This window comes from Bos grunniens, chromosome 24 (assembly GCF_055505025.1).
Source record: "Bos grunniens cultivar Pamir isolate PY7600 chromosome 24, Bosgru_T2T1.0, whole genome shotgun sequence".
Classification (NCBI taxonomy): domain Eukaryota; kingdom Metazoa; phylum Chordata; class Mammalia; order Artiodactyla; family Bovidae; genus Bos; species Bos grunniens.
Genome location: NC_141188.1, coordinates 14,334,354 through 15,487,786, shown reverse-complemented (window position 1 = coordinate 15,487,786; position 1,153,433 = coordinate 14,334,354). Strand labels below are relative to the sequence as shown.

The 1,153,433-nt window shown below is 38.5% G+C and overlaps 1 protein-coding gene, 1 non-coding gene and 2 pseudogenes across 10 annotated transcripts in view; all 4 read left to right on the top strand.

Annotated features, from left to right (window-relative positions):
- Positions 1-12,096, top strand: part of PIK3C3 (phosphatidylinositol 3-kinase catalytic subunit type 3) — a 165,724-nt gene extending 153,628 nt beyond the window's left edge. For 6 of the 8 annotated variants that reach the window (XR_015153421.1, XR_015153419.1, XM_086372256.1 and 3 more), the window contains 3 exons: positions 1,174-1,264; positions 5,558-5,683; positions 11,305-12,096. Coding sequence is in view for 4 of the 8 variants with exons in the window: in XM_086372256.1 (XP_086228382.1) it covers positions 1,174-1,264; positions 5,558-5,683; positions 11,305-11,319 (232 nt within the window). In the remaining 4 variants the exon portion in view is untranslated. Of the gene's footprint in view, positions 1-1,173; positions 1,265-2,806; positions 2,878-5,557; positions 5,684-11,304 lie in introns of all 8 variants that reach the window. The other 2 variants (XR_015153420.1, XR_015153422.1) reach the window with 2 other exon arrangements.
- A 2,534-nt stretch (positions 12,097-14,630) lies between these two features.
- LOC147345904 (small ribosomal subunit protein eS27 pseudogene) lies at positions 14,631-15,135 on the top strand (annotated as a pseudogene).
- A 558,256-nt stretch (positions 15,136-573,391) lies between these two features.
- On the top strand, positions 573,392-574,475 carry LOC147345903 (RWD domain-containing protein 1 pseudogene; annotated as a pseudogene). Its single transcript, XR_015153418.1, has one exon. The product of XR_015153418.1 is annotated as an RWD domain-containing protein 1 pseudogene (transcript).
- Positions 574,476-678,767: 104,292 nt separating this feature from the next.
- Positions 678,768-678,875, top strand: LOC147345902 (U6 spliceosomal RNA). The gene has a single exon (XR_015154212.1). It is a non-coding gene; the product is annotated as a U6 spliceosomal RNA (small nuclear RNA).
- Positions 678,876-1,153,433: the final 474,558 nt, after the last annotated feature.

The window sequence follows — 1,153,433 nt, the reverse complement described above, 5'->3', positions numbered from 1 at the left end:
CCCACTCCAGTAATCTTGCCTGGAGAATCCCATGGACAGAGGAACCTGGTGGACAATGTGGTCGCAAAGAGTTGGACATGACTGAGTGACTAAGCAAAGCACAGCATATGTATAGTTTAGTCGCTAAGTAGTGTTCAACTCTTTGTGACTCCATGGTTTCAGTTTAGGGGGAACAGATCCAAAACTTTTTACCAAGACGAGCTAAAAACCTTTGTTGTTTAAAACCAAATTTTTTACTCACATCCATTCCCAAAGTCAGATCTGGGCCTCCTTCTATCACTACAGTACTGCATTACCACTCAGGGCGTAACTGTCCTAGAGGAGAATGTTCTGAGCAGGAGGTGGCCTGTGCCCAGTGGACACTTACTGACACCTTTCCCCACACAGCTCCACCTCTAGTAATGAACATTTGGAAAAGGAACATACTTTGTCTTTGTTTAGAGGAAAATGAAAAGTTTGAGCACTGATGAGGATAAAACTTCCTACAGGGGTCCACATACTCCAAAGGTGAAATGATTTAGATATCTTGTATATTTTTAGTGTAGAAGAGTATGAGCTATTTTCTCCTCCATTTAGGATGCTTATAACCACATCAGTCACTGTATTTTCTAAGATGGTGGGATTAGTGTCTCTGGAGGATACTTATGATTCATGAATGGAGTCACACTATTTCACTCATTACCCATGACACACCAAGGTAGTCTTAAGATAGCAGATGGAGTCACGTTGCCACTTCACTCATTACCCATGACACACTGAGGTAGTCTTAAGGTAGCAGGTTCTTGTCTTCATTGAGCAAAGACAGATCTTCATTCCTTAGTAAAACGCAGTTAATGGTATAAAGCGGATTCCCCCTTAGATCCCTTCTGAAAAGAATATACTTACTAAAAAATGAAAAAAATGTCATTATTAGATGGTTACTCCAAAGGTGTGTTCCCTATTGGGAAACCTAGAAGTGGTATTATATCAAGGCCCTAGAATAAGATATATTTTCAAGTCTTGCTTTTCATTGAGACAACTGGTGAATAAGCGTACATTGTATTTTCCATAGGAGTAATAGTAATCATTATAAAAATCTAAGTATTACTACTTGTAGGAGTGCTCTTAATATGAGAAAAGAATGGCAAAATTCTAACATATTGTTGTTTATTTTTATTTCCCATTCTCCTTTAGGTATTCTAATCTTATTTTGAATTTGTTTTCCTTGATGGTGGATGCAAACATTCCAGATATTGCTCTTGAACCAGATAAAACTGTGAAAAAGGTAATTTTCATATACCCTCAGATATCATAGTCTACTTTTCATACTTAAGAAGTATCAGGGTTTTAACAACCCATTTCCCCTTGTCCCGACCCCTGGACTCTTAAGTAATGTAAATTAAGAAAGAGACCTTGTGTATATTTCTTTTTCACATTTTAGAATACAAGAGCCTCTCAAGCCCTCTGCAACTAGTTTTATCCCCTTCCCTGTTTATGCCCACAGTCACATGAGTAGCTCACTATATCAAGACAGGAAGCTTACTATCACCACCCTTACTCTTTGTCCTAAAAAGTTTAGCTTCTCTTTAATATTCCTACTAAGATACCTGCTTCCTGGTACTCCAAGACCAAGCATGCCAAGAATCAGAAACAAAATATTATAATAGTATATAGAAGAAAACAGTTGTTCTTTATCTTTCCCATTCATACCCTTGGTTACAGGGGTTTCTTACTGTGTCAGGAGAGTAGAGACCTGCTTTTAACTTAACCTGCAAAGAGAAGCATGAAAGAAAGCTTTCATATAGATGAGCAGTTATTCAGAACTATCTTACCCTGAGATGCAGTGAGAGATGGGAGAAAGGAGTAATAAATTTGAAGATTTTTTTTTATTCAAATTAATTTCTGTCTCTGATTCACTGAAAGTGAAAGTCACTCAGTCATGTCCAACTCTTTGTGACCCCATGGACTATAGAGTCCTTGGAATTCTCCAGGCCAGAATACTGGGGTGGGTAGCCTTTCCCTTCTCCAGGGGATCTTCCCAACCCAGGGAATGAACCCAGGTCTATTACATAGCAGGCAGATTCTTTACCAGAGCCATTGAGGGGGGTGTATATAACACATTTTATTTACCCAAAGATAACATTAAGTGATCTTAAATAGCAGAGGGCTTATTAATAATGAGCTTCAAAGATAGTATAGCTTTTTAACTTACAGAAGTATAAAACTACTAAAATTGTAAGATGGAATTTTTCTGGTGGTTGTAAATAATATTTCTCACCAAAAGCCCTAAGTTCTGATGTAATTGACTCAGCATTATTAGAAACATACCGCTGTGGGTTGAACATTGTCTTGGTCCATTTGGGCTGCTGCATATATCAGTATAACAAAATACCAGACACTAGGTAGCTTGTAAACAACAGAAATTTATTTCTTAAGCTTCTGGAAGCTCTAAATACTAGTCCAGAGTGCCAGAATGGTCAAGTTAAAGCCCCTTTGGGATCAAAGGGTACTTCTTAGGGTGGAAGGTGCCGGGAAGCTCTTTGGTGTCTCTTTATAAGAGCACTAATCATTCATGAGGGCTCCACCCTCATAATCTTAAGTACCTTTCAAAAGGTCCACTTACTGATGCCATCACATTGGGCATTAGTATTTCAATATGGATTCGGAAGGTACAAGAATATTTACATAATTTCAAACATGAATGAACCTATTCTCTTTTACTTAATTTTATGAGTCTTTGGCAGTGAGAGGGATTTTAATGTAAATCTTATTGTTTAACATTTAAGAAAATTATGCTCTTTTTAGGATTTCATTTATTATTTTCTAGGAAGCACTGTTTCAAAACTCCCCACCCTGGCCAAACTAGGAAATGGACTACTTATCACACTAGGTTTTGATGTGGGTAATTTTTTTCAACTTAAGCTCATTCATCAAGAAACATAAGTAGTTGATGAAAATTTCAAAATGGATGACTGCACCAGATTTCAAATGTTATTGCTTTTGTGTGTCTATGCGTGTGTGGCTATTTTTAGGATCTGTTGTTGCTGTTTATTTTAAACCCATTTAGCTCTGTCATATGCTCACTCTTGCCTGACTTCACTTATGTTCAGAACTCATTTATGAAAGTCCTAATGGTAGTTGTCAAATGGAGTCTTTTTGTTTCTTCTTCCAGTATGTAGTTTTTGTTCTTATTAGATCTTTTATTTCAACTTTTCCTTTTAGAAAATCTTGATTATATTGTTTAAACTTTTGTTACCAGCTATCTTTATGGCATTTCTTCAAAGTATTTAATCATAGCAAAGTTCAACAATATTTTCCTTTTTTCCATAGCATATTTTAGTACATATATATCATTTCTTTTTAATTTTTTGCAATTGACTACTCATTTTATTGTGCTTCATAGATAACTGCGTTCCTTACAGATTTTGAAGGTTGTAGTAACTCTGTGTTGAGCAAGTCTGTTGGTGCCATTTTTCCAACATTCACTCACTTCGTGTCGCATTTTGGTAATACTCAACGATATTTCAAACAAAGGGTATTTTATCTACTTTTGAAAGACAGTGCAGAGGCTAAGATTTACAAGTTTGCATCCTTTTGCTTGATAAGTAATATGTCTTATCTGGGTTTCCAGTTTGCCAGGAGTTCAAGGGTGCTGCTCTGTGAAGTGTTGATAAATGTTCAACTATCTAAAAAATACTGTCTCTAAGTTTATTTTAATTTGCATTAATATAAGAGATGTGTAGCACAAAATTTACAAAAATATAATAAAGTGTTCTATAGTCTTTCTCTTTTAAAAAAAAAGAACACTGCAGATTGATTCGAGTGCAGCCTTAGCTAATGAGGTGTAAAAGGACAGAGTTTGGAGCTGATAGAGATAACCAGGAGTCAGAGGAGAAATTGTAGAAGGGTGGAAGGCACAGAGGTAAAAGGACAGGGGTAGAATAACAAGTAGCCTAACACAACTCAATATGTATGATAACAAATCAACCATTTTTATGCAGTTAGTCTTTCTTATAAAAAAAGAATGTCTTCATATTCGGTGAATAACATTTTCTTTATATACTAAATACATATCTTCTGTTTGTAATTTAAGCACTTATGTAAGTATGCAGGCTTTGGCAAATTGGGTTAAAGGTTTATTTTGATTCTTCTGCCCTATAGTGTTTTTGACGTCCTTAAAAAAATAGTTTTTAAAATTCTCAGACATGACCTCCCTAGGTAGAAATCAAGGAATACAATGGAATAAATTCTTTAACTGGGATCCAGAAATGAGAGAGTTGATTGAAAGTATACTTTTAGATCTCCCTCCACCAAATTGTGTTTCACTTGTTCCACCTACCTGTCTTTTACCTCCTCTCCCCTGAGCCTGCAGGGCTGTCGGATCACCCGGTATACTTGCAGTGCAGTGAAGGGAAGAGAGCACTGAGCAGGCCACGGGTGGTGGTGGTGGTTGTTCTGTCTCCCAGTCGTGTCCGACTCTGTGACCCCATGGACTGCAGCACACGAGGCCTCCCTGTCTCTCACCATCTCCCGAAGTTTGCCCAAGTTCATGTTCATTGCATCCGTGATGGGTTGTAGTACTGTCTGCCTTTTCTTCTTCCTGATTTTGTAGTAGTTCAACTCCATACTTAAAAGGAAATACTAAACATGGACCACTTTTTATCCACTTGGAAATCCCATTTTCTTCTAGCCTGTCTTTTCAGAAGTTTATATGGATCATTTATAAGAGGAGAAAGGAGTAAGTACAGTGGTTACTGAGATCGTCTGGAAGCGTAAGCCACTTATCATCAGTTAAAGGTCCCTGGGTTGGCTTCCTAAATTCTCTGTCTCAGTTTCTGTGTCTTAGAGATTGAGATATTATCTACCTCAGAGCCATCAGAGAGTAGAATGAAATACTGCATGTAAGGTGCTTTGCACAGTGTTAGCATGAAGTAGTCAAGCATGGCAACCTGCTCCAGTATTCTTGCCTAGAGAATTCCATGGACAGAAGAGCCTGGTGGGCTATAGTCCATGGGGTTGCAGAGTCAGGCACAACTGAGCTCTAACACACAATCATTTGGTAACATTTGCTTGTGTGTTTTAGGGAACTATTCTGATATATATCTCTACTAATCTTTCTAGTTCTTATTGCTATTCAGAATCAACTGTATGTTTTAATATGAAATAATGAAAAAGTCCTCAGTCTTTAGAAATTATAGGTCATATTGAAGTAGTTCTTTGCAGAAGTATAAGGAACTCCTATAGGAAAGGGGACATCTTAGAAGATCTAGTTTATAGTTTACTTTTTGTCTGTTTTTAAATTTGCAGGGCTGAACAGAATTATTTTCTATTCACTTTGTTAATATTTTTCTGAAAAAAAAAAATTACAACCAACCAAGATGGGGTGATATAAAGAGCATATAGCAAAAAGTAAAGTTACACATTCAGGAGAATAGTATTCAGAACTCCTTATAGGTTATGAACCATTTCTTTGCTGTAAAAATAGGTCATTGTAATAATATCTGTATCTGTCTGTTCTTGTCTCTTCAAAATGTTATGTTTTTCTTTATTCAAAAATTAATAGACTGTGACCTTGTAGGTTCAGGATAAATTTCGTTTAGACCTGTCTGACGAAGAGGCAGTACATTACATGCAAAGTCTGATTGATGAAAGTGTCCATGCTCTCTTTGCTGCAGTGGTGGAGCAGATTCACAAGTTTGCCCAGGTAAGTTCTCTGATGGCAGTGCGTTCATCTCAGCATCTCCATGTTCTCCCATAGAATTCTCTCAGAACTGTGCCTTTCTCTGCAAATGACACATCTTCTCTGATTTTTTTTTGTCAAGCCTTCTTGACATCTCACCAGCCTTCCAACGTGAATGTGTTTGATGCACTAATAACTCTAAAACATTCCACTGAAATATTCTTAGTAACTAAATTGTGGAGCATCAGCATAGGTATATCTGTATATTGTAGTCAGTGGTACCTGTAAATTTTTCTTGAGAATGATCTTGGGCCTGGTGGAGGCCTTGACAAGTGAGACTTGGACACTTGTTGGGTTTGGTAAATGGTGAAGTGCTAGGAAAAGAAGTTAGAAGCTGAGAAAAGTGATGGTGTATGTAGCACACACAGAAGGGTCTATCTGTAGACTTACTGGTTAGCAGACTCTTCTACAGTTGTTTGAGGGAAGACTTTTTTACACTAGCCTTGATGATAAACCTCAGATTTAAAACCTATTTCAATTTTGAATTTCATCATGAGGATGATGATGTAAGTGGTTAGGGAAAAGAAAAATGAGGGCACTTTCCTCTCCCACATCCTCCTGTGAACTCCTTCCTGACTTTACACATTCAGTTAATGATAATTTTACTAATACTGCAAGCTCAAAGCTTGTCTGTTTTAACTTCTCCCTCACCCAGCATACAGGATGTCACTAAGCCTTGTGAGTTTCCTTAACTGTTTTTTAATTATCATTTTCTGTCATTTTCCCACTATTGACATTTTGACCTAGTTTTTCATTTTATGATACTTTGGGTAACTAAAATCCTTCAAAACTGCTTTTAGTATTTTTTTTCTCTCAGCATTCTTATCTTTATTCTGCTAAATAGTCCAATCAGATATATCTTCACAAAATACAGCTGTATCCTTTTTTTTTATAATTTAAATATGAAAAGTGTTTCCCCGTTGCCTACAAGTGATGTCCAGTCTCTAGCAATTCAGGGCCTTCCATATTGTTGTGTTCTAAGCTTCTTTCTAAGCTATTCCCCGAATACTCTCTTTTTCTCAATATTTTTGTTCTCTTCCATTTCTCTGGCTACTTAGCTCTTTTCTTTAGCCCAGAATGTCTGTCTCCTTAATAATGAATCTCCTGTAAATGCCTGCTTGCTAAAATCCAACCTGTCCTTCCAAGATCTATTAACGCCACTCTGATTCATCTTCCTCTGAATATTAATAGTACTTTGTACTTTTAATATGAGTTGCACTTATATTTTGTTTTCTATTATAAATATTTGAATCACCTTATAACTCCTAAAATGCAAGCTTCTTGAAGACTGGGATATGTATCAATGACCCAGAAGCACAGTGCCTTTAAACACTTAAGAAATATCTAATGAATATAAGGGAATTCTTTTTCCTATAAATGTTAGCTGATATTCTTTCTCTCTTGTGACAAAAAATGTTTCTTGTCTCTAAACACCAGTCTGAGTCGTATTTTATTATAAGTGCCAACTCAAGGTTTGCTGTACCCACCATTAATCGTCATCACTTCTCAAGAGAGTAAACTGTGACTCAGAGGGTAAGTTAAGTGACTTGTCAAAGTCACCAAGCTAGTTAGTGGCAGAGCTGGATCAACATACAACACAGCAGAATATTTTAGAACTGTAAGGGGAAAAAGTCCAGAAAGGTATAATGACTTAGCCAACTTCATGTATCTAATGAGGGGCAGAATCAAGGCTTGAACCCAGATCTTCTGACCCCCATATCCAACCAGTGACAAGCTAGATTAATTTCTAGCTTATCAAGCTTAAGTCTTCTTTATCAGAATCTGATATACTTTTTTTATTTTTATTTAGGTATAGTTGATTTATAGTGTTATAAATGTTTCAGGTGTACAACATAGTGATTCACAAGAATCCCAAGTTCTTTGCCTCAGGAAGTTAACTTGAAAATGCTCATGCTTGTCTTTCAAGTTTCTTTAAATATGTCGTCTGTGAGGGCTTCCCTGGTGGCTCCGTGGTAAAGAATCTGCCTCCCGGTGCAAGAGACATGGGTGGATCCCTGATCTGAGGTGATCCCACATCATGCGGAGCAACTAAGCCCATGCACCATAACTATTGAGTCTGTGCTCTAGAGCCTGGGAGCCGTCTAACTACTGAAGCCCCCGTGACCGAGAGCCCGTGCTGCACAAGGGGAACCACCACAGTGAGAAACCCGAACAATGCAACTAGAAGGTAGCCCCCCAGCCCCCACAGCTGGAGAAAAGTCCGTGCAGCGACGAAGACCCACACAGCCAAAAAATAAATTAATAATAAAGATTTTTTTTAACTGTCACCTGTGTTCATACTATTATACAACAAACAATATCAATATGAGTAACATTAAGACATTAATTTTAATTGGAATTTGCTTAGGTATTGAAAGGTACCAGAGACACTAAACAAGGTCTTAGTGAAAGTGAAGTCGCTCAGTCGTGTCCGACTCTTTGCGACCCCGTGGACTGTAGCCCACCAGGCTCCTCTGACCATGGGATTCTCCAGGCAAGAATACTGGAGTGGGTTGCCATTTCCTTCTCCAGGGGATCTTCCAGACCCAGGGATCGAACCCGGGTCTCCTGCATTGGAGGCAGACGCTTTAACCTCTGAGCCACCAGGGAAGTCCAAACAAGGTCTTAACTTCACCTAAGTCTTTTCAGATTATAAAAGTATATACATGCATAGTTGTTTCTTAACTAATCTCTGAGGGAATATGTTTTTCTTCGAAATTCACATTCTTACATATGCATTTGCTAAGTATTGATCCTAGTAAATCACATGCACACTCAAGTTTTGATGATCAACATGTGTTTCTTCCTCACTCAGCATTTATTATAAGGATGCATTTTGCTAATTGATTTTATGCTAATTTTACTGCTTTCCTAGTAATCATTATGGATTATAGAACCAATTTTTTACAAAATGGAGGTAGACATGTTAACAGAAGTTCTTCCTGCATTAAAGAAATATTCTTAAAAACGACTGAAAAATTGCCAGATACAGGTGCTATGTTGACATGCCGAAAGGCTTATTTTATTCCATCATGCCATTTGCTAGGAAGGGTTGAGATTAAACACTGTAATATTTGTTGCCTAGCAACACCCACCTACTAGTGGTGGAAATTTTCCACTGAAAACCACTTTTATTTGGGTCATTGTCTTTGAAATTGCATCATCAGAGGTCTTTTTCCCTTCAAAATCATCTTATAGGGCTTTCTAGTCTTGTCTGTGCAAAAAGGTGGAGACCACTTAGTTTGGGTCACTTCATGCTCTAAAACTATGCCTTTCAATGGAAATCTCTCATATTGCAGCCCATTTCTTTCTAGTTTCTGCTTTTTCCTGTCTGTCTTTCTTCATTGATTGATGGTAAAAGTCTGGAGAAGGGGATGGGGGTGATTTCCATTAATCTTAATACATATTTAATTGGATGAATATAGATTCAGGTTAGAGATATATTTTTGGCACACTAAATGTAAAAATTTATGAACAGATTGGAAATTTTAGGTGAGTTCCAGCTCAGCATACTAAGAGCACATCCCACTGCCATCCATCTGGCAAGAACCCTTCCTTAGCCCCTTTGGTATTTGAGGAGGAAGAGTACAGGGCCCAGCAGAAGGTCACAGGAATGTGCAGCCCCAGTGCACCTTTGATGAAGAGAAGCCAGCTGTACACACACACTCTCACACTTGAGATTAAAACATACATCATGAAAGGAGGAAAGAGTATGTTTATTATGCCAGCATTTCCCCCGTATCTAACAGATGTGTCAGGGACTCTCTCCGAAGTAATTCAGGTCCTACATTCCTCCCATAAACATGACATCTTACCATGCTGAATGTGATTCCAGTATTGAAGGTTCTTTGGGGTTTTTTGTGGTACAACATGGCCTCTAAATACAAGCCATCTGCTCCATCTGCTATTCAAACAAAGAATTAGTTTTTTTGCCTCAGTCCTGAGGGGAAAGCTTCCTATTTTGCTTTTATTCATTTTATTTATATTCCGTTTTACCTTTATGTACGGACCTTAGTACTTAAACCGTGTGTAGAATGTTTCCACTGTAACTGCTGTACTCTCTCATCTAGTTTGAGAAGGCACAGATGCAAAAGATGCCCAGAGGAGAAGAGATCAGAACATTATTTCTGATTTTACATTATATGGACCTTATTTTACCATTAGGAATAAAGAACAGAAATATAGAATATTCCACTGATCAAAACATAAAGTTTCCAAGGAGCAAGTGTCTTTTAATTTTGTGGCTACAGTCACCGTCCGCATTGATTTTGAAGCCCAGGAAAATGAAATCAGCCACCATTTTCAACATTTTCCACATCTATTTGCCACGAAGTGATCAATGGTCTTCATTTTTTGAATGTTAGGTTTTAAGCCAGTTTTTTCACTCTTTCACCTTCATCAAGAGGCTCTTTAGTTATCTGCATATCTGAGGTTATTGATATTTCTCCTGGCAGTCTTAATTCCAGCTTGTGCTTCATCCAGCCCGGCATTCCACATGATGTGCTCTGCACAGAAGTTAAATAAGCAGGGTGACAATATACAGACTTGATGTACTCCTTTCCCACTTTGGAATCAGTCTGTTGTTCCATGTCCAGTTCTAATTGTTGCTTCTTGACCTCCACACAGGTTTCTCAGGAGGCAAGTCAGGTGGTCTGGTGTTCCCATCTCTTTAAGAATTTTCCACAGTTTGTTGTGATCCACACAGTCAAAGACTTTAGTGCAGTCAATGAAGCAGAAGTAGATGTTTTCCTGGAATTCTCTTGTTTTTTCTATGAATCAGTGGATGTTGACAATTTGATCTCTAGTTCCTCTGTCTTTTCTAAATCCAGTTTGTACATTTGGAAATTCTTGGTTCATGTACTATTGAAGCCTAGCTGGAAGGATTTTGAGGATTACCTTGTTAGCATGTCAAATGAGCATGATTGTACAGTAGTTTGAACATTCTTTGGCATTGTCCTTCTTGGGGATTGAAATGAAAACTGACCTTTTCCAGTCCTGTGACCATTGCTGAGTTTTCCAAGTTTGCTAGCATATTGAGTGCAGCACTTTAATAGCATCATCTTTGTTAATGAATTAATGTTACATTAATGGCCCCACACATCTTTGTTAATGTCTCCAAAAAAATTCTTTACTGGATCTCTGTTATTCTTTCAGCGCTGCTTCCTTTTATTTTTTTCCAAACCATTTCTGTACTCTGTATTGTACATTGGCTTCACAATGTGTGGAATAAATTAATAATTTTCACAGTCTCTAAAAATGTTGCACCGAGAACTAAGCTTATTACTCAGAATATTAATCATCTGTCACTGCAGAATTCAGTGGAATTTTTGCCTTCCTAGTTCTAGATTTGTCTGCTATTTAATAATGAAGTCATCTTGAGCTTACAGTTAGCAAACATTCCTTCCCCAAAATATTTGCTCATATAAACTAGAATTACCTGAAGTTTATGTTGTTGTTCTTTGTCTTTTTCTATTAAGGATTACATGTTTGTCTTATTCTAATTTTTTTGACTATAAACTGTTGTTTCTCTTCTTTGTGAACAGAGAAGCTAATTTTCTTTTTGTTGTTGTTTTTAATTTTTGCAGTACTGGAGAAAATGAAACTGGGTTTGGCCCATCAAGATGATTGTCACTGTAAGAAAACAACTTTAAAAGCAACATGTGTGTAATGAAGACTTAAGACTGTCAACAAGGAAGAGAACATTTAGTCCTGAAGATACCATATGCCCTAAGTGTTTCACAGTGCCTGAGTTCTGTTTCCTTGGATGTCATTGCTTAAATGCAATCTTGAATGGTTTGTTTGAAGTATTGTATATAATTATTTTCAAATGTACACATTGTTAATAAGCTAAGAAGTAAGAATCTTGTTCCAGAACCATGTACATATTATGAGAGTTCTCAAGGAATTTTATGTTGAAATAGTAAAACATTTTAGTCTTCAACTTTGAAAGCCCATTGTTTTCTCGTCTCTTCACATCGGCAGAGCATTGTATGAGTTTGGGCTTCTCGGTTGTGCTTGTTTGCTTTGCCTCTCAGTCCCTTGTTCCCTGTCTCTGTTGTTCCTCTTCCGCCCTAGATTTTTTTTTTTTTTTGGCCCAATCTATAATACTTCAAGTTTTACATGTTATGCCTATTCTTAAGAATTATATATATTTCAAATAAGACAACCATTTTTTCTTACTTACAAATACTGGAAATTTTGTTCTGTAGTTCACATTTTACCTAGGTTGTACATATATAAATCAAGTTATAAAAATGTAACTATCTCAATACTTGGCCAAAAGGTAATATGGCAGCAGTTTTTCATATTGAACCTAAGATATTTTTACATGTAAGCATAAATTGTCTTTGTGCAATAAATTTTTTTATGAAAACTTAGTTTTCAAGAGCTTTTAAAAGTAACTCTCCCAGACCTGTTAATATAATCTACCCTTTCTGATTAAAGCAAAATAATTTGTAGTGTTTGAAGACTGGAAGTCCTACTAGTCCATCTAGCTTTTTTACCTAATGGAACTTTAGCAAAAAGGAACAAACACAAATGAGAAGAGCAGAGCAGTGATAATCTTGGCAAATTGTTGTAAAGTCATATAATTTTGTTTTGGAAGGTAAACAGTATCTCTTTCAATGCTGAATAAATATTTAATATCAAATGATAGAAAAAGATTTAAGAAGGTTATATTAAGGCACAGTTTCAGAAAATGTCATTATAATGTTACCAAATTCATATCTGTGAGTTTGCTGCATTAGAGTGGGGTTACCAGCTGGAAAGCAAGTGTATAATTAAGAGAGAATCTTAGCGGCATATGGAATTTGACTTGTATAAAACATACATGCACATTAGAAAAATGGTAAGGATGAAAATGCCTCTGAATATTATAATAAGAGAATAATGCCTAATCTAATGGGTAAGCTCCATCCTCTCGCTTACTTTTTCTTCGCTTCATATATTTTCATCATGTTTAGTTACCCAGAAGTTTGTAACCAATCTGCATTCTTATTCTTCTAGTCCTGTTTCTATTGGTACCTCCTTCAAAAGTTTCCTCAAAATGACACTGCTAAAAGTGACCGCTCCAACTTTCTGAACTCTTTTAATTCTTTATTTGTAGCTTTTTAATTGGCACTCAGTGCAGTAAGGCATTTTTATTGTAGTTGCATCTCCTGTTACAGAGGTTGGGAAACGTTTTCTGTAAACGGCCAAAACAATAAATATCTTCAGCTTTGAAAAGCATGATCTTGGTCATAACTGATACTCTGTTGTACGAGTAAAACAGTCACAGACAACGTGTAACCAAATGTTATGGCCAGATTTGACCCTCAGGCCATAATTTGCTGACCTCTGTTTGAATTAACTGTAGGTCAAACTGTATCATCTTAATCATCTTTATAAACTCCATAACATTTTGCATAGATAGTAATATGGATATTTATGTTACATGCTCTATAAATGTTTTTGAACTACTATGATATTGTATAGTGGCAAACAATAATAAGGTGGGTTGATTATGAGTGAGCTTGTATTCTGTGCAAAGTTTATAGGGATTATGAGAGAGAGAGCTTTATAGGAAGGAAGACAGGTATTGACTAAGGAAGGATAGTGGCTTTGGTTTTGTAGAATGTATTTTGGCTGTGGGTGGTGAGCCTGTATCACAAAGAAAAATGCTTCATCAGTTTCCATTTCTACTGCTCAAGCAACCTCTGTGCTCTTACTATTTCCCCCAAATACCATTTTTTTAAATCATGTAGTCTGTATTTTCCTTTATTATCATTGCCATTCAGATTTTTGGCAGGTTTACAGTGTTTCAAGCACATTGCTTTCTTTGAGTTTGAAGAAAGTGTTTGTGGGGACACGTGCCTTAATTTAGAAGTAGGAGTATACTCTTGTATTCAGAATGAGATTTCTGAATTGGGGAGAGAAAATGTGGATGGCAGCCACTGTGAGTAGGGCTATCAGAAAGAAGTAAACTGTGGTTCACGTCCCTAAATAAGGGGTTCATATAATCTGATTTTCTTTACTCTCCATAGGGTTAGGTATTCCCTACCTCATTTGTGTATTATAAAGTTTTCAAGTGAGTATTTATTATAATCACAGTCAACATAACTTATGAGAACTTACTATTACATATCAGGATTATACTAATTGCTTCATATGCCTTATATATCACTCTTCTGTATAACAGTCCTGAGGTAGAATTCCTTCCCCATTTTATAGAACTTTAAGACAAGTGAATCACCTGCCCAAGGTAAGGCTGCAAAGTGAGAACAGAGTTAGGGTCTGAAGTTGAGTTACTCGTGATCACAGTCTTAACCGTCAGAATCTCCAGGCCTTCATTTCTCACAGAGACAGTGGTGATGGTACTGACCTCTGTGATTCTCATGCACATACTCTGCATATGAGTGCATGTGGTCCATTAGACTTGAATCCCCACAAACAAAGCCTATTCTTTATTTTTCTTTTTTTGAACAGAATTACCAAAGATACAGGGACTAGTCAATTAATTAAATTTTTAAGAAACTGAGTCATGTCATCATGCCACAGATTCATACTTGCCTTGAAATAGGAAATCTGTCAATTGTAAAGGAAATCAGTCCTGAATATTCTATGGAAGGACTGATACTGAAGCTGAAGCTCCAATACTTTGGCCACTTGATAGGAAGAACTGACTCATTGGAAAAGACCTTGATGCTGGGAAAGATTGAAGGCAGGAGGAGAAGGCGACAACAGAGGATGAGATGGCTGGATGACATCACCGACTCAATGGACATGAGTTTGAGCAAGCTCTGGGAGTTGGTGATGGACAAGGAAGCCTGGTGTGCTGCAGTCCACAGGGTCGCAGAGTCGGACATGACTGAGCGACTGAACTGAAATAAGAAATAAGTCAGTCAGTAAAAATATGCAGACAAAATAAATCTTAACCTGCAATTGTTAACCTACAATCACAATATCCTTTCTATTTTTGCACATAGACCTAACATTACAGTTTATTTTTTTGTAAAGAATTGCCTTTCTGGCAATGATGAGCTCCCCATGAGAACATGCCTCTGGCAAAGGACCTCCATCTCTGTCCAGAAAAGAAGAAGAAACAAGAAAAAGTGCCTGGTGCAGAATCCTAATTGCTATTTCATGGATGTGAAATGTCCAGGATGCTGTAAAATCACCGCAGGCTTTAGCCATGTACAGACACAGTAGTTCTGTGTGCTGGCTGCTCTACTGTCCTCTGCCAGCCTACAAGAGGAGAAGCAAGGCTTACAGGAGGATGCTCCTTGAGGCAGAAGCAGCACTAAAAGTATCCTGTATCAAGATGAATGGGAAGCCATCCCAATAAACACATTTTGGATACAAAAAAGAAGAATTGAGACTCTTGGGGTTTTTTGTGTGTGAGGGGAAGGCAGGTAAATTTCAAAAACAACATGAATTTTCTATAATTAAATATGGAAAATATACCAGATTTCTGAAATGAATAATTTGATATGTTAACACTTCACCATAAAGAATGCATACCACCTGGATGGGATCCTGGCACAGCTAAAAATGAAAGAAATTCATATAAAGTGTGAACTAGTTAAAATAGTTTCAAAAGTATAAGGCAGTTACTTTATAGAAAATCCCATAGTTTGAGTTTGTTTAATTTTCCTCAAGTTGTGTTATTTTTGGTTGGAACACTTCAAAAAAATAAATACTGTGTACTTTTCATGACCTTATCAGAAAACACATGATATGAATTTGTTCTATGCCTGGTCATGGTAGCTTTCATCATTTGGTAAAAATACATTTTCCAGCTTTTTTCAAACTCTCCAGTTCAATCGCTCATTCCTGTCTGACTCTTTGTAACCCCATGGACTGTAGCACACCAGGCTTCCCTGTCCATCACCAACTCGCAGAGCTTGCTCAAACTCATGTCCATTGAGTTGGTGATGTATTCCAACCATCTCATCCTCTGGTCCCCTTCCTCCTCCTGTCATCAGTCTTTCCCTCCATCAGAGTCTTTTCCAATGAGTCAGTTCACATTAAGTGACCAAAGTATTGGAGTTTCAGTTTCAGCATCAGTCCTTCCAGTGAATGTTCAGGACTGATTTCCTTTAGGATTGACTGTTTGGATCTCATTGCTGTCCAAGGGACTCTCAAGAGTCTTCTCCAACAATCACAGTTCAAAAGCATCACTTCTTCAGCGCTCAGCTTTTTTTATGGTCTAACATTCACATCCATACATGACTACTAGAAAAACTACAAACTCTGAAGTTAATTTGTATTTGAAACTTATAAATTAGTGAGCAATTTATAAGTATTTTATAGGGAGACACCTTGAAACCATGTTAATATCTTGTTCTTTTACACACTTTTACCTATTGGTTTTAGCATATGTTGATTTTTCTTGCCTGAATCAAGTATTACTATGGTGAAAGGCAAATGATTTTTTTTATAATTCCATTATTCTTTTGGCAGTTGTTAGAGACCTACTGATACAGCTGTCCTTTCTCCATTAATTATTTATTCATTTATATTAGTATGGACACTATTTTATTTTATTGTACAGTGCATTCCTATCATCACTTACTATGATGGTAAAATTGCCCAAGACTGACCTGTCCACAGTCTGGTGCCTGTGTCCAACATGACTCTATAATGTTCTTGAGCCTTTCTTACTTCTGGCACAAGATGATCCAGGCTCATCTTATACTTGATGTGCCCCAGCCCTGCAATCAGCTGTTTCTCCAAGGAGCCCTGATTCTTTCCTGCTTCAGTTTTACCAGATACCTCCCCAAATAAGGTGTCTAACTTTTCTAAAACTCTGGAGTGTGAACAGAGTGGATGTAGATATAAATAAGCTCAACACAGGTCAAGTAACATCTGAATGAACCACAGAATTTAACTAGAATTTAGCTATTTCTTTAACTTTTCAGCTTTGATCATCATCACCACTGTCCTTGAGACATCAGGACCAATGTTACCATGATCTTTATCTGTTTTGTTAGCACAAACCCTCCCTAGGTCAGTGAGAATGGTCTCTCATTCCTATATAGCTTTGTACAACCCCCATCTCTAACCCCTGGAGTTCTTGACCCATCATCACCAAAAAAGAAGCATTTACACTGAAACAATAAAGATGAACCTCAAAAATATGCTAAGTGAAAGAAGCCAGACACAGAAGATCACATATAAGTTTCCATTTATCGGAGAAGATAAATCTTCAGCAGAAAGCAATTCAGAGGCTGCCAGGGGCTGGGTAAGAAAATGGGAATTGACAGGAAAGGGACACTGAAGGGATGTTATACAATGATGACAAATGTTCCAAAACTGGAACAGCGACTACGTTTACAATTCATGTACCAAAAAACATAGTATTGTGTTTTACGACATAGAAATTGCACCTCAGTAATGCTGATTTTAAGAGATCCTAAGCAGCTCACTGTCTAAAGCCAGGAAACATTGTTTTTCTACACCATGGGAGCCCCAAGCTGCTTTCACCGCAACATCCACCCACGCCGCCCCTTCCAGCCCGTGTTCACCTGACGCACCAAGGTCGCCAGCTTCACCTGCGCTGTTGTCGCCGCCCAGTGACGGGCCTCCGAGCCCCGAGCGCACACACCTCCACCAGCACTGCTGTCCGCAGTCAGGAGAAAATAACATGGTGCACATTTCCAGGGTTTGTGGCATGGCTGATGATAAGGACCGACCAGTCCAGGCCACTCCAGAGGAAGGAGAAGAGCCCAACAGGCGATGGAAGAGCCAAGCCAGGAGTGGGGCAGCACAGGCTCACAGACACCCAGTTCCTTAGTCCACCGGGCTCAGTGCAGGATACCAAGCCCAATTGTAAAAGGAAAGCCAAATTGGTGTTCTGGGATAATTGTAACTCTTCTTTTTGGGTCAGGTGAGAAGTTGCATTCCAAAATGTATGCTAGGAATGTCCAGAGTTCTGGCCCACTTGGCAGGGTTACTGCTATAAGCAGCTGCCATCACCTACCAGGTAGAGTTTGTCTTAAGGGAAAAACACATACACCTGCTACCACAGCACCAGTAGAAATAGTCCCAAATAGAGGCTACTGCTGCTGCTGCTGCTGCTAAGTCACTTCAGTCATGTCCAACTCTGTGCAACCCCATAGACAGCAGCCCACCAGGCTCCCCAGTCCCTGGGATTCTCCAGGCAAGAACACTGGAAACTCAAACTGAAGTCACTCAGTTGTGTCCGACTCTTTGTGATCCCATGGACTGTAGCCTACCAGGCTCCTCAGTCCATGGAATTTTCCAGGCAAGAGTACTGGAGTGGGTTGCCATTTCCTTCTCCAAGGGATTTTCCCAACCCAGGGATCAAACCCAGGTCTCCTGCACTGCAGGCAGACGCTTTACCGTCTGAGCCACCAGGGAAGCTGGGTCCCAAATAGAGGCACCTAACCAAAATTTCCTTGAGAGCATCTCTCTGAACCCGAAGTCTATTTAAAACTTGCTTTCAAATGCAAATCAAAGCCACAATGAGGTATTACCTCACACCTGTCAGGATCGCTAATCATCAAAATGTCTACAAATAAGTGCTGAAAAGGGTATGGAAAATGGGAGCCCTCCCACACTGGTGGAGAATGTAAATTGGTGCAGCCACTATGGAGGTTCCTTTAAAAACTAAAAATAGGGCTACTGTTTGAGCCAGAAATCACACTCCTGGGCATATATCTGGAAAAGATGAAAACTCTAATTTAAAAAGATATGTTCACTCCAATGCACACAGCAGCACTGCTTATAACAGCCAAGACATGGAAGCAGTCTGTCAATAGATGAACAGATAGAGAAGTACATATATACAATGGAATACTGGGCATAAAAAAGAATGAAGAGTTATCGTTTGCAGCAACATGGATGGGCCTAGAGGTTATCATACTAAATGAAGTAAGATAAATACTATATGATGTTACATGTAGAATCTAAAAAATAATACAAATGGATCTGTAAAACAGAAGATGTAGAAAACAAACTTATGGTTACCAAAGGGGAAAGGAGTGTGAGGGATAAATTAGGAGTATGAGATTAACAGATTACACTACTATACATAAAATAGATAAGCAAGTGTTTACTGGATAACACAGGGAGCAATATTTGAAATCTTTTAATAAACTATAATGAAAAATAAGCTGAAAGAAATATTAGTTAGTAGTTAAGTCACTCAGTCATGTCCGACTCTTTGTGACCCTATGGACTGTAGCCCACCAGGCTCCTCCATCCATGGGATTCTCCAGGCAAGAATACTGGAATGGATTGCCATTTCCTTCTCCAGGAGATCTTCCCGACCCAGGGATTGAACCCAAGTCTCCCACATTGCGGGCAGACACTTTAACCTCTGAGCCACCAGGGAAGCCCAAAATATATATATATATATGTATATAACATTGGAGAAGACTCTTGAGAGTTCCTTGGACTGCAAGGAGATCCAACCAGTCCATTCTGAAGATCAGCCCTGGGATTTTTTTGGAAGGAATGATGCTAAAGCTGAAACTCCAGTACTTGGGGCACCTCATGCGAAGAGTTGACTCATTGGAAAAGACTCTGATGCTGGGAGGGATTGGGGGCAGGAGGAGAAGGGGACGACAGAGGATGAGATGGCTGGATGGCATTACTGACTTGATGGACGTGAGTCTGAGTGAACTCCGGGAGTTGGTGATGGACAGGGAGGCCTGGCGTGCTGTGATTCATGGGGTCGCAAAGAGTCGGACACGACTGAGCGACTGATCTGATCTGATCTGATATATATGTATATATAAATTCAGTTATATATAATTGAATTATTTTGCATCACTTTGCTGTATACTTAAAACTAACACCATATTGTAAATCAACTGCACTTCAATTAAAAAACAACAGCAAAAAAGAAAGCTTGAATGTTTACTGTGCTTCTCCATGAGAGCACTAATATCCCAGTCCACCTCAATTAAATGACTCACCTCTGCCTACGCACCCCACAGTACTGGTAGTTATACCAGAATCTCAGTAGTGAGACCTTCACACATCAGTGTCATCCTGTTTATTCTGTCACTGAACGAGAGTCTCAGAACATACTGTAAGAGCATTATGGCCAGGTAGTTCTTCATATCGTGACCGCCGACCTTCCTGGCTGGTTTCTCAGCCTCTCCTTTATGGACTCTCTCCTCAGATCAATCTCAAAATGTTGAACCAACACAGTGCTTATGTCTGAGACCACTTGTTCTTTCTATTTCCTCATGGGTGGTCTCATCCAGGCCTGTGGAGTTAAGCGCCAGTGACTCGCTGATGACCAGGGCACAGCACTACTGCACACGGCTCCACGTTCACAAGTCCCTGAGCTCAGTTCGGTGGCCTGCCAGTGCTCTGTTAAGAGCCTTAGTAATTTTATCTTGGTATGTTTTAGTAACTCTAATAGGGCAGGAGAGATGCCTGTGACATGTGGTCTACCGCCATTCCTTGCCATTCTGTTAACATCTACAGGGCCCCAGGAGCACAGAATTCTGGTAGGCCCACTGCATGGGGCTTAGTGAGACTCGAAGAAAGAGCAAGCTGGTTGTCAAGAAGCCGCACTTAAACCAGAACATACTTTGAACATGGGAAAAACAGTGATGTTCTAAGAACGCAAACCGCCAAGATATTCTGAACACATCCTGATATGTCAAGGAACTGTGTGTATGTGTGTGTCTGTGTGTGTGTGTGCGTACGCACACTACAGAGCCAGATGATAATATGAAGGTTAAGGCCTATCCAGTGCACAGTAGGGCCCAGTGTGTGACTTCCCACTTCAATTATGTTTATATATATTTAAATTGAGATATAATTGACACATAACACTGTAAGTGTAAGGTGAACAATGTGTTGGTCTGGTAATTTGTGTGTTGCAATGGGATTACTATAGTAGTATTAGCTAACACTTCCTCCATCTTACATATTTATCACTTTTTGTGTGCGTTGAGAACAATTAAGATTTAGTTTCTTAGTAATGTTAAAACTTATAATACAACTTTGAGAACAGTGAAGATTTAATTTCTTAGTAATGTTGAAATTTATAATACAACATTGAGAACAGTTAAGACTTAGTTTCTTAGTAATGTTGAAATGTATACAATATTGTACAAATACATACAATAGGATGTATACAGTACATACAATATACAATACAATAGTGTTGACTATAATCACTATGTTGTGTATTAACTCTCTAGAACTTACCTACTGGTCATAAGTTTTTACCCTTAAAACAATTTCTCCCCAATTTCCCTATCTCCAGCTCCTTATAACTTCTATTCTCCCTTCTGTTTTTACAAGTTCAGAGTCAAAAGTGATATTATATAGTATTTGTCCCATGTCTGACTTATCTCACTTAGCAGAATGCCTTCAATGTCCATCCATGTCGTCACATATAGCAGGCATTCTTTCTTTCTCTTGGATGAAAATATTCAAATATATATCACAGCTTCTTTATCCATCCATCAAATGACAGACACTTCGGTTGTTTCCTTACCTTGGCTATTGTGAATAATGCTTCAGTGAACATGAGTATGCAGATAACCCTCTGAGATACTGATTTTAACTTATTCAAATATATATCCAGTAGCGGGATTCCTGGATGATATGGTAGTACAGTTTTTAACTTTTTGAGAAACTGTCATACGTTTCCCATGATGACTGTACATTCCCACCAACAGGGTTTCCTTTTCTCTACATCCATACCAGCAATTGTGAAAAGCCTTCCTAACAGGTATGAGACGATATCTCATTGTCATTCTGATCCATCTGCAACTCTTTTATTTTCACATGCTCCTGGGTTTAGTCATTTTCTCCTAGGACCAATAGCTGCACCTGCAAGACCTCACTGTTTCAACCACCCACCTTTGTTTTACTGATCCGAGGTCACCAGCCTAGACTCTAACTTCCTCAAGGGTATTTTACTTTGAGCTCCTGGCTATCCTCCTTGTCCTTGCAATTCTACTTTTAGGAGGCACAGGCTCCCATCCCATAATACTCCTTTATCTCTGAATCTCAGAAAGGAAAACATTCAACAAGGTGCCATTTTTTCACTCAGAATTGTTTGAGATCCTCATACTAATTGCTCCAGCTATTCTTGCCAAGTTTGCATGCAGAGACAAGAGTAGGAGAAGATATCAGCTCCCTAAATCAAGCCCAAAGTCCCCTCCCATGCCTTCTGGGTGTACATCAGTGTGGCACAGGGGTTACAGACATAGGTGAGAGAGCCGGAGGGCTGGCTTTCTAACTCTAAGCTTGCTCATGCCTTGTCTGGGTGACATCAAGGAAGTTGCTTACCTTCTATGTAACCCGATTTCCTTTAAAAATGGAATAGAATTCACCTCATAAGTTTCTTGTGAGTTTTAAATAAATTGCTCCACATACAGTGTATGTAACAGTGCCTGGTCTAGACTAAGAATTTGTAACTGTCCCATATTATTAGTTTTTAATGGGTAAAAATGAGAGATTCAAGTACCGATTTAATGAGCGCTTATTGTGTGTGCTTAGCACTGGGGATACAATGGTAAAAAAGAACAGACACGGTTGCTTCTTGCATAGATCTTACAACTTATTGAGAAAGACAGACAATAACCAAGCATATAAACAAATTAATACTTATAAAGTGTAATAAATGTGTTGAAAGCAACAGCTATGTGACAGTGAAAGAAGATAAAAGAATTTAGACATACAGTCACCAAAGAAAATTCTCTTAGGAGATGATACTTAAGCCAAGAACAGATGGGTCAAAGGAACTATCTATGGAATAGTAGAGAGTCACAGTGGTGGGAGGAACATTTTAATCAGAGGAGGCAGCATGTGCAAGGACTCAAACCACGAAGAAGGTCATCTTGTTTGAAAACCTAAGAGAAAGCTGATATGGCTGGGACCTGTGAGCAAGAGGAGACATCAGAAGATGAGGTGGGAAAGATAGGTGGGTTCAAATCCTGAGGGGTGATTTGAAACACCCCTCATACATCATGTTAAAGATTTGAGATTTCATTTCAGTGAAAACTCAAGAAAGAGACTAAAAAATTTGCTTTCTTATTAAATTATCACTGTGTAGAAAATGGACCTTCAGGGGAAAATCAGGGACACCAATTAGTAATCTAGGAGACAATGTTGCCTGGATTAAGGTTTTAAAAGTGAATATGGTGACAAGTAAGTATGATGTTTGGTTTGGAGGTTGCAATATGTCAAGGCTGTATATTGTCACCCTGCTTATTTAACTTATATGCGGGGTACATCATGCAAAATGCCAGGCTGGGTGAATCACAAGCCAAAATCAAGATTGCCAGGAGAAATATCAACAACCTCATATATGCAGATGACACCACTCTAATGGCAGAAAGAGAAGTGGGACTAAAGATCCTCCTGATGAAAGTGAAAGAGAAGAGTGAAAAAGCTGACTTAAAACTCAACATTCAGAAAACTAAGATCATGGCTTCTAGTCCCATCACTTCATGGCAAATAGATGGGGAAACAATGGTAACAATGGTCTTAGACTGATCCCTTTTGAATTAATTTTCATGTATATTGTGAGTTACAGTTATGACTTCACCCTTTTGCATATGACAGGCTTCCCTTGTGGCTCAGCTGGTGAAGAATCCGCCTCCAATGCGGGAGACCTGGGTTCGATCCCTGGATTGGGAAGGTCCCCTGAAGAAGGGAAAGGCTACCCACTCCAGTATTCTGGCCTGGAGAAGTCCATGGACTATAGAGTCCATGGAGTCACAGAGTTGAGGGACTTTCACTTTCGCTTTGATCCAATTGTCACATCATCATTTGTTGAAAAGACAAATTCACCTCACTGAATTTCCTTGGCACTCTTTTCAAATACCAATTGACTATAAATTAGTTATTTATTCCTGAATTCCCAATTATATTCCATTGATCTCTACCTTTATCCTTATGCCAGTGCCATGTTATCTTGATGACTGCTATTCTGTAGTAACTTTTGAAATCAGGAAGTTTGTGTCCTGTAAATTTGTTATTTTTCAAGAATGTTCTAGGCATTTTTGGTCACTGCACTTCATAGATATTTATCCTTTAAATACCATCTCATAAACAGAAAACTCTCAAGTTATGTTATCCAAATCAGTTTCTGAAGCTGTGACTCATATTGGAGAAGTCTTTAATTGGCAGTCCCAAAGGAATGCCTCACGGTTATCTCAAACTGTCCATATGAAACAGCAAATTCGTCACATAACTTCCTCAATCCCATTTCTTCTGTCACTTACACTTAATCACTATACCTGTCCCCGCACTTGACTGCATTGCTCATGCAGGAAACTGAGAGTCAGTCTTTCCTGCTCCCTCTTCTTCAGTCCCACAGTCAATACTTCAGCAGATTCCACCCATCCTCCAATGTTCAGTCATTAAGTGTATCTGACTCCTTCTGACCCCATGAACTGCAGCATGCCAGGATTCTCTGTCCTTCACTATTTTCTAGAATTTCCTGGCAATCTTGATTCCAGTTTCTGCTTCATTCAGCCTGGCATTTTGCGTGTACCCTGCACAGAAGTTAAATAAGTATAGTGACAATATACAACCTTGACTTACTCCTTTCCCAATTTTGAACCAGTCCGTTCTTTCATGTACGGAACTGTTGCTTCTTGATCTGCATACAGATTTCTCAGGAAGCAGGTAAGTTGGTCTGGTAGTCCCATCTATTGAAGGATTTTCTACAGTTTGTTGTGATCCACACAGTCAAGGGCTTTAGCACAGTCAATGAAGCAGAAGTAGATGCTTTTCTGGAATTCCCTTACTTTTTCTATGATCCAGTAGATGTTGGTAGTTTGATCTCTGGTTCCTCTGCCTTTTCTAAATTTAGCTTCTGTATCTGGAAGTTCTAGGTTCATGAACTGTTGAACCCTAGTTTGAAGGATTTTGAGCATTACCTTGTTAGCATGTGAAATGAGTGCAATTGTGAGGTAGTTTGAACATTCTTTGGCATTGCCCTTCTTTGGAATTGAAATAAAAACTACTTTTTCCAGTCCAGTGGGCAGTACTGAGTTTTCCAAATTGGCTAGAATATTGAGTGCAGCACTTTAACAGCATCATCTTTAGGGGTTTGAAATTTCTCAACTGGAATTCCATCACTTCCACTAGCTTTGTTCAAAGTCATGCTTCCTAAGGCCCACTTAACTTCACACTCCAGGATGTCTGGCTTTAGGTGAGTGATCACACCATCATGGTTATCCTGGTCATTAAGACTGTTTTTGTACAGTTCTGTGTATTCTTGTCACCTCTTCTTAATATCTTCTGCTTCTGTTAGGTCCATACCATTTCTGTCCTTTATTGTGCCCATCTTTGCATGAAATATTCCCTTGGTATCTCTAATTTTCCTGAAGAGACATCTAGTCTTTCCCATTCTATTGTTTTCCTCTGTTTCTTTGCATTTTTCACTTAAGAAGGCTTTCTTATCTCTCCTTGCTAGTCTTTGGAACTCTGCATTCGGATGGGTGCATCTTTCCTTTTCTCCTTTGCCTTTTGCTTCTCTTCTTTTCTCAGCTATTTGTATGACCTCCTCAAGCAACCATTTTGCCCCTTTGCACTTCTTTTTCTCAGGGATATATATATATTTTTTTTTTTTGGAAAAAAAAAAAACATTTTATTATTGTTCTCTAGCAACAAACCTGAAACAAGTCTCAATCCACTCAGGCAGCTCACTTAAATGCCTCTGTTCATGGCATTTATCTGAAGACCGGGTTTACATAATTCTACTCTTCAGAAGGCTGTTTGACCCTGTTACATAGCATACAGTTAAAGAACATTTTTGTGATAAACATGATTGTCTTTGATATGATACAGAACAAGTCTTTCACATTTCCCAGCAGTCACTCAAATATATTAAAAATGTTTCCGTCTTTAAAAGGCACACACATTTACAGGTTCAAATCTTTATTGTTTTAAAATTCTACATGTCTTTTACAACATTTTGTTATTTAAATGACCTCTAAATGGCTAATGTACAATGAATATGCTTTTTCTGAAACTGAACCATGAATTACGACCTCGTAGATATGATTCTTCTAAACAGAGTACGAAAGTGTTGGGAGGGGCTGTGTGCCACTTGGAGACCACCCCCACCCAGCACACACCTCCTTGGAGAACCCAGGCAACCATCTGCTCAAAGTGCTTCTCAAGACTGTGGATATGCCTGACCTTAAAGTCAGTCAATTGAATTAGAGTTCCTTTTTGTTTTGAAACATCAAAGGGCATTTAAAAAAATAAATGAAACAATTTGCTTTAGTAATCTACAGAGGCAAACAAAACCATGATTATCTGCATGCAGGAATACTCCTCTTTAAATAGTTTTGAAGAATGTATACATTTTATAAAGAACGTGTTAAAGACTGCAAGTCTTCTGATATTGGCTTCATAAAAAGACAAATGCTGGTACAGTAACTAACACGGACTATCTAAGTTCAAGCTCTCAGGGATTTTATTTATTTATTTATTTATTTATTTCTGGCTGTGCTGGGTCTTCATCCCTGCTCAGTCTTTTCTCCAGTTGTGGAGGAGGGGAGTGACTCTTTAGTTTTGGTGCTTGGGCTTCCCATTGTGGTGGCTTCTCTTGTGGAGCATGAGCTCCAGGGCACTCAAGCTTCAGTAGTTGTGGCTCACGGCCTTAGTTGCTGAGTGGTTTGTGGGATCTTCCCAGATTGGGGATTGAACCTGTTTCCCCTGCATTGGCAGGCAGATTCTTTACCACTGAGCCACCAGGGAAGCCCTTGGGGATGGTTTTGATGTCTTGTACAATGTTAGAAACCTCTGTCCATAGTTCTTCAAGCAGATTAGATCAATCAGATCTATCCCTTCAATCTATTGTCACTTCCATTGTATAATCATAAGGGATTTGATCCAGGTCATACCTGAATGGCCTAGTGGTTTTCCCTACTTTTTTCACTATAAGTCTGAACTTTGCAATAAGGAGTTCATGATCTGAACCATAATCAGTTCCAGGTCTTGTTTTTGCCAACTATATAGAGCATCTCCATCTTTGGCAGCAAAAAATACAATCAGTCTGATTTCAGTATTGGCCATCTGGTGATGTCCATGTGTAAAGGTCTCTTGTGTTGTTGGAAGAGGGTGTCTACTATGACCCACTAGGATAGCTCTAATAAGAAAGACAGACAATAACAATTGTTGATGAGGATGTAGGCAGTTTAGAAACCTCATAACCTCTGGTGTGATTGTGATTATAAAATATTTCAGCCTGCTTTAGAGAACAGTTCAGCAGTTTCTCAAAATGTTAAACAAGCAGTTACCATATAACTAGCATTCTATTCCTAGGTGTATCCAAGAGAAATAAAATCATATGTTCAACAAAAACTTGTATACAAGTGTTCATAGCATTTATGATAGCTGAAAGTAGAAACAGTTCAAATACCCACAAATTTATGACTGAATAAGCCATTGTGATGTATGGAAATTATTCATCAATAAAAAGGAATGAAGTTCTGATACATGTTACAATGGATTAACCTTGAAAACATGCTAAGTAAGAGAAATCAGTCACAAAAAATAAGCATCTATGATAGGTTACATTTATTTGAAATATTTAAATCTATAGAGACAAAATGGATTAGTGGTTGGCAAGGTGTGAGGGGAGAATGGATTGAAGGGGTGAGTGATTAGTGGGTATGGGATTTCTTTTGGGAATGATGAAAATATACCAAAATTAGTTAGTGGTTATGGTTGTACAACTCTGTGGGTATTATGGTATGTGAATTACATTTCAATAAAACTGTAAATTTAAAATTATTATCATCACCTAAGGAGAAAAACGTTAAAAAATTTTATAGAGAGTATGTTATACTGTGCTAAGTAACTTCAGTCATGTCCAACTCTTTGTGACCCTATGTAACCCACCAGGCTCCTCTGTCCATGGAATTATCCCTGAAAGAATACTAGAGTGGATTACCATTCCCTTCTCCAGGGGGTCGTCCCAACCCAGGGATTGAACCCACTGTTCTTACATCTCCTGCCTTGGCAGGCAAGTTCATTACCACTGGGGTCACCTGGGATTTCCTTATAGAGGGTGGATATCATGCATGAGACTGACACATGAGAGACTTCTGTGTTTAGAGGTTAGATGAGGCAGAGGAGCAGCAAAGGAAACTGACATGGTATGGCTAAGAAAGTAGGAAAAATACATGAGTGTGTGATGACACAAGCCAATTAAACAAAAACAAAAACAAAAACAATGGTTAACAGGAATGACGGAGGAAAGGTATAAGAGACTTGAAAGAAGAGATTATTTAGTGGAATGATTGCTCCAATAGGTTAGTTAAAATATCCATGATCTCACATCATTACAGTCGTGTGTGTGTGTGTGTGTGTGTTGAGAACTTTTAACGTCTACTCTTAGCAACTTTCAAAGGCACAGTACAGTACTGTTAACTATAGTCACCATGTACATTCCCAGAATTTATTCATCTTATAACTGTAGTTTGCATCCTTTGATCGCTTTCACCCACTCCCCTAACTGTGGCAACCACCAATTTACTCTGTATTTTCATGAGTTCATTTTTTGTAGATGTCATATATGTGAGGTCATACAGAATGGGGCTTTTTGTGACTTATTTCGCTTAGTGTAATGCCCTTAAAGTCCATCCATGTTATTGCAAAGGGCAACCTTCTCTTCTTTTTAGGGCTGAAGAAAACTCCATCCATCCATGAATACAATTTGTTTCCATTTTTTTGGCTATTGTAAATAATTCTGCAATGAACATGAGAGTGAAGGTATCTGTCAAGATAGTGATTTTGTTTGCTTTGGGCATATACCCAGAAGTGGAATTGCTGGATTATATGATCATTCTATTTTTAATTTTTAAAGGAACCTCCATAGTGTTTTCCATAGTGGCTGGATCAATTTACAATCCTACCAACAGGGTTTAAATGTTCCTTTTTTTCCCATATCCTCACCACTTTACTTGTCTCATTGATAATAGGCATTCTAATAGGTATAAAGTGAAGTAATATCTCATTGTGGTTTTGATTTGCATTTCCCTGATGATCAGTGATGTTCAACATCTTTTTACATGTACCTTTTGAACTGTGGTGTTGGAGAAGACTCTTGAGAGTCCCTTGGACTGCAAGGAGATCCAACCAGTCCATTCTAAAGGAAATCAGTCCTGGATGTTCATTGGAAGGACTGATGCTAAAGCTGAAACTCCAGTACTTTGGCCACCTCATGCGAAGAGTTGACTCATTGGAAAAGACTCTGATGCTGGGAGGGATTGAGGGCAGGAGGAGAAGGGGACGACAGAGGATGAGATGGCTGGATGGCATCACTGACTCGATGGACGTGAGTCTGAGTGAACTCCGGGAGTTGGTGATGGACAGGGAGGCCTGGCGTGCTGTGATTCACGGGGTTGCAAAGAGTCGGACACGACTGAGCGACTGAACTGAACTGAACTGAACTGATTGGCCATTTGAATATCTTATGTGAAAAAATAGAACTTTGGTTCTTTGCTGATTTTTAAATCACATCATTTTCTTTATCCTATTGAATTATGTGAGTTTATATATAGTTTTTGGATATTAATCCCTTATTAGATATTACAAATGTTTCCTCCCACTCCATAAGTTGACGTCTCATTTTATGATCATTTAAAGGTTGTACAGAAGCTTTTTAGTTTGATGTGGTCCCACTTATTTATTTTTGCTTTTGTTGCTTGCACTTTTGGTCATATCCAAAATATAATCACCAAGACCAATTTCAAGGAGATTTTTCTCTGTGTTCCTTAAGAAGTTTTATGGTTTCAGGTCTTATGTTTAAGTCTATAATCCATGTCAAGTTAATTTTGTGAGTGGTGTAAAATAGGGGGTTAGTTCCATCCTTTTGCATGTGAATATCCAGTTTTACCAACACCATTTATTGAAGAGACTATTTTTCACCCATGTAATGTTCCTGGCTCCCTTGTCAAATATTAGTTGACCATATATGCATGGGTTTTTTCTAGATCCTCAATTCTGTTCCATTATTCTGTATACTTATTTTTATGCTAGTACCTTACTGTTTTGGATTATAGCTTTGTAAATCATTTTGAAGTAAGGAAGTGTGATGACTCCATCTCTGTTCTTTATCAAGTTTACTTTCACTATTTGAGGTGTTTTGTGGTTCCACACAAATTTTGGCATTGTTGTTTTCTGGAAAAAATACCACTGGAAATTTGATAAGGATTACATTGAATCTGTAGATGGCTTTGGGTGGCACGGATATTTTTAATAATATTAACTCTTTGACCTATGAACAAGGGATATCTTTCTATTTATTTGTGTCTTTGGTTTTTCATTAATGTCCTATAGCTTTCAGAATAGAAATCTTTCACTTGGTTAAATTTTTTCTTTGGCATTTTATTGTTTTCGATGCTACTGTAAATGAGATTGTTTTCTTTATTTTTTTCTTTTTATATCTCCTTTTCATCCTTTATTCATACCTGTTTAAATTAATTTATTTTAATTGGAGGCTAATTACTTTACGATATTCTGGTGGTTTTTGCCATACATTGACATGAGTCAGCCACGGGTGTACATGTGTCCCCTTGTTCCAACCCCCCTCCCACCTCCCTCCCCATACCATCCCTCTGGGTCATCCCAGTGCACCAGCTTTGAGTGCCCTGTTTCATACATTGAACTTGGACTGGTCATCTATTTCACAAACATGGTAATATACATGTTTCAATGCTATTTTTCAGATATTCTGTTGTAAGTGTATAGAAAGACAACTGATTCCTGTATGTTGATTTTGTATCCTGTAACTTTATAGAATTTATTAGTTCCAAGTTTTTTTTTAATTTTTTGTTTTCTGATTTTGTTTTTGTGGAGTCTTCAGGATTTTCTCTACATATATGCAGAGTACATCATATGAAATGCTGGGCTGAATAAATCACAAGCCAGAATCAAGATTGCTAGGAGAAATATCAAAAACTTCAGATAGATAGATGATACCACTCTAATTGCAGAAAGTGAAGAGGAACCTAACAGCTTTTTTAAGAGGGTGAAAGAGGAGAGTGAAAAAGCTGGCTTGGAATTCAACATTCAAAAAACTAAGATCATGGCATCTGGTACCATCCCTTCATGGCAAATAGAAGGGAGAAAGTGGAAGCAGTGATAGATTTTATTTTCCGAGGCTCCTAAATCACTGTGGCCAGTGACTGCAGCTATGAAATTAAAAGACACTTGCTCCTTGGAAAGAAAGCTATGACAAACCTAGACAACGTATTCAAAAGCAGAGACATCACTTTGCCGACAAAGGTCCGTATAGTCAAGGCTATGGTTTTTCCAGTAGTCAAGTATGGATGTGAGAGTTGGACTGGAGAAGACTCTTGAGAGTCCCTTGAGAGCCTGGCACGCTGAGGTCACAACCATGAGGTCACAAAAAGTTGAGCATGACTTGGTGACTGAACAGCAATCATCTAAGCTCCTCAAAGAAGAATGTGAAGCTAGGAGAGCTGGTAGATTGTGAAAGAGGTGGGGTCAAAGCATTGGAGGTCTCCAAGAGGTTTAAAACGTTGTAATGGCAATGCGTCATCAGGTGAGCTAGAAGGGTAGGTGCTAACAGTTACGGAGTGGGATATTTGAAACCAGTATTTGAGAGACAGTGGAATTTTAGGTGTTGACAGGGTCTGTGTAGGATGGAGAAATGTGAATGTGTAGCTAGGAAAGAGTTGAGGGAAGAAAGATAAAAATTATTCAATCAAGAGCACTGTTATTCAGATGGACTATCTATGTGCATATGGAAGAGAGTGAGAATGACAGCCCCCTTAAGCTACTAGTGGTGGAAGTGGACAGTTGTCTCAAAATCTACTTAGTGGTGACATTCAATGTGGCCTGAACAAAGAGCAACTCACACCATCTTTATCTAAAGAAAACTGGTGTCACTGTTTGCACATTGGAAATGTTTTCTGGTGGTCATAAGTGAGTACCAAGGATTTCTGTGCAATCTCATTTAAAATTTAGAAAATATTGAAGATTTTCTTTGTGGAATAGTTTTAATAATACCTTTCTGTAAAAAAGAAAGGACCTTTATTATTCTGTTGTTCTCTTAGTTCTATATTTTTTCAATTCATTCATTCATTCATTTGACAAGTTTTTAGTCCTTGCATACTCTGTGGAAGGAATGTGCTAGCCCTGAAAATTCCGATGAAAAAGATATGCCCAGTGGTGGCTGTCACAGAGCTCCAGGTATGAAAAACTGTGCAGTGGTGTCCAGTGTGTGATCAATTATTACATAGCATGTGCATAATTCTCATCTATTGGTTAAGTTTGTGGTTTGTGTATCAAAGATACTTTATGACTCATCGTTAGGAACTGAAGGAGAACTTTTTTGTAGTGTTGACCTTACCATACCCCACAATATTCATGATACATACTACTTTTTTCTTATTGCTTGGTTTGATTTGTTTGAATTCTTTGCCTTTTTGTTGTTGTTGTTCAGTTGCTAAGTTGTGTCCAAATCTTTGTGACCCCATGAATTGCAGCACTCCAGGCTTCCCTGTCCTTCACTATCTCCCTGAGTTTGGTAAAACTCATGTCCATTGAGTCAGTGATACCATCCAGCCATCTCATCCTCTGTCACTCCCTTTTCCTCCTGCCCTCAATATTTCCCAGCATTAGGGTCTTTTCCAGTGAGTCAGTTCACATCAGAGGGACAAAGTATTGGAGCTTCAGCTTCAGCAGCGTCCTTCCAGTGACTATTCAAGGTTGATTTCCTTTAGGATTAACTGGTTTGATTCCCTTGCAGTCCAACAGACTCTCAAGAGTCTCCTCCAGCACCACAGTTCAAAGGTATCAACTATTTGGCACTCAGCCTTCTTTATGGTCCAACTCTCACATCCGTACATGACTACTGGAAAAACCATAGCTTTGAGTATACAAATCTTTGTTGGCAAAGTGATGGGTCTGCTTTTGAATACACTGTCTAGCTTTGTCATAGCTTTTCTTTCAGGCTCAAGCATCTTTTAATTTCTTGGCTGCAGTCATCATCTGCAGTGATTTTGGAGCCCAAGAATATAAAATCTGCCACTGTTTTCCACTTATTCCCCTTCTATTTGCCATGAAGTGATGGGAATGCATGGTATGATCTTAGTTTTTAGAATGTTGAGTTTTAAGCCAGCTTTTCCATTCTTCTCTTGCACCTTCATCAAGAGGCTCTTTAGTTCCTCTTTACTTTCTGCCATTAAAGTGGTATCATCTGCATATCTGAGGTTGTGGCTGTTTGTGTTTCTCCTGGCATCTTGATTCCTGCTTATGAGTCATCCAGCCCAGCATTTTATATGATGTACTCTGCATATACATATTTTCCCTTCTAGAATTTGATATTTTATTGGAAAACAGTGATCAAAGAATGTCTTGAAGTGACAAAACACATGATGTTCTAGTCCTAAGGTGTGTGTCACTGAAGTCTGAAGAACTGAGAGATTTCCCAAATCTGGTGTCAGGAACTTGTCTCTGGAGCTACTTTCTCTGATTTCGAATCAGGGTCATTGAGCATGTTTATACTCTCCTCAGGGTTGCACAAGTTGCTGAGGAAGTGAAAACACAGTCTCTTGCAGCTTAACACACAGGACAATCTGAAGCTGCCTTTGACGCTTAAAACTCCCTTCTTTTTTTCAGCCATTTAAAATGTTACTTCAGCCCACATTTCAAATGTAAACCATCTTCAGTATCAAATATCAGCTCTGTTCAAGGTCTCAAATCAGTCCAATTTCTTGACAAATACTATGCAGTCAACCTTAAGCAATGAAATGCAATTCATTCTTCATTCAACTTCATTTTGCAAACCCACTCCTTTCCACTCTAATAAAAAGGAAATGGGCTATAAATGTGTTTGTGTATGTATTATCCTTCCTGTATCTGAATTTTCCTTTGGACTTCAAAAAGTGTTTCTATTATGCTCTGTGGGGGAGTTTTTGATAAAGAAAACAAGTCTCTCACCCTCCCCATTCTCAACATTTTCCTAAGGTTAACTCCCACAAATCTCCCACTTCTATGTATTTCTGTTTTGTTGAGAATACTTGTGAAAGTGTTAGTCGTTCAGTGTGTCCAACCCTTTGTGACTCCATGGACTGTAGCCTTTTAGGCTCCTCTGTCCATGGAGTTTTCCAGCCAGGAATACTGGAGTGGGTAGTCATTCTGTTCTCCAGGGGATCTTCCTGACCCAAGGATTGCACCCAGGTCTTATACATTGTGGGAAGATTCTTTACCATCTGCGCCACCAAGGAAGCCCTGAGTATAGTTAATGGTGATTAAAAAATGAATGCTGACATTGAAATTTATCATGCTATTAAAACATTTCCACAGATCTTTATATAGAATTTATCTTCACCCTATCAGTGGGATTTTAAATTTTTCAAATCACAAGCCACTTGGATCTTGAGAATAAAGTACACTCCAGGGTAAATATATTTACTCATATTGCTTATAGCTATGAATTTTCAACTTCTTTCCACGTGAATTGAATTTTTCACCTTTTTCCATAGAAACGCAAGATAGAATGTTCATTGTTATGGAAAATATATTTAAAGTACTTTTTTTTTTATAATAAGTTATTTGAAAAAGCAGTCATAGGGGAATCTGTGCTGTGGCTGAGACCCAGTGTTGGTTTCCCAATTATCAAATTAACTCCTCCCCCCACGGTGAAGCAAGCCCTTCCCTATGCTAGTTGGTTTACTGATGATGAATAAGACTCCATTTCCTCATCTATAAAGTGGTAGAGGTGGGATAAAACTCTAAGATTCTAGCCTGAATAGAAAGCAAGTTGATTGTAGTCTCTGAATTTATTAAAAAAATTATGTAAGTGTGAAATGGGGCTACTTGACACCATCTCAAATTTTAGTCATATTTTTCTCTTCCAAATAATAATACATAAATATCTTTATATTTTTGTACCATTCTGTGAAAGTTTAGGGGACTTCTCAGTTATGGTGCACAGGTCCGCCAGCAACAGAGATGGTTACATGACTCATACCTGCCCTAATCATAGTGCCAGACTTGTTATATACATACAGGATTTTATGTGCAGTCACAGGAAGAGAAAGATAAGAAATCTTTCTCAAATGATGTAGGCCTGGAGCTATCTGTGGATTTGTAGTCCCAACCCTCCATGCCCAACCCCAGCCCACAATATCTTGGCATGAAGGAAATTTAGCTGGAGGAGGGGATATGAAGGGCAAATGAAAGAAAAAAAAAGGAGGGCAAGAGGGAAGGAGAAATAGAAAATGTGAGAAAGAAAGAGAGAGAAACATTTGAACCCCTGGATTTATCTATGCCTGAAGTGTCTTTCCAGTCTTTCCAATAACATGAAGCAATAAATTACACTTCTTCTGCTTAAGCTAATTTATTTGAATTGGTTTTCTGTCACCTTAATCTGAAAAATGCAGTTACCTATGCCCAATACAAGGGAATGCGAAGTCAAGTAAGAGTTAGGAAGCATCACTATAAACAAACTAGTGGAGGTGATGGAATTCCAGTTGAGCTATTTCAAATCCTAAGAGATGATGCTGTTAAAGTGCTGCACTCAATATGCCAGCGAATTTGGAAAACTAGCAGTGGCCACAGGACTGGAAAAGGTGAGTTTTCATTCTAATCCCAAAGAAGGGCAATTGCCAAAGAATGCTCAAACTATAGCACAATTGCACTCATATCACATACTAGAAAATAATGCTCAAAATTCCCTAAGCCAGGCTTTAACAGTAAGTGAACCATGAACTTCTAGATGTTCAAGCTGGATTCAGAAAAGGCAGAGGAACCAGAGATCAAACTGCCAACATCCACTGGATCATAGTAAAGGCAAGAAAATTCCAGAAAATCATCTACTTCTGCTTTATTGAATACGCCAAAGCCTTTGACTGTGTAGATCATAACAAACTGGAAATTTCTTAAAGAAATGGGAATACCAGACCACCTGACCTGCCTCCTGAGAAATCTGTGTGCAGGTCAAGAAGTAGCAGTTAGAACTGGACATGGAAAAACAGACTGGTTTCAAATTGGGAAAGAAGTATGTAAAGGCTGTATATTGTCACCTTGCTTATTTAACTTTTATGCAGAATACATCATGTGAAATGCTGGGCTGGGTGAAGCACACGCTGGAATCAAGATTGCCAGGAGAAATATCAATAACCTCAGATAGGCAGATGATACCACCCTTATGGCAGAAAGTGAAGAGAAGCTAAAGAGCCTCTTGATAAAGGTGAAACAAGAGAATGAAAAACCTGGCTTAAAATTCAACACTCAAGAAACGAAGATCATGGCATCTGGTCCCATCACTTCCAGGCAAATAGATGGGGAAACAAAAGAAACAGAGACAGACTTTATTTTCTTATGCTCCAAAATCACTGCAGATGGTGAGTGCAGCCATGAAATTAAAAGGCTCTTTCTCCTTGGAAGAAAAGTTATGACCAACATAGACAGCATATTAAAAAGCAGAGATGTTACTTTGCCAAAAAAGGTCCATATAGTCAAAGCTATGGTTTTTCCAGTAGTCATGTATGGATGTGAGAGTTGGACTATAAAGAAAGCTGAGCGCCAAAGAATTGATGCTTTTGAACTGTGTTGTTGGAGGAGACTCTTGAGAGTCTCTTGGACTGCAAGGAATTCCAACTAGTCAATCCTAAAGGAAATCAGTCCTGAATATTCATTAGAAGGACTGATGCTGAAGCTGAAGCTCCAATACTTTGGCCATCTGATGGGAGGAGCTGACTCATTGAAAAAACGTGATGCTGGGAAAGATTGAAGGCAGGAGGAGAAGGGGATGACAGAGGATGAGATGCTTGGATGGCATCATTGACTCAATGGACATGAGTTTGAGCAAGCTTCAGGAGTTGGTGATGGACAGGGAAGCCTGGTGTGCTGCAGTCCATGGGGTCACAAAGAGTTGGACAGAGCTGAGTGACTGAACTAAACTGCATATAAGGGAATTGAAACTGGGTCAGAAATAAAGCTTAAGGAAAAAAAGCCCCAGGACTTCCCTGGTGGTCCAGTGGCTAAGACTCCATGCTCCCAATACAGGGGACCTGGGTTCAGTCCCTAGTTAGGGAACTAGATCCCACACGTTGTAAGTAAGAGCAAAGATTCCATGCATGGCAACCAGGATCCAGTGCAGCCAAATAAATAAAAAATAATAAATATTTTAAAAAACCAATATTGAGTAATATTGGATGTGATCCTTATTTTTATTTAGTAATTTATTTACTGAGCACTTTCCAGATGCAAAATACCCTAACTTGGAGAAGTTAAACTGAGAATAGAAAAAAAAAAAAAAGCTACCAAGCAAGTCAGAATGTGATGAGACCAATACCCCAACCTCAAAACATACTCTATGGAAACAGAGGAAGCAGTATCAACTGGGAAATCTGGGGAAAGCCTCATCGAGAAGGTGAGGATCAACTGGGCCACTCCCAAGGTTGAAATGAAGACTGGTGAAAATGAAGCAAAACTCTGCCTAGGATTTTCTAGTATGGGTAACTGTGGTGCTTCATGGGATAGTCTGATAACTTCTAAAGTGACATTAATCATTTTTTTCTGTTCAGAATTTGTGTAGTGTTTTTCTTGAATTTTTTTCTTACTCATTGTTATTTATAATGGAGAAAAGTTGGTATAACATAGCTGTCCAACAATGGATGGATTTTTAAATAAAGTAGGTCATAAAACATACTGGATTACATAATTCCATTTTTGAAGAAAATAATGCACGTTCTTCCTGAAGGAAATAAAAGGAGATACACACAAGTGTATTATCAGCAGGTGATTCTGGATGGGTGGGTGAGTGGGCCTCTTGGCTATTCTTTATATTGTTTTGCCTGTTTGCATTTTCTGATTTTTGTAACGGTCATGCATGCTTATGTTTTTAATAAGAACACAATGAGAAACATGAACATTAAAAAATATAAAAATGTAAGAAAACCAAACACAGACAACAGAGCAAGTAAGAAGGGCTGGGATAACGAAGGGTAAAGGGACACCTTGACAGGACGTGGAAGTGGCACAGCAAAGCTCTGGGCACTGGGGTGGGAGTGGGAGAGTAGGGGTGGGGAGCAGTTTACGGTGGGTTTTCCAGAGAAAGGAGAAGCAATGAGCAGTACCTTTCCTGTTGTATCTGTTTAAGTCATTTTAAATAGAAAAATGACTTTTATTTTGAAAGAAAATTTTAGATGAAGAGACATCAGTAAGAGGGCCCTGTCTTGGGCTAAGAGGGGTTAGTACATGCCCAGTGTATGAGAAAGGGTCGTAAACAGATGTGGACATTATCCCTTGAATGGAGGTCATTTCCCTTGTCACCTTGCTCTTGACTTTGACAGAAACACAAAACACTGTGACACTGAGACAAATCATTTAGAATGAGAGACTGAAAATCAGAAGCCTCAACAAAAGAGGACGATCTGCAAGGAATTCGTTAGGACAACAGATACTGATTACTGTGTCTCCAGGAACTGAAAAAATCACTTGGGTTGCTGGAAAGGAGGTGTTTCTCTTCGAATGTGACCGATGGAAGAGATCGAAAGCAAGAGTTACCAGAGGTTTGTGAGTCTAAATAGGCTGCTTAATGTTGCTGAATACTGGAAAAAAACAAAACACAAAACCTATTTTAAGTTTGTTTCTTCAGTTCAGTCAGTTCAGTTGCTCAGTTGTGTCTGACTCTTTGAGACCCCATGAATTGCAGCACTCCAGGCCTCCCTGTCCATCACCAACTCCCGGAGTTCACGCAAAATCATGTCCATTGAGTCGGTGATGCCATCCAGCCATCTCATCCTCTGTCATCCCCTTCTCCTCCTGCCCCCAATCCTTCCAGAATCAGAGTCTTTTCCAATGAGTCAACTCTTCACATGTGGCCAAAGTACTGGAGTTTCAGCTTTAGCATCATTCCTTCCAATGAACACCCAGGACTGATTTCCTTTAGAATGGGCTGGTTGGATCTCCTTGCAGTCCAAGGGACTCTCAAGAGTCTTCTCCAACACCACAGTTCAAAAGCATCAATTCTTCAGCGCTCAGCTTGCTTCTTAGAAAGTTCAAATAGAGAAAAAAAGTTAAACTCTCTGTGGGCTGAATCAGAACAAGCTAATGGTGATGGGAAGAACTGAAGTCTTGGCAATAAAATTCTCTATGTAGGGTTAAAAAAACAAACAAAACAGGAAAATCAAGCTCTTTAAAACGTTGAAACAGCCTTTGAATGTATATCCCTTGGAACTGGTGATTATACAAACCGTGTTCTAAAATCTACACATTATTTGTCAACAGTGAAGTCTCATAAAGTGTTTGCTCTGGGTACATTTATCTAATTGTGAATTAGGAGAGCACAAGAGTGCTTAACTGAAAACAGAATTGAGATTCAAAAGTTTTAAGTGAAGAGTCTGTAGTGAAAGTAAAGTCTCTCAGTCATGTCCGAATCTTTGTAACCTCATGGACTGTAACCTACCAAGCTCCTCCATCCCTGGGATTTTCCAGGCAAGAGTACTGGAGTGGGTTGCCATTTCCTTCTCCAGAGGATCTTCCCAACCCAGGGATTGAACCCAAGTCTTCCACATTGTAGGCTGGACACTTTACCATCTAAGCCACCAGGGATGTCTTTAGCTCAGTTGGTAAAGAATCCACCTGCAATGCAGGAGACCCCGGTTCGATTCCTAGGTCAGAAAGATCCCCTGGAGAAGGGAAAGGCTACCCATTCCAGTATTCTGGCCTGGAGAATTACAAGGGTCTGTGGTATGAGACTATTAATGGAGAAGCTACTGTAACATTTCTTAGTACTACACAAAACCATAGTCAGGACAAAGCTGTGCTGAGTGAACAAGGTTGGAATTTATGAAACTCTCTGATAGGAATCAGAGCCCCCTTCCTCTGGCTGCCGCCCCATCATTTCCTGGTTGTGCGTGCTAAGTCACTTCAGTCACGTCCACTCTTTGCGACCCCATGGACTGTAGCCCACCAGGCCCCTCTGTCTGCGGGATTCTCCAGGCAAGAATACTGGAGTGGGTTGCCCTGTCCTCTTTCAGGGGATCTTCCCAGCTCAGGGATCAAACCAGGGTCTGCACTGCAGGCTGATTCTCTACCGCTGAGCTTCCATTCCAGGGAAGCCCCTCATTTTCTGTGACTCAGACTTAAATCCAGGCCCATGTGAGACTTGTGCCTACTGTTGGGAGACAGTGCCTGCTAAGTTCATTTGCTCCCTTCAGATGCTGCTAATCTAAGACAGCTTTTGTCAAGGGACAGCTGTGGCCATGCCCCTCTCAGTGCAGTTCAGCAGATCAAGTTTTCGACTGTTTGCCCAGAGACTCTCTTTGGCTACACAACAAAGGACCTCCACCTGCAGACAAGAACGCTCTTGTCGTATGCTGAGCACTTGTTCAGATCAAACTGCTGCTTGCTGGCCATCAGGGTACTGAAGACCCAGAGAGTATGGCTCCCTGTTTGTTTTTGCCCTAAAGCAAATCAGGAATGTGCCCTTTTTTCTTTCTCACATTCTCCTCTGCCCATCTTGTCTCAAAAGAAAGTTCTGAAGTCACAGCTTTCATCTCCGTCCTCTCCATGGCCCAAGATTCAAATTTCCCATCTCTTTGGTTGAATTAGTAGCCAGTGCAGTCTCCCTCAGGCAGAGAAACCCCACCATCTTGCTAAGAATTTTGCTTTTTCATGCCCATCAGAACTTTAGACCTCGTGGTTAAGTGTAGACCAAACAGCTTCGTCCTGGTATAACAACAACATTCTCTAATTCAGGAAAGAGTCACAGGGATTAACTGAATCTACACTCTGAGTACTGAACTACCTACACTTTATTGTGTATACTTGATATATGAGAAACTATAAAGGGCACATAGAGGAACAGACCCTAACCCTGAATAGGTGTGTCTGATGAGACAGTTTTTGATGTGTTTGGATTATTTTCCTTTGTAAATTCATGATGCTTTTGCATGTGTCTGTTGCATGCTTTTGCTAAGTCTCTTCAGTCATGTCTGACTCCTTGTGACCCCATGGACTATAGCTTCCTAGGCTCCTCTGTCCATGTGATTCTCCAGGCAAGAATACTGGAGTGGGTTGCCATGCCCTTCTCCAGGGGATCTTCCTAACCCAGGGATCAAACCCATGTCTCTTATGTCTCCTGCTTTGGCAGACAGATCTGTACCACTAGTGCCACCTGGGAAACCTCATGATGCTCTTATCATGCTATTTATTGTTTTAGGGACTTGTACTCTTGCTAAAAATATAGACCGTAAGCACTATTTCTCTCAGGTTATTTCTGGTGTCTTTCACTGTGCTTTGTAGAGTGCTGGCTGTAAAGGCAGGGTATACAGTGTTCTTCCCCCGCCTCCCTACTCCCTCCCTCTCTCCCCCCATGGTTCCTTCCTCTCTCTCTCTCCCTGAGACAAATGTTTTGCAATTGCATTATCTTTGCTATGATAATTACCCTCGGATAGTCTGATGTAGGTCAAGAGCCGGATAGCCAGAGGAGGTCATCTTTTTTCTTGCTAAAGTTTCTGAACCTTTCAAGATAGGTGAAGGAGGAGGAAGCAGAGTCGAAGGCCTGGGAGGTCATTATTTGAACAGTCCTACCCTGGGAGAAGGCAATGGCACCCCACTCCAGTACTCTTGCCTGGAAAATCCCATGGACGGAGGAGCCTGGTAGGCTGCGGTCCATGGGGTCGCTAAGAGTTGGACCTGACTGAATGACTTCACTTTCACTTTTCACTTTCATGCATTGGAGAAGGAAATGGCAACCCACTCCAGTGTTCTTGCCTGGAGAATCCCAGGGACGGGGGAGCCTGGTGGGCTGCTGTCTACGGGGTCGCACCGAGTTGGACACGACTGAAGCGACTTAGCAGCAGCAGCAGCACTGCAAGAGCTTTGTGACGAGTAGGCTGTAGGTGTTTAAGACTGTCTTTCTCAGGTGTGTCCCCCAGTGGCCTTCTCAGAGGTGCCCTCTAAGGGACCACACCAACACACCAACAGTGACTTCCTCCAGCTGCTGCCCGCCCTCTTTTTTTTTTTTTTTAAGCAGTTTGCCTGAAAGTCAGTCTGTCTGTGGGAAACCATAGTCTTTCCTGACTGTTTTCTTTTGTGCGATTTCACATGACTCCCTGCCAGCTCTCTCTCCTGTTTGGATTGCTGAGAGATCCTCATGCATTCTTTGTCCAACAAAGCAGTGACTCCCTTTCCCTCCAGAGCTGTGCACTGGCCGTCTCTTGTCCTCTGAGCTCCCTGGATGAGTCAAACACCGAGTACTCTCCTTACCGTAGGTGACTGCAAGGATTTTTACTTGCAGTTTCTTCTTAAAACTCAGATACAGGGCTGGACCACAGCAGAAGCTGGGTGAGACATATGATGGGCCCAGAATCTCTTCCTTTCAGTCTGGAATAAATGTCATTGAACTAAGAGTTTCTTCTCTTCTCTTTTCCTGAGACTGTACTTCCCCAAGCAGGGCACTCCTGAGACCCTCTACACATGTAAAATGAGGATAATAATAGTTCCTACCTCATAGGGCTGTGTGAAGTTTAAATGAGTTAATGTGTTTGAAGCACTTACAACAGACGCTGGCACATAGTAATTGCCATGTAAATATCTGTTATTATCACAATTGCAGTACCATGAGGATGAACCTCTAGTTCTGTGAGGCAGAGGCAGAAGCACAGAGGTGGAGGTGGGAAAAGCAAGGATTAGTTTTAAACAGGAAGGAGACTAGGGATTCAGACTAGGGGACCTAAGTACACTAGGTTTATTAATTGATAGGAAGTAGCTAATTAAAAACAATCTTGTTGAAATGTCTTTGATCTCAGCTTCATGAAGAGGAAATATTGAATAGCCAGACAGCAAAATATTAAAATTATGCATCTGGCTAGATTAGAAGAAACAACTGATGGTACTCAGCAAACTAGATGAACTTTTAAAATCCCAGTTTATGCCTCAACAGTATCCAAATGATTGGCTGAGATTTCAAAGGACTCTGGAGCCTAATAGAAATCAAGATGCGAACTCATTAGTCCACAGGCAGTCAGTATCTACCTGTCAGTAGTTGAGTTTTAGACCTTGAACAGCTTTCGCCTTCTGTCTTTAGGCTTCAAAGGTGCTGAGTATGCAGACCCAAGCCAAGCACAGTAATTGAACAAAAAATTCCTCTCCTGTTTTAGGAGTCCTATGTTTTCCAGATTTTGTAAGATGAGCCCATTATTTACAATCAGATAAAAAGACCCCCTCCCACCAGAACTAATCAGCGCCGTGATCGCTGTCATCACTTTGATCATTCTTTCTGCTTCCTTGACTGCCTGAGCTCTCTCCAGTTTCTGCCGGCCTCCCTGTCTGCCTGCTTCAGGGAGCTTGCTGATCAGACCAGCCTTCATCTGCATCGCAGCCCGCCAGCTGTATCTCCTTTCTCCCTCCCAACAGCTGCATGTAAAACAAGGGGTGTTCTGCAGGTTTTAATTTAGCCACATTGATTCTATTGATATCTTATCAGATACCCCGAAGCCCACAGCCTCATCGGCCACACAGGACAGATCAGAGATGGACCCTCTGGTCTTTTGACCCTGATTATTCTTCATTTCTATTCTGACTTTCTCTTGGCATTATAGAATTATGTTGTGAAGGAAAGCCTGAGGGAGGTGGAAGGAAGGCAACAAGGCCTAGGATGTCAGTGCTCACAAAGCACAAGATAGAAGAGCTGCTAATTGGGGCCTCTCAGCGCAGGCACCTTCCTTTCACAAAGTCAGTGTGGACTATCCATGTCTTCCAGGACTCCCAGCTGAGGGCTGGCGTGGACCAAGTGAGAGCTGCTTGGGCAGTTTCTCATCAGGGTCCCCTCTGCACAGTCATTGCACCTTCCTCAGGGGCACCTCCCACTGCTTTTAGGGGCTTCACATTCTGACTATTTATTAAGCAGAAAAAAGGGCAGCTGTTGGAGCCTAAGGTTGGAGAACAGAAGGTGGCCTAGGGGTGCAGCTGCAGGGCGGGCTCTTGCTTGGCAAATGCTTGACCAGGTTTATTTGGTCGATTTTATTTTGTTTGGGTGTTTGTTGACTTTACTGAAAATATCAGGAGATGATGTGTGTGTGTGTGCTCAGTTGCTCAGTCGTGTCTGACTCTTTGCGACCCCATGGACTGTAGCCCACCAGGCTCCTCTGTCCATGGGATTTCCCAGGCGAGAATACTGGAGTAGGTTGCCATGCCCTCCTCCAGGGGATCATCTCAACAGGGATCAAACCCTTTTCTCCTGAGTCTCCTGCATTACAGGCAGATTCTTAACCACTGAGCCCCTGGCCTCAGGAGATGATATGTGCCCTGATTGCACCTCTGGAGTACTTTTTGACAATTCTGATAATCTATTGGTTTTCAAAATTTGAGTCTTAGCATTGGAAATTCCTCTAATATTAGAGTCTGGTTTTTACATGAAGGTGGCTTGAGATTGAAAAGTCTATGAATAATATATGCAATTTGTAACCATCTGTGGAGCTGAAAATGAAATAGACTGTGTGTGTAAAATCTCTGTATTTGCATCCTCTATTTGGAATTTAGAGTTTTAAGTGAAAGCTGGTGCCTTTATCTGACTTGTCAACGTTATAGATGATACTGTATATTTATAAAGATATTTGCATATCTTTTATCAGACAGATGCTTTTAGATGATTTAGTGTTCCAGCTCATATTTGGAAAATAAATTAATACATGAAATGAAGATGAAAAGCTCAGGGAATTTGACTCACTCTTAGTCCTATGTTCCTCTAGCATTGGGAAGTGTGACCTTTTGAGGACAATGCTGGATGCAGGCAAATTAATGAAATAGGAGCCTTCCTAAACTCCTATTTTTTGTTAACAAAAGCTTTCTCTCTCTTTTGTTAACACCCACCTGCAGCCCACAGCGGATCCTAATCTTCAGAGGTTTATTTTGGGCTCTGTAGTTCATTGGTTATTTAAAATGGACTTCCTTTCTATTGAGCTTTAAATAGAGTCTATAAAACCTAAAGTATCCAAGATTTAAAAATTGGAGTTCCTTAAAAATAATAAGCCTTGGCCCGAAAGTATGAGCGTTCATTTCATCTCCCTTGAAGGGCTTTCCACTCCTATGATACTGCACTGCCTCTGTTCTCTAATGATGGAATTTTAGGCAGGAGTGCAGAAGAGGGAAGAGACTATGGGTTAGAGAAGCTTACTCACCTCCTGGAGGATGGCCCTCTTTGTGACCTCACTTGGAAGAATAATGTTGTAGAGCAAAGCCTACTTGGAACAGGCAAAACTCAGTTCTTAATCTGGCTCTGCAACTTGCTAAGCTGTGTGATCTTGGCAAAGCATTTAACATCTCTGAGTTACAATTGTGCATTTTGTGAAGTGGAAATATATGGAAGAATTTGAAATGTATGTATAACATTCCTGGTTTATAGTGGAAACCAAAGCGATATTTCTGAGTATTAATACCTCACACTCACCTTCTTGTTTTTGGGAATAAGGAAAACTCAAAGAAGTTTAAGTTACACATACAAGTGTTTATACAGAGGCTGGCTTCTGATTAAAAAAAAAAAAGAAAACTGGTCTAATTAAGATAAGTAATGATTTTTGCATTATCAAATAATTGTTTGCATTGAGTTTGGGTTTTCCAAATGACTTTTAAACTGAAAAACAGAGTCTTGTTTCATTGAAACACTTGGTTGCCTAACATCCCCATCTGGAGGGCTCATTTTGGGGGCTAGAACACAAATTTGAAGCAACCAATTCAACAATCGTGAGAGGTCTAGAATTTTTTCCCCACTTGCAAGATAACAGGTTGGTCAACCACCCTTTCAGGACATGAGACAAAGGGTCTCTGTACTTATGGTACAGCAAGCAGCTTGAGCTTCCTGTTTGTGTCCATTCCCCCTGGCATCAAGTTCTGAAAAGCCCTGGTAGGTGAAACACAGAAAGTGGTATGCATCATGGTGGAAAACCCGCCAATTTAAGAAACTGTCCATTTTATAATGAGCTGCAAGTAAATCTGTTCAACTTTAATCTCAGAGGCAATTATTATCTTTATTATACTGTTGTTCTTCAGTTGCTAAGTCATGTCCAACACTTTGCAACACCATGGAATGCAGCCTGCCAGGCTTCCCTATCCTTCGCTATCTCCTGGAGTTTGCTCAAACTCATGTCCATGGAGGCAGTCCATGGCAGTCCATCCAACCATCTTATCCTCTGTTGCCCCTTTCTCCTCCTGGCCTCAATCATTCCTAGCATCAAGGTCTTTTCCAATGAGTCAGCTTTTCAGATCAGATGGCCAAAGTATTGGAGTTTAGCTTCAGCTTCAGCATCAGTACTTCCAATGAATATTCAGGGTTGATTTCCTTTAGGATAGACTGGTTTGATCTTCTTGTAGTCCAAGGGACTCTTAAGAGTCTTCTCCAGCATTCTTTGGTTCTCAGCCTTCTTTTTGATTCAACTCTCACATCCATACATGATGGCTGGAAGAACCATTACTTTGACTAGACAGACTTTTGTCAGCAAAGTAATGTCTCTGCTTTTTAATACACTGTCTGGGTTTGTTATAGCTTTCCTTCCAAGGAGAAAGCATCTTTTAATTTCATGCCTGCAGTCACCATCTGCAGTGGTTTTGAAGCACAAGAAAATAAAGTCTGTCACTGTTTCCACTGTTTTCCCATCTATTTGCCATGAAATGATGGGACCAGATGTCATGATCTTCGTTTTTTGAATGTTGAGTTTTAAGCCAGCTTTTTCTTTCTCATGAAGTGGCTCTTTAGTTCCTCTTCACTTTCGGCCATTAGAGTGGTATCATCTACATACGTGAGGCTGTTGATATTTCTCTTGGTTATTTTGATTTCAGCTTGTGATTCATCTGGCCGGTATTTCACATGATGTACCTTGCATATAAGTTATATAAGCAGGGTGACGATATACAGTCTTGACATATTCCTTTCTCAATTTTGAACCAGTCCATTATTCCATGTCTGGTTCTAACTGTTACTTCTTCTAACCTGCATACAATTTTCTCAGAAAACCAGGTAAGGTAGTCTTATATTTTTAACTCTTTAAGAATTTTTCAGAGTTTGTTTTGATCCACACCAAGGCTTTAGAATAGTCAATGAAACAGAAGTAGATTTTTTTTGGTAATTTCCTTGCTTTTTGTATTATCCAACAGATGTTGTCAATTTGATTCCTGGTTCCTCTGCCTTTTCTAAATCCAACTTGAACATCTGGAAGTTCATGGTTCATGTACTGTTGAAGCCTAGCTTGAAAGATTTTGAGCATTACTTTGCTAGCGTGTGAAATGAGCACAATTGTGCAGTAGTTTGAACATTCTTTGGCATTGCCTTTCTTTGGGATTGGAATGACAACTGACCTTTTCCATTCCTGTGGCCACTGATGAGTTTTCCAAATTTGCTGGCATAGTAAGTGCAGCACTTTAACAACATCATCTTTTAGGATTTGAAATAGATCAGCTGGAATTCCATCACTTCCACTAGCTTTGTTCATAGTGATGCTTCCTAAGGCCCACTTGACTTCACACTTCAGGATGTCTGGCTCTAGGTGAGTGACTGCAGCATCATGATTATCTGGGTCATTAAGATTTTTTTTGTAAAGTTCTTCTGTGTATTCTTGCCACCTCTTCTTAATCTCTTCTGTTTCCGTTAAGGCTTTATTATACTGGTGGAAAACAAACCTGCCTTTACTTCTGGAGGAATAGAGCATCTAAGGCTATTTGCTACATAAATATCCTTAAAAAGATAGCCCAGGAATGAGGGTGGGAGGACACATTAGGAGTATGGAGTTGACAGACTTCTATGCATAAAATAGAAAAACAAGGGTTTACTGTATAGCACAGGGATTTATACCCAATATCTTGTACTTACTTATAATGGAATATTCTCTGCAAGAAAATGGAATCACTATAGCATACACGTGAAGTGACAAATAGATTCAAGGGATTAGATTTGATGGAGTGCCTGAAGAACTATGGACACAGGTTCTGACATTGTACAGGAGGTAGTGATCAAGACTATCCCCCAAAAAAAGAAATGGATAAAGACAAAATGGCTGTCTGAGGAGGCCTTACAAATAGCTGAGAAAAGAAGAGAAGCTAAAAGCAAAGGAGAAAAGAAAAGATATACCCATCTGAATGCAGAGTTCCAAAGAATAGCAAGCCTTCCTCAGTGACCAATACAAAGATAGCAGAAAACAATAGAATGGGAAAGACTAGAGATCTCTTCAAGAACAATAGAGACATTTCACATGTTTCAATGACTTGAAACGAGATGCCGGTCCAGGTTCGGTGCACGATGCTGGATGCTTGGGGCTGGTGCACTGGGAAGGCCCAGGGGGATGGTATGGGGAGGTTGGGAGGGAGGAGGGTTCAGGATGGGGAGCATGTGATTTTTTTTAAAAAAATTTTAAAGAAAAAAAAAAAAAAAGGAAAAAAAAAAAAAAAAAAGAACAATAGAGATACAAAGGGAATATTTCATGCAAAGATGGGCACAATAAAGGACAGAAATGTTATGGACCTAACAGAAGCAGAAGATATTAAGAATACACAGAACTAAAAATCACAAACTGGTGTGATCACTCATCTAGAGACAAACATCCTAGAATGCTAAGTGAACGGAGCCTTAGGAAGTATCTCTACGAACAAAGCTATTAGAGGTGATGGAGTTCCACCTGAGCTATTTCAAGTCCTAAAAGATGATGCTGTTAAAATGCTGCACTCAGTATGCCAGCAAATTTGGAAAACTCAGCAGTGGCCACAGGACTGGAAAAGGTCAATTTTCATTCCAATCCCAAAGAAAGGCAATGCCAAAGAATGTTCAAACTACTGCACAATTGCACTTATCTCATGCTAGCAAAGTAATACTCAAAATTCTCCATGCAAGGATTCAATAGTACATGAACTGGGAACTTCTAGATGTTCAAGCTGGATTTAGAAAAAGCAGAAAAACCAGAGATCAAATTGCCAACATCCGCTGGATTATAGAAAAAAACAAGAGAGTCCCAGAAAAACATCTATTTCCGCTTTATTGATTATGCCAAAGCCTTTGATGTGTGGATCACAACAAACTGGACAATTCTTAAAGAGATGGGAATACCAGACCACCTGACCTGCCTCTTGAGAAACCTGTATGCAGGTCAGGAAGCAACAGTTAGAACTGGACATGGAAAAACAGACTGGTTCCAAATAGGAAATGGAGTATGTCCAGGTTGTATATTTTCAGCCTGCTTATTTAACTTATATGCAGAGTACGTCACACAAAATGCTGGGCTTGATGAAACACGACCTGGAATCAAGATTGCAGGGAGAAATATCAATAACCTCAGATATGCAGATGCCACCACTCTTATGGCAGAAAGTGAAGAACTAAAGAGCCTCTTGATGAAAGTGAAAGAGGAGAGTGAAAATGCTGCATTAAATCTCAACATTCAAAAAACGAAGATCATGGCATCCTGTCCCATCACTTCATGGCAAATAGATGGGGAAACAATGGAAACAGTGACAGATTTTACTTTCTTGGGCTCCAAAATCACTGTAGATGGTGACTGCAGCCATGAAATTAAGACACTCCTTGGAAGAAAAGCTGTGACCCACCTAAACAGCATATTAAAGATCAGAGACATGACTTTGCTGACAAAGGCCCATCTAGTCAAAGCTATAGCTTTTCCAGTAGTCATGTATGGATATGTGAATGTGAAAGTCATTCAGTCGTGTCCGGATCTTTGCGACCCCATGAACTATACAGTCCATGGAATTCTCCAGGCCAGAATCCTGGAATGGGTAGCCGTTCCCTTCTCCAGGTGATATTCCCAACCCAGGGATCAAACCCAGGTCTCATGCATTGCAGGCAGATTCTTTACCATCTGAGTCACAAGGAAAGCCCAAGAAAACTGGAATGGGTAGCTTATCCCTTCTCCAGGGGATATTTCTGACCCACGAATTGAACCAGGGTCTCCTGCAATGCAGGTGGATTCTTTACCAACTGAGCTATGAGGGAAGTATATGGATATGAGAGTTAGACCATAAAGAAAGGTGTGTGCCAAAGAACTGATGCTTTTGCACTGTGGTATTGAGAAAAGTCTGAGAGTCCCTTGGACTGCAAAAAGATCAAGTCAGTTAATCCTAAAGGATATCAGTCTGGAATATCCATTGGAACGACTGAAGCTGAAGCTCCAATACTTTGGCTACCTGATGACTTATTGGGAAAGACCCTGATGCTGGGAAAGGCTGAATGCAGGAGAAGGGGGCGACAGAGGATGAGATGGTTGGACATCATCACTGACTCGATGGATGTGAGTTTGGAACAAGCTCCAGGAGTTGGTGATGGACAGGGAAGCCTAGAGTGCTGCAGTCCACAGGATCACAAAGAGCTGGACATGACTGAGTGACTGAGCTGAACTGAACTGAACTGAACACAACAGTGTACATTAGTTATATTTCAATTAAAAAAAAAGATAGTCTAGAACAAAGAGAGTCAATGCTTCTGCTTACAGGATATGCACAAACAAGAAAGACCCATAGAGAGTTGTTTCTCCAAAATGTCATAGATCCTCACTCCTGATTCCACATGTAATAGTGTCCGCTAAGAGCACTAAGCACTGCATAGTGTTTTGTGATGGGTCAAGGGATTGCTTGCAGTCAGAGGATCGTCCACAGCATCCTCCAGAGTTTCTCTCCTTTGAGAACACCGATATGTTTCTGCACTGAGCTCTTTCTCCTTTTTCAGTAAACTTACCACACTATATTTTGGTAATTCCTCAAATATTTAAAATATTTGTTATTGAGTACTTCCTATGTCCCAGCCCTTGCTGATGCTTCTCATAAGTTACTGAAGCTGTTTATCTCAGATTGGGACCCAAACCCAGAGAGAATCCACGGTTTTCCAGCTGAGATCACAGACCTGGTTTCAGAACCTAATGAAGCTCAGGTTCTTGTCTCAATGCAGAAAAAAATTCAATGTAGAAAGAATTCAATGCAGAAAGATCTCAGTGCAGAAACAGTTCAAAGAAAGAGACAAAGTGATAGGTAAGATGTGGATTTATTCAGAGAAACACACTCCACAGACAGAGTATGGTCCATTGCAGAGGGTGAATGTGGCCTTGAAATGTGGTGTGTTTAGCATTTATGGGCTGGGTGATATCATAGGCTAATGAGTGGGAGGATTATTCCAACTATCTTGGGGAAGGGGAAAGATTCCAGGAACTGGGCCACTGCCCACTTTTTGGTCTTTGATGGTTGGCCTTGGAACTGTCTTGGTGCCTCTGGGTGTGTCATTTTATAATGAGGATATACTGAGGATCAAGGTCTAGTTGAAGTTGACTTGTCTGCCATCTTGGACCCATTTGATTCTAATCAGTTTATGTTGTGTCCTCAGGCTATGTAATTCCTTTAAAGGTTGTGCCTTTTCCCCTTCCCTCCTGTTTTATTACTGCTGTTATCTCCATTCCACAGATGAGGAAGGCACTGGGGTTAGAGCAGTTTAGCCAGTCACTTGGGTGAATAGTGGCAGGGATTGGACTGAAAGATCTGTTTTTTTTTAATTTAAATTTATTTATTTTAATTGGAGGTTAATTACTTTACAAGGATCTGTTTTTTTGTAATCTCATTAAAAAAAAAAAAAAAAAAAGGACTTCCTTGGCAATCCAGTGGTTGAGACTTTGCCTTCCATTGTAGGCAATGTAAATTCTATCCCTGGTCAGGGAGCTATGATCCCATATGCCTCCTTGCCAAAAACCAAAGCATAAAACAGAAACAATATTATAACAAATTCAATAAAGACTTTAAAAATGGCCTGCATTAAAAAAAATATTATAAGAATTTTAAATTCTTAAAAATTATGAGAAAAGGAAACTGTGACATTCTTTCTTATTGAAAGATATTTGGAGAGAGGAGGAATAGGTGTAGATGGAGTAGAGAATTAGAAGCAGTAACAGAAAAAATGGGGGAAAAATTCTCTTCACATTTTAGTCGCCATTTAAGTCACAGTACATACAAACAGTGCTTGGAGAAAGCTATAAAATAATTAATAGTGCATGGGAGGAACATTTAAATTACAATTGTCTACATTTAAGAAACATTTGTATATTTGTTCAAGGCTTCCAGATATAGTTTTGTGTATGAATGTGAGAGGAAGAAACAAAGAAGACCCAGAGGCAAGAAAAGGCAATTAGTGGGCGTCAGCGCACGTCAAGGGAGACAGAGGTTCTGACCTGAGCTCATCACCAAGCTAGGTGAAGTCTAAGTCGGCTTCGGGCTGTTTTCTCACTGAGAATGGGGTCTCCCTTCATGCCCTCCTCTGAGACTTACCCATGCTTACACTGGAACCTGGGCCTTAATTTTCCTTCATAAAATGGCTTATGTGGCCCACATTCAGTATACAAGTTATTGGACTGTAACGGGTCAGTTCATTAGTTTTCAGATGCATTGATTAGGTTAATATGTGCCACAGTCCTAGACGGGGAGAAAACTAGTAGGCTTCAGCCAAACTTAGCTAAATGCATGGTACCTTGAGGATTCTGCTGCTAGAATTAGGACAAAAATTAACTTTCATCTTTCAAGTGAAGTTATGAACTTATGAAGTAATAAGGACCTCGAAGCTTTGCATTGCTTTGTATTTTTTAACCCTGTAGCTGAGAGGGTATATAGAGTAGCACTCTTCCCCAGTTTTATGCGTGAGATAGCTGTGTGTGTGTGTGTGTGTGTGTGCGCGCACTGTTGCTTCAGTTGTGTCCAACTCTTTGCCACACTATGGACCTGCCAGGCTCCTCTGTCCATGGGATTCTCCAGGCAAGAACACTGGAGTGGGTTGCTATGCCCTCCTCCGGGGGATCTTCCCGACCCAGGGATTGAACTGGCATCTCTTATGTCTCCTGCATCGGTAGGCTGGTCCTTTACTGTTAGTGCCACCTGGGAATGCAGAATTAAATGTCTACTGAAAGCATGCAGGCAGTTGCTGGTAAAACGGAACTGAGAAACAAAGTCTTTCCACTAGATGGCGCTGCCCACTAAACTAGAGGCTTGGGGTTACGCTGCCTGCTAGTCAGAGCTTGTTTTTCAGCAAGAGTTTCTTTCCTCATCCCTTAAAAACAGAAGGAAGAAAGCCTGATTAAAAGTTCTATTGTCTTCCTTAACTTCTCTCTGCTCAGCCATAATTTAGCATGGTTAGTATCAAGGTGCAGATCTGAACACAGTATTTCTGGAATATCTGTGCTTCATGTAGAGGACTGGCAGTTTGGAGGCCACATTTATAAAGCAAATTTTTGAAGATTATTTTTAAAAATGAATATTATTATTATTTTTTAAACACTTTGGTTTATATGATTAAAATTGAGATGATATAAAGAAATAAATCTGATATTCCAGACAAAACATGGACCTAGAGACGAGGATAAACAATTGAAAATAAAACTGCTGGAAGAAAAATCATTCCCTTTGGTTTAGGCTTTGGTATAAATCTGCTTCCCTGGTGGCTCAGTGGTGAAGAATCCTCCTGTCAAAGCAGGAGACTCCGGTTCAATCCCCGGGTTGGGAAGATCTCCTGGAGAAGAAAATGGCAACCCACTCCAGTATACTTGCTTGGGAAATCCCATAGACAGAGGATCCTGGCCAGCTACAGTCCATAGAGTTGCAAAAGAGTCAGAAAGGACTTAGTGACTAAGCAGCAACAATAATAACTCAGAATAAGTCACAAAGAGAAATACTATTTTAATACTTCATTGTCTCTCATTTATGAATATCCAAGAAAGAATATAATAGTATGTGGAAATCCATTTTCTTCTGTTCATTTAATATGATCTTTCTAGTCCATTTTTGTTTTTAAAGCTATTAAGGTTATGTGGTGGTTTAGTTGCTAAGTTGTATCCAACTCTTGAGACACCATGGACTGCAATGTGGCCTGCCAAGCTCCTCTGTCCATGGGATTCTCCAGGCAAGAACACTGGAGTGGGTTGCCATTTCCTTCTCCAGGGGATCTTCCCGACCCAGGGAGCGAACCTGGGTCTCCTGCATTGGAAGGGGATTCTTTACTAGCTAAGCCATCAGGGAAGCCTGCTAAGTTTATAAATATAAACCAAATATTGGTGTGTCCTTGGGTGTAGTCTTGGATACTGCATTGCTATCTCTTTGCTGATAGTTTGGATGATAAATGCTTTTGGCCTGGTTACTGTTGAGATTTTTTTTTAAAAAGAGTCTTACTTTTTACATTTAATAGGCAACTGTTTAAAGGAGTTTTAGTTTTACAGAAAATTTGCATAGAAAGTACAAGAAGGGTCCCTTGATTCCCACTTCCCCTCTTTCCCCTATTATTATAATCTTGTATTATTGTGGTATAATTGTTAACAATTGAAGAACAATATTGATACACATTATTCTTAATTGAAGTCCATAATCCAATTAGGGTTCTCTAGTTCTTTGTGTTGTATAATTCTATAGATTTTCACAAGTGTATAGTGCTATGCATCCACCGTTATAGCATCATACAGAATAATTTTACCACCCTTATTCCATGCCCTGGTGAAAAAGCACAATTTAAGAGAATGATCTGAGACCTAATTGGCTTCATTAGATGATCCATGAATCAGGCAGCCTTCCATCTAGCAACTAGAAACGTCTTCAGAAGTGTTGCAAAAAGTGCAAGGTTTTTATAGGAAGGGGGTGGGGCAGCGAAGCTATTAGCAAAAGAAAAGAAAGGATTGTCTTTAGGGTGGGGTGTCTTTTTTCCAGGAAGGGGATGGCACAGGCTTTCTCACTCCTCTTATTCCTCTGGGCAGGAGTGGGTGGAGGTGGTAGAGAGGGCCCATTTGACATCTTACCTCATTGGTGCTGACCAGATAATTCCAAACAGGCTGATTAAGATCACATTTCTGGGGAAGGTTGAAACTGCAATTAAGTTAGATGTTAAATCTGTGCTTGACATCCTGGGCATTAGACAATTGATGCAATTTTGGGCCAGTGGTTTTCTTTTTAACCGGTCCATCTATTCATTCCTCTCTTTCCCAGCCATCAGCCCGTGGCAATGACTCATTGTTTTTTCCTGTCCTTATGGGTTTTGCTTTTTTCCAGAATGTCATATAATCGGAACCATAGAGTACTTAGCCTTTATAGACTGACTTCTCTTCCTTAGTAATATACATTTAAAATTCCTCCATGTCTTTTTGTGGCTGGTAGCTCTTTTATTTTGTAATTACTGAATAATAAGGCATGGGTGTACCAGTTCGTTTATCCACTCACCAATTGAAATAACATTTTCATTGCTTCCAATTTTTGGCAACTATGAATAAAGCTATTGTAATCATTTGTGTGCAAGTCTGTGTTAGGACATAAATACCTAGTCATTTGGTAAATACCTAGGAGGACAATTACTGGATCGCATGGTTATGAATGATTAGCTCTGGGAGACATTGCCAGCCTGTTCTCCAAAGTGGCTGTGCCATTTTGCATTCCCACCAGCATTCCCACATCCTTGTAAGAAAGCCATTCTAATAGGGGTGTGGTGTTACTGTATCTTATTGTTTTTTAAGTTGTTTAAGCTGACTTTTATGATTGGATGCCAGATATTGTGAATTTTATTTTTCAGGGGAGGTGGGTATTTTTAATTTTATATTTTTTAAAACTCTGTTTTAGTACACAGTTGAATTTCTCAGAAATAGTTTGATCCCTTTGGGTATTATTTTTAAAGTTTGTTAAGAATAGGATTTTGTCTAGGTATGATTATTCCCCACTAATGAAGCAGGACCATTCCAAATATTCTACACATTGTGTCCTGAATTATGAGGATTTTCTGTCTGGAAACAGGTACTATTCCCAGTCACCTATGATTGCTGGCTTCTGTTCTCTCTTATCTCCTCAGGTGGTTCTTTCCTTGATGTTCCAATTTCTTTAAAATTACTTATAAGCTGCCCTTCTAAAAAGGCTTCCCTGGTGGCTCAGACAGTAAAGAATCTGCCTGCAATGCAGGAGACCTAGGTTTTATCCCTGGAGCGGGAAGATCCCCTGCAGAAGGGAATGGCAACCCACCCCAGTATTCTTGCCTGAGAAATCCATGGACAGAGAAGCCTGGTGGGCTACAGTATATAGGGTTGCAAAGAGTCAGACACCACGGAGAAACTAACACTTTCACTTTCTATAAATTGTTTCAGGAGGGGGAAAAATCTGGTTCCTGTTATTCCACCTAGATCAGAAGCAGAAGTCCCCCTTTAAAGGGGGAAAAAAAATCACACAAAAAAGTAAGAAAAGACTGTTAGGGGTAGAGGGGTGAGGAAATGATAAAACTAGCTTCAGATGAAGTCAGAAGTGTTCACGATAATCTTTGATAAGTACTTATTGCCAAACTATCAAAACACATATATTCCTTCTATACCTACTTTTATTCCAGAATTAATGCTTAATGTCAATAAAGCTAAAAGATATTCTTAGCTTTTCCCAAGGGTCAGTGGAAATAAATCAAGTTTTCTTTCATTTTCACTAAATCTAACTGCTTTTCCAAAGATAAATTCAATTGGTACTGGAATATTTTTAAAGCTAAACTTCTTTTCTCCTTCTTATAATAATGCTCATCATGCTTAACTTTATTTTCATAGATGCAGAGAACGCTATTATTAGAAGGATGTTTAGAGATCAGAAATCTCATTTTACATATGCAGAAAGGAAACTGAGGTGCAGAGAGAATTGACCAGTGCAGGCAAAAGTATCAAATACAATGCAGTCGAATAACCAAGGAAGATATTATTCTTCATATGTCATAGTTCAGGAAAGTCAAGCTCAAAGGGCTCAGATGACAGTGTTGTATGTGGTGACAGAGCTGGAGTCATTTATGGACAAAGAGTGTAGTGTTTTCATATTTCTAGTCCTTTTAAGAAAATGGAGCTCCTGTTTTCTCATCCTCAAACCAGGATTCCTTTTGCAGCAGTCCAGAGGAAACTTATAAGAAGTCAAAGAACCATGTAACTCATATAATTCTGAGAAATGTTGATATAGTGATAGTATGACATAGAAGCCAGGATGAGGTGTGGACATTTCCATCCTATCTCTGAAATATAATTTATCAACAAGGCTTATATAAGAAAGAGAAATACCTTTTTTTCCATTGCAGCATTTCACAATTCCTTTCCAGTTTCACAATTTCACCTCTTGAGTACTTTACACCTTGTACTATGTGATCCTAATCCATAAATAGTTGCATTTGATGGTTCCTCATTAGTACAGTGCGTGGATGAAGCTTTTCTAGACCTTTTGGTACAGTTATAGGCAGGTAGGTTCTCCCTCTCATGTGCCATATCTGTAGACTTGGCAGGTATTGAAATGCACTGATGCTTATAATTTACATCCGCTGTGTTAGGGGCAGGGACAAGGATCAAAGAAAGCATTCCAAAAGAAAATAACTGCTGGTTATAATTAGGTGTCTCTGTTTAATAGATTAAAAGAATATTGGTGGGATGTGAGAAAAACTACTAATTAAGTTGGCTTTGATTCCAGATCCCTGATATCTGAGCAGGGACTTCAGAACTGTCCTAATTCCCACTGTACCACCACACTCACATTTTAGCCTGGTTAGGTACAATGCTCTCAGAGTACATGGTTTGGGGAAAAAAAAAGTGGTCAAAAAAAAAAAAAATTGAACAAAGAAATGATACAATATTGTATCGGTTTTGCCATATATCAACATGAAGGAACCAATACAATACTGTAAAGTTAAAAAGTAAAATAAAATATTAAAAAAAAATTTCAGTTTTTTGGTAAAATATCCCAACAAACAACATCCCTAAGATAAATTTTTGGAGTTCTTATACCTGGACTTATCCTGGCCATAGGAGTTAATCATTGACTCCATATGTGCCTAATTCAGTGTTATTCACATACTAGGGGCTCAGGCCCCATTGGTGGTTGATACATATATTATTGGAGAAGGAAATGGCAATCCACTCCAGTATTCTTGCCTGGAGAATCCCAGGAATGAAGGAGCCTGGTGGGCTGCTGTCTATGGGGTCACAGAGTCAGACATAACTGAAGCGACTTAGCAGCAGCAGCTTACTTCTCTCTTACCTGCATAATTTATTTACTTTTAAAGATTTTTTTTTTGATGTGAACCATTTTTAAAGGTTTTATTGAGTTTGTTGCAATATTGCTGCTGTATATATCTTTTTATGTTTTGGGATTTTTGGCCACGAGACATGTGGAATCTTTGCTCCCCGACCAGAGATCAAACCCATACCCCCTGCATTGGAAGGTGAAGTCTTGGCCACTAGATCACCACAGAAGTCTGTACCTGTGTAATTTAGGTTCTGTTGGTTCTGTGCTGTTCTGGTTGGTTGCACACAGTTCCAATGGATGTGCTAATCTTTTTCACTGGGAGCCTTCAACTGAATGAAAATGACCAAACCTCAAACTCGTCCACCAGCATTTTATACTTTAGCATTTATTAGTCACTTCCTTCCACTAGGTTGATTTTAGAACTGTGCCAGAGAGTTGTATAATTCATCTTTGGTCAGACTTGGCTCTAGTTAACAAATAAATCAATAACTATGTGAGGTTTAGTACCTTAAACCTTCATTCACACTTTATCTTCTTATGAAAAATGTTTTATTTCACTATCTCTCCTTCCATTATATATCTACATACTGTAGTTTCCTCTAATTGAAACAGTGGGAAGGATTTCTTTAAGTTTCATATCTGTACTTTCTAAACCATTTAATTTTGAGACAACCAGGCTGTTTAGTTCTTATAATGAAAGAAAAAGGATTTATTTGATGCTTTGAAGCCAATATGTATTGGATTCTTAGTGAAAAATCATCAGTGAAAATACAGGGGGATTTAATAGATCTGTTCTGAGATGTCCAGTTTATGAGTACTATTTTCATAGAGCATTGCAATATTGGAAATGATTTGTGTAGATAGTATCCGGCTTATTCAATGAAGGTTAGGATAATTGACAGATAGACCTCTGACATGCTTTCATTTGCAACATGTTGATTTCAATGTAGGAATAGTGACTTCATCTCTGGAGTCACTGACTGAGATGGTTAATTTTATGTGTCAACCTGGCTAGGCTACAGGGCCCAGTTTGGCCAAACATTAGAGTAGATGTTGCTGTGAGGGTATTTTGCAGATATGATTAACATTTGCAGTCAGTTGACTTTAAATATCTCCTCCTATATTGAGGAGCTTACCCACGATAATCTAGAAGGTCTGATCTAATCATTGAAGGCTGTCAGAGTGAAAATTGAGGTTTCCCAGAGAAGGAATAATTTTGCTTCAAGGCTGTAACATACAAGTCTTGCTTGAGTTTCAGCCTGCTGGCCTTCCCTACAGTTTTGGACTTGCCAGCCTCCCCAACTGCAGCAGCTATTTTTCCTTAAAATAAACCTCTTTATATATATTTTGGAGCAGGAAATGGCAACTCACTCCAGTATTCTTGGCTGGGAAATCCCATGGACAGAGAGCGTGGTGGGCTACAGTCCAATGGGGTCACAAAAGAGTCAGATATGGCTTAGCAACTAAAACAACAATAAAGTACTAGAGAAATTAGTTGTTAGTGTTGCCATTGTTATTTTTTTAAAGCCAGAATTGTTTGTATTAACAGATTTGCCTCTGTTTATATATGGCTATCAAGGTGATTTATAGCAATATAAATAATAAATTATCTTCTGTTCATTATATACATATAATATAAACTATAATATACAACATATATACTATAACATTGAAACTTTATATTAATGTTTATAGTTTAAAACTCCAAGAAGCAATGACATTAAGTAAAAAGAGTTGATAAGACTTTCTATGTTGTAAACATGCTGGACTAGGAATCAGAATATTTATGACTTAGCCTAGGCCTGCCTGCCTGTCTGATAGGATTGTGACATAAATCAAGTGAAATAATTTATGCAAAGGATTTTAGAAATTCTATTGATGCACAAAAATTTGAAATTTTATTCAAATACAGAAGTAAGATTTACAATGTTTTGGTGAGCACTTTCTAGACCTTAATGTGTCATACAGTATTGATGTCTGTGAAATACACTTTTGTTGAATATAATAGGCAGATATATTCATAGGTTTTGATTTATATTTGGTCTTCTATTATTCTATTTTGGCTTTTTGCTTGGTTTAAGAAATATCTGATTATGAGACCTAATTAAACTCAAAAGCTTTTGTGCAACAAAGAAAACCATAGTGAAAACAGAAAGACAACCCAAAGGATGAGAGAAAATATTTGCAAACAATGTGACCAAAAAGACATTAATATCTAAAATTTACAAACAGCTCATGTGGCTCAATATCAAAATAACAAATGACCCAGTCAAAAAATGGGCAGAAGACCAAATAGACATTTCTCCACAGAAGACATAGAGATGGTGAAGAGGCACAGTAAAAGGTGCTCAACATCGCTAAGTATTAGAGAAATGCAAATCAAAGCTATAATGAGATATCATCTCACATCAATCAGAGTGACCATCATCAAAAAGTCTACAAGCAACAAATGCTGTGGAGGGTAGGGAACCCTCCTACACTGTTGATGGGAATGTAAATTGGTACAGCCACTATGGAGAACAGTAATGAAGTTTCCTTAAAAAACTAAAAATAGAACTACCATATGATCCTGCAATCTCAGTCCTGGTCATATATCAAGAGAAAAATATGGCTCAGAAGGATAGATACACCTCGATATTCATTGCAGTGCTATTTACAATAGCCAAGACATGGAAGTGACCTAAATGTCCATTGACAGATGAATGGATAAAGAAGATGTGGTGCATATACATGATGGAATAGTATTCAGCCATTAAAAAGGATGAAATAATGCTGTTTGCAGCAACATGGACCGACCTGGAGATTATTGTACTAAGTGAAGCAAATCAGACAGAGAAATACAAATGTCATATGATATTGCTTATATGCAGAAACTAATAAAAATTATACATATGAACTTGCCTACAAAGCAGAAATGCTCATAGACTTATGGAATAAACTCATAGTTACTAGGGAAAGGGGTTGGTGGGGAGGGATGGTCTGGGAGTTTTGCATTGAGATGTACACATTACTAAATTCAAAACAGATAACTAGAAAGGACTTACTGTATAGCACAGGGAAGTCTGCTCAATATTCTCTAATAACCTAAATGGGAAAACATTTGAAAAAGAATAGATGTTTCTATATGTATAACTGAATTACTTTGCTGTACAACTGAAACTAACACAAAATTGTAAAGCAACCATACTTTAATATAAAATAAAAAAGAAGCTTTATAGAAAAAATTTAAACATAAAATTATCATATGATTCGTCAGTTCCACTCCTAGGTATTTATACCAAAGAATTGAAAACAGTTGTTCAAATAAATACTTGTACACGTTCATAGTAACACTATTCATAATATTAAAAAAACAAACTGAAAACAACCTATGTCCATCAATGGATTAAAAAAAAACAAAACAGAACAAACTTTGGTATATCTGCATGATGGAATATTATTCTGCCATAAAAAGGATGAAGTACTGATACACACTTCAGTGTGGACGAAACTCATCAACACTGATCTAAGTAAAAGGAGTCAGACACAAAAAGGCACATGTTATGACTCCATTTACCTGACATATATAGAATCCGTAAATCTATAGAGAAAGAACACAGACTGGTGGCTACCAGTAGCTGGGGTAAGGAGAAACAGTTGCTTAATGGAATGGGGTTTTATTTTGGGGTGATGAGAATGTTTTGGAACTTGATAGAGATGGCGGTTGTGCAACACTGTTAATATGCTAAATGTTACTGGATTGTTCACTTTAAAATGGCTGATTTTCTGTTATGTGACTTTCATGAGCTCAGTTTGGGCAAAGGAAGTAGGATGAGGAGTGCCTCATCTTAAAAAATGAACCTGTAGGAAGGATTGTTATTTTCTGGATTGGGGCCTTAAGCAAGTACATTTGTGAGAATTGTGTATAAAATAAAGTGAATGTGTATGTACATGTGTAGATATATATATATATATATGTATATAGGACATCCATTTTGACTGTCTAGGAAACTATTTTGCTTCTTAATGCTTTTATATTGTGTTTTGCATATAAGAATATTCTAGAAAGATGAATTCTGGCTAGAAATTTGCTACTGAGCCATGTAAATATATTACGTGATAATAATCAAAAATTTACAACCAAATGAGACAGAATATATGAGAAAAAAGTGACATTTCCTTGTGCACCACAGAAACTGAAGTCCACACGCTTAGAGCCCATGTTCTGCGACAAGAAAGGTCTCGGCAACGCACCAAAACTAGAGCCCCAGCTCGCTGCAACTTAGAGAAAGTCCACACAGAGTAACAAAGACCCAGTGCAGTCAGTAATAAGCAAACACATCTTTTTAAAAAGTGGAAAAAAATATTAAGTCCAAAATAATATCCAGGAATCTCTACATTTAATATTCACAACATTATTTTAGAAGATTCTCATATTTAAAAATAAAACAAAAGGAAGTGAAACAAAGAACAAGGTGAATCAGAACCTCTTCTTAGAAGGCCTCCCTTTGGCCAGCTAGATGACTCCTGCCTCACGGAGTTCGTTTATGTGCAGGAGTGAGTGTTGCCCTTCTAGAAACACAGAATGAGTGAGTGCTTGCCAAGAAGCCCAGCCCAGCCATCAGCAGAGCTGTTATTAAGCTGTAGCCCTAAAGCCTCCCAGTTTTTATTGTTTCTGGGATGTGAGTGCTATGCAGTTCCTAGGCAACTTTCTTTCCAAGCAATTAAGTCCCCAATCTTCCCATCTCAGAAGCTACAAAAAGAAAATAAATAAGAACAGGGAGGCAGAGGCTTAGTGGGGGGCTTCCAGGTTATTTATTACTTTAATAAATCCGGGTTCCTCCCAGCCTTCCTCTGACTCCTGCTTCTGTCAAGTCTGCGAGGACAAATGATCACTTAATTGCAGGCTTTGTGGGCTGAGGTGGGTACCCAGCGCAGTTTACTGTCCACGAAAGGCTGTTAAGTAAGGCGATGTACTAGTGCCCTGGCCAATACATCATTAAACAGAAATTAAAAGCAGAAACCTTGCAAGGAGCTGCTCTCTAACTTGCATTAACCTGCTCGGTTGCATTTGGAGCCTGGGGGAAAGTGGGAGAAAGTTTAGACAGAGAGGCAGGAGACTAGTAGGGCTGACAGTGATCGAAGTGTCCTGCCGCTTCGAGGATGCGGCCATAACTGGCTCCACCCCTGCCTGGGGACCAGAGGCTGCCCATCACCTGGCAGCATGTTTTCTTCTGTCATTTTACGCGACAGAAAGTTATTTCCTCTTGACTATATGGGCACATGGGAGAAGATAGCCTGGGGCCTTGGGACTTACTTGTCACGTCACACTCCTGGGCAAAGGCCTGCTACTCCATGTCTGCTACGAGGCCGCCCCGTCTCAGCTGCTGTTTCACTGGGAGCAGAAACCTTAGGGAATCAGTCTGGGATTCCAACTAGATAGAGTTCATTCAAAGCAGTGTGGCATTCGCTTATGGATTAGAGTATAATTTCTCCCCTCTGGGTTAATAGAGTAATTGAAGGACTTTGAATGATGGTCAGATATTGACTACTGCTTCTAAGAGAGACAAAAAAATCCACCGAGCAAATGAATCCTCATGGAATGCTGATTGCAACTGGCTTTAATTCTCAACCCCCTGTCTTTGCCTATGCCTTCCCATTTTGCTCTTTTAACCTCATCTTTTTAAAAATCTCTTCTGTATGTTGGTCCTCCTTGTTTGGGACTTTTCCTAATTCCAATTCTCTCAACTGTTCCCTTCCCCCATTCCTCCTAGCCTTTGGTTTTGCTTCTTCAATTCCTGTCTGGTTATTTACTCATGTTTCTTCTATCCAGTCTCTTTTTTATTTCTCTATTTTTTTCCTACCTTTCTGTCCTTTTCTTCCATTCCAACTTGCATAAACATGGAATTGAAGTATCATATTATTTTCAGCACATATTTGGTTATATTAAACATATTAGCTAGCTCTTAATTAAAAATCAGCAAAAAAAAAAAAAAGGCAAAATGGTTGTCTGAAGAGGCCTTACAAATAGCTGAGAAAAGAAAAGAAGTGAAAGGCAAGGGAGAAAAGGAAAGATGTACCCATCTGAATGCAGCATTCCAAAGAATAGCAAGGAGAGATAAGAAAGACTTCCTCAGTGATCAGTGCAAAGAAATAGAGGAAAACAATAGATTGGGGAAGACTAGATATCTCTTCAAGAAAATCAGAGATACTAAGGGAATATTTCATGCAGAGGTGGGCACAATAAAGGACAGAAATGATACGGACCTAACGGCAGCAGAAGATACTAAGAAGAGGTGGCAAGAATACACAGAAGAGCTACACAAAAAAGACCTTAATGACCCAGAGAACCATGATGATGTGATCACTCACCTACAACCAGACATCCTGGAGTGTGAAGTCAAGTGGACCTTAGGAAGAATCACTATGAACAAAGCTATTGTAGGTGATGCAATTCCAGCTGAGCTATTTCAAATCCTAAAAGATGATGCTGTGAAAGTGCTGCACCCAATAGGCCAGCAAATTTGTAAAACTCAGCAGTGGCCACAGGGCTGTGAAATATCAGTTTTCATTCCAATCCCAAAGAAGGGCAATGCCAAAGAATGGTGAAAGTGAAAGTCTCTCAGTTGTGTCCGACTGTTTGCGACCTCATGGACTATACAGTCCATGGAATTCTCCACGCCAGAATACTGGAGGGGGTAGCCTTCTCTTCTCCAGGGGATCTTCCCAACCCAGGAATCAAATCCAGGTCTCCCACATTGCAGGCAGATTCTTTACCAGCTGAGACACAAGGCAAACCCAAGAATGTTCAAACTACTGCACAATTGCACTCATTTCACATGTTAGCAAAGTAATACTCAAAATTCTCCAGGTGAGGCTTCAGCAATATGTGAACTGAGAACTTCCAGATGTTCAAGCTGGATTTAGAAAAGGCAGAGGAACCAGAGATCAAATTGCCAGCATCCACTGGATCATAGAAAAGGCAAGAGAATTCCAGAAAAGCATCTACTTCTGCTTCATGGACTATGCTAAAGCCTTTGACTGTGTGGATCACAACAAACTGTGGAAAATTCTTCATGAGATGGAAATACCAGACCACCTTACCTGCCTCCTGAGAAATCTGTATACAGATCAAGAAGCAACCGTTAGAACCAGACATGGAACAATTGAGTGGTTGCAAATCGGGAAAGGAGTACTTCAAGGCTGTATATCGTCACTCTGCTTATTTAACTTATATGCAGAGTACTCATGTGAAATGCTGGGCTGGATGAAGCAAAAGCTGGAATCAAGATTGCCAGGAGAAATATCAATAACCTCAGATATGCAGATATCACCACCCTTATGGCAGAAAGCAAAGAGGAACTAAAGAGCGTCTTGATAAAGGTGAAAGTGGAGAATGAAAAAGCTGGCTTAAAAGTCAACATTCAGAAAACGAAGATCATGGCATCCAGTCTCATCACTTCCTGGCAAATAGATGAGGAAACAATGCAAACAGTGACAGATTTTATTTTCTTGGGCTTCAAAATCACTGCGGACAGTGACTGCAGCCATGAAATTAAAAGATGCTTGCTCCTAGAAGAAAAGCTATGACAAACCTAGACAGCATATTAAAAAGCAGAAACATTACTTTGCCAACAAAAGTCCATATAGTCAAATCTATGCTTTTTCCATAGTTATGTGTAGATGTGAGAGTTGAATCATAAAGAAGCCTGAGCGCCGAAGAACTGATGCTTTTGAACTGTGGTGCTGCAGAAGAAACGGCAAGTATTGAGCATTTTATATTTCTATAAGGAAAATGGCATCACATAAATAAAATTTCTTAAAAAAATTTTTTTTGGTAAAGGGTTAATAATTCCCCAAAGTGACTTTCTACCACATTGTAGTCTGTTTGTAACCCTACACACAAGGATTTTTAGCAAATAGGAAAAAAAATTGATTCTCAACATATTTCTAATGCTGTAAAGATCATCTGCCCAATCCTATACTTCTCAGATTGCAAATGAATCTTTATTTTCTCTTATTCAGTCCATAGATGAAAGTGCTCTTTTTCTCCTAATAGTGCACCTGAGCGGAAGACCCTGTCATCCCAACTCTTCCTTCAGTTTTAATGATGTTTCTTCCCACTGTTGCTGTCCACTTATATTCTACCTTTCTAAAGGAGAAGTATTCAAAGCTTGGAAGTAAGGCAGAAAGAATCCTGTCTGCTCTTTCAGTGTTACATAAAGTTTAAGCATTTTATAACAAATCTACCCAAGGGTTATCTCATACTCTGGAGAAAGACAACTTTAGCTTTTTATATTTATTTTTTTTTTAGAACTCAAATCTCTGAAGTTAAATGTTAAATCATGGACAATTTATATATTACAAATGATTTATATTGGATAAAAACAAGATATCTCCAACAGCTATGGTTTTATTTTCCTGTAGGACATTGACAAGATTTCAATCTAAGTTTGCACTTTTTATTATTTTTTTACACCAACATATATCAGAGTTTTTCTTTTTTGATGAAAACTAATAGCAGTTTTATTTTTGTTTTCATCTTAAACGTGTATGAAATAGCTATACATCTGAGGAGATGATTATATTATATATTAAATTTCATTTAGCCTTTAAGGGGCCCTTTATTCATACTTGAATATAATTTTATTTCATTTTACTGAAGTATAGTTGATTTATAATTTATAATAAGCATAGTTGATTTATAGTTGATTAACAACACAACATTATAGGTTTGTGTGCTAAGTCACTTCAGTTAAAGCTAAGTCACTTTAATTTTTGTGACCCTGTGGACTGTAGCCCAGCTCCTCCTCAGCTGGGCTGAAGAATACTGGAATGAGTTGCCATCCCCTTCTCCAGGGGATCTTCCTGACCCAGGGATCGAACTGCATCTCTTAAGTCTTCTGCATTGGCAAGTGAGTTCTTTACCCTAGCATTCCATGGGAAGCCCAGTTTCACGTGTATAGCAAAGTCATTTAATTTTACATGTGCGTATATTCATTCTTTTACTGATTCTTTTCTCAAAGATTATCACAAAATATTGAGTAGAGTTCCCTGTGCTATAAAGTAGATCCCTGTTGGTTGTTTATCTTACATGTATAATAACAGGGTGCATATTCATCCCAGGCTTATGATTTATCCCTCCTTGCCTCAGTTTCTCAACTCCTCTTTCAAATTAGCTTTGGCGTATTGTTGGTTCTTCATAAAAGTGTTAGATACATCTTTGATTCATCTCTCTATACTCATATGACAGTGAGTTTATTGAAAAATGTCCTGATATCTTCAAATTGAGCTCTAATGATACTTTATGTAGAGACCTTCCCTTATTACATCTGCTACATTTATCTTGCCTTTCACAGAGTTCTTGTAATGGATTTAAGTGAGTTAATATTTCTTATTTACAACAGACAGAACCTGTGTTGTATACTCTTCTATATCCAACTCTTATCTATCAATGAAAAGAGAAAACCTCCTTAAATGTTTATTGGATTGAATAGAATTGGTAAGAATCTGTTTCAATTGTCTTAAGCTTTTAGCTGCTAACAATAGCTGCCTGGAAAAAATGCTTTAGCTCTCATTGAATGTTATTTTTGGAGATATCCATTATTGTTTCTGGAGAATATTTACACTGGCTAGTGTTTGTTCTTGTAGCTGTTTATCTCTGGTCCAGTTTTGGAGCCCTTCCTGTAGTCTCTCGGTAAGCTGCAGAGCTTATTATATTAGAGTCATTTTGCTTAATGCCAGGAAAATGTCACCCGGTTCTGCCTCGGGGTATTGGGCTTAAACTAACTGCATCATTACTTCCTCATCTAGGCATTTTATTCACACTGAGCTGGTTGCCGCATGGAAATTATAGAAAATGTAACATTTATGCCCTTCTTTTTTTGTTTTCATATGTTGAAATTAATGTGTCACTGTGAAGATTCTAAACAGATGGGGAAAGGTGAAGATTTCTTTGCTGCTAAGTGTGTTTCCATGGCTACGGCAATATGTGTGCAGTATCGAAAAGCATCATTTGTTTTGCCGTGGTGGCTCATTAGAGGAGGGAGGAGCCCCACTTTGATGGTTCCGTTTTTTCTGTTTTGCTTTTCATCTTGCTCTGAGAACCATAGTGAGAAGACGAATAAGCCTGGTAGCTGTGGATGGAGAATACCCACAGGAGCTCAATACTTACATATAAATAACCCAAACAGAATAATTGAGATAGCTGAGCCCAGATTAAATAAACTCAAGGTAAAATGAAGCAGTGTCCAAATAGCCACATATCTGAGTTTTACTTGTCCAGAGCTGAGCACTTAGTAGAACACCTGCCCTTTCTGTTTTTCTTACTAGTACTTTCTTGCCAGTATCTGGGCTAGCCCCTTTTTGTTCTGGGTCTCCTGGGAAATAATGTCTTATATACCTGTTGCTTTTGTTCTCTCTCAAGTGGTTTTGCTGGAAGGCATTTCTGGGATTGCAGCACGGAGCATGGGAAGAGGAGTGCCTTGGATCAGACTGTTTTAGGACTAAGGGACCAAGTTAACCCCAAAGGAAGCCTCCTGTAGTGAAAATCTTGGATAAAAATGTATGGCAAATTGAGATTTAATTCAAGCTGAATGCATGACTCTGATTTGAGTAATCATAACAGTGAGGGCCTCTGAGCTTAAAGGATGCTGTAAGTCAGGCCCATGTCTGTCTGGCTGTAAGCACCATGCCAGTCCATAGCTAAAGAGTTCAGGAACATGGCCCAGCTGCCAGAGAGAAGCTGACAAGGCAGGCTCTGAGCTATCTCAGCCAAGGGAGACTAAAGTTCAAATAATGCTTCAACCTCAGAGAACACACGGAGTGGGCACTGCTGCCGTGGATAGCATTCCAGACTTAATAAGAGGCAAGTTTGTTCCAGACTTCGATAGCCAGCGGGTCCATGTCATTCACCTTACCAAAGTGCTGTCCTCCTTGATGAAAACTCATTTTAGACCTGTCACAGTCCTGGGATTTATTTGGCTCTGTCCTTTCAGCATCTAGCAGCAGGGCTGTTTCTTAGCAGGGTTCAGTGAGTGTTTGTCAGTGAACGTGTGAAGTGGGAGGCCCGAGCCTGAGGGGTGAAGGATTTGTGCCTCTCTCTTTGAGCGACCAGAGCAGCAAGAACTGACAGCTGCCGTCACCTCTGTCAGGAGCAAACCCTCATTCTGTGCCTCGGTCTCTCTGGACAATAATGGATGGTAGTTTCTCGGGCAAAGTGTGACAAAAAGTGCACTAGAGCCATAGCCATGGGGCTGTTCTTTATCTGCTACCAAGACTGGCTGATTCAGAACAGTCCTCACTATTTTCTGACCTTGGCCTCTTCAATGATCCAGTTCAAGGCTGGGCTTAATGACTTTGTTGTTTATCTTTTTAATGTATGCGGAAGAAAATTGTCTGGTATCAGTTTTCAAATGAAATAAATTCACCTTAGTCAATACCTTCAACTTATGCTGTGAAAGTAACTCCACCTATATATGATGGGTCAGAAAAATATTTCTGATCCTTTACCCTGCCCCTCTTTTAGACTGGCCTATCACCATTTCAGGCTTGGTTTATTTTTGCAGCCAACTAAGCAGTCTTCTCTGCTTCTGGTTCTTCTTCACCTTGAAATACGTCCATTTCACTGTTATCAAAATTATAATAGGAGTTGTAATAACAGACGATTATTTCTGTGCTCAGAAGAGTATTCTGTGCCCCACCATGCGTAGAACAAAGAATAAACTCATTAGCTGTCTATTGAAAGCCATGTGCAAACCATCTTTATTTTCTATCACTACTAACATAACACTGGAGAAGGAAATGGCAATCCACTCCAGTATCCTTGCCTGGAGAATCCCATGAACAGAGGGGCCTGGTGGGCTACAGTCCATGGGGTCACAAAGTGTTTGACATGACTGAGTCACTTCACTTCACTAATATAAAATAGCAAAGCTGAGCTCTTTGCTTTCCTTTAAACTGGTCATTTTTTTCTCCCTGCATGCTAAATGCTTTCACATGCCCTCCTGCATTCATTAAACCAGTTTTAAGCTGGCTTAAAATTCAACATTCAAAAAACTAAGATCATGGTAACCGGTCCCATCACTTCATGGCAAATAGACAGGGAAACAATGGAAACAGTGACAGACTTTATTTTCTTGGGCTCCAAAATCACTGCAGATGCTGACTGCAGTCATGGAATTAGAAGATAATTGCTCCTTGGAAGAAAAGCTATTGCAAACCTAGACAACTTATTAAAAAGCAGAAACATTACTTTGCTGACAAAGGTCCATATAGTCAAAGATGCGGTTTTTCTTGTAGTCATGTACGATGTCAGAGTTGGATCATAAAGAAGGCTGAGTGCTGAAGAATTGATGCTTTTGAACTGTGGTGTTGAAGAAGACTTTTGAGAGTCTCTTGGGCTGCAAGGAGATCAAACCAGTCAATCCTAACAGAAATCAGTCCTGAATATTCATTGGAAGGACTGATGCTGAAGCTGAAGCTCCATTACTTTGGCCACCTGATGTGAAGAGCTGACTCATTAGAAAAGACTCTGATGCTGGGAAAGTTTGAAGGCAGGAGGAGAAGGGGATGACAGAGGATGAGATGGTTGGATGGCATCACCGACTCAACGGACATGAATTTGAGTAAGTTTCGGGAGATGGTGAAGGACAGGGAAGCCTGGCGTGCTGCAGTCCATGGGGTCACAAAGAGACACGACTGAGCAACTGAACAACAACCTGCATTCATACAAGCTGGTTTACTAGTCTGACATGTGATGGACATCTCTTATGTCACCTGGCTAACTTCTTATGCATTGACTGGTTCCCCACCAGCACTTACTACCTTACACTGACTTTGTCTATCTAGAGGGACAGAGCCTATGTCACATTTATCTTGGTTCCCCAGTTCAAGGCATATACATTTCATCCAACTGAACCAACTATATGTCTCTGCTCATGTTCTCTCTCCTTTGGGAATCTTCTTTTCTCTCTTCTATCCTCTAGTCATGTTTCCCTCCACCCTGCTGCATTCTGTGACTGCTGACCTACTTTTTATCTTGTACTCACTGCTTATATATCACCTCTTCTGTCAAGCCTCACCTAGCTCTCTCTTACTACTTAACGTCACTTCAGGCAGTTGGAAGGAAGCAGCCAGGCTATTCAGGATCATGGTCCTAGACTCTAGCCCAGGATCTCAAGACACATTTGTGGAATGAGTATTATTAGTTTTTGTTTCTAAGATAATTTAAATTTTATAGAATTCTTTTACTTTAATTATCTATTTTTATAAAGCAAACAAGATTATATCAACTCTGTGCAATCCTATGGACTGTAGCCTGTCAGGTTCCTCCATCAATAGGATTCTCCAGGGAAGCATACTGGAGTGGATTGCCATACCTTCCTTGAGAAGATCTCCCCCCGCCTCCCCGCAAGGATAGAACCAGTATCTCTAATGTTTCCTGCACTGATAAGTGGGTTCTTTACCACTAGCGCCACCTGGGAAGCCCTAAGGTAGGGCAAGCAATGTTAACCATTTTTTAATACATAAAGAGACTGAGAATCATACAAAATGGAACCTGACCAAGATCAGAGTTAGAAAGTCAATGTGGAATTCAGGTTATTATGTTTTACTTAAAGTGAGTTTTTATCTTGGTTATTGTTCCTCTAATGAAATAGTCACCAGAGTTCCTCTCCCGTGGACTCTAGAAAGCCTGCTCTCCTACCTGGGATCACGTCAGACCTTCGATATGATGCTTTCACAGCCATCTCCCAGCGTCTGTGACCTCCGCCTTCTCTGTTATCTGGTAGGCCACCTGTGTGACATGTGTGACAGGGGGGACTTGGCATTTGTGGATTTCCTGGGTCGTAGAAATTTTACATTTACTATGCATTTTTTATAAACTCTTTGCTCTAACCATGATCTTTTAGTATTTCATGTTGCATATTTTGTAAAATCCTCTATAGGGAGTGAAGTTTTTGGTCATCATTTGTATCAACTGGTACATAAGAGAGGCTAGACCGAAATTCTTTTCTTCTGTCTCTGATTCCATGGTATTTTCATCAGACCACACTGTCTAATTAAGGAAAGGCAAGAGTTACACTCTCTTAGACTTGAACAGGCTGCATTCTTAATAACATATATTTGAAAATTTTCTTGCAATCTCTATCTTTAGAAATTTCCTTCTTTTCTTGGAAAATTGACAACCAACCAACCAACCACAGAAATGAAGAATCATTTTCAATCCAATTGCTCTTCATAAAACCAGAAAAAAAAAAATGATTTCTTGATCAGAAAGTGCATTTTTCTCATTCCAGTGCACAGATCTATTCCAAAAGTAACTTTCCTTTGCAAGAAGAGTACCTTTGGTACAAACACTGTGTTTTCAGATAAATCCAGCCTACCATGGGCAAAATAACAAGGGAAGAATGGTGTCTTCCTGGAAATACTTAAGAGGAGAGTGAAAAAGTTGGCTTAAAGCTCAACATTCAGAAAACTTAGATCATGGCATCTGGTCCCATCACTTCATGGCAAATAGATGGGAGAAACAGCGGAAACAGTGAGAGACTTTATTTTTTTGGTCTCCAAAACCACTGCAGATGGTGACCACAGCCATGAAATTAAAAGACGCTTACTCCTTGGAAGGAAAGTTATGACTAACTTAGACAGCATATTAAAAAACAGGGACATTACTTTTCCAACAAAGGTCCATCTAGTCAAAGCTATAGTTTTTCCAGTAGTCATGTATGGGTGTGAGAGCTGGACTGTAAAGAAAGCTGAGCACTGAAGAATTGATGCTTTTGAACTGTGGTGTTGGAAAAGACTCTTGAGAGTCCCCTGGACTGCAAGATCAAACCAGTCCATCCTAAAGAAAATCAGTCCTGAGTGTTCATTGGAAAGACTGATGTTAAAGCTGAAACTCCAATACTTTGACCACCTGATGCAAAGAACTGACTCATTTGGAAAGACCCTGATGCTGGGAAAGATTGAAGGTGGGAGGAGAAGGGGATGACAGAGGATGAGACAGTTCAATGGCATCACTGACTCAATGGACATGAGTTTGGGTAGACTCTGGGAGTTGGTGATGGACAGGGAGGCCTGGCGTGCTGCAGTCCACGGGGTCGCAAAGAGATGGACATGACTGAGCAACCCAACCAAACTGAACTGAATATCATTCTTGAATATACCTTCTATTATGGGCAGTAGTTTTTTCTGTGAAGTTGAGGTATTAGGGAAAGTGAAATTTGTCTAATGACATAAAAGAGCATAAAGCTTGGGGAAAAGGGCAAGGACATTTCAAAGCTATTCAACATCAGGAATTTCATGGAAGTTAGTAGACAGGATGTGTTAGAAATAATGTTTGTTCTGTGGCCAAAATTACTCCATATGTGGATTTTTCTAGATTTGGAAGTTTAGTTTGTTTGTCCACATTATTACAAAGGGCCAAACATTAAACATGGATTAAATAAATTATCACTTTCTTGGAGAAGCTTGAGAAATGAAAGAAATCTTAGAGTGATAGAATCATTGAATTAAAAGGCTGCAAAGAAGAAACTACTGGTCATGACTTTTTAGTTAGATATAAAATCAATTTAGTAGCATTAAAAAATTATAATAAAACAGAATCAAAATAGCTTAATGTGCTTCATATAACAAGATTAGATATTGCTTCATGAAAGAAATTTTTACTCATACACACATACACACATAGTGCTTTATTTATTTATATATTTCTTAGAGTGGGTCACATCAAAATATTTAAAAATCAATATCCTGGACCTAAGTTCCAGGAGAACAGGGAAGAATCTGTTTCTCTTTCTCATCAGTGAATGTACTATGTCTAGCACAGTGCCTGACTCAAGATATTCAGCAAATGTATGTTGACTGATCTAGACCACACTTGTTATCATATTACTGTAGCCTGGAAATGTGAAATATCTTGTCAAAAGTCACAAAACTTGTTAGTGAAAAAAATCAGAAGTTCTTGGTATTGAATCACATTTTACAATGTCTTCTGCGGCTGCTGCTAAGTTGCTTCAGTCATGTCTGACTCTGTGCAACCCCATAGACGGCAGCCCACCAGGCTCCCCCGTCCCTGGGATTCTCCAGGCAAGAACACTGGAGTGGGTTGCCATTTCCTTCTCCAATGCAGGAAAGTGAAAAGTGAAAGTGAAGTCCCTCAGTCGTGTCCGACCCTTAGCAACCCCATGGACTGCAGCCTACCAGGCTCCTCTGTCCGTGGGATTTTCCAGGCAAGAGTACTGGAGTGGGGTGCCATTGCCTTCTCTGACAATGTTTTCTACTCCATCCTTAAATTTTTTTTTTTCATAGAATTGTCATTGTACTGGTAACTTAAACTGCATTGCTTTATAACATGGGTCTCTTTTCTAGGAATTTAACCTTTTCCTGATCCTCTCAGTCCTTCAACGTTCTGCCTATTATACCTGTTCCCCTTTGCCTTGAACTAATTGGCCCGAGTTTAGCCTGTGTCCTCAGACCATTGTCCATCATTTCATCACTCATCTTGCCTAGACTTTTGGTTATAATCTCCTTCGCTTTGGCCCTGGCCATGTTGTCTTAGATCTCAAGCCCCATAGCCTAGACATGGTCATCGTTAAGTCATAGTTTTTTTCTATTAATTTTACTTAGTTGCAATGATATGAGTTGAATTCTGCTTTCTTCTACCAATATTTTAAAAGGTAAAAGATAAAGCCCACTTTAAAAGATAAATTGTTTAATGATGATGAAATGCCTGTGGAGAGAGGACTCAGTGTGGCTTTTCAGGAGATACAAACCTGAGTAATCTACGTATTAACTGTACGTTGAGTTGTAGAAATCATTACTTCCTGAGAGCAAAGAAGATGCATCTTTTATGTCAAGTTATAGGAAAATAATGGCCACTGTGTGTCAGAACAGCTTGCAGTGAAACTAACAATCTTCTTTTGCTATCTCAGTGATGGCATGACTCAGTCTGGAATCCCTCACTATTTCCTCTCCTGTGCTAAGCAGCTGACTGCTGTTAGGGGAGGACTGGATTCCCATTAGAAGGCACGATGGAGTAGTGACTTGTGCTGATGGAGTAATGCACTGTCTGTCGTGTACTTGGGTCTTGTTTCAGAGAGTGGTGACTCATTTTTGTTTTGATAAATAAGTCCAGGGCTAGGAGAGATAGAGTAACTTATGCTTCTTAAAGAACAAAGGATTTTTATTTAGGTATGAAAGCTGTGTTTGGTAAGATGACATATTATACTTTTAAAAATAGGCTTTGGATTACAAGTATGGCGATTTGGATTTGAGACCAGTCACTTCCTATGTTTGAATTTAAGTTCCCACACGTTCAAAATGAGAATTTGAAAAAGACCGGTGGTTCTTTTTAAAAAAATTTTAATTTATTTATTTTAATTGGAGGCTAATTACTTTACAGTATTGTATTGGTTTTGCCATACATTGACATGAATCCGCCACGGGTGTACATGTGTTCCCCATCCTGAACCCCCCTCCCATGTCCCTTCCCATCCCATCCGTTTGGGTCATCCCAGTGCACCAGCCCCGAGCATCCTGTTTCATGCATCGAACCTGGACTAGCAATTCGTTTCACAAACGATAATATACATGTTTCAATGCCATTCTCCCAAATGATCCCACCCTCGCCCTCTCCCACAGAGTCCAAAAGACTGATCTATGCAATTGTGTCTCTTTTGCTATCTCGCATACAGGGTTATCATTACCATCTTTCTAAATTTCATATATATGCGTTAGTATACTGTATTGGTGTTTTTCCTTCTGGCTTACTTCACTCTGTATAATAGGCTCCAAGTTCATCCACCTCATTAGAACTGATTAAAATGTATTCTTTTTAATGGCTGAGTAATATTTCATTGACAGCTTTCTTATCCATTTGTCTGCTGATGGACATCTAGGTTGCTTCCATGTCCTGGCTGTTATAAACAGTACTGCAATGAACATTGGGGTACATGTGGGGTACACATCTTTCACTTCTGGTTTCTTCAGTGTCTATGCCTAGCAGTGGGATTGCTGGGTCATATGGCAGTCCTATTTCCAGTTTTTTAAGGAATCTCCACACTGTTCTCCATAGGGCTGTACTAGTTTGCATTCCCACCAACAGTGTAAGAGGGTTCCGTTTTCTCCACACCCTCTCCAGCATTTATTGCTTATAGACTTTTGGATCGCAGCCATTCTGACTGGCGTGAAATGGTACCTCGTTGTGGTTTTGATTTGAATTTCTCTGATGAGTGATGTTGAGCATCTTTTCATGTGTTTGTTAGTCATCTGTATGTCTTCTTTGGAGAAATATCTGTTTAGTTCTTTGGCCCACTTTTTGATTGGGTCGTTTATTTTTCTGGAATTGAGCTGCAGGAGTTGCTTGTATATTTTTGAGATTAATTCTTTGACAGTTGCTTCGTTTGCTATTATTTTCTCCCATTCTGAAGGCTGTCTTTTCACCTTGTTTAGAGTTTCCCTTGTTGTGCAGAAGCTTTTAATTTTAATTAGGTCCCATTTGTTTATTTTTGCTTTTATTTTCAATATTCTGGGAGGTGGGTCATAGAGGATCCTGCTGTGATTTATGTCGGTGAGTGTTTTGCCTGTTTTCCTCTAGGAGTTTTATAGTTTCTGGTCTTACGTTTAGATCTTTAATCCATTTTGAGTTTATTTTTGTGTATGGTGTTAGGAAGTGTTATGGTTTAATTCTTTTACAAGTGGTTGACCAGTTTTCCCAGCACCACTTGTTAAAGAGATTGTCTTTAATCCATTGTATATTCTTGCCTCCTTTGTCAAAGTTAAGGGGTCCATAGGTGCTTGGATTTATCTCTGGGCTTTCTATTTTGCTCCATTTATCTATATTTCTGTCTTTGTGCCAGTACTGGCACAAAACACTCATCAGAATAGCCTGGGGAGTTAAAAATGAAAGCGGATGTATACATATAAAGATTCCGATTAAATTGGACAAGACTGAGGTGCAAACATAGGTACCAAAATTGAGTTCCTCACGTTATTATCATGTGCAGTGAGGGCTAGATGAACTCTAAAGGCTGTTTTGTTTGTTTGTTTGTTTTTGGCCGTGCTACATGGCTTGCAGGATCCTTGACCAGAGACTGCCCCATTGCAGTGGAAGTGTGGAGTCCTAATAACTAGACCACCAGAGAATTCCCTCTAAGGACCTTTTAAACTTTGATATATTTTAATAATTGCAGTGAAAACGTGCAGATATTAAGTAAAGCACTATTTTAATTGTATCAGAAATACAACTGAAACAAGAGTAAGGAAAAATAAAAGAAAGATATTTAAAGGCTCCAGGCTTTGGGGATCCCCAGTATGAACAAATCATTCAGAGTTGTTACATGTGTTACGCTGAGCCCCCTACAGACATCAGTCATAGAGCCACTTGTCTTAACTAAGATTTCACCACCCGTTTGACGTTTCCAGAGACCATTCTGCTTATTTTTTAATTAAAAAAAGACAATAACAGATAAGTACAACCTCTGTCTAGTCATCATTTGTAATTGAGAAAGCTAATGCTTTGTCATGTGCTTCATATTTGTTTTTTGGTTATTGTGTAATGATTCTGCTTTTTGAGGAGAACTTTATCAGGATCAAGAAATGCCATGTTTCTGATGGTGAGTAAATAGAATTCTTCCACTACTTAGCTTCAAGATATCCACCCTGTAATGCCATTGCTTTTTTTGGTGATAATCCATTTGGCATTCATTATTTTTTTTTTTTTTTTCGGTGGGGGGCATTATTTAATTCCCCAATACTTTGGCCACCTGGTGTGAAGAGCTGACTCATTTGAAAAGACTCTGACGTTGGGAAAGATTGAAGGCAGGAGGAGAAGGGGATGACAGAGGATGAGATGGTTGGATGGCATCACTGACTTGATGGACATGAGTTTGAGTAAACTCCGGGAATTGGTGATGGACAGGGAGGCCTGGCGTGCTGCAGTCCATGGGGTCGCAAAGAGTCATACACGACTGAGCAACTGAACTGAACTGAACTGAATTATTTAAAAGCCTATTATTAACATGCTAGTATTCTTGAGAGGGGTTGCTTTTAACTTTCGTCATCTTTTATAAGCTCTTCTGTGAGCTACTTATCTGCTCTGATTTCCAAGTGGCAACTTGCTGAGAGGAAGACAAGAAAGACATGGTTCACTTTCAGTGAATTTGGGGGTGAGGAGCAGAGATGTCTGGACCATGCAGGGTGCTGTCTCCACATACTGGCTTTGAGGGCTACAAGGGTCAGGAGTGTGAGCTGCTGGGGCCGCTGGAGTGGCACCTTGACTTGAGGGAAAGGGGAGAGTGAAGAAGTTGTGGAAACAGAAGTGTTTTGCTTTGTGATTCTGCCAAGGGCCTGGCTTGGCTCTGCTTTTGCAAGAAAATCTGCAAGAGGTTATTGACATCCTGAACAGAGCAGATGGTCGCAACCTCCGCTGCTTCTCTCTAACCAGAAGGAAGCTAATGTCCAGCCCCTGGTGAGGCCCACTTGATTCACCAGTCAGAGAATGATAATCTGAGGATCTGTGCCAACACTCCCGCCCAGCCAAGCTGTAAGACCAACTGTTCCTTATTTTCTAAGCATCGAGCTGCTTATGGACTTTGCTCCTTTGTGTCCAATCCCTTGTCTCTGAATTTGTTGGATCTCCAAGCCTGAAGTCAAGCCAGAACTGGCTATTATCTATTCTCCAAGCCACACATTTAATACGCATAAGAACCACACCACAGTTATAGCTTCACTTCTTATTTTTAATAGATGTCTATGTATTCCACTTTATTTGATACTAGAAAAGAAGCTCTACACTGGATTTGCACAGATACTGTCACCTGTTAGGCAGATGAGGCTTGAGGTCCAGATAAGTTCATATAAAGCCAGTTTCAGAGTCCACATTCAGCATATTTGTAGTTTAGGAATACCAATGTGTTACCTCTTGGGAAGAAAATGCACATTTCTCCTTCCTATTTGACAAAATTAAACTCTTATAGGACTTTTATTTTCAGTTCTTTGTTCTCATGTAGCCAAATGAAGAAAAAAGGAGTGGGAAACTTCCCTCTTTAATTCTCTTGAGTTCATGTGGCTAGACTAATAAAATCAACACAAGGCAGATTAACAGGAGAAAAAGAAAAAAAAATATTTCTTGCACACAATGGTTTCCTAGAAATTGGACCCGAGAAGTGGCCATCTATGTAGCTTCCATATCCTGGCTATTGTAAATAGGGCTGCAATGAGCATTGGAGTACATGCATCTTTTTGAATTATGGTTTTCTCAGGGTATATATCCAGTAGTGGGTGATTTGGTAGTTTTATTCCTAGTTTTTTAAGGAATTTCCATGTTGTTCTCCATAGTTGCTGTATGTGTTGACAGATGAATGGATAAAGAAGATATGGTACATATAAACAATGGAATATTACTCAGCCATAAAAGGAACAAATGTGAGTCAGTTGAACTGAGGTGGATGAAGCTAGAGCCTGTTACACAGAATGAAGTAAGTCAGAAAGAGAAAAACAAATATCATATATGAATGCATATATATAGAATGTAGAGAAGGCAATGGTACCCCACTCCAGTACTCTTGCCTGGAAAACCCCATGGACGGAGGAGCCTGGTAGGCTGCAGTCCATGGGGTCGCTAAGAGTCGGACACGACTGAGCGACTTCACTTTCAGTTTTCACTTTCATGCATTGGAGAAGGAAATGGCAACCCACTCCAGTGTTCTTGCCTGGAGAATCCCAGGGACGGCGCGGCCTGGTGGGCTGCCGTCTATGGGGTCGCACAGAGTCGGACACGACTGAAGCGACTTAGCAGCATGGAATGTGGAAAAATGGTACTGATGAACCTGCTTGTAGGACAGGAATAGAGATACAGACAGAGAACAGACTGTGGACACAGTGTGGGAAGGAGGGGTAGGGAGAATTGAGATAGCCGCATTGACATACATACACTTGTTGTTTGGTCGCTAAGCTGAGTCCAACTTTTTGTGACCTCATGGACTGTAGAACACCAGACTCCTCTGTTCTCCATTATTTCTCAGAGTTTGCTCAAATTCATATTCATTGAGTCAGTGATGCTATTTAACCATGTCATTCTGTGCCACCCCATTTTCCTTTTGCCTTCAATTTTTCCCAGCATCAGGGTCTTTTCCAATGACTCAGTTTTTGCATCAACTGGGCAAGGTATAGGAGCTATGGCTTTAGCATCAGTCCTTTCAATGAATATTTAGGGTTGATTTCCTTTAAGAGTGACTGGTTTGATCTCTTTGCTGTCCAAAGGACTCTCAAGAGTCTTCTCCAGCACTACAAAGGAATGAATTCCTCTGTGCTCAGTCTTCTTTATGGTACAAATGTCACATCCATACATGACTCCTGGAAAAACCATAACTTTGACTATACGCACCTTGGTTAGCAAAGTGAGGTCTCTGCTTTTCACTATGCTTTCTAGGTTTTTCATAGCTTTCCTTCCAAGGAGCAAATGTCTTTTAATTTCATGGTTACAATCATCATCTGCACTGGTTTTGGAGCCTAAGAAAATAAGATCAGTCCCTGCTTTCACTTTTTCCCCATCTACTTGCCATGAAGTGATGGCACTAGATGCCATGATCTCAGTTTCTTGAATGTTGAGTTTCAAGCCAGCTTTTTCATTCTCCTCTTTCACCCTCATCAAGAGGCTCTTTACTGCCTCTTCACTTGCTACCGTTAGAGTGGCATCATCTACATATCTGAGGTTGTGGATATTTTTCCTGACAATCTTGATTCCAATCTTGTGATTCATCCAACCTGATATTTCACATAATGTACTCTGCAAAGAAGTTAAATAAACAGGGTGAAGTATATAGTCTTCTTGTACTCCTTTCCCAGTTTTGAGCCTGTTGTTCCAAGTCCAGTTGACATATATACACTATGATGTGTAAAATAGATAACTAGTGGGAAGCTGCTGTATAATACAGGGAGCCCAATCCAGCCTTCTGTGATGACCTAGAGAGTGGGATGGGGGAGGGTAGGGGGAGGGAGACCCAAGAGGGACGGGACACATGTATATTTATGGCTGATCCATGTCGTTGTATGGCAGAAACCAACACAATATTGTAAAGCAATTATCCTTTATTTTTTAAAAAAGAGTCCAACACTGGCAGCTTTTATACTTTTTGGACAAATAAATATTAAATTTGTGAGGGAGTCACAGGAAAAAGAAACATATTTGAGGTATTCAATCAATGAAACATCTAAACAGAGTTTGGGCACGAGATCAGTTCAGTTCAGTTGTTCAGTCCTGTCCGACTCTTTATGGCCTCATGGACTGTAGCACGCCAGACCTCCCTGTCCATCATCAACTCCTGGAGTTTACTCAAACTCATGCCCATTGAGTCGGTGATGCCATCCAACCATCTCATCCTTTGTCATCCCTTTTTCCTCCTGCCTTCAATCTTTCCCAACATCAGGGTTTTATTTTTTTTTTTTTTTCATATGAGTCAGTTCTTTCTATCAGGTGGCCAAAGTATTGGAGTTTCAGGTTCAACATCAATCCTTCTAATGAACATTCAGAACTGGGTTCCTTTAGGATGGACTGGTTGGATCTCCTTGCAGTCCAAGGGACTCTCAAGAGTCTTCTCCAACACCACAGCTCAAAAGCATCAATCCTTTGGTGCTCAGCTTTCTTTATAGTTCAGCTCTCACATCCATACATGACCACTGGAAAAACCATAGCCTTTTCTAGATGGACCTTTGTTGGCAAAGTAATGTCTCTGCTTTTTTTTTTTTTTAATTTTATTTTATTTTTAAACTTTACATAATTGTATTAGTTTTGCCAAATATCAAAATGAATCCATCACAGGTATACATGTGCTCCCCATCCTGAACCCTCCTCCCACCTCCCTCCCCATACCATCCCTCTGGGTCGTCCCAGTGCACTAGCCCCAAGCATCCAGTATCGTGCATTGAACCTGTCTCTGCTTTTTAACAAGCTGTCTAGGTTGGTCATAACTTTTCTTCCAAGGAGTAAGCGTCTTTTAATTTCATGGCTGCAATCACTATCTGCAGTGATTTTGGAGCCCAGAAAAATAAAGTCAGCCACTGTTTCTACTGTTTCCCCATCTATTTGCCATAAAATGATGCACCAGATGACATGATCTTAGTTTTCTGAATGTTGAGCTTTAAACCAACTTTTTTACTCTCCTCTTTCACTTTCATCAAGAGGCTCTTTAGTTCTTCTTCACTTTCTGTCATAAGGGTGGTGTGATCTGCATATCTGAGGTTATTGATATTTCTCCCGGCAGTCTTGATTCCAGCTTGTGCTGATGAACTATGGATGGAGGTTTGTGACAGTGTACAGGAGACAGGGAGCAAGATCATCCCCAAGAAAAAGAAATGCAAAAAAGCAAAATGGTTGTCTGAGGAGGCCTTACAAATAGCTGTGAAAAGAAGAGAAACCAAGAGCAAAGGAGAAAAGGAAAGATATATCCATTTGAATGCAGAGTTCCAAGGAATAGCAAGGAGAGATAAGAAAGCCTCCCTCAGTGATCAATGCACAGAAGTAGAGGAAAACAATAGAATGGGAAAGACTAGAGATCTCTTCAAGAAAATTAGAGATACCAAGGGAACATTTCATGCAAAGATGGGCTCAATAAAGCCCATCTTTATGGACCTAATAGAATGGTATGGATCTAACAGAAGCAGAAGATGTTAAGAAGAGGTGGCAATAATACACAGAAGAACTGTACAAAAAAGATCTTCATGACCCAGATGATCACGATGGTGTGACCACTCACCTAGAGCTAGACATCCTGGAATGCAAAGTCAAGTGGGCCTTAGGAAGCATCACTATGAACAAAGCTAGTGGAGGGGATGGATTCCAGTTGAGCTATTTCAAATCCTGAAAGATGATGCTTTGAAAATGCTGCACTCAATATGCCAGCAAATTTGGAAAACTCAGCAGTGGCCACAGGACTGGAAAAGGTTGGTCTTCATTCCAATCCCTAAGAAAGGCAATGCCAAGGAATGCTCAAACTACTGCACAACTACACTCATCTCACACGTTAGCAGAGTAATGCTCAAAATTCTCCAAACCAGTCTTCAACAATATGTGACCTGAGAACTTCCAGCTCTTCAAGCTGAATTTAGAAAAGGCAGAGGAACCAGAGATCAAATTGCCAACATCTGCTGGATCATCGAAAAAGCAAGAGAGTTAAAGACAAACATCTGTTTCTGCTTTATTGACTGTACCAGAGCTTTTGACTGTGTGGATCACAATGAATTGTGAACAATTCTGAAAGATATGGGAATACCAGACCACCTGACCTGCTTCTTGAGAAATCTGTATGCAGGTCAGGAAGAAACAGTTAGAACTGGACATGGAACAACAGACTGGTTCCAAATAGGAAAAGGAGTACATCAAGGCTGTATATTGTCACCTTGCTTATTTAACTTATATGCAGAGTATATCACGAGAGATGCTGGGCAAGAGATGGTAAATCTAAAAAGTAATGTGTTTTGTTCATACGGGCGTCTCAACTTGAATTCCCTATTCTGCTATATAAAGGTTTCTTTTTAAATCCAGATTCAGGAAATACACCTTTTACAGTGGAGATTTATTTTCTGCTTTCAGGGAGACTGAGAGGAGGGTCAGAGTGTCTCTCTTGCATTGGCTGTTTCTTAAATAACTTAAACACAAAATAATCAATATGTCATTGAGAGATATTATGGGGGGGCCCATCCTCAGCCCCAAGAAGGGTATTGACATATTGGGCCCAAGACCATCCACTTATTAGGGCAAAGATAGGAAATTGCAGGAGTAGATGGTCATATTTGTGATGTAACAGGAGGAACATAAAAGCAGGAATGAGAGAACTTAAATTTGATTCTGATTTTTCAGTGAATTAGCTCTGTGATATTTGTTAAACTCGACCTCTCTGAGCTTTGCTGTTGTCTTAAGGAGGAATTTATATCCCATAGAGTTGATACTGGATGAAACTTGTAAAATAAAACTGTATTTTAAATTATAAAGCCAATTTAAAGAAACATTTTTTGCCTTGTTTTAAATTATTTTCACATGGAAAGACCAAATAAATACCTGTTGGAAGAACGAATGAAGAAATGAATAAATGACTTGGCTCTTTTGAATATTCTTCATTTCAGAAGGCTTGCAGTCTGTTAGCTTCTCCAGTCCCTCCTTCTTCCCAATGTCCCAGTGATTGTGGGTAGATTGTCTTCTCTCCTGTCCCTTTAATTGGATATCAGTCTGTTAGTCACCTCAATCCCAGAAGTGTGTATATAGTCACCAAACAATATTCATGATATCGATGACAGTCTCTCCCATGCCCTAAAATACTGACAGAGTACTTTCTGAACCAATTGGCCTCACCTCCCACTCCTGTTCTTCCCTTTACTGAGCAGTGGCTAAGAAGTTGTCACCAAGTTTACCTAGTAATAAAACTCTTAGACTCTTCAGGGGAATAGATTTACTGAGTCAAAGAACGTTAGAGCTAAAAGGGTACTGAGAGACAACTTTAACCACAGATTTTATTTTACAGATGCAACTGCTGAGGTTTACAAAAAAAAGAAAAAAAAATAAAGGCTGCATTGGGCCCACCCAGCTAGTTAATATGCAAGAACCACTAAATCCAAGATTTGGACTCCCCAGGACTGTGATCTTTCCAATTTATAATTCTGAAAGGAGGTTATAGAAATCAAAAGCCACATCTGCCTTGAGGCTGTCCTTAATTGGAAGAGTGAATTTCAAAGGTCTGTCTCTGTAGTCCTCACCTCCAAATTTTGATGACCTGTCTTTACAAATTTCTTCAGCCTATGCATGCCTTACAGTGCCGTATCCTGCTGAAACTAACTGTTCTAGGGACTATTGTTTTTCTGATTTATGCATTAGAGGGCTCGAGATATAGTGCCCACCTTCTTGTTGTTTGTTTACTTTTTAAGGTTTATTTCTTTAGAGTGTAAATTCAGTTGTTGACAACCTTGAGAGCTTATTGGAGAAAATCCTAAGGGTTGATTCTAACTTTGTTGAGTAATTTGGAAAGTAAGGGGATTGCATCACGTCTGAACAACCTGGAGCAGGCTGGAAAACATCTCAGTGGTCATCCTCTTTTTGGAGGGTGTCTTTTCTTAAAAAATTGAGGTATAATTGGCATACAACATTATGTTACTTTCAGGTGTACAATATAATGATTCAACATTTGTATACATTGCAAAATGATTAGCACAACAGATCTAGCATATATCCACCTCCGTATGCAGCCAGAGGATTTTTTTCTTGTGATGAGAATTTTTTTCTTAACTTTCAAATACGTAATACAGTATTATTAACTATAATCGCCATCCTGTACAATGTGTCCCCATGACATTTATTTTGTAACTGCAAGTTTGCATCTTTTGACTCCCTTCATCCATCTGGCCCACTCTCTACTCCTGTCAGTGGCAACTAACAGTCTGTTTTTTGTATCTATGAGCTTTGCTTCTTTATTTTGGGTTCCACATATACGTGAGATCATATGGACAAATGTCTTTCTCTGACTGATTTTTTTCACTCAGCATATTCCCTCAAGGTCCATCCACGTTGTCAAAAATGACAATTTCCACATTTATATGGCTTAATAATATTCCATTATATATATCTGAATCTATCTATACCAGATTTTCTTTATATACTCATCTGTTAATAGACATTTAAGTTGTTTCTATATTGTACTTATTGTAAATAATGCTGCAATGAACATGATTAAGCATATATCTTTTCAAGTTGGTGTTTTTGCTTTACTGAAATAAATGCTCAGAAGGGGAGCTGCTCGGTCAAATAATAGTTCTATTTTTAATTTTTTGAGGAGCCTTCATAATGGTTTCCATGATGGTTGAATTCTTATCAACAGTGCACAAGAGTTCATTTTTTCCCACATCCTCACCAACACTTGTCTCTTTTCTTTTGATAATAGCCATTCGAATAGGTATGAAGTGATGTCTCTTGTAGTTTTGGTTTATGTTTCCCTGATGATTAATGGTGTTGAACATCCTCTCAGGTACCAGTTGATTATCTGTGTGTCTTCTTTGGAAAAATTATTTATTCAGATCCTCTGCCTATTTTTTAATCAGATATTTTTACTATTGAGTTGTGTGAATTCTCTATGTATTTTGGATATTACCCACTTATCAGATATATGATTTGCAATTCCTATTCTGCTGGTTGCCTTTTTGTTTCATTGGTGGGTTTCTTTGTTGTGCAGAGCTTTATAGTTTTATGTCATCCTAGTTGTTTATTTTGCTTTTGTTTTCTTTCTTTTTGGTGTCAAGTCCAAAAAACTGTAACCAAGGCTAATGTCAAGGAGTTTATCAATGGTCATATTTCTAGTTTCCAAGGTTTTGAGTTTTTGAGTATGTAAGTTAGCCCAAGGAATATCTTAAATTATTCTTTAGAGGGTTTAGGCCTCTAATATCAGTTATACTTACAAAAAGTTTCTGAAAGTACAGGTGTCAAGTAGACTGTCCACCCAGAGTGACCAGGTGTTGATGAAAAGTCAAGGACAGTCTCTATCCCTTTGTGCTCAGGGTGACTTTAGGTGGCACCTTCAACTGTTGATGAAGTACTTTTGATTTCTCCTTTGCAACACAGTTCCTAGCTTGTTGCAATAAATAAATTGCAGTAAGAGGAACCTTTGAAGATAATGTGTTCACTTTGGAAATGGGATGATTTCAGGAGCCCTAAGGAAAACTCTAAATCATAACTAGATACTGTCTTAGTCATGGAAAAGTATAATTTTTCTAGAAGTCCTTATTTTACAGATTATAATAGAAATGACAGTATACTTTCATATTTACAATCTCTTTTAAACATTCTTTAAAAAAATTTTTTTTAGCAGGGTGCAAAAAAAGGAGGGGGGGTGGTTTCAGTGCTCTTTCTGCTACATCACGCTTGGATCTCCTAACTTGTACTATAGGCTCAATTCCTGCAAAGTTATATTATATACTCATAGTATGAGACAGTAAAATAGATAAAAAGATCAAACCTTGGGTTTTAATATCATGGAGTAGCACATAGCGGGTTGCTAAATTTTTTACTTTTAACTGTTTGTGTCCATTTTGATTATTCCATTTCTTGTGCCATATTGATTGGTATTTGTATATCACCTGGTTATGACTCCACCACCAGGTAATATTGTCTTTGTTGTTTAATTTTTAAAAGAACTTCTCTGGTAGCTCAGCTGATAAAGAATCTGCCTGCAATGCAGGAAACCCTGGTTTGATTCCTGGGTCAGAAAGATCCCCTGGAGAAGGGATAGGCTACCAACTCCAGTATTCTTGGGCTTCCTTGATGGCTCAGATGGTAAAGAATCTGCCTGAAATGTGGGAGACTTGGGTTCAATCCTTGAGTTGAGAAGATCCCCTGGAAGAGGGCACGGCAACCCACTCCTGTATTCTTGCCTGGGGAGTCCCACAAACAGAGGAGCCTGATGGGCTACAGTCCATAGGGTTGCAAAGAGTTGGCTACAACTGAGCAATTAAGCACAGCACAATTAAAAAAAACTTTCATTGTGATAAATTACAGATAACCTTACCATCTTAACTGTTTTAAAGTATACAGTTTGTTAACACTAAGTACATTCACATGTTGGGCAACCAATCTCCAGAACTCTCTTCATCTTGCAAAACTGAAACTCTGTACCCATTAAACAACAATTCCACATTCTTCTTCCCCCCACAGCTCCTGGAAATCACCTCCTACTTTCTATTCCTATGAATTTTACTATGAGTTACTCTATGTAGATCTTATAAATGGAACCATGTAGTATTTGCCTTTTTGTGATCGGCTTATTTCACTTAGCATAATGCCCTCACAATTTATTCATGTTGTAAAATGTGTCAGAATTTCTTTTCTTTTAAAGGGAATTCCCTGGTGGTTCAGTGATAAGACTCCATGCTTCTGTTCCAGAGGGCACCAGCAGGGTGCATGGGTTCAATCTCTCAGCAGGATAAAATCCTGCATGCCACATGGCCAAAGAAAATAGTTTCTTTTAAAGGTTGGATAATGTTTCAGTGTATGTATATGCAACATTTCGTGTATCCATTCATCCATCAATGGGTTCTTGAGGCTATTTCTATCATTTGGCTATTGTGTAAAGTAAAATGTACGTAAAGTTAAAAAGTCAATGCACTTCTAAAGGGCTTATCTCTCATCCTTATCTCTTTGCCCTTCAATCGTGATCCCCAAAGGCAGCCTTTTTCAACTCTTTCAGTTGTTCTTCTGGCCTTTATATACATAATCCTAAATCATATGCCAATACTGATATCTCTTGACTTACCTGTTTCAGTCATTACTATTTTGTAACCATAGCAAAGGTTTAGCATTCTTCCACAACTCTCTTCTGTTCCTCTCATTCTCCCAATATGTAATAGTTATGTAACTATATTTAGTTAACTCATTACCACTAAGTGCCCTTTACTTTTGAGCTATATATTATGAATAAGTTAGGTTTCCGTTCTTCTTTTTCCAGATTTAATAATTGCCTCAATTAAAAGTTTGGTCTATTTTTTACAGGTTTTCTATATATCTATTACTAATTCTTCATATACTTCTATGGCTTCTTAGTACAAGCTTTATTAGAATCAGATATGTCAGACAGCTCATAATTTCCCTATTTTCCTGGACATGCTCCTTTTGGAGCCCTCTGTTCTCACACTCTTCCGATCTACATGCATTGTTTTCTAACAGGCTCCATTGTCTTTGAACAGAACTAACTACTTTGCTTTGGTAACAGTGTTGGCCAGAACAACTTCAGCTCCTTGCTGGCCCAGGTCTGGTTTATTCATCTTTTGATTGCTTTTCCAAGTGTACTCTGGGACTCAACCCTCTCTCTAGGCCTGGAGATGAAAGATCAGATGGATGGTGTGGAGAGAACACTGCACAGACCTCAGTTTTCTCATCTCTAAAATTGTAATCGTAGTTTATTGCACAGAATCCTTCTAAAATTGATTGACATAGATTTATGAAGCAATTATTAAATCGGAGATGTAAAAGGTGACATTACTTTTACGCAAGAAAGAACAGAACAGTTCATGTGTGTGGCATCCTATAGTACATATTGGCAGGTACACGGTCTATAAGCTTGGGTGGAACTGGGAGGGTGCTAGTCAATGTTACGTTTTTGGTCCCTGGCATCATGTATGACACATGATGTATGTTTGAAGAAAATAAACTATTAATAGTTTAGTAAGAAAATAAGAACTTTTGGATGTACAAGTTGGGTTTTGAAGAGGCAGAGGAACCAGAGATCAAATTGCCAATATTCGTTGGATCACAGAGAAAGAAAGGGAGTTCCAGAAAAACATCAACTTCTGCTTCACTGACTACACTAAAGCCTTTGACTGTGTGGATCACAATAAACTGTGGAAAATTCTTAAAGAGCTTGGACTACCAGACCACTTCACCTATCTCTTGAGAAACCTGTATGTGGGTCAAGAAGCAATAATTGGAACCGGACATAGAAAAACTGACTGGTTCAAAATTGGGATAGGAGTATGGCAGGGTTGTATATTGTCACACTGCTTGTTTAACTTCATGCAAAATGCTGGACTGGATGAATCACAGGCTGAAATCAAGATCTCTGGGAGAAATATCAACAAACTCAGATATGCAGATGAACCACTTAATGGTAGAAAGCAAAGAGGAACTAAAGAGCCTCTTGAGGGTGAAAGAGGGGAGTGAAAAAGCTGGCTTGAAACTCAGCATTCAGAAAAATCAGATCATGGCATCTAGTCCCGTTACTTCCTGGCAAATAGAAGGGGAAAAAGTGGAAGAAGTGACTAATTTAATTTTCTTGGGCTCCAAAATCACTGCAGGCAGTGACCTCAGCCATGAAATTAAAAGACGCTTGCTCCACGGAAGGAAAGGGATGACAAACCTCAACAGCATATGAGGCATCACTTTGCCAATGACAAAGGTCCATATAGTCAAATCTATGGTTTTTCTAGTAGTCACACACAGATGTGAGAGTTGGACCATAAAGAAGGCTGAGCACTGAAAAATTAATGCTTTCAAATTGTGGTGCTGGAGAAGACTCTTGAGAGTCCCTTGGACTGTAGGGAGAGCAAACCAGTCAGCCCTAAAGGAAATCAACCCAGAATATTCACTGATGCTGAAGTTGAAGCACCTGATGTGAAAAGCTGGCTCATTGGGAAAAAACTCAGATGCTGAAAAAAACTGAAGACAAAAGTAGAAGGGGATGGCAAGGATGACATGGTTGGATAGCATCACTGATTCAGTGAACATGAATTTGAGAAAACTTCAGGAGATAGTGGAGAACAGAGGAGCCAGGCACGCCACAGCTTATGAAGTGGCAAAGCCTCGGACATGACTTAGCGACTGAACAACAATAAAAGAAAATAAGAAGTCAGTGCTGAAATCAAGGTACAGGAAATAAGCCCTACAGCAGTTCACAGGAGTGACAAAATTTAGTTATGTGGAGATATGTTATAGCAATTTTTGTGTAGGCTTAATTTAAGAAAGAACTGTCTAAAAATAAAATTATTATGAAATGAATTATAAGATTATTACAAATGGAGGTAAGTTTCTTATAGTGGATGTATTCTAGAGAATGCTAGAAAATCATCTATCAGAAGTCTTTTGTACTACACATAATAAAAATATAATAATCTAGTACTTGTGTATGATGCCTATACATTTTCAAAGTAATTTTACATTAATCTTTTCATCTGATTCTTACTATAATACTGTGCAAGTGATAATAATATGTCCTAAGTGCTGTTCTACATATATAATTATCATATTATATTAATTATGTATTCAGTTCAGTTCAGTTCAGTCGCTCAGTCATGTCCGACTCTTTGCGACCCCATGAATCACAGCACTCCAGGCCTCCCTGTCCATCACCAACTCCCGGAGTTCACCCAGACTCACGTCCATCGAGTCAGTGATGCCATCCAGCCATCTCATCCTCTGTCGTCCCCTTCTCCTCCTGCCCCCAATCCCTCCCAGCATCAGAGTCTTTTCCAATGAGTCAGCTCTTCACGTGTGGTGGCCAAAGTACTGGAGTTTCAGCTTTAGCATCATTCCTTCCGAAGAAATCCCAGGGCTGATCTCCTTCAGAATGGACTGGTTGGATCTCAATGCAGTCCAAGGGACTCTCAAGAGTCTTTTCCAACACCGCAGTTCAAACGCATCAATTCTTCGGCACTCAGCCTTCTTCACAGTCCAACTCTCACATCCATACATGACCACAGGAAAAACAATAGCCTTGACTAGACAGACCTTTGTTGGCAAAGTAATGTCTCTGCTTTTCAATATGCTATCTAGGTTGGTCATAACTTTTCTTCCAAGGAGTAAGCGTCTTTTAATTTCATGGCTGCAATCACCATCTGCAGTGATTTTGGAGCCCCCAAAAAACAAAGTCTGACACTGTTTCCACTGTTTCCCCATCTATTTCCCATGAAGTGATAGGACCAGATGCCATGATCTTCATTTTCTGAATGTTGAGCTTTAAGCCAACTTTTTCACTCTCCTCTTTCACTTTCATCAAGAGGCTTTTTAGTTCCTCTTCACCTTCTACCATAAGGGTGGTGTGATCTGCATATCTGAGGTTATTGATATTTCTCCTGGCAATCTTGATTCCAGCTTGTGCTTCTTCCAGCCCAGCGTTTCTCATGATGTACTCTGCATATAAGTTTTAATGTGTGTAAATTCACTTAATCCTCAGAAAGACTTGTTAGGAAGGTCACTATTTTTATTTTTATTAGGCAGATGATGAAACTAAGGCAAGAAAAAGTTAAATAATTTCCCTAAAGTCATGTAGCTTATAAATGCCAAAGCTAGGATTTGAATATACACCATCAAAGCCAGCATCTGTGTGCTTTTAACCATTATACCATGTGGTTAAGAAGCAAACTCTACTTTCTATCTAACCCTGGCCTGAGATATGCATGAGTGATGTAGGAACACAAGAGTGATGGCCCATGCCCCCCGCAAAGAGTGAAGGTGACCATCAATGCCAGGTAGTTTTTGCCATGCTAGAAAGCATATACAGTGTTGCTAGATTTTCTGAATTTTAAAAGACATCATTTAGTTTTTAAATGTTGCAATTAAGTAAATATTGCCTTCATATGTGTATATGTATATGTGAACATACGTAGCTATATGTGTCCCAAGTCATTTCAGTCGTGTCCAACTCTTTGTGACCCTATGGACTACAGCTTGCCAGGCTCCTCTGTCCATGGGGATTCTCTGGGTAAGAATATTGAAGTGGGTTGCCATATACCTATATGGCTGGGTATAAATGTATGTATATGTGTGTTAATAGTGTTCACACTGAGCGAACTTGTGGGCTGGGTTTGGCTTGCCTGCTCCACAAGCATGTGACCCATGACTTGACTGAAACCTGGGAAATCTCATCTTTCTGACGTGCAAAGAGAGGTTAATTGACTTGCTCAAGGTGTTAACAGTTAGTTGACTCTGGACATACAGAAGGCTGGCTTTTATCTCATTATCATGTCCATTCTGTACCATGTTTACATAAAGATGAAGTGAAGGAAGGACTAGCTGAAGCGAGGAGCGGGGTGTTCCTCCTTCATGTGTAATACTTCTCAACAGACTTCTCTGATGGTTCAGACAGCAAAGAATCTACCTGCAATGTGGGAGACCTGGCTTCTATCCCTGGGTTGGGAAGATCTCCTGGAGAAGGGAATGGCTACCCACTCCAGTGTCCTTGCTTGGAGAATTCCAGGGACAGAGGATCCTGGAGGGCTACAGTCCATGGGGTCACAAAAAGAGTCAGACGTGATTGAGCACCTAACACTTTCATTCTGTAGTAGATTAAAATGGCCATTCTTTGTTATTCTTGTCGTTGAGAGATGGAGTCTAATTCTGTTCACCTACTGACTTGCTTTGCTTGGCCCAAAGAATGAGGCAGAAATGACATACTGGGTCTTCTGAGATTAGTTATAAGAAGCCTTGCAGCATGTGCCTATGCCTTTTGGTACACTCACTGTTGAGACGCTTTCTCTGGAACCTGCTGGGAGAAGATCAAACAACACGGAGAGACCAAGTGTCAGCTCTCTGGCTGGCAGCCATAGCTAGGCTCCCAACCATCTGCAAGAACCAACTGCCAGCCATCCTGTCCAGGCCTCAGAGCAGTAAGCAAAGATATTGGATGTGAATCCTTCTTCCTCAGCTGCCCCAGTTGATGCTACTTGGTTCAGAGCTCAAGTCAACAGTCCAGCCTCTGCTAAACTCCTGACTCACAAAATATGAGCCAGATAAAGCTACTGCATTTGGAGTAACGTGCTGCATAGCAACAGATGACGTGAACAATACCTTTAATTAGTCTATTCCGGAAAATACTCCAAAGCAGCTTCCTCTTCTCTGCCCACTTTACCTTCAAGTTCTACTGTAGAAATTTCATTTGCTGCTGATATCACACAAGCCTATTTGTGCAGAGAAGTCATTTTTGTAAAAGAGGTCTTAGTAGTTTCCATTTTCATATTGAGCACATTTGTCATTTGGACATAACTGACGGGTGGAAATCCTTAGACAAAGGGAGTCAGTGACATATGAGTGTGTCCCTGGTCATAGGATTTATCATCTTATCTCTCGGTGGGCCTTTGGAAGACTAGTAGAGTTGAGAGGATGAAATGACTCCAGGCCTTCTTAGAATTCCACCTAGGTTCACAGTATTGATTGGAAGTGACCTGTGGAACAAGAGAACAAGGTGTGGTCCCAAGGTTTCTGTGTCTGACAGCGTGACACTTGTGGATGTACCAGGAAAAGTATGTTTGTATCCACCCAGGTTGCCCTTCACTGCATCTCACCATAAACAGTGTGCCAGAGGCTGAAGGTGTAAAAATAATAAATGAGTTTCTTTCCTCAAAAAGCTACAGACTAAAAAGATACATATGTTTACATTCATACGTATATCTCCTTTTTACATATATATATATACATACATACATATACATATATACACATGCATACCTTTTACACACATATATTTAACTAATAAAATAGTTTTTTTACTTGGGTGAACTTTGTAGAATATAAACAGGAAACAACTTTGTTATTATCTTACTGTTTCCTTCAGAATTTCTATTCTTTGCCTCTTGATGACATCTCTGGCAGTTTCCATAACTATTCAATTCCTTTTACTTTCTTTTGACAATATAAAGTCGTTTTTGAACATTTAAAAGCCTAATTTTGTCCTTTTCCAAACTCTAAGGTCTCTTTTAATTTAAAACTTCTCTTATTCACTCAAAGTGTGTTTAACTTGTGTCTTGGTGACCAGGATGGAAGGCAGTCTGATCCATTCTTTGTTCATCACCTTCCCTATTCTGCTTCATCTTCCTCCAGAGTTGGAGGCGGGGCCAGGAGAGGTAAGGTCAGGCATTAGACACCGCAAAGATGAGGCAACAACCACACGGCTGACAGTCTGTAAGGCTGGCATCCCTGCCCGTGGTGGCAGCAGGTGTCCAAATGCTATGGGAGGCACCTTGTAGGTTGTTCAAAGGGTTTGCTGCCCAGTGCCACCAGCCCAGGTCCAACATGGGGATTTCTGCAGGGCAGTTTCCTAGCACAATAGCCACAATCTCTGGATGACCCTTGGCAACTCCTTTCTAACCTTTATCTCTCTAAGAAGTCCTGCCCAAACAGGCATCCAGCCCTCTTGGGCAGGATCTCATCAAGTCTCACGTGCCTCTCACTTGGTCATCCTCTCAGCCTTGCACTTGGCAGGAGGAAACTCTCACGTACCTGTCAGGCCCAACACTTTTCTGATGCCGCCTGCTGCCCTCTCACTGTCATTCTGGGCTGCTCTGGTATCCCTACGCCAGAGTCCTCCAGGATTGCAAGCAGGTCTAATCTCTGTGTCCACATATGTTCCCGACTCAATCTCTTCCTAGAAGGCTCGTTCTGTGTCTCACTTGGGTCCCCAGCTGCTGGGAGGCCTGTGATTCTACAGTAAGGTAAACATCCTGCTGGGGAGTAGGCTTCCATCCTCTCCTTCTTGCAGCTATTCCCAGGATCTATAAATAATGCTCATCAAGCCCTTCCTTCTGCCTCTTGGTTGAGAAAAGCCAAGAACTTTCTATTCATTTACTGAAACTCCTTTCACATTCCTAGAATTCTTTCACAGCCTGGATGGCTTAGTGGTCTTCAGCTTCTCTCTAGAATGTGTCAGTACTTACCTGTTGTTCTTAGTGTTAGCCTGGATTCTGGGGCAACAGCACACAATACAAAATATTCTGAGCCACACTGATAACTGTTAATGGAGCTAGGCAATCAGCAAATTCAAGGGGAGGAATGACAGGGGGACCTCAGGTGGCCAGGCATTCAGGAGGAGTGGGCTCTGAAGGAAGTGAGGAGGACACTCTAGGCTGGGATGTGAGAACAAGTCTGAGGACAGACAGTGTGGTGAATTCAAAGCACAGCAAGTTTGCAAGTCAGGTCTGTGGGGGAGTGGAGGGGCGTCAAAACTGCAAAGGCCATTTGGAACCAGAGCGTAGGAATATGGTGGGGATGTGATGTGATATACTTGGCTAGACAGAAGGCACCTAGGATGGTGAGCAGGGAGCATAGCCAGAGATTTGTGCCAGGCCTAGATGAGCAGTAACAAAGGCCTACTTTAGGTAGAATAGACTTGGAGAGGAGGGCTGGTTGGAGAAAGATTCTCAGACAGGGCCTGGAAATTGGCTGGGTGGAGCTCAGTTCTGTGAGCAGAAATAAAACCTTGCCCAGGCCCCTCAGGTCACCCCATTTATTTAGAATTTTACTCTCTTGGATATCTTCACCTTTGTGTTCCCCTCCAGAGGGGTGACAGACAGTGGTAAATAGGTGGCAAAATATTTATTTGGTGTTGGTGGTACAGGTTGACACGGCCACATAAGAGTGAAGCAGGTATCTGAAAATGTGCTCTGAAGCTCTAACCTGAGGAAATACAGAGAGCTCTTATTTTTAAGCAGATATTGTTTGTAACTCATTTGGCAATTAATCATGAACTATCTGTGACATTTCATCTCTTGTTATCTGAAATTGTTATTTAAGTCTATGAATCCGCTTGCCTTATCCCTCAGGGCTCTGCTTCTCGGTTTCCAAGGTGATAGCTAGCTAGGAGGGAGATTAACTCATGCTCAGCCATTAGTTACTACCATATCAAGACAACTCTGAGTAATGCCATGCATTTTAAACCTAGAACTATTCAGGCTTCTTTTAGAAGGAGAAAAAAAAATTCAGGCCCAAAGTATTAACCTAGATAATTTTAAATTATAACATTAATTAAATAAGTATGTAGACCATTTGAGTGTGCCAGACATGTTCCTTTATTTTATGTACTTAATTCAGATTGAATAGTCCTGCCAGGTCAGCAGAAAATTGAATCTCAGTCTTATAAGGGCTCCTTGCAGCCCAGCTGACACATATTCTAAAGGCTGTATAAAGATATTGCAAGGGTCTTAGGAGGTGACAAAGCATGTACGCCATCAGCCATGTTAGTAACCAGTGAGATGGCCTCATCCAAGTTCTTAGGGGATCTTAGAGTCTACTGCTCTGCTCCCTCTAGACCATGTTTGGTGGACAAAAATTGGACTCCAGATCCATAGCATCTAATTGTCCAAGGTATGCCAAGCAGTCATTTACGCCATTTCCCAAGCCTCGTCCTGAGAGGGGATAAGATGTGAATCCCATTACTTGAGAGACTCTCAGAGCCTTATCACCCCCCAGACTTGGAAAAATTATTTACTCTATACTTTCCTCTAACTCTGATGAGAAGCTTTGCCCCTTCCTACCCTGCTGGTGTACTCAGCATAAATAGGTGAGGTCTTTACAAAAATCCCTTTGTGATGTGGTTTTCTAGTAGCTCCACTTGTGGCCCCACAAATGCTCCTGATGAGAATACAAAGCACCTGATTAACCGCTGGAACAGAAGAGTAGGTCACGCAGACTGCAAACATCTCGATAAATTCTCTACCTCTTGTATAGTTATAAAAGTAGACGTAAGGTTTTTAATGTCTCCAGTTCTTAGCACAATGAGAAGCATAATAAAGTTATTAATTAAATAGAAACAAATATGCAACCTAATAAAACTTAAATTAATGATACAACTCATATGTGATGATGATATTTGAAGAAAAATTGTTCTAGGCATTACTATGGCTCTGACTGCCAAGGCACAGCCCTTTTGAAGCCATCGTAAGTGTACTATTATGTGTTATATGATGATGACTCAATTTGCCTACGGTTCTTTTGTTTCAGCTATTGTGACCTTTTTTCATACAAATGAGTGTGATGCTATTCAGAATTTGCATTGTGCCAAAATTACTATTTACATCATAAATATGTTGTACTTTTTCCATTATCCTGGGACAATTAAAAATTAAAGTTGCATTAATTGCTACCAACTCCATCACCAATACAACACAAGCTTGGACACAGAAATCATGGAGTAATGTTTGGTTATTAGATGGTTATTAAGATAAGTCTAAGTATAATCATTATTTTAAAAAAATTAAAATGCAAATAGAAAATTAAGAATTTTTTGGATTGAATGCTTTGAATTTGGAGCATCTGTATGTGAATCCCAGGCTTGTGGAAGCCAGTTTGAAAATACTGCTATAGTTGTATGAGTCCTGAAGTCAGACGGAGCTGAATTTGAATTCTGCTTCAGTTTTTTTTTAATTGTTTTTATTTATTTTTAATTGATTGACGATTGTTTTACATTTGTTTGATCTGCTTCAGGTTTTACATCTGCAGCATATGAATGGTAATGCCTCTATATTTGCTAGTGCTTCATAACAAAATACTACAAGCTGGGTGGCTTAGAACAATAGACATGTATTATCTCGCAGTTCTGGAGATTGGAAGTTTGAAATCAGCATGTTTGTAGCCCATGCTGCCTTTAAAGACACTAGAGAAGGCTCTGCTCCCTGGCTCGCTCTCAGCTTCCTGTGGCCTCAGGCTTCCTTGACTTGCAGGTGCCTCACTGTGATCCGCCATCTTCACATGACATTCTCTCTGCATCTGCACATCATTTTCCTATGTCTATGTCTGTCTCTGTGTCCAAATTTCCCCTCTTTGTAAGGATACCAGCCGTGTTGGAATAGGGTTTGCCTCTAAAGACCTCATGTTCTCTTGATTTCTCTATAAAGACACACTTGCAGAATACGGTCACATTCTGAAGGACCTCAACAGAGATTTCAGGAGACACAGCTTAAAGCACAGACCCTTCCTTTGGTGGTCTAATTTTTCAAGGTAATGGATCAGAGCAGTCAGGCTCATCTAAATGTCAATAAGAAGCAGTTTTGTTCCTAACAGAATGGTTCCTTGCTCCTCCCACAGGCACACTTCCTGGCAAAATTTGCATTCAGCACACTGGCTGTAGTTTGGAATTTCTGAAGCTGCAGTGTGTCAGTGAGAGAAAGACTGTTTGCTATGGAATTTTGGTGGATCAAATTCCACCAAAATGTTTACATCTATTCAATACTCAGGCTGTCAGATTTCATTACCTACACGTTAGTTTTCATAAACCACATTAGGCCAGACTGTGAGTTTTATGATTGCAATTACTACCCCATCGCCACTGTCCAATAGCTACTTAGGGAATGCCGGTTCCTCTGCGCTTCCAAGTTTAAATTGTGAGATTCTTTTACTTTAAAGAAACAGGCAGCTATATATTTATTTTCTTTACTTTTTTTAGTTGGATTTTGGAACTGAGTCTGATTCTCCCACAAATGAAGAAAAGTAATGCCAATCTAGAGGCAGTGAAAAGAGGCACTCAGAAAGAAGACTTTGAAAGGAAAGGATTATGTGTGATTTGTTGTCATGGCTGTGGCCACCTGTGTCCAAAGATTTTGAAAGTCTCTGCATTTTAATACTGAATTTCATATTCTGTGCAGATTAGATTCTCAAAGAGAACTCTGAACGGTGGCCTTTGTCTCACGGACATACAGTTTTTCTTTGTGGTGTCTCATGCACATTGAAATAGGGGAAGGAACCTGGCTCTTCAGGCTGGCTGAGGGTTTTCATGCAGTGGAGGGAGAGTGGGGGCACCAGCTTTATCGAGTGCAGTATCAGGTAGATACACATTTGACACGGGAATGCTGAGTTATCAAGTTTTCTCCAAGGGCAATCGTATATCTTAGGAATCCAGAGCCAAATTATATTTGACATTTCATTTAAAACCTGAGACATCTTGATATTAAACCAGAGTCTAAAAGTGCTAAACCATGAGGCCATTCAACTTGACAGAAAGGATGTTTCTATTCCTTTCTTACCTGCATGGGTAATAGACCAGTTGGGACAGCTCTCCCTTATCTCATCCAGATGTAATCACGGAGTAAGCTCTCTGCTGAAATGACAGTAGTTCAAAGTTATTTTCTCTCTGGCAACATGAAGAGAGCACATCTGGAATCATTTAGAAGCTGCCTTGCGGCTGGCATTATTTATGCAGTGGGTAACAAGGCTATATTCACTTGGCTCACATTCCAGATTGAAGACGTATGGGTGTGTGTGAGTGGGGGATATGTGAGCACCCATCCAATGCCATTTCCTCCACATGCAGGGGGCTGGGAGGGAGGAGCCCGGGAAAATTGCCTTTAACTCCGGGGGTGATGATTCCCATATCTTCTTTCTTTTTATGAGAATTTTATACTTGTCTATGTGGATTTGGGAATGAGGGCAGAAAGGAAAAAGGGGTAAAAAAGATTCTAGTTTAGTCTAGTATTTTTCAGAGGCATGGACGTGAAATAATTTGTCACGTAAAAATAAGAAAAAAATAGATGTATTATATTGCATGGTGGTATGTAACATGTAAACAATTCATATATAAAGAAATGTATATGTTAAGAGATGATGCTGAAATATATATCCATATAGATATCTACATATATTGTATACTGCCTTTTCTTTTTTTTTTCTGAGGGGAGTATCAAGTCAAAAACCAGCCAATTTCCTACACTAGTTGGTATGTTTATTGCCTTAGGAAGTTACAATTACACAGTCAGTCCATCTTATAGTCAATAATTATTTTAGGAATACCTAGTATTTAAATGGTCCTGTGCTGAAGTTTGCAACAGAAAGTAAAAGAAATGAGTGATGGCCTTTGCCCTCAAAACTCTCCCATAATGCAGAAGAGGAAGAGGAATAAGCTGGATCCCAGTGAGTTGCTGAGGGTAGGGCACACACATCCATTTTCCCAAGTCCAGTGACTGTGTCAGCCTGCCAGGGAGCCGGGGATCAAGAACAGCGGACAGAGTAAAGAAGTGAGTGACTGAGTGAACAAACGAGTTAGAAAGTGCCCTGTCAGACTAGAGGTGAGGAAGAACTCACAGTGGACTGGGCTGCAGTGGTCATAGAGAGCTTGAAAGAGGGGCACACTTATGAGCCAGGAATTCCTATTTTATTTGTGACCTTCTACAAATGCAGCCTGTTTCCTCTTTAGGGGCCTCAGTCAGACCCATGCCCAAAAAGGGCTCCTCAAAGGATAAGAGAAGACATGTTGGCCCCTCCAACACCGTGCACGTGATACCTCCCTGCTCCAAGATGTTCTTTTTGCCTCATTTATCATCTCTCTTTTTAAAATATTTCTGTGACATTACAGCCAAATGTTAGAGGATCAGTAGAGATGTATTGCTAAATTTTAGAGAAAATATCCCCAAACCAGCATGTTCTCCTCACTCAGAAGTGACCATCGTTCACACCTTATTGCATATTTATCTATGCCTATCTAGGATATTTTACACAAAAATGAGATCATATTGTATATGCTATTCTGCAACCTGCTTCTTTTGCCAGTAATGGTGTCCAGATGTCCAACTTCTCATTTTATTAGATGGTAAACTCATCAAATATTCTCCCAAATGACATTTAAGTGACTTTTACTTATACAGTTTTTTTTTTTTTTTTCAGAATTAATCCGGGACCACAGGGAGCCAGGCAAAGTCCTCCAAGCAGTGGCATGCCACAGCTGGCTCCAGCTGTGTACGAAAGATTTTGTGAGCTGTTTGAGATCACAGAGGTACCCTGAAATTGCCTTGATGGGGCTGTTTACAGCATGAAAATCAACAAATACTGCAAATCCAACTTCTAGTATCTCTCTGAACTGAGTGCGAAGCATTCATTGGCACACTATAATCCATCATTGCATACCTGTGGCTTTTTTCTTATGACACTGACTTATTAAAGAGAACAGATCAGTTGCTCTGTAGAATGTGTTGCTTTCTACATGTGTCTGACTGTGATAGCCCACATATTTCCTATATACTGGAGGTTATATCAAAAGGCTAAATAGATTCAGGTTAAACATTCCTGGCTTTTAATTGTTTTAGATATATAATGTGATTTTCCAAAAGACACATAATATTTGGTTGACTCACCACTAATGATACTAACATTGGCCTCTAGATTAAATTTAGTAAGAGCAATTCAGTCCCTCCATTGTAGAATTACGTTTTTCTCTTGGGACTAGAAACTAATCTGTAGTATTACTTGGCACTATATGAATATATTGCTGTACAAACCATTCATCTTCTGGTTTTGATACCAATTGATCATCTTTGCCTGAAGCAGTTAATTTAATTAGAGTTTCTAAAATATTTTTATTTTTTTATTTTTGGGATGAAACTGGAGACTATTATACAGAGTGAAGTAAGTCAGAAAGAAAAACACCAATACAGTATGCTAATGCATATATATAGAATTTAGAAAGATGGTAACGATGACCCTATATGAGAGACAGCAAAAGAGTTACAGATGTATAGAACAGTCTTCTGGACTCTGTGAGAGAAGGCAAGGGTGGGATGATTTGAGAGAACAGCAATGAAACATGTATATTATCATATGTGAAACAGATCGCCAGTCCAGTTTTGATGCATGAGGCAGGGCGCTCAGGGCTGGTGCACTGGGATGACCCTGAGGGATGGGATGGGGAGGGAGGCGGGAGGGGGGTTCAGGATGGGGAGCACGTGTACACCCATGGCGGATTCATGTCAGTGTATGGCAAAAAACACTACAATGTTGTAAAATAATTAGCATCCAATTAAAATAAATTTTTAAAAAAGAAAAAAAAAAGAAAATATTAAAAAAATTCTACCACTCTTTCTTCATTAGTTAGCTGACATTCCTATGCAAAGAAGAGCTTTCTCTCACCAAATGGGCTTTTACTCGGAAACCCAGTACCTGCCAGAAAGGCAAGGTAAACGATCAATTCTTTTCCTTTATTTTCCAATTTTCAAAAAGAGGTGTTGTGTTGATTCTTACCTCAAATAGTGATAAATGAGTTTTCTATGACTTTCTTTTTTAAAGTATCATTATGCACACATTGATTTTTCATTGATTTGATCTGTTTCAATCCACTAAACTCATTATTCTTTTTGAGGTCTAAATTGTTTGACCAGTGGCAGGTTCTTCACATTGGTTCCTGGATGTTTGACACAATGCCATTAATCTTTGCAGGGACTTCTGCTTTCTGACAAAAGAGGTCCCAGATTCACCGGTTCCCTTTCTCTCTTAGACTCGAATCAGCCATTTCTCCAAGGAGCCTTGGTTTCTTTCCATGGAGAACAGTAATAAAGGCCACAGTCTGGGCACAAGGGATGTTAATTGTGGTTTAGATTACATTGCTTCTAGAAGTTTGCAAGGTCTTGGTGACAAAAATTTCAGAAAAGACAAAAATGGCAACAGGCTTCTAGATAAAGATATTGGCAGAGTTATGATTAAAATACTACATTCCTTTAATGTTCAATTAAAAATGAGACATAAAACAACAGAGCATACAAAGTACAGTGCTTCTAAGAGGATTCTTTATCCAATCTAAACTATTACAGTATTACTAAGGAGTTATGTTTCCACTGAATTACTTAACAATGCATTCCTATAGTACAGCCATGAGAAGTGCACACATCAATGGTTCTCATCAGAACATAAATATGAACACATCCACATTCATCCCTCCCCTTCCTTCTGCCCCTTTGCTGCCAACCTAAATGAACAAGAGCTGATGTCCTCAGAGACGGTGTAACAATTCCATGTCTAAGATGCTGAATTTTTTTTTTTAATGTAGAAGATAGTTTTAGGTTATAACTATAGTGCATTTTTGTAAGGTACCTATGTTTATTGTGGACAGTGTTCATTCTTTATCTCATAACATCTAGGCTTCTTAGGTGTCCTGAGGTGACAATGTGTGATAAAAAGTAGAGCTGGCGAATTAACCAATTTGTAAATATCTTTGTTATAATTGAAAAAAGCTTTCCTATAACACTTGATAAAGTTATGAGAAACAACAACAAAAAAAGAGAAATGGAGAAATTGGAACATAAACTAGGTAAAAAGAGCAAAGATGTCACTTTGCTGACAAAGGGCTGCATAATCAAAGCTATGGTTTTTCAAGTAGTCATGTATGGATATGAGAGTTGGACCATAAAGAAGGCTGAGCACCAGAGAACTGATGCTTTTGAACTGTGGTGTTGAAGAAGACTCTTGAGAGTCCCTTGGACTGCAAGGACATCAAACCAATCAATCTTAAAGGAAATCAACCCTGAATATTCATTTGAAGGACTGATGCTGAAGCTGAAACTCCAATACTTTGGTCACTGGATGTGAGGAGCCAACTCATTAGAAAAGACCGTGATGCTGGGAAAGACTGAGGGCAGAAGGAGAAGGGGATGACAGAGGATGAGATGGTTAGGTAGCATCACCAACTCAATGGTCATGAATTTGAGCAAATTCTGGGAAATACCGGAGTACAGAGGAACCTGACGTGTTTCAGTCCATGGGATCACAGAGTCAGACATGACTTAGTGATTGAAAAACAACATTGCTTGTAGGCATCACAACAAAACCAGAATGAATGAGAGTGAAAAAGACCAGATTTGTGTCTGAGAGGAAGAGGGACATGTCTTGGACTAGATAAATTTTCTCAATCTCTACAAGACAACTGCTTTGCTTCTCAGAGGCTAAACTTTCTCCAACTGATTCTTTCTTTCCCAGTAAACAAGGTTCTAGTCTGTCTGTGCGGTAGTGAGGCTGCAAATGAGAAAAGCCAGAATTCCTTAACAGGTATCAGAGCCTCTTCCAAAGGGATCTAGTAATGGATGAGAAGGTGATAAGGTCAGGCTTGTATCCTGTATGAAAGGAGCCTGAACACTTGACTCACTGAAGTTGTTCCTTATAATCAGGTCCTGAAGTTTTATGTTTAATATATAAAAATGGTCTAAAACAGAGTATGGGAATACAAAGTTCATAGCCCCATGTCCACTTATTACTCATTCATTTGTTTATTCAACAGACATTTATTAACAGTCTCCTATTTTCTTTTTAATTTCTGTTTTTAGTGCTTCTAGGAGAATTCATTATCCAGTCTATAGTATTAAAATATTAGCAAGGAAGTTGTTTCTACTGATCTACTGAACAGTGTATTCCTATGGTAGAGCCAAAGTAGATGCACAAATATCAATGGTTATCATTAAAGTGTAAATATGAGCACACTGCATACATGTGTCTCTCTATACTTTCTTCTGCCCCTCTGCTGCCAATGAACAAGACCCAACTCAGAGATGGCTTAACAATTCCATGTCTTAGATGCTGCTGTCTTATTAATTATTTTTAAAAAAGATATTTACAAATTGGTTAATTCACTAGCTCTACTTCTTATCATACATTGTCACCTCAGGATGTTTAAAAATCTTAGATGTTGCAAAATAGAGAATGAACTTTGTTCACAATAAACATGGGCGGTTTACAAAAATGCACATGTAGACCTCTGGCTGTAACCTAAACCTGTCTTCTTGATACAGAAATATTAGCCAAGAGCCTTTCCCTTCACCCTTTTTCTCCCTCCTGCATCATTTCGAGAACTTAGTTGGGCAAAGTAAGATATGATCCCTTTTTAAGGATCTTCTAGTATAGAGCAATGGCCCTCAGCTTTTCAAATCTCACATTCCAGTACTAAACATTTTTTAATATGCTTTCCAATTATCCTTACTTATTCATAACTCAACATAGTTTACTATTCTAGTATGAACATTATAAAATGTACAAAGAACATTTTAGAAATATAAACTTGTAGAAATATAAACAGAAATTATAACATTTTCTCCCTTAGAACAGTTTTGTGAAAAATATTGACTACCATATCAGTGTGCTACGGACTATTGAAAGTGGTTAGACATCCATGTAGAAGTTGAAGTGAAAGTGAAAATCTCTCCGTCGTGCCCAACTCTTTGCAACCCCAGGGACTATACAGTCCATGGAATTCTCCAGGTCAGAATACTGGAGTGGGTAGCCTTTCCTGTCTCCAGGGGATCTTCCCAACCCAGGGATTGAACCCAATCCTGCATTGTGGCCAGATTTGTTACCAGCTGAGCTGCAAGGGAAGCCCAAGAATACTGGAGTAGGTAGCCTATTCCCTCTCCAGCAGATCCTCCCAATCCAGGAATCCAACCAGGGTCTCCTGCTTTGCAGGCAGATTCTTTACCAACTGAGCTATCAGGGAAGCCCATGTAGAAGTTAGACCAATTAAAACAATTTCCTGAGAGTCTTCTTACCTGGGTATCCATATACCTGGATCTTGCCTCTAATGTTAATGTGGAATTGTCTAGTTCAACTAAATCAAAGGGATCTTTTATTTCATTAAACTAAGACTTAAAAGGCAATAAACCTTTTTTTAGGGGTGGGGATAAAATGAGTTTTTGCAATATTACCACCTGTGTGCTGTGCTTAGTCCCTCAGTTGTATCCAACTCTTTGCAACCCTATGGACTGTAGTCTGCCAGGCTCCTCTGTTCATGGGGATTCTCCAGGCAAGAATACTGAAGTGGGTTGCCATTCCCTCCTCCAGGGGATCTTCCCAACTCAGGAATTGAACCCAGGTCTCCTGCATTACAAGAGACTTCTTTACCATCTGGGCCACCAGGGAAGCCCAAGAATACTGGAGTGGGTAGCTTGTCCCTTCTCCAAGTGATCTTCCTGACCCAAGAATTGAACCGGGATCTCCTTCATTGCAGGCAGATTCTTTACCAATTACCACCTGGTTATAGGCAAACGTTCCTGAGAATTCATTTTCAGTTCATCTGTCAGAAGGCACTGGTAATGAGCCTAACTGGTGACGTGCTTAAGGGGCCAGTTTGGGTTCAAGATTTTTTTCTAGATGCACCATAGTATTCTGAGTAATACTGAGCAATATTATCGAGTAATATATAGCTCAGTTGTTACAGAATCCACCTGCAATGCAGGAGACCCCAGTTCAATTCCTGGGTCAGGAAGATTGCTACCCACTCTAGTATTCTTGGGCTTCCCTTGTGGCTCAGCTGGTAAAGAATCCACCTGCAATGCTGGAGACCTGGGTTCAATCCCTGGGTTGGGAAGAGCCCCTGGAGAAGGGAAAGAGTATCCACTCCAGCATTCTGGCCCGGAGAATTCCAGTCCATGGGGTCCCAAAGAGTCGAACACGACTGAGTGACTTCCACTTTCACTCACACTATTCCAGTGCATCTTGCTCTTGATTCAAAGGCACTACTGCTAAGGCATAGTCTATGCTTACACACTCACTCAAAAGAAAGCATTTAAATACTGAACTTCTATTAACTGAGTTTGGTGCAGGCTTTTTCCTCTCCAATGGTCTGTGATGCTGCAATTTTTGGGCCTTCTTGGTAGAGTAGATTTTTTATGAATTGTGGTGTTTTGGGATTGGGATGGTGTGGAAGACTCCATTTTGCAGAAAGGCTTATTTCCCTTTTGAAGTCCTGGTTGACAAATGAGTTTCCTCATTGTGCAAAAACATGAGTGCCATGACATTTCCTGCAGAGATCATTAAGCACCTCTGTGGCAACAGCAGATTAGGACACTATATTTATCACTCATATCCAACATTTTGTGAGTTTCAATAAGAGAAATATTAGTGCTAAATCAGAAATGTAAACTTTCATTTTTAACTTCAGGCTTACTACCACAAGTTTGAGAAGAAATTTAAACAAAGTATTTTTCTTTCTTCTTTTAAAATTTTATTTATTTTTATTTTTGGCTGTGCTGGATCCTCATGACTGTGTGCAGGCTTTCTCTAGTTGTGGTGAGTGGCGGTTACTCTCTAGCTGTGTCCACAGGCTTCTCACTGCAGTGGCCTCTCTGGTTGCACAGCACAGGCTCTAGGGCACATGGGCTTCAGTAGTTATGGTGAGTGGGCTTAGTTGCCTTGTGGCCTGTGGGATCTTCCTGGACTAGGGATTGAACCTGTGTCCCCTGCATTGGCAGGTGGATTCTTAACTACTGGACCACCAAGGAAACCCCAACATCATATTTTGTTAAGTTTCCACAGGAGATTTGTTTCAGAAGAAATAAAGCAGTGATTTCTAATTTCCACATTTTTTGTACATAAATGAGGGCTGCAGTACTCTTGCCTGGAAAATCCCATGGATGGAGAAGCTTGGAAGGCTGCAGTGCATGGGGTCGCTGAGGGTCGGACTCGACTGAGTGACTTCACTTTCACTTTTCACTTTCATGCATTGGAGAAGGAAATGGCAACCCACTCCAGTGTTCTTGCCTGGAGAATCCCAGGGACGGGGGAGCCTGGTGGGCTGCTGTCTATGGGGTCGCACAGAGTTGGACACAACTGAAGTGACTTAGCAGCAGCAGCAGCAGCAGCAATGTGTTTGGAAATCACTTAAAATATTATTGAACTATCTCGCAATCCAACCCCTAACAATCTACTTCACTATATTAACTTATTTGTCTCCCCACAGACAACTTAGAAGGAGATTTCAGCCAGAATCAGAATTATTTAGATTTTAAGTAGCACAATCTAAATTACGGATGCCTTAGTGAACTTTAAGGCTTGGTTTAGAGCGAACCTGACAAGAAGTAGGGAGCCAAGCCTGGTGAGGAAAGAAAAGGACTCTGAAAGGGTGTGCAGCAGGCTCTCTGTTCTCTCTTTTATGGAGTCTGTTTAGCTCTCTCTTGTGTCTCCCCATTTTCAATATTAATATAATAATATCCACATACATGGGCTTCCCTGGTAGCTTAGAAAGCAAAGAATATGCCTGCAATGTGGAAGACCTGGGGTCAATTCCTGTGTTGGGAAGATCCCCTGGAGGAAGGCATGGCAACCCGCCCCATTATTCTTGCCTGGAGAATACCCATGAGCAGAGGATCCTGGCAGGCTACAGTCCTTGGGGTTGCCAAGAGTTGGACACAACTGAGCGACTAAGCACACATCCACATACACGGGGCTTCCCTGGTGGCTCAGTAATAACAAATCTGTCTGCCAGTGAGGAGACGTGGGTTTGATCCCTGGATCAGGAAGATCCCCTGGAGAAGGAAATGGCAACCCACTCCAGTATTCTTGCCTGAGAAATCCCAAGAACAGGGGAGTCTGGTGGGTTACAGCCCATAGGGTTGCAAAAGGGTCAGACACAACTTAGTGATGAGGCAACAACATCCACATATGGTACCTCCTTTCCAAGGAAGAAAGACATTAAGATTGAGCCAAACTTTGTATCTCCTCAGCCACATTATGAACAAAACAGTTGGTTTCCTTGCCTCTGGGGTGTAAGCCTTGGTCGCCTATAAGTTACTCAAATATGCAGGAGATAAAAGTGACAGAATTTGCAGTATTCTTTTAAATTAAAGATCAAACCACAGAGTCTTGATACTCTTGGGATTAATGAAAATGTGTTTGAAAAGTGAAGTTTTCTTAGGGAACATTCAGTTGTTCATACGGCTTAAACAGCAGAGAGATGGTGCCTTCAATGGGATGACCATCATGGTTCATTATCTTCTGCAGCAGCCATCCTACCTTATTTAATGACTCTTAATTGAATACTATATGATGTATATGCACATCCTAAACACTATGCACCAGAACCTCATTTATAGCCTTTTCATAATTCAATTGTTTATCTGTGACTTTTTAATTAATGTTGGTATTCCCTCAGGTCACTTGAACCATGAATGCAGAGACCATTTCTGGTTTGTATTCAGTTTCTGCACAGGAACTAGTATCTAGTTATCCTAAATACAGGACAGAAGGAAGAAAGGAAGGATAGAAGAAGTGAGGGAGGGCAGAAAAGGGAAGGGTAAAAAGAAAAGAGTGGGCTCCAGAAGGAAAGAGAGAAAAGGGAAGGATAGAAGCATTGAATACAAAAATTACAATGCAGCTGTAATCCTTGCACTTTTGGTTAAAGAAAGTGAAAGCGTTAGTCACTCAGTCATGTCAGACCCCACGGACTGTAGTCTGCCAGGCTCCTCTGTCCATGGAATTCTCCAGGCAAGAATACAGGAGTGGGTTGCCATGCCCTTCTCCAGAGAATCTTCTCCACCCAGGGATCAGACCCTGGGTCTCCCACATTGCAGGTAGATTCTTTCATCTGAGCTACCAGGGAAGCCTTCTTGGTTGTGGCTCTTCTGATATTTTGGATAGGTCGGTGATTTCTAGTTACTCAGAACCTTCACATTATGGGGCCTGAGTAGAGTGACATAGTTCTGTTTGCCTAACTCCATTCTCATTTGCTTCTGTCTCCTTGGTATATTTATTACTAAAGTCCCCTTTTAGGTCTCAAAGTGTCCTGATTAGCAGACAAGTATATGGCAATCCTAGGCAAGGGGATATAGAAAATGGGATTTGCTAGAATTTAGCTACCCACTGACCACTCTTTGCTGACCCAGTACTTTTCTGTTTTTAAAAACAATGGAGCAGGTTGAATCCCATAAAGCTTTGTTCAGTTCAGTTGCTCAGTCATGGCTGGCTCTTTGCGACCTCATGGACTGCAGCACACCAGGCTTCCCTGTCCATCACCAGCTCCCGGAGTTTACTCAAACTCATGTCCATTAAGTCAGTGATGCCTTCCAATTATTTCATCCTCTGTCATCCCCTTCTCCTCCTGCCTTCAACCTATCCCAGAATCAAGGTCTTTTCCAATGAGTCAGTTCTTCATATCAGGTGGCCAAAGTATTGGAGGTTCAGCTTCAGCATCAGTCCTTCCAATGAATATTCAGGACTGATTTCCTTTAGGATGGACTGGTTGGATCTCCTTGCAGTCCAAGGGACTCTCAAAAGTCTTCTCCAACACCACAGTTCAAAAGCACCAATTCTTTGGTGCTCAGCTTTCTTTGTAGTCCAGCTCTCACATCCATACATGACTACTGAAAAAACATAGCTTTAACTAGATGGACCTTTGTTGGCAAAGTAATGTCTCTGCTTTTTAATATGGTGTCTAAGTTAATCATAGTTTTTCTTCCAAGGAGCAAGCATCTTTTAATTTCATGGCTGCAGTCACCATTTGCAGTGATTTGGGCCCCCCCAAAATAAAGTCTGTCACTGTTTCCATTGCTTCCCCATTTATTTGCCTTTAAGTGATGGGACCAGATGCCATGATCTTAGTTTTCTGAATGTGGAGTTTTAAAACCAACTTTTTGTAGGGGAGAAAAAGTAATTTCTCTCTACCCTCTGAGTTGCTGACCAAGATTCCTGTGCTAAAACATACATTAACAGGAGAAAAACAAGTAGAAATTTATTAGTATGTGAATCATGGGAGATAGCCAAGGAAAAATGAATAGTTCAAAGTGGTGGCATTAGAATTCAGGATTAAATACCATATTAAATAAGAAAGAAGGTGTAAGCCTCCTAAGGGAGAGTAAATGATTTTTAGGAAAATGAATGGGGCTTTAGAATAAACAAGGGGCAGTATGACATTTTGTGGAAAAGTATATCTGGGTGTGGTGTTGACCTCTCTCCCTGGTGGGTGAAAGTCCTGGGAAGAGAGTTTATGACAATTGAGTTCCCTTTTGGAGGGTCTGTCTTTAGGCAGATAAGGGGACTTCAGACAAATCACCACTCTGCATTTATTGCTTTTCAAGTGCTTATAGCTCAAACTAATCTATATTCCAAAGCTATATACTTTGGGTTGACACATTCTGCTACCTTTCACCTTGTACCTCCTTGAAGTGGCCCCAAGTGAATGGGTCTAAAAAGACCTGTGAATCAAAATGCTTCTATTATTTAACCAGTTTTTGATTCTTCCAAGGTACAGGATCTGGCTCCAGTTTCTTGGATGCTGAACAGAAATGAAATACTTGAAAGATGTGATCTGTTCCAAGTACCTTAGTTAATGTCTTGATCTTCACTAGTTTGTGAATTTTACAGCAACCAGAATGCTTATTTTCACTCCTAGATAAAAGCAATAGAGAGTGAAATGAGATATAGCAGTGTAATTTGGGTTGATTTGGTTTGTACAGTATCAAGACTTTAGGACAAAAAAGGAACCCCTCAGAGGATTATCTGAATGTTTTGTGTATGTGACATCAATCATATAGATGCAGGGTTTGGAAACAGCCAAAATGTTCTGATCTTCTACTATTTATCTGATTTTTCACCATCCCTAGCTAGTACTCATCTGACTTCATGCTTCCTTTGGAGGGACAGCAGGGTCAGAACTGTCAAATGTTCAACTGCAGTTCATAGTGAAGAGAATTAACTCTCCGGTGAAAACGAAAGTATCAGCAGGCTGCTCAGATCACTGTAGACTCTGAATTTAGATCTGAGGGGAGCTGGTGTGCTTATCACGTCCTCATTTTGGTGATGAGGATATTGAGGCTCAGAGGGGTTAGATGACGTGGCGAAGGTCACACAGCTGGTAGCAGAAGCTCTGTTTCATGCTGCTGCCTATGCGGAGTTCAGACAAATCACACTGCATGTTCTGATTTCTGTTGCTCTCCATACTGACCAGAAGCCAGAGTTCTTGCTTCAGAAGGAGTGTGCTGCAGCAGAATAATCTCGGAATAGCACAGAGCTCTGAGTGATTTGCAGCCAGTCTTGTGAAATTTGGATGTGTGGCTGAAACTGACCTTAGTCAATCACTGGCGCTTTCTCTGGTTTTTGGGGAGGAGGTAGTGTATTTGTTTTGCTTGTTTCTTTAGTTGTAGTTATGAACTGATATTTTGAACAGATACACTTTTTTCTTTCAAATCTTTGTTTCTGGTAAGGTTAATTAAATTGGGCACTTGAAGTGTCATATCTAGCACCAAGGGAAAATAGTCTCCTTCTTTCAAATCTACACGTTTCTCCGCCCCTACTATTTCATATATCCCAGGCCGTGTAGTTCTTTTGTCTTAATTCTGTAATTATTTGAAAAGATTCCAATACATCTACTCATCAAAGGTCTCTGGAATGCATGCCACATCCTTATAATTAGAATTGGTTAGGCATAATTAGAAAAATAACTGATATCAAACTCTTTTCACATTTCCTTCTGTATTGATTGTCCAAAAGGTGATTATTGTGGCTGCTTGGCTGGCTGTTCTCATTAGGAAACCATTGATTATGGGCTGCTTATGGTTCCACAGGCCAGGCGAGATGTGCTGCATTCAATCCACAGTATGAAGAGCCAGATAAGAAAAAGGAAAATTAGGGCCAGCATTTTATCATCCAAGTTCTGGTAAAACTGCTTTACTTTCTCACTACTCCCCCAGTTCCCTCCCCAAGAAACAACATTAATTAGTGTTTTCAGCTATGCAGCCTTTGGAAGCAATACTCTTGATCTATTGAAGGGCCCATTATTAATATTATCTGCTGTGTCTGCCCTTAATAAGGTCAAAGGTATCTATGAATGCTGATTCATCACAAAGGCCCTGGGGATGCACACTTCTGAGAAAGCCTATTTTATTTTCCTGTTGCAAGGTAAAACTGCATTGCAACCTCTCCCTTGTTTATCAGAAAGGGAAGAATCCACTATTAATTTGGAGAAAGGCCTAATCATTTCATCTGGCCTTCTTCGTGGAGGGTTCTTTGTGACCAGGCTACATTTAGGGGATACAGTGGTAAGGGAGGATTTGAATTCTCTAAGTGAACGATAATTCCTCTCAGGAGATTCTTGTCAGAATAGATTTCCCTCTGAGCTCTCAGCTTAAATTTCTTTAATAGTTATTAATGCCTCTGTATTGGCAGTGTTCCTCTCCTGCCATGATAAAATCTCTCCAAAGAGGATTTCTACTGAATGTATTCAACCAGATTTAGGAAGACAAGATACTGAGAAAAAGAATTGATTTTTCCTCTTTCCAAAGTGTATAATAATGGAGACAGACATTGGTCTGTCTTACACCACAAAATCTTCAAATTACTTCAAAATTGCACAAGATAGTCCCCATAATATCCTCAAAATGTAAAGGCTCCCAATTTAGTATTTACTTTGTGCTTTCTGAAAAAGAGCTGTTTCGTATTTCTACTGAAAATATTGTAGTTCTGGAATTTGGGGGATTATCAGTAGAGGAAAAATGTTGGCATTAGTCCCCCCCCCCACAGATACATAGCAAATATGAGTGAATATTTGCCGACTTGTGGGTAGTTGTCAAGATAGAAGCTAGAATTCCCTAGGAGTCATTTCAATACAGCTCCTATTTACAGCAAGTGATTAGAGTTTCATCTTTAACATAATATATTTCTTAAATAAGTGTGACTATATAACTGTGGAATCTAAGCACTGAAGTTTCAGAGAGCTCTCCCTTCATATTAAATGCAGGCACCAGCTGCGAAGTCATCATCTAGCATTCAGTTGTGGACTTGTGTTATTTTTTTCCATTTCCAGACTTGCAATGATATTTCTTAGAATATGTGAAAAGTTTTGGCATTACTCCTAACCAAATAACTTGAATATTAATAAAGTGAGTGGTGAAGTAGTTTCTTTTTCAAAGCTTTGAAAGTAGTATATTACTCCACTTGGCTGAAAATGTTATGGAAAATTTTGATTACTAGCTCATGTCAGGAAGCTTTCTATTAATCATACTAAAATATATATATCTAGCAATTTCTAGTGGGTTCTGGGCCCTTGCTTGAACTTAGAGGTATAAAGATACCTAAACCATGGCTTCTAGTCAATAAGTCTGATTATTAGTAAAATATGGAGCATAAAGGAAACAAAAAGATTTCCTAGTTGAATATGCCACAGAATCTGAAAAGATCATAGTCTGTTGTGGAAAAATTTGACCACTTGTAGATGAGTGGCTGGAGGAGAGTTTGAGAATTAAGGAGGGGCCACGCCATTCAGCACTTGATAAATCAAACTGGAAGATTGGATAATTTGTTGTATGGCCAACAAAAAATTAACCTTGGATGAAAGGATTGCCTGTGCCCTTTAGAAAGTTTGTGACTGTCCATAAATCCAAGGAAAAGAGGAAGAATTCAGGCTACAGTATACCCCACATGTAAAATATACTGAGATCTAATACTGGATGTTGCATTATTCTACTGAGGGCTTTTTATTTATTTATTTACATTTAACAATTTCAATAACAGACTTGGAGGATGCATCCTAGTTGGCAAATCACTAATTTTTCTTTTTCATTGCCAACATCATTGTGCCTCTAGGAAAGGTGACTGATCTTCAGGTGGGATAAAATATCTTGCATGTACTCTTCATTTGATTTCTGATTTACATAGTAACTCTGTTCAGCAAGGAACACCTTGCATAGTTTCTTGGTGCTGACTTGGATTTTATTTACAGCTGCCCTAAATTGTGTTATCATGACATACCGGTTGTTCAGTATTCAACGTTGTTCCTCTGTAACTTAATATGATTTATTTCTGACTTGGGTTTTCTTTATCAAATACTGACTTTCCCTAAGAGGATCATGTAGAAATGTTGTGCATGGGAAAGGTCAAAAACATGAATACTGACACAGGGACACAAATACAGGGCAGAAGAGATGGTGGCACACAAAATTAACTCGTTCCTTTGTCTGTCTCTCATTTACTCCTAAATGTTGTGGAGTAACTGCAAATTTTAGCATATAAAATAAAGTTAGGAAGTAGTTTTCTGCTGAAAATCTGTTATTTCAACCTTAAAGTTCAAAAATTCACTTGAAAGCTGTATTTTCATTTTGTCTGGACCCAATGCACACAATTTTAAGGTAAGCAGTGGCTCTGATACTATCCAGGGGTTGAACCTGGGTCTCCTGCATTGTAGGCAGATGCTTTGCCCTCTTAGCTACCAGGGAAGCCCCTGATACTACCTAAGAAGCAAATATTTCTTGCAATCTATTTCTGACTAATTTGAATGAGCTCAAAGTAAATGACACAGAGATGAATTAAATGTCCCTTGAAATACACCCAAACTTAATAATTAGGAGAAGAGCATTTGAATAAACACATTCAGAGTGTTATTGAGCATATACAAGCTTAGATCGTCCATATTTCGAAAAGGCTGTGAGTCTGTGGCATATTCTGGGGAGCTGAGCTGATTACACCATAAATAAAAATGGCAGTGGAAGCATTTGTTTTATCATTCAATTAAGCAGGAGAAATTATTTCATTCCTAGAGAGATTTAGGTAAGGCTAATAATCAGACAACCCTGACAATAAGAACAACAGAAAATAAGAAAGCATTATCATTTAAAAGTATGAAATCACTTCTCTCAGAGTCTTTTATGATTTAACAGTGTTTTTCTGTTGGTAATGTCAAATTAAAACTTTCCCTAAAGCATTGGAAAAGAAGATGAGTCTTCACAGGACACCCAGGGCTCATTGTCTCCTGTTACTCAACTAACATCCCTTTGTATGTTTCCAAACCATTTCTTTCAGTCTCCAGTATGCAAAATCCTTGCTCTGTCATTGGCTTGCTATCTTCATCTTGAGCAGGGTACTTAATATCTCTGAGTCCCAGTTTCCACATCTGTAAGTGAGAAGTGAAACATTAGACTCAGGTAAGGTTGCCTGGGATTGAATGAGGCTCAGTGGAGGATGTGCTTAGCTGGCTATGTATCTCCTTTTCTGATACTGAATCCTATTGGCACGTAGACTCAGATAAGGCCTTCCAGTGTCGTCCTTTGACTCTTTCTAACATGTCTCCTGCAGGCTCTGCTGATTGTTGTGTTTTCCAGTCCACCAATACTCCTGGCACTGTACCATATCTGTTCTTGTTCCACAGTATTTCCCCACACATGGAATCTCTAATGACAGTGCAATCTTTACAGAGAACCTCTGAAGTAGAGATATTATTAGTCCACAGTGAATATAAAAATAGGTTCATAACAAAAGAAAGACTGAATATGAATGAAGATGAAATTATGCATGTCCTTGTGACATACACATATATATATAGAAAGTACTCACTTTTTACTTAAAAAGGGGAAAAGTTCTGGGATATTTCTGTTACTATTCTGGCTGTCCTAACCATACAGACAGATCTGGTTTCCCACTGAGGCTAAAGCTTATTTGTGATGTGTTGATGCTGTTCATTATTGTGGTTTTCCCAGAGGTCCCTCTGGAACAGACAGAAGTCTTCACTCCCTGCAAGCTATGAGTCAGACATGGCATCTGCATGACTCATTACTAAATGATTCTTTACCAAAATTTTCCTCATCCTATCACTGGTCCTCTGCTCATGTCTGATGCTGTTCCTCAGGGTCACTTCAGAGAGCCTGATTGTGCACCATGACCCCTCTCTAATCTGTTTCCAGTGCTATCTTATTAGCCAGATGGTCTACAACGTAATTTGTGTTCAGAGAATCCTCAAGGCAAAGTGTCTTTTAGAAACTCACTCCCTTGAGTTATCTCAATCTCTCTCCTCTTCAAACACATATATTCTTGGGAAGAATACACATCAAGTCATCTCTCCATTGAAAACAGCACGAATCTCAGATGGCACTGGGACAAGTTTGCAATGGGCAACATAAAAGGGAGGGGGAAAATTGCAAGGGGCTGAGGTGGAAGATGTCCATGAAAAGACTAGGGAAGGCATTTGGGACTGGTCTGCACCCATGGAGGAGGACAGAGAAGATCCAAACCAGACCTGTTATGGTGCACAATTCTGTTATGAGCTGGCTCTGCTCTTTATAACACTGTAGGCATAATAGAACACCTGTCCTTCTCATTAGGAGCAAAACTCTTTATTGTTTATAGTATATTCCACTTATTTAGAAGATAAGATCCATTTCTAGAACTAACCTTTTCAGAATGGCATTCAGGTTTTCAGAAAAGACCAGCACCAGCATATTTCTTATCCAGTTGAAGGTTATAATAAATCTCTCTTTCCATTAATTCAGAAGTCCTTCAACCACATGCCATTTTTAGTCCATGTGCTTTCCTTCTTCTCTCTAATCTTGGGGAAAATCTTTCACACCCAATCTCCCTAGATATATCAGTATGAAATTGGGTATGGTTATCTTCTCCCCCTAATGAGAAGGTCAGCAATTACCTGGGGCTTTTCCATCTCCCTTCTAGCTGAACACTGGCATTTAGTAAATCAAAAATTGGTTACAAATTAGTGAAGCTGACTGGCTCCATGAGATATAGCCCAGAGTCTTTTCTGAAAGGGTGAAAGTTTAACTATGGTTTGAAGGGAGATTCTAGGTGAACTCTATTTGTCAAACAGTAGAGTTAGCAACATAAAAGATGAGAGATATTCTCCTGGGTAAAAGTGTCAAATTGCATGGGGAATGGAAATATTTCACAAGATAATTATTGAATTTTGAGCATCACTCTTAGTGGATTAGGAATAGTTTTTCTTTTTATTTCTTTCTTTTTAAACAGGTTTAAGGAAGTAGCTGTAAACAGTTTTCAGCCTGGAAAATTGTTTCAGCCTAGAAATCAGTAAGGAAACCTTTTACATGTCTGGCAGTCTTCCAGGTGCTAGAGTGATGTGGGATAAGTTTCAAAGGTTACAAATTCATGAAATAATTTGCAAACAATGAAGTGTTAACCTATGTGGTGTGGATGACAGATGTATTACGACACTTGAAGTGGAGGGAAAGAGAACACCAGATGAAGAAATTGCAGGAAAGCTTCGTGGATAAGCTAAGTCTTGTACTGAGCCATAAAAAATGAATACATATTTGTTTGTTTGTTTGTTTTAGCCAGAGGTAAGCAGAGTGGAAACTGGAGTGGGAGGAAAGATAACAGTAATAATGAAAGTGCTTGGGAAAAATGAGTAGGTCTGGAAATGGGATCGAGAGTAGGAAGATTCTCCTCCCATGTGCTATACTTAGTCGCTCAGTTGCGTCCGACTCTTTGTGATCCCATGGACTGTAGCCCGCCAGGCTCCTTTGTCCATGGGGCTTCTCCAGGCAATAATACTGGAGTGGGTTGCCATGTCCTCCTTCAAGGGATCTTCCCAAACGAGGGATCAAACCCAGGTCTCCCGCAAGACAAGCAGATTCTTTTACCATCTGAACCACCAGGGACACATCAAAACTGTAATTGCATATAGAACAGCTCTCTCTGAGAACAACCTGAAAATTAGCAGCACAGTTTTACTACAATTAAGGATCTAAAGAAAAACCATATTTGGACAAAAACCATGAAGGGAAGGGAAAGAATCTAATCAGAATCCACATGTCCAGTGAGTGATCCCAAAGAGAAAGGGGACATCACAAACTCAGAGATCCTTTCTAGGGAGTAGGGAAATTGAGCCCCACATTGGGCTTTCCAGCTCTGGGGACTGGCTCTGGAAAAATGAGCTGAAAGCAAGCAGGGCTTATGCACAAACTCACTTTCTCTGAGACCCAGCACAGAGGCAGCAAGTTGAAAAGCACCAAGCCACTAGAGTTGGCCTGGTTGGCCATCAAGGTCACCTCAACTTGACCCACAGTCAGCAAATGACTCTGGTTCCAGCACATTTCTAGAGAAGCCCTGGTCCATACTTAGTTCTAGCTCAAGCCCCATTCAGCCAGGGTGGCAGCTTCTGGTGTATCTTGGGAGAAGCCCTGGTCCAAGCTGGGCTCTAGTTCTAAATCCCTCCTCACCCAGACAGTGGGATTCAATGTGCCCTGGGAGAAGCCCTGGCCCACATCAGGCTCCAGCTACAGCCCACTCAGCCAAAATGGCAGCCATGTGTCCCAGAAAGATCTCCAGCCCACACTTGTTTTAGCTCCAATCCTCTGGTCAAACAACTGGGCACATTCAGTCTGCATAGGGATACTCCCACACAAGGAGTGGGAGCTGCTGCTGCTAAGTCGGTAACTCTTTTACCTAATTTATAGACCAACACAGAAAGTCACACAAAATGGGAAGAGAGAGGAATATTTTCCAAAATAAGAACAAGATACAACCCTAGAAAAAAGCTGTAATGAGACAGAAATAAGTAATTCAGCTGATAAAAAGTTTAAAGCAATAATCATAAAAATGCTCACTAAACTTAGAAGAATAGAGAATTAGAAAATACTTTTTAAAAAGTCAGAGCTGAAGAGTATACTAGCTTAAATGAAAAAAATACTCAGTCAGTTCAGTCACTCAGTCATGTCCAACTCTTTGAACTGCAAAGAGTCCAACCCTATGAACTGCAGCATGCCAGGCTTCCCTGTCCATCTCCAACTCCCGGGGCTTGCGCAAACTCATGTCCAACAAGTTGGTGATGCCATCCAACCATCTCATCCTCTGTTGTTCCCTTCTCCTCTTGCCTTCAATTTTTCCCATCATCAGGGTCTTTTCTAATGAGTCAGTTCCTCACATCAGGTGGCCAAAGTATTGACGCTTCAGCTTCAGTACCAGTCCTTCCAGTGAATATTCAGGACTGATTTCCTTTAAGGTTGACTGGTTTGATCTCCTTGCAGCCTAAAGGACTCTAAAGAGTCTTCTGCAACACCACAGTTCAAAAACATCAGTTCTTCTGCACTTAGCTTTCTTTATGGTCCAACTCTCACATCCATACAGGACTACTGGAAAAACCATAGCTTTGATTAGATGGACCTTTGTGGCAAAGTAACATCTCAAAGTAACGTCTCTGCTTTTTATTTTTTTATTATTTTTTAATATAAATTTATTTATTTTAATTGAAGGTTAATTACTTTACAATATTGTATTGGTTTTACCATACATCAACATGAATCCGCCACAGGTATACATGTGTTCCCCATCCCAAACCCCCCTCCCTCCTCCCTCCCTGTAAGCGAGACGTCTCTGCTTTTTAATATGCTGTCTAGGTTGTCATAGCTTTTCTTCCAAGGAGCAAGTCTCTTTTAATTTCATGGCTGCAGTCACCATCTGTAGTGACTTTGGAGCCCAAGACTAGAGGAAATCAATAGCAAAATAAATGGTATAGAAGAATACATAAATGACCAGGAAGATAGAATAGTGGAAATCACACAGTCAGAAAAGCAAAAAGAAAAATGAGTTTAAAACAATGAGGATAGCATAAGAAATCTCTGGGGCAACATCAAGCACAATAATGTTCCCGTTGTAGGAGTTCCAGAGGAGGGAAGAAAACAAATTTGATGAAATAACGGCTGAAAACTTTCTTAACCTACAGAAGGAAACAGATATTTAACTGCCGGAAGCATGGAGAGTCCAACCAAAAGATAAACCCAATATATGTACACCCAGACGTGTCATAATTAAAACGGTAAAACTTAAAGAGAATTTTAAAGGCAACAAAAGAAAAACAAGAATCACATATAAGTCCTCATAACACTATCAGCTAATTTTTCAGCAGTAACTGCAGGCTAGAAGGAAGTAGCATAATATATGTAAAGTGCTGAAAGGAAAAAATTGCAACCAAAGATAATCTACCCCACAAGCTTTTTATTCAAAATTGAAGAAGAGATAAATTTTCCCTGACAAGCAGAAACTGAAATAGTTCATCATTACTAAACTGCCTTACAAGAAATGTTAAAGGTATTCTTTAAGTAAAAAAGAAAATGCTCTAAGAAGAAAAAAAAATACATGAAGGAAAATATCTCAAGTGTAAAGGCAAATATATATTAAGGCAGTGGATGAACTACTTGAAAAGTTAGTATGAAAGTTAAAAAAAATTATCCTTCTATTAAAATAAATAAATTGAAAAAAATAAAGATGAGTGCAGAAGAATTAATGCTTTCAGAAAAAAAAACCCCATAAAATTGATTATAACTACAATAAATAGTTAAGGTAAATACAAAGATGTAAAATGTGATGTCAAAACCATAAAACATTGGGAGGGAAGGAAAAAATGTAGAGCTTTTAAAATGTGTTTGAATACATGGCTATCAGTTTAAAACAAATTATATATATATATTTATATACTATATACAGATCAATATAGATATTGATAAGAAAGTCTTCCTCAGTGATCAATGCAAAGAAATAGAGGAAAACAATGGAATAGAAAAGACTAGATCTCTTCAAGAAAATTAGAGATACCAAGGGGACATTTCATGCAAAGATGGGCACAATAAAGGGCAAAAACAGCATGAAACTAACAGGAGCAGGAGATATTAAGAAAAGGTGGCAAGAATACACAGAAGAACTATGCACAAAAGATCTTAGTGCCCAGATAAGTGTGCTGGTGAGATCACTCACCTAGAGCCTGACATCTCGGAGTCCAAAGTCAAGAGGGCCTTAGGAAGCATCACTATGAACAAAGCTAGAGGAGATGATGGATATCCAGCTGAGCTATTTCAAGTCCTAAAAGATGATGCTATTAAAGTGCTGCACTCAATGTGCATATTTGGAAAACTCAGCAGTGGTTGCAGGGCTGGTTTCATTCCAATCCCAAAGAAAGGCAATGCCAAAGAACGTTCAAAATACCACACAATTGCACTCATCTCACACACTAGCAAAGTGATGTTCAAAATTCTCCAAGCAAGGCTTCAACAGTATGTGAACCATGAACTTCCAGATGTTTAAGCTGGATTTAGAAAAGGCAGAGGAACCAGAGATCAAATTGCCAATATCCATTGCATCATCAAGAAAGCAAGAGAGTTCCAGAAAAACATCTACTTCTGCTTTATTGATGACACCAAAGCCTTTGACTGTGTGGCTCACAATAAACTGGAAAATTCTTCGAGAGGTGGAAAATTCTTCGAGAGATGGAAATACCAAGCCACCTGACCTGTCTCCTGAGAAACCCATATGCAAGTCAGGAAGCAACAGAACTGGACATGGAACAACAGACTGGTTTCAAATTGGGAAAGGAGTACGTCAAGGCTGTATATTGTCACCCTGCTTATTTAATTTCTATGCGGAGTACATTGTGTGAAATGCCAGGCTTGTAAGTTGGAATCAAGATTGCTGGGAGAAATATCAATAACCTCAGATATGCATATGATACCACTCTTATGGAAGAATGCAAAGAAGAACTAAAGAGCCTCTTGATGAAAGTGAAAGAGGAGAGTGAAAAAGTTGGCCTAAAGCTCAACATTCAGAAAACTAAGATCATGGCATCTGGTTCCATCACTTCATGGGAAATAGATGGGAAAACAGTGGAAAATGACAGACTTTATTTTTTTGCACTCCAAAGTCATTGCAGTTGATGACTGCAGCCATGAAATTAAAAGACGCTTGTTCCTTGGAAGAAAATCTATGAGCAACATAGACAACATATTAAAAAGCAGAGATGTTACTTTGCCGACAAAGGTCCGTCTAGTCAAAGGTATGGTTTTTCCAGTAGTTATGTATGGATGTGAGAGTTGGACTATAAAGGAAGCTGAGCACTGAAAAATTAATGCTTTTGAATTGTGTTTTTGGAGAAGACTCTTGAGAGTCCCTTGGACTGTAAGGAGATCCAACCAGTCCATCCTAAAGAAAATCAGTCCTAAATATTCATTGGAAGGACTGATGCTGAAGCTGGAGCTCCAATACTCTGGCCACCTGATGGGAAGAGCTAACTCATTGAAAAGACCCTGATGCTGGGAAAGAGTGAAGGCAGGAGGTGAAGGGGATGACAGAGGAAGAAATGGTTGCATGTCATTACCTACTCAATGGACATGAGTTTGAGCAAGCTCCAGGTGCTGGTGATAGACAGGGAGGCCTGGCATGCTGCAGTCCATGGAACTGCAAAGAGTCAGACACAACTGAGTGACTGACCTGAACTAATGGATATTGATACATATGAACCCTGTGGTAATTACAAATGAAAAAAAATATACAACACAAAGGAAGAGGAACCCTAACGTAAAACAAAGAAAATTTTCGTGCCACAAGGAAATAGCATTAAAAAACAAAATAACAGAGAAGAGCTACAAAAGCAACCAGAAAAGAAATAACAAAATGACAATAAATATAAACCTATCAATGATCACTTTAAATTAAATGGATCAAATGTTCCAATCAAAACATATAGGGTGACTGAATGGATTAGAAAATGTGACCCATCTACATGCTGCCTACAAGACTCACTTCAAAGCTAAGGATACGATACACACAGACTGGCCATAAAGGATTATATTGAGCACAGTTCCTTGGAAAATAATTTGAAATGGAGTAGATACATGTATTTGTATCACTGGGAAAGAAAAAGAAATAAAATAATAAATAAATACAATAAATAAGTAAACTATAATAAGGAAAGTAATGGATTGTATAGAGATATTCTATGCAAGCGGAAATGTAAAGAAACATAGAGTGACAATACTTACTTTGAAAATAGACTTTGAAATAAAGATTATAACAAAAATCATTATATAATGATATAAAGTTCATTCATAATAGAAATTCTTAACACATAAAGCAAATATTATCAGATAAAGTCAGAAATTGATAATACTACATAATTATAGAGGACTTTCAAATCTCACTGATATCAATGGATAGATCATCCAGATAGATAATCAATAAGGGAATATTGATCTTAAATGATACATTAAGCAGATGGATTTCAGTGGTAAAGCCTCTGCACTTCCAATGCAGGAGGAGTGAGTTCAACTCCTAATTGGGGAAGTAGGGTCCCACATGCCCCACGGCACAGCCAAAAAACAAACAAAAAATAAACAGATGGATTTAATAGATATCTACAGAACAGTCCATTCCCAACAGAATACACATTCTTTTCAAGTACACATGGAATATTATCCAGGAGTCCACAAAACCAGTCTTTATATATTTTAAAAGACTGAAATAACACCAAGCATCTTTTTTGATCACAATGATGTGAAGCTAGAAATCAACTATAGAAAGAACACTGGGGAAAAAAAAAGTACAAACACCCAGAGAATAAACAACACACCAGTAAAAAGCCAATTGATAAGTGAAGAAATCAGAGGAAATGAAACAATACATTGAAATGAATCAAAATAGAAACATTTTTCTAAAATGCATGGAATACAGCAAAAGAGATTCTAAGAAATTTGTAATGATATGGGCCTGTCTCATAAAACAAACAAACAAAAAACTCAAATAAACAATTTCACTTTATCCTTAAATGTATTAGAAAAAGCAGAATAGTAAAAGTCCAAATTTAGTAAAAGAAAGAAAATAATAAAGATTAGAGTGTAAATAAATGAGATAGAGACCAAAGAGAAAGAGAATGAGAGTCAGAGACAGAAAGGATAATGAAACTAAGAGCTGCTTTTTGAAAAGATAAAACTGATAACCCTTTAGCCAGACTCATCACTAAAAAGAGAAAGAATGCCCAAATAAATGAAATTATAAATAAAAAAGAAGTTATAACTAAAATCACAGATATACAATCTTAAGAGAATACTACATACCAGGTTCAATGCAGGATACTGGATGCTTGGGGCTAGTGCACTGGGACGACCCAGAGGGATGGTATGGGGAGGGAGGAGGGAGGAGGGTTCAGGATGGGGAGCGCATGTATACCTGTGATGGATTCATTTTGATATTTGGCAAAACTAATACAATTATGTAAAGTTTAAAAAAAAAAAAAGTACTACAAATGATTACATGCCAATTTGGACAACCTAGAAGAAATGGGTAAGTTCTTGTTGTTGTTCAGTCACTCAGTCGTGTTCAGCTCTTTGTGACCCCGTGGAATGCAGCACACCAGGCTTCCCTGTTCTTCACCATCTCCCAGAGCTTGCTCAAATTCATGTTCACTGAGTCGGTGGTGCCATCCAACCATCTTGTTCTCTGCTACAGTCACCATCTGCAGTGATTTTGGAGCACAAGAAAATAAAGTCTGTCGCTCTTTCTATTGTTTCCCCATCTACTTGCCATGAAGCGATGAGACCCTATGACATGATCGTAGTTTTCTGAATGTTGAATTTTTAAGAATTAATTATTTTACTTAATTTGAGGTTAATTAAAATATTGTGGTAGTTTGGCATACATCGACATGAATCAGCCACAGGTGTGTTGAATTTCAAGCCAGCTTTCTCACTCTCCTCTTTCACCTTTATCAAGGGGCCCTTTAGTTCCTCTTTGCTTTCTTAGAAACATATAATCTTCCAAGACTGAATCAGGAGGAAATGGAACAGACTGATGACAGTAATGAAATTGAATCAGTAATTTAGAAAAAAAAAAAAAAACTGCTAGCAAAGTCCAAGATCATATAGCTTCCCAGGGGAATTCTACCAAACTTTTAACAAAGAGCTAAGACCTATCCTTCTCAAACTGTTCCAAGAAATTGAAGAGGAGAGAACACTTCCAAACTTATTCTACGATGCCAGAATTAGCCCAATATCAAGATCAGACAAAAACACTACAAAAAAGAAAAAGAAAAATGCAAGCCAATATCATTGATGAATCCTAAGTACTATTTATTACCTCATAATAAATATAATTATTTACTACAAGTCCTCAATAAAATATAAAAGAAGATTAATTTTATGGCAGTGAAGGTTATAATTAGGAATAATCGTAGTAGAATTAGTATGGTAATAAATAGTACCTATTAATAGGTAATAAATAGTAATAAATAGTACAAATCCTCAATAAAATAAATGTACAAATCCTCAATAAAATATTAGCAAACTAAATTCAACAGTATGTTAAAAATATCATAGTGATTGGGGTTTATTTCAGGGATGCATTTATAATTCAATATTCTCAAATTAATCAATGTGATATATTACATTAACAAAAGAGAAAATTAAAACCATATTATCATTTGAACAGATGCAACAAAAATATTCAATGAAAGTCAACACCCATTCATGATGAAAACTCTCAACAAAGGGGGTATATAAGAAACATACCTCTACACAGTTTATGACACAGTTTATGACAACCCACAGTTTATGACAACCCACTGCTAATATCATATCCAACAGAGCAAAGCTAAAAGCTTTTCTTCTAAGATCAGAAACAAGACAAGGATGTATAGTCTCACCATTGTTATTCAACTTACTAGCTGTGGCTAGAAAAACAAGGGCATACAAATTGAAAGGGAAGAAGCAAAATTGTCACTATTTTCAGATGACATAATACTATACCTAGAAAACCCTAAACTATTAGAACTAACAAACGAATTCAGTAAAGTTGCAGAATACAAGATTAAAATACAGAAATCTGCTGTATTTTATAGGCTAATAAGTATCAGAAAGAGAAAGCAAGAAAACAATCCCATTTATAATCATATCACAAGAATAAAATACACTTGACCCTTGAACAGCACAGGTTTGAACTTCATAGGTCTACTTATACATAATTTTTTTCAATACATACATACTGCAGTGCTACACAATCCATGAGTGCTTGAACCTGTGACTGCAAAACTGCAGATACAGAAGGCCATCTATAAAGTTATACACAGATTTTTGATCGAATTGGGAAGTTGGTGCCCTTATCAAAATTATTGTTCAATGGTCAGTGTACCTAGGAATAAATTTAACCAAGGAGGTGAAAGACCTGTACTCTGAAAACTTAAAGACATTAATGAAAGAAATTGAAGACAAAACAAATAAATGGAAAGATATACCATGGTCCAAGATATAACAGCCATAGCCTTCTGTGTTTGTGAAGGATTCTGGAACTTCCTGGCCACTTGCACTTGGTTTAAGGCACAAAGTTGAATTGTACATGCTGAGAAAAGTGAAAGTGAAAGTGTTAATCTTTCAGTCTTGTCCAACTCTTTGCAACCTCATAGACTCCAGCTTGCCAGGCTCCTCTGTCTATGGGATTCTCTAGGCAAGACTACTGGAGTGGGTTGCCATTTCCTACTCCAGGGAATCCTCTTGACCCAGGGATCAAACCTGGGTCTCATGCATTGTGGGTGGATTCTTTATCGTCTGAGCCACCTGGAAAGTCCGCACACTGAGGAGCAAGTGCAAAAAGCCTCGTGATATGATTTAGTTCGTGTGTCCCACTGCCCACCCAGCATTTGCATCTCAGAATGGCTGTTTGTTTCCTTTCTCAACATTATCCTATATCTAGTAATTCTTGTGGGAAATCTTTATTGCGTTTATGGAAGAAATATATATTAAAGTACTATGTGTAAAACCTGGGCAACAGAGAGTTTATGAACGTATTTATGATTATCAAAACTGGGATTGAATCATGTTGGGCTTGCGCCTGCTCAGCCTTAATGTTGCCAAGATGTGGAGTGAGGTGGGAGGGAGCTTTCAGAAATGGGGAGTGACAGACGGGAGTCAGGAATTGTACTCAGCTGAGGAACAGATAGGCAAGGCTGGGCAGTTTAGCTGGATGCTGAGGCAAGAAGACACTTGCTTTTCCTGCAGCTGTTTGTCTAGAACCAACTTTTATGGTCGTGCTCACTCATAGTTGCTTTTGAACTGCGGTGTTGGAGAAGACTCTTGAGAGTCCCTTGGATTGCAAGTAGATCCAATCAGTCCATCCTAAAGGAGATCAGTCCTGGGTGTTCATTGGAAGGACTGATGTTGAAGCTGAAACTTCAATACTTTGGCCACCTGATGCGAAGAGCTGACTCATTGGAAAAGACCCTGATGCTGGGAAAGATTGAGGGCGGGAGGAGAAAGGGACAACAGAGGATGAGATGGTTGGATGACGTCACTGACTCAATGGACATGAGTTTGGGTGAACTCCGCGAATTGGTGAGGGACAGGGAGGCCTGGTGTGCTGCGGTTCATGGGGTCACAAAGAGAAGGACATGACTGAGCGACTGAACTGAACTGAACTCACGCATAGTTCTCTGAAGGGTCCAGCACGTGAAAGCTGAGTGAGAGACTGGTAATGCCTCCTTTGGAGTCAAGACTGGCTCTCTGCCTTTGATGGAGTTTCTGAGCTGGTGATAGTAGCAGTTCTTCCTGAATTTGGCCTAGGGATTGTGAGGATGTCACATAGAAACTGAATTCCTGAATCCCCAGGGTCATCACTCTCCTATTTGGTCACTGCAGCTGGGGCTGAAGGCTCTGAAATGGGACATGTAACTAGGTCTTTGCCTCCCTTTAGCAGTCATTTTCACATTTTCAAAAAATGATGTATTTTCCCAGGCAGGCGTGTGGCTGCCTATAGCAACCTTCAGCTAAATGAAAGCATTCTTTTGGTCTCTGGGGAACCAGCTGCTGACAGATGAGCTTCTAGAATTTAAAATTTCCTGGGTTTGTTACTTGCCTAATGAAATAGAAAAATCTATTCTGGATGCAATTAGACCATTTTTGGGGGGCGGGGGGGTCTTCTTCCCTTCCTTTACCTGAGAAATAGAAGAAGAAATGTGAAGGACAGGCATTTTCCACTGTCACTGACATTCTTAAGCCCATTGTGGGTGAGATAATATCTGATGACAAATAAAAGATTTGTATGTGTCCTTTTAGCTCTCTGAAAAGCTGTAATTCCAGGAGTACAGTTTGAATAAGAGAGACATTCTCAATATATTCAAATAAAGCAAAGGATTTTTATTTTATTATGATGCAATGCACTAAGGCTTCTGTGCAGAGCTAGAAGCTCCCAAAGGAAAGCAATTTCAAAGCAACTAGCACAGATTGGGAAGGGCATGTTGACCCTAAACGTTGTAGCAGGAATGATCACATATTCTTGTTATTCAACACCATAGACAGGGTGCTGTGCCCACCCATGTTTAGTAATCAATTGTAACATGTCATTCTGATTTTATTACTACTAATAAACACTGTTATAGTGATAACTCCATTTTAAAGTTATCTTTGTTTAGTTACACTTTATCTACAGTAAAATCAACCAATTTTAAAAGTACAATTCAATGAGTTTTAACAAGTGTATGTAGTCATTTACCAGCAAATGATCAAGCTCTAGAACATTTCCATCAGCCTAAAATATTCTCTGTGCCCTTTGCAGTCAATTCCCATAAACCCCCTCCATCCCAGCCCATGGTAACCACTTACCTCTTTTCTAACACTGTACTTTTGTCCTCTGCTGATTTTCTAAACTAATTTTTAGGTAAATACCATATTGTTTCTATGCATATATGAATATTACTAATCTAATTTTAACCAAGTTTTTATGGATGACCTTAGAGCCATTCTGTCTCTTTAGGGTAACTTTGTAGATTTCCACTTCAGTCTTTAACATGTGATCCACATGTGCTCACAGTTTAGCTCATTTCCTTTTTTTTTTTCCCCCTCCAAGTTCTTGATGGGGAGCAGTTACCTTTAAGAATTGTGGAGTTTCCTCGCTGTGGGTGGGGTTGTACAGGTGGCTTGTCAAGATTTCTTGGTTAGGGACGCTTGTGTCAGTGTTATGGCGGGTGGAGAGGATTTCTTCTCTGTATGCTGGGATTCAGGGAAAGATCAAGAGGAGAGGGTAATCAGCAAGAGCCTAAGGAGGAAGAAGGGTGAGCATTACTGACAATCTTGCAGAATGGGAAAATATGTGGTTGCCTTTGGAGAGGGTGGAGGATGGAGATACTTCTTCTGGGACAGCAAATTAAAATAGATATTGCTAACAGGTTAACCTAGAGGTGAAAAAATGCCACTAAGTCATGTGTTGAGAGTGACTAGAATAAATAAAATGAGGGACTCTGTAGATAGAATTAAAGAAGTGTGCTTGAAGTTTACAACCACTGGAGGAAATGCAATACAGCAACAACTAGGCATAAAGAAAGAAATTGCTAAGGAGCACTGAGAGACCAATTGCTCCTCTAGGTACCATTTGGGTACCATTCTCTATGAGTTCTTCTTTGATAAGACAGATCCTTAATTCCACTCAAAGTTTTTATTAAAAAATGCTTTCATTTCTACAGAAAAGTTTTAAGAACACTATATTGTATTCCCGTATATCCTTTATCTAAATTCAATCCACTGTTAACATTTTGCCACACTTGCTTTCTCTGTCACATAAAACATCTACAGTATTATAATTACTATAATAATTATTATCCTCTTGCTGAGCCATTTGAAAGTAACTTGCAGAGGTCATGACATCATTCCTTTAGCACATATTTCCTAAGAATGTAGACATTTTAAAAAGCATAACCATAGTTCAATTCTCAAAATCAAGAAATTTAATACTGATGCAGTCAGATCAGATCAGATCAGTCGCTCAGTCGTGTCCGACTCCTTGCGACCCCATGAATCTCAGCACGTCAGGCCTCCCTGTCCATCACCAACTCCCGGAGTTCACTGAGACTCACGTCCATCGATTTAGCGATGCCATCCAGGCATCTCATCCTCTGTCGTCCCCTTCTCCTCTTGCCCCCAATCCCTCCCAGCATCAGAGTCTTTTCCAATGAGTCAACTCTTCGCATGAGGTGGCCAAAATACTGATGCAATAGTACTATCTAATATGAAGTTCACATTCAAATTTCTCTTGTAGTAATGGCTACATGATGTTAAACCAAATCATTTCTTGACTCAAAGGAATGATACTGATGGGGAACTATAAGTCATGTGGTTACTATCTGAGACAAGAAGGAAACCAACTGACCAGCTGAATTTCTAGTATTATGGAGAAAGAAAGTGAAAGTGAAAGTGAAAGTGAAAGTGAAGTCGCTCAGTCATGTCTGACTCTTTGCAACCCCATGGAACCCTACCAGGCTCCTCTGTCCATGGGATTTTCCTGGCAAGAATACTGGAGTGAGTTGCCATTTCCTCTCCCAGGAGATCTTCCTGACCCAGGGATTGAACTCTGATCTCCCGCATTGTAGGCAGACGTGTTACCATCTGAGAGTGCCCAATAAATATTTGTTTAATTTACCTAAAGTATTTGGACACTGCTTAAAAAATCATTTGTTTAGTTTTCATATCTTATTTTTAGTTTTGGGTACCTTGCTGTTAATGGGTGAGCAAGCTAGCCCATTAGCTGTTTGAAACACTTCATCTCAGCTCCATTTCTCCTGTGCCTTGTAACAAGCAGGACTGTACAAAGGAAAACTCTTTTTATGGTCCCAATTCATATCAACCAAATACCAGGGAAAGGATCCTAATATCTTTCTAAAATGTTTTCATTTATCTTGGTGTTTAGTTGTCATAAAATTGTATGTTTAAAGTGTCCACTGGGTGTAAATGGTCCTATAAACTCTTGTAACTGAGTGACATGTGATAATGAAAGTACCTTCACAAAGAACAACAAAATAGATCTTTTTTTATTGTAATCATCAAATACTGTGCCCCAAGGTATTGATTGAATTATACATAAACCTGATATGGAGCTATAAAAAGGATGATGGCATACTCCTTCACAACAAAGAACACACAGATTAGGCTGCAAGAAATAACCTTGACCCAAACAACATCCAGACTCTGCTGGATGTATACTGAGACAAAAATATTTGCAGACAAAAATATTTCCTGAAGGTATGTAATTTTTTAGGATTATACTGTAAGAAATTTTATCAATCAAAAACTAGGGAGGATTTTTTCAGTCTTTGTCATACGAGACAGAATCATATTCCAAACAGCCTCTCTAAATTTTGTTCTAGTTCTTTCTTTACTACAACTGTTTATTTCATGTCACTGTGTTTACCTGGACTTGGTTTTATTCTGCTATGGAATCACCTTGAGTATTTTTAAAATAAAGGGTATGTTGATGGGTTAAAAAAGAAGAAGCTCAGTGTTTCTCTTTGAAGGCAGATATACATATATATGGTTAATTTACATTTGACAGAAGTGCCAAAGAAATTCAAGGGGGAAGGGGTAATCTTTTCAATGAATAGCACTGGAATGATTTTACAGCGGTGTGTGTACACAAACAAACAAGCAAAAGCAGAACAAAAAATAATCTCAGTTCAGTTCAGTCGCTCAGTCGTGTCCAACTATTTGGGACCCCATGAATCGCAGCACAACAGGCCTCCCTGTCCATCACCAACTCCCAGAGCTTACTCAAACTCATGTCCATTGAGGTGGTGATGCCATCCAGCCATCTCATCCTCTCTCGTCCCCTTCTCCTCTTACCTCCAATACCTCCCAGCATCAGGGTCTCTTCCAATGAATCAACTCTTCGCATGAGGTTGCCGAAGTATTGGAGTTTCAGCTTTAGCATCAGTTCTTCCAAAGAACACCCAGGACTGATCTCCTTTAGAATGGACTGGTTGGATCTCCTTGCAGTCCAAGGAACTCTCAAGAGTCTTCTCCAACACCACAGTTCAAAAGCATCAGTTCTTTGGCGCTCAGCTTTCTTCACAGTCCAACTCTCACATCCATACATGACCACTGGAAAAACAATAGCCTTGACCAAATGGACCTTTGTTGGCAAAGTAATGTCTCTGCTTTTTGAATGTACTATCTAAGCTGGTCATAACTTTCCTTCCAAAGAGTAAGTGTCTTTTAATTTCATGGCTGCAATCACCGTCTGCAGTGATTTTGGGGCCCCAAAAAAGAAAGTCTGACACTGTTTCCACTGTTTCCCCATCTATTTGCCATGAAGTGATGGGACCAGATGCCATGATCTTAGTTTTCTGAATGTTGAGCTTTAAGCCTCAGTTTTAACCTAATACCACATAGGAAAATTAACTTGGAATGAATTTTGTTCTTAAATGTAATAGCTAAAATTTTGTAACATCAAAATAAAAGCAAGAAAGAAATCTTAGTGACTTTCAGTTTGGCAAAGAATTCTAAAACACAAGAAAAGAGTCTTAAAATAAAAAACATTAAAGTAAAAAAATAATTACTTCATCCAAGTTAAAAACTTTTGCTCTTCAGAAGACAGTGTTATGAAAATAAAAAAAGCAAAGGTACATTCCAGTTAAAAGCACAGCAAAATATGTATTTATTAATGGATTTTGTAAGATGCTTGCTTCTTGGAAGGAAAGTTATGACAAATCTAGATAGTGTATTAAAAAACAAAAACATCACTTTGTTGACAGAAGTCCATATAGTCAAAGCTTTGGTTTTTCCAGTAGTCATGTATATATGTGAGAGTTGGACCATAAAAAGGCTGAACACTGAAAAATTAATGCTTTTGAATTGTGGTGCTGGAGAAGACTCTTGAGATCCCTTGGACTTCAAAGAGATCAAATCAGTCACTCCAAATAAAGAAAATCAACCCTGAATATTCATTGAAAGAACTGTTGCTGAAGCTTAAGCTCCAATACATTGGCCATCTGATGTGAAGAGCCAACTCATTGGAAAAGATGCTAATGCTGGGAAAGACTGAAGGAAAAGGATAAGAAGGCAATAGAGAATGAGATGGTTAGAGAGCACTGCTGACTCATGGACATGAGTTTGAGCAAACTCCAGGAGATAGTGGAGAACAGAAGAACCTGGTATGCTATATGTAGTCCATGGGATTGCAGAGTCAGGCACAACTTGGTGACTGAACAACAAATCTAGAATATATACTCTAACAACTCATACACTCAAATTTTGAAAGAGAACAAGAGTTTCTAGAGATATTTTATCAAAGAAAATGTACAGATGGCAAATAAGCACATTAAAAGTTGTTCAACATGATTAGTCATTAGGGAATTCAAATAAAAACCTTAGTGACATACCACTACACTCCCATTAAGATGCTTAAAATGAAAAAAGACTGACAATATCAAGTGTTAATAGGATGTGGAACAACTCAAACTCTCATATACTACTGCTAGAAATGTGATATGGTATCATTACATTGAAAAAAAGCTTGATAATATCTTCAAAAGCTAAAAATGTACCTTCCATATGATTCACCTATTCCACTCAGGTATTTACACAAGAGAAAAAAAGAAAGCATATATTCATTTAAAATTTACACAAATTTTCAGAGCAGATTTATATGTAGCAGCTAAAAACTAGAAACAACATATGAATGAACAATTTACAGTATATCCATACTATGAAATATTACTTGGCAATAAAATGGAAAAAAATATGATACATGTAACGACATGGATAAATCTCAAAATAATTATGCTGCATGAAAGAAGCCAAACAAAAACTACATACAATATCAGTTCAGTTCAGTTCAGTCCCTCCATCATGTCCGACTCATTGTGACCTCATGGACTGCAGCACACCAGGCTTCCCTGTCCATCACCAACTTCCAGAGCTTGCTCAAACTCATGTCCATTGAGTTGGTGATGCCATCCAACCATCTCATCCTCAGTTGTTCCATTCTCCTGCCTTCAATCTTTCCCAGCATCAGAGTCTTTTCCAGTGAGTCAGTTCTTTGCATCAGCTGGCCAAAGTATTGAAGTTTCAGCTTCAGCATCAGTCCTTCCAATGAAGATTCAGGACTGATTTCCTTCAGGATTGACTGCTTTGATCTGTTCTATTTATATGCAGTTTTAGAAAATGTAAACTAATCTATGATGAGAAAAATTCGATCAATATTCACTTGGACATGAAGAGAGGGACAGGAGAAAAGAATTCCAAATAGTCTTGAGAAAACTTTGGGGATGATGATTTTGGCATGTTCACTTATTGATTATGATGATGGCTTCATAGGTATGTGTTTGTTGCTGCTGCTGCTGCTGTCGCTTCAGTCGTGTCCGACTCTGTGCGACCCCACAGACAGCAGCCCACCAAGCTCTGCCGTCCCTGGGATTCTCCAGGCAAGAGCACTGGAGTGGGTTGCCATTTCCTTCTCCATTGCGTGAAAGTGAAAAGTGAAAGTGAAATCGCTCAGTCGTGACTGACTGGTAGCGACCCCATGGACTGTAGCCCACCAGGCTCCTCCATCCATGGGATTTTCCAGGCAAGAGTATTGGAGTGGCTTGCCATTGCCTTCTCCAATGTATTTGTTAAAATCTGTCAAATTGTACTCTTTAGATATGTATTTTATTGTATGTCAATATTACCTCAATAAAACTGTTTTAGAAAATTGTTCCCAAACTAACTGATATTTTTGTTTATTTGTAGCTTCAAAGTAATCTAGTTTCCCTTTGGAAGGCAGGTGTCATAATATAAAGAACCCAGGCTGCTGAATTATGAGATATAAATTTGTGCCATTGCTCTGCCACTTCCCAGATGAGTCACCTTGTAAAAGTTCATTTGTGTTTAAGAAACTTAGCTTTCTCTCCTGGAAATTAGACATAATAATAACTACCACACAGGATGATGGGAAGGTTGTATAATGTAGACAAAGCACCCCAAACAATGATTTCCATGTAGAATCATTTTTTTTTCTCATTTTCTTCTCTCCTCTCCACCAAATCAAGCACAGTTTGCATGTGTAACACATGCTCAGTAAATCCTTGTTTGAATCATTTACCATTTGTTTGTTTCAATTCAGTTGGTAAAGGCATCAAAAACAGGAAATCAAAAGTTATCCAATCTTATTTTTTAAGTCTTGGCATAAAACAAGAGCAAACTTGGAGTACTTGTGATTAGAGTGTATGGGACAATTTGACTTCTGACATAGCTTTATATTCACTAAGTTACTAACTTCTCCATACACATAATACAACTATAAAGATTTATTTATAGTTACACAGTGAGACATAGCTGAATGCTGAAGAATTCATGCTTTTGAACTGTGGTGTTGGAGAAGAGTCTTGAGAGTCCCTTGGACCACAAGGAGATCAAACAAGTCAATCTGACAGGAAATCAATCCTGAATGTTCATTGGAAAGACTGACGCTAAAGCTGAAGCTCCAATATTTTGGCCACCTGATGTGATGAGCCGACTCATTGGAAAAGACCCTCCCTGGTGCTAGGAAAGATTGAAGGCAGGTGAAGAAGGGGAAAAACAGAGGATGAGATGATTGGATGACATCACCAACTCGATGGACATGAGTTTTAGCAAGCTCCAGGAGATGGTGAAGGACGGAGAAGCCTGGCGTGCTGCAGTCCATGGGTTGCAAAGAGTTGGACACAACTGAGTGACTGAACAACAACAGCAATTAAAATGAGAATTTTGATCATAAAATTTTTTGATGGGAAAAATTACATAATTATTTTGAAATTTCAATGATATGAATTTGTCCAAACTGTACTTTTATTTTCTTAATTAATTAATTAATTTTTAATTTAACATTAAAGTAATTTTTAATTTTTGTTTGTTTGTTTTCTATCCTTTCTTTTTTTTAATTTTAATTTTATTTTATTTTTAAACTTTACAATATTGTATTGGTTTTGCCAAATATCGAAATGAATCCGCCACAGGTATACATGTGTTCCCCATCTTGAACCCTCCTCCCTCCTCCCTCCCCATACCATCCCTCTGGGTCGTCCCAGTGCACCAGCCCCAAGCATCCAGTATCGTGCATCGAACCTGGACTGGCGACTTGTTCCACATATGATATTATACGTATTTCAATGCCATTCTTAGAAGAGAGAAAAGTTTGACTTGTTTAACACAGTGGACACTCAAGAATTCAAGTAACAACTGTCTTCTTTAGGCTTTGAGAAACTTTCATATGAAATATACCATTGATGGTGTTTCATTCAAGCAGTTCCTTCTTGACTCCTCAAGTCTAAAGGAGATTTAGGAAGCTACTGGGAAAAGAATACAAGTATTCTATATTTAAATATCTCTGTCAGTAAGGCCATAGCAAAGTCCTCTGTAAGCCAGTTCCCTGTTACAAGGCCACTCTGAAGCCTTGGTTGATACTTAAAGACAACTTGCTTTTCAGGACTGAGTAGATAAGATAGAAAATCCTTTATAGCAATGGCAACACACTCCAGTACTCTTGCCTGGCAAATGCCATGGACGGAGGAGCCTGGTAGGCTGCAGTCCATGGGGTCGCTAGGAATCGGACACGACTGAGCGACTTCACTTTCGCTTTTCAGTTTCATGCATTGGAGAAGGAAATGGCAACCCACTCCAGTGTTCTTGCCTGGAGAATCCCAGGGACAGAGGAGCCTGGTGGGCTGCCGTCTCTGGGGTCGCACAGAGTCGGACACGACTGAAGCGACTTAGCAGCAGCAGCAGCAGGTAACCAGCAAGGAGATACAGAAAGCCAGTCTGGGTGGAGAACATTGATAAAAACTATGCTATCATGTGGAAAAATTTAAAGCAGCTGCATTTCTTCAAGCCATTGTTTAGTGATCACTTAAATGTTTGCTAGTATATCAAAAAACATCAAACCAACAAAATAAATTTCAAAACCATCACAAATTTACTCTTGATTAGTTTGGAATTTATGTTGTACCAATAGTGCTTGGAAATTTGCCTTTGTTTAGAAAATTCTTTTTTTCAAAGTTATTAACTGGATTCTGCTGTGGTTATTATGGAGTTCCTTAAAATATTCAAAGATAATATCTCTTCAAGGATCCATATATACTTAAAAATTTCTCACTTCTGGGCTTATAATAACAATGTCATTCAATTTCCTCAAAAAGTAAGTTTTTGAGATTTAAATTACTTTTTTTTTAATTTATTTTTTAATCGAAGGATAATTGCTTTACAGAATTTTGTTGTTTTCTGTCAAACCTCAACAAGAATCAGCCATAGGTAAATATATATCACCTCCCTTTTGAACCTCCATCCCATCTCCTGCCCCATCCCACCCCTCTAGATAAATACAGAGTCCCTGTTTAAGTTTCCTGAGCCATACAGAAAATTCCTGTTGGCTATCTATTTTACATATGGTGATGTAAGTTTCCATGTTATTCTTTCCATACATCTCACCCTTTCCTCTCCTCTTCTCATGTCCATAAGTCTATTCTCTATGTCTGTTTCTCCTTTGCTGCTCTGAAAATAAATTCTTCAGTACAATTTTACTAGATTCTGTATATATGCATTAGAATACGATATTTATCTTTCTTTTTCTGACTCTGTATAATAGGTTCTAGGTTCATCCACCTCATCAGAACTGACTCAAATGTGTTCCTTTTTATAGATGAGTAATATTCCATTGTGTATATGTACCATGACCTCTTTATCCATTCATCTGTTGATGGACATCTAGGTTGCTTCCATGTTCTAGCTATTGTAAATAGTGCTGCAATGAACATTGGGATTCATATGTCCATATGAATCATATGAATTCATATCTCCAGACCATCTTCCATAGTGGCTGTATCAATTTACATTCCCACCAACAGAGCAAGAGTATTCCCTTTTATCCACATCCTCTCCAGCATTTATTGTTTGTAGACTTTTTGATGATGGCCGTTCTGACCCATGTGAGGTGATATGTCATTGTACTTTTGATTTGCATTTCTCTAATAATGAGCAATGTTGAGCGTCTTTTCATGTGTTTGTTAGCCATCTGTATATCTTCTTTGGAGAAATGTCTGTTTAGGTCTTTCTCCCACTCTTTGATTGGGTTGTTTGTTTTTCTGGCATTGAGTTGTATAAACTGCTTGTATATTTTGGAAATTAATCCTTTGTCAGTTTTTTTCATTTTCTATTATTTTCACCCATTCAGAGGGTTGTCTTTTCACCTTGCTTATAGTTTTCTTTGTTGTGCAAAAGCTGTTAAGTTTAATGAGGTCCGACTTGTTTACTTTTGTTTTTATTTCCTTTACTCTAGGAGATGGGTCATAGAGGATCTTGCTTTGATTTATGTCATCGAGTGTTCTGCCTGTTTTCCTCTAAGAGTTTTATAGTTTCTGGTCTTACATTTAGGTTTTTAATCCATTTTGAGTTTGTCATTGTGTATGGTGTTAGGAACTGTTCTAATTTCATTCTTTTACATGTAGCTGTCCAGTTTTCCCAGCCCCATTTATTGAAGAGGCTGTCTTTGCCCCATTGCATATTCTTGCTTCCTTAGTCAAAAATAAGGTGCCCATAGGTGCGTGGGTTTATTTCTGGGTTTTCTATCTTGTTCCATTGGTCTCTAGTTCTGTTTTTGTGCCAGTACCATACTGTTTTGATGACTGTAACTTTGTACTACAATCTGAAGCCAGGAAGCTTGATTCCTCCAGCTCCTCAAGACTGCTTTGGCTATTCAGGGTCTTTTGTGTTTCTGTATGAATTGTAGAATTCATTTGAATAAATGAACAAATTCATCTGTTCTAGTTCTGTGAAAAATGCCATTGGTAATTTGGTAGGGATCTCATTGAATCTGTAGACTGCATTTGGTAATATAGTCATTTTTACAATATTGATTCCTCCTACTCAGGAACATGGAATATCTCTCCTCCAACTGTTCATGTTGTCTTTGATTTCTTTCATCAGTGTCTTATAATTTTCTGTGTACAGTTCTTTTATCTCCTTAGGTAAGTTTATTCCTATATTTTTAATTCTTTTTGGTTGCAATGGTGAATGGGGTTGATTCCTTAATTTCTTTTTCTGGTTTTTCATTATTAGTACATGGGATTCCCTAGTGGCTCAGGCAGTAAAGCTTCTGCCCACAATGAGGGAGACCTGGGTTCGATCCCTGGGTCAGGAAGATCCCCTGGAGAAGGAAATGGCAACCCACTCCAGTACTCTTGCCTAGAAAATTCCATGGATGGAGGAGCTTGGTGAGCTATAGTCCATGGGGTTGCAAAGAGTGGGACATGACTGAGCGACTTCACTTTCTTTATTGTTAGTATATAGAAATGCAAGTGATTTCTGTGTATTGATTTTGTATTCTGCAACTTTGCTGAATTCACTGATTAGCTCTAGTAATTTTCTGATACCATCTTTACGGTTTTCTATGTGCAGTATCATGTCATCTGCAAACAGTGAGATGTTCCTTTACTTTTTTCCGATCTGGATTCCTTTTATTTATTTTTCTTCTCTGATTGCTGTAGCTAGGACTTCCAGAACTAAGTTGAATAATAGTGGTGAAAATTGACACCCTTGCATTTTTCCTGATCTTAGGGGGAATGCTTTCAGTTTTTTACCATTGAGAATAAGGTTTGCTGTAGGCTTATCATATATGGTCTTTACTATGTTGAGATAGGGGGGAGGCAGTGGCACCCCACTCCAGTACTGTTGCCTGGAAAATCCCATGGATGGAGGAGCCTGGTAGGCTGCAGTCCATGGGGTCGCACAGAGTCGGACACGACTGAAGCGACTTAGCAGCAGCAGCAGCATGTTGAGATAGGTTCCTTCCATGCCCATTTTTTGAAGAGTTTTAATCATAAATGGGTGCTAAATTTTGCCAAAGGCTTTTTCTACATCTATTGAGATGATCATATGGTTTTAATCTTTCAATTTGTTAATATAGTGTAACACGTTGATTGATTTACGTGTATTGAAGAATCCTTGCAATTCCTGGAACAAACCCAATTTGATCATGGTGTATGAGTTTTTAGAGGTGTTGCTGAATTCTGTTTGCTAAAGTTTTGTGGAGGAGTTTTGCATCTATGTTCATCAGTGATATTGGCCGGTAGTTTTCTTTATTTGTGTTGTCTTCGTCTGGTTTTGTTATCAGAGTGATGGTGGACTCATAGAATGAATTTGGAAGTTTTCCTTCCTCTGCAATTTTTTTGAAAGACTCTTGGAAGGATAGACATTAGCTCGTCTATAAATTGTTTGATAGAATTTTACTGTGAAGTCGTCTGGTCCCTGGCTTTTGCTTTTTTTGGGAGATTTTTGATCACAGCTTCAACTTCAGTCCTTGTGATTGGGTTGTTCATAATTTCTATTTCTTCCTGGTTTAGTCTTGGAAGATTGAACTTTTCTAAGAATTTATCCATTTCTTCCAGGTTATCCATTTTACTGCCATATAGTTGTTCATAATAGTCTCTTATAATCCTTTGTATTTCTGCATTGTCTGGTGTAACTTTTTTTTTTTCATTTCCAATTTTGTTGATTTGATTCTTCTCTCTTTTTTTCTTGGTGAGTCTGGCTGAAGGCTTGTCGATTTTGTTTATCTTCTCAAAGAACCAGATTTTAGCTTTCTTAATCTTTACTATTGTTTCTTTCATTTATTTTTCATTTATTCCTGCTTGAATCTATATGATTTCTTTCCTTCTACTATTTTTTTTTTGTTCTTATTTTCCCAGTTATTTTAGGTGCAAAGTTATGTTGTCTATTCAATGTTTTTCTTCTTTCTTTAGGTAGGATTGTATTGCTATAAACTTCCCTCTTAGAACTGCTTTTGCTGATCCCATAGGTTTTGAGTTGTTCTGTTCTCATTGTCGTTTGTTTCTAGAAATTTTTTTATTTCCTTTTCATTTCTTCTGTTATTTAGAAATGTGTTGTTTAATCTCCATGTGTTTGTGTTTTTTACAGTTTTATTCTTGTAACTGATATCTAGTCTCATAGCATTGTGGTCAGAGAAGATACTTGAATGACTCTATCCTGGAGAATGTTCCATGTGCACTTGTGAAGAAGGTGTATTCTTCTGCATTTGGGTGGAATGTCCTGAAGATATCAATGAAGTCCATCTCATCTAATGTATCACTCAAGACTTGTGTTTTATTATTAATTTTCCATTTTGAGGATCTGGTTGTGAGTGGGGTGTTATTTCTCCTGCTATTATTGTGCTACTATCCATTTCTTCCTTTATGTCTGTTACTGTTTGTCTTATGTATTGCAGTGCTCCTATGTTGGGTGCATAGATATTTACAATTGTTATGTTTTCCTCTTGGATTGATCCTTTGATCTTTATGTGAGTCCTTCCTTATCTCTTGTAATCTTGTTTATTTTAAGGTCTATTTTGTCTGATGTGAGGATTGCTACTCCAGCTTTCTTTTGCTTCCCATTTGCATGGAATATATTTTTCCATCCCCTCACTTTCAGTTTATATATGTCTTTAGGTCTGAAGTGAGTTTTTGAGTAGGCAGCATACATATGGATCTTGTTTTTGTATCCACTCAGCCAGTCTGTGTCTTTTGGTTGGAGCATTTAATCCATTTACCTTTAAAGTAATTTTTGATATATATGTTCCTATTGCCATTTTCTTAATTGTCTGGGCTTGGTTTTGTATTTCTTCTCTTGTATTTCTTGACTATATAAGTTCTTTTAACATTTGTTTTAAAGTTTGTTTGATGGTACTGAGTTCTCTTAACTTTTATTTGTCTGAAAAGCTTTTTATTTTTCCATCAAATTAATGAAATTCTTGACAGGTACTGTAATCTTGGTTGTAGATATTTCCCTTTCAATACTTTAAATATATGCTGCCATTCCCTTCTGTCCTGCAGATTTTCTGCTAAAGATCAGCTGTTAAGTGTATGGGGTTTCTCTTGTATGTTACTTGTTGCTTCTCCCTTGCTGCTTTTAATATTCTTTCTTTGTGTTTAGTCTTTGTTCATTGGATTAGTATGTGTCTTGGTGTGTTTCTCCTTGGGTTTGTCCTGTATGGGACTCTTTGTGCCTCTTGGACTTTACTGAATATTTCCTTTTCCATGTTGGGGAAATTTTCCACTATAATCTCTTCAAAATTTTTCTCATACACTTTCTTTTTCTCTTCTACTTATGGGACCCCTATAATTCAAATGTTGGTGTGTTTGATATTGTTCCAGGGGTCTCTGAGACTATCCTCAGTTCTTTTCATTCTTTTTACTTTATTCTGCTCTTCAGAAGTTATTTCCACCATTTTATCTTCCAGCTCACTGATTCATTCTTCTGCTTCAGATATTCTGCTATTGATTCCTTCTAGAGTATTTTTAATTTCAGTAATTGTGTTGTTTGTCTCTCTATACATTTTTTAATTTAATTCTTCTATGTCTTTGTTAATTGATTCTTGCATTTTCTCCATTTTATTTTCAAGGTTTTTGATCATCTTTACTATCATTATTCTTAATTCTTTTTCAGGTAGTTTGCCTATTTCCTCTTCATTTATTTGGACTTCTGTGTTTCTAGTTTGTTCCTTCATTTGTGTAGTATTTCTCTGCTTTTCATTTTTTTTAAAATTGATTCTGTTTAAGGTCTCCTTTTCCCAGGCTTCAAGGTTGAATTCTTTCTTCCTTTTGTTTTCTGCCCTCCTAAGGTTGGTCCAGTGGTTTGTGTAAGCTTCATATAGGTTGAGATTTGTGCTGAGCTTTTGTTTATTTGTTTGGTTTTTCTCTGATGGCCAAGGCTGAGTGAGGTGGTAATCCTGTCTGCTGATGATTGGGTTTGTATTATTTTTTGTTTGTTTGTTGTTTAGATGAGGCGTCCTGCACAGGTTGCTACTGGTGGTTGGGTGATGTCGAGTCAAATGGTTTTTTTTGGTTTGAGTTCTTACTATTTGATACTCCCTAGGGTTAGTTCTCTGGTAGTCTAACCACAGGGCCAGATGTCCACAGTAGTAACTTGCTTGAGAATACACCCTTTATTGGTCATTTTCCTTACTGTCTCACTTCTCCATTCCTTCACCAGTGGATCACCTTCCAAGTAAACTATTGTACTTGAATATTCATTTCATGATCCTCTTTTGTTGGAATCTACACTAGGGCAGAACTGTGTATTTCAGGTTTAGGCACTGCTTTCTCTGGACCCTTATTTAGAATTCATATTTTCCTTGGAAAATATAAGTTAATCCTTATAAACTTGGTATAAGCTAGTTTCAAAGAATAAGATAATACACTATTAAATGACACTTCTGAAGACAGAGCAAACATCAAGAAGGAGGGTTATCTCCAAAAGCCAACATTCCTGTTTTTACTTCTGGGAAGGGAAAGTGACCATGAAAAACAACAAACTCCACTTCATTAAAGTGGTCTTGGAGAGTGTACCTCTACTTTCAGCTTTGTCATGTGTTGATTATAATATATTTAATGATATCACAATAGAGAATGGAGAAGGAGATGACAGATCACTCCAGCATTCTTGCCTGGTGAATCCCATGGGACAGAGGAGCCCAGCAGGCTGCAGTCCACAAGGTCACAAAGAGTTAGGAACGATTGAGCAGTAGATAATAGGGCTCTGTGTGAATCTGGAAAGTGGTCCGCAAACCACCAGCAATAATACAGCAAGCATATTTTGTGTTCAACAATCAAGAAAGTGCTACTTAATGCTAATCTTCAGTTATAATTTGTAAATGATGAAACATATTTCTCAGTTATTGCGGCAGGATTTAAAGACTTGCTCTGATGGCAGAAAGTGAAGAGGAACTAAAAGAACCTCCTGACGAGCATGACAGAGAAGAGTGAAAAAGCTGGCTTGAAACTCAACATTTTAAAAACTAAGATCATGACATCTGGTCCCATCACTTCATGGAAAATAGAAGGGGAAAAAGTGGAAACAGTGACAGATTTTATTTTATTTGGCTCCAAAATCACTGCAGACAGTGACTGCAGCCATGAAATTAAAAGAAGACTCTTGAGAATCCCTTGGACTGCAAGGAGATCAAATGAGTCAGTACTAAAGGAAATCAGTCCTGAATTTTCATTGAAAGGACTGTTAATGAAGCTGAAGCTCCAATACTTTGGCCACCTGATGGGAAGAGTTGACTCATTGGAAAATGCCCTGATGCTTGGGAAAGATTGAAGGCAAAAGGAGAAGGGGGCGGGGGAGGATGAAATGGTTAGATAGTATTACTGCCTCAATTTACATGAATTTGAGCAAACTCTGGGAGATAGTGGAGGACAGAGGAAACTGGCATGCCACAGTTTTGAAAGTCACAAAGAGTTGGACAGGACTTAGCAACTAGACAACAACAATTACTGCCTAAGACATGATATATTTGAAGGTAAAACACAGATGTATCACAATACGCCTGTCTTTGTTTAGTTACTGAATTTTCAGTGGGGTTAGCACCAGTAGGGTGGAGAAGGAGGCAGTGTAACTGTAAAGACATATGCAGTATATTGCATAACAAAGGCAAGGTTGCCAAAGTTCATCAATAGTAGAACAGGGTGCTGATGAAGCTATTAATACGACCAGGAGGCCATTTCCTACTTGGATAAGTGAATTTCATAACAAGAAATAAAAGATCTGAAATCCTAGACAGGAGCCATAATCCCAGACTCTCCTTGTCATACTATGTAAATAATCTCTCTTTCCATCTTCATGTGACAACATTAGTGTTGGAAAGACATTTTACTCTCCAATGATTATCATTGTTGGGGGTGCTTATCCACTTCATCCCTGACAGTAATAATGAGCTTGAACTCTTGTAGATGGCTGTATTTGTTACTCAGATTTCCATAACAATCTTCCACAGGCTGGGTGGCTTAAAAAATAGAAATTTATTTTCTCACAGTTCTGGAGGCCAAAATTCCATAATCAAGGTGCTGTCAGAGTTGATTTCTAGTGAGAGCTATATCTTCATATGGCCTTTTCTCTGTAGGCACAAGTAGGAGAGAGAGAGATCTCTGTGGTCTCTTTATCCCTTGTCACATGGTGAGGGGTTGAGGATTCAAATTATGAGTTTTGGGTAAATACAATTCAGTCCAAAGTAGTGGGAGTTAGGAGTTAGAAAGTGGCAGACCTGAAATAACTTCCGTTCTTCCTTCTTTCATCTTCCTTAGAGTACTGGGGTTGTGTAAATAAATTTTACACTCTGAAAAGAAGCCCAAATTCAAAGGCTAGAAGAAAGGAAGCTTCACTTAGTGAATAGCCAGGTGACACAGTTGGTAAAGAATCCAGCTGCTAATGCAGCAGTTGCAAGAGACACGGGTTCGATCCCTGGATTGGGAAGACCCCCTGGAGGAGGAAATGGCAACCCACTCCAGTATTCTTGCCTGGAAAATTCCATGGACAGAGGACCCTGGTGGGGGCTACAGTCCATGGGGTCACAGAGAATTGGACATGACTGGGCACACACTGGCTGGCTTCTTCCTTTAGTGACAGGTTCTTGGTATAATATTTTAATTTGATTCTCATGCCAGTCAAATTCCATGTTATAGGTACTTCTTATTTTCTAGACTAGCGAGCTTAAAACTCAACATTAAAAAGACTAAGACCATGACATCTGGTCCCATTAATTCATGGCAAATAGATGGGGAAAAAATGGAAACCATGATAGATTTTATTTTCTTGGGGTCCAAAATCACTGCAGATGGTGACTGAGCCATAATATTAAAAGATGCTTTCTTCTTGAAAGAAAATCTATGGCAAACCTAGACAGTATACTAAAAAGCAGAGACATCACTTTGTGGACAAAGGTCCATATAGTCAAAGCTATGGTTTTTCCAGTAGTCATATGTGGATGTGAGAATTGGACCATCAACAAAGCTGAGCACTGAAGAACTGATGCTTTTGAACTGTGGTGTTGAAGAAGACTCTTGAGGGTTCCTTGGACTGCAAGGAGATCCAACCTGCCAATCTTAAAGGAACTCAACCCTGAATATTCATTGGAAAGACTGATGCTGAAGCTGAAAGGCCAATACTTTGGCCACCTGATGAGAAGAACTGACTCATTTGAAAAGACCCTGAGGCTGGGGAAGATTGAAGGTAGGAGGAGAGGTGGGTAGCAGAGGATGAGATACTTGGATGGCATCATTGACTCAATGGACAGGAGTTTGAGCAAACTCCAGAAGATAGTAAAGGACAGAGAAGCATGGAATGCTGCAGTCCAAGGGGTTGCAAAGAGTTGGACATGACTGAGTGACTGAAAAACAACAACAAACAGAAACTCAGAGAAGGTAGATCAAGTTAGTACATGAGCCAGGGTCCAAATTAAAAAGTCATGTTTTTTTTTTTTTTTCCAGTTTATTACTGTAATTCTTCTTACTAAGGAATTGTTTTGATGATTGCAATTTCAACTTTCTGTGTTTTTCTCTGATATTCAGCTTTCATTAATAGTTAAAACTTAATGGTGAGGCTTCAAGACTGGATTATATAGAGAGTAATAGGTTATTAAATTTGTTTCTTCCTTTGGAGATTAATTTGCATAAATAAATGAAAATCTTTTGAAATTATCATATAAATCAATGAAAATAGCATTTACTCAATTAACATCATTTACAAGGAGAATTTTTATGGAGGGAAATTTATGAAGGAAATAAAGAATGGTAAATAAGAAAGGACTTCTATTTCCTTTCAAATATAGAAATCAAGCATAGTGTTATTTTGTCATTTTATTTACTTGCTTATTCTGTAAATACACATGGTACTCTTATTTTATGAAAATTTGTGTGCTAGGTCTTGCATCAGCTTCATAGGATGTATTTAAGGTACTTTTTACTCTAATAAAGACAATAAGGGTGCACACTCACATAGCTATTGAGATTAAAAACTGCAAACTTGGGGTGGAGGAAGGAATCCAAAAGAAAAAAATAGCTTAATTTCTCTATCTTTTCATGTTCATTCTTTACCAAATCTTTGTCCCAGCCTTTATGCACATTGAGACATCTTGGTGTAGCCTGGAATGACTGTGACTACAATGCATATCCCTTCAGATGAAAAGGTATAATTGAAAATACCCAATAAACAAGGTGAAAAGACAACCCTCAGAATGGGAGAAAATACTAGCAAATGAAACAACTGACAATGAATTAATTTCCAAATCATATAAGCAACTCATAGAAGCTAATAGCAGAGAAGCAAACAACCCAATCAAAAAGTGGGGAAAAAAAACTAAACAGACATTTCTCCAAAGAAGACATACAGATGGCTAACAAACACATGAAAAGATGCTCAATATCTCTCATTATTAAAGAAATGTAAGTCAAAACTGCAATGACATATTACCTCACACAAGTCAGACTGGGCATCATTAAAGTCTATAAATAATAGATGCTGAAGAGTGTGTGGAGAAAAGAGAACCCCCTTGCACTGCTGGTGGGAATATAAATTGATTTAGCCACTATGGAAGACAGTATGGAGATTCCTTAAAAAACTAGGAATAAACTACTATATGACCCAACAATACCACAATTGGGCATATACCCTAAGAAAGCCATAATGGGAAAAGACATGTACCCCAATGTTCATTACAGCACTATTTACAATAACTGAGACATGGAAGCAACCTAGATGTCCATTGACAGGTGAATGAATGAGGAAGTTGTGGTACATATATACAATGGAATATTACTCAGCCATAAAAAGGAATGCATTTGAGTCAGTTCTAATGAGGTGGCTGAAACTAGAGCCTATTATACAGAGTGAAGTAGGAAAGAGAAAAACAAATATCATATACTAAAGCATGCATATGGAATCTAGAAAGATGGTACTGGTAAAATTATTTGCAGGTCAACAAAGGTAACAGACATAGAGAACAGACTTATGCATATATTGGGGGAGGATGGAGAGGAGGATGTATGCAGAGAGTAAACTTGGAAACTTACGTTACCATATGCAAAATAGATAGCCAATGGGAATTTGCTGTATGACTCAGGGAACTCAGTTTATGAAGACACTCTCTTGCTTCCTTTCTACTTTGTGAAGTTATAGCAAAAAGATGGCCACCTAGGAAATGAGCCATCACAGATAGGGGCTCTGTATCAATCTAGAGGGGTAAGATGGGGAGGGAGATGGGAGGGAGGTTCAAGAGGGAGGGCACGTATGTATACCTATGGCTGATTCATGTTGATATTTGGCAGAAACCAACACAATTCTGTAAAGCAATTATTCTTCAGTTAAGAAATAATAAATTAAAAATTAAAAAAAGAAAATATCCAAATTGCTGAATTATTGAGTATTAAGGCTTTAAGTCTTATTTGGTGTCATGTGAGCTCATCTTTAGCATTTTGAAGGAATATTTTTTCTACCGTGGAAGGTACTTCATCTTCTGAGTAGACCTCTGATGATAGATTATTGATATTCTGATGATGCTAGTCCTAGGAATATGGAGGAAGTATTAATACAAGTAATTTCCCAAATGAAAGCTTCATGAATTTTTTATTCGCTTTTCCCTCTAAGGGATGTGCTAGTTTATTTTTTCTTTTATATATGCTGTCTTGCTCATCTGATCCTTAAGATGGCAGGACTACTACACCACTTTTCCATCATACTTCAAAGAAATTACATCTTTGGATGTAATTAAGTTCTAGGTTAGTGGCTGATATCTTGAATTTTCAGCATCTTCTGCTAACCATTCATATACAGACACAAATATGCACACATACAAGCACTACAGGAAGTCCTATATTCATCTAGTCTATGGTTCACTGTTTAAGCTAGGCTGTAATCAATTATGAGGATTTTTATTATAGTCTCACTGACTGAGGAGATAGCATCAATTCTGAGAAAAAAATTGATTTGATCTGCCATCCCAACCTTCAGTTTATGAAGACATTCTCTTGCTTCCTTTCTACTTTGTGAAGTTATAGCAAAAAGATGTCCACCTAGGAAATGAGCCATCACAGAGAGTGAATCTCCTGGCCCCCTACCTTAGACTTCTCAACTTTCAAAACCATGAGAAATAATTTTTTTTTTGCTTGCAAGTCACCTAGTTTATGTTATTTTGTTAAACAGCCTAATGGACCAAGAAATAGGATTAACAAGCACTTTCATACATGTCACTTCCTTTGGGCAGTGTAATGTCTGTGAGATAAGAGTGGCAGGACATTTCAAATCCATTTTGAAAATGAGGAAATAACCTTTCTGGGACTTTAAGTGACTTGATCATCATCATATAATTTCCAAGCATTTAAACAAAATATTTTGATTTCATTATCTTTTTAGTTTAGTGAAATAAAATGTACTTTGTTGTTCATAGAATTTGCAACAATGCCTAAGATATCTGTATAGTCTAATGTATTTTTATTATATAAGCATTAATGTCATTCAATGGATTTTGAAAAAGATATAAATTATCTCAATTCATAACTCTAACAGAGTAGCTGGTTTCATTTCATATTATTTTCTTTCAGTTTTAATTGGTATAATATATATTTTATATGACTATAATAGTGGGAACTATACATTTCTGGATCTGGATTTTTAGTTAACAATATGTTGTAAACATTTTTCTTTGTAGTTGAATGCAGTTCATTGTCATTATTTTTTAAATTATAATTTAATTGAGTTTAATATGTTATTCAATTATTTTAAATATATATAGTTTAGACAATGTGCAATGACTACTTTAAAACTATTGTTTCCTTAATGTAAATATTCAGAACGAACGTGAAGTCATTCAGTCATGTCCAACTCTTTGCGACTCCATGGACTGTAGCCTACCAGGCTCCTCTGTCCATGGGATTTTCCAGGCAATAGTACTGGAGTGGATTGCCATTTCCTTCTCCAAGGGATCTTCCCAACCCAGGGATCGAACCCGGGTCTCCCGTGTCATAGACAGACGCTTTACCGTCTGAGCCACTATTAGGTAATAAAGTAGGCATACTGAAAATGAGTCAAGCTGTATGTATCCATATTGCATTCCAAAGAAGCTGTCCTCATGCCAAGCTTATGCCAAGCTTACAGTAACGTTGTTGTTGTTGTTCAGTTGATAAGTCATGTCCAACTCTTTTGAGATCCCATAGACTGTAGCCCACCAGGCTCCTCTGTCCTTGGGATTTCCCAGGCAAGAATACTGGAGTGCATTGTCATTTCTTTCTCCAGGGGATCTGCCTGACCCAGGAATCGAACCCCAATCTCCTGCATTGCAAAAATATTCTTTACTGGTGACATAGTCTAACATTGGGTTCCTGGAGTTAAATTGGAGAAGGCAATGGCACCCCACTCCAGTACTCTTGCCTGGAAAACCCCATGGACGGAGGAGCCTGGTAGGCTGCAGTCCATGGGGTCGCTAAGAGTCTGACACGATTGAACAACTTCACTTTCACTTTTCACTTTCATGCATTGGAGAAGGAAATGGCAACCCACTCCAGTGTTTTTGCCTGGAGAATCCCAGGGACAAGGGAGCCTTGGTGGGCTGCTGTCTGTGGGGTCACACAGAGTCGGACATGACTGAAGTGACTTAGCAGCAGCAGCAGAGTTAAATTACTTATCTTGTAATTTTTTTGTTTAACTTTGCTTTAAAGTGTTATTTCCTCATACTTTCATTTTTAGTTTTCATTACTGGTAATGTGAAATGCTGTGTCATTAGCATCTCTCCATAAGCTTTTATATTCGCCCAATCTTTGACAATCTATCTATTTAAACTTTTTAAAATGAATTGCCTACCAAACATTTCTGAATCCCAATGATGGATGAAGCTTATGTTTCAGATTAAATTCTTGATGACACTGTAATTAGCCATAAGATTATCTCTAAAAAGGGATAATTCTCCATATCTGCTATATGTGGCTATTTTTTGAGAGGGTTATTGTACAAAGGGCTCAGGTAAATTTCAACAGTATCCCAGATGTCCTGGGTTCCTCGTTCTCTTGCCAGAGTAAGGTGATTCCAGCTGGCACACTTGGACTTCCCATGGAATTTTGCTCTGGGAGAGCCCTGTAGCTTTCCCTTTTAATAGGGGAGGTTATTAAAATGGCCTCTGCACCTGGAGTATAGCAGACTACTTCAGCCCCAAGCACTTTGACCTTAGATGTCAACTGTTAACACATGCTTACCTTATGGGAAATTGGATTTGTACAGACAGCCCCTCTTGGAAGAAGTCCCCAGTCCCAGCTTGATTTTTAGAGTGACCTTTATGAAAGGGAGAATTTTCCAGGGTTGAAGGATCTCTTATTGGATAACATGCTTATACATCCACAGGACTCAAATAAAATAAGTCACTTGGAACCATTATAAAATATAAGGTGATAGAGAAGGTCAAGGTCTGGGTGACTCCAGTATGAACATTTTTCTACTAATGAAGGTGAAAGAATGTGTCTTTTAAAGTCTTTACTAACCCTAATGTGTTGGAGAAGGCAATGGCACCCCACTCCAGTACTCTTGCCTGGAAAATCCCATGGACAGAGGAGCCTGGAAGGCTGTAGTCCATGGGGTCTCGAAGAGTCGGACACGACTGAGCAACTTCACTTTCAGTTTTCACTTTCACGCATTGGAGAAGGAAATGACAACCCACTCCAGTGTTCTTGCCTGGAGAATCCCAGGGACAGGGGAGCCTGGCGGGCTGCCGTCTATGGGGTCGCACAGAGTCGGACACGATTGAAGTGACTTAGCAGCAGCAGCAGCAACCCTAATGTGTGAGTGTTAAAAGGATTTTGATTTTCACATACACCCAAAGGAAGGTCAGAAGTCTGATAAATCACATTTTAATTAGAAAAGCAAGTATTATCTATTCCAAATGTATTTGCATGCTAGATAATTGCATGACTGTTTTTGAAGATTGAAATTTTGAGCTTTGCAATGATAATACTTCCTCTTCTGCCAATTTAATAACTTGCCTTTCATATATTACTCAATTGATCTTCAGTGATGCTTGGTCTTTTCTTAGTTTTCATACTTGTTATTACTTTTCTATGAACATAGTGAGGTTAACATCAGCTGACCAAAATGTTAACACTAAAACCTTTTTCTTCTAAGGTGTTTTACTTGAAAAGCACTTATTTTAAGTTTTAAAAGTAAACTTTTTATTGAAGTTTGATATATATGCTGAAAGAGGCATATGAGTGTATCTCCATTTATAAAGCAGACACACACATGCACCAGATGGAGGAAAAAAAAAAAAATCAAAGATATTGCATTCCAGAAGGCCCTTTTGGGTGTGCTCTCAATAGATATCCAGATCCCATTCCCACAAAGGTAACCGCCGTTCTCTAGCACCATGGATTATTAGTAGTTTTGCCTTTTTACTTAATGCTATATTACTGGCCTCATGAACTTACGCACTGGCTGGTTAAAACAAGTGTGAGAGGGAGGTGAACACATGACTATTTGGTAGCTCATAGGTCTTCCATTTGCTTATGCATGGATCGCATCATCTATCACAAAGGACAAAAGATCTTCCGTGGACCCTCCTGGTGGAGAGAGTGGAAGAAGAGATGGGAACAAGGAAGGGAGAGGTGCTAAGGAATTTTAGTGACAGATGACAGTTTCCTGCACCATGATAATGAGCAGAAGGTAATGTGCTGGGCTGGTGGCTGATACATGGATGAATAAGGACTTTGACACTTCAAAACCAGGGGCAAGCCAGGGGCTGGAAATGAGAGTAGCTCAGAAGTGGAAGTGAATTCAGTGAAAGCAATTAATCAATCTTAGGAGTAGACGCACGGAAGATTGAGTATTCCCATGATCAGAAAAAGGAAGCAACATAAAAAATGCATGTTAAGAAAAGTGAGCTGGACCTGGATCAAGGGCTTGGGTAGCTCTGTATACTGAAATCCCGTATCAGTGAAGGAGGAAACTTCAGCCTGGTGTATAAGTCATGAACTTCAGACACACCAAATCTAACCCACTTCGGCTGGTGAGGAAGGAAGGGAGATCTTGTGACTTCATCCTCTTAGAAGTGGAGAGGATTGGAAACTAATTGATAAATTCAGCTTGATTTTTAGGGTTAAGAGAGAGTCTGCTGCTTTGATAAGAAAATCTTCACTTTTATTTTCCTGTTACCTTTAGAAGATATGTTGAATATGAATAGGACTTTTGAAACTAGTTAGCCTCAAATAATACCTTTAACATTTTAGTTCAATAGCATTAATAATAGCAAACATAATGTTGGTTAAAATGTATTGAGGGCCTTATAGTCTTAATGAGGTTCATTATCCCATTATTTTTTTTTTTAATCATATGACACAGGTGTATCTATCCCAGTTTTACAGATGAGTAAACTGAGTTTCAATAAGATTAAGCACTTTGTCCAAATAGACTCAGGAAAACATGGCAGAGGGCATCTATAAGTCATCTGAATTTTCTACTAAGCATTATGTAAACAAATGAATAGAAACAAGCTTCTGCAAGCTCTCAATCCAGAAAACCTTGTCATCAGCAATCACCTCTGCCCAGACAGCGGAGGAATGTGAGACAGGAGCATTGAAGGAAGAAGGGAGACCCAAGGGCTCAATGGGAAGCCCAAGAACATATATTAATTTGTTTTGATACAGAAGGCATAAGGTCTGATGCTGCAGATGCAAGGAAGAACTGTAGGATGTCAGGGATATTAGAATCAGAATGAAAACAAATGCCTCTCCCCCAGCACAGGTGTCAGGTACTTGCACATGCATAGCAAGTATCTTCAAAAAGGAGTATTTTTTCAGGCTCTGGACAGCATTCCCTGTCAAATTCAAAACCTGATTCCTTATTCTCCGCTGAGTTTACTTTTTAATCTTGTGAGAATTTATTACTTAAAAGAATCTTCATGGGCATGATAAATATTTTAAAACATTTGGAAATTCAGGGGAACTTTAAAGCTCTTTTCTTCCTAGGATGACTTTGCTTGGGGTTGTTGTGAGCTTGATCCTGCTGTGCCTTCACTTCCAAGCACCTTCTGGAGCAGTGCTTCCTGACCTTTTCATGAGAATGTTTGTATGACATTCTGGGGTATGCTGAAGGGGATTTAGGGGAATTTGCTATAAAAATGATGAAAACAGCCATTACTTTTCCTGTATATTATATAGTTATGAGAACAATAAATATAAAAATAAAAGAATACAGTAAATATTATTTATAAAATTCCAGATGAATTCATTTATTTTTATTGAGAAATTTGAGTATTCTTCCATGAATATAACTTTTTATGCTTTGAAACGACTACACAGAAATTATAATAAAAATTTTTCAGTGTCTTCAAATTATTTATTGTCTTCATGAAGAAAATAATTTTATTCCACAGTTTCACCAAAAAACATAAAACAGTTTTTACAATTATTCTCCAATTTACAACAATTTAAATTTCATTTAAGGATCTAACATTTTTTTCCTTTTCTTCCTTGACTGATGTTGACATTTCTTGTGATAATGTGAAAAAATTAACATCTAATTGAATTTTTCATATTAAATATTTAAAAATAATGATGGCAGTCTAATGTACAGAATGTGCATGAATTGCTAGAGCTATTCCCCTGCAGATAGCTTGAATAAAAGGGCACATCAACTGCCAACTGACAGAAGTTTCAACACATATTAAGTCAGGGGTTCATGGCACTGGCTGGAGTTTGTACACCGGATGTTTGTACCTGGGCCCTCACCTTACCCCGAAGTGGCCACACTTTGTGCTACAGACAAAAGTGCTCCTTGTCTACTAGTAGCTCTGTTGGTTGTCATCTCCATTTCAACAGCAGTGCTGTGCTTTGCAACTGCTTTCTAAAAATATTTTCTGAGTACTACAGTGCCTCCCCATCTGCATTCAGCCTAGTGGGACACAGAGCAGCACATGACAGGTATCAGCATCTTGCCAGTGGCCTGCAGATAGGCAATAATTCTGACCCTGCAAATCTCCAGTGTGCTCCAAGGAGCCTGGAAGAGGCAGACTGTGGCTGCAGCTTGCCTACTGGTTTTGGCTATCCTAGAGCCCACCTGGCTGTCCCAGAGCTGAAGGGATCAGTATGTCCTGGTACCTTTGCAGCACACATTTTTTGTTTGTTTGTTTTTGATGAGCACTGATTTAAAAGGACAAATTCCTTGTTCTTCCTGAATCTTTAGGAAATTAAGCTTTCGTTTCACAAATTTCTAAGTTCTAGTTTTATTATTTGGTTCTATCATCTTACAGTTCTTGCAAACAGCCCACTTGGCAAGATTAAAGGCAGCTGAAGTGTAATTCCTCAAAGGGTGGATCCAGGTGTCAAACTGATAGTTTCCAAACCTTAGGTCAGCCAGTTTCTAGCTATGTGCCCTGTGTACAAATTCATTGTTAGTCACTCAGCGGTGTCCAGCTCTGTGATCCCAGGGACTGTAGCCCACCAGGCTCCTCTGTCCATGAAATTCCCCAGGCTAGGATATTGGAGTGAGTTGCCATTTCCTTCTTCAAGGGATCTTTCTGACCCAGGGATTGAACCCAGGTCTCCTACACTGAAGGAAGATTATTTACAGTCTGAGCCACCAGGGAAGCCCATAGGGATGATAAAAATAGTGTTATCTTCCTAAGGCTATTGAGAAGATTAAATTAGTTAATGCATGTTTATTTCTTATAACTGTCTATCATAGAGTAACAAATAGTATTAATTGATGTTATTATCACTGTTGTTGTTAATAAAAATAAGGTCATGTTATTAGTGTTCCTAAGAAGTTGATTACTAAGTTGTTATTAAGTAATCAAAGTTTGTTACTAAGTTGTTAGTTCAGTTCAGTTGCTCAGTCCTGTCTGCCTCTTTGTGACCCCAGGAATCACAGCACGTCAGGCCTCCCTGTCCATCACCAACTCCCAGAGTTCACTCAAACTCATGTCCATCGAGTTGGTGATGCCATCCAGCCATCTCATCCTCTGTCGTCCCCTTCTCCTTCTGCCCCCAATCCCTCCCAGCATCAGAGTCTTTTCCAATGAGTCAACTCTGCATGAAGTGGTCAAAGTACTGGAATTTCAGCTTTAGCATCATTCCTTCCAGAGAACACTCAGGGCTGATCTCCTTTAGAATGGACTGGTTGCATCTCCTTGCAGTCCAAGGGACTCTCAAGAGTCTTCTCCAACACCACAGTTCATAAACATCAATTTTTTGGCACTCAGCTTTCTTCACAGTCCAAATCTTGCATCCATACATGACCACTGGAAAAACCATAGCCTTGACTAAATGGACCTTTGTTGGCAAAGTAATGTCTCTGCTTTTGAATATGCTATCTAGGTTGGTCATAACTTTCCTTCCAAGGAGTAAGCATCTTTTAATTTCATGGCTGCAGTCACCATCTGCAGTGATTTTGGAGCCCAGAAAAATAAAGTCTGACACTGTTTCCACTGTTTCCCCATCTATTTTCCATGAAGTGGTTGGACCAGATGCCATGATCTTGGTTTTCTGAATGTTGATCTTTAAGCCAACTTTTTCACTGTCCTCTTTCACTTTCATCAAGAGGCTTTTTAGTTCCTCTTCACTTTCTGCCATAAGGGTGGTGTCATCTGCATATCTGAGATTATCGATATTTCTCCTGGCAATCTTGATTCAGCTTGTGCTTCTTCCAGCCCAGCGTTTCTCATGATGTACTCTGCATAGAAGTTAAATAAGCAGGGTGACAATATACAGCCTTGACATACTCCTTTTCCTATCTGGAACCAGTCTATTGTTTCATGTCCAGTTCTAATTGTTGCTTCCTGACCTGAACACAGGTTTCTCAAGAGGCAGGTCAGGTGGTCTGGTATTCCCATCTCTTTCAGCATTTTCCACAGTTTATTGTGATCCACAAAGTCGAAGGCTTTAGCATAGTCAGTAAAGCGGAAATAGATGTTTTCCCGGAACTCTCTTGCTTTTTCCATGTTCCAGTGGATGTTGGCAATTTGATCTCTGGTTCCTCTGCCTTTTCTAAAACCAGCTTGAACACCTGGAAGTTCACGGTTCACATATTGCTGAAGCCTGACTTGGAGAATTTTGAGCATTACTTTACTAGCGTGTGAGATGAGTGTAATTGTGCGCTGGTTTGAGCATTCTTTGGCATTGCCCTTCTTAGGGATTGGAATGAAAACTGACCTTTTCCAGTCCTGTGGCCACTGCTGAGTTTTCCAAATGTGCTGGCATATTGAGTGCAGCACTTTCACGGCATCATCTTTCAGGATTTAGAATAGCTCAACTGGAATTCCATCACCTCCACTAGCTTTGTTCATAGTGATGCTTCCTAAGGCCCATTTGACTTCACATTCCAGAATGTCTGGCTCTAGGTCAGTGATCATACCATTGTGATTATCTTGGTCATGAAGATCTTTTTGTACAGTTCTTCTGTGTGTTCTTGCCACCTCTTCTTAATATCTTCTGCTTCTGTTAGGTCCATACAGTTTCTGTCCTTTATCGAGTCCATCTTTACATGAAATGTTCCCTTAATATGTCTAATTTTCTTGAAGAGATCTCTAGTCTTTCCCATTCTGTTTTTTCCACTATTTCTTTACATTGATCAATGAGGAAGGATTTCTTATCTCTTCTTACTATTCTTTGGAACTCTGCATTCAGATGCTTATATCTTTCTTTTTCTCCTTTGTTTTTCACCTCTCTTCTATCCACAGCTATTTGTAAGGGCTCCCCAGACAGTCATTTTTCTTTTTTGCATTTCTGTTCCATGGGGATGGTCTTGATCCCTGTCTCCTGTACAATGTCACAAACCTCAGTCCATAGTTCAACAGGCACTCTATCTGTCAGATCTAGTCCCTTAAATCTATTTCTCATTTTCACTGCATAATCATAAGGGATTTGATTTAGGTCATACCTGAATGATCTAGTGGTTTTCCCTACTTTCTTCAATTTAAGTCTGAATTTGGCAATAAGGAGCTCATGATCTGAGCCACAGTCAGCTCCTGGCCTTGTTTTTGCTGACTGTATAGAGCTTCTCCATCTTTGGCTGCAAAAAATATAATCAATCTGATTTTGGTGTTGACCAACTGGTGATGTCCATGTGTAGAGTCTTCTCTTGTGTTGCTGGAAGAGAGTGTTTGCTATGACCAGTGCATTCTCTTGGCAAAATTCTTTTAGCCTTTGCCCTGCTTCACTCCATACTCCAAGGCCAAATTTTCCTGTTACTCCAGGCATTTCTTGTCTTCCTACTTTTGCATTCCAGTCCCCTATAATGAAAAGGACAGTTTTTTGGGTGTTAGTTCTAAAAGGTCTTGTAGGTGTTCATAGAACCGTTCAGCTTCAGCTTCTTCAGCATTACTGGTTGGGGCATAGTCTTGGATTACTGTGATATTGAATGGTTTGCCTTGGAAGTGAACAGAGATCATTCTGTCATTTTTGAGATTGCATCCAAATACTGCATTTCGGGCTGTTTTGTTGACCATCATGGCTACTCCATTTCTTCTGAGGGATTCCTGCCCGCAGTAGATATAATGGTCATCTGAGTTAAATTCACCCATTCCAGTCCATTTTAGTTTGCTGATTCCTAGAATGTTAACATTCACTCTTGCCATCTTCTGTTTGACCACTTCCAATTTGCCTTGATTCATGGACCTAACATTCCAGGTTCCTATGCAATATTGCTCTTTACAGCATTGGACCTTGCTTCTAGCACCAGTCACATCCACAGCTGGGTATTGTTTTTGCTTTGGCTCCATCCTTTCACTCTTTCTGGAGTTATTTCTCTACTGATCTCCAGTAGCCTATTGGGCACCTACTGACCTGGGGAGTTCCTCTTTCAGTATCCTATCATTTTGCCTTTTCATGCTGTTCATGGGGTTCTCAAGGCAAGAATACTGAAGTGGTTTGCCATTCCCTTCTCCAGTGGACCACATTCTTAGTTGTTACTAAGAAGATGCAAAAGGCAAATGAGAAAAGGAAGGATATACCCATGTGAAGGCAGAGTTCAAAGAATAGCAGGAGAGATAAGAAAGCCTTCCTCAGTGATCAATGCAAAGAAATAGAGGAAAACAATAGAATGGGAAAGACTAGAGATATCTTCAAGAAAATTAGAGATACCAAGGGAACATTTCATGCAAAGATGGGCATGATAAAGGACAGAAATGGTATTGACCTAACAGAAGAGAAGATATTAAGAAGAGGTGGCAAGAATACACAGAAGAACTGTACAAAAAGATCTTCATGACCAAGATAATCACAATGGTATGATCACTGACCTAGAGCCAGAAATCCTGGAATGTGAAGTCAAGTGCGCCTTAGAAAGCATCACTATGAACAATGCTAGTGGAGGTGATGGAATTCCAGTTGAGCTATTCCAAATCCTGAAAGATGATGCTGTGAAAGTGTTGCACTCAATATGCCAGCAAATTTGGAAAACTCAGCAGTGACCACAGGAGTGGAAAAGGTTAGTTTTCATTCCAATCCCAAAGAAAGGCAATGCCAAAGAATGTTCAAGCTATGGCACAACTATACTCATCTCAAACTTTAGGAAAGTAATGCTCAAAATTCTCCAGGGTAGGCTGTTGACAGTATGTAAACCATTAACTTCCAGGTGTTCAAGCTGGTTTTAGAAAAGGCAGAGGAACCAGAGATCAAATTGCTGACATCTGTTGGATCATCGAAAAAGCAAGAGAGTTCCAGAAAAACATGTACTTCTGCTTTGACTAGGCCAAAGCTTTTGACTGTGTGGATCACAACAAACTATGGAAAATTCCAAACCACCAGACCTGCTTGCTGAGAGATCTGTATGCAGGTGAGGAAGCAATGGTTAGAACTGGACATGGAAAAACAGACTGGTTCCAAATAGGAAAAGGATTATGTCAAGGCTGTATATTGTCACCCTGATTATTTAACTTGTATGCAGAGTACATCATGAGAAATGTTGGGCTGGATGAAGCACAAGCTGGAATCAAGATTTCTAGGAGAAATATCAATAACCTCAGATATGCAGATGATACTACCCTTCTGGAAGAACACAAAGAAGAACTAAAGATCCTCTTGATGAAAGTGAAAGAGGAGAGTGAAAAAGTTGGCTTAAAACTCAACATTCAGAAAACTAAGATCATGGAATCTGGTCCCTTCACTTCATGTTAAATAGATGAAGAAACAATGGAAACAGTGACAGACTTTGCTTTTTTGGGCTCCAAAATCACTGCAGATGGTGACTGCAACCATGAAATTAAAAGACGCTTGCTTCTTAGTAGGAAAGCTATGACCAACCTAGACAGCATATTAAAAAGCAGAGACATTACTTTGTCAACAAAGGTCCGTCTAGTCAAGGGTGTGATTCTTCCAGCCATCATGTATGGATGTGAGGGTTGGATTATAAAGAAAGCTGAGCCCTGAATAATTGATGCTCTTGAACTGTGTTGTTGGAGAAGACTCTTGAGAGTCCCTTGGACAGCAAGGAGATCATACCAGTCCATCCTAAAGGAAATCAGTCCTGATTATTTACTGGAAGGACTGATGCTGAAGCTGAAACTCCAATAATGTGGCCACCTGATGCAAAGAACTGACTCATTGGAAAAGATCCTGATACTGGGAAAGATTGAAGTCGGAGGAGAAGGGGACGACCGAGGATGAGATGGTTTGATGGCATCACTGACTCGATGGGCATGAGTTTGAGTAAGCTTCAGGAGTGGTGATGGACAGGGAAGCCTGGCATGCTGCAGTCCATGGGATCACCAGTCAGACACGACTGAGCGACTGAACTGAGCTGAACTCATCTGAACTGAATTGAGGAAACTGATTATTACTCTAACAGAGAGTTGTTTTTTTTTTTTTTTTTGCCTAAATAGAATTGTATTCAGGGGAAATAAACAGTGACTTGAAAGCTTAAGGATTTTTAGCTTTATCCAATTACCAGAGTGTAGTCATTACTTTTTTTCTCTCAATTTATTTAAACTAAGAACAATAACCACACACACAAAAAAGCAAAAAACTGTTCACCTATTTCTCTCACTCCTCAACTCTTGCACCACCAATCTGTTCTCTGTTTCTATGAACATTTTTTAGTTTTGTTTTATTTTGAAGATTTACATGTAAGTGACATCGTGCATTATTTGTATTTTTATGTCTGACTTAATTTCACTTAGCATAATTCCCCTAAAGTCCATTCATGCTGCCTCAAATGGAAGGATTCCATTATTTTTTATGGTTGAATAATACTGCAACATGCTTATCAATTTATCCATCAGTGGACGCTTAGGTTATTTCCACACCTTGGCAATTGTAAATAATACTGCAGTGAATGTGAAGCTTTTTTTGTTTTCTTCAGATAAATGCCCAGAAGTGGAATAATTGCTGGGTCATATAGTAATTTCATTTTTAATTTTTTGAGGAGCCTCCAATATTGTTTTCCATAGTGGCTGCACCAATTCACATTCCTACCAAGAGTGCAAGAGGACTCCCTTTTCTCCACATCCTCATGAAACTTGTTATTTCTTATCTTCTTAATACCATTCTAAGAGGTGATGGCTCATTGTGGTTTTGATCTGAATTTCCCTTGTGATTAATGATTTTCATGTACCTGTTAGACATCTATGACTTCTTAGGGAAAATGTCTATTAAGACCTTTTGCTTATTTTAAAATCAGATTGTTTGTTTTTTGCTATTGAGTTCTTAATATATTTTGGATTTTAACTCTCTTATCAGATATAATTTGCAAGTATTTTATCTCATTCAGTAGGTTGTCTTTCCATTTTGTTGATTGCTTCCTTTGCTATGTAGAAGTTTTTAGTTTGATGTGGTTCCACATATTTATTTCTGCTTCTGTCACTTACATTTTGCTATCCCGTTTAAAAAATCATTGCCAAGACCTATGTCAAGAAGATTACCACCTATGTTCTGCTCTAGGAGTTTTATAATTTCAGGTATTAGGCTCAAGCCTATAATTAATCTTGAGTTAATTTTTGGGTATGGTGTGAAATAGTAGTCCACTTTCATTCTTTTGTATGTGGGCATCCTGTTTGCCAACACCACTTATTGAGGAGACTCTCCTTTCCACATTGTATGCTCTTGGCTCCTTTGTCAAAAATTAGTTGACTGTGTGTGAGTTTATTTCTTGGCACTCTGTGCTGTTCTCCTGATCTATGTGTCTGTTTTTATGCCAGTACTGTGCTGTTTTCATTACTATAGCTTTGTAATATATTTTGAAATCAATGAACTTGATGCCTTCAGCTGTGTTCTTATTCCTCAAGATTGATTTGACCATTTGGGTTCTGTTGTAGTTTCACAAAATTTTTATACAAATTTTATGACTGTTCTTCTGTAGAAACCATAATTTGAAATTTTGATAGAGATTGCTTTGAATATGTACCTTGGATTTTTCATATTTTCCATTTATTCTTTGTAAAGAGAATGGATATTATCCTTACAATTTAGCTACTTGCAATGAGAAAATAAACCAGGATTAAGGTAAGGAACTGAAGCATGGACTGGCTACTTACCTCTAAGAAGACTGAATCCTACATTTAGTGTCATTGAGTTGGCTGGAGTAACAAGCAGCTAGTGCCAAAATTCATGCTATTTAAATTGTTTTTGTCACTTTATGTCATAAGGTTTTAATCACTGTTTAGTGACATAAATTTTTAAAAACATGCTTTACTCTCCTTGGTACCTAGAGTCACACTAAATTTTCACGTTCTTTGAACCTTAAACTCAAAGGGCCAACCATAATAATCAGGAGACCACTTACGATTTTAGTCTTTATGATAGACATATGTAGGCTTCATCAACATTATGGCAGAAAGCAAGAAGGAGCTAAAGCATCTCTTGATGAGAGTGAAAGAGGAGAGTGAAAAAGCTGGCTTAAAACTCAACATTCAGAACACCAAGATCATGGCATCTGGTCCCATCACTTCATGGCAAGTAGATGGGGAAACAGTGACAGACTTTATTTTTGGTGGCTCCAAAATCAATGCAGATGGTGACTTCAGCCATGAAATTAAAAGATGCTTGCTCCTTGGAAGAAAAGCTATGACAAATTTAGGCTGCATACTAAAAAGCAGAGACATTACTATGCCAACAAGGGTCCATCTAATCAAAGCTACGTTTTTTCTAGTAATCATGTATGGATGTGAGAGTTGGACCATAAAGAAAGCTGAACACCAAAGAATTGATGCTTTTGAACTGTGGTGTTGGAGAAGACTCTTGAGAGTTCCTTGGACTGCCGGGAGATCAAACCAGTCAATCCTGAAGGAATTCAGACCTGAATATTCATTGGAAGGACTGATGCTGAAGCTGAAGCTCCAATACTTTGGCCACCTGATGCAAAGAGCCACCTCATTGGAAAAGACCCTGATGTTGGGAACAATTGAAGACAGGAAAACAAGGAGGAGACAGAGAATGAGATGTTTGGATGGCATCACCAACTCGACAGACATGAGTTTGAGTACCCTCCAGGAATTGGTGATGGACAAGGAAGCCTGGAGTCCTCTAGTCCATGGGGTCACAAAGAATTGGACCCAACTGAGTGACTGAACTGGCCAGACAAAAGAAACAGACTTTATGTCTTTTGCCTATTACAGATTTTGTCACAGAAAAGTGGAATAATATAGTATCACTTCATTGTCAATGGACATTAATGAATGTTAAATTACCAGAAAATTTCTATGGAACGCACATAACAGCTACTTTCACATTCAAAGGGATTTTCATGATTAATGTTATTGTAATGAATACCAAAGAAATTAATAACCATTTGTCACTTTAAAGGGGGTTGCAGATTAATTTCATGCTACTTTTCTATTCTCATTTGTCATATGAGTGAGAACCTTGAATTTTAATGTTTAATATGCGGTGTGAATTAAAGAAGTAGCCATGCCCATCCTGACCTTTTCAATATTCTAATCTTTACTTCGTTGACCTCTTAGACCTCTTTCTGGCAACAGTTAGGATTTTGAGAGGAGGGAGAGCTAAGCCTGTTGGGTAAAGTGAGCAGAAAGAGGCAGCATTTTAAGACGCACTTTCATAATTCACTGACTGTACTAGAAATTCAAATTTTCAGACTATCTATTATCTTGACAAACATTATAATATGTGCAGAATATGGCACCACATAAATCCATTCTGGTGACAAAGAATGTAATGAGAATGGGAAATAGTAGAAATCCAAAGCAATCACTTTACAATGGAGACTGGATATAGCTAAGGTCACATCAGGTTTCTCAGCAGTTCTTACCTGGCACTCTTAACAATTGCTCTCTACAGAGAACAGAGCCTGAAACCATATCCAGGTACTTAGAATGGTAGTTTGGAAACATTCATTTGAAAAGTGGCCTCCAAGAAGAATGTCAGTTTAATGAATTCATGTTCTTTGCTCTGTGTGGGGCAATGATTTGATATTGTTGTTGATTTATATTGAAAATGAATCATTCTTATTTTGAAGGGACATAAATAATTTCATCTATTAGTGTATTCATTTATCTATTTCAGTATCTATTTGACTATTTGATAAATATTTATTAGATTATGGATGTGTGTACAGGATTCTGTTAGCTTAATGTAAGAACTGTACAATAAAAGAATTGGACATGGATGTATGGACACTAAAATCGCAAATGGCTGAGATTAGATTTCATCAAAATGAGAAACTATGATTATAATTTTCTGGAGAATGTGAGGGGGATCACTCTAGTCATGAGGACCCTGAGCCGTTGTGTGCTAATGAGAAAGGATTTGGTCCCTGGAGATATGAGGATGGCTGATCTGCATGAGAAAAGCATTTAAAGGATATGAGAAGAAATGGAGAAACATTTTCACTTTTAATTTTTTAAAGACAGAGTGCTTGATGAACTATGGACAGAGGTTCATGACATTGTACAGGAGACAGGAATCAAGACTATCCCCAAGAAAAAGAAATGCAAAAAAGCAAAATGGCTGTCTGAGGAGGCCTTACAAAAAGCTGTGTAAAGAAGGGAAGTGAAAAGCAAAGGAGAAAAGGAAAGCTATACCCATTTGAATGCAGAGTTCCAAAGAATAGCAAGGAGAGATAAAAAAGCCTTCCTCAGCGATCAATGCAAAGAAATAGAGGAAAACAATAGAATGGGAAAGACTAGAGATCTCTTCAAGAAAATAAGAGATACCAAGGGAACATTTCATGCAAAGATGGGCATGATAAAGGACAGAAATGGTAGGGACCTAACAGAAGCAGAAGATATTAAGAAGAGGTGGCAAGAATACACAGAAATATAGAAAGAAGATCTTCACAACCCAGAAAATCACTATGGTGTGATCACTGACCTAGAGCCAGACATCCTGGAATGTGAAGTCAAGTGGGCCTTAGAAAGCATCACTATAAACAAAGCTAGTGGAGGTGATGGAATTCCAGTTGAGCTATTTCAAATCCTGAAAGATGATGCTGTGAAAGTGCTGCACTTAATATGCCAGCAAATTTGGAAAACTCAACAGTGGCCACAGGACTAGAAAAGGTCAGTTTTCATTCCAATCCCAAAGAAAGGCAATGCCAAAGAATGCTCAAACTATCACACAATTGCACTCATCTCACATGCTAGTAAAGTAATGCTCAAAATTCTCCAAGCCAGGCTTCAGTAATATGTGAACCATGAACTTCCAGATGTTCAAGTTGGTTTCCAAAAAGGCAGAGGAACCAGACATCAAATTGCCAGCATTTACTGCATCATCAAAAAAGCAAGCGAGTTCCAGAAAAACATCTATTTCTGCTTTATTGACTATGCTAAAGCCTTTGATTGTGTGGATCACAATAAATTGTGGAAAATCCTGAAAGAGATGGGAATACCAGACCACCTGACCTGCCTCTTGAGAAACCTATATGTGGTTCAGGAAGTAACAGTTAGAACTGGACATGGAACAACAGACTGGTTCCAAATAGGAAAAGGAGTACGTCAAGGCTGTATATTGTCACCCTGCTTATTTAATTTCTATGCAGAGTACATCATAAATGCTGGGCTGGAGGAAGCACAAGTTGGAATCAAGATTGCTGAGAGAAATATCAATAACCTCAGATATGCAGATGACACCACCCTTATGGCAGAAAGTGAAGAACTAAAGAGCCTGTAGATGAAAGTGAAAGAGGAGAGTGAAAGAGTTGGCTTAAAATTTAACATTCAGAAAATGAAGATCATGGCATCTGGTCCCATCACTTCATGGCAAATAGATGGGGAAAGAGTGTCAGACTTTATTTTTTGGGGGGCTCCCAAATCACTGCAGATGGTGATTGCAGCCATGAAATTAAAAGACACTTACTCCTTGGAAGGAAAGTTATGACCAAAGTAGGTAGCATATTGAAAAGCAGAGACATTACTTTGCCAACAAAGGTCCATCTAGGCAAGGCTATGGTTTTTCCAGTGGTCATATATGGATGTGAGAGTTGAACTATAAAGAAAGCTGAGTGCAGAAGAATTGATGCTTTTGATCTGTGATGTTGGAGAAGACTCTTGAGAGTCCCTTGGACTGCAAGGAGATCCAACTAGTCCATCCTAAAGGAGATCAGTCCTGGGTGTTCATTGGAAGGATTGATGTTGAAATACTTTGGCTACCTGATGTGAAGAGCTGACTCATTTGAAAAGACCCCGATGCTGGGAATGTTTGAGGGCAGGAGGAGAAGGGGATGACAGACGATGAGTGGTTGTATGGCATCACTGACTCGATGGACATGGGTTTGGGTGGACTCAGGGAGTTGGTGATGGACAGGGAGGCCTGGCGTGCTGTGATTCATGGGGTCACAAAGAGTCGGACACGACTGAGCGACTGAACTGAACTGAGGCATATCATTGTAAGTTTTTATAATTGTTCCCAACAAAATCTTAGCTAGAAGTAGTACATACTCACACCCATAAATGTGCTTAGCATCTACTTTGGAAAGGACTCCTCCTAGAGCATTTAGCGAGGTAGAAGACTGAGCTATGGTTATTTGACACTATATTCCAGTCAAATGTACCAATATTTTCGTGTATTTGATGATTACAAAACCATGTGCCTAATCTATGTGACCAAAATTTGCAGTCTGAATAATTTGATAGTGGGCATCTGAAAGAATCTGGACAGTCTGAAATGAGAGTATATCCAGTTAATGAATTTCAAAGCCAGGCCATAGATGAATACTGAGTAGAGGCATTAGAATCAAGAATTAAAACTGAGGTTTGGACCATACTGGCCATAAGGCCGTGTGTTTAGAAGTCAGGAAACAGGAAATGAGGATCAAAAAGCAAAACAAGAACATATTGTTTAAGACAAGCAGCAAATGGAAGTAGCAGTTAAAACAAGGAAATCTGAAAACTCTGCAAGAGTGAGACAAAGTGATAAGAAAAAAATCAATCTTGCTTTTGAAGTAGAATCAAAACATGGCATTTTATGATGACAGCAGTTCAGACTGAGGCTTCCCTGGTGGCTCAGTGGTAAAGCATCTGGCTGCAATGCAGGAGATTGGGGTTCAATCCCTGGGTCAGAAAGATCCCCTGGAGAAGGGGATGGCAACCCACTCCACTGTTCTTGCCAGGAAAATCCCTTGGACAGAGGAGCCTAGTGGGCTATAATCCATAGGGTCACAAAGAGTCATATGACTGAAGAGACTTAGCATGCACGCAAGCACATAAAGTATTGTAGAAGTCTAATATCAATTAAATTTCTTGCTTCTCTGTACTATCAGTTTTTTTGTTTAGTTTCTATTGTGGAAGAATGTAAAACATATAGCCAACAGAAAGCATGGTATAATGAATGTCCAAGTACCTATCTGTCACCTAGCTTCAGCAATTATTAAATAATGGGCCATTCTTCTTTCATTTACATCCCTAGTCTCTTCTCTCCTTACTTTGATTATATTGAAGTAAATCCCAAATTTGAACTAATTTTATCCATAATATATCTGTACACTTCCTAAAACATAAGGAGTAATCATATTTTGAAATTGTTTTAAATTTATTTTTAATTGAAGAATAATTGTTTTATAATATTGTGTTGGTTTTGGTCATATGTCAACATCAATCAGTATGTATACATATGTCTCCTCCCTCTTGAATCTACCTCCCACCTCCTACCCCATTCCATCCATCTAGGTTGTCACAGAGCACCAGATTTGAGCTCTCTGAATCATACAGTGAATTCCCAGTGGCTAACTATTTTACATATTTTAGTGTATATGTTTCCATGCTACTATCTCCATTCATCCCATCCTCTTCTTTCCCTCCCTGAGTCACAAGTCTGTTCTCTATGTCTGAATCTTCATTGCTGCTTTGCAAATAGGTTCATCAGCACCATCTTCCTAGATTTTATGTATATAGTTTTAATATATGATATTTGTTTTCACTTTTTGCCTTACTTCTCTCAGTGCAATAGCCTCTAGGTTCATTCACCTCTTTGGAACTGACTCAAATGCATCCCATTTTATGGTTGAGAAGTATTCCATTGTATATATGTACCACAGCTTCTTTATATACTCATTTGTCAATGGACATCTAGGTTACTTACCTGTCCTAGCTATTGTAAATAGTGCTGCAATGAACACTGGGGTACATGTATCTTTTTCCATTATGGTTTTCTCAGATTCTATGTCCAGTAGTAGTATTGTTGGGTCATATGGTAGTTTTATTCTAGTTTGTTAAGGAATATACTGTCTTCCATAGTGGCTGTATGAATTTACATTCCTACCAGCAGTGCAACAGGGTTCCCTTTCTCCACATCGTCTCCAGCATTTACTGTTTGCAGATTGTTTGATGATGGCCATTCTGACTTGGGTGAGCTGATGATATTCATTGTAGTTTTGATTTTCATTTCTTTGATAATAAGCGATGTTGAGCATTTTCATGTGTTTATTAGCCATCTGTATGTCTTTGGAGAAATGTCTATTTAGATCTCCTTCTCACTTTTTGATTGGGTTGTTCGTTTTTCTGGTATTGAGTTGCATGAGCTGTTTGTATATTTTGGAAATTGATCCTTTGTCAGTTGTTTCATATGCTATTATTGATTTGAATTCTGGAGGTTGTCTTTTCACCTTGTTTATAGTTTCCTTTACTGTGCAAATGGTTTAGAGTTTAATTCAGTTCCACTTGTTTATTTTTATTTCCATTACTCTGGTGGGGCAGGGGGTGGGGGGGAGGTCATAGACTATCTTGCTGTAATATATGTCTTCAAGTGTTCTGCCTATTTTTCTCTAAGAGTTTTATAGTTTCTGGTCTTATATTTAGATATTTAACCCATTTTCAGATTGTCTTTGTATAAGGTATTAGAAAGTATTCTAATTTCACTCTTTTACACAGAGCTGTCCACTTTCCCAGAAGCATATATTGAAGAGATTATCTTTTCTCCATTGTATATATTCTTGCATCCTTTGTCAAAGATTAAGTCCATGGGTGTATGGATATATCTCTGGGCTTTCTATCTTTTCCATTAGTCTATCCTTCTATTTTTGTGCCAGTACCATACTGTTTTGATGACTGTAGCTTTGTAGGATAGTCTGAAGTCAGGAAGGTTGATTCCTCCAGCTCCATTCTTCTTTCTCAAGATTGCTTTGGTTATTCAGGGTCCTTTGTGTTTCTCTACAAATTGTGAAATACTTTGTTCTAGTTCTGTGAAAAATGTCTTTGGTAATTTGATAGGAATTGAATTGAATATGTAGACTGCATTTGGTAGTATAGTCATTTTCACAATATGATACTTCCAACCCAGGAACACGGAATATCTCTCTAACTGTTTATGTCATCTTAGATTTCCTATGTATAGTGTAATGTCCTCTGCAAACAGTGAGAGTTTTACTTCTTTTCCAATCTGAATTCCTTTTTATATCTTTTTCTTCTCTGATTACCATAGCTAGAACTTCCAAAACTATGTTGAACAATAGCAGCAAGAGTGGGCACCCTTGTCTTGTTCTTGATTGTATAAGAAATGTTTCCAGTTTTTCATCATTGAGAATAATGTTTGCTATGGTTTTATCATATATGGCCTTTATTATGTTGAAGTATGTTCCTTCTATGCCAATTTTTTAAATAGTTTTTATAAATATAAATGGATGCTGAATTTTGCAAAGGATTTTTCTGCATCTATTGAGATGGTCATATGGTTTTTATCTTTCAATTTTTAATGTGGTGTATCACAGTGACTGATTTGTGCATTTTAAATAATCCTGCATACCTGAGGTCAACCCAACTTGATCATGATGAATGATCTTTTTAATGCATTGTTGAATTCTGTTTGCTAGAATTTTGTTGAGGATTTTTTCATCTATTCTCATCAGTGATATTGGCCTGTGATTTTCTTTTTTTGTGTGTGATATCTTTATCTGATTTTGTGTTGGGGCAATCATGGGCTCATAGAATAAATATGATATGTTCCTTCTCTGGAATGTTTTCTGAGAATTTCAGAAGTGTAGGCATTAGCTCTTCTCTAAATATTGGATAGACTCACCTATGAAGCCATCTGGCTGTAGGCTTGTTTTATGGAGAGATTTTTGATCACAGTTTTGATTTCAGTACTTGTCATTGGGTTGGTTATAATTTCTATTTCTTACTGATTCAGTCTTACAAAGCTGAACTTTTCTAAGAATCTGTCCATTTCTTCCAGGTCATCTATTTTACTGGCATATAGTTGCTCATAATAGTCTCTTATGATCCTTTGCAGTTCTGCATTGTCTATTGTAATCTCTCCTTTTTCACTTCTAGTTTTGTTGATTTGATTATTCTTCCTTTATTTTTTTCTTGACAAGTCTGGCTAATGGTTTGTCAATTTTATCTTCTCAAAGAAGCAGCTTTTAGTTTTATTAATCTTTACTATTATTTCATTTCTTTTTTATTTCTTTTACTCAGATCTTTATGATTTCTTTCCTTTTACTAATTTTGGAGTTTTTTGTTCATCCTTTTTCCAGTTGTGTTAGGTGTAAAGCTAAGTCATCTATTTGATGTCTTTCTTGTATCTTGAGGTAGGATTTTATTGCTATAAACTTTCCTCTTAGAACTGCTTTTGCTTTATCACATAGGTTTTGAGTCATCATGTTTTCATTATGATTTGTTTCTAGGGTTTTTTGATTTCCTTTTTTATTTCTTCAGTAACCTCTTTGTTATTTAAAAATGTATTGTTTAATCTCTATGTGTTTGTTTGTTTTATTTTTTTGCATTATTTTTCCTTCAATTGATATCTAGTCTCATAGTGTTCACGTCAGAAAAGATGTCTGATACAATTTCAATTTTCTTAAATTTACTGAGGCTTGATTTGTGACCCAAGATGTCTATCCAGGAGAATGTTCCATATGCACCTGAGAAGAGATTTTATTCTTCTGCATTTGGATGGAATAGTCTGAAGATATCGATTAAGTCCATCTCGTGTAATGTGTCATTTAAGATTTGTGTTTCCTTATTAATTTTCTGGTTTGATGATCTGTCCATTGGTGTATGTGGGGTGTTAGAGTCCCCTGCTGGGGCTTCCCTTATAGCTCAGTTGGTAAAGAATCTGCCTGCAATGCACGAGACCCCGCTTTGATTCCTGAGTTGGGAAGATCTGCTGGAGAAGGGATAGGCTACCACTCCAGTATTCTTGGGCTTCCCTTGTGGTTCAGCTGGTAAAGCCCCCTAATATTATTGTGTTACTGTCAATTTCCCCTTTTATGTCTGTTAGCGCTTGCCTAATGTATTGAGGTGTTCCTATGTTGGATGCATAAATATATAAAATTGTTTTGTATTCTTCTTGAATTTATCCCTTGATCATTATATACTATCTCACCTATCTCTTGTAATATTCTTTAAGATCCTTATTGTGTGATATGAGAATTGCTCCTCCTGCTTTCTTTTGACTTTCATTTATATGGAATATCTTTTTCCATCCTCTTACTTTCAGTCTGTATGTGTCTCCAAATCTGAAATTGGTCTCTTACTGACAGCATATATATTCATCTTGCTTATATATCCATTCAGCCAGTCTGTCTTTTATGTGAAAGTCATTCAGTTGTGTCCAACTCTGTGACCCCAGGTTCCTCTGTCCATGGGATTTTATATTCAAGAATTCTGGAGTAGGTTGCCATTTCCTTCTCCAGGGGATCTTTCTAACCCAGGGATTGAACCCAGGTCACCCACATTGCAGGCAGACTCTTTACAGTCTGAGCTACCAGGGAAGCCCCTGGTGTCTTTAAGTTGCAGCATTTAATCCATTTACATTTAAAGTAATTATTGATATACATGTTCCTACTGGAATTTTCTTAATTGCTTTGGGTTTGTTTTTGTAGCTCTTTTCCTTCTCTTATATTGCCAGTATATAGAATTCTCTTTAACATTTGTTGTAAAGCTAGTTTCTTTGTGCTAATTTCTTTTAATTTTTGCTTGTCAGTAAAGCTTTTGATTCCTTCATCAGTTTTGAATGAGGTCCTTGCTATGTAATCTTGGTGGTAGATTTTTCCCTTTCAGTACTTTAAATATATCCTGCCATTCTCTTCTGGCCTACAGAATTTCTCCTCAAAGATCAGCTCTTAATCATATGGGGTTTCCCTTGTATGCTACTTGTTGCTTTTCCTTTGCTACTTTAATGTTCTTTCTTCATGTTTTGTTAGCTTGATTAGTTTGTGTCTTGGCTTGTTTCTCCTTGGCTTTATCCTATGTGGGACACTTTTTGATTCTTGGACTTGATTGACTATTTTCTTTCCCATGTTAAGGAAGTTTTCAGCTATAATCTCTTCAAAAAAATTCTCAGACCCTTTCTTTACCTCTTCTTCTTCTGGGACCCCTATACTTCAAATGTGCATTTTGTATTCTCCCAGAGGTCTCTGAGATTATCTTCAAATCCTTTCTTCTTTTCCCTTTATTCTGCTCTTCAACAGTTATTTCCACTCTTTTGTGTCCCAGCTCACTTGTCCATTCTTCTGTCTCAGTTATTCTGCTATTGATTCCTTCCAGAGTATTTTTAATTTCAGTAATTGTGCTGTTTGTCTCTGTTTGTTTATTCTTTACTTCTTCTAGGCTCTTGTTAAATGTGTTAATTAATTCTTCCATTTTCTCCATTCTACTTTTGAGGTTTTAGATCATCTTTACTATCATTACTCTAAATTTTTTTCTGGTAGTTTGCCTTATTTCCTCTTTGTTTATTTGGCCTTTTGAGTTTTTACCTTGTTCTGTCATTTGCTCAATATTTCTATGTCTTTTTGTTTTTTTTCTAACTTACTGCATGTAAGGTCTCCTTTATCCAGGCTTTAGGGTCATATTCCTTCTTCCTTTTGATTTCTGCCCTCAATGGGTTATGTTCATCCAGTGTTTCGATTCTTGTTGGCAGTGACTTTTGCCAATGTTCTGGTGAGAGGAGGTGATTTTTTTTCCCTTTGATGGACAGGGCTTTGTGAGGTGGTATGTTTTGGGGTGTCTGTGGGAAACCTATCTGCTGATGATTTGGTTTGTACTTTTGTCTTGTGTGTTGCTTGGGTGAGACATCCTGGACTGGACTGGTTGCTGGCAGCAGTTGGGTGATGCCAGGTCTTTGGATACAGGTGAAAATCTTTGTGGGGGTTCTCACTAATTAATACTCCCTCGGGTTAGGATTTGTCTGGCAGTCTAGGGTCCTGAACTCAGTGTTCGCACTCCAAAGGCTCAGACCTAATCTCTGGCCGGCATTTGTTTTGACCTTAAAGGGGATTAAAATAAACACACAAAAACAAAAACAAAACAAGAAATAAGAGAAAAACCCAGACAAATGGTAAATACAAAACCAGACCAATAAGAAATCGAAGGAAAACACACAGAGAGGCACAAAACCAAAGCAGTCCAAAGAAAATAAAGAGAGTGACTTGGCATGCAAGGGAAACCAAAATTGATATCAACCAATTAAAAACAAAACTACACACCAGATAACAAAACCAAAGTCAAGTGCCAATTCGGGAATACATTAAATAAAACAAAACAAATTAATAAGCATGTTAAATAAAGAAAGATAAGGAATGAAAGAAAAGTAGAAAAAAAATAGAAAAGCAAAGTTAAATGCAAGTATATAAAAAAGATTTATATAGATTAAAGAATAACTACAATAAGTACAATAAGAAAACAAACAATGAATTTTGAAAAAAAAAAAAAAAACCCTACACAACCACAAAAAGCCAATGTAGAGGTAGAAAGGAAATAAAAAGTGTGCTTTAAAAAAAATTCTCAGAAGCTTAAATAGAGTTGATAGTAATAATAAAGTCAGAAACCACAGCAACAGAGGGAGGGGGGGCAATTTAAAAAGAAGAAGAAGAAGAAGAAAATCCAGAACCAAGTACAGAAAACATCAAAATAAAAGAATAATAGTAAAGATTTTCTCAGCTGTCAGCTGTCAGTGTCCTTTCCCTTGCTGTGAGTCAAGGATATCCCCCAATTCTGGACTGGTCTCTGCACGGGCTAGGGACAGCTCAGACTTTAACCTGGCCCTACACCTATGTGTTGTTGCCATCAGTGTTCACAGCTGTCAGACCTAGTGCATTTTCTTTTACCCTTGTATATTCCATAGACACAGAGTCTGCCTAGTTGATCAAGTCAATTTAATCTGCAGCTTGTACAGCTGATAGGAAGGGTTTTGATCCTCTTCCTTAGCCACACTGCCCCTGGGGTTCAACTGTGGCTTCATCTCCACCTCTGCATGTGGGTCAGCCATAGGAATTTTCTCTTGAGGCTGTGCTGGAGGACTTGGGTCTGCCCCAGTGAGGACCATGTGTGGAGGTGGCATAGCTGCTGGGATCACAGGGACCCTGGCAGTGCCAGGTACACAGGGGAGTTGGTGACCATTGGCATAGAAGATATGGTGTTTTAGTTTTCTTTCTAGCCTCTAGCAGCCTGCCCCAGTGAAGACTGAGCTTGGAGGTGGTGGAGCTGCTAGGATCATGGGGACCCTGGTGGTGTCAAGTGTACAGGGAAGCCAGTGGCCTCAGGCACAGGAGCTATGGCACTATTAGAGTGTTTTCCTAGCTTCTGGCAGCTGGTGTTCAAAGGGCCTCCCTAGCCGGTCCTTTTCTGTTACTCAGTGCAGAAGGTGCTCAAAGGCCTCCTTGACTGGGGTCCTTTTCTATTGCTTGGTGCCTCGGGTACTTAAAGGACCTCCCTCTCTTAGGTCTTTCTCTATTGGTGACCTGCCGCTGCCAGCATGTGGCAAGAGAAAGTCTATAGTGATGGCTCCACCCTCTGTGTATGACTCAGCACTATTACTTTGCCTCTATGGATGCCCAGCTGTCCTCTAAAGGCATTTCCCACAATATTCTCCTTCCTTTCATCCCCCTGGGCTGTCTCCCCACAGTCAACAGAAGGCCTCTCCCTGAGATTTCTCTCCAATCCCTACTTTCCATCTCCCAGCCACTGTGCATTCCGGGGTGCTTGTGTCTCTGTCCCAGGTATATAGTACTGTGGCAAGGATTGTCTGTGTGGTTCTTACCACTTTCAGAACGTCACAGACCAGCTGCTGCACTCTCCAACAGCCTCAAATGCTTCTTCTCTATTGCAAACAATTGCCGTGGTGTGGCGATCTGACCCCTGCTTCAGTTTCCTCACCCACTGTGTGCGGGCCCATGCCTTCCCACTCTCCTCTTTTTCCATTCCTTCCTTCATTTTACCTAGTTTTGCCTGGATCTATATATTCCTTTCTGGTGGTCAGGGGCTCGTGCCTGCTCTCTCAGCTGGTGTTCTGCGAGATCTCCTGCATCTGAAGGTATATTCCTAGTGCATCTGCAGAGAGAGATGCATTCCCATCTCCACCTGTTCCTCTGCTATCATAAGGGCAAGGAATGATTCTCTTATAAGCAAAGCCATAACACAATATCACCTTAAAAACTTACAAATGATTTTTTGCATTATTTGAGGTTCAAAGTTCCCTGATTTTCTTATAGTATTTCTTTTCACAATTTGTTTCTATGACAGGATCCAATCAATCCATGGATTGCAATTAGCTGACATGAGACTTAGTCTTCTTTGGGAATTTCCTAGTCATGTGACCTGGCCAAAAGCAAAAAAAGAGAGAGACAGACCAACAGACTTAGGCTTTTTTAAGTGCTTGACTTGATGTATTATGTTAGCTTTGGAAAAATCTCAGCCATTGCCTCTTTAAATATGGCCTCTGTCAGATTCTGTTTCCCTCTTTCTTGGGCTTTCTATATCATAATTTCTTAGCAACAGCTTTTGACATTTTTGCACTAGATAATTCTTTTTATCTTATTTGTAGGAATCACTTGTGTTCATTATTTAGCAATATCTTTGGCATGCACCCACTAGATGCCAGTAGCAATTCTAGAAACTGTGATAGTTAAAAAAAATATTTCTAGATAGTGCCAAATATCACCTGAGAGAGGACAAAATAGTGTCTAGTTAGGAACCATTGGACTATGTGTATGTTAATCTCATAAACAGTTATATTCTGGATGTATCTTGTGCTTATCCTTCCTACTCTCCTTGTTTCAGTATGTATGCTTCTGTTTGACCTATGTTCCTATTATTTTTTTCTTTCATCAACTTTATTACTGTCCAATTTATTAAATTACCTCTTAATTTCAATTATATTTTAGTTATAGAATTTCCAATTCATTTTTTAAAAAATTAGTTATTTCCTGAAATTCTATATCTTTTTATTTATTTTCTTGACCAAAATAATTAAGTTATCTTAACTATGTCTGTTAACTTGACTATCTGGAGCATTTGTGGATCTCTGTCTCTTTTCTGTTTCATTTCTTTGCCTTATTTCTTTTTATGCCTGGTCATTTTTAATTGCACTGTTGTTTTTCAGTCGCTAAGTCATGTCCAACTCTTTGCAGCCCCATGGACTGCAGCACGCCAGGCTTCTCTGTCCTTCATTGTTTCCCAGAGTTTGCTCAAATTCATGTCCATTGAATCGGTGATGCCATCCAATCATCTCATCCTCTGTCACCCTCTTCTCCTCCGACTCTCAGTCTTTCCCAGCATCAAGGTCTTTTCCCGTGAGTTAGTTTAGCTCTTTGCATCACGTGGCCAAAGTATTGGAGCTTCAGCATCAGTTCTTCCAGTGAATATTCAGGATTGATTTCCTTAGGATTGACTGACTGGTTTGATCTTCTTGCTGTCCAAGGGACTCTCAGCAATATTCTCCAGCACCGCAGTTTGAAAGCATCAATTCTTCAGCACTCTCAAAGGTCCAACTCTCACATCCTTACATGACTAATGGGAAAACCATAGCTTTTACTAGACGGACCTTTGTTAGCAAAATGATGTCTCTGTTTTTTTAATATGCTGTCTTAGGTTTGTCATAGCCTTTCTTCCAAGGAGCAAGTGTTCCTTTAATATTTTACCACACTTTATTTATGAAAAACTGAAGAAACTCTTATCTCCCTACAGAGGAGATAATGACAGATCACTATTTCTGTGAACTATTGAGCTGATTAAAGTTAAGTGCATAGTTCTTCAGGTATCCTAAGTGAGAATCCGAAACATTTATCATGGTCCTTCTTCTGATTAGTGGGCCTTGAATACCATTTCTTTTTCTCCCCAACATTGTGGGATTACTAATATTTCTCCTTCATTTCTCAGTCTTTTGCAAACCACATTATGCTTGGTTTATGTCTTAGATTTGTTTTCTAGAAGCAAAGCTAGAGTTGGCAATTTCTGGGTCAGTAATTTATTGAGTGACTGATCTCAGGAGAATACTAAGGAAAACAAGATAAAGCAAGAAAAGAAAGCTAAGTAAAAAATGATCTTGGCTAAAGATTAGCTTTACCTTGCTCCCAAGGGAAGCTCTGTAGCACAAATCATACCATGTAGATGATCTCCTCTTATGGTCGGGAGACAAGCTTCCTGTATCTACCATTTCAGTTAATTACTGGTTCTTGACTGTCTAGGGGAGTCAAGACTTAGCCTCTTGAATGAGACAGCTCATGTTTCCCTTTAGCCAAGGAAAATTCTTTGGAAAAAGCAGCAGCTATGAGCTCTTACCAGCTGACACTAACAATGGTGGGACTCTGTGCACCATCTCAGTGAAAGGGATAGTCATCTCATCCTCTGATGCCCTCTTTTCCTTCTGCCATCAATCTTTCCCAGCATCAGGGAATTTTCCAATGAGTCATCTGTTCGCAGCAGATGACAAAAATGCTAGAATTTCAGCTTCATCATCAGTCCTTCCAGTGATTATTCAGGATTGATCTTCCTTAAGATTGACTGATTTGATCTCCTTGCTATCCAAGGGACTCTCAGGAGTCTTCTTCAGCACCACAGTTCAAAGGCATCAATTCTATGGCACTCTGCTTTCTTTACAGTCCAGCTCTCATAACCATAAGTGACCACTGGGAAGACCATTGCCTTGACTATTTGGATCTTTGTGGGCAGAGTAATGTCTCTGCTTTTCAACACACTGTCTAGTTTTGACATTGTTTTCTTGCTAAGAAGCAGTTGTCTTCTGATTTCATGGCTGCAGTCACCGTTCACAGTGATTTTGGAGCCCAAGAAGAGGAAATCTGTCACTACTTCCACCCTTTCCCCTTTTATTTACCATGAAGTACTGTGACTGGAGGGAGAAGGAATTGGTACCCCACTCCAGTACTCTTGCCTGGAGAATTCCATGGACAGAGGAGCCTGGTAGGCTGCAGTCCATGGGATCGCTAAGAGTTGGACATGACTGAGCATCTTCACTTTCACTTTTCACTTTCATGCATTGGAGAAGGAAATGGCAACCCACTCCAATGCTCTTGCCTGGAGAATCCCAGGGATGGGGGAGCCTGGTGGGCTGCCTGTTTATGGGGTTGCACAGAGTCGGACACTACCAAAGAGACTTAGCAGCAGCAGCAGAAGCAGCAGCAGCAATGTGACTGGATGCCATGATATCTTAGTTTTTTTTGTTTGTTTGTTTTTTTAGTCTTAAGCTGTCTCTTTCACTCTCCTCCTTCACCCTCATCAAGAGGCTTTTTAGTTCCTCCTTGCTTTCTGCCATTACAGTGGTATCATCCACATATCTGAGGTTGTTGATGTTTCTCCCAACTATCTTGATTCCAGCTTGTAACTCATCCAGCCCAGAATTTCTCATAATGTGCTCAGCATATAGGTTAAACAAACAGGGTACCATCAGATAGCTCTGTCATACCCCTTCCTCTATCTTGAACCAATCAGTTGCTCCATACAGGGTTCTAACTGTTGCTTCTTGTCCTGCATACAGGTTTCTCAGGAGACAGGTAATATGGTCTGGTATTCCCAACTCTCTTACAGCTTTCCACAGTTTGTCATGACCCACACAGTCAAAGGCTTTAGCTTAGTTGATGAAACAGAGATAGATGTTTTTCTGAAATTCCCTTGCCTTCTCTATAAACCAGTGAATGTTGGCAATTTGATCTCTAGCTGCTCTTCCTTTTCTAAACCTAGTCTGAACATCTGGAAGTTCTTGGTTTGCCTAATGCTGAAGCCTATCAAGCAAGATTTTAAGTATGACATTACTAGCATGGGAAGCCCTATACAGTCAGCATGCTATACATTATACATTATTATACATTACTAGCATGAGAAGCCCTATACAGTCAGCAAAAACAAGACTGGGAGCTACTGTGGCTCAGATCTGCTGCTGCTGCTGCTAAGTCGCTTCAGTCGTGTTCGACTCTGTGCGACCCCAGAGACAGCAGCCCACCAGCTCCGCTGTCCCTGGGATTCTCCAGGCAAGAACACTGGAGTGAGTTGCCATTTCCTTCTCCAATGCATGAAAGTGAAAAGTGAAAGTGAAGTCGCTCAGTCATGTCCATCTCCTCGAGACCCCGTGGACTTCAGCCTACCAGGCTTTTCCGTCCATGGGAAAAGTACTGGAGTGGGGTGCCATTGCCTTCTCCGGTGGCTCAGATTATGAAGTCCTTATTGCCGAATTCAGACTTAAATTGAAGAGAGTAGCGAAAACCACTAGACCATTCAGGTATGACCTAAATCAAATCCCTTATGATTATACAGCGGAAGTGAGAAATAGATTTAAGGGACTAGATCTGATAGATAGAGTGCCTGATGAACTACGGACTGAGGTTCATGACATTGTACAGGAGATGGATCAAGACCATCCCCATGGAACAGAAATGCAAAAAGCAAAATGGCTGTCTGGGGAGGCCTTGCAAATAGCTGTGAAAAGAAAAGTGAAAAGCAAAGGAGAAAAGGAAAGATATAAGCATCTGAATGCAGAGTTCCAAAGAATAGCAAGAAGAGATAAGAAAGCCTTCTTCAGCGATCAATGCAAAGAAATAGAGGAAAACAACAGAATGGGAAAGACTAGAGATCTCTTCAAGAAAATCAGAGATACTAGGGGACATTTCATGCAAAGATGGGCTTGATAAAGGACAGAAATGGTATGGACCTAACAGAAGCAGAAGTTATTAAGAATAGGTGGCAAGAATACACAGAAAAACTAAACAAAACAGATTTGCATGACCCAGATAACCACAATGGTTTGATCACTCACCTAGAGCCAAACATCCTGGAATGTGAAATCAAGTGGGCCTTAGAAAGCATCACTACGAACAAAGCTAGTGGAGGTGATAGAATTCCAGTTGAGCTATTTCAAATCCTGAAAGATGATGCTGTTAAATTGCTACACTCAATATGCCAGCAAAATTGGACAACTCAGCAGTGGCCACAGGACTGGAAAAGGTCAGTTTTCATTCCAATCCCAAAGAAAGGCAATGCCAAATAATGCTCAAACTGCCGCACAATTGCACTCATCTCACACGCTAGTAAAGTAATGCTCAAAATTCTCCAAGCCAGACTTCAGCAATATGTGAGCTATGAACTTCCAGATGTTCAAGCTGGTTTTAGAAAAGGCAGAGGAACCAGAGATCAAATTGCCAACATCCGCTGGATCATTGAAAAAGCAAGAGAGTTCCAGAAAAACATCTATTTCTGCTTTATTGACTATGCCAAAGCCTTTGACTGTGTGGATCACAATAAACTGTGGAAAATGCTGAAAGAGATGGGAATACCAGACCACCAGACCTGCCTCTTGAGAAACCTATATGCAGGTGAGGAAGTAACAGTTATAACTGGACATGGAACTACAGACTAGTTCTAAATAGGAAAAGGACTACTCAAGGCTGTATATTGTCACCCTGCTTATTTAACTTATATGCAGAGTACATCATGAGAAACGCTGGGCTGGAAGAAGCACAAGCTGGAATCAAGATTGCTGGGAGAAATATCAATAACCTCAGATATGCAGATGACACCACCCTTATGGCAGAAATTGAAGAGGAACTAAAAAGCCTCTTGATGAAAGGAAAGAGGAGAGTGAAAAGTTGGCTTAAAGCTCAACATTCAGAAAATGAAGATCATGGCACCTGGTCCCATCAGTTCATGGGAAATCGATGGGGAAACAGTGGAGACAGTGTCAGACCTTATTTTTTTGGGCTCCCAAATCACTGTAGATGGTGATTGCAGCCATGAAACTAAAAGATGCTTACTCCTTGGAAAGAAAGTTATGACCAACCTAGATAGCATATTAAAAAGCAGAGACATTACTTTGCCAACAAAGGTCCATTTGGTCAAGGCTATGGTTTTTCCAGTGGTCATGTATGGATGTGAGAGTTGGACTGTGAAGAAAGCTGAGCGCCGAAGAATTGATGCTTTTGAACTGTGGTGTTGGAGAAGACTCTTGAGAGTCCCTTGGACTGCAAGGAGGTCCAACCAGTCCATTCTAAAGGAGATCAGTCCTGGGTGTTCTTTGGAAGAAATGATGCTAAAGTTGAAACTCCAGTACTTTGGCCACTAGATGCAAAGAGTTAATTCATTGGAAAAGACTCTGATGCTGGGAGGGATTGGGGGCAGGAGGAGAAGGGGACAACAGGATGAGATGGCTGGATGGCATCACCGACTCGATGGACGTGAGTTTGAGTGAACTTTGGGAGGTGGTGATGAACAGGCAGGCCTGGCATCCTGCATTTCATGGCGTCGCAAAGAGTCGGACATGACTGAGCGACTGAACTGAGCTGAACTGAACTGAAAAAGCATGGGAGAATAGTGCAATTGTCCAATGATTAGTGCATTTTTCGGTACTACCTTTCTTGGGAATTGGGATGAGGATTGACCTTTTCCAGCCCTGTGGCCACTGCTGGGTCTTCCACATTTGCTGGCATAATTAGTGCAAAACCTTGAAGGCATCATCCTTTAGGGATCTGAATAATTCTGCTGAAATTTCATCACACCCACTAGCTTTATTAACAGCAGTGCTTCTTAAGGCCCACTTGACTTCACACTCCAGAATATCTGGCTCTAGGTGACTAACCTTTCAAGGTAGAAGGTATCTAATATAATCAACTTGCCACTGAAACACTGGTTGGTGTGCTTGAGAATTTGTGTCATACTGGGGGTCAGAATTAGCTTCTATTGTTGAGAGATTAGACATTTACCAGTGACTGTATCAGTCTTAGTGAGATCATGCTGTGGGCCACGCTCACATGCCCTATGTCTGTCAGTTTGGTTAGCCCACTCTTGATCCCATTGCACAAGCCCTTTGTCTGAAAGGAGATGTTAACTACCTGGTGAACCCGTCTGTCTGCTTAGTTGCTTGGACCTGTTCTGCAGTTGATAATTTCTCTTTGGCATTAGTGCTCAAAATAAAAATTTCCATATTTTGTGCTCACTCTCCTAAATCCAACATTTGCCTCTTTCTCAGACCTTCTTTCACTCAGTTTTCTAATATTGCAACTTCAAGACGTCCTACCAGATAGGCACATCATTTCTTGCTTCACATGCTGCTGCTGCTGCTAAGTCATTTCAGTTGTGTCCGACTCTGTGTGACCCCATAGATGGCAGCTACATAAGGACAAGCATATCCTTATTTTGGGCCAGTTCACTTTCTACAAAAAGGAATGGTGAGCTGCTTCACCTGAACCTCTGTCTTTGAGAGGATTTCTCTTTGCCATTTTCTTTCAAAGACATTCCTGAGTGTGGCTATAGTGAGAAAGCAATCTGTTTGGGGCTTGTAACCATATACCAAGCTGATTCATCCATGAAGCAAGATTGTATTTCTTCCCTCTCCATTAGCTATTCATAGAGAATGTTACCTGAGATTGTGAGCATGAGCCCTCTAGGCTTGCCCAAGGCAAGCCTAAGAATGAGGCTCAAGCTTAATTTCTGGTATATCATTGTTACTTTATGATGAATTATTGCTGGACCTGTGTGAACTTATGATTAGTACATCTAACAGTATGGAATATGTGATGGGAAGTTTTGGAGTCAGGAGCACTTGATAATCCATAGTTAGATATTCACTTTCTACCAGTACAGGTAGCATGTAAGACCTACTTTTTGAATGATGTCTAGTTTGCTGCTCAGGTTGGTATGGTGTTGCTCCAGAAACCATGAGGTTTTTGCTTCCTACTAGGACTAAAGCTAAAGTCTCACATGTTTTTTTTTTTATTTCTAGTCTAGATACCTCTTCTCTTGCTTTGGGCCTCCATAAAACTCTACAGTCTTCTGTGTTACCTAATGAATGGGACTGAACAGTATTCCTAAGTGTAGGATATGCTGTCTCTAAAACTCAAATGGACTTACCAAGTACTGTGCTTCTGTCTTAATGGTAGGAGTTGCAAGGTACAACTTGGCTTTTACTTTGTAGGGGATGTTCCAAGATTCTCTGGATCACTGGACCCCTGAAAACTTCACTAATATATCAAATCCCTGAATCTTTTGAGGTTTCTCTCACTCTCTAGAGAGCATGAATATTATCAAGGTGTTCTGAGTAATTGTCAGTTACTGATAATCACATTTGATAAGCATGATCACATCTATATAATGGGCAGTATGAGATTCCACAGAATGTCCAGATGGTTCAAGTTTCTTTAAACTCTATTTTGACAGAAATCAAGAGACTTAAGATGGTTCTGTGTTGGTTTGTAACCTTGAGATGTCTCTGGGTGTAATAAAAACTGAGTCCCATGCATACTGAGGGAAGGAAAGAGGCAGATCATTCCAGAAGGTCTCAATAACACTGTACTCTTTCAAGCCTATGTCCTTGAAACAGCTGGTAGTATGGGAAGAGTAGGAAGCCAAAAAGAAAAGGAGCCTCCAGCTACATCAGTCAACCAGCAGCCATGTCCTTTCAATGACCTCCTCCAACATTCTCAGGCAAGATCATGAATGTGTATTGTTGTATACAAGTGAAGATAAACTGCTTCTAATCCTCCCTCTTTATAAATACGAAAAAGCTGCATTTGCCAGGTATATAACTACTAGATTACCAGGGATGTGTAAATCTGCTCTACTAAAGATACCATATCTGATATAGCAGCTATACATGGGCCTACTATTTCCTTAGGTTTTCACTTGTCCACTATCAGTTGCTAAGATGCTTTGGGTTTTTTGTAAGAGCTATACTGGTGAATTAAATAGGGCAAGATAGCACATGTCATCACCGATTTCAGTCTTTGAAAGTGACACTAATCATATCTTTCCCCAGAATACAATATTGTTTTTTAATTTATTATCTTAACTGAAAGGAAGTTTCAGGTCTTTCCATTTGACCTTTCCTACTACACTAGCTCTTACTTAGAACACTAGCTCCAGGAGCTAATATGAGGTTTCTGAGCTGTTATTCGTGTCTTTTCTAATTATACATTTTGAAACTGAAAAGTAATTACTGGGTGGGCCCACAGACATATTGGGCACACTGGGAGGCAGAGCTGGGTCACTACATTTATTACTTAAGCCCCATACTGTGACTCTAACAGGAGAGCACAAGGACTCTAGATCCTTGGTTCTCAGCATTGTCATACACACTGTACATCTTTATTCTTTCTATAGTGTATGGTTATCTGAAAATAGAACCATAATCACTTTTCAGAAGGACTGTAGAGAACATTAATGTGTGCACTTTCTGTTGCATTACTGAATCCTTATTCATTAGGAACTGACCTCTCCCTCAGTTGATGGATTCTGATTCTGAGAATTGACTCAGGTGTGGAAACTGGCCAAGGATTGTGATGTTCCATCCAGTAAATGACCTCTACCTTCTGCTTTTCCATTTTTTATATACTTTTATTATGACTTGTTAAACAACAGTCTTAATGACTGCCCATCCTGTTCCTAAGTCAGTCCTACACTGAATACTTTTCAACTTTGCTGCCTATCATGGCAGTTTTGACTACCTTGCTTATGGTAGTGAAATGTTACCACCTGGCCTCTACTATTCCAGACTTCAATCATCTCCATTAACAACTGTTCAGATATTTTTGAATCATTGAATTATTGTGATCTCTTCTTTGACTCACTGTAGCACAGTTCTATAACAATATCTTCTGTTATTAATATCTGTTGAATTTTTTAAACTAGGTTTTTGGAATTATTTTGTTAATAGTTGCTAGAAATTAAGTTGCTTAATTTATTTAGGTAAATACTGACTTAATATCTACCAAATATGGTGACTTGGCTTTAAAATATCTCAATTTCTTCAGCTTTCCCAATTTGTACTATTATGATCACATGTATCATATCTTTATATGTTATAACCTCTAAAATACAGTGTTTTCATTATTTCTTTACATAATCTTATTTTTTTAATTATGAGAATTAGAAAATATATTCATAGAGTCTTTAATTTACCTATATATTTACCGTTTGGGGGTCTCTAATTCTTCCTGTGGATTTAAATTATTATCAGGCCTTATTTTCTTTCAGTGTGAAGGACTTCCTTTGGTATTTCTTATAAGGCATATCTGCTAGCCACAATTTCTTTCAAATTTTCTTTGTCTAGGTATGTTTCATTTTTGCATTTTTCAAAACAACAGATTGGCTGGATATAGACTTATTTCATAGCACTTCAAATATGTTCTTCTATAGCCTTCTGGTCTCTATTATTTATGAGTCAGAAATCAACTTTAAATTGTACCATTGATAAGCTATGCACGATGAGTCTTTTTTTCTCTCATGCAGCTTTCAAGATCTTCTCTTTGTCTTTGTCTTCTTGCACTTTGACTGTGATGAGTCTAGATATTGATATTTGTGTTTATCATATCTGGGTTTCATTGAACTTCTTGGATCTGTAGATTAATATTTTTTCATCAGATTAGAGAGGTTCAACAATTATTTATTGCTGTTTAAATTAACTTTATTTTCCAGAACTGTTTTAAATTTACAGAGAACTATTAATATAGAAAATTCATTTATTTTAATACCCTGTTTCTCCTTAAAATATCTTATATTATTAAGGTACATTTGTTAAAATTAATAAATCTAGAAGAAGACATCATTATTGATTAAAGTCCATATTGATTAAAGTCCATTAAAGTTTCAGGCTTCCTAACTGTCTACCCAATGTTCCCTTTCTGTTCCATGACTCCATCCAGGATATCACATGGCATTTAATCAGCATTTCTCCTTAGGTTCCTCAAAGCTGTGATAGTTTCTCAGACTTTCCTTATTTTTGATGACCTTGAAAGTTCTGAGCAGTACTTGTCAAGATTTGTTTTTCTTTTCTTTTTTTAGAATGTCCCTCTATTAGAATTTTCTGTTGTTTTTCTCATAATGAGACCTTAGTTATGCTTTCTGGGGAAGAAGTCTACAAAAGTAAAGTGCCATTTTCATCACGTATCAATGGCATATAATATTAACATAGCTTACCACTGTTGGTGTTGAATTTGATCACCTACCTAAAGAGCTTTGTCAGTCTTCCCCACTGCAGTAACTTTTTTTCTCTTTCCACACTATATTCTTTGGGAGGAAGTTATTATGCACAGCCCATACTTAGGAGTAAAGAGTTTTTGTCTCTATCCTTGAAGGAGGAATACCTATATAAATTATTTGGAATTCTCCTGCATAGAAGAATTGTTTGTTATCCACTAATCATTTAGGTAGTCATCTATTTATATCTGGCTGGCCTCATGAATATTTATTTTATATTTTGTATTATAATCTGATACTACTTTGCTTATTTTCTATCCCATATTGTTCCAGTTTTGGCCTTTGGAAACTCTTTCAGTTGGTTTCTATGTCCCCTTTGACATAACCCATCACAGGAGGATTTTTTTTAAAAAATATTTTCTTTATAGCACGACAATATATTCAAGGCTCATTTGTATATTTCCTGCTTCAGATCTAGAATGTGCCATTTCTTCAAGGAGGCCTGGTTCTTTTTTTGGAAAATGAGATTAGAAACTCAGAAAAGATCTGAGTGCTAGATATATTCTTTGTTACTTGAGTGTCACCTTTTTAGACCTCTCAGTTACCAGAGCAAGGATATACATGTGTATATTCTAGCCCATGTATATATACTTATCTAGAAATATTTCCATATGCAACCATCTATAACTATGTTGTTGTTGTTTAGTCATTTAAGTTGTGTCTGATTCTTTTGCAACCCCATGGACTATAGCCCGTCAGGCTCCTCTGTCCATGGGATTTCCCAAGCAAGAGTACTGCAATGGGTGACCATTTCCTTCTCCAAGGGATTTTCCTGACCCAGGAACTGAACCCACATTTCCTGCATTGGTAGGTGGATTCTTAACTACTGAGCCACCAGGGAAGCCATCTGTATCTCTGTTAAGCTAATTATAAGCTCATCCTATTATCTCCAACTTCAACCCATTACCTTATGGATCATGCGGGCCTCTTCTACATGCTTATTTGTAAACTGACTGCAATAACGAGAAATGTGATCCTACCATTGACCTTTCATTTGCTTACTTGGGGGAGCCTGGTGGGCTGCTGTCTATGGGGTTGCATAGAGTCAGACTGTGCAACTTCAGCAACTGCTGAAGTGACTTAGCAGCAGCCGCAGCAGCATATATCTATACCAATATCAGAGTTAATATCTACTCCAATAGGATATATCTTTATCAGTTGGAGTATAGTGCTTATGTACACTCTCTTTTGTGTTTAGTTTAATTACAGACTTTAGTTTAGTTACAGACTCCACTCATTTTCAAAGTTGCCTAGATCTTCATGCTTTTCCAAGACCCCATTCAGTGAGATTGTATCATATATTTGTAACGCAGTTAGATTGTTTCATCACATTTATATTCCATATGGGGTTTTCCTAACATCCCCAATTTTTTTAAAATTTGCATACATTAAGGTATGCTCTTTGTGCTTAAAGTTCAATGAAAGTGAAAGTGTCAGTCACTCAGTTGTGTCCAACTCTTGAATCGTGTCTGACTCTAACTCCAAAGTTCAGTAGATTTTGGCAAGAGCATAGTGTCATATAGCTACAATTCCAGTTTCATATAGAATAATTTTACCATCCTAACAATTCCCTGTGCTTGACCTACTCATCGCTCACACTCATCTCCCTGAATCCTGCAGCCACTGATCTTTTCACTGTTTCTATAATTTTATCTCTTCTAGAATGTCAAATAGTTGGAATTACATAGTATATAGTCTTTTCAAAGTCTTTTCAAGTTCTTTCACTTAGCAACATGCATTTATAATTCATCCATGCCTTTTTATGTCTTGATAGTTTATTTTTTTTTTTTTTATCACTGAATAGTATTCCACTGTGGGGCTTCCCTAGTGGCTCAGATGGTAAATAGTCTGCCTGCAATGCAGGAAACCCATAGCACTTTGACTTTTTTTCAGTATTCCATTGTATTGAGGAACCAGTTTTATTATCTATTCACCTATTACAGGATATTTTCTTTCTCTGTAGTATCTTTATCTGGTTTGGTATCAGGGTAGTGCTGGCCTTGTAGAATGAGTTTGGAAGTGTTCTTTCCTCTTCATTTTTTTGGAATTATTTGAGAAGGATAGGTATTAACTCTTCTTTAACTGTTTGGTAAAATTCACCAGTGAAGCTATTTGGTCCTTAACTTTTGTTTTTTTGGGAGATTTTTGGTTACTGATTCAATCTTCTTACTAGTAATTGTTCTTTTCAGATTTTCTATTTCATCATGACTCATAATTTCTGTTAATTCTTTGGAAATTTTTACAATAGCTGCCTGAACATCTTTGGCTGCTAAATCCTATGCTAGATCTAGTCTGGGTCAGTTTCATTTAGTGCTCTTTCTCACAAGTCTAGGTCACATATTGCTGTTTTTATTTTTTGCATGGTGGTGGTTGGTTTAATCGCTAAGTTGTGTCCAACTCTTGCAACATGGACTGTAGCCTGCCAGGCTCCTCTGTCCATGGGATTCTCCAGGCAAGAATACTGCAGTGGATTGCCATTTCCTTCTCCATGGGATCTTCCTGACCGAGGAATCGAACCCGGGTCTCCTGCCTTTCAGGCAGATTATATACTGACTGAGCTATGAAGGGAGATTTTTTGCATATCCTGTAATATTTTGTTGAAAACTAGACACTCAGTATCCCCAAATAGTTAATATTTACCTCATACACAAACCCTTTGAGATCCTTTACATAAAAATCATAATCACTTGTGTTGATAATACTTAAAAAAATGTTTATAATTGCTTTCTGTCCAAAGACTTCTGCATGCTTATTAAAAAAATATATAGATAAATATGGAGAAGACAGGAAATCATCTCTAATTAAATTTCCTGGAGAAAGCCATTATCTCAACAATTTCAAATGTATCTATTCTATTGCTTGGGGTTCTAAAGTCTACTAAACAGTAAACAATGATACTTGAGCTGCAGAATGAAATGCAAATTATGTTAAAAACACTTCAGTGATTTTTTTTTAATTTTAAAAATTTTAGTAAAACGCATAAAATTTGCTTTTGTAACCACTTTAAAGTGTACAATTCAGTAGATTAAGTACATTAATATATATTATATACCCACTGATATACCAAAACCCAGAACTTTCTCATCACCCCAAATAAAGATCACATGATAGGTCTGCAGCTCTATGACTTAAACTAAGGAAAATTGAACTGTATACTTTAAGTTGGTGAGTGTTATAGTATATCAGTTATGTTTCAATAAAGCTGTTTTTAAAATAGGAAATATTAATAGCAGGAAACAAAATATTAAAAATCTTTGACTTCATAAAGATTTTTATGTAGTAGTAATAATGTAGTAATAATCTAGTAACGATCATTACCAGTAAAATTCTCTAATAGTTTCAATAACAACAAGAAAATGGGACAGATTGTCCTTAAAAGGCAAAAGACATGACATGCTATTTTAATAGACTTCAGATTTCTTGAATGTAATATCAAGTTTATGTCATAAATGACCCCCAGTTCTCATAAACAGTCAACCAAGGCTGCAGTGGGGCAACCAATCTGTTTTTTTCCTGAAGATGAACAAACCCCTAAACTACAAAAAAACACTGCAAGATAAATTTTAAAATGTAAATCAACATTTCACAGATTGATGAAGCTTTAGCTCTGGAAGCCATCTTAGAGATGATAAAATTCAACCTAATTATTTTACAAATAGGCAACTGACACTCATAGTAGATTACGGATTTAGTCAACCGGGTACTATCTAAATCTATAAAGCAGTTAAGCCTGAGGGCAGTGATTGCTATATTTCATTTTTATTTTCCAAAAGCTGTCTTTCTGACAGCTCACTGATGACTCGAATGTTTTATTTATAAATATCCTTTATTTAGCTATTTTAGAAAATATGGAGGTTGAGTAATATTGAGTAATATTGAGTAATATCAAACAAAGCCTTTTGGTTTAGATATTTTTGGTGTCAATTCACAGTGGTCAACAACAAAATTGTAGAAGAATGAAATTCTGAATGAGGAAGATTTCTGAAATCTGACCTGGCTCATGGATGAAATCCCCATGGTACAGAAGGCCCTAACATACCCGTTAGGAAGAAACTCAGTATGAAAACATAAGATTTTGTCCAATACTTTGAGTAACTGCTAAGCTGCTAAGTCACTTCAGTCGTGTCCGACTCTGTGCGACCCCGTAGACGGCAGCCCACCAGGCTCCGCCCTCCCTGGGATTCTCCAGGCAAGAATACTGGAGTGGGTTGTCATTTCCTTCTCCAATGCATGAAAGTAAAAAGTGAAAGTGAAGCCGCTCAGTCGTGTCCGACTCTTAGCGACCCCATGGACTGCAGCCTACCAGGCTCCTCCATCCATGGGATTTTCCAGGCAAGAGTACTGGAGTGGGGTGCCGTTGCCTTCTCGGAGTAAAACCTGTACCTAAAGCGAGAGTGATGTTTCTAAGTGGTAATCTCTTCCCCTTGTTCTTTGAAGCTAGCTGGTCGCCAAATTGAAACAGATCTTTTAGAGCCCTGCTGTGCGTATTTTTCTCTTTGATGATTTGTTGTAAAAATCCTCCCCAACTAACTAACCCTCTCTTATACCTCGATTAATCTAAGGTAGTGGACATGAATGAAGCTTTCTTTGCAAAAACCCTTGCCAAGTCACAGTATCCTTTTTTTTTTTTTTTAAATATGAATTCTCATTTACTTTGTGAAGAGTAGATCATGGATGAAGAGAAAAGAACGGTAAAGAAATTAGATTGATTCTGTCAGTACTTAAAGTGAGATGTCTAAAAGTCCCAAGGAGACCGCCTGGAGGGCTTTCAAGGGCATTCCCTGTAATTGTAATTGTGAGTCACACTCAGGCTAAGGGCAGACTTACAGTGGATCAATTTGAACAGAGAGTCTGCCAAAATTTTTGCCTATAGGCTAGCACTTTAAGGCAGAGGAATTCAAAATAGAAAGTTGCATTTGTTCCCATTAAATGCGGAGCTGTTCAGCGTACAGTTTGATTTGAAATTATGCAAATTCAGGAATGGAAAGAAAGAGGGAAAATAGAAGTGGTAGTAAAGTGTGCGACTCTTTGAGACCCTATGGACTGTAGCCCACCAGTCTCTGTCCATGAGGATTCTCCAGGCAAGAATACTGGAGTGGGTTTCCATGCCCTCCTCCAGGGGATCTTCCTGATGCTGGGATCAAACTGTGTCTCTTATGTCTTTTGTGTTGGCAAATAGATTCTTTACCACTAACTCTACCTGAGGGGTCTACAAATATTACTGGAAACAATGGGGCACCGACTGGGTGGTACCTGAGTGGCTGGCATGATTTAAAGGGACAATTTTGTAATAATCATATGTATACATGTTTAATCATGTAAGCATCATAACAGCTATGAAAGATAGGTAAGGCATATATTATTATCCTCATTTTAGGTGAGGCTGTTCAGAGATGAAGTTGCTAGTTTTTGTGAGATCATCGATTTATTCATTCAGGAAGGTGAATTAAAGTGGAAGGAGAAGTCACATCTCCTGTCTGTGAGCCTGTTGGCTTTCCATCTATACCATGTCATCCCATTCATCATGCCCAATAGGGGTTATGTTTCTTCTAGGGGCTCTCATATCAGTAGGGCAGATCCTATAGTCAAACATATTGCTTTTGCCTATTGTCTTTGCAGCAGAAACATCAGTCTGAGAATTTTCTTGAGGGTATCCATTACTCTGGAATATAAACATGATTTGGGGGAAAAGATTTGAGCTGCTTTCAATAATTTGTGGTTAATGAATTGTCTTAGGGGTTTTATGTGTCCCTCTACCACTCACTGATTTGCATGTTAGTGGTCCCTTTTCCATTAAAAGGCTTCTTTCATTTGAACTGTTTTTATGAATAGAGGGCTCTTTCATTTTTCACAGCCTATTTCCTTTTATTGTCTTGATTGCAATTTAACAGAGAGACAAATGACACCAAAAACAGAGATGAAGGAGATGCCCCTGCCTTTCCTTTATTGCTTTTATTAACCTTCGTTCATCTCCTGGCTCAGGCTGTGGGATGTGGACCTTTAGTGCAGGCCATAAACAAACGGACATATCAGAAGCCCTGTGGAAAAGCTTTCTAGGGGGCAGAGTAGTCCTTGAAAGAATATTTGTTTCTAAAATTGTGTCTGAAGTTAAAATGACTAGGAATAGCAATTATAATAATAAAAGTTGTAACACTAAGAATTGAGGTGTATGGACAGAAGGAAACTTTTAATATCTACTAGTATCTGTGATGATAGACAGTATACGATTTTTCTATTTTAAAGATAATATATGAAAGTATTCTTATGATAAGTTTTTAAAGATAGGAGGATATATAGAAAAAAGGTATGATTATCTTTATTTCCCTATTTCCTCAAACACTACTAGTCTCATAAGAAGCTTCATAAAAACTGGATTTGTATATACATATTTATATTTTCATATTGCTTTGGTATGAATGGGTTCAAAACTTCTGCATATATTATTCAGTGGCATTCCTTTTTATTTACTTGACATTTTCAAAAGACTTATCATTGCCACTTTGTAGAAAATCTCTCTTTTTTAGCAGCATTTCCCACTTGATAGATATTTTTTTGGTCATTTTTACAGTTAAAGCTGCAGTGAACATCCTTGAACAAAAATTTGCTTATAGGATGCACTTCTAGAAGTGGACTTTCTAAGTTGAAGGATGTATGCAGTTTGGTAGACACTGACAAATTCCCTTCTGGCAGCTGGGCAGCTGTGGGCACCCTACTGTGAGTATAAGTATGACTCAGGGCTCTTTGCATGTTACTTATTTTAATCCTCAGAATACTCTGACAAAGAACTTTAATCCTCCTCTCCATCAACTGAGAATAACGAGTTTCAGAAATATTAAATAAACTTGCATAAGACCATACAGCTACACTGTGGAAGATGAGTTTTATTCATCACACAGGCCCAGTCATTCCCACACTCAGGCCTTTGTAGGCACAAAATGCATATCTAGCTTTGCCACTAGTTGATTTTATGTCTTGTAGAAGTTGTATCATCTCGTCGGTTCCATTTTCCTTTTGTATAAGATGAAGTCAGATGAAGTAATTGAATTAGGATATTTTAGGGACTCCTTTAGGGAAGGAACTGGCACCCCACTCCAGTACTCTTGCCTGGAAAATCCCATGGACAGAGGAGCCTGGTAGGCTACAGTCCATGGGGTCGCACACGACTGAAGTGACTTAGCAGCAGGGACTCCTTTAGCTTTAAATTTTAAGTGTATTGTGAGGTATATTTTTATTAATAGTAGTGACTCATTTTGGCTAGATTTGATCTTGTTTCTTCAACTTGGAATTTCACTTTCCTAAAGGGGACACAATTTGAACTAGGGTTAACCCAAATGATAATATTTGTCACAAGTAAACAAGCACTTCTTCTGGGCCTAGCACTATTCACCCTTCTGAGTGTTAACCTGCATTATTTTATACTGTCTTCTCTGCATTCCAGTGGGTGATATTTTGCTGTTGTTCTAATTTTGCATTCTAGAAAAATGGCAGGGTGAATGAGTAACCTGCCCAAGATCATATGGTGCATAGTGATTGTTTGAACTGAATCAGTCACACTTGACACAAGTTTGGAATTTTTTTTTTTTGGCGAGTGGTAGGGAGAGCATTTTTCTGGGGGAAAATGACACAATTCCTTTTTCTGGCAAGACTAAGAAAGGGTCAAAAATAATAAATTTTCTAGACAACTAAGATGCATTCTCTTTAAGCTCAAAAGTTAAAACTTTAAAAGTTTGGGATAAAAATTTCTTTAAAACTCCATTCTTCTGTTTAGTTTTAATTGAACTTAACTTTTGCTTGGGACAGCATCACTTTATAAGTATTCCTTCCTTTAATAGATTCTTGCTCTTGAAAGTAATTTAACTGAATAATCCATTTTTCCTTTTCTCTGAATGATTCAGAATTGTCATGCATTTAGAGCAGTTGAGGCTCTTTTTTGTAGTATATTTCCCTTGCTTTTATGCCAAAGATATGTACTGAAAGCCATTGTGATGTGGAGAAGGCATGGCCGAATGGAGAGGTTATGCCTTTGGGATAGAGGATAATATCACTGCATCCAAACCAGGACATTCTTGAGAGTGAAATGAGACACTATAATTAAGCAGGACAACAGGAATAAAATGCAACTTCCCCATTCAAACTGAGATGTATGGTTACTTTACTTTGGATCAGGTCTTACCCAGTTACTTGCTAGTTAAGAAATCATGGGGTGCAGTGGTAAAGAATACACCTGCCAGTGCAGAAGACGCAGAGATGTGGGCTTGATCCCTGGGTCGGGAGGACTCCCTGGAGTAGGAAATGGCAACCCACTCCAGTATTCTTGCCTGGAAAATTCCATGAACAGAGGAGCCTGGAGTGTTACGTATCCATGGTGTCGCACAAAGTTGGACATGACTGAACAATTATGCACACTCGCAGGCACAAGGAATCTTACCACAGAAAGTTACTCAGTTCCTTTGAACCACAGTTTTCTCAGTTGCAGATTGGGCACAAGAGGGCCAAATTGTTGGAAGGATTAGAGAACATTTATGTAAAATTCTCTGCATAGAATTCTTAGCTACCTAGGGTACCCAAGGTAGCTCAGACGGTAAAGCATCTGCCTGTAATGCAGGGGTCCTGGGTTTGATCCTTGGATCGGGAAGATCCCCTGGAGAAGGAAATGGCAACCCACTCCAGTACTCTTGCCTGAAAAATCCTATGGACGGAGGAGCCTGGTAGACTACAGTCCATGGGGTTGCAAAGAGCTGGACACGACTAAGCAACTTCACTTTAGGGTAGTAGGTAGCTTATGACAGTAGCTGCCTCACAGGCTTGTGAGAGGAACAGAAGTCAAGGGCTTAGTAAGGTGCTTGGCACATGATAACCACTCATTGCCTGATAATGTGATTATCCTTTAGGCTTTATTACCTTACTTCCTGTTTTTGCCTACTTCTGGCTGCTCCCTTCCTACACCTTCTTCTTCGTTAGTATTTCCAACCTGGAAAACAAGATAATTAACTTTTTAGTTTTCTGGGAAGCTCTCATTTTTGAGTAAGTTGTGCAAATTTTGTGTAAACTGTGTAAATTTTCGTCTTAACTCCCTAGGGTATCACTTTGGCTGTGTCTACGACCTGAACAATAAAAGCTGTGTGATAACTGACCACTGTAAAAGGAATGCTTTTTGGTGATTCTATGTGTTGGGATATCATAGATTGATAGGTGCTTTTTAGATGTTTAGGTAGTTTAGTTCGATAAAGTTTAATTTCCCATCAAGTCACAAAAAGAGAAAGGTCCTTTCCAAAGCAGTTAAATGGAGTATAATGGAACTTTTATAGCATTTGACAATTAGGTAAAAGCTTCCAGATTGCTAAGGACTGAATAACCTAATTTCTTTGCTTCCTAGGAAAACCAGATGTATTTATAATTGTTAAGATATATTTATGATTAATTTTTATATAAGGGCAACAAATTATAGGAATACACAATATGCTTGTAGTATCAAAGGGACATGTAGGATGAATTAAATGTTGTACTTTTTCTTTGTAGTAAACTCACATTATAATAAATTGCTATTTTCTGTCTTCTCCACTAAAATAGAAGCAGAGATCACTCTGTCTTATTACTGTATCCCTAGCAGCCTCCATGGGCTTTGGCACATAGTAGATTCTCAATATATAATTTTTAAAAATTGTTGAGTGAATGCAAAGTGATGACACAATTAAAGTATAAATAATTGCAATCTAGGTAATTAAGTATTTAGTCTCCTCAACAGTATATGAGAATGTGCATTGACTAAAATTTTGTTTGCTTTCTTCTGTATCTTTTTCAGATGAACTGGTGACCTGTCAGAAGAGATGATCATTTTGGGTAAATAGACATCACTTCAGCATAAATGTGTAAAGAATAATGCTATTTTTCCAGAACAAGGCAACAACTGCTCAAATAAGCTAATGTTATTATTTCTTCAACTCAGTCACATATTTATTAAACGCCTGCTATATGCCAGAAAATTTTTTTACATGCCAGGCATATATATTATGGATATCCATATATATATATGGATATATATCATGCAAAGATGGGCACTATAAGGGGCAGAAATGGTATGGACCTAACAGAAGCAGAAGATATTTTTAAAAAGTAGCAAGAATATACAGAAAAACTATACAAAAAAGATCTGCATGACCCAGATAATCACAATGGTATGATCACTCACCTAGAGCCAAACATCCTGGAATGTAAAGTCAAGTGGATCTTAGGAAGTATCACTATGAACAAAGCTAGTAGAGGTGATGGAATTCCAGTTGAGCTATTTCAAATCCTGAAAGATGATGCTATTATAGTGCTGCACTCAATATGCCAGCAGTGGCCACAAGACTGGAAACAGTTTTCACTCTAATCTCAAAGAAAGGCAATGCCAAAGGATGTTCAAACTGCCACACAATTACCCACATTCATACACATGCTAGCAAAGTAATGCTCAAAATTCTCCAAGCCAGGCTTCAACAGTACGTGAACCGTGAAACCCAGATATTCAAGCTGGATTTAGACTCAGAGATCAAGTTGCCAATATCCGTTGGATCATTGAAAAAGAAAAAGAATTCCAGGAAAACATCTACTTCTGCTTTATTGACTACACCAAAGCCTTTGACTGTGTGGATCACAACAAACTGGAAAATTCCTAAAGAGATGGGAATACCAGATCACCTTAACTGCCTCCTGAGAAACCTGTATGCAGGTCAAGAAGCAACAGTTAGAACTGGATATAGAATAGCAGACTAGTTCCAAACTGGGAAAGGAGTACATCAAGGCTGTATATTGTCACCCTGCTTATTTAACTTCTATGCAGAGTACATCGTGCAAAATGTCAGGCTGGATGAAGCACAAGCTGTAATCAAGATTGCTGGGAGAAATATCAATAACCTCAGATATGCAGATGACACCACCCTTATGGCAGAAAGCAAAGAAGAACTAAAGATCCTCCTGATGCAAGTGAAAGAGGAGAGTGAAAAAGTTGGTTTAAACTCAACAGTCAGAAAACTAAGATCATGGTATCTGGTCCCATCACTTCACGGCAGATAAATAGGGAAACAATGAAACAGTGACAAACTTTATTTTGGGGGGCTCCAAAATCACTGCAAATGTTGACTGCAGCCATGATATTAAAAGACACTTGCTCCTTGGAAGAAAAGCTATGACCAACCTAGACAGCATATTAAAAAGCAGAGATATTACTTTGCCTACAATGGTTCATCTAGTCAAAGCTATGGTTTTCCTGTAATCATGTATGAATGTGAGAGTTGGACTATAAAGAAAGCTGAGTGCTGAAGAATTGATACTTTTGAACTGTGGTGTTGGAGAAGACTCTTGAGAGTCCCTTGGACTGCAAGGAGATCAAACCAGTCAATCCTAAAGGAAATCAGTCCTGAATATTCATTGGAAGAACTGATGCTGAAGCTGAAGCTCCAATACTTTGGCCACCTGATGCAAAGAGCCACCTCATTGGAAAAGACCCTGATTCTGGGAACGATTGAAAGCAGCAGGAGAGGGGGATAACAGAGGATGAGATGGTTGGATAGCATCACCGACTCAATGGACATGAGTTTGAGTAAGCTCTGGGAGTTGATGATGGACAGGGAACCCTGGCGTGCTGCAGTCCATGGAGTCACAAAGAGTTGGACAGGACTCCATGACAGAACTGAGCTGAACTGATATTCCAGACACTGTATACATATATGAGCTATAGACAAAGATGAAGACAGAGGGTGAGGTTTTTTTTTTTCATAATTTTTTATGATGAGTATTTCAGTTTCCTCTTACAAAATCTACTACGTATATATGTATACTTAGCATATTATACTGAGTGTGTGTGTGTGTGTGTGTGTGTATATACACTACTGAATAACTCAATTTATTGCATGTATGTTTGTGTGTGTGAAGGATATCTTTGTCATCCTGTGTTCCCCACTTCTAATTAAATTGTTAAACTTATTTGTTCTACTACAGTAAATGAGAATATCATGTGCCTTGTCTCTGAAAAATATAATGCTCTGTGGACAGCCATGGTAAATGACTAACAGAAACGCTGGGACACCCTCTTCAGTTTTTCCAGTTTTTGTTGTGTTTGGGTGGAACTGTTTGCAAATACACCAACTCTCAACTGTTCTCATTAATGTGGTGAGCAGAATGTGGGTGGGCAAACGCAGAAGCTAAATATTTACAGTGTGTGTCTTGGCTTTGAGTGTGGTCAGAAACAGCTCCAGCCCGCTTCAATCTCTCCTTCTTTCTTCCTCTCCCAACCTTGTCTCTTTCCCCCACCCACATTTCTTTGTTTCTCCCTCTAGACTTCTGATAGCCCTTTTTTTGGTAATTTATTACACAACCATTTGCTGAGACCCAGTAAATGTTAACACTATGTCTAGGGCAATGCTAGAACTGTCGTTTCTGTAGCACTGGCTCAACAGTTGTGGCACGGGATCAGAGATCAAACCTGTGTCCCCTGCACCGGCAGACTAATTTTTGACCACTGAGCCACCAGGGAAGCCCTGAAAAGTAGACATTTTAAAAATGACAAGGATGGCATTACCTTACCCTGTGGAACTCAGAGCATTTCCAGGAATTTACACAGCCATGATCTCAAATGATATTTAGGTGGAAAAGTTTTTTTTTTTTTTTTTTACCATTTGTGCTTTGTAGACAAGTTCACACACACACACACACACACACACACACACACAAAACAAAGCAAAAGGGATTGTTTTGTGTTAAGGCCAGAGCACACTGTCAAGATTATAAAAGAAAGATCTTAAAAATAACAGAGTGCAACCACATATGAGGTAAATAAGGCTTCAAAAGATTAAGTATGCTATAGTCCCTCTTATCCACAGGGAATGTGAAGACCCTCACTGAATGCTTGAAACCATGAAGAGTATTGAACCCTATATCAACTATTTTTTCCCCTATACATGCATATCTATGATGAAGTTTCATTTATAAATTAGGCATAGAAATAGATTAACAACAATAAGCAGTAATAGAACAATTATAACAATATACTGTAAAAATTTATATGAATGTGATTTTTCTCTCAAAATTCCTGTCTATACAGACATACCTTGGAGATATTAGGATTCAGTTCCATACCACATAAAGCAAATGACTCAAATAAAGTGAGCCACATAAATATTTTTTGCTCTCCCAGTGCATGTACAAGCTATGTTTACACTAAATGTTTACAGTCTATTAAATATGCAACAGTTTTTTGTCTAAAAAATGTACATACCTTAATTTAAAATGACTTTATTAATAAATAATACCATCTGAGTCTTCAGTGAGTCACAGTAGCAACATCAAAGGCCACTGATCACATATCCCTATAAAATATATTGTTATAACTACCCACTTGGCAGATGATGGAACTGAGGCAGTAAGAAGCTAAGTAACTCCCAAGCAGTGAACAGGAGCGAAGATTTGAGCTCGAGTAGTCTTACTGTACATCTCATTGTACCCAGGATGTGATATTTGAAATAGAAGAATGTAGGGGAGAAACATTCTAGCTAGAGTTAAAGCAGAGTTCAAAGGCTTGGAGGCTGTAGAGTTCTTAATTCCTTTAGAGGTTTTAGGAAGTTCACTGTAGGGGGTTGAGGTAGAGGTGTACTTGCCCCTGATAGGTGCAAGCGGAGCTCAGCCATGAGGCCTGGGCCCTGACTGGCTACACTGAGTAGCATCCCACCTCAGCAGCTGGAAGCTATTGAAAGCTCAAGCAGGGAAGAAATATGATCAAACTTGCTTTTAGAATGATCACGTATTAATCAGTCAACAAAGTGACTGAGGTGAGTTCAGCTGGTTTTGAGATCCTTGACCCTATGGCCATGATTCAGCTATACATTTCTTGCAGTGAAAAGGAACGGCCCTCAAATGGAAACCATTGCTCATTGCTACAGGGAGTTAATAAAATCTCTTGAGGCCAAGAAAGGCGAGTCACACAATTTAAGAACGTTCATTCCCAGCTGGCAGCCACTGTGATTGACTTGTGAGTGTGGGTGTTTGCCAGCTCTGCCTTCATCGGCAGTATATTGCTTCACTGCCCCTTCATAAAACTTTCTGTTTATTTTGTGGGAAGGTAAAGTGCCTGACAGACCTTATCCAGCAGGAAAATAAAGAAACAGGAGGCTTTAAATTTTCATCATATTCAAGAAGCCTCCAAACAAACACAAACTCAGATTTGAATCTTGGAAAACTGGGGACCTACCTGGGCATGCCTTTAGCTGTCTTCTTCTCCCTTCCCATTTCCCTTTCCCACTTCTGTGACATCCTTTCCCTTCCAATTGTTTAATCTCTGAGTCCTACCCTCCAATGGATTAACAGTTCTCATATTGCCAAAATCTCACACTACATTTCCCCAGGGGAGGCCTGCCCTTTCCAGAACTGTCCACCTTTTAAAATTACATCCTTCCATTTCTAGTTATAGCCATGACACTCCTCTGGGGTTGAACTCAAACATGTGTTAGGAGGACAGCAATTTAATTAAATTGCATCCACTAAGATATGAATAATTTGTAACCCCCGATCTCATGTCTCCAATCATCCCAGGTATGTTAGAAATGTAATGAAAGAAATGTATTTATGCTATTGACTACAACAGTGTCAATAAACATTCTTAAAACATTCTTCCTTTGCAGACACCTTACTTCTGGTAAAGCCAACCTGTTTATTGTATTCCCTGGTCTCTATTCAGTAGTTTTGAAGCATTTGTTTTCACTTTCTATTTATCAGCACCAGTTCCTCTACATGGGGCTCCCTAGATTGATTTTCTACAAGCCTGAGGGCACATTTGTTTTTGCTCTGAGGATCACATTCAGTTTCAGAATGAGGAAGCAAGAAGATTGGAGAAGTGGTTAGTAGAAAAAAAAGAGAGAGAAATGCCAATGAGAATGAACTATCCAAAAGAGAAATACAGTTTGTTTTAAACAATTATCAGCAAAAAATGCAAAGAATTTGTGGCAGAGCTATTAATATGTGACAAGATATCCAGCAACTTCATGCTGTAGTACAGTCTAGACTATGAGATAGGAATGTTTTTTTTTTTTAATTCTGATTTTGTGTTAGTTACTAAACATCTCTAAATCTTTGTGTCTTCAATACATCATATGTAAAATGAGGAGTTGGATAGCTTCAATTCCTTTTAGATATGATTGGTACTCATCGAGTAATGAGCCTCATCAAAGACTTTGGATGTGTGTGTTGTGACACTGACCTGTTGTACATATTGTTTCATTGATCATCAATTTCTCTGCTCTAGTTTGGAAGAAAGACTATCCTGATAGTGAGATATGATAGAGAAAACACCAAACAAGAAGCTGAAATATTGGGGGTCTAGTCTTGACTTCTTCACTCAGAATATCTGAATTTTAGCCTACTAATATAACCAAGTTGCATCTCAGTTTCTTTGTTTTATAAGCAGAGTTAATATTTCCTCTTTCTTTCCTTAAAATACTGGAAACTACACATTACACAGCTACTCTTTTTAGTTTCAGAAATGGTTCTGGTCCTGAAAGTCATGCATAACCAGGACATGTGTTATTTGATGGGGGTTGAGGAAGGGGGGAACAGATGGGGGCAGGTAGGACAGGGTTTCCTAAACCTGGGTTTAACAAGACTTAGTGTCCCAAATACACATAAGTGACTTTCTTCAATGTGGGTCACACGATGGGAAATCTTATGTTACATGCTCTGGACTATCAACTGTGTCAACAAGAGGAGAACTGAGATGAAGTTAATGACATTTTTCTTAATTCCATCTATTCTTGGCATGGGTGATCTTTGATCTTTTTGAATTTTATCCATTGCTGAAAAGAGTCTCTCAAATTACATGGGTTTTAGTCTCTCCCCTGATAAGACACATTGTTGACAAGCATATATTTCCCATCATAAACCAAAGTGCTAATTATAGGTAGGAATGAAAGAAGCCTTGACCTCAGCCCTCATGGATGGCAGAACATGGTTGGGAATTGCTTAGTGGGGATCTGTTTCTTTCATGCTTCACATTACAAAGAATTCAGATGTCATCTTGATGTTAGGAAAGCCACTCAGGTCAAGCCTATCACTGCCCTCATTTTCACTGTTTGTTCTTCCTGTTTACTCATCTTGGCAGAAAATCATTTGTGATCCCATGTTGCTATCTTTTCATGTGAGTGTACTTAATGCACTGAAAGAAATTATAAGCTCTTTTGGATCATGAGCTCTGTTTTTATAACTCTTTTTTGGAATGTTGAGTTCTTGAATCAGAACACAAACTCCTTCTGGGTTTAAATTTTGTCTTTTTCTTTGCACTTCCTCAGCAATTGAGTATTGGACACAGACTAGACATTTCATGAACTCTTACTATAGAACTTAATGAATATTTCTTGGCTTAAACTGAAACTTTTATCTGTAAGATCATGGCTCACTAATAATTCAATCAGCAGTAAATTGGCAGTCTGATTTGAGAAGCATAAAGAGATTGGGGATGTACCAATTACTTCTCAAATATAAGCCTCCTATTAAGACAAGGTCACATCCTTGAGAAACCCCAGAAAGAGACACAAAGAGTAAGTAACTTAAAATTTAGCTTGGTAGTAGTTTTGGCTTGTGGCCAACAACTCATGGACTATAAGTCATGTTAATTTATAACAATCTCAAATTCATGCAGTTGATGCTTGGAAGATCTTTAGAAATTATCTAGTTCAATTTTCTTGGTTTTCACATAAGGGCATTGAGGTCAAGGAACTTAGAAGATCACCAATTTTGTAGAAATTGTTCTGGGCAGTAATTACATATTTTTTTAAAAATAACATAGCTCCACAGCTTAACAAAAGTAGTTTATGTGATTAAGTTCAGTGTTTAGGTGAAGCAATTGAAATCAAATAACAGCAGCAGAAACATAGCAATGTATCTGTGTGGCAGAGAGGGCCAACTGCATTTCAAAAGTTCTTTCTTCCCTTTCATAACATATATCTGTTTCTAGAAGGTGGATCCTCAGCTGGGAACAACAATGTCTAGCTCTTTTTACATTTCCATGGGAATTCTGACTGGATCCAGACCCTTAAATGTGGGTAAAAGTGATAGATACCATTTTCAGATCTGGATCCTCTCACACTGTGTTCCAGAATCTTTTTCCTCCATTCTCTTCTCTCCAGTCTTATTTCATCAAGGGTTACTGTCACTAATAAATTGGAAGTCAGGACAATAAAGAAACAAGGATCTACAGTCATTTGAAGTTTACGCATCAGATCAAATACCCTGTAAGACAATATTGCCTTGCCTGTATCTACATATCTCTGAGAAACACTTTTTTCTTCTAGCAGATTGACAAAAACTCAGAAGTGTGATAATATTCTTGTCAGTGAGACTACAGAAAAGTAAGCTTTCTCATACATTGCTGTTGTGAGTGAGAAAAGGTACAATCTTATTAAGAACATGAAATATTTATCAAAATTATTTACACAGTCACTTAACATTTGACTTGATAACCCTGCATCTGGAATTTACACTTTAGGCACACCTGTATATGTTTGAAATGACATGTGGACAAAGTTATCCTGTCAAGTCCAGCTCGACAGCAGTTTCCCAAAAGTGCAGTGTGGTGAAAGAATGAGAAACCCTCAGTGCAGTTACAGAGGGGATCAGGGGACCAATACCACCACGAGGTGAAGGTGCCCACACTGATCTCAAGTCTGCTTTATTATACTTTTTGAGACTTGCTTGTTCATGTTTGCAGGAGCATAGCAGGCCAGGTGGCCTTCAATGATAATCCTGTGCAATTAACATTGAACATTTTTGTACCCCTATTTTTCTGTGTCAGGGACAAAGACCCAGTTAATCTTTAGGTGCCTCTCAGGTGCCAAAGACAGGAACAATCTGTTGATGGCTTTCTATCTCCAGACATACATCCTGCTTTCAAGATATTTTTTGTTCTTTCTTGGATTCCTTCAGGAGTCACATACTGAGTCATGTCCTCTCAGCAAGATTGTTTAATTCTTTTGTCAGGCCTTTTATTAGGCCTGTCTCCTACATTATCCTTTTGGCATTCTTTGCAAAATTTTAACATGTGGGAAATATTGCAAGTATCTCTATACAATGATATACTCCATAGTTGAATAAAAGAACTAAGTAGGCTTCTTTTTATAGATACAGAAATGTTGCCAGCATATTTTGGCAAGTGAAGAAACTGAAGTTCAGGACAGTTTATAGTATGCCACCATTTGTATAAAAAAAGAGAGGTAATAAAGTGAACTTTTAAATGTTCTCTTATATACATGAGGAAACCATGTATATGAAAAGCATAGATAATAACAGGAATGAGATAAAGATTTCTTAATCATTGCCTTATTATATTTTTATTAATCTAAAAGAATTCATTTCCTATTAAAATAAAATTAAATTTAAAATAAAAGAGAAAATATTATGGAGGTCATCCCTTTTGGCTTCTACTCAGAAAAGAAACAAAAGTAGTGAATAATTAATGTTAAGGAACTGTTATTAAAGAAAACTCAAACTTCACTTCGGAGTAATAGATTTAGAATTATAGCTATGCCTCTGTCAGTTACAACTGGGTCAGTATATTGCATTCATTGACTTTTGCATTCAGCTCTAATTATTTACTTGATTGAGTGAAGCTCACCTGCTTTCTGTAGATCATCAGTGCTTTTCAAGAAATGATGAGTTTTGCTCCCATGAGCTTGTTTGTATAAACTTCCTTTCCTCTGTAGCTTTCATTTATTAGGAGTCTGCTATGTATCAGATGCTGTGTTAGGAGCTGGCGATATAGACTGTAAGACAAACTTCCTTTTTTAGGAAATCATAATTAGAGGAGAGGAAAAGAGAGAGAGGGGGATAAATATGTTGGTATGGGCTGAACTGTATTCCCCCATATTCATATGTTGAAGTCCTAACCTCCAGTACCTCAGATTGTAACTATATTTGAAAAGATAATTAAAGTTAAATGAGATTGTTGATGTGGGCTCTAATTCAATACAATACTATGAAGTAATTAGCCTCTAATTAAAATAAATAAATTTAAATAAAAAAATAAATTAAAAATATGACTGGTATCTTTATAAGAAGAGGAGGTTGGGACACAGACATGCAGGGAGGAAAGACCACGGGAAGGCTAAAGTGAAAGTTGCTCAATCAAGTCTGACTCTGCGACCCCATGGACTGCAGCCTGCCAGGTTGTTCTGTCCATGGAATTCTCCAGGCAAGAATATTGGAGTGGGTAGCTGTTCTCTTCTCCAGGGGATCTTCCAAACCCAGGGATTGAACCCAGGTCTTCCACACTGAAGGCAGATTCTTCACCATCTGAGCCACCAGGAAAACCTAAGAATACTGGAGTGGGTAATCTAGCCCTTCAACCCAGGGATTGAACCTAGGTCTCCTGCATTGCAGGCAAATTCTTTACCATCTGAGCCAACCAGGGAATCTCAAGGATACTGGAGTGGGTAGCCTATCCCTTCTCTAGGGGATCTTCCTGGCCCAGGAATTGAACCAGAGTCTCCTGCATTGCAGGTGGATTCTTTATCAGCTGAGCTACCAGGGAAGCTAATGTGAAGACTAAAGGAGAAGACAATTATCTGCAAACCAAGGATACCTGCCTCAGAGTGAAATCAACCCTGTGGGACTTTTTGAATTTGGACTTCTAGCCTCCAGAATTGTGAGGAAATTTCTGTTATTTAAACCACTCAGTCTGTGGTACTTTTATATAGTAGCCCTGCTGCTGCTGGTAAGTAGCTTCAGTAGTGTCCGACTCTGTGCGACCCCATAGATGGCAGCCCACTGGGCTTCTCTGTCCCTGGGATTCTTCAGGCAAGAATACTGGAGTGGGTTGCCATTTCCTTCTTCAGTGCATGAAAGTGAAAAGTGAAAGTGAAGTCGCTCAGTCGTGCCTGACTCTTAGCCACCCCATGGACTGCAGCCTACCAGGCTCCTCCATCCATGGGATTTTCCAGGCAAGAGTACTGGAGTGGGGTGCAATAGTAGTCCTAGTCAAGTCATATATGTCTCTAATACAGTTCAGTTAGAGCTGTGACAGGAAAATTAGCCCTTAGAGAAAGAAGCACAGAGGAGAGGCCCATAACTTAAGTGCTCAGATAAGACAGAGAGGTGGCATCTGGGCAGAATCTCTGTGACAACTGTATTATTATCCCAACTTTATAGATGAGGAAACTGAGGCATAAGACAGTCATGTAAGTTGCACAAGATTACAAAGCTAAGAAGTGGCAGAGCCTGAATTCAAACCCAGGCAAATTTTCCCAATCAGTGCTTTTATGACTATATAATGCTGCTTCGGATGAAAATTATTAGCCAACATCACCCTAATACCAAAACCTGACAAAGATGCCACAAAAAAAGAAAACTCTAGGTCAATATCACTGATGAACATCGATGCAAAAATCCTTAATAAAATTCTAGCAAACAGAATCCAATAACATATTAAAAAAATCATACATCATGACCACATGGGCTTTATTCCAGGGATTCAAGGATTCTTGCTACTGCTGCTACTAAATCACTTCAGTCGTGTCTGACTCTGTGCGACCCCATAGATGGCAGCCCACCAGGCTCCCCCATCCCTGGGATTCTCCAGGCAAGAACACTGGAGTGGGTTGCCATTTCCTTCTCCAATGCATGAAAGTGAAAAGTGAAAATGAAGTCGCTCAGTCATTTTCGACTCTTAGCGACCCCATGGACTGCAGCCCACCAGGCTCCTCTCTCCATGGGATTTTCCAGGCAAGAGTACTGGAGTGGGGTGCCCTCGCCTTCTCCACAAGGATTCTTCAATACCCACAAATCAATCAACATAATACACCACATTAACAAATTGAAAAATAAAAGCCATATGATTATCTCAATAGATGCAGAGAAAGCCTTTGACAATTCAACATCCGTTTATGATAAAATCCCTCCAGAAAGCAGGAATAGAAGGAACATACCTCAACATGATAAAAGCTATATATGACAAACCCACAGCAAACATTATCCTCAATGGTGAAAAGTTCAAAGCATTTCCCCTCTCACCACTACTATTCAACATAGTTTTGGAAGTTTTGGCCAAGGCAATCAGAGCAGAAAAAAAATAAAAGGAATGCAGATTGGAAAAAAAGAAGTGAAACACTCACTGTTTGCAGATGACATGATCCTCTACATAGAAAACCCTAAAGACTCCACCAGAAAATTACTAGACCTAATCAATGAATATAGTAAAATTACAGGATATAAAGTCAACACACATAAATCCCTTGCATTCTTATACACTAACAATAAGAAAACAGAAAGAGAAATTAAGGAAACAATTCCATTCACCATTGTAATGAAAATAATAAAATACTTAGGAATATATCTACCTAATGAAACAAAAGACCTATGTATAGAAAACTATAAAACACTGGTGAAAGAAATCAAAGAGGACACTAATAGACGGAGAAATATACTGTGTTCATGGATCCGAAGAATCAATATTCTGAAAATGAGTATACTACCCAAAGCAATCTATAGATTCAATGCAATCCCAATCAAGCTACCAACGGTATTTTTCACAGAGCTGGAACAAATAATTTCACAATTTGTATGGAAATACAAGAAACCTCAAATAGCCAAAGCAATCCTGAGAAAGAAAAATGGAACTGGAGGAATCAACCTGTCTGACTTCAGGCTCTACTACAAAGCCACATTCATCAAGAGAGTATGGTACTGGGACAAAGACAGACATATAGATCAATGGAACAAAATAGAAATCCCAGAGATAAATCCATACACCTATGGACACCTTCTCTTTGACAAAGGAGGCAAGAATATACAATGGAGAAAAGACAATCTCTTTAACAAGTGGTGCTGAGAAAACTGGTCAACCACTTGTAAAAGAATGAAACTAGAACACTTTCTAACACCATACACAAAAATAAACTCAAAATGGATTAAAGATCTAAACATAAGACCAGAAACTATAAAACTCCTAGAGGAGAACATAGGCAAAAAACTCTGTGACATAAATCACAGCAGGATCCTCTATGACTCACCTCCCAGAGTATTGGAAATAAAAGCAAAAATAAACAAATGGGACCTAATTAAACTTAAAAGCTTCTGCACAACAAAGGAAACTATAAGCAAGGTGAAAAGACAGCCTTCAGAATGGGAGAAAATAATAGCAAATGAAGCAACTGACAGTTAATCTCAAAAATATACAAGCAACTCCTGCAGCTCAATTCCAGAAAAATAAACAACCCAATCAAAAAATGGGCCAAAGAACTAAACAGACAGTTCTTCAAAGAAGACATACAGATGGCTAACAAACACATGAAAAGATGCTCAACATCACTCATTATCAGAGAAATGCAAATCAAAACCACAATGAGGGACCATTTCACGCCAGTCAGAATGGCTGTGATCCAAAAGTCTATAAGCAATAAATGCTGGAGAGGTGTGGAGAAAGGGGAACCCTCTTATACTGTTGGTGGGAATGCAAACTAGTACAGCCACTATGGAGAACAGTGTGGAGATACCTTAAAAAACTGGAAATAGACTGCCGTATGACCCAGCAATCCCACTGCTGGGCATTCACACCAAGGAAACCAGAATTGAAAGAGACACGTGTACCCCAATGTTCATCGCAGCACTGTTTATAATAGCCAGAACATGGAAGCAACCTCGATGTCCATCAGCAGATGAATGGATAAGAAAGCTGTGGTACATATACACAATGGAATGTTACTCAGCTATTAAAAAGAATACATTTGAATCAGTTCTAATGAAGTGGATGAAACTGGAGCCTATTATACAGAGTGAAGTAAGCCAGAAAGAAAAACACCAATACTGTATACTAATGCATATGTATGGAATTTGGAAAGATGGTAATGATAACTCTGTATGTGAGACAGCAAAAGAGACACCGATGTATAGAACAGTCTTTTGGACTCTGTGGGAGAGGGCAAGGGTGGGATGGTTTGGGAGAATTGCACTGAAACATTATATTATCATATGTGAAATGAATCTCCAGTCCAGGTTTGATGCATGATACAGGGTGCTTGGGACTGGTGCACTGGGATGACCCAGAGGGATGGTATGGGGAGGGAGGTGGGAGGGGGATTCAGGATGGAGAGCACATATACACCCATGGTGGATTCATGTCAATGTATGGCAAAACCAATACAATATTGTAAAGTAATTACCCTCCAATTAAAATAAATAAATTTACATTAAAAAAAAAGAAAATTATTAAGGGGAAATAATGGGAAAAGTACAGAGAGTACTTAGGGAGCTATACACATGTGGCTTAAACATTAAGCTTAAGACTGGGTGACAGTGAGTGGTGGGGGGAGGCTCAACGGGCCTAGTGGGCTGTATTAATTCTGTATTTCATCTGGAAATCAATGGAGGCTCATTTTGAATTTTAAATTAGGAATTTAAGGAACTTATGCCCAAACCATAAATGTTAGGCTCAATAAATTTTTCACAAACTGACACAAACTGACACACCTATGTAATTGGTACCCTGATTAAGGAACAACAAGACCCTGCCCAAGAAGTCTCCTTCTGTTATCTTTACTCACTACCTCCTGCACTGATAACTCCTCTACTGACTTCTAAGATCATAACTTAATTCTATCTCATTTTGATCTTTTATATAAATGGAATCATGCAGAGTGTAGTCTTTTGTATCCACCTTTTGTTCACTCTTACAAGATTGTACTTGATATATAGTTCTAGTGCAGAGTACATCATGAGAAATGCTGGACTGGAAGAAACACAAACTGGAATCAAGATTGCCGGGAGAAATATCAATAACCTCAGATATGCAGATGACACCACCCTTATGGCAGAAAGTGAAGAGGAATTAAAAAGCCTCTTGATGAAAGTGAAAGAGGAGAGTGAAAAAGTTGGCTTAAAGCTCAACATTCAAAAAACGAAAATCATGGCATCCAGTCCCACCACTTCATGGGAAATAGATAGGGAAACAGTGGAAACAGTGTCAGACTTTATTTTTCTGGGCTCCAAAATCACTACAGATGGTGACTGCAGCCATGAAATTAAAAGACGCTTAGTCCTTGGAAGGAAAGTTATGACCACCCTAGATAGCATATTGAAAAGCAGAGACATTACTTTGCCAACAAAGGTTCATCTATTCAAGGCTCTGGTTTTTCCTGTGGTCATGTACGGATGTGAGAGTTGGACTGTGAAGAAGGCTGAGCACCGAAGAATTGATGCTTTTGAACTGTGGTGTTGGAGAAGACTCTTGAGAGTCCCTTGGACTGCAAGGAGATCCAACCAGTCCATTCTGAAGGAGCTCAGCCCTGGGATTTCTTTGGAAGGAATGATGCTAAAGCTGAAACTCCAGTACTTTGGTCACCTCATGCGCAGAGTTGACTCATTGGAAAAGACTCTGATGCTGGGAGGGATTGGGGGCAAGAGAAGAAGGGGATGACAGAGGGTGAGATGGCTGGATGGCATCGCTGACTTGATGGACGTGAGTCTGAGTGAACTCCGGGAGTTGGTGATGGACAGGGAGGCCTGGCGTGCTGCAATTCATGGGGTCGCAAAGAGTCGGACACTACTGAGTGACTGATCTGATCTGATCTGATCTGAGTGTGGTCATTCTCTTTGTTATATAGTATTTCATGGTGTGTCTGCCTCTATCCATTCTATTGTTGACTAGCATATGAGTGGTCTAGTTTGAGGCTAATATAAATAATGCTGCTGTAATGATTCTCATAGATATTACATTTTGAATATATGTACCTAGGAGTCGGGTCACTGTATCATAAGATATGCATATGTTCACCACTAGTAAATATGGCTAAACAACACATGCACTTTTATTTAACAGAAAATATTGAAAGCTTTTCCCCAAAATGGGGATCACTTTTATTAAAAATTTCACTATAGGTCTCAGGCAGTGTAGGAAGGCAACATGACAACATAAAAGGCATGAGGTTTAGATAGAAAGAAATAAAATCATCATTTGTCACAGGAGCCATGATTAAGTATATGTGAAATTTAAATTACAAACTATTAGACTTAATAAGTGAATTTTTCATGTATTTATATAAGGCCAATATACACAATATTCTTGTATTTCTATTTACTGACAAAAATAGATGGAAGACAAGATTATTTTCTAGTACTGGAGGACTCAATACTGTAAGAAAGTCACTTCCCAATTCATCCATGGATTTAGTGTAATTAAAAAAAATCTTTAACAAGTTTTTGAGTAGAATTTGACAGGCTATAGGTGTATATGAACAAGTAAAGGACTAAGGTAAAAAAAAAAACAACACTTTGGTCATTATTTTTTTTAATCTGAAGTACTGATTGAGGCATAGTGTCTAACAATTTAGAAAAATGCTATTTACTTCTCCCTAATGTTAATACCAATTGCTAAATTCAGACTTAAATTGAAGAAAGTAGGGAAAACCACAAGACCATTCAGGTATGACCTAAATCAAATCCCTTATGATTATACAGTAGAAGTGAGAAATAGATTTAAGGGACTAGATCTGATTGACAGAGGGCCTGATGAACTATGGACAGAGGTTCGTGACATTGTACAGGAGACAGGGATCAAGATCATCCCCATGGAAAAGAAATGTAGAAAAGCAAAATGGTTGTCTGGGGAGGCCTTTCAAATAGCTGTGAAAAGAAGAGAAGTGAAAAGCAAAGGAGAAAAGGAAAGAAATTCCCATTTGAATGCAGAGTTCCAAAGAATAGCAAGAAGAGATAAGAAAGCCTTCCTCAGGGATCAGTGCAAAGAAATAGAGGAAAACGACAGAATGGGAAAGACTAGAGATCTCTTCAAGAAAATTAGAGATACCAAGGGAACATTTCATGCAAAGATGGGCTTGATAAAGGACAGAAATGGTATGGACCTAACAGAAGAAGATATTAAGAAGAGGTGGCAAGAATACACAGAAGAACTGTACAAAAAAATCTTCATGACCAAGATAATTACGATGGTATGATCACTCATCCAGAGCCAGACGTCCTAGAATGTGAAGTCAAGTGGGCCTTAGAAAGCATCACTATGAACAAAGCTAGTGGAAGTGATGGAATTCCAGTTGAGCTATTTCAAATCCTGAAAGATGATGCTGTGAAAGTGCTGCACTCAATATGTCAGCAAATTTGGAAAACTCAGCAATGGCCACAGGACTGGAAAAGGTCAGTTTTCATTCCAATCCCAAAGAAAGGCAATGCAAAGAATGCTCAAAGTACCGCACAATTACATTGATCTCACACCCTAGTAAAGTAATGCTCAAAATTCTCCAAGTCAGGCTTCAGCAATATGTGAACCGTGAACTTCCAGATATTCAAGCTGGTTTTAGAAAAGGCAGAGGAACCAGAGATCAAATTGCCAACATCCGCTGGATCATCAAAAAAGCAAGAGAGTTCCAGAAAAACATCTATTTCTGCTTTATTGACTATGCCAAAGCCTTTGACTGTGTGGATCACAATAAACTGTGGAAAATTCTGAAAGAGATGGGAATACCAGACCACCTGACTTGCCTCTTGAGAAACCTGTATGCAGGTCAGGAAGCAACAGTTAGAACTGGACATGGAACAACAGACTGGTTCCAAATAGGAAAAGGAGTACGTCAAGGCTGTATATTGTCATCCTGCTTATTTAACTTAAACGTAGAGTACATCATGAGAAACGCTGGGTTGGAAGAAGCACAAGCTGAATCAAGATTGCTGGGAGAAATATCAATAACCTCAGATATGCAGATGACACCACCCTTACGGCAAAAGTGAAGAGGAACTAAAAAGCCTCTTGATGAAAGTGAAAGAGGAGAGTGAAAAAGTTGGCTTAAAGCTCAACATTCAGAAAACCAAGATCATGGCATCTGGTCCCATCACTTCATGGCAAATAGATGGGGAAACAGTGGAAACAGTGTCAGACTTTGTTTTTTGGGCGCTCCCAAATCACTGCAGATGGTGATTGCAGCCATGAAATTAAAAGACGCTTAGTCCTTGGAAGGAAAGTTATGACCAACCTAGATAGCATATTCAAAAGCAGAGACATTACTTTGCCAACAAAGGTCCATCTAGTCAAGGCTATGGTTTTTCCAGTGGTCATGTATGGATGTGAGAGTTGAACTGTGAAGAAAGCTGTGCCGAAGAATTGATGCTTTTGAACTGTGGTGTTGGAGAAGACTCTTGAGAGTCCCTTGGACTGCAAGGAGGTCCAACCAGTCCATTCTAAAGGAGATCAGTCCTGGGTGTTCATTGGAAGGACTAATGCTGAAGCTGAAACTCCAATACTTTGGCCACCTCATGTGAAGAGTTGACTCATTGGAAAAGACCCTGATGCTGAGAGGATTGGGGGCAGGGGGATAAGGTGATGACAGAGGATGAGATGGCTGGATGGCATTACTGACTCGATGGACACGAGTTTGAGTGAATTCTGGGAGTTGGCAATGGACAGGGAGGCATGGCGTGCTTCGATTCATGGGGTTGTAAAGAGTCAAATACAACTGAGTGATTGAACTGAACTGATCGTTAATACATTAATCAATTTGGTGAATATAGTATTGATACTCTTTTCTAATATCTGCAGTGTTATGATCTTATTTAACACAATGACCATGAGAGACAAGCAGAGGAGAGAAAATTTTATATTATCCGATAGAAGAGAAATCCAACCCCCAGAGTGGCAAATGACTTTCTTCCAAGTATAAGTCCAAGACAAAATTAGGATAAGATCTGATTTTTTTTTACTTAAACCCACCTTTTCTTAAACTTAAACTGTATACACCCCTGATGATTCAATGCATTTTTTACTCTTTTGTGGAATGTTTCATGGTGACAGAAACTTACCAACTGTTTTGATAGGATGGAAAACGTGACAGCAAACCTAAGTCTGTCATGTGAATTTGAACAGTGTATTTCAGAGGGTATATGGGCAGGTCACCATATAACTGTTGGTGATGCCTGTTCTCTTGTTCTCTGTATGTCACCTGCCTGACCAGTGCTTGCTTCACCTGTAACTTATGTACATGACTGACCTTTCTAGGTAACTTGCCTCAGGCCCCAGTTAATGACTATTCCTACCAAAGTATGCCTCTCCTGGTTTCCCTGGTAACTAATGATCCCATCTGATGTGGGCAATCTCTCCCCTACTCCCTGCCAGCAAATACTGCCGCCCAGTCCTGCCCTCCATGCACCACACACAGTGAGGTGTCTCTCCAACACCTTGTTTTGGATGTATAAGGTCAAGGTCCTTGACATTGATGTTTCTGTTGCTGACTCCAGGCTTTTTCTTCAGTCTTAAAGCTGGGCAAGTGCAGGTACTGTAGGCCTCTGAGCTGCAGGCCTACAGAGGGGCTGCAGGAAGATGCCATATTGGACATAGACATATCATCTCCTGCTGAATGAAACACTGCCTGTTTTGTCATATTTTCCCTCCATCATTGAAACACATGGCTGTTTCTTTAATGGAGTATTGGGTGAAGTGGTCAGGTTGCATTAAAGTCATGCTGTAAAAGGTATATCTTTTCTCTAGACTTTCACCCAAGTTGTGAGAAGTTCACACTAAATCAGAACTTAAAGGAACTAAGACCAGAGTGGGGAGCAGCAGATTCATGGCTCTCACTTCTGGTGTCTGAGGCACATGTTCACAGAAGGGAATATCTGGGTGGATTACTCACTCTGCTTAAATCGTTAGTTCTTTTTCACACATTTTTATTTGCCAAACATATGTGGTTAAATTTGAGGCATCAAATGCCTATTTGTTGAGATTCTGCTCTGTCTGATTACATAGTCTTTCTTGAATCCTTTTTACATTATTGTGATTGCTAGCATCTCAGTATTCACTAACTACAGCAGATTAGTATTCCTTTTGATTCACTATTTTCCTGGGTAAGTATTCAATTTGGGGGTTATCATATAGTTATTTTCCCCAAATTGAAGGAAGCAAGCTGCTAGTAAGAAAAGGAAATAATGAATTATTTTTCTTTCATGAAAATAACAGGTTGCTTTCTTGTTAGTTAAACATTTTCAGTAACTTGTCAACAAAATTACAGTATTTTCCCCCCTCATCCAACAGATTTTTACACATTACAGTTACAAAGTCTCATTTTCACCACTAGAAGATCCTGCAGTTGCTGGCACATCCTTAAGTGTATCTACCATTTTAGTGCACAAATATTTGAAAGAGACTATCACATGTTCCATAAATCTTATCTTTCAAATTCCACTTCTATGAATTTTAACCTCACATGAGGTTAAAACATGAGACTTCTAGACTCCTCATGTTCTTGATGACATTCCCAAGCAGAAGAAAAGGATTAATGAGGAACCAGCTAATGAAACTGGAAAAACAGAAGGAAAAAAGGAGAGAGACTGTATGCAAGGGGAAGAGAGAGAGAAAGTGAGTGAGGAAAGAGGTTGGATACAGCTACTCCTCCAAGTTTAAGGATTAGAGAAATTATAGAATTTAATTATTGGATGAAGACTTAAATGTTATGTACAATGATAAAGAGTTTGCATAACAATAATTAAAACCAATTAAGTTTTGTGAGATCTGAAGTTTTTGAAATTTTCTAGGATAGAGAGTTGTATAAGGGTTTCCGTGATTTTTTTTTTTTTTTTTGCATTTTTGTCTGCATTTTTTTAAATCAACAAAAGACTTGATTCAAAGGACTAGAGTTTTATTATTGTCAAGAGAGTGTGTAATTTCCTCAGTTATGTCTTGCTACAACAAAAATTTGAAATGGCAGACCAGTGTTACAGCTCAGTTTTATTTGGCAAGCAAAGGAAAATACATCCTCGAGGCGTGAGGGTGGGTCAACTCGAAAGAGGCTTGCCACTCAACTTTGGCTCCTCTTTTTATATGTTTTTTTCTCCTTCCTCTGAGCCTGCCCTACATAAATTGGGCTAGCCAGGAGGGCTGTTTGTTTCACTTGAGGTTCTCACTCAGTCCTTGGACTGTCCCTTGTTCTATTTTTGCAGGCTTTTTGCTCTCTTTGTCTTTTAGTCATCACTATTTTGGATTTCTTTTTCCTATTCTAACTACCTAACATTCCCCCTTAAAGAGATGGAAGGCCCAGTTCTTTGGGAATAGGGGCATCGAGGTCTCTCTGGCTATTTCCTGCTTAGCTGGGATGACGAGGGGCTTTGGGCCTCCCCCTCTTGCTAATCTCAAGCTTCAGAGTCCTTATAGCAGTGTCCATCTAAGGTTGAGTGATATTTTCCATGGTTAGGTATAGTTTTATATATTCTTGTTGAACTGGCACTGCATATTGTAGCTTGTTGACCTGAGCAGAGACAAAATGGGTTAGATGATTGATAATACATGCAACAATCATAAGCAGCATCAGTATGGTGATAACAGGGATTAGTCAGGGCATTAGCTAACTTCAAATTGCCCCCTCGCCAGGAGAAGGATCCCCCAAAGAGAGATTGTAGCCACTCTGAGGACTCTCCAGCTCATTCTTTGAGGTCTTGTAGGATTTGAGTGTTTTCCTTGAGGACTGCCAGACTTTAACTTAGCTGGAGGTATTTACCCAGAAACCACACGTGTCATTCAAGATGGCTCAAGTCCCTCCTTGTTCAGGGATCAGGAGATCGACCTCCTGTCTATTTTGGAGTTCAACCCCTGCCAAGCTGTGTTGGCTCTTTAGAGCTATCCAGAGAAATCTTATCCCCAGAAGCTTAATTTTGTGGGTATTCATTAGAGTGGCACTCATTTGTAGTTCTGAATAGGTAGCCAAGATATCCCAGGGGCTCACAGGAGTATTGAGTGTCCTCTTCTGTTTTCTCCCACAGCTTGACTCATGAGTAGTGAATCCAGGAGTCATGTCCTGGTACCTTGATTGCTGTGGGGGTAGAAAGTATTACAGGGTAGGGGCCCTTCCATGTGAGCTGAGTCAAGCCTTTGGGAACCCATCTTTCCAGACTTTAATTAGGACTTGAGTCCCTGAAGCATATAGTGATGGGTCTTTAGAATCTTTTGGGTCCTGGCTGATAGCCTGTAAGCGTACATCTTGTTGGAATTGCCCAATGGCCAAGGTATAAGACCAAAGGGTTTGAGCCTCTGGATCTAAGAAGAGGTTATTGGCATAAACAGAAGGTCTCCCATACAGCATCTCATAAGGACTAAGACCAACCTGTTGCTTAGCAGCAATACAGATGCCGAGGAGAGCTATTGGTAAAGCCTCCTTCCATCCCAGGGAGGTCTCCTGGGTTATCTTTTTTACCACTGATTTTAAAAATTGGTTAGCTCTTTCTACTTTTCCTGAAGACTGAGGCCTCCAGGCACAATGGAGATAATAAGTAATGCCCAATGCTTTAGAGACCCCTTGGGTGACTTTAGAAGTAAATGATATCCCATTATCACTTTGTAATGACCTGGGCAGACCAAATCTCAGAATGATTTCATGGAGCAGTTTTTTTTTTTTTTTTTTTTTTTACCACCTCCTAGCCTTCTCAGCCCAGGTGGGAAAGTCTTCAACCCATCATGTGAATGTATCTGTCATGATTGGTAAGTATTTATACCCTTGAGAAACTGGCATCTGGGTGAAGTCCATCTGCCAGTCTTCTCCTGGGTGTGTCCCATGCCTTTGGATGGCCACGGTCAGCTGGGGTCTTTGAGCTCCTTGGGGGTTGTTTAACTGGCAAGTGGAACATGAGGAAAACACTTGCCTTATAGTCATTTGGAGGCCTGTTCCTCTGAAGGGCCTTTCTAATAATCTTTGGAGAGCCTTCTGCCCTAAATGGGTGGTGCCATGTAGGAGTTAACCAACTTCTATTGGAGGTTCTCAGGCAGAATAAGGAGTCTCTCCTTTTGGAACCACCCCATATGATCTTCTTGAAAGCCCTCACTCTTAGCTTTAAAGCTTGAGCTTTATATACCTTCAGTATATAAAGTAGTTTCTGGCAAATTAGTCTGTGGAACTAGGGTGGCAGCCCCTATTAGGTCATAGTTCTGTAATGTTGTTCCCTTAGCTGCCTGATCAGCTGCTTGGTTCCCTTGTGACACTTCCATGCTCCCCTTTTGATGTCCTTTACAGTGGGAGACTGAAACCTCAGCAGGCAGGTGGACTGCCTTCAAGAGCCTAAGGATCTGATCACCATATTTGATTTGGGATCCTCGGGTGGTCAGGCGGCCTCTTTCTTTCCAAATAACAGCATGTGCATGTAGCACCAGAAAGGCGTACTTGGAATCAATGCAAATGGCTACTTTTTTTCCTTTTCCCAGCTCTAAAGCTTGAGTCAGGGCTATGAGCTCAGTTCAGTTCAGTTCAGTCGCTCAGTTGTGTCTGATTCTTTGTGACTCTGTGGACTGCAGCACACCAGGCCTCCTTGTCCATCACCAACTCCTGGAGTTTACTCAAACTCATGTCCATTGAGTCAGTGATGCCATCCAATCATCTCATCCTCTGTCGTACCCTTCTCCTCCTGCCTTCTATCTTTCCCAGAATCAGGGTCTTTTCAAATGAGTCAGTTCTTCACATCAAGTGGCCAAAGTATTGGAGTTTCAGCTTCAGCATCAGTCATTCCAATGAATATTCAGGACTGATTTCCTTTAGAATTGACTGGTTGGATCTCCTTGATGTCCAAGGGACTCTCAAGAGTCTTCTCAAACACCACAGTTCAAAAGCACCAATTCTTCTGCACTCAGCTTTCTTTATAGTCCAACTCTCACATCCATACATGATTACTGGAAAAACCATAGCCTTCAATAGATGGACCTTTGTTGGCAAAGTAATGTTTCTGCTTTTTAATATGCTGTCTAGGTTGATGATAGCTTTTCTTCCAGGAGCAAATGTCTTTTAATTTCATGGCTGCAATCACCATCTACAGTGATTTTGGAGCCCCTCAAAATAAAACCTGTCACTGTTTCCTCATCTATTTGCCATGAAGTGATGGGACCAGATGCCATGATCTTAGTTTTCTGAATGTTAAGCTTTAAGCCAACTTTTTCCACCTTCCTCTTTCACTTTCATCAAGGGGCTCTTTAGTTCTTCTTCACTTTCTGCCATAAGGGTGGTGTCAACTGCGTATCTGAGATTATTGATATTTCTCTCAGCAATCTTGATTCCAGCTTGTACTTCACCCAGCCCAGCATTTCTCATGATGTACTCTGCATATAAGTTAAATAAGCAGGGTGACAATATATAGCCTTGACATACTCCTTTCCCTATTTGGAACCAGTCTGTTGTTCCATGTCCAGTTCTAACTGTTGCTTCCTGACCTGCATACAGATTTCTCAAGAGGCAGGTCAAGTGCTCTAGTGTTCCCATCTCTTTAAGAATTTTCCACAGTTTGTGGTAATCCACACAGTCTAAGACCTTGGCATAGTCAATAAAGCAGAAATAGATGTTTTTCTGGAACTCTCTTATTTTTTCAATAATCCAAAGGATGTTGGCAATTTGATCTCTGGTTCCTCTGCCTTTTCTAAAACCAGCTTGAACATCTGGAAGTTCATGGTTTACAAACTGCTGAAGCCTGGATTGGAGAATTTTGAGCATTACTTTACTAGCGTGTGAGATGAGTGCAATTGTGTGGTAGTTTGAGCATTCTTTGGCATTGCCTTTCTTTGGGATTAGAATGACCTTTTCCAGTCCTATGGCCACTGCTGAGTTTTCCAAATTTGTTGGCATATTGAGTGTAGCACTTTCACAGCATCATCTTTTAGGACTTGAAATAGCTCAACTGGAATTCCATCACTTCCACTAGCTTTGTTCATAGTAATGCTTCCCAAGGCCCACTTGACTTCACATTCTAAGATGTCTGGCTGTACGTGTGATCATACCATCATGATTTTATGGGTTGTGAAGATCTTTTTTATATAGTACCTGGTGGCAAAGATTTAGCCTCTATGATCTCTAATTGGAGACTACTTCATATCTGGCTCTTCTTTTTCCATCCAAGACAAAGCTTCTCCCTTCAGTGTACCAGATCTCCTCAGGGTTGGTCAGAGGATATTCTGACAGTCCTATTTGGGGTTTTGTCCAGTAGTCCAAGGTTTCTAGGCAAGAGTTAAAGTGGAAAGAGCCCTCAGGGGTAGGCATGAGGGTATCTGAGTTAAGCACCTCACAAGGGGATATAGTCAGTCCTGGATTTTCCATCAGCACTGCTTGATATCTGAGGATCCTTTGATCAACATCCATAAATGGCCTCTGCCATTCAGGGGTTGTTTCACTTGGTAGATGGTAAAAATAGCTTGCCCCCAAGGGAAAGTTATCAAGCATCTTGTATCCCTTTTATCTAAGCAGGGAAAGGTCTCCTCCCAATAAGGGAGTAGGACTCTCAGAGACCACCAGAAGTTGGTGGGAAAATATTTGTCTATCCCAGCAACAAAGAAGTGCTCAGTGAATCTTTTTTGTAATTGTTTTCTCTTTAGCACCCAAAATGGTACAGGTTTAGGAGAAGGCTCCAGAGTAGGAGGTCAGGACAGAGTAGGAAGCCCCTGTGTCAACCAAGAAACTCTTGGACCTACCTAGCACACCCAGTTGCACCCTTGGCTCCAGCCCTGTGATGGTTATCTGTGACAGGCGGACTGGCTGGAGTGGGCTGCTTCAGTCCTGTTGAACCATCATGAGGAAAGGCTTGGCACTTGACCTTGAGGCTCTTGGTCCTGAGAGCAGAGTGCTACCCAGTGTCCCAATTGATGGCATTTGTAGCAAGCTGTTTTAGGATACTTGTCACAGTTTGGACACTCTTTGGCCCATTGTCCTGCCTGTCTACAGATTAGGCATTTGCTTTGTGCCTTGTCCTTTAAGGACTTGGGGTTTGCCATAGGCCTTCCAGAGGACATAACTTATCTCTTTCCTTTTCTCTCTTTCCTGGGCCTTAGCCTCCCTCCCCTGTTCTGTTATAAAAGGTATTGGTGACTGTCTGGGCCATCTCATCTAAAGAAGCAGCAGAGTCCTGCTGTGTTGTAACTTTATCCTGATATATGATGCACACTGGGACAGGAATTTGTCCTTTAAAATCTCCTGTTCCTTGTAAGAGTTCAGATTGGTAAACTTTTGGAGGACCTCTTTTAGACTTTCCAGAAAGGCAATGGGGTTCTCATTGGGCTCCTAAGTTATTGCTGAGACCAGGCACAGTCCCACATCTAATAGGCTTCCTTCTATTTCCATGGGTGGACTTCCTTAGGAGTAAGCCTTTCTGAACCTTATCCTACCCAGTACTGTTGCAACCTCAGAGCTGGGTATCGCTGGGTCAGGGTGCAGATCCCCAGGCAGGCTGAGGCGTGACAGCCTTGTGGAGATCAAGTCCCTGGGCAGGTCAAGGCGTGTCGTCCTCCCGAGAATTAGGTTGCTGGGCAGGTCTAGGTATGTCGACCTCCTGGGACCTCTGGACTGGTGGATCCCTGAGCAGGTTGAGGCATGACAACCTCCCAAGGACCAGATCCTATGCAGGTCGAGGCAAGTCGACCTCCTGGGACCCCTGGACTGGCAGATTCCTAAGCAGGTTGAGGCATGACAACCTCCCAGAGGCAAGATCCCTAGGCAGGTCGAGGCAGGTCGATATCCTGGGACTCCAGGCTGGAGTTGTGTGTCCCCAAGCTCTCTAGTGTGACTAGTACTGGGTAGGATTAAGGGGGTGTAATCTTAACTTATAGATGGTTTGTTCACCATGCATGGGAATAGGTACCAAGATGTAAAGCAATCCAAGCCTGTGCCCTGAGACTGGGAACCTGGCAAAACAGCCATAAGCCTTGTCCTCTTATTGCTCAGAGGGAATATAAGTCACTGATTTCTTCCCCTAGTCCTCCTTAAGAGCAGTTTAGGGTGTTTCCAATGGTATGCATTTTATTGTCATAGACCCACTTAAGGTAATAACAGAAATAATGACAAAGGAGTGGGTTATCTGGTCCCATTAGGGGTGTTAAGAGTATTTTAGTAATGAGTGGAGTGGAGTAATGTTGCCTACAAGGGGGCAAGGTCCTGGTTGTAGGAGTTAGTAAGTGGCTTAAGAACAAAATAAGAGTCAACATACCAGATATTCCATAAAAGTGGAGTGGAGATTTGATCCAGGGAATATGTTTGTAGCCTTAGGAGAAGGGTGGTAAGTGGGCCCAAACAGCCTTCAGGGCTAATTCTCAAAGTGGCAAACATTATCCCTCGAAGCCCAGTTGCCTTGAAAGGATGCCATCAGCAGATGGACTTCTAGCAGGCTTGTGTGCCTGTCACCCCCCCTAGCAGGTTCACTGAGAGACGCTGTCTTTGTACATATTGTAGGAAACATGGAAGATGAAGGCCTGACTATCTAGAGGGATTGGATATTATACAGTATTTCCTTCCCAAGGGCCAACTATTTTCTAGTTGTGCCTCCAGAAGATTGTAGAGGGAACAATCTCAGAGCAACATTGCCTCTGTAGAGGCAACACTGTGGGCCTGGTTGGAGGGGGCAGGGCACAACTTTCGAAAGAATGACATAGCCCAAGGGCATAACATAAACCAATTAAAATCAAATGGGTCCAAGATGACAGACAAGTCAAATTCAACTAAACCTTGATTCTCAATCTGCAAGCTAAATGACACACCCAGAGGAGCCAGGACAGTTCCAAGCCACTATCAGAAGAGCAAAGAGTGGGTGGTTCCCCAATTTTTGGAATGATCCACCCACTCATTAGCATATGAAATCACCCAGATCATGAAAACTAACCACACCACATTTCATGGCCACCGCATACGCATACACCCTCTGTGATGGCACATGCTCTGTGGAGTGTGCTCCTCTCTGAATCCAAACAAATCTACCTCTTACCTATCACTGTGTCTCTCACTGAATTTTTGCAATGATACATCAAGAACCTGAGCTTCATTAGGTCCTGAAACCAGGCACCATGGGTTTTGTCCAGACTCAAATCCCAGTCGGATATGACTGAGTGACTAAGCATAGCACAGAGTCCCTGCCACGTGGGTTTGAGTCCCAGTCTTAGGTAAACAGCTTCAAACACAACTTTCAGGAATGGAAAGATGGTGACCTGACCAATCAAACAGTGGCATAGATGGAGAGAGGAGCTGAAGGACAGGAGGAAAAAGCAGTGGGAAAAAAAACATGCCAAGAATCCCCTTCATAACTTGCTGGAAAATCTGCTAAATACCTGACCTGTGCTCACAGTTTTCATTGGCCTGACTCTTGGCACAAAGAAGATTAAGGAAAGAAGAACCCTCACCCTCTTGGGCAACAGCTACTAAGACACAGCAGATAGTATAGCCTTTGGGACACATTGGGGAGTAGCTCCTGCTACAGTCTCTCAATTGCACCCACTGCTGCTCACTGTTTGCAGGGTGTTTGAGGAAACAAAAAATGAGAGATTGTAAAGAAATTAATATTTTGTTAGCCATATGTCCTTCCAGCCATAGAAGCGAGGACCTCCTACTTTAACCAGAGGTCTTCTGGAATCTGAGACAGAGCCACATGAGCTTTCTGCTGAGTTTGTTTTTGCTGTCGTGTTTTCTACCATGCTGAGCTTCTTGTCACTTCCACTGTGCTGGGTTTTTTTCTTTGCTTTCAGCTTCCACCACAAAAGCTTTTGCCAAATTGGGTTTTCGCTGTGCTTGGCCTCTGCCTTGCGGGGGCCAAACAAACTGAGGTTGTTTCAGCCAGGTTAAATCTGAGTCATGGTGCCAGGTATGTCAGGGGAGTGTGTAATTTCTTCAGTTCTCATAAAAGTGTGGTAAAATCATGTGTATCCAAATGTGTTGCAGTATTAAAAATAAATAATATCATCTATCAAGAAATGGAATCTCTTTTCTCAAAATTTACCTATAGATGTTAGGATATTTGAACTATATGATTCTTTATAAAGTATTTTTTATCTTGTTTTCTGAAAACTTTAATGTTTCTAAATGTTCAGTGGTCAGAGAAAGTGGTAACATTCAACATTTGTCCTCTTTGAAATCTGTCATTTCTGTGATGGAAGAGGTAGAAATAAAAAGGGTTACAGGAGGAGGAGGAAAAAAGGTCATCTACAATTTTCCTACTTTGACTGATATTTATAATTTTTCCAAATACTCACGCCTATGTTGTATTAGATAAACATAAGGTATATTAAGAATTTTAAGAGTTTTTGTGAAAAAATCAACCTGAGTTGAGCAGCCTCTAACCAGAAGTGGTTAGGATTGCTTCTGTTGGTGGGAACTCAGGGGAGACTTCTGAAGAGAAGAGGAAGCAAAATAAAGAAATTATTGATTGACCATAGCTTAAAGCCTACTTGGTGTTTGTGATTAGCTGTCATTAGTGTTTTGATTTTGTAAACCCGAAGCATTACATGCTTATATTTTGGTTTGCTTATGAAACTGTCATGGCATTAGAGCCACCTCAGTCTAATGGCTGCCTTGTTTTTTAATTTAACACAGACAAATCAATATATCCTGATACTCAGGAATAAACTCTGCCTATACTCTGTGTATCATCCGTTTCCAGAACTGGGGCAATCCCTCCTCTCTGACCCTCACGCTGCCTAGGTCATTGTCCTCTGAGCTTTGAAGGGCATGTGGCAATTGCTTGTCTTGATTGGGCCACCACTTGCTATTTTAACTACTTCCCATACCCAGGCTCTCTTTTTCAAAATAGACTATCCCTAGGATCAGAACTTTAAACATATTCAAAATGCTTCTGAGGTACTCTAGATTCTTACTTACATATGCAGAGAATCAGTCTTTCAAGAAAGCATGAAACTTAATTCAAGATTTCATGATCTAGTATTTCTTTTTTAAAAAGTTATTTACTTATTTTTAAATGAAACAAAGATGAATATTTTTAACTATAAAAAGTAAAATTCACAAAGAAGATAGACATCATAGACCATTAGACACCTAACGGCAAAGAAACAAAGATACATAAAGCAAAAATTAGAAGAAATACACAGGAAAAGAAAAATTGTATAGTGAGACATATTAAAAAGTATTTCTTTTTGCAGTTAATATTGTTAATAATAACCATAAAGAATAAATAACTTACTTGTTGAGATTTAAGTGCAAGGAAGTCTGCCAAGATCATTATATACATTATCTCTTTTAATGTTCCCTATGAACCCAAATCCCTTATGATTATACAGTGCAGGTGACAAATAGATTCAAGGGGTTAGATCTGGTAGACACAGTGCATGAAGAACTATGGAGAAAGGTTCATAACATTGTACATGGTGCAGTGACCAAAACCATCCCCAAGAAAAAGAAATGCAAGAAGGCAAAATGGTTGACTGAGGAGGCCTTACAAATAGCAGAGAAAAGAGAAGCAAAAGGCAAAGGCAAAAGGGAAGCATAAACACAACTGAATTCAGAGTTCTGGAGATAAGAAAACCTTCTTAAATGAACAATGCAAAACAACAACAACAACAACAAAAAAACAACAACAAAAAACACACACAGGAAAATGAATGAGAAAGACTAGAGATCTGTTCAAGAAAATTGGAGATACCAAGGGAATATTTCATGCAAAATTGGCCCATAAAGGACAGAAACAACAAGAACCTAACAGAAGTACAAGGGATTAAGAAGAGGTGGCAAGAATATACAGAAGAACTATACAAAAAAGATCTTAATGACTCAGATAACCACAATGGTGTAGTCACTCACCCAGAGTGGTCACTTCACTTCCTGAGAAAGACTAGAGATCTGTTCAAGAAAATTAGAGATCCAAGGGAATGTTTCATGCAAAGATGGGTACAATAAAGGATAGAAATGGTATGGACCTAACAGAAGCAGAAGATATTCAGAAGAGGTGGCAAGAATACACAGAATTATACAAAAGAAGATCTTCAGGATCCAGACAACTATGACAGTGTGATCACTCACCTAGAGCCCAACATCCTGGAATGTGAAGTCAAGTGGGCCTTATGAAGCATCCCTATGAACAAAGCTAGTGGAAGTGATGGAATTCCAGTTGAGCTATTTCAAGTCCTAAAAGATGATGCTGTGAAAGTGCTGCACTCAATATGCCAGCAAATTTGGAAACCTCAGCAGTGGCCACAGGACTGGTAAAGGTCAATTTTCATTCCAATCCCAAAGAAAGGCAATGACAAAGAATGCTCAAACTACCACACAGTTGCACTCATCTCACACACTAGCAAAGTAATGCTCAAAATTCTCCAAGCCAGGCTTCAACAGTACGTGAACTTCCAGATGTTCAAGTTGGATTTAGAAAAGGTGAAGAGGAACCAGAGAGCACATTCTCAACATCTGCTGGATCACTGAAAAAGTGAGAGAGTTCCAGACAAACATCTACTTCTGCTTTATTGACTATATGAAAGCCTTTGACTGTATGGATCACAACAAACTGTGGAAAATTCTTCAAGAGATGGAAATACCAGAACACATTACCTGCCTCCTGAGAAATCTGTATGCAGGTCAAAAAGCAACAGTTAGAACTGAACATGGAACAACAGGCTGGTTCCAAATAGGGAAAGAAGTATATCAAGGCTGTATATTGTCACCCTGTCAATGATGACATGTCTGTCATGATGCAGAGTACATCATGTGTACTGGGCTGGATGAAGCACAACCTGGAATAAAGATTGCTGGGGGAAACATCAATAACCTCAGATATGCAGATGACACCACCCTTATGACAGGAAGAGAAGAGGACCTAAAGAGCCTCTTGATGAAAGTGAAAGGGGAGAGTGAAAAATTTGGCTTAAAACTCAGCATTCGGAAAACTAACATCATGGCATCTGGTCTCATCCCTTCATGGCAAATAGATGGGGAAACAATGGAAACAGTGACAGACTTTATTTTTGCATTCCAAAAATCACTGCAGATGGTGACTGCAGCCATGAAATTAAAAGACTCTTGCTCCTTGGAAGAAAAGCTATGACCAACCTAGACAGCATATTAAAAAGCAGAGACATTACTTTGCCAACAAAGGTCCATCTTGTCAAAGCTATGGATTTTCCAGTAGTCATGTATGTATGTGAGAGTTTGAGTATAAAGAAGGCTGAGCACTGAAGAACTGATACTTTTGAACTGTGTTGTTGGAGAAGACTCTTGAGAGTCCCTTGGACTGCAAGGAGATCCAACCAGTCAATCCTTAAGGAAATCAGTCCTGAATAGTCATTGAAAGGACTGATGCTGAAGCTGAAACTCCAATATTATGGCCACCTGATGCAAAGAATTGACTAATTGGAAAATACACTGATGCTTGGAAAGATTGAAGGCTGGAGGAGAAAGGCACAACAGAGGATGAGATGGTTGGATGGCATCACTGACTTGATGGACATGAGTTCAAGTAAGCTCTGGGAGTTAGTGATAGGGAAGCCTGGCCTGCTGCAGCCCATGGGGTCACAAAGAGTAGGACACAATTGAGCGACTGAACTGAACTGAAAGGTTAGGGAGTACATAATCCTATTCAGACTAGGCTTCCCAGATAGGGCCACTTAGGTAATCTCAGGGGAAGGGGGTGTCCAGGGGCTCTGAAGAGAAGTTTCTTGTCCCCAACATTTCTTTGTTTGAGTTTCAGCTTTAAAATGTCAGAATTTCAATGACAGTAGCTAACATAAGTGAATGGGATAAGATTTTTTTTTTTTTCCTTTCCTGAGAGTTTTTCTGAGGAGGCAGGAGCAAGAAGTTGGATATGTAACCCTTAAAAGGAGAGAGAGGATCAAGGGCATGAATAAAAAACTAAATGGAGTATGGTGAGCAGAGCAAGAGAAAAGAAGGTTTCAAAGACCAGCTGTAACTAGCTTACAACTGTATCTAACTTGCCAACTGAGGTCAAATGTCCTGGATTTCAATCAATAGGTCTGTCTGAAGAGCATTTTAACTGCTCCTCTCCCTGACTGTGAGGCTTCCCGGCTTGGGACAGCTGGTGTTCCCTATTGTTAAATTACTCTGTTTTGGCTACCTCTTCCTTAAATCTCTCTCTAAGTTAGTCAACTTGAATTTATCCCTGTGAGCTGTGATAAAGGACAGTGTCTCCTCTTTAGATTTTGATTGAAGTAACTCAGGTTAGCTGAGTCCTATTTGTAGTCAGATAGGTTCCATGATCTATGCCACCTTTGATTTCCCAAATATCTACCCTACCAGCTGCTGTAGTTGAACACTCTCTGGGATGAAGAAAACATTTTTATGTCTTAGGAGGTAGGTCCCAAAATGTGTTGTGACTGGATGTGACATGTGTTGAAATTGTGTCTTCACTAGGAATAACAAAGCACCAAACTGTACTAGTGATTTACTTTGTAAAGATTAGAGAATGTTCTTAGTTATATTTTTAAAAACACTGTTTTACTCGTTCCATCAAAAAGTGGCTTGGGCCTCAGGAATGGTGAAATGCTGAGTAGACAGCCATGTGAAGATGACTATACTCAATCAAATAGGTGTTGACAGAGAAGGTTTGAAAACCGTAGGGTTAAAACATTGTGCTATTTAAAAGCCATGTTGTTTCTTAGAAACAGTTCTGCTGGATGCAGGTGCCAGCGGCCTTCCTTTGTTAGAATGACAAAGTTCAAAGTCCTCTCCTTCTGAAACCTGATAGGACTCGTGGTGAGAGGAATCTGTTCCCTGAGTGGCCTCTCACAGTAACTTTTCATTGAAGTGGTTCGGAGCAACAAGGAGAGAGTGTTTATGAGCAACTTAATCAAGGCTTTTCAAACTAATAACCTGTGGGCCTTATTAAAATGTAGGCTCTGATTTGGTATTTCTGAGTGGGGTCTGAGACTCTTCACTTCTGACAAGCTCCCAGGTGATACTAACACTGCTGGGCTACACTTTACCAACTATAAACACTTAATCTGAATTTCATTGGAAGGATGAGAATGTCAACCCAGCCTGTCTCCTGTGAGCATTAACCAAGTAGTGGAGGGGACAGAACTAAACATGTGTTATGTGCTTTCATGAATATTTTGAGACTAAGTCTAGTTGGGACAGGCCTACATGGGATTCAGAGGTGCAAATTCCTAAGGAAGATGGTGGGGGTGGGCCATTTGAAATTTCTTTCTGTGTCTTTCTGAATCCCACGAGTTTTTCTGTAACATGCATGGGTGCCTTATGCAGGTCAGTCCATGAGAGTGGAGGCGTGATCAATGAATGTGTTCAGGTTTCCACACCACCCTTCAGGGAGTGTGTCAGGAAGACAAATGCAGTTTATTTTCTTCAGCTCAGCAGTTCATTTGCATAACATGCAGGAGGGAGAATGCAAAGAAGGAAAATACTAAGAGATGCAGAATATGCTAAAAAAGGTCAAGGGAGAAAACGAAAGATTATTATTCTCTTCAGAAAATGCTATTAAATTAGACCTGCCACAGACCACGAGATCAGTGTTAAAAGCATTTTTTTTTTCCCCCAGCTACCAAAAGCTTTGATTGTTAGAAAAGAACTGACTAAAGATGTGGGTTCAATAGGGCAAGATGTGGTTTGTGTTGGCTTTGGAGGGGAGAGTGCTTTATATATCTTTAGGCAGGCCAGGTCCTTGGTAAAATATTTTGGATTTTCCATCAGCTCTATGATCTAATGCTTTCCTTTCCTCACATTGTATTACAGGTACCTATTTCTCTTTATTTACACTAATTCACAGGATGTTATTACTGGCATGACATATACTTTTCCTAGTTGTGTTTGTCTTATTTTCTAAATTTACAAAACAATTAGTTTTGCTATGATATTCATTAATATTCTTAGGTTAGTAATACTTATCCCAAAGCACTAAGAGCAGACTGTCAGATACTGTGTTTGATGGGTATGTTGATTCTGTTACCAAACTGGTTGTATGAATCTCAACTTGGGCCCTAGCCCAGTTGAAGTCCCCTACCTTGGTGGGGAAGGTTCTTTTCCAGCTGAGATTTATATAGCCAATAATGAAACCAATACTGAGACCAAAACAGCAGAAGCTTTATTCAATGGCCAGAGAATGGAGAAGTGGAAACGTAGTTCAAACATAAACTTCTCAACTTGACTTGGACTGCAACAGTTTAAATAGTTTCTAATAATCATGCCTTTGCTTTAAAGCCATAACACAAAATGTCCTTGAGAGATCACAGCAGTGTTAAATGTTAATTTATAGAACAGTGACTATACAGGTATGTTTCTTTCACATCCAATGCAGTTATGTATTAAAGCATAAGAGTATGTAGCCAAAGCTTAGCTTCGAGTCAAGGTAAAAGGGAGTGAATAGAGGGAGGAATATTCATGATTTACTGGAGAAAAGGAAGAGGAGTGTGGTTTGTTCAGAACTCCAACCACACTCCTTTTCAGTTCTTGTATGGAATTTTCTGGTTGTTGTCATGGCAATTTTCAACTGTCATGGTGCTGCTGGGGGTATCATTTAGCATGCTCATGTATTGCAATAATAATATAGTGAGGTTCAAGGTCTGTTGGAAGTCAGGTCTTACAACGTCTTGGACCTAGCTGGTTCTGCTGCTGCTGCTAAGTTGCTTCAGTCGTGTCCGACTCTTAACGACCCCATGGACTGCAGCCCACTAGGCTCCTCCGTCCATGGGATTTTCCAGGCAAGTGGGTGCCATTGCCCTCTCCTAATCAGTTCTTATTTTTCTCTTTGTAGCTCTATCTTTTGTGGTTAAGCCTGAAACTCAGTTAAGAATAGTTCACCTCCATCCAGGGGCAAGGGTATGATTCTGGGGCAACAGCCGGGTAACAATTCTACTGATCTGAGAATCTTTCCTACCCAACACTGTAAAATGACCACTTGTACCCCTCAACATAATAGACACTGTTATCTTCACACACAAAATAAAGCTCTGTCTGCCTTCTTAATGAATCACAAAAAGGGATGTCATATAAAACTCTTGAACTTCATATTAAAGCAGTTCTCTTGGATAAGACCAGAATCTTCCCACTGGTTTTCCTTTTAACTGCCTCCATATTTTCCACACTCTAGGCATCCTGACAATTGGACAAGTGGAAAAGTATCTCATCAGACTCAGAGTCTACATTTCAAATTAGAAGCAGTTATAGTAAGGTTAAGTATAACACAATACACCAACAACAATATTTCCTGCAAGTAAGATGGTCAGAAAATAGTACAACCAAATTCATGGTTCCCTTCTGAGTTTGTCTTTATTTTAAGTGGTTGCCCATTTCCCTGGAAATGAATGAAGGTGAAATTATGATATCCTCATACTGAATCTAAAGATTTGGGGCTAAAATAGAGCAGGCTGAAATTTAAGTTTTCCTGAGAAGGCTGGGGGAGAGAAGATAGGGACTTGAATATCAACTGGGGCTAAGGGACCCCCACTGGAGTTAGAAATTGAGAATACAGAGTTCAAGTGACTGAATTTCAGGTTCATAGATGAGCAAGCAGAAACTGTCATCAGCTGGAACAGCAGAGTTAACTGTAGAATCAGATATATACTGATGACCCCTTTATTGCTCTGAGGATAGTTATAGCCCATAATAGGATAGCTTAGTTTGAAGCATTTTGAGAGACATGTGATTTCCTCTGGAGGGATTTCTCCTTGCCCCTGCAGTCATAAGAAGCAGAAGGATGGTCTCTGCTGAAAGACGTATCTCTTGACTTCATTTCTCAGAGGTGTGAGCATTACTTGTGAGACAGAGTCAAGTGGCAATGTTTTCATTTACTGTTTCATTTACTCTGTTTTCATTTACTGGAGCCATGTACTATGTTTCTGTCCCACGGAGAAGTCTTTGAGCCCCTTTCACACTTGATGGCTTTTAAATATTAGTTCCCTCCAAAAGGCATTTCTCTGTAAATAAAAAGCTATGAGTCATTCTGCTTTATTATTCTTTCCTCTGAGGGGAAACTCTGGGAGATAAACAATACCCAGATAAATAAGGCTTAGAGATTGTGGGCCAAGGTTTCTATTGATTCACAATATATTTCTCTCTCTCTCTCTCTCTCAAATAAAGAAATAATGATAGTAATTACTTTAAAAATGATTCTCTTTTTTAATCATTTTAAATTGCTATTTCCCACTCTACTCAGATAGTAATTGTTTTTATGGCACTATTGTAACTCATGGGAAAAAGGAAGACAGAAAAAGCAGCTGAGATCACTCCTGGGCAGCATCTCTAAGGCACAAAGTAGATTTGCAGTAGCTCATCTATCAAACCTTCTTCAACTCTCAGTCTGAATTTTACATGGAGATCTGTGGTGGAAGACAGAGAATTTGAATCTGCTGAGTGTGCTATATGCAGTGGAGGAAGAATATTTGGGGGAATAGGTATTTAGATATGTCCTCATACAATTTGAGGACAATTGTATGAGCTGATATTGGATTTGGTATGTAGGTTGGGCAAGAAAGCTGAACTGGGATATAAACTGTGCTTTGCTACTTCTTATCTGTGGTGGTGCTAGTGATAAAGAACCTGCCTGCCAATGCAGGAGACATAAGAGACGTGGATTTGATCCCTGGGTTGGGAAGATCTCCTGAAGCAGGGAATGGCAACTCACTCCAGTATTCTTGCCTGGAGAATCCCATGGACAGAGAACCCTGGCAGGGTACAGTCCATGGGGTCACAAAGAGTCAGACACAATGAAGACACTGATCGTGCACCTGTATATAAATTTGGATGGCAAGTCACTTTCTTGATGTTTTGTTAATCTTTAAGCAAATTGTTACAATTCTTAATTTCTCTATCTCATTGTAGTGGTGCTTATTTTAAATGATACATATTCCAAGTAAAAATTGACATCTATTTTGCTTATCATTGGACAGCCAGCCCCTCAAACTGTCCTCAACACATAGTCGTGTTCAGTAAATGTATGTTTAGTAATTTTATGAAAGCCATGATACAAGTGGTCTAATCTCAGAGTGGTGTCAGAGTTTAGTGCCAAATCCTCAGTTATTTACAAAATAACCCAAGGTCTTTACATGCACTTCTTCAGCACATGCAAAATGGTACAAAGTCCTCAACAATGCTTCTTAAAATGCTAATTTTCCTCTCAATTAGTTTCTTTCAAAAAGAACAACTCCTGTACTTTCCCCAAATTTCTCAAGCTGAGCTTCCTTCATTACTAAAGTATTTTTTCATCTACTTCTTTTTATTTTTCCATTTTGGACTGTAACCCCCAGAAGTTTGTCTGACAAGGCATAGAAGGTGTGAGAAGTGAAAGAAACTGCACATTCAAAGCCCAAACCTTCTTAGTTTTCATGGTAAGAAAACTGGAAACACCTACGTAGCTTATTACTATTGGATTTATTAATTGAATAGTTGATTGAATGGAAAAAAGGAAAGCAATCTGGTTTTATACCTTAGTAGAAGCCTCTGAATGTGAAAATCACTTGGAATAATCACTCACTGTTTTGTTTTTATTGTGTGTGAGTGTGTATGTCTGTGTTTGTGTGCCTGTGTGCTCAGTCACTCAGTCGTGTCTGACTCTTTGCAACCCCATGAACTGCAGCCTGCTGGGCTCCTCTATCCATATAATTTTCCAGGCAAGAATATTGGAGTGAGTTACCATTTATTTAGTTTTTTTTTTTTTTTTTTTGCCTAATGTTTTTGTTTTGCATCTTTCACACTCAACTATTTAATAGGCTTTTAAAGAGAAATAACTTAGTGTATAATACCTAGCATACTCTTTTAGACTCAATGATTAAAAATATTTGTGGAGATAATTTAAAGTCAGGAACGAAGTTGTCTAAGAGGTGTGATATTCTGAGCCATTACCAGCTGTTAGACTGATAATATATTTTATCATATAAATTCAAGAAATTTAAGAAGAGATGCACAGTCATGAGTAATAAGAAACAAAATAGCTTGGGGAGTCAGGGAAGAGAGACCTTGGGGTGTAGATGAGAGTTGAGCTGCAAGAAAGTGCTGGGAGGGAACTTGACAGAAAGAAGGAAGATAAAGGAAAAGAGAGGGGTCCAGCAGGGTAATAAAACTTGTATTAAATTGTACCATTTTTCCAAACAATTTTCTCCTTCCCCTACCCCAGTGAGCAAACGATAATTATAATTTCCCTTCCTACTCCATTGCCTTTTTTGTACAACTTATTTTGGCTAGTGAAATGTGAACAGAAGCAAAGTTTCTTCTTAGAGTTTCACTTCTAAACAAAAATCTAAAAACCATTATGGGATTTCTCTGTTGGTCTTTGCTTTTTGATATAAGCCTAGCAAGTTCCATGTGAATCTCTTGCTTCGGGTTGATCTCAGGAGAAGGATTTAATTAAAGAATGGTGTTTTCTCATAAATTAAGAACATTAAAAAAAAATATTCTACTTCAAGCTATCGATTACATGGAAAGTAAATTATTATTATTCAATAGATTCTGAAATGGAATGTAACCAAAGTAGTCAATAACTGTTTGGGCTGCTGCTGCTAAGTTGCTTCAGTCGTGTCTGACTCTATGCGACCCCATAGACGGCAGCCTACCAGGCTCCTCTGTCGCTGAGATTCTCCAGGCAAGAACACTGGAGTGGGTTGCCATTTCCTTCTCCAATGCATGAAAGTGAAAAGTGAAAGTGAAAAGTGAAAGTGAAGTCGCTCAGTCGTGTTTGGCCAATGACGCATTATTGTTTATCTCTGAACAACATTGAATTTTAAGAACAATCAGGGAAAATTCCTATTTTTGAAACAGTATGGAGTTTCATATATTCTTCTCATCTTGAGAAAACCATATTTTGTCTCTACCAAGCAGAATTTTGCCAGTCTACACATCCAAATCTTTCACCAGAAATTAGAATAGTAGCTGAGACTGGGGAGCTTGCTTAGATGCAAGTAGTGAAAGGAGAGTCATTCAGTGCTGTTCTATATCCAAATAACTGTCTGGACCTTATGCAGCATTTCTGCTCCCAAGTTTCCTTGGATGTTGGAGATGATTTCTGGGCCAGTAGTAGGAACCATGTCATTCAAATTAGCCCAAGTGGTCTCTGGCTATGTCTCCATGAGAGCAGAATTATTTATTTTTATGTTCTTTGTTCATCTTTGATGCTTTTGAATTGTGGTGTTGGAGAAGACTCTTAAGGGCCCCTTGGACTGCAAGAAGATCCAACCAGTCAATCCTAAAGGAAATCAGTCCTGAATATTCATCAGAAGGACTGATGCTGAAGCTAAAGTGCCAATATTTGAGCCACCTGATGGGAAGAGATGACCTATTGGAAAAAGACTCTGATGCTGGGAAAGATTGAGGGCAGGATGAGAAGAAGGTGACAGATGAGATGGTTGGGTGGTATCAATAGATAAGAGTTTGAGCAAGCTCTGGGACAGTGAAGGACAGGGAAGCCTGGCGTTCTGCAGTGCTACATGGGGTTGCAGAGTCAAACATGACATAGTGACTAAACAACACTACATCTTAACTAATAAACCAGGAGAAATAAAGTTTCTTCGTAGAATTTAACAATAGTTACCACAATTATAATGATAATGGCTAATATATATGAAGCATTTTCTATGGGTCAAAGTAACTAGGATTTTTTTATTACAAGTGACAGAAACCCTAACTTAGTTACCCTAATCAAGGGAAATTAATTGCAACATGTAATCCAAAGTGAGTAAAACCAAAAGTGTCTAGCTCTGAAAACAATTCAGACCAAAGGCTGGAAGCTCACCAGCACTGTCTTTCTCCCCATTTCTGTTCTCTCTGTATAATTGCTCTATCTTTCCTACTGTAGACTTGCTTCTTCCACAGGTTTTTTGGGAATCATTCTTCCCAGCTAGTGCATTCCCAGTTTTCCTGAGAGCTTCCCAATTTTAGTGCTCAAAGTTCTGCATATGGCAAAACCCTCAATCCTGGCTGATCACCAGAGGGGAAAGAGGCTCTTTCCTCAGGCTTTAGGTCAAAAAGTACTCTAATTTGGTCTCAAATGGGTTATGTATCCATGCTTGAGAATCAGTCACTGTGGCTGGGGAGTGAGGTACTATGATTAAACTAGCTTACATCAGATGCCACTGAAGGGCACATCTCACTGAGGCAAGAGAGGTAGATTGGGTAATGTGATGGCATGTTACATTCTGACACTTGCCCGGGGAGAGATATGGGCAAACCCAACATTCACTGCAATTAGTATTAGATACGATGCTGAGCACTGCAAATAGATGGGGAAGCAGTGGAAACAGTGTCAGACATTATTTTTTTGGGCTCCAAAATCACTGCAGATGGTGACTGCAGCCATGAAATTAAAAGATGCTTACTCCTTGGAAGGAAAGTTATGACCAAACTAGATAGCATATTCAATTACTTTGCCAACAAAGGTTCGTCTAGTCAAGGCTATGGTTTTTCCAGTAGTCATGTATAGATGTTAGAGTGGACTCTGAAGAAGGCTGAGCACTGAAGAATTGATGCTTTTGAACTGTAGTTTTGGAGAAGGCTCCTGAGAGTCCCTTAGACTGTAAGGAGATCCAACCAGTCCATTCTGAAGGAGATCAGCCCTGGGATTTCTTTGGAAGGAATGATACTAAAGCTGAAACTCCAGTACTTTGGTCACCTCATGCGAAGAGTTGACTCATTGGAAAAGATCTGATTCTGGGAGGGATTGGGGGCAGGAGGACAAGGGGACGACAGAGGATGAGATGGCTGGATCGCATCACCGACTTGATGGACATGAGTCTGAGTGAACTCCAGGAGTTGGTGAGGGACAGGGAAGCCTGGCGTGCTGAAATTCATGGGGTCGCAAAGAGTCGGACACGACTGAGTGACTGAACTGAATTGAAAGTTACTCCAAACCCACTGACATCTCATAACTCATTACTGGACACTTCACTGCACTTCAGAGAGGAGAAACCCAGCTCCACCCACTAGAACATCGACACAAGCTTCCCTAGCCAGAAAACCTTGAGAAGCCACCCATAGAACCCCACCTACAGTGAGGAAACTCCACAATAAAGAGAACTCCACAAACTGCCAGAATACAGAAAGGCCACCCCAAACACAGCAATATAAACAAGATGAAGAGACAGAGGAATGCCTAGCAGGTAAAGGAACAGGATAAATGCCCACCAAACCAAACAAAAGAGGAAGAGATAGGGTATCTACCTGATAAAGAATTCCAAATAATGATAGTGAAAATGATCCAAAGTCTTGAAAACAAAACAGAATCACAGATAAACAGCCTGGAGATAAGGATTGAGAAGATGCAAGAAAAGTTTAACAAGGATCTAGAAGAAATAAACAGGGAGCAACAGTTAGAATTGGACATGGAACAACAGACTGGTTCCAAATAGGAAAAGGAGTCCGTCAAGGCTGTATATTGTCACCCTGCTTATTTAACTTATACGACAGGGAGGCCTGGCATGCTGCGATTCATGGGGTCGCAAAGAGTTGGACACGACTGAGCGACTGAACTGAACTGAACTGAGAAGAAATAAAAAAGAGTCAATATATAATGAATAATGCAATAAATGAGATAAAAAACACTCTGGAGGGAATAAATAGTAGAATAACAGAGGCAGAAGATAGGATTAGTGAGGTAGAAGATAGAATGGTAGAAATAAATGAATCAGAGAGGAAAAAAGAAAGGAATTAAAAGAAATGAGGACAATCTCAGAGACCTCTGGGACAATGTTAAATGCCCCAACATTCAAGTCATAGGAGTCCCAGAAGAAGACAAAAAAAAAGACCATGAGAAAACACTAGAGGAGATAATAGTTGAAAACTTCCCTAAAATGGGGAAGGAAATAATCACCCAAGTCCAAGAAACCCAGAGAGTCCCAAACAGGATAAACCCAAGGTGAAACACCCCAAGACACATATTAATCAAATTAACAAAGATCAAACACAAAGAACAAATATTAAAAGCAGCAAGGGAAAAACAACAAATAAAACAACAAATAACACACAAGGGGATTCCCATAAAGATACCAGCTGATCTTTCAATAGAAACTCTTCAGGCCAGGAGGGAATGGCAGGACATACTTAAAGTGATGAAAGAAAATAACCTACAGCCCAGATTACTGTACCCAGCAAGAATCTCATTCAAATATGAAGGAGAAATCAAAAGCTTTGCAGACAAGGAAAAGCTGAGAGAATTCAGCACCACCAAACCAGCTCTCTAACAAATGCTAAAGGATCTTCTCTAGACAGGAAACACAAAAAACAGTGTATAAACTCGAACCCAAAACAATAAAGGAGGTGGCAACAGGATCATACTTATCAATAATTACCTTAAACTTAAATGGATTGAATGCCCCAACCAAAAGACAAAGACTGGCTGAATGGATATAAAAACAAGACCCTTATATATGTTGTCTACAAGAGACCCACCTCAAGGGACACATACAGACTGAAAGTGAAGGGTTGGAAAAAGATATTCCATGCAAATAGGGACCAAAAGAAAGCAGGAGTAGCAATACTCATATCAGATAAAATAGACTTTAAAACAAAGGCTGTAAAAAGAGACAAAGAAGGACACTACATAATGATCAAAGGATCAATCCAAGAAGAAGATATAACAATTATAAATATATATGTGCCCAACATAGGAGCACCGCAATGTGTAAGACAAATGCTATCAAGTATGAAGGAGGAAATTAACAATAACACAAGAATAGTGGGAGATTTTAATATCCCACTCACACCTATGGATAGATCAACTAAACAGAAAATTAACAAGGAAACACAAACTTTAAATGATACAATAGACCAGTTAGACCTAATTGATATCTATAGGACATTTCACCCTAAAACAATGAATTTCACCTTTTTCTCAAGTGCACACGGAACCTTCTCCAGGATAGATCACATCCTGGGCCATAAATCGAGCCTTGGTAAATTCAAAAAAATTGAAATCATCCCAAGCATCTTTTCTGACCACAATGAAGTAAGATTAGATCTCAATTACAGGAGAAAAACTATTAAAAATTCCAACATATGGAGGCTGAACAACACGCTGCTGAATAACCAACAAATCAGAGAAGAAATCAAAAAAGAAATCAAAATATGCATAGAAATGAATGAAAATGAAAACACAACAACCCAAAACCTGTGGGACACTTTAAAAGCAGTGCTAATGGGAAGGTTCATAGCAATAGAGGCATACCTCAAGAAACAAGAAAAAAGTCAAATAAATAACCTAACCCTACACCTAAAGCAACTAGAAAAGGAAAAAATGAAGAACCCCAGGGTTAGTAGAAGGAAAGAAATCTTAAAAATTAGGGCAGAAATAAATGCAAAAGAAACAAAAGAGACCATAGCAAAAATCAACAAAGCCAAAAGCTGATTCTATGAGAGGATAAATAAAATTGACAAACCATTAGCCAGACTCATCAAGAAACAAAAGGAGAAAAATCAAATCAATAAAATTAGAAATGATAATGGAGAGATCACAACAAACAACACATAAATACAAAGGATCATTAGAGACTACTATCAATAATTGTATGCCAATAAAATGGACAACTTGGAGGAAATGGACAAATTCTTAGAAAAGTTCAACTTTCCAAAACTGAACCGGGAAGAAATAGAAAATCTTAATAGACCCATCACAAGCACGGAAATTTAAACTGTAATCAGAAATCTTCCAGCAAACAAAAGCCCAGGTCCAGATGGCTTCACAGCTGAATTCTACCAAAAATTTAGAGAAGAGCTAACACCTATCCTACTCAAACTCTTCCAGAAAATTGCAGAGGAAGGAAAACTTCCAAACTCATTCTATGAGGCCACCATCACCCTAATACCAAAACCTGACAAAGATGCCAAAAACAAAAAAAAAGAAAGAAAACTACAGGCCAATATCACTGATGAACATAGATGCAAAAATCCTTAACAAAATTCTAGCAATCAGAATCCAACAACACACCAAAAAGATCATACATCATGACCAAGTGGGCTTTATCCCAGGGATGCAAGGATGCTTCAATATCTGCAAATCAATCAATGTAATACACCACATTAACAAATTGAAAAATAAAAGCCATATAATTATCTCAGTAGATGCAGAGAAAGCCTTTGATAAGATTCAACATCCATTTATGATAAAAACTCTCCAGAAAGCAGGAATAGAAGAAACATACCTCAACATAATGAAAGCTATATATGACAAACCCACAGCAAACATTACCCTCAAAGGTGAAAAGTTGAAAGCATTTCCCCTAAAGTCAGAAACAAGACAAGGGTGCCCACTTTCACCACTACTATTCAACATAATTTTGGAAGTTTTGGCCACAGCAATCAGAGCAGAAAAAAAAAAATAAATAAATAAAAGGAATCCAAATAGGAAAAAATGAAGTAAAACTCTCACTGTTTGCAGAGGACATGATCCTCTACAGAGAAAACCATAAAGACTCCACCAGAAAATTGCTAGAGCTAATCAATGAATATGGTAAAGTTGCAGGATATAAAATCAACACACAGAAATCCCTTGCATTCCTAATGCAATGAGAAAATAGAAAGAGAAATTAAGGAAACAATTCCATTTACCATTGCAACGAAAATAATAAAATACTTAGGAATATATCTACCTAAAGAAACAAAAGACCTATATATAGAAAACTATAAAACACTCGTGAAAGAAATCAAAGAGGACACTAACACATGGAGAAATATACCATGTTCGTGGATCAGAAGAATCAATATAGTGAAAATGAGTATACTACCCAAAGCAATCTATAGATTCAATGCAATCCCTATCAAGCTACTAACGGTATTTTTCACAGAGTTAGAACACATAACTTCACAATATGTATGGAAATACAAAAACCTCAAATACCGAAAGCAATCTTGAGAAAGAAGAATGGAACTGGAGGAATCAACCTGCCTGACTTCAGGCTCTACTACAAAGCCACAGTCATCTAGACAGTATGGTACTGGCACAAAGAGAAATATAGACCAATGGATCAAAATAGAAAGCCCAGAGATAAATCCATGCACCTATGGACACCTTATCTTTGACAAAGGAGGCAAGAATATACAATGGATTAAAGATAATCTCTTTAACAAGTGGTGCTGGGAAAACTGGTCAACCACTTGTAAAAGAATGAAACTAGAATACTTTCTAACACCATACACAAAAATAAATTAAAAATGGATTAAATATCTAAACATAAGGCCAGAAACTATAAAACTCCTAGAGGAGAACATAGGCAAAACACTCTGTGACATAAATCACAGCAGGATCCTCTATGACCCACCTCCCAGAGTATTGGAAATAAAAGCAAAAATAAACAAATGGGACCTAATTAAAATTAAAAGCTTCTACACAACAAAGGAAACTATAAGTAAGGTGAAAAGACAGCCTTCAGAATGGGAGAAAATAATAGCAAATGAAGCAACTGACAAAGGATTAACCTAAAAAATATACAAGCAACTCAGCTCAATTCTAGAAAAATAGACGACCCGATCAAAAAATGGGCCAAAGAACTAAATAGACATTTCTCCAAAGAAGACATACAGATGGCTAACAAACACATGAAAAAATGCTCAACATCACTCATTATCAGAGAAATGCAAATCAAAACCATGATGAGGTACCATTTGACGCTAGTCAGAATGGCTGCGATCCGAAAGTGTACAAGCAATAAATGCTGGAGAGGGTGTGGAGAAAAGGGAACCCTCTTACACTGTTTGTGGGAATGCAAACTAGTACAACAACTATGGATAATAATGTGGAGATTCCTTAAAAACTGGAAATAGAACTGCCGTATGACCCAAAAATCCCACTGCTGGGCATTCACACTGAGGAAACCAGAATTGAAAGAGACACGTGTACCCCAATGTTCATCGCAGCACTGTTTATAATAGCCAGGACATGGAAGCAACCTAGATGTCCATCAGCAGACGAATGGATAAGAAAACTGTGCTACATATACACAATGGAATATTATTCAGCCATTAAAAAGAATACATTTGAATCAGTTCTAATGAGGTTGATGAACCTGGAGCCTATTATACAGAGTGAAGTCAGCCAGAAAGAAAAACACCAATACAGTATACTAACGCACATATATGGAATTTAGAAAGATGGTAATGATAACCCTGTATGCGAGACAGCAAAAGAGCCATGGATGTATAGAACAGTCTTTTGGACTCTGTGGGAGAGGGCGAGGGTGGGAAGATTTGGGAGAATGGTGTTGAAACATGTATAATATCATATGTGAAACGAATAGCTAGTCCAGGTTTGATGCATAATAGAGGATGCTTGAGACTGGTGCACTGGGATGACGCAGAGGGATGGTATGGGGAGGGAGGTGGGAGGTGGGGTCAGGATAGGGAACACGTGTACACTTGTGGCAGATTCATGTTGATGTATAGCAAAACCAATACAATATTGTAAAGAAATTAGCCTCCAATTAAAATAAATATATTTATATTAAAAAAAAGACCCAAGTTCTAGTTTTATAGTCTTGCTTGTTTTGAATACTGTCTATGAACACTCCACGGAGAAGGAAACCTACTCCAGTATTCTTGCCTGGAAAATTCCATGGACAGAGGATCTGGCAGGCTACAGTCCACGAGGTGGCAAAGAGTCAGACACGACTGTGTGACTGAGCACATGAACACTCCATACCACGCTCATCCTTTTTCCTCTTGAACTTCTAGAGTACTAATTTTTGTTTTCAATTACATTTTTGTTATCGTATGCTTTCTTGTATTAAAAATGGTGTCTTCTCAAGAAGCTTCTACTCTAAGCTCTTTGAAGGCAGATGACGCATGGTCAATCTCTTTGAATATCCTGATTATTAATCAATTTTTCACCTAATGTATTACGTTGTGACTCTCTGGATTTTTTTAACCTTGTACCAGTTTTTTTTTTTTTTTCATGTATATGTTTGTGTGTTTACTAAACTTAAATGTTGTTGAAATTTAGCAACCTTTAAATTTAAAATAATTTTTATTTTTAGAACTTTTCCTCTTGGATGTTGTTGTTCAGTCCCTCAGTCGTATCTGACTCTTTGTGACCCCATGGACTGCAGCACACAGGGCTACTCTGTCCTTCACCATCTCCCAGAGCTTGCTCAAATTCATGTCCATTGAGTCAGTGATGCTATCCAACCATCTCATCCTTTGTCATCCCCTTCTCCTCCTGCCTTCAATCCTTCCCACCATCGGAGTCTTTTCCAGTGAGTCAGATGGCCAAAGTATTGGAACCTCAGCTTCAGCATCAGTCCTTCCAATGAATATTAAGGATTGATTTCCTTTAGGATTGACTGGTTTGATCCCCTTGCAGTCCAAGGGACTCTCAAGAGTCTTCTCCACCACCACAGTTCAAAAAACACCAATTCTTTGGTGCTCAGCATTCTTTGTAGTCCAACTCTCACATCCATACATGACTACTGGAAAAACCACAGCTTTGACTATATGGGCCTTAGTTGGCAAAGTAATGTCTCTGCTTTTGAATATGCTTTCTAGGTTAGTCATAGCTTTTCTTTCAAGAAGGAAGTGTCTTTTAAATTTATGGCTGCAGTCATCATCTGCAGTGATTTTGGAGTTCAAGGAAATAAAGTCTATCACTGTTTCCATTTTTTACCCATCTAATTGTCATGAAATGATGTGACCAGATGCCATGATCTTCATTATTTGAATGCTGAGTTTTAAGCCAGCTTTTTCATTCTCCTCTTTCACCTTCATCAAGAGGCTCTTTAGTTTCTCTTAGCTTTCTGCCATACAGGTGGTATCATCTGCCTATCTGAGGTTATTGATATTTCTCCAAACAATCTTGATTCCAGCTAGTACTTCATCTAATTCACATTTTGCATGATGTATTCTGCAAATAAGTTAAATAAGCAGGGTGAAAATATACTGCTTTGAAGTACTTCTTTCCCAATTTGGAACCAGTCCATTTTTCCATGTCCAGTTCTAACTGTTGCTTCTTAACCAGCATAGATTTCAGGAGAAAGGTAAGGTGGTCTGGTATTCCCATCTCTTTAAGAATTTTCCACAATTTGTTGTCCACACAGTCAAAGGCTTTAGTGTTGACAATGAAGGAGAAGTAAACAGTTTTTCTGAAATTCTGGAATTCTCTTTCTTTTTTCTGTGATTTAGCAGATGTTGGCAATTTGATCTCTGGTTTCTCTGCCTTTTCTAAATCCAGCTTGAACATCTGGAAGTTCTTGTTTTACATACTGTTGAAGCCTAGCTTGGAGAATTTTCAGCATTACTTTGCTAGTGTGTAAGGTGAGTACAACTGTGCAGTAGTTTGACCATCCTTTGGCATTGCCTTTTTTGGGATTAGAATGAAAACTGACCTTTTCCAGTCCTGTGGCCATTGCTGAGTTTTCCAAATTTGCTGGTGTATTGAGTGCAGCAATTTAAGAACATCATCTTTTAAGACTTGAAATAGCTCTACCGGAATTCCATCACTTCCACTTTGTTCATAGGGATGCTTCATAAGGCCCACTTAACTTCACGTAGCAGTATGCCTGGCTCTAGGTGAGTGATCACACCATCATGGTTATCTGGGTCACTAAGATCTTTTTTTGTACAGTTCTTCTGTGTATCTTGCCACCTCTTCTTAATATATTCTGCTTCTTTTAGGTCCATACATTTTCTGTCCTTTGTTGTGCCCATCTTTGCTTGAAATGTTCCCTTGGTATCTCTAATTTTCTTGAAGAGATCTTTAGTTTTTCCCATTCTGTTGTTTTCTCTATTTCTTTGCACTGTTCACTTTGGAAGTCTTTCTTATCTCTCCCTGCTCTTCTTTGGAACTCTACATTTAGATGGATATATCTTTCCTTTTCTCCTTTGCCTTTAGTTTCTCTTGTTTTCTCAGGTATCTGTAAGGCCTCCTCAGACAACCGTCTTGCCTTTTTGAGGTGTTTTTTTTTTTGGGGGGGGGGGGATGGTTTTGATCATTGCCTCATGTACAAAGTTATGGACCTCCATCCATAGTTCTTCAGGCACCCTATCAGATCTAATGCCTTGAATCTATTTGGCATTTCCACCGTATATTAATAATATTTGTAAAGGATTTGATTTAGGTCATTCCTGAATGGTCTAGTGATTTTCCCTACTTTCTTCAAGTCTGAATTTGGTAATAAGGAGTTCATGACCTGAGCCACAGTCAACTCCAAATTTTGTTTTTCTTACTTTATAGAGTTTCTCCATCTTTGGCTACAAAAAATATAATCAATTTGATTTCGGTATTGACTATTTGATAATGTTCATATGTAGAGTCATCTCTTGTGTTGTTGGAAGAGAGTGTTTGCTATGACCAGTGCATTCTCTTGGCAAAACTCTGTTAGTCTTTGCCCTGTCTCAGTTTGTACTCCAAGACCAAACTTGCCTGTTACTCCAGGTATCTCTTGAATTCCTAGTTTTGCATTCCAGTCCCCGATGATGAAATGGACATCATACCCTTTCGGTGTGGTGGCCATCAAATGTTTTTTTATATGTGTTCATCAATTACAAAGAAAGGCTGATAGGATCATTAAAATTGAGTCACTCTTACTTATTCTGAAGTCAATTAAAGTTAGACATAGTCTTAACTAGGGATAAAGAGTGTTACTTTAGAAAGACAGTTAAATGCTACTTATACACACTGAAGCAAACAATTAACCCCAAGGAAATTTTCCATGCTAAGTGTTTGCAGAAATGAGCATAATATAGGAGTATTTGCTGAAAAGTCATTTAGCAAAAAGCTGATTTCCAGCCTGCTTATACTATCTTTTTAGTGTTGATGAATTATTTTTAGATGACAAGTTTTGTTTTTAAACCTAGAAAGGAACTGTTTTAAAATAGACCCGTGCAATTTAGAGATTGATTTAAAAAAAAAATACAGTAACTTTGGTCCAATTGCTTCACTACTTTGGTACTCAACTTTGTTCTCTGTGAAGCAGTGGTATTAAAGTTGAGCCATAGGATCCTAGTGTTTCATCTTCTTATCCTAATAGATTTTGGTTTTATTTTATATCTATAATTGGATTCTATGTCTGTCATAAATAGACCAAAATTTTTAAGGGAAAATACTAAAAAAATTAGTCAGTTGGTATTTTAGGCCTTGACTAAATGAAATTCACTGTTTTTTGTCAAATGTGAGTTGAACTGCAGGTGTTTTTTAGTCGCTAAGTCATGTCTGACCCTTTTGCAACCTCATGGACTGTAGCTCACAAGGCTCCTCTTCCCATGGGATTTCCCAGGTAAGAATACTGGAGTGGGTTGCCATTTTCTTCTCTAGGGGGCCTTCCTGACCCAAGGGTTGAACCAATGTCTCCTGCACTGGATTCTTTACCACTGACTCACCAGGCAAGCACAAATTACAGGTGAAATTAAAGTTGCTCAGTTTTTTCTCTTTGCAACCCCATGTACTAGAGAGTCCATGGAATTCTCCAGGCCAGAATACTGGAGTGGTAACCTTTCCTTTCTGCAGGGGATCTTCCCAACCCAGGGATTGAATCCAGGTCTCTCGCATTGCAGGTGGATTCTTTATCAGCTAAGCCATAAGTGAGGCCCAAATTATGGGTAGTTATTCCTATAATTCAACTAAAGTATGATGGCAGATTCCATATTCTCATATAGATGAAGTCTAAAACAGAGACAAAATTAATAGGATCAGATTCTGCAGAAAAAGATAGCTTGGATTTTTAGGTTCCAAAGTTCATAGTTCCTGCCCATAATTAAGGATTATAGAAATACAGTTTTCCCTCAATATCTATGGAATATTGATCCAGAACTCCCAAGGATACCCAAATCATCCATGCTAAAATCCCTTATTTAAATTGCAGAGTACAGCTGGATGAAGAACATACGGATAGGAAGGGCCAACCATAATTGTTAAAGTATGAAACCAGATTACCTGATCTATCCTGTAAGGCCTTTCTTTATCCATACACAAGGTGATAACTTACCTTCTTCAGTTCAGTTCAGTTCAGTTGCTCAGTCGTGTCCTACTCTTTGCAACCCCAAGAATTGCAGCATGCCAGGCCTCCCTGTCCATCACCAACTCCTGGAGTTCACACAATCCCATGTTCATCGAGTTGGTGTTGCCATCCAGCCATCTCATCCTCTGTCATCCCTTTCCTATCCTGCTCCCAATCCCTCCCAGTATCAGAGTCTTTTCCAATGAGTCAACTCTTCACATGAGGTGGCCAAACTATTGGTGTTTCAGCTTCAGCATCAGTCCTTCCAAAGAACACCCAGGACTGATCTCCTTTAGAATGGACTCGATGGATCTCCTTGCAGTCCAAGGGACTTGCAAGAGTCTTCTCCAACACCACAGTTCAGAAGCATCAATTCTTCAGCGCTCAGCTTTCTTCTCAGTCCAACTCTCACATCCATACATGACCACTGGAAAAACCATAGCCTTGACTAGACAGACCTTTGTTGGCAAAGTAATGCCTCTGCTTTTGAGTATGCTATCTAGGTTGGTCATAACTTTCCTTCCAAGCAGTAAGCGTCTTTTAATTTCATGGCTGCAGTCACCATCTGCAGCGATTTTGGAGCCCCCCAAAATAAAGTCTGACACTGTTTCCACTGTTTCCCCATCTATTTGCCATGAAGTGATGGGACCAGATGCCATGATCTTCGTTCTCTGAATGTTGAGCTTTAAGCCAACGTTTTCACTCTCCTCTTTCACTTTCATCAAGAGGCTTTTGAGTTCCTCTTCACTATTTGCCATAAGGGTGGTGTCATCTGCATATCTGAGGTTATTGATATTTCTCCCAGCAATCTTGATTCCAGCTTGTGCTTCTTCCAGCCCAGCGTTTCTCATGATGTACTCTGCATATAAGTTAAATAAGCAGGGTGACAATACACAGCCTTGACGTACTCCTTTTCCTGTTTGGAACAAGTCTGTTGTTCCATGTCCAGTTCTAACTGTTGCTTCCTGACCTGCATATAGGTTTCTCAAGAGGCTGGTCAGGTGGTCTGGTATTCCCATCTCTTTCAGAATTTTTCACAGTTTATTGTGATCCACACAAAGTCTTTGGCTTAGTCAATAAAACAAAAATAGATGTTCTTCTGGAACTCTCTTGCTTTTTTGATGATCCAGCAGATGTTGGCAATTTGATCTCTGGTTCCTCTGCCTTTTCTAAAGCCAGCTTGAACATCTGGAAGTTCACAGTTCACACATTGCTGAAGCCTGGCTTGAAGACTTTTGAGCATTACTTAACTAGCATGTGAGATGAGTGCAATTGTGCAGTAGTTTGAGCATTCTTTGGCATTGCCTTTCTTTGGGATTGGAATGAAAACTGACCTTTTCCAGTCCTGTGGCCACTGCTGAGTTGTCCAAAGTTGCTGGCATATTGAGTGCAGCACTTTCAACAGCATCATCTTTCAGGATTTGAAATAGCTCAACTGGAATTCTACCACCTCCACTAGCTTTGTTCATAGTGATGCTTTCTAAGGCCTACTTGACTTCACATTCCAAGATGTCTGGCTCTAGGTGAGTGATCACACCATCGTGATTATCTTGGTCGTGAAGCTCTGTTTTGTACAGTTCTTTTGTCTAGTCTTGCCACCTCTTCTTAATATCTTTTGCTTCTGTTAGGTCATACAATTTCTGTCCTTTATCAAGCCTATCTTTGCATGAAATGTTCCCTTGGTATCTCTAATTTTCTTGAAGAGATCTCTAGTCTTTCCCATTCTGTGATTTTCCACTATTTCTTTGCATTGATCACTGGGAAGGCTTTCTTATCTCTTCTTGCTATTCTTTGGAACTCTGCATTCAGATGCTTATATCTTTGCTTTTCTCCTTTGATTTTCACTTTTCTTTTTTAACAGCTATTTGTAAGTCCTCCCTAGACAACCATTTTGCTTTTTCACATTTCTTTTCCATGGGGATGGTCTTGATCCCTGTCTCGTGTACAATGTCATGAACCTCTGTCCATAGTTCATCAGGCACTCTATCTATCAGATCTAGTCCCTTAAATCCATTTCTCACTTTTACTCTATAATCATAAGGAATTAGTTTTACTCTGAATCTTACTATATCTGACACAGTTTAGAGCAATCCAGAATCTCACTTTTCCTGGGAAGGTAATTCATAAAATTCAACATCATCCATGACATGTAATTATAAAAACTGTATAGAGCCTAGTGTAGTTGAATCAACGTTATCATGAGATAACAGGCCTGCCTCTTATATTTACAGTATCTGGAAAATAATAAAAAATAGAGGCTTATATTCTGTGTGTCTAAATATTTAACAGTTATACATCAAGCTGTGGTGTGCTGTGTTAGTCACTCAGTCATGTCTGACTCTTCATGACCTCATGGACTGTAGCCCTCCAGGCTCCTCTGTCCATAAGGATTCTCCAGGCAAGAATACTGGAGTGGGTTGCCATGCCCTCCTCCAGGGGATCTTTCCAACCAAGGGAGTGAACGTAGGTCTCCTGCATTGCAGGAGAATTCTTTACCATCTGAGCCACAGGGGAAGCCCAAGAATACTAGAGTGGGTAGCCTATCCCTTCTCCAGGGGATCTTTCCAACCCAGGAATCGAATTGGGGTCTCCTGCATTGCAGGCAGATTCTTTGCCAATTGAACTATTTAGGAGGTCCATACATTAAGCTAGTAAACTGGTAATTCTAATACATTCCCCTTGTATAATACATAATAATCTGAAATGACAAGTTTGAGTTTAAACCTCGGACATATCACCTGCCTTGGTCTAAGGCCACACACTTTCTCTTCCCACCCAAGCTTCTGTTCTACACTGTGAGAGACCTTATGTGGGTATGAGTGAATACCTCAGTTCAAGCTTTACCTGCAACACTGCCGCAGCTCCCCTGAGTCCATCCCTTGGGGATGGGGTGTTCACAGCAGTGACTTGGTTTATGCTCCAGACAACAGTCTGAAGAAGAGGCACATACAAGGGATTTGGAGGGTTTCAGGCTTCCTGTGGGCACGTTCTTTAGGATTTCTGAGAAGGGTCTGGTTAGAGGAGGGTTATTGTGGGTACAGAGGCATCTCTGGCTTGCTTCAGACTGGAACCCAAGGAACCCTACAAAAAGAAATCCAAAGAAGAATTAATTTCAAGTTTACTTGGAAGGGTCAAGGGCACAAATTTGTTGGGTGTTGGGACCAAAGATAGGTCCTCTTTATTCTCTTGTTACTGCATCTCTACTGCATTAGTCTTTCTTCTTGCAGACCTGCTTTTTCAGCTTTTGCGCTTCACATGTCAGGAAATCTGGGCACAGACTGTTCTTAGCTGTGCATGTGTCAGTCTGGGCAACCAAAAGGATGCTTTTCTTTCTCATTCTAAATTTCTAGGGCAATGACTTGACTCTTCTTGAGTCATGTTACTTGTCCTCAACTTATCCATCTGTAGACAGAGTAATTTGATACTATCATCCACAGAGAATTCCATGGCAAATAAATGAAGTTTTTTGAGGAAAAATACGAAAATAAAATAATGAAAAATAAACTTCATATTTTGATTACAACTAGGAGCTATTCTTCAGAGAAGGCGATGGCACCCCACTCCAATACTCTTGCCTGGAAAATCCCATGGATGGAGGAGCCTGGTAGGCTGCAGTCCATGGAGTCGCTAGGAGTCGGATACGACTGAGCGACTTCACTTTCACTTTTCACTTTCATGCATTGGAGAAGGAAATGGCAACCCACTCCAGTGTTCTTGCCTGGAGAATCCCAGGGATGGGGGAGCCTGGTTGGCTTCCGTCTATGGGGTCACACAGAGCTGGACACGACTGAAGTGACTTAGTAGCAGTAGCAGCAGGAGCTATTCTTACAGGAAAAATAAAGAAAGAATATTAACAGATCTTTTAAAATAATACAAAAAGGCATCCTTTACTTTATATTTGGCTTTCATATCACCATAATGAAGAAAGTTCTTTTTGTATAAATATTTAAGGATTCTCAGATTTCCTAAGAGGTTCCCTTGGTTCTTTGATATTTAAATCATTCTCTTTTGAATGACCTAATCTGTCATCATTAATTTCCTTTTTTTTTTCTTTTTTGTTGTTAATTAATCTAGCTCTATATTGCACTCTCTGTTTTCAAGGATCTGGGTATGTTTTAAGTGGTTTTTCCAAAATAATTTTCATCGATGTCATAAAAACTTGAGACTTTTGCAAAATGTGTGATTTCACTTTGCAATAATTTTGCATTGCACATTCATACGCAGTGTGAATAGATGAGACACAAATGCTGGAGTTGTACATTAGAAAATATGGGATAGAGACTAAGTTGAGGAAATATGAGAAGGTAGGAGAGGATAATTGTGTAGGCAATTGGCTTGTTAACAAATATTTCCATAGTTTGAAGAATTTTGCTTTGCCTTAATATGTCAAAACTGTTGAGAATCAGATAATTTTCAGAAACTGAAGGCCTGTGAATAACATAGTGATTAAGAATGGAGTATTTTGGGCAGGGGGAATTCCTTACAGAATTAAATGTGGCTCCACTAATCATTTGCAATTTCCTTCTGGATAAGTAGCTCTTCTGCTCCAGTCTGCACTTTCTTCAAAAGTTTAAGATGAAGACAACAATATCCTTCCTATTATGTAGCTAGAGAAAGTGGAAATTACCTGGTGCTGGTGTTTTCCCAGCAATGGAAGCTATTTGGTTTAGACTCAGTCCCTGTCCTCCAGAAGCTTCTTTTTAGGGTAGGGGCTGGTGGAGGGACAGAAACATGTAAAGATGTATGCTTAATTATAATATACCTGGGGAGTAGCAATGGCAGGCATATGCTGTGGGCAGTCAACAATCCGGCCCAATAAAGAGGAGCAAGTTATCTGGAACAAGAGAGTCAGGGAAGGCATCTTGCTGGGCTCACACCTGAACTGATGTCTTAGTTATAAAGATCATAGAGAGGGGCTGGTGAGAGGAGGCGGAGAAGGCAATGGCACCCCACTCCAGTACACTTGCCTGGAAAATCCCATGGACGGAGGAGCCTGGAAGGCTGCTGTCCATGGAGTCACTGAGGGTTCGACACGACTTCACTTTCACTTTTCACTTTCATGCATTGGAGAGGGAAATGGCAACCCACTCCAGGGTTCTTGCCTGGAGAATCCCAGGGATGGGGGAGCCTGGTGGGCTGCCATCTAAGGGGTCGCACAGAGTTGGACACGACTGAAGTGACTTAGCAGCAGCAGCAGCAGGTGAAAGGAAGGGTCCAGAACAAGCCTCAGTAAGAGCAAAGGCACACGTGATGCATAGAATTGTAGCTTCTACATTGGTGGCCCATGTGACTGGAGTCAGAGGCAAAGGCAGGGTGTGGCAAGATTTCTTTGTGGTTCTATTTCTGGGGAGATATGAATTCCAAATTCCAAATATTTATACACAATCAAAATTGCAACCCAACACCTCATGAATTATAACATCCTACCTGACCATTTTAACATCTTGTTCACCCCCCAAACACAGTAATATAATTTCTAAGAGAATACACTCTGGTGTAGTTAAATAGAAACAATTTGTATAGACCATTATACCTTTATAGTTTTCCAAGTATTCCAAGTATAAATCACATCATGAACTTCACCAAAACCTTGTTGTGCCTGTGCATTAACTATTAGCTTCATTTTCAGGTTAGAAAATGTAGACTTCAAAATATTAAATGACTTTGCTAAGAACACATTGGGCTAGAGCTGAGACTGGGTCCAGATCTTCTGAGTACTGGTTAAACACCTTTGCTCCTTTTTCTACAACAAGGGTCAGCAAACTTTTTCTATAAAAGCCCAGATAACACATATCTTAGGTTTTGTGGGCCATATGGTCTCTGCCACAACCTTTTACCTCTGCTGTTGTAGCATGAACACAGTCAAAAACAATACAAAAACAAATGAGTGTGGAAAAGCTATGAATTTAAACTTTCTTTACAAATTTGGCTGTGGGCTGGATTTGGCCCATGGTCGTAGTTTGCATACCCTTACTCTGTATCATTTTACAGAGATTTTCTTTAATAAATTCAAAAGAATTTAGGTTTCATGAACCCAGCACTATTTGAAGTGTATTGATTCCAGTGTCTGCTATCTGGAATAATGCCCATTTTATTAGTATCTGAATAATGCCCATTTTATTAGTATGAGAATCTTTTGTTTGTTTTCATCTTCATAAAAGTCACCTACCTCTGAAACAGACAGGATTTTCCTCGCATCAGTTTTAGAGTCAACGTATACTGATGCCATCTCCTTTTTGCTTATTAGTGTCTTCAGGATCACTTTTAGCTTCCCCTGAGCACTCCATTCACCTTTTTGCTGACTATTTCTTGTTATTTGGAGGTTTCCATTCTCCCTATGGCTATTGCCATATTGGCTTCCTTGGGAAGAAAATGGGAACACTAGCCTCAGTTCCCCAAAGCACCATTCACCCAAGACTTCCTTATGTAACAGATTTGACTGAAAGATTAGCCATAGCCAGAGGGAAATGCAACATAGAAAAGTAATTATTTTCAAACAACAAGTGAAGAAGTACAAAGGTCATCCCTCATAAAGGTGAGGGTACAACTCCACAGCTCATCTCTCTTCTTCCTTGTCAGAATGCCTTCTTTCTCTCCTTCTAGAGGGCCCCTCTTCCATTCTTTTGATATAAATTATAATGTAGGGAAATTCTACTTTTCCTTTAGGAAAACCACTCAAAACATATATTTTACTTTCATATTTTGAAAGCTTCTGAAATGAGAGTTTTCCATTCCATTATTGAGCTTAGCATTGTACTGACTAAAGATATGGGAAAGAAAAAGTCAAAACTTGGTTAGTCACATTTATTGAATTCATATGAATCTATCTAACGTTGGCCACTTGATGTGAAGAACTGACTCCTTGGAAAAGACCCTGATGCTGGGAAAGATTGAAGGCAGGAGGAGAAGGGGACAACAGAGGATGAGATGGTTGGATGGCATCACCAACTCGATGGACATGAGCTTGAGCAAGTTCCGGGAGTTGGTGATGGACAGTGACTGGCATGCTGCAGCCCATGGGGTTGCAAAGAATCTGACAGGACTGAGTGACTGAACTGAACTGATCTAACATTTATTTTAACCATTCAGGATAATAGTTGTAACAATGTCACACTTATTTTGCTTTAGCAGAGGACAGGGCAACCCACTCCAGTGTTCTTGCCTGGAGAATCCCACGGACGGCAGAGCCTGGTGGGCTGCCGTCTATGGGGTTGCACAGAGTCGGACATGACTGAAGTGATTTAGCAGCAGCAACAGCAGCAGAAGTAAACTGACCTGTTTATTCTCTCTGGAGTTTTGTAGAAAGAGAATTCACCTCCCCCTAACTGAACTGTATTAGTGATCATTCCTTCTGTGTATCCTGGCAGCATTAAAAATAATCCAGTAGCAGCCCAGTTGTCCTCATCAGTGCACCGTGCAGTTTTCCGCCAACACAGTCCAAGGTCATTGCCAAATCTCCAACAAACTACGTACTGTTCAAAATGGTTCAGTTACATTTCCCCAATTCAAAAAGAAAAAGCAAAATAATGATCTGGATGTAATCATGTGTTCTAGGAAAAAGTAGGTGGGGAGATTGCAATGGAATGTTTCAATTATTGCCTTGTGCTGAGGAGGTTTGATACAAGATTAATCATCTTCTGTTTAGCTTCATCCTTCCACAGGGTAAGTGCCTGCTGGGTGCTGGAGAGTGAGAGAGACTAGGGAGCAAAAGAGACTGGGATGTTTGAATGCAGATTTCCTCTTGCTACTTTTTCACTTATTTGTGGAATGGCACCTGGCACTTTAAATAGGATTTTTAATCAGACTGACTCAAAGTTCTTCCCAGATAATACCTGCATTATCCTTATTGATAAATAGAAGAAGAGAAAGAGAGAGTTAAGTAATTTGCCTAGAAATGGCAAAAGACCTGAAAACCATCCTCAGAGAATCCCAACTCTCTGCGCAACCTCAAATTGAGGGGTGTTCATATCGGATACAGTGGAGATCAGAGTCGTAAGACTGGTTCCTGCTAGTTGCCTGTGTGAACTAGGGCACTATGCTGATATTTTCTGGCTTTGATTTTCCTTATTTTGAAAGTTGTCTTGGGGACTATGTTTTCTCTTGTATTCGTGGTAGCAATAAATTTGTGTCATGTTTTCAGAAATGTAAAACTCTTAACTTTCAAAAAAATATCTATTTCAGTGTACATTTAAAAAAATGTTTATTTATTGGTTTCACTGGGTCTTTGTTGCTACGAGAAGGCTCTCTCTAGTTGCAGTGTGAGGGGGCTACTTTTCCTTGCAGCACACCAGCATCTCATTTTAGTTGCTTTTCTTGCTATACAGCCTGTGATGGTTAGTTTGTTAGAGGAGAGTTTGGCATCAATTAACACATGATTTTTTTCCCTTTTTTTTGGTTACACATATAAAGCTCAGTTCATTTTTATTGAGTATCTGGTGATTTTTTGCCTTACTTCAAATTCTGCTTCCTGGAAATCGTTTGACTCTTTGCACTTTTCCTTTGCATTAATTTGAAGAGGCTGATTTTTTTTTTTTTTTTTTTTTTGTAAAGTTCCTCTACAGCATGTTTTGTAACAAGGCCACATTTTTTTTTTTTTTCCCCTCATGGGGCCACATCGTTTTTTCTCATGGACTTCCATGCTGTTCTGCTATAATTGGTTTGAGAGTCAGTAATAACATTAATTAAAAAAAAATTCTTTAAAATATTGACCCAGACTAGATATTGCTTTTTATTTTTTTAAAAATAACATGTGCTGGAAATTGAAAGCCACTTTGTTGCTACAGCACTTATTCACATACAAGACCTTAATATGTCTGCATAATTTCATTCTTTCTGGTTAAAGGAACAAATTTCTCAGCATAGTATCAACTCACAGAATTGATAACTTAGTGTAAGTTGTAACTTAGTGTTCTTCAGTCTGACCCACAACACACTCAGCATCCACAAACCAGTGCACTGAGCTGGTAGCGCATGAGGATCAGAGTGGAGTGTGATTTTAAAGTCAGTACCAAAAACCATAGCACATAAGCTCACATTCAAGTGCACATTCCTCTTCATTCTCCACATGAAATGATGCACTCAATACTCTTATATTTTGAAGGGAGTTGAATTTTGTGGAACAAAAGGGCTATTAATGCTATACAAATCACACTGATGTTGCAATGGACAGCTCCTACAACTCCATCTGGAGCTCATAAAAATCCAGAAGGCTTGTGTTCTCTGAGACCAAAATGTGGGCAGATGCACACTGACCTCTTTCAAAGGGAAAAGAAGAAATGCTTCAAAACGAAAAGGATATAAATCAGCTTTCACACACATACTCCCCATGGGTCAGTGAGAACTGAATTTGAGATCGACTTGAATAGCATATTCCAAAATTGGATTAAATTAAAATTCATAGCAGTGGCAAAATATGTAAGCATAACTTTCTTCCCCTAGTCAAGTATGACAGAACCACAATAATCAGGGTCAGGTGGTCAAGCCTAACTGTCACATAGAAGAGCTCGAGTAGATCAATTTGACCTACAAAGAAATAGGCTTTAAAGCACTAGGTACCTCTCACCCCAAACTCTCTTGATTTAGTTAAAGAAAATTCTAGTGGCTTAAAATGATGTTAAAAAGCAGTTGTCATTTGAAAAGTATTACCTGGTTGTGATGTCAAACAAATATCAAATCAGATCTACATTGTGCATTAAAAGCAATAATCGAGTGGTGAGTTTTTGTGTGTTGACCTCAAAAACAGCAATAACATCCAGGGAAATTAAATCCACGACTCTACAATTCTTGTTACCTTCTACCTTTAGGGGCTTGTGTGTACTTAGATTGCACATGGATTTCACTGGACAATTAAAGAAGGGGTTCAAGAACCTCTACTGAAGAGTGGAAGAAATCAATAACTATGGAGACAATGAGGTGTGTGGAAGTGGAGAGGCTTAGAAGACAGGTCCCAGAGAATGTTGTTCGAGAAAGGGATCCTGGAAGACCCACAAGAGAATGTCCTGTTTTTGGTAAACAAGTAGGGTTTCTGTTTGCCGAGTTTCTTTTACTTTTTAAAGTTATTGCTTAAAGGCTTAACTGTGTTACATTAATCCTTAATAAATAATTATTGGGTGAATTTATTTTATTGTTAACTCTCAGTGATTATCCATCCTAAAATGTTTATGCAAGGAGGAATAATTCTTACTACTCATATTAAAATGTGGCCAAGAGAGTGATCATATAGTAACAAAAATGTGATGTAAGCTGCGATAACCCCTACCTCTGACCATCTGCTCTACTGAAAACTGAACGTTTACCACATATATTTCATCTCCCTGGGAGCAAAAATATTTATAATATATGTAATAAACATACATCTGGAAAAGACAAGATAGAAAGATCACCTAGGGCCCTTAGGTGTGATTTATTCCAGTGTTTCACTTTTTAGAAGAGGAAACTGAGGCACAGAGAGGTCATGTGGTGTTAGATAGGACATTCACTGTGATTCTAGTACCAGGACTCATTTCTAGGCTTTTCTGCCATATTAGGTATTTACCAACTTTCAAGTAATTTGGGGCTTCACTTGCTGGTAAAGAATCCACCTGTAGTGTGGGAGACCTGGGTTCAATCCCTGGGTTGGGAAGATCCCCTGGAGAAGGGAAAGGCTACCCACGTGTCATCCATGGGGTCACAGAGAGTCAGACACAACTGAATGACTTTCACTTCACTTCAAGTAATTTGACTTCAATTCCCTTTCTGTGCAGTCATGGTTTTGATTTGAGGATTGTTTCTCGAGACAGATCAAGGAGGTTATTTATTCATGTTTCTAGTTATTGCTGAAAGCAAACACGATTATTTAAAAAAGTAGCAATGAGATTTTTACTGAGGGGTCTGCTGTTGGATGTAGTAGTAAGATGCACCTACTCTGGATCTACTTTACCACGCTGCTGCTGCTGCTAAGTCGCTTCAGTTGTGTCCGACTCTGTGCGACCCCATAGACAGCAGCCTACCAGGCTCCACTGTCCCTGGGATTCTCCAGGCAAGAACACTGGAGTTGCCATTTCCTTCTCCAGTGCATGAAAGTGAAAAGTGAAAGTGAAGTCGCTTAGTCGTGTCCGACTCCTAGGGACCCCATGGACTGCAGCCTACCAGGCTCTTCCATCCATGGGATTTTCCAGGCAAGAGTACTGGAGTGGGGTGCCATTGCCTTCTCCAACTTTACCATGGGGAATGATTTAAGAAAGATTTAGGACTTTTTGGAAAGAATAGAGAGAATAATGGTACATAATGAAAATTTAATGATGAGAAAAGAGTGGTTTTCTCCTAAAGGTCATGATTGGTCACTCACTGAGTTATAACATCCATAAAAACAAAAGCTAATGTTTATGACTGATTATAATGTAACTCACGCTGTTCAAAACACATTATTTGATTTTACTTCTTTTATCCTTACTGTGAAACTACCAGAGTTTGAGTAATTTGCCCAGATATTAAGGCTCACATTCAGGATTCCATCTCTAGCATTTTGCTTTCAGAATCCAATGCATTAAACAATACAGACTCTTTTATAGAACAAAGCTTATTTCCTACACTCTCTTCTTGGGTGCTCATTATTAGAATTTCCACCCTCACATTTGTGTGACCTGAATTGCTAACACTTTAGTATGAGTCACTTATATTAATTGTTTTCCTGCAATGTAAGGAGATACTCTAATAAAGGAGGTCCTGGTGTTTGAGGTTTGACTAAACTAGGGTGATGTAAAGTATAGAACTTCTCAAAATTAATTAGCAAAATGTCAAAAATTTTCCTATGGCCAGTTCAGTTCAGTCACTCAGTCTGACTCTTTGTGACCCCAGGGACTGCAGCACACCAGGCTTCCCTGTCCATCACCAACTTCTGGAGCTTACTCAAACTCATGTCCATTGAGTCAGTGATGCCATCCAACCATCTCATCCTTTGTTGTGCTCTTCTCCTTGCACCTTCAATCTTTCCCAGCATCAGGGTCTTTTCCAATGAGTCAGTTCTTTGCATCAGGTGGCCATAATATTGGAGTTTTAGCTTTAGCATCAGTCCTTCCAATCAATATTCAGGACTGATTTCCTTTAGGATGAACTGGTTTGATCTCCTTGCAGTCCAAGGGACTCTCAAGAGTCTTCTCCAACACCACAGTTCAAAAGCATCAATTCTTTGGCACTCAGCTTTCTTTATAGTCCAACTCTCACATCCATACATGACTACTGGAAAAATCATAGCTTTGACTAGACCTCTGTTGGCAAAGTAATGTCTCTGCTTTTTAATATGCTCTCTAAGATGGTCATAACTTTTCTCCCAAGGAGCAAGTGTCTTTTAATTTCATGGCTGCAGTCACCATCTGCAGTGATTTTGGAGCACAAAAATAGTCTCTCACTGTTTCCATTGTTCCCCATCTATTTGCCACGAAGTGATGGGACCAGATGCTATGATCTTAGTTTTCTGAATGTTGAGTTTTAAGTCAACGTTTTCACTCTCTTCTTTCACTTTGATCAACAGGCTCTTTAGTTCTTCATTTTCTGCCATGAGTGTGGTGTCATTTGCATATCTGAGGTTATTGATATTTCTCCCAGCAATCTTGATTCCAGCTTGTGCTTCATCCAGTCCAGCATTTCTCATGATGTACCCTGCATATGAGTTAAATAAGCAGGGTGACAATATACAGCCTTGACATACTCCTTTCCCAATTTGGAACCAGTCTGTTCTTCTGTTGCTTCTAACTGTTGCTTCTTGACATGCATACAGATTTCTTAGGAAGTAGGTCAGGTGGTCTGGTGTCCCTATCTCTTGAAGAATTTTCCACAGGTTATTGTGATCCACACAGTCAAAGGCTTTGGCATAGTCAATAAAGCAGAAGTAGATGTTTGTCTGGAACTCTCGTGCTTTTTCGATGATCCAATGCATGTCGGCAATTTGATCTCTGGTTCCTCTGCCTTTTCTAAATCCAGCTTAAACAGCTGGAAGTTCATGGTTTAGGTACTGTTGAAGCCTGCCTTGAAGAGTTTTGAGCATTACTTTGCTAGTGTGTGAGATGAGTGCAATTGTGCGGTAGTTTGAGCATTCTTTGGCATTGCCTTTCTTTGGGATTGAAATAAAAACTGACCTTTTCCAGTCCTGTGGCCACTGCTCAGTGGCCAGTGGCAACACTCTATTTTGTGAGGAAGTGGATTATAGTAAGAAATCCTGTCTAAAATGCTGGAGATGCAATTCTGCCATTCTTGTCCTGTGTGACCTTCAACAAACTTCCTTTGTCCTTCCAGGGATTTATCCTTCATGTTTGTCCTTTGGGTTTATCATCTGTGTAATCCTCTTTATGTTTTCTTCTTGTTCTAACCATTTAGAAACTTAGAGGTTGTTTTTCCCGCAGGACCAGTATTCTATGAAAGTAGACTAGTTAACTCATCTGCAGATAACAGTGTAGGCTACATGTTCCAAGTGAACACTCTTCTCTTGTTTTTATGGTGAGTGCTTTTCAAGCGTCAAAGCAGGCAGGACTGCCTCCAAGCCAGCTCATCATTGGCAAGAAATCATTATAGTGCCTGGCATTACTCCTACCCATTTCCTTTGATTCCTCACTTCTCAACTCGTAGTCATAAGGGACAGAGGTTCCCCATTAGCCTATTTGGGTAGAGAAGGTGTGGGGAGGATGGGGGAAGGTGACAGGAAGGAGAAAGAGTTACCTGAGCTGTCTCCAGGTCTCTGCACAGCCTGAATTGATTATCTTGGGTTCCCATAAGGGCATCTCTCCTTTAAAAAAGCTGGATAAAGCAAAGAGCCTACTCCACAGTTAGGAAGAGTGAATGCAATGCTGCTCCATGGAATAAAAGAGAATACAATTATCATCATCTTGAAAACCATCGCTCATCACCAGGTCTCATCACCAAAGACAAAAATAGCTCCCACTTCAAAAATTTACATTCTGTCTTGGCAGTCCCTCCCCTATTTTTTCGTCTATTAATCATTCTGTACATTTTAAGTAAGTTTCACAATTTTAAGTATTAAAGTAAGAAACCACACTATACAATTTGCTTAGGGTTCATCAACACTGTGGAAATTGGTGGGGGATGTTGAGGTGGGTTTGGAGGGGGAGTTTTCTGAAGATGGAAGAGGAAGGGAAAGGAGGAGTAAACAAGCATGCCGATCAGGGGCCAAGATAACCCTCTTTCAGGTCACAAGAATCTTCCTCTCCTATTTTCCAGAAGGGTATAGTCCAGAGGAAGCCATTAGAGTGCATTATTTTGGCAATTTTAAGACTAAATCATCTGGTTCCAATATGATTCACGTATTTCACTGTCAAGATGCACAGAAATCAAAACCACAGAAACTCAGATTTCTAATCAATGCAGGCCGTGAGAAGGAAACTGTTCTATTTCCCTCTCCTCAGCGTCTATCATTGAATGGATACTCAAAAGCATGGAGGAAGTTCAGTGTTGGCTGAACGGACCTATGTAAATCTCAACATTGAGCATTTCAAGAAAAGACAAAGGCAACAAAATAAATATGAAGACACATGCAAAACACCTTCCTTCCTCAACCCATTCATACACATACATAACACACCAGAAAGGCAACCAAAATTTAATGCAGTTTGTACTCTGCTGAAAGGACTTAGTGATTTGCCCTGAATTTCAACTAGTTTGCAAAATTTCCAGGCCTAATGTTGCCTTCCTCTTGTTTGAAGATAACAAGAGGTGGAAATTTCCACTCACGTGTGCCCCGGGGCCAGCAGATGGCGATGTTTCTCAGTTTTACACCAAGACGAATGGGCCAGAGGCCATTAGTGATGCAGGGCGTGTCTATCAGACGGCTGTTAAAATCAGCTCAAAATTTGTAAAAGGACGGCAGATCACCCCTTATTTATTTATTTTTACTTACAGTTGATGAATTCAGTAAAATTCCATAATGGGAAAATGATCACTGTGTGTCTGTGTTGGGGACAGGACCAGGAGGAGGGCTTGAATCTCTGAATTTGTGATGGTTGAGCAGTTCGATTTTATCTCCGTCAGTTGCTTTTTAAAATGAGATTCCTTTTGCGCTGCCTTCTGGCAGCCTGGATTTAGTCGATGTGGGACCAAAGGGCACCTGACAGCTGCTGGTTCGTTTCTTTTCTATTTCTTTAGAGGTGGGCTCCTCCCCCAGCATCAGCCACGTTGGCCCTGGCTCCTGGCGTGGAGTCAGAATCTGTGTAGGGCTGGGTCGGACGCAGAGCAAGGCTGCTGGGGTGAGGATGGGAAGGGAGGGCGCTCAGGCGGCTCCTCCTGGGTGGCGCCCTCAGCTGCGCAGGAGAACTGGAGGTGGGCTCCCCCTGCCCTGCCTAACACAGCAGATATAGCATTGAGAGCCAGGCTGTGCCTGAAGAGAGACAGGTCTGTTTTAAGCAGAGTGAGGGAAATTTGCGGAGTAAATTGGTCTTAAAATATTGCCCGTTCTGTGTGCTGTTTCATTAAGGGAAATGGTACCCCTTGGGATCCAGAGGCTTTTTTTTTTTTTAAGGTCTGGAGATACCATTATCCTACTGTATGATATTAAACTTGTTTTCTCATCTGTAATATGAACTCCTTGAAGAAAAATCTCCAACCATATCTAAATTATATTTTTCTAAACTAGCAGTGCTGGCTGTACAGGGGAATTTTTAGATGCCAAGGCTCCACTCTCACCCAACTATATAAGAATTTCTATGGATGGGGCCTCAGCATGAATCTGTTTGACAAGCTGTCCAAGTGATTCTAATGGAAAGCCAAGTGTTGGGAACTGTCACTCTAACCAGGGATTCTCAAAGGAAAGTCCCAGGACTGGCAGCCTCAGCTTCACCCAAGAACTTACTAGAAATGAAAATGATCAGAACCAGAAACTCTAAAGATTCATGTTTTAACAAGCTCTCCAAGTGGCTGTGATACAAGCTGAAGTTGGAAACCTATTGTTGCATTTGGGAGGACGGGGTTTCCCCACGTTTTTGCAGTTAGGGGGTACCAGTGAGTACTTTGGGAGTTGGCTGTGAACATAGATGTTCTATATCATTTCCTAGCCTGAGATTTTTATTGCTGGCACTTGACCTTTCATTTTCTCGACCCCCTAAGTTATGTGATTCTAACAGCCAGGATGCAGCACGTGGGCCTCCCTGTTAGTTTGGACCCCTGTGTTGCTAGATAAGTGCCTTATGAATGAGAAAAAGACAACAGAAAACTTTGATATATTAAGTGATTGAAATTTTGTAGCTGTTTATTGCCTTATACTCTGTCCTTTCTGATTAATACAATTATTCACGCTGTAGTTCCAACTGTTTGGTTGGGTTGTTGCTAATAGGAAGAGAAAGGGCTTCCTATCTCTTATGCTATGTTTAATTACTTTGAATGGAATTATCAGACTGTGGAAAAGGTGTTACAACTTAGGGGGTGCACAAAGAAACGCCTATTATCTGGAGAGAAAGTTGGAGCAGATCATGAGAAAGAGGTGGATTGCAAACAGGACCCCCATCCCTAGAGTTTTCAAACTTTATCAGTTTCACATTTTTGCTCAGAGGATATATTTTAGGTCTAAAATTTTAGAAATGTTTTGATATCTGAGTCAGATTCACACATTACAGAAAAGGGAATAAAATTGAAAAAAATAATTCTGCCTCATATTCTGAGGTATCCAAATAATCTATTTTTGGTACTATAGTGTCCAAATATTGGGTTCTGTGTTTGCAACCTTTAAACTTTTTCTTAAAACTCTAGATAGTCATGGTGAAATTAGGAATTTGGTATTGTTTTTCATCCATTGTAAGAGTCCAAATCTTGAAGGGCAATCTCCTTATCTTAAACACTTTCCTGACAGATTATTTTGTCTCTCAGTGACAAAAACTGTAAAAAATTGTGTTCTTTCAGTGACGCAGTGTCTTTGGGATTGGTCTTTGTACTAGTCTGCTTGGGTATTTATAACAAAATACCAAAGATAGGGTGACTTAATAATAGAATCTGTTTTCTGACAGTTCTGGAAACTAAAGGTCTAAGAACAAGACGATGGCAAAGTTGGTTTCTTCTGAGGCCTCTCCCCTTGGCTCACTAATACTTGCCTTCTCTTTGTGTGTACATTCTTAGTTTTTCTTCCCTATCCTCTTATAAGGTAGTGTTACAGTCCCACCCTTACAACCTCATTTAACCTTAATTACAGTCCTCTCTGTATCCAAGAAGTGACTGTTTTTGGGGACCCTTCAGGACCAATACCTGAAGATAGCCAAATTCCTTGTATAAAACAGTAGTACAGTCAGCCCTCTGTATCTGGGGTTCAGCCTCTGTGGATACGGAAAGCCAGTTGTATTTGCTTAGAGGCCCTATCTTCAAACATAGTCACACGAAGGGTTAGTACTTAAACATGAAGTTTCAGTTCAGTTCAGTTCAGTCGCTCAGTCGTGTCCTACTCTTTGCGACCCCATGAATCACAGCACGCCAGGCCTCCCTGTCCATCACCAACTCCCGGAGTTCACTCAGACTCACATCCATCGAGTCAGTGATGCCATCCAGCCATCTCATCCTCTGTCGTCCCCTTCTCCTCCTGCCCCCAATCCCTCCCAGCATCAGAGTCTTTTCCAATGAGTCAACTCTTCACATGAGGTGGCCAAAGTACTGGAAGTTTAGGGACATACAATTCAGTTAATAACAAGTTTTCTCCTCATTGCTTCTTTTTTTTTTTTTAATATTTATATCTATTATCCTATAAAGGCTGTTCACAGGTCTGATTATATCCAAGCCCTACTTCATTATCTCTTAATAGAAAATTTCTCAGACCTTCGTCATTTTTAAACTGATCTTTTTTTGATCATTTTTCCTAATTGCCAACAGATTGTTGTCATCAAAATCATCACCATCATTAATGTTTTCATCATAACCAATACTCACTGATACTTTCCTGTGTTGCTAGAGCCTGAGCTAAGTTACAGTGATCAAAACATTATACATTTGACCATTCCCCATCAGTTTGCTCATCTTTTCTGACTTGAACTTTCTATCATCATATTTGTATATGCCTCTGACATGGAAGTACAGCTTTGGTAAAAAAAAATGTGCCTCTGATCCTTTACGTATAGCTTGCTCATTCCTATCTTTGTCCATTTGCTCAATATTACAATGTCTTTATTTGCCCCATTAAGATAGGACCCTTGGTACTTTGTTTATAAACAATAAATGCTCAACTCTCATTCCTCTAGGGAGCTCTCTGTGACTTAATCCATCATTTAGTTAGGAGGGCTCAACAAAAGCTGCTATTATGTCTGTGTAAGAATTTTTCCCTCTGGAGCTGTGTTGACCATCTCCCAAGAGTTGATCTGATTGGGTCATTAAGATGAATGAAATAACCATATTGACTATTCAGTGGGCTGTTATTTCAGTCATCTTAATGAGAGTTTTAGATCGACCCTACGGCATACCAAATCTTTATTTGATGATTGACCGAGAAGCAATCAATGTCTGTTTTGCTCTACATGAATTCTCTGCTCCATTCAACCATTTCATTCCCCATAAGCCCTCTAAACATGAGCTCTGCATGTGTGCGTGCACACTTGCACATGCACCCCCCCCCCCACACACACACACAAACAGCTGTAGAGCAGCTGGTAGAGTGAATTCATACTCTGCACTTTACTAGTTACACGATCATTCCTTTAACTTCTCTGAGCATGAATTCCCTAATAAACCTATGCAAAATGACAAATTTGATCATTTTTGGTATTTGTAAACTGGAGGTGTACACAACTATAATGCTGCCTTTTGTATTCATGTAAAGATCTGTCTCAAACTCTGCTCCTATTTTAAATGCCTTCCCATGATTTCTGCATGTCCAAATTCTATCCTCTGCAGCTTCAGCTCCAGTTCTCTCTGAAGAATTTCTTGGCTTCTCCGTGACTGAATGTGTATTATGTTTTCCAATTCGCCATGCTAACACTGTTGTCTTACCCCATTTGTGAATATTGGAAATGTTCCAACAGAGAAGGACTTTATATATGTTCACAGTCCTGACCCTTTATTATTCAAAAGAGAAAACCAGGACACAGACAGATCAATGACTTGTCCAGGGCTATAGGCCAGACAACCTTAAACAGTGAAACTTTCCTTGGATCCAGGAATTCAGTGCTGGCTACTGCCTTTCCCATAAACTTCATTTGATATGTGATGAGAGAAGTGATGGGAAGTTTTCACTGAAGATGTGGGCCTTTCTAGGTCTGTTGAAGAATATTTGTTGCTGTTTGATTTTTTGTGGGAGAGGGAATAAATTATGTCCCTCTTTTTCCCTCCACAGGTTCATGAACCAGTTGAGAATGGGACGAGAGTCAGAGAGATGGATATTATTGGTAAAGCTAGACTGAAGAATGCAGTGCAGACTTGTGGTTGAAACAGCGTATCTTAGCAGCATTCCTCATACTTTGATCCTGGTATTACTCCCAGGACTGCCTGCCCACCCCCACCCCCAACACACACTTGTTCTCTGCAAAGGAGAGTGTGTGCAAAGAAAATGGTCTTGTGCGGCAGCCCTGCCTCATCCCTGCAAGTCCTGGCAGTAGAGATAGCAAGAGAACTCCCTGTGAGAAGGCAGACTTGAGCCATTGTCTGGTTGAGTTCACCCCATGGAGGGCAGCGGCACAACAAACATTCGTCGGGCGTGCAGGCTGACTTGTGAGAGATCCCAGGAGTCTGCTCTTCTCAGTTCCTTATTTCTAACCTCACCAGCCACACAAGTAACTCCCCAAACCCTTGTCAAGGAGTTACTGATGTGGGATTCTTAGGTATAGTAAAGTAGAGTATAGTGTAGTGTAGTGCAGTGCAGTGTAGAGTAGGGTAGGGTAGTATAGTATCCTATAGCATAGTGTCGTGTAGCATAGGATGGTGTAGCATAGTGTAGTGTAGTTTAGTGTAGTGTGGAAGTTGCTAATATCTGGACTAACTGGGAAACTCTAGGGCTTGGGCAGTGGAGCATGGTTCTGTCTGCTGTACTGAGTTGAAGTCTACCTTTGTGCCTGTGTGTGTGTCTTTCTCTGTTTGCAATTTTGGAGTCCCACAGTTCTCGGAATTTACCAGGGTCAGAACATAATCTTGGTTCTTCCACAAATGTTTAACAATACTCTGCCCAGACTCAGAATTGAGGCTCTAATGTGAGTTTGTCTCTTTATTTGATGCTGAGGACTTTACAAAATATTTCAGTTTTTCCAGGATATTATAGATGAGGAAGGGCTTCCCAGGTATGCTAGTGATAACGAACCTTCCTGCCAGTGCAGGAGATATAAGAGATGTGGGTATGATCCCTGGGTCAGGAGATCCCCTGCAGGAGGGCATGGCAACCTACTCAAGTATTCTTGCCTGGAGAATCTCATGGATGGATGAGCCATAGGGTTTACAAAAAGTCGGACAAGACTGAAGCAGCTTAGCATGTACACATGCATAGAGAAGAAAAATTATACTTCCTGGAGGACATTGACTGATTCCATTGCCCACTTATTATAACCTAATTAATTTAAGTGGAAGTTGGAAAGGTCACCATGGTTTCCAGGCCCTATAACAATTTTTTCCCTAAACATCTAGGGTGCCTAGTCACCAGAGTCATTGTTTTGTAAAACCATTGTTAATGCTGCAAAACCAACATTTCCTACCTAATACTGCCTTCCTTGGGGAAGCATGTGGCTTTATGCATAAAAAAAAAATCACAAAATGAGAATTACAGAAACCCTAGCTCACCCTGGCAACAGTATCTATTGATATAGTCACTGGCATAGAATTTTGACTCTTTGATATTGAAGGCTATCAGGAAGATATCTAGGAACTAACATGTGTTTTTCTTGTCCTTACTGTATTTTTGCATAGCTGAGACCAACATTTTGGGTCAACATTAGCTAGGGGAAAAAGAGCAGTGTACTGTGAGGAGATGTGGTCAGGAGGCTCACATTCTAGAATAGCTCCACCATGGTCAACGTCCTTAGGCAAGCCACTTCATCTCTGGACTTTGTGAGATTATCTTTAGAGTCTCTTCTAGCACTGAGTTCTATGGATCTGATATCTCTGACCTTGGAGACATGGCAATATACAAAAGAAACACATGTATGTGCATATGAACACTGAAAGCAACTCTGTTTACAAATGGGATGGTGCAAAGACAGCTTAAGCCTAAGGAGATCACAGCTGAGGCAATCACAGTCCTGGATTATTCTTGACTTCTATGGTAAATATTTCTGTCCATCCCACCTTGCCTTTCAGATGCTAATGAATTTATATTTTTCTGCAGTCTTTAGGCTCATTGCAATACAGGAGCTAACATGCATGGTAGGTAGGTCAGCTGGCCTAATGATTCATAGGAAAGGAACATCTCACTCAGAAAAGTATAAACTGGAGTTAGGAGATTCTAGTTCCACATCTGTCACTAACTGTGTATTTTTACTGCTTCAGTTCAGTTCAGTTCAGTCGCTTAGTTGTGTCCGACTCTTTGTGACCCCGTGAATTGCAGCACACCAGCACAGAGTCGGATACGACTGAAGCGACTTAGCAGCAGCAGCAGCAGCAAGCCTCCCTGTCCACCACCAACTCCCGGAGTTCACTCAAACTCACGCCCATCGAATCGGTGATGCCATTCAGCCATCTCATCCTCTGTTGTCCCCCTCTCCTCCTGCCCCCAATCCTTCCTAGCATCAGAGACTTTTCCAATGAGTCAACTCTTTGCATGAGGTGGCCAAAGTACTGGAGTTTCAGCTTTAGCATCAGTCCTTCCAAATAACACCCAGGACTGATCTCCTTTAGAATGGACTGGTTGGATCTCCTTGCAGTCCAAGGGACTCTCAGGAGTCTTCTCCAACATCACAGTTCAAAAGCATCAATTCTTCATCTCTCAGCTTTCTTCACAGTCCAACTCTCACATCCATTTGTGACCACTAGAAAAACCATAGCCTTGACTAGACGGACCTTTGTTGGCAAAGTAAGGTCTCTGCTTTTGAATATGCTATCTAGGTTGGTCATAACTTTTCTTCCAGGGAGTAAGGAAAGACATAAATAGTAGCTATTTTCCCATGCTCTAGTGATCTATATCTGCCTTATGCTAATTATTTCATATCAAAAGACTGAACTGCTGAATGAGCCATGGTATTTAAATAAACCCTGTTATTGTGCTTTTAACTTTGTCAGGCTCAGTGAGGTTAAGTGCTTTGCCTGATAGCAAACTTGTAATTCAATGACAGGGTCAAGTTCTAATCTAGTTCTCTGCCCAGTGTGCAAGTTAGATCTTATTATGATATTGTCCAAGTTGTCCATCTATCCATTCATGCATATATATGTATGCATATATATATATATATACCTATATATATTTATAGCTATTTATCTTGTTGCACTGGATATTTTCTGAAACATCTGTATCGCTGTTATTTACTGAATGTTCACTATGTGCCAGACTGTACTAGCGTCCTACATGTATTTCATCATGCAATACTGCTCTCAGAACTGATTCAAGAGAATTATTTTATTACCTACTAATAGCACAGCTCAGATTCAAACAACCATAATCTAAATATGCTAGGTAAATCATGAAATCATAAGCCTAAATAAAAAAATATAAAAAACCACAGTCTAAATATAACATACTCTTATCACTGTACCATGAGGTCTGTCATTCAATCATTCATTCAACAGATGTTTATTAGACACTTAGGTGGTAGGTGTTATGGGTCCACTGGTTAAAAAAAAAGAAAGAGAAATCAAATATGCTCTCAAGTTCAATGTTATCAAGACCTTCTTTGTGGAAATCCTTTTACTGGGAATTCTAAACAAAGTTCAGCAATGGCTGTAGGAGACCTTGCGGTTGCAGCTATACTTTTTAGAGTATTTCAAGTGTGAGGCTTAGGAAACTACATGAAAGTACAGAGGTTTATTTGTGTATTTTCTACTAGTTTTTGGCTGAAAGCTATGTGATTTATATAGAAGCATGAAAAGCTCAGATATTTGTATTTTATGAAGATTCCATCTTATAAGAACCTAGGATTGTGTCCCCATGACCACAAATCACTTCATTGATCAGTGAAATGGTAGATATTTTATTAACCACAAAAAATCTACTCTGTACACCTTCTCATCCCCCACATTTTGAAAAGTATTCTATTATGGAAGTTTAAAACACATTCCCAAATGCACAGAAATAGTATAATGAATATTCTTGCATATATCACTTTGGTTCAAAATGTATAGACTCATGGACAATCTTGTTTCATCTGTGTCTTGACTTACTTCTTCCAGAGAAATCATATTATCTCCTCTGTAAATATTTTATTATTCATCTCTAAGATATAATAACTTTCAGAAAACATAACCACACTATTATTATCATATATACAAGAAGTTAAAATAAGTATTCAAATTTATACCTTTATTTTTTTTTCCCCCAGTTTATTTCTTTGAATTAGATTTACATAAAGTCCATGCATTGTTATTGGGCTTCCCTGATAGCTCAGTTGGTAAGGAACTTCCTGCAATGCAGGAGACCCTGGTTCAATTCCTGGGTTGGGAAGATCCCCTGGAGAAGGAAAGCCTACCCACTCCAGTGTTCTAGCCTGGAGATTTCCACGGACTGTACAGTCCATGGGGTCTCAAAAAGTCCAACACCACTGAGTGACTTTCACTTTTCCAAGGTTCATGCAGTTGTTATTGATAGCTATATCTCATGAGCTCCCTTTTAGTTTATAAGTTCTTTTTCTATTTCCTTTGCATATCATTTGTGGGAGAAATTTGGTCATTTGCTTTGTAGAGCTTTCCACAGTCAAGGTTTTGCTGATTGTAACACTGTGATGTCATTTAACATCTTCCTCTTCCTGTTTTTCTTGAAATTGGTAGATGTGAAGGAGATTTGATCAGATTCAGTTTATTTTGTTTTTTGTTTTTTTGTGAATAAACTCACCGAGGGTGATTTTTTTCTTCCATCAGAAAACATTTACTATTTTTTTTTTTAACATTTACTATTTGTCTCTTTTTATGATGTCAGCAATCATTTTGATTCATTAATTCATTGGGGCTTTCATAATAATAATATTCTATATTTTTTCATTTACTATACAGGATACTTCTAAAAGGAAGAATTTCTCTTTCAACTATTTGGTAGCCCAGTGGTTCAGTATGTATAAGAAAGTCAGGATAGATGTTTAACTCTTTCCCTTTATTGACTAGTTTTCAAAGTGATTCAAAACTACTGTTGTCTTCTAATGGATTCTAATGAGCTTTTTAAAAAGCATATCATTTTGAGCTTATATGTATATACACATGCAGACATATACATGTATATAATTTAATATTTGTGTCAACTCTTTCTTATATAAATTAAATCATACTTTTCCTCCCCTTTTTTCTTTATTTACAATATTACCTGGATATCATTACATAGTAAAACATAGAGATAATTATCATTTCTTTTCAGAGCAACAATTACTCCATCATGTGACTGGGTATTTGAAAGTTTATTCAACCAATCTCCTACTGATAGACCGTTGCCTTGGATATAGTGTCTAGTTTCTTTTTATTACAAATAGATTAGAAAATTGGAATTGCTAGGTCAAAAGGTTAATGAGTATTTTGGCAAAATCTGTCCTGGTTTTGCTATTTTTTTCTTCCCACCAAAAGTGTAGGAGAGTACTTGTTTTCCCAGAGCTTCCCCTACATGTATGATGTCAACTTTGGTGTTTTGTTAACCTAATATATATAAGAAGTGATGGTGTGTATTTTCCATTTGCATTTCTCTTACTGTGAGCAACTTTTTATTTAGCTAAGGACTCCTTGAATTTCTATTAGTTTGGCTATATGTTCACTTCTACAGTCCATTTTTACTGTAGGGTTGTTGGACTTTAGAACTTATTAATATATCAAGGACTTTAATTATTTTTCTGCTATATTAGTTGCAGCTATATTTTCCCAGTTCATCATTTATTATTTATTTATTTTTATTTTATTTATTTTTATTATTTATTTTATTTATTTATTTTTTATTATTTATTTTATTTTCCCAGTTTATCATTTATTATTATTGCCTTTACACTGCCCTCATTTCATCTCATTAGTTTCAGCAACTATCTCCCTTCCCATGCATGACCAAAACTACTTTATTTCGTTTCCAAGACCAAAATCATAATAATCACAACATTAGAGTGGATTATTACAAACGTAGATTCTCAGTACCCTTTTGAGTTCAGATTCAACAGTATTACAATATTTCAGTTTTATTCTAGTTCAACAGTTTAAAAAAGTTATAGGTTTGGTTAGGTTTAGTCAGAACGGCCTCACTGAAAACCTACTCAAACATTTATTATTATTATTATTTTTTTTAGTTTGGCTAAAGGTACAAGAGGAGCCTGGTGGGCTATAGTCCATGGAGTCACAAAGAGCAGGACACAACTGAGCGACACTTAAAGTATAAGTTTATATTTATTGAAAGTTCAGTAAATAACCTTTTTGACTGGATTCCTTCTATATCAGTGATGAGAAGAACACATATGTGTATCTCTAATACAGCATCCAACTCTTCTTGTTTTTGAGAAGTTTATCTATAAACAGAGGCATGATCCCAAATCTATGAACCTCATAGGGCTTTGTATTTATTTAATAATACCTAGATGAAAAAAAAAGCTTTAAAAGGCATAATGCATTTTAGGAATGCATCATGGCTAATACTGGTGACCAAGATGAACTGAAGTATAGGGAATAATTTGTCAGTATTTTCCAGACAACTTAGAAATGATTGCGTTTCTCTCATTTCTTGGTAATGTTCTCAACCTGTTGAGCCCAGGGGCTGTTCTCATACTGAAATGGAGCAAGCACCTGTGGTCCTCCCTGCCTTCAGGTCCTCAGCCTGCCTTTTGTCTGTGGAAAAACTTTAGCCAAAGGATAAGATTAATCACAGATGTGAGAACATTCAGAAACAAAGGAAAACTGTCAAAGGAGATCAAACAATAATAGTTTAGACATTAAGCATAGTCGAGGACATTTAGTTCCTTCTTAAGGTCTATAGTAGGGACCTTAAGAAGGAGCAACCCACTCTAGTATTTTTGCCTGGAAAATCTCATGGATGGAGGAGCCTGGTGGGCTACTGTCCATAGAGTCACAAATAGTCAGACATGACTGAGTGACTGAGCATGCATGCATACACACAAGGGTTATAGATCATATTTTGAGCTATATCCTATAAACTGTCTTATTGATACCGCAACTCCAATCAGGTGGAGGAAGTTAACTACACAATAATGAAACTATTGCCATGACAAAAGCTACCACAATCCCAAAATTGGCCTCAAGGAAATGGGAACAAACTGACCCTGGAACTGAAGACTTTTGTTGCTATTGTTCAGTTGGTAAGTGGTGTCTAGTTCTTTGTGACTCCAAAGACTATAGCATGCAAGGCTTCTGTGTCCTCTGTTGTTTCCTGGAGTTTACCTAGATTCATGTCCATTGAGTTGGACATGACATCCTCTGCCATCCCCTTCTCTTTTTGCCTTCAATCTTTCCCAGCAGCAGGGTTTTTTCTAAGGAGCTGGCTCTTCGCATCAGGTGGCCAAATATTGGAGCTTCAGCTTCAGCATCAGTCCTTCTAATGAATACTCAGGGTGGATTTCCTTTAGGATAGATTGGTTTGATCTTGCAGTCCAAGGGACTCTCAAGTGTCTGCTCTAGCACCACAATTTGAAAGCACAAATTCTTCAGCACTCAGCTTTCTTTATGGTCCAACTCTTATATCAATACATGACTACTTGAAAAACTGTAGTTTTGACTAGATGGTCCTTTGCCAGCAAAGTGATGTCTCTGCTTTTTAATACACTGTCTACAGTTAAATCCCATAGATGGAGGAGCCTGGTAGGCTGCAGTCCATGAGGTCACTAAGAGCGACACAACTCAGTGACTTCCCTTTCACTTTTCACTTTCATGCATTGGAGAAGGAAATGGCAACCCACTCTAGTGTTCTTGCCTGGAGAATCCCAGGGACGGGGGAGCCTGGTGGGCTGTGGTCTATGGGTTGCACAGAGTCGGATATGACTGAAGTGACTTAGCAGCAGCAGCAGCAGAGTTGGACCATAAAGAAGGCTGAGCACTGAAGAATGGATGCTTTTGAACTGTGGTGTTGGAGAAGACTCTTGAGAGTCCCTTGGACTGCAAGGAGTCAATCCTAAAGGAAATCAGACCTGAATATTCATTAGAAGGATTGATGCTGAAGTTGAAGCTCCAATACTTTGGCCACCTGATTCAAAGAACCAACTCATTAGAAAAGGCCCTGATGCTGGGAAAGATTGAAGGCAGGAGGAGAAGGGGATGACAGAGGATGAGATGGTTGGATGTATCACTGACTCAATGCGCATGAGTTTGAGCAAGCTCTGGGAGATGGTGAAGGACAGGGAAACCTGGATTGCTACAGTCCATGGGGTTGAAAAGAGTTGGACATGGTTGCTTGACTGAACAACAAGATTTGTCATAGCTTTCCTTCCAAGGAGCAAGTGTCGTTTAATTTCATGGCTGCAGTCACTGTCCACAGTGATCTGGGAACCCAATAAAATCAAATCTGTCACTGCTTCTATTACCTCCTCTATGGAACTGAAAACTAATTTTACTTAAAAAAATCAAGATGTTGCTGACCAGACCATGGGTGACTAATTTGAAGATGACTGTCAGAGCTGACCGTGCTGTTTTTGTATATAACCCTCTTCCTTGGCCTATAAAATCTGTTGCCCACTGATTTTCAGTGGCTAGGATTGGCCTTTGGACAGGTACCTGCCCTCCCTCTACCCAGTTGCCAGCATCCAAAATAAAGCAAATTTTCCACCACCACTGCCTCTTGATTGGCTTTTGAACAACAAGCATCCAGGTCCCACTCTTGGTTACAAAATGTCAACTGAACTTTATTTTGCCTGTGTACTTATATCCTGAATTTCCCTGAGAAAATAAGGAAAAGAACGTGTGTCTATGTGTATGCATATGACTCCAGTGGGCAGAGTTTATGAGTGTGTGGCATACTGGAAGACCATAGAAACTTTATTTAAATAATCAGTTTGGCTTGAAATCAGTAATAGGGCTCAAAGCTTTAGATTGCTTTGCTGAGATCCCAACAGAGAAGGAAGGGAGAGGGAAACATTGAAAGAGATATTCACTCAAACCAAGATGGACAAAAAGAAAATACCAGAGGCTATCAAAGAAACTACTGCTGATGCCTCCTTTTTCTGAAGCCTCCCAGAATTTAAACTACTGAAATATAATTTTGATCTTTTTTCATCACCTTAAATAATTGTCTGGGCTTCCCTGGTGGCTCAGATGGTAAAGAGTCTGCCTGCAATGTGGGAGACCTGGGTTCGATCCCTGGGTCAGGAAGATTCCCCTGGAGAAGGAAATGGCAACCCACTCCAGTACTCTTGCCTGGAAAATTCCATGGATGGAGGAGGCTGGTAGGCTACAGTCCACGGGATTGCAAAGAGTCAGACACGACTGAGCAACTTCACAAAAAATATAGTTGTCTTGCTTATATGTTCAGAATTTGTCCTGTTTCCATCACCATATTTTAACATTCTTTGTTAAAATTTTCTGCTCCCCAGACCTGTCTTTTAGGACATAGGTCATGTTTTCTTGTCCTTATAATCTTTCCCCTAAGTAATTCAGTTCACCCTAATGTATTTTTTAAGTTAAATTGCCTTTTTGTGTAATATCAGGCAGATCTTTGAATTAAGAGGCCAGAACTGCAAGAAGCTTCAAAGCATATCAAGTTTAAAACCTCATTTTACTCACAAGAAAGCTGCAATCTAGAAAGTCGGAGTTCTCAAAGTTTACACCTATTTCCAGCTTGACAGAACTAGGAAAACAATAAGGTCCCCTGATCCCAGCCTTGGGCTCCTTCCACCCCACCACTTACTCTCAACTCTTGCTCTGACATAAACCTGCTGTGTAAGCCGCAGGCAGTTTCTGTGGCCTCCCTTTGCCTTGGCTTTCTCATTAAAAATAAAATAGGGCCTGTATACATTTCTCTGCTTCTGTTTCAGATGTGCTTTCTGAATCAGAAAAGACATATGAATTCACATTTCACAACCGGACCTAAAAATCACTTTCATATAATAAGATTCTATCCAAAGGTAATACAGGGAAAAAAAAAAAAGAAACAAAAAACTCCTTGAGCCTCAGACAGAAACAATGAGTGCCAACCTTTCCAGGATATCTTTTGTCAAGAAGCACAGATTCTGAGGTAAATCTTGTTTCTTATTGAGACAGCCATGGACCAAGCTAATGCGGAATTGATTTTGGTCGACAATAATGATATTGACAATGCAGCAAAGATGTCTGTGTATGTGTTATCCTGGGGCTAGTGAAGAATAAAGTTCTAAAGTTAGAGTGTGAGGGCAAAGTAAAAAACACAGCAACAGAAGAATACAAACCTGAAGACCTCAAAATAACCTCCCAAAGACTCCAGGAATATGTGAGTTAAGGAGATTTCATTAAAAGGAAGTATGGGGATTTATAAAACAATAGCCAATATGTGGTAGACTAAATAACTGCTACAGAAGTAAATAGAATCTCACTTAGAAACAGCCATGTCCCCTCTAGAAATAACACCGTTCATAAGAATATAACATACGGTATAACCATGGTAAAGAGAAGATACATGAATCTACTAAAGAGCATCAATCTCATTTTTATTTGTATTTAAGCTTTTAATTCTGGAATAACTAGTCATTACTAGTATTTAATGACTGGCTTGACAATTCTGTAGCCCAGGATGGAGCTAAGAGCCATTAATGTACTAACAAACTGGTCATTATCTATCTTAATCATCAAATTCTCTGGGATTATGACTATTACAAGCTCTAATTCTCAGTTTATAATCATTAGTTCTATATTTTTTTCTTCGTAGTGAGAAAAAAAAAAAGAAAGAAACTCCTTGAGCCTCAGACAGAAATAATGAGTGCCAATCTCTCCAGGATATCTTTTGTCAAGAAGCACAGATTCTGAGGTAAATCTTGTTTCCTTAATCATCATTAGGAGTCTGCAGAGTAAATGCTGGTCTGGTTGACTGAACAAACAGGCTGTGTCTTAACCTCATTAGAGCATCATGCAGGGCTTACTCCTGGACAATACAGCCTCCTAAGTGTTGGAAAGGTTTCTGTCAGTTCTCATCTGGTGAAAATGAATTTAGGATGGTGCTACAAACTGCAAGCTTGAGCAGAATTTATTAAATGGAAAAATTCCTAGGTGTCATGAAGTCTTGCAAAACTTGGGCTGTGCTAGAGAAATTTATTCTCTTCACACTGCACACTTTCTACCCCATGTGAACTATTTTATGCCCTCTCTCTCTCCCTGCTTTCAAATATATTCTTTCCAGAGTGAAGCTAATGAATAAGCAGATGTGACTCAATAAATCTTTTAAACCAGTGATAAAGTCTTAGTGGAAGGACAGGTTCCACATCCTTGTCCTTGGAGAGCTTCTAGAGATGAAAGTAATGTGAGGGAGGGCATAGCTTTTCTCGGGAACATCATCCTTACACGTGATGACCCCACTGTGCAGAGAACCTTTCTATAGCCTGTCATGGCTCCACAACCTAGCAGTTTCTTTAGTTCTTAAAACAGATTTCAGTGCTTAGAATACAGTGAAATGAGGGGGAATGAAATATTTATTTTTAAAAATTTATGGTCTTAGCTTTAAATTGTTTATATTAAAAACCAAGTATTTCTTTTGTGATTTTAAGTTTTTCTGGAGAAGAAAGTTTCAGATAGAAAAATAAATATTTCCAGGATAGAAATCTGATTAGAAATTTCCTGTGATAGCTGAAATTAAGGTATAAAGTATATTATATAACTTATGAAATATATAAAAACATATGAAGTAATGTGATATAACTTGCATATATTAAATAACATTTAAAAGTGTGTAATAAAGGATATACTGTATCTGACACTTAGCACACATACAGGCACTCTATGTCCAGGCACTTGTCTGAGACTGTGGTTAAGCCGGGACTCAGCTCTGACAACTATCTCGTGGTCCAGTGTGGGAGATTAGTATCAACAATCTGTGATATATAAGGAAGCTCTGGGTTTTGTGGGAGTGTCTGTGGGATGATGAGGACTAACCCAGATAGGGGTCTAAAGAAAGACTTTTGGTGAAATGAGGTTTTAGCAAAGATGTGAGTCAGCACTCCCTTTTTGCAAAGACCCTGGAAACTGGAAGGAAAGCAGGGGGTTTACTAAGCAGCCATGTCAGCAGCACTTATTCAAAAGGAGCTAAAGATTTTAGCATGGCTAGATTCTAGAAGCAAGCTTAAAAGTAACTGTAAACACTGGATGGGTGGCGGGGGTAGAAAAATGGAAGGAAAAACATATTTGAGTCATAAAGCTATTGTACTCACCCAGCTTGAAGATTAGGGTGCTGTCTTGGACTATTAGGAATTCAGGAAGAAAGGTTTTCGTACAATACCTTTACTACTAGAATAGAAGAGAGGAGGCTCTTGTTGCTAGTGTCCCCTTAATGCCATCACAGAAAGGTCTGATTAACATTTCATTGCACCATTCATGGGCATGAGATCATAGTAGGGTAATGAGGAGCCTGCAGAAATTCACACATTGTAAAGACTATAATGGTTGATAGAAAATGTCCAAAGTCTTTCCTGTGAGTCATGTGTTACCAGAAGCCTCACTTTTCCTGGAATTCATCTTTTTATTCAATTTAAAAAATTCTGCCCAAATTTTCACTAACACAGCTATGCCCTTATTCCTAAGACATGCTTCAAAATGCTTTCTAGAGGACATTTTCCTTCAAGAAAATTATCTGTGGTTTCATGGAGGGGGAATACAGGGGGTGGTTCTTAGTGTTTTTCTCTTGCGTATTTGACATGCTCTGACAATTATCTGACTTGAGAAAATAGCTCTTATTTATAGGGCAGTAAAATACTGAAAGGTTCAACTGTGGTACCCAATTAAGCAAATATTTTGGTTTGGTCCACTGAAGATAATGTAAAAACTTGCTTATTTTTCTTCCATTATAACTCGTTTTCATCAGTTATTTGACAAGTGGTATTATTAATCTGATGATTTTTTTTTTTTAATACTGGGATGATAACACTAAATTTTAGAAACCATTAAGCTTTTAAAAAATGTAATACATGATTGAGTTTTCTTACACTCTCTAGTTTTATTCCCATATATTCTATATTTCATGGCTTTGCTTTTTGCTGCATTCATTATGAGTTAAATATACACATGTATGGAATTAATATACAAGATGCTGCTCCTAACACTTGATCACAATTCATTTTACACTAGTAAATTCATTTAAATGAATTAATTGGGTCATTATTTATATACATTTGATTCCAAATTTTATTGAGAATAACATAATTAAAGATTTGGCCCTAATAATTTTGGCATCTCCATAACTTAGGAGAAGAGATGGACCATTTTTTTCTGTCTTTATGTTGCTGCTGCTAAGTTGCTTCAGGCGTGTCCAACTCTGCAACCCCAGAGACGGCAGCCCACCAGGCTCCCCTGTCCCTGGGATTCTCTAGGCAAGAATACTGGAGTGGGTTGCCATTTCCTTTTCCAATGCATGAAAGTGAAAAGTGAAAGTGAAGTCACTCAGTCATGTCCGACTCCCAGCGACCCCATGGACTGCAGCCCACCCGGCTCCTCCGCCCATGGGATTTTCCAGGCAAAAGTAGTGGAGTGGAGTGCCATTGTCATTGTCTTTATGTTGCATCCTAATGATTTCTTTAATTACTACTTCATAGAAAAATCGGCATGGTAATAGAAAAATCACGTCTGACTGTTTTGTGACCCTGTGGACTGCCCACTAGGCTCCTTTGTCCATGGGATTTCCCAGGCAAGAATACTGGAGTGGGTTGCCATTTCCTTCTCCAAGCAATCTTCTTGACCCAGGGATCAAACCTGTGTCTCCTGAGAGTTTAGCAAATAACAAGGAACGTTGAATTGAACAGCCCAGAGACAATTGCATTTTATCATGTGGCAAAAGATATATATTGTTAGAGGGAGGGTAATATACACGCATTAAACCAGTCTAGGACAGAAGCCAACACTCCTTTAAGAAAATGATGTTTTTCCTTCACCTGACCTCCCTCCGCCTAACCGCTTGCTCCAGCTTTTACACTTCCCCTTGGATCTGTATTCATAAGGCATTTATGACAGTGTTCCTTAGCCTAAGTGAGTTGGTCTTTATTTTTCTCTCAAATAAACTCTTTAAGAACACTACCATTTTAAAATATCTTCTTCTGTCCCTTACAGTCAAGCTCAGCTCCACGTAGGCAAAGAAAATAGCCAGATAACCTAATAATCAGTGTGTTGTGGCAATGGAACAGGCTAGAGAGACCCTCAATTTTGTCAGATGTGGACACTTTAGTTGTTGGATTGTGGGAATATCTAGGAGGTGCTTGCACTGGGGCCAGAGTAGTCACAAATCAGATTGGGATTATTTCAGAATCTTAGGTGGACTTTTAACCCTAGTATGAAAAAGGATTATTGTTGCTAGAACTCAGATATCTCAAACTTCTGCAGACTGTGACTAAAGTCATGTCTCCTTTTGACATTTAAATCATTATGACAATTCTCCATGCTGCAAGCCTGTGAAAGCTCAGACTGTTACCATGTCCTTCTCCTCAAATGTCTTTTGATGTGTTCAGGAAGGCTGAAAGGCTTAGTTCCATGGATCCCTTCTTGTTGTGGTAGTCAACTGCAGCTACTAGTGGCTTCAGACCGCTGTACTGTTATTCTGTAGTCATTTCTACCACTAGGAATCCACTTCTTTTTAGACAACTGCTATTTCCTTTGCACTTTTAACTTAAAGTGTATGCCAGGCCTTGCCCATAATTCCATACAGTAATGGATGAAGATAGCTTCTAGTGCTTATAACACTTACAAAAACTAAAGGAACCATGCAGAAACTAAAATCTGGAAAATGATATGGTTCTTCTCAAAGTCCATTAGCTATGGACCGCTTCAGTGGAATCTCCAATGAGTCTCTTCTCCTTATCTCTGGCTTACTGTAGGGACTAACATCCAGTACGTAGCTTTTGAACAAGGTTCTTCTCAAAACCTTGAACTGAATTCTCTAAAGCCAAAGAAAGGAATGTCCTTTTTTATTCCCCTCCAGAGGTGGTATGTCTACCTACTTAATTGCCCCTTCCCCACCCAACTGGATCATTTCTAGCTTCTACAGTTTTCAGAGTTCTTGTTCAGTTGCTACATCATATCTGACTCTCTGTGACCCCATGAAGCATGCGAGGCTTTGCTGTCCTTCACTCTCTCCTGTAGTTTGCTCAAACTCATATCCATTGAGTCAGTGATGCCATTCAACCATCTCATCTTCTGTTGCCCCCTTCTCCTCTTGCTCTTAACCTTTCTCAAAATCAGGGTCTTTTCCAATGGGTCAGCTCTTTGCATTAGGTAGCCAAAACATTGGAGTTTTGACTCCAGCATCAGTCCTTCCAAAATTCTGGATCACCCCATAAGCAGAATGCTAGAAGTTCACTTCAAGGTTAACTTGGGCCCAGTCCTTCAGTTGTGTCTGACTCTGTGAGCCCTATGGACTGTAGCCTGCCAGGATCCTCTGTCATGGGCTAACCAAGGCAAGAACACTGGATTGGGTTGTTATGCCCTCCTCCAGGGGATCTTCCCAACCCAGGGATCAGTCCTGTGGTGTTTTCTGTATCTTAAGCATCACAGGCAAATTCTTAACCACTGAGCAACCTGGGAAACCTGCTCTGCCTTACTATGGTATTTCCCAGTTTCCTATTAGGCAAGAGCACATATGTGCATACCAGTTTCCTATTAAGCAAGAGCACATATATGCATACCTCAAGAGAGAAAATGGATTTTGATGAAGAGTTTAAATCCTGGTCTGAGAGGACAATATAATAATAAAATGTTATGATTTACATAATTTTGCAAAATTATGCTCATTTACAGCACCCTAATAAGGAGAAGGCAATGGCACTCCACTCCAGTACTCTTGCCTGGAAAATCCCATGGATGGAGGAGCCTGGTAGGCTGCAGTCCATGGGGTCGCAAAGAGTTGGACATGACTGAGCAACTTCAGGGGTCACAAAGAGTTGGACAAGACTGAGCAACTTCATTTTCACTTTTCACTTTCATCCATTGGAGAAGGAAATGGCAACCCATTCCAGTGTTCTTGCCTGGAGAATCCCAGTGATGGGGGAGCCTGGTGGGCTGCCGTCTATGGGGTTGCACAGAGTCGGACACGACTGAAGTGAATTAGCAGCAGCAGCAATAAGCAGAACATGATATCTAAGTCTGAAGTATATGTTTTTTAATTCCTTCATGACCTCCCTTCTTCTCTAAAATGACAGAAAAAAGTCATTATAGATGGAAATAACTAAAGCTGTCTATCACATTGACCACTCTTAAAAGAAATATCAGTTAAATATCAGTGGCTTTCTCAGCTTTTAAACCAACCCTCCAACAAAATCTAGAGATCTACTCTTTATCTAACATTTTGTGACACTGATAAATTTGACATTATCTAAAAAATCTAGAATTACACAGAAAATTATTAATAGATATTTTTCTTCCTGAGTACATGTACCAGGAAGCTGTGGTGTTTATGAGATAACAATGAAAATGTTAAAAAGCCATGGAGGAGGTATAAAAGCAATAGGGGTTAGAGGACAGTTGTGAACAGGTAATCCTGGGATATGTCTGTGTAGACAGTGTGACAGCTTGTGTTGTTTTAATGACCAAAATGTATTTTATCACATATATTATGATAATATTTACAGATGTTAGTAGGTGTTCCTACTCTTAAACTTCTTTAATTCCTTCACCTTCTCTTGGGCAGTAGGGACAACTTTCTGTAGGCCCTGTCTTTGTTGTTGTTCAATCAAGCAGTCATGTCCAACCCTTTGAGACCCCATGGACTACAGCACACCAGGCTTCCCTGTCCTTCACTATCTCCCAGAGTTTACTAAAATTCATGTCCATTGAATCAGTGATGTCATGCAATCCTCGGTTGTCCTCTTCTCCACCTGGCTTCAAACTTTACCAGCATCAGGGTCTTTTCTAATGAATCAGTTATTTGCATCAGGTGGCCAAAGTATTAGAGCTTCAGCTTCATATCAGTCCTTCCAATGAATATTCAGGACTGATTTCCTTTAGGATTGACTGGTTTGATCTCCTTGCAGTCCAAGGGACTCTCAGAAGTCTTCTCCAACACAACAGTTTGAAAGCATCAGTTCTTCAGTGCTTAGCCTTCTTTATAGTCCAACTCTCACATCCACACATGACTACTGGAAAAATCATAGCTTTGAATATGTGGACCTTAGTCAGCAAAGTAATGTCTCTACTTTTTAGCATGCTGTCTACATTTGTCATAGATTTTCTTCCAAGGTGCAATTGTCTTTTAATTTCATGGCTGCTGTCACCATCTGCAGTGATTTTGGAGCCCAAGAAAATAGTCTGTCACTGTTTCCATTTTTCCCCCAACTATTTGCCATGAATTGATGGGCCCGGATGCCATGATCTTATCTTTTTGAATGTTGAGTTTTAAGCCAGATTTTTCACCCTCTTTTTTCATCTTCATCCAGAACTTCTTTAGTTCCTCTTCACTTTCTGCCATTAGAGTGGTGTGATCTGTATATTGGAGGTTATTGATATTTCTCCTGGCAAACTTGATTCCAGCTTGTGATTCATCCATCCTGGCATTTCTCATGAGTTATTCTGCATATAAGTTGAATAAGCAGGGTGACAATATACAGCCTTGATGTACTCCTTTCCTAATTTAGAACCAGTCTTTTGTTCCATGTTCTAACTGTTCCGGTTCTAACTGTTGCTTCTTGACCAGCACACGGGTTACTCAAGAGGCAGGTGAGGTGATCTGGTATTCCCATCTCTTTCAGAATTTTCTAGAGTTTGTTGTGATCCCCACAGTCAAAGGCTTTAGCATACTCAATGAAGTAGAAGTAGGATGTTTTATTGAAATTCCCTTGCTATTTCTATGATACAGCAGCTGTTGGCAATTTGATCTCTGGTTTCTCTGCCTTTTCTAAATTCAGTTTGTATATCCGGATGTTCTCAGTTCATATACTGTTGAAACCTAGCTTGGAGAATTTTGAGCATTACTGTGCTAGCATGTGCTGCTACTGCTGCTAAGTCACTTCAGTCGTGTCTGACTCTGTGCGACCCCATAGACAGACTCCTATTAGGCTCTCCCATTCCTGGGATTCTCCAGGCAAGAACACTGGAGTGGGTTGCCATTTCCTTCTCCAATGCATGAAAGTGAAAAGTGAAAGTGAAGTGGTTCAGTCATGTCCGACTCTTAGTGACCCTATGGACTGCAGCCTACCAGGCTCCTCCATCCATGGGATTTTCCAGGCAAGAGTACCAGAGTGGGGTGCCATTGCCTTCTCTGAAAGTAAGTCATATAATCTTGTAAAATGAGAATAGTTTTAGATAAGTATGCAAATTATAATGTTTGATCTTTATATTCTGTAATAAGCTTGATTTTTAGATTCATTGCAATCTCAATCAAAATTCCAGAAGGTTATTTTGCAGATTTCAGCAAACTGATTTTAAAGTTTGTATGGAGAGGCAAAAGACTCAGAACAGTTGAGATGATATTGAAATAGAACAAAACTGACAGACTGACACTTCTCAACTTAACCACTTACTATACTCTACACTCTTCACAAATAAGATCATGGCATCAATTTACGGCAAATAGATGGGGAAAAAATGGAACCAGTGACAGACTTTACTTTCTTGGGCTCCAGAATCACTGAGGACAGTGACTGCAGCCATGAAATTAAAAGATGCTTGTTTCTTGGAAGAAAAGCTATGACCAAACTAGACAGTGTATTAAAAAGCAGAGACACTAGTCAAAGCTATGGTTTTCCCAGTATTCATGTATGGATCTGAGAGTTGGATAGTAATGAAGGCTGAGCACCAAAGAATTGATGCTTTCAAACTGTGGTGCTGGAGAAGACTTTTGAGAGTCCCTTGGATACCAAGGAGATCCAACCAGTCAATCCTGAATGAAATCAACCCTAAATATTCATTGGAAGGACTGATGCTGAAGCAGAAGCTCCAATACTTTGGCCACCTGATGTGAAAACCTGACTCATTGGAAAATACCCTGATGTTGGGGAAGATTGAAGGCAGAGATTAAAGGCAGGAGGAGAAGGGGAGGACTAAGGATGAGATGGTTGGATAGCATCACTGACTAAATGGACATAAGTTTGAGCAAACTGGAAGATAGTGAAGGACAGAGAAGCCTGGCACGCTGCAGTCCATGGGGTTGCAGAGTCAGACACGACTGAGCAACTGAACAACAACAGTAATCAATACAGTACTGTATTGGCAAAAAAGAGTAGACAAATCAATGGAACAAAATAGAGTACCCAGAAATAGGCCCACTTATAGTCAGTGAAAGTCAATGGGCTTCCCTGGTGACTCAGTTCGTAAAAACTCTGCCTGCAATGCAGGAGACCTGGGTTTGATCCCTGGGTCAGGAAGAGCCTATGGAAGAGGGTATGGCAATCCCCTCTTGTATCCTTGCCTGGAGTATCCCCATGGACAGAGGAGCTTGGAGTCTACTGTCCATGGAGTTGCAAAGAGTCAGACTTGAACGAGTGACTTTCACTCATAGCCAATGGAAATCTGACAAAGTAAAGATAATACAGTAGAAAAAAAATAGTCTCTTCAACAAATAGTTCTGGAAAAGTGGAACATACACATACAAAACAAGGAATGTAGACACATACTCTACTTTCTTCACAAATATTAACTCAGAATGGATTATAGACCTAATAAAACAAAAAATTAAAAATTCATAGAGTATGACAGGAGAATATCTAGATGACCTCGTATGTAGCAGTGATTTTTTAGATATAACACCAAAGGCATGATCCATGAAAGAAATAATTGATAGGCTGGAATTCAATGAAATTTAAAACTTCTATTCTGCCAAAGACACTGTCAAGAGAATAAAAAGACAGGCCACATTTTGGGAGAAAACATTTGCAAAATATATATTTGTTAAAGGACTATTATGCAAAATATAAAAGAATTCTTAAAACTCAGAAACCAAAAATATTGACAACCTGATTTAAAAATTGAGCCAAAAACTTTAATAGAAATCTCACAAGAGAAGATATAGAGATTGCAAATAAGCATATGAAAAGGTGTTCCACATCTTATGTCATCAGAGAAATGGAAATTAAAACAATGAGAAACTACTACACACCTATTAGAATGGCCAAAACAGTTGGCAACATAAAATGCTGGTGACAACATGAAGAGGAAGGAACTTTAATGCATTGCTGCAAAATGGTACAGCCACATGGCTGTTTCTTACAAAACTATACATACTCTTACCATATGATCTAGCAATTACTCTTCTGATATTTGCCCAAACAAATTAAAAACTTATGTCTACACATTATACACAGGTGTTTATAGTAGTTTTGTTAATGATTGCCAAAACTTGGAAGCAATCACAATGTCTTTGAGTTGGAGAATGGATAGCCCAGACAATGGGATATTATTTAGAACTAATAAGAAATGAGATATCCATCAATGAAAAGACATGCAAGAAATTTAAATACATTTTACTAAGTAAAAGAAGCCAGTCTGAAAAGGCTACATTTTTCATGATTCTGACTATATTACATTGTGGAAAAGGCAAAATGATGAAGACAGTAAATAGATCAGTGGTAGCCAGGAACTGAGGGGGAGAAAGGATGACTAGGCAGAGTGCAAAAAAATTTTAGAGAAGCGAAAATACTCTGTGATACTAATAATGGATCCATGCCATTGTAAGTTTGTCAGAACCCACTGAATGTATAACACCAAGAGTGAACCTGAATGTTTAACTGTGCACTTTATATGATAGTGCTGTGTTAATGTAGGTTCATTGCTGCTACTTCTGCTAAGTCACTTCAGTTGTGTCTGACTCTGTGTGACCCCATAGACAGCAGCCCACCAGGCTCCTCTGTCCCTGGGATTCTCCAGGCAAGAACACTGGAGTGGGTTGCCATTTCCTTCTCTCTCACTTCATGAAAGTGAAAAGTGAAAGTGAAGTCGCTCAGTCGTGTCTGACTCTTAGCGACCCCGTGGACTACAGCCTACCAGGCTCCTCCGTCTCTGGGATTTTCCAGGCAAGAGTACTGGAGTGGTGTGCCATTGCCTTCTTCAATGTAGGTTCATTAATTGTAACAAATACACTGCTCAGATGGGGGATGTTGATAATTGGTGAGGTTGTGCACATGTGGGAAAAGAGATAATACGGAAATTCTCTATTTTCTGCTCATTGTTGTTGTGAAACTAAAATTGCTGTGAAAAATGAATTCTAAATTGTAAAAAATTACATTTCAATGATCCTCCACAGAGAACAGAAAGAACATGTCCTCGATTAATTGCTTGATCCCCTTCACACTCAACATCCTTGTAACTCAGACACAATACTTTCTATATACATGTATTAATATCTGCCTGGTCCTGGGATTCCTGATAAATCCACAACCTGTGAGATTCTTCCACAGAAAAATTTCTGGCTGGAATCCACTTCCAGTCAGCTTTTTTCCCTCTATTTTAGTCAAGAAGGAAACAATCTGACAAAAAAGAGAAAAACAATCATAAAGTCAAATGACAGGCAAGGAATGAAAGAATCAGGTCAGTAGTGATGAATGAAATGTCCTACTTTTGATTTTTACATCTAGTGAACACTTAAAATTGATTTTCAGTATTTCTCCCAATATTCTCAGCCACTGCTATTTCCTGTGACAGGCTGGATGTCCTATCTTATTCCATCTCCCTCCCTCTTTTCCCTCCCTCCTTTCCTATGCATTAATAGATAACACTGGCTGTCCTTTACATACTTCTGAGTGTTCTTTAATGCAATCTAAAAAGTAGCCTATTTGCACATTAATCCAGAAACTACAGAAGATGTCAAAATGTCTAAGATGGCTGATGTTAGCACTGAATGCAACACAGGCATTTGAATATTTGACCATGGTAAAATGTGAAGTGATATTTTATAGAAAGAGAAAGCTATATTTACCTTAGTGTTTAGACGTGGCTTTTTAGAATTGTTGCTGCATCCGAGGGCTTTCCACATGTGTCTTGGAATCCTGTCAGATTACAAATCCACCCACTGGAAATATTTCAGGAGGTCAATCAGCTACTCCCTGGGGCCTTCCTAATGACCAGTCCCTGTATGAACTGGTTAACTCAGTTAGATGCAATGTGTGTGGCTTATTCAGTAAGGATAATTAGACCAATAAGGAGCTCATGATCTGAGCCACAGTCAGCTCCAGGTCTTATTTTTGCTGACTGTATAGAGTGTCTCCATCTTTGGATGCAAAGAATGTAATCAATCTGATTTTGGTGTTGACCATCTGGTGATGTCCATGTGTAGAGTCCTCCTGTGTTGTTGGAAGATGATGTTTGCTATGACCAGTGCATTCTCTTGGCAAAACTCTATTAGCCGTTACCCTGCATCATTCTGTATTCCAAGGCCAAATTTCCCTGTTCCTCCAGGTATTTCTTATATGCAGAGTGAATCATGAGAAACGCTGGGCTGGATGAAGCACAAGCGGGAATCAAGATTTCTGGGAGAAATATCAATAACCTCAGATATGCAGATGACACCACCCTTATGGCAGAAAGTGAAGAGGAACTAAAATGCTTCTTGATGAAAGTGAAAGAGGAGAATGAAAAGCTTGGCTTAAAACTCAACACTCAGAAAACTAAGATCATGGCATCTGGTCCCATCACTTCATGAGAAACAGATGAGGAAACAGTAGAAACAGTGTCAGACTTTATTTTTTGTGGCTCCAAAATCACTGCAGATGGTGACTTCAGCCATGAAATTAAAAGATGCTTACTCCTTGGAAGGAAAGTTATGACCAACCTAGACAGCATTTTAAAAAGCAGAGACGTTTCTTTGCCAACAAAGGTACATCTCGTCAAGGCTATGGTTTTTCCAGTAGTCATATATGGATGTGAGAGCTGGACTATAAAGAAAGCTGAGCACTGAAGAATTGATGCTTTTGAACTGTGGTGTTGGAGAAGACTCTTGCGAGTCCCTTGGACTGAAAAGAGATCCAACCAGTCCACCCTAATAGAGAATAGTCCTGAGTGTTCATTGGAAGGACTGATGTTGAAGCTGAAACTCCAATATTTTGGCCACCTGATGTGAAGAATTGACTCATTTGAAAAGACCCTGATGCTGGGAAAGATTGAAGGTGGGAGGAGAGGGGGACGACAGATGATGAGATGATTAGATGGCATCACTGACTCAATGGAGATGAGTTGAGTAAACTCCGGGAGTTGGTGATGGACAGGGATGCCTGGCGTGCTGTGGTCCATGGGGTCGTGAAGAGTTGAACACAACTGAGCAACTGAACTGAACTGAACTGAATTAGACCAATGCCTTGGGTTTGATTTTCTTGTTTTTTTTTTTTTTTTTCTCACAAAAGAATTATTTCCAAGTCCTTATCTACTTACTTAAAAATATGCACTATTGGTCTAATGAAAGAAAAAATTTCAAACAATGGAGATATAGCTATATAAACTACCAGTTGACTCTCTCTTCTGGGACACAATACAATTTTCATTTGTTTGGTGGATTAAGGCTGTATTCGTCATATATAAGTGTTAGTTTCAGTTTAATGTGCTGTGTTGTGCTTAGTCACTCAGTCGTGTTGGACTCTTTGTGACCCCGTGGACTGTAGCCTGCCAGGCTCCTCTGTCCATGGGGATTCTCCAGGCAAGAATACTTGAGGGGGTTGCCATATCCTCCTCCAGGAGATCTTCCCAACTCAGGGATAGAACCAAGGTTTCCTGCATTGCAGGCAATTTCTTTACCATCTATGTCACCAGGAAAGCCCTTATGAAGTTATTATAAAAAGAAAAACTTGAAAATTAATTTTAAAATTAGTATAGTTTGAGTTTTTCTGTGTGCATATGTCCTCAGTTGCTCAATCATGTCTGACTCTTTGCAACCCTATGGACTGTAGATGGCCAGGCCCCTCTGTCCATGGGATTCTCCAGGCAAGAATACTGGAGTGGGTTGCCATGCACTTCTCCAGGGGATCTTCCCAACCCAGGGATAGAACCCAGGTCTTCTGCATTGTAGGTGGATTCTTTGTTCTAGATCAGTTCATTTCAGTTCAATCACTCAGTCATGTCCAACTCTTTGCCACTCCATGAAATACAGCATGCCAGGCTTCCCTGTCCACCACCAGCTCCTGGAGCTTGCTCAAACTCACGTCCATTGAGTCAGTGATGCCATCCAACCATCTCATCCTCTGTCATCCTCTTCTCCTCCTGCCTTCAATCTTTCCCAGTACCAAGGTTTTTTCTAATGAGTCGGTTCTTTGCATACACCAGCACAGCCTCCAGGGAGACCAGAAATACTGGATTCTTTACTGCCTGAGCCAATTTAATAGGATGGAAATGGAAGAAGAATTTGGAACAAGACCTGGCTTACTTCAGCTGCTATTGTGCAGTGACATCAATGGCTGATTACTGATCGTTCATTGCAATTCAGTGTTCCTAATCATTAAATGTGATTTGTGATGTTCAGTGAGACTTCTCACTTCGCAATGCCAGTGGATCTATATTCTTCCCTGAGGGCATTGGTTGGGTCATCTGTTGAACAGGACTAAATATTGTGATGTGTGTCTTCCCTTACTTCAGTAACAGGAGGTTGTTTCCTGTTCAGCTGGTCTTCTTTGTCTTCAAGAGCATGACCTTGACTCTCCACTGAGTACTAGAGCCAACCCTCCTGAAATGCTCCTTTGAAAACACTGCAATCATGAAGATTGGCAGAATCTAGAAATTAATGTTACCTTGTGACTGGATGAAAGTGGAAACGATGCTCAGTTTGGATGCGTCTGGTGGTGAAAGTAAAGTCCCATGCTGTAAAGAACAATTTTGCATAGGAACCTGGAATGTGAAGTCCATGAATCATGATAAATTGGATGTAGTCAATCAGGAGATGGCAAGATTGAGCATTGATATCTTAAGAATCAGTGATTTAAAATAAACAAGAATGGGAAAATTTAATTTAAATAATTGTTAGATCTACTAATGTGAGCAAGAATTCCTTAAAATAAATGAAGTAGCCCTAACAGTCAATAACAGAGTCTAAAATGTAGTACTTGGGTGCAGCCTCAAAAATGAGAGAATGATCTGTTTGTTCCCAAGGCAAAACATTCACCATCACAGTAATCAAAGTCTGTGCCCCAACCTCTGATGCCAAAGAGGCTGAAGTTGACTGGTTTTATGAAGACCTGTAACATTGCTAGAAAAAGACCAAAAAAAGCTATCCTTTTCATCATAGGGGAAAATCAAGAGATACCTAGAAAAACAGGCAACTTAGACCTTGGAGTACAAAATGAAACAGAGCAAAGGCTAACACAGCTTTGTCAAGAGATCATGCTGGTCATAGCAAACACTCTTTCTAAACAGCACAAGAGAAAATTCCACACATGGACATCACCAGATGATCAATACCAAATCAGATTGCTTATGTTCTTTGCAACAAAAGATGAAGAAGCTCTGCACAATAAGTAAAAACAAAACCTGGAGCTGATTGTGGCTCTGATCATAAGTGCATTATTGTAAAACTCAGGCTTAAATTGAGAAAAGTAGGAAAAACCACTAGACCTTTCAGGTATGAACTCAATCAAATCCCTTATGATTATTCAGTGGAGGTGAAAAATATATTCAAGAGATTATATCTGGTAGAGAGAGTGCCTGAAGAAATATGAGCAGAGGTTCATAACATTGTACAGGAGGCAAAGACAAAAATCATCTCCAATAAAAAGATGTGCAAGAAGAAAAAGTGTTTGTTTGAAGAGGCTGTAGAAGTAGCTGAGGACGTAAGAAAAACAAAAGGCAAGTAAGAAAGACAAAGATATACCCAACTGAATACAAAGTTCCAGAGAATAGCAAGGAGATATAAGAAGGTCTTCTTAAATGAACAATAAAAATAAATAGAGGAAAACAATAGAATGGGAAAGATTATAGATCTCTTCAAGAAAATTAGGGGTATCAAGGAAATATTTCATGCAAGGATGGGCACCATAAAAGACAGAAATGATAGGGATTTAGCAGAAGCAGAAGAGATCAAAAAGAGGTGTCAAGAATACACAGAAGTATACAAAAAAGGTGTTAATGACCTGGATAACCACAATGGTGCAATCACTCACCTGGAGCCAGATATCCTAGAATGTGAAGTCAAATGGGCCTTAGGAAATATTACTTCAAACAAAGCTTTTGGAGAGGACTGAATTCCAGCTGAGCTATTTAAAGTCTTAGAGATGATGCTATTAAAGTGTTGCCATCAGTGTGCCAGCAAACTTGAAAAACAGCACCACCCACAAGACTGGAAAAAGATAATTTTCTTTCTAAAACAAGGGCAATGCCAAAAAATGTTCAAATTACCATTCGTTTGCTCTTATTTCACATGTCATTAATGTTCAGTTCAGTCACTCAGTTATGTCTGATTCTTTGCAACCCCATGGACTGAAGCATGCCAGGCTCCCCTAACCATCACCAACTCCATTACTCTAACTCATGTCCATGGAGTCGGTAATGCCATTCAACCATCTCATCCTCTGTCATCATCTTCTCCTCCTGCCTTCACTCTTTCCCAGAACCAGGGTCTTTTCAAATGAGTCTGTTCTTCTCAGGAGGTGTCCAAAGTATTGGAGTTTAAGCTTCAGCATCAGTCCTTACAAAGAATATTCAGGAATGATTTCTGTTAGGATGGGTTGGTTGGATCTCCATGCAGTCCAAGGGACTCTCAAGAGTCTTCTCCAACACCACAGTTCAAAAGCATCAATTCTTCTGCTCTCAGCTTTCTTTTAGTTCAACTCTCACATCCATACATGACTACTGGAAAAACCATAGCTTTGACTAGATAGACCTTTGCTGCCAAAGTAATGTCTCTGCTTTTTAATATGCAGTCTAGGTTGCTCATAACTTTTCTTCCAAGGAGCAAGCATCTTTTAATTTCATGGCTACAGTCACCATCTGCAGTGATTTTGGAGCCCAAAAAATGTCTGAAATTGGTTCCATTGTTTCCCACCTATTTTCCATGAAGTGATGGGACCAGATGCCATGATCTTAGTTTTCTGAACGCCGAGTTTTAAGCCAACATTTTCAATCTCCTCTTTCACTTTCATCAAGAAGCTCTTTAATTCTTCCTCATTTTCTGCCATGAATGTGGTGTCATCTGCATATCTGAGGTTATTGTTATTTCTCCTGGTGATCTTGATTCTAGCTTGTGCTTCATCCAGCCTCACATTTCCCATGATGTACTCTGCATATAAGTTAAATAATCAGGGTGACAATATATAGCCCTGACATACTCCTTTCCCAGTTTAGAACCAATCTGTTGTTCCCTTTCCAGTTCTAACTATTGCTTCTTTACCTGTATACAGATTTCTCAGGAGGCAGGTCAGATGGTCTGGTATTTCCATCTCTTTAAGAATTTTCCAGTCTGTTGTGGTCCACACAGTCAAAGGCTTTGGTATAGTCAATAAAGCAGAAGTAGGTGTTTTTCTGGAACTCTCTTGCATTTTTGATGATCCAGAGGATATTGGCAATTTGATCTCTGTTTCCTCTGCCTTTCTAAATGCAACTTGAACATCTGGAAGTTCATGGTTCATGTACTGCTGAAGCGTGGCTTGGAGATTTTTGAGTATTACTTTACTGGCATGTGAGATGAGTGCAATTGTGTGGTAGTTTGGGCATTCTTTGGCATTGCCTTTCTTTGGGGTTGGAATGAACACTGACCTTTTCCAGTCCTGTGGCCACTGATGAGTTTTCCATATTTTCTAGCATATTGAGTGCAGCACTTTCACAGTATCATCTTTTAGGATTTGAAAGAGCTCAACTGGAATTCCATCACCTCTATGACCCTCGTTCATAGTGATGCTTCCTAAGGTCCACTTGACTTTGCATTCAAGGATGTCTGGGTCTAAGTGAGTCTAATCACACCATCGTGATTACCTGGGTCATGAAGATCTTTTTTGAATAATTCTTCTGTGTATTCTTGCCACCTCTTCTTAATATCTTCTGCTTCTGTTACATCCATACCATTTCTGTCCTTTATTGTGCCCATCTTTGCATGAAATGAACCCTTGGTATCTCTAATTTTCTTGAAGAGATTTCTAGTCTTTCCCATTCTATTGTTTTCCTCTATTTCTTTGCATTGATCACTGAGAAAGGGTTTCTTATCTCTCCTTGCTATTCTTTGGAACTCTGTATTTAAATTGGTACATCTTTCCTTTTCTCCTTTGCCTTTTTCTTCTCTTCTTTTCACAGCTATTTGTAAGGCTTCCTCAGACAACCATTTTGTCTTTTTGCATTTCTTTTTCTTGGGTATGATCTTGATCCCTTCCTCCTGTATAATGTCATGAACTTCCATCCATAGTTCTTCAGGCATTCTATCAGATCCAATCCCTTGAATCTATTTGTCACTTCCACTGTATAATCATAAGGAATTTGATTTAGGTCATACCTGAATTGTCCAGTGGTTTTCCCTACTTTCTTCAACTTAAGTCTGAATTTGGCAATAAGAAGTTCATGATCTGAGCCACAGTCAGCTCCAGGTCTTGTGTTGTTGACTGCATAGCGCTTGCCCAACTTTGGCTGCAAAGAATGTAATCAATCTGATTTTGGTATTGACCATCTGGTGATGTCCATGTGTAGAGTCTTCTCTTGTGTTGTTAGAAGAGGATGTTTGCTATGACCAATGTGTTCCCTTGGCAAAACTCTATTAACCTTTGCTCTGCTTCATTCTGTACTCCAAGGCTAAATTTGCCTGTTATTCCAGGTGTTTCTTGACTTCCTACTTTTGCATTCCAGTCCCCTATAATGAAAAGGACATCTTGTTTTGGGTGCTAGTTCTAAAAGGTCTTGAAGATCTTCATAGCTCTTCAAGTATCCATTCAACTTCAGATTCTTCAGATTATTGGTTGGGGCATTAGATTTGGATTACTGTGATATTGAATGGTTTGCCTTGGAAATGAACAGAGATCATTCTGTTGTTTTTGAGATTGCATCCAAGTACTGCATTTTTGACTCTTTTGTTGACTATGATGGCTACTCCATTTCTTCTAAGGTATTCTTGCCACAATAGTAGATACAATGGTCATCTGAGTTAAATTCACCCATCCCAGTCCATCTTAGTTTGCTGATTCCTGAAATATTGAAATGTTGTTCACTCTTGCCATCTCCTGTTTGACCACTTCCAATCTGCCTTGATTCATGGACCTTACATTCCAGTTTCCTATGCAATATTGCTCTTTATAGCATCAGACTTTACTTTCATCACCAATCACATCTACAACTGTGCATTGTTTTTGCTTTGGCTCTGTCTCTTCATTCTTTCTGGAGTTATTTCTCCACTGATCTCCAGTAGCATATTGGGCACCTACCAACCTGGGGAGTTCATCTTTCAGTGTCCTATATTTTTGCCTTTTCATACTGTTCATGGGGTTCTCAAGGCAAGAATACTGAAGTGGTTTGCCATTCCCTCTCCAGTGAGGTAATTCTCAATTAAGGTAATGCTCAAAGTTCTTCAAACTAGGCCTTAGAAGTATGTGAACTGAAAACTTCTAGATATACAAATTGTATTTTGAAGAGGCAGAGGAACAAGGAACAACAAATTGCCAATATTTTTTGGATCATGGAGAAAGCAAGGGGATTCCAGAAAAGACTTCTGCCTCATTGGCTACACTAAAGCCTTTAACTGTGTAGGTCATGACAAACTGTGGAAAACCTGTAAACATATGGGATTACTAGGCCATTTTACCTGTCTCCAGGGAAATCCATATATGGGTCAAAAAGCAACAGTTAGAAATTTACATGGAACAATGGACTGGTTCATTTAAAAAAAAAGATTGAAAGAAGCTAAAATGGTGTCTGAAGAGGCCTTACAAATAGCTGAGAAAAGAGAAGTGATAGGCAAATGAGAAAGAGAAAGATATATGCAACTGAATGCCGTTTCTGAAGATAGCAAGGAGAGGAAAGAAAGCCTTGTTGAGCAAACAATGCAAAGAAACAGAGGGAAAAAAATAGACTAGGAAAGACTAAACATTTCATGCAAAGATGGGTACAATAAAGGACAGAAAAGGCAAAGACCTAATAGAAGCAGAAGAGATTAAGAAGAGGTGGCAAGAATACACAGAAGAACTGCACAAAAGAGGTCTTAATGACCCAGATAACCAGAATGATGTGGTCATTCACCTACAGCCAGACTTCCTGGAGTGTGAAGTCCAGTGGGTTTTAGGAAGCATTACTATGAATAAGCTAGTGGAAGTGATGGAATTCCAGCTGAGTTATCTAAAACCCTAAAAGGTCATGTTCTGAAAGTGCTGTACTCAATACACTAGCAAATTTGAAAAAGTCAGTAATGGCCACAGTACTGGAAAGGCCATTTTTCATTCCAATCCCAAAGAAGGGTAATGCCTAAGAATGTTCAAACTACCACACAATTGCACTCATGTCATATGCTAGTAAGGTAATTCTCAAAATCCTTCAAGCGAGGTTTCAATAGTACATGAACCAAGAACTTCCAGATGTACAAGTGGATTTTAAAAAGGCAGAGGAACCAGAGATCAAATTGCCAACATCTGCTGGATCATAGAAAAAGAAGGGAATTCCAGAAAAACATCTCCTTCTGATTCATGGAGTATGCTAAATGATTTGACTGTGAATCACAACAAAGTGTGGAAAATTCTTAAAGATTTGGGAATGGCGGACCACTTTATCTGTCTCCTGAGAAACTTGTATGCAGGTCAAGATGTAACAGTTACAACAGGACATGGAACAATGGACTTGTTCAAAGTTTGGAAATGGGTACCTCAAGGCAGTATATTTCCCCTTTGCTTGTTTAACTTATATGCAGAGTACATCATGTGAAATGCCAGGCTGGATGAAGCACAAGTATGAATCAGGATTTCTGGGGGAAATATCAACATCTGAGATCAACATTTGAGATATGCAGATGATACCACCATAATGACAGAAATGGAAGAGGAACTGAAGACTCTCTTGATGAAGGTGAAAGAGGAGATTGGAAAAGCTGGCTTAAAACTCAGAATTCCAAAAACTAAGATCATGGCATCTGGTCCCATCACTTCTTGGCAAATAGATAGGGAAACAATGGAAATAGTGACAGACTTTATTTTCTTGGGCTCCAAAAATCACTGTGAACAGTGACTGCAGCCATGAAATTAAAGGATACTTGTTCCTTGGGAGACATTCTATGACAAACCTAGACAGTGTATAAAAAGTAGAGACATCACTTTGCTGGCAAATTCCGTATAGTAAATGCTATGGTTTTTCCAGTAGTCATGTACAGATGTGAGAGTTCAACCATAAAGAAGGTTGAGCAATGAGAAACTGATTCTTTCTAACTGTAATGTTTGAGAAGACTTCTGAGAGTCCTTTGGACAGCAAAGAGGTCAAACCAGTCTAAGCTAAAGGAAATAAACCCTAAGTATTCATTAGAGTGACTGACACTGAAACTGAAGGTCCGATACTTAGGCCACATAATGAAGAGAGTTGACTCATTGGAAAAGGCCTTGATGCTAGGAAAGCTTGAAGGCAGGTGGAAAAGCGGGTGAGAGAGGATGAGATGGTTGGATGGCATCACTGACTCAATGGACCTGAGCTTGAAGAAACTTCAGAAGATAGTGAAGGACAAAGAAGTGTTGGGGACTGGAGTGAGGCACTCCGCCCGTGGCAAAGGTCATGAGGAAGGAGGCTCGACATACGCAAAGGCGGGATCGAGCCTCAGGAATCCCCCTGGAAATCCTCGAGCATCTACCCCCATAACCAGAGCCTGCCTACTTTACTACTTTGTGCTCTCACCTACACCTCTGACTTTACGGGGGGCTTTCCCCCACCATCTCTTTCGGAGAAGGAGTTAACCTAGAGCTCCAGTTAATAAAAACTCCTGGGCGTGACGAGTGTTTTAACTTACAAACTCCTCTGAAGCTTCTCTAGCCTGCCTGACAGGCTTGTCCGGCCACATGTGATTGCTCACAGCCTCCCAATCGTGAGAGGCATGAGATGCTTTAAACCTTCTAAAAACAGGTTCTTTAGAAAAGTTAGAAAACTATTAGTATAAGTATAATGGGCTGATTAGAAATTGTATTGGTGAAGGGTTTTTCATTTGTTGAGCCAATGTTTGTTGCTAAGTCTCCATATCCCCTGCCCTTACACACATTAATGACTATATAGAAGAAATAAGTATTAACCTTTGATATTAATCACGTTAGACCTTAGGCTAAGTAAATTCTTTCCTTAACTAAAACCCACTACACCCTCACCCTATAGGAATGTAACTTTATTTGGGTGGCATCTGTTTTAAGAATAATCACCCCTGGAGAAATAAGTGTCCTGGTTGACTGACTGCTGTCACAAGGAGAGGGTCATAAATTGTCAGCAGGCCCCCTGGCCAGAAGATGATGTAACACCCCTAAGACCTCTGTATACATTTGTATGAAGCACCTGACTTTGATAAAAGTCAGGACTGCTGACCCCACATGACTTTTGCATAACATCTCAGTGTATAAAAGTAGACCATGGAAAATAAAGAATTGGGATCAGTTTCTCGAAATACTGGTCTCCCCATGTCGCGCTCTCTCTCACTCTGGCTGAGTCTCCATCTGGAGCACGGAACCCGCCATGCTTACTAATTATGCCTGGGCTTCTAAGATCCGACCGGGGAGGCCTCAGTGTCTCCTCTCCTTCGGGAGAACGGAAGGACGCCTGCGGCCTACGTAAGTGGTGCAAACTTCTTGTCTTGAAGTTTTATTGGTCTCCCGCGTAAACCAAGCTACTCAGCCTCTTTTCTCCACTGAATTTTCCTACTGAGCTATCCTCATTCTATTACTCTTTATATCTCTAATTAATATCTAATTGAAGCTATTGTATCCTGATCCTCGCCAATGCCATCCCCGCTTCGAATACCCTGGATCAGCCAGGGCTGGACCCCGGCAAAGAAGCCTGGTGTACTGCAGTCCATGTGGTCACAAGGAGTCAAACGCGACTGAACAACAGCCAAGCTTATGCTTCATAAGTGTTTTATTTTGTTTTTGCTAGAGACTTATAAGAAGTCCATTTTTAAAGATATCCACAGGCAGAAGGTGTTGATTCAATGGTGGAATAAGAGGACCCTGAGTTCACTTCCTCCCATGAGCACACAAAAGTCACAGCTATTTATGTAACTATCTATAAGAAAAACCCAAAGACTGTAATAAAAGATTTTCCATAGTTAAAGATATGAAGAAGATAGCACAACAAGATGGGTTGGAGAGGCAGAAACACAGTATAGTCAAGACTGACACCTCTGGGCAGGTGAAACACAAACAAGAGAATAATCACAATTGCAGGAGTGAGAAGTCCATTTCACTAGGTTCCTTTCCCAGGGATCCTGAACCAGGAAGACAAGACCCCAAAACATCTTGCTTTGAAAGCTAGTGGGATGTACATGTGGCAGAGCTGGAGGAATGTGACAACAGAGAGTCTGATCTTAAGAGGTTCACACACTCCAGGTCCTAGTACAGAGGCGATGATCTGAAAAGAGCCTAGGTGAGATCAATTTTCTGATCTTGGAGAGCTTCCTGGAGAAGCAGCAAGTAACTAAGAATCCCCTTAGGGGCATAGATACCATAACAGCCATTTTGGCAGGCTACTTCTATCATAAAGTCATTGGTGCTGGAAAATTCCCGTTATGAAAGTCCTTCCTATAGCTTACTAATTCTGAAGGCTTTCACAGCTACCAGCAGACTGGCACCAATCATGGGACCCTGCAACTAACCAATCCAGGACCCATCCCTATCCACCACCAGGCATCCACTGCTATGGCAGTCAGCCGGGCAGAGACCTGACTCCACCTACTGGTGTTCCCATAGTAGTCAGCCCCACCACAACAGAAGGACCCAATCTTAGATAGAGAGTACCCTAAAGCATATAGTTTAGGGGATGAGTGCTCTGAGCACCATAGGATAATTCCAACATAAAGGCCATTTCTTCAAGATTAGGAAGAATAACTAATATATCAAATACAAATAAATAAACACAGAAAATTAGGCAAAATGAAGAAGCAGAGAAATATATTCCAAATAAGGGAATGAGACAAAACCCCAAAAGAACTATGTGAAGTGGAGATAAGCAATTTGCCCAATAAAGAGTTCAAAGTAATGATCATAAATATCCTCAACAAATTTGGAAGAAGAATAGACAAACACAGTGAGAAATTTAGGGCAATATAAAGAGTAACCAAACAGATCTGAAGAATAACTTCAACTCAAAATAAAAAATATACTAGAAGAAATTGGCAGTAGATTATATTATACAATGAAATAGATCAGTAGGCTGGAGACCAGAGTAGTGGAAATCATCCAAGTTGAACAGAAATAGAAAAAAAAAAATTTTTTTTTAATTAGGATAATTTCAGTCCTCTGAGACAATACCAAGAACACTAACATTTACATAATAGGGGTCCAAGAAGGAAAAGAGAGAGAACGAGAATGGGGCTGAGAAGTTATTTGAAGAAATAAGAACTGAGAAAGGAAAGGAATCCATTTCTAAGAAGGAAACAGCCACCCATTTCCAGGAAGCATGGTCATAAATAAGACGATGAAAGTGAAAGAGGAGAGTGAAAAAGTTGGCTTAAAGCTCAACATTCAGAAAACTAAGATCATGGCATCTGGTCCCATCACTTCATGGGAAATAGATGGGGAAACAGTGGAAATAGTGTCAGAGTTTATTTGTTTGGGCTCCAAAATCACCGCAGATGGTGATTGCAGCCATGAAATTAAAAGACGCTTATTCCTTGGAAGGAAAGTTATGACCAACCTAGATAGCATATTCAAAAGCAGAGACATTACTTTGCCAACAAAGGTCCATCTAGTCAAAGCTATGGTTTTTCCAGTAGTCATGTATAGATGTGAGAGTTGGACTATGAAGAAAGCTGAGCGCTGAAGAATTGATGCTTTTGAACTGTGGTGTTGGAGAAGACTCTTGAAAGTCCCTTGGACTGCAAGGAGATCCAACCAGTCAATTCTAAAGGAGATCAGCCCTGGGTGTTCTTTGGAAGGATTGATGCTAAAGCTGAAACTCCAGTACTTTGGCCACCTCATGTGAAGGGTTGACTCATTGGAAAAGACTCTGATGCTGGGAGGGATTGGGGGCAGGAGGAGAAGGGGAAGACAGAGGATGAGACGGCTGAATGGCATCACCGACTCGATGGACATAAGTTTGAGTGAACTCCGGGAGTTGGTGATGGACAGGGAGGCCTGGCGTGCTGCGATTCATGGGGTTGCAAAGAGTCAGACACGACTGAGAGATTGAACTGAACTGACTGAAAGAGGTCCACACCAAGACACATTATAATTAAAATGCCTTTCCCTTCTCCAGGGGATATTCCCAACCTAGGGATCAAACCCAGGTCTCCCGCATTACAAATGGATTCTTTATCAGCTGAGACACATGGGAAGCTCAAGAATACTGCAGTGTAGCCTATCCCTTCTTCTGATCTTCCTGACCCAGTAAGCAAACTGGGGTCTCTTGCATTGCAGGTGGATTCTTTACCAACTGAGCTATCAGGGAAGCCCATAATTAAAATAGCAACAATTAAAGGTAAAGACTCTTAAAAGCTGCAGGGAAAAGCAACTGGTTATATATTAAGGAACTCCCAAAAGATTAGGAGTGGACTTTTCCTCAGAAACTTTGCAGACCAGGAGTGTCATGATATATTGATATATTCAAAGTGTTGAAAGTAAAAAGAAAAACAAAAAAAAAAATAAGAATACTCTATCTGGCAATTTGGCAATTCAGAATGGCAATAAGTACATACCTATCAATAATTACTTGAAATGTAGTTATGACTAAATGCTCCAATTAAAAGGTTCAAAGTGGATGAATGGATACAAAAACAAGATCCATATGTATGCTGTCTACAAGAGACTCACTTCAGATATAAATACACACACAAAGTGAAAGTGAGGGGATGGAAAAAAAAGTCTTTAATGCAAGAGGAAAGAATAAGTGACAAAAAAGGATATTATATAATGATAAACATATTAATTCAGCAAGAATATGTGATAGTTTTAAATGTATATGCACCCAATGGCTTCCCAGGTGGCTAAGTGGTAAAGAATCTGCCTGCCAATGCAGGAGAAGCAGGAGGTGTGGATATGATTCCTGAGTCAGGATGATTCCCTGTAGGAGGAAATGGAAATCCACTCCAGTTTTCTTGCATGGAAAATTCCACAGATGGAGAAGCCTGGTGGGCTACAGTCCATGGGGATGCACCACTCCATATGCAGCGGAGTCTGACACCACTGAGTGAATGAGCATGCATGCACATGCATCCAATATGGCAACAAATAAATACATAAAGCAAATGTTAAGAAACATAAGAGAAAAATTGACAGCAACATAACAAAATAGGGCATTTTAACACCCATGTGTATAAACTGGCAGGTCATCCAAACAGAAAATCCATAAGGAGACACTGGCTCTAAATAACACATTAGATCATGTGAACTTAATAGACATATAAGGAACATTCCATCCCAAAGGAGTAGAATACACATTCTTTTAAAGTACATATGAAACATTTCCTAGGATAAGACACATATTAGGCCACAAGCAACACTCAATAGAATAAAGAAGATAAAATATCAAACATCTTTTCTGACTAAAATGGTATGAAACTACAAATCAACTACAAGGAGAAAATAAACTGTCCAAAACACAAACACATGGAGGGTAAACAACATGCTAACCAACCAACAGATCACCAAAGAAATCAAATAAAAAATAAAAAACACTTAGAGAAAAATGAAAATGGAAGCACAATGTTCCGAAAATCTACGGGACATAGCAAAAGCAGTTGTAAGAAGAAGTTTAGAACAGTATAAGCTTATCTCAGGAAACAAAAGAAATCTCAAACCACCTAACCTTAACTTGAAGAAACTAGGGAAAAAAATAAGGATGATCAAAGTTAGTACAAGGAAAGAAATGAAAAAAGATCAGAGCAGAAATAAACTAAATAAATGCTTAGCCAAACAAAACAGCAGAAAAAATCAGTGAAACTAAGCTGGTTTTTGATAAGATGAGCAAAATTGATAAAACTTTAGCCAGATTCATCAAGAAAAAAGAGACCCAAATAAATAAAATCAGAAATGAAAGATGAGAAGTTACAAATGGTGTCCCAGAAACACAAAGGACTACAAACAATTATATGCCAACAAAATGAACAACCTGGAAGAGATGGATAAATCCAAGAAATGTATAGTCTTCCAAGATTGAATCAGAAATAGGACATATAAACAGATAGGTTACCAATAATGAAATGCAATCAGTAATATAATAATAATAACAATAATAATGATAATTCCCAACAAGCAAAAGTCCAGGAAAAGAAGCCTTCATACATGAATACTACCAAATATTTTTTTAAAAGTTAACATATCCTTTTCAAGGAATGCTTCTAGCTTCTAAATTCATTGCATTAAGAAAGCACTGCCCTAACACAAAAAGCAGACAACGTCAGCTGCAGTCACCATCTGTAGTGATTTTGGAACCCAAGAAAATAGTCTCACACTGTTTCCATTTTTCCCACATCTGTTTGTCATGAAGTGATGGGACCAGATGCCATGATCTTAGTTTTTTGAATGTTGAGTTTTAAGCCAGCTGTTCCAATCTCCTCTTTCGCCTTCATCAAGAGAGTCTTTAGTTCTTCTTCCATTTCTGTCATTATGGTGGTATCTACTGCATATCTGAGGTTATTGATATTTCTCCCAGCAATCTTGATTCCAGCTTCTGCTTCATCCAGCCCGGCATTTTGCATGATGTACTCTTCATAGAATTTAAATTAGCAGGGTGACAGTATACAGCCTTGATGTACTCCTTTCCCCGTTTTGAATCTGTTCCTTGTTTCAAGTCTGGTTCTAACTGTTGCTTCTTGACCTACATACAAGTTTCTGAGGAGGCAGGAAAGGTGGTCTGGTACACCCATCTCTTGAAGAATTTTCCACAATTTGTTGTGATCCACACAGTCAAAAGCTTTAGCATAGTCAATGAAGCAGAAGTAGATATTTTTCTGAAATTCTTTCACTGTTTCTTTGATCCAATAGTTGTTGGCTATTTGATCACTGGTCCCTCTGCCTTTTCTAAATCCAGCTTGTACATCTGGAAGTTCTCAGTTCATGTAATGTTAAAGCCTAGTTTGGGGGATTATCATTACTTTGCTAGTATGGTAAAGTTGTGTTATTAAACATGCAATGGAGTATTACTCATGTATATAAAAAAAAGAATGAGACCTTGTCATTCATGACACACTGGATGGAATTTATGCTAAGGGGAAAAGTCAGAGAAAGAAAAATACTGTATGATCGCACTTATATGTGAAATCTAAAAACAAACAAAACTAAATGAAAACACACTCATAGAGAACAAATTGGTGGTTTCCAGAAGGGAAGGGGCTGAGAAATGATGGAAGTAAGTTGAGGGGATTAAGAGGTATACACCTCTAGGTATACAATTAATAAATCACAGGGATATAATATATAGCGTAAAGAATATGGTCAATAATATTGTAATAACTCTGGATGTGGACAGATGATCACCAGACTTGGTAATCACTTCATTATGTAAGTATCAAATTATTATGTAGTGCACCTGATATCTAAACTATATTTCAATTAAAACATTTAAAGTAATAAATCAATAGATAAACACAGAATCTGTAAATTATTCTATTCCTTCACTCTGCCTCATCCCTTGTGCAGGTAACATCACTCTGTGATCACTTCAGCCTTTAGGTCAGTTGCATCTCCTAGGTTTAAAAAGAAGACAAAACAGCTTCACTCTTTGAAGAAGTGACAGTCACTCAGTGTGATATTTCTTCTTCAAATATTGAACTGTTACCTCAGGCTTCCAAGAGTTCTCCTACTGAGAAAATAAAGTGATGGCAGTGGAGTACCTCACAGCCAGCCCTGAAGCACACATCTGCTCATTCTCTTGAAGTACGAAACCCAGCACCCTGTCCTGTCTCTAGTTCATTACATGATAAATGGAAATCTGCTTCCATTGTCTTTTCCTCTAAGAAGAGAGACAGCCTTGGGCAGCCTGACTGGAAATTAATGTGTTTATGGTATACTTCTTTCTTATCAGGAGACAGAGTTCCTTCAGCTTCCTATGCTTAAGAAAAAGAAAAGAAAATCCATAAGATAAATAAGCAAATAAAACAATATAACTTATGTAGGTAAAATCAAATTCATATGGTGATGAGGGATTTGTGCTTAATTTGTATGTATGTCTTTGTTCTCTATTTTAAACTGAAGGATCATCAAGATTGACTCTAGGTTTTGAAGAGCAAGGACATGGTGCTCTGGGGATGGTCACTGTACCAGTTCCAGAAGCAGAGAGGAAGGGGACCTCTCTGAGGTGTTGTAGGGCTGCAGACACATCTGCAGGGCTTCCTCTGACTCCTTAATACACCTTTCTCATGGCAGGACAAAGGAAATGCATCATCAGTTCAGTCTCTCAGTTGTGTCTGACTCTGTGAGACCCCATGGACTGCAGCTCTTCAGGCTTCCATGTCCATCACCAAATCCCACAGCTTACTCAAACTCATGTCCATTGAGTCAGTGATGCCATCCAACCATCTAAACCTCTGTCACCCTCTTCTCCTGCCTTCAATCTTTCCTAGTATCAGAGTCTTTTCCAATGAGTCAGTTCTTTCCATCAGGTGGCCAAAGTCCTGGAGTTTCAGCTTCAGCATCACTCCTTCCAATCAATATTCATTGGTTTAGGATTGACTGGTTTGATCTCCTTGCAGGCCAAGGGACTCTAAAGAGTCTTCTACAACACAACAGTACAAAAGGATAAATTTTTCAGTACTCAACTTTCTTTATAGTCCAACTCTCACATCCATACATGACTACTGGAAAAAGCATAGCTTTGACTAGACGGATTTTTGTTGGCAAAGTTATGTCTCTGCTTTTTAATATGCTCTCTAGGTTGGTCATAGCTTTTCTTCCAAGGAGCAAGTGCCTTTTAATTTCATTGCTGTAGTCATCATATGCAGTCATTTTGGAGCCCCCCAAAATAAAGTCTATCACTGTTTCCATTGTTTCCCCATCTATTTGCCATGAAGTGATGGGACCAGGTGCCATGATCTTAGTTTTCTGAATGTTGAGTGTTAAGTCAACATTTTCACTCTCTTCTTTCATTTTCATCAAAAGGCTCTTTATTTCCTCTTCACTTTCTGCCATAAGGGTGGTATCATCTGCATATCTGAGGTTATTGGTATTTCTCCTGGCAATCTTGATTCCATCTTGTGCTTCATCTAGTCTGGCATTTCTAATGATGTACTCTGCATATTAGTTAAATAAGCAGGGTGACAATATACAGCCTTGATGTACTTTCCAAATTGGAACCAGTCTGTTGTTTCATGTCCAGTTCTAACTGCTTCTTGACCTGCATACAGATTTCTCAGGAGGCAGGTAATGTGGTCTGGTATTCCCATCTCTTGAAGAAGTTTCCAAAGTTTGTTGTGATCCACACAGTCAAAGGCTTTGACGTAGTCATTAAAGCAGAAGTAGGTGTTTTTCTGGAACTCTTTTGCTTTTTTTATGATCCACCAGATGCTGGCAATTTGATCTCTTGTTCCTCTGCTTTTTCTAAATCCAGCTCAAATATCTGGAGATTCACGTACTGTTGAAGCCTGGCTTGGAGAATTTTGAGCAATACTTTGCTAGTGTGTGAGATGAGTGTGATTTTGTGGAAGTTTGAACATTCTTTGACATTAGCTTTCTTTGGGACTGGAATGAAAACTGGCCTTTTCCAGTCCTGTGGCCACTGCTGAGTTTTCCAAATTTGCTGGTTATTTGAGTTATTCAAATAACCAGTTATTTAAAATCTTCTAGGATTTGAAAGAGCTCAACTGGAATTCCATCACCTCCACTAGCTTTGTTCATAGGGATGCTTCGGAAGATCCACTTGACTTTGCATTTCAGGATGTCTGGCTCTAGGTGAGTGATTGCACCATCATGGTTATCTGGGTCATGAAGATCTTTTTTTGTATAATTCTTCTGTGTATTTTTGCCACCTCTTCTTAATATCTGCTTCTGTTAGATCCATAACATTTTTGCTCTTTATTGTGCCCATCTTTTCATGAAATGTTCCCTTAGTATTTCTGATTTTCTTTAAGTGATCTCTAGTCTTTCCCATTCTACTGTTTTCCTCTATTTCTTTGCATTGATCACTGAGGAAGGCTTTCTTATCTCTTAACTCTGTATTCAGATGCTTATATCTTTTCTTTTTCCCTTTGCTTTTCACTTATCTTCTTTTCTCAGGTGTTTGTAAGGCCTCTTCAGACCACTATTTTGCCTTTTTCCACTTCTTTTTCTTAGGTATGGTCTTGATCCCTGCCTCTTGTACAATGTCTCAAACTTCCATCCATAGTTCTTCAGGCACTCTGTCTATGAGATCTAATCCCTTGAATCTATTTGTCACTTCCACTGTATAATCATAAGGGATTTGATTTAGGTCATACCTAAATTTTCTAGTGGTTTTCCCTACTTTTTTTTCAATTTAAGTCTGAATTTGGCAATAAGGAATTCATGAGCTTAGTCACAGTCAGCTCCTGGTCTTCTTTGTGCTGACTGTATAGAGCTCTATTTTTGTCTGCAAAGAATATAATCAGTCTGATTTCTATATTGACCATCTGGTGATGTTTATGTGTAGAGTCTTCTCTTGTGTGTTTGAAGAGGGTGTTTGTTATGTGTTATGTGTGTTCTTTTGATAAAACTCTGTTAGCATTTAACCTGCTTCATTTTGTAGTTCAAGGCCAAATTTGCCTGTTACTCCAGGTATCTCTTGATTTCCTACTTTTTCATTCCAGTCCCCTATAGTGAAAAGGACACATTTTTTTGGTGTTAGTTCTAGAATGTGTTGTAGGTCATATGATCTCAGCTTTGGAAATATCTTAGGTTTGGATTTTAAAGCACTGAAATTTTTGTTTAATTTTATTTTTTAATTTTCAGTTTTATTAATATGGATAGTTTTTCCCCCTATAGTACATAGTTTCCAGTAACAAGAGACAGAAAAAAACTTCCAGATGGTTATTTCTGCTCTTTTTATCTAGAACAGGGCAACAGAGATTGGGAGGAGGAGGCAGTGTTATGTCACTTGTAATTTTGATTATTGAACTGATAATATAATAGGCAGAAACAAGAAGATATTTGGGGGCTCAAAAAGAGAGAAAGTCTCTTTTGTGGTGTTCCATCTGAGTGGCTTGCTGAAAACTTTATCTCCTCCTCTTAGTGTTGATCGCTGTATAAAGCAATAACCAGGAGCTTGAATGATCACTTCCAGCTGACAAAGCCTGACCAGGTGCTTTTCCTTCTCCCATCTGTCTTTGAAGACCCATCTTCATTCTTTTTGGTTGGTGTTATGGGTTCTTTGAATTCACAGGTAGTTTGTATTTAATACCACAGATAATTTTGTCTTGGGGTCTAATCTCAGCTTAACATTTTGGCTAGCATCTTCTTATGTAATTTTGGTTGTTTATAGAGGTGATCCTTATTTCAGAGATGCACACACATAGTTACATGTAATAAACAGATTCTGACTAATAACACAAATAGTTTTACATCTTAAAATTCTACATATATTACTCTGTGTTATTTCTATTGCACTCTTGACTCAGAGGTGGCATCCTTAAAATGTGTCATGGCAGAGGAAGCGAAAGTCTGTACAACTTGAAGATTTTTTTCACATAGTCCTCTAAACCACAGAAAAAGACTTTATTTAAATGAATTTATTTATATATATATAACTTCTAGCTTACACAGTGCTTTCATGTATAGTATAGTGACTAGTGCTAGTAAGTGCTTAGTGGCTCAGTCATGTCCAACTCTTTGCAACCCATTGGACTATTGTCACATCCAGATTAAGAAGTAATAGATCCCCTGGAGAAGGGAATGGCGACCCACTCTAGCATTCTTGCCTGGAAAATCACATGGACAGAGGAGCCTGGTGGGCTACAGTCCATAGGGTCACAAAGAGTCAGACATGACTGAAGCTACTAAACACACACACATACACATACACATGACCCAGAATGGTAGAAGTTATGCCTGAACATCAGAGAATACAGAGGGCAGAGCAAGCAAATGACATAGGGATTTGGAAAGAGATTCACTGTTTTGTTGTTTAGTCTGTTAGTTGTGTCCTATACTTTGCAATCCAAGGACTGTAGCCCACCAGCCTCCTCTATCCCTGGGGTTTCCTAGGCAACAATACTGGAATGGATTGACATTTCCCTCTCCAGGGATCTTCCTGACCCAGGGATCGAACCCACATCTCCTGTGTCTCCTTCATTACAGATGGATTCTTTACTTGCTGAGCCATTGGGGAAGCCTCAAGTATAGTGATTATTTTCTCTGAATAAAATCACTGTGGGAGGCAGAATGTTTCCTTATAAATAACAATAAAGAAATGGAGTCTCAGAAATTAAATAGTTACATCATTGGAAACTGCCTAGTATACCCAGCTTCTGATTCCCCAGACTAGCTTCTTATTCTGTCACATGTCTTCTGCCTTTGTACAGGTATAGACTGTCAATTTATAACTGAAATCAGTCTGGGGACCATGATGGAAGGAAAGGAAGCATAGGCTCCTATCACTGCCTTCATTGAATAATTGCTTATTCAATGCTATATCCTGTTCCATGTTCCCCAGAGAAAAAAGGAAAAGACAAAAAGGATAGTATCTTATTCATCTTATGGGTGACAGACAGTAGGCACTATGAGTACAGAGTTTGGGATTGTAGCCCAGATTCTTTTTACATTAAAATTTTTTAATTAATATATGAATACATACTCATTATAAGAAAATAAGCTACTGAAAAGATATATACAATAAGAAAGTTACTATCTTTTCTCCATTAAAAAATGGGTAATATTACATAGTGCAGATGAAACATGATTTAAACCATTGAGCTCAACAAACAATGCGGTAATGGACATTCTCACACATTTGTCTTTGTGTATATGTACAAGTATTTTGGTAGATTTCTAGAAGTAGAATTTCAGGGTCAAATAATAAGTTCATAAGTAACATTGATAAATAATATTGTATTGCCTCCTGAAAAGCTGTATCAATTTATGATACCATTCCTATGACACTGTGAACACTAGATTTTGACAGTCTTTAAAACTTCCCTCAGTGTAGTCTTGTCTTTCACAGCAAATTTTCCTGAGACCTTTAGCAATGTTTTTATCTTGTAAGAAAAATCTATAAAATGGGTTTATAAATCATATTTCAGGAGAGTAATGAAACCCAAAGAGGAAATGAACATGAAGTGGGGTTATTGCATATTTTCATGGAAGCTCAGGCTAGAATCACTTTCACAAATGTGGCCTAAAGCAGTATTTTCAATAATTCAGAGATGAAATTCTTCCTCTTGCAAGTTGTTCATGGGATATCTGAAAATGTTGGTGCTATGTGAGGACAGTCATGAATGGGATACCATAGTTTGCTCTGAAAGTTAATTTAGAAGTTTTCTATGCTGCAGACAATCCTGACATTCTACTTTCACACAGAGGAGGAAGCAGGGGTAATGGATGCTGTTTACATGGGCCACTGCTTTGGATTTTTCATGGAGGGACGTTTTTGGTTCTGACTCTTGATGTGACAAATGAGACTGTGGCTCTAGCCCATTCTCTGACTTGGGTGGATTCAGGGAATTCTTTGTTGTTGCTCATTGAAAAGGCTAATACAGGAGAGTTTCTTTTCATGTTAACCAATCGATAGTTATTTATGGAGCATCTCTTTTGTGATCGATCTTGTGCTAGCTGTGGAAATTAAAGGAAAAGTTAGCAAACAATCCCTGCCCCAGACTGTGTTGCACAGAAGAGTTAGCCAGCTCTTTAATGTTTGCTAGAATGGCCGGTACAGTTTAGAGCTGTTCTCCGCTCTCCTCCCTCTGGTGTTCCCATTGTTACCACTGTAGTTTAAATATGGATTTTCTTAAGTTGGTCAACTCTGTTTGCAGTTTCCTTATACTCTAAAATATATACCTTGCTACAATAATATTAGTCTTTATGTAACTTCTGTTTAAAAGGCTTCAGTTATCCACAGGTTAAAGTCCAAATTCTTAGCAGCTTTAATTAAAGGGTCTTCAGTATCTGATTCTCACCACACTTTCTAGTTTTTACCTTTATTATCTTTGTCCTCCAGTGTGTTATTCTTTCTATGTTACATTTCTTGCAGTTCTACCAACACTTTCCCCTCATTTTTCTGGAGAGTGCTTACCTCAAGGCTCATCAAAAAACTGTCACTTTCATGAAGACTTTTAAAAAATGTTTTCACTTCTTACATTGTAACCAATAATCACATCAGTATCTGGTGATATGGTGCACACAGAGTAGTATTATACATAAGTAGCCTGAGCTTGTGTGTGTACATGTGCTTGTACTTGAACAAATGATGTGTTTAGATGTGACAATATCATCATCCCAAGAATTCCAAGCAGTATAATTTAAAATATATTTAAAATAAACCTAAATACTATTCATAGAAATCACTAACTGTAGTGCACACAAATGCTTAGCAAGCAGTTGGGCTGGCTTCACGAACCAGAAGCCAGTCTTGGCGGGCATTTCTATGGACAGTAACCACGTTGCCCCTGACACAGTTCCCAAGTTGTATTAGAAAGGGTTTGTGGAAAAATAAGTGTCCATAAAAGAAGAGAAGCTGAAGACAAAGGAGAAAAGGAAAGGTATACCCATTTGAATGCAGAGTTCCAAAGAATAGCAATGAGAGATAAGAGAGCCTTCCTCAGTGATCAGTGCAAAGAAATAGAGGAAAACAGTAGAATGGGAAAGACTAGAGATTTCTTCAAGAAAATTAGAGATACAAAAGGAACATTTCATGCAAAGATGGCCACAATAAAGGGCAGAAATGTTATGGACCTAACAGAAGAAGATATTAAGAATACATAGAAGAATTGTACAAAAAATATCTTCATGGCCCAGATAACCATGATGGTGTGATCACTCACCTAAAGCCATACATCCTGGAATGCAAAGTCAAGTGGGCCTTAGGAAGCATCACTATGAACAACGCTAGTGGAAGTGATGGAATTCCAGTTGAGCTATTTCAAATCCTAAAAGATGATACTGTGAAAGTGCTACACTCAATATGCCAGCAAATTTGGAAAACTCAGCAGTGGCCACAGGACTCATAAAGGTCCTTTTTCATTCAAATCTCAAAGAAAGGCAATGTCAAAGAATGTTCAAAGTACTGCACAATTGCACTCATCTCATGTTAGCAAAGTAACACTCAAAATTCTCCAAGCAAGGTTTCAACAGAACATGAACTGTGAACTTCTGCTGGATTTAGAAAAGGCAGGGGAGCCAGAGATCAAATTGCCAACATCTGTTGGATTATTGAAAAAGCTAGAGAGTTCCAGAAAAACATTTACTTCTGTTTTATTGGCTATGCACAGAGATCTAACCATGGTGTTCAGGTGTAAGGAGATGTTGGTAAATTTGTGTGTGGAAGCTTAAAAAATAGTTTGCTAAGGGAAGAAGGGTAGCATAAAATATGCCAGAGATGTAGAACTGGGGGACTATTGTGACTCAAAAGGCAGAGTATGAAGTGACCTATTTAGCTAGGAAACAACAAGCAGTGCTCGGGATGATAGCAGAAATCAGGGAGTGGTCACAGGGGCTAGGGAGTTGATAGGGAAGATGATCATGAAAGGAGGGAAAGGTTTTCTTTACTCTGATCTGCTTACAGTTCCTAACTGGGTCTGAAAATTAAACTGATAAGGACAGATTTACAAGAACAAAAGCATGAACATTTATAATATATGTTTTACATTAACACAAGAGACTTCATAAGGAAATGAAGACCCAAAGAAATGGTTAAACATGTGTGTTTTATGTTAGGTTTGAGGAATAGTGGAAAGTTGTAAAAAGATATAATAGGGCAAAGTGTATGAGCAAGTGTAATACACTCAGGGAAACTTAGCAAGGCCTGTTTGTTCAGATTTTTCTCTGTATCCCTTTGTCTTCAGACAAAAGTATCTACTAAAGAAAAAGTAAAGAACACATATGTTGAAATTTATGTTTTATTTGGGGACCTTACTATGACTATGGCCTGGGAGAAAGCCTTTCAGATATCTCTCAGGAACTATTCCAAAGAAGTAAGTGAGGAGTCAGGATATATAGGAATTTTTGTTGAAAACAAAACTGACATTGGAAAAGGCCTGATGCTGGGAAAGACGAGGCCAAGAGGAGAAGGAGGTGACAGAGAATGAGATGTTTGGATAGCATCACCAACTCAATGGACAGGAGTTTAAGCAAACTGCAGGAGACAGTGAAAGGCAGAGAAGCCTGGCCTTCTGCAGTCCATGGTGTCACAAAGAGTCCAACACAATTTAGTGACTAATCAACAACAAGAACAATGACAAAATACAGAAATCTCAACTTCATTTAGTTCTTTTCCTTGTGTGAGAAGATATAAGAATCGGGGTTCACTGAAATTATTCCTTTGATGTTCATCTTAACTATCTAGGGCCAGTATCCTGTTTTTATAACTTATGGGAATATAATCATAACAATTTTTTTCCACTGATGAATTCTGCAACAGAAATAATATTAACTTATCGACCTTCAGTAAACCTAGGTATAATACAGATAACATAATATTGATGACTCCAAAGACACATCCTAACCGTATGTGCATGTCAAGTCGCTTCAGTTGTGTCTGACTCTTTGCAACCCTATGGACTGTAAACCACCAGGCTCCTCCGTCCATGGGATCCTCCAGGAAGAATACTGGAGTGAGTGGGTCGTCATTACCTTCTCCAGGGGATCTTCTCAACCCAAGGTTCGAACCCGTGTTTCTTATGTCTCTGGTGTTGGCAGGCATGCTCTTTATCACTAGCCAAACTGGGAAATCGAGCTGAAGTCTAAGCTAAGTTTAATACCAAATATAAATTTCCAGATCATGTAAACCTGAAATTCATTCTGGCCAGTTTATAATTATTAATATTTTATTTGTAAGTGTTTATTTCTTTATTTAAGTCAATTAAATAAAGCTGTTTTATAATTTAATTCAAAACTAAAATTAAAAATAATTTACATCTATCTGAATGTAGAGCCATATCATATGTATAACGTTCATGCAGACATAAAACATACATAACTAGAGATCTTGTAGCTTCACTTAAAACTTAAATATTATAATATAAATACTTAATACTAGTTTATAAATAACATGGGAATAAGTTATATTCATTTGCTCAGATGACTAAACACTTTATTACTTGTGGGAAAGTCTTTTAAGTTTTCTGCTTGTCCTTGATAAACTCTTAAAGAGGTATTGAATTAGATTTTGGGTGAGGGACCCTTACCAGGGTTTCTACTTAAAAAGTCCCACCTCTCTTTATTTCCTTTTGTTTCAGGTTGGAACAGATTTAGCTAATTAGGTTTAGATTTAGCTAAATCTCAGGTATTGTGAGTGATATTTATATTTCTGATACGTAGAGATTTGCAAGACAAGACAAATGCTTTTAATTCCCCAAATAAATGATTTGCTGACTAAATAAGATTAAAAGATTGATCTGCTCACCTACATTTTCTTTAATTTGTTCTTTTGCATCAGTGAGAAGATTTGCAACTAAACTAAAAATCAACAGTTCTAGATTCTAGAACCTTAGGGTTCAATTTATCACGCCTTCAAAACTTAGTGGGCTTCCCTGATAGCTCAGTTGGTAAAGAATCAGCATGCAATACAGGAGACCCTGGTTCAATTCCTGAGTTGGGAAGATCCACTGGAGAAGGGACAGGCTGCCCACTCCAGTTTTCTGGCCTGGAGAATTCCATGAACTGTATAGTCCATTAGGATGCAAAGAGTTGGACACGACTTAGCGACATTCACTTTCAACACATAGCAAAAGTCATTCCATAGAGGCCCTCTTTCTGGAGGTGCAGAAAAATCTTTATTTTGTTTTATCATTCCTGAATATTAGCTCCCAGGTTGTATTTCATGTTTTGGGGCTTATTTGAACCTATTGTTTTCCTTTGTTGCTCAGTTAAGTTATGCCCTACTCTTTGTGACCCCATGGACTGCAGCATACCAGACTTCCCTATAGTTTACATTTTCCCAGATTTTGCTCAAACTCATGTCCATTGAGTTTATGATACCATTCAACCATCTCATCCTTTGTTGCCACCTTCTCCTCCTGCCCTAAGTTTTTCCTAGTATCAGGGTATATTCAGAGAATTGGCCTTTTACATCAAGTAGGCAAAGTAATGGAACTTCAGCTTCAGCATCTGTCCTTCCAGTGAATATTCAGTGTTGATTTCATATTGGATTGATGGGCTTGATCACCTTGCTGTCCAAGGGATTCTCAAGAGACTTCTCCAGCACCACAATTTGAGAGCATCAGTTATTCAATGCTCAGTTTTCTTTATGGCCCAACTATCACATCCTTACATGACTACTAAAACAAAACAAAACAAAACAAAACAAAACAAAACAAAACACAGCTTTGGCTAAACAGACATTTGTCAGCCAAGTGATGTCTCTGCTTTTTAATACTCTGTCTAGGTTTGTCATATCTTTTCTTCCCAGGTGGCTGTTCAGTTGCTCAGTGGTGTCCAACTGTTGGTGACCCCATTGAATGCAGTAATCCAGGCTAAACTGTCCTTCGCTATCTCCCAGAATTTGAACAAATTCACGTCCAAACTTATATCAAAAAGATATAACACTGAAAGACGAACTCCCCAGGTTGGTTCAGTTCAGTCGCTCAGTTGTGTCTGACTCTTTGTGACCCCATGAATTGCAGCACGCCAGGCTTCCCTGTCCATCAGCAACTCCCGGAGTTCACTCACACTCACGTCCATTGAGTCGGTGATGCCATCCAGCCATCTCATCCTCTTGTCGTCCCCTTTTCCTCCTGCCCCCAATCCCTCCCAGCATCAGAGTCTTTTCCAAAGAGTCAACTCTTCGCATGAGGTGGCCAAAGTACTGGAGTTTCAGCTTCAGCATCATTCCTTCCAAAGAACACCCAGGACTGATCTCCTTTAGAATGGACTGGTTGGATCTCCTTGGTAGATGCCCAATATGCTACTGAGAAGAATGGAGAAATAGCTCCAGAAAGAATGAAGAGGTAGAGCAAAAACAAAACTTAATGCCCAGTTGTGGATGTGACTGGTAATGAAAGAAAAGTCCAACGCTGTAAAGAACAATATTGCATTAGTTCAGTTCAGTCTCTAAGTCGTATCTGACTCTTTGCAGCCCCATGAATCACAGCAGGCCAGGCCTCCCTGTCCATCACCAACTCCTGGAGTTCACTCAAACTCATGTCCATCCAGTCAGTGATGACATCCAGCCATCTCATCCTCTGTCGTCCCATTCTCCTCCTGACCCCAATCCCTCTGAGCCTCAGGGTCTTTTCCAATGAGTCAACTCTTCACATGAGGTGGCCAAAGTATTGGAGTTTCAGCTTCAGCGTCAGTCCTTCCAATGAACACCCAGGACTGATCTCCTTCAGAATGGACTGGTTGGATCTCCTTGCAGTCCAAGGGACTCTCAAGAGTCTTCTCCAACACCACAGTTCAAAAGCATCAATTCTTTGGCGCTCAGCTTTCTTTTTAGTCCAACACTCACATCTATACATGACCACTGGAAAAATCATAGCTGACTAGACGAACCTTTGTTGGCAAAGTAATATCTCTGCTTTTTAATATTCTGTCTAGGTTGGTCATAACTTTTGTTCCAAAGAGCAAGGGTCTCTTAATATCATGGCTTTGGTCACCATTTGCAGTGATTTTGTAGCTCAAAAATAGAAAGGCTCTCAATGTTTCCATTGTTTCCCTATCTATTTGCCTTGAAGTGATGGGACTGGATGCCATGATCTCAGTTTTCTGAATGTTGAGCTTTAAACCAACTTTTTCACTCTCCTCTTTCACTTTCATCAAGAGGTTCTTTAGTTCTTCTTCACTTTCTGCCATAAGGCTGGTGTCATCTGCGAATCTGAGTTTATTATTTCTCCCAGCAATCTGGTTTCCAGCTTGTCCTTCATCCAGCCCAGCATTTCTCATGATGTACTCTGTGTATAAGTTAAATAGGGTGACAATACCCAACCTTGATCTACTCCTTTCCCAATTTAAAACCAGTCTGTTGTTCCATGCCCAGTTGTAACTGCTGCTTCTTGACCTGAAAACAGATTTCTCAGGAGGCAGGTAAGGTGTCCTGGTATTGCCATCTCTTGAAGAAGTTTCTACAGTTTGTTGTGATCAACACTGTCAAACTTTGGCATAGTCAATAAAGCAGAAATAGATGTTTTTCTGGAACTCTCTTGCTTTTTCTATGATCCAATGCACATTGGCAATTTGTTCTGTGGTTCCTCTGGCTTTTCTAAATCCAGCTTGGACATTTAGAAGTTCATACTTCACATACTGTTGAAGCCTGGGTTGGAGAATTTTGAGCATTACTTTGCTAGCATGTGAGATGAGTGCAATTGTGAGGTAGTTTAAACATTCATTGACATTGCCTTTCTTTGGGATTGGAATGAAAACTTACAGTTTCCAGTACTGTGGCCACTGCTCAGTTTTCCAAATTTTCTGAGTATTGAGTGCAGCACTTTCACAGCATCATCGTTTAGAATTTGAAACAGCTCAACTGGAATTCCATTACCTCCACTAGCTTTTTTTTTTGTAGTGATGCTTTCTAAGGCTCACTCAAATTCACGTTCCAGGATATCTGGCTCTAGGTGAGTGATCACACCATCGTGGTTATCTGGGTTATGAATATATTTTTTTTAATATAGTTCTTCTGTATCTTCTTGCCACCTCTTCTTAATATCTTCTGCTTCTGTTAGGTCCATACCATTTCTGTCCTTTATTTTACCCATCTTTGCATGAAATGTTTCCTTCAGTTCAATTCAGTTCAGTGGCTCAGTTGTGTCTGACCCCATGGACTGTAGCATGCCAGGTTTCCCTGTCCATCATGAGCTCCTTGAGCTTGCTCAAACTCATGGTCATACAGTTGGTGATGCCATTCAACCATCTCATCCTCTGTTGTCCCCTTCTCCTGCCTTCACTCTTTCCCAGCATCAGGGTCTTTCCCAATGATTCAGTTATTTGCATTAGGTGGCCAAGTATTGGAGTTTCAGCTTCAGCATCAGTCCTTGATATATATAATTTTCTTGATGAGATCTTTAGTCTTTCCCATTCTATTGTTTTCTACTATGTCTTTGCATTAATCACTGATGAAGGCTTTCTTATCTCTCTTTGCTCTTCCTTGGAACTCTGCATTCAGATGAGTATATATCTCCTTTTCTCCTTGCTTTTAGCTTCTCTCTCTCTCTCTTTTTTTTTTAAATCAGCTATTTGTAAGGCTTCCTCAGACAACCATTTTTGGCTTTTTGCCAATATTTTTCTTGGGATAGTTGATCACTGCCTCCTGTACAATGTTTTGAACTTCCATCCATAGTTCTTCAGGCTCTCTACCAGATCTAATCCCTTGAATCTATTTGTCACTTCAACTGTAGAGTCATAAGGAATTTGATTTAGGTCACAACTGAATGGTCTAGTAGTTTTTCCTATTTTCTTTAAGTCTGAATTTGGCAATTCACCTTGCTTATTTAACTTATATGCAGAGTATATCATGTGAAATGACAGACTTCATGAAGCACAGGCTGGAATCAAGGTTGCACGGAGAAATATCAATAACCTCAGATACTCAGATGATACCGTTATGGCCTAAAGCAAATAAAAACTAAAGAGCCTCTTGATTATAGTGTAAAAGGAGAGTGAAAAAGTTGGCTCAAAGCTCAACATTCAAAAACCTAAGACCATGACATCCAGCCCCATCACTTCATGGCAAATAGATGGGGAAACAATGGAAACAGCAACAGACTTGAGCTTCAGAATCACTGCAGATGGTGATTGCAGCCATAAAATTAAAAGATGCTTGCTCCTTGGAAGAAAAGTTATGACCAAACTAGACAGCATATTAAAAGCAAACATTAGTTTATCAACAAAGTTGCGTATGGTCAAAGCTATGGCTTTTTCAGTAGTCATGTATGGATGTGAGAGTTGGACTGTGAAGAAAGCTGAACGCCAAAGAATTGATGCTTTTGAACTGTGGTGTTGGAGAAGACTCTTGAGAGTCCCTTGGGCTGCAAGGAGATCAAGCCAGTCAACCCTAAAGGAAATCAACCCTAAATATTCATTGGAAAAACTGATTCTGAAGCTGAAGTTCCAGTACTTTGGCCACCTGCTGCGAAGAACAGACTCATTTGAAAAGACCCTGATTCTGGGAAAGATTGAAGGCAGGAGGAGAAGCAGATGACCTAGGATGAGATGGAATGGTATCACTGACTCAGTGGACATGTGTTTAAGCAAGCTCCAGGAGATGGTGAAGGACAAGGGAAGCCTGGGGTGCTGCAGTCCATGGGGGTCACAAAGAGCCAGACATGACTGAACTGAACTGAATTGATGTCTTTTTTTGAGAAATATCTGTTTGGGTCTTTGACCACTTTTTGATTGGGTTGTTTGTTTTTCTGGTATTGTGTTGTATGAGCTGACTATATATTTTGGAAATGAACCCTTGGTTGGTTCTTTCATTTGTTATGTTGTTATTTTCTCCCATTCAGAGTTCTGCCTTTTCACAGTGTTTATGGTTTCCTTTGCTGTGTAAAAGCTTTTAAGTTTAATTAGGTTCCACTTGTTTATTTTTGGTTTTATTTCCATTATTCCAGGAGGTGGATCATAGAGGATTTTTCTAAGATTTATATGTTCTCTTCTATGTTCTGACTATGTGTTCTTCTAACTTTCATAGTTTCTGGTCTTACTTTTAGGTCTTTAATCCATTTTGAATTTATCTTTGTGTGTGGGATTAGGAAGTGTTCTGGTTTTATTCTTTTACACACAGTTGTGCAGTTCTCCCAGCACCACTTATTAAAGAGATTGTCCTTGCCCCATTGTATATGCTTGCCTCCTTTTTGAAAGATAGGGTGCCCACTGGTGTGTGTATTTATCTCTGGGCTTTCTGTCTTGCTCCATTGGTCTATATTTCTGTTTTTGTGCAAGTACTATATTGTCTGGAAGACTGTAGTTTTGTAGTATAGTATTTAATCAGGTAAGTTGATTCTTCCAGCTGCAATCTTCTTTTCCAAGATTGCTTTGGCTATTTGGGATTTTCTGTGTTTCCATACAAATTTGAGTTTTTTTTTTTTTTTTCCTAGTTCTGTGGGAAAAAAAAATGCAGTGGTAATTTGATAGACATTGCATTGAATCTGTAGATTGCCTTTGGTAATATAGTCATTTTCACAATATTGATTCTGCCAACCCAGGAGCATGGAATATCTCTCCATCTGTTTATGTCATCTTTGATTTATTTCATCAGTGTCTTATAGTTTTCTGTATACAAAACTTTTGTCTCTTAGCTAGGTTTATTCCTAGGTTTGTTTTTTTAAATTGACGGATATTTGCTTTACAGAATTTTGTTGTTTTCTGTCAAACCTCAGCATGAATCAGTCATAGGTATATGTTTATCCCTTCCCTCTTGAACCTGCCTCCCATCTCCCTCCCATCCCACCCCTCTAAGTTGATACAGAACCCCTGTTTGAATTTCCTGGGTTTCTATTTTACATATGGTAATATAAGTTTCCATGTTATTCTCTCCATACATCTCACCCTTTCCTCCTCTCTCCCCATGTCCATATGTCTATAACCTATGTCTGCTTCTCCATTGCTGCCCTGCAAATAAATTCTTCGGTACCATCTTTCCAGATTCCATATATTTATGTTAGTATTCCATATTTATCTTTCTCTTTCTGACTTACTTCACTCTGTATAAAAGGCTGTATGTTCATCTTAGGTTCATATTCTGTTTTTTTTCCTTTAATTTGCATTTATGATTTTTCATTGTTAGTGTATAGGAATGCAAGTGATTTCTGTGTCTTGATTTTGTATCTTGCAACTTTACTAAATTCACTGATTAGCTCTAGTAATTTTCTGATAATATCTTTAGGGTTTTCAACGTATGCTGCTGCTGCTGCTGCTGCTAAGTTGCTTCAGTCATGTCCGACTCTGTGCAACCCCATAGACAGCAGCCCACTAGGCTCCTCTGTCCCTGGGATTCTCCAGGCAAGAACACTGGAGTGGGTTGCCATTTCCTTCTCCAATGCATGAAAGTGAAAAGTGAAAGTGAAATCGCTTAGTCGTGCCCAACTCTTAGTGATCCCATGGACTGGAGCCTATGAGGCTCCTCCGTCCATCGGATTTTCCAGGCAAGAGTACTGGGGTGGGGTGCCATTGCCTTCTCCATTTCAATGTATAGTGTCATGTCATCTGTAACAGTGAGATTTTTATTGCATCTTTTCCAATCTGGATTCCTTTTCTTTCTTTCTTTCTTTTTTTTTTTTCTCTCTGCCATAGCTAAAACTTCCAAAACTATGTTGAATAATGGTGAGAATGGGCACCCTTTTATTATTCCTGATCTTAGAGGGGATTCTTTCAAATTCTCACAAGTAAGAATAATGTTTGCTGTGGGTTTGTTGTACATGGTCATTATTATGTTAAGGTAGGTTCCTTCTATGACCACTTTGTGAAGAGTTTTATCATAAATGGGTATTGAATTTTGTCAAAAGATTTTTCTGCCTCTATTGAGATGATTATATGGTTTTTATCTTTCAATTTGTTAATATGATGTATCAAACAGATTGATTTATGTGTATTGAAGAAATCTTACATTCCTGAGATACACCTGACTTGATTATGGTGTATGATCTTTTCAATGTGCTGTTGAAATCAATTTGCTGAAATTTTTTTGAGGATTTCACATCTGTGTTCATCAGTTATATTGACCTGAAATTTTCTTTTTTTGTGTGTGTTGCCTTTGTCTGGTTTTCGTGTCAGGGTGGTGATGGCTCCCTAGAATGAGTTTGGAACTGTTCCTTCCTCTGCCAATGTTTTTGGTAAATGTTTCAGAAGGATAGGCATTAGCTCTTCTCCAAATATTTGGTAGAATTCACTTGTGAAGCCGTCTTGCCCTGGGCTTTTTTTTTTTTTAATCACATTTGTAATTTCATTGTTTGTAATTGGGTTGTTCATAATTTCTATTTCTTTCTGATTTATTCTTGGAAGGTTGAACTTTTCTAAAAATATGTTCGTGTCCTCTAGGTTGTCCTTTTTATTAACAGATAGTTGCTTGTAATAGTCTCTTACAATCCTTTGTATTTCTGTGTTGTCTGTTGTAACCTCTCCTTTCTCATTCCTAATTTGTTTGATTTTTCTCCCCCCTCCCCCCCCCTTTTTTTCTTTATGAGTTTGGCTAATGGTTTGTCATTTTGTTTATTTTCTCAAATAACCAGTTTTCAGTTTTTTAACCTTGTAATTGTTTCCTTCATTTCTTTTTAATTTATTTCTGCTCTGAACTTTATGACTTCTTTCCTTCTACTAACTTTGGGGGTTTTTGTTCTTCTATTTCCAGCTGTTTTAGGTGTACAGTTAGGTTGTCTATTTGATTACTGTTTCTTGAGGTAGAATTGTAATGCTGTAAACTTCCCTCATAGAACTGCTTCTCATAGGTTTTGGTTGTTGTGTTTTTGTTGTCATTTGTCTCTAGGAAATTTTTGATTTCCCTTATTTCTTCAATAATATTTTCATTACTTAGAAATGTATTGTTTAATCCCTATGTGATTGTATATTTTACATTTTCTTCCTATATTGATATCTACTCTTATAGTGCTTTGGTCAGAAAACATGCTTGATATGATTTCAATTTTCTTAACTTTACTGAGGCTTGATTTGTGACCCAAGACATGGTCTATCCTGGAGAATGTTCCATGTGCACTTGAGAAGAAAGTGTATTCTTCTGCATTTGGGTGGAAAGTCCTGAAGATATCAATCATGTCCATCTGATCTAATATGTCATTTAAGGTTTGTGTTTCCTAATTACTTTTCTGTTTTGATGATCTGTCCATTGGTGTAAATGTGGTACTAAAGTCCCCCATCATTATTGTGTTAGTGTCAGTTTCCCCTTTTATGTTTGTTAGTGCTTGCCTTTTGTATTGAGGTGTTCTTATGCTTGGTGCATATATATTTACAATTATTACATCTTCTTCTTGGATTGATCCCTTGCTCATTATGTACTATCCTTCTTATCTACTGTAATATTCTTTATTTAATAGTCTATTTTGTCTGGAATGAGAATGGCCTTTCTGGCTTTCCTTTGATTTCCATTTGCATGGAATATCTTTTTCCATTCTTTTACTTTCAGCCTGCATGTGTCTCTCGTAGTGGGTAGATCTGAAGTGGGTCTCTTGTAGACAGCATGTATATGGGATCTTGTTTTTGTATCCATTTAGCCAGTCTGTATCTTTTGGGTGGAGCATTTGATCCATTTACATTTAAAGTAATTATTCATATGTATGATTCTGTTACCATTTTCTTATTTGTTTGGGGTTTGTTTTGAGATCTTTTTCTTCTCTTGTGTTTTCTGCCTAGCAGTTCAGTTCAGTTCAGTCACTCAGTCGTGTCCGACTCTTTGCGACCCCATGAATTGCAGCACGCCAGGCTTCCCTGTTCATCGCCAACTCCCGGAGTTTACTCAAACACATGTCCATCGAGTTGGTGATGCCATCTAGCCACATCAACCTCTGTCATCCCCTTCTCCGCCTACCCCCAATCCCTCCAAGCACTAGAATCTTTTCCAATGAGTCAACTCTTCGCATGAGGTGGCCAGAGTACTGGAGTTTCAGCTTTAGCATCAGTCCTTCCAATGAACAGTCAGGACTGATCTCCTTTAGAATGGACTGGTTGGAACTCCTTGCAGTCCAAGGGGCTTTCAAGAGTCTTCTCGAACACCACAGTTCAAAAGCATCAATTCTTTGGTGCTCAGCTTTCTTCACAGTCCAACTCTCACATCCATACATGACCACTGGAAAAACCATAGCCTTGACTAGACGGACCTTTGTTGGCAAAGTAATGTCTCTGCTTTTGAATATGCCATCTAGGTCGGTCATAACTTTCCTTCCAAGGAGTAAGCATCTTTTAATTTCATGGCTGCAGTCAACATCTGCAGTGATTTTGGAGCCCCCCTAAAATAAACTCTGACACAGTTTCCACTGTTTCCCCATCTATTTCCCATGAACTGATGGGACCAGATGCCATGATCCTAGTTCTCTGAATGTTGAGCTTTAAGCCAACATTTTCACTCTCCTCTTTCATTTTCATCAAGATGCTCTTTAGTTCTTCTTCCCTTTCTGCCATAAGGGTGGTGTCATCTGCATATCTGAGGTGATCAATATTTCTCCCAGCAATCTTGAATCCAGCTTGTGCTTCTTCCAGCCCAGCATTTCTCATGATGTACTCTGCATATAAGTTAAATAAGCAGGGTGACAATATACAGCCTTGATGTACTCCTTTTCCTATTTGGAACCAGTTTGTTGTTCCATGTCCAGTTCCAACTGTTGCCTCCTGACCTGCATACAGGTTTCTCAAGAGACAGGTCAGGTGCTCTGGTATGCCCATCTCTTGAAGTATTTTCCACAGTTTATTGTGATCCACACAGTCAAAGGCTTTGGCATAGTCAATAAAGCAGAAATAGATGTTTTTCTGGAACTCTTTTGCTTTTTCGATGATTCAGTGGATGTTGGCAATTTGATCTCTGGTTCCTCTGCCTTTTCTAAAACCAGCTTGAACATCTGGAATTTCACGGTTCATGTATTGCTGAAGCCTGGCTTGGAGACTTTTGAGCATTACTTTACTAGCATGTGAGATGAATGCAATTGTGCGGTAGTTTGAGCATTCTTTGGCATTGCCTTTCTTTGGGATTGGAATGAAAACTGACCTTTTCCAGTCCTGTGGCCACTGCTGAGTTTTCCAAATTCACTGACATATTGAGCACAGCACTTTCACAGCATCATCTTTTAGGATTTGAAATAGCTCAACTGGAATTCCGTCACCTCCACTAGTGGTAGTCATGTCTATTTCTGCAGCCCTGTGGAAGAGGCCTCTCAGCACATCCGCATAGCCGCCAGCCCCCTACCTGTCCCTAGGATCTTTGCTGGACCCTCTGCCCCCAGATCACTTCCTCTACTGCAGGCTGAATCTTAATACTCACTTCTCTCAGTTCCATGTGCCCACACTCCTGGGGTGGATGCTTGTGTGCCACTTTTCCTGGCTCCCTGTCCCCTCTTTCTGGGCCAGACTGTCACTTCTAGCTGCTTCTCTCAGCTCCTAGTCCCAGCCTCTGCTTGATGGAGGCTTATGTGCTGCTTTCCTCAGCTTCTTGTCCTCTCCTTCTGGACAGGCTGGGGCTTGTAGCCACTTTGCTTCCCTCCCCACCCACACCCTCTGGTCTTGGCTGAGGTTTGTGAGCTACTTATGGACTGAGAAGTGCTGTTCCAGAGCTTTCTCTGTATATCACCTTCTGAGTCCCCACTGTTGCAGTGTAGTCTGAGGCTCCACAACTACCCCTTGGTCCCGCATGTGAGAGGGTTTCCTAGTGCCCACAACCTTTTCCTCCTTCATTACTCCCTCCCTGTTTGTGCACAAACTTGCTTTCTGAAGTCTGCTGTATTTTTTTTTTTAACGTCCTTATCTTTGTCCTATATCATTTGAGGAAGATTAGCTTACCTTTTTGGATTCCTGGGTTTTCTTCTGTCATTTAGAAATAGCTCTGTTGGAATTATTCTGTATTTTGATGAGTCTTTGGTATATTTGTGGGCAGGCAAGCGAGTTCCGTCTCTTATTCCTCTGCCAGCTTCTCCCACAAATCAATCTTAGTGTTTTGAATGTTAAGTTTTAAGCCAACTTTTTCACCCTCCCCTTTCACCTTCATCAAGAGGCTCTTTTAGTTCCTCCTCTTCACTTTCTGCCATTAAAGTGGTATAATCTTCATAACTGAGGTTGTTGATATTTCTCCCAACAATCTTGATTCCAGCTCGCAAGTCATCTGTCCAGCATTTCACATGATGTACTATACATAGTTAAATAAGCAGGATGATAATATAAAGCCATGATGTACTCCTTTCCCCATTGTGAATAAGTCCACTGTTCCATGTCCGATTCTAACTGATGCTTCTTGACCTGCATACAGGTTTCTCAGGAGGCAGGTAAGGTGGTCTGGTGGTCCCACCTCTTGAAGAATTTTCCAGTTTGCTGTGATCCACTCAAAGGCTTTAGCGTGGTCAATGAGGCAAAACTAGGTATTTTTCTGGAATTCCCTTGTGTTTTCTATGATCCAACAGATGTTGGCAATTTGATTTCTGGTTCCTCTGCCTTTTCTAAATCCAGCTTATACATCTGGAAATTCCCAGCTGAATTGTTGAAGCCTATCTTGAAAGATTTTGAACATTGCTTTGCTAGCACGTGAAATGAGTGCAATCGTGAAGTAGTTTGAACTTTCCTTGGCATTGCCCTTCTTTGGGATTGAAATGAAAACTGACTTTTCCCAGTCCTTTGGCCACTGTTAGTTTTGCAAATTTGTTGACATATTGAGTGCAGCACTTCCACAGTGTCATTTTTTAGGACCACCTCCACTTACTTTGTTCATAGTAATGCTTCCTAAGGCCCACTTGACTTCACACTCCAGGATGTATGGCTCTAGGTGAGTGACCATACCATTATGGTTATCTGGGTCATTAAGACATTTTTTGTATAGCTCTTCTGTGTATTCTTGCCACCTCTTCTTAGTCTCGTCTGCTTCTGATAGGTCCTTGCTTTTTCTGTCCTTTATTATGACCATCTTTGCATGAAATATTCCCTTGGTATGTCTAATTTTCTAGAAGAGATCTCTAATCTTTCTATCTCTATCCCATTCTATTGTTTTCCTCTATTTTTTGCATCATTCACTTAAGAAGGCTTTCTTATCTCTTCTTGCTATTTTCTGGAACTCTGCATTCAGTTGTGTGTATCTTTCTTTTTTTCCTTTTCTTTTTGCTTCTCTTCATTTCTCAGCTATTTGTAAGGCCTCTTCAGACAACCACTTTGCATTTCTTTTTCTTTGGAATAATTTTGGTCACCATCTCCTGCATGTTACGAATCTCTGTCCATAGTTCTTCAGGCCTCTGATCTAATCCCATGAATCTATTCATCACCTCCACTGTATCATAAGGGATTTGGTTTGTATCATACCTGAATGGCCTAGTGGTTTTTCCTACTTTCTTCCACTTAATCATGAATTTTACAGTAAGGCTCTCAGGGTCTGAGCCACAGTCAGCTCCAGGTCTTATTTTTTTCTGACTGTATAAAGCTTCTCCATCTTTGGCTGTGAAGAATATAATCAGTCAGATTTCGGTGTTGACCAGTTGGTGATGTCTATGCGTAGAGTCATCTCTTGTGTTATTGGAAATGGATGACCATACCATGACCAATGCATTCTCTTGGCAGAACTTTGTTAGCCTTTGTCCTGCTTCATTTTATACTCAAGGCCAATCTTGTCTTACTCTAGGTATCTCTTGACTTCCTACTTTTGCATTCCAATCCTGTATAATGAAAAGGACATCTTTTTTTTTCGGTGTTAGTTCTAGAAGTTCTTGTAGGTCTTCATAGACCTGTACAGCTCCAGCTTTTTTGGCATTAGTGTTTGGGGCATAGACATGGATTACTGTGTTGTTGAATGCTTTGCCTTGGAAATGAACTGACATCATTCTGATCATTCTTTTAGTATATTGAATTAACATTTCCTGAGGGGCAGATTTATATACTCTGTCTTATAATACCAGGCACACAAACATTCCCCAGTGAGCTATGTCTATTTCACAGTATAATTAGGCAAAAATGATATAGCCATCTTACAAAAAGTCCATTTAAATATACCAATGTTTATAGACTTTAATCTCAATTCTATCAACCTTTATACCTTTAACTTTCCTTCCCTTTAGAACCTCCTCATCATGGCTTCATGTTAAGAAGTCCCAGAATATTTCCTTTGTATTCCCCCACCATTTTATCTATTTTTTGTATAAATGCTTTGGGGTCCTCAGTGAGGGTTTGAGCCAAGGAACCCAGGCCTTTTGCTAAATCTTTCAAGTTGTTTAATTGGCCTAACTGTTTCCCCAAACCACTTCTGGTTAGGTACTTTAGTATAATTTTCTTCCAGCTTAACATATGTAGATTTTATATATATATATAATGTCTTTTATGTAATTGACTATATATATATAATGTCAAATTATATATATACAGAAACACATATAATGGGATACATAGAGCAGACTTGTTTGAGGTCCTTTAATGTTATGGGTTGATAAGGGAATCCCTTTAGCCCATCCAACCTTATGTAGTATTCCATCAAAACCTTTTGTTTTACTCCTGTTAATATCGGTTTTATTCATTTCATTTCTTAATAATTATCTAAAGATTTCTATCCAGTTGGCATGAGTCTCTAAAATTTTTACCTTTTTGGGAAGACGTTTCTTGATTTTTCCCTCAGCTTTTTCTTCAGTTCAGTTCAGTTCAGTTCAGTCTCTCAGTCGTGTCCAACTCTTTGCGACCCCATGAATCGCAGCACACCAGGCCTCCCTGTCCATCACCAACTCCCGGAGTTCACTCAGACTCACGTCCATCGAGTCAGTGATGCCATCCAGCCATCTCATCCTCTGTCATCCCCTTCTCCTTCCCCCAATCCCTCTCAGCATCAGAGTCTTTTCCAATGAGTCAACTCTTCGCATGAGGTGGCCAAAGTACTGGAGTTTCAGCTTTAGCATCATTCCTTCCAAAGAAATCCCAGGGCTGATCTCCTTCAGAATGGACTGGTTGGATCTCCTTGCAGTCCAAGGGACTCTCAAGAGTCTTCTCCAACACCACAGTTTAAAAGCATCAATTCTTTGGTGCTCAGCTTTCTTCACAGTCCAACTCTCACATCCATACATGACCACTGGAAAAACCAGTCAACCTAATTAACAATCTAATGTTTTATTATGATGTGTAAAACCCATTGAGGGAAACGATGATCACAAATAAGCCTTCTCAATCCATGTTTCATTTGCTTGTTTTAAACTAAGAGAGTTCATATATATATATATATATATCCACACTCTATTACTATTTTGGTTTTTTAATAAGTACCAATAAAACAGTTTTTAATAATGTGTATGTGTGTTCAGTCTCTCAGTCATGTCTGACTCTTTGTGACTCCACAGACTGTAAGCCTTCCAGGCTACTCTGTCCATGGGATTTTTCAGGCAAGATACTAGAGTGGGTTCCCATTTCTTCATCTAGGGGAATCTTCCTGACCCAAGAATTGAACCCGCATCTCCTGCTTTGTCAGGCAAATTCTTTACAAATGAGCCACCAGAGAAGCCTGTTAACAATGAGAGTTCTCTAAAAATTTACCAATTTAAAAGTTTCTCTAATTTAAAGGATTTGTCTGGCTATTGGTGAGTAGTATCTTAATAGTAAATCAAACCAAGAAGACACAAGAGGTGTTCCCACAAGATAGTATGAAGAATATAGCCTTCACAAGATCTATCAATATAAAATTTATTCCCCCAAACTCTCTTCTTTGTGTCTTTCAACTAAGAATAAACCACTGAGTTGTTGCAGGAAGGGGACCAAGACTGGGCTCTTATCTATCACTCAGAAATGAATTGTCCATGGAGATATACATGCTGATGCAGCTAGAGACTTTATTGGTACTGCTAAAAATCTTAGATCCTTGTCTACTGATGTCAAATGGAAATACACAGACAGAGTTTGGAGAAAATAGAAAATAGTAGCTTTATTTTCTTGGCAAAAAGGAAACACAGTAGACTAAATCCTTAAGAACTGTACCCCATTTCTTGGGGAACTATGGGGTGTTTTATAAGTGAAATGCATAGTCCAGAGTAAATGATGAGGATCAAAGTGGTGAAGGATTTGCATTTTTCTCCTGCTTGCATTATCATAAAAGTCACTGCTGGCATCAGGCAGGAGTGGGTCCAACAGCTCAGTAATTGGGTCCACTCATTTCTGAGTTATTGGCCTTTGAGCTTCTTTCTGAAATGCAAGCAGCTATAAGGGGTGATATGCTATAAAAGAGTGCAGGGAGAGTAAATACCTGGTTCAGGAGGTAATTTACACAGTAGTAGAGGGTGATAGGTAAGCTTTGTGAAGGATAGACATTACAGACTAGTAACAGTTAAAGTAAAACTAGGATTGCTTAGCTCTTCTTTCAGGACAGTTTATGTTTCTTCTCTAGCCTGTTCATTGTTCCTTTTATTTTCCTAGTTTTTTTTTTTTTTTTTTTTAAAGCTCATTTTTATTTTTGTTGCCGCACTGGGAAGGGGTGCCCAGGCAGAAAGCAGCAGAGTAAGTGAATCTAGGAACTGCTTTGCCAAGTGGCTTGCAAGTTTTATCATAATGGGATTAGTTTCCAGATTGTCTCTGGACAATCATTCTGACTCAGGATCCTTCCTGATGGTGCACACATCATGCAGTCAAGATGGATTCCAGTGAGGATTCTGGAAGGTTGGTAGGACATATGGACTGGCATTTCATCTCTCATTTTGCATGCATATGTGCTCAGTCATTTATGACTCTTTGCAACCCCATGGACTAGCCCACCAGGCTTCTCTGTCCATGGAATTTTCCAGGCACGAATACTGGATTGGCTTGCCATTTCCTGCTCCATGGGATCTCCCCAACCAAGGTGCCCTGCATTGGCAGGTAGATTCTTACCACTGAGCCACCTGGGAAGCCCCTCTCTCATTTTGACCTTTCTCAAATTCTTCTAGTTTGTGGTAGGTTTTTAGTTCTATGTTCCTTACCAGGACTCGAGTCATAAGATAAATCATTCAAGTGATTGCTATCTTACCTGGCCAGAGAGGGAAGTTTTGGTCAGTGGTTCCCCCAACAGAATGTCTTTAAACTGAACAAAATCTTTCCAGTGTCTTTCAACTGAGGAAAACCCAAGCAGCTCTTCTTGAAAGTATGTTTCAAGGAAAATCACTCCTCAAAAGAGTAGTTTAACATAACCAAATAAAATTTAGGATTATCTGCCAGTAATGGGAGATCCAAGACCCAGAAGACACTCACCCAAATGAGTGGACTATCCACTATCCAAGAAGGTGGACAGGCACAAGAAGCCTCTGCTGGTACCAAAGGTCTGGTTCCTTGTAGAGTTCAGCTGAAGGAGAAAAGTCTGCTCTGTGTCTCTATGTTGGCCACCAAAACAATTCACCAGACAACAAAGTGTAATCTTAAAGTTGAGAGTTATGTTTATTCCTGGACTTTACTGAGGGCCATAGCCCAGCTTCTCAGATACCTCTGAGGAATTCTTCCAAAGATGTACGGGAGATATCAGGATATATAGGAATTTACTGGGGAAAAAAAAAAGTCAAATATGAAATTAATACTGCTAATCAAAACAATAAACATCTCAACTTCATAATTTTAGTGGTTTTTTTTGCATAGGAAGATCCAAGATCCTGGGCTCATTGAAATTATTCTTTTGATATGCATCTTAACTAGGACTAGTAGTAAAGCTAACGCAGGAGACACAAGAGATGTGGGTTTTATCCCTGGGTCAGAGGATCCCCTGGAGTAGGGCATGGCACTCTACTCCAGAATTATTGCTTGGAAAATTTCATGGATAGAGGAGCCTAGTGGGCTAGAGTTCATGGGGCCACAAAAAGCTGGATATGACTGGGCAACTGAGCAAAATGTTCACAAATTGTCATTGGTCAAAGCATCTTAACTATCTAGGGCCAGTATCCTGTTTTTCTCCATCTTAAATATACATGAACCGTAAACTTCCAGATGTTCAAGCTGGTTTTAGAAAAGGCAGAGGAACCAGAGATCAAATTGTCAACATCTGCTGGATCATGGAAAAAGCAAAGGAGTTCCAGAAAAACATCTATTTCTGCTTTATTGAATATGCCAAAGCCTTTGACTGTGTGGATCACAAGAACTGTGGAAAATTCTGAAAGAGATGGGAATACCAGACCACCTGACCTGCCTCTTGAGAAACCTGTATGCAAATCAGGAAGCAACAGTTAGAACTGGACATGGAACAACAGACTGGTTCCAAATAGGAAAAGGAGTATATCAAGGCTGTATATTGTCACCCTGCTTATTTAACTTATATGCAGAGTACATCATGGGAAACCCTGGGCTGGAGGAAGCACAAGCTGGAATCAAGATTGCCGGGAGAAATATCAATAACCTCAGATATGCAGATGACACCAACCTTGTGGCAGAAAGTGAAGAGGAACTAAAAAGCCTCTTGATGAAAGTGAAAGAGGAGAGTGAAAAAGTGACCTTGGTATAGGGCTCCATACTTATCATTCTTGGGGGTACAGAGGACAGTTCTACTGTTATTGTCAGCCACATTCCCTATAATTAATTCTCTAATCCCTCTCTTTGAAAGTGTATCGTTATGGTCTTTGCAAACCAGGACCTGGGGACGAGAGTCAATGAAGAGAAAGCAACGAAAAGAAGGATGCAGGGGAACCAAGTCTCGAGTGAAACAAGGATGCTTTATTTTAGGCAGCATGTGCTTATATATTGTTATACAAGGAAGCTTTAGGCAGAAAATAAAGTTGAGCAAAAACACCGAAACCAGATTCATAACTACAGTAACTAAGGAAATAACAATCGTCTTATGGCCATAACAACAGTAACTAGGGGAATAACGTCACGGGGCCAGAAGACAATCCATATCTTGAGAAATAGGAACATGACTAAGTAGTTTTACAGAAAAGTAAAAGGTTATTGAAAGGAATCCATGTATGCGTTTTGTCTCATGACCTCAGTCCTGAGAACTGCCTGCAGCTCAGCTTGTTCCTGTTTTCCAGGAACTGATAAGGAACAGAGGGCCTTTGAGAAACAGAAAACAACATATAGGATTCCTTAAAATTAAACGTTCCCTGACAGTGTATCAAGGATTTTTTTAAGATTCTTTTATGACTGACTTGGGGATCTTCTAATATGTTAGACACTACCCCAACTCCCAGCCCATCTAGGGGATTGCTCTACAATTCATGAAACATTCTGACCTTTTACATTTTATTAGGATCTGGATAACCAAGTTTAATTCTTAGATTTGAAAACCACTGGGGTAAAAATCAACTTTTTAATTACAACTGTGCTTTGACACGTGAATGAATTCTCACTGCAGGAATGCTTTTGAAAAGATATCTGGATCATTATGATTGATATATGGATGGAGCTTATCAGCAAGCTACTTCCTTCAGATGTTAATAGAAGAACACCTCTGTCTGAGAATCACTGCCAATAGTTGAAATAATCAGATGTTGCAAAGATGTCAGCTATGAAAAAATGAACTCCTGAGTGTGGCAGGAGACAGCATGTGACCTTTATGTTTGTACTGTGTGATCATGATCATCAAAGCTCTCTCTTCTATTGTAAAACAGAAGAAACTTGGCCTCAAAGCTATGAGATTAGATATAAGCAACAAGGAAAATATTTTTAGAAACCCAAACATTTGACAGCTAAACAGTATGCTACTAAACAACCATTGGATCATTGAAGAAATCAAAGAAGAAAAAAAATATACCTAGAGGCAAATGAAAATGAAAGCACAATGGTCCAAAACTTATGGTATGCAGAAAAAGCAGTTCTAAGAGGGAAGTTTAGAACAATACAATCTTACCTCAAGAAACAAGAAAAATCTCAAATAAACCACCTTACCTTACACTAAAACAACCAGAGAAAGAACAAACAAAACCTAAAGTCAGTAGAAGGAAAGAAATCATAAAGATCGGAGCAGAAATAAATGAACAAGAAACAAAGAAAACAATGACAAAGATCAAGGAAACTAAAAACTGGTTCTTTGGAAAGATAAACAAAACTGATAAACCTTTAGCCAGACTCATCAAGAAATAAGGGAGAGGACTCAAATCAGTAAAATTAGAAACGAAAAAAGAGAAGTTACAACTGACCTCACCAAAGTACCAATAATCATAAGAGATTGCAATGAACAACTGTATAACAATAAAATGGGCAACCTCAAAGCAATTCATAGAAAGGTACAATCTCCCTAGACTGAAGTAGGAAGAAAAGAAAATATGTACAGATCAAACACAAACACTGAAATTGAAATCTTGACTAAAAATCTCCCAACAAACAAAACTCCAGGACTTGAAGACTTCAAAGGTGAATTTTACTGAACATTTAGAGAAAGAGTTAGTGCCTATTCTTCTGAAACTGTTTCAAAATGTCACAGAGGAAGGACAACTTCCCAATTCATTTTATGAGGCCACCATCACCCTGACACCAAAACCAGTCCACACACAAAAAAAATTACAGGCCAATATCACTAATGAACATAGATGCAAAAATCTTCAACAAAATACCACTATTCCATACCTAGGAATATATTAGAAAGATCACACACCATGATCAAGTGAGACTCATCCCAAGGATGCTTCAATATATACAAATCAATAAATGTGATATACCATATCAACAAATTTAAGAATAAAAACCATATGATCATTTCAATAGATACAGAAAAAGCTTTTAATAAAATATAGAGCCCATTGATGGAAAAAAAAAAAAAAAAGCTCTTCGGAAAATGAGCAAAGAGGGTACATTAGTTCAGTTTAGTTCAATCTCTCAGTCGTGTCCAACTCTGTGACCCCAGGCATGCCAGGCCTCCCTGTCCATCACCATCTCCCGGAGTTCACTCAAACTCAGAGACTCTCAAGAGTCTTATCCAACACCACAGTTCAAAAGCATCAATTCTTCGGCACTCAGCTTTCTTCACAGTTCAACTCTCACTTCCATACATGACCACTGGAAAAACCATAGCCTTGACTAAAGAGACCTTTGTTGGCAAAGTAATGTCTCTGCTTTTCAATATGCTATATAGGTTGGTCAAAACTTTTCTTCCAAGGAGTAAACGTCTTTTAATTTCATGGCTGCAGTCACCATCTGCAGTGATTTTGGAGCCCAAAAAGATAAAGTCTGACACTGTTTCCACTGTTTCTCCAACTATTTCCCATGAAGTGATGGGACCAGATGCCATGATCTTCGTTTTCTGAATGTTGAGCTTTAAGCCACCTTTTTCACTCTCCTCTTTCACTTTCATCAAGAGGCTTTTGAGTTGCTCTTCACTTTCTGCCATAAGGGTGGTGTCATCTGCATATCTGAGGTTATTGATATTTCTCCCGGCAATCTTGATTCCAGCTTGTGCTTCCTCCAGCCCAGGGTTTCCCATGATGTACTCTGCGTATAAGTTAAATGAGCAGGGTGACAATATACAGCCTTGATGTATTCCTTTTCCTATTTGGAACCAGTCTGTTGTTCCATGTCCAGTTCTAACTGTTGCTTCCTGACTTGCATACAGGTTTCTCAAGAGGTAGGTCAGGTGGTCTGGTATTCCCATCTCTTTCAGAATTTTCCACAGTTTATTGTGATCCACACAGTCAAAGGCTTTGGCATAGTCAATAAAGCAGAAATAGATGTTTTTCTGGAACTCTTTTGCTTTTTTCCATGATCCAGTGGATGTTGGCAATTTGATCTCTGGTTCCTCTGCCTTTCTAGAACCAGCTTGAACATCTGGAAGTTCACAGTTCATGTATTGCTGAGGTCTGGCTTGGAGAATTTTGAGCATTACTTTACAGGCGTGTGAGATGAGTGCAATTGTGCAGTAGTTTGAGCATTCTTTGTCATTGCCTTTCTTTGGGATTGGAATGAAAACTGACCTTTTCCAGTCCTGTGGCCACTGCTCAGTTTTCCAAAGTTGCTGGCATATTGAGTGCAGCACTTTCAACAGCATCCTCTTTCAGGCTTTGAAATGGCTTAACTGGAATGCCATCACCTCTTCTAGCTTTGTTTGTAGTGATGTTTTCTAAGGCCCACTTGTCTTCACATTCCAGGATGTCTGGCTCTAGATGAGTGATCATACCATCGTGATTATCTTGGTCATGAAGATATTTTTTGTACAGGTCTTCTGTGTATTCTTGTCACCTCTTCTTAATATCTTCTGCTTCTGTTAGGTCCATACCATTTCTGTCCTTTATCAAGTCCATCTTTGCATGAAATATTCCCTTAGTATCTCTGATTTTCTTGAAGAGATCTCTAGTCTTTCCCATTCTGTTGTTTTCCTCTATTTCTTTGCATCGATCGCTGAGGAAGGCTTTCTTATCTCTTCTTACTATTCTTTGGAACTCTGCATTCAGATGCTTATATCTTTTTTTCTCTCCTTTGCTTTTCACTTCTCTTCTTTTCACAGCTGTTTGTAAGGCCTCCCCAAACAGCCATTTTGCCTCTTTGCATTTTTTTCCCATGGAGATGGTCTTGATCCCTGTCTCCTGTACAATGTCACGAACCTCCATCCATAGTTCATCAGGCACTCTATCAGATTTAGTCCCGTAAATCTAGTTCTCACTTCTACTGTATAATCATAAGGGATTTGATTTCGGTCATACCTGAATGGTCTTGCGGTTTTCCCTACTTTCTTCAATTTAAGTCTGAATTTGGCAGTAAGGAGCTCATGATCTGAGCCACAGTCAACTCCTGGTCTTGTTTGTGCTGACTCTATAGAACTTCTCCATCTTTGGCTGCAAAGAATATAATCAATCTGATTTCGGTGTTGACAATATGGTGATGTCCATGTGTAGAGTCTTCTCTTGTGTTGTTGGAAGAGGGTGTTTGCCATGATCAGTGCGTTCTCCTGGCAAAATTCTATTAGCTTTTGCCCTGCTTCATTCCATATTCCAAGGCCAAATTTGCCCGTTACTCCAGGTGTTTCTTGACTTCCTACTTTTGCATTCTAGTCCCCTCTAAGGGAAAGGGCATCTTTTTTGGGTGTTAGTTCTAAAAGGTCTTGTAGGTCTTCATAGAACCGTTCAACTTAAACTTCTTCAGTGTTACTGATTGGGGCATAGACTTGGATTACTGTGATATTGAATGGTTTGCCTTGGAAGCAAACAGAGATCATTCTGTCGTTTTTGAGATTGCATCCAAGTACTGCATTTCGAACTCTTTTGTTGACTATGATGGCTACTCCATTTCTTCTGAGGGATTCCTGCCCGCAGTAGTAGATATAATGGTCATCTGAGTTAAATTCACCCATTCCAGTCCATTGAAGTTCGCTGATTCCTAGAACGCTGACGTTCACTCTTGCCATCTCCTGTTTGACCAATTCCAATTTGCCTTGATTCATGGACCTGACATTCCAGGTTCCTATGCAATATTGCTCTTTATAGCATCTGACCTTGCTTCTATCACCAGTCACATCCACAACTGTGTATTGTTTTTGCTTTGGCTCCATCCCTTCATTTTTTCTGGAGTTATTTCTCCATTGATCTCCAATAGCTTATTGGGCACCCACTGACCTGGGGAGTTCCTCTTTCAATATCCTATCATTTTGCCTTTTCATACTGTTCATGGGGTTCTCAAGGCAAGAATACTGAAGTGGTTTGCCATTTCCTTCTCTAGTGAACCACATGTGTCAGACCTGTCCACCATGCCCGCCTGTCTTGCGTGGCCCCACAGGGCATGGCTTAGTTTCATTGAGTTAGACAAGGCTGTGGTCCTATTGTAATTAGATTAACTAGTTTTCTGTAAGTATGGTTTCACTGTGTCTGCCCTCTGAACACCTACCATCTTACTTGGGTTTCTTTACCTTGGACGTGGGGTATCTCTTCACAGGTGTTCCAGCAAAGCGCAGCCACTGCTCCTTACCTTGGACAAGGGGTATCTCCTCATGGCTGCCCCTCCTGACCTTGAACGTGGAGTAGCTCCTCTAGGCCCTCCTGCGCCCGCACAGCCACCGCTCCTTGGACGTGGGGTTGCTCCTCTTGGCCACCGCCCCTGGCCTCGGGCATGGCATGGCTCCTCTTGGCCGTTCCTGTGCTGTCGCAGCCTGGCACTCTCAGCCACTGTCCCTGATCTCAGACGTGGGGTTGCTCCTCTTGGCTGCCGTCCCTCGGGCATGGGGTCCTCTCAGCTTCACCTAAACCTAATAAGGAACATATATGACAGACCTACAACTAGCATCATGCTCACTGATGAAAAGCTGAAAGCATTTCCTGTAAGACCTAGAACAGGATAATATATCTACTCTCACACTTTTATTCAACATAGTTTTGGAAGTCCTAGCTACAGCAATCAGAGAAGAAACAGAAGTAAAGCAAATTCAAACTGGAGAAGAAGAAGTCAAGCTGCCATTGACTGAAGATGACATGATACCACACATGGAAGAACCTGAAGATGCCACCAGAGAACTCATCAATGAATTTTGTAAAGGTACAGGTTGCAAAATGAATACACAGAAATCGGTTGGATTTCTGTACACTAACAATGAAAGATTAGAAAGAGAAATTTAAGAAGCAATTCCATTTACCATTGCATGGTGAAAAATAAAATACCTAGAAATTAACCTACCTAAGGAGACAAACGGACTGGTTCCAATTGGAAAAGGAGTATGTCAAGGCTATATATTGTCACCCTGCTTATTTAACTTCTATGCAGAGTACATCATGAGAAACACTGGACTGGAAGAAGCACAAGCTGGAATCAAGATTGCCGGGAGAAATATCAATAACCTCAGATATGCAGATGACACCACCCTTATGGCAGAAAGTAAAGAAGAACTAGAAAGCCTCTTGATGAAGGTGAAAGAGGAGAGTGAAAAAGTTGACTTAAAGTTCAGCATTCAGAAAATGAAGATCATGGCATCTGGTCCCATCACTTCATGGGAAATAGATGGGGAAACAGTGTCAGACTTTATTTTTTTTTGGCCTCCAAAATCACTGCAGATGATGATTGCAGCCATGAAATTAAAAGACGCTTACTCCTTGGAAGAAAAGTTATGACCAACCTATATAGCATATTGAAAAGCAGAGACATTACTTTGCCAACAAAGGTCTGTCTAGTCAAGGCTATGGTTTTTCCAGTGGTCATGTATGGATGTGAGAGTTGGACTGTGAAGAAAGCTGAGCACCAAAGAATTGATGCTTTTGAACTGTGGTGTTGGAGAAGACTCTTGAGAGTCCCTTGGACTGCAAGGAGATCCAACCAGTCCATTCTGAAGGAGATCAGCCCTGGGATTTCTTTGGAAGGAATGATGCTAAAGCTGAAACTCCAGTAGTTTGGCCACCTCATGCGAAGAGTTAACTCATTGGAAAAGACTCTGATGCTGGGAGGGATTGGGGGCAGGAGGAGAAGGGGATGACAGAGGATGAGATGTCTGGATGGCATCACTGACTCGATGCACATGAGTCTGAGTGAACTCCGGGAGTTGGTGATGGGCAGGGAGGCCTGGAGTGCTGCACTTCATGGGGTTGCAAAGAGTCGGACACAACTGAGCAGCTGAACTGAACTGAACTGAAGGAGACAAAGAGCTGTACTCTGAAAACTATAAGATATTAATGAAAGAAATTGAAGAAGATATAAACAGATGGAAAGGTATACTATGTTTGTGGTTCAAAGAATCAATATTGTCAAAATGACTTTACTATCCAAGTCAATCTACAAATTCAATGCAATTCTTATCTAATTACCAATACTTTTTCACATAACAAGAACAACAACAAGAAAAAAAAAACAAACTTAAAATTTCTATGGAGACACAAAAAACCCTGAACAAGCAAAGCAATTTGAAAAAGAAAAACAGAACTGGAGGGATCAGGCTCCCTGACTTCAGACTATGCTTCAAAGCTACAGTCATCAAAACAGCATGGTACTCATACAGAAATATAGATCAATGGAGCAGAATATAAAACCCATAAATAAACCCATGCATCTATGGTCAAGTAATCTATGACTAAGGAGGCAAGACTACACAATGTTGGAAAGACAGTCTCTTCAACAAATGGTAGTGGGAAAACTGGACAGCCACATACAAAAAACATGAAATTAGATTATTCCTTAACTCCATACACAAAAACAAGCTCAAAATTGATTCAAGACCTACAAGTGGGACTGGACAATAGAAAACTCCTAGAGGAAAACATAGGCAGAACCCTCTCTGATGTAAATCACACCAACATTTTTTTGGATTCATCTCCAAGAATAATGGAAATAAAGGAAAAAATAAATAAATAGACCTATTTCAAGGACTTCCCTGTTGGCTCAGATGGTAAAGCATCTGTCTACAATGAGGGAGATCCAGGTTCGATCCCTGGGTTGGGAAGGTACCCTGGAGAAGGAAATGGCAACCCATTCCAGTACTATTGCCTGGAAAATCCGGTGGATGGAGGAGCCTGATAGACTACAGTCCATGGTGTTGCAAAGAGTCAGACACGACTGAGCGACTTCACTCAGTCATTCACTCCAACTCAAAGTTTTTGCACAGCAAAGAAAACAATAAACAAATCTAAAAGACAACCCAGAGATTGGGGGAAAATATTTGTAAATGATATGACCAATAAGGGATTAGTCTCCAAAATTTACAAACAGCTTGTGATGTTTAATAACATCAAAACAAACAGCTCACTCAAAAAATGGGCAGATGGCCAATAGGCACATGAAAAGATGTTCAACATCACTAGTTATTAGAGAAATGCAAATCACACTACAATGAGATATCAACTCACACCGGTCAGAATGGCTATCATCAAAAAATCCACAAACAACAAATGCTGGAGAGGGTGTGGAAAGAATGGAATCCTCTTGCATTGTTGGTAGGAATGTAGATTGGTACAGCCACTATGGAGAACAGTATATTGTTCAATTAGGAAGTTGTCTATGACTCTTTGGACCCCATGGGCTTTGATTTAGGGGTTTGATTTAGGTCATGCCTGAATTACCTAGTGGTTTCCCCTAATTTCTTCAATTTAAGTCAGAATTTTGCACTAAGGAGTTCATGATCTGAGCCACAGTCAGCTCCCAGTCTAGTTTATGCTGACTGTATAGAGCTCTCCATCTCTGGTGGCAAAGAATATAATCAGTCTGATTCTAGCATTGACCATATGGTGATGTCCATGTGTAGAGTCATCTCTTGTGTCATTGGAACACAGTGTTTGCTATGACAAGCTCATTCTCTTGGGAAAACTGTTAACCTTTGCCCTGCTTCATTTTGTATTCCAAGACCAAACTTAATGGGGAACAATATGGGGGTTCCTTAAAAGGCTAAAATAGAGCTACCATATAACCCTGCAATCATACTCCTGTGCATATATCCAGAGAAAAATATGGTCCAATGCCAGAGTCCAGCTCCAGCAGCCAGGGAATCAGCCTGAAGAGGTGAGCGGTGTCAGCGGAGCATGATGTAGCCTCTAACTCAGTGCAGAACTACATGTTTGTTTCAAGCTTCAGGTTTTCTTTTATACTTTGACAAAAGGATTAGGTCAGAGGTTTGACATTTTTTGTTTCCCCCACCCAGATTTACTGTCTCCAAAAATCATTGCTGTCCTTCAAATAGAGTTCCTGCTTCAGCGATTCTTTCAGAATCGGCTTTACTATCTATTATCTACTTTCTCTTATGTGTTCTATACTTGTGATTACATTATAACTCATACTACATTCCTCAGTTTATTTCTTATCTTTCTAAATCCTGTTTGCCCCTAGCATCTTAAGGTCACTATCTCCTAAAAAGGCTTCTGCTGCTGTTGCTGCTAAGTCGCTTCAGTCATGTCTGACTCTGTGTGACCCCATAGATAGAAGCCCACCAGGCTCCCCCATCCCTGGGATTCTCCAGGCAAGAACACTGGAGTGGGTTGCCATTTCCTTCTCCAATGCATGAAAGTGAAAAGTCAAAGGGAAGTCGTTCAGTCGTGTCTGACTCTTAGCGACCCCATGGACTGCAGCCTATCAGGCTCCCCTGTCCATGGGATTTTCCAGGCAAGAGTACTGGAGTGGGGTGCCATTGCTAGCTATTCTTAATTATTCCTAAACCCTAAACTCAGCAAACTGCTTTTGCTATAAATATTTCCCCCGCAAACAGGTCTCAGATAACAATCCTTCCCATGGCCTCAAGCTGTGGTCTATGTGCTCGTCCTGGGACATTCTTTGTAAAGATCCTTGAAAAACTGTCAATGGTTATTCTATAGATTATTTTCTGGGCACAACTGCAGAAGGCTTTGTGCTTTCTCATGCTTCTCTCAAGCACCTTAACATTCTTTCCAGCCAACTCAACCGAAGAAAGGAAAGAACAAATCAGAATCACAAGGCTTAACTCCTTCATCCTGGGGCTGTGCCTGCGAGATGAGGAGAGAGGGTTGGGGCTGTGCCTCCATTTTGTCAGTAATGCCTAACGTGGCTCCCGACAGTCCAAAAAGATCCATGCACCCCAATGTTCATCACAGCATTGTTTACAGTAGCTAAGACATCGAAGCATCCTAAATGTCCATCAACAGAGGAATAGATAAGGGAGATATGGTACTTAAATACAATGGAATGTTACTCAGCCATTAAAAAGAATGAAGTAATGCCATTTGCAGCAACACAGATGGATCCATAGAGTGTCATACTGAGTGAATAAGTCAGACAGAGAAGAAGAAATTTATATGACATTCCTTATATATGAAATCTAAAAAGAAAGGATACAATTGATATTACAAAGCAGAAAGATACTCACAGACTTAGAAAACTTATCATTGCCAGGGGGAAGGGATAGTTAGGGACTTCAGGAAGGTGATGTATGTGCCATGCTTGCCAAGTTGCTTCAGCCATGTTCGACTCTTTGCAACCCCATGGACTGTAACTCATCAGGCTCCTCTGTCCATGGGATTCTCTAGGAAGAATACTGGAGTGGATTGCTGTGCCCTCCTCCAGGGGATCTTCCTGATACAGGGATTTAAGCTGTTACCTCCTGAAGCTCCTCCTTTGCAGGTGGATTCTTTACCATTTGAGCCACCAGGGAAGCCCTCAGGTGATATACACACTTCTGTATTTAAAATGGATAGCCAACAAAGACCTATTGTGTAGCACCTGGAACTCTGCTTAATGTTAAGTGTCTGTCTGAATGGGAGGGCTCCTTGGGGGAGATGGTTACATGTATATGTATGGCTGAGTACCTTCACTGTTCACCTGAAGCTACTACAATATTGTTAATCTCCTATACCCCAATGCAAAATGTTTTTGGTGTTAAAAAAATAAAATTAAAAAAAACGATGAAAATAAAGAAGAAACTATCATCAGTAGATAAAGTTGGATTTAGTAGCAGGCCACTACAGGCTCAGGATTTTCTGATTATTTTTCTGAGGATAATGAGAGAAATAAAAACACCAAGGTGCTTTTATAGATTTTTTTCTAAAACTATTTTGGAAAGCAGATCTCACAGAACTATCTAGTAAAATGGATTTATTATAGAGGAAAATACTACTAAAAACATCAACCCTAGAATCTTCACTCTTGCCTTAAAATTGACCAATTCTTTCTCATTGTTGTCCTCATTTATTCCAGATGTCTCAGGGTTAAGAGCTAAAGAGATTTTATCATAATGACATTTAATTGCCCTGTTAAAATGTTAAATAATTGACTCATGGTAAGATGTTTTACAATGGTAGTAATTTGGAAGCAGGCAAAAGCAAATATCCCTAACTTGTGGAATAGTTGACTTGAGAACTCTTTGTTTCTAAGCAGCCTTTCTATGAAGTGGAAATAACAGCAGGAGTGACTATCCCCATTGGAGAGAAGAAACCAATTCTGACTCCATGTTGGAAACTGTTTGACTTGCTTTTCATTGCTTTTGTTATTATAATCATACTTAATAACTTGACTCAGAGGACCCTACTCCTCTGCCTGACTGTAAACTAAAGTGCTTTTGTTCAGTTCATAGAGAGATAATGTGACCCTGCCCACCTGTGAATACAAGAGATTAACACACACCTTCCCAAGGCTGGCCATTCCCTTAGAGATGTTTTGCAAGATTGAAGATTCTTTTACTGTATTTCCTCCATTGCCTCTACTCTCTATTCTGCCTTTTGACTTTAGTTCCTCATTGCTTCTTTCCGACTCTACAAAAGAACTTGGAATCCAGACTCTGACAAGATGGTTACTCTGAGACACCAGTCTGCCATTTTCTCAGTCAGCTGACTTTGAATAAAGTCAAATTCCTGGCCTCAAGACCTTGTCTCGGATTCATTGGCCTGTTGTGTGGTAAGCAGAGGGAGCTGGGACTCAGTAACATCCCCTCTTTTCTGTGACAGTAAATGAATATACAATATAAATGTTATTCAGGCCCCAATGGTTCAAGGTTTCTTTACGTTTTTTTCACAGCTATTTCTAACTCTAGACTCTCCTTTTAAAATATTTGCATAATAATAGTAAGTATTCCCACATTTCTGGAGGATACAGTATATAAAGATGTGGTCACATCATAAATTCATTGAAATGTTAATCATGAACATAATTATAATTACTATAGCAATCTCACAAATGAAAAAATTTGTGGCTCAGTCATACTAATTATTTATGCAGCATTAGCCATCTAGTATGTGGCTAGGATTCACATGCAGTTCCCTTGGACACAATAGGCTTTTAATTCACTGAACAAGCTTCCATTCTCTAGCAGTATGTTCAGTTCAGTTCAGTTCAGTTGCTCAGTCATGTCCAACTCTTTGCGACCCCATAAATCGCAGCATGCCAGGCCTCCCTGTCCATCACCAACACCCGGAGTTCACTCAGACTCATGTGCATCGAGTCAGTGATGCCATCCAGCCATCTCATCCTCTGTCGTCCCCTTCTCCTCCTGCCCCCAATCCCTCTCAGCATCAGAGTCTTTTCCAATGAGTCAGCTCTTCACATGAGATGGCTGGAGTACTGGAGTTTCAGCTTTAGCATCAGTGCTTCCAAAGAAATCCCAGGGCTGATCTCCTTCAGAATGGACTGGTTGGATCTCCTTGCAGTCCAAGGGACTCTCAAGAGTCTTCTCCAACACCACAGTTCAAAAGCATCAATTCTTCGGCGCTCAGCCTTCTTCACAATCCAACTCTCACATCCATACATGACCACTGGAAAAACCATAGTCTTGACTAGATGGACGTTTGTTGGCAAAGTAATGTCTCTGCTTTTGAATATGCTATCTAGGGTGGTCATAACTTTCCTTCCAAGGAGTAAGTGTCTTTAAATTTCATGGCTACAGTCACCATCTGCAGTGATTTTGGAGCCCAAAAAAATAAAGTCTGACACTGTTTCCACTGTTTCCCCATCTACTTCTCATGAAGTGATGGAACCAGATGCCATGATTTTTGTTTTCTGAATGTTGAGCTTTAAGCCAACTTTTTCACTCTCCACTTTCACTTTCATCAAGAGCCTTTTGAGTTCCTCTTCACTTTCTGCCATAAGGGTGGTGTCATCTGCATATCTGAGGTTATTGATATTTCTCCTGGCAATTCCAGCTTGTGTTTCTTCCAGTCCAGCATTTCTCATGATGTACTCTACATATAAGTTCAATAAGCAGAGTGACAATATACAGCCTCGATGTACTTGTTTTCCTATTTGGAAACAGTCTGTTGTTCCATGTCCAGTTCTAACTGTTGCTTCCTGACCTGCTTACGGATTTCTCAAGAGGCAGGTCAGATGGTCTGGTATTCCCATCTCTTTCAGGATTTTCCACAGTTTATTGTGATCCACACAGTCAAAGGCTTTGGCATAGTCAATAAAGCAGAAATAGATGTTTTTCTGGAACTCTCTTGCTTTTTTGATGATCCAGCAGATGTTGGCAATTTGATCTCTGGTTCCTCTGCCTTTTCTAAAACCAGCTTGAACATCAGGAAGTTCACGGTTCACGTATTGCTGAAGCCTGGCTTGGAGAATTTTGAACATTACTTTACTAGCATGTGAGATGAGTGCAATTGTGCGGTAGTTTGAGCATTCTTTGGCATTGCCTTTCTTTGGGATTGGAATGAAAACTGACTTTTTCCAGTCCTGTGGCCACTGCTGAGTTTTCCAAATTTGCTGGCATATTGAGTGCAGCACTTTCACAGCATCATCTTTTAGGATTTGAAATAGCTCAACTGGAATTTCACTACCTCCACTGGCTTTGTTTTTAGTGATGCTTTCTAAGGCCCACTTGACTTCACATTCCAGAATGTCTGGCTCTAGATGAGTGATCATTCCATCATGATTATCTTGGTTGTGAAGATCTTTTTTTGTACAGTTCTTCTGTATATTCTTGCCACCTCTTCTTAATATCTTCTGCTTCTGTTAGGTCCATACCATTTCTGTCCTTTATCGAGCCCATCTTTGCATGAAATGTTCCCTTGATATCTCTTATTTTCTTGAAGAGATCTTTTATGGTAGAAAGTGAAGAAATCTCTAGTCTTTCCCAATTATGGGAGTAGGTCTGATCTTTACAAGGGGCTTCCCTGGTGGCTCTGAGGTTAAAGCTTCTGCCTGCAATGTGGGAGACCTGGGTTCAATCCCTGGGTCAGGAAGATCCCCTGGAGAAGGAAATGGCCACCCACTCTAGTATTCTTGCCTGGAGAATCCCATGGATGGAGGAGACTGGTGGGCTACAGTCCATGGGGTCACAAAGAGACACGACTGAGCGACTTCACTTTCAGTTTACAAGGATTATATAACAATAATGTATCCTGCATGAAAGCAGTCTCTGGATTAAACTTTCTGGCTAATTCTGTTATCTTAAAATGTAAATTATGAGAGTAGGTCTGGTGAGATCTTTAAAACCTCCAGACTTTCTTTGAATTCATTGGAGAGTATATAACTCCGTTGCTAACACTAGCAAGAGGGACTCTTTCTACCTCTTTCTGATGTCTATGTCAGAAGCTTTCTCTATCTCCTTTATACTTTAATAAAACTTTATTACACAAAAGCTCTGAGCAATCAAGCCTCATCTCTGGCCCTGGACTGAATTCTTCTCCTCTGGAGGCCAAGGATCCCAGCGTCTTTGTGTGATTCAACAACAGCCTTTCATTAAGACATAGCATTCTTTAGAGGAAAAAACATCAAAGTAGGTGTAGGAATCTCTTTCTTTACCAGTGTTGTCTGATCTTTAGTTAGAGTTGATATCTAGGATTGTAGCACTCCCAGGTATCAGTAGAAACATTACAGGGATTGCTCCATAATTCTCCCAGTGACATTTGACTTGATCAATCTGCTTATGTTTACATTTAAATTGAATATCAAAAGTAAACTAAACATAAAAGCACTGTTATCTGTCAACTTCAAATTGGCACTTGCCATTGGCACTTGCCATCTACTTCTACATGGATTAAATCACATGCTGCTGCAGCTGCTGATTTTCAACAAACCCTGAAAGGAGTTCAGGATGGAGAGCAGAAATGAGGCACTTTGTGCTCTGGGGAAAATTGGCAGGACAGGTCTTCAGATATATATTTTTATGAACTGATTTTATGAGTCCAATTTTTTTATCTCCTCATATCCAGAAAAACAATAAAATCCTTCATAGTGATGACTGTTCCTCATGAATAGCAGAAATCTTCTGGAAAAATATATGTTTAATTGCATGTACTCCCCCTTCACCAAATTCACAGATATGCTTACCTTTCCTCCTTGGAACAGTTTCTTAGAATTTACTGAAATGCTGTCTCTTGGGCAATAGTTCTCATTCTGCTCTCAAATAAAACTTAACTCTCAACTCTCACATTGTGCATTTTTTTTTAAGTTGGCAGTTGATAACAGGTATACAATAAGCTTATTTAAAAATAATCATGAGCCTGAATATCATTCTTTTTCCACAGGAGCCCTTCCTGAATTAAGACAAGTGCCTTTCTCTTCTGAGCATATTTTTGTTAACAAGGAATGAATACAATATTCAGTGGAATGCATTTATTTTTTTCCCCTTCATATTTGAAACATAAGTTGGAAAGGGCAGCTGTCACAAGAGGACTTTTATTCCCAGGACATTGTCTATGCATTCATCTCAGGAATGTGATGGATTATGTGAAACATTACAGTTTATCTGTGGGATAAGGTCTAGTGGGAATCCACAAAGCAATTCATGCAGTAATGCTCTAGAAAACCTATTTAGGCCAACCTTGAATATATTCTATTTCTTTTGCCTTTGCCAGCTGCTCCTTTCTGAAGCCAGCCTTCTGTTTTCAAAGAGCTTATTATTAAAATGGAGCTAAGTACAGCCCAGTTTGCACCATCTGTTAGAAGAAGGATCACTGCCAATGTGTTTACAAACTACCTCATACATTCTTTATCACCGGTATATATTTTAATAATAATAATAATAATATATATATATATATCTTTTCTTGATTATTTTTATGAAACATTTTGGGTAATAATAATTTTGGTAAACATTTGGTGTAAAGAATCAATAGAAAAAATATTTAAGTTGCTCCTGGTGGCTGATATATAAGTATTTACAGTTTGTATGCAATAGCCAAACTGAGTGTAATCACAGCACTTTAGCATTTATGTATAGTGTCTGGGCCCTAGGGACCTTTTTGGATCCACCCATATGATGCCCAGACATCAGTTTGATGAAGAGTCAGCCATCAACATCTATATATTTTCTTATTTTAACAAAAGCATATTAAGAATAGTCAATCTCTATTTTTCCAGAAATGTGTTTACAAAGCAATAGTCCAATCACATGAATAGACAAAAACAGTGTATAAACTCAAACCCAAAACAATAAAGTAAATGGCAACGGGATCATACTTATCAGTAATTACCTTAAACGTAAATGGGTTGAATGCCCCAACCAAAAGACAAAGACTGGCTGAATGGATACAAAAACAAGACCCCTACATATGTTGTCTACAATCACATGAATAGTCTGCTTAATCAAAATTAACCATTTTATACTTAGATTATCAGTTCTGAAATCAATGTCCACTAAAATCAATGTCCACTAAAATACTAAAATGCTATGGAATATCATTAACATGTTTAGCAATCTGAAGACTTTTCCAAAGCTTTAGGATCATTCTAAGGATAAATTTAATTACACAGACTATTAGATAGAAATAAGAAAGTTATGGGAGTTGGGTTGTATTTATTTATTTTACGACATATTCTGAAAGTTTTCTATTTCCCTTAATGCATTTGTCAGATCAAGTTTGGGACTTGATTGTAAAAGCTAAGTTATATAAGAACAAAATCAGATATCTCAACTCTAGTTCAAGTAGATATATTGCTGTGAGAAAAATTCGGGTTTATCTTAAGATATAGATGATTTGGAAGCCCTACAACAAAATATGAGAAACTGTATTCTTTGATGGTCACATGTGTTTATGAAAGATAATAAACATAATTTTTTCCAAAGACAGAAACCAATGAAAAGAATTGTTGTTGTTTTGTATATTAGCAATAAGGAAGAGAGAGGCCTTACAACAGGAAATTCTTCTCCTGCTTTCTTCCCTCGTGCCTCATACAAAAATCATTTTCAGGGAACTTATTCAGATATTCAGTTTAAATACAAGTTCTGTATAATATATTCAAAAGCCTAATATGTCTTTTGGAGTGACCATTCTTTGATTTATTCCAAGTCATTTAACTTCCAACAATGACAATATTTCATTCTAACTTTAGGAGCATTTTCCCATCCTTGCTTTCATGAGATTTTATAAGATAACTTGAGGTACTGTGGGATACAGTTATAATTCCCATGCACTGGTGAAAAATCAAACAAATAAACAAAAAAAGAGTCTCTAAATTCAGCATAGACAAGAAAGAAGTGTTTAAACATCCACCAGGTGAGAAAAAGGCATGTTTTGGCTAGTCAGAGAGAAATAGTTACAGCATTACCATTCTAAGTGACCTAGAACAATGGCATTTGGGCATTAAAATGAGTTATACATGTCTTCTTCTTTAAGTTACATGTTAGGTTTTCTTTATGTTATCATTTTTCAACAACACTTTGGTAATTATTATAGTTAATACTCTCCTCACTGAAATGGCCACTGCCGTGCTGCACTTCCAAGTGGGAGAGCCCTGCATTGGCAGATCATTTCACTCACAGCAAACAGCATGGGGACACCTCTCCACCACTGCACTGGAGTCCAAGGCCCCATTTAAATACTTTTCTTTTTTTTTTAAAGAGGCTTTATTCTCCCTGTTGTAAATAAGAGTCTTCTCATTCTTCTCTTTTATTAGAATATTTACTTTAGAAAACTTGAAGTTCTTTCACTTTCTCTTTAAAAAGTAAAACTAAATAAGCCTCTTGCCAGCTTTATAACTTAGGGATGCTTTTCTTAAGGGTCTGGGAGATATCTCTTTGAAAAGTAAACATCAATTGAAATAGTACTCCTATTTTGCAATTTTTGTGGAACAGTAAGAGCCTAACTTCAGTGGGTACCTGGCTCCAAGTTGAAAAAATACCTCTTGCCCAAAAGATATGAGAAATTTGCTTTTCCTTTGTATAAACCAATTAAATAACATGGATGGTCACTCCAATTACCAGGTAAATATACGGTAAGCATGTGTGTAATAAATGGTGCTATTGTGTTCTCTTATTTGAGGACTGCTGCTGCTAAGTTGCTTCAGTTGTGTCCGACTCTGTGCAACCCCATGGACAGCAGCCTACCAGGCTCCTCCGTACATGGGATTTTCCAGGCAAGAGTACTGAAGTGGGTTGCCATTCAGTTCAGTTCAGTCGCTCAGTTGTGTCCGACTCTTTGCGACCCCATGAATCACAGCATGCCAGGCCTCCCTGTCCATCACCAGCTCCTGGAGTTCACTCAGACTCACATCCATCGAGTCAGTGATGCCATCCAGACATCTCATCCTCTGTCATCCCCTTCTCCTCCTGCCCCCAATCCCTCCCAGAATCAGAGTCTTTTCCAATGAGTCAACTCTTCACATGAGGTGGCCAAAGTACTGAAGTTTCAGCTTTAGCATCAGTCCTTCCCAAGAACACCCAGGACTGGTCTCCTTTAAAAAGGACTGGTTGGATCTCCTTGCAGTCCAAGGGACTCTCAAGTCTTCTCCAACACCACAGTTTAAAAGCATCAATTCTTCGGCGCTCAGCTTTCTTCACAGTCCCAACTCTCACATCCATACATGACCACTGGAAAAACCATAGCCTTGACTAGACGGACCTTTGTTGGCAAAGTAATGTCTCTGCTTTTGAATATGCTATCTAGGTTGATCATAACTTTTCTTCCAAGGAATAAGCGTCTTTTAATTTCATGGCCGCAATCACCATCTGCAGTGATTTTGGAGCCCCCTAAAATGAAGTCTGCCACTGTTTCCACTGTTTCCCCATCTATTTCCCATGAAGTGATGGGACCAGATGCCATGATCTTCGTTTTCTGAATGTTGAGCTTTAAGCCAACTTTTCCACTCTTCTCTTTCACTTTCATCAAGAGGCTTTTGAGTTCCTCTTCACTTTCTGCCATAAGGGCAGTGTCATCTGCATATCTGAGGTTATTGATATTTCTCCTGGCAATCTTGATTCCAGCTTGTGCTTGTTCCAGCCCAGTGTTTCTCATGATGTACTCTGCATAGAAGTTAAATAAGCAGGGTGACAATATGCAGCCTTGATGTACTCCTTTTCCTATTTGGAACCAGTCTGTTGTTCCATGTCCAGTTCTAACTGTTACTTCCTGACTTGCATACAGGTTTCTCAAGAGGCAGGCCAGGTGGTCTGGTATTCCTATCTCTTTCAGAATTTTCCACAGTTTATTGTGATCCACACAGTCAAAGGCTTTGGCATAGTCAATGTAGTCATTGCTTTCTCCTATTTGAGGACTAACTACTGTTTATTTAGAGAACATGTAGGTAGTGGGTATTATCTACCTGGTTATAAATGGATAAGACTTCTTTCTGTTTTGCAATCTCACAGCGGACTGCCTGTGATGTCCATGACAGTCTGGTTTAATGATTATTCAATAAGCTATTTTCTTTCTCTGTAACTATTCTGGAGAGGTTTTCTGGGTTGGGAGAAAATTTTATTTTTAATTAACAATTTTCCCAGCTATTTAACATGTAACTTTGGGGCTCTGTGAGGAAACATCTTCATTATATGATGAAATAAGGTGGTAAGAAACAATTCAGGTCGGAGTAGGCACTTTTCTTACTCCCACCGAAATGGGACTCTTGGCTGACTCGGGAAAATTCTGGGTGGAGGCACTAATTCCCACCTAAGTGAAAATGGCCGTACTGGCTAGCAAGCTGTCCTCAATTTGATCCCTTCCATGGGCACTTTTAAAATGTCCCTCATATGTGACATGGGGAATGCACTGGTGACCCACTCCAGTACTCTTGCCTGGAAAATCCCATGGACAGAGGAGCCTGGTAGGCTGCAGTCCATGGGATCTCTAAGAGTCGGACGTGACTGAGCGACTTCACTTTCACTTTTCACTTTCAGGCATTGGAGAAGGAAATGGCAACCCACTCCAGTGTTCTTGCCTGGAGAATCCCAGGGATGGAGGAGCCTGGTGGGCTGCGGTCTATGGGGTCACACAGAGTCAGACATGACTGACATGACTTAACAATAGTAGCAGTATATGTGACATCCACTCCATCTACTTGTCTAGGCACTTACCAAGCTGTGGACTTTATCCCAGGAAAACTCTCCTGGATTGGTTTCCAGACTTCTGGATCTTTTCACTCAAGACTAGCATCTGTCTTTATTCCACAAGTGATGTCAAATGACTTCAAAGACAGTTAATAACCAATTAAAACAGAGCTCAAACCCTTAGCATCATGATTTTTTGAGGCTTTTCTTTTCAAAATTCAATAGGAATGAAGACAGTACGGTAGTGGTAGTGTGTTGGGAAGGATAGGGTGTTTCTCCAAGCACATATACAGAATAAACAAAATTAAACAACATTGAAGTGTTTATATTTAAAAAATATTTTAATTTTCCAACACTTTTCCAAGTGAATTTAGTTTATTGCCTAACATTACCTGCATTTGCACCTGTCTTTTGGAGCAAATTTGTGCTTTTTAATTCGCTTAGTCAAGATACGTTTTCTCCTCTGTAATCGTGCATCTTGAATTCAAGTCTTCTCACAAATTTAGGCATTCCCTTGTCTTGATTTTCTATCTTGATGTGTCTCTCCTTGCCCCAAAGTGACATAAACATTAAAAGTCTCTGAATTATTTAAGCAATTTGTGTAAAATTTTATTTTATTAAATGTTTTTCAGTATGTGCGTGTGTGTGTGTGTGTGTGTTGTAATTAACACCTAATAGACAGGAGGTGTAATTTCTTGGCATCTACCTTCAGACTGCTTGACTTCTCAGTTTTGCTTTGGCGTTTTCCCAACTATAGAATGGCACATTCTTCTCAATGTTTTCAGGAGCTAGAACCAGAAAGGATGAGTGAGAGTCTTCAATCATGCCACCATTGAGTATTAACTTGACCCTTCTGTGTTATGCTTTTACCTTTTTTTCTACATGCTGTACATGCTATAATAATGTTAATGTAATATGCCACTTTCTGAGCTCTAACATTATACAAAGAATTAAAATAATTTTATATACATTATTTGACTCCTAAAACCATATTGAAAAAATTCCTATTTGCATCTCTGTTTCCAGAAAAGAAAGAGGATTAGTAAGTTGAAAGAGCTTACCCTTGATTACATTGACTCCATAGCTGGACCTTTTAGCCACATTGCTATACTTCTAAGAGTTTCTATTTAGTTACTAACCTTATTTTCAAAGAATTCAAAATAGCACAGCTCCACTTTTTATGTACAGGAAGCTGAGTCAGTACTGCATGGTAATTAAGAACATAACTTCATTGTCTGAAGGCCTGTGTTTTTTTCTATTACTGTTATGCTAGTATTAACAAATAAGAGAGTTAAAAATACTCCTTAAGTTTGGTAAGGAAATGTTTACAGTCCAGGATATGTGTGTTTCTAACATGATACATTCTTTCTCTGTTATCACAGAAGGAACTATTTTGTTCTTTACAGACATCCTAACCTACCAGGTCCATCCATGAAGTTAAAATGAGTAATTTGAAGAACACAATGAATTCAGCTTATCTAAAAAAGTGACCAATTTGAAACCAAAATATGAAATGATTTCAAAATAATATTGATGGAGAAACAGACCTATGATTTTGTGACAGTGAAATTCAACTATTATGTCATTTTAGTTAACCTGTTTTTTTGTCATCATAATTTTAGGTTGTCAGAACCTATTCCAAGGATCTTGGCACTTCCAAATAATTTCAAAGAATACAATGTTTAAACTTCCAGATATTGAATAATACTGAGTAATAATCCTTAGTAGGTTATTATTGGAATCTGACAGAGAAGGGATATCAGTCAAAATGAAAAGAAAAAAGAAAATTGGCAAAGTTCATGAAAGCAAGAAGTTGACAGACACTCAGGGCCTTTATCTATTAGCTCTAAGAAAAATAACCCATCTTTTCCTTCTGCCTAACACAATGGCCACCCCTTAGCAAAATGCATCCTGGGTTTGAACTGCAAGATTGCTTTAATGCCTTATAGAGTTTTTGCTATATTCCATTTATAAACATAAAACAACAAGCATACTGGCCTTGAGAAAAGTTCATTTTTTTTGCAAAACTGCTTGTTAATTCAGGTATAACACAAAGTCCCAAGACTTAACTTTTCCTGGTAGATATTTTCAGATCTATTTATCATGGTCACAACATGAAGCAGTTTCTGATTTATGTGGTGAGCTTCAGACTTTTGGTGTTTTCTTTCTCAACCTCAATCCATCAGGAAGCGGGTCTGAATCACATTTAACACTAATATGGCACTGTCAATAATGCCTAGTACCCAGTGTGCATAACAAGAAAGCCCCTGGAAGATATAGAGGGTTCAGGATGTGAGCTGGAAGTCTAAGCAGCCTAAACTGATTTTTCAAGTTTACGGTGTTTTTATATATTTGGAGCAAAATAATACAAGCTGTTGAATTAGGAAAAACCAGATATTTCGTGCATAAATGGAGAATTACAGCAAAACTCCATGGTTTTGGTACAGTTTGAGCAAAAGGCTTTTAGGATGTTTTGGTGAGAGAGAAGGGCTTCCTCAGAGGTCTGTATCAATCAGATCATTACCCTCAATATCATCATGTTCCCATTATCTGGCACGGGGCCTGCATATTAAAGATACTGATAAAAACAGATTGGCTATAACTCAAAATCAAGTCTTTCTGTAGTTGCTATAGCCCCGAGATCCCTACTAGTACTATACCATGATTTCACAGCCATGCATTACTTAAGGTGTCAAACTACTTTCTTATATGGTTTCCCATTTTAGGTAGGGGAATTGTGTTATGCCCATATTCTAGCTGAGGTTATTTTGGCTGAAGAAAGACACAAAACAAGTTATATATTTGTGTTTGTGTGTTCAGTCGCTTCCATCTTGTCTGACTCTTTGCAATCCTGTGGACTGTAACCTGCTAGACTCCTCTGTCCATGGGATTCTCCAGGCAAGAATATTGCAGTGGGTTGTCATTTCCTTCTCCAGGGGAATTTTCCCGACCTGAGGATCAAACCTGTATCTCTTGCATTGCAGGCAGATTCTTTAGAGCTGAGCTACTGGGGAAGCCCATATTTGTAACTGGGTATAAGCGTATTTCCTGAACCCCACTCCAGTACTTTTGCCTGGAAAATCCCATGGACGGAGGAGCCTGGTAGGCTGCAGTCCATGGGGTTGCTAGAGTCAGACACGACTGAGCGACTTCATTTTCACTTTTCACTTTCCTGCATTGGAGAAGGAAATGGCAACCCACTCCAGTGTTCTTGCCTGGAGAATCCCAGGGACGGGGAAGCCTGGTGGGCTGCCATCTATGGGGTCGCACAGAGTCAGACACGACTGAAGCGACTTAGCAGCAGCAGCAGCAGAGCATAAATACTAGTGATTTTTTCTAAAACCTTTGCTTTCTTTGAACATTTTAGGATGGCATTAAACATTATTCATTTATACTCCCAAATCCCTTTAGTTTCTTTGTAAAGGGAAATTAGTGTTTAGTAGTAAATGTTTCAAAATATCATTTTATTTGGAAATGACCTAGCTATTCAATAGACTTTCAACACTTAGTTTAGCACAACCCTTAGATATTTAAGTTACTCCAATATGGAGACACTATTTTAGACAGACATTCCTAAAACATAATTATTCTTAATAGAGCTTATCTAAAAGATCATATCTCATTTACAATTTTTAGAAGTTTCTTCACTCGATATAATTTCCTTGTTGACAAACTTGTAACAGATACAATAATATTTAACATATTTAACTTAGGTACAATGAGAATATTCTACTTAATGTTAATTACTCTAAGACACGTCTATATTAATAGTTCAACAAACAAACATTAATATCAGGTATTTAATATTGAATATTTCCCAGTTCACATGAACCTGGAATTCATTATTCAATTTAGAATGATTTCATTTGTAAGTGCTTACTTTTTTTTAAGCCAATTAAATAGAGCTCATTTACAAATTAATCTCAAAAATATTATGCGAGACAAAGACATATGGAGGCATATTCAGACAGACACAACACAAGATCTAGCTTCATTTTCAAAGCTTAGTCATGAATTAGATATAACAATATAAAATTCACTAGTTTATAAATAAAATTTTTAAATAAATAAAATTTAAAATAAACAAATTTTTTTTTAATTTAAATTTTAAAAAAATAGATAAAAATTTCCTGTTTTTTTCTCAGCCTTGGGAGTTAGAGATGGTCTAGATAAGTGTTTCTGAGAGCCCTGGTCTCAAGGTATAGGGAAAGAAAATCAAGTTCTAACAAAATGATGGCAGGTCTAAACCAAATGGTGGCCAGACAAAGCAAAATGGCCATCACAAATCTCTACACAGAACACAGAGTATAAAACACACACATATTTATGCTCACCAATCTATAAAATGCTAATATAAAAATTAGTTCTTGGCTGCTTAAGGAAAGTAGGAAGATTGTTTTCAGTAAAAGAAGGTACGAAAAAATACTAAAAAGAGTTATGCATGATCAGGATTTTCTAAAATTGGATTACAATTAGTTAGATAAATGGATTTTGTTAAGATTGACACAGCCATAGGAAAACTGGTTAGAGCCAGCTGGGTCTAAGATGGCAGAGTTGACTTTCACTAGACCTTGAGCCTCGATGTATAGGACCATTGTGATGTATCAACAAGCTAAATGATACAACCATCAGCATTGACCAAATCTGACCAAATGTTCTAAACCCTTTTATTTATTTATTATTATTTTTTAATATCAGATAAAATAGATTTTTTAAAATTTATTTATTTTAATTGGAGGCTAATTACTTTACAATATTGCAGTGATTTTTGCCATACATTCACATGAATCAGCCATGGGTGTACATGTGTTCCCCATCCTGAAACCCCCTCCCACATCCCTCCCCATTTCATCCCTTAGGGACACCCCAGTGCACCAGCCCTGAGCACCCTGTCTCATGCATCAAACCTGGACTGGTGATCTATTTCACATATGATAATATACATGTTTCAATGCTATTCTCTCAAATCATCCCACCCTCACCTTCTCCCACAGAGTCCAAAAGTCTATTCTTTACATCTATGTCTTTTTTTCTGTCTCACATATAGAGTTATTGTTACCCTCTTTCTAAATTCCATATATATGAATTAATATACTGTATTGGTGTTTTCCTTTCTGACTACTTCATTCTGTATAATAGGCTCCAGTTTCATTCACATTATTAGAATTGATTCAAATGCATTCTTTTTAATAGCTGAGTAATATTCCATTGTGTATATGTACCACAGCTTTCTTATCCATTCATCTGCTGATGGACCTCTAGGTTGCTTTCATGTCCTGGCTATTGTAAACAGTGCTACAATGAATATCGGGGTACACATGTCTCTTTCAATTCTGGTTTCCTCTTCTAAACCCTTTGAATTGATTTTTTTTTTTTGACAAAACTTCCTAAGTCGAATTCTGCTGAAGTCCCTTTGACCCCTAGCTAACTTTGGGGTGCTTCAGAGGGCCTCTGAAACATTCAAAACAGAGATATTAAACTAATTGTGTTTATTTGGTTGGTTAAATTACATTAAAAATATTATCAAATGAGTAATAAATCCTCTCATGTTATAATGTATGGTAAATATTACCAATATAGGTATCCTAGAAATTCTATGGAATTCTTAACATTCTGTTATGTCCTGGTATTCTAATGGAAAACCTGATGACTTCAAAAAGTTAAAAAAAGGACTGATTGAACCAGCAAATATGCTTATAACTTTTATGATTTCTATATGAAAAATTACAGGTTTGAATCTTGTGTTTTCTGGGAGTAGGGAAAACCTTCCTCTCAAACTAATTATGACAGTAATTTGGTGAAATTATACGTTATAAACAAAACAATTACATTTTCTCTCTATCAACTCCTCCAGAGATTGGAAACTCTTAGGTTTCCAGTAACTTAATCAGATGAGTTAGGAAGGTTATCTCACAAACAGGTACAAAAATCTTAAGGAATTTCTGAGACCTTGGAAAGGGAAGAATTCACCTAGATTTGTTAGGCTAAATCTGTGATAAGCCTTTGGTGAATTTCCCAGCCCTGTTTTATTTTAAAATTTCAGTCTGAGACTCTATAAATGTTTCAGCAAAGCAAAAAGTCTATGATCAATTATGTTTATATAAATCACCAGGCCAAAATTACTGAGAACAGACCTATTTTGCAAGCAAACTAGCCTTAATTTGGTTATATTTGATAAAAATGAAGGTAATTTTAGGGAGAAAAAGGTGTTTCATTAAATGTTAAATCCCAGCTTATTAATGGAAGTCTGCTTCTAGTAAGACTCATTACTTGGATAGTTCTTTGCTGTTTTGTGATATTAATGTAAAATTTAATCGAATTCTTAAAGAACACTCTAAGTTTGTTTTTGAAGCACATCTCAGTCATCTATCTTTGGATAAAGATCAGATGCCTCATGAGCTGCAACCAGGACTGGAAAAAGACATAATTTAAGGGACTGTCTCCAACCTGGATGGAAGGACCTTTTTATCAGGTATTCTTAACTGGCTCATGCACTGTGAAACTGAAGGGAAACCGACTTAGATTCCCACTTCCAAAGGCTCCTACACTGGATTGGTCTATAGAGAGGACAGCTGACCTCATCTCACCTTAAAATGATGCTCAAACAGAGAAGAAACTACACTACACCAGGACAAGAAGAAGATGACATCAGAGGTAAACAGCTTGCCCAAGATGCTGGACCTGATTCATATGATCATTTAAAATGTTTTCTTGACTTCATAGACCTTTGCATATAAATCAAATGCCTGATGATAGGCCTGATCCTATGCTAGTTTTAGAAATCAATCCAAGTGTTGGGTTTGTGGCCAATTACCTGTGCCTAGTTCTGGGTTACTTTCTCTACTCCGAGACTAACTGGTTGGCCCTGAGAAAATTTACTTAAAAAAAAATTACAGTCATATTCAAATCACTATTGATATTACTAGATGGGATCCCCTCACCCAGCCACTTAATAATGCCTGCTCTGACTCTGGCCATAAATTTGAGTTTTCTTCTATTACTAAAGCTCAATCAGAGCAACAAGCAAAGTTTTAGTAAAGGAAAAAAATCTCCCACGATTATGGGATGGATTTATATAGATAACACCAGGCTATGATAATTTAGGTTTAAAGTCTCCTCTATGTTGGAAACAATAAAATCAGACAAAGGATAATCAATTTAGTAACACTAGAAAACTGGGCTGTGTGCCTTATAGACTGTGCCAATACATAATTTCCCTGGAAGATAAAGATTCATACAGAGTAGACTAAGTTCGATGACCTGGGATATACTGGGCTACGTCTAATGGAAGCTCTTAAGTCTTACTTATGATTTTACTGATACTGCTGACTGTGTTATTTGTATTTCACCTGCTTATAAACTTGCTCTTTTTTACACTACCAAATGTGTGACTGAGGCCTCTGATAAAATAATATATAATTCCATATGAGATGATGATGGTAACAGTGTAACTCTAAATATGGGAAGAAGCAACAAGAGGGAATATTTTCCTGGACCAAGAGGCTAGTAAGACAGGTGGTCCAGAGAATTTTGTATACTGTTTTATGGCCTAGTCCAGTAACAGCACATTGAATGTCCTGTTAACAAAATCTTTGCCAGAACCTGAGAATGGACATTCTCAGCACCATGGGATAAAATGATCATGAAATGTCCCTCTCAAAATCATGGTCAAGTTTATGACCAAGAAGTGGCTCTGCCAACTAAAACCTGACACTTGCCATCTACCTCTACAAAGATTAAATCATGGCCACTGCAGCTGCTAATCTTCAACATCCTTGAAAGGGATTCAGGATGGAAATCAGGAATAAGGCACTCTGTGCTCTGGGCAAAACTGGCAGAACAGGCCTTCAGGTAGTTAGATCTTTTCAGGAAAAGATTTTATGAGTCCCAATTCTTGCATCTTCTCATACCTAGAGAAATGCTGACATTGTTAATGGTGACATCTGCTTTGGCTATTAAGGAGAATTTTACAATTAAAAGTCAAAATAGAATAGCTATGGTTCAGATATCCAGGAAAATAACTAGGGGATACTATGGATGTAATTTCAGGCTAGATATTGTATTTCTAAACACTTGAGTTTTCTAAGTTGTGTCAGGCTTGGATGCCACCAGACATTCTCAAAACATTGTCTGCTGGCAGCTAACAACTACAACTTTACTTTTTATAAAACTAGAAAACTGGCTACCTGGCTACAAGTCTCCCCAAAGTGCCAGGTCCAGACTGGGTTTCGGGCCTATTCTTCTAAAAAATAAATGAGATTTATTTTGTCTATTAAAATTTCAGTGGTCACTCCTCCAACTACTTCTAATTGGGCCTGTTACACTAAAATGTCAGACCAAGGCATTGAAATTTTAATCATACAAGACTCAGATCTAGGACTTGGAACTCAGAAATACTTGAAATTCAGTGTCTATTCTCCAAACTGAGGCAGTCCTATGCCCCATTTTGACAGGAAGTTATCAAAGTCATAATTGCACAGTTCCTTAAATAAAAACTGAGCAGGACTCCATGGGGTTCTGGAGTACAGATCTCTTCTGTGTTCTCTGTTTCTTATTCTTACGATAAAAACATTCATTCAGCCTCCTTGACCTTCCCTGAGTCCCAAAGTGAAGTGAAGTGAAAGTCATTTAGTCGTGTTCAACTCTTTGCTACCCCATGGACTATACATGGAATTCTTCAGGCCGGAATTCTGGAGTGGGTAGCCATTCCCTTCTCCAGGGGATCTTCCCAATCCAGGGGTTGAACCCAGGTCTCCTGCATTGCAGGTGGATTCTTTACCAGCTGAGCCACAAGGGAAGCCCCTATTGTCTCAAAGAGCAGATTCAAACAGTTGCTAATCAGGGAAGGGAGGGGATACAGAAACAGAGGAACAATCAAATGGTGGTACAGCCTTGAGACAGGGTTCTGGTTCCTACTCAAAAAAAAAAAAAAAATGCATAGCAATGTCTTTGAGTTCTTCTACAGAACTGGGACCCACACCCAGGTGGAGGATGGTAACTTCAGGCTGAACACAAGATTGCTGGAGCACTGCTCTGTTGCCTCACCACCAACCAATCAGAAAAAGTCACACACCCTGCAGCCCTCACCCCAAATGTCACCTTCTGTTTCAGGGGGCATGGTGATGACCATCTGTTTAGGCCTCCTGTTTGGCCCTATTTCATCTCTGACAGGGGCCAACAGTTTCAAGCTAAATTGCTTTTATTACAAGGGTGAATGCTGGTTTCACGCAAAGAATACCTCGACTTAGATCAGGTAGAGAGAGACTTCTGCTCTGCTAGGCAGGCCTAGGCCCATGCACAGCAGGAAGAAGTTACAGAACAAAGAGACATCTGCCCCCATTCCCAAGAAGTATCTTGAGTATGAAGTCTCTCAGAAGGGAGTTGTTATGGGAAGCAGACTGACTGAAGCCACCTACCCTGGCCAGGCACCACAGTAACCATTTGCATGAATTGTTTTACAACAGGAGGTCCTGGTAAGAAACATGGAACTAGCAAGCCTCCACCAACCAGAAGAGTTCAGGAAAGGTCAAAAGGAGACACCACATGTCCGACCACCTCTCAGAATCCTTCTCATTGTCATCCATCTTGGCTGAATGAGGTGTGCACCACCAGGAAGGACTCTGAGTCAGATGATTGGCTAAAGACAACCCGGAGACTAATCCCATCACCATGAAGCCGGAGACTTCTAGCCACAAGGCAGAACAGTTTTCCTGGGTTCCTTTACCCTACTGCTCTCTGCCCGGGTGTCATTTCCTAATAAAATATCTTGCTTTGTCAGTACATGTGTCTCTTCGGACAATTCATTTCAGAGTGTTAGACAAGAGCCCAGTTTCGGGCTCTGGAAGGGGTCCCCTTTCCTGCAACAATACCTGATGTGTGCTTTATCGCTCAGTTATGTCAAACTCTTTGTGACCCCGTGAACTGTAGCCTGCCAGGCTCCTCTGTCCATGGGGATTCTCAAGGCAAGAATACTGGAGTGGGTTGCCATGCCCTCCTCCAGCAGACCTTCCAAATCCAGGGATGTCATACCTGATAGGAATGTTTCTGTTTAGGGCAAGAGCTGGCTGCGCTATAAAAGATCTACTGTGTAATTTAGGATGGGACTTCAGGTCATAGGGTATTATCAATCCATGTGCAACAATCACATGGGCAATCAACTGATCATGTCTGCATATCAAAGATACAATACAAATTCTGGACACTAAAGCTCGAGTGAGCTTCTCAGATTGGAAATACTCTGCATATTGATGCCAGGAGAGTAAAGCAACCTGAGAATAATAGAAACTTTGCTTTTAGAACCCTCATAGACTTTGCCTTATGCATCTCTTCCTTTGGATAGTTTGAATCTGTATACTTTCCCTATAATAAAATATAATTGGGAATATAATCTGCAATCTCTGAACCTCCAATTGCTCTCAGAAGTGAGAGTGATCTTGCATGGTCTCTTTCCTCTAACTTTGTAGCTGTACCGTAACTCCTTGAAGTTGCGGTTAGAAGTCTTGTGTTGGGAGACAGGTGCTCTCAACCTTGAAGCAAAACAAGTTGCATGGAATTGTTAAATTTTATTATAAATGTTTTTATGTGTAATATAATACACTTAAAATTGTGTAGAACAAAGATGTATCACATAATGGCTTATCACAAATTGAACATTCAAGGTAAAGCAATGCTTCTCAAGCTATCTGTGGTGGACTGTTTTCTTTTTATGTCATAAAGTAACATAATTTAATTTATTTATTTAAAGTAAAATACTAAAAAGGAATGGTAAAAATGCAGATTTATAAAATGGTTTGGGGAACCACTAAAAATGGATTATTGAATAGTAAGAAAAAAAGAATAAAATCCCCATCTGTTTGTTAAAATTATATTTATGGTTTACCCTTGAACAATTAAGGGGGCTAGGGGCACTAACATCTGTATAGTCAAAAATCCCAATATAACTTCATAGTCAGTCCTCCACACTAAAAGTTCTGCATGCATGTAGTCAACCAACTTTGAATGGTGTAGTACTGTAGTATGTATTTATTGAAAAAATCTAGGTGTAAGGGGATTCATGCAGTTCGAACCCATTCTTCAAGCATCAACTGAATTTATTTATTCTTAGGTAGGAAGGAATTAAGAATTTGGGGTTTTTTGTTGTTGTTGTTGCTTTTTAATTTTTTATTGATGTATGATTTACATATGTTAGTTTCAGGTATACAATATTGATTTAATATGCATATATATTATGAAATGATCACTATAATTAGTCTAGGTAACATCTGTTACCATACATAATTCCTTTTTTTTTTTTTTTGTGATTACAACTTTTAGGATCTACTCTCAGTAATTTTCAAATATGTAATATAGCATTAACTATAGCCACCATAGCATCTCCATGGCTATTTATTTTATAACTGGAAATTTGCCTCTTTTGATCCCCTTCAAAAATCATAAACATTTTCTGGTCAAATAAAGATTTTGAAAGTTTATTCTCAATGTCTCTACTTGTCTCACTTGGATTCAAACACTAATGTTGGCAATTAGAGTTCAAGTACTGAAAAAAAAATCATAGGACCCCAAATCACAATGCTTGCAAATATACATTCTGTTAGAGAAAAGAATACAAGGATATAATACAACAGCAGCTTCAAAGTAAAGTTCTTTCCCAGCAAGGCATCCAGAGAGGTCAGATACAGGCTCCAGTTGTTTTATCAGTGCAGAGCCTTATTGGACATACTTTCTCTTTTGAACCATCAATACATACACAGATTATTGGATAGCATTACCAACTCAAAAAACATGAGTTTGAGCAAACTCCAGGAGACAGTGAACAACAGGGAAGCCCAGCATACTGCAGTCCATATGGTCACAAAGAGATGGACATGACTTAGTGACTGAGCAACAACAAATTTTGAATCAGAGAGGCCAAAATGGAGTTTCATCTGGTGCTTCTTATACTGGCTAGTTGTGTAGCTGTATTCTTGCTATACAATCTTCCCCAGTGGCAGAGAATTCCAGGTATCACACTGAGATCAGGTACAAATCATCGATCTCAATATTATAAAATGTAAGACTGACAAGATGGTATAAACTACCTCTAAATTCCTCAAACCCATGTTGACAAAGCACTATTATTTTTTAAATTCCTTTTTTATAGAGTATAGATGCTTTACAATGTTGTGTTAGTTTCAGCTGTATCCCTAGCCTAGTGGCTCAGATGATAAAGAATCTACCTGCAATGTGGGAGACCTGGGTTTGATCCCTGGGTTGGGAAGATCCCCTGGAGATGGAAATGTCAGCCCACTCCAGTATTCTTGCCTGGAGAATCTCTTGGACAGAGGAGCCTGGCAGACTATAGTCCATGGGGTCAGAAAGAGTTGGACATGACTGAGTGACTAAGCACAGCACAGCTGTACGATGATGTGGATTAGCCGTAAGTATACATATATCCTCTCCCTCTTGAACGTCCCTACCACTCTGCCTCCCGTTCCACCCCTTAAGGTCATCATATAGCACCAGGTTGAGCTCCCTGTGTTATATAGCAACTTTCCACTTGCTATGTATTTTATACGTGGTAATGTATATTTTTCAATGTTACTCTCTCAGTTTGTCCCATCCTCTCCTTCCACTGCTGTGTCCACAAGTCCATTCTCTACATCTGTGTCTTTACTCCTGCCCTGCATATAGGTTTATCAGTACCATTTTTCTAGATTCTATATTTTTGCATTAATATACAAAATTTGTTTTTCTCTTTTTGATTTCACTGTATAACAGCCTCTAGGTTCATCCATTTCAGCTCAACTTACTCAAATTGATTCCTTTTTGTGGTTGAGTAATATTCCATTGTATATATGTACCAGAACTTCTTTATCATTTCATCTATCAGTGGACCTCTAGATTGCTTCCATGACCTCTGTTGCAAATAGTACTGCAATGAACATTGGGGTTGTTGCTGTTGTTCAGTCACTTAATCATGTCTGACTCTTTGCAACCCCATGGACTAAAGCATGCCAGTCTTCTTTGTCCTTTATTATCTCCCAGATTCATGTCCAGGAGTCTCTGATGCTCCAGATTCATGTCTATTGAGTCAATAATGCTATCTAACCATCTCATCCTCTGCTGCCCTTTTCTTTTGCCTTTCATCTTTCCCAGCATCAGGGTCTTTTCCAAGGAGTTGGCTCTTCACATCAGATGTCCAAAGTATTGGAGCTTCAGCATCAGTCCTCCAATGAATATTTAGGGTTGATTTCCTTTAGAATTGACTGATTTGATCTCTTTGTAGTCCAGGGAGTGTCTAAGGAGTACCAGGAGTAAATAGTGTTGCAATGAACGTTGGGGTACGTGTATCTTCTTGAATTATGGTTATCTCAATTATATACCCCATAGTAGGATTGCAGGGTCATATGGTAGCATTATTCTTAGTTTTTATAGGAATCTCCATACTGTTCGCCATAGTGACCATATCAATTTATGTTCCCACCAACAGTGCATGAGGGTTCCCTTTTCTCCACATCCTCTCCAGCATTTTGATGATGGCCATTCTGACTTATATGAGGTGATACCTCACTGTAGTTTTGATTTGCATTTCTTTAGTAATGAGCGATGTTTAGCATTTTTTATGTATATATTGGCCACCTGTATGTCTTCTTTTCACACTGTTCACGGGGTTCTCAAGGAAAGAATACTGAAGTGGTTTGCCATTCCTTCCTCCAGTGGACCATGTTTTGTCAGAACACTTCATCATGACCTGTCCATCTTGGCTGGTCCTGCATGGCATGGCTCATAGCTTCATTGACTTATACAAAGCTGTAATTCATATAATCATTTGGGTTAGCCTTCTGTGATTGTGATTTTTGTTTTGGAGGCTGTGGGATTGTAATTCTTCCTTCTTCTGGTTGCTCCCTGAAGGATGAGGATAAGAGGCTTGTGCAAGCTTTCTGATGGGAGAGACTGGTTATGGGGGGAAACAAAGTCATGCTCTGGTGCAGAGCGCCATGCTCAGTAAATCTTTAATACAATTGTCTTCTGATGGGTGGGGCTGCTCTTCCTCCCTATTAGTTGTTTGGCCTAAGGCAATCAAGACTTGGAGTCTACAGGAGGCATGGTAGTGCTACTGGCACTATGAAAAGGCAGAAAGATATGACACTACAAAATGAGCCCCTCAGGTAGGTAGGTGTCTAGAATGCTGCTGGAGAAGAGCAGAGAAATAGCTCCAGAAAGAATGAAGAGGCTGGACCTATGGGGAAATGATGCTCCATTGTGAATGTGTCTGGTGGTAAAAGTAAAGTTCGAGGATGTAAAGAACAATATTGCACACAAACCCAGACTATTAGGTCCATGCATCAAGGTAAATTGGACATGGTCAAGCAGGAGATGGCAAGAGTGAACATTGATATTTTAGGCATCAGTGAACAAAAATGGACGACAATAGGTGAATTTAATTCAGATGATCATTATATCTACCACTGTGGGCAAGAAACCCTTAGAAGAAAAGGAGTAGCACTCACAGTCAACAAGGGAGTCCAAAATGTGATACTTGGATACAATCTCAAAAAATGACAGAATAATCTGTTTGTTAGCAAGGCAAAGTAACTATTCAATATCACAGTAATCAGGTCTATGTCCTAACCTAAGAAACTGAAGTTGAATGGTTCTATGAAGACCTATAAGACTTTTTAGAACTAATACCCGCCCCTCACCCCCACCAAAAAAAAAAAAAAAGTCTTTTTCATTATAGGGGACTGGAATGCAAAAATAGGAAGTCAAGAGATAACTGGAGTAACAAGAAAGTTTTTCTTTGGAGAACAAAATGAAGAGCAAAGGCTAGCTTTGTTTTCTGAAGAGAACGTACTGGTCATAGAAAACACTCTCTTCCAACAACACAGGATATGTCTCTATACATGGGCATCACAAGATGGCCAACACCAAAATCAGGCTGATTATATTCTTTGCAGGTGAAGATGGAGAAGGTGTATACAGTCAGCAAAAACAAGACCTGGATCTGACTGTGGCTCAGATCATAAGCTTCTTATTGGAAAATTCAAGCTTGAAATGAAGAAATTAGGGAAAACCATTGGACCAGTCAGGTATGAACTAAATGAAATCCCTTATGATTATACAGTGGAAGTAACAAATAGATTCAAGGGATTAGATCTGGTAGACAGAGTGCTTAAGAACTATGGGCGGAGGTTTGTAACATTGTATGGGAAGTGGTGACCAAACTATCTCCAAGAAAAAGAAATGCAAGAAGGCAAAGTGGTTGTCGGAGGAGGCCTTACAAATAGCCGATAAAAGAAGAGAAGCAAAAGGCAAAGGAGAAAGGGAAAGATATACCAACTGAATGCAGAGTTCCAAAGACTAGCAAGAGAGCTCAGAAAGCCTTCTTAAATGAGTAATGCAGACAAATAAGGAAAACAATAGAAAGGGAAAGCCTAGAGATCTCTTCAAGAAAATTGGAGGTACCAAATCACTGCAGATACTGACTCCAGCCATGAAATTAAAAGATTCTTGCTCTTTGGAAGAAAAGCTATAACCAACCCAGACAGCATACTAAAAAGCAGATACATTACTTTGCCAACAAAAGTCCATCTAGTCAAAGCTATGACTTTTCCAGTAGTCATGTATGGATGTGAGAGTTGGACGATATAGAAAACTGGACATCAAAGAATTGATACTTTTGAACTGTGGTGTTGGAGAAGACTCTTGAGAGTCCTTTGGACTGCAAGGAGATCCAACCAGTCCATCCCAAAGGAAACCAGTCCAGATATTCATTGGAAGGACTGATGCTGAAGCTGAAACTCCAGTACTTTTGGCCACCTGATGCAAATAATTGACTCATTGGAAAAGACCCTGATGCTGGGAAAGATTGAAGGCAGGATGAGAAGGGGACAACAGAGGATGAGATGGTTGGATGCTATCACCAACTCAATGGACATAAGTTTGAACAAGCTTTGGGAGTTGGTGATGGACAGGGAAACCTGGCGTGTTGCAGTCCACGGAGTCTCAAAGAATTGGACATGACTGAGTGACTGAACTGAACTGAACTGAAGGGAATATTTCATGAAAAGATGGGCACAATAAAGGAGAGAAACCGAAAGGACCTAACAGAAGTAGAAGAGATTAAGAAGGAGTGGCAAGAATACACAGAAGAATTATACAAAAAAGGCATTAATAATCTGGATAACTGTAATGGTGTAGTCACTCACCTAGAGCCAGACATCCAGGAGTGTAAAGTCAAGTGGGCCATAGAAAGTATCACTATGAACAAAGCTAGTGGAGATGATGGAATTCCAGCTGAGCTATTTCAAATCTTAAAAGATGATGCTCTTAAAGTGCTCAACTCAATATGCCAGAAAATTTGGAAAACGCACCAGGCTTCCCTGGTGGCTCAGCAGTAAAGACTGCCTGCAATGCAGGAAACCTGGGTTCGATCCTTGGGTTGGGAAAATCCCCTGGAAAAGGGCATGGTAACCCACTATGGTACTATTGTTAGAGAATCCCATGGAGAGAGGAACCTGATGGTGTGCAGTCCACAGGGTCACACAGAGTCTGACATGACTTAAGCAAATAAGCAGCAGCAGTGTCCACAGGACTGGACAAGATCAGTTTTCATTCCAATCCCAAAGAAGTCACAGTCAAAAAATGTTCAAACTACTGTACAATTGTGTTTATTTCACATGCTAGCAAGGTAATGCTCAAAATCCTTCAAGCTAGGGTTCAACATTACATGAACTGAGAACTTCCAGATATATAAGCTGGGTTTAGAAAAGGTAGAGGATCCAGAGATTAAATTGCCAGCATCCATTGGATCATAGAAAAAGCAAGGGGATTCCAGAAAAGCTTCTGCTTCATTGACTATGCTAAAACTTTTGACTGTATGTGTCATAACAAACTGTGAAAAATTCTTGAAGTGTTGGGAATACAGACTAGCTTACTTGTCTCCTGAGAAACCTGTATGCAAGTCAAGAAGCCACTGCTAGAACTGGACATGGAACAACGGACTGGTTCAAAATTGGGAAAGGAGTATGTCAAGGCCATGTATTGCCACCCTGCTTATTTAACTCATATGCAGAGTACATCAGGTAAAATACCAGGTTGGATAATTACAAGCTGGATTCAAGATTGCCAGGAGAAAATATCAACAACCCCAGATATGCAGATGATATCACTCTAATGGCAGAAAGCAAAGAAGAATCAGGGAGCCTCTTGATAAAGGTGAAATAAGAGAATGAAAAAGTTGGTTTACAATTCAGCATTCAAAAAACTATGATCATGGCATCTAGTCCCATCACTTCATGGCAAATAGGGAAATTGTGGAAATAATGACAAATTTTATTTTCTTGGGCTCCAAAATCACTGTAGATGGTGACTGCAGCCATGAAATTAAAAGACACTTGTACCTTGCAAGAAAAGCTATTACAAACCTAGACTGTGTATTAAAAAGCAGAGACATCATTTTGCTGACAAAGTCCCATCTAGGCAAAGCTCTGGTTCTTCCTATAGTCATGTACAGATGTGAGAGTTGAACCATAATGAAGGCTGAGTGCTGAAGAATTGATGCTTTTGAGTCATGTTGCTAGAGAAGACTCCAAGAGTTCCTTGGACTGCAAGGGGACTTCCCTGGTAGCTCCACTGGTAAAGAATCCACCTGCAATGCCAGAGAGCGCAGTTCAATTCTTATTTCATGAAGATCCCCTGGATAGGGATAGGCTACCCACTCCAGTATTCTTAGGCTTCCCTGGTGGTTCAGATGGTAAATGTTTCACCTGCAATGTGGGAGACCTGGGTTGGAAATATCTCCTGGAGGAGGGCATGGCAACCGACTCCAGTATTCTTGTCTGGAGAATATTTTTTTGGGGGGGGGGTAGGGGGGTTCTTCCCTTTTAGCTCAATTAGTAAAGAATCTGCCTGCATTGCAGGAGACCCAGGTTCAATCCCTGGGTTGGGAAGATCCCCTGGGGAAGTAAATAGCTACTCTCTTCAGTATTCTTGCCTGGAAAATCTCATGGACAGAGGAGCCTGGTGGGTTCAGTCCATGGGGTTGCAAGAGTCGGACTGCAAGGAGATCAAACCAATCAATCCTTAAAAAAAAAATCAATCCTGAATACTCATTGGAAGCACTGATGCTGAAGCTAAAGCTCTAATACTTTGGCCATATGATGGGAAGAGCCAATTCATTGGAAAAGACCCTGATGCTGGGAAAGATTGAGGGTGGTAGGAGAAGGGGGTGACCAAAGATGAGATGGTTGGATGGTATCATGGACTCAATGGACATGAGTTTGAGCAAACTGTGGAAGATAGTGAAGGATAGGTGAGACTTCCTTCCCTGCAAACTGGAGTGCTGCATTTTATGGGTTCACAAAGTCAAACATGATTTAAATTCTGAACAATTATAGTAATTTTTTTTTTTAACAGAAATGTCTGTTTAGGTCTTCTGCTGATTATTTGATCGGGTTGTTTGTTTCTCTGATGCTGAGATACATGAGCCTCTTGTATATTTGCAGATTAGTCCTGACAAAGCACTACTATTAGTCAGTACATTTCATTTCTTTGCCAATGGTCAAGTGCCTTGCAAGTATATTAGCAAAACAGGCCAATTCCAAACTTACTGGAATTAAACTTCACAGTGTAACATATCAAACAGTTCATAGACTTGCACTGCTTTTCAGGTTATACTTGGAGCAGCACTGATGTATGGACATCTGGATCAAGAACAAGAACATGACCAACATCTATTCTGAATTTATAAGTATCACTTTCTTGCCTTTCTTTATAGTTTTCACATGATTTTTGTTGTTTTGTTTTGGCATATCATTGGGATAATGAAGTATATGGTTTTATGTCTGCATTCTGTCATTCAGAATCATTTTGTAAGATTCACCCATGCTCTTAAATATAGTTGTAATTTCCTCATTTTCATTGCAGTAGAATCTGTACCCTATATATGCATTTGAATGTTGATGGACATTTTGGTTGTTTTCCATTTTTGACTATTAGAAATACTATTGTTCTTATGACTTTTTATGTATGTTTTCACAATTTTCTTGGGCATATAACTAAAGTGAAATTGTGATGTGATGGATTATTCACATGTTAAACTTTGGTGGTTACTGCCAAATAGTACATCAAAGTGGTTGTACAAATTTACTTTCCACCAGCAGTATAAAATTTCCTTTGCTTCAAATCCTTGCTAATACTAACACTGTTAATGTTTAAGTTTTTCCATCCTGGTGAGTGTGCTGTTGAATTTCACTGTGGTTTTAATTGATGTTTCTCTGATTATGGAGGAGGCTGAATACCTTTGACTGCTGAAATAGAGGCTGAACCTATTCAAGTCTCTTGCCTATTTTTCTATTGATTCTATTTTTCTTATTGATTTGTAGCAGTACTATTTGTATTCTGAATATGAACCTTTCTTCAGATATATATGTTACAAATATATTCTCCCAGTGGGCAGACACATTTTCCATCTTTTAAAGGTTTCTGACATTATCTATCACTACTCACCTTGCCTGTTGAAGTTTAGAGATCCCTATATGCAGGACTTTAGACAAGGGTTCAAGTGCAAGTGGTTTATTTTAGAGTTTATATCAGGAGTGAAAAAGTGAAATAAGACGCTAATCAGAAGTTTCCTATCAGTCAAGTTCCCTTGAAAGTTTAATCTCACCAAGGAATTAATGAATCAGTGTAGAAAGTATGCATTAGAGCTATCACATCCAAAGAGTAAGTAAATAAAAGTATTTTTAAAAAATTCTGTACACCTGTGCTTGAGATAACTCCCAGGGATAAATTAATTTCTAGGAGCAAATTACTTTTAGCCTACCACCTGAGCAGATCAAATAACCCCAACAGTGCAAGAAAACAGAGGAATGAAAGTGCTAGTAATAGGCTGGTGTTCACTGAAGTGCTAGAAGTGAGATGGTATAGACAAAGTACCATAGCACTTACAAACTTTCTAACTCTTATAGAATTTCTTCCTCTTGCTTGAGCATACTAGCTAGAATCTCTAGTCCATATTAGATAGAAGAAATGATAGTAGTTATTCTTGCATGGATCTCAGTCTCAAAAAGAAGGCTTTTACTATTTTAGCATTCACTACAATGTTTGCTATATTTATAATAGATTTAGTATAAATACCCTTGATCAAATTAAGGAAGCTCTCAGAGAAGGGGATGACAGAGGATAAGATGGCTGGATGGCATCACTGACTCGATGGACATGAGTCTGAGTGAACTCCGGGAGTTGGTGATGGACAGGGAGGCCTGTTGTGCTGCGATTCATGGGGTCGCAAAGAGTCGGACACGACTGAGTGACTGATCTGATCTGATCTTCTACCCATGATTTTTTTTTTTAAATCACAAATGGATATTAAATTATATCAAATATTTCCTTCATCTAATATGATAATAGGGCTTCCCTGGTAGCTCACATGGTAAAGAATCCGCCTACAATGTAGGAGACCTGGGTTCAAATTCCTGGATCAGGAAATCCCTTGGAGAAGGGAACGGCAACCCACTCCAATATTCTTGCCTGGAAAATCCCATGGACAGAGGAGCCTGGTGGGCTATAATCCATGAGGCTGCAAAGAGTCAGGCACTACTGAGTGACTAACACATTGAAATGACAGTGATAATGGTATGATTTTTTCTCATTTTCTCTGTCAATGTGGTGAGCTACATTGATTAATTTTTAAATGCTCCAACTAACCTTGCATTCCTGGAATAAACCTGCCTTGTTTTGGCTACTAAATATTACAGAGTTCATTTTGCTCATATTAGTTTAGGAGTTTTGCATTTGTATTCTATATGAGACTATTTTTTTTCTCTTAATTTAGCTCAAGTTCTTTTATGAAAGTTGTGATGCTTTTCTTAAGCAATTGGGAAATGTTTCTTCTTTTTGTATTACACTGAAGAATTAGTATTTTTTGCCATTTTTCCTTTCTTAAATGTTTGGAAGAACTTGCTGTTAAATGCTTCTTGCTTGCAAGGAAAGATATAAACTGAGATGCATGAGTTCACTTTGTTTCTAATTGTGACGAGTTAGAACCATACTTCAGACAAGGCTGTGGCAACCTACTCCAGTGTTCTTGCCTGGAAAATCCCATGGATGGAGGAGCCTGGTAGGCTGCAGTCCATGGGGTCGCTGAGAGTTGGGCACGACTGAATGACTTCACTTTCACTTTTCACTTTCATGCCTTGGAGAAGGAAATGGCAACCCACTCCAGTGTTCTTGCCTGGAGAATCCCAGGGACGGGGGAGCCTGGTGGGCTGCTGTCTATGGGGTCGCACCGAGTCAAACACGACTGAAGTGACTTAGCAGCAGCAGCAGAATCATATTTATGGTAAAACAAAAGACACAATCTATTTTGGAATAAAAGGTAATTGTTTATGAAGTAAACATTAAAATGCTGATCTTCTTTTGAGCTCTTAAATATCGCGTTCCCATATTTGTTTCTTTTTTTTTTTAATCTTTAATTTTATTTTATTTTTAAACTTTACATAATTGTATTAGTTTTGCCAAATATCAAAATGAATCCGCCACAGGTATACATGTGTTCCCCATCCTGAACCCTCCTCCCTCCTCCCTCCCCATACCATCCCTCTGGGTCGTCCCAGTGCACTAGCCCCAAGCATCCAGTATCGTGTATCGAACCTGGACTGGCAACTCGTTTCTTACATGATATTTTACATGTTTCAATGTCATTCTCCCAAATCTTCCCACCCTCTCCCTCTCTCACAGAGTCCATAAGACTGTTCTATACATCAGTGTCTCTTTTGCTGTCTCGTACACCGGGTTATTGTTACCATCTTTCTAAATTCCATATATATGCGTTAGTATACTGTATTTATGTTTTTCCTTCTGGCTTACGTTCCCATATTTGTATAACCTACTCATTCTCTAAGATCTAGGTAATTTTATGTCTTGGAAAGACACTTGATTATAACTCCAGTCCATAACTATCTGCTTTGAATTTATGTGCTATTTTAAAAATTAATCAATTTATTTTTATTTTGCTATGCTGGGTCTTTGTTGATGGCAGTTGGGCTTTCTCTAGTTCTAGTTTGTGGGCTCTAGAGCACTTTGGCCCTCTAGATGTGGGCATGTGGGTTCTAGAGTGCGTGAGCTTACCTGCCTTGCCCACATCATGTTCATTAAAAGGCAGATTCTTAATCCACTGGACCACCAGGGAAATCCCTGAACTTATGTGTTAGTGATGGGCATTTAACCTAATGACCTTTCTCAAATTATTTTAACTTTTTATATGGGAATATTTTCAATTACAGATTCAATTTCTTTAATATTTGTATGAATATTCATACTTTTTATTCTTTTTGCATCACTTTTGTCAAATGTTACTATTTAAGCAATGTTTTCACTTTATTAAAATTTTTAATTTTATTAGCTAAGCAATTCATAAGAACCCTTTTATTATATTAGTAATAAAAAATGTCTCTACAATTCTAACACTGGTTATTTTTGCCCTTTAGTCACTAGGATTCTATCAAATTTGTTGGTCTTTTCAAAGAACCATATATGGCCTTATTGATACCATACTATCTTTTTTTTTTATTGATATATCTTATCTTTTCATTTTCTTTTGCTTTACTCAGCCCTCAGCCACTCAGGGGAAAAGTGGCCATAAATATCAGGCTTTGCATTTGGTCCTAATAATTCTTTACTGTCTTAGCTTTTCAAAACCTTTTGGGAAATGTTTGCAAATTTTAAGTGTTTAGTTTTTCCAATTGTCCTCAGAGATAGGATTGGTAAAAATTATCTGATCCACTATTACCAAAAATGGAAGTCCCCAATTATTTATTTTTTGACATTTTTTGACATTGCATCATCTTATGTTTTGTTTGTTTGTTTCTGAAAACTTTCTCAGTGTCTCTTGAAAAGAAGCAAATTCTACAATTAAAACTGCATTAATCAACAAATCAAATCTCCTAGAGTAGAGTAGGGGAGGGAACAAAGGACTTAAACTCTCAGGCTGTTAACTCAATTATGGGCTTGCATCTGTTCTTATGCTCACCATTAAAGTTCAAGAGTGTATCCAAATGCATCATTAAATAAGTACTCAGTGTGATGGGAGATAAAACATGTGGGATAAAATAACATTTCTAAGTGTTCCTTACTCCCTCTCTACCTTTTCATTAGCATCTCCTGAAATTCTCTTTTATACACCAGACCAAGTTGTTAGACCTCTGTTACCCTCTATAAACTATAAACAAGAGCTGTAAATCAGTTCAGTTCAGTTCTGTTGCTCAGTCGTGTCCAACCCTTTGCGACCCCATGGACTGCAGCATGCCAGGCTTCCCTGAGCATCACCAACTCCCGGAGCTGACTCAAACTCATGTCAATTGTGTTGGTGATGCCATCCAACCATCTCACCCTCTGTTGTCCCCTTCTCCCCCTGCCTTCAATCTTTCCCAGCATCAGGGTCTTTTCCAATGAGTCGGTTCTTTACATCAGATGGCCAAAGTATTGGATTTTCAGCTTCAGCATCAGTCCTTCCAATGAATATTCAGGACTAATTTCCTTTAGGATGGACTGGTATGATCTCCTTGCAGTCCAAGGGACTCTCAAGAGTCTTCTCCAACACCACAGTTCAAAAGCATCAATTCTTTGGTGCTCAGCTTTCTTTATAATCCAACTCTCACATCCATACATGACTCCTGGAGAAACTATAGCTTTGACTAGATGGACCTTTGCTGGTAAAGTAATGTCTCTGCTTTTTAATATGCTGTCTAAGTTGGTCATAGCTTTTCTTCCAAGGAGCAAGCATAGTCACCATCTGCAGTGATTTTGGAATCCAAAAAAATAAAGTCTCTCACTGTTTCCATTATTTTCCCATCTATTTGCCATGAAGTGATGGGACTGGATGCCATGATTTTAATTTTCTGAATGTTGACTTTTAAGCCAATGTTTTACTCTCCTCTTTCACTTTCATCAAGAGGCTCTTTAGTTCCTCTTCACTTTCTGCCATAAGGGTGGTGTTATCTGCATATCTGAGGTTATTGATATTTCTTCCACCAATCTTGCTTCCAGCTTGTAGTTCATCCTGTCCGGCATTTCCCATGATGTTCTCTGCAATTAAGTTAAATAAGCAGGGTGACAATATACAGCCTTGACGTATTCCTTTTCCTATTTGGAACCAGTCTGTTGTTCCATGTCCAGTTCTAACTGTTGCTTCTTGACTTTCATACAGATTTCTCAGGAGACAGGTCAGGTGGTCTGGTATTCCCATCTCTATAAGAATTTTCAGGCTTCAATCATAGCTCAGTTGGTAAAGAAGCCACCTGCATTGCAGGAGACCCTGGCTCAATTCCTGGGTCAGAAAGATCCCCAGGAGAAGGGTTAGGTTACCCACTCCAGTATTCTTGGGCTTTCCTTGGGCTAACCTGGTAAAGAATCCACCTGCAATGTGGGATAACTGGGTTCAATCCCTGGGTTGAAAAGACCCCCTAGAGAAAGGAAAGGCTACCCACTTCCAGTATTCTGGCCTGGAGAATTACATGGACTAAGTCCTTGGGGTTGCAAAGAGTCGGCTATGACTGAGCGACTTTCAGTTTAATAATTTTCCGTAATGTGTTGTGATCCACACAGTCAAAGACTTTGCCATAGTCAATAAAGCAAAAGTAGATGTTTTTCTGGAACTCTCTTGCCTTTTTGATGATCCAACAGATGTTGGCATTTTGATCTCTGGCTCCTCTGCCTTTTCTAAATCCAGCTTGAACATCTGGAAGTTCACAGTTCACCTACTATTGAAGCCTGGCTTGGAGATTTGAGCATTACTTTGCTAGCATGTGAGATGAGTGCAATCGTGTGGCAGTTTGAACATTCTTTGGCATTCTCTTTCTTTGGGGTTGGAATGAAAGCTGACCTTTTCCAATCCTGTGGCCACTGATGAGTTTTCCAAATTTGCTGGCATGTTGAGTGAAGCACTTTCATGGCATCATCTTTTAGGATTTGAAATAGCTCAACTGGAATTCCAATCACTTCCACCAGCTTTGTTCGTAGTGATGCTTCCTAAGGCCCACTTGACTTTGCATCCAAGGATGTTTGGCTCTAGGTGAGTGATCACACTATCTTGGTTTTCTGGGTCATGAAAATCTTTTTTGTGTAATTCTGCTGTGTATTCCTGCCAGCTCTTCTTAGTATCTTCTGCTTCTATTAGGTCTATAACATTTCTGTCCTTAATTGTGCCTATCTTTGCATGAAATGATCCCTTGGTATCTCTAATTTTCTTAAAGAGATCTCTAGATTTTCCCATTCTATTGTTTTCCTCTATTTCTTTGCATTGATCACTGAGGAAGGCTTTCTTATCTCTCCTTGCTATTCTTTGGAACTCGGCATTCAAATGAGTATATCTTTCCTTTTCTCCTTTGCCTTTAGTTTCTTTTCTTTTCTCAGCTATTTGTAAGGCATCTTCAGAAGACCACTTTTCCTTTTAGCATTTCTTTTTCTTGGAGATGATGTTGATAACTGCCTCCTGTACAATGTCATGAACCTCCGTCCATAGTTCTTCAGGCACTCTGTCTATCAGATCTAATCCATTGAATCTATTTATCACTTCAACTGTATAAGGGATTTGATTTAGGTCATACCTGAATGGTCTAGAGGTTTTCCTTACTTTCTTCAACTTAAATCTGAATTTGGCAATAAGGAGTTCATGATCTGAGCCACAGTTAGCTCCCAGCCTTGTTTTTGTTGACTGTATAGATTCTCCATTATTGGCTCCAAAGAATGTAATCAATCTGATTTCAATATTGACCATTTGGTGATGCCCATGTGTCGAGTCTTCTCTTGCGTTGTTGGAAGAGGATGTCTGCTATGGCCAGTGCATTCTCTTGGCAAAACTCTATTAGCCTTTTCCCTGTTTCATTCTGTACTCCAAGGCCCAGTTTGCCTATTACTCCAGGTGTTTCGTGACTTCCTACTTTTGCTTTCCAGTCCCCTATAATGAAAAGGATATCTTTTTTGGGTGTTAGTTCTAGAAGGTCTTGTAGGTCTTCACAGAACCATTCAACTTCAGCTTCTTCAGCATTACTGGTCGGGGTATAGACTTGGATTACAGTAATATTGAGTGGTTTGCCTTGAAAACGAATGGAGATCATTCTTTCGTTTTTGAGATTGCATCCAAATACTGCATTTTGGACTCTTTTGGTGACTATGAGTGCTACTTCTCTTCTTCTAAGGGATTCTTGCCCACAGAGTAGATTTAATGGTCATCTGAGTTAAATTCACCCATTCCAGTCCATTTTAGTTCACTGATTCATAAAATGCCAATGTTCACTCTTTCCATCTCCCATTTGACCACTTCCAATTTGCCTTGATTCATGGACCTAACATTCCAGGTTCCTATGCAATATTGTTCTTTACAGCATTGGACTTTACTTCCATCACCAGTCACATCCACAGCTGCAATACTTTTATATTAAATAAGCCATCTCGGGCCTTAAATATGACAGGAAAAGCTTCAGATGAGTATTTACCAGAGAAAAAGGCACCAAGACTGAAGTAAAAATAAAACAGCATTGTTATGTATAGCAGGGGGTGGGATTGAGAAATCTACCTTAGCTTGGCATCCCATAATGATATACCATAAACGGAATATTTTTAACAACAGATGCATGTTTCTTACAGTTCTGGTGGCTGGGAAGTCCAAGATCAAGGTGTCAGTTGATTTAATTCCTGGTGATGACACTTTTCTTAACTCTACTTAGCTATCTTCTTGCTGTGCCTCACATGGTAGGGAGAGAAAGAAAGCACCTTTTAGTGCCTGCTTTTTTTTTTTTTCTCCTTTTCCTGGTACCTCTTTTATAAGGGCACTAGTTCTCTGTGGGGCTTCCCTGGGGGCTCAGTTGGTAAATAATTTGCCTACAATACATGAAACCCGGATTTGATCCCTGGGTTGGGAAGATTCCCTGGAGGAGGGCATGGCAACCCACTCCAGTATTCTTGCCTGAAGAATTCCCATGAACAGAGGAGCCTGGTGGGCTACAGTCCATGGAGTCACAAAGAGTCAGACATGACTGAGCAACTAAGCACACTGCACAGTGTAATCCTCTGTGGGGGCCTTACCTTCATGACTTTCTCAATCTAAATACTTTCCAAATGCCCAACGTCTAAATGTCATCCCATTAGGGGCTTCAACATATAAATTTGGGGTCGCAAACACTTCTTTATAACAGAAACTGTAAGATATGCCTACGTAAGAACTATCTGAGTGAGGGAGCTTCACGGGAGCCAGGTCAGCGTGTCTAGTCTCTACCGTTAGCATATAGTAAGACTGTCTGGCTGCCTTGGGTTTGCATATTGTTTATTGCACTTGAAATAGTGTTGTCTTCATAGTATGATTCTACTTTACTGTGGTGCAGAATCTCTCCTGTGGACACCTCACATGTCTTAGAATGGGCATTTTAAGATTCCCCTCCCCTAACCCAACAAAGGATCAAGGTTTTTGCAATCCTTTGATGAGTATTGCTAGCACTAAGGTAAAATTCCATTTTTGATCAGATTATGCTACCAGAATTAATTTGGAAAAAATTGTAATGGTAGCAACAAAACATACCAACTTGCATTCTATATGAATAAAATTTAGCGTTTAGTGTTTGTGTGTGTGTGTATATATATATATATATATATATATAATATTCTTATACATTCACAACTCAATGTTTTTGCCCTTCCAGAATGGAATAAAGAGGGAAGATACACACACACACACACACACACACAGAGGCAGAGAAAGGTCATTGGGTTAAATGTCCACCAATAGCACAGAAATTCAAAGCAGAGAGGTGTAGAATGGGGTTGTAAGGAAGTGTTTTTGCAAGACATGATTTTATCTAGGTTTTAGGAAGAAGAGTAAGAAGAGGGTCTCCATATATTTCAATCTCTATCAGAGTGGAATAGATTTCCAAGGAATATCCAGCAGAATTCCTGTTAGATATTATTGAGTTACATGCCCTAGCCCTGCTGCCAGGCTTGAAAGCTATCAGCATTTTAGTGGATGTAGGCATTTCCATTGTCACCCTGCTTATTTAACGTATATGCAGAGTACACCATGCAAAATACCAGGCTGAATGAAGCACAAACTGGAATCAGGATTGCCGGGAGAAATGTCAATAACCTCAGATATGCAGATGACACCACCCTTACTGCAGAAAGTGAAGAGGAACTGAAGAGCCTCTTGATGAAGGGGAAAGAGGAGAGTGGAAAAAGTTGGCTTAAAAGTCAATGCTAAAAAAACTAAGATCATGGCATGTGGTCCCATCACTTCATGGCAAATTGATGGGGAAACAATGGAAACAGTGAGAGACTTTATTTTCTTGGGCTCCAAAATCACTGCAGATGGTGACTGCAGCCATGAAATTAAAAGATTCTTGCTGCTTGGAAGAAAAGCTATGACCAACTTAGACAGCATATTAAAAAGCAGAGACATTACTTTGCCAGCAAAGGTGTAGTCAAAGCTGTGGTTTTTCTAGTAGTCATGTATGGATGTGAGAGTTGGACTATAAAGAAATCTGAACATGGAAGAATTGATACTTTTGAACTGTGGTGTTGAGAGTCCCCTGGACTGTAAGGAGATCCAGCCAGTTCATCCTAAAGGAAATCAGTCCTAAATATTCATTGGAAGGACTGATGCTGAAACTGAAACTCCAATACTTTGGCCATCTGATGCAAAGAACTGACTCATTGGAAAAGACTCTGATGCTGGGAAAGGTTGAGGGCAGGATGAGAAGGGCCAACAGAGGATGAGATGGTTGGATGGCATCACTGACTGGATGGTCATGAGTTTGAGCAAGCTGCAGGATTTCATGATGGACAGGGAAGCTTGACATGCTGTAGTCCATGGGGTCACAAAAAATCGGACACAACTGAGTGAACTGAACTGAACTGAGGTATTGCCAATGGGCAAAGAAGGTGAGAGGAATTGTGACCAATAACAGAATCAGTATATTTACATTTATCAAGATTGATAAGGAGATGTCCCAGAAATGCAGAAAGGAAAAATGCTATTAAGATAAGTGTACAAAATTCCAAAACAGATGTTCTGAATTGCAAAGTCATGTGGATGTGACTATTAATAGTCCAGTCAGAGTGCAAATTTAGGGCGGTTATACTGCTCTTCACTGTAATGTCAGAAAATGTCCTGATTCCTACATACATGTTGTGAAATGAAATATTTCCTGCCATCTTCCTCGGCAAGAAATGTCACAGCCACCAGGGATTTTTGGGTCTCCAAATGTGAGTGAGGCTCCCAAAAGGGAACACAAGGCCTGTGATCCAGCAGATACCGCCACCTCCTACAGTGATGCTGAGGAGCTCAGGTGGGGAGTAGAATGCTGTAGCAGCCATTCACCACATCTGCCATTCCTTACAGTAAACAAGGAATTAAGGATGTAAGCAATCACGAAATAAGATTTGGCCCCAGATAGCTGTGGTGCATACGAAAGGAATGAATTCAGGTGGCCCAGAGGCTTGCATACATGGAAGAATGCTAAATTTCTTAACTTGATACCTGGTTTTCCTTACTTAATGATAAGCTTTGATGTTCAGATTGCCTGCCCACTTTGTTGCAAACTTGTGTATAGCCTGACTCCCTTTCCTGCCTCCTCAGAGCAGTTTTCTTAGGGCTACTGAGATGCTGTCTTCTGGGCTAAGAGTCCTTTACATTCCCACCAAATAAAGTATCTCTCTACTTTCAGGCTGTGATTAATTTTTTTAGCCAGCAATGCTAAGTGCATAGATAAGAAAATGGCATAGATACCCAAATATATGTGCAAATGAGTTGACAGATCTAAAATTATGTAAAAATGAAAAGTATCTTAATACACAACCCAATATTTTAGGGAAGGTCATGATGTGCATTGTCACTTCAGTAGTGTCTGACTATTTGTGACCCTATGAACTATATAGCCTACCACGTTCCTCTGTCCATGGGATTCTCCAGGCAAGAGTACTAGATGGGGTTGCCATTTGCTTCTCTAGGGGATCTTCTTAACCCAGGAATCTAATCTACATCTCTTATGTCTCCAGCATTGGAGGGTGGTTTCTGTAAATTCTATTTTGAAGTATTTTCCACTACCTTGGCTTCCTTAAAAAAAAAAAAAAAAAAAGAGAGAGAGAGAATAACAGGAATTGCTTCTCTTCTATTGTTTGCTTTGCTATTTTAATCAGATTTAACATTAAGAAAAATATAGCATCCTTTGAAAGGAGGAATAATGTGTGCCGTCTTTGGTAATTTTAACCACTTTTGAGCTGCTTTTTGGAGCCCCATCTGCCCGTCTAGTCCATCAGCTAGTTGTTAACACTTTGTCACTTACAGACCCAAAGTCTGAACTGAGATAGGGACAGGAAAGTGAAATCATGCTTTCTGATAATTAAATGTGATTGACGAACAGATACACATTGGCAAACACACACACACACACACACACACACACACACAGACAAAGATAACTCTATGTCAATTTGACTGGGACCTGGAACAATTTGGTTCAGGAATATAAAGTCAGAATGGCTAAGAGAAGATACACTGAGGCAGATATTCATGGTTTTGCTAGGTATTAATTTGTTTAAAAAATCGACTTTTTTTTTTTTTTAATCTTAGAAGCTGTTGTTCAAATTATTTAATTGTTAAATCATCATTCAGTCAGTTCAGTCAATCAGTCATTTCCAACTCCTTGCAACCCAATGGACTGCAGCACGCCAGGCTTCCCTGTCCATCATCAACTTCTGGAGCTTGCTCAAACTCATGTCCATCAGATCAGTGATGCCATTCAACCATCTCATCCTTGGTCATCACCTTCTTCTCCTGCCTTCAATCTACCACAACACCAGGGTCTTTTCCAATGAGTCAGTTCTTTGTTTCAGGTGGCCAAAGTATTGGAGTTTCAGTTTCAGCATCAGTCCTTCCAATGAATATAGGACTGATTTCCTTTAGGATGGGCTGGTTGGATCTCCTCGCAGTCCAAGGGACTCTCAAGAATCTTCTCAGGCAACACAGTTCAAAAGTATCAATCTTCCATGCTCAGCTTTCTTTATGGTCCAACTGTCACATCCATGTATGACTACTGGAAAAACAATAGCTTTGACTAGATGGACCTTTGTTGGCGAAGTAATGTCTGTGCTTTTTCATATGCTGTCTAGGTTGGTCATGGATTTTCCTCCAAGTAGCAAGAATCTTTTAATTTCATGGCTGCAGTCACCATCTGCAGTGATTTTGGAGCCCAAGAAAATAGTCTCTCACTGTTTCCATTGTTTCCCCATCAATTTCCCATGAAGTGATGAGACTGGATGCCACCATCTTAGTTTTTTGAATGTTGAGTTTTAAGCCAGCTTTTTCACTCTCCTCTTTCACTTTCATTAAGAGGCTCCTTAGACCCTTTTCACTTTAAGCCATAAGGATGGTGTCATCTGCATACTTGAGGTTTTTTATATTTCTCCTGGCAATCTTGATTCCAGCTTATGCTTCTTCCAGCCCAGCATTTTGCATGATGAACACTGCATATAAGTTAAATAAACAGGGTGACAATATATAGCCTTGTCATACTCCTTTCCCAGTTTGGAACCAGTCTGTTTTTCTATGTCTGGTTCTAACTGTTGTTCCTTGACCTCGATACAGAACTCAGGGGGTAGATCAGGTGGTCTGGTATTCCCATCTCTTTCAGAATTTTCCACAGTTTGTTGTGATCCACACAGTCAAAGACTTTGGGATCATCAATGAAGCAGAAGTAGATGATTTTCTGAAACTCTTGCTTTTTCTATGGCCCAATGGATGTTGGATCCATTGGCAATTTGGGTACTTTGGCAGTTTGATCTCTGGTTCCTCTGCCTTTTTAAAATCCAACTTGAACATCTGGAAGTTCACAGGTTACATACTGTTGAAACCTTGCTTGGAGAAATTTGAGCATTACTTTGCTTGCATGTCTGATGAGTGCAATTGGGCGGTAGTTTGAAGATTCTTTGGCAATGTCTTTCTTTGAAATTGGAATGCAAACTGATCTTTTTCAGTTTTGTGACCATGCTGATTTTTCTATATTTACTGGGATATTGAGGGCAGAATTTTTGCAGCATGATTTTTTAGGATTTGAACTAGCTCAACTGAAATTCCATCACCTCCACTGGCTTTATTTGTAGTGATGCTGCCTAATGTCCACTTGACTTCACATTCTAGGAGGTCTGGCTCTAGGTGAGTGATCATATAATCATGGTTATCTGGGTCATTAAGATCTATTTTTTTGTACAGTTCTTTGTATTTCTTGCTACCTTTTCTTAATATCTTCTGCTTCTGCTAGGTCCATACCATTTCTGTCCTTAATTGTGCCCATCTTTGCATGGAGTGTTCCCTTAGTATCTCTAATTTTCTTAAAGAGATCTCTAGTCTATCCCATTCTATTGTTTTCCTATATTTCATTGATCACTGAGGAGGGTTTTCTTTTCTCTCCTTGATATTCTTTGAAACTCTGCATTCATATGGGTGAATCTTTCCTTTCCTCCTTTGCCTTTAGCTTTTCTTATTTTCTCAGCTGTTTGTAAGGCCTCCTCAGATAACCAATTTGCTTTTTTGCATTCCTTTTTCTTGAGGATGATCTTGATCACTGCCTCCTATATACAATGTCAGGAACCTCTGTCCATAGTTCTTCAGGCACTCTATCAGCTCTAATCCCTTGAATCTATTTCTCACTTCCACTGTATAATCTTTAAGGGATTTGATTAAGGTCATACGTGAATGGTCTAGTGGTTTTCCTTATTTTCCTCAATTTCAGTCTGAATTTTCCAATAAGAAGTTGATGATCTGAGCCACAGTCAGCTCCTAGTCTTGTTTTTGCTGACTGTATAGAGTTTCTCCATTTTTGGCTGCAAAGAATATAATCAATCTGATTTCAGTATTGACCATCTGGTGATGTCCATTTATAGAGGTGTCTCTTGTGTTGTTGGAAGAGGGTGTTTGCTATCACCAGTACGTTCTCTTGGCAAAACTCTGTTAGCTTTTGCCCTGCTTCATTTTGTATTCCAAGGCTAAACTTGCCTATTATTCCAGGTATCTCTTGACTTCTTCCTTTTGCATTCCAGGCCCCCTGATGAAAGGACATCTTTTTTTGGTGTTAGTTCTAGAACGCCTTGTAGGTCATCGTAAAGACATTCAATTTCAGCTTTTCCATCATTGCATAATACAATATATAAAAAAAAAATGTGCTCCAGTTTCCCAATGGAGGAAAATTTGGCTATTTTAAACCTTAGACTGATTTATTTAACACCAATATCCATCTAATAGCTTACAGTGAATGGTGTCAGATTCATGATCTCCAAAGAAGAAGATTTAGCTTCAGGGCCAGTGACCATGCTTGATCATTCAATTGCTTTTGTGTGGCAGAATTTTTATTACAGTGAAAAGGACAGAGACAGCGTCTGATATAGACATCAGAAGGGAGACAGAATGTGCCCCACTTGCTAGTCTTACCAAGGGACCTATATACTTTTTCAGTTGGTTATTACAGTAAATTAAAGAATATCTCAAAGTTGTAAAAAATTTATCTGACCCACTCCCAAAATTTACATTTTAACAGGAGTAGAACTAACAATAGAAAGAAAGATCTTACCAGACCCACTCCCACAACATACACTTTATTATGACAGGGATTAGTCAGAAGGCTCCTAAGGAGAAACATGTCCTCAAGCAGGATACATTATTGTTATATAAGCATTGGTATAGAGTTTAAGATGAGTTACTTTTTGTGTAATCATTATCTCTGGGCTTAAAGAAAAAAAAAAACATTTTATGTGACTAAGATTAAAGGAATGTAAAAAAACAAAACAAAACAAAACAAAATGTTTGTCCTTTTCTCCTCTTTGAGGGCCCCAGACCCCTTTCTCCTCCAGAGCTCCAGACTCCTTATTAATCTACCTAAGAATTAACTCTCTCACATCTATATTCAGAACAAATTCTTTAATGTATCATGTGAATATACTCAGGAAGACTGTAGAGTCTTCTGTTCAAAATGAGACATGGTAAGTCTCCAGGTGAGTCTTTCTTATTTTAGAGCCAAGACAGCCAATATCCAGCAAGGTCAAGTGAGTTACTATGGGCCATTTATAATGATTGTCAGGCACTGTTTACACAGTAAGCATCTTTTTGTCTGGTGAAGTTCAGTTCAGTTCAATTGCTCAGTGTCCACATCTTTGCAATCCCATGGATTGCAGCATGCCAGGCTTCCCTGTCCATCAGCAACTCCTGGAGTTTGCTCAAACTCATGACCATCGAGTTGGTGATGCCATCCAACCATCTCATCCTCTGTCATCCCCTTCTCATCCCACCTTCAATCTTTCCCAGCATCAGAGTTTTTCCCAATGAGTCAGTTCATTGCATCAGGTGGCCAAAGTATTGGAATTTCAGCTTCAGCATCAGTCCTTGCAATGAATATTCTGGACTTATTTCCTTTAGGATGGACTGGTTGGATCTCCTTGCAGTCCAAGGGACTCTCAAGAGTCTTCTCCAACACCACAGTTCAAAAGCATCAATTCTTCGGTGCTCAGCTTTCTGTATAGTCCAACTCTCACATCCATACATGACTACTGGAAAAACCATAGCTTTGACAAGATGGACCTTTGTCAGCAAAGTAATGTCCCTGCTTTTTAATATGCTATCTAGGTTGGTCATAGCTTTTCTTCCAAGGAGTAATCATCTTTTAATTTCATGGCTCCAGTCACCATCCACAGTGATTTTGAAGCCCAAGAAAAAGTCTCTCACAGTTTCCATTGTTTCCCCATCTATTTGCCATGAAGTGATGGGCCCGGATGCCATGATTTTAGTTTTTTTGAAGGCTGAGTTTTAAGCCAGCTTTTCACTTTCCTCTTTCACTTTCATCAAGAGGCTCTTTAGTTCCTCTTTACTTTAAACCATAAGGGTGGTGTTGTCTGCATATCTGAGGTTATTGACATTGAGCATCACTTCAAATTACTTTCAAATCTTCTTGCACTACAAGATTCTGAGCTGTGGGAGCTCTACATGGGACTTCCACTTGACAACCCATTGCACCTGACAGATTTTCACTCTAGTTTAAGTTTTAGAAAAGGGATGGCTTAAAAACAATCAATGATGAGATAATCTTTTTGAGGGCAACCCGTTTTATTGGACAGTTTTAATTGCTAGAATTCATTTATCTTTACAATAAGTTTTTGCCATTTATATCCAACTAATTGCTTATTTGGTTACCTGAAGATACACAGATTAGTTTCTTTTCTAACTGGTAGTGTCTTAGATATATGAGGACAGGTTACAATCATTAGAAGAAAATCATTACTTCCACACCCAAATTTTCCAACAAGTTTTCTCTAAGGAGGAAAAATTGTTTCAAGCTAACACTATTTCCCCCTTTGAAAGTTTACTGTAAGATTAGGAGTTTAACAGCAACAAATATTCATGCAAGTTCAAGATGCAAACACCTTAGTAAAGGGTAATTTGCATGAAAAATATTTATAAACATTAATTTGAGCCAAGATTATTATGTGATATTAAAATAAGTAGCATTAACTTAGACTTTGCTACTAGCAATTCAGTGTCAAGATTAAGCAAATCAGGTCTTCCACTGAAATGTACATCAGTGAGATGACATTTAAAGTTTTATGTTTTGGTCTGATGACCACATTAAACAGAAAATTTGAAAAATATTTTGGAGTCCAGGAAGAGGCCAAAAGCATGACTAGGATTTCTGGAAGCTATGTTACATGAAGAATAATGTGTAGAATTATTGACTAGGGAGAAAAGCACCTTTAAGAGAGAACCATGGTAAACTGCCTTCAAGTAAATGCAATAGTATTAATTAAAATGAGTTGGACTTAGTATGTGTCACTTCAGAGAACAAAACTAAGGCCCTCAGTTGGAAGGTACTGTAAAATGGAATTTGTCTTAGTATAAATAAGAAAGATTTTAAAAAGTGGATTACCTACAGGAGAATGTTTAAGTGCTTTAAATAAAGGCCAGAATGCCTGGCGTGACTGGAGTAATAGAGATGTCTTTTGAGGAAAGGTGTCTTTTACATTTCACCCTAAAACCTTAGATGTTAGAATAAGGATTTACCAAGGATCTACTATGTAAAGTGTTCCAATAGATTGTGTGGAGTTTCAAAAAGGAGTGTACAACAAGCTTTCTGTCTTAAAATTCTTATACTCTGATTCAGCAGTCAACATTTTCATATTTTTATATTTTCATGTTTTTATATATGACCATCTACTGTATTTTGAGCATTTTGGAGAATGCATGATATTTGATTAAGAGGTTGGGATAATTACAAAGAGCAGGACAAGTCAGAAAGAATGAGGAAAAAATGAATGGTAAGGAAAAGAGAAATGGGAACTATTGGGTAGATTGAGTATGGACGTGTGAATATAGACGCTATGATCAGAAGTAAGTTTGTACAGGTCACAGGGTTGTTTTAGGAGACCTGTTACTATAATACTAGAAAGATGATTGTAGATAGATTGTGCTATTACTTGAAAGATATATTTTGGAGAATAAACTTTATTTTTAGATGGTTAGGAACCATTTTGTGCCTTTGCTTAAACAGATAAATAGTTTGATGAAAATGGTACTGAAATGAGTAAATCGGATGTGCTTGAGTAATGGAAATCTGCAGTGAGAACAGTGAAATAGACTGTACTCTTGGGAAGAATGGAAGAGATCTCATGGTGGTCAATATGCCGGTCACTTCAACTACTCCAGGCATCAACGATTGCCTTAACACTCATTTAGCAACTTATCTATATCAAATAAGGAAAATTACCACTTTCAAGCCTTTAGCAACCTAGCAACCACAGCAACATAGCAATGTTGTTTATCCTCTCCTTGTCCAGCCTAGTGATTCATGGTTCTGTTGTTTCTTAGACTGAATTAGGAAAAACAAAACAAAACAAAAAACTATTGGAAACAAAGTAATATTACAATTTTCAAACAGAAAAGGTTATTAAATGACTTTTAGATCATATAACTTATTTTCATCATTAATCAGTGTCTGGAATTGTCAGGAAACATGTGTCTTGTCCCTCCACTATATTTAGAGACTTGGTAAATGTTACGAGTAAGGAGTACACACACACACACACAGACACACACATATATATATATATATACACATAAAAATATATTTCTTTATACCCATCATAATTTCTATTTATCAACCTATTTATCATAGGTTAATAAATAGGATTTAGTTATATTTACATTTTCTGTGGAGATATAAATAAACATTCACATAGTTTTCTAACTTGATCAAATCATACTGTTAACTATGATGCAACTCTTTCTTGTTTAAAAAATATATTCCACCTGTTTAATTTCATGTTAAATTTCCTATATTTATAATTTTCTCTCGTAGAAGGTAAATCTGAAATATGATAAATTGCAATGTTTTAGACTCCTGAGCTCTATTTTCCTCTACATAATCTGCTAGTAATATTAATGCCTTATTAAATACATTCCGGTAAGTATTCTGCTTAGTCCAAATTAATTTGGTTGTAATGTTTGTTTAATTACAGCACTTAAATTTTATAGTTGGTTCTTCAAAGTGAAAGCCTGTTTGATTTTAATTTAAAAGGGAGAGAAAGTGTTTATTGTGCAATTGGCTTCTCTTGTAGCAATTGTAATTGCATAGCAAGGCAACTGGTTGATATAATTTCCAGGAAGTTCTAGTTACCTAACCAGAAATTCCCTCCTACATTGCTTCTTAGGATGACTTAAATGCTAGCAATTTTTTTTTATTTTTCCATAGTAATTAAATTATTATTTTGGTCATTGTATGTGCCCAATTCTTTACCAGTAATTTGATACAGTGAGAGTGGAATAGCATACAACATGGATAAGAGAGAAACCTTGACATTGAGCAGCTCAAATCAGATAGCATCATAGAAACACAAATTTCCATTTATCATAGAATACAATGAGTTTTACAAGAAATTTATGTGATGATAATAATGGTAGTGTAGATGAAGAATTAGGGTTCTCCAGTGGTACAGAAGGTAAATAATCCACCTGCTAAGGGAGGAGAAACAGGAGATGCATGATTGATTTCTGGGTTGGGAAGATCCCCTGGAGTAGGAAATGTCAACCCACTCCAGTATTTTTGCCTGGAGAATTCCCATGGCCAGAGGAGCCTGGAAGGCTACAGCACATGGAGTTGCAAAGAGTAGGGCATTACTGAGTGACTGAGAACACACATACAGAGGAAGAATTAGCTCACTTTCCCTAGGAAAGATTAGAAGACTCCTTGGAAAAGGGTGGGGAGTTCAAGGCAAGACAATTCCCTTGGAAGACATCATCAAGGCAAGAGCAGCAGATGTGACACAATTAAGGAATATTCAGTAAATGTTGAATGGTCCTTTGTGGAGATGGAAATTAAAGAGAATGGGGTGGTGAGCAGGGGAAGTTCACAAAGCAGATAGAGTCTAGCTTGTGCATGATTTGAATATAGTGATTCAACAAGTTTTGTTTTTAGCTAAAGGAAGAAAAAAAGGCCTCTAGAAAGAAATGGAGGAATTATAGGCGGCGTTCTTTGGGGAACAGAATGCCTGAGGAAATGCAATATAGTTCTGCTATGAAAATAGAGATGACACAGGAAGGAAAGAGGTGAGGCCGAATAAAGATAAAGATGAATTTTGAGATCATGATGATAGATTATGATAATAGATGTGTTTTTATACTCTTTAGTATCCCTCTGCTGGTGCTTCTAAGTCGCTTCAGTCGTGTCTGACTCTGTGTGACCCCATAGACGGCAGCCCACCAGGCTCCTCCATCCCTGGGATTCTCCAGGCAAGAACACTGGAGTGGGTTGCCATTTCCTTCTCCAATGCAGGAAAGTGAAAAGTGAAAGTGAAGTCGCTCAGTCGTGTCTGACTCTTCGTGACCCCATGGACTGCAGCCCACCAGGCAAGAGGCAAATCCTCTTGGGGTATATCAGGAAGCTCTTTTTAGCAGCAGCTGAGAACAAAGTTCTTGAGGCTGGTGGGTGGGACAACTAACTGCCTGGAGCAGCAAAGGTGACAAGGAACAAGGCTAGCGGTGTGGCAGGGATACGAGAGAGGGACCTGGAAGGAAAACCTGTAGGACTTGAAGGATAAAATTCATCTCTTAAAAATATTTTTAAAGAGCTAGTTTGTAAGATGCTACATTGCCTAACAAGTTCTTGGGAAATCTATATATTAGTGTATTGAATCTTGTCAGCTCCTCTGAAGCATGATTGGCCCATTAAGCCTCACGAGGTCACCCCACTGGAAGTCCATCACAATGTTTGGGCACTTAGAGAGTACAATGGCCCAGCTTGCCTTAACTGTGATTTCTCTTCATACTGGGCCTTAAAGGATTATTTGGGGGTGTTGGTATAACTTACATTTTTATAGAAATATGAGCAAACAGAATTTAAGAAACTCCACATGTACCTTACACCTTGTTGAGAATCCCCAGAACTTCATAAAACTCCTCACTAACTAAACATTAGATTTTTTATGTTATCAAGAGAGAGGAATAAGTTGCTATGAATAGGTTAATCGTGGTGGAATTTTGTAGTGCTCTACATTTGCCACAAGGTCTGATTTTGTATTCTAGTTTTGTCAGTTGCAGTCCTTAAATATTTTATTTAGTAAGAACTAAATAAGACAAGGTCTGCCTCAGCTTTCACCCTCCATTGTGGTGGTGGTGGTGGTGGTGGTGGTTTAGGTGCTAAGTCGTGTCTGACTCTTGTGACCCCATGGACTGTAGCCTGCCAGGGTCCTCTGTTCATGGGATTCTTCCGGAAAGAATACTGGAGTAGGTTGCCATTTCCTTCTCCACACCCTCCATGTTGGGGCTACTTAATGCCCACAGATTTCAGGCTTGACCTTCCTCTATTGTCTGAAAAAACCTTTGTGTACATTGAATAGTTGTACATGTATAAACACATTAATAGTAGTAGTACCATTGTAGTTTGTGAGGACACGTGCCATGTCTAACATATATGTACTAGAAATGATCAGTCTCAGATTTAAATACAAACATAATTCATTTATATTCCATATTTAAAAAATCAAGTTAATTTTACTATAAAAATAATGCCTGCTTATGATAGAGCATTTGCTACATTAAAAATAGACAAAAAGTCATGTTTCTCTCACTCAAAGCCAACACATTCTGATGTGTTTTTCTTTAGCGATTTCCTGTGAAAATGTGTAGTTTGTTTGTTTTACATGGCTGTGATCATACTTTGCATCATGTTTAATTCTGACTTTTTCATTTAACATTGTAACATAAGGATGTTCTTGTATTATTTTAACCTTAAAGAAACATCATTTTTAGTAACTTCATAAAATTGTAACCCTCAAATATGTCATAGTCTACTTAGGAGTCTCATAAAAAAAGAAAGGGTCTGTGATTTCTGCCATTTTAACTTGCTGTTTTGTGAAAGTATTTTAATTTTTCTTGTGTTAGAGTATATCTGACTGTATCAGTGCATCTCTTTCCCTGGAGCATATTACAGATAGAGGTATTCTTCACATATTCATTCTAAAATAGAAAACACTTAAGTGGTCCTTTTTATATGCAGGTACAGTTGTAAGTGGATCAGATGTATTTATTCAATGAAACTTTAGTAAAGTATAAATTTTGCCCATTGTTGGTAGGTTCACTCATCTAATCTCTGATTCCTCAAAAATCCTTCATCTCCTGCCTCAGCAGTCCAGTGAACTTATTTTATCCTCTTCTTTCAAACTTAGGTTGGGTAGAAAGGATATTTTAGGTCAACTGTAGTGGTAATAGCATCAGGAAATAGTATCTTGTGACATAATTCCCTGCTAATGAGAGATCTAGAACAATATTTCTTTGTCCCCAGTTCTCACCTATAAAATAGAAAACATAATTAGATGAGCGTCTTTTATGGCTTACTATGAAACAGAATCACTTTGGAGACTTTTTACATTTCTCTGCTTTTTGCATATTATTAGGACTGAGATCTGGGCATTTATGCTTATTAAACTTGAATGAATGGATTCTCATCAAGTGGTCCCAGTGGTCCTCAAACTTGCTCCATATTGCAGTCATTTGAGAAGCTTTATAGTTGCTGAGCCTTTAGTCATACCTCTAGAGATTATCATTTCATTGGTTTGGGATTTTTTTTTCTGGGTATCAGTACTTTTTAAATTTTCCCAGGGGATTCTACTCTGTAGCTACTGAGCTATATTGAAGCTAACCATATGACCACTGTTTGTGGATAAGTTTGGAAAAATGTCAAGAAATTTTCTTTTTTCATTACTGAGAATTTATAATTTCACATAATTCAATCAAAATACTACAGTAAAATATGACATTTAGATTATGGATAACAGTGGTTGTCCAAGGTCTTCTTCAAGTTATAGTTTCTTCTGGGCATATCCAAACTTATACAAATCATCTTGAGAATGTTACATAATTTCTCAGTGCCTTAAAATTTTCTCTGTAAAGTATTTGGAGTCTAATAAAATTCATAATTTAACCCACTACCATCTCATAAAATCAAAATGCAAATATAGCATATTAAATAATTACATTTTTAGAAAGACTGAAGTAATATCCTGAGACTGCATTTAAGGGCAGAGTCTAGTGCTGCTTATTTAAAACTAAATGCAGTTAGAAGACTTGGGTTTGTGCATTTGAAGCTGGAAGCTTCAATAATCAACCTATCAAGAAACTAATTTATATCCTACATTGGTGTGTAAGAAAGACAATATTCTGTGCTATGGAGAATACCAAAATGAAGAAAATTAAATTCCTGTCTTGGAGTAATTTATAATCTTACTTGATGATATAACTCAAACATGAAACATAAGTTAGCAAATGCCGAGTGGCAACTGCTATGTAAATTTAGAACAGCAAAGTTAATAGGTGGACAAAAGGTAATTAGAGATGACTTAGAACAGTGCTATCTTATACAGTTCAAGTTACCTGTATAAGAACACCTAAAATGCTTGTTAAGAATGTAGATTCCTAAGGCACATCTAGCCCTACTCAATCATTCCCTCTGGACTGGGGCATAAGACTCTGCCTTTAAAAACAGAGTCTTCAAGTGTTTATTATGTACACAAAGCCTGGGTGCTGTTCATATAATAGAATCAATATGAGCTAGGCCTTAAGACAGGTTGGAGTTATATAATAGCAGTTAAAATTTATTGAATTCTAGATAGTTTCTAATTATTTAAGAGTATTACCTCACTTAATCGCGCTCCCTATCTAAAGAATATCAGTTATGTACTTTTATTATTATCTCTATTTGGCAGACAAAGAAACTGAGGCATAGGGAACCTAAGCAGCTTGCCCAAGGTCACATGGCTGGTAAATGTCAGAGTCAAGATCTGGGGTCAGGCAGTCTGCTCCAGACCCTACACACTAAACCACTTTTTCTCTAAATAAAAAGGAAGAGCACATATGGGCACATGAATGAATTACATGTAAACAAAATGTAAACAAAATTCATGAATGTCCTGGAAAGTAAGCACTTTTACTTGAAAGTTATGGTTCAGTCCCTAGGTACACAGCTCACCCTGGGGTGTCACTTGAGGATGGAGAAGACATGATTAAAAGTTTTAATTTTATGCCCTGATCCTGAAGTCAAGCTTCCCAGGGTTGAAGAGGTTAGCAGATCTGTTGTAAAGGATCCCTGAGTCAAAGGAATATTTAATAAGACTATAGATTATCAAGAGGCTGCTATTACCTGTATGATCCATAGGACCTATTTGATACTGTTACGATGGATTCCAGAGGGAGAAACCAGATGTAAGCACAAAAACAGAGCAACATAATTAACCACCCTTTCCTCTCTCTTTTGAGGCTGGAATCAGGTAGACTTACAGTAAAGAACACAATCTTTTCTTCAGAGGGCACAGTTAACATTTGGGAGGTATTTTCAGCTTGAACAAGTATTACATTTTTGTGGAATTCTGGGCAAGATCATGGGAAATGATGAAAGGCTGGCACATGCAGGGCAGCAGCAGTCTTGAGGATGGTAAGTGGGGCAGAACTAAAGCTGGTGGCAGAAGTGCTGCTGATACAGAGCCAGCTGTATCAGCCCTGCTTTCTTCCTGTGCTGTGAAGCAGCCTGCAGCACTGGAAGTAATCTCTGAACAGACAAATGCACCAAAGTGAGACAGAATCAATCAGATGGACAAAGTTGCCAGGCACATTGAAACCTCCTTTAATTTGGTGATTTGCGAGGACTATTTCTTTTACTTGGATATTCTCATTGGCATCTGAAATACACTCTTATCGACACTGAAAAAAACAACTGTTATAAAGTCCATATGAAATATGAAGCACATCAGACAAAAACTAGATAGATAATGTGGTATTTGGCATTGCTATTTATATATATCATATCTAAACTGGACCCATTAACAGGTGCTATTAGCAGTCATATATTGTTTTAAAATATAGGTCTTATTATTATTCTAGTATGGTGAAGCCAACAGATCAGGAGAAAATTGCTATTGAAAGACAGTTACTCACAGTTCCCAAGAGGAGGGGTTACATCATACCACACAGGTGGCACTGGGATGGATCAAGAGGTAGAGGAAGCCAGGGGAACTGTGGGTAAGAGTCTTCATAGTGGTTTATGACAGAAGCAATGATTTAGGTCATACCATTCAGTTATGACCTAAATCAAATCGCTTATGATTATACAGTGGAAGTGAGAAATAGATTTAAGGGACTAGATCTGATGGATAGAGTGCCTGATAAACTATGGACGGAGGTTCGTGACATAGTACAGGAGACAGGGATCAAGACCATCCCCATGGAAAAGAAATGCAAAAAAGCAAAATGGCTGTCTGAGGAGGCCTTACAAATAGCTGTGAAAAGAAGAGAAGTGAAAGGCAAAGGAGAAAAGGAAAGATATAAGCATCTGAATGCAGAGTTCCAAAGAATAGCAAGAAGAGATAAGAAAGCCTTCTTCAGTGATCAATGCAAAGAAATAGAGGGAAACAACAGAATGGGAAAGACTAGAGATCTTTTCAAGAAAATTAGAGATACCAAGGAAACATTTCATGCAAAGATGGGCTCGATGAAGGACAGAAATGGTATGGACTTAACAGAAGCAGAAGATATTAAGAATAGGTGGCAAGAATACACAGAAGAACTGTACAAAAAAGATCTTCACGACCAAAATAATCACGATGGTGTGCTCACTCACCTAGAGCCAGACATCCTGGAATGTGAAGTCAAGTGGGCCTTAGAAAGCATCACTACGAACAAAGCTAGTGGAGGTGATGGAATTCCAGTTGAGCTATTTCAAATCCTGAAAGATGATGCTGTGAAAGTGGTGCACTCAATATGCCAGCAAATTTGGAAACCTCAGCAGTGGCCACAGGACTGGAAAAAGTCAGTTTTCATTCCAGTCCCAAGAAAGGCAATGCCAAAGAATGCTCAAACTACTGCACAATTGCACTCATCTCACATGCTAGTAAAGTAATGCTCAAAATTCTCCAAGCCAGGTTTCAACAGTATGTGACCTGTGAACTTCCAGATGTTCAAGCTGGTTTTAGAAAAGGCAGAGGAAACAGAGACCAAATTGCCAACATCCGCTGGATCATGGGAAAAGCAAGGAAGTTCCAAAAAGCATCTATTTCTGCTTTATTGACTATGCCAAAGCCTTTGACTGTGTGGATCACAATAAACGGTGGAAAATGCTGAAAGAGATGGGAATACCAGACCACCTGACCTGCCTCATGAAAAAGTTGGCTTAAAGCTCAACATTCAGAAAACTAAGATCATGGCATCCAGTCCCATCACTTCATAGCAAATAGATGGGGAAACACTGGAAACAATGTCAGACTTTATTTTTTGGGGCTCAAAAATCACTGCAGATGGTGACTGCAGCCATGAAATTAAAAGACGTTTACTCCTTGGAAGAAAAGTTATGACCAAGCTAGATAGCATATTGAAAAACAGAGACATTACTTTGCCGACAAAGGTCCATCTAGTCAAGGCTATGGTTTTTCCAGTGGTCATAAATGGATGTGAGAGTTGGACTGTGAAGAAAGCTGAGCGCTGAGGAATTGATGCTTTTGAACTGTGGTGTTGGAGAAGACTCTTGAGAGTCCCTTGGACTGCAAGGAGATCCAACCAGTCCACTCTAAAGGAGACCAGTCCCGGGTGTTTGGAAGGAATGATGCTAAAGCTGAAACTCCAGTACTTTGGCCACCTCATGCGAAGAGTTGACTCATTGGAAAAGACTCTGATGTTAGGAGGGATTGGGGGCAGGAGGAAAAGGGGACGACAGAGGATGAGATGGCTGGATGGCATCTCCAACTCGATGGACGTGAGTTTGAGTGAACTCCAGGAGTTGGTGATGGACAGGGAGGCCTGGCGTGCTGCAATTCATGGGGACGCAAAGAATTGGACACGACTGAGTGACTGAACTGAATGAGTGAGACAGGTAAGCTGACTGTTTAGGGTTGACTAAATAAATAATTTCATCTGACTCTAGGGCATAGGACATACTCCTGATTGCCAGATACCTGGCACAAGGGTGACTAGAGTGGGAAAATATTGGTCCAGCATATAAAAAACCCATAGAGGAAGATGGTGCTAGCTCTGGATTGAATAGTGTGCATATTAAAAGCATGCTCTGAGTGCCAGTTTACTACCTCTGGTAGCCCCAGAAGGAGCAGTCTCTCCAGGATCACCAGGGTTCCAGATGTCAAAACATCAGAAAATACAAAAAATAAAAATGCATGATTATTTTCAGTTTTTTAAGGATCCTCCATACTGTTCTCCATAGTGACTGTATCAATTTGCAGTCCCACCAACAGTGCAAGAGTGTTCCTTTTTCTCAATATCCTCTATAACTTTTATTGTTTGTAGATCTTTTGGTGGTGGACATTCTGACTGGTGTGAAGTGATACGTCATTATAGCTTTGACTTGCATTTCTCTAATAATTAGTGATGTTGCGCATCTTTTCATGTGTCTCTTGGTCATCTATATCTCTTATTTGGAGTAATGTCTGTTTAGGTATTCTGCCCATTTTTTTTATTAGGTTGTTTTTGTTTTGATTTTGAGTTGCTTGAGCTGTTTGTACATTTTGGAGATTAATGCCTTGTAAGTTGCTTTGCTTGCAAATATTTTCTCTTATTCTGAGGGTTGTCTATGACCCAGAAATTCCACTACTGGCCATATACCCTGAGAAAATCATAATACAAAAAGACATATGTATCCCAGTGTTCATTGCAGCACTATTTACAATAGCCAGGACATGGACTTGGACTTCTCTGGTGGCTCAGATGGTAAAGAATCTGCCTGCAATGCGAGAGACCAGGGTTCATTCCCTGGGTTGGGAAGATGCCCTGAAGGAGGGCATGGCAATCTACTCCAGTATTCTTACCTGGAGAATCACCATGGACAGAAGAACCTGGCAGGTTATAGTCCATGGGGTCACAAAGAGTCAGACATGACTGAGTGGCAAAGTATAGTGCAGGACATGGAAGCAACCTAAATGTCCATCAACAGATGATTGGATAAATAAGATATGGTACATATTTACAATGAAATAATACTAAGCCATAAAAGGGAATGAAATCACATAATTTATAGAGATGTGGATAAATCTAAAATCTGTCATACAGACTGAAGTAAGTCAGAAAGAGAAAAGCAAATATATATTAATGCATATCTGTGGAATTTAGAAAAATAGTACTCATGAACCTATTTGAAGAGCACAGGTAGTGTTGTAGATATAGAGAATGGACATGTGGACACAGGGGATAAGGGAAGACTGGGACAAACTGGGAGATTAGGATTGATGTATACACACTACCGTGTGTAAATTATACAGCTAATGGGAACCTGCTGTACAGCATGGGGAGCTCAGCTCTGTGCTCTGTGATAACCTAGATGGGTGGGATGGGGGTGGTGATGGAAGAAAGTCCAAGAGGGATGGAATATATGTATACATATAGCTGATTCATTTCATTGTACAGGAGAAATTAATGCAACATTGTAAAGCAACTGTGCTCCATTTTTTTTTTTTTAAAGGCATGATCACTACATATAGGGCAGGTGCTTTATTTTAGGACCTAATGAAAACAGTAACATTATTTGTTGAGAATGAATTAATCTATGAACACTATAGTATAACCTGGATTTTTTGCATGCATTTGAATGAATTTATAGGATGGATAATTTGTCTTGTGTGCATGCATATTTAAGAAAGTAGAGTTGACCATCAACTATCTGCATTTCATTGCAAATGGGTGGCTTTTTTCTTTTTTGTATACAGTAGACTGGAGTGAACTTAGATCTACTCCAGAAATCTAATTTGTCCTACTGTATGCTCTAAGTTATCTCTGCTTGAGTTTTTTGATCATAAACATATATTTTGAATATCAGAGTGCTGATGCAATATGGCTTGTTTTGCTCATGATAAATCTTAATTTCATGAACTAATTTTAAAGTCTTGTAGGATTATTAAGCATCTGAAATCCTTATTTCACTTATTTTTTGGTGTGTAATACTCTACTGTATTATAAGAGAAAATTCAAGTGATTAGAATTCTATTTTTTAAAAAATGAATCCTCCAATGTCTCAGGACAAATCGTTTGAGAATATCAAGTAGTTATATTCTACTATCTGCAGTTTTACTATTCAGTTAAAGAATTATTTGATAAAACTGACCACTATTATTATAGTGTGGGGTTCTTTTTGAGGAATCCTAATTTAAAGTGTATTACAAAAGAAATACATACTCTTTGTAGAAATATTGACAAATAAACCAAACTCCAAAGATAATTACTTTTAAAAAACTGAACTGTATAGTTTCAGATATAAAATATTTTTATAGAAAACTGAATCACCCTATGGGTGCCTATTTACATATTTAATAAGTTGTCATGAATATATTGTCATATCTAAAAATAGTTACAATATAATAATGGCTAATATCTCATTATATTTTTATCCTAAGATTTGTTTAAGCAGTCTCCTGTTACAATATATTTACATTATTAAATATGTTATTAATTTCCTTATTATTAGAACTGAGAATGATGAGTAAAAGAAAATTCATGTTTTCATTCCTTTAATACAAAAGACAAAAATAACTCCCAGAGAAACTGGTATAGTTTACACTCTCTTCATTAGTGTAGAAGTATTAATTTGATAGTCAAGAGGTTATTCATTGCTTTCATTTGCACTTACCACTCTTTATGAATGCTACTATTTTTCATGTGCCTATTGTTAATTTGTATTAATTCTTTGGCATAATGCCTACCTATATTTTATTCCTTTTGCCTTTTGGTGGGTTTGTGATTTTTTTTTATCTCTTCGGAGTCACTATTTTTATAAAACACTAACTATAACAAATTCTTTTGATGCCCTTCATCACATACTCTTGACCTACCTATGATTAATCCATAACTGTGGATAAGGGTTCTGTGCAAGGTCATATTTTCTGACATATCCATCATGTCTGCTTCCCATTTTAGGGAATTCTCCAGTCTTGCAGTCTAGTTGGATGATGTGGGTTAATCCTCATACAGTAGGGGACTGGAGGCAATGGAGTAACGCTCTAGGCTCCCTACACTGGATGGTTAATTCTGGAAAAAAGTAAGTGAAAATGACAGTCGCTCAGTCATGTCTGACTCTGCAACCACATGGACTATAGAGTCCATGGAATTCTCCAGGCCAGAATACTGGAGTGGGTAGCCTTTTCCTTCTCCAGGGGATCTTCCCAACCCAGGGATCAAACCCAGGTCTCTTCTGCATTGTAGATGGATTCTTTACCAGCTGAGCCACAAGGGAAGTCCAATTCTGGGAAACATGTTGCATTCTTCTTAGAGGAACCAGTGGCTACCATGGCCTTCAGCAGTGACACTGATAATGTACCATTCTTTGTTTCCTCTTCCTTTTCTGTTTTACTCTTGCCCGCTCTTTCACTCTTTATTCCTGTCGTCATCTCCTACGTATACCACCTGCCCTCAATCTTTACATGAGGCTCTGTGTCTAAGGGACTTCTAGACTTTGGTATTAGTTTTAAATATCTCTGCAGCTTGGGCCAAGATAATTTCTTTTTTTAATATAAATTAGCTCTTCAGATCCATCAATATTTTTTCTCTAGGCCTCCAGATATTCATCTCCTAGTTTCTTCTTGATGCCTTAGCATATTACCATAGAACAAGTTGGTTCAAACCAACAGATATTTGATATCATACAATTCAGGAGGTCAGAAGCCCAAAAGGTGTCTCACTAAAATGTGTGTTGGCAGAGCTGTATTCCCTTCTGGAGACTTGAGGAGAGAATCTATTACCTGCATTTTTGGGCTGATGGCTCCTAACTTCATGTTCAAAATCAATGGCATAACATTTCCTAATCTTTAACTCTGATCCTTTGTTAGGGAAATAAGATAGTCTTGTTTAGACTTCAGAGACAAAGCAGAGCAGGCCTTGCTTCTAACCTGCCTGGACACTACCCTGACTGTGAGTGATTATGCATGGCTGCCTTCTTTGAGTGCAAGCCTTGTGGCACCATCGATATGATAGGGGACTGATTATTGAGCCCCTGGAGGGGATCTGACCAACCAAGTCCTGGGCTTAACATTCCAATTTTTATGCATTAACATGAAATCAGAGCTGCAATTTGCCCACAGATTGATAACCATATTAATTTGTATCCTGGGATTATAAGCAGGAGCCCTGAACTGCTATTTTTGAACTCTCACCAATGGAGTGGATGCACAGTCTGGCACATTTTCCCAATTGGGACTCTAGAAGTACTGTGTCACAGGACTTCCAACCACTGTTAAAGTCTGGATGTTGCTCAAACCCAGTTTGGTAATGTAGCCTCTGCTATTTCTATTTCCCTTTTCAGTTAATGTCAGTATATTGAAAATAAGCTAGATAGTTCTCTAATAAATATTGGTACTATTTATTTGTATATAATGAATGACTTTAACAAATCCTTGAACCTGAGATGAAAGTGAAACTTTCTGCAAAATACCCTTTTGCCTCACTCCTATAAAGACTCTTCTTATAGGGGAGTGTGTTTACATTAATTACACCCATATAGTACAGAATAAATTCCCTATTTTAAGATCCTTAATGTAACCATACATTAAAAGTCTTTCATCATCTAAAGTACCATATTCAGAGGTTCTGAGGATCAGAATGTAGACATCTCTGGGGAGCTGTTTTTGTGATTACCATACCAAAATATGCTGAAACTTTAATTTTTGGTATAAAATTCTAGATTACAATTTGTGAATCTAATTGCCAAAATTTCTGAATAGAGTTCCTTCCAGTGATATTTTTAGAGATCTCTTGGTTATTTCCACAAGCTCGGCAAATGCCTACCACTGGTTGCAGAGCAAATGCTCTTTCTTTATATGTGAGATTCTATCCTATAGTGCAAGCTCTATGTTGGGGTACCAAATCATCCAAGATAGTCAGCATTTAGTTTTATTTTATAATCTGTGACAGTGGGAATGTTTAAAATTCACCTCCTTTCTGGGGGCGGGGGGAGCAGATTAGCATCTTCATTAGGATCTGAAAATGCTATACTTTCTGAAAAACAGAATTCAGCCCTTGTTCTGAATATTTCATCTCAGAGTTTTACAGCTTAAATATTTCATATGTATATTAGATGTACCTTAGTGATTGGTTTGGGTGGGATCTGAAGACCACTTGCTGGCTTAGCTTCTTAAAGAAAGTCATTGATTTTTTATGGTTGGATCATATTCTGCCCTAGGCAGTACACTAGGTCAATTGTGCGGATTACTAAAGTCATTAACAAAGTTAGATGGATTGGACTCTTAGGGAAACAGCATTTTTGGAGTAAAAGATAAGTTTGAAGTCTAATTCTAATACCTTCTGGCTGTGTGTCCCTTGGTAATGTATTTAACCTCTTTGAACCTTACTTTTCTTATCAAGTAATTGAAGATATATAATAATCCATCTCCCAAGGAAGCAGTAATTAGGGAGTGCATGAAATAGTATATGTAATATGTCATCTATCAACTGACATATTGTAGGGGCTTAGTGAATAGTTGCCATTTTAGATTAATTACTTGACAATCCTCCCCTTTCATTCATGCATCAGAATTTCTTCCTATGGTACTGAGTTATTTAAACTAACATACAGAATGACATTATTTCTTCCATCTTAAAGTGGCTTTCACTTAAACTGTACTTACCACTTCATAGAGCATCTATTTCTCATCCTCATTCATGTTAACATTTTCTAAAGAGTAGCCCAGACTTTCTGTCTCCAATTGTTCTTCTGTTTATCTATTTCTCTCTCATTGAGGCACAACTTATACCTATCTATATTAAAATTTGTCCTTTTTGTCTGCACAACTTGATGGTTTTAGTGAATAAATGTTCATGAAATTACACTTTTGAATGAGGTGCCCATGGGATCAGGATTAGACTGAGATGTGTTTGACTTCTTCCTCTTTCTTTTCTTGATTCTCCCATTCATTTACTGTCTGCTCTTGGGAACACTTACTTACTATATCACTCCCACTTAAACTCTTGGCTTTGTGTCACCTTCTGGGAGGACCTAATCTCAACAGATGGCCAAATGTCAGAACTTGTCACAGCCAGAGTCAGGATTTATTTTCTAATCAGGAAAGGAGCAAGCAGTCATCATAGCAGGCCTGAAAAAAAGTTAGAGGCTTCCTGAGAAGACAAGAGTGTTCAGTGAGTAGTATGTATGCTTTGAACAGTGATTTGAACAGTTGACCACTGTCCTTGTGTATCATCCAGTAACACCTTCTTTCCTTAGACAATGATTTTTGTCTCCCAGGGCCAGGATCTATTATTCTGTGTCTAGGTCACTGATGTTAGGTACTCTACCCTTATATGTCCAGGCAAAATTTATGGTTATATTTGGGTCTTCTCCAAGGGCCATATTTTGACAACACTGGGGGTAGTCCTGGAGCTCTTAGATATTCTTCACTAAAGTCCTATTCTCTCCCTCAAGTCCTGTATTCTCTCATTTTGACCTTAAGAATTACTTTGTGTTTCAACAGTATGTGAATCAAGAAATTCCAGATGAACAGACTGGATTTAGAAAAGGCAGAGGAACCAGAGTTCAAATTGCCAGCATCAGCTGGGTCAGAGTAAAAGCAAGGGAATTCCAGGAAAACATCTACTTCTGTTTTATTGACTATGCTAAAGCCTTTGACTGTGTGGATCACAGCAAACTGTGGAAAATTCTTTGAGAGATGGAAGTACCAGACCACCTTATCTGCCTCCCGAGAAATCTGTATGCAGGTCAAGAAGCAACAGTTAGAACCAGACATGGAACAACAAGACTCGTTTCAAATTGGGAAAGAAGTATGTCAAGGCTGCATATTGTCACCCTGATTATTTAACTTATATGCAGAGTACATCATGCAAAATGTCAGGCTGGATGAAACTCAAGCTACAATCAAGATTGCCAGGAGAAATATCAATAACTTCAGATATGCAGATAATACCCTAATGGCAGATAGTGAAGAGGAACTAAAGAGACTTTTGATGAAGGTGAAAGAGCAGCTGGCTTAAAATCCAAAAAACTAAGATCATGGCATCCAGTCCCATCACTTCATGGAAAATGAAGATTTATTTTGGCAAGTGACTGATTTATTTTCTTGGGCTCCAAAATCACTGCAGACAATGACTATAGCTATGAAACTCAAAGATGCTTCTACCTTTGGAAGAAAAGCAATGACAAACCTAGAAAGCATATTAAAAAGCAGAAGCATCAGTTTGCTGATACAGGTCCATATAGTTAAAGATATCTTTTTTCAGTATTCATGTATGGTTGTGAGAATTGGACCATAGAGAAAGTTGAGCATGGAAGAATTGATGCTTTCAAACTGTGATGCTGAAGAAGACTCTTGAGAGTCCCTTGGACTGCAAGGAGATCAAGCCAGTCAACCCTAAAGGAAATAAACCCTGAATATTCATTGGAAAGACTGATACTGAAGCTGAAGCTCCAATACTTTGGCCACATAATCCAAAGAGATGATTCATTGGAAAATACCCTGATGCTGGGAAAGATTGAGGGCAGGAGGAGAAGGGGGTGGGGGGCGGAGGTGGGGGGATGGCATACAGAGGATGAGATGGTTCAATGGTATCATCAACTCAAAGGACATGAGTTTGAACAAACTCTGGGAGATAGGGAAGGACAGGGAAGCCTGGTGTGCCCCAGTTCATATGGTCACAAAGAGTCAAACATGACTGAATGACTGAACAACAGCAACCTACTTTCAGACACCTTAAGAAAAATCTATGAGATTTTTAGTTCATCCTTATATTTTATGAAACAGTGCACAAAGTGGAAGAGGAAGAACACTTTTGATAGAAGTATATCCATGAGGGAGGTGGGGAAAGAATATGCACCAGCATAGCATTTGGGCCCTGCCCATCTTTATCACTCATAAGGGTATCCTAATTGTAACTATGGTTTTTCCAGTGGTCATGTATGGATGTGAGAGTTGGACTGTGAAGAAAGCTGCGCGCTGAAGAATTGATGCTTTTGAACTGTGGTGTTGGAGAAGACTCTTGAGAGTCCCTTGGACTGCAAGGAGATCCAACCAGTCCATTCTGAAGGAGATCATCAGCCCTGGGTGTTCTTTGGAAGGACTGATGCTAAAGCTGAAACTCCAGTACTTTGGCCACCTCATGCGAAGAGTTGACTCATTGGAAAAGACTCTGATGCTGGGAGGGATTGGGGGCAGGAGGAGAAGGGAATGACAGAGGATGAGATGGCTGGATGGCATCACTGACTCGATGGATGCGGGTCTGAGTGAACTCCGGGAGCTGGTGATGGACAGGGAGGCCTGGCGTGCTGCGATTCATGGGGTCTCAAAGAGTTGGACATGACTGAGTGACTGAACTGAACTGAACTGAATTGTAACTTAATAGAGGTCAGTCAGGGCTAAGGTAGGTTTGTGTGCTGTGTGTTGTGCTAAGTTGCTCAGTCATGTCCAACTCTTTGCAACCCCATGGCCTGCAGCCCACCAGGTTCCTCTGTCCATGGGAATTCTCCAAGTAAAAATACTGAAGTGGGTTGCCATGCCCTCCTCCAGGGGATCTTCATAACCCAGGGATCAAACCCAGGTCTCTTGCACTGCAGGTGAATTCTTTACTGACTAACTGAGCTATGAGGGAAGCCCAGGGTTGGTTTAGTAGGTTCTATTTATCATGGTGGTAAAGCATATGCCTTTAAATCATTGCCAATGGCATTAGATGGGTAGGTATTTAAGGAATAAAATTAAGTTTTATACAACACTTGTTCATGAGAAAGAACTAATTCTTATATGATTTTTTTTGGTCATTTTCTGTTTATTTGCACTCAAAAGTTTATTTACCTGATTGACCCTTTATGGATTTACAGTTTTGATTCTCAGCATTGCTCTATTTGCATTTGATAATTTTTTATACATCCTTATTATTAATCTGCCTGTATAAAAGTAGCACCTTGTGTTCATAAATTGTCGACCTTTAGAGGCAGAGGAGCCCTGCCTGCTGAGTCTCTGACTTGCCTGTTAATAGTCATTTGTAAGAATTTGTCAGCAAAATTTTCAAATTAATTACCAGTCTGTGTTATCATAAGCATCCCTCATTTGTCATGAATTATTTAGAGAGTTAATGGGGAAAGATAAGTCAGATATACTTCAGTGATTTTGACAGTGTTATGCTACTGTCCTGGCCATTCTGTTCTCAGTTCAAAAAAGGCTACATGGGTGTGTGGGTCGGGAGTATATCAGTGGCATAGCATGAGGGAAAGAGCAGGCTGATAAATGACACATCAGGGCTAGGCTGAATCCCGGTTATTGGTTTTAATAAAGAAAAGCAACCAGACACCTGCCAAGTATTTGAGCAATATCTTTCTTGATATTTTTCCTGCTACGTTTTTAGATTACTGAACAGCAGCTAATCCAGCTCTGCAGACTACCCAGAGAAAGGACATCCTCTCATCTATGTTGTCAGGGCCCAAGAAGTTTCCTTGACAGATTAGGGCTTAGCCGTGATGAGCAAAGGTTCCTCTGAACTCCAAACCTCCTTCCCCTGTCACAGCATTTTTCTGGAGTCCATAGAGAGTGTTGTAAAGAGACAGAAATCCCTGACAGGGTCAGAGCATAGAGGAGAGAGGGAATGCTTCTTGTCACTGCTGTTCTACAAATAAAGAGCCCTGAAACTCTGGTGTCCTCATTAGTGGTACAGAAGGCTCCCAGCTGCTTCCTCATGAGCCTTGGCACTGCCCTCCAAAAATGACAGGGGTTATTTGTTTTCTTGTGTTTATTATCTGTGAAAGGACTCAGCACTCTCTGCTGGATGGTAGCCATGCTGTCTTTTGATGTTGTCTTTACGTCTTTCTTCTTGGCAACCATTCCCAACATTTTCCAGATTCTGAGTGGTGCTTGGAAAGGAACATAGGTAAGACAGAGCAGGAGAAAAGACTCATTTTTTTTTATAACCAGCGGTTGTATATGCTGCCAATATTTTTCATATGTTAACTCATGTAGTTGTCATAACAGCTATTATTTATTCCAATATTATGGGCATATAAACCATAGTGAGTACTTTGTCAATGACCCTTCAACCCCAGATCTTTTTGACTATGAAGTCCCTATTCACCTATTACTTCCTGCCATTCCTGTGCTCATATTTCTTATGGTCTCAAGTAGAGGGATTCCTTACTGGGTGCTTAGGCAGCTTTGTTGTGGAAAATTTGTGTTGTAAAGAGTAGAAGATGGGACCGAGAATTAGAAGACTTGGGTTAGAATTCTACCACTGGCACTTACTAACTGTATGAATTGGATAAGATAAAACAAGGTAAATCTGAAAGCAATAGGTATACGTAAGATAACAGTAATCTAAAGCAAGGTCCCTTGCATAGTGAGTTTACATCCTTAGTTCCAGTGCCATCACCTGGAAAGTGAGGCCAGTTTTATGCTTATACAAAATGAGTTCAGAGATGCTCATGTGCTCAGCCTTTAGTCTTAGGAAGAACTATCCAGAGAGAAAAATTGAGAATTGACTTTCTCATTCTCCCTCCTTGATGGTGACATGCCTCTAACGGTCCAGCAGAATTTTTTTTTTTTTTCACTTACAACATTTTAATTTTAGCTTTTTAATTTCCATCAAAATTTGACCTCTTCCAAGGCTTATGCATTTTAGCAAGGGTTATAGTAAGGAAAGAGCTTAATCTTTAAGTCTTCAACAGTTAGTGGGAAAGATGCTCTTAGGAATAGTAGGCCCTTAGTTTCCTCAAATTATTCCAGGGCATTCAATGCCATGTGAAGACTGAATCTTAATGGCCACTATTTTGATGTCATGCTGAGAAGCACTGTGAGCTGAATAATGACAATATCTAACACTTTTGTGGCATTCACCATATGACAGGCATTGTTCTTATGTGATATATTTAATTTTCAGATAGTCACATGATATGGGTGCTAATATTTATTCCCATTATCCAAAAGATTAAACTGAAGAATGGATGGATGAAGTAACTTGCTTAAAGTTGTGAAACTGGTGAGGAATAGAAGTAAAACTTTACCCAAGTAGCCCAAGTATATGTAATTTACCATCTGTTTCTCTGTCTTAGAATAAACCAGGATAAATCATTTTATTGCTGTATTTAATTTTTATTATCAACAGATAATAGAGAGGAGCATTAAGGAAAAGATACTTAAAGATGGATAATCTCCCTTTAAAGAAACTGTAATACAGTATTACTTTATCCCTTTTTTCAACATCTATTCCAAAGAATATGAAGAATAAACATGTGGTTCACAATATCTTATCTCTGATGACAAGATCCAAAAGGCTCCCAAACTCAAAAGTTTTCTTAAATGCATGACAAAATGGCTTGATAAACTAGACCTGAGCCTGAATGAGACTATGCATGGTTTTTATATCACTTAGTGTGAATATATATTTTGCTAGAGAATAAATTAGTATGTCTGATTATGAGTTACAGACCCAAATCAAATTTGGTGTATTGTATAATATATAGTACTTATGCAATGTTTTCCTTCTAAAATTAAAGAAAAAAAACAAAAACAGATTTTGAAACTTAGTGGCCCAAGCTTTTCAGGAAACGGTCAGTTGATTTGTATTAATATAATATAACCATAAATAATACTGACTAACAGAGCTCATTGCTTCCTCTGTGGTGTGGAGGAAGTTATAGTGTATTTTGTCCTTGCCTACGGTGGAGTGGCCTGGCTTGGTATCCCTAACTAGCTCTGCTTAGAGAATGATGCTTACTCTCATTCTCAAATTCCCTCCATACTACAGTTCCTAACAAACTTCATGGGGCTGCAGATTGAGATAGTAGACTGTAAATGTTGGTAGCTTCTGTAATAAAATTGAGAAGATTCCCTTTCTTTGTACCACAAAGCCATCTGTAAATCACCTGTTTTAGAAATTTACTAGGGGTTTATGTTCACCTCAGAAACATATAATTTGGACTTTTCCTTATTGAAAATTACTACATTTACCTCCACTACTTGAGTTATTTCCTCTTTACTGCTTCCATCTATCCTTATTCCCTTCTTGTCTCTTACTCCCTGTTTCCTACTTTCCCCCACTTCCCACAAACCAGAAGGAAGGGAGAAATGCCCATCTCTAAGGAAGTCAGATAAAACTTGGAACATAGAGGTAAGGGAGAGTCTACTGCCAGGACATACAAAGGGCAGGAGGCAGGAGACGAAGTGGTGCCTAGGACATCATGGGAGGGAGCTGCATCCTGGCCCCAGACTCCTGTTTTTTGAACTTATTCCCTCCTTCCCTTCCAGTAGAATGGGGACAAAGACCTGGAATTGCAGACATAGAGATTGATCAGAGAAATGGTATGAGCACAGGAGAATTTGGCAGCTGCATATTTGAGAAAAATTACTAATATCTAATCATGGACATGGCAACCCACTCCAGTGTTCTTGCCTGGAGAATCCCAGGCATGGGAGAGCCTGGTGGGCTGCCTCTATGGTGTCGTACAGAGTCGGACACGACTGAAGCGACTTAGCAGCAGCAGCAGCAGCAATCATGAATGAAGCAAGTTTCTGAGTTTCCACAGAGAAAGAAGGATCCTGGTCAGATGGCAGAAAGCTGAGCATCATGCTTCTCTTGATCCTCCAGCCTGATGCTCTTGAGGGACATACACTGCTCTTTGTATTTCTACACTTGCACTTTCCCAGAGAACCCCTCACTATATGCATACAGTTTCTTTATAGGTACTGGTAATACTGTGGCCACCTGATGCAAAGAGCTGACTCATTGAAAAAGACCCTGATGCTGGGAAAGATTGAAGGCAAGAGAAGAAGAGGGAGACAAGACAGAGGATGAGATGGTTGGATGGTATCACTGACTCAATGGATATGAGTTTAAGCAAACTCCAGCAGATAGCGAAGGACAGAGAAACCTGGTGTGCTGCAGTTCATGGGGGTTGCAAAGAGTTGGACATGACTTAGCAACAACAACAATACTTACTTCAATTGCGTTGGGATCCAATACCTTGCTTCATTTATAGGCAAGCATGTAGGCATGTGTACATGAGTTTTCATTTTTATATCTGGCTTGTACAAGCAGGGGCCTTGGTTAGGTGAATGCATCTGGATTATGAGCTTAGATATATTTTTTCTCTGTAAGTTTGGAAAAGTGAGTGGATTTATTTTATTTTATTTTTTCATGAGTACTCATACGTTTAATGGCATGTTGGCTTCATGTTGGGTCTTTGTTTTGATAAGTACAACTTCTACTCAGGGATCATGGTCTGAAGAATGAGGGTGAGTAGCAAGCTTGAGATACAATATTTGAGTCTTTTTTTTTTTTTTTTTCAGATGAACATGGTAAGAAGATAGATAATACCATAGCATTATGCATATAGACTGACTTCCCTTATCACTTGCAATGATTTGAAAACCTAGATTCCAGGGTCTTAGCTGAACTAACATTACAAAGAAAAAAAAAAGAATTTGACATTTTCATTTTATAATTCTATAGGTATTAATAAAGTTTCTCTTTTATTTCAGTTTTATTTGTAAAATGGAAAGAGTAAGCTATCTGAGCTCTAAAAATCTGTTTTGCTTATTCTAATATTCTGAAATAAAGATTTTAGAACCCGATCTGTCAGTCATCTGAAAAAATTAGAACAAACCTCTACATATTATCTCCATCACTGTGGTGACCATATGCCTTGATTTGTTTGGGGGAAGTCCTGACTGAAATCTTTTGTGCTGGAATAATTGTTGATCCCCTTTTACTCTTCAAGGGGGCTCATTTTAAATGACAACTTACATGGTCATCCTACTTGTAGCAGACATTATTCCTAATCAGAATCTTTAAATTCTTCAGAAATATTATTCTCTAAATAAGGACAAGGACAAATTATGGATGGTTACTGAGTTCTACATTTGATTTAGTTCCTTTTTCATTACTGTCCTGACAGGATATAAATAAGCAAAACAAATGGCTTCTCAGGAGCTGTTGTCAACTTTGCTCCTGTCCAGCTCCAATTTGAGGTATTTTTTGCTCCTGTCCCCATCACTCAGGCCTTGAAAGCCAATAGGTTGCTGATTTCTTCCTTGAAACATGACATGATGAATAAGACTGCATGCTGCAAGGGAGAAAACTATAAAAAAGGACTGTCTTGTACAATGGGAAATTATTTAGCAGAGTTGACCTTTTGCATGGGGGAGAAATAGGGACCTTCATATAATATGATTTCAGAAGTTCAAGAAAATTATCTTCTCCACAATTCTGATGGATGGATAGCCTTGAACATTTCTTGAACTAAAGATTCTTGAACACTTTCTTGAACAAAAAGAGAGTTGGCTTAAATTATAAATTATTCTGTGGGAGACAATTTATCAATATCCAAACAGAACTTTTACCCACAGCAACCTAGGTCCCATAAACAGAGCACTCATATCTGGATTTCCCATTTCCCTAGTGCAATGAGCTGGTAAAGAGAGTCATCTGAAGTATTGGACCAACTTGATGTATCATTATCCATGAGTACTATGATAAATAAAAATGGCTAGCACAGATTTGCTAAAATTTATAATATCATATCTTTGTTAAGGTATGTGTGTTTTAGTTTAATAGTTTGTTAAGTTGCTTCCTTCTCATCACCTAGAAGATCTCATCAGAGTTTTGAAGTTCTTTCAGAGTTTCAAAAAAAAAAAAAAAAAAAGGGGGGGGGGAAGGATTAGGGGAAGGACTGAGAAGTTTGCCTCAGGTATTATTTAGTAAATGATTTTGGTGGTCTGGGAGCAACAGGATGTAGTGCCCAATCCAGAACCTCCCATGATCATCTTGATATATTTGGAGTCTATCCACTTTTCTCTGTATTATACATCCTAATAATAAATTTATCGAGTATTTTACATGTAATAATATTTAATTCTCCTAAAAACTCTAGGAGAGAAAATTTATAGCTTATAATGTAAAGCTTGGATAGGTTAAACAACTTGCTTAAGATCACACAGATAGTATGCAGGAGAGCCAGGATTCAAGCCCACATTTATGCCTTTCAAGCCTGCACATTTTTCCCCCTTTTGTTATTTTTTTTCCAGTAATTTTTTATTTTCATCTAGTTTAAACTTAAAAGTTGTAAGGAAAAAAAAAAATTCTCTACTCCTTTCACTCAGGTTTCCCAAATGCTAATATTTTGGCATACTTGCATTTGCTTTATCATTTTTGTTCTCTCTACATGTTGCAGACATAATGTCTCTTTACTTCTAAATATTTCAATGTGTTTTCTAAAAATACAGAATTTGCTTACATAGCCATAGTATAATTGTTAAAATCAGGGCATTCATTGTACAATAATATTATCTAATATGTTAATCTGCCTGCGAATGCAGGAGATGCAGGAGACATGGATTTGATCTCTGAGCTGGGAATATTCCCTAGAAGAGAAAATGGGAGCCTATTTCAGTATTCTTACCTGGAGAATCCCATAAACATGCAAGCTGGGATTTTTTTACAACTCCCAGGGGGTTGCAAAGAGTTGGACATGACTGAGTGACTGAGCATGCATGCATGCTAAAACCATACTCAGATTTTGTGTTTTATCCCAGTAATACCCTTTATAGTTATAGAAAATCCTGGATCATGTTCCACATTCAATTCTCATGTTTTCTTCAGTTTCCTTTTATTTGGACCAGTACCACAGTTTTTCTATTTCATGGTATTAACTATTTAAAAATAATATAGGCCAGTTATTTTGTAGACTGTCCTCCAATTTGGGCTTGTTTAATACTTTCTCAAAATTAGATGAAGCATTCGGGGCAGAAAGACCATGGAAGTGATCTTGTGTTCTTAGTGTGTACATCAGGAGACAGCTGATATGGATTACTACAGAAGTTAACTTTGATCACCTGATCACGATCATGTCTTCTAGGTGATTTCACTATAAAGTTACTGTTTTTGCCTTTATAATCATTAAGTACCTAGTCAGAAGACACTTCGGAGAAGGCAATGGCAACCCACTCCAGTACTCTTGCCTGGAAAATCCCATGGACAGAGGAGCCTGGTAGGCTGCAGTCCATGGGGTTGCTACCAGTCAGACACGACTGAGAGACTTCACTTTCACTTTTCACTTTCCTGCGTTGGAGAAGGAAATGGCAACTCACTCCAGTGTTCTTGCCTGGAGAATCCCAGGGACGGGGGAGCCTGGTGGGCTGCCGTCTATGGGGTCGCACAGAGTCGGACACGACTGAAGCCTGACAGTAGCAGCAGCAGCAGCAGAAAACACTTTGAGGCTTATAAAATCTTCCAGTACTCAAATTTCACTTGGGTAAAATTATTAGCATTCACTTTGATTCTTTCTAGAATCAATTATTATGATGGTGGATGCCAAATGTTAATCTTCTAATTCCAACATTCTACATTTTTTGTTAGTCATTTTACTATACAAAGGAACTTTTTTTCTCTTTCTCTTCTTCCCGTTCCTTTCTTCTGTCAGAGAAGAAGAAATTTTTCTTTGCCTTTCTAGGTTCTCTGGCTGGAGTACAAGACAGATTAACAGGAGAAAAGCAAATTTAATTTTGTATAAGTAGGGCTTTATAAGAATATTGGACTCAATGGACAGTCAGTCAATGAGGCTTATATGCTATTCTGAACTAAGGAGAAGGGGGTGGGAGTCTAGAACTTCAAAGGGGACAAAGGATAATTCACAGGGAGACTGGAGAAGTAAATGTTCAGTAAACAAATGTTTCTGTGCCATATGGAGAGGTCTTTCTTATGTAAAACAAAGAGGTATTCAATAATATAACAGCTTGCAATCTGAATTGTTTTAGGTAATTAAAAGGACATTAAGAAAAAAAAAGGTCTTCACGACCCAGGTAATCACAGTGGTGTGCTCACTCACCTAGAGTCAGACATCCTGGAATGTGAAGTCAAGTGGCAGCCTGTCTGCTGATTATTAGGTTTGTATTCCTCTCTTGTTCAGCTTCCCTAGTGGCTCAGCTGGTAAAGAATCTGCCTGCAATGGGGGAGATCTGGATTTGATTTCTGGGCTAGAAAGATCCATTGGAGAATGAAATGGCTACCCACTCCAGTGTTCTGGCCTAGAGAATTCCATGGGCTACATGCGGTCGCAAAGAGTCAGACCTGACTGAGTGACTTTAACTTGCTTGTTATTTGAGTGAGGTTTCCAATAGTCAGTGTTGCCTGCAGTTGTGTGATGCCAGGTCTTGGATCCAGATGTGGGCTTTCACAGGAGTTCTCACTGATTAAAACTCCCCGAGGCCAGAGGTTTTATGATAGTCTAGTGTCCTGGACATCACACTCCCACCCCACAGACTCAAGGCCAACTTCTTTTTGGGGAGTCAAAATCCTTCAATTTGTTTTTAATGACAATAACAACAAAAGAAATAAAAACCAAAACCAAGACAAATCAAAAAGCAAAATCAGACAAATATAAAGAAAAACAAAGGAACATACACACACACACACACAAACATCTACAAACAAAATCAAAACAGACCCAAAAACAAATAGAAGTGTCACCCAGTGAGAAAAAGGAAGTCAAAAGTTTTGGCCACAGCAATCAGAGCAGAAAAAGAAATAAAAGGAATCCAAATTGGAAAAAAAGAAGTAAAACTCTCACTGTTTGCAGATGACATGATCCTCTACATAGAAAACCCTAAAGACTCCACCAGAAAATTACTAGAACTAATCAATGATTATAGTAAAGTTTCAGGATATAAAATCAACACACAGAAATCCCTTGCATTCCTATACACTAATAATGAGAAAACTGAAAGAGAAATTAAGGAAACAATTCCATTCACCATTGCAACGGAAAGAATAAAATACTTAGGAATATATCTACCTAAAGTAACTAAAGACCTATATATAGAAAACTATAAAACACTGGTGAAAGAAATCAAAGAGGACACTAATAGATGGAGAAATATACCGTGTTCATGGATTGGAAGAATCAATATAGTGAAAATGAGTATACTACCCAAAGCAATTTATAGATTCAATGCAATCCCTATCAAGCTACCAACGGTATTCTTCACAGAGCTAGAACAAATAATTTCACAATTTGTATGGAAATACAAAAAACCTCGAATAGCCAAAGCTATCTTGAGAAAGAAGAATGGAACTGGAGGAATCAACCTACCTGACTTCAGGCTCTACTACAAAGCCACAGTTATCAAGACAGTATGGTACTGCCACAAAGACAGAAATATTGATCAATGGAACAAAATAGAAAGCCCAGAGATAAATCCATGCACCTATGGACACCTTATCTTTGACAAAGGAGGCAAGAATATACAATGGATTAAAGACAATCTCTTTAACAAGTAGTGCTGGGAAAACTGGTCAACTACTTGTAAAAGAATGAAACTAGAACACTTTCTAACACCATACACAAAAATAAACTCAAAATGGATTAAAGATCTAAACGTAAGACCAGAAACTATAAAACTCCTAGAGGAGAACATAGGCAAAACACTCTCTGACATACATCACAGCAGGATCCTCTATGACCCACCTCCCAGAATATCAGAAATAAAAGCAAAAATAAACAAATGGGACCTAATTAAACTTAAAAGCTTCTGCACAACAAAGGAAACTATTAGCAAGGTGAAAAGGCAGCCTTCAGAATGGGAGAAAATAATAGCAAATGAAGCAACTGACAAACAACTAATCTCAAAAATATACAAGCAACTCCTACAGCTCAACTCCAGAAAAATAAATGACCCATTCAAAAAATGGGCCAAAGAACTAAATAGACATTTCTCCAAAGAAGACATACAGATGGCTAACAAACACATGAAAAGATGCTCAACATCACTCATTATCAGAGAAATGCAAATCAAAACCACTATGAGGTACCATTTCACACCAGTCAGAATGGCTGCAATCCATAAGTCTACAAGCAATAAATGCTGGAGAGGGTGTGGAGAAAAGGGAACTCTCTTACACTGTTGGTGGGAATGCAAACTAGTACAGCCACTATGGAGAACAGTGTGGAGATTCCTTAAAAAACTGGAAATAGAACTGCCTTCTGATCCAGCAGTCCCACTGCTGGGCATACACACTGAGGAAACCAGAATGGAAAGAGACACATATACCCCAATGTTCATCACAGCACTGTTTATAATAGCCAGGACATGGAAGCAACCTAGATGCCCATCAGCAGATGAGTGGATAAGAAAGCTGTGGTACATATACACAATGGAATATTACTCAGCCATTAAAAAGAATACATTTGAATCAGTTCTAATGAGATGGATGAAACTGGAACCTATTATACAGAGTGAAGTAAGCCAGAAAGAAAAACACCAATACAGTATACTAACGCATATATATGGAATATAGAAAGATGGTAACAATAACCCTGTGTACGAGACAGCAAAAGAGACACCAATGTATAGATCAGTCTTATGGACTCTGTGGGAGAGGGAGAGGGTGGGGAGATTTGGGAGAATAGCATTGAAACATGTATAATATCATGTATGAAACGAGTCACCAGTCCAGGTTCGATGCACGGTACTGGATGCTTGGGGCTGGTGCACTGGGACGACCCGAGGGAGGGTAGGGGAGGGAGGAGGGAGGAGGGTTCAGGATGGGGAACGCGGGTATACCTGTGGATTCATTTCGATATTTGGCAAAACTAATACAATATTGTAAAGTTTAAAAATAAAATAAAATTTAAAAAAAATAGATAAAATAAAAAATAAAAATAAAAATAAATATATATACACACACACACACACACACACACACACAATGATATCAACCAATTAAAAGCAAAGTAGCTAAAACAGAAAAACAAGACCAAAGCAGACTCACAACTGAGGAGTAAAGCAGAGAAAACAAAATAAACCAACATGGTGAAAAGAAAGAAGAAAAAGAAAAAAAAATAGGAAAACAAAGTTAGATGTATATATAAAAAAAGGTTGTTATATTAAATAAAAAGTACAACAAGAATAAAAAGAAAACCACAGAACCACAGAAAGACAAAGCTGAAGTAGATATATGTGAAAGAAATAAAAATGTGATTTAAGAAAGGTCCCCAAAAGCCTAAATAGAAATAATACTAATGAAAACATCCACCATAACAACAAGAAAAAAGTAGAGAGAACAACAACAACAACAACAAATTTAGGAAATAATCCAGACCCAACTACAGAATGAATGAAACATAATAATAATGAATGCTTTTCTCAGGTCTCAGCTGTCAGCATCTTTTCCCTGTCTGTGAGCCTCAACCCACCTCACCTAACTAGGACAGCTCATGGAAAGATGTTTGATCCTCTTCCTTAGTCACTTCACCCCTGGAGCTTAATTATGCTTTTATCCCCACCTCTGCCTGTGGGTCACCCACAGGAGTTTGCTCCCAAGCCTGCCCTGGAGGACTTGGGTCTGCCCCAGTGACTGGGCATGGAGGTGATGCAGCTGCTTGGATTGCAGGGACACCAGGTATGTAGGGAAGCTGGCGGCCATTAGCACAAGAGATTTGGCTCTAGTCCATTCTTTTCTAGCCTCTGGCAGCTGGTGCTCAAAAGGCCTCCTTGGCTGGTCCTTCTCTTTTGTTTGGCACAGCAGGCAGAAAGGGCATCCCTGGCTGAGGTCCTTCTCTATTGCTTGGCACATCAGGCATCAAAGAGCCACACTCACTGACATCTTTCTCTATTGCTCAGCTGCTGGTACTGGCATGTGGGGAGAGAGAGACTACAGGGTTAGCTTTACCCCCTGCACGTAACTCAACAGTAGCACCCTGCCTCTATGACCAGCTGGCTTTCCTCCAAAGGCATTCCTCATTGTGGATTTCCTCTCTTCTGTCCCCTTGGGCCATCTCCCTGCAGTCAACAGCAGTCCTTGACCTAGAATTGCTATCTAGTCTCCATGCTCCTGCTCCCTGCCACTTTGTGTTCTGGTGGAACAGTCCATTTCCAGGGTATGCAAGGCTGTGGCATGGACTCTGTGGTTCTCACTCCATTTGGACTGTTACAGAATAACTGTTTCACTCTCTGACAACTTCAAATGCTTCTCTTCTGTTCCAATTAATTGCACCATATGCAGGTATCTCATCCCCTCTTTAGCTCCCCATCACCCCTAGGTACTGGTCTTGTCCTTCTTTCTCTCCTCCTCTTTCTCCCTTCTTTCCTTTGTTCTATTGAGTTATGCATGGATCAATATGTTCCTTTCTTGTGGTCAAGAAATCTTGTGGTCAGCTGCCAAGACATAGCTGGTGCTCTGGAGAACTTCTGCATTTGTAGATGCATTACTGATGCATCCATGGAGAGAGATGTACTCCACATCCACCATCCCTTCTCCATCTTATCAACCTAAAATAAAGTTTATAACAAAAATGCTGCTGCTACTGCTGCTGCTAAGTCTCTTCAGTCGTGTCCGACTCTGTGCGACCCCATGGACGGCAGCCCATCAGGCTCCCGCGTCCCTGGGATTCTCCAGGCAAGAACACTGGAGTGGGTTGCCATTTCCTTCTCTAATGCATGAAAGTGAAAAGTGAAAGTGAAGTCACTCAGTCATATCCAAATGCTAGTGACCCCATGGACTGCAGCCTACCAGGCTCCTCTGTCCATGGGATTTTCCAGGCAAGAGTACTGGAGTGGGTTGCCATTGCCTTCTCTGTATAATGAAAATAGCTTCTCTCTTTTTAAAATGTAACTGATAATACTACTTTGATTGTCATTTATAGTAGATTCTCAGAATTATTGTTAGAAAGATCTTAGTATTGAATCAGTAGTTCTATAATTAATGGTATAATGGTTTAAGCAACAGCAGTGTGCAAAAATCATTGTGATCTGTCTATCTGAATAAATTTTTTTTCCATGAGAAAATCATTATCAAGCTATTTCCATCCTCTAAGACTCATTTATTCATTCAGTTTGCTACCTTGCCCAGCATTAGGACAAAGATTGCTGTCAGTTCAGCTTTACCTTAAAGTGGTAGGAGGGGAAGGTTGTGGGTTTCCACTATACTTTAAAATGCATTTAAAAAATTATCTGATTCCAGCACTATGGCTTTCTAAGGCTTTTTAATTTTCTTCTAAGCTAGTTTTTAATAGACTATCAATCCACAAGTGAGAAATAAAAACTCATATAAGAGATGATTAAAATATAATGGAACATTATTCATTTTCACAAATATCCTGAAATCTAATGGCAAATTACCAAATTTTTCAGTTTTAAAACGGAAATGGAGATGACGTGAGTAAAGGAACATTTGTGTTAATGATGAAAGTTATGCATAGGCATAATACCCATAAAAAAGACAATTACTGCAGTGTTACTCATTGGCCAGTGGGCATTTTTATGATATGCTCACAGGTTCTGTGAACAACCTGGATCATTAGCCAAATGAGAACATTTTAAGGATTAGGTATGTACTAAGGCGGTGTGACCAGAGTGTGTGTCTTTAAAAGAGTTGAAATTAATTTTCTCTGGGACTTGCACCTGCGAAGGAAGCTCTGAAGCAAAGATGGAGGTGGTGATTTTACTCAGTTTCTGTGCCTAGACTTACTGTTACTTTCAGGTACTTAAAACAAAATTGTAGCATAATAGTATGTGGTATGCATAGTAAAGTCCATAAGGTATACTAATACTAGGAATAAAACTCAATGAATTTTTATATATACACACCCATGTATCTATCACCAGAAGATAAGGAACTTCTCTAGTGTTCTAGAAGCCTCTTTCATACTCCCTTCCATTTGGTAAGCCCTCTTACCCCACCCCATTCCCATCCATAGCTAGCACCCTTTTTTCATATAATAAATTCATTCATTGCACATCTTTTCTATCTACCTTCTCTCAGCACACTATCTATAAAATTTATTCATGTTGTTGAATGTGTCAGTTAGGGCTTTTTTTTTTAATTGTTAAATAGTATTCAGTTCTATGGAAATGTTACCATTTGTCCATTTTTTTATTGATTGACAGTTGGATTACTTCCTGGTTTTTGGTTATTTAAAATGAGGCTATTATGAACATTATTGTACATGTCTTTTGGTGGCTGAATATATTCATTTCTCTTGGATATCTATTTAGGAGTGGAATTACTATGACAAAGGGTAAGTTAACATTTAGTTTAATAGATACTGACAGTCTATAAAAATAAAAATGTACTGTGTGTTTAGTCACTCAGTCGAGTCTGACTCTTTGTGACCTCATGAACTGCAGCCCACCAGGCTACTTTGTCCTTGGGAATATAAATAGTTATACCATTTTCCATCCATGTAGGCAATATGTGAGAGTCCTAGTTACTTCAGTCCTTGACAATATTTGATATTGACAGTCATTTTAATGTTAGCTATTTTGGTGTATAGATAAAGGGCTTTAGGGAGTAACTTTTGACTTTTGATTTTCACATGGTCTATGACTATCTCATTTTAATCCTAAAATTTAGCATTTTATTTAGCTATCTTCACATCTGGTCTGGCCACCCTCTTTGATGGCTCTTTCCCAATGTGCTCCAGTGTATGTTTATTTGGAACAACATTCTACTTACTGTATCACAGTGGCTTCATTTTTATTATTCTCTTTCTGGGCACAAAAGGTTTCCCTGGTGTCTCAGTGGTAAAGAATCCACTTGCAACGCAGGAAACATGAGTTTGATCCCTGGGTCTAGAAGATTCCCTTGAGAAGAAAATGGCTACGCACTCCAGTATTCTTGCCCCGGAATTCTTATGGACAGAAGAGCCTGGTGGGCTACAGTCCATATGGCCAAGAGTCAGACACAAGTTAATACCTAAAAAATAAAAGGTACAAAAATCCTTTAGTTAACTGGATATACCTAAAAAAATAAGATAGGATAACTAAAATGTATAAAAATCATAAACATCACTATTCACTTCTTTAATTAAAATATCATGTAATTTACATAGAAAAATATAGTCATTCCTCAGTAACTATTGGCGATTGGTTCTAAGACCCCTGCAGATACCAAAATTCACAGATGTTCAAGTCTCTTATATAAAATGGCATAGCATTTGTATATAACCTATGCACATCCTTCCATATACTTTAGATCATTTCTAGATGATTTACTTATGATACCTAATACAATGCAAATGCTATGTAAATAGTTGTAAATACAATGTAAATGCTATGTAAATCATTGCTGAGGCATGACATGTTCGAGTTTTGCTTTTTGGAACTTTCTGGAATTTTAAAAAATATTTTCAATCTGCAGTTGGTTGAATTCCCAGATGCAGAACCCTTAGATATGGGGCGGGGGGCAACAGTTTAGAGGAAAAAGACAGAGAGAGAAAAAAGTGTGTCTTCATTGCCAGTACCATCTGCTCTCGATACTGCCAATTTGATATCACTAGAAAGAGTTAAGCTGATATTATTTAAACAGAGCTGAGTAGAATAGGAGGTGGTCCTCAAATGAGGGCTAGGCTTTGTGCTACTGATCCAAATGCTTATCCCAATGAAGGGAGGTGGGAATACTTTAGTATTTTCAGCTCTGGTCACCAAGTTAGAAAAAAATAGAAATTGCATAAAAACTAAGCTAAGCAGAACATATAGGGAGTGGGAAGTTTCATCAAGCTTCCCTCCCAGCTCAGTTGGTAAAGAATCTACCTGCAAAGCAGGAGACCCAGATTCAATTTGGAAGACCCCTTGGAGAAAGAAAATGGCAACGCACTCCAGTATTCTTGCCTGGAGAATCCCATGGACAGAGGAGTCTGGAAGACTACAGTCCATGGGGTAGCAAGAGTCAGACACAACTTAGTGGCTAAACCACCACCACAAGTTTCATCAATTACAGTTCATGATGAATCAAGAATCTAAACCATTTTAACACATACTTGTCAAACTCTTGTGCAGCATTGTCTTTATGTTCACATTTGTTTTACATTTCACTAAGGACAGCCTATTGAACATGATTGATTTTGTCTCTGCAGACTGGGGAATCTTAAACAGCCTTGGCTACATCTTAATGGTCATGAATTTTCAATGTTCTGTACTAAAAACAGAGACAGAAAATGAGTTCACACTGAATTTATAATGACTTGAAGGTTTGCATTGGATTTCTGAAGTAAAATTGCACCATTTGGTTTAGTTGCCTTCTGCTTCTTTCTCTTATGAATTGAACTTAAGAAAATACTAAGTATGTCAACTCTGATTATTACAGTTCTAATAATCAAAACTTGCAAACAATTGTATTTTCCCAAAGGAGGAGGTAGACTGGGAAAACATAGATGAAAATAATAAATATTACACAAGAAAACACAAAATTGATATTTTATCATGACTTACTTAAGTTCTTGGCCTTAGAAAGCATCACTACAAACAAAGCTAGCAGAGTTGATGGAATTCCAGTTGAGCTATTTCAAATCCTAGAAGATGATGCTGTGAAAGTGCTGCACTCTATATGCCAGCAAATTTGGAAAACTCAGCAGCGGCCACAGGACTGGAAAAGGTTAGTTTTCATTCCAATCCCAAAGAAAGGCAATGCCAAAGAATGCTCAAACTACCACACAATTGCACTCACCTCACACACTAGCAAAGTAATGCTCAAAATTCTACAAGACAGGCTTCAACAGTACATGAACTGTGAACTTCCAGATGTTCAAGCTGGATTTAGAAAAGGCAGAAGAACCAGAGATCAAATTGCCAACATCTGTTGGATCACCAAAAAAGCAAGAGAGTTCCAGAAAAATATCTACTTCTGTTTTATTGAGTATGCCAAAGCTTTTGACTGTGTGGATCACAACAAACTGTGGAAAATTCTGAAAGAGATGGGAATACCAGACCACCTGACCTGCCTCTTGAGAAATCTGTATGCAGGTCAGGAAGCAACAGCTAGAACTGGATATGGAACAACAATGGTTCCAAATTGGGAAAGGAGTACATCAAGGCTGTACTTATTTATCACTGTGCTTATTTAACTTATATGCAGAGTACATCATTAGAAATACTCATGGATGAAGCACAAGCTGGAATCAAGATTGCCGGGAGAAATATCAATAACCTCAGGTATGTAGATGACACAACACTTATGGCAGAAAGCAAAGAAGAACTAAAGAGCCTCTTGATGAAAGTGAAAGAGGAGAGTGAAAAAGTTGGCTTAAATCTCAACATTCAGAAAACTAAGATAATGGCATCTGGTCCCATAATTTCATGGCAAATAGATGGGGAAACAGTGGCAGACTTTATTTTGAGGGGCTCCAAAATCACTGCTGATGGTGACTACAGCCATGAAATTAAAAGACGCTTGCTCCTTGGAAGAAAAGTTATGACCAACCTAGACAGCGTATTAAAAAGCAGAGGCATTACTTTGCCAACAAAGGTCCATGTAGTTGAAGCTCTGGTTTTTCCAGTAGTCATGTATGGATGTGAGAATTGGACTATAAAGAAAACTGAGCACCGAAGAATTGATGCTTTTGAACTGTGGTGTTGGAGAAGACTCTTGAGAGTCCCTTGGACTGCAAGTATATCCAACCAGTCCATCCTAAAGGAAATCAGTCCTGAATATTCATTGGAAGGACTGATGATGCTGAAGCTGAAACTCCAATACTTTGACCATCTGATGCAAAGAACTGACTCATTGGAAAAGACCCTGATTCTGTGAAAGACTGAAGGTAAGAGGAGAAGGGGACTACAGAGGATGAGATGGTTGGATGGCATCACTGACTCAATGTACATGAGTTTGAGTAAACTCTGGAAGTTGATGTTGGACTGGGAGGCATGACGTGCTGCAGTCCATGGGGTAAGCAAAGAGTCAGACACAACTGAGCAACTGAACTGAACTCAAGTTCACTTCATTAAGTAAAAGCAATAAATCCTGAACATATGCTGGGACTGAAAGAATTGACTTGGCCAAAAAGTATATTGTTAAGAAAGTAAAATGAGATTTGCAGTCCAAAGGCCAAAGTCCAAATTTCAAATTATGTATGACATTGAGTATAACATTAACTTGTTTCATGAGCAAATTTCTTCAGCCTCCATATCAGAAATAGTAACAATACTACTTACTATCTTAAAGATTATCAGTATAATCAAATTAGAAGATATATAAAAAATTGTGTGTGACCTATGAAACCTTAGGAGAACAGGAGATGTTAATATCTGGGTATCAAAAGGGGAAAAAAAAATGAGTTCAGGAGGAAGTGGGTTGGGATGGGATGGGGCATAGTGTCCTTACTCTGTGCTCATTTGACTAACCAGATAATATGTCTTTAAGTAACGAGTAAGTTACTTAAAGTATCTTTGAGCTATTTGATATGCAGCAGATAGATTCATCTTCCCAATTTTTATCCCAATTGCTTTGATTATAATAAAGGAACGGAAACTCAACAGCTTAAGACTTATACCTCACGAGGGAAACGTTATTTAAGTTATCTGATTAAGCCTAATTCAGGTGAGAAGCAATGTCTATCAGTGACTTGTTCCAAGGGCTGGAGGAAGCTCAGTTAGGATTTTAGCCTGAAATAGATGAAGATCAGAGCTGTGCAGATCTCCAGGAGTAGAGAGAGGAAGATTTGGTATACTGAAAAAAATAAAAAAAAAAAGAAAGCTGACATAGAAATGTGAATTTAAGAAAGAGGTAAGCAGGTGACATTGGCAAAGTGTCCCCTTTTCTTCAGACCTCATTGTTATGTGTGAAATAGACAGGTGGTCCTCACCATTAGCTGTCCTTGTCTACTCCCCCAGTACATAAACGTTATAGTATCTTATTGCTCTCTATTAAAATCTTCCAAGAAAAAATTTAAAGCTACTCACACTAAGATGCACATGTCCTCTATAAAGAGGATGGATATTTTAAGCTAAAGGAGTGAAGCACCAGCTGTAAATTTCCAGGCATTAATCAAAAGGTGGGGGAGTTATTTTGGAAGCTAAGAGGAGCTTCACAACAGCCTACCATCATCATTTGTAGGTATCTCTGCTTTCTTCCTGTAATGTCATCTGGCACAAGTGAAAAGATGAATAAGAAGATGAGAGAACCAATGAGGCTAATCACAGCATGGCTAATCGCAGTGTGCAGGCCCTATATGGATGCCAAAAAAGGCAGATGAACATTTGGAGGAAAGAACTCATCTTCATGCCCTGCTTGATTAGCTTTTTCCTATTTCCTCACTGTAGGCTCCAGGATACTTTATTTCATTTAAATATCCCATATTTGAAGCTTATTACTCTTTGTAATTAAGCAGAATTGCACAATTCATAAAGAGAAGGGGGTTGGCTAAGTATGTTTAGTCTCTGGACCACTTGGAAACTTGCTAGAAATGTAGAATCCTGGCTTGCTTCAGACCCAGTGTATCAGAATCTGCATTGTAACACTTTTCCTAGGTGCTTTCTGTGCATACAAAGCACTGAGAAAGCAATGGATTCATGTATTGGTATGTTTAATTCACTAGTAATTAACATCCCTGGTGACTGTCTCCAAAGGCTGTTTTCCCTAATTTAAGCTGCTCTTCTTGCAATGTTATTTTCAGCCACGAGCTACTGATATATAGTTGTCAGATCCCCCAGACCGGTTCTAAATCTCTTTGGAAACCAGCTATGCATATTTAGTTCTTTAAAAGTTTCCTCATAAATCAAGTCCTGCATTCCCTAATTCAATCCAGCAACTATCCCCGGAATTTGCAGCAATTTGTTAACATCATTCTATATCTGAGAAGCTCTAGATCTGAATGTAATTTTCTATGAGGGGACACAGATATTATTGACAGAATTTAAAAGTCCTTTAAGATATCTGATCAAGGCTAATAATCAGAGAGAGCAGAGTGCAAAGACTAAATGAATTAGAAACACATTTGACATCATTATCACCATCATCATAACTTCAACTCAAAAGACAGATAGCTCTTAAGCTCTTATCATGTGTACATTAGGTGCTAAGGATATGAAGAGGTATAAGAAAGGAGTTTTCATTGAATGAAAAGGTGTGAGTTTAGTTGAAGAAAAAAATTTTAATAAAATAAATAATAGAAAGCTACAAAGGAATATATAACCTGTGTGAAATAGGTGGTTGAGAAACAGTGGGGGAAGAGGAACTACTGTGGACCAGCAACCTTAGGAAATATTTCAGAGAGGTCTCCAGTTCAGATCAGTCACTCAGTCGTGCCCAAATCTTTGCAACCCCATGAATCACAGCATGCCAGGCTTCCCTGTCCATCACCAACTCCCAGAGTTCACTCAAACTCATGTCCATCGAGTCAGTGATGCCATCCAGCCATCTCATCCTCCGTCATCCCCTTCTCCTCCTGCCCCCAATCCCTCCAAGCATCAGGGTCTTTTCCAATGAGTCAACACTTAGCATGAGGTGGCCAAAGTATTGGAGTTTCAGCTTTAGCATCAGTCCTTCCAAAGAACACCCAGGACTGATCTCCTTTAGAAAGGACTGGTTGGATCTCCTTGCAGTCCAAGGGACTCTCAAGAGTCTTCTCCAACACCACAGTTCAAAACCATCAATTCTTCGGCACTCACCTTTCTTCATAGTCCAACTCTCACATCCATACATGACTTATGGAAAAACCATAGCCTTGGCTAGACGGACCTTTGTTCGCAAAGCAATATATCTCTGCTATTCAATATGCTATCTGGGTTAGTAATAACTTTCCTTCCAAGGAGTAAGCATCTTTTAATTTCATGGCTGCAATCATCATCTGCAGTGATTTTGGTGCACCCCAAAAATGAAGCTTGACACTGTTTCTACTGTTTCCCCAACTATTTCCCATGAAGTGATGGGACCAGATGCCATGATCTTTGTTTTCTGAATGTTGAGCTTTAAGCCAACTTTTCCACTCTCCTCTTTCACTTTCATCAAGAGGCTTTTTAGTTCCTCTTCACTTTCTGCCATAAGGGTGGTGTCATCTGCACATCTGAGGTTATTGATATTTCTCCCAGCAATCTGGATTCCAGCTTGTGCTTCTTCCAGCCCAGCATTTCTCATGATGTACTCTGCATATAAGTTAAGTAAGCAGGGTGACAATATACAGCCCTGACGTACTCCTTTTCCTATTTGGAACCAGTCTGTTGTTCCATGTTCAGTTCTAACTGTTGCTTCCTGACCTGAATATAGGTTTCTCAAGAGGCAGGTCAGGTGGTCTGGTATTCCCATCTCTTTCAGAATTTTCCACAGTTTATTGTGATCCACACAAAGGCTTTGGCATAGTCAATAAAGCAAAAATAGATGTTTTTCTGGAACTCTCTTGCTTTTCCCATGGTCTAGCAGATGTTGGAAATTTGATCTCTGGTTCCTCTGCCTTTTTTAAAACCAGCTTGAACATCTGGTAGTTCACAGTTCATGTATTGCTGAAGCCTGGCTTGGAGAATTTTAAACATTACTTTACTAGCGTGTGGGATGAGTGCAATTGTGTGGTTGTTTGAGCATTCTTTGGCATTGCCTTTCTTTGGGATTGGAATGAAAACTGACCTTTTCCAGTCCTGTGGCCACTGCTGAGTTTTCCAAATTTGCTGACATATTGAGTGCACCACTTTCACAGCATCATTTTCAGGATTTGAAATAACTCAATGGAATTCCATCACCTCCACTAGCTTTGTTCGTAGTGATGCTTTCTAAGGCCCATTTGACTTCACATTCCAGGATGTCTGGCTCTAGGTGAGTAAGCACACCATCGTGATTATCTAGGTTGTTAAGATCTTTTTTGTACAGTTCTTCTGTGTATTCTTGCCACCTCTTCTTAATATCTTCTGCCTCTGTTGGGTCCATACCATTTCTGTCCTTTATCAAACCCATCTTTGCATGAAATGTTCCCTTGGTATCTCTAATTTTCTTGAAGAGATCTCTACTCTTTCCCATTCTGTTGTTTTCCTCTATTTCTTTGCATTGATCCCTGAGGAAGGCTTTCTTATCTCTTCTTGCTATTCTTTGGAACTCTGCATTCAGATAGTTATATCTTTCCTTTTCTCCTTTGCTTTTTGCTTCTCTTCTTTTCAAAGCTATTTGTAAGGCCTCCCCAGACAGCCATTTTGCTTTTTTTTGCATTTCTTTTCCATGGTCTTGATCCCTGTCTCCTGTACAATGTCACGAACCTCCATCCATAGTTCATCAGGCACTCTATCCATCAGATCTAGTCCTTTAAATCTATTTCTCACTTCCACTGTATAATCATAAGGGATTTGATTTAGGTCATACCTAAATGGTCTAGTGGTTTTCCCTACTTTCTTCAATTTCAGTCTGAATTTGGTAATAAGGAGTTCATGATCTGAGCCACAGTCAGCTCCTGGCCTTGTTTTTGCTGACTGTATAGAGCTTCTCCATCTTTGGCTGCAAAGAATATAATCAATCTGATTTCAGTGTTGACCATTTGGTGATGTCCATGTATAGAGTCTTCTCTTGTGTTGTTGGAAGAGAGTGTTTGCTATGACCATTGTGTTCTCTTGGCAAAACTCTATTAGCCTTTGCCCTGCTTCATTCCATACTCCAAGGCCAAATTTGCCTGTTACTCCAGGTGTTTCTTGACTTCCTACTTTTGCAGTCCAGTCATCTATAATGAAAAGGACATAAGAACATGCACTGAGACGACCCAGAGGGATGGTATGGGGAGGGAGGAGGGAGGAGGGTTCAGGATGGGGAACACATGTATACCTGTGGCAGATTCATTTTGATATATGGCAAAACTAATACAATATTGTAAAGTTAAATAAAATAAAATTTAAAAAAAAGAACATGCAAAAACTACAATAATGGAGAAAAGTATAAAGGGCAGTCTGAAAAGAGTAAATAAAGTAAAAGTATAATTCTAAATAAAATTTTTATTTCTTTGTAGACTCTCCACTTGCAGTGTTCTGAGAACTGAACATTTCTTTTTCTTTCTACATTTTGTGTATGCTCCAAATGTTTTAGTAGTAATATATTGATTTTTAAAGATAAAATAATATATATTTTGTGAAGAGGGGAAAGACATGTTCTATATTTCTTTACATCATATTGTCTCTCTCATCCAGAAGAAAATAAAAAAAAAACCAGCAAAATCATATGCACAGAAGAAAAAATGAAGTCTTCTTAGCTACCCTTCTCTCCCCATCAGTCTGACTGCAAGAAAGGAGATGAGGAGAATAAATGACTTCCAATGACATTTTCTAGTGAAACATTTGAAATGAGCTCTATAGCTGGTCTTGTTAAGACCAAGTTATATGACAATATGTGTCACTTACTCTCTCTTATACCAAATGGGGGTTGTATTATGATAGCCTCATACTTCAGAAAGACCCTTTTTTGGGTGATAATAACTTCATATAGGGCTTCCCTGGTGGCTCAGAGGTTAAAGCATCTGCCTGCAATGTAGGAGACCCGGGTTCGATCCCTGGATCAGAAAGTTCCCCTGGAGAAGGAAATGGCAACTCACTCCAGTATTCTTGCCTGGGAAATCCCATGGATGCAGGAGCCTGGTGGCCTACAGTCCATGGGGTCGCAAAGAGTTGGACACGACTGAGCAATTTCTCTATCACGAACTTCATATGGACTTCCAATATCCCTGGTTTAAATCTGTGATATTCTGTTATCAAATGACCAAATAATTTATTGTTTAAATCCAGACACCTGAGAATGAAAGGGACCTTTGCTAATATTTACATCAAAACAGTTATTATCAACTGGGGCTATACTAGCTAATCAAGCTGCTTGGTCATCCCAGTGAGGGCAGGCCAGACCATCACTAGAACTGTGTTTTGGGGGAAAGAGAAATAATTCTTTGTCTACACAAGAATAGATCGTTTGGTTTTGTGAAACTGAGAATTGTATTCTCCAGTTTAAAGCAGCTCTGTCCAGAAACCATGTTTTGTGTGAAGGACATGTTAGTGCATTGAGGGGAAGATGAGGATTTGCTAAATATAATGACTTTCCAGTCTCTTCCTCTCTCCTCTACTCTGGTATATTGAGTTAGAACTGCTCTCAAGGCTACCAAATAGATTGATGCATATTCTAATGCAAGATAATAACTCAGGCGTGATTCCTTCCACTGCAATAGCAAGGTTTATTTTATTGTAGTTTGAAGGCTGGCTGGGGCCTTGGTAGGAAAGTATGTCCCCTGGCTCAAATAAGCTAAACATCTGCTAAGTTCTTCCCCAACTTTCGCCTTAACTTTGCTTTATTGTTATTACCTTCAGGAGGCCACTAAGCAGGAGTTCGTGGGAAGAAGAATGGAAGTGACGTTTGTATCATTATTCAGCACATTTAGGCAGTTTATTATGTGGAAACTCATTTCTCCACACTCCCCAAGGAACTTAAAGTGAAATAATATTAACATATTAAGCACATAATGTGAGGGTACATTAATGAATATAATATCCAGCTGTCCTGTAACTTGTGGCACAACTGTGCTTCTTTTAATGAAATCAAACACGTGGGGGAGGGGGTGACAGCTACAGTATGAGAGGTAACATGGTGATCTGGAGACTGAATAGGCATAGAAGATGTCTAAAACAACCTTGTTCAGTGTGAAGAAAAAGCAAAATGTGAAAGTTATCTTCTAGATTCAGAAAGTTTCCCATAGAGAAAAGGATTGAATATGAGTGAGGATCCAGAAGACACAATGAAAGCAATGTAAAACATAACTTCCAGGCTAGTAGACCTGAAAGCAGCCAACGCATATGAGACGTGTTTTAGAAGAGGCTGGTTATTAGGATGGAGGAGTTTTGCACTGGGTTAGTGCAGATCTGTGGAGAAGGCAATGGCACCCCACTCCAGTACTCTTGCCTGGAAAACCCATGGACGGTGGAGCCTAGTAGGCTGCAGTCCATGGGGTCGCTGAGAGTTGGGCACGACTGAGCAACTTCACTTTCACTTTTCACTTTCATGCATTGGAGAAGGAAATGGCAACCCACTCCAATGTTCTTGCCTGGAGAATCCCAGGGACAGGGGTGCCTGGTGGGCTGCCATCTATGGGGTCGCACAGAGTTGGACACGACTGAAGTGACTTAGCAGTAGCAGTGCAGATCTGTAAGAAACCTCTAAATCTAGGATTCTGTGGTGGTCTGTGTTTTGTATATTAACCTGAGGGTATCTAGTTATCCTCATCTAGAAATGCACTTAAACCTGTAGCACTTGCTTGTTACAATGTTAGGTTACTGTTCTGTACATACATGCTTTCTACTGTGTAGAGTAGTTCAGTTAGGTTCAGGTCAGTCGCTCGGTTGTGTCCAACTCTTTGCAAGCCCATGGACTGCAGCATGCCAGGCCTCCCTGTCCATCACCAACTTCCAGATTTTGCTCAAACTTGTGTCCATTGAGTCAGTGATGCCATCTAACCATCTCATCCTCTGTCATCCCCTTCTCCTCCTGCCTTCAGTCTTTCCCAGAATCAAGGTCTTTTTAAATGAGTCAGCTTTTCACATCGGCTGGCCAAAGTATTCAAGTTTTAGCTTCGTCATCAGTCCTTCCAATGAATATTAAGGACTGATTTCTTTTAGGATGGACTGGTTGGATCGCCTTACAGTCCAAGGGGCTCAATCAGAAAATTACTAGAGCTAATCAGTGAATATAGTAAAGTTGCAGGATATAAAATCAACACACAGAAATCCCTTGTATTCCTATATACTAACAATGAGAAAACAGAAAAAGAAATTAAGGAAACAATTTCATTCACCATTGCAATGAAAAGAATAAAATACTTAGAAATATATTTACCTAAAGAAACAAAAGACCTATATATAGAAAACTATAAAACATTGGTGAAAGAAATCAAAGAGGACACTAATAGATGGAGAAATATACAGTGTTCATGGATGGGAAGAATCAATATAGTGAAAATGAGTATACTACCCAAAGCAATCTATAGATTCAATGCAACCCCTATTAAGGTACCAACGGTATTTCTCACAGAGCTAGAACAAATAATTTCACAATTTGTATGGGAATACAAAAAACCTCGAATAGCCAAAGCAATCTTGAGAAAGAATGGAACTGGAGGAATCAACCTGCCTGACTTCAAGCTCTGTTACAAAGCCACAGTCATCAAGACAGTATGGTACTGGCACAAAGACAGAAATATAGATCAATGGAACAAAATAGAAAGCCCAGAGATAAATCCATGCACCTATGGACACCTTATCTTTGACAAAGGAGGCAAGAATGTACAATGGAGAAAATGACAATCTCTTTAACAAGTGGTGCTGGGAAAACCTGTCAACCACTTGTAAAAGAATAAAACTAGAACACTTTCTAACACCATACACAAAAATAAACTCAAAATGGATTAAAGATCTAAACATAAGGCCAGAAACTATAAAACTCCTAGAGGAAAACACAGCCGAAACACTCTACAACATAAATCACAGCAGGATCCTCTATGACCTACCTCCCAGAATATTGGAAATAAAAGCAAAAATAAACAAATGGGACCTAATTAAACTTAAAAGATTTTGCACAACAAAGGAAACTATAAGCAAGGTGAAAAGACAGCCTTCAGAATGGGAGAGAATAAAGCAAATGAAGCAACTGACAAACAACTAATCTCAAAAATATACAAGCAACTCCTGCAGCTCAATTCCAGAAAAATAAATGACCCAATCAAAAAATGGGCCAAAGACCAAAACAGACGTTTCTCCAAAGAAGACATACAGCTGGCTAACAAACACATGAAAAGATGCATCACATCACTCATTATCAGAGAAATGCAAATCAAAACCACAATGAGGTACTGTTTCACTTCAGTCAGAATGGCTGTTATCCAAAAGTCTACAAACAATAAATGCTGGAGAGGGTGTGGAGAAAAGGGAACCCTCTTACACTGTTGGTGGGAATGCAAACTAGTACAGCCACTATGGAGAACAGTGTGGAGATTCCTTAAAAAACTGGAAATAGAACTGCTATATGACCCAGCAATCCCACTTCTGGGCATACACACCAAGGAAACTAGGATGGAAAGAGACACGTATACCACAATGTTCATCGCAGCACTGTTTATAATAGCCAGGACACGGAAGCAACCTAGATGTCCATCAGCAGACGAATGGATAAGAAAGCTGTGGTACATACACACAAAGGAGGATTACTCAGCCATTAAAAAGAACACATTTGAATCAGTTCTAATGAGGTGGATGAAACTGGAGCCTATTATACACAGTGAAGTAAGCCAGAAAGAAAAACACCAATACAGTATACTAACACATATATATGGAATTTAGAAAGATGGTAACAATAACCCTGTAGAAGAGACAGCAAAAGAGACACAGATATATAGAACAGTCTTTTGGACTCTGTGGGAGAGGGCGAGGGTGGGATGATTTGGGAGAATGGCATTGAAACATGTATAATTATCATATGTGAAATGGGTCCCCAGTCCAGGTTCAATGCATGATACAGGATGCTCGGGACTGGTGCACTGGGATGACCCAGAGGGACAGTATTGGGAGGGAGTTCAGGATGGGGAGCACGAGTACACCCGTGGCGGATTCATGTCGATGTATGGCAAAACCAATACAATATTGTAATGTAATTAGCCTCCAATTAAAATAAATAAATTTATATTAAAAATAATAAAATAAACACGTGTTTTTTAATTTCCCAAAAAAAAGGAGTCTTCTCCAACACTACAGTTCAAAAGCATCAACTCTTTGGCACTCAGCTTTCTTTATAGTCCAAATCTCACATCCATATGTGACTACTGGAAAGACCATTACATTAACTAGACAGACCTTTGTTGGCAAAGTAATGTCTCTGCTTTTTAATATGCTGTCTAGGTTGGTTATAACTTTTCTTCCAAAGAGCACACGTCTTTTAATTTCATGGCTGCAGTCACCATCTGCAGTGATTTTGGAGCCCCCCAAAATAAAGCCTGTCACTGTTTCCACTGTTTCCCCATCTACTTGCCATGAAGTGATGGGACCAGATGCCATCATCTTAGATTTCTGAATGCTGAGTTTTAAGCCAGCTTTTTCACTCTCCTCTTTCACTTTCATCAAGAAGCTCTTTAGTTCTTCTTCGCTTTCTGCCACAAGGGTGGTGTCATCTGCATATTGGAGGTTATTGATATTTCTCCCAGCAACCTTGATCCCAGCTTGTGCTTCATCCAGCCCAACTTTTCTCATGATGTACTCTGCGTATAAGTTAAATAATCAGGGTAACAATATACAGCCTTGATGTACTCCTTTCCCTATTTGGTGTAGAACAGTACTTCATCATAAATATTCAACAGTGATCCCTTTCAAATTATAATCATAATGAGTTTTTTTTTTTTTTTTTTTGCCTCCCAAATATTCATTTCCTTTTTCCTTAAAGAGATCTGATTATACTCAGGTTTCTGTCTAACTCTACCCTCTGTCTCAAAGATGAGCTCTGATTAAACTAATTATGTGACCTCTTGGCAGTCATTGGTATAGGAAAGTACATATGATTAAATCCTGGCCTGTGAGACTCAAGAGGAAAATGGTTAGAGGCCTTTGTGAAGAGTCTTGCCCTGATGAAAAAGGAAAACAAGGATTTGTTTCTCTCTCAGAAAGCAAACGGCAAAGCTTGGTATAAGTGACTGCTGGTATCCATCATAAGGCCATGAAGAAATCTAGCTTGAAGAAAGTATAGTTGGAGAAGGAAAGAGTAATGGAGCTGGAGCTGCCAAGCTCCCTATGTTCTGGTTGGGTCAAATTAGAAGGTCACCTACCTCTGAATTTTCAAGAAGCCCATAAGGTTCCTGTTTAAGCTAATTTCTATTGCATGAATCTCAAAAAATCCTAAGTGATTACCTGATCCTCTAGGATGAACACATAACCAGATCTTTTCCTTAGCTTCCTCTTCAGTAATCTCCCAAACTGTGACTAAACTGTGTGAACAAGATAACATCTACAGGAAGTTCACCAGGAGTCAACAAGCCTGCACACAGAGGGGGATGGTGACAACTCTGATGGTTCTCTCAGTGATTAACTGAGATTACTCCCTTCCTTCTCTTCTAAATTTCGTGGATGAGAAGAATCTTCAGAGGTGGTTCTTGGGGGATGCTGATTCCACCGTCTCCTTAGATTGCTGGCATTCTGATTAAGGTGCCTTAATTGCATGCCTTAATTGCATGCTCACCATTTGTGAGCATGCAATTGATTTTGTAAGGGATGAGCAGTGTATTCCAATTTATTTGATAACATACAGACCTTATTTGAATTCTATCAGTTTTTCCACTGTTTTTCTGTCCCAGGATCCTACCCAAGATTACATACTCCATTTAGTTACAATTTCTCTTTAGTTTCTTCCAATCTTGAACAGTTCCTTAGTCTCTGTCTTTCAATATCTTGACACTTTTGGAAAATGCTGATGTTTATTTTTCATGATCATTAGTCAAAGCTGTATTCACTATTTTTGGTATATTCACAAGTGTAAGTTTTTCAGTGTTCTTGACATCTTGGGTAGTAATCTGGAAACATTTTTGTTTACAAACGGGTGGCAATCAACACAGTATAAGAGTTCACTTAGAGGATATTTTTAGTCTTATAAATAAAACAAATGCTATCTTAATTAATTTTTGTCTTATTTCCAGTGAAGGTTTTCAGGACTCTCTAAAAAAATTTTAGTTCACAAATATCTCACTCAAGGAATGTATATTAAACTTATTATGAGTATGGAATTGCACTTCTTATGATGGACACAAAGATGATATGATATACTCTCTGCTCTCAAGAAAAACAAAACACTGGGCTAACTTTCAGAGGACAGTAAACAGTGATTCTTAGATTCCTTTTATAGTTGTGGCCAAAAGCCTATAAACTATAAGCTAACTATAAACTAACAATCTTAATCAGCATCAATATCTGGGCCAGTCATTTAGGGAAGAAATATTACCTCGGACAGGGGGAAAGGTGTCTTTCACTTCATTCTAGAAAAAAAATATATATATATAAAAGATGATAAGTATCTCCTGTGTCACCAGAACCAAGGAAGATTTGCCTATCATCTAAGATTAAAGCAGATGAAAATTTCTTCATAAATATTCTCCAAGGCTTGAAAAGTGTGGTGTCTGGTGGCTAAAGTGTCAGGTTTTCTTTAATAATCATTTAATATGAGTCATCTACAAACTGTTGAAATAAATATGGAACCAACATTATCATAGCCTTTGCAGAACATGTAGTAATGAAATATATGTTACAATAACATTGAGCATTCTAATTAATTATAATTAAAATGAATATGCTATTTTCCTAGAAGTAATTGTCACTTTCTGAAGCTCAAAAATATTGTAGTTACAGAAATCATAATTTGTTCTGAAATAGAAAAAAATGTGTGCTCTTAATCTGTAATGCCTTGTAGCCAATGGAGACAGCTAGGGATGCTGCCATTGATTAAATGTAGGAGCAGAGCTGGAACTTTTAATCAATCATAAAGCCACTTTAATGCATTGTATCACTCCAAAGCAGGAGTGATTAGAGAAGTTGCACTATAGGACAGAATACAAATGTGGAACAATAAAAAGAAAAAGAAAAAAGAATGATTTTCTTCTATGTCAGAGTCTTCATGTTTCAAAATGTGTGAAATGGATAAAGTTTTACATTCATTATATGGATCATTTTGACTGCATAGATGTGACAAAGCAAATATAATTTGCAAAGGGTAGAGTTATGGTCATACACGCATAAGTGAGCATAAACAAGTTTAGTAGTTTGAGATAGAAAATAGCAAAAATGGATTTTTAAGAATATTAATTTTAGTAAACATGTTATGGTATGTCACTTCTATTGACAGTTACTTAATTCCTGCCCCAAAGAATATTTCTGATATTACTCATGCTGCAGCTAGAGCAAAGGAAAGAAGCTAGTGCCAGAAGAAGGAAGAGGAGGAAAAGAAAGGAGGACAGAGAAAAGAAGGAAAGGAGGAGGAAGAAGAACTGAAGTGCTATGTAATTGGTATTTCAGACTTAATATAAGAAAATGGTCATTCCTGTGAGTCACCATATGGCATGGAATGATCTGTGATCAAAAGAAGTAATGATGACATAGAATCATAGGACAAAAGAAGATCGAGGGATCATCTATTTGGATAGGTGGATTAGGGCTTTTCTTGGTCCATTCTGAGGAAGAATTATAGTTAATGCCATAACCATATTGTATGCATCAATAATACTTTGTATTACCTATGTATATAATATGTGTGCATATCTATCTATCAACTATCTTCTACCTCTCTATCTCTGTACGTAACTTTAGCTAAAAAATAATCTATTTATATCATGGTATGTTCAAGTAATTCCTTTGTGATCTTTGTAAAATTTTGATATTAAAAAAAAAAAAAACATTGAAGGGTTGCTGAGGAAACAGTTTTGAAAAAGTTAGATCCAAATGACATCTGAAGTAGAAACTGTAGGTTGTAGAACTGGTAGAAGAACAGGGAAACATTACTGCTGATAATGGTCCCTTCTTGTATCATCCTACAGTATTTCCAACAAAGTGTCTACCCATCTGTACAGCCAAACTGAGGGGGAGTCTGCATTCTTGGTGATTCCATGAAGCCTGCTCCTTACCTCGTACCTTGCTCTCTTTACCTTGCTCATCTTTTAGACTTAGTGTTTCAGAATATATTTTAGTTCTTGATTATTTTTAACCACTTGATTGAGGTATGACTGACTTACCAGAAGCTATATATATATATATATATATGTATGTATATGTATGTGTATGTGTATATGTATATGTATATGTATATAAGACATATATAGGATGTTAAGTTGGGACAAAAGTCCTTCCCTGGTGGCTCAGAGGGTAAAGCGTCGGCCTGCAATGCAGAAGACCTGGGTTCGATTCCTGGGTCAGGAAGATCCCCTGGAGAAGGAAATGGCAACCCACTCCAGTACCCTTGCCTGGAAAACCCCATGGATGGAGAAGCCTGGTAGGCTACAGTCCATGGGGTTGCAAAGAGTAGGACACGACTGAGCGACTTCACTTCACACATTTGTGAAACCATCACTAGAAAAATTATATATCTATAAACATGTCCATCATCTCCAAAAGTTCCTTATTATTTTTCATGGATATTAGTTTTGATTGTATTGATAGTCATAAAATGAGCAGTTTTTAAATATTTAATCAATTCATCAAGTTTGAAGTTTTGAACTGGTACTGAGCAAAATAAATGGTCACTGTCTTCAGGGAACTGATAGAAGGCAATGTTAATAAAAATCTATCTAAAAATTCAACATTCAAAAAACTAAAATTATGGCATCCAGTCCCATCACTTCAAGGCAAACAGATGGAGAAACAGTGGAAACAGTGACAGACTTTATTTTGGGAGGTTCCAAAATCACTGCAGATGGTGACTGCAGTCATGAAATTAAAAGACATTTCCTCCATGAAAGAAAAGCTATAGCCAACCTAGACAGCATATTAAAAGCAGAGACATTACTTTGCCGACAAAGGTCCATCTTGTCAAGGCTGTGGTTTTCCCAGTAGTCATGTATGGATGTAAGAGTTGGACCATAAAGACAGCAGAGCACTGGAGAATTGATGCTTTTGAACTGTGGTGTTGGAGAAGACTCCTGAGAGTCCCTTGGACTGCAAGGAGATCCAACCAGTCCATCCTAAAGGAAATCAGCCCTGAATATGCATTGGAAGGACTGATGCTGAAGCTGAAACTCCATTACTTTGGCCCCCTTATGTGAAGAACTGACTCCTTGGATAAGACTCTGATTCTGGGAATGATTGATGGCAGGATAAGGGGATGACAGAGGATGAGATGGTTGGATGGCATCACTGACTCGATGTACATGAGTTTGAGCAAGCTCCAGGATTTGGTGATGGACAGGGAAGCCCAACATGCTACATTCCATGGGGTTGCAAAGAGCTGGACATGACTGATAACTGAACTGACTGACTGAATATTAATACCTATGACATTATGTGATATGAATGAGTCATGTAAGAGAGCATATAAATGTAAATTGTGGGTTAAAATTTCTGTAAAAGCCAAGAGAAGTTCAAAGGAGAATATAGTCAGTGAGATCCCAGTAGTCAGGGGAAACTTCAGAAAGCAGTTGAGATTAAACCTGGACCATCATGGTAGATTTGATTACTTGAAATAAATGAAAGATTGAATGAGAGAATCCATAGAAGCATTATGAGCTAAAGAAGTTTCCCAAAGTTTCTTATGAAACAGCAGAGAATTTTAGGGGTGATCAGGTATGTTAAAGAAGACAATAACCTGAGCATAGTTGCCACAGAGGGCACTGTTTTCTGAAAAAATTCAAGGTGGGTACTCATGATATAGTGTCTGTTAATGCATTTCTCTTGATGACACAGGGTTGTTATGCTGAGGAAAATCCCAACAGAAAGGGGCCAGGGAGGACAGTTTTAAGGTAAATTAAGGTATAGTGCCGACGGAGAAGGCAATGGCACCCCACTCCAGTACTGTTGCCTGGAAAATCCCATGGATGGAGGAGCCTGGTGGGCTGCAGTCCATGGGGTCGCAAAGAGTCGGACACAACAGAGCGACTTCACTTTCACTTTTCACTTTCATGCATTGGAGAAGGAAATGGCAACCCACTCCATTGTTCTTGCCTGGAGAATCCCAGGGACGGGGGAGCCTAGTGGGCTTCCGTCTATGGGGTCGCACAGAGTCGGACACGACTGAAGCGACTTAGCAGCAGCAGCAGCAAGGTATAGTGCTGAAGGCAAACAGTGTTTGAAGACAGTTAGGTCATGCAGTTGGACAAGAAGAAAGACTCAGGCTGTAGAAGACTGACAACTCCTTACTCAATACTTTATGACAGGCTCTGGCTGTTCACTATCTATGTACATAGAACATAGATAGAACATAGAACACTATCTACTTACATAGTACTATGTGTGTATTTCTATGTACATAGAAGATAGCTGTTAGCCTCCCAGTTTCTATAGTCTGTCTTTTCCTTTTAGAACTAGAACCTCTAAATTTTAGCTCAATATGTGGCTTCCTAAAATAAAGATAAGATTTGCAGATTTCCTTGCACTTAGGTGCAGCCATTTATATAAGTTTTGGACAATGGATGTGAGCAAATTCACCTGTTAAATTTACAGGTCATGCCCTTAATAGAGAGTGGGCATGACTTCTACGTCCTCTTGTTCCCCTTTCCTGTGGGCTGAATGAGGTGTGATGATGAGTTCTCTTGGATGATGAGGACAAGGCAGAACCCTAGAAATAGCAGAGCCACAGGAGTCCCCAACTCAGTAGTGTCACAGTGCTAGGCCTGGATTAACAGACTTACATGTAAAAGAGAAATGTATTAATCTTTGACTTAGTGACTGCTGCCAAGAAGTCTATATTTTGATGTGTTCTTACTAAAGACCTCTTGGTTACTTGAGTAACTTAGAGAAAACTGTTTCAATATGCATGCATAGCATGAATTCTGATTACATTTTCTTGTGAAGAATTTGACTTTTTTCTTGGCCTCAGACATAATCCATTCTGCATGAAGGATGTCAGCCTCATGGCTCCATCTATATTTTTACCTTATTCATGTTGATAGTGAAGTAAGGTACCACAAATATAGAACTTGCTGCTCCAAAGTGTTGCGTGTCACTGCTGTAGTTGCTGGAGGGATATAGTTGCTTATTTGACAATCTTCACTTCAGAAGTTCTTTTGAAATTGAATATTAAAACACAGAAGTACAGAACATCTTTACAAGGGTTATCATGTCTCTACTTTGAACTTTCTAAAGACCAGAAGAAGAGAAGTATTCATCACAAATGGGACACAAAGTCTTGTCCTCTGTTGAGTTTCATGATTTAATTTCTCTGACTTCATTCACCAAATAACTGATGGGTAAAACAAAACCTGTGGTGGATTCATTTTGATATTTGGCAAAACTAACACAATTATGTAAAGTTTAAAAATAAAATAAAATTAAAAAAAAAAAAAAAAGGTGTGAGCATTAAAGTCAGAGAAGTTACAGGGCTGGATTTCTTAAGGGAACGAATACTTCTCAAAAGTCAGGTAGTGTTAACTCCTGCTTGGTTTCTTCTGCTTCTGCCACCCTCCAATTCCAGAGACATTTCTTACTGAGGCAAAGGATTAGCAACTTTGCAACAGTGTCTTTCCAGGTCAACAGGGGAAAATTTAATAACAGACCTGGACTCTGAAAGAGAGAAGTCTGGTCTCACTCAGCCATGCTGTCTGAAAGGGCAGTTTATGGGTTATCAAATCTTATCAGAACCAAGACCAATTGCTATTAAAAGATAGCTTAATATTTAAAAATGAATCAAAATTTCCAGAGCAAAACATTTTTTATTCCCACTTTCTTTCACCGGACTAACAAATACACTTCTGTTTCTGCTTATTCCTTGATGTTTCTTCCTTTTCTATCTTCCACCATTTCTTCTTTTATGATTATAAGGGTTATTATAATGTGCTATGTGGCATCTAGATTCAATAACCCAAGAATGTCGTGGGGGTAGAGGAGGTAGGGAGCATGTTCAGGGAGCTGCTATATTTTCTGCCTCAGAAAGAGCCCTGCTCAGTCTCCACACCAACAAGGCACCCAGCAAAGATTCAGTGACATAAAAGTATATTAAACAGATTTACTAATTTATGTCCATGGGATTTGTAAATTTCACTGTAATGTATTCTGAAAACTTTGCATTCTTTCAACAAGATATATTGAATCTCAGGCCCTGGGCTGTGATTGATCCTAATACAAGAATAATATATTAGACTGTCACATAGAATCTGACAGGCTTTTATTATGGATTTTAAAAGGTTAGTCTCCTGGGTGAAAATCCCTAAAGGTCATTCCTGGAAAATAATTTACACTTTGAAATTGGATGTGATATAGAGAGCTATTTCCACTTACAGTGTAGGCAATATTAAATACAAAGTGTTGGCTATAACTGTCTGCTTCAAGGTGTGGGGTGTTTGGAGGAAACCACCCCAACCCAAGGTCATGAGATTCATTCTCAAGTGAGAGACATTGATTTCCTTATTCCTGATCTATTGCTTTGGAATTCTTATAACCTAAGCCAGCTTACTCCAAATAAATATCTTTGGAACCAAGAGGATTGCAGAGTAGTATTGATATGCCATGTCACCATAGGCATCTCTTTGATAAATTAGGATGTCAGCGGAACTCTTAGATTTTCCCCATCTTTCCACCCAATGTCTTCTTCTCTCAAGTCTTTATCAGATGGCCAAATCTTAGAAATTTCTGCAAAAGATACTGGTAATAACATAATTCTGACCGCTAACAGAGGTTTAATCAATGTCTTGAGGATTAAGTGCCCCAAACCTCAAAGGAATAAAACTGTAATGACTGAATAAAAGCCTCTTTGGTTAATGTTTTGAGAGAGAAATCAGGACTAGGGCCCCATAAATCAAATTGTTGACAGGCTTACATCTTACCTGGCTGCACTATTTCTTCCCCTGGGGTAAATAAAACAAAACACTGATAGCAGATCAAGAGTGCCAGCTGCATGCAGGGACAGCATACGTGTTAAAGTATACTTAGATTGCTATCCTGGGCCTTTTCTCTGACTAGCTGAGTTACTTTAGAAATAATACTTCCTTGTTGATTCAAAGTGGAAGTTAGAATGTGTGAATTCAAATCTAGCACTTCAGAATGATCTCTTTTCTTTTGGTGTTCTATGCATTCAGGGAAATAAGTTCGAGAATGAGAATGATAGTGTACATAAAAACCTTTGTGAACTTTCCCTAGTGTAAACTACTCCATGTGAGAGAAAAAGATGTCTTATTCAAGGATAGTTACAAGGAGATATTCCCCACAGCACACCTGAGGTGGTGACATTCTCACTCGGTACTTTTGGCAGAGCTGATTCTAACTTTGTTCACTGGTTATGGCTTTGTGGAACTGCTATAAAGTGTCATTCTTTACAACAGATGACAGTGCAGCTATATGACAAAATTATCCTGTTTTATTTGGGCATCACCCAAATTTTAGGAAGGTGAAATGGAATGATTTGGAACAAATTAGATATTCCCTCTTCCACTCCACTAGGTTCAAAGTTATTAAAACAAATTTCTTTGTTGGAAAGTATACTTATCTAAAGTCATAGAATACTATAAGGAAGCTTTTCAAATTATATTTTGTCAACTTCAGTAAGAGAAAACTGACACAAATCTAAGCAGCAATAATATTGTTTAGCCTAAAAGGGGCAGGGTGCCAGAGTCTACGACGAGCGTTACCACTTTTAAGGTGTAAATGAAACCAGGCTTTTCCTCTGTTGGATGATATAAGAGGTAATGGTAAGATCCTTTCTGGACCAAAAGAATTTATGAGTCACAGGATGTTAAGATTGCAAAGCTATGATTGACTTTCAATCATAAGATATTGGTATGATATTACACACATGGAAATAAACCAAGAACACAGCTGGACACATTCAATTTTAACTTCCAGTATCATTGTTGTTATTGTATATCAACAAGATTTCCCTGTGCACATTTCATCCTTTGTACTTACCATAATATTTTATCATTATTTACTTCTGTGTCTTTCTCCTTACCTGACTGCAGATCCCTGAAGGTAGGAACTGATATTGAATAAGATTTTTTTAACATTCTATGCTGATGTAAATTTGGGTATTGGACATAAACAAATAAAGCAAGTTTTATTTTGCATATGGAAATTTTCATCTGGAGGTATTTTTCTCCTTTCAGTGAAAGATAGCAGTCATGATAATAAACCTAATACTCCAGGTTCAAATAGTAAGGAGATTTCCCCCCAAAACTATCTCAAATCAAAGTATCACTGGATACTGGTAAATGTGACTGGGACATCTCCCGAGATAGGTTCATAAAATACCACCCCAATCTCCTTGTAGCATGTGTTTCCTGAAGTTAACTGCTTCATTTGCTGGATTCCCTGGAGCTCAGATTGTTGTGATCTGATTCAGTCAAGTAGGTGTACCTGAATGAAACCTGGAAGGTATATGTAGACATCAGGATATAATGATATGCAATTTTTGTGTAAAATATATTGGTGGAATCTCTTGTTGTTGTTGTTTGTTTTGCAGCAGTTATAATGCAGATTCTAATGTTTTAGCTGTTGAGCAGTAGATGGCTCTATCTGTAGGATTTTCATCGAACACCTCTGTGGTGTGGATGCATATCTTTTTTTATTAAATTAAAGTAAGAATAGATTCTGTAAGAACACTGACTCACAGAATAATTGGGAGCAGAAGTAGTTACAGAACACAGATTGAAAAGAAAAGGCAGTCTGGAATGGGCTCTTTGATTTGGGTGGGGAAGGATCCATTTACTGTTATAGTGAGGGCACTAGGATTATCTGTGCCATCCAGTGCAAACTGTTATATTGATGTCATCATTTGTGGCCATTTCATTTCATCAGAGATGAAATAATGATTTGGATAGGCTGAAATAACCCTGTAATAGAACATTATAGAGAGCAGAGTTATAATGGAAAATACTGTCTACTTCTAACTACATTAGAGAATAAAGGCATTGAAATGTCCTGCTTAAAAAAATCTCTTATGGTTCCAAGGCTGATGTGTGCAAAAACAGTTATAGGATCTTATCATGTGTGTTTCTGAATTAAAACATGGATTAAATTCACAACTTACTTTAGATCATCAGATAAAAGATGAGACATTGTTTGGTGAAGAGTTGTACCCAGAAGGACTGGAATTGGAACATTTGAGAGAATTTGAACAACACCAACTCCTCTAAATACACTAACATATCAGAAATATTCTGTCTTTCCTGTGAGATGAGGCCAACTGTGATGCTTGAAGAGATTGTGATGATTTCAACAAAAAGTATGCCCGGTCTCCTCCTGCCCCACTGGATTGTTCCATGTGGTATCTGGAGTTAGATCCCAGTATGTTCTTGGGCATTAATTAAAAATCTAACCTAAGTGTTGACTTATACATTTCCACAGTCTATATCTACAAAAAACTCTTGGAATAAACATATAGGAATTGGTTCCAAGGATGCTAGACCAGGGAAAGAGTGACATACTTTAGATCAAGTTGAATTTGTCAGTTTTGGTGTAATTACAAGAGAGTATGGATTTGATGTACTAGGACAAACTAACTCAAGTAGCAGAAAGTAGATTTAATTATTTTCATGGATTGTTAACTAAAACTAGATACAGGAGTAACCTAAGCCAAAAGAAGTGAAGATACCAGAAATGTCTTACTGCTAAGTTACTTCAGTCATGTCCGACTCTGTACGACCCCATAGATGGCAGCCCACCAGGCTCCCCCGTCCCTGGGATTCTCCAGGCAAGAACACTGGAGTGGGTTGCCATTTCCTTCTCCAATGCATGAAAGTGAAAAGTGAAAGTGAAGTCCCTCAGTCGTGTCCGACCCTCAGCGACCCCATGGACTGCAGCCTACCAGGCTCCTCCATCCATGGGATTTTCCAGGCAGGAAATGTCTTAGTTTAATGTATTTCAAGGAATCCAAATTCAATTCAACCAAGGAATGCAGAGTTCCAAAGAATAGCAAGGAGAGATAAGAAAACTTTCTTTGGTGATCAATGGAAAGAAATAGAGGAAAACAAGAGAATGGGAAAGACTAGAGATCTCTTCAAGAAAATTAGAAATACCAAGGGAATATTTCATGTAAAAATGGGCACAATAAAGAACAGAAACATTATGGACCTAACAGAAGCAGAAGATATTAAGAAGAGGTGACACCAATACACAGAAAAACTGTATAAAAAAAGATCACCATAACCCAGATAACTATGATGGTGTGATCACTCACCTAGACCCAGGCATCCTGGAATGTGAAATCAAGTGGGCCTTAGGAGGAATCAGTATGAACAAAGCTAGTGGAGGTGATGAAATTCCAGCTGAGCTATTTCAAATCCTACAGTGATGGTATGAAAGTGCTGCACTCAGTTCAGTTCAGTTCAGTCACTCAGTCATGTCTGACTCTTCACGACCCCATGGACTGCAGCACGCCAGGCCTCCCTGTCCATCACCAGCTCCCGGACTTTACCCAAATTCATGCCCACAGAGTCAGTGATACCATCCAACCATCTCATCCTCTGTCATCCTCTTCTCCTCCTGCTTTCAATCTTTCCCAGCATCAGGGTCTTTTCCAATGAGTCAGTTCTTCACATCAGATGGCCAAAGTATTGGATTTTCAGCTTCAGCATCAGTCCTTCCAATGAATATTTAGGACTGATTTCCTTTAGGATGGACTGGTTGGATCTCCTTGCAATCCAAGGGACTCTCAAGAGTCTTCTCCAACACCACAGTTCAAAATTATCAATTCTTTGGTGCTCAGCTTTCTTTACAGTCCAACTCTCACATCCATACATGACTTATGGAAAAACCATAACTTTGACGAGATGAATTTTTGTTGGCAAAGTAATGTCTCTGCTTTTTAATATGCTGTCTAGGTTGGTCGTAACTTTCCTTCCAAGGAGCAAGTGTCTTTTAATTTCATGACTGCATTCACCATCTGCAGTGATTCTGGAGCCACGCAAAATAAAGTCTGTCACTGTTTCAATTATTTCCCCATATATTTTCCATAAAGCGATGGGACTGAATGTCGTGATCTTAGTTTTCTGAATGCTGAGTTTTAAGCCAACTTTTTCATTCTCTTCTTTCACTTTGATCAAGAGGATCTTTAGTTCTTCTTTGCTTTCTGCCATAGGGGTGGTATCATCTGCATATCTGAAGTTATTGCTATTTCTCCTTGCAATCTTGATGCCAGATTGTGTTTGATCCAGCCTGGCATTTCTCAAGATGTACTCTGCATACAAGTTAAATAAACAGGGTGACAATATACAGCTTTGATGTACTCCTATCACAATTTGGAACCAGTCTGTTGTTCCATGTCTATTTCTAACTGTTGCTTCTTGTGCTACACACAAGTTTCTCAAGAGGCAGGTAAGGTGGTCCAATATTCCCATCTCTTTAAGAATTTTTCACAGTTTGTTGTCATCCAGTCAAAAGCTTTGTTGTATTCAATGAAGCAGGAGTAGATGTTTTTCTGGAACTCTCTTGTTTTTTATATGATCTACTGGATGTTGGCAATTTGATCTCTGGTTCCTCTCCTTTTCTAAATCCAGCTTAAACATCTGGAAGTTCATAGTTCACATACTGTTGAAGCCTGGCTTGGAGAATTTTAACCATTACTTTTCTAGCATGTGCTGCTGCTGCTGCTGCTAAGTCGCTTCAGTCGTGTCCAACTCTGTGCAACCCCATAGACAGCAGCTCACCAGGCTCCGCTCTCCCTGGGATTCTCCAGGCAAGAACACTGGAGTGGGTTGCCATTTCCTTCTCGAAGGCATGAAAGTGAAAAGTGAAAGTAAAGTCACTCAGTTGTGTCTGACTCTTAGTGACTGCATGGACTGCAGCCTACCAGGCTCTTCCATCCATGGGATTTTCCAGACAAGAGTTCTGGAGTGGGTTTCCATTGTGTGTGAGATGAGTGCAATTGTGTGGTAGTTTGAACATTCTTGGGCTTCCCTGGTAGCTCAGCGGTTAAAGTGTCTGTCTGCAATGCTGGAGACCCGGGTTCGATCCCCGGGTTGGGGAGATCCCCCAGAGAAGGAAATGGCAACCCACTCCAGTATTCTTGCCTGGAGAATCCCATGGACAGAGGAGCCTGATGGGCTATAGTCCACAGGATTGCAAAGAGTCGGACGGGACTGAGCGACTTCACTTTCACTTTGAACATTCTTTGTATTGTCTTTCTTTGCGATTGGAATGAAAACTGATTTTTCCAGTCCTGTGGCCACTGCTGGGTTTTCCAAATTTGCTGGCATATTGAGTGCAGCACTTTCACAGAATCATCTTTTAGGGTGAAATAGCTCAACTGGAATTCCATCACTTCACTAGCTTTGTTTGTTGTGATGCTTCATAAGGCCCTCTAGACTTTGCATTCCAGGATGTCTGGCTCTAGGTGAGTGATCACACCATCGTGGTTATCTGGGTCATGAAGATCTTTTTTTGTACAGTTCTTCTGTGTATTCTTGCCACTTCTTCTTAATATCTTCTGCTTCTGTTAGGTCCATACCATTTCTGTCCTTTATTGTGCCCATCTTTGCATGAAATATTCCCTTGGTATCTCTAATTTTCTTGAAGAGATCTCCAGTCTTTCCCATTCTGTTGTTTTCCTCTATTTCTTTCCATTGGTCACTGAGATAGGCTTTCTTATCTCTTCTTGCTGTTCTTTGGAACTCTTCATTCAAATGGGTATATCTTTCCTTTTATCCTTTGCTTTTTGCTTCTTTTCTTTTCTCAGCTATTTGTAAGCCCTCCTCAGACAATCATTTTACCTTTTCACATTTCTTTTTCTTGGGGATGATCTTAATAACTGCCTCCTATACAATGTCATGAACCTCCATCCATAGTTCTTCAGGCACTCTGTCAAATATGCAAGCAAATTAGGAAAACTCAGCAGTGACCACAGGACTGGAACAGGTCAATTTTCATTTGAATCCAAAAGAAAGGCAATGCCAATAAATGTTCAAACTACTGCACAATTGCACTCATCTCACATGCTAGCAAAGTAATGCTCAAAAGTCTCCATGCCAGGCTTCAACAGTACATGAACTAACTTCCAGATGTTCAAGCTGGTTTTAGAAAAGACAGAGGAACCAGAGGTCAAATTGCCAACATCTGTTGGATCATAGAAAAAGCAAGAGAGTTCCAGAAAAGCATCTACTTCTGCTTCATTGACTCTACCAAAACCATTGACTGTGGATTGGAGCAAACTGTGGAAAATTTTTCAAGAGATGGGAATACAGACCAACTAACCTGCCTCCTGAGAAATTTGTATGCAGGTCAAGAAGCAACAGTTAGAGCTGGAATGGAACAACAGACTGGTTCCAAATTGGGAAAGGAGTAAGTCAAAGCTATATATTGTCACCCTGTTTATTTAAGTTATATGCAGAGTACATCATGTGAAATGCTGGGCTGGATGGATCACAGTCTGGAATGAAGATTGCCAGGAGAAATATAAATAACCTCAAATATGCAGATGACACCACCCTTGTGGCAGAAAGCAAAGAAAAACTAAAGAGCCTCTTGATGTAAGTGAAAGAGGAGAGTGAAATTGTTGGCTTAAAACTCAACATTCAGAAAACTAAGATCATGGCATCCAGTCTCATCATTTCATGGAAAATTAATGGGGAAATAAGGAAAACAGTAACAAACTTTATTTTGGGGGGCTCCAAAATTACTGTAGATAGTGATTGCAGGAATGGAATTAAAAAATTATTGCTCCTTGGAAGAAAAACTATGATCCACTTAGCATATTAAAACGCAGAGACATTACTTTGCCAACAAAGTTGCATCTAGTCCAGGTTATGATTTTTCCAGTAGTCATGTATGGATGTGAGAGCTGGACTATAAAGAAAACTGAGCATCAGAAAATTGATGCTTTTGAACTGTGTTGTTGGAGATGACTCTTGAGAATCCCTTGGCCTGCAAGGAGATCCAACCAGTCAATCCTTAAGGAAATCAGTCCTGAATATTCATTGGAAGGACTGATGCTGAAGCTGAAACTCCAATACTTTGGCCACCTTGATGCAAAGAACTGGCTCATTGACAAAGACCCTGATGCTTGGAAAGATTGAAGGTGGAACGATAAGGGGATGACAGAGGATGAGATGGTTGGATTGCATCTCCGACTTGATGAGTTTGACCAAGCTCCTGGAGTTGGTGATGGACAGGCAGGGAAGTCTGGGGTTCTGTGGTCCATGGGGTTGCAAAGAGCTGGACATGACTGAGTGACTAAACTGAACAGAACTGAACCAAATAAATCCAAAAGCTTAAGAAAACATGAGATATTTAGAGTAGCTTTATCATGTATAATTAGTCATTCTTCCAAAACATGTTCTGCAAGCAGCCTAAATGTTGTTCCCTATTGATAAGGGAATACCCAAGACCTTAGAGAGCACTTCACTGGTTGTGTCTAGACTATAAGTGGAAATTCAACCATTTAGATGGATTCTGATTTCAATGAGAATTCTGGATACTCAGAAGAGCAGAGGCATGTATGAGTTATTAATACACAGAAGCAAGATTACCATTGAAAGCATCAGGGCATAACTGGTAATCAGAATAATTTGATCTACTTGGAATTTTGATAATGGCTAATTAATCATGTGTTTCCTAGAACTGAAACAGATGGACTTTCTACTTGATCTGTACACCTGAAAGCAATAACTCAGGATTAATAAATAGAAGGCTGATTTGAATCAACACTGTAGACAATTGATTCCAGCAACTCAGAAACATGACCTAACACCATGTGAGGAAGAGGGAAGTTTGCATGCTTAAAGAAGTTTCTTGTATATAACTTTCCAAGTATTTACTTTAAATTTCCTCTTGTACTCTGCTTAGTCACCCAGTCATTTCCTCTTCATGACCCATGGATTGTAGCCTGCCAAGCTCCTCTGTCCATGCAGATTCTCCAGGCAAGAATAGTGGAGTTGGTTGGGATAGACCTTTTACAAATTCAAAGCTAATTATGCCTTGACTAGGAAATGCCTACTATTTGGAATTATTGAACATTGATTCTATGAAAACACTACTCCCCAGTAACTCTGAATGGTACTGTGGGCCAGAGGCTAGAGTTGAGACTTAGGAATATCAGGTGGTAAAGAGAACTTAGGCTAGACATTATCTAGGCTCAGTGGCTCCACAAACCCAGTGTGTCAGAAGAGCCTTGCTACCCTTCATCCCACTTTGTCACTGCTTCATCTTGTTCCTCATGAATCAGTAGCTTGTCTTCAGATCAAGCAACTTTTTCCCTCAGAAGTTGCCAGTCTAATTTCATCATCCTCATTCTTTCCCTTTGCTCTTGTTACCTTTTGTTGCCTTGATTTCTGACTTTAATTTACATCAAAAATTCCAGAATTCAGGGGATTAGGGAACCGAAGGAAGTTGCAAGGAAATGTTAAGCAGATGAAATCTGAATGATAAGATTATGAAACTATAGAAAGTAATAATCTTTATTCTGGGACAATAGTCTTTCAAATATCTGAAGGCAACCTTCATTTTCCTCTCTGAGACTTCTTTTATCAGACTGAAATACCTCAGTATATCTAGAGAGTCTTTGTAAGGTCAAGTTTTACTTTATTTCTATTAATCTATTACTCCTTTTGTGGGTGGGCACCCATTTTTTAATGTGAATAAAGTTACCAAATATGCTACCATCAGATGGAAAAAAAAGATGATCCTTTGCCTGTTCTAATCTCTATATTTTTATTGAGTGTCCAGCTTTATCTATCTTTTCTTCTCTATTTTTAAAAATAACATTTTTATCTCTCTATTTCATCCAGCTGAAACCTCTAATGCCTTTTTACCTATACCTTCCTTTAGCATTCTTGAGTGGTTTTGAATTCCTGCTGCCCAACTAATATTGTTATCATCCATAGTTTTGCTTTAACCTATGGGATATACATGGAGAAGGCAATAGCACCCCACTCCAGTACTCTTGCCTGGAAAATCCATAGACAGAGGAGCCGGGCAGGCTGCAGTCCACGGGGTCGCTAAGAGTTGGACACGACTGAGCGACTTCGCTTTCACTTTTCTCTTTCATGCATTGGAGAAGGAAATGGCAACCCACTCCCGTATTCTTGCCTGGAGAATCCCAGGGACGGCGGAGCCTGGTGGGCTGCCATCTATGGGGTCACACAGAGTCGGACATGACTGAAGCGACCTAGCATAGCATAGGATATACATCATGAGAAACACTGGACTGGAAGAAACACAAGCTGGAATCAAGATTGCCGGGAGAAATATCAATAACCTCAGATATGCAGATGACACCACCCTTATGGCAGAAAGTGAAGAGGAACTCAAAAGCCTCTGGATGAAAGTGAAAGTGGAGAGTGAAAATGTTGGCTAAAAGCTCAACATTCAGAAAATGAAGATCATGGCATCCGGTCCCATCACTTCATGGGAAATAGATGGAGAAACAGTGGAAACAGTGTCAGACTTTATTTTTCTGGGCCCCAAAATCACTGCAGATGGTGACTGCAGCCATGAAATTAAAAGACGCTTACTCCTTGGAAGGAAAGTTATGACCAACCTAGATAGCATATTCAAAAGCAGAGACATTACTTTGCCAACAAAGGTCCATCTAGTCAAGGCTATGGTTTTTCCTGTGGTCATGTATGGATGTGAGAGTTGGACTGTGAAGAAGGCTGAGCACCGAAGAATTGATGCTTTTGAACTGTGGTGTTGGAGAAGACTCTTGAGAGTCCCTTGGACTGCAAGGAGATCCAACCAGTCCATTCTGAAGGAGATCAGCCCTGGGATTTCTTTGGAAGGAATCATGCTAAAGCTGAAACTCCAGTAGTTTGGCCACCTCATGCAAAGAGTTAACTCATTGGAAAAGACTCTGATGCTGGGAGGGATTGGGGGCAGGAGGAGAAGGGGATGACAGAGGATGAGATGGCTGGATGGCATCACTGACTCGACAGACGTGAGTCTGAGTGAACTCCGGGAGTTGGTGATAGACAGGGAGGCCTGGCATGCTGCGATTCATGGAGTCACAAAGAGTTGGACACGAATGAACGCCTGAACTGAACTGAACTGATGAGGTATACTCTTTATCACAATAAGTGATTCTTCCTACTTTGACCCCTCCTCCAGATTCAGAATTATACTATGACTACTGGTTTACAAGCCTGAATGTAGATCAATCTACTACCCATATTATGTTTTGCTTCTCTTCAGTCTGCACTCTCTCTGCAATCTTGCTTTATACTATATCATGGTACTAACATATACTTATTTTAATTTTCTTGAGAAGACATTTAGTTCCTCATGATCCTGTCTGAACACTGTAAAAGAGAAGCCTCTGCCTTTTCACCCCATGACTTTCAGAGAGTTATTTAGACATTTTGACAACTATTATGTTGGTTGTGTGTTTCATTTATTTTCTCCTTTGACTTAGGTACAATTCCATAGAGCATTTGAGACCCTTGCATAAATGGTCCAGAGTTTAAGTTTTCACTAACTTTGACAAATGTCTCATATTTTCCCTTCCTTATCTGGCCCAGAGCTAATCTGCTTCCCCTTTTGCTGGAACATGGGGAACCTTGGCATTCTGTAGGCTGACAAGGTGAGACACAAGTGAATACAATTTGATGCAGGTATTAGATGCAGTGAGCCTCACTAGTTGTACACTTGCCCAGAGAAGTCTGGTCCTAAATGCTCGGCCAGCTGCTGCTTTTCAGTCCCATGGCTGTACACTGGCTGCCCCAGGCTGGCAGTAGGCCTAGCAGAGCATGACTGTCATGGAGATCTCAAGACATAATTCAGAGGAAAAGCCCAGCAAACATTTAGCAGAAGACACTTTAAATGCAGACTTTCCCAACACCATAAAGCTGTGAACATAGCAGAAAACTAACAAATACATATTGGAGGTCAGACAGGAGGCATTATTCTTTTGGAAAATTACCAAAATGTTGAATTATAGTCATCTTATTTCCAAAAAAGGAGTGAACAGAGCAAATGATGATTTATTTTGCAACATTATAAATTGAAAACCCTCATGTTGTGGAATCTGTGATTCACAGCTCCTTAATGTTATAATATCACCTCTAAAAAGGGAGACTATAAAATAATTGGACCAGCTAAACAAACTTGCCAGAATTTTTCAAATTTTCCAAATGTTCCAAAATTTTTACCGCAGAAGACTATTCAACTATTTTAGAAACCATTGCTTAACATGTTGAACACATAGTAAAATCAAAGCAAAACAAAATGAAACAAATTTAGCAGGCATCACTCTATTTAAGTCTTCTGTATCCATTAATAAGCTTACCAATTAAGGCACCTCTCAAGTTAGCCTCAAGTCACCTTCTGTCTCTTACTATTCACTAAGCAGTTTCAGCACAGTGAAGTTAACTCTAGAACTGTACAAAATGTAGAAGCAAAACCTAGCTCTGCCTCGTACTTTTCCATGGCCTTAGAAAAAGTGTCTCATATATTCAGTCTCAGTTCTCACATCTATTAAACTCGGATACTGATATTTTCCTGTTTCACCATTACAAGTATTAAATTAGATAATATGTAATACATGTGGATTGACACAGCTGCCCCTTAACAAGTGCTAGGGTCAACTTTTCTTTGGCATTCCTCATACAAATTTCTTACTTCTATCATACTTATTGGTCCTAGTGTTTACAATATTCACCCAATTTCTCTCTGTCAACCAGATTCTTATCAATTTTCAAAGATTAAGTTAGACTTGCTACATCCTTTTTGTCTTGCAATGTTTCCATATATCTTTTATCTCTGCCCAGAAAGGTCTTTATATTTCTTCAGGACTTGGAAGACTAATCATTTGTTTGCCCTTTACTGATTCATGTAGCTAAGTAAAAACAAAATTCCTTTCTCCCACGAAGATTGTAAATTATTCAAGAGAAATATATCCCTCATATATATTTATATTGGCTGTCCTCTCCAGTAAGCTATCACACCTATGAGGAGACGGTGCAGTATAGAAGAAAGAGCAAAAAATCTGGCATGCAACAGCTAAATGATTTCTAGCTACAAAGTCTCTAAGATAAATAGACAGGCAGACATATAGATAAATAAATGTTCTGCTTTCCCTATTAAGGACATATCTGTATGTTAAGTGCAGACATGCAGTTTTCTTTATGTGTATAGGTCAGATTGAATATAGAAGGCTATAGATAAATCAAAAAGTTTTTGTAAAAGTCAAAAATGAACCAAGAATAGGAAGTACTAGTTGCACTATTAGTCCTTCAGAATAAGTGAGATGATGTTTAATATGATGAATCGGCGAAGAATTCCAAGGAAAGAACTGACTGTAGAAATTATCTCTTAAATCCCTTGGGTAGATATCATCCTCTCCTGCCCTCATTCTCTTATTTAAGTCCACACCCTAAAAAAATGTTCTAAATCTGTTTACTTTTCTCCATTTCCATCCACCATTCTAAATGAAACCACTCTCTCAATCACCAGAATTATTACTGTGTAATCTCTTGTCTGATCTTTCTATTTCTATTCATTTCCCCTTAGAATCCATTTTTAGTAGAATCAGAGTAACTTTATAAATCAAATTGTGTAACTACCCTAATACAACCCCTTTGAAATATAGCACTTTAATCCCCCTCTTTTTTTTTTTTTTTAAACCAAGAGGTAGTACTGAATATCAATGACTGGCACATACTTCTCTGATAGAAAAGGTCAGTGCTCATGATTTAAGAAATGTCCAGGGGGACAGTAGGAGGCTACTTAATACTGTGTTTTGCAAAAAAAAATTAAATGAAATTCTAGACGCTCAACATGGAGGAAATTTTTGGTTTAACATAGTTCATATGTGAATAGTGATCAAACCAGAACGCAAAGAGAATTCCACAAGCAGCCCTTCAACTTGGCTCTCCCATCTCAACTCCTTTCCTTTATTCCCAATTAAGCCTTCAATTGTGACTAGAAAGGAAGAAGCTGAGCATTTATGTAAGAAAAAAAAAATACACTATCATGAAACTTCCAGGTTAATATGTATTGCTTTAACTAGCTTATGTAAAGCTTTGTTCGTTTACCAGTAGAAAAATAAACTGTGAGAACTAAGACCTTTTGGTCTTTTGAGCTTATAAAATGCTTTTATTTAAGCTTAACTGACCCCTAATAACATGCTTATTGTATCGGTTGGGACTGTGTGGACATTTGTATCTCCCTCCACTTTCCAAACATGTTAAATCTTTCCTTGACAGAAATCCAAAGTTCTTAGAAGCTCAGTGACCCAGCAATTGTACCAGCTACATTTCTAAGCCTTAATGCCATTCACATTTAGAAATTACCCCTGTTCTAGCCATAAACTGACACTTGAAATATCAACACTTAATGTTTTATGTATACATTATAATAAATAATGAGAAGAAAATACTAGCACAAACCTTCATTTCAAAGAAGCTGACTTAAAGAATGAGGAAAAAAATGGAAGCGCTATATTTGGATATAGAAAAGAGAGTTTCTTAACGAACGGTGACCACAAGAAAATGCAAGAGGGATAAGAATATTTTTTTTTTTTTGCTTTGAAGGAATCTGCTGTTTCAAAAAGAAAGAACGTCTATAAAACAAGACAGAGTGGTATCAAATGCTAGAGTTTTTTTTTTTTTTTTTTTTAAGCCTTCAAATGCTCTAGAATTTTACAGTTGCTGGGAATCATATTTGTAGAAAAACACTAAGGTAGGAACTCCAATACTTTGGCCACCTGATGTGAAGAACTGACTCATTTGAAAATATCCTGATGCTGGAAAAGATTGAAAGCAGGAGGAGAAGGGGATGGCAGAGGATGAGATGGTTGAATGGTATCACCGACTCAATGGACATGAGTTTGAGTAAACTCCAGGAGTTGAATGGACAGGGAAGCCTGGCGTGCTGCAGTCCATGGGGGCACAAAGAGTCAGACACAACTGAGAGACTGAACTGAACTGAACTGAAGGTAGGAACAAAGTTACTGTGTGTTAGTCGCTCAGTCGTCTCCGACTGTCTGCAACCCCATGGATTATAGCCCACAAGGCTCCTCAGTCCATGGAATTCTCCAAGGAAGAATATTGGAGTAGATTGCCATTTCCTTTTCCAGGGGATCTTTCAGACCCAGGGATTGAACCTGAGTCTCCTGCATTGCAGGCAGATTCTTTACTATCTGAGCCACAAGGGAAGCCCTTAATGTTACTGTAGTGTAGTATTAAATGTACCAGCCCATCTCTCTACAAGAAGAGACAAGGAGAGGTACAAATATGGCCCCTACAGCAATGGTCCCAGGCTCCTAAGAGGATCACACAATTCCTTTCCACTATTTGTGTATAAAAGTATCCTTCCTGAAAAATGTTGATTTGGAAGATGCATGCAATCATCTGATTTTTTTAAAAATCGCAAATATTTTTCATTTTCAGTAGCTTTTTAAAAAATGAATATCAGCTGAAAATTCTTCTTGGCCTATCTCCATCAATTTTACTTGCTGTATCTCTGATAGGAATCCAAGATGTGGTATGAAAGAAAATTTGACCTAGTTATATAATCTTCTTGTCTTTATGCCCCTTGGTCAGAAAAATAAGGAATTTATACCAGATAATATCTAAATTCCCTTCACAATCAATATTTCTTCTTTTAAAATCTCATGTATTTTAAAATCTCATTCTGCAAATGCCGTAAAGTTTTTGCAGTTTTTTTTTAATCCATTGATGTATTTTGTGATTATAGATATTCTCAACCTTCTCTGTCTCTTAGGCAGAAAATTCTGAAAGATCCAGAAGATACCAACTGTGGTAATAATCTAACCACTCAGAGTTCAAAATAATGGTAAGGCATAACTCTAAATTCAAAATGACTTTGTCTTTTAAATGAATAAGATAGGCTCCATCAATTTATCTATTTATCCATCTGACATACATAGATATATCTTATGATTCTTACTTGTTGATCAACATTTTTAAAACTCCGAAGAAATTTGTCATTAAATATTTGGCTCCCCATCCAGTTTTCTAGTCATCTGTCTTCTTAACCATTTCCCATACTTTTCAGCACATATGTTCATTTCACTAAAATTTCCCTTTCAGTTGATGACATCATGCATGATCTACCAGTCTTTCAAGCTAGAAACCTTGTCGTTTGCTTTGGTCACTTTATTTCTTGTTAAATTGCCATCAGATTCTACTGATTTTAGATCAAATCATCATTAGCGAAATCCTCTATAGTCAGAAGTAAATTCCACTGCTAAATAGTTCCAGACTTTGCTAAATTACTTAACTTAGTGCCCTGGCTTCCTTATCTCTAAAATAGGGATGGCTGTAGTACCTTTTCCTTTAGATTATGATGAGGAAAAGATGAGATAATGCAATAATAGAGTTAGCAATTTCCCTGGCATGTATTAAGGTAAATGCTAGCTGTGATTATATTATCATCATTTGCTGGGCTATTTAAAATACCTTCCTTTATCATCTCCTTGGGATCAATGTTTGGAATGCAACTGTTCTTCCTGAGAGAAACCAGAATTATCCCTGTAAAATCAGATTCTAATTGGCTACTATGATTTAAAAACCTCCCCATTATGAAAAGAACAAAGTCTCGACTCCTCACAAAGCTGTGTACACTAATGGGAATTATTGATACTATATAACAGCCTTAGTCAGATAATAACCAACTTTGCACCATAGATGATGCTAAGATGGGCACATGACAGGCAAGACCCATGGTCTGTAAGGAGCCTACATCCTGTGCTCTGACTGCCTTGAATCCTAACATGCTCTCTTGCCTCTGCTTTCAGCTCAAGCCTCCTTCTGTTTGGAACATTCACTTGCCTCCTTTGTATGTCTAGTGAATGTGAGCTCTTCCTTATAATAAGTTCCAACTACTCCATCCTTCCTTCTTTCCACCTATTCAGGTAGCCTCTTAATTGTGAAGCCTTTCCTGTGATCAAAGTGTATGGAGCCTTTGCTTATTAATGTTCCCACAGCACTTTATGTATGTTTCTAATATGACACTGAACACACTAAAGTGTTCTTGGTTGGTTATTTATGTATATACTCGCCTTCCTCCATTCAACATTATAAGGTCACTGAGAACAGTGGGGTGGAAGTTGGGAGGAGACAGATTTAGGATAAATACTGCCCCAGGTGTTTTACTTATCAGATTAGATCAGATCAGTCGCTCAGTCCTGTCCAACTCTTTGTGACCCCATGAATCGCAGCATGCCAGTCCTCCCTGTCCATCACCAACTCCCGGAGTTCACCCAGACTCACATCCATCGAGTCAGTGATGCCATCCAGCCATCTCATCCTCTGTTGTCCCCTTCTCCTCCTGTCCCCAATCTCTCCCACTATCAGGGTCTTTTCCAATGAATCAACTCTTCCCGTGAGGTGGCCAAAGTACTGGAGTGTCAGCTTTAGCATCATTCCTTCCAAAGAAATCCCAGGGCTGATCTCCTTCAGAATGGACTGGTTGGATCTCCTTGCAGTCCAAGGGACTCTCAAGAGTCTCCTCCAGCACCACAGTTCAAAAGCATCAATTCTTCGGTGCTCAGACTTCTTCACAGTACAACTCTCACGTCCATACATGACCACAGGAAAAACCATAACCTTGACTAGACAAACCTTTGTTGGCAAAGTTATGTCTCTGCTTTTGAATATGCTATCTAGGTTGGTCATAACTTTCCTTCCAAGGAGTAAGCATCTTTTAATTTCTTGGCTGCAGCCACCATCTCCAGTGATTTTGGAGCCCAGAAAAATAAAGTCTGACACTGTTTCCCCATCCATTTCCCATGAAGTGGTGGGACTGGATGCCATGATCTTCATTTTCTGAATGTTGAGCTTTAAGCCAACTGTTTTACTCTCCACTTACACTTTCATCCAGAGGCTTTTGAGTTCCTCTTCACTTTCTGCCATAAGGGTGGTGTCATCTGCATATCTGAGGTTATTGATATTTCTCCCAGCAATCTTGATTCCAGCTTGTGTTTCTTCCAGTCCAGCGTTTCTCATGATGTACTCTGCATAGAAGTTAAATAAACAGAGTGACAATATACAGCCTAGACGAACTCCTTTTCCCTATTTGGAACCAGTCTGTCGTTCCATGTCCAGTTCTAACTGTTGCTTCCTGACCTGCATACAAATTTCTCAAGAGGCAGATCAGGTGGTCTGGTATTCCCATCTCTTGAAGAATTTTCCACAGTTTATTGTGATCCACACAGTCAAAGGCTTTGGCATAGTCAATAAAGCAGAAATAGATGTTTTTCTGGAACTTTCTTGTTTTTTCGATGATCCAGCGGATGTTGGCAATTTAATCTCTGGTTCCTCTGCCTTTTCTAAAACCAGCTTGAACATCAGGAAGTTTACAGTTCACATGTTGCTGAAGCCTGGCTTGGAGAATTTTGAGCATTACTTTACTATATATTTTTTTACTTATATTTACATTTAATCCTTCCAATGGCTGTAAGGATTCATGAGCCTGAGGAACTTTAGGAGGTAAAGTTACTTGTTACAATTATGCACTATAAAAATGGAACATAACTTTCAATTGAGGTTGATTATTTTTTCAAAATCACTGAATGTACTAAACATGTAAGTATAACTGCCTTTTTTTGTAATACTGAAAATTTTATTATTTCTCCAATGACACTTTTTACAGAAATAGAAAAAAAAAATTTGGGTGAAATCACAGAAGACTCTGAACTTCAAGTGCAATCCTGAGAAATAAGAACTGGAGGCATCCTGTGTCCAGATTTAAAACTACATTACAAAGTTATAGTCATCAAAACAGTATGGCACTGGCATTAAAAAAAAGACACACAGATTAATTGGAGAAAATCAAGAGCTCAGAGTTAAGAGTATTTAAATAAGAAAGGATAGTTTGCAATAAATGATGTTGGGAAAACTGAATAGAAATGTCTTTTGAATGATTCACATGTCTATTATTTCTGCCAAGAATTAGATCTTTTATCCTGATGACAAAAACCTGTGCTTAGAGCAACCCCTCTGCACCAGGCAACCTTTTTCAATATCATCCCCAGAGGTCCAACATTGCATATATTGTGGCTCTGAATTGTTTTGGGGGAAGAATTAGAGCTCTTTTATCATTAACCTCTTTAACCAGAGAAGCTATACTTTTGTTTGTCTTATAGACTGAAGTTCCTTGGGGTTTAAAAATAAACTATATAGTTTAAAATGTTTAAACTGTTGATCTACTCAATCTTTAAAGCTTTAAACCTCATAATATTCCCCAGTCTTTCACCACAAGCCACTCACAAATAAACAGTTCAGTATTTTAATTTAGTTCAAATTTAATTTGTCATGCCAAAATATTGTTAAAAGTATAGAAGATCAAAGTGTTGCAGATGAAGAACTTTTCCAAATTACAGTTTCATGGCAAGTTGGCCTTCGAGCTCTGAAAATGAGGCTCAGCAGGGCTGAGAGGAAGAAAACTCATTCACCCAGATCCCAATTTTGATTTGGCAGACAACTGCATCTCAAACCCCACGGCTTTCTCCCAGGTGGGGCCACAACTGATGGAGAAGATACACTCTCTGGATTTTTTTTTTTTTTTCACTCTTTTTGCCATGGAAAGTCTTTCTCCTTATTATGCATATACAATTTCCCATTATTGATCTGAGGCTTAGCTTGGAAAGGAATTTATTCCTGTCTATGGGGTTGAGCCTCCCTGAGGACAATATTTTTAGGAAAGGTCACCTGCTGATACCCTACCAAGAAGATAGTTCTTCAGGCCAAAATGTGTTCATCCCATCCTCAGGGGCAGAGACATTGAAGTTAAACATTACAGATGTCAAGAGAGGGCAGCGAGTATGTTGAACTTTCAAAAGAACTTTGGATAGGAATGAAAATTCTGTGTATGGTGACAGACTATATTTTCTTAGCAAAAGGAGATTTTAAGGACAAAAGTAAAAGGAAATTTGGGACTTCGCTGGTAGTCCAGTGACTAAGAATTCACGTTGCAATACAGGGGATGCGGATTAAATCCCCTGGTTGGGGAAATAAGATCCCACATACCACAGCACAACTAAACCCCATGTACCACAGCTACTGAGCCTGTACACCACAAATACTGAGACAATGTGCTGCAACTAAGACCCACACCCAGTGCAGCCAAACGAATATTTTTTAAAAAAGAAAAAAAAAATGGAATTGAAACTTCCCAGCTTCAATAATCCAACCCTGTCTTACATGTCCAGACTTATTTTTCTTAATGTATATCCTCATCTCTGATATTTTCTCTGAGAGTCTGTATGTTTCATTTGTATTTGAGTGCTTCCACCCCTCCAACATTTCTACCAATAAGCTAAAGATTCAATAGATATTTGTGCCTTAATTTTGTTGGTGGTGTTGTTTTGTTTTGCATTTGCTTCTAGAGACAAGGCTTTTGATTTATTCTACTTTTAAATATCTGCCTTCTTCAAGTCTTTCCTCTATTATTAATATTACTGTTTATGGTTTAAGTAAGTAAGTAAAGTCGCTCAGTCTTGTCTGACTCTTTGCGACCCCGTGGAAGGTAGCCTACCAGGCTCCTCTGTCCATGGGATTTTCCAGGCAAGAGTACTGGAGTGGGTTGCCATTTCCATCTCCAGTTTATGCTTTAATGTGAGTGTTTATGAAGTGATATGGTCTAGAAGAGATGGGACTACACAGTTCATGAAATTTATACTGTAGGACTCACTGATTCCCCAAGTTGAAAATATAGATGATAATGTGCAATTGCTTGTTTGTTCCAGAGAACTGGCAGTTCATACACTTTCCTTGTCAAAAGTCGAGGAGGCAGTTATTATTTTTCTATCTACCTGAGATGATGAATGAATAAACTCTCACATATTTGAGAAAAAAAAAAAAAAGCTATTTGCCCTTTATTAATCAGGTGCGGACTTTGTTCTTTTTTATGGCTGCATACTCTTCCATTGTGCATGTATACCACAGTTTCTTTATTCATTTATCCATTAATATGTTGTTTCCATATCTTGGCTATTATAAATAATGATGCAAAGAACATGGGGGTGCATGTATCCTTATATCTTTTCAAGTTAGTGTTGTTATTTTTGTTTTCTTCAAATAAATACTCAGAAGTGGAATTGCTAGATCATATAGTAGTTTAGTCTTAATTATTTGAGGAACCTCCATATTGTTTCCATAGTAACTGCATCAATTATACTTCCATCAACAGTACACAAGAGTTCTTTTTTGTCTATATCTTAACCAATACTTGTTATCTCTTATCTTTTTGATATTAACCATTCTAACAGCTGCTGCTGCTGCTGCTAAGTTGCTTCAGTCATGTCCGACTCTGTGCAACCCCATAGATGGCAGCCCACCAGGCTCCCCCATCCCTGGGATTCTCCAAGCAGGAATACTGGAGGGGTTTGCCATTTCCTTCTCCAATGTATGAAAGTGAAAAGTGAAAGAGAAGTCATTCAGTTGTGTCTGACTCTTAGCGACCCCATGGACTGCAGCCTACCAGGTTCCTCTGTCCATGGGATTTTCCAGGCAAGAGTACTGGAGTGGGTTGCCATTGCATTCTAACAGGTGTGAGGTGATATCTCATTGTGGTATGATTTGCATTTCTCTGATGATTAACAGTGTAGACCATCTTTTCTTGTACCTTCTCACCATCTATATATCTTCTTTAGAAAATGACTATTCAGATATTGTTGTTTGTTGCTGCTGTTTAGATGCTCAGTTGTGTCCAAGTCTCTTGTGACCCCATGGACTATAGCCCACAAAGTTCATCTGTCCATGGGATTTCTGCACATTTTAAAATGAGATTGTTTGGTTTTTGCTTTTGAATTGCATGAGTTCTTTGTATATTTTGGATATTAACTTATTATCAGATATATGAAAATTCTTCTATTCAGTAGGTTGTCTTTTCATTTTGTTGATGGTTTTCTTTGCTTTCTTTGCTTTTCAAGCTTTTCAGTTTGATGAAGACCTGCTTGTTTATTTTTGTGTTTTTTTGCATATTTTTGCATATTTAAGCTGATTTTCTAATGATAGAGATGGTTAAATGTCTGTTAAGGAAGGCTCAGTCTCTTTCCCAGTTCTTTTTAAATCAATACCTTAAATTTAACTGAGTAATTAAAATTTTCCCAAAAGGGCCAAAATAGAGAAGGGTATAGTAATAAATCTGAACCAAACTTGGTTCCAACAATAAATATTCAGAGAAAGTCTCCATAGATAAGGACTTTGAGGAGAATTTAGCATGTACTCAGAATGATTGGTGCTGCCAGCAGGATTTATGTTCTTGGCAGAAAGCATGAGAACAATGATGGGAATCTAGTTCCAAGAAAATGAGAGCACATTTAGGGCCTCACAGTAAATACATATGCAGGGTGATGTGACAGAGACACCAATGTTAGGACTGAGGTATAGTTATCTTGTTAGGAGTTCCCACATACTCACTACTTCTTAATATGCTGGCATTGTATAAAGAAAGAAAAATAGTGCTAAGTCATTTCCGACTCTCACAATCCCATGAACTGTAGCCCACCAGGCTACTCTGTCCATGGGATTCTCCAGGCAAGAATACTGGAGAGGCTTGCCATTTCCTTCTCCAGGGGATCTTCCTGACCCAGGAGTTGAACCCAGGTCTCCAGCATTGCAGGCAGATGCTTTACCAACTGAGCTACGCAGGACTAGAGAATACACTGTAAAGTGATATATTCAATCCCATAGAAAAGACAAAGATTACTATTTAACTTTGATTAAACCAGCATTTCCCAGACTAACCTTTAGCTATAGATGCTGTGTGCATGTGTGTGTGTATGAATATGCACGAGCTATATTAACAGCTCATAAAATTAGTATGAATCTGAGTACATTTTGGAAATGTTGACCTAGAAGTTCTGTGTTTTACATATTTTGTGGCCTGGACCTAAACTCTAACCCCTTAAGGGGGTCTGAAAGGCTTCAGCTATGGAGATCACAGTGCTCAAGGGACAAAAAACTTGTTACGTAACTTGAGTTAAAGTTCATATACAGGAATCAAGGTCTTGGCATATACTGAGAAGATATGAATAAGGGAATTAAAAGGTGATGGAAAGAAGGGAATTTTTTCTATTAGTAGACTGAGTGGGTATAGCTAGTAATAGTTGGATGTTATAGGAAAGAGGAAATACAACTTTGAGTATGGAATCATGAGTATAAAATTGTACCAAAGGATGATACACTTGTAATACCGCATAGAATGGACTGGAGGAACAGGAGGTGGAAGACTGACAGAAGAATGATGTATTATTGCACTAGTTAAGCATGAGATGATATTGGTCTGAACTTGGGTGATCATATTGTGATTGGTGATTACAAATTGTATAAATTATGAATAGTAAGCTAAAGGGAATAGTTAAAAATCTCCCTTCCAATAGATATATCATTAAAATAATTTAAAGTTTTATTCTTACTTTGCTTACCACAAAGAGCCAAACTGTAAGGGGTTCTCCCACATTTAGAGATTGGGAAAATTAGGAGAGACCAGCAGAGGAAATTGAGGAGTAGCCAATACAGTGCCAACATGAAGTAAACCAAGAGAGAGTGATGTCTTAGGAACTAAGTGCTTCTACAAAGAAATGAAGTATTGTGACAAATGCTACAGAGAAGTTATGTAAGATGAGAACTGAAGATGAAATTTAGCAACATGAAGATCATTGGAGAGGTTCACAGGACCTATTTCTATGAAGGGATGGGGACGAAAATCAGACTAAGGATGGTTCAAGAGAATATCAAGAAGATGAAATAAAGTAAAATATAGACATCCCTTCCAATGAGTTTTACTAAAAGAGAGAAGAGAATTCAGGCATTAAAAAAGAGATATAGGGTTAGGAGAAGGTTTTATAAAACGGTGTCTTATTGAGATTGTTGAATTACTGGTGGAGACCATCCAGTAGAGGGGTAAATATTATTGATAGAGTAATGAGAGGGGTGATTTCAGGAGCCTCATCCCTGAGCATCTGACTTCACCTAAGATAAGAAACACAGACAGTTTGTTCACTGTTTCCTCAAGGCAGAATGCATGGGCACAGGTGTAATTTCAGACGTGTAATTTCAAGGTGGGTACATGTGGAAGTTCTTTTCTCATTGATTGGTTTTTTGTTTGTTTGTTTGTTTTCCACAGTGAAATAGTCAAGAGCTGAGATTGTGGTGTGGAAGTGATATTAATGAGGTATTAGAAGAAAGAAAATATGTTAAATGATTATTTAGGAAAATCAGTAAATTCCCAACTTTACTAGACTCTTCTTTTGATCCTTTAGGCATCTCAGCATAGTGTGCAATATCTTGCTAGCCCATAGAAAACCTCCTCTTTTTGTCTTTGGCTACTAAACTGTAAGGATTAACTTTCTCTATGGAACTTCCTGGGTGGTGCAGTAAAGAACCCACCTGTCAATGCAGGTAGATGTAAGAGATGCAGGTTCCATCCCCGAGTTGGGAAGATCCCCTCTAGGAGGGCTCCAAAACCACTCAAGTATTCTTTCTTGGTGAATCCCATGGACAGAGAAGCCTGGCAGGTTGCATTCCATAGGGCTGCAAAGAGTCAGACAAGACTGAAGCGATGGCACACATGCACACACATCAGTCTATATATGGGCTAGACTGAGAGATGTGGATACACTGGATATGTTAGTGATTCAGTTTCCTTTCAAAATGATTTTATCTAAGTAGTGAAGATGAGGCAGAAGGTTGGCCAAAAAATTCCTTTGGATTTTTCCATTACATGTTACAAAAAACTTAAACAGAATTTTTTTTGCCAAGTATTTTCAATACTTTTACGTATCATGTAAACTGGCTCCCAGGGAGCTGCCTACCTGGTTCACTCCTTGAGTGAGATCTGATACAAATGAATGCTCATAGTGAGAAATGTTGGACATAGCATATCAGAGACGTTAAAGTTGGAAGTTGCAGTGAGACAGGACTTCCCTGGAGGCTCAGATGGTAAAATTCCACCTGAAGTGAAGAAGACCTGGGTTTGACTCCTGGGTTGGGAAGATCCTCTGCAGGAGGGGATGGCAACCCACTCCAGTATTCTTGCCTGGAGAATCCCCATGGACAGAGGAGCCTGCTGGGCTACAGTCCATGGGGTTGCAAAGAATCAGACATGACTGAGCAACTAAGCACACACATGCACACACACACACACCATGAGCACACACACATACACACAGCAGTGAGACAGGAATCAAAAGATATGGATTCTGGCCTGGCCCCTGTTACTGCTCACCTTTTTATCTACAACTTGTGAGCAAATGACTTATTCTTATGGGAAACTCTGTCTTATCTAGAGTTGAATTAGATAATCTTTAATAGAAGTCTAAATTCTAAAATAGCTAATTTTATTATCAATCATGGGTATATTACCTAAGGAGATTACCTAAAGAAAGAGGAACTATAACTAAGTGTGGAACAATATTACTTATAATCTATCTTGACACAAATGTTGAGATCATCTCATCAGGATGTTTGCTCAGGACACCTATGACATACTAGCTCATTTATCAGATCCAGATTCTTCAGGTAGCCTTCAGGTAGCAATGGCCATTCCACTTTGAGATCTATCAGAAATGGGAAAGAGAAAAACCACCTCTGTACCTATGTTATTCTTTCCCAGAAGGACAGTTTTAATCTTATATTCTTGGTCTTTGCCAGACAGAGCACTCTCTTGTTTCTCTGACTGTCCATGGAACAATGTGTGATCAAGTACATACACATTCACACACACACATACACTTACACATCTGTCTCCTATACATCTGCCCCTGTGCACTAAGTGTACCTTTCAGAGGTACTTGAATCATTACTATGTTACATTGTAATGAATTAGACTGAATTTATTAGAATTCATAATGTTCCTCTTTAAGAATTTTCCAGTTTGTTGTCAATGCTAAAGGAAATCTATCCTGAATATTCACTGGAAGGACTAATGGTGAAGCTGAAGCTCCAGTCATCATCAGATGGGAAGAATCGATGCATTGGAAAAGACCCTGATGCTGGGAAAGACTGAGAAGGAGGTGACAGAGAATGAGATGATTGGATGACATCACTGACTCAGTGGGCATGAGTTTGAACAAATTCCAGGAGGTAGTGAAGGACAAGGAAACCTGGTGTGGTACAGTTCATGGGGTCGCACAGAGTTGGACATGACTTAGCAACTGAACAACAACAACACAATCGGGCATGTTCTGGTTAATAAGAAATAATACCATAAGTGAACTTGCCAGATCCTAGCACAAATAAAAATCAACTAATGTGTGCCAACTGACCTGGATTTTTGTCATTGAGCCATATTTTATGTCTTGATTGGCTCAAAATGAGTGATCTACCTCACAATCCAGGTAAAGTGTCTGTGATAATGTCTCCTTTTCCTTGTGCTCTGTCCTTCTCAAACACAATGATTCTTGAACAATACATTTTAGCAGATAATGGAATAGACTATTTTCAATTGTGTGGGCCTTCAGGAGAATGTTGGTAAGGACCCATCTTGGGGAGGGGAGCAGAGCTAATACCTTAGTGATTATTTTGCAAATAAACATTGGCTAAATTATAACAGAATTAACATAAAATTCAGTATTATAGTAAGATGATTATCAAAAGAGGTCACAGTGATGAATGACCTATTTAAATGAGACTGAAAGTGAAAAATGAAAGTGTAGTCACTCAGTCGTGTTGGACTGTTTGAAACCCCATGGACTGTAGAAACCCTAAGGACTGTAGTGACCCCATGAACTGTAGCCCACAAGGATCCTCTGTCCTTGGAATTCTCTAGGCAAGAATACTGGAGTGGATTGCCATTTCCTTCTCCAAGGGATCTTCCTGACCCTGGGATCTAACCTGCGTCTCTAGTGATCAAACCTGGATCTCCTGCAATGCAGGCAGGTTCTTTACCATCTGAGCCACAAACAAGCACATTTAAGTAAGACTACCAGAAGGAATTAGAGCTTGAACTAGAATTATTAATCCCAGTCAGTTTGTAAGGTTCTATTTTTATGCAGATTAAGCTATATTTGAGGTTAATAAATCAGCATGACATATTCTGTGATAAGAGCCAAATTTCTTTTCCTTTCTTTATTTCATGTCCATGTGGTCAGGGCCACAGTTAAGTGGATATAGCCTGGAAAGAGTATCCAGCAACGGGCAGCAGTGATTAAGACTAGCGTGGCAGATGATCATTTGGTTCATGTTGCTGATCTGACTTCCTTTTCTTAAGAATCACAGCCAGTGAACCTTAAAACTGCAAATAATTGTAGAATTATTTATGTGTCGATTGTGTTGGAATCTCATGCTCTCTTTGCAGCTACTGCTTTTACTTAGGAATTTACTTGTCTTTCCAAGATATTCTTTTTTTTTTTTTTCCTCTTCTTTAAAGTCCTGGTGTCACTAATATATATTTTCTTTCATAAATTAAGCAAAACCAAATTAAATATTTCTGGAAAAAATCTAAGTGCTTTATGTAGCTAGAACCTCAGATGAAACAGTTGTGAACCTAAAGCACATAAATTCTTCTATTTGCCCAATTGAAAACAATGAATTCCAGAACATGTGATAGAATGGAATGATAGATAATGCAGCTGGGAGTAAGGTCGGCTAATGTAGCCTTACACTAACCAGCTCTCTGACCTTGAACAAATCACTAAAATTAATAAAAATATAGTACAGCATATTGTACATGATAGGCTCTCATGAATATTTAATATTCAGTGGCGAGAACTTAACTTCTTTGATCCCAGACGCCCTTCTAAATTAGGCAGCATATAGTACATGGATAGAAAAGTGTGATAACAGCATTTGACCTACTTGCCTTGGAAAATATGCCTGCTTGCTCTCAGTGGTGTTAACTAATGTTCTGGATGAACAACTACCTGGCTTAATTCAATATTATTTAATGTTTTAAAGTTTTGAATATATTTTTATCTCTCTCATAGCTAGGTATTCCTTGCAGTGAGAATCCTTATTTGCTTGATGAAGAAGCACAAGGGCAGAGATTATTGGATTCTCCAAAGTGACAGTCAATCCTCACACCATGAGGGCTAGTATTTAGAGATTTCATGTCTGGAACCGCATTCTGTCTTGCACCATTACTAACACAATTTGTGACTGCTTCCTTGCACAACTTAGAGGGTGATATTATTTGATGAAAAATAAAGACAAAAAATGTTGCCAAGCAGGATTAGCCTATAGGTCTGGAGGCCATGGACACCTGGAAGTTGAAATTCAGGTTTGCCACAGTGCCCCTCACCTCACTGTTGCTTGGCTGCACTTCTTGTCACTTAGCATAATGCTTACTGACCCACTGAGCAGTGAATGGGTTGGGGATAGAAAGAAATTGGCTTGATCCCCAGAAGTATCATACATGGTGTGGTATGACCCAATTATATCACAAGTAGTAAGTCTCACAGATGGAAATAACCTGGAGCCTGGCCAGGATAGGGGAGGAACCACATGGTTGGTAAATACTGGATGTTCTCACTGCAGCAAGAAATAGCCTCCTAGCTGTGTACCATCTTGGGAGCTGGCATTATTGCCAAAGCTAAGAACAGGCCTGCTTGCATACATAGGAGGTGACTCTCTAAGGTCTATTTTAAATTTTCCCACTAAATATATGGCATCCCTGTGACATGGTAGTGGAGATTCCTTTATTGAAGAACAAAAACTTGATTCTATAGCTGGAAGTTAGGCTTAAAGTGCAAGACCACTGTACAGAAAAAATGTGAAACTTATACTCATTTATCAGGTAGTATATATAATTGATTGCACTGACTTCAGAAGCAAGGGGGATAGTGGAATTCTCACACACACAAACACACACATGCATCCTCTTCACCTACCACACACACAGACACACATTTCTACATATTCTTTTGACTTTTCTTATATTGTTTCTTCTGCCTAGAATCTTATCATGGATAATTTCTAGTCAGTTTTCAAAGACAGTAATCCTAGATCAGATCACCTGCCTTGTGCAACCTTTCTTGATTCTCTGCCTGAGTTGAGTTTATTCTCTTCTGAATTTCCTGAATACCCCCACACATACTGCTACTATGGCATATGTGACACTGTATTTTCATATACTGTTTTTCTCACACATGCTCATAAAATATATCATTATGAGAGCATAATTTTATTTTTAGGTTTTAAATGTTTTTTTTTTTAATTTATTAAATGTATTATTGTGAAATATTATGACTAGAACATGAAGAAGGCAATGGCACCCCACTCCATACTTTTTCCTAGAAAATCCCATGGACAAAGGAGCCTGGTAGGCTGCAGTCCATGGGGTCGCTAGAGTCAGACACGACTGAACGACTTCACTTTCACTTTTCACTTTCATGCATTGGAGAAGGAAATGGCAACCCACTCCAGTGTTCTTGCCTGGAGAATCCCAGGGAAGGGGGAGCCTGGTGAGCTGCCGTCTATGGGGTCGCACAGAGTCGGACACGATTGAAGCGACTTAGCAGCAGTAGCAGCAGCATGACTAGAACAACATTTTTAAGGCTAATGATAAAGGGACACAAGACATCTTTATATTAATTGATACTTTTTTTGTTCTACCTTTATTTTGCAATGGGAATTTTATAACATTGTTCTGAGTATTAATGAGATTGATGTTCAAGTGCTGTTGTGCTCCTCTGATCCATTTGCATAATGCAAGGAAAATATCTGAAATAAAGAAGTCATGAAGACTTTTCAGAGGGATAGAAGGACTCTCTAAACTGAGAGCAAAGTTTTCCTTTTTCCTCAAGGTCAGGGGTTGTCTAGATCTCCTTAGAGATCCATCCGGATTTCCTGATGGCCTGCAGAGGCCAGATTTAAATTAAAAATATTCATAGTATAGTTATTTCAGTGATATGTACAGGGAAGAGACAGCTATTGAGATGCTTATAGATGACGTAGACATTCCAGTATAAGGGCAAAGCAAAGAAATGACCACTGGAAGGGAAAGGAGCTAAGTTCATCCTCCCAAAGATATCATTATCCTGTTCCTTGGTGGTTATGGCTATGATACCCTCTATCTAAGTGACCCTTTTCTCCCTAAGACAGCTGAATCTGTGTTCTTCAGGTACAGAGATTTGGCTGGTCTTATACCTGGGTGCCAGCTCCTTTCCAAATTGTAATTCTGAAATTCCTAAAAGCCCAAGTCTAAACCTGACCACAACACTAATGCTAAAGTAACTAGTTATAATTATTCTTCCTAGTCCTCTGATCTTACTCCAAAACTCATTATTCTATGAGCCAGCTCATTACATTGCCACCCTTACTATTCTCTTGACTGTTACCCATACTTTATGCATTGTGAATAGAGAATGGGTGCGTAAAATAATATTTGAGCCCCTTGGCTTAAGTATTTGTTGCTCTTCAGTTGCTAAGATGTGTCTGAATCTTTGCAATCTCATAAACTGCAGCATGCCAGACTTCCCTGTACTTCATTTTTTCCAAGAGTTTGCTCAAACTCAAGTCTATTGAATCAATGATGCCATCCAAGAATCTCATCTTCCATTGCCCCCTTCTCTTCTTGCCCTTGATCTTTCCCAGCATCAGGGTCTTTTCCAATGAGTTAGCTCTTCCAATCAGGTGACCAAAGTATGGGAGCTTCAGCTTCAGCATCAGTCCTTCCAATGAATATTCAGGATTGATTTCTATTAAGGTTGACTGGTTTGATCTCCTTGCTGTCCATGGGTCTTAGAGTCTTCTCCAGCACCACAGTTCAAAAGCATTAATTCTTTGGTGCTCAGCCTTGTTTATGGTCCAACTCTCACACCTGTACATGACCATTGGAAAAACCATTGCTTTGACTATAAGGACTTTTATTGTCAAACTCTTTGTGTGTGTGTGTGTGTGTGTGTGTGTGTATGTGTTAGTCACTGTTGGCATAGTGATGTGGCTCAAATCAATAGTCCACCTAAGAAAGAAATGGAAAATTTTATTTGAGCCAACCTGAGAGATATCGTTTAGAAAGTTCTGAGGACTGCTCTACTCATTCGAGATCAAAGGACAATTATATAAGTTTTTGAAACAAAGATTTGTTCATCAATGATGTATTTTTTTAAACATCTACTTCTGCTTTATTGACTATGTCAAAGCCTTTGTGTGGATCACAACAAACTATGGAAAATTCTTTTTTTTTTTTAGGCTTTTAATTTGTTTATTTTTTTATGGAAGGATAATTGCTTTACAGAATTATGTTGTTTTCTGTCAAACCACAACATGAATCAGCCATAGGTATACATATATCCCCTTCCTTTTGAAACTCCCTCCCTTCTCCCTCCCCATCCTACCCCTCTAGATTGATACAGAGACCCTGATTTAGTTTCCTGAGCCATACAGCAAATTCCAGTTGGCTATCTATTTTACATATAGTAATGTAAGTTTCCATGTTACTCTTTCCATACATCTCAATCTCTCCTCCCCTCTCCCCATGTCCATAAGTCTATTCTCTATGTTTGTTTCTCCATTGTTTCTTTGTAAATAAATTCTTCAGTTCCATTTTTTAGATTCCATATATATGTGTTAGAATATGGTATTTGTCTTTCTCTTTATGACTCACTTCACTCTGTATAATAGGTTCTAGGTTCATCCACTTCATTAGAACTGACTCAAATGTGTTCCTTTTTATGACTGAGTAATATTCCACTGTGTATATATACCACAACTTCTTTATCCATTCATCTGTTGATGGACATCTGATTGGTTCCATGTTCTAGCTATTGTAAATAGTGCTGCAATGAACAATGGGATACATGTGTCTCTTTCAATTTTGGTTTCCTCAGGGTATATGCCTAGGAGTGGTAATGCTGCATCATATGGTGCTGTTATTCCTAGATTTTAATGAATCTCCATACTGTCTTCCATAGTAGCTGTATCTATTTACATTCCCATCAACAGTGCAAGAGTGTTCCCTTTTCTCCACACCATTTCCAGCATTTATTGTTTGTAGACTTTTTGATGATGGCCATTCTGACCAGTGTGAGGTGATATTTCATTGTAGTTTTGATTTGTATTTCTCTACTAATGAGTGTTGTTGAGTATCTTTGCAGGTGTTTGTTAGCTATCTGCATGTCTTCTTTGGAGAAATGTCTGTATAGGTCTTTTCCTCATTTTTTGACTGGGTTATTTGTTTCTCTGGCATTGAGTTGTATGAGCTGCTTGTATATTTTGTAAATTAATCCTTTGTCAGTTTTTTCATTTGCTATTATTTTCTCCCATTTTGAGGGTTGTCTTTTCACCTTTGCTTATACTTTCCTTTGCAGTGCAAAAGCTTTTAAGTTTAATCAGGTACTACTTGTTTACTTTTGTTTTTATTTCCATTGTTCTAGGAGGTGGGTCATAAAGGCTCTTGCTTTGATTTATATCATCGAGTTTTCCGACTATGTTTTCCTCTAAGAGTTTTATAGTTTCTGGTCTTACATTTAGGTCTTTAATCCATTTTGAGTTTATCTTTGTTTATGCTGTTAGGAAGTGTTCTTATTTCATTATTTTACATGTAGCTGTCCAGTTTTCCCAGTGCCATTTACTGAAGAGGCTGTCTTTGACCCATTGTATAGTCTTGCCTCCTTTTTCAAAAATAAGGTAGCCATAGGTTTATGGGTTTATTTCTGGGCTTTCTATCTTGTTCCATTGGTCTATATTTCTGTTTTTGTGTCAGTACCATACTGTATTGATGACTATAGTTCTGTAGTATAACCTGAAGTCAGGAAGCTTGATTCCTCCAGCTCTCTTCTTCTTTTTCAAGACTGCTTTGGCTATTCTGGGTCTTTTGTGTTTCTATATGAATTGTGAAATTTTTTGTTCTAGTAGTGTGAAAAATGTCATTGGTAATTTGATATGGATTTCGTTAAATCTGTAGATTGCATTTGGCAGTATAGTCATTCTTCCTACTCATTAACATGGAATATTTCTCCATCTGTTTATGCCATCTTTGATTTATTTCATTAGTGCCTTATAATTTTCTGTGTACAGGTCTTTTGTCTCCTTAGGTAAGTTTATTCCTAGATATTTAATTCTGTTTGTTGAAATGGTAAATGGGATTGATTCCTTAATTGCTCTTTCTGATTTTTCATTGTTAGTATATAAAAATGCAAATAATTTCAGTGTATTGATTTTGTATCCTGCAACTTTGCTAAATTCACTGATTAGTTCTAGGAATTTTCTGATACTACCTTTAGGGTTTTCTATGAACAGTATCATGTCATCTGCAAACAGTGAGAACTCTGCTTCTTCTTTTCTGATCTAGATGCATTTTATTTCTTTTTCTTCTCTGATTGCTGTAGCTAGGACTTCCAGAACTAAAATGAATAATAGTGGTGAAAGTGGACACCCTTGTCTTGTTCCTGATCTTAGGGGGAATGCTTTCAGTTTTTCACCATTGAGAATAAGGTTTGCTGTAGGCTTGTCATATATGGCCTCTACTATGTTGAGGTATGTTCCTTCTATGCCCATTTTTTGAAGAGTTGTAATCATAAATAGGTGCTGAGTTTTGTCAAATACTTTTTATGCATCTATTGAGATGATTATAAGGTTTTTACCTTTCAATTTTTGATATGGTATATCATATTGATTGATTTCTGTATATTGAAGAATCCTTGCATCCCTGGAATAAACCCAACTTGATCATGGTATGTAAGCTTTTTGATGTGTTGCTGAATTGTTAGCTAAAATTTTGTTGCAGATTTTTGCATCTATGTTTATCAGTGACATTGGCCTGTAGTTTTCTTTTTTGTGTGTTTTATCTTTGTCTGGTTTTGGTGTCAGGGTGATGGTGACCTTGTAGAATGAGTTTGGAAGTGTTCCTTCCTCTGCAAATTTTTGAAAGAATTTTAGAAGGATAGAAATTAGATCTTCTCTAAATGTTTTATAGAATTCTCCTCTGAAGCCATCTGGTCCTGGGATTTTGTTTTTTGGGAGATTTTTCATCACAGCTTCGATTTCAGTGCTTGTAATTGGACTGTTCATAATTTCTATTTCTTCCAAGTTCAGTCTTGGAGGATTGAACTTTTCTAAGAATCTGTCCATTTCTTCCAGGTTATCTATTTTATTGCCATATAGTTGTTCATAATAGTCTGTTATAATCCTTGGTATTTCTTCATTGTCTGTTGTAACCTCCCCTTTTTTGTTTCTAATTTTGTTGATTTGATTCTTCTCTCTTTTTATCATGATGAGTTGGCTAAGGGCTTGTCAATTTTGTTTATCTTCTCAAAGAACCAGCTTTTAGTTTTATTAATCTTTACTATTGTTTCTTTCACTTCTATTTCAATTATTTCTGCTCAGATCTATATGATTTTTTTTCCTCTACTAATTTTGGAGTTTTTTTCTTCTTTTTCCAGTTGCTTTAAGTGTAAAGTTAGCTTGTCTATTCGATGTTTTTCTTGTTTCTTGAGGTAGGATTGTATTGCTATAAACTTCCCTCTTAGAACTGCTTTTGCTGCATCACACAGGTTTTGAGTTGTCATGTTTTTATTGTCATTTGTTTCTAGAATTTTTTTTTAATTTTCCTTTTGATTTCTTCAATAACTTGCTGGTTATTTAGAAACGTGTTGTTTAATCTCCATGTGTTTGTGTTTCTTACAGTTTTTTTTTTCTTGTAATTTATATCTAGTCTCACAACATTGTAGTCAGAGAAGATGCTTGATAAAATTACAACTGTCTTAAATTTACTGAGGTCTGAGTTGTGACCTAAGATATGGTCTATCCTGGAGAATGTTCCATGTTCACTTGAGAAGCAGGTGTATTCTTCTGCATTTGGAAGGAATATTCTGAAGACATCAATGAGATCCATCTCATTTAATGTATCATTTAAGACTCATGTTTCCTTATTTATTTTCTGTTTTGATGATCTGTCCATTGGTGTGAGTGGGGTGTTAAAGTCTCCTACTATGATTGTGTTACTGTCAATTTCTCCTTTTATGTCTGTTAGTGTTTGTCTTATGTATTGAGGTGTTTCTATGTTGGGTGTATAAATATTTACAATTGTTATGTCTTCCTCTTGCATTGATTCCTTTATCATTATGTAGTATCCTTCCTTATCTATTGTAATCTTCTTTATTTTAAGGTCTATTTTGTGTGATATGAAGATTACTACTCCAGCTTTCTTTTGCTTCTCATTTGCATGGAATATATTTTTCCATCCTCTCACTTTCAGTCTATATGTGTCTTTAGGTCTGAAGTGAGTTTCTTATAGACAGCATATATATGGGTCTTGTTTTTGTTTTCAGCCAGTCTGTGTCTTTTGGTTGGAGCATTTAATCCATTTACATTTAAAGTAATTACTGATATATATGTTCCTATTGCAATTTTCTAATTGTTTGGGGATTTTGTAGATTTTTTTTTTTTCTGTTGCATTTGTTGACTATATAAGTCCCTTTAACATTTGTTGTAAAGCTGGTTTGGTGGTACTAAATTCTCTTAATTTTTGCTTATCTGAAAAGCTTTTTATTTCTCCATCAATTCTGAATGAGATCCTTGCTGGGTACAGTAATCTTGGTTGTAGATTTTTCCCTTTCTGTACTTTAAATATCCTGCCATTCCCTTCTGGCCTGCAGAGTTTCTGCTGAAAGATCAGCTGTTAAGCATATGGGGTTTCCCTTATATGTTACTTGTTGCTTCTCCCTTGCTGCTGTTAATATTCTTTATTTGTGTTTAGTCTTTGTTTGATTGATTAGTATGTGTCTCAGTGTATTTCTCCTTGGGTTTATCCTGTATGGGACTCTTTGTGCCTCTTGGACTTGTTTGGCTATTTCCTTTTCCATGTTGAAGAAATTTTCAACTATAATCTCTTCAAAAATTTTCTCATAAACTTTCTTTTTCTTGTCTTCTTCTGGGACCCCTATAATTCGAATGTTGTTGTGTTTGATATGGCCCCAGAGGTCTCTGAGACTATCCTCAGCTCTTTTCATTCTTTTTACTTTATTCTGCTCTTCAGAAGTTATTATTACCACTTTATCTTCCAGCTCACTGATTCATTCTTCTGCTTCAGATATTCAGCTATTTATTTCTTCTAGACTATTTTTAATTTCAGTAATTGTGTTGTTTGTCTCTGAAGGCTTATTCTTTAATTCTTCTAGGTCTTTGTTAATTGCTTCTTGCATTTTCTTCATTTTGTTTTCAAGTTTTTTGATCATCTTTACTATCATTATTCTGAATTCTTTGTCAGGTAGTTTGCCTATTTCCTCTTCATTTATTTGGATTTCTGTGTTTCTAGTATGTTCCTTCATTTGTGTAGTATTTCTCTGCCTTTCTTTTTCTTTTTTTTTTAAGTTATTGTGTTTTTGGTCTCCTTTTCCCAGGCTTCAAGGAAAGTTTAATTCTCTCCTTGAATTCTTTCTTCCTTTTGGTTTCTTCTTTCCTAGGGTTGGTCCAGTGGTTTTGTGAGGTTCATATAGGGTCAAATTTGTGCTGAGGTTCTGTTTGTTTGTTTTTCCTCTGATGGGCAAGGCTGAGTGAGGTGGTAATCCTGTCTGCTGATGATTGGGTTTGTATTTTTCTTTTGTTTGTTGTTTAGATGTGGCATCCTGCACAAGGTGCCACAGTTGGTTGGGTGATGCTGGGTCTTATATTCAAGTGGTTTCCTTTGTGTGAGTTCTCACTATTTGAAACACCCTATGATTAGTTCTCTGGTAGTCTAGGGTCTTGGAGTCAGTGCTCTCACTCCAAAGGCTCAGGGTTTGATCTCTGGCTAGGATCAAATATTCCATAAGTGGTTTGTTATGACATTAAGGGAGAATAAAACAAATATCCAAAAACAAGGAACCAAATGACAGTTATAAAATCAGGCAAATAATAATTAAAATAATGGAATATACACATACACCTATATATCCATGAGCAAAGTGAAAACAGTCAACAAAAGTACAGTAGATTGATCCAGCGAACAAAGGAAATTAAAAAAATTATATTTACCTGTTGAGAACAAAACTAACTTAAGTACAAACTGGAAAACAAAGCTAAAGCAAGGTGCCAAGTGGGGATTAAAACAATGAAAACAAAACTAACAGATACGTTGAGAGAAAAGGAAAGAAAGAAAAGAAAGAAAAAATAGATATGCAAAGTTAAACAGAGGTAGATGAAGAAGATTTATATACATTAAAGAACAGTAGGAAAGGCAAACAAAGGAATAAATGTAGAAAAAATAAATAGGTTTAAAAAATTAAAAATTAAAATTATAAAAAAGAGAAAAGAGAAAAAAATGGAAGAAGAAAGAAAAAAGGGGAAAAAAAGGAAAACTCCATGGAACTGCAAAAGGCCAGTGTAGAGACAGAAGTTTGTAACAACAATAGTAAGTGTGACTGAATATACACATATACATATATACCCAAAAGCAAAATCAAAACAGTCCAACAAAAATTACATACAGTAGATTAACCTGGTGAGCAAAGGACGCCAAAAATTACATCTATCAGACCCAAACTAATTAAAGCACAAACTAGGAAACTAAACTAAAGCAAGGTGCCAATTGGGGAATAAAGCAATGAAAATAAAACTAACATATGTTGAGAGGAAGGAAGAGAAAGAAAAGAAAGAATAGATATGCAAAGTTAAATAGAGGTAGATAAAGCAGATTTATATATGTATTAAAGATTAACTGCAAGGGGAAAAGAACAATAGGGAAAGCAAATGAAGGAGTAAATGTAGAAAAATAATAATAGGTTTAAAACATTAAAAATTCAAATTAAAAAAAGAGAGAGAGGAAAAGAAAAGAGAAACTCCACAGAACTGCAAAAACCCAATGTAGAGGCAGAGGTTTATGACAACAATAAAAAATGTGACTGAAGAAGAAGAAAAAAAAGAAGCTCAAAAGCTTAATTGGATTTCGTAGTGCCAATAAAATCAACAACTACAACAGAGGAAGGAAAAAGGGAAAAGAAAAAAAATCCAAAAGAATCTACAGAACAAGTCAAAAAATAAGAATAATACATGTTTTTCTGGACTCATTGCTGTCAGAGTCCTTTCCCGCTCTGGGAATCACAGTCCAACTTATCTCCGCAGGATGCCCTTCAACACTGTACTGATCTCTGGACCTGCTGTGAGGGTTGCTCAGATTCTAATCTAGTTCTACTCCTGTGTGATCTTGCCTCCGATATCCACAGCTATCAGAGCTAGTGCATTTTCTTTTGTGGGAGCTCTCAATGGCCTTTTATATATTCCATAGACACAGAGCCTGCTTAGTTGATCATGTGGATTTACTCTGCAGCTTGTACAGCTGGTGGGAAGGTTTGGGGTCTTCTTCCTTAGCCACCCTGCCCCTGGGTTTCAATTGTGGTTTTATTTCCACCTCTACATGTGGATCACCCACTGGGGTTGAGCTCCTAAGGCTGCCCTGGAGGGCTTGGGTCTGCCCCAGTGAGGGCCAGGTGTGGAAGTGGTGCAGCTGCTTGGGTCGCAGGGATTCTGGCAGCACCAGGTACTCAAGGGGATTGGTGGCTAGGGTAGTAGGAAATATAGTGCTTTAGAAGGGTATGACAATCAGTATTGACCAATACACTCCAGTATTCTTGCCTGGAGAACCCCTTCTCTGACAGAGAAGCCTGGCAGGCTACAGTCTACAGGGTCACAAAGAGTCGGACAGGACAGAAGTGACCCTGTGTGCATAAACACAAGACGTTATTTTTATTTTATTTATTTATTTATTTTTCTGCCTGTGGCAGCTCTGCCCCAGTGAGAGCTGAGCATGAAGGTGGTGCAGCTGCTTGGCTTGCGGGGGCCCTGGTGGTGCCAAGTGTTCAGGGACATGGACTGTTTCCATGGCAGGAGTTATGGCCCTATCAGAGTCTTTTTCCGAGCCTCTTTGTAGCTGGTGATCAGAAAGCCTCTTTGGCCAGTCTTTCTCCGTAGCTTCACCCCTTCAGGCACTTAGAAGGATCCCTTGCCTGGGGTCCTTCTCTATTGTTCGGTGTGTCAGTTACATAGAGGGGGCCCCCTGACTGGCGTCCTACTCTGTAGATCAGCGCATCAGGCACTTAAAGGAGCACCCTGGGTGTGGTCCTACTCTGTAGTTCGGTGCACAGGCAGTTGATGGACCAGCCTCTCTATTGTTCAGCTGCTGATGCTGGCCTGTGGAGAGAGAGAGAGAGAGGTCATGGTGATGGCTCCACCCTCTATGCATGACTCAGCAGTATCACCTTGTTTCCATGCTGCCTGGTTTTCCTCTAGAGGCATTTCTCACCACATCTCCTTCCTCACATCCGTCCCTCTGCAGTCAATAGCAGCCCTCGCACTGGGATTGCTCCACAATCCCTAAACTCCACTTCCCAGCCTCTGCCCCTTCCGGGAGACCCATGTTCCTGTTTGGCAAATGTATGGCTGTGGCAAGGACTGTCTGATTCTCATTTCATTTAGGCTGCCACAGATTAGCTGTTTCACTCTCAGCCTTAAATGTTTCTCCTCTGACTCAGACAGTTGCCTCGCTGTGGGGATCAGACCGCTGCATCGGTTCCCCTACCCCCTGAGGGCAGGTCCAGTCCTACTAACACTCCTGTTTCCTTTGTCCTACCGAGTTTTGCATGGTTCTAATACTTTGCCCACCTGATGTGAAGAACTGACTCATTTGAAAAGCCCCTGATGCTGGGAAAGATTGAAGGCAGGAGCAGAAGGGGATGACAAAGGATGATATGAGTGGATGGCATCACCAACTCAATGGACATGAGTTTGAGTAAACCCCAGGAGCTGGTGATGGACAGGGAGGCCTGACATGCTGCAGTCCATGGGGTCGGACATGACTGAGTGACTGAACTGAACTGATATATTCTTTTCCACTGGTCAGGTACTCCTGTCCACTCTCAGCTGGTGTTCTGCATGCACTTCTGTGTCTGAAGGTGTATTCTTGATGTATCTGCGGAGAGAGATGTACTCCATGTCCACCTACTCCTCTGCCATCTTGTTCTCCCAATGATGTATTTTTGACAGCTTACACAATCCAGATCTATACTCACAAAGTGAGCAGCTGGTCATGGGTTACTGTGGTTCCTTACAAGACTGAGAAGGAAAGATGTCTCCTATGGTGGTTTGATTAATGGAGATGAACAACACACACACTAAAGGGAAGGGAGGAGGCCCAGATGGGCAAAGAAAAACTTGGTCAATTTTTTAAATCTTGCCATAAAATATGAATTTTATTTTATCAGTAGTAACCCCAAAATCCCATTCTTGGTACTCATGTCACTTGAGTGTACACATGTATGGATTTTGGAAATCCAAATCCCACCTGGTTCTGAGTTTTTGTTTTCTCACCTCCTTCACTGAGCTTCTGATCCAAGCCTTATCCCATCTTTCTGGACATCATGCCTGGCCAATCATCATGCACAGTTTATTTCCTTAGAAACCAATATAAATTCTATAACAAATTGTGATAGAGTGAATGAGAACTGGTGAGAAGGATGGATCTCAGAGTATGAGAACTAATTTAGAATTTACTGTGTTTATTTCCTTGATTCAGAAAAACATACTTGATTTCTTAATTTCTTATGTTTCTGAAATCAATTTATCCTTTAATTAATAATTATATCTAATGTATAAAATATCTTTTCCCCCCAAAAATTTAATAATTAGTATATTAAACTAGTGCTGTGTTCTAAGAATGAAGGAGTATGATATATCTCCAAATATTTTGGTTACATTTGTCAAGCAAGTATGTTCCTCGGTTCTTTGTCTCGTCACAACAAAGATTTGGAGCAACGGACATTAAAGCCCTCAGCGCGTCACAGCTCCCAGGTCTTGGACAAACCGTGCTACAGCTCTTAGGCAAATCAGTGTTACAGCTCTATTTTATTTATAAGATAGGAGGAGAATCTAAGACCCGAAGAGAAGAGAGTGGAGAAGTGCGTGGGGAGGGAGAAAGAGAGAGAGAGAAAGAGAGACAGAGAGCGCGCATGCACGCGGGAGAGAGAGTCCGAGAGAAAGCGCTTTGGCTCCTCCTTTTATATGTTTTTTTCCTCCACCTGGGCCTGCCCTATGCAAATTGGGCTTAGCCAGGAGTGCTGTTTGTTCTGCCGGAAGTCTTCACTCTGGTCCTCGGACCTTCCTTGTCTTTTAGCCACCGCCATTTTGGACTCCTTTTCCCTATTCTACCTACCTAACACATTGCTTCTCTAGCCCTATGAAGTATATTATGTAGCTAGGAAAGTTGAGATGAGTAGAAACTAAGAGAATCAAAGGTCAGTCAGGTAGCCTGGGGTTTGTTTTGGTTTTGACTTCCAATTCTTTTCTATTAATTCTGAGCATCTGGGCCTCCTTCCTGGTGGAGCATCTTGCCCCAGGCAGCTGCTTGGTGTTTGAAGTTGAGGTTAGTGGAAGCAGTGTCTGAATTCAATATCTTACTTCCTTATAGTGTGCTTAAACCTTTCCAGGCACAGGTAATTGAACATCAATTATTATATTATTTGTATTTTTGCATACTTCCTATATACCAGAGCAAGCACTTCACATACAACTTACATACTGATTCTCAAAATAAGCCTATGAAGTAGTAACTACGATTTTCCTCAGTTTTACAAACAGGGTGTTACTGAGTCCACACTTGCTCCTCACAATAGGCCAGTGAATCTGAGTGATGAGGTGCTGAGGCCAGGAAGAGACTTTATTCGGAAAGCAGCTGACTGAGAAGATGGCAGACTAGTACCTCAAAATAATCATCTTATTGGGGTCTGATGCCAGGTTGTTTTATAGATCAGAGAAAAAGAAGCAATGAAGTACTAAAGTCAAAAGGCAGGATAGAGAGAGAGGTAGTGGGAAGTAAAGTGAAAGGGTCTTCAGTCTTGCAAAACATCTCCTGGGAATGGCCTGCCTTTGGAAGGGGTGTGTTAATCTCTTCCATTCACAGTTGAGCAGGGACAAACTATCTCTCCAGGAGCTGAACAAAAGTAGTTTAGTTTACAGTCAAGCAGAGGGGCAGGGTCCTCCAGCGAGCCATTGAGTATGATTATAAAAATAAAAGCAAGGAAGAGCAAATCAAAGAAATAGTTTCCCATGGATTCAGAATTGGCTTCCTACTTGCAACAAAGGCAGCAGGTCTTGATATCTAGAGATGATCAGTAAATTACTTCTTTTTGCAGAAGAACCTTGCAAAAAATTTAACTATATATCTATGAACTATATCAGCCCACCTTATTAAGTGATTATTATCCTGAATCTCAGGGGCACTGAATATAACAGTTCTGGGAGATTTGGTTACCTGGCATAAGTCCTTTTGAAGGAGGTTTCCATCACTGCCATTACCCCTACCATAGTTTGGCCCCAGACCAAACTACAGGGAGGGAAGGCAGACCCACCCAACCACAGAAAACTGGATTAAATATTTACTGAGCATGGTCCTGCCCATCAGAGCAAGACTCAGACTCCCCCACAGCCAGTCCCTCCCATCAGGAAGCTTTCACAATCCTCTTATCCTTGTCCATCAGAGGGCAGACAGAACGAAAACTGCAATCACAGAACATCAACCAAACTGATTACATGGATCACAGCTTTATCTAATTCAATGAAACTATGAGCCATGATGTATAGGGCCACACAAGACAGACAGGTCATGGTGGTGTGTTCTGACAAAACTGGAGAAGGGAGTGGCAAGCCACTTCTGTATTATTGCCTTAAGAAACCCATGAACAATACAAAAAGGCAAACAGATATGACACTGAAAGATGAACTCACCACGTGGGTTCAGTTCAGTTCAATTCAGCCACTCAGTTGTATCCGACTCTTTGAGACCCCATGGACAGCAGCACACCAGGCTTCCCTGTTCAACATCAACTCCCAGAGCTTACCCAAACTCATGTCCATTGAGTTGGTGATGCCATCCAACCAAGTCATCTTCTGTCATCCCCTTCTTTTTCTGCCTTCAATCTTTCCCAGCATGAGGGTCTTTTCCAATGAGTCAGTTCTTCACATCAGGTGGCCAAAGTATTGGAGTTTCAGCTTCAACATCAGTCCCTCCAGTGAATACCCAGGACTGATCTCCTTTAGAATGGACTGGTTGGATCTCCTTGATGTCCAAGGGACTTTCAAGAGTCTTCTCCAACACCACAGTTCAAAAGCATCAATTCTTTTGTGCTCAGCTTTCTTTGTAGTCCAACTCTCACATCCATACATGACTGCTGGAAAAACCATAACTTTGACTAGATGGACCTTTGTTGGCAAAGTAATGTCTCTGGTTTTTAATATTCTGTCTAGGTTGGTCATAACTTTTCTTCCAAGGATCAAATGTCTTTGAATTTCATGGATTCAGTCACAATCTGTAGTGATTTTGGAGCCCAAGAAAATAAAGTCTCTCACTGTTTCCATTGTTTCCCTGTTTATTTGCCATGAAGTGATAGGACCAGATGCCATGATCTTAGTTTTCTGAATGTTGAGTTTTAAGCCAGCTTTTTCATGCTCCTTTTTCACTTTCATCAAGATGCTCTTTAGTTCTTTGCTTTCTGCCATAAGTGTGGTGTCATCTGCATATCTGAGGTTATTGATATTTCTCCCAGAAATCTTGATTCCAACTTGTGCTTCATTCATGTTACTGGAGAAGAGTGGAGAAATAGCTTCAGAAAGAATGAAGAGGCTGAGCCAAAGTGAAAACAGCATCCAATCATGAATGTGACTGGTAATAGAAGTAAAGTCTGAAGTTGTAAAGATATTACATAGGAACGTGGAATGCTAAGTCCATGAATCAAGGTAAATTGGAAGTGGTCCAACAGGATATGGCAAGAGTGAACACTGACATTTTAAGAATCAGCAAGCTAAAATGTACTGTAATGGGCGAATCTAATTCAGATGACAATTATATCTACTACTGTGGGCAAGAATCCCTTAGAAGAGATGGAGTAGCCCTCATTGTCAACAAAAGAGTCTGAAATGTGGTTTTGGATGCAATCTCAAAAATGCCAGAATGATCTCTGTTCATTTCCAAGGCAAACCATTCAATATCACAGTAATGAAAGCCTGTCTCCCAACCACTAATGCCAAGGAAGTTGAGGTTGAATGGTACTATGAAGACCTACAAGACCTTCTAGAATGAACACCAAAATATATGTCCTTTCATCATAGAGAACTGTAATGCAAAAGTAGGAAGTCAAGAGATACCTGGAATAACAGGCAAATTTGGCCTTGGAATACAAATAAAGTAGGTCAAATGGTAACAGAGTTGTGTGAAGAGAATGCACTGGTCATAGTAAACAATCTCTTCCAACAACACAAGAGACGACTTTATACATGGACATTACCAGATGGTCAATACCGAAATTAGATTGATTATATGCTTTGCAGTCGAAGATGAAGAAGCTCTAAACAGTCTGAAAAACAAGATAGGGAAATGACTGTGGCTCAGATCAGAAACTCCCTATTGGAAAATTCCATCTTAAATTGAAGAAAGTGGGGAAAACCACTAGACCATTGGGTATGACCTAAATGAAATCCCTTATGATTACATAGTGGAAGTGACAAATAGATTCAAAGGATTAGATCTGATAGACAGACTACCTCTAGAACTATGAATGGAGGTTCATGACATTGTACAGGAGGCAGTGGTCAAAACCATCTAAAGAAACCGAAATGCAAAAAGGCAAAATGATTGTCTGAAGAGGCCTTACAATTAGCTGAGAAAAGAAGAGGAGCTAAAGGCAAAAGAACGATGTATCCATCTAAATGCAAATGAATAGCAAGGAGAGAAAAGAAAGCCTTCCTAAGTGATCAATGTGAAGAAATAGAGGAAAACAATAGAAGGGAAAGACTAGAGATCTCTTGAAGAAAACTAGAGATACCAAGGGAAAATTTCATGCAAAAATAGGCACCATAAAGGATGGAAATGGTAAGTACCTAACAGAAGCAGAAGATATTAAGAAGAGGTGGCAAGAATACACAAAAGAACTACACAAAAAAGATCTTAATGACCCAGATAACTGCCAATAGTGTGATCACTCACCTAGAACCAGACATACTGGAATGCAAAGTCAAGTGGGCCTTAGGAAGTATCACTAGGAACAAAACTAGTGGATGTAACAGAATTCCAGCTTAGCTATTGCAAGTCCTAAGAGATGATGCTGTGAAAGTGCTGCACTCAATATGCCTGCGATTTTGTAAACTTAGCAATGGCCACAAGAGTGGAAAAGATCAGTTTTAATTCCAATCCCAAAGAAAGGCAATGCCAAAGAATGTTCAAACTATTGCAGAATTGCACTCATTTCACACACTAGCAAAGTAATGCTCAAAATTCTCCAAGTGAGGCTTCAAAAGTACATGAACCAAGAACTTCCAGATATTTAAGCTGAATTTAGAAAAGGCAGAGGAACCATAGATCAAATTGCCAACATCCATTGGATCATAGAAAAAGCAGGAAAATTCCAGAAAAACATCTGCTTCTGTTTCATTGACTATGCTAAACCCTGTGACTATGTGGATTACAAGAATCTGTGGGAAATCCTTCAAGTGATGGGAATACCAGACCACCTTATCTGCTTCCTGAGAAATCTGTATGCATTTCAAGAAGCAACTGTTAGAACCAGGCATGGAACAACAGACTGTTTCCAAATTGGGAGAGGAGTACATCAAGGCTGTATTTTGTCACCCTCCTCATTTTACTTATATGCAGAGTACATCATGTGAAATGCTGGGCTGGATGCAGCACAAGCTGGAATGAAGTTTGCCGGGAGAAATATCAATAACCTCAGATATGCAGATGACACCACCCTTGTGGCATAAAGCAAAGAGGAACTAAAGAGCCTCTTGATGAAGGTGAAAGAGTAGAGTGAAAAAGCGGGCTGAAAACTCAACATTCAAAATGTTAAGGTCATGTAATCTGGTCCCATCACTTCATGGCAAGTGGACGGGGAAACAGTGAAAGACTATTTTCTTGGGCTTCAAAATCACTGCAGTTGGAAACTGCAGCCATGAGAGTAAAAGACCCTTACTCTTTGGAATAAAAGCTGTGACAAACTTAGACAGTGTCTTAAAAAGTAGAGACATTACTTTGCTGACAAAGATCTGTCTAATCAGAGTTATGGTTTTTCCAGTAGTCATGCATGGATGTGAGAGTTGGACCATAGAGAAAGCTGAGCACTGAAGAATTGATGTTTTTGAATTGTCTTGTTGGAAGAAGACTCTTGAGAGTCACTTGGATGCAAGGAGATCAAACCATCAATAATAAAAGAAATCGGTCCTGAATGTTCTTTGGAAGGACTGATGCTGAAGCTGAAACTCCAACACTTTGACACCTGATGCAAAGAACTGACTCATTGGAAAAGACTCTGATGCTAGGAGAGGAGAAGGAGACGGCAGAGCATGAGATGGTTCAATGGCATCACTGACTCGATGGACAAGAATTTGAGCAACCTCTCAAAGTTGGTGATGGACAGGGAAGCCTAACGTGTTGCAGCCCATTGGGTAGCAAGGAGTTGGACATGACTGAATGACTGATCTGAACTGATCCTGAATCTCAATAGATTTAAATCGACCTTAATTGAATATTGTTAATATTCATATATTGAGTCACTCTCATATAACATGCTATGTGCATTATTTATCGGCGAATTCAGTGAGGCAAACTGAGATCAGAAAACCAGAGCAGAGGTGACAACAACACCTGGGGAATGACTAGCAAATGTTAGATCCAGGAGAGGGGTTCATGCCAGAGAGCCTGCAATCATCAATACCATCTTAGAAACACTAGTGTGTACCGAGTGATGGAGCCCCTTGCGCCTTAAGCTGAGGAGCAGGAAGCGATTCCGGGAAATCATCTAATAGTTTTCTTGTTTCCAGACAGCTCCAGATTTAAGCTATTCTGAAAGCATTTATGTGGAATATGAAATGAAAATGTAGCTTCTCAGTCTTTAGTAGAAGACAAACAAAATGCAGGAGTCCAAAGTGGGTCAATTCTGAGCAAGGTGTCTTTTATAAAAGGCTTCACATCAGGGAGTGAACACAGACTTGAAATGGCTTAGAATGCACACAAAGGCTCTGTACTCTGACCTTGACTAATGCCAGAGAATGCAAATCTCCAAGGCAAGAAGCCTGCATCCAAATCAATAAATAAAAGAAAAATGAGAAATAAATCAGCCACATTTGGGTATTTTTATAACAGATCCCTGAGTTTGATGAGAGAAAAATTTGAATTCATCCTGGAATACTGAGGTCCATAGCATATGTACAAAAAGCAAAAGCCATTCTTCAAAACATTTCTTTATATGCTGGTCCTCCTTCCTGTTTCATAAAAGACAATGTATTTGGGGAGAAAGAAAAATCACCACTCTAGAATCTTACCTCTGTGACACTTTAATTCCTTCTTACAGTGACAAACAAAGACCATAGCTGATACTTTTGAATTTAAATTTAACCTAAGAAAAGATTTTAAGAGGACCTCTGGATGGAAAGGCTAATCAGAATTTCTTTAAATCTTCTGAACTTCCTGCACAAAGCATTTGAAGACAAGGAAAGTGGAAACCATTATTAACTAGAGAAAAATTGTTGACTTCTTTTTTGTTAGCTCTTAAATGATGTGCTTTTGGCTAAAATAAATGGCACTTTGTGTTCATAACTCTTTCATAGTTCATGTTAACTCTTTTTGTTACTCCTCAGTTCCATGTGGGACATGCTCTTTATGAGATTAACTTTTATTTTCCCGTGAGATGATTTAGAGTCCTAGACAATGAAAATTATCCCTTTAAACCAGGGATGAGAAAATGGATATAGGTGAGATACTTTTCCTCTGTTGCTCTGAATATAATTATAGTTGACACTAATATGGATTGCAACTTCCCAGTTTTCTATTGTGTGAAATGAAAATATCTCCTGCCAGATTAATGAACAAGAAATGTCACAGCCATCAGTGATTTCTGTCCTCCAAATGCAAATGAGGGCTCCCGAAAATGTGATCCAGCAGATGCTGCCACCTACCACAGTAATTGCTGAGGAGTTGGGAGAATGCAATGATTAATTCCTTAAAGTGATATCTGATCTTTGATATTCAGACTGTCTGCTCCCTTTGTTGCAAACTTGCATGTAGCCTGATTTCCCCTCCTGCCTCTTTGGAGCAGTTTTCTCAGAGATACTGAGGTGCTGTCTCCCAGGCTCAGAGTTCTAAACATTTCCATCAAATAAAATAACTCTTCTTTCAGGCTGTGATTATATTTTTTAGTCAATAATTGGTAAATATTTAACAGTGAGCTTTCCAGGAAAACTAAAACTAAATAAAACCCTGCTTATTGTGTTTGCAAATTCCAACACTGATTTCAACCTATCACTGCTTTAACGATTGGCCCAAAATTTTCTCAAAGTTTACTAGCTAGCTGCTATATGAGTTAGCTTTGACACATCACTGATTTTACCTCTTTTAATTAGCCTTTCCTCTCTAAAGCTTGTCAGCCAAAATTGGTATAGTCATTCTAATAAGCAACAGCCTTCACCACAACCCACCTGCCAATGCAGGAGACATAAGAAACACAAGTTCAATCCCTGAGTCAGAAAGATCCCCTGGAGGACGGCATGGCAACCCACTCCAGTACTCTTGCCTGGAGAATCCCATGGACAGAGGAGCCTGCTGGGCCACAGTCTAAATGGTCTCAAACAGTCAGACACAACTGAAGCAACTTAGCACACGTACATGTATCACCACTATCACAAAAATACATTACGGGGTCAGAACTAAATATTGAGCCCTGGAACACATCACAAGGGACTAGATCCCAGGCTTACTGTTTATGTCCATTTGAAGTTCACAGAGAAGAGTGTGTATCAAAACATTGTCAGTTCTCATTTCTGGATGGCTGTGAATACTATTCAATTTACTCCCTTCCTTTTCATTGGTTTGCCCAAAGGGAAAAAAAAATATATATCCAACCATAATTTCACTTAAACAAAAGTAATTTATGACTTTTAACCAAAATTCTATGTACTTTGGGAGAATATTGAAAGTGTCCATCATGGTACAGTTCCCTCTGAGTGTCTGCTTACTACCTGAAATGCTTTATCATACTTCCCACCTGTCACTGATACCTCTACTCCCTGGTCAACAGCCAAAAAACACAAGGTTTATACTCAGCTGATGAGGCAATCTATAGATTTTAGCTGTCGCTTTTCAGACTTCAGTTAGTCTTTATTATTTTGTTTGTTTAGGAATGAAACTGACATGCTCAATGGCCACTCAGGGATCAACTATGGTAAATAATATTGATGCTCTTCAAATTACTAGTAATGTAAAGGAACTGATGAAATCTGCTCAAAGCTGGACTTCATGTACCATGAGGAGGTGGTTGCAGATAGGGAGTGGTGGCTTCTTTGTCAGTGTCAGTACCATAATCAGGCAGAGAAATATTTAGGGAGAAACGGGATGGTTACTATGCATCTGTCAACCAAAGCTAAAGTAGTCAAGGCAAAAACTGCACCTCTAGTCCTAATTACTGGAGAAGGAAATGGCAACCCACTCCAATATTCTTGCCTGAGAATCCCATGAACACAGGAGCTGGCAAGAAACAGTCATTATTGGACACAACTGAGCAACTAAGCAGTAGCAGTCCTGATTATTAACTGACACACCTTCCCATTATCTCTTAGCCTTGGAGCCAGAGTTACTTTCCCTGGTAAATAACCACACTATGAGGGTATATACAAGCAGAATATTTATCAGTTCAGTTCAGTTACTCAGTCGTGTCCGACTTTTTGTGACTCCATGAACTGCAGCATGCCAGGCCTCCCTGTCCATCACCAACTCCCAGAGTTTACTCAAACTCATGTCCATTGAGTTGGTGATGTCATCCAACCATCTCATCCTCTGTCATCCCCTTCTCTTCCTGCCCTCAATCTTTCCCAGCATCATAGTCTTTTCAAATGAGTCAGCTCTTCGCATCAGGTCGCCAAAGTACTGGAGTTTCAGCTTCAACATTAGTCCTTCCAATGAATATTCAGGAGTGATCTCCTTTAGGATTGACTCGTTGGATCTCCTTGCAGTCCAAGGGACTCTCAAGAGTCTTCTCCAACACCACAGTTCAAAAGCATCAATTCTTCAGCACTCAGCTTTCTTTGTAGTCCAACTCTCACATCCATACAAGACCACTGGAAAAACCATAGCCTTGACTAGACAGACCTTTGTTGACAAAGGTTGACAAAGTAATGTCTCTGCTTTTTAATATTCTGTCTAGGTTGGTCATAACTTTCCTTCCAAGGAGTAAGCATCTTTTAATTTCATGCCTGCAATCACCATCTGCAGTGATTTTGGAGCCCCCCAAAATAAAATCTGACACTATTTCCACTGTTTCCCCATCTATTTCCCATGAAGTGATGGGACCGGATGCCATGATCTTAGTTTCCTAATGTTGAGATTTAAGCCCAATTTTCACTCCTTTCTTTCACCTTCATAAAGAGGCTCTTTAGTTCTTCTTTACATTCTACCATAAGGGTGATGTCATGTGCATATCTGAGGTTATTGATATTTCTCCCAGAAATCTTGATTCCAGCTTGTGCTTCATCCAGCCCAGCATTTTTCATGATGTACTCTGCATAGAAGTTAAATGAGCAGGATGAAAATATACAGCCTAGACATACTCCTTGTCTTATTTGGAACCAGTCTGTTGTTCCATGTCCAGTTCTAACTGTTGCTTCCTGACCTGCATACAGGTTTCTCAAGAGGCAGGTCAGGTGGTCTAGGATTCCCATCTCTTTCAGAATTTTCCACAGTTTATTGTTATCCACACAGTCAAAGGCTTTGGCATAGTCAATAAAGCAGAAATATGTGTTTTTCTGGAACCCTCTTGCTTTTTCTATGATCCAGCAAATGTTGGAAATTTATCTCTGGTTTTTCTGCCTTTTCTAAAACCAACTTGAACATCTGGCAGTTCACAGTTCACATGTTGCTAAAGCCTGACTTGGAGAATTTTGAGCATTTCTTTACTAGTGTGTGAGATGAGTGCAATTGTGCGGTAGTTTGAGCATTCTTTGGCTTTGCCTTTCTTTTAGATTGGAATGAAAACTGACCTTTTCCAGTCCTGTGGCCACTGCTGAGTTTTCCAAATTTGCTGACATATTGAATGCAGCACTTTCACAGCATTGTCTTTTAGGATTTGAAATAGCTCAACTGGAATTCCATCACCTCCACTATCTTTGTTCATGATGATGCTTCCTAAGAGCCACGTGACTTCACATTATTGAGTCCATCTTTGCATGAAATTTTCCCTTGGTATCTCTAATTTCTTGAAGAGATCTCTAGTTTTTCCCATTCTATTGTTTTCCTTTTTTTTTTTTTATTGATCGCTAAGGAAGGCTTTCTTATTTCTCCTTGCTGTTCTTTGGAACTCTGCATTCAGATTCTTATATATTTCCTTTTCTCCTTTGCTTTTCACTTCTCTTCTTTTCACAGCTATTCGTAAGGCCTTCTCAGACATCCATTTTGCTTTTCTTTTTCTTGGGGATGATCTTGATCCCTGTCTCCTGTACAATGTCACGAACTTCCATCCATAGTTCATCAGGCACTCGTCTATCTTATCTAGTCCTTTAAATCTATTTCTCACTTCCACTGTATAGTCATAAGGGATTTGATTTAGGTCATACCTGAATGGTCTAGTGGTTTTCCCCACTTTCTTTAATTTAAGTCTGAATTTGGCAATAAGGAGTTCATGATATGAGGCACAGTCATCTCGCAGTCTTCTTTTTGCTGACTGTATAGAGCTTTTCCATCTTTGGCTGCAAAGAATATAATCAATCTGACTTTGGTGTTGGCCATCTGGTGATGTCCATGGGTAGAGTCTTCTCTTGTGTTGTTGGAAGAGGGTGTTTGTTATGACCAGTGCATTTTCTTGGGAAAACTCTATCAGCCTTTGCCCTGCTTCATTCTGTACTCCAAAGCCAAATTTGCCTGTTACTCCAAGTGTTTCTTGACTCCTAATTTGCTTTCCAGTCCCCTTTAATGAAAAGGACATCTTTTTGGGGTGTTAGTTCTAAAAGGTCTTGCATGTCTTCATAGAACCATTCAACTTCAGCTTCTTCAGCATTACTGGCAAGGGCATAGACTTGGATTACCATGAAATTGAATGGTTTGCCTTGGAAATGAACAGAGATCATTCTGTTGGTTTTGAGATTGCATCCAAGTACTGCATTTCCTACTCTATTGTTGACTATGATGGCTACTCCATTTCTGCTAAGGGATTCTTTCCCACAATATTAGATATAATGGTCATCTGAGTTAAATTCACCCAGACTCCATAGACATGAGTTAGGGTAAACTCCTGGAGTTGGTGATGAACAGGGAGGCCTGCCGTGCTGCTGTTCATGGGGTCACAAAGAGTCAAACACGACTGAACAACTGAACTGAAGTCCGTTTTAGTTCACTGGTTCCTAGAATGTCAACGTTCACTCTTGCCATCTCCTATTTGACTACCTCTAATTTGCCTCGATTCAGGTGCCATGAATGGACCTAACATTCCAAGTTTCTATGCAATATTGCTCTTTAGAGCATTGGACCTTGCTGCTATCACCAGTCACATCCACAACTGGGTGTTGTTTTTGCTTTGGCTCCATCCGTTCCTTCTTTCTGAAGTTATTTCTCCACTGATCTCCAGTAGCATATTAGGCACCTACTGATCTGGGGAGTTCCTCTTTCAATGTCCTGTCTTTTTCCTTTTCATACTATTCATGGGGTTCTCAAGGCAAGAATACTGAAGTAGTTTGCCATTCCCTTCTCCAGTGGACCACATTTTGTCAGACCTCTCCACCATGACCCGCCTGTCTTGAGTGGCCCCACATGGCATGGCTTAGTTTCACTGAGTTAGACAAGGCTGTGGTCCATGTGATCAGATTGGCTAGTTTTCTGTGATTATGGTTTCAGAGTGTCTGCCCCCTGAAGCCCTCTCACAACACCTACCGTCTTACTTGGGTTTCTCTTACCTTGGACATGGGATATCTCTTCACAGCTGCTCCAGCAAAGCACAGCCACTGCTCCTGACCTTGGAAGTGGGATATCTCCTCTTGGCCACCTCTTACATATATATATATATATATATATATATATATATATATATATATATATACACACATACATAATCCTGATTAAGTGACTAACTTGCCTCAATTTGTTTAGCATTTTAGAACTCTAGATACTATTTCCATGGAACCTCCTCAGTTCTGATCTGAGCATTCAGAAAGTAAAACACTCATTGTAATTTTGTGTGTATATGTGTGAGTGAGTTTATTGAATCAAGTCTTCCAAACTATTGCACAATATTATATATGCATTAATTAATATATTTAAGTATACAAATGTTTAACCACATATTCTCCATCTGGTTATGCTACCAAGTCTAGATATTTTAATTTTGTTCACAAAGAAGTCACAGGGGATCAGCTCCCTAAAATTCAAGTATAATAGGTCACTATGTGGACTTGCACATCTTATCAGACACATCAAAAATTACATAATGTGTCACAAAGTGACAGTTCTTGGAAAGTGATAGAAATTGATATTAAACGTGCTGGTCAATAAAATGAATAAATTTGCCTTTTCATTTTTCATTGATCACTTTTTCATTTTAGTATCAGTTTAGTGATTTTTAAAAGAACATATGACTCTAATTTAGAAAGACTGGTTTTTAAAGTTTTCATCTTTTATTTCCCCAGATAATTTATCCCCCTTAAGCTTCTACTTTCTCTGTAAAACCATCCTTTGCAGGAGGCTTATAAAATTTTAGTGAGGTAATATGTGTAAAAAATGTCATCCATATCAGATATTCAATAAATATTGGTTCATTTTTTGAGCAGCACTATTTTGATCATATCCAGTATTTTATTCTCCCTCTCACAATTTGTTCATAATGATTAACCATGGTTTTGTAATCACGTGTGTCAGCAACTTCTGTGGGAGATTGTTTTATGACATAGAACAGCAATTCATACAATGAAGCTTCTATTCCCACAATACTAATATACAAGCCAGTAATGAGCCAATGTATCTGATTACTGTCTAATATGAGGCTAAAGATGTATGTTCATTCAGTGCTTAAAACAAAATGAATATATAATATAAATGAATCCTTTCATGTTCATTCTACAGTTTTTGAGTATTATTTAGATATCTATATTTCTTAAAAAATTGACTCTGATCATTGTAAACTAAGTCAAATTGCCAATCTTTATTGATAGTTTATTTGACTGAAGCTAGCCTGAATTACCACAGTAACCCAAGTCTAGGCCCCAACCAGTAACGTTGAAGAAGCTGAAATTGAACGGTTCTATGAAGACCTAAAAGACCTTTTAGAACTAAAACCCAAAAAAGATGTCCTTTTCATTATAGGAGACTGGAATGCAAAAGTAGGAAGTCAAGAAACACCTGGAGTAACAGGCAAATTTAGCCTTGGAATACAGAATGAAGCAGGGCAAAGACTAATAGAGTTTAGCCAAGAAAATGCACTGGTCATAGCAAACACCCTCTTCCAACAACACAAGAGACATCACCAGATGGTCAACACCGAAATCAGACTGATTATATTTTTTGCAGCCAAAGATGGAGAAGCTCTATACAGTCAACAAAAACAAAACCAGGAGCTGACTGTGGCTTAGATCATGAACTCCTTATTGCCAAATTCAGACTGAAACTGAAGAAAGTAGGGAAAACCACTAGACCATTCAGGTATGACCTAAATCAAAACCTTATGATTATACAGTGAAAGTGAGAAATAGATTTAAGGGACTAGATCTGATAAACATAGTGCCTAAAGAACTATGGTCTGAGGTTCGTGACATTGTACAGGAGACAGGGATCAAGACCATCCCATGGAAAAGAAATGCAAAAAAGCAAAATGGCTGTCTGGGGAGGCCTTACAAATAGCTGTGAAAAGAAGAGAAGCAAAAAGCAAAGGAGAAAAGGAAAGATACAAGCATCTTAATGCAGAGTTCCAACGAATAGCAAGAAGAGATAAGAAAGCCTTTTTCAGCGATCAATGCAAAGAAATAGAGGAAAACAACAGAATGGGAAAGACTAGAGATCTCTTTAAGAAAATTAGAGATACCAAGGGAACATTTCATGCAAAGATGGGCTTGATAAAGGACAGAAATGGTATGGACCTAACAGAAGCAGAAGGTATTAAGAAGAGGTGGCAAGAATACACAGAAGAACTGTACAAAAAAGATCTTCACGACCCAGATAATCACAATGGTGTGATCATTCACCTAGAGCCAACATTCCTGTAATATGAAGTCAAGTGGGCCTTAGAAAGCATCACTATGAACAAAGCTAGTGGAGGTGATGGAATTCCAGTTGAGCTATTTCAAATCCTGAAAGATGATGCTGTGAAAGTGCTGCACTCAATATGCCAGCAAATTTGGAAAACTCAGCAGTGGCCACAGGACTGGAAAAGGTCAGTGTTCATTCCAATCCCAAAGAAAGGCAATGCCAAAGAATGCTCAAACTACCACACAATTGCACTCATCTCACACGCAAGTAAAATAATGCTCAAAATTCTCCAAGCCAGGCTTCAGCAATACGTGAACCACGGACTTCCAGATGTTCAAGCTGGTTTTAGAAAAGGCAGAGGAACCAGAGATCAAGTTGCCAACATCCGCTGGATCATTGAAAAAGCAAGAGGGTTCCAGAAAAACATCTATTTCTGCTTTATTGACTATGCCAAAGCCTTTGCTTGTGTGGATCACAATAAACTGTGGGAAATTCTGAAAGAGATGGGAATCCTAGACCACCTGACCTGCCTCTTGAGAAATTTGTATGCAGGTCAGAAAGCAACAGTTAGAACTGGACATAGAACAATAGACTGGTTTCAAATAGGAAAAGGGGTATGTCAAGGCTGTATATTGTCACCCTGCTTATTTAACTTATATGCAGAGTACATCATGAGAAATGCTGGGCTGGAAGAAGCACAAGCTGGAATCAAGATTTCTGGGAGAAATATCAATAACCTCAGATATGCAGATGACACCACCCTTATGGCAGAAAGTGAAGAGGAACTAAAAAGCCTCTTGATGAAGGTGAAAGAGGAGAGTGAAAAAGTTGGCTTAAAGCTCAACATTCAGAAAACGAAGATCATGGCATGTGGTCCCATCACTTCATGGGAAATAGATGGGGAAACAGTGGAAATAGTGTCAGACTTTATTTTTTGGGGCTCCAAAATCACTGCAGATGGTGACTACAGCCATGAAATTAAAAGACGCTTGCTCCTTGGAAGAAAAGTTATGACCAACCTAGATAGCATATTCAAAAGCAGAGACATTACTTTGCCAACAAAGGTCCATCTAGTCAAGGCTATGGTTTTTCCAGTGGTCATATATGGATGTGAGAGTTGGACTATGAAGAAGGCTGAATGCCGAAGAATTGATGCTTTTGAACTGTGGTGTTGGAGAAGACTCTTGAGAGTCCCTTGGACTGCAAGGAGATCCAACCAGTCCATTCTGAAGGAGATGAGCCCTGGGATTTCTTTGGAAGGAATGATGCTAAGGCTGAAAATGCAGTAGTTTGGCCACCTCATGCGAAGAGTTGACTTATTGGAAAAGATTCTGATGCTGTGAGGGATTGGGGGCAGAAGGAGAAGGGGACGACAGAGGATGAGATGGCTGGATGGCATCACTGACTCGATGAACATGAGTCTGAGTGAACTCCGGGAGTTGGTGATGGACAGGGAGGCCTGGCGTGCTGCGATTCATGGGGTCTCAAAGAGTTGGACACGACTGAGCAACTGAACTGAACTGAACTGAACCAAATATAAATGTCAAATACAAAGAGGATTTTGAAAATATGTTTAAGTTCATAAAACCTCCCATTTTATAGATGAAAAAATTGATGTCAGAGTGGTGGTAGCAAAATCACACAGAGAATTATCATCAATTAGCGCAAAGATTAAGACTATTGATCTCCCAATCAAGATTCTCTCTACTTAATCCCCTGGTCTAAGAGAAAGATTCAGGAGGGGCTTGAAAGCAATGTCTTTTTCCCACATTCAGTACACACTGATCTTTTTTTTTTTTTTTTAGAGAAAATACCTTTTATTTTATTTATTTATATTTACCTTTTATTTTATTTATTTATATTTGAGTTATTAAATATAGAGATATTGATGAGCCAAATGGACGGAAAGCTTCTCATATTCCAGCTTGAACGATTCCACTTGAATTTTGCCATACTAATCAGTTTTCAGGGCCTGGTTAATTGGCTGCCTACTCCTTAGTTGCCATGACTGAGTGATGGATGTCTATCTTAAGTCTTGACTTGTTACATTAATTGCTGCTCTTGATAGCTCTCTGTGTAAACACATCCAGAGAAATGGGGAATTCCCCTATCAAGAAACATCAGGATAAAAGCCCTTACCCAATGAAAGCCAAGCGAATCACAGTTCATTATCTTACAAAGTGACACTGTCATGAATATTTCTATTGGATTTACTACCAAGAGAAGAGTATTTCTGCAAAATTAATTAGTAAAGGGGATTGTTCTCCATCTCCTCAATGATAAGTATGACAAAATTGCAAAAATTTATGAGAAAATGCAGTGAAAGACAAAGGATTCTTTACTGAAACACTCAATAGGAAAAATAGACCAATGTGGACCTTAGAACCGGTCAAGCATTGTTTTCTCTTCTGTTCTTTTTGTTTTCCTCAGATACAGACCTCCAGAGTGATTTTAAATCTGCTAATGTTGAAAGGTGTCTGAGACTTGTATTTTTTCAGGGTCTGTATGATTTGGAATGTCAAGCCCAGACAAGGTAAAAAGGAGAGCTGTCTGCTTAGAAAAGGCTTAAGAAAGCAAGGCTTAAAGGAATTGGTTTAAAGGTTTTTAAAGTTCCCATTAGTTTGTTAAGGAACATTTACTATTTTCCATACATTTTGCTAGGCATAAGGTTGGGATAGTATATGTTAGCTACTACTGCTAAACCATTCCCAAACTCAGTAGCTTTAAACAACAATTAGTTAATATAGTTCATATATTTTGATATTAAGAAGATGTTGGTTGATTTGGTTGGTCCCAGCTGAGCAGCTTTTCTTCAAGCCACAGACTTGTCTGGACTTGCTCCACACTAAATTCTTGGCTCAGGGGCCCCTCTCTGTATGTTTATTCTTGGTCCCAGGTTGCTGCTGTTACTGCTGCTAAGTCACTTCAATCGTGTCCAAGTCTGTGCGACCCCACAGACGGCAGCCCACCAGGCTCCCCCGTCCCTGGGATTCTCCAGGCAAGAACACTGGAGTGGGTTGCCCTTTCCTTCTCCAATGCATGAAAGTGAAAAGTGAAAGTGAAGTCGCTCAGTCATGTCCGACTCCTAGCGACCCCACGGACTGCAGCCTACTAGGCTCCTCCGTCCATGGAGTTTTCCAGGCAAGAGTACTGGAGTGGGGTGCCATCTCCTTCTCCGTGGTCCCAGGTTGAGGGTGCAGTAACTGCCAGACAAACCACTTCTCATGATGCCAAATGCACAGGAGGGCAAGAAGAAACACCTAATACATTTTAATAGGCATTGGAAGATGGACAAAACACCTCCCTCTCACTTTATTGACCAAACCAATAACTTTGGCTAAGTCCAAAGTGAAGGGGCTTAGCAGTAACCTTATGGGAAGAACTGCAAAGTCACATGACAGAACTGGGGAGACAGAGTTGGTGCTAACAATACCACCTGTCACAGAGTATCTGAAGATACAAAGATGATTAATATGCAGTACTTATATTCGGCACCCCACTCCAGTAGTCTTGCCTGGAAAATCCCATGGACGGAGGAGCCTGGTAGGCTGCAGTCCATGTGGTCGCGAAGAGTCGGACATGACTGAGCGACTTCACTTTCACTTATATTCAAGGAAATCATAATATTGTAAGAGATAGGGAAGCTTACAAGTAATAATTATATAAATTGTCAGGTACCTCAGAGGTATATCAAGGTATGTGGGCCAGGTATCTAGTGTAGGTAGATATGTGCTTGACTTCATATGTGCTTGACTAGTGGGTAAATAAATGAATAAGAGATCCGAAGATCCAAGTTTTGTTTAGAAAAAATGATTGTATGTTTGGTACAGTTTCCTCACCTTCCTTCTTTCCTTCTAACTTTAACTTTCATTCCCTCCCTTCCTTTCTTTTCTTCTCCTCCTTTTGGTTTCTCCTCTTCCTTCCCCCATTCTTCCTCCTCCCCTTCTAGATTTTTTTCCTTCCTCATCTCCTTTTGTTTCATCTTCTTTTGCTGTAAAGTTTGGAAACCTAAGTATGGGAATTAAGGGGACTTTGGATCCTAATTTACTGTTCCAAATTTCTCTTCTTCCATATGGCCAATATGCATACAAACTATTATATATATATATATATATAATACTTGAATGAGCAAATAGTTGAAAAGCACATTGAAGTTAAGATATATGTGTTCAAAATTCACATGTGATGTATTATAGATGTGTTTTCCTTTCCAATTATGCTCTGGAAATTTTATTCTGCAGATACTAGGCAACATATCACAGGACAGTAATTCTTGAGGTCTGTCTCTGATGATGTTTTCCCTAGAAGACAAAGAAATGAATAGAACAAGGAGTCCATTATCTCCTAGATAGTAATACATGTGTGGTCTCATGGCTTCCTTCAGAGATTTGAGCTGCTTTACAATTTGTAAGCAGAAAGATATCACAAACCCCTTTACTAGCCAGTCTAAAGTCACGGCTGACCATCTGTAAGGGAGGAGTGCATGCTTAACTATGTGAAATAATATAGGAAATTTTTCCTGTTCAAAGCATTATTCATTATTTGCCTGGCACCAATGTCTAATAAATTCTTCTATAGAACAGGGACTGGCAAACCATAACCAATGGTTTGTATAACCCAGTGACTATTCATAAAGTAAGTGTAAGTGTTAGTTGCTTAGTTGTGTCCAACTCTTTGTGACTACATAGACTGTAGCCCGCCAGGCTCCTCTGTCCATGGGGATTCTCCAGGCAAGAATATTGGAGTGGGTTGCCATGCCCTTCTCTGAGGAGCACATGGTACACAGTCACATAAATTCATTTGCTTATTATCTATGTTGATTCTTGTGCTCTGACAGTAGTTGAGTCTTTGTGACAGAAGGTACAAAGCCTGTAAAGCTAAAAATATTTACATTTATAGATAAAGTATGTTGACCTTGGTGTTAGAGACACATTTCTTTGAACTTAACTTTATTATCCAGTTGAAACACAAATATTGGTGAAGAGTTTTCATTATTTATAAGTAGGGGAAGCTGTAGGGAATATAAACATCTTAGGAAAGGGTAAAACCAAAAAGCTTCTTATTTGTAATATAATTTGACTTTCCCCTTTCAATGTATACATTGAAATGTGATATTCCCCACCATTTCTTTGCTTTGTCCATTATTTCTCAATATCATCATTATTATTCAAGTGTTTTATCAGGTTTGAGGGCTCTCAGAATAAATTGTTTTCATATGAAAGTGATAAATGAGAAGAGCTGATCTTTTGAATTTCAGCAATGCCACTTGATAGTGATGACAATTTGAGCAAATTACTGAATTCCTCTGAGGGCCAGAATCCTTACATTATTGTTACCAATTTAATATTGCTGTAGAAATAGTTCTGAGTATTAAATATAATACCCTATGAAATAAGTAAAGAAATAACTTCATGAAGGATTAGACAATACATAACACAATGGAAAAAAATATTCAAACATAGAGACATGAAAATTAACTGTCAAGCTTAGAGATGAAAAACACAATCAGTAAAGTTTAAAATCCCTTAAGTTGACTATTTGCTAGCATTAAAATGAATAAGATTCAGATATAAAAGCATGCATGAATTTAAAGAAGTGCAAATATTTAGTGGGGCTTCCTTGGTGGCTCAGCAGTAAGAAATCTTGCAATACGGGAGACTGTCTGCAATGCAGGAGATATAGGTTTGATCCCTGGGTCAGGAAGATCCTGTGGAAAAGGAGATCACAACCCACTCCAGTATTCTTACCTGAAAAAAATCCCTTGGACAAAGGAGCCTAGCAGGCTACAGTTCTTTGGGTCTCAAGAGTCAGACACAACTTTGTGACTAAACCACCACCACTGCTCAAATGTTGAGTGGAAAAACTGCTTAATGATCCATATTTTATGCTAATTATTTGTATTAAGTTTTATAACAAGCCAGACAATATTATATATTTTAATCTATTTATACACATACAATATTATGACATTTTATCACTCGTAAGTAAAAGATCTGAATCAGTGGCTCATTTCTTAGTATTTTCCTCAATCATTTTTTTTTATTGAGTGAGTTAATGTTGGAGGAATGGATTGCTTATTAATCAGAAAGTTTACTGAACTGAATGTGTAGAGATCTGAATATTTGTCTCAGTTCTCTCACCAGGGAATGTTGATAGTGAATGGTAGTAATTATGATTGTAAATGCTTTACTATTTGTAAATAATTTCATGGATTATCCCACTTAATCATCACAAAAGCCAGATAAGGGGGAAATAATTTGCTGTTTTATTGATAGTAAAACTGAGGCTCAGCTATATTTTGTACCAAGTCTAAGTTTGCCAGATTTAGTAAATATAAATATAGGATGCTCATTTTATATGAATATCAGATAAACATTTTTTTAGGGTAAATATATCCTATATAGTGATTTATCTTTTAACTTGATAAATATTCAGTTCAGTTCAGTTCAGTCGCTCAGTCGTTTCTGACTCTTTGTAACCCCATGAATTGCAGTATGCCAGGCCTCCCTGTCCATCACCAACTCCTAGAGTTCACTCAAACTCATGTCCATCGAGTCAGTAATGCCATCCAGCCATCTCATCCTCTGTCATCCCCTTTTCCTCCTGCCCCCAATCCCTCCCAGCATGAGTCTTTTCCAATGAGTCAACTCATTGCATGAGGTGGCCAAAGTACTGGAGTTTCAGCTTTAGCATCATTCCTTCCAAAGAGCACCCAGGACTGATCTCATTTAGAATGGACTGATTGGATCTCCTTGCAGTCCAAGGGACGCTCAAGAGTCTTCTCCAACACCACAGTTCAAAAGCATCAATTCTTCGGTGCTCAGCTTTCTTCACAGCCCAACTCTCACATCCATACATGACCACTGGAAAAACCATAGCCTTGACTAGACGGACCTTTGTTGGAAAAGTAATGTCTCTGCTTTTGAATATGCTATCTGAGCTGTACTGCATAGCTGCAAATGACAAAAGTAGTCCTGTCATATTAACCGCTGGTTTCAGTCCTAGATTCTCTCTACTTTATCAGAACTATGTCTTTGTTCATCCATTCAATGTTTATTCTTTAATACAACAAATATTTATTGAGCCTATAGTTTTAAGTAGGGAGTGGCATGATTTTATTTAGCCTCAAGAAAATCGTTCAGATGACTAAATGAAAAATGAATCAGAGCAAGATGAAATCTGGGAGACCAATGAGGAGGATTATGTGAGATGCATATTAGTTCAAATCACCAAGAAAGGGAATCTTGTAAGCAAATAATAGTTTTCCTAAGGGAATCAGGACATATAAAATGAATATTAGATATTGAACTCATAGTACAGGGAATACTGAAATAGGGAAGTCTGGTAACTGGTGTGAGTAATGAGTTAAAGTAGAGACTTCAGTTGGAGGGAGAGATACAAGAGACATAAACATTTTGGTGATATCATATTCCAGCTATGAGCATTACAATAAATTTCCTTTTCCTAACTCTCAAGGAACTTGGTTTTAGTCTAGTGAAGAAAACAGACAAAAAGTGAGTTAGAATATTGAAAAAAAATACTTAAGTTTCTCTGGGACCAGAGGAATAAATTACGTCTAACTTGAGACTAGAAAGGAGAGTGGGAATTTGTTCAATGCAGAGTGGTAGCAGTGTAGCACAGGCAGAAGAACCGGCATTAGTATATTTAGTAAATTTAGAGATTATTAGTAAATAGTAAATAGAAGAACCGGAATTAGTAAATTTAGTAAACTTAGAGATAACAAAAAAAGGTACAGCGCTTTAAAGAAGCTCCTTACAGATGGAGAATAGAAGGTAAGGTGTTAGTAAAATGACATGAACTCGAGAAGTAACCATTGTGAAGGAATGAAGAAGGAATCCATTGTGAAAAGTGTTATTAGCCCTAAAAAAGACTTTTATAGTCATTAAAGGATCTTTATCAGGGAAGTGGCCAATTATATCTGGGTCTAAGAAAGATCACTAAAGCTGTGTGAGAAATGGATTAGAGAGAAAAAAGCAGAAGTGAGAGACACTAGACTAGAGGTTGTTGTAATATTCCAGGCAGGAGATGATGACTAGAAATAAACATTGTGAGAATTATTTAGGGGGTACAGTCAGTAAGACAGGTGAATGCATGAATGTGGAGAGCAAGAAAGAATCATAATTCAAACCGGAAAATCTGGTGATTTGGACAACCAGAAAATGATGGAGCCATTCCTGAGATAGTGATAACAAATACGACAGAGAAACAGATCTGGGGAGAAGAAAAAAGGATGTGGTTTTGAATGCATTTAGGTTAATGTATCTGTGAAAGTCTCTCTCTCTCTCTCTAAGTCGCTTCAGTCGTGTCCGACTGTGTGCGACCCCAGAGACGGCCTCCCTCCAGGCTCCCCCGTCCCTGGGATTCTCCAAGCAAGAACACTGGAGTGGGTTGCCATTTCCTTCTCCAATGCATGAAAGTGAAAAGTGAAAAGAAAGTTACTCAGTCGTGTCCGACTCTTAGCGTCACATGGTGCCAACTGGCTACATGAGTCTGGAATGTAGTAGAGAGAAATAGATTGAAGCAAAGACTTGGGAATTCTTACTAAGCTTTAGCTGAGTTTAAAGTTGAAAACGTAGATGAGATTTACTATAAAGAGCCTGAAACATGAGGAAAGAAGAGGTCCTCAGGAAAATCTCTGAGGAATGACAATACTGTAGGTATAAATAGAGAAAAATAGCCTGCAGTGGAAGTAGAGGAGTCATTTAAGTAGGAAGAAAATACGAATGTGGTGGACAGTTGAGCACATTCTAATATGGAATAATAGTAAGTAGATATGATAAAAGAAAAATAGGACAAAAATTACAAAACTACAGTAAGATGGTTGAAGAATCAGAAAATGGAAAGTAAGATGGACTGTCCAAAGAAAGAAAGATAGGAGGAAATAAGCAGAAAAATGACAGGGGTCAAAGCTCATAAACTCGCAATATGGTCCAAACAAAGTTGAGAGAAGTAATCATATAACTATTAGAAGGGTAAAAGTTGGGTTCAGGGTGTGAAATTTATTTATTTATACATACATTTAAAAATTACACAAATAATGTACAAATAGACTCTTGTTGGAAGTGTTTCAAGGGAACCATTAAGTTGTACATCGGAAACTATTACAAATTATATTTCAGCTTACTTCATTAAAATTTTTGAATTTAAAAAATTTAAAATTTAAGCCAAAAAAAAAAAATCAGAGGATATAAAGCTGCAGAGAGTAAAATATTGATGTGTCTCCTCATTCTCCCCATCAATGAGCTCTTTCTTTCCCAAAATGACCACTTTCAGCAGTTTGGTGTTTATTCTTTTGGAAATTTTTCTCTGTACTTATGTATATGTGCTGTGCTGTGCTTTGTTGCTCAGTCATGTCCAACTCTTTGTGACCCCATGGACTGTAGCCCTCCAGACCCCTCTCTCCATGGGGCTTCTTCAGGCAAGAATACTGGAGTGGGTTGCCATGCCATCCTCCAGGGGATCTTTCCAACTCAGGGATCAAACCCAGTTATCCCGCATTGTGGGTGGACTCTTTACCATCTGAGCCATCAGGGAAGCCCATTTACATACATATTAATACATATTACATGGTTGCACATAACTTATTTTTTTAATGGATCATAATGTTTGAATTGACATTTTTCAACAAATAATATCTTAGTGAACTTCCATAGTACTTTTACAACTATCTCATTTGTTTGAATAAACACATGTTATTTTGTATTCCACAATTGCAATAATTTATTCAACCATTGGCCAATTATTGTGCAGTTGAATTATTTGAAAATTAAATTTTAAATCAGAAGTTTTAGAAAAGGAACAACGCTAAGCAGTGACAAAGTCCAGGATGAGGGCAAAGGAGTGGATAGCATAAGTAGAGAAGGGCAGACCTAGGGGGTAAAAATGCAGTAGAGAGGAATGTTGGTCTGATGCCTTAAAACCAGGGATACTGAGGACACCAGGGTGAAGAGAGAATTTGGAATGAGCCAAAGTAGGGTGAGGTCTGAATTAAATAAAGGCTTCAGTAAGTGTGAGTGAGGCAAGGTGTCAGGATAGATACCAAGAGTAAGAGGTATTAAAAGTTACGTGATTAGATGGAAAGAGCTGTAAGACTAGCATCAGTAAGTAGTTCTCAATGTTGGTGGTTCTAGGTTTCTAAAGATTTTATATGAGGTATAATATTTTTTTAAACGGATTGGCCTCTTTGTTGTTCTTATTCTTTGCTGACTAAACAACTTTAATTGGGGTCTCTCATCTATTTCTCTGCAGTTTCATTCATTATCCACAGAATCACTAATTTTCCTGTGGAATGTTGCCTCCTGAAGTTTCCCTTTTCTGAATCAATAGAGTACCTTTCACAAATATTGCTGGGAAGGGACTTGAGGCATGAGTTAGAAGGGTATTTCCCTTTCACTAAAGGATGTACCATAATAGTTAATTTCTTTTTTATTGAAGGCAACTCTCAGATTAAAGGTAGGGCCATTGTAACACACACTTTTGCCCATTAAGTCAGACAGAGCTGTGTTTAGTTCAGATAAAATCATAAGCAGTTATTGGGTAACTATTGTGAGCCAGACACTAGGCTGGGCAGTCTAGGAGAAAGGAAGAAACATGAAATACAGTTTCGGTCTTAAAGTATTTACAATTAATTGGGGAAGCAAAAATGAGCATCTGAGAAATAGGATAAATATAAAATATTTCTCAATAATTAAAGAAAAGATGTTGTAAACTGTAAATTGATTGATGGAAAAATGAATTACATGGTCAGGAATTGCCATAGACTTTGAAAGAAAAGTCTATGAGCCCTGGTGGCTCAGATGGTAAAGCATCTGTCTACAATGTGGGAGACCCGCGTTCGAACCCTGGGTCGGGAAGATCCCCTGGAGAAGGAAATGGAAATTCACTCCAGTACCATTGCCTGGAAAATCCCATGGACAGAGGAGCCTAGTAGTCTGCAGTCCTTGGGGTCGCAAAGAGTCGGACACGACTGAGCGACTTCACTTTCTTTGACAGTGAAAATGATTTTTTCTTTCTTTGAAAGAAAAATGATATATTTTAGGCTACATTAACAAGGGAAGACTTAGAGGGGAAAATTTGATCCCTTAGAGGGATCAAATTTCATTTGATCTTAGTGTCTTAAACGGATGTTTTAAAGTGTATGTAGGATTTGAATATAAGGACAAAGTTATGTAAGTTGACTGTTTGAGAATGATCTGAACATAGAGATTAAGGTAGCAAAATTCATGGCATGTCTGTAATAATAGACAAATGAATAGAAACATTAGGAGTCATAACGAGATGATGAAGTTTATAGAAGCTAAGTTTATGGAGATTTGACTACTCCACAGGACAGTTAGAACTCTAATATATGGAGATATTTTGAGTAACAATAAAGAAAAGCATGGAAGCAAGGATACTATGAGAATGATGAGAATGCAGCAGAGCCCAAGTGATTAGGTCTAAACAAATGCAGTGCAGTAGGAATCGGGTACAGAAACCCTAGAAAGAAGAGAATTGGCTGAGTCACAGGTACCAGGGCTCTTCCTGGTCCTCATACATGTTTTTCTCAGGGTCATTGCACAAGTTGAGCCCTCCACCTCTTTTGCTCTTTTCCTACAATATTGCAGAGTTGGCTGCTATTTTTCATGCTCTCAGAAAGCTTTTTCTATAAATGTTCTGGGAGCATTCTATTCTATTATTGCAATTTCTTTTTTATTATTCCAAAGTATCTTACTCATTATTCATTTACTCATTTATTTGCTTGCCTATAACTTACTTGAAAAAAATGTAAGTTCGTCAAGCAGAGGCCTTGGTACAATGATTCATGGCTATAATCTGCAGCACCCAGAAGCTGGATGTAGTGGATGCTTAGTAAATGCTTACTGATAAAAGAATGGCAGAGAGAGAAAGAATGAAATGATATAAACTTAACTTCTGGAGTCTATTGCCCACATTGTTTATAATGTATAAGCATGATGATCAGTTTATGCTTTTGGGATTGCAAATTGAACTTTTGGTGCCAATGACTATCAGAAATGTTAACCCCAGGAAATTAAATGTTATGTGACAAAGCATATATAAGAATCTTTGTCCCCTTACCCTGAGAGCTTGTGAAACTAATTAGGAATTCTTTCCACTCTATTGACAGTGTTTCCTACAGGTTCTAATATACTAACAATATCTCCAAGGTCCCTTCTTTCCAATGCCTTCACCATATGATTTTAATTTACTGAATTCATAATCCAAATCAATATCATTTTCATATAAGTGCTCGGCTAGGGAAGTCACACACTTATTCCATTGAAACTTCCAATATCTAAATGTTTTTGTTTATAAATGTTACCATAAGGGCCAATATTCATAGCTTGTTTCAAGAACCACATAATTAAATATATATCATAACTTTTACACTTTGTTTTTTGTTTAAAGCTTTTTGATAGGAACCACTAATTTTTAAAAATGATCTTTGAGATGTTTGCTAAAGTTGAAACAGATTTCTCCTATGTGTTAAAATTTTCTACAGTGAAAAGTCAGAAGAATAAACTGAACCTCATGTTACACTATTCATTTGTGATTCACTAAGTACTGACTGACTCAAAAGCCTGAGATTTATTTACTCCCTTGAGCAGAGTAACAATAATATTTTAAATAGAAAGCTAAACCGTGTCAGACTTTATTTTTTTGGGCTCCAAAATCACCACAGATGGTGACTGCAGCCATGAAATTAAAAGACGTTTACTCCTTGGGAGAAAAGTTATGACCAACCTAGATAGCATATTCAAAAGCAGAGACATTACTTTGCCAACAAAGGTCCATCTAGTCAAGGCTATGGTTTTTCCAGTCGTCATGTATGGATGTGAGAGTTGGACTGTGAAGAAAGCTGAGCGCCAAAGTATTGATGCTTTTGAACTGTGGTGTTGGAGAAGACTCTTGAGAGTCCTTTGGACTGCAAGGAGATCCAACCAGGCCATTCTAAAGGAGATCAGCCCTGGCTGTTCTTTGGAAGGAATGATGCTAAAGCTGAAACTCCAGTACTTTGGCCACCTCATGTGAAGAGTTGACTCACTGGAAAAGACTCATGCTGGGAGGGATTGGGGGCAGGAGGAGAAGGGGACGCCAGAGGATGAAATGGCTGGATGGCATCACTAACTCAATGGACATGAGTTTGAATGAACTCCGGGAGATGGTGATGGACAGGGAGGCTTGGCATGCTGCGATTCATGGGGTCGAAAAGAGTCGGACACAACTGAGCAACTGAACTGAACTGAAAGCTTTCAGCAAACACGTGTTTAAGTCTGATGAACAACAGACCCATATTTGGAAGGGCTAGAGTTAAAGGGCATTCATGCCCCTCAAGGGGAAGTGAAAAGTGTAGGTTATCCTGTCGCTGCAACCGTTAGAATATATTCCTTACATGAAGGTGGGAGAGAGGGAGCAGCAAATGAATTAAGGTAAATAGTAGTGATAAAAACTTCCACTTTATTAAAGTACTACTGATTTATTCTTAGACAAAAAAGCCAGAAACCTAATTATGATTGCAAAAGGATATGGTTTCCTACTCCAAACTGATTTTGTTTTTATTCATTCACTGCTTTCAGAAATATTTTTAACAGCAATCTAAGTAGGGCTTGGTGATGTTAAAAGAAGGCTTAACAGCCCTATTAAAGTGTAACTGTGACTTAAATTCACAGGAAGCTGAACAGTACTGGTCTGAGCGTCTCCACTGGGGGCGTTATTCAAAGACTATAAAGGGAAGAAGAAGGAGATAGTGAAAATGGAAGTAGTAGTCCAGAGGAAAGAAACGTAAATAAAGCAGACCTGGGGTTTCCAAAAAGAACTGTGCTCAGATTCACAATTTCACACCTAGACCTTGCTCAAAGTCACTTTCTTCTGAAAAGAAACTCTGGAAACCAAGAAAAATAAGTATAGCAGTGGTCCCAATCTCTACAAAGTCCTACAGTCCAACCTCATTAAAATTCTCTTGATTTAGAAACAAGTTATATTAAAACCCCATGGATTGAAACTTGATTATGGGATTTCTCTCCTACAAGGAACAGCCCCCAAAATGTACAATAGCAGCATCAGTCATCTATTGTGGGCCGCATCAAGCCCAAGTCTCTGTGGACTTGGCATAAGAGTCATTACTATCAGGGGAGGAATTAGTATTCTTAAGAAAATGAGGACTTTTCGGCCTATTAAACATTGACATGAAGAGAAACACAATGCAAAAAATGTTTATGACTTGACCGTATTATTTAATTTTCTGAGTTGTTTATAAATAACTGATGATTTTCTCTGAGGGACAGGACTAAGGTATTTCTATTTTACAAAACATCAAAGGGGCTTGACTCTCTTCCCTGTGGAGCTCTGGCTTGGCATCTCTGGATGATGTTGGTAACATCTTGGATACTTATTCAAGGAGTATCCCTCAGGCCCTTCTTTCAGAAAAGGCATGATCTCATCTTATTCTATTGATATTTCAAGGTAAATACCATCCAGTCCAGTAAGCTATTAGTAAATAACATTGATGATGTTAGTTGTTAATGATGATGCTGAACTTACTTGATTCAAAAAAGATATATACATATATGTATATTTTGATATATATACTTGATAATATATATATATATATGATAAATATATATTTAAATTATATTCAGCCTTGAGCAAGGATCTTCCTTGAAAATGAATATGCAAAATTTTTCTACTTACTCTGTAAAAGAATGCTTTCAGTTTCCCATTTATGTATAAAAATTCCAGAATAAGATTATATCACCAATGTTTATATTCAGTTTTAATTATCAATCACTACTTCTGAGCTGTACAATGAAATGCTTCAGTAAAAGAAATGGAATATTTTAAGTCTGTCAGTCTTGGCACAATTTTTTTTTTTTCAAATTGCACAGATTTGAGAAGTATGCGGAAATACAGATTTTTGACTTCTTCTCCAAGCCATACATCTCTTTTCAATCTCTAGAATTCTTAAAGTTTAGCATGTGCTGGATTTACTCTTGGGTGCTCACAATCACTGTTATTCTCCTCTGAGCTCCTTAAACCATGACAATTTTCATGTGTGGTTGGGAAATTTCCTTTTATTGCCTAGAGTTGTACAGACTAGAAATAAATTTTCTCAAAGTAGCCTGGAAATAATTCTAAAACCTGGGCAGAGAGAGTGGAACATGAGGTTGCATAGCAGGGTATGTGGGCATCATGGAGAAAGAAAAGGTAGTGCATAGACACAGTTTATCCTAGGAAAATAAAGCAAATTTCATAAAATAATTTAAATGTTTATTCAAGTGTATCTAAAAATAAACTGGGAGAAAGTGAAAATGTTATGCCTTATAGTTAAAGAGTAGAAGATAGGCTCTTCAATTTTCATTTTCTTCCAATTAGCCTGCATAATGGGCTTCCCCAGTGGCTTACCAGTAAAGAATCTGCCTGAAATTCAGGAGACCCCAGAGAAGTGGGTTCCATCCCTGGGTTGGAAAGATCCCCTGGAGGAGGGCTTTGCAACCCACTGCAGTATTCCTGCCTGGAGAATCCCCATGGACAGAGGAGACTGGTGGGCTACAGTCCATGGGGTCGCAAAGAGTCAGATAGGACTGAGCGACTAAGCACAGCACAGTACAACCTGCATAATAGGCAGAGCAATCAGCAATTATTCATTCATGGGGTAACTCATTCATTCATTCATTGGGCAACTATTCATAAGCATTAACTGTGTGTCAGGCCCTTCGACAAGATGTGCTATTTCAAGTCAGAATCAAACACTGTTCTTATCTGTAAGGAGCCCCTAGCTTGAAGAAAACAAGGTATATAAATAATCAATTAGGTTAGGGAGGGAGTGGCTTGTAAAGACCCTGAGAAAATATAAAGAATAAAAGGGAGGTGGGGCACAAAGTGTCAAGAAAAAGCACAGACATGATAACTGAAGTGAAGGATGAGTAGGAATTTATCAAGGAAGGTGGGAAGTCTATTCCAGACCATGATGGATGCACAGACATAGGCACCATGCAACAGGGATGGTTGAAGAGACTGTGGGAAGTCTGGTGTGATTTTAATAGGTGTCCTTTTGGGGACAGTGATGGGATTTGAGTGTTCCAAGTCACTTCAGTGTGCCTGCTCTGCAACCCTATGAGCTATAGTCCACTAGCTTCCTCTGTCCACGGGATTTTCCAGGCAAGAATCCTGGAGTGGATTTCCCTGCCCTCCTCCAGGGGATCATCCCTACCCAGGAATCAAACCTGAGTTTCTTATGTCACCAGTGGCGCTAATGGTAAAGAACCCACCTGCCAATGAAGGAGATGTAAGAGACACTCTTGGGTTGGGAAGATCCCCTGGAGAAGGGAATGGTTACTCACTCCAGTATTCTTGCCTGGAGAATCCCATGGGCAGAGATTAGAGGCAGTCAATGCAGTTGCAGAGTCAAACATGACTGAAGCGACTTAGCACACATGCACGATGGGTTTTGAGGTTACAAATATAAGCGGGCACCAAGTCATGAAAGACTTTTTTGCAAAGCATAAAGATTTGAGCATGATGCAGCTATCAACTGTGTTAAGCGAGACAACTTTTCTTAAAGTCACATTTTTTTTGCAGATTTACACATGATAACTACTAAATGAGAAAATATATAATGATAAAAGCAATAACTTATTCAACACTGCCTTCTTGGAAACTATCCTTTATTAATCACAACCAGAATATTCACTGAACACTTATATTGTGCCATTAATTGTGCTGGGAAAAGGAGATGATTAGAAGAGATAATTTCTGCTCTTAAGTTGCTTAATAAACAGTGAGGAAACCAATAGTTAGCAAGTCAGAGCAACACATGCTGATAACTCATATAACGGAGGTTCCAGGTGGCTCGGTGGTAAAGAATCTGCCTGCCAATGCAAGAGTTTCAGGAGATGTGCATTTGGTCCCTGGGTTGGAAAGATTCCCTGGAGAAGGAAAAGGCAACCCACTCTGGTATTCTTGCCTGGAGAATTCCATGGACAGAGGAGCCTGGCAGGCAATAGTCCACGGGATTACAGAGTTGGACATGACTGAGCAACTCATTGTACACACACACACACATAAATGTAAAAGAAATTAAACAGATGAGAAAATCCTAGGCTTTCTTAGAGATATGATGGAAAACATCAGTGAATAAAGTTTAATTTGCCTTTTGAAAAAGGTGTAGGAATATTCCAGAAAGAAGCCATGCTGTGAAGGAGAATAGAGGGCATTCCAGGAGAAAATAGCTTGTAAAAAGGTTTATAAAGAGAAAAACAGAAGTGAACTTACTGAAACAGAGGTCAAAAACTAAGAAATTATGACTGAGAAGTCCTCCTTTTGATCTAGTTTGGAAAATGGATATAAAAGTAGTGAATTCTCTAAATGTGTAAGAAGTGGGAAGATCCTTGACCCTATGGTTTTATGTTAGGACTCGTAAGCATAAAAGATATTTTAACTAGAATGTCCAGTTATTACTTAAATCTACAACAATTCTCTGCTTGGAATTATCACAATTAAAATAATAGAGGAAGTAGCTTTGTAGAATAAAATAATTTTATAAAACTGAAAATATTAATATATATGCTACTAATTTGAAAATACAGATCAGAGAGAAAATATCAAAATGGTAATATCTACATTTTAAAAGCACTATTTATCACTGTTTTTCAACCTATTATTATTGGACAATTACCTTGATGATACTTTGGCCACCTGATGTGAAGAACTGACTCATTTGAAAAGACCCTGATGCTGGGAAAGACTAAAGGCAGGAGGATAAGGGGATGACAGAAGCTGAGATGGTTGGATGGCATCACTGATTCCATGGACATGAGTTTGAATAAGCTCTGGGAGTTGGTGATGGACAGAGAAGCCTGGCATGCTGCAGTCAATGAGATTGCAAGGAGTTGGACATGACTGAGTGACTGAACTGTACTGAACTGAACCTTGATAATTAAACTACTCAATTACATGTTGCATTGTATTAAACTTTATACAATCATTAATTAGTTCACTCATATAAAACCCAATGAAGAAGCAGAGGGATTTTATCACCTACTGTTTTACAGGTGAGAAAACAAAGGCAGCAAGGTTAAGTGGCTTCTTGAACTTCCCTGTTGAGTCTGGAGGCAGCAGGATAGGAGTCAGGTCTCCTGCTTGACAGCCTGGCTCAGCTCCCTCAGTTCTGCTCCCAGTTTTCCACTGATGGGGAATGAGTCACCCTGGTGTTCTTGAAAATTAATGATGTTCAAGGTTATAATATGTTGGTTGCCTATGTTTGTTTACTTGTGGCAATTAGTGACCATCTGTTCTAGAGGTGATGTTATTAGACCTCCTTCTCTGGAAACGTTGACTTCTAGGAAGCAGAGCATTTTCAAAGGGCCAGGTTCTCAGGGAAGGACAGTGCACAAGTGAACCAAACCTTGGGTCCTCAGGAGGGGTCAGAGAGGCTGCATGTCAAACATGAAAAGAAGGAAGCAAACTAAGTTGTTTATTCCGTCAACCACAAATTGACACTTGACATGACTGCTTGCCATTTACCTCTCCAAGGATTAAATCATGTGCTGTTGCAGCTGCTGACCATCAAAATCCCCTAAAGGAGTTCAAGGAAGAGGGCAGAAATGAGGCACTCTCTGCTTAGGGAAAAAGATCTTCAGTTAGATATTCTCAGGAGCTGATTTTATGAGCCCAATTCTTGTACCTCCTCATACATAGAAAAACACTAAAATCCTTCATGGTGATGACTGTTTCTTGTGATGAGCAGAAGCTTCATAAGACTAGTAGGAATCTTTTGGAAAAATAAGTGCTTGATAGCATGTACTCCTCCTTTACTGAAATCACATATATATTCTCCTTTCCTTTACTTCGTTGGAACAGTTACTCAGAGCTATCTGAGATGCTGTCTCCTGGGCTGCATTCCTCATATTGCCCCAAATAAAACTTAAGTAGCAACTTTTTATTTTTTTTATTTTTTTTTTAGTTAACAATTCTCTGTTCTTGTTGCCTCTTCTTTTTCTCCATCCTCTCTTTTCAAATCATGCTTCCCTTTCCCAATCAGAGTTCCCATCAGAATTTAAACCTCTTTAAATACCCTCCAAATGTGAAGAGTCAGTGTGGTCTCCTGGACCTTGGCTTCCTACTCAAATGACCAACAATAGCAGTCTGGAGGACAAGGCTGTCTCCAAATGTGTACTAAGGAGCTGATTGTGGCATGAAAATGGCAAGAAAGAGTCATGAGAAAGGAAGATCACAGGGCCAGCAGGATATGAGAAAGGAGTTGGATGGTGATAAGGAATGTTATTAGTGACTACTTTGTGGTGTTGACTTGAAAAATAGTCACAACCTAATAGGTGAGAGTTATGTTTTGTTCAGTGGGAATTTTTAGGACTTCAAGACTGGGAGACAGCATCTCAAGTAATCCTTGAGAAAACTACTTTGAGGAGGTGAGAGGAGTCAGGTTATATATAGGAGTTTTGTGACAAAGGGCAGGTAGTCTGAACATCAAAATATTATTATTAATTAAAGAAACCACATATCCCCGGTAAAGAGATTTAGAGCTTTTCTGTGTGTGGGAAGATGCAAGAGTCTGGGCTCACTGAAATCATTCCTTTCATAGAATCTCAGCTTTCCTGGGACCAAGGTCCTGTGTTTTTCACATCCTGATCTCCCTTGGTCTCATCTTGGGGAGTGGCTACAATTCTGATGGCTGCTAGTACACAGGTATTCTCCTTCCAGAGTGCCCTTAGGGTTCAGGAACTCACACTGGAGAGCTAGAATCGCTGATAACTGTGACATTCTCATTTACTGATATGGTAGGAAATATTACATTTCTTAGAGGGAATGTTCTGCGCCTTCTAGGATATTCAATTTTTGGGGGGCTCTGTCAGGTATTCTCATGCCAGCACATGAAATTATAAGGAAGTACTTTAATATATGTATGTGCGTGCTAAGTCACTTCAGTCATGTCTGACTCTTTGAGACTCTGTGGACTGTAGCCCGCCAGCCTCCTCTGTCCATGGGATTCTTCAGGCAAGAATGCTGGAGTGGGTTGCTCGCCCTCCTTTAGGGGGATTTTCCTGACCCAGGGATTGAACCTGTGTCTCCTGCATTTCAGGTGGATTCTTTACTGCTGGGCCATCTGGGAAGCCCTAATATATGGATACATATACACAAATTCGAAGGCATTGTTATTATTTAATTTCAGCATACAAAACATACATCAAGTTCACTTTGTTTAATACCTGGCTTAGAATGATCAGTATTTATTTTTAATTGTGAAATACAATAGAGTCCTTTTCAGTCCAGTCGAAGTTCACAAGACTGACTTACCTGACTAATCACACTTCTTAGACAGTTTTTCCTTCAGATAAAATATTTTTTTAGCAAAGTGACTGAAAGTTGTCCCTCAAAATCTAAAGAACCTGGGTAGGTGAAGCAGGCCAGTAATAAATTGTTTTAATAGATGTGAGATGTGAGACATGGATTTTATTTTGGGTACTTGAAACTTGTCATAAAAATGGCATTACAATCTAATTTCTTGGGGTTTGTTTGTGAGATTTTGTAATTGTTTCCTTGGGAACTAACCTATTTACATCCTGGCTGAGTACAGGAATGTGCTTAGCTGATTCCTCTTAGAAATGTAAATAAAGACTGACACACTTATATGGTACTAGAAAAGCTGCATCTCTTCATTGTCACCCCCAGCATAGAAAGTAAACAGGAAGGAGTTTGATTGTTATTCTGTATGTATACCTTGAAGAAACAACAAGACTCATTCATTATGAAAAAAAAAAAATTTCACCTATCAGGGTCATTAATTCCATTCCTTTAGGTTAATGCTGTACTCCTGAGTAGAATGCAATCTTGAGATAGTTACTAGCGTGGAGTGGAGTATCTCCTGTCATATCTATAAACAATGATGTCACAGCCATCCACACCCTCCAAATGTGAGTTTCAGAACCCAGAGGATCCCCCAAGTGGAGAACAATGCCTGGGATACAGCAGCCTTCCCTCCCTAGGGATGGAGGTGGAGAGGTGGGGGGTGCAGAGTGGGGAGGAAGTCAGATTGATCAGACATCTCCTGGGTTGTGGGGTGGGGTGGAGGATGAGGAACTTGATCACAAATGGAGGGTAGGGCTTCTTCTTTAAGTGATTTAGCAAGATTGTTGATAAACTGGACCGTGCTGATATGAACATAGAAGTTCCCAGAATTAAGACTAGTTGGAAAAGAATTTGGAGTTTGGAGAATCCTGAGTTGAACTCGATCTATGAGAATCTTTGTCACTCCAAAGGTTACATTTGTTTATGATTGCCACAACAGTGACAGGTTCTGACAAAGGGGCAGAGGTATAGAAAGGCAGAACTCAAGGACATTGCTCTAAGAGGTAAGCCTGTGTGGCAAGGCTTAGTCTTTCAGGTGACCTGTTTGTGGCAGGGATGGGTACAGCACAAGAGAGAGGAGTTTTCACATCCTTACAAGGAGCTTAGAGATCTCCTGCCCCTGAAACTGCTTAGAATTTGGGGACTCTGCCTGGATTATAATTTAAAGATGGTGCCCTTACTTGAGCCACTTACCAGAGGAAATGAATCTTTGGACTGACAGTTCCATTTCCTAAATTTAAAATAAAAGGAAAGAATGGGACTTTTTAAAAGAAAAAAATGTGTGTGTGTGTGTTTAAAGCAAGACCAGCCAGATGGATAAAGATATATGGGTTAATTGCTGAATCTGCATCTACCTGCGTCTTTTATGTGGCAGATATGAATGCTTTATAGGTAATGAGGTCCTCACAAGAGAGTTATTACCTAATGGTCTGACATTTACAAAGTTGTAAAATGTAGAAGGAGATTGAACAAGAAGAATGAACTGCCCTCCTGCATATTAATGCAATTATGCACCCAGGCACATGTCTAGGAGTAAATAATATAATTATAGTATTAGAATTCTCCAAAGGATATTCAGCAGACACTGCAATTTACATTTTAATTTTTTTTTCTATTTGAAATTTCCAGATGCTCTAACCCTTTTCAGCTCTTCCTGTGGTCTCTGCCATCTTGTGCTTTGTAGCAGGGCTTGGCAGGACTCATGGTACACTGAGCTTCCAACCTCTACTGTCCAAGATGGAAGTTAGGGTGGAGGTGGTTCAAACTTTTTTTAACATGTGGATGCTGTTGTACTTGGAAGCCAGAAATTCTGGAAAGCCATAAGACTTTGATGCCCATCTCCCATGTTTTTGACTATTAGTTTGCCTGTAATATTTGACTTTTCTGTTCCTTTCTTAACTTCCTTCCTTAAAGCTTTTGGGGGACCCAAAGTCTGCTAAAATAGCCTAACTTTTGAAATATTTGTATTTAAAGTATGAGAAAAAAGTAGCATTTTGGGGCCACTAGCAGCAATGAAACAGGTTAGAGAGTTAAGCTCTGAGTTAAGCTCCCCTGAATCACAGGAGCTTAAATACCTCTTCTTGCTTTCTGAAGTCCTCCAATCTGAGTCCCCTACCTCCTACAGGAGTCGTGGAGGACTCTGAGCAGTTTGGTTTATTATTGATTTGAGTGGATCAAATGAAAGACGTGCTGTGCTGTGCTAAGTTGCTTCAGTTGTGTCTGCCTCTTGGCGACCACATGGACTGTAACCCACTAGACTCCTGTCCATGGGATTTTCCAGGAAAGTATACTGAAGTGGACTTCCATTTCCTTCTCCGCAAATGAAGATAATAATTGTAAAGTTGAGAGTTCAGAGTTTTCTGTGTCTTTTTCTTACATATTCCTAATTTTCAGGTTTTCCTATCTCCCAGTCTCCTATGTCTACCTTTCCTATATCTATATGACTTATCCTTACAACCCCAGGTGATGCTGGTCTTCCTCACTACGGTACCATAACACAGAGAATCAGGTATTCTTCAGCCAATTTTGTTCTAATTTAGTACTTTTCGAGCTATAATGTGCCTGTATATCACCTGGGGATCTTGGGGAAATTCAGATTTTGATTTTTAGGTCTGGAGTGAGGTCTAAGATTCCATATTTCTGACCGACTCTCAGGGGATATCCATGTTGCTGATCTTGAAGGTCTAACTGATTTGTGTGTGCTGATCTTGACTACCCAATTATGCATTTAGAAATCGTGAACCATAAACACCTGGTCTTGTACTGCCTGTTTGGCATGTTCATGAGCAAGTGAAGAGGGCCCATGAGCTCACTCACTAATGGAGACAGGGGAGAAGATAGGTGCTTGGATGTCAAGACATACAGTATCAAGAACTGCGAAGGGTCTGAGATTTTACCCTACTTGCAAGCTTATAAATGCATCTACTACAGTTTCAGGAATGCTGACAGAAAACACAAGACTTCTAAGTCAGAGACAAAGGACAGTATTTTACCCATACCAATCGACAGTAGCCAGAATATCATTTGTGCTGGTTTTCTGAGCCCCACTTGCCACTGGGGACAAGGACACGGTGAGCCCTGCATAAAATTGTTAGGGGAAGCACACTGAAACCACCCGCTCTGGCCAGGCACCATACTAACCATTTGCATGAGTTGTTTTAGGACAGGAGGTTCTGGGATGGAAGTAAAAAGCCTCCACCAACCAGAAGAGTTTGGGAAAGGTCAAAAGAAGACACTACATGTCCAACCACCTCCCAGAATCCTCTCTGGCATCCATCTTGGCTGAACAAGGCATGCACCACCAGGAAGGACTCTGAGTCAGAACGATTGACTAAAGACAACCCATAAACGAATCCCATCACCATAAAACCAGAGACTACAAGTCATGTGGCAGAGCTGTTCTCCTGGGTTCCCTTACCCTGCTGCTCTCCACCCGGGTGCCCTTTCCCAATGAAATCTCTTGCTTTGTCAGCACATGTGTCTCCTTGGACAATTCATTTCCGAGTGTTAGACAACAGCCCAGTTTCAGGCCCTAGAAGGGGTCCCCTTTCCTGCAACACAATGGTCCAAATATAGGAGAGACTTCAAGTTTAGGAAATTTATAAAGAGGCTGAAAACAAACCATCTCAACTTTGACTCTGAAGACAGACATTGTATCTATCATCCTGGACAGCAAATATGTCTGCCATCTGCCCAGATGTAGATTCTTTGTCTTTCAGAAATTTTTGCTATTCAGGCATCCTTGAAAAGATAGTCTGGATCAAAAGCTGTCAGTGCCTCTGTTCATAAGACATGCAGGAAAGTGAGATTCATGGAGAGTTGTGCTTTAATACACAGGTGAACAGAGTTTCCCTGGCAGTTCAAATGGTAAACAATCTGTCTACAGTGCAGGAGACCTGAGTTTGATCTTTGATTCCATCCCTGGGTCGAGAAGAAAATGGAGAAGGAAATGGCTACCCACTCCAATATTTTTTTCCTGGAGAATTCCATGAGGGAGCCTGGCAGGGTACAGTCCCTGATGTCTCAAAACTATAGAACATGACTGAGTGACTTTCACCTTCACTTTTAACTTGCACACAGGTGGACACATAGATGGATTGGATGGTACTTGATGTATGAATTTGCTATGGCACTCAGTCTCTCAGTCTGACTCTTTACCGCCTTATAGACTGTATCCTGCTAGCCTCCTCTGTCCATGAAATTTTCCAGGCAAGAATACTATATCAGGTGCCATTTTCTACTCCAGAGAGTCTTCCCGACCTGGGGATCGAACCCTCATCTCTGTGTCCTGCATTGGCACACACAGAATTGGAATTCTTTACCATGAGTGTCACCTGAGAACCCCATGAATTTGCTCTAGCTGCTGTAACAAATTACCACCGTGACTTAAAACAGTGGAAATGTTTTTTTCCACAGTTCTGGAGGCTAGAAGTCCACAATCAAGGTGTTAGCAGGATCATGGGCCCTCTGAAGACTCTAGGGAAGAATTCTCCCCTGTCTCTTCCTAGTTTTTAGTGGTCCCCAGAAATCCTTGCCATTCCTTGACCTGTAACTGTATTACTGTAATCTCTGTCTTTTTCATCACATGCTCTTCTTCCCTGTGTATCCATGGCACTATGTCTCTAAATATTCCTTTCCATTTAAGAACACTAGTCATTGTATTTAGGGCCCAGTGTAATCCAGTATGATATTTTTTTAGCTTGACTGTATTTGTAAATATCCTATTTGCAAAGAAGGTCTTCATAGATACCTTTAGGATACCAGCTCCTGAAGCTTGCTCAAACTCATGCCCATTGAGTCAGAGATGGCATCCAACCATTTCATCCTCTTTTGTCCCCTCCTCCTCCTGCCTTCAATTTTCCCCAGCCTCAGGGTCTTTTCCAAAAAGTCAGTTCTTTGCATCAGGTGGCCAAACTATTGGAGTTTAAGCTACAGCATCAGTCCTTCAAATGAATATTCAGGACTGATTTCCTTTAGGATTAACTGGTTGGATCTCCTTGCAGTCCAAGGGACTCTCAAAACTCTTCTCCAACACCACAGTTCAAAATCATCAATTCTTCACCACTCAGCTTTCTTCATAGTCCAACTCTCACATCCATACATGATTACTGGGAAAACCGTAGCTTTGACTAGATGGACCTTTGTTGGAAAATTAATGTCTCTGTTTTTTAATATGCTGTCTAGGTTGATCATAACTTTTCTTCCAGGGAACAAGCGACTTTTAATTTCATGGCTGCAATCACCATCTGCAGTGGTTTTGGAAGCCAAGAAAAGAAAGTCTGTCACTGTTTCCATAGCTTCCCCATCTATTTGCCATGAAGTGATGGGATCAGATGCCATGATCTTAGTTTTTTGAATACTGAGCTTTAAGCAAACTTTTTCACTCTCCTCTTTCACTTTCATGAAGAGGTTCTTTAGTTCCTCTTCACTTTCTGCCATAAGGGTGGTGTCATCTACATATTTGAGGTTATTGATATTTCTCGTGGCAATCTTGATTCCAGATTGTGCTTCATCCAGTCTGGCATTTCCCATGATGTACTCTGCATATAAGTTAAATAAGTAGGGTGACAATATACAGCCTTGATGTACCCCTTTGCCAGTTGGAACTAGTCTGTTGTTCTATGTCTGGTTCTAAGTGTTGCTTCTTAACCTGCATACAGATTACTCAAGAGGTAGGTCAGGTAGTCTGGTATTCCCATCTTTTTCAGAATTTTCCACAGTCTGTTGTGATCTACACAGTCAAAGGCTTTGGCATAATCAATAAAGCATAAGTAGATGTTTTTCTGGAACTCTCTTGCTTTTTTGATGATACAGCAGATGTTGGCAATTTGATCTCTGGTTCTTCTGCCTTTTCTACATCTAGCTTGAACATCTAGAAGTTCATGGTTCATGTACTGTTGAAGCCTGGCTTGGAGAATTTTTAGCATTACTTTGTTAGTGTGTGAGATGAGTGCAATTGTATGGTAGTTTGAGCCTTCTCTGGCATTGCCTTTCTTTGGGATTGAAATGAAAACTGACCTTTTCCAGTCCTGTGGCCACTGCTGAGTTTTCCAAATTTGCTGGCATATTGAGTGTCACACTTTCACAGCATCATCTTTCAGGATTTGAAATAGCTCAACTGGAATTCTATCACCTCCACTAGATTTGATGGTAGTGATGCTTCCTAAGGCCTGCTTGACTTTGCACTTCAGGATGTCTGGCTCTAGGTGAGTGATCACACCATCATGATTATGTGGGTCATGAAGGTCTTTTTTATATAGTTCTTCTGTGTATTCTTGCCACCTCTTCTTAATATCTTCTGTTTCTGTTAGGTCCATACCATTTCTGTCCTTTATAGTGCCCATTTTTTCATGAAATATTTACTTTATACTCTAGTTTTCTTGAAGAAAATTAGAGCACCAGAACAAGTTTCTTACCTCAAAATGTGTTTTTAATCTGTACACTGAAACTAATACCTACACTTCTTTTTAAGGAAGTACAGAGTCTTACTGTGTAGCAACAGTCCATTTTGGAGGAGACGGTTATATGGCTTGCTGAATTTTATGCTATTTCAGTAGGTGTTTTCTTTGTTAGAGAATAGTTGTTTAAGGTCTAAGAAAACCATAGTGAAATAATTCTCCAATTCCTGATAAATCTGGACTTCATTTCCAATTTTCACTCTATCTTATTTTTATCCTTTAAATGGACATTCTTCTACCCAACCCTCTCAGTCTTCTATCCATATTCTGTTTCTATATTTTATTATGATTTTAAATTTCTGATGCTTCCCACTCCCTCAGGAGTAATTTGCCATTTGAAGTCACATTTCTTATGAAAGGTAAGACTCTGTCCTTCCTCAAAAAGAAGTGTAGGTATTCATTATGAGTGCACAGATTAAAAAGACATTTTGAGGTAAGAACTTGTTCTGGGGCTCTCATCATCTCTACAGATGTCGGATCTGATCAATAAAGTTGCATGTGAGCCTGTTTATCACACTTAGTTATATAACCAGACTTTCTTCTTTACCTGAATGTCTCTTTCTTTTGTCTCATATCTGTTTGAGATAACACCCAGGGTATGCAATGGAAGGAGGGCAAAGCCATAGAGGATTCCATAGTCAGGTTCTTCTAGCTCCCTCTTGTTTTTCAAGACAGATTTTTCTCTTTTTTCCTTAAAGAACAGTCATTATTCCACTCACGGGGTACAATTGGGACAATAGATGAGCATATAACAATTGAATGAGCAAAAGCATGGAACGGAGAACTGCCTTATTTGCCCTCAAGAATCCTGCAAAGGGGTTGGTGCAGGGGAGAGCCGTACATCCTCTCATTATCTTAAAATTCCATGAAAGCAAAGGACATTCTGACAAGAGTTCCATGCAATGAAGCTGTGCCTTTGTTTCAGAACCTAAGCCTACAGTGAAAATTTACTGGTAAGGTTACAGTTCACTACAGTGAATATCACAGGACAGATGATCAAAGGATTTATTTGCAGTCCAGACCACGAAGCAGTCACTGTCTAAAACACAAAATTTCCTCTGCTCTTGGCACTGTTTCACCACAGTAAAAGATTTTATGGCTCTCCATCACCCTCATTTTCTAGCTATCATGTTCATTCTTTTTACATCCTCTCAACCCAGTAAAAAGTTTGCCCAAATCCACTATTATCAGCCCCATCAAATTGTACTCATATATCATCTAAATTTGGCTGGAATAATGTTTATATCTTTTTCCCTCACATGGAGGCACAAATATAGTTTCCTTTTTTTACTCCTTTTTTTGGGGGGTGGGTGGGGGAAGCTTCCATTAATGTTCAGGATACTATACAAACTAAAGACAGAAACATGAATGTTGGTCTGTGTTTCTCAGGAGCTCCCTTCTATGGGTGAGTGGATGGTGTGCGGTGCACAATATAAGTAAGAAAGATGGAAATATGAAATGTAAGCAGGATTAAATGAATGGTATAATGAGCACACATGGTGAGGAACATACAGTGTAGACTAAAAGGGTCAGGGACAGAAGAAATAGAGGACTGAAATGAGTTATGAAAAATAATTTACATATAACCATGTCAAACTGTGGAATAGAGTTTGGGGAAATAGTGTGTGCAAAGGGTAGGAAACTGTACTCAGTGGATGGCAAGCAGGGCAGCTTAACTATCAGTATATATTCAATTTACTGACTGATGTTGGGGAGGCCCTCATTCTGGTCCAACTCTAGCTTAACAAGAGAATGTTGAATGCCCAGTGGGCTTCATTAAAATGGGTGTGAAATATGTTGTGTGCAGAAATACGAGTGTACATTATGGAAGATTGCAATACACTCACATATTTTAAAAATGAAAAGAAAAACCTGGTCTTCCATAATTAGCTATATCACTTCCTTCCATTTAAACTGATTAAAGGCAATGCTTAATAGTTCCACAGAGCTTTCGGTGCTGATCCATACCTCTTGGGTAGCAGCCATTTCCTTTTATTTTACATATTGTGGTAAAATACAAAACAGCAGTATATTAATAACATCTGTTATAAAAGAGAATCTGGGGGAAAAACCACATAATACTGTAATTCTTTGAATTCAGGACTGTGAGACATGTTCTACACATGTGTGTTTCTCTTTTATTTCTTTCTGTGAAAGGTCCCAGCCTGTCCAGTTAACAAAGGGAAACACTCGGATGCTCTTGGGTGTTGTCTGTTGGCAGTGCTGTGCTCTAAGTTCAAAACTGAATAGTTGACAGCATCGCCAGCAGCTTGATATTTCCACTGCTCATTTTCTGTGTTTCCTAGTCTTTAGGCGGTGGGAATGAACTTCAGGGGTGTGTATTTTTGTGTTGAAGGTGAGGACAGAGGACAGAGGCTTATAATCAGGTGAAATCAAAAAGGAGATCTGTGTGCGTCTAATTGCCCTTGTACAATGACTCAGCTAGCCTTAGTCTTGCTGAATGGGGAAAAAACAGACTCTGAGAGGTGGCATGAAGGTGTGGGGAAACCTTCAGAGAAACACTTTGAAAGTTAAAATACCCTCTTCATAAATCAGAGAAAGGATTACCTAATGTTCAGATACAGTAAATTTCATTGTTTTGTTTTGTTTTTGTATTTGCTTTGCTTTGCATATTTGGGAAGTTTCTGAAGAAAATACCTTCCAGAAGCACATGTGTATAAAGATTCAATAAACTTGTCCAAGTTTTCAATTCAGTTTCATTCAAAATTCTATGTGCCTATTAAACTTCAGCCATGTGTCCTTCATTATGCTGAAGGAGGTACAAGAGAAGAATGTGATGAGCTCACATTCCTGTTGAGGAAGATGAGAGTACAAGCAGGCAAGTTCCTATTTGACAGTGTGGTAGTAAATTCAGTTCAATGTTTCTCCAATAAATTAGTATTATTGAAGTTTTATTAACTATACAGTAAGGAAGAACACGATCTTTGCCATTTTTCATTTGATTTCTTGAGACTCTTTGAGATTATATTGCTTTATTTGTACATGATAGGAAGCATCTCATCAGATTCTAATATGATGCTGGCAACTGGTTCAACAGTTCAATTTAGTCGTTCAATCATGTCTGACTCTGTGAAACCATGGACCACAGCACGCCAGGCCTCCCTCTCTATCACCAACTCCCAGAGTTTACCCAAACTCATGTACACTGAGTCAGTGACACCATCCAACCATCTCATTCTCTGTCGTCCCCTTCTACTCCTGCCCTCAATTTTTCCCAGCATCAGGGTCTTTTCAAATGAGTCATCTCTTTGCATCAGATGGCCAAAGTATTGGAGTTTCAGCTTCAAAATCGGTCCTTCCAATGAACTCAGGACTGATCTCCTTTAGGATGGACTGATTGTATCTCCTCGCAGTCCAAGGGACTCTCAAGAGTCTTCTACTACACCACAGTTCAAAAGCATCAATTCTTCAGCACTCAGCTTTCTTATAGTCTAACACTCACATCCATACATGATCACTGGAAAAACCATAGCCTTGATGAGATAGACCTTGTTGGCAAAGTAATGTCTCTGCTTTTTAATATGCTGTCTAGGTTGGCCATAACTTTTTTTTCAAAGGAGTAAGGGTCTTTTAATTTCATGGCTTCAATCACCATCTGCAATGATTTTGGAGACCAAAAAAAAATAAAGTCAGCCACTGCTTACACTGTTTCCTCATCTATTTGCCATTAAATGACTGGACCAGATGCCATGATCTTAGTTTTCTGAATGTTGAGCTTTAAGCCAACATTTTCACTCTCCTCTCCCACTTTCATCAAGAGGCTTTTTAGTTCTTCTTACTTTCTGCACAAGGGTGGTATAATCTGCATATCTGAGGTTAGTGATATTTCTCCCAGCAATCTTGATTCCAGCTTGTGCTTCTTCCAGCCCAGTGTTTCTCATGAGGTACTGTGCATATAAGTTAAATAAACATGGAGACAATACACAGCCTTCACATACTCCTTTTCCTATTTGGAACCAGTCTGTTGTTTCATGTCCAGTTCTAACTGTAACTTCTTGACCTGCATACAGATTTCTCAAGAGGCAGGTCAGGTGGTCTGGTATTCCCATCTCTTTCAGAATTTTCCACAGTTTATCGTGATCCACACAGGCAAAGGCTTTGGCATAGTCAATAAAGCAGAAATAGATGTTTTTCTGGAACTCTCTTGCTTTTTCTATGATGCAGCAGATGTTAGCAATTTGATCTCTGGTTCCTCTGCCTTTTCTAAAACCAGCTTGAACATCAGGAAGTTCACGGTTCACGTATAACTGAAGCCTGGCTTGGAGAATTTTGAGCATTACTTTACTAGCGTGTGAGATGAGTGCAATTGTGCAGTAGTTTGAGCATTCTTTGGCATTGCCTTTCTTTGGGATTGGAATGAAAACTGACCTTTTCCAGTCCTGTGGCCACTGCTGAGTTTTCCAATTTTGCTGACATATTGGGTGCAGCACTTTCACAGCATCATCTTTCAGGATTTGAAAGAGCTCAACTGGAATTCCATCACCTTCACTATCTTTGCTCATAGTGATGCTTTGTAAGGCCCACATGTCTGGCTCTAGGTGAGTGATCACACCATTGTGATTATCTGGGTCGTGAAGATCTTTTTTGTACAGTTCTTCTGTGTATTCTTGCCACCTCTTCTTAATATCTTCTGCTTCTGTTAGGTCCATATAATTTCTGTCCTTTATCAAGCCCATCTTTGCATGAAATGTTCCCTTGGTACCTCTAATTTTCTTGAAGAGATCTCTAGTCCTTCCCATTCTGTTGTTTTCCTCTATTTCTTTGCAGTAATCACTGAGGAAGGTTTTCTTGTCTCTTCTTAGTGTTCTTTGGAACTCTCCATTAAAATCGGTATATCTTTTCTTTTCTCCTTTGCTTTTTGCTTCTCTTCTTTCCACAGCTATTTGTAAGGACTCCTCAGACAGCCATTTTGTTTTTTTTGCATTTCTTTTTCTTGGGGATGGTCTTGATCCCTGTCTCCTATACAATGTCATGAACCTCAGTCCGTAGTTCTTCAGGCATTATGTCTATCAGATCTAGTCCCTTAAAACTATTTCTCACTTTCACTGTATAATCATAAGGGATTTGATTTAGGTCATACCTGAATGGTCTACTGGTTTTCCCTACTTTCTTCAATTAAATCTGAATTTGGCAATAAGGAGTTCATGATCTGAGCCACAGTCAGCTCCCGGTCTTGTTTTTGCTGACTATATAGAGCTTCTCCATCTTTGGCTGCAAAAAATATAATCAATCTGATTTTGGTGTTGGCCATCTGTTGAGGTCCATGTGTAGAGTCTCCACTTGTGTTGTTGGAAGAGGGTGTTTGCTATGACTAATGTGTTCTCTTGGCAAAACTCTATTAACCTTTGCCCTGCTTCATTCCATACTCCAAGGCCAAATTTGCCTGTTACTCCAGGTGTTTCTTGACTTCTTACTTTTGCATTCCAGTCCCCTATAATGAAAAGGCCATCTTTTGGGGGTGTTAGTTCTAAAAGGTCTTGCATATCTTCATAGAACCATTTAACTTCAGCTTCTTCAGCATTACTGATCAGGGCATAGACTTGGATTATCGTGATATTGAATGGTTTGCCTTGGAAACGAACAGAGACCATTCTGTCATTTTGAGATTGCATCCAAGTACTGCATTTCGGACTCTTTTGTTGACTATGATGGCTATTCCATTTCTTATAAGGGATTCCTGTCCACAGTAGTGGATATAGTGGTAATCTGAGTTAAATTCACCCATTCCAGTCCATCTGAGTTCTCTGATTCCTAAAATGTCAATGTTCACTCTTGCCGTCTCCTGTTTGACCACTTCCAGTTTGCCTCGATTCCTGGACCTAACATTCCAGGTTCCTATACAATATTGCTCTTTACAGCATCGGACCTTGCTTTTATCACCAGTCACAACCACAACTGGGTGTTGTTTTTGCTTTGGCACTGTCTCTTCATTCTTTCTGGAGTTATTTCTCCACTGATCTCCAATAGTATATTGGGCACCTACCGACCTGGAGAATTCATCTTTCAGTGTCCTATCATTTTGCCTTTTCATAAGGTTGATTGGCTTCTCAAGGCAAGAATACTGAAGTGGTTTGCCATTCCCTTCTCCAGTGGACCACATTTTGTCAGAAGTCTCCCTCATGACCTGTCCATCTTGGGTGGCCCTACACTACATGGCTTAGTTTCATTGAGTTAGACAAGGCTGTTTCCATGTGGTTAGATTGGTTAGTTTTCTAAAACTAATTGGTTCAACACACATCATGAAATGGGCACTTAATCTGCTCCGCTCAGTTGCTCAGTCCTGTCTGACTCTTTGCAATCCCATGGACTGTAGCCATCCAGGCTCCTTTGTCCATGGAATTTTCCAGGCAAGAGTACTGGAGTGGATTGTCACTTCCTACTCCAGGAGATCTTCCCATCTCAGGGACAGAACCTGCATCTCTTGCATCTCCTGCATTAGCATGAAGATTCTTTACCACTGCACTACCTGGGAAGTCCAGGCACTTAATAAATACTAGTTTTTTTCCTTGCCCCATGACTAAGTCCGTACATGGAACTCTAAACTTCCAGGGACAGTATTTCTTGACCTGAGCCTCAGGCTTTCTGGGAATAATCTTCTATTAGAAGTACCTCCACTGCTTTGGAATCACTGCTCCTTTAGCTTCTACTAGAAGAGAGGTGTGCTTTCCTGATAGCTCATTTGGTAAAGAATGCACCTGCAATGCCAGAGACTTGGGTTTGATCCCTGGGTTGGGAAGATCCTCTGGAGAAGGGAAAGGCTCCAGTATTTTGGCCTAGAGAATTCCATGGACTGTATAGCCCATGGGGTCATAAAGAGTCGGACAAAGAGTGAGCGACTTTCACTCACTAGAAGAGAGAGATACTGAACCTTAGGATCAGTGGAGAAGGGGTACCACTACCAGGTCATTATTTGCCTCTACTACTTGCTATGCATCTGGAAAATCCTGATTCACCATCTCTGTTATTTCACATAATTTCCTTCTTCCAAGATACCCACTTCTAGAAGATGCTCCTGATTAATGCTATTTCTTGATGCCCATCATTTCAACTCTAATATTGACAATTCAATGGTTTGTATTTTTCTATCTTTGTTTACATTCAAAGATAAGTTTATTACTAGCACACACTCTGTTTCATGTACGTATGTGTATGTAACATGTTGAATAACAGTTCTAATAATATTGTCATTTGCTTATGCACCACTTTGAAATTTTCAATATATTCCAATGCCTTTAAGAAATGGAAGATCAGTTAGAATTGTAATTAACTACAGAAAAGGATTCAACAGCTCAGATCAGTTAAATTGTTTGTCCAAAGTCCACAGCTAGTCAGAGTTTAGTTTACAGATAAAATCATTTCAAATTTAAACTCTGTATTGTGCACAAAATTTATTAAAATAATTTTCAGTGTGCAGTAAAAGGTAACCTGACTAGTGGCAGAGGTGCTCCTCAAGTTCTGTGGCTTATTACGATTTGGTACTAGAGATTGAGACTGTTCTGACGACTGAGACCTCTGCAGGTGATGGCTGAGATCCTTGAAAGAGTAGCAGAGGTCAGTCTGGAGGAGGGGCTTCTAGTTAACGCAGCAGCTGGAAGAGATGCAGAATATACTGTATGGGAAGATTTTGAAGAGATCAAGCCCTGAGCCTTTGAAGTGGGAACACTGACTCTAAGACCCTAGACTACCAGAGCACTAAGCCTCAGTTCAGTTCAGTTCAGTTCAGTCCCTCAGTCGTATCCAACTCTCTGAGACCCCATGAATCGCAGGACGCCAGGCCTCCCTGTCCATCACCAACTGCTGGAGTCTACTCAAACTCACATCCATCGAGTCAGTGATGCCATCCAGCCATCTCATCCTCTGTTGTCCCCTTCTCCTCCTGCCCCCAATCCCTCCCAATATCAGAGTCTTTTCCAATGAGTCAACTCTTCGCATGAGGTGGCCAAAGTACTGCAGTTTCAGCTTTAGCATCCTTCCTTCCAAAGAACACCCAGGGCTGATCTCCTTTAGAATGAACTGCTAAGATCTCCTTGCAGTCCCAGCGACTCTCAAGAGTCTTTTCCAACACCATAGTTCAAAAGCATCAATTCTTCAGCGTTCAGCTTTCTTCACAGTCCAACTCTCACATTTATACATGACCACTGGAAAAACCATACCCTTGACTAGAGGGACCTTTGTTGGCAAAATAACGTCTCTGCTTTTCAATATGTTATCTAGGTTGGTCATAACTTTTCTTCCAAGGAGTAAGCGTCTTTTAATTTCATGGCTGCAGTCACCATTTGTAGTGATTTTGGAGCCCCCAAAAATAAAGTCTGACACTGTTTCCCCATCTATTTCCCATGAAGTGATGGGACCACATGCCATGATCTTCGTTTTCTGAATGTTCAGTTTTAAGCCAACTTTTTCACTCTCCTCTTTCACTTTCATCAAGAGGCTTTTTAGTTCCTCTTTATTTTCTGCCATAAGGATGGTGTCATCTGCATATGTGAGGTTATTGATATTTCTCCTGGCAATCTTGATTCCAGCTTGTGCTTCTTCCAGCCCAGCGTTTCTCATGATGTACTCTGCATAGAAGTTAAATAATCAGGGTGCCAATATACAGCCTTGACATACTCCTTTTCCTATTTGGAAATAGGAAATAGTCTGTTGTTCCATGTCCAGTTCTAACTGTTGCTTTCTGATCTGCATATAGGTTTCTCAAGAGGCAGGTCAGGTGGTCTGGTATGCCAACCCCTTGAAGAATTTTCCACAGTTTATTGTGATCCACATAGTCAAAGGCTTTGGCATAGTCAATAAAGCAAAAATAGATGTTTTTCTGGAACGCTTTTGCTTTTTCGATGATCCAGTGGATGTTGGCAGTTTGATCTCTGGTTCCTCTGCCTTTGCTAAAACCAGCTTGAACATCAGGAAGTTCACGGTTCATGTATTGCTGAAGCCTGGCTTGGAGAATTTTGAGCATTATTTCACTAGCATGTGAGATGAGTGCAATCACGTGGTAATTTGAGCATTCTTTGGCATTGTCTTTCTTTGGGATTGGAATGAAAACTGATCCTTTCCAGTCCTGTGGCCACTGCTGAGTTTTCCAAATTTGCTGGCATATTGAGTGCATCACTTTCACAGCATCATCTTTCAGGATTTGAAATAGCTCAACTGGAATTCCAATACCTTCTCCAGCTTTGTTCGTAGTGATGCTTTCTAAGGCCCACTTGACTTCACATTCAAAGATGTCTGGCTTTAGGTGAGTAATCACACCATGGTGATTATCTTGGTCATGAAGATCTTTTTTTTGTACAGTTCACAATATACTGTGAAAAATTCTGAAAGAGATGGGAATACCAGACCATCTGACGTGTCTCTTGAGAAACCTATATGCAGATCAGGAGGCATCAGTTAGAACTGGACATGCAACAACAGACTGGTTCCAGATAGGAAAAGGAGTATGTCAAGGCTGTATATTGTCACCCTACTGTTTAACTTATATGCAGAGTACGTTATGAGAAACGCTGGGCTGGAAGAAACACAAGCTGGAATCAAGATTGCTGGGAAAAATATCAATAACCTCAGATATGCAGATGACACCACCCTTATGGCAGAAAGTGAAGAGGAACTAAAAAGCCTCTTGATGAAAGTGAAAGAGGAGAGTGAAAAAGCAAGGTGAAAAGACAACCCTCAGAATGGAAGAATACAAGCAGCTCATATAACTCAATGCCAGAAAAATAAACAGCCCAATCAAACAGTGGGAAAAAGGCCTAAACAGACATTTTTCCATAGAAGACATGTAGGAGGCTAACAAACACCTGAAAAAATGTTCAACATTGCTCATTATTAGAGAAATGCAAATCAAAACTGCATGAGATATCACCTCAACCTGGTCAGAATGGCCATCATCAAAAAGTCTACAAGCAATAAATGCTGCAAAGGGTGTGGAGAAAAGGGAATGCTCTTGTAGTCTTGATGGGAAGGTAAATTGATACAGCCACTATGGAAGACAGTATGGAGATTCCTTAAAAACCTAGGAATAAAACCACCATATGACACAGCAATACCACTCCTAGGCTTATACCCTGAGGAAACCAAAACTGAAAAATACACATTATCCCGCTGTTCATTGCAGCACTATAGTTAGAACATGGAAGCAACCAGATGCCCATCAACAAATAAATGGATAAAGAGGTGTGGTACATATACACAATGGAATATTACTCAGCCATGAAAAGGAACACCTTTGAGTCAATTCTAATAGATGGATGAACCTAGAACTTATTTATTATACAGAGTGAAATAAGTCAAAAAGAGCAAGATAAATACAGAGATGAATACAAGATAAATAATATAAAGTATTATAAATAATAATTCTATCACATATATACAGAATGTAGAAAAATGGAGCTGGAGAATTTATTTATAGGGAAACAATGGAGAAACAGACATTGAGAATAGACTTATGGTCATGGGAAGAGGGGAGGAGAGGATGAGATGTATGGAAAGAGTAAAATGGAAACTTCCATTCCAATATGTAAAATAGATAGCCCATGGGAATTTGCTGTATGGCTCGGGAAATTCAAACAGGGGCTCTGTATCAACCTACAGGGCTGGGATGGGGAGGGAGATGGGAGGGAGTTTCAAAAGGAAGGGGGTATATGTATACCTATGGCTGATTCATGTTGAGGTTTGACAGAAAACAACAAAATTATGTAAAGCAATTATCCTCCAATTAAAAAAATAGTTAAAATTTTTTCCAGAGTAATTTATTAGATAGAATAGGTCATTTTAGGCAGTAATAAAGACCTAGGATGCCTTACATCAGGAGGGTCATTTCACTTATACAATATTCCAGGTACCATAGTTCATGCTTGCCTGCTAACTTGTGTCTGACTCTTTGTGACCTCATGGACTGTAGCATGTCCAGATGCCATGCTGCTGCTGCTGCTAAGTCGCTTTAGTTGTGTCCGACTCTGTGCGACCCCATAGACGGCAGCCCACCAGGCTCCGCCGTCCCTGGGATTCTCCAGGCAAGAACACAGGAGTGGGTTGCCATTTCCTTCTTCAATGCATGAAAGTGAAAAGTGAAAGTGGAGTCACTCAGTCGTGTCCGACTCCTCACGACCCCATGGACTGCAGCCTTCCAGGCTCCTCTGCCCATGAGATTTTCCAGGCAAGAGTACTGGAGTGGTGTGCCATTGCCTTCTCCGTCCAGAGGCCATAGCAACCCGTAAATTGGGTAATAGAAATGGAGGGTCCTGTCCTCATGCACTTGGTCTGTTGCCTATGTCATAAACTAGCCCTACTTATAATCTCAGCTGATTTCAATTATGTGTTCACAAATATTCCTTAAGATTATGCTATGTGCTAGATTTATAAGCAGGATTTTGGTTAACTTTCATAAGTAATTTACATGCATGATTTTAAAGTAACTCTGTGAAGTCTATTAGTATCTCCATTTTTAAGGTGCAAAAACTGAGATTGAAAAATGTTAATTAGTCAGATATAAAGCAGGTGATCGAGCTTCCCAGGTGGCACAATGGTAAAGAATCCACTTGCCAATGCAGAAGCCACAGGAGATGTGGGTTCAATTCCTGGGTTGAAAAGATCCCCTGAAGGAGGAAATGAAACCCACTCCAGTATTCTTACCTGAAAAATTCCATGCAAAGAGGAGCCTGGCAGGCTACAGTCTATGGGGTTACAAAGAGTCTGATATGACTGAGTGACTGAGCACACACACAAGCAGCTGACATTAATCTTTACACACAAGTTTGACATAAGCGATGCACATGAATGCTTGCTACACTTCTGGCCTCAGTTCTTGATTCAGTAATTTAGCAGCAGCCCAGAGCTGGATAGATTGCTTGAGGCTGTTCCAGAATCAGAGTTATCCCACCCTCTCTGCTAACATTCCCTTACAGCCTGTAGTCTTTATTATCACCTGAAGTAGCCAGATTAGGTGATAGTCCTTGTGCTAGGAGCCCCTGACCAATTCAGAAATTCTGTCTTGATGTCCTTGTCTCCCTGGACTGGCCCAGTCTGCTCTGTGATGGGATCCCCTGCACACCTCAGTCCTATTTTCTCCATACCAAAGTAGAACACGAAGCACCTAAAACATTTTAGTTTGAAGTCAGACTGTTAGCCACAGCTGAGTGGTTCTTTTTGACAGAAGTTTCTATAACCAACATCATTCCTCCCCAATGCTCCTTGCTTTTGCTATATTTAAAACCATATTTTTTTTCCATATTAAAAAAATGACATCTTCATAGCAGAGTCTGTCTCTGGCTCCACTGAAGTGTGGCAACCTCTAACTAGAGGATAGAATGTCCATGGATTGCTCAGTTGCAGTGCTCAGTTAGTCTTTGAATATACCTATATATTTTCCCCTCTATTTCCCCATAACACCCTGTCAAATATGTCAAACACAGAGTAGCTTTCTGATGTGAACGTTGGCTCATTAGGTCCCAGCTGAGACCATTAAATTCTGTTTCTTTAAGACCAATGGAAAGGGCAGATTTTCAGTTCCTTTGACAGAGCTCATCCTAAATCACCTCCCTATTGTGAGATAGATAGTTGGTGACAAAACAGTAATATTTCAGACCCCACTGGGAGCAGACTGGCTATTCATAGGATTGAGATTTCTGGGATAGAACAGGCAACAAGGAGCTATTGAATGAGCATATACATTGCTGGTGTTGCCTCCTGCCTTGTCAATTTTAATGGCATCATTTTGTTCCTATAAGAGAGGGTTTCTCAATTTTGGAACTACTGTCATTTTGGGTGAGGTAATACTTTTGGGGGGCTTCCCTGGTGGCTGAGATAGTAAAGAATCCTCCTGCAATGTGGGAGACCTGGGTTTAATCCCTGGGTTGGGAAGATCCCTGGAGTAGGGCACTCCAGTATTCTTGCCTGGAAAATCCCCATGGACAGAACAGCCTAGCAGGCTACAGCTCACGGGGCCACAAAAAGTCAGACATGACTGAGCAACTAAGCACAGCACAATACTTCATTGTGGGCAGCTGTCCTCTGCATTGTAAGATGTTATCACATGCCTAGCTTATACCCACTATATAACAGTGACAGACCCTATAAGTAGTGACAACTAAAAACGTCCCATGAACAAAATCACACCCAATTGAAAAACGATGCTTTAAGATATTCCAGGGGACATCCCTGGTGGTTCAGTGGACTTGGGTTTCATCCCTGATTCTCTGATTGGGGAACTAAGATCCCATATGGTGTGGGACAACTAAGCCTGCCCACCACAACTAGAGAAGCCAGGACGCTAAACTAGAGAAAGCCTGAATGGTGCAATGAAGAGTACATATGCTGCAACCAAGACCCAGCACAACCAAAAATAGAAAAAGGTATCCCAAGAGTGTGTCTCCCTCAAGACAGCTCTGAATCCAAACAGAAATCTCTATTATGTTAGTCACTCAGTTGTGTCTGACTTTTTGGGAGACCATGGACTGTAGCTTCCAGGCTCCACTGTCCATGGTATTTTCCAGGGAAGAATACTGGAATCAGTTGTTGTTCCCTTCTCCAGGGGATCTTCCTGACTCATGGGTAAAACCCAGGTCTACCAAATTACAGGCAGATTCTTTACTGTCTGAGCCACAGGAAAGTACCACATTATAAGATAGTCAGCATAAAAGCAGTCTATGCATAAAAGTCACTAAAAGTTTATGTATAAAAGTCACTAAAAAAGACATAAAAGTCACTAATAGGGCCAGACAGAAAAAACTGCAAATCAGAGGAAAGTGTGTTTGCAATGGATTCCAAATTCTGCTTTGTTTACCATTCCTTATACTCCTAAGTTCACCACACTTCCACTTCTATGCTGCTCACTGATATTTAGTGCTCAACTGCTCTCTTGTAGCATGTAAGAGTCCCTATTACAGGTTGGACCAAAATTGTATCTCCTGGTGACTCCACACATTCTCATGGCTTTACTTTTCTTCCCAGAGTATCCACGAAACATTGCTTTTAGGTGTTCTCTTCTCCAAGAATCTTATAAGTAGAGAAACAATGCACATATTCATTATCTTGTCCTTTAAGATTTTTGTATATACATATGTATGCTTTCAGCATATAACAACTAAAGAAATGGATAATGAGGGATTTAGACACCATAATAGGATTTCAGATCAGTTATAAAATTAGAAAGGGATTCCCTGGTAGCTCAGCTGGTAAAGAATCTGCCTGCAATGCAGGAGACCCTGGTTCAGTCCCTGGGGCAAGAAGATTTGCTGGAGAAGGGATAGACTACCCACTCCAGTATTCTTGGGCTTAGAATTAGAATTCTTGGGCTTAAAGTTAGAAAGTCTTCTAATCACATTTCTACATAATTATGAGACTAGCTTTGGTTCTCAGAGTTCAGAACTAGGGTCCTTTGAACAGAGAGAATTTCCTCACTTATGATCATATAGGCCAGTGTTCTTTAAACTGTGTTATGTAGTATCAGTAATTTTTGAAATATGTGCCCTCAATATAGGTGTTATTTATAAATAAGTGAACTTTTAAATCATACTAAATATTAATGAATGAAAATTTTAAAAAATAGGTATTTTATAAGTTGAAATTCTATTTTCTTTCTATATTTCCACAAAGTCATTTTATTACTCTAAGGTTGTTGGATCCCTATCCAAAAACCATTTCTTAGTCTTCCACTGATAAGCCTCAGGGAGCCTGAATCTGGAACATAATTTTGTGACCTTAGGCATATGGTGTTCTCGTCTGCAGAGAGATTCATAATATTCATTTTAAAAGTGGTCGTTCATCCCTTACATGTGAAATCTAAAAAATAAATGAAACAAATTAACTTACAAAACAGAAAGAGACTCACAAACATAAAAAAGCAAACTTATGGTTGCTGAGGGGAAGCATGAGGGGGACAGGATAATTAGGGAGTTTGGAATGGACAGGTACACACTGCCATATTTACAATGGATAACCAACAAGGACCAACTATAGAACACATGGAAACCTGCTCAATGCTATGTGGCAGCCTGGGTGGGAAAGGGAGTTTGGGGGAGAATGGATTCATGTATATGAATGATTAAATCCCTTCATTGTTCACCTGAAACTATCACAACACTATCAATCAGCTATACCCTAACACAAGATAAGAAGCTAAAAAAAAAAAAGTGTCCGTTAATCCAAAAGATAATAAGAACTATATGATAGTCCTTGAGAGGGATCAAGCATTCATATAGCAATTTATGGTAGAGTCTATGCCTTTTTATAAGGATTCAAGGATACAAAGCAGCCTTCTCTTTACATATTGGAACTACGTGGTCCCCTGATCCTGAACTGGGGGAAATTTCTGTCTCTACCATCCCTCTGTGATAATTATGAGCTAAATCTTTGAATTTCAATTTTACAAATATAGAATAACCTGGATTTAGAGATAGAGAAAAGTTTTAGAGATTCCCTTGTCTTTTATGTTTTCAGAGATAATAATAGCAGGGCACTCAAGATCATCCAAGTCTTCTCCTTATGCCCCTATGTCCATGTGGGCCACATAACTATTCTCTGAAAATTATTTTTATGGTTAATTCATGGTACAGCAGTTTGGAGCCAAGAATGTTAGGTCCATGAATCAAGACAAACTGAAAGTGGTCAAACAGGAGATGGCAAGAGTGAACATCAACATTTTAGGAATCAGTGAAATAAAATGGATGGAAATGGGTGAACTTAATTCATATGACCATTATATCTACTATTGTGGGCAAAAGTCCCTTAGAAAAAATGGAGTAGCCCTCATGGTTAACAGAAGAGTCAGAAATGTAAAGCCTGGGTGCAATCTCAAAAATGACAGAATGATCTAAGTTTGCTTCCAAGGCAAACCATTATCACAGTAATTTAAGTCTAGGCTCCAACCACTAATGCCAAAAAAGATGAAGCTGAACAGGTCTATGAAGACCTACAAGACATTCTAGAAATAATGGCAAAAAAAAAAAAAAAAATGTCCTTTTTATCATAGGGGACTGGAATGCAAAAGTAGGAAGTCAAGAGATACCTGGAGTAACAGGCAAATTTGGTCTTGGAGTACAAAATGAAGCAAGTCAAAGGCTAACAGAGCTCTGCCAAGAGAATGCAATGGCCATAGCAAACACCTGCTTCCAACAACACAAGAAACAACTCTACACATGGACTAGATGGTCAATACCAAAATCGATTGATTATATTCTTTGCAAACAAAGATGGAGAAGCTCTATAGAATCAACAAAAATAAGACCGGAGGCTGACTGTGGCTTAGATCATGAACTCCTTATTGACAAATTCAGACCTAAACTGAAGAAAGTAGGGAAAACCACTGCATAATTCAGGTATATTTATATATTTATATCCCTAAATATATTTATATCCCTAAATATATTCAGGTGAAGAGATACCCCTCATTCAAGGTAAGGAGCAATGGCTGTGCTTTGCTGGAGCAGCCGTGAAGAGATACCGGATGCCCAAGGTAAGAGAACCCAAATAAGACGGTAGGTGTTGCAAGAGGGCATCAGAGGGTAAACACACTGAAACCATACTCACAGAAAACTAGTTAATCTAATCACACTAGGACCACAGCCTTGTCTAACTCAATGAAACTAAGCCATGCCCATGGGGCAACCCAAGATGGGCGGGTCATGGTGGATAGATCTGACAGAATGTGACAGAATGTGGTCCACTGGAGAAGGGAATGGCAAACCACTTCAGTATTCTTGCCTTGAGAACCCCATGAACAGTATGAAAAAGCAAAATGATAGGATACTGAAAGAGGAACTCCCCAAGTCAGTCGGTGCCCAATATGCTACTGGAGATCAGTGGAGAAAAAAATTCAGAAAGAATGAAGAGATGGAGCCAAAGCAAAAACAATACCCAGCTGTGGATGTCACTGGTGATAGAAGCAAGGTCCGATGCTGTAAAGAGCAACACTGCATAGGAACCTGGAATGTCAGGTTCATGAATCAAGGCAAATTGGAAGTGGTCAAACAAGAGATGGCAAGAGTGAATGTCGACATTCTAGGAATCAGTGAACTGAAATGGACTGGAATGGGTGAATTTAACTCAGATGACCATTTTATCCACTACTGCGGGCAGGAATCCCTCAGAAGAAATGGAGTAGCCATCATGGTCAACAAAGAGTCTGAAATGCAGTACTTGGATGCAATCTCAAAAATGACAGAATGATCTCTGTTCATTTCCAAGGCAAACCATTCAATATCACAGTAATCCAAGTCTATGCCCCAACCAGTAATGCTAAAGAAGCTGAAGTTGAACAATTCTATGAAGACCTACAAGACCTTTTAGAATTAACACCCAAAAAAGATGTCCTTTTCATTATAGGGGACTGGAACGCAAAAGTAGGAAGTCAAGAAACACTTGGAGTAACAGGCAAATTTGGCCTTGGAATACAGAATGAAGCAGGGCAAAGGTTAAAAGAGTTTTGCCAAGAAAATGCACTGGTCATAACAAACACCCTCTTGCAACAACACAAGAGAAAACTGTATACATGGACATCCCCAGATGGTCAACACTGAAATCAGATTGATTATATTCTTTGCAGCCAAAGATGGAGAAGCTCTATACAGTCAGCAAAAACAAGACCAGGAGCTGACTGTGGCTCAGATCATGAACTCCTTATTGCCAAATTCAGACTGAAATTGAAGAAAGTAGGGAAAACCACTAGACCATTCAGGTATGACCTAAATCAAATCCCTTATGATTATACAGTGGAAGTGAGAAATAGATTTAAGGGCCTAGATCTGATAGATACAGTGCCTGATGAACTATGGACTGAGGTTCGTTACACTGTAGAGGCGACAGGGATCAAGACCATCCCCATGGAAAAGAATGCAAAAAAGCAAAATGGCTGTCTGGGGAGGCCTTACAAATAGCTGTGAAAAGAAGAGAAGCAAAAAGCAAAGGAGAAAAGGAAAGATATAAACATCTGAATGCAGAGTTCCAAAGAATAGCAAGAAGAGATAAGAAAGCCTTCTTCAGCGATCAATGCAAAGAAATAGAGGAAAACAACAGAATGGGAAAGACTAGAGATCTCTTCAAGAAAATCAGAGATACCAAAGGAACATTTCATGCAAAGATGGGCTCGATAAAAGACAGAAATGGTATGGACCTCACAGAAGCAAAGGATATTAAGAAGAGATGGCAAATACACAGAACTATACAAAAAAGATCTTCACGACCAAAATAATCACTATGGTGTGATCACTGACCTAGAGCCAGACATCCTGGAATGTGAAGTCAAGTGGGCCTTAGAAAGCATCACTATGAACAAAGCTAGTGGAGGTGATAGAATTCCAGTTGGGCTATTCCAAATCCTGAAAGATGATGCTGTGCAAGTGCTGCATTCAATATGCCAGCAAATTTGGAAAACTCATCAGTGGCCACAGGACTGAAAAGGTCAGTTTTCATTCCAATCTCAAAGAAAGGCAATGCCAAAGAGTGCTCAGACTACCGCACAATTGCACTCATCTCACACGCTAGTAAAGTAATGCTCAAAATTCTCCAAGCAAGAAGCAATATGTGAACCGTGAACTTCCTGATGCTCAAGCTGGTTTTAGAAAAGGCAGAGGAACCAGAAATCAAATTGCCAACATCCGCTGGATCATAGAAAAAGCAAGAGAGTTCCAGAAAAACATCTATTTCTGCTTTATTGACTATGCCAAAGCCTTTGACTATGTGGATCAAAACAAACTGTGGAAAATTCTGAAAGAGATGGGAATACCAGACCACCTGATCTGCCTCTTGAGATCTGTATGCAGGTCAGGAAGCAACAGTTAGAACTGGACATGGAACAGTAGATTGGTTCCAAATAGGAAAAGGAGTATGTCAAGGCTGTATATTTTCACCCTACTTATTTAACTTCTATGCAGAGTAAATCATGAGAAACTCTGGACTGGAAGAAATACAAGTTGGAATCAAGATTGCCGGGAGAAATATCAATAGCCTCAGATATGCAGATGACACCACCCTTATGGCAGAAAGTGAAGAGGAACTAATAAGCCTCTTGATGAAAGTGAAAGTGGGGAGTGAAAAAGTTGGCTTAAAGCTCAAGATTCAAAAAATGAAGATCATGGCATCCGGTCCCATCACTTCATGGGAAATAGATGGGGAAACAGTGGAAACAGTGGCAGACTTTATTTTTTGGGGCTCCAAAATCACTGCAGATGGTGACTGAAGCCATGAAATTAAAAGATGCTTACTCCTTGGAAGGAAAGTTATGACCAACCTAGATAGCATATTCAAAAGCAGAGACATTACTTTGCCAACAAAGGTCCATCTAGTCAAGGCTATGGTTTTTCCTGTGGTCATGTATGGATGTGAGAGTTGGACTGTGAAGAAGGCTGAGCGCTGAAGAATTGATGCTTTTGAACTGTGGTGTTGGAGAAGACTCTTGAGAGTCCCTTGGACTGCAAGGAGATCCAACCAGTCCATTCTGAAGGAGATCAGCCCTGGGATTTCTTTGGAAGGAATCATGCTAAAGCTGAAACTCCAGTACTCTGGCCACCTCATGTGAAGAGTTGACTCATTGGAAAAGACTCTGATGCTGGGAGGGATTGGGGGCAAGAGGAGAAGGGGACGACAGAGGATGAGATGGCTGGATGGCATCACCGACTCAATGGACGTGAGTCTGAGTGAACTCCGGGTGTTGGTGATGGACAGGGCAGCCTGGCGTGCTGAGATTCATGGGGTCGCAAAGAGTCGTACATAACTGAGCGACTGATCTAATCCTATCTGATCTGAAATGTATTCAAGGGATAAGATCTGACAAAGTGCCTGAAGAACTATGGACGGAGGTTCAAAACACTATTCAAGAGGTGGTGACTAAAACCATCCCCAAGGGGGAAAAAAAATGCAAAAATGCAAAATGGCTGTCTGAGGAGGTCTTACAAATACCTGAGAAAAGAAGAGAAGCAAAAGGAAAAGGATAAAGGAAAAAATATCCATCTGAATGCAGAAATCCAAAGAATAGCAAGGCGAGATAAGAAAGCCTTTTTAAGTGAATAATGCAAATAAATAGAGGGAAACAACAGAATGGAAAAGACCAGAGATCTCTTCAAGAAAATTAGAGATACCAAGGGAACATTTCATGCAAAGATGGGCACAATAAAGGACAGAAACTGGACCTAACAAAAGCAGAAGATATTAAGAAGAGGTGGCAAGAGTACCCAGAAGAACTGTACAAAAAAAAAAAAAAGTCTCAATGGACTGGATAACCAGGATGGTGTGATCACTTATCTAGAGCCAGACATCCTGGAGCGTGAAGTCAAGTGCGGGTCAGGAAGCATTAATATGAGCAAAGCTAGTGGAGGCGATGGGATTCCTGCTGAGCTATTTAAAGTCCTAAACGATGATACTGTGAAAATGCTGCACTCAATATGCCAGCAAATTTGGAAAAATCAGCAGTGGCCACAGTACTAGAAAAGCTCAGTTTTCATTCCAATCCCAAAGAAGGGCAATGCCAGAGAATGTTTGAGCTACCACACAGTTGCACTCATTTCACACGCAAGCAAAGTAATGCTCAAAATTCTTCAAGTAAGGTTTCAATAGTACATGATCCTAGAATTTCCAGATGCACAACCTGGATTTAGAAAAGGCAGAGGAACCAGAGATCAAATTGCTAAATCTGTTGGCTCACATAAAAATCAAGAGAATTCCAGAAAAACATCTACTTCTGCTTCATTGACTATGCTAAAGCCTTCTACTGTGTTGATCATAGAAAACTGTAGAAAATTCTTGAAGAGATGGGAATACCAGATCACCTTACTTGCCTCCTGAGGAACCTGTATGCATGTCAGTAAGCAACAGTTAGAACCAGACATGGAACAATGGGCTGTTTCAAAACTGGGAAAGGTGTATATCAAGGCTGTATATTGTCACTCTGCTTATTTAACTTATATGCAGAACACATCATGTGAAATACCATGCTGAATGAAGCTCAAGCTGGAATCAAGATTGCTGGAAGAAACATCCTGGAAGAAAATAGCCTCAGATATGCAGATGACACCACCCTAATGGCAGAAAGCAAAGAACTAAATAGCTGCTTGATGAAGGTGAAAGAGGAGAGTGAAAAAGCTGGCTTAAAACTTAACATTCAACAACCAAGATCATCGCATATGGCCCCATCACTTCATAACAAATAGCTGGAGAAACAGTGGAAGTAATGACAGCCTTTATTTTCTGGGTCTCCAAAATCACTATAGACAGTGACTGCAGCCATGAAATTAAAAAATGTTTGTTTCTTAGAAGAAAAGCTATGACAAATCTAGACAGCCTATTAAAAAGAAGCGACATCACTGCCTACAAAGGTCTGTCTAGTAAAAGGTACAGTTTTCCACTAATCATGTATGGAAGTGCTATCTGAATTGTAAAGAAGGCTGAGTGCCAAAGAATTGATGGTCTCAACATTTTCTGAAGAAGACTCTTGATAGTTTCTTAGACAGCAAGGAGATCAAACCCGTTAATTCTTAAAAAATCAACCCTCATTATTCATTGAAAGGACTGATGCTGAAGCTGAAGCTCCAATATTTTGGCCATCTGTTGGGAAGAGCTGACTCATAGGAAAAGAACCTGTTGCTGAGAAAGATTGAAGACAGAAGAAGAAGGGGGAAACAGAGGATAAGATGGTTGGATGGCAGCATTGACTCAATGGACATGTGTTTGAACAAACTCCAGGAGATGGTGAAGGACAGGGAAGCCTGGCATGCTTCAGTTCATGGGATTGCAAAGCTTCAGACACTACTGAGTGACTGAACAACAGCAACAACAACAACAGTTTTAATATTAAAAAACAAAAATTATAATAAATCAAAGCCCCCTGGTATGCAAATGTTAGGAATATTTAGCACATTTCTAGAATTCATCTTGACTCTCACCCAGATTAGAGCAGTTAGACAGAGTCACTGAAACATTCTCATCATTAAGATTGATGTGAGTCTTTGAAGGGAAGCAAATTGAAAGGGTGAGTAAACCTCCATTTTCTTGAGGCACTAAGGGAACTCTCAGTCTGTGAGGTTTCTGTTTAGGGATGTCACTGGGAGTGTGTACATGCATATGCCCAAATAAATATGCACTAATACATCAGAATGGTTTTTAAGTTAAAAGAAATGGAAAACAGCACAAATAACAGTGCTTTTTCATACACTGTCTTCGCATAATCATATGACCTGGAGCAGAAGGAATTTCTGCTTGTTTCTGAGGCCAGTCGCTCATCTCTTGTGTTTCAATCTCTGTCCATAACAGTAGGAGACTGTGGTTGTTGTCAAATCTGCTTCTCCTCTAGGGCAAGACAGTTGGTGGTAATATGTGTGATCATGCATCTCTGCTGTGCCACACTTCACTCTTCTCAGACTGCCATTGTTCCATGTTGCTACTGCTGGTCCAGACACCCTCCTGGAGCTCAGAGCTCACGTCTTCTTTCTTCCTTAGAGCACTGCTCCTGCTTGGGACAAGAGACCACTATGGGTAGCACTTTTCTTACTGCAGTGTTCTTGCCTGGAGAATCCCAGCGACGGGGGAGTCTGGTTGGCTGCCGTCTATGGGGTCGCACAGAGTCGGACATGACTGAAGTGACTTAGCAGCAGCAGCAGGAGCTGCCACCAAGCCATGGTGTTTTTATCTGATGTACATTGTGATTCTGAATGAATTTGTCCAAAGTCAAAAACTTCTGACTTGGTCCACCACTCTCACTACCTAGAGAGGGACAGCGATTTGTCCATAGTCGTCTTCTTGTGGTCACTCCTCTATAGTCACAGGGAATGCAAGTTCTGCTTCCCCTCAGGTCTTTATTCTGGTAAGCTCCACAGCCTTTCTTTGTATTTTCCTATTTAAATTTGAAGCAAGAAAATGGACTTATATCCCATATGTCCAATCCTCGGTTCGTAATGAGAAGCCCATGAAATAGATGTGAATCCAATCCTCAGCCTGGAACCAAGCCCAGCAAATGTTTTGTAGGACTTAGAGGAATAAAGCCAAGCAATAACAAGCTTAAGGATCTATGCACAAGAAACATGTCCAATGTTATAAGCTTTGAATTTCCTCTTTTTTAAAAAAAAATGTAACATCTGTGAAAGGTGACTAATATAAGCACTTACTGTATGTAAGATACTATTCTGAATGGCAGTGATATAGTATTGAACAAAACAATAAATTTCTCCCCCAAGGAAATAATTTTCTCTCTCTTTCATTTACCTTGTGCATGTTTATGTGTAAGTGTAGTATAACACAGATTCATAAGTATTTTCTATATAATGTGTGGATATGTACTTATTCAAACACTTGCAGACATGCAAGAAACTATGTTCACACATATATCAGGAGTAGCCGATAGCAACTGACATACAAAGTACATTTTTACCAGATCAGCCAATCTCCAGAAGCCTGTACTTTCATTGGGAATATCCCCTGGAGAAGGAAATGGTAATCCATTCCAGTATTCTTGCCTGGAAAATCCCATGGATGGAGGAGACTGGCAGGCTACAGTCCATTGAGTGGCAAAGAGTCGGACACAACTGAGCGACTTCACTTTCTTTCTTTCTTCCCTCTACACTACACAGTTTGCACTGCTGTCTTTTCACACTCTCTAACTCAGGAGGCCACTCACTGAAACTACCAAGGCAGGGAAAAAAATAAATATCATTTAAGATGTTCAAGAACTGTCCCTCCCTCCTCCACATGACAGCAGGAGCAACAAGGTGGACTCACAATAAAAAAGAACAGAAACAGCCTCCATCTAAGGGCAAAATGCTCCCGTATCGGCTGCCCCACTTGTAGCAGCCTGGATCAGTATTGATGTTCATTACCATAAAGAAGAAACATTTTCGCCTTATACAAGTGTGTCAACCCTAGAAGGTCTTAACACAGAGATGAAGACTTTCATTCCCAGGAAGCTGGTAAATGTGCATAATGGTGTGTCCTTGAGAAGAGTAGCAGGTCATACAACATCCATGTACTGATCAAGCAGGTTTTAGTCTATTTGTCTCTATTTACAGAGTTTCAGAATTCCCACATCACCTGCAGCACTGCAATCACACGTCCCCTTATAGGCTTCCTGGTAAAAAATTTGTAAATACAAGTTCTATAGTTTGACCTATATCTTTCTCACACATCAACATACTCAACACACACACATATGTGTTTATCTCTGTAGAGCCTACTATGGTTTTGACCATTTTACATAGATTACTTCACTTCATCTTAATAGCAGCATTGTTATGTGGGTCAAGCAGGAATTCTTTTGCAATTCATTAGTGAGCCCAAAAAGTTTCAGTAGTAGGCCAGGCATAACCCAGCTTCCGAAAGAAAATCATTTTCCAACTCCATTATCTGGTATTCTTACTATTTAAAAATGCTATGAATATCTGAAGACTTTAGCATTTTTAAAACCACAGTTTACTAAAAGGAAGAAAGAATTGCTATTTTCACAGGTAAAGAGCACTGTAAAGAGCACTGTGGAATAGCCTTCCCTCTAAGGGTTGTGAACTATGAACCATGAACTAAGAAAACAGAAAGAGAGAAGCCCAGTCTGTAGGGTGGCAGGCTAGTCGTAAATTTTTATGGTGGGTGCCTAGTGTAGAACCTGACCCAACATGAATACTTAGCATGTTTCATGTTGAATGAATGAATGAATAAGTGTATGTGAATAAGTCCTATAATCTAACATCACATTGTGGTAGCCAAATGCAACGTAAGCCTTCTGGGGTGCATACCTTAGAAAATAGTACGCTATATGAAATAGGGCAAATGCCCTTTTCTAGAAACACAAGTATCTGCAAGGAGTAATCCCAACCAGCCTCTGAAGCCAATTCAGTTCCCACCATTTACTAGACTTTGGTCTATGTACAGCCAATGAACCTCTTAGGAAAACTGAAAGTCAGGTTTGTGGTATAGGAAAAAGTATCCAAGGCTTTTTAAAATGTAAAACTCCATTTAAATGTAAAATAAAAGTTACTCTCTATTGAACATCTAAGTATATGTCAGGCGATTGTGGTTTCAAAGTCTTTAATTCTTATAAAATCATAAAATGAGATTTTCATTTTATAGATGAGGAAACAGAGCTCATTCTTAGAGTGTCCACCCACGCTAGAATGTTTGGTTCTAGTCATCATGGTCTTCCATTTGCCGAAAATGTGATTCTACTCAGGAGCTTCAAAATTTCCCCACTGAACAAGTAATCCAAGCCAAGCTTCTCAGTTTAACACTGCAGACCCTCATATTAATGTTTGAAAACTTCTCTGCTTGTGTTCTGAACATTTTCTGTTTTTCCGAGTCCCTAAAATATGCCCTTGATTCTGGCTACAACAGCTTCTTTATCATGCCATTCCCCTCCCAGTCAAATTCAGAAATATTATAAGCCCCTGCTTAAGACGTGCATTTTTCCTTAAACCTTCACGGTATAAAACCTAGTCTGTTCTCTTACTCAGAATAAACGTGCTAAGGGAACTCAGCTAATTCACATGAACATGCTATTATTTAAAATTTTCTTAGACTTGTCCTATTTTATGTGTTTATTCACATATTCTAATCTAAATTATAAACTAATGAAGAACAGGGAAAATATTAATAACTGACTTTTTAAAAATTCCTTAAACCCTTTGCAGAGAACTCCCAGTTTTAGACAGCCTTGCCCAATGAATTATTTCTCTCAACATATCTTGAAAGATAGAATTTTCTTTGAATCTTGTTTGGTGACACCTACTTGCTCCCTAAGACTATTTAACAGGAATGCTTTAAAATATTCCACATTCAAAGATCACCCCCCACTTTTTTTTTTTGTAATTGCTACTTAAGCTCACAATCTCTTCATCAGGCATTTACTATTATTTCTATTTTGAGGATGAAGAAACTGAAGTTCAATAGCTAAAAGGATTGTTCAGTGTTAAACAGAGTTAAAGAGAAATTGGAACTGGAACAGAGGCCTTCTGATACCCAGTCCAACGTGCTTCCCTCCATCCCATAATATCTAGAATTCTACCTTCCATTGTATTGTACCCCTATGGAGCTCTATTTGTACCTTTCCATTTTGTCATACTCTAAGGATGACATTATCATAATGAAAAAGTGATTTAGGTGAAAGACCAGATTCCACAAATTTCCTAATGACAAAGGCCTACTGAATTTGGAATTTATGTTTTTGATAAGTGAATCCTTTGTACCCTTTTGTGTGAACACAGTTACAAGAAATGTTTTCTGACAAGCTTGGTGAGGCATGGTAACCTGGCAGGGCTCATATGTCATCTCCCAGTTATGACTTTTAGACCCAAAGCTGTCCTGTGTACTGTTGCCCTTCTTCTGTTCCTTTGTGTAGGCGAAGCTCCCCAGTGAGGCTGCATTATCATTCCTTCCAGCTGGTCTATCAGCTCACTGAAGGGCAGTCAGTGGCTTTTCAAAATCACATGTAGTATATTCACAGCCCTCAGTGGAACCACTGGAAAATTACAGGTCTCGATAAAACCCACACTTGTCCCTGAATTCAGCCTATGTGCTCCAATTTTCAATTTGCTTCAACCATTATTTCTTATAAGTGTGCTCAGGGTTGTACCATTTGATCACATACATTTAACATTTTCCTACTTACCCCAGCATTACCAGATATGTTAAAGTGTTTGCAAGTGCCATTTAATACTAAGGAATTTGAGAAGTAACAAGAAACATTTTTAAAAATATGTATACACATATTCAAAGATGTTGCTGTTTTTTGAGTAGGTGAAAATTATGAAAATACTGTTCTGAAACAACATTTTTCTCAGTTATCTGAGCTAAATCAGGTTAAGATTTTCAGAAATTTAATTTTAACCAGGATTTAATCAGCAATATAATTAAGCAAATAATATCTATTAATTAAATATAATATAAAATGCAGATATGCTTGTTTGTTTTAAAAATATTTCCCTAGATGTCCAATAGAAATAAAATTTGAGTCACATATTTAATTTTTACATTTTCTAGTAACCCACACTTTACAAAGGTAAATAACAATTGTAATTATTTTTAATAATTTTATTTAACCCAATATATCTAACATATTATTTCAATGTTCAGTCAATATAAAGATAGAGATACTTTACATATTTTAATTTTTTCTTTCACTAAGTCTTCAAAATATGGTGTGTATTTTACACTTAAAAAATGCATGCAGTATGGACTAGCCATTCTCAGTATTATGTTGGAGCCAGCTTGCACTGAATTTCCAGCTGGTGATTACATTTTCTGAATTTCATGAAACAATGGTAAATTAAAATTGGTCCCTGTAAGAATATTTATTCCATATGAATCTTCAACTGATGCAAATTTTTTAGAGGGTGGGTTGAAGTAGGAAACTGATTGTTAAATATTTACCAGCATACCACCTCAAAATAGCCACTGTGGCTAGTGACTACCATATTGGAAAATTCATCCCTAGATAATGACAAAAATTATATTCTTTGATAAACATTTCTTAAGTATGTTTAGAACTCTAATTTGTCCTAAGGATGGTGCTTTTCATAATGGACACCACTTGGAAGAACACCAGAAGAGAGGAAAAAATGATAAAAACAGTGACAAGTCATCTATTAGCTGTGAGACTCCACAGCCAAAACTGGCTTACCACTCTCCTTTTCCATTCAGTTCTTGGTCTGGGCTTGAGGAAAGGATTGCTTCTTCTGGTTTTTAAGAATATGTCTAGTTGCAGATGCTGCTATTGGTGAGAAGACTGGAGAAAGAGATTATCATAAAAACATGAGAAAGATATGAACTTTCTTATAGATATCATGAATAACAGTTTTGTTTTTATGAGAAAATAGATGTTTTTATATTAAGATATTAGTTTATATATTTAAACCTCATTAAGAGTTATTAAATGCTATTTATTAAAATGTACACAATTCATTAACTTTTTTAAGATTACCTAATGTACTTTTAATATATTAAGTTTGAATGATTAAATCTAATTTTAGTAGAGGAAGATCATGGGGTAAGCACTCTAGGATGTTTTATTATAGAAATCTTTGATATCTATAGCAAATATACAGTCTTCCATGAAAACAGTAATAGCTTGCTTTATTGGGTTTATAACTATGTGCTGGGCACTTTAAATATTTATTTCAATTGATTTACACAATGATCTTAAGTGGTGGATATTATATAGATTCTAAAAAGTAGGACACTGAAGCTCAGGAAAGTTAGTGGGTTTGAAGTCAGCCATCTGGTAAATAATAGACCTAAGCAGTGAACTAAGCCCTTTCTTATTCCAAAGTCTGTGGTTTTATTCTGGATCATACTGGTTCCCTAGAATTTCAATTCAAGTTTATTGGATTTTAATCAGTGTTTTTCTTACTGGGAACATAGAGCTAAGGTAAGGATGGAAGCATCATGAACTTATAACAATAAAGCCTCACTTGTGCAAATGATAACAGTTTATAGAGTTGAGGGAAAAAACAAGCCCAATATGTCTTCCAGAACATAAGCCTCATCTTGTTCATGACTACTACCCCCTGTACATATGCCAATACTAGCATACTGTGTGTACTAAATACACACAGACTAAATGAAGTTGTGGCCTCACAGAAAGGAAAAACAAAACAAAAGAAAAAATAACAGAAAAAGCCCTTATTCTCCAAGTACGATAATGGAGGGTGGTGTTTCCTGAGAACTTACCAAGGGACAAGCACTGTTCTAGGTGGTTCTCTTGTATGAACTCATTTAATACTCATCAATTGAATAAGGTAGGTACAGATAACGGAGAAGGCGATGGCACCCCTCTCCAGTACTCTTGCCTGGAAAATCTCATGGATGGAGGAGACTGGTAGGCTGCAGTCCATGGGGTCACGAAGAGTCAGACACGACTGAGAGACTTCACTTTCACTTTTCACTTTCATGCACTGGAGAAGGAAATGGCAACCCACTCCAGTGTTCTTGCCTGGAGAATCCCAGGGACAGGGGAGCCTGGTGGGCTGCTGTCTATGGGGTCTCACAGAGTCGGACACGACTGAAGCTACTTAGCAGCAGCAGCAGCAGCAGCAGCAGCAGCAGGTACAGATAAGGAAAGTTGAGGCACATGGAGGATGAGAAACCTCCCCATGCTACTAACAAGTAGCAGAACTAGGATTTGAACCTAAGCAGTCTAGATCCATCATACATACTCTTAGTTACTACAGCATATGGCAGACAAGCCACAGGCAACTCAACTGTTAAAAACTAATAAATAACAGACATACGGTTACAAGTGACTATGAAAAAGAGATACATGTAATACCATAAATCAGTTCAGTACTAATTTTCAAATTAGTAATAAGAAATTACTGCAAATGGAGAACTCACTTCCTACCCTTAAAACATGAAAGATGGAGGAGTAGGGATTTAAACAGGATAAATGTTAAGTAGGATTTGCATACACAGAGAAAGAAGAATTTTCTCTCTATGCAGAGAGAACAGTATGAGAATATATACAGAGAACAATTCTAAGTCAGTATATTGGACTGAAAATGTTGGCCATGTGAAAATGGGTAACAACAGTGGAAGGACTGTTATAAACAATAGGCTTACATCTGTCTCCTGTGCAGTGGAGAATTCAATTTTTCACACACTACAGACTATCAGGTTTCCCAGGTGGTGCTAGTGTTAAAGAACCCACCTGCCAATGCAGGTAGACCTAAGAGATGGGGGGTTAAATCCCTGGGTCAGGAAGATCCCCTGGAGGAGGGCATGGCAACACACTCCAGAATTCTTGTCTGGAGAATCCCATGGACAGAGGAGCCTGGCGGGTTTCAATCTATAAAGTCACACAGAATCAGACACAATGGAAGAAATTTAGCGTGCATGCACACAGACTATTTTTGTGGAACATTTATGACACCTTAGGGAAGGCGTTAATATTCCAGTGTGCTATAAGCTCAATAACTATAATGCCCATCAAGCAAAGTGGCATAAAGGGAAAGGAGGAAAATATGAGGGTAAAGGAGGGAAATGTCATGTATTCTACTGAGGACTAAGAAAGGCTTAAGAGGATATGCTGTGTTTAGAGAATAGTATTTGTTTTTTTTTCAAGCATAATAAATTATGTGATGAAGAACAGTGGGAGGTCAGACTAGAAAGATCATTTGAATCCATAGCATGGAGTATGTTGAATGCTTGATATAAGGAATTTATAATTCATCAATAGCAATTGGTCAGTAGGCAGCCCTGAAGGATTTTAAACTTCAGAGCTAAAATTACATTTCCACTTCAGGAAAAGAAATCTGCCAGTTGTGAGTGGAATAAAGTATGGTGGAGGGAGCCATAGGCTGGAATTTACATTGGTGGTTATTGTAGAAGATTAAGCTAGAGATAATGATGTTCTGAGATGGGATAGTAGCAATAGACATGGAAAGAAGAGCGTGTATACAAGTGCTTTGGATACTAAAAGAAATATGTTCCAAGTATAAAGAGGAAAAACCCAAGATGTGCAAACAGAGAAATAGCAAGATCAAAGATATATGACTTTCCAATTCACTTATTCTCTCCTGCATCCACTAATTTGTTCTGAGGTTCAGAGAAAGCAAGTGTGGCAAAAATTTAAGAGTTTAGGGTTTATCAGTTAGTATCTATAAGATTAACTAACCTTCTTTTGAGTAGGTAGAGAGTTGATTACTTATGGCATAGAGCTAGGGATAAGGGAAAGTATATCCAAGAAAGAATACCCAAGGTATTCTTCCAGGGTATGGTGTGAGAATAAATTAGATTCTTCTTTTCTTAAAAGGTGATCTCGCTATTTTCATTAGAGGAAATGCTACAAAAAATTTAGATTCATTTTTTTCTTGGTCTCAGCTAAATATCAAAATGTATCTATGTGTAAGCCTCATGTCTAGATAAAATATATACCACTACTTCTTAAATTATATGTGGCTAAAGCCCCTTCTTTTAAAAAAAAAATTCTATCCAACACTGAATTGTATAAATTCCTGTAGAAATGAACAAATAATTTACATACATAACATGATCAATGTGTTAGTTTTTTCTATAATTGCAATCATATTGCAATATATAAATTCAAAAATTAACATGCTGTATATCTTACATTTGTACAATTTTATGTCAGATATATTTAAACAAAAAACTGACATATAGAAAGACCCCAAATTTTTAATTATTTCATTTCACAAATAGATTACTTTCAAATTTCTACAATAATTCCTAAATGCCTATTGTCAATTTCTGAGCTTCTATTGTCATGCGAGTAATGAACAGCTCAGGTACCAGATCCTCTTTGCACTGTCCATGCTTCAGATAACAGTGGTCTAGAGGATCATTTCTACAATATGATTTCAAAGATATCAGCAAGGCCCAGATATTCTCTTTTCTTCCTTTCTAATCCTCTAGTTATACTTCTCCCATCTCCTGAATATTTGGGAGAGCACTTAAAGTTTTATTTTTGTATCTATATTTTTTGCTTAAGGATTAAATGCAAATACAGACCATTACAATGATACATACTTGTACTATCCTCATATATACCTCACTGAAGTGAAGTGGAATTAATAACTGAATAGAAAGAAAACAAAACAGTCCCATTATTGTACACAAATGTGCTATCTAAGCCACTGTTCCATGTTCATCATGTACTAAATTATATTTCAGCATTTTCCTTCTTGTGCCATTTCCATTTTGCGAGCTGCTTTCTCTTCCCACCCACTAGAATTTTATCTTCCTACAACCCCTATGATAAGTTCTGGCTCCTTCATTAATATATTCTTGACCATTAGAGCCTACAATCATTTCACTATTCTCTGATCTTTTGAAATTAACTGACTGTACTCTTCCTTGGTATTATTTATAATTTATTGCCTCTTGTCATTTCTTCCTTGAATATTATTTTCTCTGTTTTAAAAAATGTTTTATATTATATAGTATCTACCTATATTTGTCTTGTTCTCTTTTTACATACATACAGATAGGGAGGATAAACCAATCACCTTAATTAAAAACACCTGGTGAGGAAAAGAACACTTATTAATAGCATCTGACAAGGGCTTTATGCACATCCTTAATTGCCTCCTACTGTTTCTACCCTAGAGGTGACTGCTATCCTGACCTTTGTGATAATTATTCTTTGTTCTTTTGGACAGATTTAACACTTAGAAAAATATTTATGAAGAAATTGCTAAGTATACATAAATATAAATGTATCACTTAAGTATTTTGCATTTGTTTGACTCTAAATATCTGTATACACATGTATGTATATTCCTGACATGATGTAAATATGCACATATATGTATGTGTACATATAATACAATTTTGCCAGTTATAAACTGAATCATGTTTTATATACTGTTCTTTCCTCAATATTGTATTTATTATATTTATCCATGCTTATCTAAGTAGCATAGGCCAGTCATTCATTTTCACTGCTCTATGGAATTTCTCTGTATAAATACATTTATTTTCTATTATATGATAAATGAATTTTTTGCCAAACTGCAAATGTTTGGTGAATGTTTGGTGTTGTGAAAAATGATTCTGTTCACACTTATGTTCAAAGTTTCCTAGTACACACATATAGTAATGATTCTATAGTATATCCCCAGAGACAGGATTACCAGATGGCTGGGTGTGAGCATGTTTCACTTTATTTGTTGTTGTAGTTACTCAGTCACTCAGTTGTGTCTGACTTTTTGCAGCTCCATGAATTGCAGCACACCAGGATTCACTGTTTCTCACCATCTCCTGGAGTTTGCTCAAACTCATGTCCATCAAATCGATGATGCCACCCAACCATTTCATCCTCTGTTAGCCCCTTCTCCTTATGCCCTCAATCTTTCCCAGCATCAGGGTCTTTTCCAATGAGTCAACTCCATTAGCTGGACAAATTATTAGAGCTTTAGCTTCAACATCAGTCCTTCTAGTGAATATTCAGGGTTGATTTCCTTTAGGATTGACTGGTTTGATATCCTTGCAGTCCCTTGGACTCTCACAGTCTGTTCTAGAAACACATTTAAAAAACATCAGTTCTTCAGCACTCAACCTTCTTTGCTCCAAATCTCACATCTGTGCGTGACTACTGGAAAAACCATAGTTTTGACTAGATGGACCCTTGTCAGCAAAATGATGTCTCTGCTGTTTAATAGGTTTGTCATAGCTTTTCCTCCTAGGATCAAATATCTTTTAGTTTTATGGCTTCATTCACTGTCTGCAGTGAGTTTGGAGCCCAAGAAAATAAAGTCTGTCAGTTACCATTGTTTCTCCATCTATTTGCCATGAATTGATGGGACCAGATGCCATGATCTTAGTTTTTTGAATGTTGAGTTTTAAACCAGCTTTTGCTCTCCTTTCACCTGCATCAAGACACTCTTTAGTTCCTCTCCACTCTGTCTTTAGAATGGAATAATCTGCATATCTAAGGTTGTTGATATTTCTCCCAGCAATCTTGCTTCCAGTTTGTGATCATCCAGCCTGGCATTTCACATGATGTACTCTGCGTATAAGTTAAATAAGCAGAGTGACAATGTACAGTCTTGACATACTCCTTTCCCACTTTTGTACCAGTCCATTGTTCCATGTCTGGTTCTAATCATTGCTTCTTGACATGCATACATGCTTCTCAGGAAGCAGGCAAGGTGGTCTTCTATTCCCATCTCTTTAAGAATTTTCCACAGTTTGTTGTGATCCATACAGTCAAAGGCTTTAGCATAGTCATTGAGGCAGAAGTAGATGTTTTTTTCTGGAATTCTCTTGTTTTTTCAATGAGCCAACAGATGTTGGTAGTTTGATCTCTGGTTTCTCTGCCTTTTCTAAATCCAGCTTGTACATCTGGAAATTCTTGATTCATGTATTGTTGAAACCTGTCTTGAAGGATTTTGAGCATTACCTTGCTAGCATGTGAAATGAGTACAATTGTGTGTAGTCTGAACATTCTCTGGCATTGCCCTTCTTTGGGATTGGAATGAAAACTGACCTTTTCCAGTCTTGCGACCACTGCTGAGTTTTCCAAATTTGCTGGCATATTGAGTGTAGTACTTCAACAGCATCATCTTTTAGAATTTGAAATAGCTCACCTGGAATTTCCTCATCTCCACTAGCTTTGTTCATAGTAATGTTTCCTAAGTCCCATTTGACTTCACACTCCTGGATGTCTGGCTCTAGGTGAGTGATCACACCATCATGGTTATGTGAGTCCTTTTAATTAAGACCTTTTTGTGTAGTACTTCTTAATATCTTCTGCTTCTTTTAGGTCCTTTATTGTGCCCATCTGCATGAAATGTTCCCATGGTATCTAATTTTATTGAAGAGATCTTTAATCTTTCCCATTCTATTGTTTTCCTCTATTTCTTTGGTTGTTCATTTCTAGGCAACACAAAACTTTTATAACATGTTTTTTTTTTTACAAATTTTAACTTTTCTAGAAGTGTATGACAGTTTCCATTGTTCCATATAGGAGCCATCTTTTGATGTGACAGATATCACTATTGTCTTTAATATTTTCAGTGCACTTCTTCTTTCATGAACAACATTCAGTCCCCTCTTAGAACTTAGTCAAAATCCTGAGGCTAAGTTTTTCCTTGATTTAAATGATAATTTTTATTTCTAGGTGAAAGCACTTAAGACCTTTAAAGTAATTCTCAACATTCTTTCTGTGCTGCAGCAAGTGTAGATGGCAGTGCCTTGCAACAGTAAAACTTGTTTAGCTTTTCCCCTAAGTTATTATTATGTGTAAAACCCTTAGACAAGCTCTTGCATTGAACTGCACATGGCTAATAAATAATCTTTCATTGTTTGAACAGATGATTTTTATTTTTAAATTACTGTTTAGCCTATGCCATCCCAGCTTAATACTTATTATATAATCAGACTTTGTAATTTTTGACAGCCTGGTAATTGTGTAATGGTGTCTTGCTGACAGTTAGTTTGCATTTGTCTGATTATTGTGAGATGGTATTTTTCATATATTAATGTTTTATTTTCTTCCTCAGTAAAATGGAGGAAATATGCTGTAAATGTCAGACATTTTTTCTCTCTCTCTTAAGTGGCAGGAGGAAACAAACTACATGTCAGATTGTTGGCTTTCCTGATAGCTTAGTTGGTAAAGAATCCCCCTGTGATGCAGGGGACCCCAGTTAGTTTCCTGGGTTGGGAAGATCCTCTGGAGAAGGAAATGGGTACCCACCCCAATATTCTTGGGCTTCCGTTATGGCTCAGTTGGTAAAGAATCCACCCATAATGTGGGAGACCTGGGTTTGATCCCTGGATTGGGAAGATCCCCTGGAGAAGGAAAAAGCTACCATCTCCAGTATTCTGGCCTGGAGAATTCCATGGACTGTATATTCCATGGGGTCGTAAAGAGTTGGACATGACTGAGTGACTTTAAATGTAAATGTAAAAAAATTGTTTGTCTTTTCCTTATTGATTTATAAGATGTCATCATATGTTACAGATAACACCCTTTGTCAGTTACATGCTTTCAATTAGTTTTGTTTTTTCATTCTATGGTGACTTTTGAAGTCTAAAGAATCTTTACTTTGAAACTGATTAAACAATCAATCTTCACCTTTATGGTTAGTGTATTTTGAGTCTTGTGTAGTCTTTCCCTGTTACAAGATTGTGAAGATATTCTACCTGATCTCTTCTGAAATTATTGAACTTTTGTTTTTTAGGTTGAAATTTTACAGAACCCATAATTGAATTTAATATATCTTGGGAAATAAATATCTAAATTTATTTTATTCCACATGAATTATCAATTGTCCCAATACTTTTGTAATACAATCTATCCTATCTCCATAGGTCTGCATTACAATCTCTGTCATAAAGCCCATCCAAGTCCATGTTTTATGCCAGTCCATCTCCATGTCATTCCAGTGATCCACTTATCTATCCATTATTTCCACACTGCCTTATTTGCTAAGCTTTAAAGTAACTCTTGTCATGTAATAAGTCTCCATCCTTAATGTTTCTTCAAAATATTCTGACATTTCTTCATTTTAGGCAAATGCCTAAAATTAGCTTGCCCACAGTAAAATCTGTTGAAAGTTACATTAAATTCATAGATCAACTTGGAAGATGACTGACCCAGGATTCATGAACACAGCCTGCAACTCCATTTATTTAGGCCTATTTTAGTATTTCTCAATCATCCCATTATATTTTCCATATAGCACTTGTAAACCATTTGGTATATCTGTTTCCAGGTACTTCATATTTTTGATGCTATTGTAAACAACGTTTAGATTTTTAATTTTTTTCTACTTATTATTGGCATATACCTCTGTATTTTATTTATCTTATGGAGTAATTTTGTGTCCAGTAATCTTGCCAAAGCCTTTGACTGTGTGGATCACAATAAACTGTGGAAAATTCTGAAAGAGATGGGAATACCAGACCACCTGACTTGCCTCTTGGGAAACATGTATGCAGGTCAGGAAGCAACAGTTAGAACTATACATGGAACAACAGACTGGTTCCAAATAGGAAAAGGAGTATGTCAAGGCTGTATATTGTCACCCTGCTTATTTAACTTATATAAAGAGTACATCATGAGAAGTGCTGGGCTAGAGGAAGCACAAGCTGGAATCAAGATTGCTGGGAGAAATATCAATAACCTCAGATAAGCAGATGATACCACCCTTATGGCAGAAAGTGAAGAGGAACTCAAAAGCCTCTTGAGGAAAGTGAAAGAGGAGAGTGAAAAAGTTGGCTTAAAGCTCAACATTTAGAAAACGAAGGTCATGGCATCTGGTCCCATCACTTCATGGGAAATAGATGGGGAAACAGTGGAAACAGTGTCAGACTTTATTTTTTGGGGCTCCAAAATCACTGCAGATTGTGATTACAGCCATGAAATTAAAAGACGCTTACTCATTGGGAGGAAAGTTATGACCAACCTAGATAGCATATTAAAAAACAGAGACATTACTTTGCCAACAAAGGTCCATCTAGTCAAGGCTATGGTTTTTCCAGTGGTCATGTATGGATGTGAGAGTTGGACTGTGAAGAAAGATGAGCGCTGAAGAATGGATGCTTTTGAACTGTGGTGTTGGAGAAGACACTTGAGAGTCTCTTGGACTGCAAAGAGATCCAACCAGTTTATTCTAAAGGAGATCAGTCCTGGGTGTTCATTGGAAGGAATGATGTTAAAGCTGAAACTCCAATACTTTGGCCACCTCGTGAGAAGAGTTGACTCATTGGAAAAGACCCTGATGCTGGGATGGATTGGGGGCAGGAGGAGAAGGGGATGACAGAGGATGATATGGCTGGATGGCATCACTGACTCGATGGACATGAGTTTGAGTGAACTCCGGGAGTTGGTGACAGACAGGGAGGCCTGGCGTGCTGCAATTCATGGATAGCAAAGAGTCGGACAAGACTGAGCGACTGCACTGAAATGAACTGAACTGAACTGAATCTTGTTAAACTCTCTTACTAATGCTAATATATATCCTATATTTTATTTTTGATTTTTTAAAATAGCATGAATATATCATTGTATTCATGCCAATGGTTGCTTCCTATCCTTTACAAATTTTATGTTTCGTTATTCTTAAAAATGCATCACTAGGCTGATAAATAAAGTGATGATAAAAGGCACACAAAATTTCCCTGAAAAAAGTGCTTTAAAAGCAGCAATATTAATTATTGTAGTTACTTTAAGATTGTTTCCTTTATTTTTTTCTGAACATACTTATACCAGAATAAAGAAATTTTCTTTCTTTTTAGTTAGCAAAAGCTTTTTTTTCACTATAAATATCTGCTGAATTTCATTAAATGTTTCTCCAATAGCGTTTGAAAAGTTCCTATATTTGTTTGATTGTGCTTGAAGTGATTTTTGTTACTTTTTAATGTTAAATCAATCATTCAGTTCAGTTCAGTTCAGTTCAGTCACTCAGTCGTGTCTGACTCTTTGCGACCCCTGAATCACAGCACGCCAGGCCTCCCTGTCTATCACCAACTCTTGGAGTTCACTCAGACTCACATCCATCGAGTCAGTGATGCCATCCAGCCATCTCATCCTCTGTCGTCCCCTTCTCCTCCTGCCCCAAATCCCTCCCAGCATCAGGGTCTTTTCCAATGAGTTAACTCTTCGCATGAGGTGGCCAAAGTACTGCAGTTTCAGCTTTAGCATCATTTCTTCCAAAGAAATCCCAGGGCTGATCTCCTTCAGAATGGACTGATTGGATCTCCTTGCAGTCCAAGGGACTCTCAAGAGGTTTCTCCAACACCACAGTTCAAAACCATCCATTCTTCGGCTCTCAGCTTTCTTCACAGTCCAACTCTCACATCCATACATGACCACAGGAAAAACCATAGCCTTGATTAGATGGACCTTTGTTGGCAAAGTAATGTCTCTGCTTTTGAATATGCTATCTCGGTTGGTCATAACTTTCCTTCCAAGGAGTAAGCATCTTTTAATTTCATGGCTGCAGTCACCATCTTCAGTGATTTTGGAGCCCCCAAAAATAAAGTCTAACACTGTTTCCACTGTTTCCCTATCTATTTCCCATGAAGTGATGGGACCAGATGCCATGATCTTCATTTTCTGAATGTTGAGTTTTAAGCCAACTTTTTCACTCTCCACTTTCACTTTCATCAAGAGGCTTTTTAGTTCCTCTTCACTTTCTTCCATAATTGTGGTGTCATCTGCATATCTGAAGTTATTGATATTTTTCCCGGAAATCTTAATTCTAGCTTGTCCTTCTTCCAGCCCAGCCTTTCTCATGATGTACTCTTTATATAAGTTAAATAAGCAGGGTGACAATATACAGCCTTGATGTATCCTTTTTCTATTTGGAACCAGTCTGTTGTTCCATGTCCAGAACTGTTGCTTCCTGACCTGCATATAGGTTTCTCAAGAGGCAGGTCAGGTGGTCTGGTATTCCATCTCTTGAAGAATTTTCCACAGTTTATTGTGATCCACACAGTCAAAGACTGTGGTATAGTAAATAAAGCAGAAATAGATGTTTTTCTGATTAATCATTAATGATTAATCAATCATTAGTGATTATGATAACCCAATTTGGTCATAACTTTTGTTCTTTTATGAGTTGTCATATTCAGTTTACTAATATTTTGCCTTAGTTAATTGTATCTAAGTTCATGAGTCATACTGGGCTATAATTTTTCATTCACATAATCTTGCCAAGTTTAATATCAGGCTAGGTCTCAGCAGTAACTGTTTTTACCTCCCAGGAACATTTGACAATATCTGAAGAAAGTTTTAGTTGTCACAATTGGACAACTGTTAGGGAGATGGTATCCAATAAGTAGAAGTCAGAGATGTTGCTGAATATCATGTAATGAACAGGATAGCATGACACTAAATAATTATCTGACCAAAAATTGTTAATGATGCTGAGGCTGAGAAATGCTTCTAGCCACATAAAATTATATAACATATCTAAAATTTGAAATATTTGTTTTCTTATTGTATAGCATAACTAATCAGTGAAGATAGCTGGACACAGAATTTTCTCTGTGGGGATATTTTTGACCTTTTGTTGCTTTACTGGTTTTAGAATTAGTGAGGTTTTCTGATTCTTTATGGGAAGTAAAGTGTTAGTAGTTCAGTCCCTCTGAATCTGCAATCCCATGGACTGTAGCCTGCCAGGCTGCTCTGTCTATGGAATTCTCAAGGCAAAAATACTAGAATGGGTAGCCATTCCCTCCTCCAGTGAGTCTTCCCAACCCAGGGATCAAACCCAGGTTTCCTGCATAGTAGGCAGATTCTTTACCATCTGAGCCACCAGGGAAGCCCCATGTTTTGTTGATAATTTATTTAATTCAATACATAAAATTTACTCACTAGAATTGTTCATAGTATATCTTATAAACTTTATAATATTTATGTAAACTAATTTTACACACACACACACATCTGCCTCTAGTTCATGACACAACACTCCTAAAACCCTTGTAGTTTCTTAAGTGATTAAAAATATGAAGAGCATCTCTTGTTCTAATATTTGGCCTTTGACCATGTTTCCTGACATGGGACCCCTAAAATACCTATAAATTCCTAAGTAATAGGAGCACTAGGAGCATATTTTGTTCTAATAGGGAGATTCTGGATGGGCTCCTGGATGACTCTTGGGTGGAAACTGGTCACCAGTAAGACAAAACCATGATCAGAAGTTTAGAATTTTCAACTCCACCTCACTCTTCTTCAGAGAGGGAGGAAAACCTTGAAATAAAGTTAATATTAATAACTGATTCTGAATGGGAGATCAAGATGGCAGAGTAGGAGAGCACAGACCTTATTTCCACCCATGGACATATCAAAAATACATCTCCTTGTGAAACAATTCTCACTGAAAACTTCCTGGAGACTGACAGAAGGACTTACAACTAAAACTGTAAGAAAGAGATACAGAGAATTATTTAGGAAGGGAGAGAAGCATGCAGGTTAAACTTGTTCTCCTGGGAAAAGGAAATAACCACCCAAGTCTAGGAAGCCCACAGAGTCCCATACAGGATAAGTCCAAGGAAAAACACACCAAGACACATATTAATCAAACTAACAAAAGTTAAACCAAAGAAGAAATTTTAAAAGCAACAAGCGAAAAGAAACAAATAACATAGAAAGGGATTCACATAAGAATAATAGCTGATCTTTCAATAGAAACTCTTCAGGCCAGAATGGGGAGGCAGGATATATTTAAAGTGATGAAAGGAAAAAACCTAGATGGAAGATTACTCTATCCAGCAAGGATCTCATTCAAACTTGAAGGAAAAATTGAAAGCTTTATAGACAATCAAAAATTAAGAGATGTTAGCACTGCTAAACCAGCTTTATGACAAATGTTAAAGGAATTCTAAGAAAGGAAATATTATTATATAATAGAGAAAAAAAAGGCCACTGAGTCAAACTCAAACTAGTAACCTAAATAGTCATAGGATCATATATCTCAATAATTAATTTAAATGTAGACAGATTAATGCTCCAACCAAAAGGCACAGATTGGCTGAATGGATACAAAAACAAGACCCCTTTATTTGCTCTCTATAAGAGACCCACCTCAGACCTAGGGACATATACAGACTGAAAGTTGGGACTGCAAAAGATACTCTATGCAAATGGAAATCAAAAGAAAGTGAGAATAGCACTACTTATATCAGACATAAGAGACTCTAAAATAAAGACAACAAAGGACACTACATAATGATCAAGAGATCAATCCAAGAAGATTTAGCAATTATAAATATGTATGCACCAAACATAGGAGCACTTTAATACATAGGGAAAATGCTGCTGCTCCTGCTGCTGCTAAGTTGTCTCAGTCGTGTCCAACCCTGTGCAACCCAAGATGGCAGCCCACCAGGCTCTGCCATCCCTGGGATTCTCCAGGCAAGAACACTGGAGTGCTTTGCCATTTCCTTCTCCAGTGCATGAAAGTGAAAGTGAAAGAAGTCGCTCAGTCGCGTCCGACTCTTCGCAACCCCATGGACTGCAGCCTACCAGGCTCCTCCATTCACTGGATTTTCCAGGCAAAAGTACTGGAGTGGGGAAATCGACAGTAACACAACAATAGTGAAGGGCTTAACTCTGCATTCACACCAATGGAAAGATCATCCGGAAAGAAAATTAATAAGGTAACACAAGTTTTAAATGATATATTGGACCAGTTTGATCTAATTGGTATCTATAGGGCATTTCATCCAGAAACAGTAGAATTCACTTTCTTCTCAAAATGCACATGGAACATTCTTCAGCATAGACCACATCTTGGGTCACATATCAAACCTTTGTAAATTACAAAGAATTGAAATTATTTCAGGCATCATTTAAGACCACAGTGCTATAAGATTAGATATCAACTACACTCAGTTCGTAAGAATCTGCCTGGAATGCAGGAGACCTGGGTTCGATTCCTGGGTTGGGAAGATCCCCTGGAGAAGGGAAAGGCTACCCACTCCAGTATTCTGGCCTGGAGAATTCCATGAACTATATAGTCCATGGGGTCACAAAGAGTCAGACATGACTGAGCGACTTTCACAGGGAAAAAAAACAAAAACAAACTATAAAAGGCAAACACATGAAGGCTAAACAACATGCTTCTGAACAAACAAGAGGTCACTGAAGAAATCAAAGAGAAAATTTAAAAGTACCTAGAAGCAAAAGACAATGATATATGACAACTAAAAACTTAGGGGACACAGTAAAAGCAATAATAAGAGGCAAGTTTATAGCAATACAAGCCTACCTCAAGAAGCAAGAAAACCATCAAATAAACCATCTAACCTTACATCTATAGCAACTGGAAAAAGAGTAAGAACAGCAACACATAAAAACACCCAAAGTTAGTAGAAGTAAATCATAAAGATCAGAGGAGAAATAAATGAAAAAAAAATGAAGGAAACAATAGAAAAGATCAATAAAATTAAAAGCTGGCTAATTGAGAAGATTAAGAAAGAATGACAAATCATTAGACAGTCTCACTAAGAAAAAAAGAGAGAAGACTCAAATCAATAAAATCAGAAAATAATGGAAAATAGACAACCCTGAAATATTAGGATCATAAGATACTACTAGAAGCAACTATATGCCAAAAAAAAAAAAGAAGAAGAAGAACAACCTGGTAGAAATGGACACTTTATTAGAAAAGTATAACCTTCCAAAACTGAACCAGGTAGAAATAGAAAATATGAACAGACCAATGACAAGCATGGAAATTGAAAATGTAGTCAACAATCTTCCAACAACAACAACAAAAGGCCAAGGCCTGATGTCTTCACAGGTGAATCACCTATCCTACTCAAACTTTTCTGGAGAATTGCAGAGGTAGGCAAACTCCCAAATTAATTCTACAAGGTCACCATCACACTAATACAAATACTAGATAAAGATGTCAGATAAAAAGAATATCAGAGGCCAATATCACTGATGCATATACATGCAAAAATTCTCAACAAAATTCAAGCAAATAGAATCCAACAATACTTGATCACACAGCATGATCAAGTAGAGTTTATTCCAGGAATGTAAAGATTTTTCAGTATACACAAATCAATCTGTGTGATACACCATAATAGAAAGTGAAAGATAAAAACAATATGATTATCTCAATAGATGCAGAGAAATCTTTCAACCAAATTCAACATCCATTTATGATAAAAACTCTCCGGAATGTAGACATAGAAGGAATCTACCTTAACATAAACAAATGGCAATGCATGACAATCCAAAGAGAATTTATTATCAACGGTGAAAATGTAAATGTATTTCCTCTAAGAACAGAACACGCCAAAGTGTGCCCACTCACTATTGCTACTATTATTCAACATAGTTTGGAAGTCTTAGCCACAGAAATCAAAGAAGAAAAAGAAATAAAAGAAATGCAGATTGGAAATGAAGAAGTAAAACCCTTATTGTTTGCAGATGACATAAAACTATACCTAGAATATAAAACTATACCTAAGACTATACCTAAAAATGTCATCAGAAATTGATAGAGCTAATTGATTAATAAAGTCTCAGGATATAAAATTAATACATAGAAATCCCTTGCATTCCTATACACTAAAAATGAAAAATCAGAAAGAGAAATTAAGGAAACAACCCCATTCTCCATTGCAAAAAAAGAATAAAATACTTAGGAATAAACCTGCCTAAAATAGACAAAAAATCTGTATGTAGAAAATCATAAGACACTGATGAAAGAAATCAAAGGTGGCACAAAGAGATGGAGAGACATTCCATGTTCTTGGATTGGAAGAATCAATATTGAAAAAAATGACTATACTACTGAAAGCAATTTGTAGATTCAATATAACTCCTATCGAACTACAAATGGTATTTTTCACAGAACTAGAACTAAAAAAAAAAAAACCCAACTTAAATGGAAACACAAAAGACCCTGAATAGGCATATAAACTGTAAGAATGAAAAACAGAGCTGGAGGAATCTGACTTCAAACTATGCTACAAAACTATAGTTGTTAAGACAGTATGGTACTGGCAGAAAAACAGAAATACAGATCAATGGATCAAGGTAGAAAATCCAGCTATCAACACACACATCCAAGGGCACCTTATTTTTGACAAAAGAGGAAATAATATGTGCAATGGAGAAAAGATAGCCTGTTCAATAAGTGATGCTGGGAAAACTGCACAGCTATGTGTAAAAGAATGAAATTAGAACACTTCTTAATACCATATACAAAAATGACTCAAAGCAAATTAAAGATCTAAATATAAGACTATAAACTGCAAAACTCTTAGAGGAAAACATAGGCAGAACACTCTTTGTCAAAAATCACAGTTAGATCCTCTATGACCCACCTCTTAGAGTAATGGAAATTAAAACAAAAATAAATAAACATAATTAAATGTAGGTAATTAATTAATTAAACATACTTAAACAAATGTAATTACATTAAAAAATTTTTGCACCACAAAGGGAACTATAAACAAGGTGGAAAATCAGCCCTCAGAATGGGAGAAAATAATAGCAAATGAAACAATTGACAAAGGATTAATCTCCAAAATATACAAGCAGCTCATGCAACTCAGTACCAAAAAAAAAAAAAAACAACACCTAATCTAAAACTTGGCAAAAGACAGAAACAGACATCTCTCCAAATACATATAGATGATTAATAAAAACATGAAAAGATGCTCAGCGCCACTCATTATTGGAGAAGGAAATGGCATCAAAACTTCAATGAGGTATCACCTCCCTCCAGTTAGAATGATCATCGTCAAAAACTATACAAATAATAAATGCTGAAGAGGATGTGGAGAAAAGGAAACGCTCTCGCACTTTTGGTGAAATGTAAATTGATATAGCCACTATGGAGAACAGTAGGGAGTGTCCTTGGAAAACTAGGAAGAAAACTACCATAAGACCCAACAATCCCACTAACTGAGCATATGTTCTGAGGTAACCATAATTGAAAAAGACACATGTACCGCTATGTTCATTGAAGCACTATTTACAATAGCTAGGACATGGAAGCAACCTAGATATCCATTGACAGATGAATGGATAAAGAAGTTGTAATAAATGTATACCATGGAATATTGCTCAGTCATAAAAAAGAACACTTTGAGCCAATTCTAATGAGGTGGGGAACCTATAGCGTAATATACTAGGATGAATAAGTAAGAAAAAGAAAAGCAAAGTAAGTTAGAAAGAGAAATAAATTGAAAGAGAAAAACAAGTATCATATATTAACCTATATATATATATATGGAATATAGAAGGATGAGCCTTTTGCAGGGCAGTAGTGGATATTCAAACATAGAGAACAGGCTTATGGACACAGCTGTGGAAAGAGCATGGGACAAATTGGGAAAGTAGCATTGAAGCATACACTTTACCATAGGTACAATGGTTCAGTTCAGTTCAATCTCTTAGTCATGTTTGACTCTTTGCAACCCCATGAATTGCAGCACGCCAGGCCTCCCTGTCCATCACCAACTCCCAGAGTTCACTCAAACTCATGTCCATTGAGTAGGTGATGCCATCCAGCTATCTCATCCTCTGCCGTCCCCTTCTCCTCCTGCCCCCAATCCCTCCCAGCATCAGGGTCTTTTCCAATGAGTCAACTCTACGCATGAGGTGGCCAAAATATTGGAGTTTCAGCTTCAGCATCAGTCCTTCCAAAGAACACCCAGGACTGATCTCCTTTAGGATGGACTGGTTGGATCTCCTTGCAGTCCAAGGGACTCTCAAGAGTCTTCTCCAACATCACAGTTCAAAAGCATCAATTCTTCGGCTCTCAGCTTTCTTCACAGTCCAACTCTCATATCCATACATGACCATTGGAAAAACCATAGCCTTGACTAAATGGACCTTTGTTGGAAAAGTAATGTCTCTGTTTTTGAATATACTGTCTAAGTTGGTCATAACTTTCCTTCCAAGGAGTAAGTGTCTTTTAATTTCATGGCTGCAATCACCATCTGCAGTGATTTTGGAGCCCCCCCAAAAATAAAGTCTGACACTGTACAATGGTTAGCCAGCAGGAATTTGCTGTATGACTCAGGGATCTCAAACCTGGTGCTCTCTGCCAATCTATAGGGGTGCTATGGGGTGAAATGTGGAAGGGAATTTCAGGAGGGAGGGGACATATGTTCACCTATGGGTGATTCATATTGAGGTATAGCAGAAACTATCACAATATTTTAAAGCAATTATCCTCCAATTAAAAATAAATAAATAAAATAAAGGATGATCTAAATGATCATTGATCACAGGTACCTTATTTTATTTATAAAGAATTCCAAATTGTTTACAAAGTATTCTAATTAGTAAAATAGATAAGTTATTGGGTGCGTGATTTTCAAAAAACTGTGTTTCTCCATGTCAGAAAACAGACAAACAGAAATGTCCGAAAAATAATTACATTTACCAAGGCAAAACAACATACTTTTTTTGCAAACGACTCAGAGCAGTTTCCATGGTTATTGTTGCAAAGGTCTGACTTCCCACATGGAATATAATGAACAGATAAAAGGATGAGTCTCAGTCTGACAATGCAAGCCTACCTAATTAAAACATGGTAGGTGTTTTTTCATACTTGATCTCACCTGAAGTCTAGTGGTAATGGTAAATTGTTAACTTTCATTGATGATTAGAATTCCACTGCATAGATATCTAACAGTTTGTCCATTCTTTTATTAACTGACAACTGAGCTGTTTGTCTTTATATATGGTTCCAAATAGGGAAAGGAGTACCTCAAGGCTGTATATTGTCACCCTGCTTATTTAACTTATATGCAGAGTATATCATGAGAAACCCTGGGCTGGAAGAAGTACAAGCCGGAATCAAGATTGCCAGGAGAAATATCAGTAACCTCAGATATGCAGATGACAGCACCCTAATGGCAGAAAGTGAAGAAGAACTAAAGAGCCTCTTGAGGAAAGTGAAAGAGGAGAGTGAAAAAGTTGTCTTAAAGCTCAGCATTCGGGAAACTAAGATCATGCCATCTGGTCCCATCACTTCATGGCAAGTAGATGGGGAAACAGTGGCTGACTTTATTTTTTTGTCCGTGAATGATGATGAAATTGATGATGATGAAATTGAATGATGATGATGATGAAATTAAAAGACACTTGCTTCTTGGAAGAAAAGTTATGACCAACCTAGATAGCATGTTAAAAAGCAGGGACGTTGCTTTGCCAACAAAGTTCTGTCTAGTCAAAGCTATGGTTTTTCCAGTCATGTATGGCTGTGAGAGTTGGACTATAAAGAAAGCTGAGTGCTGAAGAATTAACGCTTTTGAACTGTGGTGTTGGAGAAGACTCTTCAGTCCCTTGGACTGCAAGGAGATCCAACCAGTCCATCCTAAAGGAAATCGGTCCTGAATATTCATTGGAAGGACTTATGCTGAAGCTGAAACTCCAATACTTTGGCCAACTGATGAGAAGAACTACCTCATTGGAAAATATCCTGATGCTGGAAAGATTGAAGGTAGGAGGAGAAGGGGATGACAAAGGGTGAGATGATTGGATGGTCTCATCTACTCAATGAACATGTGTTTGAGTAAACTCTGGGACTTAGTGATGGACAGGGAGGCCTGGTGTGCTGCAGTCCATGGGGTCACAAAGAGCTGGATGCAACTGAGCAACTAAACAGAACTGAGCTGATGTTGGATAAATATTTAGGATTGGGATTGTGGGGTCACAGATAGATATACCCAGAATGACAAGCTGTCTACTTTCCTTTATTATGCAGAATACATGAAATAGAATGAATGCTTTGCTTCTAGGTCTCTGTTGCTACATCTCCTCAACTGAGGTCATGAAATCATGAATCACACACCCTGAAATATTGATGAGAGATTTAATCAGTCAATTGTGGGTAACGTTCCAATACATTTGAATATCTTCAAAGCTAGAGCTTTCTACTTATCTTTCTTGCCTATATTTGCAGTGAGCTTTGATTAATTGCAGTGCCAGGAAAATGGTAAGTTTTATTATTATGCAGGGCATATGTTTTGGTTAGAGTATAACTTGTGATAGTTCCAGGTACTAATGGGAATGGATAGACCTATGATTTAACTGGTTTAGATAGCTCTCTATTTAGTTGCATCCTGTCTATTGGTCTTCACATAGTCACATGGCCCAGGACATGGCTCTGTGCTATTTCCCAATTCTGAGAAAATTAATGAGGTCACCAGATGCATACTAGACATATCTGACAAAGCTCAGCTAACACTGGTCTTTTTTGAGGGGGTTACACTGTAGGTACATATTTTGTAAAGTATCTCATTTTCAGATAGCAACTCCAGGTACTATGATACAGGATATATCTTTTGTTTGGAGTGAACACAGCATTTGTTTCTCAGTTAATCTCATATGTCTGCTGCTCCCAAAGAGCTGTAAGAAGGCAAATTGGTTGTCTGAGAAGGCCTTACAAAAGCTGAGAAAAGAAGAGAAGGGAAAGGCAAAGGAGAAAGGGAAAGATACACCAAAATGAATGTAGAATTCCAAAGGAAATCAAGGAGAGATAAGAAAGGCTTCTTAAGAGAACAATGCAAAGAGATAGAGGAAAACAATAGAATGGGGAGGACTAGAGATAGCCTCAAGAAAATTAGAGAAACCAAAGGAACATTCATGCAAAGATGGGCACAAAAAAGGACAGGAATTGTAAGGACCTAATGGAAGTAGAAGAGATTAAGAAGAGGTGGCAAGAATACACAGAACTGTACAAAAAAAGTCTTAGTGACCCAAATAACCATGATTGTTTGGTCACGCACCTAGAGCCAGATATCCTTGATATAAAGTCAAGTGGGCCTTAGGAAGAAATGCTATGAATCAAAGCTATTGGAGGTGATGGAATTCCAGCTGAGCTATTTCAAATCCTAAAAGATGATGCTGTGAAAATGCTGCACTCAATATGCAAGCAAATTTGGAAAAAGCAGCAGTGACCACAGTACTGGAAAATTCAGTTTTGATTCCAATGCCAAAGAGTGTTCAAACTGCTATACAACTGTGCACATTTCACATGCTATCAAGGTAACACTCAAAATCCTTCAGGCTAGGTTTCAACAGTATGTTAACCATGAACTTCCAGGTGTTCAAGCTGGATTTAGAAAAGGTAGAGGAACCAGAGATCAAATTGCCAACATTCTCTGGATCATAGAAAAAGCAAGAGAGTTCTAGAAAAACATCTATTTCTGCTTTATTGACTATGCCCAAGCCTTTGACTGTGTGGATCACAATAAACTGGAAAATTCTGAAAGAGGTGGGAATATCAGACCACCTTGCCTATTTCCTGAGAAAGGTGTATGCAGATCAAGAAGCAACAGTTAGAACATGGAACAATGGACTGCTTCAATATTGAGAAAGATGTACATCAAGGTTGCCTATTTTCACCCTGCTTATTTAACCTATATGCAAGATACATCATGTAAAATTCCAGGCTGGATGAATCATAAGCTGGAATCAAGATTGTTGGGAGACACATTGATAACCCATTTGCAGATGACACTACACTAATGGCAGAAAGTGAAGAGGAGCCTGTTGATGAAGGTGAAAGAGGAGAGTGAAAAAGCTGGCTTAAAACTCAACATTCAAAAAGCCAAGGTTATGGTCTCCAGTCCCATCACTTCATGGCATATAGATGAGGAAACAATGGGAACAGTGGCTTTATTTTCTTGGACTCCAAAATCACTGCAGACAGTGACTGCAGCCATGGAATTAAAAGACACTTGCGAGTCGGAGACCGGCGAGGGGCTGTTGATTAGCAGGCCCAGCCTGGCTGTGGGCCCCAGGCCTCTCTGCCTGGGACTCTGCGCCTGCGCCCGCCTGGCCGCTTCCTGCTCTTCCAGCGCCGCTGCGGTCCGGGCTGCAGCATGCCGCCTGGGTATCTGAGCGATCCATGGGCTGCAGCGAGGGCCGCGATGACAGATTACGGTGAGGAGCAGCGCAACGAGCTGGAGGCTCTGGAGTCCATCTACCCTGACTCCTTCACAGTATTATCAGAAAATCCACCCAGCTTCACCATTACTGTGATATCTGAGGCTGGAGAAAATGATGAAACTGTCCAGACAATCCTCAAGTTTACATACAGTGAAAAATACCCAGATGAAGCTCCCCTTTATGAAATATTCGCCCAGTTAAATCTAGAAAATAATGATGTAGCAGATATTTTAAAATTATTAGCATTACAGGCAGAAGAAAACTTGGTATAGTGATGATCTTCACCTTAGTGACAGCTGTACAAGAAAAATTAAATGAAATAGTAGATCAAATAAAAACTAGAAGAGAAGAAGAAAAGAAACAAAAAGAAAAAGAAGGAAAAGAAGCTGAAAAGCAGTTATTCCATGGTACTCCTGTTACAACTGAGAATTTCTTAAATTGGAAGGCCAAGTTTGATGTAGAACCCTTGGAAATTAAAAAGAAATGGATGAAGGAAGAAGAGCAAACAGGAAAAAATGAATTAAGTAGGAGACAACTATTTGAAACAGATCATAATCTCGACACATCTGATATCCAGTCCTTGGAAGATGCTGGAAACAACGTGGAGGTAGATGAGTCCTTGTTCCAGGAAATGGATGACTTGGAGCTGGAGGAGGATGATGATGATCCAGACTACAATCCTGCTGACCGGGAGAGTGACTTGACTGACTGATGGACTATTCCCATCTGCAGAGAGGCTTGACTGCCACAGCATCTGTGGCTATGCTGAGAGGGTATTGATTTTCCTTTATTTTTTCTAAGAAAAAAATAATTTTCAGGAGAATATTCTTCTGATGGCTTTCATCATTGAACTTAATAAATTGATCTTAAAAACTTCAAAAAAAAAAGGCACTTGCTCCTTAGAAGAGAAACTATGACAAATTAGAAATCGTACTGAAAAACAGAGACATTGCTTTGGTGAAAAAGGTCCGTAGAGGCCAAGCTATGGCTTTTCCAGTAGTCAAGTGTGTAGGTGAGAGTTGGACCATAAAGAAGGCTGAGAGCCAATTGTGATGCTGGAGCAGACTCTTGGACTTCAAGTAGATCAAACTATTCAATTGGTTGATGAAGGAAATCAATCTTGAATCTTTTTTGAAAGGTCTGGCGCTACAGCTGAAGCTCCAATACTCTGACTAACTCATGCAAAGAGCTGACTCATTGGAAAAGATCCTGATGCTGAAAAAAGATTGAAAGCAAAAGGAGAAGGGGTGGCAGAGAATGAGACAATTAGATAGCACCACTGACTCAATGGGCATGAATTTGAGCAAACTCCAGGAGATAGTGAAGGACAGAGGAGCCTGGCATGCTACAGTCCATAGGGTCAAAGAGTCAGACATGACTTAGCAACTGAAGAGCAATAACAAAATAGTTGAGAATTATGTTTTATTTTGCACACAAAGCTGGAGATTTAAGCCTGGGAAGAATCCTCTCTGCTCTGAAAGACTCCTCTGAAGAGGTAAAGCAGAAGGTAGAATAGATAGGGATTTTTACAACAAAGACCAGGTAGTCAAAACTTTAAAGATTACTGTTAATTAAAGAAAACAAGATATCTCCAGTTAATGAATTTAGCACTTTCTTATCTATGGGCAGAAACAAGAATCTGGGCTCACTGAAATCATTCCTTTGATATGCACTTCAGCTATTTGCGGCTAGTATCCTCTGTTGTCCCCAGTCTCCTAGGATTACTGTTATGGGGTGGGTGCAGTGACTGATGGGTTGATGGTGGACGTCCTATTTCTATCCTGAGCTCTCTCTGCATTCATCTTTGGGTCAGCCATAATATGATGGCTTGATAGTTGTAACATCCTTTTTTTTTTTTTGATATTGATATTTATATACCAGTCAACATTTTTTTCATTGAGACATTCAACATGAAAGTTGTTATTTCAGTGTCAAAAGTCAAATTGATCTGTGACAGTATTTCTCAAAATATTACAGTCCAATAGTACACAAAAAGGATAGATTAGAAATCCTTACAATTGATGTCATAAGAAAAACTACTTCCGTCAAGAGGGGTAGCTTGTTTCAAAGGCTATTTAAAACTATATACAGCTTCATAAAAATGTATCACAGTGTTAGAATAGATGCGATTTTTTCTTGACTCTGACCTTTGTGTCAGTAGTATTAACTTGACTCCTATCCCTTTCCCAAGACAAATACATTTTTATTAGGTAAAAATTTATTATAAACACTGAGATACTGAATATCTAATTGCATTCCTCCTCTATTTTTCATGATTCTCTTCAGGCATCAAGCTCACCATCTTTTTATTTCATTTGTTGATGTAAGAGATTTACATATGCTTCTCTATGGGTGGAACAATGCTCAGTTCGTCCTCCTTCAGAATGGACCATTTCTTGGACTTTGGTGGCGTCATTCTTGCACTTTGGTGGTGCCCTGCCTTTGGGTGTACCTATATGAGAGGAAGTGGTTGGGCATCTACTCAGTGGCAGTCGTACTCCATCACCTTCTCTGAAATAAGTCTATAAATGTTAAATTTATTAGCTAAATACTATAAGAATGAGGCTTAGCTGCAAAAGAAAACAGAAGGCTGGCTTTGTGCCAAAGAAGAACCAGAGAGTGACCGTTTCACAATTACTCCAATTGTCTTAACCACTGAGCTGCTGCCAAATTGCAAATACAAGATGAATTGTTAGGAGGCTGACTTGAAAATAGTCAAATCATTCAGTCATATAGACATAGACAGTGTAAAATGGAGGTCAGCCTACTGGCAAACAATGAAGGATTTTGCACCTCCAGGTTATTTATATGAATAACTTATATGGTGAAAGGGAGAAGGAAATCACTTTAGTCAGGAGCACTGAAATTGAGAATTCATAAAGATTATGAAGAATCTTGCAGAGTATCTAGTCCAAGCTGTTTCTGTTATATGTAAAGAGATTGAGGTAAAGAGAAATTAATAAATTAACCAGTATCATTACAGTTAACGAGAGAGCAAGGATTAGAACAGAAGAATTGAAACTGTGATTCAGTCCTTTTACCATATCCAAGGAAAGGGTGCTTTGTACTTCCTTACAATACCCCTTTCCCTAACATTGCAACTGAGAGTCACATATTCTACCCTATCCCAAGGCAGGTGTGAATTGATGAATGGGTACTTAAGAGGATGAGGGAAATATCAGCCTAACAAGAAAGTAACATTGATATTCATGGGACCTAGGGGTGGAAGTGGAGCATGGGGAGCCTCTCAATGGCTCAATCTTTAGTTCAGAGTTCAGCATCAGACTTTGTTGTTCATCTTACTACAATTATGCATGTGAAGGTATTCTTTAAAATAGATACATGCATGTTTAGCACTAAAGGAAATAAAGTTTCAAAAGTGGATGTTTGTGCTGTTTTGTTTGTATTTAATACCTTCTAAAGAGAAACAGTGAAAACAGTGGAAACAGTGTCAGACTTAATTTTTGGGGGCTCCAAAATCACTGCAGATGGTGATTGTAGCCATGAAATTAAAAGACCTTTACTCCTTGGAAGGAAAGTTATGACCAACCTAGATAGCATATTCAAAAGCAAAGATATTACTTTGCCAACAAAAGTCCATCTAGTCAAGGCTATGGTTTTTCCAGTGTCATGTATCGATGTGAGAGTTGGACTGTGAAGAAAGCTAAGCACTGTGAAGAATTGATGCTTTTGAACTGTGGGGTTGGAGAAGAGTCTTGAGAGTCCCTTGGACTGCAAGGAGATCCAACCAGTCCATCCTAAAGGAGATCAGTCCTGGGTGTTCATTGGAAGGACTGATGCTGAAGCTGAAACTCTAATACTTTGACCACCTCAGGCTTAGAGTTGACTCATTGGAAAAGACCCTGAGGCTGGGAGGAATTGGAGGCAGGAGAAGAAGGGGACAACAGAGGATGAGATGGCTGGATGGCATCACGGACTCGATGGACATGAGTTTGAGTGAACTCCGGGAGTTGGTGACGGACAGGGAGGCCTGGTGTGCTGTGATTCATGGGGTCGCAAAGAGTCTGACACGACTGAGCAACTGAACTGAACTGAACTGGACTGAAGTGATAAAGAAAGGAGTATGTCAAGGCTGTACATTGTCACCCTGCTTATTCAACTTGGATGCAGAGTAACATCATATGAAATGCTGGGCTGGATGACTCACAAGCTGGATTCAAGATAGCCAGGAAAAATATCAACAACCTCAGATATGCTGATGATACCACGTTAATGGCAGAAAGTGAAGAGGACCTAAAGAGCCTCTTGATAAAGGTGAAAGAGGAGAATGAAAAAGCTGGCTTAAATCTCAACATTTAAAAAGCAAAGATCATGGCATCTGGTCCCATCAGTTCTTCGCAAATAGACGAGGGAAAAGTGGAAACAGTGTCAGATTTCATTTTCTTGGGCTTCAAAATCACTGGACAGTGACTGCAGCCCCAAAATTAAGAGGCACTTGTTCTTTGGAAGAAAAGCTATAACGAACCTAGAGCAGAGACATCACTTTACCAACAAAAGTCCATATAGTCAAAGCTATGGCTTTTCCAATAGTCATGTATGGATGTGATAGTTGGATCATAAAGAAGGCTGAGGGCTGAAAAACTGATGCTCTCGATATGTGGTACTGGAGAAGACTCTTGAGAGTCCCTTGGACTGCAAGGAGATCAAACCAGTCCATCCTAAAGGAAATCAACCCTGAATATTCATTGGAAGGACTGCTGCTGAAGCTGAAGCTCCAATACTTTGGCCACCTAATGTGAAGAGCTGACTCATTGGAAAAGACCTTGATGCTGGAAAAGAGTGAGGGCAAGAGGAGATGGGGGACAACAGAGGATGAGATGGTTGGATGATATCACTGACTTAATGGACATGAATTTGAGCAGATTCAGGGAGATAGTGAAAGACAGGGAAGACTGGCATGCTGCATTTCATGGGGTCACAATGAGTCAGACATGACTTAAAGACTGAACAACAACAAAGTGATAAGTGATACCTGGTGGCTCAGTGGTAAAGAATCTGCCTGCAAATGTAGGAGATGCAAGAGACATGAGTTTGATCCCTGGCTCAGGAAGATCCCTCGGAGAAGGAAATGACAACCCACTCCAATATTTTTGTTTGGAAAATCCCATGGACAGACGAGCCTGATGGGCTACAGTTCATGAGGTCACAAAGAGTTGGACATGACTGAGCTACTGAACAACAACAAGAAATGATATTTAAACACATATTTCTAAAGAGTAGATTCCTTACTTTCTCATAGGTAGAATTAGGAAGTTGGTTCTGCTGTTTTGCAAGAACTAATCAGATAGGAGGGACAGCCTCAGCTATTATAGATAAAGCCAAGTTCATGACCTTATAACACATTTTTAAAAATGCTGTGTCTTTGTACATTTGTTCCTGCAATACTAAATAATCAGCAAGAAACAAAACCAAATAAGGGATAAGTCCTGACAAAGTAAATCATCCATTTTTTTGAATGTGCCTTTTTATTTGGTTGTTATGCAATATGGAAATTCCTCACATACTTTGGATTGTTTGAAAAAAATATAAACCATGAAAATATTTGAAGTTGCATTTGTTTATCTTCATTTCTATTTTTGTCAATCATTTAGCAAAACAAATATGTTCTTAATTCCTAAAAGATTATAACTTTTATTTCTTATCTATTCCTTAAGAAAGTTAGGTACTCAATTATATTTATGTTTTTTATACTTTTTAGATTTTAATTAAAAATTCATAAAAGTTGATGAATACCTGTGAGAGAAATGTTCATATATTTTCTTGATAAATACCACCATAAACTTGGGAGTTTTAATAGGGAGGAAAATCATAGGAATAACCTTTATGGTCATCATAAGTGTCAGAATATTATCAGTAATAATATCTTACTGAATAAAGAAGTAACTCACCCAATTTCTCTCTACAAAATATTTATTAGATGTGTGCACATAGCTGCCGTCTATGGAGTCTCACAGAGTGGGACACGACTGAAGTGACTTAGCAGCAGCAGCAGCACACAGATAAATCTCTTTTTATGTTATGTGTGTGTGTGTTAGTCGCTCAGTCATGTCCGACTCTGCAACCCCACAGACTCTAGCCCGCCAGGCTTCTCTGTCTGTGGGATTCTCCAGGCAAGAATACTGGAGTGGATTGCCATTCCCTTCTCCAGAGGATCTTCCCAACCCAGGGATCAAACCGTGGTCTCCTGCATTGCAGAAAAATTCTTTACTATTTGGGCTATAGGGAAGTCCCTAATATGTTAGGCTTAAACAGAGACTGTTTTTCCAAGGGATGAGGATATATTAATATATCCATTATAATCATCTGTAAAAATGATATAAAGTTGAGCTACTAAGAGCTTGTTGGGTACATTCAAAATCTGAATAGCGTGTTTTGGCCCATTTCATGTAGATTTGTAAAAAATATACCTCAATGCTTTGCAACTAGACCTTTAGAAATGAGACAAATCTGTGGATTTTCTTCCTGAAAATCATATTGCAAAGGAGAAGTGTTGATTTTTTATTTCATTCAGACAAAATTGGTTATTTACTTTTACTTATTACCATTATAAAAACACACTGAGCTGCTTTGTTATGATCAAATAAGAATCATCTATAATGTTTTCCTGGGTACTGAATAGAATCCAAACCATTTTGGGGTCAGCAGTGTTAGACAATTACTCAGTGTTGAAAAGATGAATACAGCTTGTGGACAACATATCTGATCAAAGCAATAAACTGGTTGTGCCTCCACTTTTATTAGATAAACAGAGGAACTAGAAGCCTCATTTCATAAATGATGTGGACTTAGATTGCCATAATAAACTAGCAATTATTTTTCAGTCATTTGGCCTATTTGGTGATTCCTGGCATGAAATACTCTACTGATTCAACATTTATCAAGACACACAAACACATAAACACACACCTACAACCAAAATAAAGTGCTATATTACTGCCAAATTACTTGACTTTCAATAACCCAAAGGACAATGCATCTAAAACTGTGCAAAAATAAATTTTGTGCATATTTATCAAAACACATAGAATATTTGATTTTATTATTCAATTTCCTAACATCATGATGAGAAAATTGAGGGTTATTTCTCTATTATTTCTCTGTGTCTCCCAGGTCCCAAATCAGTATTCATGCCACTAAAAAATATCTGTTGCAGATATTGTAGGAAATGACTTAGGATAGACTTTATCCACAATATTTCAATTTGGTTTGGTTTTAGTCCACAGTGTGTGTGTTTTTTCATTTCAGGTCTCAGCATCAATTTTACCCTTTAGAAAGACATTCAGTGATGACCCTGTCATTCATCTCTCCATTAGTCATTCACTGCTGCTGCTAAGTCACTTCAGTCGTGTCCGACTCTGTGCGACCCCATAAACGGCAGCCCACCAGGCTCCTGCGTCCCTTGGATTCTCCAGGCAAGAACACTGGAGTGGGTTTCCATTTCCTTCTCCAACACATCAAAGTGAAGTCGCTCAGTCATGTCTGACTCTTTGTGACCCCATGGACTGCAGCCTACCAGGCTTCTCCATCCATGGGATTTTCCAGGCAAGAGTACTGGAGTGGGGTGCCATTGCCTTCTCCGTAGTCATTCATTATTAGCTGTATATTTTACTCCTAACATTTATACAACTCTCTGATTATTTTGTTTATATATTTGTCTGCAGGCTTATTTCACTCCTCCTACCATTATGAAAGTTCCCTGAACAGAATCCATATCTGCGTTGTTCACCACACTATCTTTACAACTTAGAGCCTGGGGCCATGTAGGTACTCAATTCATTTTTGAACACTGAATAAAATTAGAGAGAATGAGATGAAAAGAGAGAAAAACAGTAGTGTTTAAAGTCCAAAGGTAAAAGGATCAAGAATGTTAATTGTCATAATATTTACCGGAATATTTATATACTCTGTAGAGACATAAAATATGTACACTCTGTGTGTGTGTGTGTGTGTGTGTGTGTGTGCACATGTCAGGCATAAGGTAGTAGATGAAAGAGAGCTTGAAAATGTTTGGAAAAACTCAAAAAAGCTAAATAAAAAGAGTCTACCATAGGCTGAATAAATGCACCCAGGATGTCCATATACCAGATGTCCATATCCTGGAGATGGACAGGTAAGCCTGGCATGCTGCGGTCTATAGGGTGGCAAAGAGTCAGACATGACTGAGCTGAACTGTCCATCTCTTATCCTTGAAACCCAGGAATATGTTACCTTCCATGGTACAAGGGATTCTGCAACTGTAATTAAGGATATTAAAAGGGGAAGATTATCTTGGATTATCAGACAGGCCAATGTATTCACAAGAGTCCTTATAAGAGAGAATTAAAAGAGAGTCACAGAAGATAATGATGGAAGCGGAGGTGAGAGATAGAGAGGACAAGAGATATAGGAAAAGTTGAAGATGTTATACTACTGGCTTTGAAGATGGAGAAAGGGACCATGAGTCAAGGAATACAGGTAAACTGTAAAAGCTAGAATGAACAAGGAAGTCTGTTCTCCTTTAGAGCCTCCAGAAGCAACGTGACCTTGTCAACCGCTCTTAGACTTCTGACCTCAGAACTACAAGTTTGTGTTGTTTTAAGTCACTAAGTTTCAGCCCCAATAGGAAACTAATATGGGATCCTATTAAACATATCCCTTAAGTGGTAGTTCCTTTACTGCTTTCAAATTTATTTTTTTTAATACAATAACACATTCTTACTGCAGAAGACTTGAAAAATGCAGAAAGTGTATATATCAGGAAATAAAATTATCCTTTAATTCTATCGCTCAGAGAAAGAAAACATTATATATTTTATTTTTATAAATGGACTTTTGATCAATGAAGACACAGAAGAGGGATAATAGACCTGACACTAAAAACACTTAGCCTTATTGATATGAACAATTAGTTAATTTTTAAATTACAAGTCATATTTAATTATTGTTTCCTTAGCCTTAAGTATGGCAGACCACAGTGCACAGGATTACAAAGAATCAAACAAGACTGAGTGATTAACACTAGCCTTAATCATGATAGGATTTAGTGTGGTAAAGAAAAAAAGAATTAGGAAAATCTTATATCTTACATTTTGCCCTTCCCTTTATCGGGGTGAAATTCTTTTATAAAGCCCTAGGCATAGTAGAGATGCCACCACAGGGAGCATAGTGAATATTAACCCAGAGTTACAGAATGAATTTGGCTGTCTTAGTTCCTAACTCTTAAGTCCTTTCTCTTCCCAAGAACTCAATTTATATAAAATGTGTCAGCTTATCTTGAAGAATTAAAGCCCATTCGACCCCTAACTTCCTAGGTCCAATTTAAGCTCTCTAAGAACTTTGATATTTCAATTTCTGTTAACCTTCTTTGTTCCCAAGGAACTCTGTTTCCCAAATCACCTTGTAGACAATTCATTTCTGAAGGAGTTAAAGAATTAAATTCCAACATTCTGGGAGACACTGATAAGACTGTGAAAGAATTTGTCAGCCTACAACAATTTCGTACTGGATACATTTCGGCTAACCCTTTAGTTCCTAGAATTTTGTTCAGAAAGCCAAACAAATGTCAGTAGAAATGTTGAATTACTACTTACTATAGTGGCTGAGATGGTAAAGAAATTACCTGCAATGCAGGAGACCCAGATTTAATTACTGGGTCAGGAAGATCCCCTTGAGAAGGGAATGGCAACCCACTCCAGTATTCTTGCCTGGAGAATTCCATGGACAGAGGAACCTGGCAGGCTACAGTTCATGGGGTTGCAAACAGTTGGACAGGACTAACACTTTTACAATAGTCATTTTAAGCTTACAAGGCTGGGAGTGCAGAAAATAATGTTAAAAACACAAATCATACCTGCATTCACCTGTGTTCTATAAAATGGGAACTCTCAGTGTGGAATGTCCTCAGTTTTTACTCACATTCAAAGTCTAAGATCATAGAGAAAGACTTGAGAAATCAGACTGAAATTACATCTGCATATATAAACTGATTTGGGGAGAAACAAGAGACTGACCCAGACTTGCCTGTGAGTGTCCAGGAGTCTCCAGCGGAGGTGTGGGGTGGTGGTGGCCTTCTGCAGGGTTGGGGGTACTGAGTATAGCAGTATGTGTATGGGATCTTTTGAAGGAGGTCGCCATTATCTTCATTACCTCCACCATAGTTTGGTCCCAGGTAAATAACAGGGAGGAAACACAGTCCCACCCATCAACAAAAAATTGGACTAAAGATTTACTGAGCTTGGCCCTGCCCATCAGTACAAGACCCAGTTTCCCCCTCAATCAGTCTCTCCCATCAGGAAACTTCCTTAAGCCTCTTATCCTAATCCATCAGAGGGCATATAGACTGAAAACCACAATGACAGAAAACTAACCAATCTAATCGCATGAACCACAGCCTTGTCTAACTCAATGAAACTATGAGCCATGCCCTGTAGAGCCACCGAAGATGGACGGGTCCTAGTGGAGAGTTCTGACAAAATGTGGTGCACTGGAGAAGGGAATGGCAAACCACTTCAGTATTCTTGTCGTGAGAACCCCGTGAACAGTATAAAGACACAAAAAAATAAGACATTGAAAGATGAACTCTCCAGGTCAGTAGGTGCCCAATATGCCACTGGAGATCAGTGGAGAAATAACTCCAGAAAGAATGAAGGGATGGAGCCAAAGCAAAAACAATACCCAGTTGTGGATGTGACTGGTGATAGAAGCAAAATCTGATGCTGTAAAGAGCAATATTGCATAGGAACTTGGAACGTTAGGTCCATGAATCGAGGCAAATTGGAAGTGGTCAAACAGGAGATGGCAAGATGAACGTCAATATTTTAGGATTCAGTGAACTAAAATGGACTGGTATGGGTGAATTTAACTCAGATGATCATTATACCTACTACTGCGGGCAAGAATACCTAAGAAACAATGGAGTAGCCATCATGGTCAACAAAAGAGTCTGAGATGCAGTACTTGGATGCAATCTGAAAAATGACAGAATGATCTCTGTTCATTTCCAAGGCAAACCATTCAATATCACAGTAATCCAAGTCTATGCCCTGACCAATAATGCTGAAGAAGCTGAAGTTGAATGGTTCTATGAAGATCTACAAGACCTTCTAGAACTAACACCCAAAAAAGTTGTCCTTTTCATTATAGGGGACTGGAATGCAAAAGTAGGAAGTCTAGAAACACCTGGAGTAACAGGCAAATTTGGCCTTGAAGTACAGAATGAAGCAGGGCAAAAGTTAATAGAGTTTTTCCAAGAAAATGCACTGGTCATAGCAAACACCCTTTCCCAAGAACACAAGAGAAGACTCTACACATGGACATCACCAGATGGTCAACACTGAAATCAGACTGATTATATACTTTGCACTCAAAGATGGAGAAGCTCTACACAGTTAGCAAAAACAAAATTGGGAGCTGACAGTGGCTCAAATCATGAACTCCTTATTGCCAAATTCAGACTTAAATTGAATGAAGTAGGGAAAACCACTAGACCATTCAGGTATGACCTAAATCAAATCCCTTACGATTATACAGTGGAAGTATATTTAAGGAACTAGATCTGATAGAGTGCCAAAAGAACTATGGATGGAGGTTCGTGACATTGTACAGGAGACAGTGATTAAGACAATCCCCAAGAAAAAGAAATAGAAATAAGTAATCTGGCTGTCTGAGGAGACCTTACAAATAGCTGTGAAAAGAAGAGACGTGAAAAGCAAAGGAGAAAATGAAAGATATATCTATTTGAATGCAGAGTTCCAAAGAATAGCAAGGAGAGATAAGAAAGCCTTCCTCAGTGATCAGTGCAACCAAATAGAGGAAAACAATAGAATGCAAAAGTCAAGAAATCGCCATGATGACATTTTGTAGGACGAATTTTAGATGACCATATGTAAGGATGGTCAAAGGCACATGAAAAGATGCTAATCATTAGAGAAATGTGAATGAAAACTACAATGAGTTATTACCTCACACCATTCAGAATGACTATCATCAAAATGTCTGCAAATAATAAATGCTGGAGAGGGTTTGGAGAGACAAGAAAATTCCTACACTGTTGTGTGTGTGTGTGTGTTTGTGTGTGTGTGTGTGTGTATAATTCAGTATAAAATAATTTTTTTTTTAATAAAAAGAAGGAAAAAAAAGAAAATCTCATCTGTGGACAGCCTTTCAGTCCATGTTCAAAATGCCAGCCTGCTCTTCCCAGTACGCTGCCCTGTGGATTTTTTTCTTATTAAACCAGGCTCCACAACTGTGTAACCAGGTTCCTTGCAATAAATAAATAAATAAAACATATATATGATTATATGTGAGGGAAATGCATCAGTTCAGTTCAGCTCAGTCACTCAGTCATGTCCGACTCTTTGCCACCTCATGAAGTGCAGCATGCCAGGCCTCCCTGTCAATCACCAACTCCCAGAGTTCACAAAAACTCATGTCCATCGAGTCAGTGATGCCATCCAGCCATATCATCCTCTGTCATCCCCTTCTCCTCCTACCCCCAATCCATCCCAGCATCAGGGTCTTTTCCAATGAGTCAACACTTTGCATTAGGTGACCAAAGTACTGGAGTTTCAGCTTTAGCATCATTCCTTCCAAAGAAATCCCAGGGCTGATCTCCTTCAGAATGGACTGGTTGGATCTCCTTGCAGTCCAAGGGACACTCAAGAGTCTTCTCCAATACCACAGTTCAAAAGCATCAATTCTTCGGCTCTCAGCCTTCTTCACAGTCCAACTCTCACATCCATACATGACCACTGGAAAAACCATAGCCTTGACTAGACGGACCTTTGTTGGCAAAGTAATGTCTCTGCTTTTGAATATGCTATCTAGGTTGGTCATAACTTTTCTTGCAAAGAGTAAGAGTCATTTAATTTCATGGCTGCAAACAAAATCTGTAGTGATTTTGGAGGCCCCCAAAATAAAGTCTGACACTGTTTCCTCTGTTTCTCCATCTATTTTCCATGAAGTGATGGGACCGGATGCCATGATCTTCGTTTTCTGAATGTTGAGCTTTAAGCCAACTTTTTCACTCTCCACTTTCACTTTCATCCAGAGGCTTTTGAGTTCCTCTTCACTTTCTGCCATAAGGGTGGTGTCATCTGCATATCTGAGGTTATTGATATTTCTCCTGGCAATCTTGATTTCAGCTTGTGTTTCTTCCAGCCCGGCGTTTCTCATGATGTACTCTGCATAGAAGTTAAATAAGCAGGGTGACAATATACAACCTTGACGTACTCCTTTTCCTATTTGGAACCAGTCTGTTGTTGATGTCCAGTTCTAACTGTTGCTTCCTGACCTGCACACAGATTTCTCAAGAGGCAGATCAGGTGGTCTGGTATTCCCATCTCTTGAAGAATTTTCCACAGTTTATTGTGATCCACACAGTTAAAAGCTTTGGCATAGTCAATAAAACAGAAATAGATGTTTTTCTGGAACTCTCTTGTTTTTTCGATGATCCAGTGGATGTTGGCAATTTGATCTTTGGTTCCTCTGCCTTTTCTAAAACCAGCTTGAACAACAGGAAGTTCACGGTTCACATATTGCTAAAGCCTGGCTTGGAGAATTTTGAGCATTACTTTATTAGCGTGTGAGATGAGTGCAGTTGTGCAGTAGTTTGAGCATTCTTTGGCATTGCCTTTCTTTGAGATTGGAATGAAAACTGACCTTTTCCAGTCCTGTGGCCACTGCTGAGTTTTCCAAATTTGCTGGCATATTGAGTGCATCACTTTCACAGCATCATCTTTCAGGATTTGAAAAAGCTCCACTGGAATTCCATCACCTCCTCTAGCTTTGTTCTTAGTGATGCTTTCTAAAGCTCACTTGACTTCGCATTCCAGGATGGCTCTAGGTGAGTGATTACACCATCGTGATTATCTGGGTCATGAAGATCTTTTTTGTACAGTTCTTCTGTGTATTCTTGCCACCTCTTCTTAATATCTTCTGCTTCTTTAGGTCCATACCATTCTGTCCTTTATTGAACCCATCTTTGCATGAAATGTTCCCTTGGTATCTCTAATTTTCTTGAAGAGATCTCTAGTCTTTCCCATTCTGTTGTTTTCCTCTATTTCTTTGCATTGATCACTGACGAAGGCTTTCTTATCTCTTCTTACTATTCTTTGGAACTCTGCATTCAGATGCTTATATCTTTCCTTTTCTCCTTTGCTTTTCACTTCTCTTCTTTTCACAGAAGAGAAAGGCCTTCTCTCAGACAGCCATTTGTAAGGCCTCCTCAGACAGCCATTTTGCTTTTTTGCATTTCTTTTCCACGGGGATGGTCTTGATCCCTGTCTCCTGTGCAATGTCACCAACCTCATTCCATAGTTCATCAGGCACTCTATCTATCAGATCTAGGCCCTTAAATCTATTTCTCACTTCCACTGTATAATCGTAAGGGATTTGATTTAGGTCATAGCTGAATGGTCTAGTAGTTTTCCCTACTTTCTTCAATTTAAGTCTGAATTTGGCAATAAGGAGTTCATGATCTGAGACACAGTCAGCTCATGGTCTTTTTTTTGTTGACTGTATAGAGCTTCTCCATCTTTGGCTGCAAAGTATATAATCAATCTGATTTTGGTGTTGACCATCTGGTGATGTCCATGTATAGAGTCTTCTCTTGTGTTGTTGGAAGAGGGTGTTTGTTATGACCAGTGCATTTTCTTGGCAAAACTCTATTAGGCTTTGCCCTACTTCATTCCGTATTCCAAGGCCAGATTTGCCTGTTACTCCAGGTGTTTCTTGACTTCCTACTTTTGCATTCCAGTCCCCTATAATGAAAGGACATCTTTTTTGGGTGTTAGTTCTAAAAGGTCTTGTAGGTCTTCATAGAATCGTTCAACTTCAGCTTCTTCGGTGTTACTGTTTGGGGCATAGGCTTGGATTACTGTGATATTGAACGGTTTGCCTTGGAAACAAACAGAGATCATTCTGTCATTTTTGAGATTGCATCCAAGTACTGCATCTTGGACTCCTTTGTTGACCATGATGGCTACTCCATTTCTTCTAAGCGACTCCTGCCCACAGTAGTAGATATAATGGTCATCTGAGTTAAATTCACCCATTCCAGTCCATTTTAGTTTGCTGATTCCTAGAATGTCAATGTTCACTCTTGCCCTCTCCTTTTTGACCACTTCCAATTTGCCTTGATTCGTGGACCTGACGTTCCAGGTTTCTATGCAATATTGCTCTTGACAGCATTAGACCTTGCTTCTATCACCAGTCGCATCCACACTGGGTATTGTTTTTGCTTTGGCTCCATCCTTTCATTCTTTCTGGAGTTATTTCTCCACTGATCTCCAGTAGCATATTGGGCACCTACTGTCCTGGGAAGTTCCTCTTTCAGTATCCCATCATTTTGCCTTTTCATACTGTTCATGGGGCTCTCAAGGCAAGAATACTGAAGTGGTTTGCCATTCTCTTCTCCAGTGGACCACATTCTGTCAGACCTCTCCACCATGACCCGCCCATCTTGGGTGGTCCCATGGGCATGGCTTAGTTTCATTGAGTTAGACAAGGCTGTGGTCCTAGTATGATTAGATTGACTAGTTTTCTGTGAGTATGGTTTCAGTGTGTCTGCCCTGTGATGCCCTCTTGCAACACCTACCATCTACTTGGGTTTCTCTTACCTAGGGCGTGGGCTATCTCTTCGTGGCTCTTCCAGCAAAGTGCAGCCGCTGTTCCTTACCTTGGATGAAGGGTATCTCCTTACCACCACCCCTCCTGACCTTGAATGTGGAATAGCTCCTCTAGGCCCTTCTACGCCCTCGCAGCCACAGCTCCTTGGATGTGGGGTAACTCCTCCTGGCTGCCACTCCTGACCTTGGACGTGGGGTAGCTCCTTTCGCCTGCTCCTGCACTGTCGCAACCTGGCACTCTTGGCTGCCTCCCTGACCTTCCACGAGGGGTAGCGCCTCTCCGCCGCAGCCCCTGACCTCGAAAGTGGGGTAGCTCCTCTCGGCTGTTCCTGTGCCGGTGCAGCCTGGCACTCTCGGCCACTGGCCCTGACCTCGGACGTGGGGTAACTCCTCTTGGCCGCCGCCCCTCGGGCATGGGGTCCTCCCGGCTTCTGCCCCTGACCTCGGACGTTGGGTAGCTCCTCTCAGCTGCGCTATGTGCGCTGTTGCAGCCGCCTGCGTTATGCAGAGCAGAGTTTGGTAGATAGTTTGGAGCCTGGCATGCTACAGTCCATGGAGTCACAAAGAGTTGGACATCGCTTAGCAACTGATCAACAGCAATTTCTCTGAAGTAGTCATGTAGAAATGGACATCTCCAAATATAAGATATAATTTTTTCAATGTCTCTATGCTGATCTTTTGAAGAAGGCAATGGCACCCCACTCCAGTACTCTTGCTTGGAAAATCCCATGGACGGAGGAGCCTGGTAGGCTGCAGTCCATGGGGTCGCTAAGAGTGGGACACGACTGAGCGACTTCACTTTCACTTTTCACTTTCATGCATTGGAGAAGGAAATGGCAACCCACTCCAGTGTTCTTGCCTGGAGAATCCCAGGGACGGGGGAGCCTGGTGGACTGTCATCTCTGGAGTCGCACAGAGTTGGACATGACTGAAGCGACTTAGCAGCAGCATGCTGATCTTTAATGGAACTTTCATTAATTTTGCCATTATTCCTAGAGCTGTGTGGTCTCCTCCTGTATAATTCTGATCACTTTTCTTTTTTTAAAAGTCTCCTTTCATAGAGTTAAATCAACTTTTGATTCTTCCTGAAAGACTATTCTGCATGGGTTTCTAAGGAGCTCCCTATAGTAGCTGTTTGACATCTCTTACATTTTAGGAAATTGTTTAAAGTTTTCTATCTTAACCTCTGAGAAACAAGTCTATAAATAGCCCATGTTGTCAAAATCTTTATTGACATTATCTTATTTTTCCTATGTTCCAATTTGGGTCAAATTTTACTACAGTAGCTAAGAGAAAGTTGTAAAGTTATCTACAGGAGCCTGCTGAGGGGGATGACTTCTTGGCAGTGCACTATTTCAGTGTTGTGAATATTTGGCTAAAGTACAAATTTAATTTTTGCATAGTTATTTCTCCATTTAATAGAGCAGAGACATAAATGTAACAATGTCTAAATTAGTTCTGAGTTTCCAATTTTAATTCACATTGGACAGGCAAATAAGCATAGATTTCTCAGCTTTACTCTAGATCTCAAGTAGGGACACAGAATCTGCTTTTTTAAAACTATCCCATAGTGAATATTTCTTTGGCTTGATAAAAATTTAGGAGGTCTAATATAAAGAAAAAAATCTGCGGTTAGTGAGGAATTTTGAAAGTTGTGTTTTGCGAAGATTAATGTGTTAGTATAGTATAAGTTGGCTTGGATAGAGGAGAAATTGGGGGCTATAAGACAGAAAGTTATTGCACTTCTGAAGCAGGTGTAAAGACACGAAAACAGATGTTAATCATGGAGTTTGGATGGATATATACTTCTAAATCATGGTAATTAATTGAAGAGGTCTTGGTACAAATGTTTATTTTGATGTGCTTAAAAGGTATCCTCTAGTATACTAAAGCATGCTCCATCATTAAGAAATAGGGAAGCTATGGGCATGTGCTATAACTTAAGAGCCAAATGTTCCCATGAGTGTTGACAGGATAGTTGGAATCGAATATGATCATCCAACATCTCAAATAAAAACATGCACTGAATTAATAAGATTGAGAAAGCATCATCTTGCCATAATTTTGTGAATGTGACCAGATGGGCAGTCACACATGCCAATGAGAAACACTGACAAAGTTTTGTTTCATTTTTTTTTTTTCCAAACTAGCTTTTGATTATTCCAAAATGAAAGCTATTATGGGAAAAGACCATAGAGATAGAACAAAATAAAATCAACAGAAGAGTAAGAAATAAAAATTAGAGTTCTCATATGAACAAATATAATGGTGAGAAACTGTCTCTATTTATCTAGGAAAATAATGACAAAGCTACAATAAATGTCTGATCGTCTGAGGATTTCCTTGTGTCCTTTCATCTGCATCTCAAAGCACTGCACCTGTCTTCGAAATTAATACATATCATGTCAACATAAAGATTTCTTTTACTTTATCGATTTCAAGTAAACCTTTTACTAACACATATTATATATACTGAAAAATAATGTGTATATTATAAGCATTCTGAGAAACAACCACATAAAAACAATGCAGTAAGGAAATAAAAATACCAGCAATGAAATTCTCCTCCCTCTCTTCTTTCCCATTCATCACTATTTATTCTTTTAATAGATAACTACTTAAAAGTATCTATTTTAAATTTTAGGAACAGATTAATTTTACTTGCTTTTGTACTTTAGGAAAAAAAACACCATTGAATACATAGACATAAATATATTTTTCAGACTTTTTTTGGTCTGACATCATATTCTTATGATTTCTTCCTGAAATATGTAACTATAGTTCATCGTTTTTGTCTTTATTATAGAATATGTGTGCTAAATAAATTTGCAGAATGTATGTATCCATTCTACTCTTCATAATTAATTAGCAGTTTTTTACTTTTGGTCTGTTATAAGCCATATTGCTTTGAAATATTTTTATACATGTCTTTTATATATATATATAAAATTGCTAGATCATAATATACAAATATATTTTTCTTTGACTAATTTTGCCATTTATTGGCCAATGCTCGTGTATTGAATGTTTGATTTAAAATCAAATTAGTGCCACCAATTTGTGGGGAAAAGAATAATCCTCCAATACCCATCACTAGAACAATTAGAAATACATTTTAAAAAATAGACATTAATCCTTACCTCTTATAAGTACAAAAATCAGTATGAGATGTATCATAGTTTTAAATATCAAAGTTTTAAAACAAAGCTTCAAAAAGTTATATTAGAAAATATTAATATGTACAGTCAAGATTTTTAGGCAGAAAAAAACTTTTTATAGTCTATAGAAAATGTGATACATAAAGGAAAAGATTAAGTATAACTGCATTAACATTAAGAACCCCTCTTAAAATTAAAGCATAATCCACCAAATGGAAGATATTTACAATATGTGTAACTGTTGAACAGGGCATGAATCCAGAATGAAAAAAAAAATAGAAATCTGCAAATCAATAAGGAAGAGATAAAAATTGGACCACAGCCTAGAATGGGCACTTCACAAAAGAAGATATCCCAATACCAAAACAAAGAAAGAATCAAAACCCCCAAAGTTAAAACTCAAATCAGATGCAACTATATGCACATCAGCTTGGTTAAAGTTCACTGGAGAGGAAAAAGAGCACCGAGTTTTTTCATACACTGCTGGTGGAAGTATTAGCTAGTATCACCACTTATAAAAAACTATTTGGCATTATTAACTGAGGGTTTCTCCACACCCTCTTCAGCACTTGTTTGTGGATTTCTTTTATGACGGCCATTCTGACTGGTGTGAGGTGATAGCTCATTGTATTTTTGATTTGCATTCTCTGATAATGAGTGATATTGAGCATCTTTCCATGTGTTTGTTAGCCATCTGTATGTCTTCTTTGGAGAAATGTCTGTTTAGGTCTTTTGCCCACTTTTTGATTAAGCTGTTTGTTTTTCTGGCATTGAGTTGTATGAGCTGCTTGTATATTTTGGAAATTAATCCTTCGTCAGTTGTTTCATTTGCTATTATTTTCTCCCATTCAGAGTGTTGTCTTTTCACATTGTTTATGGTTTCCTTTGTTGTGCAAAAGCTTTTACATTTAATTAGGTCCCACTTTTTAATTTAAATTTCTATTATTCTAGGAGGTGGGTCGTAGAGGATCTTGCAATGATTTATATCATACAGTGTTCTGCTTGTGTTTTCCTTTAAGAGTTTTATAGTTACTGGTCTTACATTTAGATCTTTAATCCTTTTTGAGGTTATCTTTGTGTATTGTGTGAGGAAGTCTTCTAATTTCTCTGTTTTACATATAACTGTCCAGTTCTCCCAGCAACACTTATTGAAGAGACTGTGATTTCCCTATTGTATATTCTTGCCTCCTTTATAAAAGATAAAAGATAGATGTGTGGGTTTATATCTGGGCTTTCTATCTTGTTCCATTGGTCTATAGTTCTGTTTTTGTGCCAGTACCATACTGCCTTGATGACTATAGCTTCGTAGTACAGCCTGAAGTCAGGAAGGTTGATTTCTCCAGCTCCATTCTTCCCTCTCAAAATTGCTTTGGCTATTCAGGGCCTTTTATGTTTCTATGTGAATTGTGAAATATTTTGTTCTAGTTCTGTGAAAACTGTCTTTGGTAATTTGATAGGAATTGCACTGAGTCTGTAGATTGCATTTGGTAGTATAGTCATTTTCACAATATTGATTCTTCCATCCCAGGAGCATGGAATACCTCTCTATCTGTTTATGTCATCTTTGGTTTCTTTCATCAGTGTTTTATAGTTTTCTGTGAAGAGCCCTTTTGGTTCTTTAGGTAGCTTAATTCCTAGTTATTTTATTCTTTTTATTGCAGTGATAAACAGGATTGATTCGTTAATTTTTCTTTCTGATTTTTTCATTGTTAGTGTATAGGAATGCAAGTGATTTCTGTGTTTTGATTTTGTATCCTGTGACTTTACTCAATTAATTGATTAGCTCTAGTAATTTTGTGATAGTATCTTTAGGGTTTTCTATGTACAGAGTCATGTCATCTGCAAACAGTGACAGGTTTACTTCTTTTCCAGTCTGGATTGCTTTTATTTCTTTTTCTTCTCTGCTTGCCATAACTTGGACTTCCAAAACTGTGTTAAGTAATAGTGGTGAGTGTGGGCACCCTTGTCTTGGTCCAGATCTTAGAGGGAATGCTTTCAGTTTTTCATCATTGAGAATAATGTTTGCTGTCTCTTGTAGACAGCATACGTGTGTGTGTGTGTGTGTGTGTGTGTGTGTGTGTGTATAGTATATAGTATATATGAGTGAGTGAGTGAAGTCGCTCAGTCATGTCCGACTCTTTGCGACCCCATGGACTGTAGCCTACCAGGCTCCTCCCTCCATGGGATTCTCTGGGCAAGAGTACTGGAGTGGGTTGCCATTTCCTTCTCCAATAGTGTATATAGTATATACTATATATGTTTTGTAGACAGCAAGACATATGTATGTCTTGCTTTTGTATCCATTCAGCCAGGCAGTTTTTGGTTGGACTATTTAATCCATTTACATTTAAAATAATTATTGATATATATTTTCCTATTGACATTTTCTTAGTTGTTTTGGGTTTGTTTTTGCAGATCTTTTTCTTTCTTTGTGCTTCCTGTCTACAGAAGTCCCTTTAACATTTGTTGTAAAGCTCATTTGCTGGTGTTACATTCTCTTAACTTTTTCTTGTCTGTAAAGCTTCTGATTTCTCCATCAACTCTAAATGAGATCCTTGCTAGGTAGAGTAATCTTCACTGTAGATTTTTCTCTTTCAGTACTTTAAATATACCCTACCATTCCCTTCTTGCCTACAGAGTCTCCTGTTGGAAGATCAGCTGTTAACCATATGGGGTTTCCGTTGTTACTTGTTGCTTTTCCTTTGCTGATTTTGTTATTCTTTCTTTGTGTTTAATCTTTGTTAGTTTGACCAATATGTCTCAGCATGTTTCTTCTTGGGTTTACCCTGTATGGGACTCTCTGCACTTCTTGGACTTGATTGACTATTTCCTTCCATATGTTGGGGAAGTTTTCAACTAAAATTCAAAAATTTTCTCAGCTCTTTCTTTTTCTCTTCTTCTTCTGGTACCCCTATAATTCAAATGTTGTTTTATTTAATATTGTCCCATAGGTTTATGAGACTACCCTCAATTTTTTTCATTCTTTTCCCTTTATTCTGCTCTTCAGCAGTTATTTCGACCATTCTGTCTTCCAGCTCACCTATCTGTTCTTTTGCCTCAGTAATTCTATTATTGATTCTTTCTATAATATTTTTAATTTAATATAATATTTTTAATTTAAGTGATTGTGTTGTTCACCTTGGTTTGTTTATTCTTTATTTCTTCTAGGTCCTTTTAAAATATGTTCATTCATTGCATTTTCCCCATTCTATTTTTGAGGGTTTTTTTAAAATCATTTTTACTATCATTACTCTGAATTCTGTTTTAGATATTTTCTTATTTCCTCTTCATTTATTTGGTCTTGTGAGTACCTAACTTGTTCTTTCACTTGCACAGTATATCTCTGTGCTTCATTTTTTCTAACTTACTGAGTTTGAGATCTCCTTTTCCCAGACTTTAGAATAGTATTCCTTCTTCCATTTGGTTTGTGCCCTCAGTGGACTTCTTCCTTGGGCTTCCCTGATAGCTCAGTTGGGGAAGAATCCACCTGCAATGCAGGAGACCTTGTTCAATTCCTGGGTTGGGAAGATCTGCTGGAGAAGGGATAGGTTACCCACTCCAGCATTCTTGGGCTTCTGTTTTGACTCAGCTGGTAAAGAATCCCCCTGCAATGTGGGAGACCTGGGTTGGATCCCTGGGTTGGAAAGATCCCCTGGGGAAGGGAAAAGCTACCCCATTCCAGTATTTTGACCTGATGAATTCCATGGACTGTGTAGTCCAAGAGGTGACAAAGAATTGGAGATGACTGAGGGGCTTGGCACCCCACTCCAGTACTCTTGCCTGGAAAATCCCATGGATGGAGGAGCCTGGTAGGCTGCAGTCCATGGGGTCACTAAGAGTCAGACACGACTGAGTGACTTCACTTTCATTTTTCACTTCCATGCATTGGAGATGGAAATGGCAACCCAGTCCAGTGTTCTTGCCTGGAGAATCCCAGGGATAGGGGAGCCTAGTGGGCTGCCATCTCTGGGGTTGCACAGAGTCAGACATGACTGAGGCGACTTGGAGGAGGAGGAGGAGGAGGGGCTTTCACTTTCACTCAGTGGATAAGTCTGGTCTAGTGATTTGATTTGTGTAGGCTTTGTGTTGAAAGTGAATTGTGGCCTGCATTCTGGTGGAAAGACATGTTCCCCTCTACCCCCTCTTCTGATGGGCAGGGCTGTATGAGGTGATATGTTTTAGAATGTCTGTGGGAATCCTTCCTACTGATGATTGAGTTTGTGTTTTTGTCTTTTTGTTGTGTGCATGAAGTGTCCTGCACTGGGTGCTTCCAGTACTTGTGTGAAGCCAGGTCTTGTATATAGGTGGAAGCTTTAGTGATAGTTCTCACTAATAATCCCTGAGGTAAGGGAGTTCTCTTGCATTCTAGGATCCTGGACTCAGCACGCCCACTCCAAAAGTTCATGCTTGAACTCTGGCCAGAGGACTGAGATTCTACAAGTCATTTATTACATCATTCTGCTATTGCTTATTTGTTGAGTCATGTCTGACTCTTTGCGACCCCATGGACTATAGCCTGCCACGCTTCTCTATTCACAGGATTTTCTAGGCAAGAACACTAGAGTGGGTTGTCATTCCCTTCTCCAGGGCATCTTCCCAACCTGGGATCAAACTTGGGTCTCCTGCATTGCAGGTAGATTCTTTACCATCTGAGGGCCACCAGGGGGTATTAAAACAAACACAGAAAAACAAAACACTGAACAGAACAAGAAACAAAAGAAACAAATGCAGACAAATGGTAAATACAGAATCAGATACATAATAACCAAAATTAATGAAATACACACACACAGACAAAACCAAAACAGTCCAAAGAAAACAAGTACAAAATAGTGACCTGCTGAGCAAAGGAGACAAAAATGGTATAGACCAATTAAAAATAAAATTAACTGAAACATAAACTGGAAAATAAAACCAAAGCTATGTGCCAACTGGGGAATAAAGCAAAGAAAACAAAACAGACTAAGAAACATGGCTGAAAAAATAGAAAAGCCAAGTTATGTAAAGGAATATAAAAAAGATTTCTATATATTAAAGAATAACCACAGCAGGAAAAGAATAATATGAAAAACAAATAAACAAACAAAATACCCTCAGAGCACTGCAAAATGCCAATGTAGAGGAAGAATTATATAAAGGAAATAAAAATTGTTGATAGTTGAGCGGTGAACGGTGCCATTATTTGTGGTCTCCAAATTAGAAAATTTCAGTCCAAGACCCAGAAGACCCAGTCTTAGTCATTCAGAGGTTTGTATAACTAAGTTTTATTAGAGTGTAAAGAGATTGAGAGAGCTTCCAGTGAGAGGCACTGGAAGGGGGCAGGAAAGTACCCGCCTCACTGGTTTAAGCAGGGCATTATGTACTTTTCAACCAGCTGCTGAGAATAGATAAAAAGAATACCTAAAGTTTGTAAGATTTCCACCAGACCCTTTCCCAAGGCGTATTTCCTGAGATAACTTCAGCACAAGATTAGCCAGGGAGACAGGTGGTAAGGAGCAATGTCTCTAGATGTGATATAGTGTTGCTACAATCAGGGATACAAGTCTTGAGAAACAGGTCCCCAGGAAAGATTTGTTACAATTATACCAATAGAGTCTAAGAAAAATATTTTCATGAGTAAGACATTGTCTCCCTGTGTAATTATCAGCTCTGGACTTGAAGAAGGCGCCAGTTCTCAGGTAAGATACATTGTTGCACAAGGCTTAAGGAAATCCTGAGCTAGAATGTTCATCTCCTTCTTAAAGGGGCCTGGACTGCCTAAGCTTTAACTTTCTCATTGTGTTTAAACCAAAAAATTCTCAAGGTCATAGTTTCTCATAATTGTGGAGTCTGGCCCCATGGGTGGGGTTGGACCAGTGACTTTTGAAGATTTCTAGTTAGGGGGGACTTGTGCCTGTGTTCTGGTCAATGGGCATGCATCTCATCTGTCTGAAGGACAGTGCCATGTTCAGTAGTGAATTTTTCAGTATCTATGTGTTTGATATGGCTTTGGGCAACTTGTCTGCTAATGTGCAGCCTTGTGTTTCTGTTATTTTGAAGGATTGGTGTGGGCCATTCAGGCACTGGAGCTTGCTGGCCTTGGGTGGGCTTGGTTTGGGTGTGAAGATGGAGGGCTTTGTGAGGGGTCTTACTTATTAATGTTCCCTTGGGTCAGTCACTCACTGGTGTCTTGATTGTGACCCCATGGACTGTAGAATTCCAGGCTTCCCTGTCCTTCACTATTTCCCAGCCTTAGTTGTTCAACTGTCTCTGACTCTTTGCGACCCCCTGGAGTATATAAAATCCACCAGGCTCCTCTGTCCATGGAATTCTCTAGGCAAGAATACTGGAGTGGGTTGCCATTTCCTTCTCCAACTATTTCCCAGAGTTTGCTCAAACTCATGTCCGTTGAGTCAATGATGCCATCTAACAATCTCACCCTATGTTACTCCCTTCTTCTCCTACCCTCAATCTTTCCTAGTATCAGGGTTTTTTCCAATGAGTCAGCTCTTTGTATGAAGTGACCAAAGTACAGGAGCTCTAGCTTTAGCATTAGTTCTTCCAATGAATATTCAGGGTTGATTTCCTTTAGGTACTGGAGATATAAAAAACCTTTGCTTGCAGTCAGGTCTAGTGGTGACACAGAAAACAAATAATTGATCAATTAAATAAATAAGTGCTAAAAAGAAGTGCAGCCTGATAAGTGTATCAGTTCAGTTCAGTCCAGTTGCTCAGTCGTGTCTGACTCTTTGCGACCCCATGAATCGCAGCACGCCAGGCCTCCCTGTCCATCACCAACTCCTGGAGTCCACCCAAACTCATGTCCATCGAGTCAGTGATGCCATCCAGCCATCTCATCCTCTGTTGTCCCCTTCTCCTCCTGCCCCCAATCCCTCCCAGCATCAGGGTTTTTTCCAATGAGTCAACTCTTCGCATGAGGTGGACAAAGTATTGGAGTATCAGCTTCAGCATCTGTCCTTTCAACGAACACCCAGGACTGATCTCCTTTAGGATGGACTGGTTGGATCTCCTTGCAGTCTAAGGGACTCTCAAGAGTCTTCTCCAACACCACAGTTCAAAAGCATCAATTCTTCGGCACTCAGCTTTCTTCACAGTCCAACTCTCACATCCATACATGACCACAGGAAAAACCATAGCCTTGACTAGATGGACCTTTATTGGCAAAGCAATGTCTCTGCTTTTGAATATGTTGTCTAGGTTGGTCATAACTTTCCTTCCAAGGAGTAAGCATCTTTTAATTTCATGGCTGCAGTCACCATCTGCAGTGATTTTGGAGCCCCCCAAAAAATAATGTCTGACACTGTTTCCACCGTTTCCCCATCTATTTCCCATGAAGTGATGGGACCAGATGCGATGATCTTCGTTTTCTGAATGTTGAGCTTTAAGCCAACTTTTTCACTCTCCTCTTTCACTTTCATCAAGAGACTTTTGAGTTCCTCTTCACTTTCTGCCATAAGGGTGGTGTCATCTGTATATCTGAGTTTATTAATATTTCTCCCGGCAGTCTTGATTCCAGCTTGTGTTTCTTCCAGCCCAGCGTTTCTCATGATGTACTCTGCATATAAGTTAAATAAGCAGGGTGACAGTATACAGCCTTGACGTACTCCTTTTCCTATTTGTGTAACAGGGTACATATAATCTAGAAAGCATCTATGAAATAGTGATACTTATGCCAAAATTTGACTAGCTTAAAACTCTTAGGACATCCAAAATGACATTCATTTTCCCATTTCTCCCACAACACATTTTGTCCTTTGCCATATCTGGACTTTATCTGTTGGTTAACCATGGAAGTAATCTAGTGAGTGTCTTTGAATGGTTGACCACACTTAGTACACTGAACAAATTGTAAAGCTATACATCTCAGTCATTTTTAAAACAAATTCATTTATTTCAGGCTCTCAAATGTGTCATACCATGTTAAAGTAAAAATGTTTTGTTTAAAACAAATTAAAAGTTTAAAAGTCTACAACACAGAAAGATTTGAGATATGGTAAACTGGAGAAGGCAATGGCAACCCATTCCAGTACTCTTGGCTGGAAAATCCCATGGACGGAGGAGCCTGGTAGGCTTCAGTCCATGGGGTCGCTAAGAGTCGGACACGACTGAGCGACTTCACTTTCACTTTTCACTTTCATGCATTGCAGGAGGAAATGGCAACCCACTCCAGTGTTCTTGCCTGGAGAATCCCAGGGACGGGGGAGCCTGGTAGGCTGCAGTCCATGGGGTCGCACAGAGTCAGACATGACTGAACGACTTCACTTTCACTTTTCACTTTCATGCATTGAAGAAGGAAATGGCAACCCACTCCAGTATTCTTGCCTGGAAAATCCATGGACGGAGGAGCCTGGTGGGCTGCAGTCCGTGGGGGTGCTAAGAGTCGGACACAACTTCACTTTCACTTTCACTTTTTACTCTCATGCATTGGAGAAGGAAATGGCAACCCACTCCAGTGTTCTTGCCTGGAGAATCCCAGGGATGGGGAAGCCTGGTGGGCTGCTGTCTCTGGGGTCGCACAGAGTCAGACACAACTGAAGAACTTAGCAGCAGCAGCAGCAACCTGGACATTGTAAGTCATAATCATCAGTTTGTGGTCTAAATATTTACTTTCTTTAAAGTAAGAAAGTAATATTTACTTTGGAGCTAATGTAATCAGTAGTGAATGCTGAATATTTCCTCTTTGAACAGTTTTTTTTTTTTTTTTTTTTCAGTAAGCATTTCTGTCCTCAGCCCTGTAGTGGTTTCACAACATGATTGACGAAACAGCTATGCAAAATACAAGATTGAGCACAACATATTCAAAACATGGCAAAGAGATTCACCTGGCTGACATGATGTGCTGTCTCACTACAAGGGAGAAAAGGAGGCAGTTGGTGTTGCGGTTCATAGACTGGACTTTTGATTCAGGGAACTGGGTTATATTCTGATTCCTCATTCTACCAGTATGAACTTTGGCGGTTACTTAACCGGTCTTGCCTCAGTTACTTTGTTTGTAAAACAAAAATAAGTATTATACAATTACAAGCCTGTTTTAAGAATTTAATATAATATTTTAACTATAGCACTTAGCTCAGAATAAGACTACACTACTAAAAAATATAACTAATGCAAATTATTGAAATCTAATGTAAAATAGCTTAATAAGCAAACAAAAGGAATTTTTTACTTTCATAGCAGGAAAGGATAGAGGTAACACTAATCATCAAATTGAGTAATTCAGGGAATCAGTTTTCCAATAGAACTGCCTCTTCATCAGACTCAACTTGCTTCACTGTCTCAGCTTCTTTTCTACTGCAGGCTAGGTTTTATTTTTTCTGTTTGTTGGAAGACATGACAACTTCTTATAGACTTCACCTTACCTTTCAATATCAATGGCCAGAAGTGAGTTTCACATCTCTACCTCAGCAATATAGAAGTCTCCAAAGGATTTTGTTTCTCTTGTCTTGGTCCACAACTCCACAATTGTAGCTATTAAGTGGGGGGATTTAGACTGGTATCCCTCATGGAATCACGCAGTCAAAGTAGGGAAAAAATAGTTCCCTCCAGGAGGAGCAGAGGTATAGCCATAAGGCAAAGAAAGAAACCAGATTAAGAAGTGATATAAAGTGTTACCAAAGGTGAATGTTAAATAGATGTCAAGCTTCTGTTATGACATAAAATAATCATAAACTTTGAGAGCTCTTGACTCCAAAATTGAAATGATAAATGACTTCAATAGAAGGGGAAGGGGTAAAGGGAGAAATCCCACCTGGTGCCACCATTTCTGCCTCTCATTTCACAACTTAAAATTTGACTCCAAAACAAAGATAAAAGAACACATCTGTGGTAGACAGAATAATGGCCTCCAAAGATGTCTATGCCCCAAATTTTCACAACAGGAGTTATATTATCTTATTAATACTCTGCAAAAGAGACTTTGCAGTGATTAAAATTAAAGCTCCTGAGATGGAAAGATTATCCTGGAATATTTGTATAAGACCAATGTAATTGTAAGGGTCTTTATAATTGAGAGGACAGCAGGAAGTTAGAGTCAGTAATGGAGACATGATGATAAAAGTAGAGGTAGGAGTGATCCATTGCTGGTATCAAAATTGAGGAAAGGACCAGAAGCCAAGAAATGCATGTGGACCCTAGAATCTAGAAAAGGCAAAGAAATAATTTCCCCTCAGAGTCCCCAGAGGAGTTCAGCCCTGTCCACACCTTTATTTTACCCCTGTGGTATCATTTAAGTCATCTGATCTTCATAACTATAAGATAATTTTTTATCATTTTATACCACTAAATTTGTTACAATTTGTTATAGAGGCCATAGGAAACTAATACAGCATCAGTTCACTCTTTTAACATCTGTTTCTTCTTCTGCTCTCTCTCCTTCCCTGTCACCCTCCTCAGTGTTAAGTCTTCCCCATCATAAGGATTTTCCATTCATTAGCTAATTTTCCCCTAAAAGTGGGGCCACTCTTTGAACAGTAACCGATCACTGAGTGCTCAGGAGAATAAGCTCTTGTGCAATTTCAATTTCCACACCCAGGAGCAATGGGCCTTTTTGCATTTTGGTGAACTCATCTAGGCAGTGCCCAAGTTAAAGGAAGGTAGTAGATGCTTTTATATTCTCAGATACAACTAGGATAGGTAACTTTTTTTAAAAATATTTTTAATTTAATTTAATTTTATTTTTTAACTTTACAATATTGTATTGGTTTTGCCATATAGCAAAATGAATCTGACACATGTATACATGTGTTCCCCATCCTGAACTCTCCTCCCCATACCATCCCTCTGGGTAACTTTCTTTTGAATTTTCATTCAAGTCTTTCTGAAGATATTGCAAATGAGAGTTATTTGAGCATTTCTGAGTCAGTTTTCCAGTTGTCATTTCTCTAGTTCCAGGGGAATGTGTGCAGAGAAGAAGGCCCATTATTGGCAGAAGGATGACCGAATTGCCATGGAAAGATTTGCAGAGCATACGTGGAAGAGTTTCCTTTGTCCATCTCCAGCAATCCACTGACAGAACTATCACTAGTTCCATCTTTAGGCTATCTTTAGACGAACTGTCTTTAGGCCTCTGGTCATTAATTAGCACATCACTGGCATATTGAACAAACAAGGCTTATGAGTCCAATGAGAGCACAAGCTTATTTTTTTCTCCCATTGTCTCAGTCACTTTGCTTAGGAGGTAGGTAAATGCTTTTCTCCCTTAATCTAGAAGAAAACTTATACAGGCTCATAACTTTTCTATTCTCTCAATTAATCCAATGTTCTACAGTCAATTTGAGTCAAAACAGACTTAGAACTCAGAATGTTCAATTTAATGGAATAAACACATTCACAGTTTCAGCTATTTTACCTCCTTCTCCAGCTGGAGGTTGCTGCAGTGGGTGATAGAAATGTGGGCAGATTATTCCTTATTCCCTTGATCCTTTCCCACAAACTTATAGTTAATCGGTTCTCCAGGGCTGAGTCTTAGTGAAAGAGGTATAGTAAAGGAATCAGAAAAATTTTCACTTGGCTTTTACAGTCACATGCCGGCTTTATGCTTTTGAATCTGGTCAGTGTTCAGTGCTCATGTGGGCTCTTCAACAGGATTTCCAAGAAAAATAGAATTGAACTTGAATTTTGGAACTTCCCTGGCAGTACATTGGTTAAGACTCCATTGCTTCCACTGCACGGGACACAGGGTTGATCACTGCTTGGATAAATAAGATTCCACATTCTATGCAGCATGGCCAAAAAAGAAAAATTGAATTTCAAATAAACAGTAGTTGTGTGTGTGTGTGTGTGTGTGTGTGTATGTGTTTGTGTGTACTTATCTCCCATGCAAGATTTGAGATATACTAAAAATTCTACATGTTGTTTTTCTAAACTTCAAATTTACCTTGTGTTTTTGAATTTTAATTTGCTAAATATGACAACCCTGTATTTTTAGGGACTCCCCATGATTACTGGGGACATTTAACTGTAGTTCCTTTGATGTGTGTGATCTTTCTATTCTGACAAAAATACCTTGGATATCTTGAGGCTTGTACCTATTTGCCAGATAAGATCTAAAATAACCCACACTAATCTCCAGTGACCAGATCTTATTCCCTTAAGTCTTGCAATTGGTTCTCTATGCTTTCCTTTGACAATTTGACAAGGTGCACTTTGGTCATAGTTATCTGCTGCATCTTCCAACAAAATTTCTAATTTAACATCCTGTCTACGTAAAAGAGGGCTTCCCAAGTGGGAAAGGATCCATCTGCCAACACAGCAGACACAGTATTTGTAGGTTTGATCCCTGTGTCAGAAAGATCCCCTGGAGGAGGAAATGGCAACCCACTCCAGTATTCTTGCCTGGGTAATCCCATGGACACAGGAGTCTGGTGGGCTATAGTCCATAGGGTTGCAAAGAATTGGACACAACTGAGCATGCACGCATACACTATGTAAAAAGAGAATTTGGAGAAGATGATCCCTAAAATTTCTTCTCTCCTGTTGTAAGTCAATTTTGTCCCCTTAGATGTGAAACATCTCATTTCTACTATACAAATTAACTCTGATCTTGAAGTTTCTTTGTAAATTCTCTTATTAGAACATTAGCATTCTTACATGAGTATAGTTATAAAAGCTATAAATAAAAACAAATTTTTAAAAAAATATACAAGAATACATATAATGACAGTGGGTACAGCTTTCTGAAAAACATTTTGTAAAAATATAGCCTTCCTTAAAATTCTCCAAAGCCCCTCACTGCCTACAAGATCAAGGACAAAATTCTCAGTAGGAAATTCTTGCACTCTATAATTTGCTTCTTATTAGCCCTCTCATGTTTCCTTTAGCCTGCTTCACCATGTACCCTCTTTTTGGCCACTGTAAATTTCTTAAAAATTTTCAAATTATTAAGCTACTTTATACCCCATGCCTTTGCTTACTCTGTTTCCTGATTTTAAATGCCTTGTATATGTTAGTCACTCAGTCATGTCCAAGTCTTTGTGACCCCATGAACTATAGCCTACCAAGATCCTCTGTCCATGGACTTCTTCAGGCAAGAATACTGGAGTGGATTGCCATTCCCTTCTCCAGGGGATCTTCCCAAAAAAGAGATCTAATCTGGGTTTCCCACATTGCAAGCAAATTCTTTACTGTCTGAGTCACCAAAGCCCTTAAATGCCTTGATTTTGCCCACATAGTGGAAGGAAGATACAAATCCCCCAAATCATGTGTTCTTAACAGGCTTTATTGAGCTTCCATTGTCCCCTATTCCAAGAACTGAAACATCCTTCTCTGTCATTTTCATTATGTTTACAAACACTTCTAGAATGACTTTAGAGAAGAATGATTTTTAGTTAGTCTGCTTTGATTACAAGTCTGCCTCTCTCTACCAGACCTTAAGTTTTTGAGGCAGAATCTATATCATTTTTTTCTTTTCCTCTCCAGCCCTAGCAGCTAGCTCAGTATTTTTCTAATGGCATGTGTTGTTCAGAGATTTAATGAATGGTGTGTGGGATCCCTTTATACACAACTACTTTGGGATGAAATACCATGATTCTATCACAAGATGGTGGAGTAGAAGGATGTGCACTCATCTTCTCCTGTAAGAACTCCAAAATTACAACTTGCTGCTGAACAACCATTGACAGGAGAATGTTGGATCACACCAGGAAAAGATATCCCATGTCCAAGGGCAAAGGAGAAGCCCCAGCAAGATGGTAGGAGGGGCGAAATCACATTTGGAATCAAACCTTATACCCACCAGCGATGCTCAGAGGGCTCAAACAAAACCTTGTGTGCACCAGGACCCAGAGATCCAACAGAGACTAAGCCAGACTTGCCTTTGAGGGTTTGAGAGTCTCCTGTGGAGGTATGGGTTAATAGTGGCCTGCCACAGGGGCAGGGGCTCTGGGTGCAGCAGACATGGTTTACACAGCATGTGGCATAAGCCCTCTTAGAGGAGGTCACTATCAACCTCACCATAGAATCATCAAGCAGACAACACACAAACTGTAGAACAATTATACCAAATAAATTCTCGCATGGTTAAGAAAGCTCTAGGACTCCCAACAGATTTCCTAACCTGGGTATCTGGCAAAGGGACTGAGAACTCTCAGGGAATTTGACTTTGGAGGCCAGTGGGTTTCGATTACAGAACTTACACAGAACTGGGGAAACAGACTCTTGGAGGGCTCAAACAAAACCTTGTGCACACTAAGACCCAGGAGAAAGGAGCACTGACCCCACAATAGACTGACTCACATTTGCCTATGAGTGTCTTTAGGAGTCTCTGAATGAGGTGTAGGTCAGCGGTGAGCTGCTACAGGGTCGGGGCACTGAGTGCAGCAGGGCATGCATGGGACCTTTTGAAGGAGGTCACCATTATCTTCATTACCTCCACCATAGCTTGGTCTCAGGTCAAACAACAGGGAGGGAAGACAGTCACACCCATCAACAGAAAATTGGATTCAAAACATGGCCCTGCCCATCAGAACAAGACCCAGTTTCCTCCAAAGTCAGTCTCTCCAATCAAGAAGCTTCCATAAGCCTCTTATCCTTATCTATTAGAGGGCAGACAGAATGAAAACCACAATCACAGAAACTAATAAAATTGATGACATGGACCACAGCCTTGTCTAACTCAATGAAACTATGAGCCATGCCATGTAGGGCCACCCAAGACAGATGGGTCATGGTGGAGACATCTGACAAAATGTGATCTGCTGGAGAAAGGAATGGCAAACCACTTCAGTATTCTTGCTTTGAGAACCCCATGAACAGTATGAAGAGGCAAAAATAAGTGGCACTGAAAGATGACCTCCCCAGGTTAGTATGTGCCCAATATACTACTGGAGAAGAGTGGAGAAATAGCTTCAGAAAGAATGAAGAGATGGAGCCAAAGTGAAAAACAAACAAACAAACACACACACACAGTTGTGGATGTGACTGGTGATAGAAGTAAAGTCTGATGCTGTAAAGAACAATATTGAATGCTGCTGCTGCTAGGTCACTTCAGTCGTGTCCGACTCTGTGCAACCCCATAGACGGCCGCCCACCAGGCTCCCCCACCCCTGGGATTCTCCAGGCAAGAAGACTGGAGTGGGTTGCCATTTCCTTCTCCAATGCATGAAAGTGAAAAATGAAAGTGAAGTCGCTCAGTCCGACTCCTAGCGACCCCATGGACTGCAGCCTACCAGGCTCCTCCATCCATGGGATTTTTCCAGGCAAGAGTACTGGAGTGGGGTGCCATTGCCTTCTCCGACAATATTGAATAGGAACCTGGAATATTAGGTCCATGAATCAAGATAAATAGGAACTGGTCAAACAGGAGATGGCATGAGTGAGCATCGATATTCTAGGAATCTGTGAACTAAAATGGACTGGAATGGATGAATTTAATTCAGATAAACATTATATCTACTACTGTGGTCAAGAATCCCTTAGAAGAAATGGAGTAACCCTCACAGTCAACAAAAGATTCTGAAATGTGGTACTTGGGTGCAATCTCAAAAACGACAGAATGATCTCTGCTCCTTTTCAAGGCAAACCATTCAATATCACAATAATCCAAGTCTATGCCCTAACCAGTAATGCTGAAAGAAACTAAAGCTTGATCTAAAAGACCTTTTAGAACTAACAACAAAAAAAGATGTCTTTTTTATCAGGGGAATGGAATGCAAAAGTAGGAAGTCAAGAGATACCTGGAGTAACAGGTAAATTTGGCCTTGGAGCACAAAATTAAGCAAGGCAAAGGCTAACAGAATTTTGCCAAGAGAATGAACTGGTCATAGCAAACACCCTCTTCCAACAACACAAGAGAAGATGTTACACATGGACAACGCCAGCTGGTCAATACTGAAATTAGATTGATTATATTCTTTGCAGCCAAAGATGGAGGAGCTCTATACAGTCAGCAAAAACAAGCCTGGGAGCTGACTGTGGCTCAGATCATGAATTCTTTATTGTCAAATTCAGACTTAAATTGAAGACAGTAGGGAAAACCACTGGACCATTCAGGTATGATCTAAATCAAATGCCTTATGATTATACAATGGAAATACAAATAGGTTCAAGCTATTAGATCTAATAGACAGGGTGCTTGAAGAACCAAGGATGGAGGTTTGTGACATTGTAGAGGAGGTAGTCATCAAGACCATCCCTAAGGAAAATAAATGGAAAAAGGCAAAATGAAATGGTTGTCTGAGGCTAGCTTACAAATAGCTGAAAAAAGAAGAAGAACTAAAGGTAAAGAAGAAAACAAAAGATATGAATATAAATGTGTGAATGCACAGTTCCAGAGAGTTCCAGAGAGTAGCAAGGAGAGATAAGAAAGCTTTCCTCAGTGATCAATGCAAAGAAATAGAGGAAAACAATAGAATGGGAAAGACGAGAGATCTCTTCAAGAAAATTAGAGATACCAAGGGAATATTTCATGTGAAGATGGGCACAATACAGGACAGAAATAATACAGATCTATCAGAAGATATTAAGAAGAGGTTCCAAGAATACACAGAAGAACTATACAAAAAGAATCCTCATGACCAGGTTAACCACGATTGTGTGATCACTCACCTAGAGTCAGACACCCTGGAAAGCAAAGTGAAATAGGCCTTACTAAGCATCACTAAGAACAAAGCTAGTAGAGGTGATGGAATTCCAGTTGAGCTATTTCAAATCCTAAAAGATGATGCTGTGAAAGTGCTGCACTCAATATGTCAGCAAATGTGGAAAACTCAGCAGCAGCCATAGGACTGGAAAAGGTCAGTTTTCATTCCAATCTCAAAGAAAGGCAATGCCAAACAATGTTGAAACTACTGCACAATTGTGCTCGTCTCACACACTAGCAAAGTAATGCTCAAAGTTCTCCAAGTTCAACAGTATGTGAACCATGAACTTCCAGATGTTCAACCTGTATTTAGAAAAGACAGAGAAACCAGAGATCAAATAGGCAACATCAGTTGGATCATCGAAGAAGCAAGAGATTTTCAGAAAAAATCTACTTCTGCTTTATTGACTATGTCAAAGCCTTTGACTATGTGGATCACAACAGACTGTGGAAAATACTTCAAGAGATGGGAATACCAGACCACCTTACCTGTCTCTTGAGAAATCTGTATGCAGGTCCAAAAGCAACAATTAGAACCACACATGAACAACAGACTGATTCCAAATTGGGGAAGAAGGACATTATAATGCTGTATATTGTCACCCTGATTATGTAACTTATATGCTGAGTACTTATCATACGAAATGTCAGGTTGAATGAAACACAAACTGGAATCAAGATTGCTAGGAGAAATATCAATAACCTCAGATACACAGATGACACCACCCTTATGGCAGAAAGCAAGCAAGAACTAAAGAGTCTCTTGATGAAAACGAAAGAGGAGAGTGAAAAAATTGGCTTAAAACTCAACATTCAAAAAACTAAAATCATGGCTTCCAGTCCCATCACTTCGTGGCAAATAGATAGGGAAAGGATGGAAATATTGACAGACTTTTGGGGGGGGCGCGGGGGGCTCCAAAATCACTGCAGATAGTGACCATAGCCATGAAAAAAAAAAAAAACAAAAACACTTGCTCCTTGAAAGAAAAGCCATAATCAACCTAGACAGCATATTAAAAAGCACAGATATTACTTTGCCAACAAAGGTCTATGTAGTCAAAGCTGTTTTTTTCCAGTAGTCATGTATGCATGTGAGTTGGACTATAAAGAAAGCTGAGCACGGAAGAATTGATGATTTTGAACTCTGATGTTGGAGAAGGCTCTTGAGAGTCCCTTGGACTGCAAGGATATCAAACCAGCCACCTAAAGGAAATCAGTTCTGAATATTCATTGGAAGCACTGATGCTAAAGCTGAAGCTTCAATACTTTGACCACCTGATGCTAATTGGCTCGTTGTAAAATCCCTGATGCTGGGAAAGATTGAAGGCCAAAGGAGAAGGGAATGACAGAGGATGAGATGGTTGGATGGCATCCCTGATTCGATGGACATGAGTTTGAGCAAGCTCTGGGAGTTGGTGATAGACAGGGAAGCCTGGTGTGCTGCAGTCCATGGGGTTGCAAAACGTCAGACACGACTGAGAAACTGAACTGTCCTAACCATGATTTTGCTATTTTCCAGTGCCCAGACTCCAAGCTCTCGGGTCAAATGGTAAATAACTCACCTACCAATGAAGGAGATGCAAATTTAATCCCTGTATCGGGAAGATTCCCTGGAGAAGAGAATGATTTCCCACTCCAGTTTTCTTGCCTGGTAAATCCCATGGACAGAGGAGCCTGGCAGTCTACAGCCCATGTGGTAGCAAAGAGTTGGACATGGCTGAGTAACAAACACTTTAGGGAAATCGTGTTTCAAAACTCTGAGCTATTTTAGAACCATACAAGAGAAAGTTCTTGCTTTTATATAACTTTAGGTTATCGAAAATAAAACATACTAGAATAAATAAAATAAAAATCAAACCCACTCAGAATATAAGGATTGATCTTCTTTGAGAAAGTTCAATATAGGTATTAAAGAAGTTTTGTTTGAAAAGGAATAAATGGTAGAAGTGAATATATTTCTTTAAACACAGTATTCCACAGCATATAATGGACTATTGAGAATATTAGAAAGAACAATCTTTTTTTTCTTTAAGATAGAATTCTGGTTTTGTCTATTCCTAAATAATTGAACAATGTTTGCAGAATATCTCAAAGGGTTTAGTCCATTTTCTACTAGGTATTACAGTCTCTATGTCCATCTTGATCTTGGATGGCCTCAGCCTACAGCAGACTGAAGCACGATTTCGGTTCCTGGCCAGAAACTGAAGTCAGATCGCTGCAGTGAGGGCACTGAATTCTAGCCACTGGACCACCAGACACCAGTGGACAGCAACAAGGCCCCTGGCCTTTTGGTTTTAAAACAATAAATTCCCATAAAGATCTAATGTAGTGAGGCAAGTATTTATTCAGAGGAAAAAGATCACAAGTGGATAGACACACAGGCAGACTCAGAGAGAGAGGGTCACACCCTTGTGGTATGTAGAATCACTTATATGGGGCATTTCTTCTGATTTCCTTTGGCCAGTCATCCTCCTTCGCCTGATTCTGAGTCCATATTTGGTTTATCTCCAGATTCTCCCTTGTGTGTGCACATCTCTTGGTCAGGATGGATTCTAGTGAAGAGGCCTATGGGTTGATTGATATCACTTGCTTTTTCACCTCCAAGGAGCCTTTCTGTGCATATATAGTTGACTGGAAAGGCCTTCTTGACCTTGAAAATAAGAAAGAAATACGTGGTCTCTATTTTTCATCAGGGCAAGGCTCAGCTTTTCCCTTGTTCCTGCTATTTTGAAGCAGGGGACAAACTCCAGCTGCTCAGCTTAGAAGCCCATCTATCTTATGTCTGAATATTACTATATTTCTATACATTCCTTGATAAAATATAATCATCTCTTCAAAGTTCTATAGAAATTAAAAGATTTTATTTTTGATAGTTCAAATGTATGTGACAGACTGAACTTGTAAATGGATAATACCCAGGCCATATATAAAAATAGACCTCTAAACCACAACCTGTTGCAACCTGGCCTGGAAACCATCCCTTTATTAAAATAGACAACCCAGGAAGCCATCCTTCTATGAGTCATACTTGTAGGAAAGCAGATTGATATTTCTAATAATAATCCAGGAAGCAAAGTAATAACTTAACAATCAGTCTGAAATATCCAGGACCTGATAAGGTAACTGAGGCCTTCCCTAATTTTTGTTCCCACTTTCAACTTAGGACTGACCAAAGAAAGCCAGTTATCCTTGACTAACCAATACCAATACCAATACCATAGATGCCCCACTTTTGATTATCTCAACCACAGTTTCTCTAGGTCAACAGTCTACAAGGCATTTCTGAAGCCTCTACTTACCCTACTATTAAGTTTCCCCATGTTGGAGTTTCTGCCAAACATATGTGATGGTAGCTGACTCCCTTACTATAGCAAGCTCTGAATAAATAGCCTTTGCTTTTCCCATTTTGTTGGTCTTGTTTCCACATAGGTGTTACTTATATTTCTTTGTCCTCCCTTAAAACAAGACCCTGATGCTGGGAAAGATTGAAGGTGGGAGGAGAATGGGACAACAGAGGATGAGATGGTTGGATGGCATCACCAACTCAATGGACATGAGTTTGGGTAAACCCTGGGAGTTGGTGATGGACAGGGAAGCCTGGCATGCTGCAGTCCATGGGGTCGCAAAGAGTTGGTCACGACTGAGCAACTGAACTGAAAACATGGTAAGTACCAGATACTTAAATATGCTCCAGTTTTGCTTGTTTGTTGGGTTTGCTTTGTTTTTTGTAATGAAGAACCATGTGGAATCATAGCTACAATTTACAGGACATTTCTTTTATTTTTAGATATAGTAAACTATATTTAAAATCTGGTTAGATTGCTTTAACATAATAGCTCATTTTTGTTCCCCCTCTTTTATTCTCATTGTTCCTGATTACCTAAACAGCAATTGTAGCTTTAATTATACTCTAACTTTTGCTGAAGATCAGGAACCTTGTAAAAGAAGAAAAAAATGTAGTTAATCTCTATTCACAAAGGATCTCAAAATATGTTTCGTTATATGAGTCAACAGTTCCCAGTTGTTCTTTCTTCACAGCTCCTGTTTGAAAACTTTCTTGATAGATGAGGAAACTGCAGTGCAGAGTGCTAAAATATGCAAGCTGTACATAATGATAGAAAATTACCTGTAAACTCCTTTGATATGCAATACACAAGCAACAGAGTTGGAATGCGATTCTGTCCTAATTGTTTCCCTTAGTAGATGGCTTCCCTTGATGCTATTTTAGAATCACTATAATCCTGGGGATTTTGTTCATGAAATCTCTTCACAGCTAGTGTGCTGATTTGTACATCGTATGTGTTTTCAGTTAAAGTGTTCTAAATCCTAGTTAAGTTGAGGACTTCAGGCTATTCGTAACTAAATTACCAATGCTATGCAAATTTGTTCTTTTTCTTTCACAGAATATATTTAGCAACTGCTGCTGCTGCTGCTAAGTCACTTCAACCGTGTCCTACTCTGTGCGACCCCAGAGACGGCAGCCCACCAGGCTCCTGGGTCCCTTGGATTCTCCAGGCAAGAACACTGGAGTGGGTTGCCATTTCCTTCTCTAATGCATGAAAGTGAAAAGTGAAAGTGAAGTCGCTCAGTCGTGTCCGACTCCTAGCGACCCCATGGACTGCAGCCTACCAGGCTCCTCCGTCCATGGAATTTTCCAGGCAAGAGTACTGGAGTGGGGTGCCATTGCCTTCTCCAATTTAGCAACTACTATAGAGAAATAGCAAATTAGCCAAGATGGTGTGGTCAGGTTCTCTCACCCCACATTTTGTAAATAATGACTATGTAACAACTGAGATCATTTATAGCACTGCATATGCATGTCACGAAGTGCTTGCTTGGTCACGAACTACTTTGTGATGTACACATGTGTGAGCTCTACCTAAAAAGCAGCGGCATTTACTGCCGCATCACGGCTGCATCCCTTGGGTCAGCCAGGAGAGGAGAGAATATAGCGTGTCTGTTGCTATGGCTACTACGGCAGCCAGGAGAAAGGTTGTGTTGTGTTAGGTTATGCTATAGCTGCTGCTATGGCTGCTGCATCGGCCAGGAGAGAAAAACATGTCTGCAGTTCCTAAAGCTCTTTGAGTCTCCTTCCAGCCTCTTAGCTCTACTTTGCCTATCCTGGGTATAATGAACAGTACAGACAGAGTAAACAGCAAGACTTTGGCGTCACAAACAGGATCAGCAATACAATTGGTATAGTGGGCAGGATGAAGAGCAATATAACCACCTTGCTGCTGCTGCTGCTAAGTCGCTGCAGTCCTGTCCGACTCCGTGCGACCCCATAGAGGGCAGCCCACCAGGCTTCTCCGTCCCTGGGATTCTCCAGGCAAGAATACTGGAGTGGGTTGCCATTTCTTTCTCCTTGATATATGCTCAAAGCTTAGCAATGGTGGTTCTTCTGGTTTTGCTTTTCATCTTGCTAATGTCTTTAATTTTAAAGACAGATAAAAAAGCATCTTTTTTTTTTTTCCACTTAGATTAAACTAAGATTTCTCAAAATTAAAAATATTAAAACAAATCAGAGCAAAGAACTATTCCTTTTTTGCTGTTACTGAATAACTTGGGATACTTCAAAGATTATCTGATATTGCAAAAAAAAAAGACATTCCATTTTGAGGAGTGAAGAATGAAGCAGTTGATCTGAAGTCTTTTCTTAGCAACCATTAATCAGTTAGAGTCAGGAGTGGAGAAAGACTTACTGGCTTCGAAGTTATGAAACTGATGAAGTTTGCCTTTAAGATCTTGCCTCCCAATTCTGCCACATCCAATGGCTTTTTTATTGAAAATTCGTTAGAAACTGATGATAGTTATTCAAATACCAGTCATTATAAATCACCAAATTCCTCCCCTTGAAAACATTTATTTACATTAACAACTTTCACATAGGAACAGAAAAAAGATTGGTACCTGATTAAAGGAATTTGAGCCATTTGCAAGTAGAAACAGAAAATGTTTAGAGTAAAAGGGAAGACCTTTTCTAACCTCGAAAATTAGCCACTGTTTGAGTCTTTTTCTTTTCTACTGTCAATAATTTTTTTAATCCATTCAAGCGAAAAGATTAGCAGATTTAAGTTGAAGTGTAGGCATGCCTCTAAAAAGACCAAGAGAATGAATTTCAGGGCATATGCAGCAGCCCAGATATAGAGCAGTAGAGTTGTTAAATAATTTCAATCACTATAAAAATAAATAAAATTATTAAATATGAAAAAACAAGACAACAAATGTGAATATAGTTTAAAAGCAAGTCACATCTATGGGGCTGTAGCAATGGAGTTCTCGTTAATGAGAAACCATCACATCTACTAAAATGTAAACTTTGAAGAACAAAAGGAATAAGTAGCTCTTCTTACATTTTATTTGGAAGTGAAAAGAAAGTAAGCTTAAATTTTGATGCAGTAATACTATTTATTTAGGTGACTATGACAGTAAAATTACACAGTTTAGTTGCTTTACACTTTTGATATATACCATTTATATCTATTTATAATAAAACAGAATTTATTAAACAGAATGCAGTATTTTTAGTTGCATCCACTTAAATGAATTTATTTACAGTATTTGGGATTAATCACAAAAAGAAAACCATAAGAAATTGCATTGGTCATTGTCAAGGAAGAAATTTGAACTCTGAAAAGGATAAACTCTGAAATATGATTGAATTGGATTTCCTTGTTGATTTTTATTTTACAGGCTTATTGTTGGTTCCAGCAAAATCTTTTTGCCTTGATTGGAATTGTGCTTATATGGATATAGCTGGTGAATATATATATAGATATGCATGCAGGCCTTAAGAAATTTACCTACATTTGAAAAATGCAAAAGTATGTATGTTATATTTGGTGTGTGTTTAGCAATACGGCAAAGTTTTTAAAAATATCATTAGCTTATGGAATAGAAATAAGAACATAAATGTTTATATTAAATTTCTAGCTTTTTTTCCTAGACATGTGGCCACTAGCCATATGATCAAGTCTACTTCTACATTCTATCAGAATGTACTGTTAGGTAGTTGGAATAGGAAGCAGGAGTCCGGAATGGTGGTGGCTAAAAGATGAGGAAGGGAAAAGCCCGTGAAAATAGAACAAAGGAAGTTTTGAGGACCGGAATGAGGACCTCAGGTAGAACAAACAGCACTCTTGGCTAGCCCAGTTTACATAGGGCAGGCCCAGAGGGAGAAAAAACATATAAAAAGAGGAGCCAAAGGTCTGGGGGTCTCTCTTTTCTCTCTCTCTCTCTCCCCTTCTCTTCACGTCTTTGGGTCAACATGCCCTCATGTCTCGAGGATGGATTTTCCTGCTATTTTCTAAATAAAATAGAGCTGTAACACTGATTTGTCTAAGAGCTGTAACACGGTCTGTTCAAGACCTGAGAGCTATAACACATTCTGTCCACGACCCGAGAGAAGTGACATGCCAAGGGCTTTAATGGCCGTCACGCCAAATCTTTGTTGTGACGAGACAGAACCGAGGAGCATACACTCGCCTGACATCTATAGAAAAGTGCAGAATAGTAGAAATCTTTTGAATTTAAAACAGCATGTAGGACTCTTTATAAACCCAGGAAATTTTATAGCCTCTGTTCTACAATTACACTAATGGTTCTACAAGTAACTATTTATACAAAAAAAAACACTAATCGTCCACTTATTCATTATGTATTGAACACACTGTGAGCCAGGTACTAAGTTAGGTGTTCAGAATGCATTGATGACTAAGATTCAGTCCTTGACCATAAGGAATGTAGGGTTTAAGGAAAGACTGACAGGAAGGCAGTGGTTACAGATAAGATATGTGAAATGAAATGAAAATATCTCCTGCCTTATCAATAACCCAATAGAAATATCACAGACATCAGCAATTGAAAGTGAAAGTGAAAGTCACTCAGCCATGTCTGACTCTTTGCGACCCCATGGACTATACAGTCCATGGAATTCTCCAGGCCAGAATACTGAAGTGGGTAGCCTTTCCCTTCTCCAGGGGATCTTCCCAACCCAGGGATTCAACTCAGGTCTCCTGCTTTGCAAGCAGATTCTTTACCAGCTGAGCCACAAGGTTGCTGTCCTCCAAATGTGAATGAGGGCTCCCAAAACTGCAATCCAGCAAATGTCTTCGCCCACTGCAGTGATTGCTGAGGAGCTAAGGGAATGCAAGAAGCAGCCATCTGCTATACCTGCTACTCCTTAAGGTGAACAAGGAAATAGGATTTGACCCCAGACAGCTGAGGTACATGTGAAAGAAATGAATTCAGTGAGCCCAGAGACTTGCATCTTTACATATATAGAATGCTTAATTTCTCAACCTAACATCTGATTTTTGACGTTCAGACTGCCTGCTCCCTATGTTGCAAACTTGTATATAGCCTGGCTTCCCCCACACCCCCTTCCCCACCACCCCCTGCCATGTCCTTGAAGCAGTTTTCTCAGAGCTACTGAGATTCTGCCTTCTGGGCTCAGAGTCCTAAACATTCCCACCAAATAAAACAACTCTACCATCTGGTTATGACTATATTTTTTAATGAACAGCTTTGGTGACCAACATGAAGGGACCCAGAGCAGATTTCTCTCCTCCACCTGAACTCTATGAGAAACCAGAGCCATGGTACTAACCAAGGCTGCTTGTACCCATCCACTTCCTCTGGAGTTCAGGATGGATTTGAGTAAGTCCCTCCTGGTTCTTGGATTTCCCCTATTGGCTGCGATTTTAAGTTTTTTGTTTGGTGGGATATAGCGGGTATCTGCCCCCTCTCAGTTAAGGTGCTGGGGGAGAAGACATTTGAAAGACACTGGGGATATATCCACTCAGGGTCTAGATACTGGGTGGTGCTCAGTTGAAAAGATACTGAGGAATGCCGGTCCTGTTGAAAGACGCTGGGTAGGAGAGGAAGAATACCTGGGCCTCAGTTGAAAGACTCTGATGGTGACTCCATTGTAGAAAGACATAGAGAGTTGATAATTGCAAATATCTAGTTAACTGGAGAAATTAAATCTTGTCCTAAATATTGAGTGGGCTCTTTAATGCATATGCAGTTAAAAATTAAAAATTGGCTTGGTAAAACCTTAAACAAGGCCTTGTAGAGGGAAGCTCAGATTTCTCTGTGTCTTTGAGATGTAAATGTTCTATCTGATCTTCCTGGGTTGGTCTGTTGTGGTTTTATTCCTGTTAGCCCTATAAGAGGTCTTTTTGCATTATTAATGATTTGCATCTCTGTGGAGATGTAATTTATTGGTGGCCAAAAGATGAATTTTTTTAAAATTAGAGAAACAAATCATTAAGTCTAGAGTCCTCTCATTGCAAACAACTGTTTTGTTTGAATCTATAAAACAAAAGTCAAATTATACAAGTTTGCAACATAGGGAGTGGGCAGTCTGAACATCAAAAATCAGATATTAGGTTGAGAAATTAAGCATTTTATATATGGAAAGATGCAAGTCTCTGGGCCCATTGAATTCATTTCTTTCATATGCACCTCAGCTGTCTGAGGCCAAATCCTATTTCCTTGTTCACCTTAAGGAGTGGCAGGTAAGAAATTTTTATTTTAGAATAAGAAAAACAGGTTTAGGAAGCTTCATTGAGGCCTTCTCAATAGGTCTTATAGATGCTAATAAGAGCAATTAAGAATATTAAAAAAAGAAAAAAACTTGGAAAAAATGTTATTTCAAAGAGGTAAAAAAAAATAATGAGTTACCTCAAATGAATAAAAAATTATTTGGATAGTTATCTAGAATGGGATAAATAAAGCCCATTTACATGATTAAAGATTTGATATTATTAGACTACCTAAAGTTAATGAGCCAAAAGGGACCCCTTACTGGTCCCCAACATTAAAAGCTAAACAAGTCTGTTGTATTTACAGCAGTTTGAAGTTATCTATTTAAGGGACTAGAAAATTTTACATTGAGATATCTGGCCAATTATTTTGGGACAGCTAGGCCAAAGTACCTGACTTAGTCAGTTCTATCTGACTCTAGGGATCCCAAAGCCATTTACATAAAAATAGGCAAAATAGACAGTGAACAAAAAGGAAAAGTCCCCTAAACTCTCCTCTAAGAACAGAGCCTGTAGATTAGAAACTTATGAAAACTAAAATTAAATGCATAGAAGTTGATGGCATTTAGATAAAGGTATATAAATTGGTATATCTAAATGGGCCTTATGTAAGGTGGTTATAGGCCTTATCTAATTTATATTATGGGATAAACAAGGCATATAGTTTGCCACTAAGGAAATACTGACTAAACGTACTGAGGAAACCAATAGTTACATGAGCCATAAAATATTAATATAAACTTAGTACTAATAATTGAACTATGTTGTTGGAGAAGACTTTTGAGAGTCCCTTGAACAGCAAAGAGATCCAAGCAGTCCATCCTAAAGGAAATCAGTCCTGAATATTCATTGGTAGGACTGATGCTAAAGCTGAAATTCCAATACTTTGGCCACCTGATGCAGAGAACTGACTCATTTGAAAAACCCTGATGCTGGGAAAGATTGAAGGGGGAAGGAGAAGGGGACAACAGAGGCTGAGATGGTTGGATGGCATCACCAACTCAGTGCACATGAGTTTGAGTAAGCTCTGGGAGTTGGTGATGGACAGGGAGGCCTGGCGTGCTGTGATTCATGGGGTCGCAAAGAGTCAGACACGACTGAGCAACTGCACTGAACCAGACTGAATATCCAAAGGCTAATAAAATAAAAATAGTGGTTTTGCTTTGGTTTACTTTAAAAACTCTGAAAGATCTTTGCTAAATGCTTTATACAAACCTTTGAAGTCATAAGTTAAAACTCTAAAGTTATAAAGCATAGAACTTCATAAGTTAAGTTTCAGTTTGATATAAATCTTGCCATTGAGTTTTGCAACTTTAGGCCAAAAAAAAAAAAAAAAACAACTATTTGACTCTATGCTAAATACATTCCCTATTTGGTGTTTACTCTTACCTTTGCCTTGTTCTTTGGTATCAGAAAGAAGGTTGTAGAGCACTGAACTGCCAGACTCAATTACTGGGTTACTGATACCAGTTTATGGCTGTCTTTGAAACAGTGCAAGAGGAAGAAATCAAGATCCTGTTACCTTTGTTCTTCATCACTGATTCCTGACTTCGAGGCCTTACATTATAGAAGCCCCTAGACTCCTCATGGATGGGGGTGAAGATCTTGAGTCATGACCATGCTGTGTCCCCTTTTCTACCCTCTGAGAATGAAAGCCACCTTTCTCTTTCCTCAAAAAAAAAAAAAAAAAGAAAAACTAAACAACTGCCTTTGTGTCACAAATGTCTAAACCAGAACATGAGTACGGGCTACAATGACGTAGACTAAGCCCAATTAAACAGGCAGCACCTAGAAGACCATAGGGAAAAAGTGGCAGTTTTAAATCTAAACTTCTGAAAAATGATGTTCCTTCAGCCTGAGGTGGGAACCCCGAACTAGAATACCAACCCAGATCTAGAATAACAACTTTCTGCCTTCTGCTTCCGTTATCTTGCTTAAACAGCTTTTGCTCACTGCTCACTACCTCCATTTCTGCAGTCTTGCTTTCTCATCCCATCTTCAGGAACCTATGCTGCCTGGGGAGGGGGATCTGAGCTGCTTGAGCAGTAAAGTCCTGAAGACAGGAAAGTCTGTGCTGTATATAAAATACCCAGAACAATGCCTGGGCCCTCAGCCTCTGGAGGAGACGCCACTGAGCCTGCACCAATGCTGAATAGACCCTGTTTTTCTGCATCTCTGAGTGCCGCTTCTTGTCTCTTTCTGCTCCCACAGTTTCTATAACAAGCCCAAACATACAGATAGTAAGCCTTAGTCATCTGAGCAAGAAACTTTAGAGTATTCAAACTGTTTGTTAACCAGTAAGTTTACATAAATATTGTAATACCTGGTTCATATCTAACCTTTTAGTAAAGCCATGACATCTCTAGTTTTTTTGCATCTGTGTATACATTATACAAAGGAGATATTTCTACTTTTAAAGATATTATTATAATTGAATTTATAAGAGCTCTATTGAACTTTAATAAAAAGTACTTATGTTGCAGTGAAGTGAAGTGAAGTGAAAGTCAGTCAGTCATGTCTGACTCTTTGTGATCCCATACAGTCTATGGAATTCTCCAGGCCAGAATACTGGAGTGGATAGCCTTTCCCTTCTCTTAGGGATCTTCTCAACCCAGGGATCTAACCCAGGTCTCCCACACTGCAGGGGGATTCTTTACCAACTGAGCCACAAGATACTGGAGATACTCCAGCCCAAAAATACTGGAGTGAGTAGCCTTCTCCAGGGGATCTTCCCACCCCAGAAATTGAACCAGGGTCTCCTGTACTGCAGGCTGATTCTTTGTCAACTGAGCTGTCAGGGAAGCCAAACTTTGAAAACCTCAGGTTATCTCCATTTTCACTTGCAATCCCTAGCCCCTTTCAGTGTTTTTCAGATGGCTACCACTCTTTCAGCATTAAATCCAAACTGAAAATGTCCAGGCACAGCATTATCCAATAGAACTTTCTGCAACAATAGAAATACTCCGTGTCTGCACTGTCCCATATGGCAGCCAATGAGCGCTTGACATGTAACTAGCGTGACTGAGGAACTGAATTTTTAATTTCACTGAATTTTAATTGATTTAATTTTAAATAGCCACCTGTTCCTAGTGGCTATCATATGAGAGAGTGCCTGTCTAGAGAAAGAAGAGAAACCTTGAGTGTCAACAGTGGGGAAGTTTTTCCTAGAAGTCCCCCAGCAGACTTTCCCAGGTGTCTCTTTGGTCAAAAGCCAGTCACATGCCTACTCCTAAATCAAATATTGGCAAGGAAAGCCATTTCCACAGGTAGCTTAAAATAATTAGGATCCAGTGCGGGCTCAGCGAGTCTGACCCTGGCAGGGCAGGGTGGGAGCCGGTGGCCAGACGCGGAGGGGCTCAGAGGAGCCAAGCCTCTGGTGGTGGGTGAGAGGCTAGGCTGGAGCCAGAGCCGCGGTGGTGAAGCTGTTGAGTCCTAAATGGTCTCTTTCCTTTGTGTAATTGATAGTTTGGGTGGTAAAGAGATGGCTGACAGTGTCAAAAGAGAGGAAGCCGAATCTGACTCCATGATGGAACTGTTTCTTTGACTTACTTTTCATTGTTTTTGTTATTGTAATCATACAGAATGGCTTGCCTCAGAGAAGCCTGCCCCTCTGGCTGACTGTTAAACTGAAACGCCTTTGTTAAGAACCCTGTCCACCTGAGGATGGCAGGAATGGAGAAATTAACACATCCTCTGCTTGAGGCTTGCCATTCCAGATGTTTGCAAGATTAATGTACTTTTTACTTTGCTTCCTCACGTCCCTCTATCTCTGATCTATAAGAGAGCCTAACATCCAGACCCTGATAAGATGCTTATTTTGAGGTGCTAGCCTGCCATCCTTTCTGTCAGTTGCTTTCTGAGTGAAGTCATTTTCTTTGCTCAACACCTCATCTCTCGGATTCATTGGCGTGTTGTGCAGTGAGCAGAGGGAGCTTGGACTTGGTAACAGTCTGGTGAACCAGCCAGGAGACTTGCTACTCTTGGTTGACCGGCCCCAGTCAGGGAATATTGGGACAAGACCCTAGCAGCTACCAGGGCTATTTGTCCTGAGGTTCTTTCCTTCAGGATTCCCTGAAGTGGCACTGGCTGATCTCAATGCTTGGCAGTTAAGATAAGGAACCAACAAACTTCTAGAGTCGACAGACTCAATTTCATTTGTAGGGTAAGTCTACCCAATTTGATAGCCGGTTCAGTCGGTTCACTTGTTTTGAGTGTCCTTTTGTATGAAGAGCCGATGGGCTCGATTTTGGAGTGTAAGTCACTCCGTTGTGCACACTTGGAACATTTTTTCCCCTCAATCGGGGATTTTTCTTTACAGAACAAACCAATGCTTGGGATACCAATTTGCAGAGGGGAGGTATTGTTGCACCCTACCCTGAACTGGTTCATTGGGAACTGGTCCTCATGGGGCAAGCCCATCCTAGTTGAAATTAGCTCTTCTGTAAGGTAAATTTATTTACCTGTGGGAATGGGCCAGTTGGAACCAGTTCCTTTGGGAGCTAGTTCTTGTGTGGGAGTGGGTAGCCTAGTTGGAATTAGTTCATTTGCTTCATAGGGTAAATTTATTTACCCTATTGGGGAATTGGTTTGTCTGTGTGCATCAATGCTAAAATCTGTTTGTGCTGTTTTTGTTGGAAATTGTCTGTGCCTTTTGTGTTTTGTAGTTTTAAGGCTTATAAATATGGAAAATATATCATCTATTCCAAAGAAAAGATCTTTGGAGTGCGTATTGAAATGAAGTGAAGTCGCTCAGTCGTGTCCGACTCTTTGCAACCCCACGGACTGTTGCCTACCAGGCTCCTCTGTCTATGGGATTTTCCAGGCAATAGTACTGGAGTGGATTGCCATTTCCTTCTCCAGTGGATCTTCCCGACCCAGAAATCGAATCCGGGTCTCCCACATTGTAGACAGAGGCTTTACCGTCTGAGCCAAGTATGTTAAAATCAGAAGAGCAATGACCCTGAATGGCTCACAATTAAACAATCTGACAGTCAGAAATGCTTTACAAAGGAGAGGAACACTCTGATAATGAACATGCTCAGGGAGCTCCCTTGGACTTGAAGCAACCAATTCTAATTTCCTTTACAGGAGCCCCAGGTAACTTTGACAGTGGGGAACAAGTTGATTGACTCTGTCCGATAGATACCACTCTCCTTTGTAAATTTAATGCTCAAATAACCTTTTCCCCCAGAACAGCTTGACATTAGGGTCCTATTGGAGCCTTTTCAATCTTGTCCAATCTGGGGAGCATGGCATCCCACTCCAGTACTCTTGCCTGGAAAATCCCATGGATGGAGGAGCCTGGTGGGCTGCAGTCCATGGAGTTGCTAAGAGTTGGAGACGACTGAGCGACTTCACTTTCACTTTTCACTTTCATGCATTGGAGAAGGAAATGGTAACCCACTCCAGTGTTCTTGCCTGGAGAATCCCAGGGACAGGGGAGCCTGGTGGGCTGCCATCTATGGGGTCACACAGAGTTGGACAGGACTGAAGTGACTTAGCAGCAGCAGCTCCCATCCAGGAGACTCTGACTACTACTTGGGGTGTTCTTCCTTTGAAAGGAAGCTTTCTTTATAAGGCACTTTCGAGAAAGGCCACCCGCCTAATGGGACTGGAAAGTTATGTTAATGTGACTTTCTGGTTGATTAGGTTTTGGTTTATTCTGGTTACTTTGGTAATGCACAGACATCTGGTACTAACTGCTTCCTCTATGTCTTCCTCTACCGTTTTCTCATTTCTTTCTCTGTGAACCTTTTGTAAACAGGCGAGTAGCTATGGAAGCAATTAAGGAATTCTGGCCAGGGTTCTCTCTGGTGTGTTCCAAAGGCCCACAGCCCACTGCCACCCAAGCGGGTGAGAGCCCTCCTTTCCTCCACCTCTTTTAAGCTGAGGATCAGGTCAGTGGAAATACAGGGAGGATTCCTCAGTCAGTCTTCCTTATCTTTCCTGTTGCCTTTGTTTCTTTCCTCCTCAGTCCAGATTGACTTGTGGGAGCCTGACTGTTGCCTCTAGGCTTCCTAAGAGGCCATCTCCCTTAAGCTAGAGGAGGAGGGTAAAACTTTCCAACATGGGTGAATAAGTACGTCAATCCTTACTGGGGAGGCCACCCAATTCTTTGGGGAAAGGAAAGAAAAAACATAACTGTCCTTGGCTTACAAAGGTAGTCTTTAGAGGACCAGAAGGATGGTTCCAAAAAATCCTTTTACCACTCCCCAAACCATCTCTGCTCACCTTATAAAGTCTGTAAATATTAAATAAAGGGGAAACAAAGTCATCTTAGAAAGAACTTGCCAGTGTCTTTGAGATGCAAATGTCCTCCTTGGTCTTCTCAGAAATCTTTATCTCTGCTGTCTTTTTAATACAAATTTTAGAAAGGGTAAAGTAATTTAGAAATTTGCTTGTCCAAGGTAATAAAAGTTGCTTTTTCTACAAATATTGATATTTAGCCATCAAGCCAAGTGAGCCTGACTTGTTTCATCTGTGAGAATTGCAATTATAATCCAACCTCTTTTGTAAACTATTGTTGGGTTTTACATTGCTGTACCTGACTCAGAACTGAAATCTTGATGTAAACTGAGGCCTTGCTGTTTACATGTTTATATCCTTTTTTGGATAGCACTGCCAGGGTTGATTTATAAAAAGAGCTCTATTTAATTGGCTTAAATAACAGTAGTAAGTACTTATAAACAAACCAAAAAAAAAAAAAAATCTCATTACAAGAAAATCAAGTTAAATAAGTTTCAGGTTCATGGGAACTGGGAAATATTTAATATTAAATTAGCATCTGGTATTAATGGTTAAGTTTGTTGATCTAATTATAATAATAAGACAGGCCTTGAGTCATCAATGTATTAAGTATATTATTAAGTATAATACTTTCATTGTGCCTAGGTTTTAACATAAATAAGGTATTATATGTTACAAATTTGTCAACCAAAATGTACCTAAAAGTGGAAAAAGCTTCAAGAAAACTAAGATATGTGTTTTCAGTAGAAGATGTGGAAATAAAAAATACTGAAAAGAGTTATGCATGATCAGGATTTCTTAAGACTTGGATTTGGATTTTTTTTTTTTTTCTATTCAGAGAAACATTTTTTTTTAGGTTTTGTTAAACAAAGAACATTTAAGGAATGAAAATATAAAGGAGAAGAGTTTTGAGTAAACTCTTATAAATATATGTTTTAGGCTCTCTCCAGGTAATCTACAACTTGAAATTTAAAACTGTGCTGAAATAAGTGATGAAGGGTTTGTGAAAAATGGACCCCAGAAAGGGTTTGTACATGATCAGTCAGGATTGACTAAGCCTAATATAAGTTTAATTCAGTAAATGAACTTTTAAATAAAGCTGCTATGAAATGTAAATTCATTTTTTCTCTGTTAAAACAGACAAGTTTTCTGAAGATGAGAAACTGCCTTTGATAACAGAAATCAAGTGTTTTTTTTTTTTTTTTTTTTAATAATCTGTATTTTAAATAATCTGTATTTGCCTTTGAAATCTTCTATTGTCACTTTGGCTAAGTTTCACAGTGATCTATGGTTCTGCTGTATTTTAAAATGTTTTGGTATTCCTTTGAAGGGTTTCCCAAATCAAATTATAATAAAGTTCCTTTGACCTCTAACTAACCTTGGGATGCTTCAAAGGGTCTCTGAGGGAGCCCAAAGGGAGATATTAAACTAATCAGTTTTACTTGGTATGTTAAACTAGTTGTCAAATGAATAAAAAATTTTAAGTTATATGGTAAATGGTGCAGATATTTTACAGATTATACAGAGATCCTAAAAATCTGATATATATTGGTAAAATATTACCAGCCATACTTTTAGTTATCTAAAGGTGTTATATGTCACAACAGTAATCAAATTTAAATTTGCCTTCTTTAAATCGTTTGTTAGCATACACAGTTATGGTTTCATTCTAATGCCTTTGCAAAATGTCTCCTCTTCAAGATTTATAAAAAGGACTTTACAAGTTTCTGACTTTCAGAACATAATCCTGAAGGGAGAAAGAAATCTGAAAAATTCTATTGAAAGATCTGATGACTTCATAAAACTGTTAACAAAAGGATTATTTACATAAAACTGAGTAAACTAATAACTATGGTTTATGGCTTTTATGGTTTCTATCTGAAAGGATTATTGGTTTAAATCTGTGTTTTCTAGGTGTAAGAAAAACTTCTCCTTCAATTAATTAGGACTTCCAATAATTTGGTAGATTATGACTTTTGGAACATATATCTTTTTCTCTCTACCTGGTTGATCTTGCCAGTAACACATGCTGGTCTCAAAGGTTAGACCACACATAAGTGTACATGGCCAATGCAGTGAAACTGCAGCTAGCTCATCAAATTAGTTATGGATCCTTTGGTCACTTGATTATTACAACTGGATTACAACTAGCTATAATATAATATTATAGTTCTTTGTTTTCAAATTGCACTTTGTGTCTCTCTGCTGCTCTATGTCTCTGTCTGCATTACTTATATCCTGTTTAATTTATAAGATTGCTATCTCTTGCAGTAATCAATGTGCAAATAGACCTCAAACAAAACTTCTATGGCTAAACATTTTGAGGAAATCACATTTGCAACATAAAATAATTGCAGTAGTGTGATTCTAGGTATCACACTAGAAGGGAAAATGTTGCCTGGATTAAAGTTAGAATCCAGAGAATTTTTGATTATTGACAGGGCCTGGTCCAAAACTTAACACCTGGATAGGCGTAAAAAGAATATTTGCCCTAACTGGGATGAGCCTCCCAGTGCCATGGGACAAGAGTTGATCATGTAGTATTTCCCAGATAATGATCATTCATGACCAAGAGAAGAAGACCTGAGGAATGGAATCAGTGATTGCAGCCCTTCAATGTGAGCCAGTGAGTCCTCAGGAAGTGGAATACCTGCCCCCTACCAGTCATTAGACTTCAGTCACTCTAACCAACCCCTATGGTTAGCCTTCAGCAAACTCTGAAAATGCAGGATTACAAGCCCAGATAGCTGAGGTAAATACCAAATAAATAATATTAATGAGCCCTAACTTGCATCTTCCTATACATAGAAAAGCACCAAATTTCTTAACTTGAGATGCTATCTCATGGATTTGAAGTTCAGTATTTCTTAGTCTACAGTTGTAAGATAGATACTTTCCAAAAATGGAAAAAAGAACGAAAATTTTCAACATTTGAAGCACTGGTAAAAATGGCAGACACTCCTAGAAAGATCCATCTGACTGAGCAGAACAGTTGTCACCCCTTTTACTACAAGATTGTGTACTGTACTTTGACAGTGGGGCATGGTTGCAGAGAGGAAGCCAATTCTGACTCCATGATAGAACTGTTTTTCTGACATGTTTTTCATTGAGTTTGCTATTATAATCATAGAGAATGGCTTGCTTCAGGGAATCCTGATCCTCTGCCTGATGCTAAACCGAAATGCCCTTGTTCAGAATCTTGTCCACCTGTGGACAGGAAGGGAAAATTTAATGCATCCCTTGCTTGAGGCTTGCCATTCTAGGAGGTGTTTGCAAGATTAATTCCCTTTTACTTTGCTTCCTCACCTCCCTCTATCTCTGATCTATAAAATAATCTGACATCCAGACCCTGATAAGATGGTTATTTTCAAGTGCTAGCCTGCCATCTTCTCAGTCAGCTGCTTTCCAAATATAGTCCTTTTCCTTGCCTCAACATCCTGTCTCTCAGATTCATTGGCCTGTTGTGGGGCGAGCAGAGCAAAGTTGGATTTGGTAACACTTACATTTAAAGAAAACTGACCAAGATGACTTTCAGGTTCATGTGAACTGAGAAATATTCAATTTTAAGTTGATACCTGATATTAATTTTTGTTTGTCTAAAATAATATAGATGTCATTGAATCATCAAAATTAAGTATAATACTGTATTCTTCTGTTAGGTAGTTAGAATAGGGAAAAGGAGTCCAGAATGGCGGTGGCTAAAAGATAAGGAAGAGAAAAGCCCACAAAAATAGAACAAAGGAAGGCCCGAGGACAGGAGTGAGGACCTCAGGTAAAACAAACAACACTCCTGGCTAACCCAATTTACATAGGGCAGGCCCAGGGGGGAAAGAAAAACATATAAAAAGAGGAGCCACATGTATACCTGTGGTGGATTCATTTTGATATTTGGCAAAACTAATACAATTATGTAAAGTTTAAAAATTAAAAAAAAATAAAATAAAAAGAGGAGCCAAAGGGCTCGCGCGTGCATGCACGCGTGCCTTGGGGCACTCTTCTCTTCGCGTCTTTGGGTCGACATGCCCTCATGCCTCGAGGATGGATTTTCCTGTTATTATTTAAATAAAATAGAGCTGTAACATGGAGCTGTAATATGGAGCTGTAACACTGATTTGTCTAACACAGTCCATTCGAGACCTGAGAGCTATAACACGGTCTGTCCAAGACCCGAGAGCTGTGACATGCTGAGGGCTTTAATGTCCGTCACTCCAAATCTTTGTTGTGACAAGACAGAACTGAGGAGCATACACTCGTCTGACACTTCCTAAGTTAATAAATAAAAACTTACTAATCTCTTATAAGAAAATAACGTGATAAAACTTTAAGGTAAATGTAAATGAGACAAGAACTGTTGGATAAAGTGTCAACTGTAAAAGATGCACGACTTGAGAATTATGAGTTATGTTTTACTTGGGACAAAATGAGGACTGCAGCCCTGGAGACAACACCTCAGATAGCTCTGAGAGACTACTCCAAAGAAACAAGGAGAGTACAGTGCAATCAAGCTCATATTTTACAAAAGGTTTTCTGCTAGTCCTGAGGAGTTGATGTCATCATGACAGATTTAGTACTTGTCCAGATATTGTTGTTCAGTCCCTCAGTCACGTCTGACTCTTCACCACCCCATGGACCACAGCACTTGAGTCTTTCATGTCCTTCGCCATCTCCCAGAGTTTGCTAAAACTCACGTCCATTGAGTCGATGATGCCATCCAACCATCTCATCCTCTATCATCCCTTTTCCTGCTGCCTTCTACTTTTCCCAGCATCAGGGTTGTTTCTAATGAGTCAGTTCTTCCCACTAGGTGGCCAAGTATTGGAGCTTCAACCTCATCATCCAGTGAAACTTCCAATGAATATTCAGGACTGATTTCCTTTAGGACTTACTGGTTTGATCTCCTTGCAGTCCAAGTGACTCTCAAGAGTCTTCCCCTACACCACAGTTCAAAAGCATCAATTCTTTGGTGCTCAGCCTTCTTTGGAGAAGGCAATGGCACCCCACTCCAGTACTCTTGCCTGGAAAATCCCATGGACGGAGGAGCCTGGTAGGCTTCAGTTCGTGGGGTCGCGAAGAGTCAGACACAACTGAGCAACTTCACTTTTACTTTTCACTTTCATGCATTGGAGAAGGAAATGGCAACCCACTCCAGTGTTCTTGCCTGGAGAATCCCAGGGACAGCAGAGCCTGGTGGGCTGCCATCTATGGGGTCCCACAGAGTTGGATATGACTGAAGTAACTTAACAGTAGCAGCCTTCTTTATGGTCCAACTCTCACATCCATATATGACTACAGGAAAAACCATAGCTTTGACTAGGATTTTTGCTGGCAAAGTAATATCTCTTCATTTTAATAAACCATCTCGGTTTATTCTTCCAAGGAGTAAATGTCTTTTAATTTCATCACTGCAGTCACCATCTGCAGTGATTTTGGAGCCCAAGAAAATATAGTCTGTCACTGTTTCCATTGTATCCCCATCTATTTGCCATGAAGTGATGGCACCAGATGCCATGTTCTTAGTTTGTTGAATGCTGAGTTTTAAGTCAACTTTTTCACTCTCCTCTTTCACTTTCATCAAGAGGCTCATTAGTTCCTCTTCACTTTCTGCCATAAGGATGGCATTATCTGCATATCTGAGGCTACAGATATTTCTCCCAAAATCTTCATTCCAGTTTGTGATTCAACCCAGCATTTCACATGATGTATTCTGCATATAAGTTAAATAAGCAGGGTGACAGTGTACAGCCTTGATATCCTCCTTTTCCAGTTTGGAACCAGTTTGTTGTTCCATGTCCGGTTTTAACCGTTGCTTCTGATTTGCATACAGATTTCACAGTAGGCAGGTAAAGTGGTCTGGTATTCTCATCTCTTGAAGAGTTTTCCAATTTGGAAAGGATCACAATTTGTTGTGACCCACACAGTTCAAAGGCTTTAGCATAGTCAGTGAAGTGGAAGTAGATGTTTTTCTGGAATTCTTTTGCCTTTTCTATGATCCAACACATGTTGGCAATTTGATTCCTGGTTCCTCTGCCTTTTCTAAATCCACCTTGAACATATGGAAGTTCTTGGTTCATGTATTGTTGAAGTCTAATTTGGAGAATTTTGAGCATTACTTTGCTAGTGTGTGAGATGAGTGGAATTATGCAGTAGCTTGAACATGCTTTGGCATTGCCTTTCTTTAGATTAGAATGAAAACTGACCTTTTCCAATCCTGTGGCCACTGCTGAGCTTTCCAAATTTGCTAGGATATTGAATGCGGAACTTTCACAGCATCATCTTTTAGGATATAAAGTAGCTCAGCTGGATTTACATCACCTCCACTAGCTTGTTTGTAGTGATGCTTCCTAAGACCCATTTGACTTCCCACTCCAAAATGCCTGGCTCCAGGTGAGTGATCACACCCTAATGGTCATTTGGGCCACTAGGGTATCCTTTGTATAGTGCTTCTGTGTATTTTTGCCACCTCTTCTTAGTATCTACTGCTTCTGTTAGGTCCATACAATTTCTGTCCTTTATTTGCCCATCTTTGCATGAAATGTTTCCTTGGTATCACTAATATTCTTGAAGATATTTCTAGTCTTTCCCATTCTGTTTTTTTCCTCTATTTCTTTGCATCGATCACTTAGGAAGGCTTTCTTGTCTTTCCTCGCTATTCTTTGGAACTCTGCATTCAGATGGGTATATCTGTCCATCTCTCCTTTGCCTTTTGCTTCTCTTCTTTTCTAAGCTATTTGTTAGGCCTCCTTCAGCAACCAAAGCTTTTGCTTTGGGATGATTTTGAACACTGCCTCCTGTAAATGTCATGAACTTTCACCCATAATTCTTCAGGCACTCTATCAGATCTAACGCCTTGAATCTATTTGTCACTTCAACTGCATAATCTTAAGGGATTTTATTTGGGTCATACCTGAGTGGTCCAGTGAAAGTGATAAAGTGAAGTCCCTCAGTCGTGTCCGACTCTTTGCGACCCCATGGGCAGCAGCCGGCACCAGGCTCCTCCGTCCATGGGATTTTCTAGGCAGGAGTACTGGAGTGGGTTGCCATTTCCTTCTCCAGGGAATCTTCTTCAACCCAGGGATTGAACCCAGGTCTCCCGGATTGTAGACAGATGCTTTACTATCTGAGCCACCAGGAAGTGGTTTTCCCAATTTTGTTCGATTTAAGTCTGAATTTTACAGACCTCAGTTCTGAACTATGCCTATTTTTACCCTTAGAAAGAGTGATTGGTATGGAATTCAGCGAATTTGTGGTACTTATTTATGGCCTTGCCCTGTAGCTTGGGGCTGACGGATAAGAAGGTATAGCCTAGGATGCTCATGAACTCAAGATCATATATGTAACAAATTAGAGATAACTCCAGCCAGTGTAATGTTGATGAAATTTTGATGAGTCAAGAGATCTGTATTCTACAGTTATGACAATTCAGCTGCTATTTTTGTGTCTTTAATTGTAGGATGTAATTGGCCATATTGAAACCTTAACAACTTTCACTCACCAAGCTTTAAATGATTGTAGCCAGGTTATTAGCCTATTGAATTCTGAGATTTCTATGATGAGAAAGGTGATGCTACAAAACTGCAAGGCCCTTGACACCTTACAGCATCTCAGGGAGATACCTGTGCCATATTCAAGCTGAATGCTTAGTTTTCATATGTGATGAACCTGGTAATGCAATGCATTTGGTAAAGCATATGAACAATTATATTTCTGCCTTACGTGACCCGCTCCCTAATCTTGACAATCTTAAACAATTGAAAATCTTAAATAATTGGTTTGGTGTGGAAGGCTTCTGGTTGAAATATTTACTTATAATTCCACTACTTATTACCTATATTATTTGTATTTTTCCTGTTTTTCAAGATTGTTTTTCTTTTACTACCAAGTGTGTGACTGTGCCTCCAAGGAAAATAATGAGAGCTAGACTTGAAGAAGTTGATCAATTGTATAGCTCAATATATGATCAATGACTATAATAGTGTAACTCTAGATATGAGAGGATGCAAAAAGAGGGAGTATTTTCCTGGACCATAACTAGAAGACAGGTTTCCAGGGATCTTTGAATATTAAGACATTAATGGAACCAAACATTATTCACTAGTAGTTCAAAATCTCTTTAGTTTCTCTGTAAGAGGAAATTAGTTTCTAGTAATCAGTGTTTCAGAATCTTATTTTATTTTATTTGGAAATGACCTAGCTATTGAATAAACTTGCATCACTTAGTTTAGCACAACCCTAGAAATTCAGGTTACCAGTACTAGCACATTGAATGGCCTATTAGCAAACCCTTCTCCAGAACTAGGAGTGAGCCTTCCTAGCAAATATAATGAAATGGTTATTAAATGCCCCCACCCCAAGTATGATTAAATTTCTTATCATGAGGGAGACCTGTCAATTACAAATTGGCAATTGCCAAGAGCATTGCAAGTACCTGAACAACAATGGCATTTGTCATCTGCCTTGGCAAAGATTGAACTTTGTACTGTTGCAGCTGTTGACCTTCAACACCTACTGGGGGAATTCAGGATGGAATGAGGCACTCTGTGCTCCAGGGAATCTGGTGGAACAAGTTTTAGACAGTTAGATATTTTCAGGAACTGATTTCATGATCCCAATCTTTGCCTCTCTTCATATCTAGAAAGATGGAGAAGCTCTATACAGTCAGCAAAAACAAAACTGGGAGCTGACTCTGGCTCAGATCATGAATTCCTTATTTCAAAATTCAGACTTAAATCGAAGAAAGTAGGAAAAACCACTAGGTTATTCAGGTACCATCTAATCAAATCCCTTACAGTGGAAGTGAGAAATAGATTCAAGGGATTTCATCTGATAGACAGAGTGCCTGAAGAAGTATGGATGGAGGTGCATAAAATTGTATGGGAGGTGGTGATCAAAGCCATCCCTAAGAAAATGAAATGCAAAAAGGCCATGAAATTAAAAAATGCTTGTTCCTTTGAAGAAAAGTTATGACAAACATGGACAGCATATTAAAAAACAGAGACATTACCTCACCAACAAAAGTCCAGTTAGTCAAAGCTATGGTTTTTTCCAGTAGTCTTGTGTGGATGTGAGAGTTGGACCATAAAGAAAGCTGAGTACTGAAGAATTGATGCTTTCAAGCTGTGGTGCTGGAGAAGACTCCTTATATCCCCTTGGACAACAAGGAGATCAAACTAATCCATCCTAATGGAAATCAGTCCTGAATATTCACTGGAAGGATTGATACTGAAGCTGAAGCTCCAATGCTTTGCACCTGATGCTAAGAAGTGATTCATTGGAAAAATACTGATGGAGGGAAAGTTTGAAGGCAGGAGAAGAAAGGGACGACAGATAATGAGATGGTTGGATGGCATCACTGACTTGATGGACATGAGTTTGAGCAAGGTCCAGGAGTTGGTGATGGACAGGGAAGCCTAGTGAGCTGCAGTCCATGGGGTCACAAAGAGTCAAACATGACTGAGTGACTGAATTGAACTGAACTGATAAGGCACCCAGTCTTGGTTCATAATATTACTAGGTTGATCATTTTTAGTATGATTTAATTGTTCTCAATATAGAGGAGCTTTTAAACTTAAAATACCATAGCTTGGTATTTATCATATCCATCCCATATTTGTGGGAGTTTTCCTTTTAATATATAAGATGTTACAGTTTTTGACTGAGACTTAGCTCATCACTATGAGTTTGAGTGACCCTAAGAGTAAACTTAAATCTATAGCTGGGGTTAGAAGAGGTGTTTTTAATTAACAAGGTGAGAAGATCATCTCTAGTTAAATGATGAGAAAATGGAACTGGGCTGAATTCTCCTGTAAAATAAATTTCCTAGGGAGAATTCAATCAGATCTCTGGGTGGGAGAAATCCACCAAGGTAACTCAGGAGTACTAGACACATATAATTGACCACAACCCAACAATTGGATTGAGTTTTAAACTAGCATAGAATCATATCCATGATAAAAACAAACAAACAAACAAAAAAACACATGTGATTTATAATCAAAGGCCCAAGAAGTCAAGAAAACTTTATAAATGATTATACAAATCGGATTGAGCAACTTGGGCAAGCTATCTCCTGATAGCATCTTCCTCTCCTCCTACTGTAGTGCAGCTTTCTCTGTTTGAGTCTCATTTTAATGTGAGTTTGAGGTCACCAGTCCTCGCTATAGACCAGTCCAGTGTAGGAGCCTTTGAAAGTGGGAATTAATTGAAGAATCAATTTCACTGTGCATGAGCTAGTTAAAAGTACCTGATAAAAAGGTTTTTCCATTCAGGTTGGAGTCAGTCCCTTATATTATGTCTTTCTCTTGTCTTGGTTTTAGGTTGGGAGCCATCTGACCTTCATCCAAAGATAGATTACTAAGGTCAGCTTCAGAAACAAACTTAGAGTGTCTTTTTTTTTTTTTTTTTTTTAGAGTGTCTTTAATAATTCAGTTACATTTTACACTAATATAGCATAGCAGCAAAGAAATATTTAGGAAATGAGTGTTAGTAGACACAGACTTCCATTAACAAACTGGAATTTAACATTCATTCAAACACGTTTTCTCCCTAAAATAACCCTCATTTTGACCAAATATAACTAAATTAAGACTAATTTATTTGCAAAATAGAGCTACTCTCAATAAATGTGACCTGATTATTTATAACTATAATTTATTATAGATATTTTTGCTTTGCTGAAACTTTTATAAAAAGAATCTCAGACTGAACTTTTAAAATAAAACTTCTCAGGGCTAAGAAAATCATGCTAAAGGTTTAACACAGATTTCACCTAACAGATCAAGGTGAATTCCTCCCTTTTCAAGGTCTCAAAAATTCCTTGAGATTTCTGTACCTGTTAGTGAGATTACCTTTCTAACTTATTTGATAAAGTTACTGGAATCCTAGAAGTTTCCATTCTCCTGAGGGGTCAGATACAGAGAAAATATACATATTTTCAATTTGTTTACAAAAGCATAATTTTAACAAATTACTGTAGGTCATAATTAGTTTGAGGAGAACTGTATTCACAACTAGAAAACAGATTCAAAACAGTTATTTTTCAGACAAATTAACTTTATAAGCATATTTGTCAGTTCATTCAGTCCTTTTGTTAACCTTTGTGAAGTCATCAGTTTTCCAATCCTTTAATTTCTCACCCAGTTCAGAATCTTATATTTATCCCAAAGTTCTTTCTATAAATCTTCTTGAGGAAGTATTTGTGAAAAACATGGTTAGTGCTGTGACAACTCTTGAGAATAGTAACTAGAATTATGACTGATAACATTATACCTGGACATATCAGAATTTTAAGTACTCCATATAATTTTTGGGATACCTATATTAGTAACATTTACCATACAATATAAATTAAGATTTATTACTCAATTGACAATAGTTCCCATGTAATTCAGCACATAAAATGAACCAAATTAGTGTAATATCTCTTTTTGGGATGTTTCAAAGGCCCTCTGAAGCATCCAAAGTTAGCTTGAAGTCAAAGGTGTTTCATTAGAATGATTAGGAAGTATTGTGAATAAATATCAAAAGCGTTTAGAACACTAAGTCAGATGGGATAATATGTCATTTTGAAACAATAGCTATTCACTTAGCCAAAGTAACAATAGAGGATTTCAGAACAGATTAAGAGAAAAACAAACAAACAAATAAAAAAACAAACCTTAAATCTATTATCAAAGGCAGTTCAACATCTGAAGATTCCTCTTAACAGAGAGAAAAGCCCAATTCAATTTTTTTTTTTTGTACTAGCTTACTTTTAAATTCATTTAAAATAAACTTAATTAAATTTCAAACATAGTCCTGACCATGCACAAAACTCTTCTCTTAGGGTCAGCTTTCCAAAAAAACTTCTTTTCAGCTTCTGTAGGTAGCCATTACTGTGTTCTTCAATCCTAAAAAGCCATCTTTAAGTCAGACCTACTTTCTTTTCCTTTTGTAAAATAAAATTCCATACCTCATAACTTCCTTTATGGAAAACACACATCCTACTTTCCTTAAGCAAACAAGAGTTGACCTTTATTTTAGCATTATATAGATTGGTGAGCATAAATACTAATAATAACTTCTTAAAAGAAAAAAAAAATTACTTTCTTATAGAAAACATCTCAGGATGGAACCAAACATTATTCATTAGTAGCTCAAAATCTCTTTAGTTTCTCTGTAAGAGGAAATTAGTTTCCAGTAATCAGTGTTTCAGAATCTTATTTTATTTTATTTGGAAATGACCTAGCTATTGAATAAACTTTCATCACTTAGTTTAGCAGAACCCTAGAAATTCAGGTTACCAAAATCTGAAAAGACTATTTTAGACAGACATTCTGAAAGCATAATTATTCTTAATAGAGTTTGTCCAAAAGCTCCAATCTCATTTACATTTTCCACCCTTAAAAGTTTCTTCACTTGAGTTACTTTCCTTGCTGACAAATTTGTGCTGACTAAAAAATATGCACAACTTGAGAGTTGTAAGTTATATTTAGTGCAAAATGAAAATGGCAGCCTGGAAGGCAACATCTCAGATAGCTCTGAGAGACTCCTCCAAAGGAACAGTGGGGGAAGGTCAATATATAAGGTTGGGTGAAGGAGGAGTTCAATACCATTAAGCACTCATTTTACAAAAGGCTTTTTGTTAGTCATGAGGATCTGATGTCACTACGAAGGGATTTAGTGTTTCCCTAGATATGAGCAAGGAGAGATAAGAAAGCCTTTCTCAGTGATCAATGCAAAGAAATAGAAGAAAACAAGAGAATGGGAAAGACTAGAGATCTCTTCAAGAAAATTAGAGACACCAAGGGAACATTTCATGCAAAGATGGTCTCAATAAAGGACAGAAATGGTATGGACCTAACAGAAGCAGAAGATATTAAGAAAGGTGGCAAGAATACACAGAAGAACTGTACAAAAAAGATCTTCATGACTAACATAATCACAATGGTGTGATCACTCACCTAGAGCCAGACATCCTGGAATGTGAAGTCAAGTGGGCCTTAGAAAGCATCACTATAAACAAAGCTAGTGGAGGTGATAGAATTCCAGTGGAGCTATTTCAAATCCTGAAGGATGATGCTGTGAAAGTGCTGCACTCAATATGTCAGCAAATTTGGAAAACTCAGCAGTGGCCACAGGACTGGAAAAGGTCAGTTTTCATTCCAATCCCAAAGAAAGGCAATGCCAAACAATGCTCAAACTACCACACAATTGCACTCATCTCACACGCTAGTAAAGTAATGCTCAAAATTCTCCAAGCTAGGCTTCAGCAACACATGAACCGTGAACTTCCAGATGTTCAAGCTGGTTTTAGAAAAGGCAGAGGAACCAGAGATCAAATTGCCAACATCCCCTGGATCATGGAAAAAGCAAGAGAGTTCCAGAAAAACATCTATTTCTGCTTTATTGACTATGCCAAAGCCTTTGACTATGTGGATCACAATAAACTGTGGAAAATGCTGAAAGAGATGGGAATACCAGACCACCTGACCTGCCTCTGGAGAAACCTATATGCAGGTCAGGAAGCAACAGTTAGAACTGGACATGGAACAACAGACTGGTTCCAAATAGGAAAAGGAGTACATCAAGGCTGTATATTGTCACCTTGCTTATTTAACTTATATGCAGAGTACATCATGAGAAATGCTGGGCTGGAAGAAGCACAAGCTGGAATCAAGGTTGCTGGGAGAAATCTCAATAACCTCAGATATACAGATGACACCACCCTTATGGCAGAAAGTGAAGAGGAACACAAAAGCCTCTTGATGAAAGTGAAAGAGGAGAGGGAAAAAGTTGGCTTAAAGCTCAATATTCATAAAACTAAGATCATCACATTGGTTCCCATCACTTCATGGCAAATAGATGGGGAAACAGTGGAAACGGTGTCAGATTTTATTTTTAATGGGCTCCAAAATCACTACAGATGGTGTTTGCAGCCATGCAATTAAAAGACCCTTACTCCTTGGAAGGAAAGTTATGACCAACCTAGATACCATATTAAAAAGCAGAGATATTACTTTGCCAACAAAAGTCTGTCTAGTCAAAGTTATGGTTTTTCCAGTGGTCATGTATGGATATGAGAGTTGGACTGTGAAGAAAGCTGAGTGCCGAAGAATTGATGCTTTTGAACTGTGGTGTTGGAGAAGACTCTTGAGAGTCCCTTGGACTGCAAGGAGATTCAACCAGCCCATCCTAAAGGAGATCAGTCCTGGGTGTTCATTGGAAGGACTGATGCTGAAGCTGAAACTCCAATACTTTGGCCACCTCATGAGAAAAATTGACTCATTGTAAAAGACCCTGATGCTGGGAGGGATTGGGGGCAGGAGGAGAAGGGACGACAGAGGATGAGATGGCTGGATGGCATCACCGACTCAATGGACATGAGTTGGGTAAACTCCGGGAGTTTGTGATGGACAGGGAGACCTATAGTGCTGCAATTCATGGGGTCGCAGAGTCAGACATGACTGAGTGAACTGAACTGAACTAGATCTGAGGAGATGCAAGGATTGAAATCATAAAATTTGTTCCTAAAAACATCCAATTATCTAAAAACCTGCCTCACTAGATTCCCTTGAGCACAGAGTTCCTCATTCCACCCTGAGCTCCATCAGGGGTTGTTGAAGGTCAACAGCTATAGCAGAATGGGGTTCAATCTCCGTAGAGGTGGATGGCAAATGTCTTTGTTGTTCAGTCATTTGCAATGCTCTAGGTAAGTGCCATTTGTAGTATGGCCCCCTTGTGGTCAGAAATCTGACCATATTTTCTGGGCATACTTTCATGACCAGTGTTGCTGGGAAGGCTCATTCCCATTTCTGAAGAAGATTTTTGCTGATAGGCCACTCAATGTGATATTACTGGGCTAGGTCTTCATAATCCAAGATCTCTGGACACCTGTCTTCTAGTTATGGTCCAGGAAAGTATTCCCTCTTGTTGCATCTTCCAATATCTAAAGTTACACTATTACAATCATTGATCCCATATCAAGCTATTCATTTGATCAACTGCTTCAAGTCTAGTCATTATTTTCATTGGAGGCTTAATCATACACTTGGTAATACAAGAAACAATAATCTTGTGAAACAGGCAAAATACAAATAATATAGTTAATAACATTAGTGGAATTAAAAGTAAATATTTTATCCATGAGCCTCCCACACCAAACCAGTTTTTTAAAAAATTGTCAAGACTAGGGAATGGTAACTTAAAGCAAAAATTTGATTTTTCATATGGTTCATCAATTGTGTTACATTAAAGGATTTATCGGGTATGAAAATATAGCAATCAGTTTGAATTATAGCACAGATAACTCCCTGAGATGAGGTAAGTTGTCAAGGGCCTTGCAGTTGTGTAGCAATGCCTTTCTCATCAAAGAGATCTCAGAATTCAATAGACTTATAGCCCAGTTATTATCATTTAAAGCTTATGAAAGTTGTTAAGTCTTCAGTGTGGCCAATTACCTCCTCCAATCCCATTGAAGGCTCATGCACACAAAGAAATAGCTGCTAAGTTGTCATACTAATAGAGTACAGATGTTTTGACCCATTTGGATAATATCAGTGGTAGATTGGTTGGGATTACCTCTTGTGTATGACCTTAAATTCATCAGAATCCCAGGCTACACTTTTGTATCCACCCCTGTAGATGTTAAGGCCATATATTAGTGCCACAAATCCACTGAGTTCTATATCAATCACTCTCTATAAGGGTAATAATAGGCATAGTTCATATAGAACCCAACCTTGTCTCATAATATTACTAGGTTTATCATTTTTAATATGATTTAATAGTTCTCAATGTACAGGAGCTTTTGAACTTTAACAACCAAAGCCTGGTGCTAACCATAAAGATCCATCCCATAACTGGGGGTTTTCCTTTTAATAGATGAGAGGTTAGTTTTTTTTGACTAAGACTCAGTTTGTCACTCTGATTGAATTTGAATAACCCTAAGAGAAAACTGGATCATGGAAAAAGCAAGAGAGTTCCAGAAAAACATCTATTTCTGCTTTATTGACTATGCCAAAGCCTTTGACTGTGTGGATCACATGAAACTGTGGAAAATCTGAAAGAGATGGGAATACCAGACCACCTGATCTGCCTCTTGAGAAATCTGTATGCAGGTCAGGAAGCAAAACTTAGAACTGGACATGGAACAACAGACTGGTTCCAAATAGGAAAAGGAGTACGTCAAGGCTGCATATTGTCACCCTGTTTATTTAACTTATATGCAGAGTACATCATGAGAAACGCTGGACTGGAAGAAACACAAGCTGGAATCAAGATTGCTGGGAGAAATCTCAATAACCTCAGATATGCAGATGACACCACCCTTATGGCAGAAAGTGAAGAGGAACTAAAAAGCCTCTTGATGAAAATGAAAGTGGAGAGTGAAAAAGTTGGCTTAAAACTCAACATTCAGAAAACGAAGATCATGGCATCTGGTCCCATCACTTCATGGGAAATAGATGGGGAAACAGTGGAAACAGTGAGTGACTGAACTGAACTGAAGAGAAAATTTAAATCTATGGCCAGCATCAGAGCAGGTATTATTAATTGGCCAGGTGAGAGTCTACCATTTAGTGATATCAGGAATAGACAGAACAGAACTGTACTCTCATCTAAAATAAATTTCCTAGGTGGTATCCAATCAGAGCCCTGGAGGACAGAAATCCATCAAGGTGAACCAGGTGTACTAAACACAGCTAATTGGCCAAACCCAACAATTGGATTGAGTTTTAAAGTAGCATAGAATCATTGTCATGACAGAAAACATTTTATTGATAGGAATAGGTCCAAGGACTCAAGAAAACATTATGAATGATCATACAAATCACATCAGCATCTTGGGTAAGCTGTCTTACTTCTGATGTCATCTTTTTCTCATCCTGCTGCTAAGTCACTTCAGTCATGTCCGACTCTCTGCGACCCCATAGACGGGAGCCCACCAGGCTCCCCCGTCCCTGGGATTCTCCAGGCAAGAACACTGGAGTGGGTTGCCATTTCCTTCTCCAGTGCATGAAAGTGAAAAGTGAAAGTGAAGATGCTCAGTCATATCCAACTTTTAGCGACCCCATGGACTGCAGCCTACCAGTCTCCTCCTCCATGAGATTTTCCAGGCAAAACTACTGGAGTGGGGTGCCATTGCCTCTCTTTGAGCATCGTTTTAATGTGAGTTTGAGCTGGCAGGCCTCTGTATAGACCAGTCCACCTTAGGGGCCTTTGAAAGTGGGAGTTAGTCCAAGAGTCAATATCCCTTCAGTTTCACTGTGAATGCGTCAGTTAAGAGTAGCTGACAGGTGCTTCCATCCAGATTGGAGACAGTTTCTTAAATTATGTCTTTTTCCAGTCTTGGTTGTAGATTGAAACATTTGATCTTTATCCAATGATAGCTTCAGAAATAAACCTAGAGCATCATTAAATAGTTTAATTAAATTTTACATAATATACTCTAACAGCAAAGATCTATCCAGGAAATGCATCTTAGTAGATACAGGCCTCCATTAACAAACTAGGATTTAACATTTATTGAAACATTTTTTTCTGCCTAAAATCATCATCATTTTAACCAAATATAACCAAATTAAGATGTGAATTCCTCCCTTCTCAAGGTCTCCAAAATTCCTTGAGATTTCTATACCTATTAGTGAGATAACTTTCCTAATTTATCTGATAAAGTTACTGGAAACTAAGAGTTTCCAATCTCTGGAGGGTTCAGATAGAAAAGATAAATGTTTCAATTTGTTTATAAAATATAATTTTATAAAATTACTGTCATAATTAGTTTGAGGGGAAGGTTTTTTCTTACACCTGGAAGACACAGATTCAAACTGGCAATTTTTCAGATAGAAAACATGAAAGTGGTAAGCATATTCATCAGTTCATTCAGTCCTTTTGTTAAACTTTGTGAAGCCATAAGCTTTTCTGTTAGAATCCTCACCCAGTTTAGAAATCGGTATTTATCCAAAAATCCTTTCTATAAACCTTCTTGAAGAGGAAGCATTTTTGCAAAACTTGGTTAGTGCTATGACAATATTTTGAGATTGCAACTAGAATTATGACTGATAACATTTTATCCAAACATATCAGAAGTTCCACATATTTTCTAGGATAACTATAGTAGGAACATTTACCATACAATATAACCCAAGACTTACTACTCAGTTGATAACACTTACCATGTATTTTTGTATACAAAATGAACCTAACTAGTGTAATATCTCTTTGTGATGTTTCAAGGGCCCTCTGAGGCATCCCAAAGTTAGCTAGAAATCAAGCTCTTCATTAGAATGATTTAGGAAGTTTTGTCAACAAATATCAAAAAGGTTTAGAACACTCAGTCAAATAGGATCATAGGTCATTGTGAAACAGCTATTCACTTAGTCAAAGTGAAATCCAAAGGATTTCAGAACAATTCCTTTAAGAGATAGAGAAACTTAAATCTATTATCAAAGGCAGTTCAACCTCTGAAGAAAAGGTGTCCTTAACAGAGAGAAAAGCTAAATTCAAGTTTTTGCACCAACTTACTTTATTTAAAAGGTAAACTTAATTAAATTTATGTTAAGCTTAGTCCTAACTACATACAAAACTCTTTTCTCATGGTTCACTATCCACAAAATTTCTTTTCAGCTTCTATACCCATTACTGTGTTTTTTCATCCTAAAAAGTCATCTGTAAGTCAAGTTTACCTCCTTCCCCTTCACAAAATTCAATCCCATTCCTCATAACTTTTTTTTCTTACCAAAAAAAAAAAAAACCACTTCCTACTTTCCTTAAGCAACAAAGAACTGACTTTTAACATTTTATAGATTGGTGAGTATAAATACCAGTGATAATTTCTAAAACCTTTGCTTTCTTGGAGAGAAAATTTTAGAATGGCACCAAACATTATTTATTTTTAAGTCCCAAATCTCTTTAGTTTCTCTGTAAGAGGAAATTAGTGTTCAATTAGTAATAAATGTCTCAAAATCTTATTTGGAAATGACTTAGCTATTCAATAGACTTCCAACACTTAGTTTAGTACAACCCTTAGAAATTCAGGTTACCCCAAAATGGAGAGACTATTTTAGACAGACATTCCTAAAGCATTCTTAATAGATTTATCTAAAAACTCATATCTCATTTACATTTTTTAGAAGTTTCTTCACTCAAGGTAATTTCCTTGCTCACAAACTTGTAGCAGATATGATAATATTTAACATTTTAAGCCTAGGTACAATAAAAATATTTTTCTTAATGTTAATTACTCTTAGATAGGTCTATATTAGTTAGGTCAACAAGCAAACATTAATATCACATATTTAATACTTAATACTAAACATTTCTTAGTTCACATGAACCTGAAATTATTTAGGTTAATTTCTCTGGTATTTAGAATTATTTGATTTGTAAGCACTTACTTTTTTTTTTTTTTTAAGGCCAATTAGATTAGAGCTCATTTACAAACTAATCTCAGCAATCAGCAATATTATCCAGAAAACAAAGTCACACACTGAGACACAAAAGAAATCCTATAGCTTTGTTTTCCAAACTTAGTTATAAACCAGATGTCACAATACAAAACTCACTAGTAGTAAACAATGGTTGGAACAAGATTTTAAAAGGCTTTGTCTCCTCTCCCTTTCTTTCTTTTTCTTTCTTTCTTTATTTTTTTATTTTTCAGGAATTAGAAATTGTGTCCAGATAAGTGATCCAGGGAGCTCTGGTGTAAAGGTATGCTGCTGCTGCTGCTAAGTCGCTTCAGTCGTGTCTGACTCTGTGCGACCCCATAGACAGCAGTCCATCAGGCTCCTCCATCCCTGGGATTCTCCAGGCAAGAACACTGGAGTGGGTTGCCATTTCCTTCTCCAATGCATGAAAGTGAAAAGTGAAAGTGAAGTTGCTTAGTCGTGTCCAACTCCTAGAGACCCCAAGGACTGCAGCCTACCAGGCTCCTCTGCCCATGGTATTTTCCAGGCAAGAGCACTGGAATGGGTTGCTATTACCTTTTCCAGGTGTAAAGGTATAGGGGGAGTTATTTCCTCAGGGCAAGAATTCTTAAAGAGATAATTTTTTCTTCAAGCTGTCTCTGGAGTCTAAAGAATATTGTGACCACATTGTCAAAATTTTTCTGTGGTCATAGTTTTATTGCCAAAATTTAGACCAGATAGTGCTCAAACTGGCCCCGATAACAAGGGCAGTTTGGTCCCAGCAGGGATTGTCCCTCTTGAGAAGTGGGGGGGTCTTAGTTTGATTAGCCTCAGCCTGTTAATTACAGGAGGAAGTCCTGAACATAAGGGAACTTTAGTCCATTTTCCTATCCTATGTCAATAAAGATCTAAAGTTTTTAGGCCATTTTTCTTGGCATTGGATCATAGCTACAGATTGACCAGTCAAAATTTTTTTTTCCAAGGGGTTCCCAGGTGGGGCATTGGAACCTTAGAGGGAACAATTCCCACATTACGTCTAGCATTTTGTACCAGATGCCTGTGCATGCAAACCAAACCAACAATACCAATCCAAACCAGAACCTCACCAGCTGGGCATCATACTCCAAATAAAACAAAAGGCAAAGAGATGCCCAGAAATCAAAAGCCAAGTGGCAAGAACACCCCCAAAAGACGGCAAAGTGATCCCCAGAAATAAAATGCCAGATGGGCTAAATACCAAATGTGACTTTCCATTTCCACTAGACCTATGGCCTGGCAGAGTCAGTGCTAGTGGCCTTTTTTTAGTTTTTATATACTTTCAAGCAATTTCTTGTTGATTTTCTGAAAGAAGTTACTCTACTGTTCACTCTTTTAGAACTTTCTAGATACCAAAGTAAGCATTCCATTCAGTCTGTTTGACCTTACAGCAGGCTTTTTCTAACTGTGCGTGAAAAAATATCAATTTTGGAATATCAAAAGAACCTCAGTTTGGGCACTTTGTTGAGATCTCATTTAGTATAATTTCTCCAATTAATTAAGTACTTGCAAGTATGAGCTATATATGTATTGTACTGGATCCGCTAGAGTGTTAGTCAGAGGTTGGCTTTCTGACATCCTTCATTTCTGTTTTTGAGATTCTGTTTCCCATTTTAAGTTGAATTTTTCAGGGATTAGCCATCACTAGTGAAACTGTTTGGTGAGCCTATGTGCTGCTTGTGAGCTTAACTCCTCCAAGTGTCACCCCAGATTCATTTCAGCTCCTCTTACATGTCTCCAATTCTGCATCTGGCAAACTAAGACCTCCATGGCTGCTCAGGTTGCTGAATGGCCAATTCATACTGTGACCCCCAAATGAGCTAGTGTTTTAATTGAGTGGGTTTCCCTATGGGGCCACTGCAAAGTAGGAGGACCCGGCCTCCACCACTGCCATAGGTTTCTCAATCACCTGAGAAAGCCATAACTGGCTGGAAGGAGTCTTGTCCCTTTTCTTTGGAGCAAAGCTCTCATGTATTTTCCTCACTTTTATCCTAACCAATTCTATGAAGACAGACAAATTGAAGAAAAATGTGTCAGATCAGCCTCTTACCTAACCACTCAGTCAAGACTACTCAGTCCCCTACAGTGGAGTAGCCACAGTATCTTTTCAACTGAGCCATGGGTATCCCTCAGTTTCCTTAAATTGAACCCCTCTCAGTACATTTCCACTGTGTGGGTGTTCCCCTGGTTATCTGCAGCTAGCACCCCTACCAAGTATCTTTTGACTGGGTGGGAATTTCTTTGTATCTTTCAATCAAGTCCCACTGAGTGTTTAGACCATGTGTGGGTATGCCCCTAATATTTCACCTGCTCCCACTGAGTCTTTCCAACTGGAAAGGAGCAGGTAACCTGCTCCATTGCCAAATAAAACTCAGAATCTCAATGAATATGGGAGATTTGAGAACCAGGGAAGACTTACACAAATTAGTCTACACTCTCCAAGGAGGCAGATGGGTGCAAGGGGCTGCTGCTGGTACCAAAGCTCTGGTTGCTTGTGGGGTTCAGACAAAGGAGGTAAGTCCACTCTGGGTCCCTTCAGGGTCACCACAACTGTCAAATAAAAGAGATGCACAACTTGAGAATTTCTAGTTAAGTTTTATTTGAAGCAAAATGAGGACTGCAACCTGGAAGACAGCACCTCAGATAGTTCTGAGAGATTGCACCAAAGAGGTAGGGGCCAGGGGGAAAGTCAATATAAAAGATTTTGGTGAAGCAGGGGTTCAATGCAATCAAGTGTTTACAAAAGGTTTTCTGCTAGTCATGAGGATCTGATGTCATCATGAAAGGACTTAGTGTTTTTCGAGGTATGAAGAGATGCAAAGATTGGGATCATGAAATCAGTTCCTGAAAATATCTATCTGAAGACCTGTTCCACCAGATTCCCTAGAGCACGGAGTGCCTCACTCCACTTGAATTCCCTCAGGGCACGTTGAAGGTCAACAGCTGCAGTAGCACAGGTTTCAATCTCTGCAGAGGCTGATGGCAAATGCCTTTGTTGTTCAGGAGCTGGCAACACTCTTGGCAAGTGCCACTTTGTAGTTGTCAAAATGACCTTTCCAGATGTTTGAAAATTTAAGATTCTAAAGCTGTGCCCATTTAAACTAAGTGATGAAAGTTTATTTAGAAAATACTGAAACATCAATTACTAAATTAAAAAAAAAAAAAAGGCATTTTGAAAATGTTAATGAAAATGTCTGCATGCACGCTCAGTAGTATAAGATGACAAATGATTTTAAAAATTATTACTGATGTTTAAGCTCACTAATTTATAAAATGCCAATGTAAAGACAGTTCATAATCACTTGCTTCTTAGTTTTATTAAAATTAAAGTTTTAACAGTTGAGGATTCTAATTTAAACATGTAATTAAAGCTATTAGAAATAATACAGCAACTTTTCAGGATACCGTAGGAAATAAAATGTATGTTTTTAGTAAAGGAGATATGAGAAATGAAATTACATTTTAGTGAGAACAAATAAGTTGGTTAATTTTATTTAGAGGAAAAATGAAAGGCTGGATACAAAAAGTAATGAGAGATTATGAAGAGAAACCCTAAGGAAAAAGTTTTATACTATGAAATGAAATGTGTTCTGCTCTAAAGTCTTCCAGTAAACAAGACTTTTCCAAATGCAAATTTCTGAGCCCAGGTGAAACAAAGTCAGCTCTTTGGAAGCCATCACCTACTTCCTCCCCAGTAAGAGCTGAGATGCTGGGGGGTGGGTGATATGAGAAGGGGCCATCAGCCACACTTTCCATCTCTTAAAGGAAATAAGAAATTAGTATGTGAACAATAAAGAAAGCAGGATTGGCCCCAAATAACTAGATGCATATGAAAGAAATGATTTCAGCAAGCCCAGAAGCTTGCATCTTCCCATATATAGAAGATGGCTAAATCTCTTTATGAAAGAGATTTAGTTTTCTCTTAATTAGCAGTAAACCTTTTAATATTCAGATGACCTGTCCCTCACTGAAATCTTGTATATAGCCTTGCTCTATCCCTGCTTTCTCGGGATCACCTGAGATACTGTCTCCTGGGGTCAAGTCCTAAAATTCCCACCAAATAAAATCAAACTTTCAACTTTTAGATTGCACATATTTTTCTAGGTCTACAATACACAGTCAGGACTAACTAAATTTAGATTGAAGTTAACTTTGTTAAGTAAGCTAATGCAAGATTGGAAATTTTATTTTGTCTAAATGCTCCTTTGCAAAAAGGCAAAATGGTTGTCTGAGGAAGCCTTACAAAAATAACTGTGAAAAGAAGGATGCTAAAGGTAAAGGAGAACAGAAAGATAAACCCATCTGAATGCAGAGTTCCAAAGAAAAGCAAGGATAGGTAAGAAAGCCTTCCTAAGGGGCCAATGCAAAGAAATAGAGGAAAACAATAGAATGGGAAAGACTAGAGATCTCTTCATGAAAATTAGAGATACCAAGGGAATATTTCATGGAAAGATGGGTACAATAAAGGACAGAAATGGTATGGACCTAACAGAAGCAGAAGATCTTAAGAAGAGGTGGCAAGAATATACAAAACAGCTATACAAAAAAGATCTTAACAACCCAGAAAACCACGATGGTGTGATCACTCACCTCGAGCCAGGTATCCTTGAGTCTGAAGGCAGATGGGCCTTAGGAAGTGTCACTATGAGCAAAGCTAGTGGAGGTGATGGAATTCCAGCTGAGCTATTTCAAGTCCTCAAAGATGATGGTGTTAAAATGCTGCACTCAGATCAGATCAGATCAGTTGCTCAGTCATGTCCAACTCTTTGTGACCCCATGAATTGCAGCACGCCAGGCCTCCCTGTCCATCACCAACTCCGGGAGTTCACTCAGACTCACGTCCATCGAGTCAGTGATGCCATCCAGCCATCTCATCCTCTGTCGTCCCCTTCTCCTCCTGCCCCCAATCCCTCCCAGAGTCAGAGTCTTTTCCAATGAGTCAACTCTTCACATGAGGTGGCCAAAGTACTGGAGTTTCAGCTTTAGCATCATTCCTTCCAAAGAAATCCCAGGGCTGATCTCCTTCAGAATGGACTGGTTGGATCTCCTTGCAGTCCAAGGGACTCTCAAGACTCTTCTCCAACACCACAGTTCAAAAGCATCAATTCTTCAGTGCTCAGCTTTCTTCACAGTTCAACTCTCACATCCATACATGACCACAGGAAAAACCATAGCCTTGACTAGATGAACCTTTGTTGGCAAAGTAATGTCTCTGCTTTTGAATATGCTATCTAGGTTGGTCATAACTTTCCTTCCAAGGAGTAAGCGTCTTTTAATTTCATGGCTGCAGTCACCATCTGCAGTGATTTGGGAGCCCAGAAAAATAAACTCTAACACTGTTTCCACTGTTTCCCCATCTATTTCCCATGAAGTGATGGGACCAGATGCCATGATCTTTGTTTTCTGAATGTTGAGCTTTAAGCCAACTTTTTCACTCTCCACTTTCACTTTCATCAAGAGGCTTTTTAGTTCCTCTTCACTTTCTGCCATAAGGGTAGTGTCATCTGCATATCTGAGGTTAGTGGTATTTCTCCCGGCAATCTTGATTCCAGCTTGTGTTTCTTCCAGTCCAGCGTTTCTCATGATGTACTCTGCATATAAGTTAAATAAACAGGGTGACAATATACAGCCTTGATGTACTCCTTTTCCTATTTGGAACCAGTCTGTTGTTCCATGTCCAGTTCTTACTGTTGCTTCCTGACCTGCATACAAATTTCTCAAGAGGCAGATCAGGTGGTCTGGTATTCCCATCTCTTTCAGAATTTTCCACAGTTTATTGTGATCCACACAGTCAAAGGCTTTGTCATAGTCGATAAAGCAGAAATAGATGTTTTGGAAAACTTCACAGTGGCCACAGGACTGGGAAAGGTCAGTTTTCATTCCAATCTCAAAGAGAGGCAATGACAAAGAATGTTCAAACTACTGCACATTTGTACTCGTCTCACATGCTAACAAAGTAATGCTCAAAATTCTCCAAGCGAGGATTCAACAGCACATGAACTGAGAACTTCCAAATGTTCAAGCTGGATTTAGAAAAAGCAGAGGAACGAGAGATCAAATTGCCAACATGTGTTGGATCATTGAAAAAGCAAGAGAGTTCCAGAAAAACATCTACTTTCTCTTTATTAACTACACCAAAGCCTTTGACAGTGTGGATCACAACAAACTGTGGAAAATTCTTCAAGAGATGGGAATATCAAACCACTTGACCTGCTTCCTGGGAAATCTGTATGCAGGTCAAGAAGCAACTGTAAGAACTGCACATGGAACAACAGACTGGTTCCAACTTGGGAAAGGAGTACCTCAATTTGTATATTTACTGTATATTTTCTCTCTGACTATTTAACTTACATGAAGAGTACATCATGAGGAATGCTAGGCTGGATGAATCACAAGCTAGAATCAAGATTGCCAGGAGAAATATCAATAAGTTCAGACACCACCCGTATGACAGAAAGTGAAGAAGAACGGAAAAGCCTCTTGATGAAAGTGAAAAAGGAGAGTCAAAAAGCTGGCTTAGAACTCAACATTCAAAAAACGAAGATCATGGCATCTGGTGCCATCACTTCATGGCAAATATATGGGAAAACAATGGAAACAATGACAGACTATTTTCTTGGGCTCTAAAATCACTGCAGATGGTGACTGGAGCCATGAAATTAAAAAATGCTTGCTACCTGGAAGAGAAGTTATGACCAACCTAGACAGCATATTAAAAAGCAGAGACATTAGTTTTCCAACAAAGGTCCAATCCTATCAAATCTATGGTTTTTCCTGTAGTCATGTACGGATGTGAGAGGTGAACCATAAAGAAAGCTGAGCACTGAAGAATTGATGCTTTTGAACTGTGGTGTTGGATAAGATTCTTGGGAGTCCCTTGGACTTTAAAAGATATCAAACCAGTCAATCCTAAAGGACATCAGTCCTGGGTGTTCATTGGAAGGACTGATGCTGAAGCTGAAGCTCCAATCCTTTGCCCACCTGATGCGAAGAACTGACTTACTGGAAAAGACACTGATGTTTCGAAGGATGAAGGCAGGAGGAGAAGGGCCCGACTGAGGATGAGATGATTGGATGGCATCACTAACTTGACAGATATGAGTTTGAGCAAGCTCCAGAGGTTAGTGATGGACAGGAAGGCCTGGCGTGCTGCAGTCCGTGGGATCTCGAAGAGTCAGACATGACTGAGCAACTGAACTGAACTGAAGTTCCCCTTTTGATAACAGATTCTGTGAGTTTCTGTGCCCTTAAATGATCTATATTTATTTTCTTTGTGACATTGGTTAAGTGAATAGGTGTTGCTTCGGCGATCTATGATCCTGTGTTTTAGAATCTTTTTGATATTTCTAATAACATTTCCAAATATCAAAATCTAAGTTTTTTAGTCTCCACCTGACACTGGGATGGATGCTTTGAAGAAACATCTCTGAGGAACCTCAGAAATAAATGTTAAAAAAAAAAAAAGAAAGAAATGTTAAGCTAAGTTTGCTTAATATTTTTACTTCAAAAATGTTATCAAGTGATTAAAAGCAAATTTTAGGTTGTAATATATAGATAAATATCATTACAGAAATCCAAAATTTATATGGAATCCCTAACATCTGATATGTCCTGATTTAATGTTATCAGTCATAATTCTAGCAATTATACTAAAGTGTTACATGTTGCAGAAATATGCAAGTTTCCTAATTACTTTGTACTCAAATCTTTAAGCATGCAGAAGGGCCATGGCACAATAGATAGGGAAGTTGCTTTTAGAAAGAGTAATTTCCATCTGGGGAATCTCCTTCTATCTACATAGTGATAGAAGGTCCCACTTTACTGGACAATTTATTTAGGAAATTTATAAATGTTAGCCAATTACGCAACATTTCCATTGTGCCTATCACCCCAAATCTTTTGAGTTTGTGGAAAGGACGAATGGAACAATTAAAATAAAATTGGCTAAAATTACCTTGCCCTAAATCCCTTCCATTGGTTCTCTTAAATCTCAGATCCATTCCTTGGGCAAACATCACTTATTTCCCTTTGATATTATTACAGGGAGACCAATGAGATTGATTGAAGCACTATACGATTTGATATTACTTAAGGGAGATATATCATCTTATTGAAAGTGTTTAATCAAATTATTGACAAGTCATTCTAAACTTTTTTCTGAAGATTATCACAATAATCTATCCTCAAATGAAAATCAGATTTCCCATGACTAACAATGTACATTGGAAAAGACATCATTTAAAGGACTCCTTCCAACCTAAATGGAAAGGGTCTTATCAGCTTCTTTTGAGTAGCTCATGGCAGTAAAATGAAGGGAATTTAATCTTGGATTCATATTTCCCACTTAAAAATGGCTCATGTACCATTCTGGTCTATAGGGAGAACTGCTGAGCTCAAACTCACCTTAAAGCAACTCTCTGATAATAAGGAAACACCAAAACCAGGATGAGAATCAGACAGCAGAAGTACACAGCTGTCCCAAAATTCTGCACCTAACACGTATGCTTTTTCATAACATTTTCTTAGTTTCTTGGACTCTTATACAAATCAAATGTTTTCCTATCATGGGTGTGATCTCATGCAAATTTTAGAAATTCATCAAATTATTGGGTTTGTGGTCAATTACCTGCATCCAGTATCTGGTTTACCTTTGTGGGTTTCTCCCTTCCAAGGCTCTGATTGGTTGGTTCTGAGAAAGTTTATTTTAAAAGAAAGGAATTATAGCTGTCTGGGCTACTTCTGATATCACTAGATGGAACCCACTTGGCCTATCAAACATACTTATTCTGACCCTGGCCATGAATATGAATTTTCGCTTAAGGTTATTCAAGCTCAATCAGAGCAACAAAAAAAATTTCAGACAAAAAAAAAAAAAAAAATGTCTCTAGACTATTAGAAAGGATGTTGCCTCAGTCATGGGATGGTTGAAACAGATTGGGTCAGATGTCCAGAAATATATTGGATGACAGGCACCTAACGGGACTCAGTGGCTTTGTGGGTTTAATTTATGGCCTTCGCTTCCACCAGACTGGCTTGGGAGGTATACTTTAAGATTTTCTTGGGCCCCAGGCCACTTGCATACAAATTTAGAAGTGACTCCAGCATATTTACCATCAATACAAGCCTGATGGACCAAGAGATCTGTATTTAACTGGTATGATCACTTAGAAGCTATTTTTATACCTTCAGTAGGATTGGAAAATGTTATTTCTCACATTGAAGTCATAACAAAATTCACTTAAAAAGCATTAAGTGATAGCAACCAGGTTATTAGCCTACTAAATTTTGTGGTCTTTATGATGAGAAAAGCTGTATTATAAAATCATATGGCCCTTGATATCCTTACAGCAACTCAAAGGGGTACTTGTGCTATAATTCAAACTGAACATTGTGTTTACACACCAGATGAAACACATTTAATGAGTCACATGAAAAATCAGATTGCTGCCTTTGATGATCCATTTCCCAGCCTTGGTGATCTTTTAGAAAGATGGTTTGGTCCTGAAAGCTCATGGCTTAAATCCCTATTTGTAACCTTAATTATGTTGTTATTAGCTGTATTATTTGTAATCTTTTTATTTTATAAGATTGTTGCCTTTTGTATTACATGATGTATAACCAGGCTTCTGGTCAAATTAATGATAGCTAAACATCTTGAAAAATAGATCACATATATAATGTAGAATAATTGTAACTGTGATTCTAGGTATGGGAAGAAGCAACAAGGGAAATTTCTCCTGGATTGTGTTAGGTTAGAAGCTTGAGGATTCAGAGAATCTTTTATTATCAATAGGCCTAATCTGAAAATTAACACCTGGAGTGACATATCAATGAGAACCTTGCCTGATCTGGGATAAGTCTCCCAGTGTCTTGGGACAAAAAATAAAAAAGAAAGGTCATCAAATGTCTCCCAAATATGGTCGAATTTGTGATCATGGTGAAGGACTGTGAAATGAAAATATCTACTACCATATCAATAAATAAGAAATGTCACAGCCATCAGTGATTTCTGGCCTCCAAATGTGAATGAGAGGTCCCAAAACTGCAATCCAGCAGATGCCACTCCCGCCACGTCCCCCAAATCAGGTGATTGGTGATTGCTGAGGAGCAGGGTGGGGGTGGGGGGGCAGGGATGCAAGAAGCAGCCATCTGCCACTCCTTAAGGTGAACAAGGAAACAGGATTTGGCCCCAGGCAGCTGACATACACACGAAAGGAAAGAATTCAGTGAGCCCAGAGGCTTGCATCTTCCCACATATAGAAATTCCTTAACTTGACATCTGATGTTTGATGTTCAGACTTCCTGGTACCTTTGTTGCAAACTTGTGTATAGCCTGACCACCCCCCCACCCACACCCCCTCCTCCTTGGAGCATTTTTCTCAGTGCTACTGAGATACTGTCTCCCGAGCTTGGAGTCCTAAACATTACCATCAAATAAAGTAACTCTGTATTTTCATGTTGTGACTATAATTTTTTAGTCAACAGATCCATATTCTGTGATGATGCAACATAAGGCACATAACTACCTTTTAGGAATTTATGGGAGTTATCCAAGAAAATCAAAATATAAAGTGAAAATAAGTAGGAAGAGAGAGTAACCTCATGGACAGAACTTTAGGCAGAATATGCAAATGCTCAGCGACATGGGAGAAGATGGCATATTCAAGAAACTACATAAAGTTGAAGGGCAAACAGTGAATTGAGGTTGATAAGGAAAACAGGCTAATTCATAAGAGTTTTGATAAGTGGTCTAAATAATTAGGAATGTACCCTCTGGCAATAGCAATTCCTTGAAAGATACTAAGTGGGGAATTTATATGACCAGACTGGACCCTTAAAAGATCAGTTGAGCTGAAATGTATTAAAAGGATTACTGGGTATCAGGAGTTGGGTTAGAGGATAAATTACTTTGAGACTGTATAATTTGGGAGAGTATTAGTAGCCTGAAATAAGGTTGTATACTGGTGGAGCAAAGAAATGTATATATTTCAACATACTACATATGAAAGTAGAATCTAAAATGCTTTATAAGAGATTGGACAAAGGAATTGAAAAAAAATTAGAGTTGAAACTAATACCAAGTTTCTGGTTTAGGCAACTGGATTTATAGTGGTGCTCTTCAATAAGTGGGCAGGATTATCTGAACAGTTTATTAGGATAAATAAGGTTAGTTGTTATGTCAACCCATATCTGCCCCTGGGAAATCAAGGAACCTTGTTTTGGTTTATTTCTAAGATTATTTTAAAGTACTTGGCATTTGTCAAAGATGTTTTACAGCTGTGCTTCAAAAGATATGCAGTGATCAACTGCCCTGAACCAACTCTGATTTGATCAAAGAAGCGTGTCTGGCATTTGAGGCTTGGAGGTGACCAAAAGTTTCCTTTGTTTCATTACCATGCTGAAGTCTCTGACCAGTGGGGGAAGCTTGCATTTTGCTAGGCACAGTTTGTGTCATGTACAAAGAAATGTAGAAGATTGCACATACCCTAACTGCCCCTGAAAATCTCTGTCCCTTTCCTAGAGTTCTGATAATAAAGCCCTCTCATAGCCCTTAAAATTCCTCCACTCATCTCCCCTCAGGAAGAAGGTGTTTTTAGAGCACTTCCTCCCTTCTCAAGGAAGGATCAATATTCCTGGATCAAAGAATATTTCCTCCTCTGCTGTAGTGAATCCAATTTTGTTAGATTGGCCTGTCACCACTGGACAAAAGACCCAATGAGGAGTCACCAACCCACTGGGGATTGGTAACAATTAAAACAATAATTTTCAAATACAGTGGCTTCATACAATAGAATTTTTTTTGTGTTGATCACTATGCAATATGATGAAGAAAAGACAATTCACCAAGTGGCAACTCTGGGTTCAGGGCAACTCTGTGTCCCTTCCATCATGGAATTCTCCAACTTCTGAGTCCTTTAATTCTATTTTCATTGGTGAAATAGATTTTTAAAATTATTGTAAGCTCTTAACATTTGAAAAAATAGCAATTTTTATCATTCTGACTAACACAGAAGTAGGGTGCTACTATAGCAAACACTTAAAACATGTGGCAAATGTTAGTGGTCAGGCAGAAAGCAGGAAGCAATCTGATATTACAGATTTAAAAATTCCTATACATGTCATGTGGAGAAGGAAATGGCAACCCATTCCAGTGTTCTTGCCTGGAGAATTCCATGGACGGAGAAGCCTGGTAGGCTGCAGTCCATGGGGTCGCACAGAATCAGACACGACTGAAGTGGCTTGGCAGCAGCATACATGTCATGCAGTGAAAAAATATTAGAAAAATATTTTTCTATAATAACTTGGGAAACATATTGCTGATCCAGTTCATGACACCAATTGTCTTGCTGTTCACAATGTCCATACTGTTCATTGAACCCAGGGTAGGCAAGGTTTGAGCTAAGAGGCTGGAAGAAGACATGAGGGGCCATAGGAACTGCAGACATGTTTATTCTCTCCTAGCTGGCATGGCAGCCATAACACAGCCTCTCTCCGGGCTGACAGCAGCCATAGCAGCAGCCACAACATACCCATAACAGAGCCATAACATAACCTCACATAACATAATCATTATGTTGCTCCAGTGTAGTCCCAATGCAGCAGCAGCCAGGGCTTTCGTGGTGAAGCTCATACAGGCGAACCACACGCAAGCCATGACCAAGCGAATACCTCGGGCTGTGCATGCACAGTGCTCTAAGTGATATAAGTGCTCTAAGTGATCTCAGTTGTTACATAAACCTTGAGACATGTATGTGCAGTGCAGTGAGTGAATTCAGCTGTTACATAATCATTATTTACAAAACGTGGGGCAAAAGTTAGAGGCTGTGGGGCGAGAGCCTGACCACGCCATCTTGGCTAATTTGCTCTTTCCCTACACATACTATATATCCCGAATTGTCAGAAAATATTTTAGTTTTGTGTCCTTGTTTTAAGTGGCTGTTTTGGGCAAGTGGTGCAATGCAGACAAGAACTCAGGAAACAACTGCTTTTTAAGGATCTTGGCTAAAGTTAAGTAACAAGATAATATTGTAACTAGATGAATGTGTGGTGTCAATGGAGACTTTAAGCTATGAGAAGATAAGAAGGAATGATTGCAGAGAATCCTTATACTATATTCTAACACTAATTCCACTTGTAATCCTAAAATAATTTCTATACTTCATTCTAAATCCCCACAAGTTAGCTTTTAAACTGCATCAATGCATGGGATGTCTCTGCTTTTTCAGGGATAAATAGAGATTGAACACGCATTCATCAAACATGTATTTCATAAATGGCTTAGAGACAGTGAAGGTTTGAGGAATACCTCCATCTCAGAACACCATTCAAATTGCCTGAAGATGTTTTCACTATACAGGGCTGGCCCTTAAAGTCTTGATTCTGTGTTCAACCTCAGGGTACTCTGGGAATCACATGGCACTTGATGAATTTTAGAAGCACCACAGTACTTAGCAATAAATTCTTTCAGTCAGTATCTAGGAACTGTAGGCTTGTGGTATTCTTTTAGACCCTGAAAGCACCTAATGTCGATTACCTGTTGTATATAACTGCCTACTTGCAAAACTGACCACAGGAAAAAGAGGTGACATAGGTGAAAGAACTGCACTGATTTTCAGTTATGGTTTCAAACTATAGCAAAGCTTAATTTTCAGAGATTGCATGAAGAATTATATTTACTTTTTGTTAAAGTGCATGATACTAAGTGAAGTTACAATATGGTAACTTCTTTTTAGTAATGGTCAAACTAACTGATTGTTCCTTTTTTGATCAAACTGCAGATAATGTCCTGTTCTTCTCATGGAAATAGAAAAAAAAGTAGGCCTTTGGAGACAGACAGGAACATGGTCTAATAAGGATTTCAAATGAGTGCTACTGAGCTATTGAGTTTGCACCCAGGGCTGTATTCCAAATGTTACATTCTTAGTGTCATATATTTTCAAAAACTATATTTAAGTGATGGGGAAAAAAGATGATCAGGTGTCAGCGGGAGGTATTTTAGAGCTTTCCATACTAATTTTGAACTAGATATTGCACACAGCTTCCAAATACTTTGAAGCACTGTTTACATTGGAGAGCTAATCTTTCTCAGAGAATATTATCTATTAAGTCTCCACGTAAGGAGTGCTCCATAGGATATATCACCTGGTTTCAGCTAAAGAGATTTGGACTGATCAGAGGTGTGAGTTCTACAATTAGGTTAATCTAATATTTTTTGATACAATTTTTTTAACTACTCCATGTCAGTTTTCTTACATACAAAATGGGAAAGTAATTCCTGTGCCTTTTATAGGAATTATAGGGTGTCAAATGTATATTTCCATAGAAATAAATATCTAGAAAATATCATATTTAACAATACAGTGTTTATCATTCTTATGTCCTGCTACTGCTGCTGCTAAGTTGCTTCAGTCGTGTCCAACTCTGTGCGACCCCATAGACGGCAGCCCACCAGGCTCCCCTGTCCCTGGGATTCTCCAGGCAAGAACACTGGAGTGGGTTGCCATTTCCTTCTCCAATGCATGAGAGTGAAAAGTGAAAGTGAAGTCGCTCAGTCGTGTCCGACTCAGCTACCCCATGGACTTCAGCCTACTAGGCTCCTCCGTCCATGGGATTTTCCAGGCAAGAGTACTGGAGTGGGGTGCCATTGCCTTCTCTGTCTTATGTCCTATATATTATCATATTCCACTAGCTATTGTGGAGTGGGGTACTTTGAAATGTGGTACACTTTTTGTTTTAACTTTCTATTTTCAAAATTGGCTCATAGCTTGGATACGGTTGAGTTAAACAGCTCTTCCTTATGGTCACAATTATATGACTCTTGAAAATATAGGGAAGAGTGTGAAAGAAGATGGTGAGAAAACAGAACAATAATGATTCAGACTGCTTAACCTTTTCATGAAGTATTATATCTGAAAAGAAAGCTAGAGGGAAGAAAAAGAAAAAGACCAGAGTCGTCTTCTTTATCATTTAAAAAATATTTCCTGTGGCTAAATTTACTTATGTGATTTTTAACTTTCACTAAGTGCCAGTAAGAAATTATATTTAAAAAAAAGAAATTAGATTAAACTTTATTAATCTTTCCTGAGTTCTGACATATGTATAAGCAGGTTGAAGCAGGCCAGCATCTGCCTTTAAAAGGAAGAATTCCTCCAAATGCCTTTTTTCAAATTGATGTCCCTGTTTCAGATTCTGCTTTTCATTTATGTCTCTGGCTAATATGTACTGACTCCCAGAAATGCTCATTGAGGGAATACACTCTCTTTGGTTGTAATTGCAGGGAAGCAAACTTAGAAACTAGCTTTTGGTTTCTTAGGGAATGGTGCCATCTCCCTGGCACTTACAAAGACAATGAAATATTCATGAATTTCTTAAATTGTTTTGGAAATAACATGTGCTGGAGTGGAACATTAATGAGCCAGTCTCTTCTGATTTCATGCTAGGCAGGGAATGTTAAATAATGAAGGTGTAAGAAGCCAGAGTTTACACAGGAGGAGGTGGACAGAAGAATTCCTTCAGCATTGGAAATGTTCCCCTGTCGTACTGAAATGAACACTCATCTGGTCCAGATTCTTTTATATTATTTCAAATATTATCTTTAAAAACATCACTGTACCCAGTGTATTAAATTGTTTTAACAAAAAATTGCTAAAGGCATATCGAACTACTTCAAACATGTATGGAAATCATTCAACTAGTTTTATTGTGAATAGCACTATGAGGCAGTGGGGAGAAAAATAAAACAATCATACCTCAAGATTCTTGCATTCGAGTACACTCAGACTAATTGAAAAGCTATGGAAAACAAGTACTCTCTAATCAACTGTTAAACTGTATAGATATTTAAATGCTTAAGGGAGAGAGTACCATGAGCACTGCTGAGTCAATGAAGTTTTCATGGATAATGGACTTACGTTGGGGCTTGGAAGAGTCATAAGAAAATGAACAAACATATATATAAAGGAATGCACGAATATAAATGGTACAAATACTACACAATCTCATATCATCAGAAGACAATATAGAAAATAATATTCATATTTTTCACATAGCCAACAACCATAGAAAAAGCGAGAGAGGTCCAGAAAAACATCTTCTGTTTTATTGACTATGCCAAGCCTTTGACTGTGTGGATCACAATAAACTGTGGAAAATTCTGAAAGAGATTGACATACCAGACCACCTGACCTGCCTCTTGAGAAATCTGTATGCAGGTCAGGAAGCAACAGTTAGAACTGGACATGGAACAGCAGACTGGTTCCAAATAGGAAAAGGAGTACGTCAAGGCTGCATATTATCATCCTACTTATTTAACTTATATGCAGAGTACATCATGAGAAATGTTGACTGGATAAAGCACAAGCTAGAATCAAGATTGTCAGGAGAAATATCAATAACCTCAGATATGCAGATGACACTACCCTTATGGCAGAAAGTGAAGAGGAACTAAAGAGCCTCTTGATGAAAGTGAAAGAGGAGACTGAAAAAGTTGGCTTAAAACTTAACATTCAGAAAACTAAGATCATGGCATCTGGTCCTATCACTTCATGGCAAACAGATGGGGAAACGATGGAAAGAGTGACAGACTGTATTTTTGGGGGCTTCAAAATTACTGCAGATGGTGATTGCAGCCATGAAACTAAAGACACTTGCTCCTTGGAAGGAAAGTTATGACCAACCTAGACAGCATATTAAAATCAGAGACATTACTTGCCAACAAAGGTCTGTCTAGTCAAAGCTATAGTTTTTCCAGTAGTCATGTATGGATATGAGTGTTGGACTGTGAAGAAAGCTGAGCACCAAAGAATTGATGCTTTTGAACTGTGGTGTTGGAGAAGACTCTTGAGAGTCCCTTGGACTGCAAAGAGATCCAACCAGTCTATCCAAAAGGGGATCAATCCTGAGTATTCATTGGAAGGACTGATGCTGAAGCTGAAACTCCAGTCCTTTGGCCACCTGATACAAAGAACTGACTCATTGGAAAAGACCCTCATGCTGGGAAGGATTGAAATGGGAGGAGAAAGTAATGACAGAGGATGAGATGGTTGGATGCCAACACTGACTTAATGGACATGAGTTTGAATAAGCTCCAGGAGTTGGTGATGGACAGGGAAGCCTGGCATGCTGTGGTCCATGGGGTCGCAAAGAGTCAGACATGACTGAACTGACTGACACAACATCAACAATGGTTTTCCCTGGTGGCTCAAATGGCAAAGAATCTGCCTGCAATGCAGAGATCTGGATTCGATCCCTGAGTTGGGAAGACGATCCCCTGGAGAAGTGAATGGCTACTTACTCCAGTATTCTTGCCTAGGAAATCTCATGAACAGAGGAGCCTGGTGGGCTACAGTCCATGGGTTGCAGCCAGACACAACTGAGTGACTATCACTTTCACTTTTCAACATCAATCTATAATTCAGTGCTTATTTTCTCAGGGTAAATTCCCAGATGTGAAATATCTAAATCAAAATGCATCAACATTTTTGTAACTTGGGCACATTCTGATAAAAATGCTGCTGCTGCTAAGTCGCTTCAGTCATGTCCGACTCTGTGCGACCCCATAGACGGCAGCCCACCAGGCTCCTTGTCCCTGGGATTCTCCAGGCAAGAACACTGGAGTGGGTTGCCATTTCCTTCTCCAATGCATGAGAGTGAAAAGTGAAAGTGAAGTCGCTCAGCTGTGTCCGACTCTGTGCGACTCCATAGACAGCAGCCCACCAGGCTCCTCCGTCCATGTGATAAAAATAGTCTCCTAAAAATGCCAATTTATAATCCATTCAATATATTAGAAAGAAAGAAAGTGTAGTTGCTTAGTTGTGTCCAACTCTTTGCAACCGTATGGACTGTAGCCCACCAGGCTCCTCCATCCTTGGGATTTTCCAGGCAAGAATTCTGGAGTGGGTTGCCATTTCCTTCTCTAGGAGATCTTCCAGACCTAGGGATCACACTCAGGTCTCCCACATTGCAGGCAGACTCTTTACCCTCTGAGCCACCAGGGAATGATCCTTCTATTTCATATGAGATTTCTTGTCAACTTGGATATTACCTTTTAAAAAAGATACTTGCCAATTTGATAGGTGAAAATAATGTCTTTGCTTTTATTTGTATTATTTATAAATTTGAACATTTTCTTTTTTATTTAATGGATACTTTTGTGGATAATTGTGTGACACTGTGTGTGTGTATGAGAGAGAAAGAGCTGTTTCCTCATGACTTTTGACTACTTTTCTATTTCTGTGAGTAGGTTTTAATGATTCCTAACAACAATTATTATTTTTGAGGTCCCCATGATGGTCCTATTCATGAATAAATTTGATCTTCAGATTAATGAAGAATCATACCTAGGAGTTGTTTAGCCCAAATTCAACATTACAGGAAGAAAATTGAAATCTAATTACTTTTTTCTTTTTACTGGAAATTTAAATATATTCAATTTAAACTTAAAAGGCTGATTACTTAATAACTGGCTTGATTTTTAAAACCAAAGTCTGTTTATTGTTCCACATTGCTTTATAACATACAATTTTCCACCTAGTAGGAACTATTTAAATTTAGACATAGACTTCCAGAACAAATATCTGGTTTCTGCTTTTTTTTTTTTTTAAGACAGCAAATTATACATTTCATTATGTTATAAAGATAATCTTTAAGTGCAGGGAAATATTTAATAAACATAATTACAACTTGGGAATATTTAGCTTGCTCATTCAGCCCTTTGCTCCCCACAAGACTGGGATGAAACATCATTCCCCTTGAGTATAATTTCACTCCTCCATTGCATACTTCCTCTTCTCCTATAGTCATCCATGAGATTGTTGTTGTTGTTCAACTGCCAACTGTTTGAGGCCCCCTTGAACTACAGAATGCCAGGCTTCCCTGTCCTTCACTATCGCCTGGAGTTTGCTCAAACTCATGTCCTTTGAGTCAGTGATGCCATCAAACCATCTCATCCTCTGTTGCTCCCTTCTCCTCTTACCCTCAGTCTTTCCCAGCATCAAGGTCTTTTCCAGTGAGTCAGCTCTTCCCATCAGGTAGCCAAAGTAATGGAGCTTCAGCTTTAGCATCAGTCCTCCCAGTGAATATTAGGGTTGATTTCCCTTAGAAATGACTGGTTTTATTTCCTTGCAGTCCAAGGGACTCTTGAGAGTCTTCTCAAGCACTGCTTTTCAAAAGCACCAGTTCTTCAACACTCAGCCTTTTTTATGATCCAACTCTCACATCTGTACCTTGCCAGGGGCCAGCCCCAGTGGATCCAGGGAACTCGAAGGGGGGATGGTGTCGGCGACCAGGAAACAATAGATCAATTAAGCGTTAATTAAAGGTATAAAGAGTGGTTAAATAAGGATAGCTCAGCGAGAAAATTCAGTGGAGAAAAGAGGCTGAATACCTTGTTTTACGTGGAAAACCAATAAAATTCCAAGACAAGGAATTTGCACCACCTACGTAGGCCGCAGGTGTCCTCCCGTTCTCCCGAAGGAGAGGAGACACTAAGGCCTCCCCGGTCAGATCTTAGAAGCCCAGGCAAAATCAGTAGGCTTGGTGAGCCTCCACGCTCCAGATGGGAATTCAGCCAGAAGGTGAGAGAAAGAATGACATGAGGAGACCAGGCTTTCTAGGAACTGACTCATCTCTTTATTTTTCGGGTCTGCTTTTATACACAGAGATGGAATACAAAAGTCATGTGGGGTCTGCAGTCCTGACTTTTATCAAAATCAGGTGCTTCATACAAATATATACAAAGGTCTTAGGGGTGTTACATCATCTTCTGGCCAGGGGGCCTGCTAACAATTTACAACCCTTTCTTTGTGATAGTGGTCAGTCAACCAGAACACTTATTTCTCCAGGGGTGATTTATTCCTAAACCAGGCGCCACCTTCCGAAGGCACCAGATAAAGTTGCATTCCTATAGGGTGAGGGTGCAGTGGGTTCTAATTAAGAAAAGAATTTGCTTAGCCCAAGGTCTAACGTGATTAATATCAAAGGTTAATACTTATTTCTCCTATATGCTAGTTATTTTCATTAATGTGTATAAGTGCAGGGGATGTGGAGACTTAGCATCAAACATTGGCTCAACAAATGAAAACCCTTCACCAATACAATTTCTAATCAGCCCTCTATACTACACTAATAATTTCCTAACTTCTCAAAAGAATCTGTTTTTAGAAGATTTAAAGCATCTTGTGCCTCTCACTAGATGGGAGACGGGAGGCTGTGAACAATCACATGTGGCTGGACAAACCTGTCAGGCAGGCTAGAGAACCTTCAGAGGAGTTTGTTGGTTGAAACACTCTTGTCACGCCCAGGAATTATTATTAACTGGAGCTCTAAGTTAACTCCTTCTCAGAAAGAGATGGTGGGGGACAGCCCCCTGTAAAGTCACAGGTGTAGGTGAGAGCACAAAGCAGTAAAGTAGGCAGACTCTGGTTTTGGGGGTAGATGCTTGAGAATTTCCAGGGGGACTCCTGAGGCACGATCCCGCCTTTGCGTATGCCGAGCCTCCTTCCTCATGACCTTTGCCACAGGCGGAGTTCCTCACGCTGGCTCCTGGCAGTACATGACTACTGGAGAGACCATAGATTTGACTAAAGGGACCATATAGTTCATTTTATTGCTAATCCTTCAGAATAAAAACCTTACTTTCATTTTTTTATGTCATTGTACCTTTAAAAAAAAATTTTTTTTTCTCAAACAGGAAAAGAAGATCTCTGAGGTCACAATATCTTGCACATTTTCAAAAATAACAATTTGTAGAGCCAGGAAGAGGACCTGTTACTATTCTGGAATGAATATTCATTCTAGAATAGTCATCATTCATTAAATTAAAATGTTTTCATATTAAAAGAGTTTATATCTAGCCTCATAATTAAGATCCTTGATGCACCTAGCTTAACATCATGTTGTTACCAAAATACTTTATTTTGAAAAGTTACTATTAACAGGGAAATAATGTCTGAGGCTCTGGAAAGCAAGACTGTTTAGCATACAGCTATAAATGAGTTTTGCTCTGTTTTGGGGATATCTAAACTCAGCCTTGATTTTAGCTAGTGTGGTGGGAGTAGCAGTTGGGGAGGTAGGGATAGAATCCTCCACATGTGTCACTGCTTTTTAAAGTTCACTGTCATTGGGAATGTCTGAGTAAATATATGAAACCGTGCCGGATCCTCCCAGGTAAAAAGCCCCTCTACGTTCATTTCTTGTTTGTAAGGAAAAAAAGGTCTTTAGTCTCCTAGGCTTTTTGTGAGTTTCAAAAAAGCAACCTCATCTTGTTAACATTATTAAGACAACTGATTCACAGGACTACCAGTTTCTCCTAAAGGGATAAAGGTAATAATCTAATGCATATTTTTGAGTTCTGCAGAGACCAAGACTCCCATCTGGTGGAGGGTGGCAACTACATGCTGACCAAAAGCTTGCAGATCCCATACTGGTTGGTGTAATACTACTTGGTTACCTCACCATCAACCAATCAAAAGAAAGCCATACATCATGCAGCTGTCACCCTGTATTATGCCATTAAAAAACTGTTCCCTCAAAACCACTGAGGAGTTTGGGCTTTTTGAGCATAGCCACCTATTCTCCTTACTTGGCCCTTGCAATAAGCCTTTCTCTGCTCTAAACTCCAAATTTTTGCTTTGTCTGGCCTAACTGTGCATTGGACACAGGAACTTGGGTTTAATCACATACACAGATAAAATGCCATCACATCCATGAAAAAGTAAATGGATATTATTAAAAATTATCTAGAATATAATTCACTCTAAAGAAAATCAATCCTGGAATCCACATAAGGAAGAATATTTAGTAATACTTTGCTCATGGGTTGTTATAGATCAGTTTTGTTAATAAGGCAGAATTTTGTAGGAAGCTTTTTAATGAAGTGCCTTCATCTGTGTAAGGCAGTGGGGAAGAGCTGATCCTACAGTTGCAGTCAGTACTTCCTGGTCATTGGCGATAAGCTAATAGATCTTGTTTCTTCCTAAGCTTAAAATAAGGCTACTCTTGATCCTGAGATTGCTTTTTTCTATCTCCTTACCCTTATTTCATTGTTTACCTACTCCTTCATTCCTGGCTTTTCTCCAAATCCGCATTTGCATCCTCAAGTTTCACCCTTGCTTGACTTGTACTTTAGGTAATTGGTTAAGGCACTATACAGTGAATACTAGGGTGGGCATCCTTGCCCGATTTGGGGTCAGGAAGCTTCTGGTGATGATCAGGAGAGCTTTTGACAATGGTTATAATGGGAGTCAATCAGTTTCAGAGGTGATCTTCACACTGGGCTCTGCTTTTGTGATCTTAATACAAGGCATTGCACATGTGGCCTTGGAGCATGAATCTTTGGCCCCTTAACTCCCTGCTCATGTCAACCTGTCTATCCTCATCTTGGGTCATGGGGACCTGGGTCACTGGCAAAGGGGCAAAAACTAACTCTAGCTTCTTCCTGCTAGACAGGGCATTGTGGGGTCCTGGGTCCCAATGCCCACTCTCTGTCATTGTGCATTTACAAAAGGAGATGAGAGTCCATGGAATGACAAGGCAGCTTGTTCTAATGTAGTCCATGTGCTAGCTGGCTGGTATCCTTGTTGTAGCACCAACTGGAAAAGTATTTGTTGTATTCTAGAAGAAACAAGCTTAATTAGATGGTTAGAGATATATGGCCTGAAGGTTTTAGAAGTAGAAAACCTGCCAAGGGGACTAAAAGAGGGGCTAACTAGGAGAACCAGGATCAGACGGACATTGGTCCATGATGTTAGTGTTTCTCTAGGTATGAGAAGATGCAATAATTGGGCCTTATGAAAATCTTTACCTGAAAAGATATAACTATTTGAAGGCCTGTTCTGCTAGCTTTTCCCAGAGCACAGACTGTCTCATTTCTGATTTCTACCCTGAACTCCTTTCAGAGGGTGTTGAAGGTCAGCAGCTGAAGTGGTTCCTAATTTAACCTTTGTAGAGGCAGATGAAAATTACCAATTTCCAATTGGCAGGACACCTTCATGGCCATAAATTTGACCATGGTTTCAGGGGCATCTCATGTCCATTTTGTCCCATGGTGTTAGGAATGCTCATTCCCAAGTCTGGCAAATATTTTTCTGGTAGGTTACTCACTTTACTCTTACTGGATTAGATCATGAAAATAGCAAAAGTTCTGGAGCATACTTGCCTTGCTGGTAGTCTCTTGTAGTCCAGGAAAACATCCCCCCTTTTTGCTTCTTTCTGTATCTAGAGTTACATTATTACAATCATTGATCTCATGTGGAACTATATATCATCATTTTATTAGGGGCTAAGTCACACATTTGGTAGTGTAAGAGGCAACAATTTTCTGAAATAAGCAATATAAGAAAAATTATAGTTAGAAGTAATAGTAAGGCCATGAGTAAGAATTTAAGAACTTTCATACTGAACTGAACTGAAGTATATATCTAGGTAGTCTGACTTTGTTTGTTAAATGATTATAGCCTGGTGTTAAACTCCTGGTTATAGATCATGAAGCAACTGGTCTTTATTCAAAGACTGATTTTGAAGTTAAGCTTCAGAAACAAACTTAGAATGTACTTTTATTAACTCAATTAAATCTTGCAATAGTATAATGTAACATCAAGGAACTAACTGGGAAGTGAGTCTTGGTAAATGGAGACCTTAATTAACAAAACCAGAATGTAATATTTAGTGAAATGTATTTTTTTGTCTAAAAGTACCCCCATTTATATTAAACACAGCTAAGACTAGTTTGTTTTAAAAATAATTTTGGTCCATTGACTATAGATACCATAGGTCTGTCATTAGATTTTGCCTAGGTGATTTTTTCTTTTTTCTTCTAGAGCATCCCAAAATACTTTGATGTTTCTGTACATGTTGAAGGCTGCCTTTTAATTTACTTGCTAAGTCTTCTCAGAACACAAGTGTCTCCCATTTCTGGAGGGACAAGACAGAGAGAAAATGAAAATGTTATAATTTTACCCAGAGATGTAAATTACCAAACTGTTTTAAGTAGCTTGAGGAGAAGAGCTTCTTTATATCTGAAAATAAAGACTAAAACCCAGTAATATGTTAGATAAAAACTCATGAAAACTACAATCATATTTAGCAGTTTATTTAATCCTATGTAGTTAATATTTGTTCTGTCGTCTTTGCCTGATGACTGAGGATGATAATGACAGCAATTGATTTAAGAAGTTTGTGAAGTTTTTGTTAAGCCTTGTATAACTTGTTTAGTGATGTGGGTCCCCTGATCATTGGAGATTATAAAAAGTATATCCCAAGTGGAAGACACATTTTTAATCTTTTTTTTTCTCCATTGTTAAAGCATCAACAATGCAGCCAAGAAATAATTTATCCCATCAAATTAAAAGGTGACATTTGTCAGAGAGCACAGAAAAGTCAAGTAGCCATCTTGGATTTTCCATAACCCTCACTGTGATTTACATCCATTGTTTGCCCATTTTAAATTCCCTGATTTAGGAGATCGTTGTCATGTTTTAAGGACATTGGGATAGCAAAAGTTTAACAATGAGTGAGGAATTAATTTTTATAGAAGCAAATTGTACTTTATCTACATGTGCCATAATTGTCATAGATCATTATGAAATGATGTTTATTCATTTTACCAAAGTAACAAAATATTTGAAAAAAAAAAACAAATATAAATCACTTATAGGCAAAGTAATTCACGTAATCTGTTATTTAAAGCAGCATTCTAAGAAAACTTCATAGAATGTTTAACTTTATAAACTTATAGAGAAAATCAAATTCTAGATTAGTAGCAGCTTTTATTTACTATGAAACAATAGTTATTCACTTCAAAGTAACAAGAAAATATTTCAAAGGCACTTTAGTGTCTTAAGAAACTTGTACCACACACAAAACTCTTTTTTTGGGGTCTACTTTCTGCAAACATTTTTTTCACTTTCTGTATTCATCACTTTGTTCATTCAGAAATAGTAAGTCATACGTACTTCCTAATTCATTTTTTATATATTTTATTAAAAACATCCTATTAAAAAAAATGAACCGCCCTTTATATCAATACTCTGTAGATTAGTAAACACAAATCATGCAAAACTCTTATCACATTTGCATTTTCTTTCCTTAGAAGTTTCTTCACATTGAGTTACTTCCCTTGCTAGAAAATTTGCAGTAGATATAACAGAATCTTCTTTTGCTTATATTGAAGCTAAGCACAATAAAAGTATTGCTCTTAATGTTGATGATTCTTCAGATAGGTCCATATTAATTAGTTTAACAAAAAAACCCTCAGGTATTATCTTAACGTTGAATATTTCCCAATGCAACAATTCATTGGAAAAGACCCTGATGCTGGGAAAGGCGGAAAGCAAAAGGAGAAGATGGTGGCAGAGGATAAAATGATTAAATAGCATCACCAACTCAATGGACATGAATTTGAGCAAACTCCGGAAGAAAGTGAAAGACAGGGAAGCCTGGCATTCTGCAGTCCACAGGGTCTGAAAGAGTCAGACACATCTTAGCGACTGAACATTTCCCTTTTCACATGAACCTGATATTCATTTAGTTTAATTTCTATTGTATTTAGGATTGTTTGATTTGTAAGTGTTTACTTTTCTTTAGGCCAATTGAATTAGAGCTCGTTTACAAATTAACAGCCACAATATTATCCAAAGACACACACTGAGAGATACATAAATCAGGACAGACAGAGATCTCATACTTTTCCACGAGAGATTTAAAATGTCTCTTTGCCCATTCTTCTGTTTTTCTCTTGGCTTGAAGTTCTACTAATTTGCCCAAGTTTGAAATCTCAGGCAGAGTGGGCTGTGTATCTCAAGGACATAAGGACTTCAGGCTTTTTCTTAGGCATGTTTCTGTTTTCTCAGGGTTGGAGCTCCAAAAAATGTATCTCAACAAGCCAGTTTTTTCTAATTGCACATGTGAAAAGAAGCAGTTTTGCAATTTCAAAAAGATTTCATTTTAACCAATTTTCTCTGGAGTTTAAAGAATATCATAGCTCTATTGTCTTTTTTCTTTCTATGATCATGATCTCATAGTTAAAAATTTTAAACCAAAGAATGTTCAGATTGACTCTGAACAGGGCAGACTGGATGATAAGATGTTTTCTCACCAGGGATTGTCCCTCTCGGGAGGTGGGGTCTTAGTTTGATCAGCAGAATCTGAAGGAGTAAGGGAACTTTCAAAAATGGGGGAAGTTTGGTTCATTCCCCCCCTCCCCCTCCAGAGATATAAGGAGTTAGAAGGGGATTCTTTAGAATATTAGCAGAGTTCATTCAGTGTTTTGATTACAGGAGAAGTCTTGGGCCAGAAAATCTGATGGAGAAGGAGATAGTGAGGATTAGGGGATAAGACAACAACAGAAAGACACATATGGCATGAGTCATTCAATCTGGATTCTGACTAAGGGCCATGAAAGTTTGAACATAAGGAACAGCAAAAGAAATCAAGTTGGAGGATTGTGTTATAATTTAGTGTCCCATTAAAAGACCATTTTTCTTGGTCCCCCTATTTGTAGTGGGGCCAAGTTTCACTGGAAAATAATCTGAAGCTTTTTGTTTTTAAGATTTTCATAATCTTTTTTTTTTTTTTCCAGTTCCTGAGAATACAGCCTAGATGTGAATCTGAGGGAGGATTCTTGAGATATACCTGAGCCTATTCTGAGAATGAGGGTACCAAGAGCTCACCAGCCACAGAAGCTGTTGCAACTGTTCCAGTGAACCTTCTGTGTGAGATAAGGCACTGCAAAGCTAGAAGCACAAATGGCCAACCATCTCAACAATCGTGTTCAACAGCGAAAGGCGACCGACCCCTGAGCATGTGACAGAGAATGGCACAAACTGTGCAACCAGTTAGAAGCCTAGGCACAAACCATGTGGAAATGCACCTGGCAGCTAAGGCAGGAAAGGACAGAAAAGAAGTTCCTAGAAACAATCATGATTCACTTTTTGACAATTCCCTGAAATGTGGAAGACAGATTTTGGGATGACTCAGAAGCATCTTCTAGGCTCCTGGGGCTTCTCAGTTGGTTCAGGGGTAAATAATCTGTTTGCCATGCAGGACAAGTGGGACACATAGGTTCAGTCCCTGGATCAGAAAGATGCCCTGGCACAAGGAATGGCAACCCACTCCATTATTCTTGTCTGGGAAATTCCATGGACAGTCTGGCAGGCTATAGTCCACAGAGTCTCAAAGAGTCAGACATGACTGAGTGACTGAGCATGCACACCAGTAAGGAAAAGTGAAAGTAGCAGAGAAGATAGACTGAGGAATATGCCTTGTAGTCCTTCACAGAAGTGATGATCAAGGGAAAAAAATTAGTGTTTTGCTTGAACCAAAATGTGCCTGACTTTGAATTGACGTTGTCTTGCTGAGGGAACACACTAATAGCTTGGTCTGTTCCATGACTCCCTGATCCTATTATGGGAATTTTCAAGTGGTAGGCAATGACTTTAAGTTCCTGACCCATGTCTACACAATTTTAATTGGCCTGGTCTTCAGTGTAAGGGAGAAGGAGAAGAAGAGGAAAGGAGAGGTCTCACCTGCTTAGGTGGTAACTACTGGGGCATGGTGGACTGTAGGTCCTTTGGAACATGCCAGAGAGTAACCCTGGCCAAAATTCCTCAATTGCTTCCATAGTCACTTGCCTGTTTGAGGAAAAAGAAACAAGAGAGGAAAGGAGAGTTGGGGAAACCTTTCTAAGAGTCCCCATTTGTGTCACCAAATGTTGAGACAGTTGCAGCATGGGTTGGAAAAAACTTTCCAGAGACAGAGCATTTCAGAAAGGAGTAACTTTATTAAGAAAAAAGAGCAGAGATAAAGTGGGCACTGTAAGTGAAGCAGGCTGGCAACTTTTGATGGACCAGGGAGAGTCAACAGTTTATGTAGGTTAGTAGCCAATTTTTATAATTCCTGCTGGAAAGTTGATATTAGGTGACCGGTTAGGCCACTGAAGTTGATCAGTTCTATGAAGACCTAGAAGACCTCCTAGAACTAACACTGAAAAAAGATGTTATATTCATCATTGGGGATTGGAATGCAAAAGTAGGAAGTCAAGAGATATATGGAGTAACAGACAAGTTTGGCCTTGAAGAACAAAATGAATCAGGGCAAAGGCTAACTGCATTCTACCAAGAGAATGCATTGGTCATAGCAAATGCCATTTTCAACCACACGAGGCAACTTTATGCATAGACATCACGAAATGGCCAATACTGAAATCAGATTGATCGTATTCTTTGTAGCCAAAGATGGAAAAGCTATATACAGTCAGCAAAAACAAGACCTGCACCTGACTGGCACAGATCATCAGCTTTTCATAGCAAAAGTCAGGCTTAGAGAAAGCAGGGAAACATAAATCAAAAGTTTGACTAGCCAGATACAACATAAATAAAATCCCCTGTGAATATACAGTGGAGTTAATGAAAGATTGAAGGGATTAGAACTTGTAAACAGTGTGTTTGAAGAACTGTGGATGGAAGTCTGTAATATTGTACAAGAGGCAGAGAACAAAACCATACCAAATTAAAAAAAAAAAAAAGCAAGAAGTCACAGGGGTTATCTGAGGAGGCCGTATAGCTAAAGAAATAAGAGAAGCAAAAAGCAAGGGAGAAAGGAAAAGGCATATCCAACTAAATTCAGATTTCCAAAGAATAGCATGGAGAGACAAGAAGGCCTTCTTCAATGAACAGAGCATAAAACTAGAAGAAAACAACAGAAGGGGAAAGATCAGAGATATCTTCAGGAAAACTGGAAATATCAAGAGAATATTTTGCCCAAAGATGGGCACAATAAAGGAGAGAAATGGTAGAGATCTAGTAGAAGCTGAAGAGATCAAGAAGAGATAGAAAAAATACACAGAAGAACTGTACATAAAAGATCCAAACAAACTGGATGAGTACAATGGTGTGGTCAGCCACCCAGAGCCAGATATTCTGGAGTGCTAAGTCAAGTGTGCCTTAGAAAGCACTGCTGTCAATAAAGCTAGTGGATGTGACGGGATTCCAGAAGAACTATTCAAAACCCTAAAGGATGATGCCATCAAGGTGTTGCATTCCCTATATCAGCAAATCTGGAAGACCCAGGAGTGGCCACAGGACTGGAAAAGGTCAATCCTCATCCCAATTCCCAAGAAGGGTAGTACTAAAGAAAGTGCTAACCACCAGACAATGCTAGTATAACCATCTCCCATGCTAGTAAGGTCATGCTTAAAATCGTGCATGCTAGGTTTCAGTATTATGCAAACCAATAACTTCTGAACGTACAAGCTGGGTTCAAAAAAGGAAGAGAAACCAGTGCCAGAGTCCAGCTCCAGCAGCCAGGGGATCAGCCTGAAGGGATGAGCAGTGTCAGCGGTAAATGATGTAGCCTCTGACTCGAGGTACTAGCCTACATGTTTATTTCAAGCATCAGGTTCTCTTTTATACTTTTTCAAAAGCATTAGGTCAGAGGTTTGTCATTTTCAGTTTCCCCTCGCCCAGATTATTGTCTCATTGTTGCCCTTCAAACACAGTTCCTGCTTCAGCGATTCTCTCAGAATCATGTTTACTTGTGATTACATTAACTCATGCTTATGTCTGGGCTGCATACCACATTCCTCAGTTTATTTCTTATCTTTCTAAATCCCACTTGCCCCTATTATCTTAAACTCACTTTCTCCTAAAAAGGCTTCTAACTATTCTTAATTATTCCTAAACCCTAAGCTCAGCAAACTTCCTTTGCCAAAAATGTATCCCTCACAAACAGGTCTCAGATAACAATCCTTCCCATGGCCTCAAGCTGCAGCCTATGTGCTCGTCCTGGGACATTCTTTGCAAAAATCCTTGAACAAATGTCAATGGTTACTTTATAGATTATTTTCTGGGCACAACTGCAGAAGGCTTTATGCTTTCTCACACTTCTCTCAAGAACAATAAGTACCTTAACATTCCTTCCAGCCAACTCAACCAAAGAAAGGAAGAAACAAGTCAGAATCACAAGAGCTAACTCCTTCATCCCGGGTCCTATGGAATGAGGAGAGGGGGCTGGGGCTGTGCCTCCATTTTGTCTGTAATGCCTAACGTGGCTCCTAACAAACCAGAGATCATATTGCCAACATTTCCTAAATCACAGAGAAAGCTAGGGAGTTCCAGGAAAACATCTACCTCTGTTATATCCACTACACCAAATCTTCTGACTATGTGGATCATAATAAATTGTGGAAAACTCTTAAAGAGATGGAACTACCAGACCATCTTACATGTCACCTGAGAAACTTGTATGCAGGTCGAGAAACAGCAGTTAGAGTCCTGCACGGAACAACTGATTGGTTCAAGATTGAGAAAGGAGTATGACAGGACTGTCTGCTGTCACTCTGCTTGTTTGACCTATACACTGAGCATGTCATGAAAATGCTGGCCTGAATATGAGTTACAAGCTGGAATAAAAATAGGTGGGAGAAACAACAACCTCAGATATGCAGATGATAGCACTCTAATGATGGGAAATGAAGAGGAACTGAAGAACCTCTTAATGAGGGTGAAGAAGGAGAGTGAAAAATTCGGCTTAAAGCTAAATATTAAAAACAAACAAACAAACAAAAAAACCTAAGATCATGACATCTGACTCCATTACTTCATGACAAATAGTGGGGTAAAAGTGGAAGTAGTGACAGAATTCTTCTTTGGCTCTAAAAATCACTGCAGATAATGACTGAAGCCGTGAAACCAGAAGACATTTACTTCTTTGTAGGAAGGCTATGACAAACCTAGACAGTGTGTTAAAAAGCAGAGACATTACCCTGCGGACAAAAGTCCATATTGTCAAGGCTATGGTCTTCCCAGTGGTCATGGTTGTGAGAGCTGAACCGTAAAAAAGGTGGAGTGAATAAGTCATGTCTGACTTTTTGCTACTTCGTGGACTATAGCCTGCCAGGCTCTCCTGTCCATGGAATTCTGCAGGCAAGAATACTGGAATGGGTAGCATTCCTTTCTTCAGGGAATCTTCCCAACCCAGGGATCAAACCCAGGTTTCCCACATTGCAGGTGGATTCTTTACCATCTGAGCAACCAGGGAAGCCCATAAGGAAGGTGGAGTGCTGAAAAATTGTTGCCTTTGTATGCTGTGATGTTTGAGAAGACTTCTGAGACTCCCTTGGACAGCAACGAGATCAAACCAGCCAATCTTAAGGGAAATCAACCCTAAATACTCTTTGGAAGGACTGGTACTAAAGCTGAAACTCCAGTATTTTGGTCATCTGATGTGAACAGCTGACTCTGGAAAAGTTCCTGATGCTGGGAAAGATTGAGGGCAGAAGGAGAAGAGGGTGTCAGAGTATGAGATGTCTGGATGGCATCACCAATACAATGGAGATGAACTTGGGCACACTTTATGGGATGGTGAGGGACAGAGACCTGGCAAGCTGCAGTCCATGGGGTCACAAAGAGTCAGACACACAGAACAACATAGGCCACTCTAGGGTGACTACCAGAGTGGACATTCTTGCCTAATTTGCTTGCAGTTAGGAAGCCTGCTGATGATGATCAGAGGGGCTTTTGGCAATGGTTACATTGAGGCTCAGTCAGTTTTGAAGGTTACATTGGTTCGGGTTCTGCTTCTGTGGCCTTGGCACAAGACATTGCACCTGTAGTCTTGGGGCAGGAGTCAACAATAATTTCTTGGTAAACCCAGTGGACTTTTAAAAAATTGATATTCTAACAAGCCTAGCTATTTAGCTTCTAGTTTAAGCTGCCAGTGCAAATTAGCACCCTGTTTGCTTCAGGGTCAGTTGATATGTCAGGCTATTCCAGTACTGACCCTGAAAACTAGCCCTCCAGTCAAGTGTGTTACCTCTTGAAGGATTATTTCAGACACTTCAACCACTATCCTTCCATGGATCATTCCCTAACACTTGGCCTGCTCTTTTTCATTTATGCAGTAGACAGTATGTTTTACTGCGTTTGAAAGACAAGGTGAAGTCAGCAGAACTAAGTTCTGATATTCATCAGGAATATGACCTTGCAAAATTATTTAACCTCTCTGATCCACAGTCTGTAAGAATATGCCTTCCTCTAAAGGTTTCTGTGGAGGTCAAAGAAGATGAGCATTTACTGTATCAGAATACCTGGGATAGCAGGTCCTGTTTTCTTTCTTATTTCCTATGAACATAAGTAGGGCCAGTAAACAATGCCTAAGAGAAGAAAGTAGAAGCTTAGGGAAACTGTAAAAGAGGTGAGTGATTCTACTGGAGAGTACCACTTAGGCAAATATTGAAAACTATAATTTCTTTGCAATGTTTAGGAGGGAGTGATCTATTCCTTGGGAAATGTAGATGATGATGTAGTTTTCAAAATCACTCTTGCATATTATCTTGTATTAATTTCACACTTCAAAATACAGTGACCTAAGTGCCATATAGAAATAAATTTATAACAGCTGAGAACCACTATGATTATTAACTGTTTTAAATTCAAATCTATCAAAATGCTTTTTAACCTATTTCTGTACAGCATCCATAAAAATATTTTGCAATTAAATATAAAATTATAAAAAGTGCCTATCCAGAAGGAGAAAAAAAGATGATTTATCTCATTTTCCTTTGGGTAGTGCCAATTTATGTGTGTATTTCGGAATAGGACTGAAGTTTGGGGTGCCATTGTACTCTTATACTGTTGATTTGCCTTTGAAATTCTCTAGCTAGTGCATTCCAAAGTGGTGATCTAATTATATTTTTATGCAGTCAATCCCCCTTGCTAGTTTACACTTGATGTTCCTGAGGCTATGAGTTTTTATTAAGGTTATAAACTGCTTTGACCTCCATAAAAGACACTGTGACTACCCATGAGGTTTAAAGCATTAATGATAAGATGGAATGCAAAATTATTATCTGACTGCAGTATCTCTCTTGCCACAGAAACTATTCAAATCATTTGATTGAAAGGCAAACCTATCCAAAAGCTAATAAAGAATTCTCCCTGGTGGTTGAAATATTGGACAAATTGCTTTCCACCTTCTGATAAGATGTTAACTGGATGACAGAGAAATGATGCTTCTGGTTCCCTATATTCCACCTCTGTAAGCCGGGTAATTGACAGTCTTTGGGTCCAGAGGTCAAAAGTTCTTGGTGAGTCTGCAATGAGAAACTTCACCATAGAAATACACCAGTGATAAGTATTTCTTACTTGCCGCTGTCTCAAGTATCAAAGACTGAAGCCATGTTCAGAGTTAATGCCACGTTTGCATTCAACTGTTCATGAAAACTTGTGTGTCCTCAGTGGAAAACTGAATGCTAACAACCTGAGAAAATGCCACTTACATAAAAACCAGTTTATAAATACTGACTCTTACCTTTTTCTCTTCTAAAGCAAAACAGTATGCAACATGTAGGTAACACCCATAGGTGATGTTGGTGACAAATAAGTGTGTTTTGCAAAACTAATCTGTTTATTTAATCTGAAATTTAAAGCCTGTATTAAAAAGAGGCTCAAGTATGTAAAAATTGGAAAGTCTGTCTTTATCAGTGTTTACCATACTTTCATATATATGAACTTACTACTTTATTTTTTGCATGATGGAAGGGAAAATTGTTTATGATTAAATCATAATCCAAATTCTTTAGTGTCAATTAATGTATTTATAATGAGATAGATGCTCTTGGACTTATATTACACAATATAATGATTTGATAGGTACTGTCAGAAAGGCAAGGAATGTTAAAGTGATCTAAAAACTTATCTTTTCCTGAGTCCACAAAAGCCAAAGATACACCAATATATAAAGGTAGAAATGTAGGTTGACAATTATTTTCAATGTTTCATGAAACTTGCTGGGAATTATATATTTACTGGTTGTTATAAGTATCAGATTTAATCTAATGTTGACTAGTTTTATATCAGCTCAGGGTACACCTAATAAAATTATCTGTGTTCTCCATGGTATTCAGAAACTCTGGTTGGCAGTAAAATAATTTGTGGAAAGTACATAGAATATAACTTTTCTATTCAAGCTAGAGAATAAAGTGAAAGTGAAAGTCACTCAGTTATGTCCAACTCTTTGCAACCCCATGGACTATATAGTCCCTGGAATTCTCCAGGCCAGAATACTGCAATGTGTAGCCTTTCCCTTCTCTAGGGGATCTTCCCAACCCAGAGATCAAACCCAGGTCTCCTGCATTACAGGTTGATTCTTTACCAGCTGAGCCACAAGGGGAGCCCAAGAATCCTGGAATGGGTCATTTATCCCTTCTCCAGCAGATCTTTCCGACTCAGGAATTGAACGGGGGACTCCTGCATCACAGGTGGACTCTTTAACCAACTGAGCCATCAGGGAAGCCCCAAAAGTTTGCCTTCTCCAGATCTTCCCAACCCAGAGATCGAACCTAGGTCTTCTGCATTACACGTGGATTCTTTACCAACTGAACCATAGGGGAGCCCAAGAATCCTGGAGTGGGTCACTTATCCCTTTTCTAGTGAATCTTCCTGACCTAGGAATTAAACAGGGGGCTCCTGAATTGCAGGCAGATTCTTTGCCAACTGAGCTATCAGGGAAAAGTCCAGGAAATAACTAAACTTAGCCCTTAATGACTATGTAGTTTTTTATATTGCTGATGCATTTTCTCATACCAACTAGGCATTAAAGCATAATAAAAAGAACTGGTGCCCACTTCAGCAACACATAGAAAAAAATTTGAAGCAATTCAGAGAAGATTATCACAATTTCTGAACAAGGATGACACAGAAATTTGTAAATTTCATATTTTATATGAAATTTATCATAGATATTGACTGACAATTTCAATTTTGAAGCAAAGCATGATTGCAACACACAGACTATTTTTGTACTAAAATTTGCTAACTTGTAATACGGAATTCTCCTTTTGGATGTTATTCAAGATATCCTTATAAATTACTTGGACATTGGTCACTTTTTGGAGATTTAAATTCTAATAATTATGACAGCTACATTGAAAATAATTGTGCTGTAGTTAACTTGCTTAATTTATTTTAACATTCTTAATGCTTGCCAAATGAAACTGTTTTAGGGAGATGAAGCAGAGAGAGGCATGGGCAGTTTCTTTTGTAAGTGTAAAATATATATTCAATATCAAAAAACAAACAAGACAAAACAAACAACAAAACAAAACAAAACAGCACTGAACTGAGAATCAGGAAACCTGACCTCTGGTAATGACTCAGTCAATATCTATGACACTTTTTAAAGACTGTTTTATTTAATTAAGTATCTAATTTCTGTTCTTACAAGATAATCATTAAGGCCTCTTCCAGGTTTGAACTTCCATAAAGAAGCTACAGACTTTGTTGCTGAATGTGCTTATTATTGGGGCATGTGAGTAATACCTTCTAGCTACTCCCTGTAGAAAGTGTTTGAACACTGGTTTTTAATCAAAAGGAGAAGCAAATATGGTAGCCAGCCCATGTTCGTCACTATTTCCTATAGAATAATAGAAAAAATCAAGAAAGAGAGTCAAAACTACACCTGAAAGATACAATCTATGTACTTAAGGCATCATTAATTTAAATATTTGTTGTTGCTCAGTCACTAAGTCGTGCCCAGTTCTGTGCAATGGCATGAACTACAGCATGCCAGGCTTCCCTACCTTCACTTTTTCCTGGAGTTTGCTGAAACTCATGCCCATTGAGTCAGTGATGCCATCCATCCATCTCATCCTTTGTTGCCCCCTTCTCTTCCTGCCTTCAATTTTTCCCAGCAACAAAGTCTTTTCCAATGAGTCACTTTTTGCATCAGGCGGCCAAAGTATTGGAGCTTCAGCTTCAACATCAGTTCTTTCAATGAATATTCAGGGTTGATTTCCTTTAGGATCAATCCTTGCTGACCAAAGGACTCTCAAGAGTCTTCTCCAGCACCACAGTATGAAAGCATCAATTCTTCAGTGTGTTCAGTATTCTTTATGGTCCAACTCTCACACATGTACATGACTACTGGAAAAATTATAGCTAGGACTATATGGACTTTTGTTGGCTAAGTGATGTCTCTGCTTTGCAATACATTGTCTAAGTTTGTCATAGCTTTCTTCCAAGGAGCAAGCATCTTTTACTTTCATCTCTACAGTCACTGTCCACAGTGATTTTGGAGCCCAGGAAAGTAAAACAGTCACTGATTTCACTTTGTCCCCATCTATTTGCCATGAAGTGATGAGACCAGATGCCATGATCTTAGTTTTTTGAATGTTGAGTTTTAAGCTAGCTTTTTCATTTTCCTTATTCACCCTCATCAAGAGGCTTTTTATTTCATTCTCACTTTCTGCCATTAAAGTGGTATCATCTGCATATCTCAGGTTATTGATATTTCTCCTGGCAATCTTGATTACAGTTTGTGAGTCATCCAGCCCAGCATTTTCATGATGTAGCTTTTAAATATATTTTGAAATCAAGAAATGTGATGTCTCCAACCTTGTTCTTTATTCTCAAGATTGATTTGACTGTTTGCTATCCTTCATGGCTCCATATGAATTTTTGAATTGTTTTTTCTATGTCTGTAAAAAGTGCCATTTAACTTGCTTTATTTTGTAACTTCAAATATGTTAATAAATATTTTTTCTGGGTTTATAACCATAAAATCAGTGTTAAATTTTATAGTGGTTTTATAATATTACATTGTGTGGAGGTACTATGTATGCATGCTAAATGGTTTCAGTGGTCTCTGGCTCTTTGTGGACCCTTGGACTGTAGCCTATCAGGCTCCTCTGTCTGTGGGATTCTCTGGGCAGGAATGCTTAGTGGGCTGTCATGTGCTTCTCTGCGGGGCCTTCCTGACCCAGGGATTGAACCCATGTCTTTTATGTCTCCTGCATTACCAGACTGCTAGTGGTTACTTATCACTAGTGCCAACTGGGAAGCCCATAAAATCTTCATCTTTAGGGCATTTATATAATTTTTCTTTTACATTGTTTATGATTATTTTAAGAAATTCATACTTACATCTTATTTATTTGTCTAGTTATTTACTTGAGATGAATTTCTAAAAATGATATTTTCTGTGTGTGTGTGTGTGTATGTGTTAGTTGGTCTGTCGTGTCTGGCTCTTTGCCTGTGGACTGTGGCCTAAGGGATTCCTACCCACAGTAGTAGATATAATAGTCATCTGAGTTAAATTCACCCATTCTAGTCCATTTTAGTTCGCTGATTCCTAGAATGTCGACATTCAATCTTGCCATATCCTGTTTGACCACTTCCAATTTGCCTTGATTCATGGACCTAACATTCCATGTTCCTATGCAATATTGCTCTTTATAGCATCAGACCTTGCTTCTATCACCAGTCACATCCACAACTGGGTATTGTTTCTGCTTTGGCTCCATCCCTTCATTCTTTCTGGAGTTATTTCTCCACTGATCTCCAGTAGCATATTAGGCATTTACTGACCTGGGGAGTTCCTCTTTCAGTATCCTATCATTTTGCCTTTTCATACTGTTCATGGGATTCTCAAGGCAAGAATATTGAAGTGGTTTGTCATTCCCTTCTCCAGTGGACCACATTCTGTCAGACTTCTCCACCATGACCTGTCCCTCTTGGGTGGCCCCATACAACATGGTTTAGTTTCTTTGAGTTAGACAAGGCTGTGGTCCGTGTGATCAGATTGGCTAGTTTTCTGTGATTATGGTTTCAGTGTGTTTGCCCTCTGATGCCCTCTTGCAACACCTACTGTCTTACTTGGGCTTCTCTTACCTTGGACGTGGAGTATCTCTTCACAGCTGCTCCAGCAAAGTGCAGCTGCTGCTCCTTACCTTGGATGAGGTCGCCACGCCTGACCTTGAACTTGGAGTAGGTCCTCTCGGCCCTCCTCCGCCCACGCAGCTGCTTCTCCTTGGACGTGGGGTAGCTCCTCTTGGCCACCGCCTCTGACCTCGGATGTGGGGTAGCTTCTTGTGGCTGCTGCCTCTGACCTCTTGATGAAAGTGAAAGAGGAGAATGAAAAAGTTGGCTTAAAGCTCAACATTCAGAAAACGAAGATCATGGCATCTGGTCCCATCAGTTCCTGGCAAATAGATGGGAAAACAGTGGAAACTGTGGCTGACTTTATTTTGGGAGGCTCCAAAATCACTGTGGATGGTGACTGAAGCCATGAAATTAAAAGACGCTTACTCCTTGGAAGGAAAGTTATGACCAACCTAGATAGTATATTCAAAAGCAGAGACTTTTTGCCAACAAAGTTCTGTCTAGTCAAGGCTATGGTTTTTCCAGTGGTCATGTATGGATGTGAGAGTTGAACTGTGAAGAAAGCTGAGCATCGAAGAATTGATGCTTTTGAACTGTGGTATTGGAGAAGACTCTTGAGAGTCCCTTGGACTGCAAGGAGATCCAACCAGTCCATCCTAAAGGAGATCAGTCCTGGATGTTCATTGGAAGGACTGATGCTGAAGCTGAAACTCCAATACGCTGGCCACCTCATGTGAAGGGTTGACTCATTGAAAAAGACCCTGATGCTGGGAGGGATTTGGAGCAGGAGGAGAAGGGGATGACAGAGGATGAGATGGCTGGATGGGATCACTGACTCGATGGACATGAGTTTGGGTAAACTCCAGGTGTTGGTGATGGACAGGGAGGCCTGGCATGCTGTGATTCATGGGGTCACAAAGAGTCAGACACAACTGAGTGACTGAGCTGAACTGAACTGGACTGTGGCCTGCTGGGCTCTTCTGTCCATGGAGTTTTCCAGGCAGAAATGCTAGAGTGGGCTGCCATTTCCTTCTCCAGGGGATCTTCTCAACCTAGGGATCAAACCTGGATCTGCCACACTGTGGGCAGATTCTTTGCCATCTGTGCCACCTGGGAAGCCTATTTAGGGGGTACACATTTAAAGTTTTAGGTAAATATTTAAAGTTTCCTCCAGATTTACTGTACTTGTTTGTACCACTTTTGCAGTGCCTGAGATATCTCATTTCCCTATGTGTTCACCCAGACTGCATTTTGTCATTGGTTTTTCATCTTGGTTATTTGAGTAGACAAAACAATATCTTAATTGTTGCTTAATTTGTTGAAATTTCACATATTAAAAACCAATTTGTATTTCATATTGAATGAAATGCTGGTTTATTTGCTCACTTTTTATTGGAATTAAAAAATACTTTATAAGATCTCTATATAGGAATTATATTAACCCTTCATCAAAAATACAATTAAAATATTTTCAGTTTATTGTTTAACTTTGGCATAGGAATATTTTTTGATTAGTTGTCTTAACTTATTTTGGGTGTGTTTTCTTTTTCTTTTTTAGCTTTTTCAATGTATAATTGATAAATGAAATTGTAACATGGTTAAAAAACAGTGATATCATCTGCATATCTCAGCTTGTTGATATTTCTCCCAGCAATCTTGATTCGTTTGTGAGTCATCCAGCCTAGCATTTTGTGTGATATACTCTGCATAGAATTAATAAGCAGGGTGACAATATACAGTCCTGATATACTCCTTTCCCAATTTTGAACCAGTCCATTGCCCATGTCCGGTTCTAACTGAGGTTTTTGTCCTGGCAATCTTGATTCCAGTTTATGAGTCATCCAGCCCAGCATTTTGCATGATGTAGCTTTTTAATATATTTTGAAATCAGGAAATGTGTTGTCTCCAGCACTAGCTATGTCAGCAAATCTGGAAGACCCAGCAGTGGCCACAGGACTGGAAAATGTCAATCCTCATCCCAATTCCCAAGAAGGGCAGTTCTAAAGAACGTTTAGAGGAGGAACAAGATGGCAGAGGAGTAGGTGGACATGGAATACATCTCTCTCCACAGATACATCAGAAATAAAGACACAGAAGTGGTTGCAGAATAGCAGCTGAGGGTGGCCAGGAGTACCTGACCACTGGAAAAGAATATGTAGAATCATGCAAAACTTGGTAGGATGAAGAAACTAGGGGGAAGAACAGGAGTGTTAGTAGGACAGGATCTGCCATCGGTGGGTGGGGGAACTGAAGCAGAGGTCTGATCCCCACATTGGGGCAATTGTCTGAGTCAGAGGAGAAGCATTTGAAGCTGAGAGTGAAGCAGCTGGTCAGTGACAGCCTAAATGGAATAAGAATCAGAGAATCCTTGCCACAGTCATATATATAGGGATGCAGGTCCCCTAGAAGCCACAGCAGCAGGGATCCAGAGCATAGGGATTGTGGAGCAATCCCCAAATGAGGGCTGCTACTGACTGACTGCTGGGAGACTAACGGAGTGGACATGAGGGAGGAGATTGTGGTGGGAAATGCCTGTGAAGGAAGGTCAGGCAGCCATGGAAGCAAGGCAATACTGCTGAGTCATGCATAGGGATTGGAGCCATCACAGTAGCTTCTCTCTCCATGTACCCCAACACTGGCAGCTAAACAATAGAGAGGCTGGCCCATCAAGCACCTGATGCCCAGAGCAACAGAGAAGGACCCCACCCAGTGTATCCCTTTAAGTGTCTGATATGCTGAACAACAGAGTAGGACCCCAGGCTGGGGGAGAGGGCACTTTCTGTGCCTGGTGCACAAAACAACAGAGAAGGGTCCTAGGCAAGGGGGAACTCTAAGTGCCTGAATGGGAGGAGCAACAAAGAAAGACTAACCAAAGAGGCCTTCCAATTGCCAGCTGCCAGAGGCTTGAAAAAAGACTCTAATAGAGCCATAGCCCCTGTGGCTGAGATAGTCCATGTCCCTGCACACTTGGCACAGCCAGGGTTCCTATGACCCAAACAGCTGCACTACCCTTATGCTTAATCCTCACTGGGGCAGGACTGCCACGCAAAAAAGTGTCTTGCATCTATGCATGCAGGGTTGCTTCAGTCATGTCCAAGTCTGTGACCCTGTGGACTGCGGCCTGCCACAGTCAAAGGATTCTCCAGGCAAGAATACTGGAGTGAGTTTCCGTACCCTTCTAGAGAATCATATTTCCTGCTGCCATAAGCTACCAACTCCCCTGAATATCTGGTGTCGCCAGGGAATCTGTGACCCAAGCAACTGCTCAACCTCGACACCTGGCACTCACTGGGACCAAGGTCCTGCCAAGTCCTCCAGGACAGCCTTAGGAGCAAACCCAGTGGATGACCTACATACAGAGATGGAGATAAAACCACAATTAAAACCCAGGGGCAGTATGGCTAAGCAAGAGGACCCAAAACCTTCCTACCAGCTGTACAAGCTGTAGATTAAATCCATGCAATCAACTAGGCAGACTCTGTGTCTATGGAATATATATAAGAAAACTGAGAGTTCCCACAAAAGAAAACACACTAGTTTTGATAGCTGTGGACATTACAGCAAAGAACACACAGGAGTAGGAAAAGATTAGAGTTTGAGCTGCCCTCACAGCAGGTCCAGAGACCAGCATAGTGTTGGAGGACATCATAGGGAGGCGAGGTGGACTCCCAGCAAGGGAAAGGACGCTGTCAGCAGAGACTCAGGAAAAAACTTTTATTATTCTTGTATTTTGACTTGTTTTATAGTTTCTTTTGGATTTTTTTCTCTTTCTCCCCCCCCCCCCTTTGTAGTTGTCAATTTTATTAGCACTATGAAATCTATTTAAGCTTTTGAGATTTTTTTTTTCAATGACAATTTTCATCTCTGTTATAAATTTCTGCCTCCATCTTGGCCTTTTGCAGTTCCGTCGAGTTTTTCTTTTTTTGTTGTTGTTGTTTTATTTTTAAATTTTAATTTATAAATTTTTAAGCTGTTATTATTTTTAATACTTTTATTCATTTGTTTCCTTTTCCTACTATTCTTTCCCCCTTGCAGTTCATCTTTAATATATATAAATCTTATCTACTTCTATTTCACTTTGCATTTCTAGTCTTTATTTCTTTTCTTTCTTTTTCTCACCATGTTTGTTAGTTTTTTTTTCATTGCCTTATTCCCCAGTTGGTACCTTGATTTAGTTTTGTTTTCCAGTTTGTGCTTTAGCTACTTTTGTTTTTAACTGGTGGATAGAATTTCTTTGTTTCCTTTGTTCATCAGGTCAATCTATTCTATTTTATGCCTGTTGGACTGTTTTGATTTTGCTTATGGGTGTATATGTAGGTGTGTATATTCCATTATTTTAATTATCATTTGCCTGATTTTGTAATTACTATTTGTCTGAGGTTCGTCTTTGGTTTTTCATTTTTGGGTATTTGTTTTAACCCCATTTAATGTCATAACAAGCCAGTGGAATCTCTGTTCCTGGCCAGAGACCATGCTTGAGCCTTTGGAGTGGGAGTCCTGGCTCCAAGACCCTAGACTACCAGAGGACTCCTAACCCTCAGTTCAGTTCAGTTTCTCAGCTGAGTTCCACTCCTTGCAACCCCATAGACTGCAGTACACCAAGCCTCCCTGCCCATTGCCAACTCCCTGAGTTTACTCAAACTCATGCCCATAGAGTCGGTGATGCCATCCAACCAACCATCACTTCCACTGTCATCCCTTTCTCCTCCTGCCTTCAATCTTTCCCAGCATCAGGGTCTTTTCCAAGGAGTCAGTTCTTCTCATCAGGTGGCCAAAGTCCTTCCAATGAATATTCAGGACTGATTTTCTTTAGGATTGACAGCAACTGTTGGATCTGCTTGCAGTCCAAGAGACTCTCAAGATTTTTCTCCAATGCCAAAGTTCAAAAGCATCAGTTCTTTGAGAGATGCTATTCCAGCTGAGCTACTTCCAGTCCCTGCTGCTGCTGCTGCTGCTAAGTCGCTTCAGGCATGTCCAACTCTGTGCGACCACATAGACGGCCTCCTGCCAGGCTCCTCTGTCCCTGGGATTCTCCAGGCAAGAACACTGGAGTGGGTTGCCATTTCTTTCTCCAATGCATGAAAGTGGAAAGTGAAAGTGAAGTCGCTCAGTCGTGTCTGACTCCTCGCCACCCCATGGACCGCAGCCTACCAGTCTTCTCCATCCATGGGATTTTCCAGGCAAGAGTTCTGGAGTGGGGTGCCATTGCCATCTCCGCTTCCAGTCCCTAAGGTGTATCAAAAAATGACAACTCCCACAAAGGCTACCACTTGTATATAAGACCCAGCATCACCCATCTACCAGTAGCACCCTGTACAGGAAGCCTTATCTACACAACAAACAAGATAAAAATTCACACTCAATCATCAGCAGACAGGATTACCACCTCAGTTAGCCCTGCTCATCAAAGGAAAAAAAAGAAAAAGAAACTCACCTCCTCCCACTACAATACAAGCACAAGTCATACTCTACATGAAGCTTACACAAATCACTGGACCAAATTTATAAGGGAAGAAAAAAAAAAAGGAAGAAATAATTCAATCTTGAGGCCTGGGAAAGGAGACCTCAATATAATAAGTTAAAAAAGAAAGAAAGAAAGAAAGAAAAGGCAGAGAAATTCTGCACAAATTAAGAAACAAAGTAGAAACACCCAAGCCCAAATAAGTGCAGAGGAAATAGGCAAACTACCTGAAAATAGAATTCGGAATAATGATAATCAAGATGATCCAAATCTTGAAAATAAAACGGAGAAAATGCAAGAATCCATGAACAAAGATCTAAAAGAATTAAAGAATAAATATACAGAGACAAACAGCACAATAATGGAAATTAAAAATACTCTAGACAGAGTCAATATCAGGATATCTGAACCAGAAGAACAGACCAGTGAGCTGGAAGATAAAATGGTGGAAATAACTGCTGAAAAGAAGAATGAAGAAAAAAAGAATGAAAAGAACTTAAGATAGTCTCAGAGAGTACTGGGATAATATTAATCACATTAAGATCAAATTATAGGGTTCCCAGAAGAAGAAGAGAAAAATTAAGGGTATGAAAACATGTTTGAAGAGATTATAGCTGAAAATTTCCCCCACATTGAAAGGAAATAGTCAGTCAAGTCCAAGAGGGACAAAGAGTCTAATACAAGATAAATCTAAGGAGAAACATGTCTAGACACATACTAATCAAATGAACAAAGTTTAAACACAAAGAATACTAAAAGCAGCAAGAGAAAAGCAACAAGTAACACACAAGGGAAACCCCATGCATTTAATAGCTGATCTTTCAGCAGAAACTCTGCAGGCCAGAAGGGAATGGCAAGAAACATTTAAAGTATTGAAAGGGAAAAGTCTACAGCCAAGATTACTCTATCTGCAAGGATCTCATTCAAAACTGATGGAGAAATCAAAAGCTTTACAGACAAGCAAAATTTAAGAAAATTCAATACCACCAAATCAGCTTTATAACAAATGTTAAAGGGCCTTTTATAGTCAGGAAGTACAAGAGAAGTAAAAGATCTACAAAAACAAACACTAAACAATTAAGAAAATTGCAATAGGAACATGTATATCAATAATTACTTTAAATGTAAATGCATTAAAAACCCCAACCAAAGGACACAGTCTGGCAAATGTATACGAAAATAAGATCCATATATATGTTGTCTGCAAGAAACCCACTTCAGACCTAGTTCAGTTCAGTCGCTCAGTCGTGTCTGACTCTTTGCGACCCCATGAATCACAGCACGCCAGGCCTCCCTGTCCATCACCAACTCTCAGAGTTCACCCGGACTCATGTCCATCGAGTCAGTGATGCCATCCAGCCATCTCATCCTCTGTCGTCCCCTTCTCCTCCTACCCCCAATCTCTCCCAGCATCATTCTTTTCCAGTGAGTCAACTCTTCGCATGAGGTGGCCAAAGTATTGGAATTTCAGCTTTAGCATCATTCCTTCCAAAGAAATCCCAGGGCTGATCTCCTTCAGAATGGACTGGTTGGATCTCCTTGCAGTCCAACGGACTCTCAAGAGTCTTCTCCAACACCATAGTTCAAAAGCATCAATTCTTCGGCACTCAGCCTTCTTCACAGTCCAACTCTAACATCCATATATGACCACAGGAAAAACCATAGCCTTGACTGGACAGACCTTTGTTGGCCAAGTAATGTCTCTGCTTTTGAATATGCTATCTAGGTTGGTCATAACTTTCCTTCCAAGGAGTAAGCATCTTTTAATTTCATGGCTGCAGTCGCCATCTGCAGTGATTTTGGAGCCCAGAAAAATAAAGTCTGACACTGTTTCCACTGTTTCCCCATCTATTTCCCATGAAGTGATGGGACCAGATGCCATGATCTTTGTTTTCTGAATGTTGAGCTTTAAGCCAACTTTTCCACTCTCCACTTTCACTTTCTTCAAGAGGCTTTTTAGTTCCTCTTCACTTTCTGCCATAAGGATTGTGTCATCTGCATATCTGAGTTTATTGATATTTCTCCTGGTAATCTTGATTCCAGCTTGTGCTTCTTCCAGTCCAGTGTTTCTCATGATATACTCTTTATATAAGTTAAATAAGCAGGGTGACAATATACAGCCTTGACGTACTCCTTTTCCTATTTGGAACCAGTCTGTTCCATGTCCAGTTCTAACTGTTGCTTCCTGACCTGCATACAAATTTCTCAAGAGGCAGATCAGGTGGTCTGGTATTCCCATCTCTTTCAGAATTTTCCACAGTTCTTCAGACCTAAAGGCACATATAAACTGAAAGTTAGAGGATGGAAAAATATATTTCATGCAAAGGAAAGCAAAAGTAAGCTGGAGTAGCAATTCTCATGTCAGACAAAATAGACCTTAAAATAAAGAATGTTACAAAAGATAAGGAAGGACACTACATAATGATCAAGGAATCAATCCAAGAGGAATACATAAAAAATTATAAATATTCATACACCCAATATAGGAGCAACTTAATACAAAAAGACAAACACTAATAGACATAAAAGGAGAAATTGAGAAAACACAATAATAGTAGGAGACAATAACACCCCACTTACACCAAAAAATAGATCATCAAAACAGAAAATTAAAAAGAAAACACAAGTCTTAAATGATCCTTGGAAGGAAAGTTATGACCAACCTAGATAGCATATTTAAAAGCAGAGACATTACTTTACCAACAAAGGTCCATCTAGTCAAGGCTATGGCTTTTCCAGTATTCATGTATGGATGTAAGACTTGGGCCATAAAGAAAGCTGAGCACCGAAGAATTGATGCTTTTGAAATGTGGTGTTGGAGAAGACTCATGAGAATCCCTTGGACTGCAAGAAGATCCAACAAGTCCACCCTAAGGGAGGTCAGTCCTGGGTGTACATTGGAAGGACTGATGTTGAAGCTGGAACTCCAATACTTTGGCCACCTCATGCAAAGAGTTGACTCATTGGAAAAGACCCTGATGCTGGGAAGGATTGAGGTCAGGAGGAGAAGGGGACAACAGAGGATGAGATGGCTGGATGGCATCACTGACTCGATGGACATGGGTTTGAGTGGATTCTGGGAGTTGATGATGGACAGGGAGGCCTGGCGTGCTGCAGTTCATGGGGTCTCAAAGAGTCAGACACAACTAAGCGACTGAACTGAACTGAACTGAAATGATACATAGATCATATCAAACATCTTTTCTGATCACAATGCTATGAGAGTAGATATCAGTTACAAGACAGAAAATGTAAAAACACAAACACATGGAAATTAAACAATGTATTTCTAAATAATGAACAGGTTACTGAAGAAATCAAAAACAACAACAACAAAAAATCCTAGAAACAAATGACAATGAAAACACGACAATTCAAACCCTATGGGATGCAGCAAAAGCAGTTTTAAGAGGGAAGTTTATAGCAGTACAATCCTACCTCAAGAAACAAGAAAAACATTGAATAGACAACCTCACTTTACACCTAAAACAATGGGATAAAGATGAAGAAGAAGAACAACAACGAAACACCAAAATTAGCAAAAGGAAAAATCATAAAGATCAGGGCAGAAAAACATGAAAAATAAATGAAAGAAACAATAATAAAAATTAATAAAACTAAAAGGTGGTTCTTTGAGAAGATAAAATTTACAAAACTTTAGCCAGAATCAATAAGAAAAAAAGAGAGAAGAATCAAATCAAAGAAATTAGAAATGAAAAAGGAGAGGTTACAATAAAGAATGCAGAAATACAAAGGATTATGAGATTATTATGAGCAAATATATGACAATAAAATGGATAGCTGGAAGAAATGGACAGATTTTTAGAAAAGTTTAGTCTTCCAAGACTGAACCAGGAGAAAAATAGAAATTATGTACAACCCAATTACAAGCACCGAAATCAAAACTGTGATCAAAAATCTGCCAAAACAAAAGCCCATGACCAGATGACTTCACAGGTGAATTCTATCAAACGTTTAGAGAAGAGTTAATACTTATCCTTCTGAAACACTTTCAAAAAACTGACGAATAAAGAACATTTACAACTTCTACAAGGCCATCACCCTTATAACAAAACCAAACACAACACACAAATGAAAACTACAGGCCAATATCACTGATGAACATAGATGCAAAATTCCAGACATCAGAATTCAGCAACACATTAGAAAGCTCATATACCATGATCAATGTGGGTTTATTTGAAGGATGCAAGGATTCTTCAATATATGCAAATCAATCAATGTGATACACCATATTAACAAACTGAAAGATAAAAAGAATACGATAATCTCAATAGATGCAAAAAAGCCTTTGACAAAATTCAGCACACATTTATGATTTATGATTCAGTACAGTTCAGTTCAGTCACTCAATCATGTCCAACTCTTTGTGACCCCATGAACTGCAGTATGCCAGGCCTCCCTGTCCATCACCAACTCATGGAGTCCACCCAAACCCATGTCCATTGTGTCAGTGATACCATCCAACCATCTCATCATCTGTTGTCCACTTCTTCTCCTGCCCTCAATCTTTCCCAGCATTAGGGTCTTTTCAAATGAGTCAGCTCTCCGCATCAGGTGGCCAACATATGGAGTTTCAGCTTCAACATCAGTCCCTCCAATGAACACCCAGGACTGATCTCCTTTAGGATGGAGTTGTTGGATCTCCTTGAAGTCCAAGGGACTCTCAAGAGTCTTCTCCAACACCATAGTTCAAAAGCATCAATTCTTCAGCACTCAGCTTTCTTCACAGTCCAACTTTCACTTCTATACATGACCACTGGAAAAACCATAGCCTTGACTAGATGGATTTTTGTTGGCAAAGTAATGTCTTTGCTTTTAAATACGCTATCTAGGTTGGTCATAACTTTCCTTCCAAGGGGCAAACAACTTTTAATTTCATGGCTGCAATCACCATCCACAGTGATTTTGCAGCCCAGAAAAATAAAGTCAGCCACTGTTTCCGATGTTTCCCCATCTATTTACCATGAAGTGATGAGGTCAGATGCTATGATCTTCGTTTTCTGAATGTTGAGCTTGAAGCCAACTTTTTCACTTTCCTTTTTCACTTTCATCAAGAGGCTCTTTAGTTCTTCTTCACTTTCTGCCATAAGGGTGGTGTCATCTGCATATCTGATTAAAGCTCTTCAAAAAATGGACATAGAGGGAACCTAACTCAGCACAGTAAAGGACATATATGATAAGCCCACAATGAACATTTTTCTCAATGTTGAAATATTGAAAGCATTCACTCTAAGATCAGGAACAAGACAAGTGTGTCCACTTTCACCACTATTATTCAACATAGTTTTCATAGTCTTAGCTACAGCAATCAGAGAAGAAACAGAAATAAAAAGAATCCAAATAGGAAAAGAAGTAAAGTTCTCATTGTTTGCAGATGACATGATATTATATACAGAAAATCCTTAAGATAGTACCAGAAAAGTACTAGAGCCAATAAGTGAATTTAGCAAACTTGCAGAACATAAAACCAATACACTCCTATATATTAACAGTGAAAAATCAGAAAGAGAAATTAAGGAATCAATCCCATCCACCACTGTAACAAAGAGAGTGAAATATCTAGGAATAAACCTACCTAAGGAGACAAAGGAACTGTATATTGAAAAATATAAGACACTGATGAAAGAAATCAAAGATGACATAAACAAATGGAGAGATATTCCATGTTCCTGTGTAGGAAGGATCAATATTGTGAAAATGACTGTACTACCAAATGCAATCTACAGATTCTATGCGATCACTAATAAATTACCAATGACTTTTTTTTTTTTCACAGAACTAGAACAAAAAAAAAATTCACAATTCATAGGGAAACACAACAAACCCCAAATAGTCAAAGCAGTCTTGAGAAAGAAGAATGGAGCTGGAGGAATCAACCTTCTTGACTTCTGATTATACTACAAAGCTACAGTCATCAAAACAGTATGGCACTGGCACAAAAACAGAAATATAGACCAATGGAACAAGATAGAAATCCCAGAAATAAGCTCACACAACAATGGGTACCTTATTTTTGACAAAGGAGGTAAGAATACACAAGGGAGTGGAGATAGCCTCTTCAATGAGTGGTGTGGGAAAACTGGACAGCTGCATGTGAAAGAATAAAATTAGAACACTTTCTAATACCTACATGAAGATAAACTCAATATTGATTAAAGATCTAAATGTAAAACCAGAAGCAATTAAACTCTTAGAGGAAAACATAGGCAGAACACTCAGTGACATAAATCAAAGCAAGATCCTCTATAATCTACCTCCTAGAGTAATGGAAATAAAAACAAAAATAAGTAAGTGGGACCTAAGTAAATTTAAAAGCTTTTGCACAGCACAGGAAACTACAAACAAGGGAAAAGACAACCCTCAGAATGGAAGAAAATAATAGCAAATGAAACAACTGACAAAGGATTACTCTCCAAAATATACAAGCAGTACATACAACTTAATACCAGAAAGCAAACAACTCAATAAAAAAGTGGGGAAAATATCTAAACAGATATTTCTCCAAAGAAGACATACAGATGAAAAGAGGACCATCATCACTCATTTTTAGAGAAATACAAATCAAAACTACAATGAGATATCACCTAACACCAGTCAGAATAGTCATAATGAAAGTCAACAAGCAATAAATGCTGGAGAGGGTACAAACTTAAGCGAACACTCTTGCACTGTTGGTGGGAAGGTATATTGATACAGCCACTATGGAAGATGGTATGGAGATTCCTTAAAAAACTAGGAATAAAAGTACCATATGACCCAGCAATCCAACTCCTAGGCATATATTCTGAGGAAACAAAAGTTTAAAAAGACACATGTATCCCAATGTTCATAGTAGCACTTTTACAATACATAGAACATGGAAGCAACCATGATATCCATTGAGAGATGAATGGATAAAGAAGTTGTGGTGCATATACACAATGTAATATTACTCAGCCATAAAATGGAATGTATTTTATCACTTCCTCAGTGATCAATACAAAGAAATAGAGGAAAACAATAGAATGGGAAAGACTAGAGATCTCTTCAAGAAAATTAGAGATACCAAGGGAATGTGTCATGCAAAGATATGCACAATAAGGGACTGAAACAGAAGTAGAAGTTATAAAGAAGAGGTAGCAAGAATACATAGAAGAACTATACAAAAGAGATCTTCATGACCCAGATAAGCATAATGGTGTGATCACTCACCTAAAGCCAGACATCCTGGAATGTGAAGTCAAGTGGGCCTTAGGAAGCATCACTTTGTAGTGATGGAATTCCAGTTGAGCTCTTTAAAATCCTAAAAAATGATGCTGCTAAAGTGCTGCACTCAATATGCCAGAAAATTTGGAAAACTCAGCAGTGGCCACAGGACTGGAAAAGGTCAATTTTCATTCCAATACCAAAGAAAGGCAACGCCAAAGAATGTTTAAACTACCACACAAGTGCACTCATCTTACACGCTAGCAAAGTAATGCTCAAAATTCTCCAAGCCAGGCTTCAACAGGACATGAACTTTGAACTTCCAGATGTTCAAGCTGAATTTAGAAAAGGCAGAGGAACCAGAGGTCAAATTGCCAACATCTGTTGGATCATCAAAAAAGCAAGAGAGTTTCAGAAAACAATCTACTTCTGCTTTATTGACTATGCCAAAGCCTTTGACCGTGTTGGTTACCACAAAATTCTTTAAGAGATGGGAATCCAAGACCACCTGACCTGCCTCCTGAGAAATCTGAATGTAGGTCAAGAAGCAACAATTAGAACTGGACATGGAACAATAGATTTGTTCCAAATTGGGAAAGAAGTATGTCAAGGCTGTATATTGTCATCCTACTTATTTAACTTATATGTAGAGTACTTATACTAATTGTTGGGTTGGATGAAGCACAAGCTGTAATCAAGATTTCTGGGAGAAATATCAATAACTTCAGATATGCAGATGACACCACCCTTATGACAGAAATTGAAGAAGAACTAAAGAGCCTATTGATGAAAGTCCATCGTGAAGGAGATCAGTCCTGTGTGTTCATTGGAGAGTTGGACTCTAAAGAAAGTTGAGCACGGAAGAGTTGATGCTTTTGAACTGTGGTCTTGGAGAAGACTTTTGAGAGTCCCTTGGACTGCAAGGAAATCCAACAAGTCCATCGTAAAGGAAATCAGTCCTGGGTGTTCATTGGAAGGACTGATGTTGAAGCTGAAACTCCAATAGTTTGGCCACCTGATGCGAAGAGCTGACTTATTTGAAAAGACACTGATGCTGGGAAAGATTGAGGGCAGGAAGAGAAGGGGACGACAGAGGATGAGATGGTTGCATGGTTGGATGGCATCACCAACTCGATGGACATGAGTTTTGGGTAAACTTCAGGAGCTGGTGATGTACAGGGAGGCCTGGCATGCTGTGGTTCATGGGGTCACAAAGAGTCGGACACAACTGAGCAAATGAACTGAACTGAAGTGAACCAGTCATGTAGCGGAAGGTGTAAAAACGAGTCCTCCAAAATCATCAGGGTCCTTGTTGGGAACTAATTCCCCTTGGGCCCGCTAACATAGTAAACTGTACCCCACTATCTTGAGTGCCCTCCAAGGAGTGATTTTTGACTCCAGATTATAGAACCACCCCATGTGCATAGACTCAAGACTTTTTCTAGCCTCTGGCAGCTCTTTCCTGGTGGGAATCATGCAAGGGTTACATGGTTGCTTGGATCACAGAGACCCTGGCAATGCTGGCTATGCAGGAGCCCTGGTGGCTATTGTCACAGGAGATATGGTTCTATCAGGGCTTTTTCTAGCAGCTCTGCCCCAGTGAGGATTGAGCATGAAGGCGGTGCAGCTGCTTGGGTTGCAGGAATCCTGGCTGCACCACGTGTGCAGGGACACAGACTGCCTCAGCTGCAGGACATATGGCCTTATCAGAGACTTTTTCTGACGTCTGACAGCTGGATATTAGAAGGCCTATTTGACTAGTTCTTCGCCATTGCTCCACCCATTCACGCATTTAGAGGGCTCTCCTGGCTGGAGTCCTTCTCTTTTGTTGGGCACTTCAGACACTAAAAGTGTTCCCCTGACTGGGCTCCTACTCTGTTGTCCCATATGTCAGGTGTTTAAAGGGCCTTCCTTTCTGTTGTTCAGCTGCCAGGTGCTGGTCTGTGGGGAGAGAGAGGCTTCAGAGATGACTTCAACTCCTATGCATGACTCAGCAGTATTGCCTTGCATGCAGCCTGCCTAGTTTTCTTCCACAGGCATTTGCCACCCCAATCTCCCCCCTCACATCCCTTGGGGCTGTCTCCATGCAGTCAATAGCAGGCCTCACCCTGAGATTGCTCCACAATCTGTATGCTCCAGCTTCCATTGACTGTGCTTTCTAGGGAACCCACATCCCTGTGGCTGCAGCAAAAATTGTCTGTGTGATTCTCATTTCATTTAGACTGTCACAGATCATCTGTTTCACTCTCAGCCTCAAATGTTTTCCCTTTGTCCCAAACAATTGCCCCAATGTGGCTATCTGGACTTCTGCTTCAGTTCCCTCACCCACCAAGGGCAGATCCAGTCCTACTAACTCTCCTCTTTTTCTCCTACTTCCTTCATCCTACCTACCTTTGCATGGTTCTATATATTTTTTTCCATTGGTCAGGTACTCCTACCTGCTCTCAGCTGGTATTCTGCAAGCACTTCTGTGTCTGAAGGTGTATTCCAGATGTATCCGTGGATAGAGATGTACTCCACATCCACCTACTCCTCCACCATCTGTTCTCTCCTTATTGATTGATTTTTAAATATTCAACCAAACTTGCATTCCTCAGATGAACCCTAGCTGGTCAAAAAGTATTTTAAAGCTATATCGTATTCAGGTTTCTAAAATTGTCTTTGTTGTTTTCCCCTTGTTTCCATAGGAGATGTTGGCCTGTAGCTTTCCTTTATAATAATGGTTTTGTCCAGTTTTGGCATCAACATTTATTTTGCTAAATGCTAGTTACTAAAGAGATATATCCAGACCCTAATACCCAAGACCTGTGAGTAATATATGGTGAAAGACTCAATGTCTCCTTATGTGACTCTCCAAAAATATGATTACATTAAAGATCTTGAGAAGCAGGGCTTATTCTAGATTATCTGATTATCAATTCATAAAAAAAGTTGCAAAGGGATATTTGAGACAGAGAGTAGGGGAAAGACACAGACAAAGAAAAGGGGAAGTCAATATGTCTGACAGAGTCAAAGACTGAGGTGATGTGGCCAAAAGTCAAGAAACACCTGAAGACACATAAAGTTGGAAGAAGCCAGGAAAGATTCTCCTATAGAGACTTCAGGGGGTGTGTGGTCCTGTTGACACCTTGATTGCAAATTTTTAGACTCCAGAACTAGAAGAAAATAAATTTCTGTTATTTTATATTACTTAGCCTATATTAAGAAACTAACATACAAGGAAATAATGTCCTCACAAAATGAGTTTCTACAGCAGTTTGTATAGAACTAGGATCATTTAATTTTCAGATATTTGTTAGAAGGTATCAGTAAAGCCATCTGGGCCTTTCTTTGTGGAAGGATTTTGTTGCTTGTTTTGGGGTTTGTTTTTTTTCCTACAAATTTATTTTCAGTAATGGATGTAGGGGCTAGTCAAGTTGTTTATTTCTTCATAAATTAATTTTACCTTTAATTTTTTTTTCTTCATAAATTAATTTTACCTTTCAAGGAAATTATGTTTCATTTATATTTTCAAATTTATTGGTATAACATTTTCTGGTATCAGTATTATTTCTGATATTAGCTGTAATAGTTTTGATTTTTCTTATTTTTTGATTGTTTAAGATGTTGTGGCATGAACTGTGTTTCCCTCCACACACTCCCTCTAAAACAAACTAACAAAAACCCCCAAATTTGATGTTCTAATCCTTAAAACCTTGCCTAAATTTCTTATCTTGCATCTGATCAATTTCTATCAATAAAGGAGGTCAAGAAACCTGGTTGACAACATTTTTACATATTTTTAATACTTATCAAGTGGATTGCAAAAAAACAGATGACTGGCTGAACTAAATGAAAAAAAAAAAAAAAAAGAACTTTACCTTCCCCAATAGATACATTGCATTTAAATCACTACTCCAAAAACTGTCAGAACTACAGTTTTAACTCCCAGAAAAGACTGATTTCATAGCTAGATAATGATGAGCCCCAGGAAACATTAATTTTAGCTTCATTACATATCAGTTATATATTGGAGAAAATGATCCAAGGGTAAAACTTGCCAGCAGCATAGGTTTTATTTAATTAAAAAAAAATGTTTGGTTTTTTTTTTTAATCTATAAAGAGCAGCAAAGACAGCCTTTGGCATACACATTTGTCTGTGAAGCAATGGTATCTTCACTGGCCTTGCCCTTTGGGGAGAAAAGAGCAGAATAAAGAATAGACTTCTTAAATTTTGAATAGATACATTCAGTGGTAGATTACCTATAGACTATCTGTCTCTATTGACTGGTATACATTCTAATTTTTCTTCCTGTGGTTAAAAAAAAAAAGAAGAAGAAGAAGAGGAAGAAGAATTAATGGGCACTTTCAGGTAAAGAGACCAGATATACTCTCTTCTTTCCTTGACATCTCACATGACATTTCGCCATTTTTCTTATATTTCTGGTTAACTTAATATGGAAAGTTTCATTAAGGTCGAAATTTACTAGAGAAAATTGCAAATAATTAGTCAGGACTCTCTCTCTCTCTCTCTCTGTATCCTTTGTTATAAAGCCCATTTCATGATCTATTGTTACTCTAGATCTTTCCACTTTCTTCAATTTGAATTTTTCAGTTTTGTGATCTCCAAAGGGAGTGAATGTTCTTGCATTCAACTCAACAAATATCTATTAAGTACTAGTGTGCGCCAAACATTTAAAAAACCCTGTAAATGAAATAGAACACAATTCATTCTTTCAAGGACTGTTCATCCAGGCTGACCTGGGGTGACAGATACATTTACCATTAGTACAATGCAGCGTACTAAGAGCTGTGTGCATTGCCTTAAACATTGTCATGGGATCCCAGAAAAATAAACTTTGTTTTTCCATTGTAGCCTTTGTATTCCACTCTCCTTGTAGTCTTTGTATTTACCACTACTTAACAACAATAAAAATGCAATCTCAAGAGTAATAAACTTAAATGTAATAGCTTCTGAGATAGTGAGCTGGAAGTTCTGTAAGGTAGGGCCAGTTCAAACTGATCCTACTCTGTGGATAATAAGATACTAAGTTTTATTCAGAGATAGCAGGACAAAACTGAAAGCCATGCAGCCAATCATGTAAAGAGAAGAAAATTTTCACCTCAAATAACACCCATAACCAAAGTTTCTCCCTTCTGTATGGAACCAAAGGACGAGGGCAGGACTGCAATCTGAATGCCAGACCTGTGTCAGAAATGAATGGTCTATTTTCCAAGAAGATATGGTGCTGAAACCCCTTGATCACATATTACCATAAACTGCCAGTTTCAAAAGCCATACAATTGAAAACTACCCCATCAGGGCTTCCCTTAACCCATAGAAGTTTGACCTGACCTCAGATGAGAGAGACATATTTAAGAGCCTTGTCTCCTGTCTCCCTCTCAGTTGACCTCTCAATAAACTTTTTTTTTTTTTTCTAAAAAACCAGTGTCATAGTATTGGCTTCTTTTTGAGTTGAGCAGTAAACCCTTTCTTGGCAATAGTTTACAGATTTCCCTAGGAAGGAATGTTGATTTATCCATAGTTTGATGATATAGTCAGCTCAACATGGAAAGATTCCATAGACCAAGCACAGTGGGAATGTAAAGTCAGCTTTGTTCTCAGACTGATACACTTTTATTTTCTGCACACATCCCTGTGTATACATAACTCAATGCACCTTTGAAAAATTTATTATCTGGATATTGTCAGTAGTTCTTTTGGGAATAAGTTTACCATGAGTTTTTGAGAGAAAAATATATCACAATTGTTGACAAATGACTAGAGAGACTTTAATCTACTTTGTTTCTTATGTATCCTGGGAGATGATTAGAGGGTAAAATGCTGGTGAGACACTTTTTTTTTTTCTGTTTTTCCTGTATATCTTAGGTTTATCTATTTTTAAAGAAACATAAAAATAAAAACATGATTAGCTAGTGGATACTTTGGTTCATAAAAATATTTCTACATATTGCATTTAATCTACTTCAATGTATGTGATTCATATTTAAAATAATGGGGTAAATTATCCAGTAATTCTATAGTATTTTTTGGTAATGGGAGATTATTTAGTCTGGAAAGGCATTCAAGTCATGATTTAGGTTTCAGAGGTCTTTTGTATTAACAAATAGTTCTCAGAACCTTACAAATTATAATTGATATTGCTGTAATTGGTATATAAGTTTTCTTTTTTTTAATAGGAATTCCTTGTTAACTTCATCATGAATCTCCAAATTCTAGAAATGAGAGACTTCTCAATTGTTATGAGATGACATGTTCTAGTTCATGTTACTACATTACTTAATTGAATTGTTTCTTTGAAAGTATTTTCAAATTCATGAAATAATTGCAATAGTACAAAAAGTTCCTGTATGCCATTTACATAGTTTCTCCAATTGTTAATTCTTAATTTTGTGTTAACATCTTCTTTTTTTGTTTGTTTGTTTTTAACTTATTTCTCTGTAGTATATGACAGTAAGCTGCATATATGATATCCTATTAACCTGTAATGCATCAATGTATATTAGCATAAAGGATGCATTCTTTTCATGGCAACAATAAACCATCATAATCAGAAAGTTAATGCCACCCAATATCACCATCTTATTAACTGATTTCACTGAAATTTTATCCAGTGATATGTATATCAATAATATTTTTTGGTAGTTAGAATAGGAAAAAGGAGTCCAAAATGGTGGTGGCTAAAAAACAAAGAAAGGGGAAAGCCTGCAAAAATGGGACAAAAGAAAATCTGTGGACTGGAGGAAGAAGGTCAGGTGAAACAAACAGCCCGCTTTCTTGGCTAGTCCAATTTGCACAAGGCAGGCTCAGTGGGAAGGAGACAAAACGTATAAAAAGAGAAAGCCAAGATGGATTGAGGCCTCTCTTTTGGGGCTGGCCCGCCCTCACACCTCCAGAGTGTACTAGCCTTTGTTTGCCAAATAAAACTCTGAGCTGTAATACTGGGCTGCCATTTCAAATTTTTGTTGCTGTGAGACAGAAGTGAGCAAATTACACACTCTCCGGACAATACCCAGAACCCTGTGCTACATTTAGTTATCATGTCCCTTAATGTCCTCCAATCTGGAATAATGCCTCTCTTTCCTTATGTTTTCTGACTTCAATATTTTTAAAGATTATAGCACAAACATCTTGTAGGATTTCCATCAATTTGGACTTAATTGTATTTCCTCATAATTTATGCAGAACTAATACATAAAAAATAATGACTTGGGAAGGGGAGGAAAATATTAAAAGTGATGCTAAATTATTTTCACTGCATCATATTAAGAAAGACATGAAACAAATTTATTCCTTTACTGGGGGTATTAACTTTTATCATATGGTTAAGATGATGTCAGACTTATTTCTACACTGTAAAATTAATCAAAAAACATGTTGAATAATTAATAAGTAATAATCACTTTATGAGAGGATATTAAGATTTCTACTGTTACATAAAGCTGCCCTCACTTCTGCATTTATTTATCTATTTCACTTATTAACTACTTTTTGTTTAGTCACTAAGTCATGCTAAGTCACATCTGATTCTTTGTGACCCCATGAACTGTACCATGCCAGGCTTCCCTGTGCATCACTCTCATGTCCATTGAGTCAGTGATGCCATCCAACCATCTCATCCTCTATTGCCCCCTTCTCCACTTGCCCTTAGTCTTTCTTAGCATCAGGGTCTTTTCCAGTGAATCAGCTCTTCACATCTGTTGGCCAAAGTATTGGAGATTCAGCTTCAGCATCAATCCTTCCAGTGAGTAGTCAGTGTTGATTTTCTTTAGGATTGGCTGTTTTGATCTCCTTGCTGTCCAAGAGGACTCTCAAAAGTCTTCTCCAGCACCACAATTTGAAAGCATCAGTTCTTTGGTGCTCAATCTTTTTTTATAGTCCAACTCTCACATTTAGATGAGGGTGTTGATAGCCTTGGGAGGGAGGTCAGTGGTCTGCAAGCAGCAGGAGGAAATGAAGCCACACCTGGCAGGCTTTTTTTCCTCTTCCAATCCTGTGTTGTCATGGTGACACCTGGTTCTCCCTGAACTTAACTTTATCTCAAACCTTGAGCTAACCAATGAAGTTTTTCTCACAGAAAGGTCTTGCATAAACTGTTAATGAACTATGTGTTTTCTTGGGAATCTGCCTTTCTTAAAGATTCAGGTCAATTGTTTTTTTGGCCCAGGATGACTCAGTTTGAGCCAATGTTATCTCAAAATGCATGTTGTGAGGGGCCTGCTGCAATTCTCCCAGTTTTGAGGCATTTCTTTTCTCTAATTAGAAGCTTCCTAATAGGTATATAACTCCTTGCTAAAAACTATCAAGGGGGCATTCTTTCTGTCCCCTTCTGATGTCTACATCAGAAGCTTTCTATATCTCTTTTATGCTTTAATAACTTTAATACACAAAAAGCTCTGAGCAGTCAAGCTTCATCACTGGCCCTGAATCAAATTCCTCTCCTCTGGAGGCCAAGAATCCTGGCATCATTCATGGCTCATAGTAGCAAACTTTCAGTGCTGCTGCTGCTAAGTCACTTCAGTCATGTCCTACTCTGTGTGACCCCATAGACATCAGCCCACCAGACTCCCCCGCCTCTGAGATTCTCCAGGCAAGAACACTGGAGTGGGTTGCCATTTCCTTCTCCAATGCATGAAAGTGAAAAGTGAAAGTAAAGTTGCTCTCTTAGCCACCCCATGGACCACAGCCTACCAGGCTCCTCCATCCATGGGATTTTCTAGGAAAGAGTACTGGACTGGGGTGCCATTGCCTTCCCCAAAACTTTCAATAGTGACCTGCTAATTGTACTGACCGACAGCACTAACTAGCAATGCTAACTATGATAACAAAGCTAATTATACAGACTATGCTAATAAACAATATTAATGATGCAACCTGTATCAACAATACTAATTAACTACTGTCTCTCCCAACAGGAAGCTTCCACAAGTCTCTTATCCTTATCTATCAGAGGGCAGGCAGAATGAAAATCACAATCACAGAAAACTAACCAAACTGATTGCATGGGCCACTAGCCTTGTCTAACTAAATGAAACCATGACCCATGCTGTATAAGCCCTCCAAAAATGGACGGTCACAGTGGAGAGTTCTGACAAAATATAGTCCACTGGAGAAGGGAATGACAAACCACTTCAGTATCCTTGCCTTGAGAATCCCATGAACAGTATGAAAAGGCAAAAAGATAGGACACTGAAAGATGAATTCCCCAGGTCTGTAGGTGCCAAATATGCTACTGGAGAAGAGTAGAGAAATAACTCTAGAAAGAATGAAGAAATGAAGCCAAAGCAAAAACAATGTCCAGTTGTGGATGTGACTGGTGATGGAAGTAAAGTCTAATGCTGTAAATAACACTATTGCATAGGAACCTAGAATGTTAGGTCCATGAACCAAGGTAAATTGGAAGTGGTTAAACAGGAGATGGGAAGAGTGAACACTGACATTTTAGGTATCAGTGAACTAAAGTGGACTGGAATGGGTGAATTTAATTCAAATGACCACTATGTCTACTACTTTGGGCAAGAATCCCTTAGAAAAATGGAGTAGCCCTCATAGTCAACAAAAGAGTCCAAAATGCAGTACTTGGGTGCAGTCTCAAAAATGACAGAAAGATCTCTGTTCATTTCCAAGGCAAACCATTCAATATTAGAGTAATCCAAATCTATGCCTTGAATACTAATGCCAAAGAAACTGAAGCTGAATGGTTCTATGATGACCTCCAAGACTTTCCAGAACTAACATCAAAAAAAGATGCACTTTTCATCATAGGGGACTGGAATGCAAAAAGTTGGAAAGCAAGAGATACCTGGAGTAATGGAAATTTGGCCTTGGAGTACAAAATGAAGTAGGGCAAAGGCTAACAGAGTTTTGCCAAGAGAACCCACTGGTCATAGCAAACACCCTCTTCCAATAAGACAAGAGATGACTCTACACATGGACATCACCAGATGGTCAATAAGGAAATCAGACTGATTATATTCTTGGCAGCTAAAGAAGGAGAATTTCTTCTCCTTCTTTACAGCCAGCAAAATCAAGACTGGCACCTGACTGTGGCTCAGATTATGAACTCCATATTGCAAAATTCTGACTTAAATTGAAGAAAGTAGGGGAAAACCACTAGACCATTCAGGTATGACCTAAAAAAAATCCTTTATTATTATACATTGGAAGTGACAGGTAGATTCAAGGGATTAGATCTGATAGGCAGAGTACCTGAAGTACTATGGACAAAGGTTTGTGACATAGTACAGGAAGCAGTGATCAAGGTCATCCCCAAGAAAAAGAATTGCAAAAAAGCAAAATGGTTGTCTGAGGAGGCTTTACAAATAGCTGAGATAAAGAAGAGAAGCTAAAGCAAAGGAGAAAAGGAAAGATATGCCCATTTGAATGCAGAGTTCCAAAGAATAGCAAGGAGAGATAAGAAAGCCTTCCTAAATGATCAATGTAAAAAAAAAAAAAAAAAAAGGAAAAGGATAGAATGAGAAAGGCTAGATATCTCTTCACAAAAACTAGAGATACCAAGGGAATATTGCATGCAAAGATGGACACATTTAAGGACAGAAACTATGGATCTAACAGAAGGAGACTATATTAAGAAGAGTTGGCAAGAATATATGGAGGAAATATACAAAAATATATTTTAATGACCCAGATAAGCATGGTGGTGTTATCACTCTCTGAAAGTGCTGCACTCAATATACCAGCAAATTTATAAAACTTCACAGTGGCCACAGGACTGGAAAAGGCCAGTTTTCATTCCAACCCCAAAGAAAGGCAATTGTCAAAGAATATTCAAATTACCACACAATTGCACTCATCTTACATGCTGGCAAATTAACACTCAAAATTTTCCAATTGAAGCTTCAACAGTACATAAACGGTAAACTTCTAGATGTTCAAGCTAGATTTTGAAAAGACAGAGGAACCAGAGATCAAATTGCCAACATCTGTTGGATCATCAGAAAAGCAAGAGAGTTCCAGAAAAGCATCTATTTCTGTTTTATTGACTACGTTAAAGCCTTTGACTGTATGGATCACAATAGACTGTGAGAAATTCTTCAAGATATGGGAATACCAGACTACCTTACCTGCCTCCTGTGAAATCTGTATACAGGTCAAGAGGCAACAGTTAGAACTGGACATAGAACAATGGACTGGTTCCAAATTAGGAAAGGAGCTCATCAAGGTTGTATGCTGTCGCACTGGTTATTTAACTTTTATGCAGAATATGTCATGCTAAATGCCAGGGTGGATGAATCACAAGCTCCAATCAAGATTGCCAGGAGAAATATCAACAACCTTAGATGTGCAGACGGCACCATTCTTATGGCAGAAAAAGTAGAGGAACTAAAAAGCCTCTTGATGAAAGTGAAAGAAGAGATTGAAAAAGCTGGCTTAAATATCAACTTTCAAAATACTAAGGTCATGGCATCCGGTCCCATCATTTCATGGCAAATAGATGAGAAAACAATGGCAACAGTGACAGACTTTATTTTTGGGGGGGCTTCAAAATCACTGCAGTTGGTGACTGCAGCTTTGAAATTAAAATACGCTTGTTCCTTGGAGAAAAATTATGACCAACCAAGACTTCACATTAAAAAGCAGAGACATTACTTTGCCAGCAAAGGTCATCTAGTCAAAGCTATGATTTTTCCAGTGGTCACATATGAATGTGAGATTTGGACCATAAAGAAACCTGAGTGCCAAAGAATTGATGTCTTTGAACTGTGGTGTTGGTGAAAACTCTTGAGGGTGCTTGGACTGTAAGGAGATGGAACTAGTCAATCCTAAAGGAAATCAGTTCTGCATGTTCATTGGAAGGACCGATTCTCAAACTGAAGCTCCAATATTTTGATCACCTGATGCAAAGAACTGATTCATTGGAAAAGAACCTGATGCTGGGAAAGATTGAAGGCCAGAGGAGAAGGGGACGACAGAGAATGAGATGGTTAGATGACACCACTGACTCAATGGACATGAGTTTGAGCAAGCATGGGAGTTGGTGATGGACAGAGAAGCCTGGCTCTGCATTCCACGGTGTTGCAGTCAGACACGACTTAGTGACTGAACTGAACTGAACAGAACAGTAAATATAGTTATTATAGATGATAACTACACTTTTCTTCCTCCACAACTATGGTATAGGTAACTTCAGACACCTTTATTGGTAAAGAGGCACAAGAAGTCACATAAACTTTTCAGTAGCCTCAATGAAATGTCAGATCTGTCCCTTTGTGGGTTCCAAAAATACTTTACAATGGAAGTAAATGTGATAACAACTTTAGGGGAAAGATCCAGCTGACACTAATAGTCAGGTTACCAAAGAATCATGTTACCAAAGCCAGTTGCTAGACGCAAGGCCAGTTATGAATCAAACATAAATAATAATTGTGAAACATGAACAATAAATAACTCAACATTCTTATACCCTTATAATAGGCAGCAGTATGGACTATCTGAATAATATTTCAGAAAATCCATATATTGTGACCGTTATTAATCTTGCCAATACAACATTAAAATTGTATATTCTTGGTGCTAATTAACAATCAATAATATAAATACTACAAAGTCATTCCTACTATTTATTATGCTCTTTAGCAATGATTGTGTGGTAGTTTGAGCATTCTTTGCCATATGGCAATGCTAGACACATTACTTTGCCAACAAAGTCCGTCTAGTCAAGGCTATGGGTTTTCCAGTGGTCATGTATGGATGTGAGAGTTGGACTATGAAGAAAGCTTAATGCCAAAGAATTGATGCTTTTGAACTGTGGTGTTGGGGAAGACTCTTGAGAGTCCTTTGGACTGAAAGGAGATTAAACCATTCCATTCTAAAGGAAATCAGTCCTGGGTGTTCTTTGGAAGGAATGATGCTAAAGCTGAAACTCCAGTACTTTGGACACCTCATGCGAAGAATTAACTCATTGGAAAGACTCTGATGCTGGGAGGGTTTGGGGGCAGGAGGAGAAGGGGATGACAGAGGATGAGATGGCTGGATGGCATCACCGACTTGATGGACATGAGTTTGAATGAACTCCAAGAGTTGGTGATGGACAGGGAGGCCTGGTGTGCTGCAATTCACGAGGTCGCAAAGAGTCAGACACGACTGAGTGAACTGAACTGAACTGAACTGAAATTTGGCAATGCCAAAAAATGCTCGAACTACTGAACAATTGCACTCATCTCACATGCTAGTAAATAATGCTCAAAATTCTCCAAGCCAGGCTTCAGCAATATGTGAACTGTGAACTTTCAGATGTTCAAGCTGGTTTTAGAAAAGGCAGAGGAACCAGAGATCAAATTGCCAACATCCTCGGATCATCAAAAAAAGCAAGAAAGTTCCAGAAAAACATCTATTCCCACTTTATAGACTATGTCAAAGCCTTTGACTGTGTAGATCACAATAAACTGTGGAAATTCTGAAAGAGATGGGAATACCAGACCACCTCACCTGCCTTTTGAGAAACCTGTATGCGGGTCAGGAAGTAAAAGTTAGAACCGGACATGGAACAACAGACTGGTTCCAAATAGGAAAAGGAGTACGTCAAGGCTCTATATTGTCACCCTGCTTATTTAGCTTATATGCAGAGTACATGAGAAATGCTGGGCTGGAGGAAGCACAAGCTGGAATCAAGATTGCCGGGAGAAATATCAATAACCTCAGATATGCAGATGACACCACCCTTATGGCAGAAAGTGAAGAACTAAAGAGCCTCTTGATGAAAGTGAAAGAGGAGAGTGAAAAAGTTGGCTTAAAGCTCAACATTAAGAAAACTAAGATCATGGCATCACAACTAAGATTGTCCCATCACTTCATGGCAAATAGATGGGGAAACAGTGGGAAAAGTGGCTGACTTTATTTTTCTGGGCTCCAGAATTACTGAAAATGGTGATTGCAGCCATGAGATTAAAAGGCACTTGCTCCTTGGAAGGAAATTTATAACCAACCTAGACAGCATATTCAAAAGCAGAGACATTACCTTGTCAACAAAGGTCCATTTAGTCAAGGCTATGGTTTTTCCAGTAGTCATGTATGGATTTAGGAGTTGGACTATAAAGAAAGCTGAGCACCGAAGAATTGATGCTTTTGAACTGTGGTGTTGGAGAAGACTCTTGAGAGTCCCTTGGACTGCAAGGAGATCCAGCCAGTCCATCCTAAAGGAGATCAGTCCTGGGTGTTCATTGGAAGGACTGATGGTGAAGCTGAAACTCCAGTAGTTTGGCCACCTGATGTGAAGAGCTGACTCATTTGAAAAGACCCTGATTCTGGGAAAGATTGAGGGCAGAAGGAGAAGGGGATGACAGAGGATGAGATGGTTGGATGGCATCACTGACTCAATGGACATGGGTTTGCGTAGACTCTGGCAGTTGGTGATGGACAGGGAGGCCTGGCATGCTGCGGTTCATGGGGTCACAAAGTCAGACATGACTGAGTGACTGACTGAACTGAACTGAACTTAGCAATGATTACCTTTAACATTAAATATACATTTTGACTGAAATGCCAAATGATGAAGTGGTTCACAAGAAGTCAAGTGTGACAGTATGTATCATCATTTTTGGTCAGTTATTAAACCAGCTGATCACTCTTGTATATATACCAAAACTAATGTTACCAAATACAAATTTATGTGCCCAAACACAGTGAGGCCAAACAAAGTAAAAAGTCAGAGTTTGGAGAAAAGACAGGTTTATTGCTGGGGCATTCAAGGAGATGAAATATTAATGCCCCCCAAAACAAAAACTTTCCAAAGTGCTTAAGCAAAGTATTTTTATTCATTTCCTTGTTTATTAATTACATGAAAAGGCATGTATTAACATATTAAGTATAGCAGTGTGTACATGTCAACCCCAAACTCCTAACCTATCCCTTTCTACCCACTCTTTCCCCTGCTAACCATAAATCCATTATCTAAGCATACAGATCTATTTCTGTTTTGTAAAGAAGTTCATTTTTATCATTTTTTTAAGATTATGCTTATTAGCGATATCATATTTGTATTTATCTATTAGTCAGACATGTCATTTAGTATAATAATCTGAAAGTCTATCCATGTTGTGCAAATGTCATTAGTTCATTCTTTTTAATGATTGAATAATATTCAATTGTATATATGCAGCAATCTTCTTTATCCTTTTTTTCTGTTGGTCGACATTTAGATTGCTTTCATGTCTTGGCTGTTGTAAACAGTACTCCAATAAACATTGGGGTGCATTTATCCCTTTGAACCATATCCTTTTTAATCTAGATATATGCCCAAGAGCAGAATTGACTGATCATACTGTAGCTTTATTTTTAGTATCTTAAGGAACTTCCATACTGCTTTCCACAGTTGCTGTACAAGTTTGCATTCCCCAAAGTGTTTCCCTTTCTCCACACACTCTCTAGCATTTGTTGTTCACGAATTTTTTTTGACAATGGACATTCTGACTAGTATAAGGTGATATCTCATTATAGTTTTGATTTGTATTTGTCTAATAATTAGTGATATTGAGCATCTTTTTCACATGCCTCTTGGTCATCTGTATGCATTCTTGGGAAAAAAACCTCTTTAGGAATTTTGTCAACTTTTTGATTTTATATTGAGCTACATGAGTTGTTTGTAATTTTTGGAGACTTATCTCTTGTTTGTGACATAGGTTGCAAACATTTTATATTCTGTGGGGTTTATTTTGTTGTTGTTGTTTTGTTTATGGTTTCCTTTACTGTCCAAAAGCTGTGGAGTCTAATTAGGTCCTGGTTGTTCATCTTTGTTTTTATTTCCATTGATCTTGGAGGTTAAATGAAAAAGATCTTGTTGTGATTTATGTAAAAGGGTGTTCTGCCTATGTTTTCCTCTAAGAGTTTTACAGTATCCAGTCTTACATTTAGGTCTTTAATACATTTTGAATTTATTTTTGTATAATGCTATTACAGAATATTCTAATGTCATTTTTTACACTTACCTGTCCATTTGTTGTTGTTTTCCAGCATAATTTATGGAAGAGACTATCTTTCCTCCACTGTATAGTTTTCAGTTATTTGATGTAGCTTAATTGATCATGGGTGGAAAGGTTTATTTCTGGGTTTTCTATCCTGTTCTATGGATCTATAGATCTGTTTTTAATGCCAGTACCATACAGTTTTGATGACTGTAGCTTTGTAGTATAGTCTGAATTCAGGAGCCTGATTCCTTCAGCTTCATATTTTTTTTTCCCCCATCAAGATTGTTTTATATATTTGGGGTCTTTTATGTCTCCAGACAAATTTTAAGATGTTTTTGTTCTAGTTTTCTGAAAAATACCATTGACAATTTGATAGAGGTTTCATTGAATCTGCAAATTGCCTTGAGTAATATAGTCATTTTGACAATATTGATTCTTCCTATCCAAGAACATGTTATATAGGTTTGTCTCTGTAGATGGTGTCTTTAGTCACCACCTACTTTCATCAAAGTTTTATAGTTCTCAAAGTACAGGCTTTGTCTCCTTAAGTAGGTATATTCCAAGGTATTTTATTCTTTTTTTAATTAGTTGATAAATGGGATTGTTTCTTTAATTTCTCATTGTCATCTTTTCTTGTCAGTGTATAGAAGTGCAACAGATTTGTATGTACTAGTTTTGTATCTTATAAATTTAATGAATTAATTGAAGAGATCTAATAATTTTCAGGTAACATCTCTAAGATTGTCTATGCATAGTATTATACCATCTGCAAACAGTGACAGTTTTACTTCTTTTCCAATTTGGATTTTTTAATTTATTTTTCTTCTTTGATTGCCATGGATAGGACTTCCAAAACTTTATTGAATAAAAAGAGTAACATAGAACATTCTTGTCTTGTTCCAGATTTTAGAGGAAATGCTTTTAGCTTTTCACCATTGAGCATGATGTTACCTGTTGGTTTGTCATATATGACTTTTATTATGTTGAGATATGTTCCCTCTATGCCCACTTTCTGGAGAGTCTTGTTTTAAATCATAAATAGGTACTGAATTTTGTCAAAAGATTTTCCTATATCTACTGGGATGATCACATGGTTTGTATTCGTTTCATTTTTAAAAATAATATTGAAGTATAGTTGCTTTGCTATGTTCTGCTATTTAGTACAGCAAAGTGAATCAGTTGGTTTCTGCTGTACAGCAAAGTGAATCCTTATATATTCCTTCATATTTAGATTTCCTTCACATTTGGGTCACACAGAACAATCAGTAGAATTCCCTGTGGTTAGTTATCTATTTTACACATACATAATAATGTATATATGCCAATCCTAAGCTCCCAGCTCATGCCATCCACCTCTTAACTCTTTGATATCCATAACTTTGCTCACACTTGTGTCTCTATTTCTGCTTTGCAAATATGTTCAACTGTACCATTTTTTTCCTAGATTCCATATATAAGCAATATTGTATGATATTTGTTTTTCTATTTCTGACCTACTTCACTATTTTTGATAGTCTCTAGCTCTATCCACATCTCTGCAAATGTCACTTTTCATTTATTTTCATAACTACTTTTCAGAGTAATATTCCACTCTATATATGTACCATATCTTCTTTATCCATTCCTTTGTTGGTGGACATTTAGGTTGCTTCTACGCTGTGGCTATTGTAAATAGTGCTGCAATGAACAATGGGGTGCATGTATATTTTGAATTTTGGTTCTCTACAGATATGTGTCCAGGAGTGGTTTTTCTGGGTCATATGGTAGTTTTAGTTTTAGTTTTTCTTTTTAAGAAACTCCATATTGTTCTCCATAGTGGCTGTACAAATTTACATTCCCACCAACAGTGTAAGAGGGTTCCCTTTTCTCCAGATACTCTCCAGCATTTATTGTTTGAACATCATTTTACTGAAGGCAATTATGACTGATGTGAGGTGATATTTCATTTTTTTGATTGATTTGCATTTCTCTAATAATTAGTTATATTGAGCATCTATGAAAAGCTGTCTGTTTAGGTTTGATGACTATTTTTCTTTTTTTTTGTATTGAGCTGCATGAGGTATTTATATATTTTGGAGATTGCACCCTTGTTTGTTGTTTCATTTGTAAATTATTTCTCCCATTCTGAGTGTTGTCTTTTCATTTTATTTATGGTTTCTTTTGCTTTCAAAGTTTTTAGGTTTAATTAGGTTCTGTTTGCTTATTTCCTTATACTTATTGTTATTATTCTAGGAGGTTAGTCAAAAAAGGTCTGGCTACAATTTATGTCAAAGTGTGTTTTTTTCTAGGTTTCCTTTGAGACTTTTAGAATATTGGGCCTTACATTTATATATTTAATCCACTTGAGCTTATTTTTGTGTACAGTGATATGGATTGTCCTAATTTAATTTTTACATATAGCTGTCCAGTTTTCCCAAACCACTTATTGAAGAGACTGTTTTTATTCCATTGCATAATGTTGTCTCCTTTGTCATCAATTAGGTAACCATAGGTTTGGGAGTTTATCTTCAGGCTTTATATCCTCTTCCATTGATTTGTATTTCTGTTTTCTTTTCTTTCTTTTTTTTTTTTGGATGCTCTCTTGATGACTGTAGCTTTGTAGTATAGTCTGAAGTCAGGCAGCCTGATTCCTCTAGTTACATTTTTTCTTTCTCAAGGTTTCTTTGGCTATTTGGAGTCTTTTTTTGTTTCCACACTCATTGTAAAATTTCTTGTTCACATTCTGTGAAAAATGCCATTGGTAATTTGTTAGGGATTGCACTGAATCTGTAGATCGCATTGGACAGTATAGTCATTTCCATAATGTTGATTCTTCCAATCCAAGAACATTGTATGTCTCTCAGTCTGTTTGTGTCATCTTTGATTTCTTTCATTTTATTCTATTGTTCTCTGAATACTGATCTTCTGTCCTCCAGATAGGTTTATTCTCAGATATTTATTTTTGTGATCATAAATAAGATTTCATTTCTTAAATTTAATTCCTTACTTTCTCTTTTTGATTTTCTTCTTAGTTATAGGAGTATAAGAGATTTCAGTCTATTAATTTTGTATCCTGAAGCTCTATCAATTCAATGACAATCTCTAGTAGTTTTCTAGTGGCCTCTTTATAATTTGTGTATATAGGATCATGTCACCTGCAAACAGTGAAAGTTTTACCCCTTCTTTTCCAATTTGGGTTTTTGTTATTTCTTTTTCTTCTCTGATTGTGATGGATAGGACATCTAAAACTGTTGAATAATAGTGGTGAAAGTGGACATCCTTGTTTTATTTCTGATCGTAGAGGAATGCTTTCAGTTTTTCACCACTGAGAATGATGTTTGCTGTGGTTTTGTCATGTACAGTCTTTATTATGTTGAGGTAGTCTCCTTCTATGTACACTTTCTGGAGAGGTTTTTTTTTTTTTTTAATCATAAGTGGGTATTAAATTTTATCAAAAATTTAAATTAATTAATTCACATCTATTCAGATGATCATATGGTTTTAAATTCTTTAATTTGTTAATGTGATGTATCACATTGATTGCTTTGAATATACTGATAAATCATTGCATCCCTGGGATAAATCCCATTTGTCCATAGTGTATGATCCTATTTAATGTGTTTTGGGGTTTGGATTCCTAGTATCTTGAAGAATTTTGCCTCTATGTTCATCAGTGATTCCTTGTGGGCTTCCATTGTGGCTCAGACAGTAAAGAATCTGCCTGCAATACGGGAGGCCCAGGTTTGATATCTGGGTCAGGAAATCTCCAGGATGATTTCCTTGGAGAAGGAAATGGAAATCTACTCCAGTATTCTTGCCTAGAGAATTCCATTGACAGAGAAGCCTGGTAGGCTACAGTTCTTAGGGTCCCTAAGAGTTGGACATTACTAAGTTACTAACTTTCACTTTCATCAGTGACATAGCCATATAATTTTCTTTTTGTGTGTGATATCATTGCCTGGTTTTGATACCAGGGTGATGGTGGCCTTGTAGAATTATCTTGGGAGTGTTTCTCCCTCTGCCATTTTTTGGAAGAGTTTGAGAAGGATAGGTGTTAGGTATTTTCTAAATGCTTGATAAAATTCACCTGTGAAGACATGTGGTCCTGGACTTTTGTTAGTTGGAACATTTTTAATTACAGTTTCAATTTATATGCTTGTGGCTTATCTGTTATATTTTCTATATTTTCCTGATTCAGTCTTAGAAAATTGCTTCTCTCTAAGGACCATTTCTCCCAGGTTGTCGATTTTATTGTCATAGAGTAACTTGTAGTAGTCGCATGATCCTTCGTAGTTCTGCAGTCTTCAGTTGTACTTTTTTTCTTTTTTCTTTCTAATTTTATTAATTTGAGTCCTTTCTCTCTCTCTCTCTCTCTTTTTTTTTTGATAGGTATGGCTCAGTTTAGTTCAGTTCAATTGCTCATTCATGTCTGACTCTTTGCAACCCTATGAATCGCAGCACGCCAGGCCTCCCTGTCCATCACCAACTCCCAGAGTTCACTCAGACTCACGTCCATCGAGTCAGTGATGCCATCCAGCCATCTCATCCTCTGTCGTCCCCTTCTCCTCCTGCCCCCAATCCCTCCCAGCATCAGAGTCTTTTCCAATGAGTCAACTCTTCGCATGAGGTGGCCAAAGTACAGTTTTCAGCTTTAGCATCATTCCTGCCAAAGAAATCCCGGGGCTGATCTCCTTCAGAATGGCCTGGTTGGATCTTCTTGCAGTCCAAGGGACTCTCAAGAGTCTTCTCCAACACCACAGTTCAAAAGCATCAATTCTTCGGCGCTCAGCTTTCTTCACAGTCCAACTCTCACATCCATACATGACCACTGGAAAAACCATAGCCTTGACTAGACAGACCTTTGTTCATGGGGTGGCAGAGTCATACATGACTGAGTAACTTTCACTTCACTTCATGTTCCTATTGATATTTTCTTAATTGATTTGTGTTTATTTTCGTATTTCTTTTTTTTTTTTCCCCTTCTCTTTGTCTTTGTTCTCTTCTCTGTGTGTGTGTGTGTGTTTTTTTTTTTTGCCTAGAAAAGTTTCTTTAGCAATTATTGTAAGGTTGATTTGATGGTGATAAATTCTCTTAGCTTTTGCTTGTCTGTAAAGATTTTGATATCTCCATTGAATCTCTTTGAGGCCTTTGCTGGGTAGAGAATTCTTGGTTGTAGTTTTTTCTCTTTCATCACTTTAAATATATCCTGCCACTGATTTCTGGCTTTCAGAGTTTCTGCTAAAAAATAAACTGATAATCTTAAGTCATCTCCCTTGTATGTTATTTGTGGCTTTTCCCTTGTTGCTTTTACTATTTTTCTTTGCACTTAATTGTTGTTAGCTTTATTTATATGTGTCTTGGAAAAAGCAAGAGAGTTCCAGAAACACATCTATTTCTGCTTTATTGATTATGCCAAAGTCTTTGACTGTGTGGATCACAATAAACTGTGGAAAATTCTGAAAGAGATGGGAATACCAGACCACCTGATCTGCCTCTTGAGAAATTTGTATGCAGGTCAGGATGCAACAGTTAGAACTGGACATGGAAGAACAGACTGGTTCCAAATAGGAAAAGGAGTACGTCAAGGCTGTATATTGTCACCCTGCTTATTTAACTTCTGTGCAGAGTACATCATGAGTAACACTGGACTGGAAGAAACACAAGCTGGAATCAAGATTGCCGGGAGAAATCTCAATAACCTCAGATATGCAGATGACACCACCCTTATGGCAGAAAGTGAAGAGGAACTCAAAAGCCTCTTGATGAAAGTGAAAGTGGAGACTGAAAAAGTTGGCTTAAAGCTCAACATTCAGAAAACAAAGATCATGGCATCTGGTCCCATCACTTCATGGGAAATAGATGGGGAAACAGTGTCAGACTTTATTTTTCTGGGCTCCAAAATCACTGCAGATGGTGACTGCAGCCATGAAATTATAAGATGCTTACTCCTTGGAAGGAAAGTTATGACCAACCTAGATAGCATATTCAAAAGCAGAGACATTACTTTGCTAACAAAGGTTCGTCTAGTCAAGGCTATGGTTTTTCCTGTGGTCATGTATGGATGTGAGAGTTGGACTGTGAAGAAGGCTGAGTGCCGAAGAATTGATGCTTTTGAACTGTGGTGTTGAAGACTCTTGAGAGTCCCTTGGACTGCAAGGAGATCCAACCAGTCCATTCTGAAGGAGATCAACCCTGGCTGTTCTTTGGAAGGAATGATGCTAAAGCTGAAACTCCAGTAGTTTGGCCACCTCATGCGAAGAGTCGACTCATTGGAAAAGACTCTGAAGCTGGGAGGGATTGCAGGAGGAGAAGGGGACGACAGAAGATGAGATGGCTGGATGGCATCACTGACTCGATGGATGTGAGTCTCAGTGAACTCCGGGAGTTGGTGATGGACAGGGAGGCCTGGCGAGCTGTGATTCATGGGGTCGCAAAGAGTCGGACACGACTGAGGGATTGAACTGACTGGCATGTTTATCCTAAAGTTTATCATGTATGAGACTCTCTGCACCTCCTGTATTTTAGTGGCATTTTCATTTCCCATGTTAGGCAAGTTTTCACCTATAACTTCTTCAAATATTTTCTCAGACACTTTCTCTTCCTCTACTTCTCTGGGACCTCTATAATTCAAGTTTTGGAGTGTTTAATGTTGTCCCAGATGTATCTGAGGCTTTTCTCATTTCTTTTCTTTCCTTTTTCTTTCATTCTGTACCACAGAAGAAGTTTCTACAATTTGCTTCCAGCTCACTTACCCATTCTTCTGCTTCAGTTATTCTGATATTGTTTTTTTCTAATGTATTTTTCATTTCAGTTATTTTCTTGTTCATCTCTGTTTGTTCTTTTGCTGCTCTAGGTCTTTGCTGAAGGTTTCTTTTATCTTCTTGATCCATTCCTCCATTCTGTTTCTGAGATCTTGGATCAATTTTTACTATCATTACTCTGAATTCTTTTTCAGATAAATTGCTTTTCTTTTCTTCACTTAATTGTTCTTGCAGGTTTTTTTCCTTGCTTCTTTGTCAACAATATATTTCCATCTCATTTTATCAAAGTTATTGTGTTTTTGGTTTCCTTTCTTCAGCTGCAGGATCACAGTTTGTCTTTCTTCTGGTGTTTGCCCTCTGGGGGGTTGAATTTGGTTCAGAGGTCTGTGCAGTATCACCTTGGTAGGGGATTTTATTCATCTTTTGTTTTTCAGAGCCTGCTCTAGATATTGAACTGGAACAAACCCCTTTGCTCTGCAGTTGTCACTGCCTTGTCAGGAATGGGGTCTGCTCCTTGGGCCAGATCTGCTTCTTTACTGTGATTCTGATCTGTGATGTGAGGTAGGTGAGATTGGAGCATGTCTAGTGGAAGAGAAACCACTGAGTTTCCCTCTGCTGGAGATATTAGTTTGTGATTATGCTCTATTGTGTCCCTTCCTCCATTATGAAGGGTCACAAAATATACTGTTGTTAGAACTGCTCTTAGTCCCACCTTAAATGTAGGTATGCTAGCAATTGGCCCTGATGACTCTCAGGCATTATCATACAGCCACTGGTTCAGGTCCGCTGAGCTTAGGTCTCAGTAATGCAGTAACCGTGCACTTGGCCCTGCTGTGGGACCTATGTAGGTAGCTTGAACCCTAGTTTTGTCCCATCTCCACATGTATATTCTCACACAGCACACAGCTACTAAATCCAGATCTATTGTGTGGGATTTGATTAGCACTGTGATGACTGAAGCCTGCCCTAGTTATTGAGCAGAGCCACTCTTTGCTCTGTGGTTGTCACTGTCCTATCAGGGGCAAGAACTGCTTCCTCATTGTTAGACTGGAGGCCCCAGTTTTGTTTCTTAGATGTGTTTCTGATCTGTGGTGTGAGCTTGGAGCACTACTTCTGAGAAGGAAGCTAGTGAGCATTTCTCCTTTGGAGATGTTCATCTGTGAGTGTGCTCTGTTGTGTCACCTTTCATCCACTGTGCAAGCTCTCAGGTTACACTGATTCTCGAACTGCTCTTGGCCTCACCTTAATTATGGATATACCAGTAATTGGCCCTGGTGTCTCTCAAACATTGCTTTTACCAGGTCACAAGAATAGATCCATTGAAGTCAGGTCCCAGGATTGTAGTAATCATGAATCTGGACTTATGGGTGTTATAGAGGCAGCTCAGATTTGGCCTGGTCCAACCCCCCTGTATATGGGTTCACAAAGTCTACAGCTGCTAAAGCTAGGTCTGCTTTGAATACAGGAGCAATCATCCATTCAGATGTGTTATAGGTGCTGCTTTTACCAAGTCAGTTATAGGGGTGTCAATTTGTTCAGCTGCAAAGAGAGCTTTCAACTTTCCTTCCTTAGTTCCATGGCCCCAGAGACTCAGCTGTGGAGCCCTCTAGTCTGCCCAAATGAGGACAGGGCAAGGAGATGGCATGACTGCAGGGGTCGTGGGAGCCCTGGCAGTGGCAGGTGTATGGGAAAGTCAGTAGCTATAAGAGATCCAGCCCTATTGATGGTAAAGCACATACAAAAAAGCTGGTGGCCACTGGTATGAGAGATTTGGCCCTGGTGGGAGACTATCCTAGTGTTCGGCCATGAGCACGAGAAGCCAACCCTGGCAGGGTCTTCTTAGCATCTTTTTAGCTTCTGTGGGGACAAAGGCTGGCTCATGGGAGAGAGGCTGCCATGGCAGCTCCAGTCCCTGTGCGTCACTAGGTAATGGCATCTTGCTCCTGTGGCAATCCTAGTTTCTTCCATATGCATTCCCTGTTGCAGAGTTCCTCACTCTTGTACCCTCAGCATGTCTCCTCACATTTAGTAGCAGCCTTTCTCAGGTCTCCTATCCAGTTCTCATATTCCAGCACCCAGCTTCCATGTGCATTGGTGGACACACATTCCAGGTTGGGACGCACAAGGCTGTGGCATTGACCATCTGTGTAGGTTTTACTCTGTAATGTCTAAAAGGTTGTTTCACTCTTTTCCAACAGTCCCATATTCTCTCCTTCTGTTCTAACTTATCCCTGTATCAATGAAGAGGGGATTTCTGTTCTCTCAAGCAAGAACCTCTCTGATCCTTCTACTCTCTCCCCAAAGAGCACAGCTTCCATCCCACTTCCTCTCTTCTTCTTTTTCCCTTCTTTTTTTTGTCCTACTTGGTTATACAGGGATCTTTCTTGTCTGGTTCATGGTCTTCTGCTAGTGTTCAGCCAGCCCTCTGTGACAATTACTCCATCGGTGACGTATTCTTGCATTTGTAGAGAGACATGAACTCCACATTTTTGTAGTCTTCCACCATCTTGTTTTTCCCCTCCATTCATTATTTTCTTGATGTTGTGTGTCACCCTAATTGGTGGATATTGAAAAATCCTTGCATCTCTGGGATAAATTCCACATGATCATGGTGTATAATCCTTTTAATATGTTGTTGGGTTTGGGTTGCTAGTACTTTATTGAAGATTTTTGCATCTATATTCATCAGTGATATTGGTCTATAAATTTCTTTTTTGTGATATCTTTGTCTGGTTTTGGTTTCAGGGTGATGGTGGCCTCATAGAATGAGCTTGGGTGTATTTCTTCCTCTGTAATGTTTTGGAATAGTTTCAGAAAAATAAACTGACACCTTCTAAGGAAAATGAATAAATCAGTAACTTATAATAATAGTGAAATGCTCAATAAGAAAAATAAAAGCTACTTCTTTTCTCCTACCCAAACTTAAAAATACTTGGCCTAGTCTTCTATTATTTTTTTTTTAATTTTATTTTATTTTTAAACTTTACAAATTGTATTAGTTTTGCCAAACATCAAAATGAATCCGCCACAGGTATACATGTGTTCCCCATCCTGAACCCTCCTCCCTCCTCCCTCCCCATACCATCCCTCTGGGTCATCCCAGTGCACTAGCCCCAAGCATCCGGTATTGTGCATCAAACCTGGACTGGCAACTCGTTTCATACATGATATTATACGTGTTTCAATGCCATTCCCCCAAATCTTCCCACCCTCTCCCTCTGCAACGGAGTCCATAAGACTGCTATATACATCAGTGTCTCTTTTGCTGTCTCATACACAGGGTTATTGTTAGCATCTTTCTAAATTCCATATATATGCGTTAGTATACTGTATTGGTGTTTTTCTTTCTGGCTTACTTCACTCTGTATAATAGGCTCCAGTTTCATCCACCTCATTAGAACTGATTCATATGTATTCTTTTTAATGGCTGAGTAATACTCCATTGTGTATATGTACCACAGCTTTCTTATCCATTCATCTGCTGATGGACATTTAAGAAATCAATATTTTCTCTCATACAATATTTTCCAGGAATATTGGAAAAAGAATGTGTGGCTATTTTATGGGTCTTGTACAAATTTTATTCACAATCAGACAAAGATAGGACAAGAGAATACAATTAACAATAAAAATGTAAAAGCAAATGTTAAGTAAGCAATTCAAACTGTGCAATACAAAAATATATATCACTATTAAATTGGATTTATCAGTGTTCAAGATAGTTAATAATAAATTGTCATACAAATTCCTTAATATGGCCTATAAACCTTTCATAATCTGGCTCCTGCTTACCTATTTCAAATTAATTTGTCTTTCTTCATTATGCTAGATTCTAGCCACACAAATTATCTATCTTGTTCTATACAGAATCAAGCTCTTTCCTGACTCATAACTTTTATGTCTTTAATTCTCTCTTTCTGAAATTCTTTTACAACAATTTTCATATTGGCTATATCCCCTTTCCTTCCTATCAGGCCAAACTGTTACCCCTCACATAGACCTTTCTCAACCATCCACTCTGAGAGAATCCCTCCTTTTACCCTCCCCTCCAACAATATCTATGTCTTTTCAAAAATTGCAATTACAGTATGTGTTCATTACCATCAGTACATTTGTCATTATCTGAACTTCCTTGCATACTACTTGTTTATTTAGGTACTGTATAACTCCCAGTACTAGAACACAGGCTGCTGTGGCAGATATTTTCTTGGGACAGTGATGAACACATAAGGTCACCTACACTACTTTTTATAAACTTCATAATTGAACAAAGCATGAAAAAGTTACCTAGTACCTCATTTTCCTTAACTATTACTTGAGCTAATAGTCAGTGCCTTACTAAACTTAAAGGATCTTTATAATAAAGATACAGGAATGCACAAATCTATTCTGACATAGAAATAAGATATTTTATTTGTATCATCACTCTGATTATCATCTTAGCTGTTAACGTCATTAGCATCACAAAGCACATTTTTATCCTAGTTTCTATCAGCATCATTTATATGAGGTAAGTCATATGGCAGCAGCGTGCTGTAATCATTTTTAAACTCACTATTTGCCTGAAAACCAAAATTATTACTATCATATTTTCCCACCACTAAGCTGTGTCAAGGATGTTTATGTGTGTTTTGTTGCCTTGTAAACAGATGAACAAGATCCAAAAGGAAAGCTGCAGTGGCTGTGCTGGGATGAAGAATTGGCTTGCTTTTCAAAAACTATCAATAAGAAATATGGGGCAACATGAGAGGTGATTGTAAATGAAAGGCACCTGAGACAGGAGCAATCTGTCCATGAATGAGGCAAACTCCCAAAAAAGAAATAGGGTGTGAGGCACAGGAGACATATCAGAGCATTAATTTTTAATAAAGTTCGAAATTCTTGATCAAAAAAGGAATCTGAGGGTTAGATTATTCTTAAACTTTTATGTTTGATTAATGTTGCATGAGTTTCTCATGAATCAATTATTTATATCTTAACTATAGCATTACTTCCATAGTATTCAGAAGGTACCAAAACTTGTTTAGGGTATTATGGAGACCATAAAAATAATCAGCCTCTGTTTAGAGGTGAAGTAAGGGAATATGGCATACACACTTTGCTTATACTTTTGAATACTTAGTAATTTGCAAACCGGTTTTGTGTACATTATCTTATTGAATCCTGGCACAGATTTTGGAGTTGTATAGGGCAATAAAGCCAAGTCTATCTAGGCAAAATGACTTCTCAAAAATGACTTAACCAAAAACTTAATCAAAGTTAGTAGATGGTTAAGCAGGTGGTAAAGCCTCAAGGCAAATCATGTACTTACTTCCCAAATCAGTACTGTTTTCACTCCATCACACAAGTACTTGCTGACTCAAGGGGTGACACAGAGAGTTATAGCACAAACTATGATGCAAAGTCTGTCATGTGAAAGGCTCACATCAAGTAGCTGGAGAAATAAGAGGCTACCTAGAGGGTGTGGCATTTCAACAAAGACTTGAAATAGCTTCTGCCTAGTAGTTCTTGTGGAGAAGGCAATGGTACCCCACTCCAGTACTCTTGCTTGGAAAATCCACGGACAGAGGAGCCTGGTAGGCTGCAGTCCATGGGGTCACTAAGAGTCGGACATGACTGAGTGACTTCACTTTCACTTTTCACTTTCATGCATTGAAGAAGGAAATGGCAACCCACTCCAGTGTTCTTGCCTGGAGAATCCCAGGGACAGGGAAGCCTGGTGGGCTGCCATCTATGGGGTCACACAGAGTCAGACATGACTGAAGCAACTTAGCAGCAGCAGCAGCAGTAGTTATTGAGCCAATGCTTATAAGCCAGTCCAAATCTGAACTTGTTACAGAGAAGGCAGCACAAGCAAGGAGTGTGATTACAGAGAAAGTAAGGTGATATCTGAGAAAGTGCTAGATGAGAACAATAGTTAATAAGAAGGAACAAAAGCCAGGATCCATAATTTCCTTCAGGGCATTGGATCTTGAAGAACTGGATACCTGAACTGTCAGGATAGCAATATTACAGGGTGAGCAGCAGTATCACAGGCTCTAAAACAGAATGTCTTTCAAGTGAGAAGAGACTTCAGTGGAGTAGAAATTGAGCTGAAGAATAATAGATATTTGTTTAATTATCATTTGGTTTCTCCTGAAATAAGCTAAAAAGAATTAACCAAACAAACCTTACAGTGTTCCAGTGTGATGCCAGTTTTAATTAGTGTTCAAATTCACTTTGGCAGGGAGCTCAGCTTTTAAAGCAGTCAAGTGAGAATGGGTAATGGAGGAAGCAATCTTCTATTAATATTTCCTAGGCTTTCCTAAAGGAATAGAAATAGATGGCTATTCAAATAGGGACTATTACTCAGCATTATTTTTTCTTCTAAACACAAAGTAAATATGTGAAAATTTTGGAAAATTTAGAAAAGGCTGATGTTAAAATAATTCAAAATGTTAAATCCTGGACATAAGCCTACTAGCAAAATTTTAGGGGATTAAATTTTAGTCTTTTATTTGTATACAATATAACCCCAAGAAAAAGAAATGCAAAAAAGCAAAATGACTGTCTGAGGAGGCCTTACAAATACCTGTGCAAAGAAGAGAAGCTAAAGGCAAAGGAAAAAGGAAAGATATAAGCATCTAAATGCAGTTCCAAAGAATAGCAAGGAGAGATAAGAAAGACTTTCTCAGCTATCAGTGCAAAAAAATACAGTAAAACAATAGAAATGGAAAGACTAGAGATCTCTTCAAAAAAAATAGAGGTACCAAGGGAACATTTCATGCAAAGATGGGCTCAAAAAAGGACAGAATGTTATGGATCTAACAGAAGATATTAAGAAGAGGTGGCAAGAATACATAGAATAACTGTACAACAAACATCTTTGTGACCAAGATAATCATGATGGTGTGACCACTCACCTATAGCCACACATCCTGGAATGTGAAGTCAAGTGGGCCTTAGGAAGCATCACTATGAACAAAGCTAGTGGAGGTCATGGAATTCCAGTTGAGCTATTTCGAATCTTGAAAGATGATGCTGTGAAAGTGCTGTACTCAATATGTCAGTAATATTGGAAAACTCAGCAGTGGCCACAGGACTGGAAAAGGTCAGTTTTCATTCCAATCCCAAAGAAACACAATGCCAAAGAACGCTCAAACTACCACACAATTGTCCTCATCTCACATGCTAGTAAAGTAATGCTCAAAATTCTCCAAGCCAGGCTTCAGCAGTACGTGGACCGTGAACTTCCAGATGTTCAAGCTGGTTTTAGAAAAGGTAGAGGAATCAAAGATACAAATTGCCAACATCCGCTGGATCATAGAAAAAGGAAAAAAATTTCCAGAAAAACATCCATTTCTGCTTTATTGACTATGCCAAAGACTTTGACTGTGTGGATCACAATAAACTGTGGAAAATTCTGAAAGATATGTGAATACCAGACCGCCTGACCTGTCTCTTGAGAAACCTGTATACAGGTCAGGAAGCAACAGTTAGAACTGGACATGGAACAACAGACTGGTTCCAAATAGGAAAAGAAGTATGTCAAGGCTGTATATCATCATCCTGTTTATTTAACTTCTATGCAGAGTACATCATGAGAAACAGTGGGCTGGAGGAAGTACAAGCTGGACTTGAGTCCAGCTTAATTTGATTGTCCAGCTGGACTTGATTGCCGGGAGAAATGTCAATAACCTCAGATATGCAGATGACACCATCCTTATTACAGAAAGTGAAGAAGAAGTAAAGAGCCTCTTGATGAAAGTGAAAGAGAAGAGTGAAAAAGTTGGCTTCAACATTCCGAAAACTAAGATTATGGGATCCGGTCCCATCACTTCACAGCAAATAGACAGGGAAACAGTGGAAATAGTGGCAAACTTTATCTTTTTGGGCTCCAAAATGACTGCAGATGGTGACTGCAGCCATGAAATTAAAGGATGCTTACTACTTGGAAGGAACCTTATGACTAACCTAGATAGCATATTAGAAAGCAGAGACGTTACTTTGTCAACAAAGGTCCATCTAGTCAAAGCTATCGTTTTTCCAGTACTCATGTATGGATGTGAGAGTTGGACTATAAAGAAATTTGAGTGCTGAAGAATTGATGCTTTTGAACTGTGGTATTGGAGAAGACTCTTGAGAGTCCCTTGTAATGCAAGGAAATCCAGCCAGTCTGTCCTAAAGGAGATTGGTCCTGAGTGTTCATTGGCATGACTGATGTTGACACTGAAACTCCAATCCTTTGGCAACCTGATGCAAAGAGCTGACTTATTTAAAAAGATCCTGATGCTGGGAATGATTGAGGGCAGGAGGAGAAGGGGACGACAGACGATGAGCTGGTTGGATGACATCACCGACACAATGGACATGGGTTTGGATGGACTCCGGGAGTTGGTGATGGACAGGGAGGCCTGGCATACTGAGGTTTATGGGGTCGCAAAGAGTAAGACACGACTGAGCGACTGAACTGAACTGAACTGAGAGGTTGCTTTATAGGAGTTGTTTCATATCTTGATGAGTTTTTGATGTATTTGTGGGGATGATGGCGATCTCCCTGTCTTACTTCTCTGTCATCTTCTCTCCTTTTGCTGAAGTTTATTGTGTATGTGGATAAAGAGGTTTGATTTTTCATACTCCAGTCTTTATATCTTTTTCTGGCCAATGTTGTAAGAAATTATTTCTTTGTTGGCCAAATAAAATTGACTTTTTAATATATTCCATTTGGTTTTCTTCCTTTGATGTTATGATATTAGCAGTCTAATATGTGAATTTAATGAGAAATAAACCCCAGTGCATTCACACAAAGCCTGCTTTTATGTGTGCTCTGGTTCCTGAGCAGACTGAAAGCTTATGTTCTGGTAAAATAAACAAAGGGGAAAATGGCTATTTGAAAGATAGTAAAAGTTTATGTCCTCATTTCATGTATGCCACTAGCTTTGATTACCTTCAAACCTTTATATAGGTACGTGTGTGTGTGTGTGTGTGTGTACTTTTTCATAGATAATAAAAGGCATGAAAAGATGCTTTTGTTCCTAGCAAATTGTGTTATTAGTCACATAGCTATATTATAGAATATATTAAAATTATCCATGTTAGAAGAGCTGAAAAAGTGCTTGGCATTATTTTATATAGTGATTCCTAGTTTAGGGTTCCTAAAGAGCTATTTCCAAATATTTTCAAATCCTAATATGAATACTATTTTGATTTATGATATAAATATATAAAACATTGTAAAAAATTCAGACAAGAGGAGTAGGAATAATAACAGAAGATTTTGGGGATGAATATATATATCCTGTCCTCTTAGAGAAATTAAACTAAAATGTTTTAATTATTTTGTCAGGGTGATTATAAATGCTGTTGTCAGGACTCAAGTCACTTGCTCACTCCTATTCAAAGTTTTTTTCCACTTTATCTTTTGATGAAAAGTCATTCTGAATCTGAACTAATCCTTTGTGGTCCCACTGATCAGAGATTTGTAACTCCATCCGTAGTTTCAGGGGTACTCAGTTAAAAAACCTTTATATATATGGAATATTACTTTTAGTTGTTGGTCTCTTAGCACCGTGTTTATAATTCACATGGTCACTGACAAATCTATTTTTAGTCTATTTCTGACTTCTATGGATCTCTATGTTATTCTTTTGTTTTCTGTGCAATTAAAACCTATCCCATTCCAGTTTCACTTATTCATGTTCAAAGTTATTGCTATTACTGCTATTATTTTGATAATGATAACATATTTACTAATATCTGCTCTGTATATAGTTGTCATTTTATTTCATTCAAAGCTAATAACAATACAAGAAGTATCAGGAAATAAGGCATGTAATTTAAGTTACTTCACTAAGATTATTTTGGGCTACCTTGATAGCTCAGTTGCTAAAGAATCTGCCTGCAATGCAGGATACTCCAGTTCAATTCCTGGGTTGGGAAGATCCACTAGAGAAGGGTTGGCTACCCACTCCAGTGTTCTTGGGCTTCCCCTGTGGCTCAGCTGGTAAATAATCTGCCTGGAATGTGAGAGACCTGGGTTCAATGCCTGGATTGGGAAGATCCCCTGGAGAAGGGAAAGGCTGCCCACTTCAGTATTCTGGTCTAGAGAATTCCGTGAACTAAATAGTCCATGGAGTCACAAACAGTTGGACACAACTGAGTGACTTTCACTTTCACTGAGATTATTTAGCTTCTGAGTGTCTCTTCCAGAAATACTGCTCAAGCCTTTTGATTTTAAAGCTGATGCATTCCGAGTCCAAATTGCAAACAACTTAGATATGCAAACATTATTTTATCTTTCTATAATAAGGGTCAAAATTGTCCAAATTATAAAATGAATTGAAAAATATTTGTAGATAAATTTGAATCTATACATATAAACTTAAATATTTGTTTAGCTATGTGAGAGTTTTTAAAACTATCCTACTTTAACCAAAATTTTCACATAAATCACCAGCTATCACAGGGCTAAAATGTACTCTACTATAAATAAGAACTGTTGAAAGTTTGTCAATCTATCTTAGAACTAACAAAGAGTTTTAGTTAAACTGAAGTTTTGTTATGCTATGTTGTGTCATAGTGTTAACATGTTCATTCTCTGTCTTAGAATTTTTCCTTCTAAGTTATTTAATTACTACTAAATAATAAAAACTAAGATTCTATCTAAACTCTATAGAAGGGTAGTTTTGTTTTTTTGGGTTTTTTTGGTCTAGCAGTTTATAGACCAAATTCAGGGTGTCAATGAGCTCCATGAAATTCTATCAGCTCAGTTCAGTTCAGTGGCTCAGTCATGTACAACTCTTTGCAATGCCATGGACTGCAGCACACCAGGCTTCCCTATCCATCACCAACTCCCAGAGCTTGCTCAAACTCATGCCAATTGAGTCGGTGATGGCATCCAACCATCTCATCCTCTGTTGTCCCCTTCTCCTTCATTCTTCAATCTTTGTCAGCATCAGGGTCTTTTTCAAAGAGTCAGTTCTTCGAATCATGTGGCCAAAGTAGTGGAGCATCAGCTTCAACATCAGTCCTTGCAATGAATGTTCAAGGATGATTTCATTTAGGATTGACTGGTTTGATCTCCTTGAAGTCCAAGGGACTCTAAAGAGTCTTCTCCAACACCACAGTAAAAAGCATCAATTCTTCCATGCTTAGCTTTCTTTATAGTCCAACTTTCACATCCATACATGACTACTGGAAAACTCATAGTTTTGACAAGACAGACATTTATTGGCTAAGTAATGTCCCTGCTTTTTAATATGCTCTCTAGTTTGTTGATAGGTTTTCTTCCAAGGAGCAAACATCTGTTAATTTCATGGCTGCAATCACCATCTGAAGTGATTTTGGAGCCCCCTAAAATAAAGACTCTCACTGATTCCATTGTTTCTGCATCTAATTGCCATAAAGTGATGGTACCAGATGCCATGATCTCAGGTTTCTGAACATTGAGTTTTAAGCCAGCTTTTTTACTGTTCTCTTTCATTTTCATCAAGAGGCTCTTTAGTTCTTCTTTGCTTTCTGCCATAAGAGAGGTGTCATCTGCATATCTAAGGTTACTGATATTTCTCCCAGCAACCTTGATTCCAGCTTGTGCTTGATCCAGCAAGCTTTTGCATGATATACTCTGCGTATAAGTTAAATAAGCAAGGTGACAATATACAGCCTTGATGTACTCCTTTCCCAATTTGCAACCAGTCTGTTGTTCCATTTCTGGTTTTAACTGTTGCTTCTTGAAATGAATACATATTTTTCAGAAGGCAGGTCAGATGGTCTGGTACTCACATCTCTTGAAGAACTTTCCACAGTTTGTTGTGATCTACATAGTCAAAGACTTTGGCATAGACAATAAAACAGAAGTAGATATTCTTCTGAAACTCTCTTGCTTTTTCAAAGATCTGGCGGATGTTGGCAATTTGATCTCTGGTTCCTCTGCCTTTTCTAAGTCCAGCGTGAACATCTGAAAGTTCATGGTTCACATACTGTTGAAGCCTGGCTTGGATACTTTTCACCCTTACTTTGTTAGTGTATGAGATGAGTGCAATTGTGTAGTAGTTTGAGCATTCTTTGGCATTGCCTTTCTTTGGGATTGGAATGAAAACAGACCTTTTCCAGTCCCATGGCCACTGTTGAGTTTTCCAAATTTGCTGGCAAATTAAGTGCAGCACTCGAACTCAATGAAACTATATGCAGAGTACATCAAGTGAAATGCCAGGCTGGATGAAGCACAAGCTGGAATCAAGGTTGCCGGGAGAAATATAAATAACCTCAGACCCACAAATGGCACCACCCTTATGGCAGAAAGTAAAGAAGAATTAAAGAGCCTCTTGATGAAAGTTAAAGAGGAGAGTGAAAAAGTTGGCTTAAAACTCAACATTCAGAAAACTAAGATCATGGCATCCAGTCCCATCACTTCATGGCAAATAGATGGAGAAACAATGGATACAGTGAGAGGCTTTATTTTTTTTTGGGGGGGGGGAGCTCCAAAATCACTGCAGATGGTAACTGCAGCCTTGAAATTAAAAGACACTTACTCTTTGAAAGAAAAGCTATGAGCAACCTAGACAGCATGTTAAAAAGCAGAGACATTACTTTGCAGAAAAAGGTCTGTCTAGTCAAAGCTATGGTTTTTCCAGTAGTCATGTATGGAGGTGATAGTTGAGCTGTAAAGAAAGCTGAGCCCTAAAGAGTTGATACTTTTGAATTGCAGGGTTGGAGAAGACTCTTGAAAGTCCCTTGGACTGCAAGGAGATCCAACCAATCCATCCTAAAGGAAATTAGTCCTGAATATTCATTGGAAAGACTGATGCTGAAGCTGAAACTCCAATACTTTGGCCACCTGATCTGACTCATTGGAAAAGACCCTGATAATTGGAAAGATTGAAGGCAGGAGGAGAAGGGGATGACAGAGGATGAGATGGTTGGATGGCATCATCAACTCGATGGACACAAGTTTGAGTAACCTTTGGGAGTTGGTGATGGACAGGGAAGCCTGGCTTTCTTAATTCAATGGGGTCACAAAGAGTTGGACATGACTGAGCAACTAAACTGAACTTAACTGAGTTAACCATTTGGTCCTGCAATCTCGAACTTTCAGATTTATATCAATTAATGTAGCTGTTAGTCTCTGAAAGCAAAGCAAAAAAGATAGAGAAAGCAGAATGTAAATACCCCTTCCTGGACTTTGAATCACGTATTCCACAGGCTTGCACTGAATGCAAAGAAGTTGCTCAAAAATTGCATGAACTTATCCTAAATCATTTTTTTAAAATCATAAACTGAACAGTGCAAGCAAAGATGGAATGAATCAATTCTGGATTATTTGAAATTTTAAAAAAATAAAAACTTTTAGCATTATTCTAGCTTGATACCTGAATTATTCTCTAATCATCAAAATATTCCTTTGCATAACTCTGCCTTTTTAGAAGGCTTAGATGAGGATTTGGCTAGTCTAGTCAAAAGACAGTCTAGGTTGGCCTGAATTACACACAAATGCCCTTTTTACACTGACTGAACAACTTTTCAAGACCATTAAAAGAGAGAAAAGAGGGTATCTACAAAAATTATTAACCTTCAATTGTGCCAATTAAGTATAAAATGCCAATCAAAAGCTAAGCATATATTTATGCTTACAAATTTATAAAAGATATTCTTCAAAGTATTTTGTGTACACATGTATAATACAAATCATATATAGTTCTAATATTTTATGTGTAATTTAATATCTTACTTTTTTCCTACTAAATTCTATATAAACATGATATTCATGAATTTTCTCTGGTTCTTAGATCAAGCTACTTCTCACCCTTTCCTCCTATAACGAGTCATTCCTTCCATGGTAAGCCATGCTTCAGCAGACTCCCATTTTCATGAAAGACACAAAAAGACTTAAGAAAGTATGTTTAAAATTGGATTCCATGCAATTGTCAAAGACACTCAATTATTGCTGTGACATACACTTTAAGATAATGACTAAGATTATTACTGATAACATTTTACCAGTACATATAAGAATTTTAGAAACTCTGTAGAATTTCTAAGATATCTATATTATTAGCATTCATCATACAATATAATCTAAGTAAATGTATTACTCATTTGAAAATACTTCCATGTAACTTAACATACCTATTTAGTTTAATACTTCTCTTTTCAAATTCTCTTTCAACAGTCAGGAACTTTCTATTCAAAGCTTTCAATGATATCATTTATATGTGGAACTTAAAACAACAAACCAGTAAGTACAACAAACAAAAGTAAAGAAGCAGACTCACAGTCACAGAGAACAAGCTAGTGGTTACCCATGGGGAGATGCAAGGAGGGAGAGGCAGTTCAGGGTAGAGGCGAAAGAGTTATGGGATTTATGTAGAACCTTGTGCATAAACTTTTTGAAAATTATAAGATCCTATATAGTTTAAAGAATCTCTCATTCAATTACAAAATGAGTCTTAATGCTGTCTATGACTGGCTGCTGTGCTTTTAGAACATGTATACATGAGCCCCTTTCTTAGGACTCTGAGAGCAGGAGACACCAAATAAAGTAACTGCTTTCAGGTTGTAGCTATATTTTTTGGTGATACACACATGCACACACAAATCTACCAAACATATGGCAGCTCCATATGAAGAGGTTTCATCTATCAAAAGAATAGATAGCTTTAGTTAACCCTTGGAAATCTTACTGTCAGTTCTTTCTCTTCTTCTTTTGGTCTATTAACTTTGCAAAATATTCTAACATGTGATGACTAATGATTTCTTATATATGTTTCAACTGGGTTTTGCCTAAGGACCTTTTCTAAAATACACTGTCACTGATTAAAACTGATGCTTAAGAAAGACCAAATGAACATATGAGCACTTTAAATATATTTTGAAATAAAAATGACAATATCCATACATGGAGTTAATTCACATCTTAAAAAGCCATTCAATAATAGGGTTTCTATCACTAGTGCCTTGCTAGTGACTTTTCGGTCAGCCCTGCCAGCTCTTTTACTCCCCACTGATGCCTGTATCCCTTCTCTAGAGTCCTAGACACTAAAAACTCCTAGTAGATGTAAACTTTTCAAATGCTTAAATCTGAATAGCCATTTTTGTATTGCATGTATTTCCTTTACTTCTGTTATGAGCATCTTAATGCTTTTGATTTCTTCCTTCAGGAAATTGGCAGAGAGCAGAACACACACACAAGAGGTGATGTATTTGACTGCTTGCCAGTTACAGCACTGAAAAAAGACTCTCTAAACAGAAATTAGTTATGATTCATTAAACCCATTGATTGACTATAAATTACTTTCGAATTTTCTACATAAACTACTCCCCCACAAAAATATTAGCACAACTATTACATATTGCAAAAATAAGATACTTGGCTGATAGCTTCCTGGGTTTCAAAGAATAAATTAAGGAATACATTGATAAAACATTAAAGCATCTACTTTAGAAAATTTGCAGTTGTGTATCTGTGGTCTACTTCTTTGAGATGGAAGACTTCTACAACTCAGGAATGTCATTCTCCAGGACCTGGGATTTATCTCTTTTAAATTTAGTCTGTAAGACTGACAGGCCACTTACTTCCCAACCTCTTTGCAGGGGTAGCAATCTAACTTCAATAAGAGACAATTAGCAAATACAAATGACCTAACCACACTGATGAAACATCCCTTGGGGTTTTGTTTTTCATTGCCTCACTCCAGTATCTTTGAGAAGGAGATGGCAACTCACTTCAGTATACTAGCCTGGGAAATCCCATGGACAGAAGAGCCTGGTGGGGGCTACAGTCCATGGGGGTCACAAAGAGTTGGACACAACTGAGGGACTGAGCATGCATGTCAATGTTTAATAATCTACCTTTAGATTCATTGGAACTGAATCAATTCTCTCTTATTGCAGTCATCTCAACTTCTAATCCTAAAGTCTTTTATTTTCCATTTTTAATAAATGCCTGCTACAATTTTTCTTTTACAATATTATATTAGGACCTGTAAAGGATGTAATAGAACTGTAAACACTCTCCTTATCCTGCAGAGCTTATTATATGTTAAATAGAAATACAAATACTCGCAAATATTAGCAAAAAAGTAAGGGTAATAAAAGGGCTTCCCAGATGACTTGGTAGGCAAAGAATCTTCCTTCAATGCAATAGATGCAGGTTTGATCTCTGGGTGAGGAAAATCTCCTGGAGTACAAAATTTCAATCCTCTCCAGTTTTCTTGCCTGGAGATTCCCATGAACAGAGGATCCTTGTGGGCTCCATGTAGTCACAAACAGTTGGACATGACTGAGCACACATATGAAAGTTTAATAAAGATTCTATGAAGAGAGAAGTCAGTGTGATTTAGAAATAGACTATAAATAAGATAATTAATTAATACTTGTATGAACCCAAATGTAGTGCTGTGTAAAGAGTACCTCTGACTTTACCATTGACTAGTCTGTAACCTTCATCAGGTTACCTAATATCTGTGCACTTCAGATTCCTCATCCATGAAATGTGAAGAATAGCTGATTGAACTAAGTTATGAGACTTCAAAATAGCCAAAAAATTATGAGCACTGAGGTATGGCATGTGGTGGTGGTGGTTTAGTCCCTAAGTTTGTGTCGGACTCTTGCAACCCTGTGGACTGAATCCCACCAAGCTCCTCTGTCCATGGGATTCTCCAGGCAAGAATACTGGAGTGGGTTGCCATTTCCTTTTCCAGGGGATCTTTTCCACCTAGTAATCAAACCCAGGTCTCCTGCACTGCAGGCAGATTATTTACCAACTCAGCCATGAGTGCTTATATATATATATATATATAATTAAATTAAATATAATATGTATAATTACGTCAGTTAATAGAATATACATATATCACTCAATCCCTTTAGGTGGTACTCTTTTCATTCCTATTTTCATATAACGTGACTGAGGCAAAACAAGATAGTAAATATCTTGTTCAAGTTTATCACCTGATGAATGGCTGACTTACAGTGAAAATCTAAGCAGATAACTTACTTCACTAAAATAAAATCTCCAAAAGTGTTTTCAAACTGAAAAAAGGAAGTATGTTTCCTAAATGCAGGGCAGCAAAGGAGACATAGATATAAACTACAGACTTTTGAACTCAGTGGGAGAAGGGATAACTTGAGCACTGAAACATGTACATTACCATATGTGAAACAGATGGCCAGTGCAAGTTTGATGCATGAAGCAGGGCACCCAAAGCTGGTGCTCTTGGACAACACACAGAGATAGTGTGAGGAGGGATGTGGGAGGGGGGCTTCAGGTTGTTGGGGACACATGTATAGCTGTGGCCAGTTCATGATGATGTATGGCAAAAACCATCACAATGATGTAAAGTAATTGTTCTCCAACTAAAATAAATACAATTTTAAAAGAAAGTAAGATAAATATATAAATAAATAAATGTCTACCCTATGAAAACAGGAAGACTAATTAATTTGTGAAATTTATTTGTTCTTATGCATTCTGATATGTGGGAAATAATAAGCATCAACTATAAATTGCACTTTCTACATATTCTTTTCAGCATTTACATTCTAAAATAGCACAAATCCCTCTTTTCCCTACTTATTTGAAAACTACTTAAATATTTACATTCTTGGATCAGAAGCAATACATCTCAGTGCAGTGTAGTTGTTTTTCTTTATAATACTGAGAAGGACAGATGGGAATTTGTGCCACCGTTTCTCCACTGAAAGCAAAAGAAAGTCTTTGAGCTGTGAGCTTTTTCTTTTGTTTACTTTGCCTGACCACTCACCCATAGTAGCCTCTTGGATCTTTCCCTGAGAGCCTCAGTGGCAGCTGTTTTGAAAGTCAGGTCTATGCTCCCCTTTTCTGTCACCATATTCCTTGTGATTTTTCACGCATCATAGACGGTAACATATTGATTTGTTTAGCTTCATGGTGCATCAGGCAAATGAACTTAGGTTTGAAAATACTTTGGATTGTCTTATGGCTTCCCTAGTGGCTCACCAGTAAAGAATCCACCTGCAATGCAGGAGACACAGGTTAGATCCATGGGTCAGGAAGATCCCTTGATGAGGGGTGTGCCAACCCACTCCAGTATTCTCACCTGGGGAATACCATGGACAGAGGTGCCTGCTGGTCTATAGGGTAGCAATTATCTAGTATTCTTGGGAAATTAAAGAAAATTTTGACAATGTATTTATAGAATATAGAATCTTCTTTAAATTCAAAGAGACCTATACTTGAATCCCTTCTCTGTCATTTCCTAGCTATGTATTTTTAAACTAATAGCTATAATTGATTAAATATGAGAGGATGCTGAAGTTTCAAATGAGAACATACAAAAGAAGTTTAAATTTATAAACTGTTACATATTTGCTTATAATGTTTAATTTTAAGTTTAGTTCTAGATTTTAAAAATATTTATTAAATGAAAAATGCATTAATTATTTTAATTAATTAATTAAATGTAAGTATATTTGATTTATAATGTAGAACAAAGTGATTCATGTACATATATATATATATAATGCATTGTATATACACATAGATGCAAGGCATTATATATAGAGATAGATATTCACTAACTCATATCAACCTATAATGGAAAAGAATTTGACCAATAATATATTTTCTTTTTCAGATTCTTTTCCATTATAGATTATTACAAGCTACTGAATATAGTTCCCTGTGCCACACAGCAGGTTCTTGTTGTTTATCTGTTTTATATACAGTAGTATCTGTTAATCCCAAATAACCACTTTATTCCTCCCCCACCCTTTCCCATTTGGTAACATTAAGTTTATATTCTGTTGATAGATATTTAGATTGTGTCCATGGCTTGGCTGCACTAAATAGTGTTACAGCACTGGGAATATTAGGGTACATTTATCTGTTTGAATGACAGTTTTCGTCTTTTCCAGATATATGTCCAGGGGCAGGATTATGGGATAATACCATAACTCTATTATTAGTGTTTAAGAACTTCATTACAGGTCTCCATAGTGGCTGCACCAATTTGCATTCTTATCAAGAGTGTTAGAAGGGTTCCCTTTTTGCCACACCCTCTTCAGCACTTATTATTTGTAGACATTTTGACAATGACTATTCTGACAAGTGTGATGTGGTATCTCATTTTAGTTTTAATTTGCATTCCTCTATTAATCAGTGATGTTATGCATCTTTTCATGTGCCTCTTGGCCATCTATAGGACTTCTTTTGAGAAGAGTCTATTTAGATTTTCTGCTCTTTTTTGATTAGGTGATTTGTTTGTTTTTGATATTGAGCTTTGCAAGCTCTTTGTATATTTTGAAAATTATTTCCTGTTGGTCTCATTGTTTGCAAATATTTTCTCCCAACTTGTAGGTTGCCTTTTGTTTATAATTTCCTTTTCTGTTCAAAAGCTTTTAAGTTCAATCAGATTCCATGTATTTATTTTGCTTTTGTTTCCATGACTTTAGGAAATGGATATAAAAAAAAGTTTCCTGTGATTTATGTCATACAAGTTCTGCCTATTTTTTCCTTTAGGACTTTTTGAGCATTTGTTTTATATTTAGGTCTTTAACACATTTTGTGTTTATTTTTGTGAGGGAATGTTCTGATCTCATTGATCCAGTTTTATCAGCACAAGTCATTGAAGAAACAGTCTTTTCTCCACTGTATAATCTTCCCTTCTCTGTCATAGATTATTTGACAAAGGTGTGCTGATTTATCCTGGGGTTTCTATCCTATTCCATTGATCTATGTGTCTACTTTTTTTGCCAGTAACACACTGTTTGGTTACTGAATCTTTGAGATATAGTCTGAGGTCAGGAAACCTGATTTATCCAGCACAGTTCCTCTTTCTCAAGATTGTTTTGGCTATCCAGGTTTGTGTGTGTGTGTGTGTTTCTATACAAATTTTAAAATCTTTTGTTTCAGTTCTGTGAAAAATGACATTGGTAATTTGAAAGGCTGCTGCTGCTGCTGCTGCTAAGTCGCTTCAGTCGTGTCCGACCCTGTGTGACCCCATAGACGGATTGCATTAAATCTGTAGATTGCCTTGAGTAGAATGGTTATTTTTATAATACTGATTATTTTTATCTAAGAACATAGAATATCTTTCCATCTGTTTGTATTCTCTTCAGCTAGGTTCAACAGCATCCTATAGTTTTCAAAGTACAGGTCTTTTGTCTCCTTAGGTAGGTTTCAGTTCAGTTCAGTCACTCAGTCGTTTCTGACTCTTTGCCACCCCATGAATCGCAGCACGCCAGGCCTCCCTGTCCATCACCAACTCCCAGAGTTCACTCAGACTCACAGCCATCGAGTCAGTGATGCCATTCAGCAATCTCAGCCTCTGTCGTCCCCTTCTCCTCCTGCCCCCAATCCTTCCCAATATCAGAGTCTTTTCCAATGAGTCAACTCTTCACATGAGGTGGCCAAAGTACTGGAGTTTCAGCTTTAGCATCATTCCCTCCAAAGAAATCCCAGGGCTGATCTCCTTCAGAATGGACTGGTTGAATCTCCTTGCTCCTAGGTATTTTGTTCTTTTTGATGTGATGTTAAATTGAATTGTTTCTTCAGATTTTCTATGTATATTGGCATGTTATCTGAAAACAGTGACAGTTTTACTTCTTTGTTTCTAATTTGGATTTCTTTCTTTTTCTTCTTTGATTAGTATGTCTAAGATTTCCAATAATATGTTGCATAAAAGTGGCAAGAGTGATCATCCTTGTGTTGACCCTTCATTATTGTCTTTCTAAATTCCATATATATGTATTAATACACTGTATTGGTATTCCTCTTTCTGGTTTACTTTACTCTGCATAATAGGCTTTAGTTTCATCAACCTCATTAGAATTGACTCAAATGTGTTGTTTTTTATAGCTGAGTAATATTTCATTATGTATATGTACAACAACTTCATTATCCATTCATCTGCCAGTGGACGTCTAGGTTGCTTTCAAGTCCTAGTTATTGTAAACAGTGCTGGAATGAACACTGGGGTACAAGTGTCTTTTTTCAATTCTGGTTTACAAGGTGTGTATACCCAGCAACTGGATTGCTGGGTCATATGATAGTTCTATTTCCAGTTTTTTTAAGGAATTTCCTCACTGGTCTCCATAGTGGCTGTATTAGTTTGCATTCCCACCAACAGTGTAAAAGAGTTTCCTTTTCTCCACACCCTCTCCAGCATTTGTTGTTTGTAGACTTTTTAATGGAAACCATTCTTACCAGCGTGGGATGGTACTTCATCGTGGTTTTGACTTGAATTTCTCTGATAATGAGTGATGCTGAGCATCTTTTCATGTGTGTCTTAGCCATCCTTGGGGAACTGTCTGTTTAGTTCTTTGGCCCATTTTTTGACTGGGCCGTTTATTTTTCTGGTATTGAGCTGCATGAGTTATTTGTATATTTTGGAGATTAACTCTTTGTCAGTTGCTTTATTTCCTACTATTTTCTCCCATTCAGAAGGCTGCCTTTTCACCTTGCTTATAGTTTCCTTCACTGTGCAAAAGATTTTAATTAGGTCCCCTTTGTATATTTTTGGTTTTATTTATATTACTCTGTGAGATGGATCATAGAGGACCTTGCTGTGATTTATGTCAGAGAGTGTTCTGCCTACGGTTTCCTCTAAGAGTTTTATATTTTCTGGTTTTAAATTTAGATCTTTAATCATTTGAGATTTGTGTGTGTGTGTGTGTGTGTGTGTGTGTATAGTGCTAGAAAGTGTTCTAGCTTCATTCTTTTACAGGTGGTTTACCAGTTTTCCCAGCACCACTTGTTAAAGAGATTTCCTTTTCTCCATTGTATATTTTTTCCTTCAGTGTCAAAGATAAGGTGTCCATAGGCACATGGGTTTATCTCTGGGCTTTCTATTTTGTTCCATTGATCTATATTTCTGTCTTTGTGCCAGTACCATACTGTCTTGATGACAGTAGCTTTGTAGTATAGTCTGAAGTCAGGCAGATTGATTCCTCCAGTTCCATTATGCTTTATCAAGATTACTTTGTCTATTGGAGGTTTTTTTGTGTTTCTAAAGAATTTTGAAATAATTTTTTCTAGTTCTGTGAAATATACCATTGGTAGATTGATAGAAATTGCATTAAATCTATAGGTTGCTTTGGGTAGTTCATTTTTACTATATTGATTCTTCTGATTCATAAACATGGTATACTTCTCCATCTATTTGTGTTACCTTTGATTTCTTTCATCACTGTTCTATAGTTTTCTATATATAGGCCTTTTGTTTCTTTGGGTAAATTTATTTCTAAGCACTTTATTATTTTTGTTTCTATGGTGAATGGAATTGTTTCCTTAATTTACTTGCTGTTTTTTCATCATTAGTGTATAGGAATGCAAGGAATTTCTGTGTATTACTTTTATTTCCTAAAACTTTACTATATTCATAACTCTAGTAATTTTCTAGCAATGTCTTTAGAGTTTTCTATGTACTGTTCAGTTCAGTTCAGTTCAGTCGATCAGTCATGTCCGACTCATTGCGACCCCATGAATTGCAGCATGCCAGGCCTCCCGGTCCATCACCAACTCCTGGAGTTCACTCAGACTCACATCCATTGAGTCAGTGATGCCATCCAGCCATCTCATCCTCTGTCATCCCCTTCTCCTCCTGCCCCCAATCCCTCCCTGAATCAGAGTCTTTTCCAATGAGTCAACTCTTCACATGAGGTGACAAAGTACTGGAGTTTCAACTTGAGCACCATTCCTTCCAAAGAAATCCCAGGGCTGGTCTCCTTTAGAATGGACTGGTTGGATCTCCTTGCAGATCAAGGGACTCTCAACAGTCTTCTCCAATACCACAGTTCAAAAGTATGAATTCTTCGGTGCTCAGCTTTCTTCATAGTCCAACCCTCACATCTATATATGGCCACTGGAAAAACCATAGCCTTGACTAGATGGACTTTTCTTGGCAAAGTAATGTCTCTGCTTTTCAATAAGCTATGTAGATTGGTCATAACTTTCTTTCCAAGGAGTAAGCGTCTTCTAATTTCATGGCTGCAATCACCATCTTGCAGTCATTTTGGAGCCCCCAAAAATAAAGTCTGACACTGTTTTCACTGTCTCTCCATCTATTTGCCATGAAGTGATGGGACCAGATACCATGATCTTCATTTTCTGAATGTTGAGCTTTAAGCCAACTTTTTCACTTTCATCAAGAGGCTTTTTAGTTCCTCTTCACTTTCTGCCATAAGGGTGGTGTCATCTGCATATCTGAGGTTATTGATATTTCTCCTGGCAGTCTTGATTCTAGCTTGTGCTTCTTCCAGCCCAGCGTTTCTCATGATGTACTCTGCATATAAATTAAATAAGCAGGGTGACAATATACAGCCTTGACATACTCCTTTTCCTATTTGGAACCAGTCTGATGTTCCATGTCCAGTTCTAACTGTTGCTTCCTGACCTGCATATAGGTTTCTCAAGAGGCAGGTCAGGTGGTCTGGTATTCCCATCTCTTGAAGAATTTTCCACAGTTTATTGTGATCCACAGCCAAAGGCTTTGGCATAGTCAATAAAGTATAAATAGATGTTTTTTCTGGAACTCTCTTGCTTTTTTGATGATCAAGCAGATGTTGGCAATTTGGTCTCTGGTTCCTCTGCCTTTTTTAAAGCCAGCTTGAACATCTGGAAATTCATGGTTCACGTATTGCTGAAGCCTGGATTGGACAACTTTGATCATTACTTTGTGTGGTAGTTTGAGCATTTTTTGGCATTGCCTTTCTTTGGAATTGGAATGAAAACTGACCTTTTCCAGTCCTGTGGCCACCGCTGAATTTTCCAAATTTGCTGGCATATTGAGTGCAACACTTTCACAGCATCAACTTTTGGGATTTGAAATATCTCAACTGAAATTCAATCACCTCCACTAGGTTTCTTTGTAGTGATTCTTTCTAAGGCCCACTTGACTTCACATTCCAGGATGTCTGGCTCTAGGTGAGCCATCACACCATTGTGGTTATCTTGGTCCTGAAGATCTTTTTTGTACAGTTCTTCTGTGTATTCTTGCCACCTCTTCTTAATATCTTATGCTTCTGTTCGGTCAAAAGAGTCCAAAATGCAGTACTTGCATGCAATCTCAAAACGACAGAATGATCTCTGTTCGTTTCCAAGGCAAACCATTCAATATCACAGTAATCCAAGCATATGCCCCAACCAGAAACACTGAAGAAGCTGAAGTTGAATGGTTCTATTTAGACCTACAAGAACTTTTAGAACTAACACCCCTCAAAAATGTCCTTTTCATTATAGGGGACTGGAATGCAAAAGTAGGAAGTCAAGAAACACCTGGCGTAACAGGCAAATTTGGCCTTGGGATACGGAATGAAGCAGGGCAAAGGCTAATACAGTTTTCCCAAGAGAACACACTGGTCATAGCAAACACCCTCTTCCAACAACACAAGAGAAGACTACACATGGACATCACCAGATGGTCAACACCGAAATCAGATTGATTATATTCTTTGCAGCCAAAAACGGAGAAGCTCTATATAGTCAGCAAAAACAAGACCTGGAGCTGACTGTGGCTCAGATTATGAACTCCTATTGCCAAATTCAGACTTAATTTAAGAAAGTAGGGAAAACCACTAGACCATTCAGGTATGACCTAAATCAAATCCCTTATGATTATACAGTGGAAGTGAGCAATAGATTTAAGGGACTAGATCTGATAGATAGAGTGCCTGATGAACTATGGTCAGAGGTTCGTGACATTGTATAGGAGACAGGGATCAAGACCATCTGCATGGAAAAGGAATGGAAAAAAGCAAAATGGCTGTCTTGGGAGGCCTTACAAATAGCTGTGAAAAGAAGAGAAGCAAAAGCAAAGGAGAAAAGGAAAGATACAAGCATCTTAATGCAGAGTTCCAAAGAATAGCAAGGAGAGATAAGAAAGCCTTCCTCAGCGATCAATGCAAAGAAATAGAGGAAAACAATAATAATAGTGGGGGACCTTAATACCCCAGTCACACATATGGATAGATCAACCAATCAGAATAATAAGTGACCACTTATTTAGGCTCCGTTCAGTTGTGTTGTGGGGAGGAAGGGATACTGCAAAGAAATACCACTGGTGTGTGTGTGTGGAGTGCTCACAGTGGATGGATCACACTGGGTTTGCCACAGTCCAAGGTGGTGTGTGCTTCCAAGGTCTACACTGCTAGGCTCTAGGGTGCTCTACAAGTGCACCATCTCATGTGAGCCTTGTGTTTAGTGCATTTCCCAGGTCTAAGCCACTCAGGTTCTCGAGTACTCCACAAGGGCACAGTCCCAGATGGGTCATGTGTTTTGTGCCCTTCCCAGGTCTAAGCAGCTCAGGTGACCAGGTATTTGGCAAGCCCTCTGTCCCAGGTGGGCCATGCATCTTATTCACCTGCCCAGTCCCTGCCACTTGATTTTCTGGCTGTGTCATGAGAGCATGGTTCCAGGTGTGCCTGTGTCACCTGGGGTGCTGGTTTCAGACATTCCTGGCAGATATTACCCATCTAGAATCCCAGGAAGACAAGTTTATCAGCTGGGAGCCTGCTCACAGTTTGGTTGAAGATGTGGTCTCTGGGTGGAGAAGGCGATGGCACCCCTCCAGTACTCTTGCCTGGAAAATCCCATGGACGGAGGAGCCTGGTAGGCTGCAGTCCATGGGGTCACAAAGAGCTGGACACGACTGAGTGACTTCACTTTCACTTTTCACTTTTATGCATTGGAGAAGGAAATGGCAACCCACTCCAGTGTTCTTGTCTGGAGAATCCCAGGGACGGGGGAGCCTAGTGGGCTGACATCTATGGGGCCGCACAGAGTCGGGCACGACTGAAGCGACTTAGCAGCAGCAGCAGCAGCGGTCTCTGGGGCTGAGAATGCAACAGCCCCTCGCCTTCTGGTTCTGGCTGTTGCACACCTGCTTCTCTGCCTTCAGGGAGAGAGGACCCTATATAGCAGCTGGCTTGCTCTCCTTTGGTATTCGGTCAATCTTTTGTTCTGTTGAGTGCACCAGAGTTCACTGGGCACCATTAGAACCTTTCACAGGAAAGGTTTTCTGGTTTTTTTTTTTTTTTTTGGTCTCTCTGGTGATCCCACGGTTTGGATTGCTATTTCACATTAGGTCCCTCAGATTATCCTCAGAGCATTCAGACCAAGTCCTTACCCTAAGTACTGCTGGTACAGCCACATCTCCCTGCCCAGCTGCCACTTGCTGGTGGCAGATGTGAGCATCTGGGCCACTTCTCTGCCAGGTGTGGTATATATTCTGTGAGTCCCCCCCACCCTGGTTATGCTGCCCTCTGAGATTCCAAAACTCCCCCACAGACACACCTGTGGGGCATGCCTTCTGGTTTCCTACTGTGTGGAGACTTCTTCCCAACTCCTTCCCCAGAATGGGTGTCCATCCTTAAAACGTTCGTCTCAGTTTTTGTCTTTTATATTTTGTCCTAACTCCCTTTGAAGAGATTGGGCTGCCTTTCTGGGTGCCTGGTGTCCTTCGCCAGCATTCAGAAGTTGTTTTGTGGAAGGTGCTCAGCATTCAAATGATCTTTGATGAAGTTGTGTGGGATAAAATGGTCTCCCTGTTCTATTCCTCTGCCATCTTGGGACTGCCCCCCAAAAATGTATGTTCTTATTGCCATTTGATTAACTTGTTTTTAATTTGCTTTTGTAGTCCCCACCCCCCTCCTGCTTTCTCCTGTTGTTCTCTTGTCTTATGATTCAATGACTATCTTTAGTTTTATATTTGGATTCCTTTTGCTTTTTGTATGTATATCTCTTATAGATTTTTGGTTTGAAGTTACCAAGAGTTTTTCATTTATCACTATCTCTCTACTTATATCTTAATTTCAAATGTATTTTAAACATCCCACATTTGTCCTTTTCTCCCCAGTGATTATTGATTTTGATATCGAATTTTACATTCAGTTGTTTGCTGTATCCCTTAACTGCTTACTGTGGATACAGATGATCTTACTTTTCTTGTCTGTTAAACTTCCTACTGGTTTTTCTGTGTGAAAGGATTCCTACCTTTACTGTATGTTTGCCTTTACCTGTGAGCTCTTCTGTTCATAATTTTCCTGTTTCCATTTTTATCCTTTTGTTTTGCATAGAAAAGTTCCTTTAATATGTGTTGTAAACTGACTTACTGATGTTGAATTCATTTTCCTTTTCTTATCTATAGAACTGCCCATCAAATCTGAATAAGAGCCTTTCCTTAGTAGAGAATTATCAGCTGTAGATTTTTGTCTTTCATTTCTTTAATTATATCATGCAGAGTTTCTTCTGAAAAATCAGCTGACAGCCTTATGAGAGTTCCCTTGTATGTTATTTGCTGCATTTTCCTTGCTGATTTTAACATTTTATTTATCTTTTGTTTTTATATTTTTATTTCAATGTATCTTGGTATATTCCTCTTTGGGTTAATACAGTATGGGGCTCTCTGCACTTAGGTAGTTTTTTTTCCTAGGTTAAAGAAGTTTTCAACTATTATGTCTTTAAATACATTCGCTTCCCATTTATCTCTCTCTTTTCATTTCTGAAACAACTATGATGCAAATATTTGTGTCCTTGATGTCGTCCAGATGTCTCTTAAATTATCTTCATTTTTTTTTTCATTCTTTTCTTCTTGTTTCTTTTCAGAATTGGTGATTTCTACTACTCTGTTTTCCACCTCACTGATTTTCTGTATAAATTAGTTTGCTAACAATTTCTTCTAGTGTATTAAAAAAAAAAATTCAGTTAATGTATTCTTCAGTTCTGTTTGGTTCTTTGTATTTTCTCAGTTCAGTTCAGTTGCTAAGTCCCGTCCGACTATTTGAGACCCCATGGACTGCAGCATGCCAGGCTTCCCTGTCCATCACTAACTCCCGCAGCTTACTCAAAGTCATGTCCGTCGAGTCGGTGATGCCATCCAACCATCTCATTCTCTGTAGTCCCCTTCTCCTCCTGCCTTCAATCTTTCGCAGCATCAGGGTCTTTTCCAATAAGTCAGTTCCTCACATCAGGTAACCATAGTACTGAAGTTTCAGCTTCAGCATCAGTTCTTCTAATGAATATTCATTTAGCTTTAATTTCCTTTAGTATTGACTGGTTTGATCTTCTTGCTGTCCAAGGTACTCTCAAGAATCTTCTCCAACAACATAGTTCAAAAGCATCAATTCTTTGGCGCTCAGCCTTTTTTATTGTCTAACTTTCATATCCATAACTGACTATTGGAAAAACCATAGCTTTGACCACACAGACCTTTGTCAGCAATAATGATATCAGTCTGTAATTTTATTTTTTTCTGTGTGATATCTTTGGTTTTGGTGTCATGGTGATGCTGGTCTCATGGAATGAATTCAGAAGCATTCTTTCCTCTAAAATTTTTAAGAATTTGAGAAAGATAGACATCAAATCTTTTCTAAACTTTTGGTAGAATCACATTTGAAGGCTGTTGTCCTGAGCTTTTGTGGGGTTTTTTTGGGGGGAAGGGAGGAGGTTTATTTTTGCTGATTCAATTTTATTACTGGTAATGAAATTACTGACAATTTCTCCCTGGTTCAGTCTTCAGAATTGCACATTTCTAGAATTTTTTCTTTTTCTTCTATGCTGTCCATTTTATTTCCATATACTAGTGTAATCTGTTATCGTCCTTTGTATTTCTGTGGATCCATTGTAACTGCCATGCAACACTAAGCAGAGAACCCTGTGCTGTACAGTAGGTCCTTTTTAGTTTTCCATTTTAAATATAACAGTGTCTACATATCCCAAACTCCATCCCCTCCCTTGCTCTCATCTTTCTCCTGGCAACCATAAGTTCATTCTCTTAAGTCTGTCAATCGGTTTCTGTTTTTAAGTAAGTTCATCTGTATCATTTCTTTTTAGATTCCACATATATGGGATGTCACACTATATCTCTCCTCTGTTTGACTTACTTCACTCAGTATGACAATCTCTAGGTCCATTCACTTGGCTGAAAATGACATTATTTCATTCTTTCTAATGGCTGAGTAATATTCTATTGTATATATGTACATCTTTATTCATTCCTCTGTCAATGGACATTTAGGTTGTTTCCACATCATGGCTATTGAAAATATTGCTGCAATCAACATTGGGTTGCATGTATGTTTTCAGATCACGTTTTTCTCCAGATATATGCCCAGGGATGGGATTGCAGTATTATACAGTAACTCTGTAACTCTGCTTTTATCTCTTTAAGAAGCATTCACACTGTTCTTCATAGTGACTATCCCAATTTACATTCCCATCAACAGTGTAGGAGATTTCCTTTCTCTCCATACCCTCTCCTGCATTTATTATTTGTGGATATTTTGATGATAGCCTTTCTGGCAGTTGTGAAGTCTTATCTTATTGTAGTTTTGGTTTTCACTTCTCTAATAATTAGTGATATTTAACATATCATCATGTGTCTCTTGGCCTCCTGTATATCGACTTTGAAGAAATGTCTATTTAGGTCTTCTATCCATTAGTTGATTAGGTTGTTTGTTTTGATGCTATTAAGCATTGTGTGCTGTTTGCTGGTTTTGGAGACTAATCTCTTGTTGGTCACATAATTTGCAAATATCTTCTCCTAATCTGTGGGTTATCTTTTCATTGTGTTTATTATTTCCTTTGCTATGCAAAAATGTTTGCATTTATTTATTTTGTTTATTTTGTTTTTATTTCTATTATTCTGGGAGATGGATTGAAAAGGATATTGCTGCAATTTATGTCAGAGAGTTCTGCCTATGTTTTCCTCCAGGAGTTTTATAGTGTCTGGTCTTAAATTTAGGTCTTTAATGCAGATTATTTTTGTTTATGGTGTTAAAGAATGATAAAAATGAGATGAATATATAGCAATCTTTCATCCTCTCTCTCTCTCTTTCTCTCCTCTGACACTGAGAAAAGTTGAAAGCAAAAGCAGAAGAGGGAAGCTGAAAATGAAATGGTTAGATAGCATTACTGATTCAATGGACATGAATCTAAGCAAACTCCAGGAGACAGTGAAGGAAAGGGGAGTCTGGCATGCTGCAGTCCATGAGGTAGCAAAGAGTCAGACATGACTTAGCAACTGAACAAGAACAACAACAATGATTAAATAGCTGATATCTTAAGTTCAAATGCATTTTAACACCTCAGTAATTTTCTTCCCTTCCCCCCATATTTACTGGGTTTTGACATCATATTTTACATCATTTTTTATATTCCTTACTATCTATGCAGATTAGAAAATTTTACTACTTTTGTCTCTTCATTCTTCTACTAGCTTTGTAAGTCATAGTATCTGCCATTGATAGGCAGGGGATCCTGGACCTTTTGCTCATTTACTGGTAGGTAACACTGTAGCCAGGAGAAGGCAATGGCACCCCACTCCAGTACTCTTGCCTGGAAAATCCCATGGACGGAGGAGCCTGGTAGGCTGCAGTCCATGGGGTCGCTGAGGGTCGGACACGACTGAGCGACTTCACTTTCAATTTTCACTTTCATGCATTGGAGAAGGAAACGGCAACTCACTCCAGTGTTCTTGCCTGGAGAATCCCAGGGACGGGGGAGCTTGGTGGGCTGCCGTCTATGGGGTCGCACAGAGTCAGACACGACTGAAGCGACTTAGTAGTAGTAGTAGTAGTAACACTGTAGCCTGGCACTACTGCTGGATCACTGGTTAGCAGAGACAAGTTCCGGGGTCTCTTGCTTCAGGGTCCAGGATTTCAGATTTGTATCAGCCCAGTGCTTGGCAGGGCTGAGGAACAGGCTGTCTCATCAGTGAGTGGAGCTGGGCCCCAGGGTGTGTGTTTGTAGGGCCCTAAGGCTCTAGTACTGATGCATTGGTCCACTGAGAGTGAGTCTCTGGATGCAGAGCTCTGGAGTTCCTAGTGTTTGTGTCAGTGTGCTAATGTGTGGGGCTGGGTCCTGTTTTCTCTGGTGAACAGAACCACGTTCTGAGATGGCTGTGGCCTCAGGGAGTCTTAAGTCATCAGCAGACCTGCTGGCGAGTGGGGTTTGTCTTTGGCTGGTTGCTTGGCTGAGGTATTCCAATGCTGCTGTTGACAGGTTGGTGAAAAGCCTTATACTGGCATTTTAAGCTAAAGAGATTATTCCAAGGTGATCATTATTAGCACCACTGTCCACCTGAAAGAGTGCTCTAAAATAGTTGCCAAAAATGTCTGCATCTACAAGATGAACTCCAGTTGTCTCCTACCTCTCTTGTAAGCAGTCTGTTATTAGCAGGTGGGTCTGATTTAGGTTCTTTTCAAATTACTTCTCTTGTCCTGGGTCCTGAAGCATATTACTTTGTGTGCCCTCTTAAGTGTGGAGTTTCTATTTCTCACAGCCCTCTGGCTTTTCTGAAAATAAGCACCACTGACATTAAAGCCAAATGTTCTGGGATCTTAACTTCCAGTGTAGGATTCCTGGACTAGGGAACTTCTTGTGGGGATCAGACCACTTGCTTTTTGGGAGAACCATTACAGTTGTAATTATTCTCCTGTTTGTGGGTCACTCATCCCAGTGTATGGGTCTCTGTCCCTCCTACCATTTCTCATTGTGGTTTCTTTATATCTTTAGTTGTAGAAACTTTTTTCCCCTAATCTTTCCATCTTTATGATCAATAAATGCCCTATGAATACTTGTAATTTTCATGTGCCTGTGGATAGAGGTGAGCTTAAGCATCTTCTAAGTCTGCCACATACATTCCCACTCAGACACATTCAAAAACAACTCAGCAGAAAACTGCACCAGATGCAAAGAGTAAAATGAATTATTCCTGGTTCTAATACTGACTTGGTAATATCAGTCAAGTCACTGATTTTTTAATTCATTGGAATCCTCATTTTAAAGAAGGAATATCTACCTAAGCCAAATCAAATATATCATTTATAGAATATTACATTGAATATTAAAAATCATTGAATAGTCTATCATATATATATAAATTATTTAGCCAATTAACTAGTCAGTTTTGCTTTAATTAAAATATTTGCTTCCACATTACTTACAAGGGATGAAAATGTAAGCCAATATGGGCTTACTTCTTTTTTAAGGTTAAAATAGTGTGGTCCTGGACACATTATTTGTACTTCTGAATTCTATGTGTGATTTAAAAATGGTTCATACGAACATCTCAGTGCAAACAGTTTAAATGAAAAAAAAAAAAAAGAATCCAATAAAAGTGATGGAATTGTTGTATGGTTCATTTTTATTAGAGGAAATAGTTCATGCTGTGCAGTAAACATTTATTCATATCATTGCCATTTCATGAAAGAGGAATGAAAAATCTTTGAGTCTTTCTTGCTAATGGGGAGAGGACTATTTTTATTTAACATTATGAGAAATAATATATAACAAAAAATGATGGAAATAACTGTCAATAATTTGACACTGGTGAGAGGGATGCACCCTTTATGGCATTTCTATTCCACAGAAAAATCTTGAATATGTCAAAAGCTGTAGAAAAGTTGACATGAACATTTAAAATATTTCCTCTGCCTTGAAGCAAAGGCACTATCACCCATTTATTTTCCTGACCACAGTGAGCTGGGTGCTGAGTGCAGGGATTTACAGGAGATTTACCATTGGGTTATATTCCACTAGGCATTCCTGTGAGGTGGATGCTACAGTTCTTATTTTCAAAACAAACAAAAAAGAGAGATGGAACCTATACAGTTAGTATATAACAAGATTTAAATTCAGTTCTGAAATATGACCATCATTTTTAAATATATTAAAGAAAAACACCTTGAAATATTTTAGCACATATTTTGGTATGTTTCTTTCCTTTTGCACGCAGTTTTCATCCATTTTTGTCTAAACTGAACTCATCATAGTTCCTCAAAATATAATACCCTTTATATCTCATCTAGTCAACAGGACTAGTATCCTTTGAGTCTCTTAAATCCTCCTCTATAACACTCTGCAGATGTATATGCTGTGTTCTTCCAGAGACATTAATTACCAGAACAGAGATATAAGGTCAAAACAGAATAGATTGCAAAGATTACTTGACACCTATCTTTCAGATCATCCAGCCATGATTTCTTCCTCTTGAAATAAAGAGAAGATTTAGTTCATACCATCAGATTAGTGTTTAGGAGACATTTGGTAAAAGCAATATAAATAAGTTAAAATCACATTTTTTCCCTGCATTCATCTGCTGGCTAACATTAGGTATCTCAAAATTCAATTTGCCATTTTTATCAAGTAATAAATGGTTAGAACCTCATAGGGTGACTGAGAGTTTTAAATTATATAAACATCTGTATCCACAGAGAATGTGTACACAATAGTCCTTTAGTAAATGCTAATCTCCTCCCCTGATCCTTAACTTACTTTCTAGTTGTGTAGAAGAAATGTAAAGGATAGGAAATCATGCTTACAATCTAAAAAGACACTTGAAATCTTAATAAAGGATCACTTAGGAAACAAAAAGTCCATGATTATGGATGTAGTACTCAGAAGAATGATAACATGTTTTTACTTCAGTGGTGTCACAGTCTCTTTTCTTCACTTAAAGCATGGAAAAAACATCTAGAATCTATAATCAGGAGTTTGTTTCTCACTGTTGCTGAACTCAGATTCAGCTGTTCACTGCTCAAAAGTGAATATTTGATTTTTGTGAGCCCACGGACTATATATGTAGTCCATGTAATTCTCCACGTCAGAATACTGGAGTGGGTAGACTTTCCGTTCTCCAGGGGATCTTCCCAATACAGGGTGTAACCAAAGTTTCCAGCATTGCAGGCAGATTCTTTACCAGCTGAGCTACAAGAGAACCCCAAGAATACTGGAGTGGTTAGTCTATCCCTTCTCCAGCAGATTTTCTGGATCCAGAAACTGATCCGGGGTCTTCTGAATTGCAGACAGATTCTTTACCAACTGAGCTATCATGAAAGAATCATCAGGAGAGGAGGTCAAGCTCTGCCTCATTTTCCATTATGTGAAGTCTGGCTGAGTTCCTATTATCTTTCTTCAGATATTTTCTAATCCTTTGTAGTCTGTCTGCAGGATTGCTAAGGGGCATAATAAGGGTAGAGAACTAGACATTCTTTAACTAATGAATTCTTCATGTTGACTTCTTTTAAGATAGCAAATGAATCAACAGATTACGGAAAGTATTGTGTACATTTAGGTGGGAATAAATCAAAAGTTAGGTTAAATGTTACCTAGTGATCTCTTTTTTATAATTCAGGTATAAGGGAAACAGACAAAAGAGGAAAGGCGGAAATGAGCTGCTTACGAATCCCCTCTGACAGACATTATTTTATTTCTATGAGATATTGTTGTTGTTGTTCAGTCACTCAGTTGTGTAAAACTCTGCAAACTCATAGATTGCAGCAGATTAGGCTTTCCTGTCTTTAACCATGTCCCAGAACTTTCTCTAACTCAAGTCCATTCAGCTGATGATGCCATCCAGCATCTCATTTTCTGTTGCCCCCTTTTTTCCCAATATCAGGGTCTTTCCCAATGAGTCGACTCTGCATGATGTGGCTGAAGTATTGCAGCTTCAGCATTTGTCCTTCCAATGAATATACAGTACTGATATCCTTTAGGATTGGCTGATTTGATCTCCTTGCAGTCCAAGGGACACTCAAGAGTCTTCTCCAGCACAACAGTATGCCTTCTTTGGTGTTTAGCTTTCTTTATGGTCCAACTCTCACATCCATACAGGACTACTGGAAAAAACAAACAAACAAACAAACAAAAAACAGCTTTTACAATATGGACTTTCATTGGCAAAGTGATATTTCTGCTTTTAAAATGCTGTCTAGATTTGTCATAGTTTTTCTTCCAGAGAGAAAGTTTTGTTTTGTTTTGTTTTTTAGTTTCATGGGTGCAGTCACCATTCTCAGTGATTTTGGAGCCCAAGAAAATAAAGTATGTCACTGTTTCCATTTTTTCTCCATCTATTTGTCATGAAGTGATGGGACAAGATGCCATGATCTTAGTTTTCTGAATGTTGACCTTTAAACCAGCTTTTCCACTCTCCTCTTTCACCTTCATCAGGAGGTTCTTTAGTATCTCTTTGCTTTCTGCCATTAGGGTAGTGTCATCTGCATACCTGAAGTTATTGCTATTTCTCCCAGCAATCTTGATTGCAGATTGACCTTCATCCAGCCCAACATTTTGCATGATGTACTCTGTATATAAGTTAAATCAACAATGACAATATACAGCCTTGACATACTACTTTTTCAGTTTTGAACCAGTTTGTTTTTCCATATCTGGTTCTATCTGTCACTTCTTGACCTGCATACAGGTATATCAAAAGGCAGGTAAGCAGATCTGGTATTCCCATCTCTTTATGAATTTTCCACACACTGTTGTGATCCACACAGTCAAAGACTTTAGTGTAGTTAGTGAAGCAGAAGTAGATTTTCTTTTTTTAATCCCTTTGCTTTTTCTACAACCCAATGGATGTTATCAATATGATCTCTGGTTCCTCTGCTTTTTCTGAATCCAGTTAGTATATTTTGAGGTTCTCAGCTCATGTCCTGTTGAAGTATACCTTGAAAGATTTTGAGTATTACCTTGCTTGCAAGCAAAATGAGTGCAATTGTGCAGTAGTTTGAATGGAGTTTTCCAAATTTGCTAACCTATTGAGGGATTCACTTTAACCATATCAACTTCTAAGATTTCAAATAGCTTAGCTGGAATTCCTTCACTTCCACTAGGTTTGTTCGTAGTATTGACTCCTAAGCCCATTTGACTACACACTCCATGGTATCTAGCTTTAGGAGAGTGACTACAATATCATGGTTATCTAGGTCATTAACACCTTTTTTTGTACAGTCCTTCTGTGTATTCTTGCCACCTCTTCTTAATTCTTGCCACCTAGCTTCTGCTAGGTCCATACAACTTCTACCTTTTATTGTGCCCATCTTTGCATGAAATATTCCCTTGATATCTCTAATGTTCTTGAAATGATCTCTAGTCTTCCCCATTCTATTGTTTCCCTCTATTTCTTTGCATTGTTCACTTAAGAAAGCTGTCTTCTTTCTCCTTGTTATTCTTTGGAAATTTGTATTCAGATGGGTGTATCATTCCTTTTATCTTTTCCCTTTGCTTCTCTTCTTTTCTCAGATAGTTGTAAGGCCTCCTCAGACAGCCATTTTGCCTTTTTGTGTTTCTTTTTCTTAGGGATGGTTTTAATCATCACCTCCTGCACAATGCTATGACCCTTCACCCATAGTTCTTCAGGCATTCTATCAGATCTAATCCCTTGAATCTATTTGTTCACTTCCACTATACAATCATAAGGGATTTGGTTTAGGTCATATCTGAATGACCTATTGACTTTCCCTACTTTCTTCAATTTAAGTATGAATTTGGCAATAAGGAGTTCATGATCTGAGCTGCAGTCAGATCTAGGTTTTGCTTTTGCTGACTGTATAGAGCTTCTCCAAATTTAGCTGCAAAGAATATAATCAGTCTGATTTTGGTATTGATCTTCTGGTAATATCCATGTGTAGACTCATCTCTTGTGTTGCTGGAAGAGGGTATTTTCTATGACCAGTGTACTGTCTGTCAAAACTCTGTTAGCCTTTGCCCTGCTTCATTTTGTACCCCAAGGCTAAACTTGCCTGTTACTCCAGGTATCTCTTGACTTCCTACTTCTGCATTCCAGTTCCCTACGATGAAAAGGACATCTCTTTTTGGCATTAGTTCTAGAAGATCTTGTAGGTCTTCATAGAACCATCCAGTCTCAGCTTCTTCAGTGTTATTGGTTGGGACCTGAACTTGGATTACTGCAATATAGAATACTTTGCCCAGGAAATGAACTGAGAGCATTCTGTCATTTTTGAGATTGCATCCAGGTACTACATTTCAGACTCTTGTTGACCTTGATGGTTACTCCATTTCTTCTAAGGGATTCTTGCCCACAGTAGTAAATATAATGGTCATCTGAATTAAATGTACCTATTCCAATCCATTTTAGCCCTGATTACATATACAGATACAACAAACTGCAATTGTTTTGATGCCCATAGAGATATAGATTTCTATGATCAATAGTGTTAATCCCATTTTCTTCAGACCAGTTATTGGAATTGTGATAGCCACAGATTCAGTACTACTTAAGATGGAACAGTTTATGCCATGACAACAGTCTGTTCATCATGCAGTTAGCTTCTCTCTGGTAGTAGTCATAGTACATAGTTTTAATTGTTTGATCTTTTGAGCCATTATCTATTAGAACTTTAGCCTGTCTTTTCAACACTTAAAATTGTTTTGTCTTTAGTGATTCAGTATTCATTGAGTACCCACTATGTGTGATGAATCTTTCTAATTTCATGAAATCTTACTAAAGAATTTTATCAAGAAGTTTTCATTTATATTCACTGCTAGTAATATTAATTCTGGAGGAAAAAGTCTGGAATTTTTAAAAATTAATGTTAAGAATTTACCTCAAGTTCATAGAAAGTTAAAACTGAAATCACTTCCAGGAAACTGCAGTCCCTTTCTTATTTTGTTTGTTTGTTTGTTTTTTAAGCATCAAGATTATAAGCATTTGATAAAAGTTTAATTCAGTTTCCAATATTTTATTACAATATTGGCTTTCCTTCTCTAAAATTTATTGAGCTAAAATAAATTATAGCAAAAATAAATAACCAACAGATATTAAATTAGAAAGATAGCTACAGATCTTCAATCAGAGTGTCCCTTCTGATGGAACTGTAGGAAGGAAAATTTGTCAAGGAAAATGAAATTGTATTTTTACTTCCTTTCTGACATACTTTCTCCCCAATCCTTCCCATCAACCTTTGGCATCTAGCTAATTAATGGCTACACTGCATGATGAAAATTGGGTTGCTACTAACTTCCAGACAATTGTTTTAGAAAAGAATTTTGTCTTTATTCACAAAAGTTTAATTAAAAATCTCCTGTCCCTCCATGACAACTAAAGGAGAAGGCAATGGCACCCCACTCCAGTACTCTTGCCTGGAAAATCCCATGGACAGAGGGGCCTGGTGTGCTGCAGTCCATGGGGTCGCTAGGAGTCCGACACGACTGAGCGACTTCACTTTATTTTTTCACTTTCATGCATTGGAGAAGGAAATGGCAACCCACTCCAGTGTTCTTGCCTGGAGAATCCCAGGGACGGGGGAGCCTGGTGGACTGCCATCTATGGGGTCGCACAGAGTCAGACACGACTGAAGTGACTCAGCAGCAGCAGCAGTGACAACTAAGATGCAGGTGGAGGCATAAATAACCCTTCCTGGAGAATCTCAGCAAGTTGGAGAATCATTGTGGAGGGACAATTGTTACAGGTCTTTAATCATAATCAATCCAAGGAAATATAGCCAGTCTCATTGCAGAAATTTTTTATTTTAATTTTAACATTTGTTTGTAATTACTTGTCATCCTCAACTGCTGTCATGCTACTGACACATATTAACTTCAGAAGTCATCAGGAGGGTACTTAGTATTCTGAAAAATAAGTAAATAGGGAATCTCTGTCAGGCCTTCGGAGTTTGAAAAACAAGTATGAACTGAATTAAGATACAGAAAACAAACATATGGATGCCAAGAGGGAAAGAGAAGCAACAAATTTGTGACCCCATGGACTATATAGCCCATGGAATTCTCAGGCCAGAATTCTGGAGTGAATAGCCTTTCCCTTCTCCATGGGATCTCCCCAACCCAGGGATCAAACCCAGGTCTTCCATATTGCAGGTGGATTCTTTACCAGCTGAGCCACTAGGAAAGCCGAAAATAAATAAGCCTTCACTGCCCATGGGATTCACCAGGCAAGAATACTGGAGTGGGCTGCCATTCCCTTCTCCAGGGATCTTCCTGACTCAGGGATCAAACCTGTGTCTTTTACATCTCCTGCATGGCAGCAGGTTCTTTACCACTGAGCCACCGAGAAAGCCCCATATACATGTTAGTGTATATAAAATAGATAATTATTAAGAACCTACTATAGAGCACAGGAAACTCTACTCAATACTCTATAATAATGTGGGAACAGGAAACTAAGAAAAAAAAAAAGAGTGGATATATGTATATCTGATTCACCTTACTGTACAGTAGAAACTAAAACAGCATTGTAAATCAAACTATACTATAAAAATTAATTTTAAAAAAAGGATGTGATGAATCAAATGAAATCTTACATCCCTGACTTCCCTGTCTTCCTTGTCCCCAGTGGGCCTGGGGCAATAAATTAAAAATCTAGTCTCATTTTTTGAAATTGCTATATATGTAGTCATTAAAGTGTTGCAGAATAATGAGGTTACAGACTATCTGAAATAGATCTTAGAAATAACCTAATCATTTGTAGACTTTTGGATTGCAGCCATTCTGACTGGTGTGAAATGGTACAACTGCCTTATGATCCAGCAATCCCACTGCTGGGCATACACACTGAGGAAACCAGAAGGGAAAGAGACACGTGTACCCCAATGTTCATCGCAGCACTATTTATAGTAGCCAAGACATGGAAGCAACCTAGATGTCCATCAGCAGATGAATGGATAAGAAAGCAGTGGTACATATACACAATGGAGTATTACTCAGCCATTAAAAAGAATACATTTGAATCAGTTCTAATGAGGTGGATGAAACTGGAGCCTATTATACAGAGTGAAGTAAGCCAGAAGGAAAAACATAAATACAGTATACTAACGCATATATATGGAATTTAGAAAGATGGTAACAATAACCTGGTGTACGAGACAGCAAAAGAGACACTGATGTATAGAACAGTCTTATGGACTCTGTGGGAGAGGGAGAGGGTGGGAAGATTTGGGAGAATGGCATTGAAACATGTAAAATATCATGTGGGAAACGAGTTGCCAGTCCAGGTTCGATGCACGATGCTGGATGCTTGGGGCTGGTGCACTGGGACGGCCCAGAGGGATGGTATGGGGAGGGAGGAGGGAGGAGGGGGAGGGAGGAGGGAGGAGGGTTCGGGATGGGGAACACATGTATACCTGTGATGGATTCATTTTGATATTTGGCAAAACTAATACAATTATGTAAAATTTAAAAATAAAATAAAATTAGAAAAAAAATAAAAAATAAATAAAAAAAAATAACCTAATCAAAGCATTCATACAAAGAAAAATCTCTCACTCTTGGATTTCTCACAAATAGTCGTCTTTCATATCCATTTTCACACTAAGATAAATGTCTCAAAATATTTTAAATTTACATATTAATTTTTATGTTGCCATTACTGTACCTCAAGGCACCTCTATTTCCTGATTAAACTATTACAATATCCTCCTAGTTTTTATTTTCTTATTCTCTCTCAACCTCACGAATCCATTTTCCTCTCAGTAGCTGAAATGATCTCTTTGATCCATGTCACTTAAAAAAAAAATCACCATTTGCCTTTTAAAAATCTTTTTAAAATTTTGTATTAGGTGTAATCAATTAATAGAAAATGTGATAGTTTCAGATGAACAATGAAGGAACTCAGCTATACATATACATGTGTCAGCTTTCCCCCAAACTGTACTCTCATCCAGGCTGCTATATAACATTGAGTAGAGTTACATGTCTACACAGTATGTCTTTAATGGTTATCTATTTTAAACATAACAGCGTGTACATGTCCTTCCTCAAAGCCCTAGCTATCCCTTCCCCTAATCCTTCCCCCAGGCAACCATAAGTTCATTCACTAAGACTTTGAGTCTGTTTCTGTTTTATAAGCTTATTTGTATCACTTCTTTTGAGACTGTACATAAAAGGGATGTCATATGATGTTCCTCTTCTGACTTAATTCACTGAGTGTGACAAATTCTAGGTCCATCTGTGTAGCTACAAATGGTATCATTTTACTACATTGATTATTACAATGGTAATCATTTTAATTACTGAGTAATATTCCATTGTATATATGTACCACACTAGGCTTCAGGAATCTGAATCAAGACCTTCCAGGTATACAAGCTGGGTTTCCAAAAGGCAGAGAAATGAGAGGTCAAAGTGTTACTATTTGTTGGATCATGGAGAAAGCAAGGTGATTCCAGAAGAAAACATCTACTACTGCTTCACTGACTAATCCAAAGCCTTTGACTGTGGATCTCAACAAACTATGGGGAATTGTTTAAAAAATGGGAGTATCAGACCATATTACCTGTTTCCTGAAAAACCAGTATGTGGGTCAGGAAGCTGCAGTTACAACAGGACATGGAGCAACAATCTAACTGGTTCAAAATTGGGAAAGGAGTTTGACAAGTTGTATGTTATTAACCTGCTTATTTAATTTATATGCAGAATAGATCATGTGAGATTCCAGGCTGGATGAATCACAAACTGGAATTAAGATTTCTGGGAGGAATATCAAAACCTCAGATATGCAGAGGATATCACTCTAATTCAAAAAGATGTCCTTTTCATCATAGAGGACTTGTATGCAAAAACAGGAAATCAAGAGAAATCTAGAGTAACAGGAAAGTTTAGTGTTACAATAAAATATGAGACAGGAAAAAGGCTAACAGAGTTTTGCCAAGAGAATGCACTGGTCACAGCAAACACCCTCTTCTAACAACACAAGATATGAGTCTATGGACATCACCAGATGGTCAATACCCAAATCAGATTAATTATATTCTTTGCAACCAAAGATGGAGAAGCTCTATACAGTCAGTGTATAGAGACCACAGACCAGGAGCTGACTGTGGCTCAAATCATGAATTCCATGTTGCCAAATTCAGACTTCAATTGCAGAAAGTAGGGCAAATCACTAGGCCATTCAGGTATGACCTAAACCAAATCCTTTATGATTATACAGTGGAAGTGACAAATAGTGTCAAGGGATTAGATCTGATAGACAGTGTCTGAAGAGCTATGGGCAGATATTTCTAACACTGTATAGGAGGCAATGATCAAAACCATCCACAAGAAAAAGAAATGCAGAAAGGCTAAATGATTGTCTGAAGATGCCATACAAATAGCTGAGAAAAGAAGAGAAGCAAAAGGCTAAGAAAAAGGAAATATATACCCATGTGAATGCAAATTTCCAAAGAATAGCAAGGAAAAATGAGAAAAACTTCTTAAGTGAACAATGAAAAAATAGAGGAAAAACAATAGAACGGGGAAGACTATAAGTCTTTCCAAGAAAATTAGAGATACCAGGGAACATTTCATGCAAGATAAAGGACAGAATAAAGGAAAAAGGCGCATAATAAAGGGCAGAAACGGTATAGACCTAAACACAAGTAAAAGAGATTAAGAAAAGATGGCAAGAATACACAGAAGAATTATACAAAGAAAGTCTTAATGACCTGAATAACCGTGATGGTGTGGTAACTCACCTAGAGCCAAACATCCTGGAGTGTGAAGTCAAGTGGGCTTTAGGAAGCATCACTATGAACAAAGCTAGTGAGGATGAAGGAATTCCACCTGAGCTATTTCAAATCTAAAAGATACTGCTACTAAAGTGCTGCACTCAACATATTAGCAAATTTGGAAAACTCAGCAGTGGCTACAGGACTGAAAATGTCAGTTTTTATTCCAGTCCCCAAAAAGGGCAATGCCAAAGAAAATTTAAACTACCACACAGCTGCACTCATTTCATATGCTAGCAAGGTAATGCTCATAATCCTTCAAGCTAGGCTTCAACAGTACATGAACTTAGAACTTCCAGATGTACAAGCTGGATTTAGAAAAGGCAAAGGAACCAGAGATCAAATTGCCAACATCTTTTTGATATTTCTATAAAGCAAGAGAATTCCAAAAATATCTACTCTGCTTCATTGACTCGCTAAAGCTTTGACTGTGGATCACAACAAAGTGCAGAAAATTGTTAAAGAGATGGGAATACCAGATCACCTTACCTGCCATCTGAGGTATGTAGGTCAAGAAGCAACATTTAGAACCAGACATGGAATAATGGACTGGTTCAAATCTTGGAGAGGAGTACATCAAGGCTTTATATTGTCACCCTGCTTATTTAACTTATATGCAACATACATCATGTGAAATGCCAGGTTGGATGAAGCTTAAGCTGGAATCATGCTTGCCAGGAGAAATATCAGTAACTTCAAATGTGCAGTTCATACCACCTTAATGGCAAAAAGTGAAGAGAAACTAGAGTCTCTTGATGAAGCTGAAAGAGGACAGTAAAACAGCTGGCTTAAAATTTAGCATTCCAAAACTTAAGATCATGGCATCCAGTCCTATCACTTCATGGCAAATCAATGGGGCAAAAATGTAAGCAATGACAGATTTTATTTCTTTGGCTCCAAAATCACTGCAAACAGTGACTGCAGCCATGAAACTAAAAAACTCTTGCTCCTTGGAAGAAAAGCTACATGAAGCAAAAATAGCTTATAAGAAAGCAGAGACATCACTTTGCCAACAAAGGTTGTATATTCAAAACTATGATTTTTCCAGTAGTCAAGTACAGATGTGAAATTTGGACAATAAAGAAGGCTGGATGCTCAAGAATTGATGCATTGGAATTGTGGTGCTGGAAAAAACTCTTGAGAGTACCTTGGATGGCAAGGATATAAAACCAGCTAATCCTAAAGGAAATAAACTCTGAATATTCATTGGAAGGACTGATTCTGAAGCTGAAACTGCAATACTTCAGCCATGTGATGTGATGAGCTGACACATTGGAAAAGACCTTGATGCTGGGAAAGATTGAGGACAGGAAGAGTAGGGAGCAATCTAGGATGAGATGGTTGATGGCATCATCAATTCAATGGACATGAATTTGAGCAAACTCTGGGAGATAGTCAAGGTCATATAAGTCTGGCATGCTGCAGTCCATGGGGTTGCATAGGGCTGGACATGACTGTGTACTGAACAGCAACATCCACTCTAATGGCAGAGAGTGTGAAGAGGAACTTAAGACTCTCTTAAAGATGATAAAGGAGGAGAGTGAGAAAGGTGGATTGAAACAACATTAAAAAAATAAGATTGTGGCATCTGGTCCCATCTATTCCTGGAAAACAGAGGAGTAAATAAATGAAAGAAATGATATATTTTCTTGGGTTCCAAAATCACTGTGGACAGTGACTGCAGCCATGACATTTAAAGATGCCTACTTCTAGGAAAGAAATCTATGACAAACCTAGTGAAAGTGAAAGTCACTCAGTTGTGTCCAATTCTTTGTTACCCCATGGACTGTATAGTCCATGGAATTCTCCAGGCCAGACTACTGAAGTAGGTAGCCTTTCCATTCTCTAGGTGTGACAAACCTAGACACCATATTAAAAAGCAGAGACATCACTGTCCCAACAAAAGTCCATCTAGTCAAAGCTATGATTTTCCAGTAGTCAGTCATGTACATATATAAAAGTTGGACCATAAAAATGCTGAGAATCAAATAATTTATGCTTTTGGATTGCAGTGCTGGAGGAGATTGTTTTACAAAGAGATCAAATCAGTCAATCATGGAGTGTATGTTGCTAAAGCTGATGTTGCTAAAACTTTGGCCACCTGAAGCAAAGTGTCAACTCGTTGGTAAAGAAACTGATGCTGGGAAAAATCAAAGACTAAAACAGAAGGGTCAGCAGAGGATGAGCTGGTTAGATAGCATCACCAACTTAATGGGCATGAATTTGAACAAACTTCTGGAGATAGTGGAGGACAGAGGAGCCTGGTGTGCTATAGTCCATGAGGTCACAAGAGTTGGACATGACTTAGCTACTGAACAATAACAACATATACATACCACATCTTCTTTATTCATTCCTCTGTCAATGAGCATTTAAGTTGCTTCCTTATCTTGGGTATTGCAAACAGTGATGCAGCAAATATTGGGATGCATGTATCCTTTCAGATCATGTTTCCGCCCACCCCCCGCCCCACCTCCTCTGGATATATATCCAGGATTGGAATTGCAAGGTCATATGATAGCTCTATTTTTAACATTTTCAGGAATCTCCATAACATTCTCCATAGTATCTGTACCCATTTGCATTACCACCAACAACGTAGACAGGTTCACTTCTCTCCACACCCTCTCCAGTATTTACTGTTTGAGGATTTTTTGATAATAACCATTCTGGCTGTTCTGAGGTGATATCTCATTTTAGTATTGATCTGCATTTCTCTAATAATGAGCAATGTTGAACATGTTTTCATGAGCCTCTTCTCCATTCGTATTGTCTTGAGAACATTGTCCAGTCTTGCCTCCTTTATCATAGGTCAATTGGCTATAAATGTATGGGCTTATTTATGTGTTTTCTTTCCTGTTCCATTGATGCATTTTTTCTATTTCTCTGCTAGTACCATATTGTTTTGATGACTGCAGCTAATATACTCTAAAGTCAGGAGGCCTGATTCCTCCACCTCTGTTTACTTTATGAATATTGCTTTGACTATTTGGAGTCTTTTGTGTCACCCCACAAACTTTAAGATTTTCTGTTCTAGTTCTGTGAAAATGCCATTGGTAATTTGATAAGGATTGCATTGAACCTGTAGAATGCCTTGTGTGGTATAACCATTTTGACAATATTGATTCTTCCAATCCATGAACATTGTAAACTTTCTATCTGTTTACATCTTCTTTGATTTCTTTCATCAGCGTTTTATAGTTTTTGGTGTACAAGTCTTTTGTCTCCTGAGGTAGGTTTATTTTAGAAATTTTATTCTTCTTGATGTGATGGTAAATTGTACTATGTCTTGAATTTCTCCTTCTGAGCTTTCATTTTTAGTGTATACAAATGCCACTTATTTATGTGCATTAATTTTGTAACCTGAAATTTTACCAGATTTATTGATGAACTCTAGTAGTATTCTGGTAAAATCGTCAAGGTTTTCTATGTACAATTTCATGTCATTTGCAAACAGGGACAGTTTAACTTCTTTTTCAGTTAGGATTCGTTTTACTTCCTTTTCTTCTCTGATTGCTGTAGCTAGGACTTCCAGAACTATGCTGAATAAAAGTGGTAAGAATGGACATCTTTGTCTTGTTCCTGATCTAGAGGGAATGGTTACAGCTTTTCATCAATAAGCAAGATGCTAGCTATAGGTTTGTCATATATAGCCTTTATTACATTGAGGTATGTTTCCTCTATGCCCACTTTCAGGACAGTTTTATCATAAATGGGTGCTCAGTTTTGTCAAAAGCATTTTCTGCACCTATTAAGCGGATCATATGGTTTTCATTTTTCAATTTCTTGATGTGGAGTATCCTATTGATTAACTTGCATATATTGAAAAATCCTTGTATCACTGGTATGAATCCTTCTTAAACAAGGTGTATGATCTTTTTAGTGTATTGTTGGATTTTCATTGTTAATATTTTGTTGAGAATTTTTGCATCTATGTTCATTAATGGTTCTATTAATGACCAGTAATTTTCTTTTTTTGTAGTCTCTCTGTCTGGTTTAGGTGTCAGAATGATGATAGCCTCATAAAATGATTTTGGAAGTTTTCCTTCCTCTGCAATTTTTTGGAACAGTTTCAGAAAGATAAGTGTTAACTCTTTTCTAAACGTTGGTAGAATTCACCTACAAAGCCATCTATTAAGCGTGGACTTCTGTTGCTGGGATGTTTTAAATCACAGTTTCACTTTCAGTGCTTGTAATTGGCCTGTTCATATGTTCTATTTCTTCCTGGTTCTTCCTTGATAGACTGTACCTTTCTAAGAATTTGTCCATTTCTTCCTGGTTGTCCATTTTATTGGTATACAGTTGCCCATACTGTTCTCTTATGATTCTTGCTATTTCTGTGGAATTAATTGCAACTTCTACTTTTTCACTTCTAATTTTATTGATTTGAGTCCTCTTTCATGTTTTCTTGATGAGTCTGGCTTAAGGTTTATCACTTGTGTTTATCTTTTCAAAGAACAATCTGTTGGTTTCATTATTGCAATTGTTTTCTTTGTTTTTATTTTATTGATTTGTGCTATTTGTGCTAAGAATTTTATGATTTATACTGGTAACTTAGGTTTTATTTGTTCTTCTTGCCCTAGTTGCTTTAGGTGTAAATTTGTTTATTTGAGATCTTTTTATTTGAGGTGAGATTTTATTGCTATAAGCTCCCTCTTAGAACTGTTTTGCTACATCCCATAGGTTTCATACCATTGTGCTTATACTTTAATTTGTCTCTAGATTTTTTTTTCCATTTCTTTCTTTATTTTTTTTTTCAGTGATCCATTGATTATTTCATAGCATGTTGTTTAGCCAACACATTTTTGTGTTTTGTAGGTTTTTTTTTTTCTTGTAGTTTATTTTTAATCTCAAAGTATTATGATCAGAAAAGATGCATGGTATGATTTCAATCTTCTTAAATTTACCAAGACTCACCTTGTGGCCCAGCATTTGATGAGTCTTGAAGAATATTCTATATACACTTGAGAAGAATGTGTACTCTACTGTTTTTGAATGGAATGCCCTATAAATATCAACTAAGTCCAACCTGTCTAAAGTGTCATTTAAGGTCTCTGTTTCCTTATTAATTGTCTGCCTGAATGATCTGTCCATTGGTTAAAGTGGGGTATTAAGCTCCTCCATTCTTACTGTGTTGCTGTCAAATTCTCCCTTTATGGTTGTCAGTATTTGCCTTGCATATTGAGGTACTCCTAGGTTAGGTGCATATACATTTATAACTGTTATATCTTCCTGGATTGAACACTTGAACATTATGTAGTGTCCTTCATTTTCATCATTTCATGCAAAGATGAACACAATAAAGGGCAGAATTGCTATGGACCTAACATAAGCAAAAGATATTAAGAAGAGTTGGCAACAATGCACATAGGAACTGTACAAAAAAGGTCTTCATGACCCAGATAATCAGGATGGTGTGATCATTCACCTAGAGCCAGACATCCTGGAGTCTGAAGTCAAGTGAGCTTGATGAAGTATCACTATGAACTATACTAGTGGAGGTGATGGAATTCCAGTAGAGCTACTTCAAATCCTGAAAGATGATGCTGTGAAAGTGCTGCACTCAAATTGCCAGAAAATCTGTAAAACTCAGCAGTGGCTACAGGACTGGAAAAGGTCAGTTTTCATTCCAGTCCCAAAGAAAGGCAATGTAAAGAATGTTCAAAGTACTGCACAATTGCGCTCATCCCACATGGTAGCAAAGTAATGCTCAAAATGCTTCAAGTCAGGCTTCAACAGTATGTGAACCCTGAAATTCCAGATGTTGAAGCTGAATTTAGAAAGGGCAGAGGAAACAGAGGTCAAATTGCCAGCATCCATTGGATCATCATAAAAATAACAGAGGTCCAGAAAAACATCTACTTCTGCTTTATTGCCTACTCCAAATCCTTTGACTCTGTGGATTACAACAAAAAAATTAACAAAATTCTTTAAGTGATGGGAATACCAGATCACCTTACCTGCCTCCTGGGAAATCTATGCAAATCAAAAAGTACCAGTTATAACTGACATAGAACAATAGATTAGTACAAAATCAGGAAAAGGGTATGACAAGGCTGTATATTGTCACCCTGCTTGTTTAAATTATATGCAGAGTACATCATGCAAAATGCCAAGGTGGATGAAACACAAGCTGGAATCAAGATTGCTGAGAGAAATATCAATAACCTCATATATGCAGATAGTACCACCCTTGTGGCTGAGAGTGAAGAACTAAACAGTCTCTTCATGAAAGTAAAAGAAGAGAGTAAAATAGTTGGATTAAAACTCAACATTCAGAAAAGTTTATGGCATCTGGTCCCATCATTTCATGGCAAATAGATGGGGAAAACAATGCAGACAGTGAGAGACTTTATTTTGGGGTGTTCCAAAATCACTGTAGATTATGACTGCAGCCTTGAAATTAAAAGATGCTACTCTTTGGCAGAAAAGTTATGACAAACCTAGACAGCATATTAAAAAGTAGAGACAATACTTCACTGACAAAGTTCCATCTAGTCCAAGCTATGGTTTTTCCAGTAGCCATGTATGAATGTGAGAGTTGTACTATAAAAAATGCTGAGTGCCGAAGAATTGATGTTTTTGAACTGTGGTGTTGGAGAAGACTCTTGAGAATCCCTTGAATTGCAAGGAGATCCAACCAGTCTGTCCTAAAGGAAATCAGTTCTGAATATTCGTAGGAAGGATTGATGCTGAAGTTGAAACTCCAATAATTTGGCCACCTGTTGCTAAGAACTGACTCATTTGAAAAGACCCTGATGCTGGGAAATATTGAAAGCGGGAGGAGAAGGGGACAACAAAGGGTGAGATGGTTGGATGGCATCACTGACTCAATGGACATGAGTTTGAGCAAATTCTTGGAGCTGATGATGAACAGGGAAGCCTCATGTACTGCAATCCATGGGGCTGCAAACAGTCAGGCATGCCTGAGCAACTGAACAGATTGATGTGTCTGCTCGTATTAATATTTTCTTAATTGTTTTTTATATTTTGTAAATCTATTTTGTTTCTTGCCTAGAAAAATTCCTCTAGCATTTCTTGTAAAGCTGGTTTAGTGGTGCCAAATTCTCTTAATTTTGGTTGTCTGCAAAGCATTTGATTTCTCCATCAACTCTGAACAAGAGTCTTGCTGGGTAGAATATTCTTGGTTGTAGTTTCTTCCATTTCATTACTTTGAATATAATGTGCCCAATTTGATTCCTGGGTTGGGAAGGTTCATTTGAGAAGAGAAAAGCTACTCACTCCAGTATTCTTGGGCTTCACTTGTGGCTAAGCTGGTAAAGAATCCGCCTGCAGTGTGGGAGGCCTAGGTTCGATCCCTGAGTTGGGATGATCCCCTGGGGATGGGGAAGTCTACCCATTCCAGTTTTGTGCCCTGGAGAATTCCATGAACTGTATAGTCCCTGGGGTTACAAAGAGTCAGACACAACTGAGCTACTTTCACTTTCAATGTGCCGTTCCCTTCTGGGTTGTAGATTTTCTGTTGAGAAATTAGCTGATAATCTTATGGGAGTTCCTTTATATGTTATTTGTCTTTTTCCCTTTTTTTTTTTTTAAATATTTTATCTATGTTTTAAATTTTTATCAGATTGATTACTACGTGTCTTGATGTGTTCCTTCTTGAGTTTTTCCTTCCTGGTACTCTCTGCACTTCCTGAACCTTGTTGATTATTTCCTTTCTCATATTATGGAAGTTTTTAGATATTATCTCTTCAAATATTTTCTTGGTTCCTTTCTCTCTCTCTTCTTTCTGGGACCCTATGATACGAATGTTGGTGCATTTAATGTTGTCCCAGAAGTCTCTTATGTTGTCTTCGTTTCTTTTCATTTTTTTCCCCTATATTATATTTTGCAACAGTGATTTTCACCATTCTGTCTTCCAGGTCATTTATCCATTTTTTCTGCCTTTGTTATTCTGCTATTGATTCCTTATTGTGTATTTCTATTTATTTGTTCTTTAGTTCTTTTAGATCATTGGTAAACACTTCTTGCATCTTCCCCATTCATTTCCTGAGATCCTGGATCGTGGAAGTTTACCTATATCTGCTTCAATTCCTCCCCCCCCCCCCCCCCAAGATTTATCTTGCTTCTTCATCTGAGACAATACAATGCCTTTTCATTTTGGTTGGACTTCCCTGGTAGCTCAGATGGTAAAGCATCTGCCTGCAATGTGAGAGACCTGAGGTCAATCCCTGGGTCAGGAAGATTCCCTGGAGAAAGAAACAAAACCCACTACAGTACTCTTGCCTGGAAAATCACATGGATGGAGGACCCTGGTAGGTTACACTCTACACTTCTGGGTTGTCCCAGAGCACTAGCTTTGGGTGACCTGTTTCATGCACCAAATTTGCACTGGTCATCTATTTTACATATGGTAATATACATTTAAAAGTGAAGACTGAAACCTCAGAGAACCTATTTAACTTTTTAGTTCCATCTAAAGAATACATTTCCCCATGAATCTAAAGTATACCTTTCTCTATCTACATTAATTTTCTTTTAGTTTATTTGCAGTGAGCAACTTTTGTGTTTATCTCCTACATATGCATTTATTTTACCTCTTCATTTGACAGTCTTCTCAGTTAGACTATCACCTCCACATAGAGAGCCTTCCCAGAGTCTCCCAAACAAGCTTAAATTTCCCATTACGTATTATTATGGATCTCACACTTGTCTTTTATTGGGATTATCATAATTGAAATTCAAGTAATTATTAGTATATAGTTTTTATATCTACCCTCTTCATCTAGCCTACAGGCTCTGAGAAGTTAAGATTGTGTTTGCCTCAGCCACTGTCATATCCTTAGCACTTAAAAAGTGTCTGACACATTCTGACTCAATAAATATTGGTTAATTGAAAGAAGTGATGACATTTATGTGAAAATAGTATCTCCAACTACTTCTTTGTAGGATTTGCCATCCCATTTATGACACAACTCATTTCATCTATTTTTAGTATGGCTCTCTGTAGCTATAAACAATTGGTTCTACATGTATTTATCTGAATATGGCACATTTCCCTTAAGCCCTTATTTCTATTTTCAAGCTAACTTTTATTAGTAACTTGATTCACTTTACACAGAGTTAGGTTACAGATGCTAGCAGCTTTCCTCAAGATCTTGATATTTATGTTATATAAAGGTTTATATTTTAAAAATTATGCAATTTGAATTTAATCTGCTTAAATTTTACATGGAGGTAAACTTCAGAGATAAAGCACTGAGAATGTAATTGGCCCTCCGTTTGTGTTCAAGACACTGTACTTTACTTCTCCTTCAACCTCTCTAATATTTTACTCTTGGTTTCCTATCTTGGACCTTTTACCGCTGAGTGGCTTCTTCTTCTTTTTTTTTTAATGAATTTTCAATCACAGTCTCTTCTCCATTACATTACTTTTGCATACATTCCCTTGGCAATTTCATCTTCTCCCATAGATTTTACTAGCTCTCACCACTGAGGAGTGTCATTTTTATCTTCTTCACATGCTCATCTCCTGAGTTGCAGAAAGAAGTTTGATTTAAATAGATATTTGAAAGTGGTTGAAAGACTCATGATAGTCTCTTTTACAATATGCAGAAATAGTAAATGAATGTTATTAAAAAGCAGAGACATTACTTTGCCAACAAACCTCCGTCTAGTCAAAGCTGTTGTTTTTCCAGTAGTCATTTACAGATGGGAGAGTTGGACTATAAAGAAAGCTGAGTGCCGAATAATTGATGCTTTTGAACTGTGGTGTTGGAGAAGATTCTTGAGAGTCTCTTGGACTGACAGGAGATCCAACCAGTCAATCCTAAAGGAAGTCAGTCCTGAATATTCATTGGAAGGATGGATGATGAAGCTGAAAATCCAATATAGAATATAATGAACAACTATATGGGAATAAAATGGATAACCTGGAAGAAATGGACAAATACTTAGAAAACTTCAACCTTCTAAGACTGAACCAGGAAGAAATAGAAATTATGAACAACCCAATTATAAGCCCTGGAATTGAAGCTGTGATCAAAAACCTCTCAAAAAACAAAAGCCCAGGACCAGATGGCATCACAGGAGAAATCTATCAAACATTTAGAGAAGAGCTAATGCCTATTCTTCTAAAACTTTCAAAAAATTGCAGAGGAAGGAAGACTTCCAAACTCATTCTATGAGGCCACCATCACCCCGACAACAAAACCAGACAAAGATAACACAAAAAAGAAAACTACAGGCCAATATCACTGATGAACATAGATGCAAAAATCTTCAACAAAATTTTAGAAAACAGAATTCAACAACACATTACAAAGTTCATACACCATGATCAAGCTGGGTTTATTTCAAGGATACAAGGATTTTTCAATATACTCAAACAAATCAATGTGATACATCATGTTAACAAATTGAAACACAAAGCCATATAATAATCTCAATAGATGCAGAAAAAAAAAAAAACTTTGACAAAATGCAGTACATATTTATGATTAAAGCACTTCAAAAAATGGGCATAGAAGAAGCTTACCTCAACATAGCAAAGGCCATATATGATAAGCCTACAGCAAAGATTAAAATGGTGGAAACCTGAAAGCATCCCCATTAAGACCAGGAATAAGACAAGGGTGCCCACTGTCACCACTATTATTCAACATATTTTGGAAGGCCTAGCTACAGGAATCAGAGAAAAAAAAAAAGAAATGAAATCAATCCAGATCAGAAAAGAATAAGTAAAACTTTTACTGTTTGCAGATGACATGATACTATAATTAAAAAACCCTAAAGATACTATCAGAACATTACTAAAGCTAATCAGTGAATTTAGCAAAATCACAGGATACAAAATCAATACACAGAAATCACTTGCATTTTTATATACTAACAATGAAAAATCAGAAAGAGAAATTCAGGAATCAATCTGATTCATCAATGCAACAAAAAAAAATAAAATATCTAGGGAGAAACCTACATAAGGACACCAAAGAACTTTATGCAGAAAATTATAAGACACTGACAAAAGAAATCAAAGATGACATAAACAGATGGAGAGATATTCCATGTTCTTGGGTATGAAGAATAAATATAATAAAAATGACTATACTACCAAACAATCTACTGATTCAATGCGATCTTTATCGAATTACCAATGACATTTTTCATAGAACTAGAACATAAAATTTCACAATTAATATGGAAACAGAAAAGACCCTGAATAACCAAAGCAGTCTTTAGAAAGAAGATTGGAGCTGGAGGACTCAATCTTCCTGACTTCAGATTATGTTATAAAGCTATAGTCATCAAGACAGCATCATACTGGCACAAAAACAAAAATATAGATCAATAGAACAAGATAGAAAGTTCAGAAACAAACCCATGCAGCTACAGATACCATGTTTTTGACAAAGGAGGCAATAATATAAAGTGGGGCAAAGACAGCCTCTTCAAAAATTGTGCTGGGAAAACTGGACGTCTACATGTAAAAGAATGAAACTAGAACACTTCCTAACACTATACATAAAGATAAACTCAAAATGGATTCCAGACCTAAATGTAAGACCAGAAACTACAAAACTCTTAGAGGAAAACATAGAACACTCGATGACATAAATCAAAGCAAGATCCTCTATGACCCACTTCCTAGAGTAATGGAAATAAAAATAAAAGTAAACAAGTGGGACTTGATTAAACTTAAAAGATTTTGCAGAGCAAAGGAAACTCTAAGCAAAGTGAAAAGACAACCCTCAGAATGGGAGAAAATAATAGCAAATGAAACAACTGACAAAGTATTAATTTCCAAAATATACAAGCAGCTCATACAACTCAAGACCAGAAAAACAAACAACCCAATCAAAAAATGGGGAAAAGACCTAAACAGACATTTCTCCAAAGAAGACATACAGATGGCTAACAAACACATGAAAAAAAAAAAAAAAAGCGCAACTTTGCTCATTATTAGAGAAGTGCAAATCAAAACTGCACTGGTCAGAATGGCCATCATCAAAAAGTCCACAAACAATAAATGCTGGAGAGGGTATGGAGAAAAGGGAATGCTCTTGCACTATTTGTAGGAATGCAAATTAAAACAGCCACTATGGAAGATGGTATGGAGATTCCTTAAAAAACTGCCAAAAAAAAAAAAAAAAAATCATATAACTCAGGAATCCCACTCCTAGGCATATACCTTGAGGAAACCAAAACTGAAAAAGACATAGGTATCCCATTATTCATTGCAGCACTGTAAACAATAGCTAGAACATGGACGCAACTTAGATGTTCGACAGATAAATGGATAAAGAGGTTGTGGTACATATACACAATGGAATATTACTCAATCATAAAGATGAATGCATTTAGGTCAGTTCTAATGAGGTGGATGAAGCTAGAGCGTATTATACAGAGTGAAGTAAGACAGAAGGAGAAAGATAAATATTGTATCAGTTGAGTTCAGTTCAGTCGCTCAGTCGGGTCCGACTTTTTGCGACCCCATGAATCGCTGCACGCCAGGCCTCCCTGTCCATCACCATCTCCCGGAGTTCACTCAAACTCACGTCCATCAAGTTGGTGATGCCATCCAGCCATCTCATCCTCTGTCGTCCTCTTTTCCTCCTGCTCCCAATCCCTCCCGGCATCAGAGTCTTTTCCAATGAGTCAACTCTTCGCATGAGGTGGCCAAAATACTGGAGTTTCAGCTTTAGCATCATTCCTTCCAAAGAAATCCCAGGGCTGATCTCCTTCAGAATGGACGGGTTGGATCTCCTTGCAGTCCAAGGGATTCTCAAGAGTCTGCTCCAACACCACAGTTCAAAAGTATCAATTCTTCGGCACTCAGCTTTCTTCACAGTCCCACTCTCGCATCCATACATGACCACCGGAAAAACCATAGCCTTGACTAAACAGACCTTTGTTGTCAAAGTAATGTCTCTGCTTTTCAATATGCTATCTAGGTTGGTCATAACTTTTCTTCCAACACATGTATATGGAATCTAGAAAACTTATACTGAAGCATTTATTTACAGGGCAGCAATGGAGAAACAGACATAGAGAATAGACTCATGGACATGGGGAAAGGAGAGGAGAGTGTGAGATGTCTGGAGAGAGTAACATGGAAACCTACATTACCATATGTAAAATTGATAGCCAACAGGAAATTGCTGTATGGCTCAGGAAACTAAAAAAAGGGGCTCTGTACCAACTTAGAAGGGTGGGTTGGGGAGGTAGATGGGAGGGATGTTCTAAAAGGAGGGGATATATGTATACCTATTTTGCAAAGCAATAATCCTTCAATTGAAAAATAAATACATTTTAAAAAAGAATTCAGAATAGTTGCTTTATGAAACCTCAGGGTTTCTCAGGTGGTGCTAGTGGTAAGCATCCTGCCTACTAATCCAGGAGACATAAGAGACACAGTTTCAATTCCTGGAGTTCACTTGGATTAGGAAATGGTAACCCACTCCAATGTTCTTGCCTGGAAAATGCCATGGATAGAGGAGCCTGGTTTTCTAGAGTCCATGGGATTGCAAAGAGTTGGACATGACTGAAGTGACTAGCACAACAACAACAACAAGACATTTCAAAGAGCTATAAGAAAATAGAAAGAAAATACAATAAAGTCAGGAGCACAGTAGAGAAATAAAGTGAGAATTCAATAACGGTATGGAAATCATGAAAAAGGACAAAACAGAAATTCAGGAGAAGAAAATAATTAAAGAGATGCAAAATAAAGAGCAGAAGTAAATGAAATTGAGATAAGAAAAAAAAAGAAGTTTAACAAAATGAAGTCACTTTCTAAAGAAAAACAAAATTGATAACTCTTTAACAAAAGAGTCCAAAATGCAGTACTTGGATGCAATCTCAAAAATGACAGAATGATCTCTATTTGTTTCCAAGGCAAACCATTCAATATCACAGTAATCCAAGTCTATGCCCCAAGCAGTAATGCTAAAGAAGATGAAGTTGAACAGTTCTATGAAGACCTACAAGACCTTTTAGAACTAACACCCAAAAAAGATGTCCTTTTCCTTATAGGGGACTGGAATGCAAAAGTAGGAAGTCAAGAAACACCTGGTGTGACAGGCAAATTTGGCCTTGGAATACAGAATGAAACGGGGCAAAGACAAATAGAGTTTTGCCAAGAAAATGTATTGGTCATAGCAAACACTCTCTTCCAACAACACAAGAGAGGACTCTATACATGGATATCACCAGACGGTCAACACCGAAATCAGATTGATTATATTCTTTACAGCCAAAGATGGAGAAGCTCTATACAGTCAGCCAAAACAAGACCAGGTGGGAACTGTGGCTCAGATCATGAACTCCTTATTGCCAAATTCAGATTTAAATTGAAGAAAGTAGGGAAAACCACTAGACCATTCAGGTATGACCTAAATCCAATCCCTTATGATTATACAGTGGAAGTAAGAAATAGATTTAAGGGACTAAATTTGATAGATATACTGCCTGATGAACTATGGTCAGAGGTGTGTGACATTGTACAGGAGACAGGGATCAAGACCATCCCCATGGAAAAGAAATGCAAAAAAAGCAAAATGGCTGTCTGAGGAGGCCTTACAAATAGCTGTGAAAAGAAGAGAAGTGAAAAGCAAAGGAGAAAAGGAAAGATATAATCATCTGAATGCAGAGTTCCAAAGAATGGCAAGAAGAGATAAGAAAGCCTTCCTCAGCGATCAATGCAAAGAAATAGAGGGAAACAACAGAATGGGAAAGACTAGGGATCTCTTCAAGAAAATCAGAGATATCAAAGGAACATTTCATGTAAAGATGGGCTCTAAAAGGACAGAAATGGTATAGACCTAATAGAAGCAGTAGATATTAAGAAGAGGAGGCAGGAATATACAGAAGAACTTTACAAAAAAGATCTTCATGACCCAGATAATCACGATGGTGTGATCATGGACCTAGAGCCAGACATCCTGGAATGTGAAGTCAAGTGGGCCTTAGAAAGCATCACTACTAACAAAGCTAGTGGAGGTGATGGAATTCCAGTTGAGCTATTTCAAATCCTGAAAGATGATGATGTGAAAGTGCTGCACTCAGTGCACCAGCAAATATGGGATACACAGCAGTGGCCACAGGACTGGAAAAGGTCAGTTTTCATCCCAATACCAAAGAAAAGCAATGCCAAAGAATGCTCAAACTACCGCACAATTGCACTCATCTCACACACAAGTAAAATAATGCTCAAAATTCTCCAAGCCAGGCTTCAGCAATACATGACCATGAACTTCCATATGTTCAAGTTGGTACTAGAAAAGGCAGAGGAACCAGAGATCAAATTGCCAACATCCTCTGGATCATTGAAAAAGCAAGAGAGTTCCAAAAAAACCCCATCTATTTCTGCTTTATTGACTATGCCAAAGTCTTTGACTATGTGGAACTCCTTGGAAGGAAAGTTATGACCAACCTAGATCAGAACAGATCAGATCAGTCACTCAGTCGTGTCCGACTCTTTAAGACCCCATGAATCGCAGCACACCAGGCCTCCCTGTCCATCACCAACTCCCGGAGTTCACTCAGACTCACGTCCATTGAGTCAGTGATGCCATCCAGCCGTCTTATCCTCTGTCATCCCCTTCTCCTCCTGCCCCCAATCCCTCCCAGCATCAGAGCCTTTTCCAATGAGTCAACTCTTTGCATGAGTTGGCCAAAGTACTGGAGTTTCAGCTTTAGCATCATTCCTTCCAAAGAACAGCCAGGGCTGATCTCCTTCAGAATGGACTGGTTGGATCTCCTTGCAGTCCAAGGGACTCTCAAGAGTCTTCTCCAACACCACAGTTCAAAAGCATCAATTCTTTGGCACTCAGCCTTCTTCACAGTCCAACTCCCACAGCAATACATGACCACTAGAAAAACCATAGCCTTGATTAGATGGACCTTTGTTGGCAAAGTAATGTCTCTGCTTTTGAATATGCTATCTAGTTTGGTCATAACTTTCCTTCCAAGGAGTAAGCGTCTTTTAATTTCATGGCTGCAGTCACCGTCTGTAGTCATTTTGGAGCCCAGAAAAATAAAGTCTGATACTGTTTCCACTGTTTCCCCATCTATTATCCATGAAATGGTGGGACCGCATGCCATGATCTTCGTTTTTTGAATGTTGAGCTTTAAGCCAACTTTTTTACTCTCCATTTTCACTTTCATCAAGAGGTTTTTGAGTTTCTCTTCACTTTCTGCCATAAGGGTGGTGTCATCTGCATATCTGAGGTTAGTGATATTTCTCCCGGCAATCTTGGTTCCAGCTAGTGTTTCTTTCAGCCCAGCGTTTCTCATGATGTACTCTGCATATAAGTTAAATAAACAGGGTGACAATATACAGCCTTGACGAACTCCATTTCCTATTTGGAACCACTCTGTTGTTCCATGTCCAGTTCTAACTGTTGCTTCCTGACCTGCATACAAATTTCTCAAGAGGCAGATCAGATGGTCTGGTATTCCCATCTCTTTCAGAATTTTCCACAGTTTACTGTGATCCATACAGTCAAAGGCTTTGACATAGTCAATAAAGCAGAAATAGATGTTTTTCTGGAACTCTTTTGCTTTTTCCATGATCCAGCGGATGTTGGCAATTTGATCTCTGGTTCCTCTGCCTTTTCTAAAACCAGCTTGAACATCAGGAAGTTCAGGGTTCACATATTGCTGAAGCCTCGCTTGGAGAATTTTGAGCATTACTTTACTAGCGTGTGAGATGAGTGCAATTGTGTGGTAGTTTGAGCATTCTTTGGCATTGCCTTTCTTTGGGATTGGAATGAAAACTGACCTTTTGCAGTCCTGTGGCCACTGCTGTGTATCCCAAATTTGCTGGCATATTGAGTGCAGCACTTTCACAGCATCATCTTTCAGGATTTGAAATAGCTCAACTGGAATTCCATCACCTCCACTAGCTTTGTTCGTAGTGATGCTTTCTAAGGCCCACTTGTCTTCACATTCCAGGATGTCTGGCTCTAGGTCCATGATCACACCATCATTATTATCTGGGTCATGAAGATCTTTTTTGTACAGTTCTGCTGTGTATTCTTGCCATCTCTTCCTAATATCTTCTGCTTCTGTTAGGTTCATACCATTTCTGTCCTTTATCAAGCCCTCTTTGCATGAAATGTTCCTTTGGTATCTCTGATTTTCTTGAAGAGATCCCTAGTCTTTCCCATTCTGTTGTTTTCCTCTATTTCTTTGCATTGATCGCTGAAGAAGGCTTTTTTATCTCTTCTTGCTATTCTTTGGAACTCTGAATTCAGATATTTATATCTTTCCTTTTCTCCTTTTCTTTTCACTTCTCTTTTTTTCACAGATATTTGTAAGGCCTCCCCAGACAGCCATTTTGCTTTTTTGCATTTCTTTTCTATGGAAATGGTCTTGATCCCTGTCTCCTATACAATGTCATGAACCTCATTCCATAGTTCATCAGGCACTCTATCTATCAGATCTAGGCCCTTAAATCTATTTCTTACTTCCACTGTATAATCATAAGGGATTTGATTTAGGTCATATCTAAATGGTCTAGTGGTTTTCCCTACTTTCTTCAATTTAAGTCTAAATTTGGCAATAATGAGTTCATGGTCGAGCCACAATCAGCTCCTGATCTTGTTTTTGCTGACTGTATAGAGCTTCTCCATCTTTGGCTGCAAAGAATATAATCAATCTGATTTTGGTGTTGACCATCTGGTGATGTCCATGTGTAGAGTCTTCTCTTGTGTTGTTGGAAGAGTGTGTTTGTTATGACCAGTGCATTTTCTTGGTAAAACTCTTTTAGTCTTTTCCCTGTTTCATTCCGTATTCCAAGGTCAAATTTACCTGTTACTCCAGGTGTTTCTTGACTTCCTACTTTTGCATTCCAGTCCCCAATAATGAAAATGACATCTTTTTTGGTTGTTACTTCTAAAAGGTCTTGTAGGTCTTCATATAATCGTTCAACTTCAGCTTCTTCAGCGTTACTGGTTGGGGCATAGACTAGATTACTGTGATATTGAATGGTTTGCCTTGGAAACAAACGGAGATCATTCTGTCATTTTTGAGATTGCATCCAAGTACTGCATTTCGGACTCCTTTGTTGACCATGATGGCCATTTCTTCTGAGGGATTCCTGCCCGCAGTAGTAGATATAATGGTCATCTGAGTTAAATTCATCCATTCCAGTCCATTTCAGTTCGCTGATTCCTAGAATGTCGACATTCACTCTTGCCATCTCTTGTTTGACCACTTCCAATTTGCCTTGATTCATGGACCTGACATTCCAGCTTCCTATGCAATATTGCTCTTTACAGCATTGGACCTTGCTTCTATCACCAGTCACATCCACAGCTGGGTATTGTTTTTGCTTTGGCTCCATCCCTTCATTCTTTCTGGAGTTATTTCTCCACTGATCTCCAGTAGCATATTGGGCACCTACTGACCTGGGGAGTTTCTCTTTCAGTATCCTATCATTACCTTTTCATACTGTTCATGGGGTTCTCAATGCAAGAATACTGACGTGATTTGCCATTCCCTTCTCCAGTGGATGACATTCTGTCAAATCTCTCCACCATGACCCGCTTGTCTTGGGTTGCCCCATGGGCATGGCTTAGTTTCATTGAGTTAGAAAGGGCTGTGGTCCTAGTGTGATTAGATTGACTAGTTTTCTGTGATTATGGTTTCAGTGTGTTTGCCCTCTGATGCCCTCTTTCAACACCTACCGTCTTACTTGGGTTTCTCTTACCTTGGGCGTGGGGTATCTCTTCACGGCTGCTCCAGCAAAGCACAGCCATTGCTCCTTACCTTGGATGAGGGGTATCTCCTCACCGTCACCCTTCCTGACCTTCAATGTGGGATAGCTCCTCTAGGCCCTCCTGCGCCTGTGCAGCCACGACTCCGGGTAACTCCTCTCGTCGCCACCCCTGGCTTCGGGTGTGGGTTGCTCTTCCCACCCGCCGCCCCTGGCCTAAAGATGCTTACTCCTTGAAAGGAAAGTTATGACCAACCTAGATAGCATATTCAAAAGCAAAGACATTACTTTGCCAACAAAGGTCCGTCTAGTCAAGGCTATGGTTTTTCCAATGGTCATGTATGGATGTGAGAGTTGGACTGTGAAAAAAGCTGAGTGCCGAAGAATTGATGCTTTTGAACTGTGGTGTTGGAGAAGACTCTTGAGAGTCCCTTGGACTGCAAGGAGATCCAACCAATCCATTCTGAAGGAGATCAGCCCTGGGATTTCTTTGGAAGAAATGATGCTAAAGCTGAAACTCCAATATTTTGGCCACCTCATGCGAAGAGTTGATTCATTGGAAAAGACTCTGATGCTGGGAGGGATTGGGGGCAGGAGGAGAAGGGGACGACAGAGGATGAGATGCCTGGATGGCATCACTGACTCAGTGGATGTGAGTCTGAATGAACTCCAGGAGATGGTGATGGACAGGGAGGCCTGGCATGCTGCGGTTCATGGGGTTGCAAAGAGTCAGACACGACTGAGTGACTGAACTGAACTAGCTAATCTAAGAAAAATGAGAGATTGTTCAAATAAAAAAATTAAAGAGATTGCAATTAATACAACAGAAATGCAAAGAATCATAAGATGCTGCTACAAACTGTTATATACAAATTAAATAACCTAAACTCTGGGAATTGGTGATGGATAGGGAGGCCTGGCATCCTGCAGTTCATGGGGTCACAAAAAGTCGTACATGACTGAATGACTGAACTGAATTTAACTGAAAAGAAATTAATTTCTGTAAATAACGAATCCACTGAGTTGGAATCTTGAGGAATAAGAAAATCTGTACATACCAAAAAACAAGTAATGAGATTGAATTAAAAGCTTCCCAACAAACCAGAGTCCAAAAACAGATTGTTTTATTAGTTAATTCTATCCAAAATTAAAGAATTAATGCTAATCCTTCTAAAACTCGTCCCAAAAATCTGAAGAGGAGGGAAGGCTCCCAAGCTGATTTTACAAGACCAGCATTACTCTATTCAAATCCGCAAAAAGACACTGAAAGAAAAAAAGCTACAGGTCAATATCTCTGATGAATATAAGAGGGTAACAGGCAGGCAGGCTAGTGTTTTCCAAATGGAGGAAATAGACTGCAAATGGCAGACTTTTTTTTTTTTTTTCTTAAGCAGCAGGAAGAAGCAAACTAAAAGTGGTGGATTTTTTTTTCTTCTTCTTACTTTTCTATACAAAATTGAAAGGAGGTTTCTTTTAAATTCTGTGTTGTCATGACAACACCTGGTTCTGCCTGAACTTAATTTTTCTCAGACCTTGAGCTAACCATTGCGTTTTACTTATGGAAGTGTTTTTCTTAAGCCATGTTAATAAACTATGTATTTGCCTGGAATCTGCCTTTCTTTAAGTCCTTTGGGACTAAATCTCAAACCTTGAACTGATAATGGTTCAACAAATCAGTTTGTCTTATTCCTGAAAATGTTCTCTTAAGATATGTTAATGAAACTATGCATTTGCTTGAAAATCTGCATTTCTTTAAGATTCATGTCATTGTTTTACAGTCAGGGATGACTCATCTTGTGCCAATGCTATCTCAAAATGCATGTTGTGGCACAGGGATATGATGAAGCTCTCTAAGTTTTGAGGTGATTCTTTAACAGATTTATAACTTCTTGCTAAAAACTAGCAAGGGGGTCACACTTTCTGCCGCCTTCTGATGTCTGTGTCAGAAGCTTCCTCTATCCATTTATACATTCAGTTCAGTTCAGTCGCTCAATCGTGTCCGACTCTTTGCGGCCCCATGAACCACAGCACGCCAGGCTTCCCTGTTCATTACCAACTCCCGGAGTTCACCCAAACTCATGTCCATTGAGTTGGTGATGCCATCTAGGCATCTCATCCTCTGTCGTCCCCTTCTGCCCCTGCCCCCAATCTCTCCCAGCATCAGGGTCTTTTCCAATGAGTCAACTCTTCGCATGAGATGGCCAAAGTAATGGAGTTTCAGCTTTAGCATCAGTCCTTCCAAAGAACACCCAGGACTGACCTCCTTTAGAATGGACTGGTTGGATCTCCTTGCAGTCCAAGGGACTCTCAAGAGTCTTCTCCAACACCACAGTTCAAAAGCATCAATTCTTCAGCACTCAGATTTCTTCACAGTCCAACTCTCACATCCATACATGACCACTGGAAACACCATAGCCTTTATTAGACGGACCTTTTTTGGCAAAGTAATGTCTCTGCTTTTCAATATGCTATCTAGGTTGACACTGTTTCCACAGTTTCCCCATCTATTTCCCATGAAGTGATGGGACCAGATGCCCTGATCTTTGTTTTCTGAATGTTGAGCTTTAAGTCGACATTTTCACCCTCCTCTTTCACTTTCATCAAGAGGCTTTATAGTTCCTCTTCACTTTCTGCCATAAGGGTGGTGTCATCTGCATATCTGAGGTTATTGATATTTCTCCCTCCAATCTTGATTCCAGCTTGTGCTTCTTCCAGCACAGCATTTCTCATGATGTACTGTGCATGTAAGCACAGTTAAATAAGCCGGGTGACAATATACAGCCTTGAGGTACTCCTTTTCCGAATTTGGAACCAGTCTGTTGTTCCAAGTCCAGTTCTAACTGTGGCTTCCTGACCTGCATATAGGTTTCTCAAGAGGCAGATCAGGTGGTCCCGTATTCCCATCTCTTGAAGAATGTTCTGCAGTTTATTGTGTTTCACAAGTCAAAGGCTTTGGCATAGTCAATAAAGCAGAAATAGATGTTTTTCTGGAACTCTTTTGTTTTTTCCATGATCCAGCGGATGTTGGCAATTTGATCTCTGGTTCCTCTGCCTTTTCTAAAACCAGCTTGAACATCTGGAAGTTCACGGTTCATGTATTGCTGAAGCCTGGCTTGGAGAATTTTGAGCATTACTTTACTAGCATGTGAGATGAGTGCAATTGTGTGGTAGTTTGAGCATTCTTTGGCATTGCCTTTCTTTGGGATTGGAATGAAAACTGACCTTTTCCAGTCCTGTGGCCAGTGCTGAGTTTTCCAAATTTGCTGACATATTGAGTGCAGCACTTTCACAGCATCATCTTTCAGGATTTGAAATAGCTCAACTGGAATTCCATCACCTCCACTAGCCTTGTTCATAGTGATACTTTCTAAGGCCCACTTGACTACACATTCCAGGATGTCTGGCTCTAGTTCAGTGATCACACCATCGTGATTATCTGGGTCATGAAGATCTTTTTTGTACAGTTCTGCTGTGTATTCTTGCCACCTCTTCTTAATATCTTCTGCTTCTGTTAGGTCCATACCATTTCTGTCCTCTATCAAGCCCATCTTTGCATGAAATGCTCCTTTGGTATCTCTAATTTTCTTGAAGAGATCTCTAGTCTTTCTCATTCTGTTTTTTTCCTCTATTTTTTTTTTTTTTTTGCATTGATCACTGAGGAAGGCTTTCTTATCTCTTCTTGCTATTCTTTGGAACTCTGCATTCAGATGCTTATATCTTTCCTTTTCTCACTTGCTTTTCACTTCTCTTCTTTTCACAGCTATTTGTAAGGGCTCCCCAGACAGCCATTTTGCTTTTTTGCATTTCTTTTCCATGGGGATGGTCTTGATCCCTGTCTCCTGTACAATGTCATGAACATCAGTCCATAGTTCATCAGGCACTCTATCAGATCTAGTCCCGTAAATCTATTTCTCACTTCCACTGTATAATCATAAGGGATTTGATTTAGGTCATACCTGAATGGTCTAGTGGTTTTCCCTACTCTCTTCAATTTAAGTCTGAATTTGGCAATAAGGAGTTCATGATCTGAGCCACAGTTAGCTCCTGGTCTTGTTTTTGCTGACTGTATAGAGCTTCTCCATCTTTGGCTGCAAAGAATATAATCAATCTGATTTCAGTGTTGACCATCTGGTCATGTCCATGTGTAGTCTTCTCTTTTGTTGTTGGAAGAGGGTATTTGCTATGACTAGTGCATTCTCTTGGCAAAACCTTATTAGCCTTTGCCCTACTTCATTCTGTATCCCAAGGCCAAATTTCCTGTTACTCCAGGTGTTCCTTGACTTCATACTTTTGCATTCCAGTCCCCTATCATGAAAAGGACATCTTTTTTAGGTGTTAGTTCTAAAAGGTCTTGTAGGTCTTCATAGAACCATTCAACTTCAGCTTTTTCAATGTTACTGGTTGGGACATAGACTTGGATTACTGTGATATTGAATGGTTTGCTTTGAAAACGAACAGGGATCATTCTGTCATTTTTGAGATTGCATCCAAGTATTGCATTTCAGACTCTTTTGTTGACCATGATGGCTACTTCATTTCTTCTAAGGGATTCATGCCCACAGTAGTAAATATAAGGGTCATCTGAGTTAAATTCACCCATTCCACTTTATACATTAATAAAACTTTATTACGTAAATGCTTCAAGTGATAAAGCCTCATATCTGACCCCGGGTTGAAATCCTCTCTTCTGGAGGTCATGTATCCTGGTGTAGTTCACAGCTCCTTGTTGCAACCTTTCATCTTGGGTGCTCATCTGAGATCCTCAAGGCAAGATAAGGATGCTTGGAGCTCTAGATCTTTGCTCTCCTAGTAAATACATTTTCTATTGTACTTTACTGACTCTACAGTGTGCCTGTCTGCATGAAAGCAGTATGAACAGGATGTGGAAAGAGCGTTGAGCTCTGCTCTGCAGTTTCATGGTGCATCATAATGACTGAAGTCAGCTCTCTAAAGGGGATCTTTGTCAGGGGTTTATACAGACCTGCCAATTCCAAGAAGCACCCAAGAACCCTGTTAGAGGAGAGGCCAGAAATGGACAAAGTGGGTGGACTGAACTTTCCTTTCTAAGTCAACGTTTCCTGGTCTCTTTGCCAATTTTGTAACTGCCTTGGAAATTGAAACTACTAATCTAATCTGCTGAATCATAAACTTTCAAGGGACTTGCATTCTATGCTGCTTCTGTGTACTTTTGCTTAGATCCCAAGCTTGGATTGGTAGTCAGGAAGTGCTTAGCCTTGCTAGGAGTTAAAAGTTACAACCGGAGCATCTTTGGAATTAAGGTGGAGCTTGTTAAGAGCATCTCTCAGGCTAAAAGTTACTCAGATTGGAAGTACAGTAGGATTCTTCCTTTGGTAAAGCTAGCTCTTAGTGGACCAGAGAAGGGTCTCTGGTGGTTTTTGTCTCAACTCCTTAGATATTCTTTCTGTGGAATCAGTGTCAATGAACTGGAAGGGCTGGCTCTAATAACTTGAGGACAAAAATCAGTTTTTCCTCATTGGCTGGCCCTTCACGATCTTTTTCCTATCACTTATACTAGTGTGGTAACGCTTAGAAGGAATTTTTTTTTTTTTTTTCACCTCTTTCTGATTTACTGGTCTTATCACTGTCTTATTTATGGTCTTACAGGAATATACTTAAGACCATGCACAGGCACCTGGGAGAATAATGTTTCCCCTAGCAGTCTTAGCTTGGGAGGCGTTCCAGAAAGTTACTCTGATTGCACCCTGGGTGGCATCAGAGGCAGGGAAAGGTTTTAATGGTGAGGACCTGGACATCAGTCTGGGATGCCATCAGGTCTAACCCTGGTGCATCTCCACCTCACCTGTATGGTAGAATGGGAAGGGATGATGACGGGACAGCTCTGCTGGTAAGGGACAGGTTAACTCCAGCCAGGGAAGGAAGCTTAAGTGGAAGACTTTTCTTCTCCCCCATCTGGAGGAAGGAGGGACACCTCCAGTAGAAAAAATGCACTTGTTGCTGCTGATTTCTCTCTCACAGATGGGAGCTAGCAATTCTAGTCTCACTCCTTTGAACTGTATTCTGAAAAACTGATATAGATTTGATCCCTAGAGCTTAAAGAAGACATACCTGATCTTCCTGTGTGATACTGCATGGCCACAGTATCCACTGGAGGACAGTTAACAGTGACCGGTTGGAGGGTCTCTTAATTGTAACAGTTTTACAATTAGACCGGTTCTGTAGAAAACAAGGAAAATGGGTAGAAGTAGCATATGTGCTGCCCCTTATCTCTCTGCGGGCAGAGGGAAAAAACATGCAGATTTATGTCCTAAGGGTATAGATTTGGGTATGAAACCTTCAGCTACCTCCTGTCTTCCTACTTTGTCCCCATATCTTGGGCTCCAAAATGAGCAAACTGAAATTCAGGGAACCTCTCCAGGAAGAGTTGCCTTGGTCTCAGTAGAAACTCAAACTGAAGTTTAAACTGCTCCAGTCTCAGTAGACATACAAATAACCCCTGTCTCAATACAAGCTCTGACTACTCTGGTTTCAATAGAAACTAGCCAATTGAAGTAAGAGAAGCTCAGACAACTAAAACTAAGGGCAAAATATAGGATGAGACAGAGGATAAGAGACAGAGAGATAAAGAAAAACAGGTTTCTCCAATCTATCCCTGGGATCATATGCAAAGGGCAACCAGAGAAGCTGAGGAACAGCTGCACAAGCTGTTGCCTATTCGTGAAGCACCCACCAGGAAAAATAATCTATGGGAGTTAATAAGCCCTTTTATTTTCAAGAAATGAAAAGAATCAAGGAAGATCTGGGAGACTATTTGGAGAGCCCAGAAAAATATATTATAACTTTTAAGGGTGTTATTGTGCTTTATGACCTTACTTGGAAGGATGTGATGTATATCCTGGAACAGACACTAATTACTGACTCAAAAGCTCAAGTTTTGGGGAAAGCTGTTGCCCACCGAGATGAATGGCTTAGTAATGAATCAGCAGGAAAGAGGGAGGACAAGATAGCCACCCTCCCTACTGGGAACCTGGTGTTCTGAACCATAGAACTAGACTGGGGCTATAACACAGCTAAAGGAAGATGGGATCGGAGTCATTTTGTCAAATGTGTCCTTGAAGGACTCAAGTGAGTACATGCTAAGACTTTGAACTATGCCAAGTTGGCAAACATAAAACAAGAAGAGAAGGAAGCACCTGGTAAATTCCTAGGTAGACTGTAGGAAGCCCTTCACAAATTCATTGAGATTGATCCCAAAAGTGAAGAGGGAAGTGTGATCTTAAAAGATAGATTTCTCCCTCAGTTGGCTCCAGATATACACCATAAGCTACTAAAACAGGTGTATGGACCAAATCAGTCTTTAGATAATCTGTGCAATTGGCTCAGACGGTTTATTATAGTAAGGAATGTGAGGAGAATAAAGACAGAGAAAGACCAAGAAACAGACAAAAGCCCTTGTAATGGCTGTCAGAACTGCTCTTAAACAGCCTGTGAAAAATTTCCAGAGGGACCAAGGTGAAAAGGGATGGACTTGCTATTAGTGTAGAAAAGAGGGTCACCTCAAGTGGGATTGCCCTGTGCTTCTAAGATGTCCCCAGCTTCATGTCCAGTCTGAAAAGGACCACAATGGAGGAGAGAACGACCCCAGAGGTGTAGGTCCCAGAGGTTGGACTCTCAACACTATCAGGGTTGAAGGTGCCCGGAGTCCCCACACAAGCTCACATCCTAATTACACCAGAGGAACCATGGGGATTAATAACTGTGGGGGGTCAATCCATTGATCTCCTTTTAGATACTGGAGCAACTTACCCTGTGCTTACTGAATCCCCTGGCTCACTTTCCCCCTGATCTGCTTCCATGATGGGATTCTCTGGATGAGTCAAATGTTATTATTTCAGTTGTTCTCTAAACTGCAACTGGGACTCTGCTGTTTTCACACAAGTTTCTGATTGTGCCAGAGTTTCCCTCACCCCTTTAGGGAGGGATATACTGAGCAAGGTCCACACCTCTGTTTTTATAAATATGGAACCCTCTTTTTCTCACCCATTAATTGAAAAAATATATAATCCCTAGAGTGTGGGCTGATGGAAAAATGGTGTGTCAGGCACAAAATGCTTTTCCTGTAATTTTCAAGCCCAAACCTGCACCTATTTCCACATCAAAAGCAGTACCACTGAAACCTGAGGTTAAGGAAGGGTTAAAACCCACCATTGAAAATTTAAAGGAGCAGGGGCTATTAATTCCCTGTAACAGTCCATGCAACACTCCTATTTTGGGTTTGCAGAAGTCAAATGATAAATGGAGACTAGTTCAAGATTTATGAAAATAAATGAGGCTGTGGTTTTTTTACACTCCATGGTGTCTAATCCTTATACTCTATTGTCTGAAATTCCTGAATGAGCCAAATATTTATCAGTTATTGATTTAAAGGATGCTTTCTTTCGTATACCGTTGGCAGAAGAAAGCCAATTTTTATTTGCTTTTGAAAATCCTATTCGGCCAATTTCTCAGCTAACCTGGACAGTTTTGTGCAAGGGGTTTCATGACAGTCCTCATTTATTCTCACAGAGTTGTGTCACGGTATCTAAAAAACTTTAATAGCTGTGAGGCAGCAGTGCTACAATATGTAGGTGATATTCGGTCCTGTGCTGACATGGAGGAAACTTGCTCACAAGTCCCAGAAGACTTCCTAAACTTTTTGGTTGGCTGTATTTATACAGCATCAAGGGAAAAGCTCAGCTTTGTCAACAATCTATTAAATATCTGGGCCTAATCATATCAGATGGGACTAGGGATATAGGCCTCAATATAATTAAATATATACTAAACCATCCCCAGTACAGGCAAATTTGGCCTTGGAGTACAGAATGAAGCAGGGAAAAGGCTAACAGATTTGCCAAGAGAATGCATCGGTCATAGCAAACACTCTCTTCCAACAACACAGGAGAAGACTCTACACATGGACATCATCAGGTGGCCCATAGCAAATTAAGATTTATTATATTTTTTACAGCCAAAGATGGAGAGGCCCTACACAGTCAGCAAAAGCAAGACCAAGAGCTGACTGTGGCTCAGATCATGAACTCCTTATTGCCAAATTCAGACTTAAATTGAAGAAAGTAGGGAAAACCACTAAACCATTCAAGTATAACCTAAATCAAATCTCTTATGGCTATACAGTGGAAGGGATAAATAGATTCAAGGGATTAGATCTGATAGACAGAATGCTTGATGAACTATAGACAGAGAGGTTCATGACATTGTACAGGAGACAGGGATCAAGGCCCTCCCTAAGAAAAAGAAATGCAAAAAGGCAAAATAGTTGTCTGTTAAGAACCCCATGTACAGTATGAAAAGGCTAAATGATAGGATACTGAAATAGAAACTCACCAGGTCAGTAGGTGCCGAATATGCCACTGGAGATCAGTGGAGAAATAACTCCAGAAAGAACGAAGGGATGTAGCCAAAGCAAAAACAATACCCAGCTGTGGATGTGACTGGTGATAGAAGCAAGGTCTGATGCTGTAAAGAGCAATATTGCATAGGAAGCTGGAATGTCAGGTCCATGAATCAAGGCAAATTGGGAGTGGTCAAACAAGAGATGGCAAGAGTGAATGTCAACATTCTAGGAATCAGCGAACTGAAATGGACTGGAATGGGTGAATTTAACTCAGATGACCATTATGTCTACTACTGCGGGCAGGAATCCCTCAGAAGAAATGGAGTGGTCATCATGGTCAACAAAGGAGTCCGAAATGCAGTACTTGGATGCAATCTCAAAAACGACAGAGTGGTCTCTGTTCGTTCCCAAGGCAAACCATTCTATATCACAGTAATCCAAGACTATGCCCCAACCAGTAATGCTGAAGAAGCTGAAGTTGAACGGTTCTATGAAGACCTACAAGACCTTTTAGAAATAACACCCAAAAAAGATGTACTTTTCATTATAGGAGACTGGAATGCAAAAGGAAGAAGTCAAGAAACACCTGGAGTAACAGGCAAATTTGGCCTTGGAATACGGAATGAAGCAGGGCAAAGACTAATAGAATTTTGCCAAGAAAATACACTGGTCATAACAAACACCCTTTTCCAACAACACAAGAGAAGACTCTACGCATGGACATCACCAGATGGTCAACACCAAAATCAGATTTATTATATTCTTTGCAGCCAAAGATGGAGAAGTTCTATACAGTCAGCAAAAACAAGACCAGGAGCTGACTGTGGCTTAGACCATGAATTCCTTATTGCCAAATTCAGACTTAAATTGAAGAAAGTAGGGAAAACCACTAGACCATTCAGGTATGACCTAAATCAAATCCCTTATGATTATATAGTGGAAGTGAGAAAGGGCCTAGATCTGATAGAGTGCCTGATGAACTATGGAATCAGGTTCGAGACATTGTACAGGAGACAGGGATCAAGACCATTCTCATGGAAAAGAAATGCAAAAAAGCAAAATGGCTGTCTGGGGAGGCCTTACAAATAGCTGTGAAAAGAAGAGAAGTGAAAAGCAAAGGAGAAAAGGAAAGATATAAACATCTGAATGCAGAGTTCCAAAGAATAGCAAGAAGAGATAAGAAAGCCTTCTTCAGCAATCAATGCAAAGAAATAGAAGAAAACAACAGAATGGGAAAAACTAGGGATCTCTTCAAGAAAATCAGAGATACCAAAGGAAGATTTCATGCAAAGATGAGCTCAATAAAGGACAGAAATGGTATGGATCTAACAGAAGCAGAAGATATTAAGAAGAGATGGCAAGAATACACAGAAGAACTGTACAAAAAAGATCTTCACGACCCAGATAATCACAATGGTGTGATCACTGACCTAGAGCCAGACATCCTGGAATGTGAAGCCAAGTGGGCCTTAGAAAGCATCACTACGAACAAAGCTAGTGGAGGTGATGGAATTCCAGTTGAGCTATTCCAAACCCTGAAAGATGATGCTGTGAAAGTGCTGCACTCAATATGCCAGCAAATGTGGAAAACTCAGCAGTGGCCACAGGACTGGAAAAGGTCAGTTTTCATTCCAATCTCAAAGAAAGGCAATGCCAAAGAATGCTCAAACTACTGCACAATTGCATTCATCTCACACGCTAGTAAAGTAATGCTCAAAATTCTCCAAGCCAGGCTTCAGCAATAAGTGAACCGTGAACTTCCTGATGTTCAAGCTGGTTTTAGAAAAGGCAGAGGAACCAGAGATCAAATTGCCAACACTCCGCTGGATCATGGAAAAAGCAAGAGATTTCCAGAAAAACATCTATTTTTGCTTTATTGACTATGCCAAAGCCTTTGACTCTGTGGATCACAATAAATTGTGGAAAACTCTAAAAGAGATGGGAAAACCAGACCACCTGCTCTGCCTCTTGAGAAATTTGTATGCAGGTCAGGAAGCAACAGTTAGAACTGGACATGGAATAACAGACTGGTTCCAAAAAGAAAAGGAGTTCGTCAAGGCTGTATATTGTCACCCTGTTTATTTAACTTCTATGCAGAGTACATCATGAGAAACGCTGGACTGGAAGAAATACAGACTGGAATCAAGATTGCCGGGAGAAATATCACTAACCTCAGATATGCAGATGACACCACCCTTGTGGCAGAAAGTGAACATGAACTCAAAAGCCTCTTGATGAAAGTGGAGAGTGAAAAAGTTGACTTAAAGCTCAACATTCAGAAAACGAAGATCATGGCATCCGGTCCCACCACTTCATTGGAAATAGATGAGGAAACAGTGTCAGACTTTATTTTTCTGGGCTCCAAAATCACTACAGATGGTGAATGCAGCCATGAAATTAAAAGACGCTTACTCCTTGGAAGGAAAGTTATGACCAACCTAGATAGCATATTCAAAAGCAGAGATATTACTTTGCCAACAAAGGTTCGTCTAGTCAAGGCTATGGTTTTTCCTGTGGTCATGTATGGAGGTGAGAGTTGGACTGTGCAGAAGGCTGAGCACCGAAGAATTGATGCTTTTGAACTGTGGTGTTGGAGAAGACGCTTGAGAGTCCCTTGGACTGCAAGGAGATCCAACCAGTCCATTCTGAAGATGAGCCCTGGGATTTCTTTGGAGGGAATGATGCTAAAGCTGAAACTCCAGTACTTTGGCCACCTCATGTGAAGAGTTGACTCATTGTAAAGACTCTAATGCTGGGAGGGATTGGGGGCAGGAGGAGAAGGGGACGACAGAGGATGAGATGGCTGGATGGCATCACTGACTCGATGGACGTGAGTCTGAGTGAACTCCGGGAGTTGGTGATGGACAGGGAGGCCTGGCGTGCTGCGATTCGTGGGATCGCAAAGAGTCAGACACGACTGAATGACTGATCTGATCTGATGAAAGAAGAAAAGTAAAAGGCAAAGGACAAAAGGAAAGATATACCCATTTGAATAGAGAGTTCCAAAGAATAGCAAGTAGAGATAAGAAAGCCTTCCTCAGTGATCAATGCAAAGAAATAGACGAAAACAAAAGAATGGGATAGACTAGAGATCTCTTCAAGAAAATTAGAGATATCAAGGAAAATTTCATGCAAAGATGGGCACAAAAAAGGATAGAAATGGTATAGACCTAACAGAAGCAGAAGATATTAAGAAGAGATAGCAATAATACACAGAAGAAGTGTACAAAAAATATCTTCACAACCCAGATAGTCACAATGGTGTGATCACTCACCTAAAGCCAGACATCCTGGAATGTGAAGTCAAGTGGGCCTTAGCAAGCATCACTATGAATAAATCTAGTGGAGGTGATAGAATTCCAGTTGAACTCCTTCACATCCTAAAACATGATGCTGTGAAAGTGCTGAACTCAAAATGTCAGCAAATTTGGTAAACTCAGCGGTGGTCACAGGACTGGAAGAGGTCAATTTTTATTCCAGTCCCAAAGAAAGGCAATGCCAAAGAATGTTAAACTATTGCACAGTTGCACTCATCTCACATGCTAGGAAAATAATGCTGAAAATTCTCAAAGTCAGACTTCAGCAGTACGTGAATCATGAACTTCCAGGTGTTCATGTTGGATTTAGAAAATGCAGAGGAGCCAGAGAACAAATTGTCAACATCTGCTGGATGATTAAAAAATCAAGAGATGTCCAGAAAAACGTTTACTTCTGCTTTATTGACTATGCCAAAGCCTTGACTTTGTGGATCACAACAAAGTGTGGAAAATTCTCAAAGAGATGGGAATACCAGACCACTTGAGCAACCTCCTGAGAAGTCTGTATGCAGGTAAGCAAGCAACAGAACTGCACATGGAACAACAGACTGTTTCCAAATTGTAATAGGTTTACTTCAATGCTGTATATGGTCACCCAGCTTATTTAACTTATATGCACAGTACCTCATGAGAAATGCTGAACTGGACGAAACACAATCTGGAATCAAGTTTGCTGGGAGAAATATCAGTAACCTCAGGTACACAGATGTCACCACCCTTAAGGCAGAAAGTGAAGAAGAACCAAAGGGCCCCTTGATGAAAGAGACAGGAGAATGAAAAAGTTGGCTTAAAGCTCAGCATTCAGAAAACTAAGGTCATGGCATCTCTTCCCATCACTTCAGGGCAAATAGATGGGGAAACAGTGGAAACAATGGAAGACTTTCTTTTGGGGGCCTCGATAATCACGGCAGATGGTGACTGTAGCCATGAAGTTAAAAGATGCTTGCTGCTTGGAAGAAAAGTTATGACCAACCTAGACAGCATATTAAAAAGCAGAGACATTAACTTTGCCAACAAAGGTCCGTCTAGTCAAAGCTATGATTTTTCCCATAGTCATGTATGGATGCGAGAGTTGGAACATAAAGAAAGCTGAGCACCGAAGAATTGATGCTTTTGAACTGAGGTGTTGGAGAAGTCTCTTGAGAGTCCCTTGGACTGCAAGGAGATCCAACCAGTGCACCATAGAGGAAATTAGTCCTAAACAGTAATTGGAAAGACTGATGCTGAAGCTTTAACTCTAATCCTTTGTCTACCTGATGGGAAAAACTGACTCACTGGAAAAGACCCTGATGCTAGGAAAGATTGAAGGCAGGAGGAGAAGGGGACAACAGAGGATGACATGGTCGGATGGCATCACTGACTCAATGGACATGAGTTTTAGTCAACTCTAGGAGTTGGTGATGGACAGGGAGGCCTGGCATGCCACAGTCCATAAGGTTACAAAGAGTTGGACATGACTGAGTGACTGAACTGAACTGAAATGAAACCATCCCCTCCTTTTGACTTTGAGACAACTGAGGATTTTGGGGCATCACAAATTACTGCCACATTTGGATTCTAGGTTATGGGGACTTGCCCAGCTTTTATATAAACTGATAACTGAAACTCAGCAATCCCAAACTGACAAGCTGGTTTGGTCTCTTGATACTTGAAAGGTTTTTAAGTCTCTTCAAACTGCTCTCTTACAGCTTCCAGTTTGAACTTGCCCACAGGGTTAGAATTGTTTAATTGTTTCTGCTTGTCACTGAAAGGAAGGGAATAACCTTGGGAGTTAGGACACGACCCTGAGGGCCTCACTGGCAACCTATGGCATACCTAAGTAGAGAATTAGATGTAATCTCTTGCAGTTGGCCACATTGTCTAAGAGTAATTACTGCTATTGCTTTACTTGACCCTGAAGCTCTTGAGTTTACTAAGGGGTGAAATCTTATTATACTGGTTTCTCATGATGTGAGTGGAATCTTAAACTTTAAAGTTAATATTTGGATGGCAGACAGTCTAATTCCTAAATATCATTCATTATTGTTAGATGAGATCAAGATGGCAGAGTAGAAGGATATGTGTTCATCTTCTCCTGTGAGAACTACAAATTTTCACCTCACTACTGAAAAACCATAGACTGGAGAATGTTGGATCCCACCAGAAAAAGATACCCCACATCCAAGGGAAAAGGAGAAGTCCCACCAAGATGGTAGGATGGGTGAAATCACATTTAGAATCAAACCCCATATCAGCCAGAGATGCTTGTAAGGCTCAAACAGAATTTTATGTGCACCAGGAAACAGAGACCCCTCAAAGACTGAGTCAGACTTGTCTTTGAGTGTCCTGCAGAGGTACAGGTCAGCAGTGGCCTGCTGAAGGGGCAGGGGTTCTGGGTGCCCCTACTTGGGTCACACAGTCTGTGGCACAAGTCGTTTTGGAGGAGGTCGAAATTAGCCCCACCACAGAGCCACCAAGCTGACGACCCACAGACTGCAAAATAACTATACTAAAGAAAATCTCACACTGTTAAGTATGTCCTAGGAACCACAACAGATTTACCAACCTGGGGATTTCGCAAAGGGATTGAGAATCCCCAGGCAATTTGACATTGGAGGCCAGTGGGATTTGATTACAGAACTTACACAGGAATGGGGAAACAGACTCTTGGAGGGCACAAACAAAACCTTCCACGCACAGGACCCAGGAGAAAGGAGCAGTGACCCCACAAGAGACCAACCCAGATTTGCCAGTGAGTGCCCAGGAGTCTCTGGAGGAAGCGTGGGTCGGTGGTGGCCTGCTGCAGGGTTGGGAGCAATGAGTGTGGCAGTGCCTGCATGGGACCATTTGAAGGAGGTCTCCGTTATCTTCCTTACCTCCACCATAGTTTGACCTCAGGTCAAACAACATGGAGGGAACACAGCCCTGATGATCATCAGAAAATTAGATTAAATATTTAACTGAGCATGACCTGCCCATCAGAACAAGTTCCAGTTTCCCTCACAGTCAGTCTCTCCTTCTGTAAGCCTCTTATTATGGGTCAGAGGGCAGATAGAATGGAAACCACAATCACAGAAAACTAATCAAACTCATCACATAGAGGACCATAGCCTTTTCTAATTCAATGAAAATACGAGCCATGCCACATAGGACCACCCATAATGGAAGGGTCATGGTGAAGTGTTCTGAAAAGATGTGGTCCACTGGAGAAGAGAATGGTAAAAACTTCAGTATTCTTGCCTTGAGAATGCCATGAACAGAAGGAAAAGGCAAAAAGATGTGAAACTGAAAGATTAACTCCCCAGTTGATAGGTGCCCAATATAGTACTGAAAAAGAGTGGCAAATTAACTCCAGAAAAAAATGAAGAGATAGGGCCAAAGCAAAAACAATGTCCAGATGTGGATGTGACTGGTGATGGAAGGAATTTCGATGCTACAAAGAGCAATATTGCATAGGAATGTGGAATGTTAGGTCCTTGAATCAATTTAAATTAGAAATGGTCAAACAGGAGATGGCAAGAGTGAACATCAACATTTTAGGATTCAGTGAACTAAAATGATCGGAATGGGCAAATTTAATTCAGATGATCATTATATCTACTACTGTGGCCAAGATTCCCTTAGAAGAAATGGAGTAGCCCTCATCATCAACAAAAAAGGCTGAAGTGGGTGCAATCTCAAAAATGACAGAAAGACCTCTATTCGTTTCCAAGGGAAACCATTCAATATCAGAGTAATCCAAGTCAATGCCCCAACCAGTAATCCACAGGAAGCTGAAGATGAATGGCTCTAAAAAGACCTCCAAGATCTTCTAGAACACCCCCAAAATGATGTCCTTTTCATCATAGGGGACTGGAATGCACAAGTAGGAAGTCAAGAGGTACCTGGTAAATTTGGCTTTGGAGTACAAAATGAAGCAGGGCAAAAGCTAACAGAGTTTTGCTAAGAGAACAAGCTGGTCATAGCAAACACTCTCTTCCAACAACATAAGAAAAGACTCTACACATGAACATCACCAGATGGTCAATAGCAAAATCAGATGATTATATTCTTTGCAGCCAAAGATAGAGAGGCTCTATACAGTCAGTAAAAACAAGACTGGGAGCTGACTGTGGCTCAGATCATCAGCTCCTTATTGCCAAATTCACATCTCAAATGAATAAAGTAGGAAAAACCACTAGACAGTTCAGATATGACCTAAATCAAAACCCTTATGATTATACAGTGGAAGTGACAAATAGATTCAAGGGATTTTAACAGATAGAGTGCCTGAAGGACTTAAGATGGAGGTTCTTGACATTGTACAGGATGCAGTGATCAAAGAACATCCCCAAGAAAAAGAAATGCAAAAAGGAAAAATGGTTGTCTGAGAAGGCATTACAAATAGCTGAGAAAATAAAAGAAGCTAAAGGCAAAGGAGAAAAGGAAAGACACATCCATTTGAATGCAGAGTTCCAAAGAATAGCAAGGAGAGATAAGAAAGCCATCCTCAATGATCAATGCAAAGAAATAGAGGAAAAAAATAGAATGGGAAATACTGGAGCTCTCATCAAGAAAATTAGAGATACCAAGGAAATATTTCATGCAAAGATGGGCCCAATAAAGGACAGAAATGGATTAAACCCAAGAGAAGCATAAGATATTAAGAAGAGGTGGCAAGAATACACAGAAAAGTGAAAATGAAAGTCACTCAGTCATGTCCGACACTTTGTGACACCCATGGACTCTTCATGGAATTCTCTTGGCCAGAATACTGGAGTGGGTAACCAGTCCCTTCTTCAGGGGATCTTCCCAACCCAAGGATTGAGCCCAGGTCTCCTGCTTGGTAGGCAAATTCTTTACCACTGAGACATTTGGGTAGCCCTATGAATACATATAAGAACTATACAAAAAAAGAGCTTCATGAACCAGATAACCACTGTGGTGTGATCACTCACCTAGAGCCAGACATCTTGGAATGTGATGTCAAGTTGGCATTCTGAAGCACCATTAAGAACAAAGCTAGTGGAGGTGATGGAATTGAGTTATTTCAAATCCTAAAAGATGATGCTGTGAAAGTCCTGCACTCAATATGCCAGCAAATCTGGAAAACTCAGCAGTGATCACAGAACTGGAAAAGGTCAGTTTTCATTCCAATCCCAAAGAAAGGCAATGCCAAAGAATGTTCAAACTACCACACAATTTCACTCATCTCACAGGCTAGCAAGGTAATACTCAAAATTCTCCAAGAGAGACTTCAACAGTACATGAACTGATAACTTCCAGATGTTCAAGCTGGATTTAGAAAAGGCAGAAGAAACAGAGATCAAATTGCCAACATCTGCTGAGTCATAGAAAAAAAACAAGAGAGTTCCAGAAAAACATCTATTTCTGCTTTATTGAGTATGCCAAAGCCTTTGACTGTGTAGATAACAACAAACTTCAGAAAATTCTTAATGTGATGGGAATACCAGACCACCTTACTTGCCTCCTGAAAAATCTGTATGCAAGCCAAGAAGCAACCATTTAACCAGACATGAAACAACAGACTGCTTCTAAATTGGGAAAGGTTTACTTCAAGGCTGTATACTGTCACCCTGCTTATTTAACTTCTATGCAGTGTACATCATTTGAAAAGCCAGGCTGGATGAAGCACAAGCTGAAATCAAGATTGCCAGGAAAAACATCAATAATCTCAGATATGTAGATGACACCACCTTTATGGCAGAAAGTGAAGAGGAACTAAAAGGCCCCTTTATGAAAGTGAAAGGGGAGTAAAAAAAAAAGCTGTCTTAAAACTCAATATTCAAAGACCTTAGATCATGGCATCCTGTCCCTCACTTAACGGCAAATAGCTGGGGAAACAACTGAAACAGTGACAGAGTTTACTTTCTTGGGCTCCAAAATCACTGCAGATGGTGACTGCAGCCATGAAATTAAAAGATGCTTGCTCCTTGGAAGACAAGATAATGACTAACCTAGTCAGCATATTGAAAAGCAGAGACATTACTTTGCCAACAGATGTTCACCTAGTCAAAGCTATCATTTTCCAGTACTCATGTATGGTTGTGAGAGTTGTACTATAAAGAAAGCTGAGTGCCAAAGAATTGATGAACTGTGACATTGGAAAAGACTCTAAGAGTCCCTTGGACTTCAAGGAGATCAAACCAGTCAATCCTAAAAGAAATCAGTCCTGAATATTCATTGGAAGGACTAGTGGTGAAGCTGAAGCTGCAATACTTTGGCTACCTGATACAAAGAACTGACTCCTTGGAAAAAACCCTGATGCTGGGAAAAATTAAAGGCAGGAGAAAGGGACTACAGAGGATGAGATGGTTGGATGGCATCACCGACTATAAAATTTGATCAAGCATGGTAATTAGTGATGGAGGGAAGTCTGATGGCACCCCACTCCAGTACTCTTGCCTGGAAAATCCCATGGACGGAGAAACCTGGTGGGCTGCAGTCCATGGGGTTGCGACTGAGCAACTTCACTTTCACGTTTTACTTTCCTGCATTGGAGAAGGAAATGGCAACCCACTCCAGTGTTCTTGCCTGGAGAATCCCAGGGACGGGGGAGCCTGGTGGGCAGCCGTCTATGGGGTTGCACAGAGTCGGACATGACTGAAGAGACTTAGCAGCAGCACCAGCAGCAGCAGGGAAGTCTGTCATGCTGCAGTTCATGGGGTCACAAAGAGTCAGACACGACTGAGAGAGAGAACTGAACTGATAGTTAGAAGGACCAATATGTAAGCTTGAAGTCTGTGGAAATTTAATCCTGTCATTTTCCTTCCTGAAAAGTAAAATAAAACACACATTCATGAATTTTCCCAATTTTTAACTTTATGCATCTCACGAAAATTTTAATGGATACCCCATTAGACAATCTTGACAGGAAAATATATACATATGGCAGTTCTTTTGTTTAGGATGGGAAATGGAAAGCAGGTTACACCCTGGTGATTTTGGAATAGGTTTTAGAAGTGAAGTGTTCTTCTAAAGACTAACCCCCGCCTCCCCAGGAACGAGTGCTCAGCTAGTAGCTGACTCTGACTCAGTAGTGGCTCTGACTGGAGCTCTTGAGTTCACCTAAGTGCAGTGAGTACATATGTACAGTGATTCTAAGTATACTTATTTCAGTTTTTACATTTATGCTGCAACATGAAAAGAAAGACAATTTTACACCAGTCAGAATGGCTGCGATCCAAAAGTCTACAAGCAATAAATGCTAGAGAGGGTGTGGAGAAAAGGGAACCCTCTTAGACTGTTGGTGGGAATACAAACTAGTACAGCCGCTATGGAGAACAGTGTAGAGATTCCTTAAAAAACTGGTAGAACTGCTTTATGATCCAGCAATCCCATTGCTGGGCATACACACTGAGGAAACCAGAATTGAAAGAGACACGTGTACCCCAATGTTCATCGCAGCACTGTTTATAATAGCCAGGACATGGAAGCAACCTAGATGTCCATCAGCAGATGAATGGATAAGAAAGCTGTGGTACATATACACAATGGAGTATTACTCAGCCATTAAAAAGAATACATTTGAATCAGTTCTAATGAGGTGGATGAAACTGGAGCCTATTATACAGAGTGAAGTAAGCCAGAAAGAAAAACACCAATACAGTATACTAACACATATGTATGGAATTTAGAAAGATGGTAACACTAACCCTGTATATGAGACAGCAAAAGAGACACTGATGTATATAACAGTCTTTTGGACTCTGTGGGAGAGGGAGAGGGTGGGATGATTTGGAAGAATGGCATTGAAATATGTATAATATCATATATGAAACGAGTCGCCAGTCCAGGTTTGATGCACGATACTGGATGCTTGGGGCTGGTGCACTGGGACGACCCAGAGGGATGGTATGGGGAGGGAGGAGGGAGCAGGGTTCAGGATGGGGAACACATGTATACCTGTGGCAGATTCATTTTGATATATGGCAAAACCAATACAATATTGTAAAATTAAATAAAATAAAATTTTTAAAAAATAAAATAAAATGCAACAGGAGAACCTATTAAGCGTTTTAAAGAGAATGAGAGACTTTTACATGCCAACATCCATTGGATCATAGAAAAAGCAAGCGAATTCCAGAAAGAAAAATATATATATATATCTACTACTGCTTCATTGACTACACTAAAGCTTTTGACTAGGTGGATTACAACAAACTGAGGAAAATTCTTAAAGAGATGAGTGTACCAAACCATCTTGCCTGGCTTCTGAGAAATCTGTATGCAGGTCAAGAAGCAACAATTAGAACCAGACATGGAACAATGGACTGGTTCCAAATTGAGAAAGGAGTACATCAAGACTGTATATTGTCACCTTGCCTATTTAACTTATATGCAGAGTACATCATGCAAAATGCCAGACTGGATGAAGGTCAAACTGGAATCAAGATTGCTGGGAGAAATATCAATAACCTCAGATATGCATATGATACCACCCTCATGGCAGAAAGCAAAGAGGAACTAAAGAGCCTCTTAATGAAAGTGAAAGAGAAGAGTGAAAAAGCTGGCTTAAAGCTCAACATTCAAAAACAACTATCATGGTATCTGGTCATATCCCTTCATGGCAAGTAGATGGGGAAATAAAGGAAACAGTGACAAACTGTTTACTTGGGCTCCAAAATCACTGCAGATGGTGATTGCAGCCATGAAATTGAAAGACATTTGCTCCTTGGGAAAAAGCTATGAATGACCGAACTAGACAGCATATTATAAATCAGAAACATTACTTTACCAACAAAGGTCCATCTAGTCAAAGCTATGGTTTTCCAGTAGTCACATATGAATGTGAGAGTTGGACAATAAAGAGAGCTTAGTGCCAAAGAATTGATGAACTGTGGTGTTGGAAAAGACTCTTGAGCATCCCTTGGAGTGCAAGGTGATCTAAACCAGTCAGTCTTAAAGGAAATAAATCCTGAATATTCATTGGAAGGACTGATGCTGAAACTGAAACTCCAATACTTTGGCCACCTGATGTGAAGAGTTGACTCATTGGAAAAGACTCTGATGCTGGGAAAGATCGAAGGTAGAAGGAGAAGGGGACAACAGAGAATGACATGGTTGGATGGCATCACCAACCTGATGGACATGAGTTTGAACAAATTTCAAGTTTTGGTGATGGACAAGGAAGCCTAGCATGCAGCAGTCCATGGGGCTGCAAAAGTTGGACACAACTGAGTGATCGAAATGAACTGAATTGAGAGACTCTTAATTGCTGTATATTTTCCTAAAGAAGTAGCCATTGTGCACTGCAAAGTGCACAGCAGGGACAGGAGTAAAGTAGCTGGAGGTAATCAGCTGGCTGACTGCCTAGCCAGAAAGGCAACACTTTAGGAAACCTCTTCACTACATACATCTTTGATCTGGACAGGTCCTGTTGAACAGGAGAAGCCACACTATACTGATGAAGAATTTGAAAGATATGAGAAAAAAGGATCAAAAATTACTAGTAAAGGATGTTTACAGTCTGAGGACAGACTATAAATAATTGCTGAAAATGCTCAATGAAAAATTCAGAAGGGTTTACACCAAAGTTTTCATTTAGGCATTGAGAGCACTTACCAGATGGCTTCCCATTTGTTTGAAGATAAAAAATGTAATGAAGACTTTAAAAAACATTATCAAGAGACACGAGGTCTGTCAGGAAAATAACCCAAAGACTGAAAAACTAGCAAAATCTGGGTTACAACAAAGTGCAAAATATCCTGAAGAGAACTGGGAAATTGATTTTACTCATATGTCAAACTTCCCTCATATTTTACTCATATGGAACTTCCCTCGTGGCTCAGATGGTAAAGCATCTGCCTGCAATGCAGGGGACCTGGGTTCAATCCCTGGGTAGGGAAGATCCCCTGGAGAAGGAAATGGCAACCCACTCCAGTACTCTTGCCTGGAAAATTCCATGGGTGGAGGAGCCTGGTAGGCTACTGTCGCAAGAGTCAGACACGACTGAGTGACTTCACTTATCACTCATATGCCAAAAGTAAATGGATTTTCTTGCTTACAAGTGTGGATAGATACCTTTACTGGATGGATTGAAGATTTTCCCTGCTGTAGTGAGCAGGCTAAGGAGGTTGTAAGAATTGTAATCCATGAAATTATTTCCAGGTTTGGGCTGCTGGGGAGCCTTCAGAGTGACAATAGCTCTGCCTATAAAGCTATTGTAACTCAGAGGGTGTCAAAAAGCTATAGGAATAGAATATCACTTACACTGTTTCAGGAAACCTCAAACCTCAGAAAAGGTTGAAAAAGCTAATGACATTATTAAGAGACATCTAGGTAAATTAACAGAGAAGGCAATGGCACCCCACTCCAGTACTCTTGCCTGGAAAATCCCATGGACGGAGGAGCCTGGTAGGCTGCAGTCCATGGGGTCGCTAAGAGTCAGACACGACTGAGCGACTTCACTTTCACTTTTCACTTTCATGCATTGGAGAAGGAAATGACAAGCCACTCCAGTGTTGTTGCCTGGAGAATCCCAGGGTGGGGGGAGCCTGGTGGGCTGCCGTCTCTGGGGTCACACAGAGTCGGACACAACTGAAGCAACTTAGCAGCAGCAGCAGGTAAATTAACTCAAAAGACATAAGATAATTGGCTTAAAGTTTTACCCATAGTTTTAATGAGAGCTCTGACTGCCCCCTAAAAGAAAGGACAGTCTCCCTTTGAATGTATTTATGGAAGGCCCTTCTTATGCACAGACATTTTTATAGACCCTGAAGCCTTGGAGTTATCTAATTATATAACTCAACTTTCAACTTTTCAACAAACATTACAGGAATTCTGGGAGGTGACTCCTGACCCAGCCTGTGAGTCAAACAATCCTCTGTTTGAGACAGGAACTGAGTTCCTGATAAAGACATTGGGATCTAAGGGGGCAATCCCTCGAGCCTCTCTGGGAAGGCCCTTACCAGGTTTTTCTTTCTTCTCCCACAGCTGTCAAAGTGCCAGGAATTGATTGGTGGGTTTACCACACTCAGGTTAAGAGGTGGCACACTGACCAGGGCTAAGGGATGTCATTTTATGTCTTTACTCTCTATGCTTTTACTTTTTTACTTTTCAAATGAGCCTGATAACCTATGTGGGCCTGTTTCTGCTGACTCCGAAAATCTTAAGTCTGCTGTTTGATCCTCAAGACAAGGCCTTCCTGTCCTGGGCTCACTTCTATACCACATTCCACAATTGATTTAATTGCTGAGTCTGCAGAGCAGTCTCTTTGTCAGTGGAAGGCTTCCTGTGGTGGGCATCTCCACTTCAGGGAAAGGACTTTCTCCAAGTCCGTGACTACCCATGCCAACAACAATCATATGTGACGCCTCTTCTTAATCTGATGACATCTAACAATCCTAAAATGGACCGGTGCAACACTTTGTACCTTATCTATGGATAGAATGTGACTTTTAACTTCGATTATGCATTGTCTTGGTTTAATCACTATTTTGCTGCACATAGGAAGGTAGATTAGATCCTGTGGCTTTTTACCTGATGTTTATCAAATATGGAATGAGGTTATACGGCTAACAACTGAAAAGGGCTGCCTAATATCTTATGCCCTCATATGCGGGGAACAAATAGAGCCATCCCCAGAAGTTAGCTGATAGCTTAATTATAATAACTGGAATCAACTGGGATTTTTGCCTCAAGCAATATATGCAGTGTAATTATTCCCGTTTCTTCCGATCCCAGTTCAGGTCCTCCTTTTGTCTGGCCAGGCACTGATTGGGACTGGATCACTGTCACACTGGCTTGCTCCAAATGAGACCTACCAGATATGTGACTCTTAACCTATTTGCATGACTTCCCCCTGGCTGGATAGGGAGATGCACCCTAGGTCTAGTTTTTACTAATGGATTCATATTTTCAGAGGTTCTGGAGAAGCCTGCTAATTTGCCATACCTTAGAACTCATTGGACAATGTTTATATTTCACTGGTATGATTATTTGGCTGGAGTAATTTTTCCCTTTCTGGAAACTACATACATTATGCTATGAGTTGATGCTCTGACTAATTTTACTCAACAGGATTTACAAGAGTCTTAAAAAACTATTTGAGCCCTTTATGCTGAACAAACACAAATTAGAAAGGTGGTTTTACAAAACAGATTGGTCTTTTTTAAACAGCCACACATGGAGGAATTTGTGCCATTATTCATATCCAGGGTTGTACATATATACCAGAAATGAGCACTAATGTTACTCACTTTACTAAACACCTAAACAAGATGATTTAGGCTATGTATACTCCTGAAGCCTAGTCATTTCATTTTGGGAGATGTTAACTAGTTTCTCATGGTGAAAAACTATCCTAATTTCAATAATCCTGAGAGTTCTGTTTCTGCTGTTTGCTCCCTGCCTCTATAACTGTGTAGCTGGATTTGTTTCTAGCTGCATGAAGGCTTTTAAGTTAAAATTTTGTTATGGTTTGGTGTGGGTTGGAAAAGAATTTCCAGAAGTGAGACAGAATGAGAGAGAAATAAAGTTTATTACAGTGGAAGATGCTGTTAGATCAGCAGGCCAGCTCAAGGGAGAAGTGACACTGAACAAGGGTTCTTAGTCCACTTTTAATCCCAGGGTACAAGGGATAGGGGTCTTGCGGGTCATTTGCTGATTGGATAAGGCATGTATACTGGGTGGGGAAAGAGTTGGGCACATACATTCTCCCTATAGGGTAGGAGGGGAGACAGGTTATATTGTTCCATTAATAGTTACAGAATAGGGGTGGGGGGACAAGGATGATAAGGGTCAAGTTTTTCCAATCTTGCATTCCAAGACCATCCTTGGTTTATGTGCTGTTTCATCCTTCAGTTCAGTTCAATTGAGTTCAGTAGCTCAGCCATGTCCGACTCTTTGTGACCCCATGAATTGCAGAACGGCAGGCCTCCCTGTCCATCACCAACTCCCGGAGTTCACCCAGACTCATGTCCATCGAGTCAGTGATGCCATCCAGCCCTCTTTTCCTCTGTTGTCCCCTTCCCCTCCTGCCCCAATCCCTCCCAGCATCAGAGTCTTTTCCAGTGAGTCAACACTTTGCATGAGGTGGCCAAAGTATTGGAATTTCAGCTTTAACATCAGTCCTTCCAAAGAACACCAAGGACTGATCTTCTTTAGATTGGACTGCTTGGATCTCCTCACAGTCCAAGGGACTCTCAAGAGTGTGAGAGTGCTCACACCACTTGAGTGCTCAAGGGTGCTCCAACACCACAGTTCAAAAGCATCAGTTCTTCAGCGCTCAACTTTCTTCACAGTCCAACTCTCACATCCATACATGACCACTGGAAACATCATAGCCTTGTCTAGATGGTTAGAATTGGACATGGAACAACAGACTGGTTCCAAATAGGAAAAGGAGTTCGTCAAGGCTGTATATTGTCACCATGTTTATTTAACTTATATGCAGAGTACATGATGAGAAACGCTGGACTGGAAGAAACAAAAACTGGAATCAAGATTGCCGGGAGAAATATCAATAACCTCAGATATGCAGATGACACCACCCTTATGGCAGAAAGTGAAGAGGAACTCAAAAGCCTCTTGATGGAAGTAAAAGTGGAGAGTGAAAAAGTTGGCTTAAAGCTCAACATTCAGAAAACGAAGATCATGGCATCTGGTCCCATCACTTCATGGGACATAGATGGGGAAACAGTGGAAACAGTGTTAGACTTTATTTTTCTGGACTCCAAAATCACTACGGATGGCGACTGCAGCCATGAAATTAAAAGACGCTTACTCCCTGGTAGGAAAGTTATGACCAACCTAGATAGCATATTCAAAAGCAGAGACATTTCTTTGCCAACAAAGGTTGGTCTAGTCAAGGCTTGGTTTTCCTGTGGTCACGTATGGATGTGAGAGTTGGAATGTGAAGAAGGCTGAGCTGAAGAATTGATGCTTTTCAACTGTGGTGTTGGAGAAGACTCTTGAGAGTCCCTTGGACTGCAAGGAGATCCAACCAGTCCATTCTGAAGGAGACCAGCCCTGGGATTTCTTTGGGGGGAATGATGCTAAAGCTGAAACTCCAGTACTTTGGCCACCTCATGCAAAGCGTGGACTCATTGGAAAAGACTCTGATGTTGGGAAGGATTGGGGGCAGGAGGAGAAGGGGACGGCAGAGGATGAGATGGCTGGATGGCATCACTGACTCAATGGACGTGAGTCTGAGTGAACTCCGGGAGTTTGTGATGGACAGGGAGGCCTGGCGTGCTGCGATTCATGAGGTCGCAAAGAGTCGGACACGACTAAGCGACTGATCTGATCTGAACTGTCTAGACGGACGCTTGTTGGCAAAATAATGTTTCTGCTTTTGAATATGCTCTCTAGGTTGGTCATAACTTTCCTTCCAAGCAGTAAGCGTCTTTTAGTTTCATGGCTGCAATCACCATCTGCAGTGATTTTGGAGCACAGAAAAATAAAGTCTGACACTGTTTCCACTGTTTCCCCATCTATTTCCCATGAAGTGATGAGGTCAGATGCCATGATCTTCGTTTTCTGAATGTTGAGCTTTAAGCCAACTTTTTCACTCTCCTCTTTCACATTCATCAAGAGGTTTTTTAGTTCCTCTTCACTTTCTGCCATAAGGGTGGTGTCATCTGCATATCTGAGGTTATTGATATTTCTCCTGGCAATCTTGATGCCAGCTTGTGCTTCTTCTAGCCCAGTGTTTCTCATGATGTACTCTGCATATAAGTTAAATAAGCAGGGTGACAATATACAGCCTTGATGTACTCCTTTTTTCCATTTGGAACCACTCTGTTGTTCCATGTCCAGTTCTAACTGTTGGTTCCTGACCTGCATATAGCTTTCTCAAGAGGCAGGTCAGGTGGTCTGGTATTCCTATGTCTTTCAGAATCTTCCACAGTTTATTGTGATCCACAGAGTCAAAGGCTTTGGCATAGTCAATAAAGCAGAAATAGATGTTTTTCTGGAACCCTCTTCTTTTTTCTATGATCCAATGGATGTTGTCAATTTGATCTGGTTCCTCTGCCTTTTCTAAGACCAGCTTGAACATCTGGAAGTTCACAATTCACATATTGTTGAAGCCTAGCTTGGAGAATTTTGAGCATTATTTTACTAGCATGTGAGATGATTGCAATTGTGTGGTAGTTTGAGCATTCTTTGTCATTGCCTTTCTTTGGGATTGGAATGAAAACTGATGTTTTCCAGTCCTGTGGCCACTGTTGAGTTGTCCAAATTTGCTGGCATATTGAGTGCAGCATTTTCACAGCATCATCTTTCAGGATTTGAAATAGCTCAACTGGAATTCCATCACCTCCACTAGCTTTGTTCGTAGTGATGCTTTCTAAGGCCCACTTGTCTTCACATTCCAGGGTGTGTGGCTCTAGGTGAGTGATCACACCATCATGATTATCTTGGTCGTGAAGCTCTTTTTTTTTTTTTAAGTTCTGTGTATTCTTGCCACTTCTTAATATTTTCTGCTTCTGTTAGATCCATACCATTTCTGTCCTTTATTGAGCCCATCTTTGCATGAAATGTTCCCTTGGTATCTGTAATTTTCTTGAAGAGGTCTCTTGTCTTTTCCATTCTGTTGTTTTCCTCTATTTCTTTGCATTGATTTCTGCATTCTGATGCTTATATCATTCCTTTTATCTTTTGTTTTTCACTTCTCTTCTTTTCACAGCTATTTTTAAGCCCTCCTCACACAGCCATTTTGCTTTTTTTCATTTCTTTTCAATGGGGATGATTTTGATCCCTGTCTCCTGTACAATGTTACGAACCTCCATCCATAGTTCATCAGGCACTCTCTATCAGATCTAGTCCCTTATATATATTTCTCACTTCCACTGTATAATCATAAGGGGTTTGATTTAGGTCATACCTGAATTGTGTCATGGTTTTCCATACTTTCTTCAATTTAAGTCTGAACTTGTCAATAAGGAGTTCATGATCTGAGCCACAGTCAGCTCCCAGTCTTGTTTTTACTGACTGTATAGAGCTTCTCCATCTTTGGCTGCAAAGAATATAATCAATCTGATTCCAGTGTTGACCGTCTGGTGATGTCCATGTGTAGAGTCTTCTCTTATGTTGTTGGAAGAGGGTGTTTGCCATGACCAGTGCGTTCTCTTGGCAAAACTCTATTAGTCTTTGCCCTGCTTCACTCTGTACTCCAAGGCCAAATTTGCCTGTTACTCCAAGTGTTTCTGACTTCCTACATTTGCATCCCAGTCCCCTATAATGAAAAGGACATCTTTTTGCGGTGTTAGTTCTAAAAGGTCTTGTAGGTCTTCATAGAACCATTTAACTTCATCTTCTTCAGCATTACTGTTTGGGGCATAGACTTGGATTACCATGATATTGAATGGTTTGCCTTGGAAACGAACAGATCATTCTGTCATTTTTGAGATTGCATCCAAGTACTGCATTTCAGATTCTTTTGTTGACTGTGATGGCTACTCCATTTCTTCTAAGGAATTCCTGCTCACGGTAGTAGATATAATGGTCATCTGAGTTAAATTCACCCATTCCAGTCCATTTTAGTTCACTGATTCCTAGAATGTTGACATTCACTCTTGCCGTCTCTTGTTTGACCACTTCCAATTTGCATTGATTCATGGACCTGACATTCCTGGTTCCTATACAATATTGCTATTTACAGCATCAGGCCTTGCTTCTATCACCAGTCCCATTCACAACTGGGTGTTGTTTTTGCTTTGACTCCATCCCTTCCTTCTTTTTGGAGTTATTTCTCCACTGATCTCTAGTAGCATTTTGGGTACCTACCGACCCATGAAGTTCCCCTTTCAGTGTCCTATCTTTTTGCCTTTTCATACTGTTCATGGGGTTCTCAATGCAAGAATACTGAAGTGGTTTGCCATTCCCTTCTCCAGTGGACCACATTCTGTCAGACCTCTCCACCATGACTTGCCCATCCTGGGTGGTCCCACACGGCATGGCTTAGTTTTGTTGAGTTAGACAAGGCTGTGGTCCATGATTGGCTAGTTTACTATTATTATGGTTTCAGCGTGTCTGCCCTCTGATGCCCTCACAATACCTACCATCTTACTTGGGTTTCTCTTACCTTTGACGTGCCAGCTTCAGCAGAAGCACACTGACTGGGAGGGAATGCGCAAAAGCATGCTGGCTGCCACAGACCACACAGAAGGGTGGCCAAGAGGAGCTACCCCTCACCCAAGGTCAGAGCAAGTGACTGAGAATGCCAGGCTGCAACAGCACAGGAGCGGCCTAGAGGAGCCCCCCCACCCCCACCTCCCATGTCCGAGGTCACAGGCAGTGGCTGAGATGAGCTACCGTACACCCAAGGTCAGGGGTGGTGGCCGAGAGGAGCTACCTCATGCCCGAGGTCAGGAGCGGTGGCTGAGAGGAGCAACCCCACATTCAAGGAGTGGTGGCTGCACAGGCGCAGGAGGGTCGATAGCAGCTACTCCATGTTCAAGGTCAGGAGGGGCAGCTGTGAGGAGATACCTCTAGTCCAAGGTAAGGAGCAGCGGCTGCACTTTGCTGGAGCAGCCATGAAGAGATATCCCACCTCCAAGGTATATATATATATATATATATATATATATATATATATATATATATAGTTGCTGTTTAATTACTAAGTCGTGTCTAACTTCTCATGACCTCATAGTCTGTAGCACACCGGGCTCCTCTGTCCTCAACAATCTCCCAGAGTTTGCTCACATTCATGTCCCTTGAGTCAGTGATGCTATCTAACCATCTTATCCTTTGCTACCCCATTCTCTTTGCCTATTCCCAGCACTGGGGTCTTTTCCAATGAGTCAGCTCTTTGCATAAGCTGGCTAGGATATTAGAGCTTCAGGTTCAGCAACAGTACTTCCAAAGAACATTCAGGGTTGCTTTCCTTTAGGACTGACTGGTTTGATCTCCTTGCAGTCCAAGAGACTCTGAAGAGTCTTCTACAGCAGTATATAGGATTATATTTTTATACATAAGCCACAAGTTATCTAGCAAATCAAAAAGCAACTCCATTTACAATACAAATACAACAAAGTTCTTAATATTAAATTTAATTATGGAGGTGAAAAAATTATATATTGAAAACTAAGATTTTGATGAAAGAAATTAAAGAAGATGGAATTAAAGATATTCCATGTTTATGCATTTTAAAATTAATATTGCTAAAATGTTGATACTACACAAAGCTGCCTGTGGAAGGGTTGGTTGCCCAGTTATGTCTGACTCTTTGCAACCTCATGGATTTTAGCCTGCCAAGCTTTTCTGTCCATGGAATTTTCCAGGCAAGAATACTGGAAAGAATAGCCATTCCCTTCTCTAGGGGATCTTCCTGACCAACGGATCAACCCAGGTCTCCCACATTGCAGGCAGATTCTTTACCATCTGAGCCACCAGGGAAGCCCAAAGCTACCTGTAAATTTGTGGTAATCCTTATCAAAATGTCAAAGGTATGTTCACACAAATATAAAAATCCTAAGATTTGTATGGAATCATCAAAGATCTCAAATAATTAAAGCAATCTTGTAAAAGACGAACAAAGCTGGAGGCATTACACTAACTGATTTCAAGCTATATCATGTCAAAACAGTGGTGTACTAGCATAAAAGCAGAAACATTGATCAATGGAATAGAATTGAGTGCCCAGAAATTAACTCTTACATACAGTAAGCTATTGCTTGGCAGGAAACCCAATTATACTCTATTGGAACACAGCAATCTCTTTACTAAATGGTGTTGGGAAAAGTGAATAATCACAATCAGAAGAATGAAATTGAACCTGTTTTACACCACTTACAAAAATAAACTTGAAATGGCTTAAATAGTTAAACATGGGCCTAAAATCATAAATCTCATAGAAGAAAACACTATAGAAGATCTCCTTGACATTGGTCTTGACAATGATTTTCTGAATATAATACCCAAAGTATACACACAAAAGCAAAAATAAATAAGTGGAACTATGTTAAACTAGGTTCCCTGGTGTCTCAGAAGTTAAAGAATCTGCCAGCAATGCAGGAGACTCAGATTGAGCTTCTTCATAACAAATAGTAATAAAATGAAAAGACTACCTATAGAATCAGATAAAATATTTGTAACTCATATATCTGATAAGAGTTTAATATCCAAACTATATAAGGAATTTATATAACTCAATAGCAAAGCAAACAAACAAAAAATCCACTTAAAAATGAGCAAATGACTTAAATAGATATTTTTTGTTTCCAAAAGAATGCATGCAAATGGGTACTGGGGACACAAAGTGATGCTTGGTATCATTAATCATCAGAAAAATGCAAGTCAAACCTACAGTGATATATTGCCTCATATCTGTTAGACTCATTCTTATTAAAAAGACAACATATAGCAAGTATTGGACAAGGATATGGAGGAAACAGAATCCTTATGCACCATTGGTGAAAGTGTATTTGGGGCAGCCACTATGGAAAACACTATGGAGTACTCTAAAAATTAAAAGTAGAACTACTGTATAATCTAGTAATCCTACATCTGAGTATATATCAAAAGAAATAAAATCAGGGTCTTGAAGTGCTTTCTCTATCACCATATTCATTACAGCACTATGCTGGCCAAGATATGGAAATAGCCTAAGTATCTGTTGATGGGTGAATGGATAATTAAGATGTGATACACGTATACAATGGACAGTTATTAAAACATAAACAGAAGGAAATCCTGATATCTACTGCAATAATAAAGAACTTTGAGGGCACTATAAGTAAACTAAGTCATAGAAAGACAAATACTGCATGATCTCACTTATAAGTATGATTAAAAAAAAATTCTAAGCCCATAGAAACAGAGAGTAGAATGATTATTTTCAGGGATGAGTGACCAAGTTGGTCAAATGGTACACATTTCCAATTATAAGATGAATACATTTTAGAAAACTAATTATAACATGGTAACTATAGTTAGCAATAGTTTATTATACACTTGAATGTGGCTAAGAGAATAGATATTAATGATTTCACCTACAAAAAACAAACATGGTTACTATGTAAAGTAATGGCTATTACCTATCCCTACTGTGGCAGACATTTCACAGTATATTACTGTATAAAATCATGTTGTACATCTTAAGCTTATATAATATTATGTATCAATTATATTTCAATAAGTTTGGAAATGACAAAGGTCCATCAAGTCAAAACTATGGTTTTTCCAGTAGTTACGTATGGATATGAGAGGTGGACCATTAAGAAAGCTGAGCATGAAGAATTGATGCTTTTGAACTGTGATGTTGGAGAAGACTCCAGAGTCGCTTCAACTGCAAGGAGATCAAACCAGTCAATCCTAAAGGAAATCAGTCCTGAATATTCATTGCAAAATACCATATCAGAGAAGGCAGTGGCAACCCACTCCAGTACTCTTGTCTGGAAAATCCCATGGGCAGAGGAGCCTGGTAGGCTGCAGTCCATGGGGTCACTAGGAGTTGGACACGACTGAGCGATTCACTTTCACTTTTCACTTTCATGCATTGGAGAAGGAAATGGCAACCCACTCTAGTGTTCTTGCCTGGAGAATCCCAGGGACTGGGAAGCCTGGTGGGCTGCCGTCTATGGGGTTGCACAGAGTCAGACATGACTGAAGCGACTTAGCAGCAGCAGCATTCGTTGAAAGGACTGATGCTGAAGCTGAAGTTCCAATACTTTGGCCACCTGATGCAAAGAACTGACTCATTGGAAAAGACCCTGATGCTGGGAAAGATTGAAGGCACAAGGAGAAGGGTACGACAGAGGATAAGATGTTTGGATGGCATCAATGGACATGAGTTTGAGCAAGCATGGGAGTGGTGATGGACAGGGAACACTGGCATGCTGCAGCCCATGAGGTTGCAAACAGTCAGACGCGATTGAGCAATTGAACTGAACAGGAGGTTGGAAACAATTCTTATAAATTTTTGTAGCTAACTGAAGTACTGATTGACTCAAATCCTTGTGAATTCAAAGTTAGTTGACTCTTTTTTTATGAATGTTAAACTAATGAGGTAAAAATGTTTTTCACCTGATCAGTTGTATGTTACATATTAATTTTTTTAAAGATAAATGCAGTGACTATCCTCATCAGCATCTAGGTCTGTTTTATAATTTTTATTCTTAGTAAATTGCCCCTATGTGTATATGAAGCAATATTGGTTAACTTTGTTAAAATATAAAATGGATGGATTTTTTTTCAAAATTAATTGTATTTGAATACTGCATCAACACTTTATATGTTTGCATATAATTCACATGCTAGAATATACCTTCATCAATAAATAAGGAATTTTCTAATTGCTTATTTTTAATTATTCACTATTAATTATATATTTTAGTACAGGTTATTCTTCAAAGTCCTAATACCATAATGAGAGAAACAAGATTTTCACAAATGGCAAACATTAAAAAAATAATTAAAGATGAAGCATACATAAATTCAGAATCATGTTATATAGGTTTATACTTACCAAGGAAGTACAGAGTAGTAGAAAACAGATGAAAATAGACTACCCAGGAAACTCTTCATGGAATAAGTGGGATTTTTTAATTACTCTTTGTTGAGCTTATTTCACATATGCAATCATCAGCTTTTTCTTTTTCATAACTTTTCTGTGTGAAATTGAATATTTTGAAAAGTATGCTAGCTTATTTCATGTTTTTGACATGAAACCATAGAAAAGATGAACCTAAATCTTGAATCAACATTTGAGAACTTTTGCATACCTTAAAATAATCTCTCAACCTGGGAATAGTTTTCTTGAGAAAAGGATCCTCAGAATTACTTGAATATTTTATACAATATGACAATATAATAAGCAATTGCCTTTTTTAGTTTATACCTGTGATAGTCTTTCAGTTAGTGATCTGATTGGTGAGCAAGCAACCTGATGGAGATGTAAAGGGCAAGATTCAGATCTTTTGTCTCCTTATTTTCTGATTAAATGTGGAAATTATTTTATTCATTTTAACAACTTGTTGGCAAAATTATTTTGCTGATGGTTTAGGAATAAGTTGGTGTAAACAGAGTTACAACAAGAAATTGGACATGATATAACTATAAACATCCCTGAATTATAACAAATTATAGTATCAGTTTAAAACATACTTATAAGATATATGAAAGTCTTCAGATAATTGTCTTTTATATTTAATTAGTTATTTAATACCATAATATGTCACCTCTTAACAGCAGGATCCTATGGGACCATCCTGTTCTCCCCTTCTCATGTCTTCTGCCTGTCCACCTCTTATTTGTACTTTGCTTTAGTCTCCCAGGCCTCCTCTGAGTTACAAAAGACTAGCTTAAGAGTTAATGATTTGAAGAATGTGAGCATTAATAACAAAATATACCAGCTGGGCCAAGAGAACTGGGAACAATGAAAACAACAGATCAGCCATGTAGCAGAATCATAGACTCTTTAGTCCTCCCAGAAGGACGTGGCTTCCCTGGTGGCTCAGATGGTAAAGAACCCACGTGCAATGCGGGAGACCTGGGTTCGATCCCTGGGTTGGGAAGATCCCCTGGATGAAGGCATGGCAACTCACTCCCACTCTAGTATAGCTGCCTGGAGAGCCCCCATCGATAAAGGAGATTGGCGGGCTACAGTCCACGGGGTCACAAAGAGTCAGACATGACTGAACAACTAAGAACAGAAGGACATAGATAATAGTGTCTGATACACATTTCTGTGTCATTTTACAGGTACAAAAACCCCTCATCAGATGAAAGAAGCTAACTGCAGGATGACTCTGAGCATATAGCCAACAGACCAGCTGGGGCCTAAGGATTGAATATGTTAATCACTGTGACACTCTGTTACTTCACCTGCAACTAGTTAAGAGAATTGTACATGAAATAATTATGCAACCTGCTACTCTCTTTCCTCTTGCCTTTAAAAATCCTTCCCTGAGATCCTCAGGAAATTTGGTTCTTTTGAGGATTAGCTGCCTATAATCCTTGTTGGGCCTTGCAGTAAACATTGCACTTTCCTTCACCACAATCTTATGTCAGTTGATTGTCTTTACTGAATGTGAATGACAGACCCAAGTTTGGTTTGTTAGATGTTACAACTTCCATAGATGTAACTGTATTTGGCAAAACCTCATCATTTCATCATATATACACAATCCTCAATGTCTAAACTTAGGTTTTCAGACTTGCAAGGAAAATCAGAGACCAGCTAGCATACTCAAAAAAAACTCTCAAAAGTGATTCTGATAGATCATTTCCAGAGATAGTTAGGCTTTTACTAATAAGTGTTTCAACACTTCATAAGGCAAATCTTGACATATTTTGATGATTCTAATATCTACTAAGGAATTTGTTTTCCCTAATATTTTTTGTTATTATTTTTTAATTGAATAGCCTCCTGTATAGTTCACCAGTATATCTAATCTCTGCTTTTCTGGAACTTATTTTGTTATTTAAAATAGGCCTCATCCTACCCCACTGACAAGCACTGACCGAGTGCTTATAGTTTTATGGGCAATATACTAGTCCCTCCAAGTTTCATCAGTCTTCATCTCATGAGTTTCCCTGAGGCTCAGGTATGTCCCTACCAGGCTCCCTGGAGGGATTCAAATATTAACAAACATATGTTCCACTCATGTCGTATATTATACTTCACATCCACCATAAAATTGCCGGGTAATCATGTTTTCTTATCCTTTTATGGCATCTGTACATATCTTGTGTGAAGATGATAGCTTCACAAGATGGAAGAATTCTAGGTCCCTGAGTTACTACTTGGAAAGAAGCCACCCAGCAAAGTTATTCAACCTATAGCAGATAATGATATGAACTAGAATAAAGTCTCATGTTATTAAACCAATGAGATATTTCCTGTTGATTATTATAGAAACTAGCAAGCATTACCCTATGTAATGCTCTTGTCTAGTGAAGGATAAGATTTTAGATTTTAAAATAAAAAACTACCAACCATTCAGCCACTATCAAAGTATTTGGTATGTAATAATAAACTACCGAGAAACAATGAGAGAGTCCCTTGGACTGCAAGGAGATCCAACCAGTCCATTCTGAAGGAGATCAGCCCTGGGATTTCTGAAGCTCCAGTACTTTGGCCACCTCATGCGAAGAGTTGACTCATTGGAAAAGACTCTGATGCTGGGAGGGATTGGGGGCAGGAGGAGAAGGGGACGACAGAGGATGAGATGGCTGGATGGCATCACTGACTTGATGGACATGAGTCTGAGTGAACTCTGGGAGTTGGTGATGGACAGGGAGGCCTGGCGTGCTGTGATTCATGGTGTCGCAGAGTTGGACACGACTGAGCGACTGAACTGAACTGAACTGAAAGTGGGTCAGGCCTTAGAATCTCATTTGAAGCATATGATTGATTGCTTTTCTCGTGTGTTGGTACTATAGATCTGGAAAGTTAAAAGAATATCTTTACGTGCACATGTTACATGACTTTGGTGCCTATATGGGAAGCCTTAGCCATCAGTTTCACCAGTCCATTTAAAATAACTGGTATCTGTGGTATCTGACCTGCTTTGATCTCTACCTAATATTGTTTAGTAATTTGTTATTGAATATTATTTATCAGTGTGAGTGTATTTATAGTTGAGTGTAAACAGTGAGATCTACATTTCTGTGCAGCTTTCTCATTAGCCTTCCTGTAAGTGAAACATTGGATTTAGTATGCCTTCTTTTAGCCATAGTGGTATAATATAAAAGTGTTGCCTTGGAAACTCCACCTAATTTGAGCAATAGGACACAACAGAGCATGTTTTATGGGGCAATTAATACATATTTTGGTACATTTCAACCTGACGTTACTTTCTTCCTGAAGTATTTATTAATAGTCCTATAAAACATTTTGCAAACAACAGTTCTCTAATAAAAATGGAAGCATGAATTGTAAAAATTAAATTGATGGAAGAACTCTAATTATTTTTCAAGAGATGTTTCCATTTTAAGAAATAGAATCTTTAATTATAACTAGCAGAGGACTTAACCCAGAATAGGACAGGCTACAGTTTTAAGTTTCAAGATGTTGTGCTGCTTTTAAGATAACAGTCTGGTAATGAAATAATTTAGTTACATTCAAATCTAAAAGGAAAATGTGAACAAAAGGGCTTTAAGCCATTCTGACTAACTAGTAAATCAAGCTGCTTGTAGCTGAAGCATTATAGTAATAGTTGAAGAACAGATTCACAGATGGAGGGCTATATATCAAAAAATGTGAAAGGAAAAAAAAAAAAAACACTTAAAAGTCAGGATGTCCAAGGGAATTTTTACCAAACACATCAGCATTTCCAAGATAACAATACACATTTCAAGCATAAATTGTACAGGAAGGAATATTCATTCATAATAAATTGTGGTTTATATTCTTAGGAAATTAAAGATAAATGTTTTCCTTGTATTCCTTTCATTCATATGTAACAAGGTATAAATGATTAACTCATGACCTTTGTCCTCAAAATTGGTGTTAACTATCACATGCCACTGTGACTGAGTCAACTACCTAACGCACTTTCAGTTCCTTATCATCACTTCTTGACCACGGCTGAGAATCCTTAACTCCTATTTTAATTACCAGGTGGGGATGATCTGAACTCTGTTCATTTCTGTTTCCTCAGTTCAATTCAGTCACTGTCATATCTGACTCTGTGACCCAATGGACTGCAGCAAGCCAGGCTTCCCTGTCCATCACCACTCCAGGAGCTTGTTCAAACGCATGTCCATCAAGTCAGTGATACCATCCAACCACCTCATCCTCTATTGTTCCCTTCTCCTCCTGCCTTCAGTCTTTCCCAAATCAGGGTCCTTTCCAATGAGTCAGTTCTTTGCATCAGGTGGCCAAAGTATTAGAGTTTCAGCTTAAGCATCAGTCTTCCCAAAGAATATTCAGGACTATCTTTAGGATTGACTGGTTGAATCTCCTTGCAGTCCAATGAACTCTCAAGAGTCTTCTCCAACACCACAGTTCAAAAGCATCAATTATTCAGCGCTCAGATTTCTTTATAGTCCAACTCTCACATCCATACATGACTACTGGAAAAACTATAGCTTTGACTAAATGGATCTTTGTTGGCAAAGTAATGTCTCTTTTTAATATGGTGTCTAGGTGGGTGATAACTTTTCTTCCAAGGAGCAAGCGTCTTTTGATTTCATGGCTGCAATCATCTGCAGTGATTTTGGAGCCCCCAAAATAAAGTCTCTCTCTGTTCCCATTGTTTCCGCATCTATTTGCCAGAAGAGATGGGACTGGATGCCATGATCTTAGTTTTCTGAATGTTGAGTTTTAAGCCAACTTTTTCACTGTCTTCTTTCACTGTCATCAAGAGTTTGGCATTGCCTTTCTTTGGGATTGGAATGAAAACTGACTTTTTCTAGTCCTGTGGTCACTGTTGAGTTTTCCAAATTTGGTAGCATAATGAGTACAGAACTTTCATAGCATCATTTTTTTAGGATTCTATATAGCTCAACTGGAATTCCACTACCTCCACTAGCTTTGTTCATAGTGATGCTTTGTAAAGCCCGCTTGACTTTGCATTCCAGGATGTCTGGCTCTAGGTTAGTGATCACACCATTGTGGTTATCTAGGTCGTGTAGATCTTTTTTGTACAGTACTTCTGGGTATTCTTGCCAACTCTTCTTAATATCTTCTGCTTCTGTTTGGTCCATACCATTTTTGTCCTTCATTGTGCCCATTTTGCATGAAATGTTCCCTTGGTACCTCTAATTTTCTTGAAAGAGATCTCTTTCCCATTCTATTGTTCTCCTCTATTTCCTTACACTGATCTCTGAGGAAGGTTTTAATATCCTTGCTATTATTTGGAATTCTAAATTCATATCTTTCCTTTTCTCCTTTGCCTTCAGGTTCTCTTCTTTTCTCAGCTATTTGTAAGGGCTCCTCAGACAACCATTTTTCCATTTTGCATTTCTTTTTCTTGGGAATGGTCTTGATCACTGCCTCTTGTACAGTGTCATGAACTTCCATTCATAGTTCTTCAGGCACTCTGTCTGTTAGATCTATTTGAATCTATTTGTCATTTCCACTGTATAATTATAAGGGATATGATTTAGGTCATACTTGAATGGTCTAGTGGTTTTCCCTACTTTCTTCAATTTAAGTCTGAATTTGGCAATAAGTTCATGATCCGAGCTACAGTCAGCTCCTGGTCTTGTTTTTGCTGACTGTGTAGAGCTTCTCCAGTTTTGACTGCAAAGAATATAATCAATCTGATTTCAATATTGACCATCTGATGATGTCCATGTGCAGAATCTTCTCTTGTGTTGTTGGAAGAGGGTTGTTGCTATAACCATTGCATTCTCTTGGCAAAACTCTGTTAGCCTCTGCCCTGCTTCATTTTGTACTCCAAGACCAAAGTTGCCTGTTATTCCAGATATCTCTTGGATATTCTTGCCTACTTTTGCATTCCAGATGTTTCCTAGATGTGTACAAATCAGGAAAAGAGGATATGAGATAGAATGTGCAGGGCTTGGGACCCTCTGAGAATGTCAAAAAGGAGAATGAGGATTCTTAACAGATAGGCTTGAAGAAAATTGAAAATATTTTAACCAGCACAGATATTTTTTAAAAGTAAAATAAAAACTGAGAACAAAAGAAAACATGCATCTTTCTTTGAATAACAAAATATGAGACTAAAAACTAAGATTCTAGATCAATGACTCCTAATTCATGTAAAGTTATATCTATTGATATTTACCATATTAGAAATTAAAACTAACTTTTAATTATATGAGTTGAATGAAAAATAACAATGATAATTCTTTTAACATAAACAAATATGTATTAAAATGTATTTTACAGAAAATATGGGGGAGAAAAATGGCATTGAGTTATACTTCTACAAACTCATTAATGTCTGGCTAGATATAAGAAAATTGGATTCAGTTGGACTGTAGCTTACCAGACTCCTCTGTCCATGGAATTCTCCAGGCAAGAATACTGGATTGGATTGCCATTTTCTTTTCCAGGGGATCTTCCTTATCCAGGGGTTGAACCCAGGTCTCCTGCATGGCAGGCAGACTTTTTTACTGAATGAGCCACCAGGGAAGACCCTTAGTATTATTTAATGTTCTACAATTCATTGTTTTATTGTAGTACATGCAGAATATCTGGGCTTCCAAAATTGGAAAATGGGGAAGTATTTGAATAACCTTTCCAGGTAAGTGGGGATATACTTTGTGGTTTTACCAATCTGAAACCTTATGTATTTCTGATCCTGCTCCTGATGCCAATTATCTCATTGTATCTCACTGTGCACACTGTTTATAGAACCCATGGTAGGCAAGGCATGAGCTAAGAGGCTGGGAGAAAATGTGAGGAGCCATAGGAACTGCAGACACATTTTTTTCTTTTCTGACTGGCACAACAGCTGTAGTAGCAGACACAATATAACATAATGACACAAAACCCTTCCGGTCTTTTCCAGGTGAAGCTTATATATACTTATAGAACAAAAGCAGCCTGTGGCCAAGCGAGTTCCTTGTGATGTGCCTATGTAGTGCTCTAAGTGATCTTATCCATTACACAACCATGCAAAGTCAATGTTTAGAGAACATGGGGTGAGAGGGTGTGATAACCTGGGGCAAGAGACTGGTGCCATCTTGTTAATTTCCCCACATTCCTCCCTTTCATGGTCTCTTGCCTCACTATACATGCACAGTCCATCTTCTGCAAGTTCCTTGGCAAGTAATACTGAACCCTGGATTTGCATCTTGAAACAACCTTTGAAAATTGGCTTCTTACCAAGGTTGCATTCAGCCCCAGTGCCAAACAGTGCCATTACTCTCTGTACATTAGCCTGTGACAGTGAATTTCAAGTCTTACATGGGGCCTCCAGTCCCTGCTTGGGCTGTTCAGGAGGGCACCTTTGTGTGAGCCCTATTCAAAATGGAAAAGGGCATCATCGCAAGGAACATCCTCAGGCATCATGTAATCTTCTAACTAAACCACCCATATCTCTTGCTGTGGGTGCTTCCCAAACTTGGTAAACTGCTGCTCCAGTCTCAATTCCCTCCATAGCTCTAGGAGAAGATCATTAGATTGTCTATCAATTTTATTTCTGTCAACTCCCACTGCAAACAAATCAAACCACACTTGCATTCTTGTCACCTGGATGGGGTCTTTATCAGATCAGTCCCCCTTTGGGGTCTTCATACTTCTAATCCCCTTTCCTTGCTGCCATTCCTCTATTTCTTCCAAGCTAGCCACCATTGAGGTCACCTCATAGATATGGCGCCCACATAGGGTGTAAGAATAGCAGTCAGGGATCCAAAAGAGATAGACTGGGCATTGTTCAAAATTGTGTCTTGAATGCCACCAGAAAACACTCGTCATCAGGGCCTTGGGTACTAAGGTTAAATATTGACTGCTCCATGCTCAGTTCTATCATGACTTGGGTCAACTCAGCCTCAGCATAGGTATGACATTTACTTACACCACCTGAGAGCTCACCCACATTTGACCACATAGTGCACGTGACAGCGTTAATCCATTCCATGAGAGTGCATTTGGTTAGGTACCCCTTTCATGATTTGCCTAGCATTGTGCAACTTTTGTCTCAGTGAGGGTTGACTGGTTATAGATGCCAGCCATTTTACCTCTTCCCCAGGACATAGGATACCATCTACCCCTGTGTCCCAAGGTCTCACAATCCATACTGCAAAGGGTTCCCCTTGTTTTTGCTGAAATTGTATACCCAAGTCAACAAACTCCACCAGAATATATGGTCATTATGTCATGAACTCAGTCACATTGGGGTCCCTTGAGAATGTCCCCCCAGGCTGTAGGCTGCTCATGCTTCAGTGCTTTGCTACCAAGCGGGGATCCATGGTCTCATAACATTTATCATCGTCATCCTTAGTCTCATAACCTTAGTCCATCCTTAGTCCATCATCACCATCACTTACTGCCTCACTGTCAGAGATGCTGGCCTCTTCAGAGCCATGGTTTTCTTGCTTTAATGCCAATATACATTGCTCTAGTTCTTCCAAGCATCTCTGCACATTGCACACTGGCACAGCATCATGGAGAGTACTATCCATATTCACCTTCAAGGCAGTCAGGAAAACCCACCCCATGGTGCCACAGCAGTCAGTACCACTTGTTTGCCAAAAAGGAACTCACTGCCTGTAACGCCGTTTGAACGCTATCCAGTGAACTGTCCACCGCTTCCCAGTCTTCCAGTAGAGCCCACGCCGAGAGGATGGCAGCCACAAGGTACCACATGTTTTATGGTAGCCATTGGCTTCCTCCATCTAGTGGAGCCTCAGGCTCCTCTACCTCCAGGGTATCCTGCTGACTCTTCTTCTGTGGATCTTCAGGCTCCTCTGCCTCCTGGGTATCCTGCCAGCTACACCAATTGTATTGCTGATCCTGCTCATGACGTCAATTGTCTCACTGTATCTGACTGTGCACGTAGTTCGCTGAACTGATGGTAGGCAAGACACAAGCTAAGAGGCTGGGAGAAAATGTGAGGAGCTGTAGAAACTGCACAAACTTATACTCTTTGGGCTGGCACAGCAGCTGTAGCAGCAGACATAACATAACATAACATAACATAACATAACATAACATAACATAACATAACATAACATAATCGCTCACAACCCTTTGGGATTTTCTAGTTGAAGCTTATATATAGTTATAAACAAAAGTAGCCTGCACCCAAGAAAGTACCTCATGATGCACATGTGCAGTGCTATAAGCGAACTCAGCTGTTAGAAATCCACGCAAAGTCATTGCTTACAGAACAAGGGTAGCGAGGGCCTGAGAGCATGGGGCAAGGGAGACTGACTGGTGCCATCTTGTTAATTTCCCCACACAGTATAATTAGATGACTTATGTCTTCTTATATTTAAATCTATTTGTCAAAATCACATTTTGAATGGATTTTACACTCATGCTTGATTTTGTAAATCATGTATTGATCATCTGGAAAATATTAGTTTACTGAGAGATACTGATCATCTAAAGATTACTATATTGATTACAAAATATCAAAAGTATCACATGTATTAATATCATTGCCAATCTAAGAGAAATCTTTATGTATAGAGAAACTGTAACTGCCATTGCATTTCTATGTGCCACAGAAGTACCTTATATAGATATCGTATTTTGTCAACAAAATATTAAAGAAACATATACTTAAGGATATAAATTCAGTAAAATTCAAAATTTTTGCTGATTCATCACAGGCATTTTAAGTGAAACTAGGTATTTTACATTTTTAAAAACTTCATGGCAATGAAGAATATAAATGATCACTATCACTACTATGATTTAATATCACCACTTTGATATTCTTGGGGTTTCCTTGGGGCTCAGCTGATAAAGAATCTGCCTGCAGTGTGGGAGACCTGGGTTCGACCTCTGGATTGGGAAGATCCCATGGAGAAGGGAAAGGCTACCCACTCCAGTATTCTGGCCTGGAGAATTCCATGGACTATATAGTCCATGGGGTTGCAAAGAGTTGGACACGACTGACTGAACTTCACTTTAATTTATCATAAATAAAGCGTCAGCAACTTCACTGTAAAAGATGCTAATAACAATTTAGTATTATTGTGAAAAAGTTTTGATCTCCTTGGGTCTTAGGGGCCTGTAGACTATACTTTGTTACTATTCTACATTAACATGTTGCAGAGAAATTAATCTAAATTTATTAACTTTAGTATTTATAAAGGTTAACAGTTACAAAATTTTCAATTCTAGTCTAGTAAAAAAAAGGCATATAAAGCAATATTGATAAAATGCAAGACAGTTAATTGCAAACAGGACTTTCTAAGCATAGCATATAAAAATAATTACTTTTTTTCTGAAGAAAATGGCTTTCTATCACAGTAATTTTGAAGAATGATGCCTATGATATGCTTATGGGGGGCACTGTATTTCTTTAAAATATATCTTGTATTGGTTGTAATTGTTCAGATATTCTTACATTCGTGTGTTGATTTCATTATCCTGATGTTATGAGTCTTTTAAACTATGTGCCGCTGAGTCTTCCAATGTATCAATTTCTTACCTTAAATTGTTTTAAAAAGATCATTTTATTCTGGGTGGGTCATTAATTCTTTCAAAATTTTCTTGACAAGAGTCAGTCCTCAGACCTTTGGGCTTTCTTTCAGACTGTGTCATTGTATGCCCTTTCATATGCTTCAAGGAGCCTTGAATAAAGTGCTTGTGTTCTGAGAACACTGCTGGTATCTGAAAAAGTGATATCTGAAAACAGTATCATAGATACTGAGAGTAAAAATATAAAATAAAACATTTCCAGTTTGTGTTCTTATGCTATTATGGAAACTAGAGTCCCTTAAAAGTACAAAAGCAAGAGATTAGATTATTTTATTACAAAGTGAGTACATATCTCAACTGAAATAGACTAAAGTAGATCTGAATTTGCTTAGAATTTTCAGGAATATTATTGATGTAGGTAACAATTTACACTAAAAATGTTAAAGTACAATTTTTGCTTATGCTCGTGTATAAAGAATTGATAAAAAGACTCAAGGCTGTTTCTTTTGGCATAAGGTGGATGATGGGTTAGAATTTACCCAGCAGACTCTAATGAGCTGCCAGTTTGGACGCTAGCTAGAATTCTCAGAGTATTGGAATAAATATGAACAAAGGATTAATGAAAATATGAAGGGTTTAGCATGTCATCTGTCAAGGTTGTTTTGCTCAGTGAAGTAGAAGCAAAATCACTCAGCATTTATTCTATTACCTGAGAGTTGTGTGAAATCACTGAAAAGGCTGAGTTACTGTTGGGAATTAATAAAACATTAACACAAAGTTCTGTAACACAGCTGCTGGCTACTTTGCACATTTGGAGGACAATACTCTACTAAACCACATGAAGAGAACATGGAAAATCATGTACTTCATAGAAAAAGAGGTTATAAATGTATGCAAAGAACACACATAAAGGGTATGCACAATCATAATCTTGTCTGGAAATTTATCATCCCAGCCTATTTTCTCATACTATTGCTAAAGAGTTACTTGTTTATTTCTAAAGAGGAAGGATAGTTCTATACTTATTTCAGTGTAGATGCTATGATAAAAACATATATAAGCTTAACAATATATAATTTGTATGAAAAAGTTGACTTAAAAGGAAATAAAATAATTTATTATCCTTTTACATGGTTAATATAGTTTATCATCTTTTTAGTTTTTAATATAGTTTAGATTATTTATTTATTTATTTATTTTTAGTTTAGATAATTTAGTATCTTTTTAGTTAGAGAAAAAAAAGGGGCCACCGACTGAAAGCTTGCTTAAACTGAATATCAGGTTTTCTGTGTTTGGCTGCACTCCCTCCTGAAACTACTTTTGTCTTATTTTGTACATACCTGGAAGAATGGTAAGACACATAATTTTTCATATAAATTATGAATGGCTTCAAAAATACACTAAAGAGTGGACTCAACAAATAATCATGAACAATTCTAGCAATAATCAAATAATAAATCATATTGCTTGATTTAGACTAATGGTCTATTAGTATGAGTTACTAAATTTAAAGTGATAGTGATACTATCAGAAATGCTAGCCTCTTAAGGTTTAGTGTATAAGATATGTCTTTCTCAACCTTTATATCAATACCATTCAGTTCAGTTCAGTCACTCAGTCATGTCCAACTCTTTACAACCCCTCCAAGGACTGCAGCACACCAGGCCTCCCTGTCCATCACCAACTCCCAGAATTGACAAAAACTCATGTCAATTCAGTCGGTGATGCCATCCAACCATCTCATCCTCTGTCGTCCCCTTCTCCTCCCGCCTTCAATCTTTCCCAGCATCAGAGTCTTTTCAAATGAGTCAGTTCTTCCCATCAGGTGGCCAAAGTATTGGAGTTTCAGCTTCAGCATCAGTCCTTTCAGTGAATATTCAGGACTGATGTCTTTAGGATGGACTAGTTGAATCTCTTTGCAGCCCAAAGGACTCTCAAGAGTCTTCTCCAGCACCACAGTTCAAAAGCCTCAATTCATCGGTGCTCGGCTTTTCTTATAGTCCAACTCTCACACCCATAAATAGCTATTGGAAAAACCATAGCTTTGACTAGATGGACCTTTGTTGGCAAAGTAATGTCTCTACTTTTAAATATGCTATCTAGGTAGGTCATAACTTTTCTTCCAAAGAGCAAGCATCTTATAATTTCATGGCTGCATTCATCATCTGCAGTGATTTTGGAGACCAAAAATAAATAAATGAAGTCTTTCAGTGTTTTCAATGTTTCCCCATCTATTTGCCATGAAGTGATGGGACCAGATGCCATGATCTTCATTTTCTGAATGCTGAGTTTTAAGTCAGCTTTTCCACTCTCCTCTTTCACTTTCATCAAGAGGCTCTTTAATTCTTCACTTTCTGCTATAAGGGTGGTGTCATCTGCATATCTGAGGTTATTGATATTTCTCCTGGCAATCTTGATTTCAACTTGTGCTTCATCCTCTCCAGGATTTTGCATGATGTACTCTGCATATAAGTTAAATAAGCAGGGTGACAATATATAGCCTTAACGTACTCCTTTCCTGATTTGGAACCAGTCTGTTGTCCCATGTCCAGTTCTAATTGTTGCTTTTTGATCTGCATACAAATTTTACAGGAGGCAGGTCAGGTGGTCTGGTATTTCCATCTCTTTAAGAATTTTCCAGTTTTCTGTGACCCACAGAGTCAAAAGCTTTGGTATAGTCAATTAAGCAGAAGTAGATGTTTTTTTTTTGTTGTTTGTTTGTTTGTTTTTCTGGAACTCTCTTGCTTTTTTGATGATCCAACAGATGTAGGAAACTTGATCTCTGGTTCCTCTGTCTTTTCTAAATCAGCTTGAACATGTGAAAGTTCATGGTTCACATGCTGTTGAAGCCTGGGTTGGAGAATTTTGAGCATTACTTTATTAGCATGTGAGATGAGTGCAATTGTGTGGTAGATAGGACATTATTTGGCATTGCCTTTCTTTGGGATTAAAATGAAAACTGACATTTTCCAGTCCTGTGTCCACTGTTGAGTTTTCCTAAGTTGCTGGCATATGAGTGCAGCACTTTCATAGCATCGTCTTTTAGGATTTGAAATAGTTCAACTGGAATTGCATTACCTCCACTAGCTTTGTTCATAGTGATGCTTCCTTGGGGCCACTATACTTCACACTCCAAGCTATCTGGCTCCAGGTGAGTGATCACACCATCGTGGCTATGTGAGTCGTTAAGATCCTTTCTGTAATTCTTTGAAGTTCGTTTTTGAATTCTTGCCACCTCTTCTTAATATCTTATGCCTCTGTTAAATTCATGCAATATCCGTCCTTTTTTGTGCCCATCCTTGCATCAAATCCTCCCCTGATATGTTCAATTTTTTGAAGAGATCTCTAGTTTTTCCCATTCTATTGTTTTCCTCTGTTTCCTTGCACTGTTCACTTAGGATGGCTTTCTTATCTTTCCTTGCTATTTTGGGGGACTCTGCATTTACATGGGTGCTCTCCTTTGCCTTTCATTTCTTTTCTTTTCTCAGCTTTTTGTAAGGACTCCTCAGACGACCATTTTGCCTTTTTGCATTTCTTTTTCTTGGGGATGGTTTTGATCACCATCTTCTGTACAATGTTACAAACCTCTGTCCATAGTTCTTCAGGCACTCTCTATCAGATCTAATCTCTTGAATCTATTTGTCACTTTTTCTGTATAATTGTAAGGGATTTTATTTAGATCATACCTGAGTGACCTAGTGGTTTTCCATACTTCTTCAATTTAAGTCTAAATTTTGCAATAAGTTCATGATCTGAGCCACAGTCAGCTCCCAGTCTTGTTTTTCCTGACTGTAAAGCTATTCTCCATTTTTCACTTCAAAGAATATAATCAATCTGATTTCGGTATTGACCATCTGGTGATGTCAATGTCATCTCTTGTGTTGTTAGAAGAGGGTGCTTGTTATGATCAGTTCACTGATTGCTAAAATGTTGATCATCTCTCTTGCCATCTCATTTGACCACTTCCAATTTACTTGGATTCATGGATTTAACATTCCAGGTTTCTATATAATTTTGTTATTTAGAACATCTTTCTTTACTTTCACCTCCAGACACCTCTACAACTGTGTGTTGTTTCCACTTTGACTCAGCATCTTCATTCCTTTTGGAGCTATTTCTGTGTGATTCTCCATCAGCATATTGGATACCTACTGACCTGAGGAGTTTCTCTTTCAGTATCCTATCATTTTCCCTTTTCATACTGTTCATGGGGTTCTCAAGGCAAGAATGCTGAAGTGGTTTGCCATCCCCTTCTTCAGTGAACCACTGAATTTTTGTCAGAATTCTCCAGCATGACCCATTCATTTGGGTGGCCCTGCATGGCACAGCTCATAGTTCCATTGAGTTAGATAAGGTTGTGATCCATGTGATCAGTTTGGTTACTTTTCTGTGATTGTGGTTTTCATTCTGTCTGCCCTCTGATGGATGAGGATAAGAGGCTTTGGAAGCTTCCTGATAGCAGGGACTGGCTGTGGGGAAAACTGGATCTTGCCCTGGTGGGCAAGTCCATCCTCAGTAAATGTTTAATCCAATTTTCTGCCAATTGGTGGGTCTGTGTCACCTCCCTGTGATTTGGCCTGTGTGGTTGGGAAAATGGCAGTAATGGTTATCTCCTTCAAAAGGATTTATGCCAGCACATTGCAGCTCCCAGGACTGTTGTAGTCAGTCCCCTTGACTTCATGACAGGCCATTGTTGATGCATGCCTTCACTGGAGATTTCTGGGCTGCTGCTGCTGCTACTAAGTCTCTTCAGTTGTGTCTGACTCTGTGCGACCCAAAGACGGCAGTCCATCAGGCTCCCCCGTCCCTGGGATTCTCCAGGCAAGAACACTTTGGTTGCCATTTCCTTTTCCAATGCGTGAAAGTGAAAAGTGAAAGAGAAGTCGTTCAGTTGTGTCTGACTCTTAGCCACCCCATGGACTGTAGCCTATCAGGCTCCCCTGTCCATAGGATTTTCCAGGCAAGAGTACTGGACATTCACAGGCAAATCGGGCTCAGTCTCTCATGGGTCACAAATTTCTTAAATACCTGTATTATTTTCTCTTAATGACACAGCATGAAAGCAGAATCTACCACCCTAAAATATTTCTCTGGAGTACTGGTTGTTTTAAACTGGCTATTTTCAGATAAGTAGCATACATGGAAAGGATCTGAAAACTAAATAAGAATTGCCAGTTTGTGAGAAACAAATTTCTAAGAGTGTCTTTCTGTGTGTACCTGAAAGAGGGTGGCCATATATCTAGAGACTCTTATCAGTAGAGAAAGCAAAGGCTTAAATCTACATCTTAATCACTCTCATTTACTGTGTTTTTCCTTTAACCACAATGGCATGAAACTAGAAATCAACCACAGAAAGAAGATGAAAAAAAAAAAAAAAACTTACATGGAGAATTAAAACAAAACAAAACAAAACAAAAATCCTACTAAAAAAGAAAGAAAAATAAAGACAAAGGGTCAGTGATGAAAATGAAAACTAAGTTGAAAAATACCTTGATACAAATGATAGTGAAAATCTATGAGATTAAAATATAAAAGTCCCCAAGGGGAAGTTCATAATGATACAGATCTTCCTAAAATAAATAAACTCACCTGAAAACTCAAAGAATTAGAAAAAGAAATACAAAGACTAAAGTCAGCAAAATTAAGAAAGTAATAAAGATCAGAAAGAAATAAATAAAATAGAGATTAGAAAATAGAAAAAAAAATAAAGCTGAGACTTTTTTTTTTTTTGAAATGGTAAAAAAAAATAAGCAAAACTCTGGTCAGGGTCATCAAGAAGAAAAGAGAGGACAAAAATAAGCAAATAAGAAATGAAAGAGGAGAAATAGCAACTGAAACTACAGAAATACAGAACAAACAAAAACCTAAAAGAATACTATAAACAATTGTAAGTTAACTAATTGGACAACCTATAAAAAATGGACCTATAAAAAAATTTTCTGAAACATACTATCTACAAACGCTGAATCAAGAAAGAATAGATAGTTCAAACAGACCAATCACTAGGCATGAAATAGAATGTGTAATAAACATCAGATCAGTTTAGTTCAGTTGCTCAATCGTGTCCAACTCTTTGCGACCCTATGAATCGCAGCACACCAGGACTCCCTGTCCATTGCCAACTCCTGGAGTTCGCTCAAACTCACGTCCATCGAGTCAGTAATGCCATCCAGCCATCTCATCCTCTGTCGTCCCCTTCTCCTCCTGCCCCCAATCCCTCCCAGCATCAGGGTCTTTTCCAATGAGTCAACTCTTTGCATGAGGTGGCCAAAGTACTGGAGTTTCAGCTTTAGCATCATTCCTTCCAAAGAAATCCCAGGGCTGATGTCCTTCAGAATGGACTGGTTGGATCTCCTTGCAGTCCAAGGGACTCTCAAGACTCCTCTCCAACACCACAGTTCAAAAGCCTCAATTCTTCGGCACTCAACCTTCTTCACAGTCCAACTCTCACATCCATACATGACCACAGGAAAAACCATAGCCTTGACTAGATGGACCTTTGTTGGCAAAGTACTGTCTCTGCTTTTCAATATGCTATCTAGGTTGGTCATAACTTTCCTTCTAAGGAGTAAGTGTATTTTAATTTCATGGCTGCAGTCACCATCTGCAGTGATTTTGGAGCCCAAAAAAACAAAGTCTGACACTGTTTCCCCATCTATTTCCCATCAAGTGATGGGACCAGATGCCATGATCTTCGTTTTCTGAATGTTGAGCTTTAAGCCAACTTTTTCACTCTCCAGTTTCACTTTCATTAAGAGGCTTTTTAGTTCCTCTTCACTTTCTTCCATAAGGGTGGTATAATAAACATAACTTCCTGCAAACAAAAATTCGGGACAACATGGATTCACAGCAGAATTCTACCAAACAAATTGATACAATGAAGAACGTATATCAATTCTTCTTAAATTTTTCCGAAAGATTGAAAAGGAGGTAACACTTCTAAGTCATTCTACAGGGTGGAATCCCCACCTGACTGGGAAAAACATGCAGTGGAGCAAGGAGGGGAGAAGTAGAGGCCAGCCTGGACCAGTGCACTTTCGGGATGGGGGAAGGGAGGGCAATGGTTCATGTGTCTGGAGAGGCACGCTTGCATCCAGTGTGTCTGTGGGGAAGATGAGGGATCCTCCAGTGTCAAAGGACTGGAAAATCGAACTTCACATCCCCTTCCCACCCACTCAGGCCTGGGGAGCCTCTGAGGTCTCTGGACCTAATACTATACACCTTGAGGATGGATGCACTCCCAAAGCCCTCTCTGAACTGGGCTGGATCCAGGACCCAACCTTCATGTACATGTGTGTGCATGCTCAGTCACTCAGTCATGTCCAACTCTTTGCAACCCCATGAACTCTAATCCTCCAGGCTCCTCTGTCCATAGAATTTTCCAGGCAAGAATACTGGAATAGATTACCATTTTCTACTTCTAGGTATCTTTCTGACCCAGGAATCCAACCCAGGTCTCTTGTGTTTCCTGCATTGACAGGTGGATTCTTTACCACTGTGCCACCTAAGAATCCCATTGTGGCCCTTTCCCACACTGATGGCCCTTTCCCACACTGAACATAGATCCTGATCCTTCCAAAACCTCACCTCTGCCTACACTACAACCTAAGCCCTGCCAAACCTAAACATCAGTGCTAAGGTCTTTGGCATTTTCTTTCTTTCTTTTTTCTGGTTGCTGTTGTTGCTGTTTTTTTGTTTTAGGGCTTGGTTTTACCCTCCAGTTGTTGGTTTATATAAGTTTCATCTTTTTAAATATGTTATTTGTTTTCTAAATTTATTTTAAATTTAATTTTATAAATTTATTTTTTATTCTTTGTTATTGTCTACTCCCTTTTATTTCCTTCTATTTTTTGGATTTTTTTTTTCTTTTCTGTTTTATGTTTCATTGGAGTTTGCTTTACCCTTCATTGCTTTTTTTCATATGTATTCTTATTTTTTGCAATATGTTTGTTAGTTTTGAAATTTATTTTATATTTTATACTTTGCTATTGATCAAATTCAGATTTAAATTGAAGAAAGTAGGGAAAACCAGTAGACCATTCAGGTATGACCTAAATCAAATTCCTTTATGAATATACAGTAAAAGTGAGAAATAGATTTAAGGGCCTAGATCTGATAGATAGAGTGCCTGAGGAACTATGGAATGAGGTTCCTGCCATTGTACAGGAGACAGGGATCAAGACCATTCCCATAGAAAAGAAATGCAAAAAAGCAAAATGGCTGTCTGGGGAGGCCTTACAAATAGCTGTGAAAAGAAGAGAAGTGAAAAGCAAAGGAGAAAAGGAAAGATATAAACATCTGAATGCAGAGTTCCAAAGAATAGCAAGAAGAGATAAGAAAGCCTTCTTCAGAGATCAATGCAAAGAAATAGAGGAAAACAACAGAATGGGAAAGACTAGAGATCTCTTCAAGAAAATCAGAGATACCAAAGGAACATTTCATGCAAAGATGAGGTCGATAAAGGACAGAAATGGTATGGACCTAACAGAAGCAGAAGATATTAAGAAGAGATGGCAAGAATAGACAGAACTGTACAAAAAAGATCTTTACGACCCAGATAATCACGATGGTGTGATCACTCACCTAAAGCCAGACATCCTGGAATGTGCAGTCAAGTGGGCCTTAGAAAGCATCACTATGAACAAAGCTAGTGGAGGTGATGGAATTCCAGTTGAGCTATTCCAAATCCTGAAAGATGATGCTGTGAAAGTGCTGCACTCAATACGCCAGCAAATTTGGAAAACTCAGCACTGGCCACAGGACTGGAAAAGGTCAGTTTCTATTCCAATCCCAAAGAAGGGCAATGCCAAAGAATGCTCAAACTACTGCACAATTGTGCTCATCTCACATGCTAGTAAAGTAATGCTCAAAATTCTCCAAGCCAGGCTTCAGCAATATGTGAACCCTGAACTTCCTGATGTTCAAGCTGGTTTTAGAAAAGGCAGAGGAACCAGAGACCAAATTGCCAACATCCGCTGGATCATAGAAAAAGCAAGAGAGTTCCAGAAAAACATCTATTTCTGCTTTACTGACTATGCCAAAGCCTTTGACTGTGTGGATCACAATCAACTGTGGAAAATTCTTCAAGAGATGGGAATACCAGACCACCTGATCTGCCTCTTGAGAAATTTGTATGCAGGTCAGGAAGCAACAGTTAGAACTGGACATGGAACAACAGACTGGTTCCAAATAGGAAAAGGAGTTCGTCAAGGCTGTATATTGTCACCCTGTTTATTTAACTTATATGCAGAGTACATCATGAGAAACGCTGGACTGGAAGAAGCACAAGCTGGAATCAAGATTGCCGGGAGAAATATCAATAACCTCAGATATGCAGATGACACCACCCTTATGGCAGAAATTGAAGAGGAACTCAAAAGCCTCTTGATGAAAGTGAAAGTGGAGAGTGAAAAAGTTGGCTTAAAGCTCAACATTCAGAAAACGAAGATCATGGCATCTGGTCCCATCACTTGATGAGAAATAGATGGGGAAACAGTGTCAGACTTTGTTTTTTTGGGCTCCAAAATCACTGCAGATGGTGACTGCAGCCATGAAATTAAAATACACTTACTCCTTAGAAGGAAAGTTATGACCAACCTAGATAGCATATTGAAAAGCAGAGACAGTACTTTGCCAACAAAGGTTCGTCTAGTCAAGGCTATGGTTTTTCCTGTGGTCACGTATGGATGTGAGAGTTGGACTGTGAAGAAGGCTGAGCGCTGAAAAATTGAGGCTTTTGAACTGTGGTGTTGGAGAAGAGTCTTGAGAGTCCCTTGGACTGCAAGGAGATCCAACCAGTCCATTCTGAAGGAGATCAGCCCTGGGATTTCTTTGGAGGGAATGATGCTAAAGCTGAAACTCCAGTATTTTGGCCACCTCATGCGAAGTGTTGACTCATTGGAAAAGACTCTGATGCTGGGAGGGATTGGGGGCAGGAGGAGAAGGGGACGACAGAGGATGAGATGGCTGGATGGCATCACTGACTCGATGGATGTGAGCCTGAGTGAACTCCGGGAGTTGGTGATGGACCGGGAGGCCTGGCGTGCTGCGATTCATGGGGTCACAAAGAGTCGGACATGACTGAGCAACTGATCTGATCTGATTGATCTAAACCTTTTTTTTGTTGTTGTTGTTCTTTTTTTGTTGTTGCATCCCATGGGTTTTGGGATTTCAGTTCATTGGCTGCATATCAGGACTGAGTTCCTGTGGTGGGAGTGCTGGATTTGAACTCCTGGACTAAGAGAGAAACTCAAGCCCAAAGGAATACTAATCACAATGTGGTATACCAGAGGTCCACCTTGCAACACAATACCCAGCTCTCCCCAACTGCCTGCAACTCCATTGCTCTAAACTTCGGGCCAAACTATTAGTAAGACAGGAATACAGTCCACCCATCAGGACAAAAAAGAAAAGAAAATGAGATGAAAAAAATATATATGTTACAGATGAAAGAACAATAAATAAATAAACTCTACAAGACTGAATAAATGAAGAGGAAATTGTAACCTATCTGAAAAAGAATTTAGAGTAATGATAGTTAAGATGATTAAAAATCTTAAAAATAGAATTTAGAAAATGTGAGAAACATTTAACAAGGATCTAGAAGAACTAAATAATAAACAGAGTGATGCATGCAGTAACAGAAATTTTAAAATACTGTAAGAAGGCAATAGCAGAATAATTGAGGCAGAAAAATGAATAAGTGAGCTGGAAGATAGAATGATGAAAATAACTCCCAAAGAGCAGAATAAAGAAAGTAGACTGAAAAAAAAATTGAGGATAATCTCAGAGATCATTGAGACAATATTGAATCTATCAATAATCAATATAGGGGTCCCAGAAGAAGAAGAAAAAGAGAAAGGATCTGAGAAAATATTTGAAGAGATTATAGTCAAAAACTTCATTAACATGGGAAAGGAAATAGCCACCCATGTACAGGAAACACATAGATTCCCATACAGAATAAACCCTTGGAGAAAGACACCATGACAGATATTAATCAGACTAACAGAAATTAAATACCGAGAAAAAATATTAAAAGCAGCAAGGGAAAAACAAAAATAACATAAAAGGGAACCCTGATTAGGCTATCAGCTGCTTTTCAACAGAAACTCTGTAGTTCATAAGGGAATGACAGTCTATATTTAAAGGAATGAAAGGGGAAAACATACAACCAAGACTACTCTACCAGTAAGGATCTCATTCAGATTGGACAGAAATGCAAAACCTAAGAGAATTCAGTACCACCAAATCAGCCTTACAAAAAATACGAAAGGAACTTCTCTAGGCAGAAAGCACAAGAGAAGAAAAAGACCAACGAACACAAACCCAAAACACTTAAGAAAATTCCAATAGGAACACACATTGATAATTACCTTAAATGCAAATGGATTGAATGCTCCAACCAAAAGATACAGAGTGACTGAAAGGATACAAAAGCAAGACTTGACACATACAGACAAAGTGAGGAGATGGAAAAATTATTTCATGCAAATGGAAATCAAAAGGAAGCTGGAGTAGCAAAACTCATATTAGATGGAATAAGTGAAGTCACTCAGTCGTGTCCAACTCTTTGTGACCCCATGCACTGTACCCTACCAGGCACCTCCGTCCATGGAATTTTCCAAGCAAGAGTACTAGATAGAACAGACTCTAAAATAAAAACTTAAGAGAGATAAGGAAGAACACTACCCAATGATCAAGGGATCAATTCAAGAAGTCATAACAATTATAAATATTTATGCACCCAACATAGGAGCATACATAAGTTAAATGCTAACAGCAATAAAAGATAAATTGATAGCAATACAATAATAGTCAGTGTCTATATCATCCCACTTACATCAGTGGACAGATCATCCAGGAGGAAAATAAATAAAGAAATGCAACCTTTAAATCATACAGTAGCTAGATATATTTAACTGATATTTATAGGATATTCCACCTGAAAACAGTAGAATCAACTTTGTTCTCACGTGCACATGGAACAGTCTCCAGGTAAGACCACATCTTAGGTTACAAATCAAGCCTTGGAAAATTTATGAAAACTGAAATTGTATCAAACATCTTTTCTGACCATAACACTTTGAGATTAGAAAACAATTACAGGAAAAGAAGCAACTATCAAAAACACACACACACACACACACACACAAGCACATGGAGAATAAACAATGTGCTGCTAAATAACCAAGTGATCACTTCAGAAGTTAAAGAATAAATTTTTTAAATGCACATAGAAGTAAATTATAATGAAAACACGATGATCCCAAACCTATTGGATACACCAAAAGCGATTCTAAAAGGAAAGTTTACAGCAATTCAATCTAACCTCAACAAGCAAGAAAAAATTAAAATAAAGTCTAATCTTACACCTAAAGCAACTAGAGAAAGGAAAACAAAGAAAATTCAAACTCAGCAGAGGAAAATAAATCATGAAGATCACAGCAGAAATAAATGAAATAGAAACAAAGTTAACAATAGTGAATAACAGTAAAAATAAAAGTTAGTTATTTGATAAACAAAATTGATTAAACTTTAGTCAGATTTCTTAAGAAAACAAGAGAAGACTCTAATAAAATTAGAAATGAAAATGGAGAAATCCCAACTGATACTGTAGAAATATGAAGGATCATAAGAGACTACTGCTGCTGCTGCTGCTGCTAACTTGCTTCAGTCATGTCCAGCTCTGTGTGATCCCATAGACAGCAGCCTACCAGGCTCCCCCGTCCCTGGGATCCTCCAAGCAAGAACACTGGAGTGGGTTGCCATTTCCTTCTCCAATGCATGGAAGTGAAAAGTGAAAGTGAAGTCGTTCAGTCGTGTCTGACTATTAGCGACCCCATGGACTGCAGCCTACCAGGCTTCTCCATCTATGGGATTTTCCAGGCAAGAGTACTGGACTGGGGTGCCATTGCCTTCCCCTTAGGAGACTACTACATGCAACTATATGGCAATAAAATGGACATCCTGGAAGAAATGGACAAATTCTTAGAAAGATACAGTGTTCTAAGATAGAATCAGTAAGAATCAGAAAATGTAAACAGACTAATCAGAATAAATAAAATTGAAACTGAAAATAAAAATCTTCCAAAGAACAAAGTCCAGAATCAGATGAACTTCACAGGCAAATTCTATCTAATATTTACAGAAATTCCTATTCTTCTTAAACTCTTCTACAAAACTGCAGAGGGAGGAATGTTCCCAAATTTGATATCCAAGGTGACCATCACCCTGTTACCAAACCTGACAAAGATATCACACACAAAAACAAAATTACAGACTAATACCACTGCTGGGCATAGGAACAATAATGCTGATCAAAATACTAACAAATAGAATCCAATATCCTGTTAAAATGATCATGTAAAATGATAAAGTGATATTTACTGCAGGAATATAAGGATTCTTCAATCAACCTACCTACTCAGAAAACTATGAAACACTGATGAAAGTCATCAAAGAGGAGAAAAACCCTATGGAGAAATATATCATGTTTTGGAGTGGAAGAGTCAATATAATGAAAATTAATATACTACCCAAAGCAATCTACAGATTCAGTGCAATTCGTGTCAAATTACCAATGACACTCTATACAGGATTAGAATAAAAATTTGACAATTTGTGTGTGTGTGTGTGTGTGTGTGTGTGTGTGTTAGTCACTCAGTCATACCCAACTATTTGTGACCTGATGGACTGTAGCCCACCAGGCTCCGCTGTCCATGGGGTTTTCCAGGAAAAGATGCTGGAGTGGTTTGCCATTTCCTTCTTCAGGGGATCTTCCTGACCCAGGGATTGAACCTGGGTCTCCTGCACTGCAGGCAGATTCTTTACCAACTGAGCTACTAGGGAAGCCCACAATTTGTATGGAAACACAAAATACTCAGAAATAGCAATGGAATTTTGAAGGGGAAAAAATGAAAAGGGAGGAATCATCGTCCCCAACTTTAAACTATACTACAAAGCTACAGTAATCAAAACAGTATGGCACTGGCACAGAAACAGAAATCTAGACCAATGGTACAGGATAGAAAGTCTAGAAATTAACCCATGTACCTGTGGTCACCTAATCTATAACAAATAAGGCAAAAATATACAATGGAGAAAAGATTCTCTTCTATAAGTGGTGCTGGGAAATCTCAACAGCTACATGTAAAAGGATGAAATTAAAATACTGCCCAATACCATACACAAAAATAAACTCAAAATAGTTAAAGACATAAATGTAAAGTCAGAAACTATAAAACTTTTACAGGAAAAACACTTTGACATCAGCCATAGCAAGATCTTTTTTTGACCCACCTCCTTGAATATTAAAATAAAAATGGATGAACCTATAATCTGTCATACAGAGTGAAGTTAGAGAAAGAAGAACAAACATCATATATTAACATCAGAATGCCAAGAGAAATATCAGTAACTTCAGATATGCAGATATCACCCTTATGGCAGATAGTGAAGAGGGACTAAAGAGTCTCTTGATACAAGTGAAAGAAGAGAGTGAAAAGACTGGCTTAAAACTCAACATTCAAAAAACTAAGATCATGATATCCAGTCCCATCACTTCATGTCAAATAGATGGGTATATAATGGAAACAGTGACAAGCTTTATTTTTGGGGGATCCAAAATCACTGCAGATGGTGACTGCAACCATGAAATTAAAAGATGCTTGCTCCTTGGAAGTAAAGCTATGGCAAACCTAGACAGTGTATTAAAAAGCAGAGACATTTTGCCAACAAAAATCCATCTAGTCAGAGCTATGATTTTTCCAGTAGTCATGTATGGATGTGAGAGTGGACCATAAAGAAAGCTGAGCACTGAAAATTGATGCTTTGAACTGTGGTGTTAGAGAAGATTCTGGAGAGTCCTTTGGACTGCAAGGAGGTCAAACCAGTCAATCCTAAAAGATGTTAGTCCTGAATATTCATTGGAAGAATTGATGCTGAAGCTGAAGCTCCAATACTTTGATCACCTGATGTGAAGAACTGACTTATTAGAAAAGACCTTGGTGCTGGAAAAGACTGAAGGCCTAAGGAGAAGGAGACAACAGAGGATTAGATGGTTGGATGGCATCACCAACTCAATGGACATGAGTTTGAGGAACCTCTGGGAGTTGAGATGGACAGGGAAGACTATTGCACTTCAGTCATGGGGTTGCAACAAGTTGGACATGACTGAGCAACTGAACTGGGATGAACTGAAAATTCAGTAACAGAGGTGCAGATGTAGAGGTTGGATGTGGACATATGGCGAGAAAGGGAGGGTGGGATGAATTGAGAGTGTAGTGTTGACATATATACACTACCATGTGTAAAATAGTTAGTGTGAAGCTGCTCTAGAACACAGGGATCTCAGCATGGTGCTCTGTGTTGACCTAGAAGGTGAAATAGAGGAATGGGAAGGAAGCACAAGAGGAGGAAATATATGTGTACCTGTGGCTGATTCTGGGCTTCCCTGGTGGCTCAGAAGTTAAAGCATCTGTCTGCAATGTGGGAGACCTGGGTTCGATCCCTGGGTCAGGAAGATTCCCTTGGAGAAGGAAATAGCAACCCACTCCAGTGTTCTTGCCTGGAGAATCCCATGGACGAAGGAGCCTGGTGGGTACAGTCCACGGGGTCACAAAGAGTCAGAAACGACTGAGCGACTTCACTTTATGGCTGATTCACATTGTTATATAGCAGAAATTAACACAATCTTGTAAATGAATACTACTCCATTAAAAAAAAAGTAAAAAAGACCAAAGACTGCGGTGTAGTATGGGGAAAGGAGAGGGAAGGAGTTTGGGTAAAGGAAAAACAAAATAAAGATTTTTGCACTAAGCCATTCATTTCCTCTTCCATGTTTTGTCTTCTTCCCATTCCAAATCATCTTTACTTATAAAGGTCAGGTCACTTAAGTTTAAAAAATGTCGTTCTATAAAGCCAGAATTAGCCTGATATCAAAAAAGACATTACCAAAAAATAATAAAATTACAGACTAATATGGGCTTCCCAATATGAAAAAGTAGGAAGTCAAGAAACACCTGGAGAAACAGGCAAATTGGAGTAACAGGCAAATTTGGCCTTGGAATACAGAATGAAGCAAGGCAAAGGCTAATAGAGTTTGGCCAACAGAACACACTGGTCATAGCAAACACCCTCTTCCAAAAACACAAGAGGAGACTCTACACATGGACATCACCAGATGCTCAACACTGAAATCAGATTGATTATATTCTTTGCAGCCAAACATGGAGAAGCTCTATACAGTCAGCAAAAACAAGACCGGCAGCTGACTGTGGCTCAGATCATGAACTCCTTATTGCCAAATTCAGACTTAAATTAAAAGATTAGGGAAAACCACTAGACCATTCAGGTATGACCTAAATCAAATCCCTTATGAGTATACAGTGGAAATGAGATATAGATTTAAGGGACTAGATCTGATAAATAGAGTGCCTGACGAACTATGGACAGAGGTACATGGCATTGTACAGGAGACAGGGATCAAGACCATCCCCATAGAAAAGAAATGCAAAGAAGCAAAATGGCTGTCTGGGGAGGCCTTACAAACAACTGTGAAAAGAAAAGAAGCAGAAAGCAAAGGAGAAAAGGAAAGATATAAGCATCTGAATTCAGAGCTCCGAAGAATAGCAAGAAGAGATAAGAAAGCCTTCCTCAGCGATCAATGCAAAGAAATAGAGGAAAAGAACAGAATGGGAAAGACTAGAGATTTCTTCAAGAAAATTAGAGATACCAAGGGAACATTTCATGCAAAGATGGGCTCGATGAAGGACAGAAATGGTATGGACCCAACAGAGGCAGAAGATATTAAGAAGAGGTGGCAAGAATACACAGAAGAACTGTACAAAAAAGATCTTCACAACCAAGATAATCACGATGGTGTGATCACTCACCTAGAGCCAGACATCCTGGAATGTGAAGTCAAGTGGGCCTTAGAAAGCATCACTACGACAAAGCTAGTGGAGGTGATGGAATTCCAGTTGAGCTATTCCAAATCCTGAAAGATGATGCTGTAAAGGTGCTGCACTCAATATGCCAGCAAATTTGGAAAACTCAGCAGTAACCACAGGACTGGAAAAGGTCAGTTTTCATTCCTATCCCAAAGAAAGGCAATGCCAAAGAATGCTCAAACTACCACACAATTGCACTCATCTAACACGCTAGTAAAGTAATGCTCAAAATTTTCCAAGCCAGGCCTCAGCAATACATCAACCATGAACCTGCAGATGTTCAAGCTGGTTTTAGAAAAGGCAGAGGAACCAGAGATCAAATTGCCAACATCTGTTTGATCATCAAAAAAGCAAGAGAGTTCCAGAAAAAACAACTATTTCTGCTTTATTGACTATGCCAAAGCCTTTGGCTGTGTGGATCACAATAACTTGTGGAATATTCTTCAAGAGATGGTAATACCAGACCACCTGACCTGCTTCTTGAGAAACCTATATGCAGGTCAGGAAGCAAGAGTTACAATTGGACATTGAACAAGAGACTGGTTCCAAAGAGGAAAAGGAGTACGTCAAGGCTGTATATTGTCACAATGCTTATTTAACTTTTATTCAGAGTACATTATGAGAAATGCTGGACTGGAAGAAGCACAAGCTGTAATCAAGATTGCTGGGAGAAATCTCAATAACCTCAGATATGCAGACGACACCACACTTAGGGCAGAAAATGAAGAGGAACTAAAAAGCCTCTTGATGAAAGTGGAAGAGGAGACTGAAAAAGTTGGTTTAAAGCTCAACATTCAGAAAACTAAGATCATGGCATCTAGTCCATCTCTTCAAGGGAAATAGATGGGAAAACAGTAGAAACAGTGTCAGACTTTATTTTTGGGGGGCTCCAAAATCACTGCAGATGGTAATTGCAGCCATGAAATTAAAAGATGCTTACTCCTCGGAAGGAAAGTTATGACCAACCTAGATAGCATATTCAAAAGCAGAGACATTACTTTGCCAACAAAGGTTTATCTAGTCAAGGCTATGGTGTTTTCAGTGGTCACGTATGGATATGAGAGTTGGACTGTGAAGAAAGCTGAGCACCGAAGAATTGATGCTTTTGACCTGTGGTTTTGGAGAAGACTCTTGAGAGTCCCTTGGACTGCAAGGAGGTCCAACCTGTCCATCCTAAAGGAGATCAGTCTGGAGTGTTCATTGGAAGGAATAATGCTAAAGCTGAAACTCCAATACTTTCGCCACCTCATGCAAATTGTTGACTCATTGGAAACGGCCCTGATGCTGGGACGTATTGAGGGCAGGAGGAGAAGGGAAATACACAGGATGAGATGGCTGGATGACATCACCTACTTGATGGAGATGAGTTTGTTTAACTTCCTAGAGTTGGTGATGGACAGAGAGCCCTGGCGTGCTGCAATTCACGATGTCACAAAGAGTTGGAAATGACTGAATGACTGAACTGAACTGAACTGAGTAGCCTATAATGAAAAATCTGAAAAAGGTTATATATATATACACCTATGTATATGAATCATTTTGCCCTACACTAGAAAATTAACACAGCTTTGCAGATCAACTATATTTCAATCAAAAGGAAGAAAGAGAGGAGACAGAGAATGAAAAATTTGTAAAATAACATTTTTTATAAAATCACTGTGGATGCTAACTGTACCTGAGATATTAAAAGATGCCTGCTCCTTGGAAGTGTCAGGCGAGTGTATGCTCGTTGGTTGTGTCTTGTCCCAAAAAGGATTTGGGGTGATGGACATTAAAGCCCTCTGCCTGTCACAACTCATGGGTCTTGGCCTGACTGTGTTATAGCTCTCAGGTCTCAAACAGACCATGTTATAGCTCTTAGACAAATCAATGTTACAGCTCCTTGTTACAGCTCTATTTTATTAAGAAAATAACACAAAAATCCATCCTCAAAGCATAAGGGCATGTCTACTCAAAGAAATTAAGAGAAGAGTGGCCCAGTGCACGGGAGAGAGAGAGACAGAGAGACCCCTGGCCCTTTGGCTCCTCTCTTTATATGTTTTTTCCTCCCCTTGGGCCTACCCTATGTAAATTGGGCTAACCCGGAGTGCTGTTTGTTATACCTGAGGTCCTCACACCTTCCTTTGACCTTCCTTTGTTCTATTTTTGTGGGCCTTGAGGCAACAGTTAGAACTGGACATGGAACAACAGACTGGTTCCAAATAGGAAAAGGAGTCCGTCAAGGCTGTATATTGTCACCCTGCTTATTTAACTTATATGCAGAGTACATCATGAGAAATGCTGGACTGGAAGAAGCACAAGCTGGAATCAAGATTACCAGGAGGAATATCAATAACCTCAGATATGCAGATGACATCACCCTTATGGCACAAAGTGAAGAGGAACTCAAAAGCCTCTTGATGAAAGTGAAAGTGGAGAGTGAAAAAGTTGGCTTAAAGCTCAACATTCAGAAAACAAAGATCATGGGATCTGGTCCCATCACTTCATGGGAAATAGATGGGGAAACAGTGGAAACAGTGTCAGACTTTATTTTTCTGGGCTCCAAAATCACTGCAGATAGTGCCTGCAGCCATGACATTAAAAGACGCTTACTTCTTGGAAGGAAAGTTATGACCAACCTAGACAGCATATTGAAAAGCAGAGACAGTACTTTGCCAACAAAGGTCCATCTAGTCAAGGCTATGGTGTTTACAGTGGTCATGTATGGATGTGAGAGTTGGACTGTGAAGAAAGCTGAGTGCCAAAGAATTGATGCTTTTGAACTGTGGTGTGGGAGAAGACTCTGGAGAGTCCCTTGGACTGCAAGGAGATCCAACCAGTCCATTCTGAAGGACATCAGCCCTGGGATTTCTTTGGAAGGAATGATGCTAAAGCTGAAACTGCAGTACTTTGGCCACCTCATGTGAAGAGTTGACTCATTGGAAAAGACTCTGATGCTGGGAGGAATTGGGGGCAGGAGGAGAAGGGGACGACAGAGGATGATATGGCTGGATGGCATCACTGACTCAATGGACGTGAGTCTGGGTGAACTCTGGGAGTTGATGATGGACAGGGATTCCTCACGTGCTGTGATTCATAGGGTCACAAAGAGTCAGAGATGACTGAATGACTGAACTGAACTGAACTTCCCTTCCTTGTCTTTTAGCCACCACCATTTTGGACTCCTGTTTCCTATTCTAACTAACAGAAGGAAAGGTGTGACAAACCTAGACAGTGTATTAAAAAGCCAAGACATCACTTTACTGAAAAAGGTTTGTATAGTCAAAGCTATGGTTTTTTCAAGCAGTCATGTGTGGATGTGAGTGTTGAACCATTAAGAAGACTGAGTGACAAAGAACTGATGCTTTCAAATTGTGATGCTGGAGAATTCTCTTGAGAGACCCTTGGACTGCAAAGAGATCAAACCAGTCAATCCTTAAAGAAATCAACCCTGAATATTGATTGGAAGGACTGATACTGAAGCTCCAATACTTTGGCCCTGTAATGCAAATAGCTGACTCACTGGAAAGGACTCTGATGCTGGAAAGATTAAAGGCAGAGAAGAAGAGGGCAGCAGAGGATGAAATGGTTGGATAGCATCATCACCTCAATGGACATGAATTTGAGAAAATTTGGGAGATAGTGAAGAACAGGGTAGCCCTGGTGTGCTGCAGTCCATAGGGTCACAAAGAGTTGGACGTGGCTTAGCAAGTGAACAGTAGCAACAACAAAATAACATTTAAGGAGTTTTAGAGTCATTGTAATAAGTAATGTGATTCATTGTTGTAGGTTTTTACAAATAGTTCTATACAAATTACCTACAGAAAAGAAATCATTGCTTCCATTTACAGTATAACTCCTTTAGCTCTCTTGCAAAATAATTTAAGAAAGCCATGCTTATTAATGGCTCTTAGCTGGATTATTGCTGTATATATCAGCAACACCAGTCACAATAAAACATTAAAATAACTTTTTTTTCCCCTGATGAACTTCAATATACACTTTCTTCCCTGAACTCATGTAATCATTACCATAAAAATCCAAGAAGAAAGGTACATTTAGGTCATGTGCATTCAGTTACCTAGAAATAAAAAAGGCTATTCTCTGCAATGACCAACCCATTAAGCAAGGAAATTCATTGACTATACTATAAAGAACTACTTCTCTTAAAACAAAACAAAACTGTCTATGACATTAAATCTCATTACTCCTGAAAAAAATTCCCTGGATTAATTTAAGAGGGAAACACATCTACTCCTCCACATGAAACTTTTAATGCTTTTTCATCACTTCCAATATGAAACCTTGATTCTTAAGATATGGAATCTAAACTACTTTTGCATGACCTTTGGTCACTGTGACCTCAAATTAGCCTTTCTGAATCCTAAGTTTCAAGTTAACCTTTCCAACTGTTATCTTGTTACTGAGAAGAACTTGAGTCACTTGTTTGCAAAGCCAATATTTTGACATTGATATATATATATTGTAGTGAAAGAAAGTACAGCATTTTTGCAAAGCCCAGTAAAGAGCATGGGTGGTTCATTCTCAAAATATCAGAACTCCCCAGTGGGTGTCAGGGAATGATTTTTAAAGGCAATATTTGGGGTGAGAGTGTGGGGCTCATTACTTTCTTCTGGTTGGTTATATTTCAGCAGTCTTAATTATCAATCTTAATTTCAACCAGTGTGGGATCTACATGCTTGTGGACAGCCAGGTTGAGTCTTTTCCTTGTTTGTTTCTTTATATTTCTCTGGTAAAGTATAGGAAACTAAAGCTTTTTTTTTAACAAATAAGAAATGGAGGACAGAAAGGAACTTTTGTTCCTGGGAGATATCTACAGAATCCTGCTGGGTTTCAGTGTCCTGAAAGAGGTTTTAATGTTTTTTCTGGCTTTGCTTTAGTTCATGCCACTCTCCCATTTTGGAAAGTCAGATTCATACCCTTCAATTTTATGAATATGCTGAAAATTTTAGACTCTGGCTTGGAAGTTCAAGTAGATGACCTCATTATACTCTTCCAATTCTTGGATATTGTATATTTGTTATCAATTTATTAGGTGTCATCTCTCATTCAGCTATAGACCAAATAGGAGATCTAGAAAGGAATGATTAGCACAGACATGAAAAGCTTAAATGCTGTTTTTGAGCAATTTTAGTATTATCTATGTTTTCTCACTGACTATTAAATGATAGGACCACATCACAAATAACATTTTGAAAGTTCAAAAACTATTCATAGACTTCCCTGGTGGTCCAGTGGCTGAGGCTCTGTGGTCCCAATGTAGGGACACTGGTTTCAATCCCTGGTCCCTGGATACCACATACCACAACTGAGAGTTCACATGCTACAACTAGGAGTTTGCATGCTCCAGCTAAAAATGGTGATGGTGGTTTAGTTGCTAAGTCATGTCTGACTCTTGTGACCCCATGGACAATAGCCTGCCAGGCTCCTCTGTTCATGAGATTCTCCAGGCAAGAATACCAAAGTGGGTAGCCATTTCTTTCTCCAACAACTAAATATAAACAAACAAAAAAACAAATAAAAGACTCTCTTCACATTGAAGGCATTTTTGTAGGATACATGTATGTGCAAGGACATGTAAAGCAGGAATTGTAAGCAGTGCCATAGCCAGAAAACAAAAAGCTGGACTAAGTTTAAAGGATCTTACAAATGTCAGAGACCAGAAAAGACAAGTGGTGTTGATCAAGGAATGTCACCTAGGCTGTAAAGATCTAGCAGGAGCTCAAAACCTTACATACAATTAAACGATTAAACTTTGTGTTTAAATCTCCTCAATAATAGGATCTGAATTTTTTTGTAAAATAGATAAATTTAAAAGTAGGTAAAATACCAGGTAGCCAATAGATAAAAATAAATACTAGTAAAAATTAAAAATAAATTGAACAATGTAATTAGAATTAAATGATTCATCTGAAATATTGGCAAGGTGTTAGAATTTTGGATATATGAACACTAAATAAAAGACACAAAATGTCAAGAGAATATATGTACAGGGATGAGGAGCAAAGTCAACAGATAGTACAAAAATTAATTATCCAAGAATGAAAAACCCAGATATTATGTCAAGCAAGCTTAAGATAAATAAAGTAATATGAGTCACTTTCTTAAAACTCAACATCCAAAAAAACTAAGAGCATGGCATCTAGTCCCATCACTTCATGGCAAATAGATGGGGAAAAAATGGAACCAGTGATAGATTTTATTCTTTATGGGCCCCAAAATCACTGCAGTCAGTGACTGCAGCCATGAAATTAGAAGACATTTGCTCCTTGGAAGAAAAGCTGTGACAAACCTAGACAGTGTATTAGAAAACAGAGACATCACTTTGCTGACAAAGGTCTGTATAGTCAAAGCTATGGATTTTCCAGTAGTCATGTATGAATATGAGAGTTGGACCATGAAGAAGCATTGAAGAATTGCATGAAGAGCACTGAAGAATTGATATTTTTGAATTTTGGTGCTGGAAAAGGCTCTTGAGGGTCCCTTGGACAGCAAGAAAATTAAACCAATCAATTCTAAAGGAAATCAATTCGATATTCTTTGGAAGGATTGATGCTGAAGCTCCAGTATTTTGGCCACCTGATCCTGATTAGAAAAGATCCTGGTGTTGGGAAAGATTGAAGGCAGGATAAGAAATGAGAGAAAGAATAAAGAATTAACAGCTATCTTGTGTTTTTCATATTGACTGAATATCTAATAGACTGATCTTAGTGTGTGTGACTTATATTTATCCCTCCCAGTGATGAATCCATTCTAAAACAATCCTTTGAATAGTTGCAATGCCATGCTTATTCAAGGACTATTTCTCAAAAATAAATTCTGTAAGCCTTTGAATCTGTTCACAAGTATTATGACAAATTTAAATTTTTAAGTTTCTAATTGATATCCATATATGTTTTGAATTATATTCCATTTAATTTGCAGGGCCACCTCAATTAATATTAGATCCTGAGTTTAGGTTAATGATAAACTCTAACTCAGTCCATTTAAAATCCAATGGAATTCATGGGAATTGTATAAGAGAATGTATAAAGGGACATAATGAGCAGCTATTGTTTTGCATATACAAACTTCTTAGAATTCAACAGCAGTTAGTTAAATGGAGAGGCTTTACTGAAGGTATTTTTATATACTCGGTAATTAGTTTTGAAGTGTTTATAACAAAGTTGCCTTCTCTGCATTGCCAACAATCTCTCAGAGGGTGCTTTGCTGCTGTTCTGTTGGCAATGCTTCATATAACAAGAATCTAGATTTAGGTAGTTTTATTATTATTACTTTGCCGACAAATGTCTGTATAGTCACAACTATGGTTTTTCCCAGAGAAGGAAATGGCAACCTATTCCACTATTCTTGCCCAGAGAATCCCATGGACAGAGGAGCCTGGTGGGCTGCTGTCCGTAGGGTTGCACAATAGTCGGACATTACTGAAGTGACTTAGCATGCATGCATGCATTGGAGAAGGAAATGGCAACCCACTCCAGTATTCTTGCCTGGAGAATCCCAGGGATGGAGGAGCCTGGTGGGCTGCCGTCTAGGGGGTCGCACAGAGTCAGACATGACTGAAGCGACTTAGCAGCAGCAGCAGCAGCATGGTTTTTCCAGTAGTCATGTATGATGTGAGAATTGGACCATAAAGAAGGCCAAATGGTGAAGAATTGATGCTCTTGAGCTGTAGTGTTGAAGAAGAAGACTCTTGAAAGTACCTTGGACTACAAGGAGATCAAGTCAGTCCATCCTAAAGGAAATCAGTCCTGATTATTCATTAGAAGGACTGATGCTAAAGCTGAAGTGCCAATACTTTGGCCACCTGATGTGAAGAGCTGAAACATTTGAAAAGACTCTGATGCAGGAGGATTAGGGGATGACAGAGGATGAGATGCTTGGATGGCATCTCTGACTCAATGGACATGAGTTTAAGCAATATCTGAGAGATGGTGATGGACAGGGAAGCCTGACATGCTGCAGTCCATGGGGTCACAAAGAGTCAGACATGACTGAACAACAATTATTATTATTGTTAGTAGTAGTAGTATTTTAGCTTCTCACACTGCAATATAGCTTTGAAGTAAACAAGAGTAACAGCTAGATTGCATTTCCTATTTAAATTTGGTCTAGCTTAATTCAATTGCCTAGATACAGCCTGCATAAACTCCTGATTATCTCAGAAAATGGCATTCCTGGACTCACCCAGGCAGTAGGTGACTCAGAGGAAGAGAAAATGTGTTTGAATCCCATCAATTTTTTAAGCAGGTCTGAATTTACTTGGTAGGTAAAATATTCAACTGAGTCTAAATTCATTATTTGATCATTGTGTTCTCAAAGTTGATCCTTTTTAAATACTTAAAAAAAATCTACTTACGTGGTTTCACAGAATGAAAGACAATGTATTAGATTTGTAGTTTTGTTGGCATAAAGAAAGAAAAATCCATCTTGAGGCCAGTTTGCTCTATAATAGTTTCATGATTATTATCCAACAATGTCTTTGGATAATTAATTGGATAAAATTCAAATAGGTTTGAAATTGTTTCCTCTAAAATGTTAACTTTTTAATTTCTTAACTGTGATATGTAATAAAGCAGTTTAAAATAACAGATTAGCATAGCTTTTGAAGGCATTTGCAATATAATGGAAGTAAAACTAAATTGAAATTCAAAGTCTGTCTGCACTGCTTCTTATGAGCATAATTTATCTTTAAGTGGAGATATGGAGATGAAACCTAATTCAGGAGAAAAAGGAAGGAACTATGGAACAATAGAAATCTGGGCTTGAAATTTTGGTTGGCCATATAATAATTGTATGCCTTGAAATTAGCTAGGTTCTCAATGTAAATTTCCTCATAGATAAAATAATGATAATAATGTCTATCTTTCAGGACTGTTGTGAGAATAAACTATAAGATTTATAAAGTACCTAGTAGAAGGCACATATAAAGAAAGAATTCAGTAAGTAGTCATTTATAATAAATGATAATTATCATGACTACTATAGAAAATTTTATATAATTTCTTATTTACATTTATTAAATATTATATGACATAAATATTAATTTAAATATGAACTGTGTGTTGATGCTAGAGTGCATAATATTAAAGTAATGTTAGTCATGTTATTTTGATATTTCATGAGTTTTTATTATAACAGTAACCATGTCTGCTTAATATGCTCAACTGTTAGGATAAAATACTATATACAATATTTCTTTGAAAGAATAAGGTATGATATAAATATGAGTTAGCTTTACAACCAGAATGAAATGGCTTCACATTAATGGATTTGCCATCAAAAGAATTGCTCAAAATGTGCAAAACCAGGTAAACTGGATCCATGAGAAAATTTGTAATTATACTCTTTCTTATTTTTACTACATATTACACTTGGCACTGTGAGAAACATTTTAAAAGTATGAAATGTGACCCTTTTTTGTCTCAGAAATTTAAGGACCAGATTCACATATGAAAGAAATACACTCTTAAAAGGTATAATATATAGTTTATAAAATATGAATATTTTTCTCCATGAATGCAACTAAGTTTTAAATAAATACTGGATTTTATGGGCTTCCCAGTGGCTCAGTGGTAAGGAATCCACCTGCAATGCAGGAGACTTGGGGATGCAGATTTGATTCTTAGTTCTGGAAGATCTCCTGGAGTGTGAAATAGCAGTCCAATCCAGTAATCGTGCCTGGAATATTCCATGGAAAGAAAACCCTGGTGGGATACAGTCCATGGTATCTCAAAGAAGTGAACATGACTGAATTGACTAAAAACAATGGTGACATTTACATTTGTAAATATGTAGAAAAAAAGTGAACTCTATGGATAGCAAATCATTAAGGGTTTTTTTGTTTGTTTGTTTGTTTTGTGGAGGTCCAGGTATCTAACATTTGAGCTTGAAGTTTAGATTCAACCTAGAGATATTGCTCTAAGCAGTAACAGATCATGTTCACTTAGCTGAGAATGGCAAGGAACATCAACCAGGCAATGAAGAGTAAATAAAGAACACTGCAGACATGTCACTAATTGTAGTGAAAAGTAGATTCTGAGTTGATGTGGTCAATATCACATCTGGGTAGGTAAGATTACGGAGCATCTGGACAGCATGCAGCCCCATCTGGGAGAGACATGATAGTCAAAGCATAAAGAGAGTGCATTAAATCAACAATTAGTGTGATTCTGTGTGGGAAGAATTGGAGTGGGAAAACAAAATCAAGTCATAAAATATATAGATATCACCAAAAGCTTATGAATATTGAGTCTTTAAACTATGTTTTCATTTTCCATTTCTATTTTAAGTGTTAAATGTGATGGAAGTAATGTATCAAATTGAGGACAGACCAGCCATATTGATACTATAAAAATTTTTAGATCAGAAAAATCATTTGTTCAGAAAAACAAGCTACAAAGGAGAACAGAGGTGATAAGAAGCTCAGCTTTTGAGCAGAAGTGAGATATTTGAGCAGAAGTGAGATAGAAGAAATGGAGTAGCCATTATAGTCAACAAAAGAGTCCAAAGTGCAGAACTTGGATGCAATCTCAAAAACTACAGAGTGATCTCGGTTCATTTCCAAGGCAAACCATTCAATATTACGGTAATCCAAGTCTATGGCCCAGCCAGTAATGCTGAAGAAGCTGAAGTTGAATGGTTCTATGAAGACCTACAAGACCTGCTAGAACTAACACCCAAAAAAGATGTCCTTTTCATTACAGGGGCTGCAATGCAAAAGTAGGAAGTCAAGAAACACCTGGCGTAACAGGCAAATTTGGCCTTGGAGTACAGAATGAAGCAGGGCAAAAGCTAACAGAGTTCTGCCAGGAGAACGCACTGGTCATAGCAAACACCCTCTTCCAACAACACAAGAGAAGACTTTACACATGGATCTCACCAGATGGTCAATACCAAAATCAGACTGATTATATTCTTTGCAGCCAAAGATGGAGAAGCTCTATACAGTCAGCAAAAACAAGACCGGGAGTGGACTGTGGTTCAGATCATGAAATTCTTATTAACAAATTCAGACTTAAATAGAAGAAAGATGGGAAAACCACTAGACCATTCAGGTTTGACCTAAATCAAATCCCTTATGACTATGCAGTGGAAGTGAGAAATAGATTTAAGGGACTAGATCTGATATACAGAGTGCCTGATGAACTGTGGACAGATGTTCGTGACATTGTACAGGAGACAGGGAGCAAGATCATCCCCAAGAAAAAGAAGTGCAAGTAGCAAAATGGCTGTCTGAGGATGCCTTACAAATAGCCATGAAAAGAAGAGAAGTGAAAAGTAAAAGAGAAAAGGAAAGATATACCCATTTGAATGCAGAGTTCCAAAGAATAGCAAGGAGAGATAAGAAAGCCTTCCTCAGGGATCAATGCAAAGAAATAGAGGAAAACAACAGAATGGGAAAGCCTAGAGATCTCTTCTAGAAAATTATAGATACCAAGGGAACATTTCATGCAAAGAAGGGCTCAATAAAGGACAGAAATGGTGTGGACCTAACAGAGCAGAAGATACTAAAAAGAGGTGGCAAGAATACACAGAAGAACAGTACAAAAAAAAAAATCTTAACAACTCAGATAATCACGAAGGTGTGATCACTCACACTCACCTAGAGCCAGACATCCTGCAATGTGAAGTCAGGTGGGCCTTAAAAAGCATCACTATGAACAAAGCTAGTAGAGGCGATGGAATTTCAGTTGAACTATTTCAAATTCTAAAAGATGATGCTGTGAAAGTGCTGTACTCAGTATGTCAGCAAATTTGGAAAACTAAGCAGTGGCCACAGGACTGGAAAAGGTCAGTTTTCATTCCAATCCCAAAGAAAGGAAATGCCAAAGAATACTCAAACTACTGCACAATTGCACTCATCTCACACGCTAGTAAAGTAATGGTCAAAATTCTCCAAGCCAGGCTTCAGCAATACATGAACTGTGGACTTCCTGATGTTCAAGCTGGTTTTAGAAAAGGAAGAGGAACCAGAGATCAAATTGCTAACATCTGCTGGGTCATTGAAAAAGCAAGAGAGTTCTAGAAAAACATCTATTTCTGCTTTATTGACTATGCCAAAACCTTTGACTGTGTGGATCACAATAAACTATGGAAAATTCTGAAAAAGATGGGAATATCAGACCACCTGACCTGCCTTTTGAGAAACCTATATGCAGGTCAGGAAGCAACAGTTAGATCTGGACATGGAACAACAGACTGGTTCCAAATAGGAAAAGGAGTACATCAAGGCTGTATATTGTCACCCTGCTTGTTTAACTTATATGCAGAGTACATCATAAGAAACGCTGGGCTGCAGGAAGCAAAGGCTGGAATGAAGATTGCTGGGAGAAATATCAATATCCTCAGATATGCAGATGAAACCACTCTTATGGCAGAAAGTGAAGAGGAACTAAAGAGCCTCTTGAAGAAAGTAGAAGAAGTGAGTGAAAAAGTCGGCTTAAAGCTCAATATTCAGAAAACTAAGATCATGGCATTCAGTCCCATCACTTCATGAGAAATAGATAGGGAAACAGTGGAAACAGTGTCAGACTTTATTTTTCTGGGCTCCAAAATCACTGTGGATGCTGATTGCAGCCATGAAATTAAAAGACACTTGCTCCTTGGAAGGAAAGTTATGACCAACCTAGATAGCGTATTGAAAAGCAGAGACATTACTTTGCCAACAAAGGTTCGTCTAGTGAAGGCTATGGTTTTTCCTGTGGTCATGTATGGATGTGAGAGTTGGACTGTGAAGAAGGCTAAGCGCCAAAGAATTGATGCTTTTGAACTGTGGTGTTGGAGAAGACTCTTGAGAGTCTCTTGGACTGCTAGGAGATCCAACCAGTCCATTTTGAAGATCAACTCTGGGATTTCTTTGTAAGGAATGATGCTAAAGCTGAAACTGCTACTGCCAAAGTACTCTTTGGCCACCTCATGCGAAGAGTTGACTCATTGGAAAAGACTCTGATGCTGGGAGGGATTGGGGGCAGGAGGGGAAGGGGACGACAGAGGATGAGATGGCTGGATGGCATCACTGACCCAATGGATGTGAGTCTGAGTGAACTCCAGGAGTTGGTGATGGACAGGGAGGACTGGCGTGCTGTGATTCCTGGGGTCGCAAACAGTCGGACACGACTGAGAGACTGAACTGAACTGAACTGAACTGGACTGCAAGGAGATCCAACCAGTCCATCCTAAAGTAGATTATTCCTGGGTGTTCATTGAAGGGAGTGAAGTTGAAGCTGAAACTCCAATACTTTGGCCACCTGATGGAAAGAGCTGACTCATTTGAAAAGACCCTGATGCTGGGAAAGATTGAGGGTAAGAGGAGAAGGGGAAGACAGAGGATGAGATGGTTGGGTGATATCACTAACATAATGGATATAGGTTTGGGTGGACTCTGGGACTTGGTGATAAACAGGGAAGACTGGTGTGCTGTGATTCATGGGGTCGCAAAGAGTCGGACATGACTGAGCGACTGAACTGAACTAAACTGAGATAGTCATACGGAAACAAGTTTTTCTCTTTCTGCATTATACGATGAATTACATAGCTGAAGAGGGATTGCTGCTGCTGCTGCTGCTAAGTCACTTCAGTCGTGTCCTACTCTGTGCGACCCCATAGATGACAGCCCACTGTCCCTGAGATTCTCTAGGCAAGAACACTGGAGTGGGTTGCCATTTCCTTCTCCAATGCATGAAAGTGAAAATTGAAAGTGAAGTCGTTCAGTCGTGTCTGACTCTTAGCCCCCATGGACTGCAGCCAACCAGGCTCCTCGGTCCATGGGATTTTCCAGGCAAGAGTATTGGAGTGGGGTGCCAGTGCCTTCTCCAGAAGAGGGACTGGTAGCAGCTAAATCATGGAGTTACCAACTCTGTATTCACCAAGTAATAGAATTATACAAAACAGTGTAAATGTTGCAATCCCTGAATTGATATTCTAACACTTGATACAAAACCCTTTAGTTCCATTTCATTAAAATCATCAGAGATTTGGAATACCATGTAAGTATTATGTCAAACATTGAAAATGTTGCAATTCATGAATTGTTTATTTCCAAGATTATTGTATTAAATTCTTATTATTTTAAGTATAGTTCTGTTGTTTTTCTTCTTCTGAAGTAAGCCTGATTGTCTTTATGATGTTGTAGTCTCAGCATAGTGGAGTTTTATTATGTATGTTTATATTTAAATAAAACACATCTTTATACATAATTTTATATATAATATACCTGTATATGTACATTTTTATGCATTATATTCTGCAAATACAAATAAATTCACTCTGTTCATGCTATCTCTTAGTCTTAAAGTTTTTCTGAGTTCCATGTACACATGATACTAATTTTTTTTTCAATTTTCTCCTTTTAATGTGTCTTATGTCAATTTAATTCATAGACTAGCCAGATGAACCTATGAAATGAGAAAAAACTTTCTCCCCAACAGATGGTATATACAAAGTTGGAGATTTTAAGATGAATAAGTATCATCAAAATTCTGACCCTCAACAGAAACTGAATGCCTAAATGTAGGAGCCAGAAACAAGGCAGTTTAACACCATGGCACAATCTGAATGCTTTTACAAAAAAATGCATGACGGGGCATAAGCTCATTCATTCATTTATTCATTTTTATTCAAGAAAAAAAGGGACATAAATTCATTCATGAATGAAGAATGATTCTTGAAGGAGTGAAACAAGCCTTGCTAGGTTTAGATGAAACTTTACCTTCCCTGGTGTCTCAGACAATATAAGTCTGCCTGCAATGTAGGATACCCAGGCTCAATCCCTGGCTCAGAAGGATCCCCTGGAGAAAGGAATGGCAACCCACTCCAGTATTCTTCCCTGGAGAATTCTGTGAACAGAGGCTATATAGTCCATGGGGTAGCAAAGAGTCAGACACGACTGAGTGACTAGCACTTTCACTTTTCACTTTACTCTTTAAAGAACAAGTAGGAGTTCTCCATGCTGGCACTTGTGAGATGTTCCAGGAAGCAAGAATAGCATAAGCAAAGGAGCAAAATAATAGGAAAGCAGCGTATGCTTATAGAATTCAAGGCTCTGCAGTGTTAACCAACTTTAAATTGGAAGTTGAGAAAAAGTGGAAGATTCCACTAATGCAATTAGTGAGAAAAAAAATCATTGAGTTTTGTACATATACCAAGAAACTGGATAGCTCTAGAAAATATAATTTTTATTAAGCACAGCATATGCAGGCACCTGGGAATTCACCAGTGTCTCAGTGGTGAAGAATCTGCCTGCAATGCAAGAGACTTGGCAGGAGCCACAGCTTCGATTCCTGTGTCAAGATCCCCTGGAGAAGGAACTGGCAACCGACTCCAGTATTTTTGCCTAGAAAATCCCCTAGAGGAGGAGCTTGTGGGCTACAGCCTATGGGGATGAAAAAGAGTCAGACATGACCTAGTGACTAAACAATAATAACAATGCAAGGACCTGGGAGTTCACTCTAGGTGCAGTCACTTCATTGTTATTTTACCCATTTTTCCTTCAGTTTCTTCTAGGTCTGACATCTAGTCAAATTATAACTGAGTTATATTAATTTATACCAGGTGGGAAAAAGCCACTTCCTTGAGCTGCAAAAGAGTTTTTCACTTGCTATTCCACTCATATTGGTCCCTCCTTGGGAAGTCCACCAACATCTTCTCAGGATATTGTTCTTACCTGCCCTATGTCCAGCACCCTTTCTGGTGCTGCTGCTAAGTCGCTTCAGTCGTGTCTGACTCTGTGCGACCCCGTAGATGGCAGCCCACCAGGCCACCCATACCTAGGATTCTCCAGGCAAGAACACTGGAGTGGGTTGCCATTTCCTTCTCCAATGGATGAAAGTGAAAAGTGAAAGTGAAGTTGCTTAGTCATGTCTGACCCTTAGCGACCCCATGGACTGCAGTCTACCAGGCTCCTCTGTCCACGGGATTTTCCAGGCAAGAGTACTGGAGTGGGTTCCCATTGCCTTCTCTGCCCTTTCTGGTGAGTGTGTACCAAAACCATACACATTGTTAAATATTTTTAATATCAATTCTACTAATAATTTACCTCTCATCTTATACATCTCTTTCTTATTCTTGACTCTTGGCTCTCTTCTTGGTTTATCATTTTGTTCTTTTCTCTTTGGACTTTGTATCGTGTCTTTTTAGCTATTGGCTTTTTTATGATCTAACTTGGAGCTATTTGATATTTTCTTTCTGCTTTGGGCTAACTTACTAGTATTGTTGAATTCTGAAAATCACTTCTAATACCTGGTCTAAAGGACAGGACAGGATAAGCTTTGCTGCTGCTGCTAAGTCACTTCAGTCGTGTCTGACTCTGTGCGACCCCATAGATGGCAGCCCAAGCTCCCCCATCCCTGGGATCCTCCAGGCAAGAACACTGGAATGGGTTGCCAGTTCCTTCTCCAATGCATGAAAGTGAAAAGTGAAACTGAAGTCGCTCAGTCATGTCCAACTCCTAGCCACCCCATGGACTGCAGCCTAGCAGGCTCCTCCATCCATGGGATTCTCCAGGCAAGAGTACTGGAGTGGGGTGCCATTGCCTTCCCCGAGGCTTTAGCCAGTTCTTATTTATAGTACACAAAAGACAAGAGATTCTGACATTAGATAATGCAAAGATGCCCAAGGTTTCATATATAGCATATTATAAGAAAGATGAGATATATTAAACAGATTTAAAAGCTACTTAAAACATTAATTGGGTTTATAAATCACAAGCAGTGGAACATTAGAAAGGTGAGCTGGCTAGAATATTGGTTAGAATGTTATTTTGAGGTTTTCGGGTTTTGACATTTTTCAGGTAAATAGTATTGTTCTCATTTCACACACACACATACATACATACAGAAGAAAATGCTACTTTGAGAAAGAAAACAGCTTAATTTGGAAAATAAATTAGTTTGAGGGCCTCTGCAATATCAAATAACATGGGTTGACAAAGCAGATTGAGAAATTAGAGTGTATAGGTAGGAATGAAATAAATAAATATATAACATTACCTACAAAGAATATTTATGGCAAAAGAGAAATGAATTTAGAGAACGTTTCCATTCATAAGGCTCATCAAGATTATGGGACAATGTGGGAAAGAAGAAATGATTAGAGAATTAGGTAAAGTATAAAATAATGAAAGGGGTCCAGAAAAGAAAAGGAAAAAGCTTGTTTACTGATATATATATATATCATATATATCAGTCAGTTCAGTTCAGTCGCTCAGTCATGTCCGACTCTGCGACCCCATGAATCCCAGCACACCAAGCCTCCCTGTCCATCATCAACTCCCGGAATTCATTCAAATTCATGTCCATCTAGTTGGTGATGCCATCCAGCCATCTCATCCTCTGTCATCCCCTCCAACTCCTGCTCCCAATCCCTCCAGCATCAGGGTCTTTTCCAATGAGTCAACTCTTCCCATGAGGTGGCCAAAGTATTGGAGTTTCAGCTTTAGCATCAGTCCTTCCAATGAACACCCAGGACTGATCTCCTCTAGAATGGACTGGTTGGATCTCTTTGCAGTCCAAGGGACTCTCAAGAGTCTTCTTCAACACCATAGTTCAAAAGCATCAATTCTTTGGCATTCAGCTTTCTTCACAGTCCAATTCTCATAGCCATACATGACCACTGGAAAAACCATAGCCTTGACTAGATGGATATTTGTTGGAAAGGTAATATCTCTGCTTTTCAATATGCTATCTAGGTTGGTCATAACTTTCCTTCCAAGGAGTAAGCATCTTTTAATTTCCTGGCTGCAATCACCATCTGCAGTGATTTTGGAGCCCCAAAAAATAAAGTCTGACACTGTTTCCACTGTTTCCCCATCTATTCCCCATGAAATAATGGGACCAGATGCCATGATCTTTGTTTTCTGAATGTTGAGCTTTAAGCCAACTTTTTCACTCTCCTCTTTCACTTTCATCAAGAGGCTTTTTAGTTCCTCTTCAATTTCTGCCATAAGGGTGGTGTCATCTGCATATCTGAGCTTATTGATATTTCTCCCGGTAATCTTGATTCCAGCTTGTGTTTCTCCCAGTCCAGAGTTTCTCATGATGTACTCTGCATATAAGTTAAATAAGCAGGGTGACACTATACAGCTTTGATGTACTCCTTTTCCTATTTGGAACCAGTCTGTTGTTCCATGTCCAGTTCTAACTGTTGCTTGCTGACCTGCATACAGATTTCTCAAAAGGCAGGTCATGTGGTCTGGTATTCCCATCTCTTTTCAGAATTTTTCACAGTTTATTGTGATCCACATAGTCAAAGGCTTTGACATAGTCAATAAAGCAGAAATAGTTGTTTTTCTGGAACTCTTTTGCTTTTTCGATGATCTAGCAGATGTTGGCAATTTGATCTCTGGTTCCTCTGCCTTTTTTAAAACCAGCTTGAACATCTGGAAGTTCACGGTTCACGTACTGCTGAAGCCTGGCTTGGAGAATTTTGAGCATTACTTTACTAGCGTGTGAGTGCAATTGTGTGGTAGTTTGAGCATTCTTTGGCATTGCCTTTCTTTGGGATTGGAATGAAAACTGACCTTTTCCAGTCCTATGGCTACTTTTGAGTTTTCCTAAATTGCTGGCATATTGAGTACAGCACTTTCACAGCATCATCTCTCAGGATTTGAAATTGCTCAATGGGAATTCCATTACCTCCACTAGCTTTGTTCATAGTGATGCTTTCTAAGGCCCACTTGACTTCACATTCCAGGATGTCTGGCTCTAGGTGAGTGATCACACCATTGTTCTTATCTATATCTCAAACCAAATTCAGTGCATGAAGGTGGTGGGTTAATTTCAGTGGGGTTGAGATATAAATAAGATATAAGAATAAGGAAAGAGTAATTTGCTTAGAGAAGCTGGTTCAAAATTAGAAGACAGCAAGCATGAGATCCTTGTACTTCTCACTCTTTCCACCTGAAAATCAAAATTTTTAAACAGTAACAAAATATTATAAATAGTTTTAAAAAAACTTGTCTCTAGTAAGTAAATATATCCAAGAGAATACACTACAATCAGCACACAGTACATGCTTTTAAAGATTTTAGATTCACTCTTATTGGTATGCTAGCAGGTAAACAGGATTTGTTTCAAAAAATAAAAAAATCAAGACAATCAAGGAAGCACTCTTATGTGCCATGCAAGTTAATTTCACAGAAATAATACAAATTGTATGTGTTATAAATGCCTGGGGCAATTGTGTTTTGCTTACAAAAGTACAAAGAATAAGTGGGCTGAATTAACTGCATTTTGTTTTACCAGCTTCACTTAATCCTTCTCCACTCTGATCGTCTACCCCAACAGTTTGACCCATTGGGATACATTAATAGTTTTTCTTATTCTATAATTTTCTGTATGGCTCATCCAATGGGGAATTATAAAAGGAATTGATGTGAAGAAGAATGACATCAAACAGCTTCTTTCTCTAGCTTCCTTTCTAAGAATTCACTTTGGTTTGCCTTGTCAGGCCTTAGCATCTTATCAACTGTGGGATACTACATTATCCCTTTTTTTCCTTGCCTACACTTTGCCTACTTTTGTACATACATATTTTATTTCTATCTGAGATGTCATCTGCTTCTTGCTAGGACCCTGACTAATGAGAAAGCCTCATCTAACTGCTGAGAATCAAAATCAGGCTCTATAGTGTGGATAAGACTTGAAGAAATTAATAGAATAAGGAAATTAAAGAAGAAACAAAAAATCCTACCTTAAACAATGGCTTAAAGATGGTATAAGGTGGATATATATCTGGGATTTCTTTGGAGGAAATGATGCTAAAGCTGAAACTCCAGTACTTTGGCCACCTCATGCAAAGAGTTGACTCATTGGAAAAGACTGTGATGCTGGGAGGGATTGGGGGCAGGAGGAGAAGGGGACGACAGAGGATGAGATGGCTGGATGGCATCACTGACTTGATGGACGTGAGTCTGAGTGAACTCCGGGAGTTGGTGATGGACAGGCAGGCCTGGCGTGCTGCGATTCATGGGGTCGCAAAGAGTCGGACACGACTGAGCGACTGATCTGATCTGATCTGATATGAGTGAAAGTAGGTTACAGTACTTTGATGAAGTAGACCATCCATTCTGTGAAAATGTGAGAAATAAGACTGCAATTATTTCTTTTAAGCAATGGTTGTCAATAAGGGATGGTTTTGCACTCAGGGGACATTTCACAATGTCTGGAGGCATTTATGGTTGTGAAGATTTAGGGGTGAGAGGAAGGAATAAGAGGAAGTAATATTGACACCTACTGGCTAGAGGCCAAGGATGATACTAAACAGCCTACAATGCATCAGTTCAGTTTAGTTCAGTCACTCAGTCGTGTCTGACTCTTTGCAACCTCATGAAACGCAGCACGCCAGGCCTCCCTGTCCATCACCAACTTCCACAGTTCACTCAGACTCGTATCCATCAAGTCAGTGATACCATCCAGCCATCTCATCCTCTGTCATCTCCTTTTCCTCCTGCCCCTAATCTCTCCCAGCATCAGAGTCTTTTCCAATGAGTCAACTCTTCGCATGAGGTGGCCAAAGTACTGGAGTTTCAGCTTTAGCATCAGTCCTTCCAAAGAAATCCCAAGCCTGATCTCCTTCAGAATGGACTGGTTGGATCTCCTTGCAGTCCAAGGGACTCGCAAGAGTCTTCTCCAACACCAGAGTTCAAAAGCATCAATTCTTCAGCCCTCAGCGTTCTTCACAGTCCAACACTCACATCCATATATGACCACTGGAAAAATCAGAGCCTTGACTAAACGGACCTTTGTTGGCAAAGTAATGTCTCTGCTTTTGAATATGCTATCTAGGTTGGTCATAACTTTCCTTCCAAGGAGTAAACGTCTTTGAATTTTATGGCTGCAATCACCATCTGCAGTTATTTTGGAGCCCAAAAAAATAGTCTGACACTGTTTCCACTGTTTCCCCATCTATTTCCCATGAAGTGATGGGACCAGATGCCATGATCTTAGTTTTCTGAATGTTGAGTTTTAAGCCAACTTTTTCACTCTTCACTTTCACTTTCATCAGAAGACTTTTTAGTTCCTCTTCACTGTCTGCCATAAGGGTGGTGTCATCTGCATATCTGAGATTATTGATACTTCTCCTGGCTATCTTCATTCCAGCTTGTGCTTCTTCTAGCCCATGATGTACTCTGCATACAAGTTAAATAAGCAGGGTGACAATATACAGCCTTAACATACTCCTTTTCCTATTTGGAACCAGTCTATTATTCCATGTCCAGTTCTAACTGTTGCTTTCTGACCTGCATATAGGTTTCTCAAGAGGCAGGTCATGTGGTCTGGTATTCCCATCTCTTTCAGATATTTCCATAATGCATAGGACAGCACAAAAAATAATGATCTAGAGTAAAATATTAACAGTGCCAAATTCACCAAATCCTACTTGACAGCTAACGCTGGAGTATGTTCAATACTTCTTGACCACTTACTGATTACATATTTTGTATACAACACTGTGTAAGCTATTGTATCACAAGAGTGTTCAAAAAGGAGCACAGTTCCTAATCTCATAGAACTTAGAGTCAAATGGCAAAGGAAGACATTAATAACTACACAAATAAAGGGAAAATAGAAGCTATGTTATGTGAGACTGTTGAAAATATAACAATTTAAGGTAGGGGGATGGGAGTTTCTAGCAAATCAAGGAGGTCAGAGAAAACTTGCCTGAACAAAACTTAACAGTAGGAATTGAGTTAGGGAAGAAGAGGATGATGCACTGCACCCACAGCAGTTGGGGGTCTGAGCAACTGGTCAATCCCAAACATGTGTCATACATGTGTGAAGTGTATTATTTCCTTCTTATTTTAATTGCATAGTTGCATTTGTGTTTGAAACTGTTTTATCTCCAACTAGGGAGTAACCTGTGCAATACTGAGAACTGTTTTATATTCCTTTCAAAGCTTCCACACATATTAGTGATGTTCTTAAATGGTACTAAATATTATTAGCGCCATAAAAAATCTTGTGTAAATTCTAGATCCAAAATTTAGGCTCTGAAATTGTTTGATAACTTCACTCATATTAAAAAAAAAAAAAAGCTTGTGTGAATGTTTGTGGAGAGAGGTGAAGGTGACAATTTGAAAAGGAATTGTCTCAGTTTTTCTTCCATCAAATATTCCACTCTGTCTCATCTGTAATGCTTGGTTTCCAAATGCTTTGCAGCACATTAATGAAGACAACAGAACACAGCGGTCTGTTGAACACAACAGATGAACACAACAATGAACACAACTGGAGCTCTGGTCGAGTGGCAGAAGACCTGGACCCTACCTTCAGTTCTGCTCCAATAACTCTGTGATATACAGAGACTTTTTGAAATGATGTGCCTGTTTCTCTCTGCTAAAGACGTTTACTGATCATATTCATAATCTACATTTTTAAGGATACAATGACACCATGTCTTTGAGGCCATACCAAAAAGCAAAAAAAGTACTTTGCAAATGTAAGGGTATGTGCAGCAATTTTTTAAAGTTTTTTCTTTATTAAACAGTAAATAATACAAGAATATCTGAATCATACTTACAGACCACACATTACAGTCCAAATAAGGAAGAAAGGATAAAAAAGAAACCACAGCTCAGACATAGAAGACTTAAAAGAGTATGCTGACAAAAGCATGGTATCTAGACCCTGATCTCCCAATATTAGTCTGGTATTAACTTGCAGTACATCTGCATCAAGTACTGCACACTTTAATTATTCACAATAATGTCACAGAACCCAAAGTAATATTTTAAAAGATTACTTCAGATCTGTATTTCATCAGTCTCTAATTTGTCTGTTCCTTGAAGAATTCAGAAAACACGGAGTCACTTTCTTTGCATAAGTGTTCTATATGTAAACATGCTTTGCATAAATAAACTAGTTTCGAAAATTTTAAATCCCTCAGACATGCACCTACACATTGAAAGAAAGAAAAAAAAAATGAGTGGCCTTGTCACATACAATCTTATGACAGAGAAAAGGAGTAAGAGATAGAAGATATGCTATTCCAATCAGTAACCACCATTCAATTCTATCCAATGAAGGTAACTTCTTAAAAAATGTGTCATACCTACAGATTATACTCTCACATAGCCTGTAACAAGCAAGAAAGTAACAAAGTTTTCTTTCCTTTCTCTTCTTTAGGTTAATGAGGTCTGCGTTGTTACCAAGAAACAATATGGTTTGCAGCTTGTATGAGCTTAACTTTTGGTATCCTGGTTATTTTGTGCCTGTTTAGTTTGACTAGACCAGTTTTTGTTAGTTAGTGGGGTAATATACACGTGCTCAGAGGTAGAGGGAAAGTTTTTGCCATTGTGGAGAATATACTAAGGAGAGCGGGTAAGGAAGAGAAGAAGAATAGATAAAGAAGGAAGAAGAATCAGAGAGAGCTCAGACTTAGAGATGTATTTGTTTTTGCTAAGACTGCCCTGAATTAAAAGTAATGAGATGTACCATATGTAGCAATTCTAAAACAATAATTGGAACTTCAAAGCTTAAAAAATTATCCACACAAAATCCAAATGCAAAACATCAGCCAACATCCAAAAATAAATATCAACTACAAAAAAGCTTGTAGTCAGTTCAGTCTCTCAGTCATGTCCGACTCTTCGTGGCTCCATGGACTGTAGCACAAAAGGTTTCCTGATCCATCACCACTCCAAGAACTTGCTCAAACTCATGTCCATCGAGTCAGTGATACCATCCAACCATCTCATCCTCTGCTGTTCCCTTCTCCTCCTGCCTTCACTCTTTCCCAAATCGGGGTCTTTTCCAATGAGTCAGTTCTTCACATCAGGTGGCCAAAGGATTGGAGTTTCAGCTTCACTATCAGTCTTTCCAATGAATATTCAAGACTGATTTCCTTTAGAATTGACTGGTTGGATTTCCTTGCATTCCAAGGGACTTTTAAGAGTCTTCTCCAACACCACAATTCAAAAGGATCAATTCTTCAGCACTCGGCTTCCTCTAAAGTCCAACACTCACATTCACACTTGACTACTGAAAAAACCATAGGTTTGACTAGACAGACCTTTGTCGGCAAAGTAATGTCACTGCTTTTTAATATGCTGTCTAGGTTGGTCATAGCTTTTCTTCCAAGGAGTAAGCATCTTTTAATTTCATGGCTGCAGTCACCATCTGCAGTAATTTTGGAGCCCAAAAACTAAAGTCTGTCACTGTTTCCCCATCTATTTGCCATGAAGTGATGGGAGGCTCTTTAGTTCTTCTTCTCTTTCTGCCATAAGGGTGGTGTCATCTGAGTATCTGAAGTTATTGATATTTCTCATGGCAATCTTGATTCCAGCTTGTGCTTCATCCAGCCCAGAATTTTGCATGATGTACTCTGCACAGAATCTGAATAAGCAAGGTGACAATATACAGTCTTGAAGTACCCCTTTCCCAATTTGGAACCAGTCCATTGTTTCATGTCCGGTTTTAACTGTTGCTTCTTGACCTGTATAGAGATTTCTCAGGAGTCAGGTAAGGTGGTATGGTATTCCCATTTCTTGAAGAATTTTCCAGAGTTTGTTGTGATATACACAGTCATCACACATGCCTTCTTTTGAGAATTGTAAATCAAAATTACAATGAGGATACACATCTCACTGGTCACAATGACCATCATAAAAAAATCTACAAACAATAAATGCCAGAGAGGGTGTGGGAAAAAGATAACTCTCTTGCATCACTGGTGGAAATGTAAATTGATATAGCCAATATGTAGGATAGTATAGAGATAACTTAAAAAAATTAGGACAAAAACTACCTTATAGCCCAATAATTCCACTATTGGGCATATATCCTGAGGAAACCAGAACTGAAAAATACATATGTACCCAATGTTCACTGTAGCACTATTTACAAATGGTAGGACATGGAAACAACCTAGATGTCCATCAGCAGATAAATGGATAAAGAAGCTGTGATAGTGATATACAATGGAGTATTATTCAGCCATAAAAAGAGACACATTTGACTGAGTTCTAATGAGGTGGGTGAACCTAGAATCTATTATAATAATAGTATAAGCAAGTCAGAAAGAGAAAAACAAATAGCATATATTAATGCATATATATGAAATCTAGAAGGATGGTCTATTAGTATAATAGCTATAGAGATGTAAACATAGATAACAGAAACATGTGCACACAGCTGTGGAAGGAGAGAGTGTGACAAATTGGGAGAGTAGCACTGAAACATATATTTCACCATATATAATATGAATAAACAGTGGCAATTTGCTGTGTTATGAATAAACACAGTGCTCTGTGACAACCTAGAGGGGTAGGATGGGGTGCGAGGTGGATGGGAGGTTCAAGGGGGAGAGTGCATGTATATAACTATGGTTGACTCTTGTTGATCTATGGCAGAAACTAACACAATATGGTAAAGCACTTATCTCCCATTAAAAAATAAATAAAAAAGAATACTATAAATATACCTATGGGTGAGTAATCTGTGCTGGCTTGTGTCAGATACCCTCAGATAGAACATCAGTGTTTTATGTTTTTGAGAAAGAATTCAGGTTCACAGAGCACTGTGGAAAAAATTAATCACAATCTAACCTGTGATAATTGGCCTAAATAAATTTGCATGTGTTTCTTTTAAAAGTTTGTGCTATGGATTAACACTGAAGATAAATTTAAACACTTCCATGCAAATGATCAAACACAAATGTTTATTCTACTTAGTTTTCAAATATCAAAAACAATTCATCAGGTTTTTTGGATGGAGATATATAGATATTCATGTGCAGCTTTAAACTAAATAAAATAATGAAGAATGAAAATTGTGAAATATGATCTAATCTAGTGGTTTATAAATTACATTCTTTAGTAGTGGTTCAGGCATTCATAAACATTTGGTTCTAATTTCTTTTCCTAGTGTATTTCACACTTATCAAAACTCTTACTAAAGAAACATACATGTTCAAATGTATATTGTAATTAAGCAGTCATTAATTTTTCTTACCTCTAGCTTCTGAGCAAACCTAACTCAAACATGAATATTGCCTTTTCCTCCCCAAGTTGAACTTAGGAGCATATCTGTACACATGTTTTGAGCTATACCCTCACCAAGCCCCACCTGCCAGCTAGCAAGTCCACTTGTCAGAGCCAACATACTTACAAATGAAGTATCAGAATAGTTGAAATTATTTGAAATGTTAGTGCTTTTTGCCCTAGTTATTTACTTAAAATGAATATAAATAGAAATGTGTTGAAAACACAATTGCTAGGAAGAACTAAGATAGAAAAGGTCATTAGGCATATGCCATACAATTCACTTTTAAAGTGTAAAATTGGCTGTCTTTGTGCAACCATCACCACACTGCATTTTGGGATATTTGTACCACCACAAAGATGAATGAATACTGTACTCCTTAACTGTCATTCCCCAAACTTCCCATTACCCTCAATCCCTGACAGCCACTAATCTACTTCCTTTCTCTATGTGTGCCTATTCCAGACATTTCTTACAAATTGAATGATACAACATGGGGTCTTGTGTATCTGGTTTCTTTCACTCAGTATTGTGTTTTTAAGAATCATCCACATTGTAGTATATGTCACTAATTCATTACTTTTCACAATCAAATAATATCTCATTGTGTGGATATACCACATTTGTTTATCCATCCATTAACTGATGAGTACTTGACTGCTCCTACTTTTTGGTTATTATAAATAAAGCTGCTCTGAACATTTGTGTACAAGTTTGTGTGTAGTTATATGCTTTCATTTCTTTTGGATATATAGCTGGAAGTGGAACTGCTGGGTTGTATATTAAGTCTATAAGTAAGCTTTCAAGGAATTACAAAGCTGTTTCCAAAGTAGCTTCATCACCCATTATAAAACATTTTGACAGTCTTGGGTTGAACACTGGGTGAAGGCGCTTGCCCTCTTTGTTGTCTTGTAGTCTATTACATTGCTGAAAGCTCTGATTGGTGAGTTGTCCCCCAGATGGAACCCCAAATGTATTTATATGCACATTTTTTTCCTTTGGTTTAAGTCTTAACATAATTTTTAGAATAAATTAATTTTTCTTCACATTGTAATCTTTCAGTTCTGGTTTCTTAGATGATAATTATTCAGGAATTATTTGCCTGGATGCTTTCTTTACTCAATATTAGAAAATACAGTTTTTCTTTGGATGGCTTCACCTTTGTTATCTGGTTCAAATTTACAAGCAAAACAAATATTGATAATCAGAACTCTTCTTAATGATAGAGTCAGTTGAGATTTACCTAGTTGATATTCTGAGGATGACTCATCTTTTACAATTCTTCTTTCCTTGGATTGGGTTTTGTTATTTAGTGATTACGAAACAACACTCTAAAAAGTATCTAAAACTTTGAAACAAGGACTCATCTTTAAAATATCTAGCTTTTGTGGGAAAATATCAGTAATGAAGACACTATACATGAGAAAAGTTCGAGCAAAGTAAGCTTACTGTATTCTATGTAAATGGTTCCCTTTAAATTTGGGCAATACCACAGTTTTGCTGAGATGATAAAAAAAAAAGTTATTTGTAAGAACATGAAGGATAGAAGTTTTCCTTAAATCTTGGGGAACTTTACTTTCAGCTGTTTTCCAATATGCCATTTAATAGATTTGCAGTACACAAATAACTCTTTAACTCATTAAATACTTATTTTTCTTCAAAAATACTTTTGCCCTTTTGAATTTATTTTTCTTGGAGATGGTTTTGATCATCGTCTCCTATACAATGTTATGAACCTTCGTCCATAGTTCTTTAGGCACTCTGTCAGATCCAATCCCTTGAATCCATTTGACACTTTCACCGTATAATCATAAAGGATTTGATTTAGGTTATACCTAAATGGCCTAGTGGTTTTCCCTACTTTAAGTCTGAATTTTGCGATAAGGAGTTCATGACCTGAGCTATAGTCAGCTCCCAGTCTTGATCTGCTGACTGTAAGGGCTTCTCCATCTGCAGCTGCAAAGAATATAATCAATCTCATTTCAGTATAGACCATCTGATGATGTTCACATGTAAAATTACCTCTTGTGTTGCTGGAAGAGGGTGTTATGACCAGTGCACTGTCTTGGCAAAAGTCTTAGCCTTTGTCTTGCTTCATTTTGAACTCCAATTTCAAACTTACTCCTGGAAGTCAAACTCCTGTTGACTTCCTAGCTTTGCATTCCAGTCCTATATCATGAAAAGGATGTCTTTTTTTTTTTTTTTTTCTGGTGTTCTAGGAATTCTTATAGGTGTTCATAGATCTATTCAATGTTATTTTCTCTGACATTTGTGGTGGGATAATATGACTGTGGATTACTGCAATGTTGAGTGGTTTGCTTTGAAAATAAACTGACATCATTCTGTTGTTTTTGTGATTGCACCTAAGTAGTGTATTTTGGACACTTTTGTTGACCAAGAGGGCTAGTCCATTTCTTCTAAGGGATTCTTGTCCACAGTAATAAATATAATGATCATCTGAAATAAATTTTCCCACTCCCGTCCACTTTAGTTAACAAAATGCCAATGTTCACTCTTGCCATCTCTTGTTTGACCACTTCCAATTCATCTTGATTCATGGACCTAACACAATAGGTTCCTATGCAATATCTATCTTTACATCATCGGTCTTTATTTTCACCATGAAACATCCACAACTGGGCATCGTTTTGGCTTTGACTCAGCCTCTTCATTATTCTTGGAACTATCTCTCTGCTCTTCTCCAGTAGCATATTAGACACCTCCCAACTTTGGGGGTTCATCTTTCAGTGTCATATCTTTTTGCCTTTTCATACTGTTAATGGGTTCTCAAGGCAAGAATGCTAAAGTGGTTTGCCATCCCCTTCTCCAAAAGAACATTTTTCTTCTGCGGAACACAAGGAATATTGAAGATGACAAAAATAGATAATGGAAACTATTAGCATAATTATTACTCAAAAGTGAAATTAAAAGAAAGGAACACTGTATGTTTAAAAGTAATTTCTCAAAAAAAAAAAAAAGTAATTTCTCTACGGAAGGGAGGGAGGCACATTTTCTATGGTAATGGAATAAACTTGCTTTCTATATCTTTGGCAATGGTTTTGAAACAGGAAGATGCTACATGGAACAGTGCAAAGTACCCTGAAGTGGAAATCAGAGAAAGCAATGGTGAATGACCTGTGGGACCTGGGAGAACACGGTGTCACATTCTGGCTGATAATCACTAAATTTAACTTGGAGAACACAACTTTAGATAGAAAATGGGAAATGAAACCTGATTCTCCATCACAGCATCATTCCAAGGAGAGATGAATGGAAGCAAATTATGAATCAACATAAGCCTGCTGCTGCCTCTGAATTATTGAGTATGAAACTAAAAACTTGGAGAACATTAAACAATCTGTCAGCCTCTAAGCTTTTGTTTGAAAATTAGCTTGAGATATGTAATGGTATTTCTTATACATTTTAATTTCTTTTAAATAGAATTTGAGTAATAGGTTCTTAATGTTTACCACAGAAGGTTACTAAATTTTTAATGGACTTCTGCTGCAGCCTTTTTAATATTGTATTTTAATTGAAGTCTATATAAAAGAGGTTCTCGTCTTTCTTTCATATTTATATTAGCATATTTGTTGAGATCCCTGTTTTAGTCAACCTGTTTTACATAAACACAAATAATATTTGTATGTGACTGACTGAAGTATAATCTTTACAATAGAAGGAGAATTATTCTCTTTTGCATTGCTGAAACCTTGAGGTTTGAAGAGATTAGATTTTAATAGAAAAAGTAATAGCTGGCTAGATATTTTTCATGGACATATAGGATTAAGAATCTATCTTATGTTTTCTGGGCCTCACCTCTGTGAAACCATTGCTTAACTTCCCAGTGTGCAATACGAATCACAAAATCAATTGAAGAAAACATCCTTTACTGGAGAATATGAACTTTTTTAGGGGCAAAAATGTTAAGCTGTAGTTCTGATAATTTTGCCCACCAGTTCACAACTGGGAGGATAGAAGTAGAACCAACGTGAGGACAGTTTGCAAGGAATAGAGAGAAGGCTCACTCAAGACTACCTGGGGCCCTGAGACTCACATCACATAGATAAGATTCTATTTCTCTAAAATTGAAATGATCATGTACATGCAGCATGTGGTTTAACAGTATCCTCATAGTTAGGATCTACTTAGGTAGAAAAAGCTAGAACCAAAATAGTCAACATGTCACTGTGGTGGGTGTCATGAAGGCCACGGCCTAAAACATATTACATCTGTATATTGCTTTTTTATCTCTCAGCTCTCCCTACTATATCATCTGCCACCTCTTTTCTGCACTTCCTTCCATTCTTGCTCTTTCTCATTTTTCCCCTGTTTTCTTTACTTCTTGCTGTATCTTTAGCATGGTGTTTTTGTCATTTGAATCAAGTAACAACGAATATAGTCCTGTGTTTCAATTTAAGTTTTGGTTGTTTGTAAGCCACAGTTGCCTACTCTGAGAGACAAAAAGAGAGAGAAGAAAGAGGATAATATACTTACTCTATATAATTGAACTTAAGCTTAGGGGAGAGAATATTATGTAGAAAGAGCAAAGCTCATTTCCTATTATAATGTGCTACTGAAGGGTATTTTGTTGTCACTAACAGTTTTAAACTTTTGAATATTTGGAATCACAAATGATTGTGTTATGCAGGCAAAACCTTTAGTCAATGCCATCCTGCTGGACAGAGGAGTTTGGTGGGCTACAGTCCAAAGGCTTGCAAAGAGTCAGATGCAACAGAAGTGGCTTAGCATGCACACACAATGTCATTATCAGCATGGAGCTTGAGAAGGAGATGGCTTGGCAGTGGACTCTCTTTAAGCAATGATAACTTCCAAAGCATCAACAGATAACAATATCAAATCACAAACACCCACAAAAAGTCAATTAAATTAGTCGCTGAACCATATTAGAGTCAAAAACTTTAAAATTTTTGGAAAGTCTTCTCAGACCATTCACTAATTGAATCCTCTGACTTGTGGTATAAAAATTAGGTTTCAGAGAATTGAGGGAACTAATACATTTTTCATTAGGATAACTGAGATTACATAGATTACATAGATGATTCTTGTCTTTCTCTTTCTGACTTACTTCCCTCTGTATAACAGGCTCTAAGTCCATTCACCTCATTAGAACTGACTGTAATGTGTTCTTCTTTATAGCTGAGTATTATTCCATTGTATATGTACCACAACTTCCCTATCTACTAATCTATTGATGGACATCTACGTTGCTTCCGTGTTCTAGCTATCATAAATAATGCTGCAGTGAACATTGGGTTGCATGTCTTTTTCAGTTCTGCTCTCCTCAGGGTATATGCCCACTAGTGCGATGGCTGGGTTGCATGGTAGCTTTATTCCTGTTAATTTTTTTTAAGGAATCTCCATACTATTCTCCATAATGGTTATATCAGTTTGCATTCCCATCAACAATGTAAGAGTTTCCTTTTCTCTGCATCCTCACCAGCATTTGTTGTTTGTAAGTTTTTTGATGATGGCAATTCTGACCAATGTGATATGACACTTCATTGCAGTTTTAATTTGTGTTTCTCTAATAATGAGCAATGGTGAGCATATTTTCATGTGTTTATTAGCCATCTGTATGTCTACTCTGGAGAAATGTCTGTTTAGGTCTTCTGCCTACTTTTTGATTGAGCCGTTTGTTTTTCTGGTGTTGAGCTGCATGAGCTGCTTGTATATTTTGGAGATTAATTCTTTGTCACTTGTTTCATTTGATATTAATTTCTCCCATTTTGAGGGCTGTCTTTTCCCCTTGCTTATAGTTTCCTTCATTGTGCAAAAACTTTTAAGTTTAATTAGGTTCCATTTGTTTATATTTGTTTTATTACCTATTTTTGTTTTATTACCTCTAGGAGGTGGTTAATAGAAGATCTTGCTGTGATTTATGTGAGAGGATTCTGCATATGTTTTCCTCTAAGAGTTTTATAGTTTCTGGTCCTATATTTAGGTCTTTAATCCATTTTAAGTTTATTTTTGTGTATGGTGTTAGGAGGTGTTCTAGTTTGATTCTTTTACACATAGTTGAGCAGCTTTCCCAGCACCGCTTGTTAAAGAGATCATCTGTTCTCCATTGTGTATTTTTGCCTCCTTTGTCAAAGATAAGGGGCCCATATGTGTTTGGATTTTGGTATTTCAAAACTTATTTTTATTTTTATGGCCCTGTTTATAATTGCAGCTTTATTTTGCATATTCTATTCTAAAAAAATCTTAGAATATTTTTCATATTCTGCTTTTCATCAATGAATATTTCTTAAGGGCTTACCATGCTGTTATGTGCCAGCCTCTGATCTAGATATTTTAGCCATACATGAGTGAACAATTAGACAAAACCCCTGATTTCAGGTTTTTGCACATACACACACACACACACACACAAACACACACCCATTTCTATGTCACCAACATCCATGCATAACATAGCTTCTTTATTTTTCTATTAGACATTTTCTACTGTTTCTGTTGGAAATTTTCTCTTGACTTCACCTTACTGAATGAAGGTGATGATTTACCTTTCTGTATCTCACCCATCCCAACTCCTACGTCCTGTAATTTCCCCTCTACCTTTATAACATATTGATTACAGTATTAATTGCTATTATAAATAAGTCTTGCAATTCCTCCACAGGTTTCAATTTTCCCAGGAGTTAATTATTTTGGACTTTCTTTTTTTGTTTCTGTGTACTTACCAGTAATTCAGTATTAAAAGCTCCTCCAGTCATTCTCATTTTCTCTCAGTATATTCAATATATCAGGTAATCTACAACGTAGAGGTAATCTTTCTTAAGAAGCCTCAACTGCAAATTTCTGATCTGTTCTAATATGAATGGTTTCTTTCCAAACCTGCTGTACAGGTATCATCCTGTGATATTGTTCACCATCTTCTGGAAAATTTTCTTCACTTTTCTGGTCAATCTCCACTTTCTTGAATAATATGTTTTCCTCTATATTGTTCTACTTTTTAATTGTGAGGCAGCTATCTTCCCAGGGTATCTTTAAAAAAAGTACATGGAGAAATTCATTTGATATACTGAAATATGAAAGAGTTATTTTGTGTGTATGTGTGAAATTGTTTTTAATTTTTATTTTATGTTGGATTATAAGCTTGTTAGCAGTGTTGTTAGTTTCAGGTGACAGCAAAGTGATTCAGTTATACATAAACATATATCCATTTTTCTTAAAATTCTATTTCCATTTATTTTATTAAAGAATATTGAGCAGAATATCTTGTGCTATACATTAGGTCTTTGTTGCATATCATTTTTAAAAATAGTTGTGTGTGCATGTTAATTTCAAACTCCCAATCTATTCCTCCCCCTCCCCCTTGCACCCCTGGTAGCCATAAGTACATTCTCTAACTTTTTGAGTCTGTTTCTGTCTTATAAATAAGTTTGTTTTTATCACTTTTTTAGATTCTTCATGTAAACAGTATCATATAATATTTGAGCTGACTGTGGCTCAGATTATGAACTCCTTATTACCAAATTCAGACTTAAATTGAAGAAAGTAGGGAAAACCACTAGACCATTCAGGTATGACCTAAATCAAATCTCTTATGATTATACAGTGGAAGTGAGAAATAGATTTAAGGGCCTAGATTTGATAGATAGAGTTCCTGATGAACTATGGATATGGAAAGAGGTTCGTGACATTGTACAGGAGACAGGGATCAAGACCATTCCCATGGAAAAGAAATGCAAAAAAGCAAAATGGCTGTCTGGGGAGGCCTTACAAATAGCTGTGAAAAGAAGAGAAGCAAAAAGCAAAGGAGAAAAGGAAAGATACAAGCATCTTAATGTAGAGTTCCAAAGAATAGCAAGAAAGGATAAGAAAGCCTTCCTCAGTGATCAATGCAAAGAAATAGAGGAAAACGACAGAATGGGCAAGACTAGAGACCTCTTCAAGAAAATTAGAGATACCAAGGGAACATTTCATGCAAAGATGGGCTCGATAAAGGACAGGAATGGTATGGACCTAACAGAAGCAGAAGATATTAAGAAGAGGTGGCAAGAATACACAGAAGAACTGTACAAAAAAGATCTTCACCACCCAGATAATCACCATGGTGTGATCACTGACCTAGAGCCAGACATCCTGGAATGTGAAGTCAGTGGGCCTTAGAAAACATCACTACGTACAAAGATAGTGGAGGTGATGGAATTCCAGTTGAGCTATTTCAAATCCTGAAAGATGATGCTGTGAAAATGCTGCACTCAATATGCCAGTAAATTTAGAAAACTCAGCAGTGGCCACAGGACTGGAAAAGATCAGTTTTCATTTCAATCCCAAAGAAAGGCAATGCCAAAGAATGCTCAAACTACCACACAATTGCACTCATCTCACACGCTAGTAAAGTAATGCTCAAAATTCTCCAAGCCAGGCTTCAGCAATACATGAACCGTGAACTTCCTGATGTTCAAGCTGGTTGAGGAAAAGGCAGAGGAACCAGAGATCAAATCGCCAACATCCACTGGATGATCATAAAAGCAAGAGAGTTCCAGAAAAACATCTATTTCTGCTTTATTGACTATGCCAATGCCTTTGACTGTGTGGATCACAATAAACTGTGGAAAATTCTGAAAGAGATGGGAATACCAGACCACATGACCTGCCTCTTAAGAAATTTGTATGCAGGTCAGGAAGCAACAGTTAGAAGTGGACATGGAACAACAGATTGGTTCCAAATAGGAAAAGGAGTACGTCAAGGCTGTTTTTTATCACCCTGCTTATTTAACTTATATGCAGAGTACATCATGAGAAACGCTGGACTGGAAGAAGCACAAGCTGGAATCAAGATTGCCAGGAGAAATATCAATAAGCTCAGATATGCCAATGATACCACTCTTATGGCAGAAAGTGAAGAGGAACTAAAAAGCCTCTTAATGAAAGTGAAAGAGGAGAGTGAAAAAGTTGGCTTAAAGCTCAACATTCAGAAAACAAAGATCATGGCATCCGGTCCCATCACTTCATGGGAAATAGATGAGGAAACAGTGGAAACAGTGTCAGACTTTATTTGTCTGGGCTCCAAAATCACTGCAGATGGTGACTGCAGCCATGAAATTAAAAGACGCTTACTCTTTGGAAGGAAAGTTATGCCCAACCTAGATAGCATATTCAAAAGCAAAGACATTACTTTGCCAACAAAGGTTCGTCTAGTCAAGGCTCTGGTTTTTCCCGTGGTCATGTATGGATGTGAGAGTTGGACTGTGAAGAAGGCTGAGCACCAAAGAATTGATGCTTTTGAACTGTGGTGTTGGAGAAGACTCCTGAGAGTCCCTTGGACTGCAAGGAGATCCAACCAGTCCATTCTGAAGGAGATCAGCCCTGGGATTTCTTTGGAGGGAATGATGCTAAAGCTGAAACTCCAGTACTTTGGTCACCTCATGCGAAGAGTTGACTCATTGGAAAAGACTCTGATGCTGGGAGGGATTGGGGGCAGGAGGAGAAGGGGACGATAGAGGATGAGATGGCTGGATGGCATCACTGACTCAATGGACATGAGTCTGTGTGAACTCTGGGAGTTGGTGATGGACAGGGAGGCCTGGCGTGCTGGGATTCATGGGGTCGCGAAGAGTCGGACACGACTGAGCCACTGAACTGATCTGAACTGAAGACATCTTACTTCACTTAGTATAATAATTTCCAAGTCCTCTATGTTATTGCAAGTTGCATTATTTCATTATTCTTAATGGCTGAGTAATATTTCATTATATATGTATCAGTTCAGTTCAGTTCAGTTCAGTTCAGTCAGCTCTTTGCATGAGGTGGCCAAAGTATTGGAGTTTCAGCTTTAGCATCAGTCCTTCCAGTGAAAACCCAGGATATATACCCAAGATATATACCTAAGATATAGCTCTAATTTTAGTTTTTAAAGGAATCTGTGTATTGTTCTCCATAGTGGCTGCTTCAGTTTATAGTCTCACCAATAGTATAAGTGTTCCCCTTTATCCACATCCTCTCCAGTATTTATTGTTTGTAGATTTTTTTTTTTTTTTGATGATGGCCATTCTGGCTGCTGTGAGGTGTTATCTCATTGTAATTTTCATTTACATTTTTCTAATATTTAGAGATATTGAGCATATTTTCATGTTCCACTTGGCCATCTGTATATTTCTTTGGAGAAATGTCTAGATCTTTCACCCTTTCCTAAATTGAGGGTTTTTTTTTTTTTTTAATATACAGTCACATGAGCTGTTTGTATGTTTTGGAGATTAATCCCTTGTTGATCTCATTGCTTGCAAATATTTTCTCCCATTTTGTGGGTTGTTTTTTTATTTTGTTTATAGTTTCCTTTTCTGTGGAAAACATTTTGATTTTAATAAGGTCTTATTTGTTTCTTTTAAATTTCCATTACTCTAGGAACCAGATGGAAAATGTATTACTACAATTTATGTCAAAAACTGTTCTGCCTATGAATTTCCTCTAGGAGTTTTGTAGTATCTGGCTATACATTTAGGTCTTTAATCATTTTGAGTTCACTTTTGTATTTGATGTTAAAGAGTGTTCTAATTCCATTTTTCACATGTAACTGTCCAGTTTTAGCAGCATAATTTATTGAAGAAACTGTCTTTCCTCCACTGTATACTCTTATCTCCATTATCATAGATTAATTTATCATAGGTACATGGGTTCATTTCTCAGCTTCCTATCCTCTATCATTGGTCTCTGTGACTGTTTTTTGTGTCAGTACCATACAGTTTCAATGACTGTGGCATTGTAGTATAGTCTGAAGTCAGGGAGTCTGATTCTTCCAGCTCCATTCTTCTTTCTCAGTATAGTCACTTTGTCAATACTGATTTTTCCAATCCAAGAAAATGATACGTCTTTCCATCAGTGTAATCTTTGAGTTATTTCATTATACTTTTCTGATACAGTCTTTTCTTTCCTTAGGTAGGTTTATTCCAGGGTACTTTATTATTTTGATGCAGTGATAACTGGTATTTTTTTTTTATTTTATTCTTTGATCTTTTGTTGTTATTGTATGGAACTTCAACAGATTTCATGCATTAATTTTGCATCTAACAACTTTATTAACTTCATTGATGAGCTCTAGTAGTTTTCTGGTAGCATCTTCAGGATTTTCTATGTATTGCATCATGTCATCTGCAAACAATGACAGTTTTATTTCTTCTTTTCCAATTAGTTTCCTTTAATTTCTTTTTCTTCTGATTGCCAAGATAGAACTTCCAAAATTATGTTGAATAAAAGTGACAAGAGTGGACATCATTGAGTTGTTCCTGATCTTACAGGAAATACTTTCAAATTTTTACCATTGAGTATGACATTGTCTGTCAATTTTTCATATATGATTATTATTATATTGAAGTGTGTTTCCACTATTTGCCCTTTCTGGAGCGTTTTTGTCAAAAATTGGTGCTGAATTTTGTCAAACGTTTATTCTGTACATACTGAGATTATCATATTTTATATTCTTCAATTTGTTAATGCATTGTATTACACTGAATGATATAATGAAAAATCCTTGCTTCCCTGGAATAAATTCCACTTGATCATGGAATATGATCCTTTTAATGTGTTGTTAAACTTTGGATTTGGATTACTAGTATTTTGTTCAGGATTTTCATGTCTATGCTGATCAGGGCTATTGCCCTACAATTTTCTTTACTGTGGTATATTTGGTTTTGGAAATAGTTTGGGAGTCTTCCTTCCTCAGTATTTTATTTCTGTAATATTAATTTTCAAAAGGGTAGATATTAACTCTTCTCTAAATACTTGATGGAATTTACCTATGAAGCCATCTGGCACTGGATTTTTCTTTGTTGGAGTTTTTATATTACAGTTTTTATTTCAGTACTTGTGACTGGCCTCCTCACAGTTTCTATTTCTCTCTGGTTCGGTCTTGAGAAATTGTGCATTTCTGAGAATCTGTCAGTTTTTTCTAGATTGTCAATTACATTGGCATGAAATTATTCATAATAGTCTCTTATGATCTTCTGTATGTCTTTGATGCCAGTTGTAACTGCTTCTTTTTCATTTCTGATCTTATAGTTTTTGGCCTTCTCCCTTTTTTTGATGGGTCTGGTCAAAATTTATCAATTTTGCTTATTTTTTCAAAGAATCAGCTTTTAGTTTCATCGATCATTCCTATTCTTTTCTTCATCTCTATTTCATTTATTTCTGCTCTGATCTTTATGATATTTTTCCTTCTACTAACTTTGGGTATTATATCTTCTAGTTCCTTTAGGTGTAAAGTTAGGTTGTTTACTTGTAATTTTTCTTATTTCCTAAGGTACTATTTTATTACTATACATTTCCATCTTAGAACTGCTTTTGCCACATCCCATAGGTTTTGAGTCATGTGCCTTCATTTTCATTTGTACCTATGCATCTTTTTTATTTCCTCTCTGATTTCTTCAGTGATCCACCAGTTATTCAGTAGCAGGTTGTTTAGCCTCCATGTGTGTGTTTGTTTGTTTACACACTTTTCTTGTAGTTTATTTCTAATCTCATAATGGTGTAGTTGGAAAAATGCTTGATATGACTTCAGTCTTCTTAAGCTTACTAAGGCTCTTTTTGTAGTCCAGATTGTAGTCAATTCTGGAGAATGTTCCATACGTACTTGAGAATAATGTGTATTCTGCTTCTTAAGAAAGAATTGTCATATAAATATCAATTAAGTCCATCTGGTATAATGTATCATTTAAACATTTATGGCCTGTGTTTCCTTGTTGATCTTCTGTCTGGATGTTCTGTCCACTGATGGAAGTGGGGTGTTAATTTCTACCAATATTATTGTGCTAGTGTTTATTTCTCCTTCATGGCTGTTAGTATTTTCCTTATACTTTGGGATCCTATATTTGTGCGTATGTATTTAAAATTGTTACATCTTTTACTTGGATTGACCCTTTGATCATTATGTAGTTTCTTCTTTGTCTGTCATAACAGTCTTTATTTTAAGGTCAATTTTGTCTGATATGAATATTGCTACTCCAGCGACTTTTTATTTCATTTTCTTGGAATAATTGTTTCTATCCCTTCACTGTCGGTACGTACATGTTCTTAGATCTGAATTTTAGGTGTTGTAGACAGCATATATACTGCTCTTGTTTTTGTACCCATTCAGCCAGTCTGTCTTCTGGTGGAAATTTCAATGCACTTAGACTTAAAATAATTATTGATATATATGTTCCTATTGAGATTTTGTTAATTGCAATGGATTTGTTTTATAGATCTTTTTTTTTTTCCCCCCTTCATCTTTTAGTCTCTTCTCTTGTGAATATAATGACTAAATTTAGTGTTGTGTTTGGATTATTTTTCCTTTATTGTGTGAATCTATTGTAGATCTTTAGTTTGCCATTATCAGATTTTGACATAGTAATATTTATAGGAATAAGGCTTTTTAAATTCCAGGTCATTTAATTTCAAGTACATTTCCAATATATTACATTTGTTCTCCTCTACTAAAAATTGCTGGGCTTGATATCAAATGTGTATTATGATGATTTCCCACCTTTACTGTATGTTTGCCTTTACCAGTAAGCTGTCACATTCAAAATGTTCTTTTTAAACTTTTTAAGTTATTTAATTTATTTTGATTGGAAGTTAATTACTTTACAATATTGAGATACTTTTTGCCATACATCAACATGAATCAGCCACAGATATAATGTGTTGCCTACATCTTGAAACCCACTCCCACCTCATTCCCCACCCTATTGCTCTGGGTTGCTCCAGAGCACGTTTTAGCTGCTCAGCTTCATCCATCAAACTTACACTGGTCTTCTATTTTGCATATGGTAATATATATGTTTCAATGCTGTTCTCTCAAATCATCCTAACCTTGCTTTCTCCCACTGAACTCAAAAGTCTGTTCTTTACATCTGTGTCTTCTTTGCTGCCCTGTATGTAGGATCATCAGTACCATCGTTCTAAATTCCATGTATATGTGTTAATATACAATATTTGTTTTTCTCTTTCTGACTTACTTCACTCTGTATAATAGACTCCAGGTTCATCCATGTCATTAGAACTGACTTAAATGTATTCTTTTTTTAATCAGATCAGATCAGTCGCTCAGTCACGTCCGACTGTTTGCGACCCCATGAATCGCAGCACGCCAGGCCTCCCTGTCCATCACCAACTCCCGGAGTTCACTCAGACTCACGTCCATCGAGTCAGTGATGCCATCTAGCCATCTCATCCTCTGTCGTCCCCTTCTCCTCTTGCCCCCAATCCCTCCCAGCAAAGGAGTCTTTTCCAATGAGTCAACTCTTCGCATGAGGTGGCCAAAGTACTGGAGTTTCAGCTTTAGCATCATTCCTTCCAAAGAAATCCCAGGGCTGATCTCCTTTAGAATGGACTGGTTGGATCTCCTTGCAGTCCAAGCGACTCTCAAGAGTCTTCTCCAACACCACAGTTCAAAAGCATCAATTCTTTGGTGCTCAACCTTGTTCACAGTCCAACTCTCACATCCATACATGACCACAGGAAAAACCAGAGCCTTGACTAGACGAACCTTTGTTGGCAAAGTAATGTCTCTGCTTTTTAATATGCTATCTAGGTTGGCCATAACTTTCCTTCACAAATTCCTTGTCCATTCATCTGCTGATGGACATCTAAATTGCTTCCATGTCCTAGCTGTTGTAAATAGGGCTGTAATGAACACTGGGGTACATGTGTTTCTTTCAGTTCTGGTTTTCTCAAGGTGTATGCCCAGCAGTGAGATTTCTGGGTATACAGTGAGATTTGACAGTTCTATTCCCAGTTTTTAAATGAATCTGTACATTGTTCTGCATAATGGCTGTAACTTCGTTTTCCCACCACCAGTGTAAGAGGGTTCCTTTTCCTTCACACCCTCTCCATCACATAGTGTTTGTGGGCTTTTTCATGATAGCCTTTCTGACTGGTGTGATGTGATACCTCATTGTAGTTTTGATTTGCATGTCTCTAATAATTAGTGACATTGAGCATTTTTTCATGTGTTTATTAGCCATCTGTATGCTTTGTTTGGAGAAAAGCAACAAGGAAATACAATTGATCATAAAAGACTACTATGAGCAAAGACCTAGAAGAACTAAAGAACAGAGAAGAATGCAATAGTTGAGATGAAAACTAAACTAAAAAAATCAGTGCAGTGGCTGAGGCAGAAGAATGGTTAAGAGACCTGGAAGACAGAATGATGGAAATCACTGCTGTGGAACAGAATAAATTTTTTAAAAAGGAAAATAAAGAAGATAGTTGAAGAGACATCTGAGACAAATTTAATGCACCAACAACAGTATTATTTAGGTCCTAAGAAAGAAGAGAGAAAAAAGTACATAAGAAAATATTTGAAGAGATAATAACTGAGAACTTCCCTAATAAGGGAAAGGGACACCCAAGTTCAGGAAATTCAGAGTCCTAGGCAGGATAAACTACTGTTTTTTTGTTTGTTTGTTTGTTTGTTTTGGAAGTCCTAGCCACAACAGAGAAGAAAAAGAAATAAAAGGAATTGGCAAAGAAGTAAAACATTCACTGTTTTCAAATGACATGATGCTTTACATAGAAAACACTAAAGATACAAGCAGAAAATTTCTAGAGCTCTTGGTGAATAATGTAAAGTTGCAGGATATAAAAATTGATACATATAAATCACTTGCATTCCTATACACTAAAAATGAAAAGTCAGAAAAAGAAATTAAGGAAACAATCCTTTTCAGCATTGCAATGAAAAGAATAAAATACTTAGGAATAAATTTACCTAAGGAAACAAAAGACTTGTATACAGAAAAATATAAAACATTGATGAAAGAAATCAAAGATGACAAAAATAGATGGAAAAATATATAGTGTTCTTAGATTGAAAGAATCAATATAGTGAAAATTGGTATACTATCCAAAGCAAACTATACATTCAACATAATCCCAATCAAACTACCAATGGCATTTTTCCCAGAACTAGAACAAGTTACAAGTAATTTGTACAGAAGCACAAAAGACCTTAAATAGCCAAAGCAATCTTGAGAAAGAAGAATGGAACTGAAGGAATGAACCTTCCTGACTTCAGACTATACTATAAAATTACAGTCATCAAAAGAGTATGGCACTGGCACAAAAATAGAAATGTAGATCAATGGAACAAAATAGAAAGTTCAGGGATAAATCCTCACACATATGGATACCTTGTCTTTGACAAAGGAGGCAAAAATATACAGTAGAGAAATGACAGATTCTTCAACAAGCATTATCTTCTCAATCTATGTGTCTATTCTTTTTCCGAGATCTTGGATATCTTCACTACCAATATTCTAAATTATTTTTTTCAGGAAGATTGCCTATCTCTGCTTCATTTAGTTGTTTCAAGATTTTAGCTTGTTTCTTCAGCTGGGACATATTCCTCTGCCATTTCATTTTGTCTGACTTTCTGTAATTGCTGTCTCCATTCTGCAGGCTGCATGATTGTAGTTCTTCTTGCTTCTGCTCTCTACCTGCTGGTGGATAAGGCTATCTAAGAGACTTGTGTAGCTTTCCAGACTCCTCTCCCCTAGTGGGTGCAGTTGATTCTTATCTCTCTGGTGGTCAGGGCCATGCTCAGTCAGATTTTCAGGACCCTGTGTGCTGATGAGTGTGACTTTTCTGCACTGTTGGGTTTTTGGCCTGAAGCATCCCAGGCCAAATAATCTTTAAAATGATTATTTTTGTTCTTTAAATTTTCTTTCTGTCATTTTTGTTTGTTTCATAGGTTCACATTTTTTGTCTGTTTTTGAGGATAACAATGATAGTTGCTGTAGTTTTAAGTATTCTTCTCCATTTCCAAAGCAGTAGATACATTTTTTTTTCATCTATAGAATTCATATTGAAGTTTTTCTCAAATGACACCTGATTATATTAAGTTTCATCATGTTTAAAAGTGGAGGATTTAAAAGCTGATAAGAAAAAGTTGATAAGAAACAATGCATAGGAAAGACTTTTTATTGTGAGCTTCATATTATGGGGATTATTTGAGATTGAATGAATTAATTTTGATCTCAATATATTTATACATGTTAGATTTTCATAGATTGTTTGTTTCTTCCTGAATAGATTGACTTCATTCTTCCCAATATAGCTACAGAATTTCTGGGAGCTGAGTGGAAAAAGAATGTTAATGATTGCAACATATAGTATTCAAATATGGCCTTAATTCCTCTCTTTTGAACATGATTCAAGCTCCTTCCTCTGATTCTGATACCCTTGCTACTGTCACTTATTCATCCTTCTCAAATGCAACTTTTTTTGTACATGTGGAAGGTTTAATATTATAGCTATATGTCAACATGTAGATTATTTAGTATCACAAGATCTTATACAGACTTCCTAGCAATTCCTTTCCTAATGGCCTATCTTCAGTCCAACTCCATAGGTACCTAGAGCCTTTTGTTAGTTCTGTATAATTGATCAGTTTCTTTCTCAATTTTCTCTCCTGCTAGCTTAGCATCTGCTTTTCAGCTTCCAAACTTTCATTGTCCATGTCTTATTTCTATTTTCTTAATCCTTGGAGGCTTATACCTTCAAAAATATTCTAACTATTGGTTTAGTCAAAGTCAAAGAAGGTTAAAAGTTTGTATATATGTTCACTGTACCATCTGTACCAAAAACCACTCTGCCATTCTTGAAACTGCTTTGTTTTTGTCTCTGAGATCTGCATCATTGTTCTCTCCTTATTCTTTTGTTTAATGGTCATTTTTTTGCATATTTTTTTCCTTAGGTATTTTTCCCTTTTCTAGTTTATAAAACAAATATATTTCTCAGAGTCTTCTGTCTCCATGGTTTTCTTCCTCTGAAAGTTCATTGTACTCTAAATTCTTTACTATTTATGATGACTTTGAAATAAAAATAATGATTCTATTTTCCCTCTGTTTCAGAACAATGCAAGTGCACTACCAAGTACATGTGTCCAATACAGATTTCTTCCTCTCTTTATCTCTTTCCATCCCCTGCAGACTATCTGCTTCTGACATTTATAATCTGATTGCAAATGGTACCATAACTTACACACTAATAAAACAAAATAAAAAACAAAAACTGGGAGTTACTTAAATACCTTCTTTTCACGTTTCCCACATCTAATTTAATTGGCCAATAAATATCACTGACTTTGCTCTTTTAGTAATATCTTTTTTCCCCCCTTCCTCTCTATTTTGCCATTATCTTGTTCAGCTACTAACAGTTTTTATATTTTTTTTCTCATTATAATAGGCTCAGGGTTTGCCCCTTTGATTGATTATTCTTTCTCCAGAATAATGTCTAACATAAATAAAACTAAGTCACTCTCTTGTTTAATGGATCCAGTAATGCCTCTTTGTCTAAATTCTTGTGTAGAAGTCCAAGGCTCTCCATCATCTTGCTCCTAAGTAACTCTTTGATTTCCTTGCTATCCTTCCTTCTTTTCCTCTATGTGCATGCAGAATTCCAACAAATGATGTAGAAGTGCTTCTGCTTGTCTATACTTTTGCTCCTCTCTGCTTATTCTGTTCTTTTAGGTGTTCTTTATCTAACTAACCTCATATCGTTCTTAAAATTTTAAATCAGATATCATACCCTCTTGGAAGCATTTTCAACATGGTCAGGCTGATTAGCTGCCTCTCTTCTGTATTCCCTATTTATGACTTTCTCTCAGCATTTTCAACATTTTTTACTTTATAGCTCATTAGAGCAATGCCGGGGTCTAGCCCCGGTGGATCTAGGGAATTCGAAGGGGAAACGGCATCGGCGATCAGGAAACAACAGTTTATTTAAATGTTAATTAAAGATATAAAGAGTGGTTAAATAAGGCTAGTTTAGTGAGAAAATTTAGTTTAGAAAAGAGGCTGAATAATTTAGCCAGAAGGTGAGAGAAAGAACGACATGGGGAGACCAAGCTTTGGTGAACAAGGCCTGCATTTTATTTTCCAAAGTAGTTTTTATACCTTAAGTTATGCATAGAGGATAATGGGGGAAGGGGTAGAGTCATGCAGTAAGCCAGGCTTTTTTTCCTGCAATCTTATCATATGCAAAAGTTTAGGTGATTTGTATCATCTTCTGGCCTGGAGGACTGTTAACATTTTAAGACCCTTTCTTCAGAAAACTTATTTTTTTCTAAAGGTGATTAGTCAGATGCCACCCTCCAAAAGCATTAGATAAAGTTGCATTTCTACAGGGCAAAGGTGTGGTGGGCTATAACAACAACAAAAAAATTAACTCAAGTGTCCAAGGTTACAAACATTAAAGCTACTACTTACACTAATTATATTAATACACTGCCAGGGACACAGAAGGTAAGGGATATGGAAACTTAGCAGCAAACATTGGCCCAACAAGTAAAAAACCCTTCACCAATACAATTTCTAATCAATCTTTTAACTGCTCGAAGGAATCTGTTTTTAGACAGTTTAGAACATCTCATGCCTCTCACAGTTGGGAGGCTCTGAGCAATCACATGTAGCTGGAAAAACCTATTTAGGCAGGCTAGAGGACTTCCAAAAGAGTTTGTAGGTTGAAACACTGTCACACCCAGGAACTTTATTAACTGGAGCTGTAAGTTAACTCTCTTTTTTAGAGAGAGGTAGTGGGGGACAGCCCCCCATAAAGTCAGAGGTGTAGGTAAGAGCACAAAGCAAAAAGTAGGCAGACTCTGGTTTTGGGGGTAGATGTTCGAGAATTTCCAGGGGGACTCCTGAGGCTCAATCCCACCTTTGCGTATGCCGAGCCTCCTTCCTCACGACCTTTGCCATGGGCGGAGTTCCTCACGCTGGCTCCCAACAGAGCAAGAGTTTGATATTTTAGATCAAGAGTAAGAATTATACCTTATTTGTGTCGAGTAGCTGATATTTAGATAGTCAGTAAGAAATGTTTATTCAGTTATGGAATGCAAGTGATAGTGAGTGAGCAAAGCTGGCTCATATGAGCACTGTCTTCCGTGCTTGTCCTGCAATAGGTAGGGCAAGTTGAACATACAAAGAGGTGTATCTGGAGAAAGAGAGGAGTTGGGAGGGGTCAAAGACAAAACTTTAACTATTCATAATATTTTTCAGATCTATCCCAGCTGTATCTGTCAGTCTGTGTAGAACAAAACAGTGAGAATTTTTCCAAATCAAATCATTATGGCCTGACCACTATTGAGCTAGAGAGAGAATGGTTGATTTACCATATTCAATCATGCTTTAAAATCATCAGTATGATTGTTGACTGAATCTATGTTGGAGCAAGGCAAATTTGAAATAACCATTTAGCCAAATCCTCTATTGTCCAAGTTCACACTGAGTTTTCATTCTGCTTTCTGTTCTCCATTTAAGCTCTGAATCACACAATCTTAATGTTTTCTAATGAAATCATGTATCTTAAAATCTTAATTGTATCCCAAGCATAGGGATAAATTATTCCAGAATTCATAGTTCATTTAAATTTTTTTCACATGATTTTTAAATTGTTATTTTTTCTTAGCTATAGAAAATAAGTATTCCATGTTTTTTCTGAATTATCCTCTTTTTTTCCATTTATAAATTGCTATTTCAAAAGAATGAGGTCACTTTGGCCCTTGCCTTCCATTTGGTTAGTTCTCAGCTACTTATTTCCTGCTATTCACGTTTATTGCTGAGCAGTATGACCAACCTAGATAGAATATTGAAAAGCAGAGACATTACTTTGCCAACAAAGGTCCGTCTAGTCAAGGCTATGGTTTTTCCTGTGGTCATGTATGGATGTGAGAGTTGGACTGTGCAGAAAGCTGAGCACCGAAGAATTGATGCTTTTGAACTGTGGTGTTGGAGAAGACTCTTGAGAGTCGCTTGGACTGCAAGGAGATCCAACCAGTCCATTCTAAAGGAGATCAGCCCTGGGATTTCTTTGGAAGGAATGATGCTAAAGCTGAAACTCCAGTACTTTGGCCACCTCATGCGAAGAGTTGACTCATTGGAAAAGACTCTGATGCTGGGAGGAATTGGGGGCAGGAGGAGAAGGGGACAACAGAGGATGAGATGGCTGGATGGCATCACTGACTTGATGGACGTGAGTCTGAGTGAACTCCGGGTGTTGGTGATGGACAGGGAGGCCTGGTGTGCTGCAATTCATGGGGTAGCAAAGAGTCGGACACGACTGAGCGACTGAACTGAACTGAACTGAAAAGACAAACTTAATGGACTAGTATTCAAAAATGGTCGAATACTAAGCTATCCAGCTACTAAGCCATTAGAGATATCAAATTGGGGGTAGTTCTGGTTCATTCTCTCTACTCTTAATATCTGTCTCCAAATGCTTGTAGGCCAGAATGTGACAGGTCTGAATCTCAGACTGTGTTGAGCTACTTATTATAAGGCTGAAAACTTTCACTACTGCACATTTTCTATTTAAAAACGCTATTCTTGTAACAGTGTTAAGTTCAGTGACGATGAATTACACTTTGGACTGTGGATGAATTACTGTAGGACTTTACGAGCTTTGGTCTGGAAGAAAACTTTAGTTCAGTTAATTCATACTAATTAAATTACATCTACTGGAGTTGGCTGGTGAATCTAAGTAATTCAATCAAGAGGGATGAAGTTTTTCTTGTCAGCATTAAAAAAAAAAAATGCTGAAAGTAGGTATCAAGCATTAAATCTAGTCACTAGCATTGTTAGCTGATTTGGCGTGGGTCAATCAATGAAACTCTAAGCTTTGATTTCTGCTCCTGGCAAGTAAGGTGATTGTGTGTTAGTCACTCAGTTGTATCTGACTCTTCATGACCCCATAGTCTGTAGCCCACCAGGCTCCTCTGTCCATCGGATTCTCCAGGCAATAATACTGGAGTAGGTTATCATTTCCTTCTCCAAGGAATTGACCCAGGGATTGAACTTGGGTCTCCTGCATTTCAAGCAGACTCTTTACTGACTGAGTCACCAGGGGAAAAAACCACTGTGTAGTGCTGGGCATAGAACTCTATTTAGATAATTAATTCTGGTCCTGGAACACTTATAGTCTATGGGTATGCTGCTTGTAGTTCTAATAAATTTGAAGAACTGAGAACACTTTTGGAATTTTAATATGCCTTTTCTAACACTTAAATGATTTTTAACAGTGAGTAGGGAGACTGACGGAGAAGGCAATGGCACCCTACTCCAGTACTCTTGCCTGGAAAATCCCATGGACGGAGGAGCTTGGAAGGCTGCAGTCCATGGGGTCGCTGAGCGTCGGACATGACTGAGCGACTTCCCTTTCACTTTTCACTTTCATGCATTGGAGAAGGAAATGGCAACCCATTCCAGTGTTCTTGCATGGAGAATCCCAGGGACGGGGGAGCCTGGTGGGCTTCCATCTATGGGGTCGCACAGAGTCGGACACGACTGAAGAGACTTAGCAGCAGTAGCAGCAGGGAGACTGATAAACAAAAGGATCATTTTATGACCAGCATGTGTTTTATAAATAAGAACTTCACTGATAGCACCTGCCTATCTTCTCCTTTTTCAAATAGACATCTTACCTCAATATGAATCATATGCTTATGCAGTATCTTTTATATGCCAGAAACCATTTTAGGTGCTAATGGTACAGTGATGAATAGTACAAAGTTCTTCACACACAAATTTACAGTAATTATATACAGGGTATATATGTATATGATCACTGATTTTCTCTACACAGAAGAAAAATAGTGAAAAAAAAGCTAAACTTAAGTTTGTGTTTAATTACTAGGTGTATAAATTTTCTTTCAGATAAAGAAAAATTTACTCTGAAATTTCACATAGAGGAAAGTTGCAAGTATTTTTTAGAGCATTTTCAAACTAAAAACAGTATCCAGGAGGATTTGGATGAATTTCTACATGGAAGTAGTGTGATAGAAGAGAAAGTGATGGTGTGATATATTCTTTTTTAATAAGATCCTTTTGTAATTTATTTTAAAATTTATACACAACAGAAAAATAAATTATCAAATGTCAAAGTTATGTTACTATAGATTACATATTTATATTAATAAAAGTATTATATAGAAATTAAATAAAAACATTTCACTATATGCCTAAATACTAATAGGTCTTAAGTTACAAAATAAGGGAACACTTGAATTGTTGCTAAGGAAATACATTGGAGTTTGAAGTGGGGTAAGTGTGTGTGTGTGTGTGTGTGTGTGTTTCTAAGGGAATTAAAAACTTATCTATTTATGAGGATGGTTCTGTCCTGCAGTGGGGTAAGGGCCCTGTTTTCTAACAGCATGTTTTACTATTTTTTTTCTTTTCTTTTTTTTTGAGGAAATCTCTGTAAATTCCTTTTTCTGTGAATAAATCAAATAAGTATATCTCAATAAATAAATATATATATAAAATGTATTTCAAAACCCCAGATAGACCTGATATGTTAGCACATACAAAAGTCTGATTATTCTTCAAAATGCTACTAAAGCTGAGTTAGTTTAGTTACTAACAATAAAGCCAGGAACAAAAAGAATCAGTGCTTTAATATTGCCTAACAAGCTATTCCACCATGCAAAATATCATTGTGATTGTTCTTGAGTTAATTTGAGGTACTCTGTATTTGCTCCATCTATGATTATGCTAATTTCATTGCCAAACATTATCATATTTCATGTGTAAATTCTCTGTTGAAGAAACTGGCCATTAGAGCCTCAGCAGGAGACAGATTCCAAACAGCACTTTTGCAAATTGTATACTATATGTGAGCACATGAGGTTTCTCAGATTTCCTTTTGCTTTGTCCAACTTAAGAGAAGAAAAATTTTGTTTTTTCCTCAGTGGGAGGCCCCAAGCTATTTTCAGAAATAGTTGAATTGTGACCATGTAAATAATCCCTCAAAATAGCATTTTCTGGTTCTAGGCAATACAATTGTTACTTTTAAAAAAGAGTCCTTAAAGATCATGTGTCCAACTACTATCATTTTCTGATCAAAACTTCAGAGAGGTTAAGTGCTTTCCCCAAAATGATGTGGCTCATTAGTAGCAGATCACTTTTTCCACCATCCTATATATTATAGAATCTTAAATGTAATTCAGCCTTAAAAAAATCTTTAGAAGTTTGCAAGACAATAAAATTACATGTAATCACTCATTTGAATTCAAATAATAGATATTACAACACTGACAGTTGCCATAACTTAAGACTTAACTTAGAAAAATACTCCTAAAATGTGGTCAGTTTTCAGATAGAATGCAGTAGTGAATCAAAGCCTTTAAAAAAATATGATAACCTAGATAACGTAGGACCCTCAAGCAGTCTTGAGAACTGACAACTATGGAACTTCACATATCTTCTGAGGCTGCCTGTTCTTATAAATTGTTGGTTGAATCCTTTCAACACAGAGGTTATAGACTCTCAGGAAATCACCCTCTCCCTTTTCTCTAACATCTCAGCTAAGGTCATAACTATAAGAACACAAGGAAATAATAGTCACCTGAGAAAAGTTCTCTTCGAAAATCTCCATGTATAACCATGAAATAAACAAAAGGATCTTAAGGTCTAACTTTCGTCATAGGTGGAAGATTTCTATCACATTTTTTCTTCATGATGAATGTTAATGTTAAACAGCTCCCTTAGGTTGTGTCATTTCAGAGGTTCCGGTTGCCTCGTTTGTTCTTAATATTCATTCTCCAATCTCACTCCCATTATTAAAGATATTTATTTGATCCTCTTAGAGAGTTTTATCAGTGTATTATTATGTTCCCTGGTTTAGTAATATGGGAGCCCTCTAATTATCTATAGATCACAAATCAGTCAGATGTGCAAAATGACACCTGAGAGGCTCAAGGATATAGACAAAGAGTAAGTAAGACCTTGATTAAGAGAAACTAGAAAAATTTTAAACTTGAAAAGGATAGGAATGTTTATTATAGTGCAATTAGTGGTTATCACCTGAGGAAGTCTTTGGACTGTAACACCTCAATCTCTACTTCACAGGCAAGCTTATTTAAAAGCTATCTATATCTAGCATTTGCCACTTCCTCAGCTCTCAGTTCAGTTCAGTTCAGTCGCTCAGTCGTGTCTGACTCTTTGCGACCCCATGAATCGCAGGACGCCAAGCCTCCCTGTCCATCACCAACTCCTGGAGTTCACTCAAACTCACGTCCATCGAGTCGGTGATGCCATCCAGCCATCTCATCCCCTGTTGTCCCCTTTTCCTCCTGCCCCCAATCCCTCCCAGCATCAGAGTCTTTTCCAATGAGTCAACTCTTCGCTAGTTCACACTAGACCCAATTATGGGAAGCTTCTACTACAGAACCTCACTGAAACTACTTTCAACAAGGTTACCAAAGTGAATGGCTTGATAAACATTAGACCATACCACAGGGCTTCCTTGGTGGCTAAGATGGTAAAGAATTTGCCTACAATATGGGAGAGCCAAGTTCCATCCTTGAGATGGAAACATACCCTGGAGAAAGGAAGGTCTACCCACTCCATTATTCTTGCCAGAAGAATTCCATGGACAGAGGAGCCTGGCTGGCTACCGTACATGGGGTTGCAAAGAGTCATACAAGACTGAGCGACTTTCTCTTTCACACTTTGGATTGACTACAAAGTCAGTCTTGATATTACATTGCTTTCCTTGCTACTTTCTTAAATCAGGTTAAAAGTTGGCTAAAAGAAGTATGGCTGGAAGCAAGATAAAGTGAGGGCATTAAAATGGAAGTAGAAATCACAGACAACTCAAAAACTTTAGGCGCTACTTTTATAAGTAGTATTCAACTCAGAGGTGACAAGTTGGACTTAATTACATCCCTAATAAAACACCAGTGACTAATAGAAACAGAATGTGAAGAAACTTTGTCATTAATTAGAGAATAGTAAATTGGAGTCCACAATGAGAAGAGATATGTGAAATATTATGAATATATTTTCGTGAACGTTTACTATAACAAGAGAGGGTTGGTGGGGTAGCAATAATATCCCATTAGTTGCAAGACTTTCTTTATAGCTGTAAAGACCAACAATAAAAGTCACTTATGGTATGACTTGTTTGAAAGAGTCAAAAGTTATTTTCATATATAAGTTTGGGGATGCTGGCTTAATAATCAATCCCACAGCTTTATTGTACCAATGGTTCTATATTTTACAAGCTTCTTAGATCTTCATGGGGACATACATGGAATCAAACTTACTGTATTACCTCTATATCATTAGCATTGAAGAATCTAGGTCTGAAACCTTACTGCCTCTTCCTTAAGAAGTGTTTTATTAATCACATAATAACCAGGGTGTGTGATTATATTAATTCAATGTATTCTTCTCTCTAAAATGAATTCTTCAATATTGACTTTAAATGGAACTGGGAAATAAAGACAAAGTGGTAATCTTTGGTTTACTCCTGACGCTTATGTTTCATGATAGAATGTTGGTTAAAGAACACATTTAAAAAGTATAATGTTTAAACAAATTTCTATTTTTAATGGTTGTAATATTTGCTTTCCATCAAAAAATCATAAAAACTCCAGCAGACAACATAAGGGTGATTATTTTAAACATATTTTAGTAATTTTGTGAGCAGAATAATATAATGAGTTTAATAACAACTGGTGAGCAACTAAGCACAAAACAACACACACAGGTTTTAAATAGACTCATAACCAAAAGTGATGATATGCTATGTATTGAAATTGAAAAAGAGAGACCATTAATAAATTGAGATGTCTGGATTTTATCATGGACTGTATAGTCCATGGGGTCACAAAGAGTCGGACAAGACTGAGCAACTTTCATTTTCACTTTCAGGTCTGCAGGAACATTGGGAAATTATGCAAGTTGTTGTAAATCTTAGAAGAGAGAAGATACCTGGGCACTTATCTCCTTCTCTTAATTTAATAAAATCTATGCAGTAAGAGTGGATTGGCAGATTGCTTTGTAGCACATAGTAAATGCGAACCTGACTTTTGTTTCAGAACATTAATATGACAAATGAAATAAAATAACATAGAGAATAATAGATAGGCAAATGTGTTAATTAAACTAAAAATTATGGTAGTAAAATTGGCTATTTTATAGCTATGAGATAATATAAGGATGCCTGGCTACCCATCAAATTTCTTTGGATTTGAAATAATTTATCTACAAAAAAGAGATAAGAGATCTAATACATTGTCTTTGCAAGACCCCAGTGCCACGCTCATTTCTATAGGATTACAGAGTTCAAATTCTAAATAATTTAGGATTATTTCTAGAAAGAAAGGATAGAAACTAATAGGGCAGATATATTATAAAATTGTGATATAGACAAAATAATTTTAGTCACAGAATTATTTTATATATCAATTTAAGAATAATGTTTTGTTTCATTTACTGTTTACTGTAAAGTGTGGTTTTGGAAAAAGAGAGATGCAATTGCAGTTGAGACCAAACATACCTAATCAGATACTAGACAAAATAAAAGCACCCAGAATTTTAAGGATTCATTAAGGGGATTAATAAGGAGACTATATATATATATGTGTGTGTGTGTGTGTGTATGTTTATATATATATATGTGTTTAAGGGACAGATATTCTATGGTTAAATATCAACAGAGAAAAGAATGATTCCTTTGAGAAAGAAAAATATGTACATTCTGCTTGTAAAAAAATAATTTTAGCTAGATTTTCATACCCAGTGATGTTCAAATGTGACTTCAGGTTAATGTCTCCTTGAGTTTGACGAGTATCATGAATCAAGAAGTTCCAGAGTTCAGGTTTAGTTGATGATATAAGACTCAGGTTATGTTCAATTTTGAAAAGCCAAAGGATTTGAGAAGATTCAGAGGTGGCTAGCATATAGTGTTATGGAACATTAAGGGGACTGACAAAACTCTATAAGGCTCAATCATTAAGTACATGACTCAAAGTAGAGAAATTTAATACTCTGTCCTAGTTAGAAAATGCCAGGTTTCATCTTGTAAAAAGATACAGTGACTAGATTAAAATATCCAATACATCTAAACACATCTAAACCTCATTTGCCATTTATTTGCTCTAAGTTGAAAGTCCTTCTTTCTCCAAATCTATTTCAATATGAAAGGTACCCACTTCTTGGGGAAATTTACTGACTACTCTGTCTTGACTTCATATTACCTCAAGAGAAATCTACCTCTACATGTTTTCTTGGGTAGGCACATTTTACATTATTCAGATGCTATTCTTTTCTCTTGTGCCCTTGGAGAGCCATTTTTTAATATTTCATAGACAAGAGATACATGGTATTCAGAAGGATAAAATAAAAGGGTAGAGAGGTGAGTGGGAGGTGAAAAGGCATAAATGAGCCAAGCATAGGGAAGAGTTTATAGTTTTAGAAATCAAACTTGATAATGAGAGAACTTTCTAGAGGCTAGGTGTAAAAAATATCAAAGTAGAAAAAAGCATAGAATTTGAAGTCAGATTGACCTTTATTAGAATGAAGTGGGCCAATATCTGTACACTTGGGAAAGAAATATCTAAGATTTAGTTTCCTCACTTGAAAAATTAATAATATTGACAAGTTTGGTTATAAGTATTAACTGTGAGTGTTTATACAATATTTATACATTCATATTTACCAATAGAAATGATTGGCATTCTATGCTTCTACACTAGCAAAGAATGCTCAAACTTCTCCAAGCTAGGCTTCAACAGTATGTGAACTGAGAACTTCCAGATGTTCAAGCTGAATTTAGAAAAGACAGAGGAACCAGAGATCGAATTGCTAACATTTGTTAGGATAATAAATAAAAGCAAGAAATTCCAGAAGAACATCTACTTCTGCTTCATTGACCACACTAAAGCCTTTGACTGAGTGGATCACAGCAAACTGTGGAAAATTCTTCAAGGGATGGAAATACCAGACCACCTTACCTACCTCCTAAGAAATATGTATACAGGTCAAGAAGCAATAGTTAGAATTGGACATGGACCAACAGACTGGCTCCAAAATGGGAAAGTTAGTACATCAAGCCTATATATTGTCATTTTGCTTCTTTAACTTAAATGAAGAGTGCATCGTGTAAAATGCTGGGCTAGATGAAGCACAAGCTGGATTGCAGGGAGAAACGTCAATAACTTCAGATATGCAGATGACACCAACTTTATGGCAGAAAGCTAAGAGGAAGTAAAGAGCTTCTTGTTGAAAGGGAAAGAGGAAAGGGTAAAAGCTGGCTTAAAACTCAACACTCAAAAAACCGAGATCATGCCATCTGGTCCTATCACTTCATGGCAAATAGATGGGGAAACAATGGAAACAGTGACAGACTTTATTTTCTTGGGTTCCCAAATCACTGCAGATGGTGACTGCATCCATGAAATTAAAAGGCGTTTGCTCGTTGAAAGAAAAGTTATGACCAACCTAGACAGCATATTAAAAAACAGAGACATTACCTTGCCTACAAAGGTCCATCTAGTCAAAACTGTTTTTTCCAGTAGTCATGTGTGAATGTGAGAGTTGGATTATAAAGAAAGCTGAGCACAAAAGAATGATGCTTTTGAACTGTTGAAGAAGACTCTTGAGAGTCCCTTAGACTGCAAGGAGATCCAACCAGTTTATCCTAAAGGAAATCAGTCCTGAATATTCATTGTAAGTATTGAGGCTGAAGTTGAAGCTCCAATGCTTTGGCCACCTCATGCAAAGAATCGACTCATTGTAAAAGATCCTGATGCTGGGAAAGATTGAAGGCCGGATGAGAAGGGGACGACAGAGGATGAGATGGTTGGATGGCATCATCAACTCAATGGATATGAGTTTGAGCAAACTCTGGGAGTTGGTGATGGACAGAGAAGCCTGGCATGCTGCAGTCCATGGGGTTGCAAATATTCAGACATGACTGAATATTTGTGACTGTACTGACGGACTGCCAGGTATTTCTGCTATTGAAGTTAAGATGAGATAGATTCTATGTCATTGCTCATATCAACTGATGTGTGTAATCCGAAGATTTACCTCTAATATGAAAAATTGTTCAGAAGCAACAACAAGGATTCAAATATATTCAAAATTAAGGATCCCCAAATTACTGTGTACTATGAAAGTGATCCTTGATACGCAAATGTGTGTCATAGAACTACTCTTCCCAAGAAACAACTGTCAAAAACACATCTTCCCAATAATAATGAGCAATTAATTCTATAGATTCCTGAGTCTCCTTTAAAGGATATTTTGCTGTTTGACATGTTGTTTTAATGGCTTCTCTGAGTTCCAGGGACTTCGCTGGTGGCTCAGTGGTAAAGAATCTGCCTGCAATGCAGGAGATGTGGGTTCAATCCCTCGGTCAGAAAGATCCCCTGGAGAAGGGTATAGCAACCCACTCCAGTATTCATGCCTGAAAAATCCCATGGACAGAGGAGCATGGTTGAGCACAGTCTATGGGATCACAAAGAGTTGGACACAACTGGAACTATTCAGCACAGCATAGCATGGCACCTGAGTTCCACACCTGCTATCACTTTGATGGAAAGGAATCTGTGGCTGTAGAATCTTAATAGATAATGTTAGGTAGGAAGTAAGGCATGAGCATTGAAGGGTGGCTTGGATGAAAATGATGCAAGCTGACATCTAAACCCCACCCAGGACACACCCAGGTGAACTCACAAATTTGCTACAAAATAACCAGAAAATTTTCCAACCCCTGCATATGCACTCTAGGCACACAGTGGATACAAACTAACCACACAGGCTTCTCCAAGTACTCTTAGGCAGTCCATTAAGGGTTCATACATATTTTACACATATATACATCTGATCATAACAGACTGAAGACATATACAACAGAACCTGCTGTAATATAACTTGCAATTTTCATTCAGCCTTGAGTGTATGCCCATTTTCATTCCCTTTTATTGATTTATGATAGGTACAAGCCCTATTTTTCATAGGAGACAAGCAAAAGGAAGAGCCAAGAAGTATAAAAGGGGGGAAGCCAAAAGAGAATGTGAGGATGACTCCTTTGGGGTCCACCTGCTCCCATGTCTTGAAAGTGTCTATCAAATATAAGATCTGTCTGCTTGAGCTATACTGAACTGTAATTTGGCTGTTGTTTTAAGAGGAGAGTGAAAAAGTTGGCTTAAAGCTCAACATTGAGAAAACAAAGATCATGGCATCCGGTCATATCACTTCATTGCAAGTAGATGGAGAAACTGTGAAAACAGTGGCAGACTTCATTTTGAGGGGCTCCAAAATCACTGCAGATGGTGACTGCAGCCATGAAATTAAAAGATGCTTATTTCTTGGGAGAAAAGTTATGACCAACCTAGACAGCATATTAAAAAGAAGAGACATTACTTTGCCAACAAAGATCCATCTAGTCAAGGCTGTGGTTTTTCCAATAGTCATGTATGGATGTGAGAGTTGGACTATAAAGAAAGCTGAGTGCCGAAGAATTGATGCTTTTGAACTGTGGTGTTGGAGGAGATTCTTGAGAGTCCCTTGGACTGCAAGGAGGTCTAAGCAGTCCATCCTAAAGGAAATCAGTCCTGAATGTTCATTGGAAGGACGGATGTTGAAGCTGAAATTCCAATACTTTGGTCACCTGATGTGAAGAGCTGACTCATTTGAAAAGACCCTTATGCTAGGAAAGATTGAAGGCAGAAGGAGAAGGGGATGACAGAGGATGAGATGGTTTCATGGCATCACCAACTCAATGGACGTGAGTTTGAGTAAACTCCGGGAGTTGGTGATAGACAGGGAGGCCTGGCATGCTGCAGTCCATGGGGTCGCAAAGAGTCAGACACGACTGAGAGACTGAACTGAACTGAACTGATGACACATTACCATCTACTTCATTGTTTATAGGCCTTTCCAGTGTTTCCTGTCTAGAGAAGCTCCTTTAGTATGATCCTTGTTGGGTAGTCTTGGTTGTAGGATTTTTTCCTTTCATTATTTTAAGTATATCTTGCCATTCCCTTCTGGTCTGTAGAGTCTCTGTTGAAAGATCAGCTGTTAGTCTTGCCCTTGTGGATATGCCCTTGTATGTCACTTGTTGCTTTTCATTTTCTTCTTTTTATATTTATTCTTTGTGTTTAGTTTTTGTTAGTTTGATTATTATGTGTCTTGGTGTGTATATCTTTGGATTTATCCTATATGTAACTCTCTGGGATTCTTGGACTTGAGTGGCTATTTCCTTTCACATTTTAGGGTTGTTTTTTTTTTTACTTTTATCCCCTAAAATATTTGTTCATGCCCTTTCCCTTTGTCTTCTACTTCTGGGATATCTATGATTTGAATGTTGGGGCACTTGCATTGTCCCAGAGGTCTCCAAGGCTGTCCTCATTTCTTTTTCTTCTTTTTTCTTTATTCCATTTCTATCTTCCAGCTTACTTATCTATTCTTCTGCCTCAGTAACTCTACTGTTGGTTCCCTCCAGAGTGTTTTTAATTCAGTTATTTCATTGTTTTTTGCTGATGACTATTCTTTATTTCTTCTTGGTCCTTGTTAAACATTTTTTGTATCTTCTTAATCCGTGTCTCCACTCTGTTTATCCATGTTTCCACTTTGTTATCAAGATGCTGGGTCATGTTTGCTACCATTATCTTGAATTATTTTTCAGGAAGGCTCCGTATCTCCTCCTCTTTTGCTTGGTATGGTGGGTTTTTACCATGTTCGTTCACCTGATGATTATTTTTCTGTTTCTTCACTTTGTTTAGTTTGCTGTGCTTTGGGTCCCCTGTGTACAGGCTAGAGGATCATAGATCCTCTTAATTTTGGAGTCTTCTTCCTATGGCTGAGGTTGAACCAGTGCCTTGTGAAGGTTTCCTGGTTGGGAGAACTTGTGCCTGTGTTACAGTGCGTAGAGCTGGATCTAATTTTTCTTAAGAGTAGTGCAGTGTCTGGTAGAGTGTTTTGGGGTGTCTATGGGTTTGGTATAGCTTTGGTCAAACTGTTTGTTAAGTGCAGGTTTGTGTTCTTGTTCTGCTGTAGGATCATTATGGGTGTCAAGCCTTGGCGCTTGCTGACTCTTGTGTGGAGCTTGGTTTCAGTGTAGGTATGGAGGCTTTTAAGTGGGCTCTCATCTATTAATGTTCCCTGGGGTGGGAGTTCTCTCATGGTCCAGAATCCTGAAGTTGAGTCTCCTCCCTCTGGGTTTCAGTCCTGCCCTCCTATAGTAGCATCAAGACTTGTCAAGCCACATAGCACAGAAGACAAAACCCCTTGGTCAGTGTTGAAACAACTCTCCACATCCAGGTATATCCAAAAAGATCCAGAGAGTTATACAGAGAAGAGAGGAGGGAGAAAGGAGAAAGAGGTGACAAGGAGAAGAAAAAAGCCAAAAGATAAGAGAGCAATCAAGTGAATAATCAAATCCCCAAATGAAAATAGATATTAAAACTTAAAGTCTCAAAGATAAAAAAATTAATAACAAAATATCAATATAGCACCTGAAATGCATATTAGCCTCTCAATAGTACAATATAAAAAACAAAAAAGAAACATAAAAAAAATTACTTTAAAAATAGTGTTGTTTTTTTTTAAATAAAGGTAAAAGTAGGCTATAAAAATTAAAATTAAGGAAATAATAAAGAACTGTATTAGGGCAGTATGAGGGAAAAAGAGAAAAAAGGGGGGAGAAAATAGAGAAAAAATAAAAAATAACAATAAAATAAAAATTTTAAAAATAAAAATAATAACATTTTATGGAGGCAGTAAGTATATATATATGGTGGTAGTGAGAGGAATTCTTATGTGTTTCCTCTGTTTTCCTGCTCCAGTCTGGTTGCTTATTCAGAAGATCTTCCAATATATCTAGGAAGGTCTCCAGACCTGTCAACAAAATGTAGTCAGTTCAATCTCAAATCTTTCCTTGTTCTGTTTTGTCTTTACTTGCTCTCAAGATCTACCATTCCCTCTTAAGTGCACAGTCCCAGTTTAACTGCAGGATTTCAATCTGTTTCACTTGGAACTTCCAGGGTAATTCCCTCTTCTTTGTTGTGCTCACGTTAGCCCATCTCTGCTTGTAAGTCTCTCTTCAGTGGTCTCTGCCCTGATACAGGGGATAAAAGTGGCCACTTAGTCAGGTTCACTTGCTCAGTTGTGCTGTGAAGAAGGGGGGACACTGCAAATGCTGCTTGCATTTGCATGGTGCACTTGATGTGGCTGGACCACTTCAAGGTCACCACAGCTCCAGGAGAGCATGCACCTTCTAGGGTCAAGCCACTCAGGCTCTTAGTTGTGCTGCAAGAACAGTCCTAGGTTGGTCAAGTGTCTCCAGAGAGGAGCTGGTCTTAGGCAGTCACAATCCTGCTTGATCCAAGTCATGCAGGATACCAGGAAGATGTAGGTAGTGACTGGTGCCTGGTTCACAGCGTGGCAGATGTGTTCTCTGTGGATGAGATTAAGCAGCCACTTGCCTTCCTCCTGTGGCTATTGTGTGCCTGCCTCTCTGCCTCCGGGCCTGTAGACTACAGTTGGCTTACCCCACTTCGATATTCATTAGGGCATGGTCCATTGTTCTGTGACCTCACCAGGGATTAGAGTGTAGTGGTGTTCAGTTCAGTTCAGTCGCTCTGTCGTGTCTGACTCTTTGTGATCCCATGGACTATAGCACACCAGGCTTTCCTGTACATCACCAACTCCTGGAGCTTACTCAAACTCATGCCCATCGAGTCAGTGATGGCATCCAACCATCTCACCTCTGTCGTCCCCTTCTCCTCCCACCTTCAACCTTTCCCAGCATCAGGGTCTTTTCCAAAAAGTCAGTTCTTTGCATTAGGTGACCAAAGTATTGGAGATTCAGCTTCAGCATCAGTCCTTCCAATGAATATTCAGGACCGATTTTCTTTAGGATGGACTGGTTGGATTTTCCTGCTGTCCAAGAGATTCTCAAGAGTCTTTTCCAACACCACAGTTCAAAAGCATCGATTCTTCAGTGCTCTGCTTTCTTCGTAGTCCAACTGTCACATCCATACATGACTACTGAAAAAACCATAGCTTTGACTAGACGGACTTTGGTGGCAAAGTAATGTCTCTGCTTTTTAAAATGCTGTCTAGGCTGGTCATAGATTTTCTTCCAAGGAGGAAGCGTCTTTAATTTCATGGCTGCACTCACCATCAGCAGTGACACTGGAGTCTCCAAAAATAAAGTTTGTCACTGTTTCTCTTCATTACTCAACTATTTGCCATGAAGTGATGGCCGGATGCCATGATCTTAGTTTTCTGAATGTTTACTTTTAAGTCAGGCTTTTTCACTTTCCTCTTTCAATATCAGCAGGAGGCTGTTTAGTTCTTCTTCACTTTTTGCCATAAGGGTGGTTTCATCTGCATATCTGAGATTATTGATATTTTTCTTGGCAATCTTCATTCCAGCGTGTGCATCAGCCTCTCCAGCATTTTTCATGATTTACTCTGCGTATAAGTTAAATAAACATTGTGACAATATACAGCCTTACTCTTTTCCTGATTTGGAACCAGTCTGTTGTTCTATGTCCAGTTCTAACTGTTGCTTCTTGACCTGCATACAGATTTCTCTGGAGTCAGGTCAGGTGGTCTGGTATCCCCATCTCTTCAAGAATTTTCCACAGTTTACTGTGATCCATACAGTCAAAGGCTTTGGCATAGTCAATAAACCAGAAGTAGATGTTTTTTCTGGAACTCTTTTGCTTTTTCAATGATCCAACAGCTGTTGGAAATTTGAGATCTGGTTCCTCTCCTTTTCTAAATCCAGCTTGAACATCTGGAAGTTCACGGTTCACATACTTTTGAAGCCTGGCTTGGAAAATTTTGAGCGTTACTTTGCTAGCGTGTGAGATGAATGCAATTGTGTGGTAGTTTGAGCATGCTTTGGCATTGCCTTTCTTTGGGATTTGAATGAAAACTGGCCTTTTCCAGTCCAGTGAATACTGCTGAATTTTCCAAATTTGCTGGCATTTTGAGTGTAGCATTTTAACAGCATCATCTTTGAGGATGAGAAATAGTTTAACTGGAATCCCATCACCTCCACTAGCTTTGTTCATAGTGATGCTTCCTAAGGCTCACTTTGCATTGCAGGATATCTGGCTCTAGGTGAGTGACCACACGATCATGGTTTTCTGGGTCATGAAAATCTTTTTGTATAGTTCTTCTGTGTATTGTTGCTACCTCTTCTTCATATCTTCTGCTTTTATTAAGTCCATACCATACCTGTCCTTTATTGTGCTCATCTATGCATAAAATATTCCCTTGGTATCTCTAGTTTTCTTGAAGAGATCTCTAACCTTTCACATTCTATTGTCCTCCTCTATTTCTTTGCATTGATCACTGAGGAAGGCTTTCTAATCTCTGCTTGCTATTCTTTTGAACTCTGCATTCAGATGCTTATATCTGTCCTTTTCTCCTTTGCTTTTCACTTCTCTTCTTTCTTTTTTGCCTTTCATGTCTTTTCTTTTCTCTGCTATTTGTAAGGCCTCAGACAACTATTTTGTCTTTTTGCATTTATTTTTCTTGGGGATGTTTTGATCACTGCCTCCTGTACTATGTCACAAACTTCTGTCCATAATTCTTTAGGCACTCTGTCTAACAGATCTAATCCTTTGAATCTATTTATCACTTCCACGGTACAATTGTAAGGGATTTATTTAGGTCTTACCTGAATGGTCTGGTGGTTTTCCCTACTTTCTTCAACCGAAGTTTGAATTTGCCAATAAGGAGTTCATGATCTAAGCCACAGTCTGCTCCCAGTCTTGTCTTTGCTGACTGCATAGAGCTTCTCCATCTTTTGCTGCAAAGAATATAAGCAATCTGATTTCAGTGTTGACTGTCTGGTGATATCCATGTGTAGAGTCTTCTCTTGTCTTGCTGGAAGAGGCTGTTTGCTATGACCAGTGTGTTCTCTTGGCAAAACTCTATTAGCCTTTGCCCTGTTTTTTTATTTATTTTTTATTTATTTATTTTTTTAAGCTCAAACACATCTTTATTAATCAAAATAGGAACGATTACAATCAACACATTTTTGTCAACAAGAAATAAGTTTTTTTATTCCTGTGGTGTAAAAACCTGTGCTTTGGGATTCAATGAACTCTTGGAAAGCATTTTCTGCCTCCTGCTAGTTGTGGAAGCATTTTCCCTGGAAAAAGTTGTTGAGATGCTTGAAGAAGTGGTAGTCAGTTGGCAAGAGGTCAGGTGAATATGGCATTTGAGGCAAAACTTCATAGCCCAATTCATTCAAATTGTGAAGCTTTGGTTGTGTGACGTGTGGTCAGGTGATGTGGAGGAGAATTGGGCCCATTCTGTTGACCAATGCCAGCTGCAGGCGTTGCAGTTTTCAGTGCATCTCATTGATTTGCTGAGCATACTTCTCAGATGTAATGGCTTTGCTGGGATTCAGAAAGCTGTAGTTGATCAGATAGGCAGCAGACCACCAAACAACGACTATGACCTTTTTTTGGTGCAAGTTTAGCTTTGGGAAGTGTTTTGGAGTTTCTTCTTGGTCCAACCACTGAGCTGGTTGTCATATAAAATCCACTTTTCATCACACATTATAATCTGATCAAGAAATGGTTCATTGTTGTTGCATAGGATAAGAGAAGACTACACTTTATTTATTTATGTTTTGTTGTTTGTTTTGTGTTGTCTGTTGTTTTTTTTAAATTTAAATTTATTTATTTTAATTGGAGGCTAATTACTTTACAATATTGTATTTGTTTTGCCATACATCAACACAAATCCGCCACGGGTGTACACGTGCTCCCCATCCTGAAATCCTGTTTTGTTTTATATTCAAAGGCCAAATTTACCTGTTACTCCCTGTATCTCTTAACTCCCTACTTTTGCTTTCCAGTTCCCTATAATGAAGAGGACATCTCTTTTGAGTTTTAGTTCTAGAAAGTCTTGTAGGTCTTCATAGAACCATTCAACTTCAGGTTCTTCAGCATTACTGATTTGTGCATAAACTTGGATTACTGTGGTATTGAATGTTTTACATCAATATGTTTTGCTTTTGTTCTTGAGATTGCACCCAAGTACTGCATTTCAGACTCTTTTGTTGACTATGAGGGCTACTCCATTTCTTATAAGAGATTCTGGCCCACAGTAGTAGATATAATGGTCATCTGAATTAAAGTTATCCATTCCTGTCCATTTTAGTTTACTGATACCTAAAATGTCAGATGTTCAATCTCGCCATCTCTTTGACCACTTTCAATTTATCTTGATTCATGGATGCAGCATTCCATGTTCCTAAGCAATATTGTTCCTTACAGCATTGGACTTCACTTCCATTGCACAACTGGATGTTGTTTGTTCTTTGGCTCCATCTCTTCATTCTCTCTGAAGTTATTTCTCCACTGTTCTCCTGTAACATATTGGATGCCTACCAACCTGGGGAGTTCACCTGTAAGTTTCCTATCTTTTTGCCTTTTTATACTGTTCATAGGGTTCTCAAGGCAAGAATACTGAAATGGCTTGCCATTTCCTTCTCCAGTGGACCACATTTGTCAGAAATCTCCACTATGACCTGTTCGTCTTGGGTAGCCTTTACGTGGCACGGCTCATAGTTTCATTGAGTTAGACAAGGCTCTGGTCCATGTGATCAGTTTGGTTAGTTTTTTGTGACTGTGGTTTTCATTCTGTCTGCCCTCTGATAGATTAGGATAAGAGACTTATGGAAGCTTCCTGATGGGAGAGACTGACTGAGGGGGAAACTGGGTCTTGTTCTGATGGTCTTGTTCTTTGCAAATATTTAATCCAATTTTCTGTTGATGGGTGGGGTTGTGTTCCCTCCCTGTTGTTTGACCTGAGGCCAAACTGTGGTGGAAGTAATGAAGATAATGGTGACTTCCTTCAAAAGGTCTTGTACACACATTGCTGCACTCAGTGCCCCAGACCCAGCAGCAGGCCACTGCTCACCCTTGCCTCCACCATAGACTCCTGGACACTCATGGGCAAGTCTGGGTCAGTCTCTTGTGGGGTCACTGTTCCTTTCTCCTGCATCCTGGTGCACACAGGGTTTTGTTTGTGCCCTCTGAGAGTCTTTCTCCAGTTCTGTGTAAGTTCTGGCATCTCTATGGTTGGGTTAATGGCAACCTCCTCCAAGAGGGCTTATGCCTTACCCAGGTCTGCTGCATCCAGATCCCCTACCCCTGCAGCAGGCCACTGCTGACCTGTGCCTCCATAGGAGACACTCAAACACTCAAAGGCAGGTCTGACTCAGTCTCTGTGAATTCTCCTGGGGCACATAAGATTTTGTTTGAGGCCTCTGGGAGTCTCTGGTGGGCATGGAGTTTGAGTCTAAATGCAATTTTGCCCCTCCTGCTGTCTTGTTGGGTCTTCTTCTTTGCCCTTGGATGTGGAGTATGTTTTTCTTTTTTGGTAGGATTCAACATTCTCCTGTCCGATCCTTGTCCAGCAGTGAGTTGTAATTTTGGAGTTCTCTCAGGAGAAGATGAGCAGACGTCCTTCCTCTCCACCATCTTGGATTAGCATTAGTAGTGGTGTTAAAAGTCTTCCTAAAGTAATGGTCCTTTGTTTCTCTGGTGGTCCCACGGTTTTCCCTGTAGTGTCTGTTCTATGTCACATTAGCCCCTCAGAATGTCTCCATGGCATTCAACCCCAGTCCCTTCCCTGAGGACCAACCCACATAGATCGTGCCTATGCACCCAGCCTCTACTTGCTGCTGGCAGAAGCAAGTATGTGAATTACTTTTCAGTTGGTAATTGTTCGGTGCAATCTCTGTGGTGAATTTTCTCAGTTTTGCCTCATTGTGATTTCCTCTGATGTTCCTAAGCTCCTCACTGATGCAGCCTGTGAGAGGGTTTTCTATTTTGTGGAAACATCACCTCCTTCATGATTCCCTCCCTAGGACAGATACCCATCCCAAAATAATTTGCCTCCCTTTTCATATTTATCCTTCACCTTACTTTATTCTGAGGAGATTAATTTGCCTTTCTGGAAGTCTGTGGCTCCCCTCCAGTGTTCAGAAGTTGCTCTTTGGGAGTTGTTTCACACGCAGATGATCTTTTGATGTATTTCTGGGGGTGAAAGTGGCTCCCCATCCTATTACTCCTTTATCTTTGGACATCAGCAGTTTTTAAAGTCTGTTTTTTTGTTTGTTTTTTTTCCTAATATGAGTAATTCTGTTGCAGTTTTCTTTTGATTTCTATTTCCATGAGATATTTTTTCTATCCCCTCACATTCAGTCTGTATATGTCTCAAGTAGACAGTATATATATATATATATATATATATATATATATATATATATATATATGGGTTTTGTTTTTGTATGCTTTCAACCAGTGTATGTCTTTTGGTTGAAGCATTTAATCCATTTACATTTAAGGTAATTATTGATATGTGTATTCTTATTGGCATTTTCTTAATAACTTTGCTTTTATTTTTGTAGGTTTTTTTTTTTCTTCCCTTCCTCTTTTGTTATCTTCTCTTGTTTTTCTTGCGTAGAGAAGTTCTAAATGCTAGAAGAATTGAGCATTTGTTGCAAAGCCAATTTCAGTTCAGTTCAGTCGCTCAATCGTGTGCAACTCTTTGCGACCCCATAGACTGCAGCATGCCAGACTTTCCTGTCCATCATCAGCTCCTGGAGTCTGCTCAAATTGATGTCCATCTAGTCGGTGATACCATTAAACTATCTCATCCTCTGTCATTCCCTTCTCCTCCCACCTTCGATCTTTCCCAGGATCAGGGTCTTTTCCAATGAATCAGTTCTCCGTAGCCAAACTATTGGAGTTTCAGCTTCAGAAAAGGTCCTTCCAATGAATATTCAGGACTGATTTCTTTTAGGATTGACTGACTTGATCTTCTTACAGTCCAAGGGACTCTCAAGAGTCCTTCAACACCACGATTCAAAAGCATCAATATTGTCACCCTGCTTATTGAACTTATAAGCAGAGTACATCATCAGAAATGCTGGGCTGGATGAAGCACAAGCTGGAATCAAGATTGCCAGGAGAAATATCAATAACTTCAGATATGCAGAGCACACCAGCCTTATGGCAGAAAGCAAAGAAGAACTAAAGAGTCTCTTGATTAAAGGGAAAGAGGAGAATGAAAAAGTTGTCTTAAAACTCAGCATTCAGAAAACTAAGATCATAGCATCCGGTCCCATCACTTCATGGCAAACAGATGAGGAAACAATGGAAACAGTGAGAGACTGTTTTTTTTTTTTTTTTTTTTTTTTTTGAGCTCCAAAACCACTGCAGACAGTGAATGCAGTCATGAAATTAAAAGACATTTACTCCTTGGAAGAAAAGCTATGACCAACCTAGACAGCATATTAAAAAGCAGAGACATTGCTTTACCAACAAAGGTCTGTCTAGTCAAATCTATGTTTTTTTTTTCAGTAGTCATGTATGAATGTGAGACTTGGACTATAAAGAAAGCTTAGCACCAAAGAATTGATGCTTTTGAATTTTGGTGTTGGAGAAGACTCTTGAGAGTCCCTTGGACTGCAAGGAGATCCAACCTGTCAATCCTAAAGGAAATCAGTTCTGAATATTGATTGGAAGGACTGATGCTGAAACTGAAACTCCAATTCTTTGGCCACCTGATGTGAAGAACCGACTCATTTGACATGACTCTGATGCTAGAAAAGATTGAAGGTGGGGGACAAGGGGATGACAAAGGTTCAGATGGTTTGATGGCATCATCCACTGGATTGACATGAGTTTGAGTAGGCTCTGGGAGTTGGTGATGAAGAGGAAGTCTGGCATGCTGCAGTCCATGAGATGGCAAAGACTCAGACACGACTAAGTGACTGAATGGAACTGAACTGAACTGATTTATCTTATTACTGGATATTTAAAATTTTTGACTGCTTTCATACAATTCCTTCTCACCCAACCCCAGCCTCTGGTAATCAAAAATTTGGTCTCTTTTGGTATGAATTTATTTGTTAGTTATGAAATACAATAACATTGTATCAGTTTCTATTATACAGAATAGTGATTAAATATTGGTATTCACTTCAAAATTATTACCATATTAAATCTAGTTAGGATCTGTCCCCATACTAAAATATATAGCTATTTACTATACTCCTATCCTCTACACACTCTCACATTTCACACCCACAACTCTTTCTTTGTTTGTTTGCTTTTGAAACTGGTAGTTTGTACCTCTTAATTTCCCTTATCTCTTTTTTTTCCTCCCTGACCCCACTGCCCTCTGACAACCATATGCTTCTTCTGGATTTTTAACTCTGTTTCTGTCTTGTGATACTGGCTCTTTTATTCTGTCTTTTAGATGCCACATGTAAGTGAAATTATACAGTATTTGTTTTTTCCTGTCTGATATTTCACTTTGTATAAAATCCTGTTCTTACAAATAGCAAAATTTTATTCTTTTTAAGACTGAGTAATATTCCATTGCATATATGCATCTTCTCTATCCATTCGTTTATTGATGAGCATTGAGGTTGCTTTCAGATCTTGGTCATTGTAAATAATGTTCCAGTAAACATAGCGGTGCATTTTTCCTAATTAGTGTTTTTGTTTTCTTTGGATAAATATCCAGTGTAGGATTGCTGGATCATATGGTAATTCTATTTTTATTTTTTGGGTAACATTCCATCAAGTGTTCCAATTTATATTCTTACCAACAGTGTGGGAGTGTTCCCTTTTCTCCACATCCTTGCAAACACATGTAATTTGTTGTCTATTTGATAATGACCATTCTGACAGGCATATGATATATCATTTTGATTTTAATTTGTATTTCTCTGATGATTAGTGGTGCTATGCATCTTTTCAATTGCCTGTTGGCCAACTATATGTCTTCTTTGGAAGAGATCTAAATATTTTCCTTTTTTTTTAATCAAGGTTTTGTTTTTTTTTTTTTTTTGATGATGATGAGCTCTAATGATGACGTTTTATGTAAATCATCAAAGTCATAATCCATAGTGATTATTCTAATTGATAAGGGTTCGATTCCTGGGTGAGGAAAAATCTCCTTGAGAGGGGCAATGCAATCCACTTCAGTATTCTCACCTGGAGAATCCCCTGGATGGAGGAGCCTGGCACAGTACAGTTCATAGGGCCACAAAGAGTCAGACATGACTAAAATGACTTAGTACACAGACTTTATCAAAATTAAAAATGCCTACTCTTTGAAAGACAGTGTCAAACAATGAGAAGACAAGTTACAGACTAGGAGAAAATATTTGTAAAAGGCATATTTTATGAAAAGACTGTTGTACAAAATATACTGAAAAAATTTAAACTCAATAATACAGATATGATGACATTTTTAAAATGGGCCAATGACCTTAACAGATCCTTGACCAAGTAAGTATGAATATGGCATACAAACAAATGAACAAATGCCAAACATCATATATCATCAGAAAAATGTAACTTAAAATTTTACCTCAAGATAGCAGAATAGAAGGACACCAGTCCATCCCCTTTTTATGAAAACACCAAAATCACCAATAACTGCTGAACAGCCATCAGGAAAAACAAAACAAGCAAAAAATAAACCTTCTAAAAATGTTACTCTGTGTCCAAGGATGAAGAGGCAGACACAATAAGATAGTACCAGGGAAAAATCACAATAAATTCAAATCTAATACTTGCTGAGTGAGTGATCTACAAACTGGAAAACAACTATACCATAAGAGTTATTGCATAGGAGTGAAAGATATGAGCCCCACATTAGACTTCCCAGCCTGGGGCTCTGGCAACAGGAAGAAGAGTCCCCAGAGAATCCAACTTTGAAGGCTAATGAGGTTTGATCTCAGGACTCCCATAGGACCAGGATAACAGAGACTCCACTTTTGGAGAAGGCATTCAAAGTCTCATGTTCAACAGGATGCAGGGGATAAAAGTAGTGACCCCATAAGAGGCTGGGTCAGACCTACTTGAAAACATTGAAAGGTCTACTAAAGAGATGGGGGGTGACTAGCACTCACTGCAGGGACAAGGACACAGATGGCAGCAGTTCTGAGAAATATTCATTGACCTGAGCCCTTCTGGAGGCCACCATTAGCCACATCAAGCACCTTGTAGGTCCCAATGCTGGACTGCCTCAGGCCAAACAGCCAACAGTGTGTGGGAACACAGTCCCAGCCATCAGTAGAGTAGTGGTTAAAGTTTTAATGAGCATGAGTGTCTTACCAAAGGAACATGACCCACCTCCACCCGCCACCAGTCTCAACCATCAGGAAGATTGCACAATGCTCTTAGATAGCCTCATCCACCAGAGGGCAGACAGCAGAAGCAAGAAGAGCTACACTCCTGCAGCTTATAGAACAGAATCCACAATCACAGAAAGTAAGACAAAATAAATTGGCAAAGGGGTATATCCCAGATGAGGGAATAAGATAAAACCTCAGAAAAACAACTAAGTGAAGTGGAGATAGGCAACCTACCTGAAAAAGAATTCACAATAATGATAGCAAAGATGATCCAGGATTTCAGAAAAAGTATGGAGGCAAGGATCCAGAAGATACAAGATATGTTTAATAAAGACCTAGAAGAAATGAAGTACAAACAAGCAGATGAACAATAAAATAACTGAAATGAAAAACACACTAACAGAAATCAATAGCAGAATAACTGAGGCAGAAGGATGGGTAAATGACCTGGAAGACAGAACTGTGGAAATCACTGTCACAGAAGAGAATAAAGAAAAAAAGAAAAGAAGTGAAGTCAGTCTAAGAGACCTCTGGGACAGCATTAAATGGACTAATGTTCTCACAATAGGGTTTTTAGAAGAAGACAGAGGGAAAGGACCTGAGAAGATATTTGAAGAGATAATTGTTGAAAACTTCACTAATATGAGAACAAAAATATTCACCCAAGCCCAAGAAGTGGAGAGAATCTCAGGCATGATAAACCTGAGAAGGAACATGTCAACACACATAAAAAACAAATTGACAAAAATTAAGGACAAAAAAAAAGTACTAAAAACAACACAGGAAAAATGACAAATAACATAGGTGGAAAATCCCATGAGATCATCAACTGATTTTTGAGAAGAAACTCTGCAAGCTAGAAGGGAATGGCATGCTATATTTAATGTAAAGAAAGGAAAGAACCTACAATCAAGAATATTCTATGCAGCTAAGATACCATTCAGATTTGACAGAGAAATCAAAAGCTTCACAGACAAGAAAAATCTAAGAGAGTTCAGCATCACCAGATCATATTTGCCACAAATGCTAAAGGACTTCTTTAGGCAGGAAAGAGACCAGCAACTTAAAACAACCTTGTACTATACAGACTGCTACACCTAAACCTAATGGGAACAGCAAGCCCAAAAGCTACAATAGATACACACACACAAAGAAAAAAAGGGAAAAAGAAAAAGCAACCCAAGCATAACACTAAGATGATCAGCAAACTATAAGAAAAGAGAAGAAAAAAGACTTACTAAAACACAAAACAATGATGAAAATGGCAATAGGAATTTACATATTGATAATATTACCTTGTATATAAAAGGATTAAATTTTCCAATTAAAAGATATGAACTAATTGAATTAATAAAAAAAAAATACAACCTGTATATATGCTGTCTACAAAACACCAAATTCAGACCTAGGGAAACATACAGAATGAAAGTGAGGAGATGATGGGAAAAGTTATTCCATGCAAATGGAGATCAAAATAAAACTGGAGTAGTAATACTCATATTAGACAAAACAGACTTTAAAATAAAGACTGTTTTTAAAAAAAATAAAATTACATAATGATCAAGGGGTCAATCCAAAAAGAGGAAATAAAATTTGTAAATCTATATGCACCAAACATTGGAGTACCTCAATATATAAGGAAAAAACTAACAGCCATAAATAGAGAAATTGACAGTAACACAAAAATAGTGGACTTCAGCAACTCCACTTTTATTAATAGACACATCATTCAGGTAGAAAATCAATGAAGAAACACAAACCTTAAATAATATATTAAACCAGATGAACTTGATTGATATTTATAGGTAATTTCATTCAAAAGCTTCAGAATACTCTTTCTTCGTGCGTGCCCATGGACTATTTTCCAGGCTTGACTAGAAACTGGGCCACAAAAGGAGCCTTGATAAATTTTTAAATAATGATATATCAACATTTTTCTGATCACAGTGCTATAAGATAAGTAATAAACTACAAGAAAGAGCTGCAAAACAGCAAAAATGCATAAAGAATAAACAATATGCTACTAAACAACCAGTAGACCACTGAAGAAATCAGAGCAAAATCCAAAAATACCAAGATACAAATGAAAGCTAAGTATAACAATCCAAAACCTATGGAATGCAGTAAAAGTAGTTCTAAGAGGGAAGTTTATACCAATAAAATCAAACCTCAGGAAACAAAAAAATCTTAGATGAACAGCCTAACCTTGCACCTAAAGTGACCAGAGAAAGAACAAGCTAGATCTAAAGTTAATGGAGGAAATAAATCATAAAGACAAAAGCAGCAAGTGGAACAGACATGAAGAAAACACTGGCAAAGATGAATGAAACTAAAAGCTGTTTCTTTGAAAGATAAACAAAATTGATATGTTTTTAGCTAGATTCTTCAGGAAACAAAAGAAAGAGAATTCAACTCTATAAAGTTAGAAATGAAAAAGGAAAAGTTGTAACTGCCACCACAGAAATTCCAAGGCTCATAGAGACTACTACAAACAATTATATGCCAATAAAATAGACAACCTGGAAGAAACGGACAAATTCTTAGAAAAGTACAGTCTACCGAGACTGAACCAGGAAGAAATATAAAATACAATGAGAACAATCACAATCACAAGCAGTGAAATTGAAACTGTGATTAGAAAACTCCCAACAACAAAAGTCCAGGACCTGATGTCTTCACAGGCTAACTCTGTCAAACATTTAGAGAAGAGCTAAAAACTATCCTGAAACTGTTTCAGAAATTTTGCAGAGGAAGGCAAAATTCTGAACAAGTCATTTCCTCCTAAGATAAGGAAAAAGACAAGAATGTCTACTCTCAGTACTCTTATTCAACATAGTTTTGGAAGTTCTGGCTATGGCAATTGGAGAAGAAATAGATGCAAAAGAAATCCAAATGGGAAAAGAAGTTAAACTCTCATTGTTTGCAGATAACATGATATTATATATAGAAAAGCCTAAAGACACTGCCAAAAAACTACTACATCTAATTAGTGGAAGTTTCAGTTTACACAATTAATACACAGAAATCAATTGGATTTCTATATACTAACAACAAAAGTTCTGAAAGAGAAATTCAAGAAACATTTATCATTGCATCAAAAAGAATAAAACACTTAGGAATAAACCTACTGTAGGAGACAAAAGATTTGTACTATGAAAAATACAAGATGCTTATGAAAGAAATCAAAGATGACAAAAACAGATGGAATGAAATACCATCTTCTTGGATTAGAAGACTCAATACTGTCAAAATGATTATACTACCTAGGGAAGTCTTCTGATTCAAAGCAATCATTATCAAATTACCAATGATATTTTTCACATAAGTAGAACAAAAAATCTCTATATTTGTATGGAGGCACAAAGACCCTGAATAGCCAAACCAGTCTTGAGGAAGAAAAATGGAACTGGAGGAATCAAGCTCCCTGACTTCAGACTACGCTACAAAACTATAGTCATTGAAAGAGCACTGTACTAGTAAAATAATAGACATCTAGATTTTGGAATAGGAGGAAAAGCCCATAGACAAACTCACAGAGATAAAGCCCATAGGTAAATATCTATGTTCAAATGATCTATGATAAAGGAAGCAAAACTATACAATGGAGAACTGACACTATCTTCAGTAAATGGTGCTGGAAAAGTAGATAGCTACATGTAAAAATGAAATTAAAGCATTATTTAACACCATACACAAAGATACCACAAAATGAATTAAAAGCCTAAGTATGAGACTGGACACTCTGAAACTCTTAGAGGAAAATACAGATAGAAGACTCTTTGACATAAATCAATAAATTACAGCAATATGTTTTTTTGATCTGTCTCAGAACCCTAGAGTAATGGAAATTTTAAAAAATAAATAAACAAATGGGAACTAATTAAAAGCATTTGCACAGTAAAGGAAACCATAAACAAAATGAAAAGACAAGCTATAGAATGGGAGAAAATATTTGCAAATGATATGATTGATAAGTGATTGTGTACATGTGTGCTCCGTCATGTCCAACTCTTTGTGACTGTATGGACTGTAGCCCACCAGGCTCCTCTGTCCATGGTATTTTCTAGGTAAGAATAGTGCAGCAGGTTGCCGTTTCATATTCCAGGGTACCTTTCTAACTCAGGATCCAACCCAAGTCTCTTGTGTCTCCTGCATTGGCACACAGATTCTTTACCACTGCCCCACGTGGGAAGCCCTGATAAGTGATTAGTCTCCAGCATTTACAAACTGCTCATGCAGCTTATATTATCAAAAGAAACAACCCTATCAGAAAATAGGCAGAAGACATAAATAAGCATGTCTCCAGAGAAGACATACAAATCATAAAGAAGCAGGTGAGAAGATGTTCAACATCACCAATTATTCGGAGAAGGCAATGGCACCTCACTCCAGTACTTTTGCCTAGAAAATCCCATGGATGGAGGAGCCTGGTAGGCTGCAGTCCATGGGGTCGCTAGAGTCGGACACGGCTGAGTGACTTCACTTTCACTTTTCACTTTCATGCATTGGAGGAGGAAATGGCAACCCACTCCAGTGTTCTTGCCTGGAGAATCCCAGGGACCGGGCAGCCTGGTGGGCTGCCATCTATGATTAGAGAAATGCAAATCAAAACTACAATGAGACATCATCTCACACCAGTCAGTATGATTATCATCAAAATTACATAAATAATAAATGCTGGAGAGAGTTTGGAAAGAAGGTAACCTGCCCTTGACTTTTGATGACAATGTACATTGGTACAGCCACTTTTAGAGAACACTATGGAAGTTCCTATAAAAATTAAAAATAGAGCTTCCATACGATCCAGAAACCCCACTTCTGGGCATATACATAGTGTAAAACATGGATACATGCACCCCAGTGCTCTTTGCATCACTGTTTAAAATAGCTAAGACCTGGAAGCAACATAAGTCTCTGTTGGCAGAGGAACAGGTAAAGAAGTGCTGCATATTACAATGGAATATTATTCAGTCATTAAAAAGAATGAAATAATGTCATTTGCAGCCGCATGGTTGGACTTGCAGATTATCATATTAAGTGAAGTAAGTCATACAGAGAAGTAAAAATATTATATTTTATCACATTATGTGTAATCTAGAAAATATTTACCAAAAAAAAGAAAAGAAAGAAAGAAAGGAACAGACTCAGAGAACAAACTTATGGCTACCAGGGGAGAAGGGTGAAGAGGAAGGATAGTGAAGGGAGTTTAGACCCTTTAACATAACCACACAGCTATACTTAAAATGGATAACCAACATGGGAATTCTAGTTAATATTTTGTAACAAACTAATTGGGAAAATAATTTGAAGAGGAATAGATAAATGTATTATGTATGATTGAATCACTTTGTTGTACACCTAAAACTAACACTGCATTGTTAGTCAACTGTACTCCAATTTAAAATAAAAAAAAGCAAATTAAAACAAGGAGATATCACTACATACATAGTACAATGGGCAAAATCCAGAAACCTAATGACACCAATTCCTGGAGAGGATGTGTAACAAGAACTCTTACTGATTGCTGGTAGGCTTTGTAAGATTTAAGATCATCCAGTAAATACATTCATTGTAGCTTTTAGTATGTACTCAAGGAAATTTGAAACTAATGTCCACACACAAAAACCTTCACACAAATGTTTATAGCAGTTTTATTCATACTTACCCATATTTGGAAGCAACCAAAATGTCCTTTAATAGGTGAATGAAAAAGTAAATGTGACACATCCATATAGTGAAATATTATTCAGTGTAAAAAGAAATGAGCTATCAAGCCATAAAAATATATGGAGAAATCTTAAACTCAGGCTACTAAGTAAAAAAGAAAATCTGAAAAGGCTACATATTGTATGATTCCAGCTACATGACATGAAAAGACAAAAGTATGAAGACAGTGAAAAGATCAGTAGCTGTGAGAGTTTGGGGTTGGGGAAGGATGAAACAGAATTTTTAGGGCAGTGAAATTATTCTTTGTGTTACTACAATGGTGGATACATGTTATTATACATTTGTCAAAACCCACTGAATGTATAACAAGAGTGAGTCCTGATATAAACTATGAACTTTGGGTGATAAAGATGTCTTAAGGTAGGTTCATTGGTTGTAACAAATGTCCCACTCTGCTTTGAAATGTTGATAGTGGGAGTGGAGAAGGTTGTATATGTGTGGAAATAGGGAGGTTAGAGGAATTCTTTGTACTTTACACTCAGTATAAAACCAGACCTGCTCTAAAATTAAAGTGTTAATTTAAAATTATTTTAAAAATTAAAATGCATTTAATATAATGGATAACACTTCTACTAATTGTACTTTTTATATACAAAGTTAATATACACTGTTTCAAAAAATAAGTGATATTTTTGAAGAAACACTCAGGGTAGCCAGATTCCTTCAGGTATCTTGACACATGAAGAAATTCTACTGATCTAATATTTACTTAATGTAGTCACCTATGTGCAGGTATAGCATGAAAATTTAAATAATCTCCTTAGAACTAGGATTCTTTGTCATTGTTGTTCAGTAGCTAAGTCATGTCCAACTCTGCACCACCATGGACTGCAGCATGCCAGGCTTCCCTGTCCTCCACTATGTCCCAGAGTTTGCTCAAGCTCCTGTCCACTGAATTGTGATGTTATCTAACCATCTCTTCCTCTGTTGCCCTTTTCTCATTTTGCTTTTAATCTTTCCCAGCATCAGGGTCTTTACCAACAAATCAGTTCTTTGCATCAGGTAGACAAAGTATTGGAACTGCAGCTTTAGCATCAGTTCTTCCAATTTGTCATTATCACATGCTAAAATTTTGACTTTACTCCACCATAGATGTATTATATTGTTTATAGCATAATAACTATTGTATCATGTGGTTTACTTAAATTATTTTCTTTCACTCACAGACATAGAGGATGAGGTTATTATGGTTGCCCAGAGGAAGGACTAGGGAAAGGGATAGTTAGGGAATTGGGGATTGACATGTACACACTACCATATTTAAAATGGACAACCCACAAGGTCCTATAGGGCACTGTCCTCAATGCTGTGGGGCAGCCTGGGTGGGAAGGGAGTTTGGGGGAGAATGGATTCACATATATGTATGGCTGAGTTCTTTTGCTCTCCACCTGAAACTATCAGAACATTATTAATTGTTCTGATAATTATGTAAAATATAATTTTATCTTATACTCCAGTATAAAATGAAAAGTTTTAAAAATTAAATAAATTACATTTTGCAAGGAAATAAAGTAGACACACCATTAACTATACAAAGTCATGGATATTTGATTTCTTAATATTTTTGTTATAATGGGAGAGCTTTGATCTTAAATATGTTAATCAAGAGAGGTTGTGACCAAAACAAAGGTGATGGTTTTTACAATATCCCAACTGAAAAATCTGTGATCTGTTTCTTATTTAATTGGTTGGTAAATGACAAATGTGCCTTAAAGCTAAGGAGAAAGCTATTTTGTGATGAACATATTATTGACAAGCTTCTTTTTAAAAATGTATACTGCTATCAAACATTTATACATATAATCACAAAAGATAAACACACATCCCATTTTATGTAACATAAGGCATGTGTGTTGATAGCAACGGGACAGAGGCATGCAGAAAAAACATTGGGTTGTGTTGCTATTTACACTCCATTACTTTGAATACCCTCAAGTAGGGATAAGAATCATTTAACCAAATGTACCCTTGAGCTATAAATTTATTTTTGCTTTATTTTCTATGAAGGAAATGCACAAAAAGGGATGAAACTTCCACCACCTCATCCAAATTACGATATTCTTTTGAGTGATTTATTTTAATTGCCATTACATATACAAAAGGGTTAGACATTATGAGGTATGCATTATACAATAATGCAAGAAACTGTGTGATTTTTGCACCATTTCTGTATACCATTAAGATGATCTCAGGAAAATTATTTGACTTGTGTGGTTTCAGCTTAAACATGAGAGCTGTAGGAGGTTTTATTCTAAACCTGCCTTTCAACTCTAAGTGGCTATGCTCTTTATGAGGAAGTAAAAATCAGTTCAGTTGCTCAGTTGTGTCTGACTCTTTGCAACCCGAAGGACTGCAGCACACCAGGCTTCCCTGTCTATCATCAACTATGAGAGCTTGCTCAAACTCATGTGCGTTGAGTCCATGATGCCATCCACCATCTCATCCTCTGTTGTCCCCTTCTCCTCCTGTCCTCAGTCCCTCCCAGAATCAGGGTCTTTTCCAATGAGTCAGTTCTTCACAACAGTCAGTTATTTCCTCAGTTATTTGTAAGGACTCCTCAGACAATCATTTTACCTTTTTGCATTTATTGTTTTGGGGATGATCTTGGTAACTGCCTCCTGTACAGTGTCATGAACATCTGTCCATAGTTCTTCAAATACTCTATCAGATCTAATCCCTTGAATCATTTTGTTATTTCCACTGTACACCCGTAATGGATTTGATTAAGGCCAGAGTATTGGAGTTTCAGTTTCAGTATCCGTCCTTCCAATGAATATTCAGGGCTGACTTTCATTAGGATTGACTGGTTTGATCTTGCAATCCAAGGGACTCTCAAGAGTCTTCTCCAACACCACAGTTCAAAAGCATCAATTCTTTGACACTCAGCTTTCTTTATAGTTCAACTCTCACATCCATACATGTCTACTGGAAAAACCATAGCCTTGACTAGATGGATATTTGTCTTCAAAGTAATGTCTCTGCTTTTTAATATGCTGTCTAGGTTGGTTCTAACTTTCTTCCAAGGAGCAAGTGTCTTAATTCCACGACTGTGCTCACCATCTGCAGTGATTTTGGAGTCCCCAAAAATAAAGTCTCTCACTTTATTTATTATCTCATAGAAATAAAAATTCTATTGTTTCCCCATCTATTTTCCATGAAGCAATGGGTTTGAATGCCATGATGTTAGCTTTCTGAATGTTGAGTTTTAAGCCAACTTTTTCACTCTCCTCTTTCACTTTCATCAAGAGGCTCTTTAGTTCTTCATTTCTGCGTATCTGAGGTTATTGAGATTTCTCCCAACAGTTTTGATTCCAGCTTGTGCTTAATCCAGCCTGACATTTCATTGATGTACTCTGCATATAATTTAGATAAGCAGGGTGACAATATACAGCCTTGATGTAATCCTTCCTCAATTTGGAAAAAGTCTGTTGCTCCATGTCCTGTTCTGACTGTTTCTTCTTGACCTGCATACAGATTTCTCAGGATGCAGGTCAGATGGTCTGGTATTCCCATCTTTTCAAGAATTTTCCACAGTTTGTCATGATCCACAGAGTCAAAATCTTTGACATAGTCAGTAATGAAAAAGATTTTTTTCCTGAACTCTCTTGCTTTTTCAGTGATCCAACAGATGTTGGTAATTTGATCTGTGGTTCCTGTGCCTTTTCTAAACCCAATTTGAACATCTAGAAGTTCATGGCTCATGTACTGTTGAAGCCTGTCTTGTAGAATTTTGAGCTTTACTTGGCTAGTGTGTGAGATGAGTGCAATTGTATGGTAGCTTGAACATTCTTTGGCATTGCCTTTCTTTGGGATTGGAATGAAAACTGACATTTTCCAGTCCTGTGGCCACTGCTGAGTTTTCCAAATTTGCTGGCATATTGACTGCAGCACTTTCACAGCATCATCTTCTAAGATATGAAATAGTTAAAGTGGAATTCCATCACCTCTACCAACTTTGTTAATCGTAAGGCTTCCTAAGGCCCACTTGACTTCACATTTCAGGATGTCTGGCTTTAGGTAAGTGACCACCCATCGTGGTTATATGGGTCATGAAGATCTCTTTGCATAGTTCTTCTGTGTATTGCTACTACCTCTTCTTAATAGTTTCTGCTTCTGTTCGGTCCATATCATTTCTAACCTTTATTCTGCCCTTCATTGCATGAAATTTCCCTTGGTATCTCTAATTTTCTTGAAGATATCTCTAGTCTTTCCCATTCTTTTTTTTTCCCCCTGTATTTCTTTGCATTGCTCACTGAGGAAGGCTCTCTTATCTCTCCTTGCTATTCTTTGGATCTCTGAATTCAGATGGGTATATCTTTCCTTTTCTCCTTTGCCTTTAGCTTCTCTTCTTTTCTCAGCTATTTGAGAGGCCTCCACAGACAACCATTTTTCCTTTTTCATTTTTTTTTTTTCTTGGTGATGGTCTTGATTACTGCCTCCTGTACAATGTTACAAACCTTCATGCATCATTCTTCATGAACTCTATCAAATCTAATCACTTGAATCTATTTGTCACTTACACTGTAATATCATAAGGAATTTTATTTAGGTCATAACTGAATGGTCTAGTGGTTTTCCCTAATTTCTTCAATTTAAGTCTGAATTTTGCAATGAAGAGTTGATAATCTGAGCAACAGTCAGGTCCCAGTCTTGTGTTTGCTGACGGTATAGAGCTTCCCCATCTTTGGCTTCAAAGAATATAATCAATCTGATTTCAGTATTGAAAATCTGGTGGTGTCCATGTTAGCATCTTATCTTGTGTTGCTGGAAGAGGGTGTTTGCTATGACCAGTGCCTTCTCTTTTCAAAACTCTGTTAGTATTTGTCCTGCTTCATTTTGTACTCCAAGGCCAAATTTTCCTGTTACTCCACTTATCTCTTTACTTCCTACTTTTGCATTTTAGTCCTATATGATGAAAGGACATATTTGGGGGTGTTAGTTCTAGAAGGTCTTGTAGGACTTCATAGAACCATTCTAATTCAGCTTCTTCAGCATTACTGGTTGGGGATAGACTTGGATTGCTGTGATATTGAATGATTTGCCTTGAAAACAAACAGAGATCCTTCTGTTGTTTTTAAGATTGTGTCCAATACTGCATTTCAGACTCTTCTGCTGACTGTAAGGGCTACTCCATTTCTTCTAAGGGATTCTTGCCCGCAATAGTAGATATATTGGTCATCTGAAATAAATTTTTCCATTCCAGACCATTTTAGTTCACGGATTCCCAAAATGTTGATATTCCCTCTTGCCATCTCCTGTTTGACAACTTCTAATTTACCTTGATTCATGGACCCAACATTCCAGGTTCCTATGCAATACTGGTCTTTACACTTTTAGACTTTACTTTTATCACCAGCCACATCCACAACTGGGCGTTGTTTTTCCTTTGGCTCTGTCTTTTCATTCTTTCTGGAGTTAGTTGTCCACAGATTTCCAGTAGCATATTGGGCACCTACCTACCTGGGGTGTTCACCTTTCAGTGTCTTATCTTTTTGCCTTCTCATATTGTTCATGGATTTTCAAGGCAAGAATACTGAAATGGTTTTGCCATTCCCTCCTCCAGTGGACCACGTTTTGTCAGAACTCTCCTCCATGACTTGTTTGTCTTGGGTGCCCCTACATGGTTGGCTCATAATTTCATTGAGTTAGACAAGGCTGTGATCCATGTGATCAGTTTGATTAGTTTTCTTTGACTGTGTTTTCTTTCCATCAGCCCTCTGAAGGATAAGGATAAGATACCTATTGAAGCTTCCAGATGTGAGGAACTGACTATGGGGCAAACTGGGTCTTTCTCTGATAGGCAGGGACATACTGTGTAAATCTTTAATCCAATTTTATGCTGATGAGCAGGGTTGTGGCCCTCCCTGCTGTATAACCTGAGACCAAACTATGGTGGAGGTAATGAAGATAATGGTGACGTCCTTCAAAACATCCTGTGCATGTACTTCTGTACTTAGTGCCCCTGACCCTGCAGGAGGCTGCTGTGGACCCATGTCTGTGCCATGGACACTCCTGGACACTCACAGGCAAGTCTGGGCCCATCTCTCATAGAGTCACTTCTCCTTTTTCCTGGGTCCTGGTGTGCACAAAATTTTGTTTGTGCCCTCCAAAAGTTTGTTTCCCTAGTCCTGTGTAAGTTCTGTAATCAAATCCCACTGATCTCCAAATTCCCTTGGTGTTTTCAGTCTCTTTGCCAGCTCCCCAGGTTGGGAAATCTATGTGGGTCCTAGAGTTCTTAGCAGTGTGAGAATTTATTGGATATAATTGTTTGCACTTTGTTGGCCATCTGTTTGGTGACTCTATAGTGGGGTTAATGGCAACCTCCTCCAAGAGGGCTTATGCCACAGGCTGTGTAAAACATGTCTGCTGCACCCAGAGTCCCTGCCCCTGCCGCAGGCCACTGCTGACCCATACCTCTGCAGAAGACACTCAAAGGAGGGTCTGTCTCAGTCTCTGTGGGGTCTCTTGGTTCTGGTGCAAACAAGGTTTTGTTTGAGCCCCCCAAACATCTCTGGTGGGTATGGGGTTTGATTCTAAGCATCTGTCTCCCCTCCTAGCATTTTTCTGGGGCTTCCCCTTTGCTCTTGTAAGTAAGGTTTCTTTTTGGTAGGACCCAACATTCTCCTGGTAATGGTTGTCCAGCACTGAGTTGTAATTTTGGAATTCTTGCTGGAGAAGATGAGGTTCAGATCTTTCTACTCTGCCATCTTGTGTGCAACAATAGCAAAAAAAAAGTTAAGTAAACATAGCTACTGTTTATTTGGGCTATTCTATAATGCCATTCTGTTAGAAATAACATCCAAACAGAAATTTTCATCAAAGCAAAAATGAATAAAAATATAATCAACAAGAATGAGTTGAATTTTATTTTTATCTTGTTCTAAGTAAGTTCTGTTCAGTACTCTTTCCTAGACAGCTTGAACAGTATTTGAAAAGAAACTTTACTTTTACAACTCTTCAAACATGATGGAAGAAAGGGAGGGAGGGAAGGAAAACTTCTTAAGAGCCAACAGAAAGGTCCAGAATATTTATTTCCTGGGATATTTGCTATATAATGGCCAAGGTCACTAATCTAGTTTGGTATTTTAAACTCACTTGATATGGTCCAATATTCTCTTAGTTACGTTACCAAATTGGATTTATAAATATATATATATATATATATATATATATATATATATATACACACACATCTAATTAAAATATAAATAAACATCAAATTAAAAATAATAAAGATAAATCACTGTACCTCTTCCCTATTAAGCTTACATAAACACAGATCTATTAAAGTATTAAGTAATACAACAGCTTCAGAGGTATAATTATAGGATGATATTAAAAATCACCAGAAATAAACAAAATGAAGATATTCATGTTAACCAGAAGTTATGTTCAGTTTGTACCTGGAAAAAAGTTTTGACAAGCCTTTTGGGATAGTGGAAAATTTGAGCCCTTCAACAGACATATTCAATTCAAAATAGATCATCATTCAATGGCTTCAAAAGAGAAAAGTGTGAATAACTGCAGAGTTTGTATTTGGTAAAATCCAAAGTCTGTGGGCTTCTCTGGTGGTTCAGATGGTAAAGAATCTGCCTGCAATGCAGGAGACCTGGGTTCAATCCCTGGGTTGAGAAGATCCCCTGGAGAAGGGAACAGCTACCCACTCAAGTATTTTAGCATGGAGAATTCCACGGACAGAGGAGCCTGGCAGGCTACAGTCCACGGGGTCATGAAGAGTTGGACACAACTGAGTGACTCTCACTCCAAGTCTGTAAGCAGGGAAGAATAAAAAGCAGAGACCCAGAACTGGCTGTCCTTTTTCCTTGCCTTTCTTTAATACTGCATTCAGCCTCAACCCTAAACTGAATACTTTACTTATATATTAAAAATAGTCATATGAATATTCATCAAACTTCCCAAGATACTCACATGCTTACAGAATTGTAATATAGTCCTCTATCTTTATTTTAAAAAAAAACATACAAAGAAGGATTATTATAATCTCCAAATAAATTACTCAATTCATTCAAATATTTTCTCATCTTATTTAGATGGGCCATATAAACCTTATCCAGAGTCTTCACAAAACACTGTGTATGGATGCTTGTGCTGTGCTGTGCTTAGTAGCTCAGTTGTGTCTGACTTTTTATGATCCCATGAACTGTAGCCTGCCAGGCTCCTCTGTCCTTGGGGAGTCTCCAGGCAAGAAGGCTGGAGTGGATGTCCTGCCCTCCTCCAACAGATCTTCCTAACTCAGGGATCACACTCATGTCTCCCACACTGCAAGTGGATTCTTTACCATCTGAGCCACCAGGAAAGACAAAGAATACTTGAGTGGGTAGCCTATCTCTTCTCCAGATATGGGTGTTTATAGCAATTGTATTCATAGCTGCCAGAATGTGAAAGTAACCAAGATGAAGGAGTGGAGTAACCAAGAATATTCAAGGTTAAAAAGAAGTCATCAAACCATGAAATGACATGAAAGAATCTTAAATTCTTATTACCAAGTGAAAGAAGCCAATATGAAAAAGGTACATACTTTATGATTCCAACAATACAGTATTCTGAAAAAGGCAAAGCTATGAAGACAATAACATGATCAGTTTTTAGCAGAGGCTAAATGGAAGAGAGGAATGAGTGGGGCACAGATAATTCTTAGGTCAGTGAAACTATTCTGGTTGATACACAACAGTAAACACATGTCATTATTCATTTTTCAGAATCCATAGGTTGTACAGCATCAAGAGTAAACCTAATGTAAACTATGGAATTTAGGTGATCATGATGTTTCCATGTAAGTTCATTTTAACAAATGCATCACTTTGGTAGAAGATGTTGCTATTGGGATAGACCGTGTAAGGCCTATATGCACAAAGTTGCTGTGAAGCTAAAGCATCTCTAAAAAATTAAATCTATGAAAAACAACAACAGCAACAACAACAAACCTATCTGTGACTGAGGGCCCAGATTAGTGTCACCTCTTGCCAAAGTTCATGCTCACATTCTTTGATGTACACCCTGAGGTTCTATTTCTGAACTCTGTAGCACATTTCACTTGGAGCACTAATTCAGACCTTAGAAAATACCTTGTAGTAGAGTCCTTTGCATTGTTAAAAATGTTTTCATATGTATAGGCATTATTTTCCCACCTCATGTGGTGACTCAGCTGGTAAAGAATCCTCCTGCAATATGGGAGACCTGGGTTTGATCCCTAGGTTGAGAAGATCCCTTGAAGAAGGGAACAGCTACCCACTCTAGTATTCTGGCCTGGAGAATTCTATGGACTCTATAGTCTGTGGGTTGGAAGGAGTCAGACACGGTTGAGTGACTTTCACTTTCAAAGTCTAGCCCAGGAATGGATTTAGTATAATTAGTACAATCTCAAGAATTAATGTATTTTAATACTAACTTAGTCAAGGCCCATTGAATTGTACAGATTTTTAAGCTATTTTAAAAAATGCTCTGTTCTTACAATATCTTAGTGCTTCAGAAAAAATAATCCTGCTTAAGAAGCTGAAATCTGCATTCCTAAAAGGTTTTGCCCATATTAAATCATATCCATCATTATGTTGCCTGAAACTTAAGTGTTTAGAATCTGGAGTTCCTTCGAATCTAAACAAAACATGACATATGAAAATGCAAGTGAAAAACAAACACCAAAATCATTTGGGAAATAAAGTGACTAGGATTATGTCTATAAAATATGCATTAATGCTTACTAGGAAACTAAGAATATTTACTATTCTTTGAGATAAAATGACTAAAATAAAACTACCTGTAATCTTGTTGTCTTGGAAAGGAGTATTATAACTGATTCTATTTTGCCTGGAGTAGGACTGTATAGTAAGTTCACAATGTTGAGTTAGCAGATCTCTAGGTGGTCCACTCTCAAAGTGGTCTAAATTAGGTTTGTTAAAGTGGAAAGTAAGTCCGATCATCTCTGCTTACTACCTTAGCTTCCATTAGGCTTTGAGGTTAAAAAAAAAAAAAAGATCATTATCACAGTATCTTGGCCTTTATTGAAGTGTTATTACATGTACATAATTAGGGATGTTAAAAAGCTAGACTCAGGCTTTTGCCTAGATGTACACTAGACTCTAAAAGTTAGCTTTCTGGTTGTAGGGCCTTAAAACATGAATTTGTTTCTATTAAGAAATGAAATGAAACATATTAGAAATGAAACACCACCTTTGAGATAGGTTTTCATATGTTCTTGATTGTAGAAAATTTCTAAGTGTCTATAACAAATATAGAGGAGAAGGAAAAAAAAAAAAGAATCAAAGATGGAAAGATTCATTGACTTTACAGTGGACTTTTGAATCCTTCATTTTTATTTCTTTTTAGCACTTTTTGTTCTCAGCCAGAACTCATATTCATAAAAATTTTCTTAGCTCATCTGATTAAAACAATTGATGCTGAAATATTAATGAGCCAAAGGATTAATCTCTTCACAAAAATCTTTGCACCTAAAAGATAAACTTTTAGAAACAGTAATTTATCATTTGAGAGGTTGAGAGCTGTGTTCAGGACAACAAGCTTGATAGAGCTCTTTGTCTATGGCAGAATGCTGAAGGCATACAATGGAGACAGCAAGGCTTAGCTGAATCCTTGCAGCAGTATATCATTCCTATCACATCTTTATATATAATATGTTGTTAGTGACTCATGAAAATATGGAGAAGGGATGTTAGCACAAATATTGTCCCTCAAATGGCATAGATGTCACAGACTATATTTTTCTTGGAGAAATCTTGTTGCTTCTCAAATGAGTAAGTTAGGAACAATATATTTATTAGCAGGATCCCATTTAAAGTGAATTCATTTACAAATACTGAAAAAAGAATACTTAGATCAGTATATGGTCTGGGTTATGATAGTAATGAAATACATCTTGAATATTTCTAATACTGGTTAATAATAGACTATAAAATCAACTCTAAGGAGGAAATAAAGTAAGCAACATAGTTTGGTCAAAATTAAGACAATTTACAATTATAATCAACTTATATAAAATTATAGTGTGTTATATGGAGGAAATAATACTGTGGTATGATAAGGCAGTTACAATTTTTGGAAAGTGATAGAGTTTTATGTTCATAGGTATATTTTTAAATAGTAGAAACCAATTTGCATGAAACAATTCAGGCACTAACCATAATTGCTGTAGAAATAGAGAAGCAATTTTAGCCTGGGATATTCTGTGGGCTGAGGCAGGTACAGCAGAAGGCAATCAAAGCCAGTCTTTAGATTGACTTGTATTATTTTAATTTTTAAAAAACAAGTTTGCTTTCATGTATCACTTCTAAGAAGCCATATATGGTCAGTTAATTTTCAGCAAAGGAGCCAAGAATATATAATAAGGAAAGGGTAATCTCTTTGATAACTGGCACTGTGAAAACTGATTAATCAAATGTGAAAGAATAAAATTGGATTCTATCTTACATGATACAGAAAAGTCAATTCAAAAAGGATTAAATAACTAAATAAAGTACCCAAAATCATAAAACTCTTAGAAGAAAACATAGAGTTAAACTTCTTGGCAAAGTTCTTTTGGACTTGACACCAAAGCAAAGGCAATAAAATAAAATAAAAAAATAATAAACAAGTAAGACTACATCAAACTGAAAAGCTTCTTTTCAGCAACAAAACCCATTAACAAAAGGAAAAAACAACCAATGGAATGGGAGAAAATATTTGCAAACCACATATCCAATAAGTGGTTAATATCCAAAACATAGAAATAATGTATATAAATCTCTAGAAAAAAGCCAAGTAACTCAGCTAAAAAATGGATAAAGAACCGGAGATCACATTTTGTCAAAGAGGTATGCAAATGATTGACAGGTACATTAAAAGATACTCAGTATCACTAATCATCAGTTCAGTTCAGTTTAGTAGATCATTCGTGTCCGACTCTTTGTGACCCCATGAATTGCAGCACGCCAGGCCTCCCTGTACATCACCAACTCCCAGAATTCACTCAAACTCATGTCCATTGAGCCGATGATGCCATCCAGCCATCTCATCCTCTGTCATCCCCTTCTCCTCCTGCCCCCAATCCCTCCCAGCATCAGAGTCTTTTCCAATGAGTCAACTCCTCTCATGAGGTGGCCAAAGTACTGGAGTTTCAGCTTTAGCATCATTCCCCCCAAAGAAATCCCAGGGCTGGTCTCCTTCAGAATGGACTGGTTGGATCTCCTTGCAGTCCAAGGGACTCTCCGGAGTCTTCTCCAACACCACAGTTCAAAAGCATCAATTCTTCAGAGCTCAGATATCTTCACAGTCCAACTCTCACATCCATACATGACCACTGGAAAAACCATAGCCTTGACTAGATGGACCTTTGTTGGCAAAGTAATGTCTTGGCTTTTGAATATGCTATCTAGGTTGGTGTGAGGTTATTGATATTTCTCCCAGCAATCTTGATTCCAGCTTGTGTTTCTTCCAGCCCAGCGTTTCTCTTGATATACTCTGCATAGAAGTTAAATAAACAGGGTGACAATAAACAGCCTTGACGTGCTCCTTTTCCTATTTGGAACCTGTCTGTTGTTCCAGGTCCAGTTCTAACTGTTGCTTCCTGACCTGCATATAGGTTTCTCAAGAGGCAGATCAGGTGGTCTGGTATTCCCATCTCTTGAAGAATTTTCCACAGTTTATTGTGATCCACACAGTCAAAGGCTTTGGCATAGTCAATAAAGCAGAAATAGATGTTTTTCTGGAACTCTCTTGCTTTTTCCATGATCCAGCGAATGTTGGCAATTAAAGTGAAGAGGAACAAAAAAGCCTCTTGATGAAAGTGAAAGAGGAGAGTGAAAAAGTTGCTTAAAGCTCAACATTCAGAAAATGAGGATCATGGCAACTGGTCCCATCACTTCATGGGAAATAGATGGGGAAACAGTGGAAACAGTATAAGACTTTATTTTTTGGGGCTCCAAAATCACTGCAGATGGTGACTGCAGCCATGAAATTAAAACACGCTTCCTCCTTGGAAGAAAAGTTATGACCAACCTAGATAGCATATTCAAAAGCAGAGACATTACTTTGCCAACAAAGGTCCGTCTAGTCAAGGCTATGGTTTTTCCAGTGGTCATGTATGGATGTGAGAGTTGAACTGTGAAGAAAGCTGAGCGCCAAAGAATTGATGCTTTTGAACTGTGGTGTTGGAGAAGACTCTTGAGACTCTCTTGGACTGCAAGGAGATCCATCCAGTGCATTCTAAAGGAGATCAGCCCTGAGTGTTCTTTGTATGCAATGATGCTAAAGCTGAAACTCCAATACTTTGGCCACCTCATGCGAAGAATTGACTCATTGGAAAAGACTCTGATGCTGGGAGGGATTAGGGGCAGGAGGAAAAGGGGACGACAGAGGATGAGATGGCTGGATGGCATCACTGACTCGATGGACGTGAGTTTTGAGTGAACTCCAGGAGTCAGTGATGGACAGGGAGGCCTGGTGTGCTGCAACTCATGGGGTCTCAGAGTCAGACATGACTGAGCGGCTGATCTGATCTGATCTGATCTAGGTTGGTCATAATTTTCCTTCCAAGGAGTAAGCATCTTTTAATTTCATGGCTGCAGTCACCATATGCAGTGATTTTGTAGCATACATAAATCAAATCATTATGCTGTACATTTTAAACACATGACAATTTAATTTGACAATTATACCTGTGAAACTGAAACAATATTTCTAGTAAAAACTATTTTCAAAAATATAATTTTAATAATTATATTTAGAAAAAAGAAAAAATGTTTTCAAGGCCACATTTACACATCCTAAGAGTTAGGACATGGGTATATCTTTGGGCAGGGGCAATATTCAACCTACTCTGACATGTGACCAACTAGAAAACAGTTTCAGTTGGTAACAAGGGAATTTAAGTCCCTGTCAGCATACCAAGATAATGACAAAGAATGAGCAGAAGTTGAGTAAGAAAGGGCCAGGAAACCCAAGGAGAATTAAAAGTTGACAGACTGATCAAAATAAAGAAGACAAGAAGCCCATGGATAGAACTGGAATTCTAGATCAGAACTGCCAAGTATCAAAACAGTGAGTATTACTTTAAAGCTGAGGATTGAGAGAGATAATATTAGTCCCATAGGAAGGTCCAGTTGGTTTGTATTTCTCAAATAGTGGTTCATGGATCCCTTACCTACATTAGAATCATCTTAAAGTACTTGTCATGCAGATTGTGGCATAGCAGCCAATACACAATGAATCTGAATCTGCTGGTAAGGAACAGGAAGCTTCAAGATTGATTTGATTCAGTGGATAACAGACAGTATCAGTTCAGAGGGAAAGACCATGAGAATTGACATTGGATAGGGAATAAGAGCTCATTGCCTTGTCTCTCCTATATCCCTGATGTCATTGTCTTTATTCTCAGCATTTGCTCACTTATTCTATACCAAAAATCAATTTTCTCTTACTGCCTATTTATAAAAAATTCCTCAACCTTCAAAACTGAATTAAAGTTGATACTTTATTCATGAGCCTTACAATTATCACCTTAATTCCTACTCATGGTCAAAGGGCAAGGTAATACAAGCCAGAGTGCATTAAGAACTCAGTCTTGGGGTATTCATTTCCTTCAGGAAATATTGCTTAAGGTACAAATGTCTTTGAATATGCCCTGGAATCTAAATGTTTCAGCTGTCAAAGTAAAAGCCTATCTTTGCAGTACATTTTTCCCTTGTAAAGGGAGAATTTCAATGCAATTTTTCTACTCCTATTACTCACTCAGAAGAGTTGGCTGTAATTAGCAAAGAAAACAAGACCTGAACATTTGCATAGTTAAACACAACCTGAAAGAATATTTTTCCAAATACTTACTACATTTAATTCAAGTGACAGAAAGCAGGAAATATGATATTTCCATAACATATTTGGATTACTTTTTTATGTCATTCAAATATGAAGCATTATTTAATAATACAGTTTACATTAAAAAAAAAAAACAGTAAAAATACTTCCTCAGCATTGCACTACATATAGTGGTTTTTTTTTTTTATCTTTTACAGATTTTTTCAAATTTTATTTTAATTGGAGGCTAATTACTTTACAATATTGTATTGGTTTTGCCGTACTTCAACATGAATCCCCCATGAGTGTACACGTGTTCCCAATCCTGAACCCCCCTCCCACCTCCCTCCCCATACCATCCCTCTGGGTCATCCCAGTGCACCAGGCCCAAGCATCCTGTATCCTGCATCAAACCTGGACTGGCGATTCATTTCTTATATGATATTATACATGTTTCAATGCCATTCTCCCAAATAATCACCCCCCTTCCCTCTCCCACAGAGTCCAAAAGATTGCTCTATACATCTGTGTCTCTTTTGCTGTCTCGCATACAGGGTTATCATTACGATCTTTCTAAATTCCATATATATGCATTAGTATACTGTATTGGTGTTTTTCTTTCTGGCTTACTTCACTCTGTATAATCGGCTCCAGTTTCATCTACCTCCTTAGAACTGATTCAAATGTATTCTTTTTAATGGCTGAGTAATATTATTAAACTGAGCAAGTTAGGCTAATAATATAAAATACATTAAAACAGATTATGATCTGGGCTTCCCTGGTGTCTCAGAAGATAAAGCGTCTGCCTGCAATGTGGGAGACCCAGGTTCAATCTCCAGGTCGGGAAGATCCCTTGGAGAAGGAAATGGCAACACACTCCAGTACTTTTGCCTGGAAAATTCCATGGACGGAGGAGCCTGGTAAGCTACAGTCCATGGGATTGCAAAGAGTCGCACACGATTGAGCAACTTCACTTCAATGTACGTTCATTATGGTAGAAAAATAAAGTATCATTCTTGTGAATGAAGTTGATAATGGGGGAGGCTATTCATGTATGGGAATGGGGGTATTTTGGAAAACTGCCTTTCAATATTGTTGCAAAACTGTGTAGAAATGATATTTCAAAACTCACCTTAAACAATAAAAAAAGTATTTTAATGTAAAAAAATAAAAAATACAATGAAAATTATAATTAAGAAAAAAATTGAGGAAATTAGTCTAATAATATAAAACAACATAATTTCAAAACAATTAATGGATTTGAATTCAGGAAGTTAATTAAAGTTATCAGAAATTGATTAACTTTAATTATTAATTAAATCCCAGAAATATTTAAGTGAATTAGTACTTACAGAGTATGCATTCATCTAAATTAAGTGAGTAAGAAACAGGATAATTCAGCTTTAATGAGGTGATTTTAATTCTAGAAAATTCAATGCTGCATAATTTCGGGGAAATTTCTGATTCTCTTAGGTGGAAGATATCATTACAATACATCGTATGTGACAGGCATTGTATAGTCACTTAATGAGCTTTAACATTGAGATGTCCCTGGGATTTCTTTGCAAAATCTACCTTTGGAATCAAAACCAAATGGGAAGTCAGGTTAGTAGACAATGGCATGAGAGAAGCACATACAAGCAACTATTAAACTTCAGCTACTTTTCAGGTATAAATTATTAGATTTAGCATGTGCCAGGTTAACATGGCATGGCCATAGATTGCAGTGGAGAAGAAGTTGAAAAGCACACCTGTGAATAACTTTTAGTAAAAGAATTTCTTTTAATGGTATTGGCTATATGTAAATACCATATCATCATCTGTTTGGCTCAAACTTCTACTGTTGGCTTTCTTAAGGGATAAACTTATATACCACTAAATAATTGTTTATTTTTTAAAATCAATATTGACAGTATTTCAATAACAAGATATATGGGGATAATAGAGATTCAACTTTTTAGGCTAATGCAGAAGAGCTGGAGAGGAAGGGGAAAATTTGTAGATGTATGAAATGGAGACTTCTATTAAATAATATCACAGAGAAGATAGCAAAGGATGAAGTCAGAAAGTGAGTAATGAGGGTTTATCTTTAACAGTAATTCTCACAGTGTGAGACATAGAACTCTAGGCATTCCAAGACTTTTTCAGTTGATTCCTGAGGTCAAAACTACTTTCATACTATTAACTATTTTCATACTATTTTCACTGTGCTTGCATGTGTACCAGTGCTGCAAAAACAATGTTGAGTAAAACAATGGATGCTTTAGAATGAATTAAGGCAATGGAACCAAATCAAACTTACATTAGTGTATTCTTTGTGGCTGCATGATCACAGTATAAAGAATGGCAGTTTAACTGAAGAATGAAATTGATGAAGCAGTAAATATTGTTAATTTAATTAAATGATAACTTGAGTTCATATATTTTTAATATTCTGTGTGTGAAATTGGAAGTTTGCATAGAACAGTCTTTCTACAAATGTACAGCAGTCAAATGAAAGTATTGCATGGTTGTTTGAGTTATGAGTTGATCAGTCAAGTTTTCTGTATTACTATGATTGCTTGAAAGAATGATTATCAGGCAAACAATAGTTACTAAAAATTAAATACACATTATCTTGAGGATTGAGGAAGTAAACTTTACATTTCAAGAACTACTGACAATATCAGTGGCCAATAATAGAATATGACCTAGCAAGGAAAAACCATAACTTTGCAAAGCTTGTAGTTTTTATCATAAACTTAACAATCTGCCACTTCTAAAAGAATGTTTAAATAAAATTAAAAGTAAAACTACTGAACTTGATGCTTTGTATAACCGTGTTAGCATTTAGAAAAACTATATAACTTTATAAGCCAGTATTTTTCAAAGATTTTACCAAGCTACGCATCTCTCTCTCTCTCTCTCTCTCTCTCTCTCTCTCTCTCTCAAGACAAAGGTAAAAGGCAAAGGAAGCTAAAGGCAAAGGAGAAAAGGAAAGATATACCCACTTGAATTCAGAGTTCCAAAGAATAGCAAGGAGAAATAAGAAAGCTTATATCAGTGATCAAGGCAAAGAAACAGAAGAAAATAAAAGAATGGGAAAGACTAGAAATCTCTTCAAAAAAATTAGAGATAATTAGGAAACATTTCAGGCAAAGATGAGTACAATAAAAGACAGAAATGGTAAGAACCTAATAGAAGCAGAAGATATTAAGAAAAGACGGCAAGAATACACAGTAGAGCTATACCAAAAATATCTTCATGACCCAGATAATCACAGTGGTGTGATCATTCACTGAGATCCTGACATTCTGGAATGTGAAGTCAAGTGGACTTAGGAAGCACTGCTACAAAAAAAGATAGTGGAGGTGATGGAACACCAGTTAAGCTATTTCAACCCCTCGTCCAAGGTAGGGAGCAGTGGCTGCGCTTTGCTGGAGCAGCCGTGAAGAGATACCCCACACCCAAGGTAAGAGAAACCCAAGTAAGACGGTTGGTGTTGCAAGAGGGCATCAGAGGGCAGACACACTGAAACCATACTCAGAGAAATCTAATCAATCTAATCACACTAGGACCACAGCCTCGTCTAACTCAATGAAACTAAGCCATGCCCGTGGGGCAACCCAAGATGGGCGGGTCATGGTGGAGAGATTTGACAGAATGTGGTCCACTGGAGAAGGGAATGTCAAACCACTTCAGTATTCTTGCCTTGAGAACCCTATAAACAGTATGAAAAGACAAAACGATAGGATACTGAAAGAGGAACTCCCCAGGTCAGTAGGTGCCCAAATATGCTACTGGAGATCAATGGAGAAATAACTCCAGAAAGAATGAAGGGATAGAGTCAAAGCAAAAAGATACCCAGCTGTGGATGTGACTGGTGATAGAAGCAAGGTCCGATGCTGTAAAGAGCAATATTGCATAGGAACCTGGAATGTCAGGTCCATGAAACAAGGCAAACTGGAAGTGGTCAAACAAGAGATGGCAAGAGTGAATGTCGACATTCTAGGAATCAGCAAACTAAAATGGACTGGAATGGGTGAATTTAACTCAGATGACCATTATATCTACTACTGTGGGCAGGAATCCCTCATAAGAAATGGAGTAGCCATCATAGTCAACAGAAGAGTTCAAAATGCAGTACTTGGATGCAATCTCAAAAATGATAGAATGATCTCTGTTTGTTTCCAAGGCAAACCATTCAATATCACAGTAATCCAAGTCTATGCCCCAACCAGTAACACTAAAAAAGCTGAAGTTGAATGGTTCTATGAAGACCTACAAGACCTTTTAGAACTAACACCTGAAAAAGATGTCCTTTTCATTATATGGGACTGGAATGCAAAAGTAGGAAGTCAAGAAACACCTGGAGTAACAGGCAAATTTGGCCTTGGAGTACAGAATGAAGCAGGGCAAAGACTAATAGAGTTTTGCCAAGAGAATGCATTGGTCATAACAAACACCCTCTTCCAACAACACAAGAGAAGACTCTATACATGGACATCACCAGATGATCAACACCGAAATCAGACTGATTATATTCTTTGCAGCCAAAGATGGAGAAGCTCTATACAGTCAGCATAAACAAGACCAGGAGCTGACTGTAGCTCAGACCATGACCTCCTTATTGCCAAATTCAGCCTTAAATTGAAGAAAGTAGGGAAAACCATTAGACCATTCAGGTATGACCTAAATCAAATCCCTTATGATTATACAGTGGAAGTGAGAAATAGATTTCAGGGCCTAGATCTGATAGATACAGTGACTGATGAACTATGGACTCAGGTTCTTGATATTGTACAGGAGACAGGGATCAAGACCATCCCCATGGAAAAGAAATGCAAAAAAGCAAAATGGCTGTCTGGGGAACCTTACAAATAGCTGTGAAAAGAAGACAAGTGAAAAGCAAAGGAGAAAAGGAAAGATATAAGCATCTGAATGCATAGTTCCAAAGAATAGCAAGAAGAGATAAGAAAGCCTTCTTTAGCAATGAATGCAAAGAAATAGAGGAAAACAACAGAATGGGAAAGACTAGAGATCGCTTCAAGAAAATTGGAGATACCAAAGGAATATTTTATGCAAAGATGGGCTCGATAAAGGACAGAAATGGTATGGACCTAACAGAAGCAGAAGATATTAAGAAGAGATGGCAAGAATACACAGAAGAACTGTACAAAAAAGATCTTCACGACCCAGATAATCACGATGGTGTGATCACTGACCTAGAGCCAGACATCCTGGAATGTGAAGTCAAGTGGGCCTTAGAAAGCATCACTACGAACAAAGCTAGTGGAGGTGATGGAATTTCAGTTGAGCTCTTTCAAATCCTGAAAGATGATGCTGTGAAAGTGCTGCACTCAATATGCCAGCAAATTTGGAAAACTCAGCAGTGGCCACAGGACTGGAAAAGGGCAGTTTTCATTCCAATCCCAAAGAAAGGTAATGCCAAAGAATGCTCAAACTACCGCACAGTTGCACTCATCTCACACGCTAATAAAGTAATGCTCAAAATTCTCCAAGCCAGGCTTCAGCAATATGTGAACGGTGAACTTCCTGATGTTCAAGCTGGTTTTAGAAAAGGCAGAGGAACCAGAGATCAAATTGCCAACATCCGGTGGATCATGGAAAAAGCAAGAGAGTTCCAGAAAAACATCTATTTCTGCTTTATTGACTATGCCAAAGCCTTTGACTGTGTGGATCACAATAAACTGTGGAAAATTCTCAAAGAGATGGGAATACCAGACCACTTGATCTTCTTCTTGAGAAATTTGTATGTGGGTCAGGAAGCAACAGTTAGAACTGGCCGTGGAACAGACTGGTTCCAAAAAAGAAAAGGAGTATGTCAAGGCTGTATATCGTCACCATGCTTATTTAACTTATATGCAGAGTACATCATGAGAAACGCTGGACTGGAAGAAGCACAAGCTGGAATTAAGATTGCCGGGAGAAATATCAATAACCTCAGATATGCAGATGACACCACCCTTATGGCAGAAAGTGAAGAGGAACTAAAAAGCCTCTTGATAAAGGTGAAAGTGGAAAGTGAAAAAGTTGGCTTAAAGCTCAACATTCAGAAAACGAAGATCGTGGCATCTGACCTCATCACTTCATGGGAAATCGATGGGGAAACAGTGGAAACATTGTCAGACTTTATTTTGGGGGGCTCCAAAATCACTGCAGATGGTGACTGCAGCCATGAAATTAAAAGATGCTTACTCCTTGGAAGGAAAGTTATGACCAACCTAGATAGCATATTCAAAAGCAGAGACATTACTTTGCCAACAAAGGTTCGTCTAGTCAAGGCTATGGTTTTTCCTGTGGTCATGTATGGATGTGAGAGTTGGACTGTGAAGAAGCCTGAGCGCTGAAGAATTGATGCTTTTGAACTGTGGTGTTGGAGAAGACTCTTGAGAGTCCCTTGGACTGCAAGGAGATCCAACCAGTCCATTCTGAAGGAGATCAGCCCTGGGATTTCTTTGGAAGGAATGATGCTAAAGCTGAAACTCCAGTACTTTGGCCACCTCATGCGAAGAGTTGACTCATTGGAAAAGACTCCTTTGCTGGGAGGCATTGGGGGCAGGAGAAGCAGGGGACGACAGAGGATGAGATGGCTGGATGGCATCACTAACTCGATGGACATAAGTCTGGGTGAACTCCGGGAGTTGGTGATGGACAGGGAGGCCTGGCGTGCTGCGATTCATGGGGTGGCAAAGAGTCAGACACGACTGAGCAAGTGAAATGAACTGAAATGATGATGATATTAAAGTGCTGAACTCAAAATGCCAGCACATTTGGAACATGCTACAGTCGCCACAGGACCAGAAAAAGTCAGTTTTCATTCCATTCCTAAAGAAAGGCAATTTCCTACAAATGTTCATACTGCTGCAAAATTGCACTTATCTCACATGCTAGCAAAGTAATGCTCAAAATTCTCCAGCCAGGCTTCAACAGTACATGAACCATGAACTTCCAGTTGTTCAGGTGGATTTAGAAAAGACAGAGAAACCAGAGGTCAAATTCACAACATTTGTTGGGTCATCAAAAAAGCAAGAGAGTTAAAGAAAAACGTCTATCTTCTTCATTGACTCTGCCAAAGCCCTTGACTGTGTGGATCACAATAAACTGTGGAAAATTCTTCAAGAGATGGGAACATCAGATGGTGTTACCTGCCTCCTGAGAAATCTGTATCCAGGTCAAGAAGCAGCAGTTAGAATGGGACAAAAAAACAGACTGTTTCCAAATCGGGGAAGGAGTATGTCAAGGTTAAATATTGCTTATTTAATGTATATGCAGAGTACATTATGTGAAATGCCAGGCTGGATGAAACTCAAGCTGGAATCAAGATTGCCAGAAGAAATATCAATAACCTCAGATATGTAGATGACACCACCCTTATGGCAGAAAGAAAAGAGGAACTAAAGAGCCTCTTGATGAAAGTGAAACAGGATAGTGAAAAAGTTGGCCTAAAGCTCAACATACAGAAAACTAAGATCATGGCATCTGGTCCCAATACTTCATGGTAAATAGATGGGCAAACAGTGGAAACAGTGTCAGACTTTATTTTTGGGGGCTCCAAAATCACTGCAGATGACGATTGCAGCCATGAAATTAAAAGACACTAACTCCTTGGAAGGAAAGTTATGTCCAACCTAGATAGCATATTCAAAAGCAGAGACATTACTTTGCCAACAAAGGTCCATCTAGTCAAAGCAATGGTTTTTCCAGTAGTATGGATGTGAGAGTTGGATATAAATGAATCTGAGTGCCGAGGAAATGATGTTTTTGAACTGTGGTGTTGGAGCAGACTCTTGAGAGTCCCTTGGACTGCAAGGAAATCAAACCAGTCAATCCTGAAGGAAATCAGTCCTTAATATTCATTGGAAGGACTGATGCTGAAGCTGAAGCTCCAATACTTTGGCCACCTGATGCGAAGAACTGACTTGTTTGAAAAGACCCTGATGCTGGGAAAGACTGAAGGCAGGAGGAGAAGGGACAACAGAGGATGAGATGGTTGGATGGCATCACTGACTGGAAGCACATGAGATTGAGCAAGCTCTGGGAGTTGCTGATTAACAGGGAAGCCTAGGGTGCTTCAGTCCATGGAGCCCCAAAGAGTTCGACACGACTGAGTGACTGAACTGAAGTGATGTATTTCTTTGTAAATTGTCTACACAAAATAAAGTTCAAGTAGTGAGTTCTGAAGTAGGAGAGTCTGAGATTTCATTGACATGGCTTTATATTTCACATGGTAACTAATTTTTAAGAAAGTATTTCTTGTATTTTCCTGTATTGTAAAAGAAGATTATCCGCAATTGTCTGGAAAAGCTATGAGAATATCCTCCTTTTTCCAAACTTGGGTTTTTTGCATATGATTTAACCAAAATATGTTCATCACAGAGTAAATAAAGAAGTAGAAAGGGAATCCAGCTATCATTTTTAGTACAAACATTAAAGATATTTGGAAATATTACAAAATAATGTCACTCTATCACTAATGTGGGGGAAATATAGGCCATTTAGGAAAATCTGTTATTAATATTATTGTATAATCAGTTTACTATAGGAAATTTAAATATATAAATAATAATAAATTTAATTGCTCTTTTAAATTTTTTATGGTGAATTTCAACATATTTGATTGAAATATAAAATGTTTTCTGAGGGTCTTCAATATTTTTAAGACTATAAAGGGACCCTTGAGAAGTATTGGCCTTTATATTTTGTTACCTATTGAGCTATTTCTTCCAGTTGAGCTATCTGAAATCCTAAAAGATGATGCCTTCAAAGTGATGTACTCAATATACCAGCAAATTTGAAAATTCAGCAGTGGCCACAGGACTGGAAAAGGTCAGTTTTCCTTGCAATCCCAAAGAAAGGCAATGCCAAAAAATGTTCGAACTACTGCACATTTGCACTCATCTCACATGCTAACACAGTAATACTGTAAGTCCTCCAAACAAGGGTTCAGCAGTACATAAACCATGAAATTCCAGATGTTCAAGCTGGATTTAGAAAAGGCAGATGAACCAGAGATCAAATTGCCAACAGCTGTTGGATCATCAAAAAGGCAAGAGAGCTCCAGATAAACATCTATTTCTGCTTTATTGACTATGCCAAAGCCTTTGACTGTGTGGATCACACCAAACTGTGGAAAATTCTAAAAGAGGTGGAAATACCAGACCACCTTACCTGCCTCCTGAGCAATATGCATCCATGTCAAAAAGCAACTGTTAGAACTGGACCTGGAACAATGGACTGGTTCCATATTGGGAAAGGAGTATCTCAAGGCTGTATATTGTCACCCTGCTTATTTAACTTGTATGCAGAGTACGTCATGTGAAATGCCAGGCTGGGAAATATCAATAACCTCAGATATGCATATTACACAACCCTTATGGCAGAAAGGGAAGAAGAACTAAAGAGCCTCTTGATGAAAGTGAAAGAGGAGAGTGAAAAAGCTGGCTTAAAGCTCAACATTCAACAAAAGAAAAACATAATATCTGGTCCCATCACTTCATGGCAAATAGATGGGAAAACAATGGAAACAGTGAAAGACCTTGTTTTGGGGGGCTCCAAAATCACTAGAGATGCTGACTGCTGCTGCTGCTGCTGCTGCTAAGCTGCTTCAGTCGTGTCCGACTCTGTGCGACCCCATAGACGGCAACCCACCAGGCTCCCCCATCCTTGGGATTCTCCAGGCAAGAACACTGGAGTGGGTTGCCATTTCCTCCTCCAAAGCATGAAAGTGAAAAGTCAAAGTGAAGTCACCCAGTCGTGTCCGACTCTTAGCAACCCATGAACTGCAGCCTACCAGGCTCCTCGGTCCATGGGATTTTCCAGGCAAGAGTACTGGAGTGGGTTGCCATTGCCTTCTCCAAAAGATGCTGACTGAAGTCATGCAATTAAAAGACACTTGCTCCTTAGAAGAACAGTTTTGACCAACCTAGACTTCATATGAAAAACCAGAGACATTGCTTTGCAGACAAGGTCTGTATGGTTGAAGCTGTGGTTTTCCCAGTAGTTATGTATGGATGTGAGAATTGGACTATAAAGAAAACTGAGTGCTTAAGAATTGATGTTTTTAAACTGTAGTGTTGGGGAAGACTCTTGTGAGTCCCCTGGACTTCAAGGAGCTCCAACCAGTCAATCCTGAAAGAAATCATTCCTGAATTGGAAGGACTGATGCTGAAGCTGAAACTCCAATACTTTGGCCACCTGATGCGAAGAACTAACTCATTGGAAAAGACCCTGATGCTGAGAAAGATTGAGGGCAGGAGGAGAAGGGGACAACAGAGGATGAGATGGTTGGATGGCATTACCAACTCAATGGACATGAGTTTGAGTAAACTCCGGGCGTTGGTGATGGACAGGGAGGCCTGGCGTGCTGCAGTACATGGGATTGCAAAGAGTCAGACATGACTGAGCAACTGAACTGAACTGAAAGATGCTACCAGAGAACTCATCAATGAATTTGGTAAAGTTGCAGTTACAAAATTGAGACAGAGAAATCTGTTGCATGTCTATACACTAACAATTAAAGACCAGAGAGAGAAATTCAAGAAGCAATTACATTTACCATACCATCAAAAAGAATAAAATACCTAGGAATAAACCTACCTAAGAGGACAAAAGACCTGTACTGTGAAAACTACAAGATGCTAATGAAAGAAAGTGAAGAAGACATAAACAGATGGAAAGATATACCTTGTTTGTGGATTAGAAGAATCAATATTGTCAATATAGCTATACTATCCAAGGCTATCTACAGGTTCAACACAATCCATATCAAATTACCAATGGCATTTTTTGCAGAACTAGGACCAAAAATCTCAAAATATGTATGGAGATACAAAAGACCCTGAATAGCCAAAGCCATTTTGAAAAAGAAAAACTGGAAGAATCAGGTTCCCTGACTTCAGACTATACTACCAAGCTACAGTCATCAAAGCAGTATGATAAAGGCACAAAAACAGAAATATAGAATGATGAAACAGGATAGAAATCCCATAAATAAGCCCATGGACCTATTGCTAACTAATCTATGACAAAGGAGGCAAGAATACACAATGTTGCAAAGATAGTCTCTTCAACAAATGGTGCTGGGAAAACTGGACAGCTACATGTAAAAATCTGAAATTAAATCATTCCTTAACTCCATACACAAAAGTAAACTCAAAATGAATTAAAGACATAAATACGAGACTGGACACTATAAAACCCCTAAAGGAAAGCATAGGCAGAACATTCTCTGACATAAACCCCAGCAACATCTTTTTTGATCCATCTCCTAGAATATTGGAAATAAAAGCAAAACTAAACCAATGGAACCTATTAAACTCAAAAGTCTTTGCACAGCAAAGGAAACAATAAGCAAAACAAAAAGACAAGTCATAGACTCAGAGAAAATATTTCCAAATTATGTGACCATTAAGGGATTAGTTTCCAAAATTTACAAACAGCTTATGAAGCTTAATAGCATCAAAACAAATAACCCACTCAAAAAATGGACAGTAGACATGAATAAACTTTTCTCCAAAGAAGATATACAGATGGCTGATAGGCACATGAAAAGATGTTCAACATCATTAGTTATTAGAGATATGCAAATCAAAATTACAATGAGATATCACCTCACACTGGTCAGAATGTCTATCATCAGAAAATCCACAAACAACAAATGCTGCAGAGGGTGTGGAGAGAAGGGAACACTCCTGCTCTGTTGGTGAGAGTGTAAATTGGTATGACCACAATGGAGAACAGTATGGAGTTTCCTTAAAAAATGAGCTACCATATGATTGTTCATGACAATGAGATGGTTGGATAGCATCACCAATTCAATGGACATGAACTTGAGCAAATTCCAGAAGATAGTGAGGGACAGGGAAGCCTGACACAATTCAGTCCATGGGTTCACAAAGAGTCAGACACAACAATTGAATAAGAAAATAACACAACCCTGCAGTCCCCACTTTGGGCATATATCCAGAGAAAAATATGATTCAAAAGCATACAAGCATGCCAGTGTTCATTGCAGCACTGTTTACAAAGACCAAGACATGGAAGCAATCTATATGTCCATCGACAAAGGAATGGAGAAAGAAGATGTAGTACATAAGCCCAATGGAGTATGATTCAGCCATTATAAAGAATGAAATAATGCCATTTGCAGCACCATGGATTGACTCAGTGTCATACTGAGTGAAGCAAGTCAGACAGAGAAGGAGAAATATCATATGACATCCCTTATATGTGGAATCTAAAAAGAAGTGATACAAATGAACTTACAAAACAAAAAGAGATTCATAGACTTAGAAAATGAACTTATGGTTTCCAGGGGGAAGGAATAGTTAAGGACTTTGGGGAGGTCATGTAAACACTTCTCTATTTAAAATGGATAACCAGTAAAGACTTAAAGTATAGCTCATGGCACTCTGTTCAATGTTTTGTGCTAGCCTGAGTGGGAGGGGGGAGAAGGAATACATGTATATGTATGACCGAGTCTCTTCACTGTTCACCTGAAAGTACTATAACATCATTAATTGGCTATACCCCAATACAAAATAAAAAAGATTAAAAATAAAAATAATTTATAATTTTATATACCAACATATTAAATTTTTGAATACATAAGTTATTATGTACCCCCAATTATTTCAACTTCCTGCAGTAAATGCTTTACCAAATAATTTGATTATACAAATGTGTTTCATTTCACTTTTACACTCCGTGAGTTCTTCAACAATATAAAAACTTTCTAATACTAATTTGGTAATTTTAGGGTAATCTTCATTGAGGTATTTAATATGTAGTAATATAAAAGTTACACATTTAATGCTAAGTATTTTAAAAAGCAGGTTTATAGAAAGAAGTTAAAAAGTTGGTAAAAATATGAAGATAAGTGGAAAGCGTAAGATAATGAGGACAACTGAGTTTTAAAATTATAAAGGTTTTCTACTGTCATAGTGTTGTTGGTAAGATGCCTCAAAATGGATTCAATGGAGAAGATTGAATGTTCATATGAATCATAAGTTTCAGTAGTTAATAAAAAGCATAGGTACTAACATATTTCTTATCTAACATATTGGCTTTATTGTTTTAAAAAATGAACTTTGGTGTTTAGTATATTTAAAACTTTCAAACAATCCTTTTCTGAAGCCATCTCTCTTGTAGCAATATTTAAAATTTTGGCTCTTTATAATGGTGGACATTTTTCCCATTCACTCTCCAAAATACAATTTTAATTCCATATTATTGTTTTAATATATAAATACCATTAGAAAACAATGAAAACGGTACCTTAAATTTTCTAGAAGATTAAAAGTGAAACAAACCAAACAAAAACAGATTATCACAAGGCTTCTTAGTGTAGTCTTGGTAGTTTTTAAACACTAGTGTATACACTGAGTCACTAGTGTATAGAAAAACAGTGGGCCATGAGGCATTTATCATAAAATAAAAGAATATCTTGGACAAGTGGCACTCCTTTCCTCTACCTTGTGTACTGTGCATGCTAAGTCACTTCAGTTGTGTTTGACTCTGTGCAGCCCTATAGACTGCAGCCTGGTAGGCTCCTCTATCGGTGATATTCTCCAGGCAAGAATATTGGAGTAAGTCGCCATTCCCTCCTCCAGGGGATGTTCCCAACCCAGGGATCGAACCTGAGTCTCTTATGTCTCCTGCATTGATTGGTGGGTTCTTTATCACTAGCGCCACCTGGGAAGCCCTTCCTCCACCTTAGTGAGCCAGTGAAGTTGCTCAGTCATGTCCGACTCTTTGCTACCCCATAGACTGTAGCCTACCAGGCTCCTCTGTCCATGGGATTTTCCAGGCAATAGTACTGGAGTGGGTTGCCATTTCCTTCTCCAGGGGATCTTCCCAACCCAGGGCTCAAACCCAGGTCTCCTGCATTGTAGACAGACGCTTTACCGGTTGAGCCACCAGGGAAGTCCTCCACCTTAGCAGTTCTCAAAGTCCTGCTGATACTTTCAAGGGAAGTATAAGGTCTAACTGGAGGATATCCTGATGTGGGTTCAAAACCCTCAAAGAGAGAGACAGCATAACAGATGCTGAGGCTGTTCTGAACAAAAGTAGAATGGAGCAAGGGTGAATAAATGAAAACCCAGCTCAGGTGGGAAGTGTATAATGGAATCCCTTACATCATCCCTAGAGTAAACTAGTCTTTCTTTCTTGCCTCTTCACAGAAGTCTGCTGCCTAAAATCTTTTAGATTTCAGCATACACTAATGCCTCAGGGCTAGTTAAATGCCTTAATGCCTTGGGCCAATCTATCTTAACACATAATAAATAGTGTTAGGGCAATGTCTGTAGTATACTCCTGGATACTGAGAGCCAAGACAGGAGACTTGTCTAGTGTGTTCATCATGATAACCTACACACATGGGTCTCTGATATATAACATTAGACAATGGCATGTTCTGAATAACTAATAAATGAATAAATGAATGAATGAAGTTGTCATGATGCATATAAGCTTCCATTTCCCAACCAGCTTTTGTCATAACAAAAATAGAAAGCACATTTCCAGTCACGCTGAACAATATTAGGAAGATTCCTTTTAAGAATTTGAAACAATACAAAAAAGTTCAGGTGAATTTTTTTCTTTTTAGTTTAAGGAATTCATAAACATAGATCATTTTCAGAAGTTTTAGACTACTGAAGTGAAAAATCAGAGACCTTGCTAATTTTTCTAACTTCCCAGAAACTTTTCCTGACTCCTCACTATTTTTTAATCTCTGTCTTTTATGAATTAGAAGGTTTAGAACATCAATTTAGGGCAAGTATATATTTTTATATTATCTATGGTAGTCTTGTCACTTTAACTCCACATCAAAGAAGAGTACAAGTAATATAATGAAGAGAGCATGACTTAAGTGCTTCAGTTTGCTAGGTACCTTTTTTCACTTCTCTGTAAATTGATTTTCTCATCTGGAATATGTAAAATCAACACCTAATACCACCAACATGTGGATTAATTGATATAATATGTAAAAAAAGGTCTTACATTTAGTTCTTAAGTGATTTGCCACTAAAAAAATACTATCTATGTCTCTCCTATCATTTTTTCTATCCTTGTAGAAGTCAAAATAATGAACCATAATTTCAGTGTTTTATTACTGAATAATTTGGTCATGAATTTTGTTAGCAAAAGTCCTCAAAAATATGTCTACCTAGGTAGATAGTGGTATCAGAGTAATTCTGAATTTTTCTTTTATGTTACTTGAACTTCAGTGGTATTTCAGAGAAGCTGACAAAGGTAATAATAAGAGTTTGACTCTACTAGCAATGTGGTGGCAATCAGTCTGTCATGCACTGATTTAGAGGTAAGTCAGAGAGCCCCACCAGGACTTCCCCAGTGGCTCAGTGGTAGAGTCTGCCTGCAGTGCAGGAGCTACAGGAGACATAGGTTTGATCCCTGTGTCAGGAAGATCCTCTGGAGAAGGGCATGGCAACCCACTCCAATATTCTTGCCTGGAGAATCCCATGGACAGAGGAGACTGGTGGGCTACAGTCCATGGGGTCACAAAGAGTTGGACACAACTGAAGTGACTTAGCACTCACACACAGAGAGAAAAGGAAGATAAGTAGTGGATGTGCTCTGAAAAGCATCAGACGCATTTGCAAATTTGATTTAGTTATCAACTAATCACAAAACTTCCTGGTGTACATATCTCAAAGTTGAATTCAATTTGCTCACATTTAGACTGAACAGAAAAGAAAGCTAAAAAGACAACAACGGACTACTTCCAGGAGATACACAAATAAACGCTAATGCAATCTTTTCAGATAAAAAAAAAAGAAAATAGTAATTTTGACTACTTAAGTAGGGCTTCCCTGGTGGTTCAGATAGTAAAGAAACTGCCTACAATGCAGGAGACCTGAGTTTAATCTCAGGGTTGGGAAGATCCCCTAGAGAGGGGAATGGCTACCCATTCCAGTATTCTTACCTGGAGAATCCCATGGGCAGATGAGCCTGGCAGTCTACAGTCCCCGGGGTTGCAAAGACTCAGACACAACTGAATAACACTTTCAAGGAAGTAATAGGATTAAAAAAAAAAAAAAAAAAAAAAACTTCAAGAAGCAAGGGATTGGTAATGATTGAGAGGATGAGGCCCAAGCCTGAAGAGTTTTCTACCTCTAACAGAGAACTACAAAATGGTAGAAGAACATTAACTTGGTTAAGAAAACCTCAGCCTCAAGCACAGATAGAAAAAATGGAAAGGAGGTCATAAGACTTATGTAAGAGAAAAATGAATACATAACTGTGTTCCACCTTATAGAATAGATGTTTGAATATTAATATTTGAATGCTATAAATGAGAAAGGAGATAATGTACTGAGTATAAGGTGACCAGATGTTCAAGCTGGTTTTAGAAAAGGCAGAGGAACCAGAGATCAAATTGCCAACATCTGCTGGATCATGGAAAAAGCAAGAGAATTCCAGAAAAAACATCTATTTCTGCTTTATTGACTATGCCAAAGCCTTTGACTGTGTGGATCACAATAAACGGTGGAAAATTCTGAAAAAGATGGGGATACTCGACCTGACCTGCCTCTTGAGAAACCTGTAGGCAGTTCAGGAAGCAACAGTCAGAACTGGACATGGAACATCAGACTGGTTCCAAATAGGAAAAGGAGTATGTCAAGGCTGTATATTGTCACCCTGCTTATTTAACTTATATGCAGAGTACATCATGAGAAAGGCTGGGCTGGAGGAAGCACAAGCTGGAATCAATAATTCTGGGAGAAATATCAATAACCTCAGATATGCAGATGACACCACCCTTATGGCAGAAAGTGAAGGAGAACTAAAGAGCCTCTTGATGCAAGTGAAACAGGAGAGTGAAAAAGTTGACTTCAAGCTCAACATTCAGAAAACTAAGATCATGGCATCTGGTCCCAACACTTCATGGCAAATAGATGGGGAAACAGTGGAAACAGTGTCAGACTTTATTTTTCTGGGCTCCAAAGTCACTGCAGATGGTGATTGCAGCCATGAAATTAAAAGACGTTTACTCCTTGGAAGGAAAGTTATGACCAACCTAGATAGCATATTGAAAAGCAGAGACATTACTTTGCCAACAAGGGTCCATCTAATCAAGGCTATGGTTTTTCCAGTGGTCATGTATGGATGTGAGAGTTGGACTGTGAAGAAAGCTGAATGCAGAAGAATTGATACTTTTGAACTGTGGTGTTGGAGAAGATTCTTGAGAGTCCCTTGGACTACAAGGAGATCCAACCAGTCCATCCTAAAGGAGATCAGTCCTGGGTGTTCATTGGAAGGACTGATGTTGAAGCTGAAACTCCAATTCTTTGGCAACCTGAGGCAAAGAGCTGACTCACTGGAAAAGACTCTGGTGCTGGGAAAGATTGAGGGCAGGAGGAGAAAGGGACGACAAAGGATGAGATGGTTGGATGGCATCACCGACTCAAAGGACATGAGTTTGGGTGGGTTCCAGGAGTTGGTGATGGACAGGGAGGCCTGGCGTGCTGGGGTTCATGGAGTCGCAAAGAGTTGGACACGACTGAGTGAATGAACTGAACTGAACTGATAAGGTGACAGAATAATGGGAGAACAACAATGAAGGAAAATAAAACAGGGGATTTTTAAGAATGCATACAGAAGGGTTGTTGGTAGAAATACCGGTCCCAGAGATATTTGTAATAAGACTGAATAACTATGAACTAATGTATTTCATGAAGTTTCCATTCCAGGTGGGGAAGATCAAAATGATACTCTAAAATACATCTTTCTCACCTAGCTTTCAGGATCAGTAAAGATTAACATACTTGATGCTTGTGTGTGCATGCTAAGTTACCTCAGTCATGTCCAACTCTTGCAACCCCATAAACAGTATCCTGACAATATCCTATCAGACTCCTCTGTCCACAGGATTCTCCAAGCAAGATTACTGGAGTGAGTTGACATGCCCTCCTCCAGGGGATCTTCCCAACCCAGGGATCAAACCCACATCTCTTGGGTCTCTTGCACTGGCAGGCAAGTTTTTTTCCGCTACCAGAAACTGGGAAGCCCAACACTCTTAACAGGTATTTCTACAGTTTGCAAGTACTTTCTCTCTGCTCCTAGTACCTTTAAAGTTGTTGGGAAAAACAAGCAAAAACCAAACAAGATAATCAATTTTCAACTTTAAAGCACACTTCAGGAGATGATTTTGTTTCCACAAATAGCCAACTGTCTACTCTATTGTTAGAATTAAGTAAGCTTTATCAATTGAAGGATGATAATAATGTGAAAAATATTCTATTTATATTTAGACAAAAAGAAAAAAGCAACATTAACCTACTCAGATAAAAGGTTATTCAGTTCAGTTCAGTTCAGCCGCTCAGTCGTGTCCGACTCTTTGTGACCCCATGAATCGCAGCATGCCAGGCCTCCCTGTCCACCACCAACTCCCGGAGTTCACTCAAACTCACGTCCATCGAGTCGGTGATGCCATCCAGCCATCTCATCCTCTGTCATCCTCTTCTCCTCCTGCCCCCAATCCCTCCCAGCATCAGAGTCTTTTCCAGTGAGTCAACTCTTCGCATGAGGTGGCCAAAGTACTGGAGTTTCAGCTTTAGCATCATTCCTTCCAAAGAACACCCAGGGCCGATTACCTTTAGAATGGACTGGTTGGATCTCCTTGCAGTCGAAGGGACTCTCAAGAGTCTTCTCTAGTAACATACTAATAGATTGTTAATAAACACATGATGGAGAAGGCAATGGCACCCCACTCCAGTACTCTTGCCTGGAAAATCCCACATGATAGACTACTTCTGATTTGCTTGAAAAAGATTAAATAAAACAATTGACCTAACAGAAATTTTGTAATAAAGTCATTCAGGACATAATTTCTTATGGAACTATGAAAATCATCATAGAACTACAAATAGCAAAAGGCCAGAGAGAAGGGATTGAGTATGGGGCTCCAGAGGCAGAGTTTTGGATTTTAATTCTGACTCTGCCACTTTATACGTCTCTGGTGTTCAGTGTGTGTGTGTGTGTGGTGAGGTTAATAAGTACCTACTTCACACAGCTGTGAGTATCAAATAAATCAATACAAGTGAAACTTTGTGGAGGTTTCTCCTTATAAAGTATTTCTAGGAGTTCCTGGGGAGAAGGCAATGGCGTCGCATTCCAGTACTCTTGCCTGGAAAATCCCATGGATGGAGGAGCCTGGTAGGCTGCAGTCCATGGGGTCACTGAGGGTCGGACACGACTGAGCGACTTCACTCTCACTTTTCACTTTCATGCATTGGAGAAAGAAATGGCAACCCACTCCAGTGTTCTTGCCTGGAGAATCCCAGGGATGGGGGAGCCTGGTGGGCTGCTGTCCACGGGGTCACACAGAGTCGGATACAATTGAAGTGACTTAGCAGCAGCAGCAGGAGTTCAAGGAACACAGTAATAATAAATGCATCTTTGCTTTTAATAATATTGCTTATGCTACTAGATTTATTTCTTCTGCCTAACCCAAGAAAGATCTAAGAGTTACATTTGCCATAAATGGTCAGAAATGGGAAGTGGAGTTTTCAAATTGGACTTAGCTCTGTTAATCACCTACTATAGTCTGACAGAATTTTCTATGCATCTAAAATCACAGATAGTTTTCTGCTGAAGAAAATTTTAATTATTCCTTAAAATGACTTACTAAAGCTTATTCCAGTATTGTACTAAAAGAAAATGCCTGTTTTAAATCTAAAATTTTTGTTGTATTTCATATTGATTCCAAATGCTTGTACTTGATTTCAGATAAAAATACCTTCACATTTATGTAAAGCTTTTTTTACCTGGAATATATATATATATATTCCAGGTTAAAAAAAATATGTATATATATATATATATTATATTATGAAGTTATAATTCTTTCTTTCAAATCGATTCCAGAGAACAATATGACCTTTTATAGCTCTTGGCACATCACATAATATACAAAACAAAATAAAATACTTCAGCTTTAAAATTTATCCATAAGTAGGATAGATTAAATATAATAATCAAAGCCAGAAAGATTTGCTTGAGTGGATTTCATGCAAGTCCATGGCAATTTTCATTAATCTGATAATTCTCTTATAGTTTATCTACCTGAGTGAAGGTTTTATAAGTATAAATCATGTAGATTAACATTCTGAGAAAAAGTTAACTCTGGTGTTTTAATGCATTTGTGCAAGTTAAATGAACAATGGCTCAGAAAATATCTATTTTAATGTCCCTATGCATTTGCTATGTGGTTCACTGTGACTTAAATTTCCTTTTCATTTCTTCAAAGAGGAATTTTAAACAACATCTAAGAGTAAAGGAAATGTTTGATCTTGAATGTGAGGAAGGATATATCCAGAGAGATTTTACAGAATCAAAAGAGAAATGAGCAAGAATTGCATATTATTGTTAAAGCAGATTTGCATGACAAGAGCCAAGAACTTCTGTTAAGAAAGGAAATAAACTAGCTCCACTGTTTCCTCAGAATAGAAATCTGTCAAGCTGGTACGATTTAAAGAACACGAAAAGCCATTCTCAATGACCTCCTCTACCCATTAGAAATACTTATTTCCCTAAATTAAAACATCAAAAGTTTCTGTTTATAGGCAAGTATATATTCTAGGAGAGATTCATTGTATGCTGCTCATAGATATACAACTTGGTGAATTCCTTAAAACAGTGTATGTAAAACCAGAATACATCATGTACATAATTTTTTTTCTGAAAATATGTTCCTTGAGTTCACTGTTCTTGTTGCTCACATAACCATTTACAGTGTTGGCTGTATCAGTTATGAATAAATAATCAGAACTTAAAGAAGTCTTAGGACATCACAGTCCCACTTTGCAGAATGTTCCATGGGAAACTGGGTGTCTGAAAGAACATAAACTCTGTCAAAACTCATTATGTATTCTTCAGTAATTGATAATCCTCATAGGATCATTTTCTTCATTTTCAGAAAAGGTGACAATAATTTCTAGCCTTCCTAACAAATAGGATTTTTGTGATTGAATTTTCCTTGGAGAAAAACATACTTGACAAACGTAATATTTTATTATATCCTTTCAGTTCAGTTCAGTTCACTCACTCAGTCATGTCCAACTCTTTGTGACCCCATGGATTGCAGCACACCAGGCCTCCCTGTCCATCACCAACTCCCGGAGTTCACTCAAACTCATGGCCATCGAGTTGGTGATGCCATCCAGCCATCTCATCCTCGGTCGTCCCCTTTTCCTCCTGCCCCCAATCCCTCCCAGCATCAGAGTCTTTTCCAATGAGTCAACTCTTTGCATGAGGTGGCCAAAGTACTGGAGTTTCAGCTTTAGCATCATTCCTTCCAAAAAACACCGAGAGCTAATCTCCTTTATGATGGACTGGTTGGTTATCCTTGCAGTCCAAGGGACTCTCAAGAGTCTTCTCCAACACCACAGTTCAAAAGCATCAATTCTTCGGTTCTCAGCCTTCTTCACAGTCCAACTCTCACATCCATACATGACCACAGGAAAAACCATAGCCTTGACTAGACGAAACTTTGTTGGCAAAGTAATGTCTCTGCTTTTCAACGTGCTATCTAGGTTGGTCATAACTTTCCTTCCAAGGAGTAAGCGTCTTTTGATTTCATGGCTGCAGTCACCATCTGCAGTGATTTTGGAGCCCCCCAAAATAAAGTCTGACTCTGTTTCCACTGTTTCCCCATCTATTTCCTATGAAGAGGTGGGACCGGATGCCATGATCTTCGTTTTCTGAATGTTGAGCTTTAAGCCAACTTTTTCACTCTCCTCTTTCACTTTCATCAAGAGGCTTTTGAGTTTCTCTTCATTTTCTGCCATAAGGGTGGTATCATCTGCATATCTGAGTTTATTAATATTTCTCCCAGAAATCTTGATTCCAGCTTGTGTTTCTTCCAGTCCAGGGTTTCTCATGATGTACTCTGCATAGAAGTTAAATGAACAGGGTGACAATATACAGCCTTGACGGACTCCTTTTCCTATTTGGAACCAGTCTGTTGTTCCATGTCCAGTTCTAACTGTTGCTTCCTGATCTGCATACAGATTTCTCAAGAGGCAGATCAGGTGGTGTGGTATTCCCATCTCTTTCAGAATTTTCCACAGTTTATTGTGATCCACACAGTCAAAGGCTTTGGCATAGTCAATAAAGCAGAAATAGATGTTTTTCTGGAACTCTCTTGCTTTTTCTATGATCCAGTGGATGTTGGCAGTTTGATCTCTGGTTCCTCTGCCTTTTCTAAAACCAGCTTGAATGTCAGGAAGTTCACAGTTCACACATTGCTGAAGCCTGGCTTGGAGAATTTTGAGCATTACTTTATTAGCGTGTGAGATGAGTGCAACTGTGCGGTAGTTTGAGCATTCTGTGGCACTGCCTTTCTTTGGGATTGGAATGAAAACTGCCCTTTTCCAGTCCTGTGGCCACTGCTGAGTTTTCCAAATTTGCTGGCATATTGAGTGCAGCACTTTGATAGCATCATCTTTCAGGATTTGGAATAGCTCAACTGGAATTCCATCACCTTCATTAGCTTTGTTCATAGTGATGCTTTCTAAGGCCCACTTGACTTCATATTCCAGGATGTCTGGCTCTAGGTCAGTGATCACACCATCGTGATTATCTGGGTCGTGAAGATCTTTTTTTGTACAGTTCTTCTGTGTATTCTTGCCATCTCTTCTTAATATCTTCTGCTTCTGTTGTGTCCATACCATTTCTGTCCTTTATCGAGCCCATCTTTGCATGAAATGTTCCTTTGGTATCTCTGATTTTCTTGAAGAGATCCCTAGTCTTTCCCATTCTGTTGTTTTCTTCTATTTCTTTGCATTGATCGCTGAAGAAGCCTTTCTTATCTCTTCTTGCTATTCTTTGGAACTCTGCATTCCGATGTTTATATCTTTCCTTTTCTCCTTTGCTTTTTGCTTCTCTTCTTTTCACAGCTATTTTAAGGCCTCCCCAGACAGCCATTTTGCTTTTTTGCATTTCTTTTCCATGGGAATGGTCTTGATCCCTGTCTCCTGTACAGTGTCATGAACCTCAGTCCATAGTTCATCAGGCACTCTATCTATCAGATCTAAGCCCTTAAATCTATTTCTCACTTCCACTGTATAATCATAAGGGATTTGACTTAGGTCATACCTGAATGGTCATGTGTTTTCCCTACTTTCTTCAATTTAAGTCTGAATTTGGCAATAAGGAGTTCATAATCTGAGCCACAGTCAGCTCTTGGTCTTGTTTTTGCTGACTGTATAGAGCTTTTCCATCTTTGGCTGCAAAGAATATAATCAATCTGATTTCGGTGTTGACCATCTGGGGATGTCCATGTATAGAGTCTTCTCTTGTGTTGTTGGAAGAGGGTGTTTGTTATGATCAGTGCATTTTCTTGGCAAAATTCTATTAGTCTTTGTCCTGCTTCATTCTGCATTCCAAGGCCAAATTTGCCTGTTACTCCAGGTGTTTCTTGACTTCCTACTTTTGCATTCCAGTCCCCTATAATGAAAAGGACATCTTTTTTGGGTGTTAGTTCTAAAAGGTCTTGTAGGTCTTCATAGAACCGTTCAACTTCAGCTTCTTCAGCGTTACTGGTTGGGGCATAAACTTGGATTACTGTGATATTGAATGGTTTGCCTTGGAAACGAACAGAGATCATTCTTTTGTTTTTGAGATTGCATCCAAGTACTGCATTTTGGAATCTTTTGTTGACCATGATGGCTACTCCATTTCTTCTGAGGGATTCCTGCCCGCAGTAGTAGATATAATGGTCATCTGAGTTAAATTAACCCATTCCAGTCCATTTCAGTTCACTGATTCCTAGAATGTTGACATTCACTCTTGCCATCTCTTGTTGGCCAGGGGCGGTGGCCAGGAGGAGCAACCCACACCTGAGGCCAGGGGCGGTGACAAGACGAGTTACCCCTAGTCCGAGGTCAGGGACAGCAGCCGGGAGGAGATACCCCATGCCTCAAGCCCGAGGCCAGGGACTACGGGCAGGAGGAGCTACCCCACGCACCTAAGCCCAAGGCCAGGGGTGGTGGCTGGGAGAACCAAGTCCACATCCAAGGAACCTTGGCTGCGCTGGCGCAGGAGGGCCTAGAGGATCTATCCCACATTGAAGGTCAGGAAGGGCGATACCACTCGTCCAAGGTAAGGAGCAATGGCTGCGCTTTGCTGGAGCAGCCGTGAAGAGATACCCCACACCCAAGGTAAGAGAAACCCAAGTAAGATAGATGGTAGGTGTTGCAAGAGGGCATCAGAGGGCAAACACACTGAAACCATACTCACAGAAAACTAGTCAATCTAATCACACTAGGACCACAGCCTTGCCTAACTCAATGAAACTAAGCCATGCCCGTGGGTCAACCCAAGACAGGTGGGCCATGGTGGAGAGATTTGACAGAATGTGGTCCACTGGAGAAGGGAATGGCAAACCACTTCAGTATTCTTGCCTTGAGAACCCTATGAACAGTATGAAAAGGCAAAATGATAGGATACTGAAAGAGAAACTCCCCAGGTCAGTAGGTGCCCAATATGCTACTGGAGATCAGTGGAGAAATAACTCCAGAAAGAATGAAGGGATGGAGCCAAAGCAAGAACAATACCCAGTTGTGGATGTGACTGGTGATAGAAGCAAGGTCTGATGCTGTAAAGAGCAATATTGCATAGGAACCTGGAATGTCAGGTCCATGAATCAAGGCAAATTGGAAAGACCTATAGAAGCAAACAAAAAAAAAGCAAAGTAAAGAGTAATAGAATCATACATATCAATATTACCTTAAATGTAAATGGATTAAATGTTCTAACCAAATGACACAGACTGACTGAATGGATAAAAAAACAAGACCCATATATATGCTGCCTAAAAAACGACCCACTTAAATCTAGGCACACATATAGACTTAAAGTGTCAGGCTAGGTAAATATATTGTAAGTAAATGGAAATTTAAAAAAAAAAAAAAAGGAAGCTGGAGTAGCAATACTCATATTAGATAAAATAGACTTAAAATAGAGACTGTTACAAGAGATAAGGAAAGACATTATATAATGATAAAGGGATCAATCCAAAAAGAGGATATAACAATTTTAAATATCTATGCACCCAACAGAGGAGCACCTCAATATATAAGATAAATGCTAACAGCCATAAAAGAAGGACTTTAGTTCTCCTCTTAACACAATGGACAAGTTATCCAGACAGAAAATAAATAATAAAACACAAGCTTAAAATGGCATAATAGACTGCTGTTGCTAAGTCACTTTAGTCGTGTCCAACTCTGTGTGACCCTGTAGACAGCAGCCCACCAGGATCCCCCATCCCTGGGATTCTCCAGGCAAGAACACTGGAGTGGGTTGCCATTTCCTTCTCCAATGCATGAAAGTGAAAAGTGAAAGTGAAGTCGCCCAGTCGTGTCCGACTCTTTGCAACCCCATGGACTTCAGCCTACCAGGCTCCTCCGTCCATGGGATTTTCCAGGCAAGAGTACTGGAGTAGGGTGCCATTGCTGTCTCTGGCATAATAGACTAGATAGATTTAACTGATATTAATAAGACATTCTACCCAAATGCATCAAAATACATTTTCTTCACAAGTGCACAGGGAACATTCTCCAGGGAAGATTAGGCATCAGACCACAAACCAAGCCTAGGTAAATGTAAAGAAACTGAAATCATGTTGATATTAGATATCAATTACAGGAAAAAAAAATTAAAAACACGAGGAGGCTAAACAATATGTTTCTAAATAACCAAGAGATCACTGAAAAAAATAAAAGAGTAATTAATAAAAAGACTTAAAAAAAAGTAAAAAACAAAAACAAAAACAAAACAGCAAACCAAAACCAGTGGGATGCAGCAAAACAGTACTAACAGGGAAATATATAGCAATACAAGACTATTTCAAGAAATGAGAGGAAAAAAATAATAACTACAACAACAACAACAACAAAATAACATTATACCTAAAACAATTAGGAAAAAAGAAAAAAAAAAACTTAGAAGAAAGCAAGACATCATAGAGTCAGAGCAGAAATAAATTAAACAGAAATGAAGAAAACAACTGAGAAGAGCAATAAAGCTAAAAGCTAATTCTAAGACAAGATAAACAGAATTGACAAACCATTAGCCAGACTCATCAAGAAAAAAGGAAAAGACTCAAATCAATAAAACTTGGAAATATAAAAGAAGTTACAACAGATAATGCAGAAATACAAAGATTTATAAGAGACACTTCAAGTAACTATATTGCCAGGAGAAATATCAACAACCTCTGATATGGAGATGATACCACTCTAATTGCATAAAGCAAAGAGAAACTAAAGACATTCTGGATGAGAGTGAAAGGGAGAGTGAAAAAGCTAATTAGACATCAGACCACAAACCAAGCCTAGGTAAATGTAAAGAAAGTGAAATCATATTAAGCATATTTTCTGACCACAAAGCTATGATATTAGATATTTTTTATCAAACTCAACATTCAAAAAGCTAAGATCATGGCATCTGGTCCCATCACTTCATGGCAAATGGGAAGTGGAGGTAGAAACAGATTTAATTTTCTTGGGCTCTAAAATCACTGTATACAGTGACTGCAACCACAAATTAGAAGACTCTTAAACCTTGGAAGAAAAGCTATGACAAATCTAGATAGTGTATTAAAAAGCAGAGACATCACTTTGCTGACAAAATTCTCTATGGTCAAAGCTATAGTTTTCCCAGTAGTCACGTATGGACATGGGAGTTGGTCCACTAAGAATGCTGAGCAACAAAGACATGATGTTTTTGAATTGTGATGCTTTAGAAGACTCTTGAGAGTCCCTTGAAAGCAAGGAAATCAAATCCTAAAGGAAATCAATCCTGTAATACTTACTGGAAGGATTTATGCTGAAGCTCCAACATTTTGGCCTCCTAATGCGAAAAGCCAACTCATTGAAAAAGACTCTGATGCTGGGAAAGATTGAAAAAGGAGAAGGGACCGAGAGAGGATGAGATGGTTGGATGGCATCACTGAATCAATGGACATGAGTTTGAACAAACTCCAGGTTGATCTTGAAGGAAAAGGAAGTCTGCTTTGCTGCAGTTCATGGAGTTGCAAAGAGTCAGACACGATATAATGACTGAACAACAATATGTTAGTGAAATTGACAACCTGAAAGAAATGGACGAATTAATAGAAAAGTACCTTCCAAATCCAAACCAGGAAGAAATAGAAAATAAGAACAGACCAATCAATCTCAAGCATTGAAATTGAAACTGTGATAAAAAATCTTCCAGCAAACAAAACCCAGGGCCAGATGGATTCATAGGCACATTCTATCAAAACCATATCATAATCTCAATAGATGCAGAAAAAACTGTTGACAAAATTCAACACATATTTATGATAAAACTCTCCAGAAAAATGGTCAGATGGAACCTAACTCAATATAATAAAGGCCGTATATGACAAATTCACTGCAAACATTATGCTCAATGAGAAAAACTGAAAGCATTTCCTCTATGATCAAGAAGAAAAGGGTGCCAACTGAAGTCATTACCCAATTAAGTTTTGAACCTCGTAGCCACAATAATCAAAAAGAAAAGAAAATGAAATGAATAAGGACTGGAAAAGAATGAAAACTCACTGTTTCCAGATGACATGATACTATACATTGATAACCATAAAGACACCACAAAAAAATTACTAAAAGCCAATCAGTGAATTTAGTATAGTGGCAGGATACAAAATTAATGCAGAGAAATTCCTTGTATTCCTATACACTAACAATGAAAAATCAAAAGATTAATAAAGGAAAAAATCCATTCATCATTGAAATAAAGTGAATAAAATACCTAGGACAAACTTCCTTAAAGAGACTAAAATTTGTATGCAAAAAACTATAAGACACTGGTGAAAGAAAACAGACAACACAAACAGATAGGAGGTATTTCATGTTCTAGGACTGGAAGAACCAATATTGTGAAAATGATCATAATACTCAAAGTAATCTACAGATTTAATGCACTCTATAAAATTATCAATGACATTTTTCACAGAACTAGAAGAAAAGATTTGCAGTTTTTATGGGAACAAAGAGGCTCCAAATAGCCAAAGACATCTTGAGAAAGAAAAACGGAGCTGGAGATAGACATCGTCCTGTCTTCAGATTATATTACAAAGCTCTAGTCATCAAGACACAAAAACAAAAAATATAGACCAATGGAACAAGATTGAAAGCCCAGAGATGAACCCATACACCTATGGGCACCTTATCTTTGACAATGGTGGCAAGAATATACAATGGAAAAAGACAGCTCCTTAATAAGTGGTGCTGGGAAGTCTGGACAGGGATGTAAAAGAATAACATTAGAACACTTCCTAACAACAAACATAAAAAATAAATTCAAGATGAATTGTAAAACTATAAATAAGGTCAGAAACTATAAAACTCTTAGATGAAAACTTAGGCGGAACACTCTTTGACATAAATTGCAAAAAGATACTCAGACCCTAGTGCAATGGAAATAAACATATGAGAAGTAATTAAACTTAAAAGCTTTTGTACAGTAAAGGAAACCACAAACAAGATGAAAGACAAAGAGTGAATGGGAGAAAATAATTGCAAATGAAGCAACTGACAAAACATTAATCTCCAAACTCTACAAGCAGCTCATGCAGCTTAATATCAGAAAAATCAAGCAACACAATTTTTAAAAAATGGATGAAAGACCTAAAGACCATTTCTCACAAACAGATATACACATGACCAACAAGCCTGAAAAGATGCTCAACATAGTTCATTATTGTTGTTGTTGTTCAGTCGAACAGTTGTGTCCAACTCTTTGTGACCCCATGGATTGCAGCACACCAAGTCTCCCTGTTCCTCACCATCTCCCAGAGTTTGTCCAAGCTCATGTTCATTGTATTGGTGGTGTGGTTCATCCATCTCATCCTCTGATGCCCTCTTTTCCTTCTGGCCTCAGTCTTTCCCAGAATCAGGGACTTTTCCAATGAGTTGTTTGTTTGCATCAGATGACCAAAATACTGGAGCTTCAGCTTCAGCTTCAGTCCTTCCAGTGAATATTCAGCGTTTATCTACTGAATAGATATCATTGACTGATTTGATCTCCTTGCTGTTCAAGTGACTTTCAGGAGCATTTCCCATCACCATCAGACTTCCCTGGTGGCTCAGACAGTAAAGCGTCTGCCTACAATGCGGGAGACCTGGGTTCAATCCCTGGATCAGGAAGATCTCCTGGAGAAGGAAATGGCAAATCATTCCAGTTTTCTTGCTTAGAAAATCCCATGGAGAGTCTTATGGACTCTGTGGGAGAGCGAGAGGGTGGGAAGATTTGGGAGAATGGCATTGAAACATATAAAATATCATGTATGAAATGAGATGCCAGTCCAGGTTCAATGCACAATACTGGATGCTTGGGGCTAGTGCACTGGGACGACCCAGAGGGATGGTATGGGGAGGGAGGAGGGAGGAGGGTTCAGGATGGGGAGCACATGTATATCTGTGATGGATTCATTTTGATATTTGGCAAAACAAATACAATTATGTAAAGTTTAAAAATAAAATAAAAGTAAAAAAAATAAAATAAAATATCCATTATAATAAAAAAAAAAGAAAGAAAGAAAATCCCATGGACGGAGGAGCCAGGTAGGCTACAGTCCATGAGGTCACAGAAATTCCGATGAGAATTCACTTTCACTTTCGTTTCCATCACCACTGTTTGGAGGCATCAATTTCTTTGGTGTTCTAAGAATTGATTTTTAGATTCATCAGTTCTTTGGTTTACAGTCCAGCTCTCGCATCCCTACATGACTACTGGGAAGATCATAGTCTTGACTATATGGACCTTTGTCAGCAGAGTAATGTCTCTGCTTTTCAACATACTGTCTAAGGTTATTATCTCTTTCCTGACAAAAAGTGATTGTCTTCTGATTTCATGGCAGTAGTCATCATCTGCAGTGATTTTGGAGTCCAAGAAGAGGAAATCTGTCACTACTTCCACATTTTCCCCTTCTACTTGCCATGCAGTAATGGGGCCAGATGCCATGATCTTAGTTTTTTTTAATGTTTAGTCTTAAGTCAGCTCTTTCACTCTCCTTCACCATCATCAAGAGGCTCTTTAGTTCCTCTTCACTTTCTGCTAATAGAGTGGTATCATCTAAATATATGAGGTTGTTAATGTTTCTCCTGCTATCTTGATTCCAGCTTGTAACTCATCCAACCCAGCATTTCTCATGATGTGCTCAGCATATAGGTTAAACAAACAGGGTGACAGAAGACAACCCTGTCATACCCCTTTCTTGATCTTGAACCAATCAGCTGTTCCATACAACTGGTTCTAACTGTTTTTCCTTGACTCGCCTACAGGTTTCTCAGGAGACTGGTAAGAGTGTCTGGTATTCCCATCTGTCTAAGATCTCTCCACAGTTTGTTGTGATCCACATAGTCAAAGGCTTTAGCATAGTTGAAGAAACAGAGATAGATGCTTTTTCTGGAATTCCCTTGTTTTATCAGTGATCCACTGAACGTTGGCAATTTGATCTCTTGATCCTCTTTTTTTTTTTTTTCTAAACCCAGCTTGGACATCTGGAAGTTCCTGGTTTGCACAATTCTGAAGCCTAGCATGAAAGATTTTAAGCATGACATTACTAGCATTGGAGGTGAATGCAATTGACTGATGTTTAGCACATTCTTTGGTACTACCCTTCTTGGGAATTAGAATGAGGATGGGGACTGGAATGCAAAAGTAGGAAGTCAAGAAACACCTGGAGTAACAGGAAAATTTAGCCTTGGAATATGGAATGAAACAGGGCAAAGGCTAATAGAGTTTTGCCAAGAGAACGTACCAGACATAGCAAACACCTTCTTCCAAAAAGACAAGAAAAGACACTACAGATGGATATTCATCAGATGGCCGAGACCAAAATCAGATTGATTATATTTTTTTGGAACCAAAGATGGAAAAGCTCTATACAGTCAGCAAAAATAAGACCAGGAGCTGACTGTGGCTCAGATCATGAACTCCTTATTGCCAAATTCAGACTTAAATTGAAGAAAGTAGAGAAAACCACTAGACCAGTCAGGTATGACCTAAATCAAAGCACTTAACGATTATACAGTGGAAGTGAGAAATAGATTTAAGGGACTAGATCTAATAGAATGCCTGATGAACTGTGGATGGAGGTTTGTGGCACTGTACAGCAGAGAGAGATCAAGACCATCCCCAAAAAAGAAAAGCAAAAAAACAAAATGGCTGTCTGAGGAGGCATTATAAATAGCTGGGAAAAGAAGAGAAGTAAAAAGCAAAGGAGAAAAGGAAAGATATACCCGTTTGAATACAGAGTTCCAAAGAATAGCAAGGAGAGATAAGAAAGCCTTCCTCAGCGATCAGTGCAAAGAAATACAGGAAAACAATAGAATGGGAAACACTAGAGATCTCTTCAAGAAAATTAGAGATACCAAAGGAACATTTCATGCAAAGAAGGGCACAAAAAAGGACAGAAACAGTATGGACCCAAAAGAAGCAGAAGATATTGAGAAGAGGTGTCAAGAATACACAGAAGAACTGTACAAAAAGCATCTCCATGATCCAGACAATTACGATGGTGTGATCACTCACCTTGAGCCAGACATTCTGGAATGTGAAGTCACGTGGGCCTTAGGAAGCATCACTACGAACAAAGCTAGTGGAGGTGATGGAATTCTAGTTGAACTATTTCAAATCTTAAAAGATGATGCTGTGAAAGTGCTGCACTCAATATCCCAGCAAATTTGGAAAACTCAGCAGTGGCCACAGGACTGGAAAAGATCAGTTTTCATTCCAATCCCAAAGAAAGGCAATGTCAAAAAATCCTCAGACTATCACACAATTGCACTCATCTCACATTCTAATAAATTAATACTTAAAATTCTCCAAGCCAGTCTTTAGCAATACATGAACTGTGAACTTCCAGATATTTATGCTGGTTTTAGAAAAGGCAGAGAAACCAGAGATCAAATTGCCAACATCTGGTGGATCATTGAAAAAGCAAGAGAGTTCCAGAAAAATGTCTATTTCTTGCCGGAGTCCAGATCCAGCAGCCAGGGAATCAGCCTGAAGGGGTGAGCGGTGTCGGCGGACAATGATGTAGCCTCTGACTCGAGGTACGGGACTACATGTTTATTTCAAGCTTCAAGTTTTCTTTTATACTTTGACAAAAGCATTAGGTCAGAGGTTTGACATTTTTAGTTTCCCCCACCCAGATTTATTGTCTCCAGAAATCACTGTTGCCCTACAAACAGAGTTCCTGCTTTAGCCATTCTCTCAGAATCGGCTTTACTATCTACTATATACTTCTTCTTAGGTGTTCTATACCTAACTTGTGACTAAATTGCAACTCATGCTACATTCCTCAGTTTATTTCTTATCTTCTAAATCCTGTTTGCTCCTGGCATCTTAAGATCATTATTTCCTAAAAAGGCTTCTACCTATTCTTAATTATTCCTAAACCCTGAGCTCAGTTCAGTTCAGTTCAGTTGCTCAGTCGTGTCTGACTCTTTGCCGCCCCATGAATCACAGCACTCCAGGCCTCCCTGTCCATCACCAAATCCCAGAGTTCACTCAGACTCACGTTCATTGAGTCAGTGATGCCATCCAGCCATCTCATCCTCTGTCTTTCCCTTCTCCTCCTGCCCCCAATCCCTCCCAGCATCAGAGTCTTTTCCAGTGAGTCAACTCTTTGCATGAGGTGGCCAAAGTACTGGAGTTTCAGCTTTAGCATCATTCCTTCCAAAGAAATCCCAGGGCTGATCTCCTTCAGAATGGACTGGTTGGATCTCCTTGCAGTCCAAGGGACTCGCAAGAGTCTTCTCCAACACCACAGTTCAAAAGCATCAATTCTTCGGTGCTCAGCCTTCTTCACAGTCCAACTCTCACATCCATACATGACCACAGGAAAAACCATAGCCTTGACTAGACAAACCTTTGTTGGCAAAGTAATGTCTCTGCTTTTGAATATGCCATCTAGGTTGGTCATAACTTTCCTTCCAAGGAGTAAGCGTCTTTTAATTTCATGGCTTCAGTCACCATCTGCAGTGATTTTGGAGCCCCAAAAAATAAAGTTTGACACTGTTTCCACTGTTTTCCCATCTATTTCCCATGAAGTGATGGGACCAGATGCCATGATCTTTGTTTTCTGAATGTTGAGCTTTAAGCCAACTTTTTCACTCTCCTCTTTCACTTTCATCAAGAGGCTTTTGAGTTCCTCTTCACTTTCTGTCATAAGGGTGGTGTCAACTGCATATCGGACCTTATTGATATTTCTCCCGGCCATCTTGATTCCAGCTTGTGTTTCTTCCAGTCCAGCGTTTCTCATGATGTACTCTGCATAGAAGTTAAATAAGCAGAGTGACAATATATAGCCTTGATGTACTCCTTTCCCAGTTTAGAACCAGTCCATTGTTCTATGTCCAGTTCTAACTGTTGCTTCTTGATCTGCACACGGATTTCTCAGGAGGTAGGTAACGTGGTCTGATATACCCATCTCTTTAAGAATTTTCCACAGTATGTTGAAAGTGTTAGTCACTCAGTTGTGTCCGAATCTTTGTGATCCCATGAACTGTAGCCCATCAGGGCCCTCTGTCAGTGGAATTCTCTAGGCAATAATACTAGAGCGGGTAACCATTTCCTTCTAAGGGGTTTTACCTGACCCAGGGATAAAACTCATATCTCTCACATTGCAGGAAGACTCTTTACTGACTGAGCCACCAGAGAAGACAGTTTGTTGTGATCCACACAAAGGCTTTGGTGTAGTCAATAAAGCTGAAGTAGATGTTTTTCTGGAATTCTCATGTTTTTTCCTATAATCCAATGGATATTGGCAATTTGATCTCTGACTCCTCTGCCTATTCTAAATCAAGCTTGAACATCTGGAAGTTTACAGTTCATGTACTGTTGAAGCCTGGCTTGGAGAATTTTGAACATTACTTTGCTAGCATGTGAGATGAGTGCAATTGTGTGGTAGACTGAACATTCTTTGACATTGCCTTTCTTAGGAATTGGAATGAAAACTGACCTTTTCCAGTCCTGTGGTCACTGCTGAGTTTTCCAAATTTGCTGGTATATTGAGTGCAGCACTTTCACAGCATCATCTTTTAAGATCTGAAATAGCTCAACTGGAATTCCTTCACCTCCACTAGCTTTGTTCATAGTGATGCTTCCTAAGGCCCACCTGACTTCACAGTCCAAGATGTCTAGCTCAAGGTGAGTGATCACACCATCGTGATTATCTGGGTCATTAAGATCTTTTGTGTATATGCACCTTTTCATAATATCACCTGCTTCTTTAAGTCCATACTGTTTCTGTCTTTTATTGTGCCCATCTTTGCATGAAATGTTCCCTTGGTATCTGTAATTTTCCTGAAGAGATCTCTAGTCTTTCCCATTCTATTTTTTTCCTCTATTTCTTTGCATTGATCACTGAGGAAGGCTTTCTTCTCTCTTTTTGCTATTCTTTGAAAGTCTGCTTTCAGATAGGTATATCTTTCCTTTCCTAGAGGAGAACATAGGCAAAACACTATCCTTTTCTCCTTAGTCTTGTGCTTCTCTTCTTTTCTCAGCTATTTGTAATGCCTCCTCAGACAATTAGTTTACCTTTTTGCATTTCTTTTTCTTCAGGATGGTCTTGATCACCACCTCCTGTATAGTGTCATGAACCTCCATCCATAGTTCTTCAGGCACTCTATTGGATCTAATCCCTTGAATCTATTTGTCACTTCCACTGTATAATTGTAAGGAAGTTGATTTAATTCATACCTGAATGGTCTGGTGGTTTTCCCCTACTTTCTTTAATATAAGGCTTAATATTTCAATAAGGAATTCATGATCTGAATCACAATCAGTTCCTGTTATTGTTTTTGCTGACTGTATAGAACTTTTCCATCTTTGCTGCAAGGAATATAAACAATCTTATTTTGGTGTTGACCATCTGGTGATGTCCATGTGTAGAGTTGTATCTTGTGTTGTTGGAAGAGGATATCTACTATGACCAGTGGATTCTCTTGGCAAAATCCTGTTAGCCTTTGCCCTGATTCATTTTGTACCCCAAGGCCAAATTTGCCTGGTACTCTAGGTATCTCTTGACTTCTTAGTTTTGCATTCCAGTCCCCTATGATGAAAAAGACATCTTTGTTGTTTGATGGTAGTTTTGGAAGGTCTCTAGGTCATTATAGAACCATTCAACTTCAGCTTCTTCAGCATTAGTGGCTGGGACATAGACTCAGATTACTATCATATTGAATGGTTGGCCTTCGAAGCAAACAGAGGTCACTCTGTTATTTTTGAGATTGTATCCATGTATTGCATTATAGACTTCTGCTGAATGTGAGGGATACTCCTTTTCTTCTAATGGATTCTTTCCCACAGTAGTATATATAATGGTAATCTGAATTAAATCATCCCATTCTGTTCCATTTTAGTTCACTGATTCTTAAAATGTCAATGTTCATTCTTGCCATCTCCTGTTTGACCACTTCCAATTTACCTTGATTCATGGACCTAACATTCCAGATTTGTATGCAATATTGTTCTTTTACAGCATCAGACTTTACTTCTGTAACCAATCACATCCACAACTGAGCATTGTTTCTGCTTTGGCTCCACCTCTGCCTTTTTTCTGGAGTTTTTTCTCCGTTCTTCTCCAGTATCATATAGGGCGTCCACCAACCTGGGGAGTTTATCTTTCATTGTCATATCTTTTTAACTTTTCCTACTGTTCTTTGGGTTTTCAAGGCATGAATACTGAAGTGGTTTCCCATTCCCTTCTCCTGTAGACCACATTTTGTTAGAACTCTCCAACTTGACCTGTCCATCTTGGATGGCCCTACAGGGTATGGTTCATAGTTTTATTAGTTAGACAAGTTTGTGGTTCATGTAATCAGTTTGATTAGTTTTCTGTGATTGTCATTTTCATTTTCTCTGCCCTCTGATAGATAAGAATAAGAGGCCTGTTGGAAGCTTCCTGATGGGAGAGACTGACTGTGGGGGAATCTGGGACTTGTTCAGATGGCTGGAGCCATGTTCAGTAAATATTTAATCCAGTTTTCTGTTGATAGGAAGGGCTGTGTTCCCTCCCTGTTAATGGAGGGTTAATGGAGGTAGGGTTAATGTGTAGGGTAGGGTTAATGGGGGCTTCCCTGGTGGCTCAGAAGTTAAAGCATCTGCCTGGAATGTGGGACACCCAGGTTCAATCCCTGGGTCGGGAAGATCCCCTGGAGAAGGAAATGGCAATCCACTCCAATACTCTTGCCTGGAGAATCCCATGAATGGAGGAGCCTGGTAGGCTACATTCCATGGGGTCCCAAGAGGTAATGTGGACCTCGCTCAAAAGGGCTGTTGTGTTCAGTGCCCCTGACCTTGCAGGAGGCCACTGTGGATCCACGCCTCTGCTGGAGACTCCTGGACACTCACAGGCAAGTCTGGCTTAGTCTCTTGCATGGACACTGCTAAGCTATGATACATTACTTAAATATAATTACCAAAAGTTTCTTTCTTTATTATGATATTGACTCACGACAAAGACAGTCCAAGGAACAATGATTAAAAGGAGATATTTTATGGAATGATGAGTCATGTGTTATCTAAAAGTGAGTGATATACACAGACACAGTGGTTGGTTTTGAAATATAAAAGTACATTATCAAAGTATGGGAGGCAGCTAGTTTGACTCTCATAATCCTCTGATTCTGGCCTGTCAAGGACAAGAATGTTTAAAAGGGTATCAGACTATTGCAGGAAGGGGGACCCTTTTCAGGGTCCAAAAGTGGGCTCTTATCTAACACTTGAGAATGAATTGTCTGAGGAGACACATGTGCTGACAAAGCAAGCGATTTTATTGTGAAGGGGTGCCCAGGCAGAGAGCAGTAGGGTAAGGGAACCTAGGAGAACTGCTCTGCCATGTGGCTTGCAGTCTTATCGTGATGGGGTTTGTTTCTGGGTTGTCTTTAGCCAGTTATTCTGACTTAGTCCTTCCTGGTGGTGCAAGCCTTGCTCAGCCAAGATGAATGCCAGTGAGAAGGATTCTTGGAGGTGTTTGGACATGTCATGTCACTTTTTGACCTTTCCTGAACTCTCCCTGTTGGTGGTGCCTTTTTAGTTCCATGTTCCTTACCAGGACCTCCTGTCATAAAAAAACAAAAACAAAAACAAAACTCATGCAAATGGTTACTGTGGGTCCTGGCCAGGATGGCCAGTTTCAGTCAGTGTGTTTCCCCTAAAAAGAACTTTTGGTCTGATTTGGTTAAGACATTTGCTTCTTTTGAAGTCATGAATACATGTTCCATGGACAGGCTTTATAAACAATAACTTTAAAGGTTTGGGATATTCCCCATGAAAATCTTCCTATCCATAAAGCATCAGGTACTCCAAATTTAATTTTCATTAACAATGCTGTATATAAAAATATTTTACTATACCTCTATAAGTAAAAATTTTAAAGAACTGTCAGAAAGAGTGGTATTATTAAAATATCATGCTAAATAATAACAATAGAGACCAGATAATATCTAGAGTCCTCCCAGCTACACCGTTCCAGGCTAAGCACAGATATCATGGTTTCCTTATCTTCCAAAGGAATTCTGTCTCTCTAGACTAGAAAAGGGCTTCCTGGATAGCTCAGTTGGTAAAGAATCCGCCTGCAATTCAGGAGACCCCGGTTCGATTCCTGGGTGGTGAAGATCCCCTGGAGAAGGGAAAGGCTACCCAGTCCAGTACTCTGGCCTGGAGAATTCCATGGACTGTGCAGTTCATGCGGTCGCAAAGAGTCAGAACATGACTGAGCGACTTTAACTTTCACTTTCAGACTAGGAAAGAAAGGGTCACACGTTTGCTGAACAAGATTTCCTCGTAAAAAAATATGGTTTGTATTCTTGAAATTTGTTAAATCGCAAGAAGGAAGTCTTATAAAAGACTAAAGAAAAAAAGTAATAACAGTAGTATGCATTTTAAAAATATAGGAAATAAAATTTCCAGAGGGTACTGACTTTCAAAAGAAGCCATATTGATAAATAATATTTAGTCTAGTACATGGTCCTTCTTGGGCTTCCCTGATAGCTCAGTTGGTAAAGAATCCCCCTGCAATGCAGGAGACAGCAGTTCAATTCCTGGGTTGGGAAGATCTGCAAAAGAAGGTGTAGGCTACCCACTCCAGTATTCTTGGGAGTCCCTTGAGGCTCAGCGGGTAAGGAATCTGCCCACAATGCGGGAGACCTGGGTTTGACCCCTGGGTTGGGAAGATCCCCTGGAGAAGGGAAAGGATACCCACTTATTGTGGACTGGAGAATTCCATGAATTGTGTAGTCCATGGAGTCTCAAAGAGTTGGACACAACTAAGTGACTTTCACTTTCACTTTTCAGAGTCCTACTTATGAAGAATGTTTTTTCTTATCCAAGATGCAGAATATTTTCAGTAGTATTTTCCTAATTCAGCCCGAAATGGCTGCTACTGAAACTCAAAGTGTGTGCAAAAGGGTAGCGGACAGAGTGCCCGGTGATTCAGATAGCTAGATTAAGAGGTAAACAAATGAAGGGAGTTACCAGGTTGATGTGAAGGCAGGAGGCCAGTTGGCCTGATGGTATTGATCACGATTGCACATAAAGAATAGTGACTTAATTATGAACTAACCTTTCTTTGTTATTGAAGGTAGCTTCCAACTTCTTCCAGTTAAATTTTTAAGAGGGTATTGTCAAGTTAAGACTTGAACATGAGGGTCACAAAATTCTTCCACTTCTCATTTTTTAAAAATGATTTCATGGTTTCCCATGTGAGATTGTTCAATACAAGAGCAGAGGCTCAAGATCTCTTTTCTTTGGTTATATGCCTGAGTCTCTGTCCCAGATGTTCTGATGTAACTGGTCTGTTTTAACCTGATCTTATGATGTTGGGGAAGAAGAAATTTTTTTTCTACCTTTTGAGGTTCTTCTGGCTGGTCTAAAAATTAAATTGACGAGACATATCAACAAGAGAAAATCAAGCATGAGCTTAATAATATGTGTACATGGGTTAGACCTAGAAAAACTGAGTAACCCACCAAATGGCTAAAACCTCACCTCAAATATCATATTTAGCAGAAGTCAAAGGACAATGCAGTAAATTGAAATTTCAAAAGGTAGGAGAGAAGTTCACATGGAAAGACAAAAATTTGCTGGGTTATACAGAGACAGTATAACACAGAAAGGACTCTGATTTCTAGTTACTCCCATCAAACTATATCATATTTCTTGCAGAAATTTCTGGTTTTAGCTCTATTCTGGGAATAGGCCCTTTAGATTCTTTAGGCAGCTGTTTTGTTTTTGTTTCTTAAAAACAAAGCTTAATTTTCATGACAAAGAGGCACATCTTGGGATGGCAAATTTTCTTTCCATACTACAGTTTAAAATTTTTGTTTATTTAATTGAGATTTAATTATTATACCATAAAACTCAGCATTTTAAAGAGCACAATTCACTTTTAAGTATATTTACAAAGTATGCCACCATTGCCACTAAGTCCAGAACATTTTCATCACCACAAAAAGAAATTCCAAAATCGTGAGCTGCTATGTCTTATTCCTCCTTCCCCTAGATCTTAGCAACCACTGGTCAACTTTCTGTCTCTATGGGTTTGCTTGTTTAGGATAATTCACATAATTTATATAAGATTTGTTTATGTTTTTTATGAAGTCCTTGACATTTGGGAGAGATCTACCCACATCCAACATTCCAGCTGGAGGACAATACTGATTTAAAGAAATTGGTCATCTCCCCAGTAATCCCACCAACACTGGATCCCCAACCTTGCCAACCCTGAATTTCAGTGTCCCAGGAATAAGCGTGGACCAGTAAAAAAGTTTTTGTTATTTCTCTATGTGTCCCTATTTTGCCACCATTCTACTGAATTTTCTAGCATCTTTTAAAAAACTTATTGAGGAGTAGTTGATGTAAAACATTATATAATTTTCAGATGTACAACATAGTGATTCACAGTTTTTTAAGGTTGTATTTCATTTGTAGTTATAAAATATTGGCTATATTCCCTGAGTTGTACATCACTTCAGTTTATTTATTTTATATATGGTAGTGTGTATCTTTTTTGGTTCCTTATCCCTAATGTGTCACTTCCCCTTTCCCTTTCTCTACTGGCAATGACTAGTTATTTTATCTTTATGTGTGAGGTTTTTTTTTTCTTGTCACCTTCACTAGTTTTATTTTTCATTTTTTTTAGATTCCATATATATGTGGTAGCATACAGTATTGGTCTTTCTCTGCCTGAATTATTATTTCACTAATATTCTCACTTAGGCCCTTCAAGTTTATAAGCTTATACATGTTGTTGCAAATGGCAAAATATCATTCATTTTTATAACTGAGCAGTAGTCTATTGTGTATGCACATCTTCTTCACTCATTCATCTGTTAACAGACACATATCATACCTTGCTTCTATATATTGGGAATTATAAATATTTCTCTGAACATTAGGGTACACGTATCTTTTTGAATTACAGTTTTCATGTTTTTCAGATACTCAGGAGTGGATTTTCTGGGTCTAGTTGTAATTCTATTTTTACTTTTTTGAGACACTTCCATGCTGTTTTCATAGTGGCTGTACCAATTTATATCCCCACCAATAGTACTTGAGAGTTCCCTTTTCTCAACTTTCTCCCCCAGGATTTGTTATTTGTGATCTTTTTGATGTAGCCATTCTCAAAAATGTAAGGTTATGTTTCATTGTGATTTTAATTTGCATTTCTTTGATCTGCTTAACTTTTGATCACCAAGGCATGATGATAGGCATCTGTAACCTACACAGACTATTCAGAAATAAAGGTTATAAATAAATAAAACACTTACAGACATATGATTTCCTCACTGTTCAGTTTCATTGGTTTGAGACATGGTAAATCTAATTACAAATTAATCTTATTAACACTAAGGACATGGTGATTAACAAGAGAAATGCATCTGTGGTCAAATTGCCTCTTAAATTTTCCAAGGAATTGCACCATTAACAGACAGGAGGCAACAGTCTCTAGGATAAAAATTTTGTCTACACCTGGTGCTATCTTGATTACTACTTTCTTGGTACCTAACAGATGAAAAATAACCAAAAATTTCAGAGGTATACAGTTTCTCACTACTTAGCCAGTATGAGGCAGAGGTGAAAGGTGTGATCGTGACATGTCAGAAACTGTGGTAGGATCCTGATATTGTAGATAGCAGCTAAGAGATGGTATTGGAGAAGGCAATGGCACCCCACTCCAGTACTCTTGCCTGGAAAATACCATGGATGGAGGAGCCTGGTGGGCTGCAGTCCATGGGGTCACAAAGAGTCAGACACAACTGAGCAACTTCACTTTCACTTTTCACTTTCCTGCATTGGAGAAGGAAATGGCAACCCACTCCAGTGTTCTTGCCTGGAGAATCCCAGGGATGGGGGAGCCTGGTGGGCTGCCGTCTATGGGGTTGCACAGAGTTGGACACAACTGAAGTGACTTAGCAGTAGCAGCAGCAAGAGATGGTATGAGTGCAAGATTGCTATGAATTTGTTTGGCAAGAAATCAAATGGAGACTTTGTAAATCAGAGAAGCCAGATCCTAGCTTGGGTAAGTAAAAATCTAGAGACAAAATGCTTACTGATGTTACAAACACAGAATATTTGGGTCTGGGCTGTCCTATGGCCAGGAATATTTAGAGACCATAAAATATCTAATCTAGCTTCATGGTTCTAATTTGCATCAATTAAAACATGGAATAATTTTTAAAAATCCATAATTACATTTTTATATTCATTTAAAACATACAAATATATATTTATCTTTCAATCTTTGATGGTAAGCCAACACACCCATTTTTTAAAATAAGCCTGCCAAATGGAGCTATATTTTTGCACAAAACATCCATAATGCATAGGACATACTTTGAAGTTTTTATATCTTTAAAGTGGAGCAAGAATTTAAGATTCTTATAAATGTATGAGTTGCGAATTATAGATTTTTAATGTCAAATTTTGAAACCACCTTGCCCATCCTTATTTCAATGATAATATGATATTGATAAACCCAATTCAATGATAAACCCAATATATTACTTGAGAAGAGCAGAACAAATAGTTCCAGAAGGAATGAAGAGGCTGAACCAAAGCAGAAACAATGCCTAGTTGTGGATGTATTTGATGGTAGAAGTAAAGTCTGATACTGTAAAGAACAATATTACATAGGAATCTGAAATGTTAGATCCTTGAATCAAAGTAAATTGGAAGTGGTCAAACAGGAGATGGCAAGAATGAACATCAACATTTTAGGAATGAATTAAAATGGACCAGATTGGGTGAATTTGATTCAGATGATATATCTACTACTGTGGGCAAGAATCCCTTAGAAGAAAAGGAGTAGCCCTCATACACAACAAAAGAGTCTGAAATGCAGTACTTGGGCATAATCTCAGAAAAGACAGAATGATCTCTGTTCATTCAGTATCACAGTAATCCATGTCTATGTCCCAACTACTAATGCTGAAGAAGGTCAAGTTGATCTGTCTATGAAAATTTACCAGACCTTCTAAAAATAACACCAAAAAAAAAATGATATACTTTAAATAATAGTGGAATGCAAAAGTAGAAAGTCAAGAGATAATTGGAGCAGCAGGAAAGTTTGGCCTTGGAGTACAAAATGAAGCAGAACAAGGCTAACAGAATATTGCCAGGAGAATGCACTGGACATAGCAAACACCCTCTTCCAGCAACACAAGAGACGACTCTACACGTGGACATCACCAGATGGTCAATGACGAAATACAGATTGATTATATTCTCTGCATTCTATACAGCAGCAATAAAAGACCAGGAATTGACTGTGGTTCAGATCATGAACTCCTTATTGCAAAATTAAGACTTAAATTGAAGAAAATAGGGAAAACCACAAGACCATTCAGGAATGACCAAAATCAAATCCCTATGATTATATAATGGAAGTGACAAATAGATTCAAGGGACTAGACCTGATGATAGAGTGCCTGAGGAACTAAGAGGTTCATAAGATTGTACCAGAGGCAGTGATCAAAATCATCCCTAAGAAGAAGAAATGAAAAAGGGCAAAATGGTTGTCTGAGTAGGTCTTACAAATAGCTGAGAAAAGAAAAGACATGAAGGCAAAGGAAAAAAGAAAGGTATATACTTCTAAATGCAGAGTTCTAAAGAACAGGAAGGAGAGATAAGAAAGCTCTCTTCAGTGATCAATGCAAAGAAATAGAGGAAAACAATAGACTGGGAAAGACTAGCTGCTACTGCTGCTGCTGCTGCTAAGTCACTTCAGTCGTGTCCAACTCTGTGCGACCCCATGGACTGCAGCCTACCAGGCTTCTCCGTCCATGGGATTCTCCAGGCAAGAACACTGGAGTGGGTTGCCATTTCCTTCTCCAATTCATGAAAGTGGAAAGTGAAAGTGAAGTCGCTCAGTCATGTCTGACTCTTAGCGACCCCATGGACTGCAGCCTACCAGGCTCCTCCATCCATGGGATTTTCCGGGCAACAGTACTGGAGTGGGGTGCCATTGCCTTCTCCCGGGAAAGACTAGAGATCTCTTTAAAAAAATTAGTGATGCCAAGGGAACATTTCATGCAAAGATGGGCACAATAAAGGACAGAAAGGGTATGGATCTAACAGAAGCAGAAAAGATTAAGAAGAGGTGGCAAGAATACACAGAAGAACCATACAAAAAAGATCATCATGACCCAGATATCCATGATGGTGTGATCACTCATCTAGAGCCAGACATCCTGGAATGCATAGTCAAGTTGGCCTTATGAAGCATCACTATGAACAAAGCTAGTGGAGGTGATGGAATTCCAACTGAGGTATTTCAAATCCTAAAAGATGATTATGTGAAAATGCTGCACTCAATATGCCAGCAAATTTGGAAAACTCAGAAGTGGCCATAGGAAAGGAAAAGGTCAGTTATCATTCCAATCCCAGAGAAAGGCAATGCCAAAGAATGATCAAACTACCATACAATTGCATTCATCTCACAGGCTAACAAAATAATGTTCAAAAATCTCCAATCCAGGCTTCAACAGTATATGAACCGTGAACTTTCACACATTTAAGCTGAATTTAGGAAAAGCAGAGAAACCAGAGATCAAATTTCCAACATCCATTGGATCATTGAAAAAGCAAGAAAGTCCCAGAAAAACACCTACTTCTGCTTTACTGACTATGCCAAAGCCTTTGGGTGAATCACAACAAACTGTGGAAAATTCTTCAAGAGACTGGAATACAAGACCAACTTATCTGCCTCCTGAGAAATCTTCATGCAGATCAAGAAGCAACAGTTAGGATGTCAGAGTCCTGCTTTTCCCACCTTCTCTGTTCATATGCTTTCTAACTCTGAGACTTTTTGTTTTGGAAATAAGAAACTTACAAACATACAATTAAATAGAATTATTACATCTGTATACTATTAAATACTTTTCCAAACTAGTTTCAGTAGCAGCCAAACATAATCAGGAATATATCAGGCTTGGAAGATGGTGACTTGTTGCCTTCCAAATCATTAGTAAAAACTCACATAAAACAGATAGTCTATATATTTGATTAAAAAAAAAAATCTTATTTCCCTGTAGGGGATAGGAGAGAACACCACTAATATACTTTAAGTATTATTGTCTTGTTTTCTTTTGCTGCTACTACTTTCAGCATTTGATGAAATTTTATTATCCTTACAGCAAATCCAGGAAGTAGGCAAGAAAGGTATTATTTCTACTAACTCCTAGAATTTGAGTAAAGTGTTGTACAAAAATGAAGTGACTGTCCTCTTGGAGGCAATATTGATACTTGGGCCAAGTCCCAGTATGTTTCACTGTGCTATACACATAGCTTTGCAGTAACACAATAATCCCATGGAAGAAAGGCTGGCCATCACCAAATCTCTGGTTGAAAAGGATTTCACTCTAACCATTCTTCTAGTGCTTCATATTTTTAAAAGTGTTTGAGCATTTCAGCTGATCAGGAACTGTGCTTCTGTAAGCAGAAAAGTAGAAAGTTTAGAAAGCATTAATTATTAGAAAGTTTCATGACAATAAGCTGAAATATTCTTTTCTATATATGTGTGTGTGTGTGCTTAGTCGCTTCAGTCGTGTCTGACTCTATGCAACTCTATGGACTGTAGCCTGCCAGGATTCTCTGTCCATGGGATCCGCCAAGCAAGAATACTGGACTGTGTTGCCATGCCCTCCTCCAGGGGATCTTCCGAACCCAGGGATTGAACCTGCATATCTTATGTCCCCTGCATTAACCGGCAGGTCCTTTACCACTACGTCACCTGTGAAGGTCTTTTTCTCTAGTTTCCATCTATTGGTTTCAAGTCTGTACCATGAAGAAGCTATATTACTTATTTTATAAATGAAAAACTTAAAGCTCATGGAGGTTAAATAAATCTATCAAAGGCCACGCAACAAGCTATTGAGTGTTCAGTGACTAGAACCCATCTACAGGCCCACTCAAGCTCTTTCTTTTCTCACTTCTCTAGTGGAATCCTTTAGTGTGTACCAAATACTATCCTAAGTCAAGAAAACCCATAACAGACCAAAATTGAATCTCTGTTCTTCTCAAAATGCTTGAGGTTAGGAACAGTGGGAGAATACATGAAATTAAAAATTGCACCAATTGTGATAAGGAATACGGTAGAAGTATGTGAACTGTGACAATGGGTTATCTCTTATACCTAAGTTATTTTTTGTCCTGTCTAAAATACAAATATATATATATATTATATATTATATTATATTATGTATATAATATATACAATATATAGTATATTATATATTATTATATATATTATATTATATATCCTATTGTGTATATATTATATAACTATATGATATATTATATTATTAAATATATATATAATATAATATATAATGTATGTATAAATATATATAATATATTATATATTAAAAAGTCTCAGAGGTAGAAAATGTATGAACAGAGAAAGGGGGTCATGGACCAGATGACAGAAAACCATGCATCTTGTAACAGTGGGATTTCATGGGCAAAGAAAAACAGAAACCTCAAGGCTGACAGGAAACTACACATTTTGGGGTGATGAATGTACTGCAGGAAGACAAAGAAAGGTGGGAAAAGCAGGACTCTCCAGTGCCTAAATGAAATCTTTTGCTTAGTTTGCTCTTATTACAATAAAATTAGCCTTGCATATAGAAAGTAGCTATCATGCCATAACCCTAACACCATGAAACTTCTGATCAAAGCTAAATAAAGGAAAAAAGCCTTCTTCCCCCCTGGAAGGTGGTGCTGGGAAGAAAATCAGAAAATGTGACCCCCCATACCCTCCCTACTCAATGAAAATTCTGCTTCTTCTTGTATGTCCCAGGTTACTGGCTTGCCAAATAAACTCAGGATAGCTATTCACTTGAAATGGCCTGATCTCATCTTAAGAGTATTTGTGCTGTGGTGTGCTTATCTGCTTCAGTCATGTCTGACTCTCTGTGACCCTATGGACTGTAGCCCACCAGGCTCCTCTGTCCATGGGGATTCTCCAGGCAAGAATACTGGAGTGGGTTGCCATGCCCTTCTCCAGGAGACCTTCCAACCCAGGGATTGAAACAATTAACTTAGGCAGGTTGATAAGGAGTCCAAGGCTAAGGCCTCTTTAAGGTGAACATTCTTTTTTACATTCTTTAGCCTTAGACACATAGACCTCATAGGCAGCAGTATCTCTTGTTCAAGGACATGTTTTTTTTTTGTTTGTTTGGTTTTTTTTTTTTTTTTTGAGCTCAGAATGTACATTATGGGAGAAGATCTGGGTAAAACTTACATAGCCTTCAACTTTGGGTTAGCTCTTTCCTTCTGGCTATTCTCATGCTGATGCCTGCCCTCAATCTTTCCTATGAGGGTCTTTTCCAATGGGTCAGATCATCACATTAGGTGCCCAAAGTATTGGAGCTTCAGCTACTGCATCAGTCCTTCCAATGAATATTCAGGGTTGATTTCCTTTGGGATTCATTGGTTTGAACTTCTTGCTGTTCTAGGGACACCCAAGAGTCTTATCCAGCACCATAGTTCAAAAGTATCAATTATTTGGACTCAGGCTTCTTTTTGGTATAACTCTCACATCTGTACATGACTAATGGAAAAACCATAGCTTTGACTACAAGGACCTTTGTTCACAAAGTGACAACTGCTTTGTAATAAATTGTCTAGGTTTGCCATAGCTTTCTAACAAGAAGAAAGTGTATTTTAATTTTATGGGTGCAGTCACTGTCTGCAGTGATTTTGGAGCCCAAGAAAATAAAGTCTGTCACAGTTTTTATTTTTTCCTCATTTATTTTCCATGAAGTGAGGAGACTGGATGCCACGATCTCAGTTTTTTCTTTAATATTGAACTTTAAGCCAGCTTTTTAACTCTCCTTTTTCAACTTCATCAAGAGGCTCTTTAGTTCCTCTTCACTTTCTGCCATTAGGGTGACATCATCTGAATATCTGAGGTTGTTATTTCTCCTGACAATCTATTTTTTTATTAAATTTTTAAAATTATTTTTATTATTTTTTATTTTTTCAATTTATTTTAATTGGAGGCTAATTACTTTACAATATTGTAGTGGTTTTGCCATACATTGACATGAATCCACCACGGATGTACATATGTTCTCCATCCTGAATGCCCCTCCCACCTCCCTCCCCATCCCATCCCTCTGGGTCATCCCAGTACACCAGCCCCGAGCACCCTGTATCATGCATTGAACCTGGACTGGCTATTTGTTACATATATGATAATATGCGTGTTTCAATGCCATTCTCCCAAATCATCCCACCCTCACCCTCTCCCACAGAGTCCAAAATACTGTTCTATACATTTGTGTCTCTTTTGCTGTCTCACATATAGGGTTATCGTTACCATCTTTCTAAATTCCATATATATGCATTAGTATACTGTATTGGTGTTTTTCTTTCTGGTTTACTTCACTCTGTATAATAGGCTCCAGTTTCATCCACCTCATTAGAACTAATTGCTGAGTAATACTCCATTGTGTATATGTATCACAGCTTTCTTATCCATTCATCTGCTGATGGACATCTAGGTTGCTTCCATGTCCTGGCTATTATAAACAGTGCTGCCTCACATCTAGACAACACACTTCATTATGAGGATTGCACCTTGGGAGCTGTGGCTCCAGCCAAAATAACTATCCGCAGCATAGCTCCTGTAGATTAAAAAGGACTTCCTGTTTGGCTAGCAAGAATTTAATGCTAGCTTCAACTGTCCCCATTGGAGAGGATTTGCCAACCATGAGGCAACTTTGAGGGGTCAAATGTCCTCCCTGGATAGCACACTAAAGAAAACCAGAGACACTCTCCCAGTCTTTCAAAATTCCCTAGATTCCCTGGCAAGCATGGTTTGTGACAATTGCTGAGCCCTGGATTATCTCCTATCTAGCCAGAGGGGTTTGTGCTCTTATAATAAAACATGCTGCACAAATATTAATGTCTCAGAAGTAGAAGTACATGTTAAAGAAATCTACAAAAATGGTTTCTTGACTCCACAGGTATAATCAAGGGAAGTGAGAATGAACTGAGACCATTAAGGGGTGATCCCCAGGATGCACTGAGCCACTCTATTTCTCAAACTTCTCTTAGGTCCTTACATTTTTAACTACCCAGCTACATTTCTATCTTGTGGAATAAAAAATTTCCAACTTCAAATGATGCTACACCAGGGATTTCAACCCATCCCACTTGAAGAAAGGGAATATGAATGCATCTTGGACAAGGTTACTAGCTCCTTCTACTTCTTACTCTCCATCTCTGCACTATAAAAAAAAAAAAAAAAAAAAAAAAACAAACAACTCAAGACTCCTCTGTGAGATATGACAAGGAGATCTGGACCCATAGGTAGGAACAATGCCTATGCTCAGCTTGAGACAGTTACAGAAGATGGACTATTGACCCTTTTCTTCTTGTAAGATTATAAGTGTGAGATGAGTGCAACTGTATGGTAGTTTGAACATTCTTTGGCATTGCCTTTCTTGGGGATTGGAAGGAAAACTCAACTTTTTCAGTCCTGTGGCCACTGCTGAGTTTTCCAAATTTGCTGGCATATTGAGTGCAGCAGTTTACCAGCATCATCTTTTAGGATGTGAAATAGCTCAACTGGAATTCTATCACCTCCACTAGCTTTGTTTGTAGTGAGGCTTCCTAAGGCCCACTTGACTTCCCATTCCAGGATGTCTGGCTCTACGTAAGTGATCACACCATCACGGTTATCTGGGTCATTAAGACCTTTTTTTGTATTGGTCTTCTGTGTATTCTTGCCACCTCTTCTTAATACTTCTGCTTCTTTTAGGTCCATACCGTTTCTGTTCTTTATTGTGCCTATCTTTTCATCACATTTTCTCTTGGTATCTCTAATTTTCTTAAAGAGAACACCAGTCTTTCCCATTCTATTGTTTTCCTCTATTTCTTTGCATTGTTCACTTAAAAAGGCTTTCTTATCTCTCCTTGCTATTCTCTGGAACTCTGCATTCAAATGGGTCTATCTTTCCTTTTTTCTTTTGCCTTTTGCTTTCTTTCTTTTCTCAGCTATTTGTAAGGCCTCCTCAGACAACCATTTTGCCTTTTTGCATTTCTTTTTCTTCTGAATGGTTTTGATCACTGCCTCCCATACAATGTTGTGAACCTTTGTCCATAGTTCTTCAGGCACTCTGTCTATCAGATCTAATCCCTTGAATCTATTTGTCACTTTCACTGTATAATTATAAGGAATTTGATTTAGGCCATACCTTTATGTCTTGGTGGTTTTCTTTATGTTCTTTAAGTCTGAATTTTGCAGTAAGGAGTTCATTATCTGAATCACAGTCAGTTTCTGGTCTTCTTTTTGCTGACTATATAGAGCTTCTCCATCTTCAGCTACAAAGAATATAATCAATCTGATTTTGATATTGACTAGCTAGTGATGTCTTATCTTATGTTTTTGGAAGAGTGTGTTTGCTACAACCAGTGCATTATCTTGGCAAAACTCTGCTAGCCTTTGACCTCTTAATTTTGTACTCCAAGGCCACACTTGCCTGTTATTCCAGGTATCTTTTGACTTCCATTCCCTTATGACATCTTCTTTTGATGTTAGTTTTAGAAGGTCTTGTATGTCTTCATAGAACCATTCACCTCCAGCTTCTTCAACATTAGTAGGTTGGTGCATAGACTTGGATTACTATGATATTGAATGGTTTGCCTTGGAAATGAACAGAAATCATTCTGTCAGTTTTTAGATTGCACACAAGTACTGCATTTTGGACTCTTTTGTTGACTATAAGGACTACTCCATTTCTTCTAAGGGATTCTTGTCCACAATATATATAATGGTCATCCGTATTAAGTTCACCCATTCCTGTCCATTTTAGTTCCTAAAATGTCAATGTTCACTCTTGTCATCTCCTTTTTGACCACTTCTAAATTACCTTGATTTCATGGACCTGACGTTCTAGGTTCCTATGCAATATTGTTCTTTACAGCATTGATTTTTTTTTCTTTCACCACCAGAGACTTCTATAACTGTCTATTGTTTCTACTTTGATTCAGCCTCTTCATTCTTTCTGGAGCTATTTCTCTGCTCTTCTCCAGTAGCATATTTGATACCTACCAACCTGGGGTCATCATGTTTCAGTGTCATATCTTTTTGCCTTTTCATACTGTTTTGGGGTTCTCAAGTAAAGAATGCTGAAATGGTTTGCCAGAGTTTTTCAGAACTCTTCACCTTGACCCATCAGTCTTGGGTAGCCCTGTAAGGCATGGCTTATAGTTTCTTGTCATGACTTAGACAAGGTTGTGGTCCTTGTAATCAGCTTGGTTATTTTTCTATGATTATGGTTTTCATTATCCCATTCATGATTGTATTACCACTAAAAGTGTACTCTCCCTTGGATAAGATAGCTTTTTGCTTTTTTTTCAAATAATTGAAATTTTTTTTTATTCTAAATATTTTCAATAGATTTAGCAGTTTTTTTCCCATGCATATCCAAATGTCCCTAGAGACAAATGATCTTATTAGTATATCTTTCAAAATATATCTCTCTATATATAGTAAATATAGAAAAATATCACCTCTTTCCAGTGGCTTTTATAGTACCAATATTCTAATTAATTTAGTAATTTTAAAAATAGTTTTTTCAAATAGATGAAATAATAAAACATTTTAATATATAATTTTTAATTTACAAATAAAATAATGTAATTAAAATATATATTCAGCTAAAATTTTCTAGTAAAAATTGTCACCAGATTAAAATCTAGGACAGAGTTTGTGCCCATCTGAAGGAGAATAATAAACTATTTTATTAATTTAAAATCTCACTGGAAATATTACATCTATACTTTCACTTTTATATTTAGAAAATTAAAGGAAGGTTGAAATATTCTGATTGACAGGAAGGAGTCATATTGCCTGCCAATTCTTATCTTACTTAATTCCTGATTGCTGTTATAAATTTGTTTTTCTGTTTAAATGCATTCATTTTCTACTCTGTGGTGAAAGAATTTGAGTTTAAAGCATAAACTGGCCTCAGATATTGGAAAGATCTGAGAAAATTGCCTACTTGATCAGCAGTGTCCAGATGTCCTAAATAAGCCTCCTCATTGCCTATCCTGTGTTGTATATGCATCTTCTGAAAATAATTCAGGAAAGTTTACCTTTATATATTTTCAACATAAAAGTTATGATTAATTTTAAATTTCATAACAAAGAAGAATTTCTCATTAGGTTACTAATTAAGGAAATCAGATACTGTACTGAGTACACAGATTACATAGAGTACAGGGGATGTAACCCAGGGAAGTGGAGGAAAAGGAGTTTCTAGTTAAAATTAAGTCAGGTGGATATCTTCCTCATCAGAGGAATATTATGATTTGAGGTCCCTTAATCATATTAACTCAGAGAAGGCAATGGCGACCCACTCCAGTACTCTCGCCTGGAAAATCCCATGGGCAGAGGAGCCTGGTAGGCTGCAGTCCATGGGGTCACGAAGAGTCAGAAACAACTGACTTCGCTTTCACTTTTCACTTTCATGCATTGGAGAAGAAAATGGCAGCCCACTCCAGTGTTCTTGCCTGGAGAATCCCAAGGACAGGGAAGCCTGGTAGGCTGCCATCTATAGGGTTGCACAGAGTTGGATACGACTGAAGCGACTTAGCAGCAGCAGCAGCAATCATGTTATCTAGAGAATGAACTGTGACACAAATGTATCAGATCTTAATCATGCACTTCAAATTTACATCTTAACATTACACTCAAAGGTGAACGTCTAAAAGCTCTTCTTCTAATATCAGAAACAAGACATGGACACCTGCTTTAACCATGTTTATTTTATAAAGTAATAGAAGTTCTAGACAGAGCAAAAGGCAAGAAAAACAGGCATACAAATTGGGAAAGGAGTAAAATTATCTGTTTGGAGACAGTATGGTTTTATATGTAGAAAACTCTAAAGATTCCATAATTCACACACACACACTCACACTCATACTCACAACATTAGAACTTCTAAACAAATTCAGCAAAGTTGAGCAGTTCAAAATAAGCACACAAAATCAGTTGCATTTCTATCACTAACAATGTACAACATGAAAAGGAAAGTAAGACAATTGTTTCAGTTAATATAGCATTGAAAGCAGACACTTCAGAGCAACCAGATATATAATAAAATTTTTGGATTATAACTCATGGAATAAAATAAGCATCCCTGAGTCCATGCTGATACAAATAAAAAATTGAATACAAAGAGTTGCAAGGAGATAACTTTGTACACCAAAAACTATATAGGATTTTACTGTGTTTACTAGTTATTAACTTACACAAGTTTATTGAGTATTCTGGACTATAAACAGTTACCAGATATATAATTTGCAAATCTTTTTTCCTGTTTTAAGTGACCTTTTTTCCTTATTAATAAAGGCTTTTAATACAAGAACTTTTTTTGTTTGTTTTAATTGTAGCAAGTCCAATTTATTTTTTCTATTTTTTTTTCATGATTTTGGCATCATTACTAGGGAACAAACACCAAATTCAAAAATATGAGTATTTAACCCTATATTTTCTCCTAAGAGTTTTACAATCTGGTGTTTAGGTCACTGACCCATGTACAGTTGATATATTTTACAGTTTTTTTGTAACAGTATACATTAATTTATTTGCATGCAATTCTCTTATTATCATTTGTGTTCCTGTAAGTTTGGTAGGGATGTTCCTACTTTAATTTCAGATTTTAGTTATTTGATTAGACAATTTTTTTAGTCAACCTAGCTAGAGATTTCTAAATTTTCTTTATCATTTTGAAAATCAACTCCTTGAATCATTAATTTTCTCTGTTGTGCTATATTCGTTATTTTATTTTTTACCTCTTTTCTAATTATTTATTATTTCTGATTATTTCATTCTTTCTATCCATTTGAGTTTAGGTTTTTCTTCCTTTTCTAGTTCCTTAAGGTTTAAAATTAGTTTTGTTTATTTGAGATGCTCCTTCTTTTCAATGCAAGCATTTAGAGTTATAAATTTCCATTTTAGCCCTGCTATTGCATCACTCTATAAGTTTTGAAATATTATCTCTTAATGTTCATTATTCTGTAAGCATTTTCTAATTTACCCTCTAATTTCTTCTTTCACTCATTGGTTATTTAATTTCCAAATATTTGTAAATATATATTTGTATATTACTAATTTGTATATATTGCAAATATATATTTGTATATATTGTAAATATATATTTGTATATATCTCAGTTTTTCTTCTCTTTTTGCCACTAGTTTTATTCCACTGTGATTGGAAAAAAAAATATTTTGAATGACTTCAATCTTACTTCCTATATATACTTGGGAAGTCAAGGAATGCTTCCTGTAAGAAACAGCATCTAAATGAACTAGGAGTTAGGACAAAAAACAAAGTAAAGGAAAGAAAGGGAAACTGAAACCAGAATCTCAGATGTTGCAAAGATGACAGAATGAAAAAAGAACTTAGATAATTTTACTGTGGCTAAATCCTAGAGTTTAGGAAAGAAAAGCAAAATTTAAGAGATAAATTAGACTTGTTTATGTATGTATTAAGTAAATTTATAGTTTTGAGTGTGGCATCTGAAGTCAGACTGGCTGTATTTAGACCATGGCTAAATACACTAATAGCTTTCTGATTTTAGGAACTATACTTAATGTCTCTAAAATATGCAGTACTTATTTTAAAAAGTTATAATAATATTGGTATTTAACTCATGGAATTTTTCAGATTATTCAATGTGTAGAAGGCATCTAGTATAGTGTCTTGTGTGTTGTTGCCATTGTTCAGTTGATAATTTGTGTCTGACACTTTGCAACCCTATGAACTACAGCGTGCCAGTCTTTCCTGTCTTTCACTGTCTCGGAATTTGCTCAAACTCATGTTCATTGAGTCAGCAATGCCACACAACCACCTCACCCTCTGTCGCCCCCTTCTCCTCCTGCCCTCAATCTTTCCCAGCATCAGAGTCTTTTCTAATGAGTTGACTCTTTGTATCAGCTGGCCAAAGTATCAGGGCTTCAGCTTCAACATCAGTCCTTCTAGTGAATATTAATGGTGGATTTCCTTTTAGGATTGACTAGTTTGAACTCCTTGCAGTCTAAGGAACTCTCAAGAGTCTTTTCCAGCACCACAATTTAAAACCATCAGTTCTCTGGCATTCAGTCTTCTTTATAATCCAACTCTCACATCCGTGTATGACTACTAGAAAAATCATAGCTTTGATTATACGGACCTTTGTGACAAAGTTATGTCTCTGCTTTTTAATATATTGTCTAGGTTTCTCATAACTTTTCTTCTAAAGAGCAAGTGTCTTAATTCCGTGGCTGCAGTTACTGTCCACAGTGATTTTGGGGCCCAAGAAAATAAAATCTGTTACTATTTCCACTTTTCTCCCTGTATGTTTGCCATGAAGTGATGGGACCTGATGCCATGATCTTAGCTTTTTGAGCTTTAAAAAAAAATATTTTATTTGAAGGATAATTACTTTACAATATTGTGGTGTTTTTTGCCCTACATTGACATGAATCAGCCATGGGTGCACATTTGTCCCCCCATCCTAAATCCCCCTCACCTCCCTCCCCACTCCATTCCCTTTTCACTCTCCTCTTTTACCTTCATTAAGAGGCTTTTTAGTTCCTCTTCACTTTCTGCCATTAGAGTGGTATCATCTGTATATCTGGGGTTATTGATATTTCTCTCTGCTGCTGCTAAGTCGCTTTAGTCATGTCCGACTCTGTGCGACCCCATAGATGGCAGCCCACAGGCTCCTCTGTCCCTGGGATTCTCCAGGCAAGAACACTGGAGTGGGTTGCCATTTCCTTCTCCAATGCATGCATGCATGCTAAATCGCTTTTGTTGTGTTCAACTCTGTGCCATGCCATGGATAGCAGCCCACTAGGCTCCTCTGTCCACGGAATTCTCCAGGCAAGAGTACTGAAGTGGGTTGCCATTTCCTTCTCCAGCAATCTTTATTCCAGCTTGTGATTCATCCAGCCCAACATTTTGCATGATGTATTCTTCACATAAGTTAAATAAACAGAGTGACAATACAGCCTTGATGTACTCCTTCCCCAATTTCAAATCAGACCATTGTTTCAATTCGGGTTCTAACTGTTTCTTTTTGTCCTTCATATAGGTTTCTCAGGAGACAGGTAAGGTGGTCTGTTATTCCTATCTCTTTAAGAATTTTCTACAATTTGTTGTGATTTACACAGTCAAAGGCTTTAACATAGTCAATATAGCAGAAGTAGATGTTTTGTGTGTAGTAAATGTTTAGTAAGGGCTAAGATGGTTGGATGGCATCACCAACTCAATGAACATGAGTTTGAGCAAGTTCTGGGAGTTGGTGATGGACAGGGATGCCTGGTGTGCTGCAGTCCATGGGGTAGCAACAATTCAGACACGACTGAGCTACTGAACTGAGCTGGATGGCATGGCTATTTTTAAGAAACACAGAATCTATTATAACATTATCTGGGGATATTACTTCAGGCTGAAATGTCATAAAATAATTTTAAGGTGGAAAACCATAAAGACTAAGTAGATATTTAGTAATCTAGGTGAGAAATGTTCATGGCCTTTACTATGATAGTGGCACTAAGTTGGAGGAAAGCTGACAGATTTGCGAAATGTTCAGAGGTTGAATCTATAGCACTTATCAATAAATAGAGAAGAAAGAAGGAGGATCCTGAGAGAAAGAGAAGCTCTCAGGTGTCTGAAATTTTCAAATGGGCAGGTAGTTATAACATTTATTGAAAGGGGAAGAAAGAAGAATGATGACAAGTTCAATTTCAGAAATGTTGACAAGTTCAATTTCAGAAATGTTGACTTTGACATACCTGTGTATCACTCAAGTGAAAACAGTGAATATCTGGGTGTAAAGCTCTGGGAAGAGATTTGAGAGTTTTATTCCATTTCATGTTTTATTTACTCATTCCTTACAATCTCATCTGGTCAAATATATCATCATTTGTAAAATGGTCAAAACTTCTGATATTGAAACTCACAAATTCCTAGAGCCTGGCAGCAATTTTTATTTTGTTTTACCCACCATTTATAAGTAAGGAGCAAATAGGACCACTACAAAAGCATTTAGAACAACTTTAAATTTTGGCACAAAAATTATTTGTACTGTTGATTTTGAACCATAAATAAAAGACTAATTTCAGAATTTTTTGTAGGAAATAATAATAATTGACTACAGAATATAATTTTTCAATACTTTTTCAATGCATAGTACTGAAAAATTGATAAAATTAATTTTTTTCTAGCTGCTAGAGATATGAAGACACACGTGCACACACACCATGCATAGTAATCATGGTCTCTACTCTCAGTGAACCTATGCAATCATGGAGTAGACATACATGCAATGGGATGGTAAAATCCAAAATTTTATAGGGCATATAGACTAGCTTCAAGGAAACTTATTCCTTATGACTATGTTCAAGGAAAATGAGTTTGTCATGTCAACTACAATTTGGCACTTGCATAGGTACTTGTCATCTATCTACTCAAGGATTAAATCATGTGCTGCTTTGGTTGCTGACTTCAACACTTTCTGAAAGGAGTTCAGGGTGGAGAGCAGAAGAGACACTCTGTTTGGAGGGGCATGAAGCTGGCAGAACAGATCTTCAGATAGTTGTGTACTTTCAGGAGCTGATTTTATGAGCCTAATTCCTGTATCTCCTCAAATTTAGAAAAGCACTAAATCCTTCATGTTGATGACTGCTCCTTGTGACTAACAGAAACCTTTAAAAAAAAAAAAAAGTGCTTGATTGCATGTGTCCATTCTTCACCAAAATTGCATATATACTGACCATCCCCAACTACCTTTTTGGAGCAGTTTCTCACAGCTATCTGAGGTGCTGTCTTGGGGTTGTAGTCCTCATTTTGACCCAAATAAAACTTAACACAGCTCTCAGATTGTGCAATTTTTAAGTTGACAGTGAGAAGTAAACATTGCAAGGAGGTCAATCTAGAGTGATTTTCACAATTAGTAGCTTTAGAAGAAGAAGAAAATTTTCCCTACCCTTCCAGAGTCTTTTGACTGGACTAGAAATTGAATTGGTATGAGATAGATTAGTAGGAAGAAATCAAACAAAAATGGTAAGGGCTTCCCTGGTAACTCAGCTGGTAAAGAATCTTCCTGCAATGCAGGAGACCCCAGTTTGATTCCTGGGTCAGGAAGATCCTCTGGAGAAGGAATAGGCTACCTACTCCAGTATTCTTGGGCTTACCTAGTAGCTCAGATGATAAAGAATCCACCTGCCATGCAGGGGACCTGGGTTAAATCCCTGGGTTGGGAAGATCCCCTAGAGAAGGGCATGACAACCCACTCCAGTATTCTTGCTGGAGAATCCCCATGGACAGAGGAGCCTGGTGGGCTACACTCCATGGGGTGGCAAAGAGTCAGACATGACTGAGCGACTAAACACAGCACAGCACACAGCACAGAACATACAAAGGAGAGACACCCTTCTCCCCAAAATCGAGTAACCCAAATAGCTGAAACCCTCACCTTAAACACCATCTTTAGGTACAGATGAAAGAAGATATTGGGGGTAGTGGTTTGGGATTTCAAAGGGGAGGAAGGCAATTTCCATGGAGATAAAAGGCAACTGTAAATAAATGTTATCTGGGCCTTTCTGAGATAACAGGGCAGGGAGAGGAAGTTTAAATGCCTTTGCTAGGTTTCGCCTCCTTTAGTATCAGTTCAGTTCAGTTCAGTCACTCAGTTGTGTCTGACTTTTTGCGACTCCATGAATTGCAGCAGGCCAGGCCTCCCTGTCCATCACCAACTCCTGGAGTTCACTCAGACTCACGTCCATCGAGTCAGTGATGCCATCCAGCCATCTCATCCTCTGTCGTCCCCTTCTCCTCCTGCCCCCAATCCCTCCCAGCATCAGAGTCTTTTCCAATGAGTCAACTCTTCGCATGAGGTGGCCAAAGTACTACCTAGTTCTTGCTGTAGTTAGATATGATAGTAGCTTCTTTCTTGGATTAGGTTCTTTATTTATATTCTTTTAGGCAGTGAAGGGGAAGGTCAAAGTTTCTTCCTGAGTGTTTTGGGCCTTGACTGTTTTCAGCTCAAAGTAATCCTTCTGCCAGAGAGATGTTTTGGGGTAGCAAGTTTTGCTCTCCTATAGTATTCAGTGCACAACCAACTCCACAGTCTCAATTTCTCATTCCATTGTTCTTTGTGTTTTTATTAATCTTTTTCTCAGAAAAGAGAAATCTTGTGAAATTACTTGATTTTTGTTTTGTTTTTTATTTTGAAGATATATATGGTTGCTTTCTAATTCCATAGGGAAATAAGAATAGTTACTCTGAAAAGTTCTCTATGACCTGAGTATCACTTTTAACCTTTCAGATTTCTTATTTGTTTATTTAAAATTCACAGATCCCCAAAAGATCCTGCTGAGACCAGATGTATGCTGAGTAACCTAGATACAAACTGCTTTGTGGCATAAACCCAGCACATAAAAGATATATTAAATAAAAGCTTCTCTTGAGACCGGAAAACACTTTCAAAAAGACTTGATGTGAATTGTCTAGCAATTAAGCCAGATCCTTGATACAAAGTTCTTTTCTCTCTTTAAATAGGTGTCCATCAGAGTACACATTCTAGTATGAATGCAAGTCACCTGCCTGGCTTCCATAGAAACTAATCCCTTTCACTTCCTCTAATAAACAAATCTTCTGCTTCCATTTATCCACTCCTTTTGAGACCACTCATGCAGAGATGCAGTGACAGAAATACTCTTTTAAACACTTTCTCAAATTTCAATCTTTTCTATAGACCCAGTCCTGAAGTGGGTTCATTTATCTTCCCAAGCAAGAGGCCAACAATACACAAAGCTTTCTGACAGGCAAAATGGTAGCAAATACCTGCTGTATTTTTTCTAAAGAAAAGCACAGTGGAGTCACATTCTTGGGGGCAGCTACCACTTTAAAATTCATTTGAAAACACTAATGCCTGATTTGAGACTATTACTTCTCTTAGGATAAGTCCTCTTTACTCTCCCTCTCATGCAGAATTTTACAAGAAGAAATCACTAAATGCTTGTATTAAAGCCTCAAATATATCATTAAATATTAAAGTATAATTGACCAGGCACATAACCTTATTTGTAAGGCATAGATAATAATAAAAGCTAGTCAATCCATAGGAATTCCATAAGGATCAGCAAAAGTAAATAGCATATATGAAAGGACTTTTAAAAAAAAAAGAAAGAAACCACTATTCAAACTCAATGAAAATTAAACTATAATTTTTTAAAGTAAACATGAAGCTATATTAAAACTAAAACAGTTTTGCTATTTATAGTTAACCATGTAGAAATGCTTTCTTCCGAAGTAAATCATAGAGAGTTTGGCAAAATGTGATTGCTCTGTTTCTAACTCATGTCTAACTCTTTGTGACCCCAAGGATTGTAGCAAGCCAGGCTCCCTTGTTCTTCATCATCTCCAGGAGTTTGCTCAGATTCACATCCATTGAGTTGGTGATAATATCCAACTGTCTCATTCTCTGCTGCTCCCTTCTTCTTTTGCAATAATCATAAAAATAAAAAAAGTTTTTAATTTTAAAAAAAACTTAAGGTGTTGTGGATGATTTGCTCAAAGCCTTTATAGAACAAACATATTGATTTAAATAACTTTAAAATATTTAGTTGTGAATATAAAATTCAGTTCAGATCAGTACCGTCACTCAGTCATGTCCGACACTTTGCAACCTCATGGATTGCAGCACACCAGGCTTCCCTGTCCATCACCAACTCCCAGAGCTTGCTCAAACTCATGTCCATCGAGTCGGTGATGCCATCCAACCATCTCATCCTCTGTCATCCCCTTCTCCTCCTGCCTGCAATCTTTCCCAGCATCACGGTCTTTACCAATGAGTCAGTTCTTTGCATCAGGTGGCCAAGCATTGGAGTTTCAGGTTCAGTATCAATCCTTCCAATGAATATTCAAGACTGATTTTCTTTAGGATGGACTGGCTTGATCTTCTTTCAGTCCAAGGGACTCTCAAGAGTCTTCTCCAACACCACAGTTCAAGAGCATCAATTCTTTGGCACTCAGCTTTCTTTATAGTCCAACTCTCACATCCATATATGCCTATAGTAAAAACCATAGCTTTGACTAGATGGGCTGTTGTCAGCAGAGTAATTTCTCTGCTTTTCGGTAGGGTGGCCCGGTTGGTCATTGCTTTTCTTCCAAGGAGCAAGCATATTTTAATTTCATGGCTGCACTAACCATCTACAGTGATTTTGGAGCCCCCCAAAATAAAGCTTCTCACTGTTTCTATTGTTTTCCCATCTATTTGCCATGAAGTGATGGGACCAGATGCCATGATCTTAGTTTTCTGAATGTTGAGCTTTAAGCCAACTTTCCCACTCTCCTCTTTCACTTTCATCAAGAGGCTCTTTAGTTCTTCTTCACTTTCTGGCACAAGGATGGTGTCATCTGCATATTTGAGGCTATTGATATTTCTCCTGGCAATATTAATTCCAGCTTGTGCCTCATCCAACCTTGAATTTTGCATGATGTACTCTGCATATCAGTTAAATAAGAAGGGTGACAATATAGAACTTTGATGTATTCCTTTTCCTATTTGGAACCAGTCTGTTGTTCCATGTCCAGTTCTAACTGTTGTTTCTTGACCTTCATGCAGATTTCTCAGGAGGCAGGTCAGGTGGTCTAATATTCCCATCTCTTTAAGAATTGTCCATAGTTTACTGTGATCCACACAGTCAAAGGCTTTGGCATAGTCAATAAAGCAGATGCTTTTCTGGAACTCTCTTGCATTTTCAATGATTCAACGGATATTAGCAACTTGATCTCTGGTTCCTCAGCCTTTTCTAAATCCATCTTGAACAACTGGAAGTTCATGGTTCACATACTGTTCAAGTCTGGCTTGGAGAATTTTGAGCATTACTTTGCTATCATGTGAGATGAGTGCAATTGTGCAGCAGTCTGAACATTCTTTGGCATTGCCTTTCTTTGGGATTGGAATGAAAACTGACCTTTTCCAATCCTGTGGCCACTGCTGAATTTTCCAAATTTGCTGGCATATTGAGCACTTTCACATAATCATCTTTTAGGATTTGAAATAGCTCAACTGGAATTCCATCACCTCCACTAGCTTTGTTCATGGTGATGCTTCCTAAGGTCCATTTGACTTCGCATTCCAGGATGTCTGGCTCTAGATGAGTGATCACACAAGTGTGATTATATGGGTCATGAAGATCTTTTTGTATAGTTCTGTGTATTCTTGCCACCTCTTCTTAATATCTTCTGCTTTTGTTAGGTCCATGCCATTTCTGTCCTTAATTGTTCCCATCTTTGCATGAAATGGTCCTTTGGTATCTCTAATTTTCTTGACAATATCTCTGGTCTTTCGCATTCTATTGTTTTCCTCTATTTCTTTGCATTGATCACTGAGAAAGGCTTTCTTATCTCTCTGTGCAGTTCTTTAGAACCCTGCATTCACATGGGTATATCTTTCCTTTTCTCCTTTGCCTTTAGCTTAATATGTATCATGATAATGTATAATGCTATAATGTATATGATAATGTATAATGGTAAATAATTTAAAAAATAATGTATGTATATATGTACAACTGAATCACACACAAAAAATAATTCTGCTTTTTGAAACTTAGTGATTTTTTTTGCAGTTTTTCTAAATGTCCTATGGAAATGTAATAACAGTATATGAGATAAAATTTTAAATATATTTGTGTAGGATTTAATATTAATATAAACAAATAAATATATATTTTATTTAAGCCCTTAATGACATCATTCAAGATGCTCCTATTGTTACTTTTTTTCTGAACTTATTAAAATAGTTCCTGAGAAACATTCATATGCTCATTATGATCTTAGTCGTTTTTTCTTTTCCCTTGTATTTCTTCTGATTGTTGCTTTATGTATCTTTGTTTCTTTTTTGTTAGGTGTCTAATGGCTTATAATGGCTATCTCCTTTGTAAATTGTACCTTTTATCATTAAAAATATTCATCTTTGTTTCATTTAAAAATAAACAAAATTTTAGAGATTTCAGGAAAACTAAATGCATGTAAAAGTCTATAGTAAAATTGAAGTCAATTTCTGTAGAATTATAAGTGGAGACAAAAAATAGCAATATTTGGATAAAATAACCTCCTTATATACAAGAAAAGCAAGCTAGAAAGATAGCACACAAACATTTGGGAAAGTTACTATATATTTTTAACATGTTAAAATGCGTTAAGAAAACCATACACAATGATCTCTGTCTTGAGGTAGGCCTGTATTGCTATGAACTTTCCTCTTAGCACTGCTTTTACTGAATCCTATAGGTCTTGGGTTGTAGTGTTTTCATTATCATTTGTTTCTATACCCGTTTTGATTTTTTTTTTTTAATTTCTTCAGTGATCTGTTGGTTATTCAGAAGCATGTTTCTTAACCTCCACATGCTTGTGTTTTTTATAGCTTTTTCCAGTAGTTGATATATAATTTTACGGAATTTTTATCAAAAAAGATGCTTGAAACAATTTCAATTTTTTTTTAAAAATTTATCAAGGGCAAATGTATGGCCCAGGATGTGATCTATCTTGGAGAATGTTCTGTGTGCATTTGAGAAAAAGGTGAAATTCATCATTTTTTTGGGTGAAATCCCTGTAGGGTATCAATTGGTCTAACAGGTCCAATGTATCATTTAAACCTTGTGTTTCCTTGTTATTTTTCCATTTGGTTGATCGATCCATTGGTATGAGTGAGGTATTAAAGTACTTCACTCTTATTGTGTAACTATTAATTTCCATTTTCATACTTGTTACCATTTGCCTTATGTACTGAGGTGCTCCTACGTTGTGTGCATATATATTTATAATTGTTATATCTTCTTCTAGGATTAATCCCTTGATCATTATGTAGTGTCCTTCTTTGTCTCATATAATGGTTTTTAATTTAAGATCTATTTAACCTGATATGGGTATTGCTAATTCAGGTTTATTTTTGGTCTGCATTTTCAAGAAATATCTTTTTCCACCCCTTCCCTTTCAGTCTGTATGTGTCCCTAGGTTTGAGGTAGACCTCTTGCAGACAGCATATATAGGGTTTTTTTTTTTTTTTTTGGTATCTATTCAGCCAGTCTTTGTCTTTTGGTTGGAGCATTTAACCCACTTACATTTAAGGTAATTATTGACAAGTATGATCCCGTTACCATTTGCTTTATTGTTTGGGGTTCGTTTCTATAAACCTTTTCTGTTTCTTGTCTAGAAAAGATCTTTTAGCATTTGTTGAAGAACTGGTTTGGTGTATTTTTTGAACAGCTGTATTCTCTCAGTTTTTGTCTATTTGTAAATCTTGTGATTTCTCCTTTGAATCTGAATGATTTACTTGTTGCGTAGAGTAATCTTGGTTGTAGACCTTTCTCTTTCATCACTTTAAATATATCCTGCCATTCTCTTCTGCCCTGAAGAATTTCTATTTAAAGATCAGCTGTTATCCTTACAAGGACTCCCTTGTATGTTATTTGTTGCTTTTCCCTTGCTGCTTTTAATATTTGCTTTCTGTGTTTAATTTTTGTTAATTTGATTAACATGTGTCCTGGCATGTTTTGCCTTGAGTTTACCTTGTTTGAGACTCTCTGGGCTTCTTGTATTTGGATGTTTATTTCCTTCCCCATTTCAGGAAACTTTTCAACTATTATCTCAAGTATTTTCTCATGCCCTTTCCTTTTGTCTTTTTCTTCTGAGACACCTATGATTCAAATGTTGGGGTGTTTAACATTGTCCCAGAGGTAAGGTTGTCCTCAGTTCTGTTTATTCTTTTATTCTCTTTTCTGCTTTGCTTCACTCATTTCCATCATTCTATCTTCCCACTCACTTATCCTTTCTTCCATCTTAGTTACTTTAAAGTTAGTTCCCTCCAGAGTCTTTTTAATCTCAGTTATTGCATTATTCATTATTGATTAACTCTTCATTATTTCTTCTAGGTCCTTGTTATACATATCTTGCATCTTCTCAATCCATGTTTCTAGTCTATTTATCTGTAACTCCATTTTGTTTTCAAGATTTTGGATCACTTTTACTATCATTATTATGAATTCTTTTCCAGGTACCCTCTCTTTTGTTTAGTTTGGTGGGTTTTTATCATGTTCCTTCACCTGTGGATGTATCTCTGACTTTTCATTTTGTTTGGATTGCTATGTTTGGGGTATCCTTTCTGCTGGCTGGAGGATCATAGTTCCCCTTAATTGTGGAGTTTGCTACCTGTAGATGGGATTGGACTAGTGGCTTGTGAAGGTTTTCTGGTTGGGGAAACTTGGGTCTGTGTTCTGGTGGATGGAGTTGGATCTCTTATGTCTGGAGTGCAATGCAGTGTCCAGTAGTGAGTTTTGGGGTGTTTATAGGTTTGGTATGGCTTTGGGTAGCCTGTCTTTTAATGTTCATGGTTGTATTATTGTTTTGTTGGATGATTAGCATGGGGTGTCTTGCAATGGAACTTTCTGGCTCTTGGGTGAAGCCTGGTTTCAGTGTAGGTATGGGTGGGCTCTCATCTATTAATATTCCTTGGAGTCAGGAGTTCTGTGATGTTATAAAGTTCTGGCATTGAGACTCCTGCCTTTGGGTTTTGATCTCCCTATTACAGTAGCCTCAAGACTTCTCTGTCCACACAACACAGAAGAAAAAAACCCTAGGTTAATGTTGAAACAACTCTCCACAGCCAAAAACACCCAGAGAGATTCATAGAGTTATATTGAGAAGGAGGAGGAGGAAGAATGAGGTGACCAGAAGGAGAAAAGGGAGAGTCAAAAGAGAAGAGAACAATCAAGCCAGTAATCAAATCCCTAAGTGAAAATGGATACTAAAAATTAGACTTGCAAAAGTATAAAATTAATAAATATCAAAAAGCAAAGATTAAAAATATAGAATAGAGATTAGACTCTTAAAAGTACAATATAAAGAATATAAAACAAAATTGTATGGAATTTTATTAAAAATAGGGTTTTTAAAGGAAGCTTATTGTAGGCTATAGAAGTGAAAGTTAAAGGAGTAATAAAGAACTTATTTCTTTAAATGATAATAAAAATGTATCTAGGAATTTCTCTGGAGCTGTGTGGTCAGTGTGGGATCAGTATCAGTGTCAGTCCATTTTTCTGGCTTGCACTTGTTCTCAACGTCTATAGTCGCTCCTCAAATGCATGTTGCTGCTGCTGCTGCTGCTGCTGCTGCTGCTAAGTCGCTTCAGTCGTGTCCGACTCTGTGTGACCCCATAGACGGCAGCCCACCTGGCTCCCCCGTCCCTGGGATTCTCCAGGCAAGAACATTGGAGTGGGTTGCCATTTCCTTCTCCAATGCATGAAAGTGAAAAGTGAAAGTGAAGTCACTCAGTCGTGTCCGACTCCCAGTGACCCCATGGACTGCAGCCCACCAGGCTCCTCTGTCCATGGGATTTTCCAGGCAAGAGTACTGGAGTGGGGTGCCATTGTCTTCTCTGCCTCAAATGCATAGTCTTAGCGTAATGGCAGGGTTTTAATCTGTTGCACCTGTCACTTCAGGGGCAGTTACCACTTCTTTACTTCTTTTGACTTCCATTGTTTACAAGTCTCTTTAGGGTCTAATCTCTGCCCTGACACAAAGGGGTGAAAGTGGCCACTTATTCAGGCTCAGTTGCTTAGTTATACTGTAGAAAGGGTGGGGCACTGCCAACAAACACCACTGGCAAATGTTGGGAGTGCTTGAAGTGGATGGATCATACTGGGGTTGGCACAGTCCAAGGAGACATGTACTTCCCAGGTCCACACTGCTCAGGCTTCCTAGTGTGCTGGAAGCACACAGACCATACTTCTCATGCACCTCTCTTGTCCTAGCTGCTTTGTTCCCCAGGTGTACCATGAGGGCACAGGTACCAGGTGTGTCATGTGTCTCCTCAGGGAGGCTGGTCTCAGGCTATGATTTTCCTGGCTGATGCAAACCATCCAGGAACCCAGAAAGACATGATTAGCTCACAGCTTGGCAGGAGATGTGGTCTCTCATGCTGAGATTGCAGCCGCCCCTTGCCTTCCACCTCTAGCTTTGCACACCTGTCTCTCTGCCTCCAGGGAGGGAGGGCCATAAACCCCATCTGGCTTGCTGCTAAGGTGGGTTCCTTTGTTCTGTGAGCATTCCAGGGGTCACTGTACAGCCTTAGAGCCTTCCTGTGGGGAAGGTCCTTTGTTTTTCTTTGTCTCTCTGGCATTCCCACAGATTGGGTTGCTATGTCACATTAGCCCTCTCAGATTGTCCTCAGGGCACCCAAACATGGTCCTTACCCTAAGGACCTACCATGCAGCCCACTTGCTGTGGACAGATGGTAGTGTGTGATTCACTTCTCTTCTGGTAATTGTAGTTCAGCACAAATTCTGTTTGTTTTTTTGTTTTTTGTTTTTTTGTTTTTTTTTTTACAGTTATGTTGTTCTCTGAGTTTCCAAAGCTCCCTGCTGACCCAAATTGTAAGGTTTCCTATGGTGTGGAAATTTCTCCTCCTTCATGACTCCCTCCCCCGGACAGGTCTCCATCCCTAAATACTTTGTCTCTCTTTTTGTCTTTTATCTTTTGTCCTGCCTCCTTTCAAAAAGATTGGGTTGGCTTTCTGGGTAATCTGGTGTCCTCTGCCAGAATTCAGAAGATGTTTTGTGGAAGTTGCTCCACATTCAGATGTGTTCAAATCACACACATTTGTGATGTGTTTGTGGGGGAGAAAGTGGCTTCCCCATCCTACTCCTCTGCCATCTTGGAACTCTGCCCACTCTATTAATCTTACCTGGAAAATCCCATAGACAGAGAATCCTGGTGAGCTATAGTCCATGGGGTCACAACGAGTTAGACATTACTTAACAACTGAGAGCATACACAAACACACACACACACACCCAAAGGTTGTTAAAGAAATGTCTGCATTTCATTTTTGGGGTGAGAAATGAGCAACACGACCCAAAGAAAGCTTTCAATAACTCAGGATTTTCAGCATTGAGATTTTAGGATCCAAGAGTCAATTCAAGAAAACTGCCACTGGTAAAAGATGGTGCAGTATGAACATCACTAAGGATAATGATGACCTATAAAATGTTTAAATCTATAAATTGATAATTATATGAAAATTTAATTTGTCACTTTTGGAAAATGCTAGAAAATTAATTTATTGCTTTGATTATTAATAATAATGAAAACGGCTCAAGGAAATATTTTGCTGTTCTTGTACAAGCCAAATCACTGCAAAATAAAATAGTGTTTGATGATATATTTCACATGATTAAAAAAAATCCAAACAATAAGTACAAATAATAAAATTGGAAGTCACTATTTTGAAAAACTTACTGAGTTAAGGATGTAATTATTCAATACCAATGGTTATTAATAGCACCAAAGAAATATAACTAGGTATTATGTGTTTTTGAATCAAAGATGCACATCACATATGAGCTGTCTTCCCAGAAAATATTGAACTTGAATCTGATTAAACTTCTTGATTCAACAACAAATTTGTAGAAACTTTAGAGTGGAGAGTAATGCAATAAACTATAAAATTAATAACACTAGAGAGCAATTGTATGTTTTGTTAAAGCAGTAACTTGCTTAGAAAAAAAGTGATGGGGGAGGTAGATCATATATATATATGTGACTTGGAACTGGTAAGGTTCAATCTTCTTTCATCAGTGAAAGAAGAGATTAAAGGGATGTTTTTCTCATAATAATTCATTAAGTGGTATCATGTTTTACATTATCTTCAATTAAAAGTAAAAAAAAACTAAAGTTGATAATTCCATTTGTTTCATTATGAACTAAACCTTATTATACCACTCAGTATTAAACTTCTGAACATATCTTTTATTTTCATGAGCTATGAGAAATGAAGTTTGGATAGTTTGTTATAAATTTCTTTCTATCCTAGAATAAAATGTCTTTAAAAAATCATCTTGATAAATAATTTATTCTTTTTAACAAATTGCATCAATATATTTTTAGTTACAACAAGTACACACAAAAAAAGAAGAGTTCATAAAATCTTATTTTTTGGTTGCATAAACTTGAAGAATGTAGTCTCTGTGAAGTTCAATTTCCTAGTTGGTTAGAAAAATACATGGATTCTCTGTTGTGTTCAAGTTATGTGGGCATCAGATTAAAAATAAAGTTGAAATATAAAAAGAAGCAATATAAAGCATTATCAACAGGAAATGTGTCAAACTCTCAATATTCCCAATGATCTTCAAAAGATAAAATTTTAAAATATTTAATGTTTGTTCCAAAGATGAATTAGACACCAATCAAGCAATACAAATGTAAATAATTTCAAATTTGTCAAAACATCATCTAAGACATTCCATGTCTAACTAGCAATGATTTTTGGTTGAAGATATACTATCCAATCATACATATTTAATATTTTTAATGTAATATTGTCACTTCTTTCAAAGAAGACACAATAAATGCAAGTAGATATCAGCTATATTTTTCAGTAAGTTGATCTTCCTGATTGAATGGATGGGTCATTTAAGACAAAATGGTCCAAATGGCAATTCTACTTAATGAGTTTTTATAATGGTCTCTCATGCTATTTTTGAAGGGCTAGGGAGAAGCAGACTTCCTGAAGCTGTTAAAATGTTTTTAATTTATTTTTATGAAAAAAATATTTTCACATTAAATTCAAATGGAGTAGAAAAAGAGAAGTGTCAGGCAACAGAAAGTTGGCCTCTGGTGGAATTTAAAGAAATCAGGCAGCTGGAATATTTCACAATGTATCCCAGTTCTTCTTCTTAAATAGCCTGAATATTTCCATACAATCATTAAAGACAATTTCAGATATGCATTTCTGCATCATTGGATGCCCTTTTAACAAGACTAAATCTTATGGAAACCTATATTATTTCTAAAATATATTCCACCCATTGCTGGTGTTATTCAGTTGCTAAGTCATGTCCATCCATTGCTATGTTCCAATTAAAGCATAGCATTGACACATCCCAGACCCCAGCGTGATGTAGTGTTAAGAATGCACACAATTTCACATGCTGGTATCTCTCCAAACCAAGAAGTCACTTTCACATCTAATTTTCATGATGCATTTATTTTCAGATTAGTCACGTGAGTAATGAGCATCCTGGAAAGTGTCCAGTTTTTTTCACCCTGTCGTATTTGCCTTATTCCCATCAACAAACTGAATTAATATTCCCAGCTTTTGCCAAAATGCAAATTTCATGCTGGGGTCTGGGATGTGTCAATGCCATGCTTTAATTGGAACACGGCAAATTGCAACTCACTGTAAAACATGGTCACTTATCTGTTCCAGAAAGCAGTCACATCCACTGCAGTTAAGAAATTATTTTTCATTGGTGAGCATAATTAATTGTCAAAATGTGTATCAGCAAACATGTCCCCTTACTGCATAAACCAAATCTTTCAACTATTCACTATTTATCACACTCCAATCTTTTACTCCACAACCTTCATCGCTAGTCTCTGAATAAAGCACTGCACGTTTGTAGGAAATTCTCATAATGAGCTATTACTGTCAAGCATAAACTAGGCTTCAGTCTTATAACAAAAGACAATTAATGCAAAAGTGACTTTATAATGTAGAAATTGAAGAGTTTTGCTATTATTTTCTCACCATCATATATTATTCTTCTTTCTCACTTTTACAACTCAATTGAACTCTGGCAGATTCTTACTCCTTGAACATTCAATCAAAATTGAAAGTTAAATTCTGTGTTTCCACCTCTTACATCATTTCAGTTTGACAATTTTTTTTTCATATCATGCATAATCCATAAGGAAAATTTATCGCCTTTCCTCTGAAGCAATTTTGCTCATGTTTGGAGTTTTTAATAACATTTACAACCTCTTGAAAATCAAATAAAATAGTTTTTAAATCATTACATTTTCAATGAACGTCTCAGTGTATTTCTGTTTTACATAGGAAGAGCAGACTTTGGGCATATTGACTAAAAAATATAGTCATAACCTGAAAGTAGAGATTTATTTTTATCAGGTGGGAAAGCTTAGGACTTGAAGACAGGGAGACAGCATCTCAGTAGCTCTGAGAAAACTGCTCCAAGAAGGCAGGAGGGAAAGTCAGGCTATATATAAATTTGCAACAAAGGGAGCAGACAGTTTGAACACCAAAGATCAGGTATTGAGTTAAGGAATTTAGCAGTCTAAGTATGGGAAAATGCAAGCCAATGGACTCACTGGATTCATTCCTTTCATACGCACCTCAGCTATCTAGGGCAAATCCTTTTTCCTTGTTCACCTAGCTTCTAGCATTCCCCCAGCTCCTCAGCAATCGTCATGGGGGCAGGGGGTCGCAGCATCCACTGAATCTCAGTTTTGAGAGGCCTCATTCACATGTGGTAACCAGAAATTGCTGATGGTTGTGACATTTTTTATTTATTAATATGGCAGGGGATATGTTCATTTCACAGGCATCTTGGTTCTGTACTATTTGCGGATATATTACCAGTTTAGTTGAAAAATTTTAGATCTTTTATTTGAAAATGCACCCACATGCACATGAACCAGAGTTCTAGGCCATGATTAAGTTTGTAGGGATAAAATAGGAAAAAAAAAAAAAATGTAGAGATAATTGTGCTGTGGTTGGAGATATTCCACATGCTCAACTTTGCATAATTTGGTGAGAAAGATGGGGGAACAATAGTTGTTCCCAAGTTACAATTCTAAGTGCTGAGGACATAGCACTTAGATAAAGAAACAAGGTTCCTATTTCTGTGATAGACAATGAAACAATAAATATATGTCCAATAAAATAGAAGATACTGATGTGTTATACAGGAAAAATTATAAAGGTGTTATGGCAGAGGCATAGATCCTAAAGAGAAGATATTTAAGATGATAATTAAATGACAAAAAGGACTCAGCCAGTATAAATAGGTAGATGAGTGTTTGGGTAGATGAAGCAATTGTTCAGTAAAACTTGCAGAATCAGAATCAAGCTTGGTTGTGTTGAAGGCATAGCATAAAATTGGTACTGACTAGAGAATAATGGGCAAGAGGTAGAGTGGGACAGGATACAGCATGAGATTAGAGAAATAGGTAGAAATTCATAATGCAACCAAAGTTGCCAGGTAGAGATGTTACTCTAAGGGTAATACATAGCAAAGGACATATTAGTCCCTCGGGTTGCTGGATATAAGACTATAAGAGAAGAAGCAGGGGAACAGGAAAACTGTAATCTCTAGCATAGATTGCATCATCTTTCCCTACATCTTATTTTATCTCAAACAAACTAGATTAAAGAATATTTAGGTAGAAAAGAATAACAGATAAATTTAAATCGGGGATATAGGAGCTTTTATCCAGAAATTAAGCTATCCCTAGGCCAACTAGGGGGCTTCTGAGGTGGCTCAGTGGTAAAGAATCTGTGTATAATGCAGGAGACCCAGGTTCAACCCCTGGGTAGGGAAGATCCCCTGAAGAAGGAAATGGCAAGCCACTTTAGTATTTTTGACTGGAGAATCCCATGGACAGAGGAACTTGGTGGGCTACAGTCCATGGGATTGGAGGAGTCTGACACGATTTAGAGACTAAACTACCACAGGCTTACTTGAAGAAGTTTAAAGTTCACTGATATGAATTTGAGAGTTTTAAATATACATTCCTCATTCACTCCCATAACCATTTATTTCCTTCTGCTAACCCTAAAATTACTTCAGACTCAGCTTAAGTTTTATGTATTCCTAGTGCTTTTTGAGACTTCTCTAATTTAAAGGAATAATTTTTACTTTTTGAAATTCTATAACAATTATTATAAATATAATATCTTTATAGTATTCCATTAATGTTAAAGTTTCAAAACCTTTAGAACAAGCTTTTCCTTTTCAATAAATGGCATCAATATTTTCATATTAAATCAAAAATTGTATAAGCTATAGATGGTCAGATATTTAGAGTCAGAAGAGCTTTATAGTATATCTAAATCACCAGTAATGCTGAAATTGAATGGTTCTACGAAAACCTACAAGACCTTTTAGAAGTAACACCCCAAAAAGATGCCCTTTTCATTATAGGGGACTGCAATGCAAAAGTAGGAAGTCAAGAAACACTTGAAATAACAGGAAAATTTGGCCCTGGAATACAGAATGAAGCAGGGCAAAGGCTAATAGAATTCTGCCAAGAGAACGCACTGGTCATAGCAAACACACTCTTCCCACAACACAAGAGAAGACTCTACACATGGACATCACTAGATGGTCCACACTGAAATCAGATTGATAATATTCTTTGCAGCCAAAGATGGAGAAGCTCTATACAGTCAGCAAAAACAAGACTGTGAGCTGACTGTGGCTTCAATCATGAACTCCTTATTGCCAAATTCAGACTTAAATTGAAAACAGTAGGGAAAACCACTAGACCATTCACTTCAGTTCAGTTCAGTCACTCAGTCGTGTCAGACTCTTTGTGACGCCATGAATAGCAGTACACGAGGGCTCCCTGTCCATCACAAACTCCCGGAGTTCACTCAGACTCATGTCCATCGAGTCAGTGATGCCATCCAGCCATCTCATCCTCTGTCATCCCCTTCTCCTCCTGCCCCTAGTCCCTCCCAGCATCAGAGTCTTTTCCAATGAGTCAACTCTTCGCATGAGGTGGCCAAAGTACTGGAGTTTCAGCGTCAGCATCATTCCTTCCAAAGAAATCCCAGGGCTGATCTCCTTTAGAATGGACTGGTTGGATCTCCTTCAGTCCAAGGGACTCTCAAGAGTCTTCTCCAACACCACAGTTCAAAAGCATCAATTCTTTGGCGCTCAGCTTTCTTCACAGTCCAACTCTCACATCCATGCATGACCACAGGAAAAACCATAGCCTTGACTAGATGGACCTTTGTTGGCAAAGTAATGTCTCTGCTTTTCAATATGCTATCTAGGTTGGTCATAACTTTTCTTCCAAGGACTAAGCGTCTTTTAATTTCATGGTTGCAATCACCATCCGCAGTGATTTTGGAGCCCAGAAAAATAAAGTCCAACACTGTTTCCCCATCTATTTCCCATGAAGTGATGGGAACAGATGCCATGATCTTTGATTTCTGCATGTTGCACTTTAAACCAACTTTTTCACTTTCCTCTTTCACTTTCATCAAGAGGCTTTCAAGTTCCTCTTCACTTTCTGCCATAAAGGTGGTGTCATCTAAATATCTGAGGTTATTGATATTTCTCCTGGCAATCTTGATTCCAGCTTGTGCTTCTTCCAGCCCAGTATGACCTAAATCAAATCCCTTATGACTACACAGTGCAAGTGAGAAATAGATTTAAGGGAAATGACTAGATCTAATAGACAGTGCCTAATGAACTATGGACAGAGATTCATGACACTGTACAGGAAACAGGGATCAAGATCATCCCCATGGAAAAGAAATGCAAAAAAGTAAAATGGCTGTCTGAGGAGGCCTTACAAATAGCTGTGGAAAGAAGAGAAGTTAAAAGCAAAGGAGAAAAGGAAAGATATAAACATCTGAATGCAGAGTTCCAAAGAATAGCAAGAAGAGATAAGAAAGCCTTACTCAGTGAAAATGAAAAGAAATAGAGGAAAACAACAGAATTAGAAAGACTAGAGATCTCTTCAAGAAAATTAGAGACACCAAGGGACTATTTCATGCAAAGACGGGCTCAATAAAGGACAGAAATGGTATGGACCTAACAGAAGCAGAAGATATTAAGAAGAAGTGGCAAGAATACACAGAAGAACTGTACAAAAAAGATCTTCATGACCAAGATCATCATGATGGTGTGATCACTCACCTAGAGCCAGATATCCTGGAATGTGAAGTCAAGTGGGCCTTAGAAAGCATCACTATGAACAAAGCTAGTGGAGGTGATGGAATTCCAGTTGAGCTATTTCAAATCCTGAAGGATGATGCTGTGAAAGTGCTGCACTCAATATGCCAGCAAATTTGGAAAACTCAGCAGTGGCCACAGGACTGGAAAAGGTCAGTTTTCATTCCAGTCCCAAAGAAACGCAGTGCCAAAGAATGTTCAAACTACTGCACAATTGTACTCATCTCACATGCTAGTCAGAGAAGGCAATGGCACCCCACTCCAGTACTCTTGCCTGGAAAACCCCATGGGCGGAGGAGCCTGGATGGCTGCAGTCCATGGGGTCGCTGAGGGTTGGACACAACTGAGCGACTTCACTTTCACTTTTCACTTACATGCACTGGAGAAAGAAATGGCAACCCACTCCAGTGTTCTTGCCTGGAGAATCGCAGGGATGGGGGAGCCTGATGGGCTGCTGTCTGTGGGGTTGCACAAAGTTGGACACGACTGATGCGACTTAGCAGCAGCAGCAGCAGCACATGCTAGTAAAGTAATGCTTAAAACTCTCCAAGCCAGGCTTCAGCAATACATGAACCATGAACTTCCAGATGTTCAAGCTGCTTTTAGAAAAGGCAGAGGAACCAGAGATCAAATTGCCAACATCCACTGGATCATGAAAAAAGCAAGAGAGTTCCAGAAAGTCATCTATTTCTGCTTTATTGACTATGTCAAAGCCTTTGACTGTGTGGATCACAATAAACTGGGGAGAATTCTGAAAGAGATGGGAATACCAAACCACCTGACCTGCCTCTTGAGAAACCTATATGCAGGTCAGGAAGCAACAGTTAGAACTGGACATGGAACAACAGACTGGTTCCAAATAGGAAAAGGAGTATATTGTCTCCTTTATAAAGGCTGTATATTGTCACCTTGATTATTTAGCTTATATGCAGAGTACATCATGAGAAACGCTGGGCTGGATGAAGTATACACTGGAATCAAGATTGCTGGGAAAAATATCAATAACCTCAGATATGCAGATAACACCACCTTTATGGCAGAAAGTGAAGAGGAACTCAAAAGCCTCTTGATGAAAGTGAAAGAGGAGAGTGAAAAAGTTGGCTTAAAGCTCAACATTCAGAAAACTAAGATCATGGCGTCTGGTCCCATCACTTCATGGCAAATAGATGGGGAAACAGTGTAAACAGTGTCAGACTTTATTTTGGGGGGCTCCAAAATCACTGCAGATGGTGACTGCAGCCATGAAATTAAAAGACGCTTACTCCTTGGAAGGAAAGTTATGACCAACCTAGATAGCATCCTGAAAAGCAGAGACATTACTTTGGCAACAAAGGTCCATCTAGTCAAGGCTATGGTTTTTCCAGTGGTCATGTATGGATGTGAGAGTTGGACTGTGAAGAAAGCTGAGCACCGAATAATTGATGCTTTTGAACTGTGGTGTTGGAGAAGACTCTTGAGAGTCCCTTGGACTGCAAGGAGATCCAACCAATCCATTCTAAAGGAGATCAGTCCTGGGTGTTGATTGGAAGGACTGATGCTGAAGCTGAAACTCCAGTACTTTGGCCACCTCATGCGAAGAGTTGACTCATTGGAAAAGACCCTGATGATAGTAGGGATTGGGGGCAGGAAGAGAAGGGGATGGTAGAGGATGAGATGGCTGGATGGCATCACCGACTTGATGGACATGAGTTTGGGTAAACTCCAGTAGTTGGTGATGGACAGGGAGGCCTGGTGTGCTGCAATTCATGGGGTCGCAAGAGTCAAACACGACTGCGTGACTGAAGTGAACTGAAGTCATCCCAATAAATAGTGTCTATTTTTCCTATTTCAGTGCTCAACTCAGTCCATATTTTAGGACAGACTTAAGAAAAGTTCAACTGAAGTACACAATTGTTAAAATTTAAGGTTCTTCAGTGCTCATCTCATTTCTCTTCTTTATATGATGTAACCAAGAAACATGAATTAGTATGAATTTAGCATTATTGTGTAAATTTCAAGGCTATTTGCTTAAAATTTACTGAATTGCTAAGCAATATAAAAATATCATTGCCTTCAGATACTTTTTTTTTCTTTACTTCTATAAATCAAATTCATCGTGTTTTTCAAGTGGGAAAAGTAATATTTATATGTGACCTCTTCAGAGCTACATTCTAAATTTAAATTTATGTACAAAACAGCAGTCTTATTTAAAATAAGGTAGAGAGTGCTTACACTGGGAGACTGATATATTATATCTCTGAGGATGTAAAGAAAAATAAGACATTTTCAAATTTCATTTAAATTCATGGAAATACAAATGATACTATCTTTATTCTTTCCACTCTTGACTTGAGTATTATCCGCATTCATTTTGTTGGTTTTACTTTTTTTTATGTACACTATTCCCCAAGGATATGTAGATAAATATATGTATTATGTATCAGTTTATATATACATAAAATTTATTATACATTTACCTAATATTATTATCCCCTTCATGGATCACTGCATTGTCATGGTGAAGGGGCTGGTATGGCTCAGTGAAGCTATGAGCCACGCTGTGTAGGGCCATCCAACATGGATGGGTCATAGTGGAGTGTTGTGACCTAACGTGATCCACTGGAGGAGGGAATGGCAAACCACTCCAGTATACTAGCTGTGAGAAACCCATGAACTGTACAAAAAGGCAAAATCATATGACACAGAAAGATTAGTCCCTCAGGTTGCAAGGTGTTCAATATGCTACTGGAGAAGAGTGGACAGCTGCTAATAGCTCCAGAAAATATTGAAGGAACTGGGCCAAAGCAGAAATGACACTCCATTGTGGATGTGTCTCATGACAAAAGTAAAATCCCATGCTGTAAAGAACAGTATTGCTTAGGAGCCTGGAATGTTAGGTCCATAAGTGAAAGTTGCTCAGATGTGTCCAGCTTTTGCGACCCAATGGACTGTGCAGTCCATGGAATTCTCCAGGCCAGAATACTGGAGTGGCTAGCCTTTCCCTTCTCCAGGGAATCTTCCCAACCCAATAATTGAACCCAGGTCTCCTGCATTGCAGGTGAATATTTTAGTAGCTGAGTCACAAGGGAAGACCAAGAATACTGGAATGGCTAGCCTTTTCCTTCTCCAGGGGATCTTCCTGAACCAAGAATGGAACCAGGGTCTCCTGCATTGCAGGTGGATTCTTTACCAACTGAGCTATCAAGTAAGCCTGAAATGCAGTACTTGAGTGCAACCTTAAAAATGATAGAATGATCTTGATTCATTTCCAAGGCAAACCATTCAGCATCACAGTAATCCAAATCTATGCCCCAACCACCAATGCTGAATGAGCTAAAGTTGATCAGTTTTATGAAGACCTAGAAGACATCCTAGACCTAGCACACTACCACACACACACACACACACACACACACACACACACACACACAGATGTTCTATTCATTATAGGGGATTGGAATGCAAAAGTAGAAAGTCAAGAGATACTTGGAGTTTGAGGCAAGTTTGGCCTTGGATTATAAAATGACGCAGGACAAAGACTAACAAAATTCTGCCAAGAAAACACACTGGTCACAGCAAACACACTTTTTCAACAGCATAGGAGATGACTTTAAACATGGACCTCACCAAATGGTCAGTAGTAAATCAGATTGATTACATTCTTTGTAGCCAAAGATAGAGAAATGGTATACAGTAAGCAAAAGCAAGACCTGCAGCTGATTGTGGCTCAGGTCATTAGTTCCTCATAGCAAAATTCAGGCTTAAGCTAAAGAAAGCTGGGAAAACCAGTAGGTCAGTCAGATACAACTTAAATCAAATTCCTCATGAATATACAGTGGAAGTGATGAATAGATTCAAAGGATTATATCAAGTAAAAAGAGTGCCTGAAGAACTATGGACAGAGGTCCATAATATTGTACAGGAGGCAGTGAACAAATCGTCCCAATGGAAAAGATACACAAGAATGCAAAGAGGTTTTCTGAAAAGGCTTTACAAATAGCTGATGGAAGATGAGAAGCAAGAAGAAAAGGAGAAAGGAAAAGGTACACTCAATCAAATGCAGAGTTCCAGAGAATAGCAAGGAGATGCAAAAAGGCCTTCTTCAATGAACAATGCAAAGAAATAGAGAAAAACAATAGAATGGGAAACACTAGTGATCTCTTCAAGAAAATTAGAGATACAAATGTAGCATTTCATCCAAAGATGGACACAATAAAGGACAGAAACAGTAAAGACCAAGTAGAAGCAGAAGAGATCAAGAAGAGATGGAAATAAAACACAGAGAAATTGTACAGAAAAGATGTTAATAACCTGGGTAACCACAATGGTGTAGTCTCTCACTCAAAGCCAGACATTCTGGAGTGTGAAGTCAGGGGGGCCTTAGAAAGCACTCCTGCCAATAAAACTAGTGCAGGTGATGGAATTCCAGCAGAGCTATTTAAAATCCTAAATGATGATGCTATTAAAGCACTGTACTCAGTATGTCAGCAAATTTGGAAAGCCCAGCAGTGGCCACAGGACTGGAAAAGGTCAATCCTAGTCCCAATTTCCAGGAAGGGCAGTAATAAAGAATGTTCAAACCACCAGACAATTGCATTCATCTCCAATGCTAGTAAGATTGTGCTCAAAATCCTCCAAGCTAGGTTTCAGCATTACATGAACCAAGAACTTCCAGATGTTCAAGCTGGGTTTAGAAAAGGCAGAGGGACCAGAAATCAAATTGCCAACATTATCCATCATAGAGAAAGCAAGGAAATTATAGAAAAATATCTACTGTTTCATTGACTATGCTAAAGCCTTTGAGTATGGATCTTAACAAACTGTAGAAATCTCTTAAAGAGATGGGAATATCAGACCATTTTGCCCATCTCCTGAGAAACATGTCTGCAGGTCAAGAGGTCAAGAAGCAACAGTTAGAATCCTGTATGGAACAGCTGACTGGTTCAGGATTGAGAAAGGCGTACATCAAGGCTGCATATTGCCACCCTATTTATTTAGCTTCTATGCAGAGCACATCATGAGAAATGCCTGACTGAATAAGCTACAAGCTTGACTCAAGATTGCTGGGAGAAATATAAACAACCTCAGATATGCATATGATACCACTCTAATGGCAGAAAGCAAAGAGAAATTATAAAGCCTCTTGATGAGGGTGGAGGAGGAGAGTGAAAAAAAAAAAAAAACAGCTTAAAACTCAATATTAAGGAAAAAAACCAAAAACTAAGATCATGGCATTTGGTCCCATCACTTCATGGCTAATAGAAGGGGAAAATGTGGAAGTAGTGACATATTTCCTCTTCCTTGGCTCCAAAATCATTGAGGATGGTGACTGCAGCCAGGAAATTAGAAAAGGACTGCTATGACAAGACTAGACTGTGTTAAAAAGCAAAGACATATCACTTTGCTGACAAAAGTTCATACAGTTAAGGCTATGGTCTTTCTAGTAGTCATGTAGGAATGTGAGAGCTGGACCATAAAAAAGGCAGAACATGCAAGAATTGATGCTTTTGAACTGTGGTGCTGGAGAAGACTCTTGAGAGTCACTCCAGATTCTTGAGAGTCACTTGGAAATCCAGGAGATCAAACCAGTCAATCTTAAAGGAAATCATACTTTTTGGAAGGACTGAAGCTCCAATACTTTGGCCACCTGATGCAAACAACCGACTCATTGGAAAAGACCCTGATACTGGGAAAGATTGAAGGCAGAAGAAGATGGCAGCAGAGGATGAGATGGTTGGATGGCATTACTGACTCAATAGACATGAACTTGGGCAAACTCTGGAAGATGGTGAAGGACAGGGAAACCTGGCATGCTGCAGTCCATAGGGTCGTGAAGAGGTAGACATGATTTGGTGACTGACAACATCAATAGTATAAAAAATGAGTTTCTCAACAGGTGTTTTATTTTTTTTAATATTTATATTATTGAAATATACTTGACATATGTTTCATGTGCACAGCAAGGTGATTCAGTTATACATATATACATACATTATTTTTTATATTATTTTCCATTATAGGTTGTTACAAGATATTGACTAAAGTTGCCTGTGCTATACAGCAAACCTTTGTTGCTTGCTATATATTTATTTTTTAAATAGGAAATCTAGCCTTCTATTCATACTAGATAAAACAAGTGGAACCAAATGTCAAATTTCTTACCTAGGCAAAAAATTTATAAGATTTCTAAAATATATAAATTATATCATATATAATATAAATGTACACATGTATACATTCAAAAGCTTTTCTACTATGCTTGATAAAGTCTTGAGAAAGAACACCAAAAAATAAATATAAAAGAAGAGACAGAGAAACTGAAAAACATAAACTAAATGAAATTAGAACACTGCATATAAAATAGAAAAAAGTGAAACAAACTAGATAAGTGACAGATCATCATATAGTTCAGTTGTTTTTAAATACAACAGCTCATTAGAAACACATCTGGAGCTTTGGAGGTAAAAAGCAATACCTGGGCATTTCTATGTTTCAAAAATTTCTAAGATAATTCTGATATGCATCTGGAATTTAAAAAATGATGATAGCTTTTTCTATTAAATGTTAGTTTTAATGATCTAGAATTCTATTATTTTCTGTTGACCAATCATGATACAATATAATATTAAGCGAATGTTGTTCAGTCACACAATCATGTCTGACTCTTTGTGACCCCATGGACTGTAACGCCAGGCCTCTCTGTCCCTCACCATCTCCTGAATTTTGCCCAGGTTCATGTCTATTGTATCAGTGATGCCATCCAGCCAACTCATCCTCTAATGCCCTCTTCTCCTTTTGTCCTCAGTCTTTCCCATGATCAGGGACTTTTCCAATGATTCAACTGTTTGCATCAGGTGACCAAAAGACTGGAGAGTCAGCTTTAGCATCAGTTCTTCCAATGCGTATTCATGGTTGATTTCCTGTAAGATTAACTGGTTTGACCGCCTTGCTCTCCAAGAGACTCTCAGGGGTCTTCTCCAGTACCACAGTTCAAAGGCATCAAATCTTTGACAGTCTGCCTTTATAGTCCAGCTCTCTCAACTGTATGTGACCACTGGGAAAACCATAGCCTAGACTATACAGACCTTTGTCAGAAGAGTGATATCTGTTTGTCATAGCCTTCCTGCCAAGAAGCAATCATCTGATTTCATGGCTTCAGTCATCATCTGCAGAAATTTTAAAGCCCAAGAAGAGGAAATCTATCACTACTTCCATGTCTTCCCCTTTGATTTGCTGTGAAGTAATGGGACTGAAGGCCGTGAACTTATTTTTTTTTAATATTTAGTTTTAAGCTGGCTTTTTCACTTTCTTCCTTCAGCTTCATCAAGAGGTTCTTTAGTTGCTCTTCACTTTCTGCCATTAGAGTGGTATCATCTGCATATCTGAGGTTGTTGATGTTCCTCCCACCTATCTTGAATCCAGCTTGTAACTCTTCCAGCTCAGTATTTCACATGGTGTACTCAGCATATAGGCTAAATAAACAGAATGAAAACAGATGACCTGGTCCTACTCCTTTCTCAATCCTGAAACAATCCATTACTTCATACAGGGTTCTAACTGTTGCTTCTTGATCTGCATACAGGTTTCTCAGGAGACAGGTAAAATTATCCCAAATCTTTAAGAGCTCTTCACAGTTTGTTATGATCCACACAGTCTAAGACCTGAGATTAGTTGACCAAACAGAGGTAAATGTTTTTCTAGAATTTCCTTCTTTCTCTAAGACCTAATGAATGTTGGCAATTTGATCTCTGGTTCCTCTGTCTTTTCTAAACTCAGCTTGGACATCTGGAGACTCTTGACTCATGTAATTAAGTGAATAATAATTAAATAATGACAATAGTAATTGATGTTTATCAGTTTTCACAATCGATAACCAAACAAAAAAGATGATTCAAATCACAAGCCAAGGTTGGAGGGCATCACCAACTCGATGGACATGAGTTGGAGGAGGCTCCAAGACTTGGAGATGGACAGTGAAGGTGGTGTGCTGCAGTCCATGGTGTCAGAAAGAGTCAGACACGACTGAGGGACTGAAATGAACTGAACTGAAAATCGCATGCGGTATTGGCCACAATATGAACTTAACAATGGAAAACAATTACATGGAATTTGGGGAGTGGCTAAGACAGTAAAGAACCTGCCTGCAATGCAGGAGACCGGTTTTTGATCCCTGGACCCTTGGAGAAGGGAATGGCTACCCAGTCGTGTATTCTTGTCTGGAAAATTCCATGGACAGAGGAACCTGGCCCAGCTGTATTCCATGGGATCACAGAGTTGGACGTGACTGAATAACTAACATTTTCATTTTCCCTTTCAGGAATTAAGTAGAGTTATGCGGTAAGTGCATATTAGTTTAGTTCAGTTGCTCAGTCATATCCAACTCTTTGCGACCACATGGACTGCAGCATGCCAGGCTTCCCTGTCCATCACCAAATTCTGGAGCTTGCTCAAATTCACAAGGGTCTGTCTAGTCAAGGCTATGGTTTTTCCAGTGGTCATGTATGGATGTGAGAGTTGGACTGTGAAGAAAGCTGAGTGCTGAAGAATTGATGCTTTTGAACTGTGATGTTGCAGAAGACTCTTGAGAGTCCCTTGGACTGCAAGGAGATCCAACCAGTCCATTATAAAGGAGATCAGTCCTGGGTGTTCTTTGGAAGAAATGATGCTAAAGCTGAAACTCCAGTACTTTGGCCACCTCATGCGAAGAGTTGACTCATTGGAAAAGACTCTGATACTGGGAAGGATTGGGGGCAGGAGGAAAAGGGGACGACAGAGGATGAGATGGCTGGATGGCGTTACCAACTCGATGGACGTGAGTTTGAGTGAACTCTGGGAGTTTGTGATGGACAGGGAGGCCTGGCGTGCATTCATGGGGTCGCAAAGAGTTGGACACGACTGAGAGACTGAACTGAACTGAGTCAAAGATACCATCCAACTATCTCATCTTCTGTCATCCCCTTCTCCTCTTGCCTTCAATCTCTCCCAGCATCACGGTTTTTTCCACTGAGTCAGTTCTTTGCATCATGTGGCTATAGTTACTGGTGTTTCAGCTTCAGCATCAGTACTTCCAATGAATATTCAGGATTGATTTCCTTTAGGATTGACTGGTTGGATTTCCTTGCAGTTCAAGGGACTCTCAAAAGTTTTCTCCAACATCACAGTTCAAAAGTATTAATTCTTCAGCACTCAAATGAAGAATTAATACTTTTGAACTGTGGGCCAGCTGTTTGGTGCTGTTGAATTCTCTTAACTCTTGTTTGTTTGGAAAGCTTTTATTTCTCCTTCAGATGGTGGCTGAAAGATTAAAGTGACTGCCTGAAATGCGGGAGACCCGGGTTCCATCCCTGGATCGGGAAGATCCCCTGGAGCAGGAAATGGCAACCCACTCCAGTATTCTTGCCTGGAGAATCCCATGGACGGAGGAGCCTGGTAGGCTACAGTCCATGGGGTCACAAAGAGTCGGACATGATTGAGCGACTTCACTTTCACTTTCACTTTTTCAGATCTTAACAAGAGTCTTGTTGGATCAAGTATTCTAGGTTGTATGTTCCCCCCTTTCATCACTTTAAATATATCATGCCGTTCCCTTCTGGCTTATTGAGTTTGTTGAAAAATCAGCTGACAATCTTATAGGTGTTCCCTTGTATTCCATTTGTCATTTTTTTCTTGTTGCTTTTAATATTTTACCTTTTTTTTTTTTTTTGGTCAGTTTGATTACTATGTGTTTCTGTGTGTTACTCCTTGGGTTTATCTTGCCTGTGACTCTCTGCACTTCCAGGACTTGCTTGACTATTTCCTTTCACATGCTAGGGAAATTTTCATCTACTGTGTCTTAAAATATTTTCTTGGGTTCTTTCTCTCTTCTCCTTCTAGAATCCCTGTAATGTGAATATTGATGCATTTCATGTTGTCCCAGAGGTCTCTTAAGCTGTCTTCATTTTCTTCCTTTCTTTTTTTTCTATATTCTCTTCTGTACCAGTGTTTTCCATCTTTCTGTCCTCAGCTCACTTATTTGTTCTGCCTCAGTTACTCTGGTATCAATTCCTTTTAGTGTACTATCCATTTCTCTGTTTGTTCTTTAGTTCTTCTAAGTCTTAGTAAACATTTTTTGCATGTTCTCTGTTTTTCTGAGATCCTGGATCATGTTCACTATCATTTGTCTAATTTTTTTCTTTTTCTTTTTTTTCCTGGAAGATTCCCTATCTCCATTTCATTTAGTTGTTTTTCTGTGGTTTTACCTTGTCTCTTCATCTGGAACAAAATGTTTTGCTTTTTCATCGTGATTAACTTTCTGTAATGTGGTTTTCATTCTAGCTGCTATGGAGTTGTCATTATCCTGGCTTCTGAATGCCTTCTGGTGGATGAGGCTAAGAGACTTATGCAAGCTTCCTGGTGGGGCAGTCTGATAATTTGAAAAACTATGTCTTGCTCTGGTGGTCAGGGCTGTGTCAGTAAAGCTTTAATCCAATTATGGATTGATGATTTGGGTTGTGCTCTCTCCCTGTTAGTTGTTTGGCCTGAGGTGACCCAGCTCTGGGGTCTACAGGCTCTATGGTATGTTTAATGGTAACATCCAAGAGGACTTACACCAAGGGGCAACTTCCAGGAGTGCTGCTGCAAGGGCCCCTGTCCTTGTGGTGAGCCACTGCTGACCCACGCCTCCACTGGAGACCCTCCAACACTAGCAGGTAGGGTCGGTTCAGTCTCCTGTGGGGACACTGCTCCCCCCACTCCCCGGGTCATGGTGCACTCAAGGCTTTGCTTGTGCTCTCTAACAATGGAGTCTCTGTTTCCCCCAGTCCTATGGAAGTCCTGCAATCAAACCCCACTCAACTTCAAGGTCAGATTCCCTGGGGTTTTCCTTTTTCTTTGTCAGATTTCCGGGCTGAGAAGCCTGATGTGGGACTATGAACCTTCACAATAGTAGGAGAGCTACTTGGGTAGTATTTTTTTTCTAGTTTGTGGGTCACACACCTGGTGGGTATGAGGTTTGATTCTATTGTGATTTCACCCCTCCTACCATCTTGTTGTGGCTTCTTTGTCTTTGGACATTGAGTATCTGCTTTTGTGGGTTCTAGCATCCTTTGGCCACTGGTTGTTAAACAGCTAGCTGTGATTTTTGTGCTTTTGCTGAAGGAGATACATGCACATCTTTCTATGCCACCATCTTGAAGCACATTCAGTAATTTTTAAATAAGGACTTTTGATAACTTATAAAGTCAGACACATACACTATCAGAATCAGTACTCAGCACAACACCACATTTTAATAAGACAGATATTAAATACATTTTGTATCTGAAGAAACTTTGATCCTCAAAGGTTAAGTGATCTGATATAAACAAATAATTCTGAAAAAATAAATCACATGAAGATGCTATGATATGATCTTATTAATGGTTTTATAAATATTTTAGAAATTCTATCATATAAGCTCCAAAGTCAGGTGACTATATACAAGGAGGAGAAAAAAAATCATTAGCACATATTATTTTGTGAAATAGATGCATTTCTCCAAACCAGGCACCTAGTTCGTCTCCTTTATTTACAGAAGTCAAATTCTTTAAGAATGAACATTTCTTGTGTATTTATGTTGGCTCACTACATAATATTCCTATTTTCAACACTGAAATTGATATCTATTCAAAGCAATACCTCTGAAGGAAAAAATATATATATTATTTAAATACTTGGATCTTGCACTTTGGTTTACAGACTCTTACACTATTTTATGATCAACAATAATGATTTGTTTGTTTTTAAAACAAACTCAATATAAGATATGAGACAGCCAGTTAGGTAGTGTGCATATGTGCTACGAAAGTAAATATGTGTTATTAATTTTCACTTTTTCTAGTGATATTTAGTAATATTATAGTGTCTGGGGATCAGGACAAAGAATTATTGCTCTTGTGGTTTCTGATCCCCAGCAGGGAGAATATTGACCTTTCATTATCACTTAATTTATTGTGCCTGGTCTTTGCACATTAGTTCAGAAGAGGAAAATACAACTTTAAGAGAAAAACATGGAATCATCTAGGGCCAAGAGAGCAGAGATATTTTTCTTACACTGAAAAACTTTCTGAAACATTCCTATGATATATATGGTTTGTCCTCCATATTATAGGCCTAAAACATTGGAAATTTGTAACTCATCATTTCTTATTTTTGGAACTATTAATGTGGTGATTTGAGAGTGACTATTTGCATGATATATCATTCCACTGATATGTGTAGTATATAATGCTATAGACTTAGAAACTAGATAAATAAGCATGTTAAAATTGTGGATGGATAAAGAAAAAAGTAAACTGACTTTGACAAAGGGCTCATGATCCTCTCTTATGAATATATTTCATATACTGAGTCCTTTGTGGTTTCTTCATGATCATCAACTCTAGATCTATGAAATACTCCCAAAATTGAGTCATTAAAATTCATTTGAGGACTGTAAATAAAATATCTAAATTCATTTAACAAATCGAATTTAATTTCTTCAAAGATCCATTACTTGGCAAGACTCTGGGATCTCAAAGGCAAAAGTGATCATGGAAAGAATTACATTCATAGTAACTCATGGAGAAGGGGAGTGTCAAGGAATATATCCTTGAAGAAGTAATACTTGTGATGAATTCTGAGGCAAGAATGGATGTTAACTAAGCAAAATAGAAAATTAAGTTAGAAAATCAGATGAATCAAGTCATAATTAAGCTCATCAACCATTTTCAAAGGAGCACTGTAGACAAGAAAAGGCACTGACTTAATATAAAATGAAAGACAGAATTGCTTAATGGCAGAGAGAGAGAAGGGGACAGAGTAGTGCCTGATGATGTTTAATAGGATGAAAAACACAACCCATGTACAGTTTAGCAGGATACATTAATTTCTCTTCTAAACTCTAAGGAAAATCAAAGCAATGGGCTGAATGTGCCTCACTCCTAAATTTATATTGAAATGATGATTCCAAAGAGAGTATCTAGAGGTAAGGCCTTTGGGAGATAATTTAGTCATGAGGGTGGAGCACTCATTAATGGGATTATTACCTTTACAAGAAGCAGCCAAAGAACTACCTAACTATTTTTCTGTGACATGAGGACAAAGCAGGGGGGAAAAAGATCATTAGTAAATCAGGATGAAAGTACTTATCAAGAAACCAACCATGCTAGAACTCCAATTGTAGACTTAGAGCCTCCAGAAGTGTAAGAAACAAAGGGTTATTTAAAAAAAAAAAAAAAAGTCTGTGGTTCTAGCATTAGTTCTAGCATTCCATACCAAGACAATCATTAAAGATTTGTAAACGGAAAGAAGGATGTGCATGTGTGCTTATATATGTATTTCTGTTACATAAATACATGTGCAGATATGATCAAATTTGAAGTCTCAAAGATCACTTTAAGACTTTCATTTTAAAATGGAGGCTATCAATCCTGACCCAAACATATAAAAATATTTAAAAACAAACAAAAGATTTTTTAAAAATATAATAAATAATGCCCTAACTTGTCTGAGAAAAAGACTATTATTGCATTAAAGAGGAGCGGGAATGAGGAAGGAAAGATGGGAATAAAGGCAAAGAGAAATACAGTAAACAGAAAACATAAAACAGGACAGCAGGTATGAGTTCAAATACAGCAGTAATTTAAAAAACGATGTGAATGAATTAGACCGATCTATTAAAAAGAAAATTGATCTATATACATGGAAAAATTCTCATATAAATTACAAACATTGATAGCAATAAAATACGTGATCATTGGTACAGTGCGGTATTGTAAAGAACCAAATATTTACAATTTGTACAGCTATGTGAAATGATATGGGTGAATTTCACAGAGGTAATATTGAATGAAAAGGGCCATATGTAGAATAATCTGTTTTACAATTCCATCTATATGAGTATTAACAATGATCAAACTAAGCTAAATGCTTAGCATGGTTGTTCACTTAGTTTTAAACTATTAAGAAAAAAAAGGTAAGCAAGGACAACTTAAGGTTCTAGATAAAGCAGTTACTAGTGACATGATGGATGTTTCTGAGATGATGACAGTATATAATATTTTAGCTGTTTGGTTGTTATATGGGTGGATATTGTGTGATGAGTTAATGAGAAGTTCTTTTCATTTTGCACACATTCTGTATGTCATGTTACATATTCAAAAAAACCCTTAAATAAAGAAGAATAGACACATAATATTTTATTCACTCGGCAAAACAGTGAAAATGTGAATATTAAGGGTTGGGAAACCATAAAAATTAAGAACTATCATATACCACAGTTAAATTTAGTATATCCACTCAGAGGGAGTAGAAGGATGTATGGTCATCTTCTCCCATGAGAACACAAAATCGCAAGTAGTTATTTCAATTCAGTTCAGTTCAGTCACTCAGTTGTGTCTGACCCTTTGGAACCCCATAAATTGCAGCACGCCAGGCTTCCCTGCCCATCACCAACTCCCAGAGTTCACTCAAACTCATGTCCATCCAGTCGGTGATGCCATCCAGCCATCTCATCCCCTGTTGTCCCTTTTTCCTACTGCCCACAATCCTCCGAGAATCACAGTCTTTTCCAATTAGTCAACTCTTCGCATGAGGTGGGCAAAGTACTGGAGTTTCAGCTTTAGCATCATTCCTTTCAAAGAATACCCAGGATCGATCTCCTTTAGAATGGACTGGTTGGATCTTCTTGCAGTCAAAGAGACTCTCAAGAGTTTTCTCCAACACCACAGTTCAAAAGCATCAATTCTTCGGCACTCAGCTTTCTTCACAGTCCAACTCATATCCATACATGACCACTGGAAAAACCATAGCCTTGATTAGACGGACCTTTGTTGGCAAAGTAATGTCTCTGCTTTTTAATGTGCTATCTAGGTTGGTCATAACTTTCCTTCCAAGGAGTAAGCGTCTTCTAATTTCATGGGTGCAATCACCATCTGCAGTGATTTTGGAGCCCAAGAAAATAAAGTCTGACACTGTTTCCCCATCTATTTCCCATGAAGTGATGCGACCAGATGCCATGATCTTCATTTTCTGAATGTTGAGGTTGAAGCCAACTTTTTCACTTTCCTCTTTCACTTTCATCAAGAGGCTTTTTAGTTCCTCTTCACTTTCTGCCATAAGGGTGGTGTCATCTGCATATCTGAGGTTATTGATATTTCTCCCGGCAATCTTGACTCCAACTTGTGGTTCTTTCAGCCCAGCATTTCTCATGATGTACTCTGCATAGAAGTTAAATAACCAGGGTGACAATATACAGCCTTGACGTACTCCTTTTCCTATTTGGAACCAGTCTGTTGTTCCATGTCCAGTTCTAACTGTTGCTTCCTGACCTGCATACAGGTTTCTCAAGAGGCAGGTCAGGTGGTCTGGTATGCCCATCTCTGTCAGAATTGTTCACAGTTTATTGTGATCCACACAGTCAAAGGCTTTGGCATAGTCAATAAAGCAGAAACAGATGTTTTTCTGGAACTCTCTTGCTTTTTCTATGATCCAGCGGATGTTGGCAATTTGATCTCTGGTTCCTCTGCCTTTTCTAAAACCAGCTTGAACATCTGGAAGTTCACAGTTCATGTATTGCTTAAGCCTGGCTTGGAGAATTTTCAGCATTATTTTACTAGCGTGTGAGATGAGTGCCATTGTGCGGTAGTTTGAGCATTCTTTGGCATTGCCTTTCTTTGGGATTGGAATGAAAACTGCCCTTTTCCAGTCCTGTGGCCACTGCTGAGTTTTCCAAATTTGCTGGCATATTGAGTGCAGCACTTTCACAGCATCGTCTTTCAGGATTTGAAATAGCTCAACTGGAATTCCGTCACCTTCACTAGCTTTGTTCATAGTGATGCTTTCTAAGGCCCACTTGACTTTACATTCCAGGATATCTGGCTCTAGGTGAGTGATCACACCCTCGTGATTATCTTGGTCATGAAGATCTCTTTTGTACAGTTCTTCTGTGTATTCTTGCCACCTCTTCTTAATATCTTCTGCTTCTGTTAGGTCCATACCATTTCTGTCCTTTATTGAGCCCATCTTTGCATGAAATGTTCCCTTGGTATGTCTAATTTTCTTGAAGAGATCTCTATTCTTTCTAATTCTGTTGTTTTCCTCTATTTCTTTGCATTGATCGCTGAGGAAGGCTTTTTTATCTCTTCTTGCTATTCTTTGGAATTCTGCATTCAAATGCTTATATCTTTCCTTTTCTCCTTTGCTTTTTGCTTCTCTTCTTTTCACAGCTATTTGTAAGGCCTCCCCAGACAGCCATTTTGCTCTTTTGCATTTCTTTTCCATGGGGATGGTCTTGATCCCTGTCTCCTGTACAATGTCACAAACCTCCATTCATAGTTCATCAGGCACTCTATCTATCAGATCTAGGCCCTTAAATCTATTTCTCACTTCCACTGTATAATCATAAGGGATTTGATTTAGGTCATACCTGAATGATCTAGTGGTTTTCCCTACTTTCTTCAATTTAATTCTGAATTTGAAATAAGGAGTTCTGATCTGATCCACAGTCAGCTCCCGGTCTTGTTTTTGCTTACTGTATAAAGCTTCTCTATCTTTGGCTGCAAAGAATATAATCAATATGATTTCGATTTTGGCCATCTGGTGATGTCCAAGTGTAGATTTTTCTCTCATGTTGTTGGAAGAAGGTGTTTGCTATGACCAGTGCGTTTTCTTGGCAAACCTCTGTTAGCCTTTTCCCTGCTTCTTTCCATATTCCAAGGCCAAATTTGCCTGTTACTCCAGGTGTTTCTTGACTTTCTACTTTTGCATTTTAGTGCCCTATAATGAAAAGGACATATTTTCTGGGTGTTAGTTCTAAAAGGTTTTGTAGGTTTTCATAGAACTGTTCAATTTCGGCTTCTTCAGTGTTACTGGTTGGGGCGTAGACTTGGATTACTGTGATATTGAATGGTTTGCCTTGGAAACGAACAGAGATCATTCTGTCGCTTTTGAGATTGCATCCAAGTACTGCATTTCGGACCCTTTTGTTGACCATGATGGCTACTCCATTTCTTCTAAGGGATTCCTGCCCGCAGTAGTAGATATAATGGTCATCTGAGTTAAATTCACCCGTTCCAGTCCATTTCAGTTCGCTGATTCCTAGAATGTCGATGTTCACTCTTGCCATCTCCTGTTTGACCACTTCCAATTTGCCTTGATTCATGGACCTAACATTTCAGGTTCCTATGCAATACTGCTCTTTACAGTATCGGACCTTGCTTCTATCACCAGTCACATCCACAGCTGGGTATTGTTTTTGCTTTGGCTCCATCCCTTCATTCTTTCTGGAGTTATTTCTCCACTGATCTCTAGTAGCATATTGGGCACCTACCCACCTGAGGAGTTCCTCTTTCAGTATCCTATCATTTTGCCTTTTCATACTGTTCATGGGGTTCTCAAGGCAAGAATACTGAAGTGGTTTGCCATTCCCTTCTCCAGTGGACCACATTCTGTCAGACCTCTCCACCATGACCCACCCGCCTTGGGTGGCCCCACACGGCATGGCTTAGTTTCATTGAGTTAGACAAGGCTGTAGTCTGTGTGATCAGATTGAGTAGTTTTCTGTGATTATGGTTTCAGTGTGTCTGCCCTCTGATGTCCTCTCACAATGCCTACCGTCTTACTTGGGTTTCTCTTACCTTGGACGTGGGGTATCTCTTCAACGGCTGCTCCAGCAAAGTGCAGCCGCTGCTCCTTACCTTGGACAGGGTATCTCCTCACGGCCGCCCCTCCTGACCTTGAATGTGGAGTAGCTGTTCTTGGCCCTATTAGGAGGTTTTTGGTGATCAAGGGTCTTGGATTCAGTGCTCCCACTCCAAAGGCTCAGTGCTTGCTTTGGCACTGTATTGTTTCTTTGTCTTTTATCTCTTGCCTCTCTGAACCACAACATTCCATGGAATTCAGAATTACATTATCACAACCCAACTCCCTTTTGTTCAAGCAGAACACATTGCAGTTCTCAGACATCACTTTTCCTTTGCTCTTTACTGTCAGGGTGATGCACTGCAAATCTTTATTTCTTTCAGCTTGGGCCTCTCGTACCTCATCCTCCTTCCAGCCTGTTCTCATCTGCTTGTTTTTACTTTTTTTTTTTTAATTATTTAACATATACTTGAGATTACTTCATATATATCTTTGTCGGTCTTATTTACTTCACTTAGTAAAAGACCCTCTAGATCTACTCACATTATCACAAATGGTTAGACTTTAGTTTTTGCTGTTAAAATCTGTTAGTCTATCAATGGACCCTTAGGTTTATTCTATATCTTGGCTATTGTAAATAATGTGAAAATGAATATCAGAATGTGTATATATTTTCAAATTAGTGTTGTCATTTTCTTCAGGTAAATCTCCAGAAATGAATTGATAGACCATATGGCAGTTCTATTTTTAATTTTTTTGGGGAAACTGCATAATATTTTTTCATAGTGGCTGCATCAATTTCTATCTCTACTAACAGTGCACAAGGCTTTCCTCTTTTCCATATCTTCATTGACACTTGTTATTTGTTGTCTTTCTGATGATAGTCATACTGACAGGATTGATGTGTTATCTAACTGAGATTTTGATTTGTATTCACATGATAATGAAGGATGATGAGCAGCTTTCATGTCTGTTGGCCATTCAGAATGGCTTTGGAAAAAATATCTATTCAGGTCTTCTGCTCATTTTTTAACCTGGTTATGTTTTGATGCTTAATTGTATAATTATTTTGTATATTTTGGATATTAATCCTATATTGGATTTATCATTTTCAAATATCTTCTCGCACTTTGAAGGCTGCCTTTTTATTTCATTGGCAGTTGTTGTTGTTGTTGTTGTTTTTTCCTTTGATCTGGAAAAACTTTTCAGTTTGATGTTGGCAGGTTGTTTATTTGTGCCTTTGCTTCCTTTGCCTGAGGATACAGATTCAAACAAATACTGCTAAAGAGATGTTAAAATGCATACTGCCTGTGTTTTTTTTCCTGGGAATTTTGTAGTTCAGGTTTTTAATTTAATTCTTTAATATATTGTAAATTTACTTTTGTATAGCGTGAGAAAGTAGTCACTTTGATTCTTTAGCATGTAGCTTTCCAGTTTTTCCAACATCATTTACCAAAAGATGCTATCGTAAACCTCATTGTATATTCTTGACTCCCTCATTATAGCTTAATGTTTATATAAGAGTGAGTTCATTGTGGCTTCCTTGGTGGATCAGTGGTTAAGTCTCTGCACTAGCAATGTGTGGAGTCTGAGTTTGATCCCTGGTCTGGAAACTAGATCCTACATGCCACAGCTAAAAGATTCTACATGCCACAATCAAAGATACTCCATGCTGCAATGCAGGTCAAAGTTCTGTGTGCTACAACTAAGACCTGGCATCATCAAAAAGAAACAAGCAAACAATCAAAAAAGTGAGTTTATTTCTAGGTTTTCTACTCTGTTCTATTGATCTATGACTAGTTTTGCAATATACTTTGAAACCAGGGTGCATGATATCTTCAGATTTTTTCTTCTTTCTCAAGATTGTTTTGTTTCTCCAGGGTCTGTTGTATTTCCATGAAAATTGTAGTGTTACTGGTTTTAGTTCTGTGGAAAAGTGCCTTTGTTATTTTAATAGGAATTGTGTCAAATCTGTAGATTTACTGCTTGTGCCATTATGATCATTTTAAAAATATAATTTTTCCAATCTACAAGCATTGTATATATTTCCATTGTCATTTTCAATTTCTTTTATCAACATCTTTAGCTTTCCAAGTGCAGTAAATCTTGGTTAAATTTATTTCTAAGTATTTTATTATTTTTGATGCAATTGTAAAGTGAATTGCTTTTTAAAATTCTCTTTCTGATAATTTGTCACTAGATTACAGAGAAATACAATTACGTTTGTATCAAGCAATGTGTTTGAAATCATTTTTCAGGTCTAACAGGGTTTTTGGTGGTGTCTTTAGAATTTCCTATATATAGAATCATGCCATTTACTAAATCCTTTCCAAATTATATTACTTTTTTTTCTTTTTCTTGTTTAATTGCTGTGACTAAGGCTACCAATATCATGTTGAAAAAAAGAGCAAGAGTGAACATCCTGATCTTATTCTTCACCTTAATGGAAAACTTTCAAGTTTTCACCTGTATAGTGTTAACAATGATCTATATTCATAGACTTTATCATGTTGAGGCATGTTCTCTCTGTACACACATTGTTGACAATTTTCATAGGAAATGGATGTTGGGTTTTTTCAAGAGTTTTGCTGCATCCATTGAGATGATTATATGATTTTTATTTGTCACTTTTTGAGTGGTGTGCCACATTGATTTATTTTCAGATATTGAACTATCCTTGCATCCTTGGAGTGAATCCTGCTTGATTATGGTATACACTCCTTTTAGGTATTATTAAATTTGGTTTGCTAATACTTTGTTGAGGATTTCTGAATCTATATTCATCATAGATGTTGATACGTGTGTGTGAGTGTGTGATATCTTTGCTTTTTGTATGAAAATGATATTGGCCTTGTAGAATGAGTTCCATAGTGCTACTTACTCTTTGATTTTTGGAATGGTTGAGAAGAATAGATATAAATTCTGTAAATGTTTTTTTAGAATTCATCTGTGAAACTGTCCTTTCCTAGATTCATTTGTTGTGAGATTTTTATTGTTGCTATTATTGTTTTATTAGAGATCCTAGTCATAACTGCGGAGAAGGCAATGGCAACCCACTACAGTACTCTTGCCTGGAAAATCTCAGGGACGGGGGAGCCTGGTGGGCTGCCGTCTATGCGGTTGCATAGAGTCAGACATGACTGAAGCGACTTAGCAGCAGCAGCAGCAGCAGTCATTACTGATAATTGGTTTGCCCATATTTTCTATTCTTAAGTCAGTCTTTGGATATTGTACATTCCTGTGAATTTCTCCATTTCTTTTAGGCTGTCCATTTTATTGATATATAATTGCTCATAGTGATCTTACATTTGCTTTCCTGTGGTGTTAATTATAACTTTCCATCTTTCATTTCTGATTTTATTTTATTTTTTGGCCAGCTCTCTTTTGTTCTTGATGAATCTTACAAAAAATTATCAATTTTATCTTTTTTAAGGGCCAGTTTTTATTTTCATTGAAAAATTTAATGTTTTTAAGTTTCTATTTCATTTATTTCTAGCCTGATTTTTATGATTTCTTTTCTTCCACTAACTTTGGGTTTTATTTATTTTTCACTTTCTAGTTCATTTTGGCCGAGAAGGCAATGGCAACCCACTCCAGTACTCTTGCCTGGAAAATCCCATGGACAGAGGAGCCTGGTAGGCTGCAGTCCATGGGGTCGCTAAGAGTCAGACAGGACTGAGGGACTTCACTTTCACTTTTCACTTTCATGCATTGGAGAAGGAGATGGCAACCCTCTCCAATGCTCTTGCCTGGAGAATCCCAGGGACAGGGGAGCCTGGTGGGCTGCCGTCTATGGGGTCACGCAGAGTCGGACATGACTGAAGCGACTTTGCAGCAGTAGCAGCAGTTCATTTTGGTGTTGTTAGATGTTTATCTGAGATTGTTCTTGTTTCCCAAAGTAGGCGTATGTAACTAAATGTCCCTCTTAGAACTGCTTTTGTTATGATCCACAAAATTTGGATCAGTGTGTTCATTTTCATTTGTCTCCAGGTATTTTTTTTTATTTCTTCTTTGATTTCTTCACTGACCCATAGCTTGTTAGTATGTTGATTAGCCCCTGTATGTTTGTGATTTTGCATTTTTTTTCTTAAAATTGATTTCTAGTCTCATATCATTGTCAGAAACGTCACCTGATGTGATTTTAATCTTATTAAACTTAGACTTGTTTTGTGCCTTTCATGTGATCTATTTTCATGTGCATGTAAAAAGAATGCTTATTCTGCTGGTTTTTTGAATGAAATATCTTGCATACATCTGTTATTTCTATTCTAACTTGTCACTTGATATCATTACTCCTTATTGATTACCTGGGTGGATGGTGTGTCCATTGATGTAAGTGAGAGTTTTAAATTTCCTCCTCCTATTGTGTTATTATCAATTTTCTCTTTGTGTTTGTTACTATTTGTTTTATGCATTTAGGTTCTCTTATGTTGGTTGCATTATATTTACAACTGTTACATATTCTTATTGGATTGATCCCTTTATATGATATTCTTGTCTCTTGTCACAGTCTTTGTTTTAAAGTTTATTTTGTCTGATTAAAGTTTTAAAGTTTATTTTGCTACCTCAGCTTTCTTTTGATTTATATTTGCTTGGGATACATTTCTTCATCCCTTGACTTTCAGTCTTTTTGTCTTTAGCTTGGAAGTGAGTCTCTTGTAGTCTATTGTTTTTACATCCATCCAGCCACTCTATGTCTTTTGATCAGAGCATTTACATTTAAATTAATTAATAAAATGAATGGACTTTTTGTAATTTAGTTCATTATTTTTGTGCTGCTTTGTAGTTGATTTTTATACTTTTTTTCTCTTCCCTTTTGATTTGATGACTGTATTTTCATGCTTGGTTTCCTGTTTCTTATTTGTGTATACCTATTATTGATTTTTGGTTGTTGTTTACCCTGGTGTTCATATATAATAACTTTTGTCAGTGTGATTAGTTTATATTGATGATCTCTAAAGCTTGAAGGCATTCAAACAACCTCACATTTTACACACTTTTCCACATTTAATCTCTTGATATCATAATGTATATATTTTTGCTTTGTTTATCCCTTAACTATGTATTGTGTGTAGATTATTTTACTACTCCTGTCCTTTAACCTTCTTGCTGACTTTATAATCGCTTTACTGTATGTTTGCTTTTACTAATAACATTTTTTTTTCTGTTGTAACTTTTATGTTTCAAGTGTGACCATTCTTTTCTTCCCTTTAACATTTCTTGTAAAGCTGATTTCATGGTGCTCAACTCTTTGCTTGTGTGTAAAATTCTTTATCTGTTTCAACTATAAATGATAATCATGCCAGGCAAAGTATTCTTGGTTGTAGGTTTTTTCCCCATCACTTTGATATAACACACCACTCCTTTCTGTCCTGAGAAATCTCTGCATAACAATAAGTTTTATTGTTGCTTTATGGGCTTCCTTGAACGTAATTAAATGATTTTCTCTTTCTGTTTTTAAGATTCTTTCATCTTTTTGCTTTTGTTTCATTTTGTTGCCATTTTAAGTAGAATGTGCCTTGGCATGGCCCTCTTTGGTCTCATCCTGTTTGAGACTCTCTGTGCTTTGTGGACCTGAACATCTGTTTCCTTTTCCAAGTGAGAGAAGTTTTAAGCTATTTTTTCCTCAAATAAGTTCTCTGCCCCTTTGTCTCTCATTTCTTCTGAAACCTCTATAATGTGAATGTTAATGAGGTTAATGTCCCAGAGCCTTTTTAAATCATCCTCATTAAACATATATTTTCCTTTTTTGTTGTTCTTGTTGTTCAACTTTGGTAATTTACACTATTTTCTTTTTCAGTTTGCTGACCCATTCATCTATATCATATTATCTACTGTTGATCTCTTCTAGTGTATTTTTAATTTTTGTGGTGCTGATATTCAGCTCTATTTGGATCTTGTTTCTAACTCTCTGTTGAAAATTTCACTGTTTTTATCATTTTTTCTCCTGAATTTGTTGATTACCTTTATAATCGTTATTGTGAACTCTTTGTCAAATAGACTGTTTATCTCCATTTCATTTATTGCTTCTTCTGGGGTTTTGTGTTGTTCCCTCCTTTGGAACACGTTCCTCTATCTCCTCATTTTACCTAATTCTCTGTGTTTGTTTTTATATATTATGTAGGTTAGTTGTGTCTTCCACTTCTTAAATAAACAGCATTCCTATCCATCCATTCAAGGGATATTTCCTTTGTAGGCTGCATGAGCCCTTGTGGCAAACTACTTTGAGTGAGTTTGTAGGTTGGGCTGGTCCCTACCCCAGTTGGCTTTAGGAACTGCTTCATGGAGTGGTTTCCAGCGCCCTGGTAGGCAGGGATGTGTCCCAGTTTGGCTGGCTGTGATGCGTTTGGGAGTGGGGTGAGGCTGATACAAACCACAAGCCCCAATATGTGTCCTGTGTGTCTTGTAGCAGTCTGTACTTAAAAAAAAAAAAAAAATCTTTAGCGTCTCCTTTTTTTTTTTTTTCCAAACCTTTGGGGTGTTTATATTTCAAAGATATAAGATTCACATCTTCAAGGAACAGAGAAAGATTTCAAAGTTTAGGGTTTTTTTGTTTGTTTCCCACTCAGCAGTTTGGGGTATTATTCAGTGATTGATTGATTCAGTGGTTGATTACTACTTAAAATCTGTTTTTGTGTTAGGTATGAAATGAAATAAGGTACTCTGTGAAATGAAATAAGGTACTCATTTCATTATCAATTACCATAGTCTTCTCCCCTTATCTCTTCTCATTTCCACTGATCCCACCTCTCAGTGTATCCATCAGGACTTGTCACTAAAACTTGGACCTTAATCTTCAACAGTTTGTGTCCTCTCAGCTTTGCAAATGGCATATTAATGTCTTCAGTTTATTATTCTGCTCTCCTACCTTTTCTATTCGCCCCAAAGATAGTAGAGTAGTGAAAAATTGTATGTGTTTCTCTAATCTTGGAAACTCTTATTGCCCTTGCCCAGCTCATGGCCAACCAGCAGTCATCTTGATGACCTCTTCCAACAGTAATACTTAGTACTAAGATTTATTTATTCAAATACTAACAGTACTTAGATTTCAGGGATGTTTACAGTAAGGTAGGTTCTGTGCTAAACACTTCACATCTGTTATCTCAACTAACCTTTATAGAAGCTTTATATGATAGGAACAAAAATTATTTCACATTTTCAGGAGAAGAAATTAAGTTTAATAAATCAGATGTGGGAATGTAAGCACCTCCTCTTGGTCACACAGCTGGGAATCATATGATATTTAAAGTCAGAGCTATTAGAGTTCCACCTATGAGGCAGAAAAAGACTGGCATTTGGTTGTATAAAGTTCATGTTATTTACAATGAATCAATAATATTATTAAGTTGGATGATTATAGGAAGACAATTCTCTTTGTAACTTCATACACAAACACACAATGCAAGACTAAAACAACAGTAAATACCAGAACTGCTGTTCTACTATACTGATATGAATGTAATCTCTCTTCTTTTATTTTAATCTCTTGAAGGTTTTACAGGAAGTAAGAAATGGAGTATTTCCTGCCATATCAACAAAGAAAGATGTCACAGCCACAGCAATTCTGATCCTCCAAATGTGAATTTCTGAGCCCAGAAGTTGTTCAGGAAAAATAATACCTGTGATCCAGCAGTTATTAGGCTGCCACCACTCCCTATAGTGAGAGAAAAGATAATGATGTGAAAAATCACATCACAGGATGCTGGCCTCCAGATAGCTGAAATGAATGTGAAAGTGTTAATGGAAGCATATTGACTGAAACCACTTACCCTGGCCAGGCACCATAGTACCACTTGCATAAACTGTTTTATGACAGGAGGTCCGAGTAAGGAACATGGAACTAACAAGCCACCACTAAGTGGAAGAGTTTGGGAAAAATCAAAAGGAGACACCATGTGCCCAACGATCTCCCAGAATCCTTCTCACTGGCATCCATTCTGGCTAAGCAATCGTGTGCCACTGGGAAGGACTCTGAGTCAGAATGATTGGCCAAAGACAACCTGTAAACTAACCCTATCACCATAAAACCTGAGACTGTGAGCTGCATGGCAGAGAAGCTCTCCTGGGTTCCCTTACTGTATTGCTCTCCACTCGGGCACCCCTTTCCAATAAAGTCTCTTGCTTTGTCAACATGTGTATATCCTCAGGAAATTCATTTCTGAGTGTTTGAAAAGAGCCCACTCTCGGACCCTGGAAAGGGTCCTGCCTTGCTGCAACAAAGGAAATGATTTCAGGAAGCCCAAAATCTTTCATCTTCCCCTGCATAGAAAAGAGCTAAATTCCTTAACTTGAGATATCTGGGTTTCCTTAATTAACAATAATCTTTTGATGTTCAGGGGATTCCCGGGTAGCTTAGATAGCAAAAAAATCTGCCTGAAATGCAGGAGACCCAGGTTAGATACCTAGGTCAGGAAGATCCCCTGGAGAAGGAAATGCAACCCATTCCAGTATTCTTGCCTGGAAAATCCCATGGATAGAGGAGCCTGGCAGGCTATAGTCCATGGGGTCACAGAGAGTTGGACATGACTGAGTGACCACTTTGATGTTCAGACCATCTGTCCCTTGTCACAAACTTCTATATAACCTGACTCCTCTTCCAGCCTCCTGGGAACACTTCTCTCAGGGTTACTTGAGATGCTGTCTTCTGGGCTTGAAGTCCTAAAAATTCCTATCAAATGAAACAGCTCTCAATTTTTAGGCTGTGACTATATTTTTAAATCAACAGTTTTGGTGACCACCATGAATGGACCCAGAGCAGATTCCTCTCCTCCATCTGAACTCTATGAGGATCCAGAGCCTTGGTACCAGCAGAGGTCCCTCGTGCCCATCCATCTACTCGGGGCATCCAGATGGATTTGAATGAGTCTCCTGGTTTTGGATCTCCCATATTGGCTGATGATTCTGAGTTTTATTTGGTAGGGGGAAAGGTTATCCTCAAAGCTTGGTTTCAAGAAGAGGTACCTGGGTTGTTCATGTTAGACAATGGTCAGGATATGCTCAGTGCTAAGGCACTGGGAAGACTCAGTTTGGATACTGAGTGGTTAGCCTCAGTTTAGAGACTGGGAAGACTTTGCTCAGTTAAATACTGGGTAAGGTGGGGGTGAGTTGTTAGGGGAAGACTGGCCTGTCGTTTTTCCTTAAATTGGTTACCTTAATAAAGTTTATTGCAATAAAACCAAAATCTTATGATTGCTTTTGAGCTCCAAAGAAGGGATTCCCTCTTCCTGCCAGACAATGGCTTTCTCAGGTGACTGAGAAACTCGCAGGAGTGGTAGGGTTAAGACCTCATATTGCACAGCTTGTCCCTGTAGGGAAATTCACTCATGTAAATAACAAACTGTTCATTTGGGAACACACATACGAATTGACCATTCCACAATCTGAGCACCTGTGGAAGTCTTATACTCCACTGGGAGACCCAAGACACATAAAATGGAACAGAAACAACTCTGGGACAAACCAGAGAAGTTAAGCTCCCAAGCAACACACACTGGCCCAACACATGATCATCATTAGCAATTTTTTCTTGACAAATTGACTTAAATGGGAAATAAACATTTCAAAAGAAAAGAAAAAGTAATGACAGACTGCCAGTATCCCAGCTGGGTAAATGTACATACTAAACTTGCAACTGCTTACTTGATCAGAAGTTGGAGATAATCTCACCCTGGATATTGAGGGGTCTCTTCCATTACACATTTTTCTGTGTCTTTGAGATGTAAATGTTCTACCTGATCTTCCTAAGTTATTCTGTGTTTGTGTGTTTTGTTTGTTTGCATTTTTAAAAACTTGGCCTTGAAAACAACCTCTCCAAATTTAGGTAATACCCTTCCCCACACTCTTATGGGGAGGTCTTCTGCATCTTAATGGTTTGAATCTGTTAAGTTATATTTTATTGGAGGCCAAATGATGGATCCTTTTATAATTGGAGAAACTAAAAAATTGGTGAATTTAGAGCCCCCCTCTAAGTTCTCATAAAGAGCTGTTTTATCAGTACCTATAAAACAAAAGTCAAAGTCAAAGATACGAAAAATATCTGATAATTAGCCTTAGGACTTCTGTAGATTATTTAAAATAAGTAAGAAAAACTGGTTTGGGAAGCTTCACTTGGAGCTTCAGTGGAACTTCACTTTCATCCCTCAATGGATTTAACAAACACTAATAAAAGCATTAAAATAATTATAATGTCAACAGGAAAAACTTGTAAGGGAAGCTTGATTATAATTTCCAACAAGATAGATTTTTTTAAGGAAATTATCTCAAATGTATAAAGAACCCTTTGGATAGTTATCTAAAATGGGATAAATAAAATGGAAATTTATGTGATTGAAACAAATTTTGATATTACTGCACTATCTAAATGGTCCAAAAGGGACCCCCTAGTAGTGCCCAACTTTAAAAGCTGTGCCAGTCTGTTTTATTTATCCAAGTTTTAAAATATATATTTAAGGGGCTAGGAAAATTTATAGTGAGATTTCTAACCAGCAATTATTTGGGACAAAGTAGGTCAAAGGGCCTGACCTCCTCAGCTCAACCCCACTCTGGGGATCCAAGAGCATTTTATATAAAAATAGATAAAATGGGCAGGGAACAAAAAGAAGAAAATTTCTAAAATTATTCCTCTAATATCAATGATTGTTGATGGGATCCTACTTAAAACTAAATTTTAAAGTTTAAAAGTTGACAAAATTGAGATGAAAGTGTGTAAAACTGGTAAACTTAGAAAGGTCTTTGCTGAATGTCTTATATAAACCTTTGAAAATGTGATGTTAAGCTCTGGAACATAACACTCATAAAATAAATGTCCGTTTAGATAGAAAACTTGTCACTGGTTTTAATATCTTTAGGTGACAGAAATGTTTTTTGGGAGACTAAAAGCAATTGTCATTTTCTTGAAAATGTCTAAAAAGCAGAAACACAAATCCAGGCCACAAGAACCTAAATTAGCTCAAGCAGGCAAAATCTGAAACCGATGGGGAAAAAAGTGACAGTTTTAAAATTCAAACTGCTGGGAATGCTCCTTCAGTCAAATTACAAATAGCAAGCCTTAGTCTTCTGATCAGACAATCTTAATGTACTCTGTTGGTAAACTAGTAAGTTTACATTACAATACCTGATTCATAACAAAGCTTTTAGTAAAGCCATGAGATCTCTAATTTTCCTTTTATGTTTGTGTACACATTGTACATAGGAGATATCCCTAATTCTAACAAGTTTCTGTTGTTCAGTTGCTCAGTCGTGTCCAACTCTTGTGACTCCATGGACAGCAGCATGCCAGGTTTCCTGTCCTTCACCATCTCCTGGAGCTTGCTCAAACTCACGTCCATTGAGTTGGTGATGCCATCCAACCATCTCATCCTCTGTCATCCCTTTCTCCTCCTGCCTGCAATATTTCCCAGCATCAAGGTCTTTTCTGAGTCACTTCTTTGCATCAGGTGGCCAAAGTATTGGAGCTTCAGTTTCATCATCAGTCCCTCAAATGAATATTCAGGATTGATTTCTTTTAGGATTGACTGGTTTGATCTCCTTGCTGTTGAAGGGACTATCAATAGTCTTCTCCAAAACCACAGTTTAGTACTCTGCCTTCTTTATGGTCCAACTCTCACATCCATACATGACTACTGGAAAAGCCATAGCTTTGACTAGATGGAATTTTCTTAGCAAAGTATGTCTTTGCTTTTTAATATGCTGTCTAGGTTTGTCAAGCTTTTCTTCCAAGGAGCAAATATCTTTTAATTTCATGACTGCAGTCACTATCCTCAGTGATTTTTGGAGCTCAAGAAAATAAAATCTCTTATGGTTTTCAATTTTTCCCCTTCTATTTGACATGAAATGATGGGACCAGATGCCATGATTTTAGTTATTTGAATGTTGAGTTTTAAACCAGCTTTTTCACTCTCTTTCACTTTCATCAAGAGGCTCTTTAATTCTTCTTGTTCCTGCCATAAGGATGGTGTCATCTGCATATCTGAGGATACTGATATTTCTCCTAGCAATCTTGATTTCAGCTTGTGCTTCATCCAGCCTGATATTCTGCATGATAAACTCTGCATATAAGTCAAATAAACAGGGTGACAATATATAGCCTTGACATACTCCTTTGCCAATTTGGAACCAGTCTGTTGTTCCATGTCCAGTTCTTTGCTTCTTAATCTGCATACAGATTTCTCAGGAGGCAGGTAAATTGGGTCTTGTATTCCCATGTCTTTAAGAATTTTCCACAGTTTGTTGTGATCCACAACTTAAAAAGTACTATCAAAATTAAATTTATTAAGAACTCTATTTAATTTTAACAGAAAGTACTACATTTAAAGAAACTGGACAAAATGACTTTCAAGTTCATATGACCTGGGGAATATTAATTATTAAGTTGATATATGGTATTAACGCTTGAGTTTGTTCATCTAATTAATATAGACATATCAACAAGAGTCAGCAAATATCAAGTATAATACTTTGTTGTTTTAAGTAGACATTTCTAAAATATAATTATTTTAAAGAGTTTATCCCAAAGTTCTTATCTCATTTACATTCACTTAAGAGTTTCATCATATCAAGTTACTTACTTATAAGACCACACTAGATCTGTTTCAAGAAAAGTAACTTGATATGATGAAACTCTTAAGTGAATGTAAATGAGATAAGAATTTTGGGATAAACTCTTTAAAATAATTATATTTTAGAAATGTCCACTTAAAACTATCTTTCCAGCTATTTGGTAACTTTAGTTGTATGTGTTAATTTAAATGATGAAAGTTTATCAAATACCTAAAAAGATAGTGATATCAGTTACTAAAATGAGAAATTAAAGATAGTTAAGACTATTAATGAACACATTTGATGTCACCCTGGGATGTCCCCTATGAAAATACAAGTGTTTGTAGTAATTATTTCTGGTGTTTATGCATATCAATCTATAGAATTCCAGTATAAAAGACAGTTCACAATTGCTTACCTCATAGCTTTGCAAAAAAATTAAGGTTTTAAGAATTGAGGATTCTAATTTAAGCATGTAGTTAAAGCTATTAAGAATAATCCATTAACATTTTAGGATACAGTAAAAAATAGAATGTGTGTTTTCAGTAAAGAAGTTATGAGAAATAGGATTACATTTTATTTATGAAAAAGAAAATAAAAGAACTGGTTGGTTTTATTTGGATGGAAATGAAAGAAAGGCTGGATACAGAAAATGATAAGAGATTGTGGAAAGGAAACAGGAGGAAAAAGTTTTATATTAATACACAGACAGGATTAACTAAATTTAGACTTAAGTTAAACAAATGGATTTTGCTAAATAAGCTAATGCAAGACTAAAATTTAATTTCTCTTTCTGTTAGAAGTGTTTCTTTTTGATAACAAATTCCATGAGTTTCTGTGCCCTTAAATGATCTATATTTGTTTTCTTTTCATTGTTTTTTGACTTTGGTTAAATGAATAAGTATTATTTTAGTGACCTATGATCCTGCTGTGTTTTAAAACCTTTTTGATATTTCTAACAAACTTCACAAATATCAAAATGTAATTAAAGCTCTTTTAGTCTCCAGCTGACTCTGGGATTCTTCAAAGAAACATCTCTGAGACATCTCAGAAAGGAATGTTAAACAAAATTTCTTTGATATTTTTAATTCAAAAACACTGTCAAATGACTGAAGGTAAGTTTAGGTTGTAAAGAATGGATAAATGTAATTGATATAGATAGCCCCAAATTTTATATGGAATCCTTAATATCTGATATGTCCTGATATAATGTTATCAGTTATAGTTTTAGTGATTATCCTAAAATATAATATATTGCAGAAATATCCATGTTTCTTCCTAATTATATTGTACTTAAATCTTTAGCCATGCTATTTTGAGTTTTGTCCTTTTTAGAGTATTATAATTTTATCCTGCTTTTACAAAATGAAGATTTTCAAGACCAATAAAAAGAACTTTTAAACAAATGTGTTTCTGATAACCTATAAGTAATACTACTGAAACTGGGTAACAAATGACAAACTCTAATGGAAAGTCTGATTATTTGATGTGAATCAACAGTAATCAATTACACGGGACTGAATGAACTGAAAAATATGATTTATAATCTTGACTTTGAAAAATATACTCATTTTAATCTGTTTTCCACTAAACCTTTTTCTCTTATGCTATGGCCTACCACGATTTAATAAAGTATGCATTTATAAACAAAGATGAAACATTTATCACTTTCTCTCTACCTCATTCTACCTGATGCCCTTGTCTCTCTGCTATACTATGATTTCATCAGTGTTACTACTATGTTATTATATCTATTTTTTTTTAAATCACTGTCTCTTACAGTGTCACCAAAAAATGTAATGGTGGCTAGGCAACTTGAAGCAATTGATCAAAAATGTAGTTCTGTATGCCATCAATAATTGCAATAGTGTGATTTTAGGTATGGGGAAAAACAATACGAGATATATCTCCTGAATCCTAATAGGTTAGAAGACACACAATCCAGGGAATCTTTTATCATCAATCAATGGTCCTAATCTGGAAATTAACACCCGGAGTGACGTATCAATGAAAATTTGCCTTATCTGGGAGGAACCTCCCAGCTCTGTGTGACAAAAATTGGTCATGAAATGTCTTCCAAATATTGGTCAAATTTCTTACAACTGGGAGGGACTAAGAAATGGGGTATCTCCTGCCGTACCAATAAACAAGGATATCACAGCTATCAGTGATTCTGGCCCTCCAAAAGTGAATTGTTGAGCCTGGAGTGTTTTCAGGAAAAACAATACTAGTGATCTTGCACCTATCAGGCTCCCACTGCTCCCTATGGTGAGCAAGGAACTAAGGATGTGAAAAAATCAAATCAGGATGCTAGCTCCAGTTAGCTGAGATGCATATGAAAGGAATCATTTCAATAAGCCCAAACTCTTGCCTCTTCCCATAGATAGAAAAGAGCTAAATTCCTGAACTTGAGATATCTGCTGCTAAGTTGCTTCAGTCGTGTCCCACTCTGTGCGACCCCATAGATGGCAACCCACCAGGCTCCCCTGTCCCTGGGATTCTCCAGGCAAGACCACTGGAGTGGGTTGCCATTGCCTTCTCCAAAATGAGATATCTAGTTTTCCTTAATTAATAATAATCTTTTGATATTCAGACTACCTGCACCTTCTATATAACCTGACTCCTTTCCCCCACTTCTCAGAACAATTCATTAAGGGTTACTTGAGATGCTATCTCCAGAGCTTAAGTCCTAAAAATTCCTACCAAATAAAACATAACTCTCGGTTTTTAGGCTGTGACTATTTTTGTTAAGCTGACCGAAGATTCTCTAACAAAATGAGTTCAAGGTCAAATAGTTCTATAAAAGTTTTCAATGTAACATTTTTGTTCAGACCACTGTCTCCTTTCACTCTGACTTCTTATATTATGTGGCAGCTTGAATGGAAAGGGAGTTTAGGGGAGAATGGATGCATGTGTATGCATGGCTGAGTCCCTTTGTATTCCATCCAAAACTGTCACAACATTGTTAATTGGCTATACTCATATATAAAATGAAAATTTTAAGAAAACAAAAACACAAGAGTATCCAGCACAGATTTAGTGATTTTTAATTATTAAACAATGAATGGACATAAGCCAGATAATTGGTAGTCAAAGCAACTTGAAAAAAAGTCAGAGTTACCCTGGACCCACAGAACTCAACAAAATAGATTATGTTAGCATACATCAACAATGAATGTCTCATTCAGGAGGAGGTTGGTTTGTCATGAATGTTGAGAAAACAGCAAGCTTATTTCAATTATTTCCAGGAATGATCTAATTCATAGTCTATTTTGGAGCTAAAAATAAGGTATTGTAGAATTTTATGCAATACCAATGCAGTCCTGATAGATATGCCCCACAACCTTAGCTTGATATCATTAAATTTTCAGTTCTATTAACTCCCTTGGACTCATTCAATGCCCCAAAAGTAACACAGCCATTATGAAGATGATATGCTGTTCATACTCAGTTTTTTCGATAAAGACTTCACACAGTAAATCGAATGAGGGATTTATAATTAAACAGTTTAGTTACAAGAAAAAAAATTATCATAGTCATAAATGATTTGAGTAATTCCAGTTACAGGAATAGTAACATCATTATAAACTAATAAACTGTCATTCTGATGATTTTGCCATTTTCTCTGGATGGATTTCCTATGCCTTCAAAAAGAGAGCACAAAATCTACATAGTCTTTTCCTGAGAGCTACCTTTGTTATCATTTTTATCTTTCAGTTCAACCTACTTCTACTAATGAAATGATAAGTATTCATTTTCTCATGAGCAGAATGTGAGCCAGTCATATCTGCATTAGCTCACAGAACAATTATGAGAAAAAATGTTAACACCTCATTTTTACAGATGAGAAAATGTTAGCAATTTATGATAATCCATTCATTCCAATGGCCAGTAAGTATTTTGGACATTCACTTATCCAAATATTGATAATCTTCTATGGATTAGGCATAATCTAGTTTCTTGGGAGGAGAAGGCAATGGCACCCCACTCCAGTACTCTTGCCTGGAAAATCCCATGAACGGAGGAGCCTGGTGGGCTGCAGACCATGGGATCGCTACTAGTCGGACACGACTGAATGACTTCACTTTCACTTTTCACTTTCATGCCTTGGAGGAGGAAATGGCAACCCACTCCAGTATTCTTGCCTGGAGAATCCCAGGGACGGGGGAGCCTGGTGGGCTGCCATCTATGGGGTCGCACAGAGTCGGGCACAACTGAAGTGACTTAGCAGCAGCAGCAGCAGTTTCTTGGGAGACTTCAGTGAGCAAAGCACGGTCTATGTTCTAGCAAAGGGAGATAGATATAACTGTATAATAAATAAGAACATAATATATGTTATGAGAAAAATAGAAGAGAGTGAATATAATCAGGATTTTTTGTGTGTGCTCACAATAAGCCTGATTGAGAAGAGGCATCTGAATCCAAAGTAAAGCCTTGAAGAAGGTAATGAGTTTAACTCTCTCAGTACCCAGGAGGAGAGTATTTCAAAAAAGGGCAAATCAAATACAAACAGGCCAAGATGGATTTGCTCCAGAAACAGCAAAGAGCTTCGTAGGGTTGAAATTAGAAGAATCAGGGAGAACGGTAAGAAATGGAAAGAGATGAAGTCAGAAGGGCAAGAAGTGTTATTCTTAAGTCCATTATAGGCCTGTGTCAATATATTAGCTTTTACTTTGAGTAAAATAGAGAGTTACTGGAGGGTTTTGAACAGAGTGACATAATCTAGACTATTTTTAAAAAGATCACTCTGTATGCTGTGCTGAAGATAGACTGGAAAGTAGGGTAAGAGCGGAATCAGGGATACCTCTTGGAAACCAGAGTAGTAATCTAGCTTGGTGATTCTGATGGCTAATATCAAATGGTTGTAGTAGAAGCAGTGAGAAATCAGTATTTTTGGATATACTTAATGAGTAAAGCCAACAGGATTTCCTGAGGGACAGGTTGTCTTAAGAGGAGATTCAGAATTTTAGGCATGAGCACCTGAAAAATGGGATTGCCATAGAACTGACAAAGTCTATAGAAGAAAAAAAAAATTGTGGAAAGAATCAGATATCAGTTTGGTCAGGGGAATTGAGGATGTCTAATAGACATTCAAATGGAAAAGTTGAGTAGAAAGTTAAATATACAAGTCTGGAATTCAAGAAAGAAGTTTGAGATGAAAGAAGTTTGAGATCAGTATCATATAAATCTAGAACATAAATAAATCTAGAGCAGTATCATATAAATGACACTGAAGGCCAGGACTCTGAAGGAAAGTACTAAAGCAGGAAATGTGGACAGAGACAATAAGAAGACTAAGTACTGAGTCTTAGTGGCACTTAGATATCCAGGAGAAGAGGAAGAGCCAGGCCAAGAGTCAGAGCAATTGTTACAGAGATTAGAGAAAAACACAAGAGTATAGCATCCTGAGTGCCAAGTGAAAATTTGAGAGTAGGAGACATAACAAATACTGCTAGTAGATAAAATGGATACAATTAAAATTGACTAGAGAATTAAAATAACCTTGACAAAAGCAATTTCAATGGAGTGATGGAATTGAAAACCTGATTAGACTTGATTGAAGAAAGTAGCAAAAAAGGAAGCAGAAGTAGTGACACAAACAACATTTTGAGTAGTTTACAGCAAAGACAGTGATAAAATAGGGCAGGAACTGGTGGAGGAAGTAGAATCAAAAATCATTTTTCTTTGTATTTATTTTAGTTATGCAATAAAATACTTTCTTTTATTATGTAAGAAATAACAGCATGCTTTTATGATAGGAAATTCTTTGTAAAAGAGAAAATATGTTCATGCAAGATCCTTAACCAAAATATGGAGATGTAATCTACATTACATATATATTACTTTCTATTCTACTGAACAGAAAGTACAGTACTGGTTTTATATAGGAGCATAGAAAGTTCATAAAAGTAATAAAATTAGTATGAGTGCAGAATGGTAGGTAGCTTTGGAATTATCTTCTGAACGAAAGTCTTTGGAAATTTAATATCAGCTTTCATAGCTCAGAATTTGCCTGCAATGCAGGAGACCCCGTTTGATTCCTGGGTTGGGAAGATCTCCTGGAGAAGGGATAGACTTCCTACTCCAGTATTATTGGGCTTCCGTTGTGGCTCAGCTGGTAAAGAATCCTCCTGTAATGCAGGAGACCTGTGTTTGATCCCTGGGTTGGGAAGATGCCCTGAAGAAGGGAAAGGCTACCCACTATAGTAGTCTGGTCTGGAGAATTCCATGGACTGTATAGTCAATGGAGTCACAAAGAGTTCATGACTGAGAAACTTTCACTTTCAGTTTTACTAAGTAAAGTAGCAAAAAAAAAAAAGGTAATTAAGGAGACTGTGAAGATAGTAGAAGTTGCTGGTTTTAGAGGAGAGAGTGAGTAATCTCTGTCCTAAATGAGCTTGCCAGGCATCATTCAAAGCACATTTGAGATTCATGGTAATACATTAAAGTGAGACCAGTCACCATGGTTGTTCAGCTGTCCCCAAGCAGCTTCGGAACAAAATTTTGGACTTAATCTGGGTGAGTGCTTAGCTTATTACCTCAAACAAGAGAGGTCTAAGGAATCTGAAGTTATGTGATAATGGAATATAATTTAAGTAAGAGTGAAGAAGAGGATCCCAAAGTCATTTATGCACTCTTCTAATAAACAAATATTTTGAACATTTGTTGTAAAACAAGCAATATGCCCGGTTCTGTGTGAAGCACAGTGGTTAAGGCAGACATGGTTTCTGCCATCCCAGAGCCTTTTTCTCCCACATTGGGATATAGATTAAAAATGTTGTTGTTCAGTTGCAAAGTCATGTCCTACCCTTTGCAACCTTATGGACTGCAGCATGCTAGATTTCCCTGTCCCTTAACATCTCCTGCAGATTGCCCAAGTTCATGTCCATTGAATTGGTAATGTCATCCAACCATCTGATCCTCTGTCACCCTCTACTCCTTCTGCCTTCAATCTTTCACAGCAGCAGGGTCCTTGCAAAGAGTTAGCTGTTTGCATCAGGTGGCCAAAGTATTGGAGCTTCAGCATCAGACAAAAAAATAACACAATTTTCAGGGCTGAATTTGATAAATATTATTAAAAGAACAAGCCACACATTGATGTTGATAATTTATCTGTATGCTACTCATGCTTGTGTTTGCATTTATGTTTTGAGCAGTTAATTTACATAATGTGGTAAAAGAAGACCTCCCTGAGAAGGTGATGTGCAAGCAAACTGAGATCTAATGGATGAAAGGGAACTGTGAAAACTGGAAGGGAGGTACTTAAGGAAGACAATGCTGCTGAGACTGGTAAGTCATTTCAGTCGTGTCCGACTCTGTCCGATCCCATAGACCGCAGCCCACCAGGCTCCCACGTCCCAAGCAAGAACACTGGAGTGGGTTGCCATTTCCTTCTCCAATTCATGAAAGTGAAAAGTGAAAGTGAAGTCATTCAGTTATGTTCGACTCTTAGTGACCCCATGGATTGCAGCCTACCAAGTTCCTCTGCCCATGGGATTTTCCAGGCAAGAGTACTGGAGTGGGTTGCCATTGCCTTCTCCATGGAAGCAGATTGGCAAAAGTTGAAAGTCAAATAGGAGCTTTTTCAGTCATATTAAAGGAAGACTGCTGTGTCTGAAGCACAGGGAAAAAAAAGGGTGATATGGCATGAGTCAGGAAAGAAAATCCGATGACAGCATGAAAGCGGAGTTTGATTTCTGATTTGATTTTTTATGAATTTCCTTTCTATTCTACCATATTTGGCATTCCAGAGTTGCTAAAGAATTAATTCTTCAATTTTAGTTTATAAAGCATTGCCTTTCTTCAGGAATTATACTATAGTACTGATTATATCTGGTAGTAATGCCCTCACTTCTCCAAATCTCATATTGTCTCTTCATAGCTACTCTGCAGATCTTTGTTTCATGATTTGTTCACTAAAATAATTGAATATATTAATATATGCTAATGTATGTGAAAATAAAAAAGTGAAAGTTAGTCACTCAGTCATGTCTGATTCTGTGACTGTAGCCCACCAGGATCCTCTGTGCATGGAATTCTCCAGGCAAGAATACTGGAATGGGTAGCCATTCCCTTCTCCAGGGGATCTTCCTGACTCAGAGATCGAACCCGGGTCTTGCAGGAAGACACTTTACCATCTGAGCCACCAGGGAAGCCTCTATGATGAAAAGAGCAACCTTTTCTGGTGTTAGAAGATCTTGTAGGTCATCATAGATACATTCGGCTTCAGCTTCTTTGGCATTATTGGTTGGGGCAGAGACTTGGATTACTGTGATATTGAATGCTTTACTTGAAAATGAACAGAGATCCTTCTGTCACTTTTGAGACTGCACCTGAAGTACTTCATTTTAGACTCTTTAGTTGACTATGAGGGCTATTCCATTTCTTCTATGGGATACTTGCCCCAAGTAGTAGACATAAGGAACATATGAATTAACTTTGTCCATTTATGTCCATTTTAGTTCACTGATTCCTAAAATGCCAATGTTCACTTTTGCCATTGCCTGTTCGACCACTTGCAATTTATCTTGATACATGAACCTAACATCCCTGTGCGATATTGCTCCTTACAGCATCGGACTTTACTTCCATTACCAGTCCCTTCCAAAACTGGGCATTGTTTTCTCTTTGGCTCAGGCTCTTTATGCTTTCTCGAGCTATTTCTCCACTTTTCTCCAGTAGCTTATTGGGTACCTGCCGACCTGGGGAGTTCATCTTTCAGTGTCATTGCTTTTTCCCTTTTCATTCTTTTTATGGGATTCTCAAGGCAAGAATATTGAAATGGTTTGCCATTACCTTGTCCAGTGGATGACATTTTGTCAGAAGTCTCTTCCATTACCCACCCATCTTGGGTGGACCTACACAGCATGGCTCATAGTTTCACTGAGTTAGACAAGGCTGTATTCCATGTGATCAGTTTGCTTAGTTTTCTGTGATTGTGGTTTTCATTCTTTGTGCCCTCTGGTGGATAAGGATCAGAGGCTTGTGAATCTTCCTGATGGTAGAGACTGGCTGTGGGGGCATCTGTGTCTTCCTCTGATGGATGGGGCAATGCTTAGTAAATCTTTAATCCAATTTTCTGTTGGGGCTGTGTTCCCTTCCTATTATTTGTCCTTAGGACAAACTATGGTACGGGTAATGGCAGTAAAGGTGACCTCCTTCAAAAGGACTTATGCCAGCATGCTGCAGCTTCCAGGGCTGTGGTATTCAGTGCCCCTGGCCACACAGCAAGCAACTGTCCATGAATGCCTCTGCTGGGGACCCCTGAACACTTGTGGGGTCACTGCTCCTTTCTCCCAGGCCCTGGTGCACCACCATCTAAGGTACTACTAGTTTCTCAGATGATAATGAATCTACCTGCAATGCAGGAGACCACAGTTGATCCCTGGGTTGAGAAGATCCCTTGGAGAGGGGAATGGCAACCCCCTCCATTATTCTTTCCTGGAGAATTGCACTGAAAGAAGAGCCTAGCAGGCCCATGGTGTTGCACAGACTTGGACACGAGTGAGTGACTAACAGTTTTTTCAATGGACCACCTATATCTACATAGGTCTGGAGGAGTCTCAGCCACCAGAGCCATAGCACAAAAGATGGATAAAGATTATCCATGCCCTTTGAGACCTCACTTTGAGCACAATAAGATGTAGTAAGAGAAAAAGATGGTGAAGTGTGAGAGGATAGTCTTGTTCCATGCCCCAGGCAAGACCCTGGGACAGGCTGCCAAGTGTGAGTTCTTGGCTTCTTGCAGGAAAGAAATCAAGAGTGAACTACAGTAAACTGAAGGAAGATTTATTCAGGTAAATACAGAGAGTATAGGCCATCTCACTAGGTGAGAGATCCTGAAATATGGAGTGATTAGTTTTTATTAGCTGGGTCATTTCCTAGATGACTGAGTGGGAATATTATTCTAATATTTTGGGGAAGGAGTACAGATTTCCAGGAATTGAGTCACTGCCCACATTTTGGCTTTTATGGCTCCTTGAAAATGTCATGGAGCCTGTGGGTGTGTAATTTAGCCTGCCAATGTATTACCATGAGTGTAATAATGAGGTTTCTTGTATAATTCTTGTATACTTGGAAATCAAGTTTGCTCTGCTATGTCATTCTTTTAAAGATTGAGCCCTGTCCCCTTCCTGTCTCACTTTGTAATTTTTTTTTAATATAAATTTTTTATTTTAATTGGAGGTTAATTACTTTACAATATTGTATTGGTCTTGCTATACATCAACATGAATCTGCCATGGGTGTGCACGTGTTCCTCATCCTGAAACCCCCTTGCACTTCCCTCCCCATACTATCCCTCTGGGTCATCCCGGTGCACCAGCCCCAAGCATCCTGTATCCTGCATCGAACCTGGACTGGCAATTCGTTTCACATATGATATTATACATGTTTTAATGCCATTCTCCCAAATCATCCCACCCTCACCCTCTGCCACAGAGTCCAAAAGACTGTTCTATACATCAGTGTCTCTTTTGCTGTCTCATATACAGGGTTATCGTTACCATCTTTCTAAATTCCACATATATGCATAAGTATACTGTATTGGTGTTTTTCTTTCTGGCTTACTTCACTCTGTATAATAGGCTCCAGTTTCATGCACTTCATTAGAACTGATTCAAATGTATTCTTTTTAATGGCTGAGTAATACTCCATTGTGTATATGTACCACAGCTTTCTTATCCATTCGTCTGCTGATGGATATCGAGGTTGTTTCCATGTCCTGGCTATTATAAACAGTGCTGCAATGAACATTGGGGTACACGAGTCTCTTTCAATTCTGGTTTCCTCAGTGTGTATGCCCAGCAGTGGGATTGCTGGGTCATATGGCAGTTCTATTTCCAGTTTTTTAAGAAATCTCCACACTGTTCTCCATAGTTGCTGTACTAGTTTGCATTTCTACCAACAGGATTCCTTTTTCTCCACACCCTCTCCAGCATTTATTTCTTGTAGACTTTTGGATCACAGCCATTCTGACTGGCGTGAAATGGTACCTCATTGTGGTTTTGATGTGCATTTCTTGGATAATGAGTGATGTTGAGCATCTTTTCATGTGTTTGTTAGACATCTATATGTCTTCTTTTGAAAATGTCTGTTTAGTTCTTTGGCCTGTTTTTTGATTGGGTCTTTTATTTTTCTGGAATTGAGCTGCAGGAGTTCCTTGTATATTTTTGAGATTAATTCTTTGTCAGTTGCTTCATTTGCTATTATTTTCTCCCATTCTGAAGGCTGTCTTTTCACCTTGCTTATAGTTTCCTTTGTTATGAAGAAGCTTTTAATTTTAATTAGGTCCCATTTGTTTATTTTTGCTTTTATTTCCAATATTCTGGGAGGTGGGTCATAGAGGATCCTGCTGTGATGTATGTCAGAGAGTGTTTTGCTTATGTTCTCCTGTAAGAGTTTAATAGTTTCTGGTCTTACGTTTAGATCTTTAATCCATTTTGAGTTTATTTTTGTGTATGATGTTTGAAAGTGTTCTAGTTTCATTCTTTTACAAGTGGTTGACCAGTTTTCCCAGCACCAATTGTTAAAGAGATTGCCTTTTCTCCATTGTATATTCTTGCCTCCTTTGTCAAAGATAAGGTGTCCATATGTGCATGGGTTTATCTCTGGGCTTTTTATTTTGTTCCATTGGTCTATATTTCTGTCTTTGTGCCAATACCATACTGTCTTGATGACTGTGGCTTTGTAGTAGATCCTGAAGTCAGGCAGGTTGATTCCTCCAGTTCCACTCTTCTTTCTCAAGATTGCTTTAACTATTCGAGGTTTTTTGTACTTCCATACAAATTGTGAAATTATTTGTTCTAACTCTGTGAAAAATACCATCGGTAGCTTGAGAGGGATTGCATTGAATCTATAGATTGCTTTAGGTAGTATACTCATTTTCACTATATTGATTCTTCCAATCCATGAACTCGGTATATTTCTCCATCTATTAGTGTCTTCTTTGATTTCTTTCACCAGTATTTTATAGTTTTCTATATATAGGTCATTTGTTTCTTTAGGTAGATATATTCCTAAGTATTTTATTATTTTCGTTGCAATAGTGTATGGAATTGTTTCCTTAATTTCTCTTTCTATTTTCTCACTAATAATGAGAAAATATAGTATAGTAATGCAAGGGATTTCTGTGTGTTGATTTTATATTCTGCAACTTTACTATATTCATTGATTAGCTCTAGTAATTTTCTGGTGAAGTCTTTAGGGTTTTCTATGTAGAGGATCATGTCATCTGCAAACAGTGAGAGTTTTACTTCTTCTTTGCCAATTTGGATTCCTTTTATTTCTTTTTCTGCTCTGATTGCTGTGGCCAAAACCTCCAAAACTATATTGAATAGTAGTGGTGAAAGTGGGCACCCTTGTCTTGTTCCTGACTTTAGGGGAAATGTTTTCAATTTTTAATCATTGAGGATAATGTTTGCTGTGGGTTTGTCATATATAGCTTTTATTATGTTGAAGTATGTTCCTTCTATTCCTTCTTTCTGGAAAGTTTTTATCATAAATGGATGTTGAATTTTGTCAAAGGCTTCTCTGCATCTATTGAGATAATCATATGGCTTTTATTTTTAATTTGCTAATGTGGTGTATTACATTGATTGATTTGCGGATATTGAAGAATCCTTGGATTCCTGGGATAAAGCCCACTTGGTCATGATGTATGATCTTTTTAATGTGTTGTTGGATTTTGATTGCTAGAATTTTGTTAAGGAATTTTGCATCTATGTTCATCAGTGATATTGGCCTGTAGAGTTCCTTTTTTGTGGGATCTTTGTCAGGTTTTGGTATTAGGGTGATGGTGGCCTCATAGAATTAGTTTGGAAGTTTACCTTCCTCTGCAATTTTCTGGAAAAGTTTGAGTAGGATAGATGTTAGCTCTTCTCTAAATTTTTCATATAATTCAACTGTGAAGCTGTCTGGTCCTGGGCTTTTGTTTGCTGGAAGATTGCTTATTACAGTTTCAATTTACATGCTTGCAGTGGGTCTGTTAAGATTTTCTATGTCTTCCTGGTTTAGATTTGCAAAGTTGTACTTTTCTAGGAATTTGTCCATTACTTCCAAGTTGTCCATTTTATTGCCATATAATTGCTGATAGTAGTCTCTTATGATCCTTTGTATTTGTGTGTTGTCTGTTGTGATCTCTCCATTTTCATTTCTAATTTTATTAATTTGATTTTTCTCCCTTTGTTTCTTGATGAGTCTGGCTAATGGTTTGTCGATTTTATTTATCCTTTCAAAGAACCAGCTTTTAGCTTTGTTGATTTTTGCTATGGTCTCTTTTATTTCTTTAGCATTTATTTCTGCCCTAATTTTTAAGATTTCTTTCCTTCTACTAACCCTGGGGTTCTTCATTTCTTCCTTTCCTAGTTGCTAGTGGAGAATTAGGTTATTCATTTGACTTTTTTCTTATTTCTTGAGGTATGCCTGTATTGCTATGAACCTTCGCCTTAGCACTGCTTTTACGGTGTCCCACAGGTTTTGGGTTGTTGTGGTTTAATTTTCATCATTTCTATGCATATTTGATTTCTTTTTTGATTTCTTCTGTGATTTGTTGGTTATTCACCAGCATGTTATTCAGCCTCCATATGTTGGAATTTTTAATGGTTTTTCTCCTGTAATTGAGATCCATTCTAATTGCATTGTGGTCAGAAGAGATGCTTGGAATGATTTCAATTGTTTTGAATTTACCAAGGCTAGATTTATGGCCCAGGATGTGATCTATCTTGGAGAAGGTTCCGTGTATGCTTGAGAAAAAGGTGAAATTCATTGTTTTGGGGTGAAATGTCCTATAGGTATCAATTAGGTCTAACTGGTCTACTGCATCATTTAAAGTTTGTATTTCCTTGTTAATTTTCTGTTTAGTTGATCTATCCATAGGTGTGAGTGAGGTATTAAAGTCTCCCACTATTATTGTGTTATTGTTAATTTCCCCTTTCATACTTGTTAGCATTTGTCTTACATATAGTGGTGCTCCTATGTTGGGTGCATATATATTTATAATTGTTATATCTTCTTCTTGGATTGATCCTTTGATCATTATGTAGTGCTCTTCTTTGTCTCTTTTCACAGCCTTTGTTTTAAAATCTATATTATCTGATATGAGTATTGCTACTCCTGCTTTCTTTTCATCTGTATTTGTGTGGAATATCTTTTTCCAACCCTTCACTTTCAGTCTGTATGTGTCCCTTGTTTTGAGGTGGGTCTCTTGTAGACAACATATATATGGGTCTTGTGTTTGTATCCATTCAGCCAGTCTGTTTTTTGGTTGGGGCATTCAACCCATTTACATTTAAGGTAATTATTGATAAATATGATCCCATTGCCATTTACTTAATTGTTTTGGGTTCGAGTTTATACACCTTTTTTGTGTTTCCTGTCTAGGGAAGATCCTTTAGCATTTGTTGGAGAGCTGGTTTGGTGGTGCTGAATTCTTTCACTTTTGCTTGTCTGTAAAGCAGACAAGCTTTTGATTTTTCTTTAATATTTGAATGAGATAATTTCTGGGTACAGTAATCTGGGCTGTAGGTTATTTTCTTTCATCACTTTAAGTATGTCCTGCCATTCCCTCCTGGCCTGAAGAGTTTCTATTGAAAGATCAGCTGTTATCCTTATGGGAATCCCCTTGTGTGTTATTGGTTGTTTTTCCCTTGCTGCTTTTAATATTTGTTCTTTGTGTTTGATCTTTGTTAATTTGATTAATATGTGTCTTGGGGTGTTTCGTCTTGGGTGTATCCTGTTTGGGACTCTGGGTTTCTTGGACTTAGGTGATTATTTCCTTCACCATTTTAGGGAAGTTCTCAACTATTAGCTCCTCAAGTATTTTCTTGTGGTCTTTCTTTTTGTCTTCTTCTCCTGGGACCTCTATGATTCGAATGTTGTAGCGTTTAATATTGTCCTGGAGGTCTCTGAGATTGTCCTCATTTATTTTAATTAGTATTTCTTTTTTCCTCTCTGATTCCTTTATTTCTACCATTCTATCTTTTACCTCACTAATCCTATCTTCTGCCTCCATTATTCTACTATTTGTTCCCTCCAGAGTGTTTTTTATATCATTTATTGCATTATTCATTATATATTGGCTCTTTTTTTAATTTCTTTTAGGTCCTTGTTAAACCTTTCTTGCATCTTCTCAATCCTTGTCTCCAGGCTATTTATCTGTGATTCCATTTTGTTTTCAAAATTTTGGATCATTTTCACTATCAGTATTCGGAATTCTTTATCAGGTAGATTCCATATCTCTTCCTCTTTTGTTTGGTTTGGTGGGCATTTATCCTGTTCCTTTACCTGCTGGGCATTCCTCTGTCTCTTCATCTTGTTTATATTGCTGTGTTTGGGGTGGCCTTTCTGTATTCTGACAGTTTGTGGAGTTCTGTTTATTGTGGAGTTTCCTCACTGTGGGTGGGGTTGTACGGGTGACTTGTCAAGGTTCCTGGTTAGGGAAACTTGTGTCGGTGTTCTGGTTGGTGGGGTTGGATTTCTTCTCTTTGGAGTGCAATGAAGTGTCCAGTAATGAGTTGTGAGATGTCAATGGATTTGGAGTGACTTTGAGCAGCCTGTATATTGAAGCTCAGGGCTATGTTCCTGTGTTGCTGGAGAATTTGCATGGTATGTCTTGCTCTGGAACTTGTTGGCCCTTGGGTGGTGCTTGGTTTCAGTGTAGGTATGGAGGGGTTTGAAGAGCTCCTTTTAATTAATGTTCCTTGGAGTCAGGAGTTCTCTGGTGTTCTCAGGATTTGGACTTAAGCCTCCTGCTTCTGGTTTTCAGTCTTACTTTTACAGTAGCCTCAAGACTTCTCCTTCTATACAGCACCATTGATAAAACATCTAGGTTAAAGATGAAAAGTTTCTCCACAGTGAGGGACACCCAGAGAGGTTCACAGAGTTACATGAAGAAGAGAAGAGGGAGGAGGGAGATAGAGGTGACCAGGATGAGAAGAGGGGGAATCAAAAGAGGCAAGAGCATGCTAGCCAGTAATCATTTCCTTATGTGCGCTCCACAGTCTGGACCGCTCAGAGATGTTCACGGAGTTATACAGAGAAGAGAAGAGGGAGGTAGGAGACAGAGGTGGCCAGGAGGATAAAAGGGGGGAATCAAAAGGAGAGAGACAGATCAGCCAGTAATCAGTTTCCTAAGTGTTCTGCACCGTCCAGAACACACAAAGAGATTCACAGTGTTGGGTAGAGGAGAGAAGGGGGAGGGAGGAGATAGAGGTGACCTGGTGGAGAAAAAGAAGAGTCCAAAGGGGGAAAGAGCACTCAAGCCACTAATCTCGCTCCCAAGTAAAAATGGGTACTGAAGATTGGGTTCTTAAAGGTACAAAATTGATAACAAATACCAAAAAGCAAAGATTAAAAATCTAGAATAGAGGTTGGGTTTTTTAAAATACAATATTAAAGGGAAAAAAAGGCACAAAAATTATAGAATATATATATATGAAATTTGCTTTAAAAATAGGGTCTCTCTTTTTCTTTTGCAAAGTAATAGTAGGTTATAAAAATGAAAATTAAAGGAGTAATAGAGGATTTTAAAATAGAAAAAAAATTTAAATTAAAGAATGATAGTAAAAATCTATCTAGGACTTTCTCTGGTGTTGTGGGCAGTGTGGGGTCAGTTCATTTTTGGAGAGTTCCTTGATCTGGCTTATATTTCTCAAGAACTATAGGCCCCTTCCTATGTATTCGGTACTAACTACAGGATTTTAATCTATTGCCCCTGTCACTTCCAAGGAGGTTCCCTCTGGTTTAGCGTCTTCTGTTTGCTGGTCTCTTCAGTGTCTAATTTCCACCCTGACACAAGGGGGCGGTGGTGGACACTTTTTTAGGCTCACTTGTTCAGTCATGCTGTGGGGATGGAGGGATGCTGCAAACAAATAACACTGGCATGGTCCCGGCCACACTGGGTTTGCCCCCGCTCACTGCGTGTGTGCTTTCCCTGTCTAAACTGATTAGGCTCTAGGTTGCTCTGCCGGGAACCGTCTGAGGCCGGCCCTGGGCTGCATGCACCCCCCAGGTCTAAGCCGCTCAGGTTCAGGTACTCAGGTACTTCTCAGAGGCAGAGACTTGGTTGGGCCTGCGTTTTGTGCCCTTCCCAGGTCCAAGCAGCTCAGGTGACCAGGTATTTGGCAAGCACGGTTGCTGCAACTTATCACCTCCCTTGTCCCTGCTGCTCAGTTTTCTGGGTGTACAACCAGCACACCTTCTCAGGCAGATGTTGACCATCAAGTATTTCAAGAAGTCTTGGTTAGCAACGAAGCCTGCTTGCAGTTTGGTAGATAATGCTTCTCTGGGGCTGCGATTGCCCCCTTCCGGCTCTGGCTGCCTTCACCTGCCTGTCATGGGGAGTGGGGGGCGGGGGGAATGGGCTGGTCTGCAGCCGGCTAGCTCTGCTCAGTCCTTTGTTCTGTGAGCAGACCTGTCGGCATCCTAGGTTAGGGCTTTTCGCATGGTAGCTATCCCACAGTCTGGTTTGCTATCCCAAGTTAGTTCCCTCAGATTGCCCTCGGTGCATTCAGGCCTGGTCCTTACTCTAAGCAATGCAGCCTGCGCCTCCCTGCCCAGCCCCTGCTTGCTAGTGGCAGATGCAGGCGTCTGCGCTACTTCTCTGCTGGGGGAGTTACCGTTGGGCACATAATCTGTGGGTTGTAGTTATTTATTTATTTTTCCTCCCGGCTATGTTTCCCTCTGCGGTCCCAAAGCTCACCACAGACACGGCAGTGAGAGTGTTTCCTGGTGTTTGGAAACCTCTCTTTTTTAACACTCCCTTCCTGGGATGGGTCTCTGTCCCTACCTCTTTTGTCTCTCTTTTTATCTTTTCTATTTTTTCCTACCTCCTTTCAAATACAATGGGCTGCTTTTCTGGGTGCCTGAGGACCTCTGCCAGCATTCAGAAGTTGTTTATGGAATTTACTCAGTGTTCAACTGTTCTTTTGATGAATTTGTGGAGAAGAAATTGGTCTCCCTGTCCTATTCCTCCGCCATCTTAGGACCGCGCCCCCCCCCCACCCCCCCGCCTCCTCACTTTGTAATTTAAAAAGGAACACAAAGCCTTCAGGGTTTGGAATTTTCTATCTAGTATCAAATCTTATTCAGAGCAAGCTATTTGAGATTATATCTTGTTTCTATCTGTATTCATTTGCCAAATGAAGTGACCTGGTTTTCTATGCTCACACGTTTGCTTTCATTTGCCTTCTGTTCATAATAAGTATGAACTGTGTTCCCTACTGTGTTCCCCCTTTGCCTGGCAAAGTAATAAAGCCACTATTTCCTTCTCCTGTATAACTCTGTCTCCGTATTTCTGTTTGGCACTGGTGTGCAGAAAGCCAACATTCTGGCAACAATATGAAGGTTTTAATAAACAATAATTTGAATTAAATATACAGTCTAAAAATGAGAACTGGATATTCATATTGTTGGTTATTTTACCAAAAGTCCAGCCTCTCTGTTGGTGAGAAGTGCTGAATCAAATCTTGCAGCTATAGTTTTGGGTGAAGTAGAAGAGGATAGCTCTGCTAAGTAAAAGGGTCCACAAGAGGCTAATGTCCTCAAAACTGTGTGTCCCAACCTGGGGTGATTTGTGAGGAGTCTTATAGTCAAGGGAAGGGCTTGCTGATCAGTATCAGGGTACCTACAGGGTCTCTGTTCCTTCAATCTAGAATCCATCTGGTGTCAGGAGTGTCTCATGATGGGTGAACTGTGTGGCCTTCTCTCTGGAATGAAGACTGTTTCATTAGGTTGTTAATATCTTCCATTTGGTGGGAGTTTTAGTTCTGAAGAAGAACTCAAAGATATTGTTATGTATGACCTTTGAAAAGGAACTAGGACCATGTCTAAGCCTGCAGTATTGTTTCTCACTGCTCCTCCCTTGTCTCTATATCTCTTCTCTGATTCGTAACTGTTTGAACTTACCCTTTGGAACTCAGAGGAAGTCATGAATGCTGAATGAAGCTTATTTTCTACAAACAAGAGATTGGAGCACAGAAACTCTTTTGGGCTCAAGAGCCCAACAGGGTTCTATGTGGTTTCAATATCAAATTAGAATTATATACAATAAGATTTAAAATTTTAAGCAACTATAATGAAATTAAAAAGAAAAGTGAAATGAATTATCTTAGGTTATTTTCACAAAAGTGTTTGAGAAATGCAGACTTCTCTGAAAAACATCCTCAGAGAATCTTGAATTCCGTGAATAGTAGGATATTTGGTATTTTAAACAGAAGAAGTTGTGATCTTATATCACAGTGAATACAGCTTAAGGGGGATTCATTTAATTGCCTCTCAAAATTCCTTACATTTTGCTTCTTCCTTATAATAATAATTGACTTCAAAGATATTATAAATGTTTTTGCACTTGTCTTAATTCCTCTTATTGAATTGAAATTCATCAAAGTCTTGAACAGATATCTTAATTTTTTTCTTTATTTTATTTTTTGAGAGGACAAAAATAATGTTTTGCAAATAGCATTTAAATGTTTGGCGTTTTTTTGTTTTGTTTTTATTTTTGTTTTTTTTTTTTTGCTTTATTTGTTATATGTGTGTATGTGTGTGTGTGCATGTGTGTGTTTGCCAATTGGATTGTGTACAATGGTTATCTCTAATGATTAATTCTTATTTTAAAATGCCATACATGTGATTTTGGCAATAAAGTGTTGAACGGTAGGCCTTTGGTCAAAATGTTTCTTATTATTCACATAATTATTTTACTGTGGAAAAATCAAACTGTACTTAACACAATGTCTAATACTTAGAGATACTCTATTTTAAAAATTAAATTAAAATGAATTTATCCACATTCAGTTCAGTTCAGTCACTCAGTCATGTCCAACTCTGCAACCCCATGAATCGCAGCACGCCAGGCCTCCCTGTCCATCACCAACTCCCGGAGTTCACTCAAACTCATGTCCATCGAGTCAGTAATGCTATCCAGCCATCTCATCCTCTGTCGTCCCCTTCTCCTCCTGCCCTCAATCCCTCCCAGCATCAGAGTCTTTTCCAATGAGTCCACATTAGACACCTTTATAGGAAGTTTAATTTATTAAAAAATTTGGGGAGTGGTCTTTTCACATGGAAGAGTAGAATCAATACTCTCAATATCTTTTTCATAAGTATCTTCTGTGGATTTGTGCACACAAAACCTGTTACCGAATCCAACTTCACTCTGCTTGCCACATGATAGGCTAATAAATCCAAAGATGAGGCATTAAGACAAGGAATGTACCTTATTTAGGGAGTCAGCTGACTGAAAATATGGCAGTCTAGCACCTCAGAATAACAATCATGTCAGGGTCTAGATGCCAGGTTCTGTTGCAGAGTCAGAGAGAAAGAAGCAATGAGGAACTAAAGTCAAAAGTCATAACAGAGAGGGAGAGGCAATGGGGATGTACAGTGAAAAGGCCTTCAGTCTTACAAAACATCTCCAAGGCAAGTCCAGCCCTTGGAAGTGAAGTGAGTGAAGTCGCTCAGTTGTATCCTACTCTTTGCGACCCCATGGACTGTAGCCTACCAGGCTCCTCTGTCCATGGGATTTTCCAGGCAATAGTACTGGAGTGGATTGGCATTTCCTTCTCCAGGGGATCTTCCCATCCCAGGGATCGAACCCAGGTATCCTGCACTGTAGACAGATGCTTTACCATCTAAGCCACCAGCCTTTGGAAGGGGTGTGTGAATCACTTCTATTCACTGGTGACCAGGGTCAGATTATCTCTTTATGACCTGAACAAAAGCACTTAGTTTACAGTCAGGCAGGGTCCTCTGAGGCAAGATATTAAGTATAATTGTAACAAAAGTAACAAAAACAAATCAAAGAAACAGTTTCCAACATGGAGTCAGAATTGACTTCTCCCTGCCATAGACCCATTGGTTATTGACTTTGATAATGTTGCCAATTAATAAGGAGAACAATTACTTCTTTGGGAAGAACATTGATAGCAGATAATATCCCTAAACTTATCAATGATAAAAGAAACCTGAAATTTCATGATTGTTGTAGACTTGAAAGAAAAATAATTCTAAACTGAATATAAGGGAGAAAATAAAACTGAACAAATTCTCTAAATATTTTGAACTATTCCAAACCTTCCATTAGTAGGAGGACAAATAAATTTGAACAGGGACTGAAAAATACCTATTTGCTATATAAATTGCTAGAGTTTTTAAGTGTATTCTCCTCTAGTTGTGTGATTTTCTAAATGCACTGATATGGAAATGGGAATCTGAATTCTTGTCCATGAAGCCAAAGAACAAGCTTTGCAAACATGCAGACACTCATGGTCATAAGCAAACAGAATTTATTTGAGAGAGGGAGAAAATACAAGGCTCTCAGCATAGGTGTTAAGATGGGTGAAGTGCCCCAAAAGGTGGGACATACAGCAGTTTTTATCCTTACTAGTATTTGTATACTTTTCACTGGTTCTTACTTTTAGCATATGTCATTTCTAACCAATCAGCTTAAGGGTCACAATGTTTAACTTGACATCTTTATGGCTTCTTTTGTTCCTGGGATTCTTAGTTTTCTTAGACATCAAGTTGCCATGCCTAGTGGCTCAGACAGTAAAGCATCTGGCTGAAATATGGGAGGTCCTGGGTTCCATCCCTGGGTGGGGAAGATCCTCTGGAGAAGAAAATGGCAATCCGCTCCAGTACTCTTGCCTGGAAAATCCCATGGATTGAGGAGCCTTGTAGGCTACATACAGTTCATGGGGTTGCAAAGAGTGGGATGCAACTGAGCAACTTCTCTCACAAGTCACCTTACCAGGACCTTTTCTCATGATCCCAGCCACTTTATAATGGACTAGATGTATAGGCTAAAGATTAATGATCACCCGTTGTTTTTCCCACAGGCATATGGAACAGAAATTAATTGCTATGCTTTCCTGGATCTGAGTGGTGATAATTTATCAGACCAAGGGCACATTCCTCTGAGAGCCAGGGGTTTGGGACAAAGGGTATAGTTTCAGGTTAATGGAGTGGGATGTTTATTGAAATAGGCCAAGGTCTCAGAGTTCATATACTAACTGCCTAACAATTTTTACCTTAATATGAACTTCTCTTGAATGGGCCAGACTGACTTATAATTATGTGACTTGAACAGGTGAAAAGGAAATTATTTGGGACTTTCACCTTCCTCTAGTAGAATACCAGTGAAAAGTCATTAACCAATATCTCCATTGGAGAAGTCAGGAAATTAAATGATAAAAAAATTGAATTGAAAGTAGTCAATTCTCTGTGCTTTAAAACTTTTTCCTCTAAATCTATTTTATTTATAACCATAAAAATGTAAGATTTCATCTATCTGTTAGTACAGAATGTCCAGTTAGCTTAACCTCAGATGATGGATGTTCCTCATGGAGTCATCATCACATTCTCATTTCTTCCTTCTAAAGGAACCATTTATGATTTATTCACACATATTGACTTATTCAAGCCACTAGACACCAGAAGCTAGACAGTAAAGTTAGGTGTTTGAAATGCCAGATCTTATAAAGCTTAAAAAATGGTGAAAATAATACACAGTATAATGAATTTATGATTTTCTAGATGACATATTGTTGAATTTTCCAACAAAATAAAGGATTCAGAACTTTTGCCTAGAGATTTCTTCCCTCTGTAACTTATAATGGGATTATGCAAAGTTATCAACATTACAGGGACTTCCCTGGCGGTCTAGTGGTAAAAGAATCCTTGTAATGCAAGGTATGCAGGTTTGATCCCTCATTGCTGAACGAAGATCCCACATGTCGCGGAACAACTAAACTCCCGTGTCACAACTACTGACCCTGCATGAGGTCCCACGTGCCACAACTAAGACAGGACACAGCCAAATAAGTAAATATTAAAAAAAGAAGAAAATTCCATAATCAAGATATTTAGAAAATTAATTTGTTAACAGAAGACCAAGAAAAGGTTGTACCAAACTGTTTTATATGTTTACAAAGTGTTATTTTCTCTTCAAAAACAGCTTTTTGAGGAAACACTGCTTAACAACATACAGACTGCCTATACTTAAAGCCTGCTAATTCATTTCAATTAATAAAGATATCTTGTTGAATTTTGCAATATTTTTAAATGAGTGCATTTTATTCATTTTAGCAAACTATTAAGTTACATACTAATTTAAGCAAATATCCTGATGTATTTGCAGCAACGTATGCAAGCAAATTATGTGTAGGATAACAGCTTATATATACAGTAGGATTTTGAATTAAAATTGCATGATGAGTAAAATAAGTAAGAGGATCTTACTTAATGAGTCTGAGAACAGGAGGTATTTAGACTGAGGGAGCAGAACGTTAACTGATGAGGTATAATCAAAAGAGCTCACAGTCTAGGCAAGCAGCCAGCCATGAGGGGTTCAAACGCCACGTTTTCCTCTACCAAAAATAATTCTTCATGTGGTTTCAATGCCAATGTGTTTCTAGACAGAAAATGCTCTGGCAAAATCTACTTGGAATTCTTCAACTGATCATTTGAAGTGGTTCTTTGAGTAAAGCAGCTTTTGAGACATCTTTTCTGATTCAATTGAGGAAGAAAATATGCTCTCAAGTGAAATTTTCCTGCAGTATATTATGATAGAAAGAAAATTTGGTGGGAAGAATTACACATGGCTAGAGGTTTGGCTCTGGCAATATTTTGATCCTTTGCATCTTAATTTCCTCATCTTCAAGATGAAGATGGTGAACAAAATTATATCTATACTTATTGTTATAGCTGGGCTTCCTTGGTGTCACTGTGGTAAAGAATCTTTGTGCCAGTGCAGGAGACGTGGTTTCAATCCCTGGGTTAGGAAGATCCCCTGTAGAAGGAAATGACAACTTATTCTAGTAGTCTTGCCTGGGAAATCTCATGGACAGAAGAGTCTGATAGGCTACAGTCCACGGGGTAGCCTGGAAAAGAGTCAGACACAACTTAATGGCTAAATAACAACAAATTGATGTACCTGACATCCTTTACAAAACCATCCATAACATTTTAAAATAATTCTGCAATAAAAAGTTTAGAGACTGTGAAGTAAGCAAATGACCAAATAAATATGCAATGTATCAATTATATTTTCCAGAACACAGTTTTTCATATAAAGGTAGATAGCCATTAGTGGGTCCTGAAATCAACTTAATGTATTCCATCATCATTTGTCAGAAAGAAACATAATATAATGGATAATACAAGAGTGCATGGCAAGAAGTAAGAACAAACATTGTTTCTTGAAACTTTTTGTAGCCTACATATCATACAGGTATATGTGTACTGTGTATAGAGTAAAATATATTTCACATTCCCCATAGGTATCAATAATATTGGTGAGTTACAAAAATAAATTATTAACCAAAGTAACGTTTTACTATTCTAAGAGGTTCTAGTAAATAATTCCAGATGTACAAGCTGGAATTTGAACAGGCAGAAGAACCAGTGATCAAAAAGACAACATTCATTGGATCATGCAGAAAACAAGGGAATTCCAGAAAAAAACACCTCTTTCTGCTTCATAGACACATTAAAGTTTTGACTGTGTGACTCACAACCAACTGTGGAAAATTCTTAAAGAGACGGGGTACCAGAACACTTTGCTAGTCTCCTGAGAAATTTGTATGCGGGTCAAGAAACCACAGTTAGAACTGGATATGTAATAATGGAAAGGTTCAAAATGGGGAAAGGAGCATGCAAGCCTGTATGTTTTCACTCTGCTTATTTAACTTCTATGCACAGTACATCATGAGAAAGGATGCGCTGGATGAATCACAAGCTTGAATCAAGATTACTAGAAGAAATATCAACTTCAGATAAGCAGATGATATCTCTCTAATGACAGAAAGTGAATAGGAACTAAAGAGCCTCTTGATGAGGGTAAGAGAGGAGAGCAAAAATGCTGGTTAGAAATTCATCACTAAAAGAACTAAGATCATGGCATCCAGTCCAATCACTTCATAGCAAATAGAAAGGGAAAATGTGGAAGCAGTGACAGATTTTATTTTCCTGGGCTCCAAAATCAGTGCAGATGGCGACTGCAGTCATGAAATTAAAAGATACTTGCTCCTTGGAAGCAAAGTTACGACAAACTTAGTGCATGCATGATCAGTCATGTGCAAATGTTTGTGACCCCATGGACTGTAGCCCACCAGACTCCTCTGTCCATTAGACTTTTCAGGCAAGAATACTGGAGTAGGTTGCCATTTCCTCCTCCAGAGGATCTTCCCTATCTAAGGATCCAACCTGTGTCTCTTGCATTTCCTGCATTAGCAGGCAGATTGCTCACCATTGCACCACCTGGGAAGAAACACATTAAAAAGCAAAGACATCAATTTGCCGACAACAGTCCATCTAGTCAAAGCTATGGTTTTTCCAGTGGTCATGTATGGATGTGAGAGCTGGACGCTAAAGAAGGCTGAACACCAAAGAATTTATTTTTTTTTTTAGAATTGTGGTGTTAGAGAAGACTCTTGAGAGTTCCTTGGACTGCATGGATATCAAATCAGTCAACTCCTAAAGGAAATCAATCCTGAATATCCATTGGAAGGACTGATGCTGAAGCTGAATCTCCAATAATTTGGCCACCTGAGGGGAAGAACCAATTCATTGGAAAAGACCCTGATGCTGGGAAAGATTGAAAGCAAAAGAAGAAAATGAAGATGAGATTTTTAGATAGCATCACTGACTCAATGGGCATGAATTTGAGCAACCTCTGAGAGATAGTGGAGAACAGGTGAGTCTGGTGCACTGTATTCCACGGGGTCACAAAGAATTAGACATGTCTTAGTGACTGAACAACAACAGCAGTAAGCAATTTATTTCTCAGTGGCTAATTTAATTACACAACATGAACCACAAATTATAATCTAAATGGAAAAGATACATTTGTATATTTCTCTGGAATATATTTGCCCAAATTTAGGTGTACTTCAATAAAAATTGCATTGAGGTGAAAATAAGGAGGCTCTTGACAATAAGAATGTAAAGGAGCTAAAGAATCATTCTTGGCCTGCTCTGGTTAAACATTTGGTATTGGTAGGAAAAATCATTTACTAAAGGTCCTTTATAATTTCTGTGACTTTCTTTTCTTTAAAATAAATAAATAATCTCTAAAGTTTCTATTAGTTATTAAATTACATGATTACATGAATTTTTTTAAAATATAAATTTATTTACATGAGTTTTTATCCTCAATTTCTCACAGCTAAAATTATTTGTCACTGATGCTTGCTCTAACTCATATTATTTAAAACCCTATTAATTTGTATTACTCTTTTTTCTTGGTTGCTCCTTTGAATTTTCTACATTATTTTCAAATCTATAAGTTTAAAACATTTCTAGTGTTTCTGTCTTCATATAAATTTCCCTTATTAGCAGACAATGAAGTCTCCCAATCAAACAAAACACTTGGGGAAAAATTGGTACAAAATAGGTCTTATCTTCCTTCCTATGTTTATGTGTGTTTATGAAGACTCTGTCTTTGACCAACTGTAGTCATGTTTTTCTAACTCCTTTTTTCAGCTAGGCCTTGACCTTGGACCCAGTACTTGCTAGGCTTACAGCCCAGTTATATCAAGAATCCTGCTAAATCATTATAGATAAATTCTCCTACCCTTGATATCTGTCACCCTGACCTGTCTTCAGTAAGAATCCTTTAAATCTGTTTAGCAAGAATTCTCCTACCATTAATGTCTCTTCTTAATCATTTTTTTTAATCCACCAATGCTTCCTCCCATTTTCCCCTCTCATGCCTATAAAATTTCATTTTTATTTTTGTTTTAAGTCTCTTTATTTTTAATTGAAGGATAATTGCTTTACAGTATTGTATTGGTTTCTACCAAACATCAACATGAATCAGCCATAGGTTTACCCATGTTCCCTCCCACTGAACATCTATTCCACTAAAATCCCATTTTTTCTTTTATTTAGAATTAAGTCCAGCTCTATAATGAGATCTCTTTATCCCTAGTTCCTGAGTAAAATATGTTTTTGCCATTTTACATTCTGGCTCTGGGTCCTTTTAACAGTGTACATACTTTAGAAAATGTTCAGAGCAGGAAGGCTCAGTCAGATTCAACAAATCTGTAAAAGGCATTAGCTGAAAAATGCAAAGAAATAGAATAAAAAAAAACAATAAGAAATAGAATCCAACACAGTAAAAAAAATCTGTTTACACGTTGATAATGTTTACCTCCTCTCCACTAACAAAGGCAAAAGGGGGGAAAAAAAAAAAAGCATTACTTTTTTTTTTTTCTTGAAAGTATTACTTAATTTAAGTAATAAATTAAGTAATTTAAGGTCAGGAAGCAACAGTTAGAACTGGACATGGAACAACAGACTGGTTCCATTTAGGAAAAGGAGTACATCAAGGCTGTATATTGTCACCCTGCTTATTTAACTTATATGCAGAGTACATCATGAGAAACGCTTGGCTGGAAGAAGCACAAGCTGGAACCAAGATTGCCAGGAGAAATATCAATAACCTTAGATATGCAGATGACACCACCCTTATGGCAGAAAGTGAAGAGGAACTCAAAAGCCTCTTGATGAAGGTGAAAGAGGAGAGTGAAAAAGTTGGCTTAAAACTCAACATTAAGAAAACAAAGATCATGGCATGTGGTCCCATCACTTCATGGGAAATAGATGGGGAAACAGTGGGAACAGTGTCAGACTTATTTTGGGGGGGCTCCAAAATCACTGCAGATGGTGACTGCAGCCATGAAATTAAAAGACACTTACTCCTTGGAAGAAAAATTATGACCAACCTAGATAGCATATTGAAAAGCAGAGACATTACTTTGCCAACAAAGGTCCGTCTAGTCAAGGCTATGGTTTTTCCTGTGGTCATGTATGGATGTGAGAGTTGGACCGTGAAGAAGGCTGAGCACTGAAGAATTGATGCTTTTGAACTGTGGTGTTGGAGAAGACTCTTGAGAGTCCCTTGGACTGCAAGGAGATCCAACCAGTCCATTCTGAAGGAGATCAGCCCCGGGATTTCTTTGGAAGGAATGATGCTAAAGCTGAAACTCCAGTACTTTGGCCACCTCATGCGAAGAGTTGACTCATTGGAAAAGACTCTGATGCTGGGAGGGATTGGGGGCAGGAGGAGAAGGGGACGACAGAGGATGAGATGGCTGGATGGCATCACTGACTCTATGGACATGAGTCTGGGTGAACTCCGGGAGTTGGTGATGTACAGGGAGGCCTGGTGTGCTGCGATTCATGGGGTCACAAAGAGTCGGACACAACTGAGCGACTGAACTGAACTGAACTGATTACTTAATTTGACAGTTTAGGGCAAATTGTTGAAATGCAAATCAACATTCCTTATAGATAGCTTTAGGAGTTAGAATATTTCAGATAAGCAAACTGAAAACAATGTTTATTAAGTGGATGTTGAGACTTTGGAAAATGTTTTTTATGAATTTTATTTATTTTTTTATTTTATTTTATTTAACTTTACAATATTGTATTGGTTTTGCCATATATCAAAATGAATCTGCCACAGGTATACATGTGTTCCCCATCCTGAACCCTCCTCCCTCCTCCCTCCCAATACCATCCCTCTGGGTTGTCCCAGTGCACCAGCCCCAAGCATCCAGTATCATGCATTGAACCTGGACTGGCGATTTGTTTCATATATGATATACATATTTCAATGCCATTCTCCCAAATCATCCCACCCTCTCCCTCTCCCACAGAGTCCAAAAGACTGTTCTATACATCAGTGTCTCTTTTGCTGTCTCGTATACAGGGTTATTGTTACCATCTTTCTAAATTCCATATATATGCGTTAGTATACTGTATTGGTGTTTTTCATGAATTTTAAAATAGCACTATCCTCTATCTCTTAGCCTTTGACCAGTTTACTTTCAAGTAGAACACAGCAGTCAAAGACCTGGCCTCATAATGAATGACTGACTTAGTCAATCAAACTACACTGAAAGGTAGTTCAGACTCAGGAAAAATTAAAACAAAATGAACAGACCCACTCCACCTCACTGAAAGCAAAGAGATATGTACCTATGTGACAGTCTGAACATCCATTAGAGTTAAGTATTTAGGCTAAAATCTTGACAGTGTCTTTTGACATTTTATCTTTCATATGTTCCATCCAGTCACCATAATTTTTTTGTTTTTACCTTCAAAATATCAGTCAAATATGTCTAGATTATTTCTCATATTACTCTAGTTCAGAATCTTATGTTTGTCTTGAAAATCTCTTACAATATATTCAAAACTTATTTCTTTGTAGCTATTGTCTTGCCCTTGCATTAGAACATCCACAATGATACAATTATCATTTGAAAAATATCATGCATAAGTCCTCAACTATTACAATAAAAAATATAGTTGTTAACACAATATAATAGCATATATAGTCTTTTATATTCCACATCATACATTTTCAGCCCCAATTTATACAACTGTCCAAACAGCTACTCTGTCTTGTCAGACTTACTAAATTATTTTCCATTTATGAGCATGCCTTTATGCCATGCTGTATGGCCTTCACCTTTTCCTTCATTTTAATATCATACCAACAAAGATTTCCTTGGCCAATTTTTAGTCAGGCTCCTCTGAACCCTCCTCTAAACTAGGCCTTGACTTTTAGGGTACCATGTTTTTCTGTGCATTGCCCAGGTTTAGCAAAAATTTTGCAAAGTCAGTTTAGAGAGAATTCCCCACAATTATTATCTGACCACCCTTGATATCTGATCAAATTCATCATTCACCACCATCATCCTTCAGGTGATATCTAATTATCTTAGACTGCTTTCAACAAGAATGCTATTGAGTTTTTTTAACCAGAATTCTCCCTAGCCTCTTAGCAGTTTTTCCATCTGACTTTGCTCCTTTACTGTACATTCCTAATTGTCCTTTCTGTATTTGAAACTGAGCCCAATACTATGCTGAATTCTCTCTCTCCTATTACACTAGTTTCTGAATATAATCTATTTTTACTGCTTTAATTACTGTCCAGCTCTCCTCTTTAGCAATGTTGATAATGATCCATGTTTCCACTTGACTCCAGAATGCTAACTAGTACACAATGGAGTCAATGTTATAATTTTCAATCAAAATATTTAAACTCTTCATCTACTAGGTGCCAGTATGTAGGGGGCGGGGGGTGGGGGGGAAGCCTTCTCTGGTGGCTCAGATGGTAAAGAATCTGCCTGTTGTATGGGAAACCTGGGTTACATCCCTGGGTTGGGAAGATTCCCTGGAGGAGGGAATCAACCCACTCCAGTATTCTTGCCTGGAGAATCCCTATGGACAGAGGAGCCTGGTGGGTTACATACAGTGCATGGTGTTACAAAGAGCTGGACATAACTGACTGACTAAGCACATGTGAAAATAATGTATATGCTTATGGGTTAAGCTAATTACTGTAAATTTTGGAGAGAATTTTGAAGACTGAGGAAAGATATATAGTAAAACTTAAGGAAAGATACATAATTATTTTAAGAACTGATATATTATCCTTGATTCTAGACTTGAGAATCACAGGACCAGTGTCAAAAGTGAATTGATCAAAGATTTACCTATTGCACTTATTTATATATTTTAAAAAAGCTAGTATATATTTAGATGATGGAATTTGTGCTTTATTGAAAACCTGTTGCTTATTGCATAAATGATAAAAAGCCCTCCAATTCTCAAACCCTCTGACATACCACTGAGACGGGACCAAAGAAGAAAGAGACAGCTCAGCTTTTGTCCAGAACTTAAAAAATAATTAGAAAGACTGTTTTGTGAACATTTATTTTTCATTTTCCCTAGTAGCTTAGTTGGTGAGGAATCCACCTGCAATTGCAGGAGACCCAGGTCTGATTCCTGGATTGGGAAGAGCCACTGGAAAAGGGACAGGCTACCTACTCCAGTATTCATAGGCTTCCCTTGTGGCTCAGCTGGTAAATAATTCATCTGCAATGAGGGAGAACTGGATTTTACCCCTGGGTTGGTAAGATCCCCTGGAGATGGAAAAGGCTACCCACTTCAATATTCTGGTCTGGAGAATACCATAAACTGTATAGTCCATGGGATCACAAAAAGTCGGACATGACTGAGCGACTTTCACTCACATATTTTGCATTTTACCAAGTGGATATCTGATGGGACATTGAGGAGCCATTTTCCTTTGCAAAGATAACATGATAAACAATTTTTTAAAAATCTCCCCTGAATACTCATTAAACTAATAGAGATAAGAAGTCTGCTAAATTCCTATTAATTTTTACAAAAGTTTAGATTTCATATATTTTATGATGTCCAACTTTACTTTCTTATACTTTTGAGAGTCTATTTATTTTATTGAAGAACCATTCTGTGAGAAACACAATAAACAGCTTCTCCTCTCTTTTCATAGATTTCAATTGTATTGGAGAAGGAAATGGCAACCCATTCCAGTGTTCTTGCCTGGAGAATCTCATGGACAAAGAAACCTGGTGGGTTATAGTCCATGGGGTCACAAAGAGTTGGACATGACTGAGCAACTAACACACACACACACACACACTCACACACACACACACAATTGTATTGACTTTATAATATCAAGCCATTGGTTTCAATAATCTAATGAAAATGAAGCTCTATGTCTCCTTTCCAAATTTAAGTTTTTAAAAATATGTTTAATTATCTATTTGACTGCTTCAGGTCTTAGTTTTGTCATGTAGGATCTTTATTATGGCTCACAGGCTTTACAGTTGTGGTGTGTGGGCTTCTCACTATCTGTTTTACACAGACTCCAGAGTAGTTCTGGCACTTGAACTTAGTTCACCCCACAGCATGTGAAATCCTAGCTTCCAAACCAGGAATTGACCCTGCATTCTCTACATTGGAAGGTAGATTCTTAATCATTGAACCATCAGGGAAGTCCCAGAAAATAAATATTTTTATGCACATAAGTATATAATATTGAGAAATAAGTAAAAAATCAATAGTTCTCAAGTAAAAAGATTTACCCTAGCAAATACCCATGGAAATCAGATTTTTGCTTAGTAAGAGAATATCCATGAATAATGTGACTTAAGAGTATGTGAAAGCCTCCACCCCAAAACTGCCTCCCAGAAATCCCTAATATCAAACTTATTTGTTTCATACACACACACACACACACACACACACACACACATATATATATATATATATATATTCCCTTGTGGTTTTGTTTTTGGTGTTTTTTGCTTCTTTGTGTGTGGGTTTTTGTTTTCTTTTTTTTTTTTTTTTTGGCTGTGTCTTCTTGTATGACAGAAGAGTCTTAGTTCCCTGAGCAAAGATCAAACCCATGCATACTGCAATGGAAGTGCAGAGTCTTAACCAATAAGGATTCAACAAACCAATATGTTTTACTCAGACATTGTTCTCCTAATTTATGTTAAGGAAACTATATATTTACTTGGAAACCTATCTTTCTTCAAGATTCATGTCAATCGTGTTATGGCCTGGGATGACTCACCTTGTGCCAATCTTATCTCAAAATGCATATTGTGGATGAGGGGCCTGGTGTCACTCTGAGATTTGTGACATTTCATTTCTGTAATTAATAGCTTGCTGATAGGTATATAACATAATTCTAAAGCCTAACGGTGGGGGGCACTCTTTTTTCCCCCTTCTGATGTCTATGTCAGAAGTTTTGTCTCTTTTATACTTTAATAAAACCTTAACACACAAAAGCTCTGAGCGATCAAGCCTCATCACTGGCCATAGATTGAATTCCTCTCCTCCAGAGGCCAAGAATCCCAGCATCTTTCATGGCTCAGCAACAACCTTTCAAAACCTTCCACCAGGAACATAAGAAATGACTCTACACATGGACATCACCAAATGGTCAATATCAAAATCAGATTGATTACCTTCTTTGCAGCTGAAGATAGGGAAGCTGAGGATAGGATACAGTCAGCAAAAACAAGACCGGGAGCTGACTGTGGCTTTGATCATGAAGTCCTTATTGCAAAATTCAGAATTAAATTGAAGAAAGTAGGGAAATCCACTAAATCATTCAGATATGACATAAATCAAATCCTTTACAGCTACACAGTGGAAGTGACAAATAGATTCAAGGGATTAGATCTGAGGACAGTGCTTGAAGAACTATGGACAAATGCTAGTAGAATTGTACAGGAGGCAGTGATCAAATACATTTCCAAGGAGAACAAAATGCAAAGGCAAAATGGATGTCTGAGAAAGCCTTACAAATAGCTGACAAAAGAAAAGTGAAAGGCAAAGGAGACAATGAATGATATGCCCATCTGAATGCAGAGTTCCAAAGAATATCAAGGAGAGTAAGAAACCCTTCCTAAGTGATCAGTGCAAAAAAATAGAGGAAAACAATAGAATGGGAAAGACTAGATATCTCTTCAAGAAAATTAGAGACACCAAGGGAACATTTCATGCAAGATGGGCACAAAAAAAGATAGAAATGCTATGGACCTAACAGAAGCAGGAGATTTTAAGAGGAGGTGGCAAGGATACACAAAAGAATTCTACAAAAATGATCTTAATGACCCAGAAAGCCACGATGGTGTGATCATTCACCTACAGCCAGACATGCTGGAGTGTGAAGTCAAGTGGGCCTTAGGAAGTATATCTATGAACAAAGCTAGTGGGGGTGATGAAATTCGAGATAAGCTATTTCAAATCCTAAAATATGATGCTGGGAAAGTGTTGCAGTCAATATACCAGCAAATTTGGAAGACTCAGCAGGGGCCACAGGACTGGAAAAGATCAGCTTTCACTCCAGTTGCAAAGAAATGCAGCACCAAAGAGCATTCAAACTACTGCACTATTGCAGTCATTTCACATGTTAGCAAAATATGCTCAAAATTCTCCAAGCCAGGCTTCATCAGTATGTGAGCCAAGAATTTCCAGATGTTTAAACTGGATTTAGAAAAGACAGAGGAACCAGAGATTAAATTGCCAATATCTGTTATATCATAGAAAAAAAACCAAGAGAATTCCAGAAAAACATCTATTTCTACTTCATTGACTATACTAAAACCTTTGACTATGTGGATCACAGAAAATAGTAGAAAATTCTTCAAGAGATGGGAATACCAGACAAGCTTACCTTCCTCCTGAAAAATCTGTATATAGGTCAAGGAACAACATATAGAACCAGATATGGAATAACTGACTGGTTCCAAATTGGAAAAGGAGTATGGCAAGGCTATATATTGTCGCCCTGGTTATTTAACTTATATGCATAGTACATCATGTGAAATGCCAGACTGGATGAAGTACAAGCTGGAATTAAGATTGCAGGGAGAAATACCAATAACCTCAGATATGCAGATAATACCACTGTTATGGCAGAAAACAAAAAGGAACTAAAGAGCATCTTGATGAAGGTGAAAGAGAAGAGTGATAGGTGACTTAAAAGCCAATATTCAAATGACTCAGATCATGGTACCCAGTCCCATCATTTCATGGCAAATAGATGGGGAAACAATGGAAACAGTGAAAGACTTTGTTTTGGGGGGCTCCAAAATCATTTCTGGTGACTGCAGATATGAAATTAAAAGACGCTTGCTCCTTGGAAGAAAAGCTATGACAAACCTAGACAGCATATTAAAAATCAAAGACATTACTTTGCCAACAAAGTTCTATATAGTCAAAGCTATGGTTTTTCCATTAGTCCACATACGGATGTGATACACCATAAAAAGATTGAGCACCAAAGACTTTAAGCTTTTGAAATGTTATGTAGAAGACTCCTGAGAGTTTCTTGGACTGCGAGAAGATCAAACCGTCAATCCTAAAGGAAAAAAAACACTGAATATTCATTGGAAGGACTGATGCTGAAGCTGAAGCTCCAATACTTTGGCCACCTGATGTGACGATTCAACTCATTAGAAAAGACCCTGATGTTGGGATAGTTTGAAGGCAGGAAGTGAAGGAGATGAAAGCAGATGAAATGGTTGGATGGCATCACTAACTCAATGACATGAGTTTGAACAAGCTCCAGGACATGGTAAGGACAGGAAAACCTGGCATGCTGCCACCCAATGGGATCTCAGAGAATCAGACATGACTGAGCAACTGAACAAAGTTCCACTGTACATATGCACCACAACTTCTTTATTCATCTCTCTGTCAATGGACATTCAGGTTGCTTCCATTTCTTGGCTATTGTAAACTGCACTTCAATGAACATTGGGGTGTATGCATCCTTTGGATGTTGTTTTTCTCTGGATATATGCCAAGAGTATGATTTCAGGGTCACATGGTAGCTCTATATTTAATTTTTTAAAGAACTTGCATAGTGTTCTCAATAGTGGCTTGACCAATTTTCATTTCCACCAACAATGTAGGAGTGTTCCATTCTCTCCACATCTTCTTCAGCATTACTTTCTTGCAGATTATTTTGAAGCTAGCCATTTTGACTGGTGTGAGGTGATATCTCATTGTAGTTTTGATCTACATTTCTCTAATAATTAGCAATAAAATTGCCAACAAAGTCTGTGTAGACAAGGCTATGGTTTTTCCAGTAGTCATCTATGGATGTGAGAGTTGGACTTTAAAGAAAGCTGAGCACTGAAGAGTTGATGTTTTTGAATTGTGGTGTTGGAGAAGACTCTTGAGAGTCCCTTGGACTGCAAGGAGATCCAACCAGTCCATCCTAAAGGCAATCAGTCCTGAATGTTCATTGGAAGGAATGATTTTGAAGCTGAAACTCCAATACTTTGGCCACCTGATGTGAAGAGCTGACTTATTTGAAAAGACTCTGATGCTGGGAAAGATTGAAGGCAGGAGGAGAAGCGGATGACAGAGGATGGGATGGTTGGATGGCATCACCGACTCAACGGACATGAGTTTGAGTAAGCTCTGGGAGTTGGTGATGGACAGGGAGGCCTGGCATGCTGCAGTCCATGAGGTTGCAAACAGTCAGACACGACTGAGTGATTGAACTGAACTGAATAATTAGCAACATACCTCTTGGCCACCAGGATGTAGAGACATCTATTTAAGTCTTCTGCCCATTTTTTATTGGGTTGTTTTTTCAGATGATATTAAGCCTCATGAGCTGTTTGTAAATTTTGGAGACTAATTCCTTGTCTGTGGGTTTTCTTTTCATTTTATTTTATTTCTATGCAAAAGTTTTTGAGATTGATTAGGTATCATGTATTTATTTTTGTTTCAGTTTCCATTATTTGGGGAGGTGAATCGGAAACTATACTGCTGCAATGTATTTCAGAGCGTGTTCTGCCTAAGTTTTCCTCTAAGAATTTTATGGTAGCCAATCTCACATTTAGATCTTTAACCTATTTTGAGTTTACTTTTGTGTATGATGTTAAAGAATGATCTGAACGTATGTATCTATTATCTTATGTGTAGCTCTCTAGTTTTGCCAGCTCCATTTGTGGAAAGGACTGTTTTCAACATGGTGCAATGTTGTCTTCTTTGTTGTAGACCAAGTGACCATAGGGGTGTGCGTTTATTTCTGGGTTTTCTATCCTGTTACGTTGATCTATGTGTCTGGTGGTTTTTTTGTGTTTTGTTCTGTTTGCCAGTACCTCCCCGTTTTTATAACAGTAGCTTTGTATATAGTCTGAAGTCAGGGAGCCTGGTTATTCCAGCTCCATTTTTCTCTCTCAATATTGTTTTGGCTATTCACATTCTTTTTTGTCTCCATATAAATTTCAATAATTTTTTTGTTCTATTTCTGTGAAACTGGTAATTTGATAGGGATTTCATTGAATCTGTAGATTGCCTTGGGTAAAACAGTCATTTTTGACAATATTGATTCTTCCAATGAATGAACATGGTTTATCTTTCCATCAGGGTGTGTCATCCTTCAATTTCTTTCACCAGCATCTTTTAGATTTCAAGGTACAGGTCTTTTGTAGGTATATTCCTAGGTATTTTGCTCTTTTTGATGCAATGTTAAATGAAATTGTTTCTTGAATTTCTCCTACTAATCTTTTATTTCTAGTGTATAGAAATGGATGTCAGCATATTAATTTTTCAACCTCCAACTTTACCAAATTCATTGATGAACTCTAGTAGTTTTCTGGTAGTAACTTTTAGTCCTCTATGCATAGTATAGTGTCATCTGCATACAATGACAGTTTAAGTTTTTTCCCAGCTTGGATTAATTTTATTTCTTTTTCTTCTCTGATAGCTAGGGTTTCAAAAACTATGTTGAATAACATAGTTATTCAATAAACTATGTTGAATAACAATGGCAATAGTAGACATCTTTGTCTTATTTCTGATCTTAGAGGAAATGCTTTTAGCTTTTCACTACTGAGTATGATGTTAGCTATAGTTTTGTCATATATGGCCTTTATTATGTTCAGGTATTCTCCCTCTGTATTCACTTTCTGGAAATGTTTTTACTGCAAATGAGTGCTGAATTTTGTCAAAAGTTTCTTCTGCATCTATTTAGCTGATCACATGACTTTTATTCTTCAGTTTTGTTTTTTGTTTTTTTTTTTAATGTGGTCTATCACATGATTGATTTACAGATCTTGAAAAATCCTCATATGCCTGGGATAAATCCCTTTTGACCATGGTATGTAATGCTTTTAGTGTATTGTTGAATTCAGATTGATAGCATTTTATTGAGGAATCTACACCTATCTTCATCAGTGATATTGACCTGTAATTTTCTTTCTTGTGGTATCTTAGTTTGGTTTTGTTATCAGAGTGATGGTGGCCTCATAGACTGAGTTTGGGGGTTTTCTTTCCACTGAAATTTTTTGGAGGAGTTTCAGAAGGATAGATGTTAGCTCTTCTCTAAATGTTTGATAAAATACACCTGTGAAGCCATCAGGTCCTGGACTTTTGCTCACTGGGAGTTTTCAAATCACAATTTCAATTTCAGTACTTGTGATCATGTTTTCTATTTCTTCCTGGTTCAGCTGGTGAGATTGCTCCTTTCTAAGAATTTGTCCTTTTTCCCTCAAGTTTGTCCATGTTAGTGGCATGCAGTTGCTTGTAGTAGTCACTTATGACTCTTTGTATTTCTGTGATGTCTATTGTAACTTCTAGTTTTTCATTTCTAATTTTATCAATTTGTGTTCTCTCCCTTTTTTTTTCTGATGAGTTTCACTAAAGGTTTACCAATTTTGTTTGTCTTTTCAAAGAACTTTTAGTTTCAATGATCTTCAGGGTTTTTTTGTTTATTTGTTTTTTCCTCTGTTTCATTTATTTCTCCTCTTTTCTTTAGGATTTTCCTTCTACTGTATGGATCACAATAAACTGTGGAAAATTCTGAAAGAGATGGGAATACCAGACCACCTGATCTGCCTCTTGAGAAATCTATATGCAGGTCAGGAAGCAACAGTTAGAACTGGACATGGAACAACAGACTGATTCCAAATTGGAAAAGGAGTACGTCAAGGCTGTATATTGTCACCCTGCTTATTTAACTTATATGCAGAGTACATCATGAGAAACACTGGACTGGAAGAAACACAAACTGGAATCAAGATTTCCGGGAGAAATATCAATAACCTCAGATATGCAGATGACACCACCCTTAAGGCAGAAAGTGAAGAGGAACTCAAAAGCCTCTTGATGAAGGTGAAAGAGGAGAGTGAAAAAGTTGGCTTAAAGCTCAACATTCAGAAAATGAAGATCATGGCATTCTGGTCCCATCACTTCATGGGAAATAGATGGGGAAACAGTGGAAACAGTGTCAGACTTTATTTTTCGAGGCTCCAAAATCACTGCAGATGGTGATTGCACCCATGAAATTAGAAGACGCTTACTCCTTGGAAGGAAAGTTATGACCAGCCTAGACAACATATTCAAAAGCAGAGACATTACTTTGCCAACAAAGTTCTGGCTAGTCAAGGCTATGGTTTTTCCTGTGGTCACATATGAATGTGAGACTTGGACTGTGAAGAAGGCTGAGCGCCGAAGAATTGATGCTTTTGAACTGTGGTGTTGGAGAAGACTCTTGAGAGTCACTTGGACTGCAAGGAGATCCAACCAGTCCATTCTGAAGGAGATCAGCCCTTCTTTGGAAGGAATGATGGGATTTCTTTGGAAGGAATGATGCTAAAGCTGAAACTCCAGTACTTTGGCCACCTCATGCAAAGAGTTGACTCATTGGAAAAGACTCTGATGCTGGGAGGGATTGGGGGCAGGAGGAGAAGGGGACGACAGAGGATGAGATGGCTGGATGGCATCACTGACTCAATGGACATGAGTCTGGGTGAACTCCGGGAGTTGGTGATGGACAGGGAGGCCTGGCGTGCTGCAATTCATGGGGTCGCAAAGAGTCGGACACGACTGAGTGACTGAACTGAACTGAACTTTAGGTTTTGTTTGTTCTTCTTTCTCTAATTGCTTTAGGGGTAAGGTTAAGTTGTTTATTCAAGATTTTTCTTGCTTCCTAAGGTAAGATTTTATTGCTCTGGACTTTCCTCTTAAAACTACTTTTCTTTCATCACATAGGTTTCGAATCAACATGCTTTCATTTTCATTTGTCTTTAGTTTTTGTTTTTAATTTCCTCGTTGAATTCTTCAGTTATTATTGGTTGTTTAGTAATATATTGCTTAGCATATATATGCATTTGTGGTTTTTGTAGATTTTTTCCTGTAGCTTATTTCTAATCTGACAGCATTGTGATTAGAAAAGATGCTTCATATGAGTTCCATTTTCTTAAGTTCACCAAGGCTCACCTTGTGATCCAGCTTGTGGTCAGTTCTGGAGAATGCTTTGAATGCACTTGTGAAAAATATGTATTCTGCTGCCTTTGAACAGAATGCTCTATAAATATCTATTAAGGCTACTTGAACTAATGTACCATTTTTTTATGTGTGTATTTTTTTTTAATTTTATTTTATTTTTAAACTTTACATAATTGTATTAGTTTTGCCAAATATCAAAATGAATCCATCACAGGTATACATGTGCTCCCCATCCTGAACCCTCCTCCCTCCCCATACCATCCCTCTGGGTCGTCCCAGTGCACTAGCCCCAAGCATCCAGTATCGTGCATTGAACCTGGACTGGCATCTCGTTTCATACCTGATATTTTACATGTTTCAATGCCATTCTCCCAAATCTTCCCACCCTCTCCCTCTCCCACAGAGTCCATAAGACTGTTCCATACATCAGTGTCTCTTTTGCTGTCTCGTACACAGGGTTATTGTTATCATCTTTCTAAATTCCATATATATGCGTTAGTATAGTGTATTGGTGTTTTTCCTTCTGGCTTACTTCACTCTGTATAATAGGCTCCAGTTTCATCCACCTCATTAGAACTGATTCAAATGTATTCTTTTTAATGGCTGAGTAATACTCCATTGTGTATATGTACCACAGCTTTCTTATCCATTCATCTGCTGATGGACATCTAGGTTGTCTCCATGTCCTGGCTATTATAAACAGTGCTGCGATGAACATTGGGGTACACGTGTCTCTTTCCCTTCTGGTTTCCTCAGTGTGTATGCCCAGCAGTGGGATTGCTGGATCATAAGGCAGTTCTATTTCCAGTTTTTTAAGGAATCTCCACACTGTTCTCCACAGTGGCTGTACTAGTTTGCATTCCCACCAACAGTGTAAGAGGGTTCCCTTTCCTCCACACCCTCTCCAACATTTATTATTTGTAGACTTTTGGATCACAGCCATTCTGACTGGTGTGAAATGGTACCTCATAGTGGTCTTGATTTGCATTTCTCTGATAATGAGTGATGTTGAGCATCTTTTCATGTGTTTGTTAGCCATCTGTATGTCTTCTTTGGAGAAATGTCTATTTAGTTCTTTGGCCCATTTTTTGATTGGGTCATTTATTTTTCTGGAGTTGAGCTGGAGGAGTTGCTTGTATATTTTTGAGATTAGTTGTTTGTCAGTTGCTTCATTTGCTATTATTTTCTCCCATTCTGAAGGCTGTCTTTTCACCTTGCTGATAGTTTCCTTTGATGTGCAGAAGCTTTTAAGGTTAATTAGGTCCCATTTGTTTATTTTTGCTTTTATTTCCGATATTCTGGGAGGTGGGTCATAGAGGATCCTGCTGTGATGTATGTCAGAGAGTGTTTTGCCTATGTTCTCCTCTAGGAGTTTTATAGTTTCTGGTCTTATGTTTAGATCTTTAATCCATTTTGAGTTTATTTTTGTGTATGGTGTTAGAAAGTGTTCTAGTTTCATTCTTTTACAAGTGGTTGACCAGTTTTCCCAGCACCACTTGTTAAAGAGATTATCTTTAATCCAGTGTGTATTCTTGCCTCCTTTGTCAAAGATAAGGTGTCCATATGTGCGTGGATTTATCTCTGGGCTTTCTATTTTGTTCCATTGATCTATATTTCTGTCTTTGTGCCAGTACCATACTGTCTTGATAACTGTGGCTTTGTAGTAGAGCCTGAAGTCAGGTAGGTTGATTCCTCCAGTTCCATTCTTCTTTCTCAAGATCGCTTTGGCTATTCGAGGGTTTTTGTATTTAAGGCCAATTTTTCCTTTTTAATTTTATGTCTGAATGATGTCTCCAATGATGGAAGTGAGGTGTTAAAATCCCCCACTCTTTTTGTGTTACTATTGATTTCTCCCTTTATGGCTATTAGTAATTGCCTTGTATACTGAGGTGCTCCTATGTGGGTGCATATATATTTACAATCTTTATATCTTTTTATTGATCGTTATGCAATCTCTTTTTTTGTCTTGTTTTACAGACTCTTCTTTTTTAATCTCTTCTGTCTGATGTGAGTATCGCTACTCCAGCTTTCTTTTGATTTCCATTTGCATGGACTACCTTCTTTCATCCTTTTATATATTAATTTTGAATCCTATCTTTAGATAGAATAAATAATAAATAAAATAGCATTTTATTATTTATTTTCTCATGATATTTTAGGAATGTTTAACATCTATCTACAAATTGAAAGATATCAATTATTTTTAATAACTAATTACTTTTGTGTGTATTCTTGAAGACAATCTTCAGGACAATATTAAATAGCTATGTTGATAGTGCTCATATTTGATTTTTTTCTTAACCTTAATAGGAATAACATTTATTTTTCACAGTAAGATACTGGTGTTAGCAGTGTAATATATTTACCTATTTCCTTATGCTATGATGTAGTCATTCAGTTCTGCTTTCTTGTAACTTTTAATAAAAAACTGAAAAGTCTTTGTACTATTTCAAAGACTTTTTCAGTATAACAGATTTTTTTTATTCTGAGAACCATTATTATGGTGATGCTCAATAATTAATTTTTAAATTAATTAATTATTACTTATTATGTCTCCATAAATAAATCAAACTTTCTTTCTCAGATTAAAATTATTTGGTTATAATGTTCTATTTTTTAATTTATTGAAATATCCTAAAGTATTTAAGATTTTCAAATTAATACTTATAAATAATTACCTACAGCTTTCCTTTCTGGATTATCTTTATCAGAACTAGACAAAAATGTCCTTTGATTGTGAAATCGGATATTTTTATTTATTTTGTATGCTCTGAAACAACTTATTCAGAATTGGGACTATATGGTCCTTAAATAGCTGGTATAATATTTTGTGAAACAAGCTAGACCTGTTGCCTTTTTAACTGAAGTAGTTCTTTGAAAACTTTACTCTACTTATTTTGTGTATATTTGCCTAGGTTTTCTAACTCTACTACGAACAATTTTAGGAAACTGTACCTTGAACTTATCGACCTAGGTTTCTGTATTATTCTGAAAGAGTTATAAACATGCTTAATTTTATAAAGTTTTAAATTTCTATTATATCTAAAATTGTTTCTTCATTATAATTATTTTATGTTTTCTGTCTCTATTTTTATTTGCTTAAATTACCTACTAGCTTGTCTATTTCTATTGATGTTGAATTCTTTCTTGTCTTACTATTACTCTTTGCTTATTAACACCCATGAAGGACACTTATACATTTTCCTAAATAAAGTATCTTTTAAACTTTACTGAACACCTCAAGGGATTTTTATAAGAAATTGAATTCAATTTTTGGACATTGCAGCTATCTACATGGTGGAAATCTACAGATTTGAAAATTAGTTCTTTAGCTAAAAGTATATCTAAAATGACGAGTAAATTTTTTTTTATGTCAACTCTGTGACCACTGTAAAAAAAGGTCAGATATGAATAGTGATGGGACAAACAAACCTACTTATAAAGCAGAAAGAGACTCATCTTGGAAAAAAAACTAATGGTGGCTTGGGAGAAGTGATAGTTAGGGAGATTGGGGTGCTCGTGTTCACACTGCTATATTTAAAATTAATAACCAAAGAGTACCTATTATATAGGACATGGAACTCTGCTTAATGTTATATGGCAGCCTGGATGGGAGGGGAGTTTGGGGGAAAAGGGATGCATGTATATGCATGGCTGAGTCCTTTCACTGTTCACCTGAAACTATCACAACATTCTTACTTGGCTATCAGTTCAGTTCAGTTCAGTCGCTCAGTCATGCCTGACTCTTTGCAACCCCATGGACTGCAGCATGCCAGACTTCCCTGTCCATCACAAACTTCCAGAGCTTGCTCAAACTTATGTCCATCAAGTCAGCGATGCCATCCAACCATCTCATCCTCTCTCGTCCCCTTCTTGTGCCTTCAATCTTTCCCACCATCAGGGTCTTTATCAATGAGTCAGTTCTTTGCGTCAGTCCTTCCAATTAATATTCAGGGCTGATTTCATTTAGGATGGACTGCTTGGATCTCCTTGCAGTCCAAAGGACTCTCGAGAGTCTTCTCCAACACCACAGTTCAAAAGCATCAATTCTTTGGCAATCAGCTTTCTTTATGGTCCAACTCTCACATCCATAGATGACTAGTGGAAAAACCATAGCTTTGACTAGATGGACTTTTGTTAGCAAAATAATGTCTCTGCTTTTTTATATTCTGTCTAGGTTGGTCATAGCTTTTCTTCCAAGGAGCAAACATATTTTAATTTCAAGTCTGCAATCACCATCTGCAGTGATTTTGGAGCTCCCCAAAGTAAAGTCTCTCATTGTTTCCATTATTTCCCCATCTATTTGCCATGAAGTGATGAGACCGGATGCCATAAACTTTTTTTATGCCTGGTGAGTTTTAAGCCAACTTTTTCACTTTCCTCTTTCACTTTCCTCAATAGGTTCTTTAGTTCTTCACTTTCTGCCATAAGGGTGGTGTCATCTGCATATCTGAGGTTATTGATATTTCTCCTTGATTCCAGCTTGTGTTCCATCCAGCTTGGCATTTCACATGATGTAAATTGCATATAAGTTAAATAAATAGGGTGACAATATACATCCTTAATATACTCCTTTCCTGATTTGGAACCAGTCTGTTGTGCCATATACAGTTCTAACTTGCTTCTTGACCTGCATACAGATTTCTCGGGAGGCAGGTAAGGTGGTCTGGTATTCCCATCTCTTTAAGAATTTTCCATAGTTTGTTGTGACCCACTCAGTCAAAAGCTTTGACATAGTCAATAAAGTCAAAAGGCTAGTCAACACTTGGCTATACCCCAATACAAAATAAAAATTTTTCTAAAAAGGAAATAGGTATAATAGATTTGTCATACTCCAAGTGGATAACTGCTTCTCTTATATCAGTTTGTCTTTCACTGTCTTTATGAATACATAAAAGTTCAGAGTGCACACAAGTACAGAAGACTTTTAAAGGTCAGAGTAGTTGAGTCATCCATTATAGTCTAAATAAATGTAATTAGGTATGAAAACAAAGAATATTTGTATTTATTAATATTTAGTAAAGAATGTTTGTTAAATGCAACCTTGGTCTTTTTTATTTCTAAAATTTTTAGTGGATTTTAACAAACAAGATTTATTTTTACCCTATAAAAATGGGCACTATAAATGAAATCATTTTCTTTAAGAAGCAAATCTATTTACTTGAACTCTTGTTTTGCATGCAAATATTTAACTTATATGGAGAGTACATCATGAGAAATGGTGGACTGGATGAAGCACAAGCTGGAATCGAAATTGCCGGGAGAAATATCAATAACCTCAGATACACAGATGACACCATACTTATGCAGAAAGCGAAGAACTAAAGAACCTGTTAATGAAAATGAAAGAGCAGAGTGAAAAAGTTGGCTTAAAACTCAACTTTCAGAAAACTAAGATCATGGCATCTGTCAGATCATTCATAGCAAATAGATGGGGAAACAGTGAGAGACTTTTATTTGGGGGCTCCAAAATCACTGCAGATGGTGACTGCAGCCTTGAAATGAAAAGGTGTTTGCTCTTTGGAAGAAAAGCTGTGACCAACCTAGACCACCTATTAAAAAGCAGAAACATTACTTTGTCAACAAAGGTCTGTCTTGTCATACCTACATTTTTTTTCAGTTTACATTGCCACCAACAGTGCAAGAGTGTTCCCTTTTCTCCACACCCTTTCCAGTATTTGTTGTTTGTAGACTTTTTGATGAGGGCCATTCTAACCAGTGTGAGGTGATATCTCATTTTTGTTTTGATTTGCATTTCTCTAACAATAAGTGATGTTGAGCATTTTTTCACGTTTTTGTTAGCCATCTGTATGTCTTCTTTGGAGAAATGTCTGTTTAGGTCTTTTTCCCACTTTTTGATTAGGCTGTTGTTTTACTGTTATTGAGTTGTATGAGCTGTTTGTATAGTTTGAAAATTAATCCTTTGTCAGTTGTTTCATTTGCTCATTCTTAGGGCTGTCTTTTCACATTGCTTATAGTTTCCTTTGCTGTGCTAAAGCTTTTAAATTTAGTTAGGTCCCACTTGTTTACTTTAGTTTTTGTTTCCATTACTCTAGGAGGTGGGTCATAGAGAATCTTGCTTTGATTTATGTCATCTAGTGTTCTGTTTATGTTTTCCTCTAAGAGTTTTATAGCTTCTGGTCTTACATTTAGGTCTTTAATCCACTTTATCTTTGTGTGGTGTTAGGAAGTGTTCTAATTTCATTCTTTTACATGTAGCTGTCCAGTTTTCCCAGCACCATTTATTGAACGGAGCAGATATATGCATACCTATGGCTGATTCTTTTCCTTGGGGATGGTCTTGCTCCCTGTCGTCTGTACAATGTCACTAACCTCCGTCCATAGTTCATCAGGCACTCTATCATATCTAGTCCCTTAAATCTATTTCTCACTTCCACTGTATAATCATAAGGGATTTGATTTAGGTCATACCTGAATGGTCTAGTGGTTTTCCCCACTGTCTTCAAATTAAGTCTGAATTTGGCAATAAGGAGTTCATGATCTGAGCCACAGTCAGCTCCTGGTCTTGTTTTTGCTGACTGTATAGAGCTTTATCTTTGGCTGCAAAGAATATAATCAATCTGATTTCGGTGTTGGCCATTTGGTGATGTCCATGTGTAGGGTCCTCTCTTGTGTTGTTGGAAGAGGGTGTTTGCTATGACCAGTGCGTTCTCTTGGCAAAACTCTATTAGCCTTTGCCCTGCTTCATTCTGTACTCCAAGGCCAAATTTGCCTGTTACTCCAGGTGTTTTTTGACTTCCTACTTTTTCATTCCAGTCCCCTATAATGGAAAGGACATCTGTTTTTGGTGTTAGTTCTAAAAGGTCTTGTAGGACTTCATAGAACTGTTCTACTTCAGCTTCTTAGGCATTAATGGTTGGACATAGACTTGGATTACCGTGATACTGAATGGTTTGCCTTGGAAACAAACAGATCATTCTGACTTTTTTGAGATTGTATGGAAGTGCTGCATTTCAAACTCTTTTGTTGACTATGATGGCTACTCCATCTCTTCTAAGGGATTCCTGCCCACAATAGTAGATGTAATTGTCATCTGAGTTAAATTCACCTATTCCAGTCCATCTTAGTTCACTGATTCCTAGGTTGTCGATGTTCACTCTTGCCATCTCTTGTTTGACCACTTCCAATTTGCCTTGATTCATGGACCTAACTTTCCACGTTCCTATGCAATATTGCTCTTTACAACATCAGACCTTGCTTCTATCACCAGTCACATTCACAACTGGGTGTTCTTTTTGCTTCCGTTCTGTCCCTTCATTCTTTCTGGAGTTACTTCTCCACTGATCTCCAGTAGCATATTAGGCACGTACCTACCTGGGGAGTTTATCTTTCAGTGTCCTATCTTTTTGCCTTTTCGTACTGTTCATAGGGTTCTCAAGGCAAGAATACTGAAATGGTTTGCCATTCCCTTCTCCAGTGGACCACATTTTGTCAGAACTCTCCACCGTGACCCTTTCATCTTGGGTGGCCCTACACGGCATGGCTTAGTTTCATTGAGTTAGACAAGGCTGTGGTCCAGGTGATTAGATTGGTTAGTTTTTTGTGATTGTGGTTTCAGTCTGCCCTCTGATGCCCTCTCTCAGCACCTACCATCTTACTGGGGTTTCACTTACTTGGACGTGGGGTATCTCTTCTCAGCTGCTTGCCTTAAATCTTACTATATTTCTATTTCTTTATTTTTAAATTTTAATATATATTGGAGTATAGTTGATTAACAATGTCGTGTTAGTTTTAGGTGTACAGCAAAGTGATTTGGTTATGGATATGCATGTATCTATTCTTCTCCTTTTTTTTTTTTCTTTTTTCCATTTAGGTTTTTACAGAATATTGAGCAGGATTCCACATGCTATGCAGTAGTTCCTTGTTAGTTATCTATTTTAATATATTAGAAGGTACACGTCAATTCCAATCTCCCAATCTATCCCTCACCCTATTTGTCCTCCCTGGTAAACAAAAGCTTGGTCTCTAAGTCCTAGAGTCTGTTGCTGTTTTGTAAATAAATACGTTTATATTTGGGGGGGGGGGTTCCTTATATAAGAAACATCATATGATAGTCGTATTTTTCTGTCTGAATTACTTCATTTAATATGATAATCTCCAAGTCCATTCATGTTGCTGCAAATGGCATTATGTCATTCTTTTTAAGGGCTGAATAATATTCCATTGAATATATCTACCATGTCCTCTATCCATTAATGTGTTGATAGACATTTAGGTTGCTTCCATACCTTAGCTATTGTAAACATCATTGTAATGAAGATTGGACTGCATGTATCCTTTCAAACTATGTTTTTCTCTGGATGCAACCCAGGAGTGAAATTGCTGGATCATAAGGTAGCTTTTTTTTAGTTTCTTAAGAAGACTCTATACTGTTCCCCATAAGGGCTGGACCAGTTTACATTCCCACCAGCAGTGTAGAAGGGCTTTCTTCCACATCTTACCCAGAGTTTATTGTCTGTAGATAGATTGATAATGGCAGTTCAGACTAGTATGAGGTGGTCATTCATTGCAGTTTTGATTTTCATTTCTCCAGTAATTAGTGATATTGAACATCTTTTCAAGTGCTTCTTGTCCAGCCATATGTATTCTTTGGAGAAATGTCTGTTTAGGTCTTCCCCCCATTTTTTATTGTGTTGTTTATTTATTTTTAATATTGAGCAACATGAGCTGTTTGTAAATTTTGGAGATGGATATCTTGATAGTTGTGTCATTTTTTTCTCCCATTCTATTGTATTGGATTTTGTTTCTGTGTTTGTTTACTTAGTTTTGTTTATGGTTTTCTTTGCTTTGCAAAAACTTTAATTTAATTAGGCACTATTTGTTTAGCCTTGTTTTTATTGCCACTACTCTAGGAGACAGCTTGGACAGAGTTGCTTTGATTTATGTCAAAGAGTGTTCTGCCTGTTTTCTTCTTTGAATTTTATAGTATCTGGCTTTACTTTCAGGTCTTTAATCCATTATGAGTTGGTTTTTCTGCATGGTGTTAAAGAGTATTCTTATTTAATTTTTCACATGTAGCTTCCAGTTTTCCCAGCACAATTTACTGAAGAGACTGTATTTCCTTTATTGGATAGTCTTGCCTCACTTGTCATTGATTAATTGACCACAGGCACGAGTTTATTTCTGGACTGTCTATCCTATTTCACTGATCTATATGTCTGTTTTTGTGTCAGTACCATATAGTTTTGATGACTGTAGCTTTGTAGTATAGTCTGAAGTAAGGGACTCTGATTTCTCTGGCTCCATTTTTCTGTTTCAAGATTGCTTAGATATTTGGGTTCTTTTGTGTTTCCATATAAATTGTAATTTTTGACAGCATTGGATCTGTTAATCTGTTGTTTGCCTTCGGTGGCATTATCATTTTGACAATATTGATTCTTCCAGTACAAGAACATATTGTACTTTTCCATCTGTTTCTGTCATGTTTCATTTCTTTCTTTAATGCCTTACAGTTTTCAGTTTTCAGAGTAAAGGTTTCTTTTCTTCTTAGGTAGGTTTATTCCTAGACATTTTATTCTTTTTGGTACAATGGTAAATGGGATTGTGTCTTTAATTTCTCTTTCTAATCTTTTGTTTTTAGTGTACAAAGATGCAATGCAAGAGATTTTTGTGTATTAATTTTGTATCTTACAATGATACCAACTTCAATGATGATTTCTAGCAATTTTCTGGTAGTCTCCTTAGGATTTGCTATGTAGAGCACCATGCCATCTGCAAACAATCACAGTTTTTCTTCTTCTTTTCCAATTTAAATGCTTTTTTTTTTTTTTTTCTTCAATTGCCATGGCTAGGACTTTGAAAACTATATTGAATAAAAGTGATGAGAGTGAATATATTTGTGTTATTTTTGATAGAGGATTTTTTTTTCTTTCAGTTTTTCACCATTGAGTATTATGCTATCTGTAAATTTGACATAGATAGCCTCATTGGCTTTCCCTGGTAGCTCAGCTGGTAAAGAATCCACCTGCAATGCAGGAGACCCCTGTTGAATTCCTGGGCCAGGAAGATCCCCAGGAGAAGGGATAGGCTGCCCACTCCATAATTCTAGGGCTTCCCTGGTGCCTCAGATGATAAAGAAACCACCGGCAATGCAGTAGACCCTGAGGACTTCTGTTTGTTGAATGTTTTAAACCTTAGTTTAACTTTCAGTGCTTTTAATTGATCTGTTCATATTTTCTATTCCTTCTTGGTTCAGTCTTGGAAAGTTGTTTCTATCCATAAATTTATTTCTTCCTTCTATGTTTTCCATTTTTCGGGTGTATAGTTGTTGTAATAGTCTCTAGTGATCTTTGTATTTCTGTAATGTCTGTTGTAACTTCTTTTTCATTTCTAATTTTATTGATTTTAATCCTCTCCCCTTCCCCCCACCTTGATATGTTTAGCTAAAGGTATCTTAATCTTGTTTAATTATTAAATGATTGAAATTTGACTTTACTTCTTCTAATATATGGGCTTCCCTGGTGGCTCAGGTGGTAAAGAATCCACCTGTAATGCAGAATAAACAGATCTAATCCCTGGGTTGGAAAGAATAACTGGAGAAATGAATGACTACTCACTCCAGCATTCTTGCCTGGAGAAATCCATGAGCAGAGGAAGCTGGAGAGCTACAGTCTATGCTGTCACAAAGAGTCATGACTAACACTATTCTAAATTCCTTTAGGAGCTGCTAAAGCATCCAGTCACCATAACAGACACCCTGTTTCATTGTAGGGGGAACTTTGGCACATCCAGAGCTTTTTTTTCTCACTTTTTTAGTCACTGATAGACAGAGTTCATCACACCCATGTCTACAAAACCACTTTTGTCTTGATTAGAGCTTTTATGATGTTTATTACTGTGATTTATTTACATTGTAGTTCACCTCACTAAAAATTGATGATCCTACCTTATTCATCATTATCTCATAATTTAGCACACTATGTGGCAAGTGCTAGATAATGAAAATATTTTTGTTAAATGGGGAATAAATTGCACTGAGTGTCTATAGTCATTATTGAGGAAATTAACCTTTGAAACTGTATCATTTACTATTTATACCCTAATGAAAAGATAAATCAGGGAGGAAAGAAACTGTAATTTTAGTTGATAACCTCTGAGTAAATTAATATTTGGCATGTTCATATTCAGCCTGAAATTTAAGACCTTTATAAACAAGATAACACAATGGCTTATGACAGAAAGTAAACTGGAAACATCAAAACCAAATGATAAACAGAAGACAGCTAACTTTGTAAGTGGGAGGCAGGGCTCCATCTGCCCAGTACAGACATCTCTATCACATTGATTCCTTGTAAGTATATTCAGTTAACCTCATAGTAGGTGTTAATGCCTCTATTTATGGAAGGATTAAGTTTTTTCCTAAAGACTAATTGAGGTTGACATATTTGAAAAGAGGAATCTAACGTGTGATGTAAATAAGCCACAATTACTTATTTATTCATTTAACATGGATTCATTCATTAGATATGGATTTGCTCATTTACAGAATCATTATTCAAATATGCTATAATTTTTAAGAAAGTCAAAGGAATATGCAACATATTCCAAGAATTCAAAGTGATTATATCCTCATATGCAAGAAAGACATCTGCAGACCAATATCTAGAGTAAGCCAGAGGTGTCAGTAATTGAAAAAATGAATGAGCATAGTGTGATAGGAGCATGGGGGGATGAGAGACTGATTCCAAACAGGAAAACAAGGTGAGATGCCAGGAAAGGACAGTAACAGACTAGATTTAAAGTAATAATTCAAATTCAAAACCAGATGATTTTAAAAAAATCAAAGCATAGTCTAAAAGTTGGATTATAGTTGAATTGCAGAGAACTTTAAATCATTACATACAGTGTGGATTTCTTTTCTCATCTATCTAACCATTGGCAAAGCACAGTGTCCAATTTGAAGTGGAACAGTGAATAATATAAGCTTCTGATTAGAATAGAATTATCTCTAACTGAAGCTAATTTACTTCTATTAAATTTTTGTGACTTTCTCAAATTCCATTGATTTGAAACTAAGTGAAATATTTATTATTTTGAAGTCACTAATCTGACACTTAGCATTCTCAACTAGTTGAAAAAAGACCCTGATGCTGGTAAAGATTGAAGGTAGGAGGAGAAGGAATGACAGAGGATGAGATGATTAGATGGCATCACTGAATCAGTCAGTGTGAGTTTGAGCAAACTCTGGAGGATGGTGAAGGACAGCGAAGTCTGGCTTGCTGCAGTCCATGGGGTCACAAAGAGGTGGACACAACTGAGTGACTGAACAATTCTCAACTCCTCTCTACAGCTTGTCAGTATTTGGAGATAAAAATTATGGCAAAAAGCTAAAGGTTTAAAATTCTATATGGCAAAGCCAAGAGACCACTTTTCCAAAATTCTAATTGAAATACTTATCAACAATGCAGGAAACAGAGAAGCAATTACAAAACAGACAAATCCAAGGATCAATCAAGCTAACTAGAGGGAAAAAAAAAAAAAAAAAACACTGACATTTTTGGACTTAACTTGATGAAATCAACTAATCTGCTATCTTAAAAATCAATAGGAAGAATTATGAAACTTCCGGCAATATCCCCTTGACTTAGAGATAATGGTTTGAACCAAACATGAAATTGTAAATGGATTATTCCATTTTCCTACTGCTGTTTTCCTGTACACCCGTGGTGGATTCATGTTGATGTATGGCAAAACCAATACAATATTGTAAAGTAATTAGCCTCTAATTAAAATAAATAAATTTAATTTTTAAAAAGTCCACTTTCCCATCACTCTTCCATCACCCTTAATAAAATCTCTGCACAGTTGCAACTCACAGAATATGACAGTGTGTCAGGTACATGAAAGGGACATAGACAGTTAAGTACTGTACCCTGGAAAGTTCCTTTCAATAAAATCAGAAAATTTAATAGCCTTAGAAAGAAGACATGCTAGGTACTGTAGATTATATAATTAACTCCTGTTCAGAAAACTAAGAGTGACGCCTAAGACATCTGATCAAATGGAGTCAGCTAGATGTACACATTTGTGGATGAGTAAACAAAAAGGGAGTTTCTGAAAAATATCTTAGCATAAATAAAAGGTATATTATCACAATAACAAAGAGAAAAATCAGGTCTATAAAAATCTTAAAATTCTGTGATTTTTGCTCCAAAAGAATATTCAAAAATTCTTAAGAGTGTACCAGACTACATCCTCTATAGAAAAATAGAAAGCTATAAAAACAGAAAAATCTCTATATAAAAGTAGTATACATGTTATATAAAGAAATGGACCCCAGATTCCAGTATGGTGGTAAGAGGTGCAATATAACAAACATAAAGTAATGCAAGTTACTTTAATTACAGACACCAGAACTAGTATATAGTAGGTTCTCATTAAATACCAATTTTATATGCAATAACAACAGATTGATTAAAAAAAAAAAAAACAATAAGAGGTAATATTTAAAAATGCAAAGAAATTTATGTTTCAATAATGGATTTTAAATACAAACTTAAGATGGTAACATCAGGTTTGATATTATTAAAACTTAAGTCATTGTCATGGAAGGAAAAAGTGAAGAACTTTTCCAGGATTCAGAGGAAAAGGAAGTTGATAACAATGATAAAATGCTATAGTTTTTCCCAGTAGTCATGTATGGATCTGAGAGTTGGACCATAAAGAAAGTTGAGTGGTGAAAGAATTGATGTTTTTGAACTGTGGTGCTGGGGAAGACTCTTGAGAGTCCTTTGTACAGCAAGGAGACCAAACCGATGAATCCTAAAGAAAATCAGTCCTGACTATTATTTGAAAGGACTGATGTTGAAGCTGAAGCTCCAATACTTTGGCCACCTGATGCAAAGAATGAACTCATTGGAAAAGACCCTGATGCTGTGAAAGACTCAAAGCAGGAAGAGAAGGGGATGACAGAGGATGAGATGGTTGGATGGCATCACCGACTCAATGGACATCAGTTTGAGCAAACTCTTGGTGTTGGTGATGGATAGGAAAGCCCGGTCTGCCATCCATGTGGTCACAAAGAGTCAGACACAACTGAATGACTGAACTGAACAGTGATGAATGGAACGGTAGATGGAGGTCATAGGACTTCCACCCAAATCATTTTTCTTGCTATTTTTCTTAGAGAAATGGAGAATGAGCACACTGTGTGTAGTGCTGAATTTGATGCAGTATATGGGTTAAATGACAGGTCAGGAGCCAGCAGTTTCTGGAACAGATGTAGGGCAGGTAAAAACTTTTTTTTTCCCTCCACTCAACCTGTTAAGAGTGTATCTTGGAGGGGAAAAAAAAATATATATATATATATATATAAAATATATATATATATATATATATATATATAAAATATATATATATAAGGGGTGGTATATTGGAAAGAAATTGAGTCAGAAGCCAGAAGTGCTTAGTTTGAGGAGGGTTTAACATCACACCAATAGTGTGGAAATAAAGAAATATCTGGGGAAAAAAAGGAGGGGGGGAACCCAAATCAAACATTGAGAGATCTAGCCAGGAGAAACTTCCTGAATTGACAAATTCATGCTTAAGTATATGCCTTTACATGTTAAATGGGGAAGAGTTCTTCCAGGAGCTAATCTTGCCTGGAGAGGATCTGATTCCCAGAAAACATGTTATTTCTATTAATTTAAATAAGTTACATATATATTAGTTATGTTTTGAGCCTACATTAGAGGTCTTAGTTTGCTACTAAGCATAGTTCCTTAGGGCTTCCATGGTAGCTCAGATGGTAAAGATTCTGTCTGTAATGCAGGAGACCCAGATTCAAGGTTGAGAAGTTCCCCTGGAGAAGGGAATAGTAATCCACTCCATTATTCTTGCCTAGAGAATCCCATGGACTGAGGAGCCCGTTGGGCTACAGTCCATGGGGTCACAAAGGATTGGGCACAACTGAGCAACTAACACTTCCATAGTTCATTAAGATGTTTTTATTTATATGATTTAAATAGAGATGAATGAAACCTGAAGAGTGAAATGGGAGTCATTGGAGAAAGAATTTCCATGGCCTCAGTTCTTGTACCTTATATGTCAGGTTGGGAGTCTCTGTTTGTAATGAGGGGAACTTGACACCGATCATGATCCTCCAGGAACTTGCTGGGAACAGACCCTCCCATGCTCCCACCTCCTTTTTGTAGAAAAACATTAGCTTCCAAGTCCTCTTGAAGTTCTGAAGAACAAATTTAATCTGAGAAGTGATAAAACACAGAAATAAAAGAAACAAGTCAAGCAAGAAAAAAAATAATAAGTTTATGTATAAAACTAAGTCAAGGATCCTTGATCCTCCTCAGAGACTCCTCAGATAGATAATATCCTGATCCATATCCTTGAGTTCTTTTTCAGGTACTAAAACCTCCACAAAGTGGAGGAAGTTAACAGCATGCTGGCTACCAGCACATAGACCCCAGAATAGTCAGAACCAGACCGTTGATTGAGATTTCTGAAACATCATCCTATTATCTCACCATCAACAAATTAGAGAATTGTGCATGAACTGATGAGGCATTCTGTGACTCTTTCCTTCACACTGTCTTTAAAAATATTTTCCCTGGATCTCCCACATGGTGAAGAACACCATGTCAGGCTTCTCAGCCTGGGAATCCGGCAAAGGAACTAGGAATGCCCAGGGAATATGATTTTGAAAGTCAATGGGATTTGATTACAGGACTTACACAGGGTTGAAGGAAACAGAAACTCTACTCTTGGAGGGCACAAAGAAAATTGTGTGTGCAGCAGGACCCAGAGTAAAGAAGTGACCTCACAGAAGACTGAACCAGACCTACCTGCTAGTGTTGGAGGGCCTCCTGCAGAGCTGTGGGTCAGCAGGGACAGGGGCACTGGCAGCAGCAGACCTGGGAGGTGCCCCTTGACATGAGTCTTCTTGGAATTGCCAGTAACCCTACCATACAGCCTGTCGAGTCAAGGACTAGGTCATTTCAAGCCAAGCAACTAACAGGGAGGGAGCACAGCCACACCCATCAACAGACAATCAGATTAAAGTTTTACTGAATGCAGCCCTGCCCACCAGACCAAGACCCAGTTTTTCAAACCACCAGTCTGTCCCATCAGGAAGCCTACACAAGCTTCTTTGCCTCATCCATCAGAAGTCAGACAGAAGAAACAAGGAGAGCTACCATCATGCAGCCACTTGAATGAAAACCACATCATGAAAAGCTAATCAAAATGGAAAGGCAGAGGATTATGTCCCAGATAAAGAGAAAGATAAAACCCCAGGAAAAAAGCTAAACAAAAATAAGATAGTCAGCCTTTGAGAAAAAGAATTCAGGATAATGATAATGAAGATGATCCAGGGTCTCGGGGGAATAAAAAGTTGGAGAAGATGAAAGAAATGTTTACCAAACACCTAGAAGAACTAAAGAACAAAGATATAAACAATACACCAGAAGGAATCAATACCAGAATAATTTAGGCAGAAGAACAGATAGATATGTGACTTGGAGGACAGAAAGGTGGAAATCAATACCCCAGAACAGCATATAGAAAAAATGATGAAAAACAAAATGAAGACAGCCTAAGAGACTTCTGGGACAACATTAAATGCACCAACATACACATTATAGGGGTGCCAGAAGGACAGAAAGAACCAAAGAAAATATTTGAAGAGATAATAGCTGAAAACTTTCCTAACATCGGAAGTAAAATGGCCAATCAAGTTCAGGAAGCGTGGAGAGTCCCAGGAAGGATAAACTCGAGGAGGAACACATTGAGACACATAGTAATCAATAGCAACAGGAAAAAAAGACAAATAACAAAAAACGAATTCCCATAAATTTGTCAGCTGATTTCTCAAAAGACTCTGTAAGTGAGAAGGGAATGACATGGTATATTTAAAGTGATGAAAGGGCAGTATCTATAACCAAGAATTCTCTTTACCAAGCAAGACTGTTCTTCAGATTTGAAGGAGAAATCAAAAGATTTAAAGAAAAACAGAAGTTAAGAAAATTGAGCACCACCATACCATCTTACAACAAATACCAAAGGAATTTCTCTAGGTAGGAAACACAAAAGAAGGAAAAGATCTACAAAAAACAAACCCTGAATATTTAAGAAAATGATAATAGGATCATAATATTGATAATTACTTTTAACGTAAATGGATTAAATGCACCAGTGAAAAGACAGAGACTGGATGGATGGATGAAAATTTGTCCATGTATATGCACTTCTGCTTACCACATCACTCTACTTCAACCCCAGAAAATGCATGTAATTATTTTATATTGTTAGGTTAGTCATGTTTTTGCAATTTTGATTGTCTTTTAGTTTTTGTCTGGCTACTGATTGTGAAAATTAATAAACATCTTTTACTATTGTGATTATATAACTATTATTCATTTCTATACCATTATATCATAATTGGTCAACAGAACTTAAAAGTATTCTATATCACTTAAAACATCATTTAATATAAAAATCTGTAATCACTTTTACTGTACTCCAGATGCAGATTACAGTGATGTTGGAATTGTTTTTGAAAACTACAAATACCCAGGTTTTTTTTTTTTTCCCCTCCAGAACACCAGATGTGATTGTAATGGGCAGCCATGTGGAAAAACAACTGGACTATATGATGATCTTTTACTTTTCTTTGACTTATTTCACTTTTTCTACTTTATATTCTGTGGTCCCATTTCACTGTTTTCTAATTTCTCCATCTCTCTTTTTATTTTTATGCTTTTTCTCAAGCTTTTATCATGTGTAGTAGAAAAACTTTTGTGTATATATATATACATTATGTATAATATATTTTAGAAAACATGAATTTTTGCTTATCTAAAATGATGTTTTGGTTATATTTGTTTGACTAAGTATGAATATAATGCTGTATTTCTAATTTATATTCACTGAAAATTTTGATATAGTTCCATTTAATCTAGTATCTAGTATTATTTCTAACGGAGAAGGCAATGGCACCCCACTCCAGTACTCTTCCCTGGAAAATCCCATGGACGGAGGAGCCTGGTGGGCTGCAGTCCATGGGGTCGCTAAAAGTCGGACATGACTGAGCGACTTCACTTTCACTTTTTACTTTCCTGCATTGGAGAAGGAAATGGCAACCCACTCCAGTGTTCTTGCCTGGAGAATCCCAGGGACGGGGGAGCCTGGTGATCTGCCGTCTATGGGGTCTCACAGAGTCGGACACGACTGAAGTGACTTAGCAGCAGTATTATTTCTAAAAGTCTAGAGAGTTTATTACCTGTGGAGGTATATGCTAAGTTGCTTCAGTTGTGTCCAGCTGTTTGCAACTCTGTAGCCTTCCAGGCTCCTCAGTCCATGGGCTTCTCCAGCCAGTAATACTGGAGTGGGCTGCCATGCCCTCCTCTAGGTGAACTTCTTGACACAGAGATGGAACCCGCGTCTCTTAAGTCTCCTACATTAAGTGAGTTCGTTACCACTAGCCACCTGGAAGCCTGCTTATTACCTTAGTGATTCAAAAGAAAATTTGAATGAAGCTTGAAAAATCCAGTCCAATTTTGAGAATATAGATACTACATTGTATAAAAGTAGGAAATTGATATGTGATATATTGTTCTTAACTAAAGTACAGAATTTGTTCAAATTTCACAAAACTTTATACCAGTGTCAATGTTTTTTTTTTTCATACCTTATCAAGATTCCACATTGTAAATATTTTCATTGAACAGCTTCTGCTGCATGTGATGAATTCTGATAAATTATCTTTTCATTTTTATTCTGTAACAAATGTTTTATGAATTTCCTTGCTATGGTTTCTTAGATACACCCATCATTTAAAAGCAGATACTTAATCTCAAAATTGTTGTTGTTCAGTTGCACAGGCATGTCTAACTCTTTGCAAACTCATGGACTGCAATATGCCAGGCTTCCTAGTCCTTCACTCTCTCCAGGAGTTAGCTCAATGATGATGTCTGACTTGATGACGCCATCCAACCATCTCATCCTTTGTCACCCACTTCTACCTCTGCCCTCAATCTTTCCCTCTTACCAGAGTCTTTTCCAATGAGTTGACCCTTCACATCATGTGGCCAAAGTATAGGAGGTTTCATTTCCTTGCTGTCTAAGGGATCTCAAGTGTCTTCTCTAGCATCATAGTTTGAAACATCAAATATTTGGTGCTCAGCCTTCTTTATAGTTCAATTCTCACATTTGTATATGACTACTGGAAAAATCATAGCTTTGACTATGTGGACATTTGTTTGCAAAGTAATGTTTGTGTTTTTAATATGCTGTCTAGGTTTGTCATAACTTCTTTTCTAAGGAGCAAGTATCTTTTAATTTCATAGTTGCAGTTACCATGTGCAGTGATTTTGGAGCCCAAGAAAATAAAGCCTGTCACTGTTTCCATTGTTTCCCCATCTGTTTATCATAAACTGATGGGCTTGGATGCCATGGTATTAGTTTCTTTTTTAAAAAAATTATTTTATTTACTTTAATTGGAGGATAGTTACTTTACAATATTGTAATGGCTTTTACCATACATCAACATGAATCAGCTTCGGGTATACATATGTCCCCTTATCCTGAAGGCCCCTTTAACTTACCTCCCCACTGTATTCCTCCAGGTTGTCCCAGAGCACTGACTTTAGGTGCCCTGCATCATGCATCAAACTAGAACTAGTCATCTAAACTAAACAGTCATTTCTCCAAAGAAGACATACTGCTGCTGCTAAGTCACTTCAGTCGTGTCCGACTCTGTGCAACCCTATAAACGGCAGCCCACCAGGCTTCTCCGTCCATGGGATTTTCCAGGCAAGAGTAATGGAGTGGGGTGCCAAAGAAGACATACAGATGACTAATAAACACATGAAAATATATTAGTTTTTTTAATTTTGAGTTTTAAGCCAGCTTTTTCACTCTCCTCTTTCACTTTCATTAAGAGATTCTTTAGTTCTTCTTCACTTTCTGCCACTAGTGTGGTCTTATCTCCATATCTGAGGTTATTGATATTTCTCCCAGAAATCTTGATTCCAGCTTGAGCTTCATCCAGCCCAGCATTTTGCGTGATGCACTCTGCATGTAAATTAAATTAGCAGGGTGACAATATACAGCCTTGACATATTGCTTTGCCAATTTTGAACTGGTCCATTGTTCCATGGGCTTCCCAGGTGGCACAGTGGTAAAAGAATCTCCCTGCAAAGCAGGAGAAGCATGAGACACAGGTTCAATCCCTGAATTGGAAAGATCCTCTGGAGAAGAAAATGGCAATCTGCTTCAGTATTCTTGCCTGGAGAATCCTATGGACAGAAGAGCCTGGTGGGCTACAGTATATGGGGTCTCAAAGAGTTGGACACAATTAAACACATAAGCATGCATGATGGTCACACAGCAATGTGGATGTGCTTAATGCTACTGACCTGTATTGTTCCATGTAAAGTTCTAATTGTTTCTTCTTGGCCTGCAGGTTTCTCAGGAGACACCTAAAGTAGTGTGGTATTTCCATCTCTTGAAGAATATTCCATAGTTTGTTGTGATCCACACTGTCACAAGCCTTAGCATAGTTAATGAAACAGAAATAGATGTTTTTTCCTGGAATTCCCTTGATTTTTCTATGATCCAGTGGATGTTGGCAATTTGATCTCTGGTTCTTCTGCCTTTTCTAAATTCATCTTCTACATCTGGAAGTTCTCAGTTCATATATTGCTGAAGTCTAGCATGAAGGATTTTGGACATTACCTTGCTAGCATGTGAAATGAGTGCAATTAAGCAGTAGTTTGAACATTCTTTGGCATTTCCCTTCTTTGGGATTGAAATGAAAAAAGCTTTTCCAGTCCTGTGGCCACTGTTGAATTTTCCAAATTTGCTGGCATATTGAGTGCAGCATTTTAACAGCATCATCTTTGGGATTTGAAATAACTCAGCTGGAATTCCATCACCTCTAGTTCTGTTTGTAGCAATGCTTCCTAAGGTCCCCTTGACTTTACACTCCAGCATATCTGGCTCTAGGTGAATGACCAATCAAATCACTCTTGTCCGGGTGACTAAGACCTCTACTGTGTTTTCTTGCCACCTCTTCTTAATATCTTCTGCTTCTTTTATTTCCATACTATTTCTGTTCTTCATTTTGTCCATCTTTGCATGAAATGTTCCCTTGGTATCTTTAATTTTATTGAAGAGATCTCTAGTATTTCTCATTGTATTGTTTCCCTCTACTTCTTTGCATTGTTCACTTAAGAAGGCTTTCTTATCTCTCCTTGCTATTCTTTGGAACCCTGCATTCATATGAGTATACCTTTCCTTTTCTCCTTTGCCTTCCGCTTCTCTTCTTTTCTCAGCTATTATCTAGGCCTTGTCAGACAACCATTTTGCCTTTTTGCATTTCTTTTTCTAGGAGGACTCCTGCACAGTGTTACAAACCTCCATCCATAGATTTCTTCCAAGAGGTTTTTGCCCACAGTAGTAGATATAATTGTCATCTGAATTAAATTTGCCCATTCTCATCCATTTTAGTTCAGTTTAGTTCATTCACTCAGTTGTGTCCAACTCTTTGTGACCCCATGGACTGCAGCATGCCAGGCCTCCCTGTCCATCACCAACTCCCGGAGTTTACTCAAACTCATATCCATTGAGTCGGTGTTGCCATTCAACCATCCCATCCTCTGTCGCCCCCTTCACCTACCCCCCTCAATCTTTCCCAGCATCAGGATCTTTTCAAATGAGTCAGGTGTTCTCATCAGGTAGCCAAAGTATTGGATTTTCAGCTTCAGCATCAGTCCTTCCAATGAATGTTCAGGACTGATTTCCTTTAGGATGGACTGGTTGGATCTCCTTGCAGTCCAAGGGACTCTCAAGAGTCTTCTCCAACACCGCAGTTCAAAAGCGTCAATTCTTCAGTGCTCAGCTTTCTTTATAGTCCAACTGTCACATCCATAGATGACTACTGGAAAAACCATAGCCTTGACTAGAAGGGCCTTTGTTGGAAAAGTAATGTCTCTGCTTTTCAATATGCTGTCTAGGTTGATCGTAACTTTTCTTCCAAGGAGCAAGCATATTTTAATTTCATGGTTGCAGTCACCATCTGCAGTGATTGTTTCCCCATCTATTTGCCATGAAGTGATGGGACTGGATGCCATGATCTTAGTTTTATGAATATTAAGCTTCAAGCCAGCTTTTTCACTCTCCTTTTTTGCTTCATCAAAATGTTCTTCAGTTCCGCTTTGCTTTCTGCCATAAGGGTGGTGTCCTTTGCATATCTGTGGTTATTGATATTTCTCCTGGCAATCTTGATTCCATCTTGTGTTCATCCAGCCCACAATTTCTCATGATGTATTCTTCGTATAGCTTAAATAAGCAGGGTGGCAATATACAGCCTTGATGTACTCCTTTCCCAATTTGGAACCAGTCTGCTGTTCCCTGTCCAGTTCTAAATGTTACTTCTTGACCTGGATAGAGATTTCTCAGTAGGCAGGTAAGGTAAGGAGCTAAATTTTAAACAAATTAATAAGTAAGACAAAGTCTCTTTTGAGATTGGTAGGTATTGATGTATTTTGACTCAAAGTACACACTTTAAGCCTCTTAAAGCATAAAAAGTATTAATGAGGTATTACTGAGTTTGCAGAAGAAAAATCAGGATACATAAGCAAAAGGATTAATATATTCATCAAGCCTTCAGTTCCCTGCAGTCTCAGATAGGAATGAGGTTGGCTAAGAACTGAAGCAGAAATATCAGTATAAATCTGTTATATGCTTAAAATAGAGAGTAAGAGTCTTCCAACCTAAAATCCATCTGGGCCTTTTTTTTTTTTAAACCAGATAGGAGTACTAGGAAACTTAGATTTTCAAACAAGAAAAAGTCCTGTTGAAAATAACACATCTAAGTCATTCTTAGCCATGAACAGGTTTAACCAAAACTGTCTTATAATGATTCTACAACTAATAAAAAAAGTTTTAGAGCTGCGGGAGTGTTGAGTATTTGTTCCAACAAAATTTGCAACTTAATTAGAGACCTCCATAGGCGGTGTTGCTGTTTGCTTGAATCCCTTCAATGACAGGCAATAAACTCAGTCTTCAGCATGAGTCTAAGGTCCTGGTGATAGCTCAGTTAGAGACATAGAACCAAAAGACTTGATGCAGTTCTTAGCACTGACATTTATTACAAGCACAAAGCACTAAGCTTTAAAGTTTTCATGTATATATATAAAGCATGCACCATGGACTATAAAAATATAGCTGGATTTTGTATATATAAAATATACAACAAATATATGGTATATAGTTTTTCATTATTTGTTTTTCATTTTGAAGACAATAAAATACTGAAGTAAAATTGGTTTCCTTGTAATTTCTTCCCATTTGCTTTGGTTTTACTGTGTACAACAGCAGAGAACAAACAAATCCTTTTGAAAAATAAATGTTCACATATGTTGGAGTCATTATTTGTCTTTTGGAGGCAAGTACCTTAAGTTACTGCCAGGGTTCCTCTTGAGAAACACACTTTCTATTATACCACTTACCTTCCTCTATGAGTATCTTATCCATTTTCTGACTGTTGCTCTTATAATGGTGGGCTAAAAATTAGCATAATACTTCCAGTATCACTGAACACTTCTTGGTACAGTGAGATGACTCAGAACCCCGATTCTAAGATTTTATATAGGTATCTATAACTTAACTGTGTACTTGTTAAAATAACTTTTATAAATGCATGTTCATTCAAATCCTTCTGTCACTAATTATTTTGTGTTGTTCTTGTTCAGTTGCTAAGTCAGGTCCTACTGTTTGTGACCCCATGGATTGCAGCACTCCAGGCTTCTCTTTTCTCCACTGTCTCCTGGATTTTGCACAAATTCATGTCCATTGAGTGGATGATGCTATCTAACCATCACATCCTCTGCCATCCCTTCTCATTTGGCCTTCAATCTTTCCCAGCAGCAGGGTCTTTTCCAATGAGTTGGCACATCATATCAGGTGACCAAAATATTGAAACTTCAGCTTTAGCAACAATCCTTCCAATAAATATTCAGAGTTGATTTCCTTTAGCATTGACTGATTTTATCTCCTTGCTGTCCAATGGACTCTCAAGAATCTTCTCCAGCACCACAACTTGAAAGCATCAACTTTTTGTGCTCAACCTTCTTTATGATCCAACTCTTATGTCCATACGTGACTACTGGAAAAACCATAGCTTTGACTAGACTGAACTTTGTGGGCAAAGCAATGTCTCTGCTTTTTTAATATGCTGTCTAGGTTTGTCATAGCTTTCATTCCAAGGAGCAAGTATCTTTTAATTTCATGGCTGCATCCACTGTCCACAGAAGTTTTGGAGCCCCAAAAATACAGTCTGTCACTGCTTCCATTTTTTCTCCTTTTACTTGTCATCAAGTGATGGGACAAGAAGCTACAACCTTAGTTTTTTGAATGTTCAGTTTCAAGCCTTCAAGCTGTTTTTTTTTTTTTTTTTACTTTTTTCTTTCACCCACAACAAGAGGCTTTTAGTTCCTCTCCATTGTCTGTGATTAGAGTGGTATCATCTGCATATCTGAGGTTTTTGATTACAGCTTGTGATTCATCCACCTGGCATTTTGCATGATGTATTCTGGATATAAGTGAAATAAGCAGGTGACAATATACAGCTTTGTCTTACTCCTTTCTCAACTTTGTACCATGTCAGTACCACGTCTGGTTCTAACCATTGCTTCTTGACCTTTATACTAGCTTCTTCGGAGACTGGTAAGGTGGTCTGTTACTCCGATCTCTAAGAATTTTCCACAGTCTGTTGTATTCCACATAATCAAAGCTTTACCATAGTTACTGAAGCAGAAGCTGTTGTTTTTCTGGAATTCCCTTGCTGTCTCCATGATCCAGTGAATGTTGGCAATTTGATCTCTGGTTCCTCTGCCTCTTCAAAACCCAGCTTGTACATCTGTAAGTTCTTGATTCCCGTACTGCTGAAACCTAACTTCAGCAGGATTTTGATGATAACCTGACTAGTATGTGCAATGAGCACAATTGTATGGTAGTTTGAATACTCTTTGACATTGTCCTTCTTTGGTATGGGAATGAAAGCAGACCTTTTCCAGTCCTGTGGCCACTGTTGACCTATGGAGTAAAGTACTTTAACAGCATCACATTTTAGGATTTTAAATAGCTCATCTAGAATTCTATCACCTCGACCAGCTTTGATCATAGTAATGCTTCCTAAGGCCCACTTTACTTCACACTCCAGGATGTCTGGCTCCAGGTGAGTGATGAGACCAAAATGGTTTTTCTTACCACCTCTTCTTAATCTGTTCTTCCTTTTAGGAATGTTCTTATCATTTATTTTTTGACAGTTATTTACTTCAGTAAGTTGATGGTCAAAATCTTAAAGTTGGAGATTGTTTCTTTGAAACCTTAAAGATACCTGGCCTAGTGCTGAGTCCATATATTCATTCAAATTAAACTGTACTTGAAACTTCAACAGACTACATACTAGCTAATTCACAGCATCCTCCTAGAATTATTTGAATATTATTTTTGCATAAATAAGAACAGTTGAATTACAGGAAAGAAAAGAAAGAGGAGAGGGGACTGGCAAAACCACCTGTCTCCAATGCAGTTAACCTATGTTTAAAGAAAGCCTTCACTGTGAACATTCAGAGTCCATATGTAATTCCCTCAATGCATTTACATTGCATGTTGTGAAGGCTTAGAAGAGGCTGGTCTTTCTTTAAGAAATGGGTACACCTCGATCAATATGTTAGCAATGTATTGTTCCCTTTAGCAAATCCACTTTGCAAAGGGACCCTTAATAGGATCCCAGTCTCCCAGTACATTTAATCGTTTCCAATCATTTGATTTAAAGGCCTTGGGAAATGAAGACAAGTGAAACTTAAAGCTAAAAGGCATGGAGTCATTCCTAATTGAAGATCAATCAGAAAAACATTGCACATCTGGCAATGAGGATCTAAGTTAGAAGCAAGCTAAGGTTTAACTTGCAAAGGTTGTGTTCTCATAGGGCTCTGAAGGAGGCACTGATTACATTGGGTGGGGCTTCCCAGGCCCCTGCATCTTCCCCACTGAACAGGGCTGTTCCTCAAAACCTACAGTGAACTGTGTCTTGGGTTCTTAGCCTGCTCTTCTGTGTCCACAAAAAGCAGTTTCTTTTGTTTTATCCTCTGTGAATACATTATATGACTTAAAGCCTTCCTTCTCATATTTTCTCTTTCCTTTTATTTTCCTCTCAGCATCTTAATGCTCCAAATTATGAGCATTTTCCATCTTTTAAAGCTATTTAGAAAGCTGTTTAATGCTCTGATAGCAGAAATTCTGACATTTTTATTAGATCAGGGAGACAGTTGAATGTCTTTTTGTCACACAAAAGGGATGGGATTCCATAGAGATAGGATTCCATAGAGGAAGGTGTGACTAGGTCAGCTATAAAATATCCAAGAAAAAAAACCCCAGCTGTTCGTTTGCATCTGTAGTGGTAAGAAAAGCACTTAGGATTTCTTCTTCTGTGGTACCTCAGATTGCTGTTACAGCTGACAGAAGGTATAGCTTTCTGAGATAAAAGAAAATGAAAGTGAAAATCACTCAGTTGTGCCTGACTCTTTGCGACCCCATGGACCATACAGTCCATGGACTTCTCCAGGCCAGAATACTGAAGTGGGTAGCCTTTCCCTTCTCCAGGGCATCTTCCCAACCCAGGAATCAAACCCAGGTCTCCTGCATTGCAGGCAGATTCTTTACCAGCTGAGCCACAAGGAAAGCCCAAGAATACTGGAGTGGGTAGCATATTCCTTCTCCAGGGGATCTTCCCAACCCAGGAATTGAACCGAGATCTCCTGCATGGCAGGTGGATTCTTTACCAACTGACCTATCAGGGAAGCCAACAGGTTGAATTGACTGTGGTCAAACTGATTCAATTCAGGTTGCTTTGATTGTGGTTTTGAGATTAATAACTTCCCCCACCTCAGGGAGTTCAACTGGGCAGAACTATGAAATTATGAATGCTTTAATCTAATCCAGATACGGGGCCTATTAGAGCAAGAAGTCTTCACTCCAAGCTGTTTGTATAAAAATACAGCTTGTCATGGGCAGCAGGTGACACACTGCTGCCCATGACAAGCTGTATTTTTATACAAACAGCTTGGATTTAGCCCTAAAAATGTTTACATTTTCAATTGAGAGCCTTTGACTTTTGCAAAATGACCCAAATCTACAGGGTGTTCTCTCAGTTTCTGAACTTTAAAAATGGAAAGAAATTGGTTCTACATGCAAACAGGCCTAATAGAGTTCTCCTTCACTGCCATTTTTCTTTCTAAATAAAAATATTAGATCACTATATAATAAGAATGAAAGTAATGAAAATTATACTTGTGCACACTTTATAGTTTCTAATAAGCCCAGAAAAGCCAGAATAAAAATTAAAACTTAAATAGAAACAAATTTCAAAGAGAAACTGGTAATCAACAACAGTAGATATGGCCAAAGTAAACTGATAATCATTTTGGGAAATGTCCACTTCATACTTTATATCAGCATATGCTACAGGCAAAAGATCTTGTTTCTCAGTTGCTAAGCCATGTCCAACTCTTTGTGACCCCGTGGATTGCAGCTTGCCAGGCTTCCCTGTCCCTCACCATCTGCCGGAGTTCACCCAAATTCATGTTTGTTGAATTGGTGATGCCATCCAATCATCTCATCTTCTGCCATCCTCTTCTCTTTTTGCTTTCAATGTTTCCCAGCATCAGAGTCTTTCCCAATCTTATTTAAGTTTAAATGCTTCATTGTGCGCTGTGCTTAGTGTCTGTTTTGTCTGATTTTTGCAACCCCATGGACCTCTTTTGCAGGCAAAAATACTGGAGTGGGTTGCCGTTTGCTCCTTCAGGGGATCTTCCCACCCAAGGAATGATACAGCATCTCCAGTGTCTTCTGCATTGGCAGAAAGATTCTTTACCACTGAGCCACCTGGGAAGCCCAAGATGCTTCATTGCCATTTCTAAAACACGAGTTGATATTAATATAAAAAATTTACTGAGATGTACAAAGTATGCCAAATTTTCATTAATTTGCAGATAAAATGTAATTCAGGTACTTTTTCTGATTATATTTTGAAACCATCTCTCAAAGACACTTCTCAAGCACTTTGTGTACAGCATGGTTTTTGCATTACATTGCTTTAGATATAAATCTTTTTGGTCATTGATCTACCATATAATAAGTCTGCATATGTTACTTAGGACTGTCTATTAGCTGAGATTACGTGGGAATCCCATTACATGGGAATCTTGTTTAAGTTGCTCACATAGTGTATGTTCAACATTACAAAGAATTTGAGACTAGTGAGATAATCTTACCTTAAAATATCCCTAAATGTAAGTTTGATTTTGTTCCCTGGGGCCAGGGATGGTTTGGAAACTGAAAGATGGCTTAGTTCATAAAGATGGAGGAGGTGAAAAGAGACCTAGATCAATTGAATTTCACTATCTAAACACATTATTGTAGAACAACTGCAGCTAATGAGAAAATATAAAAGCAAACTATTGCAGCTTTTTAAGACTATGGATTTTCTTTCAACTTTGATCATCACTCTCCCATTCCAGACTCTTCGGTCTTTAGAAAAACACATGCTATAAAGAACATGAAGCCAAGGTACAGAAGCCACATCCATTCACAAGCCACTTCTGGAGTGGAAATGAGTTTTCTGCATGCTGAAGTATAGTCTGGAGGGAGATGTCACAGGCAGGCCCTAGAGGCTTCTTATCAGGTGTGTAAATGCTTACACTGTCCTCTTTTTTAAATAATGAATCACCCCTCCTTACAATCTAATTTTATAAAGTGCATTATAACTTAGCCTTGTTTGATATTTAATATGAAGTATTACAAGTCTGACCAATATTAATGAGAATATGAACCAGCTCATTTTTGATGGGTCAGAAGTTGATTATTAGTGGCAGAATGATAACCTGGCTGACAAATGCACTGAATTTTTCCAAAAGGTGCAAGTCAAAAGAAGCAAGAAAGACTGAGGAACTAAGTTGGGAAATAGAAAAAGAAAAAGAGCAGAGGAGATTTAAATAAATAGGGAAGCCCAAAAAATTGGGCAGGGGCTCCCTTTTCCCTTAGTTATTGTGCATTTCTCCAGCTTTGTCATTTCATCAATAAGGAACCTTGGCTAGATGAAAAATTAAATGTGGGCTGGCTGTAGGTGATATTAGGGGGAAGAAGAATTAAGTTACATGTATAACATATGTATTGCCTGTTGTCAAGGAGTTAGCAACCCAAAGATAGCCAAGCAAATATGAAACTCAAAGGAAAGTGAAACTTAACAATACTGTGAGGAGAGTATTGAATAGTCTTCCAAGTGAGAATCTCTTAGACTTTGGGGAAACAAAAAATGTTGGGTACATGAACATTGAAAGAAACTAAAGGGCAGTTAGTCCAGACATAGAACTTGAAAATAGAGATAATATTATGCTCACTTGGATCTTAGCCAGATGCTGCATTTACTCTTTCATTTAATCTTCACTTAAGTGTACATGAGGTAAAGATTAATATTGCCATTTGTCAATGAGGAAGCTGAGGCCTTTAGATATGTAGTAATGCACCCAGTATCACCATGACAGGAACAAGATTGAAAACCTCATCTCTAGTCTTTCAGTTATGTCTTGGGACTCCTCATTCATTTTTTCATAATGAGAATGTCATAGACAGAGAAACATGGCAGGCTTCAGTCCATGGGATTGCATAGTCAGACATGACTGACTGACTTTCATTCACATATTATAAAAAGCAAATGAAGATTGAACATTTTCTGAAGTTCTCTGCTTTGTGCTATGGCATTATAGGGGTATATTCTTGCAGGAGGAGGAGATGGCAACCCACTCCAGTATTCTTGCCTGGAGAATCCCGTGGACAGAGGAGCCTGGTAGGCTGCTGTCCATAGGGTCGCACAGAGTTGGGCACGACTGAAGCGACTTTGCATGCATGCATACATTGGAGAAGGAAATGGCAACCCACTCCAGTGTTCTTGCCTGGAGAATCCCATGGACAGAGGAGCCTGGAGGGCTGCCATCTATGGGGTCGCACAGAATCAGACACGACTGAAGCAACTTAACAGCAGCAGCAGCAGCAGCAGCATCCCTTCAGGAACCTTGCTCGGAACTTGGAGAAGAAAGCAACACCATTGTTCTTGTAGAATCTCTTTCCTCATTAGGACATAAGACTTTCTCATGTGTCTGGCACTGATTTTTGTAGCTGAGAGGGACTCCCACTTTTGCAACCAAAGGAAATGTATTTTTGAGCTCTTCAGTACACTTGTTATTCTGTTACAGACAGCTTATTTTTCATACCATCTCTCACTTTGTTCCTAATTAAGATGCATATAAATTTAAGATTTATACATCATGTCAGTATAGTAAGGAAAAGAAGTGCTGGATATAATCTGAAGTTCACTAGGATTTTAAATTTTAGAAATTCCAGATAATTGCTTTCAAGTTTTAGTTGGTCAAAGATATCAGCATTAAGATTGAGAAACAGTGCAAAAGAAGAATTTCCACACAATCACCAAGTACATGGAGACTCAGGATGGTCAAATTATATTCCATTCTGCCATATTGCATTATTTTTTACCTTGTTGATAGAATGATAATGATAAAATGTTGATAAAATGATAATGAATTTATAAAATGCTTGTAGACCAGGATGAAGGGTGCCAATTCCATTTGGTCCCTCATGAATTCTCCATCCTTTGCTCCCCGTTCCAGCATATGGCATCATTATTTAGTATAGAACATTGAGAGAGTTTTCCAGAGACCTAATATATAAAATTTGGCTTCCTTTTTTGTAGATTATGTAACCATAGTTGTACGGGTTAATGACCTGTTCTATCCTGTTCCACTGATCTATATTTCTGTGCAATGAGGGCTACCTAACCAGTAACAAGGAAGGCAAGAATATACAAGGGAGAAAAGACAGTCTCTTCAATAAGTGGTATTGGGAAAACTGGATAGCTACATGCAAATGCATGAAATTACAACACTCTCTAACACAAAAGGAAACTCAAAATGGATTAAAGACCTAAGTGTAAGTCTAGATACTATAAAATTCTGAGAGGAAAACATGAGCAGAACACTCTTTGACATAAATCACAGCAACATCCTTTTTAACCTACCACCTAGAGTAATGAATATAAAAAAATAAATAAAACTAAATAGGAGCTCATTAAACATAAATGCTTTTTCACAGCAAGGGGAGCCATAAATAAAACAAAGAAGCAACCCTCAGAATTAGAGAAAATATTAGTAAATGAAACAACTGACAGGGATTAATCCCTAAAATGCAAAAATAGTTCATGCAGTTCAAAATAAAAAACAACAAAAAATGGGTAATAGACATTTCTCCATTCTCTGAATGTCTTATACAAATCACCAAAATTCACATGAGAATATACTCAACATCACTAGTCATTAGAGAAATGCAAATCAAAACTATAATGAGATATCATCTAAACTAGGCTCAAAGGCCATCATCAAAAAGTCCACAAGCAATAAAAGTTGGAGAGGGTGTGGTGAAAAGGGAACACTTCTACATCGTTGTTGGGAATATAAATTGGTACACTTACTATGGAGAACAGTATGGAAATTCTTTATAAAACTAAAAATAGAGATACCATATGATCCAACAATCCCAATTCCTGGCCATATATTTGGAGAAAACCATAATGTGAAAAGATACAAACACTCTAATGTTCATCACAGCACTATTTACAATAGTCAAGGCATGGAAGCAACCGAAGTGTCCATTAACAGAGGAATGGATAAAGAAGATGTGTATATACATATATGCAATGAAATATTACTTAGACATAAAAGGGACAAAATAATGTCATTTTTGGCAACATGGATGGACATAGAGATTGTCGCACTGAGTGAAGTAAGTCAGACAGAGAAAGACAAATATCATGTGATATTATTTACATATGAATACATGAAATCTAAAAAATGAGGTACAAATAAGCTTATCTACAAAACATAAATAGTTTCAGATATAGAAAGCAAACTTATGGTTATCTAGGTGTAAGAGGGAGGGATAAATTAGGAGGCTGGGATTGACATATACAAATTATTGCATATAGAGTAGATAACCAATCCACTGTATAGCACAGGGAATTATACTCCATACTCTGGGAAAAGAACCAAAAAAGAGTGAATATTTGTATATGAATAACTAATTCACTTTACTGTACTCCTGAAACTAACACAACGTTAAATCAACTATACTCCAATTAAAAAAAAGTCTTCCAGTTCAAAATGGCAGAGTAGAAGATAGTGTGCTCATATGCAAAAACACCAAAACCACAAGTAGCTGTTGAACAACTATTGACAGGAGGACGCTGGAATTCACCAAAAAAGATACCGTATGTCCAACAACAAAGAAGCCACAGTGTGATGGTAGGAGGGGTACAATCATGATAAAATCAAATCCCATACCAATCGGGTGAGTGACCCACACACTGGAGAACAATAGTATCAAAGAGTTTCTCCCACTGCTGTGATGGTTTGGATCCCTATGTCATGCTTCCCTAGGGATTCAATAAAGGGACTGGGAATTCTCAGGGAATCTGACACTGAAGGCCAGCAGAATTTAATTATGGGACTTCCACAGGACTGGGGAAAGCAGAGATTCCACTCTTGGAAAACACAAACAAAATCTTGTGTGCACCAAGATCCAGGGGAAAGGAGCAGTTACACCACAGAGGCCTGAACCAGACATACCTGCTAGTAGTGTTTGGAGGGTCTCCTGTGGAGGCAAGTGTCAGCAGGGGCTCATCACAAGAATGGGAGCACTGACAGCAGCAGTCCTGGAAGATACCTTTTGGTGTAAGCCCTCTTGGAGGTCATCAGTAACCCTACCAGAGAGTCCATGGTGCCCATGGTGTGGTTGCTCAGTCCAAATGATTAAAATGGAGGGAGCACAACCCCAACAATCAGCAGGTATTTAGATTAAAGCTTTACTGAGCAAGGCCTTGCCCACCAGAGCAAGATCCACTTTTTCTCACCAGTCCTTCCCATCAGGAAGCTTACACAAGCTTCTTAGTCTCATCCACCAGAAGGCAGACAGAAAAAGCAAGAATAACCGTGATCCCATTGCAGTTAGAACAAAAATCACATTGCAGAAAATTAATCAGGATGAAAAAGCAATGTTATGTTCCAGATGAAGGAACAAAATAAAATCCCAGAAAAATGACCAAATAAATGGAGATAGGCAACCTTCAAGAAAGAGAATTCAGAATAATGATAGTGAAGATGATTCAGGGTCTCAGAAATAGAATGGTGAAGATGCAAGAAATGTTTACCAAAGACATAAAAAATAGCCAAAGAATAAACAAACAAAGATGAACAGAATCCTAGAAGGAATCAATAGCAGAATAATTGATGCAAAAGAACAGATAAGTGATCTGGAAGACACAATGGCAGAAATCACTGCTATAGAACAGAATATAGAAAAAAGAATGAAAAAAAAAAAATGAAGACAACCTAGGAAACTTCTGGGATAAGATTAAATGTACCAACATTTGCATTATAAGGGTCCCAGAAGAAGAGAAAGAAAAAAAGACCACAGAAGATATTTGAAGAAATAATAGCTGAAAGCTTCTTTAACATGAGAAAGGAAATAGTCAACCAAGTCCAGGAAGCACAAAGAGTCCCAGGCAGAATAAACCCAAGGAGGAATACACCAAGACACATAGTAATCAAACTGACAAAAATTAAACATAAATATAAAAATATAAAAAAAAAAATAACAAAGGGAAAATGACAAATAACCTACAAGGGAACTCCCACAAGATTATCAGCTGATTTCTCAATAGAAACTCTACAAGCCAAAAGGGAATGACATGATATATTTAAAGTGATGAAAGGGAAGACCTTACAACCAAGAACCCACCACCCAGCAAGACCCTCCATCAGATTTGATGGAGAAAGCAATCGTTTTCCAGACAAACAAAAGTTAAGAGAATCTATCACCACCAAACCAACTTTACAACAAATGCTAAAGGAACGTCTCTAGGTACAAAACACAAAAGGAAAATATCTATACAAAATAAATCCAAACAATTATGAAAATAGTAATAGAAACATACATATTTATAATTATCTTAATTGTAAATGGATTAAATGCACCAATCAAAAGATGTAGACTGGCTGTGCAGATGAAAACATGTCCATGTACTTTAACTTACCAAATCACTCTGCTTAATTGCCCAAATTGTATGTAAGTTTTATCATATTTCCATTATGTCTCGCAATTTTAATTATCTTTTATTTATTTATTTAATTATGTGTTTTGTTGATTGTGAAAATTGATGTGCTGCGCTGTGCTGTGCTTCATGACTCAGTCGTGTCTGTTCTTCGTGACTATAGCCCACCAGGCTCCTCTGTCCATGGGGATTCTCCAGGCCAGAGTACTGAAGTGGGTAGACTTTCCCTTCTCCAGGGGATCTTCCCAACACAGAAATCAAATCTAGGTCTCCCTCATAACAGGTGGATTCTTTACTGTCTGAGCCACCAGAGAAGACCAGGAATACTTGGGGGGCGGGGGGGGTATTCCACTGGCAATCCCATCTCCTGTGTATCTTCCTGACCCAGGAATCAAACCAGGGCCTCCTGCATTGCAGGCAGATTCTTTACCAGTTAAACCACCAGGGAAGCAACATATTTTAATACTGTGATTATGTAGTGATTATTCTGATGTTGTGACACACTCCAGTATTCTTGTCTGCAAAATCCTTGGGACAGAAGAGTCTGGCCGGCTACAGTCCCTGGGGTTGCAAAGAGTCGGACACAGCTGAGTGACTAAGCACACACACACACACAACTATTTTTCACTTGATACCATTGTATCATGATTGTGAACAGAAAATAATAGAATTCTATATTACTAAAACTACTATTTAATAGAAAAAAAACTGTAATCACTTTTTTTAAATCCAGATGCAAATCAGAATTACCTTGGAATTCTTTGAAAAATATAAATGCCTCAGTATTACGATTTTTCTCCAGACCTCCAGATGTGTTTCTAATGAATTACAGTGTTTAAAAACAACTAGACTACATGATGAGCTTTCACTTTTATCTAATTTGTTTGGCTTTTTCTATTTCATATTCAGTGCTTTCATTTCATTTAGTTTATGTTTTCTAATTTCTCCATCTTGTCTTTTTTTAAAATGTTCTTTCTCAAGCCTTTATCAAGCATGGTATAGAAGCCTTTGTATACATACACATATATAAATGTATTATAATATATAAATTTTGGAAAATTTATGAGCTTTTTCCTAGCCAAAAAATTTGTGACATTTAAATTCCACTTGTTTTACTTAGTATGAATAGAATGTTAGATTTCTAACAAAAATAAATAATTAAATACACAACAAGCAACAAGGTTTTGCTGTATGGTACAGGGTACTATAATCAATATCTTCTAATAACCTATAATGAAAAATAATTTGAAAAATAATATATGTTTATATGTATAATGAATCACCCTGCTATACACGAGAAAAACTATGTCAGCCATAATTCAATAAAATATATATATATATTAAGACAAAGAATAAAAGAAATAAAAGTTTGGCTTATCTTCAGATCCAGTTCATAAAATGTGAAAAACATAAGTCTCATGAATTTACTGTTTCACACTGTTAGTTACACTATTCAATGACCATATTCCAAACAATGTACTTCAGGCTTTATGGACATTCCCAATGAGAATATATGATTATTTATAGCAAAGCAAAATTTTTGGTCTTAGTTTATAGATTAATAGTCCCATTGGTACCTTTAAGAGCATCTAAGGTAAAGGAGATTGATTTAAAAAAAAAAAAAAACAACTGTTCAGAGGGAGGAGCTCTGAAAAAATTCTAAAACTTATTTATACCAAGTTTTACATTCTTTATCTCCTGACAAAGTGGGAACATTCCTGAATTTAGTTTTATCCCTGGACTTTGTGGTTCAAAGCTCTCTAGAAAAATCTGTGTATCTCTTTATTTCTATTTACTGAGACTCATGACCCTTCCCAGACCTGGCCTCTTTGAGTTTTACATAGCCTGTGTTTTTCAGCATGCTGGTCCTGATGTGGCCCACTGCTCTTCTGATTTCCCTCTCAAAACTCCAGGAGTAATGTATAGCTTCCCATGGTCCTTATTGGTAACAAAGGGGAAATATCTTTCATTAAGATACACAATTCCAGCGTTTAAAATTTAGTTGTATTACTTTGAACCACTAATAATTATTTGTCTCAAGAGTTGTAGTGAATTAAATTTATTTTTAAAAATAAAAATGATCTTAATCATATGAACAGAATGGTAAAATATGTAAGAATACAAATTAAGTAGATGTCAAGGAGGGCTTCTCCAATGGCACAGTGGTAATGAATCTGCCTGCCAATGCAGGAAACACAGGTTCAGTTTCTGGGCCAGGAAAATCCTCTGGAAAAGGAAATGGTAACCCATTCCAGTATTCTTACCTGGAAAATCCCACAGACAGGGGAGTCTTGTGGGCTATAGTCCATGGGGTCACTAAAGAGTTGGACATGATTGAGCAACTAAAACAACAGGTGTCAAGGAACACAATTCATGTTGCTCTTTCATTTAGAACACTGTACCCAAAATCTCACCCTTAAAAGCCCCATTCATGCCATCCATCCTGACAGAATTTCCTTGGCCCATGCTGACATGCAACCCTGTTATTCATCATCTATGACACTCATTTCACAATTATTCATCCACTTATCTGTAGCTTCTGATATGTTGTTAGCTGAATAATCTATGTAAAATGTTTAATGTACTTGTTCATCTGTTTTCGCTAAATATCCTGGCTAGAATATTTGCTCCTTTAGAGTGTGAATCATTTCTAGCCCTCTTCTATACCACAAATGACTCTAATGTTACTTGTTAATTGATTATTTTGATGAGGATTCTTTGAATAGACCTGCTTATTTTGTAGGTGTAAAAATCCGGGTGTGGGGAGGGAGGAGGGAGGAGGTAGGAGGGTTCAGGATGGGGAACACATGTATACCTGTGGTGGATTCATTTTGATATTTGGCAAAACTAATACAATTATGTAAAGTTTAAAAATAAAATAAAATTAGAAAAAAAAATCCCATTTCTGAATGTACTGCATCTTTTTTAATATTCTCCTTTCCTTCATCTTACTTTCTTAGGGAAAAATTAAAATTTGGGGCAAAAGCTCCACATTTAGGAGAAAAGTACAGGTCTTAATTCTTAAAACATCCCTTTAGTCTGTACCTGACTTGAACTGAAACATGACTGAAAGGCCTAAATTCTTTAGGGAAGGTTAGAAGAAGTTTGTGAGAAAGAAGCATTGTGCTATGAGTATTGACAATGACATACAGAAGGAATTCATTTTATTTGAAAATGCAGTCCATGACAATTGCCTACGATATTTGTAATTACCATTTGAGGTAAAGACCTTGGAATCTTAGGGTTATAAATATACACCTGTGAGTAGCAAATTCAAGCCCTAAAGAGAAGTTGAAATTTAACAGAAATAATGTTAACTCTTCAACCTAAAAAAAAAAAAAAATTAAGTATCTATCTAAAATTATTTTTTAGGAAATGGGACTGAAAACAAATCTCAAGAGTTTAGTTGACAAGTTCTAAAATATGATTGCTATAAAAATCAGCATTAGTTTACACTAACAAAAATACCATCTCTATCACACTTTGCTGTGTTATATACCTATCAGCTCACACCTGGAATACAGTCTTCAGTTCTGAATGAAATATGTAAAAGGATTATTGATACATTAAGGCAAATCTGAAGCAGGATGTCCAGGATGATAAAAAACTAGAAACAAGTTACATGATTAAGAATTATAACAAATGATAATTATCAATAAAAGAGAAAATTAAGAAAAATAAGATAAAGAGGAGTTTTTTTTAAAGTTTGAAGCACTAATGTCTGGACAGAGCACTGTTTATGTTGTAAAAACAGTTGCTAATCAGTGTATACTAGGAGAAAGTGAAAGTGAAGTCATTCAGTCGTGTCCAACTCTTTGGGACCCCATGGACTGTAGCCTACCAGCCTCCTCTGTCCATGGGATTTTCCAGGCAGTAGTACTGGAGTGGATTGCCATGTCCTTCTCCAATACTTAGAGAAGATTCAGCCAAAGAGAGAGATAGCCTGACAAATTGAGCTATACACAATGGGACCAGATGACTTCAGGTGTAGGACCCCCCACGTAGGGTGCTATTCAAGCAAGTATTGAAGAAACACTTAATAATCTTTACAAGGGATTCTAATTCTGCCCATAAGGAGGACACTGAGGTTGTCGCTCCTCATTTTGAGATATAGATGCAACAATAAAGGGCTAAGAAACTGGGCTTCACTTCCAAAATAAAAAAAGTTATCATTAAAATAGTCAATGCTTTTGAGGTATTCTCAATTTTTAATATGCTTAAAGATGTTCGTTGATGTCTGCACACAATATACAGCTAACTTGCAGTATCAGAGCAAAAACACTATTCTCTTCCTATGGTGTGTTTGGCTTCATTATGCAGTAGCTATATCTCAGATTTTGGCTACAGAGATAGTAGACACTGAGATAATTATCAAGGAGGCTTCTAAAATGTAATGGTGTGAGATTAATGCCTATGTTTTTCTTTTTTTCCTTTTTCACATGCTGTGCTAAGCACATTCCATCAAGGCTAGGGAGAGAAAGTAAACTTTATTCTTTGAAACCACAAGCAACATTAATTTTTGTATAGCTCCTGAGAATGATGAGAGAAAACTATCATGCCCCACATTTGTTTTTATTTTAGATGTTTATCTAATAAGTGTCACCTAACTTCTATTTTCCTTCATGAAGATGCCCCAGATATGATAAGGATTCAGTAAGACAAAAGCTGTTTTCAGCCTTATTGTCTCTTTTGTATTAACAAAGCGTCATTAAGACAGATACCCTAGGCCAACTTCTTTCTATGATCAACCGAAGATAAATATTCTGTGCCTTATCAGCTGAAAAGGAAATTCTTTATTTTTATCAGGGACTGTAGTTGCTTAGCTTGAAACAAAAATCAATGGCTCCATTTTTATTTATTTATTTATTTTATTAAAGCAGAGCAAAACTCTTATATATTTCCCAGTTATTTCCCTCTTACATAAATCTGACTTAAACAGCAAATGCTAAATTTTGGCTAACAAATTATATACACATGGAAATATAAATTCTATATAAGCTATCAGGGATTTTAATGAGACTGTAAAATTAAATTTTCTCATTATAATCATTTCAAATAAGTCATAAAAAGCTTAAATCCCAAGTTTATACCCAAATATTTACCTAATATAATGTACTTTATCATCTCATGCTGTGCTTCTCCCCAGGCCTCATCCCATTTCATACTTTATAGACTCCTTATTTCCTATATTCCTTACCCCTTAGTTCATAGTAATCCCTTATCTTTTTAGTTTTTATATTTTTATACCAATCATTTGAGAATCATATATTGCATTGTCATGGCATTTAACTTTTAACATGGCCCATCCTATTTCTTTGAATAGATTGCAATACCTATAAGACTGGAAACCATGTTTTGCACTGAGAGGTGTTCTATGAGTGAGCAAATGGCAATAAAAAACAATGAACACATTTACACTGTGGTAGGGAGAGTCTCGGCTTTTTTTTTTTTCCCCCCAGTTCTGGTGTTTCTATTTTGGAAAGAAAACACATTGAACTAAACACTGGAGAGCTACTGCTTCCTTGTTTTGTGTTACTTCTATCCTCCATTTGAAAAAATATCCCATCAAGATCAACCTTCATCCAGTCTGTGAGACCAAAAGAAACACTTTATAGTCAAGATCAGCAATTGCATTTCCTGTTTGCATTTCTGCCCTGTTGCTGGACATGGTATGTCACGTTCTCTCTCTTCTCCTATGCGGACTGCTAGTAGCCATCAATCTGAAGAATTCTTTCTTCTGCTGCCACCTACCAGTTTATTTCTCTGCTGCCAGCAGATTAAGGTTGTGCCTGAATCCAAACCGCTGCATTTACCATTCACTCTACAGCTGCATTATTGGGGGAAGGGGACTTTAGAAGGGCACTGACCCTGAAAGTTCTCAATACTTCTCACTCATCATCAGGAAGGGGGAAGAAGAACAGTTTTTTTCTCTGGGTATTTTTTTGTTTGTTTGGTTTTGATTTTTTTGGCTCCTGAAAATGCTGGCAAAGAACAGTAATAGTGCAAACAGTTAGAATATTTCTTTAAAAACCATTTTAAAAATGCAAAACATTATGGAATTTAAAACACCACATTTTCATTAATGTAGAAAGAATTGTCACTGGAGTTAGGCAGCCACCCCAAAACAGCATGGCAAAAGGGTAACTGGTATAAAGGAAATAAAATGCCACACAAAAAAGCAAAACAAAACTAAAAACATTTCAAATTAAACCTGGAAGACTCGGAGATTTCAACAGAATCTTCCAACTTGGAGATTCTGTGCACTACTGAAACATTCCTAAATCCAAGCTTCAAAGGCTCCTAAATGTATCTTAAATGAAATTTTGTTTTGTTTTATTTTATAAGAAAAAAAAAGAAAGAAAGAAAAAAAGCAGTACCTGGTTATAAATCTTGCAGTATATTACATTAAAAAAAAATCCTAGTACAACAAAAACAATTTTTAAAAGAAATTAAACAAACAAAAAAACAAACAAATAAAAACACTGGCAGCAGAGGTTACCTGTCTGAGCACCTACATTTTCTTAGTAGGGGATTGTGTCTCACCAGCCATATAGCCCATAAACCTTCTCAAAAAGAGTGAGTGAGTCAGGAGTGAGCATCAGGTGGCCAAAGTATTGGAGCTGCAGCTTCAGCATCAGTCCTTCTCATGAATATTCAGGACTGATTTTCTTTAGGATTGACTGGTTTGATCTCCTTGAAGTCCAAGAGACTTTCAAGAGTCTTCTTCAACACCACAGTTCAAAAGCATCAATTCTTTGGTGCTCAGCTTTCTTTATGGTGCAACTCTCACATCCATACATGACTACTGGAAAAACCATAGCTTTGACTAGACAGACCTTTGTCAACAAAGTGATATCTCTGCTTTTAAATATGCTGTCTAAGTCTGTCATAGCTTTTCTTCAAAGTAGCAAGCATCTTTGAATTTTGTGGCTGCAGTTACTGTCCACAGGGATTTTGGAGCCCAAGAAAACCAAGTCTGTCACTCTTTCCATTTTTTCCCCACTTGCCATGAAGATATGGGACTGGATGCCATGATTTTAGGGTCTTTTTGAATGTTGAGTTATAAGCCAGCTTTTACACTCTCCTCTTTCACCTTCCTCAAAAGACTAGTTACTCTTTCCTTCCTGACATTTGAGGTTATTGATATTTCTTCTAGAAACCTTCATTCCAGCTTGTGGGCCATCCAGCATGGCAATTCACATTATGTGCCCTACATATAAGATAAACAGCAAGGTGACAATATACAGTCTTGATGTACTCCTTTCAGAATTTTGAATCGGTCTGTTGTTCCATGTCCAATTCTAACTGCTGCATCTTGATCTACCTACAGATTTCTCAGGAGACAGGTAAGGAGGTCTGGTATTCCCATTTCTAAGAATTATCCACAGCCTGTTCTGATCCACATACTCAACTGTGGTGTTGGAGAAGACTCTTGAGAGTCCCTTGGACTGCAAGGAGATCCATCCAGTCCATTCTGAAGATCAGCCCTGGGATTTCTTTGGAAGGAATGATGCTAAAGCTGAAACTTCAGTACTTTGGCCACCTCATGCGAAGAGTTGACTCATTGGAAAAGACTCTGATTCTGGGAGGGATTGGGGGCAGGAGGAGAAGGGGACGACAGAGGATGAGATGGCTGGATGGCATCACTGACTCGATGGACATGAGTTTGAGTGAACTCCGGGAGTTGGTGATGGACAGGGAGGCCTGGCATGCTGCGATTCATGGGGTCACAAAGAGTCGGACATGACTGAGTGACTGATCTGATCTGATCTGATAGTCAATTAAGCAGAAGTAGATATTTTTCTGGAATTCTCTTGATTTTTTTTTATGATCCAGCAATTGTTGGCAATTTGGTATCTGGTTACTCTGCCTTTTCTAAATCCAGGTTGTACATCTGAAAGTTCTTGGTTGACATGCTATTTAAGCCTAGCTTGAAGGATTTTGAGCATTATATTGGTAGCACATAAAATGAGTGCAATTTTGCAGTAGTTTGAACATTCTTTGGGATTGCCCCTTGGTATTGGAAAGAATAATGACCTTATACATCCCTGGAGCCACTGCTGTGTTTTTCAAATGTACTGGCAGACTGACTATAGCATTTTAACAGAATCATCTTTTAGTATTTGAAACAGCTCAACTGGAATTCCATCACTGCCACTGGCTTTGTTTGGAGTAATGCTTCCTAAGGCCCACTTGATTGCACACTCCAGGATGTCTGCCTTTAGGTGAGTGACCATAGCATCTGGGTGATCTGGGTTATTAAGACCTTTTCTGTATAGTTCTCCTGTATATTCTTTCCACCTCTTCTTAATTTCTTTTGCTTCTGTTATGTACTTGCCATTTCTGTCCTTTATGGTGCCCATATTTGCATCAAATGCTCCCTTGGTTTCTCTAATTTTCTTAAAGAGATCTCTAGCCTTTCCCATCTAAATTAAATTCATCCATTTTCATCCATTTTAGTTCACTGATTCTTAAAAAGTTCATGCTTGCCATTTCCTGTTTGGCCATCTCTTATTTGTCCAATTTATCATGATTCATGGATCTAACATTCCAGGTTCCTATGCAATATTGTTCTTTACAGCATCAGGCTTTACCTTCACGACCAGATTCATCCAAAACTGGACGTTATTTCTGGTTTGGCTCAGCCTCTTTACTCTTTCTGGAGCTATTTCTCCACTGTTTCCCAGTAGACTATTGGACACCTACCAACCTGGGGAACTTATCTTTCAGTGTCAACTTTTTTTTTTCCTTTTCATATTGTTAATGGACTTCTCAGGGCAAGAATTTTGAAGTGGTTTACCATTCCCTTCTCCTATAAACCAAGTTTTGTTAGAATTGTCCACCACGATCCATCCATCTTGGATAACTTTGTATGGCATGGATCATAACCAGGGACATATAACAAGGGGAAAAAAATTCATGGTCTAAAGGTACTGAAATCATACAGAGTCTATTCTATGATCACTGTGGAATTACATTAGAAATCAATATCAAAAGATATTTGAAAATAATCCACATATTTTCAACTTCAATGTGATATTTACCCAGATAGATCTTTGACTTAGCCATTGAACACCTCAAGAAGGTTAAAAGACTGAAAAACACAGAATTATTACAGAGAAGAAAAGATTTAAATGAGAAAATAATATCAAGGGCATTTTCAAAATCCCATGTACTTGGAAATTAAATGTCCACTTTTAAATGACAGATGTATCTAAGAAACCATATCCAATTAAAATAAATAAATTTATATTTTAAAAAAAGAAAATATCTGTAACAAAATAAAAATGAAAGAATTTGTCAGAATTTGTTGCATGCAGCTGAAGCTGCTCAATGCAACTAAATACAAAGTGGAATCTTCAATAAGGTATGAAAACAAATAATGGACACTAGCATATAATTTTGTGAAATTTGAACAAAATCTGTATTTTAGTTAATGATACTGTATCAAGTTATTTTCCTGTTTGGGGGCTGTTTTGTTTTTACAACATAGTGTTTGTTTACATTTTTATAATTGGATTAGAAGTTTCAAGCCTCATCCCATTTTTTATTAGTAAAATAATAAGCTTTTTAGCTTTCAGCAATAATACTAGATGCCAGAATAAATAGAAGAATATCAAAGTTTTGATTGAATATAAATTAGAAATCTATGATTCTATACATACTTAGTCAAACAAGTAGAACAAAAATGTTATAATTTCTAGCTAAGCAAAATTTCATAAGCTTGCTAAAATATATGTTTTATTGTATTACTATATATATATATGTATGTATGTATTAAAAAACTTTTCAACTACACTTGATAAAGCCTTGAAAATGAACAACAAAAAAAAGAGATGAAACTGGAAAACATAAAATAAATGAATTGAGAGCACTGAATATGAAGTAGAAAAAGTGAAAAGCTAGATAAAATATAGTCCAGTTGTTTTTCAACATAGTTGCTCAGTAGAATCACATCTGGAACTCTGAGGGAAAAAAACAGTACCTTGAGCATTTATATTTTTCAAAAACTCCAAGATAATTCTAATGTGCATCTGGATTTTAAAAAGTGATTACAAGTTTTCTTTTTTTTTTAATTTTAACATTTTTAAGTTATGAAAGTATGATAACACAATTACAGGAGACTTGGAAAATATAGAACAAGCTTACATATAGTTCCACTATGTGTAAAATATATAATATATGTAAAAATATATTACAATTTTTTTTGAGTAGATAATTGTTTTAGTTGGAGTTTCAGTATAAAACTCTCAAAAATTAATAGAATAAATATATAGAGAAGCGAAAGGATGCAGTAGACCTGAAAAGTATTATGAACCAATTCAGCATAATAAGATTTATATGATTTTCACACAAGAGTAGAATACAAATTCTATTCAAGTTCCCATAGACTATAAACTAGGAGAAATTGGAAAATATCCAATGACATAATACAGGATAAAAATATGTCATGGTCTAAAGGTATTGAAATCATACAGAGTCTGTTCTCTTATCACTGTGCAATTATGTTAGAAATCAATATCAAAAGATATTTGAAAACACCCACAGTTTTTCAAATTCAGGGAGTTATTGCAGAGAAGAATGCATTTAAATGAGAAATTGATGTCTAAATGAGAAATTAATTTTAAAGATACTTTAAACAAATTCCATATATTTGGAAGTAAATGTCCACTTTTAAATATATGGGATTTGTTTAAAGTATCTTTAAAATTAATTTCTCATTTAGACAGCAATTTCTCATTTAAATGCATTCTTCTCTGCAATAACCCCCTGCAGTTGAAAAAATGTGGGTGTTTTCAAATATCTTTTGATAGTGATGGTTATATCTAAGAAGTCATAGCAAGGAAAATCAGAAAATATTTGTAATATAATAAAAATGAAAAATAATTTACCAGAAATTGCTGTATGCAGCTAAAGCTGCTCAATGCAATCAAACAAAATGTAAGGTAAGAAAAATAAAAAAATGGACACTAGCAAAAAATTTTGTGAAATTGGAACAAAAGCTGTACTTCAGTTGATAGTACTGTATCATTTGTCAATTTCCTGTTTGTTTTTTTTACAACACAGTATTTCTTTATATTCTCAGAGTTGAATTAGAAGTTTCAAGCCTCATTCAAAATTATTCTCAAATAACTAAAAGTAAATTTTCTAGACTTTTAGCAGTGATACTAGACGGCAAAACATATGAAAATAAATCTTAGATTTGACTAAATATAAATTAGAAATCTAGCATTATATTCATATTATGTCAAACAAGCGGAATTAAAATGTCATAATTTTTTGAACTAGGCAAAAATTCATAAACTTTCTAATATATATATATATGTATTATGTATACAAAAGCTTTTATACTGTGCTTGAGAAACAGTAGCAAAAACAAGAGACAGATAATTGGAAAACATAAACTAAATGAAATGGGAGTGCTGAATATGAAGTAGAAAAAGTGAAATGAGCTAGATCATCATAAAGTCCAATTGTTTTTAAACATGGCTGATCATTAGAAAGACATCTGGAGCTTTAGAGAAAAATAACAATACCTGGGCATTTGTATTGTTCAAAAAAATCTAAGAAAATTCTACTATGTTTCTATATTTTACAAGTTTTTCTATTAAATAGAAATTTTAGTGATGTAAAATTCTATTATTTTCTGTTGACCAATCATGTTATAGTGGTATTAAGTGAATAATAGCTACATAATTACAATAGTATTAATTCAAGACAGGCTTCAGAATTACATGAACCAAGAAATTCCAGACGTAGAATCTGGATTTAGAAAACGCAGAGGAAACAGAGATCAAATTACCAACATCCATTGGATCATAGAAAAAGCAAGGGAACTTAAAAAAAAAAAAAATCTCCTTTTGCTTCATTGACTATACTAAAACCTTTGACTGTGTGGATCACAACAAACTGTGGAAAATTCTTAAAGAGATGGGAATATCACACCCCTTTACCTGTATTCTGAGAAATTTGTTTGCAAGACAAGAAGTAACAGTTAGAAACAGACATGGAAAAATGGATTGGTTCAAAATTGGGAAAGAAGTACATCAAGGCTGTATATTGTCACCCTGCTTATTTAACTTATATGCAGAGTACAACATGAGAATTTCCAGGCTGGATGACTCCCAGTTGAAATCAAGACTGCCAGGAGAAATGTCAATAACCTTAGATATGCAGATGACACCACCCTAGAAAGTGAAGAGGAACTAAAGAACTTCTTGATAAAGGTGAAAGAGGACAGTGAAAAAGCTGGCTTAAAACTCAACAGTTTAAAAACTAAGATCATGGCATCTTGGCCCATCACTTCATGGCAAGGAGCTGGGGCGGGGGTGGGGGTGGGGGGAAATGAAACAGTGACAGATTTTATTTTCTTGAGCTCCAAAATCACTGTGGACGGTGACTGCAGCCACAAAATTCGAAGATGTTTGCTCTTTGGAAGAAAAGCTATGACAAACTTGAGACAGTGTATTGAAAAACAGAGACATCACTTTCCCGTCAAATGCCCATATAGTCAAAGCTATGGTTTTCCCAGTAGTCATGTACAGATGTGAGAGCTGAACCATGAAGAAAGCTGAGCACTGAAGAATTGATGTTTTTGAATTGTGGTGCTGGAGAAGACTCTCGAGAGTCCCTTGGACTCAAACTAGTCAATCCTAAGAGAAATCTGCTCTGAATATTCATTGGAAGGACTGATGCTGAATCTCCAGTACTTTGGCCACTTGATGGGAAGAGCCAGGCTTTTGGAAAAGACCCTGATGCTGGGAAACATTGAGGGCAAGAGGACAAGAGGGGGACAGAAGATGAGATTTCTGGCTTAACAATAACAATTACAATAGTAACAGATGTTTATCAATTTCCACAATCAACAGCCAGACCAAAAAATAAAAGATTATTACAACTGCTATTGTAATATGGAGAAGGCAATGGCACCCCACTCCAGCAGTCTTGCCTGGAAAATCCCATGGACGGAGGAGCCTGATGGGCCGCAGTCCATGGGGTCGCTAAGAGTCAGACTTCACTTTCACTTTTCACTTTCATGCACTGGAGAAGGAAATGGCAACCCACTCCAGTGTTCTTGCCTGGAGAATCCCAGGGATGGGGGAGCCTAGTGGACTTCCGTCTATGGGGTCAAACAGAGTCGGACACGACTGAAGCGACTTAGCAGCAGTAGCAGCAGCAACTATTGTAATAATAACTGCAATTATTACAACTGCAGTCATAATGGAAACAAGACTAACCTAACAATATGAAATAATTACATGTAATTTAGGGGGTGAAGCAGAGTAGTAACTGGAAGTATACGCATACATGTTACCACTATCTATGTCCTTTGTTAGTTCATTTAATCCGTTTACAGTTAAGGTAATTATTGATATGTATGATCTTATTACCATTTTCTTAATTGTTTTGGGTTTATTTTGTGTAGGTCTTTTCCTTATTTTGTGTTTCTTGCTAGAGAAGTTCCTTAGTATTTATTGTAAAGCTGATTTGGTGGTGCTAAATTCTCTTAACTTTTGTTTGGAAAGCTATTGATTTCTCCATCAAATCCAAATGAAAGTCTTGCTGGGTAGAGTATTCTTGGTTGTAGGTTCTTCCCTTTCATCACTTTAAATATATCCTGTCATTCCCTTCTGTTCGTCGAATTTCTGTTAAGAAATCAGTTAATAACATTATGGTAGTTCACTTGTATGTTATTTGTTGTTTTTCCCTGTTGCTTTTAATATTTTATCTCTATCTTTAATTTTTGTCAGTTCAATTACTATGTCTCAGTTTCCTCCTTGGATTTATCCTGCCTGAGATTCTCTGCACTTCCTGGACTTGGTTGACTATTTCCTTCCCAACATTAGGGAAGTTTCAGCTATTGTTCCTTCAGGAACCCCTATAACGCTAATGCTGGTGCATTCCATGTTGTTCCTAAGGTCTCTTAGGCTGTCTTTTCTTTTTCTTTTTTTTTTCATTCTTTTTTCTATATTCTGTTCTGCAGCAGATATTTCCACCATTCTGTCCTCCAGGTCATGTATCCATTTTTCCTGCCTTAGTTAATCTGCTGTTGATTCCCTCCAGTGTACTGTTTTTCTCTGTTTGTTTGTTCTTTAGTTCTTCTAGGTGTGTGGTAAACGTTTCTTGCATCTTCTCCATCTTTACCTCCATTTTTTTTCCCCCAAGTTCCTGGATCATCTTCACTATCTGAATTCTCTTTCTGGAAGGTTGCATATCTCCACTTTATTTAGTTGTTTTGGGGGGTTTTTTCTTGTCCCTTCATCTAGGACAAAACACTCTGTTTTTTCATCATCATTAACTTTCTGCAGTATGAGTTTGGTTAAACTACTGTGGAATTGTGCTTCTTCTTGCTTCGTCTGTCTGCTCTCTGGTAAATGAGATTAAGAGGCTTGTATAACCTTCCTTATGGAAAGGGCTCAGTTCAGTTCAGTCACTCAGTCGTGTCTGACTCTTTATGACCCCATGAATCACAGCACGCCGGGCCTCCCTGTCCATCACCAACTCCCGGAGTTTACTCAAACTCATGTCCATCGAGTCAGTGATGCCATCCAGCCATCTCATCCTCTGTCGTCCCCTTATCCTCCTGCCCCCAATCCCTCCCAGCATCAGAGTCTTTTCCAATGAGTCAACTCTTCGCATGAGGTGGCCAAAGTACTGGAGTTTCAGCTTTAGCATTATTCCTTCCAAAGAACACCCAGGACTGATCTCCTTTAGAATGGACTGGTTGGATCTCAATGCAGTCCAAGGGACTCTCAAGAGTCTTCTCCAACACCACAGTTCAAAGCATCAATTCTTCAGCGCTCAGCTTTCTTCACAGTCCAACTCTCACATTGGACTAGTGGTGTGAAAAACTCGGTCTTGCCTTGGTGGACAGTATGCATTAAAACTTTAATCCAATTTTCCACTGATAGGTAGGGTTGGACTCCCTCCCTGTTAGTTATTTGGCCTGAGGTAACCCAAGGTTCTGACAGAATGTGGTCCACTGGAGAAGGGAATGGCAAACCACTTCAGTATTCTTGCCTTGAGAACCCCATGAACAGTATGAAAAGGGAAAATGATAGAATACTGAAATAGGAACTCCCTGGGTTGGTAGGTGCCCAATATGCTACTGGAGATCAGTGGAGAAATAACTCCAGAAAGAATGAAGGGATGGAGCCAAAGCAAAAACAATACCCAGCTGTGGATGTGACTGGTGATAGAAGCAAGGTCCGATGCTGTAAAGAGCAATATTGCATAGGGACCTGGAATGTTAGATCTATGAATCAAGGCAAATTGGAAGTGGTCAAACAGGAGATGGCAAGAGTAAATGTCGACATTCTAGGAATCAGCGAACTAAAATGAGCTGGAATGGGTGAATTTAACTCAGCTGACCATTATATTTACTACTGTGGGCAGGAATCCCTTAGAAGAAATGGAGTAGCCATCATAGTTAACAAAAGAGTCCGAAATGCAGTACTTGGATGCAATCTCAAAAACAACAGAATGATCTCTGTTTGTTTCCAAGGCAAACCATTCAATATCACAGTAATCCAATTCTATGCTACAACCAGTAATGATGAAGAAGCTGAAGTTGAATGGTTCTATGAAGACCTACACGGAGAAGGCAATGGCACCCTACTCCAGTATTCTTGCCTGGAAAATCTCATGGACGGAGGAGCCTGGTGGACTACAGTCCATGGGGTTGCTAAGAGTTGGACATGACTGAGCAACTTCACTTTCACTCTTCGCTTTCATGCATTGGAGAAGGAAATGGCAACCCACTCCAGTGTTCCTGCCTTGAGAATCCCAGGGACAGGGAAGCCTGGTTGGGTTGCTGTCTATGGGGTCACACAGAGTCGGACACGACTGAATCAACCTAGCAGCAGCAGCAGCAGCATGAAGACCTAAGAGACCTTTTAGAGCTAACACCCCAGAAAGATGTCCTTTTCATTACAGGGGACTGGAATGCAAAAGTAGGATGTCAAGAAACACTTGGAGTAACAGGCAAATTTGGCCTTGGAACCTGGAAGGAAGCAGGGCCAAGGCTAATAGAGTTTTGCCAAGAAAATGCAGTGGTCATAGCAAACCCTCTTCCAACAACACAGGAAAAGACTCTATACATGGACATCACCAGATGGTCAACACCGAAATCAGATTGATTATATTCTCTGCAGCCAAACATGGAGAAGCTCTATACAGTCAGCAAAAATAAGACTGGGAGCTGACTGTGGCTCAGATCATGAACTCCTTATTGCCAAATTCAGACTTAAATTGAAGAAAGTGGGGAAAACTACTAGACGATTCAGGTATGACCTAAATCAAATCCCTTATGATTATACAGTGGTAGTCAGAAATAGATTGAAGGGACTAGATCTGATAGATAGAGTGCCTGATGAACTGTGGACGGAGGTTCGTGACATTGTACAGGAGACAGGGATCAAGACCATCCCCATGGAAAAGAAATGCAAAAAAGCAAAATGCCTGTCTGAGGAAGCCTTACAAATAGCTGTGAAAAGAAGAGAAGCAAAAAGAAAAGGAGAAAAGGAAAGATATAAACATCTGAATGCAGACTTCCAAAGAATAGCAAGAAGAGATAAGAAAGCCTTCCTCAGCGATCAATGCAAAGAAATAGAGGAAAACAACAGAATGGGAAAGACTAGAGATCTCTTCAAAAAAAAATTAGAGATACCAAGGGAACATTTCATGCAAAGATGGGCTCGATAAAGGACAGAAATGGTATGGACCTAACAGAAGCAGAAGATATTAAGAGGTGGCAAGAACACACAGAGGAACTATATGAAAAAGATTTTCGTGACTCAGATAACCACAATGGTGTGGTCATTCACATAGATCCAGACATCCTGGAACGTGAAGTCAAGGGAGATTTAGGAAGCATCCCTAAGAACAAAGCTAATTGAGGTAATGGAATTCCAGCTGAGCTATTTCAAATCCTAGAAGATGATGCTGATAAATTGCTGCACTCAATATGCCAGCAAATTTGGAAAACTCAACAGTGGCCACAGGACTGGAAAAGATTCATTTTTATTTCAATCCCAAAGGAAGGCAATGCCAAAGAATGCTCAGACTACTGCACAATTGCACTCATCTCACTTGCTAGTAAAGTAATGCTCAAAATTCTCCAAGCCAGGCTTCAACAGTACATGAACTGTGAACTTACAGATGTTCAAGCTGTTTTTAGAAAAGGCAGCAGAATCAGAGATGAAATTGCCAACATCCATTGGATCATCGAAAAAGCAAGAGAGATCCAGAAAAACACATAGTTATGCTTTATTGGCTATGCCAAAGCCTTTGACTATGTGGATCACAACAAACTATGGAAAATTCTGAAAGAGATGGGAAAACCAGACCACCTGACCTGCCTCTTGAGAAATCTGTATGCAGATCAGGAAGCAACAGTTAGAACTGAACATGGAACAACAGACTGGTTCCAAATAGAGAAAGGAGTATGTCAAGGCTGAATATTGTCACCTTGCTTATTTAACTTATATGCAGAGTTCATCATGAGAAATGCTGGGCTGGAGGAAGCACAGGCTGGAATCAAGATTGCCAGGAGAAATATCAATAACTTCAGATATGCAGATGACACCATCCTTATGGCAGAAAGCGAAGAAGAACTAACCAGCCTCCTGATGAAAGTAAAAGAGGAGAGTGAAAAAGATGGCTTAAAGCTCAACATTCAGAAACTAAGATCATGGCATCTGGTCCCATCACTTCCTGGGAAATAGATGGGGAAACAGTGGCTGACTTTATTTTGGGGGCCTCCAAAATCACTGCAAATGGTTATTGCAGTCATGAAATTAAAAGATGCTTGCTCCTTGGAAGAAAAGTTATGACCAACCTAGACAGCATATTAAAAAGCAAAGACATTACTTTGCCAACAAATGTCCCTCTAATCAAGGCTATGGCTTTTCCAATATGGATACGAGAGTTGGACTATAAAGAAAGCTGAGTGCTGAAGAATTGATGCTTTTGAACTTTGGTGTTGGAGAAGACTCTTGAGAGTCCCTTAAACTGCAAGGAGATCCAACCAGTCCATCCTAAAGGACATCAGTCCTGAATATTCATTGGAAGGACTGATGCTGAAGCTGAAACTCCAATACTTTGGCTACCTGATGTGAAGAACTGACTGATTTGAAAAGACCCTGATGCTGGGAAAGATTGAAGGTGGGAGGAGAAGGGGATGACAGAGGATGAGATTGTTGGATGGCATCACTGACTCAGTGGACATGAGTTTGATTATACCCCAGGAGTTGGTGATGGACAGGGAGGCATGGCATGCTGCAGTCCTTAGAGGAGGAAATAGCAAACACTTCAGTATTCTTGCCTGGAAAATTCCATGAACATAGAAGCCAGATGGACTGCAGTCCATGGAGTTGCAAAGAGCTATACATGACTTAGCAACTGACCATGCATGCAGGTGCATACAAAAAGCAAAGTACCTATGAGAAAATCAATTGTATAGCTAAATCTAGAAATGACTTGTATTAATTCTACTTACAGTCTATTGGACACATGAGATATATGTCCCAGACTAAATACTAGAAGGGAAAGTGAATTTTTTCTGTAGCTCAGGAAGTCAGTGATACTGTCTGGTTCAAAAACAGCATTTTGTCTGCCATGACCACCTATATTTATCATTTTTCTTAATAAAATATGTTATTTATTTTTATAATAATTACCTACCTGGCTTTATACAAAAACTTGTTTCTATTTTTTTAAATTTCCATTCATTTATATCACACTATGTTTATATTTATAACAATGTTTAAAGTCTTAAATTGCTTTTACCTGTATTATCTCAATTATCTCACTACACTATTACTATTTTGCTGATGTTTCAAAGATGTCATTCAGTTCAGTTCAGTTCATTCGCTCAGTCATGTCCAACTCTTTGCAACAGGGACGCCAGGCCTCCCTGTCCATCACCAACTCCCGGAGTTTACTCAAACTCATGTCCATCGAGTCGGGGATGCCATGCAGCCATCTCATCCTTGGTCGTCCCCTTCTCCTCCTGCCCCCAATCCCTCCCAGCATCAGAGTCTTTTCCAATGAGTCAACTCTTCGCATGAGGTGGTCAAAGTATTGGAGTTTCAGCCTTAGCATCATTCCTTCCAAGGAACACCCAGGACTGATTTCCTTTAGGATGGACTGGTTGGATATCCTTGCAACCCAAGGGACTCTCAAGAGTCTTCTCCAACACCACAGTTCAAAAGCATCAATTCTTTGGCGCTCAGCTTTCTTCACAGTCCAACTCTCACATCCATACATGACCACAGGAAAAACCATAGCCTTGACTAGACAGACGTTTGTTGGCAAAGTAATGTCTCTTCTTTTGAATATGCTTTCTAGGTTGGTCATAACTTTCCTTCCAAGGGGTAAGCTTCTTTTAATTTCATGGCTGCAATCACCATCTGCAGTGATTTTGGACCCCCCAAAAATAAAGTCAGCCACTGTTTGCATTGTTTCCCCATCTATTTCCCATGAAGTGATGGGACCAGATGCCATGATCTTCGTTTTCCAAATGTTGAGCTTTAAGCCAACTTTTTCACTCTCTTCTTTCACTTTCATCAAGAGGCTTTTTAGTTCCTCTTCACTTTCTGCCATTAGGGTGGTGTTATCTGCATATCTGAGGTTACTGATATTTCCCCCAGCAATCTTGATTCCAGCCCAGCGTTTCTCATGATGTACTCTTCATAGAAGTTAAATAAGCAGGGTGATAATATGCAGCCTTGGCGTACTCCTTTTCCTATTTGGAACCAGTCTGTTTTTCATGTGCAGTTCTAACTGGTGCTTCCTGACCTGCATATAGGTTTCTCAAGAGGCAGGTCAGGTGGTCTGGTATTCCCATCTCTTTCAGCATTTTCCACAGTTTGTTGTGATCCACATAGTCAAAGGCTTTGTCATAGTCAATAAAGCAGAAATAGTTGTTTTTCTGGAACTCTCTTGCTTTTTCGATGATCCAGCAGATGTTGACCATTTGATCTCTGAGCCATTCACAAATGCATAGAGTACCAGGAATTTTTTTTTTTTTTCTTGGTGTGGATTGCCTACTGCACAAATTTACCTCATGTTTTGTTAACCCTCTCTAAGAGACCTTTTATTAATTTGGGGTTCAGTGAGATTTCTTCAGTAGACTTGGATAACAGTTATTTCTTCAGTTGACTGTGGTTTGTTAATTCTTTCTTCTAAACATTCCTATTTTCCCACTCTGAAGCATATGATATGCTAAGTGTAGATGTAGTTCCTTCTTAGAAGATTTGCTTTCTTTGTGGTCTTATGAATATGTGGGACTGTTCACAATTCATTTCCCCCCTAAATATCCTTCATTATTTGTGTGACTCACTTATTTCAGGTATTTTCTGTTTTCTTCTTCTTTCAGCCTACATATATTCTTTCTCTGCTTCAGTCTATTTCCAACTTGCCCACTTTCTGAGCTGGAGCTCTCTAAAATTTTAATATCACATGATACATATATATACTGGAATTGTCCTTTCATCACATTGAATCTTCAAAATCTTTCAAATTTCTTCACATCCAATTCAGTTTCTACTATAGTGTTAAAAAATATCCACAACCTTAAAGTTGAATTATGTTTTATTCAGCTGGAATATTTTCAGGACTTCAAGCCTGGGAAGCAGCATCTCAAGTCACCTTGAGATAACTGCTCCTGGGCTTGAAGTCCTAAAATTTGCCACCAAATAAGATATAGCTTTGCAAATATTTTTTTTTTAAACATCAGTTATGGGGACCATGGTGAAGCGACCCAGAGTAGAAATCTCTTGCACTTGAACTCTACAAGGATATGGAGCTGTGGTACCAGCAGAGACCCTAATATTCATCCACCTCCTTGGGGAGTGAGTCCAGAGAAATTTGAGTGAGTTTCCCCTAGTTCTAGGATCTCCTGTTATTGGTTGATAATCCTGCATTTTATTCAGTGAGGAAAGAGTTTATCCTTGAAACTTGGTTTCAAGAAGAGGTATATGGGTTACTCAGTTTAGACACTGAGAGTGTTATATTTAGTCAAAGGACTGGGAAGAGTTTACTTAGTATAGTTGCTGAGTGGGTTGTCTTGAGTGTAAAAGGCACTAGGAAGATATTGCTTGAGTATGTAAAAGGCACCAGGGTAAAAGGCACTGGGAAGACTTAGTCTGCATACCGACTGGCTGGTTGTCCTCAGTTTAGAGACTGGGAAGACTTTGCTCAGTGAGGTGGGACTGAGTTATTATAGGGGAAGACTGTCCCATTATTTTTCCTTAAATTGGCTACCTTAATAGTAGCCAATAATTATTTCTAAATTATTTCCAGTAATTGGCTACCTTGTGAAAATAAAACTGAAATCTTATGAGAGTTTCTGAGCTCCAAAGTAGTGACTCTTTGTTAATAACTGGCAATGTCTTTCTCAGACAACTGAGAAACAGGAGTGGTAGAAAGTGAAAGTGTCACTCTCTCAGTTGTGTCTGACTCTTTGCGACCCTATGTTCTGTAGCTGGACAGGGTCTTCAGTCCATAGAATTCTCCAAGTCCAAGAATACTGGAGTGGGTTACCATTTCCTTCCCCAGGGGATCTTCCTGATCCAGGGATCAAACTTGGGTATCCTGCATTGCAGGCATATTCTTTATTGTCTGAGCCAACAAGGAAGTGGTGGAGGCAAGACCTCAGACCTCAAAGTTGTCCCCATTGGGAAACCCACTCAAGAAATTAACAAATTGCACAATCAGGGACACTCACCAAAATTTACCATTCTGTGATATAAGCACCTGTGGAAGCATTTTACTCTGCTAGGATTACCTGAGACATGTAACAGGGTGCTGCAGTAGCTCTGAAGCAACACCAGAGAAGTTAAGCTTCCAAGCAGTGTACATTGGCCCACCAAAACATTGTGGCTAGCAATTTTATCTCAAAAAACTGACTTCAAAATGGGGGGGGGAAAGTTTCAAAATAAAAGAAAAAGGAATGACAGTTTGTCAATACCCTAGCTGAGTAAATGTACATACAAAACTTACAAGTATTTGCTTAATTGAAAATTAAAGGAAATCTCACCCTAAAAATTGAAGAGTCTCTTTTATTGCATATGCAGTTAAATTAAATTAAGGAGAAAAAAAAAAAAGCGGGGCAGCATGATAAAAAATACCTTTTAGTAATGCTGACTCTAAACAAAGGGCTTCTAGCGGGAAACTTGCATTTCTCTCTGTCTTTGAAATGTAAATGTTCTAACTGAGCTTCCTATGGCTGTGTATGTGTGTGCGTGTGTGTGTGTGTGTATATATATATACATATATATATGTATATATATATATATGTTTACATGTGTTTTGGAAACTTTACTTTTGCCATATTATATTTTGAAAGTAAACTCACTGGATACTCACTGGATATGTTACATTCTCACTCTTATGGGAAGCCTCATGTCTTAAAGGATTGAATCACCATTGATAAATAGTTTACTGATGGCCAAATGATGGTTCCTCTAAAAATTGGAGAAGCTAACAAATTGGTGAAATCTAGAGTGCTCTCATTATAAACAGCTCTTTTATTGCTAACAATAAACAAAAAATCAAAATAAAGATAAATGTAATAATGAACCTAATAATAAGTTCCAAAGTAGGGACTCTCTTTTATTGGCTGACAATGACTTTCTCAGACAACTGAGAAATAGGAGTGGTGGAAAGTGAAAGTCTTAGTCTTTCAGTTGTGTCTGACTCTTGCGATCCCCTGGACTTTAGCCTGCCAGGGTCCTCTGCCATTTCCTTCTCCAGGGGAGTCTTCCTGACCTAGGGATCAAACTAACTGACAATGAAACAAAAATCAAGTAAAAGTAAATTTAATAACCTAATAATGAGCCCAAAGTAGGGACTCTCTCTTATTGGCTGGCAATGGCTTTCTCAGACAACTGAGAAACAGGAGTGGTGGAAAGTGATCAAAATTGATGAAGAATTTTATCTGATAATGAACATAAGAACTTATGTTGTTTAAAAGAAGTAAGAGAGACTGGTTTAAGAAGTTTCATTTGTGGTCTTCACTACCCTTTAATAAATCTTAGATTAGATTAGATTAGATCAGTGCTCAGTCCTGTCCCACTCTTTGAGACCCCATGAATCCCAGCACGCCAGGCCTCCCTGTCCATCACCAACTCCCAGAGTTCACTCAGACTCACGTCCATAGAGTCAGTGATGCCATCCAGCCATCTTATCCTCTGTCGTTCCCTTCTCCTCCTGCCCCCAATCCCTCCCAGCATCAGAGTCTTTTCCAATGAGTCAACTCTTTGCATGAGGTGGCCAAAGTATTGGAGTTTCAGCCTTAGCATCATTCCTTCCAAAGAACACCCAGGGCTAATCTCCTTCAGAATGGACTGGTTGGATCTCCTTGCAGTCCAAGGGACTCCCAAGAGTCTTCTCCAACACCACAGTTCAAAAGCATCAATTCTTCGGTGCTCAGCCTTCTTCATAGTCCAACTTTCACATCCATACATGACCACTGGGAAAACCATAGCCTTGACTAGATGAACCTTTGTTGGCAAAGTAATGTCTCTGTTTTTGAATATGCTATCTAGGTTGGTCATAACTTTCCTTCCACGGAGTAAGCGTCTTTTAATTTCATGGCTGCACTCACCATCTGCAGTGATTTTGGAGCCCAGAAAAATAAAGTCTGACACTGTTTCCACGGTATCCCCATCTATTTCCCATGAAGTGGTGGGACCGGATGCCATGATCTTCGTTTTCTTAATGTTGAGCTTTTAAGCCAACTTTTTCACTCTCCACTTACACTTTCATCAAGAGGCTTTTTAGTTCCTCTTCACTTTCTGCCATAAGGGTGGTGTCATCTGCATATCTGAGGTTATTGATATTTCTCCTGGCAATCTTGATTCCAGTTTGTGCTTCTTCCAGCCCAGCGTTTCTCATGATGTACTTTGCATATAAGTTAAATAAACAGGGTGGCAATATACAGCCTTGATGTACTCCTTTTCCTATTTGGAACCAGTCTGTTGTTCCATGTCCACTTCTAACTGTTGCTTCCTGACCTGCATACAAATTTCTCAAGAGGCAGATCAGGTGGTCTGGTATTCCCATCTCTTTCAGAATTTTCCACAGTTTATTGTGATCCACACAATCAAAGGCTTTGGCATAGTCAGTAAAGCAGAAATAGATGCTTTTCTGGAACTCTCTTGCTTTTTCCATGATCCAGCGGATGTTGGCAATTTGGTCTCTGGTTCCTCTGCCTTTTCTAAAACCAGCTTGAACATCAGGAAGTTCATGGTTCACATATTGCTGAAGCCTGGCTTGGAGAATTTTGAGCATTACTTTACTAGCATGTGAGATGAGTGCAATTGTGCGGTAGTTTGAGCCTTCTTTGGCATTGCCTTTCTTTGGGATTGGGATGAAAATTAACCTTTTCTAGTCCTGTGGCCACTGCTGAGTTTTCCCAATTTGTTGGCATATTGAGTGCAGCACTTTCACAGCATCATCTTTCAGGATTTGGAATAGCTCAACTGGAATTCCATCACCTCCACTAGCTTTGTTTGTAGTGATGTTTTCTAAGGCCCACTTGACTTCACATTCCAGGATGTCTGGCTCTAGGTCACTGATCACACCATCATGATTATCTGGGTCATGAAGATCTTTTTTATACAGTTCTTCTGTGTATTCTTGCCATCTCTTCTTAATATCTTCTGCTTCTGTTAGGTCCATACCATTTCTGTCCTTTATCGAGCCCATCTTTGCATGAAATGTTCCTTTGGTATCTCTGATTTTCTTGAAGAGATCTCTAGTCTTTCCCATTCTGTTGTTTTCCTCTATTTCTTTGCATTGATCGCTGAGGAAGGCTTTCTTATCTCTTCTTGCTATTCTTTGGAAGTCTGCATTCAGATGTTTATATCTTTCCTTTTCTCCTTTTCTTTTTGCTTCTCTTCTTTTCACAGCTATTTGTAAGGCCTCCCCAGACAGCCATTTTGCTTTTTTGCATGTCTTTCCTATGGGAATGGTATTGATCCCTGTCTCCTGTACAATGTCACAAACCTCATTCCATAGTTCATCAGGCACTCTATCAGATCTAGGCCCTTAAATCTATTTCTCACTTCCACTGTATAATCATAAGGGATTTGATTTAGGTCATACCTGAATGGTCTAGTGTTTTTCCCTACTTTCTTCAATTTAAGTCTGAATTTGGCAATAAGGAGTTCATGGTCTGAGCCACAGTCAACTCCTCATCTTGTTTTTGCTGACTGTATAGAGTTTCTCCATCTTTGGCTGCAAAGAATATAATCAGTCTGATTTCGGTGTTGACCATCTGGTGATGTCCATGTATAGAATCTTCTCTTGTGTTGTTGGAAGAGGGTGTTTGTTATGACCAGTGCATTTTCTAGGCAAAACTCTATCAGTCTTTTCCCTGCTTCGTTCCGTATTCCAAGGCCAAATTTGCCTGTTACTCCAGGTGTTTCTTGTCTTCCTACTTTTGCATTCCAGTCCCGTATAATGAAAAGGACATCTTTTTTAGGTGTTAGTTCTAAAAGGTCTTGTAGGTGTTCATAGAACCATTCAACTTCAGCTTCTTCAGCTTTACTAGTTGGGGCATAGACTTGGATTACTGTGATACTGAATGATTTGCCTTGGAAACGAACAGAGATCATTCTGTCATTTTTGAGATTGCATCCAAGTACTGCATTTCGGACTCTTTCGTTGACCATGATGGCTACTCCATTTCTTCTGAGGGATTCCTGCCTGCAGTAGTAGATATAACGGTCAGCTGAGTTAAATTCACCCTTCCAGTCCATTTCTGTTCACTGATTCCTAGAATGTCAACATTCACTCTTGCCATCTCTTGTTTGACCACTTCCAATTTGCCTTGATTCATGGACCTGACACTCCAGGTTCCTATGCAATACTGCTCTTTACAGCATTGGACCTTGCTTCTATCACCAGTCACATCCACAGCTGGGTATTGTTTTTGCTTTGGCTCCATCCCTTCATTCTTTCTGGAGTTATTTCTCCACTGATCTCCAGTAGCATATTGGGCACCTACTGACCTGGGGAGTTTCTCTTTCAGTATCCAATCATTTTGCCTTTTCATAATGGGTCTTACAAATAATAAAAAGAGGTTTAGATTAATTAATGTTAACAAGAAAAATTTGTACTTACAACAGATTGGAAATTTTAAAAGGAATTATCTCAAATGAATAAAGAGGTCTTTAGATGGTTATTGAAAATGAGATTAATAAAATAGATATTTATGTGATTAAAACAAGATTTGATATTACTACCATACCTAAGGTTTAATGAGCCATAAGGGACCATAGATCATCGTTTTCTTGTGGCAAAGCAGCTTGCATAACTTGTGTAACTCAATGAAACTATGAGCCATGCCATACAGGGCTGCCCAAGACAGGCGGGTCATAGTGAAGAGCTCTGATAAAATATGGAGAAGGAAATGGCAACCCACTCTAGTATTTGTACGTAGAGAAGCCCATGGGCAGTATAAAGGAACAAAAGATATAACAGCAGAAAATGAGTCCCAAGTTGGAAGGTGTCCAATATGATACTGGGGAAGAATGGAGGGCAATTACTAATAGCTCCAGAAAGAATGAAGTCAAGAGATATGCAGAATAACAGGCAAATTTGGCCTTGGAGTTCAAAATAAAGCAAGGCAAAGGCTAAAATTTTGTCAAGAGAACACATTGGTCATAGTAAGCTGTTTTCCAACTACACAAGAAACAACTCTACACATGGGCATAACCAGATGGCCAAATCGAAATCAGACCAATTATGTTCTTTTCAGCCAAAGATGGATAAGCCCAATACACAAAGTGTATAACACCTGTGGCTGACTGGCTCAGAACCTGAGTTCCTTATTGCAAAGGTCAGACTTAAATTGAAGAAAGAAGGGAAAACCACTAGCCATTCAGGCATGATCAAAATGATCTCTTTTATGATTATACAGTGGAGGTGACTAATAAACTCAAGGAATTAGATCTGGTAGACAGAGTGCCTGAAGAACTATAAACAAAGGTTCATATCATAGTACAAGAAGCAGTGACTAAAATCATCCCAAAGAAAAAGAAATGCAAGAAGGCAAAGTTGGAGTCTGAGGACATTTTGCAAATAACTGAGGAAAGAAGAGAAGCAAAAGGTAAGGGAGAAAGGGAAAGATGTACCAAGTTGAATGCAGAATTCCACAGAAAGGCAAGAAGAGATAAAAATGCCTTCTTAAATTAACAATGCAAAGAAATAGAGCAAAACAATAGAATAGAAAAGACTAGAGATCTCTTCAAGAAAATTCGAGGTATCAAGGGAACATTATATGCAAGGATTGGCATGATAAAGGACAGAAACAGTAAGGATGTAACAGAAGCGGAAGAGGTGGTGAGAATACATAGAACTATACAACAAAGGTCTTGATGACCCATAGAACCATGCTGGTTTGGTCACTCACTAAAACCAGACACCCTGGAGTGTGAGGTCAAATTAGCCTTAGGAAGCTTTCCTAGGAACAAAGCTATTGGAGGTGACAGAATTCTAGCTAAGCTGTTTAAACTCCTAAAAAATGATGACAATCAAGTGCTGCACACAATATATTAGCAAATACGGAAAACTCAGCAGTGGCCACACAACTGAAAAGGGTCCATTTTCATTCCAATCCCAAAGAAGGGCAATGCCCAAGAATGCTCAAACTATCGTACAATTGCTTTCATTTCACATGCTATCAAGGTTAGCTAGGCTTCAACTGTATTTAAGCCAAGAACTTTCAAATGTACAAGCTAGGTTTAGAAAAGACAAAAGAATCAGAGATCAAATTGCCAAGATTTGTTGGATCATAGAGAAAGCAGAGAAATTCCAAACATCCTCTTCTGCTTCATTGACTATGCTAAAGCCTTTGATAGTGTGAATACAAAAAAAAAAAAATGTGGAAAATCCTTAAAGAGACGGGAGATTACCTTATGAGAACACGTTAACTGTCTCCTGAGAAACCTGTATGCAGGTCAAGAAAGAACAGTTTCAAGTGGACATGAAACAACTGACTGGTTCAAAATTTGGAAAGGAGCATCACAAGGCTGTATATTGTCACCCTGCTAATGTAACTTACATGCAGTGTGCATCCGACAAAATCCCAGGCTGGATGAATCACAAACTGGAATCAAGATTGCCAGGAGAAATATCAACAACCTCAGACATGCAGATGATACCACTCCAATGACAGAAAATGAAGAGGAACTAAAGAACACAGTGATGAAGGTGAAAGAGGAGATTGAAAAAGTTGGCTTTAAGGTTAACATTTAAAAAATAAATAAATAAATAAAACTTAAGACCATGGCATCCGGTCCCATCACTTCATGGCAAATAGAAGAAAAAGAGTGAAGCAGTGACAGATTTTTATTTTCTTGGTCTCCAAAATCAGTGCAGATGGTGACTGCACCCATGAAATTAAAAGACACTTGCTCCTTGGAGTGAAAGCTATGCAAACCTAGACAGTGTATTAAAAAGCAGAGTCATCAATTTGCTGACAAATGTCCTTATAGTCAAAGCTATGGTTTTTCCGCAAGTCATGTATGGATGTGAGGGTTGAACCATAAGGAAGACTGAACGCCAAATAATTGATGTTTTGACCTGTGGTACTGGAGATGACTCTTGAGAGTCCCTTGGACTGCAAGGAGATCAAACCAGTCAGTCCTAAAGGAAATCAGTCCTGAATATTCATTGTAAGGACTGATACTCAAGCTGAAGCTCCAATACTTCACTCACCTGATGTGAAGAATTAACTCACTGGAAAAGATCCTGATTCTGGGAAAGATTGAAGGCAGGAGAAGAAGGGGAATACAGAGGATGAGATAGTTGGATAGCATCACTGACTCTATGGACATGAGTTTGAGCAAGCTCCAGGAGTTAGTGATGGACAGGGAAGCCTGACTTGCTGCAGCCCATGGGGTCACAGAGTCAGACATGACTAAGCAATTGAACTGAACTGTTTGTCAACTAGTAATATTGTAATTCCTTATTCATAACTAAGCTTTTAAGTGAAACCATGAGATCTCTCATCTTCCTGTTTATGTTATCTCTGTGTACATATTATACATGAGATATCACTACTTCTTAAAAGAAATATCAAACTTGAATTTATAAAGAGCTCTATTTAATTTTAATAAAAAACACTACATTTGAAGAAACTGACCAAATGTCTTTCAGGTTCACATGAATTGGGAAATATTCAACAAAAGCTGATATCTGATATTAATGCTTTAGTTGGTTGATTTAATTAATTTATACATGTTGTTAAGTCATCAAAATTAAATTCATTACTTTATTGTGCCTAAGTTTAACAAATAAGACCTTATTATATCTGTTACAAGGAAAGCAACTTTATATGATGAAACTTTAAAATAATTGTAAATGAGATAAGAGCTTTGGGTTAAAATTTTTAAATAATTTATTTTCAGTAAATCTACTTAAAATGATCTTCCCAGATATTTGGTGACTTATGTACTTGAATTGTGTTAATTAAATAATAGAAGTTTATTCAGTTCATCAGTTCAGTTCATTCGCTCAGTCTTGTCTGACTCTTTGCAACCCCATGAATCGGAGCACGCCAGGCCTCCCTGTCAATCACCAAATCCCAGAGTTCACTCAACTCACGCCCATCGAGTCAGTGATGCCATCCAGCCATCTCATCCTCTGTTGTCCCCTTCTCCTCCTGCCCCCAATCCCTCCCAGCATCAGAGTCTTTTCCAATGAGTCAACTTTTCACATGAGGTGGCCAAAGTACTGGAGTTTCAGCTTCAGCATTATTCCCTCCAAAGAAACCCCAGGGCTGATCTCCTTAGGAATGGACTGGTTGGATCCGCTTGCAGTCCAAGGGACTCACAAGAGTCTTCTCCAGCACCACAGTTCAAAAGCATCAATTCTTCGGTGCTCAGCCTTCTTCACAGTCCAACTCTCACATCCATACATGACCACTGGGAAAACCATAGCCTTGACTAGACGAACCTTTGTTGGCAAAGTAATGTCTCTGCTTTTGAATATGCTATCTAGGATGGACATAACTTTCCTTCCACGGAGTAAGCGCCTTTTAATTCCATGGCTGCAGTCACCATCTGCAGTGATTTTGGAGCCCAGAAAAATAAAGTCTGACACTGTTTCCACTGTATCCCCATCTATTTCCCATGAAGTGGTGGGACCGGATGCCATGATCTTCGTTTTCCAAATGTTGAGCTTTAAGCCAACTTTTTCACTCTCCACTTACACTTTCATCAAGAGGCTTTTTAGTTCCTCTTCACTTTCTGCCATAAGGATGGTGTTATCTGCATATCTGAAGTTATTGATACTTCTCCCGGCAATCTTGATTCCAGCTTGTGCTTCTTCCAGCCCAGCGTTTCTCATGATGTACTCTGCATATAAGTTAAATAAACAGGGTGACAGTATATAGCCTTGACAAACTCCTTTTCCTATTTGGAACCAGTCTGTTGTTCCATGTCCAGTTCTAACTGTTGCTTCCTGACCTGCATATAGGTTTCTCAAGAGGCAGGTCAGGTGGTCTGGTATTCCCATCTCTTTCAGAATTTTCCACAGTTTATTGTGATCCACACAATCAAAGGCTTTGGCATAGTCAATAAAGCAGAAATAGATGTTTTTCTGGAACTCTCTTGCTTTTTCCACGATCCAGCGGATGTTGGCAATTTGATCTCTGGTTCCTCTGCCTTTTCTAAAACCAGCTTGAACATCAGGAAGTTCATGGTTAACGTATTGCTGAAGCCTGGCTTGGAGAATTTTGAGCATTACTTTACTAGCGTGTGAGATGAATGCAATTGTGCAGTAGTTTGAGCATTCTTTGGCATTCCCTTTCTTTGGGATTGGGATGAAAATTGACCTTTTCTAGTCCTGTGGACACTGCTGAGTTTTCCAAATTTGCTGGCATATTGAGTGCAGCACTTTCACAGCATCATCTTTCAGGATTTGAAATAGCTCAACTGGAATTCCATCACCTCCACTAGCTTTGTTCGTAGTGATGCTTTCTAAGGCCCACTTGACTTCACATTCCAGGATGTCTGGCTCTAGGTCAGTGATCACACCATCGTGATTATCTGGGTCATGAAGATCTTTTTTGTACAGTTCTTCTGTGTATTCTTGCCATCTCTTCTTAATATCTTCTGCTTCTGTTAGGTCCATACCATTTCTGTCCTTTATCGAGCCCATCTTTGCATGAAATGTTCCCTTGGTATCTTTAATTTTCTTGAAGAGATCTCTAGTCTTTCCCATTCTGTTGTTTTCCTCTATTTCTTTGCATTGATCACTGAGGAAGGCTTTCTCATCTCTTCTTGCTATTCTTTGGAACTCTGCATTCACATGCTTATATCTTTCCTTTTCTCCTTTTCTTTTTGCTTCTCTTCTTTTCACAGCTATTTGTAGGGCCTCCTCACACAGTCATTTTGCTTTTTTGCATTTCTTTTCCATGGGGATGGTCTTGATCCCTGTCTCCTGTACAATGTCACGAACCTCCATCCATAGTTCATCAGGCACTCTATCTATCAGATCTAGGCCCTTTAATCTATTTCTCACTTCCACTGTATAATCATAAGGGATTTGATTTAGGTCATACCTGAATGGTCTAGTGGTTTTCCCTACTTTCTTCAATTTAAGTCTGAATTTGGTAATAAGGAGTTCATGATCTTAGCCACAGTCAGCTCCTGGTCTTGTTTTTGCTGACTGTATAGAGCTTCTCCATCTTTGGCTGCAAAGAACATAATCAATCTGATTTCGGTGTTGACCATCTGGTGATGTCCATGTGTAGAGTCTTCTCTTGTGTTGTTGGAAGAGGGTGTTTGCTATGACCAGTGCATTTTCTTGGCAAAACTCTATTAGTCTTTGCCCTGATTCATTCCGTATTCCAAGGCCAAATTTGCCTGTTACTCCAGGTCTTTCTTGACTTCCTACATAGTCATCAGCAATTGCAGCCTTCGGATATCAGCTGGTGAGCCCTAAGGATACTCAGAAAGAAGAATACCTGTAATCTAGCAGCAGTCAGATTGTAACCAGCCCTAAGGTGAGCCCCAAGGGAGCTCAGGATGTGGAAAACAGAATACTAGCCCTGATAGCTGAGATGCATATGAAAAGAATGATTTCAGTCAACCCAGACTCTTGCATCTTCCCATACATAGGAAAGCACTAAATTCCTTATCTTGGGATATCTATCTTTTCTCTTTTACAAAACAATAATCTTTTGACATTCAGACTACCTGAACTTTTCTTATAAAATTTCTTTGTAACCTGCATCCTCCACCTCACTCCTCAGAGAAGTTCTGTCAGGGTCACTCGCCATGCTGTTTCCCAGGCTTAAAATCCTAAAAATTCCCACCAAGAGTTAAATATAACTCTCACCTTTTAGGTTGTGAATATTTTTGTAAGTTGACAATAATAAAAGCTTTAAATTTAGAGAGATGCTTCTTAAGGTCAAATTATGAAGTAAATTAAGATTTTATTCAGTATCCAACCACTGGTTTCTATATTTCTAACCCTAATCTATATATAAAATTATCTCTTGCTGTTCCTTGACTCCTCGGAGTTAATGTCTCAACTCCTGTCAGCAGCTAGGTCTTGACTTACTTTAAGCAAAGTTTTAACTTCAAGTATTCACTTCCATCTTACATTTTTCTGTAAGGATCTTGTTTGTAAATTATTATGTGCTGGTCTGTTTTCAAAAATATATTATAGATAAAAAGAGTAGAGACTATTTTATGTTTCCAAGCTTCCAAATATGTTCTTACACAAACACAAGAAAACCTCAGTGAATTTAGTAAAATCTGACATTAGTGTAGTTCAGTCTGTGGGAAAATATTTGTACTGGGCTAATAAATATATGACCAAAATCTTTTTCATGGATGTGAACATTTATAACAGAATACACCAGTTGTTATCATTTTTCATGTCGTCATGAGAAAAGTGGTAGATAGGGTAAGAGAAGAAACTTATGGATACACATATGATGCACCTATAGAATACCCTCTCTCAAATGGTGAAGAGATTGGCGGATATGTGGCAAGGAGAAACTCATGCAATATATAAGTGTCAAGCCAGAGAAATACTGTTTATTGCTATTTTTTCCTGAATTTAGGTTGATTAAGTCATTTATAGATAAAAGAAACTTTTTAAAAGATTTATTTATTTATTTTATATTTTGGCTGTAGTGGGTCTTCATTGCTGCATGTGGACTTTCTCTAGTTGCTACTCCTCATCACAGTGCACAGGCTTCTCATTGCAGTGGGTTTTCTTGTTGCATAGCACAGCCTCCAGGCATATGGGCTTCAGTAGTTGCAGAGCTTGGACTCAGTAGTTGTGGCTCATGGACTCCAGAGTGCAGGCTCAGTAATTGTGGCACACGGGCTTTGTTGCCCTATGGTATGTGGGACCTTCCCATACCAGGGATGAAACCAATGTCCCTTACATTGCAAGACAGATTTTTAACCACTGCAACACCACAAACCATTTTTCTTTTTTTACTACAGATATGCTCCTGAAGTTCAGTAAGTTTAAATAATTTGCAAAATCATAATAGCTAGTATATCCTGTTTTCTAACATTCATTATAGTATCTCTTTACTTGATGTCTTGCTGCTGCCCGGCCTCTAAACACTTTTTCCCAATATGCCTTTCTTTCATAAAGTACAGAAAGGAGAAAAGATTTGTATTTTTTAAGATTTGTTTTGAGTTGCCTAGATAAGTAGTTATACTAAAAATTACACAGGAGTTCCCCTAAATCCCTCACCCTATCCCTTTACTTCTTTATTTGGAGCTCTGTAGTGGGAACAACATTCAAAAAGAGCAGAACACATGCAGAAAATATAGTTTTCATGTCAGCAGCTCATCCATGAATAGACAAGACAGGCAATAATAACATGTTCTGGTCACTTCACTGCAAAAATTAGATAAATTTTATTATTTTCATCATCTCATCAAAAGCTTAAAACACATGCATCCAGGCAAAATCAAAATGATTTAATATCTCAGCTAATCTGTGCCTCCTAGATAATAAAGTACATAACTACCAACAAAGGCAATCTGGGATGCAAACAGTTACTAATGAAACATAACAGAGAAAAAGTGGTTTGGGGCAAAGATATGGGCTCTGGATTAGTATGGCAGATGGGTTTTGAATCCAGGCTGGAGTTCTGATTAGCAGCTATGTGATCCTTGAAGAGTCATTTAGTCTCTGGGGGCCAAGCTATCTCTTCTTGATACAGGAATAAAAACATCTACTACCTAAAGTTTCTATGATTGAAAATGTATAAAATATTTGGTTTACAATTGTTTTGCCAAGTGCTAAGTTTGCTTTTATTAAAGTAAACCTCATGGATGTGTGCGATTACTCTTCTGTCAAACATAAAATACTGTTTCAGATTTCCTGTAGAAATGTTTTCTACTTGGCTTTTATTATTTTATTTCCAAGAAGTAATGACAACATAAACAACTGACTGTATATAGTTTACAGTTCAGTCACTCCGTAGTGTCCAACTCTGCGAACCCATGGACTGCAGCACACAAGGCTTCCCTGTCCATCACCAACTCCTGGGGCCTCTATAAGCTCATGTCTATCAAGTCGATGATGCCATCCAACCATCTCATTATCTGTCATCCCCTTCTCCTCCTGCCTTCAACCTTTCCCAGCATCACAGTATTTTCCAATGAGTCAGTTATTCTCATCAGGTGGCCAAAGTATTGGAGTTTCAGTTTCAGCATCAATACTTCCAGTGAATATTCAGGACTGATTTCCTTTAGGGTTGATTGGTTTGATCTCCTTGCAGTCCAAGGGACTCTCAAGAGTCTTCTCCAACACCACTGTTCAAAAGCATCGATTCCTCACCATTCAGCTTTCTTTACGGTCAAAGTCTCACATCCATACATGACTACTGGAAAAATCAAAGATTTGACAAGATAGGTTTTGTTTGCAAAGTAATGTCCCTGCTTTTTAAATGTTATCTAGGTTGGTCATGGAGAAGGCAATGGCACCCCACTCCAGTACTCTTGCTGGAAAATCCCATGGATGGAAGAGCCTGGTGGGCTGCAGTCCATGGGGTTGCTAAGAGTCAGACAAGACTGAGCGACTTTACTTTCACTTTTCACTGTCATGCATTGGAGAGGGAAATGGCAACCCACTCCAGTGTTCTTGCTTGGAGAATCCCAGGGACGGGGGAGCCTGGTGGGCTGCCGTCTATGGGGTTGCACAGAGTCAGACACGACTGAAGCAACAGCAGCAGCAGCAGATTGGTCATAGTTTTTCTTCCAAGGAGTAAGTGTCTTTTAATATCATGGCTGCAGTCACAATCTGCAGTGATTTTGGAGCCCAAGAAAATAGTCTCCACTGTTTCCATTGTTTCCCCATCTATTTGCCATGAATTGATGGGACCGGATGCTATGGTTTTAGTTTTCTGATGTTGAGTTTTAAGCCAACTTTTTCACTCACCTCTTTCACTTTCATCAAGAAGCTCTTTAGTTCCTCTTCACTTTCTGCCATAAGGGTGGTGTCATCTGCGTATCTGCTATTATTGACATTTCTACCTGCAATCTTTATTTCAGCTTGTACTTCATCCAGCTCAGGATTTTGCATGATGTATTCTGCATACAAGTTAAAAAGTAAGGTGGCAATAAAGAGCCTTGATGTCCGCCTTTCCTATTTGGAACCAGTCAACTGTTCCATGTCCAGTTCTAACTGTTGCTTCTTGACTTGCATACATATTTCTCAAGAGGCAGGTAAGGTAGTCTGGTATTCCAGTCTCATGAAGAATTTTCCACAGTTTGTTGTGATGCACACAGTCAAAGCCTTTAGCATAGTAGAAGCAGAAGTAGATATTTCCTGGAATTCTCTTTCTTTGTCTATGACCCAACAGATGTTGACATTTTGATCTGTGATTACTCTTCCTATTCTAAATTCAGCTTGAATATTTGGAAGTTCATGGTTCACATACTGCTGCAGCTAGCTTGGAGAATTTTGAGCACTACATTGCTAGCATATGAGATGAGTACAATAGTGCAGTAGTTTGAACATTCTTTGGCATTGTTTTTCTTTGCAATTGGAATGAATACTGACCTTTTTCAGTCTTCTGGCTACTGCTGAGTTTTCCAAATTTGCTGGCATATTGAATGCAGCACTTTCACAGCATCATCTTTTAGGCTTTGCAGTAGCTCAACTGGAATTCTATCACCTCCATGAGTGTTATTCGTGGTTGATGTTTCTTAAGGCCCACTTGACTTTGGACTCCAGGATGTCTGGCTCTAGGTGAGTGATCAGACAGTCATGGTTATCTGGGTCATAAAATCTTTTTTGTATAACTCTTCTGTCTATTCTTGCTACCTCTTCTTAATATCTTCTGCTTCTCTTAGGTTCATGCCATTTCTGTCTTTTATTTTGTCCATTTTTACATGAAATGTTCCCTTGGTATCTCTAATTTTCTTCAAGAGATCTCTTGTCTTTCCCATTCTGTTGTTTTCCTCTATTTCTTTGCATTGATCACTGAGGAAGGTTTTCTCATTTTTCCTTGTTCTTCTTTGGAACTCTGCATTAAAATGGTTATATTTTCCCTTTTTTCCTCTCCCTTAGCATCTCTTCTTTTCTCAACTATTTGTGTGGCTTCCTCAGACAACCATTTTGCCTTTTTGCATTCTTTCTTCTTGGGATGATATTGATCCTTACCTCCTGTACAGTGTCATGAACCTCTGTCCATAGTTTTTCAGGCACTCTGTCTATCAGATAATCCCTTGAATATATCTATTTGTCACTTCCTCTGTATAATCATGAGGGATTTGATTTAGGTCATACCTGGATGATCTAGTGGTTTTCCCTACTTTCTTAAATTTAAGTCTGAGTCTGGCAATGAGGAGTTCATGATCTGAGCCACAGCCAGCTCCGTCTTGTTATTGCTGACTGTATAGAGTTTCTCCATCTTTGGCTGCAAATAATTCAATCAACTTGATTTCAGTATTGAATAACTGGTGATTTCCATTTGTAGAGTCATCTCTTGTGTTTTTGGAACAGGGTGTTTGGTATGTCCAGTGCATTCTCTTGGTGAAACTCTGTTAGCCTTTCCCCTGCTTCATTCTGTACTCCAAGGCCAAACTTGCCTGTTGCTCTAGGTATCTCTTGACTTCCTACTTTTGCATTCCAGTCCCCTATGATGAAAGGGACATCTTTTTTGGTGATGGTTTTAGAAGGTCTTGTAGGTCCTAATAGAACCATTCAACTTCAGCTTCTTTGGCATTAGTGGTTGGGGCATAGACTTGGATTACTGTGATATTGAATGGTTTGACTTGGAAACGAACAGAGATAAGTGGTACTAATCAGATGTGCTAAATTATTTCTTAAAATCTTTATTGATTAAAATTTTTCCTCCTGCCTCAATAAAACTTGTATTCCAAATGACAACTATTGAATAATAGATCCCTCAATGAAATATTTTTACTGATTGAAGGATGACTTTTATCATTGTGGTTACTGACAACTTCCTTTTAGTCAACATTAATGAGTTTTTTGTGGTTGTGTTGTGTTGCATTTTTTAGTCTGTGTCTCTAAAATATGCACATTAGAAATTATGTCTCATATTGAAAGAGCAGCCACTGGATTTGAAACACGATAGTGGCATACAATATAAAACTGTAGCATTGCAAACAATCACAGTTGACTAGCGCTTTCTATAAAATTTAATCTAGGCATCCTAGTGAGCTTGAAGTCTTCAGGGAAGGATTCTGTCTACCTCTTTTTCTCATTTCTAACCATGTCATTACAATAAAGGTGAAATGTGATTTGATGAGCTTATTGACATTTCTTTTGAAATATAAAACTGAATAGTCTAACATGGACTTATCCCTGATATTCATCATAAGCTATTTAAACTCAGTTGGCATGACTAGGTTTATTGTGAGGCAAATACATCAGTTGATGCACACACAAAAAATAGTTGATAAGGTATATATACTCAACATTGTGGAAACTACCACAAAAAGAAAAATCATTCTCCCACTTTTAGGATGTCTCTGAGAGTAGAAAACCAATTAAGAGCAAGGACAACTTATATGTTAAAATTATTGGAAAAGATTCTTACATGCAATAGTTCTGAGGAAGAAAAAATAAAGGGTGTATTAGTAGTTGAAATGCCCTGTGAGAAGTGGTTCTTAAAAATGATAAAAGATTCAGTTAGAGAGGAGAGCAGAAAGTTTGAGGAAAGATGTGAAAAGAGTAAAGTAGTGAAGTTGAGAGCTAGTTTCTTTTTTAAACTGTGAGTGAAAGAGGTAACTGAAATTTTCTGGCTAAATTAGAGAGATTTATAAAGAAAGATGGGAAAGATATCAGCTATCACAGTGGTCCTATAGTTAGTGAAGAGAGGGTCCATTAAGTTCCAGGAAGCTAGAATCCATACATGGTATTCATACCTATATCCAGTCTTAGTATAAATACTTGATATATTAATAATGATAAGTTTGAAATAAAATATATTATGATAAAGTAAAATCCATTCATTCAAAAATGAATGGCTCCTATGCACAAAGTAGGGAATAAGTCACATGTGGTTTCCTCTATCATAGAGTATATAGGCTTTTAGATATGGGAAAGCAAGGCAAAATTAGATACACAGATTATATATAACCATAGCATGCATGCAAAATTAGGAAAGTACACCAAAGTGACTGAAAAAAATCTATAACTGACAGTATGTTGGAGGGGTCTATTTAGAAACAGTGGCCAGGGAAAGTCTGTCTGAGTAGTTAAAATTTGAGCTGAGACCTAAATATTGAGAGTGGTCATCTGTGTAAGCTATCAGAGAAAGGGAATTCCAGGCAGATGGGCTACATTTGCAAAGTCAGGAAAGATCTTGGCATGCTGTAGAAAATGAAAGCTTGTTGTAGAAGAACATAGTAAGCAAGCAGAATTATCTAGGTAAGGTTGACAAGTAGGCAACATAAAGACCAAGCAGGGTTTTTAAAGTCCATGTAGGTTAGAGGAAAGTCTTATAGATTAAAATGTTAGAAACCCAATTCAAGCTAATCAAAATGATAAAAGGGGATGTATTAACTCAAATTACTAAAAATTCCAAAGACTTCTCCCTTTCACTGTTTCTCAGGCTAGCTTTAATAATTTTTTTTTTCTTCTCAACCACCTTAAACCATTCATATGTACTTGGAAAGACAATTATCAGCAAATGTTATCTTACTTCTTCTTTGCATTCTCAGCAGAGAAATTAACCTCTTTCCATTCTCTCCAATAAATATTATTATTAGTCAAGCTTTGGCTATATATTTATCCATAAACATTTATTGTGGCCATAAATGTGATACATGCTGGTTGAGCACTCATGGCTCAAATGATGCTAGGCATAAAGTCAGTCAGGCTCCAATCATATGAATTGAGACAGAGGAATGGATAAGTTCCCAACAAAGAACAAAAAACACAGAAACATCTGCATGTGTTTACATAATAGGTAGGATGGAAGATACTATGGGAATATTTATCATAAACCATATTTCCACTGCTGCAATCTTGAAGAAGACAGTAAAGCTCCTTAATTCCACAAGGACATTATCAGGATATCCAAAATGGTTACAAGTGTAATTTGAGATCATTCTGTGGCTGCTTGTTTCCTAGAATAAAGTTTTACATGGGACATAAAGGCTGTGCATAGGCAACATTGATTATAGATAAGCTTTTTGTTTATTTCTTTAACATTCTAAAACATAGGGCCTGCCCTTGGGACAAGACCATTATAATGAGGATAGTGTCAATATTTGGGGATGGTAATTAAGTATCCAGGAAAGGAACAAGATTTAGGAGGTTTGAATCCAGTATTCAGGGAAAATCCTCACACTTCTGTTTCTGACTCATCAGGAAACTTGGATTAATGCCTTAACCCCTCTAATCTCATGTATTCCCAATCTCACAGGGATAAGGTTAGAATTAGATGTGCAAAAATTTAAGAGAAATCCCAATCAAGAGGAGCAAGAGACTAGAAGGGGTAGCTCTTACTCTGGATGAAAACAGAGCCCAATGGGAAGAAGGAAGTCTCCTCTTATTTCCTGGAAAGAAATCAGCCAATGAAAAACCATGGATTCTTTGTTTACTAGAGCCTTCCCAATTTCCTTTTTGCCTCTGTAAAAGAGTCATCCTTCCCTTTCCACGTGAGAATGTCCATGTCGACACCTTGTAAGAAAGGTCTCCTCATTGTTGCAGACCCCAAATTGCAATTCTCTGCCAATCCTGAATAAACTGATCTTGGCTGGAGAAATATCTAGCAGTCTACTTTTTTTAGGTCTACATTTTGGTGGTCTGTTCATCGACCAGAGAAGATCGCTGAAGGTTCCAGTGCTGGTCAGCTGTGGAAAGACAGCAAAATAACCAAGATGGCATGTTCAGGCTCTCTTGCCCCACATTTCATAAATAATGACCATGTAACTGCTGAGCTCTCTTACAGCACTGTGCACACATATCACGAGGTACCTGCTTGGTCACGGGATATTTTGTGCGGTAAGCATATATGGGCTCTACCTAAAAAGTGTCTGGATTTCTTTTGAATTGTGGCTGTGTCCTTTGGGTCAGCCATGAGAGGAGACTATATAGTGTATCTACTGCTATGGCTGCTCCATCACCTAGGAGAGAGTACTGTTACGGCTACTGCATCATCCAGGAGAGAAGCTGTGTTATGATTGTTGTGCCAGCCAGGAGAGAATAAATGTGTCTGCAATTCCTACAACTCCTTGAATCTCCTTCCAGCCTCTTAGCTCATACCTTGCCTACTCTGTGTTCAGTGAACAGTGTGAAGAGCAATACAATTGGCATCGTGAGCAAGATCAGCAACACAATTGGTGTAGTCAGCTGGATGAGAAATAATACATCAGCAAATAGGTATGGTGTCCACAACTGAATGTCCCGTTGTCACTCACTGCTTTTCTTGCCCATCCTAGAGTTTGAAGGTATATCTTTGTCCTGAATCTGAATTCATGTCCTCTTTGCATTTGAAGATTTCCATTTTATTAAAGATCTATTTTAAGGTTTCATCTTTACTGTTAAGACCTTTCCTGTATGTGAGTAACCATTTGGTATATAGGTCTAATTTTGCGATCAGACTGTTTAAAGCAAGGGTGACTGAGAAGCCATGGAGCCATTCCTACAGGAACAGGAGCTGCTCCAATAACTATGCTTGATCAGCCATTGGTCCACTCCCCTCTTCTTTATGCATTTATCTGTTGATGGACATTTAGGTTACTTCCTTATTTTACTGACTGTAAATAATGCCACTATGAACATTGAGGTTCATGTAGCTTTTTGAATTAGTGTTCTTATTTCCTTCAGATATATACCGAGGAATGGAAAGCCTGGATAATATGATAGTTCAATTTTTGGCTTGTTTTCCACAGTGGTCACACCAGTTTAAATTCTTACCAACAATGTTTGAGGGTTCCATTTTCTCCACATTCTCACCCACAATTGTTTTTTGTACATTTTTTCATTCAGTCAGTTCAGTCAGTCGTGTCCAACTCTTTGTGACCCCATGAATCGCAGCACGCCAGGCCTCCATGTCCATCACCAACTCCCGGAGTTCACCCAAACTCATAACCATGGAGTCAGTGATGCCATCCAGCCATCTCATCCTCTGTCATCCCTTTCTCCTCCTGCCCCCAATCCCTCCCAGCATCAGAGTCTTTTCCAATGAGCCAACTCTTCGCATGAGGTGGCCAAAGTACTGAAGTTTCAGCTTTAGCATCATTCCTTTTAAAGAAATCCCAGGCTGATCGCCTCCAGAATGGACATTTTTTAATGATAGTCATTTTGAGAGGTGTGAGGTGATATCACATTGTGGTTTTGATTTGCATTACCTTGGCGATTAAGTGATGTTAAGCATATCTTCATGTGCTAGCTGGCCATCCTCATTTCCTCTTTGGAAAAATGTCTATTCAGTATTTCTACCCATTTTAAAAATCAGATTTTGTTTTGTTTCTATCTTGCGGTTGAGCTGATTTTATGTTTGGACACTTCAGTCTTTCTTCATGCACATTTCTAACTAAAATGGACCCATCCAATCAAAGACAATTTAGAATATCAATGGCCATATTGGGGAAATTCAAAATTCCCCAACTTAGTTTCCTTAAAAAGAAATTGGACTACAACAGCTGAAAAATCTCCAGGAGTGAGTGGAATGCTTATTTTGATTGCCATTTTGAGGATTACAAGCTTTATCAAGAACCTAAAATTGTCTCTGAAAAATTAAAATTTTAAGATTAATTAAGGCAAACAAACGATTAAAGAAAGCTAAAACAGGTCCTGAAGCCTCAGGTGCCTCTCTCTTGGCTTATATGTCTTAAGCTCCACTTCTGACACATTATTTCTTTCTCTCCCACCTCCTAATGACCAGACTCATCCTCTGTCACCATCTTCCTACATTTCATCTTTATGCTCAATTCTATTAGAGTATTTATTTTATTAAACTTTCCCTTTTCAATGAAACTCTCCCCAGTCCTGTTCTTCTGGAGTTGCCAGAATCTGTCTTAGACTTGATTATTCTAAGAAGTTAGAGGCTAAAACCTAAATTTCTTATATTCCCTGAACTGAAATGTGAGCATAGTCAAAGATTTTCCCAAAGTATCTAAAGGTCCTTATATATATGCTGAGAAATTTAATGTACGTTACTCAAACTTAGTGACCTGGTTTCTCTGACTTATATCAACTAAATCATTCTTTTGTCAGTGAAGGCCAGGACCAGTATTGGATGAAAACCACTAACAGAAAACCATGAAAGACCTCTAGAATTACAACCAGGAGAAAAGCCTTTTACCTTATTGTATAACCAGGCTCAAAAAATTGAGAAGTTATTCCTTTGAGCAATTCTTAGGGCTTTTTCAAAAAAAGTCTATTAATTGAACAAAATTCAAGCTTCTAAACAAAAATCTGATGAATCTGTTCATGACAATTCCAATTGACTACACCTCATTTTTCTGAGAAAATTCTCATTTTTCTTTGGATGTTTACTGCACCTGTATAGCTTTTAATTCTATATTTATTAATAGGTTAAACTGGGACCTTTACCTTCTGGTAAAATAGTAACAGGATGTAATGGGAAACTCTGTTTACTCAAGATCTAGTTAATCTGCCAAACCAACTCTCTTGTACTCTAGATGAATTATTTTTAAAAAATACCATCAAAATTCTTAATCTTCAACTGTAGAAAATGAAGATGCCTAAATGAAATAAAAACCCTCCTAATTTCTGCTACTATTGAAAAAATGTAGGAAATTATAAAATAAATTGTTACAAATTTTATAACTACAGGCATCATCAGCCCTCTAAGCAGCTTTTCCAACATCCTTCCAAATCTCAGTGATAGGGCTCAGGAATACAAGGGTTCTTCCCAGTTCTTCCTCTTAATTGGCTTGGAGAAATGTCTCTCCAGATGGAGGATGAATTTCTTCCAGTCATAACTGAAAACAGTGCCATACTCTCAATGCTCAACCCCACTAGTATAAAATAACCCCCACCTCAAAGTACTAGAACATTTCAAATAGTGGAGATCTCTAATTAACTTCAGTGGGTTCTTATTTCTGAACCTATTTCCTTTTGTTAGGTCCTTTGAAATGTACACACTCTTTTCTCTTTAGTTTATCCACCCTATCCATTTCTTTCTCTCAAAAGGGGAACAAATTTTAGAATTTAATATTAGTCATCAAAGTAACCAACCAGGTGTACTAAATGACTCTTTGACACCTTTTATTTGCTTCATCCATGACTGTACTAGAGCTGATTCTGAAGACACTCATCATTTGCCCTTGTTAAATCAGCTGCTACCTTTTTTATGGGCAAAATCTTCAACTGTTGGCAAAATTCATGGCATACCTCCCATAAAGACTTTAAAAGATCCCTCAAGACCTCTTTCAGAAGTTAATTAATGCCTTATTAGTTTATGGGAATAACACCCATAGTAGAGGATTACAGTGCTTAAGGTCCCATTATCTCTTGTATTAACATCTGTAACAACCCCCCACCACCATTTTACCAGAGAAAGATGTTGACTAAAAGGGGGTAAATGTAAAAACAAATTAATAAATCAACAAAAGTCTCAATTAAATAGTGTTGGGAGGTCTTTTGTGCCCTGCTATTACAGCAAAGCTCAATGGATAGAAAAAAGACTCCTCTTCTTCCCTGGAAAGGACTCAGCCAATGCAAAGCCCTGAACTGTGCTTACTACAGTTTTCCCAACTTCCCTTTTTAAAGAGTCTACTTTCCCTTACAATCAACACCAGGAGTTTCACATGGCTCACCATGGTTGGAAACCCTGAAATGCAATTTCTTGCTGATCCTGAGCAAACTTGTTTTTGTTAGAGAAATATATAGAGGTCTATTTATTTCAAGTCAGCAGATGTAATACAACTTTATTATGCTCAACACAGCAGTGGACACAATGTAAACAGTTAAGAAATGTTACCCATTATTATTAATTGTTAAATGATGTATTTATATCTGAAAATCCCTTTAAGTCTTTTTTTTTTCCCAAGGCCAAAAGTCATGAATTCCATGTTATTTTTTTCTATGGCTCAGCAACACTTGGTGTAAAGTGTAGATAATAACATTTATTAATATAAAGTATTAATTTAAAAAAGAAATTAATGTGAATCTAAAGAATGCATTGGAGAATATTGAAAAATGAAATATAGAATTATTATCACAAAATTATTTATGAAATTGATCATACCTTCTGTTTCCTTTTAGAGTCCCTTTGTTACCCATGATCCTCAGCTTAATATAGTATACTGATTACCACATAAATATTTAAGTTGTTCTCTGTGGAATGAGATACTCTGTGTATGTGATATAAAGGAAAAGGTTGGAAGATTTAGACCCTTACAGTCTCTGATAATTTTTATTCCACTGTACCACATACTAGCTTTGAGTTTTTGAACAAATTGCTCAACTATCTTATTCATTAGAGTATTCATCGGTAACCAAAGTGGGAAAGATTTATCTTTGTAAGTGGCTCAGTGGTGAAGAATCTGCCTGCAACACAGGAGACAGAGCAGACACAGGTTCTATCTCTGGGTTGGGAAGATTCCACAGAGGAG